Here is a 942,001-nt window from a genome sequence, read left to right on the forward strand (position 1 = left end):
TTTGGAATTGTTTTCTTAATTTCCTTTTTATATTGTTTGTAGCTAGTGTATAGATACAGAAGCGATTTTTGTGTGTTTATTTTGTATCTTGTAATATTACTAATGTCATGCATTAGCTCTAACAGGTTTTTTTTGGCAGATGGACTCTTTAGGGTGTTCTACATATAAGATCATACCATCTGCAAGTAGAGACAGTTCTACCTCTTCCTTTATAATTTGGATACCTTTTCTTTCTTTCTTTCTTTCTTTCTTTCTTTCTTTCTTTCTTTCTTAATCACTCTGCCTAGATTGGAAAGAATAGACCCTAGAACAGTCCAGGTACCTCAGAGAACTTCTTGTTATGCTGACATAGGGCATCTCCATTCTAGACTGTTTCTATGTGTCTCCATTCAAAATTGCAATTCCTGGGAGATAGAATCTGCACATGTTCATGACTGCTGGTGCCCTAATCCCTGCAGGTGAGGTGTTATGATTAACCTAGTTTGGTCATATGCCTTCTCTCTGCCTAGAACGTGAGTCTGCTAGCAGAAGAAAGTGATGGCAGAGATGCCAAGCAGATAAAAGCAATGAGTACTTCAGTAACTGAGGATCCCACAAAGAAACCACCCATCAGGTCTGTATAAATTTGATTGAGGTTGTCTGTTTTCTTGTTGATTTTCTAGAGATAAGTAAAAAGTTCAATCTTAGTACTTTGCTGTCAACTGGATGGATTAGGATTTTGGTGAGGCAATAAGAAAATTCTTTGTTTGGGATCAAAGCATTATACCTAATATCCAAGAGAAGATGGGAGAGTTCAGGTACTCCTAACTAAATAGAACCTGCCCGTGATCCTATGAACAATCAGGATCATTAAGTCCATCATGTACTAAGATCTAGAACCCAGATGATACCTTAGTATCACTCACTGTGGACTAGCAACAGAAATCTCTCTTACATCCTGATGATATGTAGTATCTTTCTTTTCTGCTAACAAGTGTCCTCAGGGACCTGGTTTCTTCAGAAGAGACACACCTTCTCTGAAACTGGATGTCAATTTTAGAACTTTGGATCATTCCCCAATTAGGCAAGAGCAAATTTTGTAACATAATGTTATCCATTCTATTTTGAAAATGCCCTCTGGTGGACAGAACTAGTATCGTTTTCCTTTGTAACAGTTAACAAGTCATTGAAGATAATAGAATAGGCATAGGGAGTGAACAAACCCCTCTCTACTTGGGTTCACTCTCCGTGTAATCCAGCCAATATGGCCTTTGATGACCACCACCATTTTGCTTGTCTTTTCTGCTTCCCTCTAAATTAATCATAATACAATTATTAAGAGGAAAATATTTGTTTTTCCAATTTATGTTATCATGCTGTCCAAGTTTTTAGGTATTGTGGTAGCAAGATATTTTGGGAAGGTATATGCAGTAAAGGTCAAGTGCTATGCAATTATGGGAAGTTAGTCATTAAAAAAATTTTTTAATGTTTATTTTTGAGAGAGAGAGAGAGAGAGAGAGAGCAGGGGAGGGGAAGAGACAGAGGGAAACACGGAATTTGAAGCAGGCTCCAAACTCTGAGCTGTCAGTACAGAGCCCAACATGGGGCTCGAACCCACGAACTGTGCAAGATCATGACCTGAGCATGTGCAAGATCAGACTCTAAACTGACTGATTCACCCAGGTACCCCAGGAAGTTAGTTACTAGTATAACCACTCTCCAACAGCATAGAATGCCTGTGCTCAACAGGAAAACCACTAACCCAAAAATTCTATATATCATCTAAGAATTCAATAGATGCCTTATTACTTGCAAAAAGTATAAATCATGACTGTTTCCACGCATAAGAGTAGCAACCAAAAGCTCTGGAAGTTTTTTTAAACAAAGGTAAGAAGCATTCCTTGACCTCAGACATTGAACCATTTTAGACAAGATCCTTGAAATCTTATCTTGAGAAATGTCAGAGAAAAACTGAAATCCAATCTGGGTTTAAACAGAAAAACTATCTGAAACTTATAGAAGCACTTGAAACATCAAATTATCAGTGACTACACTTTTCTTGAGTCATGTAGAAGACCTCTTGTGTTTCTTCCCTCCTGTTGATCTATCTCCTAGGGTTAGTGGAATAGTACATTTCTCCCTCTCTCCCAGCCAGGAATTTCGTATTTGAATGTTGTCAGTTAGAGGAAGTGACAGAAATAAACACCCATTATAAGTTGTCATCAATAATAGTTTCTGATGAGAAAGTTTTAGAAATAAGGGGAGGGGTCTATGGCAGACCCTCTGGGCTTCCTCCTTATATCCCCTCAACTCATCTCTGCTTTCAGTCACAGCTGTGGTGGATAGTTCCGTGTGAGTCAGGTGTGTTTAGCGCTGACAGTGCCCATGGCCATATACTGTGCATCTTCCATATTCTGCCCTAGGACAGTCCCCAGTGCCACAGGAGTCTGCTAGACCCATAGACAAGTGCAGTCCAGGGCAAACTCATCTGAAGGGGAATGAGAGGGGATGATGATCCAGGCTCCCGTCCTTCAGATGGACCATTCTGAGAGGCATCCTGTAGTTTCTCAGGAGGTCCTGGCTAACTGGAGCCCCTGTTGCCCACAAAAACAATCTAGTTAATGACCCTTATGTGATCTTTTCCTTCTCTGTTTCATTCTCCTCAGTCCCTCCTGTGATTATCTTTCAAACAAACTACCTTTACCCAATTCCTTCTCGCAGGTTCTGCTTTCAGATGAACTGAATAGTCATCATTGGTATTTGAGTTCTCTGTACAGGAACCCAGATATCTTGGCACTTGGTCCCTCCAGGGAACCATGTGGCTGGGGATATGTGGGAACAAACTGATGGCTTTGAGTATAGGATAATACTGCAGTGAACAGAGACAGATAAGGGAGGAGAGAAAAGAATTCAGACCTGGACAAGGCAGAAGAGGAAGGGTTTTCATGGAATGGAGAAGAGGATCAGTGGGGGTCCTGGACAATCCAAAAGGAGCATACACCTTCACTCTAGAAAGGAGACTAGCTCAAGACTGTACTGAGGCTACATTGACATATTACTCCCCCTTCCTATTCTTCCCTAATTCTTATTCTGATATGATCTGTGAGCCCCAGACACATGCAGGAACATACAATAATGGCTATTACCTCCATTCCAGGGGTGATATATGACACATATGAAACTTCTAAGGAGAGAAGGGAGTGCATGGGTCAGGCCCTATAGCCAAGAATCCCTAGTTCATTCCTACCCTTCCTTAGCCCCTTATCTCCCTGCTTTTTTTGGTATTCCCAGCTGGTCATCAGGTAGACATTCATGATAGGTTATAGGAAGGCAAAGGGCATTGAGCTCTTCACTTTTACCCTGTATATGTGATTCTCGGGTTCAGGAGTTGTGGTGCAGCCTCAGTGCTAGGTCACTTTTGTACCCTTATATGATCGCACTGTTATTTTGCTTTCTCCATTTCTCCCTCTAATTTGTCCAGAGGAGTAATTCTCTTCTTCTTGTACTCTTTGGGAATGGGGTTCTAGATACTGTTACTCATTCCCTAAACATATGAAGAAAAATTAAAATCCATTAGGAACAGACTTCAAACCTCAAGCAGTCTCTAAGACAGACTCAGCTTTCACTTTTGCTTGCAAAGAGCCTTAAAGTCAGCCTGAAATTAGTAACTAGAATCTTCTCCATTCCCATGTGTCTCCTGGGCATGTGCACAGCCTTGTGCATTTGCACAGTCTTATTTATTTATTTAATTCATTCATTCATTCATTATTTATTTATTTATTTCATTTATTTTTAAAGATTTTATTTTATTTATTTATTTTTTGATTGGTCTCTCTCTTTTTGTTCTTTGTTCATTTCTTTCTCTTTTTTTTTGTAATTTAACTTTATTTTTTATTTTTTAAAATTTACATCCAAATTAGTGTACAGTGAAGCAATGATTTCAGTAGATTCCTTAATGCCCCTTACCCATTTAGCCCATCCCCCCTCCCACAACCCCTCCAGCAACCCTCAGTTTGTTCTCCATATTTATGAGTCTCTTTTGTTTTGTCCCCCTCCCTGTTTTTATATTATTTTTGTTTCCCTTCCCTTATGTTCATCTGTTTTGTCTCTTAAAGTCCTCATATGAGTGAAGTCACAGGATTTTTGTCTTTCTCTGACTAATTTAACTTAGCATAATACCCTCCAGTTCCACCCACGTAGTTGCAAATGGCAAGATTTCATTCTTTTTGATTGCCAAGTAATACTGCAGTGTGTGTGTGTGTGTGTGTGTGTGTGTGTGTGTGTGTGTGTATACCACATTTTCTTTATCCCTTCATCCATCAATGGACATTTGGGCTCTTTCCATACTTTGGCTATTGTTGATAGTGCTGCTATAAACATGGGGGTGCATGTGTCCCTTCGAAACAGCATACCTGTACCCCTTGGAAAAATGCCTAGTAGTGCAAATGCTAGGTTGCAGGGTAGTTCTATTTTTAGTTTTTTGAGGAACCTCCAGACTGTTTTCCAGAGTGGCTGTACCAGCTTGCATTCCCACCAACAATGCAAAAGAGATTCTCTTTCTCCGCATCCTCACCAACATCTGTCGTTGCCTGAGTTGTTAATGTTAGCCATTCTGACAGGTGTGAGGTAGTATCTCATTGTGGTTTTGATTTATATTTCCCTGATGATGAGTGATGTGGAGCATTTTTTCATGTGTCAGTTGGCCATCTGGATGTCTTCTTTGGAGAAGTGTCTATTCGTGTCTTTCACCCATTTCTTCACTGGATTATTTGTTTTTTGGGTGTTGAGTTTGATAAGTTCTTTATAGATTTTGGATACTAACCCTTTATCTGATATGTCATTTACAAATATCTTCTCCCATTCCATCAGTTGCCTTTTAGCTTTGCTGATTGTTTCCTTTGCTGTGCAGAAGCTTTTTATTTTGATGAGGTCCCAATAGTTCATTTTTGCTTTTGTTTCCCTTGCCTCTGGAGACATGTTGAGTAAGAAGTTGCTGTGGCCAAGATCAAGGAGGTTTTTGCCTGCTTTCTCCTCGAGGATTTTGATGGCTTCCTGTCTTACATTGAGGTCTTTCATCCATTTTGAGTTTCTTTTTGTGTATGGTATAAGAAAGTGGTCCAGGTTCATTCTTCTGCATGTCACTGTCCAGTTTTCCCAGCACCACTTGCTGAAGAGACTGTCTTTATTCCATTGGATATTCTTTCCTGCTTTGTCAAAGATTAGTTGGCCATATGTTTGTGGGTCCATTTCTGGGTTCTCTATTCTGTTCCATTGATCTGAGTGTCTGCTCTTGTGCCAGTACCATACTGTCTTGATGGTTACAGCTTTGTAGTATAGCTTGAAGTCTGGGATTGTGATGCCTCCTGCTTTGGTTTTCTTTTTCAAGATCGCTTTGGCTATTCGGGGTCTTTCCCAGTTCCATACAAATTTTAGGATTATTTGTTCTAGCTCTGTGAAGAATGCTGGTGTTACTTTAATAGGGATTGCATTGAATATGTAGATTGCTTTGGGTAGTATCAACATTTTAACAATATTTGTTCTTCCTATCGAGGAGCATGAAATCTTTTTCCATTTCTTTGTGTCTTCTCCAATTTCTTTCATAAGCTTTCTATAGTTTTCAGTGTATAGATTTTCACCTCTTTGGTTAGATTTATTCCTAGGTATTTTATGGTTTTTTTTGTGCAACTGGAAATGGGATTGATTCCTTGATTTCTCTTTCTGTCGCTTCATTGTGGTGTATAGGAATGCAACCAATTTCTGTGCATTGATTTTGTATGCTGCAACTTTGCTGAATTCATGAATCAGTTCTAGCAGTTTTTTGGTGGAATCTTTTGGGTTTTCCATATAGAGTATCCTGTCACCTATGATGAGTGCAAGTTTGACCTCCTCCTGGCCGATTTGGATGCCTTTTATTTCTTTGTGTTGTCTGATTGCAGAGGCTAAGACTTCCAATACTATGTTGAATAACAGTGGTGAGAGTGGACATCCCTGTCTCATTCCTGATCTTAGGGGGAAAGCTCTCAGTTTTTCCCCATTGAGGATGATATTAGCATTGGGTCGCTCGTATATGGCTTTTATGATCTCAAGGTATGATCCTTCTATCCCTACTTTCTTGAGTATTTTTATCAAGAAAGGATGCTGTATTTTGTCAAATGCTTTCTCTGCATCTATTGAGAGGATCATATGGTTCTTGTCCTTTCTTTTATTGATGTGATGAATCACGTTAATTGTTTTGCGGATACTGAACCAGCCCTGCATCCCAGGTATAAATCCCACTTGGTCGTGGTGAACAATTTTTTTAATGTATTGTTGGATCCGGTTGTCTAATATCTTGTTGAGGATTTTTGCATCCATGTTCATCAGGGAAATTGGTCTATAGTTCTCCTTTTTAGTGGGGGTCTCTGTCTGGTTTTGGAATCAAGGTAATGCTGGCTTCATAGAAAGAGTTTGGAAGTTTTCCTTCCATTTCTATTTTTTGGAACACTTTCAAGAGAATAGGTGTTAACTCTTCCTTAAATGTTTGGTAGAATTCCCCTGTAAAGCCATCTGGCCCTGGACTCCTGTTTTTTGGCAGATTTTTGATTACTAATTTGATTTCCTTACTGGTTATGGGTCTCTTCTAATTTTCTATTTCTTCCTGTTTCAGATTTATTTATTTATTCTTTCTTTCTTTCTTTCTTTCTTTCTTTCTTTCTTTCTTTCTTTTTTAAATATTTTATTTTTAAGTAATCTCTACACCCAATGTGGGGCTCAAACTCACAACGCTGAGATTAAGAGTCGCACGCTGTACTGACTGAGCCAACCAGGTGCCCCTACACAGTCTTTCAGATCCCCTGGAATATGATGTAGCTTTTCAGAGTTCCCTATGGTTATCCAGTTCTTCAGGATGTACTCTAAAATTCCTATCCTGTCTCTTGCTAACTGCAACCAAAAAAGCAAAGACTTACGCAGCAGCAATGTTGCCAGTAGATGGCTATTATTTTTGAAGATGCCCTGGGAGTAGGGCTTTTCTTTTTTTTTCTTTCTACTGAGCTGAAAGAATTCTGAGTTAAATCAAACAGCCAGAACAACCTAAAGAAAGATTTTCCAGGGAGCTGCAAAGTTTGGACAAAGACACTGTCTGTGCTCTGAGGATGTTGCTTTTAACTGAGCTCCACAAGAGGTCAGTCCTCTCCATTGGCCATGAGACTGCTGACTTTTTTTTTACCACAAAGTGAGCTGGGAATGGAGGGTGGATGGAAATAGCATCCCATCCACAAGTTAAAATACCCCAGATCCCACTTTCTAACCGAAGTTCAGTAGTTTCTCTTCAATAGATGACTTCCAGTTTGTTCTGTGGTTCTGGTTAATTTCCAAAATTCTAAAATGGTTCACTTTAGTTGTTTTGCCAGTATCTTCATTGTTTTTGTGGAAAAGCAAGTTTCACTGAGGTCCTCATTCTGCTATTCTGGAAGTTGATTTCCCGGCAAGCTCATTCCTAAACATGGTTCTTCTCACATATCCTACATCTCTGCAACAGAGCTTTTATTTAAAGTTTGTGCTGCTTCCATCAGACTCAAGGTCAGAATGCAAGTCTTTGTCACAGCATGATTTAAAATTATTTTGATGTGAAATATCCCAGTTATCTTTAAGGTGTATGGTTCTCTTAAATGGAACTTCCAGAGATCACTGGAACATATTTCATCAAGAGCATCCCACTAGCCTGCTGTGCAACAGAAGATTGCTTACTGACAGCAGACCCTGACAGAAGGTGATCACTTGAGTGCTGTCAAGTTCTCTGTACAACTGCCCTAGCTGAAACAAATCCCAGTAGATTCTTCTCATTCTGTTTTCATCCTATCACCCAGGATGTGTTCTTGACCCATCATTGCTACCTTTGGGGAAGGGAAAAGCATCATGGGCTATTTGGAATGAAGTGCTAATCTTTCCTGCTTAGCTCTGGACCTTTCACTTGGCATTAGTGGAGCCAATCAATAATGCCTTTTTTGCAGACTTCTCAGTCCCTCCCCTAAAATCAGTTCATATCATTTCCATGTCATTCATGACTTTACTGCTAGGACATGAACTATGCCTTTTTCAGGTCCTAGGTGCTAGTCTGACAAAAGTTTTCTGTCTTTAATGAGCTTGTTGTTACCCTCCAACAATTGAGAGTGGGTGAAAGACATATACACCTACTCCCCTATCTCTATGGAGCTGATTGAAATAATCAAAGAAAATAACACCAATGATGAAATGATGGAAGGGAGATGTGGATATATTCCACAATCATAGAAGAATTTTTGGTAGATAATGGCCACCTAGGACTCAATGTAAGGCAAAAACCCATACATATCATTCTCAAGAGAGTAGTGTAGTATCATGAACACTAAGCAGAGGTAATCCTGGCAGAGCCACACTAGTACCTACTAATCTAAAAAATAAAATCTCCTAGAAAAAACTGTTTTTTGGAGGGACTGAGGCCATTATTACTTGGAAACTCTTTTGATGCTGCAGATAAATAGCACCTGAAGGCCGTTGCAGAATTTAGAAAAGGAGGCCATGAAAACAAAACAAAAAAAAAACTGTGGAGACATTTTTCCCTGACTGTACCTCTCATTAGAGCAGGTAGCTCATCTCAACGCTGGAAGAAGTTTCTTTATTTTCAGGGACAACTGACCCTGTGAGGCAGCTACCCTCAGCGCAACTTACAAAACAGCCAGGAAGGAAGTCATACACCTGTCCCAAAAGCAGAAACCAGGCCAAACAGAAAATTGATACCAAAAACTGTTACCTACGGCAGCAATTTGAACAAACAATGGGAAAAGTTCTACCAAGACACAGTTCTGAATAAGAAGACCCATGACTCTGACTTCCTCTCAACCCTGTGCAGGATGCTGAAACACTGAACTGGTGATTTAAACCCACATAATGAAGGACTCCCACAGCAGCCAGGTAAATAGTGAGGGACCCAAGAAAAATAAAGACATGATATTTTTAGTCAATTATCATGTCTAAATCAGGGGTTGGCAAGGTTTTTCTTAAAGGGCCAGAGAGGTAAATATTTTAGGCTTTGGGGGCCAAAAGACACAATCAAGACTATTATACAGATACTTATATAACCATCTAAAATGTAATCATTTAAAAATATAAAAACATTTCTCAGGTTGTGGGCTGTAAAAACAAAACAGGTGGCTGGCCAGTTATGGCCCATGGGCTCTAGCTTGCTGATCTAGACTTATCCTCACTCAAATATGAATAATGAGGGAAGACACTGAGTCTGTGATTCTTATGAAACATAGAAGAAAAAGATAAACAGAGCATACACAAGATATATAAGCATTAGTTAAGATACTTCTGGTCATGACAGAAATCCAATTCATACTAGCTTAAGTAGAAAAAGACTATCAATTCAGATAACTGAGGATGGGTGCTTCAAAAGGAGGGGCAATATCATACTTTTTATCCCTTCTCTTATCTCATCTGCTTCTCTATGATTTTGTCACTTTCCTTCTGCATATGTAAATTAAAAGAAATATGTGTTATGTCAGAAATTTAGATTAAGTGAAAGATTTGGGGAAAATAAAAATGACTAAAACTGACCAAAAGAAGATCTGAACAAAGGTATAACATGAAAGTGATTTCAAAACTAGTCAAGAGTGAGCTGCAGAGTGGGTAGCTCTGGACTTCAGGGGGCTGGAGGTGAGTGGGGGAAGCTTGGGATGGTGGGCGAGAAGAATAGGAGGGGACTGACCAAGGACAAAGTATAAGGTTCTTGAGCATTACTCTGCACCTGCAGATCCAGAAATTTGTTAGCAGCATCTATCTTCATGGCATTTCTCATCATTCTCGGTATGGGGCAGAGAAAAGGGCACAGAATTTATTTTAGAGATGGTGTTTTAATGTGTAGGTTGATTGAAGAAGGAAGGGATGTGAGGGAGGTGACAGTTCTGAAAGAATAGCTGAGGTGACAAGCCATGGAGGTTAGACTAAAGAGTGAAAGAAGTGAGGCAACAATGGGGCTGGTGGGTGGGGAAAAGAAGAAAGATCAAGAAGCTATAAGTATTTAACAGTTAAACCTCAATAAATATGGAAAATGAAAATAAACTATAGGTCTCTCTGTATGACCTAAGAACAATAGTAATGAAAGTTAGAGCAGGTAAAAGGTGGAAGACAGAGAATGGTAGGTACATTAGAGTCAAAGATTTCTAATGTGGAGCAGTTTCTAGCATGGTCATGTGTGAGTCTGGTTGACCTGGAGTGAAGGATGTATGTCACTTGAGTTGAGAAAGTCATGGAAGTGTGAGGTTTAGGGGTTTAATGGCTCTTCCAAAAGAAAGTTATCAGAGTGTTGGCACAATATGGGATTTAGAGGTAAATAGGAGCCTAGTGCTACATGCTATTCTTATAAATATAGAACAGTAACCATAAACTGGAAGATAAGAGAGAAAGTGGTAGAGGGATTTTTACCCATCTGAGAGGAATACTGGTTTGGCAATAATGGAAATGAGAAAAATTCAAAATTCCCTTAGCCCCTATACTGTGTGGATTATGGGAGACCACAAGCCCCCTAACTTCAACAGGATAGCAACCAGAATAGGATTTTCAGGATAAGACAAGAAGGAAAGGAGGAAGGGAAGAATATAGGAGAGAAGAGTGTGGGAAAGTTTGTTTATAATGGAAATAAATACCCAGAAGGCACAGTGGAAAAGTAATTTAGGCAAGGGAGCAGTGGGATGATGAGTCAGGAAAGAGAGAATAAAGTGGTTTTGGTTTGGAAGTATGGAAAAGAAAAGAAAAAAAGAATGGGAGATATAGAGGTTAAATGATGAGTTGCCTATATTTTGGGCAAAATCCGAGAATGATAGGTGAGTTCAACTGGCCTCTAGATGAAATCCTGGTGTCTGGCTTCAGGAGATCTCCTAAGATGGCTATATCTAGATAAGGTCTCAGTGGATTTGTATCATGATATCCAAGCTGGGGAGCTGAGGCAATCATATTGGAGCCAGTCTAGTTTGGCTCTATCATTGAATAACTTCCAAGCTATTGTATATAGTGAGTGTTCAATGTGTATTAGTTATTTGTCCCATTTCAACAGTCCTAGGACTGGGGTGGGGGTTGCCTATCCCATAGTGTGATGGGAATGGCCTATCCTAGGGAACTGGAAGAGCAGAGACCATCCTGCCCAAAGGCAAGGGTATTGACCAGATGAACTTAATTTTGGGTAGGAAAGTGTGTTTGTTGAAGAGGAGGTAGAGGGAAGAATTCATTGTACTCTATCCCATGAAACATGTCCAAAAGAGTCACTCACTGAAAAGTCTATGAGACTCAAGCTTCTGAAAAGAACATAGGGAAATCATTTCATTACCAGATGAGGTGGAAGAAATGTCTTTTAAACAGAATTTCCCCGCCCCTCTCACTCCCTACCATCATCTCCATCTAATCAATCTACAATTGTGACATTTCCTTACCTCACTTCATCTTCTGAATCTTTTCCCACAGATCTAATCTCAATGATGTTGTCACTTCTCCTGCGATTTTATTGTGTTGTAGTGTATGTTTGTTTATTGATTTGTTTCCTCCTCTCTTTACTATGCTGTAGTAGAGAGGGTGCTGAGCGGGAGGGGGCAGAGAGAGAGGGAGAGAGAGAATCCCAAGCAGGTTCTGGGCTGCCAGCACAGGGCCTGATGTGGGGCTCAAACTCAAAACTGTGAGATCATGAACTGAGCTGAAATCAAGAGTCAGAGGCTTAACCGACTGAGCCACCCAGACAACCCTACACCATGTTTCTGGAAGTAATTAATTTCGTTCTAAAATGTAGGAAATAGGAAAACTTCCTTGACTCCCAGCAAGTTTTTAACTTCTATTCTTATCTATTAGGGGCACCTGGGTGGCTCAGTCGGTTAGGCATCCGACTTTGGCGTGGGTCATAATCTCAAGATTCATGAGTTTGAACCCAATGTCAGGCTCTGTGCTGACAGCTCAGAGCCTGGAGCCTGCTTCAGATTCTGTGTCTCCCTCTCTCTCTGTCCCTCCCCTGCTCATACTCTGTCTCTCTCTCTCTCTCTTAAAAGTAAATAAATATTAAAAAAATAGTATTAGTATTTACCTTTGCAGAGCTATTGTATCAAGCATACAAGGAACCCAGCATGAAATAGACAAATAGTGACCAGTATTATAATTTTAATTCCCCATAAACTATACTTTTTTAAGTATAATAGTCCAGTTGAATAAGAATAAGTAGTTGGCAACCTAAATAGGAGACTATTGAGAGTTTGTGTGAAGTAATATGCTTAAAGCTAATCTCTGTTTAATTGGTACTACACCCTAGGGATCACCACTTAGGATCTGAACAAAACTGAAAGAGGTTGTTCCTGAAACCATATCCTAGATTCTGGAATCCCAAAATTCATTAATACCAAATGGAAGTTAGCCATTTCAGGGTTGCCTGGGTGGCTTAGTCAGTTGGGTGTCGGATTTCAGCCCAGATTATGATCTTGCACAGATCGTGGGTCTGAGCCCTGCGTCAGGCTCTGTGCTAACAGTTCAGAGCCTGGAGCCTGCTTCAGATTCTGTGTCTCCCTCTCTCTCTCTGCCCCTCCCCTACTCATGCTCTGTCTCTCTGTCTCCCAAGAATAAATTAACATTAAAACAAAAAATTTTTAAGCTCTATAGTATTAAAAAAGAAAAAAGCTACCGCACTTGACCCACTTGTTTGACACTTAATCTGAACTGAATTCACATTACAGAGCCCTCAAAAGACTATATTATGACATGGTTGAGAACATAGCCCTGGATTTAGACTGTTTGGGATCAAACCCCACCACTTATTTTCTGTGTGACTTTGAGCAACTTATTTTCTTCAAGTGTCACCTACAAAATAGGGATAATAATAGAACCCATCTCATGGAGCTATTGTGAGGATCACCTGAATTCATATGTGTAAAGGGCTTAAAACAATACTTAGCACACACAAAAAATGGCTCAATAAATGTTAGCTATTACAGTAACAACAATATATATTTTTTCTACAACTTCTCCTGAATGGTCACCTAGAGTTGTAGATGAAGTTGGGTGTAGCTCTAGATTTGATTTAATTCGATCCTCCCACAAGATCTTCATGAAACAGATTCAAAGAGAGAAACTGACTTGAAGCATTTCCTATGACACACACTGGGCAGAAGTACTTACTGCATAATCTTATTTAATTCTCCCCAAACTCTGTGAGATAGGTACCATTCCCATTCATGTCCCCGTTTTACAGGTGAGACACTGAAGCCAAGAGAAGTTAACACACTTGCCCAGCACCGCTAATATGTGGTGAGGCAGGATTAGAAATCAGAGCCTCTCATTCTAGAGTCTATCCCTTAGTAAATTCTATGTCACTCTGCCTTTCGAAACCAATTGAATTCCTAAATTTCTACATCAAAGTACATGGTCAACAATATTCAAGCATGGAAATTTCCGAAGCAGGAGTTTCCAGTTAACCAGCTAAAGGAAAATCTTGCTAATTCTTCCACTGCCCCACATAACTTCCTGGTCAACTTGTCTGGATGAATTAATTGCAAACATTCCTTTAATGAGTAACAAAATAAATAGACTTTTTGTATGGTGTTATGAGGAGAGTTAATTGGAGGGCATTAAGCTTCACCTAATACTTATGTTCCTTATTCCATCCTCCTCTCTCTCTTGCTTTCAGCTGATGATTTCACTCCTACTTCACAGAGAAGATACAGGCCAATAGGCAGGAAATTCTTTAGCATCCTACCTCCCCCCAAAATCTACAAACTTATCTGCAGCCCTGTCAGTGTTTGCCTTTTCCTTATTTTCTCAGTGGTGAAGTGATCTCTCTTTGAAGGTGATTTTCTCTACACATACAGTAAATCAGTGATTCTCAGAGTATGATCCCTGGGCAAGCAGCATCAGCAGCACCTTGGAGCTTGTTAGAAATGTAAATTCTCGTGCCCAATCCCAGATGTACTGAATCAGAAACTCTGGGAGTGAGGCCCAACAACCTGTTTTAACAAGCACCCAAGGTGATTCTGGTGCATACTTAAGGCTGAGAACTGCTGGTCTAAATTCTTACTATTCAAAGTCGGGTCCATGGACCAGCAGCACTGATAATATCACCTGGGAGCTGGTTGGAAATGTAAACTCAAGGAGTGTCTGGGTGGCTCAGCTGGTTAAGCGTCCAACTCTTGATTTTGGTTCAGGTCATGATCTCACAGGCCCTCTCTGTCCCTAGCTTGCTCACACATTCTCTCTCTCTCAAATATAAGTAAAATAAACTTAGAAAAAAAAAGATGTGGAATTGTAAGCGCCAATCCAGATTCACTGAATCAGAATATGCATTCAATAGAATCCCAGGGGTGATTACAAGATCTCCAGGTGACTCACATGCATATATAAAGTTTGAGAAGCACTGCTGTAGATGACATTCTCAGAGACCAGGCTCATTTTTATTGATCTATTACATTTCACTCCTTTGGATCTTTCTGATCAGCATTTTACTTTATTATTTTTTTAATTAGTTTTACTTTTATTTAAAGTTTATTTATTTTTGAGAGAGAGAGGGGGAGAGAGATAGCACAGGAGGGGCAGAGAGAGAAGAATACAGAGAATCCTAAGCAGGCTCTATGCCATCAGTGTTCTCTCTCTCTCTCTCTCTCCCAAAATAAATAAATAACAACTTTTTTTTGCTCATTTATTTTGGGAGAGGGAGAGAGTGAGTGGGGGAAGGGCAGAGAGAGAGGGGACAGAGGGTCTGAAGTGGGCTCTGTGCTGACAGCAGAGAGCCTGATGTGGGGCTTGAACTCATGAACCATGAGATCATGATCTGAGCCAAAGTTAGACACTTAACCAGCTGAGCCACCCAAGTGCCCCAATAACTAAAAACTTTTTAAAAATGATCCTGTCTCTTCATAATTTAAAAACAAATGATTTCCTGACCCCTTCATCTACTTCTCTCTTTCCTTTCATTCACACGCAAGTTTTTTGAATGATTTGCCTATACCATAATTAAAGTCTCTTGATTACCATCTCTCACTCATTCCATATCAGCCTAACTTTGGCTCCTACCACCCTCCTGGAACTTCTTGGGCAAAGGTAACAAGTAACACCTTTATGGATGAATCCAATGGATGATTTTTAGTCATAAACATACTTGACCTCTCTACAGTCTTTGATAATACTGGCCATATCTTCCTTAAAATTTTCCTTTGGCTTTTGAACAGGCCATTTTTTCCATCTTCTACCTCTCTGACCACTCGTTATCAGACTTTCTCTGGTATGTACCCCTCCCTCACCTAGTCTTGGTGCTTCAGAGGAGTGGGTCTACTTGGTCTAAAACAGGATTTCCCAGTCTCAATATTCTTCTTTTTTAATGTTTGTTTTTTTATTTTTGAGAGAGAGAGCAGGGGAGGGGCAGAGAGAGAGAGGAGAGAAAGAGAGAATCCTAAGCAGGCTCCAAGCTGTCAGTGTAGAGTCTGAAATGGGGCTCAAACTAACGAACTGTGAGATCATGGTCTGAGCTGAAATCAAGAGTCAGACGCTTGTGGGGGCTGTCCTGTACATTGGAGAATGTTTAGTTGTATCCCTGACACTAGATGCCAGTAGTGGCCCCTTCTTCCAGTTGTGACAATCAAAAATGTCTCCAGATATTGCTAAATGTCTTCTCAGGAGAAGTGCCTATGGTAAAAGTGCCTATGGTGAAAGTGGCTAAAAGCAATCTAATGTGACCTAGTTCTAATAAGCACTAAGAGAGGTTTCCTGAAGATTTCTAGGAAAGTTCTGTACTTGAGAAAGAGCTATGGAAAGCCATTCTTTTTCTCCCACTACATGTGGGAAGCATGTAATGTTGATTGGTACAGGCAGCCATCCTATAACTCTGAGTGAAGAATGAGATGCGTCTCATGACATCACTGGATCACTGGATCAACCAGTTCTAATGTCTGTTCTTCCTCTGGATTTAATCTTGAATAATATACCTTCCAAACTTACTCATCTTGTTGCTTCCTGTTGTCTCATTTCCTTATACTTGTTTTTTGTCTCAGCTTGTTCCCTTTAGACTGACGTTTTATTTGCACTTTATGTTTGGTTTTCTACTTTAGTTTCCCAGTGGATACTAATTTTTCTTTCTTTCTCCATGTTTTGCATGGAGGCCAGCCATCTCACCACTGGCCTGATGACTCCCAGCTCCCAGGGCTCAACTGAAACCTCAGAAATAACTCTCTCTGCACAGCTGAAGGGACACCTGGAACACGTAAGTCAGAAAAGAGGTCTGGCTGGGCTCCAGAACCCTCTTTCGATGTACTTGAGGCTCAGTGGTTCCCTCTGCTGATATTATTTCAGGAGACTGAACTATTCTAACTTGAAACCAATTTTCTTTGGAGTTTTAAGAACTCCACTTAATCCTATGGAAGAATTGGAATTGAGAAATAGAAACAGGAAGTCCAAAAATTAGATTCTTGCAGTTACAAGGACACATAGACTGGAGGGGCATGGATGACATTTTGGGAATACATATTTCTGTCTGTTTTATTTCTTTCTCTGTCCCCAGTTCATGGAACAGTCCTGGTCCATGGTAAGTGCTCAGTCAATATTTGATGAGTGAAAGTGTGCTGATGAGCAATTAAAGGGCTGGTCTGCTGAGAAAGGCATAGTTGAGGCCCTTTATGCCCCTAGAAAGATAAAGAGAACAATTGCCTTGGTTTGGTTTCTGACAACTCCCTATTCAAGGTCCTAATTCGTCCTGGTAGGCTTCCTGAATTTTGGTTCCATGAGAGACCCCTACATTTGTATAGCAAATTCTTTTTTTTTTAAACAAAAAAAAAATGTTTGAGAGAGAGAAAGAATCTTAAGTGAGCTCCACACTCAGCACATTTTATTTATATTAGAGAGAGAGAGAATGCATGTGCGAGCTGGAGAGGGGCAGAGAGAGAGGGAGAGAGAGAGGGACAGAAAGAATGCTAAACAGGCTCCTCAATGTCAACACAGAGCCCAGTGTGGGGCTGGAGCCTGATGTGGGGCTGGAGGCCAACATGGAGCTCAATCTTATGACCAGGAGATCATGATGTGAGCCGAAATCAAGAATCGACACTTAACAAACTGAGCCACTCACAACAAATTCTTTTTTAAGAAAAAGAATTGGGGTTTGGCCTAGACTGCCATAGAATTTTTAATCTGGGCACACGGTCCATTTAGAAAGAGGAATTCATTTCCCCGCCTTCTATAAGTTAGTGTGGTCAGGTGAGTAAAATCTGGCCAATAGGATATAAGTAGAAGTGTTCTGGGCCAGTTCCACATGACACACATGCCTCGGACCATACTTAGAATATCTGTGCTTAGCTCAAGGACTGACCTGGGAAACCCTACTTCCCAAAGAATGAAGATAATGGCAACCAAAAATTTCTAGAATACTCTGGATTTTATCTCAGAGATTATACTTTTTATAGATCTGATATCATTCTCATAATGGCACATTTTATTTCCTGACCCAGTCCCCACTATACTATTCATTCAATTTTCAGTGGTATCTGCCTGCATGAATGGCTCATTCCCTTCTAAGCATTGCCTTTACTTTAAATCCCAGATTTTGAAGTGAGGGGAGACAAACCCTTTATGTGCTGGATTGCAAAGGCAATTGCCTCTACCCTTGAGTAGCCTGACAAAGAGCTGGGTCAGCTGAAATGATCTGGCTCAGCACAAAGGGCTATAATACTACTAGTAGATACCAGCACTAGTGTTTGAACTCCTTTAGACAATTGTCCCACAGAATATCCCTTTTGTATTCATGGCCATTCCTCCAAATAAAAAACTCTGGTTGATTAGTGTTCTCTACTCCCTCCCATTTCCCTGTAAATACAAAGAGCAGCTTGGGGCAGGGTGTGTGTGTGTGTGTGTGTGTGTGTGTGTGTGTGTGTGTGTGTTTTCCTGGAGCACTATTTGTAGAATGTCCTACCAAACTTGACCCAAGCTTACCTCTCTATGGGATAATGAGACCCTAGGGGACTGTGTGCACTCTGCTGACTCTGCTATAAACTTCTTCCACAATAGGCTTTGTGTATCATGTATCATGTATCTCTAGTATGTTTCTCACAATCCTATGCTTGACAGAATCTTAGAGATTCTTAAAGAATCTCTAAGTTCACTGCTTACCAGTCACACAGATGGATGACTGTGTCTATAATTTCAAATGGATTCTTAGGGAATGCCCATGTCTCTATATATCTTACTGATAGTATGACAGATCCACCAGTATTCTCACTACAGAATTTATGTCTAGCAAATCACTACAGTCCTCTAGGCAGAACACCTTGTTTCATCGTAATTATGGTTTTCGGTCCTGTTACTTCTCTATACCCTCAGGATCACTTAAATCTTTAGAATCCCTACTTAGAACCTGGGCAAAGTATAGACCACCCAGGACAACTACCTTCAAGACTCCCCAGCAAGACAAGTTACAAGGAAAGGATATCTGAGTAAGAGATGGTGCCTAACTGGTGCCTCTCTCCCTCTCCCTTTCTCTCTGTATGAGTGTACTATCCCCTCAAAGCAAAGCCACTATAATGAGTTTATGAAAGTGTTAGACAGTTTGCTGGCTTTCTGTTTTCAGGTGGTGATTCCCAAAAAGTGTTTTAAAAATTCCTCTCCAATTGCATCAGAAGATACTTATCTATTAAAGGAAATGCAAAAATCAAGCAGAGGATGCTTAAGATGGCAAAAAAAAAAAAAAAAGGAAAGAAAGAAAGAAAAGGAAACAAGAATCTATGGAGTACCATCACACAACCTTACCTAATATTTTGCAAAATGTCTTGGAGAAAATCAGAGACATCCAGATGTAGTGAGTACACAAACTCAGGTCTGGGAGGAATGTAAACTTATTTTCTATAATTATGTTCATATTTAATATCCCTACTTTCCCAAGTTAATGAAAAATTAATCTTTTAAAAAAATGTTTATTTATTTATTTTGAGAGAGAGAGAGAGCATGTGCAAGTTGGGGAGGGGTAGAGAGAGAGGGAGAGAGAGAATCCCATGAAGGCTCCATGCTGTCAGCACAGTCTAATGTGGGGCTTGATCTAATGAACCATAAGATCATGACGTGAGCTGAAACTGAATCGTACACTCAATCGACAGAGCTAGCCAGGCACCCTGAAAAATTAATCTTAATTATTTGAATGTTCTTTTTTTAAGTTTTAATTTAAATTCTAGTCAGTAAACATACAGTGTAATATTAGTTTCAGGTGTACAATATAGTGATTCAACCCTTCTACAACACCCAGTGGTCATCACAACAAGTGCACCCCTTAATCCCCATCACCTATTTAACTCATCCTTCCACCCACCCCCCTCTGGTAAGCACCAGTTTGTTTTCTATAGTTAAGAGTCTGTTTCTTGGTTTGCCTCTCTCTCTCTCTTTTTCCCCTTTGCTCGTTTGTTTTGTTTCTTATATTCCACATATGAGCGAAGTCATATAGTATCTGTCTTTCTCTGATTTCATTTAGCATAATACTCTCTAGCTCCATCCGTGTGGTTGCAAATGGCAAGATTTCATTCTTTTTATGGCTGAGTAATATTCCATTGTATATATATGTACCACATCTTCCTTATCCATTCATCAGCTGATGGACACTTGGGTTGTTTTCATAATTTGGTTGTTGTAGATAATGCTGTAAACATCAGGTTTCATGTATAACTTTGAATTAGTATTTTTGTATTTTTGGGTAAATACCTAGTAGTGCAACTGCTAGATTGTAGGGTAGTTCTGTTTGTAACTTTTTGAAGAACCTCCATACTGTTGGCTATACCAGTTTGCATTTCTAACAAGAGTGCAAGAGGGTTCTCCTTTCTCCATATCCTTGCCAACATTTGTTGTTTCCTGTGTTTTTTATGCAAATTGAATATTATTTTAAATATATCAGATGAGCTGATTCCATTCAGGGTCTCACATATGTGAGGCTTTACTTAACTTGAGTGGTGAAAGGGACCTTGGATACATCTTCCCAAATCCTAAAGGTAGTCATTTCTACTTTCCTGATGCCTTACCATGGTGGACAGAGCAGAGAGGTAAGGCTTAGAGGTTGCTGCCTTCCCAAGAAAATGAGGCAAAACACTGGAGGATCAAACCATGTGGAAGACTTTGATGGACTTCCCCCAAGCTTAGCTCGCAGAGAAGACTAGGCACAGGATAACATTCTCTTGAACACACCAGTATCTAAGATCTTTAGTTTCTCCTTTAGTTCTCTTCTTCATACAGGCTATGGAATCATTTGCTTTTTCTCTTTGAGAACTTTTTTTTTTTTGCAGAAAATGTAGAGAACACTAAAATGAACACCTGTGTCCTCACTACCAAGGAGTGAAGATTGTTAATATTTTCATAACATCTTTTTTACCTATTTAAGTAAAATAAACGAAATATCACAGATACTTTGATGTTTCTTTGGGGCTAGATTTCAATTCCCTATTACATCCAAGTGTGGGGAGATGTGTTCAAGAATTCCTTATAGTTACATAAATGGGTTAAAAAAACTTAGTGCAGGGGCGCCTGAGTGGCTCAGTCGGTTGAGTGTCCGACTTCAGCTCAGGTGATGATCTCACACTCTGTGAGTTCGAGCCCCGCGTCAGGCTCTGTGCTGACAGCTCAGAGCCTGGAGCCCGCTTCAGATTCTGTGTCTCCCCTCTCTCTGTCCCTCACCTGCTCATGCTCCATCTCTCTCTGTCTCAAAAATAAATAAAAACATTAAAAAAATTGTTTTAAAAAGCTTAGGGCAGAAAGCCACCACCACAGGGCGAAAGCACCCAAGGTTAGTTAGCAAGATATTATAATGGGATAATGAGTAACTTGTTATATTACCTGCAGGAAACTACTTTCTGTCTGGCACCAATATACTTTGATCACAACTTCAAACTCCACTTGCCCCCCTCCACCCCAGACCCTTTGATTCTTACACACACAAGTTAATGATACTATCTGATTGTTTTCTTCATGTTCACTATGTGTGTAAGATCTTGAGAGCTCAGTAAATTCGGACACAAGGGACACCTGGGTGGTTCAGTCGGTTGAGTGTCTGACTTTGGCTCAGGTCGTGATCTCACGGTTCGTGGGTTCAAGCCCCGCATCAGGCTGTGTGCTGACAGCTCAGAGCCTGGAGCCTGCTTTGGATTCTGTGTCTCCCCTCTCTCTGCCTCTCCCCCACTCACGCTCGGACTCTCAAAAATAAATAAATGTTAAAAAAATTAAAATAAATAAATACAGAGACGAAATCCCTGTTCAGGGCTCTTGTCTTCTCCCAGACATCAGCCTCTCTCATATTCAATTCTGCGTCCACTCTCTTGCTGGACAAGAGAGAACTCCAGACTCATAGTCTGCAACATCCATGCACTACTGCTCCCACATGGTGAGCCAATGCTGGTTCACAAACTTGTTTATTCCAGTTGTTCTTGTTTAATTATATATTTAATTAAATGTTGTGCATCATGATGAAATATGAATGTAGGAAAAACAATTTCTCTCCGTGAAAATTAAATTCAATGCTTTAAGAAGATTTAATAAAGGCAAATCAATAACAACAACAACAACAACAACAACAACAACAAAACCCTGCTGTGAATTAGGTATACATGTGACAACTATAAAAGATTGATGGTGTTTGGGGTAAATTATAAAACCCAGAAGGATTCTGCATTGAGAGCACTTTGCATATGTTTGTAAGGTCTTGTTTCACTTTATAGTAAGTAGGAAAACTGAAAGACTTAGGTGATACACTATTGATGTGGTTTATGAAAAAAAAAAGGATGCTGAACTCCAAACAGTGGTCTCATATACAAAGTAAAGGTCTTGGCTGTACATCTAAAGATTGGCAAATTAATATATGTTCATGCAAATTAAAATAAATGTGTAAGATATGCTTGTATATGTGTGTTGAAAGCTATAAATTAAGCAGAGAGGTCTGTAAACAAGAGAACTGGAATTGAAGTTGGTAATTAGGAGGTAAGAAGTGGTTCAGGAAGGTAAAGAAGATGGAGGCCAGATTACAGGAGAGTAAGGTGAAAAATAAAACCACTGTACTGAGAAAAATTAATCAAGATGCTTAATAACAATAAATCATTAATAATAAATGACAAGAGATAACATTTACTGAGTGCTTATTGTATGCAGGCCCCATCCTAGACCTTTTCCATGCCCTATCTTCCTACAAACAACTAAGGAGGTAGATACAATGTAACTCGTGCCAAGTTAAATAGCAAGAAAGTGAAATGGATTTTTCTGTTAAAGCACATGCTTGGGGGGGGGGGGGAGGATGGGGAATCTGGATTTTTCTGATGTGAGAATATCCTAGGGAAAAAAATAATAAAAAGTTTAAATCAAAAGCCAACTGTAAGTTATTAAGTGTTCTTGCTACTTGGCCAATATTCACTTAAATGTACAAACTTCCTCTCTTTAAATAGGTGATCTAAAAGTTCACCTTTAACAGTTACTTCTGACGTCCCTACTAAGTTCACTCAAGTCCCACAGACTGGATGGAGGAAGAAAATGGGGTGGGGGAGTAATATTATGCCTTACAGCTCAGCACAGGGGATGCAGTGAGTATTCTAAGTAATCTGTTCCTATCCTACCTCAGAAACCAAATGTAATGTTTAAATTTTATTGGTTTCTCTCTTAAAGGTGGTCTCTGATTTTGTCTCTAATTCTGGAGGACACATTCTTTGGGGCTTAAAATTTTCTCCAACATAAATATAGTAAATAGTACTACTGAGTAAAAATAAAGCACACAGTAGTTACTTCAAGGAAAAAAAAAGATTTTTCTAAATTATTTAAATAACTTTTGTGTAACTTATCAGAAAATGAAAAGAATGGAACTTACATCAAGGAGAAGCAATAAATTCAAGAGTAGGTCTCTTTAGAAGAAAAAGCTAAGTGTATAAGTAGAGGTATCTAAAAAGAAATAGTATGAGCATTCTTTCCACATTAATGACTCTGAAAATAGTTATCTGCAGAAAACATGACAGATTGAATTTCCATGGCTAATTAAGAACAGATACAGGTTTGACACCTTTGGGACTCTGGCAGCAGTGATTCTAATTTTGTGTCTCCTACCAGTTTACATTTGCACACAATGAGTGTGACAGCAGTAGCCAGATTAGACTGATTATTTTGTCAAATATTGAGTTACAAAAACAACAGGGGCAGAGTAAAGGTAGAGTCATAGAATTTAACCTCTTGAGGCACATTACCTCACAGTTCTAAACACACAAGGTGGCTCTGATAGATGAACAATAGACTAATACTTAGGAGTAGATATTACTGATTTTTTTCTAGCTATGAGAAGAAACAATAGGAAATTAATTAGATTCTTATTTTGGTTCTAAGATTAATTCTTATAGTCTACATTTGAAGACTTTGAACTCAATACAAGCAAGACAGGACTCCCAAATCAATAAATCAGTGTATAGGAATAGTTAACCCTGAAATAGATCCCAGGGTGTGTAAAAACCTACTATCTAATAACGGGAGTATCATTAACCAATAGATAAAAAAAAATGGATCATTTCACAAAAAGCATTGGGGAACAGTTATTTGAAAGAAGTTCAAACTCACTTCACGCCAAAATAATTCCAGAGAAATTTTAATGTCAAGACCTATTTTAACCATTAAATATTCTAGAAGAAAAAAAAATGCTAGAAGAAAATATGAAACTTTAGGGGCACCTGGCTGTCTCAGTCTGTTGAGCGCATGACTCTTGATCTTGGGGTTGTGAATTTCAGCCCTGCGTTGAGTGTAGAGATTACTTAAAAATAACAAATCTTTTTTTAAAAAAAGTTCTATAAGTTCTATTGAACTGATCTCAAAAGATAAAAGGACATTTTAAGCATAACATCACTGGAAATATAAGAAAGGAAATATCAAGAGTTTTTTTAGTGTATTCTATCCCATATTTTCTTCTAGTACTTAAAAAAAAAATTCCCTTACTATTATAAGCAATGCTGTGAAAGTCCTTACAAATGTACCTTTTGCAAAGATGCCCGTATGGTAAATTCCTAGCAATGGAACTTCCAGACCAAAAGATATGTGTAGTTTAAATTTCGTTTGATATGAACTGATATTAAATTACATTCCCACTAATAGTTAATGAGAGTGCTTGTCTCCACACCTTTCTCAGCCTTACATATTACTAAATTTAAAAGGTTTTTGCCAATCCAATAGGTAAAAAAATATCTCATTGTTACTTCTTGCACTCTTACACTTTTTTCTTAATGTAGTTCTTTAATCCACTTGCCATTTCACTTTCAGGGTGGTCCAAGTTGAGGACTTCATCATTTTCACCCCTCAAGAGAGTGAGTTATCCTACCAAAGGGATAGCCAGATGTCCTCACATCAGTGAATAATCAGTCTTTCCCTCAATTGTTTGAAATGTCACATCCATCATATACTCCTTTGCATTGTATATTGATTCCTTTCTGGACTCCTGGTTCCAAATGACCAAATGGACATTTATCTGCCACTGTCGATTTTATAAAATATTTGATATCTGCAGGGCACCTAATTGTCTTAATATTCTTCTTTTTCAATAACATCCCTTTTCTCTTCTGGATAAATTTGAGAATCAACTTGTCAAATTAAAAAAAAAAAACCCAGTTGGGCCAGTTGATAGAGCACGTGTGACTCTTGACCCCAGGGTCCTGAATTCCAAGCCCCACAATTGAGTGTAGAGCTTACTTAAAAAAAAAAAAATCCAGTTGGGATTTTGATTAAAATGATGATAAATTTATAGATTCATTTGGAATAAACAAGTTTCTCATCCAGGACTGTGATTTATTTTCCCATTTATTCAGAGATTTATTTTTTCCTTTATAACAAAAAAATTTCATGGTTTTCTTCATAACAATTTTACACATTTCTTCCGGAATGAATGAACGCATTCACAGAACAACTTTTTGTGTTAGGTTCAGGGAATATAGAGATGAACAAGACAAGTTCCCTGTTTCCATGGAGCCTATATTCTAATTGAATAAGATAGCCAATAAACAAATAAGTAAAAAAGATCAGAGGGGTGCTTGACTGGCTCAGTCAGTAGAGCATCCAGCTCTTGATTTCAGCTCAGGTCATGAGCCCAAGATCATTGGATCGAGTCCCGCCTTGGGCTTTGTACTGACCTTGGAGCCTGCTTAAGATTCTCTCTCTCTCTCTCTCTCTCTCTCTCTCTCTCTCTCTCTCTCAGATAAAACAAATATAGGAGCACCTGGGTGGCTCAGTCAGTTAAGCATCTGACTTTGGCTGAGGTCATGAACTCTCTATTTGTGAGTTTGAGCCCCACGTGGGGCTCTATGCTGAAAGCTCCAAGAGCCCGCTTCAGATTCTGTGTCTCCCTCTCTCTCTGTTCCTCCCCTGCTTGCACTCTGCTCACAATCTGTCTCTCTCTCTCTCTCTCTCTCTCTCAAAAATAAATAAATAAATAAATAAATGAATAGTTAAAAACTAAATAAATAAAAAATAAAAAGAATACAGGGGTGCTTGTTGACTCTGATGGTTAAGCGACTGACTTTGGCTCAAGTCATGATCTCGTGGTTTGTGAGTTCAAGCCCCGATTAGGTCTCTGTGCTGACAGCTCAGAGTCTGGAGCCTGCTTCAAATTCTATGTCTCCCTCACTCTCTGCCCTTCCCTCCCCCCTCTCTCTCCCTCTCTCAAAAATGAATAAACATAAAATAAAATAAAATAAAATAAAATAAATATATTTATTGATTTAATTTTTTAAAAGTTTGTTTTTGACAGAGAGAGAGAGAGAGAGAGAGAGACAGAGCATGAGTGGGGGAGGGGCAGAGAGCAAGGAAGACACAGAATCTGAAACAGGCTCCAGGCTCTGAGCTGTCAGCACAGAGCCCAATGCGGGGCTCAAACTCACAGACCGCGAGATCATGACCTGAGCTGAAGTCAGAAGCTCAACTGACTGAGCCACCCAGGTGCCCCAAAATAAATATATTTTAAAAAGATCAGATAGTAAGAAGTCCTCTGCAGAGAATTTAAGTAGGGTTATCATAGAAGTAGCTTTTTCTTTAAATATGGAATGCTTCACGAATTTGTGTGTTATCCTTGCGCAGGGACCATGCTAATCTTCTCTGTATTGTTCCAATTTTAGTATATGTGCTGCCCAAGCAAGTGCTAGAGGCCGCTTTTAAAAAACAGGCCTGACTGCTTTCAACAAGAGCAAAACTATGGAAAGAGCCCAAATGTCCATCAACTGATGAATGGATAAAGAAGATGTGGTTTATATACACAATGGAATACTACTTGGCAATGAAAAAGAATTAAATCCTGCCATTTGCAGCAACGTGGATGGAACAGGAGGGTATTATGCTTAGTGAAATAAGTCAGTCAGAGAAAGACAGATATCCTATGTTTTCACTCATATATAGAACTTGAGAAACTTAACAGAAGACCATGGCGGGTGGGAAGGGGAAAAAAATAGTTACAAACAGAGAGGGAAGGAGGCAAACTGTAAGAGACTCTTAAATACAGAGAACAAACTGAGGGTTGGTGGAGGGGGTGGGGGAAAGGGGAAAATGGGTGATGGGCGTTGAGGAGGGCACTTGTTGGGATAAGTGCTGGGTGTTGTATGTAAGCAATGAATCACGGAAATCTAACCCCAAAACCAAGAGCACATGGTATACACTGTATGTTAGCTTGACAATAAATTACGTTAAGAAAAAAAAAAAGAGAAAAGAAAACAGGCTTGAGCAATGGCAACTTGATCCAGGCAAAAGGGCCCCCAGCAACCACTTGGCTGAATACACAGGCCCATCAGGCGGCCCACATCAAAATATCTATAAGCCCTAGCTCACCAATGGGCTATTTATATCCAGGCAGTTACCAAAAAGGGGAAAATTTCATATGTCCCCATGTCTCCTCACCTTCTTGCTTTAAATACAACCTCCACCCACTGCCTCCTTGCGGACAGTCTCTCCTTTGCAGTCCTGCCTACCCATCCCTTGCAGTGTATTCAACAAACTTCTTTTTTGTTGTGCTTTGGGTGAGCCCTTTCACCGTCCATGCCACCATCTTCCACCCAATCATCGCCTCACATTTGGGGGCCGCCATCCGATTGGGCAGAGAGATACCGTATGTTATGTGGTAGAAATACTGGGTGGCTACTTTAGACTGGATAGCCAGGAAAGTCCCTTAATATTTAGACTGAGGTCTGAATAGCATGAAGAATCCAGCCTTGTTAAGCTACTAGAGGTGAGGCAAGCATTCTTTATTTATAATTCTTTATTTACAAGTTTATTTATTTTGAGAGAGACAGAGACAGCGTGAGTGGGGGTAGGGGCAGAGAGAGGGGGAGAATCCCAAGCAGACTCTGCACTGTCTTCCTGATGTGGTGCTAGAACACATGAAACAGATCATGACCTGAGCCGAAATCAAGAGTTAGTTGCTTGACTGACTGAGCGACCTAGGCTCCCCCGCAGGCATTCTATGGGGAGGGAACAGCTAAATGCAGAAAGTCCTAGGACTGTTAAATAGATTGGCTGGTTCAAGGAACAGAAAGAAGGCCAGTGAGGCTGGAGTGTAGTGGGGAAGGGGAAAAGTATTATGAAATAATGTTATTTTACTTTATTATTTTTTATTAAAGAATAATTGACATACAATATTGTATTAGTTTCAGGTGTACAACATAGTTGGTTAGAAATTTATATGCGTTATGAAATGGTCACCACAAAATCTAGCTACCATCTGTCACCATACAAAGTTGTTACAATATTATTGATATTTCCTATGCTGTACGTTACCTCCCCGTCTTATTCATTTTACAACTGGAATATTGTACCTCTTAATCCTTCACTTATTTTGTCTATCTTCCCACCCCCATACATATTATTTTAAATGTGAGGGGAAGTCATGGAGCATAGTGAGTCGCAGAATGACTTGACCTGATTTACGGTTTTGAAAGATCACGATAGTAGCCAGTGGAAAAAGGAATGCCAGGGTCAAGAGTGAAAGAAATGAGATTTTGCGAGGAGACTGATGTAGTGACCCAGGTGAAAGGTAATAGTGACTTAAACTGGGATGGCAGTGGTGGAGGGAGTGAGAAGTGGTGGATTCAGTATTGATCTTGGAGATTTAGTCAAAAGGATTTGCTGATGAATTAGAAGGATTGGAAATTGGTAGGGAGATGGAGTGGGGGGAAGAGAATGAAAGAAAGAATAAAAAAACTCCTAGGTTTGGTTTTTTTGTTTTGTTTTTGTTTTTGTTTTGGCTTGAATAGCATGGTGGATGGTGATGCTTACTGATGTGGATAAGACTGAGCGAGGAGAGCTATGGTCCTGGATGCTGTTACCTAGGGGGACTATATAGGAAGAGAAAAGAGCCCAGCACCAAGCCCTGGACTCTCCCAGCAACTTAAGGTCTGGCTGGGGAGCAATCAGCAAATGAAAATGAGAAAGGGTGGTTTGTCAATCAGGTAGGAAGAAAACCAGCATAGTGTGGTTTCTTTTCAACCAAGAGAAGTTTTAAGAAAGAAGCATTGGTTTGACTTGCTACTAAGTTTCAAGAAGGAAACAGTGGTTTCATTTGCTTCTTCATTTGGAGCAGAGTCAGTAACAGAAAAATCATTCTTAGCTTTGGAAATAAAGAGGTCTGGTTATGTCACAAAAAGTCTAAGAACAATGGGTATTGTTGCTTGTTTGGAATAGGTTAAGGAGAAATTATGAAGTAGGAATTAAATGTAGAATATTAGAGACAAATCTTTCAAAGAATCTTCCTGTGAGGGGAGCAGAGACATGGGGTAGTGTAAGGGGTCAAGGTAGGTAGTTTTTTGTTGTTGCTTTTTTAAGTGTTTATTTTTGAGAGAGAGAGCAGGTGAAAGCAGGGGAGGGGCAGAGAGAGAGGCAGAGGACCTGAAGTGGGGTCCAAGCCGACAGTAGAGAGCTGGATGCAGGGCTTAAACTCATGAACCATGAGATCATGACCTGAGCCAAAGCCAGAGGCTTAACCAACTAAGCCACCCAGGTGCCCCTGTTGTTGTTTTTAGTTAAAATAGAAACCAGAACATGTCTGTGCACAGATGGAAATGACCCAGTAGAAGAGGAAAAACTTATGAGGTAGGAGCAAGAAAAGATAATTGGTGGAGCAAAGCTCTGGGGAAGGAGAGAGAAGAAAGGATCTGGAACACAAATGGAGGGTTTGCTTTTAACAGTATCAAGACCACTTCATGAAGAGGAGAATTTGGAACCGAGAAGACAGGGTGTTGGATGGAAAATGTGGATTACATTTTGAAAAAGTGGCTGAGAAGTGACAAAAATAGTGGAAGAAAGGAAGACAATGAGCCATGAACAAATGAAGAGGGAGTTACTAGGGTGATGACATCTTGGTGTAGTAGCAGTTGGCAGTACTTTAAAAAAGCTTGGGTTTTTGAAGGAAAAAGAGAAATGATTTGGAGGAACATGAAGAGCAGGTTTGAAGATAAAAAAAAAACTGAGAAGTAAAACAATCTCCTCTACTTGGAAAGTTGCAAGAGAGATAATTTTGCCAGGTGATAAACCAGTTTTCAGTTGGAACAGGAAGTTGATGGGAACATTTAGAGAAGAGGTGAAGAATAAAGGGGAAATGACTGTTAGCAGATGTTGAAATCTAAAGTGTGGAGTGAAATGGTTAGAATGGTTGGTGAAAAGTGGACGCTGAATCAGATTAATGGAAGTAGTGGGTAGCATGGAGATGCTAATCAGTGTAATGGTGTATGACCCGGAGGCTACCGGTTGTGAATGAGTGAAAAGGATTATAAAGCTCAAGGGAATTATCTTTTTTGTAATCTCTAGGGAGGGAGGGAAGGTGGGTAAACTGTTTAAGATGAATAATATAAAGCTACACAAACTGTTTTCTCTTGCAGGTCTCAAGGTATGCAGGCTACTGGGTTAGAACTGCTAATTTTTCATTTAGGATTTTTGCATTTACAGTTATAAAATACTCTATAGATTTTCTTCTGGTGTTATGATTATTAGGTTTCTTGTTTGTTTTTTATTTTTAGAGAGAGAGCTAGAGTGGGGGAAAGGGGCAGTGGGAGGGAAGGGAGGGCAAGAGAGAGGGGGGGGAGAGAGAGAGAGAGAGAGAGAGAGAGAGATTGATTCATAAGCAGGCTCCATGCTCAGGAAGGAGCCCCACAAGGGGCTTGATCCCATGATCCTGGGATCATGACCTGAGTGGAAATCAAAAGTGAACACTCAACCACTGAGCTACCCAGTCCTCCTGATTGGTTTGGTTACAGGATTTGATTATCTTTCAAAACAAGCTGGTATTTTTTCCAAGTATTTTCACACTCTGAAACTATCTGGTCTAGTGTATTTTGGTGTATAGGGTCATCTCTGATTACACTTTTAATTGTAATTTTATGTAATTCAGATTTTCTACATTTTGAGCTTTTTTGTTTGTTTGTTTTTAAGTTTACTTATTTTGAGACAGTACGCAAGTGGGGTTGCAGAGGATCCAAAGCAGGCTCTGTGATGACAGCAGTTAGCCCCATGCAGGGCTGGAACTTATAAACCAAGATATCATGACCTGAGCTGAAGTCAGACACAACCAACTGAGCCACCCAGGCGCCCCCTGATTTGGTTATTAGTAGTAGTAGTAGTAGTAGTAGTAGTACAAGGAGGTTTTTTTTCTATTTGTACTTCTTGAGCCAACTTTTTTTTTTTGGTGCCAATTGTTTGAATGAACATTTTCCCTACTCCTATTTCTGTACTAGTAGAATTCCATTTGAGACTCTGGAAAGCCCTACAGCAAAGGGCACACGGGAGAATTGATGAAGTGGCTAAAACTGGAAAAAGGGAACTTTAAACTGATTCACTTCAATAAAGTTTGCAGCTAAGAACATACAACCTGCCTACTCTGAGGTTTCATTTGTGGAAATCCGTGCAAAGGTTTCAGTGCTTAGAATACAACCTATTGGGCAAAGGGGGTGGAAAGCTAACCCAATTGTTAGAGCACTGAGTGCTTGGCAATTTCCGTAAGCTATTTCCAAGTGATAACTTGAAGTGGTACCACCAAAGGAGTACAATACTGTACCCAGGGCTCGTTGGGAAAAGTACTAGGTTTAACAAAAGCTGAAAAGATGTTTAAAATTAGTTAAAATATAACCCTTTTAAGTCTCCGACATACTAGTTATGTGAAACAAAACTGCAGCGGATGGTGGAAATTTCCCGTTTCCTTAACAACACAAACTGGATTCCCTGCCAGTCGGATACATCCCACCCAAATCCAGTTCAAGAGTGCCACACTTTTTCCAGCCTTTTCACAACTACCTTCCTAAGTGGGGTTTCCCGCCATTTCACTTCAAGGAATGAAAGGTTTCCCCTCCCCAGATTGTCCACTCGTGGGAGGCCCGAGCCTACGCGGCTTCCCACTCAGGCGAGCGGCGGAACGCCAAGCACAGTAGGCTGCATTACGATCCCGGCGACTGAGCAATAAAGGTGACAGCCCAAGCTGTACAAGTGCTCAGCATCCGACGAAAACCCGGAGGCGACAACACCCACGGCAAAGCGGAAAGCCCGGCAGGGCAGCGCGCGGGCCCAGTGCCCGCGCACGGAGGATGAAGCTCGGCCGTTGCCGGTAGGAGCGAGGGTTGGGGGCGGGTTTGCCCCAACCCGACTCCGGATTGGTCAGGCCCAGAGAGCCGAATGACGACAGCCAAGGAGAACGTCTGATTTGTGTGGTGGGCGCGGGCAGGCGGGGAAGCGCATTGCGCAGGCGCAGCTGCTCGGCTCCTCTCGCCCTAGAGCCCCGGCCCAGCTCTCGCGGACAAGTCCCGACATCGCGTGCTCCCCCTCCGGGACCGCCCCCTCCCCCTTCTCGGCGTCGTCGAAGGTAAACAATAGTTGGCCGGCGGGCGCGGAGTGTGTCTCCCGCCGCCAGATTCGGCGGGCTGCGTGGGACCGGCGGGATCCCGGCCAGCCGGCCATGGCGGGGCTGTACTCGCTAGGAGTGAGCGTCTTCTCCGACCAGGGCGGGAGGAAGTACATGGAGGACGTTACTCAAATCGTGGTGGAGCCCGAGCCGACGGCTGAAGAAAAGCCCTCGACGCGGCGGTCGCTCTCTCAGCCGTCGCCTCCGCAGCGGTCACCGTCGACTCTTGCTGGCAGCGAAGTCTCGGGGAGAGGCCCGGCGGCGGCAGCCCGAGAAGCTCGCGACCCTCCCCCGGACCCCGCGGCCTCACCAACTCCCGGTCGCTGCTGCCGCCGCCGTTCCTCAGTGGCATTTTTCGCCGTGTGCGACGGGCACGGCGGGCGGGAGGCGGCACAGTTTGCCCGGGAGCATTTGTGGGGTTTCATCAAGAAGCAGAAGGGATTCACCTCGTCCGAGCCGGCGAAGGTTTGCGCTGCCATCCGCAAAGGCTTCCTAGCTTGTCACCTCGCCATGTGGAAGAAACTGGGTAAGTTCGCTGGCTTGTTTGTCTCTTCTTCGTGCAGTTGAGGGCTCTTATAAGAGCGCCAGCCCCGAGTGGGCCCCCGGCACCCAGATCGCTACAAAGTGCACCTTGGTTGTAACTGAAGTCTCTCCTAGGTTCAGTAGCGCTTTCGAGGGTGGAGGGTCGGGCGAAGTGGCTTTGGGAAAGATCGGATCGCAGTCGGCCCGCGCTTAATTTCCACCTTCCAAGGACCCAGGGAAGCGGTCCTCTCCCAGCGTCACTTTGGTGGCAGCCTGCGGAAATGTGTTTGAAACCTGGCGCCAGATTTTGGCCAAAAGATGAACTGAAAATACGTTGTTACCTGGGCCACGCGCAAAGGAAGCGGGAGACGGCAAAAATGAGAGTGCTTCCCTAGAATCTGTCATAATTTTGCTCTGGAAGGACTTGTCCCTGTCGGTTGCCTCCTACCGGTGGTGTCAGTTCACCAAATTGACCCCGGGTGGTTGGTAGTTGAAGTATACTGCAGACTAATTTAATAAGGTTAAATGTAATTATCCAACGAGTTACGTCTTGGGAGGAATTCGGTTGCTTATCATAAAATGTATTAAAGATCTTTATGCTTATACTGCTTATGGGAAAAAAAAAAGCGGGGAATGCATTGCTATGTCTCAAACTGGCCCCGCCTTAGGCGTGTGTGTTAAATTCGACTAGGGCTTTTTAAAAGTATACTTTTTTTTTTTAATAGTTGCCTTAGCTAAGCCATCAGATAATTCTCACCAGTTCTCACTTTTACTACTTAAAAGTTGTAACTGCCGGTCAAAGTAACAGGAGAAATTACTGATATGCTAAAAGGAAATAGCTTTATTTTTAAAAATTCAGCAGAGTTGTAGTTTCCTCTAAGCTTTAAATGTTTTCTAAAGCAGCCATTGTTTCTGTACCCAACATGTGTTATACAGAGTTATAGGTGCTTATCCATTACTCCCAATGAATGGCATGAGCCTTTTTTTAGAGGATAATAACCTCTGTCATTTAAAAAATTCTCGTTTGTGGTAGCATAATATTGCTTTATTTTCGGCAGCGGGACAGGGAGATAGAAGAGTGTAAAAATTGGTCAAATAGAGAACAATTTTTATAAGGTATTGTCAGAGTTGTAGACTAGCTTCTTTCAAAGTCTGTTTTCTGTTTGCCTGGCTTTCTGCCAAAAATTGTTTGATTGACTCATAGAACAGCCAGTCCTCCTGTCAGAGGCGTTTCCCATCCAATCCCAGAGGCCCCTATTATTTGTTTTGTTTTCGTGTAGGCAGAGCAGAGCTGGAAAGCGCTGCAGTATATTCCAGAAATATGTCATTTCATTGCCTACAGGGCAACTAGGAGTGGACATCAAGATAGAGGAAGATTAGACACAAAGAAGTATTTAGAGGCCTATTTATTTTGCAGTACACTTGGAGCAGCATGAGTGTGCCATATATTTGAACTAAAAGTATAAAGTATAAACCTTGTTACTTGAGCATTTTTTTTTTAATTTTTTTTTTCAACGTTTATTTATTTTTGGGACAGAGAGAGACAGAGCATGAACGGGGGAGGGGCAGAGAGAGAGGGAGACACAGAATCGGAAACAGGCTCCAGGCTCCGAGCCATCAGCCCAGAGCCTGACGCGGGGCTCGAACTCCCGGACCGCGAGATCGTGACCTGGCTGAAGTCGGACGCTTAACCCACTGCGCCACCCAGGCGCCCCGAGCATTTTTTTTAATAAGGCAGGGACCATGCTGTCAAATGTGAATGTGTATGTTTTTTGACATACCATACTTTTTAAATCAGACTTTCCCTCTTATGAGGCATAGTTTAGAGCCTTATACACCAAACGGATGTTAAAGTTTGCTTTGTTCCACAGCTAAGCCTTGTACTCAAAACTTGAAAAAAAAAATATTGGGGTGCCTGGGTTGCTCAGTAGGTTAAGTTGCCTGGGTTGCTCAGTAGGTTAAGTGTCCAACTTCAGCTCAGGTCATGATCTTGCTGTTTTTGAGTTCCAGACCCTGCATCCAGCTCTCTGCTGTCAACACAGAGCTTGCTTTGGATCCTAGGTTCCTGTCTCTTTCTGCCCCTCCCCCACTAATTCCCTCTCTGTCTCTCAAAATAAATAAACCTAAAAAAAAAGGAACATGCTGAGTATATGAAAGTCTTGACACAGGAGTTGCAGATTTTTTTTTAAAGTTTATTTATTTTGAGAGAGAGAGAAACAAGCAGAGGAGGGACAGAGAGGGAGAGAGAGAATCTCAAACAGGCTATGCGCTATTAGCTCAAACTCATGAACTGTGAGATCATGAACTGAGTGGAAATCAAGTCAGATGCTTAACCGACTGAGCCACCCAGGCACACCCAGGAGATAAAGGTTGTTAGAAAAAAATTGTTCTTCAGTCCCAAATTCATGGATAGCCCCTCATTTTCTATATAAATGAACTGCGTTTATAATTTATAGGGTAAGCCCTTCCCAGTCCAACTTTAGACTCTTTATTCAATTTTATTTGTTACCCACATTTCTATTACATTAGTCTTTTCACCGTCCCAGAGCACATTGAAATACTCCATTTTCTTGAATTCTCCCCCAAAAAAGAAAACTGAAAAATAAACTCCTCTAAGTTTCCAAGTCAATATGTTTTCTTCTGTGAACGTTTCTGTTTCTTTTGGAATTAAGCATCCTTTGTTTCTACTTTTGTAGTGCTCCTTAGGTTATAGCAGTGGTTCTCAAACTTTCTGCTCTCAGAACCCTTTTTACTCTTAAATGATTGAGGACCCTGCAGAGCTTTTGTTTATGTGGACTACATCCATTATATTTGCACTGTGAGAAATTAAAACTGAGAACATTTAAAAACACTTATTAACCTATTAAAAGTAAATCAAATGTATGTTAATACATTTAAATGAATATATTCATAATTCATCATATTCATTATTCAATAAATAGTCATTATTAATATATAATTAAAATTTTTTTAAACGTTTATTCATTTTTGTGAGACAGTGTGAGCGGGGGAGGGACAAAGAGAGAAGGAGGGACAGAATCTGAAGCAGGCTGGAGGCTCTGAGCTGTCAGCACAGAGCCCGATGTGGGGCTTGAACTCATGAACCATGAGATCATGACCTGGGAGGCTTAACTGACTGAGCCATCCAGGCACCCCAATATATAATTTAAGTGAAAATGCTTTTTTCTGAAATAAATACTGAAATAAATATTCTCATATCTGTTTCTGCATTCAGTCTATTGTGTTGGGTTTTCTGGTTGAAGTATATAAAGAAAAGGCAACCTCACATATATAATAGGAAAAGGGAGGAATAGTTTAGTGGAGTTTTCAGATAATTATGGATATCCTACACCAAAGTGATAGTTTCTTTTTTTTAACGTTTTTTTTATTTTTTATTTTTTATTTTTTTTATTTTTGGGACAGAGAGAGAGCATGAACGGGGGAGGGGCAGAGAGAGAGGGAGACACAGAATCGGAAACAGGCTCCAGGCTCCGAGCCATCAGCCCAGAGCCTGACGCGGGGCTCCAACTCCCGGACCGCGAGATCGTGACCTGGCTGAAGTCGGACGCTTAACCGACTGCGCCACCCAGGCGCCCCGAAAAGTGATAGTTTCTTAAAGTTGGTAAAAATGGAATCTGAAACCTGATTGATTGGTCTGCCTTGCACTTTGAATGAATCATGAATCATTACCCATGTGTAATTTATGACATGGTACATTAGTCATTTGGGAAATAATCACTGAATTATGCCGATTTTTGAAATATTGACATTTTATTATGCAATATGAAAATATCACATTTGTTAATATTCCTGATCTCATCAGAAAAGTCTTAAGATTGGGAAGCTATCAAGTTCACTGTAGTGAATACACATTTTCCAAAATGTGAGTTTTTAAGTAGCAATTAGAAATTCATCACTGGCAGGGCACCTGGGTGGCTCAGTTAAGCGGCCAACTCTTGATTTTGGCTCAGATCATGATCTCACGGTTCATGAGTTTGAGCCCCAAATTGGGCTCTGTGCTGACAGAGCAGAGCCTGCTTGGAATCTCTCTTTCTCTCTCTCTCTCTCTCTCTCTCTCTCTCTCTCTCTCTCTCCCCCCCCCCCCCCCCACTTGTGCTCGCTTGCTTTCTCAAAAAAAAAAAAAAGTTTATCACTGGCAACAAATACTGCCAGTTGTTTTTCTTGAAGTCAAGAGCTCACTTTGTACATATTGTTTACTTTTTATTTATTTTTTAATGTTTTTAAATTTATTTTTAAGTGAGACAGAGAGCACAAGCAGGGAAGGGCAGAGAGAAAGAGAGGGAGACGCAGAATCCGAAGAAGGCTCCAGGCTCTGAGCTATCAACACAGAGCCCAATGCAGGGCTTCAACTCACCAGCTGTGAGATCATGACCTGAGCTGAAGTTGGATGCTCAACCGACTGAGCCACCCAGGTGCCCCTTGTTTATTATTTTTTTAAGTTTATTTTATTTGAGAAAGAGTGTGCTTGGGCACATGCATGGGGAAGGGGCAGAGAGAGAAGCCCAAGCAGGCTCCATGCTGTCAGTGCATCGTGAGATCGTGACCTGAGCAGAAATCAGTAGTCCGATGTTTAACCAACTGGGTCATCTGGGCGCCCTTCACTTTGTTCATTTTGAAGAAAATGTATGTCAAATGCCCAAGTGTTGTTAATATAGTTTATCAGTCTTGCAAGTAAAAATGATGGTCCGTGAAAAATGGGCTAGATCATTTCATAACTCACAGAGTCAAAGGTACTTTTCCTCTAGACAGGCATAATATGCAACAGAAGCCTGTTGTATGTACTTCTCTTTCTCTACAGAATATAAAAAGACATGTGTTCATGGGTGGAGGCCTAATAAAATTAATTTTTTATTGCATCATCAAGGACATTAAGTAAAACTGGTTTGGTTCCCTCCCCCCACCATCCTCCCCCCCCCCCCCCAACTTGGTTTTTGTTTTTTAACTGTAAGTGGGTGGCTGTGGAGAATACAGAGACTACTAATTCAGTTTGGTGTCACTGCCTTGATTCCTGCTAAGGCACCAGCAGTTTTACAAACCACTGCTTTTGAACCATCAGTTCAAATGTCAACACAGTGAAAAGGGCAAATAAGCTCTTAGAATTATTATGAAAAGAGTTTGGCTTTGTGAAATCCCGCTAAAGATCACACAGACAATTGTGAGATGACCATTACGTTTTTATCTGTCTTTCAGGTAAATTTTGAGGTCTTTTGGTTGGGGATGCCTTACATACTTCATAATTAATCTCTTAGAGCTGATTTCTTGCTTAAAGTAGCTGCTAGTTTAGTTGAATTTCTGTGGGTGAAATGATTAAATTGGATTTTTTACTTCTATTTTTTAATTACAAAAATTTTTCCCATTTAAAAAATTGTGGTAAAATACATACAAGATTTACCATTTTAGCCAATTTTATGTATACAGTTCAGTATACTCACAGTATTGTGCAACCATCACTATTGTCCATTTTCAGAATTTGTTCATCCTCCCATACAGAAACTGTAATCATTAAACAGTAATTCCCTATTACCCTCGTCCCTAGCCCCTGCTAACGTCTGTTTTACTTAGTGTCACTATGAATTTACCTATTCTAGGTACCCCGTATAAGTGGAATCATGTAATATTTGTCTTTTTGTGTCTTATCTCACTTAGCATAATGTCTTTAAGGTTCATCCAGATTATAGCCATGTATCAGGATTTTTTCCTTTTTAATGGTGAATAATATTCTATCTTATGTATATATGACATTTTGTCTATCCATTCATCTGTTGGTAGACATTTGGGTTGTATCCACCTTTTGGCTAGCATGGATAATGCTGCTGTGAACATAGGTTGTTTGATTCTGTTTTCATTTCTTTTGGGTAGAAACCCTAGAAATGGAATTAAAGTCATTTTTTTTCATATTATTTTCTTATTTTCTTTACTCTTTGTTCCCAAGTTATAATACGTACCTGATTTATGTGTATTCACATGTATGCGTTATTCTTGTGTTATGCTCGCCTTCTAAGAAATAATGTTTTAAAGTTTGTGCTTTAAAAATTTTTTTTTAATGTTTATTTTTGAGGGGGGGGGAACATTTTTGAGAGAGAGAGAGAGACAGAGGCACAGAATCCAAAGCAGTCTCCAGATCTGAGCTGTCAGAACAGAGCCTGACGCCGGGCTTGAACTCATAAACTGTGAGATCATGACCTGAGCCTAAATCAAGAATCTGATGCACAACTGACTGAGCCACCCAGGTGCTGCTGAAGAATAGGTTTGGCAGATAGTTTTCATTTACCTTAAATTTAGAAATGAGACCAACACTGAAAGAGAATGGGAGGGATAGAAGGAAAGATAAGGGAAAGTGTGATAGAATTAAATTTGAAGAAGAGTTCTCTTAAATCAGAGAATTTTAAACCTGTATCTTTATTTTGGTTTGGTATTTCTGTTTTTACTTTCAAGGACCTTCACCTTCTCACACATCACATGTTCGAAAGAGTTTGCCATATTTATCCAGTACTAGATTTTTTCTATTTTTGTCAATCATTTCTTTCGATCAGTATTAGATAATTTCTGTTACCACATGTTTTGGCATATATCAGTAGTTCATTCCTTTTTACTGAGTAGCATTCCATTGTGTAGATACACCACAATTTGTTTATCCATTCACTTACTGATGGACATTTGGGTTGTCTTCAGTTTTGGCTATTACAAATGTGTAAGGCTTTACAGTAGAAAGGCCACTAATAAATGTAGCAGGAATGATAATGTTTAGTAACCATCATAATAATGATTCAATCAGGAGACATAAGTGAATGCTAAAACTAGTGGGTGAAAATTTGAGGAACAGAATTATATTAGTTTCTTAAAGGTGTTATAATAAATTAGCATGAATTGAGTAGCTTAACATAACAGAAATTTATTCTTTTATGGTTCTGGAGGTCTGACATCTGAAATCAAGGTGTTAGCCTCTGTTTTGGAAGCTCTGAGGGAGAATCTGTTCCATGCTCTCTCCTAGCTTCTGGTGGCTTCCAGCAATCCTTGGCATTTCTTGGCTTGTAGATTTATCACCTAGTTGCCACCGTCTTTTTTTTTTTAAGATTTTATTTTTAAGCATCCTTTTTTTTTTTTTTTTAAGGTTTATTTATTTGAGAGAGAGAAAGAGAGGGGAGAGGGAGAGAGGGCGGACACACAGTGGGGAGGGGCAGATTGAGGGAGAGAGAACATCCGAAGCAGAGTCCACGCTGTCAGTGTAAGACTGATGTGGGGCTTGAACTTGTGGACCGTGAGATCATGACCTGAGCTGAAATCAGAAGTCCATTCGGATGCTTAACTGAGCCATCCAGGCACCCCTGTTTTAAAGCAATGTATACACACAAAGTGGGGCTGGAACTCACAGCCCTGAGATCAAGAGTTGTGTGTTCCACTGACTGAGCCAGCCAGGAGCCCCATCCACCATCTTTATATCCCTTTCTCTGTGTCTTCTCCCCTTCTCTTTTAAGGGCACTTGTTCCCTTTAAGGGCACTAAATCCAAAATTTAGGGCCCACTCTAATCCAGGATGATCTCTTAAGATCTTTAACCTAATTACACCTGTAAAGATCTTTTTCCCAAATAAGGTCACATTCACAGGTTCAGGGTGGACCTACATTTCATTCAACCCACTACAAGGATTTTTTACATGGTCTCAGATTATCTTCCCACAAAATACTTATTAATTACAAGAGGAAAAAGATTAGAGTGGAGAAACCTGGTAGACACGAACTTAAGTGACCAAAGGTAGTGTTATTTTAATGCATAAATTGAGATTGCATACTGCCAGCAATGAAAAGATGATATTTAACACTTCTGTGTTATTCCTGCCAAAAATGCATAATCTGAATACAAACATGAGGAAACATGAAACAAACCCAAATGGAGAGACATTCTTGAAATGATTGATCTAGTAGTCTTAAAAAGCATCAAGGAAACAGAACAATTTTTCCAGATTGAAAGGCTAAAGAGATAGGATGAGTAAATATAATAAAGAGGTCCTGAATTTTATCCTTTTATTATAAAGCATATTGTTAGGATAATTGATGAAAATTTGAATGAGATCTGTAGATTAGTTGGTAGTGTGGTATCAGTGTTAATTTCCTGATTGTGATGGTTGATTGTGGGCCTGTAGGAGAATGCCCTTGTTTATAGGAATTAGATACTGTGATAGTACTTGGGAGTGATGGGATATGCTGTTGGCTATTTAGTCTCTATCCGTTCAAGAACAAGAAATTCTCTGAATTATTCATGCATAATTACTTCATTTTATGCAAAAAAGAAAAAAAGTAAATCCAAAGAAACAGGTCTCAGAAAGATTGGAAGCCTGGGTATCTCCAGGAATTTAAGTAGCAGTTTCATCAGGGCCTTGCTGCTGAATGCATACCAGATAGCCAAGGCTGTATTTATTTGTTTTACTAAAGAGGATAAATCAGAAACAGCACTTGCATTTAGGATCACCACTGAATGTAATCCACTCTCGTTTTCCAAGAACTGTCAGAACTTTTGCAGTGGTCAAACTATAGAATTAAATATGTTGGATCCCTACCCCTGCTTTCATGTTTTAATGGTGCCAACCAATCTTTGTGATTCTTTGAGAGATGAGATAATGCTTTTCATTTACTATTTTGGAGTAGAGTATCATTGTTGGGGTGCTCTAAAATCTTAACACTTGGCCTCTTCAAGTATAATAGGCTTCCTGACTCGTCAATTAAGAGCTATGAGGAGAAGCTATTAGTTGCTGCAATTATTTGGGGACTAAACTAGCTGTGGCATAGGTTTGGGGTTCCACTGAGCCTGAGGTGGACTGGATTCAAAGTGCTATTTAGTACTTGGTCTCCATGAGCCTTAGCCCATGACCAGTGGACTGTGGTTGTGTTCTATAGCTCCAGAATTATTATCTTAGAGCCGTCATTCATTAGTTACTCAATGATGTGGGTATTTCTCTTTCCTTGGTGTACAAGTACATGTAAATGGCCATATACCATTTTGAAGAAGGTTAATGATTTCTTTAATTAAACTAGGAAAAGTTTTTGGTTTTTGTTTTGTTTCTTGTTTTGTTTTGTTTTTGATTCTTTGAATCAAATAAGGCCTTGTGAGTGACCATTCTGGAGATGCATTTTTTCCCTCTGTCCTGTTGTCAGTTAGGTAAGGTAACCCTACCAACTTTGCTTTGCATTAACTACTCCTATCTGATCTCTGTAACCTCATGGTTCTCTAATCCCTACACAGATCAAGGAACCCATTTTAGTTGCGGCTTCTTTGACTAATATTCTTGCCTCAAGAGAAGGGTCAATAAAATGTGTTTAAAAGATTTTAGTGTTGGAACGCCTGAGTGGCTCAGTTGGTTGAGTGTCCAACTTCAGCTCAGGTTGTGATCTCGCAGTTCGTGAGTTTGAGCTCCACGTTTGAGCCCCCTGCTTTAGATTCTGTCTCTGTGCCCCTCCCATGCTCATGCTGTGTCTCTCTCAATAAATAAACATTAAAAAAATATTAAAAAATAGATTTTAGTGTTTACCTAATTGCTTCCTTTTTTTTCTTGAATTTTTAAAAATGTTTATTTATTTTTGAGAGAGAGAGAGACAGACAGCGTGGATGGGGGAGGAGCAGAGAGACAGGGGGACACAGAATTGCAGGCTCCAGGCTCTGAGCTGTTAGCATAGAACCCGACACAGGGCTCCAACTCACAGACTGTGAGATGACAACCTGAGCCAAAGTTGGATGCTTAACTGACTGAGCCACCCAGGCGCCCTATGATACTGTCTTTTTAATATGCTCCTAGTTTTAAGTCATTTGTTTTTAAATCATTTTTTGAATACATTTTTTAAAAAAGTTTATTTAGAGAGAGAGAGAAGAGAGAGGATCCCAAGCAGGCTCTGTGCTTCTAGTGCAGGGCCTGTTGTGGGGCTCAAACTCATGAACCATGAGATCATGACCAGAGCCAAAACCAAGAATCAGACGCTTAATTGACTGAGCCACCCAGGCGCCCCTTTTTTAAGTCATTGAAAAAAAATTCTTTTTAATGTTTATTTTTGACAGAGAGAGAGAGACAGAGTGTGAGCCGGGGGAGGGGCAGAGAGAGAGGGAGACACAGAATCCCAAGCAGGCTCCAGGCTCTGAGCTGTCAGCACAGAGCCCAACACAGGGCTTGAACTCACAAACTGTGAGATTGTGACCTGAGCTGAAGTCGGACGCTTAACCGACTGAGCCACCCAGGTGCCCTGTTAAGTCATTTTTTAAAAACTAAAAGATTAAAATAAAATGTAAAGTAGAAAACAAGGAACACTAATTATAAAGATGTTGATTCCTTAGTATATAAATTTATTGCAGTTTTAATCAGACCTCAACAGGGTTTGTTATTTTAAATTTCCAACTTCTAAAGTTTTTTGGAATTCTTTTTTTTTAATGTTTTTATTTATTTTTGAGACAGAGAGAGACAGAGCATGAGCAGGGTAGGGACAGAGGGAGAGAGAGAGACACAGAATCCGAAGCAGGCTCCAGGCTCTGAGCTGTCAGCGCAGAGCCCGACGCAGGGCTCGAATTCATGGACTGTGGGATCATGACCTGAGCTGAAGTCAGACACTCAACCAACTGAGCCACCCAGGCGCCCCATGGAAATCTTAAGATTGTTAAAAATAGAAGAAGAATTGGGGAATACTTAAATTCCTAATTATTGAAAAGAACCATAAATAGATTAGTAGGATGAGTCTAGAAATAGGTCTGAGGCAAAATGTAGCATATGATAAAAGGTGACTTTCAAATGATGAGAGCATGTTCAGTATTTTTAGATCATTGCAGAATATCACTTTGTACATATTAGTGTTTTTGACCAAAAAATGTGATTTAAATAATGTTAATATTATAATTTTGAATATTCTTTTTCTTTAAAGTTCTTTTTCTTCTTTTCCATCTTGTTTAGGTGCTTTTTGCAAACAGCTGGTAAATTTTAGGTAAATTTTGCTTTCTGAATGTGCTTAAGAACCTTTCTGGGAGTTCTCTCATTCATACTTACTGTGATAATTGTTTTTTGCAGCTAAGAACTTTAAAAAAAATCTATTTTAGCTTATTTGAAAAGAAAAGGTTTTATGGGGGCGACTGGGTGGATCAGTTGGTGTGTCCGACTTTGGCTCAGGTCATGATCTCACAGTTCGTGAGTTCCAGACCTGTATTGGGCTCTGTGCTGACAGCTCAGAGCCTGGAGCCTGCTTTGGATTCTGTCTCCCTCTCTCTCTGCCTCTCCCTCACTTGTTCTCTCTCTCTCTCTTTCATCTCTCTCCATCTCTCTCAAAAATAAATAAATGAAAGTTAAAAAAGAAAAGGAAAATTTTAAGCGGGAACTGTAGTTAACCCACAAAATAATTGAAAGAAACATTCAACATACTGTAGGTTGAGCTTCTAGGAGTAATACCTGTGACCAAACTGGGAAAGTAGATGGGCTAGGGAGCTGTCTGCTGTGATCTATGCATGCAAAATTGATGCTTCCTTCCTGCTTTTTTTTGTTTTTGTTTTTGTTTTTTAACTTTAAACAAAATGTGAAATATAGCATACATATAAAAATGTCACGAAACGTAAATATACACTTCAATGAGCTTTAAAAGTTAAGTAAGAGAACATTGCCTGTACAACAGAAGCCACATATGTCTTTTCTGATCTCATATTCTTATCTTGTCAAGGGGTAACCACTGTCCTGACTTTTGTGGTGATAGTTCTATAGCAATTTACTTATTTTTCTTTCTTTTTTCCTTTTTAAAAGGAAGTTTTTTTGAGAGAGCAAGCACGAGTGGAGAACAGAGAGAGAGGGAGGGAGGGGGAGAGAGAGAGAGAGAGAGAGAGAGAGAGAGAGAGAGGGAGGGAGAATCCCAAGCAGGCTCTGTGCCCTACACTGAGTCTGACGTGGGGCCTGATTCCATGACCACAAAATCATGACCTGAGCCGAAATCAAGAGTTAGATGCTTAACCGACTGAGCCACCCAGATACTCCTTAAAGATTTTATTTTTAAGTAATCTCTTCACCCAACGTTGGGCTCAGACCCACAACCCCAAGATCAAGAGTCAAATGCTCCACTGACTGAGCCAGCTGCCCTGATTTACTTATTTTTCTCAATAGTTTTACTACTTATTTTAAAACATGATAGTTTTCTTTTGAAGAAAATCATGCGGTTTGCTTTTATCTCATGCTTCTTGTGAGATTCTTACATGTTACATGTAGTGTAGTCTATTGTAGTCTTTTGTCACATTGAAGGATATTTGGGTTGTTCCTCCTTTTCAGCCCATATGAATGATGCATCTCTGAACATTCATATGTATTGTGTGTATGTATATGTGTGTGTGTGTGTATATATATATATATATGCACACACACACATTAATTTATGGTATATGTCTAGGGATAGTGCGTAGTCAAAGTGTATACGTATATTTATTTTTGATAATGCCTAGATGTTTTCCCAAGTGGTTATATCAGTTTATACTCCTACCAGTAGTTGATAGAACATGTTGCTCCATATTCCTAATCACAGTTACTATTGTCAGACTTTAATTTATGTGATCTGATAATTGTGTAGTGGAATCTCATTGTGGTTTTTATTTTATATTTCCCTGTTGATTAAAGAAGCTGAATACCTTTGCATGGTTTTTGTCTGTTTGGATTTCCTTTTATGCAAAAGGCCTGTTCAAGCCTTTTGTCCATTTTTTATTGCATAGTCTGTCTTATTCATTTGTTTTGTAGGAGCATTTTATATATTCTGGATACTATTCCTGTGGAATGTATATATATTACAAACTCCATTTTTTGAGATATCTTTTCGCTCTACTCATGGGATCTCCTGACAAGAATTCTTAATTTTGATGGTAGTACAATTTCGCATTTTCTTTATATGGCTAGCCCATCTTTTGTCTTTAGGAAATCCTTCCCTATCTTGAGGTCATGAATGTACCTTCCTAAATATTTTCTAAGCAGCTTAAGCTTTACTTTCATATTAAGTCATTTGATGTACCTGGAATTGACTTTTTGTGCTTGGCATCAGGGACCCAAAATGTTTGGTAGTTTTGGGGTTATTTAAAGAGAGAGAGAGCAGGGGAGGGGCAGAGAGAGAAGGAGAGAGAGAATCTCAAGCAAGCTCTGCGTGGTCGGCCACCCAGACACCTGTTTTTTGCTTTTTGTTTTGTTTTAAATCTTGTTGCAATTTCATGTACTGGATGCTATCTTTACGGTTGGTGTATCAAGTGTTTAAATATGCATGGGTCCGTTTCTGTGCTTACCATTCTCTTGTAAACCGTACTCTGGTTTACAACTTTTCCATAAAAGTCTTGTTAGAGATTTGTTAGCCATGTTCCCAGATATATACCTTTTGCTGTTAATTGTGAGTGGTATTTTAAAAGTTACATTTTGTAATTTTTTTAAAAGACAGTAAGAGAGAGAGAGAGAAAACGTGTGCCCCTGAGCAGCGGAAAGGGGCAGATGGAGAGACAGAATCCTAAGCAGTCTCCATGCTCAGCACAGAGCTGGATATAGGGCTCAATCCCACAACCCTGGGATCATGACCTGAGCCCAAATCAAGAGTCAGATAGATGCTCAACCAGCTGAGCCATATGGCACCCCAACATTTGTAACACTGTAATTTTTTGTTGCTGGTTTACAGAAATAGCATTGATATTTTATATAACAATATATAACCGTACTGAACCTTGTCAGTGCCAATAATCTATAGATTCTTAGGATTTTTCCACAGATTTTTTGGGGGGGGGGCCTTTTTTGTTTGTATACTCCTCTTGATGCCTCTCAGGCTCTTTGCTTTTCTTAAATAATGGTCATAACAAAAACTAACATTTATTGAGCATTTACTGTGTGTCTAGTACTGTTGCAGTGGTTTTACATTGTGTGAATTTCTAGCTTCATCAGTATTGGTAGCTGTTCTGGTTTCCCTCAGCAGTTGTGAGGGCCATTATTTCATATGTTGCAAGCAGCCCTCTGCTGTGAGTGACAGGACATTCTGTGGGGTGGATTCCATCTGCTGGATGAGATGAGGAGATGCACTGTAGGATTCAAGAAATATCTTTTTAGCGTATGTAATATTGTAAAGAAAAGAACTCTAGGTAGGGACGCCTGAGTGGCTCAGTGGGTAAGCATCCGACTTGATTTCAGCTCAGGTCATGATCTCATGGTCCATGAGTTCAAGCCCCGCATCGGGCTCTGTGCTGACAGCTCAGAGCCTGGAGCCTGGATTCGGCGTCTCCCTCTCTCTCCATTCCTCCCCTGCTCATGCTCTGTCTCTGTCTCTCAAAAGTAAATAAATGTTTAAAAAAAAAAAAAGAAAAGAACTCTAGTTAACCTGAATACACTAGAGAAACCTTGTGGCTATGAAAGGTGTGTAGCACCCCATCTAGTTTTTTAGGCCCTATTTCTTATCCCTCATCCCCTTTGAGCCCCTGTTGTCTCTATCAACAGATGCATCACTTCCCTTAAAAGAAAGGTATTATAATTACTGGCAGCTTAAGAACTAAAATGTTTCACCTTTTACTGTGCAGAAGTTTAGGCACTGACCTAGCTCCTGAAGTTTTAACTATATCTGCCAAACTTCTGCTATCTATTCCTGACACAGCTGCTGTCACTGTCTGTGAGTTTGAGCTTTTCTGGGACTCTTTTAACAGGGAAAACTGATGTATTGCTTTCTTTACTGACTGTGGTTTTTGCTTATATTGGATTACAAGTTTTGCATTCTGATTTTTCCTTTAATGTAATTCCATTTCTTTAAAATTCTGGGGATTCCTCAGATTTGCTTATGCCCCTTCTCTGTGTTCATGACTGCTATGGACTTTTTCTAATACTTATATTCTGTCCTTTCAGTGGGATTTTGGTGAGGAGAATGTGTCAGTGTTTGGATTCAGTTGGCTATCTTGAACCATAAATTGTAGTTTATTTAATATTACAGAATATTTCAAGTTTTCTAAAAGTTTATTTTAGAGAGCGAGAACGCGCCCACAAGTGGGGGAGGGGCAGAGAGCGAATCCCAGGCAGGCTTTGAGCCTCAAGCTCACGAACCCTGAGATCATGCATGACTTGAGCTGAAATCAAGAGTCAGACCCTTAATTGACTGAGCCACCCAGGTGCCCCCAGAATATTTAGAGTTTTTCAATAACAATGAACTAGACATTTAAGATTTTGGAGTTAAATATATTGGGTCTCTGCCACTTGATGTTTGAGTTGTCTTGAGCAACTTTCTGAACTATTTCAAACTATTGATTTTCCTATTTGCAAAATAAAAATAATGGGAATAATTTTACCTGTCTTGGAGGTTTGCTGCAAGTATTATTTTAATTAAAAACATTTTTTTTAATGTTTATTTTTGAGAGAGACAGAGTGTGAGCGGGGGAGGGGTAGAGAGAAGGAGACACAGAATCTGAGGCAGGCTCCAGGCTCTGAGCTGTCAGCATGGGGCTCGAACCCACAAACCATGAGATCATGACCTGAGCCAAAGTTGGATGCTTAGCATACTGAGCCACCCAGGCGCCCCATGCAAGTGTTATTTTGTTGTTTTTTTTTGTTTTGGTTTTTGCAAGTGGTTATTTTAGGTTATTCATGTAAAGCTCTTAGCACAGAACCTGGTATACAATAAGTGCTCAATAAAAATGTTATTTGTTAGATTACGAATATTCAAAACAGCTACTTCAAAAACAACTCAAGTAGCTTTTTTATGGAAATCTTTTCAAAGAGAAATTAATAAATAGATGCTAAGCTACTGGCTATAGAGGTATCAAAACTCTGAGGACATCCTTGCTGCTAAATGTAGTTAGGACTAAGACATTTGGAACTAGTTACTTTATCCTATAATATATTTTTAAAAAAATATTTATTTATTTTTGAGAGAGTGCAAGCGGGGTGGGGTTGGGAGAGGGGAGACAGAGGATCCAAAGTGGGCCCTGTGTTGACAGGCTGACAGCAGCAAGCCCAATATGGTGCTTGAACTCATGAATAGGGAGATCATGACGAGCCAGAGTCAGACACTCCATCAACTGAGCCACCCAGCTGCCCCTATCCTGTAATATTTTTTTCCTAATGTTGGTTTGATGGTTGTAATATAATTATATTATTTATAAAATTCATTAATATATTGATGAAGGAATTAACACAAGTTCTTTTTGAATAGCTTTAAAAATATTCTTAAATTTTATTCTATGCTAATTCGTCTTTTTTTTTTTTCTAAATCAAGTCTGATTCAGCACATGTTGCCATTTTTACTCTGATACAATACTAATGTTTATATCTGGAAGAGTAAAATATTTTATTTCTTATTACAGCAGAATGGCCAAAGACTATGACAGGTCTTCCCAGCACATCAGGGACAACTGCCAGTGTGGTCATCATACGGGGCATGAAGATGTATGTAGCTCACGTGGGTGACTCAGGGGTGGTTCTTGGAATTCAGGATGACCCGAAGGATGATTTTGTCAGAGCTGTGGAGGTGACACAGGACCATAAGCCAGAACTTCCCAAGGAAAGAGAACGAATCGAAGGACTTGGTGGGAGGTAATCATTGTGCTGTTTTGTCTTTCCTCTCTTGGTTCTATTTAGTCCTTTTCTGCTTTACTAACCAGATTGACCTTTACTCACTTTTGAAGTTATTTTCTCAGTATTACATGTTTTTAGTTTGCCTAATAAAGTACCCATCTGTGTTCATACTTACCTCATTGTTTTGAATTGACTTTTTTTTTTTCTAATAATGGCTCCAGAGGGAAATACTATTTTAATGGGAGTCAAGTAACACATACAAGGATTTACTGATCACCTTTTACATAAATACTGATCAGCATGACTTTCAGAATCTGAACAGAACAGCCCTTAGGATTCTGGAGTAGAACAGTTTGAATCTGGCTTTGAGAATAGAATTTTGTTACAGTTAACCTTCAGCTCTTTGTTTTATTTTTTTATTAAAAAAATTTTTTTAATGTTTTTATTTCTTTTTGAGACAGAGAGAGGCAGAGCATGAGCAGGGGAGGGGCAGAGAGAGAGGGAGACACAGAATCTGAAGCAGGCTTCAGGCTCTGCGCTGTCAGCACAGAGCCTGACCCGGGGCTCGAACTCACGGACTGTGAGATCATGACCTGAGCCGAAGCCGGATGCTTAACTGACTGAGCCACCCAGGCGCCCCTAGCTCTTTGATTTTTAAGTCAGATGTGCTGCTGCAAACCTTTCTTCTGATTATTTTATTTTGCCTGTTTCAAGTTATTGTTTCAATGTGTAGTTTGTAAACTATGAACTGAAAGTGGCTTTAGCATATTTTATGATGCACACTAAAATGCAAGATTATTCTAAAAACCAGAGGAATGAATAACATGAGAACATTTAAAAATTATTCCAATACTAATTTTTAAAAATTCAGGGTATGAGGCAAGTTAAATAGAATCCAGTATTTTCTAAATAATTGTTCTAACTAAAGTCTTACCATGATATTATTTCTTGCCTCCTTTTTCTTCCTTCTATTAGATCAAAATAGTTTTTTTCCAGAGTATTAATAAACTGGGAAAATAATTAATATCCTTAAACTATAAGGGGTTCAAAAATCAGTAAGAAAAACACTAAAACACTGCCACACCCAGATAGGTGAATGAAGGAGAGGACTTTTGAACAACAGCAACGAAAATGCAAAAGCGAGTAAATATTTGAAAAAATTGCTGAAGTGAAACTATTTCTTGCTATTGGGTTACCAAAGTTAAAAAAAAAAAAAAAAAACCAGATACTTCTCAATATTTTATAGTGTGAAATGGGAATCCTGTTGGTAGGATTATAAATTGGTAAGACCTGTATAGAATATAATACACATCACTAACTTAAAAATGTTTATAGATTTGTAATTTTGGGATTGTATTCTAAAGAAATCTGAAATGTGGACCAGAATATCTAAAGAGAGTTATTGATTGCAGTGATGTTTAATGGCTGTTGAAGCCTGGAAATAACTTGAAGGCCCAACAATTGAAGAATTGTTAAGTAAATTATCAAACATATTTGTAACATTGAATATGATATAGCTATTAAAAATAATGTTTATAGTAAATTTTTAAAAATCATGGTGTTAAGAAAATTTTCAAACATAGGTAAAGGTAGAGAGAGTAGTATAATGAACTCTCATATGTATGAAGAATTTTTAGTAATATAGGATAATGCTTACTAGTCACAAAATAAGCAGGATGTAAGTTATATTTGTAGTGTGATCTCAACTATGCAGAGAAATAGGAGTAGTATAGGAATACACCAAATGTTAATAATTTTCTGTATGATGATTTACATATATCTAAATATGTATAATTTTTAATGGGAGCATTCATTTGGTTAAAATTTAGGTAGCATAAAATGATGTACTTTAGAAGGTCTCTCAACTACTACTGTCCCACAGGCCACCCAGTTCCTCTCCCTCTCAAGAAACCAGTATTACTGTGTATTCTTTGATGGCTATTCATGCACAATCCAATATGAAGCTGTACCATGTATGGATGTACCATCATTTATTTAACTAGTCTCCTGTTGAAGAGTATTTGTTTCTATTTTTTGTTGTTGTTGATATTACAAACACTACTGTAAAATGAAAAATCTTGTGCACGCATCTTTTTGTGCATACAAATATATTTGTAGGATTATTTCCTAGATGGAATTGCTGGGCCAAAGAGGAGTATTTTTAAATTTTTAAATCATTAATTAATTAATTTAAAATGGTTACTTATTTATTTTGAGAGGGATCGAGAGAGAGCGCATGTGATTGGAAGAGGGGCAGAGAGAGAGAATCCCAAACAGGCTCTGCACTGTCAGCACAGAGCACAACATGCTTCCCAGAAACCATGAGATCATTACCTGAGCCAAAATCAAGAGTTGACATTTAACTTACTGAGCCACCCAGGCGCCCCAGGAACCCTTTATACTCTTAAAAATTGTGGACCTCAAAGAGCTTTTTGTTTATATGGATTATATATAATGATTTTACCGTATTAGAAACTAAAAATGGAGACATTTTCAAATATTTCTTAATTCATTAAAAAATAATACTAAACCCATTGTGTTAATATAAGGAACATTTTTATGAAAAATAGCTATTTCTCAACACGTGTATTTTGTGAGAGGATTGGCATTGTTTTACACTTTTGAAAGTCTCTTTAATGTCTGGCTTCATAGTGATAGCTAGATTCTCATATCTGCTTCTGCCTTCAATCTGTTGTAAGATGTTTTAGTTGCAGTATCAGAAGTAAAATGTGGTCTTTCATAGATACATAATTGGAAAAAGGAGGAGTATTTTGTTTCATTCATTCATTTATGTATTTATGTTTTTAATGTTTATTTTTGAGAGAGAGCAGCATGTGAGCGGGGGAGGGGCAGAGAGAGAGAGAGAGAGAGGGTGAAATGGAAGCAGGCTCCAGGCTCTGAGCTGTCAGTACAAAGCCCAATGCGAGGCTCAAACCCACAGACTGCAAGATTGTGACTATAATTGACTGAGCCCACCCAGGTGCCCCAAGGAGGAATATTTTAAAAACTTTTCCATGTATTGGAGATATTCATCTTTGATGTTATTCCAGAACTCAAAAAGAGGTAGTTTCTTAAGGGTTAATACTAGTATATATTAATGACCTTTTTATACACTCACATTAAGATCCATAGGTATATCAATTGAGAGCTATTGCTTAAATGGCTTTTTTTTTAAATCCACATAGGATTTTTTTTTTATTAATAGACTTTATGTTTTAGAACAGTTTTAGGTTCATGGCAAAATGGAGTGGAAGGTACTGAGAATGCCTGTATACTCCCTGCCTCCTCCTATACACACAAACTTCACTCCTACACCAGAGTGGTGTATTTGTTACAATTGATAACCCTACATTGACATATCATTATTACCCCAAGTCCGTAGTTTACCTTAGGGATGTTCTAGAGTTTTGACAGACATACAGTAACATGTATCTACCATTACAGTATCATAAGAATAGTTTCACTGTCTAAAGATTCTGTGCGCTTTGCCAATTTATCCTCCCTACCTCCTTTGTTACTGGCAACCACTGGTTTCTTTGTTGTCTCTGTGGTTTTGCTTTTTCTAGAAGATCATATAGTTGGAATGGTATAGTATTTAGTGCCCATGTGTGATTTTGTAACATAGGCATTGGTCATTTGTAAAACACTGGTTTATTGAGTTACACATATCCAAATATTGACACGTTTTATCATATATCATATCAAGACATGTAGCCTTTCAAAAATTCCACTGTATACACATGGTCTTACGAAAATAATTTTGACCTGGCAAACCCCCTGAAAAGATCTGGGAATCACTTTTCTAGTACTTGTATGGAGAGACCTTCAGTCTCCCTGGAATTTTAAAATCTGAGATGTGTAGTAGGGTACAAGTAATTTTTTTTCTTTATGGCCATTAGTAGCTACTGGAACAATTATATATCTTTTCCTTACTGATTAGAAGTCTTTACCAGGCATAAAACCCCTCTTTAATGGGAAGATGACCTTGAGTTTACTCTCTTCTAGCACTGTTTCTCTGGTTAAGATAAATAACAGAGTGTTAGCTCTGTTATAAGGTAACATTGCTTATGGTATACTGATCCTTGAATTGGAACTGTATCTGTTTAGGGAAGATTTTGAGTGTACTATAAATTTCTGTTAGAAAGCACAGACCTTATTAGCAGCCCTATATCATGCAGTTTGATTTGTGCAGGGATGGGCTATTAAAAGACACTGATTCCTGTGGCATATGAAGCTCATTTATGGGGACTAGAAAATGGCTCTTGGATTTCTGTTAAGGATCATTTCTGGAGACAACATGACTGAAGCTGCCATGCTGGCATACTGTGCTTCCTGTTCTGTATCCTACAAAGTTAAATGAGCCTGGTTTCATGCTGTCATTTATGTGAGCCTATGAGTTTGAAAGTCAGTCTGTATCTGAGACCACTACTGGTAGTCATGCAAAGTGGGCTTTGCAATTATAAACTGAATTCCTGTATATCCTTGGGTCTTTTTCTGAGCTTTTTAAATATTATATGTGTACCAATAGCATGCTTTTTTTTAATTGAGGCTTTGTTGCAATTTTTAATATTGGTAGGCCTGATCCCTTTTCATTAATCTTTTAAAAATATTTTCTTGATGATTCTTTATTTTTTATATGAATTGTTAAATTAGATTTTCTTTGATTTTTTTTTTTTAATAACTTTTTTTAGAGTTTGTTTTTTGTCTTATCACTTAAAATACCATCTGGATAGTTGGACAGATGCTCTTTGCCATTTGGGAGCAGGTGTCTTTTTGCACAAATTGAGCTGTTTTATTAGAAGTTATTTCCTCCTTTCCCTCTGTCTCACCCTAGGCAACTGGCCAGTGCTATGTTTTTCCAGCCTTCTGTTGCTGCTCAGTCAGCTCTCTGCATATCAGGCTGTTCCTTTTGTGTATGCCTTTTAATCATACAGGACAACAGCAGGGAGTACAATAAAAGCAGTCTGCTTTTGTTTTTTGTTTTGTTTTTTGTTCCTCAGAAACACAGAGACCATAATATCTTTGACTATTAAGTGTCAAGAGAGCTCCTACTTAGATTTATAATGGAAACAATTTGGGTAGCTACTGTAATTACCTAAGTATGTATTAAAACTTACATTTTAGGGAGTAGGTTTAGGAAAGAATAGGACTTAGGTGGTATGAAGACAGAATGATGGTGTTTCTTCTTGTGAATGGTAGATTTAATCTTTACTCTCCTGTTTGTTTTTTGAGGATCAGCATTGAAGAAAGCATAGAATAACAAAATGGCCACCTTTGATAGTCTCACTCTTGAGACCATGACCTAGAATAATGTTCCTTTGAGGACTGTGAATTAAACTAAATGGGTTCTCAAAGGGATAGTAAATAAACAACTCTCTTAATTTTCTCTTCTGTGTTATCATTGACAACGTTTTGTGACCATTCTGTACTTGCTTCATTCCTCCTTTGTGCTATCCAATATAGTTTCCACTAGCCACATATAGCTGTTTAAATTTAAATAGAATTAAAATCAAATAAAATTAAAAATTCAGTTCCTCATTTAGCACTAGCCACAGTTACAGTGCTCAGTAGCCATGGAGAGCAGCAAAGTGAACATTTCCATCGTTACAGAAAGTTTCGTGAGACAGCTGCTCAAGTCCCCTGGCATGCCCTTATCAGATAAGTTTGTTTTCTACTTCAGAAAGGTTGAGGCTGTTCTGCCATATTCATGTTTTTCTTGGCTCAGAGGAAGAGTGGCCTTTTCTCATTTATATGGCTTATGCCTTTATTTTTCTTCTCTTAGAACTTTTATTCCATTTGTTATCTCTTTTTTCTCTAGTATCTTCATTCTTTTGAAGTTAGAGTAGAGATAGAAAAGCCATAGTTGGGGCTTAACTAGCTGGCAGCTGCTGAGGTATATGGCATTTTATAGTGACATTCCTTTGAGGGTGGTTGCCATTAGTTGTCCTGTCTTCAGCTTTCTAAATCTTTTTTTTTTTTTTTTTGAGAGACAGAGACAGAACATGAGCAGGGGAGGGGCAGAGAAAGAGGGAGACACAGAATCAGAAGCAGGCTCCAGGCTCTGAGCTGTTAGCACAGAGCCCGATGCAGGGCTCGAACCCACAAACTGTGAGGTCAAGACCTGAGCTGAAGCTGGATGCTTAACCGACTGAGCCACCCAGGCACCCCACAGCTTTCTAAATCTTAAAGCCAGTTTTATTTTGGTGTTCATCAAGTTTAGGAGGATAGAGTCATGCTACTCAAGGTCAACATAATCAACTGATAAGGGACTCATGTATTCATCAAGATGTCTTAGTACTCATTAATCATGAGAAAAATAACTGACAAGAAAACCTCATGTTATTGTCAGTTGGCCTGCTGTTGATGAAATGAAATTTCAGATTATAATCAAAGGGTTTCTGGATGCACGGGAGTTCTAAGTGAGAAGACTTAATTATATTATCTTAGTGTCATCTGTCTCAGAGTCTTGGGAATTACCCTCTGTCTTCTGCATGTATCTGTCAGGTAGACTTAATATCAATTAGGCTAATATAGTTTCTTGAAAATTCTCTTTGTGTTTTTCTCCCCAACTTTTCTAGCCTTCCAGAGGAACATTTTTCTTGTGTAGATTTTTTTTTAATCCAGGCAGGTTATTAAATTAAGAGTCAGTTTACCATTTCAGTCATGCCAGGTAACTGCAGAGAGACCATCTCTATTGTGTTACTACTTTTTTTGCTCAAAGATTGACTATATTTTCATGTTTTAGGTACCCTAACATGTACTAACTTCTCCATATACTAATTACAGATTTCTGTTGCTCCTATGCCACATTCCTTTTTAAGAGTTTCCTTGTTCTGTAACTCCCACATCTATATCTCTACAGCTGATCTGCTTGCAAAGTCTACTCTCATACTTCTAATTACAGAAATATTTCTGTAATACATAGTTGTTTCTATTTAGGTATATCCTATGCCTCAAATTAAGAATATTAAAACTGAATTTGTACCATTTTCAGTACAAGTCTCAAAAACTACATAACCTTCCCCTTTTAATTTTTTATCATTGTTTATTTATAGCCTCTTCCTCTCCTCAGTTTTGTTAGTTATCACATTACCTTGCTTTTTTCTCTGACAAGTTATCTACTCATTTTTCTTCTCATTACTTCCACTCTGTTCTGTCTAACCTACCTTAGTAATCTCCAAATTCCCCATGTTAATCTACCCTATTTTGTCTTTGCTCTTTAAACAGGAATCTTGGCTTATGCATCTTTGTGTCTGAAATAGATAAGTCATTATTTCGTGATAATTGATTGTATTAGGTATTTGACACATTGACCTACTTTGTTATATTTTATTCATTTAGAGTATTTTTATGAACTCTTTTTTCAGTGTGATGAACAAGTCTGGGGTGAATCGTGTAGTTTGGAAACGACCTCGGCTCACTCACAATGGACCTGTTAGAAGGAGTACAGTTATTGACCAGATTCCTTTTCTGGCAGTAGCAAGAGCGCTTGGTAAGTAGGACTTACTTAGTGAAATCCTATTACATTTTCTACAGTGTATGGTGGTAACATAAAAGAGGAAACTAAGAACTAAACCTTCATTTAACAGATAATGGGGGTAGAAATATGCTGTTTTAATAGTAAATGCTTTAACACTCAATCCAGGGGAAGGTTAAAATACGGATTTCAGTGCCAATTGCTTCTTAAATTTTTTTTTTTTCAACGTTTATTTATTTTTGGGACAGAGAGAGACAGAGCATGAACGGGAGAGGGGCAGAGAGAGAGGGAGACACAGAATCGGAAACAGGCTCCAGGCTCTGAGCCATCAGCCCAGAGCCTGACGCGGGGCTCGAACTCCCGGACCGCGAGATCGTGACCTGGCTGAAGTCGGATGCTTAACCGACTGCGCCACCCAGACGCCCCAATGCCAATTGCTTCTTAATGGGGAGTCACATTTTATGTTTTGCTGATTCCTACCTATACTTAGGGAAGTATATGTATGTCTGGGCTTGGTGTTACCCTTAAAACTGTTTTTAAATGTGCTTCCTTCAGCCTTTCATATTTCTCTTAAGAGCCTTTAAGGTTCTTTTTCTTTTTAGCTAGCAAAATAATTGTTCATTACAAAATAAAAATACTTCTTTTCTAGTCTACCTGGTTTTGGAAGAAAGGCTAGAGGATTATAGCTACAGAAATATCTTACCTGGGATGTGCCAGTTAAATTTTCTTGTATAGCAAATTTCTTTTAGGAAACACTGATTTTTTCCTTCTTTCCTCTAACAGAAACTTGAGTACTGACTTAGTGCCAGGCACTGAATTAGGCTTTGGAGAGATTTTACTGGTAGATATATTCTGTTTGTTTTCACGGAACAAGACTATGTAGTTGAGGAGATAGGCAATAAAGAAATAAGCTTGTAAATGAAATAAGTATGGATTAGGAAATACTGTGAGGAAAAGAAATGGGGTTCTGTAATAAAAAATAATTTAGAATGGAAAAACTTTTATATAATGTAATAGAAATGCTCCTTTTAGGAGGTGTTATTTTAGCTGAGATTTGATGGCTGAGATGGAGCTATTCTTGTGAAGAGTCTGTTAAAGAATATTTCAGGCCTGGATCCTGAATTGGGAAAGAACTTGACATGTTCTAGGAATTATCAAGAGACTGGAGTTAATGAGGCAGACATGGGCCATATCATGGCAGATATTTGCATTCTAGTCTGAGTGTGCTGGGAAACATTGAATGATACTAAGGTAAAGAGTAACACCATCTGATTTGCATTTTCAAAAGATCATTCTACCTTTCATATTACTATCTCTTAATTCGTCTTTGGTGATCAAAGGCAGATAGGCTTAGCATTCATGGAACCTATAATCTAGTGGAGGAACTAGACAGTAAATGAACAAATGGGAAAATTGTTCTAAAAAGTGTCATAAAGGAATTAACCAAGGTGATATACCTGTAATTGGTAGGAGGATTAGTGGGTAACAGTGGAAGGCTACATTAAAGAGGATGATCAAGGAACATTCTTTAAAAAAGTATTTATTACTTGAGTTAAGACCTGAAGGAGGAGAAGGGGGCGAGGAAAATAATAGTCAAAACATTCCCACAAAGCCATTAGGCAGTAGGTATTTGATTTGGGGCAGTGGATGGGTGAGTTGTCCAGCATGTATTCTCTTTTCCTACTAAATAACATACTGAAATTTTGGGAATTATGTCTCCCCTAATATGTGCAGTCTTAATTTAGACGTTCCTATTCAGGCTCCTTTTGTAAAACATAGGTCACCTCAGTTAAATCAGTCAGATTCTCTATTCTAGGATTTTGAATTGTGACTCTAGTAAGGACAAAAATTAAAAACAAAGAAACTGGTTGGAATGAATTCATCTTAGGAGTATTGACTTCTTTCGGCAGTGCCCATTGATATGGTAGGGTTTTCCTGCCTAAGGCTTGAAACTGACCTGTATCCATGCTTGGTTCTCCAGCTTCTTGTCTGTTGTGTGAACTACTTGGGTTTTCTTCTGAGTTGCCTTTTGGGCCTAACTTAACCTGAGTTGGAAATTGTCATTTGCAAGCACAGAATCCTAATGCAGGAAAGAAAGGGCTTGATGTCTTTAAGGAACATGAATGAAACCAGTGTGAGAGAGAGGAGGTAGAGATGTAAAATGAAAGTGGAGATGAGGATACTTACCCAATTAAGAAGGGCTGTGCAGGCTAAGTAAGGTAAGTTTGGTGAAGACATTATGGGTGGTAGGCAGGAACTAAACCCCACAAGGCTTTATGGCTAGACCATGATAAGGAACTTCATTTTAAATACTTTTGAGAAAAGGGTACCTGGGTGGGTCAAACTTTTGGGGCGACTGAGTGGCTCAGTTGGTTAAGCATCTCACTTCAGCTCAGGTCATAATCTAAGCAGTTTGTAAGTTCGAGCCCCACATTGGGCTCTGTGCTGACAGCTCAGAGCCTGGAGCCTGCTTTGGATTCTGTGTATGCATCTCTCTCTGCCCCTCCCCAGCTTGCACTCTCTCTCGCTCAAAAATAAATAAACATAAAAATAAATAAACAAATAAATAAATACTCTTGGGAAGGAATTGAGGAGTAGAAGTATACCACAGTAGTTAAGAGAGAAACTTTGGAGCCAGGATTCCAAGGCTCCAATCCAATGCTGTTTACTTACTATACAAACTTGGGCAAATCACTTATTATATGTAAATTACTTGATGGGGTACAGTTTTTTCAGCTGTAAATGGGGTTAATGATGGTACCTGCCTCATTCTTTTGTGAGGATTGGATGACAATATATTTAAAGTGCTTAAAATAGTGTCTGGCACATCATAAGCACTCTATAAATGTTAGCTGTTGTTATCGCTTATCGAAGTAGGACAGGGACTGATTCAGTTTTTTATTTTATTTTTTTATTATTTTATTCATTTAATTTTATTTAAATCCAAGTAGTTAACGTATAGTGTAATAGTGGTTTCAGGAGTACAGTTTAGTGATTCATCACTTAAAAATAACATGCAGTTATTAACTCATCCCAACAAGTGTCCTCCTTAATGCCCATCATCCATTTAGTTCATCCCCTCACCAGATACCCCCTCCAGCAGTCCTCAGTTTGTGTGTATTTAAGAGTCTCTTATGGTTTGCCTCCCTCTCTGTTTTAATCTTATTTTTCCTTCTCTTCCCATATGTTCATCTGTTTTATTTCTTAAATTCCACATATATGAGTGAAATCTTAGGATATTTATCTCTCTGACGTATTTTGCTTAGGATAATACATTCTAGTTCCATCCACGTTGTTGCAAATGGCAAGATTTCATTTGGTCACTGAGTAATATTCCATTATATATATATATACACACACACACACCACATCTTCTTAACCCATTCATCAGCTGATGGACATTTGGGCTCTTTCCATAATTTGGCTATTGTTGATGGTACTATCGAGTTTGTTTTTAAAGGGTCGTTTTGGCTGCTATAATGGCTAAAATTATAGGGTAATAAAATTAGAGACAAGGGTACTATTCAGGGGCTTGTAGCAGTATATAGGCACTTTACATATTTTGTAGATTTTTGCAGAACTAGAATGCTATCTTAGTTACCCAGGTTATTCATGTCATAGTATAAGCATGTGATGTAAGAGGTCCTTCAATTCTTAGCAAGGAAAAAGAGGGAGGAAGGTGATAATTGGTAGAGAATTAATATTACTAAAGAATAGAGGGTTTTTTATGGGGCAATTCACTGGACTGAGGGCAGGGTCTCACTTCAGGTTCAAAAAGTAAAGTGAACTTTCAGTTTAGATTCTGGGGTGCCTGGGTGGTTCAGTCGGTTGAGTGTCAACTCTTTATTTCAGGTCAGGTCGTGATTTCACAGTCATGAGATCAAGCCCTGCATCTGGCTTTGGGCTGGCAGCTCAGAGCCTGCTTGGGATTCTCTCCCTCCCTCTCTGCCCCTCCCCTGCTCACAGTCTCTTCACAAAAATAAATAAACATTTTTTAAAGAGTAGATGCCAAGTTATTATGTATATATGAAGTATATGTGCCAAGCATTTTAAGCCTTGAAACCTATTAGTGATTGTGTAGTGGAAAAGAAGGAGCAGAAAGACCAAGAAAACTAACTGGTTTTTCTGTTTCACATATTCTTCTGTTCAGAGATATCTCTAGAGCAATTCAGACAAGAAATAATTCAGCCCATGCTTGAATATCTTCAGTAAATCCTAATATTTCATAGTATAAACACTTGCATAATTGTCAGTTAAAATCTGCCTCCATGAATCTTTCAGATGTTGGCTCTAGTTATGTGTGCTGAAACAAAAACAAAGCAGTATATTTATTTTGCCTTTTGCCTAATGACCATGATTTTACCTATTCAAAATTGCCTAGCACGTTTCTCTAGTCTTTCCTCTAGGCTAATTTCAGTCTCTTCATTATTCTTATCATATTCCTCTAGATGTTTCCTTCAGTAAATGTTCCAGAATTGAGGACACTCTACAAGATGTGGTGTGACCAATTTGAAGTATAATGGAAATATTTAGTTCCTGCTACCTGAGTGTTGTACTTCTACTAATAAGAGTCCTGGAATCCTGTCATTAGCTTTTAGTAATCATATCACATTTGTTTTATTCAAATAGCTCCAGTCTTTAGATGTTTTTCTTATTAACTGCTACCAGGTCAAATTTCTATATTGCATCTTTGTTCTTTATTGGGATAGTGAGGGGGGGGAGATGGAGACTGAATAATAGCATTCAATGAGCTTCTTACAGAATGTATAGTCAATACAAAAAGTATTGATTGGTGTATTTGGAGAGATTTTTTTTTTTTTCTTTAAGAGAGAGCACAAGCAAAGGAGGGGCAGATAGAGGGGAACAGAGAATCCAAAGCAGGCTCTGTGCTGACAGAGAGCCCAATGTGGGGCTCAAACCCACGAACCATGAAGTGTTCCGTGAAGTGTTCACATGGCTAAATGGCTACCCATTGTGGTTAGCATAGATTTCTACAGTGGATAGGAAGTTAGAGAATATAAGACTTTGAGGATCTCTTATAGTTTTGAGAGTCCATGGTAATATTTTTCAAATTGTTGATCTTGGATGTGAGGGCAATTTGGCTGTGACATCTGTCAACCCATTGATTGCCAGGGTTGATTTGACTGATCTGGCTGGCTAGGTGGGTGTCCCCTTCCTCCCTCACTGCTCCATGTGCATCTCTCCTGAAGCTGCATACTTGGTTGATGAGGATGACCTTCCCTGATAGAGGAGGACCCTTCTTTGGTTAAGGGTATATTAGTAGCTGTGCTCCCCAGCTAGAGTCTCCAAACAAGCTCTCGAGGTCCACTGTTAGGAGAACATAGGGTAGTGTTAAGCTTCCAAGACTCCAGACACATCCAAATAAGGTCTGCATGTGGCAGTCTGCCTTTATTTAAAATAAATAAGTTAAACAAATAAGTAATTAAATGTTGATATTTGGATTAGCTTTCTATCATAGTCAAAACACCTTTTTTTAACTTGCTATTTTCACAGTGTGTTGTTTTTGAGATTTATTCATCTTTATAAATGTAGTTTTAATTTAATTGTTGACTATTAGACGTTCAGTCTCACTATGAAACTGTATTTTCTTCTTCCACACCCTGATTGGACAGTTAGGTTATATCTGTGCATTTGCTACTATGAAAAAATGCTGCTATGAATATATACACCTATGAGATTTCTTTAAGGCATATAAATTAGAAGTGGAATTGCTGGGTCATAGTACATTACTTACCAACTTTTAATCTGTATTTATTTTTGAGACAGAGAGAGAGAGAGAGAGAGAGTGCGAGTGGGGGAACAACAGAGAGAGAGGGAGACACAGAATCTAAAACAGGGTTCAGGCTCTGAGCTGTCAGCACAGAGCCTGATGCAGGGCTCGAACTCATGAAACTGTGAGTTCATGACCTGAGCCAAAGTCAGACACTTAACTGACTCACTCAGGCGCCCCCTACTTTTAAAACACCACATCAGGGGCACCTGAGTGACTCAGTCAGTTAAGCGTTCGACTTCAGCTCAGGTCATAATCTCCCAGTTTGTGAGTTTGAGCCCCATGCTGCTTTGGATTCTGTGCCTCCCTCTCTCTTCCTCCCCTGCTCATGCTCTGTCTCTCTCAATATCTGTCTCTCTCAATAAGTAAACATTCGAAAAAATTTTTTAAATACTATGACATACACATACAGTATGATACTATTTCTTCAGTAAGTGAAGGAGGCTACTTCAGGCTGAAGGTAACTGGCCTAAAGGCTCTAGCCACTCAGGTCCCATCCTGCTAACACATGGTCATACTCAATCCATTCAAGGCATACCAGTTGGAAAACTCAGTTCATAGATAAGTACATTTTTAATGTTGTTAAATCTTACTCAATATCTCCCCAGAGTGAGTAACTGAATTAGTTATCTCTTGCTATCTGACAGAATATTCTCAAACTTAGTTTAAAACATGTATTATTTCATATGGTTCCTGTGGCTCAGAACCTGGGAGTGATTCTGGCTCAGGGTCTCGCATGTAGTTGTAATCAAGATATCACCTATGGGTATCATCTGAAAGCCAGAATGGGGTTGGGGTATTCACTTCTAGGATGCCTTACATACTTGGCTGTTGGAAGTAGGCCTCAGTTCCTTGTCCTGTGCGCTTCTCTGTAGGGCTCTTTGATGCAGCTGGCTTCCCCTGATCAAGTGATGCAAGAGAGCAAGGTGCAACAACCATAATGTGTTTTTATGGTCTAGTGTCAAAAGCGACACATCATCACTTCCTCTTAAACTAGACTAGAAAATCTAGTCAATTTTTCTTAGCAGAATTAAGTTGTGCTTCTTATGAAGTATAATGAATTTGTGCACATATTTTAAAACCACACAGAGTTCCCACTTCTTCATGACTCATAAATGAATCTTTGTTGATTTATTTACCAAATATCTATTAAATGTCTATTATGTGCCAGGTACTCTTCTAGGTTCTAGGGATTCCACAATGAACAAAACAATAAAAAATTCCTGGACTCATGAAACTTACCTTCTAGTAGGAGAAAACAGACAATAAAGAAATAATAAGTAGACTATGTATTGTGTTATGTAGTGAAAGGTGCTATCATGAAAAATAAAGCAGGGAATGTTGTGGGAAGTAGGGGTGTAATTTTAAATGGAATATTCAGAGGAGATCTGAAAAAAATGACATTTGAATCAAGAGATGAGGCATTGAGACCTATGGGTGTCTTCTGGGGCAAGAGAATTTATTAGGCAGAAGGAACAATGAATGCAGATATCCTTATTAATGATTTTTTTTTTAACTGAACAGCTATTAATCACATAGCAAATACTGAAACATCAGTTGTAAAAGGAGGTCAGGAGTTCTGTTTTTAACAAGTTAGTTTGAGGTGCTTATCAGACATAAAACCACTGATGTCCAGTTGACTTCTGGTTATGAAAATTGGCAGTAGGTGAGGTCCAGGCTGGAGATAGCAATTTGGGAGTCAGTGGCATAGATAGGAGTATTTTAAATACTGTTGATGGGGTACACCTGAGTGGCTCAGTTGGCTAAGTGTCCCACTGTTAGTTTCAGCTCAGATCATGATCTAATGGTTATGAGATTGAGTCCTGTGTCTTGTTCCGAGCTGAGCGTGGACCCCGCTTAAGATTCTCTCTCTCCCTCCGTCCGTCCCCTGCACATAGGTGCATGCGTGTACTCTTTCCGTCTCTCCCCACTACTGCTAAAATATTTTTAATTAAAAAAATTAATAGTTTAACGTGTTGCATGATAATACTTATTGGCTCGTAAATTAAATTATCGTATTTAGCACCATTCTTATGGTATGTGGCCATTTTTCTTCTAGCGTTTTGGGAAAGAGGGAAGTTTGCTTAGCAGAAATTGGTATCGTTTTTAGGCACTCATTAGGATTATAGTTACTTGAGTACAGATGTGACAAAGGTGCCTTCTTGTGGCTGCCTCATGGAATTGCATGTGAATCTTGCAAATCATTTATTCATTGAACAGATAACTGATTACAGTATGTGTCAAGCATGTGGTTGGCCTTTGTCCTCATGGAATCTTACAGTTTAGAGAAGGGGAGAGGCATTCATCAGATCACAAAAAGGACTGAAAAATTACATCTCTAAATATTTGTATGCATGTTAATAAGAACTTAAAATAAGGGTATTTTAGGGGCGCCTAGGTGGCTCAGTTGGTTGAGCATCTGACGTTGGCTCAGGTTGTGATCTCACGGTTCATCATGAGGCTCACTGCTGTCAGCGCAGAGCCCACTTGAGGTCCTCTGTCCCCTCCCCCCCCTTCACTCTCTCCTCCGCTTGCACACGTGCACTCTCTCTCAAAAATAAATAAAACATTTAAATAAAATAAAATGGTATTTTAGTAGCTGGAGAAGCAAGAGATATTTAAGTCTGAACAATTACTTGATGTTAAAAGTGGAAGAATGTGTGTTCTAGGCATAGGAACTGCACTTACGAACAACTCTGTGATGGGAGGAAGGCTGGTGAATATAAGGAGCTCTGACAAAGGACAGTGTAGCTAGAACAGAGATTGATACAGGAATAAGAGGCACAGATAAAATGAGAAGATATTTCATGTTTTTAGACTGTGGTTAAGAGTTGTGTCTTAATAGGAATAAACTGGTGCAGAGTAGAAGTGGGAAACAACTCGATTTGTGCGTGTGTTTTCAATTATGGCAAATACATATACAGTTTTGCCATCTTAACCATTTTATTTTATCATTATTGTTTTTAATATATGTTTATTTATCTTGAGGAAGAGAATCCCAAGCAGACTCTGTGCTGTCAGTGCAGAGCCCAATGGGGGGCTTGATCCTATGAACCTGTGAGATCATGACCTGAGACCAAATCAAGAGTCAACCACTTAACTGACTGAGCCACCCAGGTGCCCCCCATCTTAACCATTTTAAGTGTGCCATTCAATGGTAGTGTTAAGTACATTTACAATGTTGTGCAACCATCACCACCATCCATCTTTTTCTTTTTTAACTTTTTCTTTTAACATTTATTTATTTTTGAAAGAGAGAGAGCACTAGTGGAGGAGGGGCAGAGAGAGAGACGGAGGGAGACATAGAGTCTGAAGCAGGCTCCAGTGTCTGAGTTGTCAGCACAGAGCCTGATGCGGGGTTTGTACCCATGGACTGTGAGATCATAACCTAAGACAAAGTGGAACACTTAACTGATTGAGCCGCCCAGGCACCCCATACCACCATGTTAAATTTGAGTTTTAAAAGGATGATTTGGGTTGCAGTTTTAAGAATGGATTAAGTGAGGCAAAAGTTGTTTGGGAGCTCTCCGTGGGAAGCCACCCAAAGAGGGTAGGGAGAGGAATGTTGAAATTCACTAGGGGTGAGGACCACTGTGTCCTGTGCATTGGGCTGCCATGTGCCACAGAAGAAAGCAGAAAACATACTGAAACCAGAAGGAAGACCTCTTTCTCCTCTGGGGTCCCTCCAGTGCCTCTACTGAAGACAAAAAGGAAACAGCCAACAAGCAGGCAACCAACTACATCTGCCCCAGCGCCCAAGGTCCCTCCCTTTAGAATGTACAGGAATGATACTCTGTGATCCTATTTTGGTGTACAAACTGTAGGTCAGTGATAGAAACAATTAGTTCAAGGGCCAATTCTAATCCTCATTCATTTGATCTCAGGTAAAGCCATGTAAATTCTCTGAATTGGTAACATAAGGAACTGTGGCTATATCATATATTCTTAAATCTGGCTATGAATACAACTCACGTAATGAGTTTGTTAAAAATTAACACTCCAAGGACTTTTACTGGCAAATTTAAAGCAACTTGAGCATCAAAGCAAGTAACGACAGGAGTAATTTATAGCATATTGAAGGAAAAAGAATCCATAAGTTTATAAAGATACTAAAAAGATTATAAACAAGTAGAGGAGAATGGGAAACTCTTCTTTAGAAAACACAACAAAAAGTGTAATTTAGAATGTTCTTATTCTGTCATCAGTTTACAACCATCATAGTAACAGTTAATTATAGACAGTTAAAGTTAAACATACAGTTAAACATAGAGGGCTAAGAATCATTAATGAATGCTAAAACATGACATATTTTGGTGGACAAGAGGATATTTCACACAGACTCAAAGCTATCACCCTTTGGATTACATATCAATTACAAAATGAAAAGGGCACCTGTACAGTGGTGGTTGATAGCATTTGAACCAAATGGTTCAGGTTGGCATTGCCAATGATGGGAGAAACTGACACACTGTGCCTCTTAAGTGAAAAAAATTACTTATTTAAAAATATTTTTAAATTTATAAAGATATTAGTACTAGTTTATACAGGAGAAATTGTGGCCCTTTTTAAAGGTCATGTAATCTGCATTATATTGAAAATTGGAATTTCTTTTTTTACATAGATTTTAAATTTAGACATATGTTCTTACTTGGAATGGCAATAGTAATTCCAAATAATGAGGAAAAACTGCTTTTGAAAGCTTTTAGCATCACTTATGAATTCTGTACTTGCTATATTAATATTTATCTGAACTGTTTCCATGCTCATTTTAAAAGTTTCATCAGCCAAAGACCTTTGTTTTGCTAACATAAAGAACTAAATGTGTCTTTGTGAGTCGACCTGGATTATAATTAGCTTTTAGTGGTCCCGTGTGTTCTTTTTTGTTTGTTTTTAAAGATTTTATTTTTAGGTAATCTCTAAACCCAGCATGGGGCTTAAACCCACAACCCCAAGCTCAGGAGTTGCATGCTCTACCAACTGAGCCAGTCAGGTGCCCGTATGTGTACTCTGTTGCTACTCTGAAGACTGAATTGCCCCTTTCTCTTTCAAGGGGCTGGTTTAGCAAGAATTTTGCTCTTTTAGAGTGGAGTAATTGATATGAATTATTTTTTTCCTTAGACTCTGAGCATGTTTGAATTGGCCAATACTTCTGCTGGGTGGTAATAGGGAAGCTTAAGTAAGGAAGAGAAAGGACCAGGAGCTTCCTCTTTTTTAAAAAGAAGTCAGACATGGTGAAAGTGCAAAAACCACCTTCTTGTCTGAAAACCTTTTGCTTTTAATTTAGGTCTTTACTCAGAGTACATTTCACTATAAACAAAAGAGTCAGAGATTAATGTTTTCTCCTTTCTACTCTTCCCCCAGTTTTGGGGAGCAAAAGAAAAGTTACATTGTTCCACTTATTTTGTATTATGTATCACAGAAGAATAAATGGTTTCTGTAAAATGTTTTTTCTATCTCACTTGTAAAAATCTTTTTGATGGCCTGAGTCAACTAAAAGTTCTTAAGTTGCACATTTTGAGGTTTGTACTAATACGTCTGAAAGGTAGGAGTTTAGGTATTGTTTCACAGAGAGCTAATCAAGAAGGAGGGTAACTGTATGAGGACTTCTTTTCCTCACTCACTGAAAGGGTGAACTATTAATCTCCAAAGACTGGTCATGTGGTAGTTTAAGAACATAAAAATGCTCATTTTTATTTCTAGAATTTTCTTCCAAGTGACTGACATTTATTCTGTAAGTTTTGACTAGATCCTTTCTTGACCCTACGGGTGAGCAGGGGTTTTCAGATAGCAACTAAGACTCCTCGTTGTTGAGCAAGTTCTGTCTTTTATCTTTTCTTCACACTTGTCTTGGTTAATCTTGGCCCTTGTTCTTCCCTGTACATTTTAAAAATAAGCTTGTCATTCTACAAAAATTCTTTAGGGGTTTTGCTTGGAATTACATTGACTTTAAAAGCTATTTTTGGGAGAATTAACATCTTTAAAGTATTAAGTCTTCCTTTGAAATAGTTTATTTCTCTATTTATTTAGATAGTCTTTTTAATGTTTTGTAATCTAATTGTATAATTTTGTCCATAAAAGACTTGCACAACTTTTGTTAAATTTATTTCCAGATATTTACATTTGGTTAACTGTTATAAATACATTGTTTAAATTTATATTTACTATTTCTTACTATTGTCTAGAAATACAGTTCACTTTTATAAACTGGGTTTGTATTTAACAACCTTTCTAAATGTTCCTTTTCTGATAATTTATCTGATTTGGTTTTGATTTCCCATGTAGAAATAAAATTATCTGAAACAAATGGTAGTTTATTTTCTCCTTTCCAGTTTATATATCTGATTTTAATTGTTTAAACTTACTATGCAGGGAGGGACCTTCAGTATAGTGTTAGAAAAGAACTTTTATCATGTTAAGGGAGTTGTCTTTTATTTCTAGTTTGCTTAAGAAGTTGTGTGTGTGTGTGTGTGTGTGTGTGTGTGTGTGTGTGTGTGTGTTTTAAATCATGTGTAGACTTTGAATGTTATCAAATACTTTTCTACATCTGTTGAGATGAATATGTAGATTTTCTCCTTTAATCTGTTGACATGATATTACTAGCTTGGAAATAATACTTCTTGCTTCTTACTTCTGCCCCCCACCCCCAGGTGATTTGTGGAGCTATGATTTCTTCAGTGGTGAGTTTGTGGTATCACCTGAACCAGACACAAGTGTCCACACTCTTGACCCCCAAAAGCACAAGTACATTATCTTGGGGAGTGATGGACTTTGGAATATGATCCCACCGCAGGATGCCATCTCAATGTGCCAGGACCAAGAGGAGAAAAAATACTTGATGGTGAGAAGTGACTCAATAATTTGATATTATGACCTGTACATTGTTTTAGTACGTTGGTCAGGAGTCTTGAATATGAACTAAGGATGTTCACTTTGTGTAGATTTTTGCATTTGCCTGGCTCTAGAATTAGTAAAACAGACTTTGCAACTCATCAGGAGAAGGAGACAGGATATAAATAAATGAAACTAGATAACAAAACACACAACCATAGACTTTTATGAATAGTCTTAAGACTTAAGGGCCTATGAAACCTCATTAATTTTTTATTTTATTTTTTAAAAGTTTATTTATTTTGAGAGAGAGAAAGAGAACACAAGGGGCAGAGAGAGAGAGAGAGAGAGAGAGGGAGAGAGAGAGAGAATCCGAAGCAGGCTTCGTGCTGATAGCACAGAGCCTGACACAGAGCCGGAACCCACTAACCATGAGATCATGAGCTGAGCAGAAACCAAGAGTTGGATGCTTCACTGACTGAGCTGCCCAGGTGCCCCTGATTTGATTTTTAGCGATGGATCTATTAGGCTTCCTTTTGGAGGCTACTGTTATATTCCAAATGAGAAATTTTGCAAGCTTGATATAGGGTAACAGTGGTAAAAAACAACAAATCCATATATACACAATAACAAAAGAAATACATGAGTGGTAGAATTGATAGAATTTGGGTTTTTAAGGAGGAAGAATGTGGTGATGCCCAAATTTTTGACTGGTGATAGCTGTTATCAAGAAGAAACACATTATTCTGGGGTAGAAGGGTGATAATTAATTCAGATGTAGGCATGTTGAATTGGAGGTGCTTGTGGTTAATCTAGATAGGTATTTTCATTAGGCAGAAATATTTGAGAGAGAAGCCTCTCAAATACAAATTTGAGTATTAAGAGTTAGGTAAAGCTGTGACAACTTATGAGATCACCTAGTAAGAGTGTATGGTGGAAGAAAATCGTTTTCATTTCTGTTCTTTGAAACTTAGTAATTATTGAATACATGTATTGAATCTGTGTATGATACTAAAAGTTTTATTCCAAGCCACATTTATTTGCATAACATGAGATCATTTGGAGTTTTGTTTTTATTTTATTCTTTCTGTTTGTATGTGGTGATCTCCATACCATAGCCACTTACTGTATTGTTTTTTTCCTCATATCAGTGGCATCATTTTTATGTACAGTTGACCTTTAAACAACATGAGTTTGAACTACGTGTTTTTTGTTTGTTTGTTTGTTTGTGTTTCTTTTTTTTTTACCATGCCTGATTATCTCATTTGTGAATTGTTTATCTGTAATAATTTGATGTTTACTTCCCATTTTAGATAACTTCTATATAGCTTTTCCTAATTAAAGTTACAGTGAAGACTAAGTTTCTTGCTACCAAAAAGAAAAAAACACAGGTGAAATTTAACCACAGGATAAGGCCTTGTTTTATTACTTTAAAAAATTTAGAGCAATACTATTTTAACATAGTTATGGGGACTGTGGATAATGTTTGAAATTTTGGAGATTTAATTTAAGCCATACGAATACCTCATTTTAAATTTGATAAAACAGGGGCGCCTGGGTGGCTCAGTTGGTTGAGCAGCCGACTTCAGCTCAGGTTATGATTTCACAGTTTGTGAGTTCGAGCCGCGTGTCGGGCTCTGTGCTGACAGCTCAGAGCCTGGAGCCTGCTTCGGATTCTGTGTCTCCCTCTCTGTCTGACCTTCCCCCACTCACGCTCTGTCTCTCTCTCTCTCAAAAATGAATAAACATTAAAAAAAAAAACCCCCCCACACCTTTAAATTTGATAACAGATATAGTGGCAACTAAATCTGAGTTGTGAACTTTCTTTCTTCTTGTTCTTTTAAATATAGGGTGAGCATGGACAGTCTTGTGCCAAAATGCTTGTGAATCGAGCACTAGGCCGCTGGAGGCAGCGTATGCTTCGAGCAGATAATACTAGTGCTATAGTGATCTGCATTTCTCCAGGAGTGGACAGTCAGGGAAATTTCACCAATGAAGATGAGCTCTATCTGAACCTGACGGATAGTCCTTCCTATAATAGTCAAGAAACCTGCGTGATGACTCCTTCTCCATGTTCTACACCACCAGTCAAGGTATGTAATTCTCTTAAATGGTATTTAAGTTGTTCTAATAAACAGAATTTCTTTGGTTGGTGTTGCCTGAAAAGTTTTCAGATTCTTCATAGAAAAGGATTTTGGATTTGAATGAGGTTCAAGAAAGTGATAGATCTTTGTCATGTAACTTATTGTCATTGATTCATCTTCACATCAGTGCTATTCTGAATGCTAGCTATGTGTACAGCACCTAATAGAAAGGTGATGTAGATGTAATAATATTCTAATGATCCTCTTCTAATACTATGAACATTTGTGTAAGCATTTAAAAGTTTGTGAAGTACTTTCATATATATTTCATTTGAACCTCATAACCCAAATAGGTAAATAGTGCAGTTGTTACTCCGTCTTACAGATAATAAGACTGAGAGATTAAACAGTTTGGATTAGATCGTACAGACTCAAGATTGAAGTGGACCTTTGGATATCAGACCTTAGAACTGGTTGTCTGATAACATGGATAAGAAACATTATTCCTCTTCTTACTCATGTTAATATTGAATGAGTTTAAGATAGGCTATGAAACAAATTTAAGTGGTACCATATTTCCTTTTTTTCTGATTTCATCCCAGTATTTTCCTACTAAAAATTAGTAGTATTGATAACTACTTTGTTATACTTGGGCCTTCTGAGAATGTGCTTTTTAGAAGACTGACCATTAAAATAGGAAATACAGTAGAATTTTATGTTATGTATTTGACAGTTTTTTAAGGTATTCAGAGCTACACAGTACAAAAAATTTGATTGATTTTTGGTATTGTGATCCTATGCTCAGTACTTGGAAATTTACTTTTAGTGCTTTCTTTTACTTCACATACAGGTGGCAACTTAGTTTTCCTTGCATTGACTCTTCATTTAGAAACTGACAAATTAATATTTTGTACTTATATTCTCAGAAGAATTTCTTGTCAAAGCTTTCTTTTCTTTGAAAACTTTTGAATAATCAGATTGAAACCTTTTAAAATCTCCTTTCTCTTTTTGTGAGTTGTGAAGGAGCTTATGTTCATTTGAGTATTTGTCTATTCCTCAGTTTGAATGTATTCATTACTTTCGTGTTCCCTAATGTATTTATTTGTATTTGAATCACTGACCTTTAGGCAGAATAACGAAGGAAGCATTAGAATGGAGATAAAGGGTAAGGGGACATAGATTGTGATAGGAATAAATATTATTACTTTTTAAGTTAATTTATTTTGAAAGAGAGAGGGCAAACAAGCACGTGACCAAGTGGGGGAGGGGCAGAGAGGGGAAGAGGGAATCGCAGGCCCTCTCTGCACTGTCAGCGCAGAGCCCGATACAGGGCTCCAAGTCACGAACGATGAGATAATGACCTGAGCCAAATGAGCCACCTGGGTGCCCCAAGGAATAAATAAATATTCTTAAAAAATTTTTTTTTCTTTAATGTTTATTTATTTTTGAGAGAAAGAGACAGTGTAAGCAGGGGAGGGGCAGAGAGAGAGAGAGAGGGAAACAGAGAATCTGAAGCAGGCTCCAGGTGCCGAGCTGTCAGCACAGAGCCCGACGTGGGGCTAGAACCCACAAACCATGAGATCATGACCTGAGCTGAAGTCGGATGCTCAACTGACTGAGCCACCCAGGCATCCAAAATAAATACTCTCTTTTTTTAAATTTATTAATTTATTTATTGTTTAATTTATATCCAAGTTAGCATATAGTGCAACAATGATTTCAGGAGTAGCCCATCCCACCTCCCACAACCCCTCCAGCAACCCTCTGTTCTCTATATTTAAGAGTCTCTTATGGGGTGCCTGTGTATACACCATATCTTCTTTATCCATTCATCTGTCGATGGACATTTGGGCTCTTTCCATACTTTGGCTGTTGTCAATAGTGCTGTTGTAAACATCGGGGGGCATGTGCCCCTTCAAAACAGCATACCTGTATCCCTTGGGTAAATATGTAGTAGTGCAATTGCTGGGTTGTAGGGTAGTTCTATTTTAAATTTTTTGAGGAACCTCCATACTGTTTTCCAGAGTGGCTGCATCAGTTTGCATTCCCACCAGCAGTGCAAGAGATTTCTCTGCATCCTTGCCAACGTCTGTTGTTGCCTGAGTTGTTAATGTTAGCCATTCTGACAGGTGTGAGGTGGTATCTCATGGTGGTTTTGATTTATATTTCCCTGATGATGAGTGATGTGAGCATTTTTTCATGTGTCAACCATGTGAATGTCTTCTTTGGAGAAGTGTCTATTCATGTCTTTTGCCCATATCTTCACTGCATTTTGTTTTTCGGGTGTTGAGTTTGATAAGTTCTTTATAGATTTTGGATACTAACCCTTTATCTGATATGTCATTTGCAAATATCTTCTCCCATTCTGTCAGTTGCCTTTTGGTTTTGATAATTGTTTCCTTTGCTGTGCAGATGCTTTTTATTTTGATGAGGTCCCAGTAGTTCATTTTTGCTTTTAATTCCCTTGCCTTTGGAGATGTGTCAAGCAAGAAGTTGCTATGGCCAAGGTCAAAGAGGTTTTTGCCTGCTTTCTCCTCAAGGATTTTGGTGGCTTCCTGTCTTACATTTAGGTCTTTCATCCATTTTGAGTTTCTTTTTGTTGTATGGTGTAAGAAAGTGATCCAGGTTCATTTTTCTGCATGTCGCTGTCCAGTTTTCCCAGCATCACTTGCTGAAGAGACTGTCTTTATTCCATTGGATACTCTTTCCTGCTTTGTCAAAGATTAGTTGGCCATACATTTGTGGGTCCTTTTTTGGGTTCTCTATTCTGTTCCATTGATCTGAGTGTCTGTTCTTTTGCCAGTACCATACTGTCTTGATGATTACAGCTTTGTAATACATCTTGAAGTCTGGGATGGTGATGCCTCCAGCTTCGGTTTTCTTTTTCAAGATTGCCTTGGCTATTTGGGGTCTTTTCTGGTTCCATACAAATTTTAGGATTGTTTGTTCTAGCTCTGTGAAGAATGCTGGTGTTGGGATTTTGATAGGGATTGCCAGAATAAATATTCTTAATATTGATTTCACATAAAAATTATTGCAGCCTGCTGATTGGCATTAGTAAAAATTGTACATATGTTTCAAAAATTATTTCTAGAATTTTAGAAATGATGATCTAGAGATATAAGGATCTAGGAAAATAATGATTCTAGAGAAATAATGATCTAATACTAAAAGATAAGGAGATTTATGTATACACTAACTTATATTTAGGCATAGTTACTTGTTAACCAATTGGCCCCACCCAAATAGAGGAAAATATTTGGAGCCAAATAATTAGTGTTGTTGGCTCTGACCTAACAAGTAAGTAAAGGCAAATTTCTTCCCAAGAAATTGTGTTTTATCTTAATTGGCAACCTTAAGTACATTGTCTCTGATTTATTTCCTTGTTAAAATAATCCCATGTTTAGTAACATCTAGATAAATATAATGACATTTTGGGCAATTTGGTTTTTAAGACTTTCCCACATTTAAATTTAAGTCACAAAACAGATGAACATAAGGAAAGGGAAGCAAAAATAATATAAAAACAGGGAGGGGGACAAAATGTAAGAGACTCTTAAATATAGAGAACAAGCTGAGGATTGCTGGAGGGATTATGGGGGGGGGGTGGGGTAAATGGGGAAGGGACATTAAGGAAGACATTTCTTGGGATGAGCACTGGATTCTACTTCCGAAATCATTATTGCACCATGTGCTAACTAACTTCTATGTAAATTAAAAATAAGGAAATGAAACAGACTGTCCAACATTTGGACTAGGCATTTGAGTGTAGGTTTATCTATCTATAGACATGTGAACTTGGGTATGGATTCTAAGGTATACCACTAGTTATATCTTTGTTTGGAATAGATATGGTAGAAATACTTTGTTTAAGTGATATATTACTCTGGCACACATTTCTTTCTCCATCCTTTCTTTAGGGCAAAACTAAATTTGCCTTTTTTTTTTTTTTTTTTTTTTTTTTTAATAAGCCAAGAGCTATAGGAAGGAGGAATAGGGAAGGGAGTTGTTTCAGAAAATTAACATTTGGTTTCAGTTGAGTTCTCCACACAATTTTCAATTAGTTGTTTAATATTGTTGGATTGTAAGGTAGATGGAGCGAGGAAGTTGATCTCTGAAGTAGTGAAACTTGTGAAGTATGTATTTTTAGGAGGTAATCTCAATATCACATATGTTTTATGAACATGTAAAAAGGTCTAGTAAAAGAACTAATTAATTTGGGATGAGTGTGAGAACTCTAAGCAGTTGCCTGTGCTGACAGATGCAACGTATTCCCACAGAATGCCAATAAAAAGAGAATGAAAAGGAAAAGTTCAAGGAGAAAGCGGGGGAAGAAAAGCCAGCACGCCTGTAGTGTCAGAATAATAATCTGTGAATTTAAAAAGACCCAGCACACCAGAAATTACAATAAATTGTGTTAAAATGTGTAACGTTGTTTTACAAACTGGAGCAGTATATTCTATTCCTATCAATGGCTTGACTATTACCTTCTTTCTTAGGCCTGAATTAGTGATGTGATTGTTTGGTTAGTAGGAATCCTTCTGTCTGCCTTGTCTTGTTGTAAATCCTTTTTCTGTATTAAAGCAGGACAAACTCGAGGTCAATAATTTCTTATGAGGGGCGCCTGAGTGGCGCAGTCGGTTAAGCGTCCGACTTCAGCCAGGTCACGATCTCGCGGTCCGTGAGTTCGAGCCCTGCGTCAGGCTCTGGGCTGATGGCTCAGAGCCTGGAGCCTGTTTCCGATTCTGTGTCTCCCCCTCTCTCTGCCCCTCCCCCGTTCATGCTCTGTCTCTCTCTGTCCCAAAAATAAATAAACGTTGAAAAAAATTTTTTTTATAAAAAAAAATATAATAATTTCTTATGAGTAGATACAGTTTTCTGTGATTTTCCAGAACATGCTTGTGACCACAGTAGGCATTGGAATCAACTAATGCAGAAGGATAAACTCACATACAACTCTTGTTGATATTATTGAAAGTCATATGTAAATATCCTGGAATGAAGACTGTTCCGTTGTCCTTTCTTGACAGTGGCACTTGGAAATAAGATTGCTGCCCAACATCTAGTCAGTGTTAAAACAGATAAGAACTGGGCTTTCAATAAACTATGCAATATAAAATAAATGAACCAATGACTGCAGAAGGAAAGAGTATTTTCTTAGTTAAAACAACAACGATAAAAACGGCAGCAATCTAATTGAGGCAGTACCAAATTAGGAACTAGGGTTTCTCATCTCCAGTCTCCATTTGACCTAAAGTCATTATATTTTGATTTGGTTTGATTGAAATGCTTTCAGATGGCTTAAATTTCCCTTTTTTTTAAATTCTAGAAACATAAAGCATTCTTTTTAGAAGTATACTTTTATATAGCACTTTCTGAAAGGTGTTTATTTCTAAGGGATTTTATATCAGGAAAATAATATGTTTTCATTTACCCTTCTATAAAAGGGTTTACTTCAGAATATGTTAATATTTTAATAAACTTGATTTGATTTAAAAGAGGTAATGATTTGAGGGAAATGTTACATACCTGAAGGAGCCATAATATTTATGCTTAAACTCCATTTTTGAGAAACTATTAAGACAAGGATTTAAAATTTTTTTTAATGTTTATTTTTGAGAGAGAGAGAGAGAGAGAGCACGAGTAGAGGAGGGGCAGAGAGAGGGAGACACGGAATCTGAAGCAGGCTTCAGGCTCTGAGCTGTCAACACAGAGCCTGACGCAGAGCTTGAACCCACGAACTGTGAGATCGTGACCTGAGCTGAAGTTGGACACTCTACCGACTGAGCCACCCAGGTGCCCCAAGGATTTTATAAAATATTAGTGGTGTGGAAGATTTGGGTTTGATAGGAAAAATATCATCTACCAATGGGAAAAATATTCTGAGTGTATGTAGAGCACTATATCTGAAGGAGTAATGCATATCTGAATCACTTGTCAAACTTTTAAAAAACTATCTGAAAGTTTCCGTATGATTTTCATTTGTTTCTTTGAGAGTTGCCCCATCCATGCTCTGTAGGTTCCCATATGTCCTGCTTTTCTCAAGCCACAGAACAGCCTCTAGTGTTTGGGAAATAGGTACAAAGCAACAATATGAGTTTGCATTATGACATTGTTGCTTTAATGTTACACTTTACATTATCTATACTACTAAATATTCAGAAATGAGAATATAGAAAAAAATGGGAAAGTAGGAAATAAACCAACCAAATTTGTCACTTACTCTAATGAAACTTCTTCATCTCCCCAATGGTTGAGTTGAATTCTAGAATAAATTATTTATTTGGCTTACTTTCTTGTTTTTCAGTCACTGGAGGAGGACCCATGGCCACGGCTGAACTCTAAGGACCATATACCTGCCCTTGTTCGTAGTAATGCCTTCTCAGAGAATTATTTAGAAGTCCCAACTGAGATAGCGCGAGGCAATGTCCAGGCGGCAGTCATACCCGCAAAAGATCCAGAGCCACTTGAAGAAAACTGCACTAAAGCCCTGACTTTAAGGATACATGATTCTTTGAATAATAGCCTGTCAGTTGGCCTTGCGCCTACCAATTCGACAAATACCATCATGGACCAAAAAAATTTAAAGATGTCAACTCCAGGTCAAATGAAAGCCCAAGAAGTTGAAAGAACCCCTCCAGCAAACTTTAAAAGGACATTAGAGGAATCCAACTCTGGTCCTCTTATGAAGAAGCATAGACGAAATTGTTTAAGTAGAAGTAGTGGTGCTCAGCCTGCAAGCCTCCCCACCACCTCACAGCGAAAGAACGCTGTTAAACTTACCATGCGACGCAGACTTAGGGGCCAGAAGAAAATTGGAAATCCTTTACTTCATCAGCACAGAAAAACTGTTTGTGTCTGCTGAAATGTGTCTGGAAAATGTTTTTTTCCCCAAACTTAGGATATAAGAGGGCTTTTTGAAGTTGGTGCAGAACTTGAACTTTTTTTAGGGGGACAAAATAAAAACAGTATACAGTTTCACTTTTTGGAATTTGGCAGTTTTATCCTGGCCTTGTATTGTATTATAAATGTGAATTTTGTAGATGTTAGGGTATAAGTTGCTGTAAAATGTGTGTAAATTTGTATACTCCACACAAACTCAGTCTCTTATTCTGACACAGTAAATGTAACAACAGGGCTAAAATTAAAAAAAAAATCAAAAGAATCTATTAGATTTTAGAAATACATTTAAACTTTTAAAAATGCTTATTAAGAAATTTGTATAAGTCACTTGTGATGAAAACTACACAACTTTTTAAAGTAAATTATTAAGCAAACTGGAAAAGTGATGTATTTTCATAGTGACCTGTGTTCCACTCAATGTTTCTTAGAGACAGCTAGTGTCTTTTAAAAATTATTTTTTATTTCTAATTTCATAATTCAGAACTAAATTTTTCATAGCAGAAGTGTTGAGCCATGCTTAAAGTAGCTCGGCATTAGTCTTCTTGTCCTAATAAAAAATACTATGCAGTATCTCTTATTTCATTAGCATTTTTGTAAAACATCAATCATCAGATATACTCCTCAAATCTTTGGAGTAGAAGGAGGTGTGTTTGCCTCAAAAGGTGCCCTTCTCAATCATCCCAGACATTCAGTGGCATTATTGGGTCTTAAAGTAGTTACCCTCTTCTCGTGTTTGCATAAAATATGTGAAGTTTTTCTTGCTATTTCAATAACGGATGGTGCTGCTAATTCCCAACATTTCTTAAATTATTTTATATATTGGACAGTTTTCATTGATTATATGGATATATGTTTGTTCATCTAATAAATCAGTGAGCTGTTGTTGATGTGCTGGAATTTTGTCGTTGGTTTAATGGTAGATATTAATTTTTTGTTGTGCTCTGATCATGCTTTAGAGCAACATTTTAAAAATATATGTTTATTTTTGCACTCTTGACTTTTTTTTAATGTTTATTTATTTTGTGAGAGAGAGAGAGAGAGAGAGAGAGACCAAGCGTGAGCAGGAGAGGGCCAGGGAGAAAGGGAGACACAGAATTTGAAGCAGGCTCCAGGCTCTGAGCTGTCACACAAAGCCCGACGTGGTGCTTGAACTCATGAACCATAGGGTCATGACCTGAGCCGAAGTCAGACGCTTATCTGACTGAGCCATCCAGGTGCCCCCCCTCTTTTTTACATGTTTATTTAGCTCTTAACTTTTGGTTCTTTTAATGTTTATTTATTTTGAAGGAGAGACAGAGCATGAGCAGGGTAGAGGTAGAGAGAGGGGGAGATAGAGTGTGAAGCTGGGCTCCAGGCTCTGAGCTGTCAGCACAGAGCTGGACGCGGGGCTCTAACTCACAAGCCGTGAGATCATGACCTGAGCCCAAGTCAGATGCTTAACCAACTGAGCCACCCAGGCACCCCTTAGCTCTTGACTTTTTAATTTTATTTTAGAATACATTGAAACAGGCTAAATATCCAACAATAGACTATGGTTAAGAATATGGTTAAGTCAGTTATGGCTTGTAACCATTTGATGAAATATTATGTCCCGCTTAAAAGTGAGAAGTATATTATACTGGTATGAATTGTTCTCCAATAAGAAAACTTTTTAATTTATTAATTTAGAACAAGATATCTCATTAAGAGATTGAAGAGCTAATTCATGCATTCAACATCCACAATATGCTAGGAACTGCACAACCAGAAGCATACCAGTTTTCAATAACAGGATTGAGAACCAGTGGTCCAGGTAAAACAGTAATTGTGGTTCTTAAAAAGGATTTTTAGTTACTGAAGAGTTTGCTTTTCCAATCTTTCCAAGACAGAGACCTAGCAACTAATAGACACTTTAAAAGTCAATTTATTGTGAAGGGTTATTCCATCTTTTATTTATTTTTTTGGGGGGGGGGTTCCATCTTTTAGACCTATGATACCATCTTAGCTGCACCAACTAGAAATTGAACCAATCTGAATGTATATTAAAGAAAATTCATTTAACTGCTTTTACTTTTTTTGCCAGTGATTGTAAATGTATCTACATGAAATTAAAATTTTCACTTGATTAGAGTAATGCATTATTGAATCTTGATTTTTCAAATCAGTTTTTTTTATGTTTATTTATTTGTGAGAGCGAGCGTGTGAGCGGGGAAAGAGAGAGGCAGACATAGAATCTGAAGCAGACTGCAGACTCTAAGCTGTCAGCACAGAGCCCAATGTGAGGCTTGAACTCACAAACTGCGAGATCATGACCTGAGCCAAAGTCGGACTCTTAACCGACTGAGCCACCCAGGTGCCCCTCAGATAAGTTTTTTAATGTAAAAACGTTACACATTTCTTTCCTAGATCACCTTTTTAGTGCAATGGAGTCCAATTCCATATAGTAGTAGCTATTTAATACTAGAAACATTTTTGGTTTAAGACACGACTACAAATGCTAAGATTAGCCCTTTTCTGTATGTGTTTCTAGGATTGTGTTTAGTCCTGTACTTTAAGGAGTTGAAGATGTTATGCAATCACAAGCAGTGTTTTAATGTTTCTACTTTGTTTTATTTTCTAAATTTATTTGCCTGTGTGACATAGATCAGTAGTATAGTACATTATGGAAAGTATATGATGTATGAGATGGTACATAAGAACTCCCACCTCGGTTCCCAAGGCAGCCAACATTTCCCCCTTTTTGTGTTATTTTAGTGATAATCTATGCATAGCATGCAATGCATATGCAACTTTACCTCTTAATCTTGAAAATTTTCTCTATCACTTTCACAGAGCCTCCTCAGGTTTTAGTATTCTAATCGTTGGATATAAGTTTATTTAACAGTGCATTACCTATGTCCACTGAAAGGAAAACATTTCTTCCTTTACTCATACGATACTTATGACACCAGATGTGTGGGTTTTCCTTCACCAAGCAATTCTCTAATTTTCTGTAGATACCAGTTGGGTGTCCTACAATTCAGTTCAGTTCTGACACTTCCTAGGGTTATCATCAGATCCCACAAGTTAAGGGCTCAGTCTCACAAGACTGCCCCCACTCCAGAAACCAACTGCAAGTCCTAGGTTGTCACATATACTTCTAATCAACTGGCTGTAAATCCGTTTCCACAAGCCCCTCAAGATTGATAATTTGCTAGAACAGCTCACAAGAATTTAGGGAAACGTTTACTGGTTTATTCTATAATAAAGGATACAGATGACAGCTAGATAAAGAGATGTATCAGGTGAAGTCCAGAATGGTCCCAAGCAGAGGAGCTTCTGACCATTGGCTTGGGGTGAACCTCTTTCAGCATGTGAGTGTATTCACCAACCTAGAAGCTCTGAACCTCATACTTCAGGGATTTTTGTGGAGGCTTCATCATTTAGGTGATCAATTATTAATCTCGAGCCTCTTCCCTTCCAGGAAAAAAAAAGGTGTGTGTGTAGTGAGCTCTCCAAGAAAGAGTTATCTCTCATTAGAACAAAAGCTGCTCCTACCAGGAAATTCCAAGGGATTTAGGAGCTGGTGTCAGGAATAGGAGTTAATGACCAAAGACAAAAGTTCCTAGTGACTTTATTACCTAAGAGATCACAAAGATTTTACATACTCTAGCCAGGAGCCTGGGACAAAGGCCAAAATATGTGTTTCTTATTTTATCACAATATCACATCCACACACTGGTTCTTTTCAATATTTTGTAAAACATAATTATCCTGTTTCTCAAAGATTAAAATACGTATTATATATTGCTGCATAATAATACCTCAAAATTCAGCAGCCTAAAACAACAAAAAACATTATCTTCACAGTTTCTAAGTGTTAGGGAACTGGGAATGATGAAGCTAGGTTACAGAATCATGTGGTTGCAGTCAAGATACCAATCAGGGCGACAGTCATCCAAAGGCTTCACTAGCACTGTTGCACAGTGCTCACTTAACCTATCTGTTAGTAGGAGGCCTCAGTTACTGTCACATGTACGGCTTCTCACAACATGTTAGTTAACTCTTCTCCCGCCCCTGCCACCGCCATAGCAAATGATACCAGAAACAATGCAGAAGGCTCAATGTCTTTTGTAACCTAACCTCAAAAAAATATACCAATTCTGTGTTTAATCTTTTTATTTTTATTTTTTTCTATTAAAAGATTGAGATTTAATCACAATATTATAGAATGTTTTTCCTCCTCCACATCTTACCACCACACAACAGAGTATATCCAGTATAAACACAGAGCTGAAACTATAAAATTTAGACTTTCTCTGAGTAGTGCAAAGCCCAAAGTCAAGAGAGGACACAAAAATTAAGTGATAGGAATTTGAATTTATTGGCACCTCTGACTACAGCCAACATTAAATAAATCTGACTCCCAGCCAAACTAACATAACCCTTCATGCTAGACGCATATTTACTCTAGTTCCTATTACTTAATGCATGTCTGGATTTTTTACAAGTTTTTCTTTAAATTCCACACAGTAACATACAGTGTAATATTCATTTCAGGTGTACAATTTAGTGATTCATCACTTACATATAATACCCAGTCCTCATTACTACAAGTGCCCTCCTTAACCTGTCAGACATTTAACACAACCCCACCCACTTGATCTCCAGTAACTTTCAGTTTCTCCTCTATAGATAAAAGTCTGTTTCCTAGTTTGACTCTCTCTCTTTTTACCTGTATGTTTCCCTGTTTTATTTCTTAAATTCCATAAATGTGTGAAGTCACATGGTATTTGTCTTTCTCTGACTGAATTATTTTGCTTAGCATAATACTCTCTAGTTCCATCCCCACCATTGCAAATGGCAAGATTTCATTCTTTTTTATGGCAGAATAATATTCCATTGTGTATATATACCACCTCTTCCTTATCTATTCATCAGTCAATGGACATTTGGGTTCTTTCCTTAATTTGGTTATTGTTTAGAATGCTGCTATAAACAATGGGATGCATGTGCATGTGATTCCCTTTGAATTAGTGTTTTTGTATCCTTGGGGTACAAAATACAAAGTAGTGCAATTGCAATTGTAGAGGAGTTCTATTTTTTTTTTAATTTTTTAAATTTACATCCAAATTAGTTAGCATATAGTGCAACAATGATTTCAGGGGTAGATTCCTTAATGCCCCTTACCCATTTAACCCATCCCTCCTCCCACAGCCCCTCCAGTACCCCTCTGTTTGTTCTCCATATTGAAGAGTCTCTTCTGTTTTGTCCCCCTCCCTGTTTTTATATTATTTTTGCTTCCTTTCCCTTATGTTCATTCATCTGTACTGTGTCTTAAAGTCCTCATATGAGTGAAGTCATATGATATTTGTCTTTCTCTGACTAATTTTGCTTAGCATAATACCCTCTAGTTCCATCCATGTAGTTGCAAATGACAAGATTTCATTCTTTTTGATTCCCAAGTAATACTCCATTGTACAGATGTACCACACCTTCTTTACCCATTCATCAGTTGATAGACATTTGGGCTCTTTCCATACTTTGGCTATTGTTGATAGTGCTGCTATAAACATGGGGGTGCATGTATCCCTTGGATAAATACCTAGAGGTGCAATTGCTGGGTTGTAGCATAGTTCTTTAAATTTTTGGAGGAACCTCCATACTGTTTTCCAGAGTGGCTGCACCAGTTTGCATTCCCACCAGCAATGCAAAAGAAATCCTCTTTCTCTGCATCCTCGCCAACATCTGTTGTTGCCTGAGTTGTTAATGTTAGCCATTCTGACAGGTGTGAGGTGTTATCTCACTGTGGTTTTGGTTTGGATTTCCCTGATGATGAGTGATGTGGAGCATTTTTTCATGTGTCGGTTGGCCATCTGGATGTCTTCCTTGAAGAAGTTTCTATTCATGCCTTTTGCCTGTTTCTTCACTGAATTATGTGTTGAGTTTGATAAGTTCTTTATAGATTTTGGATACTAACCCTTTGTCTGTTATGTCATTTGCAAATATCTTCTCCCATTCTGTCAGTTGCCTTTTAGTTTTGCTGATTGTTTCCTTCGCCGTGCAGAAGCTTTTTATTTTGCTGAGGTCCCAATAGTGCATTTTTGCTTTTGTTTCCCTTGCCTCTGGAGACATGTTGAGTAAGAAGTTGCTGTGGCCAAGATCAAAGAGGTTTTTGCCTGCTTTCTCCTCAAGGATTTTGGTGGCTTCCTGTCTTACATTTAGGTCTTTCATCCATTTTGAGTTTCTTTTTGTGTATGGTGTAAGAAAGTGGTCCAGGTTCATTCTTCTGCATGTCACTGCTCAGTATTCCCAGCACCACTTGCTGAAGAGACTGTCTTTATTCCATTGGATATTATTTCCTGCTTTGTCAAAGATTAGTTGGCCATACATTTGTGGGTCCCTTTCTGGGTTCTCTATTCTGTTCCATTGATCTGTCTGTTTTTGTGCCAATTTCTGTGTTTTATAAGTTGCACAGACCAAACTGGTAACAGTGTAGGAGGCAACTACACAGGGCACGAATATCAGCAGATGGGCATCATTAAAAGCCATCTTGGAGTCTAGCACAATCTAGAAGTTAAAAGCATTAATCATGTAAAATACAGGCCTTTTAGCATTGCTTTCATAAGCTGTGCACTAAGTTTGTTTTGGTCACATTAATGATGTTATTTTCATCTTCCAGATATCTGGAAGATAGTGCTTTAATGGAGGGAAGCATTTTAGTGGGCTTTTTTCTCTTGAATATACTATGTCATAGAAAAGTTGAAAACTTAAACTTTGATCCTTGAGGCAAAATATTTTGGCTCTGTGAATGGTTGCATTAGGGATTACAATATACAAACTTTGGTAGTCTACTTAAAGTCAATATTTTACCACTTAAAGTACAATGTAGAAAATTTACCACTGTATTACCCTCTCCTCTATATGGTATAGTTGTCATATCTGTATATGTTGAAAACCCCATCATGTGGTATTGTAACTTTTGCTATCAAAAATCAAACATTTTAAAGAACTCAAGAGGAGAACGCTCTGTGATATTCATCCAGATATTTACCATTGCTATTCCTCTTTTTTCATTCCTGATATTCTAGGTTTCCTTCTAGTATTGTTTTCTGGTTTCTGATGAAAAAATCTGTAGTCATTCAAATTGTTCTGTGGGTAATGTATTGTTTTTCTCTGGCTGCTTTCAACAATTTTTCCTTTGTCTTCGGTTTTTAGTAGTACGATTATGAAGTGTCTGTACATGGATTCCTTCGAGGTTTTCTGCTTGGGGTTTGCTGAGCATCTTGAATCTGTAGGTTTATATCTTTCACCAAACTTGAGGAGGTTTACAACCATTTCCCCCCTTCCCCATTTTTGTTCTCAGCATCACTTTCTTTTTCTTCTTTCTTTGAAACTCTTTGTTTTTCCTTTTGTTAGAACATTTGTTGTTATATTTTTGAGTTTGAAAATTTCCATTTGGTTCTTTATTTTTATTTTATTTTTTCCATTTGGGTCTTCTTTGTATCTTTGCTGAGCTGTTCTGTTTTTTCATGCATGTCAAGGGTGTTCACAATTGCCCGTAGAAACTTTTTTTTTTTTAAGTTTATGTATTTATTTAGAGAGAGGAAGAGAGCAAGCTGGGGAGGGGCAGAGAGAGAGGGGGGACAGAGGGGATCCAAAGCAGGCTCTGTGCTCCAGAGAGCTGGATACAGGTCTGGAACTCAGGAACCACGAGATCATGACCTAAGCTGAAACCAGGAGTTAGTCACTTAACTGACTGTGCCACCCAGGTGCCCCAGGAACATTTAAAAACATTTTTTTTTAATCTTTATTTATTTTTGAGAGACAGAGCATGAGTGGGGAGGGGCTGAGAGGAGACACAGAATCTGAAGCAGGCTCCAGGCTCTGAGCTGTCAGCACAGAGCCCATCGTGGGGCTCAAACTCACAAAATGTGGGGTCATGACCTGCGCTGAAGTCAGAGGCTTAACCAACTGAGCCACCCAGGAGCCCCTCCAGAAACATTTTTATAGTACTGCTTTAAAGTGTTTGAAGGATAATTGTCATTTAGGTATTGGCATCTGTTGATTGTTTTTTCTCTGTGAGTTAAGATTTTCCTGGTTCTTTCAAAGTTCTCAAAGTCTTTGATATGCTAATTAGGACCAGATCCTTGCTATCTATAAGGTCCCTCTCCTGAGTTCCTCTCTTCCTACAGTCTCCATGGTACTTTCCCTACTCAGCATCTCCCCTTTTCAGTTTTTGTTTTTAAGTTTATTTTTATTTATTTTGAGAGAGATAGAGAACAAGCAGGGGAGGGGCAGAGAGAGAGGGAGACAGACAGAATTCAAAGCAGGCTCCATGCTGTCAGCACAGAGCCTAATGTGAGGCTCAAACCCACGAACTGTGAGATCATGATCTGAGCAGAGATGGAGTCCAACAGTTAACTGACTGAGGGAGCCCCTCCCACCACCTTTTTAAATATTTATTTTTGAGAGAGAGAGAGAGAGAGTGTAAGAGGGGGCGTGACAGAGAGAGAAGGAGACACAGAATCGAAAGCAGACTCCAGGTTCTGAACTGACAGCACAGAGCCCAACACAAGCCTTGATTTCACCAACCATGAGATCATGACTGAGCCACCCAAGTGTCCCTCCCCTTTTCAGTTCTCTGGGCAGAAAGCTGTGACTTTAGGAACTATGCACTTCTACCGCTGTGCCTACATTTGGAGCTAAATGGCTTAACACCTTTGTGTCTTGGTACTCATCTATAAAATGTAGATAATAATACCACAATGCCTGGCCTATATAGCTAAATGTTACCTAATATTACTCTTATTAAATGTTTAGCCTCTCAAAACTATTAACACAGATTCGGTTTTCTCAGATTTTAAAGCAGTTTTTATTCAGGGTTATGTGTATATGGGGAAGGCAAACTATGCCCTGGGCATCATTAAAACGGTTGATGAAACTAATTTTTGATCTTTGTAAATAGTTTTGGTTTTCAGTATCTTTTAATTATAAATACATGCTCCAGATTGCAGGATAAATCGTTGGGGTTCTGACATGTAATTTTTCCTGTTAGTTTTATGTTTCATAGTTTTATGGAGAATAGAAATGAAACAAATGATCCCTTCTGCTAAAGAGTTCCCATGTTTTCTAAGTAGACAATAAAATTATACATTAATCAACTAGAAGAGTTACAAAGTAGTACTAATGTATCAGAAATAAAGGGAAGCCATATTTAATGGTTTGCCTGAGACAGTCCTACTCTACCTTTTCTTGCAGGTGTGTGTGTGTAATTGTTAACAGACCCTCATTTCATGAAGGTTTTCTGGTTAGGATGATAAATGGTATAGATACTGGTTATTTTCAAGACAATGAAAGGAAAACAATCACCATGTCTTCAGAAAGTTTGCTGGGCCTCAGAATGAGCTAAATGAATCTAAACAAAGACTTAGAATTTTGAATAGAGATGTGGGAACATGCTGTTTTAGAAGCCACAGTTATGTCCTAATATGCAGGACAGATAAATGGCAGACACTATTGCAATCAAATAGATATGAGGTGATATTGACCTTTGTTGGTTTTACTCTTCTACAAAGTTTAGAATTCTACTTTTTAGGATATTACTATAAAAGTTAGTGTTCAAAAGTTTCAACCGAATAAATGCACCAAAGAAAGTCTATATAGTGAGTAATTAATGTAGTTTTACCTCACAATTGGGGGATTTTAGAGAAATGTGATTTTAAACAATAGACTTTTTTTTAAGAGCAGTTTTAGGTTCATGGCAAAATTAAGCAGAAAGTGCAGCTATCCCACATATGCCCTCTCCTAACTAGTTTCCTATCACTTTCTACTTATACAACACATGTATAGTATCCCTTGTTATCAAAATCCCCAGAGCGATACAATTGATGATCCTACATTTGATGATGGTTATTTTTTTTTACCTCTTTGGTTTTTTTTCCTTTCACTTGACTAAAAACTAAAATATTAGTGTTTATCATAGTTCTGTGTGAAATCAGATTATTTTACTACTGCTTAAATCATGTGATTGTTGTCCAAGTGGTTTTGGTGGCCAAGGTAAATGAGGCATTGGCTTGCTTGAGGCTAAAAAGGACTCCTAATGCTACCGAAACAAAAACTCATGATAAAGTATAAACTGCCCTTGAAATTGGTTTTCTTCTTTTTTAATTTTTTACTGTTTTTTAATTTATTTTTGAGAGAGACAAAGACAGAGTGCAAGCAGGAGAGGGGCAGAGAGAGAGGGAGACACAGAATCCGAAGCAGGATCCAGGCTCTGAGCTGTCGGCAAAGAGCCCGATGCAGGGCTTGAACCCATGAACTGTGAGATCATGACCTGAGCCAAAGTTGGACACTTAACCAACTGAGCCACCTAGGTGCCCCAAAATTGGTTTTCATATGGATCATTCCCTGATGATTTTCTGGAGATTTTTTTGTTTTGATTTGCAGGGCCATTAGGAGAGGCAATTTTAATCATTAGTGATTTATTATACTGGATCATTTAGGAACTGGAAGAACACAGAATTCTGGCTCGAAGTCACTCTTTTACACTGAAAATCAGTTTCCTAGTTAGTATTGCTCAGCTACAAGAACAGATTGTTGAAAAGTTTCCTCATATACCAATGCTTTAAAATGACTCAAAAGCTGGCAATATGTACTGAGTAGCCTTAAGTTACTTCCATTTAAAAAATGATCTCCACAAATTTGCTTTCTCTCTATTTGAAGTCTCATGAGAGAATCTTATACCATCTCTGTGGAGAAAAAAAATGGAGTAATTAGAAATAGTGGTTAATTAGAAGTAGTTAATTTGGAGAAATTTCTAACTGGTTCTAAGAATCTGTCTGTCTATCTATCTGTATATCTATCTATCTATTTAAAGTTACTTATTCATTTTGAGAGAGAGAGAGCACAAGCAGGTGAGAGGCAGACAGAGGGAGAGACAGAATCCCAAGCAGAATCCCAATATCTGACTGAGCCACCCAGGTGCCCCTGGTTCTAAGAATTTAAAATTTCTTTACTATTCATAAAAATCCTATGAACCTCAGAATAGTCTTTTTACAATTTATAAAGGATGAAACCAAAGCACAGAAATGCGCCCTTCCTAAAAATGTGTAACTTCACCAGTGTTCATCCTATTCATAATGTCATCACTTAGTTGTTAAAGCCCAAAACACAGGCATCATCCTTGATTCTCTTTTTCCCTTCTATCCCACAACTAACCCAATACTGCTTCACTTCTAGGCCCAGTTCTAGACTGCATCTCCCACCTGGTCTACTGAAATAGCTTCACTACTTGACCCACTGCTTCCGCTCATACTCCCTCCCTGACAACAGTTTATTCTTTGTATAGTGGATAGAATACTCTTTTAGAAATGTAAATATGATCATGATACTTTCTAGGTGAAAGTCCTCCAAAAGATTCCCACCTAGAATAAAATTGAAACTATTATTCTATACAAGACCATATTCCATCTGCCACTACTTACCTAGTTTGCTATCACTTTCTACTTATCTCACTTTGCTTAAATCATACTCTTTTTCTCACTCTTCATCAAAATTCATTCCCTTCTTAGAACTTTGTACTTGTTCCTTTTGTCTGGACTGCTTTTTTCCCACAGTAGCTTTCTCACATACTTCATTAAAGTCTTTGTTAAAATACAGAGAAAGACAGATACCATATGTTTTCACTCTTATGTGGATCCTGAGAGACTTAACAGAAACCCATGGGGGAGGGGAAGAAAAAAAAAAAAGGAGGTTAGAGTGGGAGAGAGGCAAAGCATAAGAGACTCTTAAAAACTGAGAACTAACTGAGGGTTGATGGGGGGTGGGAGGGAGGGGAGGGTGGGTGATGGGTATTGAGGAGGGCACCTTTTGGGATGAGCACTGGGTGTTGTATGGAAACCAATTTGACAATAAACTTCATATATTGAAAAAATAAAAAATAAAAAATAAAATGTTATCTCCTGAGAGGGCTTCCCTGATGACACTACGTATATCCAGCCATCTATTTATCTGGATTATTATATTTTTTCATAGCATTTTACACTACTTGAATTTCTCTGTTTATTTCTGTATTCCCATCAGAATGTAAATTCTCTGGCTGAGGAAAGCACATTGATTGATTTGTTTATCACTGTACCTGTGGAGCTTAGAACATGCCTGACATTTTATAGGTATTAAAATATTTGTTGAATGAATGAATGAATGAATGAGTGAACTTGTGTACAACGGTATTCTTTATGTTTTTTTGTTTCTTTGTTTTTTTCCATAGCTTTGTAGAGGAATAGTCAAAGAGCTATGGAGTTTAACAATGCATATGAAACAGCTATTTTAACTGAATAACTTTATACAAATGCTGGTTGTCCCATTTGTGATTATTACCTATTGGTTTCCTCTGGATTTCCTCTTTATTCCTGCTCTGGGTCTTGACGGCATGAAAATAGTAATTATTTAATTCAAGTAAGTCTGAATTTTGAAATACCTGTTGTGTTTGGGGCTGTTAGGTGGTAAGAGGGATTGAAAAATATGAAAACTTTAGTCTTCTAATACCTAGGAAGAATTTAACATTCTAGTTGGGGAAAATGAGATATGCACAAGAGAAACTCCAAACATTTCAAATACAGCAAAGAAGTAAGCTAATGATAGCAATAAGAGCAAAAGGAATTTAGAACTGTGGAAAGATTCTTCCGTTAGTGGGCTTAATGTAGGAAGCAAATCTTAAAAGGCCATGGTGCTCAGAATTTGTGTGTGTAGTGGAAGAAGATTAATGTTCAGAATCTGTTATTAGCCAATGTTCAAACATTAGCTCGATAAATAGCACTTTGGGTGTGCTATTTATTGGCATTGATAGAGCGTCAAGAGCATATAGGTGGTTTCTTGGCTACATCTACATCTATATCTATATCGGTATATCTATCATCTATCTCTCCAGCACCTGATTAACTGCATATTTCCGTTGAGGTAGTTTCTTTACTAAACTTTTCCATCCTCCATTGTGCTTAAAACCTTTTTAAAATTTTCATTGCTGTTTCAGCCAATTTTCTACAAACCTCATGCCTATTAATAAGCTATATCCTCATGGGATTGCCGTATTACATTTGATAATACTTATGAAATGCTTAAGACTGTATTGAGCGTTGTTTCAAAAAATCAATAAATGTAAATGTAAAGGAAATGTAACTGACGCAATGACACTGGCGAAATCGCGATCTCTTCCATAGGGGAAATGGAAACAGGTAAGGAAGGAGTCAGGTGAGCTCCACAAACCTTGCTCAAATTGACACGATCACCGGCCGCGCCCCTCATTTAGCTCAATACCTCCTTGGCTCTAGGTTTGCCCACCCGCGCAAGCCAGCCGAGGCTCCCGGAAGGTAAACACATCGAGAAGGGCGGGGCAGAAGGCGGGTTAGAGATGGGTGAGTGGCCAGCAGAAAGTGATTGGCAGCTGCCATGTCCACGTGCTTTGTGCTTCGAACTAGCTGTCGCGAGAATTCGATGTAAACAGACCAGTCCCGGGTCCTCCGACTCCCAGCCCGAGACGCTCAGCTGAGGTGCAGAGGAGTCTGAGACCTAATTCCTTTTGACAAAGCCACGAAGGTGTGCTGTCTGCAAAGGAAAATAGACATGTTCGTAACTCTCCCTACCTGCCTGCGTTCGCAACCGAACCTGACACCTCGGCTTCACCCAAACTTACATACTGTTTTGTTTTCCCTGGAGCCCCAGCGGATTGGATAAATTCAGGAGGCGGGTCCGCCTCTTTTCTACTTGCTGGTTGGCGAAGCTGACCTCCAAGGGCGGTGCCCGGCCGTAGCCAGTTTCCTTCTGGGATTGGCTAGAAAAGTAGTTCCGCTGAGGCGTGGTAGGAAGTGGTAGCCGTCAATCACGAGGGGAGACTCCAAACAGTGAGCCTTGAGCTGGAGAACAGCGTTTACCGGCGGGGCGGCCGGTGAGAGGGCTGGTGGGGCTGTGGCTTTGGGGAGGCTTGGCGAGAACGAGGTGCAAGCAGCGTGAGGGGAGAGGGCTTGACTGGTATGGATTCGACGAGAGAGAGCTATCGAGATTGGAGGGGGAGGGGAAGAAGGGCAAGGGGCCAGAGGGCGGCCGGGGGCAGCGGTGGCTCCGCGTTGGAGGTTAAGTGGGTATTGCTGTTCGTGTCTTTCAGGAGAGTGGGGCCTGAGGGTCGTCCTCAGGAGACAGGGCCCTTATAGGACATTTCTTGGAAGGCTCTGTTTCGGGAAATGAAGGGTGGAATGGAAATGAGAGTGCTGAGGGGTTGGTGGTGAAGATACCTACCGAGGAAGGGGTACCTGGACTAGGTGGGGCAAAGGGTGTTTTTGTTGTAGCAGGTGAGACTCCTCAGTTTGGGAATTTTCAAATACGGTGAGAGAATGCTTCTTACTTAGAAGTGATGGTTTTAAGGGCTTTCAAGATTAGTTCCAGGTTGTGGACTTTCCTGAGCCCTGTAAGAGATCATTGATATTGCTGTCAATCCTCTTTTAGCCTTAACCAAGTACACTCTATGTTCTTAACATCTACACAGTGATTCAGATGCTTAATGACCATTAAAGGATCAAGATTCAGTGATGTGACAGGAAAGGACAAGGGGTTTCTAATGTCATATAGGTTTTTATTACTTACTTATTAAGGCTCTGGTGTTTAGGTTATAATAGTAAGGGGATTGACAATCTGATTTAAAAACTCTTGTCAAATTATGATCATGCAATCCTTTTTTTATAGCTGTTACTGACATAACGTTGTATTAGTTTCAGATGCACAACACAATTTGATTTGATATTTGTACATATCTTGAAATGATCACCACAATGTCTAGTTAACATCCATCACCAAACATAGTTACAATGTACAGTCTTGCTTATAGATTCCCAACAGTTTTAGTTGGAAGATATTACCTCACTGTTCCATTAAGTCTCCAAATAATGTGTTATGTGTATTTTCACTATCTCGATTTAAGATTTTAGTACATTTTAAAATTTTGGCACACAGAGATAGCACATTTTTAAAAAATATTAAGTGGTCTTGTGCTAGACTCTCTATCTAGCACATCTTACCTTTCTAGTTTGTGTTAACAGTGGATGAGAGGGGCCAGAAAGAGTCTTAACTAGTTTTGGGGTTCTGAGGCTTAGTCCAAAAAAAAAAAAAACCAAAAACCTCTCACGATAATTAGAAAACTTCTTTATCTATTTCCTCTCCTAATCTTCCCCCTTTCTGGTATAATTGGAATTTCTGGGAAGATTTCCTATATTTTAGGCATTTTTGATAAGGGATCTCTAGTGAGCAACCATAAACCTTTCCCTCTACCGCCAACAATAATGATCAGTTTTTTTCTATCTCTTCCATTCTGCAAACAGGTTTAGTGAATGAAGCTATGGCTACAGATTCTCCCAGAAGACCCAGTCGTTGTACTGGTGGAGTTGTGGTTCGCCCCCAGGCTGTCACGTAAGCAAATTTCAGTATAAGCCTAAAAGCTAAAGAAAATTTGCTCAGAATAGTAACTAACATTCAGGTTTCCTTTCTGAACATTGATTACTTTTTAAATTTAATTAAGGCTTTATAGGATGATAAATATCACCAAGGCCAAATAAAAGGAATAATGGGAGGGTCAAGTCGATGTAGTCACGTTTACAGAGTATGTCAAAAGCATTGTGCTAAATTCTAAGGAATGATCGTTTTTCCAACTCCAGGTTCAAAAATTGGTGGATCATTAATTCAGTGAATCAGGACCATTATTTAAAAAATGAAATAGCATATAATAGAAAATATAATTGGGAATATTCTTTTGTGACACACACATGGATATTTTCATATGTATGTATATGTTCACCAGATCCTGATGTAAAATGTATCTCTTACTCTAAGTCTCAGTCAGAAAGTTTCAGAGTCAGTGTCATAAAGAGTACATTCTATATTTTAAACATTCTTTGACAAAGCCTATTTATACTTTCTGGGAGCATATGATCTTTTTTTTAATGTTTATTCACTTTTAGAGAGAGAGGGGGCACGCATGTTTGTGCACGTGAGCAAGGGGAAAGGCAGAAAAAGAAGAGAGAGAGAATGCCAAGTGGGCTCTGTGCTTGCTTGATCTCATGATCTCTGAGATCATGACCTGAGCCAAAATCAAGAGTTGGCATTTAACTGACTGAGCCACCCAGGCGCTCCTAGGAGCATATGATCTAACGTGGTTTTAAGATATGTTACTTGAGGGGCACCTGGGCTCAGTCTGTTAAGCATCCGACTTCGGCTCAGGTCATGATCTTACGGTTCATGAGTTCAAGCCCTGCATTGGGCTCTGTGCTGACAGTTCTGAGCCTGGAGCCTGCTTCAGATTCTATGTCCCTCTCTCTCTCTCTCTCTCTCTCTCTCTCTCTCTCTCTGCCTCTCCCCTGCTTGCACTCTGTGTTTTTCTCTTTCTCTCTCAAAAATAAATAAACATTAAAAAAAGATGTGTATACTTGAAATCACTATAATTAACAAAAAAGATGCCAGCACAACAGCATGAGAATTGAAAGGAGTATTCTAGTGGGAGTATTTAATGGGAATATTTTAGTATTTTAGATCCTAAAGGGTTTTATTAAGAAGCTAACATAATGTACTTTAAAGGCTGAATGGAGTTTAGACAATTAGAATCAAAGGTACATTTTAGGCAAAGGGATTAGAGTGAACAGATATGGGTAAGGCAAGCTATTTTCGTAAATGGAATATAGGGAGGTTGACCTATATAAAGTAGGTTAGGGTGGACAATTAAGATCCTTCAGTATTTGGATGAGGTGAAACTTGTTTTCTACCTTTTAAAATGTTTATAAGGGAATGTTAATATTTTGTATTATTCTCTTGGGCAGTTTAGCATGTTACATAAAGATTGCCTTTTCAGACTAAGAAAAGTATATGTATTTTACTATAATACTTCCTTTTTTTCCTTCCTGTATTTCCTGGGGCCATATTTCTTTGCTAACTATGGGCCATGGAACAAGTTAAGCATGTTATTAGCTATGAGTTAGGTCCTATTTCAGTCTTCATTTTCTCCCCCTCCCTCTCAGCCTTTGTTTTATAGGTGAGAATACCAAAGCAGGGAGAAATTAAGTAAATTGCCCTTGGGAACAGCCAAGAAGGGGAACCTGGATAAAACCCAGGCAGTTTGTCTCCAGAGCCTGTGCACTTAGGCAGTATTGTATGTTGCATTACCATATTGGTATTCAACATATATTGCTTTTTTTTGTTAATTAAATACGTAATTTTAGTGTTTTTTTTAAAAAAAGTTTTTTATTTATTTGTATTCTTTTAACAAATAATGCTCAAACATCCACTCCATGCCTAAAGTACTGGATTGTAGATTCTGGAGGTAGAAGGGAAAATGAGAGTTGGATTCCTTTCTGTAATAGAGTTTATATTCTAGTGGGAGGAACACTAAGTTACTATAGGCTTGAACACTACACAGTGTGCTATGATAGAGAATGATAGTAGGGAGTAGGACATAGGCTGTCAGGAAGGGCCTCTCTGAGGAGGTGACACATAAGCTGGAGATATGAAAGGGATGGAAGAGTATGGGAAAGATTCCTGACAGGAACAAAGCTGGTGTAAAGGTTTTGATTCAAGGAGCTTGGTCTATTTTAGGAATTGAAGTTGCAGGAGACTGAAGCAGAGTAAGTTAGGAGAGTGGCAGGAAAATAAGGTTGGAGAGGTAGGCCTAATCAAATTGTTTTTCTTTTTTTTTCTTTTTAGGCCTAATCAGTTTTGGTAGCTATCTAAGGCATACCGCTTTTTTATAGGATTTAGGATAACTCCTATGATTTTCTTTAAACGTAATTTTTCACATGAAATGAAATGAATTGATTTGGTATCTTGAAGAATTTTTTCCCACTTGCTGATATCCATATACTTCCTATTTAAAATATCTCAGTGACCCTAACAGTATCATTTTTCTTCACTTCTATGCATTGTAATATTTTCTCATGTCTTGTCTATTGCAAAAGTTCTGTGAGGATGTCTTAGTATCTCCTAATTTTGCACCTGCAGCAAAATACAGATTCATTTTGCTGTATACAGGTAAGAGACTAGGTACGTAACCAATTTAAAGAAAAGGTCATGAAATACTGAGTCATCAGCAACAGTTTTTCTTGCTCTGGTAAATTCTTTTGCTTTGACTCAAGAGGAAGGTCCTGCCATAGCCTTGTGTCATCACTCTTTCAAATACAAGTTAGAATATCTGTGTCAAATTAAGAGAACATGACTTTTAAGAAGAGACAATGTTTAAAAATATTAAAATTTCATTTGCATTTCACTTAATAACATATTCAAAGAAACTAGAAAGCAGGGTTGCAGAACTATCAGTTGATGAGAGTTGGTTTTTTTTCTTTTTTTCTTTTTTAAATATTTTAAGTGACTTTAGAAAGAACTTTTTCATGTTTTGTTTTAAGCTGTCAGGATAAATTTTATCCATTTCACCCCTTTCCAGGGAGCAGTCCTACATGGAAAGTGTTGTGACTTTTCTACAGGATGTTGTACCACAGGTAAGTGTCTGTGTAGTTTCAGAAATAGTACGCCCCAGTAGTAGAACCATTGGCCAGGAAAATTCTGAAATGTTGTCTTTCCTAAACTTGACACAGGTCTCATCAACTTCACAAAGACTTTTGATGTTTTAGCATCCTGTGCATTGGTAGGGTAGAACCATACTTGTTAGTATTACATGTGCCTTAGTTTTGTGCTGACAGTGGCACAATTATCATTCCTCAGGACTTGCTCTCATAAACAGAATTAAGGTGAGACATTAGTTGAGAGATGGGACTTGGGACTCTCTAGTTGGATTCTATTTCCAGAATCTTCCTCTTGTCCTCGTTAAATGTTGCCTGTCTGAAGTGATAATGCAAAGTATATATTTTGCATTTTATTAACTAGATACTATATTAACTAAATACTATACTGAACACAAATCTATATCTTTTTCATATTGAGCAGTATTTATATGCCAAGTAGAGTATACCTTGTTACTCTAACTTATACAGAGTTCCATCTATATAAATGTAACAATAAAGAATAAGAGCAGCCCTTCTGGGATCATATCTAGTGCAGTGTTGTCCAGACTTAACATAAATGTCACTTGGCTCATGTGTTAAAAATAATAATTTCCAGGCCCCTTTCCCAGAGAGTTTGACTCAGTGGAATTGAGGTGGCATGCAGTTTGAGCCTCTGGTGATTCTTGTGAAACAGTAGCTGTGGGAAGCACTGTTCCGTGGAACTACTGAAGGGAAAGTTATTTTCTCCTTGTGGTGATGTCAGTATTTCCTGACTGCAAGGGATCTGTAACTGCACTGTTGAGAAAAGGACATTCATAGATCCAGTGTCTCAGCTTTATGACCACATCCTAGAAAAGTCTAAAATGCAGATCTCAGTTATACTAAATAAATTGTATTTATCAAATAAATTAAAGTATCGGGGTATTGGTATTCCTTTATTATGTTCAGACAACTCTAATGGAAATAGGTCACAATGACAAGGTTCATAGGAGCATGTAAAGAATAACAAATGCTTGCGGTGCCTGGGTGGCTCAGTCAGTTGAGTGTCTGACCTTGGCTCAGGTCATGATCTCACAGTTTGTGAGTTTGAGCCCCACATCGGGCTGCTGCTATCAGCACAGAGCCCACTTCAGATCCTCTGTCCCTCTCTTTCGGCTCTTCCCCCACTTGTGCGTGCACTCGCTCTCTCTCTCTCTCTCTCTCTCTCTCTCAAAAATAAATAAAACATTAAAAAAACTTTTAAAAAAGGAATAATAAATGCTTTCCTTTTTTGAGGAACTTGGTTACTAAGGGAAGTAAAATTGCTAAAACAAGCATATCAGTAAGTGTTCTACATGATAGTACAGACTGAATGTGTAATTGTTAAGAGAATGCATAGCAGAGAAAGAGTGAGAGTCAAGTTCCAAAGGATATCAGAAGTAGCATTAGTTAAAATGAATGGAATGCTTGGGTATTTGATGTTGGAGGAGGCTGGCTACCTGGGTATGGTAGGCAAAGGAATTGCTGTGGCTGTAGAGTATCTTAGACTATGTGCAGAAGACTAGTTCTAGAGAGCAACCTGGGACTGAAATCCAACCTGGGCTCTACAAACTGCTCTTTCTCTTAAGCCCTGAGCCCTGGCATGAAACTAGTTCCAAGGAAGGGGCGTTTAAAATTTTTTGTAATTTGCCTGCCCCTAGAGTGCCTCTTTATCACATTTTTACAAAGGCACCTTTTGTGTTAGTGGAAACCCTGCATGGCAAGCAGTTCTTGCTGGCTGGAGGAGAAAGGCTGTGGTCAGAGGCTTCGAGGGAATAGAGAGTTTGGTAGAGAAACAAGAATACCAGATTGAGTAATAGATTGACAATAGGGGGTTCTTAAAACTGATAGGGTAAAAGTTCTGGAAGGTATAAGATTAATATAGTGTTTATGAGCATTACTACATTAGAAAGGGGATAATCTGTGCAATTGATTGTGAAGATTTGGATCAGAGTAGCAACTGTGGAGGTAGAGCTGTAGTCATGGATCTAAGAATTAGAATGTTCATTCAAGAAATATGTAAGTCATTATTCTGTTTACTCTGGAAAGAAAGCAAAAATTCAGGCAGCAGACATTTACTTGAGCACCCACTATGGGACAGGCACTGTGTTACACTGAAGGGATATTTGGTGCTTCTCCTTAAGGCTTCATGGTCTTGTGTAGCAGTAGTTGGCAAACTTTCCCGCAAAGGGCCGGATAAGCTTTGCAGGTCATACAATATCTGTTGCATCTACTCAGTACTGCTTTTTATGTAAAGGAAAGGGCATGGCCATATTCAAATAAAATTTTATTTATGAACACAGGTGGTGGGCCAGATTTGGTGTTTGGTGACCTCTGGTCTTTTTTCCCCCATATTTAATCCAGAATCCCCCAGTGGTACTGTGCAGTCAACCATTTGGAAAAATTATGTTTTTTGCTGATGTTATGTTCCAACTCCTATTCTGGAAATTGTCAAATTCATGGAGCCTAGAAATTATTCTCTGGGTTTCCAAATAGCCACAAAAGGGGGAAAATGTGTTGTTAGACTGGTATCAGCTTCTTCAGCTGTTACAGATAGAATAAATTACCATTGTGTTCAGCAGATGTCATTGATGCCTTGTAGATGCCCTTAGCTGTGCTGTTTGATCTAATAATTGTACTTACGAAAATTTATTAAAAAATAATTCAGCAAGGAAAAAGTTAAAGCTCAGAATTTTTCATTTCAGTGTTTGTGTGTGAAAGTTCTACATTTTCAGTGTAAAAAATTGTAGCCAGCCCAGGGGTGACTGGGTGGCTCAGTCTTACTTAAGCGTCTTACTTCAGCTCAGGGCATGATCTCATGGTCTGTGAATTTGAGCCCCGCATCGGGCTCTGTGCTGACAGCTCAGAGCCTGGAGCCTGCTTCGGATTCTGTGTCTGCCTCTCTCTCTGCCTCTCCTCAACTTGTTCTCTCTCTCAAAAATAAATAAAACTTAAAAAAAATTAAAAAAAGATTATAGCCAGCCCAAATGTCAATAGCAGTCAAACAAATTATGGTACGTTATCCCTATAGAATAATTTGCGGTAATTAACAATTATACTTTTTGGCAAAAGGGAGGTTATTTCTGTATGGTAAAAGAAACAAAACATATACATACAACAAAAAAATACAACATACCTACAGTGGCTGTAACTATGTCTTTTAAAGTTCAACAATAACCTTATGCTTATGAATGGGTATATGTGGTAGAAACCTGGTAAGGAATAAAAGGGAAAATAACGAAATACTATAAATAATGGGGTGGAAGTTTTGATTCTAAATAAGAGGGCTAGAGTAATTGCATCTTGGTTGAAGAAGGAGAGCTAATAATCAGTGCTCGGCAGGAGACTTTTGTATGGTATGTTGATATTGACCTCCATTAAGGTAGCAAGTGAAAGCTGGATGGGCACTGGGTGAGTATGTGCCTCACTAAGAATAAAATACCTACACATGGGCAAGAGATATCATAAGCTAAGAGGCAAAATGACATGATGTCACATGCCTTCTTTGTGCAGACCTGCAGGAAGGCACACAGGAAACAGCACTCAGATGCCTCAGCTTCACATTTTTTTCAAGAATGCTTAGTAAAGAACACCATGTCTGCTAAGGAGAGAGGAGAACTTGAAGACATAGCAAAAGTAGACAAGGCTTGTTTTGAAAGTCTTATTTTTCCCTGAAGGGGAAAGAAAAGTTCGAGAATCCCAGTACACTGAAAGACCTCATTCAACTTTGTTTTGTTCTGCATATCACTCAGAAATCAAAGGAGAACATCTTGCAAATGTTGCAGAGGAATTGAGAGAATGTTGAATAATGCTGCAGGTGATAAATCTGCTAAACTGAAGAAAATTCTGAAAAATGTTACTGCTTTACCAGATGAAAGGAGAGCGTGATGTGGGGAGAAAAAGTTGTCTTAAATGCACTGTGCTATTCCAGATTGGATCCTGGAACTGAGAAAGAACATTAGTGGAAAAACTGATGAAATCCAAATGAAGTGTGGGGCTTAATTAATAGTAATGCATCACTGTCAGTGTCCTAGTTTTGAGAAATGTTCCATGGTAAAGTCAGATTTGATTAGATAGTTAACATTAGGGGAAACTGGTTGAGGGATATATGAGAACTTTGTACTATATTTAATAATCTAAAATTATTCCAAAATAAAAAGTTTATTTTTACAAAAGATTTTAAGCATGAAAAGAACAAAAAGGAAGGAGGTGAGGATGAGGCAGTTGAAGATAAAGTTGATGAATTAGTTAGATACAGTGCAGGTTTTCTCCTCTTCTTCAAAGGAATTAACTATACACATCTCACTTTTTTTTAAAAAAAAAATTTTTTTTTCAACGTTTTTATTTATTTTTGGGACAGAGAGAGACAGAGCATGAACGGGGGAGGGGCAGAGAGAGAGGGAGACACAGAATCGGAAACAGGCTCCAGGCTCTGAGCCATCAGCCCAGAGCCCGACGCGGGGCTCGAACTCATGGACCGCGAGATCGTGACCTGGCTGAAGTCGGACGCTTAACTGACTGCGCCACCCAGGCGCCCCTCACTTTTTTTTTTTAAAGGCAATGAGATTTGTAAGGATTTGTAAGATAATTTCTTTTACGTAGTAAATTTATTAAAGTAATTTTGTCTTTTAGTAGTATTTTCAATACTACTAAATAATATTTTAGTATTATTTTAATAATACTAAATAATATTTTAGTATTATTTAGTATTTTCAATACTACTAAATAAATACTTCAATACTCAAAGAGAGTGTGCGTGTGTGTGTGTGTGTGTGTGTGTGTATGTGTGTGTTTGCGTGTGCGTGTGTGCACTAGCAGGGGCAGAGAGAATCTCAAGCAGCCTCCATGCTCGGTGTGAGCCCAATGCCGAGCTCTATCTTACCACTGAGATCATGATCTGAGCCAAAATCAAGAGTCAGATGCTTAATCGACTGAGCCACCCAGGCACCCAATGTAGATACTTTTCAGTTATCATACAAGGTACAAGGGCTGTAAACTGGCATGGAAATTTAAAGTGGGTCGAGGGGTGCCTGGGTGGCGCAGTCGGTTAAGCGTCCGACTTCAGCCAGGTCACGATCTCGCGGTCCGTGAGTTCGAGCCCCGCGTCGGGCTCTGGGCTGATGGCTCAGAGCCTGGAGCCTGTTTCCGATTCTGTGTCTCCCTCTCTCTCTGCCCCTCCCCCGTTCATGCTCTGTCTCTCTCTGTCCCAAAAATAAATAAACGTTGAAAAAAAAAATTTAAAGTGGGTCGAGTATAACATAAATTATATGCAGGTTGGTAGTTTTTATATGCTTTTGGTACAGTTTATATTAAATAATTATTTTGTGAACTGGGTACCACTTTATAATTGAAAATGTTGCAGGCCTTTTGTTGACATTCTAAATGCTTATAAATATATACAATTTTTAAACATTTTAAAGTGGAAACATTTGCTTTATGCAGCAATGACTCCCTTTAAATACAGATGGATACCGTTGACACTTATGATTTCATGGCAGCTAAGCTTATCTTTGTGAACTTTGCTGGCCTGCAGAAACCAGCTAATAGGTTGGGTCTAGAAGCCAGATAAGAGACTTAAAAAGTTTAATACTGTACTTTTTTATTCACCCCCAACTCTGGCTCTTGCCTTCTACCTGGAACTGGAGGCAAGCAGAAAGTAATATATTAGAAAATTCTAGGTAGAGTGTAGTTACAGGATCATAAACACCTGAGACTAAATAGATACGTGTGGTAGTTTTGTTTTTTTCTTCTTTTTCTTTTAATTTTTTTTAACATTTATTTATTTTTGAAAGACAGAGAGAGACAAAGTGTGAGTGGGGGAGGGGTAGAGAGAGAAGGTGACACAGAATCCGAAGCAGGCTCTGGGCTCTGAGCAAGCTGTCAGCACAGAGCCCAATATGGGTCTCAAACCCACGAACCATGAGATCATGACCTGAGCTAAAGTCAGATGCTCAACTGACTGAGCCACCCAGGTGCCCCAATTTTGTTTGTTTCTTAAGCCTTCTTATTTGTTGATCAGTATAGGGGGTGATGTAGGTTTTTGAGTGCCTTTCAGTTATAGTGATGTTTCCTAATAGACTATGATCATTGTATTTTAGGTTTCTGCAATTCTTTAATAAGTTAAAACCCCTTTTTTTTGGCTAAGGTTATCACAGTTATATATAACTTTCTTTGGGAGTAAAGATATTACAAAATGTGCTAGTTCCTAAGATGTTGGAACATCTTGGTGAAGTTGGAAAGAGATAAGATTGGCATTATTTAAGTTACTTTTTGTCTTGAACATCTGTAGTACTATAACTGTGAAACATTTTTATTCAAACATTTCTATTTACTATGCAGGCTTACAGTGGAACACCTCTGACAGAAGAAAAGGAGAAAATAGTCTGGGTCAGATTTGAAAATGCAGATTTAAATGGTATGGTTTTAACTTTTTTGGAACATATGAATTAAATGTTTGTTGGAGGATGACCTAATTCTAAAAAGAGAACTCTTACTTTAGATTACTTTCTCTGCAGTAAGTTTTTAGTTTTCAAACGAAATTTATTTTTAGTTTAAAAAGTAACGTAACCACACTATGGAAACTTCATTAGAACTTGTACAAGTCTTTAAAAAAAAGTTTTTTTTTTTTAATGTTTGGTTATTTTTGAGAGACAGAGAGAGACAGCATGAGTGGGGGAGGAGCAGAGATAGAGGGAGACACAGAATCCGAAGCAGGCTTCAGGCTCTGAGCTGTCAGCACAGAGCCCGATGGGCTTGGACTCACGAACAGTAAGATCATGACCTGAGCCGAAGTTGGACACTTAACCGACTGAGCCACACAGGCGCCCCTGTATTGTACAAGTCTTAAAGTAACTGTAACATATGGTGCCTAGCCTTAAGCTTTAGGACATAAAGATTTCTTAGAGAAGTTAATGTTTGATCAGTTGTATAGGATTTATAACTGCACACTTATTACTGTTGAACTTTTTAGACTTTTAACATTTTTTTCTGGACAGGATTTATGTCTGGGTTGGCTCTTTTGTTCTCAGATACATTACTGCATTCCATTTCTTTGCTCCATCCTGCTCCCTTGCAAGGTGGCTGCCCATTGTCTTTTTCCCATGATACCATGTCTGTTGTCTTCTGCTGAGTTTGGGAGGCATAGGTGAGAAATTGAATGAGAGGATGGGAGAAAGGGAAGAGTATTATTCCTTCTCCTCTCTCTGTTAGTGACTGCATTTCCTCTGTCGTTCTAGCTTCTTCCAGGCAGTTCCATTGGTGTTCCAGTTTTTGCCAGATGACCCAGCATCCTATACTCTCTGTCTCCCTAGCCTAGGGGTGGTAATGGTTTCCTACTGTTGTTAATACGATAGGCAGCCTCAAAGTTCCTTTTTTAGTCTCTCAGCTATTCTGTCGTCTGTAACCAGTTGTCTTTATTAAATTCTCAGTTATGAACACACTGAATTATTTTCATTTCCTAGTGGGGCTTTGACCGATATCATACTCTTGAGTCTTCATCTCCTCTAAGACTTTAAAAATGTGATGCTGTATTTTTTTTTCTTTAAGCTACTGTCCAGGAGAGAGAAGCTAAGTAGCACTTCTGCAAATTGTTTTTTTTTTTTTTTTGCATTTTGGGTTTTTTATTAGCTGATTCATTCAAATAATAGCAACTTGTTGGGCTCTCTTTGTGGGAAATAAAAATTCATTTGTATGGGTAATTATTTATGACTTATAAACTTTTCCTACTATGTTTGCCTTTGAAAGCTTCTTATATCTTTGATTTTCTTTCTTTTTATGACTGTTAAATAGCCTTGTTTACTAGTGTATCCTTTCTTCTTTTTTCCTTTCCTTCATTAATAACTAGGTAACTATTCATCTTTTGTTTTCTATCTTTTCCTCTTGAATTCAGACTCTTCTTTCTTTTCTGGAAGCATATTTTGTTTTGTGGATGTCAGAAAGTATTAGAGAGCTCTTTCTGTCTCTCTTTCTTTTTTCTTTTTTTAAAGATTTTATTCTTAAGTAATGTCTGCTTCCAGTGTGGGGGTCAAAGCCACAACCCTGAGATCAAGAGTTGTATGCTCCATTGACTGAGCCAGCCAGGCTTAGCATTAGAGCACTTTCTTTCTTTCCTTTTTTTTTTTTTTAATGTTTATTCTTGAAGAAGAGACAGAGTTCAAGCAGGAGAGAGTCAGAGAGACACAGAATCCAAAGCAGGCTCCAGGCTCTGAATGGTCAGCATAGAACCTGATGTGGGGCTTGAACCCAAAAACTGTGAGATCATGACCTGAGCCAAAGTTGGATGCTTAACTGACTGAGCCACCCAGGTGCCCCTAGAGAACTTACTTACCTTAATAACAAAGCAAATGGTTGTCGTCTTGGAAATATTAGTGCCAGATGGTAGCAAAGCTTGTTATATGACATATGTGAAATATTAAAAATAATTTTTATTTTTTTATTTTTTAACTTTTAATTACTATTATTTTTTAAATGTTTATTTATTTTTGAGGGAGAGAGACGGAGTGAGAGCAGGAGAGGCATAGAGAGGGAGGGAGACACAGAATCCAAAGCAGGCTCCAGGCTCTGAGCTGTCAGTACAGAGCCTGACACGGGGCTTGAACTCACGAGCTGTGAGATCATGACCTGAGCCTAAGTTGGACGCTCAACTGACTGAGCCATCCAGGTGCCCCTTAGCTTTAAATTATTTTTTAAATTTAAATCCAAGTTAACATATAGTGTAATAATAATTTCAGGAATAGAATTTAGTGATTAATCAATTACATATAACACCCAGTGCTCATTCCAACAAGTGTCCTCCTTATTGCCCCCACCCCTTTAGTCCTTCCCCCTACCCAACACCCTGCCAGCAACCCTCAGTTTATTCTCTGTATTTAAGAGTCTCTTATATTTTGTCCCCCACTCTGTTTTTTTTTTAATTTTTTAATGTTTATTTATTTTTGAGAGAGAGAGAGAGAGAGTATGAGAGGCAGAGGAGCATAGAGAGGAGACACAGAATCCGAAGATGCTCCAGGCTTTGAGCTGTCAGCACAGAGCCCGACGTGGGGCTTGAACTCATGGACTGCGAGATCATGACCTGAGCCGAGGTCGGACACTTAACTGACTGAACCACCCAGGCGCCCTGTCCCCCACCCTGTTTTTATATTATTTTTGCTTCCCTTCCCTTATGTTCATCTATTTTTTATCTTAAATTCTACCTGAGTGAAATCGTCTATTTGTCTTTCTCTGACTGACTTGTTTCATTTAGCATAATATGCTCTAGTTCCATACACGTTCAGATGGCAAGATTTCATTCTTTTTGATTGTCGAGTAATATTCCATTGTACGTGTGTGTGTGTGTGTATGTGTGTGTATGTGTGTGTATGTGTGTATATATATATGTATATATATATGTCACATCTTCTTTATCCATTCATCAGTGGATGGACATTTGGACGTTTTCCATACTTGGCTATTGTCGATAGTGCTGCTATAAACATTGGGGTGCGTGTGGCCCTTTGAATCAGCACTCCTGTATCCTATGGTTAAATAAGTAGTAGTGTAATTGCTGGATTGTAGGGTGGTTCTATTTTAAATTTTTTGAGTAACCTCCATACTGTCTTCCAGAGTGGCTGCACCAGTTTGCATTCCCATCAGCAGTGCAAAAGGGTTTCTCTTTCTCCACATCCTTGCCACCATCTGTTGTTGCCTGAGTTGTTAATGTTAGCCATTCTCATAAGTGTGAGGTGGTGTCTCATTGTGGTTTTGATTTATATTTCCCTGATGATTAGTGATGTTGAGCATTTTTTCATGTGTCAGCCATGTGGATGCCTTCTTTGGAAAAGTGTCTATTCATGTCTTTTGCCCATTTCTTCACTGGATTGTTTGTTTTTTGGGTGTTACACTTGATAAGTTCTTTATAGATTTTGGATACTAACCCTTTATTCTATATGTCGTTTGCAAATATCTTCTCCTATTCCATTGGTTGCCTCTTAGTTTTATTGATTGTTTGCTTAGTTGTGCAGAAGCTTTTTATCTTGATGAAGTCCCAATAGTTGATTTTTGCTTTTGTTTCCCTTGCCTCTGGAGACATGTCAAGTAAGAAGTTGCTGTGGCTGAGGTTAAAGAGGTTGTTGCCTATTTTCTCCTCTAGGATTTTGATGGCTTCCTGTCTTACGTTTATGTCTTTCATCTATTTTGAGTTTATTTTTGTGTGTGATGTAAGAAAGTGGTCCAGGTTCATTCTTCTGCATGTTGCTGTCCAGTTTTCCCAGCACCGTTTGCTGAAGAGACTATCTTTTTTCCATTGGATATTCTTTCCTGCTTTGTCAAAGATTAGTTGGCCATTCATTTGTGGGCCCATTTCTGGGTTTTCTTTTCTGTTCCATTGATCTGTATATCTGTTCTTGTGCCAGTACCATACTGTCTTGATGATTACAGCTTTGTAATACAGCTTGACATCCAGGATTGTGATGCTTCCTGCTTTGGTTTTCTTTTTTCAGGATTGCTTTGGCTATTGGGGTCTTTTCTGGTTCCGTCTAAATTTAGGATTGTTTGTTCTAGCTCTGTGAAGAATGCTGGTGTTATTTTGATAGGGATTACTGAAAATAATTTTTAAAGGCATAGGTTCATGTCCACAACAAAAACCAAAATGATTTTAATATCACAAAATTAACATTTAGAAAATGTCAAAATAATCTTTACCTAAGCATGGTTTCTGTTGTTTTGTTTTTGTTTTTGTTTTGTTTTTGAATAGTGAGTAAGAATTGCTGGCATAATATTCCATAAAGCCTTTGCTTTATTGAAGTAAAATGCACCTGGAAATGTAGATGGGTCTTGCTTGAAAATTATTTTAGTCTGTGTGTGCTATTGAACTTACAGTAGTTGTTTTATTTTTATTTATTTATTTATTTTTCAGAAGGTTATCTTTTGGTTTTATTGATTGTTTCCTCTGCTGTACAGAAGCTTTTAAAAAATATAGACCAAATAGTTTATTTTTGCTTTTGTTTCCCTTGCCTTAGGAAACATATCTAGAAAAGTGTTGTTACAGCTGATATCCAAGAAATTACTACCTGTGCTCTCTTCTAGGATATTTATGGTTTCAGGTATCACGTTTAGAATACAGAGCTTTCACCTCTTTGGTTAAGTTTATTTCTAGGTATTTTGTTATTTTTGATACAATCATAAATAGGACTGCCTTCACATTTTGTCTTTATGCTCCTTTATTGTTAGTGTATAGAAGTGCAACAGATTTCTATACACTGATTTTGTATCCTGTGACCTTACTGAATTCACTTATTAGTACTTGTAGTTTTTTGGTGGAGTCTTTCAGGGTGTTTTTTTTTTTTTAATATTTCATTTCATTTCATTTCATTTCATTTCATTTCATTTCATTTCATTTCAGTCATTTACATCCAAATTAGTTAGCATATAGTACAACAATGATTTCAGGAGTAGATTCCTTAATGCCCCTTACCCATTTAGCCCATCCCTCCTCCCACAGTCCCTCCAGCAACCCTCTGTTTGTTCCCCATATTTAAGAGTCTCTTATGTTTTGTCCCCCTCCCTGTTTTTATATCATTTTTGCTTCCCTTCCCTTATGTTCATCTGTTCTGTGTCTTAAAGTCCTCATATGAGTGAAGTCGTATGTTATTTGTCTTTCTCTGACTAATTTCGCTTAGCACAATAATCTCTAGTTCCATCCACGTAGTTACAAATGGCAAGTTTTCATTCTTTTTGATTGCCAAGTAATACTCCATTGTGTGTATGTATTTATATATATGTATATATGTATGTATATATATACACACACACACATACATACACACACCACATCTTATTTATCTGTTCATCCATCGTTGGACATTTGGGCTCTTTCCACACTTTGGCTACTGTTGATAGTGCTGCTATAAACATTGGGGTGCATGTGTCACTTCAAAATGGCACACCTGTATCCCTTGGAAAAATACCTGGTAGTACAATTGCTGGGTTGTAGGGTAGTTTTATTTTTAATTTTTGGAGGAACCTCCATACTGTTTTCCAGAGTGGCTGCACCAGTTTGCATTCCTACCAGCAGTATTAGAGGGTTCTCCTTTCTCCACATCCTCACCAGCACCTGTTGTTTCTTGTGTTGTTTATGTTAGCCATTCTGACAGGTTTGAAGTGGTATCTCATTGTGGTTTTGATTTATATTTCCCTGATTATGAGTGATGTGGAGCATCTTTTCATGTGTCTCTTGGCCATCTGGATACCTTCTTTGGAAGAATGTCTCTTCATGTCTTCTGTCCATTTCTTCCCTGGATTATTTGTTTTTTGGCCATTGAGTTTGAGAAGTTCTTTATAGATTTTGGATACTAAGCTTTTATCCAGTACATCATTTGCAAATATCTTCTCCCATTCCATAGGCTGCCTATTAATTTTGTTGATTGTTTGCTCTGCAGAAGCTTTTTATCTTGATGGAATCCCTATAGTTCATTTTTGCTTTTGTTTCCCATGCCTCTGGAGACATGTCAGTAAGAAGTTGCCATGGCCAATATCAGATTGCTTCCTGTGTTGTCCTCTAGGATTTTTCTGGTTTTCTGTCTTGCATTTAGGTCTTTCATCCATTTTTTAATTTATTTTTGTGTATGGTGTAATAAAGTTGTCCAGTTTCATTCTCTTGTATGTTGCTGTCCAGTTTTTCCCCACACCATTTGTTGAAGAGACTGTCTTTTTTTCCATTGGGTATTTTTTTCCTGCTTTGTTGAAGATCAATTGACCATTTAGTTGTGGGTCCATTTCTGGGTTTTCTGTTGTGTTGCATTGATCTGTATATCTGTTTTTGTGCCAGTACCATACTGTCTTGATGACTACAGCTTTGTATTATAGCTTGAGGTCTGGAATTGTGATGCCTCTAGGTTTGTTTTTCTTTTTAAAAATTGCTTTGGCTATTTGGAGCCTTTTTCTGGTTCCATCCAAATTTAAGATTGTTTGTTCTAGCTCTGTGAAAAATGCTGGTGGTAATTTGATATGGATTGCATTAAATGGCTAGATTGCTTTGGGTAGTGTAGACATTTTAACACTATTTGTTCTTCTGACCTATGAGCATGGAATGTTTTTCCATTTCTTTGTGTCATCTGCGATTTCTTTCATAAGTGTTCTATAGTTTTCAGAGTACAGACCTTTTACCTTTTTGGTTAGGTTTATTCCTAGCTATCTTACGTTTTTTTGGTGCAATTTTAAATGGGATCAATTCCTTGATTTTGTTTTCTGCTCCTTCATTATTGGTGTATAGAAATGCAACAGAATGTACATTGAGTTTATATCCTATGACTTTGCTGAATTTGTGTATCAGTTCTAGCAATTTTTTGGTGGAGTCTTTTGGGTTTTCTGCATAGAGTATCATGTTGTCTATGAATAGTGAAAGTTTGACTCCTTTCATGCCCATTTGGATGCCTTTTATTTCTTTTTGTTTTTCTGATTGTTGAGGCTAGGACTTGAAATATTATGTTGAGCAACAGTGGTAAGAGTAGACATCCCTGTCTTGTTCCTGACCATAGAGGAAAAGCTTTCAGTTTTTCCCCATTGAGAATATTAGCTAAGGGTCTTTTGTATATGGCCTTTATGATGTTGAGGTGTTTCCTCTATCCCTACTTTGTTGAAGGTTTTTATCAAGAATTGATGCTGTATTTGGTCAAATACTTTTTCTGCATCTGTTGAGAGATCATATGGTTCTTATCCTTTCTTTCATTAATGCAGCATATCACATTGATTTATGAATATTGAAGCACTTCTGCAGTCCAAGAATTGTGGTGAATAATTCTTTTAATGTACTGTTGGATTTGATTTATTAGTATCTTTTTGAGAATTTTTGCGTCCATGTTCACCAGGGATATTGGCATGTAATTCTCCATTTTAGTGGGATCTTTGTCTTGTTTTGGAATCAAGGTAATGCTCACCTCATAGAATGAGTTTGGAAGTTTTCCTCCCATTTCTATTTTATGGATCAGTTTGAGAAGAATAGGTATATTAACTCTTCTTTCAATGTCTGGTTTAAATGTCTGGTAGAATTCCCCTAGGAAGTCATCTGACCCTGGACTTTTGTTTGTTGGGAGATTTTTTATTACTGATTCAATTTGTTTGCTGATTTTGAGTCTGTTCAAATTTTCTATTTCTTCCTGTTTCAGTTTTGGTAGTTTGTATGTTTCTAGGAATTTATCCATTTCTTCCAGATTACCGTTTGTTGGCATATAATTTTTCATAATATGCTCTTATAATTGTTTGTTTTTCTGTGGTGTTGGTTGTGATCTCTCCTCTTTCATTTGTGACTTTATTTATTTGAGTCCCTTATCTTTTCTTTTTGATAAGTCTGGCTAGGTATATATCAGTTTTATTATTTCTTTCAGAAAACCAGCTTTTAGTTTAATTGGTCTGTTCTGTTTCTTGTTTTGTTTTGTTTGTCTGTTTCTATGTCATTTATTTCTGCTCTAATCTTTATTGTTTCCCTTCTTCTGCTGGCTTTAGGCTTTATTTGCTGTTCCTTTTCTACCTCCTTTAGGTGTTAGATTAGGTTGTGAATTTGAGACTTTTCTTCTTGAGGTAGGCCTCTGTTATAATATACTTCCCTCTTATGATTGCCTTTGCTTCATCCCAAAGGTTCTGGTCTGTTATGTTTTTATTTTCATTTTCTTCCATGTATTTTTTTTTATTTTTTCCTTAATTTCCTGGTTAACCCAATGATTCCTTAGTAGGGTGTTCTTTAGCCTCCATGTATTTATCGTCTTTCCAAATTTTTCTTGTGGTTGACTTCAAGTTTCATAGTGTTGTGGTCTGAAAGTATACATGATATGATCTCAGTCTTTTTCTACTTGTTGAGGACTGATTTGTGACCAAATATGTGATCTGATCTATTCAGGAGAGTGTTCCATGTGCACTAATGTGTGTTCTGCTGCTTTATGATGAAATGTTGTGAATATATCTCTTAAGTCAGTCTGGTCCAGTGTGCCATTCAAAGTCTTGCAGAATAATTTAGAAGGTTATTAGCTGTCTATAGATTTAAATTATTTTATATTATTAATGAAACTCTATTAGCTATTAATTAAATTAAAAGTTACAGTGTTCTAATTGAAAATTCTGCTCTGGTGGTTGCTTTTTCCTCCTTTCATCAGGCCTGGAAGCTCTGCTTTTTAGTTTGGAATGATAAGAGTGGTACCAGTTGGCCCTTTGTCTCCAAATTGCAGCCCGTTTCATTATGACTTATCATGGTTGGGGGTTGAGTAGTTGACGACTGACAGAAGATAATTCTAAGGATCATGGCTTATTGGGACTCTCTAATCCTGGGTTTTCCTAGGTGTCGCCATTCTTAATCATTGCATTAACTTTGACTTGGTGTTAGGTAGAGACTACTGCTTTTGGAACTCATTGGAAAGTGTGATTATGTCCCTTAGTGTCATTGTCACTATTCTCTTTCTGCTTCCAGGCAGTCTGGTTTATATCTAAGCTTGTTTTTCTTGAGGCATTGTACTGGAAAAAGCACAAGAAGTAGCCGAAGCAAGTTAATATCCTAACATTTTCTATCAGATTCCCTAAAGGTGAGCGTATAATTTGAGTCCCAAAATGCATCATGTTAACCAGCTGGTTTTCTATAGTATTACAAGAACTGCCAACCTTCTAGCCTGTGAGGGGAAATTCTTATCACTCCATAGCCCATCTTGACTTGGTCAATTCTAGTATAAAAGTACTAGTATACTACTATATTCCATGTGATATATAGTGTATTATATGTACTATGCTATAGTATAGTATAGTACTCACTATTATACTTAGGTATCCATTTTTATATTCAACAGGTTTGTTTTTTTTCGAGGTGTGATTGGTTTAGAGAATCAAATATTTTTTTTATTGTGGTAAAATACATATAACATAAAATTTACCATTTTAATCTTTTAAAAAGATGTTTTTTTAATTGAGAGAGAGCCTGAGTGAGTGGGGGAGGGGCAGAAAGGGAAGGAGAGACAGAATCCAAAGCAGGCCCTGTGCTATCAGCACAGAGGCTGCTGTGGGGCTCAATCCCACAAACTATGAGATCATGACCTGAGCTGAAATTAAGAGTCTCTCAACCAACTGAGCCGCCCAGGTGCCCCCATTTTAACCATTTTTAAGTGTACAGTTTAGTAGTGTTAAGTACATTCACATTGTTATGCAAACAATGCCTAGACCTCTTTTCATCTTGTAAAACTGAAACTCTGTACCCAGCACCACATTCTCACCTTCCCATTAGCTCTTGGCAACCACCATTTTACTTTCTGGCTCTATGAGTTTGACTACTCAAGGCACTTTGTAAGTGGCATTTGTCTTTATGTGCTGGCATATTTCACTCCAGATGTCAAGGTTCATCCATGCTGTAGCATGTATTACCTTTTAATATGATATAATGTATACTATATTATATTTAATATATATAAAAATATATAAATAATTATTAAATATTATATACAATATGATATTTCTTTTCTTTTTAAGGCTGTATAATATTGCATTGTTTGTATATATCACATTTTGTTTATTTGTTCATCAATGGTCATTTGGGTTGCTTCCATCTTTTGGCTTTGTGAATAATTGTGCTATTAATATTTGTGTACAAATCTCTCTTTGAGTTTCTGTTTTCAGTTTTTTCTGAGTATATATCCATAAGTGGAATTGTTGGCTCATACATTAATTCTGTTTTTAATTTTTTTGAGGAGGCACCATACTAGTTTTCATAGGGGAATTATTTATTTATTTATTTATATTTTAGAGAGCACGAGTGGGGGAGAGGGATGGAGGGAAAGAGAGAGAGAATCCCAAGCAGGCTCCATGCTCAGTGCAGTTGGAGTCTGATGTGGGTCTTGATCCCATGACCCCGGAATCATCTGACCTGAGCCAAAATCAAGTTGGATGCTTAACCGATTGAGCCACCTAGGTGCCCCAGGAGAATTAGTTTCTTTATCCTACTCATATCATATAGCTGGAAAGGATAGTGGCTTGAAACTTCTAGTCATTCACTTCTTGCCACTACTTCTTTATGAATGCTTGCTTCTCTTCTTTGACTTCTCTAATGAGGATGGAGCAGTGATTACTCAGAGCTCTCTGATCATACCTTTATGATTATGCTATATGATCAAGGAGGACAAAGTATTCTTTCGGTGATCCAGGAAGATTACCTTCCAGTTACTGGTATAGTTGCAATGGCCAAGGATGTAGTACTAGAATTGGCTCAACTGGCTGTGTGCCTATTCCTATGCTTAGTGGGGAGTGAGATCAATTACCAGGTAAGGGGGGAGGTTTAGAGTAAGAAGTGTGTGAAGCATACAAAGATAATAGCTGCGGTAAGTCTCTGTTGCTCTAGTGTGCTTGGGTCCACATCTCAGCTGTCTCCTAGACCTTTCACTTAGATGTCTCACAAGTGCTTCAAACTCTTATTCCTTTTCCCATCTATGTCCCCTCAAAAGCTATATTTCAACCCCACTTGGCTTTCAGGTCATTAATGGCACAGAACTTTTCATTCCTCAGAATCTTTGTACAGGGGGCCTTTTGGCTGAAACATTCTTTTCTGCCTTACTTCTCATTCATCTACTAGCATCTACTAAAAATGACGTCTCAGTTTTTAGACTGGGTATTGGCAGTTTATTTTATTTTATTTTTATTTTAGAGAGAGTGTGAGTGGGGGAGAGGGTCAGAGGAAGAGAGAGAGAGACAGAGAGAGAGAGAGAGAGAGAGAGAGAGAGAATCTTAAGCAGGCTCCATGCTGACTGTGGATCATGAGTCTGGGATCATGACCTGAGCCAAAATCGAGTTGGACACTCAACCGACTAAGCCACCCACCAGGTGTACCTAGCTGGGTATTGGCAGTGTGTTGCTGCTATTAGTACAATGTGGAATACAGAAGAAGCTGGTTTGGGAGAAAGATCTAATTTCACTTTACACCTAGATTTTTTAGGTGAGTCGAAAACCCAGCCCCTGCCTCCTCCACCAATTGCAAACATTTTTCTAAGGAGGGAGAGTGTACAGAGTGCAGTATGAAGTTCACTTATAAGACTGGACAAGGTTTTGGAAGATGGGTGAATGAAAGGAGAACATTGTAGTTGTCTAAAACCACAAAAGAATGCTACATATCTCTAAAGGAGAGACTGTGAAATCCATATTTATGGGTGGAATAAAAAAGAAACCAGAAAAGAAGATAAAGAGCAGCTATGGGTAGAATAACCAGTGATGGTATAATAGAGGATATAAAGGAAAGTCAAAGAATAAGGATGCATACAATTTTTATAAAATTAGGAGTTTCATTCAAGAGTAATGAAGTCTTCTGTACCACCATCCAGAGAAAGAAAAGTAGTGCAAGTGACTAAGCAGAATCTAAAATAAGAGAAAGGAGATTTTGTTCATATAATGACCTCAGGGTTTTATATGTGGCATTTGAGCCCTTCTAAAAATAATAATCTGTGATCAAGATGGTAGCTGTATTAGAAAGATACCTGGATTGCGTATCAAGAATCTGGAGATTTATTGGGGCACCTGGGTGGATAAATTGGTGAAGTGTCTGACTCTTGATTTTGGCTTAGGTCATGATCTCATGGTCATGAGATTGAGCCCCAAGTTGGTTCTGTGCTAGGTGTGAGACTTAAGATTCTCTCAAAATCTCTCTCTCTCTCTCCACCTCCTCCTTCCCCCGCCCTCTGCCCTTCTCCTGTGCTCACATGTAATATCTCTCAAAAAAAAAAAAAAATCCTGAGGTATTTCTTCAGTTTTGAGTAAATTATACCTAATTTGTCAAAATGAAATTGGCTCCTGCTCTTTGTATAAAACAGGATTGTTGTGTGTCAGATTAGATGATCTAGGTATCAGAGCACATCGAAAACTATGAAAGACCGTATTGATGTTAGATATAAAGAGAATTATGCCCTTGGAAAATAAGTTTGTAATTCTGAATTTTCCTAGACATAGAACCATGTGCTGTTAACTTTGTGCCAGTGAATTTGTGTCAAAAGAAAGTAAAAAAAATGACTGATTATAAGCTTTGTTAAACATTTTGATCTTTATAGTTGAGCAATGGGGCATAACTAATATAGTGGATGGAGGTGAAGAAGTATGTCATTATTTGTATTTTTTAAAAAAGCACCTGTTGTATGGAGTTTATGGGCAATGGTGGATGCAGGAAGCCATTTTATGCTTTTGGAGTTGATGTTGGTGTAAGAAGAGAGCTGTTTAGGAAGACACAGGTGATAGATTGGTGGTAGATTTATTGCAAGAGAGAAGGAAGAAGGTGATTCCTGACTTTGCCAACTGGCTAGATAATCATGCTATTCACCAAAATGGTGAACCTTGGAGGAAGATCAGGTTTGCGACAAAATCATTATCTTTCTTTTTTTTTTTTTTTTAATGTTTATTTTTGAGAGAGAGAGAGAGAGAGAGAGTGTGTGTGCGTGAGAGGAGGAGAGGGAGACACAGAATCCAAAGCAGGCTCCAGGCTCTGAGCTGTCAGCCCACAGCCTGATGCAGGGCTCAAACCCATGAACCACGAGACAGTGACCTGAGCCGAAGTGAGAGTCTTAACCAACTGAGCCACCGAGGTGCCCGGGAAATCATCTTTGAGTAGAATTTGATTTTCTGCTGAGACGTCCAAAAACCTATGTTGAGGAAGTCACTAGCATACACTAATGGAATTAGTGGATGGAATGAGACCACTTGAGAGGGTATATTGTGAGAAGAAAAGAGTGTTTAGGAATTAGCTTTGGACAACTTCAATATTTAAAGAATAGGTGGAAAGGGTTGAGCCAGTGGAGGAAATGGTGAAGGAATGATTACAGCAATAGGAGGAAAACTAGGAGAAGGTTGTACATGGAAAACCAAAGGAAAATATTTTAAGGAGAAACTGATGAGCATTGATTATAGCTGCTAAATAGTCTGAAAAGATGGGCTTAAAAAACACATATTGCATTCAACAACTTGGAGATTATTGCTGAGGTTATATTGATTATCAGTGAGAACAGAAAACGTTTTGAAATGGATTTGGGGTGAAAGAAATGCAGAATAGATGACAGTGGCAAATAATCAAGGAATTTAGCTTCTAGAAGGAGAGGAGAGTAATGAAGTCAAATAAAGGAAGAGGGATATTATTGTTTCAATTTATGATTTTTTAAAACCTTATTTATTGTGCAAATATATCATGGTAAATAATACAAAAGTATGGCTCAGTGAACAAATTTTTACAAAACCACCTGTGTAACAATCAACTAGGGTAAGAAATAGAATATTGCTACCTAATTGCCTAGTGATTTTGAATTTCACATAAATAAAATTCTTCACTATATAGTTTTTTTTATATCTGGCTTCTTTTGCTTATTATGTTCGTACGTTCATCCATGTTATGATGTATGGCAGTGGCTCAGTACTATTCCATTGTTGCAATATACCCACTGTGCTTTTCCACTTTCGTTTTGATGGACATTTGGATTGATTCCAGCTGTTGGCTCTTTACAAACACTGTTGCTATGGAGGTGCCTGGCTGGCTCGGTCGGTAGAGTGTGTGACTCTTGATCTAGGGGTTGTGAGTTCAAGCCCCACGTTGGGTGTAGAGATTACTAAGAAAAAAATAAATAGGCTTGAAAAAAATTTTTAAAGTTAATGCTGCTATGAATATTCCTGTGCTTGTCTCTTGGCTTCAAATGAGTGTATATCTGGAGTAGAACTACTTGGTCAAAGGGCATGGTATCTTCAATTTGAGAATATATTGTCAAACTGTTTTCCAAAGTGATTGTACTGTTTTACATTCACTAGCAGTAGATAAACAATTACTTTATTCCACATCCTGCCCCTTGGTTTTGTCATTGTGGTTTAAAAAAAAATTTTTTTTAACGTTTGTTTATTTTTTTGAGAGAGAGGGCGGGGGAGGGGCAGAGAGAGACGGAGATGCAGAATCTGAAGCAGGCTCCAGGCTCTGCGCTGTCAGGACAGAGCCCGATGTGGGGCCCGAACTCATGAACCATGAGATCTGTAAGATCATGACCTGAGCTGAAGTTTGGGTGCTTAACCGACTGAGCCACCCAGGGGCCCTTTGTCATTGTGGTTTTAATCAACACTTCCTTAATTACAAATGCGATTGAGCTACTTTTCATATTTATTGATGATGGATTTATTTGAATATCCTTTTTTTGAAGTGTTTTTTCACATCTCCAGCCTCTTTTTCTAATGACTTTTTCATATTGATTTTTAATTGTTATGTGTATGAGATATGTCCTTGTGGGGTTATATTTGTTACAAGTCTCTTTTCCCCTGCTGTGGCTTGCCTTTTCACTTTTCTGGTAAGGGTGGCTCATGATTAATTGAAATTCTTCATTTTAATGTAATAGATAATATAGTAGGATTGTGTAATATTTCTTTTTTTTAAAGATTAAAAACTTTTTTTTTTTATTTTTGAGAGAGAGAGAAAGTGAGCATGTGTGGGCATGTGTGTGAGAGCAGAAGAGAAGAGAGAGAGGTGGACAGAGTATCCGAACTGGGCTTTGTGCTGACAGTAGAGAGCCTGATGTGAGGGTTGAACTCATGAACTGTGAGCTTATGACCTGAGGCAAAGTTAGATGCTTAACTGACTGAGCCACCTAGGTGCCCCTAGGTGATATTTTGTGTGATATTTCTATAGCAGTGCTGGATTGCCATAGAATGTACTAAGATAATGGATAGTTGGATTCATCTAGGATTGAGATTTTGTGAGTTGGGCACCATGCAGAGATTCCACAAAAAATGATTTGAGACTGTAGATTATTGACAGAAGTTACTGAGATAATTGATCCAAGAGTGTAAGATGGAAAGAGTCAATATAAGATGATCTATAGAATAGAGAGAAGGTAGGGGTGTCAGTGGACCTGAGGGCCTAATGAAGTCAGAGAATGGATCATAATGGAAGTGGTTGAGCAAACTTGCTGGAAGATAAGGTTGTGATTTAAGAATAGAATGCTTGAATTAGTGTTTTGTGAGGTGCAATAGTTTTGTTCAGGAAGGATATCTTTTGTCATATTGATTTTATAACAGATGCTTAATATTCATTGATGTGAATTGGAAGTTGATTACACAAGTACATATAATTCTCTTGTAGTGGACTCTATGCCTGGTGTTCAGGTATATCAGGATTCACTTCCTATACATGAAGGAATATAACTTGTCTTCCACTGTTAAATTTACAAATATTAGAAATTCTAGCAGATTACACTTCATATTTATATTTAATTAATTTTAGTAAAGTTTTTTATTTTCATGTATCACTTACAGATAGATGGTTTTGTTCCTGGTATTAATATTCCCAAGTTCTCTAATGAGACTTTGGTTTTTAAAACCTTACTTGTGCAGATAATTATAAGTACTGTTAAAAAAAAAATACTAGTTTTCTAATTTCAGCTTCCTGATCCCTGTTCACTTTCTTTTAAATGATGTCTTCCAAATACTTTTTATTGAAAAAATGTTTGTTTATTTATTTTTCTTTTTTTAAAATTTAAACCCAAGCTAGTTAAGTTGGATTATATAGTGTAATAATGTTTTCAGGAATAGAATTTAGTGATACATCATTGAAAAACAATTTAAACAACTGTTACACTAATAATATTAAAGAAGAGTAGTTGTTTACTTTTTAATTTGCTTCTTTGTGACTTAATTCTAATGCAGATACATCAAGAAATCTGGAATTTCATGAAATACACAGCACTGGGAATGAGCCGCCTCTGCTGATTATGATCGGCTACAGTGATGGAATGCAAGTCTGGAGCATCCCGGTAAGTATGAAGAAGGTTGAAACCCTAAAATATAATACTTTCCACCATGCTAGCTGATGTGAAATCTGGTGATACTTTCTGTAAGGTCTCATTAACTCTATTAAGTAGTTATTATTATTATTATTTCCCTTCTATTTTCCAGAATGGTAAAAAAGCTTGCAGAAGGCTTTTTCTTTTCTTTTTTCTTTTTAAATTAATTAATTAATTAATCAAAATTTTTTTTGGAGAGAGTGAGAGGGTGCAGATGAGCAAGGGAGGGGATAGAGAGGGAGAGAGAATTCCACGAGGGGCAGAGAGAGAGAGAAGTGGGGCTCACCCGAAGCGGGACTCGAGCTCACCTGATGTGGGACTCGAACTCATGAACCCTGAGATCATGACCTGGGCTGAAGTCAATGCTTAACTGACTGAGCCATCCAGGCCCCCCTCTTTTCTTTTTTAAATTAGCAGTCATTAAAAATCAATGTTTTGAATCAGTTAAAACATTTATGTGGTACAAAATTCAAGTTACAAAGGGTTAAAAAACCTCCATTCCACCCTTGTCCCCCATTTCCCCTCGAGGCAACTAGGATTCCCCTCGGGGCAACTAAGATTTCTAGTTTCTTATGTATCCCTATGGCTGTATTTTATGCAAATGATAACATAAATAAATCTGTTTCTGCCACCCTGCCCTCTCTAAAAGATGGTAGCATATTATGCAACTTAGTCTATACCTTGCTGTGTTTTACTTTTTTTTTAATTAAAAAAAATTTTTTTTAATGTTTATTTATTTCTGAGAGAGAGAGGGAGACAGAGTGTGAGCAGGGGAGGGGCAGAGAGAAAGGGAGACACAGAAGCCAAAGCAGGCTCCAGGCTCTGGACTGTCAGCACAGAGCCGGACGTGGGGCTTGAACCTACGAACTGTGAGATCGTGACCTGAGCCAAAGTCGGACGCTTAACCGACTGAGCCACTCAGGTGCCCCTGTGTTTTACTCTTAATGTCAATATTCAGAGAGCTTCTTCTTTGAAGGTTATAGCTGTGTATAATTCCATTGTTTGGATTTTCTTTAATTTATGTCATTTATTTCCTATATTGAAAAAACTTGAATGTCTTTTTTTTTCCCTGCTCTTAGCCATAATGATATAATATGTGAATTTGAACAAAGGTTATTTTATGTCTGTGTATCCGTATAAGATAAATCTAAATTTTGATAAATGTTTAAAATTGCCTAATATTGGTCCCAGTTTGCCTGTTAAATCTTACATCTTCCTCTTTGGGATGACGAAAAATAAAATGTCCTAAAAGAGGAAGAGGCTAGGTAGGATCATAGCTGAGTGAACTGTAGTAAAGATTGCATAATTTGGCTTGTACTTACATTCTGGCATGGCCTAAATATCGTATCTCTCCAGTAGATGATAGGGGGAAGGGGAACTTCTGTTGCGTGGTTCTTTTGCAGTTGGAGTCTCAGGGTCAATACAGAGACTTTTAATTTATACCTTTAATAAATTCATTCCCCAAATTGTTGTATGTGTGTGTTTCTGCTAAAATTTTTGCCCCCTCTTTTTGGTTCCATTGGGTAATACCAACTCTTAAAAGATTTATAGGAAAACATAGTTTATTATGTCAAATTTAAAGGAATTTGAGATGTTCTTGAGTACAGAATTTGGCTTCAGTGGCATAAGGATTATTAAGTAATGATCACATTGGACTTCATAATTCTTTAACATTTTTAGTAAAAAATTATTCTTTGATAAATCACGAACTTCAGTCTTTCATCTAATCATATAATTAATTATGTATGGTATTATTATTTAGGGTTTGGGGTTTTATATTTCTTGTTTTTAAAGATTGGCTTTTTTTTTTTCAGAGGTAGAAGAATCCTGCTGATATGTCATATAATGAGTGTCCTCTTTCTTTTGCCTTTTTTGGATGTGTAGTTGATGTTTTTTCATGGGTCTACAGTGTTGTTTGTGATTTAAGTATCATGCCAAAGACATGGACAAAGGACTTAAAATTAGGCAGTGTTTTTTGTTTTTTTTCCCCCTACCAAGAGAAATATTTCTAGGTTGTGATCAGAGGAAAAGATTTTGTAAGTGTAACTTTTTCTTATTAATAGATACAACATTTTAAACCCTTATGCTGTCTGTTGACAGACTTGAAGGCAGAGGGGAAGCTAGAGCTTTTAACAAGAAGGTTGAGTCTGTGTGATTAGGGGTGTTGACTGGATTGAGCACATTCCTTTGGTGGTACTCAGGCTACCCAGTTGTTTCGGTTATAATTAGAGGTATCACTTTTAATAGTTTTAAAGTTAACTTGTGTTTAGCTGTGAGTAACTTTAAAAGTTTTCTGACTAATTTAAATTACTTCTTTAAAATAGTTCTTATGCCCAGATTGTATTTTGAGAGACTTGAATAATCTTTTCTTCATGGAATATTCATTAGCTGGTTGTTTACTCTTGTAGTATTATAGCTCTGTGAGAACTATTTCATGAATTAGGAGGCATTTTGGGAAAATAGGCTCCTTCTGTTGCATTGATGGTGCTCTTACTATGTCCAAAGCATTTTATATACACATGATCTCATCTGTTGTATACTGTGAGGTAGAAGTTGTCGTATTTATAGGTGTTAACATCACACTACATGTAAGAGGCGGGATTAGAATTCAAACCCAGTTCTATCTGACTTCGTCTTCAAAGCGTATGATCTCAGAGCTGTACTTCATTACTCTCCAAATGTGATAGCAAAAGATATGCCATGCAAGTACACCAGTGTTCATTGTGAAAGGTTATGATATGGCTTCAAATATTCATCTTTTATAGAGTATCATGACTGTTACCCATTACTAACTAACCCCTTCCAAAACTTGTTTATCACTAGTCAGTTATTCAGTAATCACTTAAGTGTTACCATGTGCTAGACAGTGGGGAGCTTTATGTTGGTCAACCCAGGAATAATCCCAGCTCTTAGGAGTCTTTGCAGACCATAAATCATATTTGCTTTTGAGTAAGTGTGAGTGGGCAGAAAGTCAATCCCTGTCCAAACAATAGCTCAGTTTTTGCTTCAGGTTTGTGAACAGGGTTCCCTCGTGTTGATTTTATATAACCTGTGAGTCTCAGATGAAGAAAATAAACATATCCTGGGTAAACATTTAAAAAATTGTTTACAAATTGCACAAATTTGAACAAGGCTTAAATAGTGCCTTGACAGACAGTTAAGTGGAGTTAGCTCAGAAGCAGAACTGCCCAGAAGTAGTTTCTCGACTGCCTAGTCCCCACCACTTTTGTTTACAGGGTGGCTGTAGGAAAACACTGGCTTTCCCAAGCTGTCAGTCCCTTCTTTTTTCAACACATCTGATGTAAGAAAGAATGATTATTTGTTGATGTTTTGGATAAACAGGCCCTTTTCCTATTCATGCCTAACAATCTCTTTGCCTCTTTTTGGTAATATAAATACAGGTTCTTGTGCTTAAAATTCTTAATTAAAAAAAATAAATAAATAAAGGTTGTACATGGACTAAAAGCCAAATAGTTTTATGAGATTTGTTTTAAAAAAAGCAGCTCTATACTTTTCCTTTCATGACTCCTTTAATTCTATTAGCTCTTATCTCAGTATATATTTCAGTTATTTTAATACATCATACTTACATTCGTTATTTTTCTTTTCTCCGAGTCTTATACATAGAGTGATCTCGTGCTGTGAACTATGAGGACTTAAAAGGTGTTCATTTATTCAGCACAGGCCTGGGATAAAATAATGTATTTTGAACAAAACAGACATGGTGTTTGCTTTAATGGAGCTAGTAGGGGAGGTGAATTTAAATAAAAATCAATTAATATACAACTTAAATTGAAATTCAAGGAAAAGAATAAGAGATTATAGTAAGAAAGTGGCCTAGAAGTTAGGATTTAGCCAGGGAAAGCTTGAAACAGCAAACAGTAAAGTCTGTGGCTCTGAGGTGGAAATGTTCTTTCCTGTATGGTTGGACATTGATTTAGATTTTTTAAGTTTTTGTCTTCTTAAAGAATATTGAGACAAATATCTTTATGATCATGTAATTTGGAGAGATCAATGAAAGTAGATACACCAAGGCTCTTGATAGAGTTTCCAGATTGCATTCTTGTAAAGCCATTTGTACTTACCCCATTCATTTATTAATTCACTTACTCAGCAAAGATTTATTGATTTTTGTTTATAAGCCAGACCCTGTTCAAGGTGCTGGGAAAACAGCAATGAACAAAACAAAATCATTCTTTGTGTGGTAGGGAGGAAGATGATAATAAACATCTAGCATACTAGATGATGGTAAGTGTTAGGATGGGGTGGTTGATGTTGCTGTGGGTTGCTGTATTATACAGGGTGGCCTGGGGAAGTCTCTCTCAAAGATCTTTTGAGCAAAAGTGTGGAAGAGTGATCCTTATGGGTATTTGAAGGAGGAACATTCAAATCCAGTCCTCTGTGGTAGGACTTTGTTTCCTGTGTTCAAGAACAGCAAGGAGGCAGTTTAGCTGGAGGTGGGTGGGCAAGGTGAAGAATGCTTGGAGATGATGCCTGAGAAGTGGTCGTGGGCTAGAGCTTTGTCAACTACAGACTTCACAAATTTCAAATGTAGAGCAAAGTTGTGACAATTTTATGGTGAAAGCATGTATATCTACACCTAGATTTGAACCATTAAAATTTTACTATACTTCCTTTATTTCATATCCATCTTGTTCAATGCATTTCAAAATAAATTGTAAACTTCAGTATACTTTACCCTATTTTTTCGTGCTATCATTAATTAGAGTTCAATATTTGATTAATTTTTGTTGGATAAACTCTACAACCATTAAATACACAATTCTTAATATGTCAAGTTATTGAGCTTTGATAAATGCATACACCTAGGTAACCCAGATCTCTGTCAAGATACAGAACATGTTTATCACTGAAGAAATTTCCTTCATGTCTATTCCTAGTTAATTTTTTTCCATCCCATTCAGAAGCAACCACTGTTTTCATTTTTTCCCTCACTATAGATTAGTGTTGCCTGTTTTATAACTTCCTGTGCTATTATACTATATGCACTTTTTCTTTTTTTGTGTGGAAGGCTTCCTTCACTCAGCATGTTTATGAGATTCACCCATGATGTTTATTCCTTTTTATTGCCAAATAATACTCCTAACTTATGAATATACCATAGTTTATCCCTTCTTTTAGTGATGGATAGCTGTGCTATTTGTAGCTTTTGCCTTTTCTGACTAAAGCTGCTGTGAAGATCTTCTGTAAGTCTTTTTGTTAAGTGTGTGTTCATTTCTCTTAGGTAAATGCCTAAAAGTGGAATTGCAGCTTCATAGGGTAGGAATGTGGTCAGTTTTATAACAGACTCCAAACCTTTTTGTACCATCTTATATTTCCCCCAGCCGTGTAGGAGTTGTTCCATTAACCTCATCAACATTTGGTGTTGTCCATCTTTTTAATTTTAGCCATTCTTATGGGTGGCACCTTGTGGACTAATAATGTTGGACTACTTTTTCATATATTGTTGACCATTTGAATATCTTTTAGGAATATCTTTTAGGATTTTTTTTGCCCACTAAAAAAATGAGTTGTGGAAGTCATTTGAGGATTTTGAACAGATGTAGACAGCGATGCCTCTTACAAAATAGTAAAGGTATGATAAAGAGCAAATATGGGTGGAAAGATAGTGAGTTCAGTTTTCAGTTAGTGGAGGATGAACTGGTAGTGCAGGTCCACGAACTGGTAATAGTGAAGTATTTGTTACTGTATGCAACAAAATAAGTACAGAAAATGAGAGTAAGCTTTTAGACATCCATAGCAGTTTGCTAGTTGCACATCATCTAAATATGTGTTTGTCATTTACAGAAGTATCTGTTTGTGCCAGAATGGAAATTAAAAAATAAATAATTGGGCATTTATAACATGGTTTGACAAATACTATCAACAGGGCATCCAGGTGGAGGAGTTGTTTATGATAGTGTCTATGTTTTAGACATTGTGTAGTCATGTTATTTTATTTAACACAGACAACTCTCACTTCTATGATTGTTAACATCCATTTTAGTGGTTATATGCACTCTGGACATGGGATGAGATATAGAAGTTTCAGGGAAGAAATCTGAACTGCAGGATGAGAACTTGGATTTATTAAATCTTTCAGCCAGTGTGAACTCATTAAAAATCCTTGAGTAACAGAGATACATTGCAAAATCCATACTTAATAAAGATTTATTTTGCAGTGACAGTGGGATGAATAGAGAATAGGGAGAAAAGAAGAGGTTATAAGGCTACTTAGGAATCAGTTTCAACATTGTCCAATGTGAGGTTGAGAACCTTGAACAAAGTTTGTTTTTGTGGTACCTGATAAGATATTAAGAGGAGAAGAAAGAGTCAAAGATGTTCCCAAGGTATTGACCTGGGGCTGGTGCTACCTGGTATGTAAGATGGCTAGTTTTAGAAGAAGTAGAATTTATTATTAGACTTATACTTACATTATGTTAAAAATTATATGAGGCAAAAATTGTATTGCATAGTGTAAGTAATAGAGTTCTCACTTAAAATTTTCAGTGGATAAGAAACCCAAGATATACCATCATAAAAGTCCTGATAGTTTTCCCTACTTTTTATGTTGTCTATTTTTTTATTTATTTAAAGATTTAATTTAATTTTAATTTTAATTATTTTATTTTTATTTTTTATTAAATTAAAAAAAGTCTTTATTTTTGAAACAGAGAGAGAGAGAGAGAGAGAGAGAGAGAGACAGAGAGACAGACAGACACACAGCATGAGCAGGAGAGGGGCAGAGGCAGAGGGAGGCACAAAATTTGAAGCAGGCTCCAGGCTCTGAGCTGTCAGCACAGAGCCTGATGTGGGGCTTAAACTCACAAACCTTGAGATCAGGACCCAAGCCAAAGTTGGACACTTAAACAACTAAGCCACCCAGGAGCCCCTTAGTTTAGTTTTTAATTTAATTTAACTTAATTTAATTTAATTAATTTAATTTAATTTATTTTTTAAATTTACATCCAAGTTAGCATATACTGCAACAATGATTTCAGGAGTAGATTCCTTAATGCCCCTTATCCATTTAGCCCATCCCTCCTCCCACAACCCCTCCAGTAACCCTCTGTTTGCTCTCCATATTTAAGAGTCTCCTATGTTTTGTCCCCCTCATTATTTTTATATTATTTTTGCTTCCCTTCCCTTGTGTTCATCTGTACTGTGTCTTAAAGTCCTCATATGAGTGAAATCGTATGTTATTTGTCTTTCTCTGGCTAATTTCGCTTAGCATAATACCCTCTAGTTCCATCCATGTAGTTGCAAATGGCAAGATTTCATTCTTTTTGATTGCCGAGTAATACTCCATTGTATACATGTACCACATTTTCTTTATCCATTCATCCATCGTTGGACATTTGGGCCTTTCCATACTTTGGCTATTGTTGATGGTGCTGCTGTAAACATTGGGATGCATGTGTCGCTTCAAAACAGCCTACCTGTATCCCTTGGATAAAGACCTAGTTGTGCGATTGCTGGGTTGTAGGGAAGTTCTATTTTTAATTTTTGAAGGCACCTCCATACTGTTTTCGAGAGTGGCTGCACCAGTTTGCATTCCCACCAACAATGCAAAAGAGATCCTCTTTCTCTGCATCCTCATCACCATCTCACAACTAGTATGGAGGTTCCTCCAAAAATTAAAAATAAAACTACCCTACAACCCAGCAATTGCACTACCAGGTATTTTTCCAAGGGATACAAGTATGCTGTTTCGAAGCGACACATGCACCCACATCCTTGCCAACATCTGTTGTTGCCTGAGTTGTTAATGTTAGCCATTCTGACAGGTGTGAGGTGGTATCTCATGGTGGTTTTGATTTGTATTTCCCTGATGATGAGTGATGTGGAGCATTTTTTCATGTGTCGGTTGGCCATCTGGATGTCTTCTTTGGAGAAGTGTCTATTCATGTCTTTTACCCATTTCTTCACTGGATTGTTTGTTTTTTGGGTGTTGAGTTTGATAAGTTCTTTATAGATTTTGGATACTAACCTTTTTCTGATATGTCATTTGCAAATATCTTCTCCCATTCTGTCGGTTGCCTTTTAGTTTTTAGTTTCAGTTTTAGTTTTGCTGATTGTTTCCTTCACTGTGCAGAAGCTTTTTATTTTGATGAGGTCCCAGTGGTTCATTTTTGCTTTTGTTTCCCTTGCCTCTGGAGACGTGTTGAGTAAGAAGTTGCTGTGGCCAAGATCAAAGAGGTTTTGCCTGATTTCTTCTTGAGGATTTTGATGGCTTCCTGTCTTACGTTGAGGTCTTTCACCCATTTTGAGTTTCTTTTTGTGTATGGTCTAAGAAAGTGGTCCAGGTTCATTTTTCTGCACATCGCTGTCCAGTATTCCCAGTACCACTTGCTGAGGAGACTGTGTTTATTCCATTGGATATTCTTTCCTGCTTTGTCAAAGATTAGTTGGCCACACATTTGTGGGTCCATTTCTGGGTTTTCTATTCTGTTCCATTGATCTGAGTGTCTGTTTTCTTGCCATTATTTAAAAAAAAATTTTTTTTTTAACATTTATTTATTTTTGAGACAGAGAGAGACAGAGCATGAACGGGGGAGGGTCAGAGAGAGGGAGACACAGAATCTGAAACAGGCTCCAGGCTCTGAGCTGTCAGCACAGAGCCGGACGTGGGGCTTGAACTCACGGACCACGAGATCATGACGTGAGCCGAAGTCGGCCGATCAACCGACTGAGCCACCCAGGCGCCATAGCCATTATTTTTAATTTGAGAGAGAGAGAGAGAGAGAGAGAGAGAGAGAGAGAGAGAGAGAGAGAGAGAATCCTAAACAGGCTCCATGCTCAGCATAGAGCCCGACATGGGGCTCGATCTTACAACCCTGGGATCATGACCTGAGCTGAAATCAAGAGTCAGATGTTCAACTCACTGAGCCACCCAACTGCCCCTTAAGATTTTATTTTTTAATTTTTTTAATGTTTATTTATTTTTGAGAGAGAGAGAGACAGTGTGTGTGTGTGTGTGTGTGTGTGTGTGTGTGTGTGTGTGTGTGAATGGGGGTGGGGGGAGCAGAGAGAGACAGAGACACAGAATCCAAAGCAGGCTCCAGTCTCTGAGCTGTCAGCACAGAGCCCGATGTGGGGCTCAAACTCATGAACTGTGAGATCATGACCTGAGCCTAAGTCGGACGTTCGGCTGACTGAGCCACCCAGGCATCCCAAGATTTTATTTTTAAGTAACCTTCACACCCAACGTGGGGCTCGAACCCTGAGATCAACAGTCGCATGCTCCACTGACCAAGCCAGTCAGGTGCTTTTTCTGGTGTCTGTTTAAGTGGCTACTTAGTTTTATCATTCTCTTTTGAAATTCTTAATGTCTTAAAAAATTTTTTTTTAATGTTTATTTTTGAGCGAGAGAGACAGAGAGAGAGAGGGAGGGAGAGGGAGGGGCAGAGACAAAGAATCTGAAGCAGGCTCCAGGCTCTGAACTGTCAGCACAGAGCCTGATGCAGGGCTTGAACTCAAACCACAAGATCATGACCTGAGCTGAAGTTGGACGCTTAACCTACTGAGCCACCTAGGTGCCCCTGAAATTCTCAATATCTTAAAAAATCTTGAAAATATATTCATTACAGTACCTAGAAGTTGATGGTTGCATTGCACGAAACGGTATTTTTTCTTTCTTTTTTTTTCCAAAGGTTTTTTTTAATGTTTCATGTTTTTATTTAAATTCTAGTTAATTAACACAGTATAATAGTTTCAGGAGTAGAGTTTAGTGATTTTTCACTTACATATTACACCCAGTGCTCATCACAACAAGTGCCCTCCTTAATACCCTTAATCACCTTAATACCTCCTTAATCACCCTTTTAGCCTAAATCCCCCACCCCCTACCTCCCCTCCAGCTCCAAGAAAGCACTCCAAATGTTAACTTACTGAACCTAAGGTTCATGTGGAGCGCCTTCTTGGAGCTTTGAATGTACTTCAAAGATGTGACACTAGGTGTCACTAACACATTGCGGTAAGAAAAGTGCAGCTGTTCCCTTGAAAGGAAATATTTCCCCTAGCTTTTAGTGTATGTAGCTTTTACACTAAAGCTTTAGAGAAACATGCAAGGGCATATTTGAGGTAAATACCAATTAGTCTTTTATTTATTAGAAGTTGGGTGCCAGTAGACCTTGCCATGTCACGATTGCTAGCCAGGAACAATTTTTATGAGTTTCACTTGGGAGCAATATAAAGTCTATGATTTGGGTATCTGGCAAACAGAGGAAGTTTGAATATGGACCTGAATCAAAAAATTGTGTTCATTGAAAAATAGGTCCTTATTTTGTTTGGTCTAGTCTCTTGTTTACTGGGAAGAGAAGTAAAGGATGGCTCTTTAGTCATCTGCAATAGAATAGCATTGATTGTCCTGGAATGAATGGAAGCAAAAATGAAGAATGATGTTGCAACAACTTCTAGCATCCACCTGTATTAATAGAGAAAAATACTTTTGCTTAGAGTGTTTCTTACAGTGTCACTTTAGAAAAAGTCTTACATCTGAAGTTTAATTTTTCCTTGTGTTTTAATAGTGGCTTTATGTTACTTTTGTTGATTTAATATATGCACTCTACTTTGAGTTTGAAATTTATTACCACAAATTGGAATCTTGTTTGAAATATTTTTGATGTTTTTCTGTTCTAAAGCAGAAAGTATTCTTTGGACACAGACTTATGAGTGTGTGGAACGCAATTTTTTCTTTTGTTATAAATCCTCTTGTTTTAAATTTTATTGAATATATTAAATACAGTAAAGTACACAGGTCTTAAGTGTGCAGACTGAATTGTTTTATATGTATATAACCTTCTGTAGATCACTCAGAATAAGATATAGAACATTTGCAGCGACTCTGAAGAATTCCACTTCCCTGTTAATATTGTCCTCCCTATACCTCCAAATAACCAATATGCTGACTTCTGCCAGAGATTAGTTTTTCTGTTTTTGAACTTCATAAAAAATATCATAGATACCTGTGTTCTTTTATGTTTGGCTTCTTTCTCTTTTAACAGTATGACTATGAGATCCTTTCATGTTCTTGTGTGTAGCAGTAATCTGTTCTTATTTTTTTTCTGTGTAGTATTTTATCATGAATACAACACATTTAAAGAAGTCCACTATATAGCCAATAGACATTTTTGGTTGTTTCCAGTTTTTGAGCATTATAAATAAAACTGCTCTGAATGTTATTTTATATGGTTGTTGGTGGACATATACTGTATCCATTTCTCTTGGATATATAGACCTAGAGTAGATTTGCTGTGTTATAGCGTATATGTATGTTTAACGTTTCATATAACGAGTTTTCCAAAGTAGTTTTACCAATATGTATGCCCACTAGCAATGTATGAGAGTTTCATTTGCTCCATATTTCTCATTGGTTTTTGGTATTGTTAGCTTTTAAAATTTTTACCATTCTGGTAGGTGTGTACTAGTACCTCATTGTGGAGTTTAAAAGATGCTTTTTATTTTGCAATAATTTTAAACTTCCAGAAAATTTTATAATTAGTACAAGGAGCTCCTTGATTTACCCAAATTTACTGGTTATGGACATTTTGCCTCACTGGCTGTATCTTTCTCTCAGTTTTTTTATTTGCAGATTTTTTTCTGAACGGTTAATAAGTAGGAGAAATAATGTACCCCTTTTCCATAAATAATTCAGTATATATTCCTAAGAATAAGGCACATTATCTTATACAACTATAGCACTATCAAAACCAGGGCATTTACATTTGATACAATACTGTTATGTAATCCACAATCCATTTTCTGATTTCATCATTTGTCCCAATAGTCTCCTTTATAGGTATTCTGACATTTTCACTTTTCTTTATGATTTTACTTTTTAAAAAATTTTAAAATTATTTATTTATTTATTTATTTATTTATTTATTATTTCCAAGTTAGTTAGCATATAGTGCAATAATGATTTCAGGAGTAGATTCCAGTGATTCATCCCCTATGTATAACACCCAGTGCTTATCCCAATAAGTGTCTTCCTTAATGCCCCTTACCCATTTAGCCCATCCCCCCACTCACAGCCCCTCCAGCAACCCTCAGTTTGTTCTCTGTATTTAAGAGTCTCTTATGTTTTGTCCCCCTCCTTGTTTTTATATTATTTTTGCTTTCCTTCCCTTATGTTCATCTGTTTTGTATCTTAAATTATGCATATGAGTGAAGTCACATGATATTTGTCTTTCTCTGACTAATTTCATTTCGCATAGTATGTTCTAGTTCCATCCACGTAGTTGCAAATGGCAAAATTTCATTCTTTTTGATTGCCAAGTAGTACTCCACTGTATAGATATACCACCTCTTCTTTATCTGTTCTTCTGTTGATGGACACTTGGGCTCTTTCCATACTTTGGCTATTGTTGATAGTGCTGCTGTAAAACATTGGGATGCATGTGTCCCTTCAAAACAGCACACCTGTATCCCTTGGATAAAGACCTAGTTGTGCAATTGCTGGGTCATAGGATAGTTCTATTTTTAATTTTTTGAGGAACCTCCATACTGTTTTCCAGAGTGGCTGCACCAGCTTGCATTTCCACCAGCAGTGCAAAAGAGATCCTCTTTCTCCGCATTCTCACCAACATCTGTTGTTGCCTGAGTTGTTAATGTTAGCCATTCTGACAGGTGTGAGGTGGTATCTCATGGTGGTTTTGATTTGTATTTCCCTGATGATGAGTGATGTGGAGCATTTTTCCATATGTCTGTCAGCCATGTGGATATCTTCTTTAGAAAAGTGTCTATTCATGTCTTTTGCTCATTTCTTCACTGGATTGTTTGTTTTTTAGGTCTTGAGTTTGATAAGTTCTTTATAGAGGCATACAGTATGTACTCCTTTGTGTCTTTTTTTGTTTAGTGTATTTTTTAGATTCATCCATGTTGTTGTATGTTGTCATGGTTTGTGTTTTTGATTTTATTACTTTGATCATGTTTTCATGGTCTTTATATATCTGGTACCAAGTACATTGTCTGGCAGTTAGTTGGATATATATATATATATATATATATATATATATATATATATATGTTTATATATATACATTTATGTATGTATGTGTACATGTACACGTATATATGTGTGTGTATGTTTAGTAAATGTATTTTAAGATTTCAATATTTTGCTGAGTATTTTCATCTAAGAGTGCTAGAGAGTCAATTTTAGAAAGATACAAACTAAAGTTCATAATCGTTTGCTATTGGCTTACATCCCATTCCATTCCCAATCTGTCCCTTCTTCCTAAAGTCTCTATGTTTATTAATTAATAGCACCATACTTTTTCCATTTAGCCACATTGAAGCCTAGGGTCTATGCCACGTATTAGGAGATACAAATATCACTAAGACCTGAGTCCTGAGCAGATCACATTCTATATATGTGAGGTGTTACTACATAATTGCAGTCTGTGTCAGTGCTTCCCAGATGGGAGTGCTTTTGCCCGCAAGGAAACATTTGCCATGTTTGCGGACATTTTTTATTGTCACGATTGGTAGTTGCTACTGGCATCTAGTAGATGAAAGCCAGAGATGTGCAAAGCTTCCTACAATGTTTAGGACATTTTTGCTCAACAAAGCATTGTCCATTCCAAAATGTCAGTAGGGCTGAAGTTGAGAAACCCTGGCCTGTGAAATTCATGTTCCAGTGGAGGAATGAATGGAGCACCTCAGAGCACTGAGTAGTGAGGAGATGCCTGGGGGAGTTTCTGACACTTGCGCTGCCTAGTGAAATTTCATAATGTTAATGTAAATAATAGCATCTGTAATTTGAATAATCAGAATATACCACACCATCATATTAGGTGCATCACCTATTATTCTCTATTATCCTGTCAATTTTACTATTTTTTTTTAAGATTTTTTATTTTTGAGTACTCTCTATACCCAACAATCAGGCTTGAACTCACAACCCTGACATCAAGAATTGCACACTCAAGATGCACACAAGAATCTTTGATTTAAGCCAGGCAGGCACCCCTTAGTTTCACTATTTAGTGTCATTCTCATTTTGTAGATAAAAAATTAAAGCTCATATTTAACCCTTAAAATGCACAGCCTCCCCACTATCAACATTCCACATCAGTAGTCCCCTTTATCTGTGGTTTTGCTTTCCACGATTTCCGTTACCCACAGTCAGCTGTGGTCTGGAAGCAAACGATCCTGCATCTGTTGTATTGCCATAAGGTGAATAGTAGTCTAATACTACGTCACATGCCTGCATCATTCATCTCACTTCATCTCATCACGTAGGCATTTTATCATCTGACATCACCACAAAGAGAGTAAATACAGTACATTATGTTTTGAGAGAGAGACATTCATATAACTTCTCTTATAGTATATTGTTATAATTGTCTTATTTCATTGTTGTTGTTAATCTCTTACTGTGCCTAATTTATAAATTAAACTTCACCATGGTATATACATATAGGAAAATATATTTATAGGATTTCTTACTATCCACAGTTTCAGGCATCCACTGGAGGTCTTAGAATGTATCGCTCATAGATAAATGTATAGTTTTGCCTTTCCATAATGTCATATAGTTGGAATCATACAGCATGTAGCTGTTTCAGATTGGCTTCTTTCACTTAGTAATACACATTTAAGTTATGCCCAAGTCTTTTCATGGCTTGATAGCTCATTTCTTTTTAGCACTAAATAATATTACATTGTCTGGATGTACCATAATTTATTTATGATAGATATCTTTAAAAAACTCAGATATAGCCTACATACTCTAAAAAGTACAAACCTCAAGTCTGTAGTTTGAAGACTCTTTGTGTGTATATGTGATTATGTAAATGTGTATGTTTGTACCCATATGTAAATAAGTGAAAGTAACATTGAGAACAAAATGTAGAGCATTTTTCTTACTTATATAGTTCCCCAGCCAATATTTCCCTTCCCCTCAGGTAAGATGATAACTATTCTGACCACAGATCTGTATTGAACGTCATATAAATAGAGGCACACACTATGTACTCCTTTGTGTCTTTTTTTGTTCAGTGTATTTTTTAGATCCATCCATGTTGTTGCATGTTGTCATGGTTTGTATTTTTGATTTTATTACTGTGTTATATCCCACTGATTAGATATACCAATTGTTTAGCTATTATCCTTTTGGGATGGGCATATATGTTTCTATAATGAATATAGCTCCTATGAACATAATTGTAGATTTATGTGCTCTATTTTTGAGTATGTACTTAGGAGCAGCATTGCTGGGCCACAGGTCAGGCATATATTTAACTTGATTAGAAATTGCCTACAGGTTTTTCAAAGATGTTGCACCATAGTACACTTTCACCTGCAATATCTGAGAGTTGTAGTTGCTCTGCTTCCTGCTACCATTGATGTTGTCATTCATTTTTTAAATCATCTTGTCAGTCTTACAAGTTCATAAGGTATCTATTTTACAGAAGAACAATCTTAGGTTTCTATTTAATATAATGTTTCTTTTTGGTTAGATATCTATGCAAAACTATCTTCAGCCAACAGATTGTATCAGGATACATTTACAATACCAATCAAATATGACAAACTCAGTCTTTAAAAAAATTTTTTTTAACATTTATTTATTACTGAGAGACAGAGCGACACAGAGCATGAGCAGGAGAGGGGTAGAGACGGGGAGACACAGAATCTGAAGCAGGCTCCAGGCTCTGAGCTGTTAGCACAGAGCCTGACGCGGGGCTCCAACTCATGATCTGTGAGATCATGACCTGAGCTGAAGTCAGTTGCCTAACCAACTGAGCCACCCAGGCGCCCCCAAACTCAGTCTTTTAGAAGTAGAAAGAGGCTGTAATCCAAAATTGGCTTATCTGTAGCACTGTTTTCTCTCTTTCCAATTGGACATGTATTCTGCACAAAATAAAGTAACAAGTTAAAGGGAATCCAGTTTGTGTGTCTGAGTGATGATGAAGTGTTTATGACAGCTGCTAGGCTGACACTCTCTGTAATGGTGTTACATTGACTTCTGAACACCTTCCAGGCTGCTTCCAGCCATATGTGTCTGTGTAGTCTGAGTGGTTTTACATTAACATCTACCCTGAGTAAGATCTTTTGACTACAAAAGTGTTACTTTCAAATGGAAGATACCATTAGGGCTGCTTCAAAGCTCGGAATGGTATTTGGATTGGTGGTGCTGAAATAATGGCTGGGGTTTTGAAGTGTAAGGTCTAAATCTGTGTTGCATAACCAAAGGAACGTGTGAGTTTAAACTGCTTTTCTTTGATCTTCCTTTCAAAAATCAGACTGGAGGGGAAAGGTTAAAGTCGCCTTAAAGTACTCCTCTGTGTGTGCAAAAATTTGGAAGTATGAAAATATGATTACAAGTTCCATTCATTATTTGTGTTCTGTGGTTTTCATATTGTTCTTGAAACTCACTTCCTTCTTGCTCAAGTTTTGTATTTTGAATTTCGTGTCAAGACCAAAATATAGACTCAATTGCTGTCTGCTTTATGTGGTTAGCAAATATCTGCTCTATAAGTTGTTAGTCCTCAAAAATATGTGTTTCAGGTGGTTTTTGTGGTTTGCATTTTTTTTTTTTTGATGGCATACACAGTAGGTTACAGAGATACTGACACTCTGACATTAACTGAATCATTTGTGGTTAGTTAGGCAAAAATAAAACAAAAACGTTATCCCTGTCTTCCTCCTAATTTTAAGAGCTTTCCAAAGCTGTTACTATTAGGAATCCTTTCTTCAAACTGTGCTGTCTTAAGTTTTTGAAATTGTTGAAACAGAGTTGTAAAACATAAAATAACGCCCTGGCAGTGACTTGTTGGAGAAAAAAGGCTTGAGGTTAAAAACTGTTTTGAATACAGTATATTAACAGGAGATTTTGATGCCTCTTTGGTCTGGTCATGTTTGGAGAATATTGTTTTTTGTTTCCTTACATCTAAAATGGAAATATATCATCAAATTGGCTCATGGGGTGATTCTAGAGAGAGACTATCAGCTCTCATTAGAGATTGCTTTGTAGTTATAATAGTTACTCATGTAGCTAGTGGAGTCATTTTGTTGCTTATTAATCGAATACCATGGTATAATGTCATACTTCTCACTCCTTTCCCTATATTTCTTTGTATTTTTGCTTTTCCTTCCAATTAAAAAAAACTTGTTGTGACTTCTAAAGTTAAAAAAAAAGTCATTAAATGTTCAGTTTTTTAAAGAACTTCATCGTCAGTTCAGTTGTGTGGTCTGTATGATTAGCATATGTGAAGTAGTTAGCAAAGTGGTAACTATACACTTGTACATTTAAATAGGCGAAGTGAGTTCCTTCTGTTGCTTTAAGAACTGAATTCCCTTAGTATAAGACCTCATCACCTCTTCATTCTCACTCTCTGTATTTTTGGGAGGGGTATCAGGAAAGGTTAAAATTTATTTGTGGAATTTCCACATTTTTCCATACCTATATATGTAAATAAAAGTTAATAGACATTATTTTTTTGACCAATTATAGGTCTACCTAAAAATTGAGTAGAAAGTACAGAGAGTTCCCATGTATCCCCTCACCACCATATTTGCCCCTGTTTAACATCTTGCATTAGTGAGGTACATTTGTTAAAATTAATGAACCAATATTGATATAAGTTATTAATAACTTTAAGTCTATAGTTTACATTTTCTCCTTAATTAAAAAACTTTTATTTGGTGTTACCTTTTAAGGAAATGATGCTCTTTTTTTAAGGAACTTCATTTCAGTTGTATCTGTGTGGTTAGTACATGTGGCACATTTAGAAAGATTGATAACTCTCTATTTGCATATTTAAATGTGCTGTTTTTAAAACATCATAGTTGGTAAGAAAACCTGTTGCAGGTAAAAACATCATATAAACACATAAAGATTGGAATGAGTGTAGGGTATTTGCTAGAGAGGGTGGAGACTGCCTTGTAAGAACTGTTGCACAGATGATGTGCTGCTTTCCACCATGGTAATAGCCCTTTTACTGAGAGCTGTAAAACATAGGAAGTAATATACTGACTGGTGGCTTCAAGAATGAGATGTACCAAATGTGTTTTATTGTATGGTATTATAACACATTTTCAGACATTAAATATTAATAACATGCTTTGAGAACAGTGGGGCAAAGTCAGATTTATGCTAAATACCATTAAGATTGAATAATGAGGCTGATATAGACCCAGTCATTTATTCATCCATTTATTCAACAAGCATCTTTTTGATTTAACTGTCTTTTATGTTACCTATTTTAGATATGCAATTTAATCATTACAGTTGCCTTCTTAGATATATCATCACCTCTATTTTATTTTTTGAAAGAGAGTGAGAGCAGGGGAGGGGCAGAGAGAAAGGGGACAGAGGATCTGAATTGGGCTCTGTGCTGATAGCTCAGAGCCTGGAGCCTGCTCCAGATTCTGTGTCTCCCTCTCTCTCTTTACCCCTCCCCCACTCGTGCTCGCTCGCTCTCTCTCTCTCTTAAAAATAAATAAACATTAAGAAAAAAAATAGAGCCAAACTCATATTTAGCAAATATGTGAATATTTGTATAGTTAATAAACACAAGTCCAGTTTGTTTTCTACTAAAATAAACTGTTGGAATATTTGATGTGGTTGATGTGTGATATTTGCAACCTATGATCCTGGCATATTGTTGTATGTACTTGCCATTGTACTTGTCATTGTTGTACTTTCCCTTGATTTTGGGAAAAGAATAAAACTTCCAGGGTCCCACCTGTGGGCTGCTTTTACTCTGTCAGACTTTCCAAGTGGAACTGGAGCCATTACTGGTGTGGAGAACTCTGACATGAAAGATATTTTTGATTGAAAGTCTGCATGTGCATGAGATAAACATGGGGAATTTTTTTCTTTTGTCTTTCATGTCTGGTGTCTTGGTTTTCAATTCATATTTCTAGCCTGGAAATCATCTGCTATATATGCTGTACCCATTTTGAAAAAAAATAGGCAAATTAATACTTCTTTTTAATTTTTTTTAAAGATGAAAACTTGTTAAAGTATCAAGAAAAAGAACTACTAGTCATTATCTTTTGTTTGAGCTGTTTGAGTTCCAGGGAAAGTATAGCCATTTTTATGTGTTTCCTATCTTTAACAGAGACGGAATTTTCTTTGAATGTTAGTATGAATTTTTACAAATCAATATTTTTCACTTCAAGAGATGGATATCATGTTGCTATAACCAAGCCATTGTATCTTGTTGAAGGGAGGGTTGCTTATTTATTACTGGATTTGGAATTAAGATATGAATTTGATTAGCTACAAAGAGTTCTACCTTTTTCTTGAAATGAGTTCTTGAGTCTCATTCATATTCTGAACTATTCATCATATATACATGTGGTAATCAAGGGTCCTTCAGGACAAAAGTCTTACATCATTTTCCCTGATGGCAGGCCACTACAATAAAGACTATTTATATAGTTAGTTTGAGGCAGCATTACTTTTCAGAGGATACTGACCTGCATTTCATTCGCTGTGCACAATAGATTTAAATCCATAATGTCTTAGAATCAGGGAACTGTAGTGGGCAAGAGACTTTAACAGTCATTCATGGAATAGTATAACTAATTCCAATAAGCATATGAAAAGGTGTTTGATCCATCTCCTTAGTCATGAAGAAAATACAAATTAAAACCACAGTGAAAGTCCCATTGAACACGCCAGAGTGCCTGATACAAACTGTTGGTGAGGAACTCTTTTTCATTGCTGGTGGAAGTGTCAATTTGTACAATCACTGTAGAAAACTATTTTGTTGAAATCTACAAAATATGCACATATGCCTAATATAGGAGCAATTCTAACTAGATTTATACCCAGGAGAAATATATATATATATATTATATATATATAATATATAATATATATATATTCACTAAATGAAATGTGCAAGAATATTCATAACAGTATTCTTTACAATGTTCTTTTAAAAATGCTAAAATCATGGCTCTCCTACAACTGTAAAATGGAACAGATGTCATAGATTTTACTTAACTCATTAATAAATGAGGTGTTTGGCAAGTTGTTACAGCTGGTTCAAGGGAGAATCTGAAGAACCAATATAGGCAATTAGAAATACTAAAATGAACTTTTTACGAGGTGCAAACCTGGTTAATACACTACTGAAACTAAAATGTACTGCCTGGAATCATCTTTTTTATAGAGTGGAATTCAATTGTATCTCTTCCAGACAAAATTCACTTGCATTTCTGTGGACAAGAGTCAGTTACTATCAGTTTTCTATAGCTTACAATATTGCAAAACAAGGGTATAGATGCATATAAAATCAAATAATCCCAAAGGGTCCACTAGACACTCTTGGTAATCCATTGAAAGGACATATAGTGATCTTTTTCTCATTTGAAAGTTTTTTCAATTTTTCCTGACATCTTAAGAGCCAAGAACTAGAAACAACCTGGAAGTCCACCAATAGTAAAATGGATAAATTGTAGTATTTTTCACACAGTGGAAATCTGTATAGCAACAGAAATTTAAAAACTACAATAAAAAAATAAAACCAATCGTATGCAACAACATGAATGAATTTCATACATATGTAATTCACAAAAGAGTGTATACTGTGTGATTCTATTTGCATAAATTTGAATGAGTAAAATTTATATGTAATGAAGTCAGGATAGTGGTTATGATTATTCTTGAGTTCGGTTTGTGACTGGGAAAGGGGTGTGAGGGACCTTCTGAGTATCTGTCATGTTCTGTTTCTTGATGTCTGTGCTGGTAACAGAGGTATTTTAACATGGAAAATTCATTAAGCTGTACATATATGTATGATTGAGGTGTTATTTCTGTGTCTGTTATTCAACAATGTTTGATAAAAAGAATTAACTGCAGACACAATTCTCCATTTGACTAGTATCTAAAAGGGAAGTTGGGGGTGTAAATATGTACTCTTGTCCTAATTCTGTGTCATAAAGCATTATTATTGTCCATGGTATTTGATTGACTTTTCTATTTTGTAGTCATATCTTTGAAAAGTCATCATGATTTCAGAAACAAGTTTGGTTCTGAGGGCTAGATGACCTTCATTTGCTTTTAGAATTTTCTAGAGGTAGTTATAAACTCCCACAACTTTTATAGCCCTTTCCCTGTGTGTATTGTCTCGGCTGTTATAATTTCCCTTTGCCTTAGATTGAGTTGTGAGATTCTAAACTTGTACTCTCCCCCCCACTTTTTTGGTTTGGTATGTAATTTGCATATTTTCACCATGCGAAAGCTATTTTCTATGGTTGGAAAAGATTTTTTTCCTACAGTGTGAACAAATCATTCTTTGTTCTCCTTATTGTGCCTCCAAACTGGTACGTCCGGTTTATGCTCCAAACAACAAAAGTCTGTCATCAGAAATTAAAATGCCAGTAAGAACAAAGGCAGAGACCCATGAGGAACTCTTGGAGAGGTTTCCTCCCTGTTTGCTCCTCTCCCCAAGTTACCACAGTTGCCAGGAAGTTGGAACATTGCTTGGTACAACTCCTTCCTTGTAGTTCTGCCCTTGTATTTATTATTATTGTTGGTTTAAAAATGAACTTAACGCTCCTGGTAATTCTTGTCAGGATATATATAAAATCCTCATCTCTGAGATTTTTTTCCCCATTTTCAGTGAGCTCTTTTTTAAGAAATGTAAAAATCACTTTGAAAGCCTTTAAAAACTTAATCAGTTTTGACACGCATTTATTTGAGAGCAGAAGTACCAGTGAACATGCTGTATAAAATTATTAGAGGCAATTGAAAGCGGCAGCTAAAGCCGAGCCTGTAAGGACATATCCAACTTGTGTTCTTTCTAAAATGTGCACGTCTTATCTGTACACACTTTGTTGGCACTCTTCTGAAATAGTATTCCAGTGTAGCATTTGTACACATTATTTGGAGAGTTCTCTCATCTCAGAAGTTTGGCATTTGAGACTCACTTAGGATACTTTGGAATTATGCTTCTAACAATGTTGATTTTAACATAGTCACAAATATTTGTAAATAGTGACAGAATGTTTCTTCATCCCTCCCTTCCCTTATGTTACAATTAAAGATTCAAGAATCTTAACTTAGAGGTAATAAAGGATGGGTAATAAATGTGGGATGCATTTTGTAATCAGTCCTAATGTTTTTTCTTACCTTTTGCGGTATATTTAAAGAGGGATTTAGAGTAGAAGCTTAGAATAGAATAGAGCATTTAGGTCTGTTTTGAAAGCTGTTATGCTGGAGAGCATGGTGTGTTCAGATTTCAAAATGTTTTTCAATGTCAGAGTAAAGCTCATGTGAATTAAATCCAGTGTTAACAAATGTTTGTCATATTGTGAGAATGCCAAGACAGGTTTGCCTTGTTCTTTATTATTTAGTATAATTTAGTACACATAGGTCAGTTAAATATGATTAGACTTTTATTTTTTATTTTACTTTACTTTAAGGCTTTATTTGATAGAACCAAAAGCTAAATGCTAGATCTGTGGAATATGGCCATAATAGTACACAGCAGATTTTGTGTTAGAATATTATGATTTGTTAAAAGTATGAATGTATATTTGTTAGAGTGAGAAGTGTTTTTCATTGCTCTGAATTACAATTTCAGTGCAACTTCTACAATATTGTTTTATAATTTTTTATTTCCTTGTAAGTAGAATAGTCTGTATATTGAAGAATATTATTTATCCATTTTTATATCCCCATTTTGGTGGAGATAGCTAATAATAACTCTATAATATAAATGTATTACATTAGTGACGTACCTTTCAGCAAAAGTGTGCTTAATATCAGCAAGATCATACTTTTTAGATTTTAGAGAATGTGTGATTCCTGTGTTGGGTGGGAGGTTGAACAAAGTGACCTTTTAAGGCTTTTTCTAAATTTTAAATTCTGTTCTATAATATTAAACTGTAGACTTAAGAGCTATAGTATATAATGGCCATGTTTTTCATGTAGAAAATTAATGTTCACAAAGGAGTTTGTAGAGAGCTAAATTCTTATCTTTTGCTATACTGAGTTTATAGTTTGGTGTGTTTAATTGGTGATAGGTGGTGCTGTTGTTGCACAGTTGGTGAGAAGAGCCTAGCATTCCTCAAACCTGCATCCCAAGTGCTATAGAGAGATTTGCCATTGTGGCCAGCGAATAAGTTTATAGTAATTTTTATAGGCAGAATGAATATGATGGCTCTTTAGGCATCACCATAAGTTAACATTTATAAGAAACAAAATATTTATAGTTTGCAGTCCTTAAATTCAGACAGAAGAGAAGCTGAAGATCTGAAAAAGTAGTTAAAGGAAGTGCTGCAGATTTACAGTTTAATATTGAAAGCTTTATAAGCCTTTTATCTTATATATGTTGTTTATATTTTAAACTGCTTGTTTGGCAGGCCCTATTGAAAAAAAACTACCATCCGCATGTTTCTCTTATTGAATGTTTATTACATGTGTTGTAAGTTCTTGAGTATTTAGAACTAGTTTTATAATTTTGGCCCTTTTCCCCATCTGATATCACATATTCCATCAAACGCTTGAGAGTTATGAAAATGTATCGGGGACTAAATTATCACTTAAAGCAGTCTTAACTAATTCTAGTTTAATCTGCTCAATACTTCAATTAGCAGCAAACTGTTCTCTTGAACCACTAATTTGGAAAAGCAGTTGTTTTTGCACTTGACACATATATTGTCATACCCTTTTACCTTTGGATTAATATACTACTGTACTCTTTATATCTGAGGAATAAATCTGATATGACTCAAAACGAACATTCATACAGTGTTTGATCTATATGTGTAATAAAAATGATGACATTTAAAGATGCTTACATATTACTTCTTTAATTCATAGAATATTGAAATGATTAGTATTTTGAGGTTCTTTGGCACCTTTACCTTTTAAGTTTATAAATGCAAAATAATACAGGCTTATGGGAGGTGAGGGGAGTGGAGAGATGTTGGTCAAAGGGTACAGAGTTGCAATTATGTAGGATGAGTAAGTCTAGAGATATAATGTTCAGGCATGATGCCTGTAGTTAATAACACTGTGTTGAATACTTTAAAAATGTTGAGGGTCGATTTCATGTGTTCTCATCATACAAAAAAGGAGGAAATGACTGCAGTAATAATTTTATTATGTATGCATATGAAACCATCATGTTGTACACCTTAAATATCTATGATTTTAATTCGAAATATATTAAAAAAAGAAATATATAGGTTTATAGATGCTAAATGATTTATTCAAAGTCGTTAACAGGAAGGTAGTTGCAGAACCATAACCTGGTGCACAGGTTATTCATGTTCCACTATGTGTTCTTTGCAGTATGTTTTGCTTTTTCTCCTTTACAACATATTTGCAGAAATTACTGCATTTAAGTTCTGTTTTTCAGAATACTAAGAATATTTACCTTTTTGTTACGTGGAACACCTGGTACTAATTAAAAAAATCATAGTTGCTCTGCTCTAAAATGAAAGGCAATCATGCAGGAACTGAGCAGACTAACAGGAGTTTCTTAAAGATAAGAATTATAGACTTTAAGAGCAGATCATTCATTTTCCTGTTTATATTAAGTGTGTGCTCTTATCATTTTCTAAAAATATTTGTGGTAATTTAAATATGAATATGCTGAATGTGTATGAACAACCATAAATGTGTGTGTCTCTGTGTGTACATATATTACATTTCAGACAAAAAATTGTGATAAAATTTAGGAGATCTTGTTTTCATATAATCATGTTCTGACCTGTATTTTCATTTACGGAAATTTTTTGTCTTCTCATGCAGATCAGTGGGGAAGCACAGGAGCTCTTTTCTGTTCGACATGGCCCCATTCGAGCGGCTAGAATCTTGCCTGCTCCACAGTTTGGTGAGTGTAGCCCTTAAGAAGAAACAAATCATTTAGGAGTTTCTCTTTTATTGGTCTTGGACTACAGACAGCAAGAATGATAACTAAAGTCTGTTTTCCTCCAAGGGTCCATGCCCCATCCTTTCCTCCCCACAAGATAAATTCTTGTTCTGTCAGTTGAGATGGAAATAGGTAATCTTAACCAATTCAATATGGCCATTCACATTCTACTGTGGTTTTGATTTATCTTCCTCCTCTTTGATCTCAATTTAGCCTCTGACTTTGCTGGCTCTTTCTTGAAACCCTCTTCTCTCTTGGTTTTCATGGCATCACTCTTCCCAGATCCCTTCCTTGCTGACTGTACTGCTTTTGTTATGCTTCTGGCTTAGCTTTCTTCTGTGGGTATTCCCCAAGTCTCTGTTGTTCTCATGTCTTTGCTCTTCTTCGCAGTTATTCTTAAACTGCCTTGGAGAGCTTGGTTTTCACCATTATCTCGCTTGTGGATAAGTCTGCTGTCTACATTTCCAGCCTTGTCAGAAGTACAGTTTTGGGCTTTTGACCTTTAATCTCTGCTTTAAAAATGAATACTTCTTAATGTTGTATTTAAATATTATGTATGTTTTGATTTAAAAAGTCAAATATGTGTTTAAATTAAATATGCTATTTGGGTGCCTAATAACTCCTGAGTCTTTAGTGATATGTTTTCTCATTAATTTGCCTGTGTTCACTCAGAATGTTTTTGCACGAGCAATGAAAACATAGTCATTTTAATCTTGTTTGCATACTCTAAAATCTTTTTAAAAAGAGAATATTAAAAAGTCTAATTCTGTTTTTAAAGTTTACTAGAAGTTGGATAATCTTCTTTATAATACTTCATTTAGCTTATAATTCTCTAAACTGGTGAGAATGAAGTTCATTAAAACTTACTACTGTGTGCGTTATGCACTAACCATATGTGTAAGTAATGTCAGGGATCAATTTAGCGATTAAATCTGCTTAATTGAAATGGGAAGGGTGGAGGTAACAAGGCAACAGCATCCTGCAGTCATGTAGAGATTTTTCTCCTTGTTATTGGGCTGTATGACACATCCAGAGTTCAGCTGTCTCTCCTTTGCTCTCTCTCACTCTCTCTTGCTCTGATTTTTATTGCATTTGAGTTTTGGTGAAATCCTTTAACAAGGAAGATTGTTGAACATCTTTTTCTGGAAGGTTTTTGGAGTAGCCAGCCTTCTCTTTGGGTAGTTGGACTCAAGAACAACTTTATTATTAAAAGACTCTGCTATGTCTTTGTAAATTCTTTTGTATGTAATTCAGAGGCAGATTTTTCTCCTTTCAGTTCATTTATGAAGCTCTTTTATATATGTCAGTTATTAATTTCCCACATTTTTCAACTTTTACTTTGGGCAGAAATACTTCGTGAGAGAGTATAAAGCTATAAAAGTTATTGTTGGTAGTAGAATTTGAATATGCTTAATTTATTTTATCTAATTAAAAAAGATTTCTATAATGTAATATTTAAAAATATAATATATTTAAAATGTAATTTCACACAGCTAAATGTTCTTGTGCAAAAGTTACATATGTATCACTTTTGTTGTATTTGATTAATTTTTAGGTTTGTTTTCACTGAAGTTCTACATGTGACTGATCACATAAAATTTGTAATGGAAAATAGAATACCCCATCCCTCTCTTTCATCCATTTTGCTTTGTGTGATCATTTTGATGGAGTAAGTTCTTTAGTAGCTTCTGGAAAAAAGATGTGTGGTAAATCTTGTTTGTCTGAAGTTGTCTTTATTCTTTCTTAATTCTTGATTGCTAATTTGGCTGGCTAACAAATACTTTTTTGTAAATGGTGTTCAGAATTTTTAAGGCATTCATCTAGTGTTATGGTTGAAGAGTCTGAAGCCATTTTGATACCTTTTTCTTTGTCTATGGCTTGTTTTTCTCTGGGAACTAGCATAATGTTAGTCTTGTTCCCAGTGTTCTCAAACTTTACAATGATGTTTCTTAGCTCATACATTGTCCTGGGCCCCTTCAGTGAGGATGAAAATTAGGCAGTTTTAGAAAATTTCTTTAAATTTATTTTTTGATACCTTCTTTTAGTTTTATTTGTTCTCTCAGGTACTTACATTATTTGGCTGTTATACTCCCTAGAATGATTAATTTTATTTTTTATTTTTTTAATTTTTATTTTTTAATGTTTATTTTTGAGAGAGAGAGAGAGAGAGAGAGAGAGAGAGAGAGAGAGGCAGAGCATGAGTGGGGGGGGGGGGCGGGCAGAGCGAGAGGGAGACACAGAATCTGAAGTAGGCTCTAGGCTCTGAACTGTCAGCACAGAGCCCAATGCAGGGCTTGAACTCACGAACCATGAGATCATGACCTGAGCTGAAGTTGGGTCGGATGCTCAACCAACTGAGCTACCCAAGTGCCCCTAGAATGATCAGTTTTAAAAAACAATTTCTTTCCTGTTCTTTTTGGGAGATTGTCTCCCTCAGGATTATAAACTCTTCTGTTGAATAATTCTTTTCTATTATCATGTTTTTCTTTTTTTTCCCTTATTTTTAAAAAAAATGTTTATTTATTTTGAGAAAGAGAGCATACACGTGCATGCATGAGTGCACGAGAGAATTCCAAGCATGCTCTGCTCTGTCAGCTCAGAGCCCAGTGTGGGACTCCATCCCATGAACTGTGAGATCGTCACCTGAGCTGAGATCAAGAGTTGGACTTAACTAACTGAGCCACCCAGGCACCTCTATACTAACTTGTTTTTCTTAATCTTACCTTCTCATACCCAACAATTCGCTCTCCCTCTCTGCCTACTCCCTTCTTATCCTCTCTCCCTCCCCTCTCCCTCTTCTTCTCTTTTCTTTCTTTCTTGATGTAATTTACATATAAATATTACCAACTAGAATCCAGTGATATATGCAAAGAATGATATATCATGACCGAGTAAGATATTTCAGAAATACAAGGTTAGTTAACATTTGAAAATCATTCAGATCATTCAGTGTAATTTGTATTAATAGAACAAAGAAGAAAATCCAGATGAGCATCTTATTAGAAGTGGAAAAAACCTTTGATAAAATTCAGTAATCATTTATGATTAAAAAAACCTTTCCACAAATTAGGATAGAAACATCCTCAGTATGATAAAGATTATAAAAAACCTACAGCTTACATTATACTTAATAGTGATATATTAAATACTTTCTGCTGAGTTTGGGATAGCTTCTACCACAACTTTTATTTATCTTTGAATGTAGGTCCTAGACATTACAATAGGCAAGAAAAATAAATAAAAGGTGTAAATACTAGAATGAAAGATGTAAAATTGTCTTTATTCATCGATAACTTGATTGTATATATGGAAAATGCAAAAGAACCTATAAACTTTAGAATTAAGAAGTGAATTTAGCACAGTTGTTGAATCCAGGTTCATTAGATCTTTTGTGAACTGATCCCCTCACTGTATTTTTCCAGCATCATTTTCAGCCATCCTTTTAAAAAAATATTTTTTTAAGTTTATTTATTTAATTTTGAGAGAGGGACAGCATGAGAGGGGAGAAGGGCAGAGAGAGAGAGAGAGAGAGAGAGAGAGAGAGAGAGAGAGAGAGAGAGAGAGAATCCCAGGCAGGCTCCATGCTGCTAGCACAGAACCCAGTGCAGGGCTCGGACCCACGAATCATGAGATGGTGACTTAAGCTGAAACCAAGAGTCAGATGCTTAACTGATTGAGCCACCCAGGTGCATGCATTTTCAGCCATCCTGAAAGAGTGTCTCACATCTTCTTCCTTGCTCTGATAGTACTCCTTTGTGATAGTTGTTCTGAACTTCTTTCATTTCCTCAAATGATCCATTCTCTTTAAGGTCATTTCATTGCTATTTCCTTTTCTAGAATTCTCATGTTTTGCTGACCCTTTTGCTCCATATTCAATTTAATAGTATGTGCTGATGTACGATTTACTCTCCTTTTTTTAATTTTAGTTGCTCATTTACCTCTCGTTAGACTGTTTTTGTTTTAAAGATTTTATTATTTTAAGTATTCTCTACACCCAACATGGGGCTTGAACTTACAACCCCTAGATCAAGAGTCACATGCCCCACTGACAGAGCCAGCCAGGCACCCTATACCTCTTGGCTAGATTTGTATTCTGTCTTCATATCTTTCGCACCTCACCAAGTACTTGTTTCAAGGTGTTAATAAATATTTGTTGAGAGTTTTTACATGGTGGGGCACCTGTGTGGCTCAGTTGGTTGAGTGTCTGACTTTAGCTCAGGTCATGATCTCATGGTTTGTGAGTTCGAACCCCGCAGCAGGCTCTCTGCTTTCAGTGCGGATCCTGCTTCAGATCATCTGTACCCTCCTCTCTCTGTACCTCCCCCGCTCTCTCTCTCTCTCTCTCTCAAAAATAAAATGAAAACATTAAAAAAAAAGAAAAAAAAAGAAAGTTGCTTCAAAAGATGGTAAGATCTTTTGAAAATTATGACCCAGAAGAAAAGCAGGTTCCCTTTCTGTAGGTGTTTCTGTGGAAAGTCTGTCCTTTAAAAGTGAGAAACTGAAGGATTTGGATGGCATCTTATGCCATGGTAGGTCGTTATTAAATATAATATACTATAAATCGGCATTTACTCATATCAGCATAGTTTATGCTTTCCATGGTCAGCAATAATTGATTATTTTCTTAATGAACCTACACCTGCTTTAGAATTTTTTATGAGAGTATTTCAGAAAAGTATGACCAATCAATTGGTGTTCTAATATCAGATAAAAACTGTTATTTATTTTTCAAAATTTTCAAGAACTTATTTCAAGCAAAGCAAGTTCTTCATATCATTACTCTCAGTAGCCATTGTGGTTTTTAGTATCTCAGTACCTCACATTTGAGATAAAATATATTAGCATGTATGTGTTAATGTAAAGTTAAAAATGTATATGATTATAAACTTTGTGCTAGTAATGATTATTTCCAAGGAGTGGGATCAGAAAGCACTTTCACTTTAATATGTTTTTAATATCTTAAAATAAAGACCATATAATTCTAACCAGTTAAAATATTTATTATAAAGATTTAAAGAGGGGTGCCTGTCTGGCTCCATTGGAAGAGTGTGCGACTCTTTCAGGGTTGTGAGTTTGAGTCCCACATCGGGTGTAGAGATTACTTAAATGAATAAAACTTAAAAAAAAAAAGATAAAAATTTAAGCAATACTAATTGTAGAAAGTGAAAATTCATTTGGTTCTGTGTTATCAGAGATAAATCTAGGTTACTTCTTTCCTTCCTTTTCTTCCTTCCTCCAGATACTGAGTTCACAGCTTAGAGTATCCATTTCCTGACTTTTCCCGTTAACATGCATGAAATTAAGTTGTAGTATTATGTCCAGGGCCTGATTCAAGTTCTTTACATATGTTGCATGTATTGGCTCTAGGATGTGTGCGTCATTCCTTTGTATAAACATTTATATTAATTTTGGCTTTCCCCCTAGCAGGTTATGTTGTTACATACTTCGATGTATGTGCAATTAAAAAATACAGGGAATTATTTTCTTAGGATAGCTCTTAAATTTTTTTTAACGTTTACTTATTTTTGGAAGACAGAGCATAAGTGGGGAAGGGGCAGAGAGAGAAGGAGACACAGAATCTGAAGCAGACTCCAGGCTCTGAGCTGTCAGCATAGAGCCTGATGAGAGGCTTGAACCCATAAACCATTAGATTGTGACCTGAGCCAAAGTCGGATGCTTAACTGGCTGAGCTACCCAGGCAGCCCTTAAGATAACTCTTAGAAGGAAATTACTGTCCCATAACCAGTAAGGAAATTGAATTAGTAATCAAAAATCTGCCAAAAAACAAGAGTCCAGGGCCAGATGGCTTTCCAGAGGAATTCTACCAAACACTTAAGGAAGAGTTAACACCTATTCTCTTGAAGGTGTTCCAAAAAATAGAAATGGAAGGAAAACTTCCAGACTCTTTCTATGAAGCCAGCATTACCCTGATTCCAAAACCAGACAGAGACCCCACTAAAAAGGAGAACTATAGACCAATTTCCCTGTGAGCATGGATGCAAAAATCCTCAACAAGATATTAGCCAACCGGATCCAACAATACATTAAAAAAAATGTTCACCACGACCAAGTGGGATTTATACCTGGGATGCAGGGCTGGTTCAATATCCGCAAAATAATTAATGTGATTCATCACATCAATAAAAGAAAGGACAAGAACCATATGATTCTCTCAATAGATGCATAGAAAGCATTTGACAAAATACAGCAGCATCCTTTCTTGATAAAAACCCTCAAGAAAGTAGGGATAGAAGGAGCATACCTTGAGATCATAAAAGCCATGTATGAATGACCCAACGCTAATGTCATCCTCAATGGGGAAAAACTGAAAGCTTTCCCCCTAAGGTCAGGAATGAGACAGGGATGTCCACTCTCGCCACCGTTATTCAACATAGTATTGGAAGTCTTAGCCTCTGCAATCAGACAACACAAAGAAATAAAAGGCATCCATATCGGCCAGGAGGAGGTCAAACTTGCACTCTTCGCAGGTGACATGATACTCTATATGGAAAACCCAAAAGATTCCACCAAAAAACTGCTAGAATTGATTCATGAATTCAGCAAAGTTGCAGGATATAAAATCAATGCACAGAAATCGGTTGCATTCCTATACACCAACAATGAAGTGACAGAGAAATCAAGGAATCAATCCCATTTCCAGTTGCACAAAAAAACATAAAATACCTAGGAATAAATCTAACCAAAGAGGTGAAAATCTATACACTGAAAACTATAGAAAGCTTATGAAAGAAATTGAAGAAGACACAAAGAAATGGAAGAAGATTCCATGCTCCTCAATAGGAAGAACAAATATTGTTAAAATGTTGATACTACCCAAAGCAATCTACATATTCAATGCAATCCCTATCAATATAACACCAGCATTCTTCACAGAGCTAGAACAAATAATCCTAAAATTTGTATGGAACCGGAAAAGACCCCGAATAGCCAAAGCGATCTTGAAAAAGAAAACCAAAGCAGGAGGCATCACAATCCCAGACTTCAAACTATACTACAAAGCTGTAGCCATCAAGACAGTATGGTACTGGCACAAGAGCAGACACTCAGATCAGTGGAACAGAATAGAGAACCCAGAAATGGACCCACAAATGTATGGCCAACTAATCTTTGACAAAGCAGGAAAGAATATCCAATGGAATAAAGACAGTCTCTTCAGCAAGTGGTGCTGGGAAAACTAGACAGCAACATGCAGAAGAATGAACCTGGACCACTTTCTTACACCATACACAAAAAGAAACTCAAAATGGATGAAAGACCTCAATGTAAGACAGGAAGCCATCAAAATCCTCGAGGAGAAAGCAGGCAAAAACCTCCTTGATCTTGGCCACAGCAACTTCTTACTCAACACGTCTCCAGAGGCAAGGGAAACAAAAGCAAAAATGAACTACTGGGACCTCATCAAAATAAAAAGCTTCTGCACGGCGAAGGAAACAATCAGCAAAACTAAAAGGCAACTGACAGAATGGGAGAAGATATTTGCAAATGACATATCAGATAAAGGGTTAGTATCCAAAATCTATAAATAGCTCACCAAACTCCACACCCGAAAAACAAATAATCCAGTGAAGAAATGGGCAAAAGACATGAATAGACAGTTCTCCAAAGAAGACATCCAGATGGCCAACTGACACATGAAAAAATGCTCCACATCACTCATCATCAGGGAAATACAAATCAAAACCACAATGAGATACCACCTCACACCTGTCAGAATGGCTAACATTAACAACTCAGGCAACAACAGATGTTGGCGAGGATGCAGAGAAAGAGGATCTCTTTTGCATTGTTGGTGGGAATGCAGGCTGGTGCAGCCACTCTCGAAACCAGTATGGAGGTTCCTCCAAAAGTTAAAAATAGAACTATCCTGCGACCCAGCATTTGCACTACTAGGCATTTTTCCAAGGGGTACAGGTGTGCTGTTTCAAAGGGACACATGCACCCCCATATTTATGACAGCACTATCAACAATAGCCAAAGTATGGAAACAGCCTAAATGTCCATCAATGGATGAATGGATAAAGAAGGTGTGGTATATCTATACAATGGAGTATTACTCAGCAATCAAAAAGAATGAAATCTTGCCATTTGCAACTATGTGCATGGAACTGGAGGGTATTATGCTAAGTTAGATTAGTCAGAGAAAAACAAAAATCCTATGACTTCACTCACATGAGGACTTTAAGAGAGAAAACAGATGAACGTAAGGGAATGGAAACAAAAATAATGTAAAAACAGGGAGGGGGACAAAACAGAAGAGACTCATAAATATGGAGAACAAACTGAGGGTTATGGGAGGAGTTGTGGGAGGGGGAATGGGCTAAATGGGTAACAGGCACTAAGGAATCTACTCCTGAAATCATTGTTGCATTATATGCTAACTAATTTGGATGTAAATTAAAAAAAATTAAAAATAAAATTAAAAAGAAGGGAATTCCTGGGTAAAGAATATGTACGTGTAAAATTTTGATACATCTTGTAAAGTTGCTTCTCAGAGAGAGTATACCGACATCTGTACATGAAAATTCCTTTTTTCTCCAATTCTGTCCTTTACTGTCTATCTATTATGAATCTTTACAGTTTTTGCATATCTGATGGAGGAAAACCCTTTTCATTTGTAATTTTTTGGTCTTTGAGTGCTAGGAAGAGTAGAAAATCTTCATGTTTTTGCTGTTTATTCTGATTAATACCTTGCTTATTTGTACCCTTTGCTCTTATTGATTGAGCTCTTGATTATTATTAGTGATATATTGTTATGGATATGTATCCTGTAAACTTCATATATAGTTTGCCATTTGTCATGTTATCTGATGAAATCTATCAGTCGTTAGTTTCATGCAAAGAAAATCTTTGCATATTTTATAACCATGTCTAACTTTAAATCTTGACTCTTCTTGAAAGTTGAATTTAATTTTTTTTGTTATTTGTTTTATTTTTATATTTTCTTGGTTGTTCCTTGACATCTTCTGATTTTCATAGGTTTTTGGGGAGTTTCTCCTTTATTAAGGTGTTTTTCCATACTATGATATATTTCTTTGGAATAATGGGACAGCAATCTAATCACCACTTTCTCTGCAGTGCTTTCCATAATTATGTGGAAAATGAGTAGTGACCCAAAATGTATTTATTCTGTATTTCACAAAAGAGGAATTAGAGCTCTACTTTTGTATAAAGTATTTTTTAAAAATCATTTGTCAGTGACCAAATGAATAATGCTGTTTTTAACTGTAATAGAGCTTGTAACTGTATTAGAAGTTATATTAGCCTTGTATTCATGCTGTTTTCTTATTGGTTATGGAGAAAGATTATTTTAGTCTCAGACTCGAATCAGATTTCTTAGAAATGCAGATTAAGTCTTATTCATTATCCTTAGGAGTCCAGTGTACTGAGTACCTGAACTTCTTCATATTGAGAATGTATTAGAACTAATTCTTATAAGCTAGGACCTTTTTTCTGAGAGTAGAAGTACTCTGGAGATAGAAGTTTCCTCGAGTGTCTATGAGCCAAAGTTCTCTCATCCACAATACTGGGTAGCCAATTTGGTTTATTTCTTCTGGGTTATTTATACTTATCACTGGAAAGGTACTATTATTTTTTGTTCTGCTATAAGGAATTTACAATTTCACATCTCAAAATATTTAAGGGTTTAAAAAGAACCCTAAGATCCAACCCAGTTTTTCCTAGTGGAAGGTAAATTCCAGGTATTTTCTGAAACTTATAATATTATAAACAGACCACCAGGCAGTCAAAAATACTAATCATTGCTGGTTTTTTATGCTATGAATGGCTAAAGTTATTTTTCTAGAAACAAACATGCAGGGTAATTCTATAGTTAAACTTTTTTCATTTGCTTATTTTTGTAAATTTTCAGAGTACTTTTTCATAAGGTACAACCACCAGTTTCATCCTTTTAAAATGACTTAAATGTGCTTTTTGATCATATTCAAAGAAGAGCTGTTTGATTTTTCAGCTGTGTGAATTCAGAAATTTTGATTAACTTCACCAGAAGGATTTGCTATAATTTTTTTTTTTGTTGTTTTGCTGTAAAATTCTAACTTCAAACAAATAAATCCTGTTAACACGCACACAGACGCACAGAATCTGTTCAACCAAGACACCGGCAGCCTTCCAAAAGTAGGCCAACTGACATTTGCTCATAGTCATCACCAGTACTTTGCAAAGAGGAAACAGGCTTATTGACATTTTAAATGGCCAAACTATGAGATTTAAGGCCTCCCTAATGTTTTCTGCTCTAATTATTTCTCAGTTTGCCTTGTGTATTCTTTTTTAATAACACCTCATCTTTTTCGTTGGGGCCTTTACTACTTGGAATCATTTAGGTTTTTACAAAATTTTGCTAAACCTGTGATTTAGGTAAATTATGACTGGACATATATATTCCTCTTAAATTTCTTTAATTGTTTTGGTCGGAGAAACAGTTTCCAGGAGAGAATATCTGTTTTAGAAGTGCTGCTTTTTTAGTTTTTTAGTTTTTGTGATGTCATGGTGTTGAATTTGAGACATTGATCTAAGAGTATTCTGTTTATATCTATTTGAACCCAGTAATTAAAGATTTTTCCTATGAGGGCTATAGTGAGAGGGAAGTGTACTAAATAGAAAAGATAGGAAGTAAATTTATAAATGAGTGAATAATAATGCTTGATATTTTTCAGATGAAATTCTAGGTTGATTATATACATTATCATCACTTTACCACTAGTCTGGAAAGGTGAGTACCATTACCCTGTTTGATAGGTAAGGAGACTTAGAGCTCAAAGTTGGTAAGTGGCTGGCATAAAGACATATAGCTGATGGGTGGTGGAACTGGAATTTGAACTTTAAAGCTTGGCCTCTTAATCATTAGGCCTCACTGTCTCCATGTTTACAGGGCAACACTTTTACCAAATTCAGGTGTTTCTAGGTTATGCTTCTGACTGAAGAAATCAAACAGTTGTGTATTCATTGACATACATAAAAAGTAGCTGTTTCTCTGTATTTCTTCCATTTTGAAAATTTAAAGTATCTTCAGTTGTTTTAGTGTCTTCATTGTATTTGGAGTCCTTGGTTGTTTAGTCTAAGGGTGAAGAGCAATTAAAAGAGTCAATCTGGGCATCAATATATAGAAAAGCCATTATCCTACATAACTACATTTAAAATTTTAAGCTGTCAGGATAAAGTATGTCACAGAAACAGCTGTAGTCTATTCAAGTTACATTCACCTTAAATTAAATCAACTGTTGAAAAGAAATGTTGGTTTCTTTTTATAGGACTTGGTATAAACTACTAAAAGTACATCAAAAGGGTTAGTGACGGATATCTTGAATCAGATAAAAACAAAGGTGTAACACGAAGCAAGTAAATTACATGTGAGCTTAATGATTCTGACCCAAATAAACAGACTTGTAATGGAGATGCTGATGATTATCAGTGCAGCTTAAATGCTTTTTACTGTAGAGCTGTAAAGAAGAATGTGGGTGTCTTAGTGAATTGGACAAGTTGTGGTCTTGGAAATCTTTGTTCATTTATCATAACACATTCCTAGGTGTGAAAGTGAAAACTCATAATTTTCTAAGTATACTTATTGTAAAGTTAGCCTTTTAAAAAATTCATCTTTATTGAGAAATAATTTACCTATAACACAACTTATGAATTTTGGGTATATGATTTGAGCTTTGCCAGATGGATGCAGTTATGGAACTACCACCACAATCAAAATACAAAGTCTTTCTTTCACTATAAAAAGTCCCCTTTTCCAATTCACACCCAGTAAAATGGCTTACATACAAAGAGAGGTAATAACAAGTGTTGGTGAGGATGTGGACTAATTGGAACTCTCGTATGTTATTTATTAGAATGTTAAGATAGTACAACCACTGGAAAACAGCTTGGCAGTTCCTTAAAATATTAAATATGGAGTTACCATTAACCCAGCAATTCTACTTCTAGGCATGTAGCCAATAAAAATGAAAACATACATCTATAGAAATTTGTAAATGAATATTTATAGCAGCGTTATTTGTAATAGCCAAAAAGTGGAAACAACCTAAATGTCTATCAGCTGATAAAGAAAATGTGGTATAACCATACAATGGAGTATTATTTGGCCATGAATAAATGATGTTGTGATATATACTGCAAGATGAACCTTGAAAACATCATGTTAAGTAAAAGAAAGCAGCTGCAAAAGGCCACAAATTGTTGATTCTGTCTATATGAAATATCCAGAATAGGCAAATCTGTAGACACAGAAAGCACATTAGTGGTTGCCTAGGATTAGGTGACTCTGAGAGTTTGGGGAACAACTGCTAATATACACAGGATTTCTCTTTGGGGGCTATGAAAATGTTCTACATTTTTTGATTAGTTGTTGGGGTACCTGGGTGACTCAGTTGGTTAAGCGTCTGGCTCTTGGTTTCGGCTCAGGTCATGATCTTGCTGTTGGTGAGTTTGAGCCCTGCATTGGGCTTTGTGCTGATAGCACAGAACCTGCTTGGGATTCTCTTTCCATGTCTCTCTCTGCCCCTCCCTTGCTCACTCTGTCTCTCTCTCTCAAAATAAATAAACTTACAAAAAAAATTGTGGTGATGGTTGCACAACTGTAAATATACTAGAAACCATTGAATTGTACACATTAAATTGGTGAAATATATTTATGTGAATTATATATGTATATATTTTTAAAGGCTTTTTAAAGTGTATTTTTGAGAGAGAGTCTGAGAGAGTACGCACAAGTGGGGGAGGGACAGAGAGAGAGGGAGACACAGAATCTGAAGCAGGCTCCAGGCTCTGCACTTACAGCAGAGAGCCTGATAGGGGGTTGAACTCACTAACTGTGACATCATGACCTGAGCTGAAGTCAGATGCTTAACTGACTGAGCCACTCAGGTGCCCCTGAATTATATATTTTTAAATGTTTATTTATTTATTTTAAGAAAGAGTGAGAGAGTGTATGTGCTCACACAAGCAGGGGAGGAGCAGAGAGAGAGGGAGACAGAGAATCCCAGGCAGGCTCTGTGCTGATGCGGGGCTCCATCCCACCACTGTGCGATCAAGACCCGAGTTGAAATCAAGAATTGGATGGTTAACTGACTGAGCAACCCAGGTGCCTCTATGTGAATTATATTTAATAAAGTTGTTTATAACAAAATTCCCCTTTTTAAAAAAATTTTTTTAACATTTATTTGTTATTGAGAGACAGAGAGAGTGAGCAGGGGAAGGGTAGAGAGAGGGGGAGACACAGAATCTAAAGTAGGCTCCAGGCTCTGTCAGCTGTCAGCACAGAGCCCAAAGCAGGGCTCGAACTCACGATCTGTGAGATCATGACCTGAGCCGAAGTCAGTCACCTAACCAACTGAGCCACCCAGGCACCCCTATAACAAAATTCCTCTTGTGCCCCTTACCTCCCCGCACCTGGAACGCCAGCAATGACTAATAGAATTTATGTCACTATTGTTTCTGCCTTTCTAGAATTTGAAAAAATGGAATATGTAACATTTATATGTGCTTGGTTTCTTTCACTTCACATAATGCTTTTGAGAATCATCTATGTTGTTGTTTCAGTTGTTCATTCCCTTAAAAAAAAATCTGAATAGTGTTCCATTGTCCAGATATACTAGTTTGTTTTTTCTTTCACCAGTGAATGGGTGTTTGGATTGTTTCCAGTTTTGTCTCATGCGTAAATCTTCTCTGAATAGTTGCTTGGAGATACATGTTTTAATTTCTCTTGAGTAAGAGTAAGATTACTAGGTCATATAGGAAGTGTAGGTTTATCTTTGTAGAAAATTGCCCAGCTGTTTTCCAAAGTGACTATACTGTTTTGCATTCCTACCAGCAGTGTTCCAGTTATCCTAACGACTAATGATACTGATCTTTCTTGTGCTTATTTGCCATTTTATTGTTTTTATAAAACTATTGAAATTTATTGCCATGTTTTAATAGTGTTGTTTTATTTAGTTGTAAGAGTTCTGTATATAGTCTAGATACAGGTCCTTTTTTAGATATATGTAAAATATGTATAAAAATTTTATTCCTTTGTGTGACTTACCTTGATGGGATTTTTTAAATAGACTACTTTTTTAGGGTATATTTCGGTTCACAGCAAAATTGAGCAGAAGGTACAGTGATTTCCCTTATATGCCCCATGTGCATATTCTCCCCTATTATCAACATCCTCCCACAGAAAGTACATTCAAACTTTTCAGGAGCAGATTTTTTTTTTTAAGTTTATTTACTTATTTTGAAAGAGAGAGAGAGAGAGAGAGCGAGCGTGCGTGCATGCTGGGGAGGGGCAGAGAGAAGGAGAGAGTGTCTAAACCAGGCTCCACGCTGACAGCTCTAACCCACAAACCATGAGATCATGATCTGAACTGAAACCAAGAGTCCACACTTAACCAACTGAGCCACCCAGGTGTCCCAAGAGCAAATATCTTTAATACTCAAAAGTTTTTACATTTTAAACTTCATTTTTAATTTCCAGTTTATTGAGTTTTTAAAAAATAGGTTGTGTTTGTTACGTTCTCTTTTTCATTCAGTTCAACACATTTCCTAGGTTGCCCTGTGATTTTGTCCTTGACCTATGGTTAGTTAAAAGGATGTTATTTTGTTTTTAAATTTTGAGAGATTTTCCTGATGTTTTTCTATTACTGATATCTAATTTAATCCCCTGAGAAGACCTAGTTTATATGATTCCAATCCTGTTAAGTGTTTTGAGATTTGTGTTATGGCCCAGAATATGGTCTATCTTACTTCATGGATCTCTATCCTTAGGAGTTGTGTTCCTGCTTATTCTGTCAGCTGTAGAGAAAGGGTTGTTGAAATCTTCCATAATATTGTTTGGGTATTCTTGTAATGTTATCAGTTTTTGCTTTATGTATTTTGCTACTCTGTTATTAGGAGCAAAACTATTTAGGATGGTAAAAGTCCTCTTTGTGAATTGATCAGTTTATTGTTACTGAAATCCCTGGTAATATTCCTTGCTCTGAAATCTTCTTTTTCTGTTATTATTACAGACATTCTTGCTTTCATTTTTTAAAGTTTATTTATTTACTTATTTTGAGAGAGAGAGTGAGAGAACGTGCACAGGAGGGGCAGAGAGAGAGGGAGAGAGAGAGAATCCCAAGCCGGCTCAGCACTGTCAGTGCCAAGCTCAATGAAGGGCTTGAACTCACAAACCATGAACCTTGAGATCATGACCTGAGCTGAAATGAAGTGTCAGACGCTTAACCGACTGAGCCACCCAGGCGCCCCAGACATTCTTGCTTTCTTTAGAACTAGTGTTGGCATGACATATTTTTTTGTGATTTTTTTACTTTTGATCTTTGGATTTCTTCATATGTAAAATGCATTTGAGGCGCCTGGGTGTCTCACTCGGTTGAGTGTCTGACTTTGGCTCAGGTCATGATCTCATGGCTTATGAGTTCTAGCCCTGCGTCAGGCTCTGTGCTGACAGCTTAGAGCCTGGAGCCTGCTTTGCATTCTGTGTCTCCCTCTCTTTCTGCCTCTCCCCTGCTTGTGCTCTATCTCTCTCTCTCTCTCAAAATAAATAAACATTAAATTAAAAAAAATATTTATATGTACAATGCGTTTATGTAGGCAGCATACAATTGGGGCTTACTTTTTATCTACTATTTCATTGTCTTTTAATTAGGTCTTTAGACAATTTACATTTAATGTGTATATCAGTGGGAATTGATTTAAATCTGTTAGTTTACTATTTTCTCTTTTTCATATGTGTTCATTGTTGTTCTTTCCCACTTTTTGTCTTCTTTTGGATTGGGTATTTTTATATCTCTACTTTATCTCCTTTGTTTATGTCTCTTTATCTTGTTTTTAGTGGTTCTTTAGGATTTATAGTATATATCTTTAACTCATCGCAGCCAATCTTCAAGTAACATAATGCCATTTCACATATTGTATAAAAATCTCAAAACAACAAAAAACCTTATTTAAAAATAGTCACATGACTTGAAGAGATATTTTTTCCAAAGAAGGTATAAAAATGGTCCATAAGCACATGAAAAGATGCTCAATATCATCATTAGGGAAATGCAAATCAAAACCATGATGAGCTACTACTTCATATCCATTAGGATGGCATTATTAAAAAAAGGAAACAAAAAACCCCAGACAATAACAAGTGTTGATGAGGATGTGGAAAAATTGGAACTCATATGTTTAGTGTAGCCACTAAATAGTGTAGCCACTGTGGAAAATGGTATGTGGTTTCTCAAAAACAGTGGATTTATGAAAAATTTTGGTTATTTATATAAATATTAAAAAAATAGAATATATATTTTTAAATAGACTATTTTCTTAATTAAAAATGTTTTTTAAATTTATATTTATTTATCTTTGAGAGGAGAAAGACAGAGTGTGAGCAGGGGAGGGGCAAAGAGAGAGAGGGAGACACAGTATCTGAAACAGGCTCCAGGCTCTGAGCTGTCAGCACAGAGCCCGACACAGGGCTTGAACTCATGGACTGTGAGATCATGACCTGAGCCAAAGTTGGATGCCCAACCGACTGAGCCACCCAGGCACCCCTTAAATAGATTTTATTTTTTAAGAACAGTTTTAGATTTATAGAAAGATTGAGTGGAAAGTACAGACGGTTCCCATATATTTCCTGAAATGAGTTTCTATTGTTCTATATCCTTGCCAGCATTTGATGTTGTCAGTTTTGGATTTTGGCCATTCTACTAGCTGTGTAATGGTATCTCAGTTTAATTTGTTTTTCCCTAATCATGGATGATGTGAAGCAGAAGCAGCATCTTTTGATATGCTTATTTGCCATCTGTATGTCTTCTTTGGTAAGGTATCTGTCAGGTCTTTAGCCCAGGATGTTTATTTTCTTATTGTTGAGTTCTAAGAGTATTCTGTATATTTTAGATAACAGCCCTTTATCTCACACACACACACACACACACACACACACACACACACACCTACGTGTATATATGATATGTGATATATATCGTATGTATTATTTTTCAAATATTTTTCCCCAGCCAGTGGCGTGTCTCATTCTTTTGACAGCATCGTCTTTCCCAGAGCATATTCAAATATTTTTTCTTTGTCTTCTCTATTTTAGCCCACTTCGTGCAGTTTCACAGCTCACTGATACTCTGTTCATTTTTTTCAGTCTTTTCTCTCCTTTTGTGTTTCTAGTAGTTTCTACTACTGTCTCTTCAAGTTTCCTAATCTTTTGCCCTGAAGTATCTAGTATATTATTAACTTATCTAGTGTATTTTTTCACCTCAAATGCTGCATTTTTCATTTTTAGATGTGTGTGAGTGTATGTTTATCTATACGGCAAGATCTTCCATGTGTCTTTAACTTGCTCTCACTTTGCTCTCCTTTTTTGAATAAATGAAGTATTTTTCTGATAGTCTTTAAAAAAATGTTTATTTAAGAGGGAGGGAGAACATGCACACATGTGCATGTGAGCAGGGGAAGGGAAGAGACAGAGAGGGAGAGAGAGAATCCCAAGCAGGCTCCACGCTTTCAGCGCAGAGCCTGACATGGGACTTGATGCCATGAACTGTGAGATCATGACCTGAGCTGAAATCAAGTCATCGGACACTGACTGAGCCACCCTGGTGCCTCTCTCATAGCAGTTTAAATATCACTTTATTCTGTTGATTCATTTATCTCCTTATATGGGTCATATTTTTTTGCTTATTTGCATGTCTTGAAATATTTGTTTGGATGCCACACACTGAATTTTATGTTGCTCAGGGCTGGTGTTAGTATTCCTTTAAGTATTTTGGGGCTTTGTTTTGGGCTACCTGACTTAAGTTACTTGAATTTTTGCTTGATATGCCTGGAACAGCCTTTATTCTAAGACAGGGGTGTGCAAACCTTTTCTTAAAGGGCCAGATAAATATTTTAGACTTGTGGGCCATATAGTATCTGTCGGGACTATTCACCTCTGCCGTCATAGTGCAAAAGCAGCCATTGGTTGTACTTAAATAGATTAGAATGTTGGAACATTCATAGGGCTCCCTTGTCTCAAGGATTACTGGTCCTATGCTGCCTATTGTTCAATGTCTGGAAGCTGTCTTTCCATACATCTTATCTTTTTCAAGTTTCCAGCAGGAGGGTATATCTACTCCCTGTTACTTCATTATGGCTGGATGTGAAAGTTCAGCATTTTGCTTTAATTCTAAGTTTTAGATAGTTTTTCTTAAGATTGTTTAGAACAGCACCTGGTACATAGTAAAAGCTCCATGTGAATTTTGTAAACTAAGCAAAGAAATAAATTGGATTTGGATTTTATTTGTAGGATAGTTTAAAATTTAATGTATCTTTAGAGAAGTTGAATCTCAGATCCTTTAAAAGTTGCCAGTATTATACAGGAATTTCTAGAGGTATTGTAGTCTTAATTGTGCTTTCTTCTCTCTGGTGCTAGATGTAGTAGCAAAAGAAAATGATAAAAACATCAAGGGATTCCTTTATTTCTTTTGATCTCATGAATAGGTAGAGGCGGCTTAAACTTTCCTTCCTCTTTTGCTGTCACCAAGGGACTACTGTGATTCTTGGCTTTCAGAGAATGGCATCTTGTTTTTTTTTTTTTTTTCTCCTTTGCTTATGATACTTTTAGTCTTAAAAACAAGAGGATTGAGCCTTTGTTGTTATCATTTGAAGTATCTTCTTGGCACCTACTGTTTATCCTAGGTTTCACTGAAAGTTTCCCTCTTGTTGCTGTTGCTGTGCCTTGCAGTTTTAATGTGTATATGGTTTTACTTTGGGAATATTTTTGAATTTCCATTATTTTCACTTGTGTAACATGAGAGAATCTATTTGAGGCCACATGCATTTATTCAGCTTTATATTTAACAGCAACAGCCTGCCACATGAACTAATCAAAACTCTAGTTTTAAGATGTGAAAAACAAAAATACAACTCTGGGTGTATGTGTGTAAGAGTGAGAAACACGAAGTTTAGGAGAATGGCTACCTGGTAGTGGGTGAGTGTCAGGGTATGAATCTGTATAAGTAAATGGAAATTATTGGTAATATTTTACTTCTCATTTTTGGGTGATGGGTTCATAGGTGTTTAGTTTATTATTGAAACATACAGGAGAGGTTCAAGTGTTCACCATTGAAGAGAAATAAACCAACGATTATTAATGGTATAATTCTTTGCACTCATTGTCCTAGGTGGAGAGGAGAAAGAAGCAAGCAAAGAAACTGAATATGGCAGTCTTTACTGGGACAGAAATGGAAATCAGAAATGAGAATTACAAGTTTAGAGTAAAGAAGTACAAGGGCGGGTTATTTTTCTCTGTATGTATTTTGCCTTGAGAGATTTATTTTATTTTTGCATAAGGATACATTCCTTAATTTGTTAATGTTTTAAATTTAGTAGTATTAAATCAGTTCTTTGTTTTAAAAGTGTGTGTGTGTGTGTGTGTGTGTGTGTGTTTATGTATGTATATATGTGTGTATTTTTTTCCCTCTTTTTCTTTTATTTTCATGTAGAGCAGTGACTGCATGTATGGAGCTAACATCTGTTCTTGGTATTTTTATTAAATTATTGAAAAGACCAGTGCAGTATCATCTCAAATTTGTCTTTTGACCTGTATATCAACGTTTTAAATGTAAATAATATCCTTTTTAAACTTTTTTATATGAAGTTTATTGTCAAATTGGTTTCCATACAAAAAACTTTTATTTTTTTAAATGTTTATTTATTTATTTTGAGAGAGAGTGTGCATGTGAGTGGGGGAGGGGCAGAGAGAAAGAGAGAGAGAGCTTGCATAACAGAGAATCCCAAGCAGGCTCCATGCTCAGCCTGGAGCCTGATGCAGGGCTCGATCCCACAACTGTGAGATCATGACCTGAGCTGATATCAAGAGTTGGGTGCTCAACTGACTGAGCCACCCAGGTGCCCCAATATCCTTTTTAAACTTACCTCACAGAACTCTCATGAGGACAAATGAAGTAAAGTGTAATTCTTTTGAAAGGTTTTACTTTTTTAAAAGTAATCTCTATACCCACAGTGAGCTCAAACTCACAACACTGAGATTAAGAGTCATATGCTCTTCTGACTGAGCCAGCCAGGCGCCCTAAGTAATGTGTAATTGAAATTTTTTCTTCACTGATGGAAGTTGCTAAAATGAGCAGGTATCAAGAGGGAGTCCCATGACCTCCATTCCATTACTGACAGGAGAGAAAAAGTGGCTCTAGAATTCTTAGTGTCTTCCCCATCACCTCCTTCTCCTCTCACACTATACTCATAGTGTTGCCATCACTATCTGGAGACCATGGGAACTAAATTCCTCATGTCCTTTATTCTTGTGTTACTCAATTGCCATAAGAAGCTTAAAGATCATCTCTCATCCTTACACTCCTTCCATATAGCATTCACTTGCCAGATTTTTCAGATCTCTCTCTTAATTCCCCTTCTCCTTGCACTGCTCACCCCAACTCCTGAAATTTTTTTACCAGGCCCTCTGGAAGTCATTGTTATCTGCAAAATCCCCTATATCCTCAACCAACTTCTTTTGGAATGTTCTTTTCCTTTTTCCATGTTGCAGTCTTTCTTGGTTATTACCTTTTTGGTTTTCAAAGATTAAATTTTTATTTTGTGGTTTTATGTATCACATTCCTGATGATAGCTAATGATGTTGAACATCTTTCATATGCTTACTTGAAATCCCTGTATCTGCTTGGGTGATAGTGTCTATTCATGTATTTTGCTAATTACTGTTGAATCTAGAGAGTTCTTTACATATTCTACATTCACGTCCTTTGTTGGATATATGATTTACAAATAACTTTTTTTCTATCTGTGGCTTTTTTCCCCATCATCTCAATTTAAATGAAGTCCAATTAATCATTTCTTTTCAAATGAAAGGATTCTTTCCTCAGGAATATTTTGGCACAGTAGTAGAGATCCATCTACACATTATTAACTTTGATACTCTGTATTTTGGTTGTTGTTTCTCAGATATTGTTATGCTTGGGGAAACTGGTGCTTATTCAACAAGGTTTCTGTGTTATTCAAGATTTATTTCTCTGTAGTCTGCAAATCCTGAAAGGAACTAGATAAATCCCCAAAGTTTACTAGTTGATATAGTTGCTCCCTGGGTGGTGTAAGAGGCTTTACATCTCTCTATGAGTATATAATTACCTATCATGTAAAAAGACCAAGCCTGGTATTTGACCAGGATGAGGTAGTTTATACCTAAATACAAATTTTTGCAGTGCCCTTTTTGGTTAATACAGTAGTAGTGTTTTTAATTTGTCTTAATTGTGCCTTGATTCTAAATACATTATTCTATCACTACTAATAGAGTTAGTCTAAATCATGCAAGTGTGGCATGATGCTCTTTGAAAAGTATTCTTGGTAATATAACTTGAAGTCTGGAATTGTGATGCTTCCATCTTTGCTTTTCTTTTTCAAGGTTGCTTTGGCTGTTTAGGTTTTTTTGTGGTTGCATACAAATTTTAGGATTGTTCATTCTAACTTTGTGAAAATGCTGTTGGTATTTTGATAGGGATTGCATTAAATGTGTAGATTGCTTTGGGTAGTATAGACATTTTAACAGTATTTGTTCTTCCAGCGCATAAGCATGAAATGTCTCTATTTCTTTGTGTCCTCTTCTCTTTCTTTCATCAGTGTTTTATAGTTTTCAGAGTACAAACCTCTTTGGTTAGGTTTATTCTTAGGTATCTTCTGGTTTTTGGTGCAGTTATGAGATTGATTCTTTAATTTCTCTTTCTACTGCTTCATTATTGGTGTGTAGAAATGTAACAGATTTATGTATGCTGATTTTGTATCCTGTGACTGTACTGAATTTGTGTATCAATTCTAGCAATTTTTTGGTGGAGTCTTTTGTGATTTCTGTATAGAGTATCATGCCATTTACAAATAACAAAAGTTTGATTTCTTACTTGCAATTTATTTCTTGCTGTTATCTGATTGTTACAGCTAGGACTTCCAGTACTGTGTTAAGTAATAGTGGTGAGAGTGAACTCATTGAAACTACACTGTGTGTAGTGAGTCCTTAAACTAATAACTTTTTCATTTAGATACTAGTTTTTGTAAACATCTATGTAGGAGCATATGGAAATAGAACTTTTTTTTTTAATTCAGTAGAAAAAATAAAAAGTATTCTTGGTGGGTATTTAATGTATAGGCTCTGACATGGTTATTGGAACATGGTATATTATAGTATTTTAGGGAAAATAATATATTTTAAAAAGTTGACATTTATCCTTTTAACACTTTAGGTAGCTTCTCATACACAGAAATTTATTGGGGCTGAAAGTAGGCCTTTTATTTTATTTTATTTTATTTTTTTAATGTTTGTTTATTTTTGATTGAGAGGGAAGGAGGGGCAGAGAGAGAGGGAGACAGAGGATCTGAGCAGACTCTGCTCAGAGCAGGGAGCCTGATGTGGGGCTTGAACTCAATAACTGTGAGATCATGATCTGAGCCAAAGTCAGATGCTTAACTGACTGAGCCACCCAGTCACCCTGAAAGTAGGCCTTTTAATACTAATTTTTGATAATTTATTTAGAAGATAGTTCCTCTTAAACAACATGACCTAGAGCTTCCTATTATAAGTTGTAGCCACTCAGAGCATAAAAGGATGATATAGGTAGTGATCAGAGTGTATGAACAACTTTGTTGCTTCTAATTTCTAGGTTGTAGTTCTTTACATCTTTCTTAGAGTTGTGGCTAAATGTGGCATTTTTTGAGGTACACTCCTAAGCTAATTATAGGATATCTATAGATACTTTGATAGACATACATGGAAACAATTTAAATGTTGGCCCTTTAAGATAATTTTTCCACCATGTTTAAATTTTTTTTTTAATTTTGGGATTTGAAGTCATATCCCAAAGAGTTTTCCTTCTCCTTGTTTTTCTTCTTGAATTTATTCTATCATATACTTAATTGGATCATATTTCCTTGTATTGTCTCTGTCTTGTTCTCATCTTTTTTCTTAGTCTTTAAAAATTTTTTTAAATTTATAAAAACGAATTACATGTAGTTATACATGTATATTTCTTTGCAGGAATTCTATTTCTTTCTTTATTAGTGAAAATATTAACAATTGGTGTATGTGTTTCCAGGCTTTTTTCTAGGTGTGAATTTCTTTTTATTCTACTAGAGATTTATCAAGCTTATTGGATCACAGGATTGTTGCCTTTACATAATTCTGGAAAATTCTCTGTTTATCTCTTTGAATATCATATTTTTAATTCTTTCTGTCCTTCTGTCATTGCCTTTATCATGTTCCACAAAGACATTTCTGTCAAGAATTCAACCAGGTGAACAACCTAGCTAGAAAACAGGCTAACCTTCACAGAAGGAAAAGAAACCCGCACCAGATACTTAGTTTTTTGTTTTTGTTTTTGCCTTAAATAGGAACTGAAAATTAAGAATGAACAGCATATGAGGATAACTAGTGGTTTAAAGAGCAAATATACTTGGGGTGCCTGAGTGGCTCAGTTAGTTGAGCATCTGACTTTTGATTTTAGCTCAGATCATGATCCCAGGGTCGTGGGACCAAGCCCCTCATTAGGCTCCGTACTGAGCATGGGAAGTGCTTAAGATATTCTCTCTGACTCTCTTTCTCTCTCTCTCTCTCTCTCTCCCCCTCTCCCTCCCTCTCCCTCCCTCTCCCTCTCCCTCCCCTCCCTCTGCCCCTCTCCCCTGCTCAGTGTGCGTGTGAGTGCTCGCGTGCGCTCTCTCTCTCTCTCTCTCTAAAAGAAAAAAAAAGGAAAAAAAAGAAAAAGAACAATATACTGTTAGGAGAGTCTGGAATTATAGATGAAATACTATATTATTTGAAGATAAATTTGTATTTTCCTGATAATGAGTGAAATAACTTAGACACATACTGCAGTTGTTAGAGCAAGAGAGAAAAGGAAAAGCAGAAGGAAAAAAACAACAAAACCAAATAAATGTAGTTCATCATACAATAGAAGGGATAAAATAGAATATTAAACAAGACTTAGTTAATCCAAAAGAAGACAGGACCTAGTTATATGCAGTCAATAAAAAATAAATGTTGAATATAAAGATACCAATACATGTAAGGTAATCAGGTGGTAAATTTATACTGTGTAGAAACTAATAATAAGAAAGCCGGAGTGGCTGTATTAGTATTGGGTAAAGACTTTATTTAGAGACTTAAGAGCAAGTATTCCCAGGGATAAAGAGGGACATTTCATAAAGACAAAAACATCAGTTCATTGGAAGACAGGACAGTCCTAAATGTGTATTCATTTAACAACAGAGGTTCTTTTTTTCTTGAAATTTAAGTTTTATTTTTTAGAAATCACTCATTTACCTAGATTTATTTATCTATTTATCTATTTATTTATTTAGAGTTTATTTTATTGAGAGGGGGAGGGACAGAGAGTGGGAGAGACAGAATCCCAAGCAGGCTGCTTGCTGTCAGTGCAGAGCCCAACACAGGGCTCTAACTCATGAACCATGAGATCATGATCTGAGCTAAGATCAAGACTTGGATGCTGAGCCAACTGAGCCACCCAGGTCCCCCTCATTTACCTAACTTTATTTTATTTTATTTTTAATATGAAATTTATTGTCAAATTTGTTTCCATACAACACCCAGTGCTCATCCCGAAAGGTGCCCTCCTCAATACCCATCACCTGCCCTCCTCTCCCTCCCACCCCCCATCAACCCTCAGTTTGTTCCCAGTTTTTAAGAGTCTCTTATGCTTTGGCTGTCTCTCTCTCTAACCTCTTTTTTTTTTTCTTCCCCTCCCCCATGGACCTCTGCCAAGTTTCTCAGGATCCACATGAGTGAAAACATGGTATCTGTCTTTCTCTGTATGACTTATTTCACTTAGCATAACACCCTCCAGTTCCATCCACGTTGCCACAAAAGGCCACATTTCATTCTTTCTCATTGCCACATAGTATTCCATTGTGAATGGGAAAAGATATTTGCAAATGACATATCGGACAAAGGGCTAGTATCCAAAATCTATAAAGAGCTCACCAAACTCCACACCCGAAAAACAAATAATCCAGTGAAGAAATGGGCAGAAAACATGAATAGACACTTCTCTAAAGAATACATCCAGATGGCCAACAGGCACATGAAAAGATGCTCAACGTTGCTCCTCATCAGGGAAATACAAATCAAAACCACACTCAGATATCACCTCACGGCAGTCAGAGTGGCTAAAATGAACAAATCATTTACCTAGCTTTAAATGTCATATAACCTTAGGACCTGAAAAAATTAGTCATCCTTTACAGGCAGAGTGTCAAGACCCCAAGGAGGGAACATTGTTTGCATATTTGGGTAACTTCAAAGAGGATGCTAGTGAGACAGAAAGGGTGAGGGGTGTTAAGAGACCGGTGAGAGAGAAATAAATGATGAACCAAAGGATGTAGGACTTGTAAACCATTATAAGTATTTTTGGCTTTTATTTTCCATCTCTGAATGAGTTGGGAAGCCACTAGAGGGTTTTGCAAATTAGATCAATCAGACTTGTACTTTTATAGTATCATACTCTGCTGTGTGGAGCATAGAGGGTACGGTGTAGGGCTTTATGTTATTCAGTTTTGGAAAATTGTTATATTATCATTTTATTTATAATTTCCTTCTGTTTTCCTTATTCTCTTTTTTTGGAACTCTTACAAGTTAGATATTGGGCATCTATAACTTTCTTATTTAATGTTGCTTTTTATTTTCATTTGTTCTAATTTTGGAGGAGGATTTCTTAAATTTATCTTCCATTCTGTCAAATTTAACTTAAATAACTTTTGGTTTCTGATTATATTGTAAATTATAACAGGTTTAGAAAAGTACATAAGACATATACAGTTTAACATATATAGCTTAAGATATACAGTGTAACATGAGTACCTTTTCAGCAACATGTAGGATAAGAACCACAACACTGTTAGCAAGCCCAAAGCCCCCAAGTGACTCATTCGAGTCAGTCTCCTTTCCTTCCTCTAAAGAAATCACCATTTTTGATTTTTATGGTGAATAGTTCCTTTCTTTGTTAAGCTACTGCAAATGTGCATCCCCTGAACACTATGGTTTTTGAACTTACATAGAATCATAGAGTATACATTCTTTTGCATGGCTTCTTATTTAGACATGTGTTTTCAAATGCCTTCATGTTGTTTTTTGAAGCTATAGCTTACCAATTTCCATCACTGTAGAGCAGGGTTTCTCAGCACTAATGACATATTTGCCAGAAAATTCTTTGTTGCGAAGGTCTTTCTTGCATAATTTTAGGTGTCTAGCAGCATTCCCTGGCTTCTACCTATTAGATGTCACTAGCACAACCTCCTTCTGTCCCCTTTGTGAACTCCCACTGCAGTGTAGAGGCTGACATAGAGCAGGGGCTGACAGACATGGCCACAGCTGGTTCCCTGTTTTTTTTTTTTTTAATAAAATTTCATGCAATACAACCATGTCTATATGTTCAAATATTGTCTAAGGCTGCTTTTGTGCTAAGTGGGCAAAGCTAAGTAGTTGTTTCAAAGACATCATCGCCCACAGGCCTGAGATATTTACTATCTGTCCCATTAAGAAAACGTATGATGACCCTGTGAAAGTTACCCACTGTATGAATGTATCATATTTGTCTGTTTTACTGTTAATGGACATTTCAGTTTTATCTGGTTTGAGACTGCAATGAATAATGTCCTCCTCTGCCCCTAGTCATGACAATCAGAAATGTCTCCTGGCATTGTCAAATCACCCCTGGTTGAGAACCAATGTGTTAGAGCACTCATTATACAGATTAATTAATTTGTTGATTGAGCAAAATCCCAATCAAAACACTAGGGTGTTGAAGAAATTGACAAGTTGATTTAGTTTTTTTTTTTTTTAATGTTTATTTTTTAGAGGGAGAGAGACACAGTGTGAGCAGGGAGGGGCAGAGAGAAGGAGACACAGAATCAGAAGCAGGCTCCAGGTTCTGAGCTGTCAACACAGAGCCCAATGCAGGGCTCGAACTCATGAACCATGAAATCATGACCTGAGCCAAAGTCAGATATTTAACTGACTGAGCCACCCTAGCACCTCAACAAGTTGATTTAGAATTTATGTCGAACTGCAAAGGACTTGGAGAAAAATAAGCTTGAGTTCTCCATCCCACTCCCTAAATCAGATTTCTCATTGTTAACTAGAGTCTTTATAAATAATGCTGCTGGTTAATTCCTCTCTAACTAGTAGTTTTATTTGTTTGCTTGTTTGATAAAGGCTTATTGTTGTATATCACCTTTAATTCCAAACTCTCTTTTTTAGGGTCCAAACTGGTCCAGTCCTAACTCATCAACTTTATTTTTTATTAGTCAATTGACAATAAATCCTTGTCTAGTTAAACATATACATACTTTGGACTTCAGTCCTATGTTGATTCATTTGTATTTCTTGTGTCCATGTTTTTATTTTTTTTCCTCTCCTTATCCATATATTCTTATCCTTCATGGACCCCTAATTCCAATTTGATATTCTCCATGAAACTTTTCTTATCAACCAAGCAAAGATGATCTCTATGAGCTATTTGGTACTTGAAAAGAGAACCTAATGCCTATCATTTAGTTTTCTTCTTCTTATTTCATGTGTGCTAGTTTTCTGAAGTCCAGAAATTCCTATTGAGGAGGTATGACTTTAATAAGACTACTTTTGTTTATCTCTTGCATTCTTTCAAATAGCTTATAGCACTGTGTGAAGCTCAACATTGTTTTTTAATAATTGCCTCCTATGTTTAGTTTATGGTGAAAGATTTGTGCTCTTTCGCCAACTTTTTAACATCAGCTCTCCCCTAGAATTCTTTCATTTTATCTTACTTTATTATAATAGCTGCCATTTATTAAGCACTTGCTATGTGTAGGTTAGGTAGAATCTCGTTTATAGAAGTGGAGACTAAAGTTCAGAATTAAGGTTATAAAGCAATTAGTTGCAGAAATGAGTTTTGTGTGTTTCTGTGTGTCCACCTGTGTCTGACTTCAAATTCCATGCTCTATTTACTATATTATGTTCAAATCAAAATTTAGGACTAGAAAACATGTTCATTGGCCTTTGGATATTTTGCATTAAATCTTAACATGTTAAGCTAATTAAAATCAAGTCTTTAAGTGCATGCATATTTATATTTACACATTTGTAAATTTTTACATTTGTAAATAGATAATTCCTAAGCATCTTTAGATTTTTGGTAATGTGGTTTTGCTTCCTTTATTCTCATACTAGCCATATAATAGAATTTTCATCATGAACTTCCTCTTTACCTTTCTTACCTGAGTGTATTTGTTCTAAACTAAATGTACATTCTTTTCTGGTATATACAGAGTTTCTGTATTAATATAAACTGTGATGTAATGCCACATGTATGGTTTGAGACTAATTTTGCTTTTTAATGCTTTTTTTACAAGTGTATTTATTTTTGAGAGAGAGAGAGAGAGAGCACGCGCGAGCGCGCGCACAAGTGGGGGAGGGGCAGAGAGAGAGAGGAGACACAGAATCCGAAGCAGGCTCCAGGCCCCGAGCTGTCAGTGCAAAGCTGGACATGTGGCTTGAGCTCACTAACCATGAGATCATGACCTGAGCCAAAGTCAGATGCTTAACCAACTGATCCACCCAGGTGCCCCAGGAGGAATGTGAATTTTAAAAGCTTTTTTGGAAAATGAGCAAACAGTGTTTATTAAATTAAATACATCTAGCAATCCCACACATGTCTTTTGACTTAGCAGTTTCATGTTCGAAAGTCTACTTCATAGGAACAGAAGTATCAGTCTATACTGATATACTATATATTTACAAGAATGTTTATAGCAGACAGCCTGGATGCACACATTAAGAGGAATAGTCAAATAAATTATGTTGTGGGTGCACCATGGAATATTAGGAAGCTATGAAAAAGTGCATTAGATGTTGACCTGGAGGGATGTATATGATGCATTGAGTGAGGAAAATAAGATTCAGATGATATGTATACTGTGATCCCATTTTGTAAAACACATCTAAAAAAAATCTGTATTTAATATATGTTTTATTTGAAATGTGAAATATACATGTATACAATGACTGTGAATATGTAGGAAATTTATTATATTCATGATTAAGACTCAAGAACAATTGTAAATATTATTTGACTTTGATATGGGACTGTGCATGATCATGTTCACGTTTGTAGTTCAGCAATTCAAATGAAAGATTAGTTATCCTTTCTGAGGTTATTTTGCATTTTAGGCAAACCTTTTTTCTAAAAAGTTTGAGGTAAAACTTGTTAAAAACCTTTATGTTGTAGCATTGGCCATCACTTCTAAAGTGGATGTAATTAACATTTTGAATGAAGTAGATTACTTTGTATTCTAATGCATATATATTCCAACTTCTTATTTTGAAAAACATCAAAGCCCCAGAAAGGTAGAAAGAGTAGGATAATAAACTCCTCTATACCTTTTTCCCTGAATAATTATAAATATTTTGGTCACATTTTAGATAAGAAAAAGGAAAAGCTCACTAGTCTTAACCATTCTAATTAACCATTATCAATGTTATGCACACAGTTTATTTCCTTTGCTACTGAACAAATTTCTCATTTGCTTCATATTTTTAATGCAGGTATAATTTACCAAAGAGAAATACATATATATTATAATGTAATCTGTTAAGTGTTTTGAAGAAAAATCAGAGTAAGGAGCCTGAACATGATTAGCGATGATCTTTCTGATTGGAAAATATTTAGCATGACCTAAAAAAAAAAGCATGCAAGTGACCTATGCACATAACTAGGGCATAACTTGGTATTTCTAAGCAGAGAGCAGAAAAGTGCAGCATTCCTGAGGCAGAAGTGTGCTTGGCGTATTCCATTATGAGTGTACAAGACACAGAGGGGGTTAGGTCAAAGAGATACTGGCCCCATGGTAGGAGAAAAAATAGAAACTCAAGGATGTGAACAGTATTTTGTTTGTTTTGTTTTGTTTTGTTTTTTTACCAGAAAAGCAGATGAATGGATTCACCACACTAAAGTTGCCAGCAACAATCATAACTACATCAAGATTATTGAGTTGTTACATGTTACAGCACCTTGCTTAGTCCATTGCATTTATTATCTTTCTAAATCCTCACAGCAATCCTATGTGAGGTATTGGTATTTATCCTCACTTTACAGATGAAAGAATTAAAGCACTAAGGGATTAAATACATTAGCCTTTGCCAATAATTTTGTTTATTTTTCAGCAGGGAAGTTGATCCTAATTTTCTGGCAGTAGCTTTTTTCAGTGACCAATGGTAGCAAAGGAAGGAATTCTGGACTGTCTTTCAGGTTCACATGTGGCATTTAATAGCACAACAACTTGGTCGAGTTATTTAACCTCTCTTAATATCAGTTTACTCAGCTGTCAGATGGATGGTTTGTACTTTGTGTTTGTTAGGGTCTGAGGAGTCTCATCTGTGAAAGAGCCTCAAAGGCCAGATTATTAAAGTGAAGCATGTGATGCCATTATTAAGGGATACTTCACATATCGAACACTTTAATTTATGGAGGAAGGTAATAAAGCTAGCTGTAATGAAAAAATGTCTTTAATATATTAAACTTTTTGAAACTGTGGAAGCTAAAATGTATTACACATATTTTGGATGTTTGAGGCAAATGACAAATATGTCTTTGGTGGTCATATTTAGATAAAATTGTTCAAGGTAATAAGATTTCTGTCCTGTTTATCCTCCTTGTGGTTGGTTGATGGAACCTGCAACCTCTGTATCTAGTTTCCTGTATCTATCTCCCTGCTCATCTCCAACTTCATCTCTGTCTTCTCTGTCTTAAAAAATTCCTTGCATTTTTCTCTTTTAGGTAAGATATAAATATGAGGATTACCCAGATTATACTGGAGATTATTTTGAAGCATAAAGTAGAAAATTTTGTAAGAAAATATAATTTTTTAGTGGGAAAAGATCCTGAAAGAATCTAAAATTACACACAATAAAATTTGACTATAAATGACAATAGAATCATATTTCTAGCTAAAATTTAGATCTGCAGAATAATGACTGCAACTTGAAGCTCACATTGAGAGAATCTATAAGGAAAACTGGACATGGACAAACTGGTTGGATTAAATCTTTTCCAAAAGAAAATTATTTCAGTAAAATAAGAAAAAATGGAGGAGGCTTGGAAATGGTTTAATTAACTGATAAGATGAATTAAATTGTTCAATGGGATCTTTCTGTAAAATACATTCTCATTTAAATTTTATTAGTATTAGCATACTTTTGTGTAAGATCTTTATGTTCAAGGCATCATAGTAGAGTTGGAATATTTCATTATCACTTGGATTTGTATTTGCCTCTGGATCTGTTTTCGGATCCTTGCAAAAGTGGTTTCTGTTTGATTTCTTGAAATCTTTAAGGCTTATTTATGAGCTTAAACTCTTTGGTTTAAATGAGTTTATAATGGTATGTATGGTGGGGGATATTATTTAACATTTTCTGACATGCAAACTGTCTTGAATTTTGTTGAGGGAGAGGGGAGTTGTGACTTGGTGGGCAAGCCCATTTTCATTACTTTAATTGTGCGATTTATTAGGATTTTAAGCTTTTTATAAATGTTTTAGTGTTATAGGACAGAATTAAAAGGATTTAGAATAAAAGGAGTTTAACAAAAGGACTTTACAACAGGATTGCAATAGTTTTTATATTTGATGGATTTGGCTAGCCGCTTTTCATTTCAATCATCATGCTACATTCTGTTAAATGCTGTAGAACAGGTGTGTGTAACGTCATTCTCTCTATTGTACATGCAAATAAACACAATTTTATATATAAAAAGTTAATCCTCTACAATTTGGAGGATTACATTATGGGAGGGTGATGACTCCATTAGGCATCATGAAGAGTACATGCTCCTATTTATACTGCATGAAAAATCAGGTTAATAGCTGTAGTGTTCATGAGATTGTAGAATTTTTATACTAACACTTTAAAAACTGTATTTCTTCAAACCATCTACAATGACATTATTTAAAGCAGAGTTAAGGTTTTGTTACTTAGTTTTCTAACTCCAAAATTAAAGTTTTGTTTTTTTTTTTAAACTGAAAAGCATGCCTCAAATAGATTTGGAGGTTCTGTTATTATTTGTTTGCTTATTGTTGACGTTGGTCTTTTCTACTTGCATGGTTTTGGTAGTAGTTGCATTGGAGGTTATGCTTTTGGCAAGTTAAGGTTTTTAAAATTGTGTTGAGGGAGAGGGTTTAAAATTTTTGCTTGGCTATCTTCTCTGAATATCCATGAAGAGTATAAGTCTTCAGTAAGTGTCAGGTGGCTGACCTTCTAGTGCAAAGTCGGGAATACTTATGTAACCTGTTAGGTCAGCTGAAACCAATGGGAGTTCTTCCGTTTAGGTTTGAGAAATGCAAAACAATCAAACTATTCTTGCCAGTATTATTTGCATTTTAAAGACATGATGTTTCATTCATCAGAATATCAAGTTGTTATGTATAACACAGGTACAAACTGTAAAGACCTTACAGAGACCAGGAAGCAGAAGTAAAATAGTTATTGTTAAAAGTGAAGGTGAAATATGTAGGAGTGAAGAATTAGGTTTGCATAGATGAAGTCAAGCTGTAATTAATTTGGAACATAAATATTGTGGGCTTTGGACCAGTTAATTGTTAACTTGTGCTTCACTCAAGTTACATTGTTAATTGTGAAATTTGATTTATTTGTTTAGCAGGGATAACAGCACATAATCCTTAGTAAATTAATCATTTATAAAGTTAGTTAACATATAATGTAATATTGGTTTCAGGAGTAGAATTTAGTGATTCCTCACATATAACACCCAGTACTCACCCCAACGACTGCCTTCCTTAATGCCCATCACCCATTTAGCCTGTTGCCCACTCACCTCCCTCCAGCAATGTTCAATTTAAATATAGTTTTCTCTATATTTAAGTCTCTTATGGTTTACCTCCCTCTATTTTTATTTTACTTTATTTTTCCTTCCCTTCCCCTATGTCCATCTGTTTTGTTCCTTAAATTCCACATATGAGTGAAATAATAGAGTTTCTCTTTCTCTGACTTATTTTGCTTAGCATGATAAACTCTAGTTCTATCCACATTGTTGCAGATGGTAAGATTTCATTCTTTTTGATCTTTGAGTAATATTCCATTGTGTTTGTGTATATGTGTGTGTGTGTGTGTGTGTGTGTGTGTATATGTGTGTATATATATCATATGTGTATAAATATACATACGTAATATATATGTACAATGCATATTGTCTACACATACATATATGTATATATATTCTTATATATATATATACACACACACACACACACATATATACATACATATATGTATGTATATATTCACACACACATGCCATATCTTTATCCATTCATCAGTTGATGGACATTTGGGCTCTTTTCATAATTTGTTATTGATAATGCTGCTATAAACAGGGTGCATGTGCCCCTTCAAATCAGTATTTTTGTATCCTTTGGATAAATACCTAGTAGTGCTATTGGTGAGTTGTAGGGTAGTTCTATTTAAAAGTTTTTGAGGAACCTCCATACTGTTTTCCAGAGTTGGCTGCACCAGTTTGCATTCCCACCAACAGCACAAAATTTTTTTGCATCCTCACCAACATCTGTTGCTTCCCAAGTTGTTAATTTTAGCCATTCTGACAAGTGTGAGGTAGTATCTCATTGTGGTTTTGATCTGTATTTGTCTGATGGTGAGTGATGTTGAGCATCTTTTCATGTATCTTTTAGCCATGTGGATGTCTTCTTTGGAAAAGTGTCTGTTCATGTCTTCTGCCCATTTCCTCTCTGGATAATTTGTTTTGGGTGTTGAGTTTGAGAAGTTCTTAATAGATTTTGGATACTAACCCTTTATCTAGTATGTCATTTGCAGGTATCTTCTCCCATTCTGTCGGTTGCCTTTCAGTTTTGTTGCTTGTTTCCTTCGCTGTGAAGAACTTTTTATCTTGATTAGGTCCCAGTATTTCATTTTTGCTTTTGTTTCCTTTGCCTCTGGAGACATGTTTAGTAAAAATTTGCTGTGGCTGAGAGGTTGCTGCCTGTTTTCTCCTTTAGGATTTTGATGGTTTCCTGTCTTACATTTAGATCTTTCATCCATTTTGAATTTATTTTTTTGTATGGTGTAAGAAAGTGGTCCAGTTTCATTCTTCTGCAAGACATATGTACCTTTTTAAGGAGTAAAATCCAAATTATTTAATATTGTAGAAAAACATTTATAAAGCAATCCTAGCAAGGAGTTTTCTGAAATATTATGTATTTACAGGAAGTTGCAAAAATACTAGAGAAGGGTGCTGTGTACCTTTCACCTAATTTTTCCCACTGGTTACATCATATATAAGTATAGAATAATATGTTAACCAAGAAATCGACAGTGCTGGAATGTGTGCACATAGTTCCATGATGTTTGATCACAAGTGTAGATCGCTTTAACCACCACCACAAAAAAGATACAAATCTAGACCATCACTACAACGATTTCCTTCATGTTGTCTTCTTCCACCATCCCTAACTTTTGAGAACCATCAGTCTGCTCTCCATTTCTGTAATAATTTTGTCATTTCAAGATTGTTACATACCTGGAATAACACAGTATGTGAAGTTTTGAGATTGGCTTTTTCACTTAGCACAATGTTCCTGAGTTATATTCAAGTTGTTCAGTGTATGAACAGTTTCATTTTTGTAATGATTAATATTACATGGTATAGGATATCATTCATCTGTTGAATGACATCTGGGATGATTTCACTTTTTGGCTACTACAAATAAAACTACTATAAACATTTGTGTACAAGTTTGTTTGGAAATACGTTTTTATTTCTCTGGGATGAATGCCCAGTACTGTGATTGCTGGGATGTATGGTAAGTATATGTTTTGTTGTTTTTGTTGTTGTTAAAGAAAACATCAAACTCTTTTCTAGAGGGACTGTACTATTTTATATTTCCACTAGGAATGTATGAAAGATCTAGTTTCTCTACATCTTTGCCAACACTTGTCACTGTAATAGTTTTCTCTTCTAGTTATTCTAATAGCTGTACAATTGTATCTCATTGTGGTCTTAATTTCCATTTTCTTGATGGCTGGTAATGTTGACAGTCTTTTCATCTGTATTATTTGCTACCCATATCTTTTCAGTGGAATATCTCATTTTTTTATTTAAAAAATTTTTTAATGTTTATTTTTGAGAGACAGAGAGAGATAGAGTGTGAGTGGGAGAGGGGGAGAGAGAGAGAGAGAGAGAGAGAGAATGAATCTGAAGCAGGCTTCAGGCTCTGGGGTGTCAGCACAGAGCCTGACACAGGGCTCAAACTCACAAGCTGTGAGATCATGACCTGAGCCAAAGTTGGATGCTTAACTGACTGAGCCACCCAGGTGCCCCTCAGTGGAATATCTCTTTATATCTTTGGCCCATTTTCTTTTCTTTTCTTTTTTTTTTAATATATGAAATTTATTGTCAAATTGGTTTCCATACAACACCCAGTGCTCATCACAAAAGGTGCCCTCCTCAATACCCATCACCCACCCTCCCCTCCCTCCCACCCCCATCAACCCTCAGTTCTCAGTTTTTAACAGTCTCTTATGTTTTAGCTCTCTCCCACTCTAACCTCTTTTTTTTTTTTTTTTCCTTCCCTTCCCCCATGGGTTTCTGTTAAGTTTCTTAGGATCCACATAAGAGTGAAACCATATGGTATCTGTCTTTCTCTGTATGGCTTATTTCACTTAGCATCACACTCTCCAGTTCCATCCACGTTGCTACAAAAGGCCATATTTCATTCTTTCTCATTGCCACGTAGTATTCCATTGTGTATATAAACCACAATTTCTTTATCCATTCATCGGTTGATGGACATTTAGGCTCTTTCCATAATTTGTTTGGCCCATTTTCTAATAGGATTGTATGTTTTTTTTAGCGTTGAGTTTGAGTTTATATATTGTGGATATGGGGTTTTTGTCAGACATGTGTTTTGTAAGTATTTTTTCCCCCAAAGTGTAGCTTTTTTTTTATTATTAAAAGTTTTTTGCTTGTTTTTAATTTTAATTAAATCCAATTTATTGATTTTTTTTGGTCCTGTGAATCATACTTTTTATGTTGTGTATGTCTGAGACTCTTCTAGGTCCTGCAGGTTTTCTTCTAAATTTTCTTCTAAAAGCTACATAGTTTTACATATAAATCTATGATCTATTTTGAGTTAATTTTGGATAAGGTGTATGGTTTAGGTTAGGTTTTATTTTTTTCTTATGGATATCCATTTGCTCCAGGACTATTTGTTGAAAAGACAACTACTCTTCCTCCATTTAATTGCTGTTCCCCCTTATAAAAATCAGTTGGCCATATTTATGGGTGCTTTTCTGTTCCCTTAATCTGTGTATCTTATATCAATTATATATCTCCATTTATTTGGATTGTCATTCGTTTCTTTTGTCAGCATTTTGTAGTTTTCGGTATATAAGTTCTACACATGTTTTGTTAGATTTATACCTGAGTATTTAATTTTAGAGCAATTATAAATGTAATTTTACGTTCTAAAGAAGTTTTTATTTAAATTCCAGTTAGTGTGATATTAGTTGCAGGTGTTCAAATTGTTATTGTACCTTTAATCTCATTTTTCATACATTCATTGCTAGTAGATGGAAATAGCTGATTTTTCCCCCCAGCTTTATTAAGGTATTATTGACAAATTACATTACATATTGGTATAATTGAGGTATACATTACATTGAGGTATAATTGCCAAATTATATTACAAATTACATATATTTAGGATTACAGTGTGATGTTTCGTGTATGTATATATCCTGAAATGATTACCAACTCAAACTAATTAATATAGCTATCATTTTACATAGTTACCGTTTTTTGTTTTTTTGTGTTGTTTTGGTGTGGTGATAATAAAATCTACTCTGTTAGCAAAATTTAAGTATACAATATAATATTATTAGCTACAGTCACCATGCTGTACATCTCCAGAGTACATTCATCCTGCATGACTGAAACTCTGCACCTTTTGGCTAACATCTCGTCATTTCCCCCACTCCCCAATCCTCGTCAACCACCATTCTACTCTCTGCTTTTATAAGTTCAATTTTTGCAGATTCCACATTTATTTTTTTTCAGTGTTTTATATATATATATATATAAAATATATATATAATACATATAATTTATAATATTCAGTGTATAATAATATATATAATTTATAATATTCAGTATATGATAATATATAATATATAACTTATAATATTCAGTGTTATATATATAATTTATTGTCAAATTGGTTTCCATACAACACCCAGTGCTCATCTCAACAGGTGCCCTCCTCAATACCCCTCACCCACTTTCCCCTCTCCCCCAACCCCCATCAACCTTCAGTTTGTTCTCAGTATTTAAGAGTCTCTTATGGTTTGCCTCCTTCCCTCTCTGTAACTTTTTTCCCCACCCTTCCCTTCCCCCCCGGTCTTCTGTTAAGTTTCTCAGCATCCACATAAGAGTGAAAACATATGGTTTCTGTCTTTCTCTGCCTGACTTATTTCACTTAGCATAACACTGTCCAGTTCTATCCACATGGCTGCAAATGGCCAGATTTCATTCTTTCTCATTGCCAAGTAGTATTCCATTGTATATATAAACCACATCTTCTGTATCCATTCGTCAGTTGATGGACATTTAGGCTCTTTCCATAATTTGGCTATTGTTGAAAGCGCTGCTATAAACATTGGGGTACAAGTGCTCCTATGCATGAGCACTCCTGTATCCCTTGGGTAAATTCCTAGCAGTGCTATTGCTGGGTCATAGGGTAGATCTATTTTTAATTTTTTGAAGAACCTCCACACTGTTTTCCAGAGTGGCTGCACCAGTTTGCATTCTCACCAACAGTGCAAGAGGGTTCCCATTTCTCCACATCCTCTCCAGATCTAAAGTCTCCTGATTTGTTCATTTTAGCCACTCTGACTGGCGTGAAGTGGTATCTTAGTGTGGTTTTGATTTGTATTTCCCTGATGAGGAGCGATGTTGAGCATCTTTTCATGTGCCTGTTGGCCATCTGGATGTCTTCTTTAGAAAAGTGTCTATTCATATCTTCTGCCCATTTCTTCACTGGATTATTTGTTTTTTGGGTGTGGAGTTTGGTGAGTTCTTTATAGATTTTGGATACTAGCCCTTTGTCCGATATGTCATTTGCAAATATCTTTTCCCATTCCATCAGTTGCCTTTTAGTTTTGTTGTTTCCTTTGCAGTGCAGAAGCTTTTTATCTTCATGAGGTCCCAATAGTTCATTTTTGCTTTTAATTCCTCTTGCCTTTGGAGATGTGTCAATTAAGAAATTGCTGCGGCTGAGGTCAGAGGTTTTTTACCTGCTTTCTCCTCTAGAGTTTTGATGGTTTCCTGTCTCACATTCAGGTCCTTTATCCATTTTGAGTTTATTTTTGTGAATGGTGTAAGAAAGAGGTCTAGTTTCATTCTTTGCAGATCCCACATTTAAATGGGATCATGCAATATTTGTTTTTCTTTGTCAGGCTTATTTCATTCAGCATAATATGCTCCAGGTACATCCACTATAGGATATCCTGTTTTATTTTTTTAATTTTAATTTTAATTTTAATTATTTATTTTTAATTTACATCCAAGTTAGTTAGCATATAGTGCAATAATGTTTTCAGGAGTAGATCCCAGTGATTCATCTCTTATGTATAACATCCCAGTGCTCATTCCAAGTTTCTTTCTTAATGTTCCTTACCCGTTTCATCCATCCCCCACTGGTAGCCCCTCCAGCAACCATCAGTTTGTTCTCTGTATTTAAGAGTCTCTTATGTTTTGTCCCCCTCCCTGTTTTTATATTCTTTTTGCTCCCCTTCCCTTATGTTCGTCTGTTTTGTCTCTTAAATTCCTCATATGAGTGAAGTCATATATTTGTCTTTCTCTAATTTGGCTTATCATAATACCCTCTAGTTCCGTCCACGTAGTTGCAAATGGCCAAGATTTTATTCTTTTGATTGCTCAGTAATGCTCCATTGTGTGTGTGTGTGTGTGTGTGTGTGTGTGTGTGTGTATACACCATTGTGTGTGTGTGTGCGTGTGTATATATATGTATATATATATGTATATATATATACATACACATACCACATCTTTTTTATCTGTTCTTCTGTTGATGGACATTTGGGCTGTTTCCATACTTTAGTTATTGTTGATAGTGCTGCTATATAAACATTGGGGTGCATGTGCCCCTTCGAAACAGCACACCTGTATCCCTTGGATAAATATCTAGTAGTGCAATTGCTGGGTTGTAGGGTAGTTCTAAGAAATAGTTGATTTTTGTATGTTGATCGTATCTCCTATAACTTTGCTGAACTAACTCACTAATTCGCTTCTTTTTTATTTTGTTATGTTTGATGTTGATTCTATGTGTCAGTCATATTATCAGCACATAGGGATTTTATTTTTTCCTTTCTTATCTGTATACCTTTTTTCTTTCCTTCTTGTCTTATTGCCTTGGCTAGAACTTCCAGTAGTATGTTAAATAGCAGTGGTGAGAATGGATATTCTTGCCTTGCTTCTGATTTTAGGGGGAAAGCATTCAGTTTATATGATGTTAGCTGGGGTTTTTTTTGATGTTATGTAATATCTAGAGTAGATACTGGAATTCTTGCTTCTGTAAACAACCTGTTTTTTTCCATGGAGACTTGTAGAAACTTCTTGTTGCCATTATCCTGAAACGATACACATTGGGGTTGATCTGTTCAATCAATTGTTCTAGACTCTCAAAGGGCTTATAAACTCATATACTTTTGTTCAGTGAAAAATTTTTTGAAACATTTCATAGATGATTTCTTCCTCTCTATTTTCTCTGTTTTTTTCCCTTTTCTCCTATTTATATTAGACTTTTGAGATTGCTCCTTTAACATTTCATGTGTGTGTGTGTAGATTATGCCATTTCCCTCTAGTTTTGTGTTTTTGCTCTCTGAGACATTTTCTCAGTTTTACCTTTGACCCTTGTGTTGAGTTTATTAAATAATCTATCTTGTTTTTTAATTTCCAGGAGTTCTCTTTTATTCTCCAAGAGTCCATTTTCATTGCATTCTTGTATTGTTCCATGCCTAAAATAGCTTCTCTTATATCTTAGAAATGATAGATAGATAGATAGATAGATAGATAGATAGATGTTTTTCTTCCTGTATAGAGTTAGCCACTTTGCAGATGATTGTTTTCCTTTTCCTTGTCTGCACATATTTATAAGTGACAAACTAAAAACCTGATTGAAAATTCTGTGATGTGTTTGTCAATTTTTAATTTATTGTTTGGTGCTTTAGTTGTGCTCTTTGTTGGGGTCTTCTGACTGACAGTGTCTTTTGGTCTTTTATTCATGGACTGACTTGTTAAATTCTCCAGAGAAAGCTTACAAACTCCTTTACAATCTCCTAACTGTATAAGGATAAATCTCAGGTATACCTGGTATAATCAGGTGTCAAGTAATTTGAGTCTCAGATTCTGTTTTTTCTCCCAAGAGTAGCTTGAACTTTCACTTAAGACTGCTAAGTTAGTTATCACTTATCTAGTTCCAGTATTTGTTGATGTTATTATATAGTTTTTAACCCTGTTTGATTTAATATGCTTTCCCTGGAATTTTCAGAACGGACAAAATGAAATGCATATCTTCAGTCTACCAGCTCATCTCAGAAAGTGAAATAAACACATACTGGTGTCTTCTGGCATTTGTCTCCTTATTTCAAAACAAAGCAAAATTTGGGGGGAAATTAACATGTTCATATGGTTTTAAAGTTAAAAAGTATAAAGTATATAGACTATGAAAAACTTTTTTTCCCATTTTTGTTCTCTATCTTTTGCTTTTTCCATTCTCCCTCCCATTGGTGGCCATTAGATAAGATTTTGTATGTATCTTAGAGTGTGTGTGGATATGTTTATATGCAAATAAGTCTTTTTTCTCCATGTTACACAAAAAATGGGACAATATTTTGTATTTTTCTGCTATTATATATATATATATATTTTTTTTTTGGATTTCATTCCATATTTTCATAGAGCATACATTTATTCTTTTACAGCTATAGGAAATACTTTGTTATATATTTAGAACTTACTAGTCCTCTGCTGTTACAAACAATGCTACAGTGAATAATTTTGTATACAAGTTACTTTCCTCATGGCTGAGTATATATGTAGGATGAAATCTTAGCAGTGATATTTCTCTATTGAAGGCTATTTGCATTTATAACTGATTGATATAACCAGAAAATTTTACAGAACTTTTGGATTTTTTTGAGAAGGTCTTATGTAAAGGTCAGTGTTTATAAGTATAATTTAAACATTTTTAATGGAAAATTTCTAATTTATTCAGAAGTAGTAAAAATAGTATATCAATCTCTAATAATCTATTACCCATCATTTTATGGCTAATCTTATTTCATTAACATCTATTCCCCTTTATCCAGAAAATTGTGAACTATCCTCTCCCAGATATCATACCAGCTTATTGGTTAATATTTTATTATTTATTTCCAAAAGATAAGGAATCTTAAAATTATAACCATAGTACTATTATCACTTCTAAAAATTAGCAAATTTCAATATAGTTTTAAGTGGAATTTCTCTCATGTGTGAGGTTGAGCATCTTTTTTTTTTTTTTTTTGTGGTTCTGACTCCTGACTTTATTCTTCTGCTTGTTGCTGCTATTACATTGATTTTATATCCAGCAATATTATTGAACTCAACATTATTGAGTTCAATATTATTATTATTGAACTCAATATTATTGAGTTCATTTATTGTTATTATCCTGTCTAGGACTTCCAGAATAGGGTTGAATAGAACATTTAATTGGATATCCTTGTGTTATTACTGATTTTCATGGCAGTACTCTGAAAGCATTACCTATGATTTTGTTGTAGAATATTTTGTAAATAATCATTATTGGGACAAGAAAACAAGTTTTTTTGTTTTGTTTTGTTCTCATCATGACTAGATGAATACAGGATAGTATATAGAATAGTGCAGAATAGAATGTTTTTTCTGCATCTGCTACATTGCTAATATAAGCAATTACATTAGTAGGTTTTGTAATGTGAAATTATAACGAGTAAATCCAACTTTGTTACGAGACTTTGTTTTTTCTCATATATTGCTACTCAGTTTACATTTTTAAAAAGGAATTTTGCATTTATGTATATTGATAATGGCCTATAATTTTATAATTTTTCTGGCCTGACCTGCCTTTATTTAGTTTTGACATGAAAATTATACTAGTCTTAGGTAATTAGTTGGTGGAGTTGGAAGAGGTTTCTGATCTCATGGAGAATGTATAAGATTGAAGTTGGTGCCAGTTTTTTAAAAAAGACATTTTAAATGCTGGTTCCACTTTAAAAATAGTTATGTTTTACTTATAGCTGTTCTATTTTTGTTCAGTCAAGTGTATAAATTATGTCAATTTATAATGAATGTTTTGCTGTCTCTTCAGCTGTAAATAATTTGAGAGCATGAAGATAATGGAAAATATACAAGAATACTTCTCAAAGTTTTATTTTACATTTTATTTTATGTTTTTTATCAGGTACTCAAAAGTGTGACAACTTTGCTGAAAAAAGGCCCCTCCTTGGTGTTTGTAAGAGCACTGGATCTTCTGGGTAAGGAAATTAAAAAAATTCTTTGAACCACTATTAAAAGTTTATATTGTTATTCCAGACAGTGAATTTTGCTATCCTAAAATCTTTGTTACCATAAGACAATGCTCTTACAAGAGAGAAGAGAAAGGAATTAAAAACATATTTAGGGTTTCCTGTGGCTCAGGCCTTGTTATTTCTCTGCCTACTGTTTTCTCATATGCAGGGTGACAGGAGACAAAAGAAAACAAGTAATAGAACAGAATTCAGTTTTGAAATAAAAGATTAGCATCATTAAGGAAAATGTTTTTTAGTTTCTGTGTTTTTTTATTATAGTAACTTTTATGATGGCTTTCCACAGTGGAGACTAAACTAAAATGTGGGGAGACTTGAAACTGTTCTGGATGTTGGATATACTACCCTGACCACACATAGATCCTTTTGGAAAGGATGACAACCTTTATTGAGTATTTAAGTAAATTCTCTGTTGAATCATTGGCTAAGCTACATAGACACAGGGGCAACTCCAGGAAACTAGGCTTTAAAATAACAAGAATTAAAGAAAAGCAGAGCAGAGCAGAGACATTAGTAGCTGCACATTGTGGAGGAAGACAGATTTCTAGAGTTGTTATACCATATTATATTCATATAATATGTTCTAAGAACTAAATGAGTTGTGTTTCTAAAATTAAAGAAAGCATGGTAACAATGACTCAACAGATAAAGGATTTCAGTAAGGAGTTAGAAATTATAGAAAACCAAATGGGAATCCTGGAGTTGAGAAGATGCAAAAAGTGAGATGATAATCTGGCTAGAGGAACTCAATACTATATTGAAGCCAGCGTGAGAATTAGGGCACTGATGTGTTGACAAAGGTGCTGAAAAAGAATGGGTGTCACAGAGAAGAAGATAAGCTGCTGTGCTGGAGGGAAACTTTGTTGATTTCAGTTTTGCTGATGTTTGGCCCTTTAAGTTCAAGTGCATGTAGACCTGTGGAAACTCCACAGAAAGATGTATTCGTAGAAGGCATTTGCCTACCTGCTGGGTTGGGTTTGCAGTTCTTGAAAGGTTTTCCATTCCTTATCAACCTTTCTAACTGTATGATTAAGGAGATTGTTTTTGTTTTTACAAGATTCATTTATTGAGGGATTATTTTATTAAAAAAAATAAGACAAAAAGGAAGAGTAAGGTGATTATATGTAGTTGGTGATGATGTCATTTATTGAGGGTTGAATTTAATGGTATGGGAGTCATATTAGTTAGGGTTCTCCCTAGAAACAAAACCAGTATCATGTGGGATATATGTGTGTGTATGTGTATGGTGAGAGAGAGAGACAGAGACAGAGACAGAGAGAGAGAAAGAGAGAAAGAGGGAAGGAGAGAGATTGAGATTTCAAGAAATTGGCTCATGATTGTGAAGGCTGGCAAGTCCAAAATTTAGATACTGAGGGAGGAGTTGCAATTTCAGTCCAAAGATAGAATTCTTTCTTCCCCCAAGGAGGTCAGTTTTTTGTTTTGTTTTTGTTTTTTCATATTAAGACTTTCAACTGACTGGATAAAGCACACTCATATTATAGAGCATAATCTGCTTAAGAATCAAACTTTACTGATTTAAATATTAATCTTACGTAAAACTACCTTGACAGAAACATCTAGAATATTATTTGGCCAAATCTGGTTATTGTGGCCTAGCCACATTGACACAAAATTAATCACCATAGGGGCAATGAATGTAGTCCTGATTAAAATAGAATTTGCCTATTTAAGAAAATATATCTATTGTAGACATTTATTTTCCTCTTCTCATTTCTGCTCCTTAAATTATTTCACAGTAGAGGAATCATTCTAGCAAGAGACTTCTATATGTGTGTATCATTTGCTGGGTGGTTTTAAGAGTGGTTATTGATGAATAAATGCAAAGATACTTTTGAATTAAGTTCACAAGTCATTTCATGGACTGTAACTTCTGTAACTTCTAGCGTGTCTTGTTATTATATATAAGCTTTCTCTTGCCTGCATGCTGTCTTTTTTCTCTCTTGTTTTATCCCTTTCTTTCTAATGGAAGATGATGGCAGGAAATACTCATTTTGTTTTCACTTATTTGCTGATCTGATTATAATAAACAACTGTATGTAGCATCTTTGTCAGAATGTTTATTGTCTCAAGGACATTTCCACATAGGATTGTCTTGTGTTTCTTGCAAGTGTTGCATTATGCTTGCTGGTGAATAGAATTTTCTCTCTGAGCTAGTGCTTTGTGAATATGTACACATTTTAAGAGTTAATTCTAAGTGTGCAGTGGGTTAGAAGATGGTGATGTTGAACAGATTAGACACTTTTTAATAACTCCAAAGTTGAATATAATAACGAGTCTAATTATAGGTCAATTCTTTTAAAATCTGTTTCCCAGATTCTGGGATTTAGAAAAAAGTTATAACTCAAAATTTTTATGAGGCATATGCTTGTTGACTATGCTATTATAGCACTGGGGAATGGAAAGCAAATGTTGAATGCCTACTATGTATCTAGTGTGTTACATATTTTCCATTATGTAACATCATTTGATCTTAAAACAAGACTGTGGAGGAGATTGTGCTATTCTCATTTTATACATGAAGAAACTGAAACTAAGTGAGATTCCGTCATAGTTAGTTGTGGACCCAGGCCTTTGCCCACTTGCCAGGTCTGTAGATGGAACATACCTTTGCATTTAGGGTGCGCTAACTTCTTGTTCATGCATCCAACCTTCCTATTTTCTGGCCAGTTATTTTTAGAGTTAATAATAGAATTATTTTAAAATTAGCAAATAAGTTACACACTTATTTAAACAGTAACTTCTTAGTAGAGTTTTTATGTGCATATGTTGTCTCAGTATATTTCTGTAGAAGTGGAGTATACTTTTGTTGTTGATTTTACTTTTATTGTTTTAAACAGAGTGACACATACTGTTACATAGCTACTTAGCTGGAAGTTTTTCAGTGTAAAGGGACTGCCCTGATTTGTTTGTTTGTTTGTTTTAACACATTGTTTTATTAAATGCAGAGGGGATCTTCTTTGCATGATAGCAGGAACATGCAAAGCACATGGAGATTGGAAAATAGAAGTAGCTAATTTAAGAAATACATAATTATTTTTGTTGTTTTTATTATGTGCTACATTAATACACTGCATAACCTTCCAGAAGAGGTAGATGATCATAAATGAGTTATTTTTCATCAATCAGGAAAATGCTTCCTTAATCGATGTTCTCCAAACCACATTGCACTGTGGTTACCAAGGCCTAGAAATACTCTTATTTAATGAAGTGTAGTGCCAACTTTTGTCTAATGCAAAGTAATTTCAAGACAGGGCATGTTCCCTCCCCACCCATTCCAATTTTTTTTTAAGTTTATTTATTTATTTTGAGAGAAAGAGTGAGTGTGTGCACGAGTGTGTGAGTGTGTGTGAGTGGGGGAGGAGCAGAGAGAGAGAGAGAGAGGGAGAGAGAGAGAGAGAGAGAGAAAGAAAGAATCCCAAGCAGGCTCTGTGCTATCACTGCAGAGCCCCATGCAGGGCTCAATCTCCTGAACGGTGAGATCATGACCTGAGCTGAAATCAAGAGTGGGATGCTCACTGACTGAGCCACCCAGGTGCTCCCACCCCATTCCAATTTTAAATAAAGTAACAAAAATGGAAGGCACTTGAAAGGAGGGTATGAGTGTATCTGAGGTATAGTAGTCCCCCGTTTCCTAGGGGGAGTATGTTCCAAGACCCCCAGTGGATGCCTGAAACCATAGATAGTACCAAACCTTATATATACTGTTTTTTCCTGTACATACGTACCCATGGTAAAGTTTAATTTATAAGTTAGGCACAATAAGAGAATTTTTTAAATTAATTTTTTTATTATGAAATTTATTGTCAAATTGGTTTCCATACAACACCCAGTGCTCATCCCAACATGTGCCCTCAATACCCATCACCACCCACCCCTCCCTCTCACCCCCCATGAACCCTCAGTTTGTTCTCAGTTTTTAGGAGTCTCTTATGTTTTGGCTCCCTCCCTCTCTAACCATTTTTTTTTCTTCCCCTCTCCCATGGTCTTCTGTTAAGTTTCTCAGGATCCACATAGGAGTGAAAACATACGGAATCTGTCCTTCTCTGTATGACTTATTTCACTTAGCATAACACTCTCCAGTTCCATCCATGTTGCTACAAAAGGCCATATTTCATTCTTTCTCATTGCCACGTAGTATTCCATTGTGTATATAAACCACAATTTCTTTATCCATTCATCAGTTGATGGACATTTAGTCTCTTTCCATAATTTAGCTATTGTTGAGAGTGCTGCTATAAACACTGGGGTACGGGGCGCCTGGGTGGCTCAGTCGGTTAAGCGTCCAACTTCAGCTCAGGTCACGATGTCACAGTCTGTGAGTTCGAGCCCCGCTTTGGGCTCTGTGCTGACAGCTCAGAGCCTGGAGCCTGCTTCAGATTCTGTGTCTCCCTCTCTCTCTGCCCCTTCCCCGCTCATGCTCTGTCTCTCTCTGTCTCAAAAATAAATAAAAACATTTAAAAAAAAAACACTGGGGTACAAGTGCCCCTATTAGGCACAATAAGAGATTAACAACAATAATATAATAGAACAGTTATAACAATATGCTGTAATAAAAGTTATGTAATGGTCTCTTTCTCTCAAAATATCTTATTATACTGTATTCACTCTTCTTCTTGTGACGATGTGAGATGATAAAATACCTATGTGATGAGATGAAGTGAGGTGAATGAAGTAGGTGTTATGATGTAGTTAGGCTACTATTGACCTCTCATGGTACTTCAGAAGGAGGATCATCTGCTTCTGGATCGTGGTTGACCGTGGGTAACACTGAAATCCAGAAAATGAAACTGTAGGTAAGGGAAGACTGCTGTAGTTTGAATTAAGAAACTCAAGTTTGGGGTGCCTGGCTGGCTGATTTGGTAGTGCATGCAACTTTTGATCTTGGGATCATGAGTTCGAGCCCCACATTGGGTGTGGAGTTCACTTAAAAAAAATAAACTCAAGTTCATAGACATAAAGGTGGTTGATATAAGGAACCATTGAGGAAGGAAAAGGAAAAAACTGAACTAATGGAAAGGTAGGAGAATAATTAAAAGAGAAGTGACTGAATCAAATGGAGATGGAGAAAGCCATACATTCATGCAGTGGCTGCTTGAGATACTGTCTAATGTCACATGCACCTTGAGAATGTTGACTTTATCTTGACTTTATTATCTTCTTGTTATTAAGCACAATGCCTTCTATCTAGTAGGCCCTCAAAATATTTATTTTTTAGTGAATAGATTTTAATAAGCTTGCTTTATAGTCATACTAGCCCTTTATTTGAATATTAGTAGCTCCAAAATATAGAAATCATTTTTTATGACTGAGAAAATCTCAGGGGAAGGAAAAATAAAATAAGATAAAAATAGAGAGGGAGGCAAACCATAAGAGACTTTTTTTTTAAAATATTTTTTAAATGTTTATTTTTGAGAGAGAAAGAGACAGAGTGTGAGTGGGGGAGAGACAGAAAGAGAGGGAGACACAGAATCCAAAGCAGACTCCAGGCTCTGAGCTGTCAGCACAGAGCCTGATGCAGGGCTTGAACCCATGGACTGCGAGATCATGACCTGAGCTGAAGTTGGACACTCAACCTACTAAACCACCCAGGTGCCCCAAGAGACTTAATACAGAGAACTGAGGGTTGCAGAAGGGAGGTGTGTGAGAGGATGGGCTAAATGGGTGATGGACATTAAGGAGGGCACTTGTTGGGATGAGTATTGGGTGTTATATATAAGTGATGAATCAGTAAATTCTACCCCTGAAACCAATGCTACACTATATGTTAACTAACTTGAATTTAAGTTAAAAAAAAAAAAGTCTCTTAATCTGACAAGCCATACATACTGCACCTGGGTTTTGATACCTTCTTCCAAACCAGTGGTGCACAGTCTTAAGACCTCCTCCTTCCCCCTGTGGAGATGTACAAGATGTGTCCATTGCCATCCATTTCTCTGGCAAATACTTTATTGAGAACCTGTTGCTATGGACATTGTCAGTTGCTTATACTGCTTATTAAATTATTCTTATGAAAAGTCAACAGCATTTTCTTTCGATTTGATTGGATTATAATTTTTTATTTTTATAAATTTATAGTGCCTTTTCAAGGAAGGGGTAATTGCTATGGAAATAATCCTAGTCTTCCTCATATTTTATCCTTTTTATATAAGTATGTTGTAGTTAGCCCACAGTTTTTTGTTTTATTTTATTATTATTTTTTAATGTTTATTTATTTTTGAGAGAGAAAGAGAGAATGAGCAGGGGAGGGGAAGAGAGAGAGGGAGACACAGAATCTGAAGCAGGCTCCAGGCTGTGTGCTGCCAGCACAGAGATCATGACCCAAGCCGAAATTGGATGCTCAACCGACTGAGCCACCTAGGCATCCCTAGCCCACAGTTTTAAATTGCATTCATGACTATCACTAAAATATATATTTTGGTATTCTAGTAATTTTTAAATTATTATTATTGTTTGTGTGTATGTGTGTATGTGATTCCATAATAATTCCAGATAAGCCATTTAGGTTTTGGAGGGAGATTTTGGTGTAATAATATGAGGGGAGGAGAAGTACAGACAGTATACTACAGAATATACACTCTTTTAGGAAAACCAGAGTTCATTGTATACTGTATGCTAAATGGCTCCTAGAATGTAGCAAAAGAGTAACATTATTTAACAGCTGACTGCAGAACTTAAAGAATGTTTAATCATATAATACACTGTCATCACTTTATATACATTATATGGAATAGAGATATGTCCTTTCTAATGACAGAATCATAGAAAATTGGAAGTGGAAAGAATGTTGAACATCACATAGTTTGTCTCCTGATAAAGATAAAGAAAATCTTGGGGCACCTGGGTGGCTTAGTCGGTTAAGTGTCTGATTTTAGCTCTCAGGTCATGATCTCACTCTTTGTGAGATCGAGCCCCGCATTGGGCTCCGCACTCACAGTGTGGAGCCTGCCTGAGATTCTCTCTCTATGCCTTTCTCTCTGTGCAATTTGCACATTCTCTCTCTGTCTCAAAATAAATAAATAAATTAAACAAACAAACAAAACAAAGCTGTTCCAGAGACTTCTATCATATATCCATTTGGTGGTGAGAAATTCTTGTAAGAGTGAGAAAATTTCCTCATTTCATTTGGTTTGGAATCCCTTATCTCTTATTAAATAGGCACTCTCTGGCCATATTTCCCAGATTGGATTTTAATAATCAGAAAAATTGAAATTTGGCAACCAAAGACATGTAAAAAACATAAAATATCTGTTTTTATCTTAAATTCACCTTGAAAAAAGCAAAGTAAGTTAGCTATATATGAGTAAAGTCTTAATTTAAAAATTAAGGACTGTTCATTAAATATAATACAGTTAGTTCAAAGGATTAATTTTTTGCAGTTTTTTTTTTTTTTTTAAAGACTGCCAAAGAGTCATCTTGGATTGGCAGGATTCCATGGGATGGGTGTTTGGTAGCCACTGCCTGAAAGCAGTAGTTATTTGGGTAGAAGTTAAGCACAGTTTCAGTGTCCTGAAGTGTCACTGAAGAGACTTTATTTCATGTTGTGTCTAAAGTAAATAGAAGTTCTGTTAATTAGAAGTAGAAGGGAGATTGCTTGGGATAATAGGTATGCAATGTATCTTTTTGTTGTGAAATGTCACCAATGATTTTACATGTGATACTATGTATTTTGAGTTTTGACTAATTTTCATCCTATTGTGTTCATGAGGAATGAGGAAATCACATTTGGGGCTGGTATATTGCTTCTGCAGACACAAAAGAGAGATTTATGCTAGTCTTCCAGTCTTTGATGTTTTTTTAATACATGCGCTTTCCAAGCAGTTCCTTGGCCTTCTTTCAAGCACAACTCTTTGACTTGCCCATCTCTCTGGTATTTTTCCCTCCTGTGGGTGTTCTGCATTTTCTTCTAGTTCTCTGCATGGCTCTCTGGCTCTCTTTACTACTTTCAAAGAATGGGCTTTTACGTAAAAATCTTTGACATATCACTAATCAGAGCTGCCACGTTGGCATAACGGTTTTTAATGCAATCAGTCTGTATAGTAGGGTATCGAATATCATGGATTGTTCATGAGCCTCTGGACTTTAGTATTTATTATCTAGAGTATGCCCTATTCATCTAATTGTAGATGTAATGAAATCTTAAAGAAATAAGATGACATTACTATTACTTATATCTTATAATGACATTAGAAGATGACATTACATTACAGTGCTTTCTCTCATGGACTTAGAGATATACTTTATATATCTTGAAATGTTACACTGCCTTTAGTAAACAAAAGTCATTAGCATGAATGTTAATTATGCAACATTTACCAAGTTCACTTACTTAAAGCAAATTTTTAATTTTCCCATGGGGGAAGGAAGAGAGCCAGGATACTGCATACTTGACTCACACTTATAAAGTTTTAAAACACATGCTGGACAAATCTGTAAACTGAGACACATATTATTATGTTATATTTTAACCTGGGAAAGTTTTTAAAATGTATTTATTCCAAAAAAATAGTATCTGAACTATGGACACTCCTAAGTGGTGTGTTGTAAGGTCATATTTACAGATACTGCTGTATATTTCCTTGTGATCCTGAAATTGGCACAAATCTCAAATGACCCACCCAAATGGATGTATGTAAGTGACCAAACCAAAGGAAAGTTGGCTTAGTTTTTAGAAAGAACTTCCTTATTTGCTATTATATGCTATATGTATTCCTCAAAACCTGTTTTGTTAGGGTCTTGCCTAGAAACAGACGACATACTCAAATTGGATATTTTGAGGAAAGTTACAGTGAACCATGTGGGAGCTGAGACCTTTTACCATTTTCAGACAAGGGGAGAGAGCCATTAGCAGAGCCTGAAAAGGGAGCCCTGTCAGGAGGGTCACATACAGAAGCAGTAGCCTCTGGTGGAAGGATTTGGTAGAGATAGAGCAGTCAGAGGTGTACCAACTTTACTCTCTTTTCTCTAGATGGCTCCCTCAGGCTGAACCCAGCCAGAAGCCAGAGGCTGGGTTCTGAAGGTTCAGAGAGCCCATTTAGCAACCTGTATAGTGTGGGTCAGTCTCCCAAGGCAGGAAGCAGGGTGCAGAGAATATAAAGTGTATTTGGAGCAGCACGCTTACATTCAGCAAAATTTCATACTAAAGCAGAGTTTATGGGGAAAACAAGTATGGAGGAAATTTATGCCATGTTGTAATCAGAGCAATAATCCTGATTCAAAATCAGAACTATTAAAAAGAAAGGTTAGTGCCAATAAAAATTACTAGTAAATAAAGAATTTTACCTAGAAAGGAGAGTGAAGATACCTTGTTGGAACGGGGGTATAAGGAAGAGTTGAGATAGTTAGGTCAGCAAAGAAAGAGCAAAATGGACAACGATCAGATAGAAACAAGCTCTAAGTACATCGTAGCCCGAGCACATGGTTAAACTGAGCCATAAAGAACCTGATTCCTCCTGGTTTTATGCATTCAATTGAGCCAGTGTATTCAATTGCTGTTATGTTGTAGCATAAAAAATTAAAATACTGTCAGTTTTATTTATTAATACAACTTCCTTGATATACTGACATAACTCTCCGTTTAGAATTATAAATTGTAGCAAAAAACCTGTAATGTGTGTGCACACACTTTTAAATGGCTTTATTGAAGTATAACTGACGTAGAATAACCTATATATACTTAAAGTGTACAATTTTGTGTTTGACATATATATATACACTTATGAAATCATCACTACAAACAAGGTAAGGAACATATTTATCACTCCCCAAATATTCTTTGTGTCCCTCTATAACTCTTCCCTCCCAGTTCTTTTTCCTCAGATGATTACTTATCTACCTTCTATCACTATAGTTTACATTTTCTAGAGTTTTATATAAATGGAATCATACAGCATGCACTTTTTCTTTGGCTAGGTCACTTTTTCTTCTGTTATACAGCATATTTAATTTGAGGTTTATCTGTGTTATTGCATTTATCAATAGTTCATTTTTATTGCTTACTACTATCTTATGATGATTGATTATCCATTCACCTATTGATGTATCTTTCAATTGTTCCTGGGTTTTGGCTTTTACAAATAATGCTGCTAGGAACATAATTTTCAAGTATTTGTATAAACATGTGCTTTCTTTTCTTTTGGACCGATACCTATGAGTAGAATGGCTGAATCACATGTTAGGAGTGTGTTTTTCAAAGTGGTTGTCCTATTTTTACAATCCTACCAACAGCATATGAGATTTTTAGTTCTACTTCCTCATTAACACTTGGCTTTGTCAATCTTTTTCATTTTAGCCATTCTAAGAAATATGTAGTGGTTTCTCATTATGGTTTCATTTTGCACATTGTCAATTTTTAAAAAATCCTCAATCTTCAGTTAATTCTTCTTTCATATGTTCTTATTATTTGACCATTCTGAGTTTGTGACTTTCTGATTCATAGTGGTGTTTCACATCTATAATTGCTTATTTAGTTACAGACTTACCATATGTAATAGTTCTTTAAAATCTATACAACTTTTTCTTCTTGTTATAATAGAGCTTTAACACAAAACGCAGTAATTGAATATGAAATAAGAGTCCTATTTCTACATATGGTTTCAGGTGAAGCTACCACTGCAGCTTAATCAAAACAGTAGTTTCTAGTCAGAATATTCTATCAAATAACTTTTAAAGTACACTACTTCTAATTATTATGGTTAATGTCTTTCAGTGAATCGAACTTCCCAATCCTGCCTCTCCATGTTCTTGTGTAGGCCCCTCCCACTTGAAACTAAGCTTGTTTGTGAGACTTGCTTTAACTAATAATCGATCAGTAAACGTACCACAGTCACATGCTTGATAAATATTTGCATACTGAAGCCTCTACGTCAAGTCATCATCACCAACAGCATGTGAGGGTGAAAGTCCACATGGAAAGAGACTTAACCTTTCTTGCTTTCCCAACTGAGCCCAAAGCTCAGCCAACTTACAAGGTGGAATATGAGCCCAGGAGAGAATGGCAGAACCAGCACCTCCCCAATCCACAGAATCATGGGAAATAAAGTGGTTATTGGTCTAAAGCAGTATGATTTTTAGTGCTTTGTCATATAGCAATAGGTGCATGAACTGTATTAACCCCTTATTTTTTATACCTGGTGAGAAGGATGATGTGGTAGCACCTTCTTAACTCTTGTCTGTTTTTTACAGCCACAACTTTCAGATGTTGGGAACACTCTATTTTTTTGTGAAATAGAATTTATTGTGACTCCAACTATGTACCTGTGAGATGTGCCTGGCCAGGCCAGCTAGACTCGTACAGTTTGTATAATAAATACATCAGTGGGGCCTGCTCTCTGCGGCCAGAAAGCACCCACACCAGTTTCCACCCAGCTTCCAGTTTCTCACTTTCACAGGATCCTTGCCCACCTTCTTTTCAGTATGTTTGGCCTCCAGCTCCTGCTGATGCTCCTCTGAGCTTCTTCCAGGCTTGCTCAGCTTTCCCTTACCGGTTCATTGTCTCCAGACCTTCCCAGTTGTCTTTGCTCCACAAATCTGGTCTCGGCTGGGCGCCAGCCTCCCATGGTACCAACAGGGCAACAAAGGGACTACCTTTGTTACTGGGCTCCTGGCCACCCCAGTTATACTCATTGGCCAGCCGTGTGTCCTCACGGCGCTAGGGGACTTGGGTCCTGCCACCCCTGCTGGTCTGGGAACACTCTTGATTTTAGTTTTTATTTTGTCCCAGTATTTCTCTGCTATAATTTTATTTTAATGTGTGATCTGGGAGCAGGGGATCCATGAATCCCAAAAAGGTTGAAAAACTGATGGGGAGAATGGTGTAGATAAAAGAGAAGCAAAGGGAAAAAGCTTAAATCATTAAGCAAAAGATGGTCTTTTTTATAAAGAGGATTGAAAATGGAAATCGAGTTTTAAAAAATGGCATTTTCTTAAGAATTAGCCAACTACTGACCTGGTGTATGTTCTCAGAAATTATATCATGTCATTAGAAATAGTCATGATATTTGAGAACCTTAAAATGTATGTGATGTATTAAATGGAGACAAACTATGAGAAGTCAGTCAAGCTTTCACATTGTACTTTTTTTCACACACAGATTCTTCTTTTATGGCTATGTCAGGTTGAAAAAAATTTTTTTATTATCATAGTATGATGGAAAGGTAATTCTCATTAAACATGTCTCATTCTGATACTGGATATCCACCTGAAAGTAGGTCACCTGAAAGGAGATTTACCTTCCATGAAATGGACTTCCTGATACCTTTTTTAAATCAACAACCACTTACAAACAAGTCTTTCTACTTTGACTAGTGTGATAAACTTTCATTATTTTATAATTAAAGTACAATGTGTATTTACTTTCAGACTAATGTTTGTCATGTAAGTACATATTTAGTATTTATTTACTGTCTTTTTCTCTGTGAAAATCTGGATTGGAATAGAACTTATTACAGTTTTTACCATTGAAAGTAATAGAAATGATTTTCCATTTAATGCCTTTTCATTTAGTGGTAGAGTTTTCAGGAACAAATTAAAGTCACTAAGTGAGGCATGCATGTTTAGGTGATTATCTTGTACTGTGGGGTTATAGTTTTCTATTTTGTGGGATTTGGGGGGGTATTTTCATTAAGATAAAATTCTGTTTTTTAGTAGCTTAGTGTGAATGTTATTAATTTCTTTTTTTCTTTTTCTTTTTCTTTTTTTCTTTTTCTTTTTCTTTTGTCTTTTTTGTTCATGATGAACACAGTATGTTTTTTTTTCTGGGCTAGTTTTAACAATAGTTTTATAGAGGTTAGGAGTTGTGGTTGGAGGGGTTCAGATGTGTTACCTGGTTTCCTAGTGGGTGTATGTTTTTTTCTGTAGATATGGTGAAGTATAGGGTTTCTTTAATAAATGACACCTTGGGGCAATGACTTCAGTTCTTCCTCTTTTTTTCCCCCCCTCCTCTGGTTTTCTGGTAAGACATTTACCTTCATCTGCTTTCTTCCATATTTCCTTTTCCTGTTGAGTTCCTGAGGACATGTCTGTTGTGATTCCTCTCTGACTGGCATCTCTGGTCCTGCACTCATTCTCAGCCCTTTCCATTGATTCATTAGTAGACAACACTTTGATCCAACTGATCTGAGACCTGTTTTCAGCAATTCCCCACTTAGGTGAGACTTCTTGCTTCTGGAAGTAAATCCTAGGTGATTTTATCTATGTTCTGCCACTAGTAGGACCTTGCAGTTTCTACTTTTTTCCACATAATCCTTACTGAGCTCTGGGCCCAGAGCTCAATTTTGAATATTTCTGATCTCCCTATGTAAATGTTATTTAAATTTGTTGGTTTTTCTCGTTCTTAGTTATGCTATAGTACCATTCAGGAGTAATTTCATTTGCTTTCCTTGTTGAGATATATATATATATCTCAAATATATATATATTTGAAGATATTTGGAGATTCAGAGTTAATTGGCCATATATACACACACAAACACATTTTTAAAAAACATTTGGGTTGTATCATTCTTATTTGCACCTTGCTTGTTTTTGCCTTTTGTTAATATGGTGTGTTTTCATTTAACAATGATTATTAATGCTACCTTATGCACATTATCCTATTGTATACATATTTCATGAATATACATATTTTAAAACATTGATCATAAATAGAAAGCTTAAAGCTTAAAATAGGCCATGATGTGCTATCACCAGATCTAAGGATCTCATGTTTAGTTTTGTAAGATTTTGTGTAAGAGAATGACGGTAAGGCAAAGAAGAAAGCATTTGTGAAAGGTTTGTTTCCTATACTGTCTGATTCTAAATTTGAGATAAAAAATTAGCCACAAATTTTATTAAAATGGGGCTGTTTCTCCTGCCATTTTACTACAGTGTATGTTTCATGTAGCAGTGTTGCAGAGAGGTGTATTTTCCAAGAGCTACATTTAATTCTTGTCATGTGGTTCTGCCTGATTTTAATAGAAGTCCTTGAGGAACAAACCCACACAAAGTTTTGACCCTTTTTTTTCAGAAAGTGAGTATTGAAATCCATCATTACAAGGAGTTGAGAAGATGTTATCTCTTCTCTTGAATGTGTTTCGTATGTTTTCCACTTTTCTTTAGGATCCATATACTTAAGTATTAGCTGACTAGCAATTCTTGTATTGTTCAAGCAGATTTGGCTATGAGAAATTTAAACATGGTTGATGCCAATTGAAATGATAATATTGTGGATATATTATGTAAAAGTATATTAAAATGAATTTCACCTGTTTCTTTTTACTTTTGTTTAATGTAGCTACTAGGAAATTTCACATTACGTATGTAGCTCACTTTATCTTTTTATTAAACTGTGTTGCTCTAACCTTAATTTGGTGTATGGGTATACATATGGATTCTTTCTGATGACCTCTTTGTGGAAAACCATCACAGTTTTTCTCTTTTTCTTCCCCACATTTTCTTGTTACATGTACAGATCTATAGATTCATCTCTCCTGAGCTGTTAGCCAGGAATATTTACAGGAGTTCCTGGAAATGTAGTGTAAGGAAAGATTGCCAGAGGATAATAGTCTATAATGTATAGTTGAAGAAAGAAGCCTTCAAAGCAAACCTTGACTTTATGATATTCTGGATGACATTGAGCCTTCAGTGGCAGCATTTTTAGTATTAATCTAATAAGAACGCTACCTATTGTGATATTTGTGTTTAATGCATCTGGTTTTCATTTTTGGTTCTATAATTCTCTTTCTGTAAACATTTATGTGGAGGTTAGTGCTCTATAATATTCACTAATACTCCAGAATGCATGGCAAAAAGTGTAGAATAATGGAAGAAAAAAAAACAAAGGTTTTGGAGTCACACAGACCTAGATATGAATTATTAGCTGCATAAATTAGTAAATTAGTCAACAGTATTCAGGCTTAATTTCTTATTTGTAAAGTGGTGCTCATATACAGCTACTGGGCTTGGTTCATGTGAGGATTTAATAAGATAATGTTTTCAAGTATTTCATACAGTGTCAGGTCCATATTAGGAGCACCTCACATTAATTGGGTGAGAAAGATATCAAGGGCAGCCAGGGAATACTCGACCATGTATGTATGTATATGTGCATGTGTGTGTATATATGTATACATTATGTATATATGTAATGTTTGGGGGAAGCTTTGCCTGCATGACTGTTGGAGAAATGTGGCCGTGCCCAGTTTATCCAGTACTTGTGCTACAGGTTTGTCAGGCTTCATGTCTTAGCCCAGTACTGTCTATCTCTGATGAACAGGAGCCCTTTACTTTCATTGGAAAATGGTTATTTGTTTATATTCCCTAAAGAAGCACATGCTATATTTATATATTTATATTTTCACTGAGGTGTAACTGAAATACAACAAACCACATCTTTAAAGTGTATTGTATGGCAAATTTTGACGTATGTATATACCATGAAACCAGCACTCCTGTGAAAGTAATGAGCGTATCCATCAGGCACAATAATTTTTTCATGCCCCTCATTAATGCATCCTTGTTGTCCCTCCCAGTAGGAAGAATAGAAGCAGCACATTTCTATGTAATAAGTCTCCAAGTATCACTGAGGTCTTTTTTTGGGGGGAGATACTTTGCTGTCATGTAGTTTAAGATGACGTTAGTATATAGTTAAAAACATAAAGGTAGTAGTTTTTAATTCAAAATTGTTTTTTCTTCTGCTCTACATCTGAAGCTAAAGGCCTTTTAAAAGAAAAGCTTTCCATCTAGGACAAGTTCATAAAACTACTAAAGGGCTTACGGTTTGTCTGTGTAATCATTTCAAAACAAAATTTTTCAGCCACCAAAAGGATGCAGTCTTGACATATAAATAGAAAACAGATTGAGTTTTTGGCTGATATTGCTATATTGGTTTAGATGTTGGTTCAGTCAACTTCAGGCTTAGATTACAAGATTTGCAAATTAAAGGAAAACCAAAAGGGGAAGAACATCTGCATAGATTCCGACTTTGTGGAATTCCATAAAGGCCCACTGACTCTACTTCTGGTGGAGCAGGGCATGTGCACAGTGAATAAGCTGTAGAAAGAGATCACTGTTTTGTTGTGCTTGTCCTAAAGACAAAATTGATGATGAAAATTAATTCATTATGAAGAACCATGGCAGTTTCTAAATCAAGTATAATTCCATAATTTTGGGGGGAAATATTTTGTTAATGTAGCCATATGGTATTTAGCCAGAATAAAATCTTGCTAAATGTCACTAGTTGTGACATGGTGACGAGGATGCGGAGAAAGAGGATCTCTTTTGCACTGCTGTTGGGGATGCAAACTGGTGCAGTCACTCTGGAAAACAGTATGGAGGTTCCTCAAAAAATTGAAAATAGAACTACCCTATGACCCAGCAATTGTACTACTAGGTATTTATCTAAGGGATACAGGTATGCTGTTTCAAAGGGGCACATGAACCACAATGTTTATAGCAGCACTATCAACAATAGCCAAAGTATGGAAAGAGCCCAAATGTCCATCGATGGATGAATGGATAAAGAAGATGTGATATATATACACAATGGAGTATTACTCGGCAGTCAAAAAGAATTAAATCTTGCCATTTGCAAGTACGTGGATGGAACTAGAGGGTATTATGCTATGCGAAATTAGTCAGAGAAAGACAAATATCATATGACTTCACTCACATGAGGAATTTAAGAGACAAAACAGATGAACATAAGGGAAGGGAAGCAAAAAGAATATAAAAACAGAGAGGGGGACAAAACATAAAAGACTCTTAAATATGGAGAACAACGGATGGTTACTGGAGGGGTTGTGGGAAGGGGGATGGGCTAAATGGGTAAGGGACATTAAGGAATCTACTCCTGAAATCACTGTTGCACTATATGCTAACTAACTTGGATATAAATTTAAAAAAATAAATAAAATGGCAAAAAAATGTCACTAGTTCTGTTACTTGATGACTTTCTTGAATACAAGTATTGGGATTTGAGAAAGATAATTTGCTTTAACTAAGACTTAAACATGTTTAATCAAGGGCTATGTTGATTACTACATAGCAGTAAATTGACACATTTCAGTGAGATATAAGGAATCCTTACTTGCTTCTGAGTAAATCATACCTGTGTGTGTATGATTTAAAAATGTTTGCTATGAAAAAATGTTTGCTATGGATTACCTATGCTGCTATCGCAAAGAAATGCTTTAATATTTTTCCCTTTTATCCTAAGAAGGAACATTATATTCTCTCTGTTTTTTAAAGTTTTTAATGTTTTATTTATTTTTGAGAGAGAAACAGATTGAGAGTGGGAGAGGGTCAGAGAGAGAGGGAGGCACAGAATCTGAAGCAGGCTCCAGGCTCTGAGCTGTCAGTACAGAGCCTGACGTGGGGCTCAAACTCAAACAGTGAAGTCATGACCTGAGCTGAAGTTGGACGCTTAACCAACTGAGCCACCCTGGCACCCCTATATTCTCTTTTTAAAATGTTTACTTATTTATTGAGAGATAGAGAAGAGAGAGAGAGAGCATGCAAGCGAGCATGTGCATGTGTGAGCAGAGGAGAGGCAGAGAGAAAGTGAGTGAGAGAATCCCAAGTAGGCTCCACACTCAGCACAGAGCCTGATGTGGGGCTCTATCTCATGACCATGAGATCATGACCTGAACTGAAATCAAGACTGAGATGCTGAACCAAATGAGCCACCCAGGCACCCTGAAACATTATGTTAAGAAATATTTATGGGTTCCTACTATATTTCAGCTACTCTCACAGTATCTGGGAATTTAGTAGTAATCTGAGGCAATGGTTTTAAACTGCGGAAAGGAAGGTGGATGGGAGGTGATTTTGATCAGAGACCCATGGCAGTGTCTGGGGACAATTTTTGGTTGTTATAACTTGAGGTGGGGAGGAACTAGTGGGTAGAGTCAAGGATACTGCTAAACATCCTGTTATGTAGATATCAGCCCCTGACAATAAAGAATTATCTAGCCTGTCAACAAAAAGGGCCAAGGTTGAGAAACTTGCACCTAAGGAGACAAAAAATTATGCACCAGATGAGCTGGCATTCTAGCATAGAGAGAAACAAATAAGTAAAATACATAGTATGGTGATGAGAGATATGTAAACAATACTAGATAAGGTGGTTAACTGATGTTGGATAGAGCAATATTATGTGTTTTTGATGGATATTGAGATAACTTGATGTTTGGGCTGTAGTGAATAGAGCTGATCATTTGTGTCCATGTGTATACCCTTTTGGAGTATATTTCTGTTTGGCATATATACCTAGGAGTAGGATTGCCATATCATAAGTTATGCTTTGTTAGATAGTTCCATGCAGTTTTCTAAGGTGTTTTACCTTCCTACCAGTAGTCCATGAGGGTTCCAGGTGCAGTACTTCTTGTGAAAACTTGGCATTGATAGTCTTCATTTTAGCCATTCTGATGGGTTTGCGTTGGTATCTCATGTGGTTTTTGCTTGCATTTTACTGACAGCTAATGAGTTTGAATACTTTTACATGTATTTGTAAGCTATTTCAATATCTTCTGAAGTGCCTGTCCAAGTCTTGCTCATTTTTCTGTTGCATTATATGTCTTTTTCATTTGTAGGAGTCCTTTTAATGTGTGCCCCTTTTATGATTAAATCCTGGTTACCCCAAGGTCATGAAGCTGATTCCAAAATGTACATGGGTATCAATACAGAGGTCCAAGAATAGTGAAGACAGTTGTGAAGAACAAATTTGGTGGGGTTACACTACTTGATATCAGCTTATGAAGTGACAGTAAATAAGACACATTGGCATAAGGAGAAGGTTTAGATTAGTTGAATCTAATTCAATTAGTTGAATTAGTTGAATTAGAGAGTCCGGAAACAGATAAAGTTGTTACTGCAGTACAGAGAGTGTTCATGTATGGTTCGTTTGGATATTCATATGGAAAATGAAGAATCTTATTCCCTACCTTATACCAAGCAAAAATAAATTTAAGATGTATTGTGGACCTAGATCTGAGGGAAAAAAACAACAATATTTGGAGATAAATCATCTTCATGACTTTAAGGTAGGCAGATATTCCCTAAACAGAACATATTAAGTCCTGACTAAAAAGGAAAAGATTCATGAGGTGCCTGGGTGGCTCAGTCAGTTAAACTTCTGACTTCGGCTCAGGTCAAGATCTTATGGTTCGTGAGTTTGAGCCCCACGTCAGGTTCTCTGCTCTGAACCTGGAGCCTGCTTCGGAGTCTGTGTCTCCCTCTCTTTCTGCCCCACCCCTGCTTGTGTTCTGTCTCTCTTTGTCTCTCAAAAAGGAATAAATGTTAACAAAAATTTAAAAAAAAAGGAAAAGATTTATATTCTGTTAGTTTTGATATTATACAGAAAATTGCTTCACTGGGTGATATATCATGTATATGTGATATCCTGTTATGTGAATGCAATGAAAAGCTAGGATTTCATTGTCCCACAAACCTTTATTTAATGTCAGCATATGGAATTATCATCTAGTGAGGACAACACAGCAGAATGTGCATCATTTCCTATGTGGATGATACTGTAGGTCCCATAAGATTGTCCTAAAAAATTAGCTTTGAAATCTTGGATTTGCTTTTTCTCCATTTGTAGTCCTTTAAAAAAAATTCCTTTGTGCCTTAATTTATCTTCCTAATATTCCAATTATTGAACACTTTGATGTAGCATTTCTTTATGTTTGAGAAATGTAAATGCAACTATAATGGTACAAAACATGATATTGTCTCATAAATCTAGTTGGAAAACTTACCTGAAGAAGCAGAAATCCTTAAAGTCATCTAGGTCATGGGAGCGGGGGAAAGGACAAATGGGAAGTCCTGGATAGTTACTTTGAAAGGGCATGCTAAATGAAATGGTAGAGGAAATTTTTTTTAATGCTTTAAATTCATGGATTTTGTATTCTGTGCAAGATGGTATAGAGGGTCACAGTTTTCTTGTTTATTTCTATGCGTAAAGCTGTTAGTCGTATCTTAGGATACTTTGAAGGGGATTTAAAAAGAGAGAAAAACTCCTTTTGGACTAATACTTTGCTGAAAACCTTGAAAAAATTACAAATGAATTGAAGTATTGTTTCATGTATATAAACAGATTATTATTATTTAAAAATAAACTTTCTGGCCTCGATAAGGTAGTTGTCACAATCAATATAATATCCCAGAGGCAAGATTTATTTTTGTTGTTGTTTTTAAAGTCTTTTGAGTGTGTTATATCTTAATGTTAACTGATTTTATCCTTTGTTAGACACAATTGTTATAACAAGTGGTTTTTCTTGGCATTCAAGTAATTTTATTAACATCTTGTTTTTCAAACACAGTCTAAAGAAGGTTACAGCAATTACTGTGAGGTATCTGGCACATTAGTTTGAGCCTCCTGCTTGGGTGGGGGTGAATGTGCTTATGGACTAGCAGCGTGGGTAGAGATGCACAAGAGACAGTATTTTGAGTGCCCCTTTGGAGTTATTATTAACATTTTTTAAACCTATAAGGGCCACAGATCGTTTAAACGTGTGGTCTGTTTAGATTTTATCACTTACTTAAATGTAAGTTACTCTTTCTCTCTGTGGAAACAATGAAATATAATAAATTTGTGTGTTGTAACATTTCCCATTTCGTTTTAAACTCTATTTTCTTACAGTCTTTTCATTTCCTTGAAAAGTTTCAAGAACACATTCTGAATGCATCTGTTTGTCAGTTTTTTCCACGTACCTTTCTCTAACAAAGAAATAAAAGTTAAGTTTATGTGGCCAGATAGCTTGATGAAAACAGCTGCAGAGCATACTTCTGTGAGTCACTTGTCAAATGAAGCAGTGACATAGGAAAAATGGTAATGCACCCCTCCAGTCTCACCGACAAAACTGCTGCGTTTGGGGCCACTTGAAATTATTAAACACTAAACGCCATCATGTTAATTAGAAGAGGAACAAACTCTACAAAGATAAATATGTTTTCAATATGATTCTTAGGGAGGGTACAGTAGAAACCAGTGAATAGAGAGGAAATTTATTTCTGGCAGGACTCTAGACATGGAACTGTGGCTGAACTTTTTACCCTAATTACCTCCTGCTAATGCCTGCAGCGGTCTGGAATCAAAGTGGTGCTTCGGGCCCTGGAAATTCTCTGATGTGGCAAACGTTTGTTGTGTGAGGAGGGTTTCTTAAGAAAAAGCAGAATATTGTGACAGGATTTAAAAAAAATTTCTCAGTTACCACCCACCTCACTTGTTGCCTACAAAAATAGAGTAATTGTTTGCATCTGTGTGTGCTTTTTTTCCCTCTAAGAAATAACTGTTATAAATCAATGTGACATAGATCCAGTGAACTGAGGCTTGCCCGAGGTGGCTTTTTAAAAAATATGTTTCTCCTTTATTTTAAAATTTAGGTTCAAATGTAAAGAAGTTATTTTTGCTAAGTGAGAAAAAACATTCTGCCCATTTCTTAGGAGAATTCGGATCTTAAAGTATGCTTTGCAAAATGAAGTGTAACTACTTTTGTAGCATCAAACTGATAACTATTAAGTTGCTTAATCCTGGAAGATGAAATGGGAATTTCCAGTTTCCCTTTTTAACTCTCCATCCGACTGGGACTTGAACCTTTGAGACATTTCTTTTTAATTTTTCTGAAACTTTACATCATTCCATTTATCTGTCATAAAATTTCTGGCTCCTTGTACATATTTTTGAAATGAAAAGAGTAAGTTTTGTGAAAACCACCTGCTTTTCATCCTTTACTTTTAAAATCAGTGTTCCTATACTATACATAGGATAAATACATCGACCTTGCATTCTCTATGTTCTGAGACCATCCACATTTCAATTATGAACATCTGTGCTAACTTACATCTCCAGCTCTAGCCCTTTACTAATCTTAAGTACCTTGTAGATAATTCTTGAAAAACACTAATTGCACTGTTATTTTGTAATGCAAATAAATTCATGGTTTCCCTTGAGTAGAAATTTATTTTAGCAGTCTTTTATTTAGGTATTGTATAGAAATAGCTTTAATTTATAAAGGTGGTAGGTTATTGGTTTTCTTGATCCTGGGCAATAAAGATAATTTTTATTCCTCATAATGAAATCTAAAATTTCTTATAAGGCTTGTCACAAATTCACATCTTGCTGTGGTTAAGCTGTGGTTACAGTTGCTCCAGTACAACCTTAGTATTTTGTATATTGTATAGTTTTGCACTGCATCTGTGACCATTCAAATAGTTTTATTTGTGAATTGTGGATTAGGGTTAGTTTTTTGACTTACCAGTATCAAAATTATGTTGTAAATACTTTATTTTTATTTTGTTCTGTACATAGGTTTGTAAACAACTTTTTAATTTAGTGGAAGGCAGTTACACATTTTCTCTTTAATATATTGTTTTGAAATTATAAATATCCATATTGGATGTAAAATATGAATTTCACAACTTTTGTTGTTTGATTCCCCTTGATTCTCTCCCATTCCACATGCCTTTACAAGAATAGTCAAATAAAAACAGTTTTCTTCTAATTATACTATAAAAGTAATCTTTTATTGCAATAATAGTGTTAAAACTGGAAAACTACTTATGCTTTAATCATGTCTATATCTTTAGGCATTTAGTGCTGTTGCAATTTAATTTATACTTCATTATAAAATAACTTTGCATATTATTATGAGAAGTATTTATAGCCTCATCTGCTTTTTCCTAAATCTGATACCTCAGGTAAAAGAAGTGACAATGACGTGGCTTTATTGTGTATTATGGAAGATAAATATTCCTTCTAGCTTTCAAACAAACACAGATGTGGTGTACAAATAATGACTTTCTTGAACTTTTAATAAGTCAAATTAGAAGAATTGATTTTGAACAGTATATTTAGTTTTCCTCTACAAAAATAAAAGAAATGCTCAGATTTCTATATTAAGTATTACTACTTATAAGTATTAATACTATATTAAGTATTAAGTGAAAAAAATAGAAGTAATAGATTTTACACATGTCCTTTTCTAAAAGTATATGTGAACAGCAGTACATGTTGGTATTCTTTGATTTTGAGAAACAGATTTCATATAATCTATTAACTAGTTTTCCTACATTTTTCAAGGTGTCTCAAATGATGTAATAATTTGTTGGATTCTTTGACATGTTTAATAAGTTGGTTTGTACTGGTTCCATGCACATTGATAAAGCCTTAGGGTAACCCTGGAATAATAAAACCATGTGTGCTTTCACACTATAATGTATTTGGCCTCTGTGCTTGCTTGGCAGAAGTTGGTGTAGTTAACATCTTTTTGTAAATAGAGCGAGACTTCAGTGTTCTCATTTCAAGTATCCCATGTTTGTCAGTTAAGCTATGGTTATACATATCTGTTGATGTGCAACATGATTCTGTATATACTTTATTTATCGTAACAGATAAGCAGTTATAAATTAGTTTGCTTAATAGGGAGATAAATTCAAGCAAGATTTTGCTTTGTTTTGTTGGAGCATTATTCTACCATAAACACCACATACATTTCCCTTGAAATAGTCTTTTTCTACTCAAAGTTTCATTATAATATTATGATTCAAAATTAACTATATCTTTTTAGGGAACGTATTTATGATGTATTTCTTAATTATTAAGTAAATTTTTAATTTTTAACTTTTTGTCTCTGTTCTTCTGTATCCCTCTGTCAGTGGTTTTCCTTATTTTAGAGGAAAATGTCCATGGGAAGGAAAAAAATAGGAAGTTACGATCAAAGTTTCTAATAGACTCACTAAGAGGGTGTACCTGGTAGGCTTGGTTGGAAGAGCATGTGACTCTTGATCTAATAGACTCGCTAAATTTCCATATCTTCCAAACTTATAAAGTAGTGAACAATTTGCAAATATTTCTGCAATGATAAATAAAAACTTTTTCTTCTACATAGGGAATTACAAAGTGAGATTTTAGGATCCTGAACTATTACTTTCAAGAATACTATATAATAGTTATAACTGTGGCTAATTATAATATTTACTATGTGAATACCAGAGGCAGATTTATTTGTTTTCCTTTTGAGTTTTGGGAAACATGCTGATAAAAGCAAGATTGGAGCTTTTTTAGCCTTTGTTATCCTTGTTCTCTTCTGTGTCTATAAATCACTTTTCAAAGCAACCAGTAAGTGAACATCAGCACCTTAAGATATTAGCTATCTAATATTTGAAATCTTTGCTGTTGATATAAACATTTCCTATGGTATTTTTATTACTGAACATTGAAATTTATTTGAAGAATGAAATAAATACTTAAAGAAACACTTTCCTCTATAAAAATTTTTCCTGCACCATAGGATCATTGTAATGGTTAAAATTAAATACTACATATAATGTCTTTATAACAATAGCTGGTATTTATCAAATGCACAGTAATCAGAATTTCTGAGCTGCCACAGACATGGGACTTAGTACTAGAAAAGTAAGATTCACAAAAGGTAGAATGTCAAACATTTTCATACCTTTATTTCAGAAATGGAGTTTTGCCAAGTATCTCTCTTGATTTTATTTACTCCTTTAGTTTTTTAAAAAAATAGACTTCATTTTTTTATAGCAGTTTTAGGTTCACAGAAAATTTTAGCGGAGGGTAGGTACAGAGATTTCCCATATACACCCTTTCCCCACACATGCATAACTTCCCTCATTTTCAACACCCCCCACCCCCCCGGAATGGTACATTTGTTACACTTGATGAACCTACGCTGACGTCATAATTACCTGAAGTCCATGTTGTACATTCTGTGGGTTTGGACAAATGTATGATGTACCACCATTATAGTATCATGTAGAATAGTTAATTGATAATAAGTAATTAACATTGATTAATTAGTTTTCTTAATTCTTGATTCTTTTAACAAATAGTATAGTGTTCAACATACAACAATAAGGAAGATGTAGTCTCTGCCTTATAGAAACTTACAGTTCTTTTTCATGAAAGGGCTTATATGTCTGCAAAATGTACATGTGACACTAACTACCTTTGTTTAGTCCCTTTGTTTGCATTCCTTCATTAAGAATGTTTTAATATCTCTAAATTATTAAAAAACATGGAAAATATTCTGGGAGGATTAGTGGACAGTTATTTTCCTCATTTGTTGGAATAAACTATATGTATGTTTTAAATTCTGTTATTGTCCTCAGAAATGTTGCAGTTGTTCATATGGATCGTTAATGTTATTTATAAATATCTCACATGTATATTATTATGAATTGTCATATCATTTTTGCAGTTATATCATGTTAATAGCTTTGAAATAAAATGTTTCCTATTTAATTATAATAATCTTTAAATAGTTATATATTACTTTATGTTAGGTCAGGTTATGTAGGAAAGTAACTAAAATATGTTTCACTTGAAAAAATATGTTTCACTTGTACATAACTAGTCTAATTAAAACCTGATGAGAAGTTTAAAAATGTTCTAATTCTTACTGATCTTGTTGGGTTATTTTGGGTGGGGGAAGATCCCTAGATTTTAAAGTTAGGAGAGATATTTGAGAGGCTTACAAAGTTACACTTTGTGTTTTTGGGAAATGAGACTTGATAATTTCTTGGAGACTTGGAGGATTTTCTATTCTCAAATGATTGCACTTCAACCTTATTTTCCTTTTATCTAGTGGAAAATTTACCTTCTTAGTAGATGTCAGAAAAGTTCAACTATTTAGATTTGGATGGTAAAATGCATATTAATGGGTGTATGTACAACATTTAATAAATAGATGTAACAAAAGATGCTGAATTACCTGTTCTAAACATTCATAACTTTGTTTAAGCCGTTTCCTATTTAGCAGATTACCATACCTGTTTTTTTTAAGTTTTTATTTAAAACTTTAAGAATTCCTATAACATACAGTGTAATATTCACGTGTACAATATAGTGATTCACTACTTCCATACAACACCCAGTGCTCATCACAAGCACACTTCTTAATCGCCCTGACCTACCTATTTACTTCATTAGATCTTTAATCCAATTTATTTGGAATTCCCCTAGATTATTTCTCCTCTGCCTCTAAACTTACCTATGCATAATTATAAAGGAACACCTGCTTAATCTGTGTAATATATCTGATCACCTAACATTGTTTTATTCAGAGGAGATGACTGGCAAACACATGTTCTTTCTTGAATATGTCAATATTTTAGAAAATGACTATTCAAATATGTGTTTCAAAACGCACACATTTTCAAAAGACATGAAGCAGTAATACAGCTGAAAGAGAGATAGAGAAATCAACAATTAAAATTAGAAATTAACCCTCCTCTTTTGGTAACTGATGTAACCAATAGGAAATCAGTAAGACATAAACTACATTATCAATATGACTGAACTGATATTATAGAATATTATATCCACATACTTTTAAGTATACATGGAACATTTACAAAGACTGATCATACTGGATGATAAACCAAGATTCAGTGATAGACTGTGTTTTATAACCATGATACAATTAAATTAGAATTCAATAACAAACATCTCTTTGGAAAATCTGTAGAATGTTTGGAAATTAAACTGTGGGTCAAGAAACATCATGAAAAAATAGAAGTGATATTGAACTGAATGATTAAAAGAACATAGCATACCAAAAATTTAGGATGTAACTAAAGCAGAGACAGAGGGCTATTTATAGCACCAAATGCTCACATTTGAGAAGAAGAAAGATCTAAAACCTTTCACTTTAAGAATCTAAAAGAGAGGAGTAAGTTTACCTAAAATAAGTAAAAGGAGGAATATAATAAATGGAAATCAGTGAAAGAAAATGGGTAAACAACAGAGAAAATCAATTAAGTCAAAAACTGGTTCTTATCAAGAAGAACAGAAGACACATTAAAAAAAAGAAGAAGAGGAAGAAGAATGGAAGACACAAATTACCAATATCAAGAATGCATGAAGGGGCATTACTACAGATCTTATGGTCATCACAGGATAATAAGCAATAGTATGAACAACTTTATCTTTGAAAACTTACATGAAATGGATGAATGGAGAACTTAGCTCAGTTAAAAGTTATTAGTAAGTTAAGAACAATCAGTAGAATAATGTTACTATGGAGCAGTTGATAGCTGTAAACAAATATTTTACAATTATTTTTATGATTTAATAAACTGATTTTTCTCTCTGAAGAGCACAAAACAGAAATACAACTCAGGGAAGACAGGGTGAGATAATAGGAGGGGAAGAAATAGAAGGAAAAAGCCCCATAAATTTATTACAGAATTGATGGAGAAATTAGAAGGTACAGAAGGGAGAAGAGATAGAAAACTGAATAAAACAAGAACTTGAGAAAAATGGAGAGAAAACAAGAACAATTGCATAGTTCCTAAACAAGAGAAGCAAAGTAGTCCAATGAAAGGAAATATTAAATATCAGAATGGTGAGTCCCCAAAGAAATCACCGTAGAGTTTCCTATATTTCAGGAACTCAGGCTTACCTCATATTCTCCCACAACAATTGAAGCAAATAATTTAAGACCCTTGAAAAAGACTGTGTAAAAGCAACTCAGTTACATTAGAATAAAAAACTGCAGATCGTGTATCAGTAAAATTTTTTTGGCATATGCAAAATTTTATTAATGTTTATTTATTTATTTATTTTGAGAGGGGTGAAGGGAGAGGGGCAGAGAGAGAGGGAGATGGAGAATCCCAAGCAGTGTCCGTACTGTCAGTGCAGAGCCCGATGCAGGGAGGGCTTAAACTCATAAACTGTGAGATCATGATCTGAGCTGAAATCGAGTTGGATGCTTAACCGACTGAGCCACCCAGGCGCCCCCAAAATCTTTTAAAAAAATGTTTATTTATTTTTGAGAGAGACAGAGCACAAGCCAGGGAGACACATTCTGAAGCTGGCTTCAGGCTCTGAGTTGTCAGCACAGAGCCTGACATGGGGCTTAAACCCATGAGCTGTGAGATCATGACCTGAGCTGAAGTTGGACCCTCATCTGACTGAGCCACCCAGGTACCCCTACAAAATGTTTTAAGCTTGGTAGATTGTATGGTCTCTGTGGCAGCTACTGAACTCAGCCTTAGGAAATACATACATACATACATAAGTGTAGCTGTGTTCCAATGAAAGTAGCAGTAGGGTTGGATTTAGGATGTAGTTTGTTGACCTCTACTACACATTAAATTTTTTGAAAATTTTTTCTAAATCAAATTTTAAGTACTATGTTTATGAATGGTTTTTAGGGGACAAAGATTGTGTAGGCATTGTTGAAAATAGTATTGTAAATATATAAATTATATATATGTTTATATTATTCATATATGAATACATGAAATAAACTGAAGACTTGTTTCCTTAATATCTCTCTTCCAGGATTTGAATTTCCCTTGCATTTGTTTTCCACTGTGGTATTTTAAACATATTTCCTTGTATTCTTACTTTATTCTCTACCCTTTTTAAAAAATCAGCTGATTATTTAAAATCCCCTTGAAGGTAGTGTATTTCTAACTCATCTTTGCATTTAAGTAATAATAAAAACTTGGGGCGCCTGGGTGGCTCAGTCGGTTAAGCGTCCGACTTCGACTCAGGTCATGATCTCGCAGTCCGTGAGTTCGAGCCCCGCGTCGGGCTCTGGGCTGATGGCTCGGAGCCTGGAGCCTGCTTCGGATTCTGTGTCTCCCTCTCTCTCTGCCCCTCCCCCGTTCATGCTCTGTCTCTCTCTGTCTCAAAAATAAATAAACGTTAAAAAAAATAATAATAAAAAGTTATTTAAAAAATACAATGTATTATGCCTTTGGCTGCCTCCTAATGGTATGTTAGATGAGGATCACTATTGAAGAATATCTGATTCCAACCCTGATTCTAACATTACCTCCTATTTTTATGTGAAGATATTGCTTCTTCCTGCATGATTACCACCCCATATGAAAGCATCATTAATACCATTCTCTCAATGTATGGGAATGTTGGGAGGTTTAATTACCCAGTGTTTATTCAGCACTTTACAAAAGAAAAATGTTATTATTAACGAGGCTAATCACAAATTTAGCTTTTAATATGGTTAAGTTTCCATTTCTTTGCTTTTGTTTTTAATTACTTAATAAAAAACGTGACCAACTGGCTTTTGTTCTTTAGGAGCTGAATAAGAATACAACTAATGTAATACTATCAAAAATTTTCCTCTTACATTTAAAGGATTAGATTCAGTAACACATGTTGAAGGTTGTGCAGCTTTTTCCCATTTAAAAATAAGTGTTTCCATTCTTCTTGCAATTTGTGGTAGATTTAAAATGTCTTTGCTATTTTGTGTTTCAGTTTATACATGCACATTCTTGGAAAATGTCACTTTCTCCAATACTTTGTTCCGCTTTTCCTAATTTTGGTTCAATCTGTTAAATATCATGAATAAAAATAATAGAAGTCTTTGTAAAGAAAAATGGTATTAATGTTTAGAATTTTCAAATCATAAAAGCCATATTTCACATTGCTTTAACATGATGCTCATTGTATTGCATTACAAAAATACTATTTTGAAAACATCATCCATGGTAAGAAATGGCTATGATTCTGATAAAATATATGAAAATAAAAAATGTATTGTTATAAAAATTGAAAGTAGATTGTGAGAGTGAAATTTTAAGTATTTTTGATAGAGATTTATAAGTTTGAGCTTAAGAGTTTAATATTGTATTATGTGTAATTATTGTTTTCCATCAGGCACAATAGATAGTTTTGTATCTAATACACCATTTTTAGGCAGTCTTCAAATTTCAAAGATAACGTGTAAGGATGCCATCATCATTTGTTCATACATTATTTTTTTTAATTTCTAAATGTTTATTTTGAGAGAGAGAGAACATGAGTGAGAGGAAGTATGAGCAGGGGAGGGGCAGAGAGAGCGAGAGCGAGAGCGAGAGAGAGAGAGAGAGAGAGAGAGAGGGAATTCCAAGCAGGCTCTGCAATCATAGCTCAATCAGTGCTATCAGCACACAGCCCAATGCAGGGCTCAAACTCTTGAACAATGAGATCATGACCTGAGCTGAAACCAAGAGTCAGATGCTTAACTGACTGAGCTACCGAGGGGCCCCTGTTCATACATTATTTTAAAAAATGCCAAAGTAGTCAACATCATACTAAGTCTTCACAAAAAGCCTAAGATACCTAGGTCATTCCTCATTTTCTAGATGCTGATAACCTAGTTTTGAGAGGATGGGGACTAGTAATGGGAAGGAATTATTGATTCTTCCATGGAAAGATGTACTTTAACAGGAATACTTAACTGTACAGACCTAAAAATCTTATTTAATTCCTGTCCTTTGACCAATTCAGTGCTCCTTTTAGTGGTTTATTTGGATAGGCTTCACCATATTGTTGATTTTTTCCTTATGTTGTAATTGTTGAATCTGAAACACTGTCAGAATGTTTTCTCATGTTTACAACATGTATAATATTATTTGTATATAAAACGATTCTGAAGTAATAGATTTAGAGTCTGATGATCACTTAGCCAAATGATGTGGTTATGTATATTTGGCTAAATCTTTTAACTGCACGACCTCAATTTATTAAGAACAATTTCTTGATATAACTTAAGAAAATTAAAATAAATTTTTGATTAAAAGTGCTTAATGCTCAGTAGTTTTCCAGTTTTATTATTTTAGAAACTGTCTCTGTTGTCTTAATAAAAGTGGATTAGGATACCAATAATGTTAGTGTGTCATAGAAGAACCTGAAAAATGGAAGTCCACTCAGATTTGTTTCAGAATGGTTTATATTAGTGAAATTAAAAAAAAACATATTTAAATATGTATTGGTTTAATTGTTCATGTTATACTTTAAAAAACTTATAAACTAGTAAACAGTAAATCATAATTCTACTTACACTGCTGAAATTTAATCGTTAAATACAGTGAAATGAAAAGACAACCTGATGTTATTTGAAGTAGTACAATGGCAGAAGGACTTAAACTTTTATATTTCCATTGAAAATCCTACTGGTCTTTGGGATTGTACTGTATTTAAAGATCATTGTGAACAAAAGAGGAAGAAGGTCTTTATTGGTTATTTGTTGCTGTGTAAGAAATTATGACAGACTTAATGTCGTAAGACAACAAACACTTATTATTTCATGGTTTCTATGGATTGGCAGTCCAGGCACAACTAAATGGGTCTTCAGTGTAGGGACTTAAAAGGCTGCTGTCAAGATGTCCACAGAATTGGGTTTTTATCTGCAGGCTTGACTGGAAGAGAGTCCATTTCTAAATTTAGTCAGGTTCATTTCTTTTGTAGATTTAGGATTGAGGGCTCTGAAATACTGTTGGCTATGTGCTAGAGGCTGTCTGCAGTTCCTGGACATGGGGGCTTCTCCCACATGGCTGCTTAATTACTTAATCAGACCACCAAAGAGAGACTATAGTGATGACCTTTGAGAGGATAGGGACTAGTCATGGTAACTTATTGAGGCATGAGGAACATTTCTGAGATACTGGAAATGTATTTTTCTATCTGTGTAGAGTTACATATGTGTATCTACCTTATGAAAATTCACCAAGACTTCACCTTAGAATTCATCAACTTGTACACTCTTCTTTATGTATGTTTACTTCAGTTATCTTTATCTGAAAATAATTATAAAACATAAAACAACTGCTAGTGACTTACATATTTTTCAGTGTATTTTTAAGTTTTTCAATGTTTTTCATATTTTTTCATATTTCTTAACTTTTCTACTTTGGAACTAATTATTTGGTCAATATTACTTATCACTAGAAGTGAGTGATAGGTAAATCCTACCACTTTTTAACCATAGATCATTGGATAATAACCTTTTAAAATAGGAGATGTTTCTTTTTAAATTTTTTTCAACATTTATTTATTTTTTAGAGGCAGAGAGAGACAGAGCACAAGTGGGGGAGGAGCAGAGAGAGAATGAGACACAGAATCCGAAGCAGGCTCCAGGCCCTGAACTGTCAGCATAGAGCTCGATGTGGGGCTTGAACTCACAAACCGTGAGATCATGACCTGAGCCGAAGTTGGACGCTTTGACAACTGAGCCACCCAAGCACCCCCAATTTTTTTTAAATTCCAGTCAGTTAACATACAGTGTAATGCTAGTTTCAGGTATAAAATTTAGTGAATCAACACTTACATATGACACCTGGTGCTCATCACAAGTGTACTCCTTAATCACCAATTTAACCTGTTCCACTCTCCCCCACCTCTCTTTTTGATTGCAGTGGAATTTCATTTCAGTTTGTTGGTAGTGGACAGCCATACATTATTTGGTAAATTTATTAGGAATCTTGTAATCATTGATGATGTTAAGAATGCTACTTCATAGAATATCATATGTAGTGGTATTGGCCCTTAATATTACTCTGGTGTTAACTTTTGGGGCCAAGGTACTAACAGCCTATATGGTGATAGAAAATAGAAGGTGGGCTAAAACAAGTTTTTTCAACTTTCTGTTTAGAACCCTGACCATAGCTAGTTCTAAGCCATTTTCCTTCTCCTTCCCAATATTCCACATACTTTGTGGAATAGGGATTTTGTCTGACCTCTTATGGTGGGATATAGTTCTTTCTCCACTTTTCTGTTTTCTTATTGATGTATAGGGTACTTTCCCCTTCTCTCTTTCTTTCTTCCTACTCTGGTGTCCAGTTTCTAGGGTCTGTATTTTATATTCTTAGATTCTGCCATTGTATTGAAAATTAATTCCTCCATATCTACAGCCTGGCTTTCTTTCAAAAGACAAAATTTCCTAATAATACTCCCTTAATTTGATCTTTGTATTCTCTTAGCTTTATTAATTTTTATGTGCCTTTTTGATCGTTGTTTTATGTAGTATTTGTTGTTTAAAAAATTGGCTTAAAATATGTAATTCCTCTTTCCCTAGTGTCTGTGTCACTGTTCAGGGAAGAGGAAATCTCATTTCCATACTCCAGACAAGATGTGCTCTCTTGCTCTTCTCCCTACACTCTTAATCACACTGCCATTTTGTACCTTGTGACCATAATGACAGATTGTGCCTGTTTACAGGTTTATATTAGTCCTCAGAAGACACCAGTACACGCAGGTTATTTCTAATTCTTACTCTCTAATCCTCGTAAGACTTTGTGGGCAGTGAGGCATATCCTTTCATCCCCTGCACTTACTCTTTTAACCTGCTGTGTTTTTCTTTATTCATACTTTTCACCAATATTCACCAACGATCAAATCATTTGGTTTATTTCACTTATTTATGTATTTATGTTTGTCTTCATCTACTAGAATATACTCAATAAGGGAAAGATTTTTGGCCTTTTTGTTCAGAATACCCAGCACAGAGATTAGTAATTAAATTTATCAAATAGATTAATGAAAAGATAAAAAGCAATAATTCTTTTCCATCATTCTGAAAATAAAACCTAATTTTGACACTGTATTTTGTTCATTGTTTACTTCCATATTGCTTTATAATGTTATTGCTCTTTAACCATTTTAAATATGTGATATATGAGGTGTTAGGATATACTGCCATCACCTATAATCCTCTTTTCTCTGAATATAGTTCTTTTTTTTATTCTTTTTTTTTTCCTTTTTTAAGGTGCTATGGTACATCTCTATATGGATACAGTTTTATACTACAGCTACCCATAGGTTGCTTGTCCTTAAGTCAGATACATCCTCTAGTCTAAGGGGAGGGCCTTTGTAGCAAACAGCATGGCCTTTTAAGACTGCTGACTAGTCATGGGATGGTTAGTAGGACATTTCTCAGTAAGTCGATTATGGCTGGTAGATCTTTAATTGACCTGGCAGATTCATGAGATTTCAAAGAAAGAAGCAAGTACTTCAAGCTAGGAGGATGTTATTGTGCTTATTATGAAGAATGTTTTAGATTTAGGTGTGTGGAGTTGGGGATGGAATAGAACCAGGTAGATAGAGATCATGAGTTAAAAAAAAAAAAGGCACTAATGGTACATGGGCTAGGTGACTCGGTTGAGCATCTGACTCTTGATTTTGGCTCAGGTCATGATCCCCAGGTCATGGGATCAAGCTTTGCGTCCAGCTCTGCACTGAGCATGGAGCCTGCTTAAAATTCTACCCCGCATCCTCCCCGCCTCTCTCTTCCTCTGCCCCTCTCCTCACACACTTTCTCTAGAAAAATAAAATAAAGGAGAGAGTGTCAATTAAATATTTAAAAAATTGAGTCTATATCATGGAGGGCTTTATCTGCTTAGATGAAAGGTTGAACAAATTGTTGAATAAATTCTGTGAGAGTGAGTGCCTTTGAAAGTTTCTGAAACAGAAATAAATGATCAGAGATGTTGTTTAAGATTACTATGGCAAAGTAGATAGAGTTTTAAGTTTGTAACTTTTGAGTGTGATATAATGAAACATCACAAATCCTTACACTGATAGTCCTTAATTGTGGACACTGCTCATTACACTCTGTTTCTGAACATCTTCTTTTTCCTTCATTCACTCTGATTACTCTCAAAAATATTTATTGATGGTATACTATGTTCTAGGCACATGATGAGGGCATGAAAAATGAATATGTCATTAGTGGCTTGAACATGATTGCAGTATATTGGAGACTTGAAAATACATAATTTTGATAAAGCATAATAATATTATAATATTTTTGAAATGTGATTATTTCCCAAGGTTCCATCTTCTGTTCTATTCTCTAGGTCAAGTTTCCTTTTCTACTTATTTATTAGCTTTTTCTATCAATATGGTTGAATATATACACATAGATGCTCTCACTGACTGTCATGTTTAATAATATTACTGTGTTTCTCAGACTGGATAATGGCATGTATCTGTCATTATTGTATCAAGCAGAGTATTTTCACTGCTCTAAAAATTCTATGTGCTCTGCCTATTCATCCTTCACTCTTTCCCTGACTTCTGGCAAGCACCGATCTTCTTTTATTATCTCCATCAATTTGCCTTTTCCAGAATGTCATATAATTGGAACTTCATTTTAAGGCCAAATAATATTATATCATATGTGTATACCACAGTTTGTTCATGCTTTCATCAGTTAAAGGGATGAATGGGTTGTTTCCAATTTGATTGTTATGAATAATGCTGATATGAATGTTCATGTATTTCTATGGACATATGCTTTCATTTCTCATGAGAATATATCAACTACGAGTGAAATTCCTGGGTCACATGATAATTTTTTAAATTTTTTTTAACGTTTATTTTTGAGACAGAGAGAGACAGAGCATGAACGGGGGAGGGTCAGAGAGAGAGGGAGACACAAAATCTGAAACAGGCTCCAGGCTCTGAGCTGTCAGCACAGAGCCCAACGCAGGGCTTGAACTCACGGACCACGAGATCATGACCTGAGCCGAAGTCGGATGTCGACTGAGCCACCCAGGCACCCCATATGTCTAGAGCCATCAAACTGTTTTCCCTGGAGGCTGCACCAGTTTACATTCCTACCAGCAACAGACCAGGGTTCCACTTTCTCTACATCCTTGCTGATGCTTGCTCTTTTTCAGTTGTTTTATTATGACCAACCTAGTGGGTGTGAAGTGGTATCTCATTGTGGTTTTGATTTGCATTTCCTTAATGACTAATGATGTTAAGCATTTTTTCGTATGTTTGATGGCCATCTCTCTTCTTTGGAGAAATGTCTAATCATATCCTTTGCCCTTTTGTAAATGGGGTTGTTTGTCTTTTTGTTGTTGAATAGTAAGAATTCAACATATTCTGGGTACTAGACCCTTATCTGATCTCTGATATGCAAATATTGTCTCAATTTTTTTAGGTTGTCTTTTCATTTTCTTGATAACACCCCGTTTTTAAAAGAATGTTTAGTTTTGAGAGATACAGAGCATGTGTGCAAGCAAGGAAGGGGCAGAGAGAAAGACAGAATCTCAGGCAGGCTCTACACTGTCAGCACAGGGCCCACTGTGGGGCTCAAACTCACAAACTGTGAGATTATGATCTGAACTGAAATAAAGAGTCAGATGCTCAACCGACTGAGCCATCCAGGCGCTGTTTTATAATGCCCTTTGATGCACAAAAGTTTTGTGCACAAAATACTGATGTAATCCAATTTGTCTATTTTTTCTTTTGTTGCTTGTGCTTTTGGTCTTGTATCTAAGAATATTGCCAAATCCAAGGTCATGAAGATTTATCTCTCTTTTTTCCTTCTAAGAATTTAGAGTTTTAGCTCTTATATTTAGGTCTTTAATTTATTTTTAGTTAATTTTTATATATGATGTAAGATAGGAGTCCAACTTTATTCTTTTGCACATGGACTTTCAGTTTACCCAGCACCATTTTTGAAGATACTCTTTTCCCCCTCATTGAATAGATTTGGCATCTCTCTCAAAAACTAATTGATCATAGAGGTATGTGTTTGTTTCTGGAATCCTAATTCTGTTCCATTGGTTTATCTCTCTAATATTATTTCACTATTTCAGTGTTTTGATTAAAATCACTTTGTTGTAAATTTTGCAATTGGGAAATGTGAATTGGCCAAGTTTGTTCTTTTTCATTATTGTTTGGCTGTTTGGGGCCTCTTGCATTTCTACTTGCTTTTTTAGGTTTGCTTTTCATTTCTGCAAAAAAAAAAAATACATCTTTGGAATTTTGATAGAGATTGCATTGCTGTTGTTAATGGAACTGCTTTCTTAATTTCTCTTTTGGATTGATAACTGCTGGTTTATATGTTTGATATTATACTCTGCAGCTTTCATGAATTTATCAGTTCTAGTATTATTTCTTTTGGATCCTTTGGGATTTTGTATGTATTGGATCATGTTGTCTGTGAATAGAGCAAGTTAATAAAACTTCTTTTCCAATTTAGAAGCTTTTAATTTCTTTTTCTTGCCCAGCTGCTTTTGCTAGATTATTCAATATAATGTTGAATAGCAGTGTGAAAAGTGGGCATCCTTTTCTTTTTCCTGAATTTAGGAGGAAAACATTTAGTCTTTTGCCATTGAATATGTTAGCTCTGGGTGTTTCATAAATGTCCTTTATGATATTTAGAAAATTTCTTTTATTCCTAGTTTCTTATGTGTTTTTATCATTTAAGGATGTTGACTTTCAGGAAGTGCTTTTTCTGTATCATTTGAGATGATCATGTGTTCCTCCCCTACTCCCCTGCCCCCTGCATTCCGTTAATGTGGTGTTGATTGTTAAAGAGTTTATTGTTTAATCCCACATACTTGTGGCTCAGTGATTGTTTAAGAGGTGTTTAATTCAACATATTTGTGAATTTCCAGTTTTCCTTCTGGTTTTGATTAGCAATTTCATTCCATTTTGGTTAAAAGCTTGTTTTCATTGTTTTTAAATTTATTGAGACTTGTTATGTGGCTAACATATGGTGTACCCTATAGAATGTTCCATGTGCACTTCAGAAGAATATGTATTCTTTTGTTGGGTGGAGTCTTCTGTAAATTGGCTAACTTTAGTTGATTTATAGTGTTGCTCATAAGCTGTGTTAATTTTTCTTCATTCTTTTTTAATTTTCCTCTGATGTATAATTTCAGTTGTCTTATTTTCAAGTTTGCACATTCTATCTTCTGCCTATTCTGATATTCAGATATGCTTTTGAAACCTTTAGTGTGTTTTCCATTTTATTTTATTTTTTTTGGACATTAAAGTCACTTTTTAATGTTTGAAATATGTGAATCATCATTATTAAAGCCCCTCAAGCATGCAATATCACATATATTAGAGCTGAGCATTCTTGGATGTAATTTCCCTATCAATAGAGATCTTTGAAACCAAAGAGAAATAAGCAGGTGCCTGTGTGGCACAAATACACTCCCCTCCCCACATTACTACCTGAATTTTGTCCCAGTGGAACCCAGAACTGCTGGGGAGAATGTTTAAAAACAGATTTAAACTTAATATAAATTGTACTTGAATGACCAGGAGGAGAACAAAACTGTGAAGTCAGGACTCTGATGAGTTTTGTAAAATCAGGAAATCAACACAATGTTGAAGAAGATCATGGCAGGAGATAGAAGAGCTAGCCCCTTTAAACTCACAGAAGTCACAGACCAGCACAAGCCGCTTTCCACATAGCATTCTTCATCTCTAATGGCATCATCCTTCCATGCTGTCTCCATCATCCTTGTAGTCATTGAACTCGTTCTTTGCCCTCCCTAGAGCACTTCAGCACTTAGTACCTTCCATTCCATTTGAATCATGACCATGTGATTTGGTCACAACAGCTTCCCTTCCCAGGTTGCACTCTCTGGTCAGCTAGTTTAATGGTGTCCTCCTCACTACCTTGGACTCTATTCTTTTCGTAGGTTCCAGCTGGACTTGTTTCTGCTATTTGAATTCCTGACTGTGAGAAATTGCAGCCCAGCATGACAGTAGTAAGGAGTTCAGGCTCTGGAATCCAATTGAACTGGATTTGAAACCACTTGATAGCTGTATGATCTTAGCAAGTTATTCAATTTCTCCAAGTCTCAGCTTCTTTTTCTGAAAAATGGAGATCATAATAGCACTTCAATCACAGGATTACTGTTAAGTATAAATGATACCAACCATGTGAAGTGTCTGGCTCAGAATAGGCATTTGATAAGTGTTAGCCATCACGAAAGCCATTTTCTTTTTCTTTTTTTCTTTTTTTTTTCTTTCTTTCTTTCTTTCTTTCTTTCTTTCTTTCTTTCTTTCTTTCTCTCTCAAGTTTATTGTGTTTTCCATTTTAATTATTGTACTTTTTAGTTCCATTATTTCTATGTGATTCCTTTTTTCATAATTTCTAGATCTTTATTGATATTCTCAATTTGTTCATCTTTCTCTCTTGTAGTTTCTTTTAGCTCTATGAGCATAATATTTAAATCAATTGATTTAAATTCTTTGTATGGTGAGAAATACAATGTTTTGGTTTCCTCTGATAGTTTCTTTCAATTAATTTCCTTAAAAAATTTTTTTTAATGTTTATTTTTGAGAGACATTTATTTATTTTAGAGCATGAGCTGGGGAGGGGCATAGAGAGAGGGAGACCCAGAATCTGAAGCAGGCTCCAGACTCTGAGCTGTCAGCACAGAGCCTGACATGGGGCTCGAACTCACTAACCGTGAGATCATGACCTGAGCCAAAATTGGACACTTAACCAATTGAGCCACCCAGGTGCCTTTCTTTCTTTTTCTTTTTTAATGTTTATATATTTTTGAGAGAGACAGAGTGCAAGTGGGAGAGGGGTAGAGAGAGAGGGAGACACAGAATCAGAAGCAGGCTCCAGGTTCTGACCTGTTAGCACAGAGCTGAAGCGGGGCTTGAACTCACGGACTGCGAGATCATGACCTGAGCCAAAGTCAGACGCTTAACCGACTGAGCCACCCAAGTGCCCCCCCTCTCAATTTATTTTCTATGAATAGGCCATACTTTCCTGGTTTTTTTTTTTTTTTTATGCCTTGCATTTTTTGTTGATCAGTGGACATTTGAATATTGCAATACGGCAACTCTGAACATCAGGTTGTCCTCCTCCCCAGGGTATGCTGGTTTTGCCTGCATCTACCCATTGTTTAATGGCTTTTCCAAACTTTTTGTATGTTTATCGTCTTATGTGATTACTGAAATCTCTATTATCTTGGCAGTGAGTCAGTGACCTGACAGAGGTTTGCTTAAATGGCAGACCCCAAAATGAAAAAATAAATACTCTAACTTTTGCAAATTGGTACTGAGCTGGAACAGTCCTTGAGTGTGTAGTTATGCCATCTATTATTCTGCCTTAGCCCTCACGTCCAGCCTGTGCAGAGTCAAAGGCCCAGCCAGAGATGCAAGTCTAGTGTCCTTGTGGTTCTTTTCTGAGCATACATCCAGCTCTGGGCATGTGTATTATATACTGAATTACCCAGTATATCATTCAGTTTACACACCCATACCCACACACATGATTTTGCTTTTTGTAAAAAAAATCATTTTATTTTAATTTTGTTATAATTAACAACAGTTTTATGTTAGTTTCAGGTATACAGTATAGTGATTCAACATGATTTTCATTTAAAGGAATTATGTGATTGTAGGGGATGGCAGTTAAGAAATAGGGTAGGCTGGCAGGCTGGAAATTATCAGGTAGGGATTGATGCTACAATCTTGAGGCAGTTTCTTCAATGATATGTATTTCCATAAATTGAATTTCTATGTTCAGTGATTTTTATCTGTTGTTTTCCATTTCATCCCTTTTATTCATTTCGTCTTTATTCTGGAAATGTTTCTGAGGTTATCCTATACTTCACAGATTCAATTTTCTGAACAAATTTGGACATCATTAAAATTAAATACTTCTGCTTTTCAAAAACACCATCAATAGAATAAGAATACAAAACAGTGACAAAACACTTGGAAAATACACATCTGATAAAGGACAGAGATCTTTTAAAACCCAACAATAAGAAAATGAACAACCTGATTAAAAATTGGGCAAAAGACCTCAAACACAATATATAGATGTCAAATGGGCATGTGGAAATATGCTCCGTATCTTATGTCATCAGGGGAAGCCAATTTAAAACAACAATGAGATGTCACTACATACCTGTTACAGTGGCCCAAATCCAGAAAGCTGACAGCATCAAATGCTGGTAAGGTTGTGGAGCAACAGGAACTCTCATTTATTTCTGGGAGGAATGCAAAATGGTAAAACCACTTCGTTAAACAGTTTGGCAGTTTCATACAAAGCTAAACTCATACCATTACAATCCATGAATTGCCTTGCTTGGTATTTACCCAAAGGAGTTGAAAATTTAAATTTTCACAAAAAAGTGCACATAGGTGTTTATATTTGCTTTATTTATAGTTGCTAGAACATGAAACAATCACGCTATCCTTCAGTAGATGAATGGAGAAATAAACTGTTGACATCCAGGTAATGGAATGTTAATCAGGACTAAAATTAACTGTTAAGCCATAAAATTAAATGGGGGAAAGTTAAATGCATATTACTAAGTGGAAGAAGCCAGTCTGAAAAGGCTACATCCTATATGATTTCAACTCTACTCTCTGGAAAAGGCAAAACTATGGAGACAGTGAAAAGATTAGTGTTTGTCAGGGGTTGGGGGTGAAGGAGGGACGAATAGGTAGAGCATATAGGAATTTTAGGGTAGTGAATCTATCCTTTATGATACTATAATGTTGGATATATGCCATTATAAATTTGTCCAAACCCATAAAATGTACAATACCAAGAGTGAACCCTAACGTAAGCTGTGGACTTTGGGTGATTATATGTCATTGTAGATTCATCGATTGTAGCAAACATTCCATTCTGATGGGGGATGTTGTTAAAGGTAGTCTATGCATGAATGGTGGAAGGGGTATATGGAAAAATCTCTGTACGTTTTCAATTTTGCTGTGAAGCAAAAATTTCTCTGAAAATAAAAAAATTACATTAAATATATTAAAATATTTTTAATATGGTGAAAAGTATTACATAGAAAGTAAAATACTGAAGTAGGCAAGATATTTATATGGAAATGTTTAGTGTTTTCTTGGTGTTTATAATATTTATAGATGGTATTTATAGGTGGCATTTATAATATTTTCAGTATTTTTCCTTTTGAGAAATCTAATGTAACTACTTGGTTTTATAGTTCCTTATTGCTTAATTTAACCATTGCATTTTCAATAATGGAGGCTTTTAAAAAAATTTGCTCTTTAAGTAGTTCTAGTCAATGCTCTTCACTGAAATAGATGAAATATGTAAATATCATACCATTGGCTATGGAAGGACTTTTCCAAAACTCTCTAATAGAACCTTAATAATTTCCCTTATGGGTATAGGTCACTGGTACAGTAGATGACACATTATTCTGATACAAAAATTTTCAACTTATGTTCTTGGTTGCTTACTATAAAACAGGCTACTTAGGTAAAGAAAAGGGCAGTTAAGGACAATTTGTATTCGTGTCTATTTTTAAAATTTTTAAAAATGTTTTATTTACTCTTGAGAGAGAGAGAGACAGAGCATGAGTGAGAGAGGAGCAGAGCAAGAGAGGCACACAGAATCTAAAGCAGGCTCCGGGCTCTGAGCTGTCAGCACAGAACCTGATGTGGGGCTTGAACTCATAAGCTGTGAGACCATGACTTGAGCTGAAGTCGGATGCTTAACCTACTGAGCCACTCAAGCACCCCTGTATTCATGTCTATTTTATATTTATCATAAAAAGTGTAACACAACTTTATACTATGCATGTTGCTGTCTGTGTATTGGTAAGACAGAGGTGCTGGGTTCACAAGTTAGAGTTCCTGAACCAACCATTTAATAATAAAAACTGCATCATTCCTGCTTTTTCTTCTAACCTGTGGTGTTTGCTTGCAATATATTCAGTTACGTTCTACATTTGGCTCTCAACATATCTATGTGGAACTTTTTTCCTTAAAGAATTAATTAGGTTTATTGTAAAGTTAAGTCACAGCTTTATGTTTAAATGTCAGACACAAACATATGAAAATGTTACCCCATTCAAATTCTAGAAATCTAACGAAAACTCATTCTGTAAACAACTTTCTTGTGGCACTGTTTGGTGTATACTAGAGTGCAGAGTCAAAACTTGTTTCATATCTTCATTTGAGTTTAACACATATCCTTTCTGTTATGGGGCATGCACACTGCTGCTGTTATGGAAAGCTTTCTCATCAGCCTACCCATGAGAAAAATTAAGATTGTCTTGCTGTGTCCCAGGGAAATAGTCAAGGCTTTTAAAAAGAGAAAAAATAGAGAACAAAAGGATATGTCAGGCATGTACACAACTGTGTTATTGGCAGATAGCATGACTGACTCCTTTATGAATGTGTGACTTTCTGAAAACTCTTGTTTTAAAAGAATTATCTTTTTTCTATTAGGCATTGAATAAAAGGTCCCCCCCCCCCCCCACCCCATATAAGTAGATTTTTCAATTCTACCAAGTCTTGTTTGGTCAACTCTAAACTGAGCCTTCATAGTATTTGTTTTGTCTGTTTCTATTGAAGATTTTCTGCAGGAAGAATCTCAGTTGTGACATAGTATGGATGCCAGTGAAATGATCAGAATTCAAGTTTCTAGTGTACTGTGGCTATACTGAGCTGCTAATTGAAGATGACAAGCTGTTTTTTTCTTCCCAGTTGGTCTGGCAAAATGTTAGATTTCATTCATTATTAACTCATTGCTTCTCAGCAGAGGACTGGATTAATTAGTTGGGAACATTAAGAAAAGAATTTTGCCTTGTGTCAATTTAGAGATTGAAGTTCAGGTTTTACTAGTTTCCCCCCCACCCCAGTTTTGCCACTTGTATACAGTTGTGTATCAAGTGTATCAAGACACAGCAACATTTCCATTATCCCCAGAATTTTCTCATGGCACTTTACTTCCCTCTTTCTTTGTCCCCTGGCAACAACTGATCTACTTCCAATAATTGTAGTTTTACCTTTGAAGCTTTTCATTGAAAAGGGACTCATGCAGTGTGTAGACTTTTGTATCTGACCTTTTCTTTCTCACTTCCTAATGGTTTTAAGATTCATTTTGTATGGATAATTCATTTTTCAAAATGGCTGAGTAATATTGCATTACCTCAATATATCATAGTATATTTATCCATTCGCTTATTGATTTACATTTAAGTGTTTTGTTATTATGAGTAACAAATTACCTAGATGTGACACAGTAAGGGTATGTTCACTGTATAAAAAGCAGCTAAACTATTTTTCAAAGTGAGTATATCATTTTGCACTCCTAACAGCAGTGTATGACAGTTTTAATTACTTTGCATTCTTATATTACCAGTCTTAAATTCTAGCCATTCTAATGAGTATAGTGGTATCCCTTACTGGTTTAGTGTTTTTAATTTGTATTTCCATGATGTTCAGCATCTTTTCAAGTGTTTAGTTGCCCTCTCTATATTTCCTTGGTAAAGTGTCAAATATTATGGCCATTAAAAAATGTGCTGTATGTATCATTATTGTTGAATGATAAGAGTTCTTTTTATGTTCTGGGTACAAACCCTTAGTCAGATATATCTTTTGAAAATATTTTCTCATGATATGGGGCTTGCTTGTTCATTTTTAAATATCAATTAAAAATTTTTTTAAAATTTTATTTTTTATTTTTTAAAATTTACATCCAAATTAGCATATAGTGCAACAATGATTTCAGGAGTAGATTCCTTAGTGCCCGTTACCCATTTAGCCCATCCCCCCTCCCACAACCCCTCCAATAACCCTCAGTTTGTTCTCCATATTTAAGAGTCTCTTGTGTTTTGTCCCCCTCCCTGTTTTTATATTATTTTTATTTCCCTTCCCTTATGTTCATCTGTTTTGTCTCTTAAAGTCCTCATATGAGTGAAGTCATATGATACTTGTCTTCCTCTGACTAATTTCACTTAGCATAATACCCTCCAGTTCCATCCACATAGTTGCAAGTGGCAAGATTTCATTCTTTTTGATTGCCGAGTAATACTCCATTGTATATATATACCACATCTTCTTTATCCGTTCATCCATTGATGGACATTTGAGCTCTTTCCATACTTGGCTATTGTTGATAGTGCTGCTATAAACATGGGGGTGCATGTGTCCCTTCGAAACAGCACACCTGTATCCCGTGGATCAATGCCTAGTAGTGCAATTGCTGGGTCGTAGGGTAGTTCTATTTTTAGTTTTTTGAGGAACCTCCATACTGGTTTCCAGATTGGCTGCACCAGCTTGCGTTCTCCAAAAAATAAAATTTGTTTCGATAATTTTGTGTTGTCAATTATGTCTGTGTTCATACTTTCTTTTTCTTATTTAAGAAATAGATTTATCTAGGGGCGCCTAGATGGCTCAGGTGGTGAAGTGTCCGAGTCTTGATTTTGGCTTAGGTAATGATCTCACGATCTTGAGTTTGAGCTCCACATCAGGCTCTGTGCTGAATCCTAGCACAGAGCCTGCTTGGGATTTTCTCTGTCCCTCTCTCTCTACCTGTCCCCCTGCATATAAATCAATCAATCAATGAATCGATCAACCTTAAAAAAATATATTTTATCTATATTTTGTTCTAGAAACTATTTGGTTCTTATATTCTTAGGCTGTGATCTATTTTGAGTTATTTTTTACAAAATAACATATATAAAATAACTTATGTTTTATAAAATAACTTATATATATAAAATATATAACATAAGTTAGGGAAAAATTTAATTCCTTCCGTGCAAATAACTAATTTTTAAAAGCAACATTTGTTTAAAAATTATTCTTTCATCACTTAATTATATGGCACCTTTGATGAAAATCATTAGGTCATACATGTGAGTTTATTTATGGACGCTCTGTTCTGCTCCCTTGACCTATATGTCTGGGCTCAGACCAGTATCATAATACCTTTTTTTTTCTTAAATTGAGATACACTTGCCATATGACATTATGTTAGTTTCAGGTATCTGATGTAATGATTTGATATTTGTGTATACTGCAAAATGATCACCACAGTAAGTCTAGTTAATATTTGTCACCACACAGTTACCATATTTTACTTTTGATGAGAACTTTTAAGACCTACTCTCTTAGCAACTTTTAAATATATAATACAGTATTGTTAACTATAGTCACCATGCTCTACATTGTATCTGCAGGACTTATTAATCTTCTAACTGGGTGTTTTTTCCTTTTGTCCATCTTCTCCCATTTTGCCTACCCCCTACCTCTGGCAAGTATAGTCTGTTCTCTGAATTGATGAGTTCATCTTTTTTGTTTTTTGTTTTTTAAATTCCGCATATATGTGAAATTGTACAATATTTGTCATTGACTTATTTCACTCAGCATAATGCCCTCAAAGTGTATCCATGTCACAAATGGCAAGATTTCCTTTTTTTAAAAATGCCTGAATAATGCTCCATTGTGTATGTATATCTGTATCTACCACATTTTCTCTATCCTTTTATCCATTGATGGACCCAGGTTGCTTACATGTCTTGGCTGTTGTAAATAGTGCTGCAATGAACATACCAGTGCATGACGTATCTCTTATTATTATTATTATTATTGTTATTATTATTATTATTTTAAGTTTTATGTTTATTTATTTTGAGGGCGATAGCAGGTGGGGCAGGGGTAGAAAGAGGGAGACGGAATCCCAAGCAGGCTCCATGCTCCAGTGCAGAACTCTGTGTGGGGATTGAACCCACCCATGAACAGCGAGATCATGACCTGAGCCAAAGTCAGAGTTGGACGCTTAACCCATTAAGCCACCATGTGCCCCTTGAGTGAGCCTTTTTTTTTTTTTTTTTGATAAATACCCAGAGGTGGAATTGCTGGATCATATGATGTTTTTACTTAAAAAAATTGTTTTTAACTTAAATTCCAGTTAACATACAGCATAATATTAGTTTCAGATATAGAATTTAGTGATTCAACACTTCCATACAACACCTGGTGCTCATCACAAGTGCAACCCTTAATCCCCTTTACCTATTTCACATACCCCCATTCACTTCCCCTCTGGTAACCATCAGCTTGTTTTCTATAGTTAAGAGTCTGTTTCTTGGTTTTAATTTTTTGAGGGACCTGCATACTATTTTCCATAGTGAGTGCTGCAATTTACATGTCCCACCATCAATGCGCAAGAGTTCCCTTTTCTTTGCACCCTTGCTAACTCATATTTCTTATCTTTTTGATAATAGGCATTCTAACAGATGTGAGGTGACATCTCCTATTATCTTAATTATTATAGATTAATAATGTTTCATACATATAAAGTCACTAATCATGTTTTGCAAATTTTCATAAATATTTAGAAATTAACTTGTTAAATGAGAGTGGTCAGAGCAGACAGGTTTGCCTTGTTCTTGATCTTTTGGTGAAAGATTTTTTGTTTTGTTTTGTTTTGTTTTTAAGTCTGTGTAGATGTCCTTCAGCAATTTGAAGTTGTCTTATATGCAACAACCTTTCATTCCTGGGATAAACCTCGTCTCATTTTGTATTGCTGGATTTGATTTGTTAATATTTTGTTGGAGAATTTTTATGTATAGTCATGAGATACATAGGTACAGAAATGTATCTGTAGTTTCTTCCAAAGTATTTGTTTAGTTTTGCAATCAGGTGTTACTTGCTTCATAAAATAAGTTGAGAAGTTACTCCTCTTCTACCTTCTGAAAGTGTTTATGTAGGATATCTAAACATTTTTGTTTAAATGATTAATAGGATTTACAAATGAGCCATTTTTACAAGGATTTCACTGTGAGAAGTTTTAAATAATGAGTTCAGTTTCTTTTATAGATACTGGAACAGTCAAATTATTTGTTTCTTTGTAGATTGGTTTCAGAAAACTAGGTTTCATGTTTTCTTTTGCTTACTCCCGTTTCAATTCATTGATTTCATATTGTATTTTATTAATTCCCTCATTGAACTTTTATTGGATTTAACTTGTTCTTCTTTTCCTACCTTGTTAAGGTGGAAACATGAATCTCTTTATCTGTTCTAGAGTCAAGAACCCAGTCTCTTAATAACTATACCTTTCCAAAATAATCTGATCATGTGGAATGTATATTTATATACATTTTGGAGTGAGGTCTCATTCTGGTAGATTTTTTATTAGAGTTGAACTGTTTCAGTTTAGAAAGTCTGTCAGCCTGTGGTATATACTTCAGTTTATTTTGATTTGTTTTGTTTCTTTTTGTGTAAATATGTCAAAATTTTTACTTAGATTTATTCCAAGGTATTCAATATATTCATATATCCAATATATACGGATTTAAAATTTCACTTTATAATGGTTTGTCCTTAATTTATAAAAATATGGGTGGTATTGTACCTAGTGACCAGGGTAAATTGATATGTCAATTAATTAGCAATCCATATTACCAATTAATTCATGTATTAATCCATATATTAATGGTTCTTCTTTATTGTGGGGTTGTCTTTATGTATATTTTGACATACAGATTTGTCTTACTGGGTTTTATACACACACAGGCAAATTCTTGGCAAATAATGACAGCTTTTTTTCTTCCTTATAGTAATTTCTTTTCTTGCCTTATGCACAGGACTTTTCCATACTGTCTTGAGTAGATGTGGTAATAATGAGTATTCTTGTCTAGTTCCTGATTTTAGGGTGAAGGTTTTCAGTGTTTTACTATTATATATAATTGATAGTTTTTCTTAGTTTTAAGGTTGCTATACATTATCAGATTAATGAAATATTTCTTATGAACAAGTTTTTAATTTTATCAAATACTTTTATGTATTTATTGAGATAATCTTATAGTTTTCTTTTGTATAGTGATAATTTGGTGAATGAGTTTCATTTTCTTTTTCCCCCCTAATTTTGAATTAATGAAATGAATTGATTGGGATATATTATGATATTATGAACTATTTTAATAGTTCAAGTAAATTTCCTTGTATTATGTTAATTAGGGGTTTTAAGATTATGTTAATAAGAAAATATAGAGTTTACTGCCCCCCCCCACATTTTTAAAAATATGGCTTTTGTCTTTTTTTCTTTTTGTTTTTCTTTCTTTCTTTCTTTCTTTTTCTTTCTTTCTTTCTCTCTCTCTCTCTCTCTCTCTCTCTCTCTTTTTTTTTTTAGCACAAGTCCACCTTACTGTTGTGTAGATCTATATTCACTTCGTACTGGTGAGATGGTCAAGTCTATTCAGTTTAAAACACCTATCTATGATCTCCACTGCAACAAGCGGTAAGCATTTTTTCATGTATTTCTTCTTTTTAAAAAATATTTTTTAATGTTTATTTATTTTTGAGAGAGAGAGACAGACAGACAGACTGAGCAGGGGAAGGGAGAGAGAGAGACACACACAGAATCTGAAACAGGCTCCAGGCTTAGAGCTGTCAGCACAGAGCCCCATGTGGGGCTCAAACCCATGAACCTCGAGATCATGACCTGAGCCAAAGTGGGATGCTTAACCAGCTGACTGAGCCACTTTGGTGCCCCTTTCATGTGTTTCTTATACAAAGTAATGCACCTCCTGGGCATGTAGAGCTCTACTGGTATCATTGACTATCTTTGATTTATTTATTTTTTTTAAAGTTACAAAATACCCTCCCTGAATTTTGCCAAGTGGAGTAACTGTTAAGATTTCTGAATGAATGTTTTCAAACTTCCAGTCTTGATCCATTAGTGAATTAAGTTTAGCGAGTCATAATCAGTATTTTAAGACTGAAATGGAAAAGAACAAAAAGTAAGCAAATGTACAAAGGTTAAGCATTGCTTTGGGGAACTTTTTTACATGTATAACATAGCTTTTTAATATATAGAATGTATGAACTTCTGTGGGTTTACTGGTTTATAATGTGAAATATAACTTTCCTGTTAGCATTCATCAAAACAAAGCATATATCTGAACAATAAAAGTGGCTTTTAAATATTGTTATTTATTTATATTTAACAGTAGAACTAAAGCATGGACTAGATACATTTTCCTTCTTTCAAATCTATTTTGTTAAAATCTCTAAGAAAACACTCAGATCTGGGTTGAACCTGACCTAATGATAATGAAGATTTAACTTATAGCCATTGAATATTAGAGGAGAAAGGGACCTTAAGAATCTTCTATTACTCAGCACTTCATTTTACGTTTGAGAAAATTGCAGCCCTGCATTGGAAAATGTCTTGATCAAGGTCATGGATGCAAACTGTAAATCTGAACATCTCATCAAAAAGCAAACACATGGAACATGGAAAACACAATATTTTGTGCTGTGTCAATATAAAATAAATTTTGTAATAAAAGACTCTCAGGTTAGATTTTAAAGAGATTCAAAAAGTGACTCAGAAAGGTTGAATATAAAAAGAAGCTAAAGACAGACCTGACAAATGCAAACTAAAAGGATATGTGGGCTTTGATACTAATGATAAAAGTGTTTGAATTCAAGTATAAAAACATGAACTAGGACAAAGAAAAGCTGTTCAGTGATAGTGTGCAGTTCATAGTGAAGATCTAATTATTATGCATATTTATACTTTAAATAATCTCAAACTCAAAATTATAGGAAACAAATATTATTGCTGGGATAACGTAATTATCCAGTGACACAGCAAATTATTCAAAATCAACATTATTGAATGGCTGGATCCAATGGATAATATATTTAACCTGGGAAAATGTAATGAAAGCCCTTTTTCAAGTGTCCTTGTGCTGTCTCACACAACAGATTACATACCTACTTAGCCAAACAGCAACTTGTACACACTCGGAAAGGGAGATTAAGTACAAATAAGATTTGTAGGGCACAATTTACTTGTAGTACTACAAATACGCAAATACACTAGAAAACAGAGGAACAAAGTGCAGTTAAATTTTTAAAAAAGTATTTCTTGCAAAATATTTTAAAACTGTTACAGAGACAGGGTGCCTGGGTGGCTTAGTTCGTCAAGCTTCCGACTTCGGCTCAGGTCATGATCTGATGGTTCACGAGTTCGAGCCCTGCGTTGGTCTCTGTGCTGACAGTTTAGAGCCTGGAGCGTGGTTTAGAGCCTGGAGCGTCCTTCAGATTCTGTGTCTTCCTTTCTGCCCCTCCCCCGCTTGTTTTCCCTCTGTCTCTCTCTCTCTCTCTCTGTCTCTGTCTCTGTCTCTCTCTCTCTCTCTCTCTCTCTCTCTCACTCTCACACACACACACACACACACACACACACACACACACAAATAAATAAAACATTGAAAAAAACACAACCTGTTACAGATGCTATGAATGGCAGATTTGGGTTTTTCTTAAGTCTGCACTTGTTCCAAGTACTGCAGTTAGGTCAGCTTTTCCTACAACAAATATTTTTGTGTTTATCACTTTTAATTTTAGCCATGAAGTAATGAGCACATTTAATATTAAACAGATATAAATTACATTGAAAATTAATACAGTTAATTTTTTTGTAGTCATCAGTGTGCTCGTCGTAAGTAGTAATTGTGAAACTTGTAAGTAGGAGTAAAAGGAGATAAAAGAGTGATTTATGAATATGAGATATCATTAATGAAAAGTGAGTATGAAATTCTCTGGATATTTGGTTGATATAGCAAAGGTTCATATTCTACCTTTATTTTTTTTTTAAGAAAAACTATTTGAAGATATGTTCCAACAAAAAACATCTGTTGATTTGGGCACATTATGTAGTATTTTTAAAAATTGATTTTCCCATTAGAAGTTGCATGAGTTCAAATGGTGAAGGTTAGAGGAAAAGCTATCATGCAGATTTCAGGATACTGCTTAGATTTTGCTCTATAAAGTGTCAAATCTATTCACCAGGTCTTTCCCTGGTTAATTTTGCATTTGGTTTTGCAAATCAGCTCTATGGCACAGTGTTTTGGACTTAGCAATATTCATAATAAATTAAACTGTCCTTGTTGGAATCATTCTTTGTTACTGTATTATGGGGAGGGGCTGCTTGATTATAGGAAAACTTTTCATCTCTGGTTTGTCTGCGTTTTCTCTCATTTGAGTTTGTCACCTTCTTATTATGGGTTCCCTAAGCCTTTAACCTGGGTCTGAGGATTGGTTGGTTTCTTATGTTAAGTGCCATGACTGAATCATTTATTATGTGTTGTCAACTGTGTTAAGGATTTTGTTTTGCATTAGCAAATGAACAAGATTATTAAAGCATGCATGTTGAAGACAACACTTTTCTTTTTTCCCCGCTCACCATTAACATCTGTTACTCAGGCTTACCTCCCCCAAATTTGGAAAAATACACTGAGTATGTTAAATATTTAACAATTGTAATCTTTAATTATTAAAATGACTTTGAAATTTATATCTTTACATTAATGTTATGCAAGGAGAAGTATTCTAAAACATAATTTATAAAATAACTTCATTTTGGATGTATTTTAGGAATTTTGATTATGAAAAAATTTTATAACTGAATTATGTTCCTAATTATTTGCGCATCTTGGGCTTTGGGAGATAGTTCATACAGATTCTGATTAAATTTTAATATATTGAATCAATCAGAAATGGCTCATTTATACTGAATAACAGTTGTCTGAGTTTGCTTTCTTTCTTTTGCTCTTGTGTTGGGAAATTCAGCAGTCATTTTAAGTGACAGGTTACATAAATCCATTTTATGTTTAATTTCATGACTTTGAGCAGCACTGGAAAACACTTTTAGTAAATAGCCAGCAGTTTATTGATTTCATACATTCCTAATGAAGATAGATTTATTTGATTAATAATGAATGAAAATAAAATTTTATTCAGAGAAAAATAATTTTTTAAGCTATAGTTTGTTCTGTCACTTTTCTTCTAATCATGTTTTTCTTGATTACTATAAGGATTTTGTGGTTCTGTTTTTATATTTTAACAGGCAGAGGTTTCTTGCCAAAATTGCATTGGTAGATACTTATTTAAATATAATGATTTATCTTATTTATAATTTAATTTACAGAATTTCACATTCACATTTTTTTCCCCCTCTAATTTTAGGATCCTCGTTGTAGTCTTGCAGGAGAAAATTGCTGCCTTTGATAGCTGTACTTTCACAAAAAAATTTTTTGTCACAAGTATGTATCAAATTGATTTCTTATACATTTGAGTTTATACTATTTGATAGAATCAGCAAACTTATTGTAATCATAACATCAGTGTTTCGTGGTTATTCGATTATTATGATATTCCAGTGTTTCTGTGGATCTCTTACTACTGTAATTTTATGGTGTATCTTTACAACCCACAGCACATTTTCTATCTGTTATTGAGGACACCTTGTACTGTATTGCCTCAATTTCTCCTTAGTCTCCTTGAGTAATTGTGATTAATTTAGGTTCATGTAGCTATCTATGTTATACTTTCAAAGCCTGTGTTAAATTACTTTATTAACATAACATACTTGAAGAGATATCTGGGTTATTGCAACTGAGGGATTTGAAACTTAGAGAAATGTTTCAGTCTCTTTCTGTGTCTCCCTCCTTCTTATTCCATCTCCCATGACTTCTAGTACTGTTTGAAAGTGCAAAAATAAGCATAGAATCTGGAGTCATACACGCACTCACTGATTGGTCGACTGATTTTTTTTTTAAGGCTTATTTATTTATTTTGAGAGAGAGAGAGAGGGAGAGAGGGAGAGAGAGTGGGAGAGCATCCACACACACATGTGTGGGGGAGAGAGAGGGAGAGAGAGAATCCCAAGCAGGCTCCATGCTGTCAGCTCAGAGCCTGATACAGGGCTTAAACTCATGAACTGTGAGATCAGGACCTGAGCCAAAATCAAGAGTCAGATGCTTAACTGACTGAGCCACTCAGGCACCCCTGACTGATTTTTGGTTTTTTTTTTTGAAAGGCATTGGTTCATGCAGTTGTGGGGGCTGGCAAGTCCACAGTTGTGGGGGCTGGCTGGCAGGCCAGCAAGGTGGAGGGAGATTCCAGTAGGAACTGAGTCCAAAGGAAGTCTGGAGTTAGAATTTTTTTTACTATACTTCTAGTAAAATAGTAGTTTTCATTCTTATCTTCTATATTTTAACTTCTATAACTCACCATCAAAACTATATATGTTTTTTCCAAAGAGTATAATTATGCATGTGCTGCAGAAATAGTTTTGTTGGAACAGATCCCAGGTTTGTTATAACTAGGGAATCCAAATCATATTGCTGTAGCTCTTGAAGTATCACGGTTATTTACATACTTATTCATTAGGTTTATCAAATATCTGCTATGTATTAAGCACTGGGTAGTAGATATTATCCTTTCTGATAAGAACTCATGTTCTTGAGATAACTAGCACATTATAATTTATATGGAATTGCATGTATTATATATGATATATAACACATAATAACTCATAATGCATGGTTTATAATTTTGTAGACTAGGAAGGAGAATTATGACAATTTGGCTTGCAATCATCTCTCAGAGATCCACAAAGATAATAATGGAGATCATGTTACTGGGATATTTTTTGTTTTATCACAAGGCCTAATGTGTACCATTCATATCTTTGGCCCCTGGGACATTGATTAGCACAGTGTAGGCTCTCATTAAATATTTCTTGAATGAATGAGTACATTAATCCAGCTATCAGTGATTTTATGGTGATCAGAAATGTATTTATATTTTAATAATTATTAAATGTAGATCATTAGGCAGGATTTTATATTGTTACATTTATATGTAAAAAAATTAAAAAGTTTTTGAGGAACATGTATATTTGTTAATAACATCTTCATTCACAAATGTATTATATAGGTAATCTGGGAAACTTTGGATATTACATGGCCTGTTTTAGCTTACTGTTTCTTATACAGGTCTTATGCGTTAATCTATTACATTATATTTGTATTACTCATTATTACAATTAAAACAATAGAGAAATAGAACATATCTAAGGAGCCATGTCTGAATCTATCCATTACTTCCATGGGTGTGGGCTACAGAGCAGTGAATCAGGACAGTGTGAACACTTCAGTCAGATTCAGATACCAGGTTTTTTTGAGCATTTATGTTACATTTTATCAGTGGTCTTCTGCCCTTCATCATTAATCAAAGATATGTGTGGCCTGACTTCTGCAAAGTCAGATCTCTGTTGTGACTCCATATCTTTTTATATATATATATATTTTAATGTTTACTTAGAGAGAGAGAGAGAGAGAGAGAGAGAGAGAGAGCGCGCGCATGAGCAGAGAGGGGCAGAGATAGGGGGAGACACAGAATCTGAGCAGGCTCCAGGCTCTGAGCTGTCAGCACAGAGCCCAACGCGGGGCTCGAACTCACAAACCGTGAGATCATGACCTGAGCCAAAGTCGGTCGCTCAACCAACTGAGCCACCCAGGCACCCCTGTTGTGACTCCATATTAATTTTACACTTAGAATCTCTATTTTTTATTAGCTAATTTTACCTTTTAAAATCAGTTCAGGAGAATAGAACTACTTTCTTTTTTCTTTTTAAAAAATAAAGATAGCCTACTTTTGCTGTCTCAGCTGAGTGTTAAATTGGGGGGAAAAATCCCAAATCATTATTTGTTAAGATAGTTTATTTAAATGACAATGTATGTTTTGAAATTTAAACCTTATTTAAACATTAGGCTCTACTGGACTGTGTATGTTGAAAGTAATATTATACTTACCAATAGATCTAAGTTTCTTTCTTTGTAATAAGTGTTGGTAAAACTTCAGTTGTCACAGTGATTAAAGAGAAGTTAATAAATATAAATAATTTAATAATAGAGATATTTACTTTATAGAGCATATTTATTTATAGTTTTTTTAGTAAATAAGTAAAAAATACAGATTTTCAGTAATTAATTACCCAGTATAGAATTTTAAAAGAAAAATTAAACTTTATTATAAAGGAACAACTTAAAAGCGTTGGTGTACAATATAGTAATTCAGCAATTCTACACTTGATCTTAGCCAAAAGGCCAAGAAGTGATAGTAATTCAACAATTCTACACACTACTCAGTGCTCGTCATGATATGTGTGCTCTTAATCCCCTTCACCTATTTCACTCATCTTCCTCTTTCCCCTGGTTTGTATTCTGTATTATAGACTCTGGTTTTTTTTGTCTTTCTTCTTTGATCACTTATTTTGTTTCTGAAGTTCCACATATGAGTGAAATCATATGATATTTGTTTTTCTCTGATGTATTTCACTTGGCATAAAATCATTAGACTTATGTATTGAACTTATAATTAGAGTTGAAGGACACAAGCTTTGTAATATTTTTGATACACTGGAATAAGAATAGGCCTTCCAGAGTACTCTGAAGGGAGAGGGGCAGAGAGAGATGGAGACACAGAATCAGAATCAGGTTCCAGGCTCTGAGCTGTCAGCACAGCCCCATGAGGGGCTTGAATTCATGAGCCATGAGATCATGACCTGAGCCAAAGCGGGACACTCAACTGACTGAGCCACCCAGGCGCTCCATTAGTGTTCATTCTTCCTTGATATTATGAAGTTCTTGTTGAAAGAAGATGAATTTTTAGTTACATTAAAATGGTTAAATGTATTTTTGATTTTTAATAATTTTTCTTATTTGATAGACATTTAGTATATATATGGTGAAAATATTGTGTTTTATTAAATTAATAATGCCGCAGAAATACTATTTCATCTCCTATGAATGCCATTGAAACATTTTTAAAAAAATTTCAGTAAGTACATACTGTTATTTAAATAAAGTCATGGTATAATGAACCACCATGTACTTATCATCTAGTTTCAAGAATTATCAGTTCATGGATAGTCTTTTTTATTTATACCTTTCCCCTAATTATGTTGAAGCATATCCTGGACATTATTTAATTTCATCAGTACATATTCTATTATGTATATCTAAATGATAAGAACTTACAAAATTATATTTTTGATACACTAAATGACCATATATAATATGTCATCTAAACTGAGGTCTTTTTATTTGAACAAATGCTATACTTGATTTAATTCTTGTCAAGTCTGGTTAACAGGTATACTAGAAATGTTCTGGGCCAACAGGGACATGTATCTTACATATTTCCTACCATCTCAGCTTCCAAGGTTTTTAACATAAAAAAACCTTCTTAACAATATCCAATATCCTTGTCAACTCTTTATTTCTACAACTCATTTTCATGCTGCTTATGCTACATTTATTTTGAACCCCACTCATTATTCTCATTTCTTTGCAGGTACACTGTTGCTTTCTTTTCCTGCCTCAATTGGCCTTTTCACTAGCACCCTGCCTTCCCAGAATGTATTAAGCCTACATATCTTTCTAGGCCCTGTGTCTGTTTTAGTTCTTATATGAACTATTTCCTGACACCTTTAGTTTAAAGCAACCTTGCCTTCTTTTAAGTCCCCAAAGATAACAATTCCCAAAGTCTGTTGGCAGAACACTAGACCTTCAACATGTGCAAATCAGAATGCCCTGGTCAAATATACTCGGGAAATGCTGTCTCCTATTGGAGAATGGTAATGGTGATTAACCTTTTTATACTGCTTAAATTTATTTACTGCATTTCTTTTTTTTAAAGAAAAAAAATTTTTTAACATTTATTTTTGAGAGACAGAGTGAGACAGAGCACGAGTCGGGGAGGGGCAGAGAGAGAGAGGGGAGACACAGAATCCAAAGCAGGCTCCAGGCTCCTAGCTGTCAGCACAGAGCCTGACGTGGGGCTCGAACTCACAGACCACAAGATCATGACCTGAGCCAAAGTTGGACGCTTAACCGACTGAGCTACCCAGGCACCCCACAGGTCATGATCTCATAGTTATGAAATTGAGCCCCGTGTCAGTCTCTATATTGGGCATGGAGCCTGCTTAAGATTCTCTCTCCACCCTCTTCCTCTACCTCGCTCATGCTCTCTCTTTCTTTCTCAAACCTCCCCACCAAAAAAAAAACAAAAACAAAAAAAAACACCCAAAAAACAAAAAAACAAACCCCAACTCAGTTTGTTAAAGATGAAAAACCTTTATCACAGCTATTTTCTGGTTTCAAAGCATCAGTGGCCCTTTACCAAGATGTTTAGTTAACCAATATAGTTTAGAATGTAGTACAGCTCTGTTACAGGTCATCAGATAAGGAAAAAATTATTAATATAAGATCGGTACTGACCTCATGGAGGAGGTCTGAGGTAGAAATTAATAGTTTTTGGTGAATATTTAAAGAAATGAATATATGAATGCATATATGAATGAAGATTCTCCTACATATTGTGTTGGAGTAAATCCAGAAATTTCCTTGAAATACGAGTTTATTTGAAAAATGTATGTTTGTAGTCATCAGCTCTTGAGTATCTCTCCTGTACATGGAGTGTTTCCCCTTTTGAGAATAGGAAGATCTGTTTTATGAGCCTTTAGCAAGTACAAACTATCAGTGAAGTTAAAGATGAATGGGAGACTGAATCATTATTACTCTTTCTTAATGCTTTTGTTTTTTCTTTTTTAGTTGATATCCTTTGGGACCTTTGCCATGTAGTCCTAAATGCTTCCTTCTGCATTGCTGGACCCACCGAGTAGTTGAAATAAGTGTTATTGAAGTGTTAGTCTCTCTTGTATTCTGTGAATTGTGCATGATAAGAAGAAGAGATCTGGAGGGATCGGCAGTGTATATAGTATTGGAGTCAGGTGCCTTATAAGTGACATACAGCTTTATAAGTAAGTCTTGGTCAAGTGGCTGGAGGCCCCAAGAAGTGAGTTTTTAGTAATACCTGATCCATTAGGATTATTACTTATTCTCTCAGTGTAGTGTTTGTAAAATAGCTCTCATGATATCGGGATGCCATAAAGTCTATTTAATGTGAAGGTCATTAAATCTGAAAGGTATGTTACTAAAAAATATTGAAAACTGGGGTAGTATAAAAGTACACCTGTCATTTCTGGGGATAAAAAAATGGAAATAAGTGTAATAAAGTGTGCTTTAAAGCCCAGTGATGTCTTTTGAGGACAGATGTTTAGTATAGTTGTCAGAAAGCAGGATAGTGCATAACCTTGGGAGAATAGGACTGGAGGGTATATGAGATTGGGCTTTTGGGATTCTATAAAGTTTTGGGTTTTTTTGTTTATTTTGTTTCAGGTACTGCATATGCATATATATGTTCACTTTGTTGATTTGGGAACTTATGTGTATATATACATATTGTACTGAAATATATAGTTTACATAGAAAAAAGAGTTGAGAAAAGCATCAACAGCAATGACAACAACAAAAGTCTGTGATTTTCTGAATACTATCCATTGTAGCATTTCACAAGTCTTCCCAACCCCTTCATCTATGAATACTCTGACCAATAGTGGTAACACACCGCATTTCATACTTCTGTGGAGAAGTATCTCATTGTTAGTTACATATTATTTTACTTGACTTGAAAACCCTAGAGATTGGATTTGTGTGAATGATGTAGGGTCGGTAAGATTGATAATATTTGTCAAATATTTGTATGAAGGAATGTAGCTTCTTGTCTCTGAAATGCTGCTTCACCTAAAGTGATTTATATCAACATGTTGAACAAAATTCAGCATAACCTAATATTTAAGATCAAGGAACAAGCGAGCCATTTCCTAACTTGATAGAAGCTTTTTTTTCTTTAATTACTGCCATCTTCCTACTATTCTTTTATACAGACTGAAACTTTTAGCAGGTGAAACGAGTCATGTTTATATTTGTTTCTCTAAATTTAAGCCATCCTGCCTGGGGCACTGAAAAGATGCAGCTGAGCCAGGTGGCATACTGAAAATAGCATTCGTTGTAGTCCATTTGCCTGTGCCACATAGTATTTCTCCAGTGATTGGTTTCTAGTTCTTGAAGAATTAGGACCAAAGCCCACATAGAATGACATATTCTCTGCTTAATGATGATGTTTTGATCATGCAAGCATTTGATTTCTAAAGTAGTTTGAAAAGCTCTTGTATAATACGATTGTGAGTGCCTCAGTTATATATGAATACAATGATGGGACTGTAAAGTAAGTAGAGACACCTGTGTCCATCAGAGAAGGCATCATGGGAATTTGTGACAGAGGGTGGAAGGATCAGGTAAAGAGAGCTGATAGAGAACTAGAAAGGGAATGCAGCCAATATAATGAGAAAGGAGAAACCTTTGTATTTGCCTGTATAGAAACCGTGGCCTTGAGCAGCTGTCTGATGTGGAAATTCAAAACCCATGTATGATTAAGAAAACAAAAGACAAGGACTGATAGATGTCATTAGCAGTCATTTCCAGTGTGCTTAAATTGAAAGTTAGATATGAAGTCTCTGGAGAGACCAGAGGATTGTGTAATAAGTAACTCTTTTCAGTGGCCTCTGTATTTACTTTGGGGAGGAAAATTTATTCCTTATAATCCTAATGTTATTTCTTAGTGTTACTATGTGTATTTTTGATTTATGTTAACAATGAATTAACAAATACAAGGAATGAATTTAAAGGATCTTAAAAATGTAGGATTATTTTTAGTTTTGGAAAGAAGAAGCTTCCTTTTTATGTTTAGAAGCAAATTTGTAACATTTATTAGGAGAGATGGGCAGGTTAATGTGAGCTCTAAGCTCAGGACAAGTTAAAAGTCAAATCTATCCCTCTCCTTTCAGGTTCCCATCTCTATACTGCCATGATGTTTTCACAGCCTGGGCAGTTGCCCAGTACAAAGTGGACACTCAATGGATATGTGTTCAGCGAACTAACTTGTGACTTTCCTATCCTCTCCACATAATTCCCACACATTTAACCCCACAATGGCAATACTCTTAAATTCATGATACATTTATATACATGAAAAATAAAGCAAAAATAAGTCAGAAAGCTAATGGAACTTTAAGAAGGTCATTAATCAGGGGTGCCTGGGTGGCTTAGTCGGTTGAGCGTCTGACTTTGGCTCAGGTCATGATCTCACAGCTTGTGGGTTCAGGCCCCGTGTCGGGCTCTGTGCTGTCTCCCTCTCTCTCTCTTTGCCCCTCCCCCACTCATGCTCTGTCTCTCTCACTCTCAAAAATAAATAAATGTTAAAAAACAAAGAGGGTCATTAATCAGTTATAAGAAAGTCAAATTAATCTCTTAAAGTGGTGTTTAATATTTTATGTGCTTATATGTCTTTTTGAGAGGGTGTTGAGAGTTTTTTTCTGGACTTCATAGAATATGTGGTCTTTTGTGACTGGTGTTTTTTTTTATTGATAATCATAGTTATCATAATCATAGTTAATCATAATCATAGTTCATCCATGTTGTAGGATGTCAGTTCTTTTAAAAGGTTTTTTTTATATTTATTTTTTTAGAGCAGGTTCTTAAAAAATTTTTATTTATTTATTTTTTTGAGAAAGAGCATGTGTGCAAGCTAAACAGAGGGAGAGGGAGATAGAATCTCAAGCAGACTCGACACTAGGGAGAGCCCAGTGCAGAGTTCGCTCTTAACAAACTATGAGATCATGACCTGAGCCAAAATCAAGGGTTGGATGCTTACCCAACTGAGCCACCCAGGTGTCCCAAGAGCAGTTTTAAGTCTACAGCAAGACTGAACAGAAGATACAAAGATTTCACTGTCCCTATACATGCATAGTGTCCCCCATTTTCAACGTTACTTATCAGAGTGGTACATTTGCTACATTGACACATCATTATCAACTGGAGTTTGTAGTTTACCTTAGGGTTCAGTCTTGGTTTTGTACATTCTGTGGGTTTGGATAAATGTATAGTGGCATATATCCATCATTGTAATATCATACAGAGTATTTTCGCTGCCCTAAAAATCCTCTGCTCTGCCTGTTCATCCCTGCCCTCCCCCCCCCCCCCCCCAGCAACCACAGATCTTTTTGTTATCTCCATGGTTTTGCATTTCCTAGAATGTCATATAGTTGGAATCACATAGTACATAACCTTCTCAGATTGATTTTTTCTGTTTGGTAATATGATTCAAGTTTCTGCCATGTTCTGCCTGACTTCAAGATTTACTATCAAGCTACAGTAATCAAGACAGTGTGACAGTGGCAAAGGAATATACAAATAGATGAGTGGAACAGAATAGAGAGCCCAGAGATAGATCTTTGACAAAGGAGCAAGGGTAGTACAATGGAGCAAAGATAGTTTCTTCAACAAATGGTGCTAGAACAACTCTACATTCACGTGTGAAAAACTGAAGCTAGACACAGTCCATACAGCCTTTGTAAAACTTAACTCAAAATGGATCACAGACCTAAATGTAACACACAAAAGTATAAAATTTGTAGAAGATAACATAGAGAAAACCTAGATGACCTTGAGTATGGTGATGACTTTTTAGATATAACACCGAAGGCACAATTCATGAAAGAAATAGTTGATAAGATGGAATTCATTAAAATGAAATACTTATGCTCTGCAAAAGACAACATCAAAAGAATGAGAAGGCAAGCCACAGACTAAGAGAAGGTTTTTGTAAAAGACACATCTAATAAAGGACTATTATTCAAAATATACAAAGCATGCTTAAAACTCAACAAGAAGAAGCAACTGAATTAAAAAATGTGTCAAAAACCTCAACAGACACCTCACCAAAGAAGATACACAGATAGCAAATAATCATAGGAAAAGATGCTCCACATCATATGTTTGTAGAGAAAGTAAAATTAAAACGAGATACCATCACACACCTATTAGACTGACTAAAATCTAGAACACTGACAATGAACACCAAGTGCTGACAAAGATGTGGAGTAACGGAAATGCTCATACATTGCTGGTGGGAATGTAAAGTGATATAGCCACTTTGGAGGATGAGTTGGCAGTTTCTTACAAAACTACACATATTCTTACCATACAATCTAGCAATCACACTCCTTGGTATTTACCCAAAGGAGTTTGAAACTGACGTCCACTTATAAAACTTGCACAGTTGTTTATAGCAGCTTGATTCACACTGCAAGCAAGATGTTCTCAGTGGGTGGATGGAAAAATAAGCTGTGGGATTTCCAGACAACGGAATGTTATTCTTCATTTCTTTTTATTGCTGAATAATATTTAATTGTGTGGATAATACCATATTTATGTATTCATCAGGTGATGGACATTTAGTGTTTCCATTTTGGGGCTATTATGAATAATATTTTCATGAATGAAAGGTTTTTGTGGGGACATACACAGTTGACCCTTGAACAACATGGGGGCTAGGGGTGCCAAATGCATACACAGTTGAAAATCCACGTATAACTTTTGACTATCCCAAAACTTGGCCTACTGTTAATCAGAAGGTTTATCAATAACATAAGCAGTCAATTCATACATATTTTGTATGTTATATGTATTATATACTATATTCTTACAGTCAAAGTAAATAAAATGTTAGTATGAAAATCATCAGGAAGAGAAAATACATCTACAGTAGTGTTCTGTAAAAAATCTGCGTAGAAGTAGACCTGTGTAGTTTAAACTCATGTTGTTTAAGGGTCAACTGTATTTTCAGTTATCTTGGATATAAGTATTTGTGTGGACATGTGTTTTCATTTCTCGAGTATGCAATGAGGAGTTGAATTGCTGAGTCATATGGTAATTCTATCCTTAACTGCTTGAAGAGCTGCCAGGCAGAGTGACTGCCCCAGGTTACATTCCCACCTTCAGTGTATGAAAGTTCCAATTTCTTCATATTCTCACCAGTGATTGTTACTACCTTTCTTTGATTATAGCCATATTATTAATATCTCATGAAATGCTATCAGATTGTACTTTTGATTTGCGTGTCCCTGATGGCTAATGATGTTGAGCATCTTTTCATGTGTTCATTCACCAACATATATCTTCTTTGTCAAAATTTATGAGTTATTTGTGTTTTCTTTATCAAGTTGTTACAGTTCTGTTTATATTCTGGATACAAGTCAGTTAGACATATGTTTTGTAAAACTCCCATTCTGAGTTTGTTTTCTTTCTTAGTGATGTCTTTTGAAGCACAAATGTTTTAGTTTTGATGAAGTACAATTTTTCTATTTTTTTCTTTAAATTTTTTTTATAAATGTTTATTTTTGAGAGAGAGGGAGTGCACAAGCAGGGAAGAGGCTGAGAGAGAGGGAGACACAGAATCTGAAGCAGGCTCCAGGCCCTGAGCTGTCAGCACAGAGCCCAGTGCGGGACTCGATCTCATGAACTGTAAGTTCATGACCTAAGTCGAAGTCGGATGCTTAACCAACTGAGCCACCCAGGCGCCCTACTTATTTTTTTCTTTTATCACGCATACTTTTGGTGTCATATCTAAGAAAGCATTGCTTAATCTAAGGTTATGAAGATTTACCACTATGTTTTGTTCCAAGAATTTAATAGTTTTAACTTTTTTGGTAGTTTCATGGTTTTATTAACACAAATATGACATGTACAGAAGCTGTTTGTCTATTCATTTTCTTTGCTGTGCAGCCTGGCCTTGGGATTGGTGGCTCTAATGGCCAGCTGGGCTACTCTTTCCATAGTGGCTTTGTGGTTCTTGGAGGAGACACTGTGAGCAATCTCTGCACAGTAAGATTTGTTACACATCAGCAGCACTTTATGACATTGTGGACTAGGAACTTCCAGAAGCTACTGGACAGCATGTGCTTTGTTTTGTTATTGCTCCTGTAACCAGTGTTGGGCATCAAAATCTGGCTCTTGAATCTTCTGTACACCCTGTTGTCAGTGCCTCTGGATTTACACTGGTTGCACTTAATTTCGACATATCAGTCTGACGGGTGCCGGATGAACTTCTTGGTCCTCTTTTTTATGCTCGTGGACTTCACCAGAGGTCTGAGGGCAGCTAGGAGATGGCTGCCACCCTGCAGTCAGTGCCAAGGAAGAGAGCAGTACTTTTAACTTTTTCATTTAAGTCTTTGATTCATGTGGAGTTAATTTTTATATGCAGTATGTGTGAGGTCAGGTTTCAGTTTCATTCTTTGGCATGTGGATATGGAGGTGGCCCGTCATCATTTGTTGACAAGACTATTCTTTCCCCATTGACTTGTCTTGCTATCCTTGTTGAGAGTTAATTGACCATAAATGCAGACATCTGTTTTTTTCAAAAAGGTCTGAAATCTTTGAGTTGTCTTTATCAAGAAAAATAAGGCAGAGTGTTACAGAGAGTAGTTAAATCCTTTGTTTTTCAAAATGGGATCAGGTCACCTCCCCATTAGGGATCAACCTTATGGGAGGATGCCATCTAAAATTGTATCAGTCTCCTGTGCCTTTAAAAATATTTCTTTAGTAATGGAGGAATCTTCATTTAATGTGTTATTCTTGGATTTTACCTTTATTTCGATTTGGAAATCTCCGTATTTTTAATATACAGTTCTCTTATTTTATTCACAAACATTGTAAAACATGTTGGAATTAGTCCTAGTATTATAGAGATTGGGTTCCCCCCCCCCTTGTTTTCAAAGTTTAGCTGGAGGCAGTGGTTAATTTTTAAAGGAGTCATGCTTATAAAGTTGGGATAGTGCTGAGTGGCTGATGGTCTGGTGATTCCAGCTGTAAAGTGTTTTTTGGAGAACAGAAAAACAATTTGCTTTCATTCTAGTACATAATAATTCTTGAGGTCCACTGAGTTTGTAAAAACATTGACTCAAAAAGTGAAATGAAGAATTGTTAACTACATTTTTCCTTTAGTATCTTCTAGTATTTGGAAAGGAGAATATACTTATTAAGATCTATTGAGATGAAATTGTTACCTGAATTGAGTGATAGTTAGATTACATTGACTTTAAAGTTCAGGGCATTAGCTACATGTAATGTAATGCTGAAGTTCACAAGTATTTATTTCAGTTTTTCATTTGGTTCTTTTTTTATGACATTTTAAAAGGGGGAAGTTGTCAAAAAATATTTAAAAGGGGGAAATTTTCTTATAGGACATTTTCCAGCTCTGAAAATATCTATGGAATATGTGTTTGAATTAGTTTACTCAATGGGATTATAATAATTAAATCTATGTAGAGACTGCACAACATATGTTAGAGTGTATTGTCTTTGTACTATTTTAGTGGGCCTTGGTCCTTTGTATGTGTCCATAATATGTGGACACATTCAGTGGATATATTACCTAGAGGTCAGTTTTCCCAAAATCCAAAACATCCCAAACACAACCCTTTAAAGCTTCAAAGAAACAAAAAGTTGTGTGGTTTTTTTTTTTAAGATGAGCAAAAATTAGAAGCCTTATATTTGATTTGTATTTCATTTGACATATGGATCTTCTCTGAGGGCCATTATCTGCTTTATAAAATCTTTATCTTCTTTAAAAAGGAAAACTCAGGGTACCTGGGTGGCTAAGTCAGTTAAGTGTTCGGCTCTTGATTTCAGCCCAGGTCACGATCTTACGGTTTGTGAGTTCGAGCCCTGCATGGGGCTTCACACTGACAAGTGAGGACCTGCTTGGGATTTTCTCTCTCCCTCTCTCTCTCTCTGCTCCTCCTCTACTGGAGCTCTCTTTCTCTCTCAAAATAAATAAACAAACTTGAACAAATAAATAAAAAGGGAAACTCAAAATAGATGGCATTTGAAGGAGCTCAAATGAAAACTGCTATGTCATGGAAGCAGCAGCAATGTGTGCTTCTTTAGTGCTTGCGAACACAGTGGCACTAGCATTTCAGAATGGTGACTGTTGCTATTCAGAAGGCTTTCTGAGTCAGAAAGTATGTAATACATGTTTACAAAAGATCTATGTTTTTGATAGATTCCTATTAAAAAAGTGGCTTTGAAATGAAAGATCTGGCTTTTAGGTGAGCACACTATTTGAGTATTTGAAAAGTTTTCTTAATTTGTTCAGATGTATTTATCAAGCTGCATTCAGGTGTTATTCTAGGCAGTGGAGATTCAGCAGTGAATGCAACAGACACAAATTCTTGACTTTACATACCCCCTAATCAAGTGGGAGGAAGATAGAAAATAAATTTAAAAATAATAAATATATCACAGAACATATAAATTATTTTTATTATTGAAAGTAAGTCTTAAAGTAGTTTATTGTTTTTCTCATTAATAAGTATGCTTTTGGATAAAAAATTATCATACATTGATAACTCTATTCCTCTTAGGGTCAGTAACACAGACCAGGACTTCTGCAGGGTAACACATTGTCAGGTGTCCAGTTTACAATTCAGGTCATGTTATTTTTTTGCTATTATGGTCATGATTCAGGTAATTTGGCTATTATTTTGCTACAAGAAGAAAAGGGTTTTGTTATAAAATCTTGTTTGTCTCAAGATTGTATAAATTTAGATTCCAAACTGGGACCTAAACTGTGAAATAGAATACCTCAGTTTGATCCTCTGGTGTACATTTTGGAGGAGAATTATATTTTTACATTTGTAAAAATATTAACCAGATACTTGTGGAATGATAAACTTGAAGTTCTTTAGTTTAGGCTTTTTGTGTTGTCTGATTTTGCAGTTGCCTTTGAGTAGATCCTTTAAAGCTGTTTTGTGACTCAGTGGAATATTATTTTGTGTAGTTGATGATGAGGGCATTCGACTCAAAGACCTAACTGGCATGGCTAGGAGGGGAGAGGAGAGCCTCTAGGATGACAGACATCACTTACTTGACTGAATTGTGGTGTGTCTTGGTTAGTAGTTCAGGAAGACGGCATTGGAGTTTCCATGCATTGATGGTGTCCACTATCACGACTGTATGATTTATTCTTCCTGAGAGGAGGAGCCACAAAGCAATCCTTCCTACTAGTTTGCTATTGGCTGGACTGAAAGCAGGAAAATGAAGTAGAGTGCTTAATGTAAATACACAAGATTATGTAAATTAGTTTTCCATCATCTTTCCATTGAGGCAATCTTGGTGAATTACGTTGCCTCCCTGGTGCCTTACTTAAGTACTTGCTCTGTTTTTTTCTTCTCACCAGTGTATCATCATTTTCTTTTTAGGTGTTTGTTATCTTTTGCCTTTACATTCATGAACCAATTGTATCCTTTTTCTTTCTTCTCTAAACATTGTTGCTTGACCTAAAAGCATTGTTTCCTTTTAGCTACTCTTTCTTGTTCTAGGAGTAACTGTAAAAAATGCCCAATTTTTGCTAAAAGTTATTACCAGTTGTTCCTAGATTTGTTTCTTATTGGAATGGTGCCAAAACCAAAAGGAAACTGTAGAGGGGGAAAAAGAACTTCACTTAGCTATTAAAATAATGACCAGTTTTATGGGAATTTTATGTGAGACTTGAGAAAATAAAACCATTTGGTTGTTTTGTTTTTATGGCATCAAAATATGATGCGCCAACAGAAAACTTATTAAGAAATATCTCAATATTGCCATTTCAAATTTTTCAGGCTGCTATCCTTGCCCAGGGCCCAACATGAATCCTATTGCTCTTGGGAGCCGTTGGCTTGCTTATGCAGAAAACAAGGTAAGGTGTGGCTCATGTTTGGATTGTTTGTAATGGAGCAAGTGTTGAAGAATTTTCCAAAGTTGATTGCCAACCAATAATGAATATTTAACTTACTAGTTTTTCTTTGGTTAGATTTTGGTTTTAATTGGGCAACCAGTAATTATCCTATCTCCCTTATTGCTTAGGATCAGTATTTGGGCTCAACTTTAATTTTCTAGGCTTGGTTTTTGTTTTTTGTTTTTAATTTTTTATGTTTATGTGTTTATTTAATTTTATTTTTTTTAATTTTATTTTTAATTTTTAAAAAAATTTACATCCAAATTAGCATATAGTGAAACAATGATTTCAGGAGTGGATTCCTTAATGTCCCTTACCCATTTAGCCCATTCCCCCTCCCACAACCCCTCCAGCAGCCCTCAGTTTGTTCTTTGTATTTAAGAGTCTCTTCTGTTTTATCCCCCTCCCTGTTTTTATATTATTTTTGTTTCCCTTCCCTTATGTTCATCTGTTTTGTCTCTTAAAGTCCTCATATGAGTGAAGTCATACGATTTTTGTCTTTCTCTTGACTAATTTTGCTTAGCATAATACCCTCCAGTTCCATCCACGTAGTTGCAAATGGCAAGATTTCATTCTTTTTGATTGCTGAGTAATACTCCATTGTATGTATGTGTGTGTGTGTGTATATCTATATCTATATCTATATCTATATCTATATCTATATCTATATATCTATATCTATATACCACATCTTCTTTATCCATTCATCCATCGATGGACATTTGGGCTCTTTCCATGCTTTGGCTATTGTTGATAGTGCTGCTGTAAACATGGGGGTGCATGTGCCCTTTCGAAACAGCACACCTGTATCCCGTGGATCAATGCCTGTATCCCGTGGATCAATGCAATAGCTGGGTTGTAGGGTAGTTCTATTTTTAGTTTTTGGAAGAACCTCCATACTGTTTTCCAGAGTGGCTGCACCAGCTTGCATTCCCACCAACAATGCAAAAGAGATCCTCTTTCTCCGCATCCTCGCCAACATCTGTTGTTGCCTGAGTTGTTAATGTTTGCCATTCTGACAGCTGTGAGGTGGTATCTCATTGTGGTTTTGATTTGTATTTCCCTGATGATGAATGATGTTGAGCATTTTTTCATGAGTCGGTTGCCCATCTGGATGTCTTCCTTGGAGAAGTGTCTATTCATGTCTTTTGCCCATTTCTTCACTGGATTATTTGCCTTTTGGGTGTTGAGTTTGATAGGTTCTTTATAAATTTTGGATACTAACCCTTTATCTGATATGTCATTTGCAAATATCTTCTCCCATTCTGTCAGTTGCCTTTTAGTTTTGCTATGTGTTTATTTTGAGAGAGAGTGAGAGAGAGAGAGAGAGGGAGGGAGGGAGGGAGAGAGAGAGAGAGAATGAATTCCAAGCAGGCTCCATGCTGCCAACACAGAGCCTAACGCTGGGCTTGAACTCACCAGCTCAGGACCTGAGTCGAAACCAAGAGTTGGATGCCTAACTGAGCCACCCAGGCACTCCTAGGCTTGGTTTGTTTGTTTGTTTGTTTACTTTTAATGTTTATTTTGAGAGAGAGAGAAAGACAGAGCATGAGCAGGGGAGGGGCAGAGAGAGAGGGAGGTACAGAATCTGAAGCAGGCTCCAGGCTCTGAGCTGTCAGCACAGAGGCCGATGTGGGGCTTGAACTTACGAACTGTGAGATCATGACCTGAGCGAAGTTGGGTGCTCAACTGACTGAGCCACCCAGGTGCCCCTAGGCTTGGTTTTTTATAGAGAACTTTACTCCATCGATCTTAGGTACAGCATTGATACTACTTTAATAGCTTCTGTGGAGCTAGAAATCAGGGGGCAGGAATGACTTAAAAAAATTTTTTTTAAATGTATTAATTTTGAAAGACAGAGCATGAGTGGAGGAGGGACAGAGAGAGAGGGAGACATAGAATTCGCTCCAGGTTCCGAGTGGTCAGCACAGAGCCCGATGTGGGGCTCAAACTTGTGAACCGTGAGCTCATGACCTGAGCCAAAGTCGGCTGCTTAACTGACTGAGTCATCCACGCGCCCCTGGAATGACTTTGTTTTTATTGGTAGATTGGGAACTGAGGCATAGAATAATTTAATTGATGTTATGTGTCTACAACTAAATCTAAACAAGGGTTAAACTATTTGTCTTAATAATTAAATCATAGGTGATCACATTTTGTTGAATCTTTTAGTTGTTTTTATGTTTTATTTATGTCCAATTCAAAACCAAAGACAAATTGAATTTTCAGAAAGAAAATGTGAAATCTTTTTTATACTATTTAGTGCCCTTCATGTGAACATAGGATGAAATCTAAAAAATATTACAGACTTCAAAGAAGATTATCATTTTTTGTTTCATTTTAGTTTGCTTGTATAGTTATATATTGAGATAATAGCAGAATAATAGGAAATAATATTTATTGAAGAGTTCTTAACACAAATCTGTATATGGTGAGTACAATAAGTATTTGGAGAAACTACATAGCATGTAAATCTCTGGAATTCACAAAATCAAGAAACTACTGAAGAAAGTTATTTTTGTAGATGAATTCCTTGATACTTTTTCCAAAATTCCGTTTGCTACAGATAGATACTTTGTATCTTACTGAATGCCATGTTTATGCTCCATTCTGTTATTTCTCTTCATTTTCTAGTATATCTCATAAAAATAGCTCTTTACAAATTACTCTTTTCAAACAAGATAAGAGGCATACAATTCAGTGTGGTAACATAATGGTGTCTTCAAATGTTTAAATATATAATACGTTTCTTTGAGTGCTGGAGACATCCAACAAGAAGACGTATAAATTGTCCCTTGGTTCTTGTAGGTGTATTCTCACATGTGGGAAAGTACCCATTTAGAATTGTAGGTGATATGCAAATAGTTACATATCGTTTTCTAGCAGAGGAAACTCCCTTCACAGGTACATACTGGGTGTGTGCCAGTTATCTTGCTTGTCTTGCCTTTGTAGAGATATGTGTTGATAATATCTAGCATTACATACAGAGATCAGAAAGTGTAGTGGCATTTATGGGGAGTTTGCTAATCAGATAGCTCTACCATCCTTTGGAAGAAATATTTTCAGATACATGTATTTCCAATAGCATTTATGTAAATGCTAGTATTTATTAACAGTTTCTGATTGTTTTAGTACCAGTGTCTGATTGCTTTGGTTTTGGGGCTGAGTGTGGAATTGCAAACTTAATTGAATTTTGGAGTAACAATCTTTTTTAATGAAAATGCTTTTTGACTCAAATTTTAAGCAAGACGCCATATATACTGATTGGGTTTGCCTTTCTGTGGTTCTCTTTATTTTATTTTATTTTTTATTTTTTAAACTTTACATCCAAATTAGTTAGCATATAGTGCAACAGTGATTTCAGGAGTAGATTCCTTAGTGCCCCTTACCCATTTAGCCCATCCCCCCTCCCACAACCCTTCCAGTAACCCTCAGTTTGTTCTCCATATTTAAGAGTCTCTTATATTTTGTCCCCTCCATGTTTTTATTTTTGTTTCCCTTCCCTTATGTTCATCTGTTTTGTCTCTTAAAGTCCTCATATGAGTGAAGTCATAGGATTTTTGTCTTTCTCTTGACTAATTTCACTTAGCATAATACCCTCCAGTTCCATCCACATAGTTGCAAATGGCAAGATTTCATTCTTTTTGATTGCCAAGTAATACTCCATTACTCCATTACTCCATTTTATATATATATATATATATATATATATATACTTATATATATATATTTATATATATATATATATATATATATCACACCACATACATATATGTATATATATATACACACCACATCTTCTTTATCCATTCATCCATCAATGGACATTTGGGCTCTTTCCATACTTTGGCTATTGTTGATAGTGCTGCTATAAACATGGGGGTACATGTGCCATTTCGAAACAGCACACCTTTTTCCCGTGGATCAATGTGTAGTAGTGCACTTGCTGGGTCATAGGGTAGTTCTATTTTTAGTTTTTTGAGGAACTTCCATACTGTTTTCCAGAGTGGCTGCACCAGCTTGCATTCCCATAAATGGTTCTTTTTAAATGTCGTTTTAATTAGGAAAGCTTATAGAAAAGTTGTAAGAATAAATATAGTACAAATAGCACAAAGCACACCCATATATCTTTTACTCAGATTGACCTTTTAATTATTTCAGAGTAAGTTGCATATATCACATTACTCCTAAATACTTAGTCAATTTAATCTTTTTTTTTTTTTTTTTTTTTTTGAGAGAGAGCGAGAGAGAGAGCACAAGTGGGGGAAGGGCAGAGGGAGAGGGTTCATCTAGCATCTGCCCTGTCTCAGCCCTGGAATCTGCTACTTCTTATTTTCCTGGTTCCTTTTAATGGGCCAGAACTTTAGATACTTAGCTTTGTCCAGTAGATGTGCTCATTGTTACTGGGGTGTTTTTACTTCTAGACACTTTCAGTGGACAAAGTTTGGAAACACACATACTTCTATGCATACATAATGGGAAAATATACAAATGCATATATGTATTTGTACACCTATACACACACACACACACACACACACACACACGTATTTTGGAAATGAAGGTTAGACATTGGTATTTTCCACAGGATTCTTTCCTTTCATCCTCCATTTATTTCTTATTTATATGTTCCTTGTTTCGCATGGGAGACTCTGATATCACACATTTATTTCATTTGTTGAATCCTATAATGGCAAAAGTAATTGCAGAATTGTTTGCTCACACAACTACAAATATCAAGCCAAATAAAAAGAGTTCAGGATTTCTTGTAGTTCTCTCCAGTCCCACTGCTGCCCCAAACTGAAGATATACAGTCAAATACTGTGTTCAAATATTACTTTGATTAGATTATCCTTATCTCTCCCTTTCTGCCTTCCTTCATTGTTGTTACAGTTTTCATTTGATATCTAATTACATACACTTATCTTTATTTTTATGTTTTATTTACTTGCTTATATATTTCATTGTTATATGTATTTATATTTCCCTTTCTTTCCAAAAGATTAAATAATATACTTGCTCTTTGGTATGTTGCCTTTTAACTTATATTTTTTGAAAATCAGTCCATTTTATAGAGGTTTGCACTACAGAAATTTCTGATTCATCTTTAATTTTGATGAATTGAGTTGCAAGTGTAATTTTCTAACAAGTCTAAAGTTTTAAACAAAAATTTCTGGCTTAGTTATGTTTGTGTTGAAATGCTGACTCGGTTTCAGTTGAATTGAAAAAGTGATAGTGTTGCTTATTTTCACATATTTATCCTTGATTATTTTAATTACTGGAAGCAGAGAAAAGATGGTAGTATTTCCAAGATATTGTCTTTCATTGCATATGTGGCAGGAGGCAGCAGAGGGATAACTTGCATAATTCTTTGAAATTGTATTTATGACTGAATGAGCGAGTGAGTGAATGAAAGGGATACTTTTTATTAGGTGAAATGATCACTTTCAAACTACCTGTTTTCCCCTATGTGAAATCACATTTGTGATCATCTGTCATTTGAAAAATTTCCTCACTACTGGCCTTGAAATTTGCTCATGCAACAACACGTTTAGTGTGGCAGCTTGACATTTCATATCAGACTTCTAAAGATACCCCATTATAACATATTATTATTGCTTTGAGCAATTGCTTTTCAATGTAGTGTCAGCGATATAAAAATTTTGATTTTAGAAGAATAAAAAGGTGACATTCATATTTATCAAATAATCATGTTTTAAATTATGTAAGCATTTTTGTTTTTATGTTTTGAAAGAGGTAGATTCTTTCTGAATTATGTAGGCTTTTAAAATCATAACACAATGTGGAGCTTTTCTAATACTCTAAAATTGTCATTTTATTTTTTTAATTTTTAAAAAGTTTATTTGTTTATTTTTGAGAGAGAGAGAGTGAGCAAGCAGGGAAGTGGCAGGGAGGGAGGGAGGGAGGGAGGGAGGGAGGAAGGAAGGGAGAGAGAGAGAGAGAGAGAGAGAGAGAGAGAGAGAGAGAGAGTCCCAAGAAGGCTCCGTGCTGTCAGCACAGAGCCTGATGCAGGTCTCGAACCCACAAACTCTGAGAAAATGACCTGTGCTGAAACCAAGATTGGATGCTTTACCAACAGAGCCACCCAGGTGCCCCTGTCATTTTATTAAAAAAATTTTTTTAAAATATAAAGATCTGGCTAATAAATTAAAAAACCCTAAATTTAGGAAGTGTAGGAGCAGTGGAGATTTTAATCCTGGTTTATTGCTTTAGTCCATGAGAGAATCATGCTATCAAACTAGTGATTCACTTTGAAAATTGAATCAAAGTGAATTGATTTGGTTGGTTTATTTACATCAGTCGTGACTAAAGGCACGTCTTTTTCATTCTGTGGTAATACTAGTAAGCCCTCTGAAGTGGACAGCTACTATATGCCTCACAGTTGATTTATGCATGATTTGTGCCACTATTCCCTGCCTTAATTGAAAATGGAAATATGATAAATTATTTTGCCTCTTTTTTGGCTTTTCTTTTACCATCTTTATGTAGGGATTAAGAGGACAAAACCTCCAATTTGCTAGTGTGTTAAATATTTAATGTTAGAAAGTCAAGTCTGAGTCCTTTGATTATGTTTTAAAATTTATTTGTGGAATGGCTGCCAGATCCCAAATACTACCATTTTAGAGTTTATGAATTCTTAAAGACTATTCATCTGATAATTAAAAATTGTATTTGAGCATGACACTGCCTGAGTGGCACCAGTAGATTATAAAAAGAGGGAAAAGTGTCTTGGCAGGGCTTTTAGCTGTTTGCCTGAAACACTCATACAAACATTCACCCCTCCCACCCTCATTCTGCTTGATAAATAAGCTCTGTCCTAATAGCCTGTAGAATTAAACAGTTTAATAGGAATAACTTTCTGGCTTTTCTCTCTGTCTCTTTCCAGTTGATTCGATGTCATCAGTCCCGTGGTGGAGCCTGTGGAGACAACATTCAGTCTTATACTGCCACAGTCATTAGTGCTGCTAAAGTGAGTATTGAGTAGTCCCTAGGAATTGTGATTTTGTGGAGTAAATATCAGGTTTCTCTCCTGAATTGTGTTGAAATTTTTCCTTCCCTTTTTGTTCACAAATGTGGAATAAACTTAAGTAAGTCAGAATATTTTTGCCACTCGTGAAGATTGATGACTACATAATTAGATATTTAATCTCTTAAGGTTCATAAATCATACATTATTTTCTATTATAATGATTATAGGGTTTGTATTTATCAACTTTTAAATAGTTAAGTCTGTTAGCTAGATTAAAGTCTATTATATAATTAATAACACTTTTGAGAGAAGCTTTATATATATGTTTTAAGTAGTGACTTCTGGGTTCTTTTTCTGTGATTTCCATCATTCCATCTATACTGACATCCTTTTGTATCTTCGAACATTTATGAATCTTCTTCATGTAAAAAGAATATTATTCCTTAAGAAAACTTGAGTCAAACCCCTGGCACATTCAAAGACTCTTTCATGTCACAGGGCTGCCCTCTGTGTGTTTGTCAAGTGAGCTCTGTTTGTGTGTGTGCGAGGGTTAATTTTGATGATGGCTCTTAAACTTTATGCTGATTATAAGGTATTCTTATAATCACTATCCTTTTGAATTGTGAAGTATACAACAAAACAATTCTAATAATAGGGATGACATAGTGAATCTAAATGACAGCATGTAATAGAAAGCACAACTATTCAGAAAAGAACAACAGTTTAAAGCAAACCACAGGGAGGGAATGAAAGGTCACACTGTTTTATGTAAAACAAATACAAAAATACTTCAAGATTGATCACAAGTACTTACATGATATGCTTTAGAATGTGTTCCTTGGTTTGATGAGAGAAGCATTACATATTTTTTACTCAGAAAGGAAATGAAATACTGAATGTCTTTATGCTTACAGCACTATATACTTTGGATTTTAGAATGTTCAAAAAAATGGCTTACTTTTCTCCATTGTGTATGTAAAAATTATGATGGTTTTTTCAGTGAAGAGAATTCTGAGACAGAGTAGCCAGCATCAGTGTTCTTCTATAGTTAGTTTATAATAGATCCACAAAATATACCAATGAGATCTAGTTCTCATGTATTATATTCCTTTTAGACTTATCTGTGCCATACATGTTAATTAGGATAGTTCATTGTATTATCATTTGAATAATTTTCAGTTCTGTGGTAGTGGACAGCTTTTCAGGTCTTCTTTGCTATAATGTGTTTGTGTGCTTACGTAAAAGAAAACTGACCTGCTTCATTCAGTAACAGTTTTGCTGTTTAACTTTTAGCTGAATGTGGACATGTGGACAAACTCTAGCTAAATGAGGCTAGAGTTAATGTGCTTGGAAAAGAATAAGTTTGAACTCTCCAGTTTTCTATACCACATATTGAGAACTGTGAGGGATAAGTGCATGTCTTCCACATTTTAAATTCTCAGAAATTATAATGATGACAACACTCTAATCCAATCAGTTTCCAATAGACCATTGGTCACCAGTGGAATTGGTGTTGATTGAAATTCATCATTAGCTCAGGCAGTTGACAAAATTCTGCCATTGACCCTTGAGTAAAGTAGTTAATATTTAATTTTTGTTTAAATGCTTTTGCCTGATTTTTAAAAACATTTTTACTTATTTTTTTAATGTTTATTTATTTTTGAGAGAGAGATAGTGCAAGAGGGGAGGGACGGAGGGGGGGCGGCAGGATAGAGGATCTGAAGCAGGCTCTGTGCTGATAGCAGCAAGCCCGATGTGACACCTGAACTCACAAACCTGGAGATCATGACCTGAGCCGAAGTTGGACACTCAACTGACTGAGCCACTGAGGCACCCCGCTTTTGTCTGATTTTAATGCTTATCCATGCTCCTATTTATAAATTTACAAAATGAAAGAAAAACAAAACCATAAACATAAAGGTTACCCATTTCTTTCCCCCCACCATTTTTATTTAAATTCCAGCTAGTTAACATACAGTTGCAACATGAGTTTCAGGTGTAGAATTTAGTGATTCATCACCCACATACAACACCTGGTGCTCATCACAAGTGCCCTCCTTTTTACCCATCACCTATTTAACCCATCCCCCTGCCCACCTCACCTCCAGTAGCCCTCAGTTTGTTCTCTGTGGTTAAGCGTCTGTTTCTGATTTGCGTCTGTTTTTTTTCCCCCCTTATGTTCATTTGTTTTGTTTCTTACACATATGAGTGAAATCATGTTTTTTGTCTTTCTCTGACTTCTTTTGCTCTCTAGTTCCATCCATACTGTTGTAAATGGCAAGATTTCATTCTTTTTTATAGCTGAGTAATATTCCATATGTACATATTATATATCCATCTTCTATATCCATTCATCAGTCAGTGGACACCTGGGCTCTTTCCGTAGTTTGGCTCTTGTTGATAATGCTGCTATAAATATACAATAGGGTGCATGTATTCCTTTGAATCAGTATTTTTGTATCCTTTGGGTTGGTACCCAGTAGTGCAATTGCTGGGTTGTAAGATAGTTCTATTTTAATGTTTATTTTTGAGAGAGAGAGAGCGAGAGCGAGAGCGAGCAAGTGAGCATGAGTGAGGAAGGGGCAGAGAGAGAAGGAGACACAGAATCCTAAGCAGGCTCCAGGCTCTGAGCTGTCAGCACAGAGCCCTATGTGAGGCTTGAATTCACCAACTGCAAGATCATGACTTGAGCTGAAGTTGGACGCTTAACTGATGGAGCCACCCAGGTGCCCCAGATAGTTCTATTTTTAACTTTTGAGGAACTTCCATACTGTTTTCCAGAGTGGCTGCACAAGTTTGCATTCCCACCAGTACTGTAAGGGGGGCTCCCCTTTCTTGGCATCCTCACCAAACCTTTGTTTCCTGTGTTGTTGATTTTAGCCATTCTGACAGGAATGAGGTGATATCTCATTGTAGATTTGATTTGTATTTCCCTGATGATGAGTGATGTTGATCATCTTTTCATGTGTCTGTTAGCCATCTGTAAAGTCACCCATTTCTTGAGTCTTACTGGACTTACCAGGTAGTAAAATCCATATTGTACACTGCCTTTTAAACTTATGTGTAACTTATATGCCATGAAATATTTTTGAAAACACTTTCATATGTAATATTTATGTACTTATGGACTCCTGTGTTACCATGAATGTTTTGAGATTTACTTAAAAATATTAAGTTAATTTGGTATTTAGTACTAGTATTTAGTTATTTTCCTGAAATTCTACCAGAAATAGAATGATCCTTCATTTCACTTTCAAGGTATGGATATTTTATATAGGAAAGATTGGAAAGTTGAGATGATTTTGCCTCCTAAGTGATAATTTCTTCTAGTAAGATATTAGATACAAGAAACTTTGTGGGTAAATTAGCTTTCTGAGGTATAAGGCAGTTCCAGTTTTCCATGGTAGGTACATCAGAATTAAGTAGTCTTTGTTACTATTACCTTATGTATTATACTTCTATTTATATTAGTATATTCACTTATGAAAATTCATCATGATGTACACTTGTAATTCCTGTACTTTTCTGTATGAGGGAATATAAGTTTACTAAGAAAAGAACAATGTCACGTATATATCTTCAGGCCTAGAAACCTTTTCCAGAGAATGCTCACATTTAAGAATGAACAATGGCAATGTTACAAAGACTCTTCCATAGAATAAGAGATAATGCCTAATATTGTTTTATGATGCAGGATGACCTTGAATCTTGAGAAGAGCATTGTGAAAAAGGAAAACTATAGTCCTGTCTTACTCGTGAACATGAAAAATCCTGAAAAATCCTAAACAAAATATTAGCAGAGAAAAATTAAATATGTTGTAAGGATAATGTGTCCCAATCCAGTTGGGATAATTCCATAATATAAGGCTGGTTTATTACTCAAAATCAATGAATGTAATTTGTACATGAACAGAATAAAGGAGAAAAATTATATGATTATCTTAATATATACACAAAAAGGGTTTGATAAAATCAAACATATATGCATTGATAAAGTCTTTTAGTAAATAGTGATCATTTCTGGTTCTCTAGAATTCAGTTTTTTCTCAAATTACCAAATTGTTTAAATGTAGTAAACATAGTTAATATAAAGTCTTCCTGATAACTCCAATGTCTGGCTTCTTTTTGGGTGTATTTTTATTGTTTGCTATTTTTGCTGGTTCTCACTAATGATGTCTTGACTCCTTGTTTGCCAGAATTTATTTTAAAAATCTGTAGAAACAAGTTTGAATTTGAGATACCAGAGTTCTGTGGCACTCTTAGTCTTGGACCCTCCTAATCCAGTTTCAGGGATTGAGTTCCTTAAGGAATTTAAAGCTCACCTGAAATAGTTATGGGAGCCTGATTACTACAGATTAACTATTATTTCTATTGTTGTGTTCCTTTGTGCCTCAACCAAAAACATGGAAACTCATTAGATAGATCCCCTTGGACATGACCACCTAGTACCACAGGTCCATCAAAAACACCACTCAGTCTCTTAGAAGTCTCCTCTAGAATCATCAGATCCATCTAGGCCTAAATACCCAACTCACATGTGTGGGATTTTCTTGTTCTCTTGGATTTGGATCTAGAAGCTCTCTACTATCTTGTTAAATATTCAATACCTTTAAGCAGAGTTAAAAAAAAAAATTCTCCTCGGTTATCCTACTTGCTTTCATTGGTAGGATTGATCTGATTTACCTAGCCTGCCATTATTGAAAATAGAAAATAAAATTTCTATTTATTTTCTGCCTACTTATTTATCTACTTAGAAATGATAAAAAAGGTAATTTTTGAGATATAACATGGAAAATATTTAAAAAACCATGTAGTATGTGCTCCTTAAAATACTAATCTTAAAATATTAACTTTGAGGAACTTGTGAAATCACTTTTTCTGAAAGTGATCACTTGTCAAATCACTTTTTCTGAAAGATTAATCATTAATATTTTTCTCTTGCTGATGACAGCTGCTTATATGACTTCATAGAGGTTAACCACTTTGTTATACAGAAGGACTCATTATTAAATTTTTATTCTTATTTTTTGTCTCACTAGATACTTGTAAGCAAAAATATATTAATTGCATATGTACTTGGGTCTCCTTAGAGGAAATAATGTTTTTACAGTTTCTCTGGATTTTCAAATAGTAGTTAAAATTTATCTTTCTACTTCTAGATTTTTCTCTTTGTTTTTCCAAATAATTTATTTGGCTTTCCTTATAAAGAATATAATGGTGATGAATTCTCTGTGGCAGTGCTAAGGGGAAAAATTGAATACTTAAATAGTTCAAATTGGGTTATTTTGATACATTTGTAAAATCTTGGTCCATATTTCCTAGTTACCACATATTACCACCTATTTGATTTTTCCTTTTAATGTGTTTTAACCCCAGTGTGGTAAATTGATTTAGTAAATATGCCTCTTTTTTCCCCCTGGTTATCTGATAACTTCTTAATGACAACTAACAGCTTTTGTGAGAGCAGCACCATTAGCACTAATGGACAGGGGTGGACAGCTGATATGGCATGAGAAAGGTTAAAGATGACTAGTGACCCTTTGACAAATCTGTCTGCACACAACAGAATAAGTACCATGCTCATTTGAATTTTTGGTCTGAGTGGATTATCTGACATATTTGTTATAATCTTACATTCAGCTCTCTTACGAGATAGAGTTTGGTCCTGTGGATACTCCTGTTAAGGTTAGTCAGGAATATGGTAAACTTTTTAGCTACCTCAGGCTGTGAAGACACTCAGTGTAAGTTAATATCTCCATTTGGCCAAATTAGATTTTTTTTAGTCCTAATTTTTACTGAGTCTTCATCCTTTTTTGGTATGTTGAGGAAATTATCAGGTATGTATACACTCTTTTGACTAAAATGTAATGAAAAGACTACTCTGAGGTGATTTAGATATTTAAATATGTTATATAGACACTATTAAATAACATTATATATTTCTTCTGGACAATGTGTTTGAGTGTAACATGGAAACAAATTTCTTCTAGAAGCAAAGGTCTTTATTGATGCAGAAAACTTCCAGTACCCCTCTCTCATCCCCTGCATTATACCTTATTTTGAAAGTTAATGAACTATAATAGATAGTACTATCTTGTCACTTACTATAAAAGTGCAGATTTGATGACTGTTAAGTCTTGGGTTTAGATTTTATCCACTAATAAGATGACCCCACTGGTTGTTGTTAAGTTGTGTGTGTGTGTGTGTGTGTGTATGAATTATCAGTAACTCTTCATGTGTTATGAGGCTTTGTGAAATATACTACTCTGTTTTCCCCCTTCCTGGAGTTTTTTCCTAGTTCTCTTGTATTGACTTTTCCTTTTATCTTATGGTTTCTTTGGTACATTTCTTCCCACTTTCTGTGTGCTCCAGTTATTCTAGTTTTATTCCTATTCATTGGTATCAAAGCATGAAATAATAGGCTCAAGGGCAAGTTGGGAGGATATACAACCAAAGGCTTGAAACCTGAAAGGCACATTCCTTTGATAAAGGGATAGCTCTGTTTAAGTGGGAGCATCTCCATTAGCCTTAATGGAGTAAGTATAGCAGCTGAGGCATCTTAGAGGTTAATCAGGCTTCCTAGCCAGCTTTGACATCAATACACTGTGGCGCCTGATTTTGTTGGTCCTTCAGAGGCTTTCTTGACAACACTAACAGACTTTGTGTAAGTCATTTCTTGTGAATTATTGAAACAAATGTTTGGCTGCTAATTGAGGAACGCTAATGTGTTTTATAATCACTGCAGCTTGAGTTTTTAGTGCTAAACAAAGGAGTTAAAATTGATTTGTGGCCTTTTCAGTCAGCTGTAAGTTACATCTTTTTGCTCAAGTTCAACAAATGGCTTTGATGGTCATTTTATTTAAGTATTTATTAGGACACACTATTATGGTCTTCATTCCCCCCACCTCCCCAGAATTTGTCTGTGTTCTGAATTCATGAAGTGTGAGATCACAAGTAGTAACAGGAATAGATTATAAAACAGTACTGGTTGGTGGTTAAAATCAGGCTTTGGAGATAGACAGTTCTATTATTGAATTCCGGCTTTGTCATTGGTTAGCCATTTGAGATGCTGTTTTGCATCTACTGTGGTCTCAGTTTTCTGTTCTATAAACCTGAGGTGTTGTAGGAAATCTGTACAGATCATTTATGTTAAGAGCCTTGACAAGTTCACAGTTAAGTTTCCACAGAACATAGTTACAGTAAAATGATACATATATTACTAGTGTTATATGGTGTTTTAATGAAAAATTTCCTTGGAAAATAGATTTCCTTATCTTAATTCCAATCTAATTGTTGCTTAAATCACGTTTAGGCCTTTATAAATTACCTTCTTTGCCTACCATTTATAAAACTGTTTGAAATATTATGTATATTAATAATTTTCATTTTAAAATTCAGCTATAGTATATATCAGAGTATAGGTGACAATATTTCTTTGATTATTCTGAAAAGAGAGTCACTTCATTAAAGGTTAATTTGCAATATTTTAATAAAAACTTTCTCACAGTTGGAATTGGAAGAAAATTATTTCTGAATGTCTGTATTACATGTAAATTTTGATATATCCATGTAATCTACATTACTTATTTTGGCTCTACTGGTTAGATCTTTTTTCACTATTTATGAGTCGCGTGCTTTTCTTTTTGTTTTTTTTTTCTCTTTTAGACAAAAAAAATCCCACAAAAACCTGTTGTTACTTTAACATTATTGTTAAAGTAATCAGATAATAAGATTCACATAAAAGAAAAATACTCACATGAATTAGTGTATCTATTTGCTTCAAATGAAATGGAACTAAAATGTAATTATAAAACATCTTAAGTTGTCTTTAATTGAAATAGTATATTAGAAGTATTACATTGAATTGTTTTCTGTTACCAGAGAGAAAATAACCTTCTTAGCTAGTCTTTTTGATGTTTTATTCATCTAGTAATTGGTATCTTGGATGGAGACTGTATTTCTACGTGCCAAATGTTTTTTTTTAATTGAGGTAAAATTGGTATATAACATAGACTTTTACATGTACATTATAATTGACATCTGTATGCACTACAAAGTGATCACCACCAAAAGTCGCCATTCATCACCATCGAATTGACTGCCTTCACCCATTTTGCTCACCTCCCAACCCCATTCCCCTCTGGTAATCAATCTGTTCTCTGTATCTGTGAGTTTGTTTTTATATTCTTCTGTTTGTTTCTTAGATTCCACTTATGAATGATATCAAATGGCATTTGTCTTTCTCTGTCTGACTTATTTCACTTAGCATAATACTCTCAAGCTCCATCAGTGTTGTCACAAATGGCAGTATTTCATTCTTCCATATGGCTAAGTAGTATTTGTGTGTGTGTGTGTGTGTGCACGTGTCAGACACACACACACACACACACACACACACACCCTCTTTATCCATTTATCTATCAGTGGACACACTTAGGTTGTTTCCATATCTTGGCTATTATAAATAATGCTGCAATGAACATATGAACATAGAGGTTTATATATCTTTTTGAATTAGTATTTTCATATTCTTTGTATAAATACTCATAAGTAGAATAGCTGGACCATATGGCAGGTCTATTCTTAATTTTTTGAGGAATCTTAATGCTAATTTTTGTAGTGGCTGCACCAGTGTACATTCCCATCGACAACATATAAGGGTTCCCTTTACTCCACATTCTCTCTAATACTTGTTATTTCTTGTCTTTTTGATAATAGTCATTCTGACAGGTGTGAAGTGATATCTCATTGTGGTTTTGATTTTTATTTCCCCGTTGATTAGTGATGTTGAACATCTTTTCATATCTGTTGGCCATCTATGTCTTCTTTGGAAAAATGTCTCTTCAGATATTCTGCCCATTTTTTTTTTAATTTTTTTAATGTTTATTTATTTTTGAGACAGAGAGAGACAGAGCATGAACAGGGGAGGGGCAGAGAGAGAGAGGGAGACACAGAATTGGAAGCAGGCTCCAGGCTCTGAGCCATCAGCCCAGAGCCCAATGCGGGGCTCAAACTCACGGACTGCGAAATCGTGACCTGAGCTGAAGTCGGACCCTTAACCAACTGAGCCACCCAGGCGCCCCATCATTTTTTTTTCTTATTGTTGCTATTGTTGAGTTCTGGGAGTTGTTTATATATTTTGGATATTAACCCTGTATCAGATGTATGATTTGCAAATATTTTCTCCCATTAAACATTTTAATTTTGATGTTGTTTTCCTGTGTTATGCAGAAGATGCTTTTTGGTTTGATACAGTCCCATTGGTTTATTTTTGCATTTGTTTCCCTTGCCTTTGGAGTCAGATCCACAAACACATCTCTAAGATTGATGTTTGTGAGCTTACCGCCTATGTTTTCTTATAGGAACTTTGTGGTCTTAGGTTGGTCTTACATTTAATTCTTTAATTCATTTTGAGTTAATTTTTGTGTATGGTATAAGAGAGTAGTCTAGTTTAATTCTATTACATAACTGTCCATTTTTTCTGGAACTATTTATTGAAGAGACTGTCCTTTCTCCATTGTATGTTCTTGGCTTCTTTGTTGTAAATTAATTGTATATTTGGGTAGTTATTTCTCAGCTATCAATTTTGTTCCATTGATATATTTGTCTTTTTTATGCCAGTACCATACTGTTCTGATTACTATAAGTTTATAGAATAGTTTGAAATCAGGGACCATGATTTCAGCTTTGTTCTTTTTTTCTCAAGATTGCTTTGGCTATTCTGGGTCTTTTATGGTACCATGCAAATTTTAGAATTATTTGTTCTAATTCTGTGAAAAATGCCTCTGGAATTTTGGGAGGAATTGCACTGAATCTATAGATTGCAGTGGTGGTATGGACGTTTTAACAGTGTTAATTCTTCAATCCATGGGCATGGAATATCTTTCCATTTATTTGTGTCTTCTTCATTTTCTTTCATTAGTGTCTTATAGTTCTCAGTGTACAGGTCTTTCGCTCTCTGGTTAAATTTATTCATAGGTATTTTGTTCTTTTGATGCAATTGTAAATGACATTGCTTTCTTAATTTCTTTTTTACTGATAGCTTATTATTAGTATATAGAAACATCACAGATTATGTATATTGATTTGGTATTCTGCAACTTTACTGACTTTGTTTATTCGTTTTAACAGTTTTTTGATGGAGGTTTTCTATGTATTTGCACATAGTAATGATTTTACTATTTCTTTTCTGATTGGATGCCTTTTATTTATTTTTCTTGCCTTATTACTGTGACTAGGCTCCAATGCTGTATTGAATAAAAGTGGAGAAAGTGAACATTCTTGTCTTATCTTGTTCCCAATCTTAGAGGACAATCTTCCAGTTTTTCAGTATTAAGTATGATACTAGCTATGGGTTTATCATATAAAGCCTTTACTATGTTGAGGTATGAATCCTTCATACCCACTTTGTTGAGAGTTTTTATCATAAATGGAGGTTGAGTTTTTTCAAATGTTTTTTCTGCACCTATTGAAATGATCTTATGATTTCTATCCTTCATTTTGTTAATGTGGTGTACCACATTGATTCATGGATATTGAACCATCTAGCTTCTCTGGAATAATTCCTACTTGATCATGGTGTATGATCCTTTTAATGTGTTGTTGAATTTGGTTTGCTAATATTTTGTTAAGGACTTTTGTATCTATGTTCATCAGTAATATTGGCCTGTAATTTTCCTTTGTTGTAGTGTTCTTGTTTGGTTTTGGTATCAGGGTAAAGTTAATGTCATGTTTTACATCTTTTTATTTTATGCATCCCTTAACTAATTGTAGTTTTAATTAGTTTTACTACTATTCTCTTTTAGTCTTTATACTTGTTTTATAAGTGATTGATCCACTATCTTTACAATATATTTATCTTTTCCAATGAGAGTTTTACTTTTGTATGTTTCCTTGTGATTAAATACTAAATATTAAGTATTTCTTTTCAACTTAAAAGAAGTCCCATTAACATTTCTTGTAAGGCCATTTTAGCAATGATGAACTCCTTTAGTTTTTGCTTATCTGGAAAACTCTTAATTTCCCCTTCAATTATGAGTGATAACTTTGCTAGGTAGAGAATTCTTGGTTGGAAGTTTTTTCCTTTTAGCACTTTGAATATGTTGTGCTTTCTTCTGGCCTGCAAAGTTTCTGCAAAAAAATCTTGATAGCCGTATGCGGTTTCCTTGTATGTATTTATCTTGATACTTTTAAGATTCTCCCTTTAACTTTTACCATTTTAATTATAATGTGTCTTGGTATGGAACTCTTTGGGGTTCCCACTTGTATGTCTATTTCCTTCACCAGATTAGGGAAGTCTTCAGCTATTAGTTTTTAAAACTTTTTTTCTGGCCCTTTCTCTCTTCTCTTCTGGGAACCATGTAATGTGAATGTTTTTCTGCTTGAAGTACTCCCAAGTTTTTTTTTTTTTTTTAATACATATATGTTTATTTTAATTCTTTTCTCTTTTTGCTCCTTTGTCTGGGTGAGTTCCATTGTTTTGTCTTCCAGCTCACTGATCTGCTTCATCTAGTCTGTTGTTGAACCTCTCTAGTGTATTTGTCAGTTCACTTATTATATTTTCAGCTCTGTAGCTTCTGTTTGATACTTTTTAATGTTTTTACTCCTTTTGTTGAAGTTCACTCTGTGTTAATTCATTCCTCTGAGTTTGGTGAGCATCTTTATGGCCATTTATTTGAACTCTGTTGCTTATCTCATTTTATTAAGGTCTTTTTCTGGGGTTTTGTTCTTTGTTTGGAACATATTCCTCTGTCTTCTTATCTTGTCTTTCTGTGTTTGTTTCTATGTATTAGGCAAATCAGCTACCTCTATACCAATCTTGAATGAGTGGCCTTCAAGTATCCTGTGGGACTCACGCATTTATCCTTCCTGGCCACCCAGTGCCAGATGCTCAAGGGGTGTCTCCTATGTGAGCTGTACATGGCTGCCCATCTCCTGTGGAGGAGCTGTGGCTGTGGCATGAGTGCATGGGGCTCTTGTCTGGCCCATCTTGTCTGTGATGTGTGGCTGTGACATAGGAATGAGTGTCTACATGCCTAATCTTGTTGTGCAATATTATATAACAGCATATTATAGATTTAATTTGGAAGCATAACATTTTTCACATAGGCATTCTACCAGTGTTCAGTCTTTTTCATGCTAAAAAATAGATTGAAAATTAGGTTTATAATATTTCAAAAAATAACCATAGATGTTGGTGAGGATGTGGAGAGAAGGGAACCCTCTTACACTGTTGGTGAGAATGCAAACTGGTACAACCACTCTGGAAAAACAGTATGGAGGTTCCTCAAAAAGTTAAAAAATAGAACTACCCAACGATCCAGCAATTACACTACTAGGTATTTACCCAATGGATACAAAAATACTGATTCAAAGGGACACATGCACCCTGATGTTCATAGCAGCATTATCAATAATAGCCTGGGTGTCCATTGACTGATGAATGGATAAAGAAGATACATTAAAACAAACAAACACAAACAAATACAAATAAATAAATAGGAATATTACTCAGCCATAAAAAAGAATGAAATTTTGCCCTTGTTATAGGCATTAAAGACAGGAGAAAGAAGAAATATTTTTTTAGAAAGATATAATTGTTCCTGGGGTGCCTGAGTGGCTCAGTTGGTTAAGCGTTTGACTTCAGCTCAGGTCACAATCTCATGGTTTGTGAGTTCAAGCCCCACATCGAGCTCTGTGCTTACAGCTCGGAGCCTGGAGCCTATTTTGGATTCTGTGTCTCTGTCTTTCTCTCTGACGCTCCCCCAAACCCCCTTTCTCTCTCTCTCTCAAAAATAAATAAACATTAAAAAATATATATGTAAATATATACTATATATCTATATGTAAGTATACATACATATATGTATATGTATATACACATATATGTGTATAATTGTTCCCTTATGTGAAACAAAGTTCTTTAATCATTTACTTGTGGCTTTATTCTCACTATGCTGATTTTGGGGATTCTACTGATACCATTTACTCAAACTAATACTGATTTTCTAACTAAAATTTAAGATCGTATGAAAAGTCAGACTGAATTTCTGTGACAGTTCACTGCTACATATAGGTTTGTAAGACAATAGGGAATTGAAAAGGTAGGAGAATGAGCCAAATGCATATTTCTGTTTAGAGTTCAAATACTGATGTGAAGTCATATATTTTATATTTCATTGCATAGACATTGAAAACTGGTCTGACAATGGTCGGGAAAGTAGTGACTCAGCTGACAGGCACGCTGCCTTCAGGTGTGACAGAAGATGACGTTGCCCTCCATAGTAATTCAAGGCGGAGTCCTCTGGTTCCAGGCATTATCACAGTAATTGACACTGAAACCGTTGGAGAGGGCCAGGTAAGAACTTCCAATGCAAGTAATGTAAAAATAATACCTGTAGGGGTGTCTGGGTGGCTTAGTCAGTTAAGTGTCCAACTCTTGGTTTTGGCTAAGGTCATGATCTCATGGTTTTGTGAGTTTGAACCCTGCTTCGGGCTCTGTGCTAACAGTGCAGAGCCTACTTGAGGTTCTGTTTCCCTCTGTCTCTGTCCTTCCCCCACTTGCCCTGTCTTGTCTCTCTCTAAATAAATAAATCAACTTTAAAAAAATAATAAAGATGACACTTGATAGAACCTAAATTGGAAGATTAATAATTGATCTTTAAGGTAGAGGCTTGCTGATAGAAGCAATCAATAGGACCTTCCATATTTTGGAGGGAATTAAATAAATTATTGATTAATTATGATAGTTACAAGTGACAATTCTGTAAATAATATCAAGTTTTATTACAGACATTTATAGATATGAGAAATACATAAAGTCTCAAAGTATATGTTAAGATACATACATGGTAATGCTTATCTACATACATACGTTGTAATCCTGTATCTTCAGATAATGCAGAAACATTTAGATTATAAAAATCTAATCATTATAAACATGGAAAAATAAATTACATAGTGTAAATCTGGCTGGTAAGAAACCAGTTGGGTTTTGTTTTCTTCCCCCATGTATTCATAAAAATCTTTTTCTTTTGTATCATAGTCTTGAATTTTAAAATACATCTCTGGGGGTGACTGGGTGTCTCAGTTGGTTAAGTGTCTGACTCTTGATTTAGGCTAAGGTAATGATCTCATGGTTCGGGTGTACAAGCCCCACATTGGGCTCTGGGCTGGTGGCGTGGAGCCTACTTGGGATTCTCTCTCTTTCCCTCTGTCTCTGCCCCTCCCCTGCTCGTGTTCTCACTTTCTCAAAATAAATAAAATAAACATTAAAAAATACATTTTGAAAGGAAGGTAATTTTAAAATTCTAATAGTTTGTGATCATTGCTACAAAAAAAAATCCAATCTAAAATTGATTACCAGAATAGGATAGGAGTAGATCAACATTTATGAAATAGAAATTATTTTAATTTTATATAGAATATATATTTAATTCTTTTTTCAGAATATAATGTCTGGAAGCTATGTGAGTCTTTAAAGTATTAAACCTAAATACTGCATTTTTTTAAGGAAATATGTTTTCAGTTTAAATGGTGATTCGATACCTGATAAAAGATTAGCTTTGACTCAATACTCATGTACTAGTTCCTACAGTAGGATCAATTCGCATTTCTAAAAAACGTAGACTCTACTGCAATTAAAAGACAAAAAAATCTTTGAAGTTCTAGATTACTGAATTTAGCTATTGCATTTTATTTGAAATCTGAATAATAATCAATCTCCACCTCCCCCGTGTTAACTTTATGGTTCACCAAACATGTTAGAGTGCAGGCCTGTATTCTTGTTTAAAACTCTTTTTAATGAAGTGCTAGCAAACTTTTCAGTTGACTTGTAATGAATTTTTTTAAGTTGTGTTAATTAGCAATTAGCTCAAGTTGATAGATACAGACAGATGTTAATTTTCTTTCTTAATTGGAATTAAATATTTAAACCCTAGTGTTTTATGAGTGTTAAAGTAAAAAATATTTTCTTTTGTCCTTTGATTCTTAATCAATTTACCTCCAAGGCCACATACATTTACTGAGTAGTAACAATCCTCCTGAACATTGTCTAGTTTGGTGAGCATAAGTCTGTTAAACACCTAACGTTTGTTGACAGATGGATTGTGGTCATTTAAAAGTAGAAAATGTTATGTCATGATTTTTGATGAAATAGAGGTATAACTCAATTTATTTTATTATATTTAAGTGTAGAAACATGTAAAAAGAAAAATTTTACATAATTATATAATTCTAATTAATGACATATTAAATAGTGGCCTTATGTTTCCAAATATGCCCCCCATTCTTTATTAACTTTTTATAACTTTAAAGTGCAATTCTCAGATTTGAAATATGGAAATGAACTGTAGATTGTGGAGTTGCAAAAGTTCACTTTTCTTTGGTAAATGAATTATTAACACTTGAAACAAGTAAAGTTGTTTATTAGGAAATAAGAATTATAGAAATGTTAACTTTAAAAGTTAAAAGAAGTTAAAAAGTGTTACTCAACCTGAAAAATATTATCTTTTCTATTATTTGTTGAGCTCATAATCTCTTTTCATTCCCACTTATAACATTCTGAATTTTTATTTGATTTAAAAATTGTTTTTATAAGGGAGGAAATAAATTGATACTCAGTAAATGGTAAGTTACTATGTGCATTTTGAAAGAATTATAACTATTTTTTAAAGCAACAAGATTTCCTGACTATAATACTATCCTCCTTTTTTTTTTTTAATTACTGTGAATCTGTTTTTTGTTAAGAAGACATTTTTGTCTCTGATACATAGTTCACTTGGAGTACAGAGCTGCTTTTAGGTTATGCTGGATTGTATTAAAAAGACTTCATGGGTTATCGTCCTAGATTTATCACCTCTAGCCCTTTCCAACTGATGTTTGACCTTAGCTGTAATGTTTTTCCTTTTCCATCTAAAGCTGACATTATGTCCACTTTTTCTGTTTAAATCCATTGAGCCTTTAATAAAGACATTTTCATGTTTACAGTGGCAATGTATAAAATTTGATTCACCATCTTTCTAATGCTAAATTTATTAATTTGATTTTATGTTGATGGGATCATTGCGTGGTAACTGCATTAAGGAAGAGTGGATTTGATTGACTTTGTGTCCATTTTTTAATCTGTTACTTGTTTTATTTAAAAGCATTTTGTGGCTAAGATAAGCTAAGTGATATAATTTGCCTTTACACATTTATATAATTGAAGTTAGCAGTGTGGCAAAGTCCCTAATCAAAGGAAAATGCTCCAGAATGATGACCTAAACTTGAGCTATTTCTTTCTCTGGGTACAAGTGTTATTCATAATAATTTACTGGTTCCTGAAGTGTTTTATCTTTTTGTTCACACAGCAAAAGCTTATCCACCTTGTATCAGTTAAAGTACTTTGATTAATTTTAATATAGTCAAGTTATTATTAATGTATACTTAAGAAGTTCAGCCTGTTTAGTTAAATGGGTACATATCTTAGGATAATTGTATTGGGATGTATTTTATATTATTAATTTGATGTTTTAGGCGAAGTGATAAGGCAATGGAGAAAATCCTTCCAAAAGTATCTGGTTGTTATGTTTGTGAAACTCATAAAGAGAAGCTTCAAAAAGTCTTATGTAATGGTATCAGGCTTTACTGTGCACCAAGATTAATGTGCCTTTTTACTAGACGGCTTCTGTGTTGGTACCATCAAATAGAGTACTCAGTACTAATTGTATTGGAGATGGAGATATAAGATGATAGTGTATGAAAGGAAAGGGAATCTTCTAAGATTGAGTTAAAATAGAAAAGTAGACAAAACACAAATATTTCACAGAAAAAAATAAAACATACAGATTGTCCCTGACTTAAAATGTCTTGAGTTAATGATTTTTCAACTTTATGATGATATGAAAGTGATAGGAATTCAGTAGAAACCATACTTGGAATTTTGAATTTTGAACTTTCCCTAGCCCAGTGATATGTGGTATAATACTCTCTTGTGATTCTGGGTAGCAACAACCAACTGCAGCTCTGAGTCAGCCTCATGATCATGAGGGTAAACAACTGATACACTTACACCTATTCTGCACTCAGATAGCCATTGTGTTTCTCGCTTTCAGCATAGTATTCAATAAGTTACATGAGATATCCAGCATTTTACTATAAAATAGGCTTTGTGTTAGATGATTTTGTCCAACTGTAGGCTAATGTGAGTGTTCTGAGCATGTTTAAGGTAGGGTAAGCTGAGGATGATGTTTGGTAGGTTAGGTGTATTAAATGCATTTTTGACTTAAGATGTGTTCAACTCACGATGGATTTACTGTGATGTAACCTCTTTGTAAGTTGAGGAAGATCTGTATATAAATGCTGTATAATCTATATCCATGACTTCACTTGTTATAAGAGAAAGACAAATTTAAACTACACTGAGATACCATTTGTCGCCTGTGAGAATGAGGGAAATTCAAAAGCAGTGTATTCTACGTTTTAACTTCTAATTTTGAAATAATTGTAGAGTCACATTAAGTTGCAGAAATGTATTCATGTGATCTTTACCCAGATTCCTGCAACTTCCCTTGAATAGCGACATCTTACATAGCTGTAAGAAAATATTAAAACCAATATCAAGTTGACAAATATCAATACTGTTCATATGCTATAGACCTAGGATGCCTGGCTGGCTCAGTCAGTGGGGCATGCAGTTCTTGAGCTCAGAACTGTTAGTTCAAGCCCCGTGTTGGGTGTGGAGATTACTTAAAAATAAAATCTGTAAAAAAATATGGCACAGACTTTACTCAGCTCTCACTATTTGTTTTACCTGAATTTATTTGTGTGTTCCTGGGTGTATATAGTTCTATAACTTTTATTCCCCGTATAGATTCACATAATCAACAACACCATTAAGATATAAGACTATTCAACACATACATTTTTTGTATTCAGACTCATCCTTCAACCTACCCCTTCCTTTTCTCCTGAAAACTATTATATGTTCTCTATCTCTATAATTTTGTGACTTATAGAGTGGATATAAGAGAAATCATATAGTATATTACATTTTAAGTTAACTTTTGGACTAAATATGATATCCTTGAAGTTCATTTAGTTTGTTGTGTGTAATTAAGTCTTTATTATCTCTCTGTTGTATTCCTGTGAATAGCTGTGTCTATTTGTGCAACCATTCATTCACTGGAAGACATTTGAGTTGTTTCTAGCATTTTGCTGTTATTAATAAAGCTGCTATGAACATCTAGGTAGAGGTTTTTGTGTGATTTCTGTAGAGTTTTCATGTCTCTATATTAAATGCCAAAGAGTATGATTGATAAATTTTATAAGTGCATATTTAGTTTTGTCAGAAACTGCCCAACTTTTTTTGTAGAGGGGCTGAACTGGTTTACATTCCTTCCAGTAATGTATGATAGGTGGCAGTTTTCTCATCAGAATCCATGGATGATGAAAGCAGTGTTAGAACATCTTTAAAATAGTGAAATAAATGAACTGTTAAACCTGAATTCCACATCTAATGAAAATACCTTTCAGGAATGAAGGGAATATAAAGACATTCTTATAAAAGGAAAGCTAAATTAATCACTAGCAGATCTATTTATTTATTTATCTATTTTTTAATGCTTATTTATTTTTGAGAGGGAGAGGGTGGGAGAGAGAGAGAGCGAGTGAGCGAGAGAGCACATAAGTAGGGAGGGGCAGAGAGGAGACTCAGAATCTGAAACAGGCTTCAGGCTCTGAGCTGTCAGCACAGAACCTGACATGGGGCTTGAACTCATGAACCATGAGATCATGATGTGAGCCGACGTTGGACGCTTAACTGTCTGAGCCACTCAGGCACTCCTATTTTTTTAAATTTTTATTTGTTTGAGAGAGAGAGAGCGAGAGAGAGAGAGCACATGTATAGGAGCAGGTCAGGGGCAGAGAGAGGGGGAGAGAGAGAATCCCAAGCAAGCTTTGCACTTCCAGTGTAGAGCCTGACGTGGGGCTTAATCTTGGGAACTGTGAGATCATGACCTGAGCTGAAACCAAGAGTTAGATGCTTAACCGGCTAAGCCACCCATGCACCCTGCAGATCTACTCTTAAAGAATGTCTAAAGGAAGTTTTCTAAAGAAATTACAACAGAAGAAGGCTTGTAACTTCAGAAATAGAGAACAGTGGAAGAGGTAAAAATAGAAGCGTATATAATATATCGATTTTCGTAAGTTAAATTTGGTTGAAGCAAAAATGATAACATCTCATGTTATGATCAACATATTTATGAGAAATATTTGTGGGGAAGTAAATTGAGTTTCATAAAAATGTTAAAATTTTATACTGCATATCACTGTATCTGAAAAGTTTAAAGACAACCTACTAAAGGGGAGAAAATATTTGGAAATTATATTTTTTATAATGGACTGCTATCCAGAATATAGAAAGAACTACAACTAAATAAAGATATAGATAATCTAATTTTAAATTGAACAAAGATATGAGTAAACATTTTTCTGAAAAAGATTGACCAATGGCCAATAAACACAAATGAGAGCCCTCATACACTGCTGGTGGGAATGTAAAATTGTGCAAATGCTTTGGAAAAGAGTTACCAAATGACTTAGCAATTTATCTTCTAGCAATACTCAAAAGAAATGAAAATATATATTCACATAATTGTATGTTCATAGCAGCGTTATTTGCAAGAGCCAAAAACTAGGAGCAACTCCAGTGTACCTCAACTGATTAGTAGATGGATAAATAAAATGTGATATGCACTTACAATGTAATATTCTTCAGCAATAAAAAGAAATGAAGCACTGTTTCATGTTATAATGTGGGTGAGTCTTGAAAATATTATACTTTGTGAAAGAAGCCAGTCTCAAAAGAGTGTATGTTGTATGATTCCATTTATATGAAATGTCTAGAATAAGCAAAGCAATAGAAAGAGAAAATAGATTATAGTTTCCCAGGGCTGGGAGTTTGGAAGGAATGGAGAAATGTGGGGTGACTGTTAATAATTACGGGTTTTCCTTTGGTGATGAAAATGTTCTAAATTTGGTTGTGGTGATGGTTCTACAATTGTGTGAATATACCATATATCTCAAAACAAACCTTTAGTAAATATTTAACAAGTGTAGTTTAACACACTTTCCCAGATACTGCTACTATAAGACTTCGTTTTCTTGTTCTTCTCACTTAATACTTTGAAAGTCAATCGAACAACTAAAAAGAGAATAACTTATAATGCATGTTCCCCCCACCCGCATTGTGATAAAATATGCATAACATAAACATTGACATGTAACCATTTTATAAGTTTACAATTCAGTGCATAAGTGTATTTACAATGTTGTGCCATCACAATGGCACATCACAATATCCATGGTTATCACAATAACCATCACTGTTATCTATTTCTAGAACTTTTTCATCATCTGGATTCATTAAATAGTAAACAGTAACTCCCCAAACCCCTGTCCCCACGGTCCCTGGTGACCATCATTCTGATTTCTGCTTCTAGTAGATTGCCCATAATTAAAAAAGATGTACAATACAAAGTGTTGGAAAGGTTGTAGAAAAATTGGAAACCTCACGCTTCACTGATGGAAATATAAAATGATGTAGCTATTTTGGAAAACAATTTGTTAGTTTCTTTAAAAGTTCACCATATGTTTACCATATGACTGACCAGATTCACTTCTAGGTATCTCCCCAAGAGAAATAAAAACATATTCACAAGAATATGTGCACATAGATATTCATAGCTGCCTATGCATTGTAACAATTGACTAGAAATAATCCAAATTGCCAAGAACTGGTGGGTGAACCCACATGTTGTGGTATTTTCATACAGTGGATAACAGTTTAGCAATATAAAGAAATGAATGATACCTGAAACAACATAGCTGAACTATAAAAATTATATAAGTGAAAGAAAGTAGAAGGCAAATTGCATGATTCTATTTATATGAAACATTTTCAAAATTTTTAGAAAAGGCAAAAGAGATAAAATATACATAAGGATTGCCTGGGGCTTAGGGTTGGAAATCTGTAAAGTTAATATGAAGACATTTTGGGGATGGTGGAAGAAATCTAAATGGAGAATGTGGTGATGGTTACACAATTGTATGGATTTACTAAGCATTATCCACTTATGTATTTAAAATGGGTGATTTGAATGTATAAATTTACTGATGTTTGGGGATGACTATCAGTTATGCTGAAGAGGTACATAAGTAGATCCTGTCTCCAGAAAATGAATACATTACTAGAAAGAATTTTCAAAAATAACTATCTGGGGACTCCAGAAATTGACCAAAACTAAGAATGAAATGATAAGTGTGTAAAGACTTTAGAGCTTGGATAATAGTTGTAGGAGAAAATGGCCTTTTTGCATGAGGCTGCTCTCATTCACATCTGCCTGGAGCTTGGTGAGTGTGATTAGTTTAACCAGTGCAGAGTGGGCCATTGTAAACAAGCCTTTTCCCTTCTAGACAGGGGATTTACTTGATTTGGATTAGTATGTTAAAACCCAAGCCCAACAGTATTTTCACTTGGTGGGTGATGAGTAAGGGAAAATGTGTAGCTCCACTGGCCTGAGATCGCAATTCAGTTGGGGGCCAATTTGAAGAACAGGAGAAAAAAATGTTGGTGAAGTATAAGCAGAGCCTCAGAGACCTTTGGGACAACATCAAGTGTACCAACATATGTGTGACTGGGATCTCAGAAAGAGAGGTGAGAAAGGGGCAGAAAAACATTTGAAGAAATGAAGTGTATAAATACTTACCTTTCTCTTCCCTTAATTTCTTTAAAAGGTAGTTTAAAACGATTGTTTTAGGGAATAACTATAACGTTTCTCAGCTGATAATATATATGACAACAGTAGCACAAAGGAATGGGGAGGAAGTGCAGCTATATTGGAGCAAGGAGCTATAATTTTTGCAGTTAACTGACAATCTTGTAATCTGTATAGCACCTTGTTACCTATACAGCATCCACTAAAAAATTAACCCCCCAAAATTAACAGAGGAATTAAAATAGTAATATTAAAAATAACACAAAAGAAGAGGATCAGAGGTACAACACCTGAGACAAAGTAAATAGCAAAATGGCAAACCTAAATCCAATTATGTGCATAATTATATTAACTATAAATGGACTCAAGTTAAAAGACATTGATTATCAGACCAGAATCATTCAGATTCAAAGACATAATTGGCTGAAGTAAAAGGACTGAGGAAACGTACCACATAAACAGTAACCATAATAGGACTGGAATGGCTATATTAATATCAGACAGAAATACTTTGTCAGGAAATATTGCCAGAGAAAAAGATATTTCATAATAATAAGAGGGTCCATGTAATAGGTAGATAAAGCAACTATTAATGTGTAAACAGCTACAGCATTTCCCAACAAACATTAGGCAAAATCTGACAGATTGAAAGGAGAAATTATAGCTAACTAACATTTACAGCATGAGATTTAAATACTGTGCTCTCAATAATTGATAGGAAAAACTAGACAAAAATTTGTGAGGATTTAGAACACTACCAACCAGCACGGTGTAACACTACCCTCCAAACCCGTAGAATTTGCATTCTTTTTCTTTTTTAAAAATTTATTTATTTATTTTGAGAGAGCAGGAAAGCAAAAGAGAGAGAGAGAGACACTTAACTGACCAAGCAGGCTCTGTGCTGTCAGAGCCCTGACATGGGGCTCGAACCCACAAACTGGGCGACCCCAGCCAAAATCAAAAGTTAGACACTTAACTGACTAGAATTTGCATTCTTTTCAAGAACATCTGGAATGTTTTCCAAGATAGACCTTATGGTTGGGCAAAAAAATATATAAATAGCTTTAAAAGTATTAAAATTATGAGAAGTATGTTTCCTGAGAACTATGGAAATCAATAACAGAATGGGACGCCCCAGTGGCTCCATCAGTTGAGCGTCCAGCTCTTAATTTCAGCTCAGGTCATAATCTCATGGTAGGTGAGATCAAGCCCCACATATCGGACTCTGTGCTGGCTAATGGGGACTCTCTCTCTCTCCCTCTCTCTCTGCCCCTCCTGCGCTTACCTACTGTGCTCTCTCCCCCTCAAAAATAAATAAACTTAATTTTGTCAAATGCTTTCTCTGCATCGATTGACAGGATCCTCTTTTCTTTTACTAATGTGATGTATCACATTGATTGATTTGCAAAGGTTGAACCAGCCCTGCATCCCAGGAATGAACCCCACTTGATCATGGTGAATAATTCTTTTTATATGCTGCTGAATTCGATTTGCTAGTATCTTATTGAGAATTTTTGCATCCATATTCATCAGGGATATTGGCCTGTAGTTCTCTTTTTTTGCTGGGTCTCTGTCTGGTTTAGGAATCAAAGTAATGTGGCTTCATAGAATGAGTCTGGAAGTTTTCCTTCCCTTTCTATTTTTTGGAACAGATTGAGAAGGATAGGTATTATCTCTGCTTTAAATGTCTGGTAGAATTCCCCAGGGAAGCCATCTGGTCCTGGACTCTTATTTGTTCAGAGATTTTTGATAACTGATTCAATTTCTTTGCTGGTTATGGGTCTGTTCAAGTTTTCTCTTTCTTCCTGTTTGAGGTTTGGAAGTGTGTGGGTGCTTAGGAATTTGTCCATTTCTTCCAGGTTGTCCAGTTTGTTGACGTAAAATTTTTCATAATATTCCCTGATAACTGCTTGTATCTCTGAGGGACAATTCCATTTTCATTCATGATTTTATCTATTTGGGTCATCTCCCTTTTCTTTTTGAGAATCCTGGCTAGAGGTTTATCAATTTTATTTATTTTTTCAAAAAACCAACTCTTGGTTTCATTGATCTGCTCTACAGTTTTTTCAGATTCTATATTGTTTATTTCTGCTCTGATCTTTATTATTTCTCTTCTTCTGCTGGGTTTGGGGTGTCTTTGCTGTTCTGCTTCTATTTCCTTTAGGTGTGCCGTTAGATTTTGTATTTGGGATTTTTCGTGTTTCTTGAGATGGGCCTGGATTGCAATGTATTTTCCTCTCAGGACTGCCTTCGCTGCATCCCAAAGCGTTTGGATTGTTGTATGTTCATCTTCCTTTGTTTCCATATATTTTAAAATTTCTTCTCTAATTGTCTGGTTGACCCATTCATTCTTTAGTAGGGTGTTCTTTAACCTCCATGCTTTTGGAGGTTTTCCAGACTTTTTCCTGTGGTTGATTTCAAGTTTCATAGCATTGTGGTCTGAAAGTGTGCATGGTATGATCTCAATTCTTTTATACTTATGAAGGGCTATTTTGTGACCCAGTATGTGATCTATCTTGGAGAATGTTCCACATGCACTCAAGAAGAAAGTGCATTCTGTTGCTTTGGGATGCAGAGTTCTGAATATATCTGTCAAGTTCATCTGATCCAATGTATCATTCAGGGCCCTTGTTTCTTTATTGATCCTGTGTCTAGATGATCTGATCTACCCATTGTTGTAAGTGGAGTATTAAAGTCCCCCACAATTACCACATTCTTATCAATAAGGGTACTTATGTTTGTGATTAATTTTTTTATATATTTGGGGGCTCCCGTATTCGGCACATAGGCGTTTATAATTGTTAGCTCTTTCTGATGGATAGACCCTGTAGTTATTGTATAATTCCCTTCTTCATCTCTTGTTACAGCCTTTAATTTAGAGTCTAGTTTGTCTGATATAAGTGTGGCTACTCCAGCTTTCTTTTGACTTCAGTAACATGATAGATAGTTCTCCATCCTCTCACTTTCAATCTGAAGATGTCCTCAGATCTAAAATGAGTCTCTTGTAGACAGCAAATAGATGGGTCTTGTTTTTTTTATCCATTCTGATACCCTATGTCTTTTGGTTGGTGCATTTAGTCCATTTACATTTGGTGTTATGGAAAGATATGCGTTTAGAGCCACTGTGATGTCTGTAGATTTCATGCTGGTAGTGATGTCTGGTACTTTGTGGTCCTTGCAACATTTCACTCACAGAATCCCCCTTAGGATCTCCTATAGGGCTGGGTTAGTGGTGATGACATACTTTCTTAATAAAAACCCTCGATAAAGTCGGGTTAGAAGGAGCATACTTAAACATCATAAAAGCCATTTATGAAAAGCCCACAGCTAACATCATCCTCAATGGGGAAGAACTGAGAGCTTTCCCCCTGAGATCAGGAACACGACAAGGATGTCCACTCTCACCGCTGTTGTTTAACACAGTGTTGGAAGTGCTAGCATCAGCAATCAGACAACAAAAGGAAATCAAAGGCATCAAAATAGGCAAAGATGAAGTCAAGCTTTCACTTTTTGCAGATGACATCATACTATACATGGAAAACCCGACAGACTCTACCAAAAGTCTGCTAGAACTGATACATGAATTAAGCAAAGTCACAGGATACAAAATCAATGTACAGATATCGGACAAAGGGCTAGTATCCAAAATCTATAAAGAGCTCACCAAACTCCACACCCAAAAAACAAATAATCCAGTGGAGAAATGAGCAGAAAACATGAATAGACACTTCTCTAAGGAAGACATCCAGATGGCCACAAGGCACATGAAAACATGCTCAACATTGCTCCTCATCAGGGAAATACAAGTCAAAACCATACTCAGATATCACCTCACGCCAGTCAGAGTGGCTAAAATGAACAAATCAGGAGACTATAGATGCTGGCGAGGATGTGGAGAAACGGGAACCTTCTTGCACTGTTGGTGGGAATGCAAACTGGTGCAGCTGCTCTGGAAAACAGTGTGGAGGTTCCTCAAAGAATTAAAAATAGATCTACCCGTGGATAAAGAAATTGTGGTTTATATACACAATGGAGTACTACATGGCAACGAGAAAGAACGAAATAGGCCCCTTTGTAGCAAAGTGGATGGAACTGGAGAGTGTGATGCTAAGTGAAATAAGCCATACAGAGAAAGACAGATACCATATGTTTTCACTCTTATGTGGATCCTAAGAAACTTAACAGAAACCCATGGGGGAGGGGAAGGAAAAGAAAAAGAGGTTAGAGTGGGAGAGAGCCAAAGCATAAGAGACTCTTAAAAACTGAGAACAAACTGAGGGTTGATGGGGGGTGGGAGGGAGGGAGGGTGGGTGATGGGTATTGAGGAGGGCACCTTTTGGGATGAGCACTGGGTGTTGTATGGAAACCAATTTGACAATAAATTCATATATTGAAAAAAAATAAAAAATAAAAAATAAAAATAGATCTACCCTATGACCCAGCAATAGCACTGCTAGGAATTTACCCAAGGGATACAGGAGTGCTAATGCATAGGGGCACTTGTACCCCAATGTTTATAGCAGCACTCTCAACAATAGCCAAATTATGGAAAGAGCCTAAATGTCCATCAACTGACGAATGGATAAAGAAATTGTGGTTTATATACACAATGGAATACTACATGGCAATGAGAAAGAATGAAATATGGCCCTTTGTAGCAATGTGGATGAAACTGGAGAGTGTTATGCTAAGTGAAATAAGCCATACAGAGAAAGACGGATACCATATGGTTTCACTCTTATGTGGATCCTGAGAAACTTAACAGAAACCCATGGGGGAGGGGAAGGAAAAAAAAAAGAGGTTAAAGTGGAAAAGAGCCAAAGCATAAGAGACTCTTAAAACCTGAGAACACACTGAAGGTTGATGGGGGGTGGGAGGGAGGGGAGGGTGGGTGATGGGTATTGAGGAGGGCACCTGTTGGGATGAGCACTGTGTATTGTATAGAAACCAATTTGACAATAAATTTCATATTTAAAATAAATAAATAAATAAACTTAAAAAAATAACAATGAAATTATGGAAATCTCCAAATATTTGGAAATAAAACACACCTATCAATAGCTCATGGGTGGGAGAAGGAATCCCAAGGATGTTAGAAAATATTTGGAATGGAATAAAAATAAAAAGTGAACATATCAGAATTTATGAAGTGCAGCTATTCTTTTACAGAGAGGGAAATTCATAGCTTTAAATGCTTATAGTAGGGAGGAAAAACAGTCTGAAACTAATAATCTTCACTTTTCCCATTTTCTAATCTGAAAAACAAGAGCAAATTATAACCAAACAACAAATGAAGTAAATACTAAATATATGAACATAAGTCAACAAAATAGTAAATAGTGAAATATTGGGGGAAATCCAAAATTTGTTCTTTGAAAAGATAAAAAAAAATTGATCCTCAAAAAGTTAAAAATGAAATTATCATATGATCAGCAATCTGATTTCCTGGTTTGTATGCAAAAGAATTCAGAGCAGGATCTGGAAGCACTATTTACACACCCTTGTTCATTGCAGCATATTCACAGTAGCGAGGATATGGAAGCAATCCATATATCTATCACTAGGTGAATGGATAAAGGAAAATCTGGTATATACATACTATAATATTATGCAGCCTTGAAATAGAAGGAAATATTGTGACATATTACAACATTGACAAACCTTGAGGACATTTTGGTAAGGGAAGTAAAGCCATCACAAAAGTGCAAAAACTATATTCTTCCAGTTATTTTGACTCTCTAAAGTAGTCAAAATCATAAAAACAGAAAGTGGAAAAGTGGTTATCAATGGCTGGGGGGAGGGAAGAAGAAGAATCAGAGTTTAGTGGGTAGAGTTTCAGTGTTGCAAGATGGAAAAGTCCTAGAAATTTGTTACACAACAATGTGAGTATACTTAATGAACCGAACACTTAAAAGTTGTTAAAATGGTAATAAAGATCTATGCACAAAAATTTTGATATATCAGTAGCTTTACTGAATTGTAGGTTTGAGTCAGCAATAGGCAAGAAAATTAAAGCATTAGGATAGTAAAGGATGACAAAGCAGACATTTCTATATAATGGATTGCTGTAATGGTTACAGTACTATATAAAATCATTGAATTGTAAACATGAAATAGGTGACTTTTATGGTATGTAAAGTATACCTTTGTAAAGTTTTTCATACTAAAAGAAAAATTAACATTGCCCATTTAGGATTAGTTCCTGATTTACTTCAGATTAAATTATTTATGTCTGAATATCATGATCCAGTAATGATCTAGTTGTAAGCAAACATCTTCCAGTAGGTCATAACATAATAAGAATTGTATGTTCCTGTCTTTGGATGAAGCTCTGCAAAGCTGATTTTATGCTTTTTGTTTTTTTCTGAACCTCTACTTCAAGAAATTTTTGTCTCTGTCATCTACAGTAAAGCCCATCAACTGTTTTTAGAGTTTATGTGATTGATCTTCTGGAGTATATTGTATCTTTTCCTCATTCCTAAAGTGGCATTCTCACCTTACAGTGACAATAATCTTCCAGTATAGTGGAAGCAATCATGCATACTTTTGGTCAGGGATACTATAGTGTAGCTGTGTATATCTTCAGGCTCAGTAATTGGTGAGTAAAGTTTAATTTCCATTGTCCTTCTTTCTTTCTGTGAAGGTGCTTGTGAGCGAGGATTCTGACAGTGATGGTATCGTGGCCCACTTTCCTGCTCATGAGAAACCAGTGTGCTGTATGGCATTTAATACAAGTGGTATGTCCTTTTTCTTTCCATTTATGTCATGGGATTTCAACAAGTTTTTTTTTTTTTTGGAAATGGAAAATATGAAATATGGAATCTGACTTTTCATAATGTGTCAATGTGTATCAGAAAAGTAAGTAGACTTCAGTAAGTGGTTCTTGAGTGGGTGAATTTAAAATAAAAATTTAGGGGGTGGGGCTAGGTGGCTCAATCAGTTAAACATCCAAATTTGGCCCAGGTCATGATCTTGCAGTTCATGAGTTTGAGACCTGCATCAGGCTCTGTGCTGACAGCTCAGAGCCTGGAGCCCTCTTTGAGTTCTGTGTCTCCCTCTCTCTCTTTCCCTCCCCTGCTCACACTCTGTCTCTCAAAAATAAATAAACATTTAAAAAAATTAATAAAAATTTAGAAACCCACCATCATTAGTTTTGCTCTCAGTAAAGAGGTAATTGAATATCAGCAGTAGGTAAACTGTGGTATTGAGTTGCATTAATTTCTGTATTATAATTAAGCCAGGAACTGCAGTATTCCAGACTACATATTAATGTATGTAAGTGGCACTTTCCTTGTAATTTAAAATTTCTTTTTCACTTTCACATACAAGCGTATTATAAAGTATTTGCTTGTATTTTTCCCTGTGTTTTGGTAGTGGTTTTGTTTTTCTATTTATTCTTTTTCTTTTTCTTTTTAATTTTTTTTTCAACGTTTATTTATTTTTGGGACAGAGAGAGACAGAGAATGAACGGGGGAGGGGCAGAGAGAGAGGGAGACACAGAATCGGAAACAGGCTCCAGGCTCTGAGCCATCAGCCCAGAGCCCGACGCGGGGCTCGAACTCACAGACTGCGAGATCGTGACCTGGCTGAAGTCGGACGCTAACCAACTGCGCCACCCAGGCGCCCCTCTATTTATTCTTAAAACATTTGATTAGGAGAGATGTTATAGTAATGTGGAATGTCCTACTACTTTTCATTTTTTTTTTCAAACTTTTTGTTATATAAAGTTTCAGACATAAAAATAGATTTAAAAGATAGTATAGTAATGACCCATATATCACTACCTTGATTAAATAGGTGTTCACATTTCTGTGCATAATAAATAAATATATATATGTATAGGTATGTGTATACTTACATATATGTACTTGTATACCCATGTATGTATAATAGATGTACATAAGTATATGTATTTTGTTGAATCATTTGAATGTAAGTTACGCATGTAATGACAACTTACCCACTACAAATTAATCATGATTTCCTAAGAATAATGACCTTTTCCCATATAGCCAGATATTATATTGTAGTTTTGAAAGTTAACACATTATGTTATCTAATATCCAAGCCATAATTTAAAGTTTCCAATTATCTCAAAAATGTATCCTGCAAAATATATAATATGATACTGTGTTGATCACATGGCTATGTTAGTAGACCCTCAAAATATCTACATATTGGAGATAGGTTTTTCTTATGGAGATTAGCAAGTAATCTGCAGAGCATTATTTTGGCTTCATTTCTTTTTATCTATTTCTTTTTTATTTTAGAGAGGGCAAGAGAACATGAGTGGGGGAGAGGGGCAGAGAGAGAGAGAGAGAGAGAGAGAGAGAGAGAGAAAATCTCAAGCAGACTCCATGCTCAGCATAGAGCCCAACGAGGGGCTCGATCCCATGACCCTGAGATCGTGACCTGAGCTGAAATCAAGGGTCAGACACTCAACTGGCTGAAGCCACTTGCCTTCATTTCTGAAACAACTTTTTACTTAATAGTTGTATTATGTTGAAGCCTGGAGAATGGTGGTTTTTCTAATAATACCATGTTTTCTGCAAGATTAACTACTGTTCTATAAAAAAAAGTTTTCTCTCATCAACCAGGAATGCACCATAGTTCTCTTGTATGTGAAAGGCAGGATAAATACTTAATTCTTTCCCTTTACTTACCAATTTTCATTGTTAGGAGTTGGTTTAGTACTTACAGTGGTGTAATTCCATTCCAGTGTAGTCATTTTTAAAATACTTTGTTTTTAAGTAAAAGATAAAATTGCTATTTTGCTTTGGGAGCTGAAATAGTCTTCATAAACTTACAGTCGTTTTAGATCTTATCCCTTTGGTTGATGGATCTGAAGAGATTGTCATTTTTATCTTATTCTGCAGAAATTATCCTATCAGTGAAAATTGATGGAAAGACCCATCTTTTTTTCCCTTTTCATCTTTTCAAATAAAGAATGATGGTAAGAGGATAATATAGAGCATTTTGAATAATCTTCCTTCTAATATCTTAATTAGTCATTTTTGATAGAGAGGAAGATTTTTGTAGCGGTTGTTGATCAGTAGGATTGATTTAATTAATAAAGACAAAGATTTATGGAAATGCTTTGAATGTTATGGGAATTAAGTTAAATTTGAAGAAACAATCTGGAAGTTATGTCACTTACAGCACTCTACTTGGAGTAACCAGTATGACTCATTTTGATGGTCCATCTGTTATGTCAAATCTCCTTTGTATTAATGTATATTTCATATCTCCATAGTCAGAATGCTTTAGACATTGGAAGCTGTACTTTTTCCATCCTGTGGCTTTCCATTGTAACAAGAACATACCACTTACCTTAAAGAATATTATAGTTATCTGTATCATTGTCTAGCAATTAATTCTAGAAAACCACAGTTTACTATGATTTCATAATTTTGACATACATTTTTTATTTGATTTTATTTGAACTCGCAAATTTGTGTTTTATGGTAAGATTAAAAATTTTTATATTTATACCTTCTTTTTTGTGTTCCTAGAGCACTATTTGTATAACGCTATGATATAATTTATCTTGAAGTAATCATTTATTTAAATACTTGTCTTCCTACCTAACCTCTGAGTTCCAGTTTACATTATTAGGGTTCACTCTTGGTGTTGTACATTCTGTCAATTTTGGCAAATATGTAATGACATATATCCACCATTATACAGAGTAGGTTCGCTGCCCTAAAAATCCCCTTTGCTCTACCAGTTCATCCCTACCTTCCTCAACCCCTGCCAGGCAACCAGTGATCTTTTTTACTGTTTCCATAGTTTGTTTCATTTTCCAGAACGTCACATAGTTAGAATCTTACTGTATATAGTCATTTCAGATTGACTTCCTTCAATTACTAATAAGCATTTAAAGCTCCTCCATGTCTTTTCATGCCTTGATTACTCATTTCTTTTTAGTGCTGAATAACATTCCATTGTGTGGACATACCATAGTTTATTTGCCATTTGTGTATCTTCTTTGATGAGGTGCTTGTTCAGATCTTTTTTCCATTTTTTGATTGGGTTGTTCATTTTTAAATTGTTGACTTTTAAGAGTTCTTTGTATATTTTGGATAGCAGTCTTGTATTAGGTGTTTTGTAAATTTTTTTTCCAAGTCTATGGCTTGTCTTCTTATTCTCTTGAAAGTATTTTTGAAAATCAGAATTATTTAATTTTAATGAAGTCTGAGTTATCAATTATTTTTGTCTAGATCATTCCTTTGGTGTGTATGTAACATTTTAAAATATACAAATTGATGTTCTTCTGTTGTATTCTTAATTCAGTTTCACATTGGATGTTGTAATTTCTTGGAGGGAAGATCTTTATATGAGAACTATTTTATGAGTTTTGGGATCTCTTTCATTTTTTTCTTGAATCTCAAATGAAGCTTCTTAACCTCAGTCTAAGATCTGGAAGGTTTATGGATAGAATTCAGAGAGTATGTGAACTTAGGAAAAAAATTACATCTTTATTTTCTCTAATCTCTGATGAAAATTTCCTTCACTTATGAAAATGTAAAATAAAATAGTGAAATATTAGCTGTACTCCTGAGTTTATGAACAAATAAAAATAATAGATGTTTTCACATCATTTCTATCTTATTTACATAATTCTCCCAGTATTGCTTATGGTTCAAAACTATAGTAGATACTGTATTTTAATATATAACAAAAAAAAACCTAAAAAAAAGACATACACTGTATGTCAATTTTTAAAATGTTATGTATTTTACTTTGTCTTAAAAATATATTATTCTGAGAAAGATGTTCCTAGGCTTTACCATATTGCTTAAAAGGTTCATGGCACTAGAATGTTTAGGATCCTGTTAATCAAAAAGGTTTATGCTCCCTAGAAACTCCATTCACATTGCCTGGCTCAGTCTTTGTGATTAAGTTAACAAGGGACAGTCCTTACTCATGGCATCTACTGGTGTGATAGGGACTTAAAGCAAGGAAGAAAATCCTTTGTGGAGTAAGGACAGAATGCTAGGAGATGAATATTTACTTGGTTTCGACTATTGGGGAAAGTTCTTCAAAAGAAGTCAATTCTAAATTGGAACTTAAAAGATGATTAGTTAGGAAATAATGATTCTGTGTCTGGTATATAAATAAATATTGGTTGAATGAATGAGGCAAGAAAAATATGGCATATTTGACATAGATTGTGAAGCAGGGTCTATACAGTGGACTCATCCGTTTATTATGTGGCAGATACATTTTTCAGTGTGTCATCATTTCTGCAGCATTTTATAAATGCTTCGTACATGTTTAAATATTTGAATTAAATGGAGGATTCATAACTCAGCAACCACTCACAAAATTGGTTTGCAAAATCTTTCATAGAAGATAGTGGAGATTTCATGCAACTGCTTGCAATTCATCTTAGTTATTTACTGTTCAGCTCTGAGTGTCTTTGCTATTCAGAGTATGACTGTTATTGCTTGAGTATAAGCAAGTGTATCTATAAAAGATTCAATTCTCAGTGATTTGAAAGCCTTGACTTTTTTTTTAAGCTGGTCACTATCTGAATTGTTACTTATAGAATGATATTGGGTTTAGCTGTGGCTGCTATTACCCAGCTCCTGTGTGACATTTTATTTTACTTGTCTAGTTTCTGTATTATATTGCTTGCTTTATCCTAACCTTCTCAAATTGAGAATGCATATGAAATGTTTGAAGCAAGAGGCTGCATTGCCCTTTGTAAATTCATGGATTCCTTAGTAACTGTTATTTTTCCCCTGTAGTTATTTACGTTATAGTTTAAAAAAATATTTTTGGGAGAGCAAATGATGTATTTTCTATTGATCTTTAAATCCTCCTATGTTATAAAATGATACATTTTCTGCTCTCTGGTTGAAAAAGTTTTATTAGCTTCTGAACTTTTATTAATTGGTATTTTTTAGAAAGGTGTGTAATTTAAATGGGCATTAAAACAGTACTTACAATTTTTTACTTAAATTGATCTTTTCAAAATACAACTTGTAGATCCTCTAGTAACACCTTCCAGTTTTTCTTTAACATGTATCCATACATATTTCTAAATTTATTTATGTCAATAAGTTTTAACTGTTTTGCTCCTCCAATAATTCTCTTATTTAGTTAAAGGCTTTTTCATGGGGTATGTAGTGTGGCCAATAATAACAGTAGTGCTTGTTAGAATACTTTTTACAAGTTTAGGGAAGTTCATTAAAAAATAAGCAGAACAAAACATAGCAATGTTTATTGTGTGTTTTGTTTTTAAACCTGATCATTCTGTAACCACTTTACCTGAACATATCCCTGTTATGCTTAACAATATAAATAAATTTCTTAGTCTTTTTTTTTTTTAGAGAGGCATATTTTCTGATGACAGAATTATTAAGATGTCCTAGACATACATCAGGATTCAAGGAGAAAACCAGACCTGTTGTCCACCTTCTGAGAAATTTTAAAAACAATGTAAAATGTACATGATGAAATAACAGTCCAAAGTGAATTAAGGAGAAAATGTAGGTTGTCTGGGTGGTATGCAGTTCGGTTTTGTATGGCACCTATTCAGCAAAGAAATTAAGGGATGCCATTAAATAGCGTTGTGAAACTTTTAGTTCAGCAGCTGCATTCAGTTTGTTTTTCAATTTATCCTTCCCATTCTTGTTTATTAGCTGTGACTCTGAGTCCTGAATTAAAACAAATATTTTAATGGCAACATTTATGATATGGTTTGAAGTGCCAGAGAGGCCTCCGGTGCTTAGATCTGGGTAGGTTCAATATGGGTGGTGTAAATTTGTTGGTTTCAGTGATTTAGATACACAATGAGTAACATTTTCTCAGGAGCTTTTTTTTAAATTAATAAACTCCAATTTTGGGGGGCAGTTTCAGGTTCACAGCACAATTGGAAAGTACAGAAAACTCTCATATAATCCGGCCCCCACTCCAAACCTCCTACACTATTGACATTCCACACCACAGTGGTAGATTTGTTACAGTTGATGAACATATATTGACCCAATCATTATCAACCAAAGTCTGTAGTTTACACAAGGGTTCACTCTTGGTGTTCACCTATTCTCTGTGTTTTGACAAATTAATATTGACATATATCTACCTTTATAGTATAATACAGGATAGTTCCATTGCCTAAATGTTTTTCATCATGTTTGGGATGTTATTATTTCTTTAAACATTCTTTCTACCTTTTTTTCCCTCTTTTCTTCTTCTAGGACTCCTGCTACTCACAGATTAATCTTGGTGGTGTCTAATAGGTCTCTGGGGCTCTATTCGTTTTTCTTCTTCTTTTTTTCCCCAAACTCGATAATCTCAGTTGATTTCTTCTGCCAGGTTCAAAACCACGATTTGAGCCCCTCTATTGAATTTTTTATTTTAGTTATTGTACTTTTGAACTCTGGAATTTCTATTTGTTTCCTTTTTTTATATTATCTCTTTATTGCTATCCTTTGCTTGGTGAGACATTGTTCTCATACTTTCCTTTAATCCTTTTAACATGCTTTCTCTGCATCCGTGCTGGCATTTGGTATTATTGCCACTTTTTAATTTTATAAATACTAGATGGGGGCCTCTGTAAGAGAGGTCATTTGGAAATCTTTTTTCCCAGTCAGAAGTTTGTATTTTTATCTTTTTAACAGAGTCTTTTGCAGAGCAAAATTGTTTACTTTTTGTCAAATCCAATAAAAAATACGTCAGTTGTGTTTTTGTGTTCCTGCCTAAGAAATGTGCACCAGTCTGGGGCCTGAAGATTTTTCTTCTATGTGATTTTCTGATAGTTTTCTAGTTTTACATTTTGTATTTAAATTTATTTTTATTATTTTTTTTGTTTTTATTATTATTTTAATATTTATTTTATTTTTGAGAGAGAGAGAGAAGGAGGAGCAGAGAGAGAGGGAGACAGAGGATCTGAAGCGGGCTCCATGCTGACAGCAGAGAGCCTGATGCAGGGCTCGAGCTCACAAACCAAGAGATTATGACCTGAGCTGAAGTCAGATATTCAACTGACTGAGCCACCCAGGCACCCCTACATTTTATATTTAAATTTATGATCCAAATTCATTGTTATTTTTTGTATAATGTATCGGATTAGGTCATGGTTATTATTTTTTGGCTTATGGATATCCAGTTGGCACTTTATTATTTTTTCAAAATTCCATTCTTTCTCTGATGAGTTTCTTTTGTACTTTTTCATTAAAGTAACATACTTCTGTTGGCTATTTCTGGATTCTCTGATGAAGATGACTTTTTAGCTATTTTCTGTATGGGAATATCTGTATTTTGCCCATAATTTTCAGGCATGTTTCGACTAGATAGTTTTTGACAGTTACTCATTAATTTTTCAGCAGCGGTCAACACTCTTACTTTGTTCACAGCTTTTAGTATTATTACTCTTGATCCTCTTGATTAGTTGGGTACAGAGTTGAATTTTTGGGGGGCAGCATTCTAATCTGTAGCGTCAGCTCACTGAAAATTTTTGAAAAGGTTGCTGTGTTCTCCTTGCCTTCACATATTGTGGGTTCCTCTTCCTCCAGCTGTTTTTCTGCCTGATGTAAGAGCTACTATTTTTATTTATGTTTTTTTGTATTGAACTTTGAGATAGATTTTTTAAAACTCTGGGGTTTTTCTGTTTTGTTTATTGGTTTTGTTTTTGTTATAGGGTTAAAACAGCAGTCTCTTTTGATTTTACAAATTCAACCCAAAATCCTCTTTGCTGGTCATTTGAGTGGGTAAAATGTTCTCAGGGACCCTAAATTTAGGCAGTAACCTGTGTACATATATTAGCTTGGGCTGCTGTAACCAAATCCCATAGATGTAGTAGCTTAAACAACAAAACCTTTTTTTCTCACAGTTATGAATGCTAGAAGTCTGAGATGAAACTTCCAGCTGATTTGGTTTCTAGTGAGGTCTTTCTTCCTGACTAACAAACAGTCACCTTCTCAATGTGTCTTCACTTGTCCTTTCTTTGGTGCAAGGAAGTGGGGACAGAGAAAAAGAGCTAGTTCTGTGGTGTGTGTGTGTGTGTGTGTGTGTGTGTGTGTGTGTGTGTGTGTCTTTTAAATTGAAGTATCATCAACATACAATGTTATATTAGTTGCAGGTGTATAACATCTTGATTTGACAATTCTATATATTACTTGGTGCTCACTATAATAAATGCAGTCACTATCCGTCACCACACAATGTTATTACAATAATATTGGCTATATTCCCTAAGCTGTACTTTTCATCTCCCTGACTTATTTATTTTATAACTAGAAGTTTGTACCTCTTAACTTTTATCCATTTTGCCCATCCCCCTTACCTCCCCTCTGGCAACCATCAGTTTGTTCTCTATATTTAAGAGTCTGGTTGTTTTTTTTTTGTTTGTTTTTTTATTTGTTCATTTGTTTCACTTTTTAGATTCTACATTTAAGTGAGATCATATGCTTTTATCCTTCTCTGTCTTATTTCACTTAGCATAATACCTTCTAGGTCCATCCATGTTATTGCAAATGGCAAAATCTCATTCTCTTTTATGGCTGAATAATATTCCTTATTTTATATGTAAATATATATAACATCTTTATCCATTCATCTATCAGTGGACATTTGGGTGGCTTCCATATCTTGGCTATTATAAATAGTGCTACAGTAAACATAGGGGTGCATATATCTTTCTGAATTAGTATTTTTGTTTTCTTTGGGTAAATACCCAGTAGAGGAATTACTAGATCATATGGTTGTTTTAATATTAATTTTTTTTAGGAACTTCCATATTGTTTTTCATAGCTGTTACACCAATTTACCTTTCCCTCCAATAGCGTACAAGGGTTTGTGGTGTCTCTTCTTATAAGGACACTAATCATACCAGATCAGGGTCTCAGCCAATGACCTAATTGAAACTTAATTACTTCCTTAGAGACCCCATCTTCAAATATAGCCTGGGTTTTTAGAGTTTCAATATATGAATGTGAGGGCTGCACAGATATTTAATTCATAATAGTACATATATAGAATCATTTGGTTACTCTTAGTTTTTAAAAGACTCTTATTTGGTCATAGTCCAATTCTGGGTTATTCTGTTTGTGATTATTGTATCATACTTTTTCCATGTGTTTAGTTTCATTTTAAGATAAATATTTTAGGGGGGCCTGGGTGGCTCAGTCGGTTAAGCGTCCGACTTCAGGTCAGGTCATGATCTTGTGGTCTGTGAGTTCGAGCCCTGCGTCGGGCTCTGGGCTGATGGCTCAGAGCCTGGAGCCTGCTTTGGATTCTGTGTCTCCCTCTCTCTCTGCCCCTCCCCTGTTCATGCTCTGTCTCTCTCTGTCTCAAAAATAAATAAACGTTAAAAATTTTTTTTTTTAAAAAATAAAAAATAAAAAGATAAATATTTTATAAGAAATGTTAAATGTTAATGATCTCTTCGTCTTGTATTGTGTTGTCCAAAAGTATATAGCCTGGCACAACTTTACTGCTTTAACCCGTTCTTCTACCTTTCCTTCCAACATTTAGCCATACTATTGTTCAGCTCCTTAAACATTTTACATCACTTTTCCTCCACCTGAAATCCTCATTTGCCTGGGCAACTCTTATTTATCTCTCGAGTCCCATTTTTTATGTATTATTTTGTGAAGACCTACATGACCCTAAACAAAATATCATGTTCTCCCCACCCCCACCTTGCTGCTTAATTGGGCAAGTAACTTAATACGCTTGGATCCCTCCTAGTACTTCAGTTTTCTCATCAGTGAAATGAGAGGGTGATAATGGTATCCAAAACAATACCCAAAACATAGGGTCACCTCCAAAAATTTAGCTGTTGCTGTTTTCATTATTATTAACTTCCCTCATCCTAGTTTAAATTTTATACCCATCAAGAGTATTCTTTCAACATGTTTTCTGCTATAGATAAGCTTTTACTTCATACCCAGGTATTTATTATTGGCCTGGTAATTTTCACATAATTAATAAGTAAACACTGAATAATTACACTTATTATTTTTTTCTATAATTATGAAAAAAACCATGGCAGGGCAGAGATAAGGCACTAATTCAATGTAATTACTCATTTGTTGAATAAAACTCAGTTATTTCTAATTTGTAGTTTGAATGAGAATTGTCTTTTTCCCTATGAATTGTAGGAGTGATCCCTGATGCCAAATTGTATAAAATGAAGAAACATATCACACATCCTTAAGATTGAAATATGTAACATATATTAAAAATATCTTGTGGAAATTAAATCATATTTGTGTAACTAAGTAAACTAGATTTGGGTGTTAAGTATATTACCTTTGACATAAAAGAAGATAAGCATTTTTATTAATCAAATTGGAAATTAGAAACATAAAAAAGAAATTCTTGGGGTGCCTGGGTGGCTTAGTCGGTTAAGCATCTGACTCTTGATTTTGGCTCAGGTTATGATCTCCCAATACATGAGTTCAAGCCCCTCCCATGTCAGGCTCTGCACTGACAGCATGGACCTGCTTAGGGATTCTCTCCTTCTCTCTCTGCTCCTCCTCTGCTTGCTCTCTCTCTCAAAATAAATAAACATGGAAAAAAAGAAAAGGAAATTCTCAACTCTCTGCAGTAAGCCTGACATTTCTAAAACAGACCTGTTGTCTTTAATTTGGTAAATAATTGATCTATTTTCCAGAGGCATTATTTCTGCCAGCTGAGTAGCTGAGAGCTGTGAAGTACAGCACATCTACATTTTAAATAATTGCCCTTCCTTGGCAGAGAAATTGCTTTTCCATCCATTAATAAGAGGAAAATTAATGTTGGGTCTGTAGTAAAGTAGATTAAACATGTATCCCTTTGGATGCTTGACTGCATCTTTAACAGACTTGAAATTTTTCTGGTTACTTAAATGTTGTATATTGAAAGGTGATGGTGGTCGTGGGTTAATCATTAAAAAAGTTTAGGTTCGATTTTTTTTTTCTTTTGCACAGAGTTTCTCCCATTGATCACAGTAAGTGGTCAGAAAAATACCTTGTCTTGATTTTTGCTAACATCTATAATGCCTCACAGATTTACAGAATTATGTGGCTTCTGAGTTTTCCTCTCATCCAACAGCTTCTGGTTTATTACTGCCAGTCATTTATACTATATCACTAATAATTCAAAGGCAGCTTGAAGAGTTTATTGCTTTTTTTCCCCTAAGAAGGGGATGTTTCCATTATAGATTTGTAATTACTCTCCTCTGTCGTCATCTTGCAAAATGACATATCTTACTCACATAATGGATTACTCCCTGAAGGATTTGTTCTTTTTGCTCTCTGTTCATTGTGGCACAGGCCTTATATGAGAGTTAGTGGTAACTTTTCAGGTTTGACTTATCATAAAGTACAGTAGGCATCATAATTTCGGGCCCATGCTGGTATTGTGGTCCCACCAAAATGTTTAATTCCTTTTAAAAGCAAAATAATAATAATAATAATAGTAATAAACTTTTAAGCTAATGGAATACTTTAATATATTTTTAAAACCAGCAACTGTAATTATAAAATATAATTGTAAATATTTTTTCTCATAGAAGAGGAGGTCCATAAAGGCAAAATTGCCCAGGGCCCATGAAAGTCCTAATGTAGCCCCAGGTCCTGGGTATCCGTTAGTAAGGAAGAGCCCTTCTCTTTCCCCACCACCATTGCCACAGTATTTCTAGTTAATTAAACAGAGATGCCCAATTCACACTAAATGAACTAATGAAAGATGTGAATACATACATTGGCATATATGAAAAATGAGGTAAATGCATACACAAACACACACACACACACTTGTAACACTATAGCTACCCATAACAGATATAACTATAACAGTATTAAATTTTGAAGAATGTAAAGAATATCTGTAGCCAAGTACATACATGCAAAGTAGCCAAGGGTGAATTAAACTTTTTCTTATCAGGACAACTTTAGTGGTTGTTAAGCAGTGAAGTACTTGAATATTTATTGTCCCTTCTGCTTTCCTGTCCTCTGGAATGCTCTGGCCCTCCCCCAGATTCAGGCTTGTTTCAGTGTTCTCATTCAGATTTGTTTATACTCTTGCCATGCATTATTTTGAACAGTGCTTTGAAAACAGTGAAAATATGTCTCAAAAACACATATTTGAAAACGCATATTTCAAAGGACATATATTACATCCAGTCGGGTGGGTACCTATGGTGGGAAGGGATGGGAATGAGGACTGGGTGCAGGAATGGAGGATGAATAGGAGAATGTAAAAAACAGTAGGCTGTGTTAGTATTCAGAATTAATATAATGGGTGTTACAAAGTCTTTAGGGTACCAACAGTATAGAAAAAATAAAATTCGTGGGACGTGGGTGGCTCAGTCGGTTAAGCATCTGACTTCGGCTCCAATCGTGATCTTGCAGTTCATGAGTTCAAGCCCCGCGTCGGACTCTGTGCTGGCAGCTCAGAGCCTGGATCCTGCTTCAGTTTCTGTGTCTTGCTGTCTCTGCCCCTTCCCCTGCTCACACTCTCCCACTGTCTCTCAAAAATAAGTAAACATTAAACAAATTAAAAAAATGGTAAAATTATTCTTCTCTAATTTAAAATGAACTAATCTTTTGGTTTTCCTTTTGTTGCTTTGATGGTTTCAGGGAAGTTTCTGATGGTTATTGTTTTGGTCTCTTTTTTCAAATCCTATCTTTTTGATGGGCTAAGAAGCCACTACACTAATCTGTGTAGATATAGATGTATAGAGTTAGGTTGTGCAACAAATGCCTACCTGCTCAGAAATCTTTGTTATGTGTTAGCGGTTGTTCTTATAATTACTCTTTCTGAAACATAATTAAGGAGTAATGTTTTGAAATAGATCAGATAGGTAAAGAAAACTAATTTCCAGAGACACTTGGTAATTTGCTAATATTTGATATATTTGCAAATATACCCAAAATAAAAATGCTAAATGATGGGGGCGCCTGGGTGGCTCAGTCGGTTGAGCGTCCAACTTCAGCTCAGGTCACGATCTCACGGTTCGTGAGTTCGAGCCCCGCGTCAGGCTCTGGGCTGATGGCTCAGAGCCTGGAGCCTGCTTCTGATTCTGTGTCTCCCTCTCTCTCTGCCCCTCCCCCATTCATGCTCTGTCTCTCTCTGTCTCAAAAATAAATAAACATTAAAAAAAATTTTTTTTTAAATTAAAAAAAATGCTAAATGATGAAAATGTTTATTTTTCATCTAATACTTTTTTGTTCTATAGTTATTTCTTTTTAAAAAAAAAGATTTTATTTTTTTTAAGTAATATCTACACCTAACATGGGGCTGGAACTTACAACCCTAAGATCAAGAGTTGCAGGAACCACTGACTGAGCCAGTCTGATGCCCCTGTTACATAGTTTCTGATCTCCACTACTAGAACCTTGATTGAAGTCTGTTATACTGTCATATATGCGCTCTGGAATACATGATTTGTGGTGCTTTGACCACCCATTTGGCCAAGCTACACATCTGAGACTCATTGACCTCTTTCTTGACTCCTCACTATGTATCTATATTTCTTATACATCCCTCTCTGGCTGCTGTGTTTTTAGATTTTGTTGTATTTACCCCATCCCACCCCATAGGGGTAGGATTTTAACTTTCTTTCTTTTTTTTTTTTCCCTTTTGGAATTTTTATCGGAATTGTATTGAAAGTGTAGGTCCATTTGGGATAGAGAGATGGTATCTTTACAATATTGGGTATTTTTATCCACAAACGTAGTATATCCTTCCATTTATTAAGTTGTCTTTTAACATCTTGCAACATAGTATATCCTTCCATTTATTTAGTTGTCTTTTAGCATCTTGCAATAAAAATTTATAGTTTCTACATAAAAGGATTTGCCCATCTTTGTATTAGAATTGTTCTTAGGAGCCTTTCTTTCTTTTTCTTTTTCACATTAACAGGTATTATTATTATTATTATTATTATTATTATTCTCAAGTTAGTTAACTTTATAAAGCGTAGTCTTGGCTTCTGAAGTAGAACACAGTGATTAATCTCATATGTGACACCCAGTGCTCATCCCAAAGAGTGCCCTCCTTAATGCCCGTCACCCATTTAACCCACTTATTCATGGATTTTAAGTTTCTAACTACTGTGTTTACATTCACTGTATGTAAAACCACCAATTTTACTCTTACCCTTATTTTTGTTTTGGTTTATATTCATTTTTATTGAACTGTAGCTTACATAAAGTAGATTGCATAAATGTTAAGTGTCTAGCTTGGTGTACACACACACACACACACACACACACACACACACACACACACACACCTGTATAAGCTCTACCCAGAAAATTTAAATGTTCTGTTTTACACATCCCTGAAGCACAATGAATGGCATTCCTTTGGAAATACTTAATTTCCAAATTTACCTTTCAATTTATATTTTATAGTCCTAATACATAGAATATCTGTTCCAAACTGACTGATCTGCATGACATCCTCTTTACTTCTTCAGCTTCTGCCATTTGGTCATATTTCACTTTCTTCTCCCTTCCCTCTGTCTACCGAATTCCTTTTAACCTCAATTTAAAATGTATTTAATTTTGAACTTCTAGCAGTGATTGTCTGTGATAGTTGTGTGTATGTGTGTCTGTGCCTGTAATTTGTCTTTGAGGATAGAATGTTGTATTGGTGCATAATAAGGACAATACAAGCTAACACTTTTATCTTTAAACTTTTAAATCTGGTTTTCTCACTGTCTGTGGGCTTCAGTTATCATACCTGTTAATTGAAGTCAGTCATGCTATTTCTTATTTTTAAGATTTTTTAAAGCCCTTTTACTTTTTTTTTTTAACATTTATTTATTTTTGAGAGGGACAGAGACAGAATGCGAGCTGGGGAGGGCAGAGAGAGAGGGAGACACAGAATCTGAAGCAGGTTCCAGGCTCTGAGTTGTCAGCACAGGGCCCAATGTGGGGCTCGAACTCATGACCTGTGAGAACATGACCCAAGCCGAAGTCCACCACTTAAGCAACTGAGCCACCCAGGCGCCGCAACATTTTTTTTTTTAATGTTAACAGTTGGCATTAAAAAAATTGTTTTTAATCCAAGTTCATTAACATATAGCATAATAATGGTTTCAGGAGTAGAATTTCATGATTCATCACTTACATATAACACCTAGTGCTCATCCCAACAAGTGCCCTTCTTAGTACCCATCACCCATTTAGTCCATCCCCCCACCCAACACCCCTCCAGAAGCTCTCAGTTTGTTCTCTGTATTTGAGTCTCATATGGTGTGCCTCCCCTCAGTTTTTGTCTTATTTTTCTTTGCCTTCCCCTGTGTTGATCTATTTTGTTTCTTAAATTACACATGAGTGAAATCATATGATATTTATCTTTCTCTGACCAACTTATTTTGCTTAGCATGATACACTCTAGTTCCATCCACGTAGTTGCAAATGGCAAGATTTCATTCTTTATGACTACCAAGTAATATTCCATTGTGTGTGTGTGTGTGTGTGTGTGCGTGCACACGCGGGTGTGTGTGTGCGTGTGTGTGTGTGCACGTGTGTGTGTACGCATGTGCATGCACACGCTCGCACAATCCATTCATCAGTCGACAGACATTTAGACTCTTTCCATGATTTGGCTGTAGTTGATAGCACTGCTATAAACACTGGGGTGCATGTGCCCCTTCAAATCAGCATTTTTGTATTCTTTGGATAAATACCTAGTAGAGCAATTGCTAGGTCGTAGGGTAGTTCTATTTTTAATTTTTTGAGGAACCTCTATACTGTTTCCCATAGTGGCTGCACCAGTTTGCATTCCCACCAGCAGTGCAAAAGGGTTCCCCTTCCTCTGCATCCTCGCCAACATCTGTTGTTGCCTGAGTTGTTAATGTTAGCCATTCTGACAGGTATGACGTGGTATCTGTGTCATTGTGGTTTTCGTTTGTATTTCCCTGATAATGTGTGGTGTTGAGCATCTTTTCATGTGTCTGTTAGCCATGTGGATGTCTTCTTTGGAAAAGTGCCTCTTTATGTGTTTTGCCCATTTTTTTCACTGAGATTATTTGGTTTTTGGGTGTTCATTTTGATAAGTTCTTCATAGATTTTGGATACTAACCCTCTATCTGATATGTCATTTGCAAATATATTCTCCCTTTCTGTCGGTTGCCTTTTGGTTTTGCTGATTGTTTCCTTCACCATGCAGAAGCTTTTTATTTTGATGAGGTCCCAATAGTTCATTTTTGCTTTTGTTTCCCTTGCCTCTGGAGACATGTTGAGTAAGAAATTGTTGCAGCCAAGGTCAAAGAGGTTTTTGCCTGCTTTCTCCTCAAGGATTTTGTTGGCTTCCTGTCTTACATTTAGGCCTTTCTTCCATTTTGAGTTTCTTTTTGTGTATGGTGTAAGAAAGTGGTCCAGGTTCATTTTTCTGCATGTCGCTGTCCAGTTTTGCCACCACTTGCTGAAGAGACTGTCTTTATTCCATTGAATATTCTTTCCTGCTTTCCTTTCTTTCTATTCTTTCCTCAAAGATTAGTTGGCCATATGTTTCTGGATCCATTTCTGGGCTCTCTATTCTTTTCCATTGATTGGAGGGTCTGTTTTGTGCCAGTACCATACTGTCGTGATGATTACAGCTTTGTAACACGTCTTGAAGTCTTGGAGTGTGATTGCCCCCAGCTTTAGTTTTCTTTTTGAAGATTGCTTTGGCTATTTGGGGTCGTTTCAGGTTCCATACAAATTTTAGGATTGTTTGTTCTAGCTCTGTGAAGAATGCTGTTATTTTGATACAGATTGCATTGAATATGTAGATTGTTTTGGGTAGTATTGACATTTTAACAACATGTGTTCTTCCTATCCAGGACTGTGGAATCTTTTTCCATTTTTTGTGTCTTCTTCAATTTCTTTCATAAACTTTCTATAGTTTTCAGTGTATAGATTTTTCGCCTCTTTGGTTAGATTTATTCGTAGGTATTTTACGGTTTTTGGTACAATTGTAAATGGGATCGATTCCTTGATTTCTCTTTCTGTCGCTTCATTGTTGGTATATAGGAATGCAACTGATTTCTGTGCATTGATTTTTTATCCTGCCACTTTGCTGAATTCACGGATCAGTTCTAGCAGTTTTTTGGTGGAATCTTTTGGGTTTCTATATACAGTATCATGTCATCTGCGAAGAGTGAAAGTTTGACCTCCTTCTGGCCGATTTGGATGCCTTTTATTTCTTTGTGTTGTCTGATTGCAGAGGCTAAGACCTCCAATACGATATTGAATAACAGTGGTGAGAATGGACATCCCTGTCTTGTTCCTGACCTTAGGGGGAAAGCTCTCAGTTTTTCCCCATTGAAGATGATATTAGTGTTGGGTCTTTCATATATGGCTTTTATGGTCTTGAGGTATGCTCCTTCTATCCCTACTTTTTTAAGGGTTTTTATCAAGAAATGATGCTGTATTTTGTCAAATGCTTTCTCTGAATCCATTGAGAGGATCATATGGTTCTTGTCCTTTTTTTTATTGATGTGATGAATCATACTGATTGTTTTATGGATATTGAACCAGCCCTGCATCCCAGGTATAAATCCCACTTGGTCATGGTGAATAATTTTTTAATGTATTGTTGGATCTGGTTGGCTAATATCTTGTTGAGGATTTTTGCATCCACGTTCATCAGGGAAATTGATCTGTAGTTCTCCTTTTTAGTGGGGTCTTTGTCTGGTTTTGGAATCAAGGTAATGCTGGCTTCATAGAAAGAGTTCGGAAGTTTTCCTTCCATATCTATTTTCGGAACAGCTTCAAGAGAATAGGTGTTAATTCTTCCTTAAATGTTTGGTAGAATTCCCCTGGAAAGCCATCTGGCCCTGGACTCTTGTTTTTTGGGGAGATTTTTGATTACTAATTCAATTTCTTTATTGGTTATGTGTCTATTCAAATTTTCTATTTCTTCCTATTTCAGTTTTGGTAGTTTATACGTTTCTAGGAATTTGTCAATTGCCCATTTTATTGGCATATAATTGCTCATAATATTCTCTTATTATTGTTTATGTTTCTGCTGTGTTGGTTGTGATCTCTTTCATTTTTTATTTTATTTATTTGGATCCTTTCTTTTTCTTTTTGATCAAACTGGCTAGTGGTGTATCAATTTTGTTAATTCTTTCAAAGAGCCAGCTTCTGGTTTCATTGATCTGTTCTACTGTTTCTTTTTTGGGGGGAGTGGGGTTCAATAGCATTGATTTCTGCTCTAATCTTTATTATTTCCTGTCTTCTGCTTGTTTTAGGTTTTATTTGCTGTTCTTTTCCCAGCTCTTTAACATACAAAGTTAGGCTGTGTATCTGAGACTTTTCTTCCTTCTTTAGGAAGGCCTGGATTGCTATATGCTTTCCTCTTATGAGTGCCTTTGCTGCATCCCAGAGGTTTTGGGCTGTGGTGTTATCATTTTCATTGGCTTCTATGTACTTTTTAATTCCCTCTTTAACTTCTTGGTTAGCCCATTCATGCTGCTTAGCTTACTGGGGTGGATTGTTGTGGGGTTTGTAGGTGTATGTGCGCATGCATGGGAGGGGTGAAAATGGCATCACCCAGCTACCCAGTCTCTAGTATTGGAACTTTGTTCTCTCCAATCAGCAATTGTGCACCCGTCCTTTGTCTCTGGCCTCTGTCCACTCCCTGCTTTTACACTGTCTGTGACCAAACCATCAGGTTGCCAGGAGGCACCTCCCTCTTGCGTTTTATCTCAGATGTGGCTGTGTTTCCCAGCCCCTCACTTCTGAGGGACTGCGGCTTTGACCCACTCAGATCCTCTGGGGGAGAGTCTCACTGAGCAACGGCTGAGTGCCCACCGCACCCAGGAATGTTTGCAGGACCATGCTGATGCCAATGCCCAGAGACTGCAGTTGGGTGCCAGCCTTCCCCAGAAAAAGTTCACAAGATCGTGTAGCAGCAGCATTTCAGGGATTATGGAAAATTACAACACACATCTGGCACCAGGCTTCACCCTTAATGACCTTGTTCCATCACCAGTGAATGTGGTTGTTCTCTGGGGTCTGCTGGACCAGGTGGCCACACAGCTTCTACCAAATATCCTTCCAGCAGTGGAACTGCTTCTCCCCATGTAGCCTGAAGACCTTCTGGACCCCACTCTGCTCCTGGGGATTTGCCCTTCCCACCAGGGCACTGCCAGGTATTGAGCTGTAGAATTTCAGACTCTGTGCTCCCCCTGTTTATAGAGTCTTAATGTAATTTAAACCCTCTCCTTTCTCCTTTCTCCCTTTTTTGTTCAGTCCCTATGGCTGTTTCCACATTTCCGCTTTCTCTCCAACTTCTTTTGTGTGTGTAGGGTGCTTTTCCCAAACTCTCCCCCCATCTCTGTCCTCTCTCCGCAAGCAAAAACAGCTCCCTGCCCTCCACGGCTTTTCTCTCTCCCAGTTCACCTCTCTGTGCCACGTACTTGCTGAGTTCTGTAGTTCAAGTTGTGCATATTGTGTGTTAATCCTCAAATCAGTTTTCTAGGAATGCAGGTTTAATGTTGATCTGGCTATATTTCATGGATGCGAAACACAAAAAAAACCTTCCATGCTGTTCTGCCATCTTGGCTTCTGTTCCCATTCAAATTTTAGAATTTTTGTTCCACCTCTGTTAAGAATGCTGGTGTTATTTTGATTGGTATTGCATTGAATGTGCAGATTGCTTTGGGTAGTATTGACATTTTAACAATATTTGTTTTCTGATCCATCAACATGGAATGTTTCTCCATTTCTGTGTGTCTTCTTTACTTTTTTTCATAAGCTTTCTATAGTTTTCAGCGTACAGATCTTTTACTTCTTTGGTTAGGTTTATTCCTAGGTATTTTATGGTTTTTGGTGCAGTTGTAAATGGGATTGATTCTTCGATTTCTCTTCCTGCTGCTTCATTATTGGTGTATAGAAATGAACCAATTTCTATATGTTGATTTTATATCCTGCGACTTTGTTGAATTTATGTATCAGTTCTAATAGTTTTTTGGTGGAGTCTTTAGGGTTTTCCACATAGAATGTCGTGTCATCTGTGAAGAGTGAAAGTTTCACTTCTTTCTTGCCAATTTGTGTGCCTTTTAAATTTATTTTTGTTGTCTTATTGCTGAGGCAAGGACTTCCAACACTATGTTGAACAACAGTGGTGAGAGTGGACATCCTGTCTTGTTCCTGACTTTAGGGGGAAAGCTTTCAGTTTTTACCCATTGAGGATGGTATTAGCTGTGGGTCTTTCATATATGGCTTGTATGATCTTGAGGAATGTTCTATCTATCCCTACTTTTTTAAGGGTTTTTATCAAGACAGGATGCTGTATTTTGTCAAATGCTTTTACTGCATCTAGAGAGGATCATGCAGTTCTTATCCTTTCTTTTGTTAATCTGATGTATCATGTCAATTGATTTGTAGACATTGAACCACACTTGCATCCCAGGAATAAATCTTACTTGATCGTGCTACATAATTCTTTTAATGTATTGTTGGGTTCAGTTTTCTAGTATCTTGTTGAAAATTTTTGCATCCATGTTCATCATGGAAATTGGTGTATAATACTCATTTTTAGTGGGGTCTTTGTCTGGTTTTGGAATCAAGGTAATGCTGGCTGCCTAGAATGGATTTGGAAGTTTTTCTTCCATTTCCATTTTTTGAAACAGCTTCAAAAGAAGAAGTATTAATTCTTCTTTAAATGTTTGGTAGAATTCCCCTGGGAAGCTATCTGGCCCTGGAAGGCATGCTATTTCCAAGGCCCTTAGAGTTGTAAAACTCTGAAATTGTATGATATGTTTTTTTCCTGAATAAAGACAGGAGTCAAATTACTCTTCCCAATCTATACTTCCTTATCTTCCCAATTCTTCTACTTTATCTAAAAATTTTACGTTTTTGCCCGCCATGTTGTGAGGTGTACAATATGATAGGGTAAGAAAAACCATTCAGTTATGAAAGAAAATTATATTTTATAAAAATATTTAATCACTTTTATGCCTTGGTATCTTATTAGTGTTTTGTGTTAGTATTGTTCACTAATCGTTAACTTTATTAAAAGTGCATGGTTAAATCAAAAGTAATCAACACAAGTTTATTCTAAAATTGTATAGAAATTCAAAAGATCCTGAAAAAGATGGGTGAATTTTGAAAGCTGAAACTACCTAAATATCTGACCTTCTCTAATTGTACAGTAATCTAGAGAATATGGTGTTGGGCAAATATAGTTATAGGTGGATGGAATGGAATCCAGAATTTGATTAAACTCACATGGTCACTTGATATATGACCAAAACAGTAGGTGATTCAATGTGGATGGTATAGTTGTCTGAAAAAATGTTGGTGGAACAACTGGGATATCCACTTGGGGAAAAAAATAAACTTTTACTTAATGTCATGCACAAAAATGAACTCTAAGTTGATCATAGACTTAATTTAAAATCTTAAACTGTAGGGGCACCTGGGTGGCTCAGTCGGTTGAGCGTCCGACTTCGCTCAGGTCACAATCTCACGGTCCGTGAGTTCGAGCCCCGCATCAGGCTCTGTGCTGACAGCTCAGAGCCTGGAGCCTACTTCAGATTCTGTGTCTCCCTCTCTCTCTGGCCCTCCCCCCGTTCATGCTCTGTCTCTCTCTGTCTCAAAAATAAATAAATGTTAAAAAAAATTAAAAAAAAATCTTAAACTGTAAATCCTCAAAAATAAAACAAAGGATTATATCATTGTGACCCAGGAGAGATAAAGAAAGAGGTTTAGGTAGGACACCAAAAACACAAACCATAAAATTGTTCTTCTTTAAATTAAGCACCTTGGGAAAGATATTGTTATGAAAATTAAGTGGGAGAAAATATCATATATGATATATATATATATGTATATACACACACACATATAATTATATATCATATTCATAAATATATATGTAATAAAGGGACAAAACAATTAAAAATGGACAAAAGATTTGAACAGTCATGTCACAAAAGAAAATATGCACGTAGTCTTAACACATGAAAAGCTGTTCAACATCACCAATCACCAAGGAATATGGCATACTAAAACCATAAGAAATCATCAGATACTCACTTAAATGATTAAGATTTTGAAAGACTAACAGTATCAAATGTTAATGAGTCATGGGCTCGTGGGAAAGTTAAAATGATACAGCTGCTTTGGCTAAACATTTTCAGTTTTTTTTTTTTTATCAAGTTAAACATACATATGAGCTAGCAGTTCTACTCCTAAATATTCACCTAAGAAAAATAAAAACATATGTTCACACAGACACTTGTTTTGAATCTTACTGGGGGTTTCTTTCACAATAGCCAAAAAAAGAAATAACTGCTGAATGGATATATAAATTATATGTCTTTATAATGGAATGCCACCCAGTAATATAAATAAATGAATGTAGTACTGTTACTCACAGCGGTAGGTTTAACAAGGTATTGTGTGAATCTATTTACATGAAATTCTTAAGTAGGCAATATTAATTCATAATGACAAAGCCAATGAGTGGTTCCCTGGGGCCAGGCAGTGGGGATGGGATGGACAGCAGGTGGACACAATAGAATTTTATCACATGTGCTCTATCTTAATGGCAGTAGCCTAGGTGTATATATACTTGTCATACTCATCAAACTGTAGTAAAATGACTGCATTTATTGTGCATAAATTATATATTAAAGGTTAATAAAGTTTAGAAACTTTTCTGGAATCTGAGAAAAAATATATTCAGCCACTTGGAAAAAAAATACACATAGACATGCACCACTTTCCTATATGTCTCTTGGATGAAAAGACCATTTAAAATAATAGTAGAATATTTAATATGAAGACCCATCGGATATAGCCAAAGATGTCTTCAGAACTCTAAATATGTCATGACGCTAAGTGAAAGAAGGAAAACAAAGTATTCGAATAAAGATGTTAGAACATTTAACGTTGAGACTCCTAAAAACACGAGGCTAGAAATAGTAAGCTATAAAATAAGTGAGCTAGAAACCCAATTATGATTTTAGTTTTTCCCACATGGAAAAAATTGGTAAGAACCATATCAGGTATTTTGGTCTAATTTATCTTGATCGTGGATATATGCAACTTTAGGAAGGGATAAAATTAATCATGTGTTTTATGTGTTTGACAGTGTGTACATCAGTGCCTTTAACAGTGTTTTTGAGCTTAAAGTTTAGAAAGACTTTTACTATATCCTGGACCACAAATTTAGAAAAATACAGTGATGAGTTTGATTATTAGCATCTTTAAGCAGCTTAAGAAATCTGCTAACACTGACGCTGCCCACAGGGAGACTTTGAGACCATTGTTTTCAGGTATTCACATTTACTTTAAATCAGACTTTAATAGGCTATTATTGTGATTTTATGTATTTGAAGACCTAAAAGACCTTGATCAGTACTAGGGTTCTGTTTCTCTGCTTTTATGGTTACAAATTAGACTAGTAACTTTATTTTTTTTAATGTTTATTTATTTATTTATTTTTGAGAGTGAGAGAGAGAGACAGACAGACAGACAGGCAGGCAGGGGGAAGGACAGAGAGAGAGGGAGACAGAGAATCCCAATCAGGTTCTGCGCTGTCAGCACAGAGCCCGACATGGTGCTCGAACCCACGAACCGTGAGAACGTGACCTGAGCTGAAATCAAGAGTCAGACAGAGGCTTAACTGACTGAGCCACCCAGGTGCCCCTGGACTAGTAACTTTAAAAGATAATTAGATAATGTGTAAGTTTTTAATCTGTACAAGTACTGATGGGGAAGTATTAAATTCACAAGAATTAATATCAAAATATAAAATTATTTTATGAGTGATATATTTTGAATTCCTGTAAGGATTTCCATTTGCCCCAGCATATCAGTGTTTATATCTATTTTTGGAAGAGAGTGTGAATAGCTGGTAATTTGTTTTCCAATTCATATGTGTGCACGTGATAAAGAACTGTACAATTAGGGAGGTGTTATAAATAGGATACGGTAAAAAAGACCTACCTACTCATGTTTCCAAGATTTTATAACATATGCCCAGTAGAGGTTTGCTACTCTTTAATTTTGCCTTTTGGGCTAACCAGCTGACGCCCAGTTGAAAAGATTTATGTTCTTATGAGGCCGCAAAAGCCTTAATGTTCAGTCTCCAGCTACCTCAGATTTTGGAGAACGCCGTGTACCATCAGCAGCTTCAGTCTCCACCCTCTAATGCTAATGCTCATCTATCAAACTTGAGGCTGAGAGTGAGGGAGAGGAAGCTTCCAGATAAACACACAGCAGCGCCTAAACAGCTAATCACTCTAAGCTTCCGCTTCCAGGCCCTATAATTAGAAGTCCTTCTTTTCCTTGTATTCCCAGATGACGCAAATGCTTTTTGTGGCTTGGCACCTCATTTGGGGCGTGGGTTTTAGTTTATGGCCAGGCTAGAGTCTGGTTTAGTCTTCTGATGCTGCATAAATAGTTCTTAAGCCACAGTCTACTCTGTACCAGTTTTTCCTTTTATGTATATCTGCTTTTTAACTTGTTTTCTAGAAAAAAAAAAAAAAAAAGCTTGTCTTTCTCCCAACAGAATGTGTGCAAAAGAGGAAATTCTAAATTAAAAGAAAACATGATTGTATAGTACTATACTAGTTATTTATTTCTTCTTTTTCTCTCTGCTCTTTTATTTTTATTTTATTTTATTTTTTCTTACTATTTTAAAGTTTTGTCAAAAATGGTAAGTTCATTGGTGGATCACAGAAACTACATTTACATGAGGAAATGGGAAAAAACTTTTGGGATAGAATACACAGAAGATAATAAAGATACATTTTCAGTGGCCCATTTCTCTAAAAATCTGAATTCATTTTACATATTAGAAACCAGACAGATGTTGAAAATCTAGGAGCATGTTGAAAAGTGTACATTTGTGATTTTCGTTCACATGCGAAACAATAATCCTCTTAATATGGCTACTAGGGACTTTTATTGGAGTGCTTATTATGAGTAAAATACTGATATGATTCTAGAAGAAATGAAGTTTGTCTTCAGTAGGTGAGTCATATATTTGTATTGTAAATATAAGCTCATCATTTTCCTGTCAGAATGTTTCAACTGAATTGTTTATCATGTGCAGAAAATAGTTTTGTAGTGGAAAAGTGATATCAGAACATAGTAGAACTGTGATCATTCAGACTTAGTATAACTCAGCAAAAAGTAGGAGTGAAGAAATATTGTTCACAAAAGGACAACTAAGCATTCATGCCCAATCTTAGAAATTTGTTGGTCGGTTAACAACAATAAGATGGACAGAATATAAAGTATGTCAGTGACCTCATGACCATAGCTGGTTACAGGGTAGGATCTAATTGTTATCTAAATGTTATCTAAATTGTTATACATTTGAAGTAGATCTCAATAAATAACACTTTTTTATTTTCTAAAATGTATTCTCTTGGAAATAGGCATCTAGTATGGTATTTTTTAATTTAACATCGTGACAAGAACTGTACCTTTTATTACCCTAGTAAATAAGAAGCTCAGATATACTTCATCTTTCTATTTAAATGTTTACCTTATCTTCTCACTAGTACTTAATATTCTTTCATACATTTTTTTTCAAAAGACAAAAGTTTTAGGAGTTAAAAAATGTGATTCTGCCTCTGGCACAGCAGAGTAAACTAACAAACCATTCTTCCCACAGAATACAAATATAAATTCTGGACAAAATATAAACAAACATGCACAAATTTAGATATGTGTATTATAGTTCCAAGAATGGCTGATAGAAACTTAAAGAGAGACACAAAAAGAGGAAATGGAAAAATTAAAATTGGGTATTAAAAATATTGAAATCATATAGAAAAAGGGAAGAAAGCAAGAACAGAGAAACAAAGAATAAAAACAAGGAAACCATCAGAAAAATAATAAAAAATAATAAGATGGTAGCTATAAACTCAACCAATAAGTTAGGCTAAATGTGAATGAACTACAAACACCAATTATAAATCCAGAATTAGATTTAAAAAAAAAACAAATTAGACCTCAATTATTACCTAAAACAGTCATTTTTTTAATGTTTATTTTTGAGAGAGAGAGAGAGAGAGGCAAAGCATGAGTGGGGGAGGGGCAGAGAGAGGGAGGCACAGAATCCAAAGCAGGCTCCAGAACCTGACATGGGGCTCAAACCCACGAACTGCAAGATCATGACCTGAGCCAAAGTTGGACACTCTACCGACTGAGCCACCCAGGTGCCCCTAAAACAAAGTCATTTTCAGTACAATTATATTGATTATAAAAGTGAAAGAATAGAAAAGTATATGCCATGAGTGCACCAATCAAAACAAAGCTAGAGTGATGGTATCAGTATCAGAAAAGTAGACTTCAGAACAAGGAAATTACCAGGTTAAAGTGGGACATTATGATGAAAGAGGCAGTTCGCCAAGATGTCCTAAGAATACTAAATGTGTGTGAACTTAAAAGTTTAATATTTGGGAGCTATATAATAAACATATCCACAATTATACTTGGAGATGTTCAGTGTTCAGTTGAATTCAATAGTAGAACAAGAAAGCAGGCAATCAGTGAGGATATTGAAGATCCTAACAACGCTATCAGTAAACTTGAATTAATTGACCTTTATAGAACACTCCAGGTGTTTCAAGTATACATGGAACAGTCACCACGATCTCTTCTCAAATATAAAACAAGGTTTAATAAATTCCTCGTCATCACTAAAAATTAGTATGTGAAAGATACCTGAAAAATACCCAAATACTTAGAAAAGCTGAACAATATATCTTTAAATATCCCATGAGTAAAAGAGGAAATATCTAGAAAACATTTAGAACTGAATGCAAAAGAAAAGGCAGTGTGTCAAAATTTTGGAATTCAGGTTTACAGGGAAATTTATATCAATATATGCTTACTCTGAAAAAGGAGAAAGTTCCTGAAAAAGTAATCTAAGCTTCCACCTTAAGAAAACAGAAAAAAAAAATAGCAAATAAAACTAAAGCAGGGAAAATGAAGTAGCAGAAGATACTAATAGCAGAAGGAGCAAGATAGGAGAAAGCAGAAATTGAAAAAAGAAATCAGAAAATCAGTGCTACTCAGAATAGATTTCCTTGAAAACATCTAGCTAGAATGATCAAGAAAAAAAGACGGAAGACAAATTGTTGATAACCTCAATGAAAAAGTGGGCATCACCAAAGACCTTACAGGTATTAATAAAGGCCATTTCCTTGAGTTACAGAAAGTAATTCACCCAAGGACATTTAAATTAAGCCCCCAAATTTTACATTTTAAAATAATAAAATTTAAATTACAAAGAAATTAAATTAAAAATATTTAAAGGTATTTTTTTAAATTTTTTTTAACGTTTATTTTTGAGACAGAGAGAGACAGAGCATGAATGGGGGAGGGTCAGAGAGAGGGAGACACAGAATCTGAAACAGGCTCCAGGCTCTGAGCTGTCAGCACAGAGCCTGACGTGGGGCTCTAACTCATGGACCGTGAGATCATGACCTGACTCGAAGTCGGCCGCTTAACCGACTGAGCCACCCAGGCGCCCCTAAAAGTTTTTTTTTTTTAAAGGCCCATATAGTTTTACTGACAAATTCTAATGAAAATCTAAGTAGGAAATAATAGTGGTTTTCCGCAATCTCTCTCTTCAGTTTCACAAGACCAGCTTTAGCCTGATACTGAAAACAGACAAACACGTGATTAGAAAGCTACAAACCAATAACCCTCAGGAACAGTCATGAAAATCTTAAAACCTTAGCTAATTGAATCCAGCAGCATATAATAAAGGATTTTGACCAGGTGGAGTTTATCCTAGAAATGCAAGTTTTGTTTGACATTTGATTTTGTTTGACATTTGATTATTTACTAAAATTCACCATATTAATTGAGTAAAGAAAAAAAATGCATAGTCATGTCACAGGTGTAAAACACTGTACACAATTCAACATTCATTCATTATAAAAACTATCAACAAATTAGGAGTAGAAAGGAACCTCCTTCACTTGATAGAGTATTTATAAAAAAAAAAAAACTACAGCTAACATCATACTTAAAGATTGAATGCTTTCTCCTAAAGTTTGGAAGGCACGAATATTACTTCTCCCCATTTCTGTTTTCCTCAGCAGTGTAGTAAGTGAAGAAAAATAAAAGGCATGTAGTTTGTAAAGGAAAAAATCAAATTATGTCTATTCACAAACTACATGATAATCTGTAAAGAAAACTCCATGTAATCTACAAAAAGCCCTGACTAGACCTGGCAGACTATCCAGTCAATATAAAAAAATGTCCATTATGTCTCTATATGCCAGCAGGGAATAATTGACAATTGAGATAAAATAAAAAGTACCATTTATCATGGATCCAAGAAAAAATGTATATAATTTATGTGCTCAACAGGAAAAACAAGAAGTCAAAGAAAACATATATCAAGAAATAGGAAGTGTTCATAGATTAGAAGGCTCAATATTGTTAAGCTGTCCATCACTGTCAATTTGATTTATAAACTTAATATAACCTTCCCCAAAATCCTAAGAATTTTTATTTATTTAAGATTTTTTTAATGTTTATTTACCTTTGAGACAGAGAGAAACAGAGTGCGAGTGGGGGAGGGGCAGAGAGAGAGAGGGAGACACAGAATCTGAAGCAGGCTCCAGGCCCTGAGCTGTCAGCACAGACCCTGACCTGGGGCTCGAACTCACGAGCCATGAGATCATTACCTGAGCCGAAGTTGGCTGCCCAACTGACTGAGCCACCCAGATGCCCCCCTAGGAATTTTTAATATCAAAAATCTGATTTTGGGGTACCAGGGTGGCTCAGTTGGTTGAGTGTCTGACTCTTGATTTCAGCTCAGGTCATGATTCCAGAGTAATGGGATGAAGCGCCACATCTAGCTCCGTGCTGAACATGGAGCCCACTTGAGATTCTCTCTGTGTCTCCCTTTGCCCCTCTCCCCACTCATGTGCTCTATCTAAAATTAAAAAAAAAAAATCTGATTTTGTGTTTGGAAAGGAATTGGAATAGCCAAAATAATGTTGAAAAAAAAGGTTCTTTCTTCAACATTTGATATAAAGTTATGGTAATCAAGCAAGTGTGGTATTAATGAAAGTATAGACACAGAAAATGATAGACTAGAATAATACTTCCAGGTGAAGACCTATGCAGATATAGCCAGTTCATCTTTGGCAAGTTGACAATGGATAAAGAATAAAGGATAAAGACTTCAGTGAGTAAAGAATATTCCCTTCAAGAAATCTTGCTAGAACAATTGGACATTGTTTGCAAAAAAAGTTAGTTCGATACCTCACAATTTATACATAAATTAACTTAAAACAAATGATAGACCTCTATGCAAAATATAAAACTGAAATTTTGACAAGAAAACAAAATTTTTGTGACCTTGGATTAGGCAAAGAATTCTTAGCTATGACATTTCATCAAAATTAAAAACTTGCTATGTGAGACACTGTTCAGCATTTGAATAAATATTATGCCAGGGTAGAGAAACATTTTTAAACTGGTGGATTAAGTGTAGGGTATTTCAGATACACTGAAACTTAAAATTCAGGTTTTAAGAAGTGGCAAAAAATGGGAGCAAGTTTTAGTTCCATGGAGAGAAGTCATTTTCACATTCTTTGTTATCAGATTTGCTATATTAAAAGGCTTGTGAACTCTCCATAAACTTTTCTCTACTAGTTGTACAGGAACCTCATAAAACCTTTACAGCTAGTATTCTCACTATGCTTGTATACTGATATGGCATTAAGGTTTTGTGTTCATACAGGAAAAAGATGCTGCATTTTGATTTTTTTTTTAATTGGGGAAATTTTTTACATCTTTGGTCATTTTTTCCTTCGGTGATATTTTAAAGCATAATGAATATTTTGTGAAAATATTTCATCAACATACATAATTGTTTTTATTTTTACTCCCTTTTTGGTGTGTTCTTCAGGAATGCTTCTAGTTACAACAGACACCCTTGGCCATGACTTTCATGTCTTCCAAATTCTGACTCATCCTTGGTCTTCATCACAAAGTGCTGTCCATCATCTGTATACTCTTCACAGGGGAGAAACTGAAGCCAAAGTAAGTTGTGTATTTTTCAGAAGGTGTGTGTGAGTGCATGCGCATGCATGTGTGTAATATGACATCTAAAATAACTGGTTATTTATATCATATTGAAGCTTAATGTTAGTGACAACATACTATTCTTGGTGATAGAGTATATCAGGTAATTAAGAAAAAATATTTATCCTATAAATATTATTCTATATAAATATTTGGCCCCATAAATACATAAGTAGTAGGTGAACAAGTCAATGAATGTTGATAAAACAAAAGTTCCATAAGTTCTATTTATCCTTCTCCTCCTACCCTGTACCATTTCTTGCCCCAGCAAAAACTCTGTCATCTATCTGATGTCTCTCCAGGTGCATGCACACATGTGTACACACACACACACACACACATACATGTAAACACATTCACATATACACAAAAATAATTGAGTTTTGTAATGTATGACTATATGGATAATATTCAGTGGTATGTAGGAGTCAGTTCACAGTGGCTAGTGAGAATGAGTTATGTACATTTCTCCCAAACTCTGGATATAGTGACATTGTGTTGGTGGTATGAAATCATCCACGGTAAGAGTGTTTACATAATTGGAGTCAGCAAACACTACAAATCAGAACTATTTTTTTCTTATGCAGCCAGCTTTTAACATTTAGCAACACATCACTGTGCACACATGTATGGGCATGCCCACATCCACACATCCACACACAAACAACCACGTATGTAATTTACTAAGCATTTGTATTAGGCACCATGCTAAATGCTTTTACATGTATTTAATACTCTTAATATCACTTGGTAGATACTGTGATAGCTTAATAAGCTAAAATCCCAACTATTCTTTTGTTTCCCAGAGCCTGTGGTTATGCATTTACCAGTACACTACTGTAAATACTTTATTCTGAGAGATAGCTCATTGACACCCACCACCATTTATTGACTAGTCTTGTCCTTTCCCAATAGTCTAAAATGCTGTTTTAGAGGGGCACCTGGGTGGCTCAGTTGCTTAAGCATCTGACTTCGACTCAGGTCAAGATCTCACAGTTCATGGGTTTGAGCCCTGCATTAGGCTCTGTGCTGACAGCTCAGAGCCTGGAGCCTGCTTTGGATTCTGTCTCCCTCTCCTCTGCTCTCCCCTCCCCCCCTTGTGCTCTGTCTCTCTCTCTCTCTCTCTCAAAAATAGGTACACAATAAAAAATTTAAAGAATTTTCTATAATAAAATGAAACATCTTAAATATATAGAAATCCATGAGTTTATAATGATACTTTAAAAGGAAGCATTGGACATAATTGTAGGTAGCTTGTTTACTAACTCATTATCCTCAAAACTGATAATTAAAGAGAGAATATTCAGCATTTACCTTGTCTTCCTTGTATCAATTTAATAAGATAACTGAATAGTTGATGAGGTAAAGTTTTTCCTTATGGAAGAGTTCCAGTATTAAAAATTTTAGAATTTAGATTTAGTGTGGAGGTCATTTTGTAATATATACACAGAGTGAATTATGTTGTACCCCTGAAAGTAATATAATGTTGTATGTCAATTATATGTCAATTAAAATAAAAGTTAGAATTTTAAGAATCACCATTGTCGCTACCCCTAATGAAACAATGAATTTAGGCAATAATCATCTGTATTTGGCTTTAGCTGATGAGTCTTAACATTACCAAAGTGGAACAGTCAGATATCATTATGTGCTTCCTGATTTGTGTAATAGGATGTATATATACAATATCATCTATGAAATATTTCTTCCAAGTCCTCTCAATTAAATCTGAATCTAATTCAGCCCCTAAATATAATTAGTACCTTACATAAAAGACAGAGATAGAGGGTCAAGTTAAACAGTATCTTGAGAATGCAGCTAGCCAACTCTGAAATGTAGGAAGTTCCTCATTATAAATGTGGCCTGATTTTTTCCAAGTTTTTTATTTAAATTCCGGTTAGTTAGCATACAGTATAATACAAGTTTCATGTATAGAATTTAGTGATTCAACACTTACAATATCTGGTACTTAACATGGACAAGTGCACTTCTTCATCCCCATTTAACCCAATTGCCTCTGATAATCGTCAGTTTGTTCTCTGTAGTTAGGAGTCTGTTTCTCGGTTTGCCTCTCTTTTATCCCCTCTATGTTCATTCGTTTTATTTCTTAATTTCCACATATGAGTGAAATCATATGGTATTTGTCATTTTCTGACTTATTTCACTTAGCTCCATGCACGTTATGGCAAATGGCAAGATTTCATTCTTTTTTATGGCTAATAATCCAGGGTGTGTGTGTGTGTGTGTGTGTGTGTGCGCGCGTGTGTGTGACATCTTTTTTTGAAGAAGAGACTTATGTATGTATTTATTTATTCTTTTTTTCAAGTTTTTTTTAAATTCCAGTTTGTTAACATACTGTATAATATTAGTTTCAGGTGTAGAATTTGTGATTTGTTGCTTCACATACAATACCCAGTGCTCATCATAACAAGTGCCCTCAATACCCATTACCCATAACCCATTCCCTCCTATCCCCATCCCCCTCCACCTCTTGCCCACCTCCCCTCCGGTAACCCTCATTTTGTGCTCTATAGTTAAGAGTTTGTTTTCTGGTTTGCCTCTCTTTCCCCCACCATGTTCATCTGTTTTGTTTCTTAAATTCCACATATGAGTGAAATCATATGGTATTTGTTTTTCTTTGACTGACTTACTTCACTTAGCATAATACTCTTTAGCTCCATCCACATTGTTGTAAATGGCAAGATTGCATTCTTTTTTATGGCTGAGTAATTAATATTCCATTGTAAATATATATGCTACATCTTCTTTATCCATTCATAAATGGGCATTTGGGTTCTTCCCATCATTTGGCTATTGTTGATAATGCTGCTGTAAACATTGGGGTGCATGTATACCTTTGAATCAGTATTTTTGTATCCTTTGGGTTAATACCTAGTAGTTGTAATTGCTGGATCATAGGGTAATTCTATTTTTAACTTTTTGAGGAAACTCCCTGCTATTTTCCAGAGTGGCTGCACCAGTTTGCATTCCAACAGTGTAAGATGGTTCCCCTTTTTCTGCATCCTCACCAACATCGGTTGTTTCCTGTGTTGTTAATTTTAGCCATTATCATAGGTGTGAGGTAGTATCTCATTGTGGTTTTGATTTGCATTTCCCTGATGATGTGTGATTTTGAGCATCTTTTCATGTGTCTGTTTGCCATCTGGATATCTTCTTTGGAAAAAGATCTATTCTTGTCCTCTGCCCCTTTTTAATTGGATTATTATTATTATTTTGAGTGTTGAGTTTTATAAGTTCTTTATATATTTTGGATACTCACCCTTTTACCAGATATGTCATTTGCAAATATCTTCTCCCATTCTAAAGATTGCCTTTTTGTTTTGTTGATTGTTTCCTTTGCTGTGCAGAAGCTTTTTATCTTAATGGAGTCCCAGTAGTTCATTTTGCTTTTGTTTCCCTTGCCTCTACGGATGTGTGTAGTAAGAAGTTGCTACAGCCAGTGTGAAAGAGGTTGCTGCTTGTGTTCTCCTGCAGGATTTTGGTGGTTTCCTGTTGATGGTTACAGTTAGGTCTTTTATCCATTTTGAGTTTATTTTTGCATATGGTGTAAGAAAGTGGTCCAGTTTCATTCTTCTGCATGTCGCTGTCCAGTTTTCCCAACACCATTTGTTGAAGAGACTGGCTTTTTCCTGTTGGATATGTTTTCCTGCTTTGTCAAAGATTAATTGGCCATAGAGTGGTAGTTTCATTTCTGGGTTTTCTATTCTGTTTCATTGATCTGTGTGTCTATTTTTGTGCCAGTACCATATTGTTTTGATTACTACAGCTTTGTTATATAACTTGAAATCTGGAACTGTGACACCACCAGTTTTGTTTTCTTTTTTTACAATTTTTGGCTATTCAGGGTCTTTTGTGATTCCATGAAAATTTTAGGATTATTTGTTCTAGCTCTGTAAAAAACGCTCTTGGTATTTTGATAGGTACTGCATTAAATCTGTAGATTGCTTTTGGTAGTACAGACATTTTAACAATATGTGTTCTTCCAGTCCATGAGCATAGATTTTCTTTCCATTTGTTTGTGTCATCTTCAATTTCTTTTGTCAGTGTTTTATAGTTTTCAAAGTATAGGTCTTTCACCTCCTTGGTAAAGTTTATTCCTAGGTATCTTATTATTTTTGGTGCAATTGTAAATGGGCTTGCTTTTTTTTTTTTAAGTTTATTTATTTATTTTTTAAGTTTATTTATTTATCTCTTTCTTAAAAGAGAGAGAGAGAGAGAGAGAGAGAGAGAGAGAGAGAGAGAAAAGGACATGGAGAGGGAAAATCCCAAGCAGGTTTTGCATGGGCAGTGCAGAGCCCCATGCGGAGCTCAAACTCATAAACTGTGAGATCATGGCTTGAACCAAAACCAAGAGTTGGTCGCTAAACAACTGAGCCACCCAGGCACCTTTGGGATTGCTTTCTTAATTTCTCTTTCTCTTCCTTCATTACTTAGTATATAGAAAAGCAATGGATTTCTGTACATTTATTTTTGTATCCTGTGATCTTACTGAATTCATTTATCACTTTTAGCAGTTTTTTGGTGGAATCTTTTGGGTTTCCTATATATAGTATCATGTCATCTGTAAATATTGCAAATTTTGTTTCTTCCTTACCAATTTGGATACCTCTTATTCCTTTGTGTTGTCTGATTGCTGTGGCTGGGACATCCAGAACTATGTTGAATAAAAGTGGTGAGAGTGGACATCCTTATCTTGTTCCTGATCTTAAGGGGAAAGATTTCAGCTTTTCCCCATTGAGTATGATTTTAGCTGTGGGTTTTTCATATATAGCCTTTATTATATTGAGGTATGTTTCCTCTAAACCTAGTTTGTTGAGGGTTTTTATCATGAATGGATGTTGTGCTTTGTTGAATGCTGTTTCTGCATCTATTGAAATGATCATATGGTTTTTATCCTTTCTCTTTTTGATGTGTTATATCACATTTGTTGATTTTTAAAATTTTTCTTGACTAATTTCTCTGACTAGGATTTCCAGTACCATGTTGAGAAAAGCGGTGAGAGTGGACATCCTTGTTTTGTTCTTGACCTTAGAGGAAAAGCTTTCAGCTGTTGACTGTTGAGTGTGATGCTAGTTGTGGGCTTGTCATAGATGGCCTTTATTATGTTGAAGTATATTCCCTTTATACTCATTTTGTTGAAAGTTTTTATCATGAATGGATGTTGAATATTTTCATATGCTTTTTCCTTATCTATTGAGATGATAACATGGTTTTTATCCTTCTTTTTGTTAATGTGGTATGGATCTCAGTCAGCATCTAGATAGAGGCTGATTGGAAGCTGGACTCTCAGGCCACATGTTTTAAAGTATGAAAAAATACTTCTTTTAGGGATGGTCTAAGAGATGGACATTTTAGTCTACTGTTCTGTTTTGTGCCCTGAATGGATAGGGGGTTAAGAGAAATCATTTTAAACTATGTAAATATCCCATTTCCCCCCCAAAATTTGTAACACTGCTTTTATTTATATATATCATTAAATTCCTATTTTATTCAGTGGGTTATATTCACTCAGTAACTGTTTATTTTAATGCTCTGAATATCCCAGATTTGGCCAGTTAGCACCTATCAACTTGACATCTGTGTCCTTTGACATATCTCCATTTTTCTCTGACAATGTCCTTACCCTCTGGCACAACTAAACTTGTTTATTCTTATTTTAGTTGCCATTCAATTTTGTTTCTTTTGTATGGAAGGTACCAATTAGATGAACATTTTGGGTTAAAAATTCAATACTTCACTGTGCTGCTGGGCACATTTTATTTCTGAACTCTGGTCCTCACCAGTCACTGGTATTCCCTACGTTAGCTGTAACCTCCTAGAACTTGAGTATTTTAAATATTTATACTTTTTTTTTTACCTTATACCTATTAATATATTTAACTTATACTTCATTTGCATTAACATTATTTATCATTTAATTTACTTGAACATGGAAATAGAGATCATGCTTAACCTTCTTGGTATCTGTCATCCTTAGAACAGTGCCCTGGACATGGGCAAACGTTTATAGGTACAGATATTTGCTGCTGCCAATGTTATTCCGGTTTAACATGTAGGGAAACCAAATAGAAATTATTAAAATTATTTTGTTCTGTGTCACACCCTGTAATTTAGGAGACTGGAAATTTCTAAATGTCAAATATTAAGATCTAAGGAAACTCAATTAATGACCATAAAATTAATTTTTGTAACCTTCTACTGAAAATTATTTTGAAATGATATATAAAATTTAACACTGATTTTGAAATCTACTTAGCATATGATCTATCTGTCTTTGAGTACTTCAAAATCATGTCATTCTGGATTCTTCCAACAACTCTGAGGGTACTTTAATCAGGCAAGGAAAAAAAACCTCAAGTATGTGGATCTAATTATGTTGAATTAAGTTGTTTTGTGATCTATGACTTGGGATATCCTCTGCATCTGACAGCAATTTTCCTCATAAGTCACATATGCAGTTAGAAAAATATTCCTAGTTTTCAACAGTCACACACACACACATACACACACACACACACATAGTAAAACCTTACAATATTTTGTTAATATACTTCCATAATATCTTACTCAAGCAGATACAAGTCATTTTAGTACTTAACATGCTAATTTTAGTAAATGGTCAACTTACTTTGGAAACATTTGCACATCAGATAAGTGTTACTTCTACCTTATCAGAATAGTTGTATAAAATGGTAAGATTTTAGGCTTAATTCTCAATGGCAAAGAATCTAGCTATTTAATATTAATTGATAGTATTTGATAGTCAGTTCAGATAAAAATAAATAATTTTAGTATGAGTATGTCTAGATTGCCTACTTATGTTTATACTGAAATTTAAATTTTACTGGACTTTCTGTATTTTTTTAATGCTTATGTATTTAATTTGAGAGAGAGAGAGAGAGAATGAGCAAGAGCTGGGGAGGGGCAGAGAGAGAATCTCAAGCAGGCTCCACACTGAGTGGATTGGTAGTCACTAGCTATTAGTAGTCACTCCCCATTCCCCATCCCCAATTTTCATATATATTTGGATGCTGCTTAGTAATTATATTACCAAGGATGAATTATCTACTTTCCTTAAGTTTCAATTTGCTGTAAAATGGGACCAAAGTCCATTTCATAGCATTTATTTCAAGAAATGTTAGAAATAATATATGTAAAATGTGTTTTACTGTGCTTAGTAGAACATTTGGCACAGTAAATGACAAGGATTTAACATGAGGACCTTCACGTTTGGTCATTGTAGAGTAAGAAGGAGATTGGTGGGAAGATGGTGGAATAGGAGGACTTTAAGCCCTCCTCATTTTAGGATACAGCTAGATAACACTTACATCAGTATAAATAACCTAGAATAACAGGAACTGGATTTACCTTCCTACCTGAAACAGTTAAAGAACAAACAGTACTTTTCTAGAGACTATACATAAGGCTATGAAGGATGATGATCCTTGAGAGATGGGATGTAAATGAGAGAAACCCTGTGATTGCCTCAGCTTACTGCCTGGGCAGAGTTTCCATCCTGTGGTGCAAGAAGGAGGAGCCCAAGTGGTGCGTGGTAGACTCCCCCTGTTGATAAGGTAATGCTAAGAGTGCTGAGAGGTGAAGATCATGGAATTCTCAGGACAGAGTACTGGAGAGATAAAAGCTGCAATGATACAACCTCCTGAGATCTGCAGAGGAAATCTTAGGCCATGGAAAGAATCATCATCATATCAGAAAGGAAGAAAGTAAAACTGTGTGTATTTAAAGATGATGTGATTGTCTGTGTAGAAAATCTAATGGATTCTACAAAAATAGAGTAAGTGATTTTAATTAGGTTTCAGTATATTAGATCAGTATATAGAAGTCAGTTGGACCTCTACATGCTAGCAACAAACAATAGGTAATTGATCATTTAAAAAAGAGTTAAGGGGCGCCTGGGTGGCTCAGTTGGTTAAGTGTCTGACTGGCTCAGGTCATGATCTCACAGTTCATGAGTTCAAGCCCCGCATTGGGCTCTGTACTGACAGCTCAGAGCCTGGAGCCTGATTCAGATTCTGTGTCTCCCTCTCTCTCTGCCCCTCCGCCACTCCTGCTCTGTCTGTGTCACTCTCAGAAATGGATAATGTTAAAAAAATTGTTTTAAAGTTAAAAGTAGAAAATAGTGTGTAGTATGTACTTACCATGTGTAAGACATGCACTTTGAAAACAATAAAACATTGCTGAGAGTAAAGACATAAATAAATGGAGAGTTGAACCTTGTTTTGGGGTTGGAATACTTAATATTGTTAGGATATCAGTTCTCTCCAAATTGATCTGTATATTCAATACAATCCCCATTAAAAACTCAGCAGGATAAAAACAAACAAAGCTAGCAGGAATTTTTGGAGAGGGTGTAGAAATTGACAAATTACTCCTTAAATTTTTTTTTTCAACGTTTATTTATTTTTGGGACAGAGAGAGACAGAGCATGAGTGGGGGAGGGGCAGAGAGAGAGGGAGACACAGAATCGGAAACAGGCTCCAGGCTCTGAGCCATCAGCCCAGAGCCTGACGCGGGGCTCGAACTCACGGACCGCGAGATCGTGACCTGGCTAAGTCGGACGCTTAACCGACTGTGCCACCCAGGCGCCCCGACAAATTACTTCTAAAATTCATGTATAAATACATGAGGCTTATAATGGGCAAAATAATGCTGAAAAAGAAAAACAAATTTGGAGGAATATTACCACCTGATATCAAGACTTATTAAAGCCACAGAATCAGTAGGGAATCCAGGAACATTCCCATACATATGGACAATTGATTTTTGACAAAGGTGCAAAATGAGAAAGGCTAGTCTTTTCAACAATAGTGATGGACCGCTTGGGTATTTATGTGCAAGAAAAATAAGCATCAATCCATCCCTCATCCCATATACAAAAATGAACTCAAATTTGGATCATAGATTTAAATGTAAAATCTACTATGAAAAGCGTTTAGAAGAAAATGTAGGAGAAACCTTTGTGATTTGGGTTAGACACAGCTTTCTCAGATGTGACACTAATAGCAAAATCCATGAAAGCAGTATTGATACATTGGGAGTTCATTAAAACAAAACATATCTGCTCTTTGAGAAACACTGTTAATAGAATGAAAGGCACAAATTGTCTTCCCATCAGCCAATGGAATCTTACCTTGGGTATGAGTGACCCAGATTGTTCAGTTATCACTGTGATTTGTTTTGTGCACTCTTGGCCTTAAAAGAGGGACATCTGCAATCTGCCAGTATGTAGTCTTCCTCATGGTAGACCACACTAGGTTTGGCCAGTGTGTCAACAGTATTGTTTAAAGCAGGGTCAGCAAACTTTTTCTGTAAAGGCCAATAGTAAATATTTAAACTCTGCATCGTATATATTTTCTGTACTCACCTTTGTCATCTAGTACAAAATCATCTATAGATGATATATAAACAAGTGGATATGAATGCCCCACAGCTATAGTGACCCCTCAATTAAAACAGAGGTCAGCTCTCCATTATCCTACTGTGCTAATTGGTCTTCATTTGTTCCACCAGAGTTTTTGTTGGGGTTGTACAGCTGCCATAGGCTAGTGGACACCATCAGTTTTCGTCTTAGCCAAGCCATCAGGGAATCAGGCACAGGCATTTAAAGGAAGCTCTGTGAGTCAGGGGTCTATTAAACCAGTGGCATTGCTTTGGGCAGTGGAGTAGATGATAAAGTAGTTGTAAAAACAAGATGTTTCTAGGGCCAGGCTGGAACATACTCTGGAACATACCATTTCCACTTGACTAGCAAGCTCTGTTGGGTCCTTACCACCATGTTCATTATCAGATTTGAGTTGATCCATTCCAATATCAGTCTTGAAAAATCACAAGGCCTCATGGGTCAGTTGTTCATTCACAAGAACTTAGTAGCAGATTAGTAGCTACCATCTGAAAAAAGGGAGTGTATTTGGTTGTTGGATCAGGCAGGTGGCGATGTTGTACTGGGATAACACCTTAAGTACTTCAGCAGCCATTAAGTCATTACCTAACTTATTCCTACTGGGATTCTGTTGTTTCTATTATATAACATTGGGAAGGAACTGGAAGCCTAGTAGGCACTCTGTCATGCATTTTTCCCACTATCATTTCAGTCTGCATGGCAGAGGATACCGTCTGATACTTACAAGCATGTAAATACAATCAATTAAGCCATTAATACCAGTTACACATTTATCAACAGAAGCACAAGAGTATTCCTACAAGGTCACTTTAGCTTCTCTTCCCTGTTGCAAACTTTGCTTACATTTCATTCCAGGGTATTTTCCCCCACCCCCACAAGGACATGGAATTCTTTTCCCTACAGAACACTGACTAATGTATTTAATGTGCACATGTCAGTTATTCAAGTGACAGCTGCCAGGCAATCACATTATTCTGTCTTGTTGGCAGGGGAGGCTAGCCTGCAGATACTATGGGGGCAGCCAGAAATGTTAGCCTTTTTTCTCACTTGGCCAAGTGTTGGTTCCCCAGTGTTTCTGCCACTTATTTCCCTATGGGCAGTAGTGCTACTTGCTAGCATCCAGTGAGTGTCCAGGCATAACCACCCCTTTTTTTTCTGCCCCCACTCAACACTGCTGAGTTTCATCTCTACAGCCTTTGGCATTTTGGACACCCCTCATCCTTGTTTCCACTCAAGCTCGGATTGCAGCAGGAGCTGGCTATTTAGCACTGCTGGCTCTGTGGTGTTTGTGAGGCATCATATTCACTTTTTATTCAGTTCAGATTTTTATTGAAATAATTGTTGATTCAAGTGGACTTGTAAGAAATAGTACTAAGAGATCCCATGTACCCTTGGCTCACTTTATCTCAATAAGGTAAACATTTTGCAAGCTAGAGTATATCACAACCAGGATATTGACATTGGTACAATCCCTGATCTTTTTCACATTTCATTAGATTTACTTGTACTCATTTGTGCATTTGTGTATGTGTGTGTGTGTGTGTGTGTGTGTGTAAATGAGTGTGTTTAGATCTGTACAATTTAATGTAGGTTTGTATGTCCATTAAGATACTGAACAGTTCCCTCACATTGCCCTTTTGTAAGTGGACCTACATTCACCTGGCATTTACAGTTTGGGGCTGTTATGAATATATTATGTGAACATAGTTTTCATTTCTCTGATGTGGATGCCCAAGAGTGCAGTTGTTGGTTCAGATGATAATTGCATGCTGCTAATTAACATTAGCTCATTTTTTAATTTGTGACACTTTAGAAGAGTGTAAAACCTGTAATAAGCTTTCCATAAATATTTACTGAATAAATGATTATGAAGAATTGATAGGGAGAGGGAATTGGGCAGATAGGATAGAGGGTCTGTGGGGATTATCTGTCTAATTTAACACATTTCCTTTCTAAGCAACTTATTCCCAAGTAAACTTTTATTGCCATTAACCTTGTCATGATAGTAAGAATTACAGCATTTAAAATGAAAGTTTATATTAATTTTGAAGGATAAAAGCTATTGAAATGTTGTGTTGGGAATGTGTCTAGAACTTGTATATTAATTCTTAAGCAAATAACTTCTTTTATATATTTTACTATAAGTTTTCATTAAACATAAACATCTGAGGGCTTGGACCCTGGCTAGTTTTTGCTCTATGGGGGACTTATCTTTATAGTGTTGACTGCCATTCTTACAGGCTTCTGAAAAACAATAATACTCTTGGATTGTAGACTTTCTATCCAAGTGTTCTGCTTTTGGGTTTTCTTTCCTTTTTTCTTTTTAAGAGAATTGGAAAGCAATTTGATATTTGAATCATTAGGCATATATTTGGCTACAGAAAGAAAATCATATTTACTGATGGTTTTAAAAACTTAGGATTTATTTTTGTCATGTTATAAGAAGGCTGCTGCTAGTTTTGGTACAGTTGTTCAACAGTGTCCTTGTGACTTTTTTGTTCTTTCCCTCATGACTGCTTTATAATTGCCACTCTTGTGGGTATCATTTCTGAATTCAAGGCACTAAGATGGGGAGTTTTGGCAGCCTTGGTGATGTTAATTTCTTATATCAGGGAAGGAGATACTTTCCCAGAATCCTGCAGTAGTATCCTGCTTTTGTCTGACTGATCATAATTGTGTCAACACTTCCTGTTAGTCTGGGCAAGTCTGAAGTATCTGTAGAGGTGTCAGGTGAGAGAGAGAATGTTGGAAATGCTTGATTTGCCATTTACTAGTCATATATGTATAACCATCACAACAATCAAGATACAGATGATTCTCATCATCTCAGAAAATTTCCTGCATCTTTTTTTCAGTCAGTATTCTACCTCATTCATGCCCTGGGCAATCATTGATATTACTTTGTTATTTTTTAAAATATCTTTTAATGCTTTCTAACGTTTGGTATGGGAGTAGGGGGACTGCCATTTCTGGCCACTTTATTTTCTGGCTCCGTATTAGAGACTGTAGGTCAATATCAGAGTCATTATCTGAGTGTTCCAAAAGTGCAAATTTCTTGGTTATGTCTCTCCCACCTCCCAGTACCTACAGAATCATAATTCTGAAGGTTGGACCAATTATCTGCACTTCTTACAAATAACTTAGGTACTTCTTTTCACACTAAAGTTTGAGAAATTTTGCTTTAGATTTTAGGATATTATACTCACCCTATGCTTTCATTGCTGTTATTAATTAGGTTTTGGTGGTGAATTTGTGGCATAAGTTGGAGCCCTTTAAAATGCTGATTTCTATACCTTAGATGCTTAAATGTGGTACCACTTAATTCTAGAGCTCAAATACTCTTTTTCATGTGTAATTTGAATTCAGCCTGTTTTATGACTTAAATATACATTTGGGATGGAGTTTTTTTTTTTTTTTTTTTTTTTTGGTTTTGATAAAATGGGCATAATTGTTCTAAGTATATGTCTGCTAATTAGATTTGGTTGCTCCATATATTGTTGCTTTGGATTATTAAATCAGCAAAATATTTGAAAATGGATAATTTAGATTTTCAAAAAATATTTGTATAAATTAGAATTACTGGAATATATTACCAACAATTGCCAAACTAGGAAAGAGCCCAAGTGTCCATCAACTGATGAATGGATAAAGAAGATATGATATTTATCTGCAGTGGACCATTACTCAGCCATCAAAAAGAATAAAATCTTGCCATTTGCAATGACATGGATGGAACTAGAGTGTATTATTTTAAGCAAAATAAGTCAGAGAAAGACAAATACCATGTGATTTCATTTATATGTGGAATTTAGGAAACAGATGAACATATGGGGAGGGAAAAGAAGAGGGAGGCAAACCATAAGAGACTCTTAACTATAGAGAATAAACTGAGGGTTGATGGAGGGATGTAGGTGGGGGATGGGCTAATTGGGTGATGGGTATTAAGAAGGCACTTGTTATGATGAGCACTGGGTGTTATTTGTAAGTGATGAATCACTAAGTTCTACTCCTGAAACCAGTATTGCACTATATGTTATCTAACTAGAATTTAAATAAAAATTTGGAAAAAACAAAGATTTACTGGAATATAGCTATATTATATTTTAAGGAACAAATATATTAGTTTTCTAGAAGCCTAATGGTTTCTGGTAGCCAAACTTTACATCATTACAATAAAAAACAGTTGTGAGATGTTATCAATATTCCAAATAACACAGGAGCCATTTAGCAAAAATAAATTATGTAACTTAGTATAAATTTGCAAAACATTTAATTAAGTACTCTGTATTTTCAAAATTCATATCTCATTAGCTAAGAATTTTGACATTTGTATTCTTTTTTATTTTTATTTTTTAAATTAAAAAAATTGTAATGTTTTTATTTATTTTTGAGAGAGAGAGAGAGAGAGCGAGCGAGCACAAGCAGGGAGGGGGCAGAGAGAGACGGAGACACAGAATTAGGAACAGACTCCAGGCTCTGAGGTGTCAGCACAGAGCCCAACACAGGGCTCGAACTCACAGGCTTTGAAATCATGACCTGAGTTAGTTAGACACCCAACTGACTGAGCCAGCCAGGCGCCTCTGACATATGTATTCTTAAAAGCCTCTAAATTGGTAAAATTGATAATAATGAGCATCTAATGAGGATTCCCAGACTATGTTAGTTACTCTTTGCTTGATTTTTTCTATCATTTTATACCACACTTCTTTGCTGAATGGAGGGACACTTAATAAGAATATACTGCTTACCCATGTTATGTTGTAGTCACTTATTTACTCCAACCCCAGATGTGAAGTGAGCCATGATGGGCACAGATAAAATGCTAACTTAGGCTATGTAGCAGCTGTGTATCTTCTTTTGAGCACAGAATAATAGAGACATCTCAAAGAGCTAAACGACAGTTAAAAGAAACCTCAACTATAAAAAGAGGCTGTAGAACTTCCCTTTTAGCAAACTGACTAGTTAGTTTTTTCATTTTTTTAAGTAACAGCTTTTCTGAGACAGAATTCACATACATAAAGTTCACCCTTTTAAAGTGTACAGTTTAGTGCTTTTTAGTATACAGACTGGTATATTGATCACTACTAGTTTATTCTAGAACATTTTCATCACCCCAGAAAGAAACCTGGTACCCATGAGCAACTATTCCCCCTTCCCTTCTTCCTGGCTCTTGAAAATTGCTAATCTATTTTCTATATCAATGGATCTGCTTATTTTGTACATTTCATATAAACAGAATCATATAATATGTAACCTTTTCTCATTTTACCTACTATTTTAGAAGTTCATTCATGTTGTAGCATGTATCAGAACTTTATTACATTTTGTGGCTGAATAATATTCCCTTGTATGGATATACCACATTTTTTCCATTTATTAGTTGGTAGACATTTGGGTTGTTTCCACTTTTGAACTCTAAGGATACTGCTGTAAACATTAGTGTGCAGGTTTTTGTTTGAACATGTTTTTGGTTCTCTTGGGTATTTAAGAATGAAAGTGTATGTTTAACTTTTACAGGAATTTTCTGAGTGTCTACACCATTTACTTTTTTCCCAGCAATGAATGAGGGCTCAACTTTACCCACATCCTCATCAACACTTGTTATTTTATCTTTTTTTCCACTGTAATGAGGTTTATTTATTTTTTTAATATGAAGTTTATTTTTATATTTATTATTTATTATTTATTTATTTTTTTAATGTGAAATTTATTATCAAATTGGTTTCCATACAACACCCAGTGCTCATCCCAACAGGTGCCCTCCTCAATGCCGATCACCCACTTTCCCCTCCCTCCCATCCCCCCATCAACCCTCAGTTTACTCTCAGTTTTTAAGAGTCTCTTATGGTTTGGCTCCCTCCCTCTCTAACTTTTTCTTTCTTACTTACTTTCTTTCTTTTTTTTTTTTTTAATAGCCATTCTTTTCAGTATGAAGTGGTATCTCATTGTGGTTTTTATTTACATTTCCCCAATGACTAAAAAGATGTTGCACATCTTTTCATGTACCTTTTGGCCATTTCTATACCTTTGGAAAAATATCTTTTCAAAATTTTTGCTTGTTTTAACTGAATTATTTGTCTTTATGTTGTTGAGTTGAAAAACTTATTTATGTATTCTACATGCTGGACCTTTATCAGACATATTATTTGGAAAATTTTCTCATATTCTATGGATTGTCTTAAATTTTTAATAGTATTCTTTGCTGCAGAAAAGTTTTTAATTTTGAATAAGTACAATTTATCTACTTTGTCTCTTGTTGCTTGTAGGTAGTCTCAATTAATAATCCATTTAAGAATCTAATGTAGTAACCTGTTAGAGTGATAATAGTGGTTTAGTCCTTGTTGTTAGCAGTGAAAACAGATGTTTGAACAGAATAGGGATATATTTTTATGGTAATTCTGATAATTATAGCAAACATCTTTGTTCATTGTTTAATAAATGATAGGCACTATTCTAAGTGCTTTACATGTTAATTCATTAAATCTAAAACCCCAGAGACTTGCATTATTGTTTTCATTTTACCAATTGAAGAACCATAAGGCAGAGAGCTGTTAACTAACTTTTCCATGGCTCTGTACCTAGTAAGTGATAGATACATTTACTCCTCTGTGCTACCTGTAGGGAAAGCCTGTAATCACATGTAAAGATTTTATACTTAACAGTGCTGTTTCCATATGTTTTCACTATCTTTTTTAATATTAAAGTTTAATGATTATTTTACATTTCAAATTGGTTACTCTTATCCAATGAAAATTATATGTGTATGTGCATGTCTCACATGTCTTTGTGTATCTATATGTGTGTTTATGTGATATATATATACATATATACACATAAATATCTATACATACTTATCTATTTTTGCATTAAGAGATGTCCAAGATAATTTGAAATAGTTGTCTCTGGGTTTGGGGGTTTATATGTGTATATGTGTGTGACTTTTTTTTTTCAACCAAGATGACTTTCTCCAGTAGTTTTGGGTTAATGTTGAATTGAATACAGCTCTATTCACCTTGAAGACAAAACAGAATGTCTGCTGGCTGTTGAATTTAGAAAAGAACTATAATTTCATTGGTGTCATGTTCCTAACTAATATCTTGCATGGATTCTTCTTATGGGGAAGGCTTTCTGTGTAGTTTTCCCTCTCTTTACTGTGGAGTATCTTGTAAACCGTAGGAATAATACTGACCTGAGGGTCTTACTGTGTTTTTAACTTTGACTTTAGATTTTCAAGGCCCTTTCTGCTTTGAAGTTTATGATGATTTGACAAGTTTACATTTACTACCATGGTGGTGGTATAAAATGGGTCAGCAAACTGTGGTCCATTGGCCATATGTGGCCCTCTGTCTATTTTTGTACATCTCATGAGCCAAGAATGGTTTTTATAAACATCAGCATTGGGATCTACTTGATGATAATGTTATGGGCTTTGAACCCTAAATAAACAAAATATTATCTCCTGTAAAAAACAGATGCCATTCTTCTTATTAGTAGACTTACATTATAAAAATTATATTTGGTAAAAATTTTGTCAAATTTTGTTTTCTTTCTTGTTATTCTCAGTACCTAGATAGTATCCTTGGTTTTGCTTTCTTGCCTGAAGAGCCTAAAATTTTACTTTCTGGCCCCTTATGGAAAAAGTTTTCTGACCCCTGTTCTGAGAGAAACCTGTACTTGTCTCAAGTCCACATTCATTCTGTGCTCTAGTTTCATAGCAGTTTGAAATGCTAAGTAGGAGCCATACAATATATCTCTTGCTGTCCAGATCTGCTTGGATTGGATTAATTCCTGAGTTCAGTATAGTAAATAGTCCTTAAAAATAATAATTATCTAAGTATGCTTACTTCCTAAATTTGAGGGTACATGTTTGGACCATACTTTTTTGTACCTGTACTTGTTTAGTTTAAGCTTCTAACAATTGCCTGATGTTACTTGCCATGATATTTAGTACTGTAGCATGGAAACAGAGATATAGCTGCCATCTAGCTTTCCTGTTTTGTGAAGAGAAAGTCTTTATTAGAAATATCATTTCAAAATTGAGGTCCAGAAATGCTGCAGTTGATGTTGTCATTTTATTACTAGTTTGCCATTTTATAGTCTTTTTTGTCTTTAATAATATATGAAAAACCACCCAACTTGTTTCATAAGACCAACAGTTATATTATTTTGCATTTTGTGAGTAGATGACTTATTATCTTCTATGTTATGTAAAGGATTAAACTTTCTCTAAGTCTCTTGACGGCTAATATCTTCTGTGTTCATTTAAGTATCCTGATGTGTCTCAAGGTCATAGAGCAGAATCACTTCTTTAATAGCACTTTTGTAAGCAAGCATTTAGGTGGAATTCTGTCTTCCTGCCTTGACCCTGATTGTTAGCACCACTTTATATCAGAAGTATTTTTAAAATGAAAGAAGAAAACTTCTTTTCATGGACAGACCAGGAAGTGGTCTTGATTATAAAGTATTCTGGAAAAAGGTTTTAGATAACGTGGATTAGTTGCCCTGTGGATGGAACACAAGTTACTCAATAAGTCTACAGGTGTTTTTTCTTTATATGTTTGATTCTGGCTTATGTTAATGCATTTCATATTACAATATTAAACTTGTCTGGAACTATTTTTCTTTTCCTTGCTTCTGCTGTTTATACTTTTCTTTGTCTCCTTCCCTGTCTTTTGCTTTTCTGTAAGTCTGTTTAGCTGGAAGTTATTGTAGGCATACTGCAGAGGTAAAGCACTTGTGGACTAGCTTTTTATTCATAACTCTAGAATCTTGGGAGTTAATTTTTTCAGATTTCAGGAGGTCCTTTTAACATTAAACATAAACATGTCATTAGGATATATTGCAGTGATTGAAATAAAAGGAGTTTGGTTGAATTTTGGGTTTATCTATGTATTGATAATTTTAGTCTAGCAATAGCCTAGCAATGAAGTATCCTGTCTTGATATATATGACTAAGATTTCTTTTGATTTCCAAGGTTCTGGGCTCTTTTAGAGACTTGTACTTTGATGTATACTTGTAGGTTTTGTTGGTAGAATATTTCTGGAATATTAGTCATGGTTTTAATCTGAACTTAGACTTATTTGAACATCTAATATATTGGAAAGTATTGGTTTCTCTGACTGCTGAAGGAGTTTTACTTACGTATTATAATGCTATGCCACACATTCATATATTATGTGTCTATACCTGTATACATTTTCCATGTTAAATTCCACTTACAAACATATTATCTTTATTATACCATACTTTTACTTGTTTGAATTCTTTTTTTTTTAAAGCACTATTTGACTATAGTTTTATATGGTGGAAAATTAATCATTTAGTCAATAATACAGAAAATCTTAACAATCTGTAACTTGCCTTTCTTTTAGAGGCTATGCTTTAAAATGGTTAGAACAACGTTAAATTTTACTTGATTTTCTTTTTAAGAAGAAAAGTAAATGGAGACATTTTTGTTCAAGTTGTTATCATTAGATTGATAGTAAGATGAAAGTAGTAAATTAGGTTTACTAATTTGAAAATAATTGAACTTCTGTATTCAATGCCTGGTAAGTGTCATATAAATTAGTAATTAATTTCCCCTAAATCAAGTGTGTGATCAGCCACTTGTTGCAAATAAAGGTTTCTTTGAACATAGTTGCACTCATTCATTTATATATTTTCTGTGGCTACTTTGACACTAGAAGGTCAGAGCTGAGTAGTTATAGCAGAAAATAGAGACTGGATAACCTGTAAAAGTTTGCCAACCACTGCAGATACATGAGGTGTAGGGGTGTGTGTGTGTGTGTGTGTGTGTGTGTGTGTGTGTGTGTGAAAGAGAGAGAGAGAGAGAGAGAGGGAGATATTAGAGTGCTTTGAGACCTTTTCTCTTCTGCATTCCACCTTTCTTAAGGGTCCTATGTTCCTGACTGTTGAAGGAACTTTTACATAATTTTCCTTCAGCCACCCTCATCCCTGCTGCAAATCCACTCCCCTGCATTTCACTCCCATAATCATTCTTCCAAACCTGAAGTCTTGATTGCACTATTTCTTAAATAAAACGCAGACACCTCTTGTTCTGGATTTGCCAAGTCTGATTTTTTTTCTGACATGCTGAACTACCTGCTCATCATTTCTGTGTTATGCTTTTGCATTTATAGCTAATGTAGAATATCTGAATATCTCTAAATTGGAGTGTCTTCTCTTATTTCTTTGTAAGTATATCCTACTTCAAAACTTATTTCCAGAATCCAGGCCTTTCCTATACCTCCACCTTCACCATCTCCTTTTTACCTCTTACAGAGACTATATATTTCTTCCTTTTTCTTTTTCTTACCACTGTGCCTGGTACACAAGACACTTATTTTGCTTTTTAATATAATACATTATCACAAATTTCTCACATGTCTTTAACTCCTGTTAGACTGTGAGCCCAAAGATTATTTCCTATTCACCTTTTTATTCCTGGTGCTTAGCGTGGAACCCAACAGATATTTGCTCAGTGAATGATTGGATTAATAACTTCACCTACATTGTATAATGTTTGTTTTTATTTTTACTATTTTATGCTTATTAGAGGGAAAATTAATTTAGAGAAATAAAGCTGACCCATATTTTTGTAGCTCTGTAGGTAAAACTGCCTAGGTCTGGATTTTTTTTACTTGGCACTCTGTGCTGCAAGGGACAGAACTTTCTACTCTAAAACTTATCAAATCCCTGATATGGTGGTTTGATCAATATTCACCATGAAACTTGTCTGTAAAATAAAAAGTTTTAAGTTATACTTGATCTTAGGTAAATTTGGTAAGAAAGGCAAGTATTTCTATTCACATCTGCTGATATGTATGTGATACTCCTAGATAAATCCAAATAGTTTCAATCTCTCTTTTTGCGTTTTTCCCTATCCATTTCCAGGTACAAGACATCTGCTTCAGCAATGACTGTCGCTGGGTTGTGGTCAGTACACTCCGGGGGACTTCCCATGTTTTCCCCATCAACCCTTATGGTGGCCAGCCTTGTGTTCGCACACATATGTCACCACGAGTTGTGAATCGTATGAGCCGTTTCCAGAAAAGTGCTGGGCTGGAAGAGATAGAACAAGAACTGACATCTAAGCAAGGAGGTCGCTGTAGCCCTGTTCCAGGTCTATCAAGTAGCCCTTCTGGATCACCTCTGCATGGTAAACCTAATTTTCTCTCTCTCCACTGAACCTACTATCTTTCTCTCATTATCCTTACTAGTCAAGATCTGGGATAAAATAATTAAAACATTTTTCCCCCTCATGTGTTCATACAAAGACAAGATCTTAGGCTTATTTTGGGACATTCTTAATTTATTAAATAATTTAATAAATTGAATTCCATATGGGAAAGGTGATTTTTGCCATGCTAACTAACTTTTAGTTCATTGAGAAATATTCATTGTTGGAGAGTAATAGTCATGAGTCATGTGTATTTTGGAATAGCATTTGCATTTTATTTATTTTTTTAATATGAAATTTATTATCAAATTGGTTTCCATACAACACCCAGTGCTCATCCCAGAAGGTGCCCTCCTCAATACCCATTACCCACCCTCTTCTCCCTCCCACCCCCCATCAACCCTCAGTTTGTTCTCAGTTTTTAAGAGTCTCTTATGCTTTGGCTCTCTCCCTCTCTATGCATTTTATTTTAAAATACACTTGTGGGATTATGTTTATGAGATTAATTCATGTTGTTCAATGGAGGTTTACTTCATTTATTTCCATTGCTCTTAGGTATTTCATTGTACAAATATGCTTTTATGTATTTATTTGTCCTTTTTACTACTATTGTTGATGTATATTTGGGAGGTTTCTGGTGTTGGGTTATTATACATAGTGATGCAGTGGAAATGTTTGTACTTGTTTCTTGGTGCAAATGTGTTCTCATTTGTGTGTGTGTGTGTGTATGTATTCTCATTTTTTAATGAAATGCTGGGTGTGTATGTGCATCTTGACCTTGGTAGATAATACCGGAGTGGTTGTACCATTTCATTTCCATTAGAATGGCAAAAAAAATTTGTTTATATTAGATGATACTTTTTCTAGAGCATTGCAGGTTCTTCTTGACAGATGACCAATTTATATTTTTAAGAATAGAGGATTTTATACAGAGAGATTATGGTTACTACAGAAACCAATTTTTAAAAAATGTTTTAATGTTTAGTTTTGAGAGCGGGGGGGGAGGGGCAGAGAGCGAAGGAGACACAGAATCTGAAACAGGCTCCAGGCTCCTAGCTGTCAGCACAGAGCCCGACACGGGGCTCGAACTCACGAACTGTGAGATCGTGACCTGAGCTGAAATCAATAGTTCAACTGACTGACCCACCTAGGTGCCCCACTACAGAAATCAATTTGTATTTATTCAATTGATCTGAAATGTACATAACATAAAATTAACCATTTAATATTAAGAATTCAATGGCATTTAGTACACTCATGATGAACCACCACTTCTAACTAGTTCCAAAATGTTTTCCTCACCTAAGAAGACACACCGTGTATTCTTTAAGCAGTTACTACCTGTTCCTCTCTCACTAAGTCCCTAGCAACCACCAGCCTATTTTCCATCTCTGTGGATTTACTTGTTCTGGATATTTCATATAATAATCCATATGTGATCATATAATATGTGATTGTTTTTTCTGGCTTATATGACATGGTATAATGTTTTCAAGGTACAGCCACACATAGTATATATCAGTACTTCATTCCTTTTTATGGCCGAGTAATATTTCACTGTATGTATATACTCCAATTTTATCTATTCTTCCATTGATCGACATTTGGGTTGTTTCCACCTGTTTGCTGTTTTGAATAGCGCTGTGGTGCTGAATATGAGCATGCAAGTAGTTGTTTGAGTACCTCTGAAGTTCTCTTGGCTTTATACTTATCCTTATTTGTTTCAGCTTCTGCTTAAACATGTATCCTTTTGTAATACCTAATCAATTCCAGATATATATTTTTTGTAGGAAGTTTTAAGATAGACTGAAATCATATAAGTACATAGAATCCCGGGGAGAAATTCTGTAACTCAAAAAAGCTTGGAACCTCGTTTTCTCCTTAGGTGATGCTATATACTTTGGCCCCATTATTTTTATAAGAATAGTAGTTATTTATGTTTATTTACCTAGTGACCCATGATCTTCAAGGTTGAAGATCTTTAGAATCAGTCCTATGTGAAAATCTTCTAGAATCACTCCAAGAAGTCATTTTGAAAAGCATTTAGAATTAAAAAAAAAAGCTTAGAAAGTTATGGGATATTTGTATTTTCAGCCATTTGCAAGAAATTTTACTTCAGAAATAATTACTTAAACTTTTGTTGTATAATTAGCCTCATAGTGTAGATTCTTTGAGGACCTTTCTCTTTGTGTTAAGGAGTTTCCTTCAATTAAATTTCACCAAACACTTTATGGAGAGAGATTCAGAGTACACATGGGGCAGCTAGGTTGACCAAAGAACAGAAGTAATCATAAAAAATGACGAAGGATTTATAGTCCTTATATTTGTACATCTTAAGAGAGTATCTTTTGAGCATCTTTTTTCTTCCTGTTCTTCCTTCCCTGTTAAGCTTACTACACACCAGTCTTTGGTTACAAAGTTCACAAAAAATTAAGGTGATCTCTGCCGTCAGATATCTCTGGTCCAAGAGAGAATGCAGATATTAAATGACTGTGAACAAATACCTTTCAGTGTATTTTTGTAGAAGGGTGCGATGTGCCAATCAATTAAGGATGTGTCATTTGTGAAAGAACAAATAGTTGAAGAGAAATACTTGATTTCTGAGTAAAAATACATGATTTTCTCTCAGCTTTATTGATTTCACAGCTCTGTTCATTTTTTTGCGTGAAGCTAACAGAAGGCATCTCAGAGAGGAGATTATACTGTTTGACAGTACTGCTGTGCTTAACATTCCCTTTGAAAGCTAGGAATTTCAGGAGGCATTTTCCTCCTGATAACATGTACTAAAGTCTTATTATGTTAAAATTTCACTCCATATTTCTGTGTAGTATTTCTCATTTGTAAAGCATAGACCTTTGAGTGATGGTCATTTTTCTCCATGATCTTTTTGTATCTTACATGTCAAAACAAAATGGGCATTGTTGTTGGATAGTTCTAAAAATGATGTATTTACAGTTTGTGTGGATAAACAGTCTGATGCTGGTCAAAAACAATGTAAACCTTTGAACAGGGAGGGATTCATCTTGAAAATGAATCATGCTTTGGCAGTATTACCGTTGTTTGTGTGTGCTCTTTTTAGCAAAGTAAAGGAAACTGTTAAATAACAGTTGATATAGGGATATTTCCTTTTTACTCTCTGGAGTCAATCCAGTTTAGGTTAGGATTATTTTATCTATTTGCCTTTTTTTTTCTTAACAGAGGATGTTTATTTATTTGAAATATATTCTCTCTAAATAATCTCTTTCATTTCCGATCTTGTTGCCTGGACCTTAGTCTCTCTGAGGGTTCTTAACTTAAGATCCATGAACATGCATGGGGAGAAATTGCATCTTTGTATTTACTATCTTCTAACCAAAATTAATCATTTATTTTTATTTTGAATATAGACAAAACATCTGTGTTTTTATTGGGGACAATGTCACAAGTAGTACATTGTCACCAATAGAAACACAGATATTTTCACATCACATTATATGCAAAATATGTGTATCTTGAAATGCTTTGAATTACTGAACATATTTTGAAATACTGATTATGCTCATCATTGCTTTGCAGTTATAAGTTATGACATAATAATATTACTGATTTAAATATTTATTACGTATAATGCTATACAGAACTTAATTTTTAGAATGTATTGATAACTATGCTTCTAAATAATTTTTAATTTGTAATTCTATTTATTTTATTTCATTAATTTGTAAGTATTATTCCAAAAAAGAGCCCACAGCTTTCCCAGACTGCCCAAGTAGTCCTTGACACAAAAATTATTAAGAGTACCTAATCTTTGGGGCGCTTGGGTGGCTTACTCGGTTAAGCATCCAACTCTTGATTTCAGCTCAGGTCATGATCTCACAGTTTGTGAGTTTAAGCCCCGCCTCAGGCTCTGCGCTGATAGTGTGGAGCCTGCTTGGGATTCTCTCTCTCTCCTTCTCATTCTGTCTCTCTGTCCTTCCCCTCCTCGCTTTCTCAGTCTCTCTCTCTCAAAAATAAATAAATTAATTAAAAAAAAAAAAAAAACCCTGATCATCATTTCTTACCTCATCTGTTTCAGTAGCCTCCAGCCTTTTGTGACTGTCAAAAGCATTTCCTTTATTAACCATAAATATGATCTTCTACTTTTCTGCTTAAAATCTTTCAGTGTCTCTTCATTCTTATAGAATATTAGAGAAGGTTCCATCTTATTTCCAACTTCTTGTCCCTCCCACCATAGCTAGGTTTCCCTGAATATGCCACATGTGTCTATTTCTTGGCACCTTTCCTATTATATACTTTTCTCTATTTGAAATAATTATAACCCCCTTGAATGCCTATTAAATCCCTATTTAGCTAAAAATATCCTTTCATCTTTTAAGCCTGTCTTAAAAATCTCTTGATGTTGTGTCAGTCTGTATTAGCCTTGATGTTGGCTGAAGATGGGGTCTTTTTCTTGTTTGTATTTGTATTTTGACACCTTACATAGTATTGGTAAAATGTAGACTCTAAGGCTTCAAGCCGGAGTTTTCAAACATCTTTAGAAGTTCTAATAAAAACAATTTAGATTTAAATCATTGCTTGTCAGGGGTGCCTGGGTGGCTCAGTCGGTTAAGCGTCCGACTTCAGCTCAGGTCATCATCTCGCGGTCCATGAGTTCGAGCCCCGCGTCGGGCTCTGGGCTGATGGCTCAGAGCCTGGAGCCTGCTTCCGATTCTGTGTCTCCCTCTCTCTCTGCCCCTCACGTTCTGTCTCTCTCTGTCACTCGATAACAAATAAACTTAAAAAAAAAAAGTATTTAAATCATTGCTTGTCAGAATGAAGAGCTTCTCATTCATAGTAACATTGCTTTTCATTTTAACATCTGTGAGATACATTCATTTGTTCAACAACTGTTAATTAATGTTTACTATGTCCAGGCACTGTTCCTGAGCCCTAGGAAAAGAGCAGTGAACAAAAGAGGAAAAATCCCTATTTCCATGAAGGTGACTTTTTAGTACAGTGATATGAACAATGAAAAGGATGGATGGATGGATGGATGGATGGATGGATGGATGGATGGGTAGATAGGTAGATAGTTTTGTGTGCTGTGGAGAAAAATAAAGGATGAAAGGGGAAGTAGGGGATGCCTGGATAGGATCCTAATTTGAAATTAGAAAGGTTCCCACAGGCCTTACTAAGATGACATTTGAACAAAGGTCTGATGGAAGTATGGGAGAAAGTCATGCAAATATCTGGGGAGTATGTCTGAGAAAGAAGGAACAGCCAGTGTAAAATCCCTGCACTGGGAGTGTGCCTAGAGTGTTCAAGGAAAGGCAAAGAAGACAGTGTGGCTGAAGCACAGTGTGCAAGGTGCATACTAGAAGATGAGGTTACAGAGGAAATATGGTCAGATCATGTCAGCCTCTGACTTTTACTCAGAGTGAGGTGGAGAAGCTGTGAAAAGAGCTTGGAGAAAAAGAGTGACATAAGACTGTGTTTTAGTAGGATCAGAATGGAGATTTGTATTGAGAATTCACAGTCCTAGGTGACAAGGGTAGAAGCCTAGTGAGACTGGTTAGGAGAGTATTGCAGAAATCCAGGTTAGAGAGGAAAGGCTTAGACTGAGTTGTTTATAATGGAGATTGTGAGTAGTGATTTTATTCTTGATACATTTTGATGGTAGGGTTAACAGGATCTGGCATTTATTATGTCAAGTATGACAAAAGAGAGGAGTGAGGGTAACTAGTAAGGCTTCTGGCCTGAGCAGCTGGAAGGACGGGTTTGCCTTCATGTCAAATGAGGAACACAATGTTAAAGTAGGTTTGGGGATAGGGGCAGGATCAGAAGTTTCGGACATGTTTAGCTTAAGATGTGTTTTTGGCCTCCTAGCGATATTAAGTGGGTATTCGGTTCTACAAGCCTGGAGTTCAGTGGAAAGGACTAGACTGAGGATAAGTGTTTGGAAGACACAGGTGAAGCCAAAAGCTGGATGAGATCACCTAGTGAGTTGAGTAAGAAAAAAAAATAAAGATGTCCCAAGACTGAGACCTGGGCCCTCCACCATGAAGTAGCTAGTAACAGAGAAGGAAAACCATATATGAGAAATCCTAGAGGTCAAATGAGAAAATTTTTTTCTGAGAAAAGGGAGGGATCCAGGTGTCAAATTCTGCTGATAGGCCACTTAAGATAAAGACTGAGATGGGAATGCAAACTGGTGCAGCCACTCTGGAAGACAGTATGGAGGTTCCTGAACAAACTAAAAATAGAACTACCCTACGACCCAGCAATTGCACTACTAGGCATTTATCCAAGGGATACAGGTATGCTGTTTCGAAGGGACACATGCACCCCCATGTGTATAGCAGCGCTATCAACAATAGCCAAAGTATGGAAAGAGCCAAATGTCCATCGATGGATGAATGGATAAAGAAGATATGGTATATATATACAATGGAGTATTATTCAGCAATCAAAAAGAATGAAATTTTGCCATTTGCACCTTCATGGATGGAACTGGAGGATATTATGCTAAGTGAAATTAGTCAGAGAAAGACAAATATCATATGACTTCACTCATTTGAGGACTTTAAGAGACAAAACCGATGAACATAAGGGAAGGGAAACAAAAATAATATGAAAACAAGGAGGGGGACAAAACAGAAGAGACTCATAAATATGGAGAACAAACTGAGGGTTACGGGAGGGTTTGTGGGAGGGGGAATGGGCTAAATGGGTAAGGGCACTAAGGAATCTACTCCTGAAATCATTGTTGCACTATATACTAATTAATTTGGATGTGAATTTTACAAAATTAAAAATAAAATTAAAAAAAATAATTTATAGAAAAAAAGGACTGAGAAAGCAATAGAATACCATCAAATTTCGTAATGTAGAGGACATGTGACCATGATAAGAGCAGTTTGGTGGAGTGGGAGGAGCCTGATAGGAGTGGATTCTGGTGAGACAGGAAGAGGGAAATTGGAGACTGGTATTAACAAGTCTTTCCAGAAGCACTGATGTAAAAGGGAGCAGAAAAATGGGGAGAAGTTAGAGGGAAAGAAAAGACTGCTTTTGTTTCTTCATGGAATCAGGAAGTGAGGATGGTGGCAGGTATTGGGAGCTTTAAGGAAAAGGGCAAAGGTCACAAAATAGTCCTCTAGGAGAACAGCATTTCTTTTACCAGTTAGTAAATTTTTGATGAATAGAGAAACCATTTCTTCCATGATTATTTATGCCCCAAGCAAATTCAATGACTTGTCTTTGCTCTCTAGTATGATACCTTATTTCTACACCTGAACTGCTTTCTGCATATTTCTTCTGGTACACAATGCATTTTTCAATCTCAGCTCAGATTATGATGTGTAACTTTATGTATTTACTCCTTCTGTATGCTCTTGTTGCTTACTACGTTCTACCTTTTTGTTTCTTCTTTTTTTGATGATCTCCATTATGAAGCTAGAATGTGCTCAGGGAGGCAGTTGGAGGACTAGAGTCAGACTACTTGTGGTGGAATCTATCCCCCATGATTTCATAACTCTGTAATCTTAAACAAATTACTTAAATACCTGTGCTTAATTTTCTATCTATAAAATGGGGTTAATATTACCTACCTGGCAGGATCACAGCACTTTAAATAGTGTTTGTACATATCAAATCCTAAGTAAAAATTAGCTGCTATGATTAGTGTCATTGATAGTGTTTATTATTGAGGAGGTATATAGGACTGATTCATTTTTTGTATTTTTATATAGTACCTCTTGAATCCAGAAAACAGAATAAACGAGTAAGTCACTGAATAATGTAAATGAAATATAATTGTGACTTTATTGTATATAGGTTTTAATATCATTATAGAACTCAGTATTGGTAAGTTGACTACTTTTTAAAAAATGTTTATTTATTTATTTTGAGAGAGAGAGAGAGAGAAGGAGAAAGAGAATCCCAAGCAGGCTTCACAGTGTCATTGCAGAGCCTGAAGCAGGGCTCGATCTCAGAACCATGAGATCATGACCTAAGCCGAAATCAAGAGTCGGATGCTTAACCAACTGAGATACCCAGGCGCTCTGATAAGTTAGTTGACTTCTGATATGTTTCTGAAATGAAGGGAGATACCAACACAAAACTGAAAGTGCAGGTAGTGGTATTCCTTCTTTTTTATCTGTTTTTCTTATTTCAATATCATCAGGAAATACATTGTGATTAATTTATTCACCTCTTCTTTAGTCCTTTGCATTTCTTTACAAAGTGATAGGGCTTTTTAGCCTTTTTTTTTTTTTTTAATCCTGCTATTTCCACTGAGTTAACACAGGGGTTTTGGATTCACTTTTGCACTTCTCCAGAGTTCTTGGAAGTGTCTCCTTTCCCATCAACTCGTTGTTCCTCAGGGGAGGAGTCCTCTTTGAGTCACAGTTTTTGGCATCTGAATTCCAGATTGTGCTTCTTCCAAATGGAGCTGGCTGATGAGACTGAGACCTCTAGAGGGGCCTCTGAATTCTTGGATGTGAAGCCTCTAGATTTTAGTAAAGTACTTTTAAATAACTGGTAGCATTACTAGTCTTTTTAGCATCTGTGTGATGCATTCTTTTTACCGCTCAGAAATTGTTTATAGTCTTTATGATGGTTTTGTAATTACTTACTTTTGTTGATCAGTAGTTTTCTTGATACAGACCACAACACAATTGTAAATACAAAACAACCACACATTTCAGCCTTATACAGTTTCACCTACTTAAGACAATCAATAATGTGATGATTCCTGACTTCTCTTTCCACATCACTGTTTACTTGTGGATTGAAGTTTCCATTTGTATGTTTTAATTTTTGCCAAGAAAAATCAATCATGTGCACTGTAGTTCTGCTTTAAATTTTATGCCTCATATCACACAGAGTATATATAGAGTATATACATGTTAACTGGATAAAATCTTCTTTTAGGCTATATTAGTTTACTACCTGGATTTTTACTGGTTATATATACTTTACTGTTTTAGTTCAGATTGAAGTCTTGTTTCTAATTTGTTCTTGTTAGATCTAATAGTTTTCCCAATGAATTTGTTTTCTTGTAAGTTCTTTGATCATCCTTTCTACAATGTTGCTACAATATTATGCTAGTCTTTACCTTTACTATACACCAAAATCATATGGTATTTTAAGTATTTTTATGTCAATTCCTATTGCTTCTCAGAGCAGATGAGTTCTTTAGGGCAAGTGGATTGAAAAGAGAGACCTCATAATTAATACCTTACTGAAAACAAGATGCTTTCATTTCAGTAACTGAAGAACCATCTATTAAATAAAGATAGCATAATTTTTTACTAGACTATTTTATAGAGCAGTTTTAGGTTCACAGCAAAATTGAGAGGGAGGTTCAGATAGCATAGTTTTTGAGGAAAATAAAATTACCTGTGGAGTATTTTTAAAAACTCTTACATTGCCTGTAAGATAAACTTTCGTGTAGTGCTATGAAAACTGATTAAACTCTGCTAGAATATTTTATCATTTTGTCTATTTCATTTGGACTATGCTACATTTTTTCCCTCTGGAAGTTTTCTCTTAAATGCCACATAAGGTATTTAGCACTTGAAACCCACCCAGAATTTGTTCTTTCGTTTTTTACTGCTCATGCAATTATATTCTCTCTCTATTTTTTATGTTGGCAAATCAGACTCCATCCAGGTTTTTATAGTTTTGCTTTTAAATGGTTAAGGAGACATGCCTCTAGAGGGCGATCTTTTCTAAACTTTCCCATGATTGTAATTATGGCCACCCTAGCATGAACTTGGTGTACTATGGATGTGGATGTCTTATAACATTTTATAATAACCCGGCTTCCTTGTTACTATGTTTTCTATGGTTTATTTCTCAGAGTCTTCTTACAGAATCAGACTTTTGAAATATATTACAATTAATTAATATCCATTTTAGTACTCCATCCAGATGCCTAGCTTCTATGAATGAATTTAGGTAATTGAGTGGAGGCAAATTTTTTAATCATTTGAATAAGTGATGTCTATATGTTCTAAAAATTCCTTTCTTTAGTCCTCTGTGTACTACTGTTCAAGGATTTGTTATCTCTATACTTTATGGGACCAGAGTGATTAAAGTCTACCACTGAGGCATTATTAGAGTTTACAGTTAATCTCTGCTTCTCTTTTCTGTTAACATTGTTTGGAGTTTTGTTGTTTTTCTTTACCTATTTAATGTATACTTTGGTCAAAGTAATACATGTATTATAAAAGTCAAGTAAGACCACAATTTTGTAATGACAAATGGCACTCTCTTGCCTTACCCCTCTCTACTCTTAGGTGTCACTCCTGAGAGGCGTCTTCTTTCAGTTCTTCATAGTTTCTTCCTTGCTGTTTTCTTTTTTGCCCCTTTCTGGAAATCATGTTAGTTGGATAATGGATCTCCTACATTGAATCTGTAACTTCCTTTTCTATTTTTCTATTTGTCTTTTTGTTTTACTTTATGAGAGTATCCCCAACTTTGTCTTCTAATCTTGTTGTATTTTTATTTCTGTATCATGTTTTTAATATCCTTTTCTCCAAATGATTTTTTTTAACATTTATTTATTATATTATTGAGAGAGAGAGAGACAGAGCATGAGTGTGGGAGGGGCAGAGAAAGAGGGAGACACAGAATCTGAAGCAGGCTCCAGGCTCTGAGCTGTCAGCACAGAGCCCGACGCAGGGCTTGAACTCACAAACTGGGAAATCATGACCTGAGCCAAAGTCAGATGCTCAACCAACTGAGCCACCCAGGCGCCCCTCTCCAAATGATTTTTTTATCACATCCTTTTCTTTCTTTTATAGGTGGAATATTCTTTATCCTTTTGAGATATGGATATAGTTTTGAGGCATTTTTTTGCTCGATGCATTATCTCTATTTCGTATGAGTTCCTTTTTCAATTTTTTTGTTGTGATCATTATCTTTCATATTAGGACAGTGGTTCTCAACCCTGATTGTACCTTACAATTTACCTTATAAGTATAAAAGGTACTGGTGCCTAGGCCCAGTCTCAGACTGATTAAACCAAAATATTGACCTGGATATCTTGGAATCCTTGGTGATCATTCTTATTTTTATTATTGAAATTTTATTACCTATTAATTTGTTTCATTATTTTATTTTTATTCAGCTAATTAATACATCTGTACTAAAGAAATGATTGGAAGTTCTTTGAGCAGGAGGAGGTCATACCAACTTCTAGTTCCCACTGATCCCTCAGGTGGGACTGGCAATTGTATTAGGGAACCCCCAATCAATACTATTTGTAGATCTTTTCACTTAGACTGGTCAGTTCTCCCACAAAGGAATCCTCTGTTTGGGGTGGATTTGGGGTAGTAGAAACTTTCTCTCAGTAAACTTAGAAGTCAGTTTTCAGGGAGTTGAAGGAGTTATATTATTTTAGTGATTAGAATAACAACAAGAGGATTTGGCATATCTGTTTGTATGTTACTATATTGCCTTACTTTTCCAGTGAGGAAGACAAAGAAGTAAGAAAATTCTGGTCAGAGTCCAGTGAAACATTTTTTTCAAAATTTGGTTTTAGAAAAAATGGAGAAGGAAAAGAGAGTAGAAATTAGTCTTCTTAGGATACATAATGACCAGTGTCTGAATAACTGACTCCAATAAACAGATTTAGAAATTATCACAGCTGGGAGTAGCAGCCATGAGTACTCTTGAACTTAAAATCCGAGCAGGAAGTAAAAATCTGACTGCTGGCCCATAGTTTATAAGTTACAAAAGGGTACAGAGAGTGGGGTCAGGGCTGTGGTAGGGTTACACATACTGAGAAATAGAAACTATTATGGTTCTTAGCATAATAGGTTCTTAGCATAAAATGATGTTTAGAATTTGGAGGAGGATGAGAAAAGGAAAGGGATTTAAGGTTCATTGAAAGAGTTATTAACATTGGATGGTGTGTTTTTGCAGGTGAGAATATTGAAGCTAGAACGAGGCACAGGAGTGAAACTATTTCAGAATGGATATACTGGAATTGATGTGGGCATTGTTGTTGTTGGCAGCCTCAGAAGAGAGAGGCTATTCTATTTTCATCCTTAGTTGGGAATGCTTAATATTTCACCCTTGTCTGATTTGGGAGTGGATTGAAATGTGTCCACATTTGATAAAATCATGGATAAGAGAAAATATAAAATGACAGTACTGATAAATGAATATGGTTTTTGGCAGTGAGCCAGCTGATTAAGAAAAAGTGTTTCTGCTATGGCAGAAGAATTACAGGGAAGGATATGGCGCCCAGATATGGTCATAGTAGCACTCCTCTTTGTGGTTCTCACTCTCAGGGAATTTCTATCAAGGGAGTTTTTATGTACATGAGTAAATTCATGGTTTTGCTTTAGGAAAAGTTAGTTTTTAAGACAAGGACTTGAACAGTTTATTAGCACCCATATGGCATACTCTGATTTTTTTTTGCGGGGGGGGGGGGGGAGGAGGTGAACAATTCTCTTTCACAAATTGTTGGTAATTTAGGCAGCTAAATTGGGCATGGGTTTCCCATTTTCTTCTTGAGCAGAACATGTAAGCATACTTTGATAGAGAGATATTTAAATGTTTTTAAGCTGGAAATAAAATATATGTGAATATAAAAGGTTTTATCTTCCCTGCTGTCAAAAAAGCTGACTTGGCCCTTTTGCACTATACTCCCAACTTTGTATGGTTGTTAAAATCTGTTGCTCTTTCCCATCTGAAGGAAATGCATCTTTGACACTTCTCATGACCTGAGTCATGATGCTGAAATAGAGCCAGAAAATATCCTTAACAGTCATGGGTAAAAAGAAGGGAGGCTTCTGTGTGGTGGGGGTGGGGGAGCGGGAAGGAGAGCAGGGGAGCAGGGCATCTTTGCTATTGATATTCCAGTTTATATCTTTTTGAATATTAGGAATGTTGCTTACATTTTACTACTATAATTGTTCAACAGAAAATACTCTGATTTTATATTTAATTTTTCCTTAACTATACAGTGCTTATTTGCAAAAGACAAGTTTTGCAAATGTTAAATTAAATCATTTGAATCCTCCAAGTCTGAAACAAATGCACCTAAATCTTGCAACTTATTTAATATGTTGTCTCAGTGTTTGTTTTTATCTCATAGCCAACTCCCAATTCTTCCACATGCTGTATGTTCAGCAGTTTAAGTAATAAAGTTATATTTGTTGAATGATGCAGATAAGTTTATGTATTTTTTCCTTCGGACAGTGAAGTTCATCCTGTTTGCTTTGCTGACATGATACAAAATTCATTGTGATATAAGCATGGGGGATATGAGCGTAGGTATATTTTCAAAAGAATTTCAGTGAGGATTTATTTATACTTTGGGAAGTTCATTGAACCCCAAATTTGGTTTAAGTGATGCTAGATTGCCGGGTTTTTAATTCTGGAGATTTTTCACCAGGGCTAACAGTCTTCACTTCTGAGCACTCAGAAGCTTGAACTCAATTCAAAGTGGGAAATTTTGAGGCTGCTTAAATATATTAGATTTAGGAATAATGTGAATCTTAAAGTGAAAGACCCAGGATTCTTTTCTTTTATTCTTCTTATTCATAAAAGAGTTTGCTTCGTCATCTCTAGTGTTAAATATAGTCTAAATACTGTTTTGTTTTGTTTTTTGTTGTTTTGTTTTTGATACTTCATTGTTGTAAGAGTGGCAGGCTACAATCCTAATGTTTATAATGAATTAAAACTTGCTAAAACTTCTTGATATTTAAATTATTTAAGTTATTTAAATTAAAACTTAAATATTAAGAAGTTTTATAGTTTATAAAATGTTCTTCATCTCCAATCTTGGAATGCTCTAAGAATAATAAACTTAAAGTAATGAAATTTTTACTTAGGGGGGAAATTTTTTTCATTTATTTTATAAATTTGGGTTGGCTATGTGATTGAGACTAAATTGTGCCACAAATGTAGTGGAGAGGAAATGTAGGCAAGAGATTTTCCTACAATGTATTTCATTGCCTATCTCATACACCTTATTTTATCTTGAACTTTTTGGACATATTTCTTCTATTTTCCCCTGTTTATATTTTTACATTTTATAAACGATGTTTCTAACTCTTGATCTCGTCTCCCTTTTCAGGCTTATTTTTACATTCCAGACTCCTTGTTCTAAGCATGCTTTAGTATCTTTTTGGAGCAGGGTGGATTGTCCCTTGCTGTATGTATAGTTTTAGCAAACTGGTTTCTTTTGATTTTTATTTTTGTGTTCCAACTTTCTGAATTTATTGAGTTTATTTTAGATTTAAGGAAAGAAAAATAATCAAACTTGTATATGATAGTTGTGAGCCATTTAAATCATTAACTGGTGAAAATGTATTCAGACTACAGAAAGGAAAGCAATCTAGCAGTTTTTTAATTTAATTATTTATAAACATATATTTGTATAAATAGATAAACAAATTTATATAAATAGTTATTCAATAATTAGTGGCATCTCAATTCTCCAGGGCATAAAGTTTTAATTCTTCTGACATTTAAGAAGCACTAGTGCAAATCTCCACGCAGGCGACTTTGTATGTAGTGAGACGCAGTGATGACAATGTCATCATTCAAAACCTCAGTCCCCATCACGTAAAAATAAAAAAAAAAAAAAAAAAGGATTGGACACTGGTTTTCAAGTCGGATTTGTGGGAGATTTCTCTTCTTACCTTCCCACCCTTCCCCAAAGTACCTAGTGTAATGTCTGTGTCGCCGTGAACTGTTTGGTTGAAAAGCAACAAGTGTTTTTGCTTGAAATGCATAAAGATTTGCAGCACTTTGATTTCATCATCTGTCACTCCCCTCAGAAAAGTTACAAGGAGAAACAAGTCAATACCCAATCAGGATTGTCCTGAACTCTTTTCTGTCTTGAACTTTGTCACCTAAACTGTTTGATTGTTGTGTTAACAGTCTTTTAAAAAATATGTATATATTATTTTTTCTTTTAATTGTGTGTTCTACTCTCCCTGGCTCCTGTGAACAAGGATTGCTTCCGCCCAGTTTGGTATGTGGGTCAGAAGGCGCTGTTTCTCACCAGGGCGCTGCTGTTTCCTTTTCCTACTTGAGTAGATTACAGATTATACTGGAATACGCCTGAGAAAAGGTCAAAAAGGAGGGTGAAAGTCCTGGAACTGCAGCTGGGAAGCTTGTCATTCTCATCTAGGAAAGGAGAAAGAAAGAAAAAAAAAAGAACAAGAGAAAGAAAGAAAGAGAGAAATAGAGACTCCCATCTCAACCAAAACAACCCACATTCAGGAAATTCCTATTTGCACAGGATACTTTTTATATACTCTGAAAGGATTTTATTTGGTTTTGATTAAATAATTATCGAGTGTTTGGCTGAGAAAGCTTTAATGTTAAATTAGATGGCAAGCTAGCGCTAAGCAGTGTTTTTAACTTTTCAGAGCCCAGATTTCCAGTGATTGTTTCAAAACAAGCTACCATTGTACTCTTTGACAGAGTCAAGAAGTCGGGAGCTTTTCAACTACAGAGTTAACTTAGTTAAACTCACTGGTATATTTTGGATTTTTATCCCTGTCAATTCCACAGCAGGATATTAAAAGCAGACCAAAAGTTTTGGTTGTCTGTGGAAAGCAAAAAGCACACACAAAAATCCCCATACGAACTCATTACCCAGTTTTTATTTTGGAAAGGTATGTAGGGGATAGAACATCTACATGAGGTCTGAGAGTAGGGAAATTGACGGGAGGAGAACAGTCACAATGGGATATTGGGAGTGGGGCTCTTTCTATAGAACCGCCTTCTTGGGAGTGCCAGGTTGTTATGTGGACATTGGCTTTCAGTGGCCGTCATTAATCTGATTACAAAATGTAATGGTTCAAAATATTAGCAGACCAAGGACCCTAACAGGGAGGCTTGTATCCTAGAATAAGAGTGGATCTTGTTGATAAGTGTATAGAGAGGTGATAAGAAGAGAGTTTGATACTGTTGTAGGAGTCTCATATATAGAAAAGTTTCTATGGTAAACCTTCTGAAAAGTGGAATACCTAAAGTGAACAAGTTCTATGCCCATGATAAGGAACAAAAAGTAAGAAAAAAAATGCAGACCTTCCAATAATAGTTCTCTCCCAGAGGGCATGGTCAACACAGCCTGGTGTCCTTTGCTTTTTTACAACTACACCTTTGCCATTTTTGTATTTATCCCTGTGTCCCTACTGACAACAAAAGACAATGCTCCTTTATCCTTCAAATGCTCCACTTGGTTCACTTTATTCCATGATAGTTCTTAGTTTCTTACACCTTCTGATCCTAGAATATTCTAGTCCTGTAACCCCCATTGGCAGCAGACTGTAGTTTGTGCTTCTAGAAATCTATAATAAAAAGTTTTCCCTTTCTTACTGATATGATACTGTTTTAAGGTACTTTCTGATTTATAACTCTATCCCTTGATTGCATAATGTCATTTTAACTGCTTTTATTTGCTTTAGTTCACAGTATGGTGGGATAGGGAAAGTTTTTAAAGTGGGAGAGGAGGCAAGTAATTACATTTATGGCTTGTTTTTCCTCTTGACTGCATTTAAGAAGAAATGCATACACATATAGATAAACTGATATTAACTTTAATATTTAGCATAATCTGAAATGGTCAACAATTTCAGGATATTGCTGGCCTCAGAAACTTCTTGAAGCTGGCAGTTTGCCACATTCACGTGTTCTCACATCACTGCATTCAGAAGCTAAGAATCCCAGCCTGGCAGCTTCTGAAGAGAGGGTAAAGATGAAACAGAAAGGAGTCTAGCCACATTACCTGGGAGTTGTTGCTGATGTCTTTTCCACAAATGTTCACGTTTGTCAAAGCCCAGTAAATCTTGCAAAGTTTATTTTCCTTGTAGCATCTGTGTTTTATAATGGGTCTTTTAATTTGTTTTTACTTTGTCTGCAGGGATTTCTTTTGTCCGGAGTTTTCAGACTCTGTCTTTTTTTTTTTTTTTCCTGTGGAAGTGAGTCCATTAATGATGACTGGTTTGGGAATATGCCTCTCTGCAAAGCTGACCTGACAAGCTGTTCCTCTAGTGCAGCAACAAAGCCCATTGTTATTTTCTCTCTTTACTTTTATACTCAACTTAATCCATTTTTCCTCTGTGTTTTTATAGTATAGAATGTCTGGGAAAACATACTTAGGGACAATGCATAAATGATAAGATGGCATTTTGAAGTTAGCAAAACTTCTTGTAAACAGGTTATATACCATGTCAACCTGACACAGAGACAATGGTACCATATGTTGGTATGGAGATTGAGAGTTCCTCAGTAAAAGGTATCTGCAGGTATTCTTCCAAAAGGTGGAAGGAAAAAAAAAAACAGTGCATGAGGTTGTTTTCATAATTCCTTTTTCAAAAATGCAAACTTGTTCAAGTAAACCCAGAAGTCAGTGGTTAAAACCCAGTGTGAACTGTACTGGTTTAGTGCCTTGCATTCTAACAATAAAAACAATAATAATTAAGCAAATAAACAACTGAAAACAAAAACAAAATATCATAGCTTTAAGCATCAAGGGATGTTTTATAAATTCTGATTTTTAAATGATTTCCTACTCTCAAATAGAATTCCTGCTTTAGTTTATTGAGAAACCATTTTATTGGAACTTGGGATTTTTTTCTCCCAAGAGAACTCTGTCTATCTTGGAGACTGGTAAACCTCTAAAGGATCAAAGCTCTTGTGGATTTGGATAAAGACCCAAAAGCCTGAAGGCTTATAGAAGTTTATCTATATAGAGTAAGCCCAAAAACTGGGATGAGAGTCTTAGAAGAGCTTATTTTCTCATGAGATCTTTGGGACTTCCTCTGTTTGGATGTGCCAGAAATACTGTGAGAATATCCATTCTCATGGCATTTGTCACTTACAGGTCTTGTCCCAGCTGGAATTCAAAAATATAATGGTGTGTGGAAATATTACATGTGTCTTAAGATTTTAAAAAGCTTACTACTAAAACTGCAATTCAACAACCTCTGCTATTTTCATTGTACTTATACAATTAAGAGAAAAGGAAAGAACAGTTCGTGAAAATGACATTTAGCATATATGTAGTGACTCTTCATTGAGCTTGGAAATTTTTAGTTTTACTGTTACTCTCATATATATATGCCTGAGAGGTGCAAGAAAGAAATAGTGCTACTATTCCTTTCTGTCCAATGGGAAATTGAAGGATAAAATGGAGGGACAGACTTAATCCTCATCCAAGACTTGGGATACTACAAGTTTCTTCCTGCTGAACCTCATTATATTAAGAGACTTCAGGCTTAATGAAAAATCTTGACTTGGAAATTTAGGCTTGATATACCCGTAAGGAAGTGTCTGAAGGTCTGTTCGAAAAGTTATCAAGTCTAGGCTTCTGGTTCAGTCAACATGAGACTAAGCAGAATAGCTAAAGCCATAGATTCCAGCATCTGGCTATCTTCTGAAGTATTTTGTGTCCCTCCAAAATTAATTTTTTCTATGGATCATAGGACTCTGTTTTCCTGTACTTCCTGGATATGGGAAAAAATATATTTATTTCATTCATTCAGCAAACATTTGTGCTGTCCACAATAGTAAAACACTGCCCCTACTCTGGAAGAGTCTCCAGTTTTCCTGGAGAATAAATCTGGAGGTTTGTTAGATCTAGCTGCATTTTCAAAGAAAATCCATGATACAAGAGACAGTGAAAAATTATTTTTAACCAAAGACTTTGAACACTGGAAAAGGGAAGGAAAGGATCATTATGACTTTTTGTATGTTTGATTTATTGAGTATGAACTTTCATTTTTAAATTTGTTGTTTTTTAATGTATATTTTTTACATGTAGATCATTATGTGTCAGCTAATGAGATTTCCTGTCTAAGCCATTTCCCTCATTTTACTAACTGCTATGTAATTGTTCGCACATCTCTCATCTTATCCTTTATTTTCTATTTGAAAAATAAAGGTATAAAGATACAGGTTTCTTCCTCTATGCTTAAAATTTGTATGCCTTAGCTTCCCTTTTAAGTTGTCCCTTTGAAACAACATAAAAATGTCTCCCTTTTATAGTTGTTGTTCCTGAGACATTCTGCAGATATCTTTGTTAGCATGTTTTCGCCCATTTAAAATTTTTTGTTTATATACTTTCTGTCTCATTATGTTATGAACTCTTTAGGAGGCCCTTGGACTTATTCATCCAGGGCTAGAACAGGGCCTTATACTGATAAGGCTCAAAAAATATTAAGTGAAAGAATGAATATTGATGAAAACTTTGCTTGGGACAGTAACTCATCTTGATGTCTGCAGACATCAAAAGAATGTCTTATTTTCAGGCCCAAAGTTCTTATATCTGTGTTCTATATCCATTACCTTGATCATTTCCGATCAATGTTTCTTTTACTTATCCCTTTCCATCTGAGTTTTCCACCTCTTTACTGAAATGACCTTATTGAAGATTACCAAAGTTAGTAGTTTTCTGAGTTTACCTTCCTGAACCTTATCATCATGGAGTGTTTTATTAATCCATTTATTCTTTCATTAAAGCTATTGTTATAAGTTGCTTGCCATGTCCAATAAAATATAAGACAGACACTATACCTATATGAATATAAAACCCTTTACCCTTAAGGTAGACTTACTTTACCCTTTAAGATGGGCTGCGTGTCAGAGGCTACATCATAAACACAGACACCAAGAGTAAATGCCCACAAACTTGGGTGTTGCTTGGCAATACAATAGCATGCTGAGAGGGATAGGTATGAAGCACCTTGTATACTATTATGAGGTGAGGGGTTTTAAGTTATGGCTAACTATGTCACAAGATTTGGAGCTTCTCAGTGAATCACTTCATTTTTCTAGACCACTCATCCTACCTATAAAGTTCAGTGATCTCAAAATCTGTATATTCCCTTGCTGAAGAATTTACCTAAGTCCCTGCTCCTCTGGCTCAATTAAAAAGTTCTTCTAAAACTGAAATCATTTAATCTTCCTACTGCTTTCTATTATAATCTCCTCTCGTTAGAGATTCCTTACTGTTGCTCACATATGTGGCATCCCTTTACACCCTCTGCTTTTCATGTTATCCTTCATGCTCAGCATATTTCTTCTCTCCTAGTCATCTCCATATTTTGCACATCTTTCAAAGCCTAGGTTATGTCCCATCTGCTCCATGATCTCTTCTCCAAATAGTTGATCCCATTTGTACTTATCTTTCAGTACTAGGCCGTTAGCATTTAAATTATTCCTGTTTCATGCATATAAGACTGTAAGCTCTGTGATAACAGAGAAGGCAGTCTTCACAGCATGTAATCTTAGGTTAAGGCACTCATGAAATATTTGACTACTAGTTGTGAAATATGTGTCATGAACATTCCTTGAATTTCATTAGCTTGTGATATTTTAGTGCTGCAGTCTGATTTCAGATTCAAATTAGTATTACTATAGTTGTCTAATGGTGAATCTTGCATCTACAGTGGTCTAAAGAGTGTCATAATAAATCACTGAATGATTTAACCATAATTTTTTTCTTTTTTATGGTTTATTTTTAAACTTCTTATTGAAATTCTAGTTAGTTAACATATATGGTAAAATTGGTTGCAGGTGTAGAATTTAGTGATTCATCACTTACATATAACACCCCGTGCTCATCTCAAGTGCCCTCCTTAATGCCCATCACCCATCTAGCCCATCCCCCACCCACCCGCCTCCATCAACCCTCAGTTTATTCTCTATAGTTAAGAGTCTCCTTGCTGGAGAGGATATGGAGAAACGGGAACCCTCTTGCACTGTTGGTGGGAATGCAAACTGGTGCAGTCGCTCTGGAAAACAGTGTGGAGGTTCCTCAAAGAATTAAAATAGATCTACCCTATGACCCAGCAATAGCACTGCTAGGAATTTACCCAAGGGCTACAGGGGTGCTGATGCATAGGGGCACTTGTACCCCAATGTTTATAGCAGCACTTTCAACAATAGCCAAATTATGGAAAGAGCCTAAATGTCCATCAACTGACGAATGGATAAAGAAAGTGTGGTTTATATACACAATGGAATACTACGTGGCAATGAGAAAGAATGAAATATGGCCCTTTGTAGCAACGTGGATGGAACTGGAGAGTGTTATGCTAAGTGAAATAAGTGATACAGAGAAAGACAGATACCATATATTTTCACTCTTATGTGGATCCTGAGAAACTTAACAGAAGACCATGGGGGAGGGGAAGGAAAAAAAAAGTTAGAGAGTGAGGGAGCCAAACCATAAGAGACTTTTAAAAACTGAGAGTAAAATGAGGGTTGATGGGAGGTGGGAGGGAGGGGAAAGTGGGCAATGGGCATTGAGGAGGGCACCTGTTGGGATGAGCACTGGGTGTTGTATGGAAACCAATTTGACAATAAATTTCATATTAAAAAAAAAGACATAGAAAAAAAAAGTCTCTTATGGTTTGCTTCTCTCTTTTTCCCCCTTCCCCTATCTTCATCTATTTTGTTTCTTAAATTCCACATACGAGTGAAATCATATGGCATTTATCTTTCTCTGACTTACTTTGCTTAGCATAATACACTCTGGCTCCATCCACATCATTGCAAATGACAAGATTTCATTCTTTCTGATGGCTGAGTAATATTCCATTGTGTATCTATACCACATCTTCTTTATCCATTCATCAGTTGATGGACATTTGGGGCTCTCCATAGTTTAGCTATTGTTGATAATGGTGCTGTATATACATCAGGGTGCATGTGCCCCTTCAAATCTCTATTTTTGCATTCTTTGGGTAAATACCTATTAGTGTAATTGCTGGATCATAGGGTCATTCTATTTTTAACTTTTTGAGGAACCTCCACACTGTTTTCCAGAGTGGCTGCACCAGTTTGCATTCCCACCAGCAGTGTAAGAGGTTTCCCCTTCATCCACATTCTTGCCAACATCTGTTGTTTCCTGTGTTGTCAATTTTAGCCATTCTGATAGGTGTGAGGTGGTATCTCATCATGGTTTTTATTTGTATTTCCCTGATGATGAGTGATGTTGAGCATCTTTTCATGTGTCTGTTAGCCATCTGTATGTCTTTGGAAGAAAGTCTGTGTCATGTCTTCTGCCCATTTCTTAACTGGTATAAAAAAGTTTTCTGTTATTCCTCTACAGATATCAAATGTTGTATTCAGAAATTGAGGAGATAGATAAAAATTTGTGTGAATTTCTTTTCTTTTTCTTTTTTTTTTTTTTTTGCTGCCCATTGTGTGAGCACAGAAAGAGAAGCTTTTTTTTAATATCAAATTTATTGTCAAATTGGTTTGCATACAACACCTAGTGCTCATCCCAAAAGGTGCCCTCCTCAATAAGAATTTCTTACATTGCTGAAGAGACATCAGTATTTAACTTGATTATTCCATAGGTTTGTGCCCCAAAAAACAAGTCCCATTTGGTTAAGCCATTATGCTAAATCTGAAGATATCTTCATTTTGTAATGATTTTTTTTACATTTTTTTAAATGTTTGTTTATTTTTGAGAGAGAGAGAGACAGAATGGGAGCAGGGAAGGGGCAGAGAGAGACACACAGAATCCAAAGCAGTCTCCAGGCTCTGAGCTGTCAGCAGAGAATAGACGCAGGGCTCAAACCCACGAACCATGAGATCATGACCTGGGCTGCAGTCAGGTACTTAACCGACTGAGCCACCCAGGTGCTGCTTGTAATGATTTTTTAAAAAGAACTTCTTACCATTCCACTAACTCTGAAGCTACCATTAATTATGGTGTGATAGTTCTCCCTCTGTATTGAATCCATGCTGTTTTAAGAGTGAATGTCTTTGAGAGAACACAGGCAGTAAATTCTTTGACATCAGCCATCGCAACTTCTTTCTAGATATGTCTCCTGAGGCAAGGGAAACAAAAGCAAAAATAAATTATTGGCACTACATCAAAATAAAAACCATCTGCACAATGAAGGAAATGATCAACAAAACTAAAAGTCAGCCTTAGAATGGGAGAAGATATTTGCAAGTGACATATCCAATAAAGGGTTAGTATCCAAAATATATAAACAATTTATAAAACTCAACACCCCAAAAGTGAATAATCCAATAGAAAGTGGGCAAAAGAGGAATGCCTGGGTGGTTCAGTCAGTTAAGTGTCTGACTTCGGCTCAGGTCATGGTCTCATGGTTTGTGAGCAATCGGGCTATACACTGACACTGTGGAGCCTGCTTGTGATTCTCTTGTGCTCATTCTCTCTCAAAATAAATCAATAAACTTAAAAAAAATGGGCACAAGATATGAATAGACATTTTTCCAAAGAAGACATACAGACAGCTGAAAGACACATGAAAAGATGCTCAGCATCACTTATCATCAAGGAAATGCAAATCAAAACTACAATAAGACATTACCTCACAACTGTCAGAATGGCTAAAATCAACACCACAAGAAACAACAGGTGTTGGCGAGGATGTGGTGAAAGGGGAATCCCCTTACACTGTTGGTGGGAATGCAAACTGGTGCTGCCACTCTGGAAAACAGTGTGGTGGTTCCTCAAAAAGTTAAAACTAAAAGTTGTAGAACTACCCTACAACCCAGCAATTGCACTAGTAGGTATTTACCTAAAGAATACAAAAATACAGATACAGAGGGATACATGCACCCCAGTGTTTATAGCAGTGATTATCTACGGTAGCCAAATTATGGAAATAGCCCAAATGTCCATCAACTGATGAATGGGTAAAGAAAATGTGGTATATATACACAATGGGATATTACTCAGGCATTAAAAAGAATGAAATCTTGCCATTTGCGAAGATGTGCCTGGAGGTAGAGAGTATTATGCTAAGTGAAATAATTCAGGCGGAGAAAGACAAATACCATATGATTTCACTCGTATGTGGAATTTAGGAAACAAAACGAATTAAAGAGGAGGGGAAAGAGAGAGAGAGAGAGAAAAACCAAGAAACAGACTCTTAACTATAGAGAACAAACTGGTAGTTATCAGAGGGGAGGTGGGCGGGGGAATAGGTTAAATAGGTGTTGGGGATTAAGGGGTGTACTTGTTGTGATGAGCACTGAGTGATGTATGGAAGTGTGGAATTGCTATATTGTACACCTGAAACTATTAAGCTATATGTTAACTAACTGAAATTTAAATACAAACTAAAAAAAATAATGTCTTTCAGGATGTCATTTAGAAATAAGATATTCATTCTGATCTCTTGGGGGGATTGTTTGCTTTTTTTATATAAATTTGTCTTATTCAAATTAGTAAAAAAAGAGAGATCCTGGGAAGATGGCGGCGTAGGAGGACGCTGGGCTCACCGCGCGTCCTGCTGATCACTTAGATTCCACCTACACCTGCCTAAATAACCCAGAAAACCACCAGAAGACTAGCAGAACGGAGTCTCCAGAGCCAAGTGCAGACGAGAGGCCCACGGAAGAGGGTAGGAAGGGCAGAGAGGCGGTGCACGCTCCACGGACTGGCGGGAAGGAGCTGGGGCAGAGGGGCGGCCCACCGGCCAAGCTTAGCCCCGGAGTCTGGCTTGCAAAAGCAGAAGGGCCGGACGAGTGTGTTCTGACAGCAAGCGGGACTTGACATCTGGAAGGTTATAAGCTAACAGCTCTGCTCGGAGAACGGGAGGGCTGGAGGACAACGAAGGAAGAGTTGTTGAGGCCCAGATGACAGAGCTCAGCTTGGTGGGGAACAAAGGCACTCACCAGCGCCATCTCTCTCACCCATCCCCCAGCCAAAATCCCAAAGGGAACCAGTTCCTGCCAGGGAACTTGCTTGCACTGCGCAAACACCCAACGCTGTGCTTCTGCGGATCCATCCCTCCGGAGGGTCTGACTCCCTCCTGGTGCCACAGGGCCCCTCCCGAAGTGGATCTCCGAAGGAAAAGCCAGCTGAGCCTGCCCCTCCCGTCCCCGTGCACCTTGCCGATCCATCCCAGCTAATACGCCAGATCCCCAGCACCACAAGCCTGGCAGTGTGCAAGTAGCCCAGACGGGCCACGCCATCCCACAGTGAATCCCGCCCCTAGGAGAGGGGAAGAGAAGGCACACACCAGTCTGACTGTGGCCCCAGCGGTGGGCTGGAGGCAGACATCAGGTCTGACTGAGGCCCCGCCCACCAACGCAAGTTATTCAAGACAGCACAGGGGAAGTGCCCCGCAGTCCCGCACCACTCCAGGGACTATCCAAAATGATGAAACGGAAGAATTCCCCTCAGAAAAACGTCCAGGAAATAACAACCGCTAACGAACTGATCAAAAATGATTTAAACAATATAACAGAAAGTGGATTTAGAATAACAGTCATAAAATTAATCGCTGGGCTTGAAAACAGTATAAAGGACAGCAGAGAATCTCTTGCTACAGAGATCAAGGGACTAAGGAACAGCCAGGAGGAGCTAAAAAATGCTATCAACGAGTTGCAAAATAAACTGGAGACAACTACGGCTCGGATTGAAGAGGCAGAGGAGAGAATAGAAGATAAAATTATGGAAAAAGAAGAAGCTGAGAAAAAGATAAAAAAATCCAGGAGTATGAGGGGAAAATTAGAGAACTAAGTGATGCACTAAAGAGAAATAATATACGCATAATTGTTATTCCAGAGGAGGAAGAGAGAGGGAAAGGTGCTGAAGGTGTACTTGAAGAAATTATAGCTGAGAACTTCCCTGAACTGGGGAAGGAAACAGGCACTGAAATCCAAGAGGCACAGAGAACTCCCTTCAAACGTAACTTGAATCGATCTTCTGTACGACATATCATAGTGAAACTGGCAAAATACAAGGATAAAGAGAAAATTCTGAAAGCAGCAAGGGATAAACGTGCCCTCACATATAAAGGGAGACCTATAAGACTCGTGACTGATCTCTCTTTTGAAACTTGGCAGGCCAGAAAGAATTGGCATGATATCTTCAGTGTGCTAGACAGAAAAAATATGCAGCCGAGAATCCTTTATCCAGCAAGTCTGTCATTTAGAATAGAAGGAGAGATAAAGGTCTTCCCAAACAAACAAAAACTGAAGGAATTCGTCACCACTAAACCAGCCCTACAAGAGATCCTAAGGGGGATCCTGTGAGACAAAGTACCAGAGACATCGCTACAAGCATGAAACCTACGGACATCACAATGACTCTAAACCCATATCTTTCTATAATAACACTGAATGTAAATGGACTAAATGCGCCAACCAAAAGACATAGGGTATCAGAATGGATAAAAAAAAACAAGACCTATCTATTTGCTGTCTACAAGAGACTCATTTTAGACCTGAGGACACCTTCAGATTGAGAGTGAGGGGATGGAGAACTATTTATCATGCCACTGGAAGCCAAAAGAAAGCTGGAGTAGCCATACTTATATCAGACAAACTAGACTTTAAATTAAAGGCTGTCACAAGCGATGAAGAAGGGCATCATATAATAATCACAGGGTCTATCCATCAGGAAGAGCTAACAATTATAAATGCCTATGTGCCGAATACAGGAGCCCCCAAATATATAAAACAATTACAAACATAAGCAACCTTATTGATAAGAATGTGGTAATTGCAGGGGACTTTAACACTCCACTTACAAATTAGTAAAAAAAAAATGCTTACTGTTTGCTGTTATTTATAAAATACAATATTTATTGTTAACCATTGAACTGGGGCAGATAACTTTTATAAGTTAAGAACAATTTTTTGAAAATAACTTTGGGTCAATAAGGTGTTTTCTGTATGGAAGAGTTGTTGAGTTATAAACACTGGACTCGTTTTTATAACATGGAAAGTGTGGAAAATTTTCTGTAAAGTTTCTGTGTAAGTGCATGGATCACTATGAAACTACAGTAATCAACAGGGTGCCGGGGTCACTCAGTGACTTGAGTGTCCGACTCTTGATTTCAGCTCAGGTCATGATCTCACGGTCTGTGAGATCGAGCCCTGTGTCTGGCTCTGCTCTGACAGCACAGAGACTGCTTGGGATTCTGTCTCTCCTCTCTCTTTGCCCCTCTTTCCAGTCATACAGGCTCACACGTGCGCTCTCTCTGTCTTAAAAAAAAAACTACAGTAATCAAGAAAATGTAGTATTAGTGAAAGGATAGACACATGGATCAATGGAACAAAATCTAGAAATAGATGCACACGTGTATGGTCATTTGATTTTTGACAAAGATGAAAAGGCAATTTAACGGAGAAAGGATCATCTTTCTAATGGTGATGAAACAAGTTGATATCCACTTTCAAAGCATGAACACAACCTCAACTCACACCTCAGTCCATATACAAAAAATAACTTAAAATGAATCATAGTCTGTTCTTGCCACTTCTGTTCAATATTGTACTGGCAGTTGTAACCAAGGCTTTTAGGCAATAAAATAAATAGAAGTCATCTGGACTGGAAAGGAAGAAGTAAAACTTTCTTCTTTGAGGATGACATGATCATGTATGTAGAAAATACTAAGGAATCCACAAGAAACTGAGATAAGTTCAGCAAAGATTATAGGATATAAGATCAGTGTACAATAATTAATTGTATTTTTCTACATTGGCAATTAACAGTCTGAAAAGTGAAATTAAAAATAATTCTTTTTACAAGTTGCATCCAAAAGAATAAAATAGGACTAAGTTTAACCAAAGAAGTATAAAACCTGTACCCTGAAATCTACAAAATAATGTTCAAAGAAATTAAAGAATACTTAAATAAATGAAAAGACATCTCATATTCTTGGCTTGGTAAGATGGCAGTAGTTCCTCAGCTGATCTACAGACTCATTGCAGTTCCAATCAGAATCCTAGCTGGCATCTTTGCAAATAAATGACAATGTTGGTGGAAGCAGCAGGTTTTGTTGAATACAGTGACATGAAACCACTGACTAAAAGAAATGAAATTCAATATTATTTTTCTCTAATTTTTTTTTCTATCTTTAGTCCCTCTGAAAAACCATTATTTACTGGGACAGAGGTGCTTCACAATAATTTTTCCTTGGAAAAAGGTGACTGAACAGGGGTGCTAAGAATTTTGAAAATAAAAGCACATTTTTAGTGAATTCTGTGTGCATTTGGGTAGATGTTTGTGTAATGTCTATTTTAGAAGTTATGAGTTGTTTAGGAACCTAATTCCCAATATGACAACATTTCAAAACATGGACATTCAGAAAAATACGTAAAATATTCTAAAATTTCTAATCCCATGTGGCTTGTATCTGAAGAGAACTTTGATAACATAATAACAATTTCTGTCTTTGTATTTCATAGCCTTCTCTCTATGAGATCTGTAACTAATTTGAATTTTGTAGCTGTAGGCCACAAGGTGGTGACACCAAATAATATAGAAATAATAAATGTCCAAGTGGGTGCTTCTGTTCCAGAATATAGTATGTTCCCTTTTGATATACTGTTCTCTTTCTTTTCAGTAATTATAATACGATTTCTTTTTGTGTTAAGAAAACAATCCTGAGAAACTTAACAGAAGACCATGGGGGAGGGGAAGAAAAAAAAGTTAGAGAGGGAGCCAAACCATAAGAGACTCTTAAAAACTGAGAATAAAATGAGGGTTGATGGGGGGTGGGAGGGAGGGGAGGGTGGGTGATGGGCATTGAGGAGGGCACCTGTTGGGATGCGCACTGGGTGTTTGTTGTATGGAAACCAATTTGACAATAAATTTCATATTAAAAAAAAAAAAGAAAGCAATCCAAATTGGCATACCACTTCAGCTCACCAAAATTTAGCTCAAATTTGTCATTTGGTGAATATATCAAAAAATTACAGAGATCATGGATCCTGCCTTGTCTCAGGCTTCAGTTATCATAATACTGGAGTAATAGACATTATCAGTAATATTTTATATTGGTAATATCATAAAATTTTTATCATTAATATCAGGGCACTGATTAAAAAATAAAAAAATCCTAATATGTAAAGTTGCTATAAACTTCACTTAAACTTTGGAGATTTTGTTTTATTTGCTTTCATTTGTTTCATTTCATGTCATTGTTATTTTTTTAAAAAATCACATTTCATACCTTAAAAAATTAACTGTATCATGTAACAAATGATGTAAATTATATATATGAAGATAAAATACAAGACTTAAAATTTTTTAGATTGAATTTTTTGACCTTAGGTTAGGCAAATAGTTCATCAATTCAACACCACATATACTAAACAAATTCATGAGGTGGACTTTATGGGAAAAAATCTTTTGCTTATTGAAAGATCTGTAAGAAGACAAGTTACAGGGTGGTAGAACATATTTGAAAATTTACAAAAGGCTTATGTCCAGAATATATAAAGATCTTTTAAAATTTGAGAGTAAGATCTATAAATAATTCCTTACATTTGTAGCCTTTTGATTTTCAACAAGAGTGCCAGGACAATCTGTTGATGTGGGAAAGAAGAGTCTTTTCCGTGGAAAGACTGGAACAAGTGGATATCCAAAATTCACAGTAATGATATTGAACCCCTACTTCACACCATTTATAACAATTGATTCAAGATAGATCCAAGACCTAAATGTCAGAACTGAAAATATAAAACTCTTAGAAGAAAATATAGGCATAAATCTTTGTGTCCCTGGATTTGGCAATGGTTTCTTAGATATGACAATAAAAGTATAAGCAACTAAAGAAAAAATGGATACAGTAGACTTTATCAAAATTAAAAACTTTTATACTTCAAAGAACATCATGAAGAAGATGAGAAGACAACACATGTAATGGGACAAATATATTTATAAATAATATATTTGACCAGGGGCTTGTATCCAGAGAATATGATTAACTTATGACTGAACAGTAAAAAGACAATCCAATTTTTATTTTATTTACTTTTAATTTTCTAGAAATGTTTATTTTTGAGAGAGAGAGAGAGACATAGCACGAGTGGTGGAGGGGCAGAAAGAGAGGGAGACACAGAATTCAAAGCTGGCTCCAGGCTCAGAGCTGTCAGCACAGAGAGTGACATGGGGCTCAAACTTATGAACCGTGAGATCATGACCTGAGCTGAAGTCGGACGCTCAACCAAATGAGCCACCCAGGAGCCCCAGACGATCCAGTTTTTACATGGGCAAATATTTCGGATTAGACATTTCTCCAAAGAAGATATACGAATTACCAAACTGCACATGAAAAAGATGTTTAACATCCTTAGTAATTAGGGAAATGCAAATCAAAACCACATAAGACACCACTTCATACCCACTAGGATGGCTAAAACAGGGGCGCCTGGGTGGCTCAGTCGGTTGAGCATCTGACTTCAGGTCAGGTTATACTGTCACAGTTCATGAGTTCAAGTCCCGCATCGGGCTCTGTGGTGATAGCTCAGAACCTGGATCCTGCTTCAGATTCCGTGTCTCCCTCTCGCTCTCTGCCCCTCCCCGGCTTGCCCTCTGCCTCTCCCTGTCTCTCAAAAATAAATAAACATTAAAAAAAATTAGGATGGCTAAAATAAGAGGTAGACAATAACAGTATTTTTGAAGATGTGGAGAAGTTGGAGCCCTTATACATTGGTGCAGCCACAGGTTGGCAGTTCATCAAAATGTTAAATACAGACTGAAATGTTCCACTTCTAGGTGTGTATACCCAAGAAAACTTGAGAACACATAAATGGATAAGTCAAATGTGGTACATCCATGCAATGGAATGCTATTTGGTTATAAAAAATAATGAACTACTGACATGTGGCACAACATGGATGAACCTTGAAAAGATACTAAGTCATAAAAGGCCACATTGTATATGATTCCATTTATGAGGCATCCAGAATAGGCAAACCCATAGAATCAAAAAGGAGGTTCCTGGTTGTCAAAGGCTGAGAGGTGGGACAAAGGAGGAGTGATTGCCAATGGGTATGGGCTTTCTTTTTGGGTGATGAAAATATTCTGAAATTTGATAGTGGTCGTGGTTGTGCTACACTGTAGAATATACTAAACACCACAGAAGTGTGCATTTTAAAAGAGTGACTTTCACAACATATGAATTATATCTCAGCATAAATATTGACTCAGTTTTTAAAATGGGCACAAGATTTGAGCAGATACTTTATCAAAAAAGAAATGTGGATAACAAGTATATGAACAAAAAAGTACTACATTGTATTATGCATTAGAGAAATCCAAATAAAGGCCAGAATAGCTAAAATCAAAAAGAATGACAATACTAAATGCTGGTGTGGATATGGAAGATCTGGAACTATGATACTTTACTGGTGAGAATGAGAAATGGTTCAGGTACTTTGTCAAACTGGCATTTTCTTATAATCTTAAAACATACAATTATTATGTCCATGCATACATTCATTTACTATGACCAGCAATTCCATTCTTAGATTATTTATCCAAAAAAGGAAGCTTATATTCATACAAAACCTGTACATAAATGTTTATAGCACCTTTATTCATTAATAGCCAAAAGCTGGAAACTTAATAGCCAAAAGCAGTGACTAGATAAACAAACTGAAGTATTCCATATAATTCCATCATACTCACAAATAAAAGGAAAGATCTGGGGTGCCCTGAGTGGCTTAGTTGATTAAGCATCTGACTCTTGATCTCAGCGTTGTCAGTTCAAGCTCCACATTGGGCTCTGTGCTGGGAATGAAGCCCATTTAAAAAAAAGGGGGGGAGGAGAGGGAAAGATCTGTTGATACTTTCAGGAAAATATAGAGTGGGTGAATCTCAGATGCTTATTGGCAAATGAAAGAAGCTGGACCCCATAAGCCCCATAGTCTGATTTCATTTATAGGACATTCTGGAAAATACCATGGAGAGGGAGAAAAGATAAGTATGTAGGAGGAATTTGGCTTACTAGTGAGCTGAAAGTAATTATTCCCTCTGCAGATCAGATTTTATTTCACAGATGAGTTTGTTTTTCCTGGTTACTAGTGAGCCATAATGACTGTTCTTTTTATTTTTTATATTAATGCCCAGCATAAAATAAAGGGAAATGTGTTGATTTTTGTTTTTAAACTTTATGATGGAGGGTGGTAGATATTGGGAAGAAGCTTATGATTTTACCTATGACTTCTGTTACTCATCCTGTGTCTCCTATTCTCTGTGGATACTCATCTCATGACTCCTCTTTCTTCCACCCTCCCAGCTTTCACAGGCTGCTGTGGCTGGAATATTCTACCCACTTACTTTCAGCTTGTTTAGAGAATTGCTTCATGCCTCCTCTAGACTACCTTATATCTTCCTGTTTTGTTTTCTGTTACTATCCTATATTCCTTCATAAGATCATAAAATTATAATTAAATTTTATACTAATTATTTGTATAACCACTTAACATCCATCCATTTCTGTATCCTCCATTCCTCTATCCTCAAAGACTAAAATCTCTGTTTATAATCAAGTCACACTTGGTGTTACCAGTATCCTTTGTTTTTTCCCATCCATATAACCATGATTCTTTTAGAATCAATTCTGCCTTTGATAACTTTCTTAAATGGTTAGTGGAGTGAGTGCAAATCACATGAGAGAAGGAAACATCTCTTGGTGATGCTTTTCTTTATTTTTCTTTTTGTAGGGAAACTAAACAGCCAAGACTCCTACAATAATTTTGCCAACAACAACCCTGGCAACCCTCGGCTCTCTCCTCTCCCCAGCTTGATGGTATTGATGCCTCTTGCACAAATCAAGCAACCAATGACATTGGGGACCATCACCAAACGAACAGGGTAAGGCCTTAGGCTTGCTACTTTTTAAAATAGCTGCTTTAGAGGATTGGATACATAAAAATAAAACACATTTTCTTTGGGTCGTTTGAGTACGTTCTTCATTTCCAGCCCATGTGAGACTTAATGGCAGCAGAATAAGTACAAAGTATAGAACATGTACAAACATACTCAAATACAACCATGTGCACATACATTCATAGCAAAGACAAAGCAGTGACAAGTTGTGAAAACTAGTACTGGCTAATAAAAACCAGACCCATCTACTCAGTCTTATACTTGCTGCCTTGCGGCTTTGTCTGAAAGTACAGTTTCAGTTTCTTGCTTTTGTGGACATAATCTGTGTTTATAATGACCACCAGATTTTACCTGGCCCAAATACTAAGGAAAGAACTTTGTTAGATGACAACCATGTTTCTGAAACTTAAAGGAAAAAAAAAACCTATATCGTGGTATAATTTACAAATAATAATCTGTCATTAGTGTTACGACAATGTGATATTATGGGTAGTTTTCAAAAGCCAGAGTCCTAAAATTTGGGCTTTACTCAAGATTGGTCATTAACATCCACAAAGACATTTGATGACTCACTTGATGTGTCTGTGCTTATTTTAGCTATTTAAAAACATTTTTAATTGCTACTGGTTAGGAATATAAAACTCACTTCTTTGAGTTCTTGAAAATAAAGTACTATTTAAGATATCATTAGATGATCACTCGCAAAATGATTCTGAAATTCCATTTGTACCAGAAAAATATGTATCTGTAGGCAGATTACCTGTTTCATCAATAAGTAATTTTGAGATTGTTATCTAATTTGAAATGAAACAACTGTCTTAAATTTTGTCTGCAGGTAGCTCAGAGAAAACCCAATCCTAGCTTCAAACAATCCTCAGGGCATTTCCAACAAAAGAAATAGATTATATTATTTGGCTACTATATCAATAGGTCTTAATATTTTTGTGCTGGATGGTAAAGTGTTTATAGAAGTCACTTTTGTGAGAAGAAATACTCATGCTCAGGGATAAGGCCTTTGAACTCCCGATTTCACCATAGCACAGAAATGGACCCTCTACCTGGTGGGGTGGTATTCGTATACAAAGTGATCTTATTGCTGAATGCAGAAATAAAATGGAGTTTGTGGCATATTTGGGGAGGGGGAAGGAAAAATATACTTAGGTCCCAAATTAGGCATGTTATGATATAGATCATTGGGCCTGTATCCCTTTTTTTTTTTTTTTAATTTATTTCAGCTTTTTAACTATGTTCAGTGATTTAAATAGAATGTTGGCTTCCCTTTCCTCTTTTAGTTTCTTTTTTTTTTTAAATAAGATAAGTAAAGGGTGCTTGGGTGGCTCAGTCAGTTAAGTGTCCGACATCGGCTCAGGTCATGATCTCGCTGTTTGTAAGTTTGAACCCCGCATCAGGCTCTGTGCGGACAGCTCAGAGCCTGGAGTCTACTTCTGATTCTGTGTCTCCCTCTCTCTCTGTCCCTCCCCTGTTTACTCTCTCTCTCTCTCAAAAATAAATAAACATAAAAATATTTAAAATTACAGTAGCTATTAATAGGAAAGAGGTTATGAAGAGGTTATTTACTGTTCATTCATTTTTTCTTTTACTTTTCTGGGATGTAGAATCAAATAAAAATTAGACTAAATCTTGAATCATAATTTTAAAGTTATTTTTTTTACTTATAGAAATCATCCATAATTGTACCTTTTTGATTCAACTGAGCATTGTACAATTCTGCAAAGTACTTATGAGTTTTTGTGTGTGTTTCCTGAATCCAAGTGAAAGAATACTCAAAATTGTTCTTCTTGAATTTAATTCTAGCTTTGTTTCTGGTGTTTATTGTTTTTAAAACTTACGAGCTATGCTATTTTTATAATGTAAAGAATTAGCTCTCTTTTTCAAATAAGCTTTTATAAGACAGTGACTGAGGTTCTATGCATGAAATCCTATTATATTAGAATTTAATTCAACATAGTTGTGAGGAGGAGTGGAAACTGAGCCTACTTTTGTATGTATTTGAAATTTTCCACAATAAAAAGTCTTTCACACTCTTTCACACTCTCTCTTGCTACTCTCTATTTCTCTGCCCTTAGATGGACAGAAACTATTAATCATCTGGTGTCTCCCTCCACTGCCATATTTTATGAACTTGGATAAATTCTGTTTCTTTTCTTTTTAAAAACTTAGTCACAATTCTTAGATTTTTAGATTGCATACGTTAGGCTCCCTTATATTATAGACAACTTAGTAATTATTTATTAATGAAATAACTTAAATGAATTTGAATTATGTGCTTTGGAATTAATATTAGTTCAAGGTACACACGTTGCATTGTTGTCTTGGTTTTTTATCTCAGTTCCCAGACCATTATATTTTTGCTGAGTTTTTAAATTCTTTTTAGCATGTCCTGTGTTGAAGTGTTTAAAGAGAATATTTGTCCCACAACGAATACTTGGTTTGTAATTTTTAAAATTTTCGGAGGATTCAGATTTACAAAAAAAAGTTATAAGACCAGTAAAATGAATTCCCATTTTCCCCAAATGTTGACAATCCAATATTTTTGCCTTATCATTCACATTCTCTCACTCTGCCCATACATGTATGCACACGTGTGCATACACACACACATACAAACACACACACACACACCATATTTTTCTTAAATTGTTTCAAAGTAGAGTTAGTAATTCCTTATTCCTACAAATTTCAATATATAACTTCTACAGACAAGGATATTCTCTTACATAACTATAGTACAGTTATCAAAAGAAGAGATTTTAAAACTCACTCTTGGTCTTTTTCGTAGAGTTGTCTGTAATGACTTCTCTACTTGTGGCAGAGCCATTAGTGTAGCACACATTATTACCCTGCCCATTATTTTCCACTCTCCCCACCTGCTGTTCTTTTTTTCCCCACCCCTCCTGCTATTTTCTCTGGCTTCCTATTAACACAGATCACAGTGACCTTATAAACACTTTGATAATAGTATTAATAACTTATAGTTGGCTCTTCTTATGAGACTTAATACCCTAAGCCACTTTTTTTTTTAATGTTTATTTATTTATTTTTGAGAGAGAGATTGAGATTGAGAAGTGGGGCTTAAACTCACGAACTGTGAGATCATGACCTAAGCCGAAAGCAAGAGTTGGATGCTTAACTGACTTGAGCCACCCAGACACCCCCTCTAATCCATTTTCTGAAGGGTTTGTTGATTATATCCAGAAATTGCTATAGTGTAGTTTCCTTATAATTTTTATTCTAAGTCACCCCAACATTTGTTCATAGAATTTTTAGAATACAATTTATGGTTTTATTACCTTAAAATTTGGCATTTTCACTGAAATACATGTATTTTGCCTTACCAAAAGTAGTATTTGTTTTATGAGAAAAAAAATTCCCTTAATTTCCATTTTTTATATATGCTGAGATTTGAACCAAATCCCATACATCTCATATCATTAGATTTCATCCCATTAGATTTTAAAAGCTATATTTATTTCATTTTTATTAACATTTTTTTTACTATGACCAAGTCTCATGACTGTAGTTAGCTAATTTGCATTATTTCCATTAAATTTTGTTACATTTACTGAGAATTTTGCTTGCTATATTAAGGTTACCAGAGTGATGAGCAAATGGGATTTTCATTTTCCAGGTCTCTTTTCATTCTAGAAATTCTCATTTACTCTAACTTTGCTTCTATGAAATGCCTTTGGTAGCATTTTAAAAATAAAACTAACAAGAAGTATTTGACATAGAATATGTAGAAATAAAGCACAGAGCTGACTCATTTATAGACATGTAAGTTTTGTGACTACTTCCAGTATACCTGATAATATATCTAATAAAATTATGTACTTACCTAGGCTACATCAACCTTTATTTACTCCATGTCCTAGATATTTGGCAAAAAGTCAAAATAAGCACAAAAAGTTGTATTTCTAGCACAGAGATTTTTTAAGGATTGCCTAGGATCCTATACTAGAATATTCAAATTGAGATAGAAGCCTCAGTTCAAACCTTGAGGGGATAAAACGTGTGCTTACCATATTTCACATCTGCCCTCTTATTTTTGGAAATATATATCCCTGGAAGCCTGTGCAATGTCAGGGACCATCTGTCTTACTTCAAGACATACACAAGGCCAGTAGAACTGCAAATGGCAAAAGACAGATGTATTTACACCTTCATGTTCTGTACCTTGAAGCAGCACTTGGAGGAAATAAGGCCCATTTTGGCAACAGCTGTTGCTTAACCTGACTACAGTATACATTGATGAAGGCAAAACAAGTGCTAGAAATCACTTGGCTCAATAATCATTCATTCAAACAGAGTCCATTTTCTTCCAGTATAAGACTGGAGAACTGGAAAAACCTCCATCATGTTTTGTGACACATAAATAAGAATAGTTCTCATCTCTTAAAGTGAAACTGGGTACTAAGGAATTGCTCATTTTTTTGAAGTGTTAAGTATTAATAGTAGGGATTTATTAAGTAGCATTTCATAGATGTTTGGTTGAATTACTGAATCAAGTAAGTGATAATTGTTTGTTTGAATGCTTCCTATGTAAAATTTACTAAATAGATAATTTTTCATCAGTATGCTTAATTTTATGTGCATTAAATCTAAAGTTATTAACCTATACATATCATTGTCCAGGGACAAATAGAGAGCAGCAAATTTCTAAAAGAGATCAGAGATTTATTTCATGGGAATAAAAAATACAGATATTGGTAATGAAGTTACTTCCTTACTCTTAACTAACAGTGAAGTAAACATGAGATGATTTGTTGTCTTTCATGTTTCCTTTGTCTTAAGTGAAGAAGCTTCTTGTTCTTTTCCCTTCTCCTGTCTTTATATTTATTCATGTCTTTGTGAGCAATTTGAAGTGTGTATTAAGAACCTAAAGCCTGACACTGTAGAAATAGGTTAATGTAGTGAAAGGATATTGACTTAGAATCTGATGCCTTGACTTCTCAGTTGGCTCTGCTACGTATTACCATTGTGTCCTAGATAAGTTTCTTCATCTGAAGAATATAAGTTTATGTATTTGGATTATAATCTTTTAGCTGTACATTGTGTGAGTTCCTACCAGGACTTTGGTTCCATTCCCTAATTTCTAAGCCTCACTCATTGTCAAGGTATAGGCCAGTAACAAGAGCTTCATTTAGAAAGCATAGATGATTGTTCTTATTTAGAAATGGAAATATTTAATAGCACTTATTTGATTATCTCAAATTTGTAGACAAATCTGCCACAGAGGTTGCTAAGTGGGTAAATGACATTGGCCTACAGTAGGCCTTGCAGAAAGGTCCATTCCTTCCTTGGCTTATCTAAAGTTTGCCTGAGCCCCAAACCTTATATGCTAAGTTCTGAGAATTAAATGGGAAAGATTTGGAGAAAGGCTCACCAGATACTGTAGCAGATGGTAATTCTCCACTTCCCAGCCTTGTCTTATATATGTGTTAGTTTTTGATAACTAAAGTTATAAATGTTTGGTTCCAAATATGAAATAACAGATAATGTATTTTCATTAGAATGGATATGGATATATCTGCATGTACAATATACTTACCACAGTTCGAGTTTACAATTTTCATGCTCCATCAGTAGAGTATTTAAAATATACCATGGTTTGTTCCATTTTACCATAAATCTGTGGATTTTTTAGTTTTTGAATTAAGTCTACTATTAAAAATCAACAGTGGTAACTTTATACAGAAATTTGATAGTCTGTGCTATTCCAGTGTCTTCTGAAACATCTGGTAGAATTTTTAACATTATCTAATGTTTTTCTAATGAAAATCTTGAGTTTGTAATTTAAATTTGCATGTTGAGTATATCTCAGATAGTGAACCTGTTTCAGCTTCAGTTTGCCCTGTAGATCAAGAATTTGAGAGCCAACAGTGCCGTGGGTGTCTTTATTATGGAGTGGTTAAAATTAAATTAATGAAAAGTTATAAGTAACACTGGAAAAATTGACACAAGGACTAATTTTGCTCATATGTATGTGAGAATTGTAAGTCCATTTCTGTAGCTCTTTAACAGAGGATATACAGAATGTAACAGAGTCATTTAAGTTCCTAGGATATATTGGTAGAGGATATGTCTTTACTTTACAATTTTACACATACTATTTTCTCTACATTTAACATTTATATGAGCTTATTTTTTTTCAGTTTTTTAAAGACATAATTGACATGTATCTCACTATATAAGTTTAAGGTGTGTAGTGTGATAGTTTGATTTACACATATAGTGGAATGATTACCATAATAGGTTCAGCTAACATCCATCTTCTACTGATACAATAAAAAGAAAAGAAAAAAGAAAAGAAAAAAGGAAATACTTTTTCCTTGTGATGAGAATTCTTAGGATTTACTCTCTTAACAGTTTTCTTATATGTCATACCACAGAATTAGCTATGGCCATTATGTTGTACATCACATCCCTTGTACTGATTTATTTTATAACTGAAACTTTGTACCTTTTGACCACCTTCCTCCAACTCCCCCTTCTCTTACCTTCTGCATCTGCGAACCACAAATCTGATCTCTTTTTCTGAGTTTTTCTTTTAAAGATTTATCTTAAGATAAATAAGATCATACAGTATTTGTCTTTCTTTGACGTATTTCATTTAGCATACCTTCAAGGTCTTTCCATGTTGTTTGAAATGGTCAGATTTCTTCATATTTTTATGGCTGTATAATATTCCACTATAATATATAATATATTAAATAGTAAATATAGTTAATATATATGTAATATATAATATAATATATATAATATATACATATACATATACATATACATATACATATACATATACATATACACATCACAACATTTTTATCTATCCATTCATCTATCCATCAATGGACACTCAGGTTGTTTCCATGTCTTGGCTGTTGTAAATAATGCTAGGAACATGAGGATGTAGATATCTTTTTGTGTTTGTATTTTTATTTCCTTTGGTCATATTCCCAGAAATGGAATTGCTGGATCATAGGGTAGTTCTATTTTTAACTTTTTGAGGATTTCCGCCCCCCACCCCCTACTGTTTTCCATAGTGGCTATACCAATTTACACCAACAATGCACAAGGGTTCCCTTTTCTCCACATCCATGGCAGCATTTCTATCTCTTGTCATGTTTAATTTAAATTTTAATTAGTTAACATACAGGAAATATTGGTTTCAGGAGTAGAATTCAGTGATTCATCACTTACATGCAACACCCAGTACTCATCACAGCAAGTGCTCTCCTTAATACCTATCACCCATCCAGCCTATCCTCCACCCACCTCCTTCCATCAACCCTCAGTTTGTTCTCTATTGTTTTTACTTAATTTAAAAAAAATTTTAATGTTTATTTTTGAGAGAGAGACAGAGAGTGAGTAAGGGAGGGGGAGAGAGAAAGGGAGACACAGAATCCGAAGTAGGCTCCAGGCTCTGAGCTGTCATCACAGAGCCCAGTGTGGGGCTTGAACTCATGGAACTGTGAGATCATGACCTGAGCTGAAGTTGGGTGCTTAACTGACTGAGCCACCTAGGCGCCCCTCAAAATTTTTTTTAATGTTTGTTTGTTTGTTTGTTTGTTTATTTATTTTTAACCTTTATTTATTTTTGAGACAGAGAGAGACAGAGCATGAATGGGGGAGGGTCAGAGAGAGAGACACACAGAATCTGAAATAGGCTCCAGGCTCTGAGCTGTCAGCACAGAGCCTGACATGGGGCTCGAACTCACGGACTGTGAGATCACGACCTGAGCCGAAGTTGGACGCTTAACCGACTGAGCCACCCAGGCGCCCCAATGTTTATTTATTTTTGAGAGACAGAGAGAGAGGCAGAGACAGAGGGTGAGTGGGGGAGGGGCAGAGAGAGCCAGAGGCACAGAATCCTAGCTGTCAGCACAGAGCCTGTTGTGGGGCTTGAACCCACAAACCGTGAGATCATGACTTGAGCTAAAGTCAGATGCTTAACCAACTGAGCCACCCAGGCACCCGTGTTCTCTATTGTTAAGAGTCTCCTGTGGTTTGTTTCCCTCTCTCCTCCCCCACTCTCACTTCCCATATGTTCATCTGTTTGGTTTCTTAAATTCCACATATGAATGAAATCATGTTTTTTGTCTTTCTCTGATTGACTTATTTTGCTTAGCATAATACATTCTAGTTCCATCCACATCATTGCAAATGGCAAGATTTCATTCTTTTTGATGGCTGAATAATATTCTGTCATATACATATACGTATATATGTATATATGTATATATATGTATATATGTGCGTGTGTGTGTCTGTGTGTGTCTGTGTGTATACAAACACATTTATATGTGTATATATACACCCACATCTTTATCCATTCATCAGTCAATGGAAATTTGGGCTCTCTCTGTAGTTTGGCTGTTTATCTCTTGTCTTTTTGATGGTGGCATGTTAACGGGTATGAGGTGAAGTCTCATTTTGCTTTTAATTTGCACTTCCCTAATCACTACTGATGTTGGGCACCTTTTCATGAACATGTTGGCTTTTTGTATATCTTATTTGGGAAAATGTTTATTCAAGTCATTTGCCCATCTTTTAATTGGGTTGTTTTTTGCCATTGAATGCATGTGTTCTTTATATATTTAGGATATTAAGCCCTTATTAGATAGATGGTTTGAAAATATTTTTCCCATTCTGTATTCTGTAGGTTGTCTTTTCACTTTGTTCGTGGTTTGTTTTGACGTGCAGAAGCTTTTTAATTTATTTTTAATTTTGTTGCTTGTGCTTTAAGTGTCATCTTTTAAAAATTACTACTAAGATCCATGTCAAGGAGATTTTGTTTCTGTATTTTCTTCTAGGAGTTTCATGATTTCAGGTCTTACATTTAAATCTTTGATCCATTTTGAGTTAATTTTTGTGACTGGTATAGGATTTGGGTCCAGTTTCATTCTTTACATGTGAATATCCAATTATCCCGGTACCATTTATTGAAGAGACTGCATTTTTTCTATTGAGCATTCTTGTTCCCCTTGTCAAATATTAGTGGACCATGTATGTTTGCGATTCTTTTCCATTGGTCTATTTGTTTTTATGCCAATACCATACTGTTTTGATGACTATAGCTTTATAGTATAACTTGATGTCAGGAAGTGTGATGCCTCCTGCTTTTGTTCTCCTTTTTTAGGATTTTTTTTTGGCTATTTGGGGTCTTTTGTGGTTCCATATAAATTCTAGGGAAGTTTTTTTCTATTTCTATAAAAAATGCCATTGGAACCTTGATAGGGATTGCATTGAATTTGTAGATGGCTTTTGGTAGTATTGACATTTTAACATTAATTGTCACAGTACATGACCACAGGATGCCTCTTCATTTATTTGTGTCTTTTTTGATTTCATTCATCAATGTCTCATAGTTTTCAGAGTAGAGATCTTTCATCTTCTTAGTTATATTTATTCCTAAGTGTTTTATTGTTTTTGGTGCTATTGTAAATGGGATTGAATCCCTTGTTTGTTTTTCAGAAAATTTTTTATTAGTGTATAGAGACACTACTGATTTTTATATGTTAATTTTGTATCTATATAGATCTAACAGTTCTTTGGTTAAGTCTTTAGGGTTTTCTATAAATAAAATTATGTCATCTGCAAATAGAGACAGTTTTCTTCCTTCCTTCCTTCCTTCCTTCCTTCCTTCCTTCCTTCCTTCCTTCCTTCCTTCCTTTCTTTCTTTCTTTCTTTCTTTCTTTCTTTCTTTCTTTCTTTCTTTCTTTCTCTTTTTCTTTTTTTTTCTGATTCTGCTTTCTTGCCTGATTGCTTTAGCTAGGATTTCCTGTACTATATTGAAAAAGAGTGGTGAGAGTGGGTGCCATTGTCTTGTTCCTGATCTTAGAGGAAAAGCTTTCCATCTTTCACCATTGGGTATGATGTTAGCTGTGCTTGTTTTATATGGCCTTTATGTTGAGATATATTCCTTCTTTGCCTGATTTGTTAAGAGTTTTTATTATGGATGCATTTTAAATTTTGTCAAATGCTTTTTCTGTGTCTGCTAGATGATCATATGATTTTTTTTCATTCTACTAATGTGATGTATCACATTGATTGGTTTGTGTATGTTGAATCATCCTTGCCATCCCCAGAATGAATTTCACTTGATCATGGTGAATGATCCTTATAGTGTGCTGCTGAATTTGGTTTGCTGATGTTTTATTGAGAATTTTTCCATTTATATTCATTTTGAATATTGGCCTATAGTTTTTTTGTTGTTGTTTTTTGTTTTTTGTTTTCCTACTGGTGTCTTTTTCTGGTTTTGGTATCAGGATTATGCTAGCTTTGCAAAATGAGTTTGGGAGTGTTCCATCCACTTTGATTTTTTGGAAGAGTTTAAGAGTTGGTGTTTTTTCCTGCTTTCTCCTCTAGGGTTTTGATGGTTTCCTGTCTCACATTCAGGTCCTTTATCCATTTTGAGTTTATTTTTGTGAATGGTGTAAGAAAGTGATCTAGTTTCATACTTCTACAAGTTGTTGTCCAGCTCTCCTAGCACCATTTGTTAAAGAGACTGTCTTTTTTCCATTGGATATTCTTTCCTGCTTTGTCAAAGATTAGTTGGCCATACTTTGGTGGGTCTAATTCTGGAGTTTCTATTCTATTCCATTGGTCTACGTGTCTGTTTTTGTGCCAATACCATGCTGTCTTGGTGATTACAGCTTTGTAGTAGAGGCTAAAGTCTGGGATTGTGATGCCTCCCACTTTGGTCTTCTTCTTCAAAATTACTTTGGCTATTCGGGGTCTTTTGTGGTTCCATACAAATTTTAGGATTGCTTGTTCTAGCTTCAAGAAGAATGCTGGTGCAATTTTGATTGGGAGTGCATCGAATGTGTAGATAGCTTTGGGTAGTATGGACATTTTAACAATATTTATTCTTCCAATCCATGAGCATGGCATGTTTTTCCATTTCTTTATATCTTCTTCAATTTCCTTCATAAGCTTTCTATAGTTTTCAGCATACAGATCTTTTACATCTTTGGTTAGGTTTATTCCTAGGTATTTTATGCTTCTTGGTGCAATTGTGAATGGGATCAGTTTCTTTATGTGTCTTTCTGTTGCTTCATTGTAAGTGTATAAGAATGCAACTAATTTCTGTACATTGATTTTGTATCCTGCGACTTGGCTGAATTCATGTATCAGTTCTAGCAGACTTTTGGTGGGGTCTGTCGGGTTTTTCATGTATAATATCATGTCATCTGCAAAAAGTGAAAGCATGACTTCATCTTTGCCAATTTGGATGCCTTCGATTTCCTTTTGTTGTCTGATTGCTGATGTTAGAACTTCCACACAATGGAATACTACGTGGCAATGAGAAAGAATGAAATATGGCCTTTTGTAACAATGTGGATGGAACTGGAGAGTGTTATGCTAAGTGAAATAAGTCATACAGAGAAAGACAGATACCATATGTTTTGACTCTTATGTGGATCCTGAGAAACTTAACACAAGACCATGGGGGAGGGGAAGGAAAAAAAAAGTTAGAGAGGGAGGGAGCCAAAACTTAAGAGACTCTTAAAAAATGAGAACAAACTGAAGGTTGATGGGGGGTTGGAGGGAGGGGAGAGCAGGTGATGGGTATTGAGGAGGGCACCTGTTGGGAAGAGCACTGGGTGTTGTATGGAAACCAATTTGACAATAAATTTCATATTTAAAAAAAAGAGTTTGTGTTAATTCTTTAAAAGTTTTGGTAAAATTTACCAGTGAAGCCATCTAGTCCTATGCTTTTCTTTATTAGGAGATTGTTGATTACTGATTCAATATCCTTACTAATAATTGTTCTGTTTAGATTTTCTATTTCTTATTTAGTCTTGGTAAGTTGTATATTTGTAAGGTTTTTTTCCTTTTCTTTTAGATTGTCCAGTTTGTTGGCATATAGTTGTCCATAATATGGGCTCATTCTGATGTCTGTTATACAATAGTATCTGAATTTTCATAAGACCTGAGCAATTGAGAAATAGGACTTTCAGAGTATATTTATAGAATTTTTCTCTTAGACTCCAGTTAATTCTTTAAAGATGATTGAACCATTTATACCTTTCAGCGCTAAAGTTGGGTTATGGAACACTTCAGCGCATTCAAAATAAAATCTAGTTTTACTTTTTCCTTGCATTTAAAAAAATCTTGGTGTGCCTGGATGGCTCAGTCGGTTAAATATCTGACTTCGGCTCAGGTCATAATCTCACGGCTAGTGGGTTTGAGCCCCATGTCAGGCTCTGTGCTGACAGCTCAGAGCCTGGAGCTTGCTTTGGATTCTGTGTGTCTCCTTCTGTCTCTACCCCTTTCCTACTCACACACTGTCTCTGTTATTCTCTTAAAATAAATTAACATAAAAAAACCTTCATGTTTGCCTTGCTTTCAGCTAGTAACACCAAAGCTTTTGTTTTATTATGTGACATTCAGCCAAATGAATCAGTGTTTAAAAACTTATATAGCATTTATTATGATATAAAACACAATTCCTTCTTGGTTTCTGAGAATCTCTGGAAGAAACCCGTTGAGAACCAATGGTCAAGTCCCTTCACGTTGCACTATAAATAAGTATATAAAAAATATTTCTGGATTTTTCATCTCTTGGCCAGTCCTGATGTTTTTGAATCAGAATTCAGCTTAAAAAGGACATAACTGTGACAAAGTGAATAGATTTTGTATGGCAGGATTGTTAAACCTGTTGAAACTTAATAGTGTTGAGAAAACACAGAAATTCTTAATATCTGAACATCATAATTTGAGTTGCATATGTTAATATAAACCATTTTATTCAACATACACTCCCACTCACATACTCTCTTCTTCCTCCTAACTATCCTCATATAAAACTACAAATGTGGGATTTTGAAAGGGGAGGGGAAGTCATAGGCAAAGACAGCTGGATCATGGACTTGTCCTTTGTGACTTTATATTTTCATTCTTTTGCTACTGAGGAAAGATGAAGCAGGCACATTTCAAAAGAACAGCTGACACTACCCATACAAAGTCAGTAATTACGTCAGTCACTCTAATTCTTTGGAGTTTGTGGCTCTTCTTTTACATGTATGTGGCAGAGGTCCAGTTTGTAAGAGTGGGTAAGAAGTGGGTAAGTGTAAATGGGGAACATGCCAAGTGTATATGAGAGTGGGTCCTCATTTAGTTTCTCTAGCCCTCTATTTTCTCCTTGAGCTGTGTTAGCCAATGGATCCTTATTTGGTTGAAGGAGGGTTGCTTTTAACTCACACAATTGGGTTATGTTTTGAACAGTGAGAACCGTATTGTCTTTAAATTTGACATTGCTGCTGCTTTGTACCGGCCTGTTTACTACAGTGTCTGGAGAGTTAACAGTCATTTTAGGATTGTGGGGAAAGAAATGGTTGTTGAAATCTTTGTTAATAACATACACTGCTATTGCCTAGAAAGGAAAATTTAGGAGATTTTTTTTAAGCTTGTGTTTAATTTGTTTGGCAAATTCATGTTTCCTTTTTATATATATGGAAACTTTAACCTAGGAAAGGGTATTTGCTGGCTCTACAGGTGGGGAGCATCAACTGGTCTTTTGAAGTGTAGAAACTTTAAAGTTTTGTTTCAATTTTGTTGGGTTGTTTTTTGGTATCGGTAGAGAAGCCTTTTAAGTCATGAAGGAGTAGGATGAAACTTTCAAATGTTTTACAGTGACTTAGCTGTAGTCTGATATTTAGAATAAGATGGGACACTGTCCAGTGTTGATATAATATATACACTGAAGAGCGACTCATGTCTAGATGTTCCCAATGGTCAGCGCATGTGTCAGAATCATTTGAACTGTTTGTTATTTCACGTGCCTTGCCTAATGAAACTCAAAGGAAGTTGGGTACTGTATGCTAACAATAACCTTTTCATTTTGGAAGTATTTGTGGGCATATAGAAACATATCGAAGCTTCTATTTTCTGATAATTTCTGCAGGGCGTTATTGTGTTACTGAGATTGGAGTCTTCAAGTGGTCTGAGTTATTTAAATGGGTGTTTGGTTTGTCGGAGTGCAGGGTGAGCTCCAGTAACATTTTGTTTCTGATACAATTTGTGAATCATGCAATCAGATAAGGGGATTGTGACTATTTTTCATTAATGATATAGAATAAAATAAAATGTAACTTTGCTACTACTGGTTCTGCAAACAAGCAGCTTTGGTATGACCTGGGAGCTTGTTAGAAATACAGAATCTAGGGCCTCACCCAGACCTACCCTGTCAGAATGTGCATTAATCTTCTTTGTAACTAAATCCCAACATTAATGTTTATAAAACATTGAAATATAAAATAGTAAATTTGATTACAGACAAAAAATACATTCATTCAATTATTGTTTCAATTTATGTGCATTCATGTACACATCAGCCTGCACCTTAAAATGTATTTTATGGGTCTCAGTTAAAAAAGTTTGAAAATCCAACGTTTTAATGTGGATAATGACATCATATCTTTTGGTTGTGTCTTATTAACTATGAGAGAGATTTACTTTGCATTGACACCATTTCTAAAGTTTCTTTTCTTTCTCTTTGATATCCCAGTTCTTCCAACTCACTTTTCTCTGATTAGTATCTCTAATCAGAGATACTTACCTTTCTGTTCTTCTCTTTGTTTCTTCTGTGCATCAGTCCTGAGAATTGTACTCATTGTTGTGAAAACATTTTACCCAAGTTTCTTTTTGTGAAACTCAATTCACAGGCAGATTAATGCTAATCATTTGGCAGAAATTTTTATTTTTATAATGTTCTTAACACCAAAGTTGAAGAAGAATATCCAGGTTTTGCCAGTGTGCTTTCTTTCTCAATTTATGTCTTACTTCCAAATGTCAGATACTACAGCAACACTTTTTTTGGATATAGTTAAATCAGCCAGTCTTCTTTGTATGCAAATATGTGTAGCATGTCTGAAATGCCTGTGAACAGAATATTAATGAGTATGTGTAACAATGAAATTGGACTTTGTATCCCCAGTTGTATTTAAAAGAAACAATTGTGGCTTTACAGTATTCAAACCTAATCCAATGCAGGCTGGGTAGAAGAAGCCAATCTCTATCACTATTAAGAGAAATGCTAATTTCTGGGAATGTGACCCTACATGGAAATAAATCATACTACTTATATTTAGTGTTTGTTCCTTTGGCCAGCAATGCACAGTTCAATTTACTTTAAATAAGTAGCCTAGAAAATACATACTTTCTTTCTGTGGCTCTGAGAATGCAATCAGTGAAGAGCAAATAATGCTTATCAATTTTTTATTGAGTTCTCTTTAGCTGATTTTAAACATTTTGTGTCATACAACCACACATATGTTGCTCCTGATTCCACTCTTCTCTCTATCTGATTATTCCACTTAACTTGTACTTTGTTTTAAGGGCCTCAGAAGTGAAATTTATTTTATTTTACCTTAGGAACCCTACAGGGGTACTCCAGAAAAGGGGGAGAAATAGACCATTTTGAAATCGCCAATCCTATGAAAATTAAGGGACTTGTTATTTCACGTCATTCTGTTTATTGGTTATATCAGACTCATTAGTATCTACAGCAGAATTGCAAATGATTACTAATTTTTTCAGTTATTTTATCCATACTCGATAACAGTATGATATACATGTATTTGTTAATGTGAAATGAGTTTTCCTCTAATTTTTTGTGCGTTTTCCCCCCTTTTCCATGAAGGCCTTATCTGTTTGGAGCGGGGTGTTTTTCCATAAAAGCTCCATGGTGAGTCCCAGTTCAGTCCCGCATGCCTAATTCATTTGCTGTACTCTCAAAAAGTAACTCTGTTTCGTACTTTTGTCTTCAGTTGCATGGCCTGATCACAGATAGATGCACATTACTGAACAATTTATCGATGGGACATGAATGTTGATATTTAAGCTTTAAAAGAGCAGGTTTTTTTTTTTTTTTTTGGTTTCATTTAATTTCTTGAAGAGTCAAATAAACAATCACAGACTAATATTTAAAAATAAGAAATTAGGATTTTCTCATAATGCTAGTGTATAAGACAAGGCTAACAACAGAGTTTAAAGCTTTGAGTAGTATAGTGATAAAAGCGCCTTATGTATCGTGCTGAACATTTGAAGATAGGATTTATTTTGAAATATAAAGATATTTAAGGTATACTAAAAATAGCCTATAAATTTTTACTGCATTTTATTTGGTACCAAAGGAATAGGGTCAGTTCTGTTTTGAAGAGTTTAAGTATTTAAGGGCCTACATGATGAAGAAATTTGTGATTCACATAAAAACCCCTAAATAATTTATTATTTTGACTATAACTTATTTATTTACTAAATTCGCATATAATAATGCCTAAAATATAACTTTGTCAGTCTTAGACATGAGAGTCATAGAAAAGAAACAGAGCATATGTAATACTTTCATGTAAAGATGTGAAGTAAAATGAATTTAGAGCCTGGTATATTTAATACTCTGGTTAAAAGTTAGGCCTCCAGAATCAGACTGTGTAGGTCCTAAACCCCAGTTCACACACTTACTACCTATATGATCGTGCGTAATTTTCTAAAACCTTCCTGTTTCTCGGTTTCCTTATCTTTTAAGTGGCACATAGTAAGAGATCAGTAAATGTTAGCTGCTTCTACTACTATGTTGTTAAAGGGAAAAATACCATTTTTGAAAAGAAGCTTCTTTGAATTAGATCATACTTTTTTTTTTTTTTTTTTTTTTTGCTTTTAAGAGTTAAGTGAGCCAGAAGGACTGGGGCAATATAAGGTATATCAGTTTTATAAATGTAGTCAGAATACTTGAGAGAGTTTTGCACATGTGTGTGTAGTTCTTATAACTGTTCCTGGGAATTGTTCATACTGTCCCATTATCCTAGGGAAAAGCCTGCCAATGATTTTTCTCCTGAATAAAAAGAAACTGCCGTAGTTCTTTCAGGTACACTCTAATGTAATGCAAACTAATTTCAGTGTTCATTTGCCACAGGAACATCTGAAAATTTTATTATCATATAAGAACAGGGTGACAAATCATAAAGACTTCCTCCTTGAAATGCAGCATCAAAATTAGGACACAGATTGTGAAACTATTTTAAAGAAATTCAGGGAATAAGGGCATAAAAATTCCCTGCAAGTCCATCTTCATTCTTTTTGTTAACCAGATTTCATCCCCAAACAAATAAGATACATGGATCTTACTTAGGAGCTTATAGTGAGCAGTTTTTAAATGCTAGATTCAACATATGACAGATTTCCTTTGTAGACTAAACTTAGATTCCATCTTAGGATAAATTTCTCATTCTAAGTACAAAGAAAAGAGTTTTAGTATGTTAATAAAGACTGAAGTTTTAGCATGGAAGTAAATAAAGATGGAGTAACAAATGTTGTATGTTAAATAAGAAAACTCCATTCCTTCACCGGCTTATATGCTCCTCAAATTTAAGCAAAAGCACTTGTCAACCAGAAATGATTTGAGGTTGAAACAAGATTAAAAGAGCCAGATTAAAGAAAGGGATATATGAAATATAGTAGACTTTTAAATCATTGCCTGTCTTTTAGAAGACTGCTTTGTGGTTTGTTTGATGCCATCGTTAGCTCACAAGAAACTCGTTTTTAGTCACTTATACTGGCCTAAAAGATCCTCCTTTAAAATACGTTCCTTCACTAGTGGTGCATGTTTTTCCCATTAAGATCTTAATGAAACCTCAAATTAAGGCAGCAAAATGAATATAAATTTGACAACTTCTAGCTTGTTTATAAGAGCTTCTTTGTTTTAACAGTTTTTGCTGTTTTTCCATGCTATTTAGCATTCAACCGGAGGATGTTTTTTATTTACAGTTCCGAAATAAAACGTTATGCCAAACAAATATTTTTATAGTACTTCCAGTTGCAGGTTAACATTTGTGTTTTGGAAGAATATGAAATTTTTATAGTTCCTCTTAAAATGTAATGAACACTTCATACAATTTTTTTTATTACTTTCAAGTTGCAACCTTTGTATTTAGCTAAGATTTTGCTTTTGATAGATCACAGTTTCTGCTAATTCTTCATTCTTTGATAAACTGGTTTGTTTTTATTCATGCAGTTGCAGTGAGTCAGTTTAAAATAATGTCTTTCCTTTTGATAACAAAATAAACTTGTTGGAAAGTTATATAGGTCGTCTTTGACATTTTAGCCATCTTCTACACTCTGGGGATTGTGCATCCTCCAGGATATATGAGTTTGAATGACTGTCTAAAATATTAGAAAAGAATCACACATATAATACTTCTTTAATATAGAAATTTTAAGAGAAATAGTCATCGTGAATTGTTAAAAATGGATTTTGCTTTCAGTATTACAAATAATAACAAGTGTTTATTGAGCTTCTAATGTACATGTAGTATTATGTTTAAACTGCTGGTATTTTTGAATTGCTTATCACAAGAAAAAATATATACATAGTAGTGTGGACAAAAATAGCCCATTTGGATATATCCCATACTCATAACCTGTATTTGTATTATATAAGGTTAAGTTAAAGAAGAATTAAAACTTACATATCAAACTATATTTAAATTTTAATTAGTGCTGCCTGAGAATATTCAATTTATATATAAATACTTTATTTAAACTAATCTTGTTCTTTTGAGAATCTTTAAAATATTAGAAATTCATTTTTGAAAGGAAAGATTTATATGGAGGGGAGAATCTTATTAAGTTTACATGAATCTGTTAGAGCTTTAAGAATAACTTGTGATAGAATAATTTTAGGTATATTATTAATATCTTTATTTGAAATAAAATACTTTCAGTTTCCCTCTTAGTTCTTCTTTTAGAAAAATAAAGTTGAGAGTGAGAGAAAACTTCTAAATTCCTTTTAAAAGTTCAATCACAGTGAAGAATATAAAGAAAGATTTTTCTTCTTATCTACAAAGACACCATACCACTTGTAATTCTTACAGCAATATTGTGTCCAACATTTAAACTGGAATATCGAGTGTACCCTTATGTTCTAGAAAAGGAAAGAAATGGTGCTTCTATCTCAGTTTAGCTCTTTCCATGCTTGTGTCCTTCTAACCAAGGCACAGAACGTCATTGCTGCTTTTCATGCCTTCCGCAGATACTCCATTTGTGCCCTGTTCTATGGGACATAGTAGATTTATCCAGATGGGGATAATTTTTCTGTAATTTTAAAGCAGATATTATTAGTTTGCTTTTTTTTTCCTCTTTGCAGTAGGGTGTGGAGAAACAAAAAAGGCAAGAGAAATTCAATATGTTAATCTGATTGGATTACATAATACAGTAAAAGCCAATGGGTAACTTCAGTAGTCTCTATAAGTATTTTGGAAGATGTCATAGTGTTAATGTCCCTAGAACTTCTGATGGCAGTGAAAATGATTCTCACTTAACAGTTAGATGGTTAAGTCTCTCAAAAAGGAGTGACAAAAAGGTAAACTCCAGAGTTTTAAATTTAGTACCTTATTTGTTTTGGTTTTTTGTTTCTTTGTATGTTTATTTTGCTTTTTATTATGTTGTTTTCTGGTATAAAATTTAGCAAATATGATATTCTATGATCATTATTGTGCCCAATATGGTGAAAGTTGAATTCACTTCATTTTTCTTTTACATACTGCACACAAATTAAGCCAAATTCTACTTTTAATTTTTGAACATGTTATTTATGATGGGCTCAGGAGAGTAAAGAGCAAGAGTTCTCAGTAGAAAGGAATCCATCATAAGCTCTATCAGAATGCCTTTTTCTGATTTAAACCATAACCAACACAGTTGAATTTCTGGACACCATATACATTGAAATTTTATTTTTTATATCAAGACAATTTAATACGTTGATAAATAAATGAAGGAAGGCCTCCAAACACCCAGAGGTATTCTTTTTAAACTTGCAAATGTTTTGTAATGGGATTTATTAAGTCCCTTTCCCAGAATAAAGGGAGAGGTTGAGAGGAAGAAAGAAAAAAAAAGGTAGTAATGGAATGCTTTCCTAAAACGGTTGGGTCACCAATATAAAGTGAACATGATTTACAAGACTAATACTTTTATCTTTTGTTCCTTCCACGTATGTTTCACTTTTCAGTGTTTTATTTTTCTGCCAACAGAACGTTATTTTGCAATAGAAGTATTCTGGATCGTTTTGGAAAAGTTCATTTCTGCTTCCATCCAAAATTCCTGGTGTTGGTCTTTTTAAAACTTAGGATAAAGAGCAAAGTTAGTCAAAATTAAATTTTCTCCCTTTAGGTAGGAATACTTTATTAATAGTAACCTTTTCTTCAGATTATTTCTCCTTTTAATTTTTCTGAAAGTCTTCTAGACACATGCATATTTTTATGTTGTTTTGTTAAATACCACAGTCATTCCAAATATAGATTGATGATAGAAATGACTTGCTATGAATATATTCACCAAATATGCTCTATCCCCAGTACACAGCACTATACCATGTACAAGGTAGCAAGTTATTCTCAGGGATAAAAACTCTTTTAATCACTTATTTAACACAAACTTTTACTAATATGATTTATTAAGACCCTATCAGAAGAAAAAGAAGAAATAAGGTCTAAAACTTAAAATGATGATTTTTTACATAATTTTAAGCATACTTTTATCATAAGATACTTACTCTCTGCAGCAGATAATGAGTTTGTATAAGATAATACCATGTTGATGCTTTTTAGTTGTGTGCTCAGATGCTGAGTTATGTGTAATATTATGGAAGCGTAAGAAGTTTTAGCTTTTGTCATGGACTGAATAGACAATATGCTAAAAACCACACACAGAATATATTTTTGCATGGCCAAAGATTAAGTTGATATCTTACCATATTTCTACTCTTTATTACTGTGTTGTGAAAGTAACTATCTGGCCTGATAGCAACTATTTTTTAAGTCTGTTCAGTAGGCACATTTTATCTGTACCATAGCCTCTCTTAAGAAGTGTCATGCTGTTCACTTGTATTCTATCTTGTTGCTTACCACATGCTTAAAACAAAACAAAACAAAACAAAAATAGCATCCAGTAATTTGCAAAGAGCTTTGAATTTGTCCCTGTGAAAACTTATTTGTACATTGTAGTATTATTGTTCCCTGATGGTGATTCTAGTAAAAACACATAGTCACATAATTGGAAACACCTTTCAACAAATTATGGAATTTTTTTTTCTTTCCTCCGCTCTCCAACCTCCCCAAACTCCTAAGGGTTAAAAATGACCAGAGGAACTAAAAGATGCTAGTTATAGCAACTTACTTGCTCAGTGATAGCAGTTCAGTGATGGAAATAAAGGCTTTGAAGGAGAATTTGGACTCTAAGGTATTCCAGCAGAGAGCATCATAACCAGAAGGGATAAGCTGATGTTGGTTACCCAGATATGGAGGAAAGGTACATGTTTGTTCTGGTGTAGGTCAGGGTGGAGGAGGGGGTGGGCTGGTGTCTTCTTTCCTGTTGGTAGATTATTGTAGTTGTGGCAAATGCAACAAGGAAGTTGTGAAACTGTTTGTAGAACCAGATTCATTTCCTCACAGAAAATTTAAAAAAAAAACAACAAAAAAACATGTCTTTATCCCCTGTCAGTGGAAGTCTGACTGTGACTGGTATTGGTATTTTAGGCACAGGTATGATTTTTATGGGTGATGATGTGAAGTGATTAAGAAATGTAAATGATGGAAAGAAGAGGCTTTTCATATATGACAATGTGCATTACCATAGATTTGGTACAAAGGGAGAGACCAAAAAGACCAATCACAGTTACCTCTGATCCAAGCTTTTTGCTTTCCCTAGCAGGAAGATGTAGAGCTGGAGGCTGGGGAAATAAAATATGTGGAAGCCTATTTCAAGTGTCATATGGGCCTGGAAACTGAGATAACCAAAGCACAGTCTGATGTTTTTGAAAATTAGGTTAAGGCTGTGTGCCATATAGAAGACAGTTAACATTGTTGAATACCATAATATGGGAAGGGCTTGTTGAGTACCATAATATGGGAAGGCACTGCCCTGATTGCTTTATGTACTTTTCCTAATATAGCAGTTCTTAAACCTGAACATGCACTGGAATCTCCTGGAGGGCTTGTTTAAAAAAAAAAAAAAAAAAAAGATTATTAAAAAAAAAAAAAGCACAGATTATTAGCCCCATCCTCAGAGTTAAGGTGTGGCTTGATGAATATTTGCATACCTAAGAAGTTCTCAGATGGTACTACTAGCCAGGGAGCATACTTAGAGAACAAATACAATAAAAAAAACGCTTAAAATAACCGTATGATGTAGGCATTACTATTTGTATTTTACATATTAGTAGTCTGAACTCTAAGAAGTTAAATACCTTAACCAAAATCACCCAGCTAATAAGTGGCAGTATTCAGGTTTCTTCCTAACTCCAAAACCCAATCTTTCTCTACCTAATCATACTTTATTAAAAGATAAAGAGATAGAGGATAGTGAACAAAAGAAGGTAGAAATAATGTTATTTGACATTGGAGACTGACTAGCAGAGTAGGAACATCAGAGCTCTGGTGTCCCAGCTGGGCTGTGATCTTGACCAATTTGCAGCAAGGCTATTTTCTGGTGTATGAATTAGAGAAAACCTTACCATTGTTTATCTGAGGTGGTCAGCAGGATTGTCAGTGAGTTTTGAGGAAGTCTTTGCCAAGTCAAAAGAGTCACAGAAGATGAAAGGTTGATATTAGAAGTTGATGGTATGAAAGCTAAATTGGAGAAAACAAAGAAGAAAGCAAGTACTTTTTTATGGTAGTTACATCAGTTACTTAATGTGTCCTCAAATATGTGAAGAACAGAACAAAAACAGACACATCATTTTCACAGACCCTTGAAGAAAAAATAAACAACAAATAGGCAGATCAGTGAATATTGCCCTAGAGCACTGGATCTTCCCATTCATTGTCTCACCGTGCATAGCATTGTGGCTGAGACCATTTGCAGGGTTTCATTCTGTATCATCTCGTTATTTTCACACATGGTGTGTGCTTTCAACTGCATCATCTCGTTATTTTCACACATGGTGTGTCAATCCCACATCTTATATATCAAAATGAAATGATAAACTATTTTATTATTGTGAGATGTTTATGTTGATTCTATTGTTCTTTAAAATCAGAAAAATGTTATTCATCTGAAAAGAAATGAGTTGGATTTCACCAGCACATAATTCAAGGAGTTAATTTTTATCATTTTTATAAGTTACTATTCTCATAATACTCTGGAATTTTGAACTAATTTTACTTTTACTGCAGAACGCAATCTCACACTGCCAATTATTACTTAAGGCAAAATGCATGTCCACATTGAAGGGTTTGAATACTTAGGGTAGAATTTTGAAGAAAATATGTCACTGTCTTGAGGTCTGTGATTCCATCATGGTAATTTTCTTACTATCATTTTATTTTTTAAGCAAAGTTAAACCACCTCCACAAATTTCACCCAGCAAATCAATGGGCGGAGAATTTTGCGTGGCTGCAATGTTTGGGACGTCCAGATCGTGGTTTGCAAATAATGCAGGTCTGAAAAGAGAAAAAGGTATGTAGTTTACTGATGCTTAAATTTGCCTTTAGTAAAATTCATAGTGGTTCTCCTTGAATAATCTTGGACCCAGTATTCTCTAAATTCATTTTCCATTCAGTTAGCGTATCCATCCTCAACTACTCAAGCCTCGTGGAGGAGAAAGGCTATCCTCTCACTATAAATGTGAAATAAACTTTTAGCCCATCTGAATGTTTGTATTTTGTTTTGTTGGCCACAGTCTACCAGTGTCTTCAACATTGTTAATTCCATACCATTATACATTTTTTTTTCATTACATTTTTGACAAGCTAATTTCATGCCATTGCCTCTGAGGTGTGGAAAGCAAAACCCTTGTTATCCCTGTTTTAGAGACAAAGAGCTTGAGATCAGTGAGTTTAAATGTCTTAGCTGAAAGCACCAGTTAGGAGGTGATAGTATCAGAGTTTGAACCCAGGTTTTCTAAAGCTCAGTCTTGACTTTAAAAAACAAACCAAAAACTACCAACAACTTTGTCGTGTTATAAATTAAGATAAAAACAGTCTCCCACTCAGAAATAGGAGTCCTCTTTTACATTAACCATTGCTTCTTTGAATTTATATAGTTTTTTTTATCCCTACTTCAGTCACCAAGATCAGTACCTAAAATTTATATAATTATAGTTTTAGTGTATTATTCCTTCTTGTGTAGAAGAGTGCCTGCATTCATGGAACAGGTATTTAATGTTGAGTGTTAAGACTTTGTCTTTATTATTTTAGCACTATTAAAGTAGGTCAGAAACTGAGTTGTTAGCGAGGCACTTTTCTGCCGTGTTCCACAGGCTGTATTGTTCTTGGCAAAATGGCTCTGCTTTACACTTAATACTGGCAGTCAGACATCAGCCCTCTCCCTTGTTATCGCCTTTCTGTGACCCTTTCCTTGGAAATAGGATCTCAGGCACAGCAGGTTTCTTGCCTAAGTGGGAAAGGATACAGTAAAGTATGCAGGCCTTCCATTTTCTTATCCCATCTTTATTTTTTTGTTACCTCCTTAGTTTTAATGATGCTATCAAAATGACTTTTTGTTACTAGTTAAAACCCTCCGTGAAACTCGATTTCAAATGCTTCTCCCTTCTGTTCTAATTACCCTTTTAACTTACTACTCCTTTATGTCTGACTGACTGGTCGTTAGCCATTTTCTCAAATCAGCTGTAATTGATTCCTCTGGCATGGAGATAAGGTGACCCACCCAGCATTCATGAGTGATTTTATATGCTCCTAGGTTTACTGTAAAACCCAAGATAGAGGACTAAACCTGTTTTGGTCGTGAGGACATGTGTACTCCTTATAAAGTCATTTGATTAAATCCATATTCAGCACCTGACCTTAAAGTATGAGTGGTCTTCATTTACTATAGGGGCCAGTGATCCCATGGAGAGGAAAGAAGAAAGAGGATTTGGGGGGAGGGAGAGGACTTGCATGTTATTCATTTGTTGATTTTAATCCAAATTTAAAAGACAAAGTTTTCTGAGAGAAAGTAGAGGAGAAGTTAGGCTAATTTAGGCATACAGAGAGCCTCTCATGCAGTTGAGTTAGTACATCCCTTGTAACTAAATACTTAGTCCATACAATGTTCCTTTCCAGTCAGTCCTTCCCTGTCCCACCTGATGTCATTCATTTTTTGTAATGTGGAACAAATTACATTGCAGACAAATACAAAAAACTGAAATATTGTTTAACTGTATTAGAATTTTGGTATATTTTCAACATTCTTGAAATTAATTGCTTAAGATTTAAAAATATTTTGATAGCACAGAGATTCTCATATTCACTAGCATCTACTTCCAAGAGGCAACCTTTAGGCAGGGAGCAGGCACCATGTAAAAAATTTCCTGCTGTATTTTCTCTCAACAGCCTCAGAAAGGTCTCTTTCAGCCTCTGAAAGGTCAGTAACTTATAAAATTTATGCTGTGCTACTTTTATGCCATTATCACACAACCAGGTTCCCTTTTTCTGTTTGTAGATCAGTCCAAACAAGTTGTCGTTGAATCTCTCTACATTATTAGCTGCTATGGGACCTTAGTGGAGCACATGATGGAGCCACGACCACTCAGCACTGCCCCCAAGATTAGTGATGACACCCCACTGGAAGTGATGACATCACCTCGAGCCAGCTGGACTCTGGTTAGGTTAGTACCTCTTTCCATTGTTTTAGTGGCTTTATTGAAGTATAAAATATTAAAAATGTACAGTTTGATAAAGTTGACATATGTATACGTCTGTGAAACTAGCACCATAATTAACATTATAAAATATCCATTGCCCCCAAATGTTTTCTTTTGCTTCTTTGTTGTCTTTCCCTCCTGCCCCTCTTTATCCCTACCTCACCCACCGAACCCCAGGCAATCACTGCTCTCTGCAACTAGAGGTTAGTTTATAATTTCTAGAATTTTATATAAATGGAATCATAGTGTGCGTACTCTTTTTTGTCTTACTGCTTTTCACCCAGCAAAATTATTTTGATCCATCTCTGCTGTTGCATTTATCAGTAATTCCTTTTTTGAGATATAATGTACATACAATCCATTTAAACTGAATTTTCAGTAGGTTTCCCTACAGTAGTGTACCCATCACCACAATCAATTTTCATCACCCCCAAAAAGAAACTCTGTACCCATCAGCAGTCACTCCCCACTTTCCCCCAACCCTTCAGCCCTAGACAATCACAATTTACTTTCTCTTTGGATTTCCCCACTATGGACATTCCATATAAATGGAATCATACAAAATGTGACCTTTTACATTTGGCTTTCTTCATTTAGCATAATGTTTTCAAGGTCCATCCATGTTGTAACATGTATCATTCCTCTTTATGGCCAAATAATAGTCCACTGCATGGATAAACCACATTTTGTATCCATTTGTTTAAACATTTTGTTTATCCATCAGTTGATGACATTTCCGCTTTTTAGTTGTCATGAATTATGCTGCTAAGAACATTCACATACAAGTTTTTGTGTGATCATATGCTTTCAGTTGTCTTTACTGTATGCCACCTTTTGAATTACTTTGTCCTTGCATCTTTGTGTTATGTTTTCTAGGACTTGGGTTGTTTTCTGTCTCACAGATAGAGCTTTATGCTTCCTCTGTTTCCATTCTCACGTTCACTGAAAATAGAGAGTACATTGGAACAGCCATTAAGGGGACTGGAAACTAATAAAAATAGATTGGAAGGTTTCCTTTTAAAGTGATTCCCAGGATATAATGGCTAAGCACTGTAGAAATGTTTATTAAGAGTCAGAGTCCTTCTAAAAAGTATGTGATCATTAGAATCTTTATAAGCAAGTATTAAAGAGGGAGAAATAAAATCTAGAATAATACCTGTTCAATTTAGTGTACAGTGTTACAGAAGAGGCAGAAAAAAATTTGTCCTGACAGGTATGGAAGGAAACAGACAAAAATGGATCTGAAAATAAGCCTCTCCTTTTGACATTTAAAATATTCTTATATTGATTTTGGGAGGCTCCAGCATTGTTACTACTACTTTACTGGACTAGATTGATCTGATCAATATCTTATTTATCAAGCTATTTAGGAGCAGGCAGATCTAATTAAAATTACTGCACTATTGTTGAAATAAGTGGCTTATTTTGGAACTCAAATACTAATTAGGTCTGTAATAAGTCAACCATTAATTTAACTGCATGGTGTTTTTTAAAAACCACTTTACCTGCTTTATTTTATCTTAAAATATACACATATTCTGAATAGTGAGCTCTAACAGTTGTCCAAAATTAAGTAAAATTAGAACTACTTAGTTGTGACATTTGAATTCTACACTCCCTCTCTGTCCAGTGCTTTGAATGTCTTGTCTATGCTATTAGTAGGTCTTCTGCCATTAAACTAGTATCAGCTCTACTTAACTGTATGACTCTCTGCCACCTTTTTATTCTTTTTAAGCAGATGACCTTGTATTTCAGGTTTCAGCATTCCAACAAGTTCATTTTAATGATTGCAAAGATAGTGTGAGTTTATATCAGTGTCTATAAGTGGTGACAGTGATGGTGATTTACATCCCATCTATTAAGCTTAAATATTAATATTCTTCTGCTGTTTCCTTAGAACTCCTCAATGGAATGAATTGCAACCACCATTTAATGCAAACCACCCTCTGCTCCTCGCTGCCGATGCAGTCCAGTATTATCAGTTCCTGCTTGCTGGCCGTAAGTAGTTCTCATTGTTTTTTATTTTCCATACAGTATTCTGAGATTTCATCTTAAAATGCTGACTTTTAATGCAGCCATGCATATGACCACTGGCCCATAGGCTGTAAACAATCAGATTGAGGCAAATAAGAAATTTAATATAAAAGTAAACCATAAGCTTTAGCACACATTAAGTATGCCTCTATTCATATTACTTGGCCATGAGATATACTCCTGCAATTATATAAGTTCATGGGGGGTATATCTGATGGTCTCCAGAGTTTTTTTTTTTTTTTTAATTAGGATACTAGGATATAATAAACTTCATAAAACTTGGTATCTGTTTCTGACATGAAGAAAAACACTTCTCACCGTGAAAGTATCAGCAGGTTTTTCTTTTTGTAGGATTTTACTTGGAACAATGAAGCAATGATTGCAACTCCATGGGGTATTTATTTGTTTACTTTCATATCTAAGCCCTAACATTTATAGAGATTGATCCACGGTCTTTTTTCACGTAAGGGAAAAATGTACAGTGAACTGGAAACAGCGTTTTTTGCAGGGGAGACATAGAAAGACAATTTAGTATTTATTATCCAGTTTATGTTCATAGAATTAAAAATTCTTTACAATTATAACTTAATTTTGTAGAATTGACTGGATCCTTAATTTCACTTGATGGCTATGAGCACTGTATGTTTTTAAGAAACTTCCTAAAGAATCAACATTGACATGCTTTTAATGGAGTTTTGTTGTATTGAACTTACTATCTTGCCTGGCCGTTTTATGCAGCATGAAGTAAAATAGTTCTAAAACTATTTTATTTTATGTTTATAATGTGTTACATATTACACTGGAAACAGAAAATTTACTGACTTTCCTTGAAATTTCTGAAACTCCATAATTGTAACAAATAGTTGGTGCCTTGCTCTCTTATAAAATTGAACTCACTGATTCTTCCAGCATGTATTTACTGAGTGACTTCTGTGTGTCAGGCACTTGTGATTTAACATGAAGAATATGTTGCTTCACTAATGCAGGAGACAGGCGTTTCATAAAGAAGTAAAATAAAATGAGATGGGTATATTAGTGAACTGTGAGGGCAATGACTTTAGTTGCTAAAGCCCTCACAGGGGGGTGTGGTAAGTCATTTTCAGGTTCAAGAAGCAGAATATATAAAAGTTGTTAGGTTCTAGGTTATTGAAGCATGTATTTAATTTTTATCATTTGAATTGGGAAAAAAATGTAATTTGTATAATATCACATGAAAATCAGGAGAACATTTTCTCCCTGCCTCTCAACAGTGGTGAAAATAGTGTTGAATTAAGAAGAGTTGACTCAGAATTAATAATGGTTTTCTTTGTTTTGTTATTCTGATATTTTGTTATTTATTGTGTTCCATAGACAAATAGTAATAAGTCCCAGATATATAAGACAAAGATAGGGGCATAAACCAAATGCAGCTCTGTCCCTTGATTTTTGTGTCCTGGCAAATTAAGCTGATTGACATTACTTGATTTTAACAGCTGTAAACACCTTTGTCTAATTCTTCGAGTTACAGAGATCCCCAGGTGCACAGTTTAAGAACTACCACTATAGGCAGTAGCAAACCACCAGATATTTTCAAGCGTTGGAATGACACCATCAGAACTGCATTTTAGAAAGATCGCTCTGACAGTGTTGTAATGGGAGTTTCAGAGGAGGGGAGGGGTGTGGAGGCTCGGTGACCCTGGAGCAAGGTGAGATGGCTTTAATTATGTCTGTATTACAGAGAAGACAGGACAAACCTGTGAGATGTTGCAGAGTTGGAATAGAAAAGAATTAGAGATAATTTGTAAGAAAGTAGTCACTGATGATTCTACAGTTTCTAGTTAAAATATGTAATATAAATGCATTTCATGTTAGACCATTCCAGATGGACTAGCTTAGGCCAAGGATAAAGAGGCCTGAGTTCCAGTACCAAACCACCTCTCAATAATTTGATAAGTGTAAAATATTAATAACAACACTTGCTCTTAATAAAGATGTTATTATGGTCAATGAAGGGATGCTGAAGTTCTGTAAAAACTGTAAAACAGTTTAAGCATCACTCTTTATCTTTGTTTCTTGTCTCAAAAGTACTGAATTCCAAATAATAGACTTCAGAGAGTTAATAATGAAATACCTATGCTGACTATGCGATACTGGCCATGTTGTAATATCTGTTTTCCAAATGGCGAATATAATTAATTTGTTTTCTCTGATTTTGTGAAATGTCACTGTAGATATAATTTAATAGGGTATAAAAACACCTAGGAGATAAGTATTTTTGTAATAATTATTATACTACTTCTTTACACTGATGGTAGGGACACAGAATTAGCCTGATTTTAAAGTCCTGTTTTCTACACAAAGAAAGTCTGTTTGATTGAGAGTCTTTGGACATGCCCGTGTATTACAGGACTGAAGCAATTAAATATGCAAAAGATGGACATCGGCGTCAGAGGAATAAAAGCCTGAAATAACAATTGGTAAAAGCAATGCTGGAGCCAGTTTAGAGAGAATGTCTTTACCTGCCCATCTGTTGGCTCCTTTATGCAAGTTAGAGCCTCATTAAGAAGACATTCTTATTACCCTCTTGCTTTCTCTCCACTTCCTCTTACTGAAACCATTTGAGAAGATGTTGTGACCTCTTAAAACACAAGGATACCATACCTGATGCTGGGAAGCTTTTGTTTTACCTAACCATATTGGAAATTACCTCTTATTTGCCAACTTGAAAAATTGATAAATATATTACTCAAAGTATTTTCAGATATAACCATTTGGAGGAAAACTCTACTGCAAACGTCTCAGATGTTACACGCATTTTCTTTGTTGTATTTGGATCTGTGAATCAAGTGAAGCAGACTTGTACAAACTCCGGAAATTATAATAATAGTAGACAAAGTATGATGTAAATGGAAATGGGAAAGAGACTTTGTCTCAGGGAGAAGAGAGTAGGAGAGCAGGATGTTTAGCAAGGAATCCCCACTCCCCTTCCAGCCCTGTAATCATAATAAGTACACTGCTAGTTGATAAACAGAGTTCTGCATATGTGGCAAAAGGGTGACTGATGGGGGAGGAGAAGAGAAACTTGCCTGAAACACTAAAGACTTCTCACCTAACATTGAACTGAAGGAAGCAAAAACTCCAAATGTTGTGTTCTTAACTGTAGTCACATTTCCCACCTGTATTAATTGAATGGGAATGATGCAAAATTGAGGCATTTTGGTCTATCAGAAATTGAATCATACCAGAATGCTCCTTACTCTACAGAGGTGGAGATGTCTTCTTTGTTATTAGGTTGAACCATAGGAAATTACCATTTTGAGTAAGTAAAACAGAAGTCAAATATCAGCAAATTCAAATTGTTTGAGTACATTGATTAATTTAAATGTGTAAAATGAATGTACAGTTGGTAATCTAATCTTGCTGTATGGCTCAGTAAAGGTAAAAGTCAAGAATCTAATATGAAAAAAATGTTTTGCTTTGGTCGTAAGAAATCTTGGGAACAGTTTATAAAAAGATTATAGCAGAGGAAATTAGTAATTTTTGTGTTAACACAAAAAAAATTTTCTCCCTTCAAAAAAATTGCATACTGTAATTCCTTTTTCTGAAATAAGCACTTTATTTCAGTGCATTACTTTGCCAAAAACAAAGATAAGCATTAGAAGAGACTAACAAATATCATTTTGCTTTGAATATGACCCCAAAATAGACAATAGCTTTTTCGTTAGTCTGCTTCAGTGCTTCCCAAATTATAAATTAAAGATAGGATTTACTGAGTTGATTTAGGAAAGTTTTATTTAGGGGAAAAATAATGTTTCCTCCTTTTCTTTCAGGTAATTTGGCAGCAGCAGTATTTTTAAGTTGTTGACATTAACTAGCTTTATTGGGGGGAGGTCAGACTTTGAACTTCTTTCTGAGATAATCCATGGGTATGTGAGAAGTTCCTCCGTAAGCTTATTGAATTTTCCTGGTTAAATGGGAACAGGAGATCATTCAACAGAAACATAGCCTTGATACACAATAGAAAGGTAACTGGGATCCATAGAATCTCTCTCTGTTTTATTTGGGATATAATTGTTTTCCTCTACCTTTACAAGCATTATAGGAAAGGTGGAGAGAACTTTTGACACCATATGGAAAGGAATGAGAAACACAGAAAATGGTTAAAACATATAATATATACTTTAGATATATATGTTTCAATTGGATTTAAAATTTTATGTGTGTGAAAATAATGTTTTTATTGGGTATTTCTCAAAGTTCCATTTGGGTTGTACCATTCTTCCTGAAACAACAACAAAAACCAGAATATATAAAACAACTGTTTTCAAGTTACTGGATACCAGGTATTGAAAGACAGTGGTTCCTGGGGTGCCTGGGTGGTTCAGTCGGTTAAGCGTCCAACTTCGGCTCAGGTCATGATCTCATGGTTCGTGAGTTTGAGCCCTGCATCGGGCTCTGTGCTAACAGCTCAGAGCCTGGAGCCTGTTTCAGATTCTCTGTCTCCTTCTCTTTCTGCCCCTGCTCTGCTCACACTCTGTCTCTGTCTCTCAAAAAGTGAATAAACATTTTAAAAAGAGAAAGACAGTGGTTCCTGAGAGATGGGAAACAAACGAGGCAAGCCTTACAACTGCCTCCATTTATTGCCTTGAAAGAGTTTCTGGGCTGTGCTGCAGTGAGGGGGGGCAAGGGGGGATCCAAGTGGAATACAGAGAGAGGACACAGAGCTGAGAGTCCAGTAAGACCAAGGAAGAGCATCTACCAGCAAAGTATTATGAGCTATTATCATAAATAAAGTTTACCTGTAACAGCCATACCATTTCATTTATATGTTGTCTCTGGTCACCTAAAAATTATAACCAGAAAGTTGAGTAATAATGACCCACAAAGCACTGCCTATTTACTGTTTGCTAACTCCTAACTAGAATTTTCTGGATTAAGCCATCAGAGAGAATGGATCTGCACAGAATGTGAACTCTGAACATCTGCAGAGGGTCCTTCTCTAGTATTCTGCACAGTACTGGTGGTTGTAGGAAACCACCAGAAGCCAAGGAAACAACCACCAGAGAGTCCTAGAGCTCACACAGGGTCAGGAATAGTGACTCTAAAAGAGTGATTGCAACTGTGTTCCATATGTTTGAAAAGTTAAGCAGAGACATGGGAAATTTTAAAGATTCAAATCAAAGTTCTAGATAAGAAAGCCTACATGTGAAAGTTGTACTGGATAAGATTGAAGATAAATTAGAAATCATGGAAGAAAATACTAGTGAACTTGAAGATAGACCAAGACAAATTGTCCAAAATGAAACACAGTAAAAACAGTATTTTAAACAGTTTCACTGAGCTGTAGGATAACCTGCACTTGAAAGCAGAGTCCCTGAAGGAGGGGTTGTATGACAAGAGGAATAATCAAAAAATGTCCAGATCTGATATAAATTATAAGTTCACAGATCTGAGAAGGTCAATAAATCTCAAGCACAAGAATCTTGAAGAAAACCATACCAAAAAGTACATTATAATCAAATTGCTCAAAATCATTTAGAAAGAGAAAAGTCTAAAAGCAGCTGAAGAAAAAAAAAGATGTTACATACCTAGACAAAAATGATAAGAATGGCAGATTTAAGTACTGAAAGGAAGCAACTGTTAACCTAGAATTCTGTCCCCCTTCCCCAAAAAAATCCTTCAAAAGGAAGGCAAAATAAACATATTTTCCAGATATACAAAAAATTTAAAAATGATCAGCCATAGATGTGTTCTGTATGGAATGTTAAAGGAAGTTGCAGAAGAAAAATGATACTAGATGGAAAGGAGTGAAGAACACTGAATATGGTTAAAACACAAAATATGCGGGGTTTGGGGGTAATGATTTCTGTCTCTTTAAAATTTACTGTTAACCCCAAAATAGTATCAATGTATTGTAGTCTTTAAAATACACACACACATAATGTATTGTAGTCTTTGTGTGTGTGTGTGTGTGTGTGTGTGTGTGTGTGTGTGTGTGTAAATGTATGACAACAGTAGCACTGAGGCCAGGAGTGTGGGAAATGGAGCTATTCTAAGGCTTTTATAGCATATTTGAGTGGTATAATATCACTTGAAAGCAAACTTTGATGTATATAATTAAACTTACATAATGTATATAATGAAATGCATGTGATGTATATAATGAAACCAAAAGCAACCTACACCAAGAAAGAAAATAAAAGGAAATAAAGGAAATAAAAATAGATAAGCACGATGATGTAACCCTAAAGCATATCAGTACTTATATGAGTTATAAATGGTCTAAATGTTGTAATAAAAAATCAGTTTTTAAAATTGGATAAAAAAATAATCCCCAACTATATTCTGCTTAAGAGAAACATACTTGAAACCCTGAGTTACTACATTAATATCAGACTACATGAAATACTTCATCCAACAAAGTATGATACACATTCTTTTCAAGTGCACAGCAATGACCAGGATAGACCATATTATGAGCCATTAAACAAGTCTCAATAAATTGAAAAACTTTCAAGTCATACAAAGTATATATTCTCTGATCACAATAGAATTAAATAAGAAATGAATAACAGATCTCTGGAAAATCCAGAAATATTTGGAAACTAAACAACATACTTCAAAATAATACATGGTTCAAAGAGGAAATCAAAAGGGAAATTAGAAATTATTTTAAACTGAATGAAAATTACAACAGAAAAGATCCATATCTTAGAATACTATTCAAGAAAAAAAAAGTGGATTGAAGTGTAAATATATGCAACAAATTGGCTGAATCTCGAGGACATTATGCCAAGTGAGAAAGCCAGTCTCAGAAGTTTGCTTACTACAGATCTTAAAAGCACCAAGAGAAAAAAAAGAATTCATTTATATAACATTCTCAAAATGACAGAATTCTAGAAATGAATAACAGATTAGTGTTGACCAGGCCTTAGAGACAAAATAGAAGGGAAGATATTGAACATGACTGTAAAGGGTTAGGTCGATCTTTGTAGTGATGGCATAGTTCTGTATCTTGATTGTAGTAGAGGTCACACAAATTAACACATGGCAGAATTTGATAGAACTCTACACAAACATATACATACCCTTACACAAAATGAGTGTATGTAAAACTGAATATACAAAACTCATGAAATCTGCATAAGGTCTGTGGATTGTACCAATAGCAATTTACTGGTTTTGAAACTAGCTGAAGGCTATACAGAAGACTACTCTATATTATTTTGCAGCTTCTCATGAATCTATAATCATTTCAAAATAAACACTTTAAAGAAAAATAGAAAAAAATGCATGGGGTGGCACTACCTCAATTTTCTTTTTTTTTTTTTTTAATTTTTTTTTTCAACGTTTATTTATTTTGGGGACAGAGAGAGACAGAGCATGAACGGGGGAGGGGCAGAGAGAGAGGGAGACACAGAATCGGAAACAGGCTCCAGGCTCTGAGCCATCAGCCCAGAGCCCGACGTGGGGCTCGAACTCACGGACCGCGAGATCGTGACCTGGCTGAAGTCGGACGCTCAACCGACTGCGCCACCCAGGCGCCCCTACCTCAGTTTTCAAGAGCAAATTTATAGGACTAAATAATGCCTAATGTTATGAAAGAGAAAGTTCTGAAAGCAATGGCCTCAGCTTCCACATTCAGAAACTAGAAAAAGTAGAATAAATTGAGGCAAAAGAAAGAACATGATGGAGATCAGAATGGAAATCAGTGAAATAGAAAACAAAAACAGTAGAAGAAATAGAAAATATAGAAAAAAACAGGAAAAATCAATTAAACTATGATATCATGGGGTGGTTTTCTTCTGCTTGGGGTTTATGAGATTCTTGGATTTGTGAATTTATAGTTTTTGTGAAATTTGAACACTTTTATGGAATTACATGTTCAAATATTTTTTTCTGTCACTTCCCTTCTCTCCTTTTGTGACTCCAGTTATATGTATGTTGACCACCTGATATTTTCCCAGCTTACTAAATTTTTTTCATTTTTAAAAATTCTTTCTTTTTCTCTCTGATTTCGTATAGTATTCTACCTCTTTTAAAAAGTTTATTTTGAGAGAGTGTGTACATGCATGCTGGCAGGGGGAAAGGCAGAGAGAGAGTGAGAGAGAATCCCAAGTAGGCTCCACACCACCAGTGCAGAGCCCAACACAGGGCTTGATCTCACAAACAATGAGATCATGACTTGAGACAAAATGAAGAGTTGGACATTCAACTGACTAAGCTACCCAGGTGCCCCTCTACATATTTAAATACATTAGGTCTTCTACTCTACTTGGCCTAATCTGCTGTTAATTTCATTCAACATATTTTTAAAATTTCAGGTATCATATTTTTCATCACTGGCAGTCCCATTTGGATCTTTTTTATATCTTTCATTTCTTTCCTCATCATGCATGTGTTTGAACATATGGAACATTTGTTTTATAATAGCTCTTCTAGTATCTCAGGGTTCTATTTCCTTTTACCACTATGGTGTTTTTGGAGGTTTTTCTATTGATTGATTGTTCTCCTAGGTCTGGGGTGTGTTTTCTTGCTTCTTTATATCCCTAATGATTTTTGATAAGATGCTGGGCATTTTCAGTTTCATGTTGTTAAGTGGTGGATTGTTCTTTACTCCTACAATGCATTCCTATTACTTGTAATATATGTGATTCTTTCTATGCCTATTCTTAAGCTTTATTATGGAGGGTTCCAAATTGCTTTTTGCTTAGGCCTAATTTAGTTATTTTAGGAGATAATGAAAATCAAGTCTCTCTTATGTGGCCAGTAGTGGTAATGTATGATCATAATTATTTTTTAAGCTTCAGTTGCTTGAAACCTGTGTATTATCTTAATTATTATCTTGCATTACACCACTTCTGCAGTTTTACTTCTGACTCTTTTTACTTTTTGCCTCTAACATAAACACAAATAAGAAAGATATATGTGAGTGACTATAACACATTGTGATAAGTGCTATGTTGATAGCATGAATTAATTGGTACAAAAGTTCAAAGAAGAAAGAAGTTAGTTATTAGTGGGGCTGGAGAGAAGTGGCTGAGGAGGTTAAATCTCTAGGATTTAGAACTATGTAAGGTGACTGAAGAAAAGTGAGGAGGAAAGGATGACTGGCTTGGGCAATAGCTTATGCCATTCATTGCAACATTAACTGAACTATGTTGTCTAGAGTAGGAAAGAGAATTGGTGATTGCATTGTGGCGTCTGTATTGGTACCTGTGGTAATGTTCAGTAGGCTTTTAGAAATAACCCCAAAACTTCCATATGTGTGTTTACAGGTTGCAGCTCCCTTCTGAGTTTTGTTTTGTTTCTTTGTTTTTTTTTTTGTGGGGTTTTTTTTGGATGTAATTGTTAATGCAGGTACACTTTCTATGAAATAATCTTATCCCAGCAAGAGTGTAGAAAGAAGCAGTAAGGTTGCATTGTGATTCTCTAGACAGTACGACATGTAAGAAGGTGGTATTCACTCTACAAATCACTCTAAAAGCTCCAACTGGAACATTACTTTCAAGGAATAGTGTTGCTTTGACAGAAATCTTAGTTTATTATTATACTAAAGAGAACTAAGTTCTGAGTTTCTTTTGAATAGCTAGGCTCTCTCTTGGTATGTATGGTTTCAAAACATGTTATTGCTTTACTAATCTCTTACACTTCAGTAGCACTTTTATTTTAGTCTTTATATATAATGAAGGAGATAGTACCTGAAAATAGTATTGAGATTTATGTTACATATAAAAGTATAAAAATCACAAGTCAACAGTGTATTTAAGATTAGAATCTAGAGATCTGATTCCCAACAGATTTTGTACTACTGTCCTACCAGCTATAACCATGAAAATAGAAATAGCAAATATTTTCCCTTGTAATATAAAGTCATACTTTTGACTTCAGAATGAAGTTATTTTAGAATTTTACTATCCTATTGTTTTATTGGTTTTACAATACAGTGGTGATATATTTTGAACATATTGATACAAAAAGGAAAAAAATCACTGGTCTTATCTCCTATGGTCATTGTCAGTGCCTCGGAAAAGCAATTAAATATGCAGTGCTTTTCTGAGCTGCTCTCTTTTGAATGTGACATCGGATTTAACTTAACATCCTGGATTGCATTGCTGCTGTGGTATGTACCAAGTATGATGGAGGTACTCAACAATATTTCCTTGCATTGTCCATAATAAATATTTGCCCAAGAGTGGGTAGGGTGGAAGGGGAAGAAAGAAATGTTTTTCTCTTGTAGAGGAAACTTGTAATGTAGGACTTATTTAAAGAGTATTTATAGTCTATTGTTGGTCCTTGGGTGTGTCATACTGCTCTATCCAGGTCTGAATATCTGAGGTAGTTAAGAAACCACTTCAGACTGAATTGTATTCGATGATTTCTCTTATTTGTACTTAATTTTATCAACTTGACATGTCCTTCCATAGATAATTTTAGTGAGATGAGTGTTTTTCTTCAAGAGACCTCAAGATTAATATATATTGACCCCGAATTTAGCCATATATATGTTGTATAACTTGGGGAACACTATGAAATTAAATACCTTTTCTTCAATGTAAAGATGTTGAATAGTTAAAGGAAACTGCCATCAACAATCTGCAAACTTGATAAATTATGGATTGAATAGTTTAGATTAGATTACCCTTTTTCCTTCTTCTTTCTCTTTGTGTCTCTGGGAGATATACTTCTTATTGATACCCATATCTTTATGTAGAGCTTCACATTTATGGAATAGTTCCTTGGGTTTTTCTGTCACTGCTGATTTATTGTCGAGATGTTTCAACCAGAAGCCCTGTTTGTTACGATGTAATGACCTATATACTCCATTCTGAAGTGGGTAGCATTCCTGTCATTTGCTTGAGCATTTACCATTTGGGGAAAAAAATAGTTTACATGTCAGTCCACCTTCCTGTCTTAATTGTCCTTAAATTTGAAACGAAACAAAAGGAAAGTTTTTTTTAAAGGGCTGTTTTGTATTTTTATTTTTTGTTGTTAATTTTTTTAATGTTTATTTATTTTTGAAGAAGAGAGACACAGCATGAGTGGGGAGGGGCAGAGAGAGAGGGAGACACAGAATCCCAAGCAGGTTCCAGGCTCTGAGCTGTCAGCACAGAGCCCAACACGGGGCTTAAACTCACAAGCTGTGAGATCATGACCTGAGCTGAAGTCGGATGCTTAACTGACTGAGCCACCCAGATGCCCCCCTTGTTTTGTATTTTTAAATGTCCTTATTTTACAGAATTGTATGTGATACTAGTATCTTAATGTTTGTTAGGTTGTTTTATGACTTCCTTTTTTTAGGTACAGGTTAGAGTATACATTCCTTTTCATTGACACTATTTATTATCAGTGGATTGGTAGATTTGACTAGGATAGGACACTGATTCTGATTGGTTAAAGAAAAATAATTTGTAGATTACAAAGCCTCTAGTCCATGAGTACCTTGGCTTCTGATGTCATTTATACTATCCCACCTGAGTTTAAGGTTCATATATTCAGACCCTGATATCCCTGAATGTTCATTTTGTCAGTTGATTAGTGGGAATATAGGGTGGAGGGTATGGGGATATTTGTTTACTTCTTTTCTTCAAAAAGGAGGAGCTAGAGCAGAATGATCTGTGTCTGCTTACCTGCGATAATGTAATGGGTTGATATTGGCAGGAGCTTGTGGTTTGATGTGCCATCACTTCCATCAGTAAGGTTAATTGCTAACAAATGACTAAATGGGAATTTAGGGGGAATGCTACAGCTGTCTGCTATGTTAGTGGTAACAGGAGTTCTGGCGCCATTTCAGGGTCGCTATTTGTGTCTGTCTATCAGAGTTAGAATACAGTTGTTTCTCTCAGTTTCAGCCTTCTCTATAGAATTTCTGTCAATTGTTTGACTCCATTAAGTGTGGAGAGGAAATAAAAGCTTGAATGACCAATCCACCAGGGGCTATGGATAGACCCTTTCTTTGTCCATACCCAGAGCACTGCATTAGGTCTCATTATCCATTTATAATAAGTGACCTTTGCCCCCTGGGTCATTGAAAAATATTCAGTGTGCTTTTCTGACACATAGGGCACCTTTCTCAGCAGACACATGAAACAATGGGACGTCTGGTAGTCTGGAGGACCAATACACATTTTAGGTTTTAAAATACACAGCCTTGTGCCAAGTCACTTTGGCAATTTTTTTTCTCTTTGCTCTTTCATGGTTCATAAATGGGTTAAGGGGATTCTAATGTCTGGAAGATAAGTGTAGTTTTCCTTTTTTTTCTTATAATTCAAAAAAAATTGTTGCCATATTTTTCAGTTTTGTTCTCTAGAAGGGGTTTGCCTTCATCTCTACTCTTGTATTTTCTGATAGAGAAATATAGAGATTTGGATGTAGTGCATGGAGAGAGCTATCATATTTGGAAACTATTTGCCAAATATACCCAGGTGCTCTGGAAGTTATCTGTGACATATTAAAAACCTGTCTTCTAGTCCTCTGCTCTGCCCAAACTGGTAGTGGTTAAATCTCCCAGTTGAAAAGTTCGAGAAAGGATTTGACCCTTTCTTGGTTACTATAGTCCAGATTTCTTCTGTGATATGAACTTGGACCCCGGACCAGAAATCCTTGCACATCTAGTTGTTCTATCTCTGGCTCCTAGTACATAGATAGACCTGGAAAAAGATGGAGATAGCATAGTAATTAGCAGATGAAATATATTTACAAAGCAAAAAAACTGTCACGTCCAGAGCTTCACACCATGTAAAGTGAAGCTTGACTACCAGTAACTAACTGTGTGGCCTTAGTACACTGTGTGTGTTAAGTACTGGTGAGTTCTTGCCTGAAGAATGTTGGGGTAGGGAAAATAAAAGATTGAGACTACTTCCTTAGCAATTCATATGCAGAAAATTTTAGAATAGGGGAAAATGTTTATAGAAGTACTTTTTAAGTTTAAGATGCATGCATTTCCTTAGTAAAGCCTTGTTCCTCTCTTAGAAGCCTACTTATTTTGTGTTTAGTGTCACATGTATTGGCTTGCTAACTTTACTAAAAACATATGAGACACACAGGGATTGAGAGAAACCCAGCTGATTACAAGGAATCAGCCACATTGTCCAGTGGAACCCAGGTATCTTTATTCCGGCAAAGTAGTTTTCCTATTAAGTGATGTGCTATGGCATGCTCTCAGATATTGGGACATAGAGGTGTTATCTCCCAAGAATAACCTGTGAGACCCAGTACAGATTTTTCTTTCCAAACCAGTTATAGAAAACCACTTATGGTTGACCGTTGAACAACATGGGTTTGAACTGCATGGGTCTACTTATACGTGAATTTTTTTATAGCAGTACTGTAAATTTATTTTTTCTTCCTTATTATTTTCTTAATAACATTTTCTTTTTTCTAGCTTACTTTATTGTTTATTGGTATGACTTCCGGTCAATAGTAGGCAATTAGCAGTAAGTTTTGGGAGAGTCAAAAGTTATATGTGGATTTTTGACTGTGGGGAGTTTGGCACCCCTAGCCCCTACTTTGTTTAAAGGTCAACTGTAGTTGTCAGAACTCTCTCCATGACAAGAATTAATATATTAACCGGATTATAGCACCATTTGACAAATTGCTTACTAAATACATCAAAATTGATTGGACATTCTGTATTTGAATTGACAAATGGCTGCATTAAGAGAAGGAGGGAAATCCATTAATTATAGCTGCTCTCAACCATAGGAAATATAATCACATAAATATGGATTTTGTTAAAACAAAAATCTCTGCTTTATGGTAGTGTTGCTTATGTGTGTATCTACACTTCTTTGCCATTAATAAAAGGGCTGCTCTTACCCACTGTCCTTTAACTGAGACAAAAATAATAATTTCTGCTGTGTTACAGGTCTCAGGCTCTACTGACTGTGAAATAGTTTTTAGTTATTACTCCAAAAAAGTGGAAAATACTGGGCAGCCTCTGTAGTTGAGCCTTTCTGCTCAGTTCTTGATTATATCTCTATTTGTCCACCTTGCATGTGTGTTCTCGCTTAAGTCAAAGCTTTACTTTAGCTTTGATGTTGTATAGGCTTTTTATCATCACTGAATTTCTCCTTTTTAGAAAAAAATTTTTCACATGATCTGTCTTACTAAAGGTAACCATCCAGTGACCGAGGCATAAGGGAGGTGGGTGAATGCCATAGATTGTCTCTTTCCAGTTTGAATCTGTTCTCCTTATTGTTGTCATATGACAGGAGGCATTTTGCCATGTGATTTTGTGGAACTTGGTGGAGAGACAAGAAACACTGAATTGCCTTCATTGCTTTTATACCACTGGTTTCTTTGCCTTTTCTACTATGCTCTCTTTGTATTTTATGACCACATGAAGAACATCAGAATCACTCTTATAGGATGTCAAGTCTGGGTCAGACTGAGATTTATAAGGAGTATTTTGAGGCTAGTGGTTATTTTTGTTTTTTGTTTGTTTGTTTGTTTGTTTTCTTCCTCTTGGGCACTTTGCTGCCTTCCAATGCTATATTCCAGGTGCCAGTGGTCCTTCCATGGCTATGTCAGTTGGCTTTTAAGTATAAGACCAATTCAATATTTTCTAACATGAAGTCTTCTAATTCCTCAAGGGTATTATAGAGAATGTAGAGTTGTGGCCCAAAGTACTTTCTTTGTTTCTGTCACTACATGTAAAGCTCCCTTGAATGTCTGTAACTTCCTTGTGTTGTGAACTTCTGGTCAAGGTAATTTTTCTCCATTGTTTGATAGCATTATATGGTAACTCAGATCAGGATACATAGATGTTTATTAAGATGATAAAATGATTACATTAAATTAAGGAGACATGGAACACAGACATCATGGAGACTAAATCAATGAACAGTTGATATTTGAGGATAAACATCTTTTATATGTTTATATGAAAATTTTATTTTAAAATAAAGAACCTATTAGGTAAAGCCATGATGAGTTGAGGCAGTTTATGCTTCAGATTAAGAACTTGGTCTTTGGAGTTTGCAGTTGTAAATTCCATTTCTACTAAATGCTAGTGATTTGGGGCAAATAACCTCTCTGGGCTTTTGAAATGGGAAGTTAATAATACTTACATTATAGATTGTTGTTAGTTAGATTAAATAAGTCTATTCATCCAAAAAGCTTTACACATTATCTTGGATAGAATAAAAACTCACTAGAGATAGCTGTTAGTTGTAGTTGGTATTAATAGAAATAGTATCCTTGTTCTCTCTGGATGTCTTTCTTGCCTCTCTCAATTCGAAGTGCTTTATGACGAAGATACTACCAGATGGCATGGCTAAAGATGCTTTGTTGTTAACAAACAGCAGTGAAGATAAAACATTGGTGCTGAATCATATCTCTTCTGTTGTTAAGTGGTCATCTGGATAAGTGTGGCTCTATCCTAGTATGTGTGCATTTTCAAAGCTATGGAAAGAAATTTTACTTAGCAATTCTAATTTATTGATGCAAATTGAAAATTTCTCCTAGACTTCTTTGTTTTGAGTATCTTCATTCCCTTAGTAATTTTATAGGGAGTGAGATTTTTCTTGGCATCCACTGCATTCTAAAAGGCTTTACCCTGAAGGTCCTTTGTAATGGTTGCTTTAAGACTCTGAAATGTTTACTTAAAAGGTAAGACCCTCAACCTTAAGATTTCTGAAAAGCCAGAAGAACATTTGATTTTCTGCAAGATTATCATTAAAATCACTGTTCACTATTTCCAGTAAGCCTTTCATTTTTTTTACTTCATGTTCTTTGAAGTTTATTATAAACATGTATTCATATAATATTAATTAGGTGATTTTCAAAAGTTTTTTGGAAAGCAGAGAAAGAGAAAGGAAGGAGGGAAAAAAGAAGGCAGGAAAATAGAGAAGGAAAGAGGAGGAAGGACAAACTATTTCAGTTTGTTACAGAGACTAGACATTAAATGTTACATAGTAAACTAGAGCTAAAGGAACTAACAAATGATTCTCATACATATAGTGCTGTGTGAAAACAACATAGTTCTGAATACTTCGCATATCTCATAGCCAGCCAAGAGAAGAATCAAGATGACAATGTCAGTCTGCAGATCAAGAAATGTCTTCTCAGTTGTTTTCAAACATTCACACAAGTCTTTTAAATATGTTTATTACGGAAATGTTCAAGCATACACAGAAATACAGTGACTAGTATAATGAAACTACCCATTACCCAGCTTCAGCAATTAACAGCGTTGTCCCTGTCTTGTTTCCTCTGTTTTTTAAAATCTTTTTTTTTGAAGATTTTATTTTGAAGTAATCTCTACACCTGATGGGGGGCTCAAATTCACAACCCCGAGACCAAGACTTGCATGCCCTACTAAGCCTGCCAGGTTCCCCCAAATCTTTTTTTTTAATGTATGGCAGATAAAGTATTATGATAAAGCCCACCCACTATTGTATCTTTTCACCTACAAATACTTGAGTGTGTATCTAATGATAAAGTTGAAAGAATCATAACTACTGTGCCATTACATAATAGATAGTTTATACAGTGATGATGATTTGTGGAAGTAACTCTTTCCAGTAGTTTTACACTGTGGAGCAGTAGAGGGGAGAGCAAGCCTTGGAAACTGTTCTTCTTGGAAACATTTGGAAAGAGAGAAAACCCTGTGGTTGTTGTAGGCTAGAATTCTCTGTCTCATTCTTTCCTCCATTTTCTTGGTTCTGTGAATTTTCTGATTTATTTAGAGGTAAAATTTTGAACATGTAGTTTCTCTATTGTGTGGAATACATCATGGATCCTTAATGATTGTTTGGAAAGATTTTTATTATATTCTTAAGCATAGGTTGCAAACATTGACGTCTTTCATGTCTAAAAGCTTTTAACTCTCCATGCCAAAAGAACTTCACCTCTTTTGCTTAGGCAAGAGAAAATCTGTACTTAATTCTTCCTGCTGTATAATGATCTGGACTTTCCTAATATGTAACTAGATAGTAAGTAAATGAAGCATGGAAAAGACTGCGTTAATTCTTTGCAAAAAAAAAAAACAAAACAAAAAAGATTTTTGTTGTTTTTACATTTACAAACAACTGTCTCTCCTTTATTTTTGTTTGTTGTACTTTATTGTGGGGGCTGGACTAATGACATTAGAGTGTTTGCTCTTCAACTATGCCATTAGAGATGGGACCAAGAACAGTAAGTTTAACTAGCCTGTTGCCTACTTGTACAAATTGGTACATTGATGACTGAATTCAGTTTAATGAGCAAAAACAGTGATTTGTTTTTTCTTTTTACCTTCAAGACATTAGTTCACAATAGTTTCTGCAAATCCTCTACTCATCTTAGTCTCTTTGCAAAAAGACTATTCTATTTTAGTGTTCCTTGAATTTAGAATGGAAAATTGATTATTTCTGAGGGAAATGCATCTAGCATACATGGTTACCTGTAAGAATACATTTGCCATTATTGAAGGATTACAGCTCATAATTCTACATAGAGTTAGCATTGGCAGACCTGGCTTCCAGCAAACAGTCATTTTCCTCAGCAGAAACACATACTACCACATGTCCTTGAGCAGTTGCTAAAAGCTAGTCCTATATTTGATACGTGTGTGTGTAAATAGAGAGATAATGATAAATGGCTATATATGGAGATAAATGGCTATATATGGAGAGATAAATGGCTATATGAGTGTGTATAGGCACTTCCACAGTTCCCCCTTAAAGAAAATATCACTAAACCTGAGAAAATAGGGGAGAAAATGCATGACTCATTATGCAATAAGCTCAACTTTTGTTTCATACATTGGTTTCCATCATTCACTGGTATGCAACTGATTTCTGTGTTTTCCTTTCTTGGACTTCTTGGATTGACTGCACTAACTGTATCAATTGTAGTGTGCTTGTTCCACAACTTTTTATAAATATCAATTTTTAAATAGGTACATGGTAAATACAGTTTTAAAGATATCAAGGAATGTTAAATGAAAAATAATCTGTCTCTGTGCCCAGCCATCCTCATCCCCTCCCAGGAGGCAGTTGCTATAACTGATGCCTTGTAATCTACATTTCTGTAAAGGAAAACTTTGATAAGAATGGTTTTGTTGTTATTCAGACTTACACGTCTTGGTAGATTCCGTGACCCATGGTAAGACAAAGTTGTTATCCGTAAGCTCCAAGCAAAGTATTATGTAGTCATAATATGATCCTTTAAAATAGTAAGGGTGGACTTTTAAAGCTATCCTGCTCTTGTTTTAATGTATATATAATGTAGTTGAACTAAGAATTGAGTTGCCATAATACATATTAAATAGGCATTGTGTGCATCATTCCAGGTAAATAAACTCCACCTTGACCTTAGTTGCCGATGTTTTGAAAGGATTGTTGCAGTCTCTTTAGCTCTTAGAAGTATATTAGGTCAGTTTGAAATATTTAGTGGAATACCTGATCTTGCTGATAGCATGAAGCCATGTTTTCTTCTTTCTCTTCATTTTATGATATTTAGGGGTATGGTGAGCAAAACTAAATTGTGAACCCTTTCAGACTACCTCCAGGTCTAACTTGTCCAGATGCTGTATGTCAAATGACTGTTAGGGCAGCAGGAATAACAAATGAAAGCTCCTTAGTTTATGTCTTCTGTGGGAATATTATATGATACTTTGGGGGTAGAGAAAAGGAGACAGAGCAGGGCGAGGAAGAGGTGCACCCAGTGTTGTCAGTTATTCAGTGAAATCTATTATCTCATAGGCAATGAGGATATGTCATTTTTCTAATTATATATTGCCTGTGACTGTTCTTCTGGGAATGTGGAATAAAAGGAAAGTGAAACCAGAGATGTACAATGAGTGACTGTTAGAAAACTTTAATAATTAATTAGAGAACATCTATGGTACCACAGGGTCAGGGTGCAAGGAAAATCATTGATCCGTTTAGTATATAATGTAGGTAAAGCTTGTTCCATTTTATGTATTGTAACACTTCAACTATTGTTGCTCTGGTACAAGAGATGGCCCCTAATAAACAGAATAGCCAGTAATATATAGTGCTATTGCTTAACTCCTCTATGTATGAAACTCAGTGAATTTACTTTTAAATGGAAACATTTATAAATCAGAGACAAAACTTCTTTCTAGACTTGAGTAGAAATAGAGTTGCCTCCTTAATAAGAGTAAGAATGTTTCCCATTTCTTAATGTATTTAGGTGTGACATTTTTGACCTGAGAGCCTTCTCCCTTCTTTTTTATTTTTTTAAATTTAATGTTTATTTATTTTTGAAAGAGAGGGAAAGACTGAGAGGGGAAGTGGGCAGAGAGAGAGAGAGAGAGAGAGAGAGAGAGAGAGAGAGAGAATCCAAAGCAGGCCCCAGGCTCTGAGCTGTCAGCACAGAGCCTGATATAGTGCCTGAACTCATGAACCTTGAGATCATGACCCTGAGCCAAAGTCAGATGCTTAACCAACTGAGCGACCCAGTGCCCCTAGCCTTCTCCCTTCTTAAAAAAATTATTTTAAAAGACTAGGGTTTAATTTTTGCCAGTTTGATAGTATAAAAGGCTAACTTGTTTAAATTTGCAAGTCTCTGATTGCTACTGTTTACATGTGTTTGTTGGCTGTCGTATTTCCTCTTTTGTGAATTGCTTGTTCACTGGAAAATGCCTTAGACCACTTTGCTTTTAGATTGTCTTTTGAGCCTTTCTTTTTAAAAGGCAAATTTTGATTTCTGTACTAGGAAAGTACATTCCTAAGCAGCATTTCTTCCTCAGATCCCAAGTGCTTTCTGATCAGAAACAGAGTTTGGTAAAGAGCCCTCTCTTATTGTATGGCTGCTATATAAATGCTGTTTTTAATAAGTGCCAAAAATATATTGAAGTTTGTCCTTCGGTGAGAGTTTATCACTGTTGGCCTTTGGGTGAACTTTGAGCCAGAGCTGTTTCATTCAAGGCAACATGATGTCATTTAACTCACAAATTTCTCTTTTGCTAGAAAAAGGAATGTTGTTCCCCTAAATAACTGAAAGGACCAAATAATGCCGGCACAACATTATTCACCTCTCAGGTCTCCACTAAAGACTTCAGCATGGTGAAGGTTTTATTGTTTGTGGAGGATGGGGTAGGGGGGTGGGATACGTTAGGGAGTAGGAAACAAGCTGCATTTGGTCTTGAGTCTTTCGAAGAATACTTTATTCCACTGCCCACACGGCTGCTGCTATGACCCAGCTCACACTCCTCCAAAAAAAAAACCTTTTGGCTCCACATTCATTTCTTCATTAAAAAAGACTCTCTAAGTTTGTTTCTAAATTTATATATTCAGGTTACAAACACATTTTAGGTTTTTCAACAGGAGCTAAACCAGAGAATTGTATCTCATATAAAAAACTAGATACCATTTAGATTAGCATTTTGCCCCTTATTTGAGAAGTAGACTTCTCTATTCCAATAGCGTTGAGGTTCATTTCAGGGAGTAGAATAGTTTTTTAAAATCTTCTAAAGTTGGGAGTGTGGAGTTCACTGGCAGCAGCAGCACCTGTAGTTGATTAGCTATGTCCTCTGAAGCTTCCAGAGCTCCATCTAAAAGAATTTATTACTGGGAGTTCAAGAAATGTAGGGAACAGTAGAACAAGAACAGAATAGAACCAAATAGATTTTCCTTCATTGGCTTCATACATAGTCACTGCTTATTGTTCAGTGTTATGCTTTGTGTTAGTTTATATAAAAAGGATGCTTATAACCTGTAAGTGGTTGGTCTGTTTACTTTGATATGCATTGCCAAATCTTTTTTCTTTCATTGTTTTAAAAGCACATGGTACTGGGAGCAAATAATTACTCCTTTTATTCCAACATCTTAACAGAATACCTAGACCCTGGGTACTCTGTTGTAAACTCTATAGTTAGGAGATCTGACTTTTTTTTTTCTGAATATCTAAACCATGCCCAATACACTAAGAAAATTAATTACCTGCCCTAATATGTTCAATATATTAATGGTGAAGACTTATCTTCAACCTTCTAATTGGAAGACTGGATATTTTGTAGGTGAATCTAGATTACTGAGATCTAGCTGTTACTTTTAGCATATTTTAGAAAGAATTTGATTCCTTGGAATTGAGGATATACTGTTATTGTTTTGGCAAAAACACCCTGAAATGTCAAGAAGTTTAAATTTCTCCAGGACTAGAACTCATTTTTGGAACCTTGATTCAATCCTACATACCCTAACCTACAAGTAATAGTCTATATTCATTCTATTACTCAATGTTAACAAGAAGACTTACGAGTGTCTTTAGATGTCTTTTAACACAATGTTTATAACTTTCACTTAGTTATTATTTGAATCGCTTACTGCTTTGTATTTATAGTTTAACAGAATCTAAAGCAATACTTTTAACTATCTCTAACGCAGAAATACTGTATTTTGTATAGATAATTTGTAAAAATTCTGTACTGTTTGATCCTTGTGTTACAGGGCAGAAGACATCTAAATATTGAAAACCAGAGAACTTATGCAAAGTATTTATATATTTGAGAAGTTATATTATGAATTGACATTTACCACTTTATAATATTGAGAATTTTGTTATGTGGGATTCAGACTTAGGGTTGTTATCAAAGGAGCATTTAATCTTTCTGTTCATAATTTTACTCATGTTGTTCTACTGACTTGGAAGGTTTTTGGGTTTAGATTAACAGGACTAATTTGCAAAGGTCGGCCCTGCAGCAGATTTGTTTTTGCTTTGCATATAAACACATATTAAAATATATAAATATGTACATAGAAACACACACATATGTACACATACACACACTCATATATCACTTAAGACAGCAAAATACACGTCATGATTTTTTTTAGCATTTATTTACTCACTAGAAGCATGATCTGCTTTCCTGAGAACACAATATAAACAAAGTCTGGCTCACAGTTACCTCATAATGATCTGCTCATCCTGCTCTTGCTTGTTGATCTATACTTACCACATGCCTGTGTGTAGAGGCAGTACTTTTGAAGTTGTATTCTCTAAAGTAAATTGGTTAGATGGATAGGTTTGTCTTAAATTACTATTCTAAAGGTAGGGAAGGAACATGGCAGAGATTTTTATTTCAAAATTCCATAGTCTTTTCCCACCCCAAGTTTATTAATTATCTAAGAACAGTTGGCAAATGCAGAAGATACTAAACATTTTTCTTTATATAGAAGGTGTGTATGTTGGTCCATTAAACTTAGGCTTGTGAGATACAGAGCTTAATTTTTTTCTATAAAAAAACTGCCTTCCTGTAATTCTCTTTTGTGCCTTCTTTCTAACATATGTGGAAAAAATTAATCTCAGTCAATTATACCCCCTCCAAAATTGCATCTAAATTCTATAGGGCTTTCAGAGTGCAAAGATATGAGATAGGAGAATTGGAGACATTTTATCCTTAGCATGACCACTGGGCTGTTCCAGTTCCCTGCCTGATCGTTGGTTACTGGTTCAGATAGGTCTCTGCAGCATTCATCCGTGTTTCTACTTCCAAGCCTTCTAAATACCTGTCAGTTCTCTGGATCTCATCCATATTACTCTTGGACACATACTAAATATTATTCTCACCTGATCCATGGGGAACTTGGAGAGGTTATCATAGACTTGGTTGTGTAGACACACTATGTGCATACCTCCTTTTCTCTTGCACCATGTGGAATCTCTTGCTACTTCCCCTGAACTCTACTCAAGAATAAAGATATGATTTTTCAAGATGTTTTATCCCTAAAACTCTTGGGATTCTGCCATTTTTTACCCTTCCTTGGGGACTGGACTCTCTTTTTATCCCTTTTATGGCACTCTTGCTCAAATCTCAATCTTTCCTAATAACGGGCTGGTTAGAGAACATGGAAGCTTTACTCTTTTTTTTTTTTTTAATATGAAATTTATTGTCAAATTGGTTTCCATACAACACCCAGTGCTCATCCCAAAAGGTGCCCTCTTTATTATCATAGTTAAAATTTTTTTTTTCTTGTCCCAGGGTCAACATTTTGAATTCTTTTTTCATTGTGACTTCGTGGGTCATTGCTTCCTTAAGGTAGTGAACGTGACTGTTCTTCTGACCTGGATTAGGGAAAATTTTTTAAACACAAAGAAAAGTGAGAGAAAGGGAAGGATATTTATTTGATGCTGAAAATATCATTCCACCAGACTTGTATTTTATATTGTGAATCTTCTGAATGCTTCAGATCTATTGGAAAACTTTTTTTTAGTGAATGTAAGGTAATGGAACACTTCTTACAATCTCTATTTAAGAATTCAGGATTCAGGGTTAATGTTTTATAGATATATATTTGGTATTTTTATCACTTTCTTTGGAAAGTAGAGGACAGTTGGGAGGAGGAAGAAGAGGATTCTTCTTTTTCTTTTTCTTCCTATTTTTTTTTAACTTTTTGCTATGGGAAATGCCAAACATACACAAAATTAGAAAACAGTAGAATAATGATGCTCCATGTACCTATCATCCAGCTTCAACAATGATGAACTCATGACTAATCTTTCATCTACAGTCCTACTCCTTACCCCCTCCCTGACACTATATTCTTTTAAAGTTTATCCCATTTTGATAATGGATAAATAAATGTCCAACCATTCTGGTGCCATTACTTAGTCCAGAACCCCAAATTCCCTTCACCTAATACTTACTGAGTGCTTATTCTGTGACAAGTACTAGCTTTGACTCAGCATGTAGAGAATGCAACATAAACTCTTGGAAAAATTCTCATCAAATACTAGTTAGTTATAAAAGGGTGCAATTTTTCACTTCGCATTACAACTTTCTTATATCTTTCCATCACATTACCATAGCTTTATCTTTAAAAAACAAAAATCCCTAGGTTTGTCGTCCCTCTCTGCCCCCTTTGTTTTACTGACTCATCTTCCACTCTCAACCTGCCTCCTTACACCCAACCATGCTAGCCTCCTAATAATTACTGAAAATTTTCCTTTATGTTCTCACTTAAAAAATTTTTGTACTTGATGTTCTCTTTGTAACACTTTCCTCTCATATATCTGTACGGCCTATTACCTCACCTCCTTAAAATCTTCTTTGCCCTCAACTGCTTTTCAAAGGCTGTCCTAACCTTTAAATATTTGTCCTTAGTTACCTTCTCGACTACTGTTTGTAGAGGGTTTGAAGGATCCACTGCTCTGTTCTGTATTAAGAATTTAATATAAAATTTATTTATTGAAAAGATAATAAATGGTTTAGAAACAACTCAGCCTTTTGCAAACATAAATGTACTTAACAGTTTTGTAGTATACACCAAAATTATTCCCAAGAGGATGCTTAAATATTAATTAGATAATTATTATGATACTCTTTTCTTCATGGTAATCATTTAGAATTGCAAGAAATCAGATGTTATGCTTTGGTGGTCATTGGTGTTTTGTGCCAAAGGCCACACGCCTCTCACTAGTAGAACTATGATTTTGAAAAAATAGCAGCTAATCATTTTAGCCACTGCAAATCTTACACTTGAATACTATTTATTTCCCTCTGACTGGTAATTGATGGCTTAGGTACCACTTGTCCTCTGCCACCAAGTTAAGTTAGATTTTTGTGAGTGTACATCCTTTTACAGCTTGCCCAACGTTCTTCTACTCGGTCTACTTCATCTGTTATCTGTTTCACTAAGATTTATTTCTTCAGGATACCTTGTTCTGGCAAGAGTGCAGTGAGATTTGTGTTCTCAGTCAGTGCTCCTGAAAGTGTATAACTCCTAATAAGCTTTGAGATATTTAAATATGTTCATATCCTTTTATTTCCTTTTTAGGAATGTAGCCAAGGAATGTATCTCTGGGTGATGGAAATTATGAGATAATTTTCTGTTTCTAATTCTTTTCTTTTTTAATACTCACCTATTTTCCCCCCTCCTTCCCCCCTACTTTTCCTTTTCTATTTCCCCCAGTACTTCACTGTTTTATTTCTCTCAGTATTAAAATCATACATGGAAGCAGAGAGTATATGAGAAATTACTGTGCCTTCTGCTCAGTTTTGCTGTGAATTTAAAATTATTCCAAAAAATAAAGACTATCTTATAATAAAAATAAGCAAATAAATATTTAAAAAGAAGCTAAGTTTTTATTGGGTTAATATTTGGTTTATAGTAGGAACTCAACAAATGTTTGTTAAATAATTTTATCACTTTGACTAAGCAAAGGTTCTTCTTTGTGTGAGAAAGTAGGCTTTTTGTGTTTTCAGCCTATATTCCACCACTGAAGAACTGGGGAAACTAATGAAGCCCAAGGAAATGAAATATTTCTTTGGATAAATGAAATGTTTCAGGAACTGAAAATGTTTTTAAATTAAAAATGCATATTTATGCCTTGTAATTTATATGTAACTATTAAATAGACTCTTAAAGAATCTTGGCATTTGTTTCAAAAATTCCTTCACAAATTATAGGAACTGCATCAAATTAATTTCTTTGTTAATTGGAGGTGATTGAAATGTCCTAAATCCTGAAGGCTATGAAATACACTGTGCATGTGTAGTGGATTTGTCACTGCTCCTTAACATACTTGTGCTGTTAAGATGTAGTTGGTTGTTTATTTCTTTTACACCGATATATGTCATGACGAAATTTGTATAGATATTTTTTAAACTATACTCTTAATTGGAGATCTTTCTTAGTCCTAAAAAATTCAGTCTTTCTTGTTCATTAATTATTTAAATTGCCTTTGTGCATTTAATGTTGTATTTTATCTTAAAAATTAACACAATATCCAGGATGGTCGTGCCCACATTAATTTTTCCACTGCACGGGTTAAAGTTGTTAAAATATGTTTTCTTTCTCATACAGTGGTTCCCCCTGGAAGTCCTGGGCCCATTACTCGGCATGGGTCCTATGACAGTTTAGCTTCTGACCATAGTGGACAGGAAGATGAAGAATGGCTTTCTCAGGTAAAACTGTAAAGTGTTTGGCCTACTAAAGTGAAAGAGAACAGAAATCCATTGTCTGTTTTTATTACTGAATTGAAGAACTGAAAAATTATTTTCCTTAGAGGAAAATAGGCAGAATTTGGAACTCTTTGTAGGATCACCAAGAATTAATCAGTTGTCTTTCCATATTAAGAATTTCTTATAGGGGGCTCCTGGGTGACTGTTAGTTGAGCATCCAACTTCAGCTCAGGTCATGATCTCTCAGATTGTGAGTTCGAGCCCTCCATTGGGCTCCGTGCTGACAGCTCAGAGCCTGCAGCTTACTTCGGATTCTGTGTCTCCCTCTCTCTCTGCCGCTCCCCCACTCGCACTCTGTCTCACTCTCACTCACTCTCAAAAATAAATAAATAAACATTTAAAAATTTTTCAAATAAAAAAATAATTTCTTATAAGTACTGCTGCAGGGATGTATATCCATATATTTTATATGTATTAGATACATATGTGTATGTGTACATTAGCCCTCTGTATAAAATAGGCATTTCTTTCAAACAATCCATGTATATCTCTTAGAACCTTGGATTTTAGATGGACTGTTTGGGTTAAAATAAGAATTGGCCTTGTTGAAAGTGCAACCATTCAACAATCTGTGGGATTTGTTTTGTGGAGCCAACATTTTCTGAAGATTGGGCCCATACTTTGATTAGAAAAGTTCAGCATTCTAATCTGCACGTGTCCTGATTGTGCCCAGCTGGGTTTCTTTTCCTCAGCTCATGTACTACTGCTTCCAGTGGTCTCCAAAGCAGTCCTGTGACAGCTTCAGCTGACCCTTTCTCCCTTTGCCAGGTGAAGCTGTCTTCATCTCAAGGGCTTTGAAATAAAAGATACTTGGGCAGATTTCAAAATGATGAGATTACAAATGACTTCATTACAAATGCTGTTATGTCTGCCTCAAGTCTGACATCATTTGGTGAAGTTAATGACCTGTCTCAGATTACCAATCCAGAGGCTTTTCATCAGACAGGTGCCTCAGTGGAGGCCCATGCAGTTTCACTGCTTTCTCAGGGAGGGTAGCCCCAAAAAACAAAAGGGAATCTGGAAGTTAGAGAATCAAACTGTTTCTAGGTAACATACATTTCATTACACCTAAAGTACTCACAGGAAGCTCCTTGGATAAAGGGTTGATACTTCAGCTCCTGGCATATGGAGATGCCTCCTTCCTTGAGGAGATACCACGATGAAGTAAAAAAACCTAAAATGCTGGCAAAGAACCCACTGTCCTTCACTTCAACTTTTCAATCAGAAAAAGGGGTAATGTGTGCTGTCAGTGTGAAAGTATATACAATATGTTTGTACTGCACACAACAGGAGAGTGAATAGGAACATCTGGCCATCGCCTCAGTGAAATTGCATAGGCATCTGTTTACCTCTCGGCTCTGTGACACGGATGGTTTTGAGCTTAAAATACACAGAATGCTTTATCTGTGGCCTAATTTGTGTTGTGGAATACAACTACTTGAATCAGAAATCACTGTCCTAAATCTGAGTAGTTTTCGCCCTGTGATTAGTGGGAATGTGAATATTGTTCCAAGACCATGATGCTTTTGCCCTTTAGGACTTAACAAACCCAGAGCTGCACTCTGAACCTTTTCAATTATGTTTTGTTAAGAATTAATCACCGCAATCAGAGAAATGTGATTAAATATAAATGAACTCAGGGCAAAAATACGGCATGTGGAAGTCAGTTCTATGAAGTGTATATACAGACATGGATGTAGCAATTAAAGACATTGAGAAGTAGTTTTTCACCAAATGTTTGCATATTTAGTGTCTTAGTCAAGTTGCTCATGTATAAAATCATTTGATATGTTTATTTTCAGGTTTTATCTTCTACTCTATGCATTATCTTTAAAGTCTTTATTATAATATTGGCACCATTCCCTATCCCCTCCATAGAGCATGAAACTTGTAAACATTTTAGTGTTACTGTTTTGCCACACTTATCGGTAGTGGAGGAAACATTCTAATTGAATAACAGTATTTTGAAGACAAATCTAGTCTGAGAGAAAATATATAATACTCTTTTCATTTATTTAAAAGTTGATTTAGGGGAATTTTGAGGGCAGTATAGTAAATATTATAATATTTAATTGTAGAAAGAAACTGGCTTTGGGTGTTGAAAATTATTTCAGACCTTTTCTTTTCCTTGGATAGTTCAAGAACAACTTCAAGTTTGTCATGAGCTTGATCCTCAGTGAAGGAATTACTTTTAATCTGTGGATTGATAGGTGTAGTATTCAGTTCATGGCCACAAAGTGGTAAGTACTGTCTAGAATGAATAAAAAAGGTACTTCCTAGGGAGTTGATGCTAGTTATATGAGGCAGGCAACTGGTCCTTTTACTCTCACGTGACTTTGTGTTCTGTATGTGGGGGAGCATGTGTGTGTGTGTGGATTCACACCTATATAAATACACACACACACACACACACACAATGAATTTTTTGTTTATTGTAAAAATCAGTACAGGGAGGTAGTGAATGTTTATATAGGCTGTGATTACCATTGCCTTCTGATTGTGGATGCCCCTTACCTCTCCCACTTGGTTAAGATGGGCTTCTCTTAGAGGGTGTTCAGAGACAAGATGGAGGGAATCATGAAAGGCTCTTTGAAGGAGGTCATAATACAGTTAAATCATGATTTCTAATCTGTTCCAGGTAGAAATTGTAACGCACACTGGACCCCACAGACGTCTGTGGATGGGTCCACAGTTCCAGTTCAAAACCATCCACCCCTCAGGCCAAACCACAGTCATATCATCTAGTTCATCTGTGTTGCAGTCTCATGGTCCAAGTGATACTCCACAGCCCCTTTTGGATTTTGATACAGATGATCTTGATCTCAACAGTCTCAGGTAAGAAATAAGAACTGGGGAGTGATTTAAGTAGATTAATATATTCATTTGTAATGAGCATCTTAGGTTATATTTACCTAATTTACTGTGTCCTTTTGGCACACTACTAATGGTGCAAAATACATGCACTGTAGCTTGTGATTCATTATTATTGGTGGAGAATCTTATGTGGGTTCTCCTCACATTCAGTAAGTATTTGTATTTCAGATTGTGTTTTCCTAAACCTAATATTCAGTGCATTAAAAAAAAAAAATCTCAGGGGCGCATGGGTGGCTCAGTTGGTTAAGCATCTGGCTTCAGCTCAGGTCATGATTTTGGGGTCCATGAGTGTGAGCCCCATGTTGAGCTCTGCACTGATGGCTCAAAGCCTGGAGCCTGCTTCGTATTCTGTGTCTCCCTCCCTCTGTGTCCCTCCCCCTTGTGCTCTGTCTCTCTCTCAAAATAATAAATCAACATTAAAATAATAATAATAAAATCTCATGCTGCTTTCCTCCTATTTCTAACTGCTTAAAGTCTGAGGGTACCCTTCTTTCCTGATCTTACTGACGCTTCTTCATCTTTCAACCAATCTTCATCCAAATCCTGCTTATTCCCTCTTTTAGGCTTTAAAAAGTTTTTGGATGAGAAAGAATTGATATAAATTCACTTATAGTTGATTGTATCTATATATTCCTCATAGGTATTCTCTGACCCTCACTTGTAAGAGTCATAGTACAAAGTTTACAAGTATGCTTTTTATTATTAAAGATCTTTTTTTTAATGCAATGGAGAACTTTTTGACTTTTTTAGGTCTCCAGTTTGCTAACCAATTTAATTTGTTACACCCAGACTTGACACATTAGGATATAACAATGAAGGGCTTAGTCTAATGCAATGTAATCTCCCTTTCCTTGTCTTCTCTTATAAAAAGTTCTGTAATGTATCTTATTTAAGTCTAAAATAGACACTTTTCTTGAATCTCTTTAAAAATTATGGAAAAATATGTCCCAATCATATGTTGGAAATATATTTTTATATATCTCTTTGTCAATATCATTTCTAACAATGCAAAAGGTGTTGCAGAGATAGATTAGTCCCAAATGTTTCTTCCTTAAGAGTGATTCATGGGGGGCACCTGGCTGGCTCAGTTGGTAGAGTATGCGACACTTGATATCAGGGTTGTGAGTTCAAGCCCCACATTGAGTGTAGAGCTAACTTTAAAAAAAAAAAAAAAAGAGTTGGGCACCTGGGTGGCTCAGTCGGTGAAGTGTCTGACTTCAGCTCAGGTTATGATCTTACAGTTCATGGGTTTTAGCCCCACATTGGGCTCTGTGCTGACAGCTCAGAGCCTGGAGACTGCTTCAGATTCCTTGTCTCCCTCTCTCTCTGCCTCTCTCTCTGCCTCTCTCTCTCTCTCTCTCTCTCTCTCTCTCTCTCTCTCTCAAAAATAAATAAACATTTAAAAGATTTAAAAAAAAGAGTAATTCATATAATGGAACATGCCTCCTGTAATACCTTTTTCAGTGTTTTAATTTTTTGTTTGCTTTGTACTTTATTTCTTTCCTCTATACACTTTTTTTTTAACCTAGCAGATCTTCAGCTTTTCAGAAGTGGGACTTTTCCCCCAAGATGTTAGGCAATAGTGGCAGTACTGAGTGTTAACCCCAGTTTTCACCGGTACCAACTATTAAATGTGATCTGGTTTAGATAGCCAGTCCATTTTCAGGAAGTCATCAGTCCTCAACTTAATGATTTAGTGTGTAGTTATTCATGTTTCTAAGTCACTCATGTACTTTAATGTTAATAATAAAGCATGTAAACTACGCTACGACCTAGCAGTTGCACTACTAGGTATTTATCCAAGGGATACAGGTGTGCTGTTTCAAAGGGGCATATGCACCCCAAATGTTTACAGCAGCACTATCAACAATAGCCAAAGTATGGAAAGAGCCCAAATGTCCATCGATGGATGAGTGGATAAAGAAGATGTGGTACACACACACACACACACACACACACACACACACACACACACAGTGGAGTATTACTCGGCAATCAAAAAGAATGAAATCTTGCCATTTGCAACTATGCGGATGGAACTGGAGGGTATTATGCTAAGTGAAATTAGTCAGTCAGAGGAAGATAAGTATCATATGACTTCACTCATATGAGGACTTTAAGAGACAAAACAGATGAACACAGGGAAGGGAAACAAAAATAGTATAAAAACAGGGAGGGTGACAAAACAGAAGAGACTCATAAATATGGAGAATAAACTGAGGGTTATGGGAGGGGGGATGGGCTAAATGGATAAGGGGCACTAAGGAATCTACTCCTGAAATCATTGTTGCACTATATGCTAACTAATTTGGATATAAATTTAAAAATAATAATAATAATAATAACAATAAGCATTTAAAATAGATGACCCATAAAACTATATATATTCTCTTTATTGAACTATTCACAAGTTCTTTTTTTTTTCTGATGACTGTCACCTGGTGCTGTAATAAACCCCTGTCCCTTTTCTTTGGAGGACATCTCTAGCTTTCCTATATAGACAGCTCTGTTCCTCTGCTTTGTGACCTCCAGCTTGCTTAATTACTCTTTACCTCAGACAGAGCCCTTCATCTAAGAGCTCTCTAACTTGCTTCTTCAGACAAAGCTACTTTTCTGAACTCCTTCTAGAATTTTCCCTAGGGGCTTTCCTTTTTCTTATAATGAGCATATAGACTCTTGGTTAAAACCTTAACTTCCATTAGAACACAGTTTTGATGGGAAATTCAGATTTGACTTATATCATTTCAGTTGCAAGTGGACTGTTTAGTACCATTTCCTGCCCAGCATCCAGCTAGAAATGCAACTATTTATATTCTCCTCATTCCTGTTTACTATTGCTCTTAGTGCCTCACCTCTATTTCTTCTACGTTTCTTTAGGCTTATGTACAATGACACCATGGCTGTTAGCCTTATTTTGTCCTTTGAATTGTAAAAACTTATTTAGATGTTTTTGATACAGCCTAACCCTTTAACATCTGGTACCCTGTCCTGCACTCCATAAGGTATCACCAAGAATTACGTGGTGCTCTGATAGTCTGCCTCCCTAGATCCTGATCTAAGTGGGGAACAGGCAGGTGTTGAGTTGACTGTCATATTCATAAGGACATCAGGGATGGCTTAAACTCATGGCAGCTCCTGACTTGGGGGAGGGATTTAAACTGTAAAAAAGGTGAATGAAATATTTATTCAGAGACCTAAGAAATAGATCACATAAAGAAGCTGAGATACAAAGTCTAGTTTTCTACTCAGGAATAGCTCCTTTTCCTTTATTATTTTATTTTTTCATCTGCTTAATTAACACATCCATCAGCTCACATATTTAGTGTGTGTGTATATATATATAATATGCATATTATATATATATATAGGCACTATATATATATATAGTGATTTTTTTTGAGGACCTTTAAGTTCTCCTCTTTTAGCAGATTTCACTCATGTAACACCGTGTTATCAATTATAGTCACCATGTTATACATTAGGTCCTCAGACCTTATTCATGTTATTTTATTTTAAGTGATACATAATTCACATAACATAAAATTTGCTGCATAATTCAGTGGTTTTTAGTATATTCACTATTTTGAGCAATATCCCCACTATCTAATTCCAGGACATTTCCATCACCTCTACCAGTTTGTTTTTATTTTTGTCATTTTTATTATGGAAAATTTTCAAACATATATAACCATATTAAAAGTTAAAGAAAATAATAGAATAAGTCCCCATGTATCTGTTGCCAACTTCAACACATCAATTCGTGACCAGCCTTGTTTCATCTATAACCCCATGTACACCCCACCCATAACTCTGGATTTTTCAGACACCCCAATATAGATTGAATTAATAATGGGAAATTTATTAGCCCACTTAAACTATTTAGACCAGGAGGGGGCTTTACTTTGGATAAATTGATCATATCTGTCTAGCTTCTTTTCTCTTAAGAACCAGAAAACATCTTTTGCAGACACCAGCTCCTCTTCTCCCACTGGCCCAAATTTGCTTAGGCCTGCCCATCATGGAGTTGACTAATCTCTGCCATGAGATGATGAGATTACCATGACTGGTTTAGCAAAATCAGCTGGGGTAGAACGAATGCTGGGTGGTACATGTTGTCCACAATAGCAGTGACCAGTATTTGTATATCAGTATTTCTAGCTTCCATCTTCCAATGCTGAATCAAATGCATTGTCCTTCACCTGTCTCCCATTTCTTTTACTCACACAACAAATACACATAAGTTTAAACTGAGCTTTCAATAACTACTCTTTTTCTGAAGTCTGTACTTGGTATTTTAGGCTTCTATAACCTGTCCATGGCGCTTATCAACTGCTTCTCTTCCACCAGTATCCACTATGAACTCTATGCTCTTGCCAAATCATGCTCCTCAAGATGCCCTGCATTTGCCATGCTTAGTCATCAATCCAACGGTCTTCTTGTTCCAGTTCTGTGCTTAAAGAGCACTTCTTGCTCCTCTGCATATGCACACATCCTGTTACTGTATTCACATCCAATTCCTGTTACAGCTCCACAAGATCTATCTGCTGTGGACCATGTATTCATTCCCCCATTTTCTCATTCTGAGCTTTTATTACCTATTGCACTCATTTTCACACTTTTCTTTTGCATCAGCCAGGAATGTGCACCTGCTATACCATATATCCACGTGTACACCTTACATTTCATGTTTCGTTTCTGCCTGTTCCTAAAATAATACTGATGGCATGATTAATATTCACCAAATACTCATTGAATGAATGAATTTGCCAAAAATGCATGTTTGTATTGCTATGACAAGTTTTTATTCCTCTATGTTGCCTAGGCTCTCAGATCTTCTAGTCATACAGGTATTTTTATGTTAATAGTATTAATCTAAGACAGCTGGAAATAGACTCTGTATTTGTAGATTTATCATTCCTAAGCAACTTGAAATTATATGTAGTAAATTTCAGTTTTGATGAAACTCTAATTGATTCTCACATGCTAATTGGTAATTTTATGGAGGTAACTCAGATGGTAGTGATCCTAGCTAAGCCTCTGGCCCACACATTTGAACACAGCTTTGTTTTCCTCTGCTTCTTGTCATATATAAAGTAACTTTCATTAAGGATCGTAAGGGAGTTGCTCAAAATTTTATATCTAGTATATGCTGCGTTTTATGGCATGTGTTACTAGCTATGGTGCTATTCATGAATTTTAAGAGTGTTATAACTCTCATATCTGTCCTTTGGAAATGTCAAAGGTTTTGGTATAAAGTATTTTGTTTCCTTTCCCATTATATTAAATTTATCCTTTTGAATTAATGTCAATTTTTCGAACCCTTACTTAAAATCTATTGAATAACTTACAAAGAGAAGAAGGGGCCCGGAGTGTAGGGAATATTTGCAGTCCTTCAGCTTTGTGCAAGAATTAGGAACTGCAGTTCCCCCGTTTGTCTAGTTTTAGAATGAATGGTTCTTTAATGGATTGGCCTATTCCAGCATTCCTGATTTAAGGTCTGTTGTAGCATGCGACAGTTTTGATGCCAGTAACATATGTGAATTAAATTAAATTGCATTGCAGGATCCAGCCGGTCCGCTCTGACCCAGTCAGCATGCCAGGGTCATCCCGTCCAGTCTCTGATCGAAGGGGAATTTCCACCGTGATTGATGCTGCCTCAGGTAGAAAACCACCTCTAAAATGTGTGCTGGAGAGTTCTGTGCATTTTAAATTTCTTTTCCTGCACAATGTAGAGAATGGTATTTTTTTTTTTTTTGCCTTCCTCTTCTTCTTCTTTTTTTTTGTTTTGTTTTGTTTTGTTTTGGGATATGTGTGCATGTGTGTATGTGTGTATCTGTTAAACCAATACTGTGCCTACATTTGTTGCTAAACAATGCCATGCATTTAAGTATTGTTAAGTTTCGTGAATGATGCTGTGGGGTTGGCACTTGATTAAATGTAATGAACACGGTATTGAAGGCTACAGGGTTGATCACTGTTTTGCCTTTGATCTCTCAAATGTGGAGAAGCAACCTTGACAGAGAACGTAAATACAATATATGGATTCAATTTACTCAACCTGTTGAGTATCAAAGTGCTCGATCTGTGAAAGTAGAGTACAAGTGCTGTAACTTAAATGGTTTTATTATTGAAAGCATAAAGTTTAGAAATTCATTAACTTAACTTTAGTCTATCTATCACAGTTATTAACCACCTATCCTTGGAACCAAGCCATGGCTATGTATCATTAGTATCTGGAAGTAGGTCTTTGTCTCTGTAGGTGATAGTTGCTGCATTAGTATTGTAAAACTGTGTTCTGCCAGGTCTGCCAAGTAATAGAACTGTTTATAATAATACATTTTTCATCTCTGAATGCATTGATAAAGAAAATAAGGACAGTGATGCTTTATATTATGGTGCAGCTGCAGAGCATCTGAAGCTAGCATACAGCAGGGTTTCATCAAGAAAAAGTCTCTCCTGAGTGGAATTATTAAATACTCGGCATTAGTCAAACAGTTGAGTCAGACAGGATTTTAATCTATAGCAATTTCAAAATCCCCAGAGACTGCTGATTTGATTGAGGCTTAAACTGTGAAAGAAAATGGAAACAAACACAAAACTGATTTGTGAAGGTCACTTTTTAAAGACCAAAGCTTCTGTTTCTGATTCTGTGTCTGGATGTATTTTGAAGTTTGAAAGCTAAATGGTTTTGTACGTTTTCTTAGCTTTCTGATTTTTTTTCTCTCAGTGGATCGGACCTTGTGTCTGATTGAGCTGTCCGCATCCAGGGCTGTGCCTTCGTTTGTAGTGTAGACTCTTGCTTGAGAGGGCTCATACTTGTCCTTCTGCTTTCGCTTGGCAACCATGCTTGTCCCCTGGAAACAAGCACAGAAATGTGTGAAGTCTCTAGCCTTCCTTCCCTGCATTGAATGAAATATTGAGATAGGTGTCTCAAACAATAAATCTTTTTGATAGTTTCGATCTGAGAGTGCTAAGAGATCTTGCTCATCTGGAATTATCACTTAAAAATTGTGAATCCTGGAAGTGATGTATTGTAACCTAAAGTATTTTATTCAAGATTACAGTAGTAGCCTTTGTTGTAGGGGTTTAACATTCTTGAACTGCCATATTATTAATGTTTTAGAGTCAGGTGACTCCCAGTCAAGTAAAACACACATCACTAAAGCAGTTGTTGTGCGTTATTAAAAGTTGCCATATTCAGTGCTTTACTCTGAGGTAATGATACTCCACATTTATCATATAGTAGTATATCAATTTTAGCTCTTTGTAAAGATATCCTCATGCCACAGAGAGGAATATCAGTGCACTATTGGCAACCATAGTTTGATTTAAATCTGCTGCAAGAAGAGTTTTTAAAATGATGTTTAAAAAAGGAAACATCTTTGCCCTTGATTCACTCATATTTCCATCAGAGACACATTGTAGGAGATTCTAGGGTATTGTTCTACAGCTCTGAGCCTCTGCCTGAAAGTGATAATCTTTTTGAGTAGAGAAAGAGCTTCTTGGTGACTAAGCTCTGTTGTTATTTTTCTAAGCCTGTTTTCATTCCAGAAAGCCATAGTTCCTTTCTGAGACAGAGCAATGAAATGTGTGTGCTGCTTTCTGTAACTTGGAGCTAAAGAAACCCTATAGATGAGGAGTCGGACTATTATGAATAATTCTCTGCCTCTCAAATGGTTTGGATCCCTATTGTTCAACGTATTTTTTAAGTGAGTGAAAATAATATTTGTTGGGGAAACTTAATCTACTTTATCCAGTAGGACCGGTGTTGTAACAGACTTACTTTTCTATTGATATTTAGGGAAGTTAGAGACTAAATGGTTCGGGTTCCTTATAAAAAGAAGCTCATGGGAAAATTCTGTTTTAGATTTTTCTGTTAAAAAGAGTCTAATAAATTTGTATAACTGCTCCTGAACCAGGAAGTACTTCTCTGATTATGACCATTGGAGTCAGCTGCATATTATGAAGATGCTTATCTGGAGTTCTGATTGCCTTTGCTTAGAGATAAGACCACTGTGGTGCCTCCTCTGAATGGTCTTCATGGCTTTGTCTTAACCTTCAAGCAATTTATCCAATTAAATGTATTGTCTTTTTAATTGTTCTTGTGGCACATTTTATAACTATCCTTCTATTTTAGTGACAGCAATTGCTCTGTCTAAACTACTGGTGCAGTAATTATTTTTCATATGATTACTTTTCAGAGGCATTTAATGAAATGAAATCTAATGTGATATGATTAATTTTTGACAGTTGTAACAATTTTCAAAATGAAAATGTTTTGTTTATACTTTATTTATTTATTTATTTATTTATTTATTTATTTATTTATTTATAGCATGTTATGTTTTAGAGCTCTATCTATTTACCTGGCAATGTTATTCTGTTCAAACTAAAAGAGATCAGCAGAGCATTATACCACTTTTGCTAAGAAATTTTGTTTTTATAATTTCTTGATCTAGTGTATCTGTGCTTCACTCCTTCACATCGAAATATGTTTCCCAAAATATGTATGTTTTGCTTATTAACTTCAGTGATTTAGGCATGGCATAAATTCTATGCCTTTAGATACCTACGAACCAGCTTCTTACTGTCTCTATATAAATATGTGTATTTAGACTGGCAGAACTATAACTGCTTTATAAGTAGATGTCACTCCCACAGCATGTTTCATCTGAACTTTGGTGAGTCAAAATGTACTATCCTAGCTAAAATTTGAGTTTAGATAATTATGAGATGTTCCCTTCTTGACCAAGAAGAAGACCATTCTGGAAAGATACTTTATAGGATTTTACCCTTATACACACAGGCTACGTAGGACAAATGAGATTTGAAGGAACTACTCCATTTTTCATTAACATCAGTGTCTCCAAATCATAGATAATATTTCTAGATGAAGTACTTTTTTTCTCTGTACATTTCCTTTCGGTCAGCTATCTAAGAATTTCTTTTCATAGTTTGTTTTTTTTTATAACCTGTGTCCTTCTTTTGATAAAGATATAGGACCTCTGAAGGAAAAGTAGAAATATAGCTGCCAATATCCTATTCAAACTTTGTTTCTCACATTGGTGACTGATCTCTCATTCCCAGACCTGTAGGCTATACCTGTTGAGTAACTTAATAACAGCTCTAAAGTTGCTTTTGAGCCCTCCAGGCAGAAAGCCTAGAAAGATCTGGTTCATCCTAAGTTTGCTTCTCCTCATTTGTGGTTTTACTATGGAAATTGATGTTTACCAAGAAAGAACTCAAAGCAACTGAGATTTAAAGACAGACTCATGCCTGGTTCATATGAAGAGCAGGCCTCTTTGTCAAACTCTACTAAAGTAAACATTTTAATAGAGAAAATGTTATTGGAAGTGGTAGGAGCAGTATTTATGTACATTCCTGAGGAAGATGACAGTAGAAGGAAAATTGTGACAGTTAAGCAAAATGAGTTCTTATCCTGTAGAGTAGGCTTTGACAAATAAGGTATTAGTGTTATGTCAAGTATTTCTACAAATAAGGACAAAGTTCCAGACTTAGTATTTGATGTTCTTGACTTAAGAGGAATATTATTTTTGTTGTACAGTTGAAGTAATCTAAATAATTTCCAAGAGATTTGTTAATTCAGGAGATACTTTTTCGACACCCATTTTTTCCCATTAGCAAAGTAATTTGTGTACTGAAGAAAATGATATACTTAAAACGCAAACTGATTTGATTTGGTGGATTTTGTAATAATTTTTTTGGGCCTGCTATGACTGATTTTGTAACGATCACTTGTGCCTGCTTTGTGTATTTGGCATTTGATGCATCGGGTGTTTTTTTTTTTTTAAAAGGTACTTACTAGAGAAGTATGATTGGGTAGGCAACAAGGAGATTATTTAAGTCAAACCTCTGCTGGAAGGAAGGACATTCACTTGGGGCATGCTTTTATTTTACAGAGATTTTTCTGATATGCTGGGGGAAGAATATTCCTAGGGATTATATTTTATTGTATCTACAGTTGCCATTCCAATCTGAGGCAGACAAGCTTAGTCACTGTGTCTTACCGCTATCAGAGACACAAGAGATGCTGGTGGTAAGAAGCAAAGAGATTTGTAAGAAACACCATTAGTCTTCCAATGATGAGGCAACTTAGTGCTGTGATTTTAAAAACTAGAGCTGAATGATGAAAGCCATGACATTATAATCGTAGTTTTGAACATTTGTTGAAACTTTCAACAAGTGATGTTTCCTACCTATCTAGTCTTCTCTGCGTCTGTAAAAAGAGTTTAAGGTCCCCCACACAAAAAAAATTCTTTTTCTTTTTTTTGGCAGAGACATGTTCATTATTTCCTAAAATAATTCTCAGATATAAAGGATATAAAGTTCTTTAGAAATATTGATATATTTCTTTGAATACATGATGTGGCTTTCATTTAATGGACTTCCATATATTCTTTGTGATTATAAGGTGACGAAAACCCCAGGCATACTTGTACCTTGAGTATTCAAAGCCTATGTGGGATCAGTAAGAGGATTATGGATGAGGATGAAATTAAAAGAAGGCTTAGTCGTGAACTGTGAACAGTCCCTCAGAGAGGAAAAAGGAGGTCAGCAATTTTACTTTGACACTATTTATGCTTGAGACAGTTAGCAAATATTCGAATTCAGATATTAAGACTGGCTTTTTTATTAGAAAAGAGGAAGTTTATGCTTTGTTTCAACTCTAATGAACACCTACTTGTCTGTATAGAATCAAAAATAGGTGTTAGAGATGAAGAGCATAGGGAAAAGACCTGGTTTTGCCCATGAGGAAGGTGATCAGCCACATCTCTCTCCTTCTGACTTAAATATTCCTCTCATTCTTCTTTCTAATATTTATAGGATGTTAGAAGATGAAATTCAAGTTAACAATGTGGAAAATTTTAGCTCAGCACAATTAAGAAAAAAAAGTGCCCCACTTGAAGATGAAGAAATTGTAAACAGAAGTAGAAGAAGCTGTTGGGAAAGCTTTTTTCTGCTGACACATTGCTTCTTTGAATAAATCTTTGAGTCAACTAAAACCTCGCCTTTGCTTTCTCTATTGCAAGCACCAAGTCCTTGACATGACTTTAAGTCTTTCCTAAGCATTTTGAGAAGGAATTGATGGAATTCTCCCTACTGTTGATACACCGGGGTGCCACATATTTACAAGGGGCTTTTTGGCCAAAAGACCCAACTTTCCTTTTTTGTACCTTTATTACTACATCTTTAATACAAGGCTGGACTGTTTATGCAGTCTGTTGCCTGAGACTGTGGTGGCAGAGGGACAATATTGGGGGCAGTATTAGAATTTGTTTAAGCCTGAACCGGGAATTCCATTTGTCTTAGTGACGTTAGTGTCAAACTGTTAGTGCCACGCTATTTTAAATTGTGTCCAAGAGCCTGAGAGGCTTATGCTTATAGGTGCCATCTATAAACTTAGAAAGAAACAAAAGAGTCTCTTTCCATTGAATATATAAGCCCAGTGAGCAATTAAAAAGCAGCCTGGGACCTCACCCAGGCAACTAGTCAGAACCAGAGCTCATGATAGTCCCCTGGATATTGTTGAAAACTGTCAGAGAAAAGCTAAAGCAAATAATCGAAGTGAAAATAATTGTTCCCAGGAAAAAGTCTTGTTTTGTAAAGTTGGTGTAGTGTAAAGAATAGAGACTAGTAACTTGTGAATCTTTGGCTCTGTTCTCAACTTTGCCTGTAATTACCTGTTTGGGAAATTGCTTCAAAACCCAAGACTTTTCTACCATAAAATGAAGGAATTGAAGTAGATTATTTCCAAAGCCCCTTCCAGCTTGAGAAATTGATAAACTTGTACTTTGGATCACCTTTGAAGAATTTTTAAAAATCAGGGTAAAATTTATATGTAGCAGAAATGTACATATCTTAATCATACAACTTGATGAATTTTTATACCTATGTATATCACTACTCAGAATAAATTAGAATATTTCCATCATTCCAGAAATTTCCTTCATGCCCCTTCCAGTCAATACTACCTTTGAGCTAGAGATGACCACTATGAGTTTTATCATCATAAATTAGTTTTATCTATATTAAACTTTATAGATACTTTTTTGTGTCTGGCTTCTTAATGGTTTTGAGTTCATCCAGGTGTTACATGTGTTACTAGTTCCTTTTTTTACATTGCAATGTAGTACAAATATAACACAGTTTATGTATCCATTGTCCTGGGAGCCTGGGTGGCTCAGTTGGTTAAGTGGCCGACTTCAGCTCAGCTCAGAAGCCTAGAGCCTAATCCAGGTTTTGTGTCTCCCTCTCTCTCTGCCCCTTCTCCACTCACAATCTCCCCCCCCCCTGTCAAAAATAAACATTAAAAAAATGCTTTTATATATCCATTGTCCTACTGTTTTCTGCTTTTAGCTTATTATGAATAAAGCTGCTATAAACGTTACTGTAGAAGCCTTCTTTTTTGACATATGCACTTTTTTTTTTCATATACATATATTTTGAGCATATACCTAGGACTGGAATTGCTGGCTCAAGAAGTAGGCATGTCTTTAGCTTTATTAGGAACCTCCAAGAAGGTATTCCAAAATGACTATGCCATTTTTCATTCTTAGAAATGTATGAGCCATTCTTGTAAATGTAAACGGTAGTTTCAATTTGCTTTTCTCTGATGAATATCAATACTGAGTACCTTGAATATACTTTCTGGCCAGTTGGAGATCTTCTTTTGTAATGTACTTGTGAAGTGAACTTTTATGTGGTCTGTTGTCTTATTACATTTAAATTCTTTAAATATTTTGGATGTAGGTCTTCTGTCATATTTTACAAATATTTCCTTTTAGTTTATTGCCTTTTCACTTTCATATTGGTGGTTTTTGACAGCCAGAAGTCCAATTTTTCCACTGTTTTTCCTTTTATGTTTTGTGTTTTAAACAAAAATTTTTCCCCATTCCACCCAGTCTTGAGTGATGCTTTTCTCTAGTAATTGTATAGTATTGGCTTTGCATGTAGGTATATGAACCTTTTCAAATTATTTTTTATCATGCTATAAGGCAAAGATCAAGGTTCAGTTTCTTCCATGCAATTTCTTCTGGCACCATTTATCAAAAAAATACTTTTTTCCTCCAATGAATTTCATTGCTGCCTTTTTTAAAAAGTCCATGTTTTTCCTGGATTCTCTATTCTGTTCCTTTGATTGTGTGTGTGTGTGTGTGTGTGTGTGTGTATGTTTGTGTGTGTGTATCTGTCTTTACACCAATATGATACTGTTTTAATATTGTAGCGTTTTAGTAAGAGATATAGCAGTTTAATATCTTCACTTTTGCTTTTCATGTCTGTCTTGGCTACTCTAGATTCTTTGCATTTCCAAACACATGTGTATGTATATACATACCAGTAATTCCTGGTGTGGTCCACTGACCTATGGAAGTCCCCAAGACACTTTTAAGGGATCGGTGCTTGAAAGCTATTTTTATGGTAATATGAAGTGATTATTGGCCTTTCTTTTTTATGCTGTGTTGATTAAGTACAGATGATGCGGAAGCAATGGTTGATAAAACTGATGGCATCTTAGCATAGTGAAAGCAGTGGTACCAAACTATGCTTGTAGCTATGGGTACTCACTCATCGTTTAAAAAAGCTACAATTACTTAAGAATGTCTATGATACAGACAAAATCATTGACATGTGAAAATTTTATTCAATTTTGCTGCTTGTATACTTCTTTTTATTCTATATATCACAGTTGAATTAATGAATGATAGTTGTCTTGACAAAATGCACTTGTGTGATTATTGTGAACTGAACTAGCAACTATTTTCATGGAATACTATTTTATTAGAAAGAACAACTGGCAAACTTTGTTTATTCAAACCTGGGTATTTGGCAAAAATTTTCTCAAAAATAAACAAAATAGGCCTGCCACTTCAAAGAAAACAACTGACAATATTTGTTACCAATGATAAAACTCATTTTCAATTAAAACTTGGAAAATTGAAAATCATATATCCATGTATCTACCACTGTTTAATAAGCTCCCAATACTTAAAGACATTTCTGATGAGATAGGTGGTGATATTAACTAGTATGATACTTTTATGTCATATAATAATATAAATCCACATTTGGAGATCTGAAATATTTTCTGAAAGACCAATTTTATTATATTACAAAAGTATGTATGGGTAATGGACTCATTCCAAATGTAAGAAAGGACAAAGGATTTTCATGTAACAGACTACAAAGGTTAATTGATATCGTTTCAATTAACTTGTTAAGGGTCATCTCAAAGAAGAATATTCTAAGAATCTCAAAAGGCTCAGGATCTGAATATGCTCTATCCTTCTCCAGTTACATTTTTGAGTGAGGCCAACTTGTCTTCACATACTCAACCAAAACAACATATCACAACAGATTGAATGCACAAATTGATAAGAGAATCTACCTGTTGTTTATTATAAAAGTTTCTGTCCAAAAAAGTAAAAATGACATTCTTCTCATTATTTTTCAGTTTGGAAATTTTGAATAAAAAATATCACTTATGTTAATACATAGAGAGTTTCTTGTATTTTAATGAGTTAATACATAAATGTTTTCAATGTTGATAGATACAAAATACATAAACCTTTTGTGCTCTTTGGAAACCTCAATTTTTAAGAGCACAAAAGGGTCCTGAATCAAAAAAATGTTTGAAAATCACTGAGATATAACTATATCCTCATATACATACACATTAAATGTATAATCATCTCTACAGAAATTTAGATGAGATTTCATTGGATCAAATTTTGGAGAATTGACATCTCAAAAATATTCAGTCTTCTAACCCATGAACATTTTATAGCTCTCCATTTAGTTAGGCCTTTTTAATTTCTCCTACTACTGTTACATTGCAATGTAGAAGTCTTAAACATATTTTATAAAATTTACTTCAATTATTTGATGTTTTGATGCTAGTATAAATAGCGTATTGTGTTTCATTTTTCAGACTTTTTTTCATAGCAGATAGACTACATAATTTTGTTTGTATGTTGAACTTGTATCCAGAAACCTCTTTTTTTTTTAAATCTTCAAGTTTTTATTTAAATTCCAGTTAGTTAACATATAGTGTAATATTAGTTTCAGGTGTAGGATTTGGTGATTCATCAGTTACCTACAACACCCAGCACTCATCACGAGTGCCCTCCTTTCTAAATTCATGTATTCTAATAGATTCCTTTGGATTTTCTACTATGTAGTCATTGATCTGCAAACAAAGATGGTTTTCTTTCTTTCTCATCTTTATACCTTTTATTTCTTTTTCCTCTTTATTGTACTTGCTTAGACATTCCAGCTAAATGTTGAATAGAAGTGAAGATATTGAACATTCTTGTCTTAATCTTAGAAAGAAGTTTTTAATATTTCTGTATAATGTTACATGTAATTTTTAAAATGAAAACCTACATTTGAATATTATTTCTTTATTGGAGTGAGGAATAGATGGACAAAATTCATAAAAGAATCAAACTGACATTCTAAAACTGAAAAATATACCTTAAATAAATAATTTGTGGAATGGGCTTAATAGTTGACTGGATGCAGAAGAAAAGGATCAGAGACTCAAAAACAAGTCAAAAATTATCAGACTGAAGCACAGAGAGAAGAAAATAATGAAATAAAACAACTCAGTGTGAGAAGTATGTGGGGTAATATTAAACTGTCTAATGTATGTGGTTGTTACACATGGATGACAAGGAGGGAAAGGGCAAAAAAAAAAAAAAAAAAGTGAATGGCTGAGAATTTTCCAAAATTACTTAAAGACCTGAACTCTCAAAGTTTCAAGAAGCTCACTATACCCCAAGTAGGATAAAAACAAAATCACATGAAGGCATATCAGAGGCAAACTGTTGAAATCCTTAAATCATGAAGCAATTTAAAAAACTCCACTGTATTTCTTTATTTCTTGGGTTCATATTTGGGTGAGAGTTTAGAGTTATGACAAAATTAGGGTGATTCTTAAGTTTCTTTGGCAGTATGAGATCCCCATCTCCCAGGGATCTATGAGGAATCTTTAGGATATTCACCATTAGATAGAAGTAAAAGATATGGAAAGCCAGTATTTATTGATAAACAGGTCTGTGCCCAACACTGTGCTAGGTGCTTTTACATGGCTTATCCCACTGAATCATATTTAATTAGGATCACAGGCCCATCTCGGAAATATGCAAAGCGTGGGACCTAAGACACCTAGCTCCTGATACTTAGAATTACTTAAAGTGCATTATGGTGACACCTCAGATAAGTCCAAATCTCCTTTTACCCTGACTGATCAAATATTCATTTCAAAACACTGTATGCTGAAATGAGTCACATGGGAGTTGAAGAGAATCAACTATTCAGGTGGTGAAAATGTGTGAATGCAGCTGGCAGATGAAGTTCCAGTATGATGAATTCCCAACTTGTCCTTATTGCTGCAGGCAACAACTGACAGGCCTGACTGGTCATTGGCTTTCCATTTCTGGCATTGATAGGACTGAAAATTCTTCGTGTCACAGATACTTAAAAGCTGTCCCTGTTATAGTGGATACAAACAGTGCTGGAGGGTCCTTATTGCATAGAGATGTAATCAATATGGTTTAGAGTTCTTGACCTGAACCTATAATTATCTGGATGTTATAAAGGTAGCTTGTTGTTACAGAAAATGCTTATATTCAGAACTTTGGGACTAAGTTGTGAATGGAGGGAAGAAAAATAGAAGCTTTGTCCCTCTTCCTATATTTCACAGTATTTAGGAAGCTATCATAGTAATCACAGAACAGGGTATTCTTATAGGATTAGTAAAACATTGTATCATCAGGCTTTGGGGTGCTGAAGTTTAAATCTTACCTCTGATGCAATCCTAATCCCAGAAAAAGTTGTGACTTTAATGTTTTGCAGCTTGTGGCTATGATTGTTTTGAATGCCAAAATAGGGTTTTGGTTTTTTTTTTTTATTGAGCCAAATTCCTGGATTTGAAGTGCAGCTTTAAATAATAATACATTTTGAGTTTGCTATTTTCCTGCTGCTAAGAGTATGGTGAAAAAAGCCGGGTAAGCAGACATTACAGCATCTGTGATCCATGGGCAGGAGTGAGCAGAAGGAGATGACACTGGTAGCAGTTCTTAAGTCATTGTTTGTACTGATGTGTTTAAGTATATTGTGATCGAGATTAATTTGCCATTGAAAATAGTGGGGGAAAAGGCACAGAATGACTTAACAGGAGATGTGAATCCTGATTCCTCTGTTACTGCTTGGTTTAACATAATTCTGGATGGCATTATTATTGGATTACCCTATGGTTAGGATGCCTTGAAAAAGAAGGGGGAAGTAACGTTTTATAGTAAAGGGCTCTTTAAGAACAAGAGCTGTCTTTGTATGTCTCATGCCTGGTATTGGTGCTTGGCATGGAGCAGGTAATCAATATTTGTTGCATTGTTGATTTCTGATAAGGCTTAAAATATACCATAAACTGATTAAAATTTAATAACATTGCATCTTTATATCTACATTACATCACTTACACCTAGACAATATGATCTTGGCCTAGAGTTCTTTATTAGAGTTGCCCTTAGGCTTATTGTCACTATTTCTTTGTTTGGGCTGTTAGTAAACTGTGTTATCAGTAGGAATATTTTTTTTAATTTTTTTTTTAATTTTTTTTTTAATTTTTTTTCAACGTTTTTTAATTTATTTTTGGGACAGAGAGAGACAGAGCATGAACAGGGGAGGGGCAGGCAGAGAGGGAGACACAGAATCGGAAACAGTCTCCAGGCTCCGAGCCATCAGCCCAGAGCCTGACGCGGGGCTCGAACTCACGGACCGCGAGATTGTGACCTGGCTGAAGTCGGACGCTTAACCGACTGCGCCACCCAGGCGCCCCAAATTTTTTTGAGAGACAGAGAGAGACAGAGCATGAGCAGGGGAGGGGCAGAGAGAGAGGGAGACACAAAATCTGGAAACAGGCTCCACACTCCAAGCTGTCAGCGCCGAGCCTGATGTGGGGCTCAAACTCACGAATTGCGAAATCAGGACGTAGGCCGAAGTCAGACGCTTAACCGACCGAGCCACCCAGGCGCCCCCAGTTGGAATATTTTTGCAGAGCATTTCAAATGATCTTTCATGTCATTTTTTAAAAGCAGCATTATGTTTAAGTAGTTTGTTTCTCATCTTTGATAGCTTTTACATAACCAGATAATAAAAATAAGGGAATTATGGCCCTCAAATCAGTTGTGTTTTTGTAGTATTAGACTTGCATAGGAATTTGTGTTTTAAGGTTATCTTTACAAAGCATTCACTATAGCAAATTTCTGCTTTCTGGAATCTTCTCAAGCCTGGAAAACATCCACTGAAAGGAATGGACCTTCTTTTGTTTTCTGGTCATACTGGGCTAATTTTCAGACATACCATTGTATGGTTATTTGGGGCTATCTTTTAAGCTTGCCTGTCTTATACATGAACCCAGGATATTAGCATTTAGGGATATCTGACCTAAATTCCATTAAACCAAAATAATTTCTTGAAGAATTGCCACCATTTTTGTAATGTCATTGCAGTTCAGTGACTTGTACTTATGCTCCAGGCAGCCCTGTGAGACATGGTATCTTGAGTCTTAAACCTGTTTTACTTTGGTGAGCTAAGAATATTGGAAAGACCACAATTATTCTATAAATGCTCCATGTTAAGACTGGAGAGAATACCAAAGTTACACTTGAAACTTTAATTGAATTCCCGTTAGTAATCCCTTTTTTAGATGAGTTTATATACTTTTCAAATGAACAATGTTTGCATGATTGGGAAGAGAAAAGACTTTCATTTCACTCTTCTGTTTCTTTCTACCTAAAAAGGACACTTACAGCATCCATACTAGTCCCTTTGACATTCTCCTATTGGGCTGACCTTTTCTATGTTAGAAATTTTTAGCCATGAGTGAATACCTTTAAATAGAGTATTTATAGCCATGGTAGGATCCTAATTCCCGGAGTCAGAGGGCCTAAACTAGAGAGATCTTAGTAAAATTTTGGTATGGTGCCTGAAACTTTTCATTTGCCTTGAAACCTGTTCTTAATTTTACTCTTTATTCCAATTCACCCCATTGATTAAATTAATTGCTTTCTCCGCTGTTCTTAAACTTTTACTGTTGTGTTTATCACCTCATATTAAAGTTAGCTGGGAACCATTTCCCATTCTAGACTGTGAGCTCATCTTTGTGCTCCCCACAGCACCCTGAATGGTTCTGACCCATAATAGGCACTCAATAAATGTTAATGAATTCAACATTTCAGCATGAAATATTGAAACCAAATTTTTGCATTTGACTAGATACAGTAGTTGCCTTTTAGGAAGGGAACTGAGTGGCCAGGAAACAGAAATAAAAAGGAGACTTTTTTTTCAATGTAGTCTTTTAGAACATGTGTATGCATTATCCACAAAACATAAATGAAACTGTTTAACACCTAACATATTTTTCAGTATTTGATAGGTTACCATTGCAAGTTGTTTGTTTGTTTATTTACATAAATGAAGAAACTGAGGTTAAGAGATGTTAAATAACCTGTCTGTTGTCACATAGCTAGTAGGCAGCAGAACAAAGATATGATTCTGTGAAACCTTCACTTCTTCCAGGGTATTAAATAGCATCTTGGCCACAATAGCCTGCCTTGATTTCATTCATATGATTAGCAGATGTTATATCTGACCTAGGAACTGTCTTTATTTATTTATTTATTTATTTATTTATTTATTTATTTATTTATTAAGAGAGAGCACAAGTGTAGGGAGAGGGTCAAAGGGAGAGAGAGAGAATCTTAAGAAGGCTCCACACTTAGCCTGATGCAGAGCTTGATTCCACAACACTGGGATCATGACCTGGGCCAAAATCAAGAGTTGGGCACTCAATCAACTGAACCACCCAGGTGCCCCTATTCTTTATAGCATATATTGTGTACATCATAGAATTCTTCAACTACAGCCTTTCCACTCTTGGGTGGCACCTCTATTTTAAGGAGCCATTGGCCAGACCTCTTTGATAAGGTTTTGATGGCTCACCTAGGTATTCCTGCTGCTCACAGAGAAACTCTTACTCTTTAAGCAGTAAATATTTACTTTCAGCTAGGAAAGCCACTATCAATCAGGTAATGTTTTCTGAAGCTGAAAAAGGCATTCACTAAAGAATGGTGATTGCCCAAGGTCACTTTCTTTTCCATCTGCTTGTGGGCAAATGCAAACTAAAAGAATACTACTGTTTGAAACTCACAATTTATTCTGTATTTGGGGGTAGGGGAGAGGGAGGCAAAGTGATGATATTTCTCTTAGAAATATTTTCAATTGCTTTTTTAAAGTATGGATTAAAGCATAAAAGAAGCCGAAAATGTCCTGATACTAAATGGACTGGACACCTTGATCTATCATGGCATAATATATGAGTGGGGATTCCCAAAGGACCTTTGTACACTACAATATTTATTACTGTAAAGATCTATGAGTTCTTAGCCACTTTGAAACTTATAAAAGCTGTTCACATCCCATCCACTGGACTTGTGTGTTCACATGTTTAAGTTATTCTGGTTTGTTTTGTATAGTTTATTCAGAAATAACTCCCCACTTCAAATTCTGAAAAATAATATCTGGCCCTTTAATAAAGGTGGAGAAAAGAATTCAACTCTGGTATGAAAGTGTACATGAAAGAGAAATGTGTTTGCTTACTTTTCCTGTCCATTAATGCTTGGGAACTACAGGATCTTTAACCAGCCCATTTATGCCTCTGTTTTTTCATCTGCAAAATGGTAACTAAATATTTGCCTTCTATTTGGTTGACATAAACAAAATACTAACAAACCGAAAGGCTCTGGATTGATACCTCTGTCAGCTCCTGCTGTCGATGGTGGAATTTTCACTTGTAGTTTGTTCATTGTTATTTCAAGAATAAACATTATGGCTTGTTCTTGGTTTATTATGGTTTATTTTTAACATTATAGTCTTGGGGCACCTGGATGTCTCAGTTGGTTAAGTGTCTGACTCTTGAATTCAGCTTAGGTCATGATCTCATGGTCCATCGGATCAAGCCCTGGGTTGGTCTCTGTGCCGACAGCATGAAGCCTGTTTGGGATTCTCTCTCTCCTCCTCTCTCTGCCTCTACCCTGCTTGCATGTGCTCTCTCTCTCAAAATAAATAAATACACTTAAAAATAAAACAAAAACAATATAGTCTTAAGAATAAAAAAAGAAGTTACTAAGGAACATTAATGAATATAAAACCACTAACATGCAAAAAAATAGCTATATGCAAACTAATAGGTGTCCTTGACTGAGACAAAATTATTTTGAGGTGGTGATCATGAAAATTATCATAATTTTAAATTATGTGTTTCCTTACTTACGAAGGAAACCTAACTGGACTATGTATTCTGGGAAAGTTATAACATTAAAAGACAATAAATAGGATATTTAACATCTCTATTTAAATCTTGAGTTACATGCAGCCTATACAGTTCCTGTGCTGCATATTAAATTTTATATATAATAAATAATACCTTTTTTTACAATATTTGATTGCTTAATATACTGTGCTAAGTACTTCATATACATTAGCTTTTTTATTCTTCATAAAATTCCCATGAGGTAAAGGTATTGTTATACAGTTGACCCTTGAACAACGTGAGGGTTAGGGGGGCTGACCCCCCTGTGCAGTTGAAAATCCATGTATAAATTTTGACTCCCCTAAAAGTTAATTACTAATAGCCTGCTGTTGGCTAGAAGCCTTCCTGAGAACATAAACAGTCAATTAACCCATATTTTGCATGTTATATATATTATATACTGTATTTATATACTGTATTCTTATAATAAAGTAAGCTAAAGAAAAGAAAATGTTATTGAGAAACTCATAAGGAAGACAATACACATTTACAGTACTATACTGTGTTTATGTATTTAAAAATCCATGTTTAAGTGGACCCATGCAGTTCAAACCCATGTTGTTCAAGGATCTACTGTAATTCCCTTTTTTCAGAATAGGGAACTATGACTCAGAAAAGTTATGTATGCTGTACTGTCTTCCACTTTGGCAATGCCATCTGAATTTCTTTGTCATGAACGTGTTTGATGTAGCTCTCTATTAAATTTTATTTTTGATAGGTGCATTTTTAGAATAGGCAGGTTACACGTAGCGGAAGTACATGAACTTTGTGGTCAAGTGTAAATTCTGTCCTTATAGCCAACCAGGTATATGACCTTGCATCTCTTTTCCTTAAGAAGAATATAAGAACACCTGTCTCCTATTGGGAAACTTCATAGGACATTTGTAAAGATTCTGGCCATAGCCCAGGTATACAACAAGGACTCATTAAATGTTAGTTCTTTCCCTGTTACTGTTACTTTATTTCAATGATGATGATGATGATGATGATGATGGTGATGCAGCAATAGCTTTTACTATATCAAAGTTTTGGTACACAACAAGGACTCATTAAATGTTCTCTCCTTGTTACTTTATTTCAATAATGATGATGATGATGATGATGATGATGATGATGATGCAATAGCTTTTACTGTATCCCAAAGTTTTTGTTTTCTATATATTTTATGTTTATATACCTTTGGAGACTGGCTATAGTATTGTCCTCATTTTATAACTGAGGACACAGACTTTGAGAAGTGGTAGATCCTATGTTGGAAGCCAGGCAGTCTAATGCCAGAGCTTGTATTCTTAACTAATATGTAATTTTCTTGGAAGACACGTTCCATTAACAATAGATTACATCCTGATATTTTAAGCAACAGTTTAAATCTCAGAAATTGTCATCCCACTCCCTCCTACACCATCCATTTCTTCCAGTTTCAGATTGTGACGGTATGACAATTTCTTTCCTGATCCTCATTTGATTCCTACGGTAAGTTTGTTAGATTAGATATGTAGAGACCTTTCTGATTGTAAAATCTGTGATCCTATATTGTTTGGTTACATTTGCAGTATTCTGAGGCAGCTCTGATAGTCCCTTAAGGGAAAGAGATTCATCACTGATTTTGATAAGGAATATGTTGACTTCTTGACTGAACTGAAATTAGCCATTTCATGGGTGTTTTGGTGGGGACTACAGAATAGGAATTAACTCCTTGAGCTGCTTCACTCCTTAAAAAGAGGAACCTCAAAATAGTTCTGCCCAAACGGATTTGACTTTAGGGATGTTCGTTTTTGCATATAAATACATTTCACTCAGTCTTCAGAAGGTACTCTGTCTTCAAAAATGGAGCTTGTTTTGTTTGCGAGGGGAGCAGACCACTCTCCGGAGTATGTTAGACTGGCTGTTTACATTTGGTTTTGACTGTCTTGATCTGTCCCTGTCTCTCCTTCACTCTTTTTACCCCTGTCTCTGTTTCAGTTTGTCTTCTGTTTCTCTTTCTCCTGTCTAGCTTCTATCTTCCTATTTTGATAATTCTGCTTTATTTCTGTAAGTGAAAGACTCTCCCAGGATGCTGAATATGCCTTTATTTTTACAGCACTCCTTATATGCACAGAAGATTTTAGCTTGGCTGTAAAGCTTGCTCTTGGCATAAATTTGGCAGATAGTTTTTAGCCTGGGTGAGACTTTTTATTGGGATCATGAAAGTGTTGGGCCGTCACTGCCCTCCACTTTTCCTTCTTGAAGTATGACATTAGTGGTTTCAGCTCTTGTTGACCCTTCTTTTTAAACCAAAGCTTTATAGCTTATTAGTGCATAGTGTGGATTTTCTTATGATATGTTGGAGGGAAAGAAAAAAACTCCTCTAAAGTTACAAATGGTTTCACTTACCAAAATGATTATTTCTCTTGGAAAGTTCTGTCTTTTCTTTAAAATTTCCGGGAGTTGGGTGGGCTCGATGTCCTCTCTCCCACTCTTTCTCTACCCACACTCTCACACTGGCAGAAATGCTGAGAGCTTTAAGCATAATTCCAGGCTTCTAGGAGGCAAATCATTGACCAAGGAATAACCAAGACACGCTTATCTGCTGTTATTTTTAAAGAAAGTTTTTCAGTCAAAATGGAAGTAAGGACAGGATGCTGCAGGCTTGTTTTTGACTGTTTGTTTCACTTATGGAACATAGATGCTTTAGAACATCAGTAATGAGTATTTCAGGCACCGTTGGGGAATTGAAATCTATGCTTTTCAAATCTGCAGTTAATCTCATACTTCGTCATTTATTGGATCAAATAGTTTCATTTGCTTAGGATCCAGGTCAGCGCCTTGAGCTCCAAATCAGGTATTACTTGTCCCTTTGTGAGAGATTCTCTGCTTTGCCCCTATCTGTTTATGCTTCATTTAAGCGTCTCCATTTTTCCAAGGTATCTAGGGCTTTAATGAAATAAAAATTATTTGCCCTCTCCCTAAAAATAATACTTAAAAAACTTTTATCTTACATTTTGCTTATCAGAGTAACTTTGCTCAGCCTTGGAACAGAGCACTCTTAATGTGAGCCCGATAGATCTAAGCTTCTGATGGGTCCACAAGGAACCACTGAAGAAATTTAAGGATTTCCTGGCCAAAGCAAGTTGTGTCCTTCAGTAGGGTTTCAGATTATAACATAAACCTAGATACATCTGAAAAGAAGAAAAATTGTGATTTTTTTTTTATCACCATAAACTGTATAAATACATACTTCAGGTAGCCTCCATAGGTTGCCTCCCTGCTCTTGGCTCAGCAGTGGATTTTAATGGAGCCACTTCTGCACCTCTGCTCTTTCATCCCTCCCTTTTTATGAGAATAAAAAGTAAATTGGGTGCTATTTAAATATTCTCAACTTACATTTATTGAAAACTACCCTGCCGTGGGGCATAGCACTTTGAAAAACTGCCTTGCTTTAGCCCAGTTTTCCACCCAGGTGGTTTACCCCAAAACCTGGACTTTGCTTTACTCAGACTTTTAATTTCTTTAAACTAAATAGAAGGAACCCAGTTTCATTTGTGAGGTTTTTCAATAAAAGTTAAGTGGAGTGTGGCTAGGAAACCAGACCTGTGAAAAGCCATGACTCTGCTGACACTAGAGGAAAAGCTACAGAATTCTTATACTGCTTTTGCTTTCAGTGTTCAGGAGAAAAGAGGAAACGAGGAAGGTGGAAGAGCTTTAGTGCTGATACATTTTGGGAAAGCAGGGGAGCAAGGAAAGTTTGTTGGGGTTCATGTGTCACTTACTGGTGCTTTATTTGAAAGTCTCCCCTACTTGTAGGTCTATGTTCTTTCTAGAAAACTTGTCAAGTAAAAAAAATTATAAAGAATAAAATTTAAAGACTGATTTCATTCCACAGGTATAATTAGTCTTAACATTTTGGCATATAACTTTTTAGTGCTTTTTTATTTTAAAGTATTAGAAAATTGGCAATACATTAAACAATATTTTGTAACTTGCCTCATTTACCATCAGCAGATTTCTTTTAGGTAATTAAATATTTTTTAAAACATAGACAAGTTTTGATGTTTAGCTATTTTGCGAGAGGGAGAGAGAGAGTGAGAGAATCCCAAGCAGGCTACATGCTATCAGTGCACAGCCCAAGATGGGGCAAGATCATAACCCAAGCTGAAATCAAGAGTCAGATGTTTAACCAACTGAGCCACCCAGGCACCCCTCAAAACATAGATAATTTAATAGTTATATTCTTTGAATCATTTGTCTAATCTTGTCATTAAATTTTTTGGTTTTTAATTTTTTACCATGCTAATTAAGAATAAATAAAATTCTTATATATAAATCCTTGGTTTATATATTTCCAAACATTTAAGGAAGAATTAATATCAATCCTTCTCAAATGCTTCCAAAATAGAAGAGTAAGGAACACCTCCAAACTTGCTTTACAAGGTCAGCATTACCCTGATAGCAAAACCAGATTAAGGACACTATGAGAAAGGAAAATTACAGATCATTATTCCTGGTGAACATAGATACATAAATCCTTAATAAGCTATTAGCAAACCAAATTCAACAATATGTTAAAAGGATCATATACCATGATCACATGGAATTTATTCCAGGGATGCTTGGATGGTTTAACATCCACAAATCAATCAATTGGTGTGGTATAGCACATTAACAAAATAAAGGATTAAAATTATATCACCTCAATAGATTCAGAAAAAGCACTTGACAAAATACAACTTCCATTTTTATAAAGACTCTCAACAAAGTGGGCATAAGAGGGAATGTAAAGGCCATATGTGACAAACCCACAGCTAACATTATACCCAGTAGTGAAAAGCTTAAAGGTTTTCCTCCAAGGTCAGGAACAACACAAGGATGCCCACTTCTGTGCTTTGATTCAACATAGTATGGAAGACCTAGCCAGAGCAATTAGGCAAGAAAAAGAAATAAAAGTTATCCAAATTGGAAAGGAAGAAGTAAAACTATCACAATTTGCATATGACAGATGTTTTATATAGAAGCCCTAAAGACTTCACCAAAATGCCACTAGAACTGATAAATGAATTCAGTAAAGTTGCAGGGTACAAAAACAATATATAAAAATCAGTTGTGTTTCTATACACTAATAACAAACTAACAGAAAAAGAAAACAATCTCATTTACAATTGCTTTGGAAAGAATGAAATACCCAGGAATAAATTTAGTGAGGTGAAAGACCTGTATATGGAAACCATATGACATTGATGAATGAAATCAAAGAAGACACAAATAAATGGAAAGATACTGTGTGCTCATGGATTAGAAGATTTAATATTGTTAAAATGTCCATTCTGCCCACAACAGTGTACAGATTCAATCCATTCCCTATCAAACTTTTAATGGTATTTTTCACAGAAATAGAACAAGCAATCTTAAAATTTGTATGGAACCACAAAAGACCCTGAATAGCCAAAGAAATCTTGAGAAAGAAGAACAACATGGAGGCATCATGTTTCCTGATTCCACTCTATATTACAAAGCTGTAGTAATCAATACAATATTGCCATAAAAATAGACATATAGATAAATGAAACAGAATAGAGAGCCTAAAAACAAACCCACAGATATATGATTGATTGATTTATGACAAAGGAGCCAAGAATATACAATGGGGAAATGATAGTCTCTTTAAAATTTTTCTTAAAACTTTTAATTGATTTATTATTTTTTATTTTTTTAGAGAGAGCATGTGAGTGGGGGAGAGGGGCAGTGGGAGAGAGAAAATCTCAAGCAGGCTCCATGTTCAGCACAGAGCCTGACTCAGGGCTCGATCCCATGATCCTAAGGTGACCTGAGCTGAAATCAAGGGTCAGATGTTCGTTCAGCCACCCAGGCACCCCAGGATAGTCTCTTCAATAAATGGTTTTGGAAAAACTGGATCACTATCTTACAACATACACACATTTCAACTGAAAATGGATTAAAGACTTTAATGTAAAACCATTTTGAAACCATAAAACTCCCAGAAGAAAACAGTCAGTAAGCTTGACATTGGTCATGGCGATATATTTGAATTTGACACCAAAAGCAAAGGCAATGAAAACAAAGGTAAACAGTTGGGACTACAGACTACAAAACTTCTGTACAGTGAAAGAAAACATCAATAGAATGAAAAATTAACCTATGGAATGAGATAAAATATTTGCAAATCATGTATCTGATAAAGGGTTAATATCTAAAATGTATATAGGGGCGACTAGGTGGCTCAGTCTGTTAAGCTCAGGTAGTGATCTCACAGTTCATGAGTTTGAGCTCTGCTTTGGGCTCTGTGCTGACAGCTCAGAGCCTGGAGTCTGCTTCACATTCTGTGTCTCCCTCTCTATCTCTGCCCCTCCCATGCTCTCTCTCTCTCTCTCTTTCTCTCTCTCTCTCTCTCTCTCTCTGTCAAAAATAAATAAATATTTAAAAATTTAATAAAAAATAAAACATATAAAGAATTCATACAACTCCATAGAAAAAAAAATTTTGGTTAAAAATGGGCAGAGGATCTGAATAGACATTTTTCCACAGAAGTACACAGAAGCCAACAAGTACATGAAAAGATGCTCAACATCACTAGTCAGCAGGGAAATGCAAATTGAAGCCACACTGAGATAGCACCTCACACCTATTAGAAATGGCTATTGTCAAAAAGAAAAAGGCTATTGTCAAAAAGATAAGAAATAACAAATGGATAAAATGGAATGCTTATGCACTATAAATTGGAATTTTGGACAGTAAATTGGTGCAGCTGCTGTGGAAAACAGTATGGAGGTTCCTCAAAAAATTAAAAATAGAGGGACGCCTGGGTGGCTCAGTTGGTTAAGCATCTGACTCTTGATTTCAGCCCAGGTCATGATCTCACGGTTCATGAGATCGAGCCCCGTGTTGGGCTCTGTGCTGCCACTGTAAAGCTTGGGATTCTCTCTGTCCCTGTCTTTCTGCCCCTTCCCCACCTGTGCACATTCTCTCTCTCTCTCTCTTTTTCTCTTTCTCTCTTTCTCTCTCTCAAGATAAATAAATAAATAAAAATTAAAAGTAGAACTACCATATGTTTCAGCAGTTTCACTTTTGGGTATTTATTTGAAACACTAACTTGAAAAGATACCTGCATCCCTGTGTTTGCTACAGCATTATTTACAATAGCTAAGACATGGAAACAACCTAAGTATCCATCGATAGATGAATGGATAAAGAAAATGTAGTATATATACAATGGAATATTTTTCAGCCATAAAAAAGAAGGAAATCCTGTCATGACAACCTGGATAAAATTTGAGGGCTTTATGCTAAATGAGATAAGTCAGATGGAGAAAGGCAAATACCATATGATCTTACCTGTATGTAGAATCTAAACAAAACAAACTAATCTCATACATACAGAGAGACTGGTGGTTATCAGACATGGGGTGGAGGTAGGAGGTGGTCGCAATGGTGAAGGTGGTCAAAAGGTACAAACTTCCAGTTATAAAGTAAATAGAGTAAATAAGTCCTGGGGAAATAATATACAGCCAGGTGTCAATAGTTCATAATACTGTATTGTATATTTGGAAGTTGCTAAGGGAAGAGATCTTAAAAATTTTCATCATAAGGAAAAAAATTTGTAACTGTGCATCTTGATGGATATTAAATAGGCATACTGTGATGATCATTTTGCAATATATACATATATGATCATGTTGTACACCTGAAATTAATATAATGGCACATGTCATTTGTGTTTTGATTTTTTAATATAAATAATGGTCAAAATAGCAAATTTTGTTATATGTATTACCACAAAAAAGAGTGAGTTTTATTTTTGTTAAAATAACAAGCAAGAATCAACAAGATTTATTTTTGTTAAAAAGGTAATTTTAATTTGTATTTATTATTGAAGTTGAACACTGAAAAATTGTTAATTAGCCATTGACCATTACTTTTGGAGTTTTCCTATTCTCATTGATTTTAAGATCTCCTATAGATATAGATGGATACCCAACTTTTCTATATCATTATGTTTGAAATGAGGTTCTTATAGACAGCGTATTGTTGAGTCATGTTTAAATTATCTACCAATTTCTCTTTTATTTGGTGTTCGTAGACCATTTACATTGAATGTAGCTATATGTTAGGGCTTAAGTATACCATTTTATTTATTGTTTTCTATTTGTTCTCTATGTTTTATGTTTCTTTGTTTTCTTTTCCCTGCTTTCCTGTGGGTTGCTTGAACATTTTATAAAATTCCATTTTGATTTATCTGTTTTTTATTTACCTCTTTGTACAGCTTTATTGGTGATTGCCGTAGGTGTACTACATTAACTATGCATAACTCTACTACATGCTCGCTCTCTACTACATGCTGTACTGATGTTGTCATTTTACCAGTTTGAGTGAAACTTTTCCTCCTGTTTTGTTCCTTTACCTTCCTATTTATAATTATCTTAAAGAATATTTCATCAATATACATCAAAAACCATACCAACGATGGTTACAATTTTTACTTCAACTCTTAAATATAATTAAGAAAGCTCAAGAGGAGAAGGAATGCCTATTATATTTATCCTTATTTTTTAAAAATCTTTTAATGTTTATTTTTGACAGAGAGAGACAGACAGACAGAGCATGAACGAGGGAGGGGCAGAGAGAGGGAGAAATGGAACTTGAAGCAGGCTCCAGGCTCAGAGCTATCAGCACAGAACCCAACATGGGGCTCGAACTCACAAACTGTGAGATCATGACCTGAGCCAAAGTCAGACACTTAACCGACTAAGCCACCCAGGCACCCCTACCTATATTTTTGTTTCCTATGTTCTTTCTTCCTTCTAATGTTACAAGATTCCTTCTTTTATTGTTTTCTTTTTGTTGGAGAACTTCCTTTAGTCATTCTTTTAGAGTATGTCTTCTGGGAATCCATTCTTTTCATTTTTGTTCATCTGAGAATGTCTTAATTTTCTCTTCATTCCTGAAAGATATTTTCTCTGGGTACAGAGTTCAGGATTGATGATTCTTTTCTTTAAATGCTCAAAATAATACTGTTTTACTTTTTTCTAACCTCCATGTTTTGTTGTTGTTGTTGTTGATGAGGAGGAATCTGTTGTCATTTGAAATGTTTTCCCCTACAGGTAAAGTGTAATTTTTCTCTGGCTGCCCATAAGAGTTTTCCTTTGTCTTTAATTTTTAGAAATTTAATTATGATGTGTCTTTCCATGAATTTATTTGGGAGTATACTGTATAGGGTTCTTTAACATGTAGATTTGTGTGTCTTGAAAAAATTGTGTAATTTTCATTCATTTTTTTTCAAATACCTTTTTAGCCCCACTCCCATCTCCACTTCTTCCAAGCCCATTATGACTTAAAAGTTAGACTTTTTTTTTTAATCCCATGGATCCCTAAGATTCTGTTAATCTTTCAGTGTGTTTTCTCTGTATTGTTCAAATTGGGTAATTTCTATTGTTCTTTACAATTTACTGATTCTTTCCATTGTCCCTCCATTCTGCTGTTGAACCTATCCACTGAATTTAAATTTTGCTTGTTGTATTTTTAAGTTTTAAGATTTCCATTTGATTTTTCTTTACATCTTCAACTTCCTTGCTGAGTTCCAGTTTCCTTGCTTAGGCTTTTTACTTTTTCATTTTTTCTTGTTCTTTGAAACATTTTTTTATCATGGCATTAAAAAAAATACTTTGTCAGCTAATTTTAACATCTTTGTTATCTTGGTGTTGGTTAATTGTCTTTTTTTCATTCGGTCTGAGATCATCCTGGTTCTTGGTATATTGAGTGATTTGCAGTTGAAATTTTCTAAGATTTGGATTATATGTAAACCCTTTGCTTTAACTGGCTTTCTCAGACATCACTCTGGCAGGGGAAGTGAGAGATAGAAGTTCCCCTTGAATAGCATTGCCATCCAAGGTCGGATTACTATGGGCAGAGATGGGAGTTCCAGTTCCCCATCTGGTCTCCACTGATAATGCTGTGGGGTGGCCTCATTACTGCTGGATGATGACATAAGACCTGACTTTCTCCTAGGCCTCCTCTGACAGCACCCAAGTGAGGAGGAGCAGGGGTGATTCTTTACTGCCAGATAAGGATGGAAGTCCAAACTCTCTATTTGTTGTGCTTTGACACTCTGTGTGTGTTAGGGGGTGGTACTTATTAACAGCTGGCAGAATTAAAGTCCTCACTCCTACTTAGCTTGCTCTGAGACCACCCCAGTAGAGGTGTTGGGCATCTTGTTACTGGCTCATGAGAGTGAAAGTCTAGGTTCCCCACTTGGCCTTTGCTGGCGTGGATAGTGTGGTAGAGCCAGTTGTTTCCTGTGGTGTTTGCTGGAGTAATGCAGTTATTTTTAAAAAGTTTCCATCTAGTGAAGCTGCTCCTTTCATATTCCTTTGGCTAGAGAGATCTTGTTTTTGTTCAGACTTTTTGTGCCCTTATCCATTGGCATTTTCAGGTTTCTGACTTCTTCAGCTCCAAGGCTGGGATATTTGAGGCAAAAAGAAAGCCCAAGGCCTTCATGTTCCTTGTGTCATTACTTGTATACTGAAGAGCCTAGCTTGACTGCTTTTTCTCCACCTTTCAGAATCATCTAATGTTTGTTTTATATATAATGCTCAGAAATTTTGGTTGTGCCTGGCAGGAGAAATGTGCATCTACTTCTGTCTTCCCTTAAGTGGAATCAGTTTTTGCAATTTACTCAAATCTTTCACCAAAATATATGTGTATATGTCAGTCTGTGTGTATATGAAGAAATCACATATCTTGTAAGTGAACCAGTCGTCCATGATTTGTCAGTATCAGGAGTCAACAAGTTGTATCTCTAAAGAGCCATACAGTAAATATTTTAGACTTTGAAGACCATACTGTAATGGTAGGCACATTTGAATTTTTTATTTCTTCCTTTATTCCTTTTACTTTACCTGTATTTTAGAGCATCCTGTTCAGTATTACACAAGTCAAAGACCAAGCTGGAAATTTCACCTACAATAAAGTAAGCTAATGTTTGCCAACACTACTTCTCTTTTTGAAATATGTTGTAAAAAAAAAAAAACTGGGAAGGAAAAATATTGAAACCACGATGACCATAGATTGTGCCTTGACTGAGTATGAGATTGGTTTTGTGTATGGAATCTTGAGCCTTACTAAGTCTGGGTGCAGACTTTGCTTTCTTTCCATTTCTTTTATCTGGCTTTATTCTTTTACAAATAGAGTTTGTAGACCAATCTCTTCTCTGCTAGCAGCCTTACTAGTAAACCTGCAGAGATCTCAAATTCAGGCTTCTCTGAAAATGAGATGGTAGTCTTTCATACAGTAGGTGATTTGAGTTACTGCCTCTGTTTAGTTCCTTTGTGTACTGAGTATCTTGCAATTGAAATGTCATTACTCAGGGATGTAGTACACTTCATAAAATGAAGAACCTATCCCAAAGATGAAATCAGAGTATTTTCTTTCTCCAGGTCATTGTGTAGTTTCTATCACAAACTGGTAGAATCTGTAGCAAACTAGTACTAAATCTAAGGATTCTAATGAGCTATAGAAATGTTCAATGCCTGCCAAAGTCGGGACTAACTTCTTAGGATTCTAGTGCTCTATTTGTAATATATATTATTTGTGTGTTTTCTAACCCAGCTTTATTGTTTCTTATTCCATACTGATACTGAGAAAAAAATGTGTCATGGTTTTTAAATTATCTTCCAAAAAGTTGACAGTTCTTGTGTTTGTCAATTACTTTAATATTCTATATATTTTTAAATGGTGGCTTGGTTCAGAGTCTCTAGACACAACACTTCACACTAAGTAAGACTGACAGCTAAGTGATGTGGAAGCCATTATCTCACCTTTGTGCATGCAGGCTGGGGCCTCTTGCCTTTTCCTATTTCATAATAAATAGCATTAGCATTCAGGAACTTTGTAACACCTATTGAGGACAGGATTTTTATAAGCCCCTATAAGACCGTATTTTAAAAATGAATGACTAAAACCTAACAAACATAACATACAAAAAAGAGAGCTATGCATCAATCTTTCATTTGAATTTAGACTCATAAATCTCAAATAAAATACCAACAAGCCAAATTGGACATTACAATAAGAATCATTTAGCATGACCAAATATGATTTATTTCATGTTAGAAAATCTGTGGTTATAATACATAATATTAATTGGTCCAGTAAGAAAACATGATAAACTCACTAGATGCTGAAAAGGTGTTTAATAAAATTCAGCATTTATTTATGAGATTTATTCTGTGGTAACTAGGGATAAAAAGATAAATTCTTTAAATAATAAAGAATAGCTGTCTTGGGGGCGCCTGGGTGACGCAATCGGTTGAGCGTCCGACTTCAGCCAGGTCACGATCTCGCGGTCCGTGAGTTCGAGCCCCGCGTCAGGCTCTGGGCTGATGGCTCGGAGCCTGGAGCCTGTTTCCGATTCTGTGTCTCCCTCTCTCTCTGCCCCTCCCCCGTTCATACTCTGTCTCTCTCTGTCCCAAAAATAAATAAACATTGAAAAAAAATTTTTAAATAAAAAAAAAAGAATAGCTGTCTTAAACCAATCACCAGCATCACTTTTAATGTGGGATACTATTAACATTTCTTCTAAAATCAGGAATAAGGCAATCATGCCATGACCATTATTATACAATTACTCAGAAAATTTCAGACAGTGCAGTAATACTAAACCATAAAGAAGAGGTACAATTACAAAATCATGATTTATAGACAATATAACTTTTGACCTAGAAAATCCAAAAGCATGAACTTTTTAAGATGTTTATTTATTTATTTTGAGATAGAGAATGCATGCATGCAAGCATGAGCAGGGGAGGGGCAGAGAGAGGGGGAAGAGAGAGAATCCCAAACAGGTTCTGTGTTGACAGCTGAGCCACCCAACTGAGCCACCCAGGTACCCCCAAATCATCAACTTTTAAAGAACTTACACTAATCAGATACTCAGTTAATAGGCAAAGCATCCATGCAGTTTCTATAGACCAATAAAACTAATTAAATGATCTAATTCTTTAAAAAAGTTTATCTCAAGGGGCACCTGGACGGCTCAGTTGGTTAAGCAGCTGACTCTTTCAGCTCAGGTCATGATGTCACAGTTTGTGAGTTCGAGGCCCATGTCGGGCTCTGTGCTGGCTTGGGACTGTCTCTCCTCCTCTCTCTCTGCACCTCCCTCCGCTCTCTTTCACTTTCTCTCTCTCTCAAAATAAATAAACTTAAAAAAAAATTCTCTAATGATAGTATCAGAAGACATAAAATATTTGGAAAAACCCTAAGAAGAAATATGGAAAGTCTGCAATAAGTAAAGCTTTGAAACTCTTCAGAGAAATACAGATTATTTATATACATTAACAATATATAATGTTTCTGAATAAGGAAAGTAACTATTGTAAAAATTGCAGGTATTCCAAAATTAATTCAGAATTAATTGCTAACATTTTGTAATATCTGTCTAGAATAAGGTTTAAATAAAAATGAATGAACTGTGAGGTCTGTTTCTGCTTTAAAAGTGGTATCAGCTGGGGCATCTGGGTGGCTCAGTTGGTTAAGTGTCCAACTCTTGGTTTCAGCTCAGGTCATGATCTCACACTTTGTGAGATTGAGCCTCGGTGTCAGCCTCTGTGCTGACAAGTGTGGAGTCTGCTTGGGATTCTCTCTCTCCCTTTTTCCCTTCCCCTCACCTGCTCACACTCTCTCTTTCTCTCAAAATAAATAAATAAACATTTTAAAAGTTTTTAAAAAGTGGTTCAGCTACAGACCCATTTCTGTCCTTTTCTTTAAAGCATAACTCCTCAAAAGAATTATCTGTCCTTGCTGTTTGCAATTTCTGTGTGTGTGTACACACATGCTCTCTCATCTCTTTAACTCCTTATTATAAAAAATTCCAAATATATGCAAACATAGAAAGAATAGCATAATGAACACCTAACTATCAGGTTCAACAATAGACAACTCTTGACCAGACTAGTTTTGTATCTTACCCCGCAGCCCCAACCAGATTATTTTTTAAAATATATTTATTATTATGTTTTAGAGAGAGTACAAGAGGGGGAGAGGGGCAGAGGGAGGGAGAGTGAGAATTCCAAGCAGGCTCCACGCTCATCATGTAGCCTAAGCAGGGCTCGATCCCATGGCCCTGGGATCACCACCTGAGCCAAAATCAAGAGAAGCTCAACTGACTGAGCCACCCAGGCACCCCCCCCAACACACACCAGATTATTTTGAAGTAAATTCAGACAACCTGTCATTTCTTCTATATGTATTTCAGTACATATTTCCACAATATAAGGGCTCTTTTTTTAAAGCATAGTATTATCAAACCTGAAAAAATTAATAATTCTTTAATATCAAGTTTCCAATCCATTTCAAATTCCCTGATCATCTCATTTTAAAAAATCATGTTCCATGTTTCCATTGCAATTGGTTGACAGATCTCATAAGAATCTCCTTATATATAGGTTTCTCTTCCATCTCTTTTTATCACCTCCTTGTATTTTCTGAAGAAACAGGACCATTTATGCTACAGTGTTTCCTTTCCCACAGACAGGATTTTGCTGATTGCATCCCCATGGTGTTCTTTGGTTTCTGAAATTTCCTGTGAATTGTTAATTACATCTAGAAGATTTCTTAGATCAGATTTTATTTTTCGGCAGAAAATGCTTTTTTTTTTTTATGAATTTTATGTCATGGGCACCTGAAAAAGGAATATTCTCTGTTTTCAGGATATAAAGTTATATTGATGTTGGGTAGATTTACCTCCTTAATTGTGTATTTTCTGATGCTATGTGTATATATTATTAAGTTTACACACACACACACACATCTCCTATCATGCAGTTAAATTTAAAATCTCATGCTACTAATTTTCTCATTATCTCTCCTTATATTCTGTAGCTATACTATACAATGTTAACGTTATATGATGTGATATGTGGATATGCATGACTCTTAGGGATTCATTATAGAATAAATATACCTAGGTATCCGTTTTAACTTTTTTTTGAGGTGCATTTTATTTTATTTTATTTTTATTTTTATTTTGGATCAAATTCTGCCATTTTTAATACACAGTTAAAAATAAAACTAAATAGGGGCGCCTGGGTGGCTCAGTCGGTTGGGCGACCGATTCGGCTCAGGTCATGATCTCACAGTCCATGAGTTCGAGCCCTGCATCGGGCTCTGTGCTGACAGCTCAGAGCCTGGAGCCTGTTTCAGATTCTGTGTCTCCCTCTCTTTCTGACCCTCCCCCGTTCATGCTCTGTCTCTGTCTCAAAAATAAATAAATAAAAAAAAAAAAACTAAATAGCTTATCAATAGCATGCAGATTCATACAAGTCATATAATGTGATTCAAGACAATTGTGGATATTTTTCAAAACAAATATTATATCTAAAATCATTTATGTTAAATAAACATTAATGAGCAAATCTTTACAGATGAGCAAAGAATTCATGATTTTGGTTTCTGTGACTTAATAGTGAGGATAATGACAAAGCTATTCTACAGCATATATAAAGTCCTATTATGCTGACTTTATTATTTATTTTACCATTTTATTTAATTTATTTTTTAAATTTACATCCAAGTTAGTTAGTGTATAGTGCAACACTGATTTCAAGAGTATATTTCATACTGCCCCTTACCCATTTAGCCCATCCCCTCTCCCACAACCCCTCCAGGAACCTGTTTGTTCTTCGTATTTAAGAGTCTCTTGTGTTTTGTCCCCTCCCTCTTTTTATATTATTTTTGCTTCCCTTCCCTTATGTCCATCTGTTTGTCTCTTAAAGTCCTCATGTGAGTGAAGTCATATGATATTTGTCTTTCTCTGACTAATTTCGCTTAACATAATACCCTCTAGTTCCATCTACGTAGTTGCAAATGGCAAGATTTCATTCTTTTTGATTGCCAAGTAATACTCCAGTGTGTGTGTGTGTGTGTGTGTGTGTGTGTGTGTGTGTGTGTGTGTATACCACATCTTCTTTATCCATTCATCCATTGATGAACATTTGGGCTCTTTCCATACTTTGGCTATTGTTGATAGTGCTGCTATACACATTGGGGTGCATGTGCCACTTTGAAACAGCACATCTGTATCCCTTGGATAAATACCTAGTAGTGCAATTGCTGGGTCATAGGGTAGTTCTATTTTTAATTTTTTGAGGAACCTCCATACTGTTTTCCAGAGTGGCTGCACCAGTTTGCATTCTCATCTTTTTAACATTTTTAAGTGTCCTTTTTTTTTTAATGTTTAGTGCTTTTTGTTTATTAAAATTATGACCAGTGCTTTTCATTTTGTCATTGTAAACAAGGATACCAAACTGTATAAAGTGTTATTTAAAAAAAAACTATGTTTATATACAATAATATAGATATAGCTATAGGTATGTGATAAACTAGAAGGATACAGACCAGAGTGTAAACAGTTTTTGACCTCTGAGTGATAGGATTATGGGCAATTTTAATTTTCTTCTGTAAAGTCTTTCCAAAGTTTTTTACCATGAGCCTGTGTTATTTTTATGAGGCTCAAAACCCTTTTATTTTTACAGAAGAAAATATTAAAGAAAGTATACAAAGTAGTTTGGTTTCCTTAATATTTTCAGCATATATATATGTATACACACACACACATACACACACACACACACATATATATATATATTCAGCAAATAAGTATATATATATACATATATATATTCAGCAAATGTGTGTGTGTGTGTGTGTGTGTGTGTGTGTGTGTGTGTATATGTATTTTTTTTCCACAGCCTAAATAATGAGCTAGGGACAGTATTGCACAGCACCCCCCTCCCCCATTTGAGTCACAACTAAAATCATACACATGACTCTTCCAGCGATATGTTTGAAATGGGAAAATTTGATTGCTAGGAATTGTTACACAAGTGAGGAAAAATTTACCAGTCTTTGATATGATTCGAGGTCTGGGAAGGAGAACATGGGAGGCCTCCTGAAAACCTGCCCAACATGCACTCAGGCTCCTCTTGGTTCAGAGCCAAATAACGAACCCTTCTGTTGAATTTTTCTGTCCAGACACTGGCTTAAATGAAGGTATACTTAACTTGGAAATATCATTTCAGCTTTTGGCTGGAAGAGTTGTTGTAGAGGAGTTTCTTTAGATGTGAGACCATGAGGGAGTTCTCGGAGTACATGCATTTTCACACATCTGCTAATGCAAAAGCCCCCGTGTGAGCATTAGTACTCAGGAATGTGATGTGGATTTGAGATGATCTCCCCAGGATTTTGGCAGGTCAGGACAAACATTATCTTGCTCCCATATGTTTTTGTGGGATCTTGAAAGGGAAATCATATACATTTCCTTAGACTGACATGCTGAATTTTCCCACATATACCAAAAAAAAAAACCCCTCTCAGCAAAAATAAATTCAGCAATATGTATATATGACATTCATATACTTAGCATCTGTTGTCAATACAACAATATAACCTGATGGCTATTGGGAGTCACATACAGTTTGCATTTACTTTGATTTATGTTTAAATGGCTTATCTCAGAAAACCTGGCCCACAGATAAAAACTGTGAAAGATCCCACATTTTCAATAAGGCCTTTTTATTTGTTTCTACTCTGCTTTTCCTTGGGGGCAATGTGCATGGAGCTAGGGTTCCTCATTTTCAGTAGTTCTCCATTGATAGCACTGTTCCCCCACATGGATACCTCCTCCCCCAGTTTTGTAGTATGTGTATGTGACACATTCAGTATAAAAACGACCAGGGAACCCTGTGAAGCTAAGAAATTCCAATATAACAACAACAACAACAACAACAACAACAACAACACATACTGTGTGTCGAGACTGTGTCTGTTTTTTAATCACCCTTGAGCAAACCCAGTCCTGTTCCATGTGGGGTTTCATAAACAATAGGTACTCATTTAATGTTGACTAACCCTTTTTCTGAATCTTCCCATTCTCTAGTCTCTGGTCCCCCTAGAGAATGATATATCATCTGCCCAGTAGTTTGGCTCCTTTTCTGTGCAAGTATATTATTAAAAGTTGAATAAAGACAGCACTAGTTTCAGCTACTTAATGGTCTGTGTGCCAAGGATAGCACATTGGCTGATTCTCATGGCCATGCAAGCTGATAGACGTAGTCTTACTTCATTCTGTGTCACAACTCAGCCCTCCTGTAGGACTAAACTTCATTTTGAGAGAGTAATAATCCCTAATCACTGTTTGTTTTCATGTTTTGTAAATGAATTTTCTTGCTGCAGTGTCACATGCATAATCAAATCAGCCCTCCAGTTCTTGTATCTGCTTATACCACATAGTTTTCAGGCTATCAGATGATATTTAAAGGAATATCTTAGATCTCTCTCTCTCTGTCTCTCTCTCTCTCTCCCCCCCCCCCCTCTCTCTTTCTTTCTTTCCGCATATGGAGGGAGGTCATGTATGTATCTTTGACCTCCTTTCCTTTATTTTGTGCTTATTTATTTACCACCAGTGGTTTACTATTGGATTATTTAGCTGGAAAAAACATGATTTCCACAGGGAAGCAAGAGCTGGGATTTTGCTCCGTAAAGGAAAACATGCAGACGGAATATTATAAAGTTAATTTAATTTTAAAAAATAGGTCTTGAGTTCTTTTCCCAGAGTCTTGAACCACTGAGGTCATGAGCTTTACTTAGTCTGATTTTTCAGTCTATAAAGGTAGGGATCCTAACAGTATATCTTAGTTTGTTGACTGCATTCTATTCTGGAACCTGTTATATCATTTTTAAAATCTTGTGATCCCCAGAAATATTGGTATTTCTGGACTAGTTCTTATTTCATTGCCTGTTGGTGCTTTGGTATTAGTTCTTACATCCACGGTTGTTTTTTAGGGGGCAAACATGGAAGAGTCTTTAGTTGGGTTCCCCCCCCACTTATTTTCCTTTGTGAGTTATACACTTAATTACATGAAAATGTTCTTCTGTTCTTAAAATATGTGAGATTTTCAGTCCTTTGAAAAAATGGTTATAGTCCATTTTCCATATATTACTCAACATTAGCGATCTGCCTGCCAAATGATCCCAGGTGTGGGGTTGCAGCAGGTAATTTCCTGAGCTGTATGGTACAGATGATTTTCTGTGTTGGAAGATGCTATCGGTTCACCTGGCCTCTTAGTGACAGAGAAATCCTTTGTTTATTCATTTAGTAGGCAGATTAACCCTAATGAATATTGGCTTCCTGGAAATAGATACAGGTGACAATGGCAAAGTGAGGAGAGGGGAGAAGTAAGACAAATTCCCTTTTCTTTCTTCACTTAGAAATAATGGTGGCTTTCACTGGAGAGTGTTTTAAGTCAGAAAGGAATGCAAAATATTTTAATTTAAAAGCTAGATTTAAATAATCAACTTCCAATTTTTAGTTTTGAAAGTCTTTATGTTCAGAAGGACTAAAGATTTTCTCATTTTGGCAAACAAGTTAAAAGTTATATGTCTTTCAGTTTACTTACACGAAAATATTTAATTAAACACTCCATGCCAGTTTGGGCACAGCCAGTCATTTGAAGATGAGAGTGCAATCGTAATATGTCCTTGCACTCAGTTAAAATTTTATGAATTAAAAAAGTATATCATTCCTCAGCCTCTCCTAGCATATGAAAGAAAATGTGCATTGTGCCGTGGTCATTTCTAGTCTTTTCATACTGCTTCAGTGACAGATTTATCTGTTTTCTGGGAAGCAAAGATAAAGAACTAATACAGCCGTTAGGAAAATTATTCAGAGTTATAGTATAAATTGTAAGAAGTTTTTAGCGTTAGGCTATTTTAAATTCTCTGGTTTGCAATAGCATATTGGCAAAAATTATTTAAATTAATATAATTATGGATATTTGATGTAACTCTCAACAGCATATGATGAAATGTTTGCTTACTGAAGGAAGGAGTACTTCACAACATTTTTCTGTGAATGGTTTTGGAGATACATTATTCCCAAGACATGAGTGTGTAGAGACAGATGGGAAAATCTCTTAACGTTCAACCAAACTTTTCCAGATCTTGCAGCTATAATTTATTCTGCACTCTCCAAAGACTCCCAAAATGTCTTCTTTTACATAACTTTATCCATTGGAGGAAAAGTTAAAATTCTTCTCCTCCACATGCTGAATGATGGAGATAGGCTTTTCACGATACATTTTGTAGCTGACTATAAAAGCTCTAGGATTTCAAGGGAGAAGTGAAAAAGCAGAGTTTACTTCTCTATGAAGATTTAAAATTTATGATTTCTTCTAGCTATAGGGTTGAGATGCTGCTTGAATTGTGTTATGGAGAGTTCTGAATAATGTAAAATATATATGAATCAGAGGCAGTAATAAATTCTGAATGAATCTTTGGGTTTTTACTTTAGATTACTTTATCCTTAAAACTAATGTTTCTATAACCTCTGACCGAATACAGAAGATCCAAAGTACTTCCAGGGGTGAGAATTTTTCCTGGCCTCGTGTGAGTAGTTTAATTCATTCTGATTGTGTGATCCAGGATAGCATGTGATATGAGTACAGCAGAGGTATATTTACAATTTTTAATTTACATGTCACCTTGCCAAAATACAAGGCAATCCTTTACTGAATTGTCCAGAATATTTTCAACGATACTGGAAAAAGAGAAAGCAATGTATATGTGTCATATTATCTTCAGAGGAACCACTCACTGCCTGTGTTAACTGGATTTTTCTTTCCTTTTAGTGAAAAACCAAAGGACAACAGTCATTATACGATTTTGTATTTTAAGTATTTTCATAATCCAACATAAATTGGCCCACCCAAGGATTATGTCTGTCTTATAAAGATGTGTTTACATAGTCATTGGGTGAAAGATTGCAGAAGTTGAACCACTAGTTTTGAAAGTTGAGCCAGACCAGGAAAAATCAGGATACAATTTGGCACTTATGGAGACGAAATGATTTCCTTTTTAGCTGCTGATTTCTACTGGGAAATGTATCCTTGGACTGAAAATTGCATCCGGAAAAATGTTTATGTAGTGTTTTTCAAATGACTGATTATTCTTCTAACCTTTAACATGAACTATGTCTAATTTTGTTCTCTTTTAACTCTTTCACGACTGGGGAACTTTTCTCTTTGTGGGAAAAAAGATTGCTAACAAACATATCTTTACTACTTTAGATACAAGAATGTCTTATGTGGCAACAAGATAAAATGTGTTAAGATTTATTCTTGAGTTGTTTTTCCAGGTGGTAGTACAATGCCCGGCATAATCCACCCGTTATCACAGGTGCTTAAGTTTTATATTATGATACATCTTTATATTATGGTACAGTGGTTTTCATCTGCATGAGCTCCTACAGCTCCCCCTCTTATTCCACCACCACCTGTATATGGGAAGTAGGAGCTTCTTGACATTTTCATGGGTCACATTTGACCCTAAGTTCTTCACAAAGATTAGACTATGCTCTATTTTCTTTCTTGTATATTTTTGTGGCTTTTCTGGCTAAGTAATTGTCAGGTAGCACGGGTATTGACTTCATGCTGTATCCACTCAGGAACCTAGGTTAACTAAGGTTCCAACAATGAATTATGGCAAGTGACAATGTCAGGGTGGAAGGGGACACTGGAGGTCTCATAACTGGTTACTTCTTATAACTCATAAGTTAGAACTGTGCTGTGTGGTATGATTTGGTTACCTAATTTAAATGTGAAAAATAAAATTTGTAATTGAGTTCCTCAGTTGCCCTAGCCACATTACAAATCTACTATACTGGACAACAGAAATGTAGAACATTTCCGTTAACACAGGAAGTTCCACTGGAGATGACTGTACTAGAATGTTAAGGGATGGGGAAATGCAGTCCTCTTGTGTGCCCAGAGGTGGTGAAGTAGCAAATATTACTGAACTGCAATAATGTCTACCACCTTTGGTAAACTATATGCTTGCAGATACTCCCTGAGATCCTCTAAGCCCTTTTTTTAACCTTGTGGTGTGTGTGTGTGTGTGTGTGTGTGTGTGTGTGTGTGTGTGTGTGTAAAACATGAAAAGGGTAAGATAGATCAATATGTGCGCGCGCGCGCACACACACACACACACACACACACACACACACAGACTGCTTCTAACTGCATGAAAAAGAAAACATAAGAAACATGCAATTGAAACTAACATTTTGCCAAGGGAGAGTCCTCATGTTAGATATCCTTTTGAAGGAAGAATCTACTGCATTCGTGTGGCTCTGGAAACAAACACCACAATTCCCATTGAGCTCAGAAAATGTGATTAAGGAATTTGAATGTAATTACCCAAAGTTTGGCTTTTCCTTTAAAGAACCCATTCATTTTAGAGATTCCTTGATACTGTAAATCTGACGACTAAATCTGGTTGTTTTTGGAAGACTTCCACCAGGAATAGTGAGAATCAAGGATGAGTACATAAAAAAGAAGCCCATACATCAAGGACAGCCTGAGCAATATTATGTTTTGACTTAAATCAGATTTTATCTATGGCTGATATACAGAGGGGATAGTTAGTGGAATGTGCAGGGCTTTGTTCGAGATTCCTATCTTATTTGATTGGTGTACAAGCTTATTTAAATGAATGTTGAAGCAACAATAAATATACATTTAAGCAAATCACACTGCAGTTATTTCTGAACACAGTAATAATAGATTTGGAACATTTTCTCTGTTTTCAAAGATAAAGTTCCTTTTTACCCCATAATCAATGTATTAGAATTTGACAGGTAATAGACAAACCTTCAGTGCTTTTCTATCCTAAATTGTTTGACAGCTGTGTAAAATCCCCAGAACACAAGTAACTCAGCAGAGTTTGTGACAAACTGTGAACCAGCCTTTCTGGCGTTCCTGTGCTGTCGTGTCCAACATCTGGAGATCAGCATGTTTGCAGCCATCTCACAACATGACTTTGCATTTACATCACTGTGCTTGCTGGTAAAGTTTTTTTTTTTTCTTTTTTTAAGGAAAGAAATGCAGCAACTTTTGGTCTGTCACAAGGTCAAGTGATGATTAGTGATGCAGCCTCTCCTAAACATATGTTTAACTCAGAAAAGTTAAAGCAGTTCCCCAAAATTTGGTAACCATTAGAGTACTTCCTAAGTCACTTCCGGATGTCAAGCCTGAGGTGGAGGGGGACAGGGCTATAGTGAGTTCTCTGCAGTTTTCGAGCAAAGGGACTTAATTTGGCAACTGATCCAGCCAAGGAAACACGCAATGGCAGCACTAGACAGGAAACAGTTTTGAAAGTGCTGTTTTGATAGAGGATCATGAGATCAGGCAAAGGGCTGTGAACTTTATATGTAGCCTAGGCCATATAGCACAGGGCTAGCCACCTGAGGGTAGAGAATAAGAAAGGAGGGCCATATAATTTATGTGCAGTTTTACTAAGAGGAATGCTAAAAATTATGAAATTCTTTGAAGTAGAGGAGCATAATTAATGATTTTGTTGTGGCTGTTGCTTTTGTTTTTGGTAAAACATTCCACCATCATTATTCACCTTTACGTTTTTAACATGATTGTTAGCATAGCCTTCAGGAGCTAACCTCATCAATTCTAACCACCTTTTTATAGCTCTCAGAAGAGCTGTCTTCCAAGGAAAACATTGTATTGAGCAAAAGTTGTACTTTTGGAAGATGGACGTTTTATAATGATAAGTTTTGACAACTTGCTCTGGTCACCATGTGTCTCCCAGGCCTGCCAGTGGGTGGGTATTTGTCAGGAATGAGAATATGTCTGAGAGGGGCTGCTTTACAGAAGCCAGACTTGATTTTCAACTTCCATGGCTTTGAGTCTCCTTAAAGCACTCTGGAAACAGAGAGGAGGGGCTTTGCTGCTCTTATGTGTGACGTTGGCGGCACCTTGAGTGTCCAGTTTAGGGAGGTGTAGAGCCTCAGTGTTTGAGCCTTCGTTTGACACCTCTTGCTCGTTCTCCTGTGACTTCTTCATGTTCTTCTGTGCCCACATTTTAGAAACTACAATTTGACTTATTTCTTTTGTTGAGCCACTCTGCCAAGTCTGCAGAAGCCATCTTTGTGCAGAAGGTAAACCTGTTTGTTTCTCACAGCAGATCATTAAATTATATCGTGCTTAATTGCAAAATTTCAAAGAAAAATAAAATCCCTATTTGTACTTAAAAAATGCTGCCAACACTTCTCTGTAGACCAAGAGTGATTCTTGGTTTGTTTGCAAAGCAATGTTGTGTTCCACAACATCTTCACCCACACTCAACTTCCGTGGCTCAGACAGCTGGCAGGTCCCAGAGAGAGCATATGGATGATGCCCTAATAGCATCTGCCCAGTTGTTCTAATCACATATTTGGTAGACAGCTGAAAGGCCCACATTCAACTTTACTAAGTTTATATGACTAATTCTAAATTTACTGTAAACACTTTTTTATCCAAAGCCCTTTCAGATGCTTATTAATACTTAACAATAATTGCTTAAGTATTTCTCTCAATTCTAATTTCCAGAGCTTCTTAAAAACCAACAAATAAAACATGTTTCCAATTAATTAGGAGAAACCAATCTGTACAATTTAGTTATCATCATTAGTTCTCTAATATCCCAAGGATTAATCAATACAACTCATCAGAATAGCACAAAACTGATTCTTAACTACTTCTTGCCTGGAGCACTGTAGCAGTATCCAAGTTGGTCCCACAAACCTAAGTCTCTGATGCTGCCAGGTCACTCTGTTTCCAAGAACCTTTGATATATCCCATTTTACAACATGAAGTCTAAATACTGTGGATGAAGATTCACAATTCTGGCCATGTTTCTTGTATATCCCTTCTGTAAGCACCTGGACTCAAGTCAAATTGACCTTTTTGGTTCAGTTTCCAAGCAGTTGAGGTTCTAGCTTCTGAAGTCAGTATCAAGAAACAGGTCTCCTGAGGTCTTATGAGAGTTTTTCTTCATAAAGTCAATGAAAGAAAAGGGTTCTGCTTGAAACAGGAAAAGCAGGAGGCTGTTTTATGCAGTTAGATTCAGGAAGTATTCATCGCTTTGATGGATGCTAGTTCCTTAGTTATATTTTAATAATATTGGAGTGTTGGAAAACTAGCATTTTGGGATAGATGTGACTCTGCCTCAGAGGTGGCTCCTCTGTGTAAGGATAAGGTCCATATCTGTCAGGCCATGGTGAGAAAATATTATTATGCCAACAATGTTCACAGACAACAAGCAGTAAGGTGCCAACAGAGTTGGGACAGTAGTAACTCTTGGCTCCTGGGCAGGTGTGTTGCCTCTGTTGCCAGATAGCATCATGTATTTGGCTAAATGTCACCCATGATTTCCTTCTGGAGTCCATGCCATACACACTCTGTCATAGGCAGATAGATAAAAAGTAGGGTTTTAGGTTTGTCAGTAGAAAAGTTAGCATCAATTTTGGAAGCCATGGATCCAACTTTTGCTTGCTGATTTGCATGCCAAGCTATGGTCTGATTTTAAACTTAAGGGGTGATTTCATATTTATACTTGTCTCCAAGAGTCCTAGAAGCATTTGCCATCATCTGGATCTATCTTCCTATGAAAAGTACATGTTCTGTTTAACATGAACTCTGTTAGCTCTTCAGCGCATTAATGCTCTTGGAAAAATTGTTTATAATAATTTAAATAATACCTTTAATTTAGGAGGAAATTGCAACAACCCTATAATACGTTCAGTAAATATGTAAACCCCATTTCACAGATGGAGAAATTGAGACTCAGACTATTAGATTATTTTGTCAAGGTAAACCAGTAAGTGGTGGGTATAGGACTAGAGCCCGCATTTCTTGACTTATATTCTACTTTTTTCTTCACTTTTCTCACTCTCTGTAAGTGGTGGGATTTCAGTATTTGCCTCATGCATGAGATCTGTAGCTGTACAAGATGTTTGGAATCCTAGGTTCTAGAGGAAACTCTGCCACCAACCAGCTATGCTGACTTTTTATAAGACCGCTTAATCTTTCTCTTACAGTATTTCTAAGATCCTTCCCAGTGAAAAAATACAATGTGTTTTTAATTTTATGATCCTTATTCCATTTAAGCAAAGTAATAGTCATATCATAGACATTAGACAGTTCTCACCTGGAATTTTTTATTTCATTTCTTAATAATATCCCTGAAAACAAGAAGCAAGGAGTTTCTGACTTCATTTTAATTTTAAAAATTTATCTCCTGCCCCTCTGCCTTGGTTTTACTCAGCTTTGAATTAGCTATTGAAATCAGTAAGCTGAGGTACAAATTATAATTCATTAAGCAAACTCATAATCTATTTTACATTGTTCAAATGAAATTATATTCCAAACTCTTACACTTAAGTGTGAACAATTTATTTTTGAGGTTTTAAAATAAATCCTAAACACAGGAGTGCTATTCTACTTTGCCTGTGCCTAACTTATTATTTCTACACAAAGACCTTTCTTCCTTGAGGCCTGTGAGCCCCCAGGTTTTCTCAGCATAGTGGTCTGCATGTCTCTGTTTTTCTTTCCCTGGGAGTGCTGATTAGTGACTTGCGGTGTGGATTCTGATTTATCGCAGACCAGAGCTGCCCCTTAGGGGCTGAGCAGAAACACTCATGAAGGAGCCCTGATTAAAAAGAGTGGTAATGAAGACAAATGTTTCAGAGGGAGTTGAGAGAAAACCAGTCTTTGGCATTCCCCGTAGCTCCTCTGAGCTTTTGAAAAGGAGGCAGTGGTAGCCAAAGGAAATATTTCTCCTTTGTTGTTTATTTCTCATGGCACTGGAAACATTTTTCTTTTCCTCCTGGGTGTTCTAATTCTCACTTGTTAACTGCTTTCCATGCAGGGTTGCAATTAACCCCTGGCAGATTCCTCACCAGGTTCCCCTTATAGCCACTCCATCCCCAAAGAAGTCTTTAATGCTTTGACCTATAACCATTTTTAAATTCTTCAGACTTGACACTTGTGCCTAATTTCTCAGATCATTAAATCACACTTCTGGGTTTTTTTTTTTTTTCCCAATGATTTTTACTAAATTTGATGTTAGGTAGATGCCCATAATCACCTTTCCTTCTTCTTGGTTTTTGTAAGACAGAATGCCAGTGGAAAAACCAAATTCTCAAATTCTCTTGGTAATTTTAATCAAAACTAGGTCAAAAGTTTCATATCTTATGTCCATAACTAAAGACACTATTCCAGAATTACCTGAGTCTAGGTGGGACCTTTGCAAATAAGTGCCATGGCTTGATCGGGGTCTTTGGGCATGACCAAATCAGTAGTCCCACCATGTGTGGCCATGTGAGCTATAATCCACTGCCCTGGTCAAACGTAACCAATATCCTGTTTTCTTTCAGAAGAATCCCTAACATAGGAATTAATGCTAAAGATCTAGATTGTTTCTGACAGGCTTACACAATGAGTCTCTGAACTACACTGAATGGTCAGAGTATCATATTCGGAACACATAGAAAAAGTACCTTGGAAGCTATGAAGTAGTCTGGTGAGCAGGAGCAAACCACTATGCATGCATCTGGTTAGTGGGCGGCATACTTTGTTCAGTGCTGAGGAGGATGCAGTATTCAAGGAGGAAAGAAGGAAAGGCAAGGAATAGAAGTTAGAGTCTGCCTCCTGCCCCTGTCTTTATTAGCAGATCTGCATGCATTAACAGGAAAATATCAGAGCATCCAAGCAAAGTTCAGGAAATGCTACCCCACCCCTGACTGACCTGGCCTACTAAAAGGTTTGATTTCCAGAGGCAAGTAGTGGTTTCTTATTGAATCAAGTGGATCCCTTTTTGCAGAGTCTCAGCGAACTTAGAGAACCTTGTCAAACGTCTAAGGCTAAAGGAAAATTTCAGTCTAATCCTATCAGATGAACAAAGCTGATTAAAACAATCATTAGTGTGAGAAGAGCCTTTCAAGTTACCCTTGTGGCATTTTTATTTCTATCCTAAGGCAAAACAAAAACAAGGAAACAAATAACAACAACAAATAATTATGAGCTTAATATTTGTCAAATATAAGGGAGTATTAGAGGTTATTCCATGCTGACAAACATACAAGATTAAAGATCAACATTAAAGATTAAAGAGCACTCACTGAGAGAACACTGGGTAAAACCTTTCACACTTAGGTTGTTTCTATTGAGGTTCAGTCCCTCTGAACTCTTCTTCAACTATAAAGGCGAGGTCAAGGTCTGAGTCTAGGCTAAACGATGTCAAGTACAGGGCTGTAGGAAAGGCCAAAAATTGCTGCAGCTCATCTGGCAACAGATGAGGATTCAGGCTGCTGGAGTAATGGCCAAGATCGTAGGATTACTTCAGGAGCATGCTCCAGGGTAGTAGAATTCCATGCAAATTAGAGCCGTTTGACATTACCTCCCTGTTAACTGGGGAAGAAAGACTCTTTTAGTAATTTCCAAGACTGTACCAAATTCCCCCCAAGTACTGATGGACTCTTCCTGGTCTTAAATACTGGCATACTGTTCTTTATTTTTCCTGGCTTCAAACAGGCATATTAAGATTTCATGGATATCTGAATCTTTCTTTGAGTATCTGGGAACACATCAGAGAAATCAGATAGAAAAGAGGGAAAAGGAAATAGGTTATTTCCTTAGCCTTTTGAAGCAAGTGAATTGGAAGGATGCTTTCTGTGACGTTCATTGGCCCACAACTGCCTAGAATCTCCAAAACACCATTTTTTGTTCCTTATTGTGTAATCTTTAACAAAGTATTTCACAGACAGATTTAGCGCATGATTTTCACATATGTATTCCCAGGATCCGTGGAGCCAAGTTGGGAGAGACCAAGCCTTAGAAGACTTCAAAGTAATTTGAAATTGAGGGATGTACTAGGGAAGGAATCACATACAGGGAGAGGTGGAATTTGCCTGATTTGGAATAGTCTGTTTTAGTTCAGTGTGGTCAGCCAGTAGGTTAGGTACGGGTCAGGTTCAGTACAGCAGCAGTTTACACACATTTCTTCAAAAGATGAGTAGAGGAAATACAATTTCATAAGTAAGAAAATTGAGGTTTTGCCAGAATTTACTCAGCTGATTGGCTGGTTGAGCCAGGATTCAAAACCATCATAGTCTGACTCCAGAGCCCTCACCTTTTTTTTTTAAGCTTATTTATTTATTTTGAGAGAGCGCACACACACAAGTAGGGGAGGGACAGAGAGAGACAGAGGGAGAGAGAGAGAGAATCCCCAGCAAGCTCCATGCTCAGCGTGGACCCCAACATGGGGCTTGATCTCATGATCACAAGATCATGACCTGAGCCGATATCAAGAGTCAGATGCTTAACCAACTGAACCACCCAAGTGCTCCCAGAGCCCTCACTTTTTATACCAAGATATCCTACCTCCCTGTGTGACTTTGGTCAGTCAATCCATTTAGATAACATGAGAGTTGAAATGTACGATATCTAGATTCTTTTCGTTCTGCAATTCTAAAAAAGTATTATAAAGTTGGGAGAACTCTCTCATGGTGAAACATTTGAGAGGAACTGAAGTAGAGATTGTAATACCATTTCAAGTTAATGACAGCATCAATTCAGCATATATGTAATTAAATTTACAAACAGCTCAATTAATCCTCAAAACAGTCCTTCTGACATAGGTTTATTGTCCCTAAGAAAGATCATAATTATTCATAAAGAGTTGGCCATATTAAAGATGTAAAAGACAGTTGCTTAGATTTCAAATGGCTGTAGTTATTGTAGTATACTACTTGTGGCTCGTAAAAGTAATAAAAAATTTGGAGTCAGGAAGCAACAAATTTTTTAAGAAAATGTTTCTCTAGATTAGTAGTCTGTGCTTTTCTCATACATAATTTTTTTAATAAAATATTTTTTGTATGTATGTATGTATGTATGTATGTATTTATAAATTCCAGTATGGTTAACATACAGTATTATGTTAGTTTCAGATGTACAATATGATGATTCAACAATTCTATACATGACTCAATGCTCATCACAGTAAGAGTGTTCTGAATCCCCTTCATCTATTTTACCCATCTTTCCCCTCCCCTCTGGCAGCCTGGTTTTTGGTTGGTCTCTTTTTTCCTTTGTTTTGTTTCTTGAATTCCACATATGAGTGAAATCACATGGTGTTTGTCTTTCTCTGACTTATTCCACTTAGCCATATACCCTCCAGATCCATCCATGTTTTGCAAATGGCAAGATTTCATTCTTTTTTATGGCTGAATAATCTTCCATAGTATGTATATTCACAGCTTCTTTATCCATTCATCTACCGATGGGCACTTCAGTTGCTCCCACATCTTAACTGTTGTAAATAATGGTGCAATGAACATAGGAATGTATTATCTTTCCAAATAAGTGTTTTTGTTTTAAGTAAATACCTGGTAGTGCAATTACTGGATTATATGGTAATTCTTTTAATAAAATATTTTTAAGTTGTATTAAAAGTCATACATTTTCTTTATAATTTGAATTCATGTTATTAGACCTCTCTCTTGAAAATAGCTCCAAATTAAAGGTATGAAGTTTCCAGTAGCTTGAGGTCTGCAGAATGTGACTTGGGATAACTTCAGGACCATGTGAGAGAGTGACAATACCTAAACTATGTGTCATGCACCCTATTTCATACTTCTCATAGTGACACTGGGAGGTATTTGGTATTATTTTCATTGTAACAAATGATTACAAATGAAGAGTTGTTTCTTAGCAGTTGGTGCTTTTTGTCACTTAGTCCTAATTGTCTTAATTCAAGGACATACTTTGAGTGCTGGGGAGCTGGTTTAAGGATGACTTTTCTTCAGTAATCAAATTACATCAGTGTCAAGTGCCCACTAATTATGAAGAAATTTATATCTGCATTAGGTAAATGTCATTTCACCACAGTAGCCTGAAATGAGCTATTTATTCCTTTAGTTAGCATACCATCTCATTGTAAGTATTAGAAGCAAGCTATTGATAAAATTTAGACCCACGTCCATTTGTTCTTTAGCTACAGGATGGTCAGTACTTCTAGAGATCTGAAGAGAAATGCCCTGCTTCATTTTTTATCTGATCAGCTAACTTGTCACCTTGAAGTCCTATGTATTCACTATGGCAGGGTTGGCAAACTACTGCTACCACCTGTTTATGTTCAGCCCATGGGTTAAGAATTGTTTTCACATTTCTCAGTGGTAGAAAAAATCAAAATACCAAGAATGTGTTATTAAACCTGAAAATTATATGAAATTCAAATTTTAGTGCCTATAAATAATGTTTTTATGGAACACAGCCATATTCATTCATTTATGTATAGTCTAGGGCTGCTTTTTCACTAGGATAGCAGAGTTGAGTAGTTGTAACAGAGACCATATGGCTAAAAGATACTTCCTGTCTGGTTCATTACAGAAATGTTTGCCAACCACTGATTATAAGATCAAATCCAAACTCTTTCCTAGCATGGTGTACAAAACCTTTATGCTCTGGCTTCTGCATACCTCTTCTGCTTCATCTGTACTCTTTCTCTCTGATAAGCAGCCTAAGGTCTAACTGTTCTGAGCTAACCATTCTGAATTACCAGAACTTCTTAGACTCTGGCATGATTTCTACATATCTAAATATTTCCCCATGCTATTCTTCCCTCTGTATGAAATCCTTTCTTTCCATCCTGAGCACCCCTAGCATTCGTCTTCCATTCTTTTGGTTTAAACATCCTTTCTGTGCAACCCTAGCATTATGTGCTCTGTTTCCACCTTGAACACCTTCACTGTACAGAAAGCTTTTATAAGACAGATGTTGTCTCCTGTTCACCTTTGTAGCCCTAGTCGAGTTTCTCAACCTAAACACTATTGGCCTTTTGGACTGAATAATTCTCTGTTGTGGGGCTGTTCTGTGAAATTGTAGGATGTTGAGCAGTACCCCCAGCATCTACCCGTTAAAATACTAGTAGCCTTCCCCATCCCCTGCCCCATTGTGGCAATCAAATGTCTCCAATCATTGCCAGATGTTTCCTGATGGTCAGAATTGTCCCCATTTAAGAACTACTGCCCTAGAACTTTCCACAGTCACTAGCCCATAGTGGATACTGAATAAATCTTGAATTACATATTGTACACTTCAAATGGATGATTTATACAGTGTGTTGTCTCTCAATAAAGCTGTTTTTTAATAAAAAAGATTTGGTTTACTATTAGTTATTACTAATGGTATTATTATGGTGGTTTTTTTGTTTTTGTCTTCTAGAATAGTTGCCAGTGCAACTGATTGCACCATGTACTGTACTAGTTGATCCCAAATCTACATTGTCTTATTTAATACTGACCTCAGGCCTGGGAAGTGGCCCGATTTTTCTCGTTACTTTTTTAGGAAATGCAGACACAAAAAGGTTTATTAATTTACTCAAAAGTCATGTGACTAGTGAGCGTGTATGAAGGAATATAGAGGACTCAGCTCTTGTCTGGTTTTATTTTTTTAGTATTTATTTATTTTTGAAAAAGAGAGAGGGAGAGGGGGAAGGACAGAGAGAGAGGAAGACAGAGGGTCCAAAGTGGGCTCCGCACTGACCACAGAGAGCCTGACACGGGGCTCAAACTCACAGACCATGAGATCATGACTTGAGCTGAAATTTAGAGTTGTACGCTTAACCAACTGAGCCACTCAAGGCACCCCCATCTCTCGTCTGGTTTTAAAACTTGTGTTCATATCAGTTGACCAATTTGCTTCCACAGCCAGATGTTAGCCACAAGAAGCCTAACTTCTTAGATTAGGTAAAAATGCATGTACCTACCAAAGACAGTGTATGTAGGTAGTAAATATGAGCAGTTTCTAAATAATGGGAGCATTATTTTTGTTCAAAATACTAAATAGTGAGTTTCTTATCAGTAGAATAGCATACATGCTGTATGGTGGGTTTTTTAATTTTGTTGTAGTTGTAGCTGTTAGGGTTGGTTTGTTTTTAGTGTTATACCAAGGGGACACTGATTTCTCTTCCATATCTTTAGATCCTGAGGTGGTGGGGAATCTATTCTAAAACATCATAAAGACCTAATTTTTATCCTAAAACAAAAACAAAAGAAAATCAATAGGTGGAATTATCAGTTCCATCTTTCACTTTGCTTTGGAGCAATGGCACTAAAACAAATATAATGTGTAGGACTGGTAATCTTTAGAATGGTACTGTACAATAGAACTTTCTGCAGTGATAGATATATGCTGTTTAGAGCCCTTGCCATCCAATATGATAGCCACATATGGTTGATATAACTGAAGAACTGAATTTTTAATTTAATTTTAATTGAAATCTGAATAGCCATGTGTGTCTAGTGGCTATGATATTGGACAGCATAGCTTTAGAAGTCTTTACTTTTTCTAAAAAATTTTTTAATTGTTCATTTATTAAAAAAATTTTTTTAAATGTTTATCTTTGAGAGAGAGAGACAGTGTGAGTGGGGGAGGCAGAGAGAGAGAGGGACACAAAATCTGAAACAGGCTCCAGGCTCTGAGCTGTCAGCACGAGCCCCACGCAGGGCTTGAACTTGGGATGGGTGAGATCATGACCTAGGCCAAAGTCAGATGCTTAACCAACTGAACCACCCAGGCACCCCTCATGTTTATTTATTTTTGAGAGAGAGAGAGAGAGAGAGAGAGAACATGAACAGGCGGGGGAGGAGCAGAGAAAGAAGGAGACACAGAATCTGAAGCAGGCTCCAGGCTCCAAGCTGTCAGCACAGAGCCCAGTGCGGGGCTCAAACTCACAAACTATGAGATCATGACCTGAACTGAAGTCAGATGCTTAACTGACTGAGTCACCCAGGCGCCCCTAGAAGTTTTAGCTTTGATAAAGCCACACACCTAAGCTTAACCCCAGGGAATATTTTAAGGGATCAGAGACCCCAGTTTCAGACTGAATAAATTATCACTGTTGAATATATACAGAAGAGTGTAGGATATCTATTTTTATAGTATACAATTTAAAAGGTTACTGTCATATTCAGCTATGTGACTTGTAGAGGACAAAATTACTCTGTTAGGGGTAAACTCACATTGCAGTGTTAATTCAACATTTATGCACATCTTCTAGTAAGCAATTTTGTATTTTTCTGATGACTTGATTCCTATAGTGATAAGTTCTCCATTAAGGAGTAATGTTGAGACATTGAGGAATAAAATGAATAATGTGATATGTTTAATTGTTTTAGGTACTTAAGAATTATTGTGGCAATAAGAGACTTTTGCTTTGTTGAAATTCTAGAATCATTTACTAGAATATTTGTTTTTTGTCTTGGTCCGCATGAGAGCTACATTTTACTAATTCAACAGGAAACTAACAAAATTTTTCTTGAGTATATTGTTGAGTATTTTCAGAAGATGCAATGTTTTAGAATATTCTTTTCATATCTGTGATATTTTACTTATGCTGATGAAAATAAAAATGATGTTACATTGGTATAATTTCATGAGCAATACACTCTTAAAAAGGAGAAAAATATTTCAAAGTCCATCTTAAATTAATAATTTGTAATTTGGGGCAAGTTATATTTAAACCCATTTTATGCCTTTGCCTGTATTTGTTTATTAAGTCTGTTGGATCTAGGAAAAAAGCAACTTCAGTATAATGGAGACAGAGATGAGTTTTATTATTCTTGCATTTTTAAGAGTTATTGTTAATTTTTTATTTATATTTTATCCCAGCACTTACCTTGTATTAATTGCTAGTAATTGAAGTTCTTAAATATAGATGTATTTTTCACTTGATCTTAGCCAAAAGGCCAAGAAGCAATAGGTGCATTCTTAAAGATTATTCGTTTTTCTCCTTATAGTTACAGATGATCTAATCTAAAAATTTGGAAGAGTTAAAAATAAGTTTAAAGATATTTTTTTCCCTTTTCTACTTGCTCCTTTTAAGAAAGTGTGATAAGGTTAAAGATGTCTGTGATCTGTGATCTGGCCAAAAGACTTTCACAAATACTGTTTCCATATTTGTGGCTTTGGTGTTTCCTCTTACATATGTGTCTTCCTTCTTCAGTTTCCTACCCTGTCAAGAGAGAACTGGTTGCTCCATTTGAATTCTGTGCATATAACAGATGGGCTCAGTGGGGGCTTTGTCTATAGCAGAAACCATAATGTCCAGGAATTGGTGGGATAATTAAGAAATTTCCTTCAAAGAATTCCTTGTGCAGACTGCTTATTAGAAAAGATGTAAGTGCTATTATTGACGGTTTCCTAGGTCTCAAATATGCAGCATAGTTGAGTGTGATTAGAAGTTTCCACGTCCCATGCTTAACGGGGTACAAAAATGAAAAAAGCATGCTTCCTGACCCCCAGGAATTCAGAATTCAGAATTCAGGTGATAAGGAAAAAAAACTCTAGTGACTATAGCAGAAGGCAGATCAAGTCCTCTTAGAGTACATAGGAGGGAAAGACTAGTTTTAACCGGGGTAAGTCAGAGAAAGTTTAGTGGGCAAAGTGCCATTTGAGCTAGAATCTGGAGAATAGTTAGAATTTTGATAGGTGAAGATTGAGAAAAGGGGCTCGCTCCTCTAGAAACAAAGGCACCAAGGTGTACATGTACTGGACTAATTTGAGGACAAACTTGAATCTGCTTTGAATATAGAGGAAACGATATGTGAAGGGAACTTGTGGAGGTCTCAGCTATCTAGGGAGGTTCGGACCAGACTGTGGAAGGAGAGTGCTGGTAGAAGAGTTGGAATAGGGGACAAGGAATGAAAGGTTTTTGAGGTAGGCAAGTGATGAGTTTAGAAAGCTTATTCTAGCAGTAGAATTGAATAGATGTGGGAAAGACTAAAAACCATTAAGTGGTTATCACAGTCAAACATTTATCGGGTAATCACAACTGAGGCTTAATTTGTACAACCACATGAAAGTTGCTAAGCTTTCCTTTCCCCCCACCCCCACCCCCACAGGAGAAATAGTGCTCTGGCATTCAGCCATGTTAGCAGACCTTTATATAACTTTGAAATACAAAAGAGAGAGAGAGAAAAGAACACTTTCATTATAAAGTCTGTAAAAAGCTAATTTGTGATTTTTAATTAGTAGATAGATAGTTTTTACGTAAGACTCTTGTGTCAGTTCTTTTCCTTAGGAAATGACTAAATGACATTGGGCACGTTACAGATTGTAATGTAGTGATTTGATAGTGCATCATTTAAGATACATTTTGTCCTAATCTGCAAGAGTCCTGACACTGTTAAGTAAGCAAAAAGCATGCCTCCCTGCACCCTTTGTTCGAGTGATTTTTTTCAAAAGTATAATAGTGAAGTGGTGCAGGTGTGAAGCCAAGTGAGAGACCCATTGCTGCTGCTACTACTTTTCATTATCAGTGTGATCACTACTCTTTGCTTGACTGTGGCCCACCTGCACAAATGGACTGGGCTGGTTCATTCAGATAAGGTAGTGAGCGTTGATCCCCCTCTACCCTGACTCTTTATATCAGTATATACATATTACATTCTTTAACCAAAGCCTTTTACGTTTGTGTATGAGACATTTGATTTTTTAAGGTTCAACATTCATGGATAGGTTGAATCACCTGTTTTAGACTATAAGCTTAATCTAATCTCATTAAACAACTATAATCTTTAATCCCATTAAACAATTATACTCAGATACTCAAGTTCTTAAAAGAAGTTAGTTGAGAGTACAGTTTATAAAAATGGACTCTTTTTACTCTCATTTCCTCCCTTACTTGCTCCTTTTCACTGTACACATACCCCTTCTCATTGTTTTATGGGTCACATGTAAGATTCTGTTGCTTAATTTTTAAAAGTGAGCTATCACTTATTAAGGTTCTTGGCTAATAAGCACTCTGTATATATTATTTCATTTACTCTTCTTGACAATTCTATGAGGTGTTAATTATTCCAGTTTTAGTGATTAGGAGACAGAAACGCAGAGAGGTTAGGTAACTTGCCCAAGGACACCAAGTTAGTAATTGGCAGAGCCAAATTTAAAACCAGATCTGAATGAATGAAGCCGTTGTCTTAACCACTATACTTCCTTAACCACTGTGCCTGCCTTGGTGCCAGGTGACGTGACCCCAGTTTTGGTAACAGAGGAACACTGGTCTAAAGTGATGTCTCCATAGGGGAGTCATAGAATTTTAAGAATGGAAGGGTATATGGAGGTCATCAGCCCTCATGTAAAACAAAAGTCCTGTGTATCTAATAAGTGCTCTCTATTTAATTAGATTCATATAGTGCCTGAAGTAGTAGTAATCAGTGTGTGTGCATCCTATGTGTGTGTGTTGTTGGGGGAGGTAGTCATCATCAGACAAAGATTGCTTTGTAGGTGGAGGTGAAGGCAGAAAGAGGCAGTCTGTGGAATAACGTACTTGGAGGATCTCTGCTTTTCCATGTACTGTGTCTGATTTGATGACGTCTGTGATTTGCTTCAAAAACAGTACAGGAGGAGGGAAGCGGACATGGATGTGGATGGGGCAGGATCGTCCATGGTTTGATGGTTGTTGGCTTGTGCAATGGATGCTTGGGTTTTATTACATTTTTTTGTCTATTTTGGTGTATGTTCAAAATTCTCCATAATAGAATGTTTTAAAATGTTATTTGAAAGCACTGTTTTCATGATTTTGTAGTGGTTAGATTATGTATATGTCTTCTTATTCAAAACTCTCTTGGATGTTTTAGTCAAAAGAAGCATTTTTTCCTAGCATTTGTTCTCTGTAAAAAACTCCTTCATCTCTTTTTCTGATTATTTGTTAGAGAAAGAACCCAGCGTTCCCAGTGAGGAAGGTGAAGTTAACAGTCAGCTGCCTACATGACTACAGTATTGGGATAATTTATCTAATTTCTCTTATGAGTAACTTCTCTTTGACATTATTTTTGAACTCAAAGACTTGCTTGCATTGTTCTTGTTAGTAAAAAAATCGCTAGGATGTACTTAGTAATTGGAGTCAGCTGCACTTAAGACTGTTCCGCCAGACTGTTATTTTAGCCTTCACTAGTAGGGTTTTTAACACCAGTTTGACCTTACTTTGAAACATTCTCAAAATACCATACTTTAATATCGATTTATATACTTTCATATTAAAGCAGGGCAGGGTCCCTGGGGAAAAAATAATAATGAAACTCTTACTTCCCACAAATATAGGAATAAAGGTAGATTTTTCGGATTTTGCTTTTTAGAAAAAAGTAGGGAAAGAGTTTGGGTTAAGTTTTCCTTTGGTCAGGTATAGCGATTGCAAACGTATTCTAAAGTACGCAAGTCACAGAATGGAAGGATGCCTTCCACTTCAGGGGGCCGATTCCCATGGCCTGCGTGCCTTACTACTGACTGCTTAAGGATAAAGACTGGTTCCTCAGTTCGTAGCACCGAGTAGATGCTCCATGAATTTGTTTCTGACTGGCAAATACTAAATGCCCATTACATCATGCCAATTATATTTGAGACAAGTGAAGCTCAAATTTTATAAACTATTTCTAAAAATAAATTCTTAATTTTTGTTCATTCCAGAGAGGTGTGTTTCCTGATTCCTTTCTTCTCTTTGCTTTTTTTTTTTTTTTTTTTTTTTTGCCATTGTCCTTATTTTTTGGCCACTGGTAAACTCCCACATAGGAGAATGTCAGAGGCAGAATAAAGCAAGAGCGTAGTTCTTCTTTTTTTAAGTAGATTGAGAGGGTTATAGTACTCTCAGGACATCACTTTTTTCTCTGAAGACACATCCATCAGCAACTCCATATAAGGCAACTGGACTCCCTCCCTTCTCTTCTGAGCCTTCTGCGTGTATGTCTAGATACCATAATAGATCCAATGCCTGTGAAGACCTGGAACACTTCAGACAATAACTCAGACTTGTTTTGTTATGCTATATTTAGGAATTGAGCGAGTGTTTTATAATGAAATATCTCTCCATGCATTCTGCATTGTCTAGTGATACAAAACCCTCAGGCACCCAATAAGCAGCCCTTTTTAAGTTTAAAATGGTGGCTACTTTAGTTATTACCTTTCTGAAATGCTTGGCCCAGTATTTTTCATGAAAATAATAGGATCTGTGAAACATTAAAATTTTGTAATGGTTGATCCTCACTAGCTAAAAATGAGCTCTTTAACGACAGCATTTCTCTGCATGTTCTGGAGGTATAAGTTCTTGAGCATTTAAGTTTGCTTTAATTAACCCTTTATTTTTCTTGACTTTTCCACATTAGCTGTTGGAATTATTTGTGAGTTGCTGAGGAAGCTAAAGGTTAAAGATAGTTTCTTAGGAAGTTGATTTACATCAAAGAATTACTTCATGTAGATTAACTGAAATAATGATACCAGTAAGATTTCCAGACCAGGATCATTACAGGATTTTGAGTAGGCCCGCAGAGACAAATTGCTCTAAACCTGTTTGACTCACCACCATAAGGTTTAAAACTTAAAAATATAAAAGTGTTTAAATTTTTCTTTCTGTTTCCTTATCAGAAATATTCATTTAGACCATAACAACTGTTAGAACAAGATAACAACTCCAGGCCAGCTGTCAAATGTTTACCATTATCAAAACTCTCCCTGGAGGGAGATGCAACTTTGGCTCGCCTCACCGGCAGTAATTTAATTTTTCCTTCATTCTGACTCGGAAATGGCAGCATTTTTCAAAGCTTCCTCCCACTGATGGCTGAAATTTTCCTTGTGAAATGATTTCCACCAGTCTTGAATCTTTCTTGTTTCTGCCGTCTTCACCTTTGCTGATGGTTCTGCAACTCATCACCAGCTATGCAAACTGACAGTTCACATCCTGGGGCAGCAGCAGGGGCTGGCCTGCAGAAAGGAGCAGCCTGACCAAATTTACGCTCACAAGATCTCTTAATTCACAAAAGCATTTGCTCTAGTTCCTGTTCTCTGCTGCAGGGGCTATGGAGAGGGAGTGGGGGATGGGGCAGGACCATTGGGAGAATGTTCTGAAGAGAAGAGAGGCTCTCTTCACACTCTACTGAGTACACAGACTTTGGAGATGAAAAACAGACGGAGAGAGGCATTTCCAACCATCTTGCTGATCTGTGCAGGAGTTCATTGAACTGTACAGCATAGCACCAGACCCTTGTGTCATTTAATGTTACTTTTTAAAATTGTTCTTAAATGTTCAGCACAAATATCCCTCCCTTTTACTTAAGTTGACAAAGAATATGAAAACAACAACAAAAAAGAAATTAAAAAGCCAGATATTGCAATGAGAATGACCAGAAATCGCTTTCCTCTCTGTAGAGTTCTGTTTAATATGAAAGTCCTCTTAACAAGAGTGGACAGAGGAAGTTTTAGGTTTGATTTGAACTTCATGTACATGACATATTTCATTTTTTCCTTCTCTCACAAGTTTCAGCCCAGGCACTTGTTTGAAAAACCACCAAACCTTCTCTGGCTGCTTCTAAGATACTCCTGGAATTTGAGGTTGCCTTTTATCTTCTTCTTGGTAGAGACCTTTTTTTTTTTTTTTTTTTTTAAGAGAGAGAGAGCAGGGGAGGGGCAGAAAGAGAGAGGGAGACAGAGAATCCCAAGCAGGCTGCATGCTGTCAGCGGAGAGCCCAATGCGAGGCTCAAACCCATGAACTGTGAGATCATAACCTGAGCCAAAATCAAGAGTTGAAGTTTCAACCGCCTGAGCCACCCAGTAGAGACATATTTTTGTACTTTTCCCTGAAGCGCCTCGACTCCTCTACAGAGGACTCATCCCTGGTGTGTCTAGTCTACCCTAGACACGCAGTTGGTACATTACCATTCCATAGCGCGAGGTCACTTATGTACTTGTGTACCAGTTTGGCTCAGTCTGAAAATTGCTTTCAAACACAGATTGTTTAAAATGACTGACCTCTTAGGTTTATTTCTACCCACTCCCTCCCCAGAGGTCTAAAACGACCTAATCAAATTGGTAGGTTGTTTTCATGGCTTTGAAAATAAAACTATAATTAAAGTAAAAACAACAGAATCCTGAGCTAGAGAGGCAAATTTGAATTTTAAGCTTTGCCCTTGCACTGACTTTGTTCTTCAAGATTTCTTCCTTGTAACCCTCACAATCACAGCAAAAAGATGGGATTATGGCTGATAACAAAATCAAGTCCCTAATTTGGACCCCACTAATTTAGAATGTTTGATCATGCTCAATTATGGCTGATCTTTGAACTACCTGTGAGTAAAGTATGTTATGCAAGTGGTGTTTTAAACCATATCTCAAAGAGGAACATTCACTTATTGAAGAAAATGAAAACATTTCAAACACTTGTATGTATGCAGTTAGTTGTATACAACATTCCCAATTGCAGGTGTTTCTTATATCAAAGTAGCTTTAACAGACTTCTCCCACTCAGCAAGTATTCTTGTTAAGTATAACTCTCCTGTTTCCTTGTTTGAGACTGGCCATTTCTCTAATTGCCTGAATTAGGGTTACTTTTATGTTCTGAACAATGCTGTGGGAATACACACTTAAGGGGCTTACAAGTTGGTTGGGGGTGCAAAGACCAATACAAGGTAGTAGTCTGCTAAATTCCAGAGAAAGCACTATAAAAAGTAAGTGTTGTAGGAATTTTAGATCAGTACAGATATTAGGAAGGTTTTGAAAACAACACATATATATATATAAACACATGGGAGGGAGGTTTTTTGTTTTTCGTTTTTCATTTCCAGAGCTTGATACATCGTTTGCCACATAAAATGTTTACCTGATAAACCTCTGTCGATTTTGGTTTCGTCTTATAATACCTATCTTTTCTTGAGTATTTCTTATGTACCAGACATTTTGTGCAGACACTGTTCCAAACTCTGTTTTAAACTATTCAAGGAAGGTTCAAAAACTCCGATTCACTGGCTAAGTTTAAGTGGTAGGGGCCATGGCAAATTACCTGTGTTTCAGGTTGCTGCTGCTGCCACGTTCCATGTTGCCACTGCAGAAACGTGCGTGGACTTGGTATCGCCAGACCTTCCATTTAGTCAGGAGAGACAGGAAATTCACATTTTTATGGATATTTCCTGATTTTAAAAACATTATAGGCCAAGTAAACGTTTGTGACTTTTACATTATAATACTCAACCGCGTTTTATCCTCACAACATCCCTGAAAAATAGGGATAATTATTTGTACTTGCCCACCTTCAACACGGCTAATAAGTAGCAAAAGTAGCACAAGTGGAATTCTACCCCGGGTCTGTCTCCAACGGCTCCAGTGTTACCGCGCTCCTTCCTTCCAGTCTTCCTGTAGATTCACCGGAGTGGTGGTGGTGATAGTTTTTGGCAGAAAAGTCGTCTTTGGTTAAAGCCATGCCCTTATCAAAATTATCTCATCAGGTAATGCTGTACCAGAGTGTCATCTTCCAGAGAACAGTTATTTATGGCTTTGGGGAGAATTAATTATAATAGGAAGCTGTTGGTGACTGTAAGTATCAAACAAAAGCTCTGTCGCCTTTGCTGCGGATTTCTTATTTCAAATCCATGGTACTTCTAGAAAAGCTACACAAATATTCTATCGTTGGTAGAGTTCTTCAAGTTTCACAAAGAGTGGCCACAGTATCTGTGGCAATTTTACAAGGCCTGACCTTGCCAGAGAGAGAGAAATCATTAGTTCTCAGGATCTACTAAATATTTAAGCACTTTTGTTAAAATTCTCAATGAACTTTGTGGCCTGAAGGAGTTAACACACCTCCACAAACCTGCTTTCAGCTGGTAAGATCAGGCCCATTATTATTATTATATACAGCTGTAAAAAGCTGGTTACATAGCATAAATTGCATTGAGACACTTAGGCCACAAGATTACTCAAGAAGAATTGTATTGCTTGTTCAGTCATATATTTTGATCTTTATTGCTAGTAGTTTATTCTCATGAGAGTTGGGGATTAGCCTTCCTTTTAATGTAAAAAGTGTATCTATGAGGGTAAAAATATAAAATGAAAATAGATTTTTAATGGCAACTTTGGTTCTTAGCATTAATTTTACATGCATTTTTCATTCTGAACTTTTAAACAGTTTTGAGAAACGCATGAGAGATTTGTGAACAGGGGCAAGAGAGGGTCAAATGTATCAAATCCTTGGATTCCAGCAAATGTAGGATTTGTGGAAGAGCAGAGAAGCACACATGTGTTGGGAATGTAAATTAAAATAAAACCTTGGTGGAGACTTTGAGGAGTGCACCACACTATGGCAAATGTCGGAGGCGTTTATCTTCTTAATAAATTAACCAAATATTAAAATAAACATTAATTTAATCAGTCTGCATTTTTTCTTCTCTGGATGAAAGTGTTTCAGGAAAAATCATAAAAGAATCTATGGTAGCTCAGAGAGGTTAAACTCAACAGTTGTTTTCTTTGAAGTCCCTGGCCATGAGGTTAATTGCCAAAACTGCTTGTGGAAAAGGTGGTAACAATTTAACAAGACTGTACAACTGCAGAGACGTAGATGAATATCAGGTGTTTGCAGATGTTTTTTCCTAACAGGAAAGGGGGTGGGGAGGAGAGGAGGAAAAGAATGAGAAACAGGGAAAGAGAGAGGCCTGAGTAAAGTCCCAACTAAACAGCCAATAATTCTTTGTTTGCTTAGCCAATCATCCTGTAATTGGCCAGGAGGTTAATAGGAGTCTATTGATTGGTCAGGAGGAGTGCTTACGGTGGCTATTTTTACAGTATGCTCCCAGACGGAAGGCTGCAATTACTGGAGCTCTCATTCCCACTCTTTAGGGCCATTGCTGCTCTGATTTATGAAAGCTGAGCAGGTTGCTGTTGGCAGTTTATGTTTTAAGTGTTGCCTTCTGGGTCTTTGCTGCTTATGGGTCAGTGTGCTATTTCTCATCATTTATTGTGGTCATTTGAATAGGTAAGCTTATTTATGGCTTATTGAAGTAGGAATACATTAAAAATAATAACCACCACCCACATGGTGGAAAGTGGGAACAATCATACTCGAAGTGTGATCGAGCCCTACCTGCTCTAGAAATAGAAATTCTGCTACCAGCATAGAGTTTACAGTAGTTCCAGAAATCAGTCGTCTTTTCTTTACCTGCCTTCAAGAGATGTGTTTCTCACCTCCTCGTAATTTATACTAATTGATTACACTTGGATTTTGCTTTTGACTTCTGATAATTAAATTTGCTCACTGATGCTTTAGAGTTAAGGAAACTGAGGACTTGTTTAAAATGTCTTAAACCATTGAGACGCCTTCTGGAGCTTGCAACGGGGTTCTTCTGTCTTAACCCACCCTGACCTGGTCCTGACCTTAGCATTACTAATAAGGTACTTACTTCATCATTTCATTTCTCACTTGCTAAACCTGACTATAAATCCTTCCGTTACTCAAGATCTTGGTTTCCCACCCTTGTTCAGACCTTCTTTTGTCCTTCAGAGTTCCCTGGGAGCCCAGGTGAAGGGGAGTAAATCTTTACTGATGATAAGGCCCCTGAGCCACAGAATTCTGTGTAGCTGCATCCAGACCACTGGATTTCACCTCCGCTTCCAGCCTGTCACTTAGGGCTGTGGTGACCACAGCTACCGTGGCTACTGTTTACTTCCTCCTGTTTCTTCTACTCTTTTTATTTCACTGCTACTACTTAAAAATGTTAAAGTCTTCTGCAGATTCTCTCATTGCTTTGAAAGCTCTCCATCATTCAGCATCCATGTCTTGAATGACTGCTCTATTAGCAGACACCCCCTGGAAGTGCCGTGGACACAGTGGTGGTGACGACAGACCACAGCTGTGTGTACCGATCGTGCCCCCGCGAACATGATGAACATACCTTATCCCGCCTTTCTGTAAGAAGTATGGCAAGCACCAACCCCACAGAGTGACACAGTACAAGAAGAGCAAGGATCCTCCATATGCCCACTGGAAGCAGTGTTAGGGACAGGAAGCAAAGTGGTGATGGCAGGTAGCCGAAGTAAATTTCCCTCAAAAAAGGCTAACTCAGCCAAGAACATGGTGCTGAGGTTTGGCTGTGTTGAGCCCAACAGCAGATCTCAGAGAATGTTGGCTAGGAAAAGATGCAAGCATTTTGAACTGGGAGGAGATAAAAGGAAGGGCCAGACATCCAGTTCTAAGCTTCATGTTTCATTTTGTTAGGAAGAGTGTAAAATATTGAGGGTATGTTTAAAATCCTAAAAGACCACAACTATCCCAACACTGCAGATTCCTGGTCATTTTCCTTTTGGAAAGAAAGACACCCTCTAGTTTGATGAGTACACCTCCCTCTACAAAGCTGTGAAAGGTATGGTTGCCCCACCTGAGGCTATGGATCTACAGACAACCTCCCAGGGATTTCTTTTCTGCAAGGGAGCCACTTACGACTGAACTGTTGTTATTTGTGCTGCCTGGACATTGCAAGAGACATTTCCTTTCCTTCTTACTTCTTTTAAAAATGTGCTTCTATCGTCCTATTCTGACTCAGTTTTTCTCATCCTCCCGAGCTCACTAGCGCTCAAAAGAACCTTGATAGTTTTCTCTCTAGTCAGTTGTACATGAAGCCCTCTTTCTCTTCTGTTGCCTCTGCAAATATGGGTGACTTTTGCCTTCCCTCCTCGCACCACCTCCCGCTCATTACCTTACTTTAGAGGTCTATTCTGATTGGGATTACATCTTTTAGGAGAGTCTATTCAAGTCTTCTGACCTATTGTTACCATAATGTCATGATGTAGGAGAGTGTAGTCTCTCAGTGTGGTAATTATGGTTCAAGTAAAGCAAAATGTTAGTAGCTAAATCTCTTGTAGGGTAGTTTGGCACTGGTTCCACTAGACTTTGAGAATATCACTCCTGCCTTTCTTCATTCATATCTAGGCAAGATTACCTTTTCTCTCAGTCTGTTTGCTCTGTTACTCTTTTTCCCATAAATATCAGAGGGAAAGAGATGACTCTGTGTGCTTTAAAGATCTGACTTCACCAAACCCTTAAAGTAATGTGACCTCTCCTTTTTACTTAATTTGGAATTCATAAGAGAAAATAGCTTAGTACTTTCAGACTGATGGCATGTTTTTTATCTTTTGCTTTTACCATAATCCAAAAATCTAGAGACCCAGAGAAAGGTCCCTGAAATGCATTCTCTGTTGTATGCGTTTAGAATCCTTGTATTGTTTGTTTTCTTGTTTTTGCTAGACATTACTGCTGACCTCATTATCAACTTTTATATCACAACTCAATAGCATTTATAAGATTCTTTAGTAGCACAGCTATGTTCAAACTTCTGTCTTCCCATTTGGGGGTAGAATCTGCTACTGTTTTCCAAAGGAATTAACAACCACCACCACTGACAACAAATTTGAATGATCCATGTTCTGAAACAAGCCAGTTTAAAGGGCTCATCGTTTTAGTGTCCTTTCCTTGTTGATAATTGAATTATGAAAAAAGGAGAATAAACAGACAATTCATTCTTTTAGAGAAGGGAAGCAAGGACTGAGTAAAGAAGTGTGGGGTCATTCCCTAAGACCACTTTGTTCTCTTTAAGTACCCTTCATTTAGATATTTGTCACACTGCCTTCCTTCAATTTTGTTTTGTTTTGAGCTGGCCATGCCCTTTGCTGGATGAGCATGTGTAAAAACAGAAGGGAATAAACCATAAGAGACTCTTAATGATAGAGAACAAACTGAAGGCTGATGGAGGGAAGTAGGTGGGGGGATGGGCTAGATGGTGATTGGTATTAAGGAGGACACTTGTGATGGGTTGTATGTAAGTGATGAATCACTAAATTCTACTCCTGAAACCAATATTGCACTGCATGTTAACTAACTGGAATTTAAATAAAGATCTGAAGAAAAAGGGGGGGAGGGAAGGAAGGGAAGGAAGGAAGGAAAACTCCTGTAATACAGCAAGCAGATATTGTGAACTGAGATACAAATACAATATTTGGAGATAGAATTATTTTAAAAACTTTGGGCTCTGACTCAGTCATGACACATTCACCTTTTTGGGAAAACTCAGGGAAATTTTTTGGTGAAATTCTGTGATTTTTGTTTTCGTAGTTTCGGACACAACTCCCCACCACAGACTCACATTCTTGAGAACTAAAACATGACATTGGTTAATCACTGGAATATTTATTATTTAATGTGTTCACTGTACGAAGGAATAAAATTTATTGTGAATGAAGGTACAGGCGCTAAGTATAATCTTATTTTTTTAATGTAAATCTGAAGTATTCCTTTGATTGAATGTGACCTTTTTTTTTTTTTTTTAAGACAAAAGAAGTCATTTCAGAGATGTGTTCCTGTCTGCACTTTTACTTGAAACGATCTTTTGAGTATAGAAGAGTGGCCAATAAACAAAACAGAATTTTTAATGAGATTTTTCAGGCTTTGTGGAAGGTTTGTGTGTGCTTCACTCGTGTGAGATGACCTCAGCAAACTCATTTTACTACACGATTGAAAAAAAAAAAGTATACGAAGCTTACACATGATAAAAATGTTTCTCCATCCTAGAGCATGGATTCAAGTAACTTTGACAGAGTAAAAAAACTATTAAGCATAGTTTGATACGAATTTTGGTGAAAGTTATCAGAGACCCAAACAGTGGTGGACCAACCAAACTGGTATCTTTATAGGAAAAAAAATGAATTGGGACAATAAATATGTCCTGAGGCTTTAGTGGCATCAGAAAAGATTTGTGCTTTGTTCTTTGTGATTTTATTACTTTATCGGCACAAGGGAGCATTTGTGCTCAAAAATGGATAATTCACATAAATCTTTCTCTATTTAATCAAGCTTAAATTACAGGTTAAACGTAGTGGCAAAAGAAAAAAAAAGCTACAGAAAAAGTGTAATACCTAACTTGAATCTTAGTTTAAATTTGCCACCCAATGCTGAGTTTTCACATGTGTCTAGGGGCAGACTCCTCTGGTATTTGTCAATAAGCAAAAGAAAAACACTGGCTTTCAAATACCAGGCCTTTGGTGAACTGGCGACAGTCGTGCGAGCGAGAATGTTCGAATGACTTCAGCTCTTTCCAGCTTCATTATGTCAGGCTGGCAGATCGCATATGGCATTATGGAAATCAGCAAATGAAAACCATATTGATCAGCATTGAGAACAAATGTAAAAAAGGTGGTCTTGAGGAGGAGCCGGGGAGAAGAATGCTTTCCTGGTCAACCTGATAGGCCCTTGTTAGGGCCTTTTAATCATTTATTAACGGAACCCTCCTTCTTCCCTTTCCACTCAGATTACCTCAGCCACAGAGCATCCTGCTCCATTTATCTTTTAATGTTTCCTTTATTTAATTTATTCTTAAGCTCTAAGTTATACTCTTATTTCAGAATTGAGTTTTACTTTTCATGGGATTGTTTTAAGTGACTGAAATGACTTTTCCCAACAAGCTCACCAGGCATTCAAAGGGAGAAACGCATTTGCTGAGATTCACCTATCAGCAAATAATTTACTTGGTATGCACCACAACCAGAAGCAGAGAGACAGAGAGAGACAGTCAGCCAGACATTAAAAAAAGAGTAAAATCGGAGTCGTTCCTAAACTTAATTCTCTAGTTAAGGTTTGGGTCAGTGTTTCAATTTTAAAGTCTCTTTCTCAGGGTTTGGGATTTAGCCTGGTAAAATTACTTTAGGTCTAAAACTGGGATCTGTCACCTTTCCTTTCCTTCTTCATTCTGTGATTTCAGTAGAAAGCTGCAGCTTTCTTTTATCGTGTTGCTTTGGAAGGAAACTTAGAGCAGTATTCTGTCTGCCTGCATGAGATAGAGAAATGGAAGGCTGTGTTTGTGGAGGATTCAGTTTTCCAGGAGTTTCCTCACCTGAAATGCATCTTGGGTTTTGGAAGGTTTTCTACTTTTCCTAAATCACATTCAGACCTAGGTTTGAACGGGTCTTCTCTCCCTGCCTCTTCCCTCCGCCAACTCCTGCCTCCCCTTACATTTTATGTCCAGGTTTACCATTTGGAAAGAAATTTCCAAGATGTTTTCCTCGTACAGAACCGTGTCCTTTCGTAGTTGATGAGTAACCTGTGAATGTGATTCTTCAGAATGCTGATTGGCACATGACAATACTTGTTTCTTCCCTGCCTTGAAGCATAAATCACTCCTAAAAAAGATTCACACACACAAAAAACCCAGAATATGGATAGAAGTGGATGCCCCAAACTGCTGCATACGAAACAGCTCTATGATGGACTCCTCCACGAGTTATTTAGCCAGTTGACAAAACTGAGTATTTGCCATTTTTTTTTCCTTTTGAAACCACCTTAAAAAAAAAAAAAAAAAAACACTTCCACAATAAACAACTGAGGTTCACTTTCCTATAAATTTAGCATTAATTCTGGAATAGGTATTTCTAAAAAAAAAAAAAAAAAAAAAAGGTTAATCTCTGGGTGCCGTGGGTGATCGAATCATTGAACTTTCTTTTTGCTCTGGACTCCTTGTCTGTGGCCGTTTAGGCATGATTATTTTTATCTTCACTTTGCTATGTTTCCTTTGCTTCCTGAGCATTTTGAGGAAACATCACTGATTTGGATATCAAAAGATATACAACATGTAGATCTCATTTAGCTAAGTAGAATCGGGAATTTTATTTTGGTTTTCCCTTGGGACCCCAGAGACACATTCAGTAATATATTTGAAAAACCCATAGCTAAAATCTGTGTTTTTCCTTCTTGCATACTCATTGATTTCTAAGTGCTTTTCCTCATAGACTCACATTACTATCCCCCTTTCCTTTCTGGGCTCTACATCAAACAGTGTAGGAATTACAGCAGGAGTGCTATCTGTGGAAGACTTGCCCTCCTTGTTTGTTGCAGAAGAGCAGAACATTAAACAGTGAGTGGACTATGCAGAAATGCTCTCCCTCTCCAGTGTTCTTTTTCTTCCCACCCTGTCTCCCTCCCTCTTTTTTCCACTCTTCCCTCTCCTTCTCTTCCCCTCTTTCTCTCGCTCTCCCCATTCCCAATGGGAGTGTTGTTTATAGAGCATTATAATTTATAACTGAAGAGAGTGGATTTAATTTCAGTGGAGAGGCTCGCCAGCAGGGCGCCAGCCTGCAATCATATGAATCAGCAAGCTGCAAACTCTATTGAATGGAAAGTATTATCGCTGGCCACAAACGGACACTGTTTCTCCTAAACAACTCCCTTGGTGCAGGAAGACCTTGTCTTCATTCATCTATTTTACATATCTACTTCTGTTTTAATTTTGCCATTTCCTAAAAGTGTTTTCTCTTTAGATTGCAACTTTTCTCTACCTTATTTCCTGACCCAACATTGGAAACTGCCATTGTATATTTCTGGCTGATTTGATATTTCTTCTATCTCCATCCTTACCATATCTGACTTTAGTTTTCCCTTTGCTTCTCCTTCCTGCAAGTGTTTTTTTTTTTTTTAAATGGGAGCTGTTAAACATACAAATAAGACTATGATGAACCATTAGCATTAATATTGTAAAAAGCTAGCCAATTTTAATCACCTAATGTTTTATTTAATCGTGGATATTTCCCTTATACTTGGATTTTTTTTCTGTATTCATGGAAAAATTTATTTTCCTGTCCTTCAAATCTAGGAGATAATTTCTTATTCTTGACATGACCCACCAAATCTCTTGTAATGTCAGTACTGTACCTTATGCCAAGTTTTCCAAGTGCTTCAGTCGTGTTTCAGAAAGTGCTAGAATATGTGCATGACTTTTTGTGGTTGGTATTTATTTTAGTCCAACATTGGCCGCTTCCATGTAGTTAAGCTAAATCTCTGAATAATTTTAAAAATCAAGTTAGACCTACAAGGCTGGTACCTTTTTCAAAAGCATTTAACTGACTTCATGTAGCTATTATAATTGGTAATTTTTGGTAGTAAATCTTCAACTGAGATTAGACAGATTGCATTAATATTGCATCAAATATCAGGCTGTCTTTACCTAGACTTTTGAATAATTTCCACACTCCTCTCTCAACAATGAAATAAATTCAAGTTGTACAAATAGCCGGTTGGCTGATACTGTTATTTGCTTAAAAGGAGAGAGGGGTAGTACGTGAGTCAGTAAGGAAGCTCCAGTAAAGGAATTCAATTTAGACATCGGTGGAAAAGCCAGAGTAGTCTGACTACGTTTGTTTAAAATAAGGGTCTAATGTATTTGAAAAATACTACAAATATGAAAGTTAGCAAATAACCAAAATGCTAAAAACTCAGAAATTTGATATGAAGTTCACATGTCGTATTGTCAGAAATGCATTTATTTTTTATGTATATATAGGGAGAAATTATTTATATATGAGCTTGCATATTTTCTTGACACAATTTAACATCAACAAATCAAAATACATGTAGCCATAATTTTTCTCATTTAAAGCACAAACTTATGAATCCATATGTATTCATAAATTTTTCTCCTTTAAAGCCTAAGAACAGAGTTATAGTCTCCACTGTCTCAGCTAGGGATTTTTTTTTTTTTTGCCTTTGATTACTCAATAAGAATTACACATAGGAACAGAAAATCAATATGTTTACTTCTGCTTATTTTCAAAATTGAATGTTGCTACGGTTTAATATCAGAGAAGGCATACCCAGGGTCAGCCTAAAGAGGTTTCGTTTGGTTTAGTTTTAAATTGCTTATGGTGGTAGTTGTTACCTCTAACAACAATTAATTATCAACAAAAGTAAAATTTCCTATCAGTCCATTTTTGTTCCAAGAAGCAGTATGTGAAATGAGGAAGAAGGTTGCAGGTGAATGTATTTCTAAATCCTTTCACTCCTGACTTAAAACCGTTAGTTGGTAAGCTGTCATGACTCCGGGTATGTGGATTTTTATTAAATTAAGATTAGGAAAAAGTACTTGCAGCTCAGTAATGAATATCTTTACGAAGAAATATTGTGCATTTTTAACATCCTTGAGGATGCGGGAGATCTACAGCGAAGCGCAAGCATTTCAGTAAGGTTGCAGTGGCTCAACAATAGCGAAAAGACCCTGGGCTTCGTTGTTCCTTTTCAGAGTCAGGGAAAGGGAGGGCCTTTGTCCTTTCACTTGAGTGCTGTGGGCTTAGTTCTTGTGTTTTGGTTGTTTGGGGGGTGGGTATTTTTACCTAAATGATATCCCCCTCTTTATCTATAATATAAGATTCAAGACAATCATGGGGGTTTTGTGCCTTATTCTGATTAATTCCTGTTTTTAAAAAATGCAAGCATGAGAACTCTCAAAACCCAGTCCCAGAACAGGTAAATTCTGTTTGCCTATTGTATGGAAAGGATTCATTTCTCTAAATTATCACCATTGTTAAATTAATTCCTTTGAGAATTTTCTGAAATTGAAGTAGAAGAAAAAATGGGTAGTTATCTTTGATTTAAATAAAAGTATATATTGAAAATAGAACCATCTATAAATACATTCATCCAAAATCATTATATGCTACTAGATTCAAAAATACAGAGTAAGTGCAGGAAAGTACAGTTCCCTGAAAAGTTGCTCTTTTGGCCGAAAGCAGGGTGGTGGTTGGTTTTTTGTATTATTTATTTGCACAATTGTTGCCCGTTATAGTGACGTGACTTCTTAACATATCTGATTCCTTGATCAGAAAAACTTTATCAAATAGTCTGAGTGGATTTTGAAAATGTTCTTGGGTGACCTTGCAGAAGTCCCTACCCTGGTCTTAAAGAGAATAGGTTGCATTTACATAATTGCTATTGGCTTTCTTGTCTGTCAGGGTTTCTAAGTGTTGCTTTAATAAAACACGTTTGGGCATGGAGGCCGACATTTACGTTTCCCCTCCCTGTAACTCTGCTTCTGGACCGTGTGCTTGGCCGACTTAGCAAAGCTTAGAAGTCAGCTGCATCCGTGTGAGCCAACTCTGCTTTGACTGGGAGCAATTGAGTACACCATTTGTTTTCTTTTCTAAATATCACAAAAGTTTTATTTCTTATTCACTAGGGCTTTTTTAAAAAATTGCCTTGGGCCAAGGGTTTACCAATTTTTCTAACATCTATACTTCCCAAATATAAAAAAGGTCATGTCCTTGTTACTGATTGCAGTGGATAACACTGTGGCCGTGCTAGTTAAAACTGTGACCTGGGTAGGGGGATGGGGAAATGCCCTACTGGTGGCTGCTTTCCTCACTTTTTGGAACTTTGATGTGTTTCTGCAACTGATATAAATGCAGGGGTGTTCAGGGAGAGGCAGCTGGCTGGCAGCAACAGATTAAAATATTTCTGACCCACAAAAGTAACCAAATGCCCATATTTCTTCATTTAACATAATTAATACCTTGTATTTCCATTGACTTTGATAAAGTGGCCTTCCTCCTCCCACCCCATCCCCCTTCCCTCTGTCAACTTTCGGAAGACTGCAAGAGATCTATAGTTAAAATACTCTACAGATGATGAAGGATAGCATGTCTTAAAAAAGCTAACATCAAAAGTCTCAATTAGGTTGCTGCCAGCAGGAAGCTTATAACCACATTAAAATGGAAAAGTTATTTCATTTTTAGTATACTGTATTTCAGCAGCAAGGGTTGCAATCTAAGAGCAATATGAAACATTTTGGTCTGGCTGCCAAGTAAATCCACGTTTTGTTATAAATGTGTAATTACAGGAAATATATGAAAAGTGTTAAACATCTCTTATCAAATATTGTTAAAGAGGAATTTGGTGCATGTGGAATTTAGAAAAAGCCTGGGATGGATTTCACTCATGGTTGCAAGGTCTACTTGTATTTAATTTAAAGCAGTTGTCCTTTTTTCATTATCACAGAACACACTGTTTTTCAGTTTATTTGTTAAATATAGTGCCACAGAGACAGTGACACAAAATATGACTGTAGGTTTAGGCAAAATTTGATCAGTCAGTGTCTTTTTTTCTACATTTTTGTACCTCAGTGTACACACTTCTGAGTGAAAAGACAGACAATGCCTTAACTTTGAACAACCTAAGCAATGGTTGAGCAAGCCATCTGGAAAGGTGATGTCAGCCGAGGGCAAGGGTGGTTGCTGGTTGACGGTAGTGCTCCACCCCTGCCCCCCAACACACACACCAGCCTTGCAAACCCAGTTTCATGGTGCCTGAGTTGCTGTCTGGTTGGTTGAACTCCTTCTCCTCAGCTGATATTTAACTAGTAGCTTGTGCTGGAAAAGTATCAGTACTGCCTTCCCTGGCCTTTTATAAACACGATTGCCAGACAAAGATGAACAGCACTGATCTGCTATGATGGACAGAATTCAATTATGTTACTCTCTCAGAGGGAAAAAAGTGCACATTTGATGCCATAACTAAATTGGATTCCTTCTAAGAAATCCTAAATTTGTGTATAATAGATAAATGTAGAGCTGATTTATATATACATGCTGAATGTAGATTTGGTTGATAGAACATATAATTTAGTCTGTATGTGGATGGTTTTACTATCCCAAGTGGTATGTATGTATCCTGATCCTGTGCAGTTTTTTTGTAAGTGAAAAGTAAAGATCTCATATCAGAAAACATCCTGGGTAAGGAGACAGTGACTGCAGTGTGTTTGGAGCCGCCATTCGAACAGGTGTGTGTACAGGTCACATAAGAAGGGGAAGCCCCAGAAGACTGTGATTCTTACTAGGATGGGGGTAGATAGAGAATCATGTCATGAGGGATGATTCTCACAGTGGAATTGCAGAAGTGCTCTTGACAGCTGGGTTTCTTTTTATTTCCAACCAATAGAGGTTTCACATGTATTTACTTCCACAGAAAGGGAATTTACTCATATTATATGGCTACAGAGGAAGGACAAATACACACACCATATTTTATCTGGAGACGTCCTGACAGGATTCCTCACTATCTTTTTCTGTGCTACAATCTGTTGTACAGCAGCTAAGACCGAGATGATCCCAGTAATAAACCTTATTGGTATGGTTCACTGATTTTTTTGGACTCTGCATTTATTTTAGCAGACTTCTCTGATAGCTTTTTGCAGTTTTCAGCTTTTTGTTGTTGAAAACAAAAATAATAAGTAAACCAGTTCAGGGATATATTTCTCTTTCTGAAACTGATTCCATGTCATAGTGCCCTCCTTAGGGAGGAGCTATATCTCCAGCCAAGGCTGGAACCTGAGGAACCACTCCTGATGGAATATGAGAACGAACAAAGTACTGTTTACATTCTTAATGTTCCTGTCTTTTCTTAGTGTAGGAGACATTCAAGAGGACCATCATAGTGTTAGAATTTTTCCTGAAAAAAATTACATACCTATCTTGTTCAAGTTTTGTACGTAGTTCTGGAGGTAAAGATCATGATAACATTCTATTCACATTCATGTAATAAGTGAGCCCCTATTGTGTGATAAAATAGTGAATGCCTAGAATGAATTTACCGGAGTAGATTTTGTCCCCATTATATGAATGAAGCACTACAGCACACATGATAAATATTATTGAATAACACATTTTTTCTATACTAAAAGTTAGGGGGTCGATGCTTCTTAAGTATCAGGAGATAGGATAGTTGTTTTTTTTTTTTAAATACTTGACCAAGATATTTTAAAGTGTGAAGGAATAGCTACAATACATTATTCCAATGCAGAGCTGCCCAGATTTTTTATTTAGTTTAAAGATTTTATTCCAGAGTCCCTTCTGGAGTATAGTTTAAGAAATGGTAATATGCCATTTATTTAGGAGTCAAAGAAACAAAACAAATAAACCGAAGTTTTAACTGAAATGACCATATCCTTAGGCACTGAAATCAATAATAAGGATGTGACTTTTTTTTTTTTTTTTTTTTTGGAGACCTGGATATTGGGAAATTTAGAAAACCTTTAATGGAAGACAGTAAAAGTACCAGGGAATCATGTGTATAGTGATTCTGAAACAGTGACATGATACTGAACTGTCTTCTAAATCATCAAAAAAATAAATTATGGTCAGTATAGTTTTTGTATTAAGTATAGTTCATAATTTTCTAGTTCCTTATAACTTTGTATTCACATATAACAGACATGATACCTCTTCATTAGTAAGAACCCCAGAGCATGTTATCTCCTTTTGGACTACTTCCATGATCTGTTTTGAGAATGCTGAACCAGATAAACCATAGGATGGGTATTCAGATTGAAAGGTGGCAATCCCTAGTTGGTTCTCCATTGCGATATCTGTCGAAGAAACAGAATGCTCAGCAGGCCTACCTGGGGAAGGCATGCCATGATAGTTTCTGTCTACCCATTAGATTCTTACTGCTTGCAATGACTTTTCTTCTCCCTATAGTTTCTTCAGTTATTTGATATGTTTCAAAAGAAACCCCGTTAGGGCCCAGAGTACTTACATTGGAGACTTTTTCCCAAAGGAAGCCCTGGGATCCAAAGGAATTAGTACAAATGCACCTAGGAACTCCAATGCCCTGCAGAAAATAACATCCTTACTGCCCACAATTACTTAGCTTAGCCTCACCTACTTCAATTAAGTGTCATACACTCTGAGCGAGATATGTGATTTTTTTTAAATTATTCTAATTTATAGAGAACTCTTCACTTGCATTGCCTCAGTTAATCCTTGAAAGAACCCAGGTAGGAATTGTTACTTTATGGTGTATAGACGATTTTAAACTGAGGCTTAGCATTGTTAAGTAATTTCAGCATGGTGACTAAGTGTTAGAGCTGGGAGTCAAATGGAGGTTCTGTAAATCCAAATACTGTCTCTCCACTGTGTGACACTGCCTGATTCTTTGTGATGGTAATGATCATGGTGAAAGCAGGTAATTGCTACTCGGGCTTCTCAGTGAACAAAGGAAACTAAGTCTCTGATAAGTTTTCCCCTATTATTGCTGGTTTAGGAGATGCCCCTGCTCAGTTCCTTTTCATCCTTGCTAAACAAAATACCCTTCCCCGGAGCTCCTTTTGGCAGGTTATCAACAAGCAGAAGGCTTGAATGCTGTGGCATATTTTTGTCCTGTAAACTAGCTTATATAACTGACAGCTTCATCAGTCTTCCCTTCCAACTGCGTACTTCTAGTTAAAAGGCAATTTGCAGTAGGGCCTCAAAATGTGAAGTTCCAACCCAATGATCATTTTGTTTTGTGAACTAGGTTGATATTTATTGAAACCTTAACTGTGTTCTTAGCAGTGAGGGAGACGAGAAAATTTTGTTGCTTTCTCCATTCAAGTGCTTTAGTTGGGAAAGATGAGGCATAAATGAATTTGAATTACTTAAAAGATGAAGAAATACCACAAGGCATTATGTGACCAATTGCAAAATTAATGGTACAGATAATAAATGCTTTGCATTCAGGGAAGGGGGAATCATAGTCTTAGAATTGTAGCACTGATAGAGTCCTTATCAAGTCCTACCACCTTGAGAGAAGGTAAAATTCAGCAAGATTGATGTGTAGGCTTAAATTTATATAACAGGATCTTGCCAGATCTAGAATTCAACTCTCCCTGGCCTGGAATCACTTAGATTTTTGAGAGAGAAAATTGAAATCTCACCATTAGTATTTTTTAAGCTTCTGACAGGTAACTTTTAAGCTGCTACCTATTGAGTACCCTGGTGTACCCTTGGGCACAAGGTACTAGGTACTGTAATAAAAAAAAAGATCCCTGACACAAGTAGTTTACAATCAGATGGGGTAGAAATATTTACAGTTAACTGGACTACAGGGTAAACTCACATAAATGCCACGAAAGAGATATATATATATATATATATATATATATATATATATATATAGTGTGTGTGTGTGTGTGTGTGTGTGTGTGTGTGTGTGTGTATGATGGGAGTCCCAAGGTATGGGGAGAAAAAAAATCCTATTTATGGGGACTAAGGCTTCTTGTAGGGGATACATGTGAATGGCTGGTAGTTTTTGGAAGGGCATTCTGTGCAAAGAGAAGTGCTGTGATTTACTGTCTGTTGTTTAGTGCTTTCACAATTAGTTACTATTTTCCTTTACTCTTTCTAATCTCACCTGTTCCCCATACCTATTTTTCACCATCTTAGCTACTTCTTATGGGGTTTTGCCTTGCTAAAACCTCCTTTTAAAAAAAAAAATGAAGTATAGTTGACAATGTTCTATTAGGTTCAGGTATAGCGATTTGATAATTCTATACATTACTCAGTGCTCCCCATGCTAAGTGTAGTTGTTACCATCTGTCACCATACAACAGTATTATGGCATTGTCGACTACATTTCCTATGCTGTACTTTCCGTGACTTGCTTATTTTACAACTGGAAGTTTGTACCTCTTAATCCCCTTCACCTGTTTCTCCCATTCCTTCACCCACCTGCCTTCTGGCAACCATCAGTTTGTCCTCTGTATTTAGGAGTCTATTTGTAGGGTTGCCTGGGTGGCTCAGTCGGTTAAGCATCTGACTTCGGCTCATGTCATGATCTCACAGTTTGTGACCTCAAGCCCTGCATCAGGCTCTGTGCTGACAGCTCAAAGCCTGGAGCCTGCTTCAGATTCTGTGTCTCCCTTTCTCTCTGCCCCTCCCCCTCACTCGCTTTCTCTCTCCCTCTCTCTCTCTCTCTCTCTCTCTCTCAAAGATAAATAAATACTAAAAAAAAATTTGTTTGTTTGTAAAAACTACTTTTTGATATTTGCTGTAACTAAAGTTTACTCCCTCTCCTCTTTGGTATAATATGGCACTGTCTGTCTCCTAATTCTAGAAATAATTTGATTTCTCCATTGGCTTTTATCATTCATAGGAAACAACTGAAATTTATGCCTCTTGACAAAATTCAGCATTAGCTTGTTTCATTGGCTGCATCAATCTTGACTTTTCTCTTTTCTGATCTGTCTTCCTTTTTCTGTCTTTCATCTCTCTGACTTTTGGCTTTTTTTTTGTTCTCTATCCCTCCACAGTTTTTCCCATGTAACTTCTATACACTGGAAGATCTTTTTGATGATTTTTAGACACCAAATCCATATCTATTTACACCTGTTACGTGGAGCTGTCTTGTCCCTGGAGCCTTTTCTATTTCTCTCATCTTACATTCTGTATTTAGCATTTAATTACCATGCTGCAAAATGGTTTGACATCATTTTGTGTTTTTTTTAAAAAAAGACAATCAAATAAAAGTTAATTTATTTTGAACAGCAATTTTGAATCATTAATGACTGCTTGGAGATTAGGTCATAATTTTCTCACCTTACTCAAATATTTATCTCTAATTTTTTTCCTGCCAAAGTCTAGAATTCCACAGTGTCTTTCTGCAGTAATTTAATTAGGCCACAAGTTTGAGGTTTAATGATGGATCAAAAAATGTATGATATGCTTCAGAGATCAAGACAGCAAATTGATTACTGTTGTAGCAAAGGTTGGCAAATGTGGGAGAGGGAGCAGGTACTGCCCTGTGCTGCAGGATCTGAGTCAATGATCAAGGTCAGCCTTAGTTCATTAACTTCCTCTGAGGGCTTATAGTCATTGTAAATATGACTCCTCATACCTTATATTCGAAATACAATATAGTACAGTTTCGAAATGACTTATGTCCACTTCAGTAATGCCCTGGGGTGATATAGGATGTTGAAAGATCTACAGTAGTGTAAGCTAATTTCTGGTAATTTTGCCTAGTTTTCTAGTGCCTGCAAATAGAAAATCTCACCCCTAAAGATGTGTGTGAATAAGCATGTCCCCACCAATGGGCACATCAGGCAGGGGTCTGCTCTTAACCTAATTATCTAAAATGGTCCTCTGTTTTAAGGAGCAGAATGCAGGGATTCTCATTGTACTCTCAGCTAACACATTATTGAAAGATGAAATGTGTTTCATGCTGATTTTTAAGACCTCACAATCAAGAAGTGTGTTCTTTCAATATTTCTAACAGCCATTTCATTCCTATGTTTAGGCAGTACCATAAATTGTTTTCACCATAAATTTCTAGTAAGCTTACTTTTAGCTGATTTTTAAATATTTCACATGAAGCAAAATGGTAAATCACTTGAAACTTAACAGTTTTTATGAAATCTAGAATGAAGATAACATTTTGTGTGTCCAGTTCTTTACACACAAGTATAGTAACTTGGTTTGGGATTCTGCACACAGCTAACCTAACTGTGCTATGAGACAGGATTCTTTTGTTTAAGGATTTCTTAATGTACTTTAGAAATTCTCAACACCAACCTTCATAAATAAACAAAATCATAAAAATAAATATACTTCTTCATTTGTTATACAGATGTTAAAGACCATTTGAGGAACAGAGTGTGGTACTGGTGATAAGATAGTGAACTGGCACTTTTTAAAGCTAAGGATATTTGGAGATATCCAGCAATTTTTTACTAATCTCCTTTAAAAGACACTTAACAGAAGACCAAGCAGGAAGGGAAGGAAGAAAAGATAGTTGTAAACAGAGAGGGAGGGAGGCAAACCATAATAGACTCTTAAATACAGAGAACAAACTAAGGGTTGATGGGGGTTGGGGAGCAGGGGAGAGGAGGAAATGCGTGGTGGGCATTGAGGAGGGCACTTGTTAGGATGAGCACTGGGTGTTGTATGTAAGCGATGAGTCACAAGAATCTACCCCCCAAACCAGGAGGGTATACACTGTTTACACTGTATATTAGCCAACTTGACAATAAATTATATTTAAAACAAAAAGAGAGATTATGTTCCTTTCAATTTCTGTAAGTTGATTTTAATAAAGGTGAAATAATTAACATTCATTCTCTGAGTGTTAATTGGATACTCCATACATAGAATTTTATAAGGCCTTCAATGAATGGAGGTACCAGACATACCCTCCCACCTAAAACAAATGGATAATTACATGATACAATAGCTCTCAAGGTATTGGGTATGAGGCAGTTAAGGACAGTGATCCCCAAGAGATGGGAAATAAATGAAGTAAGTCCTACAATTGTACTGGCTCATTGCCAACATATATTCTGGGGAGGGGGACATCCAGGTGGAGCACAGCAGTTTATCTGAGTGGAAGAGATGAAGCTAGGAGTTTGGGGAGGCCAAGATGTATAGTATGCACAGGGCAGAGTACCAGAGAGGAGAAAGCTGCATGGATGGAGAACTGTAGAGATCTGCAGAGATCTCTAACCTTCAGCTGAGTATTGTTTTGCACATGAGAAGCTACCCAGGGCCCAGGAAAGAACCACCTAAAAAGATTGGAGGGAATAATTCATTGGAGCTCACACAGGACTGCAAAGAAGTTTCTGTTCCCACTAGCCACAGTGGAAAATCTTATTATTTGCAGGCAAGTGGGGAAAATACTCAGAAGCTTTTTGTCTCCACAGTGGGACAGAATTTTTCCTAGACTGTTGTCCTAGACTGTTCCAGGCCTGCCTAACAAAGATTAAAAGCACATCATAATCAAATTGCTTAGAGCCAGTGATGAAGAGAAAAACATTGTAAGCTTTTTATACTATATATGAAGTGTTATAATATTCCTTAAGGGTAAACTTTGATAAACTATATGATGTAAACCCTAAAGTAACCATTAAAATACCAAAGATTTATATAGCTAATAAGCCAACAAATGAGATAAAAGGAATCATAAAAATACTCAATCCAAAAGCAGTTAGAGAGGAAGAAAACAGAGGGAACAAAAAACATGAACAAATGGATAACATAGCAATATGGTCAATTTAAAGCAAACCTTATCAAAAAACATATTAAATGTAAATGGCCTAATACCCAATTAAAAGACAAATTACCAGCTTGGATAAAAAAGGAAGATTCCACTATATGCTACCTGTAAGAAACACAAACACAACTTAACACAACTTAACACAAAGACATAAATAGGACAAAAGATATGGAAATAACAATATACTATGTTAACATTAATCAAAAGAAAACAGCAATGGTTATTTTAAAAAACAAAATAACCAGAAGAAAGAATATTATTACAGAATAAGGAAACAATCATAGTGTTAAGGGTGTTAATTTATGAAGAGGACCTATCAATTCTAAACGTTTATGTGCCTGATTACAGAGCTTCAAAACATGAAACAAAATGAACTGCAAGCAAAATCAGGTAAACACAAAATTATAATTGGAGATTTCAACATCCCTCTCTCAATAATTGGCAGAAGAATAGGGAATCAACAAGGACATGGAAGACTTGAATTAACTAATAGCCAACTTAATCTAATTGATATCTATTTATGTCTATATCTGTATTTATATCTATATAGTTATATATCTCTTCCACTACCACCAGCTGAACCACCTTCTTTTCAAGGCATATAAAATATTTCTATGATAATCCATATTCTGGGCCATAAAGAAAGCCTTGATAAATTTAAAGAATTTAAATCATACAAAGTATGTTCTCTGGCTACAGTGAAATTAAATTAGAAATCAATGACCACAATTCTAACTATTTCAATAATTAGAAATTATTTTGAACTGAGTGAAAATAAGACGCAGCATAGCAAAATTTGCAGGATATACTAAGGCAGTACTTCGAGGAAAATTTATAGCACTAAAACGCCTGTGTTAGAAAATAAGATCTCATATCAGCTCCCATCTTAGTAAACTAGAATAAGGATCAAAGTGGCAATTAATTTAAAATGGAAAAACAATAGAGAAAATCAATATAAGATTAGTTTCTTAGCTTTGACACTAAAAGTGTGGTCCAGGGGCACCCAGGTGGCTCAGTCAGTTGAGCGTCCGACTCTTGATCTTGACTCGGGTCATGATCTCACAGTTTGTGAGTTCGAGCTCTGCCTCAGGCTCTGTGCTTACAGTGTAGAACCTGCTTGGGATTCTCTCTTTCCCTCTCTCTCTGCCCCTTCCCTGCTCACACTCTGTCTCTCAAATAAACTTTAAAAAGTATGGTCCATAAAAGAAAAAATTAATAAATTGGACTTCATCAAAATTAAGAACATATGTTCTTATAATGATACTATTAATGGAATGCCACACACTAGGAGAAGATATTTTCAAATCACATATCTGATAAAAGAATATGTAAATATGTAAAAACCCAAACTCAATAAGAAAACAGTGAAAGAAAAATTGGGCAAGTGAGATGAACAGATTTCACTGAAGAAGAAATACAGATGGCAAATAAATACATGCAAAGATGATCAACATCAGTAGTCATTAAGGAATTGCAAATTAAAACCATAATGAGGTACCGCTACATACTTAGTAGATTGTCTAATGTTAAAAACTGCTGACCATACCAAGTTTTAGCAAGATCATAGAGCAACTGGAGCTCACATACACTATTGGAAATATAGAATCATAGAAACACTTTGGAATATAATTTGGCAGTTTCTTAAAACATTAAACATATACCTACCATATGTCCTAGCCATTCCACTCCTAAATATTTAACCAAGAGAAATGAAAGCATGTGTCTATACAAAGACTCATGCATCAAAATGTAACAGAGGCTATGTTTGTAGTAGCCAAGAACTGCAGACAACTCAAATGTCCATCAAGTCACTGGGCAAACAAATTGCTATTCATCCACAAAATGGAATACTACTCAGCAATAAAAAGGAATGGATTTTTGATAAATGCAGTAACATGGCTGGGTTTCAAAATAAATAAAAGGAACCAGACCAAAGAAACCATACTGTATGGTTTCATTCATATAAAATCCTAAAAAATGCTAACAAATTTATGGTAATATAAAGCCAATGAATGGTTTCCTGCATATGTAGTGGGGCAGGGGAGAGAGATGGATCACAAAAGGGCATTAAGGAAGTCTTGGCCATGATGGGTATGTTCATTATCTTGATTGCGGTGATGGTTTCATAGGTGTATACATATATCAGGACATCAAATTGTATACTTTAAATATGCACAGTTTATTCATGTCAGTTAAACTTAAATTTTCAAGGATGGCATTGTGTATACCCTCATTCTAATTCTGTTCAACAATGCTGTTTTGAGATTTTTGGTTTAGTGTTCCAATTAATCTCTTAGGTCTCTCACCTGGAGGTTAAACATTATCTAGCCATTGTACTTGCCTTGTTTCCAAACCCATCACTATTTAGTGAGAAAACCAAATCCAGGGCATTTTTGATTCTGTAGTAAACCAATAAAATGGATGTATTACTTAAGAACACATGTAAGAGCTACTAAATGGATAATCTTTTGTCTTACACTTCTGCATCTTATAATAAAATGAACATTAGACACTGTATCTTTGAATGTTTAGGTTACTGTTTTGCTTTTTGGACTCTAAAATACAGACTCAAATCCTAAACATTAAAAAAAAATTACCTCCCAAATTCACAGATTCTGGCTCTTGTATGTTTGGTGAGCTATACACACCCAGTCTGCCATCTTATTCCTTGGAAGTCCTGCTTGGGCATTGTATTTTGAAATCTGTATTACAAAGTCTTTTATCCTTTTATTAGTTTAGTACTTTAAGCCTTAGACATAAGAAAGAAGACTATCAGTGAAAATCAATTGAAATGCAGTTAGATAAAGATCTGTTGTACAAGGCAGAAGGCTTAGTTGCAGCACAATATAATCAATTAGGACCCTCCAGCTGCATACAGAGTTTTACCCAGCCAATCACTTTTCACACGTTTCCTCCATTAGCTTGACTAGAGTTCTTTTTTTTTTTTAATGTGAATTATGATGAATGAGATTGTTGTTATGAATAGAGAAGATGGGTCATTAACCTACAGAAACCAGACTATGCTGGCGTTTAGTGATTAGGGCTTTCTGCTCCTGCTATCAATAAAGTATAAATTTATCTGTCTCAAACTGCAATTGGGAAGCTGTAGCCATTGTTATCTAATTCATTTAACAATGTTATCATCGTAAATTGTTTTTGTTCATCTGGATACTTTACATAACTTTTAAGTTAGTTGTGAGGGTGAAGGAATATAATTTATTAAATAGCAGTGGGAAATTTTTCATGGCTTAAAATCAAATAAATAGCCCTCAGGAATTAGTACTCCCAAATTTAGCAACCTGGGTATAGCCCTTCAAGATGTCAAAAAGCGGAAATAATGAAGTTTTCATACCCTACGTGAAGATGCTGGAGGTTTGCAAAGTAATGACTATTAGCTTATTACAGAAGTCCTGTGGTTGTTAAATTCTAAAAATTAAGTGACTGCTTTTCCTGGGCTTGGGTTGAGGAATTCAAGAGGGAGGAAAAGAGTTGCAGTTTAATGTATCTGCTAAGTGACTAAGATGGGTTACTGGTAAATTGGGCCAATCAGCCTAATATTAGCATGTTTTATGAAAAGAAAAATCAATCCTTAGAAAACCTTTACCAGAATAAATTAATAGAAGAGGTCCTCCTATAAACTGTTGATTTATAAGCAAATATGAGGGGTTTTTTGCTCTTAAAATAGTTTTTGATTTTCGTTATTTTAACTTTTTCCTATTCCTGTCTCCTGTTGTCACAGAAAAAGGCATGTGTGCGTGCGTGTGTGTGTGTGTGTGTGTGTGTGTGTGTGTCTAGATTATTGGGCATACTCGGCCCTCACAGATGTCAGTGCATGAATAGAAAAATTTCATTGTCTGCAGGCATGAATAATTTTAACGTTGTATGGAAAGGCAGAAACTGTTGACTGATTGTGGTGGATACGAAAGAAAACCCCAGTAGAGATGCTGTTCTTGAAGTTTAATGTTCAAACATACCAGCCTTTGAGGTCCATTGATGAAAAGACTTTTGTATTTTGTGCCATGAGGGTGGGGGAGAAGTACTCAGTACTAGAAGAGTTAATAAACACCAAGAGCTGTGCTCATCTTGTAGCTTTAGTAAGCTTTAATCTGTAAGCTTGATTACCTCCTAACCCTCTATCTCTTGCCTCCCCCTTCAAGCACTGCAGGAGCTTTATGGTGGTATTAGTGGCACTTTGCCCAACATTGGCTTTAGGGAAATCATTCTACAAGAAAGAAAAGCAGAAAAGGATCTGTCTGTTGTGTGAGGTCATTAACACAAGAATAACCTTATGAGTTCTAGAGGGCAGGAGGGATGTCTGTCTTTACTAGAAATTTGCAGGTGGAATATCACTATCCTTTTCTTGAAGCCCACCTTGTTCCAGGCCTGGTGGCATACATCATCTGGAAGAGCTCTCTTCAGATACTTTCAGCAGGATACCAGTTGTGTATCATGAAGGGCCCTTTGTATTTGCTGGGATATTTCATAAAAACATGTTTGCAAGCTATAGCTTCTAGGATTCTTTTTTAGAGACACTCACACAGAGTGGCTATGGAATTAATTCTCAGTATTGAAAATATTCTAGTGTCTGAGACCAGATTCAGTGCTCCCTGTTTTGCCAAATGTCATTAAGTCATTAGTGTAGGGGACTTGCTGTGAAGGACTGATTAAAAGCTCAGAGAGGCCTTTGTACATTTTTATATTAATCCCAAGAGCTTTACAGTATTCTCTCTTTTTTTTCTAATGAGTAGTTTGAGAAGATAATATTATTTCACTTAAAAAATTTTGAAAGATAAACAAAGAAAATGATTATGGCCACAGGTAAGAGATTAAATGATTCAGCTAACAAGCTGTAATAAATAAATACTGAGCTAATATACTGTTACACTGGGAGCCACTGGGTGGAAATAACATTGTTTGAATTTAAACCCTGTGTTATCAGAGGATGTAAGAGAAACAGTGAAAATTGTCACTGTTACTGTTACCCCTGGGTGTCACCAAAGAATAGGTGTGCCTTACAAGTCTGAGGAAACAACTCAGAGGGACTCTTGCAGCAAGTAATGGGCAAGTGTTGGCTGACACTTGCTGCCTTTATCAGGAGCATTGGTCCTGTGCTGTGTGTCTGTGCAATGGACCAAAAAGCAGCAGTCCAGCCTCACAGATGGTTTTGCCTACAACTGGCTTTGTTCTTTAGGCACAGAATAAAATTGAATTGAGGGTGAAGTAAAATGACCATGTAGAGCCCAAGGATAGAATATAAGCTCTCTAGAGCCTTATCTTCTGTCCGTGAATTCCCAGTAGCTGCAATAGTCCCTGGCAGATAATGGTGATTTGATATGAAATTTGAATTCATTAATTGCCATGACTGATAAGAGACAAGAGATGATCGGATCCGGGCCTTATACTTCTATGGTAAGACCTAGAACACTGCAGGCCCACTGGTGGTGGTCAAGGGAAGGATTTTAAGCAGCTCAGAACAAAGTATGGAGTTGCGAGGAGATAATGCCAACCACAGCTCAGAACTGGGAAGCTACTCACTGCAGGTTACATTCGTTCTCTTTGAACCTTTGTTCAACCATTTATGGATCGATATACCCAGAAACATGTGTTCATTCTAATTGTGACTTGTTGAAGGAATTATTTCCTTAATACAAGAACCTTCTTTTGAGGTCCTCCTCCTCTTCAAGTGTTGAATGCCATTTAAAAATTTTTGCTATTAGAGTTTTCCATTAAGAAATTTCCTCCATTTTAAAATTTATAGTTTCTTGCTTTTAGAAAACTTTGGTCATTTGCATATTTACACATTTCATGTGTCAGTGGCCAAATTGTCCATGACAGGAAAATTCATTGGCAAAAGCCTCACAAGAACAAAGGCTTAAACCTGGTCTTAAGTGTGGCTTTTAGAAAAATGTGTTTTCTTTTTTTTTTTAAGTTTGTTTGTTTGTTTGTTTGTTTGTTTATTTATTTATTTATTTATTTATTTATTTATTTTGTAATCTCTACACCCAACATGGGGCTTGAACCCATAATCAAGAGTTGTATGCTCTGGGCGCCTGGGTGGTTCAGTCAGTTGAGTGTCCAATTTGGCTCAGGTCATGATCTCACGGTCCGTGAGTTTGAGCCCCACATCAAGCTGTGTGCTGGCTTTGTGGAGCCTGCTTGGGATTCTGTCTCTCTCCCTGTCTCTGCCCCTCCCCTGCTTGTGGTCTTTCTTTTTCTCAAAAAAACAAAAACAAAAACAAAGAAAAACAGTTATGTGCTCTACCTGCTGAGCCACCCAGGCACCAAGCCACAGACTGGAAGAAAATCTTCTCAGAACATATACATTTGATCCTCTTCCTCACAGATTGCATATTTGCGAGTTTACCCGTGTACCAAAATTTATTTGTAACCCCAAACCAAAACCTGTTTGCTGTGCTTTCTTGGACAGATGGGTAAAGCTGCAAAAAATTTCAATTGCCTGACATGCACTTTCTCAACTGACTTCAAATAATGTGACACTTGCTTTGCCTTATTTGAGCTCTCATGCTATGGTTAAATGTCCTTTTTCTGATCTATTTAGTGTTACATTTTTTTGCATTGTTGTGTTTTTGTTAGTGATTTCACCGTTTAAAACAACCCCCAAGCATAGTGCTGAAGTCCTATCTAGTGTTCCTAAGTGCAGGAAGGCTGCAATGTGCCTCACACACACACACACACACACACACACAAAATAGATATGTTACTTGAACTTAGTTCGTGTATGAGTTATAATTCTGTTGGCCATGAGTACAATGCTAATGAATTAACAATACGATACATACAGAAAAAGGAAGAGGAATTCATTGATCCATACATGAAGCTGCTCTGGGAAATGCTAGAGTAACATCTAGCAGGGAAAGCAGCTAAATTTGTGGATTTAGGAGATGACAACTGATAAAAATTGTGGTGGACAGTATTGTTAAAAAGGTAAAGTTATATACAAATTAATTCTAAATGGTATCATAAATCTAAAGTAAGAGCTAAAACTGAAAACTTTATAGTCACATTACCCAGGGTCAGGAAAACCTTACACCGATTTTGATTAGTGCCGGCTGGCTTGCATATTTCCAAAGACAGTATAGCACAAAAATGCTAAATTTGTAATCAAGGAAAGTTCTGTAGATTGGGAGGTTGCAGAAAAAATTTTTTTAAATACCTGCTAAGTGATAGGAAAGAAAGTTAAGTGGATGAGAAGGTTTTTGATGCTTTATTGTTATTATTATCATTCCTATTATTAATATTGAAGTGTAATTGACATACAATATCCTGTTAGTTTCAGGTGTATATCATAGTAGTGCAGTATTTTAATATATTGTGAAATGATCCTCACGATAAGTTTAGTTATCATCTGTCACCATACAAAGCTATTACAGTATTAGTGCCTATATTCTCTATGCTGTATTTTATATTCCCATGACTTATTTATTTTATAACTGGAAGTTTGTACCTCTTAATCCCTTTCACCTATTTTACCCACCTCCCTCAAACTCTCTGGTAACCAACAGTTTGTTTACTGTATCTATGAGTTTGTTTTGGTTTTGTTTCTTTCTTTTATTTTTTAAATTCCACATATAAGTGAAATCCTATGGTGTTTGTTTTTCTCTGTCTGACTTCTACGTAGTACCCTCTAGGTCCATCCATGTTGTTGCAAATGGCATTCTTTTTTATGGCTGAGTCAAATTCACACACACCACATCTTCTTTATCCATTCATCTATCGGTGGACACTTGAGTTGCTTCCGTATCTTGGCTATTGTAAATAATGCTGCAATGAACATAGGAGTGCATATATCTCTTCAAATTGGGGTTTTTATTTTCTTTGCATAAATACCCAGAAGTAGAATTGGTAGATTATATGATACTTATATTTTTAATTTTTTGAGGCACTTCTATACTGTTTTCCACTGTGGCCGCACCAATTTACATTCCCACCAACAGTATACAAGGGTTGACTTTTCTCCACATCCTCAACAACACTTGTTTTTTTAATTCTTTTTTATAATTGCTGATCTGACAGGTATGAGGTGATATCTCCTGATCTTGATTTGCATATCCCTGATAATGATGTTGAGCATTTTTTTTATTTGCCTGTTGGCCATTCAATGCTTTTGAGACTAGTTTTCAATGCTGATGAGACATTGGCAAATGAACCATATAATGTAAATGGCATTTCATTTGATGACAGTGTTGTGATCCCAAGCTCACAGGAACCTTGCTCTAGTTTTCCCTTAGGAAATTTCTCTTATAACTCAATAATGAGAAACACAATTCAAAATATGGGCAAAGAGACTTCACCAAAGAAGATTTTAAAAGTGACAAATAAGTATATAAAAAGGTACTCTGACATTGGGGAAATGATACTGTATGCTACGAGAATGACTAAAATTTAAAAGACTACTAATACCAAGTGTTGATGAGGATATGGAGAAACTGCAGAACACTTATGCATTATTGTTGGAAATGCAAAATGGTATAGCCACTTTGTAAACTAGTTTGGTAGTTTCTTATAAACATACATCTACCATATGATTCCACCATTCCACTCATAGGTATTTACTCAAAAGAAATGAAAACATACGTTTATTCAAAGACTTGTACTCAGATGTTCATTGCAGCTTCATTCATAATAGCCAAAACCTTGAAACAAACCAAATGTTCATCAGCTTATGAACAGACAACAAAAGCTGTGTTCTATCCCTGCTTAGCAATAAAAGGAAAGGGAGTACTGATTGATACACGTAACAAAGTGCATGAATTGGAAAAGCATTAGGTTAAGTTAAAAAAGACAGACATAAAACACGACACATGATTCCATTTATATGAAATTCTAGAAAAGACAAAACTGTAGAGATAGAAGGCAGATCAGTGAATGTCAGGGGCCAGGAGTTGGGGGACAGGTATTGACTTCTAAAAGGCACGTGCAGACCTTTTGGAGTGATGGAAATATTCTATATCTTGACTGTGGTGATTGATTGCATATTATATACATTAAAAAAAACCTCTCATATTAATGCCCTTCTGAAGCTAATTAAAACAACAGCAACAACAAAACTTACCAGAACCGATAAGGCCCAGCATAATAAAACTGTGCCTACTTTTTTTCAACTTAAAACAAATAAAAGGGTTTTTTTTTTTTTTGTATTTGAATTTATAGGTCTTCAGCCCAACAAGGGCTACTGATCATGTGGAGTTATCTTCATATAAGCCAGTAATAATTAAAATTTTTATTTTTTTGAATAGCTAATGGGCTAATGGTTTAAATACTTACCCATATTCTAGTATGTTCTTCTCTTCTATGACCATGCTGTGACCTCTGAAAACAAAAGTTAGAGATCGGAAGTAACTAACTGACAATTACAGTGGTTGATACACTCCAGTTTAAATAGAAGTGTCCTCGGTTAAAATATGGTTCATTCATCGGTCAAACTGTCCTTATTTCCTTTAATTGAATTAAGATGGACAAATGAGAGATGTGTGCAAGACAGAAAAAAAATCCTTTCACAAATCACTGTTATCCTCCCTTTGAGTGTAAAACGAATCAATTAAAAGCATGTCAAAGTATCTTTCACTCTTGAACAACTTTAAAGCAGAAAACATTTTACAAAAATAAAAATTTGAGTGAGAAATGGAGAGAAACTGGTTACTTTTTATAGTTAAACATAATTTAATTTTATCTCCAAGAACTGTGGATTATATTACTTTATATGCTCTCGTTTGGTTACAAATTATAACTGTGCTACAAAGCCTTCATCTTTCATTTTATCTTCAACTTGGAAATAGAAAGAAGAAGATAGAAAATAGAAGAAAACAGTCAATTCACAGTTGTCTATACACAATTTGGTTTCATCTGTACATATACTACATAGTATTCCTGGAGGAGGGATGTGGGAGTAGGATAGAAGGTAAAATGTAATTTTTATTTTTCCACCTAGTTAGGCAGCTAGTTTGAAAATGTGGCATCCCTACTCTTTCTATTCCATTAAATTATTATTGATTTGTACTATATCTTATGTGTGGATTCATACACATTCTATAAAGTAATTTTTAACCTGTGCATTAAAGTGAATTTTATTAAAATTAGTTATCTGCTCCTGTATTTTACCTCTATTTTCACTAGTCTACACATGCAAATCTATACCGCTTAACTCAGAGCCTGCTTCCTGTTTGTAATTTGTATCTTTTCATACTTAAATATATTTTTCCAGCTCTCTAAATTTGGTTATAGATAGGCTCATAATTTGTGTTGTTTATTCATTTGAATTTTTTTGTTTTTAATGTTTTTAATCTTAATAGTCTCAAAATTCAAACCTGTAATACAAAAGAGTACATAATGAAAAACCTCTCTTCTACCCCAATAACATTATCAGTTTTTTAATCCTTCCAGATATGTTTTATGCAATATATATTTGGGTTAAAGGGGAAAAAAATGAAGCAAACTTTATAAATTGGGGCCGGGATCAAAATTTCAAAAATATTAGAGTACTGCCAGTTTCTACCTGTTGATTTGTATAGAATCACCTTGACAACATAAACCAGATCTAAGCTTTTAAGCGTTGTCAGTGACATCAAGATACACTCTTCAATAGGAGATTTTAAGAACTTAAAATACTCTGAATGTCAGGCTTTTGGAGTTTCTTTTCTCTGGACTTGATGTCTATGACATGTGTTCCAGGCTAGAATTCTGGTATGTCTGTGAAATTTCTCTCTTGTCATTTATCTTTTAGTATGGACCATGCCAGTGAAAGACAGCATAGATATGAATTATTGAGTAGACTGATCCCAACACATCTAGCCAGGGGATTTTCCCTTACTTTTATAATCTATACTTTATTTTTTTTTTATTAAAGTTTATTTATTTTTGAGAGAGAGAAACAGACAGAATGTGAGCGGGGGAGGTGCAGAGAGAGAGGGAGACACAGAATCCAAAGCAGGCTCCAGGCTCTGAGCTGTCAGCACAGAGCCCAACGTGGGGCTCGAACTCACAGACCGCGAGATCATGACCTGAGCCGAAATCGGACGCTTAACCGACTGAGCCACCCAGGTGCCCCTATAGTCTATACTTTAAAAAAATGTCCTAAAATACCCAGGGCTGAGAATACTAATTTTCCCCCTTCCATAACAAATAAATAAATAAAAATTTATAGACATAGGAGAGGAAACTAAAATCCAGAAGAACATTGGCAAACATGTTCAGGGTTATTTATTGATGGTTTTGCTCATTGGCAGTATATAGTGTGTGTCACTTGTCATTAGCAGTAACAATTTCAGCACGTTATGTTCTCTTTTTATTTACTCTGGTGGCAACATGTTTCTGAACAGGGCCACTGGCTGTGGGTCAAGAGGTCAGTCTTTGAGGTTAAGAGTGGATGGGGTCATTTGCTATTAACCTAAGATTAGCAGCTAAGTTTTTTCTCTTTTTTTTTTCTTTTTAGCAGATTGCCTCCTATTTGTGTAACATGCCAAATTAATCTTGCCCAATTTTAGAAGAACTTCTCCTTTCTGATCTGAATTTTAGTTAAGTATTCATAAAGGTGTTTTTTCTATACAGATCTCCTACCAGACCCTTTTTCTAGTCCATGAAGCAATGTGAACTTTTTGTAAGATTTAAAAAATTTCTTACCCTCAGCATCCATTTCCCAATGTACAAATGCAGCTATTTTTTTTAATAGTTTTCAACTTTTACATTTTTCCCCACCCATTTGCATACCAAACTAACCGATCCACAGCACAATTTTAGGATTTCAGAGATGTGTTCTCCCCTGAGATAGCCTGTCTCCTTGCTATTAAACAATGTCCAACTTTTAAACTAGCAAGTTTTGTTATTGTTATGGTTGTTTAATTTTAGGGCCCTATTTAGATGGTTCCCGGATATCTGAAACCTTCTTGTTCTACCTTTCAGCAAAAAGAATCACCTGTTATAATGTAGTTTCATCAGTTGCCCTGTAAAAAGTGTTCTCTGTGGAATTTCCCCCATGAGAATTTCCACACAATTCCTAGTTTATATCCTGGTATAAACCACAAGCCTGTTCCAGTTGGTAAGTCAGTGTTAGGTCTCTTATACCAAAGTTGTTTCTCTTCTGTCTTAGCTCATTTGATTACTAAAAAGACATTTTACTTGCCTTTAAAAAACTTTATTGCTATTGATGATTTGCTTTCTTTCTCTCTATAACCTTAGCAGTAGGGCTTAGCCTGTGGATAAGCTTATAATGAATACACTGTGGGTGGAAGGTACAACAAGCAGGGAAAGTCCTTTAACACAGACTTCTCAGAGTGCAATGTTGAGTTTAATGGGTAAAAAGGAGAGGAAGTAATGTATGTACATAAAAACTTCCATTAAACTTATGGTAAGAGAGAGATTAAAATCAACTGGATTTTTAATAATATTATGCAGTAAGGAACAGCAGACTTCAAAGGGCATGCCCTTTGTTGCTAAGTTCCTTTATATGCTTGGTGTTCAGGAAGGTAGAGAATATTTAAGGAAAGCTTTCTGGAGATAAGGTATCCAGGATGAGGAGCAATTCAGGTAGACAGTATAGCATAAGTAAAGGTTTAGAGACAAGAAAAGCCATGGTATATTCAAAGGTCTCATAAGGAGGTTGACATTGCCATAATATAAATTCCTAGGCAGAGTTATAGGAGATGAATCCAGAACAGTGTGTGGGAATGGAGAAGGGTTTTAAGCAGAAGAGGAGTGATATAATCAGGCTTGCATTTTATTTTATTTTATTTTATTTTATTTTATTTTATTTTATTTTATTTTTTTATTTTTATTTTTCCTTTTTGCCTAACTTCTTTGATTTTATTATTTATATTTTATAGTTGACATATATTCGTTTCAGGTGTACAACATAGTGATTCAGCAATTATATGTTACAGAATGCTCCAGTTGGTAGCTATAGAGAAGGCAGATTTGAAGAAAGGTTAAAACTGGAGTCGGGGAGAACACGCATAGTATTGACCTGACCTAGGACAGTGGTAAACGGAAGTAGAAAGTTGAGAAGTGTTTAGCAGTAAAAATTGTCAGACGTGGTGGTTGGATATCAGGCATGGGGAAGGGGGAGGAGTTTAAATATGAATCTCAGGTTTCTGTCTGTGCTTATTGAATGGAAGAGAAAATATAAGGGACAAGCAGATAAATGGGGAACTTAATACTTTAAATTTTAGCAATGTTGAAAGTGATGTACCTATAAGAACCAAGGTAGAACACCTGGCCCTGAGTAAAAATATGTGAGTTATCAGTGTAGATGAAAGAGAAATTGTATGGAATGAGAAAAATAGTTGGTCAGGAGCAGACCCTGAACCTCAGCAAAATATTAGAGGCCTTCAAAAGATGATTTTTTCAGAAGGAGCTGTCAGAGAATCAGGACTAGAACCCAAAAGTACATTGCCACCAGAAGTGATGGGGGTAGTGGGTGGGGAGGATTTCAAACAGCAGTGTCATTAAATGTAGGATAGTACAATGATCCTGGCTAATAAAGATAGAAATATACATTGGATTTAGCAATTAGCAAATCATTAGGGGCATTAGCAAGAATAGTTTTGCGTATAGCAATCAAGATGAGAGCCACACTACCACAAATTATGGAGTGAATAAAAATGACTAGGGAGTGAGAAAATAGGACATGGGAACTCATTTTCAAAAGGGTTTTTTTTTTCTTTTAAAAAACTTGAGCTTATTCATAGTCTGAGGGAAGGATGCAGAATCAGGGGATGAATTAGAAATTGAAGAGAGATCAGATGCCTGACAGAGCAAGATCCTGAGCAATCAGGAGGAGATTGGGTTGGAGATCTTGAAAAGAAGGAGGGAGAGCTCAGATTTATGTAATAGGAAGAAATAGCTCTAGGTGGATGAGGATATATTTACATGTGAAGACAGTCAGTTGAGGGATTTAGTTGGTTGGCCCCAAGCTCATATTATCTCCCTTCTCTTGCCTTCTGTGTATTTAAGAATAATTATTCTTCTCGCCTCTGCTCGATTTTTACTTTTTTAAAGACATATACATACATAGTCTGTAACCATAAAAATTTTAATATCACAGCCATAGAAAAAGAAAATAGAGGATACCCGTTAACATACTTGCAGAGTTAACAGTGTGGTATAGCCTTTCACCCCTCTTCTGTGTGTATGAGTGTATTTTTAAAGTGACTATGTAGTATTCTGTAATTTATTTAACCAGTCTCGTGTTAATAAATACTTTATTTGTTCCTTTGCTTTTGTTTGTTTCACTATTGTTAGCTTTGTTTTTTGCTTTTATAAACAATGAATTCCTTGTGCATTTTGGTACATTTATGTTATTATTTTCTCAGGATAAATTTTCCAGCAGTAGAATGGCTGCTCCATCAAGTATGTGTTCTGTTAGAGTTTTTGATGTACGTTGACCAAATCACTTTCCAGATTGTCACATTTGCACTACCATAAAAGTATAAGAGAATGGTTTCTCTTTACTGTCTTAACTGTTTGCCAACCCAGTGTGCAAAAGTGGTGTCTTTTAAGTTTACATTTCTTCTTCTTTTTTTTTTAATGTTTTTTAATGTTTCTTTTGAGAGAGAGAGAGAGAGAGGGGGGGGGGGAGGGGCAGAGAGAGAGGGAGACACAGAATCCGAGGCAGGCTCCAGGCTCCGAGCTGTCAGCACAGAGCCCGACATGGGACTTGAACTCACAAACTGTGAGATCATGACCTGAGCAGAAGTCGGACGCTTAACTGACTGAGCCACCCAGGCGCCCTGAGTTTGCATTTCTTTAACGTTGAATACTTTTTATTTGTTTTGATCATTTAAGAGGATATATTTTAATTTGAGTATTTTTCACTCATTTCTTGAATAATCAAAAGTATAAGAAATTAATTGCAATTATAATTATAAATTATAAGAAGTTTTCATCATGACGTATATTTATAAGTATCTGTGATATAGCAATAATAAGGCCTTTTTGGCTTAGAAGAAAATCAAAAGGTCAATGACATGGAGACTACTAAAAAGTTGGTTGGAGAAACTCTTTTAGTAAAAATGATGTTATAAGTCTATACCTTGATGATAAACTATTGGAAAAACAAAAGAGGAAAAAAACAGAAAAGAAAATTTGGAATATATGACAAAGATCAAAAATAGGGCAAACATCTCCCTGGACCAAAATTGGAACAGAAATGTAAGGGGCCAAGAGGTGGAGAATATGGGTGTTAGTGTCTGAAAGATGGCTCAAGTGTCTGGGAGTTAGACTTCTACAGAAGGACTGTTGCCAAGATCTGTGGCTTGTTTGAAACTGAATGCCCAAGAAGGGGGAAGACAAAGACCGCCTTAGGAACTGACTCATTTTCTGATTTGGATTTTCCCCAGTGTTACCAAGGGATCTGATCCCTAGTGGTTCAATATAAGACCAAATTCTGGACTGGAGTTTTAGAGATTCCATAGAGGCAGCCGTTAAACTGGAAGACAAGGAGTGGTATACTCATAGAGAAAGCAGAAATAAATCACTGTAACTCAGATCAAAGGTGAGCCTACAAATCAAATGTCAAAATCCATAAAATAAAGTAATGTATTAATACCAAAAAAGACAGACAATAAAGTCAGCAGATAGGAGATGAATTCACTCAGATGAAGGGAAAATAATAGAAAAATCTGTAAGAAAACCTTTATATTTCAAATTTTCAAAAGGATAAAGGAATAGCTTTATAAAACAAATCATAAAATGAAGCCAGCAGAAATGAAATTAGACAAGAATAAATGAATATGAGAAAAAAATCACTTCAGAATATTAGTAATAAAATAATAAAGACATTGACATTTTAAAACTCAGTAACAATTTCAGGCTGTGTTTTTGGATAGTCGTTCTCAGAAAGCAGCACAGAGATATAAACATGTGAAAGAGTTAAGAAACAAGGAGTTGAGAAACTTCAAATTTTTTTTTTCAACGTTTATTTATTTTTGGGACAGAGAGAGACAGAGCATGAACGGGGGAGGGGCAGAGAGAGAGGGAGACACAGAATCGGAAACAGGCTCCAGGCTCTGAGCCATCAGCCCAGAGCCTGACGCGGGGCTCGAACTCCCGGACCGCGAGATTGTGACCTGGCTGAAGTCGGACGCTTAACCGACTGCGCCACCCAGGCGCCCCTGAGAAACTTCAATATATATTTAATAAGAGTTCCAAAATAATAAGAAACAACGTTCACATTATAACTAAGAATTTTACTGAATTGGAGAGATTTAGTCCTCAAATTGAAAGTTTAACTTGAGCAGAATATATAAATAAATTCACATCTGTATGCTTTATAGTAAAATTGAAGACCACTGTTTTAAAAAGCTAATAGAGAGAAAAGACATATTACCTACATAGGTATGAAAATTACATAGATCATAAACTTCTATTGGATGGCATTAGATGCCAGAAAATAATGTGGTAATATACCAAAGTGCTGAGCAAAAATAATTCTTAAATTACAATTCTATACCCAGCTAAAATTAGCATTCAGTACTTTCACACTATAGTAAATATTTACTACTGTCTTGTACTTGCTGAAAAGAAAATCCTTTAACGATGTACTTTATCACAACATTGTGAATTCAGAGGAAAAGAGTGATGTGCACGATAGAGAATTATGTTGGTAATTAACTTTGAATGTTACAGTAGTAATATAATAACATTACTTTTCATGTGATCATATATATTTGTATGAAACTACAATCCCAGACAATAAGGACAAGATGTGGGGCTGTTCAGCATCAATTAAAGCATATTTAGGACAAATACTGTGATATTAAGTAACTTAGGGAAATGAATAGTTGTGTACAGTGTGAGAAAAATTAAGGGTAAGCCATTAATAAAAATACAATCTGTAGCTTTCAAATGTAGAGAGAAAAATGATTATAGAAAAGCAGTAGAAATAAACTAGGCACGCCTGGGTGACTCACTCAGTTAAGCAACCAGCTCTTGATCTCATCTCAGGTCTTGATCTTAATGTCTTGAGTTGGGCTCCATGCTGGGCATGATACCTACTTAAAAAAAAAAAAGAAAAGAAAAAGAAATTAAGTAAATAAAAGTGCAATAGAAGGCACAGAAGAACGAAGCATACAAAATAAGATGGTAGAGGGGCACCTGGGTGGCTCAATTGGTTGAGCATCCAGCTCTTGATCTTGGCTCAAGTCATGATCTCACGGTTATGGAATCGAGCCCCGCATCAGGCCCCGCACCGATGATGAGGAGCCTGCTTGGAATTCTCTCTCACTCTCTCTCTGCCCCTCCCCTACTCATGCACACGCATGCACTCTCTCTCTCTTTCTCTCTCTCTCACTCTCTCCCACAAAATAAATAAACATTAAAAAAATAAGGTGGTAGAATTAAGCCCTAGTATATCAATAATTAAGATAAATATAAAAAGATACAATATTGAATTTTCAAAAATCTAATTACATTCTGCTTACAAATAAAGTATATCTGGAGGTTGTGCCATCAGCTTGTGCCAATGGTGTGAAATTTTCAGTCAGGATCTGCTATAGCAGAAGCAACAAATGGCTTCATTTTCTTTTCCTCATTATTCCAAATATGTTTGTGTCAGAGAAATAAAATATTGCTTTGTGATTTCACAGATTTTGTCATTAGTTAATCAGAGTTCATAGAAGCTTCAAAGATCCCATCAGTTAATTCCCCCAGCACTCGAAATTTTCATTGTGCTAAAGCTGATTGAAATTCTGATCTGCCTTTAAAGCAATTCCAGACCTCAAGCTTCTGAGGATTTTAAAAAGATATACTAAGTATGTGACGCTTAAATTCATAGGCTAAATTTCCTTTTGGATTGTTTTTCAAAGACTGAAAATGCCTGTCAGGAAATATTTTCTCTTTCCATCTCCCAGCTTCCCTATTTGTCAACTATTCTATCCTGACCTCTAAGATGGGGTTCACATTTTAATTACAGTTATGTATGGCAGTCTCCATCTGCCATAGCCAGCCAGCCAGCCTGCAGGCTTGACAGGAGAGAAAGAGACAACCTAATACAGGACCTCTTTTTGACAAGCTATCTTGCTACTTTCCCTTTACCATTAGAGTCTCAAAATAATAATCTGTTGCAATGACTAAATGACCCAGTAAATCATCAAATACTACAAATCTTCAGTTTTTGTAGGTGTATCACTTTAAGCATCAACAATCAAGTTCTTTTTAATTAAATTTCTTCATTTTCCACATATGCCATTGGTCCTTATGGCCAGAAGGACTTAACATAGTTTATGAAAGTTGTAAAAATTTGCTGTTCACTCTCATATTCCCATTTAACTGCAGATGAAATATTCGTTGTTTAGGATAAATTCATCATTTAGGATAAATTCCCTCCCATCCCTGTGGGTCCCTCTCTCCCAACTAACTGTTCTCTCCCTAAGAATATTTCTAAACTTTCTAGTTCGTTGTGACTATAGTTATCCACAGATTAAACATAGATTTATTCTGGTTGGTAATGAGCATCATAAGTGATCTGATTAGATCCTTAGGAATGATTATTGGTAGGCTATAGTAATAAAACCCAAACTGCTTTTCTTTTTGTCCTGTTAAGGTACAGGAATCTAAATTTTTTTCTTTATGGACATTAACATCAGAAGCATATATACGTAGTCTTAAAACTGAAAATATAACTTCTTTTTACCTCTTGTATAATTATACAGGCCATTGCCTCTGCAGTTCTACCTAGAGAACTTTTGGGGTTCATACTTGTACAAGGGAAAACTAATTTATTGCTGCTGATAAATTCTTGCTCTGACCCTCGCTGGAAATCACTGCAGTCTGAATTACTGAAGAGAAACTATTCCATAACACAGTGAATCTCAGAATTTATTTTTTCAACTGATACTTCCAGCTCTGGATTCTGTGACATTTGCCCAAAGGGAAACACCGGCCCCTTGGATTATACTGTGCATCCATTGTCTGAACTGTCACAGCAATAGCGCGTAAAGCTGTTTGCATAGCGTGCTAACTCTATCAGGGTCAGTTCCAGTCTGTGGCCGCTAAAAATGAAAACCATGCCCCAACCGGGACAAGAGCAGGGTCAACAGCTGGCAAAGGATATGGCAATCATTTATATAAATATGCTTTCTCAAGCCCACAAAAACAAAAAACCCCAACCCAACAGCTGGGAAGGGTTGGAAGTAGCCCCAAGGCTGGTTAGTCCCCTTCCAGATGGGGAGGTTAGACTGGGGCTAGCCAGACTGCTCCACATAGACTTCCGATTCGCATTAGAAATGAAAAGAGGAGAGGAAAGGGAAAAGGAAGAAAGGCTACAAGCATGACTGCTCTGTTTTTCACCTAACTTAATCAAATAAGTGAAGACTTTCCGAGACGGAAGGCTTGCATTTATCGGTATTCATTTTTTCTGTTTATCATAGTGTCTAATACACGTCTTAACTGCTTAAACAGAAAGCATATATGCTCTAAAGTATAGTTTATATATAATGTCATGGTTATTTGTAGACAGATTGAAGAACCGATCTCAGATTTATATCCTGTTTACATCTTCCAAACACTTATGTAGAACATTCAATGCTAGAGAAGATAATAATTGTGGTGTTGGCTCACTCCCAGAACTTTATCCAAGGGATAGGGTTCATTTTTGTAATTTGATTTGCTTTATAATACATCGTTATTGCACATCTAATATATCCAACAGAAAAACGAATACCATTTTCCTGAGTTCATCTTAAGGTTGCATACCATGAGACAAAGTATTATTTTTATAACCTGTTGTTGCTACAAGAGGCAAAGGTGGAGAGTATATGACTTTCAAACTCTTCCAGAGTGACATAGTGAAATAAAAGACACCACAATGACGATGAAAAATTTGTTCTCATTATCTAGAAATGGGCAGCCTCCTCCCTAATAATGGAAAGTTCTGCTGAAGCCAAATTGAATGGCAAGCAGCACTTTCCTCCTCTCCAGCCTTATATTTGCTTAAGGGAAAGCTTACATAATGAATACATTTTTTTAGGTGTAGGATGAGCTCATGCTATTGGAATCCATAAAGAGACATAAATTAGGGTCTTTTGCCAAAATGGAGACGTTGTCTTAGAGAATGCTAGTCTGACACAGAAGTTAAATAACGCTTTTTCCTTCTTGTAATGATCCGCCTGAAACAAACATTTTAGCTTTACTCATGGAATGTAACAACTAGAAGGAACTTTTAGTGATCATCTGAGATACTTCCTCTCATCTTCCCGCCAGAGTAGTGGAGGTCACAAAGGTAGGGTGTGTAGCTGGTGGATGCGGTGGACCCCTAGTCAGGCATGCATACATACAGACCCGGGGCTTAGGAAGAACAGCGCTAGTCCAAGCTGGGTAAAGAGCTATAGAAGCCTGAGATCATCAGTGCCATCTGCTGATCCCAGATACACCCCAATTTACTCTGTAACTGCACTTGCTTTCCACTCTGGTCTGTAGCCCTAGAGGATCAAAGCAAGTGTTTCTCAAGCATCAACATTTTATTAGATATTCTGGTGGTTTCTAGATGATGTTTTAGTCAGGTTATTTCCATGGATAAGTAATAAGGTAAGTGTGCTAAGAATGTGTCAGGAGTCTATCCTCACTGTGTATGTAGTACTTACTAGATGTTAAGCATTCAGAGGGCAAGAAAACTAGGTCTTACTCATTTGTATCCACAGAGTCTTGCACATACGAGTGTCTAGTCGATGTTTGCTGATGGGAAATTTAAATAAGGTACAGGAAATGCTGATTTTGAAATCATTGTCTCATTTAAATGTTTTCTTCTAGAATACCTACAGTCGCTTAATGTTGAATTTTTGGGGGGGGGCTTTTTATTACCTTAATTTACACGCCAGTTCAGTTATGTTTTATAGGAGATGGAGAGTATGGCAAAGGGGTTTCTGACAAATTGTCATTGCTATCCCTGCTATTTTCTGTGCCGGTACCCAGCCCTTTTTAAAAAGTTTCTGTGCACTTACTTCTGGTTAATCTATTTAACTTGAATACACGTTCAGTTCATCTCAAACATCTTCCTAGTATTTATCTACAAACTTTAAGTATAAAAGCAAGACTGAGGCTTAGAAGTGTGCTCAGAATTTAAGAACTAGTGGCTTAATTTCCTGACTCTGAGTATCTAAATGTTTCCTTAGATTGATGCAGATTAGTTTAACATAATTGGAAGTTTGAAAGGTACATGCTTCTAAAGCTTTTAAGGTAATGATACTTAGAAATCACTGATTCTTCCCTGATGACTAAGGTCTCTAATATATGTTTACAAACTCCAAAGACTTTTGAATATATTTTTATCATACTTTGGTTACTAGTAATATATAATGGAAACAAATATTTTTCTTCATTTTGTAATTTTTAGTGAAGAAAAGTATTTGGTAGAGGCTTCTGAATTTAAAGTAGCTCTGTATCTTCTTTTTATGTTTCTTAAAACTTTCCCACTCTACAATTCATTATGGTCTTGCTAGGATATACCAGGAAGATAGTTTTTCCTTCCATTTTCTCTTCCTCTTCTAGCCATTTGTGTACCATGTACAACCATATAAGACATACGTTTATATCTGTTCTGTTGAACTGAATGTATATGACACCAGCCAGCCTTACTCTTCCTCTCCATCCTGCCATGGCTATAACTACTTCCCTATCAAATGTTAGAGAAACAGAGAGAGGAGACCAGTATGTGGTGTTAATCAGTGACATCTTGACACTATATGACTGCCACTTTCCTCTCTTGTTTTAAAGGCAAATAGTACCAAGACAAATTTAGGATGTGACTGACACCATTGTTTAGATGTGCACGTGTTTCAATGTGGTTATGTAATCATATCTATTCTTCTAATCTGTGGCCTGACTGCTTTGCCAAAGGTTTATTAGGACTAGGATAATAACCATGATATGTAAGTCGAAAGAAATACTTTCAGTATGGACAAATGTTGATTTTAAACAGTGAAGGCAAACAGTAATGATTTACTAATACTATAGCCCCTTCCTCAGAAACAATGACAGGTTAATTTTGATGAGATCTCTATGATCTTTCTAAGTGTCTCCATGCCAGTAATGTTGTTGTAAGCATTAGATCCTATCTCTATCCGTTTTCAAAAAGTCCTGTAAAGTTAGTTGCTTAAAAGTACCTGAAAACATCTTTCTAGACTTCCACCTTACTTCAGGGCCTAGGGTCATAACCTCTTAACCTTATAGGTTATAGGTCTCTTGCTTTTTGATCTTTCTTGGTTCCTTAGTTTTTGCCTACTTCCTCCACAACATTCAAGCCTTGTTATATAAGGAAATTGGAAACACCAATTTTAGATGAGATAAGAGTTACCCTCTCTTCCAGAATAATGCAAAAGGATGATTTTAAATAGAAACATGCTTGGGAAAAATGTAACAAAACTAACTACAGCATCCTGTCTAAGCCAGTTTGAGTAGAAGGCCCTTCATTTCTTATACTCCCTTTCAAAAACAAAAAAACCTTAGAATGTACTGTTGACTTAGTGATAAAAGTTTTATTTAGGTCAGCACGGCTTGTTTGAGGTATCAGAAGGAGTCAAAGTAGTTTGAATGAATGCGAATTGGATTAATAAAATCAGTCAGTTAGCCTATCATTCTGGCCCTACTGGTCAGCATATTATTGGATAATAGTAACAGCTAACATCCCTATGGCACTTACTGTTGACAAAGCATATCATCTTTATCATTTTATAGCCATATCAATTTAGTGTGAGAGAGACTATCTTCATTTCACAGTAGAGGAACCTGAGCTTCAGAAGAGGTCCTCACCTTGCCCAAAGGCCAGACAGAAAATCAATGGCAGAGCTGATGTGGAAATGTTAGCCTCCTGGATCCTGATCCTTTGCAGCCAACCATTCCTAGTAGAGGGGCTTTAGAAGTAGAGCGAATTTCTTTTAATTCTCAACTAGGGTGGTGGTATGATATCTTCAGTTGTTTGGCTGACTCACCAGCTCTCATAACAGTAATATCTTTTTGGTATTACCCTGTTTCTGTTTCAGACAATATTTGGGGTTTTTTTCTTTGCCACACCTATGGGGCCAGGTACAGGTAGACTGAATTTATAATTCTTTCTATGAAGACACTTCTCTGAGCTAATACTCAAGTGCTGAAATTCCAAACAGAATTGCAAAATTCTAGACCACAAAAACCCCTCACATAGGATTTTAAAGTCAAAGAGAAGCTCCGAGGACAAGTATTTGTCTTTGATCCTTACTCAGGAAGTACTATTTACCCATCCACCAGGCAGAGCATAAGAGGACATATGGTAAAAAAATTTTAAGTCATTATTCAGTTGTCTTTTAGCGCTGCTAAAATTATGAGATCTTGCTTTTAAAAAATTAAGTTGAAATTTAACCTAAACCTAAAATCAAACATGACAGCAGTATTTCTTCTGAAATGCAGACTGACATTTGCAAATATCTACCAGTATCAGAATTAGAGGGAGGAGCCTTATGAACGAAAATCATACTTCCATCCTGTATTAATCACATACTTGTCTGACTCACAATAGCACTGAAGCATGTGTATGTGTGTGTATTTGTTCTGAATTTATTTTTATTTTATCTGACTTGCCAGCTGAATAAGGGGGCAAGGAATGTAATGTGCAAATCTTCCATTGCCACTGGAGAAAGGATCCAAGAGGAATTCCTCAAGCTGAGAACATGAGCTGTGAGCAACATGTTTAAATAGCTAAATATCCAAAGGTTGAGTCAAGTCCATTTATTACTGGGGGGACACTCTCTTCCTTGAGGCTTAACCGAGTCCTTTTGACTTAGACTATAACAGATGTGGTGCTAGAGGAGGTGAGAGACTTGAGGTCCTGGCGAGTTTGCCCAAGTTGTGGTTAATGGTGAGAGAGAATGCTGTGGCCCTCTTCATGAAGTACATTTCATGTTCTGCCTGAAAAAGCCATGGACTTTTAAAGAAAGGCTTTTCTGTATTCTCCAGTGAAATGAGGGGAGATTTGGAAAAAGGAAACTGACATTTTTTAGTAGTTTTTAATGTGGCAGACACCATTCCGGGTACTTTCAGAAGTAACACACTTCATTCTACCAGGACTCCTAGTAGGTAGTGATTTTTTTCTCTCCATTTTGCAGATGAGGAAACTGATGATGTCTGAGATAGCTTGCCCAGTCTAACACAGCTTAAAAGATTGAAATCAATATTTGATTCCAGATCTGGCTTCAAAACCCAGGCTTTTCTCAAATGCCTTGAAGTATTACTCAAAGCATTACTAGAGCTCTCAACAGAGTTTACTTTCCTTGGTTTTTCTTGTTTTTCTGCTCTAGGCTATCTGGGCTAATTATTCCATTAGTTAGAATAAGAATGCTTTGGGTCCCAAATTTTGTTTGATCTCTGGATGGGCCAAGTTAATTTTTTGCAACGCAAAACTGAGAATTATATGGCATCACATTGGCCTGCCATTATGACAAGTGTGAGAGATGAGCTAAGAGTGTGTCTGACTCAATGCCAGGCCAGAAAAACAACTCAACAGCACATGCCCTGTTGCTTTTACATGGTGGAAGTATCCAAAAGAGATAAAAGTAATGTGTCTATAGTAGAAATAAACAGCCTGAATAACTTGTATGAAGTCCATAGCTTTTCACCAGGAAAGCTGACTCTTATGTATCTGTCCTGTTTCAATTTAGGTAATCAAGGTACTGAATTTTCTCTAAGCAGGTTTATATTTATAATATCAGCATTGAGACTAGGGTGGTCTTCATCCTCTGTTGTGAGTCAGGACTCATATTAAATTATACATGATTACTGGAGAAGTTTGCTAATGCCTGTGTTTATCACCTCTCTCTTGAAAAAAAATTTTTTTTTTGTACCTCCTGGATCTAAAAGGGAAGAGTTTTTCATATAATTTCAAAACTTTTTTTTTTTTCCAATGTAAGCACCTTACTGTGCCTGTCTTTAGTCTCTGTTGGTTGTAATCAACAGGTATTTGCTTTTATCTCTTCCACCTCTTTTTCATTCAATATTTGGAAAATAAACTTTTGTTTATCACCATACTTCTCATTTTCAAGAATAATTTTAAGCCATCAATAATTATCCTTCATTCATACCATAGTAATGTTCTCTGAGTGAGCAGATTGAGTTTGGTGTGAAGAAAGAATATGAAGTCTTTAAAAAATCATTTTTGAAGAGTGAAGATTAATGAAGAGAACTAAGTGTAAATCCAGTCAGGAAGAAACTTCTGTGCAGAGTCGTTAAGAAGAGGCTTCCAGAGTACATCTTCCCTTCTCTCTCCCTTAGCAGTTCTTCATTCCTATTTTTATTTTATTTTACTTTTGTCTTCCTGACTTCTGGGGGACAGTCGGGGCACAAAAGAGACAGTTTATGAAGTACTTAACAGTTTCCACATTGTCATCTGTGTAAAATCAGGAAAAGAATAATTAACAGATGTATCATAGAATAGTTAGGGAGAACAGTGATCAAAAAGGGCTTGAAAAGATAGTTCAAAATTCATGGAAACTTCCAGCTACATATTTTGTCTTCTGTTTATCTTTGTAAACTTTTTTTTTTTCCAGGTTGAGTGTGATTCTTTCTTCCCAGCTGGAACTTTCAGCTTTGTCCCTAGGACCAAAGGCTCAATCAGTATCACTTTGCAGAGAACGTTTTCAGTGTCCTGGTATCCTCACCTTGTGAGGTAGAGGGACAGACAGCGCTGCCTGTGGCCCTGGGCTAATTAAATGAGTGGTTGTCGGAGCTCTGACGTGACAGAGGGGAAAGGGCAGAGAATGGAACCAAGAGATCATTCAAAATGGGGTTCAAGCTGTGAACGGGGCCTGGCCCCCTTCTTTCACAGCTGGGGTTTTGGCTGTGTGTCCTTCGAGTTGTTCAGCATGGTGACCCTGGCCGCCTGTGATTTACTAACTGTTTTACAAACATTTCCTCACTCTGGGAGGTTTGATATACTCTTCATCCTCCTCAGCTCACCAGAGTCATTCAGTCTCTGAGCCAAACCTGCATTTGTTTACAACTTTTCCGGAAATTTTCACAGAGGGGGAAGAAAAAACCTTCCCTCCTCTTCCAGTGTTTTATTTTTAAGTCAACACTTTCCCCAAGTTTATTTGTGCTAAACCAAATTCTCCTACAAGGTATTGCTCTATATTCAAATGGGAATTGCTGCATTTCTATAAATAGAATGAAGGTCATGTGAACGAGCTCAGAAAAATCTAGATATCACATTTTACTGGACCTTTACATTTAGTTCACTATTTTTTGAAAATAATATTCTATGTTTGGACTTGTCTTTTTTTCCCACATTCATATTAAGACTGACCATTATGTGAAACATTAAATTTGGGAAACATTGAGTGGAATCTTTCTAAAACTAAAATACCCATGTTAAAAATAACAAAATTTCTTGTTGTTTCATCATTGTAACTTTCTTTAAAACAGAGTTTATAGCCCTTACATTAAATATATCTAGGATATAACTACCTTGGAAACATAGTGCCAGGATTTTTTTCTTTAAATCTAATTCCCATTGTATTGTTCAGTCTTTACATTGGCTGAGAAGGAAAGGATACCTTGGAACTTAATAAACATCAAGAATAATGTGAAAAAAAGCTAAAGAATGAGAGGATAAAAGATTAGGAAGTCCAATTCCATCAGAAATCAAAGGCTAACTCCTGGTTCACACCAAGAAGAAATTAAGTAGCAAGTTCTGACAAATCCACAGTGGATTTCCCCTATCTGTTCCTTTTCCTAGCCCAGTGTTAAAGTAGAAGCAAAGTTATAAGACTCTCTTATTAAACAGTGACTTTCTTTGGAACTTACCTGCCTGGGAAATGCAAGAAGTATTATTTTTCTCTTTTCTACCTGTCAAAAAAAGGTTGAAACTGAAAGAAAAAAACCAAATAAGTATTATTTCTTTTCTCCTTTTCTGTCTTCTAGAGCCAGAACAGAGCATATCCTAAGCTGGATACAGCTAATGACTAGTTTCCTGAGAAAATGTGCTTTAGGAAGGAAAAATTGTTTTATTTCAACAAATCCATCTGGACTTCCTGGTAGGCCTCCCACATTGTCAACATCAATAACATTTATTTGTTGACCAACAGAAGACCACCAGAATGAGGCATTTGCATTTCTGCCTATTTCTAAGTGGACAGGAAAGATAGCTGGTAAGAGAACTAGTATGAAGGAAATGGCAAACAAACACTATAGGTGATCCTGTGTGACATTCAGGAACTATTGCAGACTTCCAGTGCTCAAGACCGTCTCCTCAGCCATAATGTCATTGACCTTGACATACTCAGAACAAATTGGTCTTTGTGATTGCTACCACATGCTGTAGGGCCTGCTAACCCTCCCGTTGGTCTAGAGTGAAGGGGGCAGGAGAAAGAACTACTCATCAGAGAATATGTTTCTTGCATGTTCTATAGAGCCTTGCCCAGCATGCTTTTCCCACTCTGGTTAGTCTTAAAATGGCTAATTTAAAGTTGCATAAGTGTTGTAGGACCTATGGAGCGTATGTTTTACCCAAGTACTTCCTGAATGAATAGTCTCTGTATTCTTAGGGTGTGAACTGTGTCAGGAGCAGAGTTTAAGGCTGACACAATCAGAAGGACAGCTTTGGTGCTCAGTTAGATAATTTTTGCCCCAAAGCGCTTTACACTATCTGTACCCCTCAGACCAGTAGATCTGTGCTTTTAAAGGGGAAACAGTATCTCTTTCCCACCTAAAGAGTCAACTTATTTCTGAATTGTACTTCTCTTTTCCTTTTGTAGGTTTTTCATTTATCTGAGGAGCATAGGTTTTAGCCAGTAAAAGTTTGTATAGGCTCTTCTGTTTCTAGCACCCTAGTTATAGGTATTTAATAACTGTTGAGTGAATGAATGAATGAATGAGTGCTGCACCACTCAAGATGTGTGGGATAAGCAATAATCCCGACAAAAGCCTTGCTTACAACCAAATCATCACCTTTGAAATGCGTCCTTAAGTCTGTCTTGCCTTTGATTTCTAGCCTAAAACTGATACATTAACTTTTGTGATGTTGTACACCTTGACGTGCAGTGGGGTGTGACTACATGTCAGAACAGCTGACACTCAGAGCATATACTGGGGTGTTCTGTACTCATCATGTGTATGGTGTTCCCCATATCCTGTGTCAGCGCTGTGCAGATGATTCTTGAGTGCTGGGAATAAGTTTCTTTATGTTTGAAAATAAGTAAGTCCATATTATATCTTGCTTTGTACACACACACACACACATCTATAAATTATTCCAGTTCTTTTCTGGCACTATGAAAAACTATAATATTAACTAAAACCACTTTTCTATATTAGAAAATTGTGAGGAGGTTTTCCCCTGTGAATGTATGAGTTTTTACTTTGATTCTAGCTAGTTCCTTTTTTGAAAAAAATCTAGTTCTTTTTTTAACTTGAAGAACTCTGTAGAGATCCAAAATAATTTTGTTTTGAAAGGACAGATATATTAGGGGAACAACTGACATGTAAGCTACCAAAGGAGTGTGTTTTTCAAGTATTTCTTTATTGGAAGATACAGTTTTCATATTTGTTTTTACCACCTTTTCCAAGTTTTCTGCACATGAACTCTTGCAGTGTGCCAAAAGAGCAGAAATGTTCTTTAACCTTTTGTCTGCCACATGCATAAGATTTTCCTTCCCTGCCCTCATACTGCTGTACCTGCTGCTCTCCAGCCCGTGTTTTTCTCACTGATTTGTATGATAGACATCATCTCCTTGTCAGTACATATTGTACATACACATCCACCTTATTCTTTTTACTGTCTTCGTAGTAATAATGATAATATTTCTAGAGGCAGGTGTATAGCTGTAGGATATATGTATTGATGGATGAGGAAACTGAGTTAAAGAAAGCTTACAACCACATCCAAGGTTACAAAAACACTAAAAACCAAGACTGGATCCAAACCAAGATGCTCTGGCTCCTTAGCTTGTGCTCCTGATCACCCAGCTCTTTTCAACAGTATTCTATTAAATGGAGATATTACAATTTATTTGACTGCTTCTCTACCAATGGTTGTTTAAAAATCTTTGCTTTTACAAGCAAATCTGCAGCGAACATCTTTTTACATATTTCCTTGTGCACTAAGTAGCATCTTAAAAGTATGGATATAACTGCCCTCTCCACCCACTCTTACCCCAGGCAATCCCTGGATTGCTCTAGAACCCAGAAATGGAGAAAATCTGCCCTCTCCTGTGGCTCAAGGAAATTCAGCTGGCAGAGGATCCATTTTTCAAAGTTTTCTTGGAGCTGTGAGATTTAAACTAAGACCAACTAATGTATATATACATATTTGTGTCTTGTTTGGTGGGAAGTGGTGGGAAGGATAATGTTTCTGTTTTTACTGAAGTTTTATTAGTAACATGGCTGAAAACATTGGCTTTGTAAAATTCTCTGTAAGATCCTTGCACGTAAGCAGAATCAGAAAAAGAAAAGTATTATTAGTATTGTTAATCTTACTTTCATAGGAACCTCGATAAAAACAAAAACAAACAGGACGTAATCTTGATTACCTCTTTAAGTTATCTTTAAAGTATGTAGTAAGGATAGTAAGTAGGGCTCTTTTTAAAATCCTCTCAAAGGGGTGCCTGGGTGGCTCAGTTGGTTAAGCACCTGACTCTTGATGTCTGCTCAGGTCATGATCTCACGGTTCGTGAGTTTGAGCCCTGGGTTGGGCTCTGCACTGACAGTGTGGAGCCTGCTTGGGATTCTCTTTCTCTCCCTCTCTCTCTGCCCCTCCCCTGCTTGCATACACTCTGTCTCTCAAAATAAATAAATAAACTTAACAACAAAAAAAGTACATCCAGCCACCTGTGTAAGATTTATAGATTGGTACACTTAGGGACTCAAAAACAAGTTCAAAGAAATGCCTCTGTGAATCTAGGGTGGAAATAATCTGTTTTTACCTTTGGCTTTACATCTTACCTGTTAGATCTGAATAAACAACTCTTATTTAATATTTTAGAAAATGATCTGTAAAAAGTTTATTGACTTCAACTTACTATTTCAAGTCTAAATTCCAAATGGGGAGGTTTCATGGATTCCCAGACTTTCCAGAGGCAGGTGGCTTCCTATTCCACTTCCCTGTGCTTGGTATTTCAGTGACTATATTGCTTACTTACATATATTATTTGAATTTTCACTGTATTTCATTTTCTTCTAAAGCTGAGCTCTCTTCTCCTTCCAGGAACAAGAGACATTTCTTCCCAATGCTCTGCTAATGCCTTGCTAATGCTCTGACTCAGCCTGACTTGAAATCCATAGTTTTGTTTTTGAACACTAGTAATGATTAATATTGAAGACCCAAAGAAAGGAAATGCTATAGTTTCATTAGAGAGCCGAGATAGTAAGTTTTCATGAGAAGTGTGTTTGGGACGTTTCTTATCTTCAGCGTGATTTCAGCTTGAATCTCATTAGGCCTGTTTAACGTGAGGATGTTCTCGGAAAAGGAAGAGGGAGAAAGGCGCATGGTCGACCTAAATGCTAATGTCAAAGACTCTTCTTTTATGAACCTATTAGGCCCGTGCTTCTGTGAGGAAAGCAGGTATCCATGTTGTTGACACTCCCCGAAGAGGGCCTCAAACACATTTTGTTCCCAAACAGAATTAGAAGGAAAAAGCCTGCTTAGCTGTCTTTTCCTGTTTAAAATACAGCTGCCCCTGCAGCAGAGCCGTCGTCAGCTCACCAGGGCTCTCTGCAAACTTGGGACAAACCTATGATCGAAGTGGTGTTCAGTGGTTTTTTTGCTAAAGGAAAAGTGCTCTAAGGGGGGTAGGGGAAGATGTATCTCTTGTACCGCTCAGATCCTTTGGGTATTTAATGTACAGTTTCAACAAAGGACATTCAGAATTATACCTCTGGTTCAAAATTGCTTAAATGTTGAAACATATGGTCTCATGTTCCATTCGTTAGGAAACAACCAGCTGTTCTCAGCCTGCCAAATCCAAGTAAACATCCACTGTGTGGAAGAGTGAATGTGAAGTGGTTCAGTAAAAACATAAAAGCTGTTTTTGCTGAAGAAGAGGGAACAAAAAAAAAAAGGCCACCCCGAAACAACAGCTAGTGTAAAGTAAAAAAGAAATCCTGTTCTGATAACGTATTTTCCCTGGCTTGTTCATAGTGGACTGTGGAGCAGGAATGGCTCTGCAGAGGTTTCAATTAAAAAAGATTTGTAGGCATCCTTGTTGTCTTCTGTTGGTGAAAATCATGTGATTGTCTCAGTTACAGTGATTACTTTAATAAAATGCAATTATCTGAATAATTAATTTATTTGGCTACTCTACTGTGTCCTCCATTCACAGAGGCCAAAATGTCAAAGATCAAGTAGATTAGGAGAATAGGAAAATTCTCATTATAAAGGCAGAGGGAGGAGGGAAAGGATGGAATATTTGGAATTTCAGTGCAGTGGTTTCTATTTATCTGAAATGTCAAGGGCAGTGTAAAATGTATTTTTAAAATGTGTTTCTGTATGGTTTGTGCCCATTCTTGGCGTGGCTGTGGCTCTACAGAGGCCATTGTTCTTTGAAGAGTATGAGGGGGTGTCTTTGTCCAAAGTGACAAAAAGAAGACTTGGAAGACTGGGCTTCCTTTGTTCCTGTGCGGTGCTGTAAAATTTGGTTTGAAATTAGGACCTCAGGGAAGGACCTTCAATAGAGAGCTTTCATTTCCTGCCAGCATTTTAATCACTCTGGGGTTTAAAGTGGATGGCCGGCCAGCATAATGGCCCTATGTTTAATAGAACAGCTCGTATCTTGAAGGCCAGTTAAGGGATCTGTCATCCGCCCAATATTCGTCTTTTCTGTTTCCTGTCCATTTATGAAGATCACCCACCCTTTTAGGTGGCTTCCCTACACTACTTTGTAGGAGAGCTGCTGCCACTGCTTCTTAAGGAGGCTGAATAGAAACCCAGTTGAATGTGGTCCAGTCTTCAGCCTATGTGGGAAGGTCTGCAGAGTGCCTTAATTAGACATAAAATTCGTTGGGTTTGGGAATGGATTCCATTAGATGCAGAAAGGAAGTGTCACGTTTCTCAAAAGTACAGAATATGAGGGAGGTTCGAATGGATAAAATAGATCATCAGAAATATTGGTACCTACTGATCTGATCGTGTTTACCACATCACTGCTGTGAAAGTTAATGTCATCCTGTCAGGAAGAAGAGTCATTTATACCCTGGAAGGTGCAGTCGCCCAATGGATTTGATCTTGTGGTATAACAAAGAAATTTGTAGTTTTTGTGAAAGAGTGGCTTTTTAACACTGAGGACTCCTTTTGGAACCATTCAGAAATTGACCTTTACAGTTTATGAAACGACATCCAGAACCCATAAAGGAGTGAATATTGGAGTAAAGTCTTGAAAGATAGGGTCAGCATTAACAAGTTGGGGTTCTGAGTTTCTTCCAATTCATACCTTGTGGCCAGGAGTAATGCAGTATCAGTGAAAGCCTCAGATTCACTAAATTCTAATCTAGGACCTGTCACTGCAATTGCTCTGTGACCAGGTGCTAAGCATGGAATTCTCCTTGTGGTGGCAGTAATCGTGAACTAGTCGGCAAAAGCAGTTTCAGAGGCAGTTATTAAATCAGATTATAAAGTGTTTCCCTAACTCTGAGCTGTAACATACATGAACGAGGAGTGAAAGAGAAAGGACTTTTTCAGCCACCAACACACTATCCCATTTTACAGCCAGGAGTACCACAAAAGAAACGGGGAACTCACTTTTCATGGGCATTTTCTTCTTTGTAGGTAGATGTAGGGAAACTAAGGAATGTGGAAGAGTTTTCTCTTCTGCTCATCTCAGCCAAGCTTGACCCACACCCACAGAGGTGATGGAAATGAGAGAGAGTCTTCACTGCCAGCAGCCTTCTCAGAGCCAGGGTCCTGGCCCTGGGTGCAGGAAAAGAGAGAAGGGTCAGGTGACTGAAGTATTCTCACTTCTTCAGAAGAAACAGAATGACATTAAAGTTCTTTACAGAAAATTGCTGGAACCAGCTCCCCCTTCACCTTTCCCATCTATAATCAGTAATCATTGCCTGGTTAGTTCATGTGATAGGCCAGTTGGCCACCAAGTGGTGGTGCCTCCGTACTGACTGTACTTGTGCCCTGGAAGACTTCTCAGACAAGGATTTAAACATCCGGACACTTGCCTGCCTCTTGGAGAGCCACCCTCCCACTGGGTCCCTTCTGACCTCTTTCATCACTTTCCTGGCTATACATTTCTTAGCGGCCCAATTTGAGCCCTTTGGAGTTGGCCTCCCTTGGATGAATAGCTGTTTGAAAGCTGATTTAAAGTGAGTGTTGCTCCCCATAAGAGCTATTGGCAGAAAAGAGCACTATCCAGAGCAGCAGAGGTGGCCACAGAAGGTAGGCAGGCTCTCCTGAGGCTGGTTTTGCAGCTGTGCATTGGCCCAGTAGGAATTATGCATCATTAGACTCAGGATCTTTTCTTTGCATTCAGGCCACTTCTCCATCAAAAAGGCCTCCGACATTTCAGCCGGGGAACCATCATTGAACGTATACCAGTCTGTTCCCACACATGAAATGTTATGACTCAAATCACCACTCAGCAGCTCCTCTGAAGGTCTAGGGTGTATTTGCTGGGTAAAATTTTTCAGGCATAGTTTTTGGAGGGAAAGCTGCCCACCAGAGCAGGGCCTTAGCATAAAGTTAATATTGTCAAAGATCTGACTATAATCCGTTTCATTCACTGTTGCAGTTCACTGTGTGGGTGTATCCACAATGTGGGAACCTCATTTCATTGAAGAATCTGAATATTTTGTAAGGATGTGAAGAGTTGCAAATAATCTTTTATATAAGGCTGTGAGGAGGAACAAAGCAGCTAATGTTAGAAAGAACTGGTACACTATTGTTTTCTATCATTTGTAAAACTCAATAGGAATATTCTAGACTTGACAGATTTATATCCTCAACTTGTTGTTCTTTAAAGACTATCCATATCCTGCCCACAAAAGGCATACCTGTGAAAAGATCTGTTCCATTGTAAGGATATCCTCTTTTGAAGCACAAATAGTTTTAAAATAAGATGATATGTGTAATAAGCCCCTAAATTCTTTGTCGTTAGCAAATAATTTGTCTGTACGTTTACATTTTTTTTTTAACATTTATTTATCTTTGAGAGACAGAGATGGAGAGCAAATGGGGGAGGAGCAGAGAGAGAGGAAGACATAGACTCCGAAGCAGGCTCCAGGCTCTGAGCTATCAGCACAGAGCCCAAGGTGGGGTTTGAACTCATGAACCCATAAGATCATAACCTGAGCTGAAGTCAGAAGCTTAACTGACTGAGCCACCCAGGTGCCCCTGTCTATACCTTTAAAGAGCTATCCAAAGCCTGCTGTATTAGCAAAAGACATGGCATAGAATAAAGCTTTAATATATATATACACACACATTTTATTTTTAAATTTATTTTTACTTTTTTATTGACGTATAATTGATATAAAATATTATATTAGTTTTGGGTATACAAAATAGTCATTCAACATTTATATACATTACAAAGTGATCACCATAAGTCTAGTTACTATTTGTAACTATATGGAGGTATACAACATTATTGTGTACATTTCCCATGCTGTATATTACATCCCCGTGATTTATTTATAACTGGAAGTTTGTACCTTTTGATCCCCTTCACCCTGTTTAATCTACCCTTCAACCTTCCTCTCCTCTGGCAAGCATCAGTTTGTTCTCTTTATCTGTCTATCTGCTTTTATTTTGTTTTGTTTGACTGATTTTTTTCCCCACATATAAGTGAAATCATATGGTATTGTCTTTCTCTTGTCAAACTTATTTCACTTAGCATAATACTCTCAAGCTCCCTTCACATTGTTGCAAAGGGCAAGATTTTATTCTTTTTTTATGGCTGAGTAATATTCCATTGTGTTTATATACCACATCTTTTTTATCCATTTATCTATCAGTCAACACTTAGGTTGCTTCCACATCTTGGCTATTAAAATAATTCTGCAGTGAACTTAGGGGTGCATATAATTCAGTACATGTAATTAATTAATATAGCTTTCAATTTAGTGTTTTTATTTTCCTTGGATAAATACCTAGAAGCAGAATTGCTGGATAATAAGGTAGTTCTAATTTTAATTTTCTGAGGAAGCTGCATACTGTCTTCCAGAGTGGGTGCACCAGTTTACATTCTCATCAACAGTACATGAGAGTTCCCCATCACCACATCCTCACAACACTTATTATTTCTCATTTTGTGATAATAGCCATTCTGATAGGTGTGAGGTGATATCTCATTGTGGCTTTCATTTACATTTCCCTGATAATCAGTCATGTTGAGCATCCTTTCATGTGTTCTTTGGTAAAATATCTATTGAGATCTTTGAGATCTTCTGCCCATTTTTTTTTTTTTTGGCCAACTTAAAGAAACAGCTTTTTTGAGATATAGTTCATATAACACAAAATTTACCGTTTAAACTGTACACTTGAATAGCTTTTAGTGGATTCATAGAGTCATGCATGAATACCACGATCAATTTTTTAAATATAATTTCTTGTCAAATTGGCTTACATACAACACCCAGTGTTCATCCCAGCAAGTACCTCCTCAATGCCCATCACCCACTTTCCCCTCTCTGTGACTTTTTCTCCCCCTTCCCTTCCCCCAACGTCTTCTGTTAAGTTTCTCAAGATCCACCTATGAATGAAAACATGATATCTTTCTGTGACTAACTTATTTCACTTAGCATAATACCCTCCAGTTCCATCCACATTGCTGCAAATGGCATGATTTTATTCTTTTTCATTGCCAAGTAGTATTCCATTGTGTATATAAACCACATCTTCTTTATCCGTTCATCAGTTGATGGACATTTAGGCTCTTTCCATAATTTGGCTATTGTTGAAAGTGCTGCTATAAACATTGGGGTACATGTGCCCCTATGCATCAGCACTCCTGTATCCCTTGGGTAAATTCCTAGCAGTGCTGTTGCTGGGTCATAGGGTAGTTCTATTTTTAATTTTGGGGGGAACTTCCACACTGTTTGTTCCAGAGTGACTGCACCAGTTTTTCTGCCCATTTTTAATTGGATAGTTTGTTTTTTGCTGTTGGGTTGTAGGAGTTCTTTGTATATGTTGGATATTAGCCCTTATCAGATATATGATTTGCAAATATTTGCTTCCATTCAGTATGTTGCCTTTCATTTTGCTTATAGTTTTTTCATCTGTGCAAAAACTTTTTAGTTTGATGTAGTCCTACTTATTTATTTTTGCTTTTCTTGCCCTTGCCAATGGAATTAGGTCAAAAAAATCACAAGGAGCTTACCACCTATATTTTCTTCTAGGAGTTTATTCTTCTAGTTCAAGTTTATTTTTTTATTTTATTTTTTTATGTTTTATTTATTTATTTTGAGAGAAAGAGCACAAGCAGGGGAGGGGCAGACAGAGAGGGAGAGAGAGAATCCCAAGGAGGCTCTGCACTGTCAGCGCAGAGTCCAAAGCAGGCTCAAACCCATAAACCGTGAGATCATAACCTGAGCCAAAATCAAGAGTCATATGCTTAAGCGGCTGAGCCATCCAGGCCCCCCTTTTTTGAGTTAATTTTTTATATGGGGGTAAGAAAGTGGTTCAATGTCATTCTTTTGCATGTAGCTGTCCAGTTTTCCCAGCACCATTTGTTGAAGAGACTGTCTTTTCTCCATTGTGTATTCTTGCCTCTTTGTTGTAGATTAGTTGATCACATATGTATGGGTTTATTTGTGGTCTCTCTGTTCTGTTCCATTGATCCGTGTGCCTGTTGTTGTGCCTGTACCATACAGTTTTGATTACTGTAACTTCGTAGTATAGCTTGAAATGAGGGAGTGTGATACCTTCAGGTTTGTTCCTCTTTCCCAAGATTGATTTATCTGTTTAGGGTCTTTCATGGTTCCATATAAATTTTAGGATTATTTGTTCTACTTCTTTGTAAAATGCTGTTAGTATTTTGGTAGGGATTGCATTGAGTCTGTAGATTGCTTTGAATAGTATGGACATTTCAACAATATTAATTGTTCCACTTCATGTATTTTATTTTTATATATACACTTGAATATATTAAAATTATATATAATAATATAGTAAAATAATGTACATATAAATATATAAACATAATTATGATGTAAGTATATAAAATATAAGTGTGTATGTATATTCAACTCAGTGGAGTTAGTGAAGTGCCTTCACTTTTGCCTTGTTTTAGGCAGTGAGATTTGCACCAGGCTAACTGTAATCAAGACAATTATGAGACTCATTGGTGCTAGTTTCCAGCTTCCATTTCTCTGCAGTTCTTTGACATTACACTAGAAAATGAAGTGGCCTCTGTGGATGCCCCATTTTTAGCCAATAGTATTTGGTTAGCATTGTTTTCATGAGCTCCCTTGGGAAATTTTGCCCCTATCTCTAGATATTTCCAACCTTTCCTTCCAGAACGCTTTCCTGAGAGTTCATCCCTTATTTAGTTAATACCTGTTTTATTATACTGTGTGCAGATGTGTTTATGTTTCAGAATTGAATCCAACCAGGTAGTTAACTTCTTTGAGGCAGGACCCATGTCATACTTTTTCTGTGTTCCTTAAAACCTGACAAACTGTTCAACGCATAAACAGGTGTTAATTTCCTTTATGTATTTAATTGTTATCTGTAAATTTCCCATATAAGAAAAGTAAGGCAGGAAGAGAATTTTATTATTTGTTTAGTTGACAAGATTTTTGAAGCAACAGTAGTACAGTAACCACCTTAGGTCAAGAAGAATGATCTCCTTGCCACTCCTCTACGTTATTGCTCATCTGTCTTCCAGACCTTTAGATGTCTTATATTTGAATGTTTTTTTTAAATCACAATTGTTTTTGAAAGTGGTAGAAGAAAAGTAGAGGATGAATGGGCAGACAGATGAATGGCCAGAGGATGAATTTGGAACAGAATTGGATTAGAACTCACAAATTTTGAATTTTTTGGATGTGTTTTAGTATATCATGAATACCAAACTATGGCAGCTCCCAGCATGTGATTGTAAAGGAAGCAGGCAGGCAAGAATGGAATGAGATATCAAATTCTGCCCTCTGCCTTTTTGTAATTGTCACAGAATAGCATAGAAAGATTCTAGTAATGTAGTGCAAAGGGATGAGTAAGGAGTCCTGGCAGCCACATGACTCCTAGAGGGAAAGGCAAGAGAATGATGGCTGTGCGTGATTGCTTGATGTAATTGTGGGCAAGAGACCCTAATTCACCACGCAGGATGGCTGGTTTCAAAGCTCATTCCACATACAGGACTGTTTTGATGGAAGTACTCCTTGGATTTTCTGGAAAATACTGAAAGCTGACTATTCAAAAGGACATGCTCTGACTGTAAATGCACTCTACTGATGCTAAGCAGTGTCTAGCATTAACCAGTTTTTGTTAGTTTCATCTCAGAAAATGTACCACTTGCATATATTTAATGCACAGGCTTGCCTTCTAAGAAAACGAATTCCCACCTGAAGGTCTCTTTCACTCACTACATAAAATTTAAGGAACTTATCAGGATCTCTTTTGATAGCTGGAGCAGATGGGCAGGACATACAACTAACCAGGATTAATTTCACATATTGTCTATTACTATAGTTTTTCTTAATCGACTCTTTGGCTTGATCTAATTCTTTTCAGTTCAGAGAGCTGGCTTCTTAAGAGTAGGGGACAGGGGACAAGTGTCCTTTTGACACTTTGCTTCTCTATGCTTCAGTTTCATATTTTGTGGAGCATCTAAACTAGTTGATTCCTGACCTCTCCTGTAGATCTGTAGTATTAACATATCACTTGAGAAATGCAGGTAACATTTGAATGTAAGTTTCCAAACACTCATATGCAGTGCTCCCCCTGCGTAGAGTGGGAACCAATGTCAATTACAGTGCTGACTCTCTAATACAAAGGAACATATTTTCACATATTTTAAAAGTTACCTGAGCTTGAATTAAAATTGTTAGAATTAAAAGAAATGTGTTATATTAACATTAGCCTCTCCCAGTTTCCATCTCTTTCACTTTCACCTCCTTCATTTGCTAACTCCTCTGTTCATGGTGTCCAGGCTCCATTAGATATGAACACCAGCAACTCCTGATGCAGCAGCTCTCAACCTTGGCCACACATTAGAATTCCTTGGGGGCCTTTTAAAAATCCCCACACCCAGGCCATACTCAGAGCAGCAGAGGTCGGAGTGTAGGCAGCAGTATTTCTCAGATTCCCCAGATGATTCTAATGTACAACCAAATTTGAAAACTTCTGTCTTAGTTGGATCTTTTCGCTTTTCAGACTATAATGTGGAAGTCCGCTTTTCTAATATATTAAAATATATATTTAGGTTAGTTTTCCCAGTATCACCTGTTTTATATTTCAGAATGTTTTGCCAAGTATTTTATATTTTATTTGATACTAATCTCTCTGATAGCCATTTCCTTTCCTTTGGAGGTGTAGCATGGTTTCAGATGAGGCAACATGGCATGAATTTTCTTTTTCTTTTTCATTTTTTTAAAACTTATTTATTTTGAGAGAGAGAGAGAGTGGGGTTGGGGCAGAGAGAGGGAGAGAGAATTCCAAGCAGGCTCCGCACTGACAGCACGGGGCCCGATGTGGGGCTTGAACTCATGAACCGTGAGATCAGGACCCAAGCCAAAATCAAGAGTTGGACACTCAACTGACTGAGCCACCCACGCTCAATGGGAATTTTCTGTTCCCATTTCCTTTGATTAAGCTAGAAGGAATATTCCTTAGTGCTTCATGGGATGTCCAGAAATTGTGTGGCCTGAGACACATGAGTGGATTAAGGTGATATCAATATATTTATTTACAACAGAAGATGCTGCTATTGGAACTTAGGTTACTGTTCTGTCAGATTTGCCTTAACTCAAGTATATACAAGGTTTTGAAGTTCTTTTCTTTCAGAATTGGCTTTACCCAAAATGAAGTTTAAAGTGAAAAAACAGGTGCCTTACTGTCTCAGTTGGTGGAGCATGTGACTCTTGATTTTGGGGTTGTAAGTTTGAGCCCCACATTAGGTGTAGAGATTACTTAAAAAAATAAAATCTTAAAAAAGATAAAAAATTTTAAAAAGTGAAAAAAACAGTTCAGAAAGGAGATACGAAATTAAAACTCATGTAAGTTTATATAGCATATGTCATTGTACCTATGAACTCAGCAATTCACGAAATATTTATTGATTTTATATGAAGTAAGATGATTTTCAAATACATTGCTCCACCAAGATACAGAATTTAAATGTGCGTTTGTTAACGATGACTCTGAGCGGTCTCATGCAGGTTTTCCTTTATCTAAATTTCAGGCCTCTATTCTGCAAAGTTGTTTGCCTACCATGTGTAGGTTAAAGTTGACACTGATTTTAAAGTGTCCTCTGCTTTTTGTGATAGTGAAAAATCTGGATTCCTGAAAAGAATAGATTCTTTTCCCACCTGGATGATTTCCAATCCTTACAATGGTTTGGAAGCATGTTTGTAAGCATGTTGTGGCCCAGAAATCATTGTGGTTTAGTTTGGTTTGCTCTAGTAATGTAAATTATAGGAAACCTTTCTTGAAAAAGATAAACAGGAACTAAGGGCAGAAATGCTTTTTCCCTTGTCATGATTATTTGGAGCTAGTGAATGGGCAAGTAAAGGAAGGGCATATTCCCAAGACTTAGATTCACTCCAGAATTCCTCCTTTTTATCCCAAGTTGGGTTTTATCATTAGGCAGATTATTCATAACTTGTTAATTTGCTTAAGAAATATTGTTTTCAATCAGGTAGTATCCCATACTGCTTTGCTTCTATTCCTCTAAGCCTTTTGTTCCTCCCTTTTTCAAAATGACTTAAAAAAAGTTCCTAATGCCAGGCACAGAATAAACTATATGAGAAAAGTGTCACACTTCCTCTAAAAAGTCTTGGTGATTGAGTTTCTTGCTCCTCTGAAAGGCCTTCATGCTTATGGAGACACATTTATCTTTTTTTTTTTTTTTTCAAATTTATTTATTTATTTTTGAGAGGGAGGGAGAACACAAGCAGGGGAGGGGCAGAAAGAAAGAGGGAAACACAGAATCTGAAGCAGGCTCCAGGCTCTGAGCTGTCAGCACAGAGCCTGACATGGGGCTCAAATTCACAAACTGAGATCATGACACGAGCCAAAGTGAGATGCTTAACCAACTGAGCCACCCAAGCGCCCTGAGGCCTTCATGCTTTTGAATAAACACTGCTATAATTGACCCCTGATAATTTAGGTGGCCTAGTTACTGCCGGAATCCTTGGGATTATCCCCAGGTGGCTCTCCATCTAATATTGCTCTGCTTACAATCTAGTTATGCTGTCATGATCTGGATCTGACCAGAACAACAACCGAGGTGTTTAAAGGAAGAAATGCTAAATGTTGGATCATGAGAAATTAAATCGAGCATTTCATTTCTTGTTCATTTCTTGGAGCTGACTACGCGGACTTTCTCAGTCTGAAGTCCCCTCCCTACTGCCCCATGCCTAGGCTGCTATGAGCCTATTAGCACAGTAATTAGAAGCATGCAGAAGGTTAGATAATACTCTTTTCCCTAGCTGAAGACTGTAGCCTGAATTTGGGAGACTGATTGTTGAGATTTTCTTAAATTCTTCTCTTCTATCAAAGTGGCAAATGCCCATTCTGTCTGTCCTCTAGGGTCTGTCCTTTGAGCCAGAGAAAAGGACCCTAAGACCAGTATGGTCTTGGCTTCAGGTCAATTTCACAGAAGTGTGTTGCTAGCTGTTCTAGGACCCTGCACTACAGTGACAGTGGGTAATTACAACTGTGCTGTAATCACTGTGGCCACGCCTCCTTCCTCTCACTAAGGAGTCAGGGCCCTGTCAGCACAGTTGTCTGTGAAAGAACACCATGGATCAAAAAGCCTGATGTTTGTTGTTAAGCAAGCAAGACATCCAGCTGGTGGGCTGAGCATCTCCATTCCATCCTGCCTGTTAGTTCTCTGAGGAAATAGCCTCTTATTCATGTCCTGTTTCATCACACAACTTTTCAGGCCTCAATTTGCTGTGAGGACAGGGACTTAGCGAGGGTAACCATAGGCCCTGATTTACCCAGGTCCTATTTTCACTTGTGCCACTTTAATTATCAGTGGCACTCATTTCCCATTAAGAGTGGACTAGTCTGGATAATGGTCACCCTGGTTGTCACCCAAGGGTAGACTTTGGAGCCAAAAGAAAGAGCCACTAACTGGAATGATACCAGGATGTGTGCTTCTTAAACATTAGAATTGGCCTGAATAACCTGTTGTTTTCAATGCGAATCCAAAAAAAGTTGTAAGGTGTCATCGTCTTTATGTTTACCAACAAAGGAAGGCGCTCTAGAATTAGGATTCTGGCCTCTGACTAATATTTTCATAGGAAATCAGAAAGCCGTGAAGTACAAAATCAGGCAGGTTCTATAGCCTTTTCAATAAAATTTGGCTCTTCTCATGGGGACAGAGGTGGATAGATGATGGTGGACCGAGTTGTCTTCTAAACATACAACCCCTGAGAAGGGAAGCTTATCCAGAATTCCCATGCCTCATGTGGTGCCCATTGGTGCCCTGGAGAGGAACATTCCAGTAATTCCTTTCTGGGCAAATTTCCTTGGGAGGACTGAGAGTTGAGCAGTGTGTATATGTTCAGGACTTTTGGGCCAGATCTCAACATAAATGTCTTTCTCTCCCCAAAGTGGTCCATTGGTTTGGTCTCCATGTGCCCACATCACTAGTGCTGCTAGCTTAGGGAGTTTATGAAATTTTGATATAGAAATTAGGTTGTTGCTTATCTTGTACCTTCTTGCTCATAGTATTGACTGTACCACTGAATTGCTTGAGGCAGATAGCATCTCAGTGATCACTGTGCTATTTCAACTCTCTGCTGCTGACAACATCAGAAGTGTTTTAACAGGGTTTTAATGGGCAGCCTCTGTAGCTCCTTGGAGGGTTGCAAATAGCTGCCGTGAGAAACCCTCTCTGCTGCTCTGGGCTGACATGCCCTCTTTACTCATCCAGCTGCTGCTTGTTTAGATGGCCGCCTTCCTGGTGACAAGCACTTCTTATTTGGGCTGAACAGAACTAGGACTTGAATTCCAGAGATGAGATTGTGTAATATAAAAAAGGAAAGGTCTCCTAAGGACATTTTCTTCCCATCCTGTTGGGGGCAGGAAAAATAAGGCGGGTTATGGGGGGTAGGGCAAGAGAGAGGGTCTAACCAGGAATAAGTCTGCCATTCCCAGAACCTTTCAGAGAAAATTCCTGGTGTGTCATTAAAACTAAAGTGTTCTCATTTGGTGGAGTCACAAGAATCTATTTGGAGAATGCCATGCCCAGAGCCCCTGTTTTCTAGCTTTCCCACATTTTAGAGTTTTATTTAATGGTTGGCAGGCACACAAATGAGGAAGGCACCTTTCCACACATGAAGACAGTTGTTCACTGTTTCATGATACCCTGGGATTTTCTCCACTATTAGGAAACACATCTCAAGAGTTAAAGCACAGTGAATTAATGCTGCTTCATTTACTTTGGTTCCATTACTTGATCATCTGTTGCAACAAACTGACTGAATTCCCAACCTAGTAACTTAAAACCTCAAATCCTAGGATGAAAGGGGATGGATATCTACTCTTCCTAGGAGTCTTAGTCTTAGTAGACAATGAGATAGTAAAATGAGGTGGAAAAAAAAATGACGTTACATTGACCTCCCAGCTGTGGTGCAATTTGTGATCTCAGTGCCCAGGGTCAACAGGGTATCCAAAAGGAAACTGGTGAGGGGAATGGAAGAAAAAAAAACGGTGGTCAAAATAATAACGTTTTTTGTGTGATAGAAGAACTCAAGTCTAATCAGGAGGGCATCCCCCCCTCTCCCCGCAAGGAGAATATGTCTGCATTCCATTTAGAAAGTTTAGTTATTAGTAGAATCCCTGTGTTTGGAAGTATCAGTGCAGACAGCAGCCACTGTAATTGTTTCTTTCTGTCAACTTCCTTTCTCAGGGACATAGAAACAGTAGTTTGCCTGGCTGTTTGAAGGAGATCTAAGAATACTTCCTTCTAATGTGAGAAAGAGGCTGCTTTCGCCTCAAGCTCTACCTGCTTGCAATTGGTTTTTATCATTATCACCCTCCACAGTTTTTTCAGGCTGCCTGAGAACAATCTCCTATCAGACACTTAAGGCCATTTCACAGCCTTCTCTTTCCAAACCAGACTGATAGTACTGGGTTATCATCTGCCCTTCAGAGATTTAAGATTCTTAACTTCTTGTCACCAGCAGAGGCATGACTTTAGCTATTAAGGGATAAATCTGATTATCAAGGTTGGAAGGGAGAAAAACACCTCTGGGACACATTCAGAAATGGATTCTTGGCAAGGCCCAAGCCTGCTTACCCTTTGATTCTCACTCCTAAAGCTGCTGCCGCTATCCTACCCAAACCAGCATCATAAAAAAAGCCTTTTTAGATGCACCTGTGTTTGGGATCTTCGGTAAGGCATTGAGTAAAGAAAACCGCAGTAAACTACCTAGTGTAAAGGGAAAACCATGAGAATGTGGCCTAATGGGAGAGCGTAATGATGGAGTACAAACCTTAGTGTTCGAGAGAAAGCCAACAGCGCCATTAACTAGCAAGTGGATTTATGTCCCTCTACCTCAGCTTCCTGATTTCTAAAGTGAAAATTATAATGAGAGTTGTACCTACTCACAGGATTGTCAGGAATTAAATGAGATATTGCACTATAGCACAGTGCTGGGCACATCGTTAAGAGGCTGGTTAACAGGAGCCAATATTACTATTTCTGTAAGAATACTCATGCCTGGTGCTCAATAAAGGTATATATAATCCCCCCCCATGTGTTCAAAGTGTCCAATTTTAGTGATTTGTTAGCAGTCACACTGACACAGATACAAGTATAGAGAACATACAATGGCAGAATAAAATCAGTAAACGAAGACACGAAGGAACAGTGGGGAGCTATAAAACAATCAAAATAAAGACTTTGCATAAGCTGTTGACAGAAAGAGCATCCCTGGGTTTGTCAATTCACACATTTCAAGTTTGAGACTCAATATTTTCTTTTATGGTCTAGAACCAAGAAACCTAAGCTTGATACCTTCTTGTGGTCTTGGGATGGTCCTTCCTTTCTCTAGGTCTCTGTCCCTGTAAGATGGGAATAGATGGTCTCCAGGTTATCTTCCATTCTAAATTGTGTAAGTCTGTTGAAAGAGAAATAGAGATAGTAGTATTCCTCTTTTCACAATTGCCTAGCTGTATTTTCCCTGAGGTGAAGATGTTTTGTACATCTGCCTTCATGTGTCTTTCTGTGAAATTTCAGATCCTACCTTGTGTCTCTGTATCTTACCAATAAGGTTCTGTGGTTAATTTATTCTGTTTTGTGGCAGATTGGGTGAGTTAAATCATGTGGCAAGTGGGGATTTTTTTTTGTTGTTGTTAAATAAAGTTCTAGTTCCAACGTGGGGCTTGAACTCACAACCCAGATCAGTAGTCGCGTGCTCTACCTACTGAGCTAGCAGGGTGCCCTGGGAATTTTTTTATTTTCACGGTCTTTTGGTTTTTTTTCAATGACCAGTGGCCTTGGTCAAGATGGCCCATGGCTGCTTTACTACTCCAGGTTAATTCCTGGGCCTCATGGCCTTTAGCCTCATTCGGCTGCCTTGAGTACAATCATTTGCTACTCCTCTGTTCCTGTGATCTCCTCCACTTTCATGTTTGCTACTGCTCTGAATGATGGGGATGTAGTTTGCCTGCGGCAGAGGAGCTAGCCCTCCCGACTTCCCTCAGCGATAGCACTACTCCACACTGGACTTTCCTCACTTTCCGGTTGGTCGTTCCCAAGTTCACTAGTTTAATTCTCCAAATCTGAAGAGTACTGTATCTCCCTTTCTTTAATCATAATTGTAGGTGGTAATTGTGGAACATATTCCTTACAAATATTCATTTTGCTTTCAGTGTGTGACACAGGATTCCGAGCTGGTTTTTATAAATATTCAAAACAGTTTAAAAGTTAGTAGAGATACCTGTAACCAGGTTCTAGCGGACCCGCAGGCTACCTGACCCAGTCATTCTCCTATCTGCCGTGGGGCCTGTCTCTCCTTAGGCTAACATGTTTACTTATTTTATCTATCACCTGCCAGTGGCTAGCTACAAGATGTCTTTGACCATGAGTCTTATAAAGGGCTGTACAAGTACCTTTTCATGATGTAAACTTTTTAAAAATTTAAAACTAGCAATTGGGATACACTTAAAAGGGGGAATATCTTGATTTCTCAGAACACTGCAGGAGACAAGTTATATTTGCATCTCTGAGCGCCATTGGTGAGGTGGGCCATGTAATGAAAGACTCAGGTCAAGTATTTTCAAAACAACTGATTTCCTAAACCTGGGTTCCTTGCGATGTGTAAAGTTGTTGCTACAGATGTCACTGGGCAATATGGCTAGAACTCACTTAGAGCCTGATTGCACCCGTAGGGTATCTGCTAAGCACATTATCATGTGCTGGGATTTGAACAGAGGGAGGAAACTGCCATCCTTCAGTTCCCTTCAACCATCTCTAGTTGAGGGCAGAGAAGCATTCGCTTTATAGCAATTTGATAGTCCATCTTTCCTCCTGTACTTGATGATAAGCCTGCTGAGGATAGAAAAGCAGTTTTTAATTTTAATCCTATATCTTTATTATTTGCCCATTTATTTATAAGAGGAATTTTTGAGCACTACTTATGTGCCTCTCTCTGCTAGGAACTGTAGGTGATCTAAAGACGCACAAAACAAAGTTCTCATTAGTGGGAAAATGGGCTAAGTACACCTATGACTATAAAACAATACCAGAAATACAGGTGAGGCAGTGGGCACATTCAGAGGAAGTGGAAATCTATTTCTACTTGAAGTTTCAGGAAAGGCTTCATGGAAGGTATCATTTGAGCTGAGTTTTGTTATATGGAAATAGGGAAAGGAAAGTCATTCCAGGCAGGGAGAACAGTGCTCAGAAAACATGGTGTACATTTGGGGAAAACAGATGATTTGGTTTGCCTGTAGGACAGGGTGTGACCAAGAGAGAAGAGAACATTTGAAAAGTAAGTTACACTGGAGAGTATAAGGCTTTGAATACTTTGCAGCATTTCTTGCATCTCTGGAGTCAGTTGATATGTCAGGATTTGAATCTTGCTTCCACTACCTCTTACCACTGAGACCTTGGGCCTGCTCCATAGCATCTCTGCACTTCAGTTTCATGCTATGAAACCTAACAGGCAAAATGAATTTTAATCCTGTATTTTATTTAACCTAGTATATGTAAAATACCATTTCAAGATTAACTCAATATAAAAAGTAATGGAGGGGTACCTGGGTGGCTCAGTCAGTTGGGTGTCCAACTTCAGCTCAGGTCATGATCTCACAGCTTGTGAGTTTGAACCCGGCATCAGGCTCTATGCTGATAGTTCAGAGCCTGGAGCCTGTTTCAGATTCTCTCTCTCTCTCTCTCTCTCTCTCTCTCTCGCCCCCTCCCCAGCTAATGCTCTGTCTCTCTCTCAAAAATAAACATTAAAAAAGAAAAAAAATTTTAATTAATGGAATATTTTACATTCTTTTTTCCATGCCGAGTCTTTGAAATCTGCTGTATATTTTATACTTACCAGTACATCTCAATGCAGACTCGCCATATTTCAAATGCTCAACAGCCACACATTGGCAGCACAGATCTACAATCTTTAGAACATTCTTTGACTATACTGCCTTTGGTTTTATGAACACAGAGAAATATTCAAACTGAACTCAAAGTCATTCTATGCTGATATCCATAACTACCATTTACATTTTGACATGACAGAAGTTAATCCAAATAAATTTTGTTCTCAGTTGGCCAGTCACAAGAGATTTGTCAGCAATTATCCAGAATGAAAGCAATCCCTGGTACACGTCCATCCTGGTAGACATGTGAGTTTTGCTCTGGCATGAGGAGTAAGACTCATCTCTCCTTTTATTCTTTCCTGACCAATACTGCCTTTGTATTCAGATTTAACAACCTTGGAGGAACACAGATTATGTGCTCAGTATAATAGTTATCTGAATTCCCTGTACTGATCTAATTCCAATTGCTTCTGAAGTTTACCCTTTATGCTTGTGTTGCTTTTAGCCAGTGACCACTGGGTCAGAGGTCATGACCTCATACACTTCCTCCCAATAGATTCACTGTATCAGTGCTCAATTTGTTAGGATACCTCTAGATCAGTTTATTTAATTTTGCCGCCGTTGGCTAATTCATAAAATCATCAGGCCCTTTTTTCTTCTTTCAGTTGGATGGCAAATGGATGATAAAGAAGGAGAAGGAAAAGGAACGGAATACATCAGTTTCTTCAGCATCTTAATTATCTTAGTTTTAAGTTCTTCTATAAGTGTGTCTTTGTGGATGTAGTTTTACGAGCTTAAAGCATCTAATTGAAACCAGATCCTTAAATCTCTTTGGATCAGGAGCAGTACTAAGTCCAGAGCATCTTATCCCTACAATCCAGAAACACGTCTGTGTGCTTGTACGTGATGCATGTGTAATCAGTTTACTCTCCCAGCTTCTTTTTCCACCTAAGACCTTAACAGGACCTACCTAGTATGGTGATGAAGAGGATATTTATTCCTGTTTTAAATGGGTACAATCAAGGAAGGGAGGGTGGGTGCTTAATTATTAGTGATTGTTCAAAGAATGTTTACTTTACATATGGTGTTATGGTGGCCACCTATCTATATTCAGCTACAGAATATATGATTCTACCTTTGCCAATTAAGGTTCACTTTTTTCTCTATCGCATGCTGATTCTGATTTGACACTTGCTATACGTTCAAAAATACAGCATGGTGTTTAAAATGCCTGCTGACCACAAATGGTGTCTATTGCATACATTTTAACATTCTTGCTGTCACGTTCAAATCCTTTCTGTATAGAATTCAGGAAATATTTGTCCTGCCATACCTACTTTCCAGGTAACTCCAGCTTTTCAGAAAAAAAGATTGACAACATGTAATGCATTTAAAGTATATTAACACTCTTTTTTTTGTGCATAGAGAAGAAAGTGATTAGATTTTAAATGTTTTAACCCTTTGTATGGAGATCTTTCTCAAGAAGGTTTCATGCTTTCTTACTTCTTGGGTCCTATGCCTCTAGGGCAAGGCCTAGCCATAATAGACATAATAGACATAATAGACATAATAGACATGCAGTTCTCAGTTGTTCAATCGTGTTGAATGATTAATTGGTATAAGTATACAATAGTGTACTGGCACATAGATCTTAAATGTTGAGGTTTTTTAAATCTATTTTTTGTTCAGATGCAAAATAGCTTCAATGCTCATTTGTATTTCCTGTAACTTTTCTTTGTCTTTCTGCCATCACAACTGATAACCTTATCTCTTAGAGAAAGAGAGCCAGACAGAAATCTTTTTTTTTTCAAATGTTTATTTATTTATTTTGAGAGAGAGAAATAAAGAATATGAGCAGGGGAGGGGCAGAGAGAGAGGGAGAGAGAGAATCCCAAGCAGGTTCCACACTGTCAGCACAGAGCCCAATGCGAGGCTTGATCTCGTGAACTGTGAGATCATGACCTGAGCCAAAAGCAATAGACGCTTAACTGACTGAGCTGCCTAGGCATCCCAGACAGAGATTTTTTTATCGACCACATAATATGGTCGATAATAAATATAGCTATAATAGCATATAATATATGCTATATATTATAGCTAAATATAATATAGCTAAATATAGCATAAAATAAATATAGCTTTACATTGGACCTTACAGCAACCACCTTGAGCTAGCGCTTACTGTACCCACTATACATGGGAGGGAATTGAGTCTGAGAAAGATGAAGCTGTTTTCTTACTGCTCGCCGTGTACCTGCCTATGTCATTTCTCTCCTTTTGAATTGGTTGCTTCCAGTTCTGAAGGCCAGAAATCTGGGTAACTGGATCATGCATACAATAAAATATGCTCTGGTGAGTCCTTGTGATGTGAACCTCTGGGTAAAGAATGCTGAAGACAAGGGAGGGGGTTCCAGGTCGGGCATTTATGAGGTATGTTAGGTTAGGTAGGCTTGTTCCCCTTTATATAGGTTCGAGTTATGCTGTAGTTAAGGTAATGTTATGCTGTTAGCCAGGATGGGTAGATTTTGGCTAGACCAGTTTTTTGCCTAGGGATAGAGGAATTACATGAAGGAGTCCTCACACACTATTCTAGAAGGGTGCATGTTCCGTAGCCTAACTTGGAAAGGCTAAGCCATCAGCGTTTAGTAGTTTGGTGTCATAGACTGCTCTGAGAAGCCAGTGATATTTATGAGTCCTCTCCAGGGAAACTATGTACAGACACTCATATACAATGTTGCATATGCTTTCAGGGTTTCCAGGACCCCCTTAAAACCCATCCCTGGACCCCAGATTAAGAGAATTCATTTGGCCCCTGGTGGTAGGTGTTAGTCACTAATGCTGTTATCACTGAAACATGTCCCTCAGACCAGAAATTATACTTGAGGACAGAGGAACTGTAGGGACTGTGGGAGATTTGAAACAGGAAAGGGCTTTAGCTGTGGGGCAGAGGGCAGGGAGGTGGCAGATTCGTATTTGTCCTTGAATCGGGTGAGATGAACAAGGAGACAGTAGAGCCAGTGCCGGATGCCAGAGAGACTTTACACACCTGGAGGTCACATGCCTGAGAGAAGCACTGAAGCCAAGAAAGCAGAGCCCAGGCAGAGGTCCTGTAGAGTTCTGCCAGTCTGTCAGGTTAGAGCACACTGGCCTCAACTCAGGACAGTTCTTTCTGCTCTGAGGAGAGACTTTCAGAATCAGAGAACTGTACTTGGAAAACATGACTTTTGATGCTGTTTATATTTTCTATAATGATTTGGTTTTGCCTTCTCCTTGGTTTTGTGTAAAATTTGCACTAAGTTCAGCATAGAAAGGGAGTTTTGCAAATAAATCCTTGAGCCTTTAGAAAGGGCAGAACAGTACCTGCAATGGTATTAGCAGCACTTTTCCTCTTACTTGTGAGCGAACAAACCCCCTTCCCCCTGAAATAAAGTGCAAAGGCTTAGCGTCTGGTGTAGACTCGCTTCTCACCTGGAGATTCTCCTCTCAGATTTTCAAAGCTGAGGGGTTTTACATCTTGTTTTCATAAGAATGCCTCTTCCTTTACACTCATTCCTGCATGTTCTTGCTTCACCCCACAAGCGCAGTAGACACTCCAGTAGGACCTTCCTCATTCTAGCAAGTGTGACTCCTGTTGGTAGGTCCAGTCACCTGGCTCTTAACTGAAGCCTTGAACGGTTTCAGGAGGCCTTTCTTATTTTGCTTTGAGAGTTTAAGCCCCAGTGGTGTTGAGAAATTATGAAGGAGACTGTAGACACATTGAAGTCTTTAACCAGAGTAGCTGCCTTCACAGGAAACCATAATTTATAGCATGTTTTAAAAGGATTTGAAAGCACTAAAGTAGTAGGTCCAATAAGTATAGTATTCTCCAAAATCATTGGATGTTACCCTAAAGAATGAAAAGTGTCGCCTTTGAAGTCACAGATCTATTTTCTGTGTCTAAATACAGTAACTTTCTTCTAGGCAGCCCCAGTCTAAGTTGGTGAACCCCATTCTTGTGTTTCTAAAGGTTCTCCAGTAAAGTACCTTGTGTAGCAGAGGAGGGGACTTATGTGTCCTCTTTACCTAGTCCCGTATTCTGGAGCCACAGCCTTGTCTGTCACGAGCAAAAATTTTTCTTGAAGGTAGGGTTTTATCTTAAAATCAGTGTTGATAATATATTCTCTTTCACAGTGTGTATGTTTTGATATATAAATTATTTGCCAGATGACTTTTTTCCCTAAAATTTCCAAGTAAATCAGCTCTCCCTGGCCCACCACTATATACCCCCAGAAATAGTGTAATAACACAAACGTTGGTAGAGGGTTTTTTTTTAATTGCTTTCTTTTGTTCCCATTTTACAGAAGAGAAACAGGTTTGTAAAGTTCAGGCACTTGCTCAAGTTCATAAACTATGAAGCAGCAAAGTGTTTTAAACCCAGGTCTTTCTTGAGTTCCAAATCTATGGTACAAAACTATGCTAGGTATTAAGGAATCCTATCTTCAAGAGAAGTAAGAGGTAGGTTTAAAAATATTCCACAAAGTTAGAGATTATGAGGTATTCATGGGCAGTGTGCTTGGTTTCCTGGATAGCTTGGAAACAATTTTGGATAAACATGTATGTTTTATGTAATTGTAGATACTGGCAGTAATGTTTCATAACCAGGTACATCATGGCAAACAAGAGTGGGGGGCTAATTTCTTTCAAAACCATTATCTAGCAGGTTAAGAAGGGAGTGTTTTTCTTTTATGGACAGAGAAACAGAGTCTCAAGTTGAAATCTTCATTCCACTTATGGCAGTTTGGCAGACCCTTGAATATAACCAATCCATGACCCATGAATTGGTTCTGCCCTGAAAACCCCTATTGCTTGCGAAGAAAATCTTTAAAAACCTTAAGTTCCTGAGTTTCATTCTGAGAATCCAGGACCAATTTTCTCTTTCTTAAAAGGAAAAAGAACTAAAATGAGAAATTCTTTGCAAGTCCTATTTGATTCTCCATTGTTGTCTCTCTCCTCCGTTGCTGCTTTATTGGCACTTTCAGCCCTTGTGATTATGCATAATGGAAATAATAATTATTATTATTAAAATAACTGTTTTCCTTATTATCATTTCAGAGTCGTAATCCATTTAGCAGACCACAGCAGCTAGCCTGAACTAGTATTGTAAGATACAAAATTATGTTGCCTGCATCAGTTGGGAATTTCATGGAATTTGCTTCTATTTGACTATATTTCCAGATGGAACCATGTGCCTAAGTGTTTGTTTTAGGCCTCCAAGAAGTCATTCCTTTGCAATGATCTGTAGCCAGACTGCCCTCCCTTGGGACTAACCTGTGTGACTAATTTGAGTAGGAGTGTGATAAACTTTGTCACCGCTTAAGAAGAGGCTAAAAATACTTCGTGTGTGTGTGTGTGTGTGTGTGTGTGTGTGTGTGTGTGTGTGTTTCTCCATATTATCTAACAACACTCTTTGAAGGATAATGGAAAGGAGGTGGTGAAGATTAGAAATGGTTGGGAAAGTTCTGAACGCCCAAGCCTCATTTCGGAAGCTTCACACCTTTGAGCCCCAGGGAAGAGCTTTGACCCCAGGCTTTTACAGGTTTTGTTGTAAAATCCAAGCTGCCCAGAACACTTTGTGGCTAATGGCTTTAGCAGAAGTGATTTTACAACTAAAGATGGCCATCAACCAGGCTTGTCTTAGTTCATTGTCCAGATCTAAAAATGATTGTTAATGTGACTTATTTCACCAGTAAAATATTTCTAAGAAGTGTTTCTTTTTGGGTTGCAGTCTTGTGATCAAAACACAGTAAATGGAGGGCTTCCCTACAAGGTGAAGTAGACAGACATGATTTGAAGATGAAGCATACGGTGGTCCCCCCTTATCTGGAGGGATATGTTCCAAGACCCCCAGTGGATGCCTGAAACCATGGGTAGTACTGAACCCTTTATATACCATGTTTTTTCTATACATAGGTACCCATAATAAAGTATAATTTATAAATGAAACACAGTAAGACATTAACAAGAACTAATAATAAACTAGAATAGTTATAACAGTATACTGTAAAAAAGTTATGTGAATGTGGTCTCTCTCTCAAAATATCTTATTATACTGTATTTGCTCTTCTTGTGATGATGTCAAATGATAAAATGCCTATGTGATGAGATGAAGTGAGGTTAATGACACAGGCATGCGGCGTAGAGTCAGAGGGGATCAACTGCTTCCCAGCCATAGTTGATGGTGGAAACTGAAGACTAGAGAGGGATTCTTATCTTAGCCTTGCCCCTGACTGACTGAGAGACCTTGGACAAGTCATAACCTCCCTTGTCCCATGTTTCTTTAACTGTAAAATAAAAGGATTGGACCAGCTCTTTGATTTTCAGACCTCCCTCTCAAACCTTCCTCCCCAACAACAGAGCCTTTTTTCTAGTGAAATTTTATGCAGGACCCCAGTATATAAAGCAGATACAAGTGGAGATGTTTCCTTAATAGAGGGTTCAGGGAAGAGTCTTCTCTGACCTCAGTTCTGGCCCCCAAGGCATTTCTACATTATTTGAAAAGAGCTCTTCCAGCTGTGGCATTCTATAATTCTAATTAATGTGAATGGAGCATTATTAATATCATTGGGTCTGGGTTTTTTTCCCTTGGTACCCACAGCAGGGAGAAAAAAAAAAAGGTCTTAAATTTTAGCATGACTTAAGTGAATAGAAGATCTAATTCATTGATATTAAAGATGAATACAAGTCTAAATATATGACTATTACAAGTTGTAGAAATTCACAATAGAAACCCTTTCTTCCTTTGCCCCAGAATGCTTGGAGCAAGAATGCAGAGGAGCAGATAAAAGATAAACCTTCAACCACTAGACCTCACTTCTCTATATTTCCCCTGGAATACTACTATACAGCTCCCCCTTTTTCCTTCCTCTCTTCTCTCAAGTCCCAGATTACTGCCTGGTTCAGCATTTGAGCCCCAGAAGGGCTTTCCTTGGTTCCTGATATCTTTCTAACTGGAGCCACGTCTGAACCACTCTGATTTCTACCTGTCATCTCCACCAAGACCTTGCAGATTCAGTACCAAACTGTTGTGTAGGATTAAACTCTGAGACTTCCAGGAAAAACTTCAGAAAGGATTCCCTTGGTGTTGTTAATTGCAAAATAAACAGATCTCCCTCCCAGGGAGTAGAGTTTCCTTCTCCTTTGGTGGGCTTCCCTCAAGCAATCTAGGAGCTGCTGGGGCCGGATTTACACGGACAATTCCAGACCAGTTTAGAGCTCCCACCTCACCTTCCCAGTCTGCAGAATTTTGCCAAGCTGTGCACCAACAGCTAATCATGCTGGCCTTTTCTGAGCCTTGGGCTTCCCCAGTCAACAGTTTTTCCACCGATTGCTAGATCTGTAGCTCTGAGTCAGGATTTCTCCCCCCCCCCCCCAAATAATAATAGCAATACTGTTTAGCGTTTTCTGTCAGCCAGGCGCTGTCCTGAGCGCTTTAAATGTGTTAACTCATGGGGGCTCTTTGAGAATGGCCTGACCAAGGCCCAAGTGACAAGATACGTGCAGAGTTTCCAGAATCCTTCTTGGCTACTTATGGCCAACTGACTTGTAGACAGGCAGGCTGGGCAGATCCCAAATGAGTGCCCTTCAAATGAAAATATACAGTTTTTGAGAATTTGGATTTTCTTTTTAACAAATGAACCACTTGAGTTGTTTACATATGAAATGATTGCTTGGCAGGTAGAATTCTTATTATGCCATTATGTTAAAAATTATTAACAAGGGTTTAATTTCATTCCAAACAGATTGTGTCAAGGCGACTGGGAGCTGCAGAAATACAGTGAAATATGAGATTCTTGAGCCTTTAGTAGAGGCTGAGCTAGAGACCCCAGTTAGTCCTACCCTTTTCTAAACAGCCGCAGCCATGAAACTTTCTTGACCTTTTCACCTTTAAACTTTGTTTGAACTTGGAAAGAAGACTTTTGAATTATTAAAAAAAAAAAAAGAAACAAAGAAAAAAAAAAGAGAGAAGAAAGAAAGACAGGAGAAAAAAGGCCGGGGGAGGCTGTGGAAGACTGGGGTAGAAGGACTGATTATATGTTAGAGTAACAGTAATACTAGGAAAATAACCCTCCTCTTGTGTATGAGTTTCTGCTACTGGGAGCCACGGGGTAATCGGCTCACATGACATACCCAGAGGCTAATGCTAGCCTGTGCTGTTTTTGAACATACTCAAACAAAGGCTGATTATCCAAACAAGAATTTGGACTGCAGCAGTCGGACCAGTTAAATTATAGTTAGTAAAACTTGGCGCCTTATGAGCTTGGAATGTTACAATTGCAGCTGGATCTTCGTTTGTCAGGCAGGCCCCACGAAACAATCAAACCAGAGATTTTTATCTGCCCGGGACTCAGTTTAACTCCTTGGATGCAAAGACAAAGTGCCAACTCTCACGGCTTGGACTCCTGGCCACTTCTGTCTCCCATCCTGCCAGAGTTAATAGGCACAGGCATTTTCGTGGTGTTCCGTAGGGAAGTGGTGAAGGCAAGTCGCTTATTTTCTTAGATTTTGTGTTGGAGAGAGGATAATTGTGATTCGTTTATTCCTTTAGCCAACATCTATTAAGTGCTACTATGGACAAAGGCCTCTGCTAGATATTCTGTTTATACAGGCATATCTCATTCTGTTGTGCTTTGCTTTATGGCACTTTGCAGACATTGTGTTTTTTACAAATTGAAGGTTCATAGCAACCCTGAATTGAACAAGACCATTGGCACCATTTTTCCAACAGCATTTGCTCACTTTGTGTCTCTGTGTCACGTTTTGGCAATTCTTACAATATTTCAAACTTTCATTATTATTATATTTGTTATGGTGATCTGTGATCAGTAATTATGATTCACTGAAAGCTCTGATGGTGGTTAGCATTTTTTAGCAATAAAGTATTTTTAAATTAATGTATTTACAGTGTTTTTTTTAGACAAAATGTTATTGCACACTTAATAGACAACAGTATAGTGTAAACATAACTTTCACATGCACTGGGAAACCAAAAACTCATTTGACTTCCTTTAATTATGGTAGTCTGGAACCGAACCTGCAATATCTCTGAGGTATGCCTGTATACAGATGGCTATAATAGGTGCATAAAACAATCAGCTGTCAAAAGATTATAAAATATTCTGAGTAATTTAGCTAGCGGGGAACATGGAAAATAAAGGCTTTTTGAAGAAAGTGTCATTTGAACTAACTTTGAGGAAAGGTAGGCTTGAATCTTTATTTTTTTATTTTTTAGAGACAGAGAAGAAGAGAGTATACACAAGTGGGGCAGAAGGGCAGAGGGGGAGAGAGAGAGAGAGAGAGAGAGAGAGAGAGAGAGAGAGAGAGAGAGAGAGAGAATCCCAAGCAGGCTTCACACTCAGGGTAGAGCCTGATGTGGGGCTCAATCCTATGACCCCAGGATCATGATCTGAACCAAAATCAAGAGTGGAACACTCAACTGACTGAGCCATCCAGGCACCCTGAATCTTTAAAGGTGACCCTAAATGTGGTTGTATGCAGAGGGAACAGCACAAATAAAGGAATCAAGGCAGGAGAGATGGAGAGTGGATGTGAAGGGAAGGAGGCAGAGAAGGCTGAAGAAGTAGATGAGGACTAAAACTAGATTGAGAATGGCAGGGCTAAGAGAGTGGCCTTTATTTGCTACATCAAGAAGCCAATAAAAGTTATCTTTCATTTTTACATAGCTGTCTTTAATGATAAGTTAACATGTATTGAAAGTCTACCATCTGTCAGGACACTGAGTCCTCATAATAATTCTCCTCAAGCCTGAGATTCAGAGGAACTACGGAACTTTCCCAAGATCACAGCCCATAAATGGCAATCAAGATTCAAACCTAGACTGACTATAGACCCCACCCCCCCGCAGCTCTTAACCACTTTTCTGTTCTACTCTCTATGCCTTTTTAATTTGCTGACTTTATGATCGTAATGCAGAATATAAAAGGCATATTTTTATATGAAAGCAAGAAGCTTGATTCTAATGGATTATCATTATTCTTTAGTTGGATGGCTAGAGTGAAGAGAATTACTTTACATGGATGAATTTCTTTGGAGAGAGAAAAAGGCTGCAAGAGTGAGTGTGGGGAAGGGGCAGAGAGAGGAGAGAGAATCCTAAGCAGGCTCCATGCCCAGTGCAGACCCTGATGTGGGGCTCCAACCCATGAGTATGAGATCATGGTACATGGATGATTTTCTTTAATTTTTTTAATGCTTTATTTATTTTTCAGAGAGAGAGACAGAGAGCATGAGCAGGGGAGGGTCAGAGAGAGAGGGAGACACAGAATCCGAAGCAGGCTCCAGGCTCTGAGCTGTCAGCCAGAGCCTGACATGGGGCTCAAACCCACAAGCTGTGAGATCATGACCTGTGCCGAAGTCAGACGCTTAACCAACTGAGCCACCCAGGTGCCCCTACATGGATGATTTTTATATCAGAGTTCAGTTATACAATTACAATGAACACTTGGAGTTGGTTTAAGCATATGGGTTGTAGTAAGTTCGTGTGAGGAGTATTCTTGACCAATTCCATCAAATGACAGTCTGCTTTCCTAGGTACTTCTGACAGTGATTTTACAGTAGTACAGAGCTGACTTTGGCAGTGAAGGTCTTAGGTATTTATGACGTTGCCTTTTCTGAGAAACACATTTGATACTATTAGAATATGGCTCCCCACTTCCCGGTTTCCACAGGGCATCTTCACTGTATTCTTATCCTCTGCTGACCCTGCCACTGTCTTGTTTTCTTTCCTGTCCTCTTTGATATACTCTGTTATTGTAAGCCAAGCTTGTGGCTTCTGGGAGGGGTGATTGGCAGGGTCAGTCAGACATAAGCACTGAAACGTGTGTCCCAGAGGTGGAAGCCAGATTTCCTCTCAGGGCCCTGAGGCCAACTCCTGTGATGGCTTCGTGGCTAGAAATAGCAAAAATCGAAATGGATATTGCAGATAGTCCAGGCAAACAAATAAGAAATCCAAATGCTTGGATACTTCAGATTTTTAAATTTATTAGTGGGTATTTTTAACAATAAAAGCAATATTGCATATTTTTTGTCATTTTTTCCTATGTATGGCAGATAGGTTGGGTTTACAGTTCTTATGGGAAGATCAGGTGCTGCTTTAGTGAGCTTATTTTTGAAAAGCCAAAGCAAGAATGAATAAAATAGCAAGTTACCATATTATAGATAGAGGAAGTTAATTGGCACCAACATCCTTATTTAGCTTGGCTTTAAACAAATTCTCTGCATAGGACATACTAACTTGAACAGCATCACCATGAAGGATAGTTACAAATGCAAGAAGAAAGCCATACGGATGGGGGCAGGGAAGGGGAAAGCGGGTAATTTGTTTGTTTTCTTTTGTTTTTTAATTCAGTGTGTCAGGCCTCTAGCAGATAGCTCCAAAACCTTTGAGAAAACTATTGAGATTCTAGAGACAAGCTTTCTATGGCTTATGATACTTTTGGAAATGAGGGTAGCCTAATGATGAGCAATTCTTCCTTTATAATGTTAATTATTTGCATTTTGTCAGTGGCTCTAAAATTCATATAATAAGGGAACTTCATTTACTTTGGTGATCATGTTTCAATGTGTTAATGTTTCAGGAGTAGCAGAGGATAACTTGCTACTGTTAAGATCTAGATCATGCTAAAAGTATTAAACTTGGCTTTTGGAGATTAGGTTTTCCCTACTTAAAATTAAGGGCTTCAAGATTTTAATCAAGATAATCTTAAAATGTCTTAAGGTGCAACTTATTCTGGAGGTGGTACCACTTGCAATAGTAAAGGCCAAAGGAGAAATTGTGAGTTAATGTTTACTCTTTCATTACTGTTTTAATCAAATGGCTTTACAACTTGACCTTTTAAATGTGAATATGTTTTTTTAAAAGAACACTCAGGTATGTGGAGCCATAACTGTTGTGTTGGAAGTTCACAAGACTAAAAGTCTTATCCTTTGAGTTTTAAATATGCATATGATAACAATATTTTGATTGGGGTTTTCTGGGAACACCAGAAATACTGGGAATGACCAGTATTTTGGTATAGGTAGAAAGCCAAAACCTTTGGATGCTTGGGAACTGTAACCATGTCATCTCAAAAAATATATGTAATAATTTTAAAATAATAATAATAACAGGAGCTACCATTTATTGAATACCTGCTCCATGATAGGTACTTTATATACATAATATGTTATCCTCACAACTATCCTTTCAGGTATAATATTTTTATTTCACAGTTAAGAGAACTGAGCCTAAGAGAAGATAAGTGATAGGGACAGGATTTGAACCCAGGTTTCTCTGACTCCAAAGTCTATATTCTTCCCACTGTACCATGATATTAAAAAGGCATGAGTTGTATTTGATGCTCATTAAAACTTAGCACACATAACCCTAAGAAGTTCTAAGCCAATCTTATCGAATAAAGCAAACCAATTTCATTTACCTGGGTCATGGAGACCTATGACTGAAGGGCTCATTTTAAATTAGCCTTAAACACACTGAAGTATATCTTAACTAAAACCTTCCCCCGAAAGAAGCATTCTTAAGAGGTGCCAAGGATTGTTGTTCTCGATTTTGATGAATTCAAGGGCAAAAATAGGTTAGACATCTGATTAGATTTCAATATACCACTCTTACTTGGGAATTTTCCTTTGGGCATGAGAGAATTCTTGCCATGAGAAACCATCTGCTCCCTTCCCTCCACTCTCACTCCCCATCTCTCACCCTTTAAAAGAATCCATCCCCAAATCACCATCCAATTAGGCTTTCTTTGGGAGACCCTCAAAATAGTAAACACACTGAATCAGTAGATTTGACATTAGAGGTTTGACTATTTGAAAGGGATTCCAAAAGTCAATGAGGAATTTGCTGTTGCTACTGATTTGTAGGAGCAAGTGGCAAAGCCAGTGAGACAGTCTGTTTGACCATCCAGCACCCACATCTCCCTTTGGCTCTATTGTTCCCTATTTGTCATCTCGTGCCATGATTTAAAACATCCACAACATAACCATCTCTTTTTTTTTTAATTATCAGTATTTATTATACCTGAAAAGCTGAGGGTGAATTGTTTTTGAAAAATAAATCATATTTTATTTTATTTTTTTTAATAATTTTATTTTTTTTTTTTTAATTTACATCCAAATTAGTTAGAATATAGTGCAACAATGATTTCAGGAGTAGATTCCTTGGTGCCCCTTACCCATTTAGCCCATCCCCCCTTCCACACCCCCTCCAGTAACCCTCTGTTTGTTCTCCATATTTATGAGTCTCTTATGTTTTGTCCCCCTCCCTGTTTTTATATTATTTTTGTTTCCCTTCCCTTATGTTCATCTGTTTTGTCTCTTAAAGTCCTCATGAGTGAAGTCATATGATATTTGTCTTCCTCTGACTGACTAATTTCGCTTAGCATAATACCCTCTAGTTCCATCCTCGTAGTTGCAAATGGCAAGATTTCATTCTTTTTGATTGCTGAGTAATACTCCATTGTATGCATCTATATCACGTCTTCTTTATCCATTCATCCATCTATGGACATTTGGGCTCTTTCCATACTTTGGCTATTGTTGATAGTGCTGCTATAAACATTGGCATAACCATCTCTTTATGCTAATAATAGAAGAGAAGAGAAAGTAAGCCTATGAAACAATAGTTCTCAGGCAAAATCAATTTTGAAATCATACTTCCCCCCCTACTAATAGCATTTAGCACATTAGGTATTTGTAAAAGTTTATTGAATAAATGTTCACATTTTCTAAGAAATCTAAGAGCTTTCATGATAATGGAATAAGTTTAGTCTGTGTGTGTGTGTGTGTGTATTTTAATTAATGGGGAATGGTTTCCCAGTGATAAGTATATCTAGGACCAGAGTGGGTCTTGTTATCCAAGAGGAAGAAGCCAAAAACATGAGGAAGATAGTATAAAGAATCTGACCCAGAAGTGACCCTTCAATATGTCCTAGTTAGCCCTCTGACAGATCACTATACCTTAAAACACATAAAGATGTTCATAGTGGTGTTTTAGTAACTAACAAGTCTATTTTAGTCCCAGTCCATATTTGGTTATTGTGGCTAGGCCCAGACTCCAGTCCTTCTCTCTTTATATTTGACACTTTCAACAGGACAAGAACTTCCTCACTGACTAGCCTGTGATGCCTAGATTCTTCCTCCAATTAGAACAACATCACTGAATGCAAATTATTGCAAAGAGCTGTGGTGGAACCTATACTTACAATACCATGAGATGCAAAGAGCATGGAATTCAGGAAGAACTAAAGGGAAAATTCACATTCAGAATGTCTCTTCTCCCAGCCAACCTGCTTTTTTGCAAAGAGGTTTATCCCACTTTTTCTGAGTCAATGTTGAGTACAGGGAATACCGTTGATTACAGTTCTCTAAAGATTGTTGAGTCCCTCACTGCTTTTACAAACTAATCCCTATTTCTTTCAATAGATTCATGAGAAATTCACTTATGATCGTATATAATGGGTGCATACTCCACCATTTGATATGTCAGGATTTTTTTTTTGCCAATTCTTTAGAAGGTTGTGTCTTTAGAAGACAGTGAAGTAGGGGCACCTGGGTGGCTCAGTCGGTTAAGCATCTGACTTTGGCTCAGGCCATGATCTCACAGTTTGTGAGTTCGAGCCCCATGTTGGGCTCTCTGCTGATAGCTCAGAGCCTGGAGCCTGCTTCAGATTCTGTGGCTCTTTCACTCTCTGTCCCTACCCTGCTTGTACTCTGTCTGTCTCTCTCTCTCTCAAAAATAAATAAACATTAAAAAGTTTTAAGAAAAAAAAGAAGACAGAAGTAGGCTTTCAATGGGTTAAAAAAAACAAATAAGGAAAATCCATTCCGTCGATGGAAGTAATATGGGCAAAGACATGAATTTGGAAGCAGGGTGACTAGAAGTTAGCAAAAATATGTGTCATAAAAGAATAACAATAGGTAGAATTTAGAAGATAATCTTACTTTAGTGTTAAAAGGGCCTAATGTTCACAGACTTTATTCTGTGTTTTATGAATTGGGACATACAGGGAAAAAGCAATATTTTTAAAGACTTAACTATAATTGCATAGTAGTTTGTGATTTCACTATTCACCTTCCCAAATGCAATGTAATAGACTGTAATTGTAGGCAATCCTTAAACAAGTAATATTGATCTGTATACAAGTGTTTATTTTTAAAAGTGGAAAAGTTGTTTCCAAACAATCTAATGTCAATCAGTTTTTCTCTCTGGTAGAAAATTGTATATGTACAAATCAAAATGATAGAAAGTACTTCTCTGACTGCTGTTCAGTGGTTTCAGATGGTAGGCTTTAACATAACAATATGAGATGTTGGACTATCATAAAAAACAGTTCCTAAGGGAACACCTAAATTTAGTACTTGTTTTTAATGGTAGTGAAGGGTTTCATTGAAAGACAAAACAACAGGAGATTGTTAGTTACTTCTTACTGCCTAGTACAAAGTCATGAGTGTTAGGGAGCTGATGAGCCAGCTCTTTAGGGTCTAGAGACCCATTCTTTGTAGACTCAGTGTAATGTTAACACTGGAAGGCCTCCTCCTCCAACATGTGAAAAAAAACTGAAGTTCTGAGGGTTCAGGTGAGCTCTCCAAGATTCCACAGTGACTGAGAGAGCTGATACTCAGAATGCCAGCCTTCTTACACCCCTATTTAGCCTGTCTCACATAGTGACCAGGGATTCTTTTCTGTCCTGGGAGAACCCTATACCTAACATGACCCCAGACTTGAGTCTAAAGGTAGCATTCAGGAGATGGTTAGAATATGCCAAAAGTAAGTAGCAATTAGTCCCTGGGTCTCTCCCTCTACTTCCAAAACTATCCTAAAGATTTTCTAGGAGCCCCAGTGGCCAAGGGATAGACTAGAGATATCATATCTGATAACATTTTGTACGTGGCTCACCTGGCATGGCCTCACTGGAGCTTGTGTACCTGAATTAATGTCAGTTGTTGTAGGTCAGCTCTCTTGGTTGGTAAGAGAATTTCCTTTTCCTCTTTGAAATGCAAGTCATGCTTTCATTTTAATATAATATCAACCATTCAGCCTTGACATGATTTAAAATGAATGCGGCTAGTTTTGCTTTTGAGTGTATATGTGTAGAATAACCTAACTGACAAGCAATCATGAAGTTCTCTTTGAGCCTGATGTTATCCCATCATTCGGAGACCCATTTTGGTTAATTTGTTTTTTCATATAGTTTCTGGTGGGAAAAATGCATTACTTTGGTACTAAAATTAACTTGATTGAAATATCTTAGACTTTGTCATTTTCCAGTGGCTCAAAAGGTTATTTCCCAAGTGTTTAATTTTTTAAGTACAGTGTATATTAATTTAACTGCTACTTTCTGACATTCATCATTCCGTGAAAAATTATCACAGCTGCATGCATTGAACAGGTTTTTATTTACACTCCAAATCGTCATTCAATGTAGAGTTATTTAACTTTGAAGATACCATGCAGATTTGATAAAGATGAGGTTTTTAAAAACTTGCACCATTTATTGATTTGCTAAATATAATTTTCACATTTTCTTTATAGTAGTCTATAATATATCTTTCAGAAGGAAACACTTAAAGACTAATGCAATCTACAGGAACTGTTCAATCAGAAATAATGAGTGGAGAGGTCACTTGTCAAGAACATATTGTTTGAAATACTTACATTTAAGGATTTCCAGTCTTTGGGGTAAAAAGTTCTGCCATGAAAAATATGGATTGCATTGGGCTTCTGAATTCTGTACAACATGTCACGATTTTTGCTCCTGGGCTAAAGATAGAAAGTAAAATAAAATGTTCTTTGTCCATTTAGTTATCCTTGACTCCATGAAATTCTCCAAAGTAATTACTGGTGACCACAATACCACCTACTAGCAAGAGCAGCATTGACCCTGTGCCAACTGCCTTATTGCTGACCACAGCTGCTCTTGACTAGAGCAGATGTTTCTCCTTTTGCCTTGCCAGTAAAATTTTATTGAACAGTTTTGCAAGTATAGAGCAGTATACTCTGCCTGATGAGTGACCAGAGATCTTAGCCACCCTCCTCTCTATCACGAGGCCCCCACTTATAGGTTCCATGTATCTTACCTCCCAGGCCTCTTATAAACTGCAGTCCTCTTGAGTTTGCTTCCCTACCCACCCATGTAATTAAAAAAAAAACAAAAAACCCATGTGTGTGTGTGTGTGTGTGTGTGTGTGTGTATACACATTGGAACTTTGCAAACCAGTTGTGGGTTTGCAAAAAAGGAGTTAGGGTACTTTGTTGGGATATTTTGTTAGGATATGCTTTTCTGAAATTTTCCACATCTCTTTGGTTTGGATGTTGACTTGGAAATCTCTTTTCAATTAGCTTCTTTTGGAGAGCTTTCTGCCTTCCTGAGTATTTCTTGACTCTTTCCCCATGAAGACAGCCAAGGGAACTTCTTCTGATCCCATCTGTTTGTACCTATCATGGATGGTACCTATTTGAGCCTGAAAATTGGAGCACTTTAAAGGCCTGGTTTTGGGGCGCCTGGGTGGCGCAGTCGGTTAAGCGTCCGACTTCAGCCAGGTCACGATCTCGCGGTCCGGGAGTTCGAGCCCCACGTCAGGCTCTGGGCTGATGGCTCAGAGCCTGGAGCCTGTTTCCGATTCTGTGTCTCCCTCTCTCTCTGCCCCTCCCCCATTCATGCTCTGTCTCTCTCTGTCCCAAAAATAAATACACGTTGGAAAAAAAAAATTTTAAAGGCCTGGTTTTGCTTTTGAGTTGGTTTGGATGATTTAATACAATTTCTCTCCATGTTCTTTGTACAGAGGTAAAGGAATAGATTTTCAAATTGTGGCTGATAATATTTTTTTTAATGGAAATTTAAGGACCACTCTGTTCAGTGATTGCAGCCTATTCCCTGGGACCTTCCAAAGAAATCAACTCATAAAGATAATGGCAATTAAGTGTCTAAGCCCCAGTCTGGCATGAATTCCCACAGAGCCTTAGGCCTGGGGAGGACAGGTAAGATGTAAGATCAGAGAGCAAAGGCCATATGGTGAGAATTTGCCTGCTTTGTGCTTCCTCAGCCAGGAAGAAGTAGCAGTGACCTGAGTCCCTCAACTTCATACTAGGAGCGTGTCGTTGTGGGAATTTATCTAGCCAATTTTGTAGCAGATGATCAGTTCTGATAGCCTGATTTTAAGGCTTATAACGCATATGATACTGGCACCTCATTGAATATTTCATTTCGTCCATATTAAGATACATAGGACAAAGTGAATGACTTCTTTAGATCTATAGATCAAGAAGTTTGAAGCAGTATATTCATTTTTACAATTTCAAACCACTTGGACTCGTTTAAAATACTAGTATACGCTCAAATACCTGTAACATAAAGCTTCATGCTTCTTTGATCTTAAAGAGAAGAACTTGTGTAACTTAATGTATACTTTCCCTATTTCCTAGACTACTCCTGCAAACTTTTATTTTTAAAATAAGAACCTTGAAAGCACTATCAGTACTGGTAGACTGGGTATTTGGCTCAAGACCAGAGCTTTAATTTTTTTCTTTTTTCTTTTCTTTTTCTTTTCTTTTTTTAATGTTCCCAGGGCAGAGCACTCCTTAAAGTACGATGAGAAAAGCTAATTTTAATCCTCCAAAGGCTTATTTGCTAGCACAAAAGGTCATGAAACACACCCAAAAACTGTATTGCTGAAATCTTAAGGACATCTGAGCAGCAGAGATGGACTCTCCTATCCCAACATAAAATCATGTCCCTGGCTGAACAAACGGTGTGTTTTAGGAGCACCAATTAATACAAAAGCTACCGAATAAAAAGGCTTTTTTTCCCTTAATCTAAGGGAAAACTCCTTTTTTGTGTTATTTCTGGTGTTTCAAAGGAAAATTCTTTAGGAGTAGCTGTAAAATGGTAGTAGAAGGAGTTATTTTCAAGGATATTCAGGTAGCTGCTCTCTGCCCAATAGTTTTATAATTACCATTCCTTAATCTGTGATCTGTCAAAAGGGAGACAGACTTGCTATAGTTAGCTGACAGCTCCATGGAAGACAAAAATGTCATGACCCAATTTTTTAAAGCTTTCTTTTCAGCTGATTTCTTAAGGTATTCAAGTGTCACCTGCACCCAAATATTAAGAACCAGAACTCAAATTGAATCAGCAATTTGAAGAAGATCCAAAAATAAGGTACTGAATAACAGCAGCCATTGTAGATCTAGAGAAGACTAGGAAAGACCTTGCTTTTCTATGGCAAGGGTCTTTCCCATGAGTTTGGAGAGTTTTAGAAAAGTTCAGACCCTGGGGCCAATAGAGAGCTTTGGCCTCATGGTTGTCTGTATACAGTAAGACCTCAATGTCCCTAGTTTATTTCTCCTCCTCAGCACATATATGAAGTAAAAGCTTACTAAAGGGAAGAAAACCCAATTTAAAATGCAAGTTTTGATAATTTAAAGTTAAGAAGGAGATTGATAGACAGTTGCTCTTTCACACAGTGTGACCTCAGGGGCACTGTGAAATCAGGGCCTGCTGAGCCATTGGAAGAATTCTCAATATATTGTGTGAGTTTTGATGGGAAGGGGACTGAGAAAAAGGCTTATTTTTCATAAAAAATTGCTGTAGAAACCAAGGTTGTAGCCGAGCACTGCTCTGTGCTGTATCAGGCCATAATATCCAGTGAGTCATGAAGGCATTAGGGAAACACTGGAGACACCATACGAAACATTGGAGTTAATGTTCGAGATAAGGAAGATGACTGTCTCTGAAAAGAAACTGTAGTAAAAGGGCACACACTCTAATTTTCAGACAACTAAAGGGAATCACTTTTAGTGACACTTCCCTTACTTTCTGACGGGCATCCTGTAGACGGTCGAATGCCAGGACAGAGAGCCAGAGACCAGTTTCCTAAGCTCACCAGGAGACCTTGGGCAAGCTACTGCCCATCTCGACTTTCATTTCCTCACCTGAAAATGAGTGATGGACCATAACATCTCTGTGAGCCCTTCTGGTCCAAGGAGTCTTGAATCTGGTTTTTTTGAACATTATCCTACATTGGATAATTTACCCCAAAAGGTTTTATCATTTGTGGCTACTTCCTATCACTGAGAGAGCACATGCCGCTTGGACCACTGCGGATGCCAGCGCCCAAAGCTGCTGTTTCTTCCTAGCCAATAATTCAGATGGCCAGACACCTTCGTCCTCTGCCCCTGCCCCAACAGACTCTTAGCTCAAATGGTCACTTCATTTCCTGTAAGTCTGTGATTCAGTCTTATATCACTGAAGCTGGGTACTGTTTGCCCAACTGGAAAGTGAGCAATGGAGGCCTCAGCCCCCACAGACACTGTCAGTGACCTGACCTTCCAGGTGTTGTCTGCCTGGTGACAAGCTATAGAAGAGTCCAGTCCCTCATTTAACTTCAGCCTGATTCTAATGGATTCGGGATTCCTTGCTGAAAAGAAGACTGGATCCTGGTGTGTCCAAGAGTCTGCCCTTGAAACCTCTGGGTCGATGACTGATATGTTGGACTCTTGGGACAAAGCTGTACAGCTGAGAGAAGTAGCAGGAGCATCCGATCTCTGTAGGTCATCTGGCCCCTATAAAAAAGCCATAGCAAGTGGGAAAAGGCTAGACTGCTAGGTTCCCAGCTATACTGGATTATTAGACAAAGCCACCCACTCCATCTTTGTTTATAGAACTCATTTTCAGGAATAAGTGTTTTATATAGTGAGGTGGAGGTTGTTAAGAAGCTATTTATAATGAAGATCTAAAATATGTGAACCCTATATCAAGCTTGATCTAAAGGAACTTTGTATGGGTGGCAGTTTAGGAGAAAAAGAGAGAAAAGGATAAGGAAAAAAACTAATAAAAATAGCTGAGATCACTCAACAGTTATCAAGAAACAGATACTACAGTTTTATAACACTAAGTACTAAAAGTATATGCACTCTTAAAAGGCAATTAAAACGTATGCTCTGAAACTATAAAACATTTTCTTTTCATCTGCAACATAGAGGGCAGATTACAACGCATTAATAACGTTTTGTTTAGAGTTCAGTTTCTGATGGTTTCCAAATGTAGTCTGTGTAGATTAACCAGAAGGAGTCCAGTCCCTTTTTTAAGAGCGCTTGTAAAGGAAAGCAATGTGGTAAGATTGTTATGAAAAGAGAGTGTATTTAGGAAATAGCACTTAGCAGGGTCTCTCTGAATGGCTGCCAGGTCAGGAAGCTGAAGTGCAAGGCTTGGCCCTCGTTCAGCCCCCCCAGTCCCAGCTCCTTGACCACACAGTACGTCAGGAACATGTCACAAGCCAGCCAGGAAGACTCAGCCCCGCCCATGGGCCAGCTTGGCACGGCTGCTTTCACATAACCCAGGGCTCCAGAGGGGCCGGAGGCAGGCATTCCAGGGCCACGGGAACATGCAATTTTTTAAAATAGAAATGAAGAACTTTAAAAAAAAAAAAAAAAAGAGCCTGGGAATCCAACAGTTGCTGAGTCCTTATGGAACATGGTCCCTCATGGAGAATGTCAGAGCTGAAAAGGGCCTTAAGGGTTATCTCATTTTCTGCCCTTGTCTGATAGATGAGGAAATTGACCTGCCTCAGCAATAGTGGCAGAGCCAAGGGTGGAATCTGTATCTCTCTGCTCTCAGTCTGCTAAGCCTTCCACTTCACTGGGCTAAACCCCATGTCCTAGGAACTCTGTCCTATCTTTAGCGTCCTGCTGTACTGTTTCAGAGCCCTGTGGACATCCTCCTCCTTGGACTTTGGCTGTCCATGATTCGTTGCTCTACTATTTGCCCTTACTACTTGCCTAACTGCTCTGTGTCTCAGCCTCAGTTTTTTCATCTGCAAAATGGAGATATAACATCAGTGTTAAATCCTCATAGAGTTATTACAAGGATTGACTGAATAAATACATGTAACCTTGATAAAGGCTCAATGTTAGCTATTATCTTTAATAATAGCATCTGTTGGCATTGTTACTGTCATTTATATTTTCATTATTATGACTGCTATTGTTTCAACAGTCGCTACATCAGTAGTCTCCCTCTGGTGATTGGAGTTGGGAGGGAAAGGGGCCTCAGCTCTGTCACTCATAGACTGTCACACCCAGGATGGAAGGGCAATGTAAAGGGGACGATGAGTCATGGATATGTCTGGGCCAGCGCTTCATAAAGTCCTGTCATCACATTCCAACTGAGGAGCAGAAGTTTAGAAGGGTTTTTGTTGTTGTTGTTTGTTTTTGTTCGGGGGGTGGCTTGCTTTTCCAACTTTGTTATGTAATTTTTGTTGAAAGAGACTTTAGAAGTGACTGAGTAATTATATATATGATATATATATTATTAGTATAATTCAGACTCCTCAGTTAACCTGGGAAAACTGAAGCTCAGAAAGATAAAGTGATTTGCCTTGTGCCTTGCTACCCAAACATCACAACTGACTGGAGCTCTCGTCTTATTTATATATAAAAGGAAAACTGGAGGAGAAGAGCCTTAGGATAAGGCTAAATCCTTTGGCCTTTCTTCTACATCAGGCCCACTGCTACCTTACTTAAAACCCCAGTTGTGACCTTATTCCTTAGTCAGCATAGAGACAACCCGAAGAAAAAATTCAAGAGATCCAGCCCCTTTCTTAGGTATTATGAGAGAACAACCCCCTTACAAGTTAAATGGATGTTTGTTTTCCATTTAAAACCCTGAAGAGATTTAACCCTGTTGGGCCCTGACTGCCTCATTCACAGCAGTGTCCTCTGTGAGCAGCACAGGCCTCACGTAGTACTAAAAAGACTTACTTTCAGGTTGCTTTAAAAACTATGACAAGCACATTTCTTTGCTTAATACAAGGCTCACTGGTTTAGAAAGTAAAATTACTTTCTTAGTTTATGCCTCAATTGTCTTTTCCTTGAGTTTTTATCTCTCCCTTGCCCTAGTGTCAAATTGGTTTTCCTGTTTTTCTAAAACGTTTCAAGTACTTGGTAAGATCAGAAAATAAGTACGGTATTAGGTTGCTGGAAAGGTCCTGCATACTTACCAACAACAGTACTATAATAACACCCACGATTATTTACCTACAAAAATCAACCATAAATTCATCCCAGTCTTTAGTTAGAACATTCTAGCATTTCTTTTTAAGACTTTAAGTTCTGGTGTTGCCTGCTGACACTGAGACAGCCCTGTGTGTCATCCCACTTTCCCTTTCCTTGTACCTTCCTATTTGGGACTTGGTTTGGCTTCATTCATCCAAACTTGCTCTGAAGGTACTAAAGCTGATTTTCAAAGAGCTGTAATTGTCACAGAAAGAGCACAATGACTTATTGAAGTTTCAAATTTTGCTCTGTTTGGAGCCACCGGAGATTGGAACAGATTCTCCATCCTCCTCTCTACCCCAGAGTTGGATGAAAATATCAAAGTTTTCCTTTCTCTGGTGTTTGTCAGAAATACCCTCCCCAGCTAATCACATTCCTAATTTTCCAAAGAATAAAAACAAAGCTCAAGAGGTGACTATTCATCTCAAGGTCACCTGACAAGGTAAGAAGAGAGCTTGGATGTGTGCGCACAAGTTTCTTTCCCCTTACAGCCTCCAAAACACCTCCAGAAATATTCTTTCTTTAGTGCGCACATTTCACTTTGCTAAATCTCTTCTTAGTTTGACAATGTCTAGAAAGCATCATGGGAAACTGATGGTGACAACCAATGGGCAGAGACTTATCATCAGTATGTCATCAGTCATACTGTCATCAGTACCCATAAGTCTTTCTATCCTTCTGTGGAACCACAATGGACACATGCTTGCATCCTGTGGTGTTATTGTGAGCCCTGAAATTAGAGTAGACTTGGCTTTGCGTGTCTATATCCGTAGTTGGCTTAAGTGTATTGGGGGAAGTTTTTTGCATCAGAGTACTCATTCTTTGGAAGACTTTTATAAACATTTTTTGCTTGACTATGTATGCTGTGTGTAGGGTCTTGGGGCTAAAGCTTTCCTGATAGAGCTGCTCATGTGGAGAACCTTACCACAGCTTTGTTTTCCCTGAGCTATTTTTTGTAGGAAGGTCCTGGCAATTGTTTAGATGTTCAGTGAGTAACACCTAATAAAATACTAAGTGGATGGGGTTTGACTCTAAGGGAATTTGAGGCGTTGATGGTTTCCTTGCCAACTCTCTGCAACTTTGCTCCTAGGCTCAGGATAGGAGATGCCACACCATCCTTTTTCCCCTAAAAAATGAGTCATCAAACTAAGAGATTATTTTCTGAAACTCTAAGTCACAAGTATATTATATTTATTTTCTGACTTTGATATTTACTTTTTATGGTTAACAAATGTTTCCTACCCACTGCCAACCTCTACTGGTAGTCACAGAATAAGTTGGCCAGTGGATCGTTGTACAGTTGAGGCTTCCTTTTTAACATGAAAATACTATGTTTCAGAGTGCCTTCCAAGTGACCCTGAACTGGACCAGACTATGTGGAGTCATCAGTCTTACATTTTCAAGTCAAGAAGCAGTTTCTTTTTTGTTGATTTTTTAAAAATTTAATGTCTCTGCCTATGGAGTGCTGTGCATCCAAGGTTGATGCCCACTTGTTGCCTTTAAAACCATTGAGTCTTGGGACTAAAGAGGGATGAGTAGGATTTCCAGGTGAACAGAGATGGAGCTACACTAAAATAACCATTTCAGAAGAGGCCTGGGGGTTAAGCTGGTTTGTATCCCAAGGCGCAAGAACCCAAAGTAATTTACTCAGCCTCAACCCCAAACCCTGCGGACAGACTTTGAGCAACCTACAAGTAAGGGTTGGACCTTATTTTTGCACATAAGCATGTGTATGAACAATTTCTGGGGGTGAACTCAGGTTCTGTTTAAAGTATTTTCTCTACCAAATCAAGAATTTTGGATTTTTTAAAAATTTAAATTATTCTTTATACTTGTAGAGTGCTTCTACCCACATTATATCCTTTCAAATCCAAACCTGTGAGTTGGGTGTTGTCATCCCCATCTTACCAATGAGGCTTAGCAAAAGAAACTTCTCAAAGATCACATTGCTAATAAAGGGCAAAACTCTGGCATTCAACCCATGCCCTCAGTCATCCCTTCAAGAATACTTTTTACCACATTACCTCCCTTTCAGTGGAATACCTCAGTGGCCCCAGGAGAGTCTTTATCCCCAAATAACAAATATTTTGATCATGTCAAAATATTTTCCTCCTCTAAAACTTAAATGACGCGTTGCCACCTTCAAATAATAGAAATCCAAATTCATTAATTTCTTGTTTAAGGTGACATCGTGCTGTGGGAGGAACATGTAATTTAAGAGCAATCAAATAATTCGGAACATGATTCCGTTCTGTAATAAATGTAGGACCTTCACTTAGTGTCTTCCTTCTGATCAGTCTAAATGAACTGACACAGCACAGTTTGGTTCAAACCGACCTTTCTACCTTACCTCCCACTCCTTCTTAGATGAACCCTCTGTTCATGCCAGATTTAATTATTTATCATCTCTTGAGCATGCCTTCTGTCTTCCGACCGTCATATTTTTGTACACACTGTCTCCTTCCTCTAAATAGCCCTTCTATCTTCAGTGTCCTTTCATACACTCCTCTTTAGCCCCCTAGAATTTCTGCTCATCCTTCAAGGTTTAGATCAAATATCACTTCTCCTTGTAGCCTTTCCTGATTGTTCCAGTCAAAAATTGTCTCTCTGAATGTCCATGTCTTTAATAATCACTGCCCTCATGTGGCACTTACCATGTTTTGTCTTATGTTCTTTGTTTATATACTTTGATTATCTTTCACTCAGATTTTAAACTCATTGCCTCCAGATTGGATATCTAATCTGGATTAGATCATGCTGATACATAGCATGATTCCTGAGAGGTTGTATGGTGTGGTCAAAAGAACACAAATTTTAGAGGAAGGCTTATCTGGGTTTGAATCCTGGGTCTGCCATTTCCTTACTAGCCATTGACCTTAGACAAGTTACTTCACCCACTGAGCCTCTATAAAATATAGGTAATCATACTTAGTTCATGGATTCATTGTGTGGATTAAATGAAGTAACATTTAGAGTGCCTGCCACCAAATAGACACGTAATAAATGTTAGATTCTTTCCCTTGATCACAATAAAAAATGGATTAAGTAAGTAGGATGAAGCCTACTCATGCCATGATTTTCTAAGCAAGGAATTTATTGGTAATAATTTTAGTATATTCGTCTAATATGATATTAGATATTAGAATTTAGTATATTCGTCTAATATGATATAAGATGATTAGTATATTCTCCTAATAATGGAGACTGACATACACTCTCTGTAGTTTATTTGGGAAGGCAGGTGTTACTCTGTAAAAGAATTATGGAACACTGGCTAAATATTGACAGCTGACTGTTCTATCCCATTCCAGCATATGGATTTGTATTTGTAATTCTCCCTAGATAAGATTTTACCGTACCTCTTAATTTTATTAATCCATTCTAAACTGGCAGATGTTGTAGTGAGCCTTGAGCTCTTGGGGATTCTTATTTTGTATCTGATTAAAAGATGAGGTTCTTTCTTAAACCCAAGGGTCTAAGTATATACTGCCCTTCTCTCCTAAACAGCTTATTTGAATGTCAGAAGTAAACTTGTTATTTTTCTATTGAATACTGAAGAGGTTTTATAGTATCGGAGCCCCTTCTAAAATGTTTCCTTCTAGTGGACCGAAGAGTAGTATTAGTAGTACCGGGTACTTTGTAGTTGCTTAGTAAATAGTAGTATGATCTTTACTTTTTATTTACTTTTTTTTTTTTATTATTTTGGAAGAGGCTTGGAGTAGTGGGCATAACTAATCTGTGTTGATCTCCCTTCTCAAGGGCACATAGACTTTGAGAACACTGAAATTCAGCCAGTTAATGACCCAGAGTTATGGTCAATGTTCCAGTATGGTTTGTGCTTTGTTCTTTTTTTTTTTTTTTAATTTTTTTTTCAACGTTTATTTATTTTTGGGACAGAGAGAGACAGAGCATGAACGGGGGAGGGGCAGAGAGAGAGGGAGACACAGAATCGGAAACAGGCTCCAGGCTCTGAGCCATCAGCCCAGAGCCTGATGCGGGGCTCGAACTCCCGGACCGCGAGATCGTGACCTGGCTGAAGTCGGACGCTTAACCGACTGTGCCACCTGGGCACCCCTGTGCTTTGTTCTTATTAGAGTCCAGCTCTGACTTTAATAGCACAGCAGCAATTGTCAGCTCCTATCCATAGGGGACAAGAAAAGCAGATCACCTGTTTAAACACTGGAGAAGGTGAGGGTGCCTAAGACTGGTCCATTCTTAGGTTACTGGCTATTACTTTGTGAACTGCTACTCCAGAAAGCAAGGTGGTCAACATAAGAATTTTAATGAAACCATTTAAGTTTTCCACCCATGGTAGTTGGTTCTCTTGTTTTATGTTTTGCTTTTTGTTTGTTTTTCCCCCCTTTCATCAGCCTACCTCCAAGAAGAGGCTCATATTCTTTCTGAGGGAAACAGCCTTAGAATGGGCAGTTGTCCATCATTATTGGCCTAGGACAATCATCTTGGAGATCTCCCTAGACACCAGACACTTGCTATCACCTCTGCTCTCCTGTTGGCTGATCCTCCTAGTGCTTTTAAGGGCACCTGAGGTCATCTTTTTCCTTAGGGGGTGTCCTCTGTGGCACCTTTACTGAACAGAACTGTGGGTTTGACTTCTTTCACTTTGGACTGGCCATAGCTACTATTGATCGAACTGCCGTGTGAGTTGGCACTCTGCAAGTCATTTAACGCAGGTTGTCGCTGATCCTCCCAGCAACCCTTGTCTTATTATTATACCCATTTTACAGATAAGCATGGGAGAAGAGAAGTTAAGCAACTTGCCCGAGTTGCTGTATGTCAAAGCAAGACTTAACTTCAAAGCCCTGTTTTTCTACTCTGTTTACAGTAAGCTCAAAATGTCCCTGAAACTCTGAAATCCCTGTGGTATTTCACACTAACATTACCAGAAATTCCCAGGACATTAATGAAGTGATCAGAATTGAACGTGTAGAGGCATTAGCCAATTTGAAAACAGTAGATTTCCACAGTTTTACAAGACAACCCAGAGAAGCCCAAGTTAGACAAATTGGAATCAAAAAGCTTAAGTAAAAAATATTCATTTTAAGGTCATCTGTTTATACTGACACGAAGTCTATGGAAAATGAGGGAGCCAGCATCATGTTTCTGAAATATGCAATTTTACAATGGGAACGTGTTATAAAACGCCCTGCCACTGTTGTTTGCCTTGGGATTTAGGGTGAGAGACATGAAGGCTGACAACTCTCTTCCTGTTGTAGGTCAGAGCTTCAAGGAACTCTGTAATCTTCCCACCAGCTTTACTCTCTCCTGGAACTCACGGGTAAAATTAGATGCTGGCTGGACTTCAGTAGTTGGTTTGAAAGCTTTCAGAGGCCAAGTCAGACAACTGCAGCAGACTGCTTTCTCACAGTGCCACTTGGAAAGACACTTTGTACAGACTAACATAGTTTGGTAAACTGACGAGTGCCTGACAGTTCCGCCATAAAACACCATTAATAACAGTGCCCATAGGAACACAAGAAAATTAGCTTTGTGTGGTTAATCTCCTTGGAAACAGGATAAGACTTTATCTCCCTTTTACCAAGATGCTGCATTTACCTCTTGATGTTGCTCTACTGCGGGTGTACTGTTGAAGTTAATATAACAACAACAACAACAACAACAACAACAACAACAAACCTCTTTTTGAGGATTTCGACACTCTCAAGTTAGGATTCTTTTTTTATACACATTCTGACTGACTCTAGGAGGCAAACATGGTGAAAAGGGTGTGGGAAGAAGCCATTTAGAGAATGAGAGCTCTCCCAAACCAACATTGAACACATTTATCTAATTTGACACATTTTGCCTGGAAGTCATAGAAAGAGACTGTGGTGCCCCCGTCAGAATATAAAGAGCTAGAGACTAAAACCAGACTAAAAAGAGCCAACCCATTAGGGAAGTACCTCCCTGGGGAGCGGGTGGGCAGGGAAAGGAGGTTACATGGCAGTTATTAAACACTGAATTAAGAATATGTTCAGAGAGGCTGCTACCCAGGAATATCCTCCTTCCCATATTTAGCTGGGCAGGGGACAGTTAAGGAAAAGGAGTTCTGTTTATTCTCTGCTGCAGGATGCTACCCCCTGACCCTTTATAAGTCAGCCTTGCTTGATTACTTCTTTTAATTCAAGACTCGGAACAGCTTGTAAAGCTTTTTTTTTTTTTTTTTTTTTTTTTTTTTTATCATTCCTTTCCAGAATGTGTGGGCCACACTGTAGCCTGCGCTTTCCCTTTGTCCACATCTGTTTTCCAACCTCATTACTCTTCTGTTATTACATTCATTAAAAAAAAAGAGAGAGAGAGAGAGGGAGCTGTTTATTTCTTTTCGGCATGTTTTCCTCCCAGTTTCAAAAGCTAAAATGGTAAATCATGTAATGTTTGATATGACCATCTCCACAAATTCTGGTGGGTGAATGGATGGTTGCTTATATAGGAATTGGTTGAACCTTATTGTTTAAATTAGTTCCACCTAAGCCAGAGTTCACAACTCACATAATGCTGTTTCAGTGCAGACTACGATTGTCAAGGCTTGTTATTTCTGTATTAGAATGTTATAGCGTACTCTCCAGGGCACATAGTAGTAACATGAATTTTTGGCTAATGTGACTCCTGGGCGCTTTAATTTGAGTGTAATTATTTAAGGGCAAGTGGAAGCTAGGAGCCATAGCTTTAGGATTTACAGTGGTTTTACTTCATGAAGAATATGCTAAGAGAAATGAGACAAGGGTGCCCATTAACACCATTTCTACTCAACATTGTGTGGAAGTATTAACCAATGGAATGAAGTAAGAGCAAGAGATAGGAGATAGAAGAATTGGAAAGAAAGAGGCATAGCTGACTTTATTTGCAGATGATATGATTTGCAAGAAAGAAAATCCAGGAGAGTCAACGAACAGAATTAATAAAAGAGTTCAACAAAGTTGCTGAATACAGAAATGGATGGTGTTCCTACATGTCAGCAATAACCAATGAAAGAAAAGTCCTATTTGCACTAATGGTCGAAAGCACAAAGAAGCCAGGAATAATCCTTAGAAAAAATATCAAAACATTTACAGAAAATTTATAAAATTGAAGGGATGAAAGAAGACCTAAATAAATGGATATAACATTACTCATGTATGAGAAGACTCAATATATTAAAGTTGTCAATTATCCTCAAATTAATTGAGAAATGAAATTCTAATGAAAATCATAATAGGTTTTGAATCAGTCAAAGGCGTGGCAGGAAACCAATGGCACATATGAAAGTGTTTACTAAAGAGAGTTAATGAAGGATCTGTTTGCAAATGTTTAGAAAAAGCTTAGGGAAACCAAGAAACCAACAGAGGAAGATGAAGTACCCTGAGCTATCAAAAGATAGAAGCCTTTAGGAGCAACTTGCTGGCTCAGTCGATGGAGCATGTGACTCTTGGTCTCGGTGGGGGGGTGAGTTCGAGCTCCATGTTGGGTATAGAGATTACTTCAAAATAAAAAAATCTTAAAAAAAAAAAAATAGAAGCCTTTAGCACCCCTGGGTCTGAAACAGCAAGGGGTAGAGCAGTTGTCAGAACCCAGAGAGTGCTGTAGCTGTAGCTTTTGGAAAAGGTATCTGACAGGCCTTCCACAGAGAAATAGCCACTGCTAACCTGGACCTCATGGCAAGAAAGCCAAGGGGCAAAGTACCTGTTTTTCTTGCTCTTCCTTCTCCTGCCATTGACTCTCATTGGCTGCATTTAGGATAAAGGAACCCAGTTGATGCTATCCATCTGGAAGACAGTGCATGGGGATAGAGGAAGATGGAGAAGAGTGGGAAGTGGATCTGAAGGAGCAATCAGAGAATATCCAGTACAGGTTTTTTCATAAAAATTTTCAAGGTGATCGTGAACTTCATATGGAAGACGAAAGGACCAAAAATAGCAAAGAACAATTTTGGAGAACCAACCAATTATGACTTTCATTAGAATCTCATTTAAGTTCTATCTCTCAGATACCAAAATGTATTATATAAACTGCGGTAATTGTATAGAATGGTATTGTTACAGAGGTAGACAAACAATAGAATGAAATCAGCATGTATTTGAAAACTTGAAATGTGATAGAGATAGCATTACAAATCAGTACTGTAAAATGGACTAGTCAATAAATTGTGCTGAGACAAATGGTTACGCATATAGGAATAATTTAGGAAAAATTCATATTAGGACAACAAAACTAAAAACTTTGACCACAAGTGCGGGCAAAGATGTGGAAAGTCATAGGCTGATGGTGGAATATAAATTGATGTAATCGTTTTGGAAGGTATTTTGCAATGTCTGGTTGCAAAGATTCTAGAGCCAGACTACTTCCCATCTGTAAGATAGTGATAATAACAGAATCCTCATAAAGTTATTGTGAAAACTAAATGAGTTAATGTAACAAGTACTTAGCACAATGACACAAAATAAACACTATGTCAGTGTCAATTATTATCATCATTATTATTTCTAGGATCTGGCGGTTCCACCTCAAGGTTAGGTAGTCCGGAGAAAGTTCTGACTTTCTGACTTGAATAAAAGAAGACTCATATAATAATGTTTATTGCAGATGAACGAAAGCATAGATTTATTAAAAATCATGGTATGTTTGGGGTGCCTGCGTGGCTCAGTTGGTTAATTGTTTGACTCTTGGTTTTGGCTCAAGACATGATCTCACGGTTCATGGGTTCAAGCCCCACATCGGACTCTGTGCTGGCAGCATGGAGCCTGCTTGGGATTCTCTCTTTCTCTCTCTCTCTCTCTCTCTGCCCCTTCCCTGCTAGCTTTCTCTCTCAAAATAAATAAATAAACATTTTTTTAAATGAGCATTTAAAAAATTATGATAAATTTATTATGTAGAGTAGAAGTGAGTGAGCATAACTTATCTTTAGCAATGTAGCTAAATCTTAAAAACATGTTGAGGGAGAAAACAGACTGCAGAGGAATGGGAATAGTGTGCTACTGGCAAAGAGGACCGTGGTGGGGTAAGGTACACAGAGATTTCAGCTGTATCTGTAATAGTAAATATCTTTAACAGCCTTTAAAAAAAAATCTGAACTGGAAAGAGAGAGAGCTAAGCAGTAAGTTATGGCCAGGTTTTAAAAACATGAAAGCGATATTAGAAGTATGATAGGAGGAAACTACCTTGTAGGGAAAAGAGTATATTGTCTTTGTAGGCAGACAGCCCCGGGTTCCATTCTACTTTTTAAAAAAATTAGATCTGTCACTTTGTATAAGTTACTTAACATCAGTTACCTCACTGGGATATTTTGAGGATTAATAATATAATGTATATTGTATGTAGCATAGTATATGTATTTTTATATTGAATATAGCAGAACATAGCATATAAAACATAGCATAGTGCCTGATACATAATAGACATTCAATAATCGTTCCATTCTTTTCCCTCTTGTGCAAGGAAGAAAAAGTCTCATCAACATTTTCCTTGGAAAATATTCTAGACCAAATTTCTGCTCCTGTGGGCCTGGTTTCCACAATCTTGTCTTGGCTTCAGTTCATGTTGACTTTAAGTAAGCATTGCCAGTTCATGCCCAAACTTAGTGAAACAAGCTCATTTGATAAAGAAATGAACTTGAGGATCTCACTGCATAAAATCGTTCTTTTTCCATCAAGTACTGTTATTTCCCAGTGTCTGCGTGTGTAGTGAGTGCTGTCTTGGACTTTGGGTAATAAAGAGCTAATGACCACAGTCCTTACCTTTATCCTAAAACCTCTTTGACTATACTGTTTTTGTAATAAGCACTTGTGAACTTACACCTTCTCTTGCTAGCTAAGCTGGGGAATAGTTCTTCCCCTCAGCCCCATAAAAGATAAACGTCTTTATCTTGTGAAAACCCAGTGTTACTTTTCATGAATACTAAACTGTTTCCCTTCTTCATCTCTAATGAGTTGCTATTTGATTGTTGTTTTGTAAAGATATGAAATCCATATGAAAGCCTGTGTAGTCAGGGTCAGTTTCTACATGGGAGAAACTTGTCCTCACTGTCATTAAAATTTTATCTATTCTAGGTGGACCCCCTTTGATCATTAACAAGTAATTTGATATTTTTCATATGAACACTTCTGCAACAAGAAGACAGCAAATTAAGGATTGTGGCTTAAGACTTAACCTCTTTTTTACTCTAGTATTTGAGGAGTTACATATGACATTCAATGTTAAAAAGAAAGGCTTTGCGATAGGTAAGGGAGACAGATGGCTTTAAAAACGGAGCGAAAGATCATGGACAAAGAAAATGGCTGGTGTGGATTTTTAAAGGAGATCTTCTCTTGCGTGCTTCTCACAGGGAAACTCACTGTGAGCAATGCCATTTAAGGAAAGGTTTGGGAAAGAAGAATTATTTTCCAAAGGAAAGTGTGAGAAGCACCTTGAGCTTGAATGATTTAACACTAAACTAAGACCTGGTATCTGAGAAGCTATATCTAAGGGTGGAGAGATGAGACAGGAGGCCTAGGAAAATTTTCCTGTCTGGTGTCCCCAGGGTTTACCAAGATGATCTTGCATGTAGATACTGTTTTCTAAAACTGACATATTTAGGAAATCTCTGTAAAGATCTAATTGCTACAATAACTGTGACTCATAGCCTTTTGCACCTTCCGTTGTTGTGGAGTCCGTCCCATGCCGTGTTAGAAATTTTCTATAGTCTAAGCCTATTTAGTCTATTTTCTCCCACTTTGTAAACACCCTTTTTCCATAGTTGCAAATGTCTCCACCATTATTTGTTTCGATTTGTAAATTGCAGAAAGGCTAGAATAAACAGTGTCCTCACACACGCACATCATTTGTTGCCAGAGATTAACCATCTCCGGTCAGAGATACATTTAAATGGGGACAGTCAATATTTTCTTAATAAAGCCAAATTTCCAAAAGCAAGTTTCTTTTCTTCTTGTCCCCTCTCTACTAAGATAGGAAAGTTAATTTTTAAATCGCCCCAGTGGTTAGTAACTTAGAAGGTAATTAGTAGTGATGCCGAGGCTTTTATTTCTTTGGAAACTTAAACAGGAGATTGACTGGTCTCTCAGAAGTATTCAGGGCCCTTACAAATAGCTACAGTGGTAGTGACCATGTCTTAACAGTAAATTCCCAACACTTAGCTGTCGTTGGTGGGTGAGTGAGTGAGTGAGTGAGTGAGTGAGTGAGTGAATGCTGTGTTGCCCAAAAGTATTACCTTTGGCAAGAAACATAGGATGAAAAAAAAAAAAGCATGGATGCCCATAGACTTACAGTCTGAGTCTGATTCTGAACTCAAGAACAGAGATGGGGAGGTGAAACATGGAATTTTCCAGAGCATAGCCAGGAAGGGCTATGTAAGAAAGGACTATTTGACCTGAAACATGACCATAGGGTAAGAGATTCTGCTCTCCTTTGTTTTGTTCTCTTCTATGTCCACAAACTTGTCCTATATAGGTCTGTGTATTCTCAGAGCTCACTGAAAACCCAACACCCCCACCTTACCCCCCCAAAAACTAGGTCATGTATCTCTTGAATGTTTAATATCATGTCCTACATTTTGTGCCTGGAGAAAAACCTTTACTCACTTGTAGATGTCACTCAAGCCACAGATCTTCTGTCATTCACTGAAGATTCAGCATCGCTAGTCATATTTGATTTGGGGGACTGCTTCCACCTTTACTTGTGTCACCCTGCCCGTTTTGCATTCATTCATTCATTCAGTACTTTCGTTAACTAAAGATTCTCTTGACTACTCAGAGATGAAAATGAATAAGACATATTCTCCATCTCCGAGGTATATCCTTATTCCAATTAGGAAGACAGAGTTATATAGCCTGTCTGTCCCTCCTTCCCCTTTTGTATCACCAACAACAACCACCCGCCCCACTACCACATTTTTTTAGTCTTTTTTTGCTTTCCCTTTACTAGATTCACATTATTATTTTCATAGTAAAAAAACACATAACATAAAAATTTGCCATCTTAACCTTTTTTAAGTATACAGTACAGTTGTATTGACCTTATGCATATTGTTGTGCAATGCATCTCTAATAATTTTTCATCACAGAAGCAGAACCACTGGTATAGAATAAGGTATCCATTATTGGGACTAGACCTATATCTGACCTTGTATGATTGTGGTAGCTGTTTAAGAAATCTGTTGCCTTTGAGTCTCATGGTGGGCCTGAATGGAGATCAGGGCTGATGTTGGGAAGAAAGCTTAATGTGAAGTGACAGAGTAAAAGGACAAACTCTAACCCATGAGGCAAACTGGAACCCATGTCTGTTTCTCAGGGCTGGTAGCCATGATGAAATGGGTGATCTGGAGCAGGCACTGACATTCCTCATTACAGAGCTGCACATGCACTTGGCCCAGGACACAAAGAATCTGAAGGAGGATATCTGGTGAGAGCTGGGGGATATGTAGGCCTGGTGGGTTGGCCAGCACATTAGCAACAGAATGCACAAGATGCCACAGTGCCACGTGCCCAACATTTAACCTTCAGAGTGTAATGATGGCTGCTGCACGTCCATCTTTTGAATCTCATATAAATCTTTCTTATAGACAAAACTAACTCATAGCCATATAGGGAAGGAAATTCTGGGAAATATAGTTCCAGCTTATATAAGTTGAGTCAGTACAAAGCCACCACAAGACTTAATTATTTTTTAAGAGCTTTAGGAACAAATTCTTACTCGGCAAGGATGCAGAATATAAGAACAATATATAAAAAGCACTTGTATATCTATGTAGTAGTAATGAGAAAACCAAAAACAAAACTAAGAAAACAATTCCATTTACAGTAGCATCAAAAGGATTAAAACATTTAGGAATAAATTTTTTAAAAGAAGTATAAGGGCACCTGGGTGGCTCAGTTGGTTAAATGTCTGACTATGGATTTTGGCTCATGGTTTGTGAGATCAGGCCCCACACTGGGCTCTGTGCTAACAATGCAGAGGATTCCTTGTTTCCCTCTCTCTCTGTCCCTCCCCCACTCACACACATACTCTCTCTCTCACTCTCAAAATAAATGAACATGAAAAAAAATTTGAAAGAAGTATAAACTTTATACTCTGAGTTAAATTACAGAAGACTTCAATAAATGCAAAGACATGTTGTGGATGGAAAGACAATATTGTTAAGAGGGCAGTGCTCCCCAAATTGATTTACATATTCAGTGAAATCCCTGTCAAAATCCCAGCCGACTTCTATGTAGAAATTGATAAGCAAGTCCTAAAATTCATATATAAATGCAATGGATGCAGAATAGCCAAAACAATCTTAAATAAGAACATACACAGGCCTCAACTTTTCAATTTCAAAATTTACTGTTACTGTTCAAAAATTAATGTTACAGTAATCAAGATGATGTCTTACCAATATAAAGATAGACATATGGATTGATGGAATAGAGTGGAAAGTCCAGAAATAAACCCTCACATTTATACTCAATTGATTTTCAACAAGGGTGCCAAGGCAATTTTGGGGGAAAATAGTTTTTCAAGAAATGGCGATGGGACACTTATATAGCCACATGTAAAAGAATGAAGTTTGACCCTACCTCTCACCATATATGACTTAACTCAAAATGGATCAAAGACTTAAATATGGGAGCTAATTCTGTAAAACTCTTAGAAGAAAACATGGGTGTAAATCTTTGTGACCTTGGATTAGGCAATGGTTTCTTAAATATAACACCATAAGTAGAAACAAAATGAAAAATAAATAAGCTGCATATCACCACAGTGAAAAACTGTTGTGCTTCAGAGGACAACATCACAAAAGTGAAAAGACAACCCATAGAATGGGAGAAAATTTTTGCAGGTCATATATCTGATAAAGGATTTGTGTCTAGACTATGTAAATGACTACCACAACTCAATAGTAAAATGACAGGTAATCCCATTTAAAAATGGGCAAAGGATCTGAATAGACAGTTCTCCAAAGAAGATATGCAAATGACCAATAATCACGTGAACAGATGCTTGACATTGTTAACCACCAGGGAGATACAACACAAAAACACAGTGAGATGCCACTCTGAACTCACTAGGATGACTATAATAAAGAAGATAGATAATAATAAGTATGATAAGAAGGTTGAGAAATCAAAGTCTTTGTACACTGCCTTTGGGAATGTAAAATAGTGCAGCTCCTTTGGCAAAATGTTTGGCAGTTTCTCAAATAGTTAAACATAGAGTTATCATATGATGCGGCAGTTCCACAACAGGGTATATATCCAAGAGAAATGAAAACATATCCACACAAAATCTTGTACACCAGTGTTCATTGCAGCATTATTCACAATAGCCTAAAGATGAAATAGCCCAAGCATCCATCAACAGATTAATGGATAAAATGTAGTATGTTCATACAAAGGGATTTTATCCAGCCATAAAAAAGAATGAAGTTCTAATACATGCCATAACACAGATGAACTTTGAAAATATTTGTGACTGAAAGAAGCCAGTCACATCACAAAGGACCATAGATTCCATGGTACCATTTATATGAAATGTCCAGAACAGGCAAATCTAGAGAGACAGAAAGTAGATTAGTGGTTGCCTAGTGCTGGGGAAATGAGAAGTTTGAGAAGTGATAGCTAAGAGGTACAGGGTTTTTCTTTTTGGAGTAATTAAAGTGTTCCAAAATAGATTGTGGTGACAGTTGTACATCTTATAACTATACTAAAAGCCATTGAATTGTACCTTTTAAATGGGTGAAATGTATGTAGGTGAATTATATCTCAGTAAAGCTGTTGTTTCAAAGGTGGAGGGCAACCTAGGACTGATATACTTAATAGAATAGAAGCTCTTGCTTATTTCTCCTCTTTTCCTTAGTCAGTAATTCCTTTTGTGGGCAGGTGTGTGAGCAGATGGAAAGCTTTATTCCATTCTTTGTCATTTGGGTTCTTTATAAATGGCAGCTCCTACCTAGCTTGCTGTGGTGAAGAGATTTACTAGACATTGTTTGTATTTGGCAAAGTTTTCCCTGGGGCTTCACAGAGGATATTTTTAGAAAAATTTGGGGCCTAATGTTGTTGTGGCCCAATGTCTATTCACCCATCCTCATCACTGTCATTGGGATAAGCATATGTTACATTTGTTCTTAATCCCTTGGAGGACACAGAGTTGTTCAATCCATCCTAGTATAGACCACAAACCATGTTTAAAATAGTGGGCCAAGCCATCGGGCCTCCATGGTGAGGGGGCACGGATCCCTCTGCCTGAGTAAAAAAAAGCCAAGCAGGTGACCACAAGCCACGCTGGGCTTGGCTGCTTCATGCTAGCTGGACGACTGTGATGGTGTGAGTTTTGCTAAGCCTCCTTTGGCTCACTCTTTCTCCCTCTCCAGTGTCTCTCAGCATTAACTCTAGCTTGGCTCCACAGCTAGGAGTACTTTCTTTGTTGTTAAGTGTTCATCCCTGGGGTAATGTGCTCCCCCCTGTTAGCAGAACTCAAGAAATCTTCTATTTCATTGCAGAATAGAGTTGTAAGGGCTCTCAGAATTCTTATAGTCGAATCTCCCTACTTGACACTTGAGCACCCTGGATGCCCAGGGAAAGGCAGTTATGCTTTGTTAAAGTCCAGGAGGCCATTGGATGCCACTGGATCCAGGGAGTCACACAGGCAGAATAAATACTTCATAGCTTGTAACCGTCACAGCTTGGGGTCTGAGGAATCACAATTTATCTTTTGAAGGGAATGCGAGGTAGTTCGTATGGCAGAAGGAATATCCAGTTTGGAATTAGGGGATGCAGGTTTAAATCACAGCCCTGCCACTTATTGATTTTACATCTGGGGTGAGGACTTGAGTTTCTGAGCTTCAAGGTACAAATTTATGTAACTGGAAGGAATAAAAAGTACCTCCCTTAGAACATATGCAGATTTGATGAAATTGTAGATATAAAACTTCTTGTAACTTGGAACAAAAGGTGTATTCCCATGAAAAGATCCAGTACTGTTTGTGTGTGTTTGTGCATGTGCCAGGCAAGAAGTGGCCCCTCCAAGGACATTCTTTTGACAGATTAGTGTTTGCATGGGCAGTACCAGAGCCAGGGGTTCTGCCAGCTCTCCTCACACCTGCCTGCTCCCCTGGGCAGCAAAGATGGAGACATATGGGAATATCTGGACCTTGCTTTTTCCAGCAAGTTTCAATTCATTGGTCTATTTTATTTCTATGATATCTCAGCTTTTCGAATAGGTATTATGTACCGTATGCAAATAGGTATTATATATACCATGACTGGGTGGCTCAGTCGGTTGAGCATCCAGCTCTTGATTTCCACTCAGGTCATTATTTCATGGTTCGTGAGTTCAAGCCCCACATCGGGCTCTGCTCTGACAACATGGAGCCTGCTTGAGGTTCTCTGTCTCCCTTTCCCTCTGCCCCTCCCCTGCTTGCTTGTTCTCTCTCTCTTTCAAAAATAAATAAACATTTTTTTTATTTTTTTTTTAACGTTTATTTATTTTTCAGACAGAGAGAGACAGAGCATGAACGGGGGAGGGTCAGAGAGAGAGGGAGACACAGAATCTGAAACAGGCTCCATCCAGGCTCTGAGCAGTCAGCACAGAGCCCGACGCGGGGCTCAAACTCACATACTGCGAGATCGTGACCTGCGCCGAAGTCGGACGCTTAACCCACTGAGCCACCCAGGCGCCCCATAAATAAACATTTTAAAAAGTTGAAAATTAGGCACAAAAGGGTATCTATCTCCTGATCTATCCCTAAAGGTAATCAGTGTTACCAGTTTCCTGTGTGTCATTCCAAGCATACTCATGCACATACAAATATCCTTTTTTTTTCCATCAAAAGAACATCCTACTATGCACACTCTTTTTGTGTTTCAGTTTCATCATACGTCAATATATCTTGGATATTTTTCCTTTTTTAGTATTTATGGAATGTCCGTGTTATTTTTAGAGAAAACATGGTTTTCTTTGCAGTGATTTACCATAATTTACTTAGAACCCCTATTTTGGACCTATAGATAGTTTTCAATCTTTTGTTGTTATAAACATCTTTTCATATCTTTGAGCATTTGTGTAATGTTCGATTAGGAACTCTACAGTTACTTGCTAGAAGTAAAATTCCCAAGTTAAAAGAGTATGAGCATATTAACAAATGCCAAATTTCCCATCATACTTGTTCTACTAACTTATATTCCCACCAACAATGTATGAGAGTGCTTATTTCTCTATATCTTTCCAATACAGCATGCTATCAGATTTTTTTAGTTTTGACTATCAGATTCAATGTGATATTTCATTGTGATTTTTTTAAGTTTATTTATTTATTTTGAGAGAGAGAGAGAGTGGGGCAGGAGCAGAGAGAGAGGGAAAGAGAAAGAATCGCAAGCAGGCTCTGCACTGTTCACTCATGAACTGTGAGATCATGACCTGAGCCGAAATCACGAGTCAGACACTTAACTGACTGAGCCACCCAGGCGCCCCTCAATGTGATTTTAATTTGCATTTCTCTTAGACGGGCTGTGAACATCTTTTCTTATGTTTAAGTTCCTTATTTTTTTTATTCTCCACTCATTGTTTCCATGGTTATTGGGTTGTTAGTCTTACTCCTATTGATTTGGAGAAACTTTCTCCATACTAAGTAAACTGGCATTTTATTTTTCATGTTTATTATAAATATTTTCCCTGGTTTGTCAGTATCTTTTAACAGGTTTGTGATACTTGTTTTGCCATAAAATATTTTAAATTTTTATGGGTTTAAATTTATCAGCAATTTTCAATGGTTTCTGGGGCTTGCATCATACTTAGAATAACATTCCCCTTCTCTACTGATTAAAAAGTTCTCCTGTGTTTTCATGACAAATCTTTTTTTTCTTCCAAGTTTTTATTTAAATTCCAGTTCATTAACACACAGTGTAATATTAGTTCCCGTGCAAGTATCTTTACTTTCTTTTCTGTTACTTCCTTCAGAGGTTGCACACAAAAAGATGCTCAAGAACTTTTTTCTTGATCAACTGTTTCAATTTAGACTGTTTCACGTAGTGGAAGAACCACTGAATTCGGATTCAGAAGACCAACTAACTGTACTACATAGATCCCAGCTATCTACTGTGTATCTGCCTCTTGGACTTTTGTGAATGTGTAATAAGATCAAATGAAATAATATATGAAAAAGAGCTGTTTTAGCTGTAAAAGAGTTGTTCAGGATGGTGTCTCAGTGAACACATTCATACATGCTTTTGTTGGGGGGCATAGCTCAGGGGTAGATAGATCATTTGACTGCATACACGCTTTTGTTATTTTTCTCCCTAATTGGTCTCAGGTTTGAAATAAAATTTGTCTCTAGGAAAAAGCAAACCTCATAAATGTGAAATTTCCTTTATTGCTTCTTTGGGAATAACTTACCAATGTGAAATCTTTACTGAGCCTTCGAATTGGCAGCTGAAAAAGGAGGGGGATATTGGGTTGTTAGTGAGAGGTTCTCCCCAAGTGTCCAGACTAGTAATTTCTGAGAGTTGAATGGTTGGGAAAAGTGGGCAGGGCATTTGGTTCATGTGCAAGGACAGAGAACCCAGTCCATTCCAGTTGTGTTGAAAGAGTTTGAAGGGAAAATATTTTGGGAACAAAAGTGGGTTTACTCTTAGACAAATATGTCAGCCAGGGAAAGTTCCCTAGCCTGACCTACAGAGGCTCTGGGACATGTTAAATGCCCAAGTTATAAAAAGTTTTGTTGGATTGGTCCTTGTTAATAAAGTGGAAGAGCTGAGTTGAATGAAAAAGAAGAAAGCCTGTCAACAAGGAGTATTGTAGGCCACATCATTCTAGAAGTTTCTATACCTCAGTTTGAGAATAACACTGTTATTTTTGTGTCCATCCTGTTTTAATGAGTTGGTCAAATTACATCATCCCTTTATCTACCTAAACAATTTTTGTTGAGGTAAATATTTCATGCAGTGGAATGCAATGTGTAATTGAATAAACAGTAACAATTGGAAATATATATATGTGAATATATTTGTGATTTCCCCCCTTTAATATTAAAAATAAAGCAGCCCATGGCATATTATGTCTAAATAATACTATGATGTTGTGATACTGGAAATTGTAATGTAATGGTTACTTCACTCCGTTTTGCTCCTTTATGTGATGAAAACACTTGGGCCGCCAAGACGTTCCATAGTGCTGCCTAGTCCTTTCAGTGATTTTACCATCTCATTTAATTTTTATTACAAATAGGACTATTTGTGCTGGAAATGTACCAATGAATCTAACTTGTCTTGGTTTTGTACAATTGGTACTAAGCACCCACTTTGCACCAGGTGCCATGTCTTGCTTCTGTTTCCTTCTGCCTCTCCACTCCTAGCTGGGAGGAGACAGAGGTGACAGAGGGATGGGTGAGTGGATTTAGAAGGGAAGTGGACCGAAATGAAGTTTAAAATAAATTGATTTATGAGCCATCAGAACTTGAGGACCATAGTCCAAGTTAAAACTTGACCTCACTCACCGGAGCAGCTTGAAGTGTACCTTTGGTATTTTGATCTGAAGCCTATTGACCTCCACTGCCTTTGAGCTCCTTGGAATTAGCAGTGCAATCCACAGCTGCAGGTCTTTTCTCTGCTCCTGTTTTCTTTCTCTGGCTGAGCTTTGGAGGTGGTTTAGACTTTGCAGTGCTGGTCCTTCCACCTGCCAGGGCCTTCGTTGGTCCCTGTAAGGCCATGCCGCTTTTTGTAACCATGGAGAGGAGGAACCCTCCGAGGAGCCATCAGAGTCTATTCCGGGAGAGCTCCTCACCCCTCTGCCTACTAGTAAAGTCAAGGGATTTGCCCAGGCACTGCAAGGCACAGCATGGTGACCTGAGGCCTTGTCAGCAAGGGCAACAGAAGCCTCCCCAGCACCTGGCTCAGTGCAGAGCGCCTAGTCACTGAATGGATGGGTGAGTGACGTTCTCAAGCAGTTGTCACCAAGGCCCTCTCCTGACTATCTGGTCTGTAGGCTCTGGAAACCTTGTTGCCCTAAATTCCTGTTCTCAATCTCTACCTAGACACTGCTGCTGTCTCTTGGCCTCCTGCCTGGACCTCAGGGCCTCCTCTGCCCCCTCCTGACTCAAACCACCTCCCTTGAGGCTGCCTCCAGCTAAGTGGACCAGGGACCACATGAACTAGAGAAATGAAAAGTATTACCTGAGAGTTGAACTGGGGTCCTTTGCTTTCCCATCCTCCTAGATTGTGGTTTATCTTGCTAAAATACAGAAAAGGAGGAGAAACAAATATGCTATTTAGTGCCTGGCAGAGTAGGTGCTAAGAAAGGTGTCAAACAGAGAACCCCATGCTACTTTGTTCAGCCCAGAGTAGCCCCCAGGTCTGAATACTGATCTTTATTTTCTGCTGATTTCCAGCAGGTTTCAGTTACACTTTCTTGGCCCTCTAGTGAGGAACTCTGCCTATTTGGTTCCGTTTAGCCATAGGCTCTAGACTAGACTGGAGGATTGACTCAGTGAAAATGTTTACTTCTCTAATTAAGCAGAATTAAGGTCTGGACTCAAAACTGTCTTGGGCTGTGCTAGGCATAATTGAGATGCATGGGCTTTGTGTAAATAATGTACCTCTAATTGGCTTTGATTAAGTGCAAATTAGGATCACACTTCACTCCAGTGTGATTTACATTCCTAAGCCGTTTTACTAACTGAAGTAGTGTGGGTGGCCGATAAGGCTTGTGTATCCAAGATGCCTAGAGAGGTAGGAGGAGCTGGGGGTCTGTCTGCAGTTTTCCAGAGGTAGAGAGCCTACAGCTGAGATTCTGGATTCTGGCATCTTCCTTCCCATTTCTGGTCCCTACTTTGGGCAAATCGGCTTAATCCATTAAATTCTAGAGCTCCACCACGTTTTGATTTTCAAGACTTGGGAAGCTTATCTTAAAATAAAATAAAATTTTAAAAAAGTCAAACAAATGGTGTTTGCCTGTGGAAACTCCGTCCTAAAGCCAGCACCACGCTTTGGCTGTCAGAATATTGTGACACCTTTGTTACTTGTTGACCAGAAATGTTTCATAAAAGGAAACAACCTGTGGCAAATTTTCTCCAAAGAGTTTTGGTCTGTGAGTGTGAGTCAACAGACTGCTACAAAGCAGCTTAACTCCATCCATCTCTCCCTCCGCGATTGCTTTACAGCATTCCAAGGGAGGGTCTTTGCAAGTGGCCCTCTGTGGGCCTGGATGGGAAATGTGGCATATTTCTTGCTCACGAATTCTTTCGATCTGCATTTGAAGGTCACCATGAGGAGATAAAGCCTCAGTAGTTGGATTGGTATTGATGTCAGCTCCTACTCCTGACCTGGCGAAGTCTGGCATGTGGCAAGGTCTGTGGTTAGTGAGAGCCTGGTAAATGGGCCACCAGAGGAGAATTGTGACATGGTGTTTATGACCCTGGAGGCCTCTGGCAGTTCGACCTAGAAGGAGTGTCTCCAGATTTTCTCACATTGGCGTGCTGCTGCTTGGTGCAGGACCAAAAAATAACCTGACAAAATAGGGATTTTCACACTAACAGAGAGTGCTAACAGTATGCCAGAGTCTGTGGGAATGCTGTTAAGAGGTGTGATGTGTTAAATACTCACTTCACGGCCTGGTGAAAGAGTTGCCCAGAGCATCACAGAGGGACTCCTTGAATGTGTCACCTTCAGAGAAGGTTAGACTGTAAATATGTTTGGTGTCTAAACTCTGCCCTGGGCCTACCAGAGTGAGGAGGCAGCATATTTAGACAGGTTACACTCTAGAAATCCTGGCAGAGTGAGTAGAGACAGAGAAGGCTTTCTAGGCCCTATAAGCTACATTCATTCTTTTACTCATCCAGTAAATGCTTGTGGGCCACCTACGGGGCCAGACATTTGGAGATGTGAGTAGGAATAAGCCATGGACTCTACCCCAAAAGAGCTCTATCTAGTTGAGGAATTAATCTGTATAGAGGCTAAATCACAACCAAATGTGGTATGTGCTGCGTCAGAAACAAGGAGGCATATGGCGGTGGGCTATCATGGGGAAAATTGTCTGCCCTACTGCATGGGTTCAGAGCAGCTTGGAGTTGGCTCGAGGGCCATGTGCTGTTCCAAAGAAGTGCACTTGTTACCCTTTTCACTTGAGTGGGAATTTCTGAAGAAAAACAGTAATAACAACAATACAGTAATTAAGAACATTTGATCAGTATATACTGTGTACCAGGTACCATTCTACAGGCTTTTGTTCATTCAGTCAAATCTTTACAGCATCATATAGGTATAATTATTACTCTCATTTTAAGAGGAGTAAACTGAAGCTTGCTGAAGTTTCAGTAAACTGAAACTGAGTAACTTGCCAAAGATAGGAGCCAGAACTCAAATTTCAGAAGCTCTTGGTCTGGGGCTGACTTTCCGACCAACAGGCTGTGAGCTCTGAACAGGTCACTGCCTATCTCTGCCTCAGTTCCCTCCCTAGCCCCACCATTAGATGAGGCACTCAGCCAGCTTCCTGAATCACAGAAAACACTTGGCTTATGGCTGGGGGAAGAATAGGGTCTTTTGCTGCTTGCTGTTGTGAATTTTGTGTTTGCTACTATAAGCTGTGAATTTTGTGACCTTGACTTGCCATCTGCAAGCCCTAGACAAAGTGATATTGATCTTTGTCAGTCTTCTTGACCTGTGTACTTGATTCCAGAAAGCCTCTTAAAGTAGGGCTCTCTACCTTTCTTTGTCGTAAGTGGCCCAGACAGCAGGGACCCAAGGTTATCAAACAGAAGGGCCTTGTCCCAAGGCCATCTCTGATATAAATTGTCCTAGCTTTACATCAGCATGTACTTTCTACTTTAGATCCCCTGTCAGGCCTTGTTATCAAATGCAGTGTTCTCTGGTCTTTTAAAAGATGCAGTTCAGGGGTGCCTGGGTGGCTCAGTTGGTTGGGCGTCCAACTTCAGCTCAGGTCATGATCTCACAGTTCATGAGAACAGCTCAGAGCCTGGAGCCCAGTTCAGATTCTGTGTCTCCCTCTCTCTCTGCCCCTCCCCTGCTTGCACTCTCTCTCAAAAAATAAATCAACATTAAAAAAAAAAATGCAGTTCAGCCCAAGACCCTGACTCAGGTAAGTTCTCCTTCACTCTTGATGCATTAGGAGGAGTGCTTCCTTTTCTGAGTGGTAGAGACAAGGGACCAAGTCTGGGGCAACCACAAAATATGGCCTTCTAGAGGGCCAGGAAGTATTCCTGATGGGTTTTTATGCAGAGATGCCTAGAAAGGACCTACTCTTCACCTGCCAATCCTTTCAAGAGCAATTGCACTCAGCCCTGGGTGAAAGTACTGTACTGAGAACCATCAGATCCTGCTTAGGCACAGGCAGTGAGTGACTGGTGTTTTGCAGGTACCTTGATGTTAAAGAGAGGCTTGGGCCAGAGGATTTTGGTTTCAGAAGACAGGGATAGAGGGGAGGAAATATGCTCATAGTATTTATCTATCAATGTCTAAAAGTACTAGTGTCAGCTTCATGGTATCATTCCTTCAGTCCCTCCCGTTCCAGAAGGACCACACAGGCCCAACTGCCCTGTCTATGCACACTTCCTTTTGGGCAGGGCCCAGGACAAGTACACCTTCCTTCTTACCCCGTAGTTTACGTAGTAAGTTAGAACAACTTGTTTCAGACCCTTAATGTTGTCTGATCCTTCTAATCATATTCTGGAACTTTGGCTTTGACCTTGAGTTATATTTCCAAGCATTACTTAGAAGAGAATGCAGCCACCATGACTCAGCTGGCTCACTGCAAGTAGTGGGGGCGGGGTAAGGGTGCCGACCCAGTAAATTCTCAATTCACTCATGAAAAGGAGCTTCTCTTCATCTTCAAATGAGCCCAATCTGGTTTTTAACTTTTTTTTTTTCGCTCTTTGCTTATAATTTTCCAGTATCAGATGTAGATGTTTACCTCCATGTGCATTACTGCAATATGAAACCTCTGTCCTGAAAGCAAATAACTGGCTTTAATGGATGTGCTGTCAGCTAGCAGCTAAAGAGTTAAAAGTTTTAGCGGCAGACTGGCCAGCAGGAGTTAGTGGTGTGGAGTAAGAGGGACGCCAGGCTGTCTCTAAACTTTTTTGGCCCTCCCCAAGTACAGAGATGAAGGAAGAGCCTCTATAAATCACTGGAGATTAGAGACCCTGTTCTTGCCGACTCCGCAGGGTTGCCCTGCTTAATGTCAAAGCCTCACGTATTACTTTAACAGCGCTCCTTTTCTTTATTAAATCCACTTTGAAATAAAAAAAAAAAAAATGATGATCTTTCCAGTAAGGGGGAGAAGGCTAAAAGGATTTAGAAAGTATCTGCTATGTTACATTACAGAGACTAATAACTGTTTAGGGAGTAAGTAACATTTTTGCACCATCTTAAGCCATAAAAATGAAAAGATGTATAAAGGTCTGTGTCTTAAAATGAATTTGTTTGAGCATTTATTTTGTCCCATGTCCTTGCCTTCAGGTCCTTCAAAGTGTGAGTGCAGAAACTGGGAACAGGAGGCGTGGGTGCTAATGACCAGAAAGTCTAGGAACGTACTCTTAAGGAAATTGTTCAGAACTAGGGTATTTACTGCGTGGCGGGGGTGGGGAGTCTGGGAGGGAGTGTGGTGGTGGAGAGAGTTCTACTTTTATACTTAAAAGAAAAAATGCAAACGTTGACTGTGTTCCATTGGAGGCCGAGACCAGGCTTATCTCCTTCATCTGACTTTAATGAAGACATATTTTAAGCAGCTGCACCCATGTCAAATGTCATATTTTTGCTCAAAACTTCCACCTTCTGAGTGGGAGGTTCTCAAAACTAAAAAGTTGGTAGTAATTATAAACTAATTGGAGAGCTCTAGGCAAAAGTTGGATTGTCACAAAACCTAAGTTAAAAACAAATTTATATAGATGAAATAAGAGGAGCCATGAATCGAAAATCATTAAAGCGGGTAATGTGTGGATGCGGTTCATTATGCCATCTTCTGTGCTTCTATATTACAAAATGTTTCCATAATAGAAAGTAAATAAAGCAGTTCACATAAAATGCTTAGCACTCAATAGAAAAACAACGCACACAAGCCAATGCAGGCCAAAATATTAAATCACCAATTACAGCATCTTTATTTATGCTTTCAGAGACATCTTCAGGATAAAGAAAAGCTGCACAGAAAATTTGGGTACCCTCATTTGTTTACTACCCATTAGACATTGAAGCTTCTTTCTGTTTTCTTTTGTTTTCATTTATAATCAAATGGCCATTGCTCAATTAGAATTATTTCAAAAAGGTAGGATTCTCTCATTAAAAGCCCAGCAAAAATCTTTCAAAATCTCAGGAGCAAATGTGATCGAGGGACTGTTACAGTTTGCCTGTTTTTGCCAAGCACCCACAAGCCAAGTTCGTTTTGTTTTCAGGATTTCACTTGTTTATTCAGCAAACAACTGCTACCTTTCAGGCATGTTGCGAGCTGCCAGTGATAAAAAGCTGAGTAACCTGGTCTCCTGCTCTTGAGAAGCTTACAGTCTTAAATGGAAATATAAGAATACAGATTAAATATAAACTGGGCATGAAACCTTAAAAACAGAGGCCCCTTTTAAATTATGCTGTACTCCATGTGGGAAAGGGAATCATGCTTTCTTTCTGTAGCTCCCAGGTCGTGGCTTAACAGAAGGACTGAGGTTTGGGATGAGCAAGGAATCCCTTGCGAGCCGATTCCTAGATTGGCATGGTGCTATTTCCATCTGCATTTTGAAGTTTAGAAGAAGTTTACACCTTTAAAATATGGTTCATATTTGCCAGGAAAAAAAAAATAGCTTGTTTTGCAGGGCTTCCCATCCAAAGGTTGACAAGTCACAGCTTTTGATTCTGACAAACAGCTTGAAGGTGTCACGTCTGCAGGCTCCCGACACAATGAATTGCGGTTCTTCATTTATGGCAGTTTGTGCTTCATATGTGCTTTCATGTGTTTAGGACGGCTGCCCAGTTTTAAAGTAGCAGCTCTTAAAATAGCTGGAAATGGATGTGGAGTTCAGGTTCGGTTGAAATGGGACTGGTGGTGCTTGTGTGTGTGTGTGTGTGTGTGTGTGTGTGTGTGTGCACATTTTCAAGCCTGCATGCGTGCCTGTGCTGCTGTAAGTCACTGCTGGAACAGTTTACACAGGGGGCCATTGTGACCAGAAAAGAAAATGCATGTAGGGTGAGGTGGAAGAGGGAGGGAGGATTGCATCTAGTGATCCTGGAGCAGTTGCTCGGACCAGCATTTAGTGTTTTATTAGGAGAGAACAACTCTATAAAAGGAACAAGAGGTTCAATCATTACAGAGTGGGGCGACAGGAGGCAGCTGCCAGCATGACTTTGAAAACCCTTTCAGATCCTAAAAAAGTTGCCACATATAACGTGCTGCAGCTGCTGGGATCATTTAGGAGAAATGAAGAACTTGGCACCCACTCACTTCTAGGGGATAGGATTCTAGGATCACCCCGATGTTTTCTTTAGATGAATTCCAACACCCCCCCCCTCCCCCCATCACTTTCCTTCTTTGTCGCTGCACCTTCTCAGAGCAGCTCTTGTATTTCTTATTTTTTCAGGTAGGTTTTCAGAGAATTAAGAGAAAAGGACAGTTCCCTAGTTTTATTGAAAACAAAGGTGGGTGGGGGAGGTCCCGCATGCTTGGGAATTGGGTAGGTGAGGCCAGGTCGGGAGAATACAGAGGATCCCCTAATTGTGCCCCTAGTACTTGTACTTGACGAACGAGTTACCATAGCCTTGCAAACTATCACTTACATGATGTCATGTAAGTAACAAAGTATGTGGATTTCATTTTTTTAAAATCTGCCCAGAGATGTCTGTTTTTCATCAGTACATACAGAATATTTGCAAAGTTGAACCCTTGGTGATTAAACATCTCCAATTAAATCATATAAACTTAAGCAATAACCTGTGATCATATACGCCAGGAAAAAAATAATTTAAGGGGAGTTATTTTTGACAAATGTATTATTTGATATATGTACAAGACTTTTGATAAAGATTTCTTAAAGCATAAATGCCAATTACTGCTAAAATTTGGCAACCAGAAGGGTCTCTGTGAACTCACGTTCTGTGAGCAAGCTCAGAGACCACTAACAAAAAACATTGCTGATGTAATCTTGAAAGAGATGCGGCCCCAACCTCACTGGGGAATAAATGGAGAGAAAATGAGGGGGTGATGGAGTGTGGAGGTAGTTACAGTTCCTTGTTTAGAGGGGATATTAGAAACCCTTCGGCTGGAAATCTCAGAATTTGAGAAAAGCCCCCCTGTCCTTCCTATCCAAGGGATCCTGATCACTTTCTCTTTTATTTCTCACCTTCCCCACCCCAACTTAAAAATCGTTCCTGCTCTTACTAGGAGAGATGCTGATCTTTCAGGTATGTTGAGGTGGAAGTGGGGTGGGGAGGGCTCATTTTTAAGATGAGAAAAGTAGGGCCCGGGGAACTCCTAGAGAAGAAAACAGACTGAGAGGTCTTCTTGTTCTGTCACAGCCTAAACCAGGCGTTTCTAAGCCATCAAGTTACAACCCTCACGTAGGTGACCAGGGGTCAACAGCGGTCAAGCAGGAAAGAGAAAAGACCATGTCGCCAGTGAAATGATATGAAGAACTGCATATGGTCATAAGCTTAAGTTCCATTCTATGCAGGATTCAAGAGATCTGGTAGAGGTAGCAGCTCCTTTCACTGCAAAGTAGAATGTTGTGTCTGTGGTCAACGTAGTTAAGTAATGCATTAGAGCATTTTATTCCTGTATCTTCCAGTCACTAAAAGGAGTTGCTATTAAAAAAAGAAAAGTATACAAGAGATGCCCAACTACTGTGGAGTTACTCATTATGTTTATTTTAATTTTTGTTGTTGTCGTTATTGTTTAGAGAGAGAGAGAGAGAGAGAGAGCGCACGCGCGTGGGAGGGGAGGGGTAGAGAGAGAGGGGGACAGAGGATCCAAAGCGGGCTCTGCTCCACGTGGGGCTCAAACTCACAGACTGGGAGATCATGACCTGAGCCGAAGTCAGACGCTTAACTGACTGAGCTACCCAGGTGCCCTGTGTTTAAAAAGAGCCCTGTCATGTAATAGCTTATTAATTTTTTTTTCCCCTGGGCCCACAGGTAGTTAGAAACTCTATCATGTGCTCACACTTGCAGGTCCTTTACCTCTTGATTTGTGACGCATGGAACTTCTCACCAGCCTGGGGAGAATCACCCGGCCTAAGTATCTTTAAACGTTTGATTAAGCCATACAAGGGGCAAACAGAGTTCTGCTACCCACAGCATGGTATTTGGAATTCCTTTTGTTATTAAAAAATTCCACACTGGTAGTATGAGTTCAGGAAGCCCGAGGAGGGATAAGAAATAGAGAGCTTTTGTCTAGTGCTCTTTTAATGCTCTGCTCCAGGTGTTGGTGGCAAAGTGGCTTTGAAAGGCCTTGCTCGAGTCATTAACAGTGTCGAATTTCAGGCCTAGGCTGGCTGGCAGAAATGCCGGATCCCATGGGGCACCTCTTCTGGTCCACCTCTCCTGTCCCTGTGTTTGTCAGACTTCTCAGGACAGTGTTGTTACTTAAGCACAATCCGGCAGTGTCAGTCCTTTCTGCCAGACTCTGTGAAGTCCCATTTGCTGGGATGTAGCCTGCGTTTAATGCAGCCGTGCTTGGGGATAAAATCAGTCTTTTCCAAACATCATAAGACAGTTTCTCTGGAGACTTCCTGTTCATTTCTTACTCTTGAGGTCTTTGCCCCTAAGACAGTTCTCTCTGCTCCTATGGTGCTTTCAGTATGGCAGGTCAGGTGAACAGTTAGCCACCTCAGTAATTCAGAAAACAAAGACTGCCTCCACCCACATGACGTCACTTTGATGTCATCACTACTCAGGATTGTGGCTGACAGGAAGGTCTTGGTGTCACTCTACGGAGGAGACAAGCTGAGATGCCCGGCTTCTAAATAGCCCCTGCTGGGTGACGAAGTCTTGATTGGGGAATGTGCTCCCCTCTGAGACTTCTCTCTAAGCCTTTGGAGGGCACACTCCCTCGTAAGCTGCCTGAGATGGGCAGTCCAGACGGGAACTCCCTTTAAGTGAATCACAACATCTGGAATGATCATGCTGGATTACTAGGCAGCCTCACTAGCAACCCCTTTCTTCTTTCCTAAAACTCAATTCTCAAGTGAAGAGGTTTATAAGGAGCAGGTGATGGCGGCAAGGAGGTGTCGGTGATGGGGACTTCTGTGAGAGCAGTCTGACTCCTGGGCGGGGAGGACAGAGTAGAGAACCTCTGTCTCTGAGGCTAACAATGCCCAGCATTATTCCCAAGGCAAAGGACAGACTGAGAGCGTCTTTTCAGAAGAGTAGCTCTCTCGCGGCTCTGAGGTAGTAGAGGGAGTGCCTTTTCTGCGAGATTGCTGCCACCAAGAGCCAAAGCAGTGTCTTCAAGGTGAAGTTTCTTCTGTCTGGTTCTCTCCGTGCTTATGGTAAAACCTGTTTCTGGCACGACTCAGTTCAAGGCCGATCTTATTGAGATGTCTGTTGTGGCCATTTGAAATTTCTGAAGATCATCACAATTTTAAACATTAACAGTTGCTGAGACAGCTCCTGCGTTGGCCCAAGAGGGTCATGAAAAGTTTCTCTTTATTCTGAAAATGAGTTTTGTCCTGCTGATGATATTTAGTGACATTTTCCCCCAGGGACACAAAAATCTAACTGTGTATCATCACCATATGAGGCAGAACGTACTTGCCTCCACTTAACCACTCACTCCTTCATTCTCCCAAGCAGGTTAAACAGCCTCGACCCAGGGGTCTAGGCTTCAGGTCTTCTGCAGAAAGACTGGCCTTTAGGATTCTATCTCATTTTTGGAAAGGCAGTTCTGACAAAAGTAACATTCCCCAGCCTACATTCTTTCCTTTCCCTTTGCAGTTATAACCATGCTTTTGTAGGAACGAGATGTGTTTACTAGAACGTGTTTCTACCATTTTGTTTGGCTTACTCATTCATTCAAAAAATGTATGAAGAGCCAAGCATGTGCAGGGAAGCTTCCTGGGGAAATGATGGTTTGAACCAAGTCTTGAAAAATAAGTTGGAGTTAGCCAGGCAGCAGTGAAGATGGAACAGCATGGACAGAGTCCACGAATACAAGAGGTCAGAGCACCAGTAGAGCTTCATTTAGGTCAGGAAGGCCAGGATATAGGGCACGTAGGAGATGAGAAGGGAGAGATAGAAAGTTGGTCATGAGGAGTTTAGGTGTCATGGTAGGAGCCTGAAGACTTTGGGGATCTCTTGTGGAATTTTAAACAAGACAATATGATCAGATATGTGTTTCAGAAAAACCACTTTGGCTACAGTTTGGAAAACAGATTGAAGTGAGGTGAGACTGGATCCAGGAAAACCATCAGGTACTAACTATATTAATCTAAATGACAAATACCTGAAGTAAGGTAGTGGTCGTAGGAATGGAGACAAGAGGCAAAATGCAAGAGAAATTTAGAGGGACTCTATGAGAGCTAATGGCATATTGTGCCCAGAATGTAATAAAGAGGGAGGAGTCCAGGATGATACTCAAGGTCTGGCAACTAAGTAGAAGGCGTAAGTACCATTTATACAGAAAAAGGGTGGGGATGGAGAGAAGATATGTTTACTTCATAACCTGTTGAATTTAAGGAGCTTAAGGAACAACCAAGAGAAATCGTGGCCAGAGTCATATTCCTTGACTTTCTGTTGACTTAGACTGTCTCACTTTCCTTGGTGATTTATTTGTGTGTGTGAGTATGGGAGAAGGGGAGAGAGGAAGCATGTGGAAACTCTCAACATCCAAAAGAAGTTAGCATAAACCCTTCTGTTGAGATTATTTCCAAAATTTGACCAGATGTTTAAGCAAATTAACAAATGATTAAAGCGGCAGTCGGCAAAGACCTAGACCACTGTAGGCTAAGCAAAGGAGCAAGCCTATAGAGAAAGCCAAGCCCAGGTGTTCCTGCTAGAAAGGTCACTGCAGTGTGGGTCCCCAGTGGTCGATGGAAAGAGATGAAACAAGGCAAGCCGGGTGTGATGGAGAGAGTGAAATAGGGAGTCTAGAACAAGTACAGATGTTTGTATTCATTCTGAGAGGAACTTGTGCCCAGTGGCTAGGCTTCCAAGAATGTTTTATTCTACCCATTATTAGTAACACATTCCCTTTTCCTCTGTAGTCAAGTGTTTCATACCTTAGAAAGACTTTCTAAGTGGTCCAGACAGGATAGTATCAAAGAAGGACCATTGATTAACATTTTTCCATAGCCTGCATGCTGGACCAGCAGTCTGGACACTGACTTGGGTACCGCCTCCGGCTTCATTAGTAGCTCACTGTGGAGTCTTGAGCAAGTCACTTTCCCTTTCTGGACTTTAGCTTTCACTTCCCCAAAGTTAAGTAACACATCCTAGCAGGTTTCTAGGATCACTTCTAGCACTATCATTCCATATCTGTATCTATTTCTGGACTAAACAAGCCCAAAGACTTGTTTAAAGTGGTAGACTCTTCTCACTCACCAAAGGCAGGCAATATACTTCAGTAAACTGTGCTTCCCAGCACACTCTATGCCTGGTGGGTAGATAGGCTGGAAGATTGCCATAGAGACGCTCACTGCAGCCCTTAACCCTTCAGGGGTCATTTAAAATGTCAGGCTTAAAAATCAACTATCTATGCTGCCCCCCCCCACCCACCACCACCACCACCAAAGTCAGCTTCCTAGCTAGCCTCATCTAGAGGCTTCATTCCTCATTGGTCTTCAAATAAAAACAAAATAAAATGAAAAAGATGTTGAGCTCTAATACATGAAAACTCTCCCAAATGTCCTGATCTTTCTGCCTTTGCTAACCCTGGCTCTCTTAACATCTTCATTCTCCATGTGAGTTGAGTCTCTAGCTCAAATTCTCTACCCTGAGAATAATGATGAAAAGGGCACTGGAGACTATCCTACTGCCTTTCCAAACTACTTCCAAAAGGGAGTCAGATCCAGACCCCAGCGGGGATGTCCCACAACCTATGACGTGACACTCATGCTTCTTCAGTTTCTGTGTTTCAGGCTGCATCCTGTCATCTTTCCATTCATCCCTCTCACCTCTTCTATGGGAATAGATTTCTGTGCCCTCAAATGTGGGCTACCTTCCAGCTGAAAGTAGTCACATATCATAATCTAACACTTGCATTGTAGAAGATAGGATTCTGATTAAACTTGAGGGAAGTATGTTAATTAAGTAATTAATTCATGACATTCACAGCAATATTTCATAGCATTCTTCAGAGGGCTTGGGGTTCTTTACCAAAAGAATCTCATTAATATTTGTGCCACTTATGTGAGGCAGTTAACGTGTATCAAAATGTTTATTTCACACATAGGTCTCAGAGAGCCAGAGAAGTTCAGTTACTTGCCTGTGGTCACACAGCAAGTGAGTAACCAGCGAACATTAGTAACAATCCAGGTGGTAATGAAACTGAAATGTTTTGGCTCTGACAGAATAGTTCAGCAAAAGGATATTGGTCCTAGGATGGGGAGCACGGCTTAGCCTCTAGGCCCCACTGCTATCCCAGGAGAACTGTATATTCTACTCTCCTGAATTTTGTTATGACAGGTTTTTTTAAATGATCTAAAATTTATGTGTACGTATGTGCATGAAAATATGTAGCTGCTCACAGATACATATATAGAAGATGAAAGAGAAAAATGGACAACTTATAATTACAGATATTTTTGTTCATCTGGTATCCAGATGATCTCCCTTGATTCTGACAGTTTTGACAAATCAGTTTATTAAAATTGTAAATGTAACCCAGAGCTGTTTAGTACAGTACTAAGCAGAAGGTGCTTTCTCCTCACATTATATTTTGCTGTTGCATTATTAGAAGTAAATATGGCTTATACTTAAAAGACAAAACAGCCTGTCCTCCATGAGAAAGATGTGAGTTGTCACATATATTCCCAGTTGGTTTCACTGCTCCGAGACCCTGAGGATATTTTCATAGAGCTTTGACCTTGATGAGGCACAGAGAAGCCTGGTCCCCAGGTCCCCTCCTCTCCTCCAGCTCCCCCCATCTTTCCACTTCAGGTTTCTAAGTAGAAAATTCCAAAGTGAAAACTTGCTCCCTACTATCCCATAAGCATTATGCAGGTGACATTTGGGGAAATAAATCATCAGGAAGGCAAGTCACAATTTGGCGTATCTGAACGTGTTGTGCTGAAGTAACATATTTGCACTGTAAACCCTTCAGAAAAATGTGTGGCAGCAAGAAGTAATGGCAGGGAAGGCAGACTGGGAATCCTCAGTGCCGTTGTAAACAGAGAGAAGTAATGTACAAAACATGAAACTGCCTGCAGTAGCTGAACAGAGGGAAAAGAATTCCAGTTTTTCATAGACTGCCCTAGGAAGTCCAGAGAGGTTTTGATTTCCTACCTGATTAGTTTCAGTGGACAGTGCCATCTACCACTCTGATTTTGTTTTCTATCTTTCCTCTTCCCTATCCCTTCTAGTCTCTGCCCAGGAGTAATTTGTAAACAAGCACTATATCTATATGACAAGGCATCTTAATCTTCATGCTATGGACTATTGGTAATCCAATAAAACCTGTGGACCCATTCTCAGAATATTTTTCAATGCTTAAAATAACATGTATATGAATGTCAGTATTAAAATATTTTATATGCCCACACATTTATGATATAGTAATGCATATTTATTTTTTTAACATATTCAGTAACAAGAACTAATCACTACTATAATTTTAAAGTCATAATGTATGTACACCAGGTCAGCAAACTATAGCCCACAGACCATTTTTGTAAATAAAGTTTTATTGGAACACGGCCATGCTCATTCATTTACATATCATCTCTGCTGGCTTTCATGCTGCAACAGCAGAGTTGAATAGTTGGACTGAGATCATATGGCTTTCAAAGTCTAAAATATTTGCCATCTGGCCCTTTACAGAAGAAGTTTCCCAATCCTTGGTGTAAATTACAACAATAGTAATGTGCAATAAAAATGCTAATTTCTATTGGTGACAGTCATAGGTACTGTGAACCACTGTTTGTTGCCAACATTCATAATTGATAGAAGTGCTGAAGTTCAGTTAGAGGTTAGCAAAAATATAGGTGGATTTTTTTCCAGCCAAATCCGTAGGCCACCTGAATTCTGTCTAAACCAGTGGACCCTAGGTTAGAAACCTTTGAATGGGGTTACAATTTAAAGGAACTTTCAGCAGAAAGAAAGAATTTTTTGCAGTGTGGAAAATCTGCTCCCTCTGCACTCCTCTTACAATTGTATTGCAACTTAACATTTTCATATAAGGGATATTTAAGTAGTAAATGAAAAATAATCCATATCATCCCTATAATTAGGGGTGTCTTTCTGGGGAAAACTCATTCAGTCAGCTAATGCTAAGAAAAATAGAAGATTCTCTGCATAATCACTCATTACCACTCTTGCCCCACTGGAAGAAAGAGCCAGAATTTCCCTTCCTCCTCCCAGGCTTCTCCTATCATCTATGGTATATAACTTGACTTTTCTTATCTTGACTCTTGATGTCACATCTAGACATACCATGAAATCTGACTTTATCATTTATGTGGCTATGATGTCTTATTCTCCAGAGACGACGTCAAGTGTTCAGCAATAACTCATGTCCACTTAATGTGAAAATTGGTACCATCTAATGGAATCTTCAACATGCTAACCACACCATTCCAATAATGAAATGCAAATTTTCCTGCTATTTTTTTTTTTGGTATGGTCATTTTTTCGACTCTTAAGGAATGAAATATCCTCTTTATTATGAATTGAGAACTGGAAATAAAAATGCATTGTTTTCTTACACTAGTTTTAGTCTCTTTACCAGGAGCCCTAGGATTGTCATATTTAATCCTCACAACAGACTCAGACTCAGAAGGTCCATATCACTACTCCTATTTTATTGCTGAGAAAACTAAGATATAGGGAGTTTAGGTCACATCGGTAAGTGATGAGGTTCCAGAATTCATGTATGTTTTTTTCCAGCTTTGGAAGAAAAGACAACCTTACTTTATATGACCCTTCATTTACAGGATTAGCTTGTAGCCCCTGGGCGTGTTTTTATCTAAGAGAAAGAAAGACCATGAAATGGAGTAGTTCTGACTATAAACTCAGAGGATCTAGTATAGTGTTTGGATCATTTCCCAAGTTTCCCATCATGCAATAAGGGCTTTTGGAGAGACAGTGCCACTTCACCATCAGAAGTTCTAGGCTACTCAAAGCAAAGAATGGCTGAAAAAGCCCAATCTGTGATGAGCTCTCACCCTGCCTTTCAGGCTGGCCATTAAAGGCAAAGACTTGCCTAGCAACAGGACCTCTGAGATGGAGCAGCGCACCGCAGCCATCGGTCTGTGTGCTGAACAACTCTGCTGATACAGCCAAGCCAGGGATGTTATTGATTTTCGAATAATATTTGAATGTCCTCTGATGGAGACAAAATGAAGAGGATTTTTGGGGAACTAGAGCTGCACATGGCTGCAGGAGACTCTGTCTGTGGGCATCTTCTGAGCTGCCTGAAAAAAAAAAAAAAGAAAAAACAATCTCTCCTCTGTGAGACTAGGGAAAGAATGTAAACAAGCGCCTATGTGTGGGGACACAGCAGCAGCCTGGAACTTCTGAACTGCCAGAGAAGCATCCACTGGGTGAGAAGGAACACATGGGCCTCACTGAGCAATTACTGCTGTAGGTTTAATAGAGTTTGAGTACTGATCCAGAGTCAGCCTCAAATCTGCTTGACTTCCAGAACGGCGATTTGACAGCCTTACCACCTGTTGTTAATTGGACTTTGGTGCTCTCGCCTCCTGTCATTTCTCATTTCTGTCCTTGACCTCTTTTTAGGGGAGCAGGTACAGTGGGGAGAGACCAGCCCTCAGGAAGGGGGCCCGGGTATATGCCGGTGCTGACCCTCTCGTCCCCTGCCCATCTTTGGTTTGGGGCAGGATCAGTGTTTCTCCATCCTCTCTGGTCCCTCCTTTACTGAGCCCTCGGCACACCATGCTTTAGTTTCCTGGTTAACATTTATTTTTGTTTTTAAGTAATCTCTACACCCAGCGTGGGCCTCGAACTCATGACCTGGAGATCGAGAGTCACATGCTCTTCCAACTGAGCCAGCCAGATGCCCCTGGCTGACATTTCTGATTCCCTTCTGGATTGTGAGCCCCTGGACAGCAGAGATTGAAAAGTCATCTCTGTGACCCTAGCACCAAGCTCTGTGTCTGGCACTTAGTAGGTGTTCTTAATATTTGTTGAATGGATGGCTAAAGAGTAGAAATTTTCCTGGCCTGATCTATTCTAACCGTGCTCCACTTCCAACAACGCCATTTATTATTTTCTGGTCTGAACTTGTAGCACCACCATCCATCCTGTCAGTAAAACTAGAAATACAGGAGTCATCCTCACCATTGCCTCTTTCCCCTTCATTCTCCACACAAGTACCCAGCTCCTGCTGATGTCTTCTTAAATAGTTCTCAAATTTGTCCTTTTTCCTTTTCATTCATATTACCACTACCTAATTCATTGCTTGATTATTGGAATTATCTAGACTTCCTGTCTTCACTTTGGCATCCACTTATCTGTCCTGTGATATGGCCACTCTGACCATGTTACTACTCTGTCTTCAGCCTTTCAGAGGCTCCCTGTTTGCCCACAACAAAAAGCCCAAGCTTTTTAGCGTGGTCTACAAAGACTTTCCTTGGTCTGGTTTCTGCCTGCCCCTGTATCTACAACTCTGACCACTTCCTGCCATGAATTTTATGTTTCAGCATCACCAGACTTTGTGTCATTCTCCATATTAGTTACACTATTTGATGCCCAGAATGCCCCTCTCACTTTTGCTTTTTCCATTCTTAGTCATACTGTGAGATTCAACATATATGTCACCTTCTCTAAGGGGCCTCCTTGGAAGGGAGGGAGGAAGAGGAAGGTATGTGACATCTCCTGTGGGCGTTCATAGAACTGTGTATGCACCTCAATGTGCCTGACACATCCATAAGTTATCGAACCTCCAACATGTCTCTTTCAGTTGCCTGATATCCTCAAATTCTCTCCATTTGCCTTCTGAGTCATTTTCTAAAGTTTTTATTCATATTAGGATGAAAGTAACGGCTATGCATGATCTTTCATAAGAGGATTGCCATTTTTATGGGGCCTTACTCCTCTAAAGATGAAATACCGGCCTTATTCAGTGAATGAGGATGCCTCCCATGGCGTTGCCAGATGACACAGTGGATAACGAAGAATCAAGTGAACTCTGACTCAGCTGCTCAGTTGAGTGAACAGTTTCTACTCTGTGTAGTGCAAGGAATGGAGAAAGCAGAGCATCAGCACACGCTGCAGAATGGGGCAGTGAGCTGAAAGCAGTGCTGAGCCCAGCTGTAAGAAAAGACAGCCTTACTAGAAAGTTCATGGGCTTTGAAAGATGGACAAACCCGGGGGAGAAGCCAAGATGGCAGAACAGCATGGAAGTTTTTTGTGTGTCTCGTGTCCATGAAATACAGCCAGCCCAACACTAAACCATCCTGCACACCTAGAAAACTGATCTGAGGATTAGCACAACAATCTGCACAACCTGAACCACAGAATTCAGCAGGTACACGGCGCGGAGAGGTGAACTGGGGGAGAGAAAAGCCATGGAAGGCAGGGAGCTGCTTTTGCGTGCGGAGAGAGGACAGAGATGGGGGCAGAGAATATGGGAAAAACACCACCCCCCTCCCACCCAAAAGCAGCTGGAGAGAAAGCAGAAAAGTAGAAACAGCCGCAGGGACTGAACTAAAAAGAAAGATGGACAAACCCAGATTCAAATCCATCATTTGCCTCTTTACTCTGTAAACTTTAGCAAGTTCCTTAAAATTCTTCCTCCTCTGTTAATGTGCACACTGCTTTAAATGAATACATGTTATATGCTTAGAAGAGTCACTGGCACAGAGGAGGCGATCAGTAATGATGGCTGCCTTTGTTGTTATTTCCCCCGTCTTCGTTCCACCAGAAAGACAATACTGAGCAATGAAAACCTTAATCCCTAAGGTCTGTGTGTATCCCTCTTGTTTCACTGAATTTGACCCAAAGGCTTATCTCCCAAATCCACCAGTGTGCCTAATCCAGAGCCCTGGGCCGATGCTGATTTAGGAAGCCTCAAACATCGTAGTATGTGTTTCCAGTGTTCAAACAGTTAATGAGAACAGTACAAAGCCCCACTTCTGTATGTGGCAAAGCAGTATAGTATAGAAAAGGTGGTACACCTGACTTCTGACCCTGGTTCTCTTCTTGGCAGCTGCATGACCTCAGGTACATCCAGATGCTTCAGCTCTGCACCTGAGTTGTGAACATCCCGTGAGATGAACGTGTAGATGAAACTTTCTTTTTTTTTCTTTTTTTTAAAATTTTTTAACATTTATTTATTACTGAGAGACAGAGGCACAGAGCGTGAGCAGGGGAGGGGTAGAGAGAGGGGAGACACAGAATCTGAAGCAGGCTCCAGGCTCTGAGGTGTCAGCACAGAGCCCAACATGGGGCTCGAACTCACGAACTGTGAGATCATGACCTGAGCCAAAGTCAGTCGCCCAACCAACTGAGCCACCCAGGCGCCCCTAGATGAAACTTTCTATTGTTGGATGCTTTTTATTTCTTTAAGATACTTTGCTCACAATGAAAGTACTCTGGCAGTACAGTATTGGTTTGGTTATAACTGTTCAGTCAGAGACTAGCAGTTTTTGTGGGGCACCTGGGTGGCTCAGTCAGTGGAGCATCTGACTTCAGCTCAGGTCATGATCTCATGATTCGTGAGTTCGAGCCCCGCATTGGACTCGCTGCTGTCACTGAAGAGCCTGCTTCAGACCTTCTGTCCCCCCTTTCTCTCTGCCTCTTCCCCACTTGCTCTCTCTCTCTCTCTCTCTCTGAAAAATAAATAAATCTCTAAAAAAGGAGAGAGATTAGCAGGTTTTGTTTCATTTTTAAATGAAAACAAAGCTCACCTTAGGAACCACAACATTATCTGTATCACCAGATATTAATTCCCAAAGATAATTAAAGAAGCTCTTTTCTTTCAAACACTTCTTTGAAAATAAGCACATAGATCTTCATTAGTATTAATCATTCCTTAATGGAGCTTTGAATTTTTTTCCCCAGGCTTAAGTAGGATGGTTATTTCTAACTCTGTTATTTCCTGGTCTCAGATCTTTCTAGGAACAGCTCTGGATCTCTTGGCCAGTTTGGCATCAGAACCTCCGGGCCCATTTTCCTAGATTCTGTGATTCTCTCCAAAGTCTGACAGTGTTTGTCAGAGAATCATTCCTGCTGAGTCCTTGTGGTTTTCTCCTTCTTCTTTCCCCATACGCCAAGGAATTATGAGAGGAAGGATGAAGCTAAGGGCCTAGCACGGTGTCAAGCTTGGGCTGGCACTTGCTGAATGTTGGTTGCTGTCTCCACGGTCACAGAGAATACACTGCAGTCTGCCTCAGCTGTGTCATTCCTCTGGGATTGTTCCCAGAAGGAAAACTTTGTGTCCGTTTTTACTTTGATTTGGGGGGAACAAAAAATACTACCTGTAATTTTTCCTGTCCCCCCCTAGTTTTACTAGCATTTACTAGAGTTTTACTTAAGTTCCTTGAGTAATAGGACTTCTAAAATTACTTGAGAGTAATCTCAGACAAATCTAACCCATTCTTTCTTTCTCCCGTTGCATTTCCCACAGCTGTAAGTATGATACATGTGGTATTACCCTTCTTTAGCCTCTAGCCAACATGTAAGCAGCCCCTTTTATTTTTTTCAGTTTTACTGAGATATGGTTGACATCTAACACCGCATAAGTTTAAGGTGTACAACATAATGTTTTGGTCTATGTCTATGTTGTGAAATGATCACCACAACAAGATTAATCAATGTCTATCACCTCACATACTTTTTATTCCCTTCATGCTGAGAACTTTTGAGATCTACTCTCTTCGCGACTTTCAAATATACAATACATATCATGGTATACCTTACCAAGCAGCCTTTTAAACTTCATCTTCTGTGGTTAGCATCCACCTGTGTAAAACAGGAATAATCCTAGTCTTCCTCAATGGGATTTTGTCCCCCCAAATTAGTATTCAGAAACAAAAGGAACAATATGAATCCCAGAAACTACTGAAAAGCCTCTAAGGAATTTCATGTCCCAAGTGCTCTACATTGAATTACTTTTTCCCATATAAACGGTATTCTGTAAGGAGTCATATTCCTGACTACAGAATTAATGGCTAACTTGTTGGGAAATAACCATAAGGATTTAATTCCAACTTTTAACTAATTTTTTGGAACACCTTCTATAGACACTTCCACATGACCTCTATAAAATGCATAGCAAAACATCTAATACATAGTTACAAATGTAACAGTTACACAAACAATTCCGATGCACCTTTATACCATTGAGACTTAAATTTTCCAAACACTAATTAAATTGGGCAGATAAATACCTATTTCATCCAATTAGCTCTGTTTTATCTATTTAGCTGTGTGTGGGCCTCCTAAAAAAGGGACCTGGGAACTAGGGTCAGAGAGTAGACTGGCCAGGCGGTGGAGTTTATGCATCCCAGTGCTGTAAACAGCAGCCTGGGTACAATGGCCAAGCCCTGTGAGTGAGGCCGAGTATGTGGGGACTCCTGGTGTTGTTGTTTATGCCATTTGGCAAATATTTCCCCTTAAGTCCTCAGCTAGTTTATAGCATTTCATTTTACAGCCCATCATGATGATAGTAACCAACCCCAGAAAAACATCAACAAGCCGTTAGAAACCATAGTGTTGGAAGATGAATGTGACCCCAGAGACCTCCATTCCATCCGCTCCACCATCTCATCACACTCCCCCTCGCCACCCCCTTTAATGTTCAGTGAATTTCTTTAGTCAAAGTGGTTGCCATGGTTCTTGGGTCAAAAGGAGGATATTTGGAGGGATTTTTCTAAACACACGCATATAAATGTTGAGAAATAGGACTCTAAAAACTATGAGTTGTACACAGACCCCAGCCCCTCTGGGTGAGTAAGACAAAAGGCAGCGTGATCTATAAATATGGTAAAGTGCCTTCAAGTGAAGAGTGTTGGGGGTGGAGAGGAGAGGAAGAAGGAGGGGGTAGTAATCTGTGACACCAAGCATGCCTTTTCCTCCCTCTAAACACAGCCTCCTAAGCCATTTTCCACTTTTGAACAAGAAAACAACAATTGCATTTTAAGTTGCATTGGTTAAGAACAGAAAACTATAACTTGGCATGAGTTCCCATATTGGCCTTTTAGAACGGGTTGGTCTGTAACACCATACTAAGTCTGTTTTCTATCAGTGATTCCTAGCCAGCTTATTAAACAGATTTATACAATGAAAGAATCTAATAACAGAAACATTCACCTCCTTTATTACTTGGCATTATTTATGGTTTGAGTTTTTTCGGCCAGTTTTTTATGCACCGGAATCTGGCAACATTGTACTTATAATAAAGTTTATGTACCAAAGCATAAGTAGGCCTGGAGAGTATTCTGTGTCGTGTCCCCTCTATCTGGCTATATGGACTCTTCCAGCAGAGATGCTGAGGACCTGTCTGGCCCACCCTCTGCGTATTTTCAGCATGGAATCCTGTTTCCTTTCAGAGTCCATGGTTCTTGACCCTAACAAGGGTTAATACCCACCCCACCCCACCCCCACCAATGAAGAGTAAGTCTCGTTTCGAGTTCTAGGTTTAGTGACAGAAGAAAAAAAAAAAGAAACTTAGCCTGTGTGAGAAAGCTTATGGGGGAATTAGATAATTCTCTACGGTTCTGCAAACATCCCTCAAAATTTTCAAGATAGAAGAGATATCCAGAGTCTCCTTTTTTTCCCCATTCATAATGAAGGATAATGGCGAGGTAGTGTAAAATTTTGGAGGGCACTGGTGTGGGGAGATGAGAATGTTTGAGTACTAAACTCCAGAGCGTCACTCTTCGAGTTGTCTTTTTAAAGTAAGGGCAGCAGGGAGCTGCTTGGAGGGGCATGACTGGACCTGAAGTGGGTGTCACATGGACCGTGCCATGGCCAATGGAGCCCTGACCCTTTCCTGCCTCACTTAGCCTCTGTTTCCCAGCTTCATCACAGCATGAAAAAATATTTTGATTTGATTGCTTTCCCTGAGAGAGAATAGTCCTCATCTCAGATAGATGTTGCTTCCTCTTCCCAAAGTGTGTCCTACCTCCCGAGGAAAATGGATATGTAAGGCACTCTGAGAAGAGTCTGGAGCTAGACAGGCGACCCTAGGTGCTTTAAGATTGTGAGGCAGCCGCTGTGGGAAAGTGGTGCCTGTTTATGGATGAAGGAGGAAGGACAGATGACAAGGGGGAGACCAGGAGCCTTGCGTGAACCTCTACATCCTTGTAAGAAACATGTGAAGTCAAATGGCAATTTGTAAAAAGAAGCCATGAACACTAGCAAATGAGAACGTTGGTGGTTGAAGATAAAGGGAAAAGCTTATATGCTTAAAGCAGTTTTCTTTCTTAAAGCATTTAGTCTACCTCCTTGTGTTTCTTTAATAAGGAAGCCATATTCTAGCCATGTGTCAGGAATTAGTCATTGCTGTCCATGTGGTTAATAATAATAAATATAAAAACTCAAAGCTTAATGAACCTGGTTCTGATTCTCAATTATCAGAGGGAATTGCCATAGGTTTGCCAGGTGCATGGATCAAAAGGGATCACATTCCTTCCTGATATCCAGCTTCCAGATATCCAGGCCTTCTTCCCTGTTATGCATATATGCATATGAGCTTCCCTGACCCACAGATCCCTCTTTCCAGGGGCCATTTGAGTAATCGGGAATGGAGCCCATCTAAAGAACTCTCAGATCTCTCTCTTTCGCCTGCATGTGAACCATCTCTCGGAAACCAGTGTTTCCCCTGAACCCCGTTAATTAAAGCCAAGCTATGAACCACAAATTAGAGGTGTGAGAGACATGACAAGAGGGAGGCCTCTGTGCCTTTCCCTCTGAGAGCTCCCAGGCTCATGCTGTAGAAACAGATGGCTCGAGTGGCAAATGGTGTGAGAGAAAAAGGGCCCCCAGTTCTGTTGAGCAGCTGGGAGCAAGGTTGAAGGCCAAAGAGGGAAGGCTGTGTTCTAAATGGCTTTTGAGGATCTTCCAGGACATCCATAGCAGGTTAGCTCAGCAGATTAGAACGTGGATTCTGGAACAGCTCACACTGACTTCAGTTCCCAGCTCTGCCGCTCACTAGCTGTGTGACCTTGGACGAGTTACTTAACCTCTCTGTGCCTCATTTCTTCATCCATAAAATTGTATACCTGTATCCTAGGGTTGCTGTGAGGATTCAGTGTGTTAATATGAAGAACACTTAAAATACTGCCTGCCCACCACACACAAAAAATACTACCTGACAGTAAATGCTATATAAGTATTAGCTATTATTATTACTTACACATATTTTGTGTGAGTGTATTGCAAACATCATACATGTGTACCTATCCTTTTTTTCTCACTTGAGCTCATAGTATACAGAAGCCCTAACTTGTTTTCCGTATCAGCACATACAGATTTATCTTAAGACATTAATTTACAATCAACTTTCAGGGCGCCTGGGTGGCTCAGTTGGTTAAGCATCCGACTTTGCCTCGGGTCATGGTCTCGCTGTTTATGGGTTCGAGCCCTGCGTCAGACTCTGTGCTGACAGCTCAGAGCTTGGAGCCTGCTTCGGATCCTGTGTCTCCCTCTCTCTCTCCCCCTCCCCCCGCCTCTCTCTCTGTCTCTCAAAAATGAAACAATATTAAAAGAAATTTTTTTAAATCAACTTTCTTTTTGAGAAATTTTATAAACCCCATCAGAGGTTAGAAATTCTATGTGGTGGCACCTCTTCAAGATTGGATCTTCCTGCACTTGTCGGTGTTACATCCTTCAAAGTCCACATTTAGGCTGCTTCATTTGTGAGAATTTTATTTTCTTTTTTTCTTGTTTTTTAAATGTTTATTTTTGATAGCACACATGCAAGTTGGAGAGGGGCAGACAGAGAGGGAGACAGAGGATCTGTACTGTCAGCACAGAGCTTGACTCAGGGCTCGAACCCACGAACTGTGAGATCATGACCTGAGCCAAAGTCAGATGCTTAACTGACTGAGCCACCCAGGTGAGAATTTTAGTTTGTGAGAATTTTAGATTTTTGTTTTTTATATCCATATCAGGGCACGTTATTCACTGTTTAGAGAAATCAGTGTATACTAATTTCTAGGCTGCCTGAAGAACCTGTAGGTAAATTGTTACCCTTGAATCCCCCTAAAAGGTAGGGCAGAAGGGAACTTGGCACCCTATGTTTAAAGGTACATTTTAAGTCTAGTGTTAGGAGATATAGGTCACTTCCCATCCTAGCCTCAGGAGACTCGTATTTCTCCAGGTTGGTGTGGTTTCAGGGAGTTCCGTTAGAAACAAAGCAAGAGGATCTTTTGATCTCTTGCCCCTTGAATGTGGGTCCTGGGTCATCATGAAGAGGTCCTGGCCCTTGCAAGTGTTCTCCACAATTCACCCCCTAAGAACAGCAGACCTGGATCCAAGTCCAGGATTCTACATTTTGTAGTTATTTGGTATCTATGGTGGTATCCTCAGGCCTTCCAAGGAGATGGAAGGGAGCAGGAAGAAAGGTGGTGTCCACCCAGATGGGCTAGCTAGTCTGGTGGATGCCTGTCCTCCCACAAGGCAGATTTCCTGTGTAACTCACATCTGGTACTGAAGAGGCTGGAGTGTTGGCACACCCCAATATGACACTGATCTTGGCCATGTTGTTGGGGTAATTGGACTTTCAAGATGAACTCCCTGAACAATCTCACCACTGTGGCTGCACAAACAGGCTTTTCTTTAGCAGCAGACGTCCATGTCTTCTTGCTCCAACTTTTTTTTCTTGAACAAACATATGTATTGTGGCCAATGCAAGGAAAATCCCACTCATCCTTTCATTCTGAGTTGTTTCTGTCCTGGAACAATAGTCTAGTGTACTGGGGGCCCTCGAAAATCTAGTTTCCATGCCCGGGTCTAGTTTCGTGAATCTCCTTGGAAGACCCTAAGGCCAGGAAGCCATTGGTATTACTGGGGGACCTCCTGCCACCATCCGTGACATCAGTGGCTTTGTATCTGATCGGCTTCTTTTCCCATCGCCAGAAAGTAAGCTGCAGCGGCAGCTTCAGGGTCAGCACTGGTCGTATTGGAAAATATCCCCAAATCAAAGGGCTTTCGAAGTGCCTGTCTTTTCTCCCAGGAGGTGCCCTTTCATCACTTAAATGGGCATAACCAAGGGCTTGTATACTTCTTTGAGCATTCACTTCACTCAGGTAGAAATGTGTCTCCAAGCAAGGCAGACTAGTAAATAAGCACTTTCCAAGGGCCAAGTACAAGGTTAGGCATTTCATATCTTTAATCTCATTCATCTTCTCAAAATCCTGTGAGGTTTTTAATCACTGACTCAGTGCATATTAATTGAGAAATTTCTGTGTTAGGCTTAGACTACATAATGGGGAACAAATCAGACAGTCTTTGTACTCATGGAGGTTACCGCCAAGTAGAAGTGCATGCTGTTACACCCATAAAAGAGGAAAGTGAGGTTCAAAAAATCAATACTTTCTCAAGGCCATACAGCTGTAGAGGGTGGAGCCACGATGCAGACGCCTGTCTGAATCCAAAGACTGTCCTCCTTCCACCGTGCCATACTGCCTTCCTACAGGAAGCTTAATCTGTGGTTCCACTTAAAATATGAGGAAACATCTGGAATATTAGTTTTCAACCACATTTCAGACACGGAAAGTGGAGCCTAAGGAATAGCCCAGTTGGCTCCTCGCTGAGAGTGGGTAAGAGTAGAAAAGAATTGCTGATCTCAAGCATTTTGTTACCAGAATAACCCCACAGGAGAGACCGGGCTGAACCGGGGCTTGTGTGGGCCAGACAGCGTAGGGGATTTATTTCCCGAGTCGGAGGACAGGACTTGAGTTCTGGTCCAGCTCCGCATCCTCCCTTGAGTCCTGCCCGCTGGAGAGGTGCGGCATCTGGACGCGGACTTTTCCGGCTGAGCTAGAGCTCTTCAGTGCCGAGGCAGTTAACGATTAAACAAGAAGCAGCCTTTGGCTACAAACCTAATGGTTTGGGTTCCAGGGCGCAGATAAAAATATACAACTGGAAAGGCAAGCTCCCAATTAAGTGGAAGAGCTCAAGAAGAGATGTTTCAATACAGTGTCGCCAGTGACCACACGCGGGCCTGCTGTCTCCTCAGACGGCCCCGCTCTCCCCGCCCCATACTTAGTGTTGGCTCCAGAATCTTGTGGGGGATGTCAGCTGGCAGCACGCAGGCTTTTTCTCTTTTCCATTCAAAGAAAAACTTGCTTGCCTTCAGCCCAGCGATTTATCTTATTTGGCGTCTCAGAAGAGTAGAATGTCAGAACTAGAAGGGTCTTTAGAGACCCTCTCGTCTAGTCGAGCTCCCTGGTTTAATGCTATGGAAGCTGAGGCCCAGACAGGGGAAGTGACTTGACCAGAGTCACTCTGTCAGCTAGGTTACCAGCAGGGAAGAGATCAAAGTCGAGGTGTTCTGATGGGCTTAGCAACACGCCCCTCCCCCTATGTGCACTAAGCCACCATTTGACAATAGGCCAGACATGCATCTTCCCTTTTTCCCCCAAACACAGGAGTGCTCAGCCCTCCTCCTCTTTTACAGGAAAGGATACTAAGACAGGGAGTGTAAGCAGTGCCCACAGAACTGACAAGAACAGATGCCAGAGAGGGAACCACAAAATCTCAACCAGCAGGCTTGAGCCTTCACCATCTGACCACATTCCCTCTCTAAGAACATGTTGTGGGAGGACCAAATTTGGCCTCCTCTGAGCTCCAAGCCTGCAACAGCCCTCCTAATGGCTCTACGGTTCCTGGCTTCCTCTTGCCACTGACTTCTCCCTCTACCGCTGCCTGGGACAACCTTACAACTACAGTCACTTTGAGTCTTGCCAAGACAAGCCCAATAGTTACTTTCAGACTCAAGTTCTTGCCAAGCCTGAAATAGTAATTGCCTGAAGGATTCCAAAAAGCTGGGCTTTATCTGCAGCAGAGACTCAGTAAATCAAAACACCGGTCTTATCTCTGTATTCTCTCCTCTCTGTTGTGTGGTCTCCTAGATAAAAAATGTTACCTAATTGCCTAAAACAGCTGGCCTGATGTTTAATTATTTCAGCTTGCTAACCTGATACTCTGGGCCAAGAAATTGTACACAGGGAATGGATAATGCTCTTTACAGATCATACTTGTCCAGGTTTCCTTTGTGGGAAATGTTGATTTCAGCCACCAGAGAGGATTCCAAATTTGAATGCTATTAGCAATAACTGCATTCGTCTGATGTTGGAACTCCTCTTCACCCATCTGAGGAACAGTTTGCTTAGAAAATGCCTTTAATCCTCTCCCAAACATTCCAACGGCATGCCCTTCTGTGCTTCTCTGCACATCTCAGCCTGCACTCCCTGTTCTGAGGCACAGGAGGGCCTACGGAACAGCCTCAAATACGACTCTCAGCCCTGGGGCCTGTGCTCTCACCTCAGAGAGCAAATGATCCCACAGAAAAGGCTGTACAGTGTCGCTGGTTAATGACAGTCGAGATTATGGGCCAGTAAACCAACTGTCCTACCTAATATCAAGTATTCTCCCCACTCTGCGCTCCCTCTTGTGTGTCCTGGATTCTAACCAGGCCAAATGGCCTGTAGTTCTCTGACCCCAGTCTCATGCCCCTTTGCCTTTGCTCATTACCAGTCCCTGAGATGTCACCCTACTCACCCTCTCCCCTTCCCTCCCCTCCTCTTCCCTTCCATCCGCCAACTGCCACTTTCTTCTCCTTCTAGAGTCACCCCAGTGGCAACACCTCACGGTCCAACCTTCTTCTTCACCGCTTGGGGGGCTCGGGGGTTCCCGTGGCTAATATTAGCTCTACCTCCCTTGTCCCTCTATTTCTCTGTTTCACTGAACTTCTTCAGGAGCAAGACTTTTCATCTGTGATCCTCTGGTGCTTAGAACAGTATCTGATATATGGCTGGTGCCTAGCAAATATGTGCTGAATGAGACCTGTATCTCACCAGAAAGCCTAAGATGTCATTCTTAGAGCAGCAAAGATAAGATCACAGAGCCAGGTATACTTAATGCCTGAGAAAAGACAAAAGGAAGGGAGGGAGAGAGGAAGGGAAAGAGAAGGAGAAAAAAATAGGTGACTTCTTCAGGAAAGAAATCCAGGCCCTCTGAATGGTGTGGCTTTGACTAACAAGTCAAACACCTGCTCAGGCTTACATGCAGGACTGTGTTCTGGGCTAGATTCCTCAGGGTAAGACACAACAGCTCCTGCCATTTAGGTTTATTAAATTAACAGTTTCAGCTTATATTATGTTTAGCTGCTTTCCCCGATGGAATTCCTCATGAATTAAGTCTATTTGTGCAAGAAGCTAACTCCAGCCATGGCTGGTCCTCTTGTGAAACTGCTAGTATATGATCCAAAGTTCCTTTTCCACACAGACACTGATGATACCATTAGAGTTTGGGAGACTCGTATACAGTTCTGAGACAGGTGTGGCATGTATAAAAACTGGTTTCCCTGCTTTATTTTCCTAAAAATTTCAGGTTTCCAAAGAGTACCATCCTCTTTCTAAATTTAATGTATTTTTATATTATATCCATTATATTATATTTAGCTGTCTTCCCCCAGGTATTTGATCGATGTGTGTGTTTGTTGCCAAGCTTTTAAGAAGCTTCTGCTCCACATCTTCCTGCCACCTTCACTGTCTGACGAACCAGTGGACCAGTAGGAGAGGGGACTTGTCACCAGAGCCCACCCAGAGGTGACATATATAACAGGATGTAATAAAACAAAGGCAACACTGCCTAAATAATAGATCATATGATTTTATCCTTTCATTCATTCATCTGATTTCATTCATTCATTCACTGATAGTGTCATTTTCACTGTCAGCAAAAAGCCTCTCTTAAACTGTTGGACCTGTGGACCTGTGCTGAGCATTAGGCCTGATGAACCACACAGTTCATGGTGTTGGGGCCGTGGCCCGGGGACATACCGTTCCTCATTTGGTAGAGTGACTGGAACCCGAGGAACTGCCCTGTACAGACCTCTGGGCTGACAGGGTAGTAGCAGCATTAGGGGCAGCTGGCCATGGGGCCTCAACGGCACATTGAGAATCCAACAAGATTCTTTGGTTGGGGGTGGGGAGGGGTGCAGGGGAGTGGCAGTTGACAGGGTAAGGCACAGTCTTGTTCTTAGACAACTGAAGCCAGTACAAAGCACACACTGGGGGACTTGTCCTCAGGGATAGTACAGAGCATAGATATTGGAGCAGAGGCACAGTATTGGAGCCAGCCAATGGTCTGCCTCAGGGGCAGGGGTCAGGGAGGTGCTGATGCCGAATCTCTTCCCCTCTACCACCTGAGGGCAGACCTGGATGGAGAACCCAGGTCTGAGGTGGGGAGGAACCAGGTAGAGCATGGCAGATTGCCCTGGCCAAGACGCCTCTGCAGGCCTGACACGTCCAACCAAGTGGTAAAGGGGGCCGGCAAGGTCAGTGCTTTTGTCCCATGATGTGCAAGAAGCAGGGACCCAGACCTCCTTGGCTGCCAGAGCTCTGTCCTGTGCCTGTGATCCTCTCCTGCACCATCGCACCAGGGATCAGTCCTGGCTAAAAGGGACTAGAACCTGCTAAAAAGGGATGTCTGGAACAGTTTCCCTGCTAGGTGGAATCAATCCTTCATTCAAGATGTTGGCAGTGGCCTGAAGTTAGTAAGGCTTCTGTGTGTAAAGTTTGCCGCTTTTGAGGCAAGAGTAGAGATTCCAGAATTAACTGACTTTTCTAAATTGGAACCACCCCTGTCAGGCTCCAGGATGTGCACTGTCCACTCTCTCCTCCTTGGTGACATCTGAGCAGCAGCCATCTCCTCTCTTCCTTTCCTGCTGTTGTAGCAAAATGTGGTTTTCTTGAAGCCCACCAGAGCAACACCATCCCCCTATCCTGTTGTCATCAGCATCCACACCCTACTCCCCTCCCCCACATGGCAAACGTGGCCATTTCTAAGTGTCCTGTAGCATTAACAAGGAATGGACATCTTAATAACATGTCGAACCACAAACAGACAGAAGGGTATTTCCCATATTTCTCCCCACCCTGCGGTGAGGCGGCAGCCTGGTGTGGGGTTTCTGAAGAGCCCTCCTGCTCGGAGGACGTGTGCTATTTCCAGCCGGTTGTCCACCTGCAACTTTCTGCCAGTGTTAGCAGTTTCATCTCCCATTATTAGAGTCCAGCTGGAGTGCCTTTGAAGTTGGTCCCATAATGTTAAATGTTAACTATAATTTCTCTTGGCCCTTGCAGGAGAGTGCATTCCTTCTGTTGGTATGATAACAGGCACAGTTATACTGACTGTGTTCTAGCTGACCACCTCAGCAATTGCTTTCTCTTCTGTCGTGACATAGAAAGAGCTTTGCACCGCGCATCGTGGAACTCGGGTTTGGACCTGGTTCTGCCAGGTCCATGTGACCTTGAGCACATCCATCCTGTTCTCTGATCTTCATTTTCCTGCTCTGTGTGGTGATGGATGAAGGCTAGCAGGTCTCTGAAGCCCTTCCACCTCTAAGTCTGAGATTCCAAGAATTGGAGAAGGCAGCTAGTCTAACTCCTACTTCCGCCTCGGCCCTGCTTCTCTCCCCACACGGTTCTTCTCCATGTGCCTATCTTACCCAGGACTGTGAATACTAATGATATGTAGGGACCCTCGGGCCATTCTGATCATTTGAACCTGAAATCCTCAGAGAGCTTTTTGTTCTAATAAAAAGGCATAATATTGGTGATATGACACCCCCTACATCAAATTCAGTCTTATTAAGGAAACCTGAGAACTCAGACCTGCAGTGTGGCCTGATAATTTACAATTCTGCCGGGATTAGTATGAGGAATAATTATATCTATTTATTTATTCCACTGTCAGAACGTTGATGCTGGGTTTTCATATTGTCTTTGTCACTAAAGATTATAATTAAATAATATGTCAAATGTATTGATCATTTTCTTATAAATTTGCTTGATATGCTGTAGAGGCCTTTGTTGTTACAGTATATCACAGGATTAAATTCAAAAGTTTGCCAGGCCATCTAGGTCTGTTTAAGAGCTCTTTTTTTTTTTTTCTTAATAAACCACAAATTTTTGATGGCTTGTCATTTTGACATTGACTAAAGTAATTTCTTCTTCCTCTCTAGTGCAGTGCTGTCTCTCTTTTAGCCTTTAGTCAGACTAAATAGTTATAATTCCATTAAAACAAAAAGTAGTCTGTATCTTTGAAGGTAGGTTTTAAATGTCTTTTTCTGCATGAACTCAGAGTTTTCAGAGAACAGGTTATTTTTTATATACATTTATTATGAGATATTTTCCAAATATGTCTTTATAATTTTTCTAGCTTTCAGTTGCATCCTTCAGTTCAATGTAGAAGTAGCAAATAAACGTCCACTTATTAGCCAACTGCTATATCTCTAACAGTACTGGACATGAGACTCAGTCCAAGTGAGGGAGATGAGATGTAATACGATGATAAGTAGGCAAGGTGGGAGTTGAGAGAAGAGACGTGTTTCTGGATTGGATTACGAGAACAGGTATGGCAATAAACGTATGTACAGAACTGTCCCAGGATTCCAGAGGCCAAAGATGGCAGTAGGAGGGACAGGAAATGAGAGGCAGGCGGGAAAACCTTTGTGATACACGAGGCACACTTATGAGTCTGATATTTGCCTATCTAGAATCATTCTGAAATGCTTGTTAAGTTCTTGTTATACTAAAGCTGTCCATTACTTTAAATCCAAGGCCCTGGATGTTTGCCAAAAGAAGGAAAAACCAAGGCACTTTCTATGTGGTGGGCCAGGAAAAACAACTGGCCACTTTTGTATATCTGTACTTTGCTTTATAGGCCTCGAGAAACAATTAGCAAATGAAATTTAAAAGTTTATGTAATATATTTATGATGTCTGCACAGGGAAATTTCAGACACTGTGAACTGTAAAAAAAAAAGGGGGGGGGGATAAATTGAGAAAAGAAGATGTACCTGTAACTGCTATTTATTGATCTCTTATTATGCACTTAGCATTCTAGAGTTTTTCGTAGTTTGTCTCTTATGGTATAGTATTTTTCCTGTGTTACAGAGGAGGAAACTTGAGCGGCTCCTTGCCCATGGTCTCAGAGCTAGTAACCCAGGCCTTCAAAACCTGAGTCTGCTGCTCCACTATGTCTTCAGGTCGTCTCTCTGACATCTTCTTCAGCAAGCCACTAGAATTTTACGGTATCTTAGGAGATGTGTAGGATGTCAGATCACTTTCTGATGAGCATCTGCTATGTGCCAGTCACTTTGGATGCATAATTCCAAATTCTTATGGCAACTCTGCACAAATAAGATACTTTCATCCTCATTTTTCAGACAAAGAAACTGAAGCCCAAATTGATGAAGCACATTCCTCTGGGTACATGGCTAGCAATTGGCGGAGCTCGGGTCTGTGGCTCTAAACCCCAGTTCTTTTGTTCTGCAGCGGGCCATGTCTTCCTGGACAGCTACCTTCAACCCAAAAAGTCTTGGGTTCCTCACTCGTCCTTGGAGCTCGGAGCCAGGGGACCTGGTGAAGGAAAATATTTGGCTGTATGTTCTTTTGTCATCGCAGTTCTCTGTTGCTTTTCTTAAATCACAAAACATTTACCTGCTTTGGTGACAGGACCCAGAGAGTATAATTAGACCTCTTCTAATATTTGCTTTGGGTGTTTCATATGTTTTCTTAATAGGCAGAGAGGATTTCTTTAATCTGCCTGCAACATGTGTAATAAACTCTTCAGTCATAATGATAATAGATCACATGTGTATAACACTTTAACATTTACAGAAGGCTGTCCCATACGTTATCTCAGATATCCTTAAAGAATGCTGTGATATAGGCAGGGATTATTACTATTAGTTCATTTTACAGATTTTTGAAAAGAGGCCCAGAGAATTTAATACTTTCCCATGTCAGTGGAGACTAGAACTCATGTCTCCTGAATCCTTAATCTAGTGTCTTTGGCCTCCTATCGTTTTTCCCAAAACATAACTAAAAATGTGGCATCTCCAATTTCCCTTTTTCAGCTTACCTGTTTAAAATAGGCTGTCAGTTTCCTTCTGGCACCCAGTACCCTGGACAAATGTAGTATGAAATTAAATGGCCACATTTTACTCACCCAGGGAAGGACGGAGCTAACAGAAGAGGAAAGCTGTCGGTTATATTTGACTGAGGGATACTCACTCCCCTCTTCCCCCCACCCTCTTCTCCCTGTATCCATCCATCCTCTGCCTTTCTGGGGAGCTCATGACCCCCATTTTCAAAGAGTTTGGTTGCGGTCCTGGGCCAGGAGGAAGCACATGAGAAAAGCAGTGGTTTTAAGTGGCTGATGACCCCCAACAAAAGGCCTTTTGGCCTCAGGTGTGGGAGGCTTGGGCCAGGAAGCCCTTTGCTCCTGGCACCATCTGGATAGCCCTGTGGACTACTAGGCTCCCTATGCTTTCAGGAAACCTTTCTCTGCTGAGTGTCACTAGGTTAGCGTTTGGGCCTTGTTATCAGGAATTCTTCATACTGGAGCCAGCAAATTGTCCCTGTGGCTACCCCGGACTATGAGAACCAGTCTGGCTAGTATTCCCCATTCTGGCCCAGGCTTTGGCTAGAAGAGGAGAAATGATAGTAGCAAGAGCCCCTGGAGGGCTGGGTTTTTGCTCTTGCAGTCTGTACGACCTTAGGCACATTATTCTATCTCTCTGGGCTTCAGCTGAATTTCCTCATCAGTAAAATGTGGCTAGTAACACCAATTCCCCCTTATTTCCTCTGGTGGTTTATCATGAGGCAAAAATGAGCTCATGTATAAAGGCACTGTGCTCATTCTCAAGCCCACTCAAATGCAAGAGACTCATGCTGAGGGAAGGTGCTAGTAGTCTCTGGAAGATGGTGTTGTAGGGGAGCTGCCAAACTGAGCAGTTCTTAAGAATAGAAAGAATTCTTTCCTCTCATCACTCCTGGTGAGGATCAGTACTGCCTACTGAGGGCCCAGCCCTCCAAGCCCTCTGCCATCCTCTTAGGAATGAGGTTGTAACTCAGTCACGACTTGGCTGGGACATTTCTTCAGGCCTGAGGCTGGGCCAAGAACATGGCCTCAACTGTGCCTCCCACTCTGCTTTCCTTTCTTCTCCCTCTCTGCAGCCTCCACTTTATTTTAAACAAGTGAGTTGTGTTGGTTACTTTTCTAAGGAGGTTTTTCCAGCCTCTTTTTTTTTTTTTTTTTTTTTTTTTTTTTTTGTCCTTGACCATAAAGAACTCCCAGTTACTCAAAGCTGAAAATAAAATTTGGCCAGAAGTAAGCTGAGAGTATAGTCTCCTTATTGGTGTTGATATTTTTAAGTCTCTCTTTAAAAAAAAAAGGGGGGGGGCTCTGGGAGAAAAGGGAGATTTGTCATGGAATGAATATCTGTTTGAGTACCCTAGAGTGAGGACTTTACATCTTTTCCTGAAAACAAGGCGCCTTCCTTCTTTTCAGGGAGAGTTGTGGCTATTTTGATGCCTTTTGAAAGCACCACAATTAATTTGATTGAGCTGCTAAGCAGTTGATTTTAAAAAAAGAAAAAGGAGAAGAAAAAGGATAATGGTCACATGGACTTAGCATCACATGGGGAAATTCACTGTAACCCAGCAGTCTTTTAGACAGCTGATGACCACGGGCCAGATTGTTCATTTCACAAAAGGGAGTCTTTTAAAGATGAGAAGACTTTTGTCTAGAGCCTGAACTTCCCCAGGGGAAAGGACTCATTTATAACCCATTCTGATTATTTTTTTCTCCTAAATCTCACTGGTTAAATATGAATATATGTGGAACACTCAGCTACGCCATGGAAATAAGTAATGCAGTAAGAGATCAGCTAACAGGGAGTTCTGGTTCTGGGTTCTTGTCTCTGCTCTGACCTCCCAAGGAGCTGTGGACTCACTAAGTCCACACTGAGGCCACTGAGTGGCCCTGAGATGTCTTTGGCTTTCTGCTCTGTAAAATGAAGCAATAAAATGAATGCTTCATACCTTGGAGTATGGAAGGGAAAAAATAGTTGATTATGTAAAATAATAATGTAAAAAAGTTAATAATGTAAAAAATACTTGAAGAAATATCTTAGATGTTCTCAAAATTATATGATTGAAGGTATGGAGGGGAGGTGAATTTGGGGAGGGTGTTGGTGACCAATGTCCCCAGTTCTGTCCTCCACATGGCATCTCAGTCAGAAGGTGGGTCTGTGTTTCCTTAGTAGACCCCACTTCCCTCCAAGGATTCAGAGTCTATTCATCACTACGGTGCACAATCCCCAGGATTGTGCTGTCTGCTGTACTCTGCTGCTCATAAGCTATCCAACAGAAGCAGACAGCCCTCACTTATCCTTTGGCTCCTTGGTCCCTGTGTGGGTTTGTTGGCCCTTTGTTTCCCCTCTTTCCCAGACTACCTTTTCCCTTCTCGTGTGCACATTCCTCCTGGAGAAAAATGATAACTCACTGTCAAAGCTGGGTTTGGAGACGAGACTAGAACTGCTAGTGTCCGCAAAGTGTTTGGGGTCTTTTCATCATGTACACCTTAGTTTTCAACGGGAATCCTAGTTCTTCTTCAGCGAGGGCCTCCTTCCTCTGTGTTCCCAGGGCTTCTGCATACACCTCTGGAGGAGCACTTAGCACACAGGGCATCCTGTGGTCTCTCCCATAGGGTCTCTCTCCCCCTCCTTTCTGCATCTGCGTGTCCCCAGGACCTGACACAGGCTAAGCACTCAGTAAATGTTTCCATCAATGAATGAATGAATTAGAGGTGAAAAGGACCCAGAGTACCTCCTTCATTGCACACATTGAGGAAACCAAAGCCCACAACTGCTATGTGTATTGATCATGCAGAGAAAACTAGAACCAAGATTAAATATACTTTTAGAATAAGTATATATTTAAATAATCTCAGTTCTAGAATACCCTGCCTCTGGTATATCTATGGCTAAATCCTGACTGAGTGTTGACTGGGTGTTAAAAAGCAAACTAACGTATCCTGGAAAGGAGGGCAGTACCAGATGGTAAGACAAGAGCCGGGCTTAGAGTCAGCAGCCTGGCTGCCCACCCTGCCAGTGACTGGCTGCATGACCGTGGCTAAGTCATTTCCTCTCCCTCATCTCATTTGCCTGGGTTATAAAATAAGGGTTTAGCCGAGATGATCTCTAAGTCTCTCCCTATTCCAGAAGTCTGATGTTCTAAGAACGGCATGAGTTGTTAGAAGTTTGAGCTTGTTGAGCAGAAATAACAAAACACATAAAAATAAGTTACAGAATTACTGCAAAGGAGGTCTTTTGTTAAAAATTCTTATCTTAAAGCCCCTTTCCACTAGGGTCCCATCGTGAGCACTTTGCCTATGCCTTAGAAGTACGCATCACAGTTAAGTTTCTGGTTGGAGGCTCTTGAACGTTTGACTCTGTGTCCATGGACCACAGCACAAGCCACAGGCTATAGCACAGTCACATTCAGGGCGTGGCAGAATGCTGGTATCTGGCCAGAGACCATGGTAAGGAACTCTCAGCCGTCCAAACAGCACCCTGACCTTTTCATGTCTGTGGGGGCTGACTCTTAGCCTCCACCCCGCCCCACACCCTGCCCTGCCCTGTCCTGCCTGGTTCTCAGGCCTCAGAGGGGTGGGAAGGGTGACCCTCTGCCCCAGGCACTGGGCACTACCCAGAAGGCGGGGAGCCGTTCCCGGGAAGACCTGCTCTCCCCGAGGGTTTTGCAGAGCAACAGAGTTACGCACCAGTTCATTCTTGGTCAGTGGCAGGCACATTTCACACTAAATTCCACCCTGTGGGGCTGTGTCTAATTGGACAAATTTGAACAGCAGGCAGCATAGTCACTGCAGCAAAGAACGTTGATATATGGCCCAGGCAAGGGACTAAATTCTTAAAGTGACAGGGTTTCTTTTTCAAAAAAATGACTGGCTAGATTCCAGGAGCAACAGGCCTGACTAGCAAGAAAGAGATGGGCCAGTTCTGCAAAGCAGGGGCTCTTTTAGGAGGTGTTTTTGAAAACAGCATCTCCATTTCTCCTGGTGTCTTTGGTAGTATAAAGAGTACAAGGTGGTCCCTGGGGATTGTCATCTGGGAACCAGTCATGCTGAGTGCTTCTCCCACCAAAAAACTCACAGCATCTGATAAATCTGGTTAAAATATAGAGCAAGGAAACCTTGACAGCAAAAAATTGAAAAACCGTGTTGCCATACATTACCAAGCACCCACCGTTCATTACTTCAACATCCATCCAATATCTATTAAATGCTACTATGTGCATATCAAATGCACTAGGCCTGGACATGGTGGAGCATGTGAAGTCTATGGTCCAGGGAGGAAAAAAAGGCACAAATCAAATGACCTCACAAATAAATGTAATTATAAATTGTGTGATGTATAATAAAGGAAAAATCCCACGTGGTAGAAGAGCATATAAAAGTGGCATTTGAGGAGAGTTTCCAGGCGGGAAGTCACATTTCAGCTAAGCCCTAAGGGGTGAGTTGAGTCAGCAAAGGAGGCAGGGGTGAGGGAGGTGAGGGGAATGGTTAAGGTGAAAGAGAGCCTGTGTGGCTGGCTCAGTGCCCAAAAGGGAGAACAGCATGGGTTTGGGCCTTGCTGTTCACGTGAAGGATCTCAGTCTTATCCTAAAGGCAATGGGAAATGTGTTTGCAACAGAGAGTAGTAGGATCATATTGGAGTTTTGGAAAGATTGCTCTGGAAGCAGACTGTTACAGGAGTCCCATAGGAGATGATGGCATGGATTGGACTGGTACCAATAATAGAAGTGGACAGGGGCACCTGGGTGGCTCAGTCGGTTAAGCGTCCGACTCTTGGCTTTGGCTCAGGTTATGATCTCATGGTTTCATGAGTTTGAGCCCCGTGTCTGGCTTCATGCTAACCATGCAGAGACTGCTTGGGGTTCTCTGTCTCTCTCTCTCTGCCCCTTCCTCACTCACACTGTCCCTATCTCTCTCAACATAAATAAACTTAAAAAAAAAAAAAAAGTAATAGACATGGCCAGACACAGGTGACATTTAGGAGGTATGATCATCAGGACTTTGTGATGGCATCGGTACGGGAAGGCAAGAGGGGAAGAGATGGTAGGGATGGTCCTCAGTTCTCTGACTTGTTTTACTCTTTTTATTTCATTCACTTAGTGTTGCCAGTCATGTGGGGAAGGAGGCTCGGGCCCATTGAGTTTCCATGGAGATGTCAAGACGTTGACTCCACATCCTTAGAGTTGTATCTGTGGGTCCTCACAGAAGAGATGTTTGGGCTAGGCATTTCCTCAGAGAAGGACAAGGAGAAGGATGAAAAAATGATGGAATAGATACCTTCTCTCCCTTTTGGCCTCCCCAAATGTATTTGGAGAGGCAATGGGACTACAGACTCCAGGAGACATTTACAAATGGATATAGTAAATGATGTAGCAATGCGATGTGGGTGTGTGAAGAGGTAGCTGACAGCCAGGTGTGCGGTGTGTAGAGGGAACAGGCAGATAATGAGGCAGAACTGCCCAAGGAACTCTCGCAGAAGTGATGGTCCGTGCACAGCAGGTTAACAGTGATGGGAGTGTGGCAAGCCCCGTTGGCTTGTTTCACTCCAGGACATCCTGTTCTCTGAATCGGTTTCAGACAGGGTATGAGAACTAGAGCTTCAGAAACCTCCTGAGGAGTGAGGGAGGGTTGGAAAGCAGCCTGAGGCCCCCACTTCCTTTTTTTCTAGAGTATACTTACTGCCCACTCTGGCAGAAAGAGAGGTTCCAAATGATATAACCCTTCTTACATCCCACTCCTAGGAGTTAGGGAAAGTGAGAGGGGAATGACTTGTCAAGAAAACCATGAACGAAGAACACATTTCAGTTCCACTTCTGTCATTTCCGTCTGCTGTGGGCTCCTCAGTGTGTGCTCAACACACAGCAGGTGTACAGCTTGTACTAATTGGCCAAAAGTGACTACCCTTCTGAGCTCTCAGCTCATCGCTGGTGCTGACAAGAGTTTTATCTGCCCATAATTGAACCCATGACGGGTTTGGGTGGTGTACTTTTTTTGGTTTGTACCAAACCAGCCTTTTCCATGTACCCTCCTATGCCGGTCTGTTTCTTTTGCATGTTGGGCTAATCTTCTCCATATGTGTGTCTGGTTTGGCATGCGCATCCCGACCTCCCATGAGTAGGGTGAGGCTGCCTCAGTCAAGTTCAGAGAGTTGCTGCCCAGCCTGCCAGGCTCTGGAGCGAGGCCATTGGCTGCCTCTCTGAAGAGCATAGCCCCCTTTAGGCTCTGTGGAGAGGCACCCAGATGGGCTTCTTGTTGGGGTTTAGTGAGTCATGAGAAGAAGGCATTCTTTGAACAACTACTGCCTGGTGACCCACTTGGAACAGAGTCTCACTAGGACAGTGGGCCTAAGCCAAGCAGCACGTGGCTCTCAGGTAAGGAATGCTCTAGGCCTTGAACTTCTTGCTCTGACTACCAACATCCTCTCTTCCTCTCCCTTCACCATGCTAGAGGTAAACTTCCTTTCCCGGCAGAATGTAGCCCTTGCTCACCGTGTTTATGAGAGCAAATAGACTGATTGATAGGGTTTATAGCTACAGATTGAAAGGAGGGGGAACAACGTGACAGCAGAAAAAGACCTCATGTGAAGAGTATGTTATAATTTTACAAAGTTTTTTCAAATTCTTAACTTTCATTAATCCCCACAACCACCTCGTGAAGTAGGAAGTATTCTTCTCAAGGCTCAGAGAAGATATGTTGCCAGTAAGAGGCAGAGAGTGAGCCAAGACTATATCCTGGCTTCCTGACTCCAAGTTCAGTGCTCTTTCTAAAACACTGCACTCCCCAAACTTCTATCTCTGCAGCCTCACGCCTCTTCAAGCCCTTTCCCATAGACCCCATGAGGGTGCCTTTTCAGGCTCTTCCTGTCTCCCTTGTGCCACCTCACACCTGTCTCTGGACCTCAGTTGGTGTATGGGTCAGGGGGCGGCCTGTGTGAGCATAAGAATGAAATCTCTGTGAGGGGAACAAGTGCAGTTACTGCACAGGGAGCAGCTGGCCCCTCAGACTCCGACAGCCACTGCCATAATGGCTGCCGCTCTTGGAAGAGCTCCATCTTCAGAGGCGTTTGTGCCCAGCCACTAATCTCCACCTGTAATCTCCAGAGAGCACCAGTTCCCATCACGCAATAGTTGTCCCTGACCTCACGCCAGGCCCAGGACAAAATGGAGGCATTTTGTGAGACAGATGGGCCTCTGCCTCATCATCACCAGTAGCATACCTTCCTGTCGGCCCACTCCCTGCCGCCCCAGCCCTGGCCAGTCCTGAGCATACCATACAGTTGTCCCAGCCCGTCCTTCCTCCTGAGCACAAGAGCCCCTTTTTGCCCACTAGATTAGCTGTACAGCTTTATTAAGTTCCTGAACCTTTCTGGTCCTTTATCTCCCTGATTGAGAAATGAAGTCAGAATGCATGTATGCATTCATCAATTCTTTCATTTATATTCATTCAACATATAATTTGATGGGTCCCCAAGATTCAAATTATAGGACTCCAAGCCCTAGAGATTCAGAAAGGTAATCAGACACAATCTCTCTGCCCCCCACCCCCAGATGTTGATAATCTAGCAGGGCAACAGATGTATAAACAGATGATCATGGTACAGTAGGAGCATCAACAAAGTACTTCCCAGCTCCGGTCAGAGCTATCTGCATTGAAGGCTGTTGAGGGAAAGAGAATGTGGGGATCATTCTCTAGAAGTCACAGAGAGGGGTGAGCTGGATGATTTGGGGCAAGTGATATAACTTCTCTGAGCCTCAGTTTCCTTATCTATAAAATGGGATGATAAAGCCTACGATACAGAGTTTCATTGTAAGGATAATGTCCAGTGTATTCAAGCATCGAGTCAATGCCTTGTATGTAATGTCATAGATAGCAAAGATGCCACAAAGAATATTGAATTTTAATTTTTGGAAAAATAAGTGTCACAGGGACAACTCATGACAGCAATATTAATTAGTGCCCAGTAAACACCTGACCCATTTGTGGGACTCAGCCCAGCACCTGAGGCTGAAACCTCAGCTGCACTCTGGGATTCCTGAGCAGAGGTTGGTGTCTGGTAGAAAGAACCAGAACCTGCCTCCAGTGCAGGAGCTCAGCCAAGATTAGAGCTCTAAGGGCACCTGGCTGGCTCCATCAGTAGAGCATGTGACTCTTGATCTTGGGATCATGAGTTCAAGCCCCACGTTGGGTGTAGAGATTACAGATTAATTAATTAATTAATTAACTAACTAACTATCTAACTAAAAAGAAGACAGTAAAAGAATAAAGCTGTAATGGCCCTGGCACTGTTGAAGAATAGGCCATGGAGGGCCTCCTCAGACACACCGCTGCCCTCTTGTAGATGTGCATCATTTTCAGCCCATTTCTTTTTCTCACCAGGTCCACAGAGGCAAACCTCCCTTTGGGAGGCCCCATTTTAGTCCTTAAAATCCTCAGGCCTGTGTGCGCTCTGTAAATTCGGAACAGCAAATTCCTCCCAGAGGTGGAGAGGAGCACATTCCCTTCTGGCCTGGCACGCTGAGTCCTGCTGTCCCGGGGCTGGTTAACAATATGCCCTCAGTCAAGGCACCTGACTTTTTGGAAATACCTCTTCTTCAACCCTCTCACCCAAAACAGCTATTTTTGCCCTACATCCTTAACATAGTAAGAAATAAGCAGAGTAGACTCTGTTACCTTTCGCCATTTGACAGATACTCTTTAGTCTCTTCTCTGAATCCCACAATGTGAGAAATGCAAAGATGCAAGGTGTAGGGATTGTCTGAGCAGCCACGTCCCTACCAACAGTTATTTTTGTCAATTCATTAATGTTGACACAGTGAAGGGGGTCTAAATGACTGTTTGCCTTCTGGGCCTCAATGTCTTCACCTGGAAAATGGGCGCGGCGGGGGAGGGGGTGGGCAGATAGTAATAATACCTCACAGAGCTCTTGTTAAGGATTAAACAGTGTACCTAGATGAGCACCTCTGCATATACTAAGTACTTGGTAGTTCTCAGTACTTGGTAGTTCTCATTCATTGCCCCCTTAGCTACCAGACATATACTGGGGGCCTCCTGTGGACTAGACACTCCAGTGGACCCTGGGGATACCACAGTGAGAAACCCAAGCAGTCAGGAAGCTCTTCACCCAGTCTGTGAGGGAAAACCGACATTAAACAAATAATTGCCTTGGGAATTCATGGCCCTTCACAGTGCTTGGAAAAAAGGGAGAAGAAGCAACTTTGGGCTGTTTTGTCTTCCCAGAAGCCCACAAACTCCAGTCTGGACAGAGTCTGGAGACTCTGGCTGGAGAGTGAGCACCCGAAAGGTCACCACCTAGCCTGGCAGCTGTGGCGGTCAACCAGCTTGACAACTGTCTTCCGACCCCACCCCAGAAGGCTGCCCAGACTCCCGCTTCAGAGAGCCCACTCTGCAGGCCTCCCGTCTGTGTTCTGCTCAGATGCAAGGCTTGTCAACTCTGCTGATGTGAGCGAAGCTCCAGAGGCCCTGCCCCAACGGTGCTGCTCTGGATCAAGGCCTTACTAGACTCCCAGCTCCCTGGTTTGCAAAGCAAACTTCAGCCTTGTACTATTTACCTTGGCAAGTCCACGACCAGATTGATGATCTGTAAAGTGGATTTGTTATTTGGCTGTTTGCTTTGGCAGCTCTTGAAAGCGCTTTGCTGATTACAGTCCCAGATGTCATTGCATACATTACCCTGCTCTATAACGGGGCTTTGAACACTTTAATTTGAACTACAAATACTATTAAGCTTTTTGCACCTCTTCTGCCTTTAGTTCTCGGATATTAAATATCAGAACAGACAGCCTGCATTTCCGTAGGCTTCTCTCCCATTGTCTTGGTCAGCCTCCTCCCATAGAGAGCTTCCGGCTTTCCTCCCATTCTCTGTGGGTCTTTCTAGAAACCTTACCCACCTATGCCCACCCCCAACCCAGCTTCCCTGGTGGCAGCCGTGCCAATTTTTCCCTAACAGATAATCTGGCTTTCCAGTTTGGAGGTGCACGGTGTGTGTTCCAAGTCTGGCTTCCCCACACTTCCAGGCCTGAGTCCTTTGCACTATTGCTGTTTAACTCACCCACAAGGAGTTTTCTCTATCTATTTTTTGTTTTAATGCTACCAACAGCATTCTTTTGGGGAAGGTAGATTTGGGGCATGAATATGTCATGTCACTTTGCCCATAGAGGACAGACATCTCACCAAAACAAAAGCTCAACATCACACAGAAAAGGCAGCTGCAGAACCAAAAATAACTTTATACTTTCCCAACTCAAAGCTCAACTCAGGCTCCCTTTCTCATACTTTGTTTAAAATCCCCTCATGAGTAGGAAGGAGAGGGGTGGCAGTGTCTTTAAACGGGGGCAGTCACTGGTTCATATATCTTTGGAGATTATTGGTAGAGAGTGCGGTGTTCCTGGCTAATGGTGGGGTATATGACTCCGCATTCTCCAAGGTAATTGCTTCTTCCTGTTGTAAATAAACCATTAGCTGGGTCCTCGCCTCAGGAAGCAATTCAAGGCCCAAGGGAGGTAGCCAAAGAAGTCAGCTCGCAGCCTCCTGCTTGGAAGGCTCAGCCTCGCCCAGCACCCTCAGCCCCAGGTCTTCCCCTTGGAGTGAGAAAATACTCCTGCCATCATCCTGCCAAGCTCCTGACAGGCTGCCCTTGGCCTTTGATTTGCCAAACTCCATGTGAACTGCCTCTGTTTTTGTTACTCTCCAAAACACACACGCACACATGCACGCACGCACGCACACAAAACCACTATTTCTAATCCACCTAAACTGAATACCGGTGGGATTTTTTTTTGCTAGTGTTATTTTTTCCTTTTTCTTGTTTGCTCTCCCTCCTTAAAGGTCATTTTCTGTCCATTCCCTCTCCTCTGGCCTTAAATATCCACAAGGTTCTTAGCTGAAGCCTTTCAGCATTTCACAGGACTTTAGAGATGGAAAAAGTCTCCTTAATATCAGCAATTGGTGGAGCACCTATGTGTATTTCTGTTCATTCTTACACTAAACCTACAAGGAAGACAGTTCCATCCCCATTTTAATAGTGAGGAAACCGAGGCTCCATGAGGGCCTTGTTCCATGTCACACACATATGGCACAACTAAGAATGAAGCAACCAGATTTGTGTAAGTCCAAGGCTTGCACTCTCCACTGGGTGGCCTCTCCCTGCTACCTATATCCTATCCCTCCTTCTATGCAAGGTCCAAGTTCTAACTTAGGAACTACAGTATCCCTTCTGTGTTGTAAGCACCTCAAAGGCAGGTTAAATGTCATGCTTAATTTTGTTTCTTGGTGACTGGTGCTGGACCTGGCTTGTACTAGGTGCCCAATAAATATTTGTTGGATGAACAACCATAAGTCCACTGAAGTGGTTCTGCTTTTAAGCAACCGTGGCTTCCCTGTGGCCAGTCTTTACATCAAGGAGGGAGGGCCTTCAGCTTTGAAATATTTCAGTTAAAGAACTTAATTCACTTTGGGAGTTTACTTTAGGAATAGAGATTATTGCAGTGTTTTTGGCCACCACTCTCAAATTCTTCTAAACCTTTACTATAATAAGCAAATTGAGCAGATTAAGGACATACTTAACTGCCAAATGGTGTTCTGAACTGTGTAAAGTTACCCAGGGTGGCTTTTCCCCCCCCTATATAAAAGTTTGTGTGGGTTCTGTGAACTTCCCTGCTTTTTTTAGCTCTTCCTGTTTTATTGTGTTTGAAGTATCTTTGTAGTGACCTGTTGGGATAGGGTTCTTCCATATGGAAGTGTTTCTTTAACTTTTTAATCATTTCTTTTGGGAAGTGGAGGGTTAGGGGTGGCAGATGTTTTTCTGGCATTGTTTGCTAAGTGGAGGTAGGAGCTTTTGGAGCTATGAGTCAGGCTACACCCCGCCTGAAAGGAGAAGGTTCCAGATTCCAGCACCACTGGATCTGGAAAAAGCAGCCTATGTGGGAATAGACCCTTTTGCCCTCACCCTGACTAATGCCTTTCCCATTTCCCAGGAAGAATACATGTTCCCTTGTGACACTGAGACAAGTTATTTATTTTTTTCGGTGTCCCATGGTAAATCCTTATCAGTCCTCAAATGGGAAACCAGTCTGGTGCCCTTACCAAAAAAGAAAGGAAAAATAACAAATTAAATGAACCCTTGTTTCTGTCCTTCATGGCAGTCACGTCCCTCTTCATACCCGTTTTCATTGAGCCAAAGTTTAACATCTTGGTTTAAAAGAAAAAAAAGTGGCAAAAAGCCATTGAATTGTCCCATTTCCTCATGTTGTTTTAGACTTTATTATTCAGTCAGTCTATTCAAGAGGCAACCTGTGGGCTCCTTGGAAGGTTGTTCTGTGGAACCTGCAGAAGCTGATAGTTGGCCATCATGTTCCACAGCCGGCAGTTGGCCCTTGTCCTTGGTCTGCTTTAGGGCCTCACCTCCAGAATCCACTTCTTCATTCCCGGGTTACACCTCAAAAGCCAGTGAAAGAAAGGTTTTGGTTCAGTGAGTAGATTCCCCAGGCACTGGCTCACTTGAGACCCAGGTGATAAGGAAGCTGGGGACGAGGAACCTGAAGGAACACAAACTAGGACTTCCCTGGGCACTCTGATCCTTTCTTGGCAAGACCAAGGCTTTGCTTGTTAACTTGGGAGTCTCGACATTTGGAGGCTAAGAAGATGTGGAAGAGTCCACGAGAGGGACCAAGAGCTAGAAAGCAGCTAGAAAGACGAGAGGAAACCAGGTGCACGTGGCATCCTGGAAGCCAAGTGACTTGATCTGCTGACAGGTTGGGGCAGATGACTGAGAAATGGCCATGGGATTTAGTAATATGGAGGTCATTAACTTTGGAAGAGCAGTTTCAGTGGAGAGGTGGGGGCAGCAACATGATTGGTTTCATAGAGAGGAAGGAAATTATAGACAGCAAATCCAGACATCTCTTTTAAAGAACTTTACGGGAAAGAGAGAAATGGGACAGTAGCTCAAGAAGGAAGTGGGGGTCAAGACATTCTTTCTTTTAATAGAGGAAATACTGGCATAATGGTGACAAAAGGAGATGGGCTCTAGTGCATGGGTGGATGGACTGGACTTGGTGGGAGGAGGGAGGGTATATATACTCAGATGCAGGTGGGTGGGTAGGTGCAGCGCTGGGACTTTAAATCTCCTTCTGATTGCTTCAGCTTTCTTTATGAAGCAGTAATTAAAATCCTCAGCTGAACATGGGAATGGTGGAGAAGGTATGGGAAGTCACTGGCCAGGAAAGCGAGAGAGCAAATGGACTGAGGAAATGTGATCAGAAGGCAGCATTAAAAGCCCATTTGCAGTTAGTGATCATAAATTTAAAGTAAGACCGGTTAGCATGGTGTGCTTTTTTCCTCAGCTGCAAGTAACTGCAGGGGGACAGTGAGTGGGCAGACTAACAAGGTTTTGATTTCACCAGGTGAGTAGAGCAAAAGGAGAGGGGGTATGGAAGTTGAGGATATATATGAGGGATTGAGTGTAACAATTGCATATGGTGGGAGGAGAAGGACCCAAGGCAGGCAGGATCAATGGGTAAGAGACCTTGGTGGGGTCGGAGGCTTGTTGGGAGTTGTGGTACTAGAAAGATAGGAGGTGGGGAGATAATTTGGTAATTGACGTTGTGGCAGTGTTTGCCGTTGTTGTTCATTATATCAAAGGAATGGCCATTGCAGTGAGTGGCAGAGGCAAAGGAGGTGAGTGCTAGAAGTCAGGAGGTCCAGGAATTAAGAGGCCAGGTGATTGGAAGGATCGTCTATATGACTCATGACAGAAATCAGGAGCTAAACTCTTAAAGGAGTAAGGGGTGTGATGGGGGATGAGGGGTGGGGTGCTGGGCAAGGAGAGGCCAGAGGCAGTACAGTCTTATGCCACCAGAGTCAAAGCTGTGGGTTTTATGAAAAAAAGAAGAGAAGTCTGCATCAGTGAGGAGCTAAAAGGATTGGAGGAGAGAAATCAGCCACAGGGGAGGACTACTGAGCAGGCAGTGTCCTCAGAAGAAATCCTTGTATTTTTCAAAGTGCAGCACTTTAGAGAGGAAGTATATATACACTTCCTATTTTATTTGAGTCTTTCAACAACCTTCCAGTAGGCCTCCATAGAACCCATGAAAGCATACTTAATCCAAAGTCACAAGTGTTGTAATGCTGCCTCCATAGCGTAAGATTCAGCACCCAAAGTCAGGCTGGCCTATTCTCGGCCCTCTCGGATCCACTGTTCTCTGTGACATCCAAAATATCTTACACTTAGCAGCCAGTAATGGGACATAAGTGGACATTTCCTTTCAGGAATAATTGGGATAACAATTCCTAAATGGAAATAATATGGCACTTTAGTTTTAAGGAATTTAGGTGTCTAAGAACATGCCTAAGCCATGGTAGTTCAGGACTTGGTTCTTAAGAATTTTTCCTTCCTGGGGCACCTGGGTGGCTCAGTTAGTTAAGCATCCGACTTGGGCTCAGGTCATGATCTCACAGTTTGTGAGTTCAAGGCCCACGTTGGGCTCTGTGCTGACAGCTCAGAGCCTGGAGCCTGCTTCAAATTCTGTGTCTCTGTCTCTCTCTCTCTGCCTCTCCCCCGCCTCTCAAAAATAAAAATAAACATTAAAAAAAAAAAAGAATGTATCCTTGATTCTCAGGCTCCGTGAGTGGGCAATAGGGCAGTGTGGGAATCTCCCAACTGCTGGGTGACCCCATCCCTCCAACTTCCTTGAGCCACCCACTCTCATAGGCAGAGAGCCCACACCCAAACAAATGTGATCTCAGTTGTTCATTCAGTTAGCAAGCGCGTGTTGATCACCTGTTGCAGTTTTGAGCATCCAGAGATGAGCACTACCCTAAAGAAATAAGTGCAGCAAATGGTTACAGGTTTCTCTCCACGCACTGCATGAAGAGATTTCCTCGTAAAGGAAGGGGAGAATATTCCTGCATGCTCCAAGAAAGTAACCTCTTCTTAGCCACCTCATCCTAGTTTCCCAGCTTGCCAGACCACTGAGGTGGGTCGATTCATGGAGGGTATGCATCAAATGCCTCCATCAGCCCTCTTGGCCATGTTCCTTTGTGAGCACGTTAGCCAAGGCCCAGGCGGACACACTGACCTAGATGGGAACAGAGATGTATCTGGTCATGGCTTACAGCAACCGGGAGTGCCTCCGAGCTACCTGGGAATGCAGATGCCCAGGCCCCAATCTTATGCCCTAGAAATTCTGATTATGATATGGGGTGAGACCTGTACCTCCATATATTTGGAAACCCCCCTAGTTGATTCTGATGTGTAGCCCCAGTTGAGAAGTACTGGTCAAGGAAGCATATGTAGAAGTTTGTGCCAAACAACTGGATGGCCAGATATGCAACATCCCACTGCCAATCCTCTACCAGATCTGAGTGTGATCAAATATTTCTCCTGCCAGTTCCCTTCTCAATATTATCCTCCAGGAACTTGTGATTATCCTCAGCCTAAGTCCAAAGCAGCTTAATTCTTCTGAAAACAGTGCCAGTTGGGCATTTTGCCTGGAAGGAGCAAAGCAAATCTGTGGCAGTGTTCTTTGCTTAGTTCAGTCCTGCAGCCTCCACGGGGCACCCTCTACCACCGCCCCCAAATTTCTCTTCCTGCCACAAGGTCTAGTGCTTTGTTAGGTACCTGCTTGGGGAGGTCAGCTCATTCCAGCAGGAACTGAGGGCCTCGCTGGATGCAGGCTTGGGTATAGTTGGCCAGATAAAATCTGGTTGGCAAGAAGGTCCTGGGCGGGCTGAGAGAGGTGAGTGTCCATAATAAGATCAGAGAGCAGGAGACTAAGGCCAGGAGCCTGGACAGCAGGCTGAAGGTGCAGGCCAGAGCAGCACAAAACACTGAAACTGAGTCTGAAAGTCTCACTGGAGCCCGTGAGGAGTTGGAATACATGAGCTCTTGTTACGTACAGGAACCTGAGTTCACCTGCCTACATCATTCTTTGTCATTAAGTCCCCTTGGTCTTCAAGGGCCAACTCCTACCAGTTGCTTCTACTTTATCAGAGGCGTGGGCCTCTTCATGCATGACCTTGTGCTGAAATTTGGGGCTATTGCATCGTGAAACCTGCAATAGTTGATTCTGGGTCTTCTTCTAGAGACTGGTTCCCTCTCGGGCCCGGCTTCATCCTCACCAGGACTTTCTTCCCTCTGTGAACTGATACTGGTGTTCTGTCCACATCTAAAACCCTTGATTTTCTGGGATCAGGATAGAGATATTAGAGAAAGTGGGTCCTAAGTCTTGAGGATACCGTAGAGAACAAGACAGATGATACTTCTGCCTTTGTGGGGCTTCTATTCTAGAAGAGGAAGCAGATACACCAGCAATACTTACGGAGTGTACTATGATGAGGGAGGTTCAGGAGGCTTTGCTGTTCTAGGGGAGAGTCAGGAAAGGTGCCCCAGAAGTTCTGTTTAAGCTGCCATCAAGGGAAGAGCAAGATGAAGATATAAAGGCCAGAGGTGAAAGGGAGCACAGTCCACTGGAGGAACGGAAAGAGGTTTCTTATGTTTAATGCAAAGGACAGGGAGGGAGCGGGAGAGGCAAGTCTGGACGAGTGAGCAGGGATCAGGTCATCAAGAGGCTTGGCAACCATGGCAAAGAGTTGAGGCATCATTCTAGCACCTTTCTGCCACTTTGGACAGGTGTTTTCGGAGTCCTGGGATCACTCTGAAATAGATCCACATATGCGTGCAGGTGCACGGCGCACATCTGACAGGAACACTGACTGCCCTGTCCCTTCTCGTTTGGAGGCAGTACAGGGTAATCCGGATTATAAACCACCCGCCTGGGGCAGGAGCTCACTCGCCTGCTGTAATCATCTTTTTCTTCCACCTTAGGATGCCACTCAGCCTCACACAGCACCAGCTATCTGATGAAGAATAGAAGTGACAAGGGCAAAATCAAAAACCCTCCAGAACATATTCAGTGGGAAACTAAGGGCGGGAAGAGCGTTCCTCGTGTTCCCAGCCGACACCCCTCTCGCCTGCTTTCTCTTACCAGAGGAGTCTCCGCTTCCAGTATGCCTGACTGGCTGGCTGGCTGATTCTTCAGGGGCTGCGGTTTGTGCTTGTCACCCCTACACTGGTCGCTTTTAAGATGCACAGGCTTCTGAATCTTTAAAAGAAAGAACTAAAAAGGAAATCCCAAAGGCAGTTAGTTGACAGGTCATCTATTGAGAATGAGGGAGAAAGTTGTGACAGGTTTAGGGAGTTTGAGAAAAGGAAGAAATACAGGAGGGAACTGACCAAGAACAAATGGAAAAAAAAAAAAAAAAGGTTGAGGAGCAGGGAGGGCCTGGCTGGTAAATTTGTCGTGGGACCAGTGGATGCAAGTGCAAGATTTTCTCCGGCGCAGCCCGGCAGCCCAGGAGTAGTTGCAGAGGAATCCAGTGGCTAGATGGATCATCTTGGATGCATGTGGAAAAGCAGGTGGGAGGCAGATAGACCAGGGGAGCAGTGACAGGGGAGTTGTTGAGGGTGCGCTTGGACCTGTGAGCCTGAACTCTGGGATGGACAGTGAAGAAGTGTCACTAGGAAGGAATGAGTAGATTGGGACAATAGAGAAGGGCTCCAGGGGCTAGCCAGCTCAACGAGGTGGGAGAGCATCATCAGGAAGAATACAGTCAGGGAGATAGACAAATAGGAAGTTTCATGGTCAAGATGTGGGATTTCTTGCTTAAAATACTAGAAGAGGCAGTTGCAAGATCCAGGTGAGTGAGCTGCTGGAATGAAGGTGAAGTCTTTGGCGTGTGAGGTCACTGAATTGTGAGGCCAGGAGTGTTGCTTTGGTCACACACCTGAGCATCACACTTTCTCGGCATTTGGCTGGAGCTGTTGTTGGGACAGTGACAGTGGTGTAGTGCCATAGTCCTCTTTGAATTCAAGGAATTGACTTAGAAGGTCCGCAGAGTCCAGTGAAAAGGACAAGGGGCACTGTTGTAAACAATTCCTGGGAGTGTTGCGCTTCTCTCCTGATTGATAAAATAATTCCTTTGGAAAAGGTGATGTAATTCACAAAGAACACTTGTATTCCCTTGGAGAAGAAAGTACTTCCTTTTATTGCCAGCTCATTTCAGCATGATTGAAAAATCAGGGAGAAAACTTTTTTTTAAAGTTTAAGCCTGGAAGAAATACACTGTATGAGACATCTAAAACGCTGGCCCCAGGGTCCAGCTCCATGGCCTAGTGCAAAGTCTCTTTGTACCTCAGCGTCTTTGTGAAACAGAAGAACTTCACCAGGTCATGATGAGGACCAGCAGGCTGGTAGTACATGGAAATATTTCCTGTGTGCCAGACACTGGGCTGAGCACTTTTGTTTCAGCCTTAATATTTTTTATTAGTCGCCTTTTAAAGAGGTGTCCGTTGAAACAGGAGAGTTAACTAATTTGCCCAACATATGCAACTATTAAGTGACAGAATAAAAGCCCAAAAGCCTGAGCCTTTAGCCATCTCCTGTACTGCATGTTTAGGCTCTGTGAATACAAAAATTAGGGAAAACACTCACAGCACTAAGCTGAGAGGAAGACACGAGAACAGGTCGCCACAATCACATGTGCACCGCATCAGAGTTGCGGATTCTCTGGGGATGTAGCAGAGGGACCAGTCCCTCCCCAGGGGACTCTAGGAAGGCTTCATGAAGGAGCTCAAGCATGGGTTGGGTCTTGAAGTGGCTGCAGGAGACAGCTTGTCGTGTCATTTGGTTCTGCTTCTCATGTTGGTCTGAAATATGCCAGCATGTTGTCTTCTGTGTGTGTGTCCTGTTTTGCCTGTTGGGCCTCAAAAAAAATAAAAATAAAAAATCGATTCCCTTTTCCATAAAATTGCACTTCAAATATTTGAGTACTGGAATCCCAGCTCTCTTAATCTCCAGGTTAGACAACCTCCGTTTCTTCCTTCCCTTCTTTCTTTCCTGCTAAGTGACAAGAACTGAGGCAATATGCTGTGCACTTAGAATACAGAGATTTAGAAAAAAAAAAAAAAAGCAGCAGCAGATGCTGCCCTCCAGGAACTTACAGTCAAGTGAGGAGGGTCGACCAGGAAATACTTTATTGTTCTCCTTTGCACTCTGTCCCCTTTACCAAAATTCCCGGCACCCAATAAGTGTCTGTTGTTGAATTGCCTACACCAGGGTGCAATGAGGAAGGTAAGCCAGGATGTTGTGGGGGCCTTTTGGAAGACCTAAGTCAGACTGAGAAGAGTGGTTAACTTTCCCAGCTGATCTAGGTTTTCAAGGATGAGTAGGACTTAGCTAGAGAAGAAGAGCATTCCAGGCAGAGGGAGACACAGATGCAGGGGCACAGGGGCAAAATTCAAGGTGGGGCATGGTGTGCGGGGAGTCTGGAGAGCTGGCCAGGACCTGATGAGAGACGGTGGTACTATGAAGATTGGGCTTTGTCCTGAGGATAGACGAGTAAAATGTTCAGATTTGCATTGTAGAAAAGGTTACTCTGGTGGCACTAAGAAGAATTAAATGAAGGGAAGCTATATTAAGGGACAGAAAGACCATGTAAAGATTGTTGGAATAATCCCAATGGGAACCGATGAGGGCCTAAACTCAGTGGCTGCGGAGTAGGGGACAGATTGGAGAGGGCTTAGGAAGTAAAATCCGTAGCACTTCCTGAGCAGTGGGCTGGGGGAAAGGGGGAAGTCTGGGTGGGCAGTCACTGAGAAGACAGTGCTGCCATTCACTCGGGTAGAAAATAGAGAAGAAGTTTGAGAGAAGTAATGCAGTGAATCTGTTTTGGACATACTGAGTTGGAGGTGCCTGTGGAGTGTATTTGGTGTGTGACGTGGATTTGGAGGCCAGGAGAGAACTGAGTCAGAAATGCAGTTACGGGAGGCAGCGTGTCACTGGTAGTTGTAACTATTGGGAGTGGATGAGCTCGCCCAGGCAAAATGTACAGAGGAAGAAGAGAAGAGGGTTGAGGGTAGAACCCTTAGAAGCAGTACAATTTGAGGAGCAGAAGGAGCCAAGCTAGGCCCTGGGAGAGACTTGGGGGTGGTCAGAGAGGGAGAAGGAAAACCAAAGAAAGCTAAGGAAGGATGGGGAGTCATCAGCAATTTGCCAGTACAGTCGGCTTTTCTTTGTAGCATCTGAGTTGCCACAGGGGACAGTCCTGAGCTACCAGGATGGAGGGAGGGCAGTCACATGCTTTTGCCATAAGGCTGGATTTGAGGACCTGTTACTCTAGAGCAGTGGTTCCCTGAATTCCCAGGTAAAAATCGGACCCTATCCCAGGACCACTACATTGGATTCTCTTGGAGAAGGGCCTGAGAATCTGTTTATTCAGTAAGCACACTGGGTGATTCTTCTCATTAGGAAAATCTGGGAATGATGCTTTACACCAGAGGCTGTTCAGTAATAACCTGAGAGCATTGGAGCACTTTCCAGTGACACAAATCACACCCACCCTCCCACCCTACACACAGCCGGATTCCACCTCAGGTTCCAGAGAATCCCCGTAATTTGAGCCATTGTTTCTGTGGCATTCCTCAGATATGTGAAGACGGAAGTGCTACCCCACTAATCTAAAGGAGAGTTTCTGAGCAACTGTCCGAGTATTCGGGAAGCCAATCGAAATCCTGCATTTAGACAGATAATTGGTCCAGCGGTGCTTCTCTAAAGCATTTAGACTAGAGCACCCTCACTGCCCTCTGGTGTAGACAGTCTGATTGCCCACTCCATTTTATGGAATAATGGGCCTGAATGTGATCCAGCATTAAAAAAAAAAAAAAAAAAAAGCCCCCACCATATGTTAAAAAGCTATTAAAGAAGTTTGGAAGAGGCACCATCTGTAGACAAAGAAGACATTTGTAGGTTACTGCCAATGTAGGAGCTGGCTCTACTCGCTTATATGTTTGGGACCTAATACTGCCCACTGGCCCTCACAGTGAAGTTCATGAAATATGTTTAATACAACTATTCTCAGGATCAATTTTGAGAAGAAAGGCTTTGTCTCTACTAAAGGTATTTTATTAGACATAGAAGTGGTTCAGAGGGTCTGTGCCCCTTGTGTGAAATTGCAAATCTGTGAAATTCAAACATGGTCATTCATGAATAGTCAGGACAAGTAATCTTTCCTAAATGATTCATCTTGGGATATTATCTTTCCAGGATAAATAGAGATATTAATTGTACTTGCTTTAATATTGCAGGGAGAGGTACCTGCTGAGTAGAATACTAAGGAGTGTGGCTCTAAAAAGCATAGAGACCTCCTCTTTTTGGAGTTATTTTAGAATGAGAGATTTAAGGGGAGTGCTGCCTGGAGGGCAGGTGGCTGGGAGGTGCTTTCATGCACTCCTCTTCAGACCCTTGATACACACTTCAGATCAAAATATACTGAAGGTTTGTTCTTTCATTCATTCATTCAATAAACATTTATTAGGCACCTATTACGTGGCAAGATCTGTGCTGCAGGCTCTTGGTTCTTGGATATCTCTGGGACATCAGAATAATAATTTCAGGGTGAGGTCCGTTGACCCTGGAGGAGAGCAGTTAAGTGTCTCGTGCAGTATTAATGCTCCAGTGAAAACACGATTGGTAACTTCACATTCCCATTTTAGAATCGAGCAGTGTGCTGAGCTGTGTGGACATTCCCCACCTCCAGAAGCCAGACAGCTTAGACATTATCCTTAAGTCTCAAAGGATCTAGAGGGAAGTAGTGAGAACACCAGCATAAAGCCATCTGGCTTCTAAGGGTAAAATCAATACTTTACATACTGATTACCATTATAGTCTCAAAGGCTCTATCACATACATTGTCATTTGAATCTTAGCATCATTTTGGGAATTATGAATAGCTAGTCATAATAATAACTAGCATTATTATTCCTCTTTTACAGTGCAGAGACCAAGGTTCCAGGAAGTGACTTGCACAAGGTCACACAGCACCGGAACTAGCACTTGGTTTCTCACTCTTAAGCAAGTGCTCTTTCTACCAACAGAGAGCTCAGTGACCTTACAACCACCTCACCTGTCCAAGAGATCTGCCCCACACCGCTATCTCACAATGGTTTTTAAAATAAGAAGAAGGTACTAAATGAAGAGAAGAGATAGCAGCTAGATTCAAAGAGTACAGGCAGCAGCTGCTGGGCAGGGGAGGAGGAGGACGGCTGGTTCACCCAGTAAACCAGGTGCCACCACCCATTTTGGATCTTGAGAGCAGGAGAGTCATTTCTGAAGATCATAGAGCTCTTATCCAGGCCTCATTATTTTATTTTATTTTTATTTTTTATAATTTTTTAATGTTTATTTTTGAGAGAGGGAGAGAGCATGCGCAGGGGAGGGTCAGAGAGAGAGGGAGACACAGAATCCAAAGCAGGCTCCAGGCTTTGAGCTGTCAGCACAGAGCCTGATGTGGGGCTCGAACTCACGGACCGTGATATCATGACCTGAGCTGAAGTCGGATGCTTAACCGACTGATCCACCCAAGTGCCCCCAGGCCTCATTATTTTAAAGGGAGGCCCAGAAAGGGTTAATGACTTGCCCAGGAGAGTTTTGGTGAATTTGCAAGTTCATTTAGCTATTTGGTAGGTGTTTCTACAATAAATATACTTGGTTCTTATTTACTTTTTTTTTTAACAGTCTGAGGGATGTAAGAAAGCTCTTCTAGTAGCTTTTCAACCCTAAAGGCATTTCTGAAACTCAAATGAAGCACAATGAGAAATTCTTTTGTTCAGCTGTTAGCCCTAACTCAAGGTTGGATGACAGGTCTGTGTCTGTCTGAGAGAGTAACAGGAGGTTTCCAGGCCCCTCCTAGGGGCCTCTTGGCGCCTTGGCTTTTTTCGCCTCTCTACTTATGGATGCCTCCGATCTCTGGATCCATTATGAACCATAGGTCCAGAGATAAAAAGCTAGGTTTCTGCATGCATGCATGCGTGCGCGCGCACACACACACACACACACACACACACACACACACACACACACTCGTTCTAGGCTGCTCCTTGTATGAGTGTAGCAGAAACAAAATATGTGGCTTCCTCCTCATGGGAAAGATTGGCATTTCTCACACTGGGACAGAGCAGAGGAGCTCTGCTGGCCCTTTTGAACTTGCTTCTCAGCTAGGGAAATGAATAACATCCTGATTGGCCTCAATGGACTAGAAGTGAGGGAAGGGAGGGGGAATCCTGGCCCCAGGCTCCCGCCAAGGCCTAGGAATCGCTTTACTCACAGGCGCCAAACTTGGCACCCAGGGAGACCAGTGAGTGGAGGGGAAATCATAACCGGCTTAACACAGTTTATTTGGGCATTTTTCACACTTCCTAATGAAGTGGACATTTTATAAGGCCCGTGCAGTATCTCCTCCACAGGTAAGCAGGGGTTTCCCAGCCCTCTCCTAAAGGCAGTAAGGCCATGAGGGGAGAGGTGGGGGCAGTGGGGGGGGGAGGGGGGAGGGCTGGCTGAGCTGTGGCCAGCCCTGGGCAGCTATGCCAGGAGCCCCTGGGTGCCCCGCACTCCTGCTTGGCTCCTCCACGGTAGCAGGAGGTCTCAGCTTCCCTATTGGCTTTAATAGAGTGTTAACCCTAGGCCCTAGAACTTGTGTTAACACTTAACACAAGGCTGGAACTGAGGGGAGAGGCCAAGGGACTGGCAGCTGAGAGCAGTTTGAGGGTTGAATTTGTAGAGAGGGAGGAGGCAAGGAAAGGCCAACAGCAGTTGAATGTCAGTTGGATTAAGTGGACCCAGGACTGATTTGCGAGACCAAGGTTCTGTCTGCTCCTGCTTGTATAGCAGGCAATGTCCCATCCTCTCCCTGGGCCTCAATTTCCTGGTCTTTAAATGAGTAGATAGAACCAGGTATACTCTGGGCACTCGGGTGATGCAGTGGTTAAGCTCTGACTCTTGATTTCGGCTCAGGTTATGATCTCAGCACTCATGAGTTTGAGCCCCACGTCAGGCTCTACACTCTCGGTGCAGAGCCTGCTTGGGATTCTCTCTCTCTCTCTCTCTCTCTCTCTCTCTCTCTCTCTCTCTCTCCCTCTCTCTCTCTCTCTCAAAAATAAGTAAATAAACATTTTTTAAAAAGAAGAAGAAGAAGAACCAGATATACTCTGAGGAACCAGGGCAGAGTGAGGGGAGGGCAGCGTCAGCAGCCCTCTCCACCTTTAGTTACACAGCTCCCTGGGGGTGTGATTTCAGTGCCCACTCTGCTTCCTGGGGCAGGGGCCTGCATTGCTCCCAGGCCTCCAGGTGATGCTGCTGTGCTGGCCAGTGGCTCACACTTTGAGTAGCAAAGGTGTAGCAGGACTGAGTTCTCCAAACTCCTCTCCGCCCCTCACTTAACTCCCTGCACTTACTTCCTCAGCTGTGAAACCAGGACTAGAGGTATCTAGTAGCTTTCCTCTCTAGGGGTGCCTTCCTCTCTAAGGGTGTTGTGAGGATTAAGAGAGTAAAAGCACTTTGTAAAGGGTAAAGCAGAGGTGCAGTCTCAGGGATTGTTGGCATTGTTAAGATTTCTGCACCTCATTGCTCCCCCTGTTTGCTCCTGCAGCTTCTCAACCTTTCCCTACATCCTCCCTGGTTTCCATGCCTGGGCTGATGAGTCAGTGTGACCAGCCAGGGCTGAACAAACACTTGGACATGTCAAGGCAGGAAATGACAATTCCCAGGCACCCCCACTGTTTCAGGTGTGGAACAAGCTATGGACACACCTTGTGCAATAAATTCAAGTGATACCAAGCTGAACCCCCACCTCCACCCACACCCCCATGGGCTGCAAGACTGGAAACGAGGCCGAAAGTCAAGGAAGTCTCTGTAGGACAGGGGGCCTAAGCAAGCACTAGTTAGGTTTTCAGCAAGGTAAATCACCCGTCTACCCTGTGATCCAGTGTTGGCGCCTGCCTCAAGCCACCATGATGGTATTTCTGTAGTGTCAGTTTGTTCATGGAGGACCTTCACCGATGGTTCCACAGCTCCCTTGTGAGGCAAGAAAGTAAGGTGACAGTCAACTATACTGCAATAAAAAGAGAAGAAACTAAGGTGACTGAGGCAAGTCATTTACTCAGCAGGAGCCTCAGTATCCTCATCTGTAAAATGGAATCAACAGTGTCTGTCCTGCTTATGGTACAAATTGCTATGATCCCACAATCAAAAGGAAACAATTATGTGAAAATATGCACCGATTCTGAGAAACCATGTGAGATATTACTCTTCATGAGGGACCCTCCACCCCATTGTATTCTACTGACCGCCTCTACATGAGGAACATCCCTGCCTTCCTGTTTGTACTCAGACAGTCCCCTTTACTGTGGAATGTCTTCCACCCACGTCAAACCACCACGACTGATGGAAACCGTCCCCAACCACCCCAGCTCCAGTGGGTGTCCCCCGTTGTCCAAACAGTGCTGTTTCTCATCTTGCTCTTCTCAGGCCCCGAGGCCAAGTCTTTGCTGAACAGCTTTGTTGTAAGGGCCTGAAAAGTAGGGATCCTGTTATATAATATACCCCGTGTGAGAATGGTAGGCCAGGCACAAATCTTCATCCCAAGACCCCTGCGGCTGAAAATCTGGTTCAGGTTTGCCCCTTGGAGTGAGAGCTGACGGGTTTTGATGGCAGAGAGAAGCGGAAGGCTGACCACACACTACAAATGGCAATGCTTCATGCCCAAGCTGGGAGCATCATTTGAAAGCCCACATGGTTAGGTGACTACCAAAATAACAAAACCAAAACTTGGCACCGCATCAAACCAGTCAGCTCCAAGACCTGCAGGCACATCCAGGACACTCTTTTGGCACAGGGTGACTTCCTGTCTTCTTTCCCACAGCTACTGCCTTGGGGGCTTAGAGGAGCAAATGGCAGTTTGGAGCCACTTTGCCCACTCTTCCCTCCCTGGCCTTTGAAATTCCTGAGGCCAGCAGGGGCCCAGGCCTGCAACGTTGGGTCTCCAGACATCTCAGCCAGCCCAGGAAGCGAAGAGGTCTCATCTGAGGAAATGCAGATCCTCAGGAAGGATCAAAAATAACCCAAAAGGACAAGCCATGCATGTCTGTGTGTATATTGAGTTTCACATCTGAAATCCAGTCGTGATAAATCTGATGATTTTGAAACATCTTCTTTAATTAATAAAAACAGGAGACTTCTTAGCCCCAGGTTCCAGACTTCAGAGTTCTCAGTTGAGAGCCTCAAATTTGGCTTATTTGTGGAGCATTGAAATCTCTGTTAAGACAAACACAGGATTTCGGTTGGGTTGTTTGTCCTGTCCCCTCCTCCCCCCCCCCCCCCCCACTGCCTAACTGCAAGAACCACTTAAAAATCCTGGACTAGAAAGACTAAACTGAAAAACCGCTTATTAGTACTGCAGCCATATTTTCAGAATGAAAATCCAGCCTGAATTTTAGTTGGGAAAGTATAGGCTTTGGACCTAGAATCCGAATCTTTTTTTTTTTTTTTTAATGTTCATTTTTGAGAGAGAGACAGAGTGCAAGTGGGGGAGGGGCAGAGAGAGAGTGAGACACAGAATCTGAAGCAGGTTCCAGGCTCTGAGCTGCCAGCACAGAGCCTGACGTGGGACTTGAACCCACAAACTATGAGATCGTGACCTGAGCCGAAGTCGGACACTTAACTGACTGAGCCACCCAGGTGCCCCTAGAATCCAAATCTTAACCATACCCTTGACATTGTCCTCTTAAGCAAAATTTTACTTTTCTCTGCCACAGTTTCTTGATCTGTAAAATGGAAATGTTAGCACATTCTCATAGACCTGTTGGGGTAATTTCTGTGAGATAATGTCTTATAAAGTGACAATGCCTAGCACAAAATAGGTAACAAATGTTAGTTCTTTTGCCTTCCCTGCTCTCCGATCTGATCACAGAACTAATTATTTGGGAGCGGGACTGTTCTAGAAAACCCAGTGCTTACTTGTCCTGAGAGATACAGTTCCATGAAGTTTTTCCATTCAAGGAGATGTTAGGTTTCCGAGGATATAGTTTGTCTTGCGGTGTATTCTGAGCCTTGCCATAGGAGTCCTATAACAGAGTGCCGTGTGTACATTTTCTCTCTACCCTCAGAAGCAGGGCAGAGCGTCCTGCAGAGAATATTTTCATTGCAGTCTAGCTACAAAATGATCCTTCTCTTCCCACTTGGAAGGATAGAAATCTTGATTGTGTCTGTTTTAAAGCAGAGGGGGAAAGGATCTCTGAGATCCTGTCTGGGAAATGCCAGTGTCAGCCTGACTTGGAAAGCTCTTCTGTCGGAGGCACCTCCAGGTCTGCTCTGAGTGTGGAGCCAGTTGAAATTCTCCTTAGTGGGCCCTTCAGTGATGACTGATCTCCTGGGCTCCCAGGCAAAAGTCAGGGGCCCTGTTCAATGACCTCCTAATGATGTGTGAGGGGCTCAGACATTCCTTGACAATCATGAAAGGGCGTCTCCTAGCAAGCTGTGTCCTGTTTATCAAAAGGTTGGGGGCTGGGATGACAGGGCCGGACAAAGATGACAGATAAAGGGACTCGATTTAAAAATGGATTCCTTCCAGAGTTGCTCTTCTGGTCCTTTCTGATCTGATGTATGAAATTTGTACAGAGGTAGAATTGTTTCTGCCATTTTCACACACAAGTTGGTGCACATTCCTGACACGAACTTAAAGGAAGTATGTCAAGTGTACACAGGGATGAGTCAACATCACATTCAGCCAGTGATGGACACTGGGAGAGGAGTCAAATAAGGGCCATGGAGCTGCAGGCTCACCTGCCTCCAGCTGAGTCAAGTCCAAGTGCAGGGGAGGCGACTCAGCACTCAGGTCCTCCCCTCAAGTGCTCCTCATGGGGCTGCTGTCTGGGTCCCAGCACAGATGCTTTGGCACAGGGCATTTTTTTCTCTCTCTCAGCTGTTTCATGTTTATTTATTTGTTTTATACTGATTGCCAACATCACAGGAAATATATAGACAGGTATAATCTGTAACAGAAGGGTCCATGGTAACCCAACTACGACCATGATTAACACTTAGTCATAAATTTTCAAAAATGTTTGCCTATGTTTCCTTTACATTGCTCAGTAGTATGAACTCTATAATTTTGTTTGGCTTCTTTTATTAAATATGATATCTTAAAGAATTTCCCCTCTTATAAGCATTATTTTTCATGACTACCTAATATTCTACTGCAAGAAGCAAGTATAATTTACTTAACAACTACCTTATTTTAAGGCCGTGTTAAGGTGGCAGTGAGCATCTTTATGCATGAAGGCATCTGATCATACCTAAGATGATCATCTTATCACCTTACCATATTGGCATCGTATTTAGTTGGGCTATATTTCTGGAAGTGGAATCCCTGGATCAGTAATTGGGCATGTTTTTAAAAGTCTCTTAATACATATTGCCAAACTGTCCTTCAGGTAGTTTATAGCAGTAGTATTCCCACCAGCAGCAGCCTATCTCATATTATCCTTACCTGTGTTGAGTATGATTCTATTCATTTACTAAAGAATTTAGGAGCTAAAACATCCTGTCCCTGCCTACGGGTGTAGGGACATCACAAGGATGGAAAGGAACCAACCTCAGAGCTAAGAGGCCACCTGCCCTGCCCTCTTGGGCCCCCTGCAGACATCCTCAGAGAAGTGGGGGACATGCACCCACTTCTGTGCCATAAGTCCCCATCAAAGGCCTTTGCTGTGTGACCACACAGAACCACTCAGCTTTAATAATGGAGCTCCCACAGGGGCCTGGGTGACTTAGCTTGTTAAGCCTCCGACTTCAGCTTGGGTCAAAATCTCGTGGTCTGTGAATTTGAGCCCTGCATCAGGCTCTGTGTTGACAGCTCAGAGCCTGGAGCCTGCTTTGGATTCTGTGTCCCCCTCTCGGCCCCTCCCCTTCTCATGCTCGGTCTCTCTCGCTCTCAAAAATAAATAAACATAAAATAATAAATAAATAAATAAATAAATAAATAAATAAATAAATAAATAAAATGATGGAGCTCCCACACCAGTACCTCTCCTCTAGCTTCTTGTCTTCTGGCCTAGAAGTGTCCCCAGTCACTTTCTTCACTTTCTAACCCTTTCACCGAATCCCATGCCACTCCAAAGAGCTGCACACATAGTCCGAGGGTAGTCCTCTGTATTCTTGCGGCCCTGTGCAGTTTTACGAGGCACTCTTTCATGTACTATCTGATCAGATGCTCACGATAATCTAGAAGGCAAATATTCATTTCCCTGTTTTATACGTGTATTCCTTTCCTAGGGCTGCCGTACCAAATTACCACGGACCTGGTGACTTAAAACAACAGAATTTTATTCTCTCAGACTTCTAGAGGCCACAAGTTCAAAATTAAGGTGTCAGCAAGGTCACACTCCCTCCAAAGGTTCTAAAGGAGAATCCTTCTTTACCTCTTCCAGCTTCTGGTGGCTCCCAGTATTCCTCATCTTGTTACAGCAGAAGTCTGCTCTCTGCCTCTGTCTTCACATGGCCTTCTTCCCATTCTTTGATCTCTCTCTCCTTTCTCTTGTAAGGATACCAGTCACTGCATTTAGAACTCACTGTAACTCTAGGATACTCTCATCTTCGATCCTTAATTATGTCCACAAAGACCCTATTTCTAAACAAGGTCATATTCTTATTTTGGGGGAAAATGCAATTCAACCCACTTTAGCTGGTAAAGAAACCAAGGTCCAAAGAGGCTAAATGACTTGCCCAAGGTCATACAGTGAGAAAACAGCAGGAAATGGCATTTGAACCCAGGTCTTCTGCTTACCATATGCCTTTAATTAAGAAAACAAACAAACAAAAAGACACATATGGTATGAATGCTTAATTATGTTTTCTGATTCCCAGAAGATGAAATGTGGTACCTTTTACCCTAGGATACATCAAACACCATTTCTCCAGTACTCTGTGTATGACTATTAATTACATTTGAAACCATTCGTGCTAACATAATGAACCCCTTATGTGGGGTCAGTCATTTATTGTCCATGTGGTAAGTGGGGAAGTTAAGACTAGAATAACCAGAAAAGTTCATGGGAGGAGTCTACTTGTAACCTAGATGTCTTGAGTTGTGATTTGTATTCTAATCTTTAACATAGGAGTTGTGATCGTACATTGTACTTGTGAAAGCAGTTGCTAAAACAACTACTCTGTTAAATTGCAAAGAAATCTTGGCATCTTATTTACTGTTGAACTCCTGTTCTCTGGCTTAGGACCCCTCGATATGTTGGTCACACAGGGCAGTCTAGTCATGGACCTATGATGAATGATGAATAATCCTTTCCCAGTAGTGGCCCCAAGGGCCTGTGAGAACAGATGTGCACAACATCATCACATCTGGAATGTCAGCATATCCTGGCTTGCCAACATTAGTGCAGGCATTTCTCTCCTTTGCTGGTACCTTTCCTTTCTCTTGCTCAATTCACTTCTGAACTGGGGTAGCAGATCCTTTTTTTTTTAAGTTTTATATATTTAAGTAATCTCTAAACCTAACTTGGGCCTTGAATTCAATGACCCTGAGATCAAGAGTCATGTGCTCTTCCAACGGAGCCAACCAGGGGCCCCAGTGGAGTAGCGAATCCTTTAAAAATGGCCCAACCCTAAAATCCAAACCCCACAGCCAAATGGATGAATATGGAACAAACATGGCACACTGTCACATTAGATAATCTTGAGTCATAAAAGACTTCGAGAGTCTGGGTCCCTTTGCTTTGTACCATGTCTGTGGGTATGGGATCATGGTTATCTTGGGAACCATCCTTAAAGGATTGAGAGGTACAGACAGGGTCCTCATATTCTCTCACCTTCCTACAGTGAACCAATCTCTGTTGGTCAGAACCAACATAGTGCATACTGACATAGTGAAATATGCCAGTGGTCACATCCGGTAACCAAATAAAGCTAATGTCTTCAGCCTGTGCTTATACACAACGAACAGGGGAGGAGCTCTCCCCCACAGCACCAGGCTCAAGTTCAGTTTAGCGAGCTAGTTCGGAGAACGGGCAAGGAAGTTCTCCAGTGGCTGCTTTCATCCCACCTGGATTCATTTCTTAGTTATTGTGGACATCATTATTGTCATGAGCTCTCACCTAGAAGGGCTTATGTCTTGAAGAGAATTGTTTAACGATGAGTTTTGTTCTTGCTACTTGGCCTCCCTGGTGGCTGGAAATCCGATCAACGGGCTCTCATCAAGATTCAGATCCTGGGCCGAACCTAATTGATGCAAAGGGAAGGCTGTGTCACAGTCTCCTGAATAGCTATGGTGTGATTAGACACTATCAGCTCAGAGGAACACCCCACCTCCCCCATACCTCCTCTTTCCCTCAAGCTTCGTTGCCCCTCAACAATGGTATACAAAAGACAGAGCACGTGTTCCCCTAGGCTCCCCAGGATCTGCAGGCTTACCAGCTGTCACAGCATGTCTTTAATGGGTTTGTGAAACCCAAGAACCTGACCCATTTCTCCTCTGGGGAACGAGTGTAACACAGGATGCCAAGCTGGGAAGCAGAATTCGGGAAGCTCACCTGTATGAGCCTGGCTCTCTGTGCCATCCAAGGCACGTGGTTTGGTTCTTCCAATTCCCAGGGTCTCAAATCTAAAATAAATGCACAGAAGTCAGCAGAGGGATATTGTGACATTGTTTTCTGCTCACTTATAACCTCCTTCCTTATTTAGTTTTAGCCCCCTTTTCTACCTACCTCCATCCCATTCCTCCCAATCCTGGCCCTAGATGTTTAGGTTCTGAGATCCTACTCAAAGGTATCGACTCCAAAGGGTGTTTCTCAGGTTGTCATAATCAGTTGATAAGCAAACATATTTTGAGTAAGCATGATGCCCAAAGTCCTGTACTTACTACAGACTTATGGATTATGGAGGAATCCATGCCCTCAAGTAACTTCTAAACTAGGCTGGAGAGCAGATCATGAGAATAATATAAGGCAGGATGGGAATGATACCACCTGGGATCCAAAGTGGGGCTTCAGAAGCATACAGAAACATAATCCCTTTACAGTGTTTTATGACATTGCTTACATAATTTCATGTGTGCAAACACATTTTTCAGGTAAGTTTATCGCTTTCATCAGCTTCACCAGAGAGGTAAAGGGCCTGTCATACAATCAGGCTTTATGAAACAGCACCCATTATAACTTGGGTACTCACTCAAGGTTTCACGGAGCAGGTGAGACTTGAACTAAATCTTAGAAAATGCCGTGCAGAGAATAGCAGGCTGGGTGGCAGCCCTGAGGGGAGGGAGTCCCAGGAAGACTATTACATCGAAAGCCCGTGCCCTTAAGCTACCTCACCTCTCTTCCTCAGACTCAGTGAAAGATAAATCTGTAAAGTGGTGACAGTTGCTGCTTCCCAGAGTTTTGTGAAGGACCATGAACTTATTTTTTATTTTTATTTTTTGGCTCACTGTGTATCCTCATACCTCAGTACAATGCTTGACTCATAATCGTAGTGGACACTAATCAATATTTGATGAACGTGCGAGTTAACTGAAATCATAAAAGTAAGGGGGCTTTGCAAACAGCAGAACATTGCTTCCGCAAAAGATCTTTGTTGCTAAGAATGTATATTTTGTGCTTTGAAAACGGCCTGCACTAAGTGTCCTTTCCCCTTGAAACTGACCCTTTCTCCCATAATGGGACTCAGAGGGCCTGCTCATCTGATGGAGTGTCTCTGGGCCAACCTGATGAATGATAGCAGTGCCGACAACACCGACAAGATGTGCGGTTGCCTGAGAGCGAGGAGGTGACCTCACTCTCTAAGGGCTTGGCCTCTTAACCCCAGCCCCTGCTGACACACACACACCTGCAGCTCTCTCTCCCCAAGACTGGGAGAATGCAGGAGCTCCTTTGCTGTCCTCATCTGCACTGGCCGGGGTGGAAGGAAGGACAAGGGAGGGGGCTCTACTGGGATTCCTTCCAGCACAATAAGCAGGACCACTGATTGTATCCTCTCTGTGAGTTCTCAGGACAGTAGAAATGGTCCAATGCTCCTTTGCTGGATGCTTTTTGTATCCCCAGCCTCCTACCAACAGCATCCTAGTAATGCCCATGTTAAGAGAGAACATATTCGGGGCGCCTGGGTGGCTCGGTTGGTTGGGCGTCTGACTTCGGCTCAGGTCATGATCTTGCGCTTCGTGAATTTGAGCCCCGCATCGGGCTCTGTACCGACGGCTTGGAGCCTGGATCCTGCTTCGGGTTCTGTGTCTCCTTCTCTCTCTGTCCCTCCCCTGCTCATGCTCTGTTTCTCTGTCTCTTAAAAATAAATAAACATGAAAAAAATTAAAAAAAAAAAAGAGAGAGAACATACTCTATCTTCTTTCACTGTTTTTTCCCTCCTGTGTACCATCCAACAGACAGGATAATTACCGTGAGGATCATCAGCATTAGCATGATACTCCAAGGAAGCTGGGTTGGTTGGGAGTGGGAAAGATTTTTGTTTTAAGTTTATTTATTTATTTTGAGAGAGAGAGAGAGAGAGAGAGCGAGCACAGCGGAGGGGCAGAGAAGGGGGAGAGATAATCTCAAGCAGGCTCCACATTGTCAGCACAGAGCCTGACTCGGGGCTCAAGCTCACGAACCATAAGATCATGACCTGAGCCAAAATGAAGAGTTGGATGCTTAAACGACGGAGCACCCAGCAGTGGGAAAGATTTTTTTAAAGGTATTGGTTGAAGGTGACAAGAGTTCTCAGAACAAGTTAGAAAAGACGAGGTGATTTCTCCATATGCAGAAGCAGCTCAGGGAAGCAATGTGTAAACTGATAGAATGAACTCCCAGGGAAGAATCAGGGGCCTGTGTTCCGGATCTGTCACTTAGAGACTTCCAGCATGCCATTTAATCTCTCTGAGCGTCCAGCTCCTCTCTCATAATTGGAGTAGTACCTGAACTGCCTCTCAGGATCATTGTGATAGTCAAAATTTATGATGATGCTTCCAGTGGTATAAAGTTGTACCTATTTGTTATTATTAACATATACATGAGCACACCCTTCCTGTGCAGAGCACTTACTGTGTGCCAGGTGATTGTGCATTTGTCTAATGGAATTCTCACAACAACCCTGTAGAATTGTATTGCTTTTCAATTTGTACGGATGAGGTTTCAGAGGATCAGAAGAAATGTGTTAGAGCCTACATTTAGGTCCAGATCTGTTTCCATTCTCCACCAGCACATGAGTCTTTCCTCCTGTGTGCTGTTGTTTTGTCCCTCAAACGCTACTGCTCCTCTGGCCTTTGCCATCTGTCACAGTCCAGGCCCACCCTCTTACCTGAACCTTTCTTGCTGTGATATCTTGCTGACTTATTTTGTTTCCTTCTCCTCTTGGCCCTGCTATATGCTGGGCCGCCCTGACCTCTAAGAGCAGCGTGTACGAACGCTGACTGAGTGCCTTTCTAAAGGCAGGCACGCTGCTCTTGGGAAGTGACAAAAGGAAAGGGCATTCCCCATTCCTGAGACAGGCTCTGAGACATGTCTGCCCATAAGAAAGCCACCCCTGCCCCAGCCCTGAGAGTACAAGGAGCAGGAGTGTCCGTGTTTTATTATTAATTCCCTCAGCTGGAAATTACTAGGCGTACGTGTCCCAGGCAGAGTCTTTGGAGAAACAGTGATGCTATAGCCCTTGCTGTTGTAGTTAAGAGCGGGGCAGCACTAGAGAGGAACACAGGCTCCTGGCAGGAACCTTGCTTCACCTTTCATTCCTTCAAGGCAGGGTTGTTAGTTCTCCTTCAGAGATGGGAAAAGGAGATAAAGGGACTGGCCTAACATGACTTTGTGAGCGGGGAGGGGAATCAAAATCTTAGTTTCTGTCATCAGTCCCTGTGTGTCTTTAGGGACTGGGCACCTTTAAGTTGTTGCTAATGCTGGTCTGGTGTTGGCTCTGGGCTTGGCACTGCCAAGGCATGACTGCACAGTTCAGGCCCTTGGAGGGCTGACACTCAGAGCACCCTACCCCCACTACCAGTGCCTGGCTCTCCAGATCCATCCTGACCCTACTTGTTGGGGAGAGACGGTGGTACAGGGCAGCTTCCCACTCCTGGGTCCTACCTGACAAGCCGATTCCCAGCAACCCCATCCCAAGGTGGGCCTCTTCTTGGGGAGATACATTTATAGATGTCTCCCATTCTCCCAGCACCAGAAATCTACCCAACAATTAGGCAAGAGATAAATCAAAGCCAAACTTGGCTGATGACATTCAGGAGCCAGTAGTGACCCTTGCCACACATATAAATCCCAGCCGGCTGGCCAAGGGCCTTTGTCTGGTCAGAAGAGCTCGGGATTATCTGGCCCTCTTTGCTGATGTATGGAGTCACCGGCTGTCGGAGTGTTTACTAACGGTTATCACCTCAATGCTTTGGCCATTATCAGAGGCAGGGCCGCCTGCCGGGGCCGGGGCTCGCACCCTCTCTATTACCACCTGTCATTGGTAGAGAGTGTGTGCTGACGCTGCCCAGTCCTGACCGCCTAGGAAAGATAGTTTCTGACGGCTGATCAAAGAGGAGAAGCAAGGCCTGATAAAAAGTGTGTGTTGTGCGTACTTTTAACTTTAGGAAACATTGGCATTTGCATTTTTTCCCCATCTTCCTGGTGCTGGCAGGAACCAAGCCCAATAAATGCAGTGGATTCAGTTACCTAATCACTGGGAAAATGGTATGTGCTTAAAGCAACAGAGCATGATGATAATCTCCTTCCAAGAGAGAGTAGATGAAATAAGCTTTCACAGAAGACTTGCTGTATAATAGAGTAGAATAACTTAAATTTCGACTTTGAAGTGATCGTGCATGTAAAATCTAATCTCAGCACCGAACAGAGCACCATGTACTTTTTGGAATTGGAGAGCAGCTTCAGATTAAGGAAAGATTTTTGCTGAAGATTCTATCACCCAACTGGCATCCCCCAAGTGGTGCCCCAGTTGTACATATGTCCTTGGGCAGCCAGGAGACTATATGCAGTAGAGTAGAATGAGTTCTGGATTGAGGCATCAGGTGATCTAAGTCCTTGAACCAAGTGTGTCACAAACTTGCTGTTGGATCTTGGGCCATTACTTCTCTGATTCTCAAATGTCAAATGAGGAGATTGTGCATAAGTTATAGAATATAGTGGTTTAGAAAGCTTTAAAAAAAATTTTAAGCTATGTAACCCCTCTTTAAAATGAACTGTGGTGGGGGATGCATGGGGGGCTCAGTCAGTTGAGCATCCGACTTTGGCTCAGGTCATAATCTCGCAGTTCATGGGTTCGAGCCCCACGTCATGCTCCTTGCTGTCAGCCTGTCAACACAGAGCCTGCTTCAGATCCTCTGTCCCCCTCTCCCCTCCTCCTCCCCCACTCATGGACTCTCTCTCTCTCTCTCTCAAAAATAAACATTTAAAAAAAAATGAACTGTAAAGGGAAGCCCTATTATGTCAAAGAAAAGTAGAGGTGTTGTGGTTGAACTTGGCAAGGAGGTTCTCTGCCCTTGACCTGTCTCTGAAGCAGTCCCTGAAGACTTCAGAGGACCCCTGTAGCCCCTAAGGAAACATTTTTTCAAAAACATTTCATGTTTTTATTTTTGAGAAAGAGAGAGAGAGACAGAACGCGAGTGGGGGAGGCAGAGAGAGAGGGAAACACAGAATCTGAAAACAGGCTCCAGGCTCTGAGCTGTCAGCACAGAGCTGGACACAGAGCTCAAACTCAAGAACCACAAGATCATGACTTGAGCCAAAGTTGACTCTTAACTAACTGAGCCACCCAGGGGACCCCCTAAGGGAACATTTTAAAAACCACTAGCCCAGTGATGTGAAGGTCTTTTTCTGAATGTCTACACTCTCTGATCCACTGGCATGAGCTGCCTCATTCTGCCCTACACATGTTTCATGGTGTTCTCTCCTCCATCCAGCTTGTAGAGGAGCTGAAATGGGCCCTGGGTGTGGAGGGGAGCTGGTGGTGGGCAGCCAGAAGAACAGTCCGCTCTCTGAAAGCACGAACTCAATGTCAGATGTCCCATGTGTGCCACAGGTACCTTTGACCGGAGCGTGACCCTGCTAGAGGTGTGTGGGAGCTGGCCTGAGGGCTTCGGGCTACGGCACATGTCCTCCATGGAGCATACAGAGGAAGGCCTGCGGGAGCGGCTCGCCGATGCCATGGCAGAGTCGCCAAGCCGGGACGTTGTGGGATCTGGAACAGGTAAAGGTGGCCTCACACTTCCAGCCTGACTTGGGCGTGACTGGCACATGTTGGTGTAGACCTTCTCTGGCAAGAGAGGGTATGTGTTTGTTTTAACCATGTGTTTCTTTAGTTAGCACTCTGATTGCCATTGTTTTCGAAGTTTCTGGTATCAGGAAAGCCTTGTGTAAAGGAGTTCCCAGTGGAACTGACCCCTCCTACATGGAAGAATACCTAAAACATGCTGTCATGAACACAACTGTATTGTATGTGTGGCTCCCCGAAGGACATCTTCTCCAGGGGAAGGGACAACCATGGAGTCCCCAAGTTTTCAGCAGCCCTAAGACACTGAGTGTGAAGGCAGGACACCTTCTGTCGTGCCTGAGGCTTCATAGATTAGCAAGTATCAGGGGGGCCTGCTGACCTGGAGAGAGCAAACATGAAGTAGGCAAGTCTGGTTTAGGCTCCCAGACTGCTTCTTCTTATGCTGCCTTTGCCCTCGCACTCTTGCCTGTGAGAGGGCCCAGGAGCTGGGGCCCAGGGCAGCTTCTCACACGAGAGAGCAGTCAGAAGAGCATCTTTCGAAGATGGGTGAGCCCTGTCCCAGCAGCAGGCATACACGTGCACACACCCACACATGTGTGCACGCACACATGTATACAACATACAGTTAGGAAAGACCACAATTCTTCCATCTCCACACAATTACAATACAGCCTGCCTCTCCTTTTTTCCAAAGTGCCTCCTCATTCTAGATATCAGTGCTGCTAATGCCTGCTCCAGCCCACGTTTAGGCCCAAGAGAAAGACTGCACAACAGGCCTCTTCCCCACTCCCTGAGGTCAACAGGAACTTCCTACTGGGTCACGCAGATCCTGGCTGTGGGCCCTCCTGCTCTTGCTTGCCCGAGGCCTCTCAAGACTGTTACTCTTGACCGCCAACGTTTCCGCCCCTGCTCCACATGCCTACCTGGAAAGAGGATCCCAGCCAGGAGAAACTTACAACCGTGGGACAGGAATCAGAGTCAAAGCATTTTTGGCAGGTCTTGAAATGCCTGACGTCATCACACTTCTTCTCACTTCCATGCGGCTCCTCCCTCTCCCTCAGATAGTTGGCAGTTGAGCCTTTCCCTCTCTTCTTCCCTCCCATTCAGTTCTCCTGCTCCTGCATGGAGAGGAGAGAGACCAAAGCACTCCCATCTCCATCTGCACAGCACCAGCTCTGGGCCTGCCCACGGTTCTTGTGCACTGACTGGCAAATGCACAGAGTGGAGGCACGAAGGGGAGAGAAGGTCTTTGTCTGGAGATAGAGAAGTACCTTACCAGGCTGTAGGAGACAGCTGTCTCTGAGGGCCAGCCCCCTTCCACATCCACTTCTTCCCTAGAAAGAGAGGAGGTGTGGATCTCGGAAGTGGCAACAAGCCATGTCCCATTCCATCGCGCACACGCATGCACACACGTGTGCACACCAGCACTCCAACCCGACATCCAGCCCTCCGGTTTGTGGATAGCAGCCCGTTGTGCCATTGTTCTACCTGCATCTGGAGGTGAGGCACGGCTGTGCCATCTGCGGGGGCTCCGACCCCTTTTTCCTTGGAAGCCGGTGAAAGGGAGGAGGGCTTTTCCCCTTCCGAACCTCCTTGTAGCACCACCTTCCCTCCTGCCAGCCCCTGCTATGTAAACCAGGGCCTGGCGTCACCAGACTCACTCCCTGGGAGCCACCCTTGCAGGGAGCAGCTCCAGGGCAGCCCTCCTCAGACACCGCTTGGGGCCCCTCAGCACCAGCCAGCCAGCAGTTTTAAAGGTGCGTTCAGCCAGAGCTGGGGAACTTCAGCCTGGCACAAACAGTAACCTGAACAAAACTGGCAGCAATTCATCTGCCAGACAGCTGAGGGATTCAGGAGAGTCTTTGTAGCCTTAAGCAGGTTTGTGAAATAAAAAAAAAAAAAAAAAAAAAGGAAGAAAAGAAACGAGAGAGGAAATTAAAACTTCATGACCCACCGGTCAGAAAATAGGAGATGCCCTTTTTGGGCAGAGGGATTTCATTTTCCTCCCCAAACCATCACCAAAAGAGATTCATTTGGTTTTCTTTGATCATATTAAATGTATCAATTTTTTTTAATCTGCCTCTATTTTAACGGTCAATAAGCAAAGCAGATATTATGGAAATTAGCTTGTTTCCCCGTCTTTGCCGAGAATCACTTTTCACATTTTGCAACTCCAGATGAAGTATCACCTTGGTGGTTGAGCCCAGGGCCTTGGAAGGGCAGCCCAGCACACCCAGAAAGAGCCTAGGAAGTACGGTGTGACAGGGGACAATTTCCAACAAGCCACCCTTTGCCATAGCAGCCTTTCCCTCTCTCTTTTCCCACAATCTTGCTTCTCTCAGTGGCTCATCGGATATACAGATAAGGTGACATTAAGTATTTGCCTGTGTTAGGTACTCTGAGGCACCCGAGATGATCAGTCCTGTAAAGCCTTCCAGCAGGCACTTTGTATAGTATAGCAACCACGACCGATGGCCTCTTTATCAAGGTATGAATGGAACATGCCCTGTGACCCCCAGCACCGAAACCCATCCTATAGCATGCCTATTATACAGGCTTAGCTAGTGACCTGCTGGGAATTGTTTCACAACCAGTCCTCCAAAGGGAAGCAGGAAAGCCCCGCTTTGTAGCATTTGAACATTTCTGTAGTATAAAAACTCACATTAGGGCCAATTTCACACTATCAACATGGTGTCAGTAGGCTAGCTGAATTCCTGAACGTGTAACAGTCAGCTGGCTCCAGCACCCCACTGGCAAGCTGTACCGTGGGCAAATTAATTGTCCCCAAAAGTAAAGCAAAACCTTTTAAAGCCTTCCTGTTCAAAGAGTGGTCTTCGAACCATCTATACCTGGGGAGCTGGTTAGAAATGCGTAGACTCAGGCTCCACCCAGACCTGCTGAGTCAACACCTGCATTTTAAACAAGAGCTCTATGCATGTTTGAGAAGGTCTGTTTTAAAACATGGATAACCTATGAGGCAGGTGTTAGTTCTGTCCTCCATGAGGGCTGCTGACCAATTAGTCTAATTAGGTCAGACGTGTGATCTGCAAATCCGCCCTAAAATAACTGGCTGAGTTGCTGTCTTGCAATATCATCACACCCCTTGTCCCTATAACCCTTCCATTGTCCCCATTCAGCAAAACTCCAAATCAAGGTCAGTCCAACTCCGCTCTTACCCTTACGTTGCTGAAGAAGAATCACAGATTGTTCAGATTAGCACCTCTACAAATTTCTGGCTCCTACTCTCCAGTGAGCCATGGGAGGCCTTCTCTGTTTTTCTAGTGCTCCTCCTCTTATTCTCAGTTGGTGCTCATCTTTTGCGGCAGAAACCAGCACCTAGAACAGTGTCTGGCACACAGTAGACATGCAGTAACTATTTACCGAATGAATGAATTCTACATTCAACCTAGATGTTAGCAGTTCTGCTGCTGTGGCTTCTGGCCTGGTTTCATTCTCCTGACAACTCCACAGATTTCTGGTTCCTCTAAGAGTTTGTTCTATTTTTTATATTTTCCCTCCATGTTTACTCTTTATTTCATACAGTGCATATGATCAGTCCATCTTTTTTTATGTTTATTATTTTTGAGAGAGAGAGAGAGAGAGAGAGAGAGAGAGAGAGAATGAGTGGGGAGGGGCAGAGAGAGAGGGAGACATAGAATCTGAAGCAGGAGCCAGGCTCTGAGCTGTCAGCATAGAGCCCGATGCAGGGCTTGAACTCATAAACTGCAAGATCATGACCTGAGCTGAAGTTGGATGTTCAACCAACTGAGCCACCCTGGTGCTCCTCAGTCCATCTTTTTTTTTTTAATGTTTATTTATTTTTGAGAGAGAGACAGAGCATGAGCTGGGGAGGGGCAGAGAGAGAGAGAGGGAGACACAGAATCTGAAGCAGGCTCCAGGCTCTGAGCTATCAGCACAGAGCCCAACGCAGGACTCAAACCCATGAGCCATGAGATCATGACCTGAGCCGAAGTCGGATGCTCAATCAACTGAGTCACCCAGGTGCCCGCCTCAGTCCATCATTTTGAAATCAGTCTCTTTCCTTCTGCATGGATAGTATTTCAAACTCCCCCATTCTCCTCAACTCTCTTAGCCCCACCATCTTGTCTCTCACTCTCAGTGAGAAAATAGTGGTCATTGTTCAAGAAATATCTTGACTTAAAAAAGAAGAAGAAGAAGAAGAAGAAGAAGAAGAAGAAGAAGAAGAAGAAGAAGAAGAAGAAGAAGGAGGGAAGGGAGGGAGGGAAGAATCTCTTGCTTTCATGCACCCAGACCCTAACCATACTGTGACCACCTCATGCTCCCCCTGCCTGCAGAATTGCCCAACCACAACAGCTATTCTCCCTGTAGTCACCACTGGTCACCACTTTACCTCAACACTGGCCTGGGAGCCTGGCCCTGCGATCTTGAGAGGCTTTCCTGTGGCTCCTGTTCCACCACACTCTCCCAGTTTTACTTCTGCCTCTGACCACTTCTCAGTCCCCTTTCTGGGTTTTCCTTCTCTGTTGGCCTTAAGTGTATTTCTCAAGGCACTATCTTGGCCCTCTTCCCTCTCCCTCACTCAGTACAAGGCAGTCTCCTCTGCTTCTGGGGCCTCAGATGCTATCCACAAACTGTCTCCAAATAATCTCCAAGTTGGCTTTCTCTCTTAACTCCAGAACCATTTATCCAGCCACCTACTGACATTTCCACATGTCCAATTCCTGAACTCCTCTCCCCCTGCCCTGTCCTTCTCCAGGACCACCCCATATCACTGCATACAAAGCCCTTCATGACCAGCCACTGCCCTCTCTCCAGACCCCTCTCCTGTTGCTCTGCGCAAGCTCCAGCCAAGCTGGACTCCCTGGAGGGTCCCCAAGCACACATGCTCTCTCTGCCTGCCAGGCCCTTGCACATACTTCTCCTCCTGCCCGGAATGCTGTCTCCCACATCCCCTCCTCTCTCTATCACCCCCCTCAAAATAACCTGACTAATTCCTGCTTAGCAGACATTCCTTTCAATATTGCCTTTTCTAGAAAAATAGAATTTTTAAAATAAGCAAAACATGTACGTACTCCAATTGTTTTGAGTCTAGGTAGATATAACTTAATACCAAAAAAATCTTAATAAACACCTGGATACATATTAAGTGAATTTTCTCTTTAGACTTTAACTCTTTCCATCTTTAGCTAAACCTTGTCTTTCTTCTTTGCTCTCTCCCACGTCCAACAGCAAAAGCCCCAGGCCTCATTCACAAGTCCTGATCAGCTTGACACAGCTCTGTTTGCAGGCAGCCTCCTTTTGCTGCTGTTGACCCTCAAGAGCTCACTAAGTCAGCTCTCAAGGTCAAGAGGGACTGTCTCTTCCCCCTTACTGTGGCTTCCTGCAGTCCTGGGAACACTGTTTCACTCTCCTATACAATCACAGCACTAAAGGTAGGAAGGAGGCTCCATCTCTTTCTGTCTACCATATCTTCAGTGAATTCTGTTCTAGTCCAGAAACAGTTACTCTAGAGGATCACACTGTGGGCTCAGTCTTTGCCTCTTACCTTCTGTACATACATTTACTTCCTTACCAAACATGCAAAGCTTTCGCAAAACAATATTATAAGCAATGCATTCTAGTACTTTCTATTTTCTTTTTTTTTAAGAATGTGGTCATGACCTACTAAACGGACTTCACAATACATCAATGAATTTCCATCTATAGCTTGGAAGCCAATGCGCTAGTATATTCTGCCAAATCCTCTGAGTTCTCCTATATGTATATTAATTACTCAGCAGAAAAGGCTCTAGGATTATTTTCAGCAAAAGCTCTTCCAAAGATTTGTTAGAAATTACTTTTATTTATTTAAAGGGCTTTGCCTTTTTTTCCTTCTTACATGAAAAGCACATTTTGAACATTGTACACAGTTGTTGTTTTTTTTAACTTTTATTTATTTTTGAGACAGAGAGAGACAGAGCATGAACAGGGGAGGGGCAGAGAGAGAGGGAGACACAGAATGTGAAATGGGCTCCAGGCTCTGAGCTGTCAGCACAGAGTCCGACACGGGGCTCGAACTCACGGACCGTGAGATCATGACCTGAGCCGAAGTCGGACGCTTAACCAACTGAGCCACCCAGGCGCCCCTGTACACAGTTTTCAAATGGTCAGAAGAAAGTTTCAGTAAGTTAATCAACAAATACCTGATGATCACCTATGTTTTACAAAAGAGGAAGTAAGAGCACTGTGTGTGTGTGTGTGTGTGTGTGTGTGTGTGTGTGTGTGTATACACATGTGTGCACATGTGCACCCTCATGCTAATAACCATCTTTCATTTCAGGACTATAGAAATTAATGTAAATAATTAATGTTAGCCATTGTTAATGGAGTTGACCGGTTATGTACCCCAAAACAAATAACCCAGAGCATTGGCCCTTCTATCCTTCCTCTAGGATTAGCTTTTCCAATGGGTCTTGAAACTCCTGCTCACCCCACTGCTGACAGCTGAGAACATTTTCATGCTAAGGCTGCATTTCCAGTAGGGGCCCTATTAGCCCTGTCCCATCTCAGGGTGCCACATGATCAGGGTGCCATCGGCAGACCACAATTGCGGGCATGGGGCAGTGAATTACTTCTGTTATCTTTTAGACGCTCCTACTCTCAGGCAAGTACTTTCATCCAGGTAACTTAGCCAGTTGCTTAGGTCCTTTCCTTTGCTTTACCTAATTGGGCCCTGGAATTTTTTTCCCGTTACAGTACATTTACAAAATGCTTCTTGTGTCTCTCTCAACGACCTCCTCGGTGGGCCTGCACCTTCTTCCATGGTTGCAGTGGACAGGCAGGCTCTCTATAGACACCTGCTGGTTTCTCCACACTAGGCTGGGCACTGTGGGGAAGAGGTAAGGCATGGTTCCTACCCTCAGAGAGGTGAAAGCTCCAGAGGAGGCAACAGTGAACTGTGGGGGTGTTCCTCTCTGGCTCCTATCCCCACCTGCCCACTGGGGCCCACCTCGCAGAGCTGGACCAAACAGAAGTCTAGACTGGTCCCCTGCCCATAGGCTGTGGTCTTTCTAGGATGTGAAGAGCAGGATGAACAGATGCCATGACTGTTGAGGGTGGGGAGAAAAGAGTAAGTCCCCAGAGACATAGGAGCACCCAGACATAGAGCCTAGTGCCATCGGCAGGCCACGAGCACTCTTGCTGAGGGTGGCAGGAAGCAGCCATTGGGACTGGGGGTGGCGGGTGGCTCCGGCAGTGGTGGCATTGTTGGTATTGCTATCTGTGCCTCAGTTCGGTGGCAGAGTGCCTGTCCCTAGCTATTTTCCACTGGTAGGAAAGGCCAAATCTGAGAGTCCAACTACTGCCATTGGGAATAATTTTTTTTTTCTTTTCAGTGGCATTTAGAAACTCTCATCAAGGAATGGGGGAAGCCTGTGACCTTGGGCAAGTTTCTTTCCCATTCTTCTCTAATCCCATGGGCGAGGGAAACCAGTAAATGTGGTAAATGTTTGCCCTCCATGTGTGTTGGGTCCTGGCCGCTGGACTGCTGTACTGAGCACTTTGTGTATGGCGTCTCACTTCCTCCTCTCAACAGTTAACAGCCACACCTCCCAAATGGCCTCAGTGTTCCAGACTCTATGCTAGCCACATAAATCACCAACACCACCAGGTGGACGTTCGTCTCTCCAACTCACAAGAGAGGAAAGATTAAAGATTTGAAGTCAGATCATAACTAAAAGATATAGGCTCAAAATGAGACGTCAAGGAAGTACTGGAAGCCCAGCCTCTATAAAGTAGTGCAATTAGCTGAGCTGAGTTTTCTTCACTCTGGTGTTAGTAGTTATTTCATGAAGGGTCTTTCCCATGGACAATAGCATTCTCAGGGGCAACCATGGTTATGGTGTTCTTGGCGTTCAGACCAAACCTCCTTACAGGGGTTTCCTGGACAGAGGACATTGTTCCGAGGGTGGAGGGAGGGCCTCTGAGACCGGGTGGCGGTGCTGCAGTCCTGGCCAGATGTGCCTACACCCTTGCCTGCAGGTGAAGGTTGGGTGGGATCTCCCACACCTGTGGGTCCTACCTGTGACTCTCGGTCTGGGATTTCACACACAAGTTGTGGTTCCAAACCCACCCCCACCCGCAACTGTGAATGTTTATTTCTACCCCAGGTAAAGATAATGGGGGCCCTTTAGTGACCCATCAGCCAACTGGGTGCGCTTCTGTTCTCCATGGGTAACAATATTGGGCAAGGGCCTATGGTACTGGTTATTTTAGTCATGGTTAGAGAAGTGGAAATAAGGTTGCACATGTGTATGCAAATGATAAAAGTTGTTCATGAGAAAGATTTGTGAAATTGGAATCTACACAAAACAGAAGTAACTTTGTATAAACTTGACTCAGGAGATCTAGAGAAACAGGTCTGTTGAAATTGTTTCCATTGTATGCCACGCATTCACCTCGTCCACAAAGTAAGCAAGGCTGAGGTTTAGAAGCATCAGCTGCAACCTCACAAGAAGTGAATTAAGGCCCAGGAACATTAAATAATGAGACTGTGCTCACACTGTCCAAGAATTCAAAGAGACAGAGAGAGGGAGGGAGGGAGGGAGGAGAGGGAGGGGAGGGAAAGAAGGGAGGGAGAGGGGAGGGGAGAGGGGAGGGGAGGGGAGGGGAGGGGAGGGGAGGGGAGGAGAGGAGAGGAGAGGAGAGGAGAGGAGAGGAGAGGAGAGGAGAGGAGAGGAGAGGAGAGGAGAGGAGAGGAGAACAGGGAAGGGAAAGAAAAAACAAAAAGAGATAACTAGGAGGAATTTAAGATCCCATCAGTCTCACTTGGTCAGAGGGTATTTCAGTGACCCCCGACCCTTTACTCAGAATAAGAGGGGATCCGCAGAAGAGGAAGGGGTCTCTCACCTTCAGGGCCTGCTCTGTCTTCCTGTCTCCCTGTTTGCAAAGTGCCCAGGGCCCACATTCCAGCCTCGGCTCCTTTCTGTGAGATTTCAAGTCTTACCGTACTTCCTCACCTTACTTTCCAACCTGATCTCCCCCTTGCTTGCCCACAGTAACCCCTTATTCATATTTCTTCACCACCACCACCTTCGTGCAAACAAGCTCACCTGTCAAAACCATCCCATCGTCTGCCACACATGTGCTGCTCACTCAGCTGTTAGAGTACCCTCCACCCTCCCTCTCTGCCCAGTCGCTTTTTTAGACCAAGCTCTGATCTCACCCCTCTGTGAAGCCCTCCCTAACTATGCAGCCAAATGCCCTTTCTCCTCTGAACTTCTGAACCACCTACTCACTGGACACTTGGCCCTGGACAAGTCGTGTATGTTGCCTTTCCCTTTAACTAGCAGTGTCTGATTCCCTTCTACGTGCCACTGGGGGAAGGCTCAGCTCTGGTGGTCCCTTCAGCTCCCTCAGCCATACTGCCCATACTGCTTGTCTTAACCTAATTCTGGTTCCTTGGACTGAGTCTGATTCATATTTGTTACGTGTAACCACCAACCTCCTCATTGCCCAGCATCCAGCACTGGGACAGAAGCCAAGCTGAGCCCCAGTGAATGTTTGTTGAATGACTGCATGGGTTTTTATGGCTCCTAAGAGGTAAATGAAAGCCAGCCAGAGCAGTGGGAAAAATTACTGTGTTTAAGATACACTTGTTGGTTTCTGGCCAGTCATCAAATCTGATTCTAGGTAGACAGCTTCTTCCTTCCTTCCTTCCTTCCTTCCTTCCTTCCTTCCTTCCTTCCTTCTTTTCTTTCTTTCTTTCTCTCTCTCTGTCTCTCTCTCTCCCCCCCCATCTCCATTCTTCCCTTTCTCCCTCTCTCCTACTTCTCTCTGTCCCCCCTTCCTTCTCCTCCCAAGACTGCCAGAAGTCCAAGGCAGAGGCAGAACTATAATGGGAGCTTAGGGCTGAGAAGCTTCCCTGCGCATTTTTCAGTTGCCCAAAGTCTACTTTGAATTCTTTAACCAAAGCACACTGTTTCCTGTCAACAAGGAGGAAGTGCCAGTGTGGCTTCTTTGGTGAACCTTCAGAGCCCCCTTTCCAGGTATTGCCCCCAACTTGGAGGCGGGAGTCCCTGTGGAAAATGTACAGGCTTGGACAAGCGGGTGGGGAAGGGTGGCTGCACCCCCAGATGAAGGCCCTCCTCTGGAGACATTAACATAGGTAAATGGTTAACAAAAGGGAGTATTTCTCTCTGTTCTTCCTCCTCTGCCAGAGAATTCACCTTTAACCATTGACCTCTCTGTGAGGTGTGAGATCTAAACAAAGTTGAACACAGTCATGGATCGTTAAGTACCCATCTTTCCCTCTGCTCCTGCCTCTGCCTCCTCAGAAGATGGTCTGAGGTATACGGACCACCCCCCATGTTTGATGGCTGGTAACAGAGGAGAGACACACATACACACAAACACACAAAAAATAACAGTTGGAAATGACCCTCTGACCCTTTCGGAATCCAGATCCTCACTATACCAAGAAGGACAAGCCATGCCAATCTGATTGAACTGAACAGAATGAGACATTTCCAAGCACCTGTACCAGAATGAGTGGTCTAACCTCTGATATTTGGTGATTTCTCCTTGCCCACTTCTCTTTGAACCCCAACCCTACCCCCAGGCAACTGCGGGGCCTACTGCATAAGCATAAATTTTTTAGTTTGCTGCCAGAATCCTCCAGCACCAGGCTTCACAGACCTCCCCCAATTCCCCCAACATCTTATTTAGTATAGCTTGATAGCTTGCAATTCCACTCCTCTGTGCTTAATTAGGTTTGGGAAGAATCGACACCCAGGTTTTTCATCTGTGTGGGGTGACTTTTTCCATTCTGTGTCCTCCCTGTGCTCATTCTACTGGCATGTTCCCATCCTCTCTGGGCTCCAGTTGGCCGGGACCAGCACGCCGTCTCCACTTTGATGTGTACGTTGGTGCTGGCCTCAGAGGTGGGTTGGGAGAGTGCCGGCTGAGCCTGCCGGGGTCCTGCTTACATCTGGGCCTGGCTGGGTCCTCGGAAGGGTTGGAGATTCTTTGATTTCACACTTTGTTCATCCCTAAGCCACGGAAAGCTGAATATGAGTGTACAGTTCATGCCTTTGAGCGTGTTCTCCATGATCCTTCTCTCAGCAGTCCAGCTACACTGCCAAGCAGCTTTGAACTTCAGGCCTGGTTCTACCTCCGTGGACCCCGAGAGGAGGAAGAATGCTTGAGGGGCCACCCAAAGTGCTGGGTTTACCTCCAAATCTTTTCCTGCCCCCAGGGCCGTGCAGCAGGCAGGAATGTGGGCACTCGGTAGGCAGCACTGGGCAGGAGGAATAGAAGGAAGGATGGCAGTGGTTTAGGCTCGTGAGAGACCTAGGTAAAAGCCTGCATGTGTTCTTCCTTGGAACAGACCACAAACACCCCCTGCAGAGCTCTCAATGGTCAAACCAGATTCTGATACCTACTCTCTTTGGTTTCAGCTCTTGCTGCTCTCTCAAAGGTCCATTTCATGATCCTCATTTAAAGAAATATTCTATTTTCAATACAGACACAGCCCTTGACGTAGCAGTAAAAACCACCACCCCCGAGAGACACGTGGCTGTGAAGTATGTTGGTATGTAACCTCCCGTCTTTGCCTACGTGCAAGGCTTTGTCCCTCAAGAAGTTGCCCCTTTACCCCCTGGTGCTCAGGCTTCAGGAGGCATTGAAACAAGGGCAGGAGGTCAGCACAGACAGGAGGTACCTTCTGGCAACAGACTGGTTTGGGATGGGAAGTAGTTGCTGTTCTTCACCCAACAAGAGTTTCTTTGAGACCCTCGTTCCCAGCCCCCCACTTTTAAGATGGAAGTCAAATTTTCGGATTCTGCTGTGCAGAGCAGAGAGGTCACTAGGCTCTAATGCATTTACCATTGACTGCCCCTCTTGTAGTGCGTCTATTAGTGAGTAATTTGATTTGTACCTATTCATTTGCAGTCCCTGCAGGAGCCTGGAGCTGGCCCCTAGTATAATTGGTGCTGTCTCTATTTTTACATCATTAGATTAGCCCCGACTCCTGGCCACTTGTTGTCTGCGCTTGTCTGTCCATTTATACAACCTAATGTAACACAAAATTCATTACTGATCACATTACTTTCAACTCTGAAGCCAGCCTTGTGATAAACATTTGGTTAACCCTTCCCTGCCCACAGGAGGGCTGACGGAACAAATGCACTTCCACTCGACAGGCAAATCAATATCTTAATACACCAAAGTGGAATTGCATTTCTAGATTTGTTATTCCTCCTGGAGGAGCAAATGGAAAGGCTGGTCTCAGCTAGCTGAATTGAATAATGAATAGAGCCCCGGCACCAGCAGCCAGTCTGTGAACAGAGCACAAAGGCAGACCCAGCATCCACCCCGCTTTTTCATCTGGACGGGTGGCACCACAGCAATTAACTGAGACTCGTGCTCCTCCCGCAGCCATAGAGTGTGGGTGCCAGAGCGCAGGCTGGGACAGTAGGGATCTTGGCCCCACTGTCATTCTCTTTGCTAGGCTTGGCCTAGGACAACTGGCTTAAGTTTCCTTAAAACCTTCTCCACTGATATGAAGGCACCAGACTCATGGCCTTGGCACTAATGTCACCAAGAAATTAATTAAATTCATTACTAAACGAAAGTTTACCATTTGGAAAAAGATACACAAAGTTATTCCTACTTAGAGCAAGGTCAGCAATGTTGGGATTGTGTGTGTGTGTGTGTGTGTGTGTGTGTGTGTGTGTACGTGTGTGCACAGGCACACCAGTCCCCAGGATGAGCATTCTCTGGCATGGAAACACCACATGAACCTGAAAGGGTCCTAGTTCTCTGATAGAGATGATGGTGAGGACTCTAGTACAGGACCCTCTAACACAGGGTCTCAAAGGGCCCTCCATATAGCTCTGTTTAATCTAGAAGATTCTCCCCTACACCACCCTGGTTATCCCCTTCCCAGCCCCTGTTTGTCTTTGGGGCACACCCACTATAAGTCATTAGCTTGCAGGACAGCTTGTTTCAAAAGGGAAAATATCCCAACTTACAAAGAAACTCTTGTAAAGCCTATACCACAAAGATTAGAAAAATAGGCACAGAGGAAGTAGAATGGAACCCATTACCATGAAAGTCTTAAATCCCTAAGTTTAAAACTAAAAAAGCCATAAACAGAAGATACCAGGTTGGGAAGGGGAGCTAGAAAAGGCAGCCTGTTTAGGGGAATTCTGCTTGAATTCGGGGAAGTCCTGAACAGGCGACTTAGGAGAGGCATCGAAGCCTCAGATTAGTGGGCCTCCTTCCTGTTGAGCAGGCCACCTTCCACCTCTGAGGACTGCACCTTGGACCCTGTTCAGAGCCTCAACATGCCAGAAACAACCAGCAATCCTGGGAGACATAGAGATCCCAGGGATTCTTTGAGAGGGCTCAGCGCTGCTCGTGGCCTTCTCCATTCCTCCAGCATTCCCCGTGCCTCCCTCCTTTGTGTGTGGAGGAGGGCCAGGGGCAGGGTGTCGCCTTGCCGCAGTCCTTGGGCTGCAAGCTGAGAGTTAAGAGGTACAGGGGGATTGCCTCACCCTGCCTGATGGTGGAAAGCTCCATTTCCCACAGAGGGACTAGAGGGCCAAGCCAGAAACTTCGGAGACTCTCAAGAGCTTCCCACTGTGAGGAACTACAAAGAGGGGATCCTCGCCTCTAGTCAGTGAGAGGACAGGGGTGTGTCCTGGCATAGCCTGGGTAGACAGCTGCCTCCTCACCCCTACCCAGCCCACAGCATACTAACTTTCTCAGTTGCCAGCCTGCTGCTTTGGCCTCAGCTGTTAATCGTCTCAGGTGGGTAAGTGGGCCAGTGGGGGAGAGAGGCTTCGTGTAGCCCCCGCCGGCCCAGCCCCTTCAGCTCTAGAAATCAGATCAGAGCACAGACCTCTGGTTTGCAGAATGGGACAGACCAGTGGCAGGGAGGAGAATGAGTCGGCCGGCTGGTGGGATGAGAGACTGATTTCTTAACCTTGATGGAAAGGGGGAAAGCCACATCTTACCAAACTCTTCCGCTGCATCATAGAGAATTTAATTATGTTTGGACATTTGAATGAGAACCAGATGTGGCTCTGGCCCTTCAGGCCAGCAGGGTTCAAGGAGCTGCGTCTCTCCTGTGGTCTGCAGACCCCTGTGCTGTCTCTTAGCCCTGGAGGGCTACTCTTTGGGAACACCCTGCCTGGGAGCTCGGTGGGGTCTCCTGAGCTTCAAGGCTGGACTGTAGGTGATAGGCAGGTCAAGGCTAGGTACCAAGCACCAGTTCCACTAGAGAGTTCCCAAGCGCTGTGTCGTCCTGGTAGCCATGCTGAGTGGGCATGTTTGCAGGGCCCTCATTAGCACCCTCACCTACCCCACACGCAGACACACACACAAAGAACTCATGTCCCAGTACCTGGCGGGGTATTCTCTACCACCAAAGACACATCTCCGAACTACCCAGGCCTGAGTCTACCTTAGATGGCGTCTACCAAGGCTCGGCCCCCAAGATTGTGTGTGACCTGGAGCCAGAAAGGCCCTTCCAGGCCCTCTTGCATGGGGAGCCCTTCTCCAGGGGTCTCAGCCTGCTGAAACACCAGAGATGGCAACACTGATTTTCCAGCCAAAACACCACTGCAGTAATAGTGATCTGTTACACGTGTTCAGTGAATGTTCTGCTTCTGAGAGCCCCATCACATTCCTTTCTCTTTAGAGCCTCACACACCCAGTGAGGTTGCCAGAGCAGCCCCTCCCCACCCCCCTGACAGATGCTGAAGCAGACAAGGAGTGAAGTGACTCGCCCAGGTCATTCAGCACGTGGGCGGCAGGACTGGCGCAAGCGTGAGCCCTCCGCCTCCTACTCTTCCTTCCTGCCATGTATAGCGGGGTTCAGTGCAGAGCTGTTCCCGGAGTGTGGCTTCAGCCAGATTTACCAAATACCTCAAAAACAGGGAAACATGAGCCAGGTCCGCTCAGCCTTTGCTGTCCCCATGTAGAATAGGTTGTAACAGGGCAGGATTTAAAGTTATAGTAACATAGTGGTACTGAGAGGGTCCCTGAACATGGGATGCTAGTCCAGGTGGTCTGGGTGGGGGATCCTGCTGTCTTGTGCTTTGAAGCCAAGACTTAGGAAGGCTTAGGTAATGTGGGTTTCCTGGGATTGGAGTGTGGCAGCATTTCTGGTTCAAGTCTTTCCCTACCTGGGATTGGTTGCCTCATCATGGCTATTATTTGGGGGGACCTGGGGAAAGGCTCTAGCCCCCATCCAGACCAGCACACCTTCTGGCTCATACCCCACATACTGCCATAGCTCATCAGCTGTTCAAAGGCTGTGAAGGAACCTGGGGTCAGGCCATGAGCTCCTCTGTTGTAACTCAGATGCTCTGTTCTCCACTCTCCCAATACACACACACACACACACACACACACACACACACAGCCAGTTCCAATGGAGAGAGGGGCACAGGATGTGGTAAGAGACTGGTCTTTTGAACATGGATCCTCCCTCCTGAGTCTTCCTCATTCCTCAGGCCTCCCTCCCCCGCTCTTTCTACTTTTATTCTCCCTTCCCCAACATTCCAGCATGCTCAGCTCCTGCCACCCCCCTCTGCCTACTGGGCCCACCAGGAGTTTGTGAATCTAGCTACCTCTATGCTTCCACGTCATGATATTAATGCCACACTGGCCTGCTGTCATGAGTAGCCTTCCTCTTTGGCTACTGGAGGGAAAGGGCGATGAGGAAGAAAGGTGATGTGCCTTTTCCCCATTTTTCCTTGACGGAGGCTGTCTGCTTGCCTAGTCTCCTCAACCATCATCCTTTCCACAACTTTCCACAACTGACCACAGTCTTCCAGGAGCCAGTGGATGCCTGGGAGGATCTGAGGTCTTCCCTAGACTTCAGGTCTCCTGCACCCCAAACCCTAAGGTTATTAGGCACATGCATGGCCCCAGTGGCTAAGGGAAATAGTTTGTAATCTCCTGAGCCAAAAGCACCAGATATTTACTCTCATTGTTTGAAACTGAGGGGGGCGGGGGGGCAGAGCAGGCCATGTGGTCCTAGCCTTGTTCTGTGGCTTTCTGGGCCTCAGTACCTGCAGGGGTCAGGGACGAGAACTGGGCAAGGGGGAGAGAAAGCACATTTGTGGGAGCCCTGTGGGTTGAAAAGGACTCCAGCTAAGAAGGACGCACCTGCCTTCCCACAGGCTGTGTGCAGTCAGGTCACCAGAAGTATGTAACATCAGTGGGCCAGGGCTCTGCACTCAGCATAGGTGTGAGGCCTGGAGGCAACCAGGCCAGAATTAGCCCTGTTTCTTCTCTACTCCCAGATTCCATCAGCCCAAACCAGGACTCCTATTATCTGGATGTGGAGGGGCCATTTCATCCTCAGCCTCAAGAAGCTACCCTACTTCCTTCTACAAGCATACCTGGAAAGGGGAGGGTGACCTGTGTCCCCCAGCCCCATCCTCCCAAGATGTCCGTGCCGGTCTCTTGGCATCTCTGCCAGCCCTGCAGCCTGTGGGGTTGCCAGAGGAGGAGAGGAGCCCGACACGGCAGGGTGGGCCTGGCAGAGGGCTGGTGGGCATTTCTGAGTGTGGAGAAAAGCAAGGCCACTTCCTTTACCTGCTACCCTTTCGTCCTCCTCAAAATTGCCAGTGCTGAGGCTGGCTCTAATCCAGACAGTGGTCTCTGACAAGGCTGTTGGGGTTTCTAGAAACATTTGTAACCAACTCCCTCTCTGTCTCTGCCTCCCTCAGCCGCACTCTGGAGGAGAGAGCAGTAGTTTCCAGACCCAGGACTGTTGTAAGACAAGCAGCCCAAAGCTGTCTTACACCGCTGCCTGGTTGGCATCCAGGTCATCTCTCTGGATTCCACCATCAGGAGGCTGTCAGTCCTGCTCAGCCCCACAGGATGCATTCAAGACCCCTACCTGCTTAACTCTTCTCTCTCTGAGTCCCAGTTTGCTTGGTCCCCAGCCTGTTGGTAGGCTGTGGCTGACCAAGTCGATTGCTTGAGGCAGATCCCATTCGGATCCATCTGCTGAACTTGGCAGCAGTCCAGTAGTCCCCTGGTCTCCTCTCCATATATCCCATCTGGAGAAGTTCTGAAAATCTCTAACTTCCCAATCAGAGCACCACCCCCTCCTGCCCACCCCAACCTCACTTCCCAGCCAAGAAGGGGATTGGAATATTTCTGTTTGCAGACCTCCTCTGAGCCAGGCAGTGGGCAGGATAGGGCAGTTTGGCTGGCTGTTCTGGGTTCCGGGGCCACCCACGCCCCTGGGGTGCCACTGAGCCCAACCCAGGCAAGGGGCTTAACCACAGGCCCTTCTGATAGGGAAGAACGGGAAGGTGGACGCAGGAGGGAAAAATCAATGCATGTCAGCAGGGTTGGAAATTTATTTTCCAGCTTGGAAAAGGGTATTTACAAAGAGGCAAGGAGGGAAATGAAATGTGTAAACACATATCTGCCATCTTCCTCAGCAAGCCATTTCTTGATTAAAAAGAAAAAATCCTTCCCAAGCTCCAGTGGAGGGCGAGCTGCTAGGGCCCTGTTTGGCAGAGGCACCTGCTGGAGAGGGAAGACGAGAGGGACCCAGAGGATCCTGTGGACAGTCACAATCACTAATACAATTGCAACAATAATAGTAACTCACATTTACTGGATGGATGCTTTAAGCACTTTGTGATGCACTCTACCTGCATTACATTATTTAATTAAATTCTTACAACCACACTATGAAACAAACATTGTTGTTCTCATGCACAGGAAACTGAGGTACAGGAGATGCTGAATAACTTGTCCAAAGTCTCCCAGGTGGCAGCAGGCTGGAACCTGTGCTCTTAACCATTTCCCTAAACTGCCTCCCCACTCTGGCCAGACACTGCCCCTCCCCTCTTCTCAGGCCCCTGAGGCTGCGGGGTGGGGGTGGGGTGGGGATGGCGGTGGGGGGAGCCTCATCCCCTCCCACTGCCAGGAGTGGGTAGGCTGTGGGTGCAGGGTAAGACTCTGCCCTAAGGTCTAATCCTACTCCCACCAGCCTCTTGGGTGGTTAGCTTAGGACTGAGCTGTGTGGCTGCAGCCAGGGCCCAATAAAAGTGCTCTGCTAATCCCTTTAATGAGCAGCATCGTGAGGCTCTAGGTGTACAGAATAGGGCTGGCTGCTGAGCACAGCAGAGGGGCCACTGGTAGATGCTGCTGCTTTTGTGGTGGAGGAAGTGCCAGGGCTGCCTGGAGGCTGAACCAGGGGTCCCAGGCACCCTCTTCCCAAACACACACACACACACACACACACACACACACACACACGGTACTGCCCTCATTGACCCTGCTGGATCCCAGAAACAGGCCTCCCTCTGAGTCCTGAGCCTTGAGCTTTCCACAATTACCCCCCACCTACCAGAAGCCTCAGGGACTTCCCTCAGAGTCTCTGATTGGCCTACTGACCCACTGCCATCCTGCCTAGCAGAGGCCTGAAGAGGGTAAAGTCCAACTGTCTTCTCGACCTGAAGTCGGGAGACTTCACTCCCAACCTTCTACTGGGATCCCCTGCCCACCTGGGCTTCCCCAGCTCCCCGCAAGTCTCACCTAGTACCTGTCCTCAGCGTTTTGCCCCCTCCCAGGAAATGGGGGAACAAAGACCATGGCATTTAGTGGGGACCTTTGCAAAGGGGCTGCAGTATCCTCCTGTGGAATGAGGGAGTGAACTACCACAGAGACTCCCTCATTCTGCACGGCCCAACCCCGGGTGGGCCGACATTTGCAGCCAGCCAGCCTCCTGCCTCCTCACACAGACTAACCGTGACTCCTCCCTAGGTCTCCTTTGCATACATGCCCAGGTAGCAGAATAGCTCTCTCTGACAAGGGCAGCCACCTCCCTGCCCCCTTTGACACCTTTGCATTTTGCCAGACTCCAGGTGGAATGGGAGCAACAAGAGGCTTGAGCATTCCCTTTCCTTCACTTATTTCGCGAGAGCCCAGGCACCTCCCTTGTAGTTGCTGCTCATCCCATTGTGCCCCTATCCCCCATTACTTGCCCATCCTGGTCATGGCATCAAGGGGCATCTGTGGATAGTAGGCCCATTCTCCAATGAGAGCCAGTATGGGAATGGTTGGGCACAGCCAGCAGTGGGCATTGGGACCCAGTCGGTGATGCCTGGAGTTGCCAACATCTCCATCCTGGGGCCAAACCGGCACCAGTTCTCTCTCGGGGAGATGTATACCTAGAGCCGGTGGCCTCCTACTCTTCCTTGGTTTTGCCGTCTGTAAGATGGGGAGACAACCACCCAACTCCCCGGCACACAGGGTCGCTGGAGGATGTGAGGGCACAATAAGTTATCTTCTCTCTCAGTCCAGCAACTGGTCTGGGAACTATTCCTCATCCCCTACTGTGCTTTGAGGCCAGGGGAGCAACCTCTCTTAGAGCTGGCATTTTCCCACTGGCCAGAATCTGCATTCTTCTAAGCAGAGAGGCTGCTGGGAGTGATTTCTTAGCCACCACCACCCCCCGCTTGACAGAGCCCCCAGCTCCCCTCTGCGGCCCTGGCAGGTAGCTGGTGGACTCTCCCCACAAGCTCACCTCAACTTTGGCAGAGCTGCCCAGACTGGGGACTTGGGAATGGAAAGGAGGGCAGCAGCCCAGAGGCTGGGCCCCTGAGTCAAAAGGTCTGGAGGTGTCCCCCAGAACTCTGCAGCCTGCCTTTGTCTCCTCTCCCTCTAGCAACCTGCCCACATGGGGTGTCTCCTAGCACCCTTCTCTCCCCTTCCCACAGCTGCCCTCATGCTCTGTGTGCAGCTCCTCTCTCCCCACCCCCCCATGCCGAAGGGGGTCTCCACTCTGTCACACCAGTTCCAAATCTGGGACCCTGAAGACTGACCGGTCCTCACCCCCCTACACGTGCATGTCACTACCCTCCTTGACTGCAGGACTTTGCTGCAAGCCTGCCCTCCTCCCAGCGTGACACCCCACACCTCCTCACTCCTCCTCCACCTGCTTGCAGAGATCAGTGTACTTCTCAATCGTTGTCCATATCTTTTCCAAAAAGATTCCTCAATGCTTTTCTTTTCAAAAGGGAAAAAAAAAGGAAAAAAAAAACAATGCCAACAGCCCAGCGTCCGTGAGCAACCCAACAGTAACAAAGCAGGTGTTCGGGATGGAGGAAGGTAAGGCCACACATTTCCATTTGCCGCTTGCTCCTAGGGCTGGGCGGCCGGGGTAACTCGAAGGTGGGGGAACCTGTGTGCAGCCCTCCTCCACTTGCTCTTCCGCACACACTCATTGCCCTGTCTCAGTGAGAAGAGAAAAGGGGGTTGACGGAAGGCATATGGAAAAGTGCCCAGGTCCAGCCTGGCGCTGGCTCTTTCACTGATAGTCCATACTTGAGAAGAACCTCCTGACTCCCCTTCCCACATCATTCATTCAAGAAATGTTTTCTGAGCACCGACTCATTTCCAGGCCCAGTGGTTGGCATCAGGGATACAGAGATAAGGCACAGACCCAGCCCCTGAGAGGCTTTCCCCCTGGATGGGAACACACAGTGTGAACAGATGGTGCACAGAGTGTTAGAGGGCCTGGGGCAGAAGGAAGTACAGAGCACAGTGGGGCCTGGCCAGCTCTGCAGGACAGCAGGACAGGCTCATGGAGGAGTAGACACATGTGCTAACCTTTGGAAGATGAGTAGGTGTTCTGGGGGCCTGGGGAGCCTGGGAAGGGTTTTTCAGTCAAAGGAAATTGCAACAGCACAGACCCAGGGGCCTGGGGCAACTTGGAGAGATCCCAAAACTGCACAAGTTCCTTACTTTGGTTCTTCAAATCCAATAATGAGTGGCATTGGTGAGGTGGGGTCTCAGGGGCAGGTCATGAAAGGTCATTTTTGTAGTGCTGAGTTTAGGCCTTATCCTGAGGACTATTGGGAGTGATAAAGGTTTTTAAGCAGAGAAAAATCGAGATGAGGTTTGTGCTGTAGACAAGCCATTCTGGCTTTGGTAAGTGGGATGGACAGTGGGTGCTGGAGGTTAGAAGGCCAGTAGGGAGTTCTTGAAATTATCTAGGTGGGAAGTGCAGGCCTAACCAGGCAGCGGCAGTGCGAGTGGAGAGGAGGGATGAGGCTGGAGGAGATCGACTGGGCAGAGCTTGACCACCCGGGATCTGGGGGCAGGGGAGAAGCCTGCCCACTCCCATCTTACCCCAGGCCTAACTGGTGAAGAGAAAATGGGAGCCAGGCAGGTCAGGCTACATCTGGCCCCCTAAGAATGGCAAACTCATAAGTCCCTTTAGCAACGGTCCCTGCACTGTCACATGATGGGATGAGGTGTGAGTGGGACCCCTGGAGCTGCCGAGGGGGTTGCCCTTGGCCAGTGCCAAGAGGCAGTGGGGGTGCTGTGCTTGGTCCTGGGCTCCAGTCTCCTCAGTTTCCTTGGCAGCGTGGATGTGTCAGAACTTTGCATCAAGAGCTATGGGCCTGTCCCCCAGCTCTGGAAGGGGGCCAGCCTTCCCTATACTAGTGGCCATTCCTGCTCCTTCATCTGGGGCTTTCTTGCTTAGGCTTGGTGTCCAGATCCTAAGGAAGCCCCTGCTTTCCTTGCTACTGCGGGTGCTCCTCTCTCCTGTCCTCCTGGCCCTGCCGTTAGCGCCCCCTAGTGCCAGGATGGCCGTGCATGAGGGCAAGGGTCTCTGAAATCCAGTGGGGCCTCAGAGATCCCCCACACGCTCCTTGGCTTGCTTGTGGGCAAAGAAGGGAACAAAGGAAGCTTTCTTGGAGTCTGATACTTCCATGCAGAAATTCCAGGGTCTATTCTTTGCTTCCCCATCCTGTCCCTCTCTTGGCACATGGTCTGTACTCCCAAGTTAGGGTGAGACCAGAGAACGAGTAGGGAAAACAGAGCTCATGCAGTAGTCACCTGCATTGTTTTCTGTCCATATGTAGATAACTCTTGATGTATCCCAGGGCCCCTGGCCCAACAGGGAAGCCAGTGCGTCTTGGAGACTGGGACCATCATCGGGCCCACAGCCCCCTCCTTCCACTGCCCCCTATCTGCTGAGAGGTTCCAGTGTCCAGTGCACCCTTCCAGCCTGGACCCGGGCCCCAGACATGTCTATGCAGCCTGAGGGCCCCTCACGCCCAGGTACAGGTGCCTGCTCTGAAGGCACACTCTCCCACCCCATTCTGTGGTGGCTGCGGGGTAGCCTCTGTGCTTTGGGGGTGACCTATAAAGAGTGGGAGTCAGTGGTTAGTGCCTGGATGGCTGCTGGTGGCCAGCCCAAGAGTAAAGTCCATGACTCATTCCCTAACCAAAACTAGCTGTGCTGCGTGTGTATGATGGCAGGGGGCCTGGGAGCAGGTGCAAGCTGGAGATAAAGGTCTCAAGGCAGACCAGACAAGTATAACATTTAAGCACACCTTGCTGTTCCAAGTGGCAGCTTTGGGGTCCAGAGCTCCCGGGGTGGACGGTTAAGATCCTCTCAGTCCCAGGCAAGTGTACCTTGGAAGAAGAGAAATTGCAGGTCACCACATCTTGGCTTGGGGTAGGCTCCCAGAGTCTTCCCAGGTATGTGTGTGCCCGCACCTCAGAGCCCACTATGAGGGACTGAAAGGGGATAGAAACTAGCCGCTTGCAAAAAACCAAGGTGTAATTCCTTCTTCCTTTCATTCAGCACACAAAGAAATCTATTTCCACCCCACCTGCTCCAGTCCCTATCTTAAGTCAAGAGATGGTGGTGGGGACAGTTAAGGTGCCCACCACTCAATGAGATAGGGCCAGTTGCCCTATCTAAGATGGCAGCATGGCTGTGCTGGGGCCAGGGAAAGGGCAGTAGAAGGGGGTTGGAGCCTCCCTGCCTACTTCCCAGGGCAACCCTGAGCAAGTACATTCTGAGGGGCCTCCAGGACACTTGAGGGATAAGAGGAAGGAAGGAAGGAAGGAAGGAAGGAAGGAAGGAAGGAAGGAAGGAGATACTGCAGGCAAGTAGGGACCTTCCCTCCATTGGAATAGGCCCCTCTCAAACCAAGCATTCCCTCCTGCAGGGAAACAGGACACTTTCCAGGAGGTGCCAAAGATGAGCCAAGGCCTGGCCAGCAGGCAGATTGGATGGGTCAGAATATGTGAGCAAGTGAGTTGCTAAGCCAGGGTGGAAGCTCTGGGTAACAGGCAGGGCCAGGGAGGAAAGGTAGGGACAGATCAGGCAGGAAAGCTGCAGTCCTTGCTGTGGTCTATCTTCTCTCCTGCCTAACCAGTAGATCCAGGACCGGAGCCACTTACGGAATTGGGGAGCATGCTGGCTGAGCATGAGTATGTGTGCAGGTGTGGGCACACGTGTCGTGTATGGCAGTGTGGTCCAGACAAATCAGCAGGGTGGCCATACTTCTGGCCCAAAGGGGTTCCCACAGTGAGGGAAAGACTGTGGCCTAAAACTGGAGTCTCCTAGCCAAGGGAGCTTCTCCCTCCTTCGGCTGAGCTCCCTGTGACCTGAGCTGCTGCCTGGTGCATCTGGGGAGCAGGTGGAGATCCCCCTCCAGGCAGACAGCCCAGCCCAGGGTGTGCCCCTCCCCCCAGACCCACTCTGACCAGGCCTGGTCCTCTCCTCTGTCTTGCAGAACTACAGCGAGAGGGAAGCATCGAGACTCTGAGTAACAGCTCAGGCTCCACCAGCGGCAGCATCCCAAGAAACTTTGATGGCTACCGATCTCCACTGCCCACCAACGAGAGTCAGCCACTCAGCCTCTTCCCTACTGGCTTCCCATAGTACCAGCAACCTGCTTCTGACTGGCCAGCCCACTCACCTGCTGGGGGGAGGGGGAGAAGCCCCCCTCGTGGTCCTACCCTTCAGTCTCTGCTCCTCTTTCACCAACCACCTTCCCCAAGCTTAGTGACAACAGCCGCCCACCCTCCCTGGATGGAGAAGAGACCCTTCTCCAAAGCACCTTGGCGCACTCTGACCTCTGTCCCCCATCAGTGGGGCTGTGGCTGAAAAAGACTCTGCAGAAGTTCCGTCCCCTCCTCTGCACATGATGTCCTGCATTGGATCCGCTTTTGTATTTTCTAACCATACCCACAGGGGGCTTGGGAGGAGAGTGGATGGCCCGCCTGGGCATTTTGACCCTGAGCAGACAGCTCTAGCCCACTCCTGGCTATGATATGCACTGCCCAGTTTCCCTTGGCCAACCTCCCTTTGGCATAGGGTAAACTGAGGCCCAGAGTATCAGGGAAGGAGGAAGGAAGGAGAAGCACCCCCCCCCTTCCTCTTTTCTTTCCCCTTTGGCTCATGGGAAGGATTTGTCTTTTTTTGTCTGTAAGCCCTTTTACCCTGGTCCTGTACTGTTGAGTGAAGGAAACCGTGGTTACCAAGACCCTGTCAAAAAGTGCACGTCTTGTCCAATAAATCACGCTGCAATTGGTGTCTATCCCTGAGTTGCTGGGGTCAGGGTCCTCTCCAAGCACCGAGCAGAGTCCTGTGGGCCTGACCATGTGTCCCTGCTTCCAGCACCCCCTGCCTTGATGATATGAGCAACTGATTGGAGAGTCAGTGGGGGGGGGGGGGGGGGTAAGAAGGAGGAGAATATTTGCTCTGCAATTTGGGTAGGGCCTGATTTAAATTTATTCTCCAAATTTCTTGCCTGTTACCAGAGCAGGTAGTTCTGGAGGCACCACAGGCCTGGAGCCTCCCTGGCTGTGGCAGTCAGGGCCAGTCAGGTCCTCGACATGGGCTAAGGGAGGACTGCTGGAGGAAAGACCCTAACCTTATCTTTAAGGCGGGCACTTTGTAATTGCTTCTTTTTTCAAATTCAGAAGGTGAAAAGTTAGGTGTAGGTAGGTCTCTTGAAACCTGGCTGGAACCTTGGATGACAGGTTCCTGATTTTGTTCCCCTATCTCTTCCCAATTCTGGACCTAAAGTGAATGGCAGAAAGGAGACAGGAACAGCAGGAGCAAAAAGGGGTGTTGAGCATGAAGGAGACTAATGCTAGCCCTTGTTCCCCTCTTCCCTGAGAACCCAGAAAAGCCTGGGAGGTTTGAAGGAAACCCACTGAGCCAGGTGTGGTTTGGGGTAAAGTTTAATGTAATGGTTGCAGATGAGTTGAATTCACAAACAAGCAGGGATCCCCATGCAACCATCCAGCCAGAACTGGAGCAGCATCTAGAGCCTCTGCTCCTTTCACATGCATCCCATCCAGTCCTCACAACTGAAAAGAGACTTCATCCTCAGTTCCCTCCACCGGGTCAGCTGGGCATCTTGGGAGAAGCGGGACCTGAATCAAACTAGGCTCTGTAGGCTGAGTAGATGGCCTTCCATAGGGTGGCTTAAGCCAGTCCCTCCTGTCTGGGGACCTGCAAGGTGAGGAATCACATGCCCTAGAGAGGCATGGCTGGGAACATAAGGAGGTCTGGGCACAGCCAGTGGGGGCTGTCAGACTAGCAGCAGCTTTTCACTATTTCAGCTGAATCAGAGACACTGATGTGTCTGGCACATCCCCAACCCCCAGCCAGAGCAGTGTTTCAGTCAAAAAGGGACGGCGAAAGAGGTGCCACCAGGCTGCCAGTGCATACTGTCTATTGCTTGGCTCCCTGGGGATGGGTCCAGAGCTCTAGGAAAGGTGAGCCCCTCTGAATCCACGTGGGTTTATGGATGGGGCAAATATGGGGAGCTCTCTCGAACCATTCAGGGAACCGGCTGGCAGCTTAGAGTCAGGAGTCCTCCCTGGCTCAGCCCTTTCCCTCCAGGGGGTGCAAAACATCTGTGGCCTCCTCTAGTCAGGGAAAGTGGTGGGTGTAGGGCTGGACTTGCCGGCTGAGCTTGCAGGACAATCTGGTTATTCATCTGCTCACAGCCAGGGCAACTCTTTGAGTATGTGGGGGAAGGGGAAGGATAAGAGAGGCCAGATAAGCTGGCCCCATGGCGGCTGCCACAGAGCTCAGGTTATCAGAGAGGCCTTGGGCCTGGCCCCTGGCTAATTGGGGAGGTTATGGACCCTGCCACAGCCTGTAATCAGCTGGAAGTGAGATCTGGGCCCCCGGGTGGGGGACCTCACTGCCCACTGGCCCTGGAGCAGCCAGCCTCCTATCCTCTAGAGATAACACCAAGGGCAATCTCCCACCTCACCCCCCCAGAAGCCCAGCAGACCTCCATGATGGCATTACTTACCTAGGAGGCCATTAGAACAGGCATCTAATTGTGGCCTGACCGAGTGACCTTGAGGAAGCCATGTGATCTCCCTGATTCTCACAGTGCTACCTGCTCAACGGGCAAATTACCATGGACTTTCTCTCAGTTTGATGCGGGAAAAAATATCTTCATGGTCTGTGAGGAGGCTGATGGGAGTTGGGGTGGCAGCTCAAGGAGGAAGGGCACTGTCTGGGATTGATCTGAGAAAAGGCCCAGTGGTCCCAAGGCAAATTCAGGCACACAAGCACTCTGCCAAACAGTATCAGCTCTGGAAGCAAGCAGAGGCCAGAGCAGGCAGCTGCCAGTCTGGGATTGGAAATGGTTTCTCAGGTGCTCATTTTTCTGCTGTTCACAGATCAGAGAATTTCTAAACTAGAAAGTACTTAAGAGAGCACTGTTTGGTCCTCATTTTGCAGATGAGAAGCCTGAGCCCCAGAGAAGTCCCTGGCCTTGCCCACGGTTACAAAGTCACACAGCTAGTCTGACCTCTGTCTGCTCCTTACTGCCTCACATGCCCTGGCTGGTTCCCTTACAGGGCCAGATTCTGCACTGGCCTGCACCCCCCGCACAATCCAAGACTCTGATCCCACTCACCCCCATCCCGTACTCCTGAGAGCTTTCAGACCCAGCCCCTGACTTTGAAGCTGCTCCCTGTCCCTGTGTAACTTGGAAAGGCAGCCCCTTCCTACAGACCTAGAGCTGGAAACTCTAGCGGCAACTGGAGAAAGCATCTGGTATATCTTGTATTCAAAGCAAGAGCCCAGCCTGAGGGTGGGTCTCTGAAGTCTCAGTATTGTCTTGCTGTAGAAGTAGGGGTAGCTATCAGGACAGCAATGACATCACCATTTTCTAAGGAGTGGATGGAGCCTTGCTCTCTTTTAAGGTCCCAAGGTCCCATCCCAGCTCTGCCACTGGTAGCCATGTGGCTTTGGGTAAATTACTGCACCTCTGGGCTTCAGGGTCCTCATTTGTAAAATGGGGAGAGGTTCAAGCCCTGCCAAGAGGAAGAGCTGGGCTGAAGCAAGCAAAAGGGAAGTTGCAGGTCAAAAAAGGCAAAAGGTTGGTTTGAGGCCCAGAGACTGCCCAGACAGGCCAGGTAGCTCTACCTCGGGAGAGGGAGGGCCGGTGCGGCACAGCTGGAGCCCTGATTGTAGTGTGCAGCCCCCCCCCCCCCCCCCCCCCGGACGCTTCGCCGGCTCCCTGGGAAAGTTTCTTGAAAGCAAATCCAGATCCTGGTGAACGCTGGCAGACCAGCCCCGCCCTTCTCTCGCAGGTGAGCTGGTCCTCAGGGTCCTTCCTGCGATTTGCCCCCTCTCTCAAGTGCCACCGGAGCGTGGCCTGTTCGCGCTGCCGAGATCCCAAGCACCCACACCCACCATTTCACAATTGTGTGCGTCTACGCACACTCAGGTTCACAGAGGTACACCTCACTTTTGCCGACCCGCCGCTCTGAAGCGGACAGCGGCGACCAAGACTCCAGAGCAGCTAATAGTCTGGAGCCCCTTAGGGTTACGGGGTGCCCAAAACTCTGGGGAAGTCGTCCAAAGTTCAGAGGGGACGCGCCCTGGGTTGCCGGCCCACTGACCTCCCCCTCGCCCTCACCCTCGGGTGTAGAACGACACCCTTCAAAGACAGGTCTGTCCTGGACCAGAGCGGCCAGGCGGGACCTCGGCTTCGCATTAGCCTGAAAGACTGGGGACTGGGCCACACAGGCCGTGGCTGCTCAGGCACTTCCCGGAACCTACCCGGAAAAAAGTGGCCCCGCGCCTTTCCTGGCGCAAGGCCAGGGCCATAACGCGGGCCTGGAAAAGGTCGCGCCTCCCGCTCTCCCCACGCCCCCCAAACCATCCCAGCCACTTGGCCCGACCCTGCGCGGGGTAATTGGGTCGGGAGGGAGGCGTCGGGCGGGCGGCGACTCCAGAGAGACTGTGCGCCTGTCAGCAGCAATTTGTCTAAGTGGACGGGACAGGCCCGGCCGCTGTGGGCCAGGGTCATCGAGGCCGCGGCCCCCACCCCAGCCAGACCCGGGACCGCGGGGGAGCCGGGCCCGGCCGCTAAACCGGGCTGGCTGGCGCCAAGACTCCGGGAGGCGCGGGTCGGTCCGGGAAGCGGGAACGGGAAGCAACTCTGTGTCTCCCCGCGCCCCACCACCACACACACATACACACGCTACACGCCAAGACGGGGACAGGCGCCCAGTGGCACCTCCACTGCTGGTCACACGCATAGGCCACACACATCACCTGAGCTTAGCCCGGGCACACTCATTTCCTTAGTACTCTTCTCATGACAGCCCCCAGCTACGTCGCACGACGCAGGTCCCCACTCGACCACTAAGCCATCCACGCGGGCCCACGCCAATCCACGCCCGGTCACACAGACCAAAGACACCAGCGAGGCCCAATCCGGGGCAGGTCCCATCAGTGGCCCTTAACCACGCGAAATGTTACGGGGCCAAGGACAGACGGGCAGCCCAGCGAGGCTCAGGACCAAGGAACCACACCTCCCAGGCCTTCCCAGCCCGATTTCCTGGTTGCAGGAAGCGTGGAGCGTACTGAGGGCGCGCAACCACCCGCCAGAGGCGGGGAGGCCCGCGCCCGTCCGACGCCCGAGCCCAGGACTGCCTGGGAGAGGGAGGGGCGGCTGAGCGCGCGTCCCCCGCCCGTCTGCGGGGCCCGACCGATGCGAAGTGACAGGGGCCGGAGCTTTGTTGTGGAGCCTCGGCCGCCTGGCGCCAGCCGCCCCCGCCCGTGCCCTCCCCTCTCCAGCCCCGGGCGGCTTGCGAGGCGCCCCCCGGGGCCTCTTAAAGAGACACGAACTCTCAGCCCCGGGGACCACCCCCCCAAGAGGCGCCTGTTCCCGGGAAGGGGAAGTGGGGTAGACCCAGGTGGGGGAGGGGCCGAGCAGGAGCTGGGAACCTCTAGGCGCCGCTCCGAGGCCTCTTGGGCCTCCCCTGCGTGGGTTTTCGAGGAGGCAAGGATATCCCTCGCTGGAGAGTATGGCTGGGGGGGGGGGGGGGGGGTAGATTCAGAATCTTGAGGGCGGCTGTAGCAGGACCTCGGGGTGGTTGCGGGACAGCAAGGCCGGGCAGACGACAGGGGCCTGACTGGAAAGCGCCTGTGACCGCGGGAGGGCAGGTCCATGACCCAGTGGTTGTGGCCAGCTGGGATCGTGGTCCCCAAATGCAGCCGCTGCACCGTCGCCGGGTTTCTTCGGCAAACAACCCAGGCCAGCGTGTTTCTCGAACTCTCCGGGCCTTGGAACTCTGGACCAGCTACGGATCTTTCCCGGGAAAATGTCCGAATTGCATACAATTAGTTGTACACACATTCTTACGAGTAGGAAAGTATGTGTACACGCACGAGTTTGCAAATGTATTCACGTATTCCCAGGCCCCCACCCGGATTCCCGGCTAAGGAACGCTGCCCTTTTATCTGGTCACCTCACTGCGCAAACCTGCCCACACATGTCCCTCCCTGAGGGGCCATATCCCGCCTAAATGGAGCCGGCAGGACTTTGCCTATGCAAAGCTGCAACGGATCCTGCCACATCTTCGCAGACTGCGCAAAGCGGAGTCAAAGATTCGTTCCGGACAGAGAGGAGGCACTACAAGAAGAGCAGGGTTTTGAAGGAAAACCCTGTGGGGGCGGCGCTCATTTGCGAGCTGGGTAAAGGAGCTTTGAGGGCTCCGGGACTGGCCTGGAAAAGTAGAAAAAAGGTCGCGGAGGCCAAAACACTCCGGCCGGTCCTGAACCTGCACTCCTTCGACTTAGCAGGCTTTACATGCCAGGTCCATGTGTGCAGCGACAAGGTGCCCTGCGACTTGGTGTGCGTAGTGGACGGCCAGTGTTGCCTGGATCACTGTTGGATGTGGGCTGTACACACCTACCACGCGGGCACAGGGCCCGCGCCGGCTGAACTCACCCTCACTTGTATTGGTTGTGCGGGCAGGAGTGTCACCTATGTGCAGTACGTGTTCCTTCTTATCCTTCGAACGCGACCACCAGGAATCAGTCTGTCAGCGCCCCAGCCAGATTCACGGCAGGTGCGTGACGGCTTCACTCTCTGGGCACACTCCTTAAGTTGCGGCTCGCGCCGCGCACGGTGGGCACCACCATACAGAGCGCACAACACACACACACACACACACACACGCACCCATGTGTCAGAGGGGGGGATACTGGGGCTGGTGAAGAACGAAGACTGCCGATAGTCGGGGTGGGGATGGATTCAACCACAGGTGAGTGCAAACATTCCGACCCCGGTACTCGTTTCTCTGCACTACTGAACTTGGGAGACTAGCGCTTCGGAGAGCCGGAAACATACTCTAGGAATGTGGCCGAGAGCGGAGAAAGGATGCCGCTGTTTAGGATGAGGGAGACTTGTGTCTCCGGTACCGGATACGGCGAAAATTCGTTGCGCGGGTCAAGAATCTGGGGACCGGGACCAGCCGTCCAGCTCGGCGAACGATGCGCTCACCTTCCTAGCCCCGAGGACCCGGCTCTCCCGGCCGTCGGATGTCTCAGGGCTGGATGCAGGAGGCAGGATACTGGGCTGAGTTCAGGGCTTGCCCAGAATTCCTAGTTCCTCCTGAGTCTTCCTGTGAGGGGGAGGCGCGGACTGGGGGGTCCCCGCGTTTCCCGAGTACAAGGCCGCATCCCACTCCCTCCCATGCCGGCCCCACCGAAGGGCTCTACCACCGCTCCACTCACCGGCTCCCGCCACCTGGGTTCCTCTCCAGGACCTCGGCCGCCCTCGCCTCCCGACTCGCCCGCCCACCGGCCTCTCTTTCCAGTTCCCTCCGGAGTGCAGGGGCCCCGGGCGGCGCCTCCGCCGAGAGCGGGGTCGGAGGCCAAGCTGGGGCGCGGGCCAGAGCGGCTGAGCCGCCGGGCGAGGGAGAAGGAGGGCGCCCCCTCTCCTCACGGGGCCATGTCAATGCTTTGCACTTGGAGCCGGCGTGCGGCTGGGGGGTCCTTCCCCAGGGCCTTGGGACCCGGTCGCCCCCCGCCTCAGGCCCTTTCGGCGGGTCGGGTCGGCCCGCCGCTCTTTCCCGTCCGGGCGCAGGCAGCCGCGGGCGCGGGCGGTGGGGTGGGGGCCGGGGCAGGGGGAGGGGTCTCGGGGCCCGCTTGCCCGTCATTGGTTAATATTTTATTCTGTTGACATGTTTTCTTACTGCTGAGGCTTCCGACACCTTCTCCCCGGCCCCCCCTCCCGGCCGGAGCTTGGCTAGAGCTGTCAAAACCCCGCCCCCGGAGACCCACAATTGGTCCAAAAAGCGTAAAATCAGCAATCAAGGGGGGCCTGGCTCGTTAGCGCAGGGGATCCGAGCAGGGCAGGACATGTGAGATAGTCACAGTTTTCCAGAGATCACGACAAGATCTAACCAGTCGCGCGTGGTCCCCGGCGCCGGAGCGGGCCAGCCCAGCCCAGCGCAGAGCCCCCGCCACCCCCGCGCCCAGAGCCCCGCGCCCCTCGCCGTGCCTCGGACGGAGAGCCGGGAGGAGCCGCCGCTGCGCTTGCCACCCGGGTCGCCCTTCCTCCGCGCGCGCCGCCGCCCGGGCCGGGGGTCCGAGCCGCGCGCCCCCGGCCCCGGCCCCTGGGCGCCTGGGCCGGATGTCCCGATGAGAGAGCCGGCGCTGGCGGCCAGCGCCATGGCTTACCACCCGTTCCACGCGCCACGGCCGGCCGACTTCCCCATGTCCGCCTTCCTGGCGGCGGCGCAGCCCTCCTTCTTCCCGGCGCTCGCACTGCCGCCCGGCGCGCTGGCCAAGCCGCTGCCCGACCCGGGCCTGGCGGGGGCGGCGGCCGCGGCGGCCGCGGCGGCGGCGGCGGCCGAGGCGGGGCTGCACGTCTCGGCACTCGGCCCGCACCCGCCCGCCGCGCATCTGCGCTCGCTTAAGAGCCTGGAGCCCGAGGACGAGGTGGAGGACGACCCCAAGGTGACGCTGGAGGCCAAGGAGCTGTGGGACCAGTTCCACAAGCTGGGCACCGAGATGGTCATCACCAAGTCTGGGAGGTAGGGCGGCCGGCTGGCCGGCGGGCAAGCAGGCGGGCGGGCGGGCTGGGGGACCCGACAGCACAGACCAGCGCCGAGCCTGCCGCTCGAGGCTCCGGGCTCTGGCCCCGGCGCCACGCTTAGCTCCCACAGGCAACCAAGTTGACTTTTCTCATTTGGCACCGAGAGAAATTTTAAAAACGAAAACATGAAAATCTCCCGAATAAAGTAAAACGAAAACATGCTGTTAAAGAACAGTCCTAACCATTCTGAGTCCCAAAGCTGAGGAGGTCCTGCGGCTCGGCCCGGGCGGGTCTCAGACATCTCCGCGTAACTCAGCCTCGCCGCCTCGTTCTCCTGCCTCCCGGTCTGACTCGGAGCTCCAGGGAGATGTAGCATCTCCCGGAATGTCCTCTGACCCTGAAGCCCATAATGAAACCTGTACCATGCTAGGCCCTGGCTGGCCAGCCGATTCCAGCCGGCCGTCCCTTTCCGGCAGTAAGCCCCAAGCGGCCCTGTCGAAGCCTGACCCAGGCTGGGAGCCTTGTCCTGGCCCAAGGAGCAAAAAGCTCCCTACTCACACACCACTCCAGGCCTTAACTCCTGAAGAAAATCACAGCCCCCAGCCCCTCCACCCTTTGACTCAGCCGCCCGGAATCCAGGCCTCAGGTTCACCCTCTTCCCCCGAAACTTAAGGTTCTTGTTGGGCTGCAACCCAGTTATCCAAGCAAACATCTTCTGGTTTTATTTTGGGGAGTTTCAGTCCCAGTGGGCATATCTCCTGAATGAATTTTGGGAAGATTCAAAAGAAGCAGGTGTATTTCTAGGGGGCCTGGATTTCTTTCCTGGACATCCGCTTTCATCTCAGATGAGGGAGAAAGAGAGTCACCAGATCTAAGGATAAAGCCGATGGGAAACCATATAGTAAGAGAGAGTTTGACAAGCGGAAATGGGATCCCCCAGGAATAATAACCACAGGTGGGGTCTCTCAGGCAGTAATATGGGGGCAGAGCCCAGACAACCGGGAAACACAGATGGGGAAGCTCCTGGCAGTGGTGTGTGCTTGGGGAGTGAGGTCCTCCGACATAAAACCGGGTCCATTGGAGTCTTGCCCTTTCCCTTCCTCGCAGGCGGATGTTTCCTCCCTTCAAGGTGCGAGTCAGCGGCCTGGACAAAAAGGCGAAATATATCCTGCTGATGGACATTGTGGCCGCTGATGATTGCCGGTATAAATTCCATAACTCGCGCTGGATGGTGGCGGGCAAGGCCGACCCAGAGATGCCCAAACGCATGTACATCCACCCAGACAGCCCGGCCACGGGAGAGCAGTGGATGGCCAAGCCTGTGGCTTTCCACAAGCTGAAACTGACCAACAACATCTCCGACAAGCATGGCTTCGTGAGTGCTGGGCGGGCGCGGGGATGGGGGTCGGAGACTGAGTGTCCTACGCTGCAGGGGGTGGGGGCGGGAGAGCAGGCGGCGGGATTCCCCAGAGAGGAGCGCTGGCCGAACTCTCAAAGTGCCCCTGCTTGGGTCACCGCCCTGTGGCCTATGCTGGCTGAGTCTGGGCCCAGAGGGCTCCCCTTTGCAAGCCTGGGTTGTGGGGTGGAAAGCCCCAGGCTGCTCACAATCTTGGCTGGGGTCAAGCCTTCCAAAGCTCTTCCTAGAGCCCAGCCGGAGGCAGGTGCGACTCAGTTGTGTGGCCTCTGGTGTTTAAGTGCTGAGCTTGGAAGTCCTGCCCCCAACCTCAGCTTGTCCTCACCCTTCCCCATGACCTGTGTCCCCATTTCCCTTCCCACCCCCTCCCCAGACTAAGAGATTTAAAAGTTAAACCAGCCCCTTTAACATCCTAAGTCTCCATTCCCTCCTCCCATAGGCAAATGCCCTACCAGGAGGAGGGAGTTTGGGGGGTTCTCTCCATTTCTGCCTGAGACAGGGCCCCAGTGAATGGGAAGGGGGGGTTGATGGGGCAAAAGGGATTGTCCATTCAGAAGTAGGGCGCTCGTTGAGCCCCCAAAGATCCAAAGCTTCTCTCTGTAGAGTTACTAGGGGCTTAGCAATGAGCCCAGGAAGAGAGGTTAAGAGTGGAGTTATGGGGGTTTTCTTTTGTTTTATTTCTATTTTCAACTGGGGTAATTTTTTTAAGTAGAGAGAGAAACTGTGATAAAGAAAGCTGAGAGAAAAATAAAAAGAAATATAGGAAAGAAAAAAGGCAGAGAAGACAGGAGAAAATAGTGAAGGAGGGGGTGTAGAAGGCAGACGAAGAGAGAGAGAGCATTGGAAAGAGGTCGGGTCCCCAGAGAGTAGAAATGCTCCGGCCAAAAGCTGGGGGCTATCGGCTGACCCGCACCCTCCCCACAGACCATTCTGAACTCCATGCACAAGTACCAACCGCGCTTCCACATTGTGAGAGCCAACGACATCCTGAAGCTGCCCTACAGCACCTTCCGCACCTATGTGTTCCCTGAGACCGACTTCATCGCGGTCACTGCCTACCAGAACGATAAGGTGCGCTGGGGGGGGGGGATGGGCCCAGCCCCTGCACCGATGCCCCCTTACACCTGCAGACTCCACCCCTTCACTCATATCTGCCCGTAGACCCCAGCACCCATCTCTCGCTCTCACAGCTCACTCCAGAGCAGCAAGTCTCATCTGTAACGGCAGCACCCACTGAAATCCTCCAGGCTCCCCCCCACACCAAGTCCGTGACACGTATACACAGGCTCCCCCTCGGGGTGCTAACAGCTGGGCACTCCAAGGGGTGGGGATATTTACTTAGCAATTAGCCGAGACTCCCAGCCCGTGCTGACATTTTTACATTTTATTCGTTTATTTCTTGGCATTGGAATGGGAATTTAAATGAAGAGAGGGAGCCTGAGGCACCCTGCCCTGGCTCTCCTGACTCTCTGGAAACCAGCAATAGGAACCTGGGGCCCAGTTTTCACTCTCTCGGGGGAGCCAGAGGGCGGGACAGGTGACACAGCTTCCCAAAGTATCCCCACTCTGGGTCGGTCCAGGCTGTGAACCCCTTGGGAGGTGCTTAGAGAATTTTTCTGCTTGCTGCCTCTCTATCCCCCTTTTCTAGAGGTGCAGAGCTCACTCCCTCTGGGCCTGTGCCCATATACCACTCTCAGGAGAGTGTCCAAGTGTCCTGCCGGTCGTTCTTTTTGTCTTTGTGAAATGGCGTGTATGCGGGTATGTGGGCAACATTTCGGGAGACTCAGATACGTGTGGAGGAGTGTGAATTCGTTCTGTTCTCTGGGCACTTGCTTATTTTGTCTGTGTGTACTTGCGTGTGCGCGGGCCCGTGAGTGTGATTTGTCTCTGTGGTGTGGACTCGCGTGTGTTTTGCTGTCTCCGTGCGCGCCTGCTCCGATGCCCGGTTTGTTAAACTTGAGTGACCGAGTGCGTCTGTGTGCATGCTTGGGCAGATTTCGACTCTGCACACACCTTTGGGCTTGTGTGTGCAAGATAAGGGAATATGCTTCGAATAAAGTGGAAGAGGAGAGACCCTGTGGCTTCCCGCGAGGCCCGCCCGCTGGCCTCAACTCGTCTTCCAGCTCGGAGAGTCGTATCCTAGGCGGGCGGGTACCAAGTGGACTTTCGCGGGGTTCTCCTCTTGGGGCGGCAGCCTCCGACCTCGGGGTGCCTCAGCCCAGGCTGGAGGAGACTCGTCCTGACCTGGCGCCGCCCCCTCGGTCCCTGCAGATCACTCAACTGAAGATCGACAACAACCCGTTTGCCAAGGGCTTCCGGGACACCGGGAATGGCCGGCGGGAGAAAAGGTGAGGGGTGAGCTGGACGGCTGCGCGGTGGGAGACTGAGCCAGCAGAACGCTGGGGGGTGTGAGCTCGTCTCTGACCGGCTCCCTCCGCTCATCCCCAGGAAGCAGCTGACGCTGCCGTCTCTGCGGCTGTACGAGGAGCACTGCAAACCGGAACGCGACGGCGCCGAGTCCGACGCCTCTTCTTGCGACCCTGCCCCCGCGCGGGAACCGCCACCCTCCCCGGGGTCAGCGCCTAGTCCCCTGCGCCTGCATCGGACCAGAGGTGAGAGTTGGGTGGTCGGACCCGGGGTAGAGGAAGGGGAGGTTCTCCTTCCGACCCCAGGCTGGCTCTTTGCTCAGCTTCCGGTAACCACAAAACCTGCGGGAAGCGTCAGCAGTGTGTCTGGGATGGGGCAAACGACCGAGGCCTTTCCAGTGAGGGCGGTCCGGGTATCCAGAAGATCTGGCTGCCCAGCTAGGTCCTTGGCACTGTGTGACTCTAGCAGTGAGTTTCCTTTACATGGCTCAATTTCTCCCGCTGTAAATACGGAGCCTTAGGTTAGGTGACCTGCAGCTGCCCCTTTGCCCGACGAGGATCTGGAAGTTCCTCGAACGTGGCTTCCTCGGGAGCAGGCCTCTCCCAGTCTCTCCGATCCGGTCCAGACACCGGTGGAGGAGGGGAGGCCTCGCGTCTGTCTCTTCCGGGACCCCTGTGACCTCCCGCGTCCTTTCTCCCTGCAGCCGAAGACAAGTCGTGCGCCGCGGACAGCGACCCAGAGCCGGAAAGGCTGAGCGAGGAGCGCGCAGGGCCGGCTCTCGGCCGCAGCCCGGCCCTGGACAGCGCCAGCCCCCCTCGCTTGACCGAACCTGAGCGCTCCCGGGAGCGGCGCAGCCCCGAGAGGGGCAAGGAGCCGGCGGAGAGCGGCGGGGACGGTCCGTTTGGCCTGCGGAGCCTAGAGAAGGAGCGCACGGAAGCAAGGCGAAAGGACGAGGGCCGCAAGGAGGCAGGCGAGGGCAAGGAGCACGGCCTGGCGCCGCTGGTGGTGCAGACGGACAGTGCGTCCCCTCTGGGCGCTGGACACCTGCCGGGCCTGGCTTTCTCCGGCCATCTGCACGGGCAGCAGTTCTTCGGGCCGCTGGGGGCCGGCCAGCCGCTCTTCTTGCACCCGGGACAGTTCGCCATGGGCCCTGGAGCCTTCTCTGCCATGGGCATGGGTCACCTGCTGGCATCGGTGGCGGGCAGCAGCAGCAGTGGGGGGGCTGGTGGCCCAGGGACCGCCACCGGGCTGGACGCAGGCGGGCTGGGTCCCGCGGCCAGCGCCGCCAGCACCGCTGCGCCCTTCCCGTTCCACCTCTCCCAGCACATGCTGGCATCTCAGGTAAGACCTGTGATCTGAAGGGAGAAAGAGCAAGGTGGGCATAGGGCCTGGGGGTGCCATAGGTGCTCTGAGTTTCTAGCGGACAACGACTCTATCCTGGGGAGACCTGACACTCCACCACACCTAGGTTCGGGGAGACTGAGAGTGTAGGTCTAGGGTCTCTCCAGGGTGCTGTTCTGACTGTGTGTGACTGTGGACAAGTGCCTGACCCTCTTTGGGCCTGTTTCCTTCCCTATAACTCCAGCATAGAGTGGCACCCAGTAGACTCTTCCTCTGACAGACTGAGTCTGACTCTGGCTTTGTGAAGTCCACTTTCCTGGCCTCAGGACACTTCTCTTGGAAACAAAAACCCTTGGCTCACTGTCAGTCCCTGAAGGGCTAAGATGCCTGGAAAAAGGGAGTAGGAAGATTTGCAATATTTTCTGGACAATTGACTGCCAAAATGACCCACCTCTCAGATGCCTCTGGCCCCTTTCAGGCCCTCCAGAAGTCCTCCTGTTCCTTCCCCCACCTTAGGTCTCCCAACCACACATCTCAGGAAAGAAGGGCTCAGTTCCCCAAGCCCAGGCTGAAATTCTGAGCTCCCAGGGGAGACTTTATGAAACTGGCTAGGAGCAAAATAAGGAGACCCAATGGGAGAGCGGCCTCTTTGGTTGCTTGGGTGGAATATTCCCTGTGGAAAGATTTGGAATCTCTACATTCATTTTCTTCCCTCTGAGGTTTCTGGCAAATTGAACCTTTGAGATCTTATCTTAAGGGAAGGAAAATAGGAGTTCAGGTCTGAGAAGGCTCCTTTGGTTCAGAAGCAAATATTTTTTAAATGGGGGAAGGGATCCTGAAATGGGTTTTAAATAGAGCTCAGTGTCAGGGATATGTGGAGTGAGCATTTGAAACACTAACATCACATATCTGTGGCTCTGAGATGGCAAGGAAGCTTCTGGAAAATGTAGCTCAGGTCCTGGAGGTTTAATCTGCATCCTTGATTCCATATGTATGTGAATGCCTTCTCCCCAGCATGGGCATCATAAAGGTTGTCAGGAAGTCAGGGCTTCTAGATACAGCCTGGTCAACAGGTGCAAGGCCAGGTTGAGAGTACCCAGCACTCAGGAGGTATCACTTGGTATACTGCTACTGGTTAAGTTCCTATGCCTGAGTAGCCCGCCCTTGGCCATCAGGTAGAGCCAAATTTGGGGAGATTTGAAGCCTCCCTCCTTCCTCTCCCCCTGAGATACCAGGACTAAATGCCCAGTAGGACTTGACCTTCTCAGGAAGGATATTTTCTCATTCCCGACTGGGCTACTTCTTTCCTTCTCCCTGCCTGAGCCAGGCCTGAGGCTCCCTGGAAGCCCAGCACAGCCAGCTCCCTGCCCTCCTCCCCATACCCTCTTACTCTGGAGAGTGAGCCATTATCTCAAAGGTCAGATAATCCAAAAGTCGGGCCTCATAGACTCAGCAGATGTTTGTCAGGGTTTCCTGGCCACTGTGCTCTCCACGGGCAGACTTTGCATTCCTTCCTCAGCTGCCACTGAGGTGCTGCCAGGAGCTCTTTGTAGAATATCCAGGCCAGTTTATAAACGGATTGGCATCTATGCCCTTCTGACCCAGGCAGGAGATCCCTGAGCAGGCAGGCAGGTAGAAGGAGAATGTACGGAGTTCCTCACCTCTCCTGCCCAGGCTTTCTCAGTCCTTTGGGGCACCTGCAGATAGAAGGTTGGGGAGGACACTCTTTTAAATGAGCAGAACCTCCCAAGACAGCCAAAGCTGCCTACTTGCCACCTGGCTCTATGCCTGCCCAGTTTCCTCCCTCTAGGCTTTTGCTCATGCTAGTTCAGCCACCTGGCATGTCTTTCCCTCACTCGTACTGTAATGCCTGGCACAGAGCTTGACGGCACCAGACCTTTGCATCATAACCTGAAGTGAGCTCCTGTCTAACTGGGTTTGGCCATAGGCATACTGGCTCTCCTCTACCTGTGCTGCTTGGGGCTACAGTTATGTGAGCTCTGGTATTATATTCCTAAAACAGTAGGGCAAGGATTCCTGGTGGTAGCACCACCCCCAGCACCCAGCTCACCCTTAGAACACCTCAGGCAGGATGCCTAACCCTTGTCTTGTTCTTTTCTTTCAGGGAATCCCAATGCCCACTTTCGGAGGCCTCTTCCCCTACCCCTACACCTACATGGCAGCCGCTGCGGCAGCGGCCTCTGCTTTGCCAGCCACCAGTGCTGCGGCTGCAGCTGCTGCAGCTGCGGGCTCCCTATCCCGGAGCCACTTTCTGGGCAATGCCCGGCCCCGCCTGCGGTTCAGCCCCTACCAGATCCCGGTCACTATCCCGCCTAGCGCTAGTCTTCTCACCACGGGGCTGGCGGCGGAGGGCTCCAAGGCTGCGGGCAGCAACAGCCGGGAGCCCAGCCCGCTACCGGAGCTGGCTCTCCGCAAGGTTGGGGCCCCATCCCGCGGTGCCCTGTCGCCCAGCGGCTCAGCCAAAGAGGCGGCCAGTGAACTGCAGAGCATCCAGAGACTGGTGAGTGGGCTGGAGAGCCAGCGAGCCCTCTCCCCCGGCAGGGAGTCGCCCAAGTGAGGGGACTGCCCAGCTGCTCCGCTGCCACGCAGACCTCCCCGGCTGCCTGCCCCTGCTGCTTGGGACGTGTACAGCACAGAATGGGTATTTATTTAAATAAAGGAGCAAAAGCGGGCTGCTGCAGCCGGAATAGAACCCTGGCCGGCCAGCCGGAGCCTGGGACAATTCCCTAGGCCCCAAGAAGAACCCGGCTGCCGGGAACACAGTCGCTTAGGAGCCACTGGTCACTGTCCAGATCTGCTCCGATGTCAAAGTGGCATTGGCCAGGTGTCCCTCCAGGTCCTCCAGCGCTGTGGGGAGGCCTCATTGCCCCGCCCAGTGGTCTCATCGGGAGACAGAAGGTGCAGGAGTCAGGGATGGGAACTTCGGAGGGAACCCCAGAGCTCCTAGCCTTGGGCCTGGACCGCTTGAGAATCTGCAGTAAGGGATGCGGGCTCAGTGAAGACTGAAATCAGTGTAGACTTGAGCTGGGAGGGACCTGTTCTTTTAGTCCTCCCACTTCTTCCCCCGAAAGACAGGCGCTCCTCCCACCCCTCGGTCAGGGGAGGGAGTGGCACTTCTGCCTTGAGTCCCCAGGGGGAGAAAAAAAAAGATATTTATAAAATAAATGGTAATTTGTGTAAATAAGCTTTAAGGTTCCCAGAATATACAAATTGGTATTAATTTATTCAAAGGTGTACATTGCTGTGTACATAATATTTAGAGATTAATTCATAGCATTTAAAATTTCTTTTCATTTTACATAAGCATCTATATTGTACAGGGCTGGGGGGTCCTCGGCTGCGGGAGAAGCCCCATCCCTGGAGGGGCTCCCACCCCGCCAGCCCCTCGGCCCCTCCGCCCGGGCTTTGCTCGCCCGGCCCGCGGGCTCCACCTCAGGTTTTCACTTTTCGCTACCGAGCGAGACGAAAAGACAAAAACTCGAGAAAACAATAAAACGCTGCAATGCGAAGTGAACGGCGCTGTGCGCTCTGTGGGCCGCGTGGGGTAGGGGCGCAGCAAACGCGTTAGGAGGGACTGGAGGCGGGGACAAAACGTCGGGCGCCCCCAGCTCGGCTGCAGCTGCACCCCGGGGGCGGCAGCAGGCTGGCTGGGGCAGCGGGCGGAGCTGCAAGGCCGAGCGGCGCCGGCGCGGGCCACCGGCTGGGCCGGGAGGCGCCGAGCCGCTTCGAGTCCCCCGCGCTCCCGGCGCGGGCCGCCTCCCAAGCCAGGGGCCGGGCTCCCTCTGCTGGCCACTTGCCTCCGGCCGTCGCCCCAGCCACTCTGCACCGGGACTCCTGACTTCCTTTCTGGGGCTCCAGAGTAGAAACGAATCCCGTTTTAGCGCCTCTGGGTAGGCGGAGCTGGTAAGATGGGTGCACTCTACTCCCTCTCTCCCTTCTGAGGAGGAGTTTGGCCGTGGTGCACCCAGTACCGCGGACCCTAGAATCCTTTTCATCTCTCTGCCTCCTGGACCTCAAAAAGAAACCGTTCTTGGGGCGTCTGGCTGGCTCAGTGGGTAAAGCACAAGACCCTTGATCTTGGGGTGGTAAGTTTAGGCCCCACGTTTGACTTAGATATTACTTTCTTTAAAAAGAAGAAAGAAGCATTTCTCCTTGTCAGGGCTGTTGGCTAGAGTGACAGAGTCTAACCTGAAAGTTCTCCCGTGTAACTCATCAAAATCTCTTTTGGGGGTGTGGGAAGTGTGGGTCAATAGGCTACTTCCTTTACTGCCTCAGTTTCCTCTGGTATAATAAAGGGCTCCGCTGGGGTATCTCTGGGAGTCCCATGTGTCTTCCCAGTGGCACGTTCTTCCCAGTGGCCCCCTCCTGCAAGTGGGCCTCCCACCCCCATCCTTTGAGCTTCTTTCTGCTTCACACAGCCAACAGGTGTCTCCGACCCCCAAATCCTAGTAGTGGGAAGGGGTGAGAGATGGGAAGTCACTCCTTTAACCCACCCTCAGGTCTGTCCATCACCGAGCCCCCACCTCCTTCCCAGTTCTCTGCTCTTTAAGCCTTGGGAGTCCGTGCTGCCCTGGACGAACACACTGCCTGCCCACCTTGGGTACTTTAGGGGGCGGCAAGCACAGGTCCCCCAACTCACCAGGAACACCAGGAATGGTAAGATGAAGGAAGGGTGAAGGTGGAGGTGGAACTGCCAGTATCCGGGCCTCCAAGTGCCCAGGACGCCTCCGTGGGCCGACACACTTGCAAGGAAAGAGAACTGTGTCCAGCCTGTTCCACGGAGGGAGCTGGACCCAGCCTACGCTGAATTCGGCAAGGGGCTTGGCCAGTGAGCGAGCAAAAGGGCGCAAAAACTGTCCCAGCTCCCAGAGTGTGGGCTGCTTCTTCGCTCTCTGTCCTTCCGCAGGCAGGACAGCGAATGCGGCAGTCCAGGAACCGGGCGGGCCAGAGAGGCCACTTTCTCAGCTCAAATAGAATCCCTCGTGGACAGTGTGCTTATTTGAGGTCGCTTTCGGCTCAAAACATCTCTGAAATTTTCGAAGAGCGGGGCGCGTTCACTTCTTCCGGTTTCTCCCCGCACGTCTAAGAAGGAAAGTTGGGCAGAGGCTGCAAGTGCACGGCAGTCTCAGGAGCGGGTTGCTGACACCAGGGGGCAGTACCAACCTAAAGCTGCGGTGAGGGCGGCGCGCAGAGTGGGGAACTCCAAGAGGGTGGCCGCGAATGCCAGGCAGGGCGGCCTGGTTGCGGCCGCAGCCTCGCCGCATCGTTGCTGCAGCACCCCGGATGAGGTGGAGTGATACTTAAGGGCCTCGAGAGGCCCCAGGCCCTGAGTGCAGTTTGGGGAGTCGTCCTGAATTCCCCCGCCTCCCGCCGGCAAATCCTGTCCCGGAGTCGCCCTCCAGGCGCTCCGCTGGGTCTCAGCTGAGAACCTGAGTTCGGCTGCGGGAACCGCGCGGCCGGCAGCAAGGCCTTGTCCCAGGCAAAGGCCAGGCCGCTCCCTGGCCCAATTAAGCCACCCATCACCCCCCTTCCCCGCCTTGCATCCCTCATTGTTCCCGGGGTCGCCAATTAGCCCCGGCGTTCCGCGTCCCACCGCTCTGGTGCCCCAAGGCCTTCTTAACCCTTCTGGGCCTGGCACCAAGGGCCCTAGACGGCAGAATCCCCTGCGCACGGCTGTATGTGGAGGGCGTGTTTGGGTTGATGGGGACTGAGGGGTCACTGCGGGGCCGTGTGCGTTGGAACTGTGAGGTTAGAGAGGGAACTGTGCTTGGCTGTGTGGGATGGTTGAGTGTGACTTCACTGGGGAACTTGGAGACGGGGGGTGTGGGTGTGGGGTCTCCGTGAGACCCCTAGCGGCCAAGCAGTGTGGATCTCCAGGCCCAGGAGAACTCATTTCCTCTTGGGATAAATAGGAGTCTACCGAATCCCCTCAAGCCATTCTTTTCCCCCCACCCCCACTCACGCTGCGGCGGCGGAAATCTACCACCTGGCCCCGCCCCCCCCAAAGGCGCTGAACTGGGGTCCGCCTCCCGTGCGTACCGTGAACGTCCACACAGGGCACTCCTTGTAGCTGGAGCGGAACGTTCAGCTTCGCGCTCCAGGACACAGGTGAACACCTCAGCTCGAGCCCCCTTACCTCCCTTTCCCGGATATTGGATGGTTCGAGGGACAGAGTCTCCATGAGACCGAAGTTTAAACGCTGAGCCTTTGCCTTCTTCCCAGCTTTGGAAAGCACCCCAAATCTAATCCCACTTTTTCCTCTCTTCGCGATCCTCGATCTCAAAGTCCGGCGAGGGGCCGAGCGACCATGTAATAGGGACCGGACAACAGAGGGAATGTACTCCCGGGGAAGAGGCAAAGGGAAAGGAACCTGAGCTCCGGGCGTCTCTCTGGGTTCCCCGGGGAGCGCCCTTGGGAGTACAGTCTGGTCTTTCCTCAGTGAATGCGTTGATGCCAATGCCAGATTCTGGAATTCTTATTTGCCCTTGGAACTCTTTTTTGGGTTCTCAGAGGCGCAGATCTGCTTGCCCCACCCCACACCCACTCGCGAAGCCGATGGCGCTGCTCTTTTCCCAACCCCGCCCCTAGGTAGCTTTGGAAACTCCCCGCCCAAAGCAAACCTGCAGCTTGCCCCGTCGACGAGCCGCGACAACTCCCCAAGAGCCCACGAGATGGCGCTCCAGGCCAGGGGCCAGGCCGCGGCCGGACAGCCGGCCGCGAGCTAGAGCCAGAGGTGAAGAGAGAGATCGGCAGAGGCGCGCGGAGACAAAACCACAAACTGACGTAAATCCTGGCCTAGAGACGGGTACAAGCATCTGAGGGACCAAGAGGCTCAGCGGAGCCCGAATGGGGCTGTGGTGGGCCTACAGACACACGGACAGGAACGAGGCTTCTTTCCCTCCCTTGGGACCGTCCTGCGGTGCCAACTCCCGGACCTTTGAGACCCTGGCTGCAAATACCTCCCCTCGGCCTTCTGTGTGCCCGACTAGGCTAGGACCTTCTTGGGGTCCTGACTCGGGCCTTCCTCGCCTCTCAGAAGCAGGGCTATGGGCTTGGATCCTCCGCATGAGGGAAAAACTGCTTTGGCCTGCGGGCCCACTTGGGGCTGACTGGCCGGATTCAATGCTCCTCCGTCGCAGAGGTCAGCCTAAGTTCCTTCCTCCAGCTCCTCACCTTTTCCATTGAGGTCTTCAAGGTCGAGCGCGGGTGGCGTGGCGGGGGGAGGCGGCGGGGAGGGGCGCAGGGGCGGGGCGTGCAGGATGCTCCCTCGAGCCCAGAAGAGCTGCTCATCTGGTTGACCTGCCTTAAGCCTCGTGTGCCAGAAGCCCTGGGGAAGCTTTGGGTCTGCATTATTCCTGTGGAAGGTGGTGGGAAATGGGGAAAGCACAGGGGTCAGCCTGAGAATCTCTCTCTTGGGTTAAAAGCCACCCAAGCTCTCTGTCAGGTATGAATGGGGGGGGGGGGGGGGAAGATGTGAGGCCAGATTGCCAGTTTGACTCAGGGAAGGCTTTGATTCCAGCTGACCCTTAACGTCCTTGGATGAGCTCTGCACTCTGGGAGATTATCTCCTTTATTATTAACTAAGGGCACATAGCTAGAAAGCAGCCCAGTCCACACCAGCTAGGGTAATTTCCACCATGACACAGTCACCAGCTTGTTGTGATCCCAGCCAGGTGTCTTCCCTGAACTAGGCTTCCAGTTATTCCCTCTTCGATTTATAATGCAGGATAGAGTCAAACGTTTGGTAATTCAATAGTTATCTACATATTCATCTACTGCTGGCATGGGAGATAGGTACAAGGTTAAGTTCTGGCTTCAGCTGTGCGACCTTGGACAATGTGACTTTCTTCTCTGGACCCCAGAATCCTCTTCCTGAGAATAAGTGGTTTGGGCCAAAATCAAATAGATCTGTGAGTGGCCAGTCGACATTGGTCCAATTCTCAGTGATCCCCAGCCTCAACTTCCTCATACAAGAGGTAGGGGTTATACTTCTACTTAATGTTTAAGGAACGGAAGCCTGAGGGATACTGTTGCTGACATTCTTGGTGTGGGGGTGGGGCTGGTGGCCAGGATGAATTCACAATTAGGAAATTGCATTCCAGGTCCTGAAACCCTCAAGAACCAGCTGGCTCCAGCTGCCTCTCCAGTCCTTGTGGGATGTGGTTATTTCCTGCCTTGCTTTCCACCTTGGAGCAAACTTTAGGAGAGGCACAGATGGGTGGAGGGTGGCTTTGCCACCTAGCACCAGTTTGTTGAATGTGACTTCTTCCCAGAGCCACGAGAGGACACAAATGGAGGATATTCAGGTGCCCGTGTTGAAGGATGCCCCCCCACACCTGGGACACCCAATGGGCTAATTCCTTACCAGTGTGGAAAGCTTTGTTCAAAGCAGTTGCACATATGAGCTCTCACTGAGCCCTCACTGGCAGAGTGTTGATTATGAATCCCCACTTCAAGGATGAAGATACTGAGGTTCAGAGAAATAAAGGAAAATACCCCCTGGCTATCCAGTAAATAAAGGAAGAGGTCTTTCCAATCCCTTGGGTCTGATCCTTGAAAACATTAGCTAAGTGATAATGGTTAAGAGTCAGCCTCAGCTGGGAAAAGGCAGAGAAGCTGGGAGAACGCCCTCTGGCCCGCCCGCCCAGAGGTGTGTCCATGAAAACAGCAGCCAGACTCAGAGTCTAAGTGCCGGAGACCAAGGGGAAGAGTGGCCTCCCAGCTTCATATCAACACAGTAGGGCCTGCTGAGGACCCCTGGTGGGAGCGGGGGCTTCTGTGTAAAACAATAGCAGGGATGTTGATGGGTTATCTGAGATGTCACACTGGCAAGTGCTTAGCTCAAGCGTGGCTTATGTTTGCTTTGCTTATTATTGATTTCCATCCCAAAGAAAATAAGATATCCTCAGGTCCTATGGGGAGGAGCTGATGGAGGAGCTATGCCACACCCACCAGCGTGCTTAACACCGGGCATACATTTCCTTAGTTCTAGGCACTGGGCAGTGGATATGATTATTCCCATTTTACAGAGGAGAAAACCGAGGCTTGGGCATGCCCGAGGTCATGCAGCTGCTAAGAAGGTATGGCTGCCCCAAACCTATACTCTTTCCTGGAGGTCTCAGAGTTCCTTCTCTACAGCTCTGGGGGATTCTGAGTCCCACCAGGCATTTGGCCCAGCCCCCTGTGGCAGGCTTTTATGTGGCTGGTACTTATTCACCCCTGGTCTGGCTGGTCTGTTTCTTCACCCTGCCCCAACTTTGGGTCTTATTCCCTTCTTGGAGGGGCTGTCCACCCTTCCAGCTTCGGCCTCCCACAGCTGTCCTAGTGTGTTCATGGCAGTTCTAGTTTTATTACTGATATCTTGCGGTTTCCCCTTAGAAGTCACCCAGCAGGCACCCTACCTCTTGCACACAGACACCCACACAGAGTCCCCCTATAGACAACCATGCATACGTACCCACGGAGACTCACACATAGCACACTACCACCACCCCCACACAGACACACAAATGTATACATATACGGACATCTCACACACACCACACACACTCATTTAACAGCACATACAAACACACACAGTCATGCACACACACATAGACATTCATGGATGCAAACACACATAGATATGCTCTCACAAAGATGTTTGGTGTTTTTCCTTGGAGAAATCACCTGTCCAGACTCTCTGAGGCTCCCCTCTTCCCTCAGTTTGCTGGAGCGGAGCCCATTCACCCCACCCCTCAGCATTGCCACATCTCCTCCAGGAGGGGCTATATTTGTTTAAGGTTTCTGTCTTCTATGAGATCATTGTCTCCCTCAAGGCAGGGCTGGTGTCTGTTGTGCTTATTGCTAGGTCCCCAGACCTAAAATTGCTTAACACATGGCAGGGGTGCAGAAAGTATTTGCTGATGAAAGAAAGAAAGAAAGAAAGAAAGAAAGAAAGAAAGAAAGAAAAAAGAAAGACTGCAGAAGCAGGGCCCACCTGCTGGTCCTTCCAGGATATGCTTGCCCAGGCCCCAGGCCACAAGCCCCTGCTGCAAGTCCACTTGACATTGGCCGCAGAGAGCCTCTGAAGGCTGGGAACCTCAGTCGCAGCCAATAGAGCCTCCTTTCTCTCCTGAGGAGATATCCAGAGAAGCTGTATATCTTGCCTGAAGACTTGCCTCTGTAGGAAAACAGTCCAGACTGCTGTAGTCTGAATGTGTGCATCACCCCAAAATTCATGTTGAAAATGAACACCCAAGGTGATAGTATTAGGAGGCAGAACCTTTGGGAAGTAATTAGGTCACAAGGACAGAGCCCTCATAACTAGGATCGGTGCTGTTACAAGGGACCCTTCCCCTTTCCACCATGTGAGCATACAATGAGACGTCGGTGCCCCGGAAGAGGTCCCTCACTTGCCCCTGCTGGCACCCAGATCTCCAATGTCCAGCCTCTAAAACTGTGAGAAATAAATGTGCTTTATAAGGTACCCAGTCTGTGGCATTATGTTACAGCAGCCCAAGCCTTCCCAGCCCTCAAACGCTTCTCTCCAGCTATGCTGAGTGATTCTCTGTTTTTGAGAGGCTCTGGGGCCCTCTGGCCTCTGGGCCTTTGCTGCTGCTGAGCCCCTGCCTAAGGGCCTTACCCTGCCACCCCCAGTTCCAGGGCAAGCCTCTGCACCTGGGACACTTGAGAGCCTCACAGGCAGATCACATTTCCTGCCAGCCAGGACCTTCCTGAAACACAGATGAGATGGGGTCGTCGCCCTATTTAAAGGTTTCCCATGACCTTGGAGTCCAGAATCTTTAACTTGGTAGTGGCGCCTGTATGAGTTCTGCCTGCTAACCTCACCCCACCCCCACCCCAGGGCTCTACCCACACTGTCCACCTGCCCAGGTCTATCTAGGTTAACCTTGCTGACCTTGCCTCATGTCCTTCTCACACTCACATGCTCTTCCCTCTGCCTGGAATCTTTTTCCTTTCTTCCTTCAAAACTTGGCCCACTAGTCCCTTCTCCAGGAAGCTTCCCCTTGACCTTCTCCCTTCTGGGTAAGGTGACCACACACAATGTTTTAAGTTAGTATTCAATGAATGAGTGACTCATTCTAATGAGTGACTAAAGCTAATTACTCCTCCCCCATCACTTCTTCCACATGGAGATAATAGTACCTAGCTCTTGGAGTGTTTTGATTGAAACACTATTTAGAACAGTAAATGCTGGGGCGCCTGGATGGCTCAGTTGGTTAAGGGTCTGACTTCAGCTCAGGTCATGATCTCACAGTTCGTGGACTCGAGCCCCGTATAGGGCTCTGTGCTGACAGCTCAGAGCCTGGAGCCTGTTTCAGGATCTGTGTCTCCCTCTATCTCTGCCCCTCCCCTGCTCATGCTCTGTCTGTCTCTCTCTCAAAAACAAATTAAAAAAAAAAAAAAAAAAAAACATTAAAAAAACAACAACAGTAAATGCTGCATCCCTGCCCCTCTTGAGGAGGCCTTGCCCCTTTGGAGGAGCCTCGGAGCTTCCAAGGATGGGGTCCTAGGAGCCATCTAGAGGCAGAGCAAATTCCTCCCCCATCCTGGGCAGCATCCAGTGTTCAGCCTATCAGAGCTAGGTGACCCCTCCCACCCTGGAGGCCAGCACAGGCCAATGAGACCTGCCTTCTGGGGTGACAAGTTGTCAAGTCCCTGAGCCTGAAGAATCTGACCTCCACGTGGGGACCTGTGTGTTGAGGTTTCTGGCTGAGGACAGAGCTCCCACAGGCAACTGTGCTGCTGCAGAGAAATCTCAAGGGCAATGAACCCCAGTGTGCATGCCCCTTGATGGGTCCTCTTCTCTCTCTATGGAACTCAGGCCCGGGGAAAGGACGTTTCTTGTTGGCGGGTTGTTTGCTGGTGACCTGACTGCATCAGTGTGGCCAGTGAGCTGCCTGGGCCATGTTGCAGTGACTACCTTTTACCACTAGATGGGGATCTGGAGTCATCCAGGCCTGGAGTCTGGGGCTTGGGCTTCTACCCAAAGTCCCTGCCCCTCCTGCCTTAGGCCTGTTTCAGATCAAGAGTTCTCACCCTGCTTGGTTGTTGCCTCTGGGGGATCCAAGCCTACTTCCTGTGCCTCCATTCTAATTTCTGGCTAGGTCCTGCTGCTAGGCAATGACACTGAGGGAAGGGAATGACGGACTTTGTGCAGCCGGACACCTGAGTTCAAATCCTAGCTGCACCTCTAGCTCTGTGGCTTTGACCCTTTGAGCCTCAAGTGTCCTCATCTCTAAAAGACTTGAGTCTAATTATTCTGCAAAGAGCAAGAGGAAATGTGGCCACCCAGGTTGCCACACAGAGAGGGTGTGGAATGGTCTTGCTGGTGAGCACATAAAACAAGCTGACCCAGCAGGAGAAACTGAATGAATGTAAGACAGTCCTCATTTGCCTCATCCATCATTCCCCTTCCTCCTTGGTCCTTGGCTGAGCCCGAGCCTCAGGCTGGCTTGTGGCAGCTGTACAACTTGTCCTCAGGACCCCTCCCGTGGCCCTGCATGCTGACCTCCTGAATGTTTTTCTGGACAATGCCTTTCCAGGCATTGGTGGAGTCTCACCCTTCCCAGGGCTCCCTCCCTTGCAGCAATGGTGGGTGAGGGCCCATTCAACTCACTGGGCTTCATCCTCTCTCTCAGAGGCACTGGTCTCCTTGGGTTGTTTTCATTCTTTTCAAAAACTGAGATATAATTTGGGGCACCTCGGTGGTCCCAGTGTTCGACTCTTAATTTTGGCTCAGGTGATGATCCCAGGGTCATGGGATTGAGCCCTGCACCGGGCTTGCTGAGCATGGAGCCTGCTTAAGATTCTCTCTCTCTTTCTCTCCGCCTTTCTCCTCTGCTCGCTCTCACTCTCTCTCTAAAAAATAAAAATTTAAAAAAATTTTAAATATAATTTGCATACTATAATAGCCACTCTTTTAAAGTGTACAATTCAGTGGGTTTTAGTGTATTCATAAGGTTGTACAACAATCACTACTATCTAATTCCAGAATATTTTCATCATCCCAAAGTGAAACCCTGACCCATTAGCAGTCAAGGCCCCTGCCTCCAGCCCTTGGCATCCGCTAATCTACTTTCTGTCTCTGGAGGTTTGCCTATTCAGGACATTTCATATAAATGGAATCATACAATTTGTGGGTTTTTGTGGCTGGATTCTTTTACTTTACATAGTGTGTTCAAGGCTCATCCACATTGTAACATGAATCAGTGCTTTTATTCCTTTTTAAGGTTGAAAAATATTCCACCATATGGATATACCACATTTTGTTTATCCATTTGTCTGTCTAGGGGCATTTGGTTTGTTTCCACTTCCTGGCTATTATGAGTAATACTGCTGTGGACATTCATGTGCAAGTCTTTAGGCGGACATACGTTCTCATTTCTCTTGAGTCTACGCTTAAGAGTGGAACTGCTGGGTTAAATGATAACTGTTTAACTCTTTTTTTTAATGCTTATGTATTTTTGAGAGAGATCGTGTGAGTGGGGGAGGGGCAGGAGGAGAGGGAGAGAGAGGATCTGACAGCAGTGAGCCCAATTCAGGGCTCAAACTCACAAACATTGAGATCATGATCTGAGCTGAAGTCAGACTGACTGAGCCACCCAGGTACTCTAATAACTGTTTAACTTTTTGAGAGAAACCACCAAACTGTTTTCCAAAGTGGCTGTACCATTGTATATTCCACCAGGAATTCCTTGCCATTTTTTGAATATGCCAGCCATGCACCTCCTTGCTCCCCAACTGCTTGCTTGAAGAGGTCGTCCTTTACAAAACTGTCACCCACCTTCACCCTCCCCATTGTCCTCCTCCCCTCCTGTGACTGTTGTCATTATTGACATCTCACGCTATGCATTTTTTATTTTATTTTCTCCCTTCATTAGAACATGAGCTTTGTTTTGTTCATTGTATTGTTCCCAGCACAGTGCCCAGCACATAACATCTGTTCAAACAATGTTTGTGGAGTAACACATGAATGAAGACATGGATGGCACTCTGCTGGGGACACAGCGTACAGTATGGTGAAGCCTCAGAGAGGTGCCCTGAGCATCACCAAGGGCCCCTTACCTCCACTTGTCAAATCTGTCATGGGGGCTCAGTCCAGACCACTCATGCTTTCACCCTCATCAGCCAGGGTGACAGAGCATCAAACCTCTTCCCTAAGGAAGAGGGAAAAGGTGGGGGAAGCATGTTTGTTCACCACACAATCATTAAATGGGTCCACCTGTCAGGACACTGTCAGGCAACAGTTTAGTCAAGGACTTGAAAGGTGGCCACTGAAGAGGGCAGTAGACTGTGACATCAGTGTCCGGTATCATCAGCCCAGTCTGCCTCAGACACTGGATGTGAGAGCTGCTTGACAGGAAAGGATGCTGGCCTTTCCCAAGCCAGGAGTGAGGGACAAACCATCACAGCTGCAGAGCTGACCCGGTGGGTCTTTTACAGCCTCATCTCAGCTGGCCTCTGGGCACATTAGTCAGGATCCCTCAGTTGCAAGGGACAGAAATCAAGCTGAAGAGAAATAGTTCACTGGAGCATGTGGTACCTAGAAGTGCAGGGTTAGGATGCTGGGGACGAGCGACATGAATGTCCCCAGCTCTCTCACTCTGTCTTCTCTCCTATTTCTTTTCTTTGCATGTTGGTTTCACTCTCTCCTACCATGGATGAGCTTCGTCATGGCACAGGGAGCTTGGCTACAGAATTCAGCTTAGTGGCCCTGCTGCTCCCCTGCTGATGACACACTCACTGCCCTCATACATACACACAAGTAATCCATTCCCATCTGCCACTGTGGTCTGTACGGTTACACCAGAAAATCAGGCGGGCTTGTTGGTCTCTCGCAGAATGCCCTCCAGGTGCCAGGTACTTGGCAATATAATTTCTTTTAATCCACACAACTGCCCTGCAGAAAGATATATTGGTCAGGGCTTTTTCACCTCCCACTGACAAGAAGCCCAGCTCAAATTAGCTTAAGCCAAAAAGGGAGTTTATTGCTCACATAACTGATAAAAACAGGAGTGGACTTTAGCCATAGCTAGATCCAGGGAGACAGATTAGTTGGGCTGTCTCTCATTAGCTCCAGTTCTTTTATTATTTTTATTTTATTTTATTTTAGAGACAGAGAGAGAATGCAAGAGGGGGAGAAGGGCAGAGGGAGAGAGAGAAAATCCCTAGTCAGCGTGGAGCCTGAAGGTGGACTCGATCCCACAACCGTGGCATCATGACATGAGCTGAAATTGAGAGCCAGACTGGGAACATACGGGAAAATACAGACTGGGGACAGTCGGTTAAGCCACCGACTTGGGCTCAGGTCATGATTTCGCAGTTTAAGCCCCGCAAAATCTGTGCTGCTGGCTCAGAGCCTGGAGCCGGCTTTGGATCCTGTGTCTCCCTCTCTCTCTGCCTCTCCCCTGCTCATACTCTGTCTTTCTCTCTCTCTGAAAATTAAATAAACATTTTAAAAAATGTTAAAGAGTCAGACCAACTGAGCCACCCAGATACCCCTGCTCCAATTCTTTTTTTTTAAGGTTCCCCCCCACCCCCCAGTAATCTCCATGCCCAGTGGCACTCAAACTCACAGCCCTAAGATCAAGAGTCACATGTTCTTCCAACTGAGCCAGCCAGGTGCCCCTCATTAACGCCAGCTCTTAACCTGACTCCCCTCTGTATTGGCTCAGGAACATTCTGCCCACACAGCTAGAAAGATGCCCAAGGCATCCAAAGCCTGGATGGCCTTAACAGTCCTCAGTCCCAGGGGCAAGAGAGAGGCCTGCTCTCTGTGTGTAGAGGAAACTACTTGAGGATACTTGGGCTTCTAGAAGGTCACATATCTATTCAGTGGACATGGGAAGGGCAACTCTACTTGGCCAGGCCAGATCACATGCCACCCCTGCAGCCGGAAGATAAGATAGACCTATGGGCAGTGGTGCCACAAGAATTGGGAAGGAGCAAACAGACTGCATACGACCAGCTATTGTTGGTATAATTTTCCTATTGTACAAATTAGGAAACTGAGGCATGGGGAGATTAGGAAACTCACCAGGGCTAGAGACACAGCTGGGATTCAAACCTTTGTCTGTCTGCTCTTCCCAGAACATCACCCTACCCCTTTTTAAAGTGATACTGAAACGTCACCTGATGAAGTAGAATCTTGTTGACAGCTGTATTGTTCCCAGCCCCTCTTGTGGCAGCTGTCACAGAGAGGATGCCCTGGGAGGAGGGGGTGGCCACACTCTCAGATTAAATTTTTTACAAGCCCTGCTCCATGATTGAAAGAGTCTCTAAGATCATTAACTCCTGTTGCCATACTGAATCACTGAGTCAGTAATCCATCACCTGGCCTCTGTTTGGACATTGCCCTTACAGGGAACTCACCACCTCTCAAGGTAGGCAACTTATTCCAGATTTGAACTAGTCTAATGGTTAGAAACATCCCCAATGATTAGAAACAGTGTAGTTTGGGCTGGCTCCTGATTGTTTGTCTTCATTCATCTGTAGGAAAGCTTTTGGATTATGAGTGGAGGAACAGACAGAATTCTCTAGAGGGGGAACCATCTAAATACTTGAAAGTTGTCATGCACCCCTTTTCCTCTAACCCACCCAGTCATCTCCCTAATTTCCTCAACTGCTTTCCACTAATAAGAATCTATGGTCTCAAGAGACCCTTTGAAAAATGTGGGCCTCAGCGGGTAGAGCACAGAACACAGCATCTCTCTCTTCCTGCACTGGTTTAAATAGAACTCAGTATCACTTGCTTTTTGGCAACCATGAAGCACTGTTGGCTTAAATTGGTTCTATGAGGTCAGCTGTTTGGCCACATCATCTCTCCATTATGGACAAGTGACACTGATTTTTATTTTAATCAGAAATGATGGGTTGGGGCACCTGGGTGGCTCAGTTGGTTAAGCACCTAACTCTTCATTTCAGCTCAGGTCATAATTCACAATTTGTGAGTTTGAACCCCATGTCTGGCTCTGTGCAGAGGCTGCTTGGGATTCTCTGTCTCCCTCTCTCTCTGCCCCTTCTCTGCTTGCATTCTCTCACTCTCCCTGTCTCTTAAACATAAGTAAGTAAACATTTAAAAGAAAAAAGAAAAGAAATGATAGATCAATCGTGGTTTTTTCTTTTTTGCAAAAATGATAAAACCTATTTTAAAATTCATATAGAATTTCAAGGAACCCTAAATAGCCAAAAACAATCTTAACAAGGAAGAAAACTCACGTTTCCCAATGTCAAAACATAGTACAAAATTACAGTGATTAAAACAGTGTGCTATCGGCATTAGGACAGATGTATAGACCAATGGAATAGAACTGAAAACCCCAAAATAAACCTTCACATCTATGGTCAATTGATTTTCCACAAAGGTGTGGAAACTATTCAATAGGAAAAGGAGAGTCTTTTCAACAAATGGTGCAGGGAAAACTGGATATCCACACTTAAATAATGAAGTTAGATTTTTACCTCATACTGTATATAAAAATTACTCAAAATAGATCAAAGACCTAAAATGTAAGAGCTCAAACTATAAAACTCTTAGACGAAATCATGGGAGAAAATCTTCATGGCCCTTAGATTTGGCAATGGCTTCTTAAATATGATACCAAAGCACAAGTGACAAAAGAAAAAAATAAATAAATTAGACTTCACAAAATTAAACACTTTTGTGCATCAAAAGACATTATCAAGAGAGTGAAAAAGCAACCAAAAGAATGGAAAAATCTTGCAAATCACATATCTGATAAGGGTGTAACATCCAGAACATATAAAGAACTACAACTCAATAACAGAGAGACAAATGTCCAATTTAAAAATGGGCAAAGAATCATGAATAGATAGTTCTCCAAAGAAGATATACAAATAACCAAAAAGCACATGAAAAAATGTTCAACATTATTAATCATTAGGGAAATGCAAATCAAAATCATAACTAGATACTACTTCATACCCACTAGGATGGCTAGAATTAAAACAAAACAAAACCAAGTGTTGACAAGGATGTGGAGAAATTGGAGCACTTTCATATCCTGTTGGGAATCTAAAATGGTGCTGTCCTTCAAAAGGCTAAACAAAGAATTACCTTATGATCCAGGAATTCTACTCCTGGGTATATACCCCTAAGAATTGAAAACAGGATTTAAACAGACAGTTGTAACCTATGTTGATTACAGCATTATTCACAATAGTTAAATGGTAGATACAACCTGAGTGTCCATCAACAGAGGAATGAATAAACAAACTTTGGTTCATATGTACAAGAGAATATTATTCAGCCACAAAAAGAAACAAAGTTCTGATATATATTACAACATGGGTAAAACCTGAAGGCATTGTGCTAAGTGAAATAAACTAGATACAAAGGGACAAATATTGTATGATTCCACTCACATAGAATGTCTAGAATAGGAAAATTTTTAGATCCAGAAAGTAGGCTAGAGGTTACTAGGGGCTGAGGGAAGGGGGAAATGAGGAATTATTGCTTAATATGTGCAGTTTCTGTTTAGGATGATGAAAATGTTTTGGAAATAGATATTGCTGATGCACAAAATGTGAATGTACTTAATGCCACTGAACTGTACAATGAAAAATTATTAAAATGGTAAATTTTACATTATATATGTTTTACCACAATTAAAACTTTTTTACATGATTGGGGCACCTGAGTGGCTCAGTCAGTTAAGCATCTGACTCTTGATTTTGGTTCAGGTCATGATCTCAGGGTTTGTGGGTTTGAGCCACTTGGGATTCTTTCTCTCTCTGCTCTTCCCCCAATTTCTCTCTCTCTCTCTCTCTCTCTCTCTCTCTCTCTCTCTCTCTCTCTCTCCCTCTCTCTCTCTCAATAAAGAAATAAACTTAGAAAAATGTTTTTACATGATTAAAATGGCAATTTTTATGTTGTATATATTTTACCTCAGTTAAAAAAAAAGGTAATGGGTCAGCACTGCTGCAAGGTCATAAAATACCTTCAATGTGAACTTGAAAAAGGGTCCTCTTCCTCTGGGTGAAATTGAGTGGAGTGCCTTCACTTTAGCTCCCATTTAGTCTCTCAACCTGTAAGATGCATTTGGGGAGTGAACAGCCTATGCAACCATACATGGTGACCATGTGCTACATTTTCTATTTCTGTCTGTTTCTGGTTGGTGAAAATCATGTTGGGTCTTCATTCTGTTATCCAATATACTTGCCATCTCCCCCAGTTTGGTGATGCCTACAGAGCTGATACTATGCCATCTTCCACACCATTGATTGAAAAGTCAAACTGGGCAGAACTCTGTGGCTCCTCAGTAGAGCCCTCCTGCCAGACTTCTACTGACTTGGACTAACACCCTTAGGGTATGACAGTCTAACTGCCACTCGTCCTACTTGTGCCTCTGGAATAATACATATATCATCATGCTGTGTCCTGCCTCCTTCCTCGCTAGTATTCTCCACATTTTCCCACATTGTCCTCAAAGACTTCTTGAGAACTAGATCAAAGTCTTCACCAAACTCCAGACACAGGGTATCTCCTTCATCTGCCAGTCTGGATATCCTATTACAAAAGAAAATGAGATTTTTTTTGGCCTGCATGCATCTTTAAGGGGATGGGATAAAGCAGGGAAATGGTTTCCCAATTTGAGCATGGCTAAAAATAACCTGGAGGGTGACTGTTAGGCTCTGCCCAAAGAGATTCAGATTCAGGAGGTCTGAGTGGGGCCCCAGCACTTGTATTTCTGGTAAGTTCTCAGTGATGGTAAAGCGTGGTCCAGAGACCACATTTTGAGAACCACTGATGTATGGGGGCAAAGGAAATGCTTTGGAGTCAGGTAGACCTTAACTTGTTTGCATGTCAGTTTCTTTGAAATCAAGATAGTAATCCCACCTAATATGGTAGCTGTGGATTACAAAGAGAATGCATAGAAACACTTAGCTTGGTGCCTAGCACATAAGTGATCAATAAACATTGACATATTAATATATCTCGTAATGAATCTGGGCTGGCTGCTTTTCTGAGCCACTCACACACCATTGCTAGATCATCCATCTGCACATTGGAGCAGGGGGTTGGTCAGTTACTGGCCTCAGTTTTTCTTGGGTTAATCTGGGTAGTGGGTAGGTTTCAAAATTGGTTACCTGAAGAAAGTGGATTGATTAACTAAGAAAGAAGAGAAGAGAATAAACCCTTCAAGTGGGAGGAAGGAGCCCTGGCTGAACTGGGGGAGGATTCCTCTACCCTCTGTTTCTCTTTTGTCTCTTAGCTGGTTACTTATAATACTGTCAGAATCTTACTTTCCAAAGCCCATTCATAGATAGCAAGTCAAGAAGATGGGTGCCCAGCCAAGCCTGGCTCCCAGGCAGGGCAAACCTCTGCCCTAGATGGATGGGACTCCCAAAGCAGACCTCTGCCTCACCCTGAGCATCCTCATTCCTGCCACACCTCAGATGCTGGGCTTCCTGCCTTACTCTTGAGATGCATGTTTCAAAACTGAGATGTCACAATATTCTGTGTTTGTTCCTGCCTGGTGCTTCTGTCTCAGTGGCAGTCCCCAGGCTCAGAGGTTGAGTAGGACTGATGGACAGAGCCAGCCAGGCAGCAGATTCATCCACCACCTCTACTCCCCTCTCCCAAGTCCACAGGCCTAGGCCTGAGAGGCCCCTCCCACCTCCCCCTTGCCCCCCCCCCCCAAATCTCCCAAGCTCTGAAAGGAGAAAAATGTCCAAAACCTCCAAGAACTGTAGGAGCAGAGCCTGCCCCAGAACATGCTTCTCAGTACCTGCTGCAGGTACAACAAAGCAGTGGCTCTGGGGCTAGACTGCTTCTTTGTTGGCTCTGCAACCATGGATATGTTAACAAAGCTCCTGATACAACGCAGTTTCCTCTTTTGTCAAATTGAAGCTAATGATCTTACCTGCCTCAGAATTGCCGAGAAGATTAAATGATTTTTTATGGCTAGTGCTTAGGACAGATCCTGACACATGGGAAACTCTTAGTAATATTGATTTCATTACTAGTAGTTTCTGGGCCAGAGTTTTTTAAACTAATGGTATTTCCCCATCTGTAGTGGGTTCAACCGTGTCTCCCTCTCCCAAAGGTATATCTAAGTCCCATCCCCTGGTACCTGTGAAAATGACCTTATTTGGGTAGGCTGTTAAGGATCTCAAGGTGATATCACCCTGGATTTAGAGTGGGCCTTAAATGTAATGAGTGGTGTCCTTACAAGAGAAAGGACACAAAGAGAGGCACAGAGTCAAAAAGGCCATGTGAAGAACAGATTTATGCCTGCCACAAGCCAAAGAAGTGGAGCCATCGGAAGCTGGAATGAGGAAGGAAAGATTCTTCTTTAGAATTTTCAGAGGGAGTGTGGCTCTACAGGCAACTTGATCCCCAACTCTGGTCTGCATAACTGTGAGAGAAAAAATGACTATCATTTAAAGCACCAGGTCTGTGGTGAGTTGTCACGGCAGCCCTGGGAAATGAATACACCTTTCTTTCCGATTGTCCAGAGGCCCTGCCCAGGCTCACTCTCTCTTGCAAGGGTCTGTTCACATTTCTCTCTCCTCCTAGCAAAAACACCCACCTCTTGGGGAAATTTACCTTGATGTGAAGTGGAAAAAAATATGATAATTTAGCTAAAAAAAAAGTCTTTCCCTCTGAGCATTAAAAACTTTCCCTCACACACCTGCGTTCCAAATGAAGCTTTCTTGGTGGAATGTGGGTCTGAAGATTTTCAAGGCCTTCTTGGTCTCCCTGGCTGGGCTGGCTCACTCTGCAGAGGGCACTTCTGCCCAAACACTGACCAGACCAAAAGGTCATGAGAAACCTCTTTGTGCTGCTTGGTCTGTAGGGCAGGCTTGGTACATCATTGTCCAAATAAATACTTATTGACTTAAGAGATAAGGGATGGGTTTTGCTGATGTCCCCACCTTTACCCCAGTCTTAGAAAATTCCATGAGAAGTGAAAACATGTCCATACCCAGAGTTGTACACAAATGTTTAGAGAGGCTTTATTTACAATAGCCAAATCTGGAAACGATACAAATTCCATCAACGGGTGACTGAATAAACAAATGGTGGTATATCCCTATAGTGGTATACTACTCAGCAATAAAAAGGACTAATCTATTCACCAGTATAGGTGAATCTCAAAGTCATTATGCTGAATGGAAGAAGCCAGACACAAAAGAGTACATACTATACTATTCCATTTACATGTAATTCTAGAGAACAGAAAATTAATCTATCGTGACAGGAAAACTAGAAGCTGCCTGGGGCTGGGGTAGAGGGAAGACTGGCTGCAAAGGGGCAGGAGGGGACTCTTGAGGGTGATGGAAATATTCTGCATCTTGATCACGGTTATGGTTACACTGATGTATACATTTATCAGAACTCATCAAATCAATACTTTAAATGGGTTCAGTTTATTGTATGTAAATTATATCTCAATAAAGTTGATTAAAAAGAAAACTCTGTAAGCTGTGGGCCCTAAATACTACATCCTCTACTTCAATAAAAATAGAATATGCATCTTGCATGTGGAGAAGTCTACTTTTTTAATGTTTATTTTTGAGAGAGAGAGAGACAGAACATTAGTAGAGGAAGGGTAGAAAGAGAGAGGGAGACACAGAATCCAAAACAGGCTCCAGGCTCTGAGCTGTCAGCAGAGATGGATACAGGGCTCAAACTCAGGAACAGCGAGCTCATGACCTAGGCCAAAGTTGGACGCTCAACTGAGTCACCCAGGTGCCTCGAGAATTTAGACAACAGATATGTATTGAACACCAGCCCAGTGTGTGGGCATCTGGTTGGCACTGGGAGGTCCATAATGTAGGGTGTGCCCTCAGGAGGCCAGGGCTTGCCAATTTCCCAAAGACAGATGAGCTAGGATGAAAAGAATGTGCCAAGGGAAAAGAATGTGTCATCAGTGCTACCTTGACTGAGATGCTTGTTACAAGTATTAAAAATGCCTGGGCTCCATCCCTGACTTAGAAATGCTGAAAAGGCCTAGGAATCTTTGTTTTTAATAAGTGTCCCAGGGAAATCTTCACATTGGGTAAATTTAGAGAAAATGGTTTCTATTTCAGGCAGAGGTGGGAATCACACCCCCCCCCCCAATTTAGAGGACTTTGAACTAGAAGGGCCTGGAAGGGTAACCCTTCCCACCCACCTACCTACCTACCTCTGGCCAATGGGAATCTGCCAACTCCTTCTTCCTCTCTGCTCCTGGAGTCTCAGCCTGTCTACCAGAAACTCCCCTGTTTAGTTAACTCTCTCCCCCTTCAGAAGCTCCTGACTTTTTGGTCCATCTTGGGAAAAATAGAAAAAAGTTCCCTCTTCCCAAATCCCACTATCTTTCAGAAGGGTAAATGTTTTATTAAGCAGTTCTGCAACTTGGGTCAAACATGTCGGTCCTTTGACTAGGCAGTGTTTCTGCTCCTCTGGCCTGAGAATTCAATGCTAACCTAACCTAGTGAACACATTCCCCATGGTCAGAGTGGTAGGTGTGAAGCTGTTGGAGGGGGTGGGGGGGATTCCTTCCTCTGTGCATTCAGGCCACAGGGAGAGGTGGTCACCATGTCAATGAGCACTCTCTACTCTGCAAGCAGACATTTTGTTTTCATGAGCAAAACCCCAACACATCAGGAGGATGTGTGGTAGCAGTGGGGACACAACATTCAGAAAAGTTCTATGTCACAGCTAGAGATCACCCAGTACCTCAGGGTCAGCAGCTAGACACCCTTCCCAAAGTTGGCCAGGACTTTGGGCAAAAGGCAAGCATTCAGGCCTTAGCTGCTATCCTTCTCCCAGAAGAGGAAAACTGTCCCCTCTTTGAAAACATGCCATGGTGACCATATTTTAAAATCCCAAATCAGGGGGCACCTGGGTGGCTCAGTCAGGTCATTATCTCTCAGTTTGTGAGTTCGAGCCCTGAACTGGGTTTGCTGCTGTCAGCTCAGAGTCTGGAGCTTACTTCAGATCCTGGTCGTCCCCCCCCCCCACACACACCCCCCCCCCCCCGCCGCCATTCCCCTGCTCTCTCTCTCTTTCTCTCAAAAATAAATAAACATTAAAAAATAGGGGTACCTGGGGGGCTCAGTCAGTTAAGTGTCAAACCCTTGGTTTCGGCTCAGGTCATGATCTCACAGTTTGTGAATTCAGGCCTGTGTTGGGATCCTCACTGACAGTGCAGAGCCTGCTTAGGATTCTCTCTCTCTGACCCTCCACTGTTCATGTGCTGGCACACATTCTCTCTCTGTCAAAATAAATAAACTTTTTTTAAAAACCTATAAAAATAAATAAAATAAAATAAAACAAAATAAAATCCCAAATCACGACATCATGCTTGATAAAAAAAATTTGTAGATTGATTGATGCAAAAAGTCAATCAAAGTTAAACATATATAAATTATGTTGTAGTTACATACAGAATAAGTTATATTTCTGGAAAAGAATGCAATCAAGGCAAGACACTGTCTTGAAAATCTAGGCCAGTGATTCTAAATGGGGGCGATTTTGACTCCCAAGGGATATTTGGCAATGCTTGGAGACATTTTTGGTTTTTACAACCTAGGGTAGGGATGAGACCAGGATTGCTGCCAAACATTCCACAACAGGACAGCTCCACAACAAAGGATCAGCCAGTCTAAATGTCAGCCTGTGCCCAGGTCGAAAAACCCTGGTCTAGGCTCTCTGGTGCTGTACCTGTGGACCCCAGGGTGTTGGCCCTGGCATTGGTTTCTGTCCTACTTACTTTGGTCCTGGCCTTGGCGTTGTTGTCAGAAGGGAGAGGCTTGGGACCCCTTGGCTCTCTGCTGCTTCCTCTCTTGTCAGCAGATATAAGGAGGCAACTGCCTTTGAAGAGGTGCCCAGGAACCAACCCAAGCATGATGAGAGTCAGGCAAGGTGTTGCATGAGTATCTCCCCTGGAAGAGCGTCCAGAGCAGAGACCAGCTGCAGCAAGGGGCAGGAAGGAGCACTGGATTTGAAGGGTTCTAGTTCTGCTTGACTCTGCTTCTGACTTGGTCACTTAATCTCTGCGCTTCAGTTTCTTCAGTTCCCCCTCTGGGCACAGGTGCCTGTTCTTGCCTTCCTCACAGGGTTGTTGTGAGGGTCAGGGGAGATGAAGGGTGTGACTGGGTTTTGGAAAACTCAAAGGTCAGGCAGTACCAACCCACCGAGCAGCCTGTGTGTGTGGATACAGGAGTTTCCCAGATGGCCAGCAAGAGGTGGGAGGATAACTCTGGGCTGAGAGATCAGAATGAGTAGCCTGTGGGGTTACAAACAACCAGGTACTAACGGAAGGAGAAGGAGGGGATGGAGAAGGAGGGGATGGGGGTGGCTGGCAGCACAGTGCTGGGCAGCAGATGGAGCCTTCGTTTGAGGATTCTGTTTTCTTTTGTAGCTCTCACACAGAGGGGGCAGGTGCTGTATAGCTGTCCAGGAGTCCCAAAGTTTTTAGGAATTTAGGAATTTGGAAAAAAATTTTCTTAGTTATAAAACTTTCCTAATTTCTCCCTTTTTTTTTAAGTTTTTTTTTTTTTTTTACTGTTTATTTATTTTTGAGACAGAGACAGAGCGTGAACAGGGGAGGGGCAGAGAGAGAGGGAGACACAGAATCTGAAACAGGCTCCAGGCTCTGAGCTGTCAGCACAGAGCCTGATGCAGGGTTCGAACCCACGAACTGTGAGATCATGACCTGAGCCGATGTCGGATGCTTAACTGACTGAGACACCCAGGTGCCCCCTAATATCTCTTAATCCATAATCTTTGGCTATGGTTTTCTTTTCATGCACATGTGTGGGAGAGAACATCTAGTTTGTTCCCACAAATTTCTGTTGTTAGATATTTAATTTTGTTCCAACTAATGTTCATTATAGACCTTTCAGTTATTCCAAATTTGTGCCAATATATACAACATAGAGAAGAAATAGCTACAAAAGAATTAGAAATTTAAAACTAGATTTAAAACACCTTAAAAAGGTGGACAGAAACGCTTAAAGATATCTAAAGGTTGCAAAACCACTTCACAAGGAACTAAAAATATGAATATGTTCAGAACATCAGCTGTGGGTGTAAGTGTTCATCACTTCACAACCATGCTCCTAATCAACCTGCATTGGGCCAACGACACAGCACTCACTCACTCCAGCATCTCCTTCCCGAGGTTGACCTATAGCACATGTGGCCTGAACCCTTGAACTACACAGGGGTTAGAGGCACCCACCCCTGCACAGTCGAAAATCTGCCAATAACTTTCGGCTCCCCCAAAACTTACTATTAATAACCTACTGTTGACCAGAAGGCTTATGGTAACACAAACAGTCAGTTAATATATATTTTGTTTGTTATATATATTATTTACTGTAATCTTACAATATAGTAAGCTAGAAAAAAGAAAATGTTACTAAGAAAATTGTAAGGACAAGAAAATACATTTACAGTACTGTGCTGTATTTATTAAAGAAAAAAATCCATATATAAGTGGACCTGCACAGTTCAAATCCTTGTTAAGGATGTAAGTAGAAATGAGCATGTGTGTGTATAAATTTTTTTAGAGGCGGCAGTGGAGTATAGTGGTTGTACTTTCTGCTCAGAAATTACAAAGAGACCCCTATTTACCAGCAGTATAACCCTGGGGCTGTTACTCAATTTCTCTTGACTTTGGTTTTTTCATCTGTAAGAGATGGATAATAACGATGGTATGTGAGAGGGACACTGAAGCCAGCCAGAGAAAGAGCTCCCAATGGCTAAAACTGGAACAATTTGAATGACACAATAAATAACGTAAAACTGGATTTTAACACAAAGTATAAAATAAGTATTCATGAGGTTGTACTGATATAAATAAATGACTAGATGCATAAAGAAACGTTAAAGAAGAGATAAATCTACTGTGAAGAATTCCAAATACTGTTTGTAGATGCTCTTCCCTCAAGGAGGCCAGTGTAACCCCACTCCTGACACTCCAGCTATGCACGGTGACTTCCTCCCAACTACTGCAGGGGAGGGGAGAACAGAGGAACTTAATAGGAGAAACCTAGCAAACACTCAGCCAGGTGGTCAAGGTCAACATCATTAGTGATAAGTCATCTTGATAATACAAACTTTTGATAGGATGTGATGAGAAGGGCACTTCACCTCTGAGGCCTTCCTCCCCCAAATCCATAAGCCTAGTCTAGTCATGAGGGAAACATCAGACAAACCCCAATCAAGGGGGGTCCTACAAAATACCTGACTGACACTCCTTAAAACTGTCAAGGTCATCAAAAACAAGGAAAGTTGGAGAAACTGTCTCAGCAGAGAGTGGCCTAAGGAGACATGACTAAGTGTAATGTGATATCCTGGATGGGATCCTGGAGCAGAAAAAGGATATTAAGTTAAAACTAGGGGAATCTGAATAAAGTATGTGTGGACTTTAATTAATAATAATGTAAAATATCTATTCGTTGTGACAATTATATTAATGTAAGATGCTAACGATAAGGGAAACTAGTGTGAGCAATATGGGAATTCTACGTACTATCTTTGCAACTTTTCCATAAATCTATTCTAAAATAAAAAGTTTATTTTAAAAAGTGGATAATAGGGGCACCTGGCTGGCTCAGTCAGAAGAGCATGTGACTCTTGAGCTCGGGGTCGTGAGTTCAAGCCCCATGTTGGGTGTAGAGATTACTTAAATAAATAAAACTTAAAAAAAAATTAAAAGTGGATAATAGTGTTTATGTTATGTTGTTGCTTTCAGTAAGGGAATTTATATCAAGCATTTAGCATACTGGCATATGACAAGTGTTTAAAGTTAGTTATTACTTATCATTATTGTTCCTATTTCTATTTTTCTTATTAAAAATAGCAATACAGGGATGCCTGGGTGGCTCAGTCAATTAATTATTAATTAATTTCAATTAATTAATTTCAGCTCAGGTCATGATCTCATAGTTTGTGAGTTCGAGCCCTGCATTGGGCTCTGCACTGACAGAGCAGAGCCTGCTTGGGATTCTCTCTCTCTCTCCACCCCTTCCCCACTTGTGCACGCTCTCTCTCTCTCTCTCTCTCTCAAAATAAATAAATACACATATATATATATATATGTATGTAATAGCAAAACATACTCATAATAGAAAATTTTACATACAAAGAAAAACATAAGCCAAAGAAAATAAGGAAGAATATCCACAATCTTACCCTGTCTGAGACAACTACCAATCACACCTTGCTGTGGGTCCCTTCAGATATGATTAACTGTATAATTTCGATCACACCATATATACAATTTGGTATACATTGGTATATATTTGGTATATATGGTGGCCATAATTCAGTTAAGTAATTTTTGTTGCTTTGTTACAACTCTTTGCTCTTACAAGTACTCAAGAACATAAGTAATGGGCTAAATATTAGTTAGGGAGAAAAAAAGAAAACCCTGAAAAATTATAAAAACTGGGCACTAATGCTTAAATATGCACAAAGGGTATTCAATGGTTCATCAAAACAACCCTCATCTGAAAAGCCAATAACTGACACTTCTACATCTATTTTGTTTCATAATTTTAAAAAAGTATTTTCTAAAAGTAAAGAAAAAAAGAAGATAATCTAGCAAAATGTTGACACTAGCTATCTGTTTTGTTTCCTTTGCATCTGGCTCTTGACTGCCAGATTCTCTACAAGGAGGATATTTTACTCTAAAGCAACAGGAGTAGAATCCAGGATGATGGCAAGGCTGTCTTCAGCCTCTCAGCTGGGCTCCTGGGCGGCTAAGTGGGTTTGAGACAGAGCCCCTCAGTACAGGCCCTTTGGGTGGGTGAGGCCTCCAGTGGTGTGTAGGGACATGCTGGCAAATTTTAGGCGCTGTCCATAAGAGGGAAGGATGACATAGAAGGTAGCACTACTGCTCTTTCCAGAAACCCAGAGAAACCAGAGTGCCTGCTCTCTTATTCGGTGGCCCCTTCCCATTTACTAGAGCCAGCTCATTTGATCCTCCCACAGTCTGGGAAGCAGGTAGACTCCTCTCCCCTGCACTCGATCTGCTCTTCCTGAGGTCCCTGGTGACCTCTAATTGCCCCCCTCCCCTAATCATTTACACTCTCCTCCTTGACACCTTTGCCAGTATTTTACATTGCTGACCTCTCCCTTGCTCTTTTTCTGCCAGGACTGCACTGTGTCTTAGACAACTCTAACTGGCTCTTCTTGGGCTGCATCACTGCTTTCCTTTCTCCTTTCCCACACCTTCCAGACTCTTCTCTGGGCTTCCTTCTTTTCTCTTTCTAGGAATTCGCCCTTAGTGGCCTTATCGACTGTCAGTATAAGCCCCCCACCATGCACTGATGTGTTCGAAATCTTTAGCCCCTGTATTTCGACTTTTTTTAAAATGTTTTTTATTTTATTTTTGAGAGGTGAGGAGGGGCAGAGAGAGAGAAGGAGACAGAAGATCCAAAGCGGGCTCTGTGCTGACACCAGATAGCCCAATGCGGGGCTCAAACTCACAAACAGTGAGATCATGACCTGAGCCAAAGTTGGATGTTTAATCGACTGAGCCACCCAGGTGCCCAGATACCCTGTATTTCCAACTTCAGTCTTGCCATGACTGAAAGGAACCTCTGGCTGGCTTAAGCAGAGAGGGGATTTATTAGAAGGATGGATCCACTCACCATCTTGAAGGAAAGGCTGAAGATCCAGGCTTAGAAATGATGGAGGCTGGAGCAGTTCTGGGAGCCAAGCAGTTGGTGCAGGTGAATAACTCCTTCCGGGCATGAAGACTGAAGAATGTAGGATAAGAATGTTACCTACCATGTAGTGTTTGTTGAATCTTAAGTGATCGGTACAGATAAGCAAGTTGAGGCCCCATAACATAATTAAATTCCCTTTCCTTTCATTCTTCCTGCCATTATGCTCAAGATGAGAATTCTGGGAAGACACCAACTAATATGATCTTGGCTGGGGCAGACAGATCCCCTTCACTGACAATCCCACCAAAATCCTCAGTGGAAATGATTCTTTCCCCTAAAACTATACTAGGGTTCTTTTTATTATTATTTTTTTTAAGGTTTATTCATTTTTGAGAGACAGAGTGTGAGCAGGGCAGGGGCAGAGAGAGAGACACACACAGAATCTGAAGCAGGCTCCAGACTCTGAGCTGTCAGCACAGAGCCCGATGTGGGGCTCGAACCCATGAACCGTGAGATCATGACCTGAGCCAAAGTCAGACGCTTAACCTATGGAGCCACCCAGGCGCCCCTATACTGGGGTTCTGCACATGAAAAGGGGGAGTGGACTCAGGGGATGCAAAATGACAAATGTTTAACATATTCCTGCCCAGAAACGTCCTTAACTCCTGCCTCTTTCCTGCTCCACTTCTCCTAAATACTATTCTAATAAATTCCCTGCCTGCGTAAGTGATCTCCTTGCTGCCACTCTTCACCCCAAAATCTTCCCACCCCACCACTAGTCATCTTCTAAAATACAAATCTGATTAGCCCAGCTCTGTTCCCTCCTAAAAACCTGTTATGGCTTCCCCATTGACCTTAGATAAAGGTGTGGTTTTTTTTTTTTTGTCTCAATTCAACTTTTATTACCCTCATTATACACAGGTGTGTAGACAAAAGCTTTTTATCAGCTAACTACATGAAAAGATATATATTGTACGTAATTCATGTGATCCAATAAGGGCAAAAGCAGAGGACTAGAGTTTTCCCCTTAAGAAGAAAAAATTCAGATCTATGAAAAGGACAATGCTAGTTTTAAAAAATTGTGTTTACTTACAAGCATTCAGAATGTCAACAAAACAGCTGCAACTTTTTTTCCCCCCAACTGCAGAATGAACAGAAAAACATTTCACAGAAGCTGCATCAAAAACAACTAAAGATGAAAAAACTACCATCCCCATGGATATCTAATTTGGGGTGTGCACCAACAAGAGCCTGCTTTAAATTCCCATGCCAATTTACAGCCTCCATACTGCACCTACCAAGGTTAGTAGCTACTGAAAATACCATGGGGATAAGGCTAGCTAAAGATGCGTTCAGTAGTGTGTAAACTCTATTTAAAAAAAACAAACAAAAAAAAACAGCTGTAAATTTTTTTCTTTAAAAGTAGTGAGTTCTGGGGGGTTAAATGCTTTATGGACATGGGAAAAAACTGCCCTAGAACCAACTTTTTCATCATCACCATCTCCTTACCTAACTTCTTTTTCTTATTTTTGGCCAGGATCACTCCCGTTTTTGCTGCATCAGCTTTCCTGTAGCTCAGTATGCAGCAATATCCTTTTTTCCTATCTTTTCCTTCAGCTTAGCAGCCTTCTTCTCATGAGGCTGCCTGTTATCTGCAGCAGTGCTATTCCACGTCCCTCCCAGGTCCTTTGCAACATCACCAATGGACAAGCCCAGATGTTCTCCTTTGATTTTTGGATGATACTCAGAACAAAACAAGATGAAGGCCAAAGGCCAATCTTGGATACACTGGGATCCTTGAACTTCCCTGTTATTTCCCCTGTAGGGGGGATGGATACAGGTTTTCATGTCTCATACTGAGCCTTGTTGGTCTTTACCTTGTCTTCAAATTTTCCTTTCTCTTTAGAAGACAAGTCTTCCACCTTTCTGAGCACTATTTAGAAAACTTTGAAAAGTTGACTGAAACATCTTTGCACTTTGTCTTGTGCTCCTCCTGGCAAGTTTGCAGAAAGAATGCATATGATGATGTTCTGCCTCTCAGAATCCCTCTTAGGATCTCCTTTGCTCCTGTTTCCCTATCTTTCCTCAGTGAGGCTCAGGTCACCCAGTGCCTGTCTGACTCTCAAGTGCCCTGGCTATTTCTGTGGAGCTCAATGTACTACACTGGCTGTCTAGGTAAAGTTATTAACATGACTTACAAGGCCCTTCTAAACTTTTACCTTCCCACGAAACTTCATTTTCTGTCGCTGCAGCTCTGCTGTTCCTGAAACATGTTCTCTGTGCCTTTGTACAGGTTATTCCCTTTTCCTGAAATACCCTTTTCACATTCTCTGTCTCTCAGGATCCCATACGTATTCATCTTTCAAAGATGGGCTCAGATGTTATCTGCTCATGGAACCTTCCTTAACAAGGCAGGATGAGTTGGTAACTCCCTCTTTTGTACTCTCATCATACCCAGTATGGGTTTAGATTACAGCCCTGAGCACGTTTTATTACTGCATTTGTTTACAAGTCTGTCTCCCCCACTAGATTGGGAGCTCCCTTCAAGAAGAGCCTCGGTTTTCCTCTGCTTCATTCTTCTAGTGCTTAGCACTGTGCCTAGAATGTAGGGTTCAGTGAATCTTAAGTGAACTATACAGAAAACTGAAGCCCAAAGAGGTTAAGTCACACACCTAGAAGAAGTAACCAACCTGATGGAGGGATTTGGAGAGAGAGATGTGATACATCAGATGGTGCTTTTTATAGTCTAGGCAGTTGCTAAGGACTGTTTGCCCCCCACCTCCCACCCATATACAGGGTGGTAGTCGCCTATTTATTCCCTTGGGAAATTTCCCTTTGGGAAAATTGGGCTCAAACTCAAATAGTCAGGAGAGATTTAAGTTAAAGAAGAGCAAGCCCTTCTTGTTCCTAGACAAAAAAAGTGAGCTGACTCGGAATGCATGGACTTGACCTCTGGGGGCTTTTAAAAACAAGAGAGACTTTATCAGGAGGACTAATTTCCAAGTCCTGTTAGAAGTAGACAAATGTCCGAGTCTGAAGAGTCGGCCTCTTGAGGAGGCCCATATGGAGCAGAGGAACCAGCCAGAGAACTCCAGTGTCTCCAACCTTGTTCCCATTGAGCTCAAGGATGTTTGGGGGAGGGGAGACAGATGAGGGAGCCCTTGCTAATTAAGCCTCTACCCATGAGCGAATGTGAGGCTAATAAGGCAGCCCCATTCCAGGGCACCTCCACACCAAGCCAGCCGGTCTGCCTGTTTATTGCCCGTATGGAGATCATTAATGCCTCCTGACACTGGGGTCATTCCTGGGGTCAATCCCTGAGCCCGTTCTGCAAAACAAGGGGAAATGAACTTCCCAGCACATGTGGCTCAGGCTTGGCGGGGAGGGGGACTCCTGTCACCCCACACCTCAGCTCTGGGAGAGATCAGCACCCCAGGCTGTCAGACCCCCAACACAATCTTTCTCTGCCCAAACTGGACTCTGGGAAGGCACTCCTGGAGAAGGGTGAAGGGAGCCTTCGTCTGGGCCAGGACAACCCCCACTGAGGCTGTCCCAACCCACAGACAGACACTAATCCCCTGGCGACGGGCTGGGGTGGTGTCTGGGAGCTGCAGCTGCAGCTCGACAGGGGCCAGGCCCCGGCCGCAGGTGGCGGGAAGGCACAGGCACAGGTCGGCGGCCACGTGGGCACTAGCGGCGACCTCTCCCCACCCTCACCCGCTTCCCCCCCCCCCCCCCCTCCGCCCATCCGGTGGTGATTGGGCCCCTTACCCCTCCGGATCCAAGATGGAGTATGGGGCGGGGTTCCAGGCCAAGCAAAGCTGTGATTGGTGAAGCCCAGGCCTTTTGAGCTGAAGGACAGCCTCAGTAGCCACTCAGGAAGCTCCTGGAGGTGGTAGTGGGCACCTAGCCGCTTTACTTCACACTTAAGCAACCAAGGCGGCCTCGCAAGTCCAAATCTCGCATCTTGGGAAGGGCCAGGGTTGGAACAAGGAACCCCGCCCGGGACGGGCCTCTGGGCAAATCCTTAACGGCCTGGGGCCTCTTCCTCGGGAATGACCAGAACTGGGAATGAGCTCCTACAGGCCCAGGAAGATGTCGAGAAAACCCCCAAATAACTTGAAGGAAATCAATAGGATTATGAAGTTAATGCCACAGCAGGCTGAGTGACAGTTACCAAATAATGACCTCAGGAGGACAAGGCTGAGGTTAAATGAGACCCAATAAATAAAGGGACGTGTTCAAAGGAGGAACTTCATTCAGAAAATACAGGGACATGGGGGTCTAGCATGGGGACTCCTCCCTGCCCTCCCCTTCTAGGGTCTGTTGAATTCTAGGCGAGCCACAGCCTTGCCTCCCAGAAATGCACACGGGGTCTGTGCCCTGTTCAGCGCCAGTGCTGGCATAGCTCTTAAGCTCAGGGCTTTTTGAATAGCTCCATCCGCCCAGCTTCCGTGGCTGAATGAGGGAATGGAAACTTAACTGTGGAGGTCCGACCAGTTAACAGAGCCCCAGTATGCCTCTGATTCCTTAGAGACAGAGAAAGGACCAACTGCAGCAATAGGGGTTGAAGCTAGATGTTAGGAGGCACTTCCCAAACATTAGCTAGGTGGAGGGAGTTTATGAATCTTGGAAGCAAGGAAGAAGGCCTGTTATAGAGGATTTTATTTCAGATGAAAGCACACTTATCTTTATCCCCATTTGTGCCTGGGTTAGTGAACACTGCCTTTTTTGGGCCAATATGGTGTTACCAGCTAGAAAGGGCCATCAGTATGGTCTTTGCATAAGAAAAGTTTGTGGTACAGTCTGTGTATCCAGTGCTCTCCATTCCACTACCAAGTGTCCTGGTGAATGAGCAGCCTTTTGCATGAGTCCTGCTGACTCTTCCAGTGGCCAGGTTGGTGGGGTCAGTGGGAGGCAGAGCATGGTGTTTCTGGGACCATGAAGGATGTATTGTCTTTCTTTGGGGAGTCTAAAGAGAAACTAAGAGAAACTAGGTAGGTATTTTATTTTTTAGAAAATAAACAATAATGATAGCTAAGCTCTTGGGCTCTTGAGCCTTGGGTGTCCAATGACCTCTTTTCTTACTGTGAGACCTTGGGAGAGTCCTGTTTACAAAAATGAGAATAGTGCTATTATGTGTCAGGCAGTATTTTACACTCTTACAACAACCCAGTGGGGGAGGTATTAGTATCCTTGTTTAACAAGTGAAATGAACTTAGGTTAAATGACCATAGAGCAGCATATTTAAAAACATGGTCACTGAAGATCCAGACTAATTGGATTCAAATCCTGACTTTATTTCCTGGTTGTATGACCTTGGATATATTACCCAATTTCTTCATCTGTTGAAATGAGGACTATGATAGTACTCACCTGATGAGGTGGTAAGGTTGAAATGAGGTTAAGCACATAAAGCTCTTAGATTCCTGTCAGACACATTGTAGGTGCTCAATAAACATTAGCTATTTTTGTGAGCCCTTCAAGCGCAATTATCTATATGATAAATAGATACTTTCTACTGTCCTTTCAGGTGGCTGTTATTATTAAATTCATTTCACAGGTGAGGAAACAGGCTTAAAGCAGATCATATTGTAGGTCCCTCTGTTAACAGCCTGCTGATGACCTGCATTTAGGTTTTTTAACTCAAATTCCAAGGACGCTGTGGTAGCTCGTGTACTCTTTCATTCTTGAATCCTAATTTGTTTCAGCCCCTCATTCAAAGGGCTCAGTCGGTTAAGTATCTGACTCATGATTTTGGCTCAGGTCATGATCTCATGGTTTGTGGGACTGAGCCCCAAATCAGGCTGCAAGCTGACAGCACTGAACCTGCTTGGGATTCTCTCTGTCCCCCTCTCTCTGCTCCTCCCCACCTCACTCTCTGTCTCTAAGTCAATAAATTAATTAAAAACAAACAGACAAACAAACAAAAAAACTCAGTGTGGCTGGGTGGCTCCATCAGTTAAGTGTCTGACTTCAGCTCTGGTCATGATCTCACTCACGGTTTGTGAGTTTGAGCCCCGCATAGGGCCTTCTGCTGTTAGCATGGAGCCTGCTTCAGCTCCTCTGTCCTCCTCTCTCTGCCCCTTCTCACCTTTTGTGTGCTTGCTTGTGCTCTCTCTCCTCTCTCTCTCAAAAATAAATAAACATTTGGAAAAGAAAAAAAAAAACCACTTGAGGACCCAAATTAAAAAAAAACCTTGAGGACCCAGTTTTGGATAGTGTGTGCTTGGGAAGAATAGAGGGCAGAAAGAGGAGGAAAGAAAAGGGAGGTTGGATAATGCAATAGATGCTCTGACTTAGGAATATTTTTTACCCAATATGACCCTAGCAGATATAACTTCCTCAGACAGGTAGTAAAATAAGTGTGTATTTCAGAGAAGTCTTACTGGAGGAAATGGAAAGAAGTAGCAGTGCAGGAGCATGTAGTGTAATGGGGGAGAAAGTCTGATCTGCAGAGAATCCACCTATGGATAAGGGCTCTGGAACAGAAGGCCTAGATTGCTAGCCCTGACTATACAAAACGCAAATCTGATCATTCATTCCTTATCTCTGTAGTGCCTCAACTGAGAGTTATAAGAGGGACTCACCTATGCTATTGGTAAATCACTATCTCTGTCCTCAGTCCTGAGGGGGCTCAGACCAGCAGGGATCAGAGCAGCACAGTCCTCAGTTTCTTCTCACTGGAAGCTTCCTAATTCTCTTTGTGGGAGAAGGCCCGGGAGGCCAGGGTGAGAGATCAGGTGAGCAGAACTGCACCTGTGGTAGGAGGGAAAGCCCCTGAAGCAGCTGCCACCTACTACCCTTTCCCCTTGCTCCATCCTCCAATTTCCAGAAGGAGCTCAAGCTCCTGCTTCCACTACCCCAGTTGCCTTAGCTTGATAAACCCAATGGGATGTGGGCTGGAAAATCTAGAACCAAGATTTGGGGCTACTCGGCAACAATAAAGTCATAGGGGACAAGTGAATTCCCTGCTTCCTCACCCATCTTTTCCCTTTTGGGGACTTACTAAGGACCCCCAGGCCTTAGATCATAGCACACACTAAATAACATGGCTGGGAAGGGGATGTGGAGGAATTTTGTGTCCTGGAGTTGAATGGGAAGGTATGTGCAAATGCACAAGGACACACGTTCAGATATGTATCTGTCATTATGGAGTGCCTAAGGACTCACTCACCACTGAGCTGGGACCTTTACACATGTCTCTGGAGTGTATTTGGCTGTAAGTAACAGAGACCCAGACTAACAACGATGCAAAGAAATAGGGTTTATTTTTCTCACGTTATAAGAAGCAGTTTGACACTGGTCTACTGGCTCAGTGATGCCATCAGGAACCCAGGCTCTTTCTTTTTGTTCTGATATCCTTAGCGTATTGGCCTTCATCCTTGCATCAGGGTCTCTAGAGAGTGAGAATGCCAAGGATCTCATCTACAGGAGAAAAGATTATGTTTTCCCCTTCATGCAGAAAGCAAAAAATTCCTTCCCAACCTTCCTCTTGCCAGTCTTCTGCCCAGGCCTCATTGGCCAACATTGGATCATGTGCCCACTGCTAGCTACAAGAGAGACTAGGAAAGCAGGGAACAGGATTTCCATGATTGACATACAGCAGTGATTTTCAGCTTTGATCCTATCCTCAAAGATTCTGACTCAGTGGGTCTGGGGTGGGTCTTGACATTGGTATTTACTAAATACTCCAAAAGCTTTTCTTTTCTTTTCTTTTTTAAAAAAATTTTTAATTGTAATTTGCTTTTCACCACACTGTGGAGCCAGCTGAAGTAGTCATCCTCAACAAGCCTCCCCTCCCCTCTGGATAAGCCACGTTACTGCACTGACTGGGATTCTCAGGTTTATCCTGCAGCCCCTGCTCCCCTTGGGGTTGATTAATTAGTAAGTTTGCAGGTTATTCATTAGTGAATTTGCAGTTAGTAATTGGTTAGCCAATCAGTTGACTAACTAATAGAACTAATAAACTTACCAATTAGTTGGCCTTTCCTTTTTATGTGTCTGACACATAGTGAGCACTTACTTACATGGTAAGCATAGTAAGGACTTTGGATGAATGAATCCATAAAATGGAGATAAAATGGAATTAATACAGCATCTGATGAGATAGTAGTTGTGAAACCACTTCGTAAATAGCAAGGCACAATACAGACATAAGAATAAAAGTTGACAAAAGAAACTACTTTAAAATTTAGGGCCAGGAGAAAGTTTGTTCCCCACCCTTCACCAAAAACATACTGTTTCCACATTTCTGAAATGGAGAACTACATTTTGCCCTGCTGCTGATAAGCCAGATTTTGTTCTCAATTATAGCAACTTTGTCAACGCTTAGTGATAGCATGTCTTTCTCCTTGATCCTAGTTCACCTTTATACTTGTATTTTTATTAGCTTATTTTGGTTATAAACCACCTCAAGCCTTTTTGGAAAAGAAGTGGGATAAAAGAAATTTTAGAAATACTTGGGAACTAGCATATTAGCTATCCTACCACATGTCAGGAATTTATATGCATTAACTTGGCCAAAGTTCACAATAAGCTAGTGGGTCCATGTGATTATCTCCATTTTATTTAAGTGTTAAGGGACATGCCCAAGGTCACACAGTTGCTAAATGATGAGCCAGGTTTCAAAACCACGGTGAGCCTGACACCAAACCTGAGGGCTTTCCCCTCAGCCAACCCAAGCCAGTGTGATAGATGCTTGGTTATGGTCAACTATTTGCTTAGCTAGTTGAGGAGAATTTTTATACTTTGAACTCCTCAAATCCATTTTGGAAGAACAAAAACAAAAACACTGGTCTTTTTCTTTCCTCCCACAGGCCATTTATCTGCCCATTTCCTATTATTTTATGTACTACTAAGAAGGAAAAAAAATACCCATTAAACTACAACACTACAAGGAATTAAATACCTTTGATTCTAAGATGTCAAAATTTCAAAGATGTCAAAACGTTAAAAAGAAATGTATGTGTTAATCAGTGAAAGAAAGAATTCCATTCTACTAACGGGGAATGTGTATACAAAACCTCCCTTTCTCTCTTACTTGCTGGCTGGTTTGCCCCTTCCTTTTCATTGCCAAAACCTTGCCTGTCCCTTGCATATCTCATTTTTCCATGTCATCATGAACTAGTTGATACTGATTTGGAGTATCTCCTGTGAATCTCCAGAAAGACTTGCACTTACAGAAAGTCTCCATTCTAGTTTCTTTAAAGAGCAACACTAGATGGTCTCATTATGAACTTCCTCCAATGATTGTCAACAAATTCTTTCCAGAGTCTGGCCTAAGTGTAGTCTTCCCATGGTATCTGGTGATTCACTGCCCTCCCTGTTCACCATTCCATACAGTAGTTGGTCGGTTAGTCTGTACACTATTTATTTGCAAGGGATTTCCCTACAGGTTGTTGGAGAGGGCATGGGAGGGGGCTTGGGAGCAGAAGCTGGGACATGTCATCCAGTCCTCCCTAACACAGGAAACATGACTCCCCAGGCATCTCTGAAACACCAGGGCCTTTCCTTTCTCCACTCCAGAAGAAGGCAGGATTGGAGGAAGATTAAGCTTCTCCATCCCTTAGACCTTACTTCCCCTTCCTGGTTCAGGATTCCATCAGACAAATTGTGCAGGGAAGATGGGGTAGTGGAATCTGGTATTGCTAAGGGTGATAGGGATTCTTGAGCAGTGAGCCCATTGTGGAGATGGGTTCCCAGGCTCCTGACAGCAGCAGCTGGCTTTTCTGAGTTGGTATTTTGCCTCCTCCTTTGAGTGCAGGGTAGTGGGAGAGGCATTGATGTTGGCTTTCCATTTCCTAGCATTAGAAAAGGGACAGATCCATCCAAGGAAGGAATTTCCCTGTCCTATTTCCTTCCATCTGATTTTGAGGTAAAAATCTGGATAGGAACAGAAGCTGATTGGAACTATTGGGGGCACCAGTGGAGGAAACGATGCAGCCCATGCTGAGGAGCAAGGAGCTAATTTGGGTATTCTATTGACAGGGGACTCCGGGCCCTTTGGGATAGGTGGGCAGACCTAGCCTTGCCTCAGTATTCTGGGCATGTAACAGGCTGTGAGTCTTGGGCATGGACTGGGGTCCACATGGCTCTGTCTGCCTGTGGAGCTCAAGGGTCCTGTGGAGAGGTACAGACAGACATAAAGAAATAGAGGTAAGTGGAGACAGAGGGAGTGGAGAGTCAGAGGTTGGTCAGGGAGGTCTAGGCAGTGAGGGGCCTCACTTTCTGACTTTCTGAGGCACAGAGGCCGGGTAGCTCCCAGTGCAGGGGTCTCAGCTTCCTAGACTGGGGCAGGGATTGGGCTTCCTCGTCAGCTTTCTGGGATCTTGAGGCTGCTGGCGGAGTCTTGGCCCTCACCGCTGCAGTTTCGCCCAGAGACTCTGCCAAGCCCTGGCACCTTGAAGCCTGGGCCTCGGCTCGGATTCAGAAGCCGGCCCGGCACTTCCCCGCTGCCGCCGATCAGGCCTGGCGGCCCGGCCTCCTCCCCGCCTGAGCGAAGGGCCTGCCCTCACCCGTGACCTCCGCGGGCCGACTCCGAGGCGCGCCAGGCCGGGTCCGGCGGCCGCTGTCCGCCAGGCCGGGACAAGCAGGGGCCGGTGAGCAGAGGGGCCGCGCCCTGGCCGTCGCGCCCGCGCCCAGAGCCCGGGAGCAGGAGCGCGCGGGCCGGAGCGCGTAGGTGTGAGAATGTGTGAGGGGCATGGTCTGTGGACGAGTGCGGGGCTGTGGGGCGCTGTGCGCCTGCCTCCCGGGACGTGGGCTTACCGAGCCGCTGCGTGCACCGTTCGGAGCGGGTCTCGGACCGCGGGGTGTGCGGGCGCGGAGCCCGCGGCCTGGGGCTCGGCAGAGGGCGGCTGTCTGCAAGTGGGCCCCCGGCCCGACCAGGCCGGGCCGGGCCGCGCCCCAGTGTGCGGGCCGCGCTGCGGCTCCGGGCGTTCGGTCCTGGTTGTCGAGTCTCAGTGCGAGCCGTGCGGCACCGCCAGGCCGCTCTGCCTCTTCCCGCCCCTCTAATCTAAACCATGCGGGGATCCCTGTCCCAGCCAGGCCTGCCGGGCCGAGGGCCGCAGGGAGGGCACCGAGCCACGCGGTGGGGGAGCGCGCGGCCAGCTCGGGGCTCGGGGTCCTGGGGCCGCGGAGCCAAGGGACCCTAGAGCCCCCCTCCCCGGGGGGCGGCGGGCGCAGACTGATTGACAGCGGCGACGTCAGCGCAGGGGGGTGGCGGCCCCGGAGGGAGGGAGGAAGGAGGAGGGAGCTGAGGCCCCAAAGTGCAGCCTCGGAGATCAAGGGCCCGCTCCAGAGTCAGGATGTGTCGGGCCCCGAGGGCGCGGCGGGCAACGGGACACTGACCCAGCGGCCCCGAGTCGGTGCCCAGGCCGTCCTGTGCCACTCGGACCGAGCCTGCAGTGAACCTCGGGCCGCAGGCGCCTCCGCATGCTGCAGCGCAGTTAGGGTGAGTGTGGGTTCCGGCGGGGATGGGGGTGAGCCGGGCGTGCGGGACAGGGGCCACCCCGAGCCCAGCGTTAGGCTGCAGGGTTGAGGAGAGTGAACTGGGAAAGAGGCGAGTAACGGGACGGGGGTAAGAACCTCAGGGAAAGGCAAGGCTGCAGGATGGTGCCGCGATGTGCTTCAGGTCAGGCTGCCGCCTCGGCCCTACTTCCAGCGGTTTGGGGCGCGAGCCCTCATCTCCACCGAGTAACAGGATGAATTGGGTCTAGGGACCCAAGGGCAAAGAAACAACAGCGCCAGAGCCAAAAGAACATGGTTAAGCTGCGACTAGAGGAACGGTGGTCTTGAAACTGGTGTTTGCAGAATAAGAAAGGCCAAGGAAGCGGGCCCGGGTGCTTGAGGCGATATCGATGAAGAAATGTGTGATCGGAACCCTGGACTTCAGAGCCTTTGATGCAAAGGGCTCGTCAAAATTAAAGCAAGGAGCATTGTATATAAATAATTATCAATGATCAGGAAGTATCAGAATGTGAGCAATTACCAAAGAAACAGGGCTAAGTGGAAAACTAATACAGCACTCACACTTTAAAACAACAGTAAAATAATAGTCACTTTCAGAACCAAGCGAAAATTGTAATCACAAACTTAAAAGGATCGTAGACAAAGTAACTCCAAATATAGGAACAATGTGATAAGAACCATTGTATTAAAATCAATAGTTAAAATAAAATAAAATAAAATCAATAGTAATACTATAGGAAATAGTAACAAATGATAAAACTGTAGGAAAAGGGTAAACAATTAAAAACACTATTAAGGGAAATACTAATATTAGTAGTATTGATGGAGTATTATATATAATTTATTATTGATACTATTATGAATTATTATAATAAATATTAACCAAAATCTTTAGAGCAATGCTAATATAAACAAAGACAGCAACAAGAATTGCTGAAATAATATGACAATTTATGACCAACATATTAATAGTCCCAGCAACATTATAAATAATGGTAGAGTAATAAGAAGTATCGTACCAATGTGATGAAAAATAATCAGAGTATTAAGAACTACAGCAATATCACAAATTATGACAAAGTAACAAGGAGTAATGATGTGATGAAAAATAACCAGCGAATTAAGATTGTAACGTTACAAATAATGACAAAGTAACAAGATATTGTAACGATGTGATGAAGAATACCTGGAGTATTGTGAACAATTCTAACAAAACAAATAATGATAAAATGACAAGAAGTATTATAAGGATGTGAAGAAAACTAACGTCTATATTGAGAACAACGATATTACAAATTATGGTAAATGATAAGTTATTGAAACTGTGACAAAGTACAGAGACTGAGGAGCCAGCAACAGAAGCATTTTAGGGGTTCGGAATAAAAATTAAAATAACAAAAGATTAACATGACCTGCTGGAATACTATATTTAGTAATTACCTAGATATTAGTAACTGTGTCACTAATGTACCAGGAAACCCTAGAATGATGGAGCAGAGACCAGAGAGCAACAACATATTTAATAATGATGAATTAACAAATCAAACCAGTACTTTAAATATACAGTGTTAAAAATAAAAGGTTCTAATAATTTATGTGATATTTTTAATGCTATCGAGCTGACCCGAATACTGCTCTCATAATAGAGATAATTAAAATATTTAAAATAATACAAAATGTTAATTTCCCCAGTGCAAGAAAAATATCACCAGTAACTTAGAGTAAAGAGAAAAATGCTGTTCTCCTTAGAAAGCGAGTTGGTTGAAAGCGACGGACGGAGCGAAAGCGCGCCGAGCCGGCCGGCGCGTCCGCGAAGGGGTCCGCGAGAGGGGCGAGCGCGATGGGCCGCGGCCCTCGGGCTCGGGCTGATGTGGAACGCGGCTGTACAGTGCGCCGAGGCTCGGGGTCCGAGGGGAACGAAGGGGACGGCCAGTCCAGAGGGAAGGAAAGGAAATTAGGGGGGAGCCCCATCGAGGGCGAGGGCCAGCTGTCGCGATGTCGAGATGTGTCTCCGCGGCTGAGAGAAAAGGAAGAGGTGAAGCCCGCGGAGTGGAAGGAGAGCACCACGCTGCCCTCGTCCCAGGTGGGAGCGGTGGGACCCGCGTCAGTGGATGCCGGCCGCGGACGTGCTTAGTGCCCAGGACTGAGAGTGCCGGGCATGAGCCAGAAGGCGGCCCTGCACGGCTCCGGGTGCGACAAGTGCTCTGTAGAGGACCCGGTGGCCAAAACAGCATCGCGCCAGGCGGCGCGTCTTCCTGCCCCCGTGGTCTGCCGCGCTTGTGACCAGCCGATGGCCCGCGCCCATCCCTCTGACCCCAGATACAGTCCGGACCAGCGTCTTGGGCCAGGGCGTGCAACTACCCTGGTGGCGCAATGTCCCCTTGCCTGGGGGCTCTGAGTTTCCTAGGCTCCGCTGGAACCAGCACGTGGCCCAAGGCCGGTACTGGGGCTGGCCATGCCGGGCAAGACTTGTTTCCTGCTGCCTGTGGACCAAGGACTGGGAGGGCTGTCAGCTTTATCTTTATGGGCTTTTCCCAGCCCTACTGGCCCAGGCCCCTTTTTTATCTCCCTCTGTTGCACTTGGCTTGTTTACTTTGTGAGGCCCTGGGAGCCGATGTCTAGGACCTGGGATGGGGAAACCAGTAGGCAGGATGGCCAGAGGCCTGGGCCTTGGGATGCTCAGGGAGATCCAGGAGAGAACAGAAAGAAGACAGGAGGAAGGGGGAACACTCTTCCACAAGAGAGGCAGCCAGGCACATAGAAAGCCGCACCAGACCCAAAAGAAGGGAGAAGAGCAGGGAGGTGGAAAGAAGCAGATATAATGCAGGGTTGCATCCATGATGGAGGCAGGAAAAGCAGGTTCTGCAGCCTTGGACAGCCTGGTGGATAGTTCTAGACTCTCGGGGAAGGATAGCTGTGCTGGGGAGGGGGGAGGAGTGGGGTGGGGTGGGCAGGACTAGGTTGTGTCTGTGAACTGGACCCACCCAACTGGCCTGGTCCTTAGCTGGGAAGGGTCTGGATCCTTTGCCCCAAAGCAGAGCCCTTTGGACTGAGGGAGCCAGCGAATGTGAATATATGGGCAAGGCTGGGGGGCCCCTGGCTGAATTCAGGGCCTAAATCAGAGCTGCCCTGGGACAGTGTGGCTGCTTGAGTGACTAGAAGACTCTGTGTGGGTGCTTGTGTCTGGGTGTGAAGTGTGTACCTGTGTGAATGACACACAGGGTGTCTGTGGGAGTGGGAATGTGCAGGAGTGAAAGCCTTTGGCTCAGGGAGGCTCTACCTGACTGCTGTCTAAGGGAGTGGGTGAGGGCAGATGGGTGAGCAGGAGCCTGAGGCCCTGCTCTGCAGGTGTGGAGCCCCAGGAGCCTGGGCCCTGCCTCCTGGTTTCACTGTCCTGGCTGCCCTGGGCCAAGAGTGAGCCTGGACTCCAATTATTAGGAAACTTCGGAGAGAGACCCAGGCCTCAGGCTCCCCTGGCGCCCAGCAGGAGGGAGGGACTGGGGGTGCAGCTGGGGCAATGCCGAGAGGGCGGTCCTTCCCCCAGACCTGCTCATCACACAGCCCCACACCCAGAGGCAGGCAGACCTTGAACCGCACACAGACCCTCCCAAGTCCAGACCCCAGACGGTGGAGGCGACGGTCCTGCCCTCCGCATTTTCTCCCTCCCCCAGCTCAGAAGGGGGCGGTGTCCACGTGCGCCAGGGCGACCTTCCCGCCCGGCCCCGAAGTCCCCTGGCTGGGCTGGAGCGAGCTGCTGGGCCTCTGGCGAGTGTGGACCTGGGCATGTGACTCGGTGTGTGCTGTGCCCGCAGGAGATGCTGCAGGATAAGGGCCTGTCGGAGAGCGAGGAGGCCTTCCGGGCCCCGGGCTCGGCGCTCGGCGAGGCCAGCGCTTCCAACGCCGCCAACAACCCCGAGCCCGCGCTGGCCGCGCCGGGCCTCAGCGGAGCCGCGCTCGGCAGCCCCCCGGGCCCAGGCGCCGACGCCGCCGCCGCCGCTGCCGCCGCCGAGCAGGTAGGGCCGCGCTGGCCGTCGGGCAGAGGTCGGGCGTCGGTCTGTCTGCAGGGCAGCCTGCGTCTGCCAATCCGCCCCACTGAGGACAAGACTCGCTTCCCGGGGGACCTGGCTGCGTCCTGGACTGCGCGTTCTGCTCCGCTGGGCAGGGCTCCCGCTCTTTGCCTTTCGTCCCTCTTCTGCTTCGCTCCCTTGGGGCTACTAGGGGACAGGCTGGGGAGGGGACCCTTGTGGCAGCGGGGCGAGCCCGGGCCAAGTGTCCGGCTCCGACGACGCTGAGAGGGCGTGGGCGAAAGAAAGCCTGGCATCGGGAGGGAAGAACAGATCCCGGTCGTGTGCGAGCGGGAGCCGCCGCGGGGACGTCGCTGAGAGGGTCACACTGACAATCTGATGATCAAAATGAAAGGAATCCGTCTGTGCGCACCCTCGGCCTGCGTGGGTCTGCGTAGCGTCTGAGGGTGCGCGAGTCTGGCCGCAGGGGCGTTTGTCCCTCCTGTGTCTGTGTGTGTCCGCAAGCCTGTGGCTGTGTCCCGCCACGTGGAGTGTTTATGTTTGTGTAGTGTGTCATCTACCCTGGCACGGTCAGCATGTGTCCTTTGCGGACCATCTATAGGTGCAGCTCCGAAGGAGTGAGTTTCAGCTACTGATTAAATTTTGAAAAATTCACCAGTGGTACAGGATAATTTTATGAAACGAAATCTTGAGGCATGGGCTTTGGGGGCTGGCAGGACTCTGCACAGTTCCTTGGGCCTGTGTTCTCCATTCTGTGGGCTCCGCATGGAGCCGTGGCTCAGGCCGACCCCTTCCGTCTCATCCCTAGACCATCGAGAACATCAAGGTGGGCCTGCATGAGAAGGAGCTCTGGAAGAAGTTCCACGAAGCGGGCACCGAAATGATCATCACCAAGGCGGGCAGGTCAGCGCTGGGACATTTATTTGGGGGATGGGGATGACTGGTGGGAGCGATGGGAATCCCCCAGGAGCTCCCTTGACAGTCCTCTCGGGCTCCTGCCAAAGGAGCGCCAGGAGTTCCTTTCGCCACTCCGATCTTAGCCCCTTGTCCTACCACGGCTTTTGACTGGGCCGCAGAACTTCACCGGAGGATCCGTCTCCTCCAGGGAGCCTCCAGACTTGGAAGGATGGGAGGAGTAGCGCTATGCAAATAAAATGCAAATAAGGATCGCGACTCCGGAGGTCCCAGTCCCTGCACTATTGGCCCCCAGGGGGGCTGCTTTGTCCTCTTCCTTTTGGGGACCTGCCTGGTTTCTCAGGATTGCATTGATTGGGGTCCCGGAGATGACCCTCAGCAGATGGAGGAAGGGGACTGGACCATGTTTTCCTACTTCCATAACTTTTCCTGGCAGTGGCAACCAGGAAACCTCTCATCCCTCGGGGTGCTGCTCGTCTATTGCCAGCCCCCCCACCTCAGCCAAGGGGAAGGCACCGTTGGGCCCTGCGTGTGTGTTGTTTGGGGAGCAACTCTCGGGTGGTTGCCAGAGATGATGATTTATAAAGTGGAAACATCTTTAAAATGTGCTGGTGTCTGTGGGAGAGAGTCTCGAGGAGAAGGGGAAAGGAGGGAGATGCAGACCGGGCAAGATGAGAGATTCGTTGGGGCCAGCGGGGCCAGGAGTCTCAGGTGGGGCGCGAATGGCAAGGCCAGCGGTTATCAGTGTAGGGGGATTGCTGCAGACAGAGAAGCTGGAAAGTTCAGGTGTAGGAACTGCCCTCTCCCCACTTACTCACATTTGATTCTAGTCCCTGGGGGACAGGGTAGGTGTAAAAATGTCTGTGGGCCCATAATTGGGTTTTCGAAGAAATAAGGTGGCGAAGCCTCAAGAGCCAGGATGGGGAGTCAGACCACAGTGGCTTCCAGTTCCACTCAGCTGCTTCCATCTGTGCAACCCTCAGGCAAGGTGCTTCAAGGAATCTGCCCTCTCCACATCCCCCTCTGCAAAATAATACATACAGTTGTATGTAAAGCACTTAGCCTAGCTCCTGGCACATATGAGCATGCCATACATATGAGCCAAAATTAATTGTAATTAGAGAAATGTCTGACACCCACTCAGCAGTTTTCTTCTTAGAGAACTCTGCTGAACTGCTTAGAGAATGGTGAGCTGTTGAAAAGAAGCAAAAAGCTGGTAGCTTTTGCAGTGTGTAGTGAAGGGGTGCTGTGGTCCTTCTTGTCTGCTCACTGGCAGACCTTGCGAGGTTTCCTTTGTTTTGCTGGGGGTAAGTTCTGGGCACTTGTTCAGGCTCCCTGGTAGGTGGCAAGGCCACCTGGAGCCTCTATCAGGGGAAGGAGCATGGGGATGTCAGGGCCTGAATTTGCTGCATTTGGGGGCTGGGGAAGGAGGATGCATTAGGGAAACCTGGTAGAGGGTGCCACTTGGAATAGTCCTGAAGACAGTGGCCCTCAAGCCTTGCCTCTTCCTAGCTGAGTGCCCTTGGGCAGGTTTCTACACTTCCCGTGGCTCAATGGTGCTGGGGTAAACAGAGCTGGTGACTGTAGACTTACCTGCCATTCTTCTTTTCTTAGTTACTGTGAGACTCAAATGGGGGTCACGTGAGCTGCGTATGGTAAATTGTTGACTGGATTATAGGTATGAAGAGAGGGAATTTATTTATTGGAACTGCTGGGGTGGAGGGATGGAAAGAAGAAAGAGAAAGATCCAGAATTTCCCTTTTTAGGCAGCAGAAATATTCTTGTCTTTCAAAAATAAATGGTCTGCATGTTCTTCGGGTTTGCCTGGCCTCTGCCGTTTTAAACAAAAGACATTTGTGATTCTCCTCAGTGGGGTTTCCTGCATCAGTATGGGTCCTCCTCCCTTCCTCCCTCCCCCAACACACACACACACACACACACACACACACACACACCCCTCCAGAGGTGACCAGCTTCAGGCAAATGTCTGTGCCTGATCCTAGTGGAGACTTAGAGATGCGCCTCAGGGAATGATGACAATAATTTTTAAATGGCTGTGATGAGGTTGACCACTTATGGTTTCATCACGGTCTTGGCCTTTCATTTCTCTGGCAGAAAGTTATTCTTGCACCAGGCCTAGTCCTTAAGAAAGTCACTAGCCTCGTCGCCCCTCCCCATGGTTCTCACAGACCCTCTTTCCTCCTGCATTGCTGCTCACTAACTTTGGAGACCACATTCTCAGTTCTGATCCCAGTGGCCCCCTCCCCCCTCACCGCCTCCCTTCCACAGGAGGCAGCTTGCTTTGCTTGGGTTTGTGGTTCTTCAACATCCTGTGGAGTCCCAGTTCTCTTCTTTGTGTCTCTACCGGCACCCTTCCTGGAACACCTGCATTTCTCAGCAGACGGCCTGAACCCTTGTCCTGAACCTGGAATCGCAGATTCCTAGACTGCTGGTAAACTGAGGGAACATAAGCCTGACCCCAGAGAAGGGAAGGCACTTGGCTCTTATAGATAGAAGCAAAATTAAGCAGCTGCCAGGTCCACACAAGCCAAGCAGATGATACTCTACCCCCAGAAAAAAAAAACCAACTTTGAGAAATTCCCCTTAGATACAGGGCCCTCCAATATGGGGTTGTTGCTCTGCCCTAGAGACCCCTCTGGTTGGTTAGAGGCATGATACTTGCTATCTGGCTGAGGGAGAGGCAGGTCCCAAACAAGGGGAACAATGTTTCTCAAGCTAGTTTGAGTCTTTGAGTCACAAGCCTCTTGCCTATAAGCTCTTGAAGGTATGAAGGTCTGAAGGCCAAAGTAGAGGATAGTCCCCTTCATTGGATAGTGACTTCGGATTCTCAAACCATTTGATCTGGGGATTAAAATGCCAATCACATCGGGAGACATCAATTTCTGAATGCTCAGTAACCCCTGATGTCAGGTGTAAAACGAGGCCAGAATCCTCCCAGCCAGTTTCTGTCCCTTTCAGGGGCCTCTGCACCCAGAAGGCTGTTTACTGCAGAGACCAGACCCCTCCTCTGTCTACCTCCTTCACATCCCTGCCAAGCTTGAAAGATGTGAGAAACTGCATTTTCTCCCAAACATAGATAAAAGTGAGCTCCACAAAAATTTAAATATAAACCTCCCAAAAATGAAAATTTCCTAACCGTTTGACTGCTCTACTCCTAGGTCATGGTTTTGCCACCAGATAAATCTCCACTATCAGCCTTCATAGCCTGTTGAGTTCAATGTTGCTTGTGTTAGTGACAGTGAATTTGCGTTTGAAAAATGAGCTACCGATGAGAACTCCTGTTGAACCTGTATTGTTTGTTATTCTGAGGCAAGGATTTGGCCCGGCTTAATCCGGGGCTTCAAAGCCAATTGCCCTTGCTCTGTATACAGAGCGTCAGAGCCCAGTGGCGTGGGTGATAAGACAAGTAAGGGTTGAAGACACTGGGAAAGTGGGTTGGGGAGAGAGTCCTTTGATCTCTTTCTAAAGTATTTTCTGAAAGCAAAAGTCTATCAGAAGGAAGTGTCTTTAAAAAAATCTGAGAAGCAACTGATCTTCCAAAACAGCATCCATTCCATATACCCTCACTCTTGCAACCCCCCCCTCCCCCGACCTCAGGGAAACTATGTCTTAAAAATGCTTTGAGTGAATTAGAAAATTGTGTGCGTGTTAGAGAGAGAGAGAAAATTGGGACTAAATTACAAAGCTTTGCCATTGCTCTCAGAAATCATTTGGCTCTAGAAGGTTTAGTCTCCGTACAGGCAGCACCAGCAACGCAGCCCCCACCCCTCCAGCAAACTCAGCCTTGGTGGATGGGCCTTAGCCTCTTCCCAACATACCCAGAAATCCCTCTCAAGAGTCCCAGACACTAGGGATAGAAAGAATGGTGGGGTTTTCTGGGGACCCCGTCCTTTGCCTGCAGCCGGTTTCTTTCCGACTCTGGGATCCACGGCTGGTGTATGTATATACATGTGTGTATAGGCACACACATATGATATATATATGTATAATTTTCAATGTCAATTTTATTGAAGTGGAACTTGCCTGAATAAGTGAGCAAATCTTAATTGTACACCTCTATACACTTCCACAAAATGAATACACTAGTACAAATCACCACCCAGATAAAGAAACACAGCAGAATCCTCTTGTGTGCCCTCCCATTCCCCACCATTCCTCTCCCCCCTCGAAGCCCCTCTCCAGACTTCTCACCCCTTCTATTTGGTTTTGTGTCTAGTTTAAGGGAAGACACATCTAGCTGCTCCTGGGGTTTCCAGGCCCTCACAGAAAGTCAGGCTGCAACCGGGTTGGGGACTTGGGGGTCCGGCCAAGTGGAGAGAATCTGGCTGGTTTCCTATGTCCTGCTGACTCCCTGCACCCCCATTCGGGATTGGTGGGAGACTAGTAGGTCGGGCCAGGAATTTGGCGATCGCTTTGGCCGGAGAGCCGGGAGCCCCCGCCGCTCTCTGAGACCAGCTGAACTTGCGAGTCTCCACTCAGCAACCAGCGAGCATTTGAGGGGTTGTTGCCAAAATCACAAGGTCCCGAATCCTTGCCCCGTGCCCCGCAGGCCTCCCACACGAAGAAACGTCCAAGGAAGCTTATCTTAGCAGTTCATTCTAAAACCATTTCCGAGTATGAAGTAGATAAAGGCTCCAGCCCGCATCCTTTCAGAGCCTGTTTCGTGATCAGAGGAGAAACCCCCGGCTTTCATCTCCTCCCGGGCCGGCGGGGCGGGCGGCTTGTTTATTCCCCGGCGGAGCCGTTTCCGCGTGTGCCGGGAGCGCCCCTCTGTCTGGGGGTCCAGGAGCCCCGAGGGGGCGTCAGGCGCGCGGACCGGAGGCTCGCGGGGCGCAGGGAGAGGGTGGGGCGAAGGCTCGACCGCGCGGGGCTTGGGGGCCGCGAGGTGTCCGGGGCGGGCGAGCCAGGGATTCCGGCCAGGCCAGCGCTGGCGGCGGGGCAGAGTGGGACACTGGCGGCTCAGAGTCCTTCCCTCCTTTCCTGCCCGCTCCCCCAGGTGTTCATTTCCCCCATTGATGTTGGTTTTCAGGTACATTTTACGTCCTAAGCCACAGAAACAACTTGATCTCACCCCATCCTTTTCATCTGTTTCAGTAGAGAGGGTCTTTATAGTGTAGAGTCACCAGAGAGGATGGCACAGCTCCCAGACCCAGCCTGGCCTCTGTGGCAGGAGTCATGCCCACCTGATGAATGGTCCCATGCTGCGCCTGGGGCTTCAACTTTAGGGCAAGGGCAGATGCCTTCAGCTGTGGCAGGAGGCTTCTGGGGTGGGTGGAACATACACTTCCCCTTGGCACTCAGCCTTTTCCCCACAGGGTGTGCCCTTCATCCCACTGGAGCCCCCTAGGTGGGGCAGTGATAGTGCCTAGGGTCCCCAGGGCCTGTGTTCTCAGAAGCAGTCACCAAACTGGACCCTGACAGAAAAGCCGATACGGGTTCTCATGAAAGCAGTGGAGTTCACTGAGCCTGAGTAGTTCAGCCTGGAGCAGCGTCCCCTTTCAGACCAGATATCCCATCCCCCGCCCCTGCTTCTAAGGCAGCTGCCCTAGGAAGGAGGGGATTGGTAGGCAGGGGAGGCAGAAGCTAGGAGATACCTTCCTTCCCTGCCCCAACTCTTGGCAAAACCTCCCTGAAGGTGTTTTCGGTCAGGAATCCAGTCTTTAGTCAGCTTCTGGGTGAAACCAAATCCTAGGACACCAGCTCCGTGCCTTGGGGAGCTGAGCACAGGCTACTTACAGGCCTTCTAAAAAGCATTTAGTGGATCTTAGCCTGGCTTCCTGAGCTGCTGAGATGAAGCGTAGTAAGGAGTAGGAGAAGGGGAAGGCCAGGGTCTTCATCCCCCTCTCAGCCTAGGTTATGAAGACTGTCAAAGTGGCAGTGGGACATTTTTTCCTGGACCCCTTTGTGGATACTGGCCTGGGGGGAAGCCATGTCTGCCTTCTGCTGTTGCCACCTGGAGTGATTACAGGAGAAACAGACTAAGCGCAGGGCACTGGTGCCAGGTCAGCCCCAAGGGCAACCAGGGCTGCCCCATTTTGTGGCAGTTCCTGTAGCAGTTACAAAATGGTGACCTGGAGGGGACAGGATTCTTGGCCTTTCCCCGGGGAGCAGGGGAAGTGAGGCAGCTGATGCCTTCCCTGCTTCAGCTTTAGGCCTATCAGGGGAGAGGCTGGGCCAGGAAAGAAGGTGGTACAGGCTCCAGCTGTGCCCCCAGGCTGGGCAGGGGCTGGTAAGCAGCAGGCAGGATTGGGTTCCTGAGCCCTCTCACTTCCCCCATTCCTGGAGAGGGGGTGGGGTGGACATTTGAAAATGCTTTCAATTGACATCTGAGACAAATTCTTCCACACGGTTTATAAGTCCCTAGACTTGCAGCTAGAACTTCCCTCCTCCCTCCAGGCACGCACACATGCACACATGCGCACTCCACCGTGTACTCAAGTACGTGCCCTTGAGCGTACACATAGCCACATACCTCCCACATCCCTGGCCCATTGCAGTGCTCTCCCGGGCCTTGCCTCCTGCAAGAGAGAGGGTGAACAGTCTGGGGCTGGGCCAGGGGTAGAACTGAACCTTCCACCTCAGGGTCCTGGCCTGGGCTTGCTGTAGGGTCTGCCTGCTTGTAAAGGCCTTGATCCCTTCTGGAAACCCTGGTAAACTGGTACCCATGTTGACAAAACGGGGGTCTGAGGTGTCTAAGACAGCTTCTCTTGAGGTTCCCCTTATGGTCTCTTAGTGAGGCTTTCCTTCAGTGGACTGGTTGGGCACTTTCCCAACTCAGGGGATTTGGTTCCTGATGTCCTTAGTGTCTTCAGTTAGGTTTGGATCCTGCCTCTCTCTTGGGGAAACATCTTTGTGGGAGATCAGCTAGGAGGGGGTGGGGGTGTCTGAGGAGGATTGTGGTAAAGTTCTGTCTGCTCCCTCTGGAGAAGTCCAGTGTCAGGGACTCGATGACTAAGGGGCAGAACACTGCCCCTGCAGGTATGTGTATATGCTATTGTACCTGTGTGTGTGTTGAGGGGTCTGGGGAAGCCTGTCTCTAGAATATTCACTGAGCCTCAGGGTCCTGGATAGTCTTAGCATGAGCTGTAGAAACTGGAAAACTTCCTGGTTTTTTGGTGAGTCCTTTTTCACAGAGGTAAGTCATCCACTGGTTTGAGGAGGGAGGAATGCAGTGGGAGTCAGTGGTAATAGTCGCAAATGGACTCAGTTAATCCACAGACCAACCTATGAGATAGGTAGTAATATCCCCATTTTAGAGATAAGGAAACCAAGGCACAGAGAATGAGATCCAAGCAAGTTGCCTAATGCCTCAAAACTTGTCAGGGGTGGGCCAGGCTGGTGGACCATGGCAGAGTGGTTCTAGAATCCATGCTTTTCTCCATGAGGCTCCTGAACTGACTTCACCTGGTACCCAGTTAGTATACACAAGCCCAGGCAAGGTCTTCACATGGCTAAACACCTCTGCTAAACACACCAAAAGAATCCAAAGACCTAGCAACACTTTCTTGTTTTTCTGTGAGTTGGTTCCAGGCCTGAGGGTTTCCACAGAGACAAGGCCCAGAGGAGATACCCCATTGATTACAGAAGCAACCGACAGGGCTTTGAAGTCTTTTGCTCTGACCCCCTGTAATGGCAGCCCAGAACTTTAGCTGTGTAGGGACTGGCAAAGGGCAGGAGGGAAATTAAGCAGCCAGGTTGGTGTTGACATCCTCTCTCATGATCCTGGAACTTTCTATGCTTTAGCTGCTTACAACCAGTTGCCCTAAATATTAGGGGATTGTTGGGGAGAGGGAATTGCATTGGGGAAGCCATGTAAACCCTCTTTCTAGACATGCAGACCAGATGAAGCTATCTGGACCCAGAGAGAACGGCTAGTGCAAACTTTCCCTTGTGTAGGGGGAGGCTGAGGCAAGGTCACACAGTTCTGATCAGGGCCGGTGTCTCTTAAGGCCTTCTGTTCCCTCCCCCCTGGGTGGCATCTCTCTTGATGCTCTGTCTATGCCTCTGCCTCACACCTTGGCTTCCCCTAGGAGGATGTTTCCCAGCTACAAGGTAAAAGTCACAGGCATGAACCCTAAGACCAAGTACATCCTGCTGATTGACATCGTCCCTGCGGATGACCACCGCTACAAGTTCTGTGACAACAAATGGTAAGAACCTGGGACCCTCACATCACCTGCCTTCTCTGAACTGCTCTGTCCACTCACCACATCCATCTGCACCTGATGTTTGGTCCAGGGACTCACCAGTTAGTTCATATGATTGCCCAGATCCGCAGTCTTGGGAGCTGAGCCTGCAGAGGTTGCAGGGTCGGCCAATGTCTGCACACCCGCTACAGCTGAAAGTGAGCTGCAGGGTTTGAGTGTTTAGTGGATTTCGAGGCTGTTCTCTCCCTACAGCCATGGGCAAACAAGATTGGTGACTACGCTGTGGGATGACAAATGAACACGAACACTGGATGAATTTAGGCTCTGGTAGTGCTGCACTGGGGAGGAGGATGGGAGCTGTTTGCTTGAGGGACTTTGATATTGGATGGTTAGACATCCAATGACATCTCTCTGCTGCTCTTCCACTTAGTTCCTCATTGTCTGGCTATGAGCCCTCCCTTTAAGCTGTTGATCCAGAGTGAGTGGCAGCTGCCTGATGGTTGGATGATGGGACCCTCTGGCAAGAGGCTGGGGGGAACAAGTGGGCTGTAAGGCAAAACAGGGGCTGGGTAAGTAAACACTAGGCTACTTTTCCTAAGGTCACCTTCTTAGTACCCTGTCTGCCCCCAGAGCCCAGGACAGCGCCCAAGGAGAAAGAGGGATTGACTGAATTAGTAGCTAGCCAGGATGTGGGCTTCACAGTAGGCTGGTAGTGGGGCCAGCAGAGACCTGGCTGAGGAGGCTGGATTCGGTGACCAGGTCTTGCCAAGGGCCATGTTTCTATTTCTTCTCTCTTTGGGTTGGATTATCATTCAGAGCAAGCTCTGGCTGAGGGGAGGTTTACCAATTAATTTCCTTGGGGGTGAGCACTCTTTTGGGGACAAGCAGTTTGAAAGTTGTCTAGGTCTTCTGAGAAGCTCCCTCCAAATAATATAATTTATAACATTTTAAAGTTGTAACTGTAATACATACACAGAGGTGCCTAAATCGCCCCACAATATATTTGTGATTAGCCCCATTCTTTGAAGTAAATAATCACATTTGTCTGTACCCTCCCTTTCTCTTTCTACTGCAGTAAAATAAAAGAGGTTCATAATTGCTCCTCCTCCTCAGCACTCTCTCCTTTGACCCTCACTCCTACTCACAAAGTCCGAAATTGAGAGTATAAGACTAGCAGTGATTTCTTTCCCCCTCAAGTCTATGGGGATTTGCTCTAACAGGGGACAGGGAATCTGGGCTTTTCCAGACCCCAGAGTAATCAACTGCTGTAATCATCTGTTCTGTTGGCAGGATGGTGGCCGGGAAGGCTGAGCCCGCCATGCCAGGAAGGCTCTATGTCCACCCCGATTCTCCTGCCACCGGGGCCCACTGGATGCGGCAGCTAGTCTCTTTCCAGAAGCTGAAACTCACAAACAACCACCTGGACCCCTTCGGTCATGTAAGAAAGAGACTGCCTGGCCTTGAGAGCCAGTCCTTGAGCAGTGCTGGGCGTGGGCTAGGTAGGGATGGAGCTCTAGAGAATCCACTCTGGGGATCCAGCTCCAGGCTTTGGCACTTGCCGGGCCAGTTGGAGGAAGGAGCCCAGAGTCTGAGTCCCTCTGATGTACATCCTTCCCCTCCCACTTGCTAACTGGGTAACTTTGGGCAAGTTTTTGAGCCTTAGTTTCCTTATCTAGAAACCTTTCGTGGTTGCGAGAATTAACTGAGAGAATATACATGAGGCACCTTGCACATGGGAGGCTCTAAATGTGGCAGCTATGACAAGGACAGTGATGCTGGATCAAATCTTTCAGCTTCAGGTTCCCCAAATTTGGCCTTGCTGGAGCATAAGGCAAGTTAACTTTCTTGGGAAAGAGTCACTATGAGTTCCAAAGCCTCTCTCTGGAGTATGCCGTCTGCCTGGCCTGGCAGCCCCTGCCCTCTGGAAGGGAAGGCCTCACTCTGGCTCGGATGGCAGCTCCTTCCTGGCCTTGCCTCGGACCTGGTTCTTGCCAGAGAGACTCTGAAGCCCCAGGGATGCTGCTGCTGACGCCCCATCCGGGCTGCTGAGGCTCATTCTTTCCCCATCTGATTCTGGCAGGCCCACAAAAAGCGTTTTATGTGGAAATTTTTAGCTCAAGTGTGTGGTAAACTGAAGCCTGGGGACCTGGTATTATCTGCCAGGGCACAGGCCCTGCCCTTCTCCATTCCCCATCGGTACCCTGGAAGTACAGGATGGGGTGGGGTGGAGCATGGGTGCGGTAGAGGCTGCTAGATGCAGTTGCCCAGGCCATACATGTAACATTCAGAGTGTGGATGGTGGTAGGGGAAGCAGGGATGAGGGGTGTGCAGGTATGTGCCTTTTTTTATATCTAAATTCCATTTCTGGGGAGTTGTATGCAAATCAGAATTCTGTGAATCATAGTTCCTCATTGAAAATGCCAGCAATGGGTCATTTCTGATTGATTGGTATATAACTGACAGGCAGCTCTTAGTTCTAATTTTCTCAGAGTCTGTTTAGCTTTTTTCTCAGTTGGTGATCTATAAACAAGCAAGTAGGAGAATACTTAATTAATGTAATTAACCCCTGAGTTTTCCATCTTGCGAACAGCACAGGCTTTCCCATGCAAGGCAGGCTGATGCTGTGGGCGAGGGGTGGCAGAAATGTGCAGCCAACCTCTCATGGGGGCAGAGATAAGCCACTGATCTAATGGGAAGGGTTGGCCAAGCACCCACTGCCCTTTTAGTCGAGGGGCAGAAGGGCCTTCCGGGTCTTACTGGGCACTATCCTGGCCAAGACTTTGCTCCCAGTTGACCCCTACCTGGCCTCCTCTGCTTGCCCAGGCCATGACACTAACCTGGAAAGGTTAGTGAAAGCCTCTGTGCTGGGAGTTGGGGAGCTTAGCTGGCGGGCAGGTCTCTGCCCCCAAATGTGCATGTGGACCCCATGGGACAGACCACTGGGGGGAGCACAGAGCTTGGCAAGAGCTAGATGTTTCGGTGAGTGGCCAAAAGTACCCAGGCATCAAAGTTCTGGTGAGAATTTCAGATGCACAGCTTGCTATCATGGTCCCCAACTGCAGGGGTGCCTCAGATGACTCTTCTACCTTTACCCCACCCCTGCCACCCCAGCAGAAAGTGGCAGGGGTGGGACTCAAGTGGTTGAAAATCTGGGCTTTTTAAAGTGGGAGAGAGGCTTTCATAGCCCAGCAGTAGATTTTCCCAGCCTGGCTTGCCTCCTTGGTGGCTCTACTGGAGTCCATGAAGGGTTTGCAATAATCCTGCATATGGTCTTGAGTCTGAGCAAGTTGGGCTGCTTGATGGGCTGGTGACATGGGGGTTGCCCCTGGCTACACTTGCCGTGCCTGCCAAGAACTCATGTCTCCTTGGCAATAGGGATACTCCTGACACAAATGCAGCTTTCTCCAGAGGGTTGGGATGCAGAGCATCTTCCTTCTCCCCATTCCCGCACCTACCCAGCACAGGCAGCTTATTGGTCACAGCACCCTGAGTACAGTGGCAGGACTCAGGGATGATGTGATTGTTTCAGGGGCTGGGAGTAAAGGAGCCATGCTTGAACCCACACCTTCTCTTCCCAGTCCAGCATTCTTTTGGCTTGTCCACCTGTCTTTCTACACCCAAGGCTTGAGCTGGCATATCTTCAGCTATTTGGAGCATCACTGGAGAGGGAACAGCTTCTGATTGGGCAGGCGAGGGCTGTGGAGATGAGCTAAATATTCCTAGATAAGCCACGTGGACCATGGCTTTCTGCTCATTGGCCTGCACCAGTGGGAGTGCTGAGCCCTTCATCACCCTGTTTGGCTTCTCAGTGCAGGCACCTGGGAAAGAGCCATCTCATATACTATGAATTTGCCCCAAACAAGCCCTTCATTCTGTGCTGCTCTCCTCCAGTTTCAGTTTTCCCTAAAATCTCCTAGGCGTTGAGGACCTTTCTCAGCCAAATGAGCTTTGGACTTTTCCCTCAGGTCTCATAGTATCTCAGGGATTTTAACTGAGATTTTGCAACCTAGGGTCCCGGGGAGAGCTTGGGCTTGGCAGCCTGTCCTACATACAGGGAACAGGGACCCCTCAGACCACATGGCCACATGTTTTGGCACAGGGTTCTGACTAGAAAACTCTTTGTGGGCTTTTGCTGTAGTCAAGGAAGGCCTCTGTTCCTTCCTGGGGCAGGTTCAGGGATGATGACCGGTTTCTGGGAGTAAGCGCAAGCAGGGACAGAAAGGATCCTGGGGGCTGGGGGCTGGGGGCTAGGACTGAGCTGCTGCCTTAGGGCCCAATTCAGTTCCACTTCTGTTCTGCTGGCTGTAGAGACTGCCTGTCCCTTGCTGCCTACCTGCCATCCCCTTCCATCCACAGCAGGGTCCTGGGCCAGGTAACCATGAAATGGAAAGAGAAGCTGCTTCAGAAAGTTGAGGCGGGCTTCACTGAGACAGGGCCTGCATCCTGGAGCAGCACATGGAGATGGCTGGGACTTACTTTTCTCCTGATCTGGAGGCAGGGAGCCGATGGCTGCAGTGGTGTGTGTGTGTGTGTGTGTGTGTGTGTGTGTGACAGAGAGAGAGAGAGAGAGAGAAGGAATGGCCTTCACCACCTCTCATGTCCCAGGACTCCCAGATTGCTGAGGAGGAAGACCAGCAAATGATTTCTGACACAGAAAGTCTAATGGTTCCAGAGGCCGAGTTAGCTCCAGGCTGGGGTGTGGGCTGCAGCTTCTTGGTCACAAAGTGGCGCATGCACTTGTCCCCTCTGTATGCTACTTTCTCCTCTGGCCACATGGCTCTTCACCTAGTTAGTTACTCCTGAGCCTTGGGATCCAAGCTCAAATGCCACCTCTTCAGAGAGATGGTTCAGGGTCCCCACTCTGGCTCTCAGAGTGCCACGCACCTTTCTGCCCTAGTACTTACCACACTAAGAGTTTTATACTTATTTATCAAGTTTATTTCTGCGTAGGAAATACAGTCACATGGCTTAAAAATCAATCGATGAATGAATAAAAATGTCTGTAATGAACCATTTTTCTCCTCTTGGCTCCCTATCCGCCCAGTTTCTTTCAATCCCTGCCACCCATAACCATTGTTCCTAATTTCTTTGTGGCATTTCTTTTTGCATATACAAGCAAAATACAGAATCTCAAATCCTTTCTTTTGTACACAAAAGGTAGCATACTATAAACACTTTTTGCACCTTGCGTTGTAAACAGTATAAAATGGAGATCATTCCGTTCGTATAGAGCTTCCTTTTTCCTTTTTTTAACAGCTGCATAGAATTTCAGTGCGCATTTCTTTCATAAATTATGTAGCCAGCCCTTACTGAAGAAATTAAGATGCCTATTTTTGCTCTTTTATCTACGTATCTTTAAATTTTCTTGTGTTTATTATTTATTTTAGAGAGGTAGAGAGACAGAGTGCAAACGGGGAAGTGGCAGAGAGAGAGAGGGAAACACAGAATATGAAGCAGGCTCCAGGCTCTGAGCTGTCAGCACAGAGCCCTACACAGGGCTCAAACCCACAAACGTCGAGATCATGACCTGAGCTGAAGTCAGATGCTCAACTAACTGAACCACCCAGGCGCCCCTATTTTTTGCACTTTTAATTAAATTTCTACATATATCATTTTACACGTGTGTCAAGTATATCTGTGTGATAAGCTGCTTGGTCAGAAGGTATTTGGATTTGTAATTCATAGTTTCACCCTCCATCAGGGTTTTAACTGGTGTATAATTCCCACCATTGCTGTAGCCTCACCAACAGGGTGGGAGAGCAAAGTTTTAGACTTTTGCCAGTCTGATGGGTAAAATATAGATACTGGTTGTAGTTTCAATTTGTATTTCCTTTATTATGACTAAGGTCAGGCATCTTTTTTCCCTTTCTGTGAACGTCTGTCTCTATCCTTTGGTCATTTTTTCTCTTAGATTTTTGAACATTTATTAATTCTAGAAGGGTTTATAAATTAGGAGAATTTAGCTTTTATATGTGTTAGGAGTTGCTCGGATGTTTCCCCAGTTTGTCATTTGCCTTTTGATTTTACCTATAGTGGTGTTCCCACACAGAAGTTTTTGACTGAATGTATTGCTCTATCCTTATGGATTCTGGATTTTGACTAGTTTAAAGCCCTTATCCACTCCGTACTTGTAAGGAAAATTTCTTGTGTTTTCTTCTAGTATTTTATGGATTTATTTTTACATTTAAATCATTGATCCTTTTGGAATTTTTTCTGGCATTCGATATGAGGTGTGAATCCAACTTTTCTTTTTTTCTAAAGAGCCATCCAGTTGTCCCAACACCAGCAATTGACTGTTTCTCTTTCCTACCTGGCTTAGGATGCCTTATTTCTGTGCACTAAATCCCCATATGAATTTGTGTCTGTTCATGTGCCAGTGCCTTAACTGTTGAGACTTCATGATAGGTTTTAGTGTCTGGCAGAGCTGGTCCCCCACTGCTGTTTTTTTTTTTTTTTTTTTTTTTCAGCGTTTTCTTGGCTAGTCTTATCTATTTTTTTCATATGAACTTTAGAATCAGCTTATATTGTTGATAAACTTATTTGTATTTTTATTAGAATTGCTTGAAATTATAATTTTACTTAGGGAGGATTAATAGGAATACCCTTCTCTTGGTTGAAGTCTTCTTTTTTGTCTTTCCAAAGTATATTCAAGTTTTCTTCATAAGGTCCCACACGTTTTCTGTTAGGTATTTCATCTTGTTCATTACTATTATAAATGCAGTCTTCCTTCCAGTACATTTTCTCACTACTTACTTTTGCTTGGTTTTTGGATTACTGTGTGACTTCCCCACCAGATAGGAAACCATAAGGTTTTTGTTTGCTTGCTTGCTTGCTTTTGGTTTATTTATTTATTTATTTATTTATTTATTAAAAAAAAAAATTTTTTTTAGTGTTTGTTTATTTTTGAAAGAGTGAGACAGAGCATGAGCGGGGGAGAGGCAGAGAGAGAGGGAGACAGAATCCAAAGCAGGCTCCAGGCTCTGAGCTGTCAGCACAGAGCCCAACAGGGGCCTGGAACCCACAAACCATGAGATCGTGATTGGAGCTGAAGTCAGATGCTTAACCGACTGAGCCACCTAGGCACCCCAGAAACCATAAGGTTAAATCACCATTTGATCCTAGTGCCTGTTACTGTGTCTGGAACAGTGGATGCTGGTAAGCAGTAAGTGAATGAGTGAACCGGATGAAGGGGGTGGTATTTGGTGTTTAGACAGAGAAGGCATGTCCTCCACCAGGGGCTGACATCCCTCCAAAGCTTATGCTGTCAACTTGTCAGTAGGGACTCAGAGCTACTGATCTCCCTCTTTTCCTCTTTTTCTCCCACATTTGCTGAGCCCTGACAATGTGCCGAGCCCTTGCTGGATGTGTTGGGAGATACAGATGCCCCATACACTCCAGATCAGGCCTGGTGCCCCTGGCCAGGTACACATATGAGCTCAGGCTCAGAAATTAGTATCAATTCTAGCTCTGCCTCCCACTGGCTGTCTGAGGTTGGGAAAATTCCTTCACCTCCCTGAGCCACAGTCAGTGGGTCTAATAATAATGCCTACTTTACAGAGATGTTGTAAAGAGTAATTACATGATGTGTGTAGGTTCCTCGGCACAGGGCCTGGCACCTAGGCTATGCTCCATAAACACTGGCTGCTAGTGCAGAGACTGTGGGAGAAGGCAGAGGGTTTCTGGAACCCTGAGTTGCTGCCCTGGGAGTGAGACCTAAGGCATATCAGTTGGCTAACTCAGTTCTAGTTTAGATATTCTTTCAGCCAATCACTTACCTTTCTGGGTCTCTGCTTTTTTTCTTCTTTAAAAAAGATGTTTTTTTAACATGTATTCAGTTTTGAGAGACAGAACCCTCTCAGAGAGAGAGGTAGACACAATCCGAAGCAGGCTCCAGGCTCTGAGCTGTCAACACAGAGCCCGATGTGGAGCTCAAACCTACAAACTGTGAGATCACAACCTGAGCCGAAGTTGGACGCTTAACTTACTGAGCCACCCAGGTGCTCCTCTTCTTTTTATGCAAGCTGTAGATCCTGTCTCTGTCCTTCCCTCTTTGCAGGACTGGAGAGTGTAAGAAGGAGGATGGAGAAGGTAGTCTTAGAAAGTAAAACTATGATGCAGGGGAAAATCTGGTTTTAATAGATGACAAAATGGACATTAGCCACACTTGTATGGCTAGCATTCAGATACACTGCATTCTGTGATGGACAACAGGGCCTGGTGAGTCCTCATCTCGTACGGTGTTTGGTTGACACTTTGTTATTCGTTACTGAATATGTTGTTGAGAGCAGTGTGTGCTCTCTCGAAGGTCGTCTGGAATCTTCTCAGGATTCTGTCTCCAACCAGCTATGTGTTCTTGGGCAAGTCACGTTCCCACTACGAGCCTCCTGTTCCTCATCTGTAAATTAGGAGGTTGGACTAGAATGATTTCTAAGGTCTGCCTCTCCATGCCCTAATGTTCTGTGATTCTAATGCAGATAAATCTGGACCTCATTGGCCAAGCACGCTATGGAGATCTCTCGAGGAGATGGATGTTTGGCACTATCACAGTTGTTAAAATAGAACAGGCTTCTGAATTGTAGCCAGAACATAATGAATCCCATTTCTGTAAAACAATAACGGGACCAGTCATGTAGTGGGGTTTGTGGATGTGGCTGGTCCATTTGGCCCAGCATCCTCTGCCACAAATATAAATGTGAGACTCTGGCAAAAGAGATTAATGTGGCGCCTGGGGAACTTCCGAGTAAAGCCAGGTGTGAGTCACGGAGTTGGTTTCACATTCTCCTGGGCTGTTGGGGCTGAGGCTCCACTTTATATTTGCACTGGTTCAATGAGGGGACTTTCTTCCAGACACCTGTCCAGGTTCCAGACTGTCCAAGTTAGAAGGGGTGTTTGGGACCACTTCTTAGTTGAAGACCTCACTTTATAGGTAGGGACTGGAGGGGAAGAGCTTGCTCAAGACTTATCACTGGTGAACAGAAATCCATAGAAGCTTCTGGACCCTTCTTGACTTCTCTGTGTCTGGGATTGCACTCCCCTAGTGGCTCCTTCCTGTCCCTGCAGGCAGTTTCTCTCTTCCCAGTTTTCCCTGCCAGCCAGTCTGGTTCCCTCCCCTAAAAGGTGTGTTTGGCAATCTCTCCACATCAGTCAATAGGGGACCTTGTCTGATAGGCTAAGGAGTTTGGCTTTTAACCCAAGGGGCAAGAGGGAACCATCAAAGGTGGCATTATAGATATAAGACATATATTGAGCTCTAAATGCTGGCAGGAACTGGGGGAGGGGAACATGGGAGGCAAGAGGAGAAACTACAAAATGTGCCGCTCTCAAGCAGTGTGCAGTGTTCCTGGGTGAACTGGAAGGTTCTAATCAGGGGAGTGACCTGATCTGATGCGTGGCATGTGAAGATGGAGAGGAAATAGATGTAGACAGGGAAGAGGTGGTCCCAAACCTGGAGAGAGATGGTGGGCCTGAATCAAGGGTGTGTGGGGCAAAGGAGAGGTTTTTATCCTGCAGATGGAGTCACAGGACTTGGTCATTGACTGGACCTGGAGGTGAGTGACAGTGAGGAGCAGGGGAGTTGATAATACCCAGGACTCTGGCTGGACTAACACAGCCTGTGACTGCCCAGTTGGCAGAGGAGCAGGGTGGATGCTGTCATTGGTCTGAAGGTGTCCTGAAGGGATAGCCCAGCCTCACCATGCAGATGCCTGCATCTGCCTTGGGTCTGTTAGTCCGGTGTCTGTGCTCTCCCCGCACTAGGAGAGCCAGCGTGGCCAGGGAACTGCAGTGTGCAAGTGCTCATGGGGAGGTTGTCTGCACACATGTTTAATCACTGTGTTTCACCTGAAAAATGCCTCAGAGGTTGCCTTGTCTCTAGTGAGCAAAGAAAGACAGGAGAGGAAGGGACAGGGAGCTTGTGATCATGGCCCAAGTCTCCCCAGTCCTGTAACCCTGCCTTGTACTTACTAGTTCCTGTTTTGGGGTAAAGGAGCCTAGAGGTACAAAAGGAGTAAAAGATCTGGCCCTTTCTCTTGAGGGGTTTTTAGTTTAATTGAAGGGACAAGAAGAAATAGGAGGCCACTAGGAAGCAACACAACAGCCAGGCAGACAGTGCACAGGGAGGAAGTTTCAGTCAGCATCAGGAGTTCAGAACAGGACCTAGTAATCTGGGAAGGCTTCCCAGAAGAGTTAGGCCTTGAGATGATTGCCCTAGAAGGTGAGAGAGAATGGGAAAGGAAAATTGAGCAGAAGGAACTTCATGTGAAAAGGCCCAGAGGTGGGAATCTGGGGACTTCTGGATGCATCCAGGCCACCTCCCAGGTATTTAGTTCTGGGAACTTAGGTCCTTTGTGGACTCCTGCAGCTGGGAGCAGTGCAGGTTGACAGAGTAACCCAAAGGGACTGGGAGGTGTTTCCCAAGTTCCAGCCCCTCTCCCCAGCCTCCTAGAAACGGATGTCCATTGAGGTTTCTCAAGGAAGAACTTGTGTCCACCCTGAGTTGTTGTTGTTGTTGTTGTTGTTGTTTTTTAATCTGGCTGGCTCCCGGTTGAGCAGTGGGTCCCCAGCTGCAGGACCTGGCTTGAGGTTTGGAGTGCTCTATACCTGCCCTGAGAAAGTCCAGAAGTTTGTCACTGGGGTTTAGTGGGGCACAACCAGTGCAGAAGGCAGAAAAGCAAGCTCCTACTGGATGAAGCTACCAGGCCAAACTGAGGAGCCCAGGGAAAGCCAGAGGCCACAGCCCAGCTCCTGACCCACCTACTTCCTCAGCTGAGCCTGCCCTCTGGGCTGTCTCTGTCCCCAGCGTGTGCTGAAAGTGGAGCCTTCCCAGACTAAGACTTCTGCCTTGGTTTTCCATGGAAGAGCCTGGCTCTGGCCTTTCTTTTGGCAGTCTGGTCTCTCAGAGGTTTAATCTTGCAACAAGCTTCAGCATCAGGCCTGTCACTGGGAATGGGGAAAGGTGGGAGCCAGCAGGGCTAGCCCAGGAAGGGGCACTCCTGGAAGGAAAGGAAGGAAAGAAAGGAGGTGAGAGAGTAATGGGGCCAGAGGGCCGGCCTTGCCCAGCCAGGATAGGAGCCAAAGGGTTAACAAAAGCAGCGGTGCTGATAAAATGCCCCAAATTCCTGGTCCTGCCTCCAATGGGGAGGGCGTCTGGCAAATGTCAACGATAAAAAATACATTTTAATGGCACATGATTCAGCCGCTACCGTGGGGCACAGCTGAATGAAGCAGGTTTGGAGCAGCAACTACTGTGTGTTACTCCCGGGGCTCTGGGGCCAAGCCTCCTGGGCTCTTCGTGTCTGGTAGGGTGGCCCTCCTCCCCAGTCCCAGGCATCCTCAAGGGCCAGTAGGTTCCTGGGGCCTCCGGCCTTCTCTGGTATTATTTCTGGAACTTTGCTGTCTCCTACCTTGGCACCTGGAATTCTAGCCCATGATGGAGCTTCTCTCCAGGCTGTGAGGTGTCTTGGGCAGGTCTGAGGGCAGGATGCAGCTGGGTTTCCCCAGCATCCCTTCCACAGGCCTCTGCAAATGTTGAGACAGATGGAAAAGAGTCAGAGTGGGACTCTTTCCTCCGCTCCTCCGCCATTCTGCACACCCCGTCAGGTATCTATAAGAAAGGCCAGTCACATGATGGGGAGTGGGGAGGAGCAGGAGAGGTGGGAGAAGAATGAGAGGATCTGGGTAAAGAGTCAATTGAAGCAGGAAACCTGAGGGGTAAGTTATATATTAGGATTCCATTTTACAAGTATGAAAGCTGGGGCTCAGAGAAGTCCAGTGATTTGCCTGAGGTCACACAGCAAGTCAGTGGCACCCTGGGACTTTGCCTACGGCTTGGAATTCCACCTGCTACAATATACTGGGGTCACTTGAGCTTTTAAATGTTTGGTTCTCCATTACTGCAGTAAAACAATCTATGCCATTAGGAAGGCCAGGTTTTGGTTCCAGAGCAGAGAGGCTGAGTGGGGACGATGGGGGCTGAACTGGCGCTCGGGGACCTGGTTCTTCACTTGGGAGCATTAGCACCTTTCTGGCCGTAGTCAGGCCCTGGAGCCTGGGCTTTTAGGAGAATGAAAGCTAGCCCAAGGCCAGCTGACTGAGACCACGGTGGGGACCTGGAGCTCAGAAAGAGACACTTCTCTTCCAGATCATCCTCAATTCCATGCACAAGTACCAGCCACGGCTACACATCGTGAAGGCTGATGAGAACAATGCTTTTGGCTCCAAAAACACAGCCTTCTGCACCCATGTGTTCCCAGAGACTTCCTTCATCTCTGTGACCTCCTACCAGAATCACAAGGTACGGCCACCCCCATGGCCCCACTGCTGATGCTGCCTGGCATTTCTGTGCTACTACAGAAAGACAGGAAGTGACGTCCCCATGCAGTGTGGCTGAGACGCCCCAGACACCTATATTGTCCCTCAAAGCAGTGAGAAATTGGATGATGAGCAGGAAAGTAGACCAGACCCCTAAATCTTCAGTGCAAAGTAATTACGGAGAATGGACCAAGTTGGCAACTGTAGAGGCCAAGAGCATGGATCTTGCCCTGTGGCTTGAGTGTTAGTTAACCATTTTGTTCTACAAACTTCTCCCTGGTGGGATTTAAAAGTTGATTCTGGCCTGTCAAGGAAGGGGAGAGAATGGGGAAAGGAGCCCAGGGTACTGTCAGCTGTAGAAGAGCCAGGACTGAGCCTTCTGGAGGCCATTCCCAGGCTGCAGTCAGAGAAGTCCACCTCCCACCCTACACCCCCTTCCATAGCCTGACCGTCCCAAACTGCCTCCAGACCCCTACATGGGCTGCTGTCCCCTGTTTCTCTGCCTTTGCCCATGCAACCCTTCTTGGGGCTCTTTTCACTTCATGCATATTGGGACTTGCAAGGTGGGCTGGGGATACTGGGGAAGGGCCATAGGCTGTGGCAAATTTTAGGCAGAACATTGACAGTCAGATTTGTACGGTCACTTGGAAGCTGAGGCGGCAGTTGCACTGGACAAGGGTGACACAGATGGGAAGCTGTTCCAGGCACAGTGGAACAGGAGGACAGGAGACAGAATCAGAAGGTCTGCAGTTAGTAGAATGGATGAAAGCTAGCGAGGAGCCAGATGTGAACAGTGAGGCCAAGGAGGACCCAGCAAGACTGCAGCTGGTCTTGGGCTTGGGTGTGCAACTTACCCAGGCTCTGAATGTGCCTGGGGCAGTGGGGGAGGGCCCAAAGCCAGCCCAGCCCTCTACGCCAGCGATTCTGTGTGTCCTCTCCTGACAGATCACACAGCTGAAAATTGAGAACAACCCTTTTGCCAAGGGATTCCGGGGCAGTGACGACAGCGACCTGCGTGTGGCCCGACTACAGAGGTGGGGCTGCCAGGCCTGGGGGTAGGGAGGGCAGGCCGGCTGGGTTCAGGCACACAGACCTGGTAACCCTCAAAGTATCTTTACTCTCTTCCTGTCTCCCTCTGACTGTCCTCCCACACCTCCAGCAAAGAATATCCTGTGATCTCAAAAAGCATCATGAGACAGAGGCTTGTCTCCACCCAGCTCTCAGCCAAGCCTGACGTCAGCCCCCTGCATGGTGCCCACCAGGCGCTCCAGCACTACCAGTATGAGAATGGTGCTCACATGCAGTTTGCTGCGACCGAGCCACAGGACCTTCCCCTCAACACCTTCCCAGCCCAGAGGGACTCCAGTCTCTTCTATCACTGCCTGAAAAGACGAGGTAGTTCTCTCCAAGTCTGGAAGCCCTAGAGGGTCAGAGGAGGGATAAAGCTCTTCCTACAAACACTTTCCACGAATGCATGGGTACACACACACACACACACACACACACCTGGTTATTGTGTGGCCTGGGAGAATAAGCCTGAAAGGTTAGGGACCATGGTCAGGCCCCGTGCAGGAATATTGATTCTTGATTTAAAATCTTTTTTATGTTTATTTATTTTTGAGACAGAGAGAAACAGAGCATGAGCTGGGGCGGGGCAGAGAGAGAGAGGGAGACACAGAATCTGAAGCAGGCTCCAGGCTCCGAGCTGTCCTGAGCTGTCAGCACAGAGCCCAAATCAAACAAGCCGCGAAATCATGACCTGAGCCGAAGTCAGGCATTTAACCAACTGAGCCACCCACGTGCCCCAATTCTTGATTTTAATGTAGACTTCAGAATCCTCAGAGACAGCTTGTGGTCTTGGTGTCCCCAGACACTGGTACCCCTCCCCCATTTCAGATGTTGCTTTATAGCCACTGCTTTCAGAGCCTCCACGGGATGGGCAGATCACACAAAGTCAGCTGGACTCCATCTCTAAGCATGGGAGGAGGCTGAAGCATCCTAGTCCAGAGATTTTGAGATTGAGGCTGTCATTTATCAAAGCAACTTCAATCCTAAAACAAGGATGACCCAGAGTCATGAGAATGGAAAGGCTTCTTGAGAATGGAAATAAACTACTGTGGATGTAGATTGGGAGCCAGGAAGACAAGCAAAAGAAATGTTTTCTTCTTCTTTTGGAGAAGAAGAGCCCTGAGCTGGGAACTGGCACATCTGAGCTCTGGTAGCAGTTCTCAGTTTCTCCATATATAAAATACAGATGATTGGTGTTTACACCAGAAGAACCCTCAGGGACCCTGAGATTCTCTTGGGAATGGGTTTTAGGGACTTTTGCTTACAATCCAGAATGTTCTCTCTAGCTCCTAGGGAGCAGCTGGTAGAGTTCTGAGTATCTGCTGCTCTAGTCCTGTTAGAATGAATGGCCTAGAGCAGGGGTTAGCAAGCTGTGGCCCTTGATCCAAATCCGGACTATTGTCTTTGTTCAACCTGTGAGCCATAAAAAATGGTTTTACATTTTTTTAGTAGTTGAAAGAAGTCAAAGGATGACTATTTCATGATATGTGAACATTATATGAAATTCAAACTTTAATATCCATAAATAAAGTTTTATGGGAACACAGACATATGCATTTGCTCAACTACTGTCCATGGCCACCTTCGTGTGATAACAGCAGGGTCAAATAGCTGCAAAAGATTCTGTTACGGCCCACAGAGCCTAAAATGTCTACTATCTGGCCCTTTACAGAGAAAGTTTGCTCACTCCTGACCTAGAGTCACTGGGCCACTTCGCAGGTCCAAGAGCTTAGTGCTCTTGAGAGGAAAGAAGAATTTGGAGAGAAGAGAGAAAGGAGGGATGAGTAAGGGTGAGAGAGCTGGGTGAAAAGAGAGGCAAGTTTCTCCTCTTCAGGGAAGATGCTTCCAGAGGGGCAGAGTGGAGAGATGAGTGCAGGCCTTCAAACTCAGTCCACTCATCCCCCAGGCCACCCTGCCCTGTGCATACACACAGCTCCCAGAATGAATCCCTAGAGAAAACAGAAGGACGGAGGCCAAGTTAAGCCTTTGGACAAGTGTTCTTAAATTTGTTTAGTGGTCTTTTGCCCAAGTCTTCAGGCCTGGGTCATCCCTGGGTCCCACGGGAGGATGTGACACTCCAGAGAGTCAAGCTGTCATAGTTGAGGAGGTTGAAAGACATGCAAAAATGGTTTGGGGCAGCTGATGTCATCTTTCCCCAAAGAAAGTATCAGTTTAGCCTTAAAAGTAGAAGTCACCTTTTACTTATTATCATCTCCATTTCTTAATTTTGTAAATACTGTTGTGTTGGAATCTGTATAATAACAATCTGCCAGGATTTCTTTGAACATATGTAGTGTTTACTTCTTCTTCTAAAAGTAATAGGAACGTGCCTGCGAGTAGCTTTGGCTTGCTAAGGCTTCCTGGGAGCTGAGGATTAAGGCAGAAACATTGTGGCTTTAATTTTCTGGCTAATTCAGACAGATGTGGCCTCTGGGCCTGGTTTGGCCTGGCAATTGCCTCCACTTTCCTTGGCCAGGGTGGGCCTAGCCTAAGAATGCTAATGCACATTAAGGCCTCTTACCATCCCCGAGAGTCAGGGTGGCAAAGGATGAAAGCTATATGCCGCCTGGCTAACCACATCACTCAATGTCCACTGATGTGGTATCCCCTGTGGCCTTTGAGCAGTGTCCATAATCTGACCATTTTTTGGCTGCCACCACCTCATAAAAGCTGTTGCTGATTAAAATGGTTCTGGGAGTACCATGGCAACATGGGGCAGGGCAAGCCCTGAATGGCAAGGGTAGGCTGTCTTGGCATCCACAAGGGGTGTTCTGGGCCCTGGGTTGGTAGAAATGGCCCTTCCTGAAGGTTTCTTTGTCTTCCAGCAGACAGTGCCCGCCACCTGGACCTGCCCTGCAAGCGATCCTATCTGGAGGCTCCCCCTGCAGTGGGGGAGGATCATTACTTCCGCTCTCCCCCTCCCTATGACCAACAGATGCTGAGCCCCTCCTACTGCAGTGAGGTGACCCCAAGAGAAGCCTGTATGTACTCAGGTTCAGGGCCCGAGATTGCTGGGGTGTCTGGTGTGGACGACTTGCCCCCACCCCCACTGAGCTGTAACATGTGGACATCGGTCTCACCGTACACAAGCTACAGCGTTCAGACGATGGAGACTGTGCCTTACCAATCCTTCCCCACACACTTCACCGCCACCACTATGATGCCTCGGCTGCCTACTATCTCTGCTCAGAGCTCCCAGCCACCGGGAAACACCCACTTCAGCGTCTACAATCAGCTCTCACAGTCTCAGGTCCGGGAGCGGGGGCCCGCCGCCGCCTCCTTCCCCAGGGAGCGAGGCCTCCCTGCAGTGTGCGAGAGGAAGCCACCCTCTCCACACTTGAATGCTGCCAATGAGTTCCTCTACTCTCAAAGCTTCTCCTTGTCCCGGGAGGCTTCCTTACAATACCATTCAGGAATGGGAACTGTAGAGAACTGGACTGACGGATGACTCCCATGTTTCTTGACAGCCCCAGGACCATGTTCATCCAGTGTTAACCTCTGTGTGTGGCCTGCACTACCAAGAAACACAGGAAGGTATTTCAGAGGGTGTGATGTATGCGTGTGTGTGTGTGTGTGTGTGTGTGTTTGTACATGCGTACATTTGGAGAGCATCTATCTTCTGATATACAATTGAGGCCATGACAAGAAAAAAAAAACTACAATTATCTAAGAAGCGATTTTGGCTGCGGGACCTGGGTCCACTGTTATCTCACATGTCTTGACATGTGCATGGATGGGATGGGAGTAGAGAGTTCATGCGAGTTATTTAGAGATTTGGATAATATAATCTTTGATTTACTCAGGGGCCAGGTGGTGCAGTCTCTCTCATAGGGAAAGTTGGGGGAAGATTCTCATTGCTGGGGTGGGAGGGCTCTGTGCACATCTTAGAGCTCCTGGCCTTCTGTTAGCAAAGAAGCTGAAAATCTTGTTTGGGGGACAGGAGGCCCACTCTTTTGGCTTCGGGAGATTCTGTGAGACTACCTGAGACGTGCACTCAGCTAAGCCACAAAAGCCTGCTCTGAGAGTAGAGCTGACTGCTCAGTTACTGGCCTGGAAGTTGATCCCTGGAGTTCTGAGGTCTGAGGGATGATTTTCAGAGAAGGTCATGTGCTAAGTGCTACCTGATGAGTATTAAAAAAGGGTTTTTTTCCTTCAAGAGGAGGGAAAATGCAACCAATAGCATCTCTGTCATCATTCAGGTTTTCTTATACAGTACAAAGCCCTTCCCCTCCATCCCTGGCATATAGTTTCTCACTCTCCGGTGCATAAGACTCGGCCTCTCAGGCACCATCTGCATCCTGTGACTGGCAATTATGAAACACACTTCACCTGGCAACGTCCCCAGGAGGTTACATCGGAGCTGCCGCCAGGCAGAGCCTGTTCTCCCAGAAAATCCTCGCCTCTGGAGCAAGAAAGCCCAACAGAAATAAAAACAAGAATTGAGAAAACATTGATTTCTTCCAGTAAATTCAGCCAGTGAGCTCAGAGAGCAAGGATAATTCTCCAGTGAGGTGAATCGTGTAGTCCCCAGCCCAGGTCTTTAGCATCGAACGTCACCAGACCATCCACGGGGCTGGTATGAACTCTGTAATCAAATTTGGGAAATCACTAAACTCTTTGCATGCTGAATAGCTATTTATATATTATATATATATAAATAAATAAATATATATATATATATATATCTCACAAATGCAGGCCACATGTCAAATTCAGCTTTGCTTTTTACAAATGAATAAACCTAATAAAATGAATGCTGGAGGGGGTATTTGGAAAGACATCTATTTAAAATTTTATTACACATTTGATGTTAAAAACTAAGAATGGTTTAGATAAAACATATAAATAAATAAATAATAAATATATAAATATATAAATATATAAATAAATATATATATATATAAACATACACACCACAGATTAAACTTTATTAGAAAGACACATTAGCCAACAGGGGGTATGGAACTTCAAGTGTTTTGTTATATAGCATGGACATTTTATTTTACATATCAGAACATAAAGCCATTTTACAACTGTGAAGTGTGTGGATGCTCTTTACTACTGACTTGTCATTTCTTGGCTCAGCAATGGTCTCATCCTCCCTTTTGCTGGTATTTCTTCTGTGCCTCTGAGCATTTACACTATGGAGCCTCTGAGCCTAGAGTGAAGGAATTTAGGACCAACGGAACAGCTGTATCTTTGATCTCGTGCTACTCTGCAGATGATGGGTCTGGATTTCAGGGTCCACAAAGACCCCAGAAGGGCAAGGCAGGCAGTACACAAGAATCTGTCACATTTCAGTAGTCAGCACACAACCTGGTGGTTTGGAGGAGGTGGTCTTACACGTAGGGAATTCTTGGTGGGATCTGTGCAGCTTCTTCAGATGAGGAACTGAAGAGCAGGTTGGAGTGAGAACCTGAGGCTTTCCAGAGCAGTCAGATGTATGAGCTCATCAGCCACCTGCACCCTAGAGAAAGGATTCAAGGCCTGGCAGAGACCTCTGCATCCTCCTCCTCAACCAGATCCCTAAAGCTTGCTCACAAGATGGAGTGGCAAAAAAAGGAGATGAATCCAGTCCACCCTATTAGATTAGAAGAGAAGCTGGTGTCAGGAGGTATGTTGGGGCTCCCTCCTTACAACGCCTTGCCTCTTGCCCCCTCCCCTCATTGTCACCCACCATGTCCACTGCAGGTTGGTCTAGGAAGCCAGGAGAAAAGAAGACAAGGGTAAGGGTGTTCTTTAAATCCATACCTTCATCAGGATGAAGATGAGATTTCCTGCTGGATAAAAAGTCCACCTTATCTCCTATTTCCCCAGAGTCCTTTCCTGTGGCTTTAGGGCTGCTCTCTGGGTGGACTTCCTCCTGCAGAAGGAAGCCAAGCTCCTTCTTTCCTTGGCTGTTGGCTCCCACCTTGGGCTTTTTGGTCACAAAGAAAAACTTAACTGAACCTGGCTTAGGACACAGAGAAGTGGTGGGTTCATCCTAACTCACACCTGCTCTGTTCTTTTCTTTCTGGGTGGACTGCATTCTGGAACACTCCACACCTTCTAGAACCCCAGGCAGAGGGCTGGGAGCTAGACATGGGTTCCCAGCCTCTCTCCAGATACACAGTTGCCTGAATCCAAGGTAAAGAAAGCTGTCTGTCTCTTATGGGATATTCTGAGTCTAAGCGGCCCATATCTTCCTACCAGCTTTCTGGGAAGCATGAGGTCCTGGGGCTTTCCCACCTGGACATGGCTAGAGAGCAAGGCCTGCAGTGGGATTTGTGGAACTTTCCTGCCCTTCTGAATCAACAAGTCAATAAAAAGGGGGCACATGGGATACCCTGGAACAAAGGGCACCATTCAGTAGCGCCAACAGGTCATACATCATCGGGCCAGAAACCTGCCACATGAAAAGTGTCTGCTTCTACAGTGCCCTGCCTGGGAAGGGGAGGGGGGGAAGATGAATATTCAGCTGTGAGGCCATAGGCAGGCAGCCCCCAAGGCTCTGCTCACCAGCCCAGAGCCAGCCACTTGGTGAAGCTGGGCTAGGCTCTTAGCTGCAGCTCAGCTACCCAACTGCCCTCCAACAACAGAAGAGCCTGGAATAACAAAATGGAGAATGAAAGAGAAGCTGGAGCAGACTGACAAATTGTTAAAAAACCAAACCAACTTCCAGTCTTGGCTGGGCCTCAGGGGGTCAAGAGGCCTCAGCTTGCCCCACTAATGGAGCCTGCTGGAGAAGTAGCAGCCCCAGCCTCGCAGGGTCTTATCTTACAACATAAAATTAAAACCCACTTAAAAGGCCGGAGGGCATGTTAACATTCCCCCTGCTGTCTAATTGAAGTAGTTCCCAGTGCAAAGGATTTCACTTGAAAGATGTCCCCCTCCAAGCCCCAGTTGGCAGGCAGGGCAAGGGAGTGGGGAGGGAGAGACTGTCAGTTCAAAAGACCAGCACAAGCTCAGGCAGGAAAAGCCTGGTTCTGTTTGCCTTCCCCACCCAGGCAGCAGGTGGCGACAGCAAAGGTTAGGACAGGCTGGGTTGTTTTGTATTTTTAGAAAATTTTACAAATTCATTAGCAGCTATGTCAGCAGAGGCCAGACTCCCGACAAGAAGCCCTGTAATGATTCAAATATGGCGAGCCCGCAGCTAAATCTGGCAGTCCCTGCAGCCCAGAGATTTCTATTACGTCCCCCAGCGACGCCCTGCTCCTATGCAAATATATTACAGGTCTCCCAGGCATACGGAATCAATCAGGGACATCCTGTAAAGGTGATGAACTTGCACTGGCCATCCTGAGTAATGGGAACCAGTCAGCCTGCAGCCGGTTGGGACTGAAAGCCAAGGTGACAGCTATTAAGCAATTGTGTGCAGAACAAAATGGCAAAGGGGCCGGGTAATCAATTCAATTTCGATGGGCGACCCAAGCAACTGCAGCGTCTGTCGCAGCTGATTAGAGGGGCCTGCTGGAGCTTTCAGTGCGAGCCCATCAGAGATCAGAAACAGGCCTGGGATGAAAAGGGAAAGAACTGTCTCCTGAGAAGCAGGCGATGAAGGACTCTGTTTTATGTGACTGTGTTCTTCCTTCTCTCCTTGAAGAAAGAGTAGAAAAAAAGCAAGCAGTTTGGAGATTAGATAGTTTTCTTTTCAGCCATTTATCATTATGAAGGAAAGTAGACAGGGCAGGGGCAGAAAAATCTCCAGTGGGATTTCTGCAGAGTTTCACTAAGAAGGACCAGGTTTACACTTTGCAGCTCAAACAGCCCCTGCTTATTACCACAGCCTGACGGGGTCTGCAGAGCGTCCAGAGTCTCTCTTCCCTAACGAGTGCAAACAGGTCCCAGCGCTCTGAGGATCACAGAAATTCTCCTGCAGAAACCCCAAACCACCAAATTGTATCATTTGTGAAAATGAAAGCCCGAGTTGGAATAATGGGGAGAGGAGGCAAATGGGAAAGGAAAAGATGAGACGGAGTTGTACAGAGTCCCAGCTGGTTAGGCCCCCACTGTGGCCCCCCATTTACCTGGGCCCAGTGCAGGGCAGGAAGGGCCCTGGCTGTGTCTGCCCAAGTTCAGCACTGACCCCAGTCTGATGGTGGATCCTGTCAGCCTGGTTGAAAACTCTAGGCTCGTGTTTGGTTCTCCAGTGCAGAGGAGGCAGAAAAAGAGCACCCCACAGGCACAGAAGCCATGAGAGAGACCAGCTATGGGACTGAAGTGGGAATGAGAGAGGTTTGTGAGCAGACGGCCAGGAAGATGCAGAACCAGGAAGGAGAGGGCTCTCTTGGAGCCCCGGGTGGGAAATAAGCATCTGAGGCAGGGCTGGCAATGAAAGAGAAAGGGCAGATTTAGAAATGAAGAGCCACGGGTGGCCCTGATCAAGCCCTCCGTAAGAGAATCACAAAATGATAATTAACTTGAGCAAAGCTAACCTCACTAGTAATCTGAAATGCAAATTAAAGTGAGAAAACATCACTTCTATCTAACAAATTAATAAACATTTAAGAAAAGATGTGGGGAGTACCTCTCAATCATTGCTAGTGGGAACGCAGATTGTTATAGTCTCTCTGGAAAAAGCAACTTGGTAACTTGGACAAAGACTCTAAACGTGTTCATATCCTAAAGAAAATAACCAGAAATGTGGACATAGCTTAATGCTCTATAATGTTCATTATGGTATTATTTTTAATAGCCCAAATTGGCAGAAAGTAAATAATGGTTAAATAAATTATGATATACTCATACTCTGTACTATGATGTAGTCATTGAAAATATATTTACAAAGTGTGTTTAGTGACACGGAGAATTGATTTAATACTAAGTGAAAAAAGAGGACCATAACACCGAGTATGATCTCAAGAATATTTGGGAATGAAAAAAATACATCAGTGCAGCCAAACTACAGATCATTAAATAGCAATCGACAAGAGATGAAATACATAAATATATAGGTCCATGATATATTATGCGAAAACAATTTTCTAAGTAATAGATATGGTTTCCCATTTGTGTGAAATATAAAGCAAAAAACAAACCTGTGTGTGTGCATATATGTGTGTGCATGGTGTGTGTGGGGGAGGGTAGGTGGTTGGGTGTGTGTGGGTGTGTGTGGTAGGGGCTAAGAGAAGACTTAGGAGGAATTTTTTCTGATAGTTCCCCCATACATCTCTGTTTTATTTTCCTTGTTACAATGAGCATGTATTTCTTCTGTAACCAAAAGATTCAATTAAAGAACAAAGAAAAATAACTTGTGATTATAGAAGTGCCTGGAATAAAAAAGAAACTGTGTCCAATGCTATGGCAGTAACCCTGGGAAGTGGCCAGTGCTCCCAGTCAGGTGGACAGAGATTGACCTCTGGGCCCCCTCACATCCCTTGTTTTCCTCCTGATCCTTGGGCTGTCCTTCTTAGACACCTTTTCTTCTGCCCAGTCCTTTAATGCTGCTGTTGCTCAAGGACTGGGGCTTTAGCCTTGTCTTCTCACAAGGTACTCTCCCTGGGTGAGGCCATTTGTTCCCACGGCTCTTTCACCAACATACACTGACAAATCTCCAGTCTAATCTTTCCGTCTCCTGAGATTGTCTCCTGGATGTTTCTGTTTAAGAGATTCAGAATCTCCAACTCCCCCTGTTCAAACCTGAGCCCTCCAAACATCTCCTTGCCTTATATGTTTTGGTAAATGGCCCTGCCAGCAAGTCTCATTGCTCAAATCAGAAACCTGGGCTTCAGTTCCCTACCTGCCCAACCCCCAAACACTTGCTAATTTATGCAGGTTCTATGTTCTAAAGACTGCTTACATCTGTATATTTTTTTCTCTCCTTCATTAAGTCTGTGTCCCCCAGACTGGCCAATCCTTGGGTCTGGGCTGCCTACCCTCTAGTGTTAGCTGTGTGAGGCTGCAGGGCTTTGGGCTGGCAGGAGCAGCACTCCAAGGCACTAAAACATTGCTCGTGGGGTGATGGCTGTTCAGACATGTTGAACCAGGGAATTGCCCAGGCAGAAGACAAGAGGCTGTTCAAACGTAGGAGTGTTGCTTTCATTGGTGACTCTGCTTTAGGCTTGGTGTGGTCTGCTTCTTCTGCTCTGGCTGCCACTGTGGAGGTAGTGAGAAAGCAGGGCCCTCCTGCAGCTCATTTTGTAGGGTCACAGGCTAGCCCCCAGACTCACAAGCTATCTGAGCACCCTCCTGCCCTGTAGGCCGGCATTGAGAGTGTATGCTCCCAATGACAACTCTCTGTGAACGTATCCAATTGCTTGCTAGGGGGTAAATGAGCCCCAGGAGTACTAGATCCGTGCTGTTTCCAGCATCTGCCCTCCACATACCTATATCTCTTTCTCTTTCAGGGATTCCAAATTGTCCCCTCTCCCAAGTACTTCCTTGGGAGACCTATGCCAATTTAGGACTGGCTTTGTCTCTCCCTTAAGAAGAGAAAAACCAGGGGTGCTTGGGTGGCTTGGTCAGTTGAGTGTCCGACTCTTGATTTCAGCTCAGGTCACGATCTCAAGGTTTGTGAGAGCGAGCCCCAGTTCCAGCTCTGCACTGACAGTGAGGAGCCTGGGATTCTCTTTCTCCCTCTCTCTCTGCCCCTTGCTTGTGCACATTCTCTCTCTCAGAATAAATAAATAAAAATTAAAAAAAAAAAAGAAGAGAAAAACAAAGACAGTAAGTCCCCAAACATGACTCCGTACATAAAGCACCTAGAACAGGGTGCATGCTTAGGAAATGATGGTGTTCCTTAGTTAGGTCTAAGGAATTGGGAGATTCCTCCAAATATAATTTAGTGAACAATTGGTGGCACCTCAATTTATAATTGCCTCCACTCACCACATGCTGGCCATGAACTTGCTGCCCTCCGCCTCACAGGGAGGTAGGTTGTCACTGCATTAGGTCCCATCCTCTCCATGAGGCTGGGTCAGGTTGGTCCAAACTAGCAGAGTTAGTAAATAATCCAAGTACCTCTAAAACGACTGTTTAAAGTGTCTGGGGAATGGCCTCAAGACCCCCTCGGGTTGGGTGGCAGAGCCAGGGTATCTTTCCCTTGCCTTTGCAACTCCTGGCCACAGAGTTCTTCCTTGGGATGACCTGGAAGAGATTTGTTCTGGAGTCACGATTCTTTACACCAAGAATTCCTAGCTAGGGTGCCCGAAGCAAGGGTTGGGTCTGTAAAATGACGTAGTTCCATTAGGAATGATGGAAACTATGTGAGCTGCTTTTAATAACACCAAATACAGCACAGCACAGCACAGTCCTCCTTCCCTTAAACCCCACGTGCTGATGGCCTGGCCCACATGTTCTCTGGCCCAGACTGAAAGCCAAGGGCTGTCTCTTCAGGGCAGTCGATGGACCTGAATTTACTCCACACAAGGCACCAAAGGTTCAGGCATTAAGCTCTGGCCTGTCACACTGCAAACCTGCATTTTCTAGCCCAAGAAAATGAGCTTTTGGTTTTTTCTTACAGCAGTGAAAAGAGCTTGGGATGGGGTGTGAGAGATGTGGGTTCCAGTCCCAGTTCCGTCAAATGCTGGCTGTGTGGCGTGCCCTCTTTTTGAGCCTCCTTTTCCTTCTTCTGCGTAGCTCCTCATTTCCCTTGCAGCACTGAAGGTCTGTAAGTCCGTGAATAATAACGTCTGCACTCATGAATTTCTTAGTTATAACCAGGACTCTGTTTGAATCTATAGCAGGACTTGCTCCAAAAAAGAGTAATGGAAGGAAACACAGAAACTTCTTTTTCTAATTATGTTTATCTCATCCTTTTCAGATATCTAGTGTAGCATAGTAGTAAATATGTATAATTGATAAATAACTTCATAAATAATAAATAATATATTGGGATATGTGCTTTAAAGCTTTTTGCTGAAGGGAGGTAAGATTTTTTTTTTTTTTAACGTTTATTCATTTTTGAGAGACAGAGAGAGACAGAGCATGAGCAGGGAAGGGCCAGAGAGAGAGGGAGACACAGAATCCAAAGCAGGCTCCAGGCTCTGAGCTGTCAGCACAGAGCCCGATGCAGGGCTCAAACTCACGAACTGAGAGATCTTGACCTGAACCGGAGTCGGACACTCAACCGACTGAGCCACCCAGGTGCCCCAAGGTGAGATTTTTAAAAAAGGATGAGGGGCACCTGGTGGCTGAGTCAGTTTAACATCAACTTCAGCTCCGGCCATGATCTTGGGTTTGTGGCTTTGTGGGCTCTCAGCTGTCACCGCAGAGACCAGATCAGATCCTCTGTCTCCCTCTCTCTTTGCTCCTCCCCCTTGTGCACTCCCGCATACGTGACGCCCCCCCCCCAAAAATGAACATTAAAAAAAAAAAAAAAAGGATGGATGGAGACTAAAGGGTGCTAGAGCAGTCACTGTGAGGCTCTGCGCTCTGCACGACCTCCCAGAGATGGTTTACCAGAGCTTTGGATGGAGAGGCACAGTGAGGTAGTGAAGAGAGAATGGGCCTGGAGCCCTACCACTTATTAGCTGTATGCCTCTTCTCTGTGAGCCTCAATATCTCCCTACATTTAATTAGGGGTAATAAAGCGCTACCTACCTTCCAAGCTTAAATAACAGATTAAATGAGATAACACAGATAAAACTGTGCCCAATTAATGTTGTCCCCCTTCCCTACCATAGGATGCCTGTCTGCATAGGTTTCACTTTAGATGCTGAAAAAATGTAGACATTTTCTTTTCTGGGAAATTCCTTTTATTGCTTTTTGGTACTTTATTGCTTCTCCTGTCTCACAGTTAAGCCTTCTTTAACAGCCGCCAAAGCCTATGTGCAGTTAGGTATAGAGTGCCAAGGGGAGCCGGAGGGCCATGCTGGGAAGAATCCTGCTTGGTCTTTCCAGCGCTCTGAGCACCTCACACTCCTAGGGGTTTGGGGCTCATCCAGGATTCAGGACACCATTCAAGGACATTTAGGAAAGGGTATCCCTCCAGCGGAGAAGCCAGCCGTCTTCACCTAGGAAGAGACAGCTTGAGTTTTTTGCTCCTTCATTCAAAGCTCATTGCCATATTCAGTGACACTGGAAATGAATCTACTCTTAAAAGAAAGTCCCAACTCTGCTACTATTTTGTTGGAGGCCTTAGACAATCCCTCAGTCTTTTTCGGCTTCAATTTCCTCTTTGCAAAGAAGGATGAGCACTATCTGTGCTGCCAATGGCCTAGGCTTGGCATGGCTCATGGGCCAAATGAGACGCTCTGCATGAAAATACTCAGTAAGAAATGAAAGGGATTGCAATTATTAAGCTTCCCGTTGGTCCAATTAGCACCAGCCCACACTAATTTCTGCCTATTCATGAAAAAAAAATCACTGCTTTTCATAGACTAAGGAGGGGGAACGGTTGGCAAGGTATTGAACAATCTCATCAGCTCTGAGAGGTGGGTGATTTAGTATCATCACCTACCTTATCATTATCCTTGCCCAACCTGCATCCTCAGCTTTTGACGAGGTCAATTTCCGGCACACACAGAAAAGCCTGTGGCTGTGGTCGGAACAATCAGCCACAGTACTCCTCTCATGTTGTTGATCCCTTCATTTCCTCCAGCAGACTCCTGCCGGGGACTGAGTTCTAAGTTTTACGCTACTCTTTTGGACTAATCATTTGCAACAGCCCTAAGCACCCTGCCCCTCTCTCACTTTTGCTGTCCAGCTACTGCTCTGGATGGCAAGATTGCTAATTGGGACATGATCCCAGTAAAATGGCAAGAAGGATTCAAGGAGCTGGTTCACTGGACCTTAAATATCCTGCCCACAACTTTACAGCTCAGGCGGCCATGGAGGAAGTATGAGTCATACCCAAGAGGTGAGGCTGCTGCTTAGGAAGGCCTCCACAATGACATTTTTCACGCTTGTAATAAACCGCTGTATTATTAGAACTCACCAAAGCTGAATTTAATGAAAGTTTTAGGCCCCAAGGCCTGAATTTTTCTTTTGTATTGCAAAACAAAACCAACTGGTCCAATTCAAATTAACCCCAGAAAATGCTTAGCCTTTAATTATTTCTTTCATTCTTTTTCCATTCTCTCTTTCTTCTTCTCTCCCTTTCTCCAGTCTCTCATCTACAAATTTTGCTGGAGATTACAATCTGTTGGAAGAAAAGGAAATGTACAAGAAGAGGAAGAAATGAAAATCTTAGAAACATATTCAGGTAGTCACAAGTTTGTCTACAGGAGTCTTTAACAAGAGTTCCTGATCAGAGACACAGATTCACATGAGAAACTTTTAAAAGTGAATGAAGAGGAGAAAAATACCAGACCCTCTCCATTTGTACCAGAGATATAATGGGATTTAAAATTCAACTGTATCAAAGCTCCTCCAGTTAGACCTGGGAGGCATCCTTTTGTAACAGCCACTTTGCAAAATACTGGTGCCACAAGCAAACAAATGATCACTCCAGAAATAAGGAGAAGACAAGTCCTTTATTTTTTAAATTTCTGGGGCTGAGCCCTCGGGAACTACCTTTGGGGAGGGTGGGAATGAAATGTGCCGCTGTGCACCTGGCCTTCAGCTATTCAGGAGCTTGGGCGGCAGGAAATAGCTCGGGGGCAGCTTCCGTATTTGCAGGAGCTAGTGAAAAGACATCTTTTTTCCCCTCACAGCTACGTTCGTAAACAAATGTTCACTCTCCAACCCTCACCCCAATTTGGAGCATATTTACCCAATAAAGTAGGCCTTCAAATGCCTCCTTGTCCTTCATGGAACTGAAGAGCGCGGCGCCGCTAGCTTCGCCGCCACGGTAGGGAGCGCGCTCTCGACCCTTCCCTGGGGCAGCTCGGTAATCCTCCGAGCACCGAAGCCCCACACGAGCTACTGGGCCGTAAAGTCGCCCAAGATGTCGGCGAGGAAGACTACTTCAAACGCACTGCCTTCAGCATCAAGGGGCCGGCGGTAGCGGCGGGAGGGGCGGGGGGTGCTGGCAAAAATTCCGGGCCAGAGCTGCCTTTGTCTTAGCCGATCCCTCCTTCCCCTCCTTCCGGGGATCGGGCTCAATGCTGATTCCTGCAGGGGAGTCCCTGCTTGGCATCAAGGCTGGCCCCAGGCATAAGATCCTAATTATTTGAATGGTATTTGTTTTCATTGCTCTTTTTTTTTTTTTTTTTTAATGTGTCCAGGTCGATGGCATTTTAATGCCTTATTAAACGGGGGTTTTACAGCAGTCTGTCTGTTCAGTCTCTGGGCCCATGCCTGTACTTTGTGTGCAGGGATTTTATCTTTCCTGCTGGCTGAAAATATTTTCCGAATTCCCTATAAAAGTTTTCGAGATTTCCTAAGACAAATAGAGCTCCACCAGCTCTAAAATGACCTTGATGCAGTCGGAATTACATTCAGACACATGCTCTCTCCCTTGTTTACACAAAGAACTGAACTTCACTTGTGCTCATTAGCTGCCGTTCTGAGTACACACCAAATTTGCTCCACAAATGTGCTGGTGCGTAAAAGCACAACTCTACCTGGGATGGCTCCCCAGAATCCAATCTTTTACTGGTTTCTTCCATCCTCTCAGATGGCTGCCCTGGCTTTGAAGGCAGCATCAATAAAGATCAATAAAGCCTGTCCTGGATGAGGGGTTTGCCTAAGAGTGTGCAGCATGTACAGCTGAGGGGAGCAGCCAGGCCTGCAACAGAAACACGACTGTCGTGAAGCTCCACAAAGTCGCCTAGAAGAAAATCAGCAGAGTCCTTTACTTGTCAGTGTGTAAAATTTTATGAAAATATGTTTTTCAGAAGGAAGCTGAATGTAAAAAACATCAAAATAAGCCACAAGTCAGGCAACATAGTGTTATGGAAAAAACCTAGAACAGACATAGGTTCAAATCTCATTTCTGGTGCAATTTAGCATGTGATCTGGGGCAAATTAAATGGGAAAAATTATCTTTATCTGTATCTGTATCTATCTCAGGGTTATTAGGAGGCTTGGAAAGAAGTAATGTATGTAAAACATCTAGTGCAGTGACCGACCCGGTGATTGTAAATAGCTACCATTACTATTTCATGAGGATCCTTAGGACTCAGATGGGCAAAAGCACAATCATTGTGTGTACTCCGGCTTTGTTAAGGCTTCTGGAGTGGGAGAAGGGAGGCCTCAGGGACTGAATGTCCACTCTGAGCCAGATATAGCAATAACTGGTGTAACCTGAATTTAAATCCAGATCTGACTCCAAAAGCTGGTTCCACTGTCCAGGTTAGGTAAAGTAAATATGGAGAATTATATCTCCATAATTCTCCTGTAGCACAACCTAAGGCTGAATCAGCCATATGAGGCTTATTTTGCTTAGGTGGCACTAAAAACCCCTCCAATGCTCACTGCTTAACCACCTGGAAAACTCCCTTTGAATTTCTATTTTGCTGGGTCTTTTTTTTTTTTTTTTTAGCATTACCTTCTTGGTGGTGTTTCACTAACATTTAAGACATTTAACATTTAAGACAGACAAATACCCTGGAGATGAATCGGTAGGGATGCCCAGTCCATTCAGAATATTTCCCACTTATTTCATGTCTGCTGTTGCATTAAGCATGTCACAACAAAAAAATGGAAGGTATCTGGGTGGCTCAGCCAGTTGAACATGCGACTTTGGCTCCAATCATGATCTCGAAGTTCGTGAGTTCGAGCCCCACATTGGGCTCACTGCTGTCGGTGGAGAGGCAGCTTCGGATCCTCTGTCCCCTTCTTTCTGCTCTTCCCCTGCTTGTGCTTTCTCAAAAATAAACTTTTTTTTTTTTTTTTTTAAGATAGAAGGTTGCTTGATGTCTGCAGTTGGAAAGGACAATAATCAGGGGGTCATGGCTTTAAAAAAAATTTTTTTTAATGTTTATTTTTGAGAGAAAGAGAGAGAGTGAGTGGGGAGGGGGGAGAGAGAGAGAGAGGGAGAGAGTCACAGAACCCGAGGCAGGCTCCAGGTTCCAAGCTGTTAGCACAGAGCCTAACGCAGGGCTTGAATCCATGAACCGTGAGATTATGACCTGAGCCACAGTTGGATGCTCAACCAACTGAGCCACCCAGGCACCCCAGTCAGGAGTCATGTTTATGCTACTACAGTTAAAACCTATCACTTATTTGTCAAGGTTTGACACACTTGCATGGAATCAATGAATACTCTCAATTTTAAGGAGTACGCTACATTCCTTAAAATTCTATTTGATTCCTTTTTCAGTCAATTTAGTCTTTTAAAAAAATATTGCTTTTTACTTTGTGTGATCTGTTTTTTTTATCTATCTTAATTAACCATGTTTTAAAATAATCTCTAGAAGGTAATTCTGTTCTCTGAGGTTCTTGGAAGGAAGCATCTGATATGCCATTTACTGGGTCTACTGATGTTTCAGAACAGGATTTTTTTCTATTGTTTTGTAATTTTGTAAGAATTCATTCTACACCAGTCTTTATCTTACCAGTTGTACCAGCATGGTCCTGGTGCAAAGATAGACAACAGACCAGTGGAACAGCACATAGAGTCCAGAAACACACCCACACATATATGGTACCTGAATTATGAAAAATGTTATACTATAGTAGAAAAGGATGGTTCTGTGTCAATTGGATGCCAATTTGAAACAAAATGAAGTTTGACCCCTGACTCACCATGCAGAAACAATAAATTCCAGATGTATTGTGATCTAAATGTGAAATACAATAAAATATTTAAAGGAAAACATAGAAGAATGTCTCTATGACCTTGGGCTAAGCAAAGATTTCTTAAAGACACAAAAAACACTAACCATAATGAAAGAAACTGATAGACTGGTCTGTATTGAATTAAAAACTTATGTTTATCAAAAGACATCGCTAAGACAATGAAAAGCCAAGTACAGAATAGAAAAAAAAAAGACATTTTTTGTATATATGTGGACTTAAGTTCAGAACATTTTAAGAACTCCAATGAATCAACAAGAAAAAGACAAATAACTCAAAAGATAAATGGGCAAAGAACTTGTACAGGCTCTTTGCAAAAGAGGATAGTCGAATTTCCAAGAAACATGAAAAAGCATTCAATTTCAATAGTGATCAGGAAAATGCAAATTATGACCATAATGCAATACTACTGTACTCTGATCAGAATGGCCAAAATGAAAAAGACAAACAATACTGAGTGTTGGTGGAACTTTCATACACAGCTGGTTGAAATATAGATTGGTACATCCACTTTGGAAAATGATTTGGCGGTATCTACTGAACTGTCAGCATCCTACGATTATGTTTACTAGGAATGTAGGAATGTACTGTATGGACAAACAATTCCCCTCTTAGGTATATACAGAAAAATATGTGCATATGCTAACAAAAAGGCAGGTATGGTATGTTAACAGTAGCACTATTCATTATAACTCAAAAGTGAAAACAACCCAAATGTCCATCTGCAGTAGAAAGGATAACAAATTAGAGTATATTCATACACTGGACTATTACACACCAATGAGAATGAGTGAACTACAACTTAATGCAAAAGCATAAATAAACCTTACGAACATAATATTAAGGGAAAAAAGCCAGACTTAGATGAGTACCTACTGTGTGTTTTCATTATACAAAGACCAACCAGGCAAAACTAATTTGATGCTGTTAGAAGTTAGGATTTCCCTTGGAGAGGTGAGTAGTGACTAAATGGGACTCAACTGAGGCTACTGGACTGCTGGCAAAAAAGTCTGTTTCTTGGTGTGAGTACTGCTTGAATGTGTTCATGCTGTTAAAATTAATTAAAGCATACAATTATCATTTCTGCATGTCATACTTCGAAAAAGTCTACTTAAAAAAAAGGTTATTTAAAAAAGACACTCCATAACCAATCAAAAAGAGAAAAACAAAATTCAAGCCCCTGGCTTAATAAGATAGATTCTTTACACCCAGGTAGTCCTAGCATCAACTTAAATTTACAACTTTGTCTTTAGTTCTTCCTACATTTTTCATCTTTGAGGATTTTTCTTACTTTCTTAAAATTTAGCCATATATTTAAGAGAAAGTTACTCTGTTTTTTTAAATTGAGATATACGGGTCATAAAACATTATACTAGTTTTAGTTGTACAACATAGTGATTTGATATATGTATGTACAGTTGACCCTTGAACAATGTGGTGGTTAGGGATGCTAACCTCCACACAGTCGAAAATCCACATATGACTTTTGGTTCCCCCAAAACTTAACTACTTATAGCCTACTGTTGACAGAAGCCTTACCAATAACATAAACAGTTGATTGACACATATTTTGTATATTACATGCATTATATACCGTATTCTTAGAGTAAGCAGCTATAATTATAAAGAACAAATGGATGGCTACCAGAGGAAAGGTGGGTAGGGGGATGAGTGAAATAGGTGAAGGGAATTAAGAGTACACTTATGAGGAGCATTGTACAGAGAGTACAATGTACTCTCATTGTACATGAGAGTAAAGTACAGAATTGTTGAATCACTATATTGTATACCTGAAACTAATATAACACTGTATGTTAACTATACTGAACTTAAAATAAAAAAAATAAAGTAAGCTAGAGAAAAGAAAATGTTATTGAGAAAATCATAAGGAAGAGAAAATACATTACTGTACTATAAAAAAATCTTCATATAAGTGACCACACAGTCCAAACCCACGTTGTTCAAGGGTCAACTGTCTTGCCAAATGATTTCCACAATAAGTTTAATTAACATCCATCACCACACATAGTTAAAATATTTTCCTTGTGTTAAGAACTTTAAAAAAATTTTTTTTTAGTTTATTTATTTTTGAAAGAGAGAGAGAGACAGACAGAGTGAGTAGGGGAAGAGGCAGAGAGAGGGAGACACAGAATCTGAAAGAGGCTCCGGGCTCTGAGCTGTCAGCACAGAGTCCAACATGAGGCTCAAACTCACAAACTGTGAGATCACGACCTAAGCCGAAGTCAGCCGCTTAACCGACTGAACCATCCAGGTGCCCTGTGATAAGAACTTTTAAGATCTACTCTGTTAGCAGAAAGTTACTATATTATATTATCCATCTTTGAAAAGGTTTTTGAGCTGGAGCATTTTTCAGATTATAATATTGCCAAATATTATAGGTTATAATATTGCCAAAACCAGAAGTCTTTTATGAAAAGGTGCTTGACTTCGATAGTCATCCGGAAAATGCGAATTATAAGCATAATACAACACTATTACACCCCCTCTTGTTTGAAATTTCCTTAAGCATTTTTACTTCTCAAGTGACTCTCTTCTCATTATGGCAGGGATCTAAACTCAGTCAACCATGAGGCAAAAGACACCAGTGATTTAGTCTTAACAAACAGTTCTTCATGTATCACTCTGGACTCACCTGGATTGTTTTTCCAGATTTATTGAGAAATAATTGACATCCAGTACTGTATAAGTGTAAGGCATACAACATGATGGCTTGATTTACATATATATATATTGTGAAATGATTACCTTGCCACCATAGGTTTAGCTAACATCCAACTTCTCAAAACGATACAATAAAAAAAAAAAAGAAAAAAGGAAAAAAGTTCTCCTTGTGATGAGAATTCTTAGGATTTATTTACTCTCTTAACTTTCCACAATAGTACTAGCCATTCATCATGTTGTACATCATGACTGGAAATTTGTACCTTTTGACCACTTTCCTCTAATTCCTTTTCCCCCCTACCCTCCACCTCTGGTAACAAGTCTCTTGTTACAAGTCCCTTTTTCTGTAAATTTTGTTTGCTTGTTTGTTTGTTTGTTTTAGATTCCACATGTAAGCGTGATCATACAATATTTGTCTTTCTCTGCCTGACTTAGACATACTAATTATCTTCCCTGTTGTGCCTTACGTTCTTAGGCGTTAGATGTACTAATTACTTTCCTTGTTGCACCAAGTAATCCCCCAGCCAGCAAGAAGGTGAGGAGACAGAAGTGACAAGAGAGCGGAAACTCTGGTTTGAAAGAGTGTGCTTTCTCTTTCCCTTGACCCTAGTCTGTTTGAGAATGCTGGTTCTTATGGGTATTCCAGCAGGTTCCTTTTTAAAAGGCCTTTTTATAAAACGTGCTTAGCTGAAGCAAGAAAAATTTAACAGGAATGTGCACACTAAATCTTGTGTTGTGGAACCATTAGTTCTCAGAGTCAGGGGAGGCAGTTAGAAGAATAATTTTGATATAGTGGTATGTTTTCGTTAGTTCACAAACTGGTTATTTTCTCCTGCTAAGTCTCTACTTAAAGTTTAATTTAAATTGGGAAAAAAATGCACAAAAACAAGATGAATCAGATGGTTGTAGCCCTCTTCTTCTGTGCTTAGCTTTCCAGTCGGTTTCAGGGAAGAAACAGAAGGGAAGACATGGTCCTACAGTCTAGGAGCTTGTTATTTGACTGGAGACTCAGAACTAGCACACGTGCAGCAACAGCAAAAAGGTGGAGTATAATTACCACCTGTAACGTGGGACATAAGAAAGAAGTACCTTTCATTTCTTTCCTCTGCATTTCCAAACATAGCTGTTTCCTCATTTTGTTTTTGTTTTTTTACATTTTTATTATAATGCTTAATTTATTTTTGAGAGAGTACCGCAGGGCAGGTGCAGAGACAGAGGGGAACAGAGGATCTGAAGCAAGCTCTGTGCTGACAGCAGAGACCCCAATGTGGGGCGCCAACTCACGAACCGCAAGATCTCATGACCTGAGCCCAGTCGGACACTCAACTGACTGAGCCACCCACGTGACCCCCTTATTTTGTTTTTGTGGTGCACGATATTTATTTCAATATCTTTCCAGTATATTTTCTAAATGGAGGTTTCTGAGATATGGTGGGAAAACAGTTTTTATTTTGTAAATGGGTACTATTACCCTCTCTTGGTTCTAGTAGCTTTGATTCTCTTGGATTTTCTAGTTACACAATCTTATCTTTTGCAAACATTGATAATATTGCAAATAATAAAACCCCTCCCTCCCTCTCTTCCCTTCTATCTTTTTATTGGGCAGAATTTACTTTAACAACAATGTAAAATAAGTGTAGCGATAATGGATCTTCTTGGGGGTGCCTGGGTGTCTCAGTTGGTTGAGCATCTGACTTCAGCTCAGGTCATATCTCAGTTTGTGAGTTCGAGCCCTGTGTTGGGCTCTGTGCTGACAGCTCAGAGTCTGGAGCCTGCTTTGGATTCTGTGTCTCCCTCTCTGTCTACCCCTACCCTGCTCACGTTCTGTCTCTCTCACTCTCAAAAATGAATAAATGTTAAAAATTTTTTAAAAATTAAAAAAAACACAATGGACCTTCTTGTCTTGACTCTGACGTCTCTTGAAATCCTTCTAGTACTTTATCCTTATGTTTTCTTATATTATATATTTGATTATTGCATTTGTTCTATTTGTTCTATTCTTTCTAAGAGCATCATTTATCCACTGACTTCTGTATCTATCATGCTGTCTCATTGTTCTTTTTCTCTTTTCCCTGGTATTCTGAGTGATTTCTTTTATAGCTTAACCAGTACCTTATATGCTAATGATTTCCAAATCAAGAAACAAATCACTTCTGTCTTGAATACCAACATCTGTATTCCTAGTTTTGGGTATTGTTATCCGATGTCCTATGGATACTGCAAGCTTGACATACTCAAAATTGAAATCCTTTCCCCATAAAAAAAAAAGTTCCTTTTCCTGTGTGTCCTAAGCAGAAGCTGATGATTTACCAATCACCTGGTCATTCATCTAAGGAAGAAAACTTAGTTTTGTCCCCTTCCTCTTCCTGCCCTCTCCTTCTCACATACAATTGAAACACAAATGTTTTTATTAAATAAGGCCAAAAGAGTTGGATTAGGGGCACCTGGGTGGCTCAGTCAGTTAGGCATCTGACTTCAGCTCAGGTCATGACCTCACGGTTCATGGCATCCAGCCCCGTGTTGGACTCCACGCTGACAGTGCTGAGCCTGCTTGGGATTCTCACTCTTTCTGCCCCTCCCCTGCTCTTGCTTTCTCTCTCTCAAAATAAATAAATAAACTTAAAAAAAAAAAAGAATGGGAATGGCAAAATGAAATAATCTCATGTAAGGTATTATGAATGGTGTGAAATAAGATCCTCACATTTGTGGTGGTAGGAAAAAATTCTATTAAAAAAAACACACACACGTCACAGCCCCAACTAATAGGAAAGTTGCAACATTGATTTGCAAGGTAAATAACACGACTGTTTAAGAAGACACTTTGATGGAACTTTTTAGCTGAGAAGGGCACAGCTTAGATGTACTAGACAAAGAGAGAGCTGAACGTTTATGTGGAAAAAAGGGAGAAGACTTGAGTTTCTACAGAGAATCATTGTGAAAGAGAGTGGGTGGGACCACCAGATGGACATGTCCAGAGATGTGAAGAGGGACTAGGAGACAAGAGGGCCAGTAAGCTAGAATCAAAGGAAAGTTCCTTTCTTTCTGAGAGATTCTCTGTAATGAGGGTGGCCTGGGGACTATAGGACCGTGATGTTCATTTCCAAGTTGTTTGCTGTGCTATGTTGTTAGCCCTTCTATGACTCCCATAAAAAGATACTATCCATAACAGCCTTGCATAAATGGTGCTGAAGGAAACTAGAATGAGGTGCAGTAAAAAGAAGTGAAGCTTTCACTATATCACCTCTCCTCGAGGCTAATGTGGCTGGTGGCAGCAGTGTGTGGCAGAAGGACAGTTCAAGGCTATTCCCTTGAAACAAAACCCCTTTCATCAAGGATATTAGAAGAAAGTGATCTTTTTTATTGATTTTTTTAAATGTTTAGTTATTTTTGAGAGAGACAGAGATAGAAAGAGAGAGGATGGGGGTGGATAGAGAGTGGGGATGGGGAGGCAGAGATTCCCAAGCTGGCTCTGCACTGACAGCAGAGAGCCTGATGTGGGGCTTGAACTCACAAACTGTGAGATCATGACCTGAGCCAAAATCAAGAGTTGGATGCTTAACCAACTGAGCCAACCAGGTGTCCCAGGAGAAAGTTATCTTTGAAAGGGGGCAGGTAGTCACTTATGTGACACCTACAATCTAGAAAGGAGATTAACACAAGTAAAATCATAATACAAAGCACTGTAAAATACATGCCATAGAGTGGTATATACATAAAACTATTGGAGTACAGAATAGGAAAACAGAAACATTGAAAATCACCACATCAAGGGGAGGCTTTGATATTAATGAAAAGTAGAATGAGATAAAAGTATCTGAATGCATATATAATAAAAGCAATGTGCATACCAACAACACACAGATAAATGTGCTATGAGTCACTAAAAACTCTAACAGTGATTTCTGCAACAGTAAATTTAAGAGCACATTTTTAAAAGTGAAACAAAATATTTGTTGATTAAATAAATGATGAATGAAGAATTTGTTAAGTAATTCAGAATGGGAGAGTGATAAATGAATCAGTGCAACTAATCAAGCAGGAAAAATTTTTAAATAAAGGAATGGATGGCTTACAAAGAGTGTCTGAGATCTTGAGTTGATACATTGGCTAAAAATAAATTTGAGAATGAACAGCATAGATGCTAGGATATCTCCTTACTTTACCGAGATCACAAACCCTGGTGCTAGCCAGGGTGAGGTCAATTGATGAAGACTGATCAAGGATAAAGGGTTTAGAAAGCTTCTTAAATTCTGTTATAAGGAGCAGTAAAGATGGAATTGGAGGCAAAACCTCGTCGCAACTGCTCCTGATTCATTCTGATCATAACTGGCTACTCTGAGTACCTTATGGTAACTAGTATTTCTTAAATACTAGTATAAGAAGCAGGAAAGAGCATGTTTGTGTGTGCGTGCATGTGCACGTGCATGCATGTGTGCGTGTGTGTATGTGTGTGAGAGAGAGAGAGAATATGAATGAAAGTCTATGTGTAATTTGTGAGTGAAACATTGTGATTGACAAAATGAAAATCAGATTGTCCAATTGTATTTGCTGTAAGTATTCCTCCCTAGCTTTTGTGATTGTAAAAATAATACTGGATTTTCATTTGACAAATACAAGGAACATGGTAACTGAGTTGCTTGGAATGGTTAAGCACATGGTTCTGATATTTCTGAGTATTTGAAGAAAAGAAAGAAACAATCAGAAGCCCTGGCCAACAATTATTTGTCCACTGTTGTCTCCATGCATGCCAAAGGTGCAAACGCAAATTTGGGGAGAGTGGTGGAAGAAAGGTTTTTGACCAAAGATTAGGGATGGACTGAACAGACTAACTGCTAAAGGGTGCCCCTTCCTAAGGTGAAGGGGACAGACATTTGCTGAGAGCTATGTGTCATGTGGGCACGTGGACGTATCATCTTATTGATTCTCACAAGGGAATAAAGCAAGTGCGATTATCTTCCTTTAACAAACAAAAAGGGTCTGAGAGCTTACACAGTGGGTGAAGATTGGAACTTGGTTTAGATACCAGGTTTGTTAGCTCCATATTACCACACCACCATGAACCCTAAGGATGAAGATTCTTTTTTACAACTTCTTACTGACTCTCAGGAACAAAAAATCTCTGTGAGACTCTGATGGCTGTTTGACACTAAGCAGAAATCCCCCAGAAACAGGTGAAAGTTATCAACAAAAGCCCATACTTTTTGAGGGCCTCTTGGGACGACTCCTGCTTTTGGGAAAAAAAAAATATGTGTAAAATAAACTGAATCAACTCCAGATTCATCCCAACCAATACTATCCAAGTGGGACTAGAGAAGCCATTCACTAAGGATGAACCAAATTCCAGCTTATTTTTCCTCTTGTGAGAAACAATTAGGTAAAAAGAAGAACAAAGATAGCAATTACAAACTATATTTAAAATTCTGCTTATCAAAGGTCAGCATAAATAAGTGAAAAGAACAAGTCAGAAATATATTTTTAACATATCAAGTGACAAAGATTTAGTGTATATAAAGAATTTCTACAAATTAATAAGAAAAAGACAAACAATTCCATAGAAAACTGACAGAAAGACTTGAACACACACTTCATAAAAGAATAAATATGATCGACTGATAAACATATGAACAGATGCTTAGCCTCACTGGAAATCAAGAAAATGCAAAGTAACACCAGAAAGGGAAAACATTTCACATTCATTAGACAGCCAAAACTTGAAATGTCAAATAAAACCAAGAAATAGAAAGGGTATAAAGCAACTGGAGCAAATATACACTGCTGGTGGTTGTGTACAATTTGGAAAACAGTTTGGCATTTTTTGGGATGTTAAAGATGTGTAAACTCTATGACTCAGCAGAAATAAATCCCTAGAGAAATTTTTGCCATGTTCCCCAGAGGGCAGGTACAGTAATGTTCAAAGCAGAATTGTTTGCAATAGCTAAACATTGTAATCAGCCCAAATATCTCTCAAGAGGACAATGGTTAAATCAATTTCAGTATAGTCAAACAGTGGAGTATTATACTGCAGTGAACACAAAGTTTTGCCATGTATATCAACATGAGTGAATATTGCAAGCATGTTGAATGAAAGAAGTAAGTTGCAGAAGAATACACACGGTATGACAACATTTTTATGAAGCTCAAAACAAAAAAACTGAGCATCACAGTTTAGGAATATTTACTTCCATAGGTGAGCTACATAATAAAGAAAAGTCAAGGAGTCATAAACATGACATTCAGGATAGGGTAACCTCCAGGGAAGAGGGAGCAGGATTTGAGATGGGGCAGAAGCACACAGATGTCTTCAGTGGTACGAATGGTGTCCTTTTTCTTAGCCTGTGTTTTGGGTACAAGAGTGCTTATCTTATTATTCTTCTGCCTGATATATATTTTATATGCATTCCTTTGTATGCATAACTTAAAAAAATGAAGAAAGAAATAGCATTAAGGGTTTAGAAATGCATTAGTTTTAATAGGACCTCACTAATTTCCCCTCCCTAATCAGTTAGTATTCATCACTTTTACTTTGCCTTAATGATTCTCTTTGGAATGGAATTTGCAGTGGATAAAAGGATTAGACAGCAGTAGGTAAAATTGCTAACTGTTGGTAGATCTGCAGTTTGCTTTTGACATTTAAAAAGTACAAGGTAAACTTCAGGTGTGAATGACCCCTAAATGCTCCATGGACATTTCAGTAGTTCCTCCATTAATGAAGAAGATGTTTTTGAAAATCCCTCTGTTGATAGACACTTTGTTTCAAGAGATAGATATCATGTGGGTAGTTTGGGATTAGGGCTCAGAGCCACTGATTCCCCTCCTGGCTCCCAAACCAGGCGCCACAGCCAGACATTCCCTTTCTCCCCTGAGATAAGCCTTGACTCTCCAAGTCTCTCAGACTGGAGACCAGAGGGCAACCTCCTGTTCAGGGATGGGAGGTCCCATATGGTGGCTTCCCTGCTCCCGCTCTGCTTTTCCTTCAGCTCCTCTTTGTTAGCTGCCAAAGTTCTAACACTTCAGGAGACTAGATCTTCAAACTTCCCTCACATCGGGCTGTTCTAATGAGCTGAGTTGTCAGAGTATTATTTACCAGAGCTAAGTCATCTGACTGATTTCTCACAGCTCTTAGGCACCCCTGCCATACAGGTAGCATTATTAGCTCCTTGTCACTTGTCTGACTCCTAAAACTTTGGGGGCTTTCTTTTGGGAATCTATTTTTCACTTTGTCTGATACTTTGAGTGTCTATATAGCTTCAGTGGCCAGTGAAAGGTATTAGAAGAAGAACAGAATGGGTGAAGTTTTTTTCAGTGAAGAGGTTAGGTGCACCTGTGCAGCTTAGGCAGTTAAGCATCAGACTCTTGATTTTTGCTCAGGTCATTATTTCATGGTTCGTGAATTCGAGCCCCACATCCCGCTCTGCGCTGACGGTGCAGAGCCTGCTTGGGTTTCTGTCTCCCTCTCTCTCTGCCCCTCTCTCACTTGCTCTCTATCTCTCTCTCAAAATAAAAAATAAAAAAACAAAATGAAGAAGTTAAAGGACTTTTCACTGATGACTACTATAGATAAACTTCACAGATCTAAAAGACCAATTATTTGCTACCAATAAAGGTCAGTCTATTATATGTCAGGCCGTATTGGCATGTATTATCTTTTCTGTTGGTACCAAACTTATAAGGAAAGTATAACCGAGATTTAAATACATATTGGTCAAAATCCAATAACCTGTAAAAATCTGAATCAGTCACTGACTCCAAACCTCTTAAGGCAAGGACAGCTCCAGCCAGTGTGGTGAGGGACAGTGAAGGTCACATGGCCTGTTACTCTGAATATGCAATAACATTAGATTCCATCACTCCACTGCCCTAGTTCAGTGTATAGAGAATCCATATTTCTGGTGGAAAAACACTGCTTTTTCAAAACATGTTTTCCTGCATATTTACAGAGGCAAGCTTTTGAGGCATTGTGGACCAACAGCTTAGAAGCCTATTTTTTACCTAATGAAGTTTTGGGGGGGTGTTTATAGACATCCCCCAAATATCTAAAACTAGAAACGTCTCTATTTTTGGGCACACAGCTTAAGAACAGCTAAGAGAGTAGATGCCAAACTTCAACCCAGAGTGAATTTTTATGACTTGAGCTGTAAGCCTATGAAATTAAGGGTTTAAAATGGAAATGCTGACACAATCTTTGCACTTCGTAGAACGTTGAGTGCTAGTGGGGGTGGTGCTATCCTCTTGCTGCTGCTGGCCTCCTCTGTGCTAGGAGACTTCCTGTCCAGCTTTCTTTACTGTGGGGCCTCTTGTTCTCTTAGATCTCCCCAAGCCTTCCCCTTGCCCAGCTAGGAAAGGAAGCTTAGATACAGGCCCATCTGGAGATACTCAGTGTGATGCCTGGACGGACCGTAGAGTGCAGCCTGTGGGGCCCTTACTGGTTTCAGAGCTTTGTGGTGTTGCGATGGCGCTGTCTGTGAGCCCTCCTAGCCTAAAATCTCCCAAGTGGCCTTGAGAGGTACTACACTGAGCTATCATGCTGTGGCAAGCCAACACCTTCCTGGGAATACTTCCCATGATGCAGAAGGCCACCATTCCTGAGGCTTACAGGACTCCCCCTGGATTTGCCAGGGCTTTTTGGCTGAGTTCCCATCATCCTGAAAGAAAACCTCTGTCAAAAATGCTTTCCTTCATGGCAGCAAGAATGACATGTATTGATGGCTGCCCGAAAGCTACCTCAAATCAGTATGATTCAAGTATGCAGACTTTGTCAGACTGCCTGGATTCGAATCCACACAGTACCTATCTCACAGGATTGTTCTGAAGATTCAGTGAGGTCATATACTCGGAGTGCTTGACACTCACTCGGGAAGGCCTGGGTGAGAGCTGTGTGCTCTTTTACCCTGAATCAAGAGGCAGGGTCAGGAACTAAGAGGACTGGCTCTGGGAACACTGCACATGAGTGAACCCAAGGGAGATAAGATGGAATTGATGACTTCAAAATAAAATTTTATTTGCCTGATGTGTTACAGTGTATGGTCTCATAATTTAATCAGAGCATCCTTAGGGAGGTTGTCTCCATTGTACAGACTAAGGCTCAGAGAGCTTTAGTGACATGGCCAAGCCCATATAGCTAGCAAGTGAAAAGCCAGGGCCTGGGTGCCTGGGAGCCTGGGGGGCTCAGTCAGTTAAGCATCTGACTCTGGCTCAGGTCATGATCTCACGGTTTGTGAGTTTGAGCCCCGCAAAGGGTGGGCCCCTCTTCTCTCTCTCCCTCCCCACTCTATGCCCCTCGCTCACTTGCATCCTCTCTTTCTCTCTCTCTCTCTCAAAAAAAAAAAGGGGGGGGGCCTGAACCACATCCTGATACTAAGTTTGGTGCTTTTTTCACTAATCCATGGGTTTCATGGACTTAGAAGGACTGGCTGATGGTGATGGTGGAGTCCTCATCACCTTATGGGTTCTTAATCTAAAAGGTGGACATTATACCTTTAAAACACTCACTATCTAAAGAAAGCATATCTCATTTCTTTATCACTGAGAACCCCAGAAAGTACCTTGGAATTGGTACAATCAAGGATCAAATGAGCATGTTTTTAAATGGACTATATTGAACTAACTTAATTCTTCTTTCTTTCATACTTTCTCCAATTTTGGTTTTAGTAATTTTCTTTCTCTCAGAAACTGTCTTATAAAATCTTTCACTCCATGATCAGAATTTAATTAGAAAACAATAGAGTAAAACAACATAAAATCAAAGGAAACTGCTGGGAAATTTTTCATAATTTAGTAAAATGTGCTTAGAGTTTTAATGCCTATAAATATATGCCTATATACACTTGTATATATATTTGTGTATATATACACAAATAATTAAACAACAAAACCCTAGTTTGCTTCAACAAGAAAGGAAAGTATGGTATGATATAAGAAGAACTATCATTTCTTCTGCATAGTGGAGAAGACTTTTCAGATTGTACCAACCTGGAAACCATTCTCTTTCCTTAAAAAAGAAACAGAGAGGGGAGCCTGGGTGGCTCAGTCGGTTAAGTGTCCAACTTCAGCTCAGGTCATGATCTCACGGCTCCTGAGTTCGAGTCCCGCGTCAGGCTCTGTGCTGACAGCTCAGAGCCTGGAGCCTGCTTCGGATTCTGTGTCTCCCTCTCTCTCAGCCCCTCCCCTGCTCACACTCTCTCTCTCTCTGTCTCTCAAAAATAAATAAACATTAAAAAAAAAAAAGAACTAGAGAAAGAGAAAGGGAGAGAACACAAGCAAGTGAGAACAAGAGAAGTCAAAGCTGTAGAAGACAGAGAGTGGATGGCTGTGGCAGGCATTTTGCAGGGTGCACAGTAAAAGAAAATGAACCTTCATATGTTATAGCTTTAAATGGTTCTGTTCAGGAGCAGATGTGGAACAGTTTTGATAGTGCTGTGGAAATGCAGTTCAAAAGGACTGTAATTAAAGAGTAAACTTTGAGCAATTGCAGACAGAAAAGCTGAAAATTCTGTGATTATTGAAAAGCATTTGGAGAAGGTAAAACAGTGGTGACTGTAAGACAGTGGGACACAGTAGATGGGCAAGCAGTGCGCTGTAGCGAGGGCAGACAAAGAAAGAAGAGGAACTTCACAGGCCCAGGAGAGAGCTGTCCCCCCAGTGCTTAACATCAGAACTGAGTTATTTATTACTATAGTTGTATTTATAGATTTATGTTCAAATTAACTATTTCACAAAATATGGTTCATTCTATGATATGTTTTTAGTCATTCTCTGAAGAAACTCTGAAAAGTCTTTATGAAGTCTTGAGTTCAAACAGGCAAAACCCGGGGCGCCTGGGTGGCGCAGTCGGTTAAGCGTCCGACTTCAGCCAGGTCACGATCTCGCGGTCCGTGAGTTCGAGCCCCGCGTCCGGCTCGGGGCTGATGGCTCAGAGCCTGGAGCCTGTTTCCGATTCTGTGTCTCCCTCTCTCTCTGCCCCTCCCCCGTTCATGCTCTGTCTCTCTCCGTCCCAAAAATAAAAGTAAACGTTGAAAACAACAACAACAACAACAAAAAACAAACAGACAAAACCCTTTAACTATTGATGACGCTCGAACGAACTGGGTTCCAGCTCATGACTATAGTCCAGATTTTATGTGAAAAATTAGCGGGCAAGATTGACAGCTCAGACTAGTGCCTGAATAAGGATGCACTACACTTGTAACTGCGTGTATTGTGCTAATGCTTGCTTTATTGATTTTGTATGCTACGACCTTCACAAAATTGCCTTATCATCTTGGCATTTTTCTTCCTTTTTTCTTTTATGGGTGGGAAATTATAGCCATACTCCATGTCTCAGCTTCTCATGGTCTCAGTCTTCTACAGTCTCACCACCACCCCTTTTCTAACATATTCCAAAATGCATGCCATTGAACCACATACCTCACCTGAGCCAGTTGGCAACCTAATCTATTCAGAAACACAGTGAAAATTCAGGAAGAAAGGAAAATGAAGGGCAAGGCAAGGAAAGAGAATGAAGGACTCCATTATACATTTCCTTCATTTAATCATTGTAATTCTATGATACAGGTTTTATTCTTTGTATTTTAAAGTCAATAAATCTGAGGTTCAGATTGATCAAGTAACTTGCCCGAGGTCACACAGCTAACAAGTAGAGGACTTAAGATTCAGACTTAGGTCTGTCTAACTTCCAAACTCATATTCTTTCCACTGTACCACACTATTTTCTGAAAAGGTCTCTGAATAACCAAGACCTGTGTTACAAAGTATAAAACCAAAGTGTCTTATTCACATAAGTAGTCTAAAACCCCCATGCAGAACTTGGTTGCCCTTATTCTAAATTATGGTTGTCTGGTTTTGAAGTCCAGAGCTGATTAGAAAGAAGTAGCAAATTGGGGTGCCTGGGTGGCTCGGTAAGTTGAGCGCCTGCCTTTGGCTCAGGTCATGATCTCATGTTCACGAGTTTGGGCCCTACATCGGGCTCTCTGCTGTCAGCACAGAGCCTGCGTCAGATCCTCTGTCCCCCTCTCTCTCTGCCCCTGACCCATTCACACACACACACTCTCTCTCACATTCTCTCTCTCTTAAAAATAAATTAATTAATTAAAAAAAATGCTGGGGCGCCTGGGTGGCTCAGTTGCTTAAGCATCCAACTTCAGCTCAGGCCATGATCTCGCGATTTGTGGGTTTGAGCCCCAAGTCAGGCTCTGTGTTGACAGCTCACAGCCTGGAGCCTGCTTTGGATTCTGTGTCTGCCTCTCTCTCTGCCCCTCCCATGCTCATGCTCTGTCTCTCTCTGTCTCTCAACAATAGATAAATGTTAAAAACATTTTTTTAATAAAAAAAAAGAAGATGGGTGAAGGGTTTTTGTGAACAAGTACAGTGATTACTGTGAGAAGAGACAAATGATAGCTTGATGGTAAGACAGAAAACCACATTTAAAAGCAGATATAGAATAAAATCATAAATATGAATGAAAGCTTCATGGTAAGTGATGCTAATCCTACACTGCTATCATTTCAATAGTACTTACTGGGGCACCTGGGTGGCTCAATCGGTTAAGTGTCTGCCTCTTGATTTCAGCTCAGGTCATGATCTCATGATCGTGGGATCAAGCCCCATGTTGGACTCTGCAGTGACAGCGTGGAGCCTGCTTGGGATTCTCTCTTCCTCTGTCTCTGCCTCTTCCCTGCTAGCTCTCTCAAACTCTCTCTCTCTCTCTCTCAAAAATAAATAAATAAATATTATTAAATAGTATCTACTAAGTGTCAGGCTCTGTGCTAGACACAATGGTTTTAAAAACCCAGAGCATTTCCACTTTTTTTTTTATTCATGACACAGCTCTGTATAAGATTTCATTTGTAAAAAGAATTTTGGGGTGAAAAATACTGAAAAGTCACTGCATTATATCACTTAATTATCAAATAATCACTGTTCAGTTTGATTCCACCATTTCCATTTTATAGATGAGCTCAAAAACTTTGAGAAATTTGCCCAAAGTCATATAGCTATGAAGAACAGGAGCCAGTATTCAAACTCAGGTCTGCTGATTTCACAGCCTGTGCTTTTTCCATTGTCATGTTGCCTCCACATTTATAGGCATGGCTCTGAGTCACTGAAAGAAGGTTAATTTATAACTGTTTAAAAATCCAGGGAAACTGTATTGGTTAAACTAATGGAAAGTGTACAAACACCTAGTTCTCTGGAAAACTTAGCTTTCCAGGATGACTAGAGATACAACAACAGAGGAGCACTATATAATCAAGATCCTTACAGTTTTCCCAACCTGATATTAACATTAGTGCAGTATTATAATTTTCATGTCTGTATGTCTTATAGATGATCTTTTATGGTCATCTCAGTGGACAATTTGAAGAAAATCCAATTGAGGAAGGATTTTGTCATAGTAATCATGAGACCTGTACACTTTTCAGCTGGGGCATGTGTTGGCCTGCCTTTGTGGCAATGATTTTATTGAACCACCATTTGGTAGAGTTTGTACAAACACATAAATATAATTTATGAATTATTGTTAATAAAAGCACATTTTTGTGAGTGATAATCTGTGGGCTGCAAAGTAGTATCTTTCACGACATCTTTCTAATGATATTGTTGGATGGAAAAGGAGTAGTTATAAATCATCCCTCAAATCCCCTAAAGGTTGAAAGGTAAGTAGTTACTAGTCATCTTCAGAACTCATTGGATTTACAAGTTTATCCTCAAATAGATTCATGACTGAGAGTAAGCCTCATTAATCTTAATCATATCAATCTGAGTACCCAGTAAAGTTAAGGTCAGAAATGGCTGCTATCAGAGACAGTCAGGACATGCTTCAGACAAGAATGCACTCACTTCTTAGACACACATACCCAAGCCAGATAACAGCCGGGGATTTAGGAGAGATTCAGTGGAGACACAAATAGTCTCAATAATGACAATAGCTAGAGAGAGGATCCCACAGCCAAACACACAGCTAATAAAACCACTAAGGTGCAGGGTCAGACCAGAGTTAACTGCAGAGTCATCCAGAACATTACTGCCTCTATTAAATAAGAGAGAAGAGAGAGAGAGAGAGGGGAAGAAAGAAAGAAAGAAAGAAAGAAAGAAAGAAAGAAAGAAAGAAAGAAAAAGAAAGAAAGAAAGAAAGAAAGAAAGAAAAAGAAAGAAAGAAAGAAAGAAAGAAAGAAAGAAGAGAAAGAAAAAGAAAAGGGGAGAGAAGAAGAAAGAAAAGAAAAAGGAACAGAAACCTTGTGTGTAACAAGTGGCCAGTTTAGGGGTCCAACTGGTAAACTATGATGGTCCTAGGAGATAGGGCTGGATATCATTAAGGTCAGGAAGAACTCTGCTCTGACCCCCCCATTTAGATGTGGAGACATGAACACAAGATGATGAACTTAAAAAAGAAGGGGAGGAAAGGAGAAACCACGTAATGCAGCCAGATTTTTGCATTTATTGGAGGGTCTAATCTCTAAAAGTTTAGATCAACCTGACCAGAGAAATGAAAAAGAGTCATCTATCACAGTGTAGGGAACATATCCAGTCAAGATTAGTAGTTTTCAATTTTTTTTAACTTGTGAAACACACAAACTTGCCAGGAAGCTTCAGGGTACATATTCTCTCCTCCCTCTTGTCTCTCCAGCCCAAATAGCTTGGTCATTTAATCAAATTTCTCCTAGAGTCTATAGCCTCCATGTGAATATATTCATCTTTGTTTCCCTATAAAGCCTAGTACAAAACATACACTAAGCTCTCAAATCTTTGTGGATTTGAATCCCTCTTCATACCTACCCTCCTCCAACTGACAAGGCATTCTCCTTCTTTTCTCATTATTATCGTTAGCTAAATCTTTTACCTCTTAGTCAAAAATTTTAGAAGAAGTGTGAAGACACACAAGATTTGAAACTGACAGTGGAAACTCTTGTGGTATATATAAAGATTCGGATACACAAGATGAAAACCTATTAGGTGATTTGATTCTAGCCAGCCTTGATTCTGTGAGCTTTCTGATTTGTACCTTATTTAATTTTGCCGTCTTCTTCTTCTTCTTCTTCTTCTTCTTCGATTTAAACTTCTTCTTTTTTCAATTTTTCTTTATTCTTTTTTAAATATTTGGAGAATTTTTATTTGGGTAAATGCTTTAATTATAATATTCTCTGTCCCTGATACATTTTTGAAAGCTTTATTAAGATTCACATATCACATAATTCACCTATTTAAAGTGTATAATTAAATGATTTTTAGTATATTCACAGAGTTGCCAACCATTACCATAATCAATTTAAAATGTTATCATCACCTCCAAAATAAACCCTGTATCTCTTCACTATTGCCACCATATTTCCCACACGCCCTAGCCCAAAGCAACCTCTAATCACGTTCTATCTCTATGGATTTGCCTCTTCTGGACATTTCATATAAAAGCAATCATATGGTCTTTTGTGACTAGCTCCTTTGAAAACATATGTTTTCATTTCTCTTGGGTATATATCTAGGAGTAGAACTGCTGGGTCATCGGTAACATATGGTTTGTGGAACTTCCAGACAATTTGCCAAAACTGCTGCACCATTTTACATCTAACCAGCAGTGTGTGCAAGTTCTGATTTCTCCACACCTCACCAAAGCAACCCTGCTATCATCTGACTTTTTTGATTATAGTCATCCTAGTTGATGTGACCTAGCATCTCATTATGGCTTTGATTTGCATTTTGCTGATAACTAATCATGTTGAACATCTTTTCATGTGCTTATTGGCTGGCCATTCATTTATCTTCTTTGTAGAAATGTCTATTCAGATCCTTGGCCCATTTAAAAAATTAGGCTATTTATCTTTTTATTATTGAATTGTAAGAGCTCTTTATATATTCTAAATACAATTCCCTTATCAGAAATGTGATTGCAAGTATATTCTCCCATTCTGTGGGTTAGCTTTTCATTTTCTTGATAGTATCCTTTGAAGCACAAAGATTTCTTTTTAATTTTGATAAAGTCCAATTTATCTATTTTTTTCTTTGGTAGCTTGTTCTTTTAATGTCATATCTAAGAATCTATTGCCGAATTCAAGGTCATGAAGCTTTGCCTCCATGATTTCTCTTAAGAGTTTTATACTTCTTTTTAAAATTTTTTTTTAATGTTTATTTATTTTTGAGAGAGAGAGAGCGTGTGAGCAGAGGAGGGGCAGAGAGAGAGGGAAACACAGAATTGGAAGCAGGCTCCAGGCTCGAGCTGTCAGCACATGGGGCTTGAACTGTGGGCCTTGGAGCTGTGAGATCATGACCTGAGCCGAAGTCGGCTGCTTAACCGACGGAGCCACCCAGGGGCCCCAAGAGTTTTATACTTCTAACTATCACATTTTAGTTAATTTTTGGGTATGATATGAGGTAAAGGTCCAACCTCATTCTTTTGCATGTGGCTATCATCCAGTTGTCCCAGAACAAATTGTTGAAAAGACAATTCTTTCCACTGAATGATATGGACACTCTTGTTCATAGACACATGGGTTTATTTTTGGAGTTTCAGTTCTATTCCATTGATCTATATGATTATCCTTATGCCAGTATCACACTGTCTTGATTATTGTTGTTTTGTAGTAAGTTTCGGAACTAGGAAGTGTGAGTCCTTCAACTTTGTTCTACTTTTTCAACATTGTTTTAGCTATTTCAATTTTAATTGAATTTGAATTCAATTTGATTGAATTCGAATTTTAGAACTAGTTTATCTATTTCCACCAAGAAGCCAGCTGAGATTCTGACAGAGATTGAATTGAATCTATAGATCAACTTGGGGAACATTGCCATCTTATTTATATGTCTTCTTGTCCATGGATATGAGATATTTTTCCACATATTTAGGTCTCCTTGAGTTTCTTTTAACAACTTTTTATAGTTTCCATAGTATAAGTTTTGTACTTCTTTTTTAAAAATTTTTTAATGTTTATTTATTTTTGACACAGATAGAAAGGCAGAGTGCAAGTGGGGGAGTGGCAGAGAGAGGGAGACAGAGTCTGAAGCAGGCTCCAGGCTCTGAGCCATCAGCACAGGCCCTGATACAGGGCTCGAACCCACGAACCAGGAGATCATAACCTGTGCTGAAGTCGGATGCTTAACTGACTGAGCCACCCAGGCACCCCAGTTTTGTACTTCTTTTGTTAAGTTAATTCCTAAGTATTTTATTCTTTTTGGTGCTATTGTAAATGTAATTTAAAATTTTTTATTTTTGAATTATTCATTGCAAGTATATAGAAACACAGTTAATTGATTTTTGTATATTATATGCAAATTATATATATGATTATAGATATAATTTATTTTTATGTATTGATCCTGTGTCTTGAAAACTTGCTGAACTTTTTTATTAGTTCTAATAGTTTTTTAGTGGAATCCTCAGAATTTCATAATAGATTATGTTATTAGCAAATAGATTTACTTCTTCCTTTCTAACCTGGATGTCTTTTATTTATTTTTCTTATCTAATTGTTCTGGCTAGAACCACCAGTACAAAGTTGAATAGAACTGGCAAGAGTTGGCATTCTTGCCTTGTTCCTGAGGGAAAGCTTTCTGTCATTCACCATTGAGTATGGATGTTAGCTGTGGATTTTTATAGATGCTTTTTATTAAAGTAGTTGCTTTCTATTCGTAGTTTTTGTTGAGTGTTTTTTATCATGAAGCTGTGTTGAAGTTTGACAAATGCTTGTCTGTGTCTATTGAGATGGTCATGAGGTTTTGTTTTTTACTCTGTCAATATGATGTATCACATTAGTTGATTTTCAAATGTTAAACCAATTTTGTATTCCTGGAATAAATCCCACTGGTCATGGTATATAATTCTTTTTATAAGTGCTGGATTCAGTTTGCAAGTATTGAGAATTTTTACGGTCATTTTTCTAACAGGTATTGGTCTATAGTTTTCTTCATCTTCATCTGGTTGTAGTATCAGGCTAATATTAGCCTTCTACAATGATTTGGAAAGTGTTCCTTCCTCTTTTATATTTTGAAGAGTTGGTGAAGAAATGGTATTAATTCTAAATTATATGTCTGGTAGAATTCACCAAAGAAAACATTTGGTTCTGGATTTTTTTTGTGGGTAGTTTTTTAAATTACTAATTCAATCTCTTTACTTGTTATAGACCTATTCAGATTGTCTATTTCTTCTTGATTCAGTTTTGGTAATTTGTGTGCAGGGCTCAATCTCATGAACTGTGAGATGACCTAGGCTGAAATCAAGAGTCAGACACTTAACTAACTGAGTCACGCAGGCACCCCTGTGTTACTGATTTCTAACTTCATTTCATCATGGTAAGAGAACATACTTTGTATTATTTCTTTCTTTTTAAATCTATTGAAGTTTTTATTTTATGTTCCACCATATGGTCTATCCTGATCCTCTTAAGCTGTAGCTGAAGAGTCCTCAGATCAAGGAGAATTGGAATATGATAGAAAAATCACTATCCAACTGGGTTTTAACTCTAGCTTTTTCTGCTTATCAACAATATGGACTTGGAAGTCCACTTTCTTTCTCTGGAATTTAGTGTCCCTATTTGTATAAAGAGGACCACTTAAACTCCAGTTCTCTTACTAGCTTGAATAAATCCTTTAATCTCTCTGACGCAAGTTTCCTTATTTCTAAAATGGGGACAATAAATCTTAATTTGCAGAGCTGTCTCAAGAACAAGCTAATGATGGGGGGGTGAGGGAGAGGGGAAAGTGGGTGATGGGCATTGATGAGGGCACTTGTTGGGATGAGCATTGGGGGTTGTATGGAAACCAATTTGACAATAAATTATATTTAAAAAAAAAGAACAAGCTAACGTGTGTAATTACTGGTACATGGTAGACGCTCAATAAATGAATTTTGTTATGCATTTTTTTTAACAATGATAGTTGTCAATTTTTCTATGGTCTAGGGGAGAGAGTTAGTAGGTTCATCCTGGCAGCAGAGAAGCAAGTTCTACAAAGCTGTCTTAGGAGCTGCTTTGGAATCCTTTGTTTTTCTCAGTTGTTCAGGCCCACTGTAACCCAACAGGCTTAGCTCATCTAAAACAAAAACTTCGGGGCGCCTGGGTGGCGCAGTCGGTTAAGCGTCCGACTTCAGCCAGGTCACGATCTCGCGGTCCGTGAGTTCGAGCCCCGCGTCCGGCTCTGGGCTGATGGCTCAGAGCCTGGAGCCTGTTTCCCATTCTGTGTCTCCCTCTCTCTCTGCCCCTCCCCCGTTCATGCTCTGTCTCTCTCTGTCCCAAAAATAAAAATAAACGTTGAAAATAAAATAAAATAAAAACTTCTCTGTTTGGCCTCTGACCTCCTAAGCCACTGAGGCTAGAATCCCACGAGTATAATACACTAGAAACAAGACATCCTGTGGTAGCATCAACCCAAGCCTCAATGAGGTTTCTTTGCATAGTGATATTTACTATTTTGTATTTGATGTCTACTTTCTTCCTTGGAAGTCATGACACTTCATAATTGCTTTACACTTACTTATGAGGTAGAACTTCTCATCTAGAGAGGGTAATTGATTTTTCTAAGATAGGGAGAAGCAGCCAAAGACACCTGAAACAAGTATTGGAACATACTAGATCCTTAGTCCAGAAAAAAAAAAAAAAAAACAAACCTCATGTTAATAGCTTTGATATCTCAAAAAACAAAACAAAACAAAAACACCTCAAGTTAATAGCTTGTTAATAGCTAATTTGTATTAGCTCCTTGTCTTTAGTCAATCTAGCTAAGAACAAGGAAAGTAAGGTTGATTTTGAAGCCCAGCAGGAAAGAAAGAAGAAATTCCTAATCAGACCCTATGCTAAATGTGGATATAAATCTACTATATAATACCATACAATACATGTAGATGCAAGGTTCTAAACCTGACAATAAGACTTAAAGCCCTGCATTCAGACATCTTATAAGTATGGGGAGAAAAGGAAAGGTCATTACCCATCTGACGCTTGTTGTGATTATCCAGCTACTGATAAGAGAAAAATCAATTTAACTTTGAATAATGATTTTAAGCTCAACCTCGTGGGTGGTGTGGGATACTATGGTAGAGAATGGATAGGGGAGTGGTAGGCATTATTCCAGGCATTTAAAATATGCTTTCCTAAAGAAATCTGGTTCTCAGGTGCACCACAAAATATGAATTTGCCATAATCTTAATTTGGGTGATAAAGAGTGAGTAGGAAGAACTTGGAGAAGAATCTTTCTTTCTTTCCAAAGATTCTGTTAACAACCCTAGTATCTCAATTATTCCAAGTTTTGGCAATATAGGAAAGCAGTCAAGCAAAATTTATTCCTGGATAAGAATTTACCAGGAGCCTACCAGGTGCCCCATCCCACATCTCAGAGAACAGCAAATTCACTAGAGAAACTGGCGGCTACTCCAAACCGCTCCACTGGACCAGGCCTCCAAATGTGTAGCAGCCACAATGCTTTCCTTGGACCAGCCTCCGAGCTTTTATTAGCTTTTTGCTGTTTTTCTAGGTTAAACCCATTGGAAATTGGATTCTCTCTAAAAAGAAGTCTATTTTGGTTGAGAATACAGAGTATGTGGAATAATCAAGTCAGGTAATCTCTGGGGCTTTGGATCAAGAATTCTCTGCTCATGATGCATCATATTTAGCTTTCATTTTTGGTGAAAGCCTAGTCTAAGAAATTGTATGGAAAAACAAACAATCACAATCTTTGGAAGAATAGAAATGATGTCTGACTTAGCTATTCAGTGAACTTTAAGAATTCTGGCTTTGTCCTTTTTGCTTGTTTTAAGTTGACAGGTGTTTCTAGAAAAACAAGTCATGTTTGTTTAAGGTCAGTATTGGAAGCCAATAAAAAGGCTGGCCTTTTTGGCTCTGATATATGGTGTGATTTTGGATTTTTCTTTCTACTACATTAACCATGCATTCCTTAAAGAGTACTTAAAAGTCCTGGGAAGGATGTAAAATGTCAGTACTGAACTAAGATCACAAAATTCCTGGAATCATAGCACACATGTTGTTAAGGATCATACTGAAGATGTGCAAATCAAAAACAAGACTTTAAACATATTTTCAGCTTTTCAGTTCATCCTAAAAACTCAACTATTGCTCCCAATACAGAGTAATGTCACCTCCCACCCCTTCTAGGTACTTTTCTGAAGAGCTCAGAGCACTTTCCAGACATGACTTCATTTGCTCGCCAGTAACTAACAGTGCGGGAGGGAAGAGTGAGAACTTTTCTCTATATATTATATATTAAGGAAAATGTGGCTTAGAAAAGAATGTATGTTAGAGTCACATAGGGTGTCAGGTGGAAGTGTATGTGCCTCTCATGTCTATGGCAAAGCCCATAGAATGTTAAAGCTGGGAGAAAACTTAGACCTATCATCTAGTACAGTAATTCCTGATATTTTGGATTTTATATACAAGTAAAACTTTGAAGCTATTTTAAAGGATTAATCATACATTTTCTCCAAAAAGGACACTAGAAAAACAACACGTGTAATTTTATGAAAAAGGAGACATTATAACACCCTGAAACCAAGAAGTTTATAACTGCTGATATTAGAGGGAGATAAAGAAGAAAGTAACAGAATTTGGAATAATGGAATCAGAAGTAGGGTTGAAGATGGTAGACATCCAAACTATGAATTCATATGATAGGAGAATAACCTCAAAACAAATGGTAGACCTTCTCAACACAAAACATGCACACAAACACTCTATACACTGCTTATTTTTCTCATTTTACCATCAAAGACCAGCAGCATTACCAGAGTAGAAATATAGGAATTTAACCTGAATCTTCGTTTTACTTACGAGAAATTAAGACTTGGAAAAGGAAGTAGGATTGCCAGATAAAATACAGGACACCTAATTAAACTTAAATCCCATGCAATATTTGGGATATACTTATACTAACTAATAATTCGTTGTTTATCTAAAATACAAATTTAATAGGGCCCACTGTATCTCTATTTGCTAAATATGGCAACATTAAAGGGAAATGTCTTTTACTTACTTGAACCGTTGTTTAATGGTAGAATTAGGAGCAATTAGTTTTGACTCCAGTGGTTTAAAAAATATATATATTGTTCTACCTTTTCATACATCATAGTCTTGCTCTAATTCAACACAATCCATTAACCATACTAATTCTACCATCTTCATCCTCACCTTTAATTATAATTCTATTATTCTGAATTCTGCTACTTTTCTCTTTGGAGCCCAAAGTTTCTTTTCCCTTTATACTAGTAGTTACCAAACTTTTTTGGTTTCAGGATCCTTTATTCTTAAAAATTATTGAAGACCTATGGGGCCCCTGGGTGGCGCAGTCGGTTAAGCGTCCGACTTTAGCCAGGTCACGATCTCGCGGTCCGTGAGTTCGAGCCCCGCGTCAGGCTCTGGGCTGATGGCTCAGAGCCTGGAGCCTGTTTCCAATTCTGTGTCTCCCTCTCTCTCTGCCCTCCCCCGTTCATGCTCTGTCTCTCTCTGTCCCAAAAATAAATAAACGTTGAAAAAAAAATTTAAAAAAAATTATTGAAGACCTGGGCCGCCTGGATGGCTCAGTCCCTTGAGCGACTGACTTTGGCTCAGGTCATGATCTCGGAGTTCGTGAGTTCATGAGTTTGTGAATTCAAGACCCACGTCAGGCTAGTTGCTGTCAGCCAGTGAGTGCAGAACCCACTTCAGATCCTCTGTCCCCCTCTCTCTCTGCCCCTCCCCTGCTTGCTTTCTCTCTCTCTCTCAAAAAAATAAATAAAACATTAAAAAAATTATTGAAGACCCCAAAGAGTTCTTGTGTGAGTCTATCAGTATTTACTGTATTCCAAATTAAAATTGAGAAAATTATATATATTTATTAATTCATTTAATAATAAACCTATTAAATGTTAGTATAAATACATTTATTTTTAAAAACTATACTTTTCATGTGAAACAAGTCAGACTGAGAAAGACAAATACCATGTAATGTCACTCATATGTGGAATCTAAAAAACAGAACAAATGAACAAACAAAAGGCAGAATCAGATCTCTAAGTACAGAGAACAAACTGATGGTTGCCAGAGAGACAGGGGGAGAGGCGGTGGGCAAAATGGGTGAAAGGGAGTGGCAGATGCAGGCCTCCAGTTATGGAATGAATAAGTCATGGGAATAAAATGTACAGCATAGGGAATATAGTCAATGATATTATAATAGTGTTGTGTGGTTAACAGATGCTAGTTACACTTGTGGTGAGCGTAGCATAACATATAGAGGTGTCGAATTGCTATGTTGTACACCTGAAAATAATATAACATTGTGTGTTAACTATACTCAAATTTAAAACTAAAAAAACTTATATTTTCCAAGATAAAAAAAATAACAACAAGAGTGGTAATGCTTTACATTTTCACAAGTCTCTTTAATGTCTGGTTTAATAGAAGACAAGGGATTCCGATATCAGCTTCTGCATTTGATCTGTTGTGAAATGTTTTGCTTGAAGTATATAAAGAAAAAACAGCCTCATACAGACATGTAGTTGAAAAAAGGAGAAGTGTTTTAAGTAGCATTTGGAGATAATTGTGGCTATTTTTCTTCGATGCTACACCAAAAATTGACAAGTGGTGGTTTCTTAAATGTTAGTTGTAAGGTAGAATCTGAAACGCTATCAATGAATTTTTGTACTATATTTCATTAAAATCATTGGTTTCTCATGCACTGAGAACAAGTCATCTACTCTTGATGATTTTGTAATATGATTCATTAGTAATTTGGAAGATATTGGTTCACTGAGTTATATAGATCTTCCAAATGTTGACACATTTCATTATACAATATAAAAAAATCATGCTTGCCAATATCAATATAGATGTGATAAATAAATGTCTTAAAGTTTTCCAAAATTCTATTTTTGCTTGGAAGCTGGACTTTTATCATTGGCAACAAATACCAATTCATTGTTGAAGCGACTGGCTCCCTTTTTTCATCATTAAGAAAATATCTGCCAAATCTGAGCAACCACACCTTGTCTGTCAGTAATTTTTTCAAGTAACAATAAGATTTGGTGAAAAAAAGGAGTTAGTTTAACTTACAACGCAAACAGGTGCACAATAACTGTCTTTGAGCCAGCCATCATAGTTTGGTATGCAGCAGGAATGCTTTTTGTTGTTGTTGTTACACCAACTAAAAAGTCCTGTAGTTGAGAGTTGAGATTTAATAAAATTAATAATTTTTACTGTTTCATCAAAGGTATTCTCAAGGGAAATTTACTCTTTTTATTTGTTGTTGTTTTGCTTTTGCTTTTTACTGTGAGGGTGTTGTGGTGAAGAATACAGTGACTACTATGCAGTTTTTACAGTAGTTTTGCCTACCATTGCTTTATTTTTTTTTTAATTTTTTAATGTTTATTTATTTTTGAGAGATAGGGGCACAGAGCGCGGGTGGAGGAGGGGTGGAGAGGGAGGGAGACACAGAATCCAAAGCAGGCTCCAGGCTCTGAGCTGTCAGCACAGAGCCTGATGCAGGGCTCAAACCCACAAACTGTGAGATCATGACCTGAGCCGAAATCAGATGCTTAACCAACTGAGCCACCCAGGCACCCCTACCTACCATTGTTTTTGAACCATCAATGCAAACATCCGCATAGTGTAAAAGGAAATTAATGTCTCAGTGCTGTTAAGAAAATAGTTTTACCCTTGTGGATTCCCTGAAAAGGTATTGGGAATTCCCAGGAATCTGTAAAATTGAGATCCACTGCTCTATTTACCACCTTGGCACTAACACACCCACAACCAACTGAAATGCTTAACAAGGAACTGGAGTCCAAAATCCATTAAGAGGGTTGACCCCTTTGTTCCAACTTATCACAACAGTACAAAACCTGCAGGGAAGCTTCTGCAAGTCTTTTTCTTTATGAATTACCAAAAGATAGCTGTGGCCTGCATGGAGGAAACCAGACTGTGAACTACTGCCAAACACATGCTGTTCCTTGGACCTAGAATGTTCCTTGGTCCTTCCCTACCCCTACTACATATTCTTCAGGTTTTGGCTGAAGCACTACCTCCTCCCATAGCATTATGCTAACATCATGGGGAAGATTTAGGATGAGGGTATGGAGAGAATAACATTATTAAGTGCCTACCATCTTTCAGGCCTCATGCAGGATACTTAACATTTAATGCTTACAAAAATCTTGTGAGACAATTTTTTAAATTAATTAACTTATTTATTTATTTATTAAACTTTTTAGTGTTTATTTATTTTTGAGACAGAGAAAGACAGAGCATGAACGGGGGAGGGGCAGAGAGAGAGAGGGAGACACAGAATTGGAAGCAGGCTCCAGGCTCCGAGCCATCAGCCCAGAGCCCGACGCGGGGCTCGAACTCACGGACCGCGAGATCGTGACCTGAGCTGAAGTCAGACGCTTAACCGACTGAGCCACCCAGGCGCCCCTAACTTATTTATTTTTAAGCTTACATCCAAGTTAGTTAGCATATAGTAGTAACAATGATTTCAGGAGTAGATTCCTTAATGCCCTTTACCCATTTAGCCCATCCCCCCCCCCCGACAATCCCTCCAGCAACCCTTTGTTTGTTCTCTGTATTTAAGAGTCTCTTATGTTTTGTCTCCCTCTCTGTTTTTACATTATTTTTGCTTCCCTTCCATTATTCATCTCTTTTGTATCTTAAATTCCTCATATGAGTGAAGTCATATGATATTTGTCTTTCTCTGACTAATTTCGTTTAGCATAATACCCTCTAGTTATATCCACATAGTTGCAAATGGAAGGATTTCATTCTTTTTGATTGCCAAGTAATACTCCACTGTGTGTGTGTGTGTGTGTGTGTGTATACCACATCTTCTTTATCCATTCATCCGTTGATGGACATTTGGGCTCATTCCATACTTTGCTATTGTCAATAGTGCTGCTATAAACATTGGGGTGCATGTGCTCCTTTGAAACAGCACACCTGTATCCCTTGGATAAATACCTAGTAGTGCAATTGCTGGATCGTAGTGTAACTCTATTTTAAATTTTTTGAGGAATCTCCATACTGTTTTCCAGGGTGGCTGCACCAGTTTGCATTCCCAACTTGTGAGATGATTTTATAGATGAAGTCACCAAAGTTTAGAGAGGTTGAATAATGTATCTAGTAAGAGGAAGAGCTACCTGAATCCAAAGCATATGTCCTTTGTACTTGATCATGAGTTAGTTTTCTATTACCTAGAGGAATTCTACCTAGTTAAAATTTTTCTCATCTTCACACCATTTATGATGAGATTTTAACCAATAATCTCTTTGATTCCTTTTAGAATTAAATTTTTTTAAATAGCATTAAAAGTTTATGAATCTTGGTTCTTTATAGGGCAACTGATCACTTAACTGGCAATCTACATAGAGACACTCATAGTTTTTTTAACACTTTTCTGAAAAATCATTGAAGGCAGAAGAAAGGTTGGGATGGAGCTGGAGTTAGAGGAGGAGTAGAGTCAGGAAAGATATTCAGCCCATTTGTGGAAATCTTCAGATGGCTAGAAATAGACATGTAGTAAAATCATACTGTCAGAAAAGTCAGGAAAAAGCACACTTTCAAAAGCCACGGACATAATTATGAAGAAGAACAGGGTGGAGAAATTGTGCCACTTATTATAAAACTATAGTAAGACACAAAAAGCACAAACTATAAAGACTGATAAATTTGACCATTTTAAATATTAAAACTTCAGTTTATCAAATGATACCATAAAATAGATGAAAAGAAAAGATAAACACTAGAAAAAGATACTGGTAATACATAGAACAAATAAGGCATAAATACTCAGGATATATAAAGAATTTCTACAAATCTATATGAAAAAGACAAATAATACTCCTGCCCCTCAAAAGGACAAAAGACATAAGCTTATGTCGCACAGAAGGTGAAACACAAATGGCCAGTAAACAAATAGATATAAAAACTTAGTAAGTAATCAAGGAGATGAGATATTTCACATCCATCAGATTAACAAAAATTAAAAAGCCTTATAATACCAACTGTTGGTGAGATGGTGAAGCAAAACCTGCTGGTAGGAGTATAATTTGATTTACCACTTCGTTGAATAAATTGGCAATAAGTAGAAAAAGTGAATATGTCTTTACTTTTGGGATATGCTCTAGAACAATTCTTGCATGTGTGCACAAAAAGCTGTGCATGAGAATGTTCATAGTAACAATGTTGATAATAGCAAACAATACCAGACAAGCTAAATGTCTATCAACAGACGATGTATAAATAGGTTGCAGTATAACCATACGATAGAATACCATACATCAGCAAAAATTAATGAGTCAGAGCTATGTAAATGAATCTCACACACAAAATGTGGGAGAAAAAACAAGTTTCATAAGAATACATATAGTATGACATTTATATAAAGTTTTGAATTTTTTTAATCTTTATTTATTTTTGTGAAAGAGAGACAGACAGAGTGCGAGTGGAGGAGGAACAGAGAGAGAGGGAGACACAGAATCTGAAGCAGGCTCCAGGCTCCGAGCTGTCAGCACAAAGCCCGACGCAAGGCTCGAACTCACAAACTGTGAGATCATGCCCTGAGCCAAAGTCAGACGCTCAACCGAGTGAGCCACCCAGGCACCCCTACTTATATAAAGTTTTAAAAATGGGTATTAGTGCTGTATATTTTTTAGGAATACATACATGTGTAGTAAAAATATACAGAAATGCCAGCAAATGATAAACACCAGATTTCCTCATCTAGGGAATTGGAAGGAAGATGGAACTGGGGAGGGGGACACACAGAGAGCTTCGGTTTTATTGTTAATGTTTCCTTTCTTAAGTTAGGCAGTGAGTAGAGAGGTGTTTGTTGTATTACTTTTTACATGGTTTTGTATAGGTCATAATAAATGTTTTTAAAACTCCAGGGCAAATGTCTGAAAAAGTCATTCTTTAGGTAAACCAAAGATATATATAGGTATATATACACTCCAGGCAGCCACAAACATTTTTTTCTATATTCAGAATATTGGATTTTAACAATTGGATTGCTTTAAAGAATAGTTTTAGACAAAATAACACAAAAGCTTATTCCCACTAGTTAAGTTTCACATTACACGCCTTCTGGATTAAAATAATGCAATGCAGAATCCAGTTTATGTCACATGAGGTCAGGGAAAGAAAAAAATAATGATACCTGGAAACTAGCATGGGGAAACAGACCCTATATGCACACAGTTTATTTGTTCAGGCTTGTAGCAAGGAGCAAGGGAAACACGAAAATATCTCGGTCATAAATTGTCATGTAAAAGACAAAGAGAAACTCTGGAATATTATGAAACTATAAATTACTACTGCTGAAAGGGTAGAATTTGCAGTATCCCCTTAACCGAGGTTTCACCTCCCCACTTTTGACAGAATAACTCCTGTTCTTTGGAGAAAAACAGATGAAATAAATGTAAAACCCGAGAGGGAAATCATCTAATATGTACGCCACCTGCCTAATAAAATGAGAATAAATTTGGCTTTTTGGCTAAGTAGATTTGCTTATGTTTTAACTTAGTTAGAGGCACACGCCATCTAAATTACATATATGTTTTTATTTCAAAAACCCAACATGAAGGGACAAAAAAAATAATTTCACCGCATTTAAATGGTTTTGCTTTCAAAACAAACATCATACAGTAAAATTCTTATTTATAAAGTAAGCCACAATCAGCTTTCAGGTTAACGTGGAGCCGTGTCCACTTATTAATAATGCTAATGAGATTCCAAAACATCATAGCTCTGTCTCCAGCTCAGTCCTGGGATCTTAAAACTGTAGTCTGAGGACTACAGGACTAATGCAGACACATACTTTTACTCCAGAGATTGCTAGTGGTTTAGTTAGTGAGCTAATGGCTGCAGGTACCAAACAATGACTTCTCAAGAGTAAACATCTCTACTCTTTTAAAACTCTCCTTCTCCCGAATCCCAGAAGGTAGCAGGCCTCATGAAGAGCTACCTGCAAAATCCTTCCTTTGAAGAAACACACAAATGAGTCAATCCCCCGTTAAAGGATTTGCTAAAAACAAAGGTCCAGGAAGCCACGTAAAAATGATTTGTGAGGCTGCTTGATGCCTGACATTTTTTTAAACCCTTTCTATGCCCCATTTCAAAAAATGCATCTGCAGGCAACTTGACTGTTTAAGGCTAAATGCTGGTCTCAGATGTATATTTGAGGCATCTATTCAATCTGGAGTTTACTATAGCCACGGTTTAAACCATAAAAATGGAGTTGGTAATGAAAGTATGGAGAACTTTAACTAGAGTCAGAGCCAGATCCCTATCCCGACTCCTCCAGCACCTTTCACTTACGAGTAATTCCTGCCAAATGGAGCTGTGGGAGTTGCAGAGTGGTCCCCCTTCACTGGCCAATGTGACTCTCTAATGGAACACCGTGGTGCCTTGGAGCCATCGGTTTTCTGCAGTTGTGTTGGTAAGATACAAAGCTAGAGCTTCAAAAAGTCAGTCTGAGGGTATTGCTTTGGCTTTATTCCATTCATTGAATTGGATAGTAGAAGCAAATATATATTTTCCAGTATTCTGTACAAGAGAAAGAATAGCCAGTGTTTGAGGGTCAAAACAGGACCTCTTTTTGGTACTAATTAGTCTTTATTTTTATTATTGGGAAGAAAAATTACAAGAAAATTAATTCAAATATGAGCTTTTACCAAGAATAATAATAGCTACGAATTTGAGGGTTTTCAAGTTAGCCACTCCTCTTAGGGCTTTTCAGACACTGAATTGTGTCATTCCCTTAACAGACCTAATGATAAGACTACTATCCCTGTTTCATAAATGAGGAAACTGAGGCTCTGAGAGATTAAGTAACCTGATCCAGATCACACATTTACTAAGTGGCAAATGTGGGATTCGAATCCACATCTAGTCAAATATTAAAACCCTTTTCATTACCCTGTAATGCTTCTTCAGAGTTATTTTGTATGTGAACTGCTAAAGATGTTGTGAGATCAGAACAACTTAGGTTCTTTGAAACACATTAGGGGTCCCACTATAGTTCACTACTGTAGTGGTAGGACCCAAACCTGCATTCTGTGGGGGGAATTCTGAAGTATGAAGAGGTTAGTTAGTCTAAAATTACACTGTAAGGAAGAGCTGTGGTCTCGACTTGACCCTTTTGACTTTACTGCTCTAAGAACGTTATAAAATACTCCTTACATAACTCCTCTTGTTCTACTTCTGTGTTTGATCTGACAGCAATAGTTTACAAAAGCTCCTTTGTTTCCAAACAATGTTAAATAATAGAAGTGGGGGGAAATACAGGGTTTCCCTCCCAAATGTGCACAAATAAATTAGCTAAAGATATTAAAAAAAATGTATGGGCTCTTTTTGGAATTAATTCATTGAAAGAACCATTACAGTATCTATATCCCTGTTCATCAACTTTCCCATCTGGATTTTATTTTTTAGGCACTCATTGCTTCTCACAGGTTCAATGTTACCCATTTCACACCATTTAACTATTGAAAGCACTTGAAATTCCGGACCCTAGAAGAGGGCCAGTGTATTTCTCCGTGATGCAGCTAATGTGTCAGACTTGTAAAATAGCTCTTAGTGGCGGGCCTCCATTTAGAGAAAGACGGAAACTAGCTTTAAATACTTAGAGCTTTAATATCTAGTCCATTATACTGAAGCAGGCTCTTGTAAAGAGTCAATTATGGGATACTTCTGATTTGATCCACATGCAAGGGAAATCCGCTTCTTTGCCTTTAAATCCCTGTTGTAAGTGTCTTGTTTAAATAATTAGTGACACTTTTTCTTTGATCAAATTGATTCATATTGTTATTCTTCTATGCTAATTTAAAGCTAAATCCATGTAAAAGTCTAGGCAGATCTTAATCTCTCATGAAGAAAGCTTTACTAAAGACTGTAGTTTTCCAGAAAACATTTTATTTTTTAAAACATTATTAATTGATTGAAATAAATTAAAATTTTCTATGAGGAAATATGGGAGTCAATCACAAGCCAAGAGGGTAATATTATTTTTCTGTGTAGAGTGATGTATTTCACACACACACACACACACACACACACTGCGTAATACATACTTAATAGCATGTTTAAACAACAAATATTACTGAGACCTCTAAAAGCAATCAAATGTAATCTCTGTTTATGGGTTGGAGGCTAAAAAGTTTATGCACATTTGCAACATACTATCAAAGGGTAATATCCGTTACACTAAACTTTATTCATAATCAAGGAATAAACACAAAATGCCAGACTTATCTAATTTATATTTTTTAAAATCACAATACCCAGTGTTGGTTAGGGCCCTGGGAAACTGGTACTCTTATGTACTGCTGGTGGGTACTAAATAGCAGTTTTCTAAAAAGCTTGTGAAAGTACATTTCAAAGACCTAGAAAATGCGTACTACATCTGATCCAGCATCAACACTTCTAGCTTAGGAATCTAGTCTGAGGAAATACACATATCTGTGAATTAAAAAAATGCGACAGTTTATACATCAATATGTTAATGATGGTCATTTCTGGGTTAGGCTAATTTTTATTTTCCTATTTTTCTTCTCTGAATTTTCTAAGTTTTCTATAATGAACATATATTGCTTTTATAATAAGGATGTCATTTCAAACATTTATGTAAATTTTAAATTATTTAACAAGAAATACATTATCATGACATTTTAAAAAACACAGAAATAGTAGTATAAATATTGAAAAATTCTTTCTTCCCATCCCTGTCCCCAATTCTATTTCCTTTCTAGGATGTAACTACTAGTGATAGTTTCATATATCCTTCTTGACCATTTTTCTACATATTTATACTTTATGTATATGTATATTTTTATATTGTCTATAAATAGGATCATATCCATGAATTGATAGACCCAGAGTCTATTTAGTCAGTTCCATTCATATTAATGTTATTTCTCTCTTTTTTGCCATTATAAACAATGCTTCAATAAACATCCTCATACATATTTCAACATATACATGCACAAGTGTTTATCTAGAATAAAAACCAAGAAACAAGTGAAATGTTGATGAGAATAGTAGATGTCACCTGTCAATAGTGAAGTCACCTCTGAAGCTCAGTGATTCATGTGAGTGGTTGTTGCTTTTACTCATCAACAGTGGATATTACCTATATTTTTTGTTTTGGCCCGGCAGATGAGCAAAAGTGGCATCTCTTTTTGCTTATCTTGGCCTTTTCCTGATTACTAGTGCATCTGAACATCTTGTCAGATGTTAATTGGTCATTTTTATTTCTTCTGTCAGTTGCTCTTTTCACTCTTGGTTTATAATTTCTCTAATTGCTTTGTAGTACTCTTTATATTTTGAGTGTTACCTTTATTTATTATGCTGCAATTATTTTCTCCCTCCCATTTTTTTCTATCCTTTAAAAAAACTTGAGGTAAAATTTACATATGATAAGAATACAGTTCAAAAGTTTTTATAAAAACTTACCCTCATGTCATTAAAAAAAACTTTATGTGGAGGCGCCTCAGTGGCTCAGTCTGTTAAGCATCTGACTTCAGCTCAGATCATGATCTCTCAGTTTGTGAGTTGGATCCCTGCGGCGGGCTCTGTGCTGACAGCTCAGAGCCTGGAGCCTGCTTCAAATTCTGTCTCCCTCTCTCTGACCCTCCCCTACTCTTTCTCTGTCTCTCAAAAATAAATAAACATTAAGAAAACTTTTTTTAAGTTAAAAGAAAAACCTTATGTGTTTTTCAGTTGTACAAAAGTTTTATTTACTGCCAATCTATTTTATGGATTCTAGATTTTTCTTTACGGAAGGACTTCTACAGACCAAATTTAAGATATTCTTTTATATTTTTTCTGATATTTATTTTTTACTTTTGTTTTTAGCTTTCTAATCTATTTAGAATTGAGTTTTGTATTTGATGTGAGATTGTGATATGATTTTGTTTTATTTTTCTAAATTGACATTGAATCACCCCAGCAGCATTTTCTCACTCATTTGAAATACCATTGTTTTCATAAACCAAGTTTATTTGTATGAATATATCTGTTTCTGAGCTCTGCATTTATTCCATTAACTTCATTGTCTATTCTTGCACCGGTGTCACATTGTTTTAATTATCATAAGTTTATAGTGTATTTTCATATCTGGTAATGCAATTCCCACTTCACTGCTCTGTATCAAGTAGTTTTCTTATGGTCTCATTCAGTTTTTCTTCAATAAATAATTGAGAATCAGCTTGTCAAGTTTCATGAAAAAAACTTACTAGGATTTTGATTTGGATTGCATTAAACTTATGGGCAATTTGAGGAGAACTGACATCTTTACAATGTTGAGTCTGCCAATCCAAGAACAGGGTATTTATCTCCACTGATGCTTCTTTTATGACTTTAATTGAAGTTCAGTAGTTTATATCGCTCATTCAGATTTCTTGTTAGATTTATTCCTAGGAATTTATCTACTTCATGTAATTGTTGGCATATAAGAAGTCCATTGATTTTTCTATATTGCTCTTTAGTTACTTTGCTAAATTTTCTTTAGTTTTTTTCTTTTAGTTTTTGGAGCTGTTGATTTTTCTAGGCAGACTATCATGTGGTCTGCAAACAATGACACTGTAGTCATTCTTTCCAATATTCATAATTCTCATTTCTTTTCCTTTTCATATTGCATTGGCTTTCAGTATAACATTAAAAAGTAGTTATAGTGGACATCCTCTCGTTCCAGATTTTGAAGGGAATGTTTATATGTTTGCTGTAGATTTGGGGCAGATAAACTTTATCAAGTTAAGGAAGTTTACTTCTATTCCTAATTTACTAAAAATTGATGGTTTTTATTTGTTTAATGAGGAATGGAGCTGAGTTATGTTAAATGTTCTTTTTTAGGTGGGGACTATTGAAATTATTGATTTTTCCCTCTTATAACTTATAGAATATTAAATTGTCTTTACATCCCTGAGATAAATCCTAATTAGACATAATGCACTTATCTCCTAATACATCACTGGATTTATGAATATATTTAAAATTTGGAATCTTTCGTGGATGACATTGCCTATATCTGCATGCTGCCCTTGTCTGAATTTGGTTTCAGCCTTGGAGATGGAGTTAGCTTTAGCGCATTCTCTATGTTCTGGAGCATTTTATCTAACAAAAGAAACATTTATTCCTTAAGGCTTGATAGAATCCGTCTGTAAAAAAACTAGGCTTAACGCTTTCTTAGAGGAAGACTTCTTCCCACTTTTAAATTTTCTCTTATTTTTGGTGTATTAAACTATTTATTTTATGGAATAGATTTGGGTAAGTTATACTTTGCTAGAAAGTCCCAATGTCTATTTGTACTTTTTTTTTTTTTCTGGATCAGATTTACTGAAGTTTTGTATATTTTATTAGTCTTTTAAAAAAACCCAATATTTGGTTTTATTAATTGGATCTACTAGTTTGACCTTCCTATTAATTTTTGCTTTCATCTTGATTAATTATTTCCTCCATTCAGGCTTATTTTATTCTTTTTCTTCCCCCTAGTTGTCTGAGTTGAATGCTTAATTCATTCATCTTTCATCTTTATTATTTTTTAATAAATGCAATAATTTTCCTCCAATTATCTAAATTTTCTAATATCTCCTCCAATATCTAAATTTTCTTCCAATTATCACTTTGTCTGAATCCTCTAGATCTAGGTTATGTTATGTATTTATTGTTTTCCATTTCTAAATAGTCTGTGATTTGGTGCAATAGTATTAAGAATGCTTAATTTTTTCCATTTAGAGAAATTTGGGTGGGAGAATACCCTTTAACTCTTAATTCTTAATCGCTATTTTTATTGCATTGTGGCCAGAGATTTGTAGAATAGAAAATATTTGCTATACTGCTATTTGTTAAAATTTCCCTTGTAGTTTAATGTATGGCTAAATTCTAAGAATCTTTCATGGCTGTTTGAAAACAGGTGTACTATGTCTTTGCTGGATATAATATTCTATGTGTATCATTTAGAATAGGATTGCTTAATTGTGCAATTTAAATCCTCTATTTCTTAACTTTGTGTGTGTGTGTGTACTTGATTATCTGATTTCTGAGAGAGAGCTATTAGAATATTCCACTCTAATTATGGAGCTGTCCATTTTTCCTTGTATTTCTATCAATTTTTACTTACTATTCTATATTTCAAAACTATGTTTTTAGTTGATAAAAGTTCAAAATTCTTATTTCTTCTTGGTGGATGATACTTTCTATCAATATAAACAATCCTTTGCCCTCTATGTTTTTCACTTTTTAAGACTGAAACTAACATTTTGTCTGAAATTAATATTACTATATTTACTTTCTGTTAGCATCTATTTATTATAATGGATATATTTTTCCATTTTTTAATTTTAACCTTTAATCATTTAATATTCTATATGTTTCTTGTAAACAGCTTAAGGCAACATTTTTTAAAAGCTCAATTGGATTTTCTATCCTTTAATTGGAGAATTTAACCTGTTTACATTAATTGTGATTGTTGGTATATTTAGACAAACTTGTCAACTTATTTTACATTTTGTATTTACTATGATTTCTTATTGTTTCTTTTTCCTTCTGCATTGCCTTTTGTTGGATTGATTTAGTTCTTTTTCCCTTTACTGTCTTACTGGAAACTATATATTTTTCTGATGGTTACACATATTTTTAGATTAATTTTAAAAATTTTCCCACCAGTTTTCCCTATCAATTAGTCTACTTATCAACACAGCTCTTGCCCCTAACAACAAAAGAGTCTTAGTAAGCATTCAGTTACTGCTCTGTCCTCTCATCTTGTCCCTCCTATTGCTCATGCTAAAATTATCTGTTATTTTAGCTCCAGGTTGTTGTTAATAATTTTTCATTATTTATGAACATTATTAGAATTACTATAGGTTTTGTTGCTATGTTGATCATTTATGTTTCTAGAAATTCCTCTTAGGGAGGAGGGGTCGAGTTATATAATTTAGTAATACTCTAAAGAGAAGGTTGGTGGGTGATAAGCTTCCAAGTCTTAATGTGCCTAAAAATGCCTTAATTTCCTCCATCCCCCAACCCCCATTTAAGTGTTAACTTGGCTGGCAATAAGGTTTTAGCTTTAAAATACTTTTCCCTTGGGGCACCTGGGTGGCTCAGTTGGTTGAGTGACAACCTTCAGCTCAGGTCACTATCTCTTGTGAGTTCAAGCCCTGTGCCGGGCTCTGTGCTGACAGCTCAGATCCTGGAGCCTACTTCAGATTCTATGTCTCCCCCTCTCTCTACCCCTCCCCTGCTCATGCTTTGTGTCTCTCTCTCAATAATAAATAAATATTTTAAAAAAATTTTTAATTAAAAAAATTAAATTTAATTTAAAAAATTAAAATACTTTTCCCTTACTATATTGAGATATTGTTTCATTGTCTTTTGGCATCCAGCCTTAGTAATGAAGCATATAATGTTGAACTGGTATCTATACCTTTGTAGATTATTTATTTTTCCTCTCTTTATCCGTGGTATTTTGATGTAGGTCCTTTTAATCTGAAGGCTTCTGTTTTCCTTTAGATCTAGAAAACTTTCTCCTATTATTTCTTTGATTATTTCCTTCCTTTTATCCTCTGTATTCTTTCAGAGATTCTTCAAAATATCTAATCTGATGAACTGTTTCTTCTTTTTAATGTGTGTTTTCTTACATTTTGTGACTTGCTGGGAGAGGAAGTAGGCACAACAGACCATGATTTTAATCCAATCTTACAATGTGTTACTAAGAGAAGTTCAAAATGAATTTCAAATTATACCTTTGCATGGGATTGAATTTGAGCTCTGGCTATTTTCTCAAAGAATCTTGCTTTTCTATCTTTGGATGAATTCTCTTCAGAGAATCCTATGAAGTTTTTCACTCATTGAACCAGTTTTTACCTAGGGCCTATTTTTACCTGGCATTGTTTTACATTCTAAGGATCCAAAGTTGAAAAAAGACACAAGTTTATAGTCTGACAGAGTTTCTCAACCTTGGTATGACTGGCTTTTTTGGCTAGATAATTCTTTGTTGTGGGAGGCTGCCCTGGGCATCCATCATGAATGTTTAGCAGCATCTCTGGCTTCTACTCCTTAAATGCCAGTAACACTCGTCTCCCCTGTGTGACAATAAAAATGTCTCCAAACATTGCAAAATAGCACCCCACCCCACCCCTCTGCACCCAAACCACTGGTCTAGCAGGAGAAATAATGAATACAATATGGGGAGTATGTTACAGAAGAGTGTATACAGGAGAGTACTGGCACAAGAAGGTAATGGCTAACCCTGTCTTAGATTCAGCAAAGTTTTTACAAAGTAGAATATACTTGGCCTGGATCTTAAAGGAAGAGTTCTCTATTTGTCATGCAAACAAGGAGTGAAAGAAAAAAGAATAGTAATACTAGAGAGAATGACAGCATGCAAAGTTTGAAAACTTTGAAAGTTTGAAACAGTTTGATGCATTTCAAGAACTCTAAATAGTTCAGTGTATGACTGGAACATAGATTTGAGGGCGGTGGTGAAGAGAGAAGGAAGCAGTAAAGCTGAAGAGGTAGTTAGGGACGAAGTTATAAAAGAACTTGCAGGCTATGCTAAGAAAATTTGGGCTTTATTGAGTAGTGATGGCAAACCACTTAAAATATTAAGGAGGAAAACGGCATTTCAGATAGGTGGTTTTGTAAATACGCAGGCAATCGTTTAGAAACAGGTGAGACTGGAAATAGATTAATTAGAAGATAGTTACAATAGCTAAGTTAGGGTCTAACCTAGGGCTGTGAGTGCTAAAGAGACGGAAATGGCACAGCAATATATAGGAGGTAGAGTTGATAACGTTTAGTGATTACTTAGCTGTGGAGAGTAATGAATTGGGAGGAGTTAAGTATGATGTCAGATTTTGGTGAAAAAGAGAGGGTATATAGGAATGTTCTTAGTGAACTGTGTTAATAGCAGAAATTCCTAACAAAAATAAATGAAAAGAAAAATCCCTGGGACAAAGCCAAAAAATAACCTGTCCCAAATCTTGTAGATCCATAGTTCCAAACACAATAAGCAATAAGTAAATTGGTAGTTTTTAGAAAACCAGAACTGAACCCCTAGCTCTCCTCCCCAAATCATTGTTGTCCTTCATCTCAAAAAGCTTTAAAATCTTCTCTGAACAGTTTCTCACAGTCTTTTCATTCCAGAATTTCGAGAAAATAGTTTACACTTTTTTTCAAATATCCCACTGTTAAATGACTCATTTTTTTTTCAAGCTTTTTATTTTAATTCCAGTAGAGTTAACAGTGTTATATTAGTGTCAGGTATACAATATAGTGATTCATCAATTCTCTGCATTAATCAGTGCTCATCCTGCTAAGTGTGCTCTTCAATCCCCATCACCTATTTCACCCATCCCCCCACCCACCTGAATAACTCATGTCTGACACATTATTTCAGCTGTTACAAAAGATTATGAAATTTAAGCCAAGGTAAGACAATTAGAACTAAATTTTTTTTTCATTTATCGATGACATAAAAGTAGACCATTGTACACATAAAGTGACTTAAGTTCCACAAGCAATCATAGAACCAAATAATTCAAGAGTGGGATTTTCAGCATTTTGGTTGAAGAACTATGATACTGAGGACCTCTACTGTTGAGAGTGTGAATGGCTTCAATGTTAGGATTAAATGTTCAGAAAAACATCAGGCATGTGCAATCTACAGCCTGCCCAAAGTTCAGAAATTATTTTCAGAGGCACACAGATAATCACTGAAGTTTATGCAGAAATGCTTATAAAGTTGAATCTAGGTCTCCTCTTACCTCCTGGAACTACTTCATCTCCAGGTGCCCCCTATCCTAGTGCTATTTTCTGGCCTATGACTCTGTATTGAGTCTGATTACTACAGTTTTTCTGAGGCCTGATTACAAACAAATCTAATGTTTACACAATTTAAATCCCCACTGATGCTAAGAGTTGGAAGTAATCTATTATCTCAGTAATTTATTACCTAATTTAGAAAGGGGAGAGCATGTTTCTTAAATCCATCTCCTGCCTCTAAAGAAAAACCTCCATCTAAAATGATTAGTGCTTAGAAATGCAAAATGGCCAAGAGAAATATTACTCTTTTCAGATAATTTTTCTTTTAATCCACCCAGATGTTGAAGTGTTGACTAAAAGCACTAAAGATTCTCCTACAGTTTACTCCCCTACAAAGTCGGAATCCAAAAGCTGTTTGATTCTGTCAAACCATTGAGCCTACAACACACATTTTCCCTCAGATTTCCTCTAAATTATCTCAGAAGATTTTAAAACCGTGTAATTACTTTTTAAACTGGGGTTTTTGTGAGAAGATTTTCTCAACTGCCACAAGTTATAGGGTTGGGAAAGATTTCTGTTTATATTTAATATCTGCATGGATATGGCTCTCTACACAGTAAGCTTTCCCTTTCAGAGAGCCTTAGTTCCATTATTTCCATGATATTCATTGATAGCATTTAAACTAACCCAACCGGGGGGGGGGGGGGGCATCTGGGTGGCTCAGACCCTTGATTTCCGCTCAGGTTATGAGCTCAGTTTCGTGATTTTGAGCTCTGTGGGCTCTGTGCTGATAGACTGGAGCCTGCTTGAGATTCTCCCTCTATCTGTCCCTCCCCCACTCGCGCACCCGCTGTCTCTCTCGCGTTCTCTCTCTCTCGCTCTCGCTCTTGCTGTCCCTCTCTCAAAATCAATAAATAAACTTTAACTCAAAGGCTTCTCCAGATGTATTTTGGATAATAACTATCACACCCCCTGAAGCTTAAATTTGGGTTCTGTCATTTTTTAGTTTATTATTAAGTAACTTGTTCAAGTCACTTAACTCCTCTGACTCTGAATTTTCTTTTCTATTAAAATGGGAGAAAATAACTATCTTGCAGGTTTTATGAGGCTTGAGTAAGAAACATCTATGACAAAGACTCACCCCAAATTAAGGCTAAATATATGTTTCCCTACTTTTCCTTTCCCTTTTTAAAGAACACTTTAAATAATAACTTCAAAGTAAGAGTTATCTGTGTTTTAAAATATGCCCAGGTGGGATCCTTTATCAACAACATATTTTCAGGCCAACTGTGAATCAAACCAAATTCTTCTCCTCATCAGATTGTGCTTTTACCAGAAGAAAGGCAGGCAAATTTGGGTTGATGCTGACCAAAGGAAGTGGGTTTTAGGGGGGTTGGGTGTACATATAAAGTACCAAAGGCATAATCCATTTTATATAAGAAATTCGATAGAATTACAAGAGTTTAGTTCATCTTACTGCTGCACGTGAATATGTGGTTTGGTATAGGAGTTGATGAGGGAAAGACTCCTACCAAAGTTCAAAACAAGAGAAACTGAAGCCTCGAATATAAAGGAGGCTCACACCACTTTAACCACCGTCGAGCCACTCTCACAACATGCAACGTGTACATTTGGGCCGTCTGTGCAAAGAAAATTCAACAGCTCCCATGCCTCACCACTGAGGACTCAGAGTTAGGTCATCCTCTATCAGAAACTTCTTTGTGAAAAGATGTATCAAACCATGTGCAGAGAACTATATGCCGAAATACAAATTCAAGCTAGCACATAGATGTATTTTCACATTGCCGGGAGATTTTTGTTGTTTTCTATGCTTGGAGTGAAGTGGGAAAGCTAATGTTTCCTTTGCACTTTGAAAAATGAAGAGGGAGTAACAATCTGGTTGAAGGAATAGTGGGTTAACAATCAGGAAATCAAGGATCTAAACCTTGTTTATACCACTGCCTATTAATGGGCCTCAGGGACAAATCCAATGCTTCAGTTTCCCCACCAGAGTGCTCTAAATAACAATTCTGGCTGGTAACACAATGAGAGGAGATAATAAGCATAAAATACTTTGCAATCTTCCTTAAGACAGTGTTACCTAAATCCCAGTCATTATCACCACTAATACACTGGGATGATAGTACCTGCAGGGAGGTAATCATCACCTAAGAGAGAGAGAGAGAAAGAACAAGCTATTAATCACCTCAAATCCCTCAAGTTGTGTGTCAAGTCAAGGGCAAGTGAGAGATGTACAAATGGTGTCAGAATGATTTTGTACGAGCTTCAAGCCTTCAGTGTGAACATCTGCTGCTAAGAAAATGATTCTAACCTCACTGCTATGAGAAGATACGGTTTTGACTAGGTGACCTCTGTTGACGCTTTAAACCTTGGCAACAGTGTTGTGATTCCCACTTAAGCTGAAGTACAAGGGCGGGATTGTGCCGTCAACATAACCAGAAGGTAAGATAAGTACACTAATGCTAACCGAGAAAACCATTTCCAACCCAGGATTATAAAATGTCTTCCTAAATCCAAACTGTAACTTTTTAAACATGTTTATTTAGTTTTCAGGGATAGAGACAGAGTGTGAGTGGAGGAGGGACAGAGAGAGAGAGAGAGAGAGACACACACAGAATCTGAAGCAGTCTGCAGGCTCTGAGCTGTCAGCACAGAGCCCAGCGCAGGGCTTGAACTTGTGAAAGGTAAGATCATGACCTGGGCCGAAGTCGGAAGCCCAACAGACTGAGCCACCCAGATGCCCCCAAACTATAACTTTTCTCTTGGACTTCACCTCCAGCTGATGTGGTCATGTGCAGATCAAATGTTTAGATTGATAAATGCGGCTTACTTGGTAAGGGACACACTCAATGACAGAGCCCAGAATCCAAAGGTGATTAGTCGACTAAAGAGGGAAGATGAGCACCAGACAACCTTGTTTGTCATTTTGCCACTTAATCACATAAATCCCTTAACACGAAGTGCATCTGCATGGCAGGAAATTAAACACTGACAAAAATAAAACCCAAGCTCCCAAAGCAGTTCAGACACCTGTTTCACAAGAGTAAGTGTGATAAGATTATCTGTGGGTAGTAATTTTCTTCTGTGGACATTCTTTTAACATTTGAACATTAACACACATACTGTAGCATTCATTTTCATAAGGGTGGCTACTTTTTCTATAATGTAGATAAATGTTACATTCTAGGTAAAAAACAGACCAGATTTTAATTGGAAATAAATAGACCATCCTCTTACTATGGTTACTAATTCATAAGCAATATATTTTCTGTTTCAGAAGGAAGCCAATTTAGAGATTTTCCTTGCACCAAAAAACATTAAAAGTGACTGATGTTTCTAAACACATACTTAATCTATCTGATTTTGATCAAGATTTCCCTATGATCCTTACATTGTTTAAATGAATTCTTTATAAGGCAGGCTCTAATACCCTAGCATATGAGAATTATTATTTAAAGATTTTTTTATCCATATGAAAAATATCAACTTAAAGACCACACTTTTTTTCTTAAAAGAAAACCACAGGACCATGGTCTTGTATCATCACTTGACAACTGTTTTTCTCCAATGTTCCATTTTTTGGTTAAAACCACAGATACAAAAATATGTGCAAATCAGTTAAACATTAGAGGAAATATTGTGAAAAAGCAAAGTAGAAAAGACTCTCTTCTGAGAAAAATCTACCACTTACAGGCACTGCTAATTAAACATTTTTTTAATTTAAAAATAATTTTAAGTGGGCAATCTTAAAGCAGAATTCCGTTTTCTTCTCAGCAGCACACATGTACAGAAGATCCCAGAGATGTTCAAGTGCACCAGGCACCAGAACAGCATGTAAGCACGCAGAACTAGGAAAAGGCCCATGGAGGGTTTTCATGGCTACTGACAGGAGTCAGCAGGGCACCACAACTCTTTTCCAAACATACCGAAGGATGGAATAAAGCATTCCAAGCACAAAATGAGCACTCAACAAGAGCTGCAAAAGAGTCTTTTACCTAATTAAAAGCTTAAATTTACAGAACTTCAGAGCATTGCCGTTTCAGCTTAGCCTTGCCAAAATAATCAAGCAGAATGAAGCAAAACAAATAGGGGAACAACAAGCCTACCACTCTGGTTTTGATTTGCTGCCCATTACAGTTGAGCGGTTTGGCCTGCTTGGGCTAGACTGCTTTCAAACGTCTTCCAAATGCCCTATAATGACACCTAATTTTACATTTAACTCTTGGAGGACAAAGTTGTTTTTCTTGTGATGATATTTGTTCCATTTGAACATTATCAAACTGTTTGTTCTAATCCATTAGGAAAAAAAAAAAACATAATAAGGCTCATCTAGAGGCCTTCCTAGTTAGGAAGGTGACTGAAAAGATTTAGGTCTTTAGCCTGTCTTTAAATCTTCTAAATGAAAGATGATTTACAATTAAGCTACAAAAATGTGAACACTCTCAAGTCTGGAAAGTTTCAGTCTGAATTTAGGTATCCTAAATCAATGTAAAAGACTCTGTCTCACAGAACCAAATCTTACAAAAATCAGCTTCTATGCTCAAATCTTGTTAATAAATTATAAAGCGTTTGCACACTATGTTTAAGTTCAGCTAGTTTCAGCTGTGACACTATCAGTATTTCCCTGTAATGCGCCATGGAAAGGATAATGGAGCTTATATTTAAAGGTAGAATGGCATAAAGTGCCAGGAAATTGTCACACGAAGGTCATTTTCTTAAAAAATGATTACACTTCTAATAATTTGATTAGCTGGAATAGGAAGATAATGTTGCTAGGCTCTTCAGAATATATCTTCGGGTTTAGGTGCAAATTAAGATCAATTTTTACAAACAATATCCTCAAAGTGTTTACATTTTTAACCAGCTTTGGATGATCATATTTAACCAGTTTACAATGATCAGCATGAACTCCTTGATTTCCTTTCTCTGTACTCAGCCTTGCCCTTGCCCTTGCTCAGAGATCTTATTTCCATTCAAGCAATACAAGTAGTAGAAAGGCCACAGTTAGAAGTTAGAAGCCTGGGTTTGACTTTAGGCAAGTTTCTTTTCACCAGAATCATTTTCCTCATCTGGAAAACAATGGAATTAGACCAAGCACCTCTAAGAATTGTTCCAGTTTAAAACACTGAGTTCTCAGCAAAGGAGGAATACGAGGCAGTGGTGCATAGATATCACATTACTCAAGTCTCTCAGCAGACCTTGAGTAAAGGCTATAAAACTACCCAGCTATCTGAACACTGAAAACAGGAAACTGAGGGCCAAAAAGCTGAGATTTTTAAATCTGCAGATAAAATTTACTAGAGAGAGAAAGCTGCATAGAAAAAGTTGTACATGGTGGAGGTGTGCGTAAGTTCTACTTCAAATAGTAGAAGGAAGAAAAGAGAATACAAATCCAGGAAGAAGACTATAACAAGAACAAGATTTACAAAACTGTGTCAGAGGGGTGCCTGAGTGGCTTAGTTTGTTAAGCGTCCGACTTCAGCTCAGGTCACGATCTCACGGTTTGTGGGTTCGAGCCCCGCACCAGGCTCTGTGCTGACAGCTCAGAGCCTGAAGCCTGCTTCAGATTCTGTGTCTCCCTCTCTCTCTCTCTACCCCTCCCCTGCTTGTGCTCTGTCTCTCTCTCTCAAAAGTGAATATTAAGAAAAATTTTTAAAAACTGTGTCAAAAATGACACTTCTCAAAAATAAATAAATAGAATTTTTCAAAAATGAGGATGATGTACTCAAATTTTTTTGTCCTAGAGGCAATGAAGGAAGTAGATAGAACACTGAGCTAGGACTCTGGGAAGACAGATTCTAATGCAGCTTAGGTTCTGCCACTTATTAAGAATATGTGACAGAGAAGTTACTTTACCTGTCCAATAATCATTTTACTTATCTGTAGGAAGAAACAGCAGGACTCAATCATTAAGGTCCCTTAGAGATCTTAAATTTTATAATCAGACGTGATTAAACAAAGGCATTGTTCCATGAAGTTAGCTGAGAATCTGAGAAAAGCCTTAAAAGTTGAGATAATGCTACCCACTTTCATAATTTTGGAAAACTTAATGAAACGGAGACTGTGAAAGTGTTTTTTAAGCTGTAAAATGCTACACAAACAATGGTGGTGGTGGTGGGCATTATCATTTATCAGTATTTGAGAAAAATGAGGAGTTAACATTGATGAAAATTTCAGCAATGCCATAGTGGGTGGTCAACACATACTTTCTGAACAAATAAATAGATCCAAAGTAACATGTTCAACCTCATAATGAGAACAGTTGACAAACAGATGTGCAGATATAAGAGGGAAATTCATATCTGCATTGTGGAGAACATGGGCAAATAGGGAGCCTCATTCAGGAACAAAGAAGAAGAATGTTTGGAAGGATCCTTCCTGCTGCCTCCTCCACCCCCCAACCTTCGAAGTAGAAGAATTTCTGCTTTGAACTTCCTTTGGTTTCAAAAACATGAAGTGTCAACAAGGTGCAAGACTTTATGTTAATTTCTTGATCACGGAGAGTAGGTGTTCTAGGATAAATAAGAATTCCTGCCCTCAAGCAGCTTACAAGTTAATTTGGATGAATGACAAATACATATTAACTGTAATATAACATTTCAAGTACGGTCATAGAAGTGGTACCAGAACCATGGAGTACAGGGAATAATTCTGTTTGGGAAGAATGGAGGGTAAGAAATGGAGAAGAATTTTTGTAGGAAATAATATTCCTTGAAAGATGAATAGGATTTCATTAAGCTAAACAAGGTGAGAAAGGCATTTCAGGCTGATGACTGAAAGTTGTTTCAGAGTAGAAACATAAGTGAGAGCCAGAATCCAAGAGACAAAAATTGAGTATGAGGGTGACCAAGTAAGGATTAAAGTTTTAATTGAGCCATATAAGAGAACTACGTCATCTACAATCACAATCCATTTTTTAAAGGTGGTATGCTTGTGCAGATTGTTCATTCCATTTCATTCCATTGTTAATTTCACAAACATGTATGTTTTTCTGGGTATTTTGCAAAGGAAATTAAAAAGATAAAAAAACTGATCCTTTCAGAGTTTAAATTTAGACTAATGCAGTTGAGGGGACATCATATAGCCTTTTTTTTTTAAGATTTCATCTTTTTTTTTTAAGCCTATTTATTTTGAGAGAGAGAGAGACCTCTTGCACGAGCAGGAGAGAAACAAAGAGACAGAGACAGAGAATCCTGAGGTGGTTCTGAGCTGTCAGCACGGAGCTCGGCGTGGGGCTCAAACCCACAAGCCCGTGAGATCATGACCTGAGCAGAAATCAAGAGTCAGACACTTAACCGACTGAACCACCCAGGTTTCATATCTTAATTTGAATTCTAACCTGGGATTAAAGGCAACATTGCCTATAATAAATTGCATAAAAAATTATATAGCTAAATACATATGCTTGGGGTGGAACTCTTAGTCTAACTTAACGCATGCTTAAGAGCTCCCAGCTCCACTTTTAAACAGCACGAGTCATGCAGGGGAGCTAACTTTTCTCACCATGCGGTTCCAGCATGCATCTTGCGTCCATCTTTTCCCAGTGATTCCTTTAGCTCCCCACCAGAGAGGTAGCAGATGTTTTTCTCACTTTTTTGTCATATCTAACTGCTTGCTAATTAGTCTGATTGAAACATCTCTCCAAACCTATCCTTACTACTAGTTAATCAACCTACGTAGTCGCTTTTGAGTGTGCAGTGTAGGGCATACTGTCCACGCCACGTTCCCAGATCCTACTGGCTTAGGTCCAGAGTTTGGAACTGGAAATTCAATCAGAACCATGCTTTCTTATGGAATTTGACCTTATATTATTTTTTTAAACACATATAGTCCAACAGAAACAAACAACCATGAAAAGGAACTTTGCATAATAGGCACATAGCAAGCTGTTAGGTAAAAATGCCATATTATGCCAAGTATATAGCTGCTGTTCGAAGATGGAAGTCTGTCCACTTGGGACAGTTAAGCTTCTGACTCTCGGCTCAGGTCATGACCTTACGGTTTGTGAGTTTGAGCCCCGTGTTGGACTTTGGGCTAACAGTGCAGAACCTGCCGGGGACTCTCAGTCTCCCTTTCTCTCTGTCCCTCTCCTGTGTGTGCACATATGTGCATACTCTCTCAGTCTTCGAACAATAAACATTAAAAAAAAAGCGCCTATCCATCTGAATGCAGCTGAGTAATGCTAAAGCAGGTCATCTGGTCTAGGCATCCTTTGGAGAAGATGGTTCTGGAGGGATGGGAAAGTAACCTTGGGCTTTTCTTCAGTCCCTTCATATTTCCCATGTTCCACAAAGGTCAAACTACTTTATTTTTTAATTTTTTAAAATGTTTGTTCATTTTAGAGAGACAGAGACAGGCAGAGCATGAGCTGGGAAGGGGCAGAGAGAGGGAGACACAGAATCTGAAACAGGCTCCAGGCTCCGAGCTGATAGCACAGAGCCCAACGCAGGACTCGAACTCACGAACTTCGAGATCCTGACCTGAGCCGAAGTTGGACGCTCAACCCAGGCACCCCCAAACTACTATTATAAAAGGAAATTAAATGTTAAAAGCCAGCACTAAAATGAAATCACTATATTTTCTCACCTAACCCCACCAAAGTCAGGGTGTTTTGAGCTCATATTTCCCTATTTCACTAAGCAGTGGATTCCAGTTTTGGATTTTTAAAAAATGTCTCTGACTCATATGCTGTAATTCTTCAAAAGAGGATATAATGCTGGTATTTGTTATTTAGGAAGTAATGAATTAGATAATAATGAACTGGACACGTTGAATTCTTCATTGATTTCCTTTTCCACTTACGCCATATGTATAAATACATTTAGTATATATGTGATTCTATCTTTAAAGACATGCCTATATTAAGGAAGCAAGCAGGTTATTTATAGGTGCCAATCCTGAAAGCCCTCACTTGCATGACAGGTGTATTTTGCTTTGTAACACCTCTATTTGATTCCAAATGAAATAAACTCACTTTGTTTAAAGCATATATAGTTTCAGATACATACAATGTAAATGGGAAGATTTATGTAGCAAAATTCATGTGGAGGGAGCGTACAGCGACCATATTGATAGTAATATTTAAGAGGCAGCATAGTATCATGGTTAAGCATGCTGGCTACAGATTCAGACTGTTGTGCTTCGATTCAGGCCTACTGCCACACAAACTTTCTTTGCCTTAATTGTCTCTAGGGGAGATTACAATAGTATCTAGGATTAAATCAATTAGTATTAACTATAATTAGTATAATATAGTTGATACAATCAATTAAAGTACCAATTAATCAAATATGCAAGTTCCTTTGCACCATGTGCAACACATATGAGTGTTCCGAAATGGTAGTGACTACTACTTGCATAATACTACGTGCTTTACAAAGTGTTCTCGCTGGCGTATCACTTGCTCCTCCTAAAAACCTCACTCCTATGATGCAGCACAGTGTAATTGTTAAAAGAATGGATTCTGGAATCAGACTGCTTAAGCTGGAAGTTTAGCTTCCCCATTTGCTAACTATACAAAATGGTTAAATTTCTTTTCTAATGCTTCAGTTTGCTTACCTGTAAAATAGAGACAATAGTATGTACCTCACAGCTCTGTTGTGTGCACGTGCAAAATGCTTAGAAAAGTAACGGCTAGTGTTTAGTAAATATTAGCAATAGTTATCTTCATTTTAAAGATGAAAAAACTGTTTTAAAGAGGCAAGTGATTGGCTCAAGTGCAATTAGCTAAAAAGTAGTAAAGCTATAAGCAAGAAAAAAAAATTCCACCTAACTAACTGTTATAAGCTATTATATGTTTACTTCAGAAAACATGCAAAAGTATGCATTTTAAGTTTAGTGTTAGACACTAATGACATAAAAAAAGAAGTAAGGCAGATCTTTTATGTAGACATAAATGATTTCAATATAATATGCTGAATAGAGATTTGCAGAGATCATTATGTGATCACAAAGAAAAAGACTTTTAAATTCAACCTAGGACCTCAGGAGAAAATGATGCCTGAATTGGGGTCTTAAAAGATGAGTAAGAATTAGCCAAGCAAAGATTCATGGGAAATAGAGGTAGAGGGAACATAATGAGAAAAAAGGCACCAAAAATATGAAATAACATATGTGCCTATGTAACAATAAAATATCCAGTATTATTAGAGCATAAAATTCTAGTTGAAGAAATGGATAAGATTGGGCAATGAGGGGCCAAAAGTCTTATATGCATATTAAAGAAATACTGAAGTTTTAAGCAGGAAGTTGTAGGTAGATTTTTCTGGGTGACAGATTTAGGAGAAGAGAAGATTAAAAAGACGCAGGAAGCCTAGATAGGTGGCAAAATATGGTGCAGATTTGAATTAGAGTATGAGTAGCAGAGATGGAGAGGTTTGTCCTTAAGCTTAGGACATTGACAAAACCTGGGAAAGGTAAAACTGTTAAAAACACCTTCAAAACACATTAGTGTATCACCAATTGTATAGTTTTTTTTAAATTACTTTTCCAAATGTTGACAGTTTACCTATTATTTTGGTGTCATGTATATTTTTAATCCTACACATACTATTTAAATATGTCAATGTCACTCCTTTAACTAGACTGTAAGGAAAATTATATTTTGATTATAATAAAACTTAATGTCAGTTAGTGACATGGTTAATAACAGAATTTAGTAAATTTGTCTAAGTAGAAATTCTAAGAGTAAAACAAGTATTTTCAGAATGGCCAATAGTTACTTTCCAAATTACTATTTTATGGAATATTTTTAAACAAAAAATAATAATGATATCAAGAAATATCCAGAAAGAGAAACTATACCTTTAAGAAAAGTTGCAGCAACATATCTGGGAAAGAAATCCTTTTCAAAGACAGGATCAAAAGGATTACTCTGTTCAATTTAAAAAACAACACGCACACCTGCTGAAATATTAGTTTCTATTAATGTTTACATGGTACTAGACTCTTTAGTATTTTTCTTACAGCTTTTCTATAGGATGGGAAGTTGACAAAAGATTAATTCTTTGTACCTTTTGAAAAGTCTACTTTTGTGTAGAGGCTGAAACTTCTTTTGCCCCTCTCTTTTGTTCTATTGTACACATTCGTGGATTTTAATTTATGTGACTCACCATTGATGCAACTTGTGAAAAGTTCAGCATAACTGGTAATTAAATGAAGGCATTTTGGAAAACATTACAACTTTTGTGTTAATGGGTGTAACCCAAAAGATGGGCCTGGTGAATATTCTCTTTTATGTATTATGACTCTACCACATTAAAACCAGATGGTAAGTAAACACTAAATACACTTTTAAGTGCAAGGAATTATCAAACAGAAATCATTGATCTTATACCTAACATGTTAACAATGATTAAACAATATTACCTATGAGTAAGAGAGTACTGTACTCTATATAAATTACAAATTGTTTGAGCTCATTCAAAAATATTTTCAATCTGCCCTGAACTTCTTTTCACTGGAAACAATTGTTACTAGGAACTATTATTTCTATGAAAACTAACAATGAAAATGAAGGAAAAACAAGCTGAAAATTTCCTTAACAAACACCTGATTTTTCTATCGAGCTGGAGGGTTGGATATTTTAAAGCATTTGAAAGCTAAGAGGAGTTTCAGACACCTCAGATTAACATTGAAATTGATGCATCCACCTGGTTTTTAAATGTGTTGATCTCCAAGACAAGAAGCTGCATGCTAATTAACACAGGTCTCATTTCAACTGAAAGTTCAAAGAAGCACACTTTGGAAGGTATTACAAAATTATAGAGACTAATTCTACCTGAGAACTATTAGGTACCTGTTTTCTTTCAAGTGTTTCATTTGCATTTTTGTTAAAAAGGCAACTTTTATTTTAGATGTCTTGAACTCTTAGTGGGAAACATTCCCCGTTCATCTCCACCTAGCTCCATTTTTTTTTTTTTTACTTCCAGTCTCAATACCTACCATGAAAAGAAGACAAAAAGAAATACTACAAATGTGCAAGTTGTTACTATAAGCACTGAAAATAGAATGTTTCTACAGTTTCAGATTTAGCTCATTTATCTCCTCTGTGTTTACCTAACCAACTACACCTCTGTTGACACAATGATTCACAGAGAAAAATAAGAACCCATATTTAAGCATAAAGATCAACAACAAAAAATACCACCCAGGAAAATACTATTGAGTGAGATCATGAGTTAGCCAGAGAGATGTATAAATGAATTGCCAACCTAATGGCTCAGGTGCCAGAGGACGCTAATTGGAGCCAAACCTCTCATCCATCTTTGAGTTCTTGTAGCTGCTGGTGTGAGCACAAAGAAGGGGGCAAAGTGAGAGAGGGGAGGAGAGAATCAGACTTGCAATCTCACTCCATACCAGAATATAACGTCTTTCCTGAGTCAAAGGAAAGATTGCATTTGTCATATACGTACGTTAGGAGACAGGGGTGGTCTGTAGAGGTACCTGAAGAACATATAAAATCATCAAACACCAAAGTTCACCTCCTGATAAAATTAGTTTCTCAAAGCAAATATGTTGAAGGCTAATTATTGGTCTGAGACTATAACTGTTGCAAATCCTGATGTAAAGATACAAACATACAGTGCCATGTGTAAATATCAAATACAGTTATGATCTAGCCCATACTATTGATCTTATATGGTTATGTACATAGTTTTACTCCCAAATTATTTGAGTATTTTCAATGTGATTGTGTTTCTCAATAGTGTTAATTTTTATAAAATGCTTGGATTATGCTTAGGGCCAGTGTTCTCCAGAAATTGAAACATACAAATTTAAGAATCTTGGGTACTTACTGTATCTTTTAACTATGATTTTCCTTGAATGTTTTATGTCTTATAGCTTAAGTTCTGAAATCTCAGTAGTGACAGAAAAATACATAGAACATAGTAAGACTATGCTTCTGGAATACAGAACTGTCTTTCATGTCTTCTTTTATGTCATTTGTCTTTGAATCATTAGAATTTTTAACTGATGAAATGGTTAAATAGGGCTTTACTGGCGATAGTAGGACTTTAAAGGGGGAGACCAAGTTAGGAGACATCTGGGACAGTTTTTTAATGTCTTAAAATTACATAATAAAATTTACAATATTTAAAATATTGAGTGAAAAGAGCAAAATGCAGTGGGATAGGTATGATACCTTTTTAAAAAAATTTAAAAGTCACATGAAACAATAGTAAATATTGTTTATGGATTCAATATGTAAAAAATCTTTTGAAAATAAATGGAACAGATTCACACACACCAAGTTCAGGATAGTGGTTGCCTCTGGGGGTTGAAGAGTGGGAAATGAGATCAAGGAGGAATACAAAAGACACTTTACCTGTACGTGTAATCTTTTATTTCTTGAGAAGCAAAACTAAAGCCAATATAGCAAAATGTTAACATTTCTTGAATCCACTGATCAGTTGATGGAATTTGGGATTATTTTTACCTTTTGGCTATTGTGAATAATGCTGCTATGAACATTTGTATACAAGAGTTTGTATGAATACGTCTTCAATTCTTGAGTATATACCTAGGAGTGGAATTGGTGGGTTATATGATAATTCCATAACTTTCTGAGGAAGCACCAAACTGCTTTCCATAGAAGCTATATCATTTTATATTCATACTAGCAATGCACAAGGGATCCAATTTCTCTATATCTTCATCAACACTTGTTCTTTCCTTTTTTAAAAAAAATATATAGTCATCCCATTGTGTGTGAAGTACTATCTCACTGTGGTCTAGCTTTGCATTTCCTTAATGGCAAATGATTTTGAGCATCTTTTCATGAGCTTTTTGGCCATTGTCTATTCCAAACCTTCATCCATTTTTAAATTGGGTTGTTTGTTCTTTTGTTGAGTTGTAGGAGTTCTTTATATATTCTAGATACTAGACCCTTATCAGATACATGATTTGCAAGTATCTTCTCCCATTCTTCTGTATGTCTTTTAATCTTCTTGATAGTGTCATTTTATGTACAAAGTTTTAAACTTTGAAGAAGTCCAATTTATTCTTTCTTTTGTTGCTTGTGTTTTTGGTGTCATATCTAAGACTCCATGGCCAAATCCAATGTCACAAAGACTGACACCTAAGTTTTCTTCTAAAAGTTTTGTAGTTTATTGCCTACATGGAGGTCTTTGATCCATTTTGATTTAATTTTTTATATTGTATGAGATCAACTTCATTATTTTGCATGTGGCTCTCCAGTTATCCTAGAACCATTTGTCGAAGAGACTATTATTTCCTCATTGAATAATGTTAGAAACTTTCCAAAAATCAGTTGACCATGGACACATGGGTATCTTTCTGAACTCTCAATTCTGTTTCACTGATCTATATGTCTATTCTTATGCCGGCATGCTTTCTTACACACACCATACAGAACAAATTGTAAATGTTTTCATAATACAAGATCACTACTCTTAGTGTCAACTATAATGTACTGTGTTACAACAGTGCCACCTCAGGGTACATTGAAATAAACTGGATGTTTACTTCACAGAAAATAAGCTCAGACTGGTGTTTTTAGTTTTATGTGGTTTTCTATCTTCCCCTTGCTCAGGGCTGTTATTTTTCTGCTATGATCAGGGTGCCTATCACAATTTATACTCTCACCTTTCCCTTCCTAATTCATTATTTTCAGTGCCTCTGTAAATTCAGATAACTGAGCTTTATGCATTCCATAAACATTCTGAGTGTCCACATTTTTATTTTTTGACAAAGAGTTAATGACTCTCACATTCTAAGATGAGTATGAACATACTCACAATTTAACAAGCATATATGTATATAGCTAATTGTAAAATAAAATGCTCAATGCACTAATAGAGGTAAGAATAGTGTTGTGGGAACATGAAGAAGGTGGAATTAATTTAGTCCTGGGAGATAGGGAAAGATTTCACGGAGTTGGTGACATGTACACTATACCTTGAAAGGGACTCTTGGCTCAGTTGGTTAAGCCTCTGACTTCAGCTCAGGTCATGACCTCATGGTTCGTGGGTTTGAGCCCCACCTCGGGCTCTGTGTTGACAGCTCAGAACCTGGAGCCTGCTTCAGATTCTGTGTCTCTGTCTCCCTCTGCCCCTTCCCCGCTCACTCTCTGTCTCTGTCTCTCTCTCTCAAAAATAAATAAACATTATAAACAAACAAACAAACAAACTATACCTTGAAAGATGAATCAGATCTTATCAGCTAGAAAAGGGTGGGAAGTACATTCGAGGGGAAAAGAACATATGATGCCCAGGGAACAATAAATATTCCAGTGTGACTAGAGTCATGGTAAAAAAGGAGGGGATTAAGGGGCACCTGGGTGGCTCAGTCAGTTAAGTGTCCAACTTTTGGTTTCGGCTCAGGTCATGATCTCGCAGTTTGGGAGTTCAAGCACCGCATCAGCTCTCTGCTGTCAGTGCAGAGCCTGCTTCAGATTCTCTGTCTCCCCTCTCTCTGCCCCTCCCCACTCATGTGCTCACTCTCAAAACTAAATAATTTTTTTTTTTAAGTAGGGGTTGAGAGAGGATGGGGGGGGTGATGAGACAGAGGTAGAGGAAGACAGAGGGAGAGCGAGAAAGAGAAGGGAGAGAAAGAGAGAGAGGGAAGTGGAGAGAGAGGAAGAGCAGAAGGAAAGGAACAGACATAAAGATGGGAAAACATGAGGCTGAGTGAATAGCCTTGAAAACTACGCTAAGGAGTTTGAACTTTACTGTGAAGACAATTGGAAGGCAGTAAAGTTTTTTGTTTGCATAACTGTTATGAGTAGTTCTGTTTTCAGAAAATTTGTGGTATGGAGTGTGGTGCTGGTGGTCAGATTGAGGCAAAGAGTTTTTAATCTCTGTATGAGATGATGAGGAGTGGGCAATGGGAACGGATTTGTGATTTATTAAAGCAAACCACGTGAGTCAGAGTTTCAGGAACTTTCCTATGAATAAAGTGCATCAGGAAATCATAGTGTACAGACTTTGTGATGTTTAACTTTTGGCTACTATGAAGAAAGAAAGTGACAGGGTTCAGGACATGCTACCCCAAAATATGGCACCTTGGCATACTATCTGAAGCTGAAGGAATTTGAGAAATCCCATGTGCAGGAGGAACTTTCTGATCTTCCCCTGAAGCGGGTCATAAGACCTTCATGTCTGTACCTGGAGGAAGGGAGCATCCTTATCTCTGACGTGCAGAGGGACACCATGAGGAATGTCAACAAGGCCTTACTCAGCTTCTCCCAGTTCACTACTCTGAGCTCATACTCTTTTGCCTTATCACATTTTCCCCAAGACTTTCCACTCTTTGTCACACCTAGCATAAAATCACTCTGGTTTAATCACTTCTTTGGGTCTTCATTTCCTTATGAAGGCTCCTGTGTGATACAAAACTTATGATAGATACCCTTGTATGCTTTTCTCTTGTTAATCCGTCTTTTGTTAGAGGGACCCAGGCAAGATCTTGGAAGGGTAGGAGGAAAAGATATCTTTCCCTCCCCTGCAAAAGCTTAACAAGAGCATAGACTTTAGAGTCATCAGAGCCCCAACTCTAGCTCTACCATTCCTGAGCTTGCTATGGGAAACTTCCTTAATATTTTTAAGCCTTGTCATAAAACAGACACATTACTATTAATATCACAGAATTAAGGTGCGGTATTGAGACGACACGAGTTCTATTCAAAAAATGTCAGTGTTCTTATTTTCCTTCCTCTTCCAGGTTTTTAACTATATTTTTGATAGCTGAGGTTGTTATCTAAGTGTCCTTAAGATTTAGCATTATTGGGGCTCCTGGGTGGCTCAGTCAGTCAAATGTCCAACTTAAGCTCAGGTCATGATCTCGTGGCTTGGTGGGTTCAAGCCCCCCGTCAGGCTCTGTGCTGACAGCTCAGGGCCTGGAGTCTGCTTCGGATTCTTTCTCCCCCTTTCTCTGCCCCTCCCCTGCTCGCATTCTGTCTGTCTGTCTCTCTTTCAAAAATAAAATAAACACTAAAAAATGTTTTTAAAAGATTCAGCATTATTATAATATTTTTAGGTTATAGTTAAGGGTTGATGAGAAAATAGTAACCTTGACTCTTCCCTTTGACTTCAACAAAACTATTTTCTGGAAATTTCACTTTAATATTAGAACTGTATTCTATTATTTAATGTGCACACCATGCTGTCTTTGATTTATGCTGTCCCTCTGTTTGGAATGCCCTTCCTCTATCCGTTTCAGTTGGCTAGTCTAGCCTATAAGCCACAATTGAAATATCAATTACTTCAGGAAGGCTCTCTTGCCCTCCACCCCAGGTAAGGTTTGTCTTTTCTATGTTCTCGTATTACCATATATTACAATGTACTAAATGCAAAGATAGAGTCACTGTGTTATAATGATCTATTTATGTGTCGGTTTCCCCCCATAGAGTATAAAAGGACAAGAATTGTGTATTATGGACTAGTGTTTCCTTAGTTCCTATCCAGGGCTTGGTACATACCAGACATTTAATAAATATTTATTGAATGAAGAAACAAACAAATTTAAAAATCACCCACCACCCATTCCAAGTGTTTACAAATTATATCCATTTTCTTGTCTTAAGTCTCTCATGTCCTACTTACCAGCCTGTCTTTCTCCAAGGAGAAGCAGCTGTAATGGCTTTGAAAAAACTGGCCTGAGAATTTAAAAATGTGCATTATAGCCTGGTTCTACCACCACTAGCTGAGAAATCTTGGACAAGTCATCGGATTGTTTTGCCCTTTCTTCTTCATGTGCAAAATAAGAATGATGTGGGTTCATAACAAGAGTTAAAGGAAATAAGATAAAAGAACCCTACATAGTATCAGTGACATAGTGAGTTTTCATCATTTATTGATTATAGTTTTCTGTTGTTAAAAATTAAGTAAGAATATAGCTGGAAATGATAAAAGACTTTTCAGGAAAAATTTGGGTCTTTCATATAATTAACTAGATTATTCCAATCATCCAGAGAACTCTGTAAAACTGCTTTTATTTTAGGCTCCACTGTTATCACTAGCACCAGAATGAACCTGTTAACAAAAATAAAACAAAGTAAAACACCCCAGCCTCAAAGTCATTGCCAGTCATAAATAACTTGAAAGTTATTTAAATTAAGATATATTGCCTCTATAATGGGGTGCTGTCTATAAATCAGGAAGAAAAACAAACAAATAAAAGACCCATTAATGTGAAATGCTGACAAATCTGTGTTTTCAAAGGCCCTACAATTGGTATTTTCAGAAGCTCTAATAAAATACACATTCATTTTGTCTTCTATACCCCACAACTATAGGAATATGCTCAAAGCTTTGAGGGTAAGTCTGAATGTAGTAAATTTAGAGGTGGACGCTAGCAGAGTCAAAGAAAGTTTTCACCCTCAACAAAGAAAAATGGTGGCTGGTTTTCAGTCCTGTAGGCACTGGAGAGTTTTCAGCATCTTTCTCACAAATTCACTGCGAGAGGCTTTAGAAAGGATGCATTAGTGTGATGCTGCCATCTACAGCCAGAATTTTCCAAATGCTTCCGTGAAAAATAACTATTCTAGGCCTGTCCAATCTTTTAGGTTGCTTCATTGAATAAGGAGGTACTCATTGGTTCCAAAAACATTTTGGGCTGAGATTTCTTCGGATAATCAGATTTCAGGAGCAATCTCAGATGATACTTTCACTTCATATCAGTTTTCCTCAATTTCAAAGGCACACATTTCTATCAGTACATCTTTTTAAAAGAATTATGTTTGTTTCTGGGGCGTCTGGGTGGCTCAGTCGGTTAAGCGTCCAACTTTGGCTCAGGTCATGAACCCATGGCTTGTGAGTTCGAGCCCCATGTCGGGCTCTGTGTTGGCAGCTCAGAGCCTGGAGCCTGCCTCGGATTCTGTGTCTCCCTCTCTCTCTGCCCCCCATCTCCACCCCTGCTCGTGCTCTGTCTCTCTGTCTTTCAAAAATAAATAAACATTAAAAAAAAATTTTTTAATAAATAAAAAGCAAAAGAATTATATTTATCTCTAATGATGGTGTGAATTCACTTCAGAGTGAAGTTATAAAACAGTCAGATATAGGCAGGTGATTCAGTCCATGGCAGTGCGGATACCAGAATTTCCCATTATTGCTCTCTGACCACTTTGCTTGGGTTTTGCCCTTTCGGTCCTGTTTTCACGGCAAGCAGAAGGAAGATGACAGCAGAGGGCATCAGTCTTTTTTTTTTTTCCCTAAGAGAACAATGCTGCCTGAATAAGTAGTATCTAATACATAAGTTGCATTTATAAAACACAGAATGTTCCCCAAAATAACCAATTTTACAAAAGTGAAAATTGTGATCGCTATTTCCAGTTTCTAACTTGTTTCCAAGTTTGTTTTTGCTCAGCTAATTATTTGATCTCTACTAACTGTCCCACATTTTTTTCTGAAATTTTTGTGTCTCATTATGAATCCACTTATTTTTTTCAAGCTAGGTTTGCTTCTCATATATCTCAGTGCTCACTTAAAGATAAGATAACAAAAATCAGTGTTCAGAATCTCTCAAAAATATCATAATGAGTTATTATGATATGAAATGAGTTTCTACCCTTATAGTGTTTCTAGGTATTTTAGATTAAGAATTCAACTGGTTTCCCAAATGTGGACAAGAATATCACAGAAAATTTATAGGTCATATTAAAAATAGTTTGTTGGGGCGCCTGCGTGGCTCAGTTGGTTAAGCATCCGACTCCGGCTCAGGTCATGATCTCATGGTTCGTGGGTTTGAGCCCCGCATCTGGCTCTGTGCTGACAGCTGTGTGTCTCTCTCTCTCTGCTCCTCCCCAGCTCGTGCTCTGTCTCTTTCTCTCAAAAATAAACATTTAAAAAAATATTAGTTTGTCGATGTCTTTGTGAGGAACAGAAGATATAAAACTATTTGGTTATCATAGGTAACCACACAATTAGACTACTCTTTACTGTCATTTGGGAGATAAGAAATGAGGCATCTAAGGGTTAAATTACTTACTCAAGGTCATTTCAAGTGAGTTGCATGAGCACTTAGAGAAGAGGTTCTTATTAAGATCTGCACTGAGGTCCTAGAGAGAATGTTAGACCTTTCCTTTTCTACCTCTCTAGTGAGAGGCCTATTTCAAATTTTCCATCTGACCATTATATTGTATACCTGAAACTAATATAACATTGCATGTTAACTATATTTGGATAAAAAAATAAAATAAAATAAATTTTCTCTTTGAAAATGGGCACCAATTTCTCAAATTGAACCGTGAGAAAATAATTTATGACAACCCATGCAATTCCCAAGAGATGGATAGGGAAGAAAAATGAGATGCTATATTGAAAGATTTAGATTGGAATGTTAAGGAAAAAAAGGTTTTATCTAAATTGACAGTGGTAGTATTATGTGTTTATAGCTTCAGTAGTCAAGTTACTAAAAACTCATCCGGTAGTAATAAGATAGCCAGCTTTATAAAACGGTTAAGAAAAGACTTTGCAAGCTTATTGCAAAGGCTTAGGTAGAAAAATCTAGCTCTTTCAAAATCAATCTTATGAAATAATAGGGATAAATATAAATGTCCCAGTTATTATGTATGACTTTAAATCATACCTATGATTTCTAAAAATACAAGCAGTTTTTTTCCCCACGGCTTGAGGAGAAAAGACAACTACTGTCCCTCTCTGTCACCTTCAGAGTTTTTGGGGGATGTTTTTTCTTAAGGCATGATATTTAATCGTCCATAAGAATTCTAAGTCAACGGAGGGAGGCAAAATTTTTAAAAGACTCTGAATATTTAAAATAAATTCAGAAACACATGAACTCTTCTCAGCCACTTAGTCATTTAATTGTACTGCAAAACCAGCAAACACACACACTTTTAATTTTTCTATATTCTGTAAACAGAAGATTTCTGAGTAGGATTAGGTAGATGTTGGATTTCAAATTGAACTGAAAATGTTCCCATAACACAACCAATTATTTTATTAACTCTGAATAATTTAAATTCTTACAACTAAACAAGGTCCTGAGTGAATATATATGTATCACTTCCATTTTGTTTTAAAAAAATTTTTTTAAGGTTTATTCATTTTTCAGAGACAGAGAGACAGAGTGTAGGCGGGGGAGGGGCAGAGAGAGAGGGAAACACAGAATCAGAAGCAGGCTCCAGGCTCTGAGCTGTCCGCACAGAGCCCGACGCGGAGCTCGAACTCACAGAGGGCGAGATCATGACCTGAGCTGAAGTCAGACGCTCAACTGACTGAGCCTCCCAGGCGCCCCATTTCAGTTTTGTTTCTAAAGCACACCTGTGATTATGGGTCTGCAGCTCTGTAAGCATACTAAACACCATTGAATTATACGCTTTAGAAGTATGAATTACATCATAATAAAAGTGTTATTTAAAAAAGCTAAAATTTCTTGTAACAAAATCCTGTTAGTAAAAAATATGTGATTTTTTCCTTGCTAGCACTATATTTAAGAGTATACAAAATGAAATAAACAAAATAAGGTTTCACTGCAGCCCAGATAAGATGATGTTCTCTGTCTAGAGTAGGATATCTTCTGTGTTGTAGTTATGGGCACGAAATTGTAATCTTAAAGACTTGTATGAAATGTCCACTGATACCAGTGACCATACACTACAAAGCTTAGAGCATGATTTGGCACATTCTGCAGTATACTTATATTTTTAAAGGATTCTTTGTCATAACTTTCATCTGTTTTTGTTTAACTCACCAAAGGATCAAGCAAAGGTTATGCTCTCATCATGATATTTCTTTAAAGTAAATCTGAATAGAAACAAAAAAGTTCCCCTAGTAGCTTTTGAGCCATATACATTTGAACTCACTGGAAGTTTTTGGAAATAAATGTTGCAGGCACTCTTCATTTGGATTTTGAAAGGAAGAGGAGTTAGAAGGGTCATTGTTTTCTGGAAAAATGACTTTTGATAGCATTAAAGAATCTTAGAGCCAGAAGCAGTTTACAGATAATCTGATTAAATCCACTGTCCTTGATGAAGAAATAGAGACCCAAAGACGTTAAGTGATTTACACAAGGTCATGCAGCAAGTTAGTCTAAGAGTAAAACAGAGAATGGGTCTCTTGATTTTCTGATCAAAAGTTTTCATTCTTTCCTTCCATAGACTACTATCATCTAGGGAAAATAAAAATTTGTTAGGTGTTGTCAATTGAAAAACCATATTTATATGTAGAATAATCTCATGCGCAGCAGGTACTTAATAAATATTTTTAAATTATGATTTATTTTCCATTTATTTTTACTGTTTTTTTCACACAACAATTTTGTGAGATATTTTGTAGTTAATGTCATTGATGAAGAAAATTGAACACGCAGAGATTGGGGAGGGGGGAGGTCAAGGAAAGAGTCAAACAGCAATCACATCTCTTTCCAAGCTCCATTGGGCCTCATGAAATCCCAAGAGACTTTTAATAATCAGCCATCCAAATAAGCCATGAAATGCAGGCTATCACATTCTGCTAGACGCGGTGTAAATTAAAACAACCATTCGGGAAAACGATTTCACAATTTGCCTTTAAAAAGTTTGTATATTGGGGCGCCTGGGTGGCGCAGTCGGTTAAGCGTCTGACTTCAGCCAGGTCACGATCTCGCGGTCTGTGAGTTCGAGCCCCGCGTCAGGCTCTGGGCTGATGGCTCAGAGCCTGGAGCCTGTTTCCGATTCTGTGTCTCCCTCTCTCTCTGCCCCTCCCCCGTTCGTGCTCTGTCTCTCTCTGTCCCAAAAATAAATAAACGTTGAAAAAAAATTTTTTTTAAAAGTTTGTATAGTTTAACCTAATAATTCTATATCTGGGAACCAATTATATAAATATAAACTAAGATCCAGAGATACAACTTTGCAGAGAAATGTTCATTGCAACCTTACTTATCATTATAAGAAATGATAAATATTAGTGAGGGAATGCTTAAGAACACCATAGTATATTCAGTTGATGATTGTCATAGTAGCAAATAAAAGAAAATTTAGATGAATTTTACACAGAAATTATGTGATAGAATGTTAAGTTTTAAAGGCAGAATACAGTGATGCCTAACTGGCTCAGTTGGTGGAGCATGCAACTCTTGATCTCAGGATTGTGAGTTCAAGCCCCATGTGGAGATTACTTAAAAATAAAATCTTTAAAAAAGTACAAAATTTTACATGTGGCATATTTTTTAAAAATAAAAACCTGTACACAGAAAAATATATTGGTTGTCTTAGGGTAGTAAAAATATGGGTGGTTTTTCTTTTTTTTTTTATGTTTATGTCTTCATTATTGAGAGAGAGAGAGAGCAGAGGAGAGACAGAGAGAGAAAATCCCAAGCAGGCTCCACGCTGTCAGCACAGAGCCCGATGAGGGGCTTGAACTCACAAACCATGAGTTCATGACCTGAGCCGACATCAAGAGTTGAATACTTAGCCAACCGAAAGGGTGTTTTTTCTTATATTATCCGATGTTTTAATAAAAAGTATGTACTGCTTTTATAGTAGAAAAATCTTTAATAGATGTTATTACAACAAATATAAAATGAGTCAGCCCATCAAAAACCGACTCAGAATATAATTAGGCTCTACCATTGGACTAAAGTATTTACAGGCTTTGGGTTCAGATGCCTTTCCACTACACACATTCTCCAATGCCATCATTTCTTATGTCGTTGCTAAGTGCTTTTGTTTACAGAATCACATATGATTAATACCTAACAAAATATATAGTTCTTTGAGATTCTAAAGAATACCATTAACTCTAGGGCTTATAAACACTTCCGTCTTTTGATTTCCTTGATCAGACTGCACCAATTAAAACCAAATTGCACAAGTCTCCCAAACTTAACTCAGGTGGAGAGGCTCCTCTGGCTACTTCCAGAGAGGTTTCCTAATTCAAGGCAGTCGTCTTTCACTCTTTCATGCACATGGGAGAGTTATGTTTTTTCTTTGTATGCAAACTCATACAAAAGTTTGCAGGGCCATGACTCCTCATTTCACAAAACCCCAAGTAAACCAAAGTTGTCACACATGGGTCTGGGGCTGGGGCCGCGGAGGGGTGGTAGCAAACACCTTAAAAGTAACAACCATCTAAAAGGATAATAAAACATTGTTTCAAACAAGAAAACAGGGTGTAGTGAACTATTTAGTGAAAATGTCCTTCATTTAAAGAAGAGAATTTGTTAAAGGGGATTTTGAAATTCCTGAGTTTCACCTTTAGAAAAACTCCCCCTGTTGCTTACACTTGGGAATAATAAGGCCAGACAGAAGAACCTTTTATTTCTCTGTCAGAGTGATTCATGTCCCAACATTTTAAATGAAGAGGATCCTTTGCTGACTAGATCTCAATAAGACAACCATGAAGGCAAACTGACAACCTGGGTTTCTGCTGTCAAAGATTTGCACATCAATCAGCGAGACTCCATATGGCATCTGTTTTCAGTGATCATGTCACTTACCATCAACATCACATTAAATCCTTGCAGTGAAAATGGGTTCTTTCCCCCATATTCACAAGCAGATGATCTCTGATTTCATCCTGAGGCCTCTTGTGTTGGGAAGAAAACAGTGCAACAGTGTCTCCTGCTGCCTATTAGTGTGGTGACATGTGTGCATGGGAGGGACTCCTAATGAAAAGGAATGAAGGCTTAATCCTGGCAGTACTTGACTTCATTCCAGTGTATCCTTCCTCTACATTCAATTTAACTGTGTTTTGATTTTTGCATTGTTCATTTCAAAGTGTAAGAATACCATCATTAGAACTCTTCTATTAAGCAATTTCTCACATTCTTCTAATTTTTCATATGTTCACTCTCATACTTGCCTGCTCAGCATTCTTATCCTCACCTTGCAGAAGCAATACAAGAGAGCCTGTTAAATCTGAAGAACAGTTTTACCAACAGAAGGATCTGAATTTTAGATACCAGAGACAAAATTACTGGTGTCAAGATAGAACCTTATTGCCTCACAAGTTTGACATAACATTCAGCGGGAAATCATTCTGGATGAGTGCCACTAAAACCCACACGAATACAAGTTGGCTTTTTGGTATTATTTCAGATCCTTGATGGAGGAAAAATGCATGTCTGGGAGCAATCACACTCAAGCATATATCTTCCTCTGATGCAATTTTGTGAATCCAAAGTGATAAAAAGAAGTTGTGACTTTTGACATCACTAAATAAATTCTGAGGTACTGTTTGAATCAATCAGGTTACTTCTTCCCCTGAAATAAATTCAGTATGTTTACGCTCTTACCATATGTTAAAGGAATGCATTTGGAAGTCTCATGATGAGTTAATTTATTTTTTAAAAGGCAGTAGGGGCTGGTGGGGAGAGCTCATGAAGAAAATGGCCCCAACCCTTTTTTTTTTTTTTCCCGTCAAATTTCCAGTCACTTTTCTAATTTTGAAGATCTGTTCCTGGGGAATGGTTAAGCTTTTATTGTCTCTTGTTTGGGGAAAATTTGACAAGCACAGTTGCACCCATTTTAGATGTTAAAGTACCTGCCTTTGAGTGCAGTGATATGTGCAGTGATATGTGCTCCATATGTGTTCCGAATTAGCTGAGAAAGGGCACTTACTTTCCCTGGTCTCAAAGTGACTACTGAGGTAGTTAGGGTGAAAGACAAAACCATGGCATAGGAATATTTCCTGTACCTCAGGAGTAAAATAGCCTTGGCTCTAACACTGACCATAGATCTGGTTTTCTACCTCTCTATTCAGGTCTATTTTGGCACGTGATCACGTCCAGTGCTGAATATTTTCTAGTTGTTCCAGAAGTGCGTATCTTGCTTCCAAAACAGGACTAACTTACTTACAGGTATTTGAACATGTTGTCACTCCTCCAGCTCAAAGTACATTAATAAAATGGTCTCTTCTCTCTTTGCCTTAGAAATCACAGTGACAACAGCCGCAAACTTTAAAGAGTGTTATGGAATCAATCTGTTAATATTTGTGCAGCATTTGAGAAATAGAAAGCATTCAATATTGTAGTGGATAGCAACTTAATAAGATAATTAACCAACCATTTCTAACTTGAAACTGTGTAAGTATGGACATGTTTTACTTCTGAATATTTTATTCTTTCTTTCTTTTATTGGCTTAGGTGTACTACTGAATGGTCTGATGACTCAATTTGAGTGAAAGAAAAAGACATTTTAGTTTGAATAAGAATTATCTTACCATTTAGCAGCATCATTTTCTCTCAGTATAGGGAATGTTTTTTCATCTTAACATGCCATTTTTTATGCCCTGAGTAGAAAGACTGTTAAAAGTAAACACTGGATCTAATCTCTAGTTAGGAAAGCATTTGATCACTGGCTTTGCTATACATTTGAATTGGGACACTTTTTAAGAAGACAACCAGTCCCTCCCAGGGTGGAAAGCAACTACTCAGTTCGGATGTATACACAGTTAAACCTTCTATTATGTGTCTTATTAATAATTATATTTACTTTTGTAGTGTGTACTGTCTCCTGATCTCTGAGCTCATACCTATTATAATCCTCTCTAAATAAGTAACGTTCAAGTTCCAGTTCCCAAAGATCTGCTGGCAGAGACCGTTTCCCTCCATTTTCCTAGCACTCTAAGACCCAAGCATATGAAGAGAATCTAAAATTATTTTAGAGCAAAAATAAGAGAGGAATAACAACTAGGAGCCACTAAAATCTCCTACAATATCTAAATGAATTTACTGATAATTTCTTTGATGGGATGTAGTGTTTAAACCATAAGTAACTCTTACCTTAAACTGTATCAAAGACAGAAAAGCAGATGATAAATGATCAATAATCGAAAAAATAGAGAAAATTATTAGAAATAAAGATATTGCAAATGAAAAGTTATTAAGTTTCATTTACATTACTGAATATTAGGTTTAATGCTATCATTATTATATTAATCTCATATTAATCTAATATTATGATATTAATATTAATATATCAATCGTATATTATACTATTAATATAACATATTAATAATATAATATAAATATAATATTAATATACAATATAAAATAGTAATTATATTACATGTAATATAATTAAATTATATTACATGTAATATAATTAATATCATAATATTAATCTTTTATTTGGCATCCTCAATGCTTAACACATGCCTGGAACAATGAAGACACTTAACCACTATTTGAAACATCAGTGAGAGAATGAATGAATGAATGAATGAATGAATGAATAAGTGGCCGACATACTCTAGATATACACTGCAGTTTATGCATAAGCCTGTACCTTACCACTGATACTCGGTTTACAGATGTATCTGAAAGAAAAATGTCGGAGAACGTAAAGAATCAGTGCAACTGGGCGCCTAGGTGGCTCAGTCAGTAGAGTGACTGACTCTTGATTTCAGCTCAGGTCATGATCCCAGCCAGAGTGGTGGGACTGACCTCCATATCGGCTCTGGCTGAGTGTGGAGCCTCCTTAAGATTCTCTCTCTCCCCACCCTCTCTCTCTCTCTTCATTTTAAAATAAAATAAGAAAAAGAAAAAAAGAATCAGCACTTTTAACCTGGACTCCTTGAAACTAATCTTGGACTCATCTGAATCTTGGACTTATCTGAGAGGGGGTTTGAAGAAGTCATTATGGAAGAGAGGAAAAGGCAGAATCTCAGATATTTGGGAGGCTCTAAGTAGATTCTTTGGTTACAGTCGGCAAACTTTATTGCCAAAAACTCCTCGACTTTTGTTTTAAGTATCTTCTAATATTGGGGTGCCTGGGTGGCTCCGTCAGTTAGGTTCTTGATTTCGGCTAAGGTCATGATCTCACAGTTCATGGTATCAAGCCCTGTGTGGGAATCCATGCTGACAGCTCAGCTGTTTGGCATTCTCTCCCTGCCTCTCTCTCTGCCCCTTCCCTGCTCACTCTCTCTTTCAAATTAAGTAAATAAACTTAAAAAAACTATTAAAAATATCTTCTTTTTTTAAATTTTTTTTAGCGTTTATTTATTTTTGAGACAGAGACAGAGCATGAACAGGGAAGAGGCAGAGAGAGAGGGAGACACAGAATCTGAAGCAGGCTCCAGGCTCTGAGCGGTCAGCACAGAGCCCGAGGCGGGGCTCGAACTCCAGACCGTGAGATCATGACCTGAGCCGAAGTCGGACGCTTAACCGACCAAGCCACCCAGGCGCCCCTAAAAATATCTTCTAACGTTTATTTTTGAGACAGAGAGAGACAGAGCATGAGCGGGGGAGGGGCAGAGAGAGAGGGAGACACAGAATCCGAAGCAGGCTCCAGGCTCTGAGCTGTCAGCACAGAGCCTGACACAGGACTTGAACTCACAAACCGTGAGATCATGACCTGAGCCGAAGTCGGTTGCTCAACCGACTGAGCCACCCAGTCGCCCGTATTAAAAATATATTCTAATACCATTCCACAAACCTTATTCAGCCCTATACTCTATACAAATAATATTTGTAAAGGATCATATTATGTCTTCAAAATATGTTTAATTTCAAAGACATAACTGTGGGGTAAAAAGCACAGGGAAGCTGATCCTCTTGCTGAGAGAACACATTTGGAGTTCTCATTGGGATCAGGGTCACGAATGCCCCTAAAAGTGTGTTTATTGAGGGCAATACAGAAAAGCTTGGCATATGTTATCAATTTGGGAACAAGTACATGTACCTACATTGGCATCAGGCAATTTGTTAGACCCAGAGGCAGGATTCTAAGTCATGTACTAACAAGGCAAAAATAAGAAACCTGTTTTAAAAGCACATCATTAGATTCAGAATAAAAAAACTTCCTCAAATAGTTTATACATAAACACACCACCTTGTGGAATGAAATATAAATGCTTTATCATGTTCTGCCACTTGTGAATGATGTCGTCACTGTGATTATATGAAGAAGAAACTTCTTAACTCCAGATGGTCACCACTTTCTTTCTCTGATTGCTCTAGTATTCATAAGGTAGTATAATTTTTGTTCAATCTGAATTGTATAAAAACACATTGCCTTTTCTCAGTAATATGGGTGGATGTGCACACTGTTTTATTACTCTCTTCAGTTTTTACTAATGTGTTTTCCTTTGTGATTTATTCTTTTAGTATAGTGATCATTTTGCCTGGATAACCAGAATAGACTTTTAGCAACTTCTATTCCATTAGTTTCTAAGTGGGGTCAGAGATTTTTTTTAAAGGTTTATTAAACTCTCTTGAATTTAAGCAAAGGTATTTACTTTCTACCTACATGATGAGAGGTATCCACTAATAAATGTGGAAAGGAAAGAGCAGATAATTCCTGTTTGTTAACAATTTATATACTAAAAACCTATCTCGAACCTCACTATCCCCAAGATGTTGTGGAATTTAGGATATTGTGGAAAATGAGTCTTAGAAGGTTAAGTGGATCACCCAACATTATACTATCAGTTAATGGCTGAGCTAAGACCAAATCCCAGGCCTTATATACTCTTTAGTACATTTTCTACTATACAGCACAATACTGCTTAGCAGTAGAGTGAATTTCAAATGGGTTTTCCAGACAGCAAAATTCATTATGCTTAGCAACTTTGCTACTTATTCAAATGCTCTCAATTTCTTGTGATTTTTATATTTCATGTCTTAAAAGTAATGCTATCGTTTCAGTTTGGTGCAAATAAAGCTATTTTATGTACTTGCTAATTGCAATTTTTAAAAAACATGCATTTTACTTTGACATTTGCTTTATTGTATGTGTATTTTAAAAACCAGGATAATGGAAACACTTCTGACTTTTCCATTAGCTGTAAAAGCAATGCATTTGCTTCAAGAAGAGAAAACATTGTAGGTATTTAATGTGTTGCACATACGAATTCTGCCAGATATTTGGCTGATCCACATTACATAAGTTTGATGACAGCTATCTTGCAATTTCTAATTGAAGGAGCTTTAAGTAATTGTGCTAAAGCCATGTTCAGTGTGTGTAGCAATGAAGAAGCCCAGATACTGGGGAAGAATCTTTCAGTGCAGCTGTTAATAGAATCCAAATTCCCAGTTTGTAAAGCAGCCAGCTGCAACCCACTTGTGATATACCATATAAAGAAGAACAGATGAATTTGATACAAATGATTTATGAAAGCAGAAATCTGCTATTTAAAATTCACACTAGTTGATTTAAAAAAAAATATATGCATCTTTGCTTTTTGACTATTACTTTGAAATAAGAAAAAGAAACCTAAGTAAAAACTCTTTGGCATCCTAAAAATATGCAATGTTGGGCACATGTAACTTCCTTCTTTTGAAGTCTTTAAAAAATAGAATTAGAATACCATTTGTATCACTTCCCTTGTTTTAAAAAATGGGTATAAAATTCAGAAAAGATGTTTCTTGTATGATTCATAACTGGTAAACAAAATGTTCTACATTCCCAGATGAGTCCTATAATAAAATATGAATTCAAGTACACCAGGTCTCTTTGGAAGAAAATGTACATATTTGTCAGTGAGGGGGAAAAGAAGGATCATGTTAAGTATCTCTTACTAAACTTGAGTTGGACTAGCCTATGTCATCACTAACTCTTCCTCTTCCTCCTCCTTCTCCTTCTTCATAGCTGTGGACAACTTAAGGCAGTGATTTTCAAACTCTGGACTTTGACACACTTCTTAGGTCCTAAACAGATTTTTAAGAAATGAAATAGAAATAGTATCAAAGGGGGTCGCCTGGGTGGCTCAGTTGGTTGAGCGTCCAACTTCGGCTCAGGTCATGATCTCACGGTTTGTGAGTTCAAGCTCCTCATCGGGCTCTGTGCTGACCGCTCAGAGTCTGGAGCCTGCTTCAGATTCTGTGTCTCCCTCTCTCTCTGCCCCTCCCCTGCTCACGCTCTGTCTCTGTCTCAAAAACAAATAAAAACATTAAAAATATTTTTAAAAAAGTAGTATCAAAGGTTGCATTATACAGAGTAAGGATAACTACTTTTGAGTCTTATGATAAAATGTATTTATTACTGTGAATTATGGTTTTAAAAGTTTGAAAAGCACTGATTCTGAGTAAAACAATTATGAAAAGTATTGCTAGTTTTTTTCAATATTTTGTGCATGTTTCTCTTCTTTGGTTTCCTTCTTGGTAACCCTTGATTTTTTTTATCACTAATTATCATATCCTGGAATTTATTTTCCACACTGAAAGCTTTGCAGAAGAAGAATTATGTATACTAACAGATAACATACACTAACATATATATAATAGTATTCTAACATACAATAATAATGTATGCTAACAGATAGTGAAGGAACATGTAGCTGAGCCTCTCCAGCAATCAACTTATCTTTAGTAAATAACTTAGTAGGAGTCAGGACATCTAAATATTAGTTCTATAATTGTCAGGAGACCTTGTACAATCTTACTGTGATTTAGTTTCCTCATATATTTTGTGAGAATAATTTCTGCTGCTAACTTACTTTCTAGACCCTTGGAAAACTAGTATTAGCAGACTAATAATACTGTAGGCTGCTCTGAGTAATACTGTAGGATAAATACATAGATGGAGAGACCTGCTAGAATAGCAATTTTTAGACCTCTTTTAATTCTCTTCATTGCATATTTTCTTCCTGATTGTTCTTTATACCCTTACAAAATATTTCTTTTAGGTCAAGAGTTTTCCTTTTTGAGAATATACAGCATGACTTAGAGCTTCAATATCATTTTAAGACACAGAAAAGAGCTCTATGAACAGATGTGATTTAAGAGATGCTTATAATAAATAATTAAATCATGACGAAGGATGAAGGACAGATAGAGTTAAAATATTATGTGGAGCTGAAAACAGACTCTACTGACCTTAAAATAAACACCATGAGGGGCGCCTGGGTGGCTCAGTCGGTTGAGCTTACAACTTCGGCTCAGGTCATGATCTCACGGTCCGTGAGTTCAAGCCCCGCGTCGGGCTCTGGGCTGAAGGCTCAGAGCCTGGAGCCTGCTTCTGATCCTGTGTCTCCTGCTCTCTCTGACCCTCCCCCGTTCATGCTCTGTCTCTCTCTGTCTCAAAAATAAATAAACACTAAAAACAATTTAAAAAAAAATAATAAATACCATGAAATCAGTCAGGAATATAGATAAGAGGAGAAACACAATGAGGTGGGGTTAAAACATGTTAGGTTGTATGGGGCGCCTGGGTGGCTCAGTTGGTTAAGCGGCCAACTTCGGCTCAGGTCTTGATCTTGTGCTCGGTGAATTTGAGCCCTGCTTCAGGCTCTGTGCTGACACCTCAGAGCTTGGAGCCTGCTTTGGATTCTGTGTCTCCCCCTCCCCTGTTCACAGTCTGTCTCTCTCGAAAATGAGTAAACATTAAAAAAATATTAAAATGTGTTAGGTCGTAAGTAGGTAGAAAAATATTGATTTATAGTTTGATATGCATGTGAGAGTAATGATGATTTTTATGACACAAAGCTTTATTAATTCCTTTCCAATTTCCTTTATTCCGATGTTTCCCTTTCATTGCACATTAAAGGCTCTTGCATCATAGTTTTTTGGCTAATATTAAGCTAGAAGACAAAGATAATGTGTCAACCTACCTACCCACAACAAATCATACTTTCCTCTAAGACCCTCATCAACAGCATCAAGTTAAAAGTGGCAGCTAAATTTGGTTCCATCAACATAATGGCACAATCAACATGTATATATGACAAAAATGTTACGACAGTCAATGCATTCCCTGGGAGACTGACAGTCTATTTGCGGTCCATATCCAAATTGGAATCTGTGTTTGGGCAAAGCATGGACATCAGATTTAATAATTGGGAATGTTCCATCAACCACCCTCTGTTACCTTCCCCATACAAGACTCAATATCAAATGGCAAGAACCCCCCTCCTCCATAGAGAAGGGTTTGTGCTTACCATTTTATAGGAGGCAAAGGTCAAGGAAAGTTGGTTTCCATAATGCAGGTCATTGGAGGCAAGATCTGAGCTTCAGTAACAACTTTTTGGGTAATGAAGTTAAAAGTGAGGCATAAGGGCAGTTGAGAAAAAGATGAATGGAAAACTCCTGATTCTCATTTTGAAGAAAGCAAAGCTGCCAGAAGACTAAGACACTGATGACCAGATGAGCCACACAAAAAAGTCTAGTCAATAGAGGTGGTACTTCAAATGTACCATCTTTGCCTATGGTGATGGCCTGGTTCATTTTGTGTTTTGGGTAAAGTGGAAAAAACTTGGCTTCGGAACTATGTAGAGCATTGGCTCTCAGTCTAGATCTTCCAATTGCTATCTTTTTAATGATGGGCAAGTTAATTAACTTCTCTTAGCTTTGGGTTCTGAAATGAAAAAATAATACCTGCATATTAAATGCTTAGCATTTCTGGCACATAATGGGGGATCTAAATAAGATCTATTAGTGTTACTGTTAATAGGGAAGATAGATTTATTTCTGTAGATCTGTTCTTGCCCATGATTTCCCTTGTGACCAATAATACATATTTTTGAGTAGTCTGACCAGAGTCTGAAGGCACCATCTGTGGCAGTTGGACTCATTCATTAGCTTCAATAAACTGAGCCAACCCAATCTCACAGTGGTTGGTACCCTTGAGGGCTATCTTAGTTGGCAAAGGATTATCTGATATTTCGTAACATTTTTGCTGGGGGAGGTATATAAAGTAGGCCGGTTGAAGTAACTTTATGGTGCTATGTGCCCAAATTATGATGATGATTAATTTGTAAGTGCCTTGCACATTATTAAATGTTCACAATATTGATGATAAGTAACATTTACTTCACATTTCTGGGCTCTATCTATTATATCATGCTTTCCCTGAAGCCTTGAGTAAAGCTTACATGTATGTAGAAATTGTGTCTAAAGGAAACAAGAATTTTTAAACAAAACAAAACAAAACATTCCTGACTGTATACATCTAAATGAACAGTGTTCCCTGCAAAGAAATTCCCTTGGGATGCTATACAAACATTTTAACAATCCTGCCATTACTCAAAACATTTTTGAAGCTTCTCTTCTAGAATTGCCTTATGACCCAGTTTATGAGCCATATGAAAAAAAAATCAGACTCATTCATTTATAGTTGTGCATAATTTTTTTTTACCTCTGATAATATTGCTCTGCTTGATTACCTATCTTGGCTCTGAGTGATTTTGCTGCTTCCAAAATAAAATCCAACCTCAAAGGATAAATATCTGCCACAATCTAGGGTATTAGAGGGGAATATATTGCATGGAGGCAATCCCAAAAAGAATTCCAAAATTCCAGATGCCTGAATGGCATCTCCCATGGCAATAAGTTTGTTGAGGATAACTCTCCCCTGAATAGAAAGATGTAGTGTTTGGGTTTTGGGGGCTTTTTAGATCACTTCATTCAACGGGGCACCTGGACAGCTCAGTTGGTTGAGCATCCAACTTTGGCTCAGGTCATGATCTTGCAATTCAGTTCATAAGTTCAAGCCCCACATCAGGCTCACTGCTGTCAGCACAGAGCCCATTTGGGATCTTCTGGCTCCTCTCCCTTCCCTTCCCTCACTTGTGCTCTCTCAAAAAAAATAAATAAACATTTTTTAAAAAAAGATAATTTTATTCAATAGTTATTGAGTTCTAACTATTGCCAATTTGTTTATTCATTCATTCACCCAACAAGTATTTATTGATTACCTACTATGTGATAGGCATTGAGCTATAGATCTAGCAGTGAATAGGACAGACATGGCCACTACTCTTCATCTAGTCAGGAAGACAAAGATTAAATAAGCAATTGCAGAAAGAGTGGTGTAATGGGAACATATTTGAGGGAGATCTAAGTTAATCTAGGGACCAGGATTAACTCTCCTGAGAAAATGACTTTAAAGCTGAGATCTAAAAGATGAGTAGAAATGTTGCAGGTAGAGACAGTAGCATGTAAAAGCTTCGTGGCAAGGAAGCACGATTTTGCAGGAACTGAAAGAAAGTCAGTATGGTTAAGTGTTTTTGGGGGGATAACAAGAGAAGACTGACAGAGGCCAGAACATACAAGGCCTAATAAACCATATTACAGAGGTCAGAGTTGTACAGACTGAAGAATGGATATGCAAATCTGGTTGAAGAATGGATTGGTGAGAATGGACACTGGAAGTAAGGAGACCATTTAGTAGGTTATTACAAAAATTTGGAGACAGCGATAGTAGTAGCGATTGAGAGAAGTACCTGGGTTTAAGAAATGCTCAGGCAGTAAGAGCAACATGAACCGAAAGTTTATTGGATGTCACAGATAAGGACAGGGAAGAGTTAAGAATGATTATCAGGTTGTTGGTTTGGAAATTATGTATGTGATGGTGCCACTCATTGAGCTGGGGACACTGGAGACAGATCTCTAATCAATAATAAAGGAGAAGTGATTAATTCACTGTTGGATATGCTATGTTTGAGGTGCCAGAGGGGGATCCAAGAAAGAATGTTAAGTAGGCATTTGGACATACACATGTGTGTCTCAGAACAAAGATTGAATTTGGAATTATAGATTTGTGAGTCATCAGCAACAGGAATGAATCAGATAATTTAAGGTGAATATATAGAGTGAAAAGAGCACAAAGCTGGGAAAAACCCTGAGATATATCAATATTTAAGAGCTGAGATGAGGAGATGCCCACAAAAGAAATTGAGGAGCATGCCAGAGAGGAAAGAAAAAAATCAGGAGAATGTGGTGGCATGGAGACCAAAGAAAAAGAGCATTTAAAAAGACAGATGTCAACAGTGTTAAATGTTGCCAGGAAGTCAAAGAAGGTTGGAATTGAAATAAGGCTGGATTTAGAGGATATAAATTATAGATAGTCCAGAGTACAACAGAAAGCCACTTATTTAGTAAAAGGACCTGGGAATTGGTCAATGGGTAGTTCATTGGAAAAGACATTAAATTGGGGAATCATAGAAAAATTTACATTCTTTAACATTTATTTTAACCTAAAACATATAACTGTGAATTTATTTGCCAATCTTTTCATTTAGGGCCTAAAACTTTCTTTGAGTATAATCTGTTCATTGGATTTCTTTAAGTATGTTCTGTTATTAGAATATGTTCATTGGAATCAGCTTCGGTTTTCTTGTATAGACCATATCCATAACTGCATCTTTTATGATAGCCTGTTTTGGTTATTTAAAGTAAATTAAGAACTTAAAGGTGATCATGGAGATAATTCTGAGAAGATGGTAGGGTAAGAAGCACAAGGAATCTGTATTTCTATCTAGACTACAATTGCACTGGCAGATTTGTTTCATGTAACTATTTTGGAACTCTGGAGTCAACTGAGGCTTGCAACTTCCAGGGGAAGGTTTGGATGGTAAATTTTGATCAATTTCAGCTTTTAGCATAGTAGTAGCTACGTACCCTACGTCTCAGCCCAGTGACAGGTAGCTGTGCATGCACTCCAGGGGCAGCTTGCAATGCAGCTTGCAGGAACCAGGGTAGCAAAAAGGACTTTCCACAAAAATATCAAGGATCTATGGTCTAAATGTTAATTACTGGTTCTAATCTCAGAGGTACAAAGAGATATGAGGCCATTCTTGTTGCACCTCTCCAGTTATTACAAGTTCCACCCTTTTTGCTGAACAAATTCCAGGGGATTTAAAAGCCTGGCACTTTATCATTCCTCCTTCATTTTTATCTTTCCTCTTTTGAAAGCCAGACATTAAAGACTAGGACATTCAAAAGCAACTGCATATACAAAGGAAATTAGAAAGCCATCGTGCATGCCTAGGGAAAGGTGCAGGCTAAGAAAAGACCTAAAAAGACCTTAAGTTTATACCTCAGGCCAATCCTTGGCAAAGAGACACATATAACAATAAAATAACAACAATAATAATAAAAGACAAAACTCAGAAATCCTGGGGAAGGAGAAGAATCTGATTTCCAGAGTTACCACATTATTAGGGTCAAATGTCCAGTTTTCAACAACACAGCAAACACAAGGATAGAAAGAAACATGAAAGAATGATTCAACTTGTTCAAAAAATAAGTTAATGGAAACTGTCCAAAGGAAAAAAAAAAAAAAAGGAGAGGCCTGCTGGTGGATCTACTAGACAAAGACCTTAAAACAAATGCCTTAAAAATACTCAAAGAACTACAGGGAGATGTGGAAAAAGAAAACAATGTATGAAATAGAAACATCAATAGAGATATAGAAAACTTAGAAAGAAACTAAAAAGAAATTCTGGAGCTGAAAAGTACAATAACTGAAATGAAAAATTCACTAGAGGGAGTCAAAGGCAAATTTGAGCCAGGAGAAGAAAGAGGAGTAAACTTGAAGATAGGGCTATGGAAATTACTGAATCTGAGGAACAAAAACTAAAAAGATTTTGAAAAAAGTGAACAGCATCAAAGTGACCTGTGGGATACAATCCAATGTGACTACATATGCATTGTAGGAGTCCCAGAAAGAGAAGAGAAAAAGAAAGTGGGTAGAGTATTTGGATAATGGCTGAAAACTTCCCAAATTTGATAAAAGACATAAAAATAAACATCCAAGAAGCTCAAGGTACTTGACATAAGATGAACTCAGAGACCCACAAAAAGACACATTATAATTAGACTTTTGAAAGACAAGGACTAAGAGAGAATCTTGAAAACAGACAGAGTAAAGTGACTCATCTCATACAAGAGATATTCATGGGATTATCAACAGATTTCTCATCAGAAACTTTGGAGGCCAGAAGGAAGTGGGCTGATAGATTCACAGTGCTAAAAGAAAAAAAGAAAAAAAAAGATCTCAAACCAACAACCAAACTCTACAACTGAGGGAACTAGAAAAAGAGAAGAACAAATGAAACCCAAACAACTGAATCTAGCAGAAGGAAGGAAATAATAAAGATGAGAGCAGAGGTAAACAAAATAAGAATTTAAAAAATAGAGAAAATTAATGAAATGAAAAGTTGGTTCTTGGAAAATATCAAAAAATTTGATAAATATTTAGCTAAATGGACTAAGAAAAACAGAAATTTGAATTACTAAAATCAAAAATGAAAGTGGGGACATTACTACTGATTCTGCAGAAGTACAAAAGATTATAAAGGAGTACCATATATACCAATCAAATGGATAATCTGTATAAAATGGACAAATTCCTAGAAACACAAAACCTACTAAGACTAAATTATGAAAAAATAGAAAATCCAAAAAAGACCGAATCAGTAATCAAAAATCTCCCAACAAAGGAAAGCAATGGATCTGATGACTTCACTGTTGAATATTTAAATAAACCTAAGGATTATACAAAACTAAAGGATTCACATTTACTGATTTCAAAACCTTCTACAAAGCTACAATAATCAAAACAACATAAGACAGACATATAGACCAACGGAATAGAATAGAAATCCCAGAAATAAACCCTCACACATATAGTCAAATGATTTTTGACATGGGTGCCACAATAATTCAATGGGGAAAAGGAAGGTTTTTCAATAACTGGTGCTGGGAAAACTAGATATCTGCATGTAAAAGAATGAAGTTAGACCCTGACTAATACTATATATAAAAATTAACTCAACGAATCAAAGACCTAAACATAATATTTAAAACTACAAAATTATTTAAAGGAAAACAGGTCAAAATCTTCATTACATTGGATTTGGCAATGATTTCTTGGATAGGACACCAAAGGTACAGGCAACAAAGGAAAAAATGACAAATAGGAGGAGATGAATTTAAAAAAATTTTTTTATATTTATTCATTTTTGAGAGTTAGTGAGTAAGGGAGGGACAGAGAGAGAGAGGGAGACACAGAATCTCAAGCAGGCTCCAGGCTCTGAGCTGTCAGCACAGAGCCCAACCTGGGGCTCAAACCCACATGAGATCATGACCTGAGCTGAAGTCAGATACTTAACTGACTGAGTCACCCAGGCACCCCTAGATGAAAAATTTTTAAGTTTGTGCATCAAAAGACGCTATCAATATTTGTAACATTGCATCCTAAAACATCAGAACACACATTATTTTCAAGTGCATATGAAACATTTTTCAGAAGAGATCACGCACAAGGCCACAAAACAAGCCTCAACAAATTCAAGAAGATCAAAGTCATACCATGCATCTTTTCTGACCACAATGCTCTGAAACTAGAAATCAACCACAGGAGGGGCGCCTGGGTGGCGCAGTCAGTTAAGCGTCCGACTTCAGCCAGGTCACGATCTCGCGGTCCGTGAGTTCGAGCCCCGCGTCAGGCTCTGGGCTGATGGCTCGGAGCCTGGAGCCTGTTTCCGATTCTGTGTCTCCCTCTCTCTCTGCCCCTCCCCCATTCATGCTCTGTCTCTCTCTGTCCCAAAAATAAATAAAAAACGTTGAAAAAAAATTAAAAAAAAAGAACTCAACCACAGGAAAAAAAACCTGGAAAGAACACAAATACATGTAGGTTAAACAACATGCTACTAAACCATCAATGGGTCAACCAGGAAATAAAAGAAGAAATAAAAAAGTACATGGAAACAAATGAAAATGAAAACACAACGGTCTAAAACCTTTGGGATGCAGTACAAGCAGTTCTAAGAGGAGAATTTATAGCAATACAGGCTTACCTCAAGAAGCAAGAAAAATCTCAAATAAACCACCTAACCTTATACCTAAAGTAGCTAGAAAAAGAACAACAAACAAAACCTAAAACCAGCAGAAGGAAGGATAATATAGATTAGGACAGAAATAAATGATATAGAAACTAAAAAAACAATAAAACAGATCAATGAAACCAGGAGTTTATTCCTTGGAAAAATCAATAAAATTGATAAACCTCTAGCCAGGCTTACTAAGAGAAAAAAAGAAAGGGACTCAAATAAATAAAATCACAAATGACAGAAGAGAAATAACAACCAACACCACAGGAATACAAACAATTATAAGAAATATTATGAAAAGCTATATGCCAACAAATTGGATTGCCTATAAGAAATGGATAAATTCCTAGAAACACATAAAACTACCAAAACTGAAATAATAAGAAATAGAAAATTTGAACAGACTGACAACCAGCAAAGGAATTGAATCAGTTATCAAAAAACTCCCAACAAACAAAAGACCAGGACCAGAGAGCTTCACAGGCAAATTCTACCAAATACTTAAAGAAGAGTTAATACCTATTCTTCTCAAACTATTCCAAAAAATAGAAAAGGAAGAAAAACTTCCAAATTCATTCTATGAGGCCAGCATAACCCTGATACAAAAATCAGATAAAGACACCACAAAAAAAGAGAACTACTGGCCAATATCCCTGATGAATATAGATGCAAAAATCCTCAACCAAATACTAGTAAACCAAATCCAACAGACATTAAAAAATTAATCACCAAGAAAAAGTGGGATTTCTTTCTAGGTTGCAAGGGTGGTTCAATATTCACAAATCAATCGACATGATACATCACAACAATAAGGGAAAGGATAAGAACCATATGATCATTTCAATAGACACAGAAAAAACATTTGACAAAGTACATCAATTCATGATAAAAACTCTCTGCGAAGTAGGTCTAGAGGGAATATACCTCAACATAATAAAGACCATATATGAAAAACCCATAGCTAACATCATCCTCACTGGGGAAAACCTGAGAGCTTTTCTCTTAAGTTGGGAACAAGACAAGGATGCCCACTCTCATTACTTTTATTCAACATAGTACTGGAAGTCCTAACCACAGCAATCAGACACAAAAAGAAATAAAAGGTATCCAAATTGGTAAGAAAGAAATAAAGCTTTCACTATTTGCATATCTATAGAAAACCTGAAAGACTCCACCAGAAAACTGCTAGAACTGATAAACAGATTCAGTAAAGTTGCAGGACACAAAATCAATGTACAGAAATCTGTTGCCTTTCTATATACCAATAATGAAGCAGCAGAAAGAGAAATTAAGAAACAATCCCATTTACAATTGCACCAAAAATAATAATACCTAGGAATTTATACCTAGGAATACTTAACCAAAAAGGTGAGAGACCTGTACTCTGAAAACGATGAAACATTGATGAAGGAAATTGAAGATGACACAAAGAAATGGAAAGACATTCCATGCTTATGGATTAGAAGAACAAATATTATTAACATGTCTATACTACCCAAAGCAATCTATACACTTAATGCAATCCCTATCAAAATGCCAATAGCATTTGTCACAGAACTAGAAGAAACAATCCTAAAATTTGTATAGGACCACAAAAGATCCCAAATAGCCAAAGCAATCTTGAAACTGAAGAGCAAAGCTAGAGACATCAAAATTCCAGATATCAAGGGGCGCCTGGGTGGCTCAGTCGGTTAAGCATCTGACTTCGGCTCAGGTCATGATCTCACAGTCCGTGAGTTCGAGCCCCACGTCGGGCTCTGTGCTGACAGCTCAGAGCCTCGAGCCTGCTTCGGATTCTGTGTCTCCCTCTCTCTCTGACCCTCCCCCGTTCATGCTCTGTCTCTCTCTGTCTCAAAAATAAACAAACATTAAAAAAAATGTTTTTTTAAAAAATTCTAGATATCAAGTTATAGTACAAAGCTGTAGTAATCAAAACAGTATGGTACCAGCACCAAAATAGACACATAGATCAATGAAACAGAACAGAAAATCCAGAAGTAAAGCCACAATTATATGGTCAATTTGTCTTTGACAAAGCAGGAAAGAATATCCAACGGGAAAAAGACAGTCTCTTCAGCAAATGGTGTAGGGAAAACGGGACAGCAACATGCAAAAGAATGAAGCTGGACACTTGCTTACATCATACACAAAAATAAATTCAAAATGAATTAAAGACCTCAATGTGAGACTGAAAACCATAAAAATTCTAGAAGAGCACACAAGCAATAACTTCTCTGACATTAGCCATAGCAACTTTTTTCTAGATACATCTCTTGAGGCAAGGGAAACAAAAGCAAAAATAAACTGTGGGACTACATCAAAATATAAAGCTTCTGCACAGCAAAGGAAACAATCAACAAAACAAAAAGGCAACAAGATATTTAAGTGACATATTTAAAAGGTATTTAAAGTGACATATCTGATAAAGGGTTAGTATCCAAAATATATAAAGAATTTATACAAGTCAACACCCAAAAAACAAACAATCCAATTAAAAAGTGGGCAGAAGGGGCGCCTGGGTGGCGCAGTCGGTTAAGCGTCTGACTTCAGCCAGGTCACGATCTCACGGTCCGTGAGTTCAAGCCCCGCGTCCAGCTCTGGGCTGATGGCTCAGAGCCTGGAGCCTGTTTCCGATTCTGTGTCTCCCTCTCTCTCTGCCCCTCCCCCGTTCATGCTCTGTCTCTCTCTGTCCCAAAAATAAATAAACGTTGGAAAAAAAAATTTTTTTTTAAAAAATGGGCAGAAGACATAAACAGATATTTGTCTCAAGAAGACATACGAACAGACACATGAAAGATCCTTAACATCATTCATCATCAGGGAAATGCAAATCAAAACTACAATGAGACACACCTGTTAGAATGGCTGAAATCAACAACACAAGAAACAACAGGTATTGGGGAGGATATTGCACTGTTGGTGGAAATGCAAACTGGTGCAGCCTGTGGGAAAGTAGTATGGAGCTTCCTCAAAAATTTAAAAATAGAACTACCTTAATAGCCAGGATTCACACTACTGGGTATTTACCTAAAGAATATAAAAACACCAATTCAAAGGTATACATGCATCCCTGTTTTTATAGCAGCATTATTTACAATAGCCAAATTATGGAAGTGGTCCAAGTGTCCATTGATTGATGAGTGAACAAAGAAGACATGGTATATATGTGTACACACACACACACACACACTGGAAAATCATTCAGCCATAAAAAAGAATGAAATATTGACATTTGCAATGACATGGATGGAGCTAGAGAGTATAATGTTGAGTAAAATGTCAGAGAAAGACAAATACCATATGATTTCACTCATGAAATTTAGGAAACAAAACAAATGAGCAAAGAGGAAAAAAAGGAGAGAGGGAAAAACCAAGAAACAGACTCTTAATTACAGAGAACAAACGGATGGTTTCCAGAGGGAAGGTGAGTGGGGGGATGGATTAAATAGGTAATGAAAATGAAAGGAGTACAGTTGTTTCGTATCCAAAATCTATAAAGAGCTCACCAAACTCCACACCCGAAAAACAAATAACCCAGTGAAGAAATGGGCAGAAAACATGAATAGACACTTCTCTAAAGAAGACATCCAGATGGCCAACAGGCAGATGAAAAGATGCTCAACGTCGCTCCTCATCAGGGAAATACAAATCAAAACCACACTCAGATATCACCTCACGCCAGTCAGAGTGGCCAAAATGAACAAATCAGGAGACTATAGATGCTGGAGAGGATGTGGAGAAACGGGAACCCTCTTGCACTGTTGGTGGGAATGCAAATTGGTGCAGCCACTCTGGAAAACAGTGTGGAGGTTCCTCAGAAAATTAAAAATAGACCTACCCTATGACCCAGCAGTAGCACTGCTAGGAATTTACCCAAGGAATGCAGGAGTACTGATGCATAGGGGCACTTGTACCCCAGTGTTTATAGCAGCACTCTCAACAATAGCCAAATTATGGAAAGAGCCTAAATGTCCATCAACTGATGAATGGATAAAGAAAGTGTGGTTTATATACACAATGGAGTACTACATGGCAAGGAGAAAGAATGAAATATGGCCCTTTGTAGCAACGTGGGCGGAACTGGAGAGTGTGATGCTAAGTGAAACAAGCCATACAGAGAAAGACAGATACCATATGGTTTCACTCTTATGTGGATCCTGAGAAACTTAACAGAAACCCATGGGGGAAGGGAAGGAAAAAAAAAAAAAAAAGAGGTTAGAGTGGGAGAGAGCCAAAGCATAAGAGACTCTTAAAAACTGAGTACAGTTGTTGTGATGAGCACTGGGTGAAATATGGCATTGTTAAATCACTATATTGTACACCTGAAACTAATATAACAGTATGTTAATTAACTGGAATTAAAATAAAAACTTAAAAAAATTTAAAACTGTAAAAAAAAGACACTATCAACAGAGTAAAAAGGCAAACCACAGAATGGGAGAAAATATTTACAAATCACATATCTGATAATATCAAGAATATATAAGAATTCCTGACACTAAATAACAAAAGCCAAACAATCCAATTCAAAATTTGGCAAAGGACTTGAATAGAAATTTCTCTAAAGAAGACATAAATGGCCATATTATAGCACATGAAAAAAGATGCTCAACATCTCTGGTCATTAGGGAAATGCAAATCAAAACTACAATGAGATACCACCTAATATCCATTAGGATAGCTAATTTTAAAAAAAAAACCCAAAACAGAAAATTACAAGTGATGATAACAATGTACAGAAATTCGAACCCTTTGTGCATGCTTGGGAATGTAAAATGGTACAACCACCAAGGAAAATAGTTCTTCGAAAAGTAAAAACAGAATTATCATATGATCTAGCAATTCTACTTCTGGGTATTTATCTCAAAGAATTGAAAGCAGTGTCCCAAAGAGATATATGTATGCCCAAATTCATGGCAGCATTATTCACAATAACCAAAACATGGAAGCAACCCAAATGTGCACTGGCAGATGAATAGATAAGTAAAGTTGTATAGACATACGATGGGATATTATTCTGACTTAAAAAGGAATATTTTTAAGTAGTCTGAACTTTGAGGACATTATGCTAAGTGAAATAAACCACTCACAAGAAAAATTAAAAATTAAAAAAACAAATACTGTATGACTCCACTTAGGTTAATACTTAGTCAAAATCATAAAGGCAGAAAGTAGAATGGTGGCTGCCAGGGGCTGGGGCAAAAGAGAAAATGGGGAGTTATTATTTAATGGGTATAGAGTTTCAGTTTTATAAGAAGAAAAGAGTTCTCGAGATAGATGGTAGTGGTGATAGCACGACATTATGAGTATATTTAATACCACTGACCTATACACTTAAAAATTTTTAAATGGAAAATGTTATTAACCATAATAAAAAAAATGAAAAAAAGTGCTCGTGAAGCCATCTGAGTGCAGAATGCTAGATACTTAGCATTTTCCCCAATCTTTTTACCCAGGTCCAATGGAAAATTTTTAAGCCATTTTCCTTTTGTGAATTTTTCCAAAGTACTCAATTTCCTTTTCATAGAACTAACCATTTTCTTTATTTATATTTCAAATAACAGTTATGTGACGGTTTATACAAACATCAGTTAAGTGATGTAACTCAATAACAAGTATATCTAGCATAAACAGGTTGAATAAACACAACTGTTTCTTGGTAAGTCTACCACTCTCTAGTGAGAACAAAAGTCTACGTGTATACTAGGCAGTGGCATATTACCACAATGGCTTCAGTGTGCTGTGTGCATCAGTTAATACGTTTTGTTTATAGAGGTAATGGAGAGTACCCATTATTTTTTATTATGTTGGTTAAATAGAGGTTAGTTACAAGAGTTTTTTCTTGAGTTCCAGGGGACGACCAGGAGGAAGTCAGATTGCAGTGGGAGTAGGAGTTTAAAGAATATAGAAAATAGAAAAGATTGAATCTAAATCCCCAAGCATTTTCTAGTAAACTGTAGCCAGATCTAGTGAATTTTCTATTTCTTGAATTCTAGTTGCTGAAAACTGACTGACATCATCATCTTTTGAGAAGTTAAATTTTAGTCGTGGAATTTCTATTTGAACTAAAATTACATGACTTAGAGATATATTTTGATTTAAACCTAATGACAGCAAATTGGTTCATAGTAGGAATATAGTAATTCTGGATAAATATAAATTTTATGTTTCAAAATGAAACAATGTGTTCTAATTGCAATGAACAAGAGAATGTAGTTAGTCCCAATTGCCACATGAGACACTGTGCCAAGAATTTCAAGAACAGGAAAAAAAAACAGAATTGTAGTCAACATGAATGCCAGGGAAAGAATGCTTCCAAAAGGCTCTAAGACTCTCCATGGGAAAGCAGTTTCTTTAGTTCCTTAAATCTCCATATCCATACCTTTCATCAACACTGAGAATTTCCTCAATTTTCAAATTCCTGGTTCAGTATTCTGTTTTCCTTTATTAAAACTCCTGTCATTGCTCTGAAATCTCCTTCTCAGTTTTTAAAGGTCAAATTTATGAAGGTCTTGAGGATTTTGTTTTCCAATAGTATCAAATTTTTCCTTTTAATGTAACTAGTGAGGAAGAATATAAACAAGGGCTGGACAGCGGCCCTCTGGCATCCAAAGAAATTACACTTTTTTCCCTTCTATCCCTTGCTTGCTATCTTCTGGGTCTCTAAGAAAATGACAAAGTTTCTGTCTTGGTAACTTGCTTGGTCTGTAAAGTGATAGCTGATATGAAGCTTTTCCGTATCACGGGAATGATTACACTGAAATTCAGAATCTCACCAGAAGATGGTTATTCCTGGGTTTCCGCACCCCCCCACCGCCCCCCCCCCCGCAAAAAGACAATTTTTCTCAATTCATCACCCTTCCAAGGACATTTTGAATGCATCACTTTCCCAGAGTGAGCAACACCAAAGCAACATGGAAAGAAGCCACATCAGGCTTCTGTCCGTTCCAATTTATATTACTGGTTTTCTAATTGGCTCTTTAGCTACTATAAGTATACATCAATATTGTCCTTCCTTACCAAACTGCTTACTGCTTAAGTCTGAAGATTTGTAAACAAACATAAAGGAAATATATATATATATATATATATATATATTTCTCCAAAGCCATCAAAGATAAATACATTTTCTTCTCATGCATTCAAAAATTGGGGATGGGGTTAAAGCCTCATATGATTCCAGTAGAGTAAAACCTTGAATTGAGAGTAACTTTTTCTGTGAGTGTTCTGCAAGATAAGGAAACATTTTAATACATTTTAACTTGATAATGAGCTATGTCTTGCGATACAGGTAGTACAAGACACCGAATGTCACATGATCACAACTGGGCCAATGGTTCTTGAAATTTGCTTTGATATACGAGTGCTTTAGATTACAAGCATGTTTCCAGAACAAATTAGGCTTGCAAACCAAGGTTTTACTGTATCTTAACAAAATTGGTGTTTTTACCTGCGAAAGCTTTCTCTCTTTCATTATTCTCACTTGGCTTGAGAGTTGCTGCTTTCTACTCAACCAAAAATATGAAAGATTCAAGTACTAAGAATTTAAGTGTTGAGTATATTGCAGTATGTGGTGCTGGCTTCACCCACCTGCTGGCTCCCATCCACCAGAATTCAAAATGGAAAATGTACCTAATGAAGGTTTATACAAAATTTCTGGGAAAGATTTTTGGATTTAGTTTTTTTTTTTTAATTTAACCCCATTATTTATTTCATATAAGTGGTCCCAAAGAGATCTCTATAGTGACCAGCTTTAATTTATATACCTCAGGGATCCACAACACCATAAATGGAAGGCCCTGGTCTTAAAATGACAGCATGCTTGGTTACAGGCAGGATACAGCAGTTTGGAATTAACTAAAAGAAACAGAGTTATATATTCCACCTTCTGTTTATTTAGCTACCTGAAAGGTTATTCTAACTGCATCCTATCAAATATATTAGCTGAATTAGATTTAATCCATTGTTCAATACTAATTCTTTATGTAGCATTAGACAAATTGTCGAAATGTTTTGTCTTCTGTACATGTATAAATGGAGATTATATTCTTGCATTCTGTGATGAAATACTTAACTCCTGCTTTTGTTGCCACCACCCAAAGGGTTTAAGGCTACTTCCTGTGTTTATGGCTTGGAAAGGTAACCCAAAAGGTAAGCGATATTAGTCCAACCTTTCTTTTTTACAGATAAGAAAGAACTTAGGCTTTTGTGCTTTGACTTCTGCTCTTCCCTCTATAGTCATATATTAAAATCCTACGTGTATTTTTATTTTTATTTTTTTAATGTTTATTTTTGAGAGACAGAGACACAGAATGCAAGCGGGGGAGGGGTAGAGAGAGAGAGGGAGACACAGAATCCAAAGCAGGCTCCAGGCTCTGAGCTGTCAGCACAGAGCTCTACTCAGGGCTCCAACTCATGAACCGGTGAACCATGAGATCATGACCTGAGCCAAAGTCGGACATTTAACCAACTGAGCCACCCAGGTACCCCTCTAGTTATATTTTTAAAAATGAATTAATACAGTTGACTGTTGAACAACATAGAGGTTAGGGGTGCTGACCCTTGTACAATTGAAAATTTGCATATAACTTTGACTCCCCCAAAAGCTTAACTACTAATAGCCTACTGTTGAATGGAAGCCTTACCAATAACATAAACAGACAATTAACATATTTTGTATGTTATATATAATATATACCATATCCTTACAGTAAAGTAAGCTAGAGACAAGAAATGTTATTAAGAAAATCACAAGGAAGAGAAAATACATTTACTGTAATGTTTGTAGAAAAAAATCCATGTATTAGTGGACTCATGCAGTTTAAATCCATGTTGTTGAAGGGCAAACTGTATTTGTAAAGCACTTTAAACAGTACCTAGTTCATTATACTATATAAATATTCGCTCTTATTAAAATATATTTTTATTCCGACTCCTTTGTGAAATCTTCCCTATCTTTATCTGGCCAGTCCTGTACAACAATGTGTTTCTTGGGTTTGTTTTCTTATTCAAACTTAGGTTGAACTTAATTATCTATATGTCCCTCTCCTTCACCAAACAGTATTTGAGGGCAAGAACCATGAAATTTCTTTGTATTATCTTTCTCCCCAGTGCCTAGCATTTTACTTTTCAGGCATTAGATTCCATTTATTTATTTATTTATTTAGAGAGAGAGAGAGAGAAAGCACAAGCTGGAGAGGGGCAGAGAGAGAGGGAGAGACAACGTGGAGCCATACTTGGGGCTTGAACTCATCGGACCATGAGATCACGACCTGAGCTGAAATCAAGAGTAGGACACTTAACCAACTGAGCCACCCTGGCATCTCTGTGGCACTACATCCCTTAAAAAAACTGTTAATTGAAGGGTGCCTGGGTGGCTCAGTCAGTTAGGCTTCCAACTTCTACTCAGGTCATGATCTTACAGGGCTCATGAGCCTGCATCAGGCTCAGTGTTAATGGTGCAGAGCCTGCTTGGGATTCTCGCTCTCTCCTCTCTCTGCCTCGCCCCCAGTGGCACTTTTTATCTCATTATAAATGAATAAACTTAAAAAAAAAACGTGTCAATTGATTTAATTGTAATGATGACCTTAAAAGCCATTTGGAAGTTATCAGTTAACACTATAAAATTCTCTCTTAGATCTGCCTACAAATACTAACAAACACCAAATTAGATTTTTTTTTCATGTTTATTTATTTATTTTGAGAGAGAGAGAGAGAGCATGCACGAGTGGGAGAGGGGCAGAGAGAGAATCCCAAGCAGGCTCCAAACTGTCAGCACAGAGCCCAACACAGGGCTCAGTCTCACAAACCATGAGATCATGACCTGAACCAAAGGCAAGGGTCCAACACTTAACGAACTGAGCCACCCAGGAAGCCCCAAATTAGTTTCTTTATGCAAACTGGAGTTGCAATAAGATTAAGCAAGTAACATGGTCAAATGGCAGGGACCAGAAAAAGCTAATTGCAAAACAGCAATAACAAAATGCACAAACAATGGGATTAACAATGTTATTAATTTAGAATGGAACTCCCTAAATAGACACATTGATACACTATTAGGGCCAAGGATAGATTTAGGCAAGTGAATAGGATTGATACACTATTAGGGACAAGGATAGATTTAGGCTCGGTTCAGACCCCATTTATAGGTAGGAAAGAGAAACTGTAATCTTAAGAAAGCATCTGAAATGGTTTCCAAGTGTTTCATTAACGGGTGATGGCAGGATAGGAGATTAAAAAGAACTATAGGGGTGCCTGGGTGGCTCAGTTGGTTAAGCCTCTGATTTCAGCTCGGATCACGATCTCACGGTTAATGAGTTCAAGCCCGGCATCAGGCTGTCTGCCTCAGCACAGTGCCCACTTTGGATCCTCTGTACCCCTCTCTCTCTGCCCCTCCACTGCTCATGCTTTCTCTCTCTTACTCAAAAATAAATAAACATTAAAAAAAAAAGAAACTTGCGTTAAAAATAAATAAATAAAAATAAAAGGAATTATAGCCTCTTAAATACAAAGAATACATCTTTCTACATTAGTTCCACCCACAAGATGTTTGTTAAAGAATTCCTGTTTATTACAGTGGTTTCCATTTAACCAGGATCATCTTCATGTGTAGTGCTATTTCTTCAAAGAGGATCAAAGATATAATCACCACTCAAAGACCAATTCCAATTTTCTAAAGACTCTAGGAATTTCCGTATGGAATTTGTTCTCTAGAACTCCTAATAGCTGGGCTTTTGCCTAGAGAACCAGTACTGTTCACCCCTCAGGCTTACTAAGTGGATTATCAGGTGCACAAATCTCTAGATGGTGTTTGTAGCAGGTCCCAAGTCTACAAGTTACCCCTGTCAATGGAGCACCACTAAGAAATACTAAATGGTTTGGACCTCAAATTCCATAGCATCACTTATTTGAAATCAGTGAAGGAAGGATAGGAAGGGAGTGGGGAGGACATTGTGTAGGAAAGAAAGAAGTTTAATGTTGAGTTTGATGGGACACAGAAAAGATCAGGAAAACAGAAGCTGAAGTCAATAGTTTTAATAATAGGAGAACTAAAGAAAATGTTTTGCAGTCTTTAGGAGAGTGAAAGAAGACTATAAGTATAAATGGTTGGAAGTACTTGGCCTCTAGCTCATTAATATGCCCTGGGGATGGCAGTTCATTTCTAAATTTGCTTTTTTCCCCATTTGTAGAAAGGTGCCCTCTGACAATTTAATTTTTTTTAAGAGTCTGCAAAGAGCTCAGGCCTTTGGGTAATGAGACTTTTGGTGTCTCTACCCTTTAGATCCTTGTAATGCTTAAGGATGGTTAACGAAGGGTTTTTAAAGTCTGAGAGCTCTATTGTCTGAGAAAGGGAGTCATCCTTGACACCTCTCTATCTATAGCAGGCATGAAAAGATTAAAAAATCAGTTGGATTTCTTTCATTCCTGTGATGGCAGTCTAATGAGACTGTCAACTGGTTTCTGCTGAACTTGCTCCATCATTTCTAATCCTAATTCTCTCACCTTTTAATCATTTTGGTGAATTGTTCAATATCCTTCTTTTTTAAATTTCCCTTTTCATGTAAGTCAGCTAAAGTTAGTTCTTATATCTTACAATCAAGAATTCTAACTACCTAGGGGCACCTGGGTCGCTCAGATGGTTACACATCCAACTTCAGCTCAGGTCATGATCTTGTGGTTCATGAGTTTGAGCCCCATGTCGGGCTCTGTGCTGACAGTGTAGAACCTGGAGCCTGCTTCGGATTCTGTGTCTCCCTCTCTCCCTGCCCCTCCTCCACTCGTTCTCTCTCTCTCTCTCTCTTTCTCTCTTTCTCTCAAAATTAAATAAATATTAAAAAAAAGAATTCTAACTACTTCAATATCCCTTTTCTCACACATGTTATTCAGTCCTGTTAATTCTACTTCCAAAATAGATCTTGAATTGATTCACTTTTATACAGTTACTCTGATATCACCCTTAATCTAGGCTACCATCTTCTCTTACCCAGACCGTTATAAGAACTTTCATGGTTCTGCTTTTGTCATCCTCAAATCTAATCCATTCTCCACATTGCAACCACAGTGATCTTTTAAAACTCAGATCTGATCGTGATATTCCTCAGTCTAATATTCTTCAATTGCTTCCCATTGTTCTTAGAAGAAAAGGAGAAAATTTAAAATCCTTAACGTGGTCTACAAGACCTTTTATATTCTGGTTCCAGATACCTTCTCTAATCTTGTCTTATAGCATGCTCCCCAGTTGCTCACTGAGCTCCAACAATTCTGGCCTCCTTTTACCTTCTTGAACACAATAAGCTCCTTATTAACTCGGGGACTTCAAACATGATGCTCCCCCCATCTACAATACTCCCCTTATCAACTGTGTGCCTTGTTGGTCTTTCCTTATTTCTTAATCTAAACTAGTTCATGCTCTCTTCCTTCAAAGCATTTTGTTCCTTTTTTCCATAGTGGTATCACAATTTTTTTAAGTTTACTTATTTATGTTGAGAGAGAGAGAGAGAGAGAGGGAGGGGCAGAGAGAGAAGGAAAGAGAGATTCCCAAGGAGGCTCTGCACTGTCAGTGCAGAGCCCAATGTGGGGCTTGAACTCACAAATTGTGAGATCGTGACCCGAGCTGAAATCAAGAGTTGGACACTCAACTGACTGAGCCACCCAGGAGCCCCATCACAATTTTAATGAATCTATTTATGTATTCATTTGCATAATATCTGCTCCCTCAATGTCTGTTAAGCTTTATGAGAGCAGACACCACATGTTTTGCTCACTACTGGATCTCCAGCATCCAGTAGGGTGCCTAATATACAGAATGTATTTTTATTTTTTCATTTTTTTAATGTTTATTTTTGTGTGTGAGAGAGAGAGAGACAGAGTGTGAGTGGAGAAAGAGCAGAGAGAGAAGGGGACACAGAATCTGAAACAGGTTCCAGGATCTGAGATATCAGCACAGAGACCAATGCAGGGCTCAAACCTACAAACCTTGAGATCATGACCTGAGCTGAAGTCGGACAGTCAAACGACAGAATACCTTTAAGAATTATCTTTGTCGGGTTGGGGTAGGGGGGCACCTGGATGGCTCAGTCAGTGAAGCATCCAACTTCAGCTCGCATCATGATCTTGACGTTCGTGAGTTTGAGCCCTGCGTCAGGCTCTGTGCTGACAGCTCAGAGCCTGAAGCCTGCTTCAGATTCTGTGTCTCCCTCGCCCTCTCTGCCCTTTCCCCACTTGCACTCTGTCTCTCTCAAAAATACATGTAAAAAAATTTTTTTTAAAGAATTATCTTTGGATTGGAAGAATAAATATTGTTAAAATGTCAGTACTACCCAAAGCAGTCTACACATTCAATGCAATCTCAATCAAAATTGTACCAGCATTCTTCTCGAAGCTAGAACAAGCAATCCTAAAATTTGTATGGAACCACAAAAGACCTTGAATAGCCAAAGTAATATTGAAGAAGAAGACCAAAGCGGGAGGCATCACAATCCCAGACTTTAACCTCTACTACAAAGCTGTAATCATCAAGACAGCAGGGTATTGGCACAAAAACAGACACATACACCAATGAAATAGAATAGAGACTCCAGAATTGGACCCACAAAAGTATGGCCAACTAATCTTTGACAAAGCAGGAAAGAATATCTAATGGAAAAAAGACAGTCTCTTTAACAAGTGGTGCTGGGAGAACTGGACAGCAACATGCAGAAGAATGAAACTAGACCACTTTCTTACACCACTCACAAAAATAAACTCAAAATGGATGAAGGACCTGAATGTGAGACAGGAAACCATCAAAACCCTAGAGGAGAAAGCAGAAAAAACCTCTCTGACCTCAGCCACAGCAATTTCTTACTTGACACATCTCCAAAGACAAGGGAATTAAAAGCAAAAATGAACTATTGGGACCTCATCAAGATAAAAAGCTTCTGCACTGTGAAGGAAACAATCAACAAAACTAAAAGGCAACCAACGGAATGGGAAAAGATATTTGCAAATGACATATCGGACAAAGGGCTAGTATCCAAAATCTATAAAGAACTCACCAAACTTCACACCCGAAAAACAAAAAATCCAGTGAAAAAGTGGGCAGAAGACATGAATAGACACTTTTCTAAAGAAGACACCTAGATGGCCAACAGCACATGAAAAGATAATGTCACTCCTCATCAGGGAAATACAAATCAAAACCACACAAAAATACCATCTCACGCCAGTCAGAGTGGCTAAAACGAACAAATCAGGAGACTATAGATGCTGGAGAGGATGTGGAGAAATGGGAACCCTCTTGCACTGTTGGTGGGAATGCAAACTGGTGCAGCCACTCTGGAAAAGTGTGGAGGTTCCTCAAAAAATTAGAAATAGATCTACCCTATGACCTAGCAATAGCACTGCTAGGAATTTACCCAAGGGATGCAGGAGTGCTGATGCATAGGAGCACTTGTACCCCAATGTTTATAGCAGCACTTTCAACAATAGCCAAATTATGGAAAGAGCCTAAATGTCCATCAACTGATGAATGGATGGAGAAGTTGTGGTTTATATACATAATGGAATACTACTTGACAATGAGAAAGAATGAAATATGGCCCTTTGTAGCAACATGGATGGAACTGGAGAGTCTTATGCTAAGTGAAATAAGTCGTACAGAGAAAGACAGATACCATATATTTTCACTCTTATGTGGATCCTGAGAAACTTAACAGAAGACCATAGGGAAGGGGAAGAAAAAAAAAGAGAAGGAGGAAGCCAAGCCATAAGAGACTCTTGAGAACTGAGAATAAACTGAGGGTTCATGGGGGGTGGGGGGGGGGAGGGGAAAGTGGATGATGGGCATTGAGGAGGGCACCTGTTGGGATGAGCACTGGGTGTTGTATGGAAACCAATTTGACAATAAATTTTATATTGAAAGAAAGAAAGAACAAAAGAAAGAAAGAGAAGGAAAGAAAGAAAGAAAGAAAGAAAGAGAAAGAAAGAACAAAAGAAAGAGAAGGAAAGAAAGAAAGAAAGAAAGAAAGAAGAAAGAAAGAAAGAAAGAAAGAAAGAAAGAAAGAAAGAAAGGAAGAATTACCTTTGAATCCAATGGTCACATTCTCTTCTCCTACCCTCAGCATTCTAAAATCATTAAATCCTTCAATTAATCTCTAAAATATGCTTCTATTATCACTGCTACTGATTTTGTTCAGGCCATCATCATTTCTTACCTGGGCATTTACAATAATCTCCTAACTAGTCCTCTTGTCCCTATTCTTCCACACCACAGCCAGAGTGATCTCTTTTTTTTTTTTTTTAATTTAAATTTTACTTAACATACAGTGCAAATTGGTTTCAGGAGTAGACTTCAGTGATTCATCATTTACATGCAATACCCAGTGCTCATCATAACAAGTGCTCTCTTTAATAGCATCTAGCCCATCCCCCACCCATTTCCCTCCATCAAGTCTCAGTTTGTTCTCTATCCTTAAGAGTCTTTTCGTTGTTTGTTTCCCTCTCTCCTCTTTTTTCCCCCTTGCTATATGTTCAACTGTTTTGTTTCTTAAATCCACATATGAGTGAAATCATGGTATTTGTCTTTCTCTGATTGACTTATTTTGCTTAGCATAATATATTCAAGCTTCATCCACATTGTTGCAAATGGCAAGATCCCATTCTTTTTGATGACTAAGTAATATTCCACTATATATGTATATGCCACATCTTCTTTATGTATTCATCGGTTGATGTCATTTGGGCTTCCTCAATAGTTTGGCTATTGTTGACAATGCTGCTATAAGCATCAGGGTGCATCTATCCCTTGGAATCTGTATTTTTGTATCACTTGGGTAAATACCTAGTAGTGCAATTGCTGGAATATAGGGTAGTTCTTTTTTTAATTTTTTGAGGAACCTCCATACTGTTCTCCAGAGTGGCTGCACCAGTTTTCATTCCCACCAACAGTGCAAAAGTTTCCCCTTTCTCCACATCCTCACCAACACCTGTTGTTTCTTGTGTCGTTAATTATAGCCATTCTGACAGGTGTGAGGTGGTATCTCATTTGGTTTTGATTTGTATCTCCCTGATGATGTGTGATGTTGAGCATCTTTTCATGTGTCTGTTAGCCATCTGGATGTCTTCTTTCAGAAAGTGTCTATTCATGTCTTCTGGCCATTTCTTAACTGGGTTATTTGGTTTTGGAATGTTGAGTTCTTTATAGATTTTGGATACTAAACCTTTATCCAATATGTCATTTGCAAATATTTTCTCCCATTCCATAGGTTGCCTTTTAGTTTTCGGAGTGATCTCTTTAAAACACCAGTCACATAATGTCAAGTCCCCATTGACAATCCTTTGATAGCTTTCCATCACCTGCAGGATAAAGACCAAATTCCTCATACAAAGCCCTAAATGGCTTGGTTCTTATCTATTTCTAGCTTCATTTCCCAACTACTCTCCGCTTCTAACCTTAAGCTTTCATTCTTTCCTCTTGTTGTTCCCTTGGCCTGGAAAACTGACCTTTTTGTTCACTTCACCAATTCGAATATACCACAATGCCCTGTATTCTATCACAGTTTATCATGTTGCATTAAACTTTATCTGTGTATGTTGTCTTCCTCTGCCATTACAATGAAAGCTCCTTTAGAACATGAACCTTGTTTTACTCACATTTCTATCATCTTAGTATAGTCTTTTTCAATCTACAAGTTGTAATCCATTACTTTGGTCATTCATCAGTTTAGTTTGTTATAACTAATATTAATTGTTTAAAATATTTTTTTAAATTTATTTTTGAGAGAGAGAGAGGAGGGGAGGGGCAGAGAGAGGAGACAGAAGATCTGAAGTGGGCTCTGAGCTGATAGCAGAGAGCCTGATGTGGAGCTTGAATTCACAAACCACAAGATCATGACCCGAGCCAAAGTTGGATGCTTAACTGACTGAGCCACCCAGGCACCCACTAGTATTAATTTTTTTAAATGACATAGAAGAGAAAATATCAGACTGTATCATATGTAGTAAGAGTTAAATTTTTTGTGTGAAACTTTTCTAGGATCAATAACAAGACAAGTTTGTCTCCTTTTGCCATGCCTATTCAATATTGTACTGGAGGTTTTATTCAGTGGAATAAACAAGAAGCATTTAAAAGCTTCCGGTTGAAAAGGAATTCTTATTCATAGATGACATATTCATTTATGCAGAATATCTGATGGAATATACAAAACTCTACCAGAACTAATAAATGAATTTAGTCAGATTGCAGGACACAAGATAAGTATACAAAAATCAATTATATTTTTATATACTAACAACAAACATTCAGAAACTGAAATACAAACCAACAGTAGCATAAAAATATAAAATATTTAGGAATAAGTGTGACAAAAGATGGGCAAGACCTATACATGGAAAATATAAAACACTGTTAAATTAAACAAGACCCAAATAATGGAGAAATATTCATATGTGGATGACTTGATATTTTTAAGATGTTAATTCTTCCAACTGCAATCTTTTTCTTTTTTAGTTTTTTTGTTTTATTTTTTTTGTTTTTGTTCATTTTGTTTTGTTTTGTTTTGTTGAGAAAGAGAGAGAGCATGTGAGAACAGGGGAAATAAACAGAGGGAGAGAGAGAAAATCCCAAGCAGGCTCTACACTCAGCACAGGGCCCAATGTGGGAATTGATCCCACAACCTTGGGATCATGACCTGAGCCAAAATCAGGAGTCAGATGTGCAATCAACTAAGCCACCCAGGTGCCCCGTAGGTTTTATTTTTAAATAATTTCACTACCAACATGGGGCTCAAACTCACAACCCCAAGATCAAGAGCTACATGCTCCACTGACTGAGCCAGCCAGCCAAAGTTTATGTGAACTTTTTTTGTATAAATTGACAAGCTGATTCCAAAATTCATATGGAAATGCAAAGGACCTAGAATGGTCAATTTAACTTTGATAAAAAAAAAAAAAGTTGGAGGATTAACATTATTTTAAGACAGTGTGGTATTGTAAAGATAGACAAATAATAAATGGAACAGAATAGAGAGTCCAGAAATAGATCCACACATATATGGACAATTTATTTTTGACAAAGATGCAAAGACAATCCAGTGGAGAGAAGTATTCATTTCAGCAAAAGTTGTTGGAATAATTGGACACAAACAAATAAACTTGGACCTGTATCTTGCACCATATACAAACATTACCCTAATATGCATCATAGACCACAAACATCTAGAAAAATCTCTGCAACCTGGTGTTAGGCAAAGATTTTTTTTTTAAATTTTTTAACGTTTATTTATTTTTGAGACAGAGAGAGACAGAGCATGAACAGGGGAGGAGAAGAGAGAAAGGGAGACACAGAATCTGAAACAGCCTCCAGACTCTGAGTTGTCAGCACAGAGCCCGACGCGGGGCTCGAACTCACGGACCATGACATCGTGACCTGAACCGAAGTCAGATGCTTAACCGACCGAGCCACCCAGGCGCCCCTAAGCAAAGATTTTTTAAAAATAATACCAAAGGCAAAATCCAAAAACAGAAAAATGGACAAATATGACTTTATCAAAATTTAAAGTTCTGTTCTTCGAAAACACTGCTAAGAAAATGACAAGACCAGGAGCACCTGGGTGAGTCAGTTGGTTAAACATCCAGCTCTTGGTTTCGGCTCAGGTCATGATCTCATGGTTTGTGGGTTCGAACCCAGGTCAGGCTCTGCACTGACAGTGCGGAGCCTGCTTGGTATTCTCTCTCTTTCTCTCTCTGTTCCTTCCCTGCTCACTCTCACTTTCTCTTAAAATAAATAAATAAACTTTAAAATAAATAAAATAAAAATAAAAAGACAAACTACAGACTGTAAGAATATTTGCAAAGCAAAGCCTATATCTGATAAAGGACTTAAATCCAGAATATATAGAGAATTCTCAAAACTCAGCAAGAAAACAAACAGCCCAATTTTTAAAAATGGGCAAAAGATTTGAACAGATTATTTCACCAAATAACATATATGGATAGCATGAAAACATATGAATAGACATTGAGCAATAGGGAAAATGCAAATTGACATTATAATAAAATACCACCACACACCTATTAGAATGGCTAAAATTAAAATGACTGACCACACCAAGTGTTGGCAAAAATGTGGAGGAACTAAAACACTTACACCCTGTTGGTAGGAAAGTAAAATGGTATCATCACTTTGGAAAACAGTTTGGCAGTTTCTTAAAAACTTAAACATTCATGGGGCACCTGGGTGGCACAGTCGGTTAAGCGTCCGACTTCAGCCAGGTCACAATCTCGCGGTCCGTGAGTTCGAGCCCCGCGTCGGGCTCTGGGCTGATGGCTCAGAGCCTGGAGCCTGTTTCCGATTCTGTTTCTCCCTCTCTCTCTGCCCCTCCCCCGTTCATGCTCTGTCTCTCTCTGTCCCAAAAAAAAAAAAAAAAAAAAAAAAACTTAAACATTCATCAATAAGAGAAATGAAAAGCACATGTCCATACAAAGACATGTACACGAATGTTCATAGTAGCTTTATTTGTAATAGCACCACACTTGAAAGAACCCAAATGTCCATTAACATGTGAACAGATAAACAAATTTTGGCATAGCTCTATAATGAAATACTACTTAGTAATAAAAGGCAATTAACTATTGTTAAATGCAATAACAGATGAATCTCAAAATAATTATGCTAAGTTAAAGATGCCAGACAAAAAAGAATGTATACTTTACTATTCCATCCATAGAAAATTCTAGAAAATGTAATCTACAGTGACAGAAAGCTAATCAGTGGTTGTTGGGGGGTGGGGGAGAAAGAGATGTTAGGAAGGAACTACAAAGAAGCAGGAAACACCTTTTTTAGGGGATGATTATGCACATCATCTTGTGTTGGTGGTTTCATGGGTTACAAATATATAAAAACTTGTCAAATTCTAGAATTTAAATATGTATCTGTGTACAATACATGAAATGTAAATATGAAACTGTGTATCAATAAAAAATAAATAAGAATAAAAAAGAAATGAATGGAACAAAACTATTGAAGCCCTAGAAGAAAATAAAAGATATTATCATAATCTGAGTAAGGAAGACCTTCTTTAGCATGCACTAAACCTGGAAATTGTCAATAAAAAAACTAATAAAACTGACCACACATTGACACATTACATAAAGTTAAAATAAAAATTTCAGGGGCACCTGAGTGGCTCAGTTGGTTAGGCATCTGACTCTTGGTTTCGCTCAGGTCACGATCTCGCAGTTTCATGGGTTGGAGCCCTGCCACCCTCCCTTGTGCTGCCAGCGCGGGCCTGCTTGGGATTTTCCCTCTCCCTCTCTTTCTGCCCGTCCCCCACTCTCTGTCTCTCTCAAATTACATAAATAAACTTAAAAACAATAAAAATAAATTTTAAGAAGCTAAAAAAAAATAAATTTCAACATATAATACACAAATGATTCATATCTTCATTCAAAGTCTCTTACCAATTAAATAGAAAAGATAGAAAAATGAGGGGAAAAAACATGTATTTCCTGTACTTCACAAATGAAAAAATCTAAATTTGTCGGTAAACAAGATGTGCTACTCTGTCGTATCTAATTAACAAATATTAGAAACATGGATTATACACAGTAGGTGAGGGTATTGATATCATATACTGTTGATGGCACTGTAAATTTGCATAATTCTCTCAGAGAGCAACTAGACAAGATATATAAAACTAAAACACCTAAACACTTAATCCAATAATTGGAATTTTTGGAATTTTTTCCAAGGAAGTCATTAAACAAATGTAATGTGGTTTATAAAAACCCTGAATTGGAAATAATCTAAATGACCATCGCTAGAGAGATTCATTAAATAAACTCTCATTTGCCTGTAGGGAGTTAAGTATGAACAGAATACTAGGTCAACATTAAAAATTATCAAAATCTGGGGCGCCTGGGTGGCTCAGTCAGTTGGGCATCTGACTTCGGCTCAAGTCATGATCTTGCGGTCTGTGAGTTTGAGCCCTGCGTCAGGCTCTGTGCTGACAGCTTGGAGCCTGGAGTCTGCTTTGGATTCTGTGTCTCCCTCTCTCTCTGTCCCCTCCCCGCTCACACTCTCTCTCGCTCTCTCAAAAATAAAGATAAAAAAAAGCTTTTAATAAATAAACATTAAAAAAAATTTTAAATATCAAGATCTAAATTTATTGACATAGAAAGTCATCCATAATACAGTAACTGAAAAAAGGCATTTTGCAAAGTAATATACATAAGTATAAGTAAATTTTAAGACTGTTTTGTAAAAAAAAATCCTGCAAGCAGAGTATTAACAATGTTTTTCTCTGAGAAGGAAGATTGGGTAGAATCTTCCAGTTTTGAGCTTTTTGTATTGCTTGAGTTTTACAACAAAAATGTATTGTTCCTTAAGGGTGAAAGATCAGTAAAAGTTTTCCATTTTAGGAAAAAAATCTGTTCTAATGTTATTCAATAAGAATTTTCTAATAACATTATGAATCAAATTCATTCCTACCTAGGTTTTTAAATGTTCTATTTTGTTCATTGAAAGCTTTTAGAAAGTGTTTCCTCTATTGAAAAATCATGAACAATTTTCTTGAATTGTGATTTTTAAACATTTATAAGCAAAGTTTCCTAACCAAACAGTTTTGAACACGAAAAGTACAAGATGTTGGACTTGTGTTACTAGCTCTGAGTAAAATACATCTATCATCACTTTGTGAGATGACTTCCCACTAAACAAACACCTGGGCTAAGAAAATTAATGGATAAACCAATATTGCAAGCCTGAGCTACATTCATATATATTGGATTAGTTTTCATTCACATCATTATTTCTTGTTGAAAAGTATTCCATCTGAATAATTTTAAAATTCGCTTTTCACAATATATTGTCACAAATATACACTGAAAACACTCTGGATAATATTATACAAAAGTTACAAGACTCTGTAATCATTTTTGAAAAGATGGTATATAATCATCTGTGCTATATAGTTACACGTGAAAACAAAGCACTATAAGGAATACCAGTTATTAGAATAATGTGTCTGAAAATTAACCATTGCAAATTAAAAAAAAATCACATTAGGGAATATTGGCAAGACCAAGGCATGATTAAGATAATCATATTATATATCAAATATGAGTTGTATCACTTCTTTGCACCAAATGTTATCATTGCTGCCCATGACAATTTAAACAAAAAATCCAAACACATTATAAATCACACACCCTCACACACACTCTTAAGCAAAAACACCTACCAGGTATACAATCAAATTAAAACTGTAGAGAGATTTATTAGCTTGTAGATGTTCCTAATTATTTGAAAAACTTGTCTTATGTTCAAGAGCAACATCATTCAAGAGTGCATTTCAATCTTAGGTAAGGGGATCAAACCATCATAAAAGTGATCATAGAGAGGGTATATTAAAGCAACGTTTTGGGGCAAAGTAAACTTTTGGCAGGTATTGTGAGTTTTACTCTATAATACACACAATAGTGCTCAACCTTTGTCACTATCTAGAAAGCTTGCTATGTACAGGAGATACAATAATATAAAAGGTGTACTGGGGTAGGGGCAACACAGAGGGAAAGGAGCTAAGATTTATTACCTTCAATTATTTTTGTTAAAATCTCTCCTCAGGGCACAGGCACATAATATATTGTACTTTCCATTACTTAGTGCAAATGTAAAACATATCTAAAAAACACATTTCATCGTTATAACATATTAAAATAACAAGTAGGATGTCATGATGTTAATTTGACAGATGGACTGTCATTTAACAATGTTGTACAACATTAGTTAACAGCAAATTAATATCATCATACCCAATTTTTCTTAACATTCAGATTGGGAAAAGTTTCCTAGTAAAGTATCATTGATTTGTTTACTAATCTAATGAGGCAAAATAGCTACCTAAAAATATGCTAATGTAATCCACATATAATTCTAAAATAAGTACTTTCAAAAAATTTTAAAACAAATGTTAGAATAATCTAAAAATTCTGATCTTAGTCACTTCCTCTCAACTTTATCCTTCACAAAGGTATTGATTTTTTTTTGACAAGTTCACATGTACATTATGAACTGACTCATAAAAATTTTCAGCATATTGTACTAGGTTTATTATAACCGCCTTTACTATATATTAAGAACAGTATCTTTTCATCAACACAAGCTGTTAAGCAAACTCAAGTGACATAGTAGATTCATGATTAGCCCATAGAAAAGAAAGCAAAAATAGAGTGACATAAATTTAATTTCATTACACTTTGGCATCTAAAGCCACATTTTATACCCCACTGACCACAAATGACTTCTCTTATTGTAAAACAATCTTGATCTATACAATTCTTATAATGACATTCACCAAGTGCATATTAATTTTAGTTTAAAGTCCTCATATCAAATACTGATGTTTTCTGAAATAATTTTAATAATATTGGAGATATTGGAATAACATGAAAAAGTTATCTTTGCAAGTTTATCATCATTGATAATTTATGTTTTTGTAGGTACTTTCTGTTAATATTTTTTCTTTATCTAATGTACAATGGGGAGGGGCAAAAGAGGAAGGAGAACTTCCAGCCTAATATCAGGGTTTGAATCAAAATCCTAGTTTAACTTTATATGGCCAGCTCTTGGAGCAAGAACAGGAAGAGTTGCAGAAGCATGGCTTTAAATCTTTAACAGCTACATTCTAGAAAAACAAAATAGTTAAAACATTAAAATAGACTTGCTTTTATGTAAAAGGAATTGTGGTAACCATACTTTTTAGTAAAGAAGCTACAATTTCTCAATGAAAACAAAGACCCGATTTCAGGAATGATTATATAAAACTATAAAAAGAAATATACATGCTTTTTGTAAAATTTGCAAATTCCACCTCCTTTGAGAAGCTAACTCATTCCACACCAAAACCATATAATTTATTTTTCTAGTTGTCTTTTGTATGTTAATTTCATCGCTCCCATTGGATTTTACATTCTTTGAAAGCAGGGACCATGTGTTAAACTTTCCCCTCATTCCCTTTATTAGCATGGTTTAAGCATATAATGTGTACTCAATAAATACTTGATTGTGAAATTCTAGCAATACTTATCAGTTTAAAAACTCTAGATGTATTTTTTACCCCCCAAATCCAATATTATTAGGTAAATCTGACTGCCTCTTCCACTTATGACTTATTCTGAGTCTCATTTTTCCTTCATTCTATTTGTTACTCCTGAATATTTCTGTTTTTCTTTTTCCTCCCACTGCCAGGATATACACACATACATCCAACTACACATACACATACACACAAACATAATACCAACTATGTAACCTTCCTACAAAAAATCATATACTATAAAATATATTATTATTTTACATAATTGATTATTAGAGTTTTAAACTTTGTTCCTATCTTATTGCTTTAAAAGAAATCTAGAAAACTAAATAAAGATAATTTTGGGTTATCTTAAATTGATTTTTCCTACTGAAATCAATGATCCTCTCTTCTAATGGTTTCTCACATTATCCCAAAATATAGCAATAATTCACTTAAATGTCACATTTACTACTCAAAATATTTAATTTTATTAATTTCTTGAAAATTGTGTGTTTTGCTGCATTTTCCAATTTCATTGGAAGAAAGTGATGGCTGTTGCTGATAAAAGAATATATTTTTTGAAAAATCATTCTTTTTTAAAATTTTTTTTAGTTTATTTTGAGAGAAAGAGCATGAGTGGGAGAAGGGCAGAGAGAGAGGGACAGAAAGAATTCCAAGCAGGATCCATGCCCAGCATAGAGCCCAAGGAAGTGCTCGATCTTACTATTATGAGATCATGACCTGAGCTGAAATCAAGAATTGGACACTTAACTGACTAAGCCACCCAGGTGTCCCAAAAAATCATTCTTGATTTGTTCTCAAGGTGGTATTAACAATCTTAACTTCCATGTTCAGCCATTCCTAGATTATAAATCCTCATATTTTTTTTGTGTGATTTATGATTCTTTTACAAGAAAGGGGTACGTTTAGTATAGTAATGAATACACAGGCCGAGGACTTAGCAGAAAACCTAAATTCAATTCCTTTCCTCCTAAAAATAAAAACAGCATGGTTTCTCAGTTTCTATGTTTGTAAGATTTGAATATTGTTATTCATTTTCATAAGGAAATCTATTGTGTCAAATGGGAGTGATATTAACAAAAGGACAAATAAGACCTGGCAATGTGATATATACAATGCAATAATTATTATATTATCAAAGTATTTCACAAAAAAACTATATTTTTAGTAATTTGAATTATATTATGTATAAACATGTTGAGCACAGGCTATGGAAAGTCAGTATTCAGATCTGTTTCTGGCACTAACAATGTGTGGCTGAAAAAATAACTTGATCTTTGTGTTAGCAAATTGTTATGACATGGATATCATAAATACAATTTGGCTAATGATAAATAAAACCAGTTTTCAATGGGTAGAAAGTACATATTTCAAGTACACTGGTGTTTGGCATTTACTTTGTGAAGTTTAAGGCTTTTTAAATTATAAAACTGGAATCAGAACATTATTTTCATGATTCTGTACCAAATAAATAGCTATTATAAATAACAGTTGACACACAATGTTACATTAGTTTTAGGTGTACAACATAGTGATTGGACAACTCTATATAATATGTATGCTATGCTTCCCACAGTATAGCTACCATGTGTCACCACACAACGCTGTTACAATACCATTCATACACCATATTCCCTACGCTATATCTTTCATTCCTGTGACTTATTCATTCCATACCTGGAAGCCTGTATCTCTCACTCCCCTTTCACCTATTTAGCCCATCTTCCACCCCCACCCCTCTGGTAACCATTAGTTTATTCTCTGTATTTATGGGTTTGTTTCTGCTTTTTGTTTGTTTATTCTTTTGTATTTTACATTCCACCACATATAAGTGAAATCATATGGTATTTATCTTTCTCTGACTTATTTCACTTAGCATAATGCTCTCTAGGTTCATTCCTATTGTCACAAATAACAGGATCTCATTCTTTTTTATGTATGAGTAATATTCCATTGTATATATACCACATCTTTATCCATTCATCTATGAATAGACACTTGGGTTTCTTCCATATCTTGGCTATTGTAAATAATGGTGAAATAAACACAAGGGTGCAGGTATCTTTTCAAATATATGGAAACATTGTCAGTGTGCTTGTTTTTGTATTCTTTGGATAAATAGCATTACTGGATCAAATAGTATTTCTATTTTTAATTATTTGAGGAACGTCCACACTGTTTTCCACAGTGGCTGCACCAATTTACATGCCCATCAACAGTGCACAAGGGTTCTGTTTTCTCCATATCCTTGCCAACACTAGTTATTTCTTGTCTTTTTGAGTCTAGCCATTCTGACAGGTGTAAGGTGATATTTCGTTGTGTTTTTGATTTGCATTTCCCTGATGATTAGTGATGTTGAGCATCTTTTCATGTGTCTATTGTCCATCTGTATGCCTTCTTTGGAAGAAATGTCTGTTCAGGGGCACCTGGATAGCTCAGTTGGTTAAGCGTCTGACTCTTGATTTTGGGTCAGGTCATGATCTCACAGAGGTGAGATTGAGCCCACGTCAGGCTCTGCACTGGGTGTGGAGCCAGCTTAAGATGCTCTCTCTCCCTCTCCCTCTGCCTCTTCACCACTTCCATGTGAGCATGCACACACCCTCTCGTTCCCTCTCTCTCTCAAAAAATAAAACTAATTTTTTTAAAGTTTACATTTTTTAAAAAAAGAAATAAAAAGAAAAAAAGTCTGTTCGAGTTCTTTGTCCATTTTTAGTTGGATTATTTGTTTCTTTGGTGTTGAGTTGTATAAGTTCTTCATATATTTTGGATATTAACCCCTCCTCTCAGATGTATCATTTGCAAATATCTTCTCCCATTCAGTATGTTGCCTTTTTGTTTTGTTGATGTCTTTCCTTTGCTGTGCATACATTTATTTTTGTTTCCCATTTCTGAGAAGACACATCTAAAAAAAATGTTGCTACAACAAATGTCAAACAGATTTCTGCCTATATTTTCTTCTAGGAGTTTTATGGTTTCCTGCCCCACATTTAGGTCTTTAATCCATTTTGAGTTTATTTTTGTGTATGGTGTAAGAAAGTGGTCCTGTCTTTAAATCTATTTTACATGTAGATATAGAAATTTTAAAAAATTGCAACTCCCACAGGAAACATATCCAGTGTGTGTCATTAATTTACTGATGACCTCTACATCAGAATTACCTTTTTAAATATCTCTTTATGTTTTATCCCATGACAAGTATTTGTAATTATAACTATTATAGTAGGCAATTGCAATATAATTAAATCTGTATCTGACCTTATTCATGGCACACAACTCCCAAAACCCTTTGAATTTCCTGAGTGATGGGAGTGTCTTTATTATGCTAATTAGGTGACCTAGGACAGGGCCTCCAGATAGCTTCAGAATGAGAGGGCTAATAACCAGAAAACTAACCACATGATTAAAGTGTTGGAACTCTGGGCCAGTCCAACCTTCAGGGAAAGGAGGTAGGCTAGAGAGATCAATCACAGTGTCCTATGATTTGATTTATTGTGTCTATATAATGAAACCATCTGGATACCTAGCCCCAGGGGAGCTTTGAGGTTGGTGAACAAATTGATATGCTGGTGTCACATCATGACCCCACAGAGATAGAAGCTCCTGTATTCTGGACCTTCCAGCCTTGCTCTTTGTGTATCTTCATGTGACTGTTCGTTTGTATCCTTTATAATAAAATGTCAGTCATAAGTATTGTACTTTCCTGAATTCTGTGAGTCATTCTAGTGAATTATCAAACCTGAAAATGTTGTGGGAAGCCCTGACTAAATTTGTAGTAGACCAGACAGAAGTGTGGGTGTTTTGGTGACACCAAAAACTTGCAATTGGCAGCTGAAGTAGGAGCAGTCTTATGAAAGACTTTGTCTTAAACCTGTGGAGTCTGACATGACTCTGGGTAAGTGGTATCAGAATTGAATGGAATTGTAGGACACCCAATTGGTGTCAGAGAATTGGTGTTGGAACACAGCAACACACAACTTTTATCTTAAGAACTGTAAACTTGTGGATTTATTTCCCCACCCCTGCCCCCTGCACTATGAAATCAATTTAAATAGTCTTTTTTTTTTTAATTTTTAAAAAATCTTTACTTATTTTTGAGAGAAAGAAAGAGACAGAACATGAGTAGGGTAGGAACAGAGAATTCGATACATAGAATTCGAAGCAGGCTCCAGGCTCTGAGCTGTCAGCACAGAGCCTGACACAGGGTTCAAACTCACAAACTGCGAGTTCATGACCTGAGCCAAAATCGGACGCTCTACCAACTGAGCCACCCAGGAGCCCCAATTTAAATAGTCTTTAAAAGGGCGCCTGGGTGGCGCAGTCGGTTAAGCATCCGACTTCAGCCAGGTCACGATCAAGCCCTGCGTCAGGCTCTGGGCTGATGGCTCAGAGCCTGGAGCCTGTTTCCGATTCTGTGTCTCCCTCTCTCTCTGCCCTTCCCCCGTTCATGCTCTGTCCCTCTCTGTCCCCAAAAAAATAAACATTGAAAAAAAAATTTTTTTAATAGTCTTTAAAGAAAATATGTCAGAGTGGTGTGTCAGTCATTATTCTGGTTGCTTGTTCTTGTCTCCCTCTCTCTCTGCCCCTCCCCCGTTCATGCTCTGTCCCTCTCTGTCCCAAAAAAAATAAACATTGAAAAAAAAAATTTTTAATAGTCTTTAAAGAAAATATGTCAGAGTGGTGTGTCAGTCATTATTCTGGTTGCTTGTTCTAAATGTTATTTTCATCCTAAATAACAAAACAAATAAATAACAACAATTAAAAAAACAACTATAACCTACCAATATATATGGAAAATGCACAGGGCAGGAGAATAGAAGCCATTGTACATTACATATATTCAATGGTCTTTATTAAAATGGTTTTTATAGAGGTCAAAATTGAAACCCAATAGACTTTGATTTAATGGGAAAGCAAGACCTAAAATATCAAAACCCCAAAGCATCAAAAATTTACAAATATAAAATATATTGCAGTTGGAACTTTCTGTTTCATTAATGTCTTTGTAAAAGTGTCTTTAACTATACAATGTTACTTCTGCTATTTAAAATAAAATTTACATTAAACCCTAGATAAAAAGCATCCAGCTAATTTTTGGTTTTGCAGTAAAAGATGAATGGCCTTGAGAAAGACTGGATTATAAGTTAAGAGAACCCTTGTATACAGGACCATACTAAAAGTTAAAAACCTTTAACATTAGTGAATGCCACGTGTTTTAAAGAATTATCAGTTTTCAATACTGATGAGAAACAGATGAAATACAGTAAAGTTGCCACAAGGGCTAAGTAAAAGACCTGGTCACTACTTTTACCAACAGTCAATAGCTCTAAAACATTTGTTAAATTTACTTCCTAGAAACTGAGGCATGTGGAGAGTTACACATGAAATAGAAATGCTAAAGATTCAGAAAAAAATTGTCCATTTCCTTATGATACCATGCATTTCATAATTAAAATAATTCATCTGGTGGTAAAATCTGAAAAATACATTTTCCAGCACACCTTATCCACTTATCATAGTATAGAAAAATAAGTGGATTTCAATTTGGTGATTTAACCTATAGCTTTAAATCTTTAATAAACAAACTTGAAATTCCAAAATTTAATAATGAAAAAGCCATAACTGAAATGATGTCAACCCTGGATATGAATCTCTTACCAATACGATGAAAGCCCCACTTGTAGAGCTGCACTTCTGGTCAGCAGCTGCATTTTTGTTTTAATAAAAGGAGAAAGGGTGCCAGTACACCAATGCGATCCAAGACATGGTTGCTATATAAGCAGTAGGATTAATTGCTTTTCCAGAAAGCTGGAGTAAGCTCTCCTTCCACTGTCCCATCAGGATCAGCTTCCATAAAATGAGTGTAATAAGATAATGTATTACATACGCCAGTAACTCCTACCAGCAGTATTCAGCTGAACAAAGTCATCCATATTTATATCAATCAATAAAAACTTCATTGTTACATATATCTCAGACATCACCTTTTAGCTATGTCTTTAAGGAGCAGATAAGGTAGGCTATAAAGAAGCAAAAGTATATTTCCTTACTCTCTAAAGGATGTGTCCACATTTCCTCTACTATCTTCCTTGGCTAATGAGAGGGAAAAACAAAATATATATTAGGCTAGATTTTGGAAAAACAGTGCTACCAATATGAAGGTGATCTGATTCACAAAAATAAGAACTATGACATTTTAATTGGTACCAAAATGGTCATACTAATCATAATTTCATGGCTAATGAGATGTGGAGAGATCATATGGTTATCCCATATGTAGCTATGACAAAGTACAATTAGGTTGTTGAGGTATCTTCATGATTTCATAGGCTCACACTATCTTTGGAAGTGAACGTAATGGAGAAAGTTATTTCTAAATTTAAGAATAGCACAGAGGGAAGCATGACAAAGGTCACACTCCAACCAGAAAAAGAACTCTTTTCTTCTGGTTCCACAGTCTGGAACTTATCCACTAAATCATTGGGATTTCCAGACCACAACCTAAATGTACCTTCTCATGGCTATGTATGGAATAATCAAATGATCGCTCCAAAACCCATCAATCATTTTAGAAACTATTAGCCTAAAAACCATAGATTTAAGTTTACTTCATAGGTACAAAAGTACTGAGACTATTTTTAGTCTCATTTATGAAATGAAAATGATATTTTTTTATGAAATGAAATTGACACAATGAAAATTTTTTTTATTTATGAATAAATTTCATAAATTTATGAAAATGACACAATGTACTATATTAGAAACTGAAGGCTTCTCTTGGAGTTTTGTCTTTCTTTCTTTCTTTCTTTCTTTCTTAGTTCTTTCTTTCTTTTTCAAATGAAAAAGATGGATCTTTCTCTTTAGGAGAGCAAATTTATTATTGTCATCTAATGAAATCCAAACTAAACCTAACTAAACGGGTGCTGTTTGATAAAATGATATGAAGAATAACTGCGGTCTCTGCTTCAGATTTAGGGAAGAAGCAAAAATAAAATTATGATATTAAACTAAAAATTTTTAATAATGTGTGCCTCTTAACATGTGTGTGTATGTCTGTATGCATACCATTGAAAATAGGTAAAAAGCAGAAATCTCTACTTTTACTCAAATATTCTATGATGAATTTAGCAACAATAATATGTAGAATGACATTTTTGAAGCCAGCCATTAACTACTTAAAATGTTTTAACAATATCAAACCAGCATTTTCTAAATTCTGAATAAAATTATTTTTTGTTGTAGTCTTTACCTATTCTGAGAAAAAACATACAATACTATCATCTTCTATTATGATGCCCCTGATGATTTCCAAATGTTCCTTTGCTATGTAGCAGAAGTATATGATTTCTGATCCAGATGCTTTAAAAAGCAATTCTAACAAAGAAACTTAATCTGAACTGAACTTGGCACAGATTCTAAAAACCTATAGGATGATGTTTTGGAAGCTGCTCAAACAAAAGCTGAAACAGAAATATGCATCCACAATCATATATCCTTGGCTGGTAGTAATAAAGGAAGGATACAGACTTTTTCCATAAGTGTGGGTGAATAGAAGTTAATGCTTATAAAATACAGTGTAAGTATCAAAACAGTATTTGAGATTGATGCTTTTTTTTTAAAGCCAAAACATCCATTTAATTCACAAGAAGTTACAAATCAAAGAAATATTATACTTATTCTTTTGAAAGCTACTCAGAAGCTTTGGTGCTCATACTAAGTAAAAAAAAAATTATTTTTGTTGCTATGTAGCAAAATTACAGCATGATAGTCTAAAAATATTAATAGAGAGATGAGGACACTTTAAGCCATTTTCTTTCAGTGAACATGTAATAAATTGGGTACAAAAGTTCTGAGACTTTTTCTGGAGCCCAAGAGGAGAGGAGGAGAGTGGGACAGAAAATATTTGAAAAGATACTGCTTGAGAATTTTCTAAAACTCATAAAAGATACCAAGCCATACATTCAAGAAGTACTAATACCCCAGGAGCAATAAATAAAAAGAAAAGTATAACTAAGAGCATCATAATACAAGTGCTGAAACCAAAGACAAAAAGAAAATCTTAGAGGTAGACAAAAGAAAGGACATATAATATTTCAATGAAAACAATGGGAGTCAGAAGAGAATAGATTATTTTCAAAGCAGTTAAAGAAAATAACTCCAAGTGAGAATTCTATACCCAATGAAAATATCCTTCAAAAATGAATGTGAAAGAAGAGTATTTACACACAACTAAATATTGAAAGACTTTGTGACCAGAGGACAAACACTAAAAGAAACACTGCTATGTAAAAATAGAATTTATTTTTGTATTTTATCTTGCATCATGAGACCTGCTTAACACACTTCTTAGTTTTAGTAACATTTTGTACATTCTTTATGATTTTCTGCAAAGGGGGTCATGTTAAAAAGTTTTACTTATTTCTTTCCAATATATATGCTCTCCTTCCATTTTTTTTTTCCCTCCTTGCTCTGGCTAGGGCCTTTAGTACAATGTTGAATAGAAGTAATGAGAGCATGGGACCTCATCAAGATAAAAAGCTTCTGCACAGTGAAGGAAACAATCAACAAAACTAAAAGGCAACCGATGGAATGGGAGAAGATAATTACAAATGACATAATGGATAAAGGGTTAGTATCCAAAATCTATAAAGAACTTATCAAACTCAACACCCAAAATGCAAATAATCCAGTGAAGAAATGGGCAAAAGACATGAACAGACACTTCTTGAAAGAAGACATCCAGATGCCTAACAGACACATGAAAAGATTTTCAACATCACTCATTGTCGGGGAAATATAAATCAAAACCACGATGAGACACCACCTCACACCTGTCAGAATGGCTAAAATGAACAATTCAGGAAACAACAGATGTTGGTGAGGATGCAGAGAAAGGGGAACTCTTTTGTACTGCTGGTGGGAATCTAAACTGGTGGAGCCAGTATGAGAAACAGTATTAAAGTTCCTCAAAAAATTAAAAATAGAACTACCTTATAACTCAACAATTGCTCTACTAGGTATGTATCCAAAGGATACAAAACTGCTGACTTGAAGGGGCACAACCCCCACCACCCCCCCCCCCCAGTGTTTATAGGAGCACTACCAACAATAGCCAACGTATGGAAAAAATCCAAATGTCCATCGATGGATAAAGATGTGGTATATATATACATACATACAATGGAGTATTTCTTGGCAATCAAAAAGAATGAAATCTTGCCATTTGCAACTACATGGATGGAACTAGAGGGTATTATTTTCGCTAAGCGAAATTAGTGAGAGAAAGACAAAAATATGATTTCACTCATATGAGGACTTTAAGATACAAAACAGATGAACATAAGGGAAGGGAAGCAAAAATAAAAAACAGTGAGGAAGACAAAAACATAAGAGATTCTGAAATATGGAGAACAGAGGGTTACTGTAGGGGTTGTGGGAGAGGGAGTGGGCTAAATGCATAAGGGGCATTAAGGAATCTACTCCTGAAATCATTGTTGCACTATATGCTAACTACCTTGGATGTAAATTAAAAAAATAAATTTTAAAAAAGAGGAGAGAGCGAGTCAAACCATAAGAGACTTTTATTTTTTATTTTTTTATTTTTAAAAAAGCTTTAATGTTTATTAATTTTTGGAAGACAGAGAGAGAAAGAGTGCAAGCAGGGGTGGGGCAGAGAGAGAGGGGGACACAGAATCTGAAGCAGGCTCCAGGGTCTGAGTTGTCAGCACACAGCCTGGTGTGGGGCTCGAACCCATGAACCGCAAGATCATAACCTGAGAGCTGAAGTCGGATGCTTAACCGACCAAGCCACCCAGGCACCCCCATAAGAGACTTTTAAATGCAGAAAACAAACTGAGGGTTACTGGAGGGGTGTTGGGTGGGGGGATGGGCTAAATAGGTGATGGGCATTAAAGAGGGCCCTTGTTGGGGTGAGCACTGGGGATTATATGTAAGTGATGAATCACTAAATTCTATTCCTGAAATCATTATTACACTATATGTTAACTAACTTGGATTTAAATAAAATTTAAAAAAAAGAAGTAGTGAGAGCAAATATCCTTCTGTTCTGATCTTAGGGAAGTATTCAATCTTTCACCAAAATTAAGTATATTGCTGGCTGTAGTTGTTTTGTTGCTAAAAAGTATTGTTTTTAGAGCAGTTTTAGATTCATGGCAAAATTAAGAGGAAGGTACAGAGATTTCCCATATCACACATACACAGCCTCCCTCATTATCAATATCCCTCACCAGAGTGGTACATTTGGTATATTTGATGAACCTACAATGTCACATCAAGATAACCCAAAGTCCAGAGTTGACATTATAGTTCACTCTTGGTGTTGCACAAATGCATAACGACATGTATACATCATTATGGTAACAATGATGTATTGTTACCATAATGATGTATACATATAACAATGATGTATACATCATTATGGTAACAGAGTATATTCATTGCCATAAAAATTCTGTGTTCTGCACATTCATTCTTTCCCTTCCAACCCCAGCCCTTGGCAACTACAGATCTTTTTGCTATCTCCATAGTTTTGCCTTTAATAGAATGTCATATAGTTAGAATAATACAGTATGTGCCCCTTTTCAGATTGGCTTCTTTCACTTAGTATTATGCATTTAAAAGTTTTCAATGGCTTGATAGCTCACTTCTTTTTAGTGATGAATAATATTCCATTGACTGGATGTAGTCATGTACCATGACCGGAGTTTATTTACCAATTCACCTACTGAAGAACATCTATGTTGCTCCCAAGTTTTAATTATGAATTAAATTTTGTGTGAATAAAAGTGTTCAACTCCTTTGAGTAAAAACCAAAAGCACTGCAATTCCTGGATTGTATGTTTAGTTTTGTAAAAAACATCCAAACTGTCTTCCAAAGTGGCAGTACCATTTTGCATTCCACCAGCAATGAATGAATTCCTATTGCTCCACATCTTTCCCAACATTTGCTGTTGTCAGTGTTTCAGATTTTGTTCATTCTAGTAGGTGGGTGGTGGTATCTCATTGTTGTTTTCATACACATTTCCCTGATGGTATAGGAAGTGGAGCACCTTTTCATATGTTTATTTGCCACCTGCGCATCTTTTGTGGTGATGTACCATTTAAGGTCTGTGGCCTGTTTTTAAATTGGGTTGTTCATTTTCTTCTTGTTGAGTTTTAAGAGTTCTTTGTATATTTTGGGTAAATTTCTTCATCAGATATGTATTTTGCAAATATTTTCTCCCAGGCTGTGGTCTGTTTTCTCATTCTCTTGACAGAATAGTTTTTAGTTTTTATGAAGTCTAGTTTATCAATTATTTTCTTCATGGGTCGTGCCCTTGGTGTTGTATGTAAAAAAGTTATTGCCTTAGCCAAGATCATCTAGTTCTTCTCATATGTTTTCTTCCACAAGTTTTATATGTCTGTGTTTTACATTAGGTCTGTGGCCCATTTTGAGTTAATTTTTGTGAAGCATGTAAGGTCTGTGCCTAGATTCTTTTTTTTTTTTTTTTTTTTTTTTTTGCATGTGCATGTCCAGATGTTCCAGCACCCTTTGTTGAAGAGACTGTCTTGGCTCCATCTTACTGTTTTTGCTCCTTTGTCAAATATTAGTTTGCTATATTTATGGGGGTCTATTTCTGGGCTCTTTATTCTGTCTTATCAATCTACATAGCTATGATTGTTCCAATACCACACTGTCTTGATTATTGCAGCTTAAAAAAATTTTTTTTTAACGTTTATTTCTTTTTGAGACAGAGAGAGACAGAGCATGAATGGGGGAGGGTCAGAGAGAGGGAGACACAGACTCCGAAACAGGCTCCAGGCTCTGAGCTGTCAGCACAGAGCCCGACGCGGGCTCGAACTCACGGACCGCGAGATCGTGACCTGAGCTGAAGTCGGCCGCTTAACCGACTGCGCCACCCAGGCGCCCCTATTCCTTCTTATTCTATCTAAATTTTATTTCCTTTTCTTGTCTTATTGCATTAGCTATAATTTCTTGTATAATGTTGAAAAGGAGTGATGAGAGAGGACACCCTTGCTTTGTACCTAATCTTAGTGGGCAACCTCTGAATTTCTCACCATTAAGTATGATATTAGTTAAAGGTTTTTGAAACTAGTCTTAATTAGGTTGAAGAAGTTTCCCTTTCTTCCTACTCTACTGACAGTTTTTATTATACATAGGTATTGGCTTTTGTGAAATGCTTTTTCTGCATCTACTGATATGATCATGTGATTATTCTTTTTAGCGTATTGATTCAATGAGGGATTACATTACATGCTCACCTCACTTTTTTCTACTTTGCTTTATTGCTCTTCACAGATATTGTGTGGGTTTTTTTTTTTTAACAAATTGAATATTTGTGGTAGCCCTGCATTAATTAAGTCTATTGGTACCATTTTTCCAATAGCATTTGCTCAATTTGATTGTTTTTTGTGTTGTTTGATGTTTTGCATTCACATCCTTCAAAGTCAAATAATATGCTACTAACAAAGAAGCAGTTTATATTTCGATACTCCTGAGAGGTGTCAATGGCAGAACAATCAGCATAAAGCCCAATCCCATTTTAATGAATCTTTATCAAAATATGCAACAACCTAATCTATAATTCTTACTTTTAGCAGGTACTCCTGTAGGCTTTAAATATATACTGATTCCTTGCTTAGAACTACACGGTCTTGAAGTATCAATTCAGGAAGGCAGACAGAGACACATTAACTTGCAAAATGATAGTGTGCAAAAACAATTTGTTTAAAGCACTCTTGCAAGCTGCATGTGACCTTTTAAATCTCACATGACAAATTTCTAGAATTAAATGCGATTTCTAACTTAATGACTGCATCATACCATAACTTAAAAGTAATGTTATATGGCAAAATTCTTAAATTTATAATGGCCAAAGCTAAATTGTAACCCAAAATACAACTATGTGTACATTAGCTAATAAAAAAACATACGCACACTCATAAAGTTTTTCATTCATAATATAATGAGCAAAGACAAATTACACATACATCATGTTTATAAGATTTGTTTAATACGCATCTACTTATTTAGACATCTCAAACAAATTATATATAATCATAAATATTTTATTTTATTGAAAATGTTTTTAATGTTTATTTGTGTGTGTGTGTGGGAGAGAGAGAGAGAGAGAGAGGGAGACACAGAATCTGAAGCAAGCTCCAGGCTCTGAGCTGTCATAACAGAACCAGATGCAGGGTCGAACCCATGAAAGGTGAGATCATGACCTGAGCCAAAGTCAGACGTGTAACCAACTGAGCCACCTAGCTGCCCCTAATCATAAATATTTTAACATTTAAAGGGACTTGTTAGCGTTTTGAATTTTAGGGATGCCTGGGTGGCTCAGTTGGTTAAGCTCTTGCTTTTGGCTCAGGTCATGATCTCACATTTTGTGAGTTCAGGCCCCATGTGCCATTTGCACAGAGTCTGCTTGGGATTCTTTCTCTCTCTCTCTCTCTCTCTCTCTCCCTGCCCCTCCCCTGCTCTCTTCTTTCTCTCTCCCTCTCTCTCTCTCAAAATAAATAAAATTAAAAAAAAGAACTTTGAATTTTGGCCAACATTATATTATTTTTGTCTGGAATGTGTATTTTTAAATATTAATAATTGCAAACATTTGTTATATCAAGTATTTTAATCCTTTAGTTTCAGTTACCAGTACCTATATAATAACAGAAATACATCTCAATATTTGGAAAAGTTCTAAGTTTCTTAAAAGGCTGAAAAATTAAATGATTTCAAAAGGAAACTAAGTGAGAAAGAAAGAAAGAAAGAAGAAAAGAAAAGAAAGAAAGAAAGAAAGAAGAAAAGAAAGAAAGAAGAAAGAAAGAAAGAAGAAAGAAACTAAGTGTAGCAAAATTGTACTGAATTGGTGTAGGCCCTCAAAAATAGAATTATTGGGTACATAAATGCTGGTATTTGAGAACTTCAAAAATTTGTGTTTTAATCATTTTTTATATATGTGTAGTATTTCATACTTTGCTGATTTAGTAAGTATACTATACTTATCATTTCTTACATTTATAAAAAACTCAGAATCATTAATACAGATGATTTAGGACACTGAGTTGAATCTATACTAACTCTAAAACATTGGCTGGAACTGACATTCTTGACTAAATCTTACATGATAATTTTTAATTATGATTTTTTGTTTGTTTCAAATAAAAGAAGGATGCAGAAAGTACATGCAGTGGCCATAACACATGGCAAGGGAAATCTGACTGCCATTCTGGAAAGTCATTCTATTGAATCAAATGTTGAAGTACTTATCTCATAAATTTTTTTGCACTCAACAAAATGATCTCAATTATTTTCATTTGAATTTAAATATTCTTTACTTAAGTATGTGTATCTACTTTCACTTTGTTTGCATTCATTTCTCAATAAAGTAATACTAACTAAATTTAGATGGATCTTTAAATTTTCAAAATACTTCATTTGATTCTTGAAAATCTTTGTGAGGTAGGCATTACAGGTATTATTTCTGACTTAGAAATAAAAAACTCAGAAATTCTAATAAATTAAGTGTATACATAGTGTCTCTAGTAACTCGGATCTGGAAGTGAGATATAATAAAAAACAAACAAACAGATCCACAGGTTTTGTAGGTAATTAAACTGGGAGTTAAATCCCACCTCTCCTACCTTAAAATTGTCTGACATTGCAAATTACTTGGCATCTCCTTGTATCAGTTTATTCATATGTTAAATTGGCAGTAATAACTATTCAATATTATTGTGAGGAATAAATTAATGCATAAAGTAAATACATGTCATTTCCAACTGATACTTAGTTTTATTTTTGCCATGCTCTCTCCCAAGTTCTTAAATGTGTATAAAAGTCTATATGACACTTTCATTTAAGTATAACCCATTTAATGCTTATTGCTTTAAGACACAGGCAAATCAAGTAGAACACCTCTAACTTATTGATGAAAACATTAGGTTTTAGGCAGTATAAGCTTTTTACCCAAATTCATCCTGTTGCAGTAGGGTGACAAAAATCATCTTTATTGTAAACAGAAAAATTTATTTTCCATTGAGGAGTCAACTCTTTCTTATTAGAAAAAACTTTGATATGCCACTGGGAAATAAAAAAATATGAGATTCTGAGAACATAATTAGCTGGAGACAGGAAAACAAGAGATAGTTAAATTGCTCTACATTAGAGATGAGCAGGAATTGAGGCATAAAGATAGTATAAAAGAATAAATAGAAGAGACAAGGAGAAGGATTGTTAGCAACACTTACGATTCCTGAAGTATACAATCGGATGCACACATTCTTTCAGTTTAAATCTCCCCGTCTCCAAATCTTCATTAAACCTGATATATACACAAATTCCTTGATGCAGGTGGCTCTTTTTCTTTGTTCTTTTTATTTAGCTTCCTTCTCTTTTTTTTCTCACTCTTTCTCCTCCTCCTTTTTTAAAAAAAATGATATTTATGAACAGGGTCCAATTCTATAGCTAAGTTAGTATGATGTGAGACAAGGGCAGCATGTGGAGGAAGAGCAAATAATCCGTAACTGAATAAATTCAGCAGAAGCAGAAGCTTAGACTTATGATAAAGAAGAAAACATGCCAATACCTCTCCAGGCTCACAGAAATCTTGGGTAAAAGAATTAATCCTTTACATGCTGTTCTTATCAAGATTTTAAGGGAAGTACAGTGGAAAAGCTAAGACTAGTATTTAGACTTTTTTTTTAAGTGGGCTTCACACCCAGCATGGAGCCCAACACAGGGCTTGAACTCACGATTGTGAGATCAAGACCTGAGCTGAAATCAAGAGTCAGATGCTTAACTGACTGAGCCACCCAGGCGCCCCTGTACTCAAGATTTTTTTTCATTCTTCATCCAGTAGTCTTCCTCCCGACCTGCCACAAAAATGTTAATTAACTAAGTGGTACAAATATAGAGCAAGTTAAGGCCTACTGTATTGAGATGACTTAATATAAAAACAACAACAACAACACACCAGTGATGAAAATAATGTCATGGGTTGATATGTAGTGTTTAAGCTAGAAAAAAACCAAAACTTAAGTATAGTCTTGGCTGTCTTACTGAGCAAGTCATTTAACCAGTTCCTCTGCCTCACTGGATTATCAAGAAAATGGGTTTTGATATGAATCTTGCCGAATAATTCAATACCTTAACACCATCAGGCTACACTGTATGAAATTAATGTTTTTGTAGGTAAAAAAGGCCAAATACTGACAATCACACTTAGTTAAATTAATATTGAGCAAAAGGCACATCTTTTAGCTTAACTGCTTTATTTCTACATTCTGATAAAATTGCTGATTAATTTGTTTATGCCTAGTATAATTCATATTCAAATGCATGATGGTTGCTTAGATTGTTAGATGCTACCGACAATTAAGCTCTTTCTTTTTTCTTATACTCTAACTAGATCTTTGCTTCTTATGAATTTTAGTGCCTGCAAGAGATATTAATTTGGCTTCCATCAGAGTGCCTTTAGCAAGTCAGAGAAAACAGTGCTTTGCAAAGAAATTCTCTCCTTCTTCCATATCTTGGCTATTGTAAATAATGCTGCAATGAGCGTAGTGTTTTTGAGTTGAGCAATGAGCCACTTGGGATGCTTCATGTAAAGAACCCCCACAACTGGCCCATAGACTTCCCCGACATTCCATGCATCTCTTCCCTCATGGCTGTATCACCATGCATAACCCCTGTGGATATGTGCAGGTCTCTGCAGACAACTTGCAAGCACACACAGACATCCAACATGACTTTGTGGGTTTGGGAGAAGGCACACAAACTTAAATATTTCAGGGCACCACCCTAGGAAAAACAAATGGGAGGATCTCAGCATTTGACTGGCTTTGTGGGATCAAGAAAAGGCAGATAACCTTAAGAATCCTCATTGCCCAGAAAGAGGTGTCAAATGGGCACACCCATAGAAAATGTTGAAGAGAGCCCCAGAATCTCCAGCCAGGCTGACTGGTGATGGTAGCTCTCTCCCAAAGTCAGTTATAAAGACTGAAGGAAGTCACTGCTTCTTCAAATGTGAATACAGAACACAAGGCTTCACAAAACACACACAGAACAAAGAAACATAACACCACCAAAGTGGTGACCATGTGTCACTGGAACATGACACAATTTTCCAGTAGCTAACCCCAGGAAAGGGAGATCTACAAAGTACATGAAAAAGACATAAAAATAATTAGTTTAAGGAAGATCAGCAAACAACAAGATAACATAAACAACACAAAATAATAGGAAAATAATACACAAAAAAATTGAGAAGCTCAACAAAAAGAAAGAAATCATAAAAACCAATGAGAGAGAAAATCTGGAGCTGAAAAATACAAAAAAAATACATGAAATGAAAAATGCAATAGAGAGTGTCAACAGCAAAAGAATCTCTGAACTCAAAGATAAATCATTTGAAATGATACAGTCAGAGAGAAAAAACAAAGAAAAAGAATAAAGAGGGACACCTGGGTGGCTCAGCAGGTTAAGCATCAGGCTCTTGATTTCAGCTCAGGTTATGATCTTAAGATTTGTGAGATTGAGCCCCGCGTTGGGCTCTGCACTGACAGTGCAGAACATGCGTAGGATTCGCTCTCTCCCTCCTCTCTCTGCCCCTCCCTTACTTATTCTCTCTCTCTCTCAAAATAAATAAACATTTTTTTAAAAAATAAAAAGAATTAAGAAAGCCTATGGGATTTATAGGACACCATCAAAAAAAAAAAAAAAAAAAACCCTAATATATGTGGTATGAGAGTCCTAAAAGGAAGAGAAGAGGGGCGGGCAGATGTTTATTTAAAGAAATAATCCCCAAATCGTGGGAGGTATATGAACATCAAGGTACATAGAAGTCAAAATCCCCAAACAGGTTTAACCCAAAGAGGAAATCACCAAGGCACATAATAATTAAAGTGACCAAAATCAAAGACAAAGAGAGAATTATTAAAGCAGCAAAAGTGACTCATCACATACCAGGGAACCCCCTTAAAACTAAAAGCAGAATTTTCAGCAGAAATCTTGCAGGCCAGAAGAGAGATACTTGCAGGCCAGAAGAGAGGGATACTCAGTGCTGAAAGAAAAAAAAAATTGCCAACCAAGAATAATTCGCTGGGTAAATCTGCCTCTTACAAATGAAGGAAATAGGGGTGTGTGGGTGGCTCAGTCTGTTTGACTCTTGATTTTGGCTCAGGTCATGATCTCATAGTCATGAGATCAAGCCCTACATTGGGCTTCACCCTAAATGTGGAGCCTGCTTTAGTCTCTCTCTCCTTCTCCTTCTGTCCCTCCCCCACTCCCTCATTTTCTCTCACTCTCTCTGCCAAACATTTTTTTAATTAAAAAAATAAGAAAAGAAATGAAGAAGATAAAACTTTACCAACAAAAGCTGAAGAAGTTCATCACCATTAGACCTACCTCACAAGAAATGCTAAAGGGAATTCTTCAAGTTGAAACAAAAGGATGCTAATTACTAATATGAACACCATATTAAAGTATAGAATTCACTGGTAAAGGGAAGTACAGACATACCTTGGAGATACTGACGGTTCAGTTCCAGACCACCACCATAAAGTGAATATTGCATTTAAATAAGCCAAATGATACTCTAGGAAGATGGCGGCGTAGGAGGACGCTGGGCTTACTGCGCGCGCGCGACCTGCTTATCACCTAGATTCCACCTACACCTGCCTAAATAACCCAGGAAACTACCAGAAAACTATCAGAACAGAGTCTCTGGAGCCAAGCGCAGACGAGAGGCCCACGGAAGAGGGTAGGAAGGGCAGAGAGGCGGTGCACGCTCCACGGACTGGTGAGAGGGAGCTGGGGCGGAGGGGCGGCCTGCTGGCCAAGCTTAGCCCCCTAGTCTGGCTTGCAAAAGCGGAAGGGCTGGTCGAGTGTGTTCTGACAGCAAGGGGGACTTGACATCTGAAAGGTTATAAGCTAACAGCTCTGCTCCGAGAACAGGAGGGCTGGAGGACAACGAAGGGAGAGTTGCTGAGGCCCAGACGACAGAGCTCAGCTTGGTGGGGAACAAAGGCACTCACCAGCGCCATCTCCCTCACCATCCCCCAGCCAAAATCCCAAAGGGAACCAGTTCCTGCCAGGGAACTTGCTTGCACTGCGCAAACACCCAACGATGTGCTTCTGCAGATCCATCCCTCTGGCGGGTCTGACTCCCTCCTGGTGCCGCAGGGCCCCTCCCAAAGCGGGTCTCCGAAGGAAAAGCCAGCTGAGCCTGCCCCTCCCGCCCTTGTGCACCTTGCTGATCCACCCCAGCTAATACGCCAGATCCCCAGCACCACAAGCCTGGCAGTGTGCAAGTAGCCCAGATGGGCCACGCTACCCCACAGTGAATCCCACCCCTAGGACAGGGGAAGAGAAGGCACACACCAGTCGGAGTGTGGCCCCAGTGGTGGGCTGGGGGCAGACATCAGGTCTGACTGCGGCCCCGCCCACCAACGCAAGTTATTCAAGACAGCACAGGGGAAGTGCCCCGCAGTCCCGCACCACTCCAGGGACCATCCAAAATGATGAAACGGAAGAATTCCCCTCAGAAAAACGTCCAGGAAATAACAACCGCTAACGAACTGATCAAAAATGATTTAAACAATATAACAGAAAGTGGATTTAAAATAATAGTCATAAAATTAATCGCTGGGCTTGAAAACAGTATAAAGGACAGCAGAGAATCTCTTGCTACAGAGATCAAGGGACTAAGGAACAGCCAGGAGGAGCTAAAAAATGCTATCAACGAGTTGCAAAATAAACTGGAGACAACTACGGCTCGGATTGAAGAGGCAGAGGAGAGAATAGAAGATAAAATTATGGAAAAAGAAGAAGCTGAGAAAAAGATAAAAAAATCCAGGAGTATGAGGGGAAAATTAGAGAACTAAGTGATGCACTAAAGAGAAATAATATACGCATAATTGGTATTCCAGAGGAGGAAGAGAGAGGGAAAGGTGCTGAAAGTGTACTTGAAGAAATAATAGCTGAGAACTTCCCGGATCTGGGGAAGGAAACAGGCATTGAAATCCAAGAGGCACAGAGAACTCCCTTCAGATGTAACTTGAATCGATCTTCTACAAGACATATCATAGTGAAACTGGCAAAATACAAGGATAAAGAGAAAATTCTGAAAGCAGCTAGGGATAAACGTACTCTAACATATAAAGGGAGACCTATAAGGCTCGTAACTGATCTCTCTACTGAAACTTGGTAGGCCAGAAAGCAATGGCAGGAAATCTTCAATGTGATGAACAGAAAAAATATGCAGCCGAGAATCCTTTATCCAGCAAGTCTGTCATTTAGAATAGAAGGAGAGATAATGGTCTTCCCAAACAAACAAAAACTGAAGGAATTCGTCACCACTAAACCAGCCCTACAAGAGATCCTAAGGGGGATCCTGTGAGACAAAGTACCAGAGATATCGCTACAAGCATGAAACCTACGGACATCACAATGACTCTAAACCCATATCTTTCTATAATAACACTGAATGTAAATGGATTAAATGCGCCAACCAAAAGACATAGGGTATCAGAATGGATAAAAAAAACAAGACCCATCTATTTGCTGTCTACAAGAGACTCATTTTAGACCTGAGGACACCTTCAGATTGAGAGTGAGGGGATGGAGAACTATTTATCATGCTACTGGAAGTCAAAAGAAAGCTGGAGTAGCCATACTTATATCAGACAAATTAGACTTTAAATTAAAGGCTGTAACAAGAGATGAAGAAGGGCATTATATAATAATCACAGGGTGTATCCATCAGGAAGAGCTAACAATTATAAATGCCTATGTGCCGAATACAGGAGCCCCCAAATATATAAAACAATTACTCACAAACATAAGCAACCTTATTGATAAGAATGTGGTAATTGCAGGGGACTTTAACACCCCACTTACAGAAATGGATAGATCATCTGGACACACGGTCAATAAAGAAACAAGGGCCCTGAATGATACATTGGATCAGATGGACTTGACAGATATATTTAGAACTCTGCATCCCAAAGCAACAGAATATACTTTCTTCTCGAGTGCACATGGAACATTCTCCAAGATAGATCACATACTGGGTCACGAAACAGCCCTTCATAAGTATACAAGAATTGAAATCATACCATGCATACTTTCAGACCATAATGCTATGAAGCTTGAAATCAACCACAGAAAAAAGTCTGGAAAACCTCCAAAAGCATGGAGGTTAAAGAACACCCTACTAAAGAATGAATGGGCCAACCAGGCAATTAGAGAAGAAATTAAAAAATATATGGAAACAAATGAAAATGAAAATACAACAATCCAAATGCTTTGGGATGCAGCGAAGGCAGTCCTGAGAGGAAAATACATTGCAATCCAGGCCTATCTCAAGAAACAAGAAAAATCCCAAATACATAATCTAACAGCACACCTAAAGGAAATAGAAGCAGAACAGCAAAGGCAGCCTAAACCCAGCAGCAGAAGAGAAATAATAAAGATCAGAGCAGAAATAAACAATATAGAATCTAAAAAAAACTGTAGAGCAGATCAACAAAACCAAGAGTTGGTTTTTTGAAAAAATAAACAAAATTGATAAACCTCTAGCCAGGCTTCTCAAAAAGAAAAGGGAGATGACCCAAATAGATAAAATCATGAATGAAAATGGAATTATTACAACCAATCCCTCAGAGATACAAACAATTATCAGGGAATACTATGAAAAATTATATGCCAACAAACTGGACAACCTGGAAGAAATGGACAAATTCCTAAACACCCACACTCTTCCAAAACTCAATCAGGAGGAAATAGAAAGCTTGAACAGACCCATAACCAGTGAAGAAATTGAATCAGTCATCAAAAATCTCCCAACAAATAAGAGTCCAAGACCAGATGGCTTCCCAGGGGAGTTCTACCAGATGTTTAAAGCAGAGATAATACCTATCCTTCTCAAGCTATTCCAAAAAATAGAAAGGGAAGGGAAACTTCCAGACTCATTTTATGAAGCCAGTATTACTTTGATTCCTAAACCAGACAGAGACCCAGTAAAAAAAGAGAACTACAGGCCAAAAACCCTGATGAATATGGATGCAAAAATTCTCAATAAGATACTAGCAAATCGAATTCAACAGCATATAAAAAGAATTATTCACCATGATCAAGTGGGATTCATTCCTGGGAGATGCAGGGCTGGTTCAACATTCGCAAATCAATCAACGTGATACATCACATTAATAAAAGAAAAGATAAGAACCATATGATCCTGTCAATTGATGCAGCAAAGGCCTTTGACAAAATTCAGCAACCTTTCTTAATAAAAACGCTCGAGAAAGTCGGGATAGAAGGAACATACTTAAAGATCATAAAAGCCATTTATGATAAGCCCACAGCTAACATCATCCTCAATGGGGAAAAACTGAGAGCTTTTTCCCTGAGATCAGGAACACAACAGGGTGCTCACCGCTGTTGTTTCACATAGTGTTGGAAGTGCTAGCATCAGCAATCGACAACAAAAGGAAATCAAAGGCATCAAAAGTGGCAAAGATGAAGTTAAGCTTTCACTTTTTGCAGATGACATGATATTATACATGGAAAATCCGATAGACTCTACTAGAAGTCTGCTAGAACTGATACACAAATTTAGCAAAGTTGCAGGATACAAAATCAATATACAGAAATCAGTTGCATTCTTATACACTAATAATGAAGCAACAGAAAGACAAATAAAGAAACTGATCCCATTCACAATTGCACCAAGAAGCATAAAATACCTAGGAATAAATCTAACCAAAGATGTAAAAGATCTGTATGCTGAAAACTATAGAAAGCTTATGAAGGTAATTGAAGAAGATATAAAGAACTGGAAAAACATTCCATGCTCATGGATTGGAAGAATAAATATTGTCACAATGTCAATACTACCCAAAGCTATCTACACATTCAATGCAATCCCAATCAAAATTGCACCAGCATTCTTCTCGAAACTAGAACAAGCAATCCTAAAATTCGTATGGAACTACAAAAGGCCCCGAATAGCCATAGTAATTTTGAAGAAGAAGACAAAAGCAGGAGGCATCACAATCCCAGACTTTAGCCTCTACTACAAAGCTGTAATCATCAAGACAGCATGGTATTGGCACAAAAACAGACACATAGAAACCCCAGAACTAGACCCACAAACGTATGGCCAACTAATCTTTGACAAAGCAGGAAAGAACATCCAATGGAAAAAAGACAGTCTCTTTAACAAATGGTGCTGGGAGAACTGGACAGCAACATGCAGAAGATTGAAACTAGACCACTTTCTCACACCATTCACAAAAATAAACTCAAAGTGGATAAAGGACTTGAATATGAGACAGGGAACCATCAAAACCTTAGAGGAGAAAGCAGGAAAAGACCTCTCTGACCTCAGCCGCAGCAATTTCTTACTTGACACATCCCCAAAGGCAAGGGAATTAAAAGCAAAAATGAACTACTGGGACCTTATGAAGATAAAATCTGCACAGCAAAGGAAACAACCAACAAAACTAAAAGGCAACCAACAGGAGGGGAAAAGATATTTGCAAATGACATATCGGACAAAGGGCTAGTATCCAAAATCTATAAAGAGCTCACCACACTCCACACCCGAAAAACAAATAACCCAGTGAAGAAATGGGCAGAAATCATGAATAGACACTTCTCTAAAGAAGACACCTGGATGGCCAACAGCACATGAAAAGATGCTCAACGTCGCTCCTCATCAGGGAAATACAAATCAAAACCACACTCAGATATCACCTCATGCCAGTCAGAGTGGCCAAAATGAACAAATCAGGAGACTATAGAGGCTGGAGAGGATGTGGAGAAACGGGAACCCTCTTGCAGTGTTGGTGGGAATGCAAATTGGTGCAGCCACTCTGGAAAACAGTGTGGAGGTTCCTCAGAAAATTAAAAATAGACCTACCCTATGACCCAGCAATAGCACTGCTAGGAATTTACCCAAGGGATGCAGGAGTACTGATGCATAGGGGCACTTGTACCCCAATGTTTATAGCAGCACTCTCAAAAATAGCCAAATTATGGAAAGAGCGTAAATGTCCATCAACTGATGAATGGATAAAGAAAGTGTGGTTTATATACACAATGGAGTACTACGTGGCAAGGAGAAAGTATGAAATATGGCCCTTTGTAGCAACGTGGATGGAACTGGAGAGTGTGATGCTAAGTGAAATAAGCCATACAGAGAAAGACAGATACCATATGGTTTCACTCTTATGTGGATCCTGAGAAACTTAACAGAAACCCATGGGGGAGGGGAAGGAAAAAAAAGGGGGGGGGTTAGAGTGGAAGAGAGCCAAAGCATAAGAGACTTTTAAAAACTGAGAACAAACTGAGGGTTGATGGGAAGTGGGAGGGAGAGGAGGGTGGGTGATGGGTAATGAGGAGGGCACCTTTTGGGATGAGCACTGGGTGTTGTATGGAAACCAATTTGACAATAAACTTCATAAAAAATAAATAAATAAATAAATAAATAAATAAATAAATAAATAAATGCCAAATGAATTTTTTGGTTTCCCACTACATATAAAAATTACGTTAACACTACACTATAGTATACTAAGCGTGCAATAGTGTTACATTAAAAGAAATGTACCTATCTTAATTTAAAAATACTTGGGGCACCTGGGTGGCTCAGTTGTTTAGGTAACCAAATCTTGATTTCAACTCAGGTCATGATCTCACAGTTCGAGAATTTGAGTCCCACACCAGACTCTGTGCTGACAGTTTGGAGGCTGCTTGGGATTCTCTCTTTCCCTCTCTCTCTCCCTCCCTTGTTTACTTGTTCTCTCTCTCTGTCTCTCTCTCAAAATAAATAAATAAACTAAAAAAAAAATTTGCCAGAAAATGCTAACCATCATCTGAGCTTTCTGTGAATTATAACCACTGACCACAAATCAAAATAACAAACACAATAATAATGAAAAGCTTTGAAATTTTATGAGAATTACCAAAATGTGACAGAAAGATTACAAAGTGAGAAAATGCTGCTGGAAAAGATAGTGCTCACACACTTGCTCAACACAGGTTTCTCACAAGCCTTCAATTTGTAAAAAGTGCAATATTTGCAAAGTCCAATGAACTAAGATATGCCTTAACATACTCAGATTTAGAATACTCTTATAGAGAATGGTGGTGAGTTAATCACTTTTAATTCCAGTATGAAAGTTAAAAGACAAAAGTATTTAAAATACCCATATCTGGGATGTCTGGGTGGCTCAGTCAGTTGATTTTGGCTCAGGTCATGATCTCATGTTTCGTGAGATTGAACTCCTCATTGGGCTCTGTGCTGAAAGTGTGGGACCTGCTTGGGATTCTCTCTCCCTCTCTCTCTGCCCCTCCCCCTTTCATGCTCTCTCTCTTCTCTCTCTCCCCTCTCTTTGTCTCTCAAAAGTAAATAAATAAACATTAAACAAACTGATAAATAAATAAATATAACTGTAGCTAAAATAATTTGTTAATGGATACACAATACAAAAACATAAATTGTAGCATTAAAAACAAAATACTAGGGAGTAGAAAAAGTGTAGAGATTTTCTTTGCAATTGAATTTGAGTTGTTATCACCTTAAAATAGACTGTTAGAATTAAAATATATTTTAGGTAAGTGTCATGGGAGTCACAAGGCAAAGGCCTATATAGTAAACACACAAAAGATAAAAAGAAAAGAATCAAAGAATTCCACTAATGATAATCATCAAATCATAAAGAAAAACAGCAACTGAAGAAAAAAGGAACTACAAAAGCTGCCAGAAAACAATTAATGAAATGGCAATCCTAAGGCCTTATCTATCAAAAATTTCTTTAAATGCAAATGAATTAAGTTCTCCAAACAAAAGACACAGAGTGACTGCCCAATGGATAAAAAAACAAGACCCAACTATGCTCTGCCTACAGGAGATTCACTTCAGCTTTAAAGACACATGCAGGCTGAAAGTTAAGGAATGGAAAAGGATATTTCACGCAAATGGAAACAAAAAGAGTTTGGGGGGTGGCCATACTTAAATGAGAAAGAATAAACTTTAAGTCAAAAACTGTCACAAGAGACAAGGAGAGTTATCATAGGCTACAACAGTTGTAAATATCTATGCACCCAACATCAGAGCACCTAAATATATAAATATTAACAGATCTGCAGAAATAGACAATAATATAATAATAGTAGCAGACTTTAATACCCTACTTTCAACAAGGTATAGGTCATCTGGACAGAAAATTGATAAAGAAACAGTGGACTTAAACTACACTTCAAATGGGTCTAATAGAACAATCCACCCAACAGCACCAGTATACATATTCTTCTCAAGTACATAGGGTATTCTCCAGGATAAATCATATGTAAGGCCACAAAACAAGTCTTAAGAGAAAGAAGGCTGAAATCATGTCAGGTATCTTTTTTTTGACACAAACAGTAGGAAACTAGAAATAAATAACAGGAGAAAAACTGGAATATTCATAAATATGTGAAAATTGACCACATCACTGAACCGTCAATGAGTTAAATAAGAGATCAAAAGGGGAATAAAAAAACTATCTTGAGACAAAGGAAAATGGAAACAAAACACAACTAAACACTGGGGATGCAACAAAAGCATTTATTATAGGGAAATTTATAGTAACAAACACGTATATTAAAAAGAAAAATCTCAACTAAACAACCTAGTTTCACACTTCAAGGAACTAGAAAAAGAACAAACTAAACTCAAAGTTATAGAAGGAAGGAAATAACAAAAATCAGAACAGAAATAAATGAGATAGAGACTACAAAAACAAAAGAGCATTAAAGCTAACAGTTGATTTTTTTGAAAAGATAAATGAATTTGACAAATCTTTAACTAGGCTAAGAAAAAAAGATAAAGGATTCAAATAAATAAAATCAGAAATGAAAGTGGGGACATTGCTACTGATACCAAAGAAATATGAAAGATCATAAAGGACTACTATAAACAATTATACACGAAAAAATTGGGTAACCTAGAAGAAATGGATACATTCCTAGAAACATACAACCTACCAAGAGTGAATCATAAAGAAAGAGAAAATATTAACAGACCAATAATAAGTAAGGATATTGAAGCAATAATCAAAACCTTCAAACAAAGAAAAGGCTAGGTCTAGATGGCTTCATGAGGGCAAGCTACATAACATTTAAAGAATTAATACCAGTTCTTCTCAAACTCTTCCAAAAGGTTGAAGAGGAGAGAATACTTCCAAACTCATTTTATGAGGTCAGCATTTGATAACAAAGCCAGATAAAGACATTACAAAAAAAATTATACACCAATATACCAGAAGAACATAGTTGCAGGAATCTTCAAAAGACACTAGCAAACTGAATTCACCAGTACATTAAAATGATCATACAACATGATCAAATGGGAGTTATCTCTGGGATGCAAGAATGGTTCAACATACACAAATCAATCAATGTGATACACTACGTTAATGGAAGGAAGGGAAAAAATCATATGATCATTTCAATAGATGTAGAAAAAGTATTTGACAGAATTCAACATCTGTTTATGATAAAAACTCTCAACAAATTAGGTATAGAAGGAATGTAGTTCAACATAACAGGTCTGTATATGACAAGCCCACAGCTAATATTATACTCCATGGTGGAACAAGACAATGATGCCCACTCTCACCTCTACTATTCAGCAGAGGATGGCAAATCCTAGCCAGAACAATTAGGCAAGAAAAAGAAATAAATGACATCCAAATTGAAAGGAATATAAAATTGTCTCTGTTTATGGATGGTATGATCTTCTATATAAAAAACCCTCAGGACTCCACCTAAAAACTGTTAGAACTACAAAACAAATTAAGTAAAATTGCAGGACATAAAGTCAATATACATAAGTCAGTTGTATTTCTAGGGGTATCTGGGTGGCTCAGTTGTTGAACATCTGACTCTTTGATTTCATCTCAGGTCATGATCTCATGGTTCATGAGATCCAGACCTGCAGAGGGCTCTGCACTGGCTGCACTGAGCCTGCTTGGGATTCTCGCTCTCTCTTCCTCTCTCTCTCTCTCTTTCTCTCTCTCTGTCCCTCCCCTGCTATGAGCTCTCTCTCTCTCTCTCTCAAAATAAATAAACAAACTTAAAAAACAATCAGTTGTATTGCTGTACACTAACAATAAATATCCAAAAAAGAAATTAACAATCCCATTTACAATATCATCAACAAGATAAAATACTAAGAACAAATGTAGCCAAGGAAATGAAAGGTCTTTACACTGAAAACTATAAAACACTGATGAAAGAAAATGAAGGAGACACAAGTAAATGAAAAGGTATCTGTGTATGTGAATTGGAAGAATTATTATTGTTAAAATGTCCATACTACACAAAGTGATCTACAGATTCAATGCAATCCCTAGAAAATCCAAATGACATTTTTTACAGAAATAGAAAAAAACAATCCTAAAATTTGTATGGAATCATAAAACTACCAAAGCAATAATGAGAAAAAACCAAATGGATATTCTTCTGGAGGCATCAGACTTCCTGATTTTAAACTATAGTAATCAAAACAGTATGGCACTGGCATAAAATCAGACACACAGGCAAATGAAACAATAGAAAACCCAGAAGTAAACCCATTCATATAGAAGTCAAGAATACACAATGGAGAAAGGATAGTCTCTTCGGAAAATGGAAGTGGGAAACAGGATATCCACATGCAAAAAGATGAAATTAAATCTTTATTTTTCACCATACACAAAACTCAAAATGTATTTAAAAAAGACTTAAATGTAGACCTCAAACTGTAAAAGTCCTAGAAGAAATACATAGGGGAAAAAACTCCTTCACAATAATATTTTGGACATGACACCAAAAACAGGCAACAAAAGTAAAAGTAAACAAGTGGGACTGCATAAACTAAAAAGCTTCTGCACAGCAAAGGAAACCATCATCAGAGCAAAGAGACAACCAATAGAATAGGAGACAATATTTGGAAACCATTTATCTGATAAGGGGTTAATATCCAAAATATATAAGGAAATTGTACAACAAATAACAAAAACCCAAATAACCTGATTCAAAAATGAGCAGAGAACCTGAATAGCCATTTTCCAAAAATGTACAAATGGTCAATGGGTATAATATGAAAAATGCTCAACATAACTAATCATCAAGAAAATGCAAAACAACAATGAAATATCACCTCACATCTGTTCGGATGGCTATTATATTAAATAAAATTTAAAAACACCAAAACCCAAAAACAAACTCAAGAGATAACAAGAGTGTGGAGAAAAAGGAACCCTTGGGAACTACAGTGGGAATGTAAAATGATATAGCCATTATGGAAAACAATATGGAGGTTCCTCAAAAAATAAAAAATAGAACTACCATATGATCCAGCAATTCTACTTCTGGGTATTTATCTGAAGAAAATGAAAATACTAACTTGAATAGATATATGCACCCCCATGTTCAATGCATTATTCATAATGGCCAAGATATGAAAGCAACTTAAGTGTTGTCAATGGATGAATAAAGAAAATATGATATAAATATATATAATGGAATAATATTCAACCTCAAAGAACAAGATAATCTTGCCATTTGCAAGAACATGGATGAACCTGGAGGATAGGATATTAAGCTGAGTGAAATATGCCAGACAAAAAAGACAAATACTACATGATCTCACTTATGTGTGGAATCTAAAAAAGTCTAACTCACTGAACCAAAGGGTTGGATGGTGTTCACAAGGGGCAGAAGAAATGGAGAGATGTTGGTCAAAGGGTACAGCCTTTGAGTTATAAGATGAATAGGTTCTAGAGACTTAATGTCCAACATGGTGACTATATAGTTAATAATAATGTATTGTGTACTTAAAATTTGCTAGGAGAATTAGATCTTTTGTCTTACCACATTAAAAAAAAAAGGGTCTTATGAAGTGATGGATATATTAATTAGGTTATCGTGGTAATCATATCACAATGTATCAAATATCAAAATACTGTGTGGTACAACTTAAATCTGTATAATTTACCTTAATAAAACTGGGGGAAACCCAGATACATTGTAAATCTAAATGAGGATAGAAAACAATAAAGGCACTAGAGAATTTTTAAGTGAGTATTTTTACTCTTGAATAGATATACAGAAATATTTTTGCAGCATATAATAATTGCTTTATTTATAAAATGCTTGACCATAACTCATTCCTAACATAATTTGCATTGTATGAATTTGAGAAGATTCAGTTCCTTGATAAGCAGAAAATAATAAATAACTCTTCCCTAAGACTCACTGGTCAGGAAATATGAAGGACAACCATCTAATTCCAACTACTCAAAACTTTTAACCAGATTATAAAACTAAGTCCACCTGAACCCTTAATGGGTGAGGATTTCATTTCTAAGGCTGCAATAATTTCATTTGTGGCCAAGTCAGTTCCAGGAGCAGACAGATTACTAAAGATGTTCTAAGATCAGTTTGAAGTACATTCTGCTTAAACCAATTATGGTGAAATTGCCAGATCTCTGATGACAGTCAATTTCATGCATTTCATAGTCACTGAATTTATCTAATCACAACAATAACAGAAACTGAACAAGAAAGAAGGCATTATACATAATTCATTTGGGGAATCAGAACCTTAGATGAATAATTTACAAATAAAATTGTGTGGGTCAGCAAATATGATTTTAAGAAAAATATGTTGCAGGGAAAATGTGGATTTATAATTATATTGTTTAATAATTATACTTTCATGATTATTTTTCTGCTTATTCTACTCATTGACTCATTTTAAGAGAAAACTAACATGTATATTTAAATAATATATTTAATTCTTTTTCTTCTGTATTATTTGATCAAAGTGGATGATAAAATATATCAAGGCAGAGAGCAATGCTTACAAATTTCTCACTTTTATACTACTTTTAAGCCATGGGCTTTAAATGATGCTCTATAATATATACAAAAGGAAACAGTTTTACATAATCAGTAATTATTTCATGCATCCTTCAATATAGAAACCTATAATGAAATAAGAGGAATTCATATGAGCTTTTTCTAAGACTGCTCTTTGTAGTGTGTTTGCATAATAGTAAGACCCAATTCACTAGAAAACAACTAAAGGACAAATTAATTCAGTCATCATTTTGGTCTAATGATGCTTAATGCAGTTTTAAGCAATCTGCTCAAGACAAAAGGTGGCCACTCAGACATAGCCAATTACGTATTTGTGTAGCAGATGAAATCTTTAATAATGAATCTGATTAACATTCGATAATAAACATACAGGCTGAGAAAATGACCAAGCCACCTCCAGCAAACATCAACTAAGGCTTTGTTCAGATTGAGGTCAGACTGGTATTCCAGAAAGGCGCATTAAGATAAAAGTTTATCAAATGTGTTAACATGCACCCCCCCCTAAAAAATCCACACAAAATCCCTATTATACAAAGGTCACCTTTTTAAAAGTTGACTTGTCTATCAGTTAGGAAAGTAATAGACAAAACATCTTTATGAGTTATATGTATTTAGTTTTTCAGAAAATTTTTAAATCAATTTGATCTCCAAACACTGAAAAAATGATAAAATTATGCTATAGGAGATTTAACTGTTCCATTGCTGAAGTTTTTCTACCAATGACATTTTACGAGCAACTTGAAGGTACTCTGTTTTAGTCATATTTATATTCCTAAAATGCCTTGGATCCAATGGGGTTTAATAATTGTTCTTATCTAAATAAGCACCAATTAATAAAGTATGTAAGAGGTTAGATGAGGATATCACAAATTGTGTTTTTAAAATGATTTATTGAAGAATAGCATACAGAGAAATACACAAATAATAAGAGGTTACTGGATTTTCACAAAGTGAGCACACACATTAACCAATAACCAGATTTTTAAAACTAAACATCAAGAAACAGCATCCTAGAAGCCTCCCTGCCTGCCCACTAACCCTATTTTTTAAAAACATATTTTTTTATTTTGAAAGAGAGGGAGAGGGGGAGGGGCAGAGAGAGAGGGAGAGAGAAGAATCCCAAGCAGACTCTGCATGGTCAGCACAGAGCTGAACATGGGGCTGGCACCCAAGAACTGTGAGATCATGACCTGCGCCGAAATCAAAAGTTGAACGTTTAACCAACTGAGCCACCCAGGCACCCCTCACTAACCCTATTTTAAAAATCACACATTAGTTTGGCGTGTTTTTGAACTTGTGTCTGACTTTTTCTCTCAACATAATGTTTCTGAGATTCTTCAATGTTTTTAAGCAGTTATAGCTCATTCATTTTTGCAAATATACCATTATTTATTTTGGGTTATTTATTTATGATACTATTGTCATTTTATAGCTATAGTGAATTCTGCTGCCTCAAACAATCTTACACATGTCTTTTGGTGAACATATGTATGCATTTCTGTTGAGCATATATCCAGGAGTATCTCTGGGGCTTAGAATATACATATATTCAATTTTATTAGATACTGTGAATCAGTTTTCCCAATGGTTATACCAATTCACATTCCCATTAACAGTATAACAAGAGTTCTGCCTGTTCTACATTCTCACCAATCTTTAGCATTTTCTGTCTTCATTTAGCCATTCTGGTAGGTATATAGTGGTATTAAATTATGGTTTAAATTTGCATTTCCATTAAAACTAATAAGGCTGAACATCTGTTCATATATTTATTGGCCATTTAAATACCCTTTTTTGGTGAAGTACCTATTCAAGTCTTTGGTCTACATTTTATCTGCCAAGCCAAACTATAATATCTCCTAAAAGTAGTTGTATTAACCAGCATGTAAATGAAATTTTAGTTATTATTATATTTTTAATATATGAAATGAATTGAAATATATCCATATTTTTAGGTTTCGGAGCCTATAATTAAACAAAAAAGCAAACAACCAAAAAACATTGCTATTGAATGCTATTGAACTAACTCATTGTAATTATGGTAAAGAAAAATACCAAGTAGTTTTTTTCCTATTTGTATGGTTCCTCTGAGTAACCAGATAGCAGACAAAGAGAAGCTCTTCTCCTAGAAGTTTTGTATATAATAACTGAATAAAGGATGAGAGAATTGAAACATCACTCTTTTGCAACTCTTAATGAATTAATGGCCCTAGATGTTGAACATCAATGGCTGTTAACATCATCAAAAGAGAGTTACGTAGACATATACTTCTTGATGGAAGAATACAATACCACCTATGAAGTAGATATAAAAAAATTACTAGTTATACTAAAAGATTAAAAAAAACAGTTTGAAGAGACAAGCATGAGAAGCAGACTCAGACATGGCAGAGATGTTGAAATTATCATACTGGGAACTTAAAACATATGATAAATATGCTAAGAAGTCTAATGGGAAAGTGGACAGCATGTAAGAATGTATAGATATTATAAACAGAGAAATGGAAATTCTAAGAAAGAATCAAAAGGGAATGCTAGAAATCAAGAATACCATTAACAGAAATAAAGAATGCTTTGATGGGCTCATCAATAGATTGACCCATGCTCAGGAAAGATCAGTTGGCTTGATGAAATGTCAATAGAAACTTCCAAAAGTGAAATGTAAAGAGAAAATACAATGAGAGACAGAATATCTAAGAAATGAGAATTAAAATTATAATTACAAAGGGTGTAAAGTGTGTAATGATAATACCAGAAGTAGAAAAAAAGAGAAAGGAACGAAAGGAATACTTGAAACAATAATGACTGACAATTTCCCAAAATTAATGAGAAACACCAGATCACAGATCCATGAAGCCCATAAACCACTGAGGATAAATATCACAAAATCTGTGCGAAAGCATGTTATATTCAAGCTTCAGAAAATCAAAGACAAAGAGAAAATTTTGAAAGAAGCCAGAGGAAAAAAAACACATTACCTATACAGGAACAAGGATACCTCTCATCAGGAATCATGCAAGCACAAATATAGTGGAGTAAAATAAAGTGCTGAAAGTAAAAAAATAACGAACTTAGAATTCTATCTGCTGCTAAATTAAACTTCAGAACTGAAGGGAAAATAAATACCTTCCTTAGAAAAGCAAAAAATGAGGGAATTTGTTGCCAGTAGGCAACTTTCATGTTTTGCAAGAAATGTTAGAAGAAATTTCTCAGAAAAAAAATGAAAATTACATACACAATGGTGTGGGCTGAATCGTCTCCCCCCCAAATTCATATATTGGAGCCCAACTCCCCACTAACTCAGGATATAACTGCATTTGGAGATAGGACTACTAAAAAAAAACATAAGCTAAAATGAGATCATTAGTGTGGGCCCTATTCTAATATGACTGGTGTCCTTATAAGGAGAGGAGACAGACTTCTTTCGTGCTAAGTATCTTCTAGTTTACTATTTAACTCCTTTGTGTCTCTTCCCATGTTTGTTTGTTTGTTTGTTTTAAAGTAGGCTCTACACGTAGCATGGAACCCACAACACAGGGCTTGAACTCAAGACCTGGACTGAGATCAAGACCTGAGCTGAAATCAAGAGTGGGACCTGTAACCTACTGAGCTACCCAGGTGCCCCTCTTCCCATGTGTTTAAAATTATTTCCTTAATGGGTACTCTGGGGATTACAATTAGCATCTTAAAACAATTGAGTTCAGACTAGTATTATCTTTTTTTTTTTAAGTTTATTTATTTTGAGAGAGAGAAATGGGAGAGCACAAAGCATCCAAGTTGGGGAGGGGCAGAGAGAGAGGGAGAGAGAGAATCTAAAGGAGGCTCTGCACTGTCTGCACAGAGATCAATGTGGGGCTTGAACTCACGAACTGTGAAATCATGACCTGAGCCAAAATCAAGAGTCGGATGCTTAACCAACTGAGCCACCAGATACCCCCAGATTAATATTATCTTAACTTCAATGGTATACACCAAGTTTTCTCTGTCATTTCCATCCTCTCCCTTGTACAATTATTGCCACACAATTTACATCTTTCATTTAGCATTTCTTGCAGGGCAAGTTTGCTAGTAATGTATTCTGTTTGTGTTTATCAGAGGGTGTCAGAATTTCTCCATTTTAAAAAGTAACTTTGAGATAGTTGTAAACTGATATACAGTGATAAGATATAATACAGAGATCCTGTGACTTTTTACTCAGTTTCCTGAAGTATAATATCTTGCAAAACTAGAGCATGATATCACAAGACTGTTGACAGTCAATATGCAAAATTTGCATCATGACAAGATTCAGCTCTTAATGGCCACACACATTTCTCATCTGTACTTACTCCTTAATCTTTGGTGACCACTAATCTGTTCACCATTGGAGTAATTTTGTCATTTCAGGAATTTTACATAAATGGAATTATACAGCATGTAATCTTTTGAGATTGGCTTTTTAAAGTCAGTGTAATTCAATGGAGATACATCCAGGTTGTTATGTGTACCAATAGCTCATATCTTTAATTGCTGCTTAGTATTTCATAGTATGTATAAACTACAGTTTCTTTACTCACCTGTTGAAGAACATCTGGGTTGTTTTCATCTTTTTGTCTATTATGAATAGAGCTGCTATATGCTTTTGTGAGTGCACACAGCATTTATTTCTCTGGGATAAATACCCAGGAGTGAATTGCTGTTTATGGCAGTGGGTGGGGGGTAGATCCTTAGTTTATATATCTATGTTTTAAATAAGACTTTATTTAGGGGTGCCTGGGCGGCTCAGTTGGTTAGGCTTCCAACTTCGGCTCTGGTTGTGATCTCATGGTTTGTGGGTTTGAGCCCCACTGTGCTGACAGCTCAGAGCCTGGAGCCTGCTTTGGATTCTGTGTCTCCATCTCTCTGACCCTCCCCGGCTCTCTCTCTCTCTCTATCAAAGATAAATAAACATTAAAAATTTTAAATAAGACTTTATTTACTGTCTCTAAAAAGTTATCACCTTAGCCAAGGTCATCTAGGTTTTCTCATGTTATCTTTTTTTTTTTAATGTTTATTTATTTTTGAGAGAGAGAGAGTGAGCAGGGGAGGGGCAGAGAGAGAGGGAGACACAAAATCTGAAACAGGCTCCAGGCTCTGAGCTGTCAACACAGAGCCCAACTTGGGGCTTGAACCCATGAACTGCGAGATCGTGACCTGAGCCGAAGTTGGACACTTAACCAACTGAGCCACCCAGACACCCCACATTAATTTGATTTTCGAATGCTGAGTCAGCTTTGCCTAGTTGGGATAAACCCCATTTGGTTGTGGGGTATAATTTTTTTTATACATTATTGGATTTTATTTGGTAATATTTGTTGAGAATTTTTACATCAATCTTCATGAGAGAGATTGTTCTGTAGTTTTCTTTTCTTGTACTATCTTTGTGTAGTTTTGAAATAAGGGTAATTCTGGATTCATACAAAGAGTTAGGCAGTATTCCCTCTGCTTTTATCCTTTGAAAGAGATTTTAGAAAATTAGCATAATTTCTTCCTTAAATGTTTGGTAGAAATCATCAGTGAACCCAGTTGGGCTGGGTTCTTTCTGTTTTGGAAGGTTATTAAATATGGATTGATTTTTTTTAATAGATATAGACAATATGCAGATTGTATGTTTCTTTGTGTGAGTTTTGGTAAATTACGTCTTTCAAGAAATTGGCCTATTTCATAGAGGTTATCAATATTTGGGTATAAAGTTGTTTCTAGTATTTATTATCCTTTAAAGTTCACAAGATCTGCAGCAATATCCTCTCTTCCATTTCTGATATTGGTGATTTTTGTCCTTTTTTTTTTCTTAGTTACACTGGCTTGAGGTTTATTGATTTTTGATATTTTCAAAGAAACAGCTTTTTGGTTTCATTGTTTATTATATCCTATTTGCAATTTCATTGATTTCTGTTGTAAATTATTCTTTTTCTTCTGCTTACTTTGGATTTAATTTGCTCTTCTTTTTCTAGTTTCCTAAGGTGGAAACTTAGGTTCTTAATTTTAGATCTTTCTTCTTTTCTTATATATGCATTCAATGCTATAAATTTCTTCTTTGCGTTGATGTCGCCGCATCCCACATATTTTGAAAAGTTGTGCTTTCATTTTCATTTAGTTCAAAATATTTTCAAATTTCTCTTGAGATTTTTTTTTCTTTGACCCATGTGTTATTTAGAAGTGTGTTGTTTGGGTGCCTGGGTGGCTCAGTCAGTTGAGCATCCAACTTCAGCTCAGGTCATGGGATTGACTCCTGCGTCAGGCTCCATGCTGACAGCAAGTAGCCTGCTTGGGATTCTTTCTCTCCCTCTCTTTCTACTCCTTCCCTATACTCTCTCTTTCTCACTCTCAAAATAAATAAACTTAAAAAAAATAAAGTGTTTATTTTGAAACTATGGTGTTAGATGCAAGTTTAAGATTAAAATAGAAATATACATAAAGATTTGCGTAATAACAAATAGGTAGAAAATTAACTCACTGGAGAAAATGCCCAGTAAATTTGAATTAAGCAATCGTTTCAAAAAATTACTGAAAACTTAGATGTATAATAAATGATCACTATGAGTGTGCGAATAGTTTCTCAGCTGTATTAAGGTATCTTCTAAAGAATCTAGAAGTTTACAAAGATAAATTAAAAAAAAATTAATGTTGATTTATTTTTGAGAGAGAAAGAGAGAGCAGGGAAAGGGCAGAGAGAGAGGGAGACAAAATCTGAAGCCGGCTCCAGGCTCCAAGCTGTCAGCACAGAGCCCTACGCAGGGTTTGAACTCACAAACCGTTGAGATCATGACCTGAGCACAAGTCAGACACTTAACCAACTGAACCATCCAGGTACCCCATACAATAAATGTTAAGGATAACAACAACCTTTTCTGAAGCTTTAATGAACTATCAATAGAGAATGGATTATTAAAAAGAACACCTTAAAATCATTTATTTAGAACTTTTTTTTCTTTCATTTACGTACACATACTAACCAAACTGGGAGATGCAAAAGAAAGCAGTTTTTTACCAGTTCCCTATGGAACCATTATTCTTATTGACCTTTGGATGTAACCTGAGATTTTTAGTTTATTCTTCATCCTTCATCCTGCTTTAGAGATATTGCTATGGCAGTGCCATAATAATCTCACAGTATGTCTAATTCTTAGAAAGAAGTGTTGTCTTAGCTAAGGAGAAATTATATGTTTTGGAATGATACAATGTACTCTTCTAATAGTTGCCAAATAGGATGCCAGTGCTTGCTATAATATTACCCCTTCCCCTTTTCGTTCAGATTCTCTTCCTTATTGATTTGCTCTTCTAATAATGTTTTCACTGAAATAAAGACTTCAAGCTATATACGTACATGTAGGTCCATCATCAAGCCACATGCCCAACATGCATAAAGTGCGAAAACATTCCTACTACCTTTTCTACTGAATTAAGAGTGTTATACCACCTAAAACAAATAAAATATTTTTACAGAGTAATGTGATTTTCACTGATGCAGTCATTTTAGGAACACTAGTATGCAAACTCTAATTTAGTATAAATAGTGGCAAAAAGAGAAAAAAGAGAAAAGGGTTATAAATAGGCATAAATGAGAGAAATAAAACAATAAAAAATAAATCTACAAAAAATTAAAAAACTAACATTATTCATTGGATATTTTGAAGACAAAAGGAAAAGGGGAGATGTTAAAAATAATAAATCAGAGAAAAATGTAGTTTGCTTACCCCGGGTGGTAATAAAAATATAAAAAATATATCTTCCACAAGTTATTAAGTTACATATGATATATCTAAGTTAAAAATATGAACATCTCTAGAGCAAATCTCATTTTCATCAATAAGATTGTCAATAATAGTTATAAAAACCACCTTCAGTAAAGCCACAAACAGCAGAACTAATCCTTTATTTGTACACAGCACATTTGAACATAGAATCATTTCAGATTTCAGATCCCCAAATATATTCAGTATTTAAGAAGAATCACTATCCTGGGGCTCCTGGGTCCCTCAGTTGGTTAAGCATCTGACTTCAGCACAGGTCATGATCTCATGGTTCACGGGTTCAAGCCCCACATCAAGCTCCATGCTGATGGTGCAGAGCCTGCTTGGGATTCTCTCTGTCCCCCCCGCCCCCTGCCCCTTCTACACTTGTGCTCTCTCAAAATAAATGAATGGACTTAAGAAAATCACTATATGGGGGCGCCTGAGTGGCTCAGTGAGTTAAACATCCGACTTCAGCTCAGGTCACGATCTCATGGCTTGTGGGTTTGAGCCCCGCGTCAGGCTCTGTGCTGACAGCGCAGAGCCTGGAGCCTGCTTCGGATTCTGTGTCTCCCTCTCTCTCTGCCCTCCTCCTCAAAAATAAATAAACATTAAAAAAAGAAAAGAAAAACACCATATTAAAATAAGTAAAAAAAATATCAAGTGTGTTACTATTAGGTAAGACTGAACAAGAGAATAAAAAACAGTCTCTCAGTAACACAGGTGATAGTTATGTTTAGTTAAGATGTGTGATAGTGATATAATTTCCTAACTCACTAATACAAGAGTATAATATGGATGGATATGACATGAGCATAACCAAAAAAGAGAAAGCCATATTTGAAAGTTAATTCCCAGTGGTTCTAACCCAAATAAGGTTATGCTTACTGCCCTGTCTAAATTTCTTATCAGGCAAGACAATGGAACAAAACCTTGTTGCAAAATCTTTATTACATTTCCAATTGGGAAGAGTAAATTTTCAAAAGTAAAATCTATAACCCTGCCAGAACTTTTCAATGTTCCCATACTGCCAATTTTACCTTCCTTGGAAGAAAGACAAGCTCTATTTTTTTCCCACAGAGAAGTATTAATTGTAAGGCATAATTCAGCAGCCCACAAAGGAATACTACTTAACTGTGCTCTTCCTGTGAGCATTCAATTAACTGTATGCTTATAAATGGCATTTCCTCTGAACGTGTATTGAAACTCACCTTATAAAATCCACAGCAGTAGGACATTTCTTGTTGCTAAGGGACTATGATACTATTTCATAATGCTAAAACAGGAATATTATAGTTTAATTGTTCATATGCCTAGCCATCATCAGACAACTTAAACACTAAACTGGATAAATGTTCTAACCTCTAATTACGTTATTTAATGTTGGGATGATGAGTGATCTTGTACTTTTTAATAGCTAAAGACTTTTAAAGTAATATAAATAATAAATAATAGTAATAATAATAACAACAATAATATAGCATTATTATCATTATGATTGTTGTTGCATGAACTCTTGCATCATGCTAGGCACTATTCTAAATGGTTTATAGGAATTAACTTATTTAATCCTCATTACAACCCTATCGCTTAGGTATTATTATTTCCCTAGTTTTGCACAAAAGTAACAGAAAAGTTAAGTAACTTGCTGTAGGTCATGGAGCTAATAAAGAGTGAGAGAAGTAGAATTTGATATTCAACTGGTCTCACTGCAGAGTTCACATTCTTACCTGCTACATTATATTACACTAAGAAAACATTTTTAAAAATCTTACTACTTTTAGTTATTTGGGATTGATGTTTTTTAAAGTAATGTTATTCATAGGTCTTTAAGAACATACCTAGTCTTAATTCATAGAACATATTTGCTGAAACTACTTCTATCCTTTGATAAAACTGTATTTATAACCAAATTGTTTACATTACTATTATAACTTTGAATCTTCTTAGTTTGGGATGTACACTAGCAGTTTACTGAGTTGGAAATCTGCTCCTTATTTTACAAAGCTAATCTTTGGGTCATGTCTTTGTCTCCAATGTATATTTAATCCTGATTAGGTTTAAGTGAGCAGATTAAAAAACACACGAAGAGATAAGACAGAATTACTTTAACAATGCAAGTTTTTAAAGTGTAATTTCACTGTAATGTGGAACTATAAGGTGTCTAATTTTTCTATGCTGACATACTAAATGGCTTTTTAGTTTTGGCTTTGATACTTATGGTTTAATGCCAAATTTACTAAAGCACTATATCTAGGAATAGTTTATCTTTAATAGTATATCATATTTTATATTTGTTTTTATTAAAAAAGAGAATGGACCTTATTAATTAT

At 38.9% G+C, this 942,001-nt stretch overlaps 4 protein-coding genes, 1 non-coding gene and 2 pseudogenes across 10 annotated transcripts; 4 read left to right on the forward strand and 3 right to left on the reverse strand.

The window, feature by feature from the left end:
* Positions 1-26,007: 26,007 nt before the first annotated feature.
* On the reverse strand, positions 26,008-26,110 carry LOC113592755 (U6 spliceosomal RNA). Its single transcript, XR_003412715.1, has one exon. It is a non-coding gene; the product is annotated as a U6 spliceosomal RNA (small nuclear RNA).
* Positions 26,111-31,497: 5,387 nt separating this feature from the next.
* Positions 31,498-78,863, forward strand: PPM1D (protein phosphatase, Mg2+/Mn2+ dependent 1D). The gene is made up of 6 exons (XM_027034283.2): positions 31,498-32,369; positions 48,688-48,916; positions 56,266-56,390; positions 68,814-69,004; positions 70,845-71,087; positions 77,386-78,863. The coding sequence occupies exons 1-6, from the start codon at positions 31,898-31,900 to the stop codon at positions 77,941-77,943; spliced, it is 1,818 nt and encodes a 605-aa protein (XP_026890084.1). The 5' UTR covers positions 31,498-31,897; the 3' UTR covers positions 77,944-78,863.
* A 12,301-nt stretch (positions 78,864-91,164) lies between these two features.
* BCAS3 (BCAS3 microtubule associated cell migration factor) lies at positions 91,165-697,926 on the forward strand. The gene is made up of 28 exons (XM_053211840.1): positions 91,165-91,174; positions 91,271-91,354; positions 91,890-91,967; positions 93,308-93,395; positions 96,409-96,463; positions 102,824-102,899; positions 119,129-119,235; positions 143,996-144,077; positions 186,699-186,771; positions 235,266-235,373; positions 239,111-239,187; positions 254,334-254,410; positions 261,357-261,440; positions 274,627-274,797; positions 289,839-289,932; positions 320,039-320,172; positions 340,551-340,815; positions 373,231-373,381; positions 389,064-389,108; positions 396,747-396,871; positions 398,855-399,020; positions 400,954-401,054; positions 426,830-426,930; positions 429,626-429,822; positions 435,424-435,521; positions 673,385-673,552; positions 685,062-685,127; positions 697,120-697,926. Exons 1-28 carry the CDS (start codon positions 91,165-91,167, stop codon positions 697,266-697,268), a joined length of 3,030 nt encoding a protein of 1,009 aa, XP_053067815.1. The 3' UTR covers positions 697,269-697,926.
* On the reverse strand, positions 250,435-253,553 carry LOC106972691 (60S ribosomal protein L32-like; annotated as a pseudogene).
* A 7,129-nt stretch (positions 697,927-705,055) lies between the features above and the next one.
* TBX2 (T-box transcription factor 2) lies at positions 705,056-714,354 on the forward strand. The gene is made up of 7 exons (XM_027034281.2): positions 705,056-705,700; positions 706,810-707,077; positions 708,041-708,187; positions 709,388-709,464; positions 709,565-709,728; positions 710,187-710,824; positions 712,950-714,354. The coding sequence occupies exons 1-7, from the start codon at positions 705,306-705,308 to the stop codon at positions 713,400-713,402; spliced, it is 2,142 nt and encodes a 713-aa protein (XP_026890082.1). The 5' UTR covers positions 705,056-705,305; the 3' UTR covers positions 713,403-714,354.
* A 7,892-nt stretch (positions 714,355-722,246) lies between these two features.
* Positions 722,247-751,192, reverse strand: LOC106972696 (high mobility group protein B1-like; annotated as a pseudogene).
* TBX4 (T-box transcription factor 4) lies at positions 750,744-792,508 on the forward strand. 6 transcript variants are annotated; one of them, XM_053212058.1, is made up of 11 exons: positions 751,099-751,940; positions 755,770-755,970; positions 756,791-756,885; positions 764,949-765,068; positions 766,356-766,503; positions 777,205-777,357; positions 778,320-778,408; positions 778,534-778,769; positions 781,268-781,692; positions 781,910-781,976; positions 782,713-783,482. In XM_053212058.1, exons 1-11 carry the CDS (start codon positions 751,191-751,193, stop codon positions 782,757-782,759), a joined length of 2,331 nt encoding a protein of 776 aa, XP_053068033.1. In that variant the 5' UTR covers positions 751,099-751,190; the 3' UTR covers positions 782,760-783,482. The 6 variants fall into 6 exon arrangements, 4 of the variants coding, with proteins under 4 accessions (XP_053068034.1, XP_053068033.1, XP_026890080.2 ...); XR_008294139.1 differs by lacking the exon at positions 782,713-783,482 and adding an exon at positions 792,468-792,508 and having other exon boundaries at positions 781,268-781,976; XR_008294138.1 differs by having other exon boundaries at positions 781,268-781,976.
* Positions 792,509-942,001: the final 149,493 nt, after the last annotated feature.

Source organism: Acinonyx jubatus, chromosome E1 (genome assembly GCF_027475565.1).
Source record: "Acinonyx jubatus isolate Ajub_Pintada_27869175 chromosome E1, VMU_Ajub_asm_v1.0, whole genome shotgun sequence".
Lineage (NCBI taxonomy): Eukaryota > Metazoa > Chordata > Mammalia > Carnivora > Felidae > Acinonyx > Acinonyx jubatus.

Excerpts from the sequence above, each read along its gene's own strand:
- PPM1D (XM_027034283.2), top strand. The coding sequence starts at position 31,898 with ATGGCGGGGCTGTACTCGCTAGGAGTGAGCGTCTTCTCCGACCAGGGC. Across the intron at positions 48,917-56,265 it reads ATCGAAGGACTTGGTGGGAG|TGTGATGAACAAGTCTGGGG; the intron begins GTAATCATTGTG and ends CTCTTTTTTCAG. Across the intron at positions 69,005-70,844 it reads AGGAGAAAAAATACTTGATG|GGTGAGCATGGACAGTCTTG; the intron begins GTGAGAAGTGAC and ends TTTTAAATATAG.
- BCAS3 (XM_053211840.1), top strand. Across the intron at positions 399,021-400,953 it reads GCCAGCTGGACTCTGGTTAG|AACTCCTCAATGGAATGAAT; the intron begins GTTAGTACCTCT and ends CTGTTTCCTTAG. Across the intron at positions 673,553-685,061 it reads CGTTGTGGGATCTGGAACAG|ACACAGCCCTTGACGTAGCA; the intron begins GTAAAGGTGGCC and ends TTTTCAATACAG.
- TBX2 (XM_027034281.2), top strand. The coding sequence starts at position 705,306 with ATGAGAGAGCCGGCGCTGGCGGCCAGCGCCATGGCTTACCACCCGTTC. Across the intron at positions 707,078-708,040 it reads TCTCCGACAAGCATGGCTTC|ACCATTCTGAACTCCATGCA; the intron begins GTGAGTGCTGGG and ends CCCTCCCCACAG. Across the intron at positions 709,465-709,564 it reads AATGGCCGGCGGGAGAAAAG|GAAGCAGCTGACGCTGCCGT; the intron begins GTGAGGGGTGAG and ends GCTCATCCCCAG.
- TBX4 (XM_027034279.2), top strand. The coding sequence starts at position 751,191 with ATGGTCTGTGGACGAGTGCGGGGCTGTGGGGCGCTGTGCGCCTGCCTC. Across the intron at positions 755,971-756,790 it reads CCGCTGCCGCCGCCGAGCAG|ACCATCGAGAACATCAAGGT; the intron begins GTAGGGCCGCGC and ends TCTCATCCCTAG. Across the intron at positions 765,069-766,355 it reads AAGTTCTGTGACAACAAATG|GATGGTGGCCGGGAAGGCTG; the intron begins GTAAGAACCTGG and ends TTCTGTTGGCAG.